Source organism: Chiroxiphia lanceolata, chromosome 6 (assembly GCF_009829145.1).
Source record: "Chiroxiphia lanceolata isolate bChiLan1 chromosome 6, bChiLan1.pri, whole genome shotgun sequence".
Taxonomy (NCBI): domain Eukaryota; kingdom Metazoa; phylum Chordata; class Aves; order Passeriformes; family Pipridae; genus Chiroxiphia; species Chiroxiphia lanceolata.
The window spans coordinates 30321870-31301431 of NC_045642.1; the positions used below are offsets into that span (position 1 = coordinate 30321870).

Below are 979562 nucleotides of genomic sequence, written 5' to 3' on the forward strand. Positions count from 1 at the left end.
TTGCAGAGGTACATGAAGAGAGGCAAAGGAGCTGTACCAAGGATTCAGAAAAAGATGGAGAGTAAGATGTGTTCATGTCCACATGACAGCAGAGCTAGCCCCATAGACTGTCTCCTCTTTCACCAGTGTGTAGATCATACCAGACTTTGCTTGATTTCTTCTTAATCTTTTCTCACCATTTGGTGAAATTCACTACAGAAAAGCAAATTACCAACAGCAGTGGAGAAATAAGTGTGAAACAGGAGAAATCCTCTGCCCCAACACTTGAATTAAGCAGACTGCCTCCTCCTGCCTTTCCAAGCATGCTGCTTCCCCCTTCCACTGCAGCCATTCTTCCTGCATTGCCCCCCCCGCCCCTCTAGCACACCCTATAAGCTGCCATGCAGTAACCATTGCCTCCTCACACCACATTACTCAACTTTCAACTATCCTAATGGAGATCCCCACTGCACAAGCATCTCAGCCTCAGCCAAGCCTCTAACAATTGACAAGTCCCCTCCAGGGTCAGCCCAGCATCTCCTTTTTCTGCTCAGAAAAAAACCAGCTCCCAGACTCTTCAGGTTCTACAAGGACACCATTTTTGAGCATGCTTCCCTTTCCAGAGCAGATACCATCTTCTGAGGAATGACACCTTGCACTTTATTCCCTATGCAGGACATGGGCCAGAGGAATCATATTTTCACAGCATTTACCTGTGAAACTTCAGTTTTGCAAGTGCGGTCTAACATTTGGCATCTGCTAATGAATGCCAGCACCTTGTCCATGCTACAGTACTGGTTCACACCCACCGGACTGGTCCCACCTGCCAGCAACAGCCATCAACCCCTATGCTAAGCAGGTGCAAAGCACTGCCAGGTAATCAAGGGAGCAGTGCAATATGGTCTTGCTGTGTTTCAGAGCTGCAATCACGGCCCAGAGGAATGTGTCAGGAGAGATTTCAGGCTGTGTTGGCACTTAACTTCTGTACATACAGGGTAGGGAGGCACTGTCCACAGCGCAGTTTAGTGGGCAGCTGCCTGCATCCAGCTGACCCTTGTCACTGGAAGCATCTTATGCACAAGCCTTGAAAGCTGACTGTGTACTGGTGGCTGCTCTCTGTCATTGATGAGCTCTTGGAGAGGAGACTTCCAAGCTCTCAGTAGTGCTTTCTCACTCACGCAAGACATACTGCCAAGCCCTCTTTGCTATTCTGCCCCCATCACATCCTGTTATTCCCAGAGCATTGCCAGCAGTTCAGAAAACAGCACCAAGAAATTAAAACCACTGAGTTTACTTGTTCTACCTGGGTAATGTGGTGTGCTGACAACTTACATCAGTGACAGGAACTTTCCTATGAAGAATCACTGTCTTCCTTCTTTAATTCATTACTTATAAGAAAAAAACCCACATAATTTAACCATTTAATTTGAAGACCCCCAAATCCCTCTCAAGGGATGGCCTGTAGGGAATTGCCAGAAACAAGCAGGGTAGGGAAGCTCCGCTCTAGCACACAACAGCAGCAAAGGGCACAGCAAAAGCACTGAGTTACTCACCCTCGGAGCTGGTGGTAGAGCAGCTCACCATGCCCACAGGTATCCAGTTCAGCACAGACAAACCAGATTTGCAAGGATCCATTATTTACATTGCCTGAGCTTTGGGACCTATTTGAACTGAAGAGAGTTAGGGCGTGCTGCTCACGGCACTAGAGCTGACTGACCTGAAGGAGAAAGGACCTTCAGCACAGCTGAAAAGACATGCACTTAGGCAGCACCAGGCTTCCACATGCTTTGGAAGTGTCTACAGCAATGTTTCATCTTCAGGGCCCAAATACCTCACTTGCAGGATGACTAGCTCTCAGGTCCAAGCTATTGGTAACAAAGGTTTCATGTTCTGCAGCCAGAACTTGCAATGATTTAATCTCTGATCATCAAGCTTTGCTCCAGCATTTCATCTTTCTTTTAAAAGACAACACACTTCAAACCTTATGTTCTACAGGGATCTCTGATACTATAAATTGTTCAGGTATAGCTATACTGTAAGCTGCAATGCTGCATTCAGATTTTAGAACCATCCCCATCATAGAAAAGAATACCAGAAACAGTCTGGCATGGAAATGTCTACACCACAGAACCTGCAATGTAGACATACAGTGAATATTAACAGTGATAATACTTCACAGCTGATCTTTGCAAAAGCACCAGCTAACTCAATAAATGCCCTAAGAGAAGTGACCTGAGACACATAATAAACTAATCAAATCGAGATTATACAAAGCCCACAGCATACTTGTTCTTTTCCAGTTCCATGTTAGAGATGTTAAGTCTTACCTTATTTTGTGACAAACTTTGTACAGTGGAATAAGGAACTCAAGTGGCTGATTCTTTAGCACAAGGATAGACTAAGTATTTGGTGAATGATGTCAATACAGAACAGGAGGAGGAATACCACCAGCTGTGTGGAGAAATTTATGCGAGGTTTGAGAACCTTATTTTATTTACAAACACCAAGGCCCTAACCCGCATCCCCTTCAAAGAGAAAAGAAAGAGATCTCCTAAAGCTATGAATATTAGAAAGTGCTCTTGAGAAGCCATTTTTGTGCCTTTGTCTGACAGCTTAGGTAACATCATTTAGGAGATCTGGTGTCTCAAATTGCCCAGATAAAATTGAGCTGATCTTTGTTGCAGGGGAAAAGACAAGTATCATCCAGATTTCTCTTCAGAAAAATGAGGTATGGCTGCTTTATAGTTATGGTGAGACACAGTGCATGTTTTTGCAGTCATCTGACAGAAAATGTAGCTGAGCTTTCAACTGTGTAACATCTGGAGAACACCAAAAGGTTTTTCTTAGCACTACTCTGACCTGAGAAATCAGGTCTGCTATATTTGTGGCCTCCAGGCATGGAAGTGCCATCTGAAACATGAATGTAAGGTCTGTCTAGACTCTGGAAACTGTTTTGAGTAAATTTATCCAGAGTTTAGCTAAGAACATATGAAGAAAATTAGCATCAGAGTTCAGGGATTAGAGCAGGTCATGCTCCAGAGAGAAACCACTGTAGCATGTTACGATGATAAGTTGGGATGAGAAGACTTGCTCAAAGAAAAGCAGCTCTGCTTGCCTGCAGCCAGTCAGCAGTTGAGCTCCTCATTGCATCAAGGGAAGAGCAGCCCCAGTTCAGGAATTTTCCCAGGATTTTTCACAAGAGATCACTCCTCAGGGAGTTCCTTCTGCATGGGTAGAGCAGAGTGCCCAGGAGGTGAGACGTCTTAGGACGTCTGCCACCAAGTGGCTCCTTCTTCCTCCTCTGGCTGATCCCTGGGCTGGACACTCACCCTCCCTGGTGAAGCTCCTGGTCTTTTCCCTAGCAGGGTCAGTGGTCTGCTTCCAGGTTAGGAAGAGGTTGGTAGGAGTGGGGGAAAGCAATTTACCTATTGAAGGGAGAGGACTCACAGCTCATCCCTGATTTCGGTTCAAAAAAATGAGAGAGAAGGGGAAATGTTTGTCTCAATGGGCAGAAAGAGATGAAGTTCTTTCCCCATAATGGAGGAGTGGCCCCTCTGATAGTCTGACCATGACATCTCACCATGCTCTTCATCCAGATCCAAATCGTACCCCTATAAACCTCTGAGACATGTTTACCCATACCATAATGCCAAGATGACAGAGTATGCTATCCTCTACCATGTGCTTGTTGAAAAGAAAAGTGTTAGAAAAGAAAAATGTTACCTGCATTACTCATCTATGTTGGCCAAATTCCTAAACTCCCTGAAATACTCTCCTTGTCTGAGGAAGCTTTCTCATACTGGTCAGAGGGCATGGGTACGTGTGTGGGCTTCTGAAAGTCCATACTGCTGTGCTGCAGGTCATATATCACCCTCTGCATCCTTGGCCTCAGACACCATTGGGAAGCTACAAGGTGTAACAGCTTGCCTTGATCATGCCCTGCCTAGAGCTAGACACTGTTCAAGTAGTCTCCAGCCCTTCACTGCCACAGGCACCACAAAAAGGCCAGTCAGATAAATTTCTCCCCTAGGAGGGGCTTCATCTCTAATTCATCCTGATGCTCAGTCAGAATAGGTACAGATGGTGGATGCAAATTAGTTCTGCATTTGACAGAAGAAAAGTTGTCTAGGGTGTCATATCTGCTGGCCAGGACAGAAATATGTTATGGGCCACACTGTTTCTGGTCAGTGTGCAAACAGTAAGGTGGTGGAGGACAGTGACTTAGGGCCAAATTAAGTCAAATAGCATATGGTTAACTGGAAACCAGGATTTCAGTTCCTTTAAATTGTATAATGAAACATAGTCTTAAGTGTTGTTTAAGGTCACTGTAAATCTTAACATTACTTTCATGGGCATGTTTCTTAAGGAAAATGAGAGCTTATAGAAGAATTCCCAGTAAGCTGTAATTAACAGTTCCCCATTGCACTTGTGCTCTTCAAGTATGAAGAGAAAAACACCTGCTAGAAGGCTAACAGTGGCAAGACAGTATGGAAGAACCAGGAAAATCTTCAGAGATGGTTAGCTGGGATTCAGGACAGCCTCTCTACCCCCTAGGAGACAGTGCCATTAATCCCCTCTAAGCCAGGTAACCCATCTGTTTTGCCACCACAAGACTAGATGCAGCCTTAGTGAGGAGTGGTGTTATGGCAGAATTGGGCAGGAATGATCAACAGCCCAGAACAATACTCTAAGTTCATACACCCATTGTACAATCTTTTAAAAGTGTAGAAACAGAATAAATATTTAAGTAGTCATAATTACTTATTAATACAACTTATTAACTAGGAGATCCATGTATAATCAACTTGATTCATGTTGTGAGCCTTGCTCTCCCTCCTACCACTTTTATCTCCTTTTCTCACCTCAAATCATTTACTTCTCTTCCTTGCTACATCTCTTCTAGGATAAGGATATATTTCCCATCTTCACGGTAAAGCACATAGCACTTTTTATGGTACTCAGAATTAATTAACAATAAAATCTTTTTATTACAATCAGATGACAATTTGCTCTCCTTTACTGGCATCCCATCACAGCATTGACTGTGACCTGAACTGCAATTTAATCCTCATAGAAATTCAAGGCTTTTACAGCTCAATGTAGCTACCAGGTTAGTGCTTGTAACAGTCTTCTTGGCTGCAAAGGAGGAGCAGTTTGAAATGCTCATTTGGTAAAATGATGAAACTCCTGTCTTCCACTACAGAGGAATTCCATGTGAAAACACAACAATCAGGGAAATAACCTGTGAAAAATATCCCACCCAGTTTCTCACACATCCCATAAAAGGGGCTTGCACCCTGCACAGCAGACTGGGTTTGAGTAGAGTGCAATGAAAGATGCTTAACTTTCCTAAAGATCACAGAAACGTATTTTTGAAGCTCTGTTACTGAAAATACCTTGGGCAATTAATGGAAAACTTTGCAAAACATTCCAGCCCTTGCACTAAGCATGAGAAACTCCAGGCTGAAGGGAGGCCAGAAAAAGGAGCGATGGATCAGTCAACTCCAGAGCCATTGCAGTGCTGCTGCAGCAAGCCTGATGCCATAATCTGCCTGCTGGCATCAAGGTCTGTCTCCAAGTGGCAACTGGAGTGTATAAAAAAGCCAGGAAAGGGGTTGGAGTCCAGAGGACATCAGACATCCCTGCCTGTAATGTCAGGAGTACAATCCAGGAACAACAAGATATTAAATATTTATAAGTTTCTAGCATTTCCATCTGTGCTATACTGGAACATCTTTACTCCCAGGGAGGTGGGTGAAGCAGACATCAAGGATGGCAAGAATATTTATTGAGGTGACAGCCCTGGTGGAGCTGCAGCCGGTATAAACTGCTGACCTGCAGCAGGTCAGCAAGCAGCTATGTCAGTCTGGAAGACACCAGGGGCTTCATGGGGCAACGAACAGACAACACCATCCACATGGCACCGATTTTGATTGAAGAATAAGGTACACAATCTGAGCCTGACAGCATTCCTCTCTAAAAAGAGCAATCCCAGTATTGCTAAGCTTCCACAAATATGCCGCTAAATTATTTTGAAGATCTTGCAGAAATGGAGCTGCTGTTCTTTCACGACTTTAGAAAGTCATCCAGCATGGGAACCCTTTGAACTAGGATCATGCAGGTCTGGTCATTTTGGAAAACTTCAGCAGTGACAGCTATGCCTGGGAAGACTTGGAATTTAAATCCCTGCACAGCTCCAGCCCCCAGCCGCTGCCAGTACTGGGACAGGTCAGCAGCTTGTGTGTGATGTACCTACCTCTCCTTGCTCAGCTCTTCTCATTAGTCTTATTGGGGTTTCAGTATTAACATTCAGTGTTTCTCTCCCACACTCAGGTTAATCACTGAGGCAGCATGGGAAGATAAGAAAGTCAGGGTGACCTGTGCCATATTGCGACCCAAAGTTAATGAAGCACTAAAAGTACAATGACAGTCAGGGTGGCGAGAGAAGCACTGGTGGGAGCCAACTCCCTGAAGGCAGCTGGGATCTCAGTGCAGGTACATGTAACCTCCATGGCAGCCGGCCTGACTTTGATGCTGCAACGTGCTGGGAGCAATTGCCTCCAGCTGAAGGTAATGAGCGTTTGAGGGCATTTGCTTTAGGGAACTGAGTTTACATCATCCCTGTTTCATGTCTCCACACTTGCAGACCCTTTCCAGCCCTGACTTCTGTAGCAGGCACATGGGGCTCCCTGGTTTGCAGATCAGGTCCCATGGAATGAAAAGAGATTTGAAGGTACAAACTTGAGGACAGAATTTTTCTCCAAAACCCCCAGTGCTGGTGACAGCTGGCTGACAGCCTCACCATGAAGACACCTGACACCAGAGGCTGTCTATTATAAAACATCCCAAAGGACTGCTAGAAAATGTAGCATTTGGGACATACTAGTAAGAACATAAGTTACGCAGAATTGAGGGAAACCAATGCTTCATTTTGTCCTATTACCCTGTCTCCAGAAGTTGTCTCAAGACATGCTGTTTAGGGAGAACTCATGAACCTGGCCCCTTCCTGCAGTCTGTCCCTTTCATATTCCCCTGGCATACCTGCTCCTCTTTTATGAGATGCCATCCTTATATTCCCTATAGGATCTGTTTATGGCAATAGAGCCTATACATTTACATATTCACCTTCTTAACCTCTTAATAGCATCTGCTTCCACCACCTGTTGTGACAACAATGTCCAACACTTCACTACATGTTGCACAACAACACTTTATCTTTTATATATGCAACACCAATTGCCCCCGGACCCCAAACAGTGGAATTTGGTGCATGGCACTTCTCCATTCACCTAATTCACTGCCTCCATGATTTCTGCCCTCTCGGCTAGCCTTTCCTTCCCCAAATGGAGGAGTCCCAGACTTTTTATCTGTCCTTGAAAGGCAAAGGACTTCATCGTTAGGAATTAATTTTTATAATGCACACTGTATAATATAGAAAGGTAATAAAGATTACATTTGTAATAGTAATAGGGAAAGTGAGATTCATATTCTTTAAATAGTCACATTTTAGGGCAAATATTTTTATCCTCCTCTGCAGATGAATGCTTTGGATATGCTGAACAAAATGACCTCCACCACTTTTGCATATAAGAGGGGATGGGAATTATGAAGTAAAAAATTTCACTATTTAAAAATGACCCCTCATTTTTCCTTGTAATTGTCTCCAGTACCTGAACACATGATTTGGCAATGAAGAGCTGTCACTGTGGAGCACAGCAGTCAGAAAACAGAGTGAGAAGGGGGAGAAACTGCTTAAGCCACTGTAAATGAAAGTGGTACTCTTTCATTTGAACACTTGCATGTCCGCAGAGATGCTCAGCACATCACTGCAGTATTTCCAGATACAGAGATACATCATGACATGCATATGCATGCTTGCACATTTCACACCCTTAGATTAGTTTTAAGTCAACTCAAGTTTACAGCAGACACCACTTTTTCTGGTGCTGGCTGAAGACGAGGAAAATATCTCCCACAGGAGCTAAGAACCACTGCAAGGCTGACCATTTCTGTTTGAAGGTCACAGCAAGATCCAAATATGCCATCTCTAGCAAATACATAACTACTTGCACAAGTAATTCCTCTACAAATGTGTCCACTGCAGCATACTTTTCCCCACAGACAGAGGATGAAAAAGGCTCTGCAACAATTATAATCATATTGCTTAATGGCATACTGAAGAACTTACAAGCTATTTTACTGCAGTAAAATCTATACAGACAAAAATAGCCACATTGATAGGCCCAAGTTTTAAAGCCCCATGTGCAGTATATGCAATCTCAGCCTGCCAACAGTTATGTTACCATACATAAGTGTGATCCTGGTCTTTCCTACTTCATTCCCTGGCTTTTTTTCTGCTCCAAGCAGCTCGCTCAGTTAGGCAGGCTTTATCCCAACTCCAGCACGGAGCAAGTTCAGACCCCACCATCTCAGCACTACAGACACACGCTGGGCTCTCATGTGCTATGTTCCTGCCTCAGCTGGGCGGCAGCAGCCCCTGTACCTGTGTCTCCAGTGATGGGAGGCAGCTCTTCCCTTCCTGACACCCCCAAGGGCAGCTGAGGGCAGCAGACACAGAGGGAAGGAGGCACCAGATTCCCTTTATCATTAGGTGCAGGGAGGAGCTCCATAGGAGGACAGATGTGTCTCATAGGGCCATTTGGCCCCTAACCAGCTCTGAAGGATGAGTTTGCTTTGACATGTTTCCAGCTCTCAGGAACTTCTGCAACCTCCCCATGTACAGAGAAACAAACACTCCACTTCTTCACATCTCCCTCCTCCTACCTTATCCTCCTTAATATTCTTCATAGCTCCTGGATCAAAAGAGCGAGCTAAGAATAAGCCATGTGAGAGTGTAATCAACAGTGAGGGAAGAGATGTGTCTTCTGATTGTTAGCAGAAAACTAGCCCTGTCATTAAATAACACAGTCTGAGGGCCCTCTGTGATGCAAGGAGGTAGGAAATGGAAGGTCTTGACCAGCAAAGCTGAGAATGACAAATGGGAAACACAACGAAAAATATCTATTGGATCTAGAATTAAAGAATTAAAGTCCAGCCTCACAGAGTCTCAGAGGGAGGTGCCACAAGAGACTGCTCACCAGAGGAGTGAGTTTGGGGAAAGCCAGGAATTCCTCAGTCAGGTGTCCCATGCATTGCAAGGAAAATCCAGGAGGCTGTTCCTCTCACAGGCATACTCAGCACTGCCCTGGCTGCTTCAGAACAAGCCTGCTGGAAAGAGGAAAGAGTCCAATTAACAAAGCAAGTGAATATTATTTGTATGGTGAGGAACAAGAGTGAGAACAGAAGGTGGATTTCTCTTACGGCAGACAAAGCAGAACAAAAAGTGCCTTACAAAACCTTGGTGAATATGGGCTCCTATGGGAGAGGAAAAAGGATGACAGAAGAACTGCTACCTGGAGTGCAACTAGCATCCATCTAAATCTGAAGTTGTTTTAAATCATCTGCAACAGAAATTATTTGTGATGGCATCAGACCATCAGGTGATTGTCCATTCATCATGAGCTAGGGCTCACCCAAATTTCCATCACCGGCCACTACAGTATAAATAACAAAATTTGCAATTAATTTTTGGCTCAGTTGCATTTCTTTCACTAATAAAACACTGGAACCAGCAACCTGGCACTGCCTTCCATAGACTGAACTGAGGCAGACTATGCACATTCATCTAGGTGCCCATTTTTTTTGCCCCAGACTGAGCAGAAGTCAATAAATGAGCTGCAGCCAGTGTATCAAGATACAGAAAGGGTTGCAGTTACTTTTAATTTTATGCCTCTGCTGATTTTGTAGTTTCTTGACCTCAGCCCATGTGTAATGCTTTGGATATGGATTTATTGAAGTCAGGATTTCACAGCTTTGAGCATGATTCAGAATACAGTTTATGGATGCCAGAGAAGTCAGAAGTGAAAAATTTGGACAGAGAGACACAGACAGACAGGAAAACACTTTTCTTCTGTCTCTGAAGACTGATCAGCTGTGGCTCTGAAAATCTTGTTCAGAATTTTGGTCTCCTCAAAATGGCCCAATCTCACTCTATTTCTGTTGCTCAAAATCCAACTATTGTGCCACAATCAGGAATAATTTTTTCCAGCCCTATTACACTGTTTCCAGCTGCACTGCACTTGAGATGCAATGCCCTACCACCACCCCACCTGCTGAAGCATGAGCTTACCTAAATCAGAAAGGGCATCAGCAGCCCTTTCTAAGGATTTGAGGTTTTACAAGTGATAAAAATAGACTTCCCCATGGGAGCTGTCTGAAGGAGCAGTGACGCATTTCCTACATTCATTGCGTGAGTTTTGTATCTCCTTGATATGAAATTAACAGGGAACAGGAGCAAAAGGTGAAATTGTGAGGTCTGCAATGACTGAAGTGAGAAGCAGAGGAGCTCCATTCCCCAGTACTGCCTCTTACTCCTTTGCTCCTGAGGCGGGCTGGTCCCTGGTGCTGTGACAACTGTCCACCTCAGTTCAGTGGCACTCCAGTGCCCAGTTCCTCAGCAGGCTCCTTTGTACCAGCTTTCTGGTTGCAGCAGGGGTCCAGGCTGCCAGCAGTGCATAAATGCACCTCGCCTGGAGCTTGAGGTGAGACACAGAGTTAATGACTTCTCTTCTCTTTTGTCAGAAAAATGTAATTTACTCACTACATGTATTCACTGTTAAAAGAGAGAGGAGCTTGTTGATATACAAGTAATACTGCTTTAATACACTGATAGCATTAAATCAGTGCAGCTCACTCAGGATGGACACAGATGCTGGATTTGAGGTGTTAATAGCACCACATTGCCAGGGCAATGAGCTTTAAACATATAACAGGCCTCTGCTCCCCCCTTGACAGCATCAGATCAAATTTCTGTTAGATAAACAAAAAGACCATTCAAAAATCTACCTCTAATCAAAATAATAATTAATGTTATGCAAGCAAGGTCTAAATTTCTGCCTATCATGATGGAGACAAATGCATCCAGAGGGTCCTATTCAGATAGTCTATACTGGCTTAGAAATAGATTGCTTGATGCATCTCAGTGGGCATTAACAGGCACAACTAGTAAGGGCCACTGACATTTAAGTTTTCACTCTTGAAGACATAGCCATGGTGTTCCTCAAGCCTGAACAAGTGATATCTGCTCATCTGTCTCCTTGCCACTGTTGTCCATTTCTGTACCTGGCACATCATCAAGCCACCTTACAAGTGTATTTGCACAGTGCAGCTGTTCATGGGCAGGCAGTTTCAGTAGGGGCAATAAGGACCACAAAAGCAGCTCGAATTCCTTCCTTGTCTCCTCCATGTCAAATCTGCAGAGCACCAAGGCTAGCACACATACATAGAGGGAGTTCCTACTCCTCTGCCACACATTGTAATTGGAAAGTATGGTTATATGTTTCCATAACATCTTTTTATGTCACTATCACCTCGAACCTTTATTGTTAAAACATGCGAAATAGCTTGTTAGCACCAAATCTGCCTGAACACCAGTGCTTCATTTCATACTCTCACTACATTTACCATTACTCTCTGCATCTCCCATCCTTAAAAAAACAAAGCCAGCTAGAGAATAGAGCACGTCAAAGATCACTCTGTGTGACAACTTTGAAGTTCTTCCTTGTAAAATGCACTGTTAACTAAACGACAGTCCCTCCATGCAGGAGCCTTTCTGAAGCAACCTGAAGCAGTATTGTATCAATTGGGGTCTTTTTCCACCCTCTTCAAACCCTAAATGCATTTTGGGAATTTGTGTTTGCAGAAAAACACACAGTCACTTTAGGTGGCATTTTTCAGGCAACTCATTGAGATTCTACTCACTGCCATGTATTTGGAGAGGGGAAGGTGAAATTAAATTCTGCTGACCATACAGCTCGGCTCCAGCAAAGCAGCCACTGCCACATGTCTTGGTGATAGGAGGCTTGCTACAAAAATTCTGCCTAGCTCTCTTTACCACAGGAAATATCAATCAGTTTTCACCCTGAAAACATAAAGTGTGAAAAACAAACTACCTAGGGAGAACCAGACTCTCACTACTGACATCAAGGTCAGAGAAATTGTCTTGAACTAACTAGATTTCAGCTTCAGTCCAGCACAGCAATTCCTAGATCTCCATCCTCAAGGATCATATGGGGTATGTTTTTTGCAGTGTGCCTAACACACAGCACCCCATGACTTTTGGAATTCCCTTCAATTGTGTTTTTCAGGCTTTCCCCTTCATCTTTGTTAAGGATAGAAGTGAGAAAATCATGCTGGTAATAATGGCATGTAATTCCCATCTTGATTCTAGCACAATTTGTTTCTTTGTACAGCAGTTCTGTTGAACTTCTCATGGAAAAAAAAAAAACAAACAAAAACAAAACCCAACAAACTCACAGGGATTTTATAGAAAAATAAGGCTGGTGAGACTCCATTGTCTCCCCTAAGTGAAGTTCTGAGATTGAAAAAAAATGAGCACTTATTTAGCAAGAGAAAGTTTGTTTAGGTCTGGAGGTCTGTTTTTATAATTCTTCTCAAGGGAGTGGGGATTACTGGAAAGCTACTAAGTTGTATTATTAAAAAAAAAAAATCCTCATTTGACTTCTGTGTTGTTTTTTTAAGCATTCAACTGGAAGCACAAAGTGTGGTGCTAACACATAGTGTGAGGAGCAAAGGGGAGGGAACATGTGCCAAGGTCACCTCCTCAGCAGTAGCAATGTCAAGCTTCACAGCAGTGATATAAAACCTCCCTCTGATACAAGATACCACTTACAGCTACTTTTTAAAGAGCTGTAAAAATCCAGAGCAGGCGCACGTTAATTAAAGTAGTTCAGAGAGAAGCTCTGCATGTCTGTCTTGGCAGCAGGTGACTGAGGGCACATAGCACGGAGGGGAGCAGAATGTCCATGGACAGAGTTAGCTAAAATATTTTAGTTTTTACCACCTCCAGGTTTGTCAGTGGGCAGCACAGATGGTTTGCAGCTGGGGAGCCACTCGGTGTGCTTGTAAGAAAGCAATGTGACCTGTGTCATGCAACAATGCATACCCTAAGGAAGCTTTTCTTCATGACTAGCACATCTCCTTCATTAACATTTAAGTCCATAGCCTCCTGTCCTATCTAGACTAGAAAGCAGACCACAAAAATCTCCCTGCTCTTCACCACAATATGTATCTTATTTATCTTCTTGTCTCAGTTCTTTGTTTCCTCTAGACAAACTCAGTTGTTCTGGACTTTGCTCGTAAGCCACATTTCCACACTGATGTCCCCTGCAGAGCACAGGACTCTACTTCCAGAGTGGCAGGTCTTCAGCAAAAGAGATAGTGAGAAGGACAAGGATCCCATTCAGCCTTCCTTCAGCTCCTTTCCCTCCAAGGTTAGGGCGAGGCAGGCCAATAGACAATTGAGGTTATGACCCAAGTGCAAACCTGCTAGCTACAGCAACTTCTCTTCCTTGTCCCCTACTGCAGCCCATCATGAAAAATAAGCTTTTGCTATGAACCCACTTACTAGCTAGAGCTGGCAGCAAAACACATCCAACAGAAGGATGGTGGGTAGCAGGAAGTTTTTCTGTTTTAACTGGTGATTATTCCAATTGAGTGAAATACAGATAACCCACCTTTTTTAGCTCTTAGGTTTATCTACCTGTTAGACAAACCTGCTGCCTTCATTGTCCAAAATTGGCAGGAGGACTTATGTGCTCCAATATTTCACTATACACTGGAAACCTTGAAAGCAGTGGAGCAGAACTGGGGGCATGGAGCTAATGGCGCCAGAGCCCAGCAGCACTAAGAGTCCCAATGCTCATTTGCAAGGCAGAGAAAAAAAACGGTATTTGGGTATTCCTGAGGGTCTAACACTCAGCATGACCTATGGTGCACAGAACATACACTTGAAGGCCATTTTTTCCTCTGTACGCAATCTGTCAAGAGATGGGCAGTCTAATCTGATATTTCCCAGGGCTCTGTAAGGACTTATTAAGTTCCAGTTTTACTGCTTGGACTGACTCTTCTTCTAGTGTGGGGAAAATATCTGTAAAATGGAGCTGGTCTTTAAAACACCAACACAGTGGCTTTGAGGCATGCAGCTGAACAATATCTAGTATTGCTACTCCTATATCACAGGAGAACCAGAGGGGGACAGAAGATAGTGTAATGCTTTTAGAACATATGGAAAACATTATCTGAATAGCAAAAATCTGACATAAATCTATGCACACATACTTATAGCTCAGATTTGAACTCTCCGTAGCCCTTGCTAGACAAGTAGGGATAATGATTCTTTTATTCATAGTGCACTGAAAGAGAGTCCCGCTCATATTTTCACACGCCCCAGCAGTCAGTCTCTCTGCTTTTATTTACGGCTAAAAGTCCTGGACATAGTCATGGCAAAGAGGAAAAAGGAAAAGCAACTGGCAGGTCTCAGCTGATGCAAAGTACTGTCTGACATTTTTCAAAGGACAATCAATTGGAAAGGACTTGCTGCTAATCAATGTGAAACAGATACATGTCAAATTCCCACAGACCATGCTGCAATGTGAAGTAGCTTCTTAGAGCAGCAGGTTTTATGTGAAGGGAGATTGGACAGGCAGTTTTTCTCTTAGGCCTGCATTCCTGACAGCTGCCTAGTACCTTTTTCTCAGACTTGTTACATTCATGTCAAGATATATAAATGCCTTCTCTTTTTTTGCTCCTTAACTACTGCACAATCTTTCAATTTTTTAAGCAAAGAAAGATAGAAACCATATTTTCCATCATCTATAGTGGAAGCTGGAGTTTTTCCCATACAAGGAAATGGCTTCTTGTTATCTGAAGATGACATCTCTATTTTACAGTAAAAGCCTCCATTCTCTTTTTTTTCTGTTATTTTTACTTCCCCCATCTCAAAGCTGAACTTATTGAATAGCTTGCAAAGAAAATAATAAAAGAAAGATGGTTTTGCTCTGTTTCCTGGCGACCAACACCACTGAGACCCCAGGTAGCATTATGCTGGCTAATTCAAGACAGAAACAATCTCCGTTACAGTTAAGTGGCAAGAGAGGATGCAGCACTAACCTTGCACAGAAAATCCTTGCCAGAGCTGCCTGCTCTTCATGGCAGAATTCACAGTGATAGAGGAATCTGAGAAATTACATTCCATGCATGTTTATTTGGCTTTTGGGGGGGATTTCCTCTACTAAGCTTAACCATGTTGGCTCTTGCATTACCCTCTTTATCTGTAAAAGCATTTAACAAAACTCCCTTAATGCAGGTCTAATATAAGAGGACACACTGTGGCTCCTCTAACAACTCCCAGAGAAAGCTGGGTATGTCGTCTTTGCACTTACCTCAAACTGCCTCTGCCCTTCTCCGGAACAATGTACCCCTGAGGGTGGGGAAAAGTCCTTGTACCAATAACATGATACTTGAAGAGAGAGAAAGGACTTTAAAAGTGGCACGTACTCCCCTATATTACCAAGCGAAATGCAGTTTATGTCAGCCTGTGGGAATGAACAAGGTCATATAGGTCTGGGCTGCTTTGGAGGCCTGACAGGAGGAGATCAAGGAGCAGTGATGGGAACTGATTTCCTGGTTCAGACTAGAGGTGCCTCTAAATCAGTACAGAACACTGCAGACTGGCAAGGACTCCTGGTGGCTCCTCATTAGAGACTCCCTCCATACATGCAATAGACCCAGTTCCTCCAAGGCATTTAGGCACAAGGCCAAGGCAATGAGGTACTTCTCAAGGCTAACCGCATTACCTTCACTGAAAAACTCACACCAAAACCATGTTAGAAATAGTGCAGAGTTCAGATATTCCCTAAGGAGCCAGAGCAATAGAAATGCAACAGGAAGAGAGCTTCCTATCCTTGCCATTACTGAATACCAAACAGAGAAAAATGCAAGAAGCCCACAGGGATATGTTGTCTTCAGTCCTGTCAGTCACAAATGTGACAGCTGGGACCTTTAAAGACTGTCAAAGGAGGAAAACCAAGGCACTCCAAATGCCAAGTCTGTCAGCAGCATAATTAACATGTCATATATGATCTCCTCAAAAATGCAGCACCCACTGCATCTCCAACAGACAGGCTATTAAAAATGCTGTTCAGCCGGTAATTCCTGCACCTTGCAATAATGTCTAAGTTACTGAAAAATCAAGAAAAACACAAACTGTAGTGTTTGGGAAGACAGAAATCACTTTGTAGCCCATACGGGAAGGTAAGCTAATCTGCCACAGAGGCTGCTGCTACTCCCACTCCAGAAGACTGCCTCTGGAAACATGTACCCACTAACCAGAAAGAACCATTTTGAGGCAGGTGGCACAAAGCGCCAGGAAAAAGGGAAGATTCCTCTCCCCCATCTCTGGCAGCATATCTTGGACAAACTTACAAGTGTGAAGTGACGAGCAACAGAAAGAAAAATCCCATATTGTGTGAAACCCAGTCCATACAGAGAGGCACTGCAATTCTTTCCCTTCACAGACAAAATGGATGTGCATGGTTAAGTGAAGGAGGGTCCTAGTTAAGGTAAAATACTTGGAGCAACCTAGATGAAAGCTCAGGTTGAGAAAAAACTAGTTGTTTTTTTTTTTAAATGTAGATCTGTAGCCATCATGACTGATCAACATGACCAGGCTGAGGACAGCATCTGAACCCATTATTCAAACATACCTGAGCAAACTTGCTATCACATTGCTTAGAAGTACAGTATTGCTGCTAGCATGGGCTCTTTCACAGCTGATCTCTGACACACAGATCAGGAAAAGCACTGGAAAGGAAAACTCAGAGGGTGAGGTCCAGTGTTACTGTAAGGAATGATGGACTTGTAAGGACTGGGTGAGACACAGTGAAAAAAATAAAAGGCAGGCATGCAAAAAAAGGAAAAAAGAGCTTCAAAAGTGGTAAGTCTGGTAAAACAGTAAATTTTTACAGAATGTAACAATTACCAATGAAGACATACAAAGAAGTTTTATCTATAGACTGATAGAAAATTTAAAATCATAATAATATAAAAAGAATATATTTATGCACAATAAATAGATCATTTCTTCTCCTCTTTGATTGACTTAAAATGATGCAAGTTAAGAGTATCTTACAAATAGCAAAGAATCTTAGTTTATAAAATATTTGTGAAGTAAGTTTTCCTTGCCAGTTCCTATTTCTGAACAAGTGATTTGGAAAGAAACCTCTTCAATGATACCTCTGGGTTCTTAACAATAGAGAACCCATAGTCCAGTTCTTGTCTCAACATTATTTTCTTGTCTCAACAAACAGAAAAGATCCTAACCCTGTGGTCAGCCAATCAGTTCCATTAAACAAACCAGTTTTATCAGCAGTTCCTACATCAGAACAAAGGGAGAAAAAACAAAGCAGAACAAAGATGTGAGATACACCTTATATTCCCAATGACTGAAAAGTAGCTTCTGAGCCATGCAAAGAGCTCTCAACACCCTGATCAGATGGAGACAGGATACAGCACTATCTGAACACATGCTTAAAATGCTTTGGAGAGAAACAGTTATATCCAAGCTGCTGCTGTAGGCAGGAGGTTCTTGCTGAGATTATAATCAGCTGTGTGAATGAGCACAGAGACAAACCACATTTGACTAGATGAGTTTTTGTTAAGACTGCCAGTGATACAGAAAAGAAATAAAATTGCCCTTATAATGAAAATGGTCTCATTTGCAGCTCTCTGATAAGTAGTATTTATCATGAATCTTTGATTCCTCATGCTGCTATTGCAGTTTCTCTGGGATGACATTAATGTACCATTTCTCCAGGCTACTACTTAACTCAACCAGTCTCTGCTACAAACAGGATTTTCACCCCTGGCCTGTGGAATTTCTTGAATTATCTGATAAGGGACAGTTTCAGCCATGATCACAGCAGGTCCAGGATTCTGCCCAAACATTATAATAAAATGTGGGTCAACTGCGCTATACGCAGTAGTGTGAAGTAAGATAAGGGTTTTACTGAAACTTCTTTACAGAGACATATAAAAGTTGATAAGAGCTTCATCATTCAGTAGAAGCACACTCATCTCATGCAATCAAAATCATCAGAAGTGATTTTACAGAAACGAGTATGCATTTTTAAAAAGTTATATTTAACTAAGGTCTAGCACCAGACAAAAAATGAATATTTAAGAAAGTGAGACAGCAGCACATTTTAAAAACCAACAGTAATAATTAGCACACACTAGCTTATATTTTCAAAGCATTTTATAAACACATGTATTAATTAAGCCTCACAACACCCTTGTGAGATAATTATGTACTATTAGTCCCATGTTAGAGGTAGGGAAAGAGAATGGAGCAAGTATGACCTGCTCACCACTATGCATGCCAAATCCAGGTACAGAACACCAGATTTTCCATTTTTTTGCCATATGTGGTCTGCTCTCTTAAAAGATGCTGGTCTTTAATTTAAATTTGTTTCCTCTTATTCCTTTTAAGACACCTGTACTTATTTCAGTCTGATATGAAAAGGTATTCCCCAAGAGCTATTCATAGAATCATAGAATGATTTGGGTTGGAAAGAATCTTAAAGATCATCCAGTTCCAACTCCCCTGCCATGGGCAGGGACACCTTTCACTAGACCAGGTTGCTCAGAGCTCCATCCAATCTGGCCTTGAGCACTTCCAGGGATGGGGCATCCATAGCTTCTCTCTGGGCAACCTGTGCCAGTGCTTCACCACCCTCACAATAATATCTAAGCGTAAACCTACCCTCTTTCAGTTTAAAGCCATTCCTCCCTGTTGTACTACTATCTGCTCTTGTAAAAAGTCCCTCTCCAGCTCTCCTGTAGCCCCTTCTAGGTACTGAAAGGCTGCAATAAGGTCTCTCCAGAGACTTCTCCAGGCTGAACAACTCTCTCAGTCTGTCTTTATAAGATAGACGTTCCAGCCCTCTGATCATCTTTGTAGCCCTTCTCTGGACTCACTCTATTATGTTGGGGGCCCCAGAGCTGGATGCAGTACTCCACATGGGTCTCACAAGAGCAGAATAGAGGGGAGAATCACCTCCCTTGACCTACTGGTCATGCCTCTTTTGATGCAGCCCAGGATGGGGTTGGCTTTCAGGAGAAGTTATCAACACATTCCAGGAACCTCCTGAATTGCTTATGCCCTGCTGTATTGTCCCTCCAATAGATATGGGGATGGTTGATGTCTCCCATGACTACCAAGGCTTGTGAACACAATGCTGCTTTTATCTGTCTATATACAGCTTCATCCACTCAGTCTTCCTGGTTGGGTGATCTGTAGCAGACCTCCACCATAATGTCACCTGTCTCTGCCCTCCCTTAATCCTGATCCATAAACTCTTGGTTGACTCCTCATCCATCCCTAGGCTGAGCTCCATGAACTTCAGCCAGAGCTCCATGCACTCCAGCCAGTCATTGACACAGAAGGTGAGACACCTCCATGCCTGTTCTTCTTAAACAGCCTGTACCCTTCCATTCCAACACTCCAGTCATAGGAGTCATCCCACCCTGTCTCTGTAATGCCAACAAGATCACAGCCCTGCAGGCATGTGCACACTATTCAAGACAGACAAGCAGAATTAGGAAAGAACATTTTTATAAACTGTGTGTTGCTGGAAGTTGTTTAACAAAAGACTTGGCATGGGTGCTTCCATACTGCCAGAGTCAGTGTTACTTCTCATCAGGTACCTGCCACCAGGAAACTTGCTCAGGCCTATCTGCAATGCTGGTACACCTCAGAATCCACAAAAAAGTAAGCTTTCTTTGCCATTTCCAAACAAGAAATCTCTCTCTGGCAGGGGGTCTTCTCTAAGAAGAACTCATATGAGTACAACTGCACTGAAAACAAAGAAAGATTTTTATCAAGAGACTCTACAGGTGAAGTCAAGGGCACAAATTTATGTCAGAAAGTGTGGAAAAGTTCATATATTGTGCTCTGTGTTGAGAGATGGTCTGCAGGCATCAAGTACCCTGGAGGCTTGAGGAAAATAATTCTCCATAGTCACTTTGAGAAGACAAGTTCCCTTAGTATATCACTCTTGCACTGAACTAGTGAGTGACAGACTAGGATTAAAAATTCCAAACCACCTGAAAGTTCGAGTCAATGGATCTAACTGTCAAATTTAACTCTATAAAAATGTCAAATCTGGCAGATATACTGCTACCTGCTTGCAAACCCAGACCCAGGTGTTAGTGAAGGCATAAGGATAAAAACAGTCCTTTCATCTTCAGTTACATATGTTCATTAGACACTATCCGGAGTTCAGGGAGTTAGTTTCACGACAGCTCAATCTGAAGATCCTCCCCATACTTTCGGATCAGCTTCATGTGGTTATGGTCCACTGACCATTGCTCTGGGAGGTGCTTGGGCTGCATACTGTCCAAAAAGTGCTGCCGCCAGCGTCTTTCCAACTGCATAAGGGAGCGCAGGCCTCCTTTAGCAAAACACTGCACCACCTTCAGTCCATGTGGCATGTAGCTCTCATTGCAGATCCTGCCAAGACATAAGCAGAGTTTAGTTTCACACAAGCCCGCTGTCAGACACTAGATCTGTCTCCAGTGAACAGCAAGACACTGAAGATACTTTCAGCTGCAGAGTTTAAATACAGACACATGGTAAGCTAACCAAGAGGGAGAGTTTTAAGCTCTGCTTCAATGCCAGACTGCTTTCCAGAACACAGTTACACTGTGAAGCTGGTTTCTCTGAACTGAGAGTGTTCTTCTTTGACAGCAACACTAAACAAAGCTCTGTAGGTCCATTACATGCTCCTCAGGATACAGACTGCAAATTTCTCAAGGCAAGAACTGTATGACCCTCCAGATCCTGCCACTGAATTCTCTGCCTGGATAGATTCTGAGTTATAACACTGGCATATTACAAATAACAGTGAGCATAAAAAGGAGAAAATACTGATTTCATGCAGATAGAGACTAGATACTCATTAAGAAAAGGTATTTGGGGAGGCTTTGAGAAAGTGAAGGAGAATTCCGATATAATTGTCCTTCAACCTCTCTTCCTGATCTGTCCTTTAAAAGAAGTATAAAGTGTTGGAGGGGAAGATGGAGAGCAAGAACGAAGATTGCTGGAAGAGGAAGGGAAAGAGGGGAAGAAACAAGAGCTGCAGTTCACAGATCACTGCTGGGTTGTGGGGAGAAGTGTGTAAACAAAACCAAAACCAGTAAGAAATGCAATATAAATTACCAAAATCTGACACCTACTGATGGGCTTGTTATACCTGGTTTCCAGACCGGCTGCTTCCTGGAGCACTTCTGGTGTGACTGCCTCTGTGTTAAAGAAGTCCTTGATGCTTTGCAGAAGCTCTGCCCTTCGAGGGTCAGGCAGGCTGTCTGCATTCAGCAGGGCTCGTGCTCCCGAGCGCACTTGCCTGCGCAGAGGGTCCTCCAGCAGACGCACACCTTCCTCAGAGCCAATGGGGGCACCAAACTCCTCAGCCAGCTGCTGCTTGAGATGGTTGTCATAGTAATTGGAAATGGCATGGCAGGATGTGCAGAGTAGGAGCACATCATGGGAGTTGTGGTCCTTCATCTGGATGGGGAAGTGTCTTCGGTATTCGTGAGGAACAACATTCTTCCTAGAGAACACAAAACAGACAGTTCATTACATTTGTCTGGAGCTGCTACTCCTCATTTACTCCTCTTCCTGGCCTAGAGAAGGTTACCTAAAACTTAAAGTCCAGGAAAACAAAAGATTACCAGGATCAGGATCTGTAGTACAGCAAGACATTATTTTTATTCTTTTTATTTGTAGTTGTCTCTACAGCTTTTCTGCATTTCTCTTTTTTCCCCTTCCAAAGATTCATTCCTTTCAATCAAAAAAAAAAGATTCATACTGTAAAAAAAATAAAGTAATGCTCTATGAGAAGTATATTTCTCAACTAACCAGTAGCAGCTGCAAAGACAAAAATCTCGTTCCTTTTGACCTCATGAGCTTCAGGCTCACCTAAACCTTTCAAAAATATAAGGATTAATCAGTAGGACTAGAACAACTATTTTCAGAAGAGGACGCCACCTGAACAGTGTGTGTCAGCACACTGCTGCCCACCTCATTCAAACTGCAGCACACACATGTTCCACGAGAGCTTTGCTCTTCCTAGGATTGATATCACCTTCCCCTCAGAGAAAAGACCGGTCTCTTCACTTTCAAACTTGCCCAGTCACATACAACTACAGAGTATTCAAATAGTGATAGCCCATCCAGGACATGAATAAGCATAATGTTTCAGGCCACTAACCAAGCTATGGATGCCAAACTAGATGCAGACCTCAGTTCTGTTTTAAAAGATGCAGTTTTCCCCTATCCACTAAACAACTCACCGGATATAGGATTCTCGCTTGCCACATACAACACACAGGTTTTCTTTGACTGTCAGATAATAATCAACTTGAGACTCAGGACGTCCTGAAGGCTCAAACCGCAGCTTCACAACAAACGGGTCTGTGCTAACTAGCTCTAAACGGGTAAAGGCAAAGAGAGAATATTCAAAACAAATTTGTATTTGAAAGCTTAAATAACAATGCTACAATGTAAGAGTCATCCTAGCAAATCCCAAACAGTATTTCCAATAAGAGAGGATACAAAACATTCATGCTCCATTATCTAAAAAACAAAGAAGAGAAGAGAGAAGAGAGGAGAGAAGAGAAGCTGTATTTCAAATACCACACGAAAATCTGGTATGCCTACCTCCAATCCCCTTGTCCAGATACCACTGAGCCTTCTTGCGATCACAAGTGCACAGGGGTTGTCCATCTGGTGCATGCAGGAAGCAGTTGTCATACAGTGGAGATTTTCTGTGAAACAAGGACAGCATTATAGCAAGTACAATAGCATGCCAAAAAAACCCAGAGCTCTCTGTAGCCATTGGTGCCACATTCCAATTCACGCAACCTCCTCCAAATCACAGGAGTGCCCCTAAACAGACACTTGAGGCTGCTGAGACTGCACAGGCTGCTGGTAATGGAAGCAGTACATCTAAAACTTACCTAGGATTTACTAACTCTAAGCTATCTTTGCTCTCCTGCTGCCAACAGAATTGTAACTCTGAACCCCAATTTTCAAGAGATGCCATCAATTATGACAGCCTTTAAAAAAAATTAAATTAGAAAACAAAAGAAAATTGAAGTCACAAAGGGTGATGAGCCAAGAGTAAGCTCAAAGAGAGTGTCAACTTTCTAGCGAGGCAGTTTCAAGGACTGGCTGCCTAAGGCTGTATTTAAAACCTTTATCAAGAAAAATTTTCTAAAACAGTGTGAATAGCAATTACTTCACTTACCTAAGAGAAATGATCCAAAAAGTCTCCAAAAGTTGGGGACTCAAACACATGAGTCCATGAGAACAACAAAGCTGAGCTGAGGCCCTCAAAAACAGGCCCCAACCTGTGGCAGGGACAAGAATTTCTGGTGGAGCAGTCTGTGGTGGTTTGCGGCAGTGTGTGGAAGGGCACTGTTTTGGAGAAAGTGTTTCCTTACTCTGCCAATCTCCTTCAAACAAAACTGAAGAGTGGACAGATCGGGCTTAGAGAGGACCTGGTTGGAACTGGCCAGACACGTCACAATACACTGAGGTAAAGTTTCCTTTCTTCTCTCCAGCGAGATTGTACAAGCTGTAGTCAGCAGAGCTCTACCAGCTAAAAGGTTGATTCACAGGCTATATAATCTGACAGAAGGATTTCTTCTGAGATCCACGAGGGAAAAAAACCCCAACAAAACAATGATACAGGAGGTCCCTTCCACTGAGCAGTTCAACAGTTCAACTTAGTCACCATGACAATTTCAGTACATATCAACTTTAAATTAATAAACATTAAAACTAAAAGACTTAAACAGAAAGGAAGAGTGGAAAATTACTTTTGAAACCACATCCAGTGTTACTACAGACCAGAGCCACACTGCTGTAAATTAAATAAAAAACATTGAGTCTACAGATCTCTCAAGAAGTCAAGTGCAGTTAAAACCAAAAAATAAATAAACAAATATGTGGAGATCTCAATTTAACTCGGAAAGCAATTTTGTTTAAATTTTAATCCTCCCATGAGATGCAGTACTCCTGTTTTGCATGACACAGCCTTCCAATAAAAAAATAAAAAAAAAACCTGGAGGGACTTGCTACGTAAAACACAACACTGTTAATGACTGCTAATGAAATCAATATTATTGACTACATTAAGATGTCTCCATTGCCAATCCAATAAACTTAAAAAGGAGAAAACAAATACTAAAATGTCTGGCTTTCTTTCCCAATGATAATTACATACAATTTTAGTTCATATATCCAGTGACAAATTTTATTATATTGTATCCCAACAAAACCAAACATACTAGCTTCCCACATCTTCCACTGCACTGATCTTAAAGAGACTTCTCCAACTAGTTTTGAACTCTCTTTAGCAAAAGGCCATAAGAATTTAGGATCCACTCCCAAAAATCACCTGCAAAGACAGTGATCCTGAATCCAGCAACAGCTGCCTCTGCAAGTCCAAAGTAGTACCATTCCCTCCTCTGTCTCCCAGGCCAACACAGAGGGGCTACCACAGACTGTTCCTTCCTGTGCCCTCTGGCACCTCAGCTTTCATCTCTGCTCAGTACTCTGCCATCTCTGTGGCCATAGGGACATGGGACAGCAAAGAACAAACAGCAGTCCACAAGGCAGATCCTGATAAAAGGACAAGCTCTATGCAGTTGCCACCTTTTCCCCGGAGGAGAAAAGGCACAGCTGTTTAGGCAGCAGAATCATAGAATATGCTGACTTGGAAGGGACCCATCAGGATTGTCGAGTCCAACTCCTGGCCCCGTGCAGGACACCCCAGGAATAACACCTCCTGCTGGGACTCTTCTCTCTGGCTAATGCTTCCACAAGAGAAGGAAGGGTAAAAGTGGAAGACAACACTTTAACTTGCTCATGATTCAAGTAGTAGTACAGATTCAAGTGCTGCCCCACTTCTAATACCTAGAGAGAAATGAGGAACACAGAAACAGGATCTCACTCCCATGACTGTTAGGTCCTGCATGTCCTTTCTAGCTCATATTATCCACTTTGTTTAATGAATAGAGCAGGATGCAACATTCAAAGTTTTCCATCTGCGGTGCAAAGAGTAAAGTGTGCTCATATACTTACCGTGCAGAATATCCCACACCCAGAGGCTTTCGCTTCTGCCTCCGTGGATCTCTCACTTGATGATTGCCAGAGGGCTGGACATTCACCCAAGATTTCCGATTCTTTGTTTTCTGAGGGGAGTGTCCATCTCCACTCTTCTCCTCTCCTGTGCTGCCACTTTTTCTTCCTCTAAATGGGATATCCACCAAGCCCCGGCATTTACCCAACGCTTTTTCCCAAGCAGCGACAGAGTTTTCACCTTCAGATGTAGCAGGGAGGCCAGCAAATCCCAGCAAATGGAGGAACAGAGCCACTGAGACCTGGGCATCCCTAGCAGCATAGAGAATCTGCAGAAAAGCACAGACATCTAGATATGGACAAACAGCAAATACTGCCAAACATTATTAGTCTTCAACACTTGCTACAGTAAAGCAGAAGCTGCATTCATTTCCTTTTGAAGTTTAAAGTTTTGCCAGTTGAGTGGCACTCAACACACCCCACCCCACCCCATCACCCTCATAACATCACCACACCCCACATTTTTAGGGTCAGTCAGACTTGAAGTACTCATGGGTGCCCCCAGGAACTGCAAGGGAGTGAAAAAATTCAGATCAGCCAGGCCCTAAAACACCCTCCTACCCCACCAAGCCCTCCCCCTGGCTACGACTATTCAGTGTGGTTCTTTGTCCTGTCACTCCCTCTACTGGTCACTGATATCTCAGACATCTGCAGCGTGAATAAAGAAACTGGAAAATCAGAGAAACTATAATGCTCTAAAGAAGGTTTCCAGTGTCTGCACTGACTGCTACAGAATGAAGAAAAGAAAGTAATAAAAAGGTGAGGTTTTGGAAACACTTCTTCAAGGGATCTTGCCTTATAGATCTTTCAGGACTAAAGGAAAACAACGGTCAAGTATCCAGGGAGAACAGTAGAAAATGATCTTCAAGGAAAAGAATGGAAATGCAGGTAGAGAGTCTGAAATTAACTTTAGACCACAGTCACACATAAGGTTTTGAGGCAGACCTTGAAGAGGTTCAGATCTCCCTGTGGTAAAGCCTCTTTTTCTACTAAGAAGGTTACTTTTCCTCCCAAAACACCAAGCTGAAGTGGAAGACACACCTGATCTTGTGCCAGTTCTTCTGCCTCCCAGTTGCTGCAACGCACATGAGGAGATTTGTCAAGTGGGCAGTTCAGGACTTTTTCAGCTAAAGACTTAAGGCTAAGGCAGTTGTGAAGTAGATCCTTCCTTCGGTTTAACAAAGAAAGTGAAACAAACATATTAAAAATTGAAGTATACACTCATGTAAATTCAGATGGCCTCATAGACCCTGAACCTGCCAGAGCATAATGCACATGATACATGACTCCCAAACAGCAGAGAGCTTCCTGTCAACTTTAAAGGCCCTCTCCCTCCCCTCTATTAAAATGTCCTTTCTAGATTTAGTAATTATCTTGTGTCTGCAATATGCAAAACAATCAAGGCTGAAGTGTTTCCCTCTGAAATACTCACTTCTGAACTAAAGAGTTCCATCATAAAGTGATGGACCGCCTGCCCTAGGGATTCACGAGGAACCGAAGAGCCAGGAATGACTCAGAGGAATCCTGGCCGCTAGAGACAAGAAGTCCATCCTCAGTGATAAAAAGGCACCATCAGGTCAGCCAACCCATGGCCCAGATCACTAATACCACACCTAGACATCCATATAACTGTACATGAAGAATACAGGCAAGTAAAACATTTTGTTTTAGGAAGAATGAAGGATAAGAAAATGGCATCATAATTGAAACCTTTCCACAGAAGCATTTTTATTAAAAGAGAAAATTAGAACTGGTTTATTTAGTAATTTTTCAAGAAATCTTGAAATTCAGCAGTTCTACTTACACGCTCTGGGCACATGTAGCCCATACTTCTAGGCATTCAAACATCTGCTGACATAGGGATCACTTTCACTGCATTACATCACTGTGCTTGGACTTCTTAAAAGCTGAAGCATGATACTCAGAAAAGTGCATAAGGGTATTGCATGAGAAGACTAACAGATACAATTAGCAAATGAAATCCTCATGAAGATTTCATTTCCATTAAGACCACAGAATAGAAGCGTGACATGTTCTTGGGCTGCAGCTGTCAATGCCCACTCTCTAAAGTCACCCTGAGAACTCCAGACCTACCAGACTGATATCATTCAGCATATGCAAACTACTTTAAAAATATTTCCAACTCAAATGATGCCTCCAACAGAGCTGCCTCTGTCTTCAGGCACTTACCGCTGTCTCATGGCTAAATACCGCAGATCCACACTCCCTTTGACTGGAAGGCCATAATCATGAAGCAGCTTGCAAGCATCTTCCCAGCATCCAACCCCAACTTTCAACACAGTACTATCTGCCATGATGTCCAACAGGGTCTTTGGGAGAGTTTGTCCACTGGCAACAAGCCTGGGCAACCGAACAAGAATGCAGAGGCCACTGGAAGAAGCCATCTGTAGCAGGGATACAGGATTTGCTCTTCCCTCCACAGATACCTGTAATGAAATAAAAAATGAGGAGTCCAGGTTACAGTATTATTAGTAATGCGGGAGCTGGAGCAAATTGCAAAAGAGGCCACTGAAGACAGGAAATACTCATCAGTCAAGTGTTGTTACGTCTCTAAAATTTCACTGCAAATTATGTGATCTGTTTCACAGTATTACTGTAGCAAGCTACTTCTTGCCACACTCCTACAAGAGAATCTTTCCCCTTTTCATCCTTCCCCCTCATAGGTGAGCTGGTGAAAGAAATCAGACACATTTCTTCATCCACATCAGCACAAAGCCACCCACTATATATATATATATATATATATATATATATATATATATATATATATATATATATATATATATATATGTTTATGGCACATTCATTGTTTAACTGTGGCTTATAGTAATGATTGTGGGGTGAATAAATTTCCAGCCAAAACAATGGCAAAGACAGGCTTTATAAATGGCTTAAAGCCTGTTTTGAGAGATCAGACATGCAAATGTACAAGGAAAAGAGGAACTTTACTTTCTGGTTGTCCCGGTGAGTTATCTACATATCAGTATTATCCTTCTTTTTGGATTTATTATACTTAAGATATTGTTTCTTAAAAATGTGGCCGGATTTAAAATAGTGTAAACCCAAGCTACTTCTAGTAAATCACCTTCAAAGAGCTAGTACACAAAACACATAATGCTATATTTAGCCATACAATTATCACTATATTTAGTAAAGTCGATTTACTACAGGAGCTCAGTAAATAGTTAATTAAAAACATAGCATACTTAAAGGTAAGAGCAATCAAAATTAGCAGCTATTTCACTGCTGTCAGGATAGACAATCCCACAGGCAGTTTCAACAGTCCTAGAAGATGCATTTAAACAAAGGAATCACCCCACCGTCACATTTGCAATCTAAAGGAGAGGAGCTTCTTGATCACTCACCCACTCACAATCAATTCCAAGCACAGGCCACTTCTCCAGCTCCTTCTTCAGCAATGGTTCAACACGATTCCATTCCTCCTGCTCTGAAACTATCACTATGTCTGCACCAAGGGTCCTCTCTACCCAGGAAAAGGTGGGAGATCTGAAGAAGGAAAGCACCTCCTTATCCTCTGTCTTAATGAGTTTCTCATCTCCCGACTTTATAGCTGCTTCTTCTTGCTGACTGCTATGGCATGCTTTTCCTTTCCGACGTTGGGTTGCTTTCCACAAAACCAGGCCTCCCACTGCAACACCCAGCAGGGTCGCCAAAGTTATTGTCACTGCTGTTTGCTTGGGCATTTTTTTGATTTCCTTTTCTACCCCTTCACTTCACCCACACAAAACGGCATTGTAGGATTTCATCATGGCCTGCGAAGAAAAATGAGAACTGGAAATTATGGACAACTTAACGAAATATGTTTAGAGATATTAAATACATGCAATGGTATACATAGCAAGGTCCTAGCCACAACTTGTGATCCTGACAGAAGAAGGACCCACTTAGACTGGGGGGTCTGGGGACAGACCACTGCAGTTGTGGATTGAGCAGTAACAGGAGACTGAATGCTGCTGTTGACTACACCACGGAAAACCTTAAAGGGAATGCATTAATTTATACTGGTGGAACTGGATGCTTCCACAAACTCTGATATTCCAAAAATAAACTAGTCATGGTTATTACCAACATCTTTTAGTCCAGTTTGGAACTAGATCAACCTAAACAAGGGCAAGATGGAATTGCTGCAGAATAAGCATGTTGTTTCATGCATTAGTAAGCAATAGGCATTTGTCCATTACATTCACATCCATACTAGGGTCAAATGGCTCTTCAGGCATTGAAAAGCCCTAAAGCAGCAGCATCTATTCATAACACAGCTTTTCCTCTATCATACAAAAGCTTAGTACCCCTTCAGTAAACTGAAATCAATCCTGCCCCAGCATCCCCACCTTCCCAACCCAACGCGTGGTTTCTAAAGGGCTGCCCTAACGCAGTCTCCCACACAAGCAGAAGTTCTGGTGTCGGTGCTGCTACAGCCCTGCAGAACCGCTGTCAGAACCCCGATCACGGGCCGGGCACCTGCCTAAACGCCTGCGAAGTGACAGTAATTCCCTCCCGCCTCTAAACAGAGCGAGAAGGCTGAACACAAGCAGGGCCACGCGCACCTACAGCCCCTCCTGCCTGTGATCCCAGGCAGCCCCTCGTGCGTCCCGCCGGGGCAGGGAAGCCTCGATGAGACAACACGGACCCTGCCCAGCCCGGGGGCAGCGGTGCCAAGGTCGGGGGCCCGAGCCGAACGCTCCTGCGGGCCGGCCCAGGGCTCCAGGGCGAAGGCGCTGCCCGCCTTAGGCTCGCCCGGGGATATCCCGGGAAGAGGCCCGGACGCCGCTCCGGCACGGAGGGAGCAGGCGGGAGGCCGCGGGCGCAGCGGACCGCTACCGGGGCACCTGCGGGCGCGGCCGCCCCCGGGACGCGCGGAGCAGCCTCACCCCCCGCGCCGGGCCCCGCCGCCCGCCCGCGGGCCTCGCTGGGCGCCCACCGACCCGCTCGCTGCCTGCGTCTCGCGGAACGGCTGCGTCCGGCGGCAGGAACCCCCCGCGGGGTAGTTGCCACACGCACCGGGAGGCTTAGAGCGGCGGACGCTTCCTCTGTGCCGGCGGGGCGGGCGCCGCCATGTTGTACGGCAGCTGCTGTTGGGGCGGCTGTGTACCTGGACAGGCGTCAGCGTGCCTTCAGCCGGGGCAGCGAGCACTGGCAAAAATACTGCAAAGCGAGCTCTTTTCGGGAGAGTGAAAAGAGCGGCTTGTTGTCTGAGATTAGGAGGGCTCGAGGAGCGAGCCGCAGAGGGGCAGTGGAAGCCACCCGACCCGGAGGACCGGGGAGCCCCTCGGGCAGGAGGGACCAGAGAGAATGGGAAGAACAAAGGCAGCCAGGAAAATAAATAGGAATGCGTAGCCACCTCGAAGTGGCAAACTGGAAGAAAACAAAGAGGGGGGAAATCGAGCGATAAGTATCAAGAAGTTAACAGAGGAATAATCATGACAATTGTTCCTCCCTTGTGTGTGGAAAAATACCGTTAGAAGCGTGACACTGCAAAACAGGGACAATGAGTATCCAGGCAGCTGCTATGGTCAGGGTTATGATCACCAAGTTTTGAGGCCATCATTGTCAAAAAGCAAACACGTTTCCAGACCAAATTCTGTTGCAAATTAAAGGATTTGAGCACCCAATTTCTTACAATTCCTTTACAATTCCAAATATTTCCCAATTTTTGTGCTGTTAGAATTCCAGCTAGCGGTGTCTGTTTGAAGCAGACACTAAACCCACAAGAAAGATTGCTTTAACAATTTGACAGCATCAAATGTTGCTTTAACTTTGCCACTTAAAATCATCAGGGAAGGAGGATGTCCCTAGCAAAGACTTGGCATTGAGCAGACACATTATCCAAGGAGTGCAACAAAGCAGCTAATGGCTGACATCAGGGAAAATCTCTGTAGAAGCAGTATTTTTTTCGTCTGTAAGTGAATGCTCTATCTTTATTGTCACCCTTCTTATTTCTTAACTGAGGAATGCTGTATGGACCTACTGATAGCACAAAAGGAACACAAATGATTTCCAGAAGAGCCCTTTTCTGAGCAAATAAGGCCCTCCCCTTAATCAGAAAGAAGATGACAAGGCTATTAAAGGTTGAGAAGCTACTGTTCTAAGGACCTGGTCTAAGCCAACATGGTGTGACCGTGTCAGGTCTCACTGGTGGTGGGGTCACACCAGCGAAGTTTGTTTTACATTGACTTGTATCTGTATTTTGAGCGCACAAATGCTTTATACTTCAGAGTTACAGCTTCTGTATAATAAGTGTTTCTGCAAAGCATCTCAATCCTCCTCTACAGTGAAGAGATTTTTATCCATTTTTTAAAATAATCCACTAGGGGTTACAAAGCATTGCAATCTCGCACATCTTGTCACTGGTTCATTCTCCTCAACAGGGAAGGTCTGCATCTGCCTTACAGTCACAACCTGGACACAGCCTCCCCATCCATCCCCTATGCTCCAATGCACCAGACAGCTGACCAGCTGAAATGGAGGTCACCAAGCAGGAGCCAGCACTACTCTGAAGCTCCTCACGCAACTTGTGCTCAGAAGAAAAGTGCATCACATGCATGCTCAGGAGAGAAAACTAGAGGGGTCTGGCTGTAACTGAGTTTCTGTAGTCGGGTGGACATGTTCTGCCTCCTTCTTTCCCTCTCTCTTCCCTTCACACCTCCCACCCTCCAAGGTATAATGCTTTGTTCTATTTGTTCACTGTAGACTAGCATAAACCTGGATGGCCACCTGGAAGGATAGTCCCAGATCTCCTGTTGTACCTGTGATTTGACTGCTTGCTCCCTGCTCCCTTGCTCCAGCACCCACATTTCTGTAATGATGGGTCAGAGAATCCGGAGACTAATCTGGCTGTAAACCAGTTCAAGGGAAAAAGGTAACACCTGGGGACACAACAGACTTGTTTAAGGCCCAGGTGACTTGAAGGAGACCTAAGAAAATGGTTTGTCTGGGCTCCAGGATGCAGGTCCTTCATTGTGGGGCAGGTAAGGCATTGTTAAGAGAACTCTCTCAAAGCTCAAGATGAGCTTAGAATACCAAACAAATCTGCAAAGATTGTTTGTAGCCGGACCCATTTTTAATAAACTGGCATCCACACAAAATTTTGAAATAGGCCAGTTTTTCCTTTTACAAATTTTTTACTTTAGTTTCTAAAGTAATAGAAGTTTAAGTGTACAGTTACAATAGAGAAAAAAAGCAATAAAATACTGCAACATTTATTACATAATAAAATTCTAAAAGAGAAGATGCTAATTTTTCTCCAAGTAACAGGACTGTATCCCTGGTTGCATTTAAAACATTTATTTTTCATGTCATCACTGACATTAGAGAGTCCTGTAAACCATAAGTATCTTTAACAGCTTATCTTGCTACCTACATAGCCATTTATTCAAGTATAAAGATGGAATTAAAAATAAATGAAAGCAACTGATGCATGAGTGTACTCTGGCAAAAAAACAAAAACAAAACAAGTTTCCAATACCTGATGGGGGCATTGCTGAGAGAAGGTAACCAAGTGAGTAAACACCAACTGCTGGCTTAGCCTTATGTATAAGAAATCTGTTACAGCAGGTAACTGGAAGCCTTTACATGGTAAATAGCTAGATTTACTTTTCTGTTTTTGTAGCATAATCTGAGATCTCTGCAGAGGTCTCTGTCAAAGGACTCAATTTTAGCCTGATTTCTTAAGGAAAGAAGGCTTATGCAATTACACTGTCAGTGTTTCTGTCTGTGGGTCCCATTATTTCCCACACTTTCCTTGCCAAGAAAGCATGTTTAAACCATTGCTCAATTCCATCTAAATTTGTACAAAAGTAACTTAAGTGAAATGAAAAGCCAAATCGATGAAACAGGTCCTAATAAAGCTGTCACTGATAAAATGGCAAGCATGTGCAGACACTGCATATACATATGAGAATCCACACAGCAGTGGCACATCAGGACAAGTCCATAGGAAACCAGGCTTCACTTGTTCTGCTGATCACAGAAAAAGAATTATTTTTATAATTATATTAACTCATCCTTTAGGAGGGAGAAGACCAGGGTAAATGACTTAGTGTTCAAAGGAAAATCAATGATTGTGGAATATCAAAGGAAAGAGGCTCCAGTCAAGACTAAATTGCTGGTAGCAGACAATGAGCAGAGAGCTCATTGTCTCCAGTACCTACTGTCCCCCAGTAGCTCATTAATAACACTCTCTTTGGGGCCCCATCCCAAGCTATAAAAGAGAACCGAAGTCGCATTTCAACTCCTTGTGTGATTTATCTTTCTCCTGTCGATGCTAGTAACCCTGTACCTACATGTGCAAACAAGCCATTTTGAGCAAGGTTTGTTTTAAGAGGGTTGATAGTGGGGAGGCAGCAGGATTTCTTCTTTCCTCAAGAAGTCAGAATGAGATCAGTTTCAATCAACTGTGAAGCCACATCCTACAGGTGGAGTTTCACACTGCAACAAGGTGGATAGAAGGTTTAGCTTCTGTTGAAAAGGCAGTTCTGCTTCCCTCTTCTACCTGTTGGCATTCTTCTACAGCCTCACTTCTGCAAACGCTGGTGGCCAGTCTGATTCAAGGAATTAAGCGTGAAAAGCTAGCACAGAAAAAAAATGGAGATTTCTCATGGTTTAACTCCTTGCAGTAACTCACCATACAGCCAGATCTCAGTGAAACTACATCCTAAGCCAAAAGATGAGCCAGTGGTTGCTCACTGCAGGAATCTACCAAAGTTTGCAGGGTTTGCAAAGAATTTGAAAAAAACACTCTCAGAGGTATGTAAGCTCATCCCATGAGGATGAGCTGTATTAGCATCGATCATCATCAATGTATTTCTTCCTTAATTGCCAACTCTTTTCACTATTTATGTAGAAGCTAAGAGGAATTTCACAATTCCATTTCTTGAAGAGCACTTAACTTATCCCAGTGGTTCAGCCCAGAAGGCACATTCAGTCAGCCTCAGTGTTTATGGCTGCTAAGAGTATGATATCCCCCCACTCCCAAAACTCAGCTCTCATCTGGGCACTCCAGACTAGCCTGTGCTGATTTTGGCATTCATTGGGACACTTTCATGAGTCAAATATACATTTGAGAGAACAATCCTTGTTCTTCTTATCTTTCTGGTCCATGAAATTAGTAAGCAAAAGGAAAAAAGCGTAGAAGCCATCACATTTTCACTAGAAGGAATAACACAGGGACAACTATTTTTAAAAAATGATATGGCTAAAATATGATATAGTCTTCTTGGTTTACCCTCCATTTGTTTCTATTTCCCTTAAAAAAAAAAAAAGTATAAATAAATTAATAAAAGCCTTGACTCTGCTCCACTTTCCTAATTGTATGCTCACTCTCTCTGACTCAGTCCACAGACATCCGACTATCAGTGTCAAAACTTCTCAGTTTCCGTTCCAGATTAACCAAAGCCATTCAAAAGCATTCAAAAGTTCAACAGAACTCAAAAAAGTGTATTTAAAGCTCATTCTCTCTAACCTGACACAATCGACCATGCTTCACCTACTTTTCTTTTTACCTATTTAAGCCTTCCAAGTGTTTGACAGCCTCTCAGAGAGCTGTATCCTTGGTCTTCTCCTTTTATGCTCTTGTATTATCTCTGAGTTATCTCATGTGAAATACAAATAAATTAATATTTCTCTGCAGATGATTTGTGGATCTGCTCCTTTCCCCAGAGCTATCTCTCTCTATCCAAGCTCAAATCATACTCTTTTTCTCTCTTCTGTGGATAACTAGCAGGAAGTTAGAGTTTATCAGAGCTAGAACTCTTCCCTGAAAGCCCTCTTATTATCTTCATTGTGTGTATGTGTGGATAGCATTTACCTGCCGCTCAAGCTTGTTTGTCAACTGTCAGGTCTGACTGAAACCTCTTTGTAGATCCTAGCACCCAGGATACATACTTCTATATGGCAGCTCCAAGACAAAGTCCTTTGATCCATCCATGCAGCTCAGAGCCTTGTTTAGTTCTCTTGCTGACATACATAGAGTGCCCTGATATGTCTCCCTACAGCATTAACCACCACAGCTCATAACACAACAGCCATGGACTGCTCTAAATGTCATGATCTGACAATGGAGTAAAGCTGACCGTAGGCCTCCTATTAATAATCAAATATACCACAGACATCAAATGGAAATGACTACTGGAATTTAACTCATTCTGCCAATTCAAATTTGTTCAGAAAAAATGTTGGAGGGATAACTTTGTACCAGCAGATATTAAAGCCAGATCAGTTATTGTCAATCCTTCCAGAGGCAGAACAAAAACTCTGTAGCACGGACAGAAGCTAATGTGAAAGCAATGTGACACCATGTCCATACCTGATCCAGATCAATTTAGTACTGCTGGGAGACTGGACTATGCACAGCCTTGGAATAAGCAAATCTGAAACTGCAACCCAAGATTGTTTAGATAGATCATCTTCATCACTTCCCTATTTGAAGCATTTTCCTAGTTTCCTCTTTGGTATTGCATCAAACAGTATTTACTTACCTTCATTTCCAAGGGCATCTACAACAAGTCTACAACCCTGTTAATTATCTCTCATTTCCTTTCCAGTTGACTTCTCTCCTCTACTGCCTATTTGTTGAAATTCCAAACAACACATTTTTGGGGGGCTTTATTTCATGCTGGTTTTGAGGTATGGAGGAGACTATAATCATCCTGCAGAACTAAGCTGCCCAAGCAGTGTTGTACAAACAGACCCTGACTTCCTTTGCCCATTGAGTCTGTCCAGGCTCAATCCAGTTTAGTCTGTACCATTCCATCTCAGTACAGCACCCCACATGCTAACCTGTCCCACAGAACAGCAATTTGATGAAGTTAGATCTCTTTGAGTAACTACTGTCAGTGTCTTGATTCCATTCCAAGCTGCAGAAGATTCCTATTAAAGTAGACAAAGATGCTTCATTGGTGCTACTTCAGCATGACTCAGGACAACAGTGTATGTGTTCTGGAGAGTAACAGCCCTCTGACATTTTCAAAGGAAGATGTTACCAGTATAGACTATGAAAATTTCCTTAGGTGTTGTATTCAAAATTAATTCAAACAAAGGAATCAGAGAGTGAAAAAAATGCTCACCACTTTGTTTTTTAAACTGATATGGTCATGTGAGAGAATATTTCATTGAGCAGTACAGATTGGCAATCTGCTATTATTTTTCTTTCAAATTCTGACAACATATCTTCTTTCTATCTGTTTACAAATGTGATTAAAAAAACCCCAAACCAAAACCAAACAAAATTCAGTTAGATTTTTCCTAAAAATCCTGGCCCTGAGAGTTTAGGAAATAATTTTATTAATATGTAAGACAATGTAAGTACACAGCTTTCCTAGAGACTGGATCCAGAACGTGGAGAAAAAACAGTGGAGATTTTATTGTGTTATTTCAATACAGGAACCAAAGATATCCAAAGATATTCAACCTGAACAATACTTTAGGAAGGGGGAAAAAATGAACCATGTGTTGGGAATTCAGAAGTGAGCAACAGTTTCTGATATAATTGTAATGGCACAGAATTTCATGGCATGCAGACAGAAGAGCTATAAAAATGATTTTATAGCAGCGCAATTTACCTGTGTCTGAGGCTAAAGTAGTAAACACAAACCATGATGGACAAGGTCTTTACCTCTCTATATTGAGGATTGCTAGACATGATACATAGCAATAGTTGGCCATCAACAACTGTAACTAGAAAAACCCTTTTTTATAGTTCAGATGTAGAAGAGATTGTCCTCTGTTTTCACTTCAATTATGAAACATTGTTAATTATTAATATTAACATTGTTAATGTTAGTAATTACTTACATTCTCTCCCCTCCCCCCACAGTTAGAAGGAAAAGTTTGTTATTTACTTTTGTTATGTTAAAAGTAAGGCCCATGATTCAGATCCATGTAAGAGAGTAGACAGCACTATGGCTTTGGAAACACTGATCTTTGTACTTTTCTTCAAGTGTTTATTTCACCAAACTCTTATATGAAGCTTTCCAAAAGCACTATGTGCCTTTGCTAACCTGTTGTCTATCTCTCCATCAATCTTACCATCCAAGGAGATGAGGCTACCTAAGTAATTAAACTTCTGGACTGATTTGAGCACTGATTCACCAATGGTGATATGGGATGATGGAAGACTTCCTGAGGTGCTGGTTGATGGAGAACTTCTGTCTTTTTTAAGCTGACTTCCAGCCCAAAGTGTTCAGCAGTGTCTGCAAAGCAGGATGTTAAACGCTGCAGAGCTGCTTCTGTGTGGGCGACAAGGGCGGCATCATCAGCATAGAGCAGTTCCCGGACCAGATGGTTTAAGGTCTTGGTGTGGGCCTTCAGTTGCCTTAGGTTGAAAAGGCTTCCATCAGTACGGTATCGAATGTAGATACCATCCTTATACGGATCTGAATCATGGGTCATCTACCGCCACCACCTGCGACTCCTAGAACGCTTCCATCAACGCTGTCTCTGCACAATCCTAAACATCCACTGGTCAGATTATGTGACTAATACATCTGTTCTAGAATAAGCAGCAATCACAAGTATTAAGGCCATGTTGCTGAGAACACAGCTGAGATGGGCAGGGCACATCTCAAGGATGAAAGATCACCGCCTCCCTAAGATCTTGCTTTATGGTGAACTTGCCACCAGCTGCCGCATGAGACGAGCCCTGAAGAGAAGATACAAGGACTCCCTGAAACAACATCTCAGCCTTGGCCATATTGATCAACATAACTGGTCTACTCTGGCCTCCAATCGGGAGGTCTGGAGACACACCATCTATAACGCTGCTGATGCTTTTGAGAAAGCACGCAGGATCACTCTCGAGGAGAAAAGACAAAGCAGAAAGATTCGTGTCTTGCAGAATATACCACCTAAGGAGTCTTTCTGCTGTGCCTTTTGCAGCCGGACGTGCCTGTCTCGTATTGGCCTTTTTAGCCACCAGCGAGCTTGTAACAAAGCCCTCCCCAAATCTTCGTTCGCAAAGCCTAGCCATGATGATGAAAAGTAAGGCTATAGTGTTGCCAAGTAAAAGGCATGGTTTATAGGATTTCATGTTCTTTCTGTAATCTTAACCAGGAAGAAATCCAAAGCACTTAACTGACTTTCTATAATGAAATAATTTTAATTTCTACAGAAAAACTGTCACTGGAACATGGCAGAAGTCTAATAGTACTCAGTAATGTTGCCATATCACAGTTTATGTCAGGAAGGGTTTTTCTGTTTGCTTGTATTAAAGTTTAGAGATTCCTAATTCCCAGCTGGTGCAGTGGCACACAAAGATGGCTGGGACTGTCAAGCTAATTCCTCACCTTCCAAAATCTGTATCTCCCCTAGATACTGGTGCCAGTTCACCCATGCCTCATGCCTATGGGGAAATGCAGACCTGAAAGTTTCAAGCTGCTCACTTTGTGCGCAGAGAGTGTTCAGTCAGACACTGCAAGGTGGGACTGGGAGCTCTGTGCAGCACCTCACGGACATCACTCTTTGAATGACACTCCTGTTGTCTGACATGGCATCAGATATTAAGTGTGAGGTACAGGGTCCTGTGAAAGACAAAAGATATTTTTTTCCCCAGAAACATAAAGGTTGGGATGTTGTTTAACAGCGGACATCAGATCAGTTCCACCTATTTAGCTGGCTGCCTTTTGAGTTTTAGTTGATACTGGAGGGTAAGAGAAAAAAATTCTTCTATATTTCCAACAGTCTTCTGGGACTGCAGGGGAGTCTACTCACTTGGGCTGGGCAACCCTCCTGTTTTCAGTGTTGCTCGGGAAGGAGCAGAAAGCAAGCAGTAAAACCTCTGACAGCCTCATAAAAACTATCATAGAGAAAACAACAACAAAAAAACCCTAAACAAAATGAATCCTAAAGCCGTAATGCTTTGGATTCCCGCAGAAATCATTCAGCATTTACAGAGGACAAGCCTCACTGCAAACCGCGCCCGCACTTGGGGTATTTTCCCCCTCATGTTCCCTCCGGTGCGTTGACCGCAGGAGCCCACGGCGGGCGGGCGGGCCGGAGCTCCGGAGGGCTCCTTTCCCATTCACCGCGATCAGGGACGACGTCCGTTCGCGGGAGCACCTGCCCGCCCGCCGCCACCTCCCTGCCAGCCGCGGGGCCGCAGGCGGCAGCCAGAGCCCCGAGTGAGGGCTGCCGAGTGACGAGTGCGCCCGTTCCCCCGCAGGTCCTCCGAGTGACGAGTGTGCCCATGTCCCCTCAGATCCCCGGAGCGGCGAACGTTAACGTCCCTCCCGCAGGTTCTGGGAGTGGCGAACAAGTCCTTCCCTCCAAAGGTTCCCGGCGAGTGTGCCCGTCTCCCCGCAAGCCCCCGGAGTGGCGACCGTGTCCTACTCTCCGCAGGTCCTCGGAGTGGTGTCCGTGCCCGTCCTCCACAAGCCCCCGGAGTGGCGAACGTTAACGTCCCCGCAGCTCCTCGGGGTGGCGAGTGCGCCCGTCCCGCCGCGCCGCTCCAGGAGCGAGTTAACCGGCGGCGGCGCCACGCTAGAGCCGGGCCGAGAGGCGCGGGCTGCAGCTGAGGATCAGCTGCTGAGGGGAGCGGGGAGGAGCCAGCGGGATCAGGAAGCGGCGGAGTGTCTAACACCTCTCTGCCATGGCTGGCTAAAGAAAAATCATCATAACCATAACAAGGGGGGAAGCGGGGGAGGGGAGGCGGCGGCGGGGGAAGGGGCGGCGGGGGAAGGAGCGGCGGGGAGCGGCGCAGGCGGCAGCATGAGGAGGAGAGGCAGCCGGGGGGGCAGCATGCGGTCGGTGGTGGGGTTCCTGTCCCAGCGGGGCTTGGAGGGGGACCCCCTGCTCACCCAAGACTTCCAGCGAAGACGCCTGCGGGGCTGCAGGAACCTCTACAAGAAGGACCTCCTGGGCCACTTCGGCTGTGTCAATGCCATTGAATTCTCCAACAATGGAGGCCAGTGGCTGGTCTCAGGTAAAGCGAACGCTCCCGTCCCTCGCCCCCTCCCGCCACCCCCTCCCCAGGAAGCATCTTCCTACCCGGCCGCCTCCCCCGCGGCCCAGGGGGAGGGGAGCCGCGGCGTCGCTGCTCAGAGCCGTTTCCCAAATCCACCGGTGCCCGGGAATGATGTTTTCCCAAGTAGGGATCTAAAATGGTTGACAGGTTTTAAATTCTACTATTATCGGGGAGGGGGGAGCCCTGGACAAAGTTTTTACTAGAGTGTTTCCCGGGCGCTGGGGCTGGAAGCTGGGGGTGCCCTTTTATTTGATGGCTCGCTTGTCCTTCCCCATATAAGGGGATTTTCTTATTTTCGGGGGGACGACGACGGAGACGAAACCACCCCGTGGCGCGCATTGTGGGCGCCGGGTGACATTTGTCAGCGCCGTGCCCCGGGCCGGGGGTCAGCGATCGCTGCCGGGGGCGGGCGGCGGCCCCGAGTTTGGCCGGGGGAGCTGCAGTCCGGCTCAGCATCGGGCGGGGAACTGGATCTGTTTAATCGAGAGTCTGGTCACTTTGGGGCCACCCCACCACATCTTTTGGGGGAGGGGAGTCGGGTTTTGTTTTGTTTCTCCTCCCTCCCCTTGCAGGGCGCATTTGGGGAGGGGAAGAATTATATTTGTGGTGATGTTTTTTGACTTCGGGTCCCCCCTGTTGCTTGCCCGGGGCTGAGGGACCCATGGTTGGGAGATGCTGTCAGGAGGGAGGCGAAGGCTTGCCATCAGCTGCGACACCGAGGACGGGGAAAGGCTCTGTACCCTCAGCCAGGGAGGGGCTGCGGGGCTCGCTGGCCGGCCGCCTCCCCCCACACCAGCAGCGCTTGGCGCAGGTGCCTCTTCCTTCTTCCCCGTCTCCGGGCTCGGAGGGGTGGCGGGGGAAGGAGGCAACTTGAGGCCGGGGCCTGGCCGGGCGCTGCAGGCCGCGCTCTCCTTGGGCGGCTCTTAGCGACAGGCCGGGGAATCGCGGGCCGATCCTGCCGGCGGCGCCCCGGGGCTCCGGCGCTGAGGGGCCGCGATGCCCTTCTCCCGCCGAACCCGAGGCCCCTGCGGCCCACTGTGAGGGGGCAGAACCCTTCGGGTGGCGGGGAGAGAGCTGCCGGTCCGGGAGGGACCGCCCGTGCCGCGCCGCCCCGGGCAGGGCCAGGCCGCCCAGTGCGGTGTCCATCGCAGGCCGCGGTCGGGGGGCGTCTTGTCCCGGCGGCCCCTCACCCCCAGGGGGAGCGAGCTGGAAGGAGCGGTCTCCTTTCCCTCTCCCGCCGACTGGGGTTGGGGCTGCCGGCAGCTCCCTCCCCCGGGGCCGGGCAGCAGCGGGAAAGGCCCACTCCCGGTCGTATGGAGTGGCTGCCCTCGGGGAAATCGCAGAGTTCCTTGGCACAAGGCCGTGGCAGCTTTGTTGAGCGTTGGTCTCTCCGCTTGCTGGAGGGTGATGGCCTGGTTACCAGCCACGGGGTGGAGGAGGGGCGAGAGGGCCTCGGCTTTGCCTGGCCACCCTGTAAATAGCGACAGGGGCCACTAAGGAACGTGATGGGGGTATGGCTGAGCGGGCAGCTTACTGCCTTCTTGTGGTGTCTGGGCAGAGGTGGACTGTATCACACAAAGATATCAGTATTAACTGCAGAAATAACACGAGGATTCAATAAAAAGTTATTATGACTGATTACTTTTAAGCAAGGACAGAATAGAAACACTGCATAAACACAGAGTGGTCTGGAATGTGTGTCCATGAAGGGTCTTAGTGTTACTGTCGGGGATTCTTTTTATGCACATGCAACTTATGAGATAGGCATCTATTTATCTTGTGAGTATACATGTGTATACATGCACACGTATGTATGTATATAAATGTGTATTGGAAGGGAATGCTGATTCACCTATTCTAAAGTTCCCATTAGTGCTAGAGTTGGCATGCCGGTTTGCACTGGTCCTTCTTCAGTAGAAAATAGAGCATTGTATTTCTACTTATAAAGTGCTACAGAGAATTCAAGTGTAACTATTGTTTCTTTTTTATTTTCCATAATAAGTGATGGAAACAACATCAGTATTTTCTACTTCAGGTCTTGTCATATCATCAATGCACTTACCTATGTTGACATCCATTCTTTAGGTAGAAGCATAAAAAGTTGAGGACTAGAACGGGCTTTTAAGAATTAGTTTTGACCAAACTGCCTGAGTCAAGGTAGGTGCAGTGAGAGAATGGAGGCAGATTTCCCAGCTATTGGGCATCTAAAGAAGCATACATAAAAGGAAGACTTTCAAACAATGTCCAGATTTCAATTTCCTAACTTCTCATAAAGCTTCAGAGTGTTCAAAGGGGGTAAGCTTTTCCTCCGTATGTAGATAAATGAATAGCAAGCAAGGAGATAAATGGTAGCAAGCAAGTGAAAAAAAAAAAGGCTTAATTTACATGTATTAGCAGTGCACGTATTTGGAGTAGTCAAGAACAGGCTACCTTAAGCATGACCTTGTGTTGATGCCCTGAGAAAATGAAGAACTCTAATTATGGTAACTTCTTAACAAATGTTCATGTTATCTGTGACCATAAGATTTAGAGTGTTTTATGTGCCATAGGAACAGCAAGCAGGTGCTCTGTGCTTCAGTCAAAACCAAGAAATTAAAAGTCAAAAGATGTATGAATAGTCTTAAATTTCACGTCACTATAAGACCAAGCTTCATTAAAATTACACTCAAAAGACTCCTTTTTAAGGTTATACTTGATCTTGAAGCTCTGAGAAATAGCAACAGCAGGAAAAAAGCAATGATGAGCTCAGATGAAAGGTAAAGGAAGGGTATAAGCTGCCTCTACTCTGAAGTTTTGTAGAAGAGTTGCTTTACAAGACTTCCAAATGCAGATAAAGCCTTAGAATAGATGTCATGTGGGTCTCTCTTCCCTCAAAATAGTCAGCTTGCTGAGGTAAGGATGAGATGTTAGATGCTTCCATCTGTGCTTATAGCAGCTAAGAGAGTTAACAGGGATATTGGAATGTGTGAAAAGGGAGAGTGCAGGCAGTCTTTTCAGTTGTTCAGTGTTAAGTAATATCTATATTCTTAATCTAAAGAAGTCTGCTTTGGCTAATTGACTTGTTAACAACTTAGACCTTATTAGAGATGGTTTAAGTGCAACTGGTACAGTGCGTTGGTAGTGGCTATACTGATGCCATTGAAATGCTAGCCTGCATCCAAATTAGTGCTGTTCTCATCACTATTGGCTGGAATGCTTTCCTTAGGTATGTGTCCCACCTTTTTTTTTTTTTTAAATCTATCTCCCAGAAGCAAATCTGTAAGGCTAACGATTACTGTTTCAGTAAACAATTTAAACTGCTTAAACAGAGTTTATGTTACAGTTCCAGATAATTTTCCTGCTAGGATTTTGGAGAGAACTTCAGCGTAGACAAGCCTTGGCAGGCCTTCTGAAAGCATGTTTGAAACTTTTAGGTATCTTCTTCAAATCTTATATTGGAAAGTGCACATTTAATAGTCATTAAATTTGTCCGTAACCATATTTTCAAGTAAAAAAGTTGAGGTCTACAAGTTGAGCTGGGGGCCAGTTTGTAGGCTTTTCCTGTGCCTGTGTGGAACTCAACAGTGTCACTTAATAGAGGGGGAGAAAGAGAGAGAGATTAATAGTTTGGGACATGAGTGCTAGAAGAGACAGACATAAGGACAAGAATTTTAAAAAAATTAAATAAATGGAATGAGGAGGTGGGCACTCAGGAGAAGATGCAGTGTGACAAGTAGGGAAGGCCTATCTGTAGAATGACATGAGAAGAGGAAAGCTTAACATATAAGAAATGTGTAAGTGGGTTGAAATTGGTTAAAACTTGTTGCTGGATAGAGTTGAAAGATTTTATTGGGCAAAATGTGTCTTTGCAATGCTTCATTTACTAGATGGTGTTTTTTTCTTTTAACAGTTTGAGAAACACATGACCGTCCATGCATGGAAATTAAAATCACCATGCAATGGTGTGCATCTGACTTCTTCCCTCACATTTACCAAGCATCTCCTTCTGCAATTTAACTTCTTGAAAATCAACTTTACTTGGTCTGTGTAATAGACTGTCTGTCTCCCATCCTCAGGTTTGGTGGATATGTTTTCCTGTTTGTTTATCTGTCATTTTTCATGCCTGCTATCTCTTACAAACACGAGTATCTTTATCAGAACCTCCCACTTTTTTACCGACTTTAAACTGCACTTTCAAGATAACTTCTGGGAAGTACTGTAATCTGAGGCTTACTTAATCCATGCCAGCATTCCTTTTCTCTTGGCTTTTTTTCCCTCCTACCAGATAATGCAAAAATTAATAACTGTTCTATGATCATAAATTTGTGAGGGTGCAAGAAAGTATTGGAAATTGACCTGTCATTTAGTTGCTGTGTAAATCTGAAGGAGCACGGGCCTAAAAGAGGGGAACAAGGTGACTTTAGCAAAGGTAGTGGAATATTACTTCTGAATAAGGGGATTGTGTATCAAGTATGTTTTAAAGAGGAACACCTTTGATTTTAATCTCATTGTATCCAGCAGAATTCTGCGTAAGGAAGGATCTTACGTCAAGTTACTACATCATGTTTTAATTAATTTCTGAGAAATTATAAAATTTCTCAGGAAAGATATCAGGATAAGGCAGCAATAATTTCAGAGGATAGGAGTTGAATTTCAAGTTAATTAAGATACATTACATGGAAAAAAATATCATGTGTTTTGATAGGGACAAGTGCAAACTACAGCGTGTGAATAAAAATGATTAACTCTACACATACACTATGGCAACTAGGCCATAGTCATAGAGAAGAGGATCCAAATGCAATAGATCACAACATAAATACTGTCAGACATGATAAAGCATGTGAAGTAAACCTGCTTTGTTTGGTGCTGTTGGGGCCTCAAATGGAGTGCTGTGCTCAATTTTGGGCACTGCGTTTTGAGAAAGATGTGCCGAAACTAGAGAAAATTCAGAAGAGGGTATGAAGAATGAAAGACTGAAAGAAAGGGGTCCATTTAGTTTACAGAGAGAACAGCTGAGTAGAGATGCAAGTCCTAAGCTGCATAAAGGTGTTCTTAATTATTCTTACATGAAGTTGTAAACTCTTCTTTGTCTACTGGGAATAGGACAAAGAAGTGGTCCAAAATTATAGGAAGAAAGATTTTAGGATGCTGTTTGATCTTGCACCTGCCGTTCATTCTGTAGTTCATTCACTTATTTCTCCTCTTCGTTGCTTGTAATGTGGCACTTTTATAATTTAAAGTCAGAAATTGGTATGATGGAAGCATCTGATCAGGGGGACGGAATAGGGAGGAAGAGATTTTTTGTCTGTCAGTTGATTTTCTGTCAGGTCAACTTCTTTAATCTACTCATCCCTGCCTGAATCGTCAGTGAATTCAATGAAAGGGAAAATAGCAGGCGCACATGGTAAAGGGGAGTGGGATTATATGTAAGGTCAAAACGCATCCTCAGGCTGGATATTAGGGCAATCTGCCTAATGACAAGGATAATGAGGAACTGAAATAGGCTGCCTAAGGAGGGTATGAAATCTACCTCAGCACTGATTTTTTAAGAGCAAACTAGAGATGTATCTACTGGGAATAATTCTGACAAAGTCTAGCCTTTTGCCTTTGTCCAGGGCCAAATAAGTGATCAACTTGAAATACCATCCAATCCCACTTTCTGTGATTCATACAACCTCTGGAGTAGGTATGAGCAATAAGGCTAATAGTTTTTGTTATGATTTAGAGGTGTTGTCCACTTGCCATGTAGGTTCTTCAGTGACTGGAACTGGTATATGGGAGACAAAGAGGAGCAGTGGTCTTGAGCTTTGTCTGCAATCAGCAAGGTTAATGCTCTTTAAAATTGCATGTTTTAAATCCTGACTGGTATGGTTTTGAAGTGCTTCTGTTAGTACTCAAGAACTCGTGTGTTTCATGAGGTATGCAGACACTGATTGGAATAGATTTACTTTGGTGAGGGTATGTTCTGGCCCCCTTTGAACTATTTTAGGCCCAAAAAGAATAGACTTCTCTTCCTGTCTCTCTTCAGTTTTTAATGTAGAAACAGGTTTGACCCATAATGAACACTGAGGTACTTGACTAATTAAATCTTTTAAATGTGGTTCCTTTCAGAAAAGTAACTGCAGAATGGTGTTGTATAATTCCTAGCTGGGTCACACAAACTTACTTTTCCAATTGTCAGTCATACAGTCCTAAACAGAGTCTGCAAAATAAGATAAGTGAAGCTATTTCCACTTTGTAGTTGTCAGACTTACTGTTTCTGACACCACAGACTGAAAAATTACAAATTCAAGACTTTGCAGGTCTTCAATTTCTAGAAAATCCGCTTGTGGAGCCTTGTTGACTAAGGTATTTTCTTATGAAGCCATAGACTTGGATTTCCCAGATATGTATTAAACCTGTTGCTGTTGGTATATACCCTGTATCATGTTAAGAAGGTGCTCTTCCCATACACACTTATTTCATTATTCCTTTGGGGGAGTATTGTAGAGTTATCACAAGGTTGTTCAGTGGGTCCAGTGGTTTTTGAAAAGTGTTGAGTGACTTCTGCTTCTGTTGTCGTAGAATTGATGTATATGCACAATAAATTCACTGTAAATCGAGAACATTTTAGTTAATCAGCATTTGCTGTTCTGTTGTACAGAATGAATGCTATAGACCTGCTATAGTTTCCTATAATTCTCAGACTTGTAACTTATGTTGCATTATGTGCATGCACTTTGTGTGCAATGAATCATGGTTCCTTTCTACAGAGCATAAAAGCTCTGCATGTTCACATTTTCTTTGCTGTCTCCCTTCATACCTGTCCATACATGTACATCTCCCTCCTTTCTCCCTCTTATTTTAAGAGTCAGGTTTGGGTAGTGAAGATTGCATTTGCTGGTTTACACTTTTCCTGGTTTCAGTCACTTAAACCTTGTCTTTTCTTGGGTATAATTACCTGCGACTTAACACTTCTTATTCTCTTGTATGAGGATGTAGAGACTGTTGAAGTGCCTTTTTGCTGTAAATCCTCTATGGCCCAACACATTGGGTAACTTTTTCTTCCCGTTGGAACTGATCGTAAGTCAGAAGTATTTCTAGAATAGCTGAATTGGAGTTAGAAGGTAAGAGACTTACAACCCAATTAACATTTTAATTTTATTAAACTTTTATGTCTCAGGGAGTATGAGAGGGTGAAACAGGTGTAGATGTCCTCAAAGACAAATATGTGCAAGACAATATGTAGATGGAGAAGGGACAGAATTGCATGAGTGTGGGGAATATTTGAAAGCTCCTAAACTGTGGACTGTGCCACCACAAAGGCAAACATAGTTCTTGGACCACTATAGTGTTGAGTACTCAACAGTGGGACCCTTTGTACCAAAGTCTCATGGAGATCTAGGTAACTGGGAAGAGAGAAACATTTTTATTCAATAGGAAGAGTCCTTTCCAAAATGGAGGCAGAAAAAACAGGCACTAAAGGTATAGGAACTTCCAAAAGAGAAGGTAGTGGCAACTTTTCACACTGTCAAAGACTTTTCTGCACAGGTTACAATTTATCCTTCTCCTTCCATACTGTATGTGTGCTGGAAACCACACTAATGTTTGTTTTCTATGGATATCTTCATTATTTTTCTTGTATCTGGGCAGTGGTTGGTGAAAATGATTATGAGTTTGCTGTTAAAGTGGGACACCTAGCTGGCTGTGCTGTCAGGTAGGAGGATGTGTAAACTTATTGCAGTGGTTTTGCAAAATGGTTTGCTATGGGAACAATTAACAACAATATGTAATGTTTTGCCCTGAAATGTGTTTTACATAAGGCAATAAATAAAGTTTGATAGAAGCAATGTTGGTGTTCACCAGCTTTAAACGTTGCTTAAATTGTTTTCCAGGTAGTGATAACAATAGGATATGGCTTTTGGCAGCTTTGGGAAGTAGCCACTTTTAAGTGTGACAGTTACTTCTTGATTTTAACTTGGCTGATGTGGTCATGTATTTCTGTGTCTCCTTATTACTTATTATGCCTGCAATCACTAGGATGCAAATACAACTGTCTCTCCTATTTCTAGACAGAAAGAAATATAAGCTTCCATTAGTTTAGTTGACCATAAATTACTGTGAGTTTCTGGATCCATCAGATTTGACTCATTCCCAGTAGTTATCAAATGCATCACAAATCTTTTTATCATGTACTCTTGTTTGCTCTGTGAAGTACAAAATCAGGAAGAGGAATACACAATTAATCTCAAGGAGCATAGGTAAGCATAACATGCAGCTGAACTGTCCATCAAAGTATCATAAAATCTGTTAATAGACTCACAGGCTGAGAGACTGTTAACTTATAGGATGTTTGACATAACTCAGTTCCATGGGAAAAATGTTTAATAGCATCATCTGATGTGAAAAATTTAAAGAAATCTCATTATCAATAGTAGTAATTAATTCTGTTTATGCATTTATGTTTTCTGTAAGTAAACAGCAGGCCAATTGATTTTGGTTTCTTTTTGTCTCTATGTCATGCCTTTTTCCCTCTGGATAGCAGCTCAGATGGCTCTGACTTTATGCTTTTGATTGTACAAAGAAGCAGTAAAATGTTTAACTGAAATCAGAATGTTTCCAGTGGCATTTTTGACTTGCGATGACTTTAATTTGTTACTAAAGAGAGATACCAAAAAAATATTTTAAGTCTGACTTAAAGTAGCTTTATTCAGATTTTACAGGCATTCAAAATTGCTGTGGAGAATGCTGTCCAATACAATAGTATCTTGATTTTTTTTTTCCTAATAAATAGTAGTTTAATGCAAATGAAGCACAAACAGTCTAATACTCATTTTATATCTGACTGTTTATCAGACAGAGAAGGAGGCACTTCAGTGTATTTGTGTTTAGAGTTCTGAACTGAGAACTGCATCTAGGCAAGCAATTAGAAGTACATACAGCAAGTTGTAAAGCAAGAGAGAGTTGAACTTCTTTTCTCCAGGTGCTCTTTGTCAGGAGTTCACCTCAGAAATGTCTGTCTTAACCTTTAGAGATCTAGAAGCATGACATGACTGTGCATGCTGAAGACTTCTGAATGCCTCAGTAAAATCTTTTTATGGCCACATGTCAGTCCTGAGCCAACCTATGCTATGAGGGCTTTGGAAAGACTGCTAGAAGAGATGTAGTTGTCACTGTAAGGGGGAAAAAGTTTCTGTTTTATGAATAGCGTAAGCAAGGCTGGCAACAAGGGGTTGGTACAGAAGCATTTTGCCAACATGCATATGTTATCTGGCATGTAATTCATCTATAGCTTGCCACAGAGTTTTATGTAGCAGTACATTTTTGAGTTTCCAGGTTCCTATAGGTTGTCACTCTGTGTTGGCAGAATGGCAGCTGTTTAATTCAACCTTTTCATGCTGATTACTATGTTTTCATTTATTTTAATGGAATACCTGACTGCATGACATCTTAATGTAAATGTGTGTCTATATATCCAGAAAGGTATACATTTTTTATGCTAAACAGGGTTTTAGCAAAGCCTTTTATGAATAGCTGCACAGTTAAATAATGTCATCAGTTTACACATGGCTTAGGCAGTAATGCTCATTTCCTTTCTTTCTTCTAGGAGGAGATGACCGCCGGGTCTTACTTTGGCATATGGAAGAAGCCATCCATTCAAGAGTCAAACCAGTTCAGCTGAAAGGGGAGCATCACTCTAATATCTTCTGCCTAGCTTTCAACAGCGGCAATACAAAAGTGTTCTCTGGAGGTAAGGAAGGAAGAGCACTCTGATTTCACAGGCCTATGTGTTGTGAATGCTTTGCAGTAGAAGCCATGAGTGAGAACCTGCCCCAGGCGATATCTGGAAGGTGGTCTTAATCAGTAACCAAAGTTTCTTTGGAAACAGGGAATTCTTTAATTAGCACAACATTTTCAATTTTGTCATGCTTCTTTTCTCAAACCCTGGTGTTACTGCATTGTTGTCTTGAACTATCATGAGAAACCTGGGTTCAGTTTGCCCCTACTTGTGCTACAGACTGTGGAATGTTGTCTTTGATATTCCCTCTTAGCTGTATTGAGAGCAGACCCTGCATTCCCTCTGGCACTCAAGCCTGATGCTTAAAAATCTTTACTGCTACAATCTGATTTTAATGCACCCTTAGACAGCTTATGTAGGACTATTGCCATCTATTGGTGGATCACTTTTTTTCAGACCCCATTTCAGTCCTCACTAGGTAAGCACCTGCCTTTTAGAACTGTTGGCACATACTGATAGGCCTTGATATTTTTCATCTCTTTTTAATATAAATCTGCTTTTTAACAGAAAGTTTAATTCAGTCTTAAAACTAACATAAGGGAAGTGGACATAAACTTGTTCTGGGTTAATAATCCCTATAATTTGGGTTCATTTCACCGCATGATTTTTAAAGTGTTGAGGTAAGGAGGAAAATTTTAATTGAGAAGAAAAAGACTGTCAATGCAGTCAAGTGTCATTTTCTGCAGTACTTCGTTTCCTCTATCTGACATGGTAACAGAAGGACAAGAATTTGTACAGAATGTCCTTTAACATACAGCTAGACTTTATTTAGGATATTATGAGACTATTTGGTCAAAGCCCTTTGTTACCTTTTTGAACCAAGATTTGTGAACTGTAAATCAAAGCTAGAAATTGAGTCTAAGTGCATGTGAATGATGGAAGCTTCTCGTCCTTCAATGCTGTGTTAAAATTATAACATCCATTAGAAAAAAAGGCATGACAAAGCTTAAGATGGTGTCAAATTTGAAGGATGGAATGATTCAGATACACTTCTCAGGTGGAGTAAACCCCAAAAATGTCAAATGCCTGTCTTCTAATTCTGGGGACTGCTGTTTGTTTTATGAGAAAGACAGCACTCTGTGCTGTCTTCAAATGAACGTGTCTGCATGAAATTTTGGGCAAAAGTCTGTTTTACTTTAGTTTGAACTCATACAAATGGAACCTTACATGAATATTCAAGGAGTGAACTGTGCCAAATCTTGCTGGACCAGCTGGAATGGTATTTTCTCATATCCAGCTCAGCCCTCTGTCCATTGGACCCTGCTGTCAGAGGCTGCTGTTTTCACAGGAAAAGCAAAAGAGTGGCTTAAATATACCTTGCCACTGAAGTTAACACCTGCAGTTAAAGATTTACATCATTAATTATGGTGGTTTTTGCTAAGATGCCAGGTTATATGAGCTGTGACAGCTGATGCACAGACAAACTGGCCATTCTCATCTCTTTTTCCTCCTCCAGTTTACATAAAACCACTGTGCCTCTGCCAGAAATTATTTCCATTGGAGGAGTCAGGAACTCTTTCAGCTGCTCCATCAAGATTCATTGATCTCATCTGCAAGGGCTGTGAGTCTGACTCTTGGATCCCTCATAAAGAGTCATTTTGCTGCATGGCCTAAATGTACCATCTGTTTTATCTCTGTCAGTAAAATGGGGCTAGCTATATTTATTCACTCAGTGATGTTCTGGAAGATTCTTAGAAGGTCTGAAAGAATTGTGGGACTTAAGGTCTACTGGTTATCACATAGATACACAGACACCCACACCTGAATTTGGAGTTGTATTTAAATTATGGAAACTGTAATACTTATAAAACCCCCAGAACTAAGAATTAGAGTATGGAAACTAGCACAAGGCACACAGAACTCAGTTTATTCTGTAAATAAACAACTGCCAACGACTAATGACTTAGAATCTGATGACCTTTCCCTAAAGCAGCTCTTGATAACAGAGGAGAAGGGATTTTCCACTTCACTAGAAATTGGATTGCATCCAAGGAATTTCAGAGTTCTTTCCTTTGAAGGAGCAAGCACCACAAATAGCCATTACAAAAATGGAAGGCAGGAACTGAGTGGACAGTAATGCATGTAATCTCTGGAGAAAAACTGTCTCAAAGTACCAAAGAAGTTCCCATCCCTGAAGAATACTGTTGCCCTTCTCTGTCCACACACACGGAGAGTAGAGCAGCATTTGAAATGAAAGATCCCCTCCTAGTAAACTGCTTGGACCTTTTTTTATTTTGCTCGTAATGTTAGGTATATGAAAAGATGAAATAAACCTACAGGGAACTGAATTTGTTTCCCTAAGGCCTGATGTGACAGATAGCTCTAGCTTTGTTGTGCATTAGGAAAGCTTCACAACTCTATATCACAACTAAAAAGACATACAGAGCATAAAAATATGACTTTGTGGGCTTTCTGGGTTCTTTTCTTCTGAATTAAATGTAAAAGTGTGTGTGTCCTTAAATATTTCTAACGAGGAGGTGCCAAATTTAGGTAAATTAATATTCAGCACAGAGACTAAAGAAAAATATTCTGCTGCTATAGATTGAAAAACGCTGCATGAGCTATTGGAATTACTTTGTGGCTGTGACCTTCTTAGCCTGCACACATGTGGTTAGTTTCCATTGTATTCAGTGGATGTGATAAAAGAAAAATGACATGATTGTGTGGTTACTTGATTTGGTTTTTGTTAATATAGAAGAAATTGCATTGGCTGTCACATTCTCGCCTTCTCGATGGCTGCAAAACCCTGGACGCTGATAGTGTTAGCTGGCAGTATTTGATCTGGGAGCCCAGTGCCTTTCACTTCCATGATCTTTTTATGGAGTATCCTTTGAGTGGGAAGAAAGATGTATTTTCATGAGAGTTAAAAGTGTCCTGCTGCTTCATGGAATATTCTTCTCTTTACTGCAGATGTCCCAAAACTCAAGCTCAAACTGAACAAAGAATGATTGGTTGGTAGCATAGTTAAATAGAATTATCTGTTGAGCAGTAGCAGATGGAACGTATTGGTACATTTGGTCATGACTGGAAATGTGACATGGAGCCTCTCACATAACTGAGCAGAGAGCTAACCACTTGGAAACTGAGTTCGTCTTCTCTCTGCTTCAGTTTTGTTTTTGAAATTGAAAATTTTAAAAGAAAAAAATTTGGTTTGGATTTTTTTTCACTATAATGCTTTTAAACCACTGGAACATGTTGTTAAGTGCTTATATTTCTCTTTTTAGGAAATGATGAGCAAGTTATACTCCATGATGTTGAAAGGTAAATACACAGTTTGTATTTCCACTGCTTTAAGAAGTCGCTTAATGTCAACTCACTGGAGGCACTTTTTGTTTTAATTAATGGTCTAGGATAAGAGCACGGTGTTTTAATCCTGAAACCTGCTTTTTATTTATCTAAATTCATTTCGGGAATGAAGTATTCCTCATAATTCCATTTTTTTCCAGCACTTGGGTTTTGTATCATTTTGACCACGGAGAAGAGAATGATTATTAAATATATATGCTCTCCTGCAAACGTACGTTCTGAGTAGATTTAGGGCCAGATTATTCTGGCACGTATACAAGTGTTGGCACATACAGATGTTTTGTTTTTCAACACACTCACCTGACTTGTATTTAAGATGGCTGGTGCTTGGCCTGCCTAATTAGCTTTAAAACTTTGACTGCAGCTGCCGGATTCTCCACACTAATGTGAAGCAGATTTGTTTCGATGCTTACTTTTTACCAAAATTGCAAACCAGTTGGGAATTAGGCTTTGTTGTGCTACATCAAGATTAGGCTGTTAGTCAAAATATAAATAATACAGTAGTGGTAATGTGTTGGACTGGAATTCTCTAGACATCATATCTTTTGATCTTACTTCATTTGAGGTATAAAAAAACTATAAAATTTTGGTCTGTACTAATAACTTCTAAGCAATGACCATTTAATTAACATGAACTCAAGAAAATCAAGTATAAATTAAAAGCAGGAAGAGATATATATAAGAACAGAGAAATATAAACCCTTACTTTTTTTGAGTTGCTTAAATAACATAATTTGGACATATTTCTTGCTATGTTTGTCCAAAGCCTTTTGCATTGAACTATTCAGTGTACATCTGCCTTCCATCATACCTTGTGTCCGCTTCTTGCATAAGTCTTGTATGGTAGTTGGGCAAAAGTAACTTTTTCCTACTGTTCTGATGCTTTCTCAGGAATATTGTGTTGTTTGGTGTTTGGGGGTTGTTTTTTTTTTGGTTGTAAGGCTTTTGGGAGTGTGTGTTTTGTATGAGTTTTGGTTGGGAGAGGTGTTTGTTTGTTGGGAGATGTTTTTTGTTTGGCATTTTGTTTTTCTTGTTGTTTTAGTTAAATGTGGAAATGTCAAAATTTTAGATGCTGGTGTTTATCACGTTCTGACTTTTTAAGCTTTTACAAGGTCTTTGTCCTTGACACTTCTCTATATAACACATTTTTTCCTGCTCTGTCTTGCTCAGATGTTAGTCTTTCTGATATGTGTGTGGCTTTAATGTGCTTTCGTTATCAGGGGGTTTTTTTAGGTATGCTAAGACCAGTTGTAACACGTACATAATTCTTTCCTCTAAGGTTATTAGTGGGATCTTCTGAAAGAAACCTTAGTGGACTGACACACTAAATTGTGATTGATTTCTATGGAAAGTTACTCTATCTTCTTGAATGATAACACTTGGTCTGTCAACTGTTTTTTCATCATTTTAAATGGCTTTTTCTGTTACTGCTTTTTTTACCTTTTTATTAATGGTCCATGAGACAGAGTTAGTAGGTCTGTCACTAAGAACATCAATTGCCATGTGAGTAAAACACTAATTTTATGTGGATCTCTATGGTGGAGCTTCCATGAGGTATAGGGATAGCATACAAAGTGTATTCCCTAGTGAAATGAAGGGGCTTTTTCAAAGAAATAAAACAATCCCAGAATATTCTGACTCAGTATTTCAGCTTTTGGCCTCTCCATACCACTATTTCCTCCTTTTTAAATGATCTAAAAAGATGGGAAAGGAATGGGGAACGGGCTTTTTTTTTTTTTTATAGCTGTGGAATGGCTGAAAACTAGGTACTTTGGGGGGAATAATTTTGTTCTTTTTTTCTGGTTTTTCTACATGGAAAAATATAGGTCTGGTCTATGCAGAAAACCCAAGAAAACTTACTTAAGAAGCCATCTGGAAAGTTGGTCTTTTGTGAGCTTCAGCTGAACTTCTAGACAATACAGAAGCTTGTATTAAAGAGTGTACTTCTGTCTTGTTTTCCTTTTTACATTAAGTAGTAAAAATTTACTCCACAGATCCCAAGGCTTCTTTCCCTTTCCCATTGCCTCCTCCCAGACTTGATGTAACACAACGAGAGTTCCATAGCATCTTGCAGTTATCTGAAGTTTTTAATGTTTGGGTTTTGGTCTGAGATATTTTTTTTCTCATAGCATGATGTCTTGGTCACTGAACACGGGCATTTTGTTTGGTTTTCACTTGAATTATACACAAGGGTCTTCTTAGGAAGTTGCATAAACTTCATCACTAAGTGTTACTAGGTAGATAAAGCTGTAAAGACTTTGCTTTTTAAAACAATAGCAAAAGAAGGAAGAATGATAATACTGTGTCTCTTTTCCAGCACTGAAACCTTGGATGTGTTTGCCCATGAAGATGCAGTGTACGGCCTTTCAGTAAGCCCAGTAAATGACAACATCTTTGCCAGTTCATCAGATGATGGCCGAGTTCTTATTTGGGACATCCGAGAGTCTTCCCATGGAGGTAAGATCTCTAGAAGGAAAAGATTGTTGATTGAGGAAAAGTTTGTGCAAGGCAGGGAAGAGAAAAAATATGTTTATCAGGGACAGTCGAGACAGTGAGTGTTGGAAAAGGGTGAAAGTGAGGCATAGGTTTTTTGCCCAGTGATAGGCAAGTCTTTTCAGTTCAGTCTTACTGTCTTAAATGACTCCATAAAGTACCAGTACACAGTGCAGGCTAGCATAGAACTTGGTTTGAATAGGTTTTAACTTGAGTAAAGGGGGAGTGGAGGGAATGACAACATCTTTCAAAACTTGCAATCAGTTAGGAATATGGGGTTTGGGGTTTTTTTCCTATAGTCTGGGCTGAAAAGAAATTTTGGATGTTTAGAAAGCTGTCATTTTGATTTGAATAGTTTTCCAAAGCTAATTATATACTTCCCTGTGACCCTGAGACACGTATGGGTAATGTTTTCTGGTTGTATGGAAACTTAGAGCCCTTATGTGATAACAGGGAAATTGAATTATTACTTCAGTCTTTGTTTTCTGAAACAGAACTGAATAATGTTGATTTATATAACAAACCTGCAGCTTCTCAAAACACCATGACCTGTGTTTTTACAGCTGCAGTTTTGAGGTTGAAGAATCTCAGTTTAGAACTATAGTTACATAAATTTGAGAGAAATACCACAGTAATTGAATTTCAGTGTATGAATACTTAAGTAACACTTAAATAAATGAAGCTTCAAGTTTACCTCATCCTCAAGAACACAGAGCAATCTGCAGGAGTACAGAATATGGTTCCCTTCCTTCACAGCTGAAATAAAATTCCATATTTCTTAGTAAGCTGATTAAATGCAATTGCCTCAACTTGTAATTTCTACTGGTCTTACAGGAAAATTGTTTATGGCTGTGAAATCCATGATGTATTTTGTGGCAATTTGTACACATTGTTGGGTCAAAGTTGCTGTTTGACTGAATTATCTCTTTCCACACTTAATGAGTTTGATAGCTTTCCTAGACTGTCCCTTTTTGACTAGGAAATAAAAGTTGAAACAATACATACTTTATACTTTTAGAGACACTAGTATCCTGCAGGATTTATTGAACATGAGTAACCAGAGTTGGGTCTGTCTTGATAAGCCCCACCAGAATACTCATAGAGGACTGCTTATAGATACCCTCCCTACCCCAGGCATATTGCCTTTGTATAAGTATAACTAAAAACTAAATATACTAGCACTGCATTCAGTTTTGTGCAGTTCTCTTGCACAGTTGTATTACCCCTTATCTCTTTTCCCGTGTAGTAATTTTATTAAACATTCTGAAGAAAATGTACACACTCCATATATATATATTGCAGACTTTAATAAAAATATATATATTGTCTCTTCTGTCTTTGATGAACTCATTAATAACACCCCTCTTGCTCATAAGTCCCTTAGCAAAGTGAACTGTGCTATTTAACTTCCCTTTAGCCAGTTTCTTACCCCATGCATCTCCCTTTGCTAATGTCAACTGCCTGTAATTAAACTTGATACTATAACTTATGTGAATTTAGTCATCAATATATATACCACTTTTCCCCTGTATAAAAGGTCAGTTACTCTATCAAAACAAGAGATTAAACTAGTCTGATGTGACTATTTTACTTTTGATAAAGTAAAAAAAAATACAAGTGTCACTTCATTCCTGCTTTTATGTCTTCATAATATCCAAATGATAAGACCAGACACTGAATATGGTTTCCAAATTGAAAATGGTGAAATGTTCCTTTATTGTCTTCTCCTAAACTCTGCACTATAAAGATCTGTTTGTGTTAGGACAACTACCTGTTGCTGACAGTGGATGTCAACGGTCAGGAGGACTGGATGCTTAAATGCATCTGTAGGAAGCTGCTCAGTCTCATAAGCTAATGTCCAATCTAATCAGAATTTCTGAGATTATACGAAATTAAATTTTTCTTTCTTTGTTGTAGTTAAACCTTGTTACTGCTTTTACTGTTGTTAAGACTTTGAAAAAGAAGGCGGCACCCGTGAATATGGTGTGAAGTGTTGGTTATAGTAGTTTGAGGCTTTTTGGAGTTCTGTCTCAGGTTCTCTGAATTTTAAATAACGGGCTTTTGCATGCTTATATAGAAGTTCTGAGTCAGCATTTATATGTGAGCCCTGCCAATGTTTGCTGCAGTATAATGCTTGTCACTGGGTAATCCCCTTGTCTGCATGGGTATTTTCATGAGAATAGGCACTAAACCTGCTAGTGTGAGTACAGTTAGTTACCCTGAGTGGCCAGTGTATTAAAATCTTGCAAATAACCTCCTAGTTTAAAATAGTGCATTAAAAGAGGTTGGAAAAGGAGTTTTGTTCCCTTCTCTTTCTCCCTGTCTTTTTCTGCTAAGTGATTTTTGCAGTAGTTTTTATAAACCCAATTTAATTTTCATTAGAAATGGTGTTGAGCTGCTCTCTTGAGAAACATGTTCATACTCCAGTGTATAAAAGCTACAATTGTGAATGAGCATAAAGAACAATAAAAAAGTAATTCCCCTATTTTTCATTAAAATGACTTAGTGCCTCATTAGTTTAGCTCCTGTAATCTCTCTTTGACAGGCTGAAACTTTTGATATCTTAGAAGAAAACTGTGGTGCCAGGCTCTTTATAATAAAGGTGTGACGGAAAGCACCAGTAATTAGTGACAATAATTTGACTAAAAAAATGTACATAAGTTGAAAGTTTATTTTAAAAAGGGCAACTCCTTTATTTGGCAATCTGATGTTGTTTGTCTCTCCACTCAGTTAACGCAAGCCTTTGCCTCTCACTGGGGGCTGCCATTTTAATAACATAGCCTCTTATGTCCCAGCAGGATTCTGATTTGATGATGCAAAAAAAAAAAAACAAAGTCAGTTTTGGTGTTAAACCTTATTTGGAACTGCCAGCAGACTGATGGCAATTTCTAAAGCCTTGGGGCAGGCTGTCAGAGCAGAAGTTGGCTTCTGTTCTGCTTTTTACCTCTGTCTCCTATGACAATTAATAGCACCATGGAGCTTCAGCTGTTGTTAGAGACCTTTGTTTTCATCACTGTTAAATGAACCCTGAAGAGGAAAGTCCCCTATGAAAAAGCTTGTAATAGAATATGGATGAAATGGCTGCCACAAGAGAATATGAGGAAGAGGAGGATACAGGTAGGGCAAGACAAGTAAATGTTCATTGTGTCTCAGTTGCTTGATAGGCAATTGTTTCATAAGGTATTGGAAATTTGAGAGGATTGTCTGTTTAACCATGTTTTATATGCCATAATGAGTGATATGAGGAAAGAAAACTAAGTACCTTTGGAGGTGCTTGTCGGGCTAAGGGTGCCTGCACGTGGTGGCTCAGATAAGTGTCTCCCAAGCATATGAGCAACACAGGAGTTGCATCAAAGCAAAAAGTGAATGGGAAAGTCTGGCATAATCCCTGGCTCAAAATAGGCATTGATTCTGGCTCCTTAGTTGATTGAAAAAGTGGCAGCATGCCATAAAAGATACACACAGCAGAGAGAATTAGACTGTGTCTAAAGCTGTAAAAGCTAGCAGAAAGATAGAAGGATGACAGAGTCAAGGCTTTTCCCCACTCTTCATGGAGACAGCATTTTGACAGAATGAATAGGGTAGAGTAGCAGGACAAACATAGTCTTGATGAGAGGGAGAGAGTCTGAATGAGCATGTTTTTTACTCTGTATGAATAGTAAGAGCCAACTGTTAACATTTTTTTATGCAAGAGGAACACCCTTCTTGTCTGCTTGTACAGCACTTAGGAGGTGGCAAACCTATTTTCCCCAGGGTTGGCAGCCTGCTTTGAGCTGAGTTCCATAGAAACTTATTTCACTTCTTGTAATATTATTCTCCCATATAATCAATTGCTGCTACATTTCTGGTTTGGGCAGTCATCCATCAGTGTCTGTGGAAGCTTTCAGGCATATATTGCCAGAAATCTTTCAGAAGCTCCCCCCATGCTTACTCCCTATCAGATGACCATTTGGTCGTGAACCTTAAGAAGATTCAAGTATTTGATCTTTGACTAGCTAGTTTTAAACTCTCATAACCTTCCGTAAGCAAAATGATGTCTTGAAATTCAGCATATATCCTTTCCCATATTTAGACAGAGTTAAGATGCACATGGATGGATTTGAAAACTTCAGGTTTTATATTGCTTTGGATGTGTCAGGTTGAGAAATGGTTTGAACACGCCTCCATATCTTCAGATCTTGTTATGCTGTTTCCATATAAGCTACCAAAGTCATTGCGTCAAGCAGTTGTATGCATTGTTTGTTCTTATATCTGAAATTTCAACTTTTTCAACAGAGCCCTTCTGCTTGGCACACTACCCATCAGCCTTTCACAGTGTAATGTTTAATCCAGTAGAACCCAGATTACTGGCTACCGCCAACTCTAAGGAAGGTGTGGGACTCTGGGATATTCGTAAACCTCAGAGGTATGATCTGGCTGTGCTTGTCTTGTGCTATTTCTTTCACTTGAGAGGTGATGGCATGCTACTCTTTTTTTTTTTTTTTCAAATCAGAACATATGATGGTAAGAAAAGATTCAGAACAAAGTTAATAACAATGTTGGTTATTGATTATTTTGCATAATTAACATTCTTCTTCATATATGTGATTTAATTTAATTTAAAATGGGGCTAGATCTTCATGTTAAGGTAAGTGATTTTTTTCAGAGCTACCTGGCCTCACTACTACAGATTAACTTGGATTGTTGTGTCAAGTTCTCATCATTATATTTAGCACTGGCTTGCTAATACTGGAAGAAGCTGCAGTGGGCATTGCCTGGTTTACAGTTTGTTTTTCCTACCCAACTCAGTTTTCAGTGGCTGACTGATTGTGGTCAAGGCAACTTTTTACTCAGTGCTTATGAGTTTTGTATGACTTCCTGAATAATCAGGATAATCAGTTTAGCTGTATAATGTGCTTCCAGATTTGCATAGAATTATAAACAAATGAAGAGAATAAGGTTGCAGCATGAAATGTGATTAAACTGGGTTCTAAAGTGGATGTATGCAATGTCTGATATCAGAGTTTGGAATGTATGAGTATTTAAGCTTCTGTTGAAGTCTTTATCCGTCTTTCAGATTTAAAATTTTCATTTTTTTTTATCATAATAATCTGGGGTGGGTTAACCCTGGCTGGATGCCAGGTTCCCAGCAAGGCTGCTTTACTACCCCGCTCCTCAACTGAACAGTGGAGAGAGAATATAATGAAAGGCTCATGGATCGAGATCAGGACAGGAAAAGATCACTGACCAATTACTGTGATGGGCAACACAGACTTGACTTAGGGAAATTAATTGAATTTTTTACCAATCTAATCAGAAGAGGGTAATGAGAAACAAAAAAAACCCCTCAAAACCACCTTTCCCCCATCCTTCCCTGTTTCCCAAGGCTTAATTTTACTCCTGAATTCTCTACCTCCTACCCCCTCAGAGTCATACTGGTTTTGCAGGATTTTTTGGTTTTCAGCTTCTACCTCATTTCTATGATTAAAGAACTTCCACAAGTTGGTCTCTTTTTCAAAAGGAAGTTGCACCAAAACATTTCTCTTTCCAGACATTTATTCTCAGAGTAGGAATATAAAAGGAATTATGTTGGTAAATCCTATATGAATGCAAAATTTAGATGAAGTCTTTCACTTGGGTAGCAAATTGAAATAGCATCGACCCATGTAGCTGGAAAGGTTATATAAGGCTAACAGGAATAAAGAGTGGAAGTGCCCAGAGAAGGGCAATGAAGCTGGTGAAGGGTCCAGAGCACGAGTCCTGTAAGGAGCAGCTGAGGGAGCTGAGTTCATTTAGCCTGGAGAAAAGGAGCCTCAGGGGAGACCTGGTCCCTCTCTACAACTACCTTAAAGGAGGCTGTAGTGAGGCGGGGGTCGGTCTCTTCTCCCAGGTAAAAAGAGATACAACAAGAGAAAATGGCCTCAAGTTTGTACCAGGGGAGCTTCAGATTGGATATCAGAGAAAATTCTTCACCAAAAGGGCTGTCAAGCATTGGAACAGGCTGCCCAGGAATATCTGTCCCTGTAGATATTAATACATGTGTAGACATGGCACTTAGGGACACGTTTAAGTGGTGGACTTGGCAGTGTTGGGTTAATGTTTGGACTCACTTTTCATAGATGTCTTTTCCAACCTAAGTGATTCTATGATTCTATTCTAAATATCATTAACGATATAAACATTGGCACTGGTATATGCAGGAGCACATAACTTGAGTAAGGAATTCTTCTATTACAAATTCGAACAGCTGCTTTCTAATAGCAGAAATAGTACCTTTCTGTAATATTTAGCTATTCTTACTAAGACACTGATCTCCAGAAGTTTCTCATCATTTATATAAAAGTGTTAATGAGCATTTGCTTGGAGTGTTAGCAGCTCTCAGGTCATGGAAACTCAGACGATCTCCAATCTGGATGCTATCCTGCCTTCTTCCTTGATCTTAACCACAAAGCGAAAGGCTTACTGTGAGCTAGTTGGGGCTACTGTTGTGTGGGACAATAGTCTGTACTCAAATTTAAGGACACACATTTTTAGCTGTATTGTGGCATTGTTCTTTTAAATGCCAAATATACAATAATTACAACAGAATTTAATTGCTTCTTGTCAAGTAAGTAGCACCAGTATAAAAGTCTTAATAGCATTTGACAAATCAGAAGTTTTTTTTTTTTTTAATGATGAAAGAAGAAGAGAAAGGGTTTCTTATGTTTTAATGTGAAGGTTATCTTAAAGGCCTTGAATAAATTAAACTACTGGAAGCTTGTATATTTACATCTGATGGACAGGAGCTACCCTTTTCTGGTCCTAATCTGTTCAAAGTAAACCTGTCCGAATAAAAAGTCTAATGTGGATGTGGCTATAGAGCTGAAATCCTGAGGTGGATAGGTCACACCACTTTCCCCAAAGCAGGAAAATGTGTGTAACACTCTTATTGTACAGCTAGGCACACACCATGTGTACCAGGCAGCTGTTCCCTTAAACACTGAATTTAAAGCTTTTGCACCTACTATATGTGGTACATTGTGTAAAATAGGCACATGCTTCCTGCCTGCAGCCTACCTTCAGAAAAGTGAATAGTGAGAGAAAGGCTGCTCCTCACAGTGTATATGCTGTTGTCTTATATTTAGAGTCTCAGACTTGAGCTGAGCAAGCTGTAACATAAATGAATGCAGGTGATGTCTGCCCTCACCTACCATTTTGCGGTGACAGCCATTAGCTTTCCTCCTTTGCTTGATAGAAATGTGCCCAAAACATGGTGAGCAGGATATGCTTGGCTTATGAAAAGAAAGTGGCCCTAAATTACTCTGCTGCCACTGCATTTTTTTTTTCCCAGGGAACTCTCAGGAAAGAGGACAATTCAGAATAATCCGCGTCCTTCTAGTGGGCTGCCAAAACCAGAGTCACTCATATTTAAAGAAATTAGACTGGATTTTTAGTCTTTTTTAAAGTAACAAAGCATTTGCCAAAACTTCCACTGGTCTCTGTAGATCTAATTTGCTAATTTAGAAATATGGAATTTGTTTTTTAATGTATTTTGAGCCAATTCATTATGTCTTATGAGGAAAAAATTTTATTAATTTGTAGATCAGATAAGCTTCAGCTGTTTTGTCACAATGTGTGGTAGTGGAATTTTGATTAGAGGTTGAGTGGGTAAAAAGAAGGGGAAGAAGTATAGATAATTTTAGGTGTTTGCTGTGGATTGCCAAAGTCTTAATTTCCAGTGGGTTAAGCAGGGCTGCAGCCCTCCTCCAGTACAGGAAATATGGCTCTATGTAGTTAATAATTTGCTGCTAATATAACACTTCATGTAAAACTGATACCCCAACTACGGTCCTGTTCTCTGTCAGTTCTTGAATGGAGACAGAGTTAGACTGATGCAGGCACTCCGTGGTGTGCTTCCTAACTGGAGACTGTTCTGAGGAATCCTGCTGTTGCTCAGCTGCAAAATCCAGCAAATTAAAAGCTTGAAATTCCAAAGACTGACTTTCTGTGGCCAGTAGCACTACTGTAGCTAGCAATACCTTCACATAACATGTATTGCAGCCAACAGCTGCAGATATAGGTGAGGTTTGATAAATCCACAGGATTTCACTCATTTGAAGGGAATCAGGCTCGATGATGAATTTCCAGTTTTAATCAGCAGGGGGTCCTCAGGTGAAGTGAAGTTTTTCTTTGACTCTGTTCAGCTTGATAATGCACTGTCAGAAAAGGGGAGATTTGCTGTTAACCTCTAAACTTGTATGGCAGTCAGTGGAATATGGCTAATTGTGCATTTTTAAACTAATAGCTCTAAATCTTCAAAATATTGAATGGAGTAGTGAAATCCTTGTAGTTTAGAGAATTCAAATATAGATTCCACTGCTTGTCAGAAACAAATGAGCTGCATCTACTTATTTATCCAGAAAATCTGAGGATTTTTACATCAGGGTACTTTGCTCTAAAATATGTGGCTCTTCTCCAATTGGGCTATTGGGAGAATTTGTCTTAGCTTGCTGTTACATGCCTCCAGCCAGGAAAGTTGATTTTACCCACTTCTATAGTCAGGCAACACTAAACACCTCTACAAATTAAAATCGAAATACTTTTAGGGCTAGGAAAAAAGTCCTGATTATGAGCAGATTTTATTCATATGCTGTGGAATTGGTTAACTTTCTAATGGGAAGCTGGGAGTGCTTTATGCTTGGCTGCTACAGTGAAGGAAGTAATTGAAAAGCCAGCATTTCTTGGCATGCCTGGAGAAATTTAGAGACAGTTGCACAACTCTGAATTGTGGAAAGTTTAGCTCACTTCAAATAGTCATAATTTGATTAGTCTTGCTGACTGAGTCAGGATACAGAGTCGGATTCATTTTGCATTTTCTCAGAGTTCATTCACAGCTTGATATCTCTTCTGTCTCAGATTCAGTGCAGCAATTGAGATTCCCTGCTTCTACGCCAGTAACTAATAAGATTTCAATGTGATGGGCTGGCTCCTCAAAAATAGCATATGAAGGGCTATTAATATAGTACTAATATAATTCCAGCATGATTACAAGTTGACTAGTGATTCAGGAAATCTTATATTGCTATTTTTAGAATGTGTGAGTATTTCTAGCCTTTCAGGTGGACGTTAAACTGAAATCATGTGTATTGTTTCATTTTCAAAAACAGCGCATTGAAAAGCCTTAAATATGGGTTTGGATGATGAGGCTGTTGTAAGGCTTTCGTGCCACTAGATGGGGTCTGGAAGCTGTGCCTTTTTTTTAGAAAATCTTTTTTTAAGAAAATCGAAAAAGGCGGGTCTGTGCTTCTTAAATTGTTTACAATAAAATATGTATTGCAAATGTGTATTGTTACAGGATTGCTGGGAGCAGCTCAGCGAGGAGGAGTACAAGCAAATATGTCAAGCAAAGACTATGTAACTTCACTTATTTTTAGGGACTCATGTTCTCCCTTCACCTTTTCCATGGAGCCCCATGCTCATCTTCTTTTTACTGAAATCAGAAGACTGCTTTTTTTCCTCTAAGAAAATATGATAATTATTCCCTTAAAGCTTTCTTTTCCTATGTTCCCCAACTCACAGCAACTAATCTGGAAGTTTTTGAGATCAAAATTATATTGTCTTATATTGTCCTATTAATGACCATCACATATTTTTAAACTGGTCTTCATGTTACAAAAAGACTGTTCACAGAAGTGTGTTCTGCTTGTGATAGGAGTGTTGAGCGTGTACTTTATACACATTGGGATCCATTTGTATGTCCAGTTCAAGGGTTAAAATGCTAAGTCTTGGGTCATAAATACATGTCTTAGGGCATTTTATGTGAGCCTAGGATGGGTTTATCTAAAAACTAGATAGGCCCTCATTCCTGTGTTCATTGCATAGTTCTGTGTTTGACCTGTTTTTTTGAGGCAACTCATCATGTTTAGAAGTTAGAAAACGAAGCTGGAAAGGCTTTGTAGCTTTCTTATGCCTTAGGAAGTTGTACTTGCTTCGAGGAGGGCCCAGTAGATAGCATAAATGATGGAGAAGAGAGAGTGAGGCCTGGAAGGCTGCAAACGGGACCATGAGAAGGAAACAAAACCTTCCTCATTTGAGGAGCAGTGAAGTATTAGATATGTTCAGCTGTTTGTGGCATTCTGTTCATTCTGTTTACTTACTTCAGTTTCTTTTGCTACACTAACCTTCCTCTTTTTTGTCTTATCAACCTGTTCCTTATAAGCTTTTTACAAAATAGAAGTGAAACATAACCAAAGTTGGGGGTGATTTACCTTTCAAGGCTGCATGTTTCATAAGAATAAACTATAAGCACAAAGTATTTCTTCTTGTCATTTGACTTTTTGTGTTCCTGGAGTACAACATAGGGTTCCAGGACCCCAGACTTGTGTTTTGGGATCTGGGAATACATTTGTCCCCCCTAACTCAAGGGGGACTGAATTCAGCTCTGAGGGAGGTAGAAATGCTTACATGCAATAGACCTTTTGAAGATTCTTCTGAAAGTTCAGGAGACTCGTGCTGTCTGCATAGTTACAAGTCAGTTCAAAAAGCCCAATGATGAGTTCAAAAAGTCCTTGACAACCTGGGCACACCTGGTATTCCTTGGTGATTGTAAACCTTATGGCATATTTTAAAAGCTAATTGGACCATACAAATCATAATAAGCTCCAGTTAAAGGAGTGTCAATTTCAATGTTTTCCATCAAGGCTTTACACACAAAACTAAACAGGAGCATTAATTGAGCTTTAATTTCTTTCTTTGTCTTGGCTGAGACAAAGTACTTCTCTGAGTTACTGAGAAGTAACTGCAGTTCAGAGCCTATTTTAGCAAACTTTTTTATCTCACATTAAATGAATATTTGTGTCTCAAAAAACACCAATCAAGAAAGCTTTCTTAGTGGACTTCAACCAACAACAAATTTGCCTCCTGCACTGAGAATTTAGAGGAAGCAAATTCCCAAGTTCTGGATAAGGAATACTCTTCAGATATCAGTGAATCATCTAGTGATTAGCTCATTAAATAGTAAGCAAAATATAGACATGGAAATTTCTTCTCTGTAATAGACTAATTAGATTCAGGGGGATCTCCAGGGAGGACTCTTCTTAGCGTGTTTATAAATGTTGAGGTATGTTAATCTTGCCAGTGTGTGGAGGACTTTGAAGATGTGGGTGCACTGTGCTGCTGGTCTCCAAATGATTGTGTTCTCTAAAGTCTTTGTCTTGAACAGAGCTTTTTCTGCCAAGTGCTAATTACTAGGTTTTCAGCTTAGTCGCTGTGCTGCAAAAAACCACAATCCAACTCTTAAAACTATTTATTGAATGCATAACTTCTCGTCCACATGTATCGGAAATCACGGGTACTCAGTTCTTTTGAAAATCCTGATTGCTTTGACTTGTAGTTTCACTTATTTCATTTCATTCCCTTTCATTAGCCTTTCAAAGACCTAATGAGTATTACTTTTTTCTTTCTGAATCGGTGGTCTCTGGTGGCAAGAGGAAAAACACTGTTGGATATAAAAGTCTTGCAGGTGGTGTATGTCAGATTGACACCCTGATATGTAGTTGGAAAAGCTAGGTTTCAGGTTCCTGAGGCCTTTGCAGTTTTGAAATAGAAGTGGTAGCTGCCAGAAGTCAGGCAATTTAGGAACAGTTCTTTGGAGTTTAGTTAGATGCATGTCAGGTAGACCATCTTTGCAAAAGAGACCCAAGTACTACCTCTGAGTAGAGGCATGGTTTATTTTGTTAGGGTTTTTTTGTTGATGAGTGGATGTGCAAAGAAAAGGGAAGAAAGGGAGGTGATGAGCGTTTGCATCTCTCTCTGTACCACAGGTGATATTTATAACCTGTTGCATAGAGAGGACTTTAGAAAACCTGTGTGGTGATGTGGAAGATATTCTAAGGTCATAAAACTAGCACTGTAACTCAGTCCAAGTCAATAGATTGAGGTCTCCACTCATTGCCAGTTTTAGTTATTAAGGTCATACCTTCAAGGTATTTGATTCTTAAAGATCATACCAGAAGAACAGAGACAGCAGTTATTTTCTGAGAAATGCTCATGCACATGCTGAGTTTTATTCTTTCGAGCTTACCTTTCTGAGCTCACTACACAAAGGAACTGTTGCCTAGTTTTATCTGTGTGTTACCAAGATGTCTGATATGCTGGATGAAATACTGAGCTTCTGGAAAGTGTGAGTGCGGGATCCAGTATTGTTGCTGATCGTGTTGCAGGGGATATTAATTCAGGGGCCAACCACAGAGTTTACTTCTGACAGTGAGTTTCCTGAGGTTCAGTGCTCTTTCCTTAGAAGCTACAACTAGTGGATTGGGAATTTTCTTAATGTAGAATCTGTAGATGTTACATGATGGCTCAGGAGTGGGATGGCAAGAATAGTATGAGGACATCTAAGGTTTTACTTTTACTGTTTTGCGTTTTGACTTTTCATGTAAAGGAAAGAAGCTTGTGATTCTCCTCACTTCCAATGTGAATGCTTTGGGATTCCCAAAGCCCCCAAAGGTGGAAGAGTTCTCTACATCATTGAATTGGCAACTACTTGTTTAAATTATTTCAGTACAGTAGAAGTGTGCTGAATATTTCTGTTTGGAAACCTATGTCAATCCTGTCCTGAGCAGAGCACTGTATTAATGACTGCAGGAAAAATGTGTGTATCTTGGCAACCGCTTTTTTATTGTCAGGCTTATCAGTTCATTTCTTTCCCTTCCCCATTGAACCATTTGTTGTGAATTTTGACTCACTTGATTCTGCTCAAAGTAATCCATTTAGCTAGGTTACAGTATAACAAATTTGAAGTGCTATTTTGGCACTCACCAGTATGGGTCAACCACACTACCTCAAATAGTTCAAATAACTATTTGTGTTCTCACACTGGAAATAGAACTCATCCTACACTTGTACCATTCTCATCTGTTATACTTCTGTGGCTACTGAGGCAGCTCAACCAATTTGTTTCTCAACCTAGAATTTGAAGCTCTCCTAACCAGGTCTAACTTGGCATATTTGCCCCAAATTACACAGAACCTAAACTTAGATACTTTCCCCCCTATTTGTCTTCCGTTATTTCTTAAAAGTTTCTTTTAATGTGATAGAAAGCGAACTGACTGTTGCTTAAATTTGGGGGGATTGAGTTATTCTCTGGGAATCTTCAAAGTGCGTTGACAGAACATTTGAACCGTAATGGCATCTGGGAGAGTGGTTTTTTTGAGATGGCTTTTGGTTTTGATTTTCTTATTGTAACCATAAATAAATCTCCAAACTGTTTGCTGCAGGTTTAGCCAAAATCAATTACTTCTTTAGGGCTAGAAATATCTAAGGTAGTCTCCTGCCTTTCTTTCTGTTTTCTCGCTGAAGATAAACAGAGAGTACTTGCAAATGAGCCTTTCTGACTTTGGCAAAGAGAGATAGTGACAGTCATTAAGTAAGACTTTAGTCATGCCACGACTGCTGCATTGGAGAGGAGAGACACTGCTACCCTGAAAGTGAAAAGGATCTTTCCTTCTTCCCTTCTGGACTTTTTTTGGAGGGAAAAGAGATTTGATCCAATGTAAATACTGCTTTATCATAAGAGAGATAGTTAGGATTATGTATATAATGTATTATAATATTTATTTGTGTGATAATTGTAATATAATTCCCTTCCCCTCATATTGAGTCTTGTGTCTGAAAAACCCCTCTCACACTGGGGTGAGTTGTGGGAGGGGGGCTTGGACTCAGAAATTGGATTTTTGGGGTCTCAAACCACGACAGTGGAGTATATTTAGAAAGATCTTTGGCTTTCCTCTAGCATCCCTGGATCTGTTGATCAGACACACAACCAAATTTGAGAGAAATGAGGTTCAAAATTTAAAATAAAAGAGAATGAGTGTTGTTAGTAGTTCAGCTTTTAATTCTTTATTGTTCTCAGATAGGGCTATGGTAACTCTTTGGTTCAGCTTTCCCTCTTGATTGACTAGTTTTCTCAAAGCCTCATCAGTTAAAATCACACTATCCATTGCTGATAGTTAGCCCTCCATAAGATGCACAGAGATTTTCTGATTTGAATATTAAACTTTTTCACACCTATCAGCATCCCCACATTAGCAATGTTTTTGTTCTGGTCAGGCACTTTAAGCTGGATACTGTCCCTTTGCTCTGTCGGATCCAGCTTGTTCCTAGAAGCAGCAGTGGTATTCAGGTTTAAAATTTTCAACACTGTGTGTAACTTTATGCAGTAAACATGAAGTCAGGAAACCTGGTTTTGTTTCACAGTGCTGGGTAGGTCTGTTGGTTGACCTTTCTTGCCCTGGGTTTTTCCTGTACAGAGAAATGGGAATACTGCCTACTTCAAAAGCCTCATGATGCTTAATCTTTTTGTTAGCTTTGAAATACTTTCACACCCAGGTCTTTCTAAAGCATAAATTTAAAGTGCAAAGTATTGTCCTTCCAATGCAAATTTAAAAAGTATAATCTGTTCTTCAAAAGAAGCTCAGATTTAATGGGGTTTTGTAGCCTGCTTTCTTAAGGAAATAGGTTTGTAATCATCTAAGTCTTGCCATAATGGCCTCTACAGCTCATTTCAATGTGGAGGGAATGAAAAGAGAGGCCTTTTTTTGCTAAAAAAAAAAAAAAAAATCAAAAAAACCATTGGTGACTGAAATCGAGGGGGAGATCCACTTAGTGCATTAACTAGGGAAACATTTGAAATGTTTGTTCAACCCTATTGTAAGACAATGGAATTAGTCTTTGAAACATCAGTCCAAGGGAAATTGTGGTGGAACCAACTTGATACATCCAAAGTTATGTGAGCAGTTGCATTCAGTTAGCTTTACATGGCAATTTACATTCATCTTTTACCTACTAGAGACAAAAGCTTTACTAATTCAAGACTGGACTCTTCTACTGCAGGAGCATTTTGGATCTTGCCACTTTTCCTGTCAAAAGAAAGCAACTTTCATGTTGCTGCTCTTATCTTTAATTTCAGCTTGTGTAGCTTTTAAGAATTAAAAATTCATGTAGCTTCACTAGAGAAAAGAAAGGGAGTAAGTATATATAAATTATTGGATAAGAGAACAAGTCTATGGCTGATGTTTACTCAGCTTTCCTAATGCAAGACAACAATTGCAGCTCATAAATGTGTAGGAAAAAATGCATTGTAGGACTGCAGTATTGACATGTGACTGCTTTTACATAGACAGTAAGGTGTGAAAATGGATTTCACTCTTCAGGAGTAATTGCCAGCTTTTACAATCGGATTATTTTTCTGAGGTTACATTCTCTGATATCCGTGTTCTTTGTGTTATAATGACTTTTGGTGAATGCTTCCTTTTGGGAACAGTTTCTGTTCCTTTATTCGGCCTAAAAGTCATCTTCCCATGCCATGTCTGGCTGTATTTGCATCTTCTCTATCTAGTTATCTGATGGAACCTACTCCTTTGTGTTTTGCTGGATTTAGCTGAGCAGTTTTCTCTGTCACAGTCTGTACTCCATCCTTCAAGGTACTATTTCTGAACAGGCTGAATAATGGACTCTCACCATAGAATTTAGGGATGAGAAAAGGATGGAAATGATCAGATGTTTTAACTGGCTTGCATGTGGCTGTTGGACAGTTGACTTTTAGATTGTATTCTCTACTTTCTTTTTTTGTCTGGCTAAATTTGTTTTTGTTTGTTTTATTTTTTTTTTTCCTGAAAAACTATTTTTGTGCCTACTACATGTCACTTATTATTTACATTACAGTAACACCTAGATGATTCAAGCAGAGAGTGAAAATAGGACACTGACTTGCAGATCTGTAGTGAGGACAAGCCTAGGACAGTGAGAGTGTTTGGGAACAGGTCTGTGATAAGATTAAAACAGGTGCTAGTTTTGGCTAGAGCTAGAGCTGCAGGAGGATGTGAAACATTCAGACAAACAGGGGGTTTTTGTTTGTTCATTTATTTATTGTAGTCATCATTTGCTATTGTTCAATCTCTGTGATGGCAGAAGTAAGCCTTAAATCCTGAAAGGATAAAAGTAATAAAGATGAGAGGGACAGCTTTGTATACTTTACACCTCTGCTCTTGCCATCTTCCTCAAAATACTGAAATTCTTGAATTATTTTCCTGTGTATAAAGGCAGAATAAAGGAAAACATAATGCTTCCTGGAGAACTGCCTAAGATCACTGGTGAAGCTACATTCAGTGATTCAGTTAGGTCATAAGGGCCAAACCATGCAAGCCTTTGCTATTACATGTTCTGACTGCTCTGGGTACATAAATAGTGATGTCCAACATTTTTAAGGCTCCAGTTTCTGAAGACAGTTATCAGATAAGAACCTTACTTATTAAAAAAAATTAAAATATTGCCCTCCTGATTTGGAGGGAAAACTGAAGCTTCTGCTCAGCTTAGAGCTTGCCACACATGAAAGTTTATTAATGATGGGGAGATTCTTTTTTTGTATTAGTTTACATATTCCTGACGCTAACAGTAAACAGCAGAAGGAATGTCCCATTCTTGAACAAGCAGAATCTTCACCTTGAATTCTGTACTTTTCCAGTCTTGGTGGATGCAGTTTATTTTAGTTGCATTTTCCTTTTGAAAGAAAGCAAAGATGTTTAGTTTTGCTAGTAATACACAGCATTTATTTTGATTATTCTTTAATGTCCAAACAAATACCCCTTACTTCCTGTTAAGGATTCTGGGTGATACAGTTCTTGGAAACAGTTCTTGTAAAGGTAGTGAGATAATGAGAAGTAGTGATGACAGAATTTAGAAAAATGAGCTTGTTAGTGAAAAATTATAAAATCTTGAGTATCGCTTGTGTACCTTTTAACCTTAAGACACTGATGGACTTCCTTCAGATTTGGTAACACTTATGAATAGTTATAGAGAAACTCCATACACTTTGACACAATTTATCTGCTTTTCAAATAAACTATCTTGAGATTATTGAGACTCATAATCTACTTTAAAAACGTCAGCATGATTATTGATATTGTGCTTACTTCTCTGTTATTGGTTAATTTGACCCTTTCTAAGTGTTTGCTTCAGACTAAATATGAAGTGTGTGTCTTTTTACACACACAATAACTTTCAAATAAAACCCCTAACTTTTTTGCAATTTTCCAAGCCAAAATTCTGTTTGTCAAGTTTCATTCCAGCTCTTTCTGCACAGTTAAAAGTTCCTCAATTTTGTGGTTACAAAATTGCTGACAAACACAGTTGTATGCAATGGTGTGTATCAGTTATGAGCATTCAGTTCATTTTTTCCTTTTAAGGTCATTCTTTCATTAAGTTAGTTTCACTCACTGCTGTTTATGATACCAACACTTTCTTCCTTATTTCCTTTCTTCCTTTTCCCTCTTAAATGGCATCCATTTCCCAAGGATGGTATCTGTACTGAAGTTCATTGTCAGATTTGTAGTTTATCAGTAGGAACTATTCAATTGTTTTATTTAATCCATCTATTTATTTTATTTCTACCAAGACACTGATCTTCTCTCAGTTTTAATGGGCACTGTCTTCTGCCAAACTCGCTTTTGAATAGCCTGGGTTAAGCTTATGTTCCCGATCAGGCAGTTGACTTTTCAAAAAAAGGATGTAACAGCTTCTTTGTCTGGAAGAGAGGAGAGAGGAAGAGAGACAAATTCTTGTTTCAGGTATAGACATTCCCTGCAAATTCTGAGTGCAGTTAGACTACTTATTCCCTTATCCCACTGGCTGCCAGTAGTAACTGATTTATTTACATTAGTGGTCTACTCTTGGATTGAAAGCCTTCCATTGTTTGACTGAGCTGGTATTTAGTTAACACTTGTGTGCTGCCTGTGTGCAGCATAACCAGCTATGGAAATGACCATATTGCATATAACCGTCCATTGTCTCCCTCCTCGGTCTCACTCCAGCTCCAGCATGTGTGTTTGGATTGTAATGTTCCATCTGTGGACTAAATATTTCTCTTAATCATACAGTATGACTTTTTTAAAAACTCAGATGTGCATGCGTCTCTGTATTGCTTCCAGAGTTGGCAGGCAACATCAGCATTCCATAGCTGTCTGAGTGAGCCAAATTTGGAAGCAGAGTAAATTCGAGTAGTCTGGCTCTGGATTCATAAAGATAATGCCTCTGGCAGAAAGGGCGTCCATCTTGTTCAGAGATGTCCCTTTAGGATTGCCTTCAGATTTCTCACTAGCTGTGAGAAATGGTCTGTGCCTTCAAGAGAAGAGGACTGAGTGTGATGCATCAGTAAACTTTTTAATAACTGCAAGAAGGTGTTGCCTCTGAAATTTCTTTGTTGGAGCATGCAATAAGGGGCAGACAGAAGTGGCAGCTTTAACATGAGCAACATATCCAAACACCTCTACACTGCCCTATTATGTGAAAATATCCAAAAGCATCACTGACTAAAGGTATAGAGCAGCACCACAGGGCAACTGGGTAAAGTGGTAGTAGTCATTTGAGCACTGAACATGCTTAAGCACAGCGCTCCCCTTCCTTTTTCCTCCCCACACATAAAAAAAATAAAATGCAAAAGCTCTGGTTCTGATTAGTTTGAAGATCTCTATGGCTTCTTGATTCAGACCTCCTCCTTAATACTAATAAATGTTAATAGTGGTTTAATATGGTAAAAAATAACTTCTGCCAGCTTCTTTCTTGGATATGGCTCACTGCCCTTTTCGTGCAATTTTGATGGAGATGGAATACTCTAGAAGATGTCTCAGGCAATTAGTATTTTTTCCTAAAGCCAGCATGGTTGTTCTATATTCAACTAAATTTTGTGATGGATGCTACTGAAGTCTTGGGGTTCCTCAGTTCTCAGTACTGAGAGGTTCCTCAGTTCTCAATACTACCACATGCACTGCCTGCAGTAGGAGGCAGAGCAAGAGAGATTTCTCAAATCCTTTATATGTCCTCTATTTGAGAAGTAGGTGCGCAGCTTTTCCACCAAGATGGAACCATGAGCTGCACTCCCTCTGTACACATCCCACCTCATATTCCTGAACATATCTCTCAGATGTTCTGTCCTAGGAGGAGAGAGAGAGCAAATAGTTTTCCTCTGTTTGGATCAGGAAATGGATGTTTGGCAGGGACTGGTTGTCCATTTGTTCATCTCATCTCCACCTGACTACCTGCTGCTTGTTAAAGGAAAACACTGTGCAGTTAATTTAACAAACCCTTTCAGTGCGGCAGAGAGGAAGCAATCAAGACACAGCAGGGTGGGGAAAACAGAAAACCATTGTCTTGTGAATAGTACTGCAGAATACTGCACTTGGAGCTATAGAGTCTGACTTTTGGAGACATGAGAATTGAGGCAAGTGGGGAAAGTCATCAGCATGTCACTCTTACATTGCAAATGTAAGACAAATGACTATTATAGTGTTTCCTTCTGCATCAGCCAAACTAGCCCACTGCCTTTTGTATTAGTGTGGGGTTTGAAGTTTTTGTTTGTTTTTCTTTTTTTGTCTGAGCCAAATGTGCAAGGAACTACAGCAGGAGCAGTATTTCCATTGCATGTGTGGCTCAATCATGTGGAAGAGTAACGGTACGAGGTAGTCAAAGCTATGGATCTTTTGAGGAGCATTAACAGTGCAGCTCCTTAATTCTACACTTTTTGTGTATATGATCATTTTTTCTGAAGTTGTAGTCTCTCTTACTTCCTTTGCTTTCTGAAGTAAAATACTCTTTTAGAGCTTTGTTACGCTAAAGTTACCGCAATACAAGACAGAATTCAACTCCAAGAGATGTTTGCTTTGATAACTTTGACTGCCACAGGAGCTTTGTGAAACATCAGTAAACAGCATGGAAGCTAGTTTAATGTTACACTACTGTTACTATAAAATATAATCTCAAATTATTTCAGGCAGAGCATAATAAGAGTAACTATGGAAACTTTGCCTGAAGACTTGAAAGTATAGGGCATCTAGTAGGCTCACTCATTTGTAGGCAGGAGAGAATTCTGGGGTTATGGTTTGGATTAAGGAGGAAAACTGGTAATGAGTAGAGGAGCTTGGTGCAGCAGGGGCTACACCTTAACATTAGGTCTGAGTGGTGCATGTATGTTATGACCTTCTTACCCATGTTGGAGAACTCACATATTTTTATAGAAAAATTGATTTTTCTCAACCAAGATAATCTGGGGTTATTTCTTCTGCCTGGTTTTTTAGTTGAGGGTTTGGTGGGTTTGGGTTTTTTGGGGTGTTTTAGTTTATTTGTCAGGTTTTTTTAAGGAAGTGGAAACTTCCATAGAAAAAAAAATGACTTACTCAAACATATCAGGAGAGAGGGAGGCAAAACAGTCATGTGTGTTTTGGTTTTCTTGTTTTACTTTGCTTTTTAACATCTAACTGAGTATTTTGAGCTGGATTAATACTTTATTGGTCTTGAAGAACAGAAGCTAGGGCTGATGAGGGCGATCCTACATCCTTGTCTCTAAGGTTACAGTTTCTACTATCACATTATTTCATGTTTCTATTAAAAACCTTTAATGCTATTAAGAGAAGCTCAGCAACTTTACCTGGGAGGAGGAGAACATGAGAGACCAGGACTGTTCATGTTGATACAGGTGTTCAGAAGTTTTGGTGCCCAGCTTGAGGGTCTTACTAGTCAGCTGACTTTGAAAATGTGACTTCTGGTGCCTTTTTGGCACTCTGGATTTGACTGTTCTGTTCATAGACTGCAGGTATGTGAGAGCAGTGTATTTCTAGTGCATTCATTATGTGGAGTCTTCTATTTTGTTTTGGTTTTGTTTAGCTCTGGCTTAGGAACAATGTTTTTTTAACTTTACAGTATCTCATGTAATAAAGCATGTTTCAACCTGCATGGAATGTGGCTTTCCATCAGTGTGGAGTGACTCATTTTTCGTAGTTGTTTGGGCAGAGAGCTGCATCAGAAAGTATTAAGCATTAAAATCTGTGAATAAACTTCCCTCTAGAATTTGCAAATTCTGTGCTGGCATGCTTTTTCTGGTCCAGAAGGCGCATAAAAGTCACAGCTCCCAACAAGATTTGATTGGTATTGCTCAAAACCTATTAACAAAACTTTGAGCTCTGGTACTTCTTAGGGAGGTTTCAGTGATCACTAAACAAAAAGGGACAAAATATCTTCCATCTCTGTCTTCCTTTCTATACACACAATCATTTCAATACAGGGATTGAACGAAGTCTTTGAAAAAAACCAGGAAGTCTGTACAATACAAGCTGCATTTCAGGTATGCTGTGATTATCTTTAGGTTCCTGGGTGGAACAAATTTCAGTTCTGTTACTTTTTAAAGAGAGAGCCTGGAAACCTGTGGCCCTTTGTTTTTGTCTTCTGTATGTCAATAAGAACAGATACAAATACTCCAGCTCTGAATGTATAGCCTTACAGGGGACAAGGAAACTAGCTAATTCAGGCATGTGAGAGTTTTAGGTAACGCTGTCAGCATAACTGTCTTGCCTACTTGGCAGTATTTTTAGATGAAGCCATTTTGAGATTAGCTAAGTGACTTAATTTAGCATTTCTTGCAATAATTCCTTCATAAGATGTCCTTATTTAAGACATCTGGAACTGATTGTAGAGTTCAAACATCCTCACATGCCCTGTAGAGATGTAAATAAAACCAGAAGTGAGATAATGGTCGTACCATCTACAATGAGAGAAAATACCATCTGGTGCCAGAGCAGAGTTAAAAAAAGTTTGGACTGTTTGGATTCAAGCACCAGCTAACAAAGAGGGTTGGGTGCTGGTAGGGTCAGTTTCAAAGGCAGACATCCCAGTACAAGGACAGCCTTTTTAAGGCTAAGTGCTCTGTCAGACTTTGCTCCTATTCAGGAAATGTGTTTGTTATTAACAAAACTACTCATAGTCCTTAATTTTATTGTTCTGAAGACTCTAGAGTCATACATTTTGATAGTTTGTCATTCAAGTTTTGGATTAAGTTTTTTCAGGAATTGATACTTTGAAACAGAAACTAAATAAGATAAGAGTTTACTGGACTTGTGTGTTTGAAATGACTCGGTAAGTTTATAGAAAGTTCTGTCTTTAAGCAGTTCAGTTTATATGCACGGCCCATTTCACTTATTTCATCTGTTTTTTCCCAGTTCACTTCTTCGCTATGGTGGAAACCTCTCCCTTCAGAGTGCCATGAGTGTCCGGTTCAACAGTAATGGGACCCAGCTGCTGGCACTGCGTCGGCGCCTTCCCCCAGTCCTTTACGACATCCACTGCCGGCTGCCTGTCTTCCAGTTTGACAACCAAGGCTACTTCAACTCATGTACTATGAAGAGCTGCTGTTTTGCAGGTGATCGTGATCAGGTAATAAGCAAGTGATGTTGTCCCAAGTCTCCAGAGTTCCCATGAGTATTTGAGAACACCTCTGTAAGGGTGGCTTTTTTCTGATTCATGAGATAAAACAAGAGACAAGACACGTATAGGGTTCTTCAGAACTGTTTTGCCATGTGGGCTGTGAAAGAAGGAAAACAAATAACAAAGTACATAATAAATTTTACCTCTTGTTTGATGTAATCTAATACTTACTTGGAAGATAATATTCAGAAGGAAAATATTTGCAGAGGCTTTTTGGGTTCAATTAATATGATGTTGTCTACTCATCCACATATGATAAGGAAGCATTTACCTTGCATTTCAATATTGCTGCTGAGTGAAGTAGAGGCAATGCCACAGAATGTAAATATTGTGGATTTATAGAGTTATTGATTCTTATTTCAAATTACAGTGTTTCTCTTTTAATACAGTACTACTGGATCAGGTAGGATAGGTCTTCGTAGCTCAGTGTTCTGTAAGTGATGATGGCAGGTGCTTAGGAAGGAATAGTCTGTTGCTTTACTGAAGCAGGACTTTGTCCCTACTACTAATCACAGAGAAATAGGTCACATATAAAGTGGCTAACAGCAATTCATATGATTCTAGAGCCCAATATTTTCTTTGGACAGTTGTATATCTGATAACCACTAACACTGTGTAAGGACAAAAAATGTATTTTCAAGCCATGATAGTATAGAACTATGATCGAACAATTTCTTTGCTGTCATCAGCAAAATTCCCGCAGTCAGAATTTGATCATTAATTCTATTGCTGCTGCTGCAGGAGGCAGAGTTGAGCTTCTTTCAGATTGCAAGTAGGAAATACATTTACATCTCTGAACTTGAGCAATGTTTCTGAGTTTTGCATAGTTTTCGACAGAAGGAGTGTGAAAATGTGATAATGAAACCATCTTTAGAAAAAAATTAATGGTTTACTATAAAGAATGGGAAAACACTTGTATTGTTTAAGAAGGAAACCACTTACAATTTGTGGTTCATTATTCTTCTCCTCTGGAACTCAGTGTAGACCTGTGTACACTCTGATGTATAGTTTAACTTCTCATCTGCTACTGAAGATGCAGATAAAAGCCCTAGTATGTATTACTCTGCTTTATGAGCCATTTTCTTATGGGTGTGGTATTATTTTAACAGGAAGAATATATCTGTTCTGCACCAGGTTGATGCAATACTTCAGGAGCCTGCATTTTTAAAAAACTTGGTATTCTGGTGGCTTGACTGACTTTCTGTTCAGATAAGTAGCAGCACATAATGCTGCTAATGAGTTGGAAATCAGAGCAAAAGACATTTATATTGTCTTATAAAGCTATGTGAAGCTAATAGGGAAGATGAAGTTTAATATGGAATGGTAGAGAGATGTGGAATTTGACATTTAGACACAGGCTCGTCCTCTTCTAAGGAAGGAAAAAAGATAATGAAGTCAGAAAATGCCACACATGCTTCAACTCTATATGTCTAGAACTGTCCAGTAATGTGTCCAGTGACTAAGATTGTCAGCACTACGGATAGTCCTTAAGGACTGCCTTTTACGGAGAACCCAGTTCCAATTCCAGGTGTATCAAGAAAAGAAGATTAGAGTTGGAACTGACTATAAGATAGAGAAAATGAATTAAAAAATTGCAATATTTTTTGAGTTTTGCTCTTCTATACAACTAGTATGCTTTTGCACAATGTATATGAGTCTTCACCCCTGCAAATCAGAATTCATCAAAAGAAGAAATAAATCTGTATCCAATTTAATCTGGTTCTAGTCTGCTCTCTCTTTTGCTATTGATGTCCTATGCCTTAATAAAAAATGTCTTTTATTTGAGATCCATGCAAAGTAAGCTTTGAATAGAATTCCTTGCTTGTATTTCCTTGTGGGATCAAAACTGTGTGGGTGAAGGCTTATTTTAAATGATTAAGGATAAGAAGGTTGTTTTCAAATTGTGAGTGGCACTTGTGGTAGGAAGGCTTCTTCAGCAATTTTTTCACATCGCACCTCTGATGTTCCCTGTCTTCGATTTTTCATCTTTATTAAACTGCTGAGTTAATTTTTTTTTCTCTTTTAAGTTGTCTTAACTAATTAGGTTTTAACCCTTTACACAGAACCTAGTAATTTAAAAATGTGACTCTCCTGTGTTCAAAATTATGTATTCACTGTTATGTGTTGTCTGCACAGGTAGTTCACCTCATAATTTTGCATTTCTATTCTATACTTTATCTCTAATGAGGAAGGGATGTCCTTAACTCAGCAGTGCTTAGAATGCAGTTGCACTGGAAAAAAAAAAACAACTGCTCAGAGGGAGAGGCCTTTCATCCAGTAGAGGCCTTTCATCCAGACCTTTTACTGATACAACTTCCTAACTTTGCAGCAGCACTTACTTCTTTTTCTGGGTTAATGACTTGTATTGACACTCAGAGGGCTCAGAGCATTTGAATGTGATATAAGGAAGGGATCAGATGGTGGGTGAGAGGTGGAGAGATGGCCTTTAAGCTCTGTGAGACTCAATTCCTCATAGAACTACAACCTTTGTTAATATTTCTCTGAAGTTTGTGCATAGAAAATGGTTTACTCAAAGGAAGTTTTCTCATAAATCATGACCATCATGGTTTAAAAACCTATAACTCTTAGTTTTGGGTGAGCCTTTGTAAATAACACCATGTTGCACATGGAGCTGTTGGATTCTAGTATGGCAGAAATGAGCAGATTTTGAACTTCAAGCTCACAACATAAGAGTTCTCTTGGAGATCACCCTTTTATCTTAAGAAATTGAATACTTAGGTTCTCATAATTATCAGATGTGTTACTCTTACTTTGAAAAGGTATGTGTGTTAAATTAATACAATTTCTTTGCATAAATAAAGCAGAGACTACTAGTTGAGGAACAGTTTGATTGTTTTGTCTGTTGATGGCAGTTAGACTCTATACTGATCTTTTCAGTATCATTTTTTTAGTGCTCGCAGATTGTGACAGGTGCTCAACAGAACTTGGATCCAGAACTCCCAACTTGTTACTCTAGAGGGAAGGTGTGCAGTAAGCTGTATACCATCTCCTTTTATTGGAGCATCTCTGATGCAAGTAGATTGAAATCTCTTAGCAAAAAATTGTATACCACTAATGCTTTATGGTCCAAAACGCAGAAAGATTCGCTTGGTAATGCCAATGATCTTCTTGGTTTTTTAAGTTTAGAAGAACGCCTTCTGAAGTGCTTATATGGTTTTGAGGTATTTTGGGACACAAACTGAGTGACAGGGGTCTTAAAGAATGAACAGCTTTGTTTCTTTTTGTGGCCTTGCAAACTATCATTTTCCTCAAAAAGCATTATTGTCCTAGTCCTTGTGAACCTCATTTGAAAATCAATGAACGGTATATATGAGCACTTTTCCTAAGAATACCACAGCCATACTTTTCTTTTTTCTCGCAAAGAGAAACAAAGCCCGTGAGGCACTGTTTAACTGGTGTTTTATTTGCACCCACTTATAACTGCCTTCATTTGCTTCCCTCAAACTCTCTCTTTTGTCTATGTCACTAGTGTAATGACCTCATTCACATGAAACCGATTTTTTTTATTCTTTGAAGGTGAGCTCTGATGGTGGTAGATAAACAGGTTCAAAATTGTATGGCATTTGCATTGTCCAGAAGCTCACTTGAGTCATACAGCTGTGGAAGGGAGGAAGGGTAATGTAGGCTAGATGGATCAAGCATGACTCTCAGCTTCCCACTGTCTTTGTTGGCTGCAGAGATTTGTGTGAGTCTGTAATTTATCCATCCTTCTGGTATGAGCATCCAGGTCCAGAATTTTAAAAGCAGTTTATTTATGCATCTTAGTCCCACTGACTTAAGCCTAATGTGCATGACTTTACCCTAATGTGCACAAGGGTTTGATTAAATACAGATATTAAATATGTGAGAATCTCAAGTCATGCTAAGGTGCTGGGTGAGTTTCTGTTCTTCTTGTCAGCATTAGAATTTGGGAAATGTTGATTAAATGCTAAGGATTTTTAGTTGCTAGACTGGTATAGAAAATATCTTCTTGTATCTGAGGATACAGAAAGTATTGAAGGGCTTCAGGTACCCAAATGCATTTTTAAGTGGAGGAGGCTCAGAGGCCATAGTGATGGGCAGCAGCAAAAACAGGCCCAGAAAAAAACCCACAAAACACAATCACCCTCCAAACTAAAATAGACCAAAAGCTTTTCTTGCTCAAGAATTGTTGCCTGTGTCACAATGATGAATGCTGTCTGTTCATTCCTTTTTTTCCCCGTGTAGATAATATGAGGCTCTATAACACTTGTGGTTGTAAAATCAACTGCCTATTGCCTGCTTTAAAAAAGAGGGGGTGGGGAGAAATAACTTGTACCCTGTGAATCCAACAAAAAGTGGCTTGACTCTGGCATGCCCTCAGACATTACATCACCACTCAGCCTTTTCTGTTGACATTACACTGGTATAGGAGAGTTTCAGGAATGCACTGCTCGTGGTACTGCAAGACTCCTCCAACTCCCTATAAAGTTACAGCCTTCATTATGTTGAAATCTGTGTTCTAAATAGCCCTGGTTAGGGACAAGGCAGTTTTTCACAGGACAGAATTATTACATGAATGTAACTCTTCCAAGAACAAGGTTAGCTGTATAGGTGCCAGTGGTCTTGTATCATGGTATATTGCCTTTGTAAAGAAATAGAACTTTTCAGTTGTACTTTGTGTCATCTAAATTAAAAGTCTTTTATCTTGGGAGGTAGTGCTTATCAATGTCTAGATTTAAGAACTAAAAAGAAGAAAGGGAATTATTCTTTTACAGAATGTATTGTGGGCTTCCTGTGCACAGAAGAGTTCTTAATGAATAGTAGCTTATTACAGTCAGCATTTCTTAAAATATGAAAAGCACTTGGTGTGCAAATATGTTGCTGTGCTTGGATAGAAAGAAAATCAGTGTCTTATTCTGTCTTAAATTTGGTTTCTTCCAAGAATTACTACTGAGATTGTATTTTGCTTTTTGCTTCATCTAAACAGCAGTTTAAATCTCAGCTATATACATAACATTACATACATATACAATGCATACATGAGATTTATTTGGCTGTGAAATTATTTAGTAATTTCTTCCCCATTATTTTTCGTAATTGACATGGGGTAGTCATACTGAAAATGTCTCTCCAGAATCAAGGTCTTGACAGAAGGTGCTATGAATGTTTTTTTAACCCTTATTATTCTGATTGCCTCTTCTCCCATTCCTGGTGCATCCTGCCAGCCCTATTTCCTGTCTCCATTCTCTTCTGCAGCCCTGTAGACCTTGGCAGAGGTTTTTAGACATGTAGACAGTAATGCACAAGTCCAAAAGGACCCATACTGAAGCTAAATTCTGGTGGAATAGAACTCTGATTCAGGAGTCTTTGACTTTTGCAGGCTACGTGTTCCTCCTAGTCACAGGAGATCTGCAGTTTAGTAGCACCTCTTACAAAACTGGGGAGAGGGAGGGAAGGTGAGTGAGCAGGAATACACTGCTAAAAGTGACACACAATGGGTGCTCTTCTTGTTGAGCTGTTAAAATTAGACCTTTAGTAGACACTGAAAAAGCAACTATGAATTCTGGAGGATTTTGACTAATATTTGATTTAATGTATATTTGAAAAAGTAAAGTAGCAGATGTCTGCAGAAGACAGAAGAGAGCAATTGGGGTACATGCAGTTTCAGCCATGTACAGAAGAGTCTCCTTCATATGCCCAGATAAACGGGTTACTCTCTTTGGAATGTAATAGGAATATTTTCCCTGCCATAGGAATCCTCAGTAAGGATTTCTAGGTTGCTTTTTTTCATTAATAAAATTACTGTTATGGCCTTTCTGCATGGCAAAAAGGCAGCTGTAAAAATGTTGATGGATTGTTCCCAATGATGGTTCTGTAATCTTTTAAAACTGCCCCACACAGAGTTGGCTGCTTATAAGAATAGGGATTTAGGGAGTGGGAATACAAATTTTTGGCTTTGAATTTTATGTACTAGAAGCAATTTGTACTTCTCCAGTCTGCTGTGTCACAGCTTTTACAGGCCTGCTTCTTACTGAGGAGCAAAACGTCTGTTGTGAAAAAGCCTTTGGATATACCTGTTTGACTTTCAGACTGAGATAGAAAACTTTTAAGCTCTTTTTTGTGCCAGTTCCAGCCTTCCTGAAAAACCATTTCAAACAGTAGAGGTTGCAAACTGCTGTCCTGGATAGTATGAAAAAAGACATATGTTTTCAAAGCAGATATGTTTCTTAATATCACAATTTTGTGAGCCCTCTTTAAATTTATTAAATATTGAAAAAAAGACATCATTTGCATCCCAGAAGTTATTATAAAGCAGAAGATAAAAGCTTGTGTAGATATCCTTTCTTGTTGGTGAATTATTCTTAACCATGAGTATTCCAAGACACATTTCAAAGAGACCTTTCTCAGTTATTTCTCTTCCTATTTTAGTTTTTTGATTTGAAAGATAGGAATTAGAGGTTAGTAGCCTGAACGGATGACTGCTCTTTACTTTGTCCTCCTAGCCAAACACCCTGGTTAACTGTCTCGGAGAGAAGAACTTCTTAGCTGGTAACAGTGAGAGCTGCTAAAAGGAGAAGAGGCAGCCACTCTGACTGCAGTTGCAGTCAGGGTACAAAGAAGGCAGTATACTATTGAGAGGAGGGGCCCTGTACTTTCCTTGGTCTGTACTCGCACTCATCTGACCCCTATAGAATCTGGCTGAAATACATAGTGAGAATACTATATTGAATGACTCGTGGCAATTTGTATGGGGTTTTACTGTAGCAGCTACTGAATCAGACCCCTGCTCTGTCAGGGACTCCTATGCTGGCACAAGGCTTGTAGGTGGGAACATACCTATGGAGGAGGTCAGCAATGGTCGTTAGAGCAGATTTTCAAGCTATTCTCAGTGAGAACTCTATACTAAAAACGTGAATTGATCAACATAAAGGTACCAGCCTCACAGAAAGATCAGGAATCGCAAAGAGATGGAAATACCTGACTAATTCTTGTTTATTTCTTAATTGTTTAAGAAAAGGAGTGCTTTGTTCTGTGGGAGATTCTGTTTTTTTCTTGAGTTCCTCTGATACTGCCCATCTCAAACAAGCTGTATGGTCTTGCTCTTTTCTTGCTTGTTTGTTTCTTGATGCTTTTTAAAGAGGAAATAGTCTTTTCCTCCTCCACAGTTATGTCCTTACCTTGTTTCCCCTCTGGTTAGCGGGTACTCTAGCAATAGAAAGATGAATTGAAAACAAATCTGTGGGTTTTCTACCTGCAAACTTAACACTAAATTATGATCTAACAGTTAATTTATCAGCCATTTTTTAAAGTGGAAAAAATAGCAAGGGAAGTCTCATTTATAAGGAAGATGCGTAGAGCAGTCTTGGCACCACAAAAGGTCCAGAAGCAGCTATAAAAAAAAATTTGGTTGTGTTTTATCAAGCACTTTTCATGTAAAGTATGTATTGTATAGCAAGACCTGTGTTCATGGTTGTGAGATATATATACATATACAAACACATGTGTATATATGTGTATATATATATATATATATATTAAGGAGACCTTTCTTGATTTTTGTTTTTTTTTATTTACAGCTTGCTTATCCCTCTTGGAATAGTTCCATGAGAAGCAGATTGTTGTGATACGTTGTGAGATTTTGCTGGGTTCAAAGATGAGTTCACATCTGGGTTTCCTGATGTTTAGTTAGTGGAGTGTAACTGTGGTACTGCTTTTTGCTTTTTTCTCAGTGGCTAATCACAGCACGTCTCTCTCCCTTCTATGTGATGGCTGCCCTTTTGCAAAAGAATATTTCTGAACAGTCCATAATTCTGAAATCCTCAGGTCCTCTGTCAAATTTGAAATTGGCCATTAGGCTTAAAAGTTCTTGGAGATGGAGAGTTGCCACAAACAACAAAATATCATAAGCCCTGTTTACTTAGGAAACCTTTCCTCCTTGGAAAAATACACAGTTTTTATATTCTTCATGTAAATTGGTTCCTTCTCCAAAGTGCTGGTTGCTATGAATTTCAGTCTCTTTTGGACAAACAATATTTTTCAGACTTCAGTGGTGCTTCATGTCAAACTGTGGTTTCCTCAATGAGTATCAGTGTATATCCCACCACAGAGGTGATGTGCAAGGCAGCTCATCTCATGTGATCTAGAGGAATTAATACCTGAGCTTAGCAGACTGCCACTAAACCAGATTCTTTATCTGTTGTCATGGGAAAAGAACCAAAAGCTTACACCCCACCTCTGAGTTATATTATGTTACAGGTAATATATGGAGGGCCTGTACATCCTGTCTCTTTAAGGAATGTGCATAGCAGCATAACCGTTTCAAATTTGGATACTTCTGTGCTTCTTCCCCAGCATGTAGCTTTTTACTTGAAGAAGATAAGGGATGGCTCACTAAAAGCCTGAGAAAAAATTTGCCTGTTCTGATCTGTTCTGCCCCACGTTTCATTGGCCCCTCTGAGTAAAGGACAGACATGCTCAAGTGAGTGGGAATTGAGTCTCTTTCAAAGCTGTAAAAAGCAGCATGGGATTTGAGTCTCTCTAACAAGCATTTTACTGTTAGTAACTTGGCAACAACCACTTTTTAAATGGTGATATTTTCTGTGCCATTACCCATGGTCTTGTGCATCCATATGGTGATGGTGCTTTTTAGTTTGTGCATTTAAGACAAAGTCTCCTACATTCTTCTTATTCTCCCCTACATTAGTAGGGCCATTCAAGAGACTTGCTGATACTTTTGGAAAAATGATCCATATCTGTTAGTCCCTTATCTAGGGCCGAAAGCTCGAAATTCTCTCTGATATATGTCGTAAGTAATAGGACATTTTATGGAAGCAGGGAATGTGGATGTTCCAAAGTAAAATAAGGTTTGATTTAGATACAATTTTATTGAAATAATCCATTCAGTAGCTCCTGAGGAAATGTAGCTTATGGGATGTTGAAAGCTTTCAAAATGGCAGTGCTGAGAACAAAAAGGAAATTTTCCAGAGTGGTAGTACTCTGCAAAATGCAATGCTAATGCTACTATTACAAGACTATAGCAGCAGATTAAATCTCCATTTATTTATATCAACTGCTGTAATTTCCTTGGGGAGAGAAAAAATGAGAAGAGTTACAGTGGAATGAGTGGGGAGCGCTAGTCCAATATAATTCTCCCAGATTCCTGATGGTAGTTCATTTTAAGCATTTCATGCGTACTTGAAACTCAGACCTAATTTGTGTTTTCTCCCAGCAGCGGATTCTAACCAGGCCTGAGAGTTTTCTTCCTTCTAAGGCAAACTTCTGAATCAGCAGCTCATAGTCATCTGGAAACCTTTCCTGTCATTGTTACTAACAGCTAGACATAAAAGCTGATTCTGCCCTTCTAAAAAAACTCCAGTATTAACAGCAAGTGTTTTTTCTGTCTAATCTCATGTACATATGAATATTGTAAATGTTGATTTCAAAAGTCCTGGTCAGATACAGCAGCAAAACTGCTGACAATGAAACATGTGGGTTTAATGTTGGTTTTGTCCCCTCCAGACATTTGAGCTCCTCGCACAGTGTCTGGTCTGATTCTTAATTCGACGCTGCAGTGGTTCTTGAGGTTATGTTCTGCTTGGAGTTTGTCTTTGGGAGGGAGGGTGGAAGGAGGAGAGTGCTTGCTGTCTCAGCCATTTAGGTGTATCTGTGAATGCACATGTTTTTGTCTCCCCCTGGCTTGCCTCTGTGATTTAATTATTTGGGCGTTTGTTCTGAAAGTGAGGGAATTGAAGGTACTCTGCTATGACTTATGTTTTCAACATCCCCTCAGGACCAAAAATCATTGTTCACAATTAAGGTGGAGTCTATGCAGTATGACGTTCTTTCATCTATCCCACCCCAACCCTTTCTTTTTCTTTTCTTTCTTTTCCTTCCTTTAAAAATCCTTCCATTCTCTCAGGATTTCAACCTTATTAACTATGGTTTGGTGCACTTCATAGTAATTATTTCTTTTGACTTTTCTAGCACTAGGGACTGGCTTTTTCATTTTCTTAATCCTTATTCTCCAACTTCGAAATAGTGAGGAGAACTATTGGCTTATTGTTATATTAATAATAAATACATCAAAGAAAAATTTTCACAAATGGTCATGTAAATGTCCTAGTAACATCAAGCCAGCTGTACTCTCCAGAGGCCTTATGTTCCCATTGTCTTGTGCAGAGAGTACTAATTGGAATTGAGTTTCTTTTTCAAATGTCATGGAAGAGGCATGTTTTTGAATTTAGCAGCTTGGGTGTCTGCTCTCAAAGCTTCTTGTGGCAAATTGTTCTTGCAGTAGCTGTAGTCATGAGGTTGGTCTTCTGGCAGTCTCTTGGTCTTGGTCCGAAAAGTCGCTTTCTAGTTCTCAGACCCTCATCCCTTGGTCTTACAGAAAAGGACCACCAGAAAAGGAATGCATTTGGGGATTCAGTTCTATATTGTGAGAACAGCAGGAAAACATGTACCCTAGAGGTATCCTAACAGGGAAAGAGAGCAGAAAACAATGCTGGCTGCTACCATGGTGGCAGTGGAATCACAGGGATACAAAATAGTTGAACATTTTGTGGAATATGATCAATTTCTGGTACTTATTGTCAGAGCTAACATCAAAATAAAATTTAAGTATATATAAAAAGTTTGCAACTTGCAGGCCATTGCTTACAACATCAAACTTGTGTAGATTACTTTATCAATTGATGCTTTTCACACAAACTGATTGGTGTCTCAGCGTCAAGATTAAAGCCATAAGTACTTTTCCAGAAGAGCTCAGGTCCCAAGCTGAGCTTGTTCTGGGACTGAATATAATTGCATTGCAGATATTTTATTAATTCCTACTTATTTTTCTCTTAATTCGTTCTGGAATACTTTAGCCAAGTGTGTTTGATTGATGCAAATGTCATTAGGCTTGGAAATGATAATGAAGTGAAGGACTTTGTGGTCCTTTTAAGTAGGTATGAACTATCTCAATTTGAGATAGTTTGATTGAATATCTTTGCCATTGGAGATACTAGAGCCATCTGGACACGATCCTGAGAAATCAGCTCTAGATGGGCCTGCTTGAGCAGGGAGATTGGACTAGATGACCTCCGAAGGTCCTTTCCAGCCTCAGCCATTGTATGATTTTGCGAACTATTTTAGGCATTTTGTAAATTTCTTTCTTTAAATTCCCCCGATTGTGATCACTTTAATTTATGCAAGACTTTGTGCTGAACTGCAGTTTTTGCCTCTGTCTCTGTGGCCTGAGTTTGTGTTCCCATTGGTGTTTTCGTGAAGCTGTGATATCTGATGGAGTGTAAAGGTTTCAGGTAGGCATTTTCCTGTCACTGCCTACTTCTCCCCTCCTCTTTCCTCTCCCCCGTAACCCAAAACCCAACTTCAGTCCACTAAGACAATTATTTCCCTTTTTACTCCAGCAATCTTTGAAAAAAATTAGTCTGAAGAGAGCTCTGGAGATCACCTGACTGCTGGAGAGCGTCTTGAAAGTTAGGTCAGGTTACTCAGGGAATTGTTCAGGTAAATTTTGGATTTGCATGAGTAAAGATTCCACCACCTTCCTAGGGCTAAGTTGCAGTGTTTGTTATACTCCTCCTGAACATGCTGTTCCTTTGTGCTTAGCTGGAATTTCTCTTGCTGTGGCTTGTGACTGTTTCTTCTTGAGTGTCCACTGCATGCCTCTAAGAGGAGGCTGGCTGCTCAATATTCCTTCCAAGAGAAAAATTGTTGAGGTCCACTCTGTCCTTTCCCTCTCTCTTCTTCTGGCTAAAAAAGATCAGTTCCCCTTAGGTTTTCCTTGCAGGTCACATGCCTTCAGCTGCAGCAGCCCTCTTGTCCACTCTGATTTGTTAGTGTCACTCTTGTATTGAGACCCAAGCCAGACACAGTACCTCAGCTGTGGCTTCAAAAGTGCCAGGTGAGGGGAATAATTGCTTGTCTTGACCTCCTGTTTACATTCTTGATAGTGCATCAAATTGCCATTAGTCCAGATCACTGCAAAGGCACTCTAAATTTTGCTATCTTTGAAGCAAGACGGAATATACTGGGATCAGTGGTCTTTGCAGCTAGTATATTCTTGTTCAGTGGCCAGTGATACACCAGATTTCCTACACAAGTGTGTTCCTCTGCAAATAATTTTGGAAGCAGATTTGAAGAAACCTCACAGGCACTCCCTTCCCTGCATGTACATGTGTTTTTTCTGTGTTGTGTGTCTGGTGCAGGATATCTGAAATCTGTCACTTTGGGGCCCTGTTATTGTTGGTTTGTTTGGTTTATGAAGTAAAGTGCTAAATTACTCTCATATTGAGGAGTTGTTTGAACTTGTTTGGTTTGGGGGAGGGGGAAGAAAAGATACCATGGTCATAAATCCAAGATACTGAGCTTTCTAGGTGTTTTAGTTAGAAGTCTCTGTTTTTCATCATATGTCTTTGGCAAACTGGTTGCTGCTTCAACAACACAATTTGGTAATAAATAGTAACAATTGGCAACGTCTCTATATAAATGAGACTTTTTTTTTCCACGTAGCATTTCTTCTCTAACAAAACGTATTAGAGATGTTTTCTGTCTTGTTGTTGGGAGCTTTCCTGTATGAGCCCTAATATGTGGAGTTTTGGCCCAGTGACTCAGGCTGCTGTGGGCTAACATTTATGAGCAGTCAAATGAAAGGGGAAGCACAAATTCCTGGCACCGTCAGGTCAGTTTGGCAAGGTAAACTGCCTAAGTGCTTGAACTTGTAGAAATAACTTTCTGGCTTGGAAAGTATGGATTCATGAGTGATGCTGAACTAGTGTGCACAAGCTTTTAAAGGACCTTTTGTTTGATCAGTGCCTCTTACCTGTCAGCAAATGAGCAGAATTGCATTCATAAGAGCTTACTCACATCCTGCATCCTTAAAAATGAGAGAAAAAAGAATGGTTGGATTATGATAGTAGGAAACCAGAGAAGGGGTTTAGTGGTTGGTTACTGCATTTTTGTGACTGAAAACATCCAAACACTGCACTAATGTAATTAGTATTGCAAACAGAATATGGCAAATTTATAGCCATTTTCTCAGTGTTAGCATATATTTTTTGCTTCTCAGTCCTGTGCTATTCCAGGACTTGTCTTCTCACTTCTTGATGTTAGTTTGCCTGATGATTTTATGTATCCCTGGTGAATGAAAGGCAGAAACCAGTTATATTTTTGCCAAGCAAAACAGAACTTGTTTCATATCAAAGGTTAGAAAAGGGACAAATCTGCTCCATGTCTTTCTTTTTCTCCCTTCCCTCTAACCTAATAACAATAATAAAATGAAAAATCCAGCTTCTTGACTGTATTGATTAAGCAGCAGCCTGAAGTCAGGTGAGAGCTAAAGATTTACACTGTCTGCACCAGTATAACTGGAACTGGAATCTGCTTTAGGTCCTGCCATGTCATCTCATCTCTAATTTGGGAGAAAAATAAACTGTACTCCCTGTCATTTGTTGGAGGGTAAGTATTTGTAGACAAGGCACAGTTTGTGGCCTCTCAGAACTGAGAGGCATAAGCTTTTTACCATGTCAAATGTCATGTCATTCCATTGCATGTTTGTAGTATATTAAGCTACTTAAAATTGCATATTGCCTGAAGTTCTGCACAATAAAAAGATTGCTTATCATTCATGCACTGTTGAAAAGGGCAGCCTTTCATCTCTTCAGAGTAACTATGACCAGGAAAAAAATTAATAGTGTGATAAATGTGAGAGGGGGGTTTAAATCACTTGAGGCTTGCTGACAGTGAATATTTAGCTTTGGTTTTGTTTGGTGTTTAAGATTATCTTCAGTGACTGACTTTTGGTGGTCTGGGTTGATGAGCCAGACACGTTGTGCTTGTGTGTAATGGACATGCTCTCTTCTTAGGTATATGTTTCATGACATTTTCCTTGGTAGTTCAGGAGATGAGAAAAAAGGATTAAATACTTCAACATTAAAAAAAAAGACCAGAGTTGCAGCCTGCAAGATAGTGTGATTTAGACATGCTTGTATTAAAGCCAACCAAAATTCATAGCCTTATTTAGCAAAGCAAACATATACTTTGGGCCGTAGGCCTTAGTGAAGTATGCTTTTAAATTTTGATCCATTTCGCATACAACATTTTTGTGCTGGTACCTCACCGCCATTTAAAGGTAAGTTGATCAGTGATGTGCAAAGAATGATGGAAATTATCCTTTTTTTCTCATTTTTGGTTTGGAGAAACTAGATCAATAGTAGAATAACATAATTCAGGTGATACTTTGTAGTAAGCTGCTTTTATTTTTATTCCTAACAGTACATCCTTTCGGGCTCTGATGACTTCAATTTGTATATGTGGAGGATTCCTCCCGATCCAGAAGCAGGTAAGTTTTGTTGGTTTAGAATTTGTTGGAGGAGTGGGGCAGAGGGGCAGGTGTCTGACAAATACTAATTTGTTTTTTGGAAAAAATTGCTTTTCTCACTCACCCTGTGAATCTAGAGTAATTCTGTGGAAAGCTGGATAAGGGAGAGTTTACAAATGCCTAATCCAGTCTCTGGGTGACAGTGGCCAATGTCATTTGAACGTTTTATCGTAATGATTTTCTGTTTGTTTTCCTTCTCATATGATGATGATTCATTGCATAATGAAGCTTGCAGCATAAAATGTTCACAGGGTTCTCCTTATAGCTCCAGTGCATTGGCCTTCCTTCCCTCTCTTTCCTCTTACACCAAAATCCTCCCAGGATTTCCAATGCAAAGGAGTTACACTTTTTTACTTTCTGAGTGGAGGAGCACTCTCAGCTGTTGGAAATGGTCTCTTTTAACTCACTTCTGACCCGTTCCCATGCTGGGGCAGACATTCTAAGCAAATAGCACTAAGACGGCCCTGTAAGAAATTGCAGGAGAGAGGTGTTGGAGTAAAGAAAAGCAGCAATCTGTGGGGGATGTAACAGTAGCATTGTTGATGCCACAGTGAGTCAATGCTTAATCTGATATGGTCTAGCAGAGTTTGGCAGTATGATACTCTAAACCATACAATACGTCAGCATCTCTCTTCTGTTGAAACAAATCACTGCTCTTTTACAAGGGTGTTAAATCTTAATTGAAAGAGTCAAGACTTTCAAAAATGTACTAGTATTTCTATTTTTAATGGCTCTGGCAGTTTAAACTCTACATTTTAGTGGTATTAAGTACAACTGAGTGCCATCCTGTGATCTCGAGTGCTTTAGTGAGAGACAATTACAAGCTGGATTAGAGGTAAAATGAAAATACTTTGTTTCATTTTCAAGGTTGTTAATCACAGCTGTATAATCCACAGCTGAGAGGATGACTAGCCTCTAAAAGATTTGGTTAATGGCAGAGTTTTGAGGAAAGTACCATTTTAATTTTGGGAGTTTTGTTTATTTAACCAACATTTCATATTGCAGTCCAGAAGTCCTGCTAACTATACCAGTAGCTTGGCCTTCACTGTTTTACTGCTACTTAAGGATTATTGTGTGGACTATAGAACTACATTTTATCCATGTCACTATACTTGTCTGGACTTCTTTTGTAAATTCTGGATTTGAGATTTTGTGTTTATATAGCTGTGATGCTCTTGAAAACTTTTTCCCAGACAGCTGCAAATTACGGACTTTTTATCTGGGACTTTGGCACAGAGTGGTATCTAGTTCTTGTTGCACCTGTACTTAAGCAAAATTATCTATTTCAGAGTTGTTATTAAGGATGCAGCTCTGTGAAAAAGATATATGCTTACAAAAAAAAGGTGCAATTGACAAATAGCTGATACATTTTAATCAAACCAATTTACAATTTAATATGTGATTTACCACAAAACAATGTCATATGTGTTTTGTTCAGCTTTTTTGTTTCTGATTCTTGTAACTTGAGGAAGGGTGTCAGTACATTTGCAACATTTCAGTTACAAAATGAATTACTAAATATCAGTTGCCCTCCATGGTTGCTTAATGGATGAGAAGATCCTGTTGTAGGAGGGTGTATGTCTTAGTGTCTTGTAACTCGAGCAGTTCTGTTTTTGAAACATTTTAGCAAAACTAATGAGCTTTGTTCTGTTAGACCTAAAGATTCCTCTTCCGTGGCAAATAGCTCATTGGCCATCCAAATCACCTGTGATAGGCTTATTGAAGCTATTATTTTCATCATTCAGCTCTTCTTGAAGGGCTGTGCCTGTTTTGAATGTGATGAAATGCACTTTCTTAAATCTCCTCCTGCTGTTTAGAATAATTGTCAGACAGAGATGTCACTGTGCTTCCTTCTTAGATAAAGAGTCTTGCTGTAGGGATATGAAGACTTTGGAAGGCTTTTACTTCAATGGAAAACTCCTTGTTCCTATGTTCTAGCTAAAATAGGAGTGCCTTAGGGTCTGTGACCTGGGAGGGTGGAATGTGGTCTTTCACTTAAAATAGAGTACAGACTAGACAGGGTAATGTAATGTCCTGTACCGTTTGTTGGTATTTTAAACAAAAATATCTATCTGCTTTCTGTCTTCCAGTTGAATTCAGACATTGTGTTGCTATAAATATTTATGATACAACTCTTAAATTGTATCAGTTATTTGTAAATAGTGAGCTTTTCACAAACATTTTATCTTTTTAGAGAGTTGCATCTTTAACAATAACTCTGAAATAAATTATTTTGCTTAAGTACAGGTGCACCAAGTACTAGCTATCTAATGGTTAGCAGCATTAGTGCACAAAAGATGAAGAAAATTGTGAAAGATCACACCAGTCAGACAATTGCAAACACATTTCAAGTTGGAGGAACATGATTACCTGTGTTGGTATTTTGCCAGTAGAATTTGGGCAGGGAGTTCTGTGAAAAAAGATATTTCCTAAATTGCTTAGAAGCTATTCTATTGAGGAGTTTTACTGACTGTCTCTCTCCGTAGTCTTAGATTATTCTAAATAGGGCAGGATTTTCTATGCCAGAAGGTTGGGTGGTTTTTTACCACCTTTTGTGGTTTCTTAAAGGTGGAATAGTTTGCTCATTTTTCCACTTTCTTCTCCATCCAAGTACTATCCATCTTTCCACTGTACTTCAGAAGTAATTGCCAAATGTTTGGTGAATTTTTTAGCCAATTTCATCTTTAAAGTGTACCAGTTTTCTTCAGAGACACCTCCTAGCAAAGTTAATACATTAGTCTGGCAGAAGAAAAGCAGTCCTGAGTTTCCACAGCTTTTACCTGACTCCAAGGCAGGTTGTAGGTGAGAAGAGACATGACCTGCCCAGCAAGCCTGTTAACATATAAGCACTTCAGGCATTATTTAAATGTAACTCCTATAAACAAGGTAAAAAACCCCAGTTAAAAGCAGAACCTGACATGTCTTGTGGGGTAATAGAGGGCTTAGTAGACCAAGTGTTTTGCAAAATGGAGTTTACATTCCTCACTCACTACTCTGAATCATCTCTGCAACTCAGAGCTTGTCTCTTGCTTTTGAAATATTGCTCCAAGATGCTCTGTGAGGGATACAATATTTATTTGTGATTGAGAGACAACTGGGGATCCCTCAGTTTATGTGAGCAGGCTGTCACTAAATCAGAACAGCAGTCTGCATTTCAAAACCTCTTTTTAATTCTGTCCTTGACTGTAACTGCAAGCAAGAAAGGGCCTATCATTGTGGTCTGGTTACTAAACTAATTGCACATATTTTCAGCAGAACTGATGCAATTTTATTTCCTTTTGTTTCCTCCCCCTTGGTCTTTGTAAATGCAGACATTTCTTTAGGCAATAGAATTCAGCAATAGATCTTTTCACAATATTTGAACAGGGTTATCTCATTGGAGACAGCTTGTAGTTTAAGTTCTCAAAGTCCCAGGTGGATAAGTGAAGGCAAATAATGAATAACAAATAATAGAATGTTTCTTAACGTCTTCACTTATTTTTGGGATATTTTATATATGTGCACACATGCATATATGCATACTATGCATGTATGGGTTGGGATGCAGGGAAGCCATCTGACCCAATAGGGAGCATGCTCTACAAGGTTTGTATTTTTTAAAAAATATGATTTTTTTTGAGGTGTGGTCTTGGAATCTAAACTGGTTTATTTTCAGGATGGTATTTTGTCTCTTTTTTCATGTCAGTCAGTTGACCATAGTGTGCTATGGAACAGTTGTTTAATTAACACGGGAAGTAAGTGGTGGGGCACTGTAGTAAAGGTTCTTGTGTTCAGTGAAATTGAAACTGGTTTTCATGTCATGTGGATGTAATAATACCACAGGCCTGTGGAATGTACTGGCTAGATGGCATCTGTCAGAAAACAAGGCAGTGTTGGGTGCTTTGTAGTGCTGTGGACAAGTGGGAGAAGATTCAGCATCTTCGAATGATTCTCTCACCAGCCTTAGCATGCTTAATAATTTAAGAATAGAAAACTGAAGACAACATTGAGCACTGGGAGAGGCTAGAGAAGCTTTAGTCCCTAGCAACTAGCCATCTGATAGTACCAAAGATCCTTCTTCTTCATTGTATTGAACATGTTTGCAGCTACCAATACAAAAGAAATGCAGAGGCAAGCAGTTTTCACACCTCTGTTAAAAAAAACCAAAACCAACCACATAAAAACCAAACCAAAACAAAAAACCCAACCACACAAGAAACAAACAGCTATTGTTTGTATGATAATTTCAATTACTTTATTTCTGTTGTGTTCAGAAAGCATAATTGGCGGGGATAATTTGCATAATTCCAATAACATTGTGAAAACCATTGCGACCTATGCAATTAAGCATACCAAAAAAGCAGTGTCTCTCAGACCAGGAAGGGGAACAGACTGCAAAGGGTATGCCCAAGTTTATTTCTGTAGTAATTTTGTCTTAGTTTTCATATTGTTGTTCAGCTGTACTGGTGATAACAACAGTGGGAGGATTGGTATAGATAAGGTGTAGATAGATATGGCAGGTATTTAGAAGCAACAAAAGAAGGAAGAAAATATACATCCAAAAATAGCCTCTACCATACAGCTTTCTGCATTGTCTTTACATGTTTAAATTACTTTTCTCTTTGGCTTTTGGAACCTCCACAGAGGTACAAGACCACTGTGGGGCTGGTTCTAGGCAAAGGCCAGGCAAAGTTGTTGGTTGTTTAGAAGAGCATGTTGTCTGAGGCAGGTGCTGACGTCAGCCGGTTGCTCCCTGCGCTTTCACTAAAGCTCTGCAAGGCTATGCTGATCCTTTCACCTGGCCTGGGAGGTGAAGAGGATATTCAAAGGTGACAAAAGAAGCAGTTGGAGCTCCAGCTCTAACAATGGACCTGCTTTCTTACAGAAAGTAGTGCTACTAGTGTCTCCTTTTACTATGCTGGGAGGAGAAGGGATCTTGGCCATCCCTTGCTGTTCTCACCCCATATTTAATGTGACCAAAGTCAGTTTTACCTGTGCTGCTGAGAAACTTTCGGTTCCTCTGTCTGCTGCCAGAGCTGGAGTCAGATTCCTGATCCCAGTAGTAGGTATGCTGCAACACCCTTTGCTCTCAGGGCAAAAGTAAGTGCATGTGTTTAAATCCAGCTTCTCTGCAGACAGGTTTCCAAGGAGCAAAGCCATCTGCTGGCATCCATTGTATGAAACAAACACAGGTGGGTGTGTGTGTGTGTGTGACGAGAGAAAGACTTTTAAGGAGTCTAATCATAATCTGCTGCACTGAAGGCAAAGACCCCATATGCTATGCATATTGGCTTGCATTGTGCTGTGCATTTACATTCCAAACTACAGTGTCTCTCTTTGTTAGCACATCGTGACCTCATAGGATTCAAATGCAAAGCAGTGGCCTATGGTCTAAATGTGTCCTGGATTATTACTAATGAAAACTAAATTAATTTTAAATGAGCTACTACTGTAGTGCCAAATACTACAGTGGAATGGTATGCTATGGCATACTGGCAGCAGCTGCAAATATCTGGTTCTTCTCAGGAGTTTTCAGCACTTTGCGTAATTTAACAAGGCTTGTATGAAGTTATGCTTAAGTCTGTGGAACATCTTTCTACCATATATGAACAAACAGTGGAACTTTTTTTTCAATGTCTTAGATAGAAAGGACTTCTTAATGCGGTCAGTTAATTAGTCTGTTACAGAGCCAGTGGATGATAGTTTCTTATCTCAACAAGTTCTCTGGCAATTTGACAGGTTTTTTTAATGTTTGGTACAATGCATCTTCCATTAGTTTAGAGACTGTTCTACATTCTTACAGGGTTTCTGCGTTAGAGCACTTTCCTAAAAATTTATCACTTTCACTTTTTCCTTGTCCTTCAAATAATTCATTCTGGATTTTTCTAAACGCTGCTTCATGCTGTACGATTCGTGTAGTGGAAATCAGAATGATGTTCAAATAACTCTCCTTCATTACAATTTACTTGAGTTATTTAAAATATGTTGGGATGTACCATCCAGCATGTTCACAATATGTCATGTCAATTCATTCACACAAATATTTACAAAACCACATAATTAAGAAGTATATCATTAGCCTAACATTTAAAACACAAAATATTAAAGCAAACAAGAAGTACTCACTTTGGCTACTTAGTAGACATCAACTACTTCAAAGCATTGTATTATTCCTTCCTTCTGTATGTATGATAGGCCTTGTGTTGCCATGGTATTCTTGTCAATCGCGTACGGGAAGTCTGTTTTAAAATATACACTTCAGATTTAGCCTTTTATAAGTTATTTCTTTCTGCTAGTCAGATATCATAATAGGATATTAGTTAAAGGATTTTTTGAGGTTTTTGTATTACTCCTCTTTGGAACACTTATTTGCAGGGTATAGATGAAGAGGGACTTCCTTGACATTTCACTTTGTGTATCAAATAAAAGCAGACCAAAAAACCCATTGACCAGCACAACTAGAACACTAAACCACTCAGGACTGCCATTAAGCATAGCAATTTGGGGTAGTATTGCAAAAACAACCAGTACCTATTCATCCCTTCCATCCAGTAGTTAGAGGTTGTAAAGTTAGAAAGTTTCTAAAATTGGCATAATCGGCCTCTGAAGATTTTAAGGGGTTTTTTATATATATTATAAATAACATATATGTAAACTAATGGCCTCTATATAAACACTGCTTATACTTGTGGTAGCTAGCTAAGAATATAAAAGCTGCCATGCTAAGAGTTGCAGGACCTGTGCATGCCATTAAATTTAAAAGCAAAGAAATAACACCCTCTTCCCCTAAAAAAACCCCAGACCTCAAAAGGAAAATTTGAGTGTTGTTGGGATAGCAGAGGTCAATTCTGCTGAAACAATGCAAATGAAAATACTATTTCAAGTGAAGACAGCGAAGAGAAATAGAATTTATTACATGCAAAAAAGGAAGATAGCCTCAGGAATTTGAACAGTTTCCACTTAATGTACAGATGCACTTTTTTTTTGCCAGCAGACATGAGCAAACTTAACTCACACTGTGAAATGGCTAAAGCTGAACGGCTGCAGCTAAACCTCTGCTGAGAGACCAGGGGGATTCCAGACAAGTCTGGACACAGGCAGATATCTGCCATACATATACTAATGTAATATGATGCCAACTTTGCTGGGCTCCTATAAAATGAAAGAACCGCAGTCAGGATAAGGTTGTGGAAGGCTTTACATTAAGGACTTAGAGATTACATAGGAGTTGGTAGACTAAAATTGCTTACATAGGAATTCGTAGACTAAAATTGCATCAAGCAAGAAGTTGTCCAACAGTGAGGTTCTAGGACAGTCTATTATATTTGACACAAAGATTATCAAAGTATTGGTGGAATCAGTACTTTCTGGTTTAAATTATTAAAACCTCCCATACCACTAGTAAAAGCTGACTGCTAAGATTTGTACTTCTCCTGGGGCAATTTCATGTAATTGGGCAGTTAGTTCTTTTAAGGGGCTTTGTAGGGAATTTCACCTTCATTTTAAGAGGAGTGAGGTATATTCTATTACTATGCTTCCTCTGAATTTACTGTTAGCTGCTTAAAAGGAATTTAGGCAACTTCAATATTAAATTAGAAAGCTTTGCAGTTCCTTCACAGAGTCATAAAATCATAGAATCACAGAATGGTTTGGGTTGGAAGGGACCTTTAAATAACATCTAGTTACAACACCCCTGCCAAAGACAGGGACACCTTCCATGAGAGCAGCTTTCTGAAGGCCTCATCCAACCTGATCTTGAACACAATTTCTCTGAGCAACCTGTTCCAGTGCCTCACCACCCTCATTTAAAAAAAAATACCTTCCTTATATCCAATATAAGCCTACACTCTTTCAGCTTAAAACCGTTGCCCCTTCTCCTTTCACTATAGGCCTTGGTAAAAAAGTCTGTCTTTCTTGAGAAAGTCCCCTTTATTGAAAAACTGCCATGAGTTCTCTTTAGAGCCTTGTTTTCTCCAGGCTGAACAACCCCAACTCTCTCAGCCTTTCTTGTAGGAGAGGTGTTCCTTCTCTCTGATCATTTTTGTTGCTCCGCTCTGGACCCACTTCAACACCTTCACATATTTTCTTGTGCGGGGGTCCCAGAACTGGACACTGTGCTGCAGGTGGGGTCTCACAAGGGCAGAGGAGAATCACATCCCCCAACCTGCTAGTCACACTGCTTTTGATGCAGCCCAGGATACAGTTGGCTTTCTGGGTTTCAGACACTGGCTGAATTTGACTACAGCCTAGGAAGCCTGTGTTCTAGACATGGCATGCTGAACACTTTTCATCCAATTGCTCTTAGTGTATTGATAAACATTCAAGAAGTGTCTTCTGGCATTAAATAACTCTTTTCACTGTTCTGCTAGGAAAATAACCATGGATTAATTCACACTGCTGACAGTACCATGGAAGGCCAATGAATGACTGAGAAATGCAGCCCAAGATACTGGTGCCTTAAATTTGTATTTCATCTCCATTATAATTCTTTCTTTGTCTTTCTAACTTCTGACTCTTTTGTAAGTGACTTGTAGGGCATATTTCTTGTTTTTTACAGAATTCAGGCAATCAGAGTCCATGGATAGTTAACACTTTTTTTAGGCATTACTTTCCAACTTGGAAACGTTTCCTAAGCAAACTATCTCTTCATTCCCAAGGTCTCTTTTCTGGAACATTTGTCACCTAGGTCAAGTTAAATGTTGAGAACTGGTCTTAATGTAACCATCTACTGTGGCTTGACAGATACAATTGGATTGACAACTCTGATCTGGCTGGAAGGAATGCTGTGGGAGTAGGGCAACTTGCCATCAGCCATAAGTATCTAGCAGGATGAGCAGGACGAAAGGACATGAAAAATCTCATAAAGTGGAAAAGAAAATCAAAAGAGCCCAATTTGTCATTTAATAAACTTGCTCTCCACTCTGTTACTTCTCAGTCAGATTTACTTACACTGGTGAAATCTTGCTCCAGTGGCTGAAGGCAGAATGTACCTCTGAACCTTCACAGAAAAAAATGTACCCAAATAGGAGAACTGCTTAAGTTGTAAATGACAAGGTGGTTTTCCTCCGAAGTGGTTGTCGAAGTGTTCCTTCGAAGTGTTTTTATTTCCCATCTTCTGAAAGTTTGGTTTTCTTTCACTGAAGATGTTAATCATAGCATGCTGATGGACACTTGTTTATTCAGATACACAGGTGTACTTTCTAACAAATTGGAATTTTAATTATGTAAATCTATGCATATAAAAAAATTGCTGTGTGACAGTTTTCTGCTTTGGTGTATAGACCTAGCAGGAGTCAATGACCAAGCAAAAAAGTTAATTGCCTTCTGTTTTGAATTTTACCACTAGCACAAAAGCATTCCACTTCGGCTAATTCACTGCCTTGTGACAAAGAATTATATAACCCGCTGTTCAGATGTGTTATTTCAGGTCCCTCCTACCCATCAGACTAGAGTCAACTGTGACAATAATACATTGCTGATTTAAAAAATAAATTTGAAAAATAGTATAACTATTGAAAGTCAACCTCTTTATTTGTCTCTTCTTCAAATTTACAAACTGTGAGTAGTACCATGCCTCTGGCACTACAGTTTCAGTGGTGAGTTCATTATGTATGTTGTTCTCATCCACATAGTTGTCATATTAGGTCAAAAACCTTCATTGTTTGTTTAAATGAATCAAAGTGAGACTCCAAGTCCTAATTTGCAGGAAGGATGCTTTTCAGCCAACTTGTAGCTTTTCATAGGAGCATTGCTCATAAAATTGGAATTCTGCACCCAACACAGGCCTTAAAATATAGAAAAATAAAGCTGAAGCGCATATAATATGACTTTACATGATTATGAATGAAAGTAATATGAAGATTTAATTATTCATGTCTATGTGTGCTTGTTTTCCCCTAGGTGGCATTGGCAGGGTCGTCAATGGTGCTTTTATGGTACTGAAAGGTCATCGGTCAATTGTAAACCAAGTCCGGTTTAATCCTCACACTTACATGATCTGTTCTTCTGGTGTTGAAAAGATTATAAAGGTAAGATTAGTTGTCAAAAAATGTGTTCTTTCAATGTTTCAGGAAGAAATGCTTTGGTTTTTTTCAGTGTCATTCTTTTCCACACCCAACCTGTCTTCTTATCTTATTAATTTGTAAAATGTCTCTTTTGCTGCATAAACCAATGCAAATTTTTAATCGGGCATTTTACCTTTAAACTGTGTTTCAGTTTTAAAGGTTTCAGAGATAGGAGATAGGATCAGAATTTTCTGGCCTTTTATCTTGAGAAAGGAGTTTTTCTCCAGTTTAATTCCATACATACCCAAAGTATCATGAAAACACTCCTTCTTGGGAGAGTCTGATCACAGGCGTAACGTGATCTACAATTTCTGGTACTCTAGTCTAAAATTTTATAAAAATATCTCCAAAGACTAATGTTGAACCTTAGCCTAGCCTGACCCAGTTGAATTTAGCCCAAATAATGCCTCAGGAGCCCTTCTATAATTGTTGTACATATTTGTTCAGTGAATCAGTTCAACATACCTTTTCTGTTCCTCTGCTTCCAGAGGAAGCAAGACTCTTAACACCTTTCACAATATGTCTTTTCTGAATCCTTTACGATGTATAGCATTTTTAGACAGTTTTTACCTTTTTCTGTGGAACTGAAAGTGATAAGAAACTTTGTTAGGTTTTGAAACTTCTTTCCTTAAAGAAAGAAAGTCAGTATTGTGTAAGTAAGGCAGAAATCTTTTTGTTATTTGAAGGTGGGGAGGCAGAGGATTATGCTATACTAATGTGATTTGCATTCTGCTGCCATAGATGTTTTGCTATAATTTAGGTCTATCAACAGGATGAAAGAAGCCATAACCATTTAATTTTGAAGTAGAATAATAAGAACTGCTGCTGCTTCTGTTTGTTGAATAACTTCATAAAAATCTTACCTGCATGTGTCTGTAAATAAGGTTGTTAGCTTATTAGTAAATACTTTAGCCAGTTACAAGTTGACTGAGTGAACTTGTCCTGCAAAGGAATATTTTAGTGATCTGCAACTTACAGAGCAGAACTGGCCCAATATCCTGGGACCATGGCCCAGTGCCCAACTGCATCACTTGCCATTACAGCTAGTATCAACATTTGGGTTCTGACTGTAGTTCAGCTTTCCTTCTCTTCTGTCTTCCACTGGAACTTTGGTTTGCTTTTCTACTTTGTTCTTCATCTGTGTCTCCCTGACAGGTTTGATCACAAATCTATTAAATACAGGCTTTGAACAAAAGTGCATTGAACAGTCTTAGCAGTTCACTGATTTTTCCATTTCCAAGCAGTCAAAGTGCCACTGTTTAACAACAGTTTTGCCAGAGGCATTTTTTTTTGTTTTGGGACCCTGATTCATGCAGCCTGAATTTTCTCTTTTGGATTTTAGATCTGCTGACCCTTCACCCTGTGAATCCTTCCTGCATGAGTGTGCTTAGACTGTTGGATTAGCACTGGTATAAACATCCCCTGTGTTCCTTTTGTGTACTTCTGCTAGGGTTTTGGCAGGGCATTTTTTTGCCTAGTGATTAAAAGGTTAGTTCGATTAAGGCTCCAGTCACAGGTTGTGTAACTCTTTCAAAGCACCTCTGCTTCAATGCTTCCTTAGAAGAGAACGCCTGTTGTGTCGCAGTATGTGCAATGGAACTCGTGTAACTGCTTTGAAGGAACTGAATTCCCCAAACATTGCAAACTAGAAACAAATTAAGGAAAAGGTGTTTAATGTATTAAGTTTATTAGCGAGCCAGAATGTCTTACCTTTTTGTTGTATGTGCTTTTGAATCAGCTTGCAATGTGCCTTGTTTGGGGATCAGGTTGTTCTAATGCTTATCTCTTGTCTGATCTGCATAACTTCAGCCTTTAAAGGTACTGTTTTAGTGAACAGCAGTTTGTGGGTGACCATACAATGGTGATTTCTTCTTTATTCCAGCTACTTCTATAGATAGGCTGAAGACTAGTAACTGCCACGAGCAGAAGGGTAAAACAGGAAAAACATAACCAGCAGTTTTGAGGGGCCATTTACTGCACTGAAAACAGCTGGGAACACAAGTCCTTCACTAGCATGGCTGTCTTTCTTTCCCCCATATAAATGCTTGATGTACTTGCTTAGAGAAGTTGAGATGACAAGAGAAAGAGCCACAAATAAAAATAGTAGTTGGGTTTTTTACGTTTTCTTATTTTGTTCATTTTTGTTTGGGGTTTTTTTTGGTTTGTTTTAATCAGTTTCTTAAGAAGTGTCCTTCTTTTTACTATCCTTTAAGTGTCTTCTAAAATTTCTGGAATTAAATCACAGAAGACAACTTCACTGTGATTGGTTGGTATTCTATTCCCTCAATTATAGAAACTTTGGGATTAATTAAAATGTGTATGCAAGTACTTGTGTGTCTGAACCCTTAATTTTTAGACTAGCTGGCCTAAATTTAGTACTTCAAGAAGGGAGAAACTAATAGCACCAGCATGAAGGCATAATACAGACAAGCCATTCAATAATTCCATATACTTCTGCCAACACACTTGCTATTTTAATGCTGATTGCAAATGAGATAGAAATTCATCTCAGGTCTAGCCCTGTAGAAAAGAGTAGTATTCACAAGAATGGTTTTGACTATTGTGGTTGTGCTTTTTTTGCTTTAGTTTTGTTTTGTTTTGTTTTAAAGCACCCACAAGAATACAATTCAGTAACTCAGTGATTTTTGCTAGGACCAAAAATAAGACTCGACAAGCTCATTAATAAAGAACACTAGAAGCCTTGATCCATATAGTGTGTTCTGGGCATATCAACACAGAGGAATTGCTCATTGCCCTCCATTTCAGAAACTTGAACCTCAGTAAAATTGTATGAAAAAGCACAGCTGTGAACTCAAATTAACATTTGCAGCAAGCATTATCCACGATGGGCAAAAGCAATATAAAATAGAAAAATACCACTTTCCCCTCAATTAATTGTGCAAGACATTGGGATGTGCTGGCAGGAAAACAGATTGAATTGCAGGAGAAATGAATGAGGCATTCGTTCTGATGTATGAGGCTTAGAGGAAGGACACAGAGAATTCTGCAGTTAGAAGACAGTTCCAGGAAAGATAAAATAGATGAAGTGCATAGCAATTTTAAAAAAGAAATTCTGTTTTGTATTGAAGATGTAATACTGTGTAACTGAGCTCAGATGTTGTAGGTCCCATTTGTTTAAAAATCATCAGTATCTCAGAGATAACAAAGTCTATTTGAACATGTTGCTATGGTGACAGATTAATATCATTGTGACTAGCTGCCTCTGCCTAATCAGATAATCTAATATAGCTGGTTTTAATTATTCTGATGCTACAGGCATAACTACTTTTTTGTTTTAAAATTTGGGGGTTTGCCACCATGGAATACAAAAAATTTCAAAGATGCTGTCTGAAGCATCTCTACTGAAGTAGAGAACCAGTTTTGTATTGCCCTTTTCTGTTATTGTTCCTATTTTTATGTCTGTACTCAGGTCATCACTTAATCAGTATTCAGCTCCTTAATCTTCTGACAGAGAAAGAACTTCATGATAGATTGTTGCTTCAGTGGGATGATTTGCCAACTTACTTTCACCAATTTGTTCACATTCTTCCTCAACATGGCTTCAGTCAGAGGATGAGAAAAAGACAAAGGCATTCCATTTACAGTGAAGACCATTTCAGATGCACAAAGAGCACTGGATCAGTTGATGTCAGTTTAAAGACCTCCCAGTTCTGCCAAGGATAGATTCTTAGTTTTTTGGGACTCTGGCAGGCCTTTGCACTCCCTTGTAGCAAAATATCTAAATTGTAGGGATTGTCTCTCCAGAGACAACTAATCCTCCAGACAACTGTCTGTCCAGAGACAAACAGGTATTCTCCTGAACTCTCTTGACTTCTCTTTATTATTTACTCCTTATTTACTCCTTCTCTGTGAACAAATCTAGCTTGGAAGGGAAAAGCCTCACTGTGAAGTCTTTGTAGCTATCTTGTCAGTATTTAACACTGCTCTGTTTTCTCTGATGCATGCAGAGTGAGCAGAAAGATGTGGTGGTGCTAATAAAGATGTAGAATACCTCTGCACACACCTTATGTGCCTTTTTAGATGAACTTCATTACAAAACAGACCTTTCCCAGAGGGACTTCAGAGCAGACTCCCACTCTTCATTTATATTGGTTCATAGAGAATCTAATACACTTGCTTAAAAAAAAAAAAGAGTTTTATAAAACTTAGTGATCAATCTAATGCTGCTATTTTAGGAAGGGGCGTGCCAGCCTGTCTGTCCAAGCACACAGTATGAAGCATTGTCAAGAAGGTATATGCTGTTAAACACAAAAAGATCTGATCTGCTTACTAATATGCTCAGTGGTGGGACAAAGGGGGAAAAGATCCGACAGGTTGTGAGAGAAGGTACTGAACATGTGCTAAATAAATCATCTGGAAGGCAGCAACTCAAGGATAGTCCTTTGAGCAGTAGAGTTCTGTTTTTCTATTCCAAATCTTGGTGTGTCCACAAATCAGCAATCTCTCTCTTGAATCCACTGAGAGAAGGCTCTTTCCTACATTGACTTTAGAAAGTGAAGCCTGGGAAACAGAGGATGAAGAGAGATTCTTTCTGTACTCTTGAGTAGTTAAAAAAAACGGTTAAGTATGGTTTATGGTTTATGGAATTCTGTACATAGTAGACTTAGACTGGGTTTTGTTGTCTTCATCCAGGCCTGATGCTTGTCCCTTGAGCTATGTGTCTCATAAGTGCGGTGCTTAACCAAGCAACAGGAACTGTCTTCATTTGGGTTTCGAATGTCATATTAATGAACGGTACTGGAAGAGAATTTGCTTAAGTATTGCAAATAATAAAAATAGCAATTAAGTACCAATAGCAAATACACCTTGATATTGAGGCATGTTCCTAGGGAACAGACTAATGCAATGTAAAATTCCTTTACCTTTGCTGTGAAACGCAGCTTGATGATTGTCTGCAGAAGAAGTTATATCTGCAGCCCACTTTAGTTTTTGCATAGTATCTCTTTATCTATCTAGCTAGATCATATGTGGAAGCTCTGTTAAACATAAATTACAAAGGATGCAAAGTAAAGGCTTTCAGGTTTGGGAGGATTCCAGAATGAAGTTTACTTGTACATCTTAAATTTGGCTGTGCTGGACAAGTAGTTGCAAGATAACTTATTTCATTTTGCTTCCATTATTAAAGGTGTAAGGTTTTACTGCACACTGTTGAAAATCTCAGTGAATACGTAATTACTTGTGGGCTTTTTTTATACTGCTTGTCGTAGTAGTGTGAGATTATGTTGCATGTGTTAACTAGGCATCTGTAAGATAAGTGCTGATTATCCCATTTAGACATGCAAAACGCTCTTTTTATTAACAGCTTTGTCTACTTGCAACAAAACTTGATTAATTTCTGTTGGGAAAAGAGTTAGATGTTTTTGCCAAAGCTTATCCCAAAAGGCCAACCTGGTACAGACAGCCGGCATAGAATTTTTTTTCTCTGAGCTTGTTGGTATGGTAAAACTAAAACATGACTGAAATCAGATGTTTTATAAGCAGAATATTAGGGCATTTTTGTGACTAAGCTACGTAATGGCTCTGCTTATGGTAAGGCATTGTTCATCCAGTTAACCATTGATCCAGAGTGAAGAGACAGTGGTTGTCCATGGATTGCCATAATCACCTTGCTCCCAAATCTGTGAGTAAAACTGAGAAAGATGAGGAGATCCAACTACTATTTTTGCTGTGGATTACCATTTTCTTAGGGATATTGGTGGATCTTCTTGTGCGCCTTTATTTTTTTCATTCTCCACACCAGGAAAACTGAGAGAAGGCTAGATGGACAGCACAGTCAGGACTGTTGTTATTGGTGAAATCTTTACGCTTCAAAAGTAGCTTTCAGGAAAACTCCTCTTCAGCTCTCCCCATTGAAACTGCTGCTGTGTCTTCAGAGGATGTTGGATGCTTTCTTTTCTTCATAACTGTTCCCTAAAGCTTGATTTTCATCCCCATACATTCAGCTCCTTGCCTGCTGATCAGGTGTGACTGACTATGCAGCTGGATGAAATATTACTCTACACCACACAAGCAACTCTAGTTTCCTGGGAAACTAGTGCCTTCATTAGTGCTAAGATTGTATTGTAGGCAACAAACTATTCTTACTGTTGGTGAATAAGCATGTCCCATTACATAAAAATACAGCCCTGCAATTTGGGAGAAATTATTACACAATGAATTACTGAAATGATGGATAATTTGCAACCTGAGAGCTTTTAGGTTCTGGATAGGTGAAATAAATGCAGGAAAAACACATTTCTAAAGGAGAAGTAAAAATCCCGCATCTCTGCAATACTTGTGAGTATGGGTCTGAGGGGTAAAAATTAGTAAAAACAATCTGCAACTTGCAGTTCTTCTGGATATTTGAGCTACTGTTTCATTTAAAAAGCTTATAATAGTTTATGCATTCAAAGATATATGTTTCATTTTTCATTACAGATCTGGAGTCCCTACAAGCAGCCTGACTGCACAGGGGACCTGGATGGTAGAATTGAGGATGATTCACGTTGCCTCTACACTCATGAAGAGTACATCAGTCTTGTATTGAACAGTGGTAGTGGTTTGTCCCATGATTATGCCAACCAGTCAGTCCAAGAAGACCCACGGATGATGGCCTTCTTTGACTCTCTTGTACGCCGGGAAATCGAGGGCTGGAGTTCTGATTCAGACAGCGACCTCAGTGAGAGCACAATCCTGCAGCTCCATGCAGGAGTAAGTGAACGCTCCGCTTACAGCGAGTCAGAGTCCTCCACCTCTTTGCATCACTCCCCACCACATGTGGCTGAAGAGTCTGATGAAACTGCCTATAACTTAAGGGCCTTAAGATCGACTGCATCCCCCTCAGCCAGAGAAGACGTAGCTTCCCGTCAGCAGAGGCTGTCTGCACTGAGAAAGTATCAGGATAAACGTCTTCTGGCCCTTTCCAATGAGTCTGACTCTGATGATAACACCTGTGAGGCAGAACCAGATACAGACCTTTTCCCACGGCCGCCGTCTCCAAGTCCTGAGAACGAATCCAGCAGTTCGAGCAGCAGCAGCAGTACAGAAGATGAAGAGGAACTGAATGAAAGACGCACATCTATGAGGCAACGCAATGCACTGAGGCGACGCCAGAAGGTGCAAAAGGAGGAAAGGACTAGCACTAACACAGAGAATGTAACCCCCTACATAGGTGAGGACATATATGATTACCCCCAGATCAAAGTAGATGATCTTTCTTCTTCTCCAGCTTCTTCACCAGAAAGGAGTTCGGCCAACAAACAAGTTCTCAAAGAAAGGACGTCTCCTTGTTCAGACAGTGAATCAGTGGAGAGAAAGATTTACAAAGCTTACAAATGGCTTCATTATTCTTACATATCATATTCAGCTAGTAAAGATGGTGAATCCTCCAGAGGAGATGGAGAGAATGATGAAGGGAAACCAGGAACCAGTGGAAGGCACAGTGCATCATGCTCACTAACTAAGGAAGATTCTAGGAACTTAAGTTCAGTAATTCCTCAAGATTCCTCAGCTCTTTCTGCTGAAAGCAGAGAAAATTCGAAAGAATGTGGCGTGATAGAAAATTCTAGTAATGGTCAAGCTCATGAATGTGACAATCAGCGACGGATGGAGAGTCAAGATAACACATCTGAAGACACTAGCAGTGGAGGTACAGAGCATTCTTTTGAGACTAAAAAGCTCAATGGAAAAGCTAACTGCAAAGGGCTAAATAGTTGTACCGAAGAACCTTGCATTCAGACTGCAGGACTTGTGGAACAGAAAAATAGTCAGAACTGTCAACCAGCATCAAGCCATCACTCACTGGTCCCTCCGTTCTCCACTGTCACGATCTGTAGCATGTCAGGTCACTGCTCCAGAAACCAGACTGATGACAGTGAGGAGAGGAGCCTCGACCCCTCCTGTGTTAACTACAATAATGGCCACTTGCATCTTCACCCTTCGTGTTTCAACAACGGACAGAGTTTTGGAGAGCAGGAGACTGTGACGCAAGGATTACAGGTGCACTCAAATGCTGATAATGGCAACCTTGTACAGGTGGGTGTGACCTTGCACAAAGACTGCTGCCTGTCTGAAATGGACTCCAACAGCTACAATGTGAGCACAAGAGAGGATACTGCTGACTTGCATCCTGCAGGCAGTGAGAGCACTCAATCTCTTGGAGGACTGAAAAGACACAGAGTGGAGTTGGAAGACGCAGATTCAGAGAGTTCTTCCTTAGAAAAGAAGTTAAAAACATGATAAAAGCAAATGTCTGTCGTAGTGTGCACTCTCTCAAAAAGAAAAGGAAAATGCAAGTATTAAAGGCACATAGAGCTTGGGTCTGAGACATTGTGTTTGATTCTCCATTCCATTCTTCAAGTGGGTCTGTTTTAGATTGCCAGTGGTTCATGCTGTGTAAAAATCCAACTTGCTCCTTAATGAGACTGAGTCTAGTGTACCATACAAGGTTCTGTTTAAAGTAAATCCTTATTAAGATGGTTGACTGAATTATTCTTGTGTGAACATGTGTCATTTGTTCAGCCAGCCAACCAGGATGACTGCTCTAAGGTTTAATCTAAGGAGGAAGTTTTCCGTATTGACACTTACTACACATGGCAGGCTGAAGAATGGTGGAATTAGATCACACTGGTGGTAGCTTGGGAGTGTGTTTCTTTTTGAGGAAAACAGGGAGGAAGCCTTTCTGGCCCCTTTATTCTGCTTCAGAAACTAAAGAAATGCAACCACTAGGAAGGATATTTTCAGAACTGGCTGGTATCTTTAAAGATGATACTTCATAAAGCACTTGCTTCTGATACAGGTCAGTGACATTATTTTTATGCCAACAGAAAAGCTATAGGAAATGAACCTCTTTCCAAAATAAACTTTAGACTGTTCCCATGGTGACATTCAATTTTGTGGGGTTTTTTAAAGAAAAGAACTGAATAACACAGTGTCATCACTATATTGATATGTGATTGTTTGGCAAGAGACAGGTATTATGCTGTAAGCCTCATTCTAACCAAGGGCTATTAAAAATCAGGCATTGAAACATGTCTTTCTGTGATCTTAACATATAGAAATTTATTATTATTATTATTGTTAAAATAGGGCTCTGAGTGTTGGGATGTATCTTTACTGTGCCCTCCCCTTCCTCTGTGTTCTTACTTTTGAGAAGCAGTAGGCCAAACAGAAAATAGCAGAACTATGGATAACGTAACAGATTCATGTTAACAGCAACACTCAGTAAGGTCCAGTTTTCTTAGCCCAAAACTTAAAACAGGTTGGAACTGGAGATCAGGGTTGGTTTTTCACCACTCTGCTGTTAGTATTTAAAATTGGGTAGATGTGTTCAACAGAGTTGTGCATGTAACAGAGAGCTTCAGAGAACTGGGTCTCCAAGCCTGGCAATCAGAACGTGGGCAAGAGCATAGCTCTGGCTGCCATGAACTGGAGTACTGTTCAGGTGGACAGAGTCCTTTCTTGCCTGGGTGCTGTTTTCAATGGAGTATCTAGTGAGTCATCTCAGTTCTGGCATGTTGGAATTAGTGGAATTGTATTTACTTCCCTAGCAACAGGAGAGGAGAGGAGTCAGTGTGTGAAGGGAAAACAAACCACCTGTAAAGGACGTATGTGCATGTGCTTTGCAGTGCTGACAACAGAAAGAGACGCTTCTTTTAACCCCAGTAATTCTCAAAGTTTTTCAAGCCCAGTACTGAGGAAGAGTTAGTTTATTTTAAGGAATAGGATATTTTTGCCTTCAGTACAACTCTAGCAGTACTCCGCTGTAGAGCACTGGCCTCAGAATAAATATTTCATATGCGCAGCTCCCTGGTGGCTGGGGAAAGTAGGAAGATGCCCAGTTAAAACATGATGACAGTAGAGGAGCACTTCAGAAGGGATGCTGAGAGGGAAAGGTATGGGGAGGGAGAGTGAAGAACATGACCTGAAACATTCTCTTACCACTACTGTGTTCCATAGGCTGTCTGCCCACTCTGGGTCTGCTTTGCCAAGTGAGAACTTGGAATAAGCATATGATGGTGTTTAAGAAGCATGTAAGATGGCTGAAAGGCAAAGGGGTGTTCGCAAATACAAGCAGAAGTGGCAGTAAGAGCAAGCTCTGATACATCGTTACCTTATTTAAAAAATAATTCTGTACTGATTATACTTTACGCCACTGCAATCAAGATCACTATGAGAGTGTTCTCCTTGGTTGTATAAACATCTTATTGTAAATGCTGATTTTTAGCCAAAATCTTGGGGTTGCTGAGTCAAAACTTTTATTTTGTTTTTTAAAAGTTCTTTATATTGGAAAATTTTCTCATCTATCACTTCTGGTGAATGAGCATCTCTACTCTCCTTTGACATTGTCATCACTTTCCAGTGTTTTCTCAAATGTCTTGTGTTTCACTTTCTGTTCTTTGGTTTGTTTTCAGAAGCAGAATAAAAGCTCCCAGATTTGGTGATACAGAATCACAGGATGGTAAGGTTGGAAGAGACCACTGGAGGTCATCTAATCCAACCTCACTGCATGCTCCTGTACAGGCTCTGGACATAAAGAGTTGCTGTGGTTTTCCCAAAGACAGCCTCCCAAGCTGTCTGTATGCTTGTTATTTCTAGTTTCTGTCAAGCAGGAGGGGGAAGGCAGGCTGTGATCTTAACCTTTTGTTCACAAGAAATTTCAGTGCACACAAGAACTGCAGCACCTGAACCAGTGCATTCACCTTCTCACATGAACAAGTGCTATCAGCAGTAGGGGCAGCTCCATTGTCTGATAAAGACCAAAGAAAAGCAAGCAAGCAGCAGCATGTCTCCTGCGGGCAGCCAACAGTGAGAAGAGCTGCTCTGTGCAGGTTCCTTTGCTTTGTTGTTGATTCCATGCGTTCCTCTCTCCCACCTACACTGGGTTGCTCGCTGTGCTGTGTGCGGGCAATTTCCTTAAGAGTGTTGGTGTATTCTTCTGATTGTCACTCCCTGTTTCTAGGAAAAGAGTAAGTTGTTCAGTGGAAAATGTTACAAGTTTATATGAAGAGATTTCACCCTTCCTAATAATCTGCCATTTACTTAGAAACGAAAAGGTTGTGTAAATATTGAACTACCCTGTTAGTCACTATTTACTTACCATGCAGCTTTTTATGGTAGGAAATTTGCTAGGCCGCCTTGTACAGTTCATTTCCAGAAAATCTTAGTGGGAAAGAAAAACCCTCCCAGATCTTTAAAGAAATTCTTGATCTTTAAAGAAATTCTTTCTTGTATTTCTACAGTCTCACAGACTGTATTTGCTTATTTCAGCTTTTTCTGTTTAAAGCCTTAATGTCAAGCCAACCTGTTTGTGAGAGAGTCAAAGCTGACTCTTCCTCTGAAGCAGCAAGCCCAAGGCTTATCTGGGCTGCTTTCAGAGGAGAATATGAGATCTATCAACCAAAGTTTATCTGAGATTTTTCCCGCTCTCAAGTGGTCATCTTATCAAAGCTGGTGAGTCTTCTCCAAGGTGAGTGGCTCAGTGGAGATCACACTAAGCTGTTTAGAAGCAGCTTGCAGACAAAGCATGTCCAGAAAGATACAGCTGCCTTGAGAATGGAAGAGCACAGGTTTTGACCATGGACATATCGGTTGTTTGCAGTATGTTCTGAAATTTAGCCTGTCTCAGTTGGAATAATAATTGGGAAGGATGACTTATTTCTGAACCTTTTCTTCTCCAATCCATTTGCAGTGGATTTTTTCACCCTAAGTTTCATAATAGAATAAGTGATGGAAACTTGGTCCTAATCTCTGTTTATAACCCATGTCACTTGGTAGCTGGAAAATCACTGTTCCTCCAATATTTAAAGAAGATAAATGCAGTTAGGTCCACTTCTGAAATCCTGTACTTTCCTGCATTGTCACATCCTAGTAAACATATCTCTTGCTTACTGTGGCCATCAGAAGTTGATGTGGCCTGATATTACTAAAGTCTTGGGCTGCTTTCATTTGCAGTTAATTTATTGCAGACAAGAACAAGACAGGATTGTTGTTATTACCGCATTGAGTTAAAATGCTTCATGTTAGTGAGCTTTCATCTCCTTTTTACAGACACTACTATTGACAGAGGTGCCCTTTACACCTGATGCTTTCTCTCACTTTCACCCACTCAGATTCTCTGAATGTCTTGGTTAGACCTGGGAAGCTCCGTGCTGTGCTGCAGGGTCGGCAGAGTACCAGAGTAATGCAAATAGCTGCAACAGCTGAATTACTGTGCACATGCATAGAGTTCTTGAGGAATTCTTTAATAAGCTAATTCTAGCGCATACATAATTTATAAAACACATCAGTGAATCCTGCAGCTGTGTTGGGCTCCACTAATTAGCCCAGCTAATGCTATACTGTTATGAACAAGAACTCTGTTTCAGGCATCTGAGAAAATGGCAATTCTTTAGGGGGAAAAAAACCCAAAAAAACCCCCAAAAAACCAAACCAAAACTAGCACCTCACCCAGTGCATACATACAAAAATACCCCACAGTGCTTATGAAGGCTCTAAATTTGCTCAGGTTTACTTCAGTGGTTGTGCGGGTCAAAAGCAGAAAGGTCCCAGATGTGGTGTGTTCTGTGGTCACAGGAAATAAGCAATCTGAATTTGATGTTCGTACTTTGCCTGATTCAAGTCAAGGACTTGAACTTGGGCCTCCTGCTGTTCACTTGAGCATCCTAAGCATCAGCATATTGCATTATTCAGGAGTGGGGTTCATTCTTTTGTCTGAAATGCAAAGGGAATGGAAACAGTTCCACAAATACCTGGAGCAGAGCCTTGAGCCCAGCTCTGTTGGTTTATGGTTTCCTAAGAAAATGCTAGAGGATTCTTTTTCCCATCTCCACCTTGTGTGATCCCTATTCCAGAGAGCAAGAATGAGATGTTGAGCCAGTCTTGTATGCATGCCATTTGTCTTAAATGTAATAGAATGGTCCTTTCCAAATTGGGTAGAGTGGATATGATTTTTATTTATTATTTTCCCGTAGAGACATTATACCTACTTCCTGAGTGAGTGTCCGAGTCAGTGAGCTGTTCATTTTGGGGTATGGCTGGCAGGCTCAGCTCCTCCATCTCATTAATATTTTCCTGTTCAATTCCAGCCTGATGTGTCTGTCAGCAGCTCTGGAGTAGCTGTGCAGGTGTAGGTTGGCATTGTTGCTGCTTCCAGAGCCGATCGGAGTTGTGCCCTTGCTGAAGAGGCCATTTGCACAGTGGCTGTTAAGAAGTATGTGGTGCGAATGAGTAAAAACATTTTGTATGTTCCTATAAATAGGCAGAAAAATGCCTGAATTTGAACTTTTGAAGGGGGACCAGGTCCCTCACAGCCAGACAATGCCTCTGGCTATATGTCTAGCACTTTCATGATCATATGCTATGGGAATTGTTGGTTTCTATGTGTAATATGGTCCTGGGACCACATTACTATGAGCCAGTGGTCTGCAGCGTTTTGCTTCACAAATGATGGCTTCTTATTAGCAGCATTAACAGCTGAAAGCACTAGCTCTTACATACTTACAGGGTTTGCATTTTGGCTGTTTCAAAATGATCAAAAAATATGATATTTGGGAAAAGTCCTGTGTGTCAGTGACCTGCTTCCAGAACAAAGACTAAAATAAAACTTGCTCCGAGGAAAGCCTAATGCATATTTTCAAAGAGCTTTGGCTTTAGCTCAGCATTTAAGGTTAAAATACTCATGAGATACATTTTGACCTCTTTAAAATATGGATGTATGGCAGAAAAGGAAACATCATGAGCTTCAGAACTGAATTCTGTCAGGGAAAGGGAAAGGAGTTGAAATACATTTAAAACAAACAAACACCTCATACACTAAATACCAATTGACTTCTGAATAAAAGTTCATCATGCTTCAAAGTCTGGTTCCTAAAAGCCTCAGCAATATGTTAACAGAATTGACTTATCACACTTGAGCTTGTACAGCTGAAAATTACTGATCTGAAGAAGTGAGAAGCCACAGCCAGGCCTCACATCACTCTTTGAACAGGCTGGCCACAGGTGTGTTACCCAGTTGGGATCACTACTTCCATCTGCAGCCAGTATGGTTGCCAGTAGCAAGGCTGTCCCTGGTTCTGACCAGCTGATTCTGCCTCTTTTTTTCTACAGCTGTCTGTCTGGTTTAGCGTCATATTGCCTCAGACATGCCGAAGAAAGATCTCTAGAGGAAAGCACCTTGGGTTAAGTTCATGTCTGCCTTTGGATCTTGGAGGGAAGTTCTGGGACTATATTTCAGGGTGATCTTTATGCAGCCTATTAAAATGAGGGAAAAAATACATCCTTGCAGAAGAAACAGAGCCTTCTGTGATTTCCCCTTCCCCTTCCTGAGGTTTCTGTGCCTCCTCAAGAAATCGTGTACATTTTCCTTCTCTCTAGGACCTAGAGAGACTTCCATTGTCAGGTAGCTAGAAAGCAAAAATGAAACTTCTTATCTCAGAAAGTCGCATTGCTCGGCTTCAGTGACATTTCCAGTATATTATGGCCAGATCTGGCATTTCCTGGCTTGGAATTATATCCTTGAATACATTTTTTTCCAAAGCATGAGCAAAGTCTGCTTCCCACCTATCTAAGCTTTGGAGGGAGAGAAAGGAAAGATGATCTAGGCTTCAACAATCTTGGAATGAGAGATGTACATGCTTTGAGCTGGTTATAAGCTCTCTATTCCCAAAGTTTGTCTTTCACATATGCTGACTTTGCCCCGCAATGCACTTATGTGCATGCAGGGACGACAACAGCAGTCCTGCATTTCTTTTAATTCAGGGACTGAGAGTGATTCAACATGGCCGATGGGGCAGATCTCCAGACTTTCCATAAAAGAAGCTTTTTTAACTTGTGCATGTTTCTGATGATGTGGAAGATCTATTTTTAATCTGGGAAAGTCTGTAGCAATGTTTTGAATTCCTAAACGGCTGACTGACTGATAATCTATCTGAAGAAAACTAGAAGCAATTTACAGCCTTAGGTGGAGATTTTTATTTACTTACACATACTTCTAAAGTCAGAATTTTACAGTTTGTCACCCAAAGGGCATGAGGGCTATTCACCTTTCATCTCCCCTGTATTTGGCCAGGAAGGGTGAATTTTCTCCTTCCCTTCACTAATGATAGAGACGCAAAAGGTGCAGATCTTTTGTGGCCCATCTTCACAGCAGTTAATGAACATGCTGGGACAGTAGATTGTCTTGCTAGAGACACACAAATTACAGCAGACAGCAGGAGAAATGGCTTGTTAATCATTTTGCTATGCTCTTAAGTTGAAAATCTGCACAAACATTGGAAGGCTTCAGTCTGAGTGACACATCTTGAGGTCTCCTACTGCTGGGCCTGAAATACCTTTGATGTTTCTCCAATTTAATGCTGTAGTCTCCAAAGCCAGTGTTTGTTTCCAGCCCAAGGGCAAGCCTACTTTAGTCTTATTCTTGCCATATGAAAATTACTGCAGACTTAGAGTCAGTGTATTGCTTAGCTGATTACATTTCTGAAGTTTAAACCAAATGAAATAGTCAGCTGATCATACGATGCAGTTATACTGCCTAAAGGGAAGGATTTAATCTGTCTACAGCTGGAGAAGAAAAAAAACCCAAACCAACCTACCAAAAAAAACCCAAACCCCAAAACAGAAAACAAACGAACAAACAAACAAAACACAACCCCCCCCCCCAAAAAAAAAACCAAACCACACAACAAAAAAAGAAAACCACCCCAAAACATTTTAAACTACAAACTCTGAGCAAAAAGGAGACTGATAGTTGCATGAACAGCTGAGAATTGCTACTGCGAAACTGCTGCAGAGGAGAAACCTGTTCTCCAGAACAGAGGAAGCCAGACCTGTGCTGCTGGGCTTCCTATGGGAACCAGTTCAACTTCCAAAGCCGGTGGAAAGCTGATGGGTTTCTCCTGGGTTAGTGTGTTTGTTGACTCACAAGAAAAACCCCAGAAGGACCAGCAGGAGTGTTTGGTGGGAGCCAGGCTTGAAGAGGGGTGCTCTGATCCCTGTCATCAGGGAGGAAGCTCTCAGAATCACAAAATGGTTTGGGTTGGAAGGGACCTTAGAGATCAAGTTCCAACCCCACTCCATAGGCATGGACGCTTTCCTCCAGAACCAGGCTTTTCAAAGCCCCATCCAACCTGGCCTTGAACATTTCCAGGGATGGGGCATCCACAGCTTCTCTGGGCAACCTGTACCAGTGCCTCATCCCCCTTATAGTAAAAAATTTCGTTCTAATATCTAATCTAAACCTACTCTCTTTCAGTTTGAAGCAAATGCCCCTTATGCTATCACTACATGCCTTTGTAGAAAGTCCCTCTCCAGATTTCCTGTAGCCCCTTTTAGATACTGGAAAGCTTCAATAACGTCTCCCCAGGCTGAACAACCCCAGCTCCAAGAGTTTCAGCTTTTCCTCACAGGAGACGTTCTCCATCTCTCTGACTCCAGCAAGTCCACATCATTCCTATGTTGGGGGCCCCAGAGCTGGACAGTGTAATCCAGGTGGGGTTTCACAAGAGCAGCATAGAGGGGGAGAATCACCTCCCTCGACCTCCCGGTAACACTATCTGGTTACTCTTCGACAAAAGCATTGCCTTATGGAGGAGTGATTCACTGGGGAAGAAGGGAAAGGGGGGCCACTAGGACTCCAGTTCTTTCCCTTGCCAATACCACTTGTTATGACACCCTTGCTTTTGATTTCAGGATGTGAAGACCCCATTTCACTGTTGCTGGTAGCAGCGTATAATGGAGCTGCCAGAGTACCTGTGGCTTCGTTCCCTCCAGCCCTGACTTAAAATGGTTTTAGGATGTTCCCTAGAAAGTCCCAATGCCAAACCAAGAGAGCTGGGTACTAGTGGTTTGCAAATGAGATTGCGTTTGGGGACAGTGATAAAATACATGTTTATAATTAGCAAACAGTGAAAAGGGGAAGTTCACTGCAATAAATATGAATTAGAAATGAGGAAACATGGACAAACAATGAGGGAAACAAAGGTCATAAAGGAAAAAAATGGAACACAGGGCAAATAGGAGTGTTCAGTTAAATCCAGATCAGAAGGAACCTGTTGTTTTCCCAGGATGAGCTGAAAGTGCAGCTTACCTGCAGTAGTACAGGGAGGGCAGCAGTGCAGCAGAACCTCAAGGTGTCCTGCCCCCGCTTCAGGAAAGCCAGTGAGAAAAGCTGCAACTCTTGCTGGGTGTCTTCAAACCGCTAGGAGTGGATAATTCACACTCGGAAATTTTCAGCTAACTGCACAGAGAGATCTATGAACTGCTAATATAGTGTGTGGGGGTAGTAATAAGCCTTGATGCTCAGGAAAGCACTGAGGGACTGGGAAGCAGCCATGGAAACAGGATGACCTAATTCCAGTTCCATTGGCTTGCTTTCAGTGCCAACAGAATGGCAGAAGACTTGATATGATATGAGACCTAAAAAAGAAACAAGAAAATATCATCATGGCTAATTAAATAGAGCAAACTGATAGGGAATGGCATAGAAAATGGATTGTGTTGAACTAAGCTTATTTTCAAGCCCAGCTGACAAATGTGGAAGTTGCAATAATGCTTGGGCTACTGTAGAGGTATTTTCAATGTCCAAAGGTCCATGCATTTTCTGTTACACTAGAGCAATACACATTCAGTGCATTCAGCATTAACCAACATTAACCTCAAGCAGCAAATCATTAGAGACACTTCTGGTGGACAGCATGGCCTGGAATGAGTACTGATACATGTATTATCTTTATCAATAGTTGGGCAATACGCACAAGGGTAACTATGTCCTTCACAGCCTTGTAGTACGAGCAGGAAGGGTAGACATTGAGAATGACACAGCTCTGCAGCCTGTTGTGCCAAGAAGCCCACCCAAATCAGACCCTGATAAACCTGGGGCTCTTGTGTATGGGAAGAAAACAGCCAGAAAAGCAGGAATTTGTATGGTTGACGGGTATAAAACAGACAAGTCAATGTTACTTTTTCCTAAAATCTTTTAGGATAATTAAATGAAACCAGACTCCAAGCAGTTCCAACCCTTCATGTGTTTGATTGCCATGCTATTGATCACCTTGTCTTGCGCAGCACAAGTCAAACCTGGGGATTTCTCACAAAGAGAGATGTTTGCTTGCAGCGCTGTGTCTGGGTGGCTGCATGTTGTCGACTGTTCTGCAGGTGTACAACGGAGATGTGAGCAGTCCCTGTAAATCTTGTACTGGACAGCCCCATTTCCTGTTGGAACCTAATGATGCTATGCATAACGCTCTGGAGAGCCCTATGCTCTGCACCTGCCTGATGTACTGGAGAGGCAAGCTGAGAGAGGAACTCCTGGAAAAGCATTTCAAATGTCATTTCAGATGACTAGGCTGCATGTATCCATCAGAAGCTACATTAAGCCCACATATGCCATTCCTAAAGTACTGCAGCTGGCTGGTCCAGTTGCCTGGACCCTGGCAGACAGCAGCAGGAGTATCCCTGGTGCTGAATGATGACCAGAGAAGGAGGTGGGAAATAAGTGCAAATGTGATTGTAACATCATTGCATCCTGTCTCCAAGGGGCCACTTGGGGCAATGTGCTGAGACCACGGCATTTCACAGAATCACAGAATATGAGTTGGAAGGGACCTACAGGGATCATCAAGGCCAACACCTGGCTCTGCACAGGACCATCCTCAAGAGTCACACCATGTGCCTGAGAATATTGTCCAAATGCTTCTTGAACTCTGTCATGCTTCCTTCCCCACTTCCCTAAGGAGCCTGTTCCAGTGCCCAACCACCGTCTGGGTGAAGAACCTTTGTATAATATTGAACCTAAACCTCCCCTGACACAACTTCAGGCCATTCCCTTGGGTCCTGTCACTGGTCACCACAGAGAAGAGAACACTGCCTGCCCCTCCTCTTCTCCTCACAAGGAAGTTGTAACTGCAGTGAGGTCGTCCCTCAGTCTCCTCCAGGCTGAACAGACCAAGTGACCTCAGCCACTCCTCATATGGCTTCCCCTCAAGGCCCTTCACCATCTTTGTTGCCCTCATTTGGACACTCTCTAACAGCTTAATATCTTTCTTATATTGTGGTGCCCAAAACTGCACACAATATTCAAGGTGAGGCTGCCCCAGTGCAGAGCAGAGTGGGACAATCCCCTCCCTCGACTGACTGATGATGCTTTGCCTGATGCCCCCCAGGACAGGGTTGGCCCTCCTGGTTGCCAGGGCACTGCTGACTCATATTCAACTTGCCATTAACCAGGACCCCCAGGTCCCTTTCTGTGGCACTGCTTTCCAGCATCTCATTCCTCAGGCTATACTTCTTGTTAGTCCAATCTTTAACTGATGTTTTCAAGTCTATGAATACAGACAGCTCTCTGGAAAATAATCATGTCATCCATTTCTGTATGGAAACAGAGGGAGGAAGGATGGGATATACAGATATTTTTATTTCAGAGTGTTTTCTGTGTTATACTTCTGTGGTAGCATTCAAACTCTTTGAGAAATAGTAAACTAATTCACTAAACAGTCATGCTCTTGTTCACTAAGTTTGTTATCAGCTCATCTATGAAAAGTAGCAGCTTGAGGATTTTTCTCCAAAAACTTGGATTTTGCCTAAGGTAGTACTTGATTACCTTCAACAAATGGAACTGATTTAAGTTCTCTTCTTATGAGAAGTATGATGGGGGAGCTGATTTATTCAGTCAGAGAATTCATCATAGCATAAACAGAGGAAGAGGCTGAATTAGTGTTAGTGAGAGATCTATGAGTGTTCCTGGACAAATTTTATTACTTTAACTCAAAGAGTCGACTCTGGCGCTTGGCTTTTTTTCCTTTCTCTGTAACACTTTCTGGTGGACTGCTCTGTGATGAATAATACCTTAGTTGTTCTTCTTTTCTTAAATAAATCTAATTATGTTTTTTCCATGCAGGAAATGGAATCAAATTATAGGTATCGCTCATTCATCCTTTTATAACTCATGTAATATTAGCAAGGCAATGTCCTGCTGGTGAAGAAGGCAAATGTGCTTGGCCCTGGGCAGTTGGTAGAGGGTGGAATTATCTGATCAAATTACTCAGCTTCTCAAAGAAATAATTTTTAGATGATTTTGATGATTATCCATTCATTATCTTGTTCTGATCAGGTTGTTCCTAGCCAGGGAAAATCACAGTGGTGGAGGAGCAACGCTGGATGGGGGATATGGATAGTGCTGAGCATGAGGATGCCACCAAGGCAGTGGGCTGGGATAATCCATCAAAATAAGCACTTGGTAATCTCATACGTATCTTGGATTCTTCTATAGGACTTAAAGTATGTCATCACATACATCTTGAATTATATATGAGTAGCTGATTGGATGTAGCATATCTGTGTAACCACAGTGTTATCCACCCGCCTAAGAGCTGTCAGCTCCACCAGATGGGAAACGTCTGCTCCCGCACAGCCCATCTGCAATCTGTGTCTTCGTCCTGTGTCAGAGACCCCAGTTGCTGCAAAACTAGGGTGGCCTCCACCCCAGCAAAGGATCTGGCCCTGCTGTAGAAGGAGGAAAACCTCATGTATGAGCATCCCACAGGGGAGAAAGTGTTTCCGTCCCTCCATCCTGGCCTGGCCAGCCTTCCCCAGTGTTTAGTAACACTCTGGCCCTGAGGGGCAGGCAGCACACCCAGAGCACCAAGGAGCTGCAGCAGGATGGGTCTTGGACTACTGTGGTCACGGGCAGCTGGCAAGGATGGTTTCTGAATCTCCCACTGCGGGGGCCTGCGTGAGGCCTGCTGAGAAGTTGCTGCTTGTGCATTTATACAACTGTGGTAATAGAAGGGAGGAGATGTGTGGACCTCCAGCATGGTAAATCAGTAGCAGGATGGGTGCAACAGCACTGTCCTATGTGCACTGCTGGATGAGCAATGATAGTCCTATCATCCTTGAGCAGTCAGGATCAGGGCCTCCTGCCCCCAACTCCTGTATTGACATTTGGGCAGGTGCTGACCATTTCACCCCAGGCACTTTGCAGCCTGTGTGCCATGGTGCCATCCAACACAGCCAGCAGGGAGGTAGTGGGCTCTATGCTCAGGCTGGAGCACACACAGGCTCTCAGGAAATAAATCATCGCTTGGCAAGGGTTGAGCTTGGTGTCTTTAAAAGTGGGTTTGCGGTGAAGCAAGGCAGGGGTGGCCCTCTTCTCATGGAGATGGACTCTGGACAACAAATGTGGGCACAGTCCAAGCCCCTCTCCTCACCTGTCTGCAGTGGACACAGTCAAAAAATACCAAATAGAGATCTCCTCTACCTTTATTCCTTGTGAATAGCTGCTAGAAAATATGTCAAGTGTAAGTGCAGGGCTGGTGCCCTCAGCCATGCAAACTGACCCAAGCTCTCCACACGTGCTCAGGCAGAACATGTTGCCAGCAGATGGGCTCAGCACCCCCTTCCTGAGAAGGGGGCTCTTCCTTAGTCGTCCCCAGCCTGGGGAACTGACCTAGTCTGACCCCAGTTCTCTGTTTATTTCAAGTTTTATAGCTTTAGAAAAATTCCTGTCTGATGATCTAGATCTACTTACACCCCACTGCTGTGTAGTAACATTCCACCAGTGCTAAGCAATATTTCATTCAGGGACTAAATTTGCTGTCTGAGTTTAGAAGCTCTTCACCATTGTGGGAGCAGATCTCTCAAAATCTCTCTCAAATATTTATCTATTGCATCATGTCCAGAAAATGACAATCTGGACCTTTTTTTTTGGACTTGATAACTGTGAAAATCACTGCCTATTTCTCTGGGCCTCTTCTCCACATTGGACTAAACTCTCTATCCATGTGCCTGGGAGCTCTGGAAAGTCTGGATGATGGTGATGAAGGCAAAGAGTTAAGGCTTTGTGAGGAAGGACAAGAAGGCTAACCAGCTAAAAGTAGTTCTGTAGATTTGCTAAGAAAAGGGAGGTACTGGGGCCCTGGGGCATTCCAGAGACAGCCGCTGTGGTTGTTCCCAACTCCAGCTGGTTATGCAGATACTTTGGTATCTCACCTCAGCCTCTGCTGGACAAATGTCTACACTGCTGGGTTAAGAAAGACCTTGCCTTTAATAGAAGGAGAAAAAATGAAAAGTTTGGGACTGGTAACCTTGGCAAGAAGACTGAACATAACATAGGTCATGGTAGCTTGAGCTTCAGAATTTATGAGAGTCAGGAAACCTCACAAAAGGCCAAGAATGTCTTATGGCAGATGACAGTCTCATATCTGCCTGACTACATGGTTCTCCACTTCCCTCTGAGCTACCTTACTTGGGCTGCTGCCAGACAAGGTAGACCTCAGGCTTCAATCAACACAGCAATTCCCTTGTCCCTTCTGCTAATTTTTTCCCACAAACCTCCTACCTCTCTGGCTTTCAGCCTTGTCAAGGAGAACAGGCTGTAAAGTCTGCAAGGGCAAAGCACCTATTCCCTGGCTGCTGGTCCTCCCCCTCTGCCATCATGGCTCCTCAGTGAGCTGGTATGAATGAAGTCTGAATTTGGGCAGCTTCCTGCATAAAGGGAAAAAATCTTTCTTCACAACTAGCTCTGAAACTTTTGTCAGCAGCAATTTCAAGTTCACCAAGTAACACCAATAAAAAGCCCCACAACTGAACTGTTTCATATGGTCTAGTCAGGGACAAAGCCCCGGGAATTGACCTGCAGCTGGAGGAGGGCATCATCTGCCCCTGTGGAGTCAGTGCGTGGATGCTGCTCCCACAGCCTCCCTGCAGGAAGGCAGGCAGCCACATACCCCTCCTGTGCTGCATGAGCTCTGGCCACAGGTGAGCTGCCAGCTGGTTCCTCAGTCTCTCACAGCTGAAAGGGCATGAGGAAATGACAGAGGGTCTCTGTGACCTGTGCCTGAAAACTTTTTCCCTATCTGACATTGCCTCCTAATAGAATTTGACTGGTCAATACTGGCTAGTGTGCATAGGGTGAGAGCGTTTTAAAATGGGTGTTGAAAACTCTTTTGTGGAGAATTTCCAGCCTGCTTATTGCTCCAGGTGGGAGAAGCCTGGAGGAAAGCCACATGCATGCAAGAGTCTAGACATGTTTGATTTCTTTTTGGAATTAAAGAACAGAAGTCCCATAATATCCTTTTTTTTTAGCATTTGTACAAGTAGCCAATATAAACAATTCTCTCACTGCCCTGAAATTTGGAGTTGCTCACAGGATGAAGCAGTGACCTACTGAACCTTTGGGAAGAGTAATATTAGCCTTCGTCTGGTCTGCTGCCTTCTCGGCTTGGTCTGCAGCCCAGCTGCCCTGAGGACCAGCGCAGGCGCTCTGGTGTGATGTGTCTCCAAGGTGCTTGTGGGGCTGCTGCTCCCATAAAAGGAGAGGAGACACACAGTGCTGAACTCAAGGACCCCCCCCATACTTAAGCACCAAACAAACCAGCTGCTTCTCAGATGCAGCAGGTTTCCCAACTTCACTTCAATCCACCTGGAGGGCTAAGCTACCGAGGACTTATCCTGGGATCTGTGTCTGGCATTAGATCCCATGCATTGAACACCAAGAATATTTTTACCATCACACCTGAGAGCTGTTGCTCAAGATGGGTTTTGAAGTGGTTACAGACATGAGTATATGACAGCAAGCCCAGGCTGACTCGCTGACAGGTGACTACTTAAACTGAGGTGACTTCTGAGGTCTCCAGCACCCTCGCTGCAGACTGGCTTTCATGCACAAGTGATGGAGTTTCTTGTCACAATATGAAACATTAGGATAGGTGTCAAGAAGGCCAGATAATTATTGCACTTGCAATCAAATAAGGATGAGGCTGCTGATTCTTCTCTCACTGGTGGTGGTGCTGCTCCTTTGGGCTTTCCTAAGCCTTCTGGCCACAATAACGTTGTCCGGAGTTGTGCTGCTGTATCTTCTCCAGCTTGTTTTATACAAATGAATTTTTCTTTCCTGGGTTTTATGTGCCTGTAAGTTTGGTTCTACCTGCACACTCATGGCTGGAATTGCATTGAAGAGACACAATAAAGAACAACACAGAGCAGCGGCCTATATATCCTGCTTGGCTTCAAGTGCAGTGGAGTAGACGACAGCTTCCCAGGTTGGACTCCTGAGCATGGAAATAGTTCAAAAAGGGCCAAAATCATACTGAGTGAAAAGATCTACTCAGGAGTCAACCTCCCTGACAACACAAACAGCCAAGAATGGGAGGTTCCCTTTAGTGGTAGGATGAGAGTGGGTAACATAAGAAATTCTTAAATGTGATGAAGGGATTGTTGCCTTTCAGCCAAGCCCTTGTCCTTGCCTTTTAGGACTTCAAGATAAAGAACTGGCATGTGAATCTAATCAGGACTTAGAGAAGCAGCCAGGCTGATAACGTGTTTCAAGGCTTCAAGCCCTCTGGATTCGTTTTGGTTTAATCACTGTGTAGTTAATTTTACTTCCCAAAGCTGTTTTGCAGGCTCTTGTTGCAGGCTTAGTTCTTCTTCACATCCCACCTCAGGCATACATGGCGCTGGTGGGTAGCCTTGCAGAGGTGCTACATCCCACAGGCTTCTAGGCTGGTTTACTCCCTGTGCTCCATGAGCTTGGAAAGGCCACTTGGGGTCCCCTGGCCCAAAGGTGCAACCCCAAAATGAGCAGTTGCTGCAGTTATGGCTGAAAATTCCTTCGGTATCTCTCTCTGCACTTCATTTCCTGCCTTGCTCTGGCAAAGCTCCCCGTTTCCATGGTGATGATTTATTCCTCTAAATAGTTCCCAGTCAAGAACAATATCATGGGTCCTTCTCTGTTGTTGGTTTAAGTAAAAATAACCTACTCTTCTCCTGGCATCAGCCTTGGCTGAAGCAATTGGAATTGGACACCAACCTCCACCTCTCTGATCCACCCATTCTCCCACCCAGAGATGACCCTTCTGCCTCTCTACCATTCAGTGTAACCCTTGAGGACTGTCCTACTGTTCCTGACCTGTCTTACTAGGAACCTCACACAAGTGGAGCTAGAAGGAAAATTCAGAGAGGAGGAAAGGAGAGACCAGCTGAGCTCTTGCAGGACAGCACTGCACTGCCCGACATCTGTCCAGCAGTGGAAGAGAAGCCTGACACCTTCTGCAGCCCTGCTCTTAAGCTTTCCTTGCTATGAACAAGGAGGCTCACGACAAATAGGAAGCCTCGTGAGAACAGCATGGCCTGTGATGAAACGGTCTGTAGTGCTGTAGTGCTTCCTTCATCGTCACAGCCCGGATGTTCAAAAGAGCTGCCAGAGAGGGAGCCTTTCCCCTCCTCCCCAGTCTTTGGCTTCTAAAACAGGTTTGGTTTTTTCCTATGAGTGGAGCAAGGACTTGTAACCTGAAAACTGGAAACAAAAAAGAAAGAAAATTAAAAGGCTAAACTGCATATTTAGTAAATTTTAAGGTGTCCATTTTATTGCATAAAAGTCTGAACAGGCAGCCTGGTCTCCATACAACAGGGGCCATTCAGTGTTTCTTGGGACACTTCGTTCTTTCTTTGCATAAAACAGGAGACAGAGCATCTGGTTTCTCTGCTTCACTTTAAATGCCAATGCACCAGTAGCAGACGTACTCAAGAGCCTGGAGTTCAATCATCAGCAAGGAGAGTGGACTTTGGGGAAGTGAATTCCCATCCATGAAAACAGTTCCTGAATCACTGCAGAAATATTCTAACTTGCTCCATTAACTGCAGCCAGCACTGGCTTATGCTGAGAGAGGGACAAAAATCTGTTCACAAAAAATAGAAGTCTATAACATAACCTTCCAAATGTGTTTTGCTCTGGCACACAAAACAGCATCCTAGGAATGCCAGGTTGCTGGCTAATCCAGAACAGCAGGTACCAGGTAAGTTTCTTTCTGCAATACCCAGGCTGCAAAATCTTTTAAAGCAGTTGCAGCAGCTTTCAAAGAAGCAGTGGAACTCATCCTTATAAGGTGGGAAAGCTTCGTGCTCTGGTGTTATAAGATAGGAATGTGAGCTCAGCAAGGATCGCTTCACATGAGCCCTTTATCTGAGAGATTGTCGATAAAACTCAAGAAGTTCACGTGACATAAGGAGAATTTCTCCCTTATCTAGAGGAAGCCAGAGATTGCAAGTCAGAGGTATAATACACAGGATGAGTTATGAGAAGGAAATGATGTAAAGGAGCCAAGAGTTTGAAAATCTGCCTGCTTGCTTCTGTCCTATTGTGTGCTTTGGAGCCTCTATGCCTCTTAAAATACAGTGGGGGAAGATGCTGTGTTATCAAAGAGTTCATTTGCCTCTTAGCAGACACCCACAAAGTTTGCCTGGAAGATATTTTTCAACAATTTAAACCTTTGTTTTAAAATGGCTTATTTCCTTTACAGGCAAAGAGGAAAACACTACTTCTTGGTATACAATATAGGCATGCCAAGTGTTAAATTCCAGGTATTTCCTCCCCAGTCTTTTCAAAGTCTGGCTAGATACATCTTGCAGAGTTGCAAGAAGCTTGTGTGGTCCTCAGCTTCTCTTGACATGTCACTTTAGACAGTGTCTCTCTGCATGCTCCCTGGTTAACTTTGCCACCAAAACCCTCTTGCTTTCATCCCTCATGTCACTGCTTCTGCATATTTAATATTTAACCTCTTTACAGCCTCTCCTCCACATGAGTCCTTTTAGCTGGTCTCAGCGCTTGGCCAAAATGCTACTTATCCCTCCCAGCACTGTGTGATAGAAAGCCAGACATCACATCGTCCCTTCCCTGGTCCATGGATTCCAGTAAGGCACGGGACTCCTAGCAAAACCAGAGGGCTGTGAGTGAAGGGCGGCATGCTCACCTAGTTCTCAGGAAGTATCCAATGCACTCTGTTTGGCCAGGAATTCTCCAAAGTAAAACCCAGGTACCACAAGAAGAGGTCCCCAGCAGTATTGGAGTTGTGATGCTGTGAGGCTATGCTATGGCATATACTGTTTTTCAGGCATTTTTTTTTTATCATAAGAGCTTGTCCTTCATGAGGAGCTCAGAGCATGTTTATTAAAGAATAGCCCTGAGTTATTTTCATCAAAGACAATATGGGCACTAGAAGTAGCATAATGGGGCTCATTGGGACTTGCTATTTTTCCAGAACAATGGCCATTGTTCTGGTGGAGCTGAGGACAGTTTGGGCTCTTACCAATTGCCATTTTCCTATAAACCAGGGTAAAAAGCAAAACAGAACCTGGCTTTTTAAATGGGCAGAGCTGCAGTGGTTTTTGCATTGCTAGTGTGACTAAAATGTGGTAAAAACACACTCCAGTCTCTCCAGCCAGCAGATAGGATGAAAAAGAGAGTGTTAGTGGAAGCCAGCTTTTTTTGGCCTGAGTAGCCTGAACAAAAATGGCCCTGCTCTGAGTCCGTGGTTAGACCAGCTGTCCTCTCGGGTTCCCTTCAACTTGAATTTGCTGATGGTACTCAAGAATGATAGACTTCTACTGGATTGCAAAAAAATTTGTCCTGAACTTTCACAGGCAGTAAACCAGAATGAGATTCAAGATCCAAATGCCATTTGGAATTATAAGCTCAGGACCTGATGTGGTCTTCTGGTTTTGGTTTTAAACAGAGCGAGGGTATCCCCTGGTATGGAGCTTCACACCAGCCAACCCGCCGGCCTAGCGGTTCAGCCATTGCCTCCCACCTGGCAGTCCATGCATGTGCATGTCCTCCCTGAGGGCAACACCCTACAGTGGTAACTCTTTCCAAGACTCCCTACTGGAGCTGAAAGGAGTGAGAGACGTGTCTGTAGTTGTACATCAAAATGCAAGACCTGAATTTTTCTTCGTGGGACTAAGTCTAGAGTGAATTCTGCTTCTGCTCTGCCAGGGAAGGTGGGAGGCAGATATTGACCCTCTTCCTTCTTCAGAGCATCCATCACGGGCTTATTTGAAAATAGAGATGTACACTGGGACCAGGCTGGTCTGAAGGTCATCTTGTGCCTAATAAAAGTGGACAGTGCTAATGTGAGAGGGTGCCACATGCAGCACAGGGCTGTGCCTAGGGGACACCACAGCCCCTTCTCTGAAACATCCACATCAACAGTGGCCCATGGAGATCTAAGGGTCTCTGGGATGCCTGTGCAGGCAGAGATGGGGGGAAACAGACCTGCTGACAGGAGGGACAAATTTGCTCCAAGGAGATTGGTACTTCTGCTGAACCAGACTGGAGAACAGCAGAAGAAATTTTTCAGCTGTTTACACCCGTCTCTAATTTCTCCCACCGACGCTCTGGCAGAGCTGAAGTCTATTGATGTTTAAGAAGCTTTTGGAGCAGGTTTCTTCTCTCAGGGTGTTTTAGATGTATGCAATATGCTGTGACTATGCTCCCAGAAACCTGTTGGATGGGCTGGATTTCATAAATATGAATGCTAAGTCACAGATAATTGAACAGAGCAGATAAGCAGGTACAAGAGAAAATACTGCTGTAAATCCAAGGTGTGCCTCTTCTATAGTTTTGTTTGTGAATCAGGAAGAAGCCAGCGCTCAGTCCTGTTCAAGGTAGTGCTAGTTCTGCTATTGGGCATACATGATTTGGACTGAGTCTGGACCCTATTTCTCCCTCTTTTTAAAATTGCTCTTGCCAGAATTACCACTGCTGTTGTGTGGAGGTTTGGGGGTTTTTTTCCACTTGTGAAAGTTTTCATTACTTGAGTGCAAAAGCTATGATGCAAATAGGAGTCACTCCCAGAGAGTGCCCAAGGGCTGGGATGCAGCTTCACTGAAATGGGTCATGCTGCAAAATAATAAGGGTTAGGGGCCTCGTTCCAAAACACCTGGCATTGGCGAAGATGTTGTGCCATTGCTGCACTGCAAAAGAAGTGGCAGAGTCACCAGCGTTGGTCATCCCCCAGAAAAATCTGCATGGTTGGGCTAGGACTCGCCTCCCCTCTGTGGTGGTCATACAGGAGGGGTTGGGCTTTCTCTCCCCAGAGCTATTTGAAAGTCTTGGGCAAACAAGGAGACTGGCCTTGGAGAGGAAACTCAGCAATTCAGCTGGCAAATGTTCAGAGACTATAAACTGCAAAAGCATGGAGAAAAAGGGGAACCCTGTGCTCTACACTTTGTTTTTCATGTATAGGGATCTCGGACGCCAGTCACAAAAAGACCAGATGTCTGCAGACAACCCCGTGATATTTACATTTATTTTTAGCTAAAGCAATGTAATTTGTGGCTAATGTGATGGCTTGAGAAAACAGAATCTGAAAAGAGTGAAGTTATTTATGTCTTTCACCAAGACCCACACAGCCTGTTCCAGCAGCTCTACAGCCCCAGCCTAAGCCCCTGGGCAGAGGGGACGTGCAGGGAGATGTCACAATGCTCTGAGATGTGCTCAGCTCTACTATTAGCAGACACTATTTGAATATGTTATAAAGTGGTATTCCAATAACCTTAAGCTTATATATTCTCTTCTTTCCTCTCATTCAAGTCAAGCTATGGTTCTAAACTGAACTCTGCACAAGGGAGACCTGGGTACCTTTCAAAGTCCAAAATCAAGTCTTGCTTGAGTCAAGTGATGAAGTACTTAGATTTATTTTATACAGTGTCAATTGTGTACTTTTTGCATTGTCTGTCATTCAAAGAACGGCAGTTTAGGGATCCAAGAAGATGAAGGGGGATGTTTGGTTATTTTTTTGCCTTGCAGAAAATCATTCTTGAATAAAGAGCCTGGAAATATGATTAATCCCAAAGCTGTATGTTCCAGAAATAATGAGTTATGTGGAATAGAGTCTATGCACAGTTATGATGAAAATTACTTCCCAGTTTTGTCTGCTGAGAATCACAAGACCCCAAAACAAGGTGCTGTCAGGAGAGGACTTAACCAGAACTTCCCAGCAAACCCCCTTAATTAACCAAGTTTGTATTTGTGCAGTGCTAGGGCTGAGTTTGGCACTGCCTTGGCAGAGGTTGGCAAAAATGTAATTTGTTTTAAGTTCCCTTGTATTCTTAGTCAAATATTCACAAATTTTTGATTTCCATTATTCTTCAGTGTACCAGGTACTCAATATACCCGAGGTACACTTAAGTATGGTTGGATCTGAAGGAAACAGGAGGGTTAAAATACATTTAATGAGCTGTAGATCGAGGTCTACCAGCAGAGAACTAGATTTGCTTCTCTGAGAGCAGATTTCTGTATCTGAGATGGCTGTGACCATTAGGACTGTGTGTCAGTATTGTAATGATTTGTAGTATAAAATAACATATTTCACTATATTTCACATGTCAATTCATTTTACACAATTGTCAGCTCTCTTAATTTTTTCACATTTTCCCCTTCAGAAACTACTTACTATTCAAAAAGGAACAAACCACCTTTATAAACAGACAGGTAGACTATGCTGCAAGGGTTTTTCTTTCATGTGGGTATTGCTATAGAGGAAGATTATAATCCAGGGTTCTTGCCTGTGGGGTATCCTGAAAATCATCTAAGTTCATCTATAAAAGTGGAGGATATGGAACAGGACCTCATTAGAAATTGTCAGGATATTTCACAAAATCTCAGTAGCTTGGCATTTCCAATTTCCCTCTGCTAGACTTCAGCGCTGTGAACAGTGTGGCCCAGAGATGCTGGGTGCCAGAAGGGTGTTCAGAAGAACAGGATAGTGCCACAAACTCAACCGCAGAGCTGCTGAGTCTTACAGTAAGACCAGGGCACTTTCTTTTTCTTCACAGGCTTCTATTTTCACCATTACTCTTCAAACTCACAGCTGATGCAGTACCTGAAAGATGATTTTCTTAGCTCAACCGTATGAGAGTGAGTAAAGAGCACCTATGGCCCTTTACCACAACAGTACAAGGAAGTTTTGGAGGCTCATGCTTCATTAGCTCAGTTTCTCCAGCCATAAACATTTGGGTACAACATACATAACCTGCATAATGATTACTGTAAGAGAAAAACCTTTGATGCTTTTTCTGCCCCAGGGTCTGTGCACTGTCATCAACTATGGGAATCTTTCTGCTGGCCCCAACTATAACTAATTTCAAATACTTGCAGCCTTGGAAATCACAGGAATTACTGCAGTAAAAATATTCTGTGAGATGAAGTAAATAAAAAAAAAAAAAAAAAAAAAGTTAGAGATGAAGAGAAAGGGTCCAGCACACTGACCTTCTGGCTTGTTCTCATCATCTCTCTTTTCCCCAGGCGGGGATGTCTCACTTCTTGTCCAATGACTTTGAGGTGGTGGTGCCTTCTTGGGATCAGCTTCTCAGAGCTGTGGGTATAAGCAAGATATACCAGCAAGATATATCACCAAAATGCTAAGATGAAGGAGGGCACCACAGTAACAAGCATCTCGAGTGGAGAAATGACCTTGACTGAGTAGAAAAATGCTGGAGACACAACAGCCACAGGGCCACCTCTGCAAGTGGGACTGGTTCTGTTCTTCCAAATGACAGCTGCCACCTCTCTTTGTGAGATTCATTCCTCTGGAAGATATGAGTGCCACAAAGCAGCACATTGCTGTGGGAAGATGACGCTTCAGCCTTTAGCCCTTACTTTTAGCCTTTCTCTGGCAGTTTTCATGGAAATTGATTCCAATTCCTCTGTAGACTGAAGAAAAGCAAGTGTTTGCCATCCAGTGTGTTTTAAACGAAGGCTTGGACAGATGAGATAGGGCCAGTGATTCAGTGACAGAGGAAGTGTACTAGCCACATGCCAAGGCTGCAACAACCTCTTCCCAAGTGGATCCAAGTGTTGCCATGCAGACTGCCTCCTGGTCAGTTGAAAGTGCGAGTGCTGAAACCCCATCCACTTCTGCCCTCTGAAGAAGATGGGGTAGGGATGTTCGGGGTATTTTTGGCCAGAAATAATGATGGTGAGTTTGCTGTTGGCCTGAACATAGGAGTAAACCACATCTTCCATTGTGTTAACAAGTGGCCCTCCTTTTTAATCAGTGGAAGACTCAGGGGAGTTGTAAGGGCGGCTTTGACTTTCCAGAGAGGAAAGTACCACTGCTTTCTGCCTGTGTCCTGAAGGGCAATATAAAGCACCACGTCTTTATCTACACAGTTATTTAAACAGCGCAGATGTCTGGAGCAGTAAGCCCACCCCCAGACTCCCCATTTGGTGTTTCTTCCTCTTGCCCCCTTTGAATCTAGCCCTTCATTTCTCAACTTCAGCCCTAACAGCCCCCCGCTCTGGCTCGGGAGGGAGAGCTGGGCCTGCAGGAGGGAGCCGGCCTGGGGAGCCCCAGCCACAGGCTGGGACCCCTCAGCCAGTGGGACGGCATCATCCTGCTGCTGCTCAGCCACTGCCATGCTCCATACAAGGCTGGAAGGTTTCCACCTTTCCTGGAGGGGGGCAAGCTGGCCTGCAGGAGACAGCCTTACCATAGATGGCTGTGAAAACTTTCAAGCTCCCAGACAGGCGCCGTGGGGCCAGGCACCAGCCAATCGTGGGGGAATCCTGGGGTAAGGGTGTGGCATGGCCCACCAGGGACACTCGGCTTTTGTCACCACACCAAGCACCAGCCACTGCTGGAGCTGGGGAGAGACAGAATGAGCAATGGGGAGTTCAGTCCACAAGTGCTGTGGTGATCCGGTGTGTGTGCACCACTTATCCAGAGGACCCAGTCAAGACTGCTGGGCTGGACAGCAACTGCACTAAACCCCTGTTTAAAGCTTCAGATGATGTCATGTAAAAGCCTCCAGTTTGATTCCCAGGCACCCCTCACAGGGCCACATCTGCCCTTCCTAGAACAAGAGCATAACTGCAGGGAAGGGGTCTGCTTGATGCCTCCCCTGGAAAAAGAGGAAAAAAAAAAGTCATTCAGGAAAGAAACATGTACCAACCCATAGGGGTTAATTGGTTGGTCCAATAAAAGACATGAGAGACTGGACTTCAGGTTTAATGTGAAGTCTGCTCCACCACTTTATATTATTTATTACTCTTCAGCCAATTCATCTCCCCTATCTGCTATTGAAAAAATAGTTGGGTTTTCTCAGGGGTTAAAAAAAAAAAAAAAGCGGAATATATAAATGGACAGCAGGATGCCTGGGGAAGAGCTCCCAGGAATGGTGGGCAACCTGCTTATGGGACAAACTCTGAAAAGTAAACATGACTTCTGAGCTCTGGCCCTGACTGCTGGGCTACAGCCAGAGAGAGCACAACTGGAACTTGCACACAGTCAGCAGCCCAGCCTGAATGCAGTGCTGCCTGTGCTGCCCTGAGGGCCTACTTCCCTTGGCCTGAAATTGCCACTGTCTACGTTTTTCACATCTCTCTTTATTTGCTGTTTCAAAGCTGATTTTATGATAGGCTTGGAGGGAAGGCATGAGTGGGTAGTCATGGTTCAGAGAGTCAAAGCACTACAGGAGAGCCCAGGGCTTGTGCTGCTGGTTTGGAGCCTCCTCTTAGAGAAAACATTAAAGGAAGCTGGGGAGAGCAGCTTACCTAGTTTTCTTGCTGAGTGGCTGCCCCTGCTGTATGCTGTTGGTGCTGTGCGGTGGCATCTTCCTCGCTTGTCTTACAGCTCTGGATATCTTGCTCCAGAAGTGTCAGCTTCTGCAAAGAAGAGCTCCTGCAAATATAAAGCTGCTGCTTCCTAAAGAAGCAGCTTTCTGATACAGGAGATAACTTTGCACTGTGCAGTTTGATTTCTGGTAGCTGTGCACAGTTGCTCCCACTGTATGGAGAAGAAACAGCAAGGAGAATGAGCTAGTTAGGAGACAAGAATAATGAACACAAGATGATTTTCTGTACAAAGGTATGCATAAGCCATAGCTGCTTTTATGCAGCAGTTTTTACTTGTGGAACACAGAAAATTAACATGCTCTGCAGGGGCAGGCAAGCTGCTGACCACCCAGGTGCTCCCTGCACCCTCCAGAGAAATGGGGTGAAGGGACTTTTTAAGCAAAGCCCACAGCCATATCTCCTTGTACAACAGATAGATTTAGGCTCCAGCAAGTGTACTTTTGGAGGGCAAATTAGTGGAGCAGTGACCATAGGCTCAGAGTGTGTGCTCCACTTCTGAGAAAAGTCTGAATTTGGATCACAGCCTCGCTGACTCAGCAGCATGTTCCCCACTCACTGCTAGACCACTACATGCTGAGAAAAAGCTGACATGCCTGGAAGGCTGTTGGTATGTTTTCCAGCTGTACCAACTACTATTCTGAAGGCAGTGAGGTTTTCCTCCACACCATGCTGTGCTAAGCTGTGCCACCTCTGCTGCTGGTGGAGGCGAGTGGCTTGGCATTGTACACAAGAAACCGAAAACCTCATCTGTTTTTCCCTGATCTCCCAAGACAGCCTTAGCCCTGAGCATGGATTGTGAATATAGTTTGCAGTTTGATGTCACTGTGACCCATCTCACTATTGAAATAAACAATTGATACTAAAAGCATGAGGAGATGGAGAGGCCATGAGAGGTGCATTTAAAAGCCAAAACCAAGAATGAGTGATGCATCTCCTGTGAGCATTTAGAGTATTGATGGTGAGTTTTGCTGGTAATTGCAACACAAAAGAGAACTGCCACTTCCTTCATGAGAGAGCTGCAAGTGGATTTAAAGCAGTTTTTATCCATGTAAGTGTACATAAATGTCTTTTCTCCCACAGCCCCTTTCACCTTAGTCACCTCTCAGCTGAGTCAAGTTCCTGCAAGCAGTCATGCTGCAATGTGCTTTACACATGGGCATCTGATGAGACTGTCTAGGTCAGGTTCCACATCTGATTTTACATTTTTATATCTCTACCGTTGTAAATACTTTTCTTCCATCATTAGTCTCTTTACAAGCATGCCATGTTGTTTCATGGTACTGTCTTACCCTCTGAAGCTGATTGTATTGGAGGGTTATGAAACACAGGGGAGAGAGATCCCCAAAGATGACACAGGATTCATCTTCCAAGCTCAGGGTGGGGTGGATTGTCCTTAAAGTTAAGCCTTTCTTGTAGCTGTCCTACTTGTTTTTTAAAATCTCCAGCTGTGAAGATTCAGCAGTTTGCTTTGGTGGTCTCGTCAAGTGCTTTGCTTTCCTGACCATTAGCAGATTCTGCAGTGGCTATGGCAAATGGTGTACTGTGTTACACTTTGCAGTAAACTTTTACGTATTTGAAGTCTGCTACTGTGTCTCACTTAAAATTTTTCTTTCCTAGACTAAACAAAGCCTGCTTCTTTCAGTCTCCCCCCAAAGGTCAGGTTTTCCAGACCTCTGATTCTTCTTGTTACTTCTCCTTTGGACTCGCTCCAACTGATGCATATCTTTCTTAAACACTGGCACCCAAAGCGTGACACAGCACTCCATCCACGGCCTTACAAATGCTGAGGGGAACAGAAGGTTTGCTTCTCATGTCCTACAAATGACACTGCTTTGTACCTGCACTTCTGGACATGGATTTCCTGGGGGAAGGCCTGAGAAAGCTGCAGCTCTGGCATTAGCATCTGCCTACATAGCACACATGCCTTGCCGTGTCACTGCAGTTGCATAGCATTCCCTGGCTGCTAACAGGACAGTCTGCTCCATATCTGTTGATGTCTGCTCTTCTGCATTTGCTCTGCAGAAATAACTAACATAGCCTCAAATCTCACACTATGGACTGCTCCACCTAAAATTAGACTGCAGTAGATGCCTGGCCTGCTCGTATTGCATTTTGCATTTTATCAGATTTTTACCATCCATCACTCTCCATGGTTTCCCAGGTCTGCATCACTGCACAGAGAAAAAACTGTGAGCAAATGAACTTCATGCATGATCAGGTCTTACACCAGCTCTCTGCAACTTGTCAGGGATGGAGGGGCTGTGTGACCACAGCACAGAGCAATCTGGCAGTGCATTTCTGCAGCAGTATCTTCATATGCTTCTTCATATATCCTGCAGATCTTCCCCCAGGAATGCTTCTCTTGTGCAAAACTGTCTCATGGAGGGACGGATGAAGCCTGGAGTCTGCAGACAGCTACTGACCACTGCAACAGCATGTGAAAGCTTGAGCAAACACTCCCAAAGTGCTTTGCTCTAAACATCCCTGAGCACAGTTGTGGGTTTGGTCAGGCAGGGATGGCTGACACACTATTGCAACAACTGTGACCTACTGCTGCATACCCTAACCATGCTAGCTATAACTGTAAGGGACCCAGCATATCCCAGATCAGTGATGAACAGCATAGCAATGACTATTGCTGCTCTGATCAGTGTTAGACTCATAGATTAGTGGCAGATCCACGTAGGAAGGAAGCCAGTGCAGTGTGCTGTTGCTGAAGTATGCCAAGGAAACCATACTTCTGCCTTGTTCAGAAGAAATTAAATGTTTGTTGTCTCTTTCTCTAGAAAGTGATTCCAAGCCATGGCCAGAAAAAGGTGCTCCTTGAAAACAGCCTGAGGATATACCACTATACAAGTGGTGCACTTGGAGATGGGTGAGGGCTTTATTTCAAGCATTGTCTAGAAAACAGCAGACTTGCAATTATGGAGAACATCAAAGTGAATGGATTTTAAGTGAAGTTTTTAAGCCATGGCTAAATAACGATAGGTCTGAGAGCTCAGGGACTCTCTCATAAAAAAAGATTTTCTGTGAGGGCAAGGGTGGAGCTTGAAGGAGACTAATCCCTGTGCTTGCCTTTCTGCTACCATATTGCAACTGTTCCCTTTCCTGAAAGTCTTAACATTATTTGCCTCCAAAGCTTGTCACACTCCATGGTCAGTTCTCGTGCCTGGGAAGTGAGAGGAGCAACAAATTCTGCCTCTTCCACCTTCAAGCCACGGGCATGTCATCTGGCAAGCTCTGCTTAGTCAGAGACTCAAACCTGAGTCTCTCTTTCCGTGGCACCAGGAATGAGCCATCCTGTATTTCATCTGTGGTCTCCAGAAGTAATTGGGTTCTCCTGCTTTCTTGTTACCTTGGCCCTGTGGAAGGCACAGATTGATTCTGCCTTTCAGAGCTCTGCTCATGCAGGTGGGTAGCTGCTGCAGCAGCTGCTGCACCATGGCTCCCTCTGTGCCTCAGGGCAGCCTCTTCCCCTTCCTCCACCAGTAGGGATGGGACTGAGCATGGTCTGGATCAAGCCTTTGCTCTGCGTGTGAATACACCAGTTGTCAGGAATTTGTGTGCTTATGGTCTCCAATTTGAAGCGTGCTCTCTTCTACACTGTAATCCATTCCCTGTCTCTTGTAGGAACATGGAAAATGCTATTGTGTTTAGCTTCTCTGGTCCTCGAGTCTCCTTATTGTTTGGGCCAAACAGAGGTATTGTACCTGCTCTATGAAATGGAACATCATTTAAAGACTGACACAGAAAACCAAAAGGCCTGTGCAAAAAAGCCCATGAAGACCTGCCCCTCAGTACAGGGCAACTTGCAGGTAAAACATGAAAAAGAGAAGTACTTGCCATGGGTGACTAATGGTCTCTATGCCCATATCACAGAAAAAAGATGGTAACCCCACTGAGGTGGTCATTTCACTGTACAATGTGTTTCATGGCATCTAACATGACTCTGCAGTGCCATTGGATAATTTTACTCCTTAGGTCCCTCTGCAGAACAGCTCAGCAGCAACCCAAGTTGCTTCGCTTGCTTGATGCTCCTGTGCACTGCTGAGCAGCAAACACCTTGCCCTTCAGGGAGCAAAGGGGCCTAGATGAGCAACGTTGGTCAAGTACTCCTTGCACGATGAAAGTAGATACAATAGGTATATGATAACAGGAACATAGGACTGGAGCTGTAATATCTTTTTCTACTGTTGTTCAAGTGACATTGTGAAAGCAAAGGGAGCAATCTAGTGTATGCTCTGCTAGAAAAGTAAAATCATCATTTTCACAAAATTACACACTTCAAACAATATTAGCAAATATGTATGAAGACAGCTCTGTAAGTCACTTTGGCCTGAAAGCTCATGCTCTGAACAAGCATGGCTGAGCCCCAGTCAGTAGAAGGAGGAGATAACATCCTCTTCAAGTACTTGTGGACCACAGTCCAGGGTGAAGGACTGGGGAGTCAATTTTGGAAGTTGAGGTAACAGGGAAGGGAAGCAAAGGGAAAGAGGACTTAGGATAGTAAGGTCACAGTAGAAGAGGAATGCAAATTGGGTAAAGAGGCTCTGAAGGAAAGAAGATGTTTTGTACTTGGGAACATCACATGGGCTGCTTTTTACTGTTCTCCAAGTATGGCATTCCCGCCTTGGTTGTTCCTTTTTTTTTTTGCCTCACTTCCAGCTATCCCTGGATGACCATGGCAATTATTCCATGGCACTTCTTAAAAGCAGAAGTTTTACCTAATTTCTGGGCACAAGCCCCTCCCTCTCTAGTTCCCATGAAGCATGGTATACCCCACTGAGCTCCACCAAATTAATGTCTGCATTTCATAGGGGCTGAGTTCTTACTGGTAATGTGTCCTGGATTTGGGCAAGTAGAAATTATGAAAAAGAATTTAACTTGCTAAATTCTTTACCATAACAGCCCAACACGCAGTTCAAATTTAAGTGCCAAATCCCGGAGCAAAAAAGTTTTTGTGTACCTGCAGAATATAGGGACTGAAACTCAGTCGTGAGACTTCCCAAAACAAAATTCAAGGGCCACTTCAATACAGCCTTGTTCACTGTTGTACAGTGGCTGAGCTCACCTGCCAGGCCTAATTATAGAAGCTTATGGATGTTCTTGGCAAGAAAGAACGTATGTCCCCACAGAAGCTTGCAACCTGTAAAGCACAAAGAGAAGGAGCAGCAAACAGTAACCAGAAATACCCCAGTGCCCTTGGGCTCCTTCCTCTTTTGCTCTGTTTCAGGCTGGAGAAGTAGGCTGTACATCCAACTGTTCCCACGGTGACTCTGTCCCCCGGCCTACAAAAAGCCCACCCTCCCTTCATTGGATCAGAAACACCATATTGGAGACCCACTTGGTCTAGCAGGGTTTGAATAACACCCAAGGAAATCAGCAACGAAAGGAAGGGAAACCAGAGAACTGCTGTGGTTACAGACACCTCTCCCATCAGCAGCACTGGCCTCTGTAGCTCCCCTTGTTGCTGTGCTTCCCTCTCCCATTGCAAGCTCATCTCTTCCCCTTCGTCGTGCCGGTACAATTCTTTGCAAGTGTAAAGGTCAAGTGGATTTGGGAACTATCCCAAGTTTAGAAAGTCTTTTTTTCCCATCCTCACTATTGCTCGTAAGTTCAGAAAGCTCTGGCCAAGAACACTCACTTCCTTTTGTTAAGGAGTTTGTGAAAAGCTGGGATGGGCTTAGGAGTGAAAAATTAAGATATTTCCCAGAAATCCAGGCAAGAATTTTGAGAAGTGAGGATGAGGAAGTTAGAAATACAAATGTCAGGGACAATTAGGAAAGAGGCTCTAATACACTAGAAACGTCACAGTAGTTCTTGATTTTTTAATATTTTATTGCACTGATGGTGTACATTAAATTGTCTAATTCATCCTCTGCCCCATGCAAGAATAAGTACATGAACAGGATATTGGCAACTAAAAACACTTTTCTGTTTATAGTATCACCAGCCCTCATAAGAGAGATCACTGGGTGTATTTTACATAGGTAAGAATAAACAACATTATGACTATGGGGATAGTTGCTTTGTGACTCAACTCCAAGGAACCAAAGAGGCAGCATCCAGAAGATTCAGCCTCACAGGAATGCACTGCATGTCTTAGGGCTTGGATCTCCATGATGTTCAGCATTTCCTGGAAAATGATGAAAATCCCCACTCACTAAATGGCAGCTGACACCTCTCACCACATTTGGGAAGGTCTGAAATGTGGCTTTCAGTAATGGGCTCTTAAAGTATAAGGGTGGGGAAACAGTAGAGTAGGACCCCTTGCCTTAAAATACAAAGCCTAGAACTTTTCTCAAGGAATGTGTTTCCTTCCCTCCTCCTTTTGTTTCCCCAGATCTTACCAATTCCCATATTCTTCCACATTCATCAAGTGGAAAGGGTCTTGATAAATAATAAAAATTAGAAGATGCAAAACTTTTATATATGTTCATTGTCTCTATCATGCGATTAGGCTGTAGCTGTTGATTCACAATTTGTTATTGGGTGTTCACTAAATGGTTGTAAGATATAAAAAGTGGCCCTTTCTCTTCAAACCTTAATGATTTACTTATTTTCCCAATGTAAATTCTTCCACCCTGCTCCTCAAGAAACAGCCATCATCATCTGCACCTCTCTGCAGTGCAGAATGGTGGGGGAAGTTTCTTTTGAATCCATTACCAGCTCTCTAGAGTAACATGACTATTTTGCATTCCCTGGCACTTCATCATGAAGCACATCTAGGAGGATTTCCGAAGTGCCTGGTAGTTCTGGCTTACTCAGCTCTGGCTCCCCTGAGCTGGAATGCCCTCAGTAGCCTGGTTTCCCAAATGGTCTCCAAATGGAGCCATCTTACATTTCTTTTGAAAATCATGAGTATGACTGTATTTACAAATTTAAATAATCTTTCTATCTTGAGTGATGCATCGCAGAGTGAATACAAGTCTCTGAACGGTGCACAGCAATTCTGATAATTATATTTGTGGTTTTGATGTCTGCAAGTGTACATAAGGAGGATCATATGACACATGAAGACAGAGTACCATACAGAGCATCTGTCCATTATAGTCTGCACAGTTATTTATGCCAAGAACTGAACGAATATATCCAATTTCACCTCCAATGTTTCTTGAGAATCAGGAGAAAAATTCCCCTCTTGCAAGTGGAGCTCAGGGCTAAATACTGCTTGATGTGGAGCATTTCTGCTCAGTTCAACCTGATGCTTTTCAGTATCCTTCTCGTCCATTCTCAGTATCCCTCTCTTCCACATTCCAGGGCCCAAACTCTCCGCTTCCTCTGCATGTGGATGAATTGGGACACAAGCTTACTCTGCTCTGGATGGTGTTGTGGAATGGTGTTTCTTTGGGCTTCCTCTCACTTTTGTGAGAGATGTCATTGTGCTTCTCAGTGAGACCAGGGGAAAGTAACAATTCTCCTGTCCTTTTTTCCCCATCTACTTGTTTGCGTCAAGTGTTTGCGTGTCAGTACATCCCTTAAGATGTGTTTCTCTACTAGGGAGCTGTTAGATGAGCCAAGCACACTTCAGTTTAGTGTTTTCCTGTCAAACAGGATATTTGTGGCCAGAAAGCGGCAGGAGTGTCTCAGAGGCCTTGGCGCAGTGCTGGGTGCTCCATGGCTGCACCTGCTGACTCTTGAGTGTGAAGCCTCGGCCGCCAGTGCTGGCAATCCCAACCTTGACAGGAGGTTACCAGTCAGGAACAGGATGAAATGTTCTTTTTTTTTTTTTTTGCATTCTGAGTACAGGCACACCTGTGGGACCCCACAAGGAAGCCACATTTTGAGTGGAGCAGCGGCCTGACTGCAGGGCTGTGACTGAGCACCCTCACTCCGGGGCCGGCAGGATGAGCCTCCAGCCCTGCCACACGAAATTATCCTCGCAGTGACAAGACCTGACACACCTGAAGTTGTGTCGAGGAGGTTTAGCTTGGCTATTACAAAAAGGTTCTTCACCCAGGGGGTGGCTGGGCACTCCCAGGGATGGCAGGCTCCCCAGGGTCACAGCACCAAGGCTGGCAGAGTTCAAGAAGCATTTGAACAATACTCTCAGGCACATGGTGTGACTCCTGGTCCTGGTCCTGTGCAGGGCCAGGAGTTGGACTCGATGATCCTTGTAGGTGCGGCCGGTCCCTTCCAACTCCGCGTGTTCGGTGATACCGTGATTCTCCGTAAAATGCCGCCCGGGCTCGCTCCGCTCAGCCGTACCGCCTGTGAGGGCGCTTCAGTTACAGGCTCCCAGGCTCCCGCGCCCCATCCCACCGCGGGACAAACGCCCCGAAAGAGGCGCTGAGCTTCAGCGCACGGCACCGCACCGCACCGCCCAGGCCCAGCCCAGCGCACCCAACCGCGCCCTCGGCCCCCGCCGCCGAGGCGTCGGCGGGGATGGCGGTAGGGCGGGGCTACCGTAAACCGCCTATCGGACCTCATTGGTACCGTGACAGACATTAGAGATAACCAATAAGAGAGCGCTATCTGTGATGGGTGTGGGCTCGGCCACTCGGACCGCGGCCAATGAGCGGCGCGGAGGCGGGCGGGGGGCGGGGCGGTGTGTCGCGCCCCCGCGGCTCTGCGCGCGGCCGGAGTGGAGAAGTGGGAGCGGGCGCCGCCGCCGCGCGCTCGGGCTGAGCGGCCGCGGGGCCGGGACGGGCACAGCGGGCACAGCCGTGGGACCGGCGGGACGGGACGGGACGGGGCGCGACGGGCAGGGCAGCAGCAGCAGCAGCCGCCGCCGCCGCAGCCATGGATCACTACGACCCGCAGCAGACTAACGACTACATGCAGCCAGAGGAGGACTGGGACCGGGACCTGCTCCTCGACCCAGCCTGGGAGAAGCAGCAGAGGAAGGTGGGCGCACCTCTGTCCTCTCCCCTCGCACGCCCATCCGCCGGGCTGCCGGGACCCGGCCCCGCCGCCCCCTCTGCCGCCGCAGCGGGGCCGGTGCGCGCCCGGCCGGGGGCTGGCGCGGCGCTGCGCGGCGTGGCGGGGCCGCGGGGGCGGGCGGGCGGGCAGGTGATGGCGGAACCAGGAGGGAGGGAGGGATGTGCGGCGGCAGGGCCCCCACAGCAACAGATGTCCGCCCTGTCACCGGCACCTGGCCCGCAGGTGCGGCCGGGCGGAGCGGGCACGCCGGGGGGCGATGGCGGGGCCCCACCACATCCCCCTTGCACGCCCGCCGCCGCCCGCGCCCCGGCCCCGCCGGCCGGCGGCGGGACGGCAATTGGCTTCTGGTTTGAATGGTGTGGTTTAGGGCAGGGCTTGCGCGGAGCTCATGTCCAAAAATGGTAACATTCGGCCCTTTTTTTAAACCGAAAGGGTGGCGGTGGGGAGGGGAGCTCAGGAGGAGCTCCGCTCGCTAGTTATTTTTTTTTTTCCCCTCCTTCTTTAAACCAAAAGCATCCTGTATTAGATCACTCAGGAATCCTAATCCCCGAAACATTTCCGTTTTAGTCACTCCATCAGACAACAATAAAGCAGAATTTGGAACGGCACTCGTGCTGGCATGGCTGGGGCACCGCGGGGTGCAGCAGGCTCCCGCCGAGCTTCCCAGACAGTCACTCGTTCTCTCTTGGCTCTTTTTGGATCGTGCCTTGCGCTTCCCGAGCTGCGAGCAGGCAGGAGAACCCCAAACCTTCCATGCGAGAGGGGACAATATTGCCTTTTATGCATGAATGATATATTAATATATATAGTGTAGCCTGATGTGCAGGGCTTTCTGTGAGGAGCTGGGAACAACTGGGAAGGATAACGCACCAGTGAGAAGGTGCTTATTCCTCTTTAACCCTTTTCCTCCCCCACTCCTCTGCTTCCAGATTATGGGTTTTCAGGTTCTCCTGTTCAGAGCTGTCTGAAATGGTGCCACTTAGAAGTCTTTCCCCTGGAGCCTGATGAGTTAATTGAAGGTGATATCTACAGACCTTCTGTCATTGGTTTCCTCACTCAGGATCTTGAGTGGTGAGAGTAGAGAGCATAAGAAGTAAAGTATACAAACAAGGGCATTTAATGGAGAAAGAGTTGATAGTGTGTGAGCTTATGTTTCAACAAAGGAAAAGCGAGGAATGTAATCTTGATCTGGGGTGTGAGTCCTGGATGGCTTATCGGAAGTTAGAGCTCTACTCCTTTGAGGAGGGAAGTCTCTTCCTTTTCAAAAGATCTGGCTGCGAACTCTGTTTCCAGGCCTACGCCTACGTCTGGCCAATACATCTAGAAACAGCCAGTGGGGCCCAGAGTGAGATGGGCAGCCTTGCTCATGGGCTGTGAAGGGAAATGGTTGTCATGCTGTGGGGTTTTTTTGCCTTTCGTGGTGCAGAGTGAGGTAAAATATTTTCTGTATAGTGGGACACTGATTTGGTTGTCAGAAGCAGGAGTGGAACGTTTGGATTCAAAAGGAGTTTCAAACCCCAGGTTGTGGTACATGTTGTAAATATGCTTTTAATATTACCTCCTTCCAGGAGACTTTAAGTCCTGTTGGTCCTATCACAAGAGGGTGACAGAGAGCTACTCTGTTAACTTGGGTTACTTGTGCAGAGGGGAGAAGCCAAGAGGGATTTTTAAGGAATGAATACATCTGCTTCAGAATAATCAAAGCCAACTTCTTTTGATGGTAGACTGCTACCAGTTGAACTTGATGTGCTGGGAGTCACTCTCCAGCTTGCTCAGTGGGAGGGCTCTATATGGTTAAATGTCAGTTATTGGTGGTGAGTCACTTTATTGTTTCTGTTCCTGCTGATGGACAACTGAAGCTGTTCCCTTCAGCTGTGAGTGCAAGCTCATGGTTTTATGGGGACCCACCCCTCTGGTGTCTGTAGTTAGGAAGGATCAGATCTGGGAGTGATGGCTCTTCCCAGTTGCAGCCCATCAGGTTAATGACCCCCCCAGAGGGATTGATGACTGGACCCCAGCCTGGGCAGGCTGTGCAGATATCAAAGACAGTCTTGATCCTCTCATGGGGGTCTGAATGTGACTAAAAGCCCTGTTGGGGTCTTGGGGCTTGCTTCCTTCAGAGGTATGGAGGTAGCAATATCTACCAAGCATAAGCCTGGGATGTGTGGTGCAGTAAAACTGTCACTCCTTCTTGCCTGTGAAATGAAATCATTGCAGTAGTTAAATATAAATGTTCATTGAAGTACATGTTAGTTAATAGCTTACGGAGATGAACAAGAGAGATTCATACTTCCCAAGTATTTGTGTAGGTTCTCTTCAGGCTCAGTCTTTTCTGGTTGACTCAAGTGTTTTAGGTTTTCCTTCACCTAAGTCTGATTGAAGTACTTACTATTGAATTATTGTCGTATTTATAGCACTGAAGCCAGCCAGTGAGGCAGACTTGAAAGTTTGATGCTCGGGCCCTCTCTGGGAGCAGGGACAGCATGTCTAAAGTGGTGACATGGTCAGTAATGCAGTGAGCAAGTGTCTGTGCAAGAAGTGTCTGTGTCTTGCTGGCTGTTTTCAACCATCCCCTTTGTGTCCTGGCTCAGTAAGGCCCTGTGGGCTGGGTATGGCTGTGCCACAGTGCTATCCTGCCAGGCTTTGTGCTGCTGGGACTATTTGAAACTTGGGAAGCAAGCAGTCTAGAGATGTTGCTCAGAGATGAATTATGTCCAGCGTCCCTTCTCCTGGCTGCACGGGTTCAGCAGAACTCAGGATGGATGTCAGAAGTGGGAGCGTCTACTGATTTTTAGTAACGGCTTCTACAGGAGCATTATAAGGACAAGTTTGCTGAGTTTTCGGGAGCTGGTTTGCAGGTTCCCTCCCTGCACTGAGACAGATATTACAGCCTTTGCTCTTTGGGATGGTGCTTTGAAATAGGTAAATAGGCAAAGGGCAGAGTGAATTTCGGATTTGAAGGGTGAAGCCTGGCCTCTTGAATATGATACAGAGAAGAAATGATGGTCTCACACCTCTTCCTACCTGTCTCTTCCTGGGAAGCTACTGTTTTACGATGTAGGAATGAAATGACAGTTTCTGGGAGGAAAGCAGCTTTCCATATGAAGCCTATTTTTCATGTCTATCAGAAGAGACTTTCTAAGAGGTTTTAAAGAACTTGTCACAGCATTGCTATTCCTAAGTGGCAAAAAATACAATGTGCATTTTCATCTGATATAAGCCTCTGCACAATCTTTTGTGCAGGAGCAGGGAGTCTCTTCTGAGGATTAAAATACTTTCTCCTTTGAACTACATCTCAGTAGTTTGAACTGTTGAACTCATCTCCGTAGTTTCTTTTAATAGCCTTTTGTTTCTTCTGCCTTCTCTCCTGTCTGGAGTCAAGCCTCCAAGTAGCACTAGCCAAGGCATAACAAGATTGGTCCTTCTGTTTCCTAGTGTTACAAAGCAAAACTTGCTGAAAGCCAGTGCAACAGACTCACCTTGCTGTCGAGATAGACAAGCTTGCCATGTAAAAAATACATACATGGGTGTTTAGTGGCCAAGAGATTGTCACTTATGCCCACAAGGACGTTTCTCCCAGTTGATGACAAGTGGCCCGCTGCAGTGTTAATATTTTCCTGACGGGCTGGTTCAGGAGCTGGATTTGGCATGAGGGACTAGGTGAACCACTTGGTGCTCAGCATGCCTGCCTCATCTTCGCAGGTGAAATCAAGAGTAATGGTGAGAAGAGCAACTTCCATCCACTGCCTCCTGAGTGTCCCAGAGAGGTCAGGAATGACACTGGGGTGAAGCTGGTGTTGTTGCGGGGGGGCTGGTAGGGGTCAGCCTTCAGGCCCTCCATGCAACAGACTCTCCCATTGGCCACTCTCATTTCATGAGCTGGTTGCTCAAGGTACACCTCATTCAGGTTTATTTTAAAATCTGACCTGAAGCAACTGTTCCAATTGAAGACCCTGCAGGGAAACTTTAAATGTCAAATTGCTTTTTGACCTGACAGCTGCTGTCTTGACAATATGAGTAGGAAGCAGTGTTCATTTGCAGCATGTAGAAGACAGCCATATGTAACTTAAATGCTGTAGGGAATGATAGTAACGCTTTTCTTTATTTAAAACAAAAATAAAATTGATGGAAATAAATGTCCTTGCCTTTATCCAGTGCTATTCTACCTCATCAGGTTTGACATCTCTGTGGCAATGTGGCAATAAATGATATCTCTGTCTGAGAGAACTGCACTGTTCAGATTTGTGGTGCTGCTGAAACAGTGATAGCACAAACTTTGAGAGCACCTTTTCTGCCCTAAAGAAGTGCTTACTAAGCACAGTGGTTCATGAACTTACAGAAATTCCCTGTTAGAAACTGCAGTCTCCCAGAACCCTTCTCATCACTCTGCATGTAAAGATACAGTAACCTAAAAAGCCATAGGTCTTGTGACCCTACTGTGTCTGTATCCAGCAGGTCTTACTGCTCTTGTTATGATTTTAATTTTGCTGTGCTGTTTGAGATGGAGTTGTTAATGATAGAAAGTATCCGTTAAACAGAGCCCTCATGGAAACACCCCACCTCCAAGCCTGCTGGTAGCGTGCTCAGATCGGGTGGTATGAGTTTGACTGTTATCTCTGAGAAAATGTAAAAGTCATAATCACAGTTTCTTTTTCCCTCCTATTCAGAATGCTGTGTAAGGGGGGAAACTAAGGAGAAAGTAGGCATGGGTTAGAGGAGACCATGTTCTTTGAGGGAGACTCTATAACAAATCCCAAGGATCAACTTGTGAGCATATGATACTCACCAAACTGTATTGAACTTTTCCTTCTAATCCTCTAGGGAAGGGTGAAACACCTCAAAAGCATCCAGCTATCAGCCCAGTGATGTAAAGTGTGTCTGTCTGGGGAATTTCTTGCTGACTGCTTCAGGCAATCAGTTTAAATTCTTGTGCATGTGATTTAGTAATGACATTTTTCCTGTGCATAAGTGCAAAGGCTAGAGAGGATAACATTGTTTTCTGCCTTGACCGCTTGCTGCTTGCAGTACTCATGGCTTAGGGCATCTGTGTGCCACTTTAAGTAGAAGCTGTTTGGAAACCAGTTTTCTTGTCTGTCTGGTGAGAACTTGTCCCCTCAGAAGGAACCAGGTGCTTTATAGTTCAAGTTTAACTGGATGTAACTGAGAATGTGGGCTGGTAAACCTGTTCAGTAGACGTGTTCGTGAACACTAGAGTCACAGTTTTAGAGCCATGTGTGTTACAGTGGTGAACCAGTGAACGATAACTGCTCTTGCCAGCCCTGAGGTCCCAGATGCTCCTGGTGTAGGCACTTTGCTCTTGTGTGCGCTGTTTGAGAGGTGCAGTTCTCATGTGTTTTTAACTGGAGGAGGAGCAGGGTTCAGTTGGCCTCCCCAGCCAGGCTGTGAGTCTGTGTGCTTTTCTGTGCTGCCTCACTGGAATCCACTGAAAACATTGACCTGAAGTTCTTAAGATTGGCACAAGCAGCAGTGACTGAGATGGTGAAAACTTGCATGGCTCTGCTGGGGAAGGACTGAGAATATTTTCCAGCTGCCTGTGGATTATCACTGTTGTGCCTGAGACCTCAGCTGCTCTCTGGGGTGCGCTTACACTAGAAGAGAATGGCTGTGCCTTTCTTACAATGAGGTGTGGAAAGCAGTCACTGTAGAAAAGAGGCTGAAGAACCGTCTAGGGAAATGTTGGGAAGCTGCAAAAATACAACATACAGTGGACTTGTCTCACTTTAATTTGTTCTATCTGCCCCAGGGGCTTGCTGGATGTACTGCTGTGATTTTTTTAGAGATATTTTGTGCAATCTAAGAAATGATGTTTGAGAAGATGGAAGACAGAGTGCAACAGAGTTTACTTTTGTATGAGAATATACAACTGATTTCTCTCCATGTGTGACTATTGGAAACATGATGGTTACCATAAGGAATGTGCTTAGCATGACTTCTACAAATCTTCTGTAGCAACTGTCATCCCCTCACATATGTGAACTGTGCCTAAAGGGGGGGAAAAGACATATAATATGCTTGACAACTGCTAGGGTAGGAAAAACATAACCTCAGCTGGAGAGGCACTTACCTTTTCTTTATAGAGGCGTAAGATTTGCTCTAAGTCTGGGATTTTGGGGCTGAAGCATGTTACCTAGAGCTTGGATCTGTTGGGATGAATTGGTGTAGAGTGGTGAGATGGACTTGTCAGCAGCAGTACTGTCTATCTGGCGCTGGTCATGCCAGAGAAGTCTGTGTTATTGAAGTCTGTAGAGCCACCTACCACTTTATTTTGATCCTGGCATGTGACACTGACATACAGGTTCCCAATAGTCACCCAGATCCCTCAGACAGAACTGGGGTCTTCTTGGGCAAATCATGAAAATGCTTAAGTGAGCAAATCATGAATATGATTAACAAAAAAAAGCTCACTTCCTGTTCCCCTCCTGCCGTTGCCTTCCCTGGTCTTGTTCCCTGCATTCCCTGCTCTTGTGCCCCCTCTGCATGAGAGCAGAACTTGGTCATAGGATGTTTGTGGTGTGGCCTGCTGCCAGTTTTTTACCTCTTGGCTCCCTATTAGGCAGTAAAGCAGAACTGTTTTTTTCCCATGCTGGTTTCCTGTCGTTGTGTCTTTCCCGCTCAGCTGGCAATGAGTGTACCCTATTGGTAAGGGTTGGGTCAGGCCTTTGCAAGCCAGCCCTTGTACCAGTACTGCAGCTTGCTGTCCTCATGCCTTTACCTGCAGTTGTCCTCCTCTTCTTCCAAATCCATGGCTGCTTTGAAGCACTACAACATAAATGAGGCTCTGCAGAGACATTCTCAAACCTCAGTGCTCTGAAACAGCTCCCATTGGCAGGGCTGGCGTATGTGTGCATAAACAGAGAGGATTTTGGTCTCTCATCCAGATGAGTTCTCAATTTGACATTCTATTATGTAGACTGGAAATGTGTTCAACACTGTGGTGTGAGAAATGACAGCAAAATTGGCCTTCCTATTGTATTAGAGCCAAGATGGGAAGTGCTGGCAAGTGAAAAGACCATGTCTTGGCTACACTGGCTACAGTGGACACCAGTGTTGTGTGCTTCCATAGCACCTGTCTGTCACTCAGATTGGAGTGGTTTCAAGTAGGTTTCTGAACACCAGCAATCCAGAGCTAGTGGGCAATCTTACAGAAACACACCAGTGTGCATAGTTGATAGGTAGGTGAGGCTGCAGGGCAGATTTCTTAAGCAGCAGCTTTTTCCACATCCTCTTAAATGGCTTATGTGGTCAATGGGAAGGCAGGGATGACTTGATGGATGAGCTGGTTACTACTTTGGCAGTCTGCTTGACTTTGCAGTGACTGAGCATTACTGCCTGTCCTTCAGGATAGCGCAGGTGGGCTCTGCTCATGTGTCCTGTGCGTGGCCCTCATTTTTCAGAGGACCTTGTGAAATCTTGTGTCTCTGTCACACAACACAGCATGGATGTGCAACTGGTTCACTCTGCTCCTTCCATGAGCACAGTGCTGGGTGGCTGGAGAAGTTTCACACAGAATACTTGTGTTTCCTTTTACAACACTGACGACACCTCCTGTGTCCTACAGAGATACCGAACAAAGGCCAGGTGGCAGTGGAGGAAGGACTTCTGCTTTCCGTGGCCTTTGGATCAGGCAGCCAGGGCACTTGCTACTCCTCACTGCAACATATGATGCTACGCACTCAGACTTCACTGCTGCTGTAAATGGAAGTTACATCTTCACTGCAGGAGCTAGCCCATAAAGGCCTCTGAGAGATGAGAGAGAGTGAGAGAACCATGTATGGTCTCAGCATCCCAGCTGAGTGCTCTTTTCTTCATCATGGAAAGTGATGTGTACATCCTAGAGCCCTGTTTCCTGGCCAGATTCCGTGGCACTACAGCAGCTGAATTTCTCTTGCTATCCAATGTACTTCCTTATCTGTAATCCCCCTCACTTTATTTAAATCTACCCTTCAGTAGATGAAGAGTCAGTTCTGCTACTTAAATGTATTAAACCCAAGAAAGCTCTAAATCTTGACTCCATGGGTGAAAACAAAGCAAGCTAATTTCTTAACTACTAAACAATGTCAAAAAAAAGAGGCTGTTTAAAACTGTTTAGACCACACCTACGCCAGGGTTTATCAAAACGGAAAGCACTTAATTTCCTGAGGAAAACTTTGATTGCTGCCAAAATCAGTTCCTGGTTTTTAAGCATATTTATGCTTCCAGATGAGTTTCCTACATGGCCTCTCTGGTTTGGGAGATGTGGAGGTCTCCCACCAATGGAGTAGGGGAGAGCAGTAGCTCGAGTGCAAGGGTGTGGTGGCAAAAGGAGTGTGGGGGTACATTTGTTCAAGCTTCTGCCGTCCCTCTAGCTCTGCTTGACACCTTTTGACAGTGGCACTTGGAGGCAGCTGCACCGTGCAGAGAAGGCTGGGAGGGAGCAGTGGGGGAGTACATTCACGAACAGGAACCAGTCTGTTTCAGAGTTGCCAACATGTGGAAACTTGCTGTTTCCCAAGGGTTTAGTTGGGCCGTTGGGGAACTCTGGCCAGGGATGAGACTACTTCCAGCTGTGGTGAGCCAAGTCTGAACTCACTCTGGGCAAGATGCCCAGATCCATTGGTTTTCTCCTGGCAGAAATCCTCGCTCTCCAACTGGTGATACCAACCTCAGTTTCTGCCAGTCCTCAGCTGAAGACCTCTGAAGGAAAAGAAAACAAGGAGACCAAGCAGAGCAAGATACTCCTGAGGAGGGGGCAAGGGGAGTCACTGAAGAGCTTGTGCAGGGGACGCCACTAAGGGCTGGCTATTGTGGGTGAGGGCTGGTGAGAGGTGTAGGGACCTACTTTTCCTAGGGCGAGTAGAGAAGTAAAAGTGGGTGGTTGTGGTGCAAGGGTTTGGCTTTCCTTGGTTAGGCAGAGCTACCTGACCTGCAGGGACATGACATATTGCTGGCAGTACCATCAGGGTAGTCATCTGTGAATGAGTATTGTTCCTATCATTGTGGTTTCAACACACTGGGGATTTCTTCTGTGAAGTAGGATATTGCTTTCCTCTTTTGTGGAAGGTGCCCTTTAGGGTGGGGAGACTGTGTATCTGGGAGTCTTGCCTTCCTCAAAGAGGTATGGCCACAAAAAACTTAATCTTCCAGAGTTGGCAGTCCTTCTTGTTGCAGTTTCTGCATCGGGATAGGGCTTTTTGCAGGGATTCATTGATCCAGTTTGATTTTCTGCAGACTGCTCTGTAGTCAGATGCCGTAAAAGAGCAAGGAGATGTGTGTGGCAGGTGTGCAGGGAACCTACCTGCATGTTTCTTGTACAGACTTCTGATCCTCCCAATGCTGGCAACAATTGCTAATGAAAGGAAATTTATGCTCTTTTTGGTGAGTGTTCTTGGCTCTTGATAGTGTGGGTGTTTGCATGAGGCTGTTTGGTTAAAGGTAGCATGTCTCTGCTAAAGAGTTTCTAAAATGCCTGTAGTCACAACTCCTTGCATGCTGAAACAAAGCATCTCAGGCATGATACTATGTCAGTAACAGCATGCACACACCTGCCTGCATCATGTCTTTTCAGTCCAGTCATGGAGAGGTGGTGGAGCTGACAGGACCAGCGTATTAACAGAAGACCTTCTGTTCCTGCAAACACACCTCCTCCAACACTGATAATTTTCATGAGCCAGCATATCATTTAGTGACACATTACACTGCTCCTTGCTGTTGCAGTCTGTTGCAAGTAGTCTGACCCAGCCAGCTACTAAGAGCCTCCTACGGGGTGGACTGCTGAAATCTGTTTCCATCCTAAACTCAAAGGAGTATTTTCCTCCCCCTCCTGTAATGGGTTGTTTCTTTAAAGCTGTTAACTGGCCATAATCCAACCATTACTACTGTAATTAGTGAACTGCTTACAGTAACTAAAGCATTTGAAGCATAATATCCTCTGTTTGCAGAGCTTGGAACAACTTTTACCTGCAGTCCTGTGGGAGGTAATTACTGCCGATGGCCCAGGAGTGGGTGCAGGGGACACAGGGCAAGCCTGGCACAGCTGCCACACTGCCTTTTGTGCCAAGCCCCAGCTGGTGCCCTGTGGCCTTCCCACAGCAGGGAGAAGTCTAGGAGCTCCATAGATGTGAGCCGGTGTGCCTAGCACTTATGGTGGTGATCTATTGTCAAAAAGGAGCCTTCTCTTTGGAAGCTGTAGTAGAAGACCGTGGTTTTGGGTGGATCTTGCAGGGCAGCTGGTGGCAGTGAAGGTGTGATGTAGTAGGACTTCACGTTTGGTTTATACATGGTTAGAAAATCGCTATGTCGCAGCAGGGTTGATGTCTCCTTGCTGTCAGGCTACCCTCTTGTCCTATGGGCAGTGCCTGTTCTCGTCCTCCACCCACCAAATTACTAGCTTCGCAGGCAAAGCCAAGGGACTTTAGCTTCTGGCCCTGCAGATTGATTCTGCAGGACTTGGGATTTCCAAGCAGGCACATCCCTCGCTGCATTCTTCAACCACTTCTCCTTTTGGGAGCAGTGAGGCAGCTTTCCTGAAGGCTTCACCTACTCTCCCCGGTATACCCTGACAAGAGGGCAGTACCAGCATGCTTGTCTCTGTTCTGCTTCCTCATGTTTACCTCCTGAGATGAAGCTTGTTGTAACTTAAGCTCTTCCTTCTTGGGGAGGAGGAGGGGCATGGTGAGGATCAAGTGTGGGCAACTTTTAAAATTGAGAGCCTGCTGGATGAGGAGGAGTGAGGATTGATGAGAACATGCAAATACAGCAAGAAAAGGCCCTGCAGTGGTAAAATACCTATCTGCCCAGCTGCCAGCCATCAGTTGGCAGGCACACTGTACTCAGCAGCTGAGCAGGGTATTTGTTTGCAATATTTGGCCTGTGATGGGGTCAGAAAAATGAAGTCTTTTTGGCCTAAGGAGGAGGTTTTTCAAAAAAACCCAAAGAACAACAACAACAAAAAAACCCCAAAACAAAAAACCACCACTACTAGCACCACTGTCAAACCTACCCACCCAAAACCCACTCCCTATGCAGGGTTTTCATTTTGCTCTTGGGCAATTATTGTGCAGTGTTTCCAGGCTTCATTCCTGTATGGTGCTGGGCAATAGAGGCACTGTGTGCAGCATGGCCCTGGCAGGTGAAATGAACAGAGACACAACTTTTGATGAGAATGAGTTTGTTCAATGTGCTCTGGACTTAGCCTAGGAAGGAAGAGATGTTCTCACCCCTTTGGACCTTATGCATGCTGTCAACCTCTGCCACTGCTGTCTAATATACTTACCTTATTTCCCCAGAAATCTACTGTTGTCCCTGAGCTGTGTGAAAGGTTGAAAATATGCTTGTTGCCATGTCAGTCAGAGTGGTCAGTAAGGTGGGAAGGAAGTCTAGGGTGCCAGTGGCCAGAGATTTATGTGGTGGGCACTGTGATATGCCAAGATCTCTGCCTGCTGGCCTGAGCAGAGTCTACCTGTTGCCTTGCACTCTACCTGCATCTTTCTGCAGTCTCTTGCTGGGCTTCTAGCTTGCAGGATAATTAGAGAAAGGGACCATGTTTCTGCTCCATGTTTGTACACCTCCCTGTGCCACAGAACTCTGACCTGTGAGTGTGGTTCCCAGATGCTGCAGGGCCAAAAACACTGAAAAGATGGTAACCGATTTTAAATATTCCTTTTTTTATTTTATTTTTAAGTGTTTAAGACACTTGTGCCAGTTTCAGCGCATCCTGTTTGTAGTACTTCCATGCAATGCACTTGACTCAAAGAAATGATTTTCAGTTCCATGTTCATTTGGAACGCACTATGCGTTTGACTGGTTGTTGGTTTTAGGTGCTGATGCAGCCACTATCAGTACACCCTGACTGCGTGCTTCTCAATCTCTCTTCAGGACAAAATCTAGTGATGGATCACTTCAAAGTGGTGCTTCTGTATTTCTGTCATCTTTAGCTTCAGATGTCTGCTTTCTCCACATCCTTTCAACTTGCTACAGTAGCAGAGTAGTATTCGGTAGTGTGTTTCTGATGTGGGTGTAACTAGAGAATAAAATCACCACCGTGCTACTTTTGTTAAATTTTGCTTTAGTTTAAAGCATCTTGTAGTACTCCGTGATATCTTTTTCTACCTACATTTCTTTATCCCAAATTCTACCTCCTCCTCTTCTTTGTTTCCTTGTCTCACCTTCCTTAACAGGAGTTGGAGAGGGAAATCTCTGTTCCCATCTTACTCTGCCATTGTATTCAGTGATCTTATGCTTTGGATTGAAGATTGCTGTTCTGCTTAGGTGGGTTGTTGGCTTTCATGATCTGATACATTAACAAAATGATGTGGTGCTGAAAAGACATTCTAAACTTTTTGTTAGTAAGATTTTAATAATTATCTTCATCTCTTTCATGTAGAGACTATTCTGGTGGTGTCATTGTTCTTCAGAGGTTATTTGGAAGTCCCCCACTGGCACTGGGCTCCAGCAAACCTTGCTCTGCTTCTGAGTGGGGCAGCAGCAGGAAGGTTTGAGGTAGTGTTTGTACTAGGTGCAGTCAGGTTTTGGGAATTAAAGGTGTGGATTTGGGGTGCACAGCCCATCCAAAGGAACAGCTCTCTAGGCAAAGAGCAAAGCTCTTCATCAGTGCTGGGGCACCGTACACAGTACACAAGTACACAGTAAGAGATGTCCTTTGGATAAGCATGCCTCTGGGAATGAGCATTGTCCATACTGTAGCGAAGAGCGAGACATCTGCAAAGCTCACTTGGGTTTGTATTCCCCTCTGACCTTCTTGTTTGGTGGATTGGTAAGTCACATTCTCCTATGATTTCTCATGTGAACCCTTAGCACAGTTTTGTAAGGGTGCTAGTTTGTCATGAAGTTGCAGTGCCCAGAAAAACCACCAACTTTCTCATCTTAGCAGAATAGAATAGAAGTATTAGCTAGACATGCCCATTTCTATCAAGCTAACTGGGACTTAATTTACCCACTGTTTCCTGCTTGCTTTGCCTACCTACCTAGTTGATAAAGGGAAGACAGTTGATATAATCTTTTTGGATTTTAGTGAAGCTTTTGGGACTGTCTCTCACAGTACCCTTCTGGATAAAATATCCAGCACACAGCTGGATAAACACATCATGTAGTGGGTGAGCAATTGGCCCATGGGTCGAACCCAGAGGTTAATAGTGAATGGGGTGACATCAGACTGGTGACCTGTCACTAGTGGGGTTCCACAGGGCTCCATCTTAGGGCCTGTGCTCTTCAACATCTTCATAAATTACTTGGATGCAGGACTGGAAGGGATACTAAGGAAGTCTGAAGCTAACACAGGACTGGGAGGAGCTGTTGACTCCCTTGAAGGTGGGGAGGCCCTGCAGAGGGACCTCAACAAATTCGAGGCCTGGGCAAACACCAACCATATGAAGTTCAACAATGAGAAAGTGCTAGATTCTGCACCTTGGATGGGGCAACCCTGGATGTAGATACAGGCTGGGAAATGAGATGCTGGAAAGCAGTGCCACAGAAAGGGACCTGGTGTCCTGGTTAATGGCAAGTTGAATATGAACCAGGAGGGCCAACCATGTCCTGGGAGGCATCAGGCAAAGCATCAACAGCCGGTCGAGGGAGGGGATTGTCCCACTCTGCTCTGCACTGGGGCAGCCTCACCTTGAATATTGTGTGCAGTTTTGGGCACCACAATGTAAGAAAGACATTAAGCTGTTAGAGAGTGTCCAAAGGAGGGCAACAAAGATGGTGAAGGGCCTTGAGGGGAAGCCATGTGAGGAGTGGCTGAGGTCACTTGGTCTGTTCATTCTGGAGAAGAGGAGACGGAAGGGAGACCTCATTGCAGTCTACAACTTCCTTGTGAGGGGAAGAGGAGGGGCAGACACTGATCTCTTCTCTGTGGTGACCAGTGACAGGGTCTGAGGGAATGGCCTGAAGTTGTGTCAGGGGAGGTTTAGGTTGGATATTAGAAAAAGGTTCTTCACCCAGAGGGTGGTTGGGTGGTGGAACAGGTTCCCTAGGGAAGTGATCACAGCACCAAGGCTGACAGAGTTCAAGAAGCATTTGGACAATACTCTCAGGCACATGGTGTGATTCTTGGGGATAGTCCTGTGCAGGGCTAAGGGTTGGACTTGATGATCCTTGTGTGTCCCTTCCAACTCAGCATATTCTGTGATTAGTGGGCAAAATATTTTACATCTGTATATTGGGGATAATGCACTTCAGAGCTTATAATATAGTTTATGTAGTGCTTATCTGCTTTTGGCTTGTCAGCTTTGCTACTTCTGCAGCCTTACAAAATGGATGAATAAATGTGTGGTGTAATTGCTGTCTTTATAGTGTATTCTAGAGAGTTTGCCAGAGGGTGACATAAGGTATATTCAAACTTGAGTCCCTGATGATTCCAAGTACACAAATCTTATGTTTCACACCTAATTTATTTAACTTTTGCATATGCAAGTGCTGAGTGTTCTCTCTTCATCTATTTGCTTGGGATAAGACTCACTCCAGATGCAGTTTCACAGTCTTTAGTCCAGTCTGACTGTGCTTATCTGTCACTTGTTCTCAGCTGGATGCACTCACGATCAGTACCTGCATATGCTGTGGAAAAGTGAGTTTTCAGCCAGGTAAGAGTTGATCCCGCTGAGCCTAAGGTTAAGAGAAGGAGGTGTCAAGGAGGGGAAAGCGAAGGGTAAATGCAGAGTGGGACTGCCCACTTTAATGGCAGCTTGTCAATAAAGTGATCAATGTCAGCCATGAAACCAATCCCTTTGGAGCTGCAGCAAATGTAGACAGGACCTGGCTCCTGGCAGCCAAAGGAGCTTGAGGTCTGTGCTTTGTTCCAGGCTTCTAAATACCTTTTGCTAGGTTGGAAAGCAAAGCAATGCTTTCTCACTTTATTTAAGCCCTGCCCAAATTCCTTGAATTTTTGCAGCTTAGTCCAGGTGATAGTTCTAGTCTGCATGTGAAAAGAAAAAAGTGTCCACAAACTCTCCATGGGTAGGAATGCAGTTTAAAACCACCTCTAGCCATGCAAGATATCTGAGACTGAAGGAAGGGTTTTAGAGTGGGGAATGGAAATCTACCTGACACAAATAAGTCATGTTGAAAGCTGTGAGACTGTGCTTATGGCTTGATAGAATAAGGGAGCTGAAATTAGCAATAACTGCTTGAGAAATAGCTGTTCCTTCCTCCCCTTGCAAGGCACAGCCTCTGCATTGCTCTAACATTTGCTACTTATGGACATGAACTGTGAGCCAGATGAAAGAACTTAATCGGTGTTAAAATTAATTTACCAAAACAATAATAGGGAGAAGAGTTAAACCTAGATCTCTCTCCACAGTGAGGGAGCAGCAAGAGAATGGGAAAGAACTGGAGAGAGTCTAAATAAAAAAAACAATCTTGACTGTTTTTGCTGTGGAAATAAATCCTAGCACATCTGTGTTCTGAACATCACATTGCCTGGGTCCCCAAGCACTGGCCCTGGACTGAGATTTGGCATCTGTCTCATTTTCAAGTCCAATGTAGTCTCCTGCCTTCTGGAAGTGAGTGCTTAATGGCTGGTCAAAGAACTGCTGCACAGCAGCTGCTGAGCTGGGAAAGAAGCTGCTTCTGTTGCCTACGCAGGAATGTTCGCTGCCTCCTCTTAGGCCCTGTAGAGATTGCCAGAGCTCAGTGCAGTTCTCACAAACCCAGAAGCTTTGAGGAAACAAAGCTGCTCAGCAAGTGCAGTCTTTAGCCATCCAAGTTTTCAGACTTTGGGCTTTCAGGCTCAAAACCTAAAGACTTTGCCATGCTGCTTTGCAGAACACCAAACTTCTTCCATGAACAGATACCAGTAGTCTGATACCCATCTTTAAAGAGGGACAAGGCTGCTGTAGGATGTTTTGGGAACAAAGGGTTGTGATGTGGGTTGGCATCTCATTCCTGGGAGCTGGTACTTCCCTTTAGGGATAATGTGATGGGGATTGTTTGCTACTACAGTGAGGGGCTTGTTGCTGCTATAGTGAGCTAAATGGGAATTCCCTGACAGCAGGAAGATGCTCTGCTGTAGTGGCTCCACTGATGGGTACCTGGCTCTTTATTCCCTATCCAATGCATAGTGCTCTGATCTGATCTGTTTTTGCTATCCCGTCACTTTTCATATGGACATCTGTTGTTCTGCTAACTTGCTTCAAATGTAGTTCAAAGTCGGCAGCATGAACATGTCAGGACGCTGTGCTGAGTCTTTGTGGGTAGACTTCAGCCTACAACAGTCCTAAATACAGAGAAACCACACAGAGAGCTGGAGACAGGCTCTAAATTATCAGGGTTGGGTTCTTAAGCATCAGGAAGTCAGGAAAAAAAAGTGCTAGAGTAGCCTGCTAAGCAAATGCAAGAGGCTTAGCTAGCTATTCTGCTAGCTGAGAAGGGTAGAAATAAATTCTAATTCACTTAACAATACTTACCTGTGTGCAGAAATGAGTTGGCTTGTTTATGCCATGGGAGACAGTCTAATGTGGAAACGACTAACTTCCTCTGGCAGTTACTAGTACACTGCGTAGGATGTAGGAGGTAGGGTGTGAAGAGGTCCTGGGCCACTAATAAGTGGCTTGCTAAGTATCAAGTTGAATTTAATGCTGTGAAAACTCAGAAAGTAGAGTTGGATTGCCTTATTTCTGCAGGAAGAAAATGTTTCCCTTACTAGCACAATGCTCTGTGGCCATCTGACTGCATAAGAGGAAGCAAGAGTCTTGCAAAGGTTAGGTCCTACATGCCTTGATAATAGGATATGTGATCCAGTGGAAGGAAAGAGAATCCCATGGGAGAGAGGGCCTGAAATTCATTACTATTATCTGCTAGCCTGCTGGTTCAGGTCACTTTCTTTTTGCAACCTGTGGTGGGTGCTGCTGTAGGGTTGCATGGTCATAATTGCATGACACGTGTGGCAGCAGTTGGAGTGGGAGAACAGTGTGCAATGCTCTGCACTGGATGCTTGTGTGGCAGCCACTGTGTCCCTGGGTGATGGCCAATACCTACTGGGGAGTGTAACAATAGTGTGATTGCTTGCTGAGGAAAGGGTTGGGACAACTGTACCCTTGTTATTGAAGCCCACTCACTGTTTATTCAGCATGTTGGGAGTGGGATTATTTCTTCCTGGCCCACAGGCAAGATCAGCTCGAGCCTCCCACTGCGGGATCTTAATTATCCATACCCTTTTCCCTGTGAGGCTGCATGAAATATTGCCCAGCCATATGCTTGGATCAGGGTGGGGTAAATCACCAAACAGCAGACTTCCAGGGAGCTGACTGTGGTCAAAATTGCATACATCCTTCTGCAACCTTCCATTGTGTGGCTCTTCAGAGGAGACAGCAGCAAGCAGCAAGCTGAGGACAAAAGGCCAGTTGGTTCATGGAGATAGTTTTGCTGTTCCCACTGCAACTTTGTGCTGACGTGCAGCTGCCAGCAGGAAGAGGGTTAAGCCTACGTATCACATGGCATGATTCTGTTTACTACATACTTCTCATAATAGGAGCTGGCATCCAAATCCAGATGATTAGCACTTAACAAGAGACCCTGAAACAAGGTGTTTCGTTTTGGTATTCCTCTGAAGCTATGCAGTCTGCCATCATTTCTCTTGCAGAGATGTGGTTCTCCCTGCAGCCTTCAAAGGGAGCTATGGGGAGAGTAGAAAAATAGTTTTAGGGCAAAGACTGGATTGGACTGAACTGCATTTATCCGTGGTGTAAGCTTGAAGCCAGGGGAGTTTTGCCAGGAATCCACTTATACCTTAACTTGATTTCTACTAAAGGAGGTTTTTGCTTGACCTTCGTCTGAGATTAATGCACCGGCTCGACAGTGACTGGTCAGGGAAATGGGACTGTGTGCCTTGGCTTAAGGGTTTGGATGAGTGTCATTGAGCGATTTGTCCGGTGCTGAATACAAGCAGTGGTGGTGGTGGAGAACTAAGTGTAAAATTTATATTAGTTTTTGAGGTGTGGCTTTGAATAAGAAGGAAGGTGTAATTCTGCAGCACAGTCTATGCTTTATTCTTGCTATCAGCATGGGCATAAGTGTAGCAAACTTCCATGGGGCCCAAGGTGACAGTTCCTCTGTTTCTTTCTCTCTCCCCACAAACTCATTTCTGCCCATGCACATACACAACATGAGACTTTTCCCTTCAGTGTAGTAGCAGCTCATTTGTAAAAACCTGCATTGTCCTCTCTGGAGCTTCAGCATTTGGCAGCAAGCTGCATTGCTGCTGTTTCTGAACACAGATTGCAGAAGTCTGTTTTTCTCAATATTTCCAAAGATCTTTTTCCATCACCCTCTTTCTGTGTTATCTGAAAAGTCACATCTTCATCATCCATGATTAAAGTTTATATGAATTAAACATGGAAGAGGAAGGACAGAGGGTTGTACTTTTTTCTCCCCTCTCTGTGATGAAACCAATGTTAATGGAAAAGAACTTCTCTTGACCATTCTATTTGCTACTGAGGTCTACCTGCTTAGGAAACTCTTGAACTGAAGGGAATTAGGAGAGGTTTTCTGATCTAAGCACAAGCTTGAAATAAACCTGTCCATATATCTGCTAGTAATGTCAGAAGGGCCCTCCTTTTTTTTCTCAACTGCAGCGACTTTTTTTTTTTTTTACACAAAGGAGATGAGCTCCTACCTCCTAGTCTATCGAGTGCTGACTGTGGCTGCTAACCTATGGTACAGTTTTTTAGCCACAACTATTAAAAAGTAGCAGTTTGTGTCTCTCTTGAATTAACTTTTTTGTATTGGTCTTACACTGAACTGCATTATTGTGGGAGAAACAGAAAGCTACTTGAACTTCCAGAAACAGTCCCAAATTCTTCTGATTAGAAGACTCATGGTGGATGTCTTAGTGACAAGATACCTTTTTCCAAAGATATTGACAGACCATGTATGGACATTTCTGGAATAAGGTTTTTAGGTCTTCTGAAACAAGTGACAATAAATGTTCCTTGACTGCTTGTATCAAAGTAATTTGACTTCCAAGTGGTAACTTACACTGCTGTCTGTCATGTGTATGCACCTTACCTGGCTCAGATAATTTTTACTTGAGAAAACAGACAACAAACATCATGGCAATGATGACTTCAGGATTGCACGTGAACTGCCATTATCTATTTCTTGTCAGTGGCTTGTTTGGGTTCGTTTTCATAATGTCATATGATGCATTGTTCTGCTAGTTTTATTATTCCTACTGTATCCATGTGTGCATATATTGCGATAGAAGTTATTGAAGCATTCCCTAGCCAAGGAATAAAATACCTTGAGTGTCATAGATCTTGGGGGGGGGAGAGGGGAGAAGAGTAGGTCAGAAAATGAACCATGCTCAACAGCCATGCATTTTTTACTATGTAACCATTAGTTACATTTTTTACTATGTAACCATAGTCACTTATGTGTCAGTTGTGAGACTAAGATGAACTGCAAATGTTTTGCTTAGCAACTGTTGCAAAGGAAAATTATCAGGCAACAGCAAAATTAGGAATGGAGATTATGGAAGGCACTCTTTGTAGGAGATGAGCTGTACTCTGACGTGTTATCTGTGACTAAGTGATTTGGCATTTTCCTACGCAAACATGTAAGAATATGAGCATTTGCAAATAGGCATCAAAGGAAGTTCAGTCTAATCCCTGAGCTTTGTCGGTGCTCTTGCTGGCTTGGCTTTTTGTGTATAGTTGATGTCTCTAAGCAGGTTACCAACACAAGGCAGCAGGGTCAAAGAGCTTGACATGGTAGTAGCTTCTACCACCAGTGAAGAATTTGAGTGGCCATCCAGCCATGGTAACTGAAGAAAGCTGGTTGGCCGAGTCATTCTCCATCATGAAACTATTCCCTAAAATAAATGATGTTCCTGAGAGGACTGTAACCAATACTGCATTTGAGATTTCCCTCCTGTGGAATTACACCAAGGTTGATGGTGATATAAGCACGAGCATGAATGAGATACTGCTGTGTCCACTCTTAAGTACAGAGCACGACAGGGCAAAATGACGAGTGACCCCATATGCTGTCTGCAGAAGTGCTTGTTCAATAGTATTGGCAGTGGAGCCACCTGAATGGAGGGTGAGTCTACAGCAAAGTAGGCTATAATTTTATCATGTATAGGTATGCACATATTATAGAGAACACTGTGTTTAAAGTCTCCATGAAGGAGGCTGATCCAGCAGTCTTTAGGCATAAAGTCTGAAAAAAGAAATTGGTACTAAGCTAAATGACTGCTTTAAACATTTATGTTGAGCAATGTCTGTGTTGATGTCTCCTGCCCTTGCTGCTGTAATCTTTACAAGAGACTGTCTTAGGAGAGGCATATGAGTAGCACTTGGATATCGAAATACAAATACTATCAGGGTAAGAGCACTTTCATGTTACTTATTCATGGGAGAAATGATTAAAGGCAAAAGAAACCTACCTTTAACTGGCACATCACAGATGTGCCTCAGAGTGCGTGGGAGCCTTTCTACTGGGTTATCTGTGAGAGGGTGCTTGACACTTGTCTTGCAGACTGCTTTTTACTTGATTATTAAATTTATGCAAAAAAAAATAGATTAGAAAATTATGTAAGGAAGAGTCGAAGTACAGCTTAGGAACAGTCTGCCCAGACTGCTTGCCTAGTCTTGACGTGAAGGTTTTGTTTTTCCCAGTATCCCAGTGTTGCAGTGAGGTTTCTGTAGTACTTTCAATGCCTTTACAGGCCAAGGTTCATTTAGAACCAGAGCACAGTCTCCTGAGTACCTGCCCTTTCTTCCTTGCCTATCTCAAATGTATATCGTGTGGGAGGGGGTAATTGCTGTTTTGCTTGGGTGACAACATAGCTCAAGTGGAAATTCTCCAAAATGAGAGCTTCCATGTTTGAACCAGGCCATGCAGGAAACTGTTTTCAGCAAAGTGTTATCTTTTTCTGAAAGTTGCTTCCTACCTGAGACCAGGATATTTCTGCAAGTCCTGTCCCTTCTGGTGGAAGGATGCTGGAGGGGACATCCCTCACTGTGATGGGTCTTGGCAGATCTGGTATGAGCATTGATGCCACTTGCTGTGGCTTGGACTTGCAGTTCTGTCACTCTGTCTTTCTCATATGGGTTTTGTGTCCTTATCAGGAAGGACATCTTGTTGCAAGCAGTAGCTTCCGAATAAAGGTAGAATCCCTGCTACCTCATCCTACCCTCAAGTGACATGTCTTGTGTAAATAATTTGCCTTTCTCTGGGCAAGAGACCTCGTGTTTATCCTTCACATCAGGAGTGGGAGCCTCTCCAAGCTCCTTGCCCTGCTGTACCTGTGGAGTTTAAGTCATGGTAGTCAGGGGTGCATGTTGTTCTGTGCTGTAGCTTTTGTACTTGATCCCTCCTGCATCTCCTTCATCGCCATGCTGATGAGCACAGTGTGAAACAGGCCCTGGGGACCCTCCAAAGCTGCTGGAGGAGGCAGACACTGGAGAAGCCTGTGCTGTCATTAGTGACTCACTATTCCTTGCAATTAAGAAAAAAAAAAACCTGTTTAAAAAAAAGGTGCTACTTGGATGCACCTGTTTTTCCAAAGACTACGCAGCTGGTGGAAAGCAAATGGTGTCTCTCAAGAAGTGAATGGGGCAATGTAAGAAGGCATGCTGCACAGCTCCCAGGCCCTTTGCAATGTGGGTGAGAGGGTCTAAATGAGAGGGTTTAAATTAGATATAAGGAAGAAGTGTTTTACAATTAAGGTGATAAAACACTGGAACAGGTTGCCCAGAGAGGTGGTGATTGGAAACATTCACCTGGAAACATTCAAGATCCGGTTGGATGGGGCCCTGAGCAACCTGATGTAGTTGAGGATGTCCCTTCTCACTGGAGGGAGGGTGGACTAGAAGACCCTTAAAGGTCCCTTCCAACCCAAACTATTCTATCATTCTATGCATCTCAGGAAACAAGGTGTACCTGTGTCCTGAAGAATTTCTAGGTGAAATTAGTGGTTCCAGCTATCCCTGTGCAAGTGTAAAGCAGCGGGCATCCTTGTACTTAGTTCTTCTGGACAAGCCAGACTGTGAATCATTTCCTGTGGTCACGAGCCACATCTGAGAGTTTCAAGAACAACATATGGCAGTTGGGGACCTTGTAACTAAAACAACATACCTTTCACATGAGATCAGAGCTTCCTAGAAAGGAAAAAAATCTGAGGAAGGATATGGATTAGAGATATGATTGCGTGCGTACTCAGTTTAGGCAAATAATGTGTTGTGGTGGTTCACAGTGGTTTTGATAACCTGTTTTATAGGGGGTGCTGAAGCACTGCTTTTTGAAGCATTCTGGTTCTGATATCCACCCAAAATTAGTATCTTTGTAAGACTATTTCAAAACTTGCAGTATACGAGGTAAAAAGTACCCCATCCTTTGAATGGCTTCGCTTATGTGTATGAGAGAAGGGCACCTCCCTATGCTGCTCTCAGAGCTGCTGTTGTCAGGGGTAGTTAATATGCAACCACAATGTCCACAGAAAGTCTAGATTTCCACAATTATTACTGTACCTTGACAATGTCTTTTTCAAGAGTGGCAAGGGAGGGGCAGGAAAGGGGAGATTTCCTTTGTATTGCCTTAAAAGAGCTAAACAAACTAACTGTAAGCCACAGAGTATTGATCTGACCTTCACCTGAGTCCAATTTGATATCTGCTGTATTGGTATGGGAACAATCGCTGCATAATTGTATTCTGCTCTTTCCTACTGAACTGTTAAGTAGAAGTAAATTGAACATCCCAGATGATTTAAGGAGTTTGCTTACAAAAATGTTTTGTTCCTGCTGCCTCGTTGTGCAGGTTCAGGACCTCACTGTGCTCTGCATGCAGGCACAGCATGGAGCAGTGTGCTCTTACTGTGATGTCCATAATTCTTGTTCATCCCATTCTTTCCTCACCTGTACTTGCAGTCTCCTGTCTATGGTACTGCTGTTTGTTAAGCGTATGAGTTGGTGGCTCTTCCCTGTTTTGTCCAACTTTATTTTGAATTAATTTAGGATCTAGTAAGATTTTCCAATACAGCTTAATCCTTGAGGATTTATCATCAGTGAGTTTTGTCATTATGTTACTCAGCTGTCTTTGATTACATCTAGTTCTTCATAGCTAGGCTGTGTAAAACAAAATATGTTTACACCTTACTGATCATCCTCTTTATCACTAGTAATTACATCAGGTGATATTTTTGCTTGTATGAAATGGTGTGTAACTTCCCACTTAGTTGTCTCCGTGATGGAGACTGGCCACTTTCATTTTCCATCTTCTAGCTAGTTTATATTTCAGGAGAGCTATTTGTTTTGGAAAGGTCAATGATTTTATGGTAACGGCAAAGTTGGGGGAAATAAGTCAAAAGCTGGGCAACAAAGACAAAAGGTGCAGACTGTGTGCTCATTTCTAGAGGTGTGGCAGGATGGGAAAAGCCAAATAGGTTCATTCCTTACCTAAACACCAGCACACTGGGGCAGTGTAGGGAGCCAGAACTGGTTAGTACCACTGCTTGTTGAATGGCTTGTTATCAAAGAATAAATAGGTTAATATTTGACTTTGGAGGTGAGGCATTACTTTTCAAGAAGAGGTGAGAGCAATTAGGAATTGAATACAACCGTATGTAGGAAAGTGTGCACTAGCATTATTTTGCATCTTTCAAGAATGGCACGTTGCCTGTATCATTACTATTGATTTGTTTGAGTTGCCAAGGACAGCTGATGTTTAGTGGTGCTTGGAGGCTAAGGCAGCTTCCTGGGGAAAAAAGCCCTACTGATAACCAAAGCAGCTGTGGGCTTTAATAGCCCAGCAAAGGGGAGAGGAGACAGGGACACTCCTTTCAGTGCTGTTTCAACTGGATCCCATTTTAATGGCTAGCCATGATCACTTAAAGCCTTCACTAGGAGGATGGTGTTGACCTAATGCCTGCGAAAGGTTCAGTCAATGTAGCTGTACTCTTGCAGCGGCTTATTTGAGTGTGGTGGTGGTAATGTAGGTAGAGCCTGTTGTCTAGAGGGGCCATACTCTTTGGGTGTTGTCCACTCCTGCCCTTTGCAATGAGACAGTACTTCCTGAAGTAATGGATTTCCATTCCTTTGCCTGGGAGGCAAGGCCTGTGATTGGGTACTCATTTTGGTCACCTGGCATAGAAGGCTAGTGGATTGCTCTTGGCACCACAGTTAAACTAACTTCTTGGTGGGGCTTTCTTTGTGTTGGTCAGCTCTGCTACAATTTTTGAAAGCTAAGTGCAAAACACTTTGTCTAAGTGGGAATTAAGCTCCTATGTTGACTGTACCATGTCTCTCTTCAGAAGATAAAGACCACGAGTAGGACATACCTCAGGGATAGGGAAACCTTTCTAGGGCCATAATTTCACCTGCAAGATTCTCTTTGTTCTCAGCTCTCAGGAGCTGTGAGGGCTCCTGATGTATTAGCTGGAAAGCCAGGTCTCAGCCTTCAAGACTTCAGGAAGAACACATGCTTCTTGGAGTGGTTGCAGTGCATGGAAGGCTCCTGAGTTCTCTGTTAAATTCAAACAAGTGGTACAGAGATGAAGAGCAGCATACAGGCCCTTTAAGAACAAATTGGCAAAAGAAGAGCTCAGTATTTAAAATTAGTGCAGACGAAGAGGGAAAAAATTCCCTATAGCATCTGGTTTATATTACTGCTCTTTGCCTCAGTAGATGGTGTGTTTACAGTGAAGCTCTCTGGTGCATAGCGAGGGGAGTGCTCAAGCTGTTCGTTTCTCAGGAACTCTGAGCTCAGGGTATGCCTTGCATCTATCTCCATGTCCTCCCTTTGGCTGCCTTAACTAATCTCATCTCAGCTGTTGAGCAGAGCGGAGGGATGCCCTGTTGGGCTGAGATGCCTGAGCACAGCGCTCCATCTTCCATGGTTCTCCAACATTGCATACTATTGTGGCTTCTTCCCATTTTGCTCAGCCTAGAAATGGAAGTAAATAGTCCTCCAGTTATGAGTTTATGCAGACATACGACCGGTGACTGTGTACAAAGACTAATTCTGCTGATGCATCTGTGTCCTGGCTGTTTTAATGCATTTAACAGAACCGGTCACTTCTGATCTTTCTAAATGTAAGTTTGAAGCTCAGTGTGGGAGGTGGAAAGAGCAGAAGGATGTCTGGGTTTTAGCTGTGGTAGAATTTCTCTTTTGTGTGTGTGTGTTTTGTTTATTAAAGCATGGTTTGTGGTCTCTGAGCAGTTTCAGCAGAGCCCAGCACAGGAAACCTGAACACAGTAGCAGTAGTGGAGTGAACTGCTCATCAGAAAGTACCACAGCTTTGCACAGGTAGTGCTTTGCATAGGGTTGTGGTAATCCATGCAAATGCTTGCCTCCACAGGTAGCCTGTATCTTCTTAAGGACTGACTGCACTTCTGATCGTGAATGCTGTAAAAGTACAGTCATTGGACTTGGCAATTAGCTCCTACGCTCTGTTTGGAGGACAGGGAGGTTAAAAATTCACCCGATGAACATATCACCTGATAATATATCTTGTATTGCAAATTTCATCATGTTCAAGGATAAAATACAATTTTTTTTAGACCTGAAGCTGTGGAAAAAATAATTCCTTGCCCACAGAGCTAGTGATCATTTCAGCGTTTGCTATTTGAAACTTTTGGAAATAGATGCCATATGCTTCCAGGCAGAAAGAAGAGAATGGAAAATTCTGTATTTATATTCTTGTATAATACAGATTTTTGTTGTGGTCATTCTCTCCAGTTGCTGCTGGACTAAAGGCTGTTGCCACCACTGCCAGACTGAGATTAAAACTTGTAACACAAATTCTTCTCCCAGCTATTTTTGCAACTTCTCCCATCCAAGAAAACACAAAACTAGTCCCTGCCTTCCCTTTTGCCTTGTTCTGTCCCAGAGTCAGAAGCAGTTCTCGTCTTGCAATTTTCATTAACTCTTCTCTTTAAACAGTAGCGAAGGCAAATAATAATTAATCTTTGCCTGACCCCATTCAAATCAGTCACCTCAAGTATTGGTCATCCATGCATCTCCTTACAGATGAATTGAAACTTAAACCTTACCCTTACCTCTCTGCCATCCTCTTTAAACAAACCTCCATCTTTTGAACTGCCATGTTCGTTTTCCAGTGACTGTCCGCCTAGGGACAGCTTGCTAGCACTACGCTCAGGAACTGCATGATTGATAGCAAAACTGGCGGCAATATGTGTGTGCCCTGTTCCTTGATGATGCTTTGGGAAATGCTGGTATGTAGGGGGATGTTCAGCAATTACTGCGAAAGACCAATCCATCTCAAACTGTTAGAAATGTTCTTTGACCAAAAATGCATATACTCTTTATTGTATTATAGTGTGGGGCTTTTTTTGTTGTTTGGGGTTTTTTGATTGTTTTGTTTGTTTGTTTGTGGTTTTGTTTGGTTGGTTTTTTGTTTGTTTTTGGGGTTTGTGTATGTGTGTGTATGTGTGTGTGTGTTTTCCATGAGGGGGGAGGAGGGAGTGATATTGGGGTGATTTCTTGTTTTGATTATGACCCCTCCTCCCCACCCCACAGCCAAAAAACCCAGATCCTGGAAACCACAAAATCCCAACATTTTGGCCAGTTTTCTTTCCCTTCTGCAAAATACATTTGGGTATGCAGCTAAGAATTCATTTGTATATGTGGAGTGGTTTCCAAAGGGAATTTCATCTCCCATGATATATGCCCTGTAAAATACCATCCTATTATTGTGGACAATGCCTTTAAACAAGTTCATGCACAGCAAAAGAAAATGGGAGCTTAAGACATGTGAACTACAGCTCCTGAAACACATCACAACTCCACTGCCAGAGAAAAATCCTACAACTTGTGACAAAGTATTTTTATTATATACACTCTTGCTGTAAACAGACCCTTTTCTGTAGAGCAGGAAAAAGATATCTCAAATTATCAGAGCTATCCTGAAACTTACTCCATGCTTTCCTGAAAGGGTTGCATTTGTACCTATTGATTGGGAGCACTACTTAAAAAGAAAATATCTGGGACTATGTTTAGGATTGAAATGGAGCAACAGAAAGGAAGGGAAAATAGTAACAAATAATATAGAATTGTTTATAAAAATTTAATTTTAACTTTGGTTCTGTTGCGATTTTACTCTTCTTCTGTCTTTGCTCTTTCCCGAGATATTTGCATTAATGCACATCTTGAGACCTTTGTCATAGAAAAAAGAATTGTTCCAATTCTCTTTCTTCCAGTGTAGAACTGGTTTAAAAAAAAAAGCTATCTAGCTCTTTTTATTAAAAATCGCAAAGACACCATAAACTCAGAGGTGCATTCATTTTCCTTGAGGAAAATACATGATTTTTCTTCTTGAATCTCACTTCTGCCCATCTGACAGCTCCTCTTTCACAAGTGAAAACATTGGGGTTTTTTGCTCTCATCCCCTAACTGAGCTTTGGCAACAGTGCTAACATTTTTATACCCAGAATGATGCCTCCTCCAGCCTACTGAAGAATGCATCTTTTATACCAATGGCCTTTCCTATAAATGGAAAGGCTCTGGGTATGTGTGGAGCACAGTGGAAAAAAAAAAACCTGGTGCTGGCACTCACCATCCAGTTTACATCATTTGTCCTCTCTTGTGGTGAACTCTTTGACCTCATCTCCTAGAAATGAGAAAATGCAAGAATTTGAACGTGTCTCTGGCTAGGGTTTAAATCACACTCTGTCCTCAGCCATTGGAGTTGCTGCAAATCCAGCTCCTGCCTTCAGATTATTGATATGCTTTCCTGACAGGCCAGTGTGCCAATTTCCCCAGACAGACACAGTAGTAATTGGTTACATTTGGGCTTATTGTATGTCTTTAGAGGGTGACTGTGGAACAGAGTATGACTTTTAATACAGAACGCAGTCCTGGGCTGATCCCCAGGTCCTCACCAGTCAATGGAGATGTCCATTTGCCCAGGGCATCGATGTTGGAACTTGTGTCCCTTATGTCCCTTTGTGCTCTGACTCTCAGAGAACATAGTTTGAAGCCTCCAGCTCTTTGAGGTGGAAAAGTAGAAACAGCAAACATTTCCTGCTGGGCCAAACTGGCTGATAGCAGTGTTTTCCTCCCTTCTGCAGTGTGTTTCCCGCTATGTTCCCTTAGGTTTTCCTGTCGTCAGGATGGCAAAAATCTCGCTACTAAGTTTAAAAAGAGATCAAATTTTTCTCAGTAGTATCTGGTAAAGTGTTCTGCATGTCTGCTTTTAAATAATGCAGCAGCTCCTTATGGCTCCTTTGGACTTGGTTGGAGTCATCAGACTTTTTCTGTCATTCTGCCACTTTCCCCCACAGCGCAGGGCCTGAACCCAACTCCCTGCAGTCACTGGAAACATTCTCCGTAGTAGCCTTTGCGTTAAGTCCAGAAAATTTGCTGACTGCCTTTCCCAGGCTTTACCTAGGGCAGCTATTCTAACAAGCTCAACACCCTCCCGAAGTATTGCAGATCCCTGGTGCATGTGTCATAAAAGTCTCACTTCCTTTTTTCCTTTTCATAAAAGTTTTGGAAAATTAGACTGTAAACCCATAGCACAACCTTTTAAAATAATAAACAATACTAATAGATATGAGCTTAGAGCTACTATGCTAGTGGGAATTGAAACTGCCTTTGCTAATGGTTCAGGTTGAATAATAGATCAAAGAAAATCCAAACCTGAATGTTTCTCTTTTGCTTGTAGTCCTTGATATCAATCCCACATCTAACTTCTTTTAGATAGTTTTTCTTCCTTTGATATATAAACAGTCTCAAGACAATATAATCAAGGTAAAAATAGATAAAAATACGAGGTTTTGCTCATGATATCAAGTAAATTTTTAAAGGCTACATTCCCCTCAAAGTTAAGTCATATTCTCCTTAGATTCCCAGCCTGGAGTCTTGGTGACTGAGAGCAGGGCAAAGGAGCATGAGTTTGGAACAAAGACAGCAAGCTGAAGGAAGCACAGGAGAGTGCTGTGCTGTCCTCAGCCTGGTGTTATGTTGGTTGAGCTGGCATTGCCTCTCTCTCTCTCCTAATGCAATTGCTACTCTCTTAGGTTTTCTGAAACACTGAACCACAGCAGTCTGGAACAAAGCTCCTGCTGTAGTTATACTCTATCATAATGTTTAATCTTCAACTGCCCTTTTTTGTTACTTTGTTTTAAGATCTCCATCCTGGTCTGAACCCAACATGCTGGGAAGACCTGACCTGAACTCCCCGTCTTTGCACTACTGAGCCTCAGTTCCTATGTTTGCTAGGTGTTAATCTCTACAGGGGGCTGTGCCCTGGACCCCTGTAACAGCCTCTACATTGGATAGCCCTTGCCAAGCTGTGTTTTCCTACCACCACTCTTTCTGGTACCTTAGCTTAGATACTCAGACACCTCTACATTGTTTTTCACTGTGCTATCCAGGTGTACCCACAGACTTGGCACAGATCACTCAAAGCACACCTCAGTACCAGTCAAGGCTATATATGCTGCATGAAAATAGGAGATCCTATCACATGCAGTGCATGTGGTAAGTCTGTGTTAGAAGCTTGCAGTGGCATGCAAATGCCATAAGGCCCATGAAGATGCTCACTAATTTGACCCCTTCTTGGGCTGGGGTGTACACTGAGAAATTGCCTGCTATTCAGTACTGCTGTAGGTAGTTTAAATCCTTTTGTGTCCTAACTCTTAGATGACGTATTCATGGCTCATCAAGGAATATGTCTCAAGATTTCAGAAAAGACCATCTTCATAATCTCACCACCCACAGAAGCACTTTTGCTATCCAGTTGAAATTAAATAACCATGCAATTCAATTTTAAATATGGCTGTCACCTTATAAAATACCTTTTCGCACAACCACAGGACACACAGACGCTGACCGGTATCAATTTGTGTTGTTCCTAGTGGTTTCACGTGCTGGTTATTTTAACTATAAGAGAAAAAACTGTTGAACCTACAACTGTACAAATATATGAGCCCACCTAAGAGTTACAGCCTGGGAGATGAAATGCCTGTGGTCAACTCCCAGGAATTCACTGAGCATCTGATCATTCTGACATGGTTGTCTGTGCGCTGCTGAAGGCCTGCAGGTTCAATGAGACACGTAGTGGACGCACTGGCAAGCTTGTGCCACAGTAAAGGCTTACCTTCCCTTCAGGCACAAGAAGGTGCAGATCTCAACCCTATCCCAATTGTCTGTGCTGGCTTCACAGACATAACAGCTATAAAAAGTGACAACTCCTGCTGCTCTGTGTGACTGAAAGAAGCACATCTACTAGGGATAGATAGAGGAGCAGTTCTACCTTTTCAAAGTCTCTCTGTTGGTCTGTGTTGCAGGGGTGGAGATGGGAGGGAGAAGAGGAGTCAAGGTGGTCCCTGTTCAGTGTTCCCAAGGCTCAGTTCTGTGTTTTGCCTTTTGAAAGACATTTACTGGTCACATGGATTAGCAGTGGGACTTTTTTTGTAGTGCCTTTACATAAATATTCAGTATCTTGCCTTCACCCAGATCAGTTAAATCCTTTAATCCAGTAATAGATGTGACATTCCCTACTCTGACCTGACATTTTATTTATTCCAGAATGGCTGATGAACCTCCCATACAGCTCCCACACAGGCTCTCAATTATCTTATTTCTGAGTAATGGCAACATTCTTTTTTTCTGACCTCCATGAGGCAATCCAATCACACTCACCCAAACAGCTGCAGCAATAATTTGTCATCTATCACTTTTAAACATGCCCTTCAGTTCATGTCACTTCAGTAGCACCCTTTTCTTCACCTTATTAAATATGGGGTACCTGTCTTTGTTTTCAAGTCCCTATGTCACCTCTGCCATTCTTATCTCTCTGCTGTGAGATGTCACCTCACACTTCTATCAACCCCTGATGCCAGCTGTCTGCTCATTGCATTTTCAAACAAATGCTTTCTTGCAATTGTTTGTGCCACCTCTCTCAAATAGGAGTGATCTGCTATAGACAAGCACAGTCCTTTGTTTCCCCTACAGTTAGGTTGCCAGTGCCAAGTGCGTGGACTAAACTAGAGCAAAATGCACCATGGCAGCAAGATGTAGCTATTGAGAACAAGATGATGGCTCCAAACATTGGAGTGTGAGGGAATCGGTCCTGTGGTCTTGCATGGGAGGCTGCAGTTCAGACACATTTACGTAGCTTGTAGGGATTGAGAACTGTTTGTTCCTTTCTTCAGATAGGATCAGTCTTTTTCTGGATCAAACCTCTTTAGTTTACTATGATCTTGATATAGAAGGTAATAAGAAGTAGGTTGTGGGTGTGCTGAGACCACTGCCAGGCATCCTGACTAACACTGCCTCCTTATTTCGAGGTGCACTGTCTCCACCTTCATCAATGGGTCTCATATTGAAAGTGCTTTGGAGCACAGAGCAGCTTTTCACCCTGTGTATGATAGTCCCTACCACAGTAAGATCCCTACCTCTGCTTCTTTGGTAGTACATGTGAATCACAGTCATATTGTCCCAGGAGCTATTTTCTTAATTTTGGAAAATCCCATTTCAAGTGAATGATCTTAACAATTGCAGATCTTGTTCAAAAGGTGAATCCTCTGGAGCTGGGATTGTGTTTCACAGCTGCAAATGAGCATGAGAGCTCTGAATGTTGACAGCACATTGTGTCAGGGACAGTGATGATGGCCGAGGAGACAAATGTATTCATAAGTCTTACTTTTCTTCTGTATGTTTTAGCCAAGAGTTTGTGTTACTGGTGATGAGAGTAAAGCCCAAATACATAGTACATCTATGCCATGTAGCTTTCAGACACTCTATTGGATATAGGTATTCTTCTGATTCCTTGGTCTTTGACAGGGACCTCTCAGGCTTCATGCCAGACACTGCTTTGGGGGCCTTTCTCACTAGAAATGTAGCTGTAGGTTCTTTTATCCAGAACACTTACCATCATACCTTAGAAAATCAGATTATTTCAAGTTTTTTCTATCTTCCAGAGCTGCAGAGTCACTAAAGTTCTGCAGTCTGTAAAGCCCAGCCAGTGTTCTGTGCTAATTTTGCAGCATCCATACAGAGCAGTGGACAAATACATTAAGTTGTTTTGATTATTCAACCTGTTTACTTAGTTCTGCATTTAGAAAGCATGGATAAATGAAGCTGCAACTTCCTCTTCCTCCCATCCCCTTCATCAGCAAAGTAAACAACCAAAGAAGAGCCACGTAGAAAACACCACCTGTGAATCCTCCCAGGAAACTCTGGGTAATCCCAAATGTCTCTCAACCTGCACTGCAGAAGGGCTTTCAGCCAGATCAGCTCCTGCACTGCTGGCTTCGTGGACTTAGTATAAACTGATACCCCCCCCTCCCAGGGCAGAAGCTCGAGACAAATCTTCATCAGAGCAGTTGTGAAGCAATGTGAATCCACTGGAGGGAAGGTCCTTCCCTGACCTGCTTCAAGTTGAAAGACATCTCCTACCCTCGGCCCGTGCTCTCAGAAAAGCCAGAGCTGGCATGGAACTGCATGTCCTGGTTTGTGGTACAGTGCCAGGTGTTTGCTGTCTTCCCCCCAGCCTTTTCCTGGGCTCAGGTGGGTGACACCTCATGATGAAATCAGTACTGGGTCTGGATAAACATTCTGAAAGTGTTTGACTGGATGGTGAGATGTAAAGTGCCAGGCCTGCCATCAGGGACATAAGGCTGCTTGTGAAGGTTCTCCTCCTGGTGTCCTGGCCCAATCCTGTACTGAGCAGTTGGAGTTCAGCCTCCATGAATCAGTCTGGCTTTCATTGGTTTGTTGCCACTCTTCAGTCTATAAATAGTTGCATCCTAGTGCTTGGTAAAGTGATTTCTTCCAGTATAACTTCAAATGCTGTAAAGCAGTTGGGAAACTCAGCATATAAAATGCAGAGACAAGCTCTGTTTAATTTTTCTTATGAGACAGCTTGAAGCAAGTTGACATTTATGAGCTGATTTCATAGGAGAGAGAAGAGCGTAATGAAGAGTCTTGCTAGTCTGAGCTTCATGATAAACTCTAAAAGACCTTACTTCTAGCCAGTTGATATCCTTGTGTATTTTGTTGGGGGGTTTTTGTATGGTTTTTGCATGTCTGAAGGCTTCTTCTAAGTTCCTAGCTATTTGTGCTCCCTGGTAACTCAGGGATAAAGAGAGCTTACACTTTGCTGATCTGAAATGCCAGCCAACTCACTGATTTAATGGTCAGTAGCTTTCAAATGCCAGAAGCAGATTCATCTTGAAATGGTGCAGTTCTGTAGCAGAAATGGAGTTAAAGGTTCCAGAGGCACAAATACATAGAGAAGAACAAATATTTACTCTGTGTTAGACAGGAAGTGTGCTGGATGGAGATTTCTGCCCTCACCACTTAAGCCTGTTGTTAGCTAATAAAAGGGAGTGTTCTGACTCCAAAGCAGTTAATACCTCACCGGTTAAAAACCAACATGGAACATACTCTGGCTTTTTCTTTCTTTGTCCTGTCTTCCGGGATATGAGAATTAAAACCTGTGCAAGACACTGAGAACTGTAGTCCACTGAGCAACAATGAAAACTCCTGCACTGAATTACTTGCGCTTCTTGCAAGTGATGTGCTAATTCATTGCCAGTGTCCAAAAGGATGAACTGACTGTCAAGAGGGTTTATTTTCCCTATGCAGCAATTCTTAGCTACTCTGGACAAGGAGAGGCTTTGGCAGAGAGCTTCACATTGCCAGTGGGATCAATGCCAGCTTCTGGTGTTACACTTAGGGCTGGGACTCTTACTACTGTAGTGTTGTTCTCATCCTGAGCTGGAGAGATGGGTTTTGGGAAGTGGCTAAGAAGTAGTGACTGAGTTCTGTGTTTCCAAGTTGCAGGGACTGTGCCCTGGAGTTGAAAATGCAAGTAAGACTTACAATTTGCCTTTTCACCCTCGGTAATTCCTTATGCAGCCACCAAATGGTTCTTTACGTGGATGCTGGTAATTTATGGTACAACCTCCTGTTTTCAGGGCGTAGCACTTCAGAAGCAGTGTGGGCTATGTTTTGTCTTTCATCTTGGAACTCAGCAGCTGCAATTAAACCAGAACAGGACATTACTGCTGATGCTAGTGGTACTAAATTCCTTTTGTGGAGGTGGAGAAATTGTGCTGCGGGTGTCTGTAATGATTCCTTCTGAATATCCACTTAATTCCTTCAGCCTTTTAAAAGGCAAACTCTATTGGAAAGCAAAGCTCTTCATTGTGAAGCATTCATCTCATTGAGCATCATACATGTAATTCTTTAGAGGTCACCTGCTGATAGTGTAACTCGTCAACACAAACCCATGTCCTGGAGAGTAGGCTTGGAACATAAATACCAAAAGGGTTTATCAAATGCCTTTCTTCTTTTCAAAATTGTATTGTGGCTTCAAATGCAAAGCAACGTTGGAGGTATTTCAGGTTAGAAGACGAAATTGGAGAGTATGGCAAATGGTGACTTTTAATTCAAGATCAAATAAAAGGCACTTTGGGTGGCTCCCTGGACCTGTGATGAGGTGTGTGTAGAGGATCTCCAATACCTGGAGCTCTCCTGCAGGGAGAGGACAGCCATTTGTGAGTATTTTTGGGCATCCTAGCAGACATCCAAGTACACCAAGGACTAATCCAGTAGGTGTAGTATACAGAAGTGAAGGCTATTGTAGGTCTGCACTTCCTCCCTCACCATTGAAAACCACTAATATGTATGTGTATAAAGCTTCTGTCACTTTCAGCATATGGACACCAAAGATATTCAATGGGCCAGTTGTACTTCATGAGGGGCGCTTTCAATGCCCAGTTTTCTTCACTGGGGTTGTTGGTGTGATCTGTCCTGTCCAGACATGTGCCAGGGTGTCAACAGGATCCAGGATTACTTTGTAATTACTCCCCAATTAAATGAGCACCTCCTTGTCAGCTTATATCACAGATTTGGACAGGAAAAGAAGCTGCAACCAAGCCTGTCAATTGAGTCTGTGTTGAGTGTGGGGAGGGTGTTAAGCAGCCACCCACGAGACCCCAGCAGTTCTTCCAAGTGTTTTAAGATGTAAAAGGAGGATTTGGAGAAGAGGGTGCCACAGAAACTGTCAGAGCAGTACCATCAAGAAAGGGAAAAATCACAGCAGAGCCTGGGAGGTAGTGCTGGTAATGAGTTAATGCTGAGTGAAGGGAAACTGAGACAAGATTGTTGAGATTTATTTTTCATGGGCTGCCCAGCTTTTCAGTCCAAACCCTTCCAATTAATAAGCTAATGACGGCCTAGTCTGTCTGTTCAAGGAGCAAGAGAGAGATACTTGTGGTCACTGTGGGTTAGCATACTCCTTAATTGATACAATATATTCAGCTTCCAGACTACCAAGGTGGAAAGGATCCCATTTTAGGGCAGCTGGACTTGCTTTATTAGTAATCGTATTGCTTGAAAAAGCTGTGCAGCAGTTTTCTGGCTGCTCTTAATAAACTATTAGTTATTAAATGATTGCCTCAGTCCTTGTTACAGATAATTTCATTTAAATAAAATTCCTTGCATCGTGGACTCAGCTGTAGAATTTGTTGCAAGAACTAGCCAATCTGTCTCGGCAGTCCTGTACTGAATGTGTGGCATTGTAGTAAGCAGGTGCCATGGAGGGTTTGCTTTCAGGCCAGACAGGGAATGCAGCCCGACTGTGCAGTCTGAAGCCCAGATGCACTGCTCTGTACGTGACTACCAGAAGTGCAGTATTTGCAGCTGGGTAAATTGATTTGGTTTTCCAGCTGTGTATGATGTATTGTTTGAATATCCTGCTTTCTTTTCTGGTGACTGGAAAGGGAATCCTGCTGTCATTTCCCTTACAACACCAGAAGAAAACCTGGGCTAGCACCTATAGCTTTCAGCCTACTCAAGACCTCACTTTGCAGAGCACATGTGTAGACAACATAAAACTGTGCTACTAGGCTGAGATTTGTGTGCTAGCAGGTCCATACCCTTCTTAACAGGAGCCAAACCTTTGTGGACACATCTCAACAGCAGAGCTGTGTTGAAATACTTGATTAAAATTCATCCCCCAGCATAAACACAAGGAAGGAGGGTGCCATGGTGGCTGTGAACACTGCCTCCCTTTGAGCATAGTGGTGGTGGTCCAGAGAGGCACTGCTCCAGTGAATTCTTTCTTTGATTGCTTAAGCCAGACCTTTCTTCTGTCAAAAAGAAGGCAAACAGCACTGCTCTGGCTCAGTTACAGCTCCTCCAGGGCTGTTACACAAATATGGCAGTCTCCTGGCTGTGTCAGAAAGTTTACATTCACCCATGGAAAGCAGGGCTATATGGAAGAGTGATTTAGCAAGGAGAGAAGTAAAGAGCATCTGTAAAGGTCAGATAAAGCTGGAATGTCATTGCTACAACCACAAAGAGATGAAACTGCCCATTTGGGTTTTTTTTAATATCTGTCATTTATATGGTTGTGGTAGCTTTGACATTTACATTGCTGAAATTGCTCAGCAGCTGAAGTGCCTTATGACTGTTTTCTTGCAGCAGAGCTCTCTAGATCTACTCCGAATGGTGTCACGGCACTGCTGCTTTCCAGGCAGAAGCATTCTTTAAACTTTAAAATGTTGACTTACTGTCCCACTTTCCTAGGTTTCAGGAACATTGCCTGAGTCACTTTAGTTCCTGAAAGGTACCCAAATTGGAAAGGACAGCATGGACAGGAAAGGTTATTGGCTTTCAGAAACAAAAGCAAATGTTTGAGAAGTACGAAAGAGTATCAGAGAGTGCATATGTGTATGCACAAGTAATACAGGTAGGTTTGCAGTTGGCAGGACTGAGGGATACCTGGAAGGAGCTGGCTGGAGACGGTATCTCATTAGAGTTTTGGCTGCAGGATCTTTAGCAGTCGCCTGGCTGGTTTTTTTTAACTAACTCATGACTGGGCAAGGGCTAATACAGTGAAGAAGCAAGGACTTTTCATATTGTGTGAGAAAAAGGAAGTGCATTTCTGTTAAAATAGGTATGCAGGTAGGCTTATAAAGGATACCTTAACAGTAAATATGCTGAGGGAGCAGAACAGTTAATCATATTTACTTGCTTTTAGTAACATTTGTTATTCTTTTTATTATCTGACAGGTTATATTGTGGTAGAATATGAAGGTCCTATTGTTCATGCAGCACCCAGCACACAAATAGCAAGAGTTGATCTTGGTGTCAGAGATCTTGCTGATGAAGCTGGGGTGTTTAAAAAAAATATTAAAAAAAAAAAGCAAGCTACAAATCATAGCTAGATGGGAGCAGGGAACATAGAGAGCAATAATGAGAAATGCATCTCCGTGTGCATGCAAACTCACACATGCTCCTTCATCAGGCAGACCTGTGGGGGGGCCTTGGTGGTCTAATGTGTCCAAAAATGAAATTAAGTATATGGAAAAATCCAAGGACCAAGAAACACAGCTCTGTTTGCACCTCTTCTGCAGTTACCATAGAAAATTTATGGTGTGAGGCTTTTGCTGGTATGTTTTTGTGTTATTATTTAACAGTAAGTAGTTTTCCACCTCTGAAATTTCCATAAGCCTCAAGATTAACAGAGTATTTCTTTTCTTGTCTTTGGGGCAGGGAGTTAGAAGTAAGCAGGAGAATAATCTCCAGGATTCTGTGTCTGCAGACAGCAAGGAAGCAGATCTGAGGCTTCAGAGCAGCTTCCCACCTGGCAGTGTATTTCTGCCCTCTGAACTGGGGTGCAACTCACCCCAGCAAATGCAGGTGGGGTGTTGGTTTGTTTTTTTTTCTTGCCTGGCTGATCCCAGGGCTGGACCTGCACCAGAAAGTTGGCTGGCTGCTCTTGACAGGCCTTTCCACTTTTGAAAACTTGTTTGCTGGTGACAGGCAGCACAGCAGGGTTTAACAGCCACCCAAGCCAATTGCCAGCATTATCTGTGACTCAGGGCGTGGAGAGGAGTGGCTGTGCTGTCCAGAAGGTGGATGGGTCGAGTGGGTGGTTTCGGTAGGTTTCCTAGAATAACAAAAAGTATCCTTTGCAGATGCGTGAAGCCAAGGCAGTAAAAATGAGTCTAAACAAGACTACCAGGACTACGAGTCTCAGCGGACAGCAAAATTTTCAGCTCTCCCTTCTCTTGCCCCCCTCTCCACTCTTCTGCTGCATTTCTCTGGGCTTCTCCTATCTCTGTTGAATCTCTTTCCATTTTACTACTTTTAAGTAAGAAGATATTTTACCCCTGTGCAGTATATGCAACAAATGCAACATAAAGCTGTTTTCTGATGATTGTGTTATGATAAGATGTTGCTCTGGGTTGGTCTGTGAAGAATATAGTTTGTGAGTCCCACTGCAGTTATTAAAAGTATTCGTAATCCTACTTTCTTGTAAAATGGCCTAATGCATTCACACCTGGCTGCTGATGGTTGCTGTTTGCATATGCTGTTGTGCTGCTCATGGTATTATGCTTATTGGAGTTCATGTTGAGCCTGAAGGATGCCTTGAAAAAATGTCTGCACATCTGGGAGTTATCTAGTGGGAAGTGTGTGTTCTGTTTATCAACCCTTCATGATCCATGTTCTTGAAAAGCTGAGGTGTTGGTTCTGCCACTCATGGCTAATGGCAATGTTTTGCAGGATTGTTTCACTGCAGCATGTCTAAGGTCATGATGAGGTGGAGATGGCTCCAGTAGAGAACCTGGAGTGCTGGCTCTGTGACTTTGTTTTCCTTCAAGCCCTAGGTGACTTTTACAGCAATAAAAATATTTCACTGATCTAGCTATCCTGCCAGACTTTATAATAATGCAAAATTTAGAAGATTTGCATATAATTTCATCTGTGTTTATTGGAAATGTAGACCTGGTCACCCTCTTCCACTCTCAAACTATGCAGAGGGATGCCTTTGTTGAGCTCTGTTAGGATTATCAGTGATTTAAAGCAGAACTTTCTGGTCTGCTTTGGGCTGATGGAAAACAAAACTAAAATTGTTTCAGAGAAGTCATACAAGAAATAAAAGTGCAGCCTTGTGGCCTGTGAGTTAGATCTCAGGCTTCCTTCTCAAGTCAATACAAGTTTTGTAATGTCACCCAGGACCAGGCACTACCTCTAAGTATCTTGCTTTGTCTGCTTTCCAAATATGAGAAGGAGGTTCATGGGCATCCACAATGTTTCTGATGTAACATGCTCTCATATCTTGATATATGATGATAATGTAGCATTCGAAAGCATGTCTGCTCTCATTTGCCCTTCTGGAGGAGTGAAGGAACCTGGCAGCAAAAGGGAGCCAAATAAGTTAACCTTTCTTCTTATAATACAGTTCAGGCACTAGAAGGAAGAATATAGGACCAAAAGGATGTACTTCAGGATACAGGGCCCTTTTTCAATTAAAATCACTCTTATTTGAAAAAAAAACCAAAAACAAACCTCTTTTATTTTTCAGGGGATTAACAAGAAAAAGCAATAAAAGGTGCTTAATGTCTTACACTTCTTTTTTTCCAGTCTTCCAAATCTGGGAGGAAACCAGGCCATCTTGAAAAAAGAGATCCCAGACTTTCACAATACATGCATCTGTCTAAAGGGCCATTGCCATGAAAGTATTTACAGCTGCACTGTTATCCTGCTCTATCCCAGAGTCCCAGTGGAGAGCAAGGACAGAGCACAGCAGTGGGAAGCTCGACAGCTGTTGAGCAATGCTTTTTACAAGTAAAGATTCTGCCACACTATTTGTAGTCTGGTAAACTCAAATGAAAGCAGGTTAGTAGTGAAAATGCAGCTTTGATACAACTGAGAACAAGCCCTTTGCCATTTGGGGTAATGTTTCTTTTGAAATCCTGTGTGTGGTGTAAGCAGTCGTGAAGTATTTCTAAATTTTTGGCATGCTATTCTTCAGTATGAGTCCTTACTTCTGTGGTTCCCCAGCAGCCTAAGACAGAATGGCTGCTGTGGTCCACTCCACCCTCCTGCTTGGCCCATGTATGCCAAATTTTCTCCTGCAGAGGCTTGTTAGACTGTGCTGAACTGTCTCCATGCACTACTGAGCAGAAGACTAGCCTTAAGAAAGTAAACAGTTCTTTGCTGGGTCAGTGAGTCGAATTGGCTCTCAGATCACATCTGGGAGAGGGAGGGAAGAGTTTTCTTGTAGTATCACTGAGCTTGGTTATTTTTGAGAAACCTCACCCTTCTATTTAAAGAGTGATTGAGGGGTTATCAGGTTGTACAAAGGAAAGGGTTTGCTTGGTGTCCTATTCAAACACTGTGAAATGCATTCGTTAGCACTTGAACAAACTTGTCCTCTTTGAAAGACCTGGTTTCTACCATTTACTCTTGGAACAGTAGTTTTGTGTCAAACAGCTTCTGCGTCTTCAAGTTTGGCTCTATGATTCTCGCCTGTTTAACTCTATGCCACACAGAGGTGTCTGAGGTGTTTTATATTTGCTTCTTGTGTTTTGACCATCAAATGGCAGCACTTTTCTCTTTCAGACCCTTTTACACAGTGCTCTTTTGAGATGATCCCTACTATCCTATCTCTTGGAAGAGGCGGTCTCTCCCCTGTCCCCACATGCCCATTGTTCAGAGCATGGGCTTACAAATTGTAACCACAGAAAATGTGTCATGTCATCTGTTGTGGTGGAATTAATTTCTCTCATATGAGAGGTCCTTTTATCCTGACCACTTGAGGTCAGAAGGTGCTTTCAAAAAAGAGTTTTGTTTAGCCTGAGTACTACTGACTATGTTGTGGTTTGTATCTCAGTTTGTCCCACACTTCAAACTCATTTTTCCAGTGGTGGTGCACAATATCACTAATTACAGAGTGGCTATGATTTTTATTATTGAGATGGCTGCAGTGGTGCATCTGCCAGAGGCTCTCAAATAGTAGGAGTTTGGAGCTGTGCTAGACAGTGGTGTTGCTAAGTGATCGTTACTTATATCCTTTCTAGGACCTGCACTTCTTCTGAAATGAGTGATAATAGCATCATTATTCCGAAAGTATTTACTCCTTCACATGATGGGGGAGGGGGAGAAGGTGGGACAGTCACAGGGAAGGGAAGTCTACTCAGCAGTTAGTGAGTGAGAATGGAGGCAGCAGGACAGACACTACTGGGATGTGGTTTATGTGGCTGAGGAGCTCAACATGTTGTCCCTTATTGTCTGTCTAAGGGTTGCGGTGGTTCTTTTTTTTCTCAAGCACCTGTCTAGAGACAAGAAGATCTGAAATGCTGTTCTCTGTTCTCCTTCATATTATGTTAATATGTGTCATCTAACATCGCTGGAGTCCCTAGCAATCTGAGCATGCTTTAAAATCGGTTTCGAGGTATTCCAAACCAAACAGAAAATGAGAAGCCTCTCCAGAAAATCCGATGTGCTGGAGCTGTAATGTGACAGTCTGACTCAGACTCCCTCTTTTATGGGAACACCCTGAAACTTCTTTGAATATTTTGAGGTGCTATCCCTTGTGGTCCACAAGGACATCATGTGGAAAGGTGATAACCTAACAAGATTTGAACCTTTGTCATTGTACCTAGCAGCACTGCTTTGGTTGTGAACTGTTGTTTTGTTTCTGTGAAGATTACTAACTGCTTTTTTTTTCTTGCTTTCTTTCCTATGTTTTAGACATTTACAGCATGGTGTAATTCTCACCTCCGCAAGGCTGGGACACAGATTGAGAATATAGAGGAAGATTTCAGGGATGGTCTTAAACTCATGTTACTTCTGGAAGTCATTTCAGGTGAGAGAGGTTATGTGTGGTGTTCTCAAGTTCTCAAGCATCTTTGTGCTGAAATCCGTCCTCCTCCTCCTTTCTTGCAGAATACGGACTGCAAGGGCTGTAATGCTGCAGATTTTGCTTCCTGATTTAGAACAAATTTCTCCCTAATGAATATCTGTCTCCAGCAGTGACCATTAATGTACTTTTGAAATGTACTCCAAAGCTCATGGCCTGTGCAGGCTGCCCACTGTGTTCCTGCTTCTGCCGCTCAGCTTTGCCTGTCAGGAATGCACTGCTTCCTGTGAAGGCTCAAGCAATGGCTTTTACTGCTTGGCAGGGCTGATGAAACAGCTCTGGGAAGTGTGGGAATGCTGCACTGGCAAATCATACCAAAGCCACATGGCAGTGGGAGTACGATAGAAGTTATTTGAAGAGAGGAATCAAACCAATAAATCTTTTGTGTTCTTCAGTTTCAGCTGTGACTGAAGTCATTCCATTCTAGTTTTAATCTGAACTCAGTGCTCAAGCCTTCATGGGAAAATAAAATCCCCCCGAAAAGCAAAATCTCAAAAAACTCAGTCTGAAATAAAAGCAGTGGCATGAACAAATTAGGTTGTATTTGTTTTTACTCCAAGTCACAAATGTCCCACTACTAGATAGATATCTCCCAGGGATTGTTTCATATAAGCAGTAATCCCTTTTGATGTGCTGATGAAATAAATACCTTAGTAAAGTGTCATGGGAGGCACTAAGAGAAAGACTGTATGTGTGAAACTGGGTTTGTGTGCTCACAGACTGTCTTTTGGTGGCTTTTGAGCCAGTTACAGCAACCCAGTGACTTGCACTCCTGACGTTGGTGCTTGTTCCAAAATGGCCATGATCGAAGCACTCGGACTGCCTTCCCTCTCTCCCTTCTTTTCTTTCCTTTCCCTTCCTCTTTGCCAGTTTCTGCAAACATGCTATCAGTATACTGTCAGTGTTTTTCAGAATTTATGCATATAGAATGAAACCTCAGGGGTTTTGCCCATGCTTGTGGTTTGGAGGAATCAGAGTTCAAAACACTATCAGAGCTTTGCAGCATGCACATTTTTTCTGCAGTGCCTGTAAGAAATGAGGTAGCAAAGTTGTATTGGTTTATTTTCTGTATTTAGGTACCTTTGCAGAGGCAGGGCTGCAGCCTGGACAGCAGGGCAGATGGGCTTTGATGGCTTACTTTCTAATCACTGGACTGGAAGAAAGGGGAGAGAAGTATGTAGAGGAGAGGGCAGATGAGGCTCAGTGCTAAAGCAGGGGGTCTCCTGTCTCACACTGCTTAATTTCCTTGCATTGTCTCCCACTCTTCCTCTCCTATTGTCCCTTTGGGAGCCCACTGGCAGGGCCTGTCAGATCCGCCTCAGTTTGGGAAGAAGCTAGTGGCTTCCAATTGCACAGGTGGTGTGGGCAGAGCGTGTAGCTATCCCAGTGCAGAGCAGCTCTGTGCCTGCAACTCGCTGCTAGATGAGTGGGCAAATGCACGGAGAGCAGCTGGGGACTGCATCCCACCAGAGACCATGGTCCTTCACACACATAAGACTGAGCATCCTTTCCCTAGAGACAGCAGAAGCTAGAACTAAGTTCTCCTAAGTGGCAAAAGAAGATAAATTTAGCACATTTTTTCCCCATTTCATTTCTGTCATTGGCAGTTCCATTATCAGTTGTGAGCCCCACTGATGATACAGATCATATAGCTACTGGCTGTACTAGCAGCCCTTTTGGTCTGTAGTTGGGGAAGCACCAGCCCATCTGAGGAGCAGCATGTGGGGATCTCCTGATGTTTGGCAAGGGTTCGTCTGTAAGTTCTTGCCATGGTTCCCACTCATCATTGACCAAAAGGGTGAGTCCCTGGAAGACTATTAGCCCTCTAGTTCTGGCTTCTGGCTTGCCTTTCAGCTCTTGGCTCACACCTTCCTCTTCACATATACTGGGGAGCTGCAGAGCTGCTGATGGGAATTTGGCATGGGTAGGGTTACTCTATGAGGCTGATCTCTAACCCAGAGGATGAAGGCCAGAAGAGCTTTCAGCCATGGGAGCACTGGTCCAGGTTGGCTGAGAGCCATGCAGAGCTGAGTGCCTCCTCCACCTGGCTGTATGGATGGGATGTATGGAAGTAAAGTCTGCCCCTGCTGTGGGGTGGTTGCTGCCACCCTGCCATGGTAGGAAGGATGGAGCCTGCATGAGGGAAGCTACTGGAGGCCCTATGGTGGAAGAGGGACTTTGTCACTGGGACTGTGGGAGACCTGTTTCAGGGCAGACATCATGTGTGTCCTTGGGAGCACATTGCTACCAGGCAGCTAGGGCAGGTAAGAAGCAGTTTTCCCATTTGATGCAGTTTCCCAAAGTTGGGAAGCAGTGATGATCTGCAAGAGGAACATGCTTCAGTTTTAGTCAACCTAGTACCTTGTGATGGTGAGCTGTGCTGCTGACAGGTCCTCTTTCAGCTCCACCAGAGCCCCTTGGTTCCCCAATCTCTGTGCACTGGCAGAAGTTCCACAGACAGTCCTGGGACTTCCTCATTGCAGGTCCTCTCCTGCTGGAAGTAACAACTGCAGCCTCCCCTTGAAATTGCCCCAAAAGATACAGTTCTGTTTTTCACCATGTGTTTCCTTCCCTAGAGAAAGCCATTTTGAAAATAATACTACAAGACTGAAAAAGGCTGAACTGACATTTAGTACTTTTAAAATAAAGTTATAAGACTCTTCCCCCCCCTCCCCCAACAGAAGGAGGGACTAATTGATTTTTTTCCTAAATGAACTTGTAGTAAACAACTTCTATGCCAACACATCCTTGCATTGTTTAGCGCTTAAAGTACAGCCTTGGGCTAGTACATGAGAATCAGAGAATGGAAGCAAGTAGACCGTTTTCATTGTCTCAGCTGGGAGAAGTACTGAGAAATAAAGCAATGATGCAAATAGCTGAAAGAAGAACATATTTCTAGCAGGCTTCCTTTTAACAGTCTACATCATTAATAATATATGACATGGAACCAGGTGATGCTTTTTTCTGGAAAACTAAATTTGTAATAAAGTCCAAGTCTGAAGGAAATAGCCACTTGGTTTTGGAACTTAAGAAGTACACAAAAAAAGGATTCTAATCTGAGAAAGGGAGACTGCAATTTTGCAATCACCAGCACTGCTGTCAGGGGGAACAATTCTGCTCTTCCCAGCCTCAGGGAGAGCAGTTCAGCTGCTCTCCTTCTGTATTGGCATTGCACATGCGGCCACAAGGTGAATTGGATCAGCTTGCTGTTCCAGCTGAAACCTAATCGCTTGTCTTTATTTTTGTTTTTGCAAGGCTAGTTTACAGTCACATGAGCTGAAGAAAATGATTATTTTTTAGCTGGCTCAACCCATTTGTTGACGTTTGGTAGCATAAGTCTGCTTAGGTCTATTGTAAAACTAAATGTATAAATGTCATTGTGAAACTGTCACAAAAAATGCTTCAACTGTTCTTTAGAATTACTAGCATTGTCCAAGTGGAAAAATAAAGCAAGGTACCATGATGTGTACTTAAGGTTCCATTGAAGTAAAACAGATTTTTTTTTTTAATCCTAGGATGGAGGTAGTAGCATAAAATACATTTTTTTACTTAAATTGCCAGACACCCATGTTCCATTTTGAAAATTAATCTCTTTTTATCCTTAAGCGTGAGAGCTAATGACACCAACTTGCAGTAACCACTGAAACATTTCTATAGGATTTTAATTTCCAGCATTTTTTTCTTGTAGGGCATGGTTATGGAGATAATATTTTTTCTCTATTTTAGCTTTTCCTCACTCCTGTGTTGGGAAACAAGCCAAGTACTTTTCTTTCTCACACTTAAGCATTGAATAAAGGTTTTGAGTTAGCAGGCATTGGCTTAAATATTCAGTTCAAGATACAGCAGGAGACTTTTGGAACTGAGTAGGTCAGGTGAATAATTACTTGCCTAGACTTGCCTATTTGATCTCTTTTTAATTATAACTTTTTTTTTTCTAAAGTGCAAAACATACTTGTATTTTCTTTAGATCGTTTTTATATTCTGGAGCTTGTGATCTGAAAGTGGACATTCTGTTCATTTTTGGTGTTGTGTGTCACACACAGATGATTCCTGATATCGCATCTAATTATATTTCTAATTGAAGTTCCTTTGAAAAGTCCACCTGTCCATCCAAGCTTTAATTTGCTTTCTCTGAGTGTTGGGTTATTGTTAGTAAAAGTAGACTGTGAGCATAATTACAGGCAGCCTATCAGGAAGGACATGACTGCACTTAATGCAACTCTTTCAAATAAATACAGTCAGGAAAATGCTTTTCCAAGTCTTTCAGCTTTGTTGCAGTCAGGAACTGTTGTTATCCTAAGACTGATTTCTATCAGAGATTAACCTGCTCTTACCTCAGGGGTAGGCTGCTTCCTTCTCTGTGCCTCATTATAAACATTTAAAATGAATGGCTGTGTAGGAGACCTTGTGTACAGTTACAGATACATCAAACTTAATGGAAAGGAGTTGAGATGACAGTCCTGACAGTTATAAAGCCACTTGCCAAAGAATTATTTAATTTCCTGAAAGAGGCAGTTTTGGCCATTCAGTGTCGAGACCAGAGAGGTAGGAGGTCTGTTTCTTGGTTGGGGGTAAGAAAAGGCAAGCTGTAAGATCATTCTCATATTTAACTGTAGGGACTTCCATGGAGAGATTTGCCTTGTAAATTGGATATTGCAAATGCTGGAGGAGACCTCCTCACTTGCCTTTGTCAGGGAGGGAAATTCGTGCTGTTTCCAAGCATCCTCCTCACCTGTGGTTCATGGAGGTTAGTTCTACTGCCTAGCTCAGTGGGGTTTCAGCTGACCTTTTCACTGCTGATACAAACCTGCTCTGAAAAGGGGAGGTTCTGACAGGTTCTCTGTTACTGACTTATATCTGATGCAACAAAAGATACTTTTCTGTCTTTCTGGGGCTGTCCTGGGCTGTGAGTGTGGCTGTCCTGAAAGGATGTTCTCTGCCTGGCTGAGCCATGGGAGCCACCAGCATGGGAAACACTCACCAGGGAAAAAGAGGTTCAGAATTGTTTTGTAACACTTTTTTTTTTCCTCTTTTCTTATTAGGTGAACGTTTAGCTAAGCCTGAAAGAGGCAAAATGCGAGTGCACAAAATATCCAATGTGAACAAGGCCTTGGATTTCATTGCCAGCAAAGGAGTCAAACTAGTATCTATTGGAGCAGAAGGTAAGGAAACCAGCTGGTTTGTCTGGGCCCAAGCTATGCTTAGTCATTGTCTTTCTTATTGGCTGCATGTCATTTCCCTTTGCACCTCCCTAGCCCTACCATGTTCTTGTAGAATAAGCCATCGAGTTAAAAATGGGATATAGTAGACCTTTACTCTGGATTTAAATCCTGCCTTCACACCAGACTGCTAAACCTGATTCCCACTTGGGCTTATGAATCAGGTCCTCCTGCTTTTCTTCTGGTTTTCATGAGTTAAGGAAAACTTTGGGCAGTGGCAGAAACAAAATAATTGAGATATTTTTTTCTCAAATGAATAAAAGTCTCAACTGAAGCATAGCTGAAGGAAAGTATTTAGCTAGTTGCAGAGCTGCCGGGGAAGATCGCCTGTTGCTGTAGGACACTGCATGGGTCAAAGCCAGGTGCAATCCCCAGCACAGGACAAAGACCTCAGAGATTCCAGTTTTCGGGGCTTCCAGTCTTCTTTTCGTGCACCCCAGAAAGCTGGGTGCTTGAGACCTGTGTATTGTTGTGTAGAGATCATTGTGGGCAGCATCAAGGGATGCCCCCAGGAAGAACTTGCGGATCATGCAGAAAGCAGGCAGTTGTGTAGTTTTGTCTTTTTAGCAAAGATGGTGAGTGTTTTGCAGATATGTCACCCAAGACCCAGAAGGGCTTGCAGGTTTTCCTGACATTTGTTTTGCTTTGTTCTGGATCTGTGTGTAAATGCTGCCTATGGACTCTGGTTGTCACTTGCTGTAGAAACACTCTGCTTCTATGGTATTTCTAGGTTTGTATTTACAGTGACCATGGAAAATGAGGGAGGTTTGTTATCTCCACCTTGCAGATGGAAATACATGGTTTCTTTAGGGAAATTCATGACACAACCAGGAAATGAGCCCATGATACTGTTCTGGATGAGCATTCCTCCTTTGGGAGGGTCCTGGAGCTACAGGGCTGAGCCCTGCCTGTTCTCAGCTCATGAGGTCAGTGCAGTCTCAGTGTGCTGTCGCCAATTTTGACCTTTCAGGCATGCTCTTGGGGCATGTCCAAGACATGTACCCCACTCTATGGTTCCCTTGTTCCATGTCAGATCAGGCAGAATACCTCTGCCACTGCAGGGGCTTGTGTTTATCTTACCAAGACCTTTACCTCAACATGCTGCTTTAAATTCATGGAGACTTTGGAATAATTTGGAACTAGCGTCCAGGGACATTGCAGACACCTCTTTACTGTGTTGGGTATAGAAGAGCAAAATATAAGAGGTGAATGGCTGAATGATATTGATATTTTCCATGCAAAACTTTTCTTCAGATTTCTTAGCTTTTCCAATGGTAGCACCTTGAGGCTATTTTTGGCCTTGAGTATTGCTTATGTAGCACAAATACCTATCTAAGGTAATTTTTGCCTTTAAAAAAAGACTGATGTGTCCAGTGTCTGATACAATAGTCCATATCTATGTGGGACCCTTTTCAAGCTAGAAGTTGGACCTGGAGTGAGAGGTCTTCCACCTTTAGACAGCTCCTGTTGTCCTTTGGATCTCAGACAGACATTTGAATCCTTCTGGGAGTCTAAAGCATGTGCAGTGTTTACCTTTCTTTCCTGCTCTCCTGCTCTATTCCCCTTTTTTATTCTCCTGATTCTGCGCTCTCTGGCACTAGTTTCTTTTCCTCTTTTTCCGCTGGATTTTATTTTTGCTCTCTACTCCTTAGTCAGCTGTGACTGTACCCTTAGAGCACCTAGAAATTATTTGCAAGTAAAATGATCTCTGACCAAAGATCACTAGGGCCCAGTTATTCAGTATGGATTCGTAGCAGTTACCCTGTTCAGAAATAGACTCTGAGGTGCCATTTTGAGACAGAAGTATGTTTCATATCAGTCTGAATGGTGATCCTGTCCTCCCCTGCCAAATGTTTCCTGGCTTTCCTTTGTCCTGTTTCCCATGTGGCTACATGGTGAATACACATGGGTTTCTTTATACTACCAAAAGTAGCACGGCACTGAAGTTTAGACTAAGGGTTAACTTTGATTTTTATAGAGAGTGCTTGGGCCTGTGCTGTGATGCCAGCTAAGGACATGTAAGTGTGATCACATCATGGACTCCCCAACCCCGGTGCTTGCCCTGCACACAGACTGAGCCCAGGCCACTCTGGTTGTCAGCAAGAAATATAACCTGGTGCAGGGGCTTCTGCCCAGCCCATCTAGGTCTTTGCTGTACAGTAAATTGCACATCAGCTATAAAAATAGACTTTTACTTTGGACAGCACAGCAGTTAATTCTTTCCGCAGAAGGGATTATAAACCTTCCTGGAGCATAAATCTTAAGGACTTACTTTCAGACTTTAAGAAGACATCATGCAGCAGCAAGCTAGAAGATCAAAACCAGTGAGTCAGTCATAACTCTGCACCAAGAAAATGAGCCGTAGATGCCTCAATCAGGTTGGACTGATCTAGGAAGTTTTCTAGGTGGCTTTTCTCCCAGAGGAGAAAACCACCATCCAGCAGCAGTGTAGTGGTACTGGCTAGGACAGCACACTCCTTACCCTTGGGTGTCTTGCTCCATCTCTGGGTATCTGCTGGGCAGCAAGGTCCTGTGTGAAGGTCCTGTATCTGCAGGCCAGCTGTAGTTCTCTGCACACATTGGCCATCAATGTCCTGGCTTCTATTTATTCATTTATTTATTTTTATTTTATTCTAAACACTGTTAACCAGAGTCCATAGAATCGAAGTAGTTCTAGCATTCAGCAGGTAAGTGTAAATCTGGATCAAGGAAGAGACTAACCTGGTACAGCTTCCAAATGGTTTTCATCTGCTTTGAAATCTCACTGTCATCTGACACCTCAGAAGCCTTCTTTTGATGTGATAGATTCCATTGTAATGTCAAATGATCCTGGGATTTAACAGATTGAATAGGTCAAGTATGTGACCCTAAAACTTGTTTTATTTTTAATCTGTATAGAAAGTTGCTGCTTTCTTAAAAAGATCTGGTTCCCTTCAACATACAGATAACTTTGAATGAACTGATCCCTATTCTCACCTGTGAAAGTGAAAGGAAAAATAAAACTTAGAGATTTCAACATTTGTAGAAGTCCTATCTGAGCAAAACATCTATTGAAGCGCCAGGCAGTGCAAGCAGGCACAGTGGAAAGTGGGGGAAAATAGGGTCCCTCCATGTCAGTGAGTGAAACACAGCATTGTATTTGTCCCTATGTCCTGTCCACTCACAGTTAGGGACTCCAGAGGTACACCCTTAACAACAATGCCAGCTATCTGTCCTAAATCTGACTGGACCATCATTAGCAATTTGCTTTCTGAAGATAGGGTCATGGATACTCGTTAGGATAAACAAAATGCAGAACAGCCTTTATTTACGTCACCGTTGTTGTTCTGTGTCTCCAATTCCCAGATCATAATGCTATCCTGCCAGTTGTTCATACCCTGCAACAACTTCTCTCCATGGGTAACCAGAGGCTGTGCTCTCATGGGCAGCTCAGAAGTAGCTGGGGGGGGATAGCAGTTTCTGTATTGTATTCTGCTTCTAACTACCCAGGCCATGGCAGAAAAGTAATCTTAATAATCTTTGCATTTTTCAAAATGAGTTCGTGCATTTAAAAAAGGTGGTGGCATTTTAAAAGGCACATCTCTATAGCCAGCCAGTCTTCCTTCCTGAGGGCTGGATATTTGTCAGATCCTTAATTGGTTGTCAAACAAGTGGATGAGAGTACTGTAGTTTTTACATACTTAGTTCACGTTATTTGGTACAGTAATGGGAGGTAGGTGGAAGCATATTCACTGACACAAAAAATTTCCTTCCAGTGGACACAGATGCCTCACGAGCTTTAGCCAGCAACTGATCAACTCCCAGGTTGAATGTAAATCACATTAATAACATGTGCTTGCTGCTGCTGTTCAGACAACAGCTGCTAGTGGTGGAGGAAGTACAGACGGTGTTTGCAGAGATCCTGCCTAGGAAGAGCACTTGGAAAGCATAGTCAGGCAGAAGATACTGTCTGATTGCTAGCCTTTTAATATGTGAATTGCTCTCACATTACTGAGCATTCCTTATATCAGCAGGGAACAAACACAGTATCTTTAATTAAACATTACATTGTTCTAGCTTTGTAGTGTTACATTCAACTTTTTAACACTTCCTGTGGAGTTTCTTTTTCTTCATCGCCAGGAAGCAGAAAGCCTCTTGCAAACCTGTTTTGCAACCACGTTTTTCACTTTTGTTTCTTGGCCATATTCCACTATATTAGAAAGAAACTGGCAGCAGCTGAAGAGTGCTGAAGGGATCCTCAAGGAAAAGGAGGTTAGCATTGGGGAATGCAGGGGTGGAAAACCAAGTAAGTGAGGGCCAAAGAGCATAAGGCCTTTCTGATCAGGCTACCTGACTGTAATCAGGTTGCCAGGAGTTTTTTAGCACTAGAAATGAAAAATGCTTGCCTGCTTCCAACAAATAATAGAAATTCTGTCAACTCTATTTAAAAGAGAAAAAAAGAAAAAGACTGGGGATTGTGTGGCTTGTTAAATGTGCATCCTGGGATGATCACTCAGTAATCTCACTGACATCAGTATCTGCTTGGTAGGTGGTGAATTTTCTCTATATCAAGAAAAAGAAAATGATATATAGAGATGAAGCAGTAGAAATACTCTGTATTTCTTCCAGAGCAGCTTTGTTTTGGTTCACTGCTAAGGAATAATCAGATGGGAGCAGGGAGTACATCTTCCTTTTTAAATGAGTAATGTAGTGAAGAGGACTGGGGAAGAAGGGGTGCTTCCACCTTAACTCCACCAACTAATTTTATAAAACTGGAATTTGACAATGTAACCAGAGCAGAGTGCTGAGTTCTTATGCCACATTAGCAACTTAGAGCTATCTGGTTTTATGTAAGTGTCTTGACCTTTATTTCTAATTAAAATCCATGGAACAGTAATATTAATTACCTGTTTCAGCTCACTGATTGATTTATTAGTGTTCATGAAGCGTTTTCAGCATTAAAGTATTGTCATCAGATTTTAATCTAGCCCATTAAAATAGAGAGCTCTATTTAGTTTCAGATCTTAAATATATCCTAGGGGAGTCCTGCCAACTGCTGTGGTTTTTAAAAGCTTTGGGTTTTTTGCTTTTTGAAAATCCCCACAAAGATCTATCACATGAACAAAACAAGCAAGCTGAAAATATAGATGCTTTCTTATATATTTTAGCTGCAGTATCTCAAGTATCTGTAACAATAGTAAGGATTTTCCTTTAAGTTGATTGCAGTGCTTTTTTTGTAGGGGCAAAAAATGCAGGAAGTGCAGAACTGAGTATACTTGCCATCACATGGCATTTTCTTGCATCAGCCTAGCAGACAACCCCCTGACCCTAAAATGCCTGTAAAAAATTAATTTGTGAGAAAACTGTCAACAGGCCAGCGTAGTTTTTTCATGCCAGCAACAGTAACTGTAGTTCTTTTGTACTGCAGTGAAAAGTTGTTGGCTGTTTAATTCTGGGCAAACTGATGCCCCACCAAGGTATGTATGTGTACTCTGAAGTGCAGAAAGGAGCAAACACAGGGGTTTACTGGTGTAAAACAAGGCGGCATGTCTTGTTTTCTATCTTTTACATCTGTAAATCCCTAATGGAGGTTTATGTCAAAGGACAATGGAGCTTATCATTCTAATTTACACTGTAAGTTGTGTGACATGTATCAGTAAGTCACAAGCTTTCAGGAATTTGGACCAGGTGGACATGGTACCTAAAAAGATGTGTTTGGGGTGTGTGCTGCTTGTCTGTTGGTTTTGAATACAATGAGACTCACATTTTGAGGTTTTTTCATAAGAAGAAAATGGGTATTTTTAACAGCTTAAAAGGAAAAATTCAAATATTGTTTCTTTTGTGTCAGGATCCAGACAGGTGGCAGTTGCCTATACTGCAACTTCCTACTTGTCCCAGAACACAATTTGTTGCTGCTGGGCAGCTTTATGGAAGCAGTGGCACAGAGGTGTTTACAGGAGTACAAAAGGTTTCTGACAGCCTTCTCGGGACTTGAATTATTCTACCTTCAAAGAGTGGGTTAATTCTTACCATTTTCTTGCTGAAAATACTCTTAACTTGTCAGTTATTTGAGAAAGGTCCTGCAATGCAGGAACCTGCTAGAGAATGAGTAGGAGGAGGCAGCTCAGCTAGTTTCACTATCCAAGAATGTGAAGGCTGTAAATTCTGCAACGTGTGTATATATATCTCTCTATGAAATTTTTATAGATGCTGAGTATCAGCACTTAAGACCCATCTGCTCACTGTTTGGACTGTTTGGCTCTAGTCTATACATGGTGGAAGCCCCTTTCTGGGCCAGCATTGGCCCAAATGCCTCCCACCAGGACCTTGATCCCCATCCTAAACAGACTCTACCTCACACACGCAAGCAGTCACCTTGTAAAAGCTCCAAGTTTTCGACCCTTGATCATTTCTATTGTGGAGTCCAGTGAGCAATAAATCACAATCTGCTTAACATCATAGTTTGTTATGGTCTGTGCAGACTGGTCAGCAGGAGTCTTTGCTTCCACTTCCAGCAGGATGCATATACTTTGAGAAATGCTCTGTTGTGTCTTTGGCAGTTATAAGACTGAAAGAAGTCCTATACAGGCAGTCTGATGTATTTAGGCTTGTTTGAAATGGCAAATGTTTAGGCTTGCTTGAAATTAAAATATTGATGTTACATGGTTTTCTTAGTGGTATCTTGTTCACAGGACAAAACTAGCTGTCAGAGCTCATCTGCACTGGGAAGTCTTACTGGTTCTTCTGGTATAATTATGCTTGAGCAGTTATATAGGTGACTTGGAGTAGACATAGGAGAGTAAGAGAAGGAAGGCTTTTTTTTTTCCCCTCAGTTTGGCTTCTATGACTTCCAAGGGATTGCAATTAAACCTGAACGAGGTGTTTTTAGGCCCCTGTGGGAAATTACACTGATCTAAATTGGTCCTTATTCCTGATCTTTGGGATCATTTGTGTCTGTTTTATTCTCAGTATTATACTGCAAGAGAACCAGTCTGAGTACTGGGTACTGAGCTGTACCAGCAGAACATCTGGGAAGGCAAGGAAAAACAGTTTTTAGCAGGAATACCAGTTCTCCCATCTGCAAAAAGAAATGCTCCCCAATGCTCCTGTTTTACAAGGATTTGTATTTGCAGCTTGATGTCTTCTATTTCTTCTCTTTCTACCTTTTTTTTCCCATAGAAATTGTGGATGGCAATGTTAAAATGACCCTTGGAATGATCTGGACCATCATCCTTCGTTTTGCCATTCAGGATATCTCAGTTGAAGGTAAATTTTAGTTCTTTCCAGCCAGTGTTCAATAATGAACAACTAAATGGCTTTGCTACTTAAAAGGCCCAAAATGTGCTCTTAAGTGAGTCACTGAAAGATTCTAGGAAGCTACCCTTCCCACGCTGCCTTGTCATCTCAGTGACATTTATGGCCAGGTTCAGGTATACTGAGAAGAGTTTTTCACATCCTTCTCTTATAAGAGATTTCAAGGGTAGCTCAAAAGGATGGCTAAGCCTGAAAACCAACTTTAACGTTGGAATCTGTTGGATTTCTTGCAGGCTGATTCAGGCACTAGCACTGAAAATGGACCTATCTCATACAAGTCCTACAAGACTCTCTGGTCTCAAAAGGCTATCTCCATATTACTGAAACTCATTAAGAAAATAATAGTAACAAAGCTATCCTAGTAGACTCTTCCAAACAAGAAATTTTCTGACAAGTGAAATTTTCTGACAAGTGAAATTGAATAAAGCACAATTCAGTGCAGTCTCTACCAAAGAGAAGTTGATGATTGTTTTCTAGCATATGCTCCAGAGGCTCCTGTTTTCTAAGAAAATGAGTTCATTGCTGTGTTTTCTTTATTTCACCAGAAACATCTGCTAAAGAAGGACTTTTGTTATGGTGTCAGAGGAAGACAGCCCCCTACAAAAATGTAAACATCCAGAACTTCCATATCAGGTGAGTCACAAGCAAGAACTTAGCTTTACAATCTCTATTATTTTCCTATATCTCTCAGTATATTCAACAGTGTTCTTGACAGACCTCCCAAGGCAATGCATATGTGCATTACATAGTAACAGTGTAGTCCAGAGAGATGCCTAGGAAGTTAAAGGCAGAGATTCTAAGAGGATCCAAGTACCTATATCCCGATTCCTCATTCTGGTTACTATTGCTGCTTTCATTAAGTTCTTCAGACCATTGGGTCCTCTGAGAGCAGTGTATGTGCTGTGGGCTAAGTAAGAGAGTGTTTGCACTGTGAAAACTCAAAACACCTTAGGAACCAAGAAAAAAGGACTGCACCCAGAGTTTTTGTAGTATGGGAGAGTTGGGAAGGCGTAAGAGGTTTTCTTGCTCTGGTCTTTAGTATTTCCAAACTGGCAGATGTTCCAGTGAAGATTCTGCATAATAGTGCTTTTCCAGCACATCTTGAAGAGTTGAATATATATGAATCATATAAATGTAAAGCACTTTTAAGAGCTTAACTGCCATCCATGCTAGCCAGTACTGTAGTGGAGATAGCTGTGGACATTTGCCCTTTCCCTAAGGAATGCATTTATTCCTTCTTTAGGGCTTGTGTCTACACCTTTTTTCAACCCTGAGCTCTATACCTGTCCTCCCATGCTCCACAAGATATGCACAGAGATTTCAGCACAGAGAACTGCCAAAAAGGAGGTGGCAATTCAATGGGCAAGTCCTAATCACAGTGGATTTTTGTAGGGACTGAAAGGAATCTTTGTTGTAGTCTCATGCACATACAAGACAATCCCTCCTTCCCAGCACTTACAGAAGCACTGTTAGTTAGAAACTAAACCAGAATTAGTTGTCCCAATGCCTTCCCTCATGCTCATCACTGTGTGTCTCCCTGGCTGAGCAGTGTTCATTGTTCTCTCTTCTGTCTCTCTTGTAGTTGGAAGGATGGCCTTGGTTTTTGTGCTTTAATTCATAGACACCGTCCAGAGCTCATTGACTACGGGAAGCTACGAAAGGTACAACTCAATTTGTTTGTCAGAACAGATGCTTGGCTCCTTGGAAGTAAAGAGGGAGAAGAATTAGCTTGATAAACATAATTGGAGAATTTCAGCACAAGCTGGCAGTTGAAGGACTGGGGGGGGGGAGGAAGGAGGATGAATCAGTACATTCAGGCTTCTTAGTGAAGCATGAACTTAATGAGCTTCCTGCTTGACTTTCCCTGCTTTCAGACTGCCTTGTGTGAGACACACATGCCCCAATCCCAGCTGATGAGCAAAAGCTGGCAAACTCAGTAACACCAAGTGTGAGACTAGTTCTGTGCTAATGTCACAGACTAGTGAATCAAATCAGACTTAAAATTTCTGTGGCCAGTTGGATAGAAACCAGTTACCTGTGTTCAAGTGCAATAGCTCATTGAAGAGTTTGTGTTCCCTCACTGGACACTTATCACATGCTTCCAGCTTAGCACTGAGTCATCTTTAGTAGTAGGCTTCTCCTAGCATGTAGGTACCAGGTGCCAGAAATACATTTGTCACAAAACTCAATTTTACTTTAAAATTGCCCCTGGTAACATGATATCAAGCTGCTCCAAAGTTTGCTTCCAGTGTTTTTTGGAGACAAGATTGTTAAGTGGATGATGAGAATAACCGTTCAGTGGTTTGTGCTTCTAGCAGTGTCTTGACCCAGCAATGCAATGGAAGATCAAACTGGATTCTTATCCTGCAATATGCTGAGATCCAGTTGCACTGTATCTGTGTGCACGTGGAATGAAATGTCACCAAGAGCATAATTCATGTGTCGTTACTGGGTTAACACTAAAAGTTTGTCCATCAGATCTCATGGGCTGGGTGTTATAAATGCGTACGTGTTAGCTAGAGAAATAAACGTAGAAGCCCATCACCAGTAGATCTGGGCTCTTTGATCACTGTGCGAATAGACAAAATGTAAATGACCTAATCAAATTAGCTGCATCCTTGAGGCAATGAATTGTACAATGCCTGATCTGCTTTTCAATAACCTTTTAGATCTTTACTCTCTTGCAGAGTAGTTAATTATATTATCTGATCAGTTTTAGTGTCTGAAGTCAGCATATGGTGAATAAATAGGGGGGTGGGGTGGACTGTACCTGTTTACATAAACAACAGCAATAAAAAAAGGAATTATTAGAGTGACATTTTCAGTGCCCAATATTGGGAAAATAAAGCAGCTAAGCAATGTGTGTCTGACAAGCCCAGCCAGCTAAATGCTACGGTGCTCTCTGTTATCAAAAAAAGCCCTAAGCCAAACCCAAGCGAAAACAGAGTAAAGGAAAGTGAGTTAGTTGGTGTTATTACTTGCAGGTTTTCTAAGGTGAAAGGTAGAGAGATTGTTCTAACCAAATTTAATGTATGTGGGAAGAGATTTCTCCTACTTAGAGTAGGGTTAAAGGAAACCACCATCTTTTGATCTCTGCTTGCTTTTGATCCCATCCTTCATCAGGTTCCCTCTGCCTTCCTGGAGTCTTCTCACTCTTTCTGTATCATTTTTATTGTTGTTCTGCCTCAATTACTCCAAAGGCACGAGATTAAATGTATGTTAGAGAACTCTACAACAGCTGAAATCTTGAGCAAATAGCTGGGAAGAACTTAGCTCAAAGCGTAGCCTTTAGTTCTGGCAATTTGTGTGTGCTGAAGGGAAGTTGCCTTTTTTATGCTAGATCTTTGAAAAGCATTTGTGGAATGTATAAACATGGAAAAGGCTGCTGAGAATCAGCCATTACAGTGGGTGGTAGATTAGAGATCCACCTCAAGTTCTTTTCCAACTCTAGGGAGCAATTATTGGCATCTCAATTGCGCCTTTGGCAATGCTATGTGTGTTTCTGTGTACACACACACACACACAGGTACAAGATAGATGAAATCGGTCCAACCTGCTCACAGTTCTGCATTTTACCTCCTGTCTGGGCAGTGTTCTTTTGCAGTTTTAGTGTTTTCTGCTCTTTCACAGAAGCTGTGTCTATGCTACCAACCCTGTATTGGCAGTGTATGCCTGCAAAAGGTAGCCAATGGAGTAGCTCCATGTCTTCCCAAAATTTAGCCACTTATTCTGTCAGCATTGTTTTGTATTGAGTTTGTTCCTAGCTATTTTTCCTAGTCTAGCTATATTAGCAGAACAAGCACAATTCTTTTCTGCATATGTGCACTGCCTAGGTAAAGTTACTTGTATGGTCCAGGACTCAAAATAAAAGGTGCAAGTCCACCACAGCTTATTTAGTTAGTTTCAATTCAGTGCAGGTCTGTCTGCTGTTGTTCAGCTCATTGTAGATAAGGTCTCAGGATTCAGCTCATGGTTTGCCAAGTGAGGGGTATGCAGAAGATGGGATTTCCCTTCCTCATTTTACCCCTGACTGTAGCTCAACCATGAGCTGTATCTTAGATATTTTATCAAGTATAATGACTGACTGATGGCTCTGACACCTCCTCATATACCACAGTCTGCTTAGAACAGTGTACTGCTGTGTTGTATGCATTTATTACAAATCTTCCTGAAAACATGAGGTTTGGATTTCTTTCCTAGTGTCTTCAAATCTAGCAGATATAGTAAGTGCTTGCTCTCTCTCGATTTTCCTCCCCCTCCATCTCCTTTCCTGATTGCTAGGTAATAGAAGATGTTTTTTATGTCACACTGCAATAATTGCCATAGCAACCTTGTGTGCTGCAAGGATTTGGAAATAACTGGAGGAAGAGTGAAGAGTCCCTGTGTCAGTTAGGGTTGTGGCGAAAAATGAAGACCTGTGATAGTCTTTAGTCAGCAAAAGCAGAGAATGTGCTAGGTTGGCATCTGTTTAGGGCAGGTTTGCTGTCTGCCACCATTGAAACAAAGTAATTCCTCCATGGTAAAACTGCACATTTCCTCGTGGCTAGCCCAGCTGGAGCCTGGCAAGTTACTGTTCCTATTTGTGCTTCTGCCATTGCTATGGTCATGTAAATGAAATGACAACCAAGGCACCTCTGCAGAACCTCATCTGGGTCAGTGCCCTTTTAGGTGGGTGTGTGTTTCAGCTGTGGAAGGAATTAGGGGGCAGGTGACTTGGCCTTTGGGTCCCTAAAGTGTGCCTGCAGCCATGGTGCTGCAGTGCAAGGCTTGGAGCTGCCTGACCGGTCTTTATTGTTTTATCCCTTTTTATCGCTGTCAACTGAAACAGGTGATTTGAAATAAGGATTAGCTGTTGTTCAATGGGAACTGACAGTGGTGGAGTCTGGAGGAATTTCATAGGACTTAAGACCCTGTTGTAGTCTTGGAGAAGCCCTGGGGAAACTGTCACTTGCATGAAAAAGTATCACTTTTGTGATGAGCAGCTCTACTGTCCTTGAGGGGTGAAGCTTTTCCTACAGGGAACAGGGTCTTACTTGGGTTTAGCTCTCTGCTTGTCTCAGAGCTAGTCTTGGACTTAGATAGCTTACTTTAAGTATTGCAATCTTTAGTTTCATTCCCCAAGAGACATTGTGATCACACGTCTTTCTTGCATATGAAGTAGAAATGTGCTGGCTTTATCTAGGTGAGTCTCCACTTTCCCACATGTTAAGACTTCCAGCCCTTCCTTTGGGACTGCCTAAGCCCAGTAAGTTTTCCCATCAGGAAACCTCTCCCAGCTTCCAGCTTAAAATTTCTTTTTAACGTTTGGCAACATTACTCCTAGTGTTGTTACTTGCAAACTGATAGGAAAGCTGTCTGCAGTGAGTTTGCTCCTCCCTTTCCTCCAAGAGAGGCTGACAGATCTCCAGGCATCTCATTCAGATGGGTCTGTGCTAAGGAAGGATTTGTGTTAATACTAAACAGTCTATAAGGATGTTAGCAACCCCATGGTTGTCATGGTCAGCATAGGTTGAAATTTGTTACACAGTGGTGACATTTTGACACACGTAGAAAATGGCACCTGGGCTAGGGGGAAGACTGTCAAGGGAGCTGCCACTTGGTATTTCTGGATGCTCCTGCACTTGAGTGAAAGAAATGCTGTTAATTTTTCTTCCTAAATGGAGGACCTGTCTACACAGAGTGAACAAGCTATGTTATATATCAGCTAGTCTCACCTCCTCAAATAGGGCTTTTGGTTACACTTTGGCTCCACAGCAGGCACAGAAGACAAGCAGGTTGAAGTTGAAATGGTACCAGCCTCTAATTCCATGGCATAGGGTGGTTCCTTGTGGCTGGTGGATAGTAAAAATCCAATGCCTGTACCAGTGCTAAGCTCCAAAGAGGTGGATATAGATATATCTGATGTAGTCATCATTGAAGTGTATTATATAGCAATAAAGTACTGTTTGAGACTGTTACCGTGTGTGATAGCTGCTGGCTTCATCACAGCATGCCTGTGTAACATTTCCTTGCTTAATATTGATTTGTTCCAGTGGACTAAATACAGATCACTGGTCACATCTGTTTTCATGGCCTCTGTGTGTGACTTACTGTTGTAGGTGAAACAATGCTCTCTACTGAAGATATTAACCTGAAGGAATATGATGCTGATATGGAATGCCAGCTTAATAAATGCATTGATTCCTACGAAAATGCTGTAGGAAATTGCTTTTCGGAACAGCTCAGTTTCCTAGCTCATGAAGGCTGTCATCTGAGGACTACATAATGGCCAGTGCCATAAAGGAAGTTTTATACATGCCCATACCCTGTCTGCCCAAGCCTGCCTAGCTTCATCTTTCCTGCTGGGTGGATTCAAAGGAAACTGTCTGTTGATTAGAGTTCAGGCACAGCTTAATCTTCCAAGTCAATGCAATAAGCAAAGGCACATGATCTCAAATAGAAAATAAACAGAACGTGGATGCCACTCTAGAAGAAGGCAAAATAATTATACTTATTATTTCCTAATTTTTTATGTGGTCTCAGTGTAAATGGCACAAATGACAATATGGAGAGTACCACCCCATCTTTCCTCTCTGCCAAAAGACACCAAAAAAGGTGTCTAAACATTAGCAGTTTGCGCACAACTTTTCATCCAGCAGAAGCCACATGTTTCAACAGTAGAAATTGATATTTCAAATGTTATTTGTCACCCATGAAGTGGATTGATCCTTCAAAATAATTCAGGAATATATTAGGAATATATTATTCAGGAATATAGGAACAGGCTTGTATGAGGATCTCATATGGGTTGGCAGGTGTCTTATTGCTGATTATGTTTGAATACTGGAAACAATTTGCAGAGCTCTTTCATTTCCGTGTTTCATGTTCTCTTGTGTTGCTCTTTAAAATCTACTTACCTTTGTGATATTACTCATGATCATAAGTCACATTTAACTGTGTTTAGGATTTGATTACTGTGTATTGATGTCTGTATCTGAAGTGTACCCTGCCATAGTAGAAGGTTTATATAGAGAGGAATAGAAGTGTACTAAGGAAATTACAAGTCCTGTGCAGGAGGAAAAACAATACCCAAGGCAAAATGGGTACTTTTAAATGTATTTATTTTGTAGAGATTTGTTAAAACATTTCTCTTCCTCCCACTCAAGTGGTGTTCAACAAACTGTGTGCTAGCTAAGGACAGAACCCGTTGCAGATGTTGCGTTACTATTTTAGTATTGCTTAGATGTTTTAACAGATATACTACTCTGCAGTTCTTTAAAATGGAAGTTGCAAGCCTAATATAAACATGAGATGTAAATGTGAGATATGGTCTCATCATTTACTGTCAGTATGATGTGAAGCTAATTTTACTTCAAACTATGTTCGAAACAAAATGTATTATTCCTTCTTGTTGTAAGTACATAGACTGTATGTTAATTATCCTGTCATGAATCTCCAGGCTCTGCTTTCAAAAGAAAACTAATTATTTCATCCTGCTACATGAGGCTTCACACATAATTTTGTCTGGACAGCACAGTTACCTCAACCAAACCAAGCATAATAGCTCTTTTTGAGAGAAACACTGTATACCTTCTTATAAGTTGATGCTGATGCTCTGCTTCTGTTTCTTTCCCAGGATGATCCTCTCACTAATCTAAACACAGCTTTTGATGTGGCTGAGAAATATCTGGATATTCCCAAGATGCTGGATGCGGAAGGTAAAGTAGAACCCAATGGCTTTTAACTTGCTTTTCTCAAGAAATTTTCCACTCTTCTAGGTGGACTTCTTTTGTATGAGAATTCAGTAACCTCTGAATGCTCCCTCCATGACCATGTAGTAAATGTGTAGGGAAAAAACTACTATGGAATAGTGAGTCACATGTTCTGCTTCCCTCTTCCTCCTATGCCACTCAGTCTTTCGAGTCTGGCATGGAGATCTGAACATGGGGTTGACGTGCTAGGCAGAGATGAGTAACACCTGGCTATATAGTCTGCTGACTGAAGAATCAGGCCAAATAAGGAGTTAATGTATGGTGTAGGACTGTGTTCTTTTTGCTCCAGATTTTTTTTTCTGGGCTCTTTCTGACATTACTGGTGCTCTTCCTTTTGAGGGCATGATGATATTATTATTATTATTATTATTATTATTATTATTATTATTATTACTATTACTATTACTATTACTATTACTATTATTACTATTATTAAACTGCTTCTTTTTGACTACTCAGAAGTGTTTGGCATGAAAATCCGTCACTGACTAGGTCTGGAGACCAAGGCAGGGTTCCATGTTGTTCAGAGATGCTTTTCCTACGGATTATGACTGCTTCCCTGGGCCACTGGGACAGCAAGGATTACTTTTCATAGCCTTGTCAGGACCAGCTTGGCAGTAGATTTTGAAGATTGTAACTCTGGAGTACAAACAACGGACTGAAATAGTTCACTGGTTGTTGGCTGTTTGCCTAAAGCCGTCTTGGGTTGGACAGGAGAAGCAGTTAAAGGCTTTTGTGAAATAAAGGAGTGAGAGGAGCAAAGAGAAAAGGTGGGAATAACACAGCCAAACCTAGTGAACCTATATTTCAGTAACTAGGATGTTCGTATTTGTAGGTAGTACTTCCCATCCCTAGAGATGAGTCTTGCTTTCCATCAGGCTGAGGTAAAAAAAAAATCATGAGGATTCCAGAGTAGATTCAGATGTTTCCTTGCTATTCTGTAGGAAATAAAGTCACCTCCAAAATAAGTAGATCTCAGCAAAACTAGCAGTGATGAAGAAGGACCCTGACAGGAGCTCTCATTGCTCTTTACTGATCACTCTACTTCCTCATGGAGTCCAGCTAATGTGCATACATCCACACCATTAATTCTGATCTCTGGAGGTGTTGGGTTTCCCCTGAAACTAATGAAAGGACCATTTGAAATTCAAGCTGTCATTGTATTGAAATGGATGTCGGGAGCATGGAAAGGAAGGGAGAAAGGATCTTTCCCAAAGAACAGAACTGCATGGAAGAGTTGCAGTTTAATATGTTTATAAAAATCATGTCAACCTGCAGCCAGTTTGGATTAATTCAATCCACCATTCACAGTAATGTTCTTGGAACAGGGAAGTGCTGTGACACAAGACATGCTGACATACGGCTGCATTAGCCTGGCCAGACTGGAAGAAATTCTATCATAAGGGAGGGGAACCAGAAAGGTGATCCTGGATTCTGGGGAAAGCTGGGAAGCCCTGTGGAGTTGCTATGACAAGCATATACCCCAGCAGGCCTCCTGGACAGTTGTGGTTCTACCTCTCCTTTGATTTCCTCCCATCAGCTGATTATACTCTTAACGTGAGGTTTTTTTTGACAGACATTGTTGGAACTGCCCGTCCTGATGAGAAAGCCATCATGACCTATGTTTCTAGCTTCTACCACGCCTTCTCAGGAGCCCAGAAGGTATCGCAGGATCCCAAGCTCCCTCCACAGAGCACACCTGGTGCCGTTGCTAATGTCCAAACCTTTTTTTCTTTCTCTCTCCTCTCTAGCTACGGGCATCTTTATTATTATGTTCTTGGTAGAGTTGGCTGTTGGTTCAAAGTGGTGCCCCAGATATAATACATGGGGCAGGGGAGCCAGGATTTCCATTGTTCTGTAGTCAGCAGTACTTCCAGTGACACTTAGGTATGCCACACTTTGGCATGCACACAAATTTAAGGCAATGGGGAGCTATGCCTTGTCCATTTGCTTTATGAACCACTGTCCTAGTGGCCAAGAACCTGTAGCTCCTGTTTCTGGTAAAACTGAGCTAGGATGCTTGGTTTCACAAAGGTGGAGACCACCACATAGATGCTTTGCCCAGCAGGAAACTGCAGCCTGCCCCCACGGGAAACAATACAGATACTTATTCACTTTTTTTTTCTTTTCTGAAGATGGAGAAACAGAGCTGACTTAGTGGTTTTATGATGGGTTTAATGAATACCCAAAGCTTTATCTTTTGCCTTACATATGCTGAAGGTTCCCGCACCCTTGCTTCAAGGTCTGAACCTGCTGTTTTCTCAAGTTGTGCCATAAATTCAGTCCCAGTTCACCTGGGGCTGACAAAGCATGTCTAACGAGTACATCCATGGTGATTTTGCAAACAGAGAATTGCTTATCATGATGGAGATGCCTGGGTTTTTTCATTTGTTTTTTTTCCTCTTTTCTCACCCACTGTGTTGGAAATTGGGCAGTTAAGTCCTTGCTGCTTCTGTCTTAGCCCTTTTCCTATTGGTAATGGAATCACTTCAGAAAAACAGTTTGTGGGTGAAACCTTGTACACATCTCTTGCCAAAACCAAGCAACCGCCTGTACTTGAGTGCCTTAGGAACAGGCAGTGCGCGTCAGCAGAGCAGATACTGTGTAGGAAGTGCACTGTGTAGGAAGGCTCTGATCTCCAGCTCCTCGGAATACAGAAGGGCCTTGAGCGTGGGCGTTCAGACCTCCAAACAACCTGTTTGCGTCCTTGGGCCAGACCACAGCTGTGAAGGTGCAGAGCCCAGATCCCCATCTCAGGATCCCCCTGGATTGGGGGGGAAGGAAGGGGTGCCGCTTTGAGCCACAAGCCAACACTGCTAGCCATCTTCTGATCCGAATTCCCAGCTCTCCGCATGGAAATCTGTTTGGCCTGTCCTGCAATGCATGATGGGAAGTTTTCTCCCCCTCTCTCACGCCACCCATGATTGTTTTGTTTTATCCTATGTGCTGCTTCTTACTTTATCCTTTCAACCTCTTTTCCTTCTCTGCACAGATATTATAGGCACGCTAAGGCCGGATGAGAAGGCCATAATGACCTATGTCTCATGTTACTACCACGCCTTCTCAGGGGCACAGAAGGTGAGACTTTACTGCTAACAACCCCTCCCCTCACCCTGCCCTGCCCACTGCTCCTCTCCACTGAGGAATGCGCCAGACCCCCTGTCTGCCCCAGGGCATTTGCAGGGAAGCCCAATGCATCCAGGTATGCACTTGGATGTGCCATCCGTAGTCTTGTTAGAGAAGTGATGTAAATGTCCTTTCAGACAGACTTGAGCTGCTCCTTCCCTCCAGTTTCAAACCCCAGCAGAGGAGAAAGCATTTAGTAAAGCTGACATTGAAAAATGAATGCATGTCTGCTCTGACAGAGGCAGTACCCTTTCAGTAACCAGTGGGCATTGTCTTGGCCAGGCAGTGTGCATCCAAAAGTATCACAATCAAATCCACCCACTCCAGGAAATGACAGCCTATTCTTGGGCTGCCATCCTGCCTTCCACACCCAGCCTCCACTAGGTCTTTTCCTAGGCTGAATCATCTGTGAGCTGGTTATGTAGCGCTTTTGTGCTCCAGCCACAAAGTTCATTTCTACCAGGTCTTGAGCTTTCCCAGACTCACATGCTTTTCCATTCCTTGTTTCTCCCTGGTCATTCTCCTATTTCCCAAACCACTTGTATGTTATATTTCTCTTTCCTCTACCTTGCCCATTTCTATAGCTTCAGGCCTTCCTTCCTTCTTCTGCTTCCTCTTTACTCCAAAGTCTCTTTGCCTGACATCAAGACACTGGGAACCTAATAGTCACAGATCTCCCTCAGGCAAACTTCCTCCAAAATGGCAGTTTTCCTGCAATCCTTTGAATGGGAGAAAAAGGTCCATCCTTTCCTCCCATATCATAGCCTGCCTGGGCTACAGCCTTTCCACAAGATTACTGATAATTTCAGATTATAGGCTTTGGAACAATAAAATCCAAAGCCCAAGACTACATTCTTCATGTTATGAATATAATTAAAATCTCACTGTTTCCCCCAGCCACAACTTCTTTCTCTCATTAGGCCTTTTCTATTTGAGACACAGTCCTTGTGTAGCCCAGCTTGAGGGCTAACCTGATTCCTAGAAGATTCTATCTCTTTTGTACCAAGCAGTGCTGATGGTCCCAATGTTGCTGCAGATACCATGGTGGTGCTGGCTTTCAGAAGGCAAATGCAGGTAGTAGGTTCCAAGGAGCAGCTCTTTAGTTCAAGCTTTTTGTTCTCTGCCCAGTTTCATATAAACTACATGATGCTGTCTTGCTTCCAAGGAACTGGTAATATGACCCAGTGCAGTGCAGTAGACTTGCCTGTTTGGCATAATTTGTGTAGTCATGACTTTTCTGCTAGGATACTGCTTTGTGATCCTGTGGTTTTTTGTTCAAAACATTTAAGACCAGTCTGCAAGCTCCAGCCAGCTGATACCTGCCCAGGAAGACTGTAGTCTCAGAACTCATGCCAGCCTGATGATGAGACCTGCTATTTGCTAGGTGCCCCTGAGGGACAGCTCCATGCTGTCTGCTTAACCTGAGGAACTCCAGATTGAGGAAACAGCAAACCACAATATGAGGAGGGTTGTAGCCTGCTGCAGGACCAGCTGTGCCCCTCACCAATCCCTTCCTCTTCTCTCTGAACCTGTTCCATGATTTGGAAACCTGTTCAGCAGCAATTTCATCAGCAATTTAGGTGAATGCTAGGTCTTCTGGGATAACTGAAAACAACCCCTTACTTGCCTCAGGACCTGAACCAGGTAGCTGGGGCAAGAACTAGAGATGAAGCTTCTTAGTTATTGAAGTTTCAATCCCATGTAGTCAAACTGCTTACAGGGAAGATTTAATAATTTATTAATTTTTTAGCAGTCCTGATGGGCCAGCAACTCAACTGTCCTGTGGCAGGAGGGGCACAGCTCCTTTTTGGAGCTACCCTAGGTGTACATTAGCCAGCTGATAAGTGACGGAAATTCAAACCCCCAGGCAAATGCAAAGTGATTACTGAGTACAAGCCCCAGCCCAGATATTACTGTTGCTGCCCTCATGCACAATTAGGTGACTTACTGTGATATCACTCCATTTATCATCCAGATTTTTCATTACTGTCACCAGTCCTGAAGGGGAAGTCCCATGAACCGCTTTCTGCTTCTTTCACTCTCTTATACTGAGCCTTTGAAGGTACAGGGTCCTCAGCCTGACGTGTGTGTAGATGGCTGCTTTTTCTCTGTGCCATTTTTTTATATATATATATTTGTAGGTATACTTGCTTTGGTTGGTTTGCTTGTTTTCTAACCGCTTCTGATTTTCATACTAAATGCATGCAACTACTGTTTGGCTTAATATTTTGTAAACTTGATTTCTGGGGTGAAAATTTCTAACTAATGTTTTACCATTTTATTAAGAGATTGTGTTTGGTGTACAGTATTCTGGAGTGGTCCTCTGAGACCAGAAGACAGCAGCAGGCAAGCATCTTCCCCTGAGGCCAGAGGATAGCGACAGGCAGGCATCCCTACATAGTGCACTGTGGGAATGTCTTCCTTTATGATCCGCTTCAGCAGAAAGATTTGGATCCATGAACTAGAGAGATGGCAAACTCCACTCTTATCCTAAGCAGTTCAAGTTATGGTTGAGAAGTACAGAAAAGACAAAAGTCAGATATATTACTGCTATTTTGGCTATTCAGTTTTCCATTTTGATTCCATCAGACAGCACATGCATATGCACAGCAGAGTGGTTTCAAGCAGAACGTCCTGGACTTGCCCTCCCCAAAGTCATTGAGTGCAAGTAGTATAATGTATCACCACAATGCTGCATTGAAGCTGATGAACTCACACAGGTTCTCTGAGAATACAGGTATGCAGCTTCCGGACCCCAGGATGCTGCATCTTCTCAGTGCTCCTTCCATCCTTGTGAACATCCTGTCTTTTTTTGGAGCCAGCATGAGCATCCTAAATGCAGTTGCCTTTAGCAGTGCGGGGAAACCAAAAATGGCTTTTTCAGCTCCACTAATGAAGCTGTAGGGGGAGCTGCCTTGGCCTCATGTAAACATCTTGTTGTGTCACTCTTCTTTTACCTAAAAGTGTTTTACTTCAGTTTTGAGGTTGTCATCACCACAGATTAGCTCATTAGCAGCAGTGTGGGGTGTATTGGAGAAGGTTACCTGAAAGCACTGGAATTCTTTTGTCCTACCTTGCTCAAAACAAGTCAGTGTATTGTGTTGCTTGTGACATTAACGGTGATAGTGGCCACAGAGCCTTTCCTGTGGCTGTAGCAACAGCACACTATTGCATAGAGCAGTAATAAGAGTAGGCAAGAATCATAGGGAGGCAAGTACTGGTAGGGGAGAGAAAGCCCCTACATTTCTGTTATTAGGATAATACAAATAATGTCATAACTGCTGACATTCTTAGGGTCTTTGTGTTTGGACAGTTGTTCAACACACATATATAGACACACATATTTAAACTTGGGCAGCTGGAGAAAATCTGTCGTCAGATACATGTAAATATGCCTCAGCAAAAAGGGTCCTGCCTGCACAGCTGGCTGCTGCTGCAGGGAGCCCATGGGGTGTAAAAACAAGAAAGCTAAGAGTTTGCAGTGAACACCTCTCCTGGAGTGATTGAGATAAATATTTTGTACTCCCAGTTCCCTGCAGCCACCAGGCATATCATGGTAGGGCTCTGGCAGTGTCTTTTTGACATACTGTTTGTTCCCATGTCTATAGTTTTCTCTGGATATCAAAAGCACTCCATCAGAGTACAAACTTTAGTAAAAACAGATCAAAGTACAAGCTTTCTTAAATGTAACCATTGTTTGCACTTTTTGCAATTTTTTTTTTAAGTGAAATTGCTCTTTTTCCTGTACAGGTCTCTCTGATGTGTTTTAAATTAGTTAATATCTGTGTATCTCTTAGCTGGTCCACTTTAGTGAAGGGGCATATGACTGATACTTTTACATCTTCTTACAAATTAATAAGATTGCCATGTCCCCTAGGACCTTAGCAATCCATATATCACTGTACAGCCTATGGTTTTATTGCTATTCTTGCTGCTCCACATCAGCTGCAAAAATTAGAGGATTTTTCTCAAACGTCCTTGGAGATTGAATAAACAGATAATAAAAGGTCTTTTAAAAATAGAAAGAGGTTGAAATTTAGCAGCTCTAAGCTCAGCAAAACTTCTTTGGCGTCAGTCCCAAATGTAGTTTTAAGGCAGGACACAGTGTTCACAACTGGTCTGCTGGCATGTACATACTGGTACATGCTGGCATGTACCCTCTCCTCCTTATTTCTATTTAGCCTCTGTAAGGAGGACTGCTCCATAGGAGTCCTGTAGGTGCCTCTAGCACCTTTCCCAGGCACCAGGGCAACAGCTGTACTGTGGTAAAAGGGTGCTGAGCAATCTCCTGACACCCATCACAGGGGCACGTCCTCCGAGGCTTTGTGGCGTGGCACACACCATGATAACGATAAAGGGAGCTGATAACCACAGGTACAGGCTGTGCAAGGATCAGCCTGCTTGTATGCTCCCCATACCGAACACATGCATGGCACTCCAGGGCAGACCGACTGCTTCTGAGTTCATAGCTGGGATTTTTCTGATCCTTACTTTCCAAATTAATGGTTTAATGTGTTCATATCCCTCAAGAGAATAAAGTTTTGGTCTCAAGGGAAAGAAAGAAAAAAAAAAAAAAAAACAAACCCAAACCTAAATAGGAACAATAGGCTCTTTTTTTGGTGAGACTTGTTTTGGAACAGTAAGCAGAAAGATTACCCAGGAAGGGGGGAAAAAAAATCCTCTTCTCAGCTGGATCATGAGACCTTGACTACATGGTAGGTATCATGTGGCAAGATGCTGGAGGAGGTGGCCCTGTAATGAGTGCCAGAAATACAGGGAAAGCTGGAAGACAGCTCTGTTGGGCAGAATTTAAGGTTAAGAGCAGTATCTACCATTTTATCTTCCAAACAAAATAACAAATTTCCAGAAGTCCAGTCTACAGATAATTCTGTTTAGGTAGATCTTTCCTGGGATAAACATATGGAGACTGTCTCATCAGCTTGACAGCACTCAGTCACTGCAACCAAGTTGCAGCTTGGAATGCTGGTATGAAGAGTGGAGGTGTTGACAGAAACCCCCTGTCTTTGTGGAGAGGCAGCCAGGGGCCCTCTGGTAGAAAGCAAACAACAGGGCCTTCTTGTAGGAGCAGCTTCAGAAAAGGCATAGAAATGTTTTGTTATCCCACAACGTATAGGGTGGAATCAGTAGAGCTGAGAATCTCTAAAGGAATGTATTCACCTGAGAAGGGAAAAATAAATCGTTATAGAAGGTCAGATGGAAAACAAAGAAGTCAGGACAGACAGGTTACTAGAGACAAGGGTAGGAGACTTTACCTGCAGGTACGTAGCAGAAAACTAAGCTGTAAGTTTTGGTTTGTGCTTTTTTTCACAGTTTTCCCTTCTTCTGTTTTTCTTGTCTTTGTCAGGCGGAGACAGCAGCAAATCGTATCTGCAAGGTGCTGGCAGTCAACCAAGAAAATGAACAGCTCATGGAAGACTATGAAAAACTGGCCAGTGATGTAGGTGTTGGTTTCTAGTGGTGGTATGCAGAAAGAAATTGCATTTAATGCTGATAACTAATCTTGGAGAATGCTATTGGCCCATTGCTAGTTTCCCTGGAAAATTATTTTTTGCCCTTCCTACTTGAGAATAATTAAAGATTAAACTTACCTTAAAGGCAAGAGCAATTTACTTTAAAACAGAAAGCTTCCATAGAGCACCTTTGAATTTCTCGGTTTATTAGAAGCAGACACAGAAATGCTAAAATTGAAGGAAAAATCAAGCTGATTTAACTTTCATTCCTCAGGACTGTACAACTTCATTACATGTTTCATACAACTTGTATGCTGATATAGTGTAGAAGTCAGGAATTGGATCAGAGAGAATGGAAGTTAGAGATAACTGGGGAAAGAAATATGCATTTGTTGATAATTGGAAAGAATCTGTGTCAGATACAACCTGGAGGCTGCTTTGGTTAACTGAGAAGGCTGACAGACTGACAGCAGTGAAACTACAGGGAAGACCAAATGTAGACTGGAGTATGTTTGTGGTAGATAAGTAGGGAGGGGAGGAAGGATGACAGAAGGGCAAACATAGCCCATAAGCCTGGTTTCAGCCTCATTTGAAAAGCATAGGGTACTGCTCCACTCACACTACAGACCACCCATTGCATTAGCATTTTGCCAGCTCCCCAGATAGGTTCACTGAGGAGATCTGTTCAAACAGCATCACTGACTTTGAGGAAGCTAGAGTGTGAAAAGTGTAACCAAAGGCAAAAACTTGATTTCTTCTGTCAGATCCTTCTGGAGATAATATGACTTACTATCTTTTAGTTATGCAACAGTCCAGCAAAACTCTGAGGCTTTAGCATAATCTGAGGACATAGTTTTGGTCCTGGTTGTGCAAAAGCTGTGCCTTAAGCATGTTGTATTGGCACTGCTGCAACAAGTGGTACTACTTAGTGTGGAAGGGAATGTGCTGCTCATTAAAGAAAATGTACTTCCAAAAAAGCTGGCAGACTTTTCTTTACAAGCCCTGCTAGTGGCAGAATCTTTCCAACAGCGAACATAAAAGTAAATGGTCTCTAATGAAATCAGAGCAACATCTGCAGTTTTAACACAATTTTCAGTTCAAGACTTCTCGTCATTTCTCTTTCCAGCTGCTGGAGTGGATTCGTCGCACCATCCCCTGGTTGGAGAACCGGGCCCCAGAGAACACCATGCAAGCCATGCAGCAGAAACTGGAGGACTTCAGGGACTACCGCCGCCTGCACAAGCCCCCCAAGGTCCAAGAGAAGTGCCAACTTGAGATCAATTTCAACACCTTGCAGACCAAGCTGCGGCTCAGCAACAGGCCAGCCTTCATGCCTTCAGAAGGGAAAATGGTCTCGGTGAGTGGGGGGAAATGCTTGTATGTACCCCAACCATGCCTAAAAAATGAGACTCCCTTTCAGCCTGTGGATGAACAGAGCATGCCCACCTTTGGAGTGAGCTACTCTGTGGGAGGAACCCTACAAAATATGAGGCCATGATAAGAGATGATCAAGTGGTCTTTGCTTCCCTGTGTCTAAATCAGACTCTGAGGCTTTTCACAAGTTGCATGTCTTTATCAGATGTCTGGGTGCTTCTCATTCTTTCTGATTCAGAAATGTTTGGATTTTATTAAAAGTTTCACGTAGGGAAGCATTTAGAGAGGCATTTTTCTGCTGACAATTATATCTTGACACTTTTAGTCCCACTTATCTTAAGTCTGGCACTTGGTCTCCCTGATCAGTCTGCAGAACACTGTGAGATGAAAAGCCCACATTCACTCCCTCCAATCAATTGGAACCATATAGCTCACTGAAACTAATGCTGGTGAACCTCTTCCTTCCAGCTTCTAACTTGCCTTTTCTTCTCATGCTTCTGTCTCTAGGATATAAACAATGCCTGGGGTGGCCTAGAACAGGCTGAGAAGGGCTATGAGGAGTGGTTATTGAATGAGATACGGAGGCTAGAGAGGCTGGATCACCTGGCAGAGAAGTTCCGGCAGAAGGCATCCATTCATGAGTCCTGGACAGATGGTAATGCCAAACTGCACACTTCCTACTACCTGACACAGTGCTGTCAGTTATGTAGGGAGGAAGAGGTGGATTGTGCATGGGTCTTTCCATGAGAGTTTCCTCTCAAGAAGGCTAGATATATTTCTTATTTTATTAGAAAATAGCGTATGAAAACCAGCTTGATCTCTCTTCTGCATCATACAGTCAACATGGGCATTCTCTAGCGGTGGCAAAGTGAAAACTTTGGATAGAAGAGAGCACCTACAGGGCCGAGGCAGAGTTACTGTAAATGCTACAGTTGGCGTTTACAGGACCAGCATACCCCAGTTTGCACATGCTGAGACAAGTCCAGTGTAAACTGTGACAGTGCTGGCTTGAGCTACTCAGTGTGCTTCTCAGCACTGTGTTTCTCTGTTTTAAATGGCAAACTCACACCCCTTGGTTTGAAAGTGAGGATTGTGCTTCTCTAGGCCAACAGGCATGGAGACAAGCCTCGGGCAGGGTGGCTGTAGTGGGCTAGATGCCTTTTTGAGGGTCCCCAAGGCTGCCTGGGTGGCAGGGAGCAGGCTTTGGGGATTTTGGTCCTGTCCTTCATTCTTCTGTCCTTTGGCTCCCTCCCCAGGTAAGGAAGCAATGCTGCAGCAGAAGGATTATGAAACTGCAACCCTCTCGGAGATAAAGGCCCTGCTGAAGAAACACGAGGCATTTGAGAGTGACCTGGCTGCTCACCAGGACCGCGTGGAACAGATTGCTGCAATCGCACAAGAGCTGAAGTACGGCAACCCAGCGCATGTCTGTCCTTGGGGCCAGGGAGGCTTAATGAGCCTTGCCCTCTGCCCTCTGGAGAGCTATAAATCCATCCCCATGCAAAAATGCTGGGAATTTCCTCTGTTTCTAAACAGTATCTAGGATACTGCTCTCCAGTATCCGAACACACCAGAAAAGCAGGCCAGAAAACGGATGAGTTGTGGGTGCTGTTGAGGAGGTGGCAGAATTATATTCCCAAGCCAAAATTCCATCCTCTACCAGCTCATTATGCTGCTGTGAACCCTTTCCTAAAGAGTCTGACCTGCTACTGGCACCTGCTAGGTTTCAGAGTTGTAACACTGTCATACTCTTCCAGGAGCAGAAATAAAGAGGAGAGGATAGCAGGTTCTCAGTTTGCTCTCTTTAAATACAAAAATCCTCCTTATTCTAGCAGAAAAAAACCTACTTGAGCCCATCGTGGCCTCACCCTTTGCCCCAGGAGTACTGCACTGTGTGCACTTTGTTCAGCACTTGCTCCAGCACTTGCTCACAACAGCTCAGCTCTCTCTCTGCTTCCCTCCAGCTTGGAAACCTTCACTTCCACTTCTTTTCCTGGAGTAATACAGCTCACCAGGAGAAATGGGGGCTTATTAGTGTAGGAGTCTAATTGCTAGAGGTAGCAGGCAGGTAAAAACCTAGTCTCTGCAGCACCGAGAGGTTCTGAAATCCTGCATTTTTCTTGGCAAAAAACAGTCTGAACAACTTGGTTTTGACTCTTGTTTCCTGTTTTAACAAGATTTATATATCACACTGGTCTATCTAAAGTTAGTGTCTGGGCTGAGATCAGTACTCTTGGGCTGAAGAGCTGTTTTTCTCTAAAAATTTCGGGTTACTGGATCAAGACCATATTTTCCTTTAACAACACATATTTACACAATGCTCCCTTGTCCACTGGAGGATTGACCTTGGAACAGGAGGAGGGTTCAAGGCAATCCTCCGTGTCAGTAAGATTAAAACTGAGGCTGGCTAGTCAGCAAGCATTACCTGACCTGTCACTTCCAAAGGACATGCTGCATGTTAGCCAAAGCAGCTGCAGTTCTAAGAGCAACAGGGAAGACTGAGGCCTAAGCTGTGAGAGAGGTTACGAGGTACTTCTTCTGAAGTGCGAGAACAGCAGGGTCTGCCATTCTTGCAAAAGGCGTCTTCCATTTCAGCAAAGAGGCCATGCCCTGAAAAACCATGGCAAAGCTCTTTTCTTCCCCAGAGATACACTGCCAGATTGATGCAGTGAGTCTGGAGGAAGCCACTGCAGCTACAGTACCAGGCATGTTTGGGGTCATGGCATGTTCCCCTCCCCAGCAGTAGTGGTCTAGCATGGGTGTGTTACAAGTCAGACTTTCAGAACGAGTTCTTTCATATGCAATGCTGCTCTGCAGCAAAGTAGATCAAGCAACTGATCTGGATTAAAAACCTAGCAAAGAAGTTATTTTTAGCCCAAATCAGTTTCCTGACTAGTTTACTGGAGGACTCCACTAACAGTGGTGCCCACACACCTCAGGAGGGCAATACAATGGCGTGAAGAAACAAGGTTGGGGGAGGCAAGAGCATAACTTGTATTACTGCTTAGAAAAATGCTCATCAGATGGCCCAGGATCACTCAGTATCCCTTTTTCTTTCAAGGCTGACACTTCCCAGCTCCCTCTGCCTGCAGATTTCTCCCTCTTTGACCATGTGCAAGACCACATGCTTCAGCTTGCCCCTGTACTCTCCTTTCCCCAACCATGCTTTTACCAGCCTGTCTTCGATGAGTGCCAGCCTATAGATATGTCAGTAAAGCAATCCCTGTCAAGCAAATAGGAGAGACCTACACTTTTATTCTGAGATTGTCCTAAATAAATTTATTGGATTGTGTAATTAATAATTCCTTGCCACCTGTGCTATGCAAATCTTATAGCTATCTTAGAAGTTTCTTAGCATTCCTAATAAAATATTTGCTTTCCATTCTTACGTACAAGATGCAGGTGGTTAGCCTGTGTAATGTTCTTAAACAGAATGCAGGAGCAGATTGCTCTGCTCATAATCTGCTTATTCCCCATTAGAGCAAAAGTCTGTACTCCCTTCCCCCAGTGACAGGTTATTCCCATCAAGTAGCCAGCCTCAGTATTTGTTGAGGCCTTGGGGATCCTGTTCTGTGCTGTTTGATGTACTATAACATACAGTGTCTCCAAAACTAAATACTGATATCTTCACTTTATTTGCAGAGACCATGAGCATTTTGTTTGAATCTGTCCTCAAGACTGATCAAGATTTTTAATGGGTTTCTCATATTTCTCCACAAGGTCTTTATTTGACTTCTTGTCATTTTTTCCCCCCACCTGTTATAGTGAGCTGGACTATTATGACTCTCCCAGTGTCAATGCCAGGTGCCAGAAGATCTGTGATCAGTGGGATAATCTGGGTGCCCTAACCCAGAAACGTAGAGAAGCCTTGGAGGTGAGACATATTACAAGTTGGACCTTCAGGACTGTGTTGATAGGTCATTTGTGGGAAGCAAGCTGCTGTGGGTACAAGTAATTTCAGCTCATTTGTGAACTCCTAGAACATCCTGGACTGTAAACAAGGGCTGCATTTCAGTATATTTAGGCTGTTTTTCTTCCAGCCCAATTATGGTGCCATTTGTTTGCTCAGGCTATTGATTTATTTCTACTTTTTTGGAGTGTTTTGTCATCTCACTCTGTTTGAAAAGACTGCCTTTGTTTTGTTTTATTTCAAAGAATCTTAGATTTATTTTATTTCTCTCAGAGGAAAAAAATCTATCCTGTGTGTAATCTCTAATAGCAGAGAGATTTTTACAGTAGTGCTATCCTGGGAACACCAAAAGGTCTGAAAAGAAGGAGCAGCTCAGACAACTCGTATATCTATGTGATTATTCTTCTCTAGCCTCTTTCCTGATTTTTTTTTTCTTTTTTTTTCTTTTTTTTTTTTTTTTTTGGTGCATGCCCAGAGGACAGAGAAGTTACTGGAAACAATTGACCAGTTGTACCTGGAATATGCCAAACGAGCTGCCCCTTTCAATAACTGGATGGAAGGGGCCATGGAGGACCTGCAGGACACATTCATTGTTCACACCATTGAGGAGATCCAGGTACAGAGCAGTCATTTGCATCAGGCTGGGATAGAGAGAAGTTGGGGGTCTCCTGGATTCAGAGTGGTGATGAATTTGTAGTTGATGCTTTGGCGCTTCTGCTCTATTGAGATAGCCTTACCCAGAGAAACAAAAATGAGTATGTTTTTCTTTGATTTTCTCCAAAAACCTGGACACCACCCTAGCTGGACACAACAAACTGAAAGTAGCTTTTTCAGTGTAATTCCAGAGGCATATTAATGGAAGCCTGAAAATAGAGAGAATCTTTTCAGGTCTTGTGGAATTTTTCTTAACCCACATGAGCAAAACTTAGTGCTACTTTTAGGGTCTGCAGGTCAGTTCTCCCATGTAATGTCATGTCCGGGTCATTTGGTCCTACATGATAGGATGTGCCACGAATACAGTTGTTGTGCTGCCAGCTGGTTTTCGGTACTGAGCACAAGAAAAATCAGAATTGACCACTTTGGTCCTGAATTACCATTTGAAATGTAAGTTGTCTTGCTTCCTGTAAGACAACAAAGACAGTATCTTAGTTTTTCCCCTTCTGAAAGGGTGTTAGGAAAGCAACTTGAGCTATCTACCAGTAATTTTCAAACCTCAGAGAGCAGGAATTACTCTTTCCTGGATTGCAGTGGGGACTTCTATTTCTCCTGCTTGATGGCCTCATGAAAAGAATCCAAGTCAGCTCTTTGCCAGAATGGCTGACAGCAGTGTGGCCATCAGTGAGACAGCAAATGGGAGACCAACAGGGAATACCATGCAGCCAGGGGGCAGAGGAGTGGTGACATAGTGACTGAGCAGCTAGTTGTTTCTTCCATCCTTTTCTCCTGAACAAGGGTTCATTAAGTCTTTCATAACGCAGAACAAACCTAAACAGCATTTAAACACTTCTGTCATCTCTTTGTGACTATTTGCAATATCTTTCCCAGCCCCCTACGCTTGTATTACATCTCCATAGCCCGTGCAGCAGCTGCAAAGTAATGAGTCACCAAGTAAGGAAGGAATTTTACAAAAAGTAGTTGCACTGTGTGTGTTGTGAGAGAGAGTGGTTAATCATGTGGTTTACTTTCATTCCCTCTTCTATCCACACTGTTCCCTCAGTTATCCCTGCACACACCTGTTTCCCATATATTTTGCTGCCTCTTTCCCTGCATTTGCTTCCCTAGACTTGATCTTCTAGGTTGCTAGGATGAAGGCCTGTAGAAGCAGTGGAAGATGAGCCAGGACCAACTGGCTTGTCAACTGTCCACAAACTATCAGCAAGCACGCCCAAACCATCGGTCCTTGGAGCACAGCCCAGGCACCACAGCAAGATGGAGAGCAGAAAGGCCCTGCTGCGTTCAGGGAGAAGGAGCTGTTTTCCAACAGCAGGAGTATATGTTGCCTGTGCGAGTTTGCTGTTGGCTGGAAGACCTTCACCTGGTTCTGACTCTGTTCAAACTGAGTCTGACTCCTTCTACTCATCTGGAGTTAACTTGGATGTAGAATAAGTACATATTTAGTGGGAGAAGAAAAACATGGCGCATTTAAACTATTGAGACACGACTGTTTTATAGCAATGGTAGTAGTCAGATCTTCTTCCCAAGAGAGCTGATGGGCAGTTACTGAGCAGTGTTGGAAAAATAGTTCCCTCTAACTTATGAGACAGAATTATTCCACAATTTTTTGGTATGTGATCTCGGTCACTGGTCATTGTGGGACAGAAACAGAGGGAAAACAAGTCTTCATATCATTTTACTGCTTAAAACAGCTCATTTAGTGATGCTGAGAGAACCTGAAAAGTGTGTTAGACTGCTTTGTATCCTGGGACTATGTAAGCTTTTGAAATCACTTCTGCAGGCATCCATTTGCTGAAGAGGTTATTCCGTAAGTAATGCTCTTACCCTCCTTTTGCTGCTGCCTTCCTTCTGCAGGGCTTGACCACAGCTCATGAGCAGTTCAAAGCCACGTTGCCAGATGCTGACAAGGAGCGACAGGCCATTCTGGGAATCCACAATGAAGTCTCAAAGATTGTCCAGACATACCATGTCAACATGGCAGGAACGAATCCTTACACTACGATCACCCCGCATGAGATCAATGGCAAATGGGAACATGTGAGTTCTTTCCAACCTTGCAAGTTAACGAGGGAGAATGTCACTGCTCAACCACTGGGGCCCCAGGAACTGGATTATTTACTGTGCAGTTACCCCCTCATGCTTACTGCTGAGTTTAGTGGAATTTTGTCATTTGTTTTTGGCTCAATTGCCATGTGCTTGGAAAATGGAAGAGATCTTTGATACAAATGCCTGAGGTGTTTCAACCCCTTTTACATGCTATTTTTAGATGAAAAATGCTAAATTTCAAAGCTTTGAGGTTTTCAGTCTTCAGTTGACCTGCAAGTATGTATAATAGCATCCTTTGTCACCATTCAACTTCTCAGATGTTTTATCTCCACAGCCAAGTAGCCTTTCTTTGCTGTAATCTTAAAAGAGTAGCTACTGTCTATAGTAGTTGTGGTGATGATTCTTACTACAAAACAAAATCGCCAAAGTGAGATCCTGCAACTCAGTTAACATGAGCCGCCAAAAACACAACTACTGAATGGAAGCCTCTTCTCATCTTCCATGTCTGGAGATGAGTTTGCAGTGTGCATCTTACAGCAGATAGCATTCACATTCCACGCCCACCGTGACTTAAGTGTGACTTTTCAGTGCAAACACCTACTCCTCCCTCCCGTGCAGCAACCTCTACATTTACTGTACACATGCCTTTATGTGTCTAAACTGCACACTTTGTTATGCTTTGCTGTAGGTGCGGCAGTTGGTTCCCAGAAGGGATCAAGCCCTGATGGAAGAACATGCTCGCCAGCAGCAAAATGAACGACTTCGTAAACAGTTTGGTGCACAGGCCAATGTCATTGGACCCTGGATCCAGACCAAGATGGAGGTAGTGCTTTGCAAATTTTGAAACACTGTTTTCCTTTGTGATCTTCACTGATATTCTTATCCTTGATCTTTCTTGACCACTGTCACAGCCATTGTTTCTTCCAAGTTGCAGTAAGAGAAACATTATAGAAAATACAAAGAATCCCAAGATTGATATCGATTACTGAAGGGCTTGTACTTTTCTCCCTGTAACTCTTTAGTACCAGACAAAAAGCATGACTTAAGATGGGGAACACTGGTGTTTTAAAATATCTTCAGAAGAGACATTTTTAAGGGAGGTCTCTTTTTAGGTAAGATTTGAGTTGAAGTAAATGAAGTTGATGAAATGCAAGAATATGAACCTATTACTGGTGGCAGAAGCTGGAAAGAAGAGAGCGATTACAGAAATATGTCTGTATGAAGGGACTAAGTTAGTGGCGGACAGTACACCAGAAAAAGATCTGGCTTGGTACATTACGAGCTTATGGACTGCAGTTTCCTTTTCTTATGTATCCTTGTGTTAGACACATCTTATGTGATTCACCTCTCTTGGAAAATGTTCAGGGCTCTGCTAAATTTTCTGCTGACGCTGTCTCAGTTTATGTGAAGTAACTGCTCCATGAGATTATTTTTTTTGAATCATCATTCTGTGTGAGAGTGAAATCGCTGCAATAAATGTCAAGCATGTTGAGGCTTGTCCTTTCAGTGGAGTCTTAACTCCTTTGACTTTGCTAATGCAGGAGATTGGCCGCATTTCAATAGAGATGCACGGGACCCTGGAGGACCAGCTCAACCACTTGCGGCAGTACGAGAAAAGCATTGTGAATTACAAACCAAAGATTGACCAGTTGGAAGGAGACCACCAGCTGATCCAGGAAGCACTTATCTTTGACAACAAGCACACCAACTACACCATGGAGGTAAATGTTTTGGCAGCAGATTAGACACCCTCATCTGCTGTGGCCAGGTAGTGTCAGCAACATCTAGCTCAGGCAAAGTGTTGTGGTTCTTAGGAAAATGGAGAGCTTGACAATGTGGCCAAGCATGCAACAACATGTCACTGAATTTCATTTTTGCCTTGCTGTACTTCATGCCAATCCATTCCAATGCGCTTCCAAATATAGACAACAGAAACAATCTGAATGAGATCAACAGTATTGCTTGAAAAATTGTCAGGTCTCATTTCTCCTGTCACCCTATTGTGGCAGCCTATTAGCTGGGATTAGAAAGGAAAGTGCTGATGATTTTGAGCTGCCACAGCCTGGCAGAAGAAAAAAGTCCAGCAGAAGTTTTTTTAAATCTGAGACTGGATTTCTGTTGACAACATGAGGTTTCTTGGGAGCAATCTGAGTTCGACATGAGTCCAGCAGAACACAGACAGCCTTTGGAACTTGTCTTTTGGTTTCTGACCATCTCCATTAAGCAACAGGAGAGGCAGTACAGCACCAGCATCTTCCAAGCACTGTGTTTTATTTATTTTCTCGGTAAGGAGGGTTTTTTGCTTAACTAAGTCCTAGAAGCATTGAATTTGCTTCTGATTTGTGTTAAAGGCCCCCAATATGTTGGGAGCCTTTCTGACCAGGCAAAGGAACTTTGCAATAGGACCAAGTCTTTCTTAAGATCAGGAATTGGCCTCCTCAGTATTTTTTTTAGGTCAGAATTCAGATTTTAAATATCTGGCTGGCTCACACTACAGATGAGAAGGAAGCTTTTGTGAGAAAATGGACTTCTGCCTTGGACACCAGAGTCATTTAGTTTGCAATAAGTAGCACATTTGATCCACTGGCCTCAGAGGCTGAAGAGCAACTTCTTAATTTTAAAATTGTCCTGCCCTCTTTTTCCAGCATATCCGAGTGGGCTGGGAACAGTTACTAACAACAATTGCTAGAACTATCAACGAAGTGGAAAACCAGATTCTGACCCGTGATGCCAAAGGAATCAGCCAGGAACAGATGAATGAGTTCCGGGCTTCTTTCAACCATTTTGACAGGGTAAGTCAGTGCTGACTGCAGCTTGGTAAGCTACAAGCTTTCATGTAGACTGCACAGTGCAATAAAAACAAGCAGTCACCGTGACAAAATAAGATCAGTAGAAGATATTTTATTCTTAAAAATGCTGTCAAGCAGTCATTTCTTTGAAGACTGCCAAGTGATCATTAGTCTGGGAGAAGTATGTCTTCACAGGAAACTGCTAAGTTTCCTGGTAAAGCTAAAATATGGAAAGGTTTGAAGGGTTTTTTAGGTAATTAGACTTTTACCCCATCTTCTCCAGAGAGCAGATTATTATCTTGATTTATAAAGTTCTTTGGACCATCTGTTCTCCACTCTGATATGCCATCTCTGGTATATCTGGTATATGATCTCTGGTGTATCTGAGGGCAGCCTGCTCTCAGAGATTGGCAACACTTTCAAATTGCTTAACACTGGCTATTTCAGCCCCTCTCTAGCTATCTAAGAAAAATAAACCATGGCTTCTTTTCTTAGAAGAGGGACCCATAAAATTCTATAGAGATTTTAATTTTGACCTTCATATCATTTGCCCCTTCCTTCACAACAGTCTGAAGGTGCAGAACATGAGTTTCCCACCTTCAACTCTCTATTTGATTTGGACATTGACTTTAAAAGCTGAAACTTCTGAGGAAAGTCACTTAAAATTGTCCCCACCATCCTGTCTGTAGCTTCCTTGATCTGGCGAGAGATGGTGGCAGCACACAGGGACTCTTTAGTACTTGGAGGCTGTCCTGAGCTAAAATGCTGCAGGGGGGATGGCGATTCTTAGTTCCTGTGGTAGCTTGTGTGTTGTTTGATTGGTATATCCAAACACTGGGGGAGCGGGCATGAGCAAAAGGAAGAGCAGCTGCCAAGCCATGTCGTGCTGTGCTGTACATCCGTGCTGTTTGCAGAGCTGAGCACTTGAAATAGCTTTGCCAGTCAAAGCTCCACCTCATGTGCAGGTCTCATAAATACAGTCATAATGCTGCTCCCCTGAGCTTCAGCTGTTTTTCTTTGTCTATTCCTGGGGTGCCCTGACAGCTAAGCTTCCTTGGGTGTGTTGCCAAACATACCTGCCCTCACCTACTCCTTTAGTGGAACTTCTGACTGTAAGATTAAGGCAATGCTTCCCACTGCCTCTGCCTGCTTACCTGCACTCCGGGTTACTAGTGAAACACAGGGCTTTTGACACTGGATAACAAGCAGTGATGCAAGTGATTCACGTGGGAGATTGATATCTTGAGGCTTCTGAGCATCAACTGTTTTTGTCATTTAAATGCTCTCAAGATGGGATGAGCTCTCTGAGAAGGAACTGTTCCAAGAGCATTTTTAGCACATCCTGAAATGTCATTGTGATATCTAATGTTGTGCACTTTTATTTTTCTTCCCTGTCTTTCTATCTGCATGTCATTCTTCCTCTCCCTCTCTCCTCACCCACTGCATGGTGCACCTATTTGTTGTCCTTTCACCTCCCTTTGAACTTCTCTGTGTCTCCCTTCCTTCTGCCCCACACCATCACCCCACTGGCACTGCATGTCCTGCTGCCTGGCACACCGCATAACCAGGACCACTCCGGCACACTTGGCCCTGAGGAATTCAAAGCCTGTCTCATCAGCTTGGGTTACGATATTGGAAACGATGCACAGGTACTGAATGCTAGTGGTGAACACAGACAGATATTAAACTGTGAAAAAATAACAGTTTTTTCCTTTCTTTTCTTGTTTGTCTTAATCCGTCGTTATTCTTGTGTTGGACTATATATACATCACTTTTCTATACTGCTTCCTCTCTAAATGTACTTTGATACCTATTCCTTTTTAATTCCCTAATTTTTTGTCTTGGGAGAATTCCTTTTATGTCCTCAAACCGTTCAATTTACTTCTTTGTCACTTAAAACTTCTCTCGTCCATCTCTCAATCTGTCTTCCGTGATATCTTAATTCCTTTTCTTCATCATCAATATGTTTCTTGTGTGTAAACAATTCCATGTCCAAACCTACCTTTGCTTCTTCATGGTTTCACAAACTACCTTTCCTCTGTTGTCTTTCATTGTCCTGTAAATCCTTTCTTCCATCTTCTCCCTGCTGAATCTCATTCTTTGTAATGTCTCCTATGGGTTCACTTCTTCCTGGACTGGTCTCCCCTTTCTCTCTTGGCTTTTTCCATCTTTGTATCATTCCCTGTAGAAGAAGACTGGTATGATGGATTGTGAAGATTTCCGAGCCTGCCTTATCTCCATGGGTTACAATATGGTAATGTAGAGCCCTCTGTCACTCCTATTCAAAGTGATTCTTTTAGGCACCTTCAAAAATAAAGGGACAATGTGTAATGAATCAAGGTAAATATAGCCTTATTTTCCAATATTATCACCAATGGATGTTAAAACTAATCTTAGTTGTACATGTAAAATTCTTGTCTCACAGTGGTAGCTAAAGGTAAAAAAAATGGAAATTATTGTCTAATTCCTGTGTGGTTCAAATAACAATTGTATTTATCAAACTGTGTAGCTATCAGCGGAAGAAACAATAAACTTCTTCATATTGGTACCTGCACTCTGCACAGCACACACAACCTCCCCCAGCCTTGAGTGTCAGTTGAACTTATCGTGAAGTGTATACAAGACCTCATTTCTGAATACACTCAAAACACTGCTCCTCTCATTCCTACCATTTGTTCAAGTTTCAGTCATTCCCCCCATGACTTTTTTCCTCACCAGAGTACCTGAATATTCAGAGAAGTAACATGTGGCACCTTGACAGGTATGACAACTAATAGAAAGAGCTTCACCAAAAGGCAGAAGAGTGCAAACATATTCAGCTGCACTCTCAGTGTCTTTGCTCCTGATGTCAGGCAAAGCTGTGTTTAATCATCTTACTCGTCAGCCCAGGATAAATACAGACTCTTCAGTGTAGCATGCCAAGACATGGTAACATTTGATTAGGTGCCTTAATTACTCTTGAAGGTATACTGTTCTAGATGTGTTAGGAGAGCCTGTTCCCAGGAGAAGACTGCTCTGCTCTCCACTCCTTCTCTGGGGAGTCCCAGGGATGAGAATAGATGATCTTGGTTTATATGCAAAAAGGAATGCAAAAACCTGCACTACAAGGTTTTGGCTTCTGTAGCAAAATTTTGCTGAAGGATCTTCCCTGTAAAAACTACTTCCCTGGGCTACTCCAGATATGCAAGTCCTTCTTTCCAAAGCTGCCTAGTAAATATGAGTAAGATAACAATGAAATATCCCAGAGACATTTCTCTAGTGGTTTCTGTTTTGTCAGCTGAAGAAAACTGTAAAAGTTCTCTTTAAGTAAATGAAAGTAAAAGGATTTGAGGAGTGTAGATCTTCAAATACTGCTACAGACATCTAGCACAACATGTATAGAGACTTCCTCTGAAGTCTGTATGATATTGTTCCATGATAGGAGCGTTGTCCTAGAGCTAGATAGAGCAGGATGTTATCCTAGGGCACAGTTGACAATATTTTATTCCAAAGGACGAATGAGTGGGAAGCATTTGTACGCAACAGCAAGCTAAAAAAGAACATCCTGGTTACAAAAAAAAGCAAAGGTGGTTTCTATTTGGCTTTGTTTTTCTAGCTGTGAGATGGGCTGCTGAACAGTTTCTCCTCACTTTCATAGCACTGCTGCCCAAATGTCCAGGCTTACATAACTCTTGTTCCCCAGGGAGAGGCAGAGTTTGCCCGCATCATGAGCATTGTCGACCCTAACCGTTTGGGTGTAGTGACGTTCCAGGCCTTCATCGACTTCATGTCCCGGGAAACAGCAGATACTGATACTGCTGACCAAGTTATGGCTTCCTTCAAGATCCTGGCTGGAGATAAGGTCAGACTCCACACCTTCATTTCCTGCATCTGCATGGCTCCTGCTTTCCTTTTTCTCTCTTGTCTCTGAGAGAAAGTGTTGAGGGAAGCACTCTCCAGTGTGGACGGTATTTTCACAGGAACATTCTGTAGTGCTGGAGGAGTGCAAGGTTAAAGCGTGGGTTAATGAGCAGCCTGCCAAGGCACTCAAAAGTCCTGTTCAGCTCTCAGTCAGAAGTTTGCTGCCCACTCTTGCTTTAAAATTTTAATTAAGAGCTTGGTCGCGATTTGTTATTTTAAAATGAATAAGTTCAACAGACGGTTCTTGATTAGTCTTGAGAACTATTAATTACTGACAGCTGTAAACTTGAGATGACCTTTCTCAGATATACATGTGTCACTATCAGTTGTTATACAACCAACAGATTTTCATTGAGGATATGCTGTATTTGCAAGAGGAGCATCTTTTAATCACAGAAATTGGTCGAAAGTAGGAAAACTCAGGGGATGATACAAAAAGTAATAATTTTCTGAATTTACATCATCAGTGGAAGCAGCTGATAAAAGAATATGTAATCTTATTTTTCTTACATGCCCACTAATCTTTTATGTAACTGAACAAATAACATGTACATGTAATATTAACATATTTCTATATTTGCTAATTATTTATCTCACATGAAAAGTTGGATACCACTTTTCAGATTATAATGAGTTGCCCTTAAATCCAGTACTGGTTTCTATGTTTCACTAAGAATCTTTTTGTAATCATGATGTAGAAACCCCTGATACCAGTCCTTTAGACATCTACCTGGCTGAAGCCAGTTCTATTGTCTTTTGAGGCCTGAAAATTCCGTGTTATTCAGATAAACTAATCACTGAGGTACTTTGGGATGCAGTATTACTTATTAACTCATTTATTCTGTACAGTACGTTAACTATACTTGTCAGTGTTTAATATGCTCTGGTGACTATAACATGAATCAGTATTTCATTATGAAGAAAAATACCTTTTACCCAGTCATTAAACTGAAAAGCAGGGGGAAAAAATAATAAGAAGTCACAGGAGGGAGAAGGATGGTGTGAAACCTGAACTATTGTTCAGACAGACTGAAAATGCCCATGAGTCAGTTAGCTAAAGACAACATATTGATTAGCAAACAAGCAACTACTCTTGCCCACTGCATAGAGAGAAGCCAAGCTAGCTAGCTCAGTGCAGTGAGTCTCCAGAAGTCCAGTGTCCATAAGTTTTGCTTGCTTATTAAAAATGTCTGCAGTGAAAGGCGAGGATTGTTGCTGGAACTGTGGAAGCAATACAAAGTGTTTGCTTGTCTGCTGCCTGCATTGGTGCCACCAGCAAGAGCTAGAGGGGATGGCCCCTTCCCTTGTTCTGAAGAGAGGGAATGGCAACTCCCAAGCAGCATAAGCAGTTGTTACCTCCTGCTGGTGAGGGATAGCATCCAAATTATATTACTGCTGCCTCACATTTGCTTTCAGCAGGACCTCCTCTGTCAACAGGAAGGCACAGTCTTAAACTAATAAGTTACCTTACTTACCTCCAGGTGTTTTCTTTATGTGCGCTAGCATCTCTCTGCAAAACCAAGTTTTCTCTCTACTGTAAAAACCTCCTCCTTGTCCATATGGTAGGGAGCGAGTGCATGTCCTTCCAAGGTGTAAGCGCAGAGAGCTCCCTGTGTGGGTATATGTCCCCAGCGTAGTTGTTGGGGTCCTGTCCCTGAGTGTTGTCTGCTGCCCTGGTGGGAGAGGGAGTGGTTGTCCCTCTGAGGAAAGTCAGTTTTCTGAAAGTAGTGATTGCCTTATTATTTGTCCTCATTGCAGAACTACATCACTGTGGATGAATTACGGCGGGAACTGCCTCCTGATCAAGCTGAATATTGCATTGCTAGAATGGCACCCTACAATGGCCGTGATGCTGTACCCGGTGCCCTGGACTACATGTCCTTCTCCACAGCGCTCTATGGCGAAAGTGACCTTTAACTTTTTTTCTCTCCCACCACACGCTCCCTCCCCTCTCCCCCGTCCAACATACCCTACTTTCTCTTTGCAAAGCAACTTCTGCTCTGCTCTTTTTTGTGTTACCCTCTTTTGCTTCAGATAATCGATCACATTTTTAAGTAGGGGGGGAGGACATTGACATGGCATCACCTACCTTGCCCTTGAAATAACAGTTTACAAAATTATTTTGTGCAAAAAAGTTACGTTTTAAAAAGAACAGACATATTTTATTATAGAAAAGGTATTTTTCTCCACCAGATTGAAGCTTAAAAAGAAAATGTTAAAATATTGCACCAAATATTTTTTGTTGTGACATAGAAAGTCAAGCACAATGTTACATTCCATCCTTTCCAAAATGAACCAAACTATGACAAAACTCCACCTGTTCTGTTAACTATTACATTTGCGTATGTCTCTCTTATCACATTTATCTTGGGAGGGGGGAAGGCACACAAGTGCATGTATTTGCTGGTTCACTCATTTCATGAAGATATTTTATGATAAACTTTTGAAATTGCTGTGTTTTCTAGGGAAAAAATAATGTACACAGCTCATTTTTTCATATTTAATTAAAAAATACAATACGCCTCCTATGTTATCAGTGCACAACTTTTTTTGTTCCTGAGCGTTGTCTGGTTTCAGAACATGAAGCTTGAGAGTTGATAACTTTGATATTGCTTGTCACAAACCATATTAAAAAATTCTTGTGATAACAACTTTAGACTTTATTCATTTGTATAGTAAAATTGTTTACCCTATTTAGTTTAAAACAACATGATGAAGAGAATCCAAAATTAATGTTTTTAACTGAAATTACAGTACTTTTAAAGGTATACTTCCCTGCCCCATAATCTTTTCATTTTTGCTGAGTGATGTTGGAATTTTCACAGCTTTATGACCACTTTAAATCCCTGATACACCCATATCTCTATGAACAGTATTCTTGTTATTCCTTAAAAACCAGGACAGAATTAGTTACTAGATCTGTACAAACAACCACCGTGTCTTGAACCTTCTATGAAAAATTAATCCACTGTTCCATGCTCAGCACTGAATATCTCGCTGGTTTTGATACCACATCTTTTGACATCATAAATTCCTCTAGAGATCATCCTTCTGTTGGATATAGAAAAGAAACCAGCCTTAGGAACAACTCCTTTGGGACCTGTAGTGAGTCATGTGCCTGAAAATCAGCAAAGGAAGCAGCTAATCCTTCCAGCCATCTCATATTACAGGTGCATTTCCTACCCTCCCACAGCTTTTTTAGGAAACCCAGGGTCAGGAGCAAAAACTACATTACTGCTTCATGATGTGTTTCAATTAAGTGTTTTATAGGTGTAACTAGCTAAGTCCTGAGGAAGGCATTGTACATGGTGGGTTGGGGTTCAGCACAGCTTTGTGGTTAATTCCTGACCTTCAGGAGGACACAGTAAAAATCACATCAACGTGTTGTGATGTATCCCAACCTGACAGTATCTGCCTATTGTATTTGGGAGAGGGGATGCTAATATCTGCTACCACACTACTTACAGGAGACAGCAAGATCTGTGTTCTCCTGTAGGCTGGATAACAAGTTTACAGGAAGCATGGTAATAAATGCCATTTAGCTTCATATATAGATAAGGCCAGACTGCACTCACCACGGTTTGTCTTCAAAGGTTTAACAAGAGACAGTTCATGTAACTTACCTATAATTGTGTTGTTAATGAGGGCTGGAGTTGAGCTGAAGCTGAATTTTCTTTGTATGAAACCATGATACTGACAAGTCTGGAGGGGTTGATATGAGTTGTCAGTAATGTAGGACTTGCAGCCACATCAGTATTTAATCCACTCTAGACTCATTTTTAGCTATATCACTGCCATGTTGCTACAAATTAGACTGTCCTCTTCAAAGATATGGGATGTTTGGGAATGGGATTCCATTGCCATGTGTTAATGTACACAGCGTAGGTTATCTCTTTGAAAGCTAAAACAGCAGAGAGGAAGACTACAGGCCTGAGCAGATAATCTATATTGAAGTTTGCTCAGAATATCCATTGCCATTGCTTTGATAAACCTCTTTCCTCTTCCACAGTAGCTGTCTTGTCCTTGGTTTGTGGCATCTGTAAAAGGACATTTGCACTGCCAAAAAAATTGAGGATCTCTGTGTTGTACCCACTTCCAGAAGACTCAATGATACATATTTTTCATACTTTTTTTTAATTTACTTAAATGATAAAACTGAGGGGGCGAGGGGGAAGGAGTAGAATATCTGTTGGGATGTTAAATGACCACTGTCTGGAGAAAAGATCCATGTAATTTTGAAAAAGGGCTGCAAAAAGCATAGCCGTGCTGTGGGCCATCACCTCAGGGTGAAGCTACCACTCTGAGAATGGAGACAAATTATTTTGAATGATCCTGGTGACCACTCTGCAAGTCCATACTTGGAGATTCCAGATGTCTTTATAAAAAGAGCATTGACAGCATTGCACTGTATGACCCAGTTTCACACAAAACCCCAGATGGGTGTAAGTATTCCTAGTTTTATGAGACAGAAAGAAGGTGGCTCATCACTGCTCACACCACAGATTGGTGGCAGTGTACTGTGAGGGTTCCAGCCTTGCTAATGTCTCTCCGTTGACATGCCAGCACTGCATCCTTTGGTAAAGTTGAGATGTCAACAGCATCAGAAAGGCCTTGACTGTGCTTCTGAGTAGTTGAATAGAGTTAAAAATATTGACAACAGGTGTGCCTAAAATATATTAGTATTTCTTCTCAGGTGGCACGGCCTCTGACAAATTGGCTGGAGTTTACATGACCTGGTCTTTCTCTCTTGGCTGTAGATAAAGCCTCCCCATTCCCATCCCACACAAGGAGGAATGCTAGGATGCTGCAAGATGTTCACCTTCCTCATGTGCAACACAATATTTATCTTGCAACCATGTGGCCTAACAGTCTCTGGCAGTTAAGATGCTGAAATTTGAAAACAGCTTTTGGTATTAGGCTCATGGTTTTGCAGCTTAACATGCCATTCCTTAGCCAAGTCCTGACATTAGCCTTGATGAAATTAATCTCTGGAAGCAGCTGTTTGCAGCTCAGTGACTGTCCCTTCCTCTGCCAAGAACAGAAGCAGCAGACAATCCACCTTAATCTCACACCTTCCAATAACGGGTAAACCATTATTGTCAATCTGCCATACTCTCTACTTTGAGGCATGGAAATTGAAATAATGCTTTTGCAAGAAATTAACCAAGAAATGCCTTTCATGACCATTGATATCTTTGGCTGCTGAGATCTCAGTACCTGCCTCAGCCTGACTTTTTGACAGTACAGGGGCAAAAACTCTTCAGTGCTCAAAAAACGTGGGTCTGTCTTGCCTGCCAGAATGTCAACCCCATTTCCAAAAACCTCTCATACCTATCTTGTGACTCTGTGTGTGTTCAGTGCTGCCAGCATCTGGTTCGAAGCAGAGTGGAGGAGCAGAGCTAGGAGTCTCAGAAGACAATGAAAGGAAACTAGTGTGCAACCTTTAATGAACTTGGTTTCAAAGAAGTACTCATATATCCATGGAAATTCCATCCAGATGAATCAGACTTACTGTTCTTATCAGGGAAAAAATGGAGAGGGCAAGGAATAAAGAGTGGGTGAGTGTTTGTAATGGCTGTGAAAAGGGACAGCTCAAACTAAATGACTTGTTAAAAAACCAGAAAGCAGGTACAATTTTCATACCATAACAAGAAGATTATTTGTACAACATTACTTGCACTACAGATGCTGGGGTAGGACAGACTAGCCAAGTACGAAGAAATTTTAATCATGTTGAATTGATTAAACTGTTGAGGTGACTCCGGCTACTGAAAGGGTTGCTACTGTGTAAACCCTTAAAATCCATTGCATTATCTCTAAGCTACTGGGAAAGTCTTAGCATAATAAACATAGATTAGCAAAGGCTAGGACATGTCCTGATGCAAACAGGTAATCAGAACATTCCCCTTCAGGCACTGAGAAAATGTGCTCAGTGCTGCAGTCAGTAGCATAGTCAGTCATTGTGATGAATAAAGTTGGATGATTGCACCTTTTATAGGGAAGGATGTTCTCTAAGGCTATTTCAAGTAGATTTAAATCTCAGTAATTTAAACCCACTGGAAATGCAAGGAGAAAAATAATCTTTTCTATATTCTGAGGACTCGGAGCCATTATAGACTACATCTCACCAATAAGATACTGAAATGGATTCCTCCCATGTCTTTGAACACCATACAAGAGTCAGGAAATAATTTCTCAGTTTTGTTCTCTGCTTTGATTTCTGGGACATACATGCAAGAAAATATGTTGGCAGAAACTGCACTACCTCCCCTATCTGTCTTATCTCTTCTCAGCAAGTCTGTTTGCACCTTATTGCTTTTAGTCAGCAATTCACATCCTGGTGACCTAGCAAGCATTCGAGCAAAATCCTGAGGAACTCTAGCTATTGTCATACCTCAGTGACCCTGATCCTGATACTGTCTGGAAAAGCATGATCTCTCACTACTGCTTTGGGAAACATCTAGTGCTATTCCCACTGTGCAAATAAAGAAGGCACATGGGGGAAAAGGGCTAGCTGTCACTAGAAGGTAGAAATGCAAAGCCTGTATTTACAATTGCAATCCAACCATTCTCTGTTCAGCTGCTGCCCCAGTCTGGAGGTATTGCTCACTAGGCTTTTCCCTGTTGCACCTAAGCCTTCTCTGTACACCTATGTTTCTGCTTTGGGGCAGGCTGGAGCGGGCCATTGAAACTGCTGGACACCTGGTCCCCTGTAACAGTTCCCTTTAGGGCCCGAGCACTCCTCTTGCAAATACCCCACATCACAATATCCTGGGGGCCACAAATCTCACCCTGAGTACAAAGACCAGTACAAACCCGCAAGACTGGTGGATTCCTTTGCAAAGTCTCAAGGTGGGTTTGCCACCCATTTGCTCCATAAAAGGCTAATTGCCTAAAATATCTTCACATGAGGAGAGGAACACAGGTTCAATGCTTCATCCCTACTTCCCAGCCCTACACCCTAACCAGGAGAAAACCTAATAGGCTGGGCCAGGGAGCATCTCCTCAACCTCACTCTATCTCTCTCTCTGAAATAAATAAGCACTCAAGCAATAGGAAAGAAAGCACGAATCCATATCCTCATGGTTTAAGCATTCAGTTTGCAGAAAGAATGCTGCTTCTCTGTCCCTGACAGAGGTATTTTTTAGGTATTTCCTATTAAGCAGTCAAAGGATAAAGACCCTTAGGGTGGGAAACAAGCCCTAGGATGCCTTTCCCAGCACCCCAACCACTAGGTCTCTCCTTACACTTGCTCTCCCTCAGTTTTCCGCTCAATAATGGCAAAATTTGAATGAGAGGAGCCTCCCTCCTCTACCACCACAGGATCACACTGTGGTTAGGACACTCTGGCAGGTGGGAGCCTGAATCTTTAATCTGAGGGAGACAGAAAACCCAAGCTTCCAGAGTAATGGGTATTTTAAACAATAGGCCATTTTACAAAATGTAGCTGTTGGTCTGAACATGTCTTTTGGCAGCCAAAGAAAAGAACAAGTCCTAGTTAGTCCTTGCTAGAAACAGATGTTGGCACTCTGAGACAAGATCGTGCTCTGGTTCCCAAGTGGAACAAGGCTCTGGTTTCCTAGCTGCAGAGAGGTGCATCTGTACTGAGCAGGGGCAGGATGTTTAGACCTACACATCTCCCCAGTGCTTCCTAGCAGCTTCTCATTCATTCAGTAGCATGCAGGCATTTTTGGTCCCCAGATGTCCTGTACAAGATAGCTCTAGGTCTTGAATGGATTCTGGACAGCTGGCACCTCTTAGGTGCTTCAGGGTTATTGTCTCCAGGCAGGAATGACTTACCTGTGGTCCTTAGGAAGGTTCACAGTGGAGCAATGAACTGGGCTCAGCTCTGTCACATTCCAGTCTAAGTGCTGCAGTCATCCTACAACTATTTAAAACCTTTTCCCAGACCATTGATCTAGTTCTTTAATTGCTGTTGTGGCTTTTTGTATGACCCTGTGGCTTTCATTGTACAGATTTGCCTAAAACCAAGGACTACTTTAAACTGCAGAGTTAAGAAAGCATTTTATACCTTCTTTATTATTAAGCACATTCAAACATCACCACCATCACTTTAATGAAGAATTTTTCTCCTGCTACTTCTTATTTGAGTAGGACATAGTACTTAATCTGTGGTACTGAGCCACAGCATCCTGCTTTCTTTTACAGAGAAAATAAAATGTCTTCTTCAGGGAAGTGAGAAAGCAGTTCATTTATCCCAGCAATAAACAGATTGTGGTTTTTAAGTATCCTGACTCCAGTTAAGTATTTGTTTACATTTGTAGGTGTGTAGTCAGGACACTAGTAGCTCCCAGTGGGCTTTCAGATGTGCTTCTGAGAGACCAATCTCTTTGTGCAACCAAAATAATGAGGGAACTAAAACACAGCTTTATTACTAAAGTAATAAAGCTTGTGTGTGATAGCTTCCAGAAACACTACCCATACACTAGAGGCAATGCTACAGATTCTCCTAATGATATATTTCATGCCTTTTACCACCCATGCAGAGTGTCCACAACCAAGAAAGGGAAAGCAGGACTCCAGCCCAGCTCAGGCACTGCTGGAACAGCTGGAGCTGCGTTCCAGACGCACAGCTGCATTCTTTCCCACTAACACGACCCCAGAGGCTGCAGAGATGCAGGATAAAACCGAAAAAGCTTTAATTGGGCTTCTAGTATGACATCTTTATTATTGCCAGTAACTCCAATCCTTATTACTCCCATACCATTCCAAGACTGCCACCTAAGGAACTTTTTTCTGCTTCTGAGCTTCATAATTCAGCAGTTCAAGCACACAGGCACACAGAGACTCTTCTGCTGCTCCTGTAATAAGTCCAGCTCTGCCACCTACATAGAATTTGCACAGAAAGTCACAGTGTTGCCATTTTGAGTGTCCAGGACAGTCTTATCAAATAAAGAAGTAAAACAGCCTTACAACTGAACATTGTATTCAAAGTTCTAAGACATACTCGCACCAGCTACAGCCACCCACATTTTCTTTTTTAATCACAGTTAGCTGTGTTCAGTTGTCACATTCCTCCATTTTCTTACTAAATAATAGTTCACATCAGCTGCTTTGTGATAAAAGTCAACAGCATCCTGGGCTGCATTAGTCAGAGCACTGCTGGAGGGTCAAGGCAATTGATCTTGCCCCTCTATGCAGCACTGGTGAGGCCATACCTGGAGTGTTGTGCCCACAAAAGAGACATGGACTTGGTGAAGCAAGTCCAACACAGGGCCACAAAGATGACTGTGGGACTGCAGCATCTCTAATTTACGGAAAGGCTAAGAGACCTGGGATTGTTCAGCCTGGAGAAGGCTGAATGTGTATCAATACCTAATGGGAGGGAATGAAGAAGAGGGAGCCACACCCTTCTCACTAGCATCCACTATTAATTGAAACCCATGACATTTTATCTGAACACAAGAAAACACTTTTTTTTACTCTAAGGGTAGTCAAACACTGGATCAGGTTGTCCAGAGAGGTTGCGGAGCCTCCATCTGGGGAGATATTAAAAAGTTGAATGGACAAGGTCCTGGCAAGCTTGGGGGATTGGACCAGATGATCTCAAGGGGTCACTTCCAACCTAAAAGATTCTGTTTATTACATGGATGTTGAATGGATAGGTTATCTCCATCCTGAAGAATAATTAGAGGGCAGTAAATTTCAACGATGCCTAAATTTAACATACAATATCATAAATGTAACTAAGATATTTACTCCAAGTTAAAGCAGGAAATACAGACATGATGCTGTCAGACAGTGGGGGAAAATGGGCAAACCAAACTGTCATTATATTTTAAAGTACTTGGACAGTGAAGACTTAATAAGCTATGCTACACTGAAGAAACAGGTCACAATTTTTATCTTGATCATCATACTGTAAAATGTCATTAATGACACTGTAAGAATTCCACGAAGTGAGTACATCTGATACTGATAAACCAGGAAAGTAGTGTGCTGTTTATGCATGGAAAAACTGCTTCTGCCCTCCAGTCCTGGATCTTCACTAGCCACTTTTCCCCACCCAGGGTTTCCCCTTGGGGTCAGTGACATTATAGCAGTATTGTGGTTTTATACTAAACAGTGCAATTCTGTGTGCTGAAGAGGAGAAGAAGGTGGTAGTAAGGGGCTGGCCACAACAACCTTTTATTGGCAGAACTGAGTGGCTAAGTGTAACATTTCAGATGAGTTCTTTGGACGTGTGACTTTGCTCCCCCACTTATTAAGCAGAAGTGACACCCAACTTTTTTTGCCGTGTCTCAGTCAAAAGTCAGAGGCGGTTCAGCACCAACAGCTTGCCCAGAGCCGCTGTGGGTGCCCCGTGCTTGGAAATGCTCAGGGCCAGGTTGGGTGAGGCTCCGAGCAGCCTGGTTGATGAGAGGCGTCCGTGTCCAGGGCCTGGCGCTAGAGCGAGATGACCTCCGGGGTCCCTCCCAACGGCCCCTCCGCGCCTACACCTCCCGTGGTGCCGCGCGGCGCGGCGCGGGCGGGGCGGGTGAGCGCAGGCGCAGTGGCGTGGCGGCGGTCGGAGCAGCCGGCAGCCATTGTCGCCGCGGCCGCACCGAGGCTCCGCACGGCCCGCAGGACTCGCCGCTCCGTGACGGTGTGTGGCGGCCCCTCCTTTGCTCGGGGGAGGCCAGGGCGGGCGCGGGGAGCCACCGGGGGGGGTTCTGGCGGCCGGGCCCCGCGGTGGGGTGGGGACGGGCCGAGGTGGGGGAGCCGCGGGCGGAGGCCGCGCTGGCGCCGCGCGGCGCCGCAGGCCCGGGCGCTCGGTGGAGCCGCGGCCGGGCAGGCCCCGCGCTCCATCGCTGCCCCGCGGCGGGGAAGGCTGATCCCGGCGGGGTGGCCGGGAGCCGGCGGTGTTTGGAGGCGAGCACAAAGCTTCGAAGAGCCGGAGGGGCCGGCGGCTCTGCGTGGGCCGGCGCCGCGGTGGCGGCGGGCCTGTGCACAGGGCCCTCCTGCCTTGGGTAGGCGGCGGGCCTGGCGCAGCCCCGGCCCATCTCGGCCGCTCGAAAGGAGGGAGGAGCAGATGGCCGGTTGCTGCGGGGCCGTGCTTCTCGACGGCTTTTCCTTATTTTGTGAGACGCCTGCGAGCGAACTCGGCGGGATTGCGGTAGGAACAACGTGTGAAGCTCCGCGCCTTGCAAGTGTCAATACAGATCTCGCACCCACTGTAGTCTCTGATGGTTGAGTAAATAACGCGCAGGCGAGTTGTTCTCTCCTCTTTCGCCTGTCTGTGACAGTTTCAGTGGTGGTCAGTTCCACCTACCCGCCCCGTATTCATTTCCTTCTGCGATTAGTCTCCCCACCTTGTTTTCCTACAGCTAAAAATACTGAACAGCAGCTACGCAGTCGTTTTAATCTTTCAAATCTGTGTTGCTCCCCAAATGAGCGCTATTGCCAGAGTGGCTATTCTTGCCGTGTTTTAAAGCACACAGTTACGTAAGGCTGTCTTTTCTCTGCAAGGGCTTGCCTTTTCCTTAATACCCGCTGCTGGCCTTCCCAGTGTTTGCGTGGTAAGGGTGCACCAGGGAAACCGGGGTACTCCACACTTCGCGAGGGAGGTGAACCAGCCCACTGAACTGAATTTCTGTGTGGGCATTAAAATGCACGTGCGAGCACAAAGGAGAGGATGGCTACAAAGGGCAGCGTTGTGGAGGAAGCACAAAACTTTCCACATGAAAGGGATTAAATAAATAGCCATCACCTCAGGTCGTGATTCGGGGATGTCTGAGGTGAGTCTGAGTGCTGTCACAGTTCAACCCCTCGCCCCATAAAAAGCCCAGTACCCAGTTTTCCAAAATTTTGGCACTTCTCAGATGGCACAGCGAATCTGAGTAAAGAAACTAATCGAAAGAGACCTAATAGGTGTTCGTTAAATTACGCTAATTCAAAATACTGTATCCAAATTGACTGGAATTATTTTCACAGCTAACATGATATGTTGTCTGTTTACTCTGCCTGCTTTACAGCCCAGTATTGTAAGGCAAAGTCACATTGTATTTTCATTCCATACGGCTTGGATTATTTGCTTATTGCATGACAGCAAGCTCACTGAGTGAGCCAAATAATATTTTCCAGTTACAAGAACTTAAAAAATTTCTAAATCGCATAAACTGAAAAAGTGACACCTCAGGGTAAACAATGGAGTTTCCATAAAGTGTCTCAAATTATGTATCCTAGATCAGTAGATAGTTTTGAAAATACGAATATCCAAAAAAGCGATTTTTTAAAATTTTTGCTATTGTTGAAATCTCATAATGAAAAAATGTTTTTTCAGAACCTGGCAGACTGTTAAAATAAGGTATTTATGGTTACTGGAAATGGAAACAATTTGATGATGACCGTTTATCTCTTTTATGCTAATACAGCTTTCATTGCAGCAGTTCTTCCAGGCGAAAGCAAAATTTTTATGTTTATATTTCAATGTTTAGGATAACAGTTTTGTTCTTTTTTTTTTTTCAACTACTGCTAGCCCAGTAATTTAATCTTTGAGGTTATAGATTAGGGTTTTCTTTCATGCTTTGTGATACAAAAATCTTACTAGTCTGACAGCAAACAAAAATGTTATTTCAGGTATAAGAAGTCGTTAAGTTACATGCTTAAAAAGGAGAAAATGGGGAATTCTGTGGGTTCTAGCAGAAGTCAGCAAGACAGGATTTTTTCACTTCTCTTACTATAGAGAATTGGGTTCTTAACATATACCTGGAGGACAGTAAAATCAAATCCTATTAAACCAAGATGTCTGAGATGTAAAAGTGATCTTAATGACCCTTTTTTAAATTTGTTAATCTGATAAACAGTGCTGTTTTCTTTCTTAGCATCAACTTTAAGATGAGTGGCTGCCGTGTCTTTGTTGGCCACTTGAGCTCACGTGCTCGTGAACGGGATGTGGAGAAATTCTTCAAAGGATATGGTCGCATACGAGAAATCCATCTAAAAAATGGATTTGGATTTGTGGTGAGTAATAACCTTGTTTTCCTTTCTATTGCTTGTAGGTACGAACCTTGCTAGGCTGATGTCAAGGAAGGGAAGATGATTAAAAGAATAATAGTTGCAATGGGAAATGGAAAATATTAATATACATTTCAGACCGCTTTTCAGAATTTGGGATTACAGTCCAAGTTTTGCTCAAAGTCTTGGTAATATTCTAGCTGCATTAAATACATTGTTTCATCAAAGGCTTTCATGGATTTAAAATTTATCTCTCATTTCTGAAGACTGTATAAATATCCTGTTATGGCAGTGCAAAATTTTACAGAGTCCTCATCTGGAGAAAAGTTTATACAGAACCACTTATGTTCCTCTCTCACTCCTTATAAGCTGTCTTATAACAAGTCTGCTTGCTCGTATCATTAAATCACGGCCTGACATAAAACCAGAGTGATTGGCTAAGACAACAGGTATAACAGGTGCTTGCTGGTGGACTCAAGCAGCACAGCTTTTGATTCTTGTAGCTGAAGTTAGTCACATTCACCATCAATACATGTTAACAGGGCCTATGTGTCTGTCACACTGTTGAATGAAATAGATGGTTCATTGGATTTCAGTTTCCTGGCACTGCTTTCTAGAGCTCTATGCTCCTAAACTGTTGTCCAAATTTTGCGGTTCTACAGGTTCCCAAATTGACTCAGGATCAGCCCATCTCTTAAATATTACCTCCTGAGAACTGAGAATTAGCTGTTCTGCAGCACTGAGTTCAAACTGGAAAGGGTGATACTGCCCTCACACTGGCAGGTTTACATGCCATTCTTTCTGCCAAGATCAGCCCCTTGAATGAAGTTACAGGAAAAGAAAAAAAAAACAGGCTTTGCCTACTTTAGCTCTGTATGAGTATTGTTCCTTAGTGCCTACACATGCTGGTTCCTGGTTGCCCTGCAGTATGAGCTACTTCTTGTTGACTGCCAGTAGGTAAATATTTGTCTCTTAAAAGTGTGGAGGTAAATGGCTGATCTAGACGTGAGCCTGGGTTTATTTAGAGTGCTTTTTCCAATTGCCGCTATTTCTCAATCCCCTTTCCCTGAGTGTTGCTCTTCTCTTCTTGGGCAGGGCTGTTGACTCATTCAGGAACAACTTCTGTTCAACTCCTGTAAGCGAGTCAGTCAGTCCTCCCTCCTCTCTTCTCTGGTTCCCAGGCAGAACCATTTTCCTTTCAAAGCTCACTAATAAGATTGAATAATTGTCTCATAAATTTATCTAAAAATTTTAATTGTTCTCAGGATAAAATTTTTTTTCCTTACAACTGAACAAACCTTTTCCCCCCCTCCCCATACCAGTCATCCTATCACTCTGCACCCACATGAGGAAATCATTTCTGTTGTCAATGTAACTGTGTTTTAGGTTTTGGAAGATTCTGACTGGATCTCCTTGGAGCTGCCCTTTCTTCAGGCTGAACAAACACAGCTCTCTCAACCTTTTTTTGTTCTCCAACCTTCTGATCAGTGTTGGTGGCCCTCTGCTAGCCTCATTCCAATTTTTCAATGTCTTTCATGAGCTGGAGGGACCAAAACTGGACACAGTGTTCCAGGTGTGGCCTAACAAATGCCAAGTAGGGTGGGATAACTGGATCCCGTGGTCTGCTGCTTGTGCTCCTACTTATGCAGCCCAGGATGAGGTTTGCTTTCATTGTAGCAAGGCCACACTGCTGACTCATGCTTAGCTGACTCTCCACAAGGATTTCCATGTCCTTTTCGGCAGAGCTACACTCCAGTCACTCAACCCCCAGCCTGTTCTGCTCTTAGGACTATTTTAACTCAGGTGCAACACTTCATGTTTATATTTTGTTAAAACTTGTGATTCTTGTTTGCCTTACCTTTCAGCCTGTCAAGGTCTTTCTGTGGGATGGTTTTTCCTTCTGGTATATCTGTTTCTCCTCTCGCTTTGGTGTCAGGCACAAAATTGGTGAGGGTGCACTTGATCCTGTCATCCGTCTAATTTATAAACACAATGAAGGCATCATTTGTGGCACTTCCCTTGCCATGTTTTTGCCTGTTCATCTTTGGGTTTGGTTATTTAAGATCTGTATTTATAGAGCCACTCACAAAACCAAGTGAACATTGTTGTAGTGTTAAAAGCATGTTTCATTGTGCTTGATTGAAATCATTGCTTGATCTGTGAAACTTATTATATCTACTTAAATTTTGTAGATTTCAGGGTGTAATGTTTTTAAACTTCAGCTCATAAAACTAGGTAGACTTGAAGACATTCAGTTTGTTAGAAACTAGCTGAAATAATGAGAGTTGTAGGTGCTGACTATTGATACTCTTAAATGCTAGGCCTAAATTTTCTCAAGATAATCTTTGCAGCATCATGCGAAGATGTGTGATGTTTCACTTGGTAGTGAAACAGATTTGAGTGCAGAATGGGGAAGATTGATTAAGCCAGTATTGCTTCTGAAAAGCAGTTTACGGTTATGCAAACACTTTCTTGAGAAACTTCTGCTCTGTTGTTCGTTGCTCACAAGCTGCAGTTCCACTATTTTTAATCTCCGTCTACACTTGCTTCAAGCAGTCCCTACCCAGCTGCTTGTTCTCTCTGCTTTATTTCTTTCCTTTGTCCCCTTGCCTCACATGGCGTTCCTGCAGTTGTACAACCACATAATGAACCTACCTGGGGAACTGATCTGTTTGAAAAACAACACTGTCTTTTTCACCCCACCTCCTGCACAAAGTGTGCTATTTTTCATCTGGGTAGGTTTCTTGACCTAGTTTCCTGCAGAACTGTACAAATAGCTTTGGCAAGAACCAGTGGGCTGGATAGTGGGCAGAGGCTACTCAGGCTGACTAAAGCAGCATTTCTGCCAAAAGCGAAGTGAGAGGTTCCGTTGGAACACTATATGGAATTATGCATGTTATAGCTAATCTGGACCTGCAGGTGGCCAGTGCTGAAGACGGGCTTATGTTACATACTCTTCTTACAAGGGCACCTTTTTGCCCAGCTAGTGAGCTGAATTCACTCAAAAAAAAATTAGAAGGGCTTTTTTTCTGGTTTACTCTTTCTTTGCCAGTTCAGTAAGAACTGAATTAGCCCCAGAACTCTTAAGAGGATTTTGGGAGTGCACAAATCTCCTGCTTTTGTTTGCAGTTGATCAGCTCATGTTATTATGTAGGATTTCCCTGTATATAGGGCTGTGTTTTAAACTGTATGCCTTGAAATAATTCTCTCCCCAAAAGTATTTTAGATACATCTGTAGTAAACCAGGTCATTTAATTAATTTATTTTATAGAGGTCCTGCAAATAGTTATACTGAAACAACTGAGGGAGGCAAAAGGAGTTTGTGGGGTGGAAGGAGAAGAAAGGGTTGTGAATAGGAACACCTTTGCTTTTCAGTCACAAATGTACTATGAATTCACTTTCTTGTTCAAAGTTCTGGGTGATACTTGCTGCAGAAATCTAAAATTTATAAAGAACACATACTTACTAGTATTTGCATATAATGTGAGGGAAAAGATTTTTTTATTCCTATTTTCTTTCTAGGAATTCGAAGACCACAGGGATGCTGATGATGCAATTTATGAACTAAATGGTAAAGAGTTGTGTGATGAAAGGTAAGAGTGATATCATAACTTCCCTTAAGAACAGAAAAAGTGCTTTGCATCCAAATGCAGTGTATTATCTTGTGCTCTGATGCCCATTTCTTTTGGCTCTGTGGTGGAATACTTTAAAGACATTCATGGTTATTCAGGCTATAGTCTTCTGTAAGACAGAGGTTAGTTTGGGACTGGAGGAGGAGTGGTTTGGAGCAGGGCTGACTGTTTTCTCTCCTTGCACTTAGTTCTCTTTGAAAGCTAACTCAGGGTCTTGTTATTAGAAGAAATATTAGTAAGAGGGAATTAAACTTATTTGTTATTTATCTGTCTGTTGACCAGAAAATAAGGTGATAAACCTGTCATCATTTGGAGCGTTGCCCTTCAGTTTGCAGCAATGGGGACTATGGTCATTGTATGTTACTGTAATTTTTATTATGAGTGTGGAAGCTGGATTTTAGGTCATTAGGTTTTTGTTACTTATTTTGGTACTCTTTTGTCTCTGTGGTTATTCTTGGGCTCTGGTTAAGCAAATTCAGGTGTATCAGTCTAAATTACAGACCTGTGACAATTTTCATGAAAAGTCTGAGGGATATGAATGAGAAAAGAGAAACCCACTGGTCTGGCTCGTTAAGAAATGCCAGTGATTGTGTTATAAATCATTCTTTGCAAGGGCAAGATAATTCCTGTTTGTGCACGTGTGCTTCCAATTGTGAAAGATTTTTAAGTCAGTGTCAAATACTTGAAGTTTGTTGGTTTATTTTTTCATGTGCTATTTCATTTTGTTCCTGTCATAAGGGTCACAATTGAGCATGCTCGAGCCCGAAGAGGAAGGGGGAGATTCTCACAACGGTTCAGTTACTATCAGTCTCAGAGTGGATCTAGGTAGGTAGTCTGGACTTTTTTTCCTCCCAACAGAGTAACTGAAGAACTGGAGTGAAAAATTGTTTTCTTCTTGTGATTCAGGGATCCAACACTGCTCTTGTATAGCTTCACGAATACGTTCTCAAACTGTGTAGGTCCATTACTATTATTTGCCTTCTCTGTCTGAGGAGAGTGTGGGTTTTAAAGCTGTTTACCTGTCTCGCAGAGGTTCACAAACGTATTATGAAATGCTCCTTTGCCATATTGTAGGCACTACGTTGGTCTTGCTTCCTCCCATCACATAAATTATGTGAAGGAGTATTGCTGCAGTTGTAATGGCTGTTTTTAACACTAAGAAAAATGCCAGACTTAGCATCTTGAAGCTTTTGTCATCAAACTGAGCTTACATGCTAAGTAGAATTATTGTAGAGCAACAGTTCAAGGTACTTACTGTCTAACCAAGCTTTCACATTTCCAGTTGTATGGTTATCAAAATGCTTAGGTCAGCACAGGCTAGAAAAGCAGCAGTGCTAGGGCACAAGACACTAATACGTGCAGAAGTGTTTAGGCACCAATTGACTAAGTTTGCTGACCAAGCAGGTGCCTTACTAAAGGAGAATCTCTGTCCAGGGATGGAGTCTGAAAAACAGGACATAGCTCTTCTCTAGAATACCTCTAGTGGACACGCAGTATTTGTGGAGTCGTTCATTTTCAATTATTTGAGCCAGTGGTGAACCTTACACCAACTTGCAGTGAAAGTTCTGCAGATTTGAATATATTCCACCACACAACTAGTCATTACATCTTTGTACTTTGTATCTCCCTGTGTGAAGTAAAAACGTATGGAAAAGTTTGCTCTGTAGAAACATTTATAGCTGTGGCCTATGCAGAATAGAGATTGAAAGAAAGACAAAGAGAAAATGGATAGAAACCTTTGTTTCAAAGTCAGAATTGCTGCCAGTGTCTAGAACATCTGATTTGCATATGAAAGTATGCTAATTAGATCGTTTTTTCTTAGTGGCAGTAACCTTGATGCGGTATAATTGGTCTGAGGTCCAGGCTAAAAGTGGACTTGTAAAGTAAGAAGGTTGTGGGCATCTGATGCTATAGTCATGTTCATGATGTCAGACTGCCAGTGCCAGACAGGAAGAGACTGTGGTTTGCTATAATGGAAAAATGAGACAGCCTGCCAGTTTTGTGACTCTGGGACCTCTGTTTAAATACCTGGAAGATACGGATGTTCTGAAAAAAATTGGGACACTTTGAATTATGCACTGAAATGAAATTGCCTGTGCTTCAGTGTACAAACCAATATGCACAATTTAGGGTTGTGTTTCTGTAGGAGGAGAAGATGAGAATAATTCTCTCTAAGGTCAGTGCTCTTGATTCTTGAATCTTTTTTCTAGTAAAACAAAGTAGAGTCATTGTTAGAATCCTGCATTACTTACCAAAAGACTGGCATACCTTTTTCCGTAATTCTCAAATCTCTTTCTATTCAGAATGACTAGGATTGGGAGCAGAAAAGACTTGCAAGGGTATTCTTTTCAGATTTACATTCTTTCCAGATGTTTTACTGTCCTGTATGAATATTTTCAAGCCACATTTTCATTTTTGAGAGGGTCTTTAATTTTTTGTTAAATTGAAAACATCAGCTTTCATTCAGGAACTGTAAACTACCATAATTATTTCAGGGCAACCAGTTCATTAGCTCTCATTTTACTGAAATAGGAATATTTCTATCAAAAAAACCCCTAATATAGATCATGGTGGTATTTAAAAATATTAACAAGTTATCTGGAATTTAGAAACATGAACTAAAATGCCTTTGAATTGTGCCTTCTGGCTCCCTGACCTGAAGCAGAATGGAACAACATAAAAAAAGATAGAAAAAAAGATTGTCTTTTCCATAAGTATAAGCCAAGCAGGTCAAATACCAAAATTGAACTAAATCTCTTTACATTATTTTCATTCTACCAGACATTTATTTTGGTATATCTAGAAAAAAAATGGCAACTATATTGACTGCCTTGGTAAAAAGTTCATCAAAATTCTTTTTAATCCCCGTGTAGCAGCTTGCTTCTAGTAGGGGAGACTTAAATATGTTCTTGACTGGGGAGAAGTCTGCAGTCCAGCAACCAGGAAATTACTTCAATCTTACAGTAAACTGTAGAAAATGTCAGATTTCTTAAGTTCAAAATTCCTCACACTGGAGAATTTTTTTCTTTTTTTTTTCCTTTGAATTCTTCAGCCGATATGGACCTCCTGTTCGTACTGAACACAGGATCATTGTTGAAAACCTTTCCTCCCGTATCAGCTGGCAGGTGAGTTAGCATCTTCTATTTTTTTTAACACCTTATTTTACTACCCTATATGTAGACTACTTTCAGCCTAATTTCTTAATAAAGCCATCATAAATATTTAATGTGAACAAAAAACTTCAGTGATTGCTAAAAATTAGCATTCCAACACTTGAAGAAGTCTTTTGTTTCATAGCTGTGCAAATAGCTCTATAACTAGATTTTGTAGTTGGGAAATGATTCTCCCTTACTTGTGTTTACCAACTAATAAAACTTTTGAAGACTCTAGATTGTTTCTAAAATACTGAAGCATAACATTCATTCAAATGTCATATCATCCTTTTGTATTGTTACACCTGGAAGGGCATGCCTTTGTTTTGAGTGAAACTTAAGGTCATTTCATATGTTTTGCAAAAGACTTTTGTGAGGTGATGCATGATTGAGAAGTCTGGTAATACATTGTTATAATGGAGGGAATTTTAAGATAGCTACTGTATCAAGTATGCTTACTGTAGATATTTTTTTAAAAAAACCCCAGACTTTCGGTACTTGTCATGTGAAGATTTCTTACCACCTTTCATTTTGGTTTTTTTTCAACCTTTGCTAATGTTTTGCTAATATCTAGCTGGCTTTTAACAGACTAGCCCCATAATCAATTCCTTTAGTTGTGTTCTGCATAGTATACAGTCTATAGAAAGTTCACTTTTTAAGGGCGTACCAACAGATGCTATTTATGAAAGGTGAGTGAATAGTGGAGTCTTGCTCATTAAGCTTTATTCATTAACCTATATTCAAAGAATATAAAGAGACTTTAACTAATGTACTGAAAGATGCAGTAGATGATGTTGAATGTTCAAAGCCTCAGTCTTGAAGCTACTTCCCCGCGAGGAGGCTGCTCAGCTTGCCTGGAGCTCTGCTGATCTGTTTCATAAGAGTTTGGGTGCAGTCCATGCAGATAACCAGTTGAACTAATTTTGTTTATCTTCTGCATCACAGGTTCAAAGGGTTCATAATTGTACAGTTGTGTTAATTCTTGAATAGCTAAAAAAAAAAACTGAGTTGATGTGATGAACAAGTGGATTTAATCTAAATATCTTCTGGGTATGCTACGCGGTTACATTTATGAAGAGATTGTCACTTGGAAACGACAGTAGGGACCAGAGAAGTAAGCTATAGTGGAGTGTCAAGGAGAATAAATCGTGAATAAAGTTGAAAAAAAAATTAGCATTTCTTTAAGTTTCTTTTACGTGTGAATATTTATAATGGCTTTATGTGTACTTACATTTTAATCTGAAGCCTATCCAATTCAGATTTCATACTGGTGAATCTTAAGTATTCTAATTAAATGTTTTAATGACTTAAATGTATGATAAGTTAGCATAAGAAACTTGACTTCTTGATACTTGCCTAAATAGACATCGTTTGAAGCTAACAACCACATGTAAGCTGCATTTAGTTTTGAAGCTGTACTACTTTGATACTGACTATAGTGTTTTAACTTCGAACTGTGCTACTTACACAACAGATTAAAATAGCTAATGCATTAACAGTAGTGGCATTATTCTTCCCTTCTAATCCTTGAGCTGCTAGGAAGCACAGTTGGTATAGAACCTTGCTTTAAAACTTATGCACCTAATTTCATCTTTGGTGTGTCCAGATCCCCATGCTTTGAGAACATCTGTCTCCTTTAGAAGTTATTATGTTGGGATATTAAAAAAAAAAACAACAAAACCAAAAAAACAAACAACCAAGCCACAAAATTGGTAATAGATAATCTCATCTCTAAGTAGTAGACAAACTGTTAGAATTCTCCTACTTTAATGAATGTATTTTTCTGCATGTTCAGAGCTTTCCAACCACCCTCATTAGTTCTTCAGTATCTGTGAATTTTCAGACAGTTGAGAAAAGTAGGTCTGTGTTACATCAATATGTATTTTTTAATAGGTGTTTGTTCTATTTATGGTTGTCCTACACTTTATATTTTTTTGCTGTGAAGGACAACAGAGTTTTCTTGTGCTGTTTGAAGTGAATCAGAACAGTAAACTTAGGATAAAATTTGGTTGTTCCACTGGTTAAGTAAAACTAGGTAACTTCAAAACAATCAATAACAGAATGTCGAGCTTTTATAACACATGCACACTTACCCTGTTTTGAGCAATAATGCCAGCATCTTAATCACGTTGTCATTGCTATTACAAAAGATACTTCATGTTGATGATTCTTAGGATTCAGCATATAGTGCGGCAAGACTGGCAGCCTCAATTTTAAAGCCTAAAGTTATTGAATTAGGAAATAATTATGTAGATTAACAGTTTAAATTTCATTTTGACTTACCAGTCCTGGTCTGGTTAAACTCTCATTGACTTGAACAGAACCAAAATCTCTAAACTGAGGTAAACATACGGACGTTGGAAGTATTGTTTTTAATGGTGCTATAGGGCCTATTTTCCATTGCTATTTCTTTGTGTTAAGTAAGACCTGTGAAACAAGAAAAATTACTACTTTGCATATGCCAGTTTTTAACAAAACTATTGAATTTTAATTAAAATACTAGATAAAATTAAGCTTTCTCATATTCTGTGGCAAATGTTCTAAAGTTTTTCTTGGCTTTTTGTTTTGTAGTCTTTTCTTCCTTAAGCATATTTCTAACCAAGTGCATTTTGAACCTCTTCTAACAACCTTGATTTGGTTAACCTTCATTTTTCTTGTGTGGAGGAAAAAGAACCAAAGATTTGGGGGTTTTCTAGTGGCTGAAATTCTAGGGTTTGGCCTGTTCTGAATTTTCCTTTTGGTTCCTATGACACTCCTGTTTTTTGGCGATCTAGATCTTGGTTTGCCTGGGTTTGATCTCGATTGGCTAGCACAGATCATCCTCGGGTTCTTTAGCCACTTCTGGAGACTGGAGACTATGTCCAGTGCTTTCAGGGCCTCTGGTACCTCCGTGAAGCATATTGCTATGAGCCATCACTCTGCCTTTCTCATGTAAGAGAGTTCCTCTTGGCCAGCTAGGTATTGGACAAGCAACTCTTTGCTTAAGGTACCTTCTTATATCACCTGCCACTTGTGGCGTTTTGCGGTAAGTAGTCTGGGATTATAAAATACCAGATACTGTTTGGTAAAAGTGCTGCCTTAACTTATACAGATGTTTAGCTTTTTTGTGACCTTTTGCATTATTTGTTTGTGCTTTATCTATTGCTAAGCAAGTAATTTTACTGTTTCTGCGTGTTTCGCCTCTGTTAAGTTTAATACGAGGATTCTATTGACGTGACGCTGTAGTGTGACAGATATTCTAGTGAAACTTAAGAAAAAACATTCCCTTTGGAAAATTTTTGATCATATAGTAATTACACGGTTTTGCTTTTAATTTTACTGGGAAGTTGGGGGAGGTGAGCATATAGGATGAATTTGTCTACATATATTGGATTGTCATTTAACTGGGGTGTTAGTTATGAAAATCTGCATTTATACTATGGTGCTTCTCATCTCTTATTGTTCTGATTTCAGTGCACATGTTGGTATTTAAAGTATTGCACTGTGTTTTCATAACACCTGTTTTTGGGATGCAGGATTATCTTAAAAGCAGTGTTTTATTCACTGTAGTTGTAAAATGAGGGCTGTTTTCTAAATGCAGCTATTATTACAGTTTCAAAAACTTTTTTAAAATTATATGTATATTTTTATACATATAAATTGAAAAGCATTAAGCAGTTTTAGCAGAGAAAGCTTTAGGGGAGTATTACTGGTAGCTGACTCATTTGTGTCATGTTTAAGACTAAAATGTTAACTTTTGCTGCAGGACTTGAAAGATGTTATGAGAAAGGCAGGGGAGGTCACCTATGTGGATGCTCACAGAAACAACAGGAATGAAGGGTAAGTTCACTTTGTGTCTAAATCTGTATAACCGAAACTGTTAAGGGCACAATTATTCTTGTGATATAAAAGAAATGAAATATAAATCTATGTTGTGGCTTAGATGCTGAAATTTGTCCAGTTAAAAAAAACAAAACAACACAAAAAACAATCAGTCAGAAAGTAGGAGTTCAGTACTGAACTCAAGTCTCCATACTCTACCACGAAAACAATGTGTGAAAGCAGAAAGGAAAGGGAGAATACTTTTCAACAGTTAAATTAAGCTGTCTTTAACTTACTTTTATATAATCACTTATGAGTTGACTCCTGAGGCTAAAATACCTCCTGTCTGTGGCTGGTTTGCACTGCTTCAACAGTCAAAGTCATGAGAAATGAACATAACCACCCTCCACAGAGAATACCTACTTACCTGCTCTCCATTCCTGATTCTGCAGACTGCAAAAGTACAAACTGAATTTTTTGTATTCACTGTTAAAAATTCTTAAATAGGGCAGGAGAATCTGCAAGTTTATTTTGTTTCTTGGACAGCTTTGGAATGCAGTTTAGTGGAGGACTGAAAGATACTTCCTCAGCTGGTGCAGGTTTGTGTAGCTTCTTGCATTGTCTCTCATTGCAGATGAGAGTTCTGGTAATGTTAAAAGTATAGATGTGAAAGGTATAGGTGGCTAGTACTGTTAGTGTAATATTTTCCTGTTAACCAAGTTAAAAATTCGTTTTCAGAAGATAAAACATCAAGCCATGAATCAACAGATTGAAAAAGGGCCAGACGTGTTATCCTTTTTCGGTTTCTCTGAAACTTTTTTTTTCACGATGCTAAACAGGGTTGTGGAGTTTGCATCTTACAGTGACATGAAGAGTGCACTGGAAAAATTGGATGGCACTGAGCTGAATGGACGCAGAATTAAACTGACTGAAGACCACAGAAGGCATAGGTATGTCACTTGACATGATAAAATTCTGCTGAGGGCAGGGATTTGGGTAGTATTGATGCCAAAGTTTTATTATCTAATTTTTTGTCCCCAAGCTAAATATCACTGCACAGAACCACTTTCTAGCAATGTAAACAGATTAAGATAAGAAGTAACTTGCTGAAACAAGGTAAATAGAACACTTTTGGATGAGAGTAAGATTTTTTTGTAAGACAAAATGTGATATTATAATGAAAGAACTTTTAAAAAGCTATACATTTTGGTATTAAAAACCTTTAATTTAATGGAAAGTTGTTTCACAGTCCTGTGAAATGTTGATAAATAGTTCTTAAGGCCATCTTTTTTGTGACAATAAAAGAAAAACAATTAGCTTGTTTGCATTATTCCTAAAGCACTTCTGCCACTTAGTCATTAAAAAAACATGTTGGCTGAGCTTTTTAATTGTCTTTCTTAAAAATAAATCCATTTCTTTCCATGAAAAAAGGGATGCATTACTAATTAAGGTGTTAAACTTTTAGGCATTAAAGTGTGTTGGTGTTCCACACCTTTAGAGACTTTTTTAGCATCTAGAAAGAAACTTACTAATTTTCATGAGCATTTCTAGAGAGAATAAATACCACAGGTATGAAGTTTCATTTCTGTGTTTTTCTTGATAAATGCCTAAAAATTGGTTTGTCTCCTTCTGGCAGGAGCTGGGGGGAGGCATCTTTTATTCGGCAGTTCATATTTTGCCAAACCAGAAGAGAATGTCAAGGCCAGCAGTTCCGGATAGTCTTGACCTAAGATACTGTCATGATGGAACATAACAGAAATCTAGCAGCACTCAGCAATAACTAAATGCTGTGAATAGTGCATTCAGATGTTCAGATTGATGTGCCGTGCACACCAAGTAGTTGAGAATTTTAATTGATTACTTTAAATTTAGTAGGAGTTGAGACTACAGCTTTTAATTGTGTTTCTCTAGAAGCAGATCTCGATCAAGGAGTTACTCAAGATCTCGCAGCAGGTCCAGGTCTACAGGATCTTCCAGATCAGACAGCCGGTCCAGGTCCAGGTCAAGATCAAGGTCCAGGTCCAGGTCTCGCTCTCGATCCCGATCTCGCTCTCGATCCCGGTCTCGTTCTCGCAGCCGTACTCCTAAAAAGAGTTACTCCCACAAAAGCCACCGCTCCAGCTTGATAGCTTCTTCCCCATCTCCCTCTTCTTCTAAAAGAAAATCTCGTTCTAGGTCGAGCTCTGCTCATAGCCGTAGTTAACCTGCTCTAAGAGATGTATTAAAGCATTTAATTTGATTCAAGTTTCTCGAAGACTTGAGACAAATTATATATGAGAACTGGGAGGGGAAGAGTTAACATGATGAAAGGGTGACCTCCTCTTACATTGCCAAAGTGCCTGTCATCAAATAGGCCATCTCTGTGAGGAGGGGCTGGCTGTCAGCTTTCTTCTTTCAGTGAAGTCTGGAGTGGGAAGTCTTTTTTATTTTTTTCCCTGCTATTAGTAAACATTTCTATCATAGATATATTATGTACACATAATGCTGAGGTAATGGGATGAGACAATACGCTGCTTTCTCCCTATCTTGCCCCCACTTTCCCCTCCACCTCCAAGGCCTTTGACTTCCAAAATACTATGTTAGCTTTTGTCCTTGGTATTAAGTCCGAGAACAGGAAGTATAGATTTTAATCCTTTAAGGTTCTGTGGCTACTTTTCTGTGCGAGAATGAATGGACCAGATGAAATTAGTTTAGAGTTCCCTTTTTTCCCTGTTGCTTGGCTTAACAGGCTGTTTTAAGTTCCAGCTTTACATGACCTTGACAATATGCTTAATTTGCAACAGACTTTCAGGAATACACATTGTTTAGTTGAATATTGCTCATTTGGATAGTGAATCAATACAATGTTAAGCAGTAATGAAAGCTGGAATTTTCTGTTAAAATGAAACATACCATCCAAATGTCAGGATTATTGAGAATCCATTATAATAATTTTACAGTCATTCACTAGTATGTGGTATTGTATGTATAGGCCTTATTTGACAGGTGATTCCATAAAACTGCACAGAAATGTCAATATGCATGTCCATGTTTTTGATGTTTATAAGAGTGACATAGCTTTCATACCCAGAAGTGTGATACTGAATAACATGTGTATGACTAGCAATAGTCTTGATGGAAAGGAAGGTTATTTTAGTAATGAGAGCAGCAAAAAATATCCCAGGAAAAGTGTAGTCAAATCTCCTGAATGCACAGTTGTTTTGATTAATAGAAATTTCCACTGCAAATACTGTTCGTTCTTAAAATTTGGAATTAGGTACTTTTTTTTAACTTCTGTATCGTTAAAGAAGGGAAACGTTTTTGGAAAAAATATGTAAATTAATCCCAAAGTCTTACATGTGTTTAAATGTACCATTCCTAATAAAATCAAACCTTTTTCTGGCTTAATTTGCAGTTTCGTTTAATAGTGTTTGTTGTTTACTTCATAAAATCTTTCTAACATGATCACAGAGAAATTTATTTGAAGGTATACCTGTATGGAAGCAAGCAAAATGTAAACTAGAAACAAGTTATGACATGTAAGTAAGGAGATCTGACTAACAGGACAGGATAGGATTTTACTGTCATGGCCAGCAGTGGCTGTTTGAATGGATGGCAGAATATTCTTTCCTTGCCAGACAGGTTTGTGTGATACCTTCTGGTCCACCCGTTCAGCAGAGGAATCAACAACCAAGTGGTTGTAAGTGTTGGAATCTTTCTGTAGGTGAACTCATTTGGTAAACTTTTGAAATGCTGTGCTAGAGATTCTTATTATAAATATGCACACAACTTCTGTGCATATAAGGCTTCAAGGTTGATACCCTTTATAGAGCCAAGTTACTGGTGACCCTGCCCATAGGAGGAGCGTTGGAACCAGATGACCTTTAAGGTCCCTTCCAACCCAAACCATTCTGTGATTCTCTGCATGTTTGGCATGATGTGATTTGAATATTCTTGCAGAACAGTTTAGAAGGAACACTAGACAGAAATCACTTTGCAGTGGAATCTTACTAGATATGACTGTTGGGAAAGCTGGAGTATGCTCATCTGTGTTAAATGTCAGTGTTGGTTTTGGTAATTTTGTTAGGCTACCAAAAGGATTCCCCAAAATGTCCACTGCCTTACCTAGTACCTTTGAGATTGGCAAGTCCAACATCAGAGACCTTCAGTGCTTCTGAGCGCAGCATGCTTACCTCGCATATTGTTAAAATGTAGAGCGAATGTAGATCTTCTTTATTAATTCTTTCTTGTACAACATTATTTCCCTTCCATAAGTTTCCATTGATTCAGTCAGCAGTGGCAACAGTAAGATGAATATAGACCTAAGAACCAGCCTCCCCTTCTCTCCCCTAACACCTTGAGGTTATAAGCAAGTTTAGCATCATCATCATGACTGCAACCATAAATACACACAGCTTATTTTTGAACCTAAGGTCCAGTCTGCCCATAGATTTGTGTTGCTATTAATAATGGTTAGAAGTGGATTTTTTAAACTATATGACTGAACTGATAGTGGTTTAGTGCAGGAACACCTATGACAGTATTTATTTTCTGTGCTGGCACAGTAGTGATTTAAACATCTTTGCCAGCACAGCAGCATCTAAGTTAACTGTAGTACTGGTTTCTAAATGTAGCAACAGGTAACTAAGGGCTGCAGATTGTAGGGTGGTGTTACCAAAGCAATGTGACACAGTGGAAACTGACCTCACTAATTTTTTTTTATGTTTTTTAAGGTGGCAAGCAGTGGCTCTTTGTTCCCCTAAGATACATAAAGGTGTTTAGGTGAGGAAAAGGCAAGTTTTTGAAATACTAAGAATATTAGAGGTTAACTTTGCAGCTTTCTCAATATTTATTTGAAGGGCAAGGATAGGACTCTTCAGCTAAAACCAGTTTTCTTAAAGGAAAGGTTGAGTCCCTGGTTACTCGACTCTTAGTTGTTCCTTTTGGTGTATTAATTTTGGTGCCTGGAGAAATAACGGATTTTGAAGCCCCAATTTTTATTTATTGTGTATGTGACTTCCATGAATTTTTCTGTATCAAAAAAAGCCTAAGTCCTTAAAAAAATATACATAGGGGAGAAGGCGGACCAGTGGTCTGATGTCACGCACTCCCCCTTTCCTGCTGTGTCACCACCAGACTTGTTTTTTCTTAAAAAGGACAAGCTATGAATAGCAAATGGGATTTTTTTTTCTTTTAGGAAAAAAAAATAACAAAAACACAACTCAAACCTCAAGACTCATATCGGGAAGTCTTTACAATTTTGCGCAGATTTCAGAGCAGCGCAGCCCTGTTTGGCACATGGTAGAGTTGGAAATGAAAACTACATTTTGCGTTGGGGAGTAAAGTTTCAACCTTATCTGACATGTAAAATGAGCTACAACTGTGTACACTTAATTAATTGCTTTAATGAAGGGTAATTCATGGTACCACTCTAAGCTGGTCATGTCTCACCTCAGCCTGGGCCAAACCCAATCTGGAATTTGTGGTTTTGGGGCATATGGGTTAGTGCAGAGGGGTTAAAATTAAAAGGACAGTTCAGCAACCTGAATAAAATACTTATTTGGTGGTCTGCAAGCTAAGAATACAGTCTTGAAAGGAAAGAAGAGGGACTGGGATGGATAGAAACCATGAAGGGAAAAAACAGGGAGTTTTGAGTTTTGGCAGGTGGCAGTCTCAGTGTCAAGATGAGACCACAGACAGGAATACAACCTTCATACTCATCAACAGTTCAAATTTAGAGGTTTCCTCCAGCACATGACCCTGAGATAAATTGAGGGACGTAAGTGCTTGTTGGTTTTTCTTAAAAATATTCGATGTTCTGCTGAAGAGCAAAAAGGTCTAAAGAAAACTGAAGTTGTTCCTGTGAGAAGATGGTACCTATAAGTCAAGTAGACAACTTGATTAGTAGACACAGACTTGCTTGGTAGAATTTTGGGAACACAATGTAGTATGAAACTTGTCTGGAATGTTGTCCTGGTTTCACCCCTGCTGGCAAATAAAGCACCACACAGCCGGTCACTCACTGCCCCCCACAGTGGGACGGGGGGAGAATCAGAAGAGTAAAAGTGTCAAAACTCGTGGGTTGAGATAAAGACAGTTTAATGGGATAGAAATGGAAGAAAATAATTATAATAATGATGAAAGAATAGGAATACAAAACCACGATGCACAATGCAGTTGCTCACCACCCACTAACCAATGGCCTGGTCAGTTCCCAAGCGCCAGCCCCTGGTCACTTTCCCAACAGTTTATATACTACAGGATATCCCTTTGGTCAGTTGGGGTCAGCTGTCCTGGTTGTGTCCCCTCCCAGTTTCCCATACCCCCCTAGCCTCCTTGCTGGTGCAGTATGAGAAGCCTAAAAGTCCTTGATAAATACTACTTTGCAATATCTGAAAACATCAGTGAGTTATCAATATTATTCTCATCCTAAATCCAAACCACAGCACTATACCACTTACTAGGAAGAAAATTCTTCTAGCTGAAACCAGAACAACTATTAGTGTATTTCTGAGAACCTAATTATTTTAAAAACAGAACATTTTTAAACTACAACGGAACAAATTATTTACCTGTATCAGGTGCCTTACTTCCAACTTCACAGAGCACAGAAATGGAAGTTCCACTTTAAGATAACTGTAAATAGGCTTCTTTACTGTATTAAAGTCATATCTTTTCTATCAGTGTGTTCCAACATCTTATGATTTCCATGAGAAAGGTGGGAACCATCCCTTCCAACTGGAGAAAACTACTGCTCCCAGCCCTGCAAAACTAAAAGGAACAGAGCTCTGAAGTTGTGATGCATCTGCAAGTAAATCTGTCATTACTCCCCCCCTTATTCTGCTAACCAGATCCTTGAAAGCACAAATTTCTCCTCCACAAATGGAGGCAACATAAGACAATACAAATGATACATTTATACTAGATTGAAAGGTTCCTTGTGAATGCAACCAGGCCATAGGGTTGAGATCATTTAGCAGCTTGCTGCTGGGAAGACAAGCTACTATCCCTGTGTCTCCCCCTTTTCTTATGCCAGCTCTGATGTTCCTCTGATACTCCAGAAGCCAATTCAGTGACATCACAAAAAGTAGGTCCTTTTGGGTTTCCTGCAGTGCTGCTTTTTCCAGCACTTTCTGGGAGGGAGGAAGTGAAATGTTACCTGGATTGTAATTCTCCTGTGATCCTTCTGTTTGCCTCCCTCACAAACACAAGTATCCTATTTTTCCTAACTTTATCCTGCCACATGTACTCCAAGTAGTCAGTTTTCAAGCAGAACCCCATCACTCTCCTCCTGTCCAGCATTTCTTGAGCTTCTCTTACCAGAGGACATTTTCCTCCCAGGGGAAGCCTTATGTTACAGCATGCAGCACAGGGCACAGCTGGAAGTCGAGCACTGCAATTAGCTTCTTTTCGGTAACTGGCTGCATCACACCCCAAAAACAAGAGTGTATTTTCTGTGATGTCTATGGCACTTCTTTATTATTAATTGCGTTTTTGTCAGTTTAACACAGGGCTCTTCATCCAAGGATATCCCAGTAGTTTGTGAGGATACACTTTATTGTACTTGGCTACATCACATCTCTGCTTCACTGATGAGAAAAGGAAAGCGAGTGGTGGGGGTGCTCACCTGTGGCTGCAAAACAAGGAAGTGAGGAGGAGAAGGAATATGCCTGCCGGGAAGGCCAGGATTCCTCAGGGAACAGGTTTGGCTCTGGCTCGTGCCATCCAGTGGCTTGTCCTTATGCCTCTGCTCCTGGAACCATGAAACAGGGTAAGAAGGGTTTGGTTCCGCTCAGGGCATAAAAAGTTTCCCTTTCAATAACGAGATGAAGTAGCAGCTTTCGAGTAGGAAGAAGTGCCCCAGGATCTGCATCTGTAGCACTCTGCTCCTGCTCTAACAGAGAGCCGAAGACGATGAGTGCCAAGGGCAGAATTTCTCCGCTCTGTCAGCTCCTCCTGCTGCACCCTGATCTTAGAGCTGAGTCCGTACAGCTTGTAAGTGGCGTTAGTCTTCTTACAAGGGTTTTGGAAGCATGTAATTTGCTCTCTATTTTCTTCATTCTCACTCCATAGCCGTTGTTTGCTGGCAGACTAAATGCTCTGTGCATACAGTACCTGAGGGCATGTTTCCCATTTTACCAGCTCTGCGACTAGTTCCCCCTTCACCCCCTCTCTTTGCAAACCTGCAGAAGAGTCGTTAACCTTTCACCCCGAGGTGATTTACCGGGACAATAACGACGATTAGCCAACAGTTATACCTGGCAGAGAGCTATGGCAGAGTGCTCCATGCATGCCAGCTTAAAGGAGGGGATGTAGCAGAAACCCAAGTGAGCTAATCAGGCCTTAAGTTAGAGTCAGCACCAAGAGGAAAACGCAAGGGTTAATAGGCTGGGGACCTGGGTTAGAAACAAGGCCAAACTATATACTGTAGTGAAATACTAGCTAATGGCAACTCTGTATGTCTGGGTAGTCTCAAGAATTTGAAAAGACATTCACTACTATTGATTTGCTGGGCCGAGGACCACGAGGGAGTGATGAAGGAGCAAAGAATGTATGGCAAAACCTGTTTTTCAAGATTTTCAAGGGCTTACAATAAGACAGAGTTTCACTGGTAATGAATGACACTTTTGTGTTGTGTGATGGCTTTTCCCTGTAACCAGGGATGAATGTGGTCTTTCCCTGTTCTTTCCTTTTCCACTCTAGAAATCCCTTGGGCATTTAGCAGTGGCAGACTGAACTGGAAATATCCAGATCAATATGCTTAGAGCAGATGTTTTGGTTCAGACCAAGAATTTCTCTGTATGTGTGTATGTAGGTGTGATGCATTACTGGAGACCCTGAGATCTGGTTCAGCAGGATCCTACATGCTGGATTTGTTTTACCCAACGGCCTGGTGTCCTAAGGCAATTGATTTCTCCTTGACTACCAGAGGCCCATGGATAATACTTTGTGGTTCATAGAGGTAAGGTGCTGTACAACACTGTCTTAAAGGAAGTGAGCACCCACTGGTATAGCTGAAGTTAATAAAAAGTCTGAAAAGACTCCCACTGTAGACCTTCAAAACAGAGGTACCCTAAACTGTTGTTAAAATTTGGGCCAGATTTTAGTTGGGGGCAGGGTGGCAGTAACACTGGTACTGCAATGACAGGAAGCAGATGCAAGGAAAAGGTAAACAGGGAAAAAAAGAAACTGGATGAAATCTTTGCTTTTCCCATCTATGGCTAAAAGAATTATTCCTTAAACTCAGTGAATAGGACTGTGGATCTAGGCCCCACTTACTTGGTGTTTGGGATATTCCAAGTGCCTCAGGCTACCAGGAGTCCAGGCCAGCAGCATTCCAGCTACCAGACAGAGCTCTCTCTCCAAAACAGACAGTGATAAGGTCATGGCCTCTCTAGACAGCCTAGTCCTTTCATGCCTCTGACCAAAGCTGGAATTTACCAGAGCTGGAGATCTGGTAAACACCTCATCTAGTTCTTCAATCTGAAGTGTTGGTATTGGTTGCACTTGGCTTTGTTCCTTCTATGTCTTTTTTCCAGTAAAGATTCAGATCACACTGGCTATTTAACAAAAAGTACAAGCAAGTAGCTGTGCTGTTTCTTACACATGGTCATTGCCATGCTCTCTGCATCACTGCCAGTTCCTGTGAATGCCTAACTGAAAAGTGGCATGCTCAAAAATACAAGTTTTCCTACATGTTTAAAAAGTTTTCTTGTTCTTTTCCTTCAAAAAAAGCCTGTTTCTAGCACTGTGCAAGAACCACTGCTGATCATGTAGACTGGTTTTCCAGGTTTGCCCAAAATGCTTGCTGCAAGCTTTCTGCCCACACCTGCCCTCCATTTGTTTGTTTTCTTTATCTTTCCCCAGTTCTGGCACATGGATGGTCTCAAATCCACATCTGCTCATTGTACACACTCTCTTGAATTTTTTTTAGTCCAGTAGCTTGTATCTCTTATCCATGAGCACTAGTTATTGTACTATGCTGTATTTCCCAGAGAGAATGGATCATAGTATATTTTGAGACCCCAAATCTCTCTGCAAACAACTCACAACCTGTGAGTGAATTTACTTAACTTTGCTAAGGCCTCACAAACCTTGGAATTTGTGTTGGGCACTTTCCTACCCTCCTACTGCCTGTGCTACCCGAACAGTAGTGACAGCTGTATGTGCAGAAGGAGTGCGGTGACAGTGGGTTATGCTCGTGCTTATGGTGAAGTTGTGGTGTGACGTAGCAGCCAGTGCTGCCTTGGACTGGGGTCTAGAGTTGCTCATGCGCCTTCTCACCGCCACAGTGGGGTTTAGTAGCAGCGGGGTTTGTGCGATGCATCAGCGGTGGGAGCTCAGGGCAACGGGGCTGTCGTGTGATCCCAGGGGGGAGTTTCATCACACATTATGAGACACATCATGTGAAGCAAAGGAGGCCGAGCAGCCCCGTCCCGCCCGCGGTTGGCTGTCCCCCGCCAGATGGTGCTGTGGCACCGCCTCAAGGAAACAGTTTTTCTAGAAGAAACTCGCACAATCATCTTAAAATCGCGTTGGTGACCCCAGCCGTTGCCTTTGTGGAAACCCGCCCCCAGACACACACACCCACCACCCACCCACACAAAGAACCCGTAACAACATCGTTGACTTGAGCATTGGAAACTTTGTCCCTCCCCCTCCCCTCCCCCCATGTGGTTTTCAGCACATTCACTTGCCAGCAGAGCAGAAAGAAAAGGGGGGGGGGCTCAAAAATCAACCGAGGTGAGCCTTGTGCAGCTCTCTCGAAGGACCTGCTGGAAGCCCATGTCTGTGTGTACAGATAATCTGGGTCCCATCCCTCTGACTTCCTGGCACTGCCTCGAGCCCTTTGTCATGAGGGCCACCCTGAGGATTGACCTGAAAGGCTGCAGACCTGTTTCTCAAGCCCAGCTGTGGCACTGGAGTAGCTCTCCAGAGCCCCGCAACAGCTTCTGAGAGACACAGTGTCACAGCCTCACTAAACTGCCCACCTTTGTGACCTCTGGCAGGGCAAGGGTGGGAGATGCAGAGGTTGAATTAAGCTCCAGGTATTAAACTGCAATAGTAAAAACCCCAAACCAACCACCCAGGAAACCTACACAGGCTAATCTTGAGAGGAGTGGTTAAAAAGCCTTAGAAGTAGCGAGAGCTTACAAATGCTTTTCTCCTGCACTAGACTGAGAAACAAAACTGTCTGCTGAGGAACCAGCCACTCCCACCCCCGTTCTCCTCTTCCCCCCACACACGTGTACCCACAGGAGCTGCCCAGAACTGGGGCTACACCCTTCTGCCATGGCCCTGTGTCTAGACAGCATCAGGTATATATTGAATGTTGCCAGTTCTCCAAAGGAATCTGGTAACAAAGAGGCTCCAAGGAATAACTTTTGGCTTGGTCTGGAGAAAATTTCTTGTTATCTAGGTGTGACTTCTGAGAGGAATGCTTTTCTGCTATGTTTTACCACCCAGTGCCCCGAAGCAGCCTATAACAGGGCTATTACTCCTGGAGGCTGTCCTGTGGGCTGGCTGGGGGCTCTCTCCCTGGGTGTGCCTTTCCCTGGTCCACTCCAGAGACCTCTGGCCTTTACCAAGCCAAGTCCTCAAGGCAGCCTCTCCACATGCCAATCCTCTGCCAATGTCAGGGCTCCACAGAGGCTCCCCTAAGATAGCATCTGCCACCCCTGGAGAAGGCCAGGTCATCTTCATCATAGGTCTTTTTACAGCAAGGGGACTCAGCTGGCTTTCTTGGTTCACCCCTGCTACCTGGAAATAGAATCAGAGTCTGCGAAGTGTGAAGTTTCAAGAACCAATTCCTCTGCTTGAGAGCTTGAGGCCAGAACAGCCAGACTCCAAACTCGTGGAAGAGAAAACCAGCTTGCAGACTGTCTGGACCCCTGCGTCTCCAGCATGGCAACAAAGTGGTTACCTGCTTAATTATCTCATGGTTCAGAGAAGGAGGCAAAGCCCTGGTCTTGGATTTTCCTGATCCCACTTTTCTCCCCAGAAGTCCAGTGTGTGCTGTCTTGCCCTTTCTGGTACCTGCTGGACTGAAAAGCAGGGAAGACAGAAATGGTAATGAGCTTCCAATTGGCCCAAATCACCACGAGCTTTACTTCCCCAGGATTTGGAAAACCTTGGGCAAACAGTAGTTTTCAACAGTCTCCATTTCATCTGGGTTAACAGACTTTGTTGCTTCCTCCTCAGCTTAACACTCACTGATGGCCATCCACTCTGGGCTCTATTTTCAGGAACAGCACTCTTGCTCTTCCTACAGTGCATTGCCAATGCACCTCCAGCTTCCATGTGTCATTGTCCAACATGCACACAATATCACTGGCTGGCTAACAGCCACCTCTCAGGCTCCAGGGGCAAGGGCGTCTGAGCCTCAGACCACTCAGAAGAGTTCCCATTCACATCCTCTCCTCTCTATCCTGTGTTCACTTGTTTTCCTTTTTACTCCAAGAAGCAGCTTCAGGTCATTTTCAGCTCTGAGTTCTCCAAGAATAAGTACCACAATCAAAAGACAGTATTGGGAATGTTATTCCAGGGTATTCAAACAAACACTTTTCACCATTTCATTTACTGAGAAAACACTCCACTGTGGAAAGCTTTCCTGGTCTTCAGTATCTCTGGGACTTTTAGTGTCCTTTTAGGATGAGACCGTCACTGGGGACTTGCCCCACTTCTCCTTTGCAACTGAGGTAGATGTAAAGAGGGCAGGGGAAGTGTTCCCTTACAGCAGGGTGGGAGGGAGCAGCCTGCACTTCAAAGCTCCTGAGGCTGTCTGCGTGCAGGAAGGGCTGCTCGGGTGACGCTGGGGCGTGAGGCAAGCCTGCCACAAGGAAACAGCGAGGCCGATGGGATGTGAAAGCTACGACTGTGTCAAAGGGAGAACGGAAATGTTGTAGGGGCAGACCTATTTTTAGCCACCTCTTGCAGAACTTTGCTAGAGCTTGCTGGAGTCAGTGGCTACTTCCCCTTTCCTTGATGTAAGCAGTGCTAGTGAGGTTCAGGTCTGTTTTTATTTAACCATTCACATAACAGTATTGACTGAAAGGTCCCTCCAGCCCCTTGGACTCTAAAACACCCATGGTCAGAGAGTCATAGATAAGGAGAAGAGAAAGCATCTGACACTTCCTTGTCTCCATTTCAGGACTGTGAGAGGTGGAAACCGATGCTGAGGCTTGGGATTGTGACTCTTAGTCACATCAGTGGGGGATTTTGCAATGTGGTGGGTGCAGGGAGCAGGGCAGGCAGCGTGCAAGGAAAATTAAAGGGCTTTGCAAGGGCCTTTTGTTGGGGTTCTCCAGCTGCAAGGCCAGGGTATCATTGCCATCCAACCCTCACCTTCCCGCTGCACTTCAACCTGTTCAGGTGCTCAAGGTGTGTGGGAGGTGGCAGGGTTTAACACACTTCAAATTACCATAGGTCATTGTGGAGAGCAGTAGGCTGCCAAGAGTGTCCTCTGCCTGGTTCCTTTTAACATTTGTCTGTACTAAATGACTCCTACGCCTGCTGTAGGGAAATGCTCAGGGGAGAGGCCATTCCTAAGCCAGATGAGAGAGAAGATGAGAAGCAGCCATGTGAAAGAAGTGACAGCTGTGATGTGACTTTTCTATACAGGCTGTAACCACCAAGACAAGTTACAGACTGGCTCCAGTTGCCCGGAGTTTGGATTAGTTTGACTTGCAATATTCAGTTCAGGAACAGATTGAGAAGGACAGGATCCAGGCCTAGGTACCCAGAGCTTACTGCTTGTCTCAGCAGACCTGCTCCCCCCACCTTGTTGTCAGAGAGGAATGAGATTTCTGTAGAGATGGGAGAAAAGCACATTCTGAGCCAAAATAGATACAGGTTTGGAGCATTTCCAGAGCAAATTCTCTCAAAGCCTGGCAGTAGTGAGGAGTAGCAATGGGACAAGCAGAAAATCATGCTTACTCTGAGGCTATAGAGCTTGATGTGCCTAAGGGGAAACAAACCCTGTCCCATACTTGAGACTCTCTGCTATAACTCTTTCAATACCACACATTTAACACTACTGCCAGAAACTTAGAGCTCTTCAGGGCCCCTCAAGTATTTCTGCAAGACTCTGCTTTGTATCTCGTTTCATAATGCCCTTCATCCCTGTGGTAGATGCATCCATTATCTATATAGACCATTTTAAGATGGATGGATTAAGGCACGATATACAATTCTTGAACGAGAGATGTGGATGGAGAAGTGCTTTGTACTATAGCGGTTTCATTTAGAAATCAGAAATCCTTTCTAATTAGTTAGTGAGAGGAGCAGTGCCATTGCTGTTCAAGGGAATGTGCTGTTCAAGGTCACTCTGGCCTCTAGATGGCAGCCCTATTGCTCACACCCCAACATGCTGAGACAGACAGAAACACCTTCCTTTCAAAAATGGGACATAAAGACAGACCTCACACTGAGTACTTCCGACCTAAACCTACAGGCAGTCAAGACTGTGTTGCAAACAAACTAGATTTTTTTTCTCTCTTCTTGTTCATAATGAAGGCTATGAATTTGCCCACCTCTGGATGCCACACTTGCCTGCAATGGACCAGGAATTGTTAACCTGGGAATTGACCCTGACATTTCTGAAGTTGCATGAAAATCAAAGCAGAGTGACAGCAGCTCCATTAGGCCTCATGCTTGCACACGCTTGGTTTGTGCTTTGCCTGATGCACTGGCAGCTCTCCTGTGGGGAGAGCCAGTGTCTCCTCAGTATACTGTACTTGACCTTTGGGGATATAGGGCTGTGAGCCTAATAAGAACCTAAACCCCACTTTACCAAAGCTATCTGTACAATAAATTGCTTTATTGTTTCAATGAAAAACTACAGTCAAGCATTTAATGGCTCCCAGCCACAGCCACTCTATGTGATTCCCCTTCCATTTTAAGGTTTGACTGTTTCTTTTCTTTTTTAAGCATGGGGCCAAAAGGAAGAGTTAATGTCACTAATGTTGACAGATCTATCTTCATGCTCTATTTTAGATGAGATAAAACAAGCCTTTTTAAGGAGAAGGGTCATAAATGTTTCCTTATTGGAGGTGTTGGCAGTGGGAATCATGTGAATCTGTCAAAGCTGGGTATTAGCAGACAGTGTTAATAAACTGTCTTTCTAATTGACTTAAAAGTTACTTAGTTAGCTTACTTGGAAATACCCCATTTTTATATTTCCTGAGAATCCATAATCATCACTTCTTGCATCCTCTCAACACCCTGAGAGCTAAGTGCTGTAGTCTAAGAGGGGATTGAGACTGTCAACCAGACTTGAAAGGTGTTCAGTATCTAGAGATGGGTATACGTGCCCAACTTGCATTGAAATCAAAATGCAGCAGAAGCAATGCATTTTGAAATTCAATCAGACACTCTGACAGCATCTTTAAGTGCCTTGATACGTGCAACACTCCTCCTCAGACAATTTATGGGAAGTGTGTGGCAAAACCTTGCGTGAACAAAGTGAGCAAACAAGGCAGATGACACCCAGAGGGTACATAAATGTGACATTTTTTAATTGACAGTTTTGGAAAGTGATAATAAGATAGGAAGAATGTCCTCTTGGTGTGTAATTCTGTTGAACCGGTGCCTGTTATGAGTGACAAACCTGGAAGTGGAGCAGGGCTCAGGCAGTTGTTCTCCACAACCAACAAAGCTGGGGACTCAGAAATGCACTTCTCATGTTACAGGCAGTTCTCAGATCACAGGCTTGTCAGAGGTGGGATATACTCTTCCCAACGCCAGGAAGAAGCAGAAAGGAGAATATATATATAAGAAAAAGAGGAAACAACTTTTAAGATAGTTTTTCATTTGGTTGTTGGGGGTTTCTTCTGCTTTAATAAAGCAGAAGAAAACTTGCAAGAATCCTACTACTCCTTGTGGAAATCCCTTTAGTGAATACTGGATCAGGTCCAAGAAAAGCAGGTTATTAACGTCTATTCATCCATAACTGTTCCCTTCTGCATGCGATTTTGTTAGATCTTGCCAGTAGATTTAATGTGAACCTCATCAGCAGTGGACCTGGATAAGACACTGGGATCATCTGCCTCTTAACTCTGAGCCAGTCTTTCCAGAACAGTGGTGTTAAAGGAGGATGCCTTGACTATATGGCAGGTAGACATAATCTTGACCAGAGCATCCCAGCAGGATCTCTTATGGTAAGACCCAGCTGAGAGGTGTGTGACTTCTCTCTGTTTTGCACTGAACTGCTCTGCCAGGTCGGTGATTTTAGCACACCACAACCAGAACAGCTCAATAAAATGGCTTCTGTGTGAACAGCTCAATAAAAATATCTGTTTGGTCGTGGTCAAAAAAAATGCAAACTAAAATCCCTTTGGAATAGGCAGAAAATGGACCAGGAAATGGCCTTGTATAGCCAGGACCAGAATAAGGCCAGGCACCTGGAAACAATCTCTCCCCCCATCTGGGAGACTGGAGATGAGAGGAAAAAGGCTGCAGTCCTGGCTCTGCCAAAGACCGAGTGCTCTTTTAATGTGCCATTGCAACAAAAGAGGTCAATGAGAAAACGCGGCTCTTGTTTCAGTGCCTAGGGACAGGGGAATGCTTTTGGGGAGTCTTGCACTTGCATCACCCTAATTTTGTGCTGTCCTCAGTAAACTTGTTGGACTTTGCAGAGCCAAGAGGTTTGAGCCAGGAGTACTTGTGCTGCCACTAAGGACATAACTTCTACATGGATCAGGCTCTTCTCTACTATTTGGAGAGCAAGTCTGTATATGGAAGAGGTGGTGTGAACATTCAGTGACTTTGGGCTTGAAACTAAGACTGAACCCTGAGTTACCCATATAAATATCTATCAGCACTTGGGAATTCACATTGAAGGTTATACCTAAAATATGTCAACCCATATTAAAAGGCTGGAAATATACTTTGTGATAATTTGATAGCCTTCCTTTCTTTCCCTGTCCTACCTCTCTATTCTACAACTTTGACTGGGATATCATAGAGCATATGGGTTCAACCTAGACTGAATACGCTTTTGGGGATGTGGTTTTGGGTCTTAAGCCACAGGGTGGCTATGACTTCTCCTGGTGAGGTGGAACTAGCCCTCACACATCCCACCAGCTGTCTGTCCTCCTGCGACATTGCTGTACAGGGTGAAGAATGGGAGCGTGTCATGTGTGCACAAGGCAAGGAAGCTCGTGGTGTACCCCCAAAAAGGGAACAGGAGCAGCACCCTCCACCCTCTTGGGCTATAAACAAAACCACTTCTCAGGTCCCAGGAAGCTGAAAGCTGCTCCAGATCCACCCTTATGTGAGAAGAAAACACACCCAATGGTTCTGCCTACAGGTTCCTCGCCGCAGCCTGAGCCAGCCCACCATGATGATGTGTGGCCCTTGAGTGGTGTGACACTGTGCCCCCTGGGAGCAGGGCTGTCCAGGCTGGTGCTGGAGTAGGCTTCTTCAGCTTCTGTTTCTGCTGAGTGCTGCCCCTATGTAACAGCCTCCAGACATCTGGAAATTCAGTATGGCCCTGTACCTTCCACGACAAAGATTTTGTTAAACAGTTTTATATTTCTAAATGGTACACAGCTCTGTTGCAAGCTCCGCAGTACCTGCCTCAAGCAGCTCATCTGAGCTGTTCTTCCCATGCTAATCTCTGTGATCTGTGGCATGTATACAGCACTGATGAGAACAGGACCTCCCCTTTGCTGCACCATATTTGCCAGAACAGGCATAACTCAAGATAACTGGATTTGAAACAATCAGAGCAGGAAGCAGCAATAACTGGCCTGGAGGGAAGGCAGGGAGTTACCCATAGACAATTTTTTAGGGGGGTGCCCAATTTGTGGTATCTGAGCTCTTTCCACACTCCTTTAGCCTCACTTACAAAGGCAGGATGTAAAGCTTGCAAGATCATCCCTCATCTCCCTGGCTTGAGTGCTTGAGTTTAGATCTGTACTCTCTTCTTTTTAGCTGTAGAGTTTTGCATGTGGTGATGTGTCTGCATGACAAAGACCTCCAGAGCTGCATCTGGTTCAGACACTGTGTTGTTGCTGAGGATGGACCAGGCGATGGATATTCATATTATTTTTTTTCTGGAGTACATGGACCTGAAGGCTGGTGCTGGTGCAGCTGATGTTTCCCATGGCTTATACCCCACAGTCTGTACAGGCAGCTCTCCCAGTCAGGACCTACATATCATGAGGGTCAGGGCAGGCCAAGGCAGGCCTGCAAGCGCCTTTGCTGATGAGCTGACAGCTTAGTCACCAGGGCTCTCCACAGAACCCTGTAAACACCACCCACATTCTCTGCATGAGTCTTTGCCATCAAGTTCCACCAGAGCCCCGTCCTCCTGCTCCCCATGCCAAGGGTCACGAGCTGGGACCAGCAGCCAGGTGCCAAATGCAGGCAGTAGCTCAGTGCAGCCGGTCTGCTAGAGGTCGTCACACGCCTCCTTAAGCAAACAGGGATCCACGCCAGTTGATAAATCATTTACGAGAAGTCAGAAGCAAAGAACTAGATTAACCAGGTCACTGGGTGTCCTGGGGGAATGACGTGTCAGTGGAGCTGAAACAGCAGATCCCACAGTTGCAATCTGTTGCCTTCTTCTGTCCTGACAGCAATTCATGGAAATCCCTGGAACTAGACACCAGAGATGGAAAAACCCATTAGCTCATCCCAGTCAGCTCACTAGTTAAAGCAGTCACTCCCATTGTACATTTTCTGGCAAAGTTAAAAATGTCTCTAGAGGGGATTTCCACCAGGTTTCTTCTCAAGAGGAAACTATTCCACCTATCAGGAAGGCTGCCCTGTGGTGGTATTTTTGGTTCTGGAGTTAATTCTGGTTTATAAAAAGAATTCTGCTGCAGGCACTGGGGCTGTAATGCTTTTCTGCCTGAACAGACACATGCCACATGGGGCACGTCTCCCAGTGGAAACTCCATCGGTACCCATGTGTTTACACACAGCCACCGAGGTATGCTCATGTGTGTGTACATACACCCATGTCCTTCTCTCTTCTTCCCAAGGGGGGAGTGACCTTGTGCCTTCATCACAACCAGTGTGTTGTAGTGTGATATCACACCTAGCTCACACTTGTGTAACTCCACTGACATCAAGGTACAGCATGTTGCTCTCGGGAGGGAAGACACACATGAAAGACATGAGGCAATAGCTGATGGTGGTGTCCTAGCACCCACTTCTCCTTGTAAGCAGAGAGAAGTCACTTCTCCTCAGCTGTGTCAGGAGAGGAACAGCCCCTCCCCCACTGCTGGGGGCTCTGAGGCTCGGCACATTAAGGGTTGAAAGCACTCAGAGCCCACATGAATACTAGAGATGGTGCAATGGTTGCTAAGGTTGTCAGCAGAGGCCATAGAGATTTTGGCAGCTAAGCTTTTCAGCACCTGGGAAGCACTGTGGGACAGTGGGGAAATAAATTAGCTGTGTGACGGCATTTAAAACCTTATCATTAGTTTCAGAGCTAATTCTGCATTTAGATGAATGGGTGTAGCTCACATTGCTGAACTGGAACCTGCAAGAGATAGTGAGGATTGCTCGCTGTTCCCATTTAGAAAATTTTTGTCCAGCAAAACTGTAACTTGCAGTCTTGGTGGCTTAGGTCTGGGAGCCCCTGCTGTGGCTGGGGTAGGCACAGCAGCAATGCCAGCAGCAAACAAGCCCAGTGCTGCCCGGGGCTCTGCTTGCTTACTTGTGCCACGGGGTGTTGGCTGCATGCCACTTAGGAGAAGGCGGCGAGGTACTGCCTGGGTGTTTGCGCTGAATTTGTGACTCCTCAACTAGGCATTTTATTTGTCTCTCACAGCTGGCACAGCTGCCTTCCCTGCTGGGGACTCCTGAAATCTAGGCACTGTGTTTTTCAGTGTTCTAAGGGCTGGACTTTCCTCTCCCAGCCAGCGGTGCTGAGGCTGCCCTCCTGAGCATCCTGTGCACTCAGTGTTACTGCAGGACAACTGACGTGCTGACCGTACCTAGTTTTAGCCTTGGCTTTTTTCTCTCTAGGGTTCTTCCTTTGTTCTGTTTAGCATGGAACATACCGAAGCGTGAACAAGGGCTATAAAAGAATTACATGAACTGTGGAAAAGGATCTAACCAAGGAGGCACAGGTCAAACTCTGGGTCTTGACCGGGTTCCTGCAGTTGCTGTGAGGTACTAGCCAGCTGACCTACTGAGCCCTTTGCCCCTTGCACTGTGGAAGGATAAGAGCAGGTAGAGCCCAGTAATATTTTAACTAAGAGATTAACTCTCTGCCAGTTCAACAACAGTGGGTCTTCTGTTTCTGTGGACAAAGGTGCTGACTTGAGGCTCCTCTACATGCCCGCCTATGCTCTCCTGCCACTGGTCAGAGCACTGGCTGCCCTGATTTCAGAGGAAAACTCACATTTAACCCTCAGTCAGGAAAAGAAGGAAACCTCAACTTCAGAGCCAACAGCCCAGAAGGGTGTTGTCCTGACTCTCTACAACCCATGTCTCTGGCACAGTCCGGGTGGCACTTAGTTCCTAAAGGAGGGTCAGAGGAAGAAGAACAATCCATCTTCCTTCTAGATGCTCAAAATTCACCCATTTCTCTACAACTGTAAAGTCCCAATGCACCCCAAAACCACACACCATGGTAGGAAGAGATTTAGGGAGGCCTCTGAACAATCCTGGTATTCAAACGCATTCCCTTCCCACTCCCAAGTACTTTTGAGACCCTTAATTTCTCACACCTTGAAATTAGTGGGCATTTTGGCATTGCTCTCAACAGATCCAGTACCAGACCCTGTGAGGCAGGTCCAAAGCCCACAGAAATCAAGATGGATCTTTCTGCAAACTTTGTCGTGGCAATGGAAACAAATTTTGCATGTGGCAAAAAGAAATACTAGACTCATTGGAACGGCCTGTTACAAAGATTATATTCCAAAGATGAAAATATGATGTGTTTTATTTAAAAATGAAAGTTAAGGTTCGTGCAGGGAAAGCTGACCTCCCCTTCCGTAGTGTGACGCTGGGTGCAGCAGCATCCTGCAGGGTCTGAGCCCCAGTCAGCCAAATGAGCCGGTCTCAGAAAGCGGAACTGACTAATCTGAGTCGTCTGGGATGAGCTAGGCATGAGTGAGATCATTCCCCATGTAAACAGTGTGAAAAGTAAATGAAGACGATAAGGAGCGGGGTTTTTTATTGTTGTTGTTTTTCTTGATTCTGTGTGGGAGTGAATAACAACATAAGTGAGGATTTTAAATAGCAAAGCAGAAGCAAACAATGGCAACATGTGGCCCTGGATGTTCAGTCGTGATGTGGCACTGAAGGTTCTGTTCTGGGGTTTTTTGTGTGCTTGTACAGAACCACATTTAGAAGGCTTAGTTTCCCGTAAGTGCTCAGCACTTAAAAACAACCAGCCCCACTGGAGAACTGAGACCATGATCTTTAACTTCTGACCATGTGCTTTTAGAGCCATTTCCACTTGAGAGGCAACCATTTTCCTTCCACCTCCTCACAGAACCATCTTTCCTACCTCAGACATTTTCCCCAGGACTGTATAGGGCAGAAATTAACCCAAACCCCAACAGTGAAGGTGGGGAGATCCTGCCCAGCATGTAGATTGTTTGCAGATCCTTGCAGTATGGTGGAATGAACCAACACCCTGGTAACAGTGTGTGTGTGTGATGTGGTTGAGGAGTACATGGTCACTGATTTTCAACTGCCTACCTCTGTTCTGTGCATGGCCTTGCGTTAGTTTCAGGCATAATAACATCATGATATCATAATGATATATTGTGCTCTGATGACACTATCACATGGAGTAAGCCACAGCAATCTGATCTCATTCTGCAAACGTGGAGATGAGTGTTACTGCTTCACAGGACAAGTGGGTGGCAGGTAGATGGAGCTGGCACTACCTATATTGTCAGCCCTGGGTGGGAACGTGACCTGCTGGGTTAAATTAGGTGGCTGGGAGCTTAACACCTCAGCTCTAAATCAGCCTCAGTGGTTGCGGGTGAGTCACCAAACCTATGTGCCTTCACTTCTTCCATCTGTGAAATTGTGACAATAATACTTCCTCACCTGATGGGGGAGGGAAGGGAGCGTGTGTACAAGAATGAATAAATGTTTACAAAGCACCTTGTGAGCAGTGTACAAGCTCTGGCTGTGCTGAGGAGGAACCCGTGTTGTTTCCTTTGCTTCGAGTTGCACCATACTGTGAGCACATTGTGAGGTGTAAACACTCCCCTCGCAGTCAACAGTTTCAAATGAGAGCAAATTAGATAATTTCTCAGGAGAGAAACAGAGTGAAGACTTCATGTGTTACCAGCAATTTCAATAAATTCCATTCAAGAAAAAGCAAAGTAACTTTTAAAAGGAAAATAATGAAGTAGAAAAACAAATGAGCTGTGACAGGTATTTTTTTTTTAATGGTACCATGATCTTAGATTTCACTTCCCAAATAGTAAACAGAACAGAGAAGTGAATCCCCTAGAAATAAAAGTGAAGTTAATAACGGGATGCCTTTAGCTCTTACCACATCCTGTATATGCTGATCGCTCTATTTGTAGCTGGCAGGAGCCCTTCTAGACTTTTCTTTACCATGTTAATGCTTTGCTGAGTCAAACCATGTTGTAGAAACAGTTGGGAAAAAGCCTTCCTGCATCTCCCCTCTGGCACTGCAGTGCCCTGAGCGCTGTCCTGCACTGGTGCTCGCCTTCCTTCCCACGCACCCCGGTGCCTGTGCCCACATTGCTGCTCTTCTGCCCTCCCACTGGTACAGACCCACACTCCCCACGGCTGGCAAAAACCACTCAGTGAGCACTTGCAGTGAATGAGCACTCACACAGCCCTACCCACCCTTTTTCTTCTGCAGTTTCAGGTGCTCACATGCAGATGCATGACGGCCACTCAGTAACTTGTTCATATGTTCACTAGCACTTATTCTCATGCATGTACACAAGTCCTTAACCCAGCACAAACACACACACATGCAAATACGCACACTTTTCTTAGTCTAGTACATGCACTCTCATCAGTGCATACATACACCGAAACACTTATTTTTTACTTTTTCTGATACTACAGAGAGCATCTGCAGAGGCATCTGCAGAGGGATCTGGACAGGCTGGATTGATAGGCCAAGGCCAGTGGTATGAGGTTCAATAAGCTGAAGTGCTGGGTCCTGCACTTTAGTCAAATAACCCCATGCAGCACTACAGGCTTGGGAAAGAGTGGCTTTAAAGCTGCCCAGCAGAAAAGAATGTGGGGGTGCTGATCAACAGTGGCTGAACATGACCCAGCACTGTGCTCAGGTGGCCAAGAAGGCCAGTGACATTCTGGCCTGTATCAGCAATTGTGTGGCCAGCCAGACCAGGGCAGTGATTGTTCCCCTGTACTCGGCACTGGAGAGGCTGCACTTTGAGTACTGTGTCCAGTTCTGGGCCCCTCACTGCAAAAAAGGCGTTGAGGTGATGGAGCAGATCCATGGAAGGGCAACAGAGCTGGTGAAGGGTCTAGAGAGTAAGTCAGATGAGGAGTGGCTGAGGAAGCTGGCAGTGTTTAGCCTGGAGAAAAGGAAGTTCAGGAGAGACATTACTTCTCTCTACAACTACCTGAAAGGAGGTTGTAGCAAGGTGGGGGTCAGCCACTTCTCCCAGACAACTAGTGACAGGAGGAGAGGAAACGGCCTCAAGCTCAAGGGGAGTTTCAGGCTGAACATCAGGAAGAATTTCTTCACTGAAAGGGTTGTAAAGCATTGGAACAGGCTGCCCAGGGAGGTGCTGCAGTCAGCATCCCTGGAAGCATTCAATAAATGACTGGATCTGGCACTTAATGCTGTGATTTAGTTGACATGGTGGTGTTTGCTCAAAGGTCAGACTCAATAATCTTAATGATTCTGTGATTCTGTGAAAAGTATGCACTTCACAAATGCAAGCTTGTCATAACAGTAAACAGCTCATCTAGGAGGCAGATCTACCCCCCTCTATAGCATTGTCATTACAACAGCCCTTCTTCCTGGGATGAGTTTCATGGCTAAGGGTTCAACTGCTTCAGGAAATATGGTGTAGACTGGCATATTAATTCACCAGCACAGATATTTTTGTTGGCCTGATTTAGGCTGGACACTTATCTTTTGGTGCATTACTGGATTTTGCTGCTGCTGGTGGTTTTCATTCTGCTTATACTGTTGGAGGTGACCATAGGACCCTCCCTTCATCAGCAGACTTGCTCTTTTGAACAGTTTCACTAAAAAAGCCTCTTCCATCCACCACCCCACACCTGCTCCTCAATGGATCTTCAGCATTTCAGTGACACTTAGAAATTCTGGTTTGCATTTTGAAACAGCCCCACTTGCAACAGACACTGTCATATCCACTACAGCTTGAATCTGTAGGGGTTTTATCCATCAATGATATTAGAGGTAATAGACTGGTCATCCTTGAGCCGTGCATCTTGAATGCACCTGAACTTCGGAGGAGCTGCACAAGTCTACCCAGCATCCTGGCATTGTACTGGTGGGTCAATCAACTGCAAACTTCAGTAAAAATTAGTGGGCATGATTTCCCAGCTGGATATACATAAACTGAAAGGCTGTGAACTTCGGAGTCAGAAGACTTTTTAAAAATTATTTTAATATATCTAACAATGCTTACTCTGTAGGCCTGGAGATAGCAATTGTCCATTCAAAGATAAACTAAGCAGCACAAGTTGTGCATGTGCTGTTATTGCAGCAAAGCCTCAGCTAGGACACTTGATGGAGAAATTTATTTCCAGGTAACTTCAGTTATCTCTGCTGGGCTGGCAAGGGAGAATGGCAGACACGGAGACACCAGTTACTGCAGAATTACATGCGTGGGTACTTGTCCACTAAGAAGTGCCTATACCATTGGCTGAACTCTCATTTCACACAGGACATCAAGCAACCACTGACGGGGAAGAGTTCCTGTTGCTAGGAGTTACTGCTGGACCTATTATCCAGTTGGACCGGCCACATGCAGGAGACCTGAAAAAGAAAATTTGATCTGTTTTTCTCCTTGACCACTTGAAGGTGGTCCCAAACTTCTGATTAAGCTCTAGTTACTTGCCAAATAACACCTCCCTTGCAGAACTGTGGGCTGGAATACCTGCATTTTCCAAGTGGCACTAGAGGGCCCACGTCCTCACATTTCCAGGAGAGCTAATCCCAGATGTTTGAGAATCAGGTTCCAAAATAATGTCAGTCACCTAAAGAACATAATATAAAAAAATAAAATAAAACCAATAATGTTGAATTCTGTATGTTTGCTTTTGACTCTAGTCTTTGACTCACACTCCAGAGTTTTCATGTTTTTCTCTGCACTAGGTAGCAGCAACAGAATGCTTTTCTTAACTGAAACATTAGATTCTCTTACAACCACATGATGTATGGAGCAGAGTTTTATAGAACAAAAAGAGCAGTAAAGTAGAAGTAGCCTTCCTCTTCCTCCCCAGTAGCCCGCAATCGATGTCTATGTGTCTGCAAGACCTTTTATCTCCTTACAGAAAGCAAATGATTTCTAAGGAGGAAGCATCCTGCTATTGATTCCCAAGGCTGCCTGGGTTTGGCAACATTGAGGTAACTGTGCTGTGGAACAGGGCATCATGTCATCCCATCAGCACTCACTACCTGTACTATACAGCAGCTCAGACACCAGCCCCATTGTGTCTGCTCTTGTGAGGAGCATGATTAGCTCTTCTTTGATGACAGTAAGTCCAGGCTTTGCTTTTGTTTCTCAGCCAAAACCCTACCTTTCCATGAACCCAGGCTCCCAGCACAGCACTGGCGGCTGGGAGCACCCAGAAATACTGATTGAAATAGTGACAGGCATCATTCAGCAAACGATTTCCCCTCCCTGGTCATCCACAGAGCATGTGGCAAAGCTCCCACCTTTCTGGGGCAGTCACCTGTATATGCATTGCACTTCTCCCTTTCTAGTTTCTCCACAAAGGTTTGTGTATGCAGGAAAAATTGGAAACTCAGAAGGCATCTGTCCCCTCCTACCCTGGCTGCCTTCCCGCACAGAGAAGATAGATGCCTTTGCTTTATGTCACCTCTCAGCCTCTGGTCCCCAAACTCCAGCCTCAGAATCAGTGTGGTTCTTTACTGACTTCATAAAAATAAACAAAGGCCTGATAGCATTTAGGTCTACTAGTAAATTATTTACACACACAACCTCCTTCTGTTTCTTATTGCACGGGTCTTGGTGTCACCACCCTGCAAGGGACCATGTTTGTCCCTGGAATGCGGTCCCCACTCCATGACAGCCAGACACTGATGTAAGCAGGCTATCAGTGTACAGGCTGTGCTTCGCCAGCTGCTGCCCAGGGCTGGACATTGCCCACAAGGCAGTTGAATCCAGCCTCTGCAAAAGTGGGTGTCAGCAAACCCAGCCTGAACGAGTACACTGCTATGGGTGGTTTGGCACGCAGAGGCGACTGAGTTCAGGCCAGGTATGAGCTTGTCAGTAGATCTCACCCAGCAGGGAACAGTACTGAGAGGCAGCCCAGTGGCAAAGCAGTAACTTCCCCTGCAACTATTTTTAAAAGCACCTTTACATCTTTTTTTTCAACTTGCAAAGTACAAATAAACTGAAAGCATCAGCCAGTTGTTACTTAAGGGAACTATTGTTTTGTAGACCTCTGCAACCCTAGTGCAAATGAAATATTATACTCCTCAACCTCCCTTCTTGGAAAAAGTCCCCCATTCAGCTCTGCCTTTGATCCTGTTTCTATTCTTCTATGATGCCTTTAGCAGACTTTTGTTCTTGACTCAGTATGGTCCATCTTACAGTGTTTCTTTAGGTCCTGCTTCACAGTGGGCAAACGGACATGGACTGCGATGTGTGTCCAGGTTATACGATGACATGTTTTTCATGCTGACCCCCAGAGCAGGTCTTTTACATGCAATGCTTGAACAGTCCTTGCCCGTGTCCACTGCTGACCCCCACAAGCCAACTTCTAATTCAGAGCAAGAGGCTTGCCCAATTTCTTCCAAAACAGCTTGCTTTGGCATCTGTGTATGCTGAACTTTCTCTGTCATGGTGGTTTGGCTTCCAAGTTTAGTTAGAATCTTCTGGAGTCCCTTCCAGTCCTGCCAAGTCTTGGTTGCAATTATAATACATGGTTCTCTGTTGGCAGCAAATGCTGTTGCCTTGTTATCCCTCTTCCCCTTTTACTGATTTTTGGAATGGTATTCAGAGGGCCGCTTTCATCTCTGACAGGCATGGTCCCACCACCCCCTCAAACCCCTGTAAGCTTTTCTTCCCTGTTTGGAACACTGGCCTTTTACTTTTAATGGATTTTTCCTCCTGCCTATTAGCTCTGACTCAATATTCAATCCATAACAGGACTTTTCATCCCATGGCTGCCAAGTTTGTTTCATTCTTGGAAAGGCCATTATCATCATCATCATGGCTAGGCTTCGCGAATGAAGATTAAGGAAGGCTCTATCCACATTTATCAAAAAACCTTTTGAAAGCATGTGGTCCTACTTGTTCCTGATGAACTTCTTCAGGACTCACAGAAGTCAACTGACTAGTGGGTCTAGTGCCCTACCAGTGTTCCCTCCACTGGGTGCTGGTCCACCAATGCAACTGGCATGGTCCCTATTTTTCTGGAAGCCTCATGCTATGCCCTGTCTTGCCTTTTTTTAAAAGGCAGCTGCTCCCTGGGGCACAGCAGGAAGAAGGACACTGGGGTTCTGCCCTTCTTACTGTGGGGAGCAGCAGCAGGGCTGGTCATGAACATGACACATGCTGACTCCAAGACTGTGTCACAATGCCTTGTGTTTTCTTGGATAAACCCTTGAGTCCAGGCACCACGCAGAGCAATGCCCTGTCACTGGTCCCAGCAGCTGGGTGTTAGGATGCTACTCTGGGCACCATCATCCATCCCTGTGTGCTGTACAGGGTCCATACAGAGCAGAAGCCAGCAGGAAACACCTTGGACTGGTGCAAGGCTGCCCAGGTCTTCCTGGGGAAAGCAGAGTGCTGCAGCCAAAATACCAGTTCACCATGCCCCAGGGAATGCCATGTGGCAAAGCCATCCAAAAGCCTCCAGAGCAGCATCCCTGATCATCCCTCACCATCAGCTGAGCCTGGCCCTTCTCCTTTGATGATGAGTGCTGGTAGCACCCCCTCATCACGCAGCATGACCCAACCACTGCCCAACCCCACAGACATCTTCCCAGGATGAGGACAACCCAGTTTAACTCTCCTGTGGCCAAATGTGCCACTTAAACTAGGGTGTTCTCATCCAGGGAGCTGGTGGGCACCGCCAGGTCATCCTGTCCTTTGTCTTTTGCTGCTTTCCCCTGAAATAACAGTGAAATAATGCGTCTCAAGAGACACATCCAGAAGTCAGCCATATACCAGGAGGTTCAGAAGTGGAGGGGCTGTGGTGAGCCCAGGATCAAGGGGTGGGTGCAATTGCCTGAGATAAGTGCCATGTCCAGCACATTTGGATCTGGGTCTCAGTCTAGCAGTAGTTTAGTTTCCCAATTTACCTGTGAAGAGCTTCAAAGGGCACTGAAAGAGTCTGCAAAGGCCAGCAGGAGCATGAGCAACTGCTGAAGCCTGCAGGGAGGATCCCAGGCTGCCAGGGCAGGCAGCAATGGGAATTTTATCGCTGATTCCCCCAGGAGCAGAGTTAGGCGATCACACAAAGCTTTCCCAATAAAAGTTCAAATGTATGAATTTACCGTATCTAACGCCTCCCTGAAATCCAAACAGACTCGATTACATTCTCTTTCTGTAATGAATCAGTAATTATATTGAAGAACACTATTATTTGTTTGGCATGACCTATATAAACCCAACTTGAGGAGTGCATAGTTGGTGTGGTGCCAGTGCTCTGTGCCCTGCGTATTATTGCCTTATAAACACAACCATTGTTTGAATTTCAGATCAAAACAAACCGAGCCATGTCGCTTGTCAGTTATTAGATATCTTTTTTCCAAATGCTCACCCAGGCCGTATTACAATAACAATAATTATTATTACATACTTCCTTATTATATGTTTATGCCGAGGTAGCACATTTGCCTTTTTCCCACACATTAGTTGCTTCTCCTGACTCTTATGATTCACTCCTGCCTATTTCCCAATGTCCATGAGCTCTTTCTGCATTCCTGGCTGCATTTTGTCAAGACCTACAGATTAGCACAGCGACTCATGGTGCTATATTGCACCAGTCTGCAAAGGGTTGCAACCAGCACAGGGGTTTCACTCTTCAAGGGAATATGCAAACAAAAGAAAGACATGGACCCTGCCCCTAGGTGCTTTATAAATATTTAACTTGGTCTGATAATGTGATTAAAGACTGATAATATGATTTGGACAGACTAAAACCCAGCCCTGCTTGGGCAGGGCTGGAAATGGATCCTCTGTGGGACACAAGGGGGGAAGGGGGCAAGCTAGAGCATAATGATGATTCTTTCAACAGACACGGCCGCAGCTGGGAGTAGGACTCACCTTACCCAACTTGGGACATCCAAAATGTACTTGTCAAGTCCTCAACATGTTGCCGACCTGCCTTTACAGTCACGGAAGAGAAGCAGTGCTTGGCTGTCGGGTGAGTCAGCCCTTCTCAAGATAAACTTCAAGATATGTGAGATGAATCATACACTAGAGGTGCCTATTTGTCTCCATTGACTATTCAGGAAGCCTGTCCAACTAATTAGGTTTAGATACCTAGGTTTTAGGCACCTAAAATCAGATGAGAGGAATCCCATCCTCACAGACGTTCTTCATTACTGGCTTGACAAAGGAGGCAGTAGGAGAGACTCCCTGGAAATTTCCTACCGGATTTGGACCTAACCAAACTCCTCCATCCTCTGTGCATGGGAATCTGCAAAGCCTCACCTCCATGTTCTCCCCACGGAGCTTCTGCAGGCATGGGGTGCTCCAACCGTGTGCAGCTGGCAGAGATGAAAGCATGTTCCCTGCTGAGGACTGAATGAGGCAATGGTCTTGTGGGAAAAGATAAAATAGTGGAGCTGAAGACTGTACTATAATGTATTCAGAGCAGGCAGGAGGAACATAAAAAAAGAAAAGGAGATGACCTTGACTGCCTGGTGCTAAAGATGTGTTTTGATGGAACAGGATAGGTGGGAAAGCAAGCTGCCTCCCTAATGCAAATATCTCATGGAGCTGTAAGATGTGTGGAGTGCAACCCATGTGTTTGGAAACAAGGTTATGACGAGTTCCACCATGAAGGGCCAAAATGGTATTTTTCAGAGAGTTACAACTAAGACTGTTGGAGGTTAAGCAGCCACCAGCACTGCAAGCAGCACCTTCTGACACCAGCACTTCATGTCAGATAAATGTCATGACCCGAGAGGATCCTAAGTAGTTTAAGACTTCCTCATTTAAAAAACAAACAAACAAACAAATGGTGAAAGCACTTAGTCCTAGCACATTTTTTTGATGAAAAAATCATGGAAACATTCCACTGGTTGATGTCTGCTGAATAAATCAGCAGCCAGGGCTGCTCTGGTTGGAAATAGGCAGAGGCCAACAGAAATCACTGTGCTGCATTATTGCCCTGCTGTGCATGGGCTTGGGACTGTGGAAGCAGGATTTGAAAAAATTGTGGAATTTGTCCTGGTTTCTGAGACCTGTACTTTCCATGTCCCTGATCATTTGTTACATGCATAACTACCCTGTTGATACACGGGCAATAGCTGTTTTGATGTGCAGCAGGTGTCACTTGCTCCTTTTTTTCTGGAAACTGCCAACAGCTTCTTTAAAGCTTCTGGCACTTCCCTTAACCTGAACAACAATTTATTTAGGTGAGAGATATTTGATTTTTCTCTGCTGCGGCAAACGTGCAGATTAGGCCAGGTTAAGGGCACCTATTTGAAGATATGCCCTTGCTGTACACCATAATCAGCTCCTGAGGTTGGGCCCACCAGGGATGCTGGGGACCCCAGGACCCCTACGTGCTCAGCTGAGACTTGGAGAAAAAGGGGGTGCTGGCACCAGGCTGTGCAGGTTGTCCCATTTGTGTGGACTCTCTGCAGGGAGGGGGATGGGGTGCTGCTTTGGGGACCTGCAGTGGGATAGCACACCACTTTCCACAACAGCTGCTTCACGGATCTGCTCCACCAGTGATGAGAAACACATCTTGCTCCATACCTCATCTTGCTGTAGCTGGCTGGGCACTTTCTCAGCTCCCATTACCACACTGGCAGGATTGAAAATCCCTTCTCTAGCTTCATGCAGTTGCAGCATGTTCAGGGAGGAGATCAGAAGAGACTCGCTTCTTGCCCTAGAGGGTTTATAACTTCTCTGAGAACAGGTAAACCTCTAAGAAGAGAGAGGTTTCTCTGCAGGAGGTGGTAGGTAGGTGCCAGCAGCAAATGGGCAGCAGGGAGATCTGCAGCACTGCGTGAGGGGTGTGCTGGGCTTTGCAGCCCTGTGCCCTGTGTCTAGACAGGGTGTGCAGACCACGGGCAGGGTGGTGGGTGTCCTGCCGGGGAGCTGGGGTACAGTAACAGCCCCACACCCAGGCCAGGGTCAGAGGGGCAGATGTTCCTCTTCAGCCACCTTTGCTTTCCACTACCATGCAGCAGCCAGTCCTGGTGATGTTCTTTTCCTCCAGCCCCTCAAATCTACTGGCACAGTGGTTTGTGCCTCAGTCCTGCTCCCGCCCCTCACACAGGCTGCATGTGTTTGGGTGCAGCTGGACAGATTCCAGGATGTGGCTGGGCCAGTCTCCTGAGCAATCATGACGAACAGCTAAAGACTAGCATGGACTTGCTGTCCTGCTATGTGGAAATATATTAATTGCATTAGTATTTCCACTGGAAATTATAACTTAGATCCATTAACTTCAGCCAATTTCCTTGCCCTGGGTCTGCTAAAAGGACACCTCTGCTTTTTCCACTGTAGTGTCTTGTCAGTGCCACCAGTGCTAAATTTGTGGCAGGCTAGTCACATCCATGTGACATTTTCAGAAGAGGTCCCAGATTACCTCCACCTCCTGTCTCCACTTCCCCTCACTTCCCCCAGAGGTAGCCCAGCATCTGAGCTACTGAGAAACAGAAACCCATCTTTATGAAAATCCAAATCAGATCCCAAACCCCATTATTAATTAGTAAAGATGTCTTGTAATTTAGATCACCTTAGATGGTCTTTAGGTCATTCACAGGTGTAAAGTCAAGAGGATTAAGGGCATATAATATTTGTCTGGCAGCATTGCTACCAATTCCAGCAAAAATAATGGAGCTGAATTCTTGGGTTTCCTGCTACCACAAAGTACACACATGCACACACTCTCTATTTTACGAATGTTTACATACCCAAGCTGCCAGGAATCTCATGCCCGTTGCTTCCCACCAACTTAACACACTTTCCTGTATCTCTGTGAATTTGTTTTCTCACCGAGCAGCTGGTAATATCCCTTTCGCTTGGGAACAGGCAGAGTCTGGGCTTCCTCGGGTGCCAGAAAAGCCTGGCAGAGGGCGCACCTACAAGCTGTGGTTTCCATCCCAAGCCGTTTACACCTCCCAGTGGCTACCCAGAGATGTTCGTTCCATGGAAGAAATGTAAAGCCAAAATAAAAGGAAGTATTAAAAAGTTACAGGCCATGCTGACATCCGCCTACTCCTCCTGTAAGGCCGCAGCGTCTGAGGTGGTGCCTGGAACAGAGGAAACATCTACACCGCTTGCGAAGACCAGCAGAAACGCACTTCTACACCTCCACCTCCAGGGGCACAGCCAACAAAAATAGCATCGGACACAAAAGATATGAATAGAATAGTGACTGCAGAAAGCCTCGACTCATTTTACACCCTCAGCAAAATTAAAAGCAGGAGGTTTGTCCTTGCTCTGTCCTCAGCCTCTGTACACCACAGCACCAAAACAAAAAGGACATGTCTATTTACCTGAAGATTCCCATGTGAGCAAGGGAGTGAAATGCCCAGATCATGTGAAACTCACAGGGGAAAAACCTTGCTCATGACGAAAGCACTTCCTTTCCTACCTTGAAACTTTGGGAACTAAGTGGTAGGAGGGGGAACAAACCAAACCACCCCACCCCCGCCTTGTTTTCAACAATTCAGACTTTTTGTACTCATGTTCTTGCTCCGTAACTCTGACGCAAGCAGACCTGCAGACTTTCTACTGCCAAACAGCTCCAGATGAAATGCAGGTGCCTTAAGATAGCAACCTTCTTCTGTTGCTATGGGAGCTGTACCATCATCAAATATATTTGTGACAAAGCTGGCACTTGGATTCAGGTTATACTTGATGCTCAAAGTAACCTCTTAATACCCTGATGGGGAGCGAAACTGGGCAAACAGTGCAGCCACCCCACAAGACTGTTCTCCAGCCTTTAGCAGGAGCCAGCATGTGAAACAGTGCCCAGCGGCTCAAGGACAAGACAGTGCTGATTTGTACTTCCCAGTGCTTTTCTCCTGGCTGTCCCAAACCATCTGACATTGCACAGCTAATCCCAAATTTGTGAGGCACACGCACGTCCAAGCCCATTAGGGTTAGACAGAGTATAAAGCTGAAAAGTAGACCCTAACTATGTAAAAATAATCAAACTGGATCAGATCAAAGGTCTGTTGTGGTTTTCCTCCAAGAGCAGCCAATGCTAGTGGGGGAAAACAGGGGAATGAGAGAGTGATACTTCTGCTGTGCATTGTCCAGCAACATGTTGCAGAGGTTTCCCTTTGCCTTTAGTAAACCTCCGGGGACTTTTCCTCCATAAATTTGTCAAATTGCTTTTTTGACCCAGTTTATACTTTTGACCTCCACAGCATCATGTGCCAACGAGCCCAAAGTTTTATACACACACGCGACTGGAAAAACTAATCCTTTAAAACTCCTGCCTTATCATCTCATTCACTGCCCCCTATTTCTTCCCCATTTTCTAGCTACTCTGGCCTATTTCAGCTCTCATTCAGGAAAGTGGTTCTTAATTCCACTGTTAAATGTGTATACAGGTCTGATGCAGAATCTTATCCCTCTGTATGTATTTTGAGACAAGTTTAGCATCTGTTTGCATTGGAACCAGGGAAGGTGAACACTCCAGAAGCTGCTCCGGTGCTGAGGACAAGTTTGGGAATGGCTTGGGAGGTCCTGGACATTTATTCCCACTTCCCATGCCCAGCTATAGTATCCCAACTGGAATGTGCTGGGCCCGGACAGATTGACCCACATGAGAAGGCTAGTGAGCATGGCATTGCAGTCATTCACTTTTTCAGTAATCTTCTTTAATAATTGACTTTCATTTATTCATTTATCTATCTTAATTCATTTGCATTTATCAAAAGTTCTGGCACGGCTCTGGCGGGTGGTGCAAGGCTCTGATTTTTTCATTCCTCTGCTTGGTGTGAATTCATGCCCACACAAATTCCCACTCTGGCCCGGAGGGCTCTGACTTTCAGCCACGAGGTGGGGTGAGCAGCTAAATTTCTCAACGAGCATGTGCGCAGGCAATGCAAGGCAGACCACCATGGAGTCAGGGTTTGCCAAGCTAAATCACTGGAAAAAAATTCCTTCTCAGCTTCAGCTTTTGCTGCTTGATCCGTGGAAATGTGCAACCTTAAACCCCAAGTTTCCAAAACAAATGCATACGGTGCAAGCGAATAACACAAAAGCAGCAGGGGTGGACAGCTGTGCTGGTAGAGGAGCTGCCAGCCCTGGGCTCTTGGTTCTCTTGCACTGAGTTCAGCCTTGCACCCCGGTGGGCCGACAGGGAGGAACCACGCAAAAAACAGGCTGGGAGCGACTCGGTAGTGAAATAGTTATCTCGGCTGGCTTTCTCGGTAACTCTTGGAAAGTCCCCGAAATGACGTTTCTAACCTAACAATTAAAATGGGTTTAATTATAGAGAAGCTCAGAGCCCTGGGAACAAGCACCATCTACAGAACGAGTAAACAACTGCAGAAAATAATAGGCTGTTCACTCCCCTACTCCTCACTTCTGGCCAAGGCAAGGGGAAAAAAAGAAACTATAAAGAGAAGGAAATTCGAGGAACCCGATTGCTCTCCCTAAGTAAATAATAATAATAATAGAAATCTGGAATAGCCTGAGCCTGTGGGGGTTTCAGTTGGTTATTTTGGCTGTTCTTGAAGACCAAAGGAGGGGAAAAAGATCAGCTGCCAGTGCAAAGTCCAGATCCCGCGACTCCAAAGCAAACAGAGGAGGAAGTGGATCATTCGTTTGAAGTTTTCAGTGCAATGGCTGCTCGGGTCAGTGCTCTGCAGCCGAACTCAGGGGTTTCTGTTCTCTCAGCCAAGCCGAATCGCAGGGCTGGAGGAAGAGCCTGCAGCGCCAGGCTGGGCCCCCCTCTCCCGCCCGCCCGGGGCAGAGGGCCCAGATGCCATTGCTCGGCCTTAGGGGAAACACCCACTGAAGTTATAGTTGGGAAGAGCGTCGCCTCAGCTGGGACTAAAGGGGATAAACGGGCAGAGACTGGGAGCTGAGGCACTCTGGTACTGATAAGCCTTGAGCAGTTCAGTTCATTTTTATTTTTACACAAACTGCCACCATCTTCCCCCTCCCTCCCCTCGTATCGAGATCAGAATGAATCATTGAATCATACTTTGTCTACTAAAACCTGGAACAGATTACTTGCTTAGAGCCTTTCTTTTCTTTTTCAGTTTTACAATGTTGAGTTCTGGGGACTGGAAGAGGACTCTTTGGGGAGAAAAGGCAAGATTTATCAAACGCCCTATTAAAGGGCGTATTTTCACAATTTAAATTAATGTGGATGTAAGCTATTTCCCCTTGTAGAACTTGCCAGGTTTCATTAAAAACTGGAAAAAAGGAGTAAGGCTATGGGGGGCGGGGAGCGGGGGCGGTCAACACAAAGCCCGGCAGCGCGCACAAACTCCGGGCAAGCGGCCGCACCGAACACAGATCCGAACAGTTTAAATCCAAGCGGACAGAACCCCATTGGATTTTCGCGGGAAAAAACGTCCGGCGAGCGCGGAGCCGCCGAAGCGGGGCTCGGCCCGGCCGTTGGGCGCGGACGGGACAGGACGGGACGGGACGGGACGGGACGGGACGGAACAGCCGCGCGCGCTACCCCCACCGCGCGGAGGGCGGAAGGGAGCGCGCCCACCCCGAGCCGCGCCCCGCGCTACACACGCGCGCGCACGCGGATACGCACGCGCACAACGTGGAGACGCGCGGACGGGGGCGCGCGCAAATACGCGCGCACACTCGCGGTCACCGCACAGGCACGCGGACGCGCGCGCGCACAGGCGCGCGGAGTCAGTCGGTGCGGCCACACAACCGCCCCCTCCGGAGCAGCGCGGGGCGGGGCGCGGCCCGGCCGGCACAGCCACCCCCCCGCAGCCGCTTTGCGTTCTTCGCCCCCCCGTCCCTCCTCCCTCCTTCCTCCCGAAAGTTTTTCTGGGCCTGCCCGCCCGGGTGATTCAGTCGCGGTGTCAATCACCCTGTCCTCCTCCACCTCCTCCCCTTCCTCCCACTGCCGGCTCCTCCTCCTGGGGTAAGTCCGAAACTTTATAAGTTGAGCCTTTCTCGACCCGCTGGAAGCGAGGAGCGAGCGCGGCGGCTGGGTGGGCTGGTGGCGGCATCAGTAGCGGCGGGGGGAGGCTGCGAGCCGGGGCGCTGGAGGCTGTGCCTTACCTACGCCGTGACTCCTCTTGTCCGAGTGCCGCTGCCCCACTCGCTTCCCCCCTCGCTTGCCGAAGATGTCCACAGCCCTGGTGTCGCCCACCATCTTCGACTTGAGCGAAGTTTTATGCAAGGTAAGGGGGCCGGTGGGGGCTGCGCCACCAACTCCGGTACTATCCAGCTTCTTTGGGGTTCGTGTTGTTTTGGTTTTTTTCCCCCCCGTTTTCTGGTCGTGAGCAAGTTCGGCGCTGGGACCGGAGGGCGCAGGGCGGGGACCGAGCACGGGCATCGGGGCGCGGGGGTTTCCCGCCCATGCTTCCCGCCTCTGCCGCTCCGGAATGGGGAAACCGCCCCGCACTCCTGGCAGGCTCGGCCGCGGCGCCGAGCGGGGGGGCCGTATCCTTCCCGTGCCCCTGGGGCCGCCGCGCTTCAACACGCCCGGGCGCGGCGGGCGGCGGCGCTGCCGCGGGGCCGGGCGGGTTCCGTCCCCGCGGGGTTCTGCCGCTCCTCGCGGGGCCGCGCGGGGCACGGGGCGGCGGGGGCTGGGCGGGAGCGGTTGGGCGGGCGCCGCGCCGCGCGCTGCCCTTCCCTTCCCGCGCGCCGCCGTCCCCGGGGGCGCTCCCAGGAAAGCGCTCCAGCCGCGCGGCGTCTTCGGGCGCTGTCAGCGGCTCCCCCCCCCCCCCCCCGCGCCTGGCGCTCCACTCGCTCCGTGACCGCGCTGCGCCAGGGACGGGGAGGGGCGGCCCGGGGCCCTCGGGTGGAGCGGCGAAGGGGGCTGCAGCAGATGTGGCGGAGGGAGGGAGGGAGCGGGGGAGCCGTCAGGGCAGGGCGTCCGCCGCTCCCACGTCCGCGGCAGTGGGAGGCGGTGAGGTGCCGTGCCACGCTCCCAGGGCTGCATGGGGACGCCGAAGAAAGTGGTGGCAGTGGCAGTGACCGGCCCTTCCTTTCTCCCCGTAGAGCAACAAGATGTTGAATTACAGCCCCTCGGGTGTCAGCGGGTGCCTGCTGGACAGGAAGGCGGTGGGCACCCCAGCAGGCGGCGGTTTCTCTAGGAGGCACTCTGTCACTCTGCCCAACTCCAAGTTTCATCAGAACCAGCTCCTCAGCAGCCTGAAAGGGGAGCCGGCTCCCATGCTGAGTCCCCGGGAAAGCCGCTTCCGGGACCGCTCCTTCTCCGAGGGCGGCGAGCGCCTGCTGCAGCAGAAGCAGCCCGGGGGACAGGTCAACTCCAGCCGCTACAAGACGGAGCTGTGCCGCCCCTTTGAGGAGAACGGTGCCTGCAAGTACGGCGACAAGTGCCAGTTCGCCCACGGCATCCACGAGCTGCGTAGCCTCACCCGCCACCCCAAGTACAAGACCGAGCTCTGCCGCACTTTCCACACCATCGGCTTCTGCCCCTATGGTCCGCGCTGCCACTTCATCCACAACGCGGAGGAGCGCCGCGCTGTGGCGGGGAGCCGGGAGCCCGCCGTCGCCGACAGACCCCGCCTGCAGCACAGCTTCAGCTTTGCCGGCTTCCCCAGCACTGCTGCCAGCGGGCTGCTGGACAGCCCCACTTCCATCACCCCGCCGCCCATGTTGAGCGCCGACGACCTGCTGGGCTCCCCCACCTTGCCTGACTGCGCCAGCAACCCCTTCACCTTCTCCAGCCAGGAGCTGGTCAGTCTTTTCGCCCCCAGCATGGGGGTGCAGGTGCCCGGCGGGAGCCCCCCCCCCACCTTCTTGTTCAGGCCCATGTCCGAGTCCCCCAACATGTTTGACTCGCCACCCAGTCCTCAGGACTCCCTCTCTGACCAGGAGGGCTATCTGAGCAGCTCCAGCAGCAGCCACAGCGGCTCAGATTCCCCTATCCTGGACACCTCAAGACGTCTTCCCATCTTCAGCAGACTCTCCATCTCCGACGACTAATCTGGGGTTTCCTCTTGCCCCTCCCCACATCTATTACGATGTTAAGCTGAACTCCCCCCACCCTCTCCCAAGTAGTCTGAGCTGGATGTTAACATGTCCACCTGCCTGCCATATACCCACTGGCTTAAACCTTAAGTGCCAAAATACGATGAAAAGCAATAACGTTTACAAAGTTAGTGCCTTTTAACACTTTCACTGTGACTGTATTACCTCTCCAGCTGCAGAGGGCACCAGCAGCTCTGTGCACTTCCAGATGTGCAGGAAATGTCCGAATTCAGCTCCCTCCACTGGCCATGTACTGCATCACCCTCTCCTAGTCCCATCCTGACTGGCCAGTTTCTGCTAGACTGCAGGCATGTGGGCAAGCGTTAACATCCAGTCCTTTTTCTCCTCTCCCCTTAAAGACTAAATCTTGCCTGGATCTGCTCAGGTCTGCGGGAAGAAAAGCTGAGAACGGACAAAGATTGTAACATGAGTGGGACTTCGACTGTGAGGAAGAAAACAAAACACACGCAAAAAAAGAGAGAAAGTTAAAAAAAAAAAGATGGACTATGAGAGACTTGATTTTGGTGCTAAAACTTCCCCATGTATACATGTGACATCTTAAAACAAATAAAGGAAGAGAGGGGGTGGGGCCAACAGAAGTCATTCCACACACACACAAGTTCGTGTAAACAAAGTTCCAGTAGACATAGCTTTAATGGTTTTGCTCTAGAGTACTTTAGATCTATCTTAGAGCACTCACGCCAAGCTTTTTATTATTTTTTCTGGGTTTTTAATTTTGTATAACTTTTCAGAAATTGGAGAGCAAATTTTGCTTGTCACTGCACAACAATATAAAAAGCTTATTTAACTTATCAAAACGTATTTATTGCCGAAACCTATGCTTTTTAATTTTGTTCATATTTATCGGGATGATGAATCCATAGAATATATTCTTTTATGTTTAAATTATGATCTTCCATATTAATCTTAAGATTGTGAAGTGTCTTTTTTTCCTTTTTTTCCCCACAGTTTAATATATTATACTACAATGACATTTTTTTGTAACTTTACACTTTTTTGGTTATTTTATTTTAAAAAATGAAAAATTAATTTAAAAAAATGCAAAAACTGTGTTTGGATTATTTATTTTAGAATTCCCTCTCCCTTTTTTTGTGTTGGACTGCAAATGGAGTTAATGTGCTTCTTTGCCTTTTCTCTTCTCCTCCTCTTCCCCTCTCCCAGGTCTTGCCTGGGCTTTAGAATGTACATACCTGAGCTCTGTTGCGAGAAGCATGGAAGGAAGACCTTTTTCTTCCTTTTGTTGTAAAGATTCTTCAAGGAGAAAAGCCTTGGGCTCAAAGTGCCTATCTGAAGACATTCCAAATACAGTTTGTCTTTGCATTTCTGTATTCCAAGTTTGGAATTTTCCTTACCAAGGTGAATGGGACTGGCACAAAGAGAATAATGAATGTAACTTTTTTTTTCCCCGTTACTGTTTGCTACGTTGCTTTTTCTTCCTCTTTGTGTGAGTTTATTTAAAAGAAAATCTCTTTTGTAATGACTGTTTGCAGTTTAAATCAATAAACCCCAAGTTTTTTCAAGAAACTGACAGTGGAGCTGGTTTTACTTGCAAAAATTGAGGGACTGGTTTTAGACAACCCCACAGATGCAGATGCTTCCCTTCTCTTGACCCTTGAGGTGCCCACTCTGTGCTCAGGCATCCCTCCATCATTCCTCACTGATTCAGTGGAACAGCCCTGCAAGTGCACGGGTGCGCAGATCAATAGCAGCAAATATCTGATGTGACCTGCCCTGGTGGCCTCTAACCTTCTCTGTCTCTTACGGAGCGCTCCTCCTATCTTGTGTTGCTCGGTCTGTTCCCGCGAAGTTCTTTCTGATCAGTGTGGCTTAAACGTTGGTTTGGCTTTTGTTCCTTGTGTGTTTTGTGTTCCTGCACAGCTCCCTCCCTGTCAAGGAGAGCTTATGTGTGTTATGAGTGAGGCTAAAGTGGTATGTTGAAGTGTTAGCCCAAGTATCAGTTCTGATTTGTTAGTGGTACTGGTCTGCTTGTACAGCAGGGCTATTTGGTGTTTCACGTGGGAGAGGAACGTGAGCCCCCAGCAAAGTCTCATTGTATGCACACATTACACTGCTATCGCATTTAAGCCTTTGTACATCTTGAAGCATCAGCAATCCCAGAAACTTCCAAAGCCATTGGTTTTGCTTCGGAACACTTCCTTGCCAGCACTGCACATAGTCTTGTCTTGTGTTATTATCTTTGAGCTTTTCTATCGAGCAAGCTTTTGCTTCCAAATCAGGACTGGAATATTGCTGCCAAACCACTGATTCTTCAACTGTCTTAACATGCCTCAGTGTTCAGGAGAGATTCCCTAATTCATGTTGGAAAAGTTCCTGCCAAACAAAAGCTGTAGGATACCTCAAGGCTTACACCAGTGCACCTTCTCAGCTGTTGGCTTTGTGCAACACACTTCTGTGGTCTAGCAATAAAGGTGAGCTGGGTGGAGGAAAGATGGATGAAGACGAGCGTGGCTGGTAGAAGCTGCTTCCCTTGAACACTGCAAAAGCTGTATGGTGAGTTTGCTGGTAGATACTGATGGTAAGTAGCATGTGGTGTGGTCTGCGTGCTGATCCCTGAGACAAGAGCCTTGGGCGCAGCTCTGTGGCCGACTGAGCAGTACTGTTGACCGCAGCCTTGCTCCTGGGCATAAAGGCAAAGAGCCCCATGTGAGGGATGGGCTTCCGCCTGCCCGTTGCAGCAGGCACCCAAGTGTGCTTTCTTCCCTGCTGCTGGAAGCCAAGCTGTCAGTCTTTGAAAAGTGAGATGTACCTGATCTGGAGAGGATTCCAAGCCTATTGCAGCGCATGCACGTGAAGCTTGAAACTGCTTGCTTCCACTCTGGACTTTCTGTGCAGCTCTTCAAACAAATAGCCTTTGCCCAGTTAATAATTGATGAAATAGCTGTATCAGTTGCACAGTGCTATCGGTATGACAAACAACTGGGAAGCTGTGCTAAAAGTAGGTCTTTGCTCATGGTACTTGAGTACTTCCCTTGTCCTTCTAGTGCACTGGTTCTGGGAAGCCAGCACCATTTTTCTTCTGTGAGTTTATTAATGATACATGCTCTCTCATTCTTGTTTTTTGAAACTAACCTTGAGCTAGGTCATGCAAGGGATAGAGAAGAGCAGAACAGAATTAAAGAGCCTCCAGCAATGCAGGGGTTTGCCTGATCTGATACCATTAGCATTTATTGCAGCTAGGGTATATGGCAGCAGCTACTCTGGAGAGACTTCTCCTTCTTTCTTGCTTTTATGGATGAGCTGTCCGTACTGTCATCATAGAATAAGAAACTGTGTCCCCTAGAATTTCACCATGGTTGGTAATAGCCTAGCCAAGGCTCAGAAAGGTATAAATAGTTTTTCCTGTCATGACAGTTTTGAGACACACATTCCTCTGACTCAGGGCTCCTCCGTGCTCTGGCTTACTGATTTAGTGCACTGGACTCTGAGTGGCCTGGTGCAATTGCTCCTGGCATACTCGGTGTGGCAGGGCAGAGAGAAGCACCCAAAAGAGCAAGATACCTGTCATCCCACATAAGGTGCCATGGCAAAGTGTACCTCAGTGCGCTTTACAGGTTGCACTTACAGTTCTTACTGGGGGGGCAGGAGGACACCTGTGGTGGCTCTTGCTGCTCTTCACGTACATTTTGTCGTAGTCATGTGTGCTTGCCATGGGCTCCTTCTAAAAGGAGACTTGGCCCATGCCTCTGGCTGCAGGCATTCGTTGTTTTTTGGCTTTGAGGTCGGGTGAGTCTAGTGCTATCCACCTTCAACATGTCTTGAAAATCAGAGCCAGTGTGTATGGCTGTCTGTGCCAGTTGCCTCTTGGTACTGAATAATGTGATGAGTTTGATCTGCAGAGCTCCAGGTGGCTCAGATTCCATCCTGCTAGCTGCCTCCCTCCTTCCTAATTCCTACAACAGTTGTATGTGTCCTAGTGACACTCCTTTGCAATGAGTTAGCTGTGGCTTTTGTACCAAAACACTTTCAGTTCTGCAATCAGAGGCTGTAGAAGCAGAGGCTGTCTCATTCCCCAAGCTTCTCTGTAGGTAAGGGATGAAAAGTCAAATAGGGTTTCTTTGTTGTTGCTGATGGTTTTGTTTTTAAAGGCAGTTGGGAACTTAACTGTCTAGTTTTGCTAACCTTTGTTTAGTATCACTTGTACATAGATATGGTGTGCCAGAGTGCAAGTAACAACAACAAAAAAAAGCATTTAAAAAGAGCCCTGAAATGCTCAAAGTTCCTGGTCCTCACCGAGTTTGTCTCATCAGCATAGTCATTAAATTGGGAGGCAGAAGGGGAAAGAAATTGAAGAAAGATGCCTGGAGGACTGTTACAAGCTAGCACAAATTTTCATTCTGTATGGTTCCTATGCAGTGAGGGCAATGGTCTGTGAACAGGACTTTGAGCTGCTGGTGCAAATCACATAAGGAAGAACGGGCTTTGCCATACCTTGCACAGCAGAGGGGAGGTGGCAGAGAGGCAGGAAATGATGGGGTCACCATTAGAGACTGGCAGCAAGGGAAGAGCTATAGATCAAGTCCACAAAGCCTGCGGATAGCACAGGTGAGAAAGAAGCCATGCTGTCTTGAGTCCAAAGACTAATGTTGTTCAAGTGCATAAAGGCTAATGAACTGAGTCTCTCCAGTGGGGCTCAGGGACATCAAATTGAGGGGAAGGTCTGGATAATGCAGCCTGCTGGATACTATCTGATTACTATGCCCAAGGATATGCATGACTCTTCAGATGCACTAATACATGCAAAAACCACAGCATGCCCTTTACACTTGCTAATTGCTGCAATTTGTGTGGTCTGTGTTGGGGAAAGCTAGCATGTGCTTGAGTCTGGAGAAAGAGGCTTTGGGAGAAGGTGCTGTGGTCAGTGTGTGAACAAAGAGGCTTCTGGCTCCAGTGCTGGAGGTGTTGCGGGGGCTGGAGGCTGAAGACATGTCCAGGGGTGACACTGGCACAAAAGCACAGCCCCAGTACCTGCCTGGGAGGGAGAGAAGGGCTTGTGTTTCAGGGAGGCTCCTTATGCCCTGCATTACAACAGGCAGGCATCAAGATGTGGGGTCTTGTACCCCACAGTGGGGCTGGTGAGACAGTTCTCCTGCTGGGAGGTGGTGTGCTGAGTGACCAGATGCTTTGGTGACAGGCAAAATTGTGGTGGGTGAAGTGAAAATAGACAAAAAAATTAAGAGTGAAGAATGGTGCCTTCCTTACCTGGGCCCCAGGTAAGAGGGGTCAGGAGGAGCCTGTATCAGAAGCAGTTCCAGGTGTGTGAACCAGCCATAAACAGGAAGAAAGCAGCAAAAATTGTTAGGAAGGAGTTCAGCTGGAAGGAAGGGGTGATATTAGTCGTATAGGGTCTCTTGGGCTGGGAACACCAGAACAGATGGTGAGACTGGCTCAGTGGGGACGGTTCAAGCATCTGCTGGGAACTTGTGGAACAGTCCTTGCCCTCAAGGCTGAGCTCAGTCCAAAATGTTAGAAGATGATTCTGCCTGGTGATGTAAAATGTCCTTTGTTTGGAGACTCCTTGGCCCCTTGAGCAAAGCCTACTCCTCACAAAGCCAATGCTTATTCCCTAGAATACTTTCAGCGAAAAAAAGAAATAGTTCCTCTAAGACACCCTAAACCAATACCTGCTGTGACTAAGCCCTGTGGGCAGCTCCGCAGATGATTTATATCCTCCTCCTCCAAACTGAAGGGGTTAGAGTGGAAACAGACGCTGCGTTAAACATAGCCGAGGGCAGCGAGCAAGACAACTCTGCAATGAGATGGGGAGGAAGCAGGGCTGCGGGGCGGCTGCTGCCAGGCGTGACGCCGGTTCGGGTTTCCTCGTAGGCAGAACAGAGCTCCTTTTGGCTAGTGCCGCTTTATGGGCTCGCCTGGGTTTATTATACTGCAAATATTTTGAATTCCGCATCTTAATTTCCAGAGAGGCTTTGTTTCACTTTTGCTGCTTTTTCCTCCCCGGTTTTGATTTTTTTTCTTTTTTTAATTACCACTGCCTTAACCTCTTTTTTTTGACTGGCTTTTGGTCAAAGCTACCGTTTTCTGAACAAACAGAGGACTGGAGTTCTCCCTGCCTGGGCTCCAGCTGCAAATTAATCTCTTTTCATAGTTTCATTTTATGTCCACCCACTATCCCCACCACATTAACTTAGTCAACACATGGAAGTGAAATTTTTCCATGCAGGATCCTGCGGGTTGTAAGGCTGTTGTGGAGCACGTGACTGCCAGCTCCAGAGTTTTCTTCCACCTCTGGGTGGAAGGAAGTTTTCTCATCCCCCACATATGTGAGCAGTTGTTGGTGGGATGTGAAAATTTTTAACAACTGGTCGGTGGAAACATTTCAGAGTTCAGCATTCTCTGTGTATTTAAAGTCCCACCACACCAGCTGGGTGGAGGCAAGACCGTAGGTACGATATGTTTGCCGTACCTCTGGTACTACCGGACCACTGCTCGGCAAATGAGCCAGCCGGGTGTTTTTCAGTGGAGTCCTGCTGTCTCTGGGCGTTTATCTCCCTCCCAGAGAGGACAGAAAGTGCAATTAATGATGATGCTGACAAATGGAGTCTGCTTAGATGTATTTTGTATTTCTACATGATGCCTTTTGCACATGGGCCTGGGAGAACTTTACAGCTATTTTGGGCACTTGGCAGATATAACCGTACCTATTCCACAGGTTTTAAAACCCTGTTAGATATACAACTGCCAGGTGAAGAGGACTGTCTGGCAGTGGCACAGTATCAGAGAAAGAGCTGCAAAAATAATTCAGGACTCCTGATATTTTTTCTCCTGTCTTAGTCTCCAGGCAACAGCAAATATTTCTCCTGATTACTCTGGATGAGCAGATGCCAACGTTGATTCACAGGAAAAGGATGTAGCCACGCAAGCCATAGAAATGTTGCTTGGGATGATAGCCACAGCCCCTAAGGAGACATTAAGCAATACGGAACACATGCCAATGAAGCTCTTGAAGCTCTCGCTGTGTTTGCTATAAAGAGATTCTTGAGCACTCTTAGGTGGGAGCTTTTGTTATTTACCCTAATTATGCTACATGGAGAGAATATACTGTGTTTCACAGCTCTGGAGATGCTGGTAGGGCTTTTGGGCACTAGGAAAGTCCTGGTTTACTAAGAAGTTACAGTCACAAGATATGAGGAAACGTTTTGTTCCAGGCCCACAGCAGAGTGTAAAAGGTACACTTCTGCTTGGAAAAAGGATGGTGCTGAAAATGTGCAAAGAGGGTCCCTGTTTATTTTCTCTCAAACTCAGGTCTTCTGTGCTGTGTTTACAAATAACACTATTTTCCCCATTATTACACTTTAAAATTTATCATGAGATAAAAAAGCCAAGAACAAACCAAATTCACCCCCTTTTGAGGGTGCCCACCCAAAATAGCTAGGGAAGCTGCAGAAAATAATTTTCCTCTTAAGTCAGGTAATGTGGGCTTTGGATTCATAGGCTGAATCTGCTGACCAAGGTATTTTTCTTCTTCCAGCATTTCTCTGAGCAAAAAAACACTTTCAGTGTGGATGAAAACAGAACTGGAGATTTTTTCAAACCATTTAATAGTTTGTTTCAAAAGCAAACAGTTTGGAGGAACTTGAGGGCAGCAGCTGTGAGAGTCCAGTGGTCCTGTGATGGAGGCTGGAAACAGGCAGTCCATAGGGTTATCACTGTATTATCCAGGTTGGCAGGGACATCTAGTGAGTCACTCAGACCTTCTCTTTTAACTGTGACAGGACCAATCTCATTATCCTCAAACCACTTCTCAGGCACAGAGAGTTGTCTAGTGATAACCTTGAATGTCTCCAGCACTGAGGTGTCCACAGCATTCCCTGGTCAGGCAGTTTCAATGCTCAGAAAATTTTAACCTCTCTATATACCGAACCTGAATGTCTCCTGCAGAGGTGTGTGGCTACTAATTTTGTGTCCCATACCTTTGGTTAATGAGACTGGAGCCAAACTTCCAGGTGAAGTCCCTGCAAAATGGCACATGTGGTTTCACCTTTCAGCTTTCCTGCCAGCTAATCTCTTCCCCAGCCTGTTCTCAGACAATATGATTTTCCAGACCTTTCCATGCTTCTCTTCCCATGCCAGCTAAGAAAACAGCATGTCCTAAACCTACCCTGGACTTTCATTTTCAGCCTGGTTCTGCACTTAGTGGTGCTGTCCTGCCTTTGGTTCTTGAGAACCAAAGTAAATTTAACCTTCATGGCCTAATCTGGGATGAGATCAAGAGAGAAGCACTATGTCGAATTATATTGGTTCTGCTAGAAATACAATGAGAATCAGCCTCTTCTTGTTTATCCCAAATGGTCATCTTCCTTTTCTATCAGCAGCTGGCTTGCCTGGTTTCCTAGTGTTGGTCAGTATAGGAAAGCACAGCAAGCCTGTCACCATGTGCTGCTTCACCATTCTGAATAACTCTGTCAAGTTATTTAAATCAACTAAATCATCCAGCATCCCTCACCAGTGGCCACCACATCATCAGCATTTTAGAATCAAGTTCTGCCCTGGAAAGGAGGCCCCTTGACAAAGCAGTGATGATCCTCACTCAGGGATGTCAAATTACCTCTGGGTGTACTGCAAGTAAAATATTGTCCCATAACATCTGTCTCATCTGGAAGCTGAAAGGCAGGATGGGTGATTTTAGGAATTGGTCTCGACCTGTGTTAGGATTTCAGCAACAAGAATCTGGTTTCCAGTTGTAGTAAGGAAAGAGGATAGATTAGATGCCTAGTGTATCTACAGGGAAAAAATGCAATAAAATCTTATTTTAGTTGCTAGTATAGAAACTATGGATCTAAATACCCTTAAGGATAGATGAGCTGGACAACCAGCAAAATCAGGTAGACACTGTTCCAGCAATGTTACCAGCACTTTATTTCTGTCAGGGAGTTTAGGTAGTGATATGGGCTCTTTCTTCATTAAAAACTGGTGGACAGTGGGGTCCAAGATGATAATTTGTACAATTAGGATTTAAAAAGAATACATTATTCCCCCTTTTCTAGTACATAGAGATTAACTGTGAAAAGGCTAGAGCTAGCAGAAGTGTGGATTACTTCAACTTTTGCACATCTATTCTATGTGCTGCCACTGGTAGGACTAGGGCTGCCATAACTCTTTCTCACAGGTGGCAATGAGGGGTGATCAGGGATCCAGCCTGTTCCTCTGCTCCATCTAAGTAAAATACAAAAAGTGGACAAGAAACATGAATACTAAAAAAGTAAAATCCAGTCCAGCTCCAGGTAAAGGTAGTGTACCAACTCCTTTTCAGTGGTGTCTGACACATGGAACTAGTCCTTGAACTGCTATCAGTCTATGGTCTGCTAGTAAAACAAATCATAATGTTCAATATGAAGTAAGCCAGGAAGAGAGGAAGAAACCACAATTCAAGATCAAGCATCTGAGCAGTATGGAAACAAATGCTGTTGGGAGCTGGAGCCTCCAAATCCAGCCAAGGACCCCTAACTCACAGCTTGTGCTAGATTTGAGGTGCTTTCTAAATGCACTGGGCAATGAGGAACTGTGAAAAAAAGCTGCTCCAGAAACTGACTGTACCTTATCCAGCTCTTAACAGCTGTTCTGTGTCCTGCTTTACTTGCTTTGTAAATGGTTAAATAAAAATTAAAAAAAAAAAAAGGAGAGTGAAAAAAGAGAGAGTGAAATTGAGATCAGGAAAAGAAAGAAAGAAACAAACATGTTTTTGGTGGAGGAGCTGGGTTCTGCACCCTAGCACTGTTTCTACTTTCAGATTGTCAGCAATCTGATTGTCAGTGTGCTGAGCAGAGGACACTGTGGTGGAAATACCTATGAAGCAGTGAGAGCCTTATCAAGGTACTGTACCAGGAAATACACTGTTTTCTTTCCTCTTCATGCACGATACTGTGATTGAACCAAACAGCATGTCTCATCATAACATGTGCCTTATCAACCTCACTATCTGATGACAACAGCAGCCCTCAGGAGACCAGAGTGACATCATCCAAAACCTCAGTAGTTCAGAGCAAAGACTGAAGTATGTAGCTAGGCTACAAGCTGTGCTTGACTCCGTTCATCTGTTTGTACTGAACTTGCAGGCACTTTGCTAGAGGAAAAGGCATATAAAAATCAAATCCAAACAACGTTTCAGAATGTTTCTGACAGGCATCCATGCTATTTAGAAAAAGGATGCAGCAAGCAAAGGAGGTTTTTGTCCTCAGCAAGTCCAAGAAGTCTGCTCCACAGCTTTCTGTAGCTTTGTGAGAGTGGAAAGAAAAGGCCAAATCAACACAATGTCACTGCCTGGAGGAGAGAAACAGTGCCACTGATGATTTGGTACTGAGTCCCCCTCTCAGCTGACCCCAGATAATTGTCATGGGGAGCTGTGAGGTTTGGGTTCATCCCATATCAGAAACAGAGGCCCACTATTTATCCACCTGGAGCTCTCAGTCTCCAGATCCTAAGCTTCAAGATGACTGGTTCATACTCACATTGTGTGTCTCCTTGTTTGGTTACTGCTGGATCACCGAGGCAAAGAATGCCGACCCTGGCCTCCTGGCCTCCTTTCTCTAATTTAAGATGAGGGGAATTTCTGCAGTGACAAAAATAAGAAACGGAAATAGAGAAAGGTTTTCTTGTGTAATATTCACCAGACTTCTCTGGTTTTAATTTGTTCTCCCTGTCCTGGGTTCTTCAAAACACCTTCTCTCATTTACGTCAGCATAGATTTACCATGCCCCACTTACTTCAGATCTGGACAGCACCATGGAAAAAGATTTCCAGCCTTTTGGAGCTGCTTCCTTATGCCTTGGACAAAAGTAGATCATATGGGGCCATATTCATTCGAGAACTGACTTTGTATTTGTACAGTATCTAGAACAAGTGAGCCTACTCCTGCTTGAAATTCACTGTACTACAAAATTGATCTCAAAAAACCCTGCTTTTAGTGTTTGGTTTTTGGTTAGTTTGTTTTTAATTGCAATGCAAACTTTCAGAGGGAATATAGCCGGATTTAAATGCTGAATGCATGCATAGCAATCAAAGTAGGGCCATCCAGCACATGGATGCTAAGTGTCCATTTACAGCCCCCATTCAGGCAGCAGACACCCCCCCGGGCCATGCATGGCATGGTGGGCCGTACTACCTGCTGTGACACCGGGTGGGGGAGGTCCCAGACTTCCACACTCCCCACTGGGTGCTGGGGCATTTTGAGATGTCTGCATCTGTTGCATGGATTTGGGGAGCTGTTTTGCAGAAGAGGCCTTGTCTTCCAGGACGGTAATTGTATCCTCACCCGGACTCGCTGCTCTCATAAACTGCTAGTTTCTTACCCTCCCATCACAGCTGCCTACCTCCAGCAGCGATGGGCACGGTATGACTAACCAGTCAGGTTATGAGTGTGAGCTCTTTCAGCAACGTATAAAGCATTGAAAACTGCCAAAAAAACCCAAAAATAAAGGGTTGGTTTTTTTTTTACTGTGTCAGTGAAGGCTTGGCTTAAGGGACAGGCTGGAAAGAGGTCTGATGGAAATAAGACTTGCCCACCCTTTAGGATAGAGCATTAGATAAATCCAGCTGTGTTGTGTAACTGTTGGAAGCCTTCCAGAACAAGTGTAGGAAACTTATAATGGTTTTTGAGACATATTTTTTTGTCTAATTTGTTAAACATATGTGAGAAATAAAGAATCGGTTTTATTACAAGCAAATATAAGGCGTATTTTGGAGTTGTAAGACACCGGATTCAGCCTGGAACCGGTGTCAGGGAAACATGCAGACGGGAATAAGGAACTGTAAAATGAATATTGGTAAAGAAACCCCTTATGCCACATGGCTGATCCTGAGAGACGCCATACTACTGGACACTCCACCTCCTAACACGACACAGCCAATCAAGGAGAGGGAAACGCCTCTTCTATGATGTAAACAGGGTTGAACCTTAAGAATGTTTAAAAAGTGGGACTTTTGAATTGGAAGGTGTGTTCCTGGGAATCCAGTATGCCTAGGACACCCAACACGTGTTGTAATTTTTCCTTTTCGTTTTATTCCTTTTGTTTTGCAAGCTTTTGCCGTTTTTCTAAATTTAATAAAATGGGATTTTTCTCACACATATTTCTTTGTCTTTATGAACTTTAAGGAGCCTTGAGAACGCAATGTGCCAGAGGAGGAAGGCCTACAGAAAGACTTGATAAGAAGATGGAATAATTTTAAAATATCTTCTCCTGCAATACTCTCTAAAATATTCCTACTCTGAAGCACACTTTTTTTTTTCTGCCTGATATACATTCCTGACATGCATCTGGCCCTGATATATTATTCAATTAATGCTTTGGTTGATTTACTCTCATCATTGCTAAAAATACTGTAAAGAAATAACTTTTAAACAAATGACACTGTGGAAGGTTGTTGATATAGGAGTTTGGTAAGAAATACAGGTGTTTTTCAGGTTTGGAGACAATTTCTTGTCCTGCTTTCTTGAAGAAGAAGCACCTTTGAATGGCTCTTGTGAAATATGCTGATGGTCTGAGCATTCACATCACCAGCTCCCTATGACAATTATCACTGATTGACCACTTGCTGGCTATCTCCGCAGCAGCCCAGGAATGGATGAGTCATGGAAACAGAGTTTTCCTTCACCCTGGCTGCCTCCCAGGCCATTCGAAGGAGCTGCATTGACAACAGAGGAGGAAAGTCAGTGCTGATTTTTTTTATGCTGTGAATCATTGATCAAACAAAGCACTTCTGCGTCCACAGACTTGATATCAAGGCAACGTTTTTGATGAGTGTTACCTGAATAATTTTGTGCTAAGAAAACAATCTCAAGTAGCACTGGGCCCATTATTTTGTGCAGATAATTGATTCTGTGCTATTTCAAGCTAGAAAAACATGTATCATGTTTGCAAGTAGCTTTATCAGAAGATGCTGAAAACCATTGCCATGCTTAGGTGCAGCAGCATTTAAATACTGGTTTTCATTTTCGAATGATTTTTCAAAATAGAGTTTGGTTGGATTGTAATAATTTCTAAATGACAATAAGAGAAAGAAATTAACAGATTAAGCCCTGTGTGCTCCCCTGAATAGAGAAATACAGAATTACTATTTTGGAGGGGGTGGGGGGAAGGAGGAGGGTTCCATTTGATGAGGAAACTCAGTTTTTTTAATTTGAGATCTGCCTGCAGTATTAATCAATATTCACACACCTCTGCTACTGCAGGTCAGATATAAGTACCAATGAACCCATAGAGAGAGGTATTCAGAATTTCCCTTGAGGTATTCTCAAGTGAAAAAAAAAACTAAAAAGTTTAAAGGAATGCTGAGAGAAAGAAATATAAAGCCTTTCTGAATGCGAGGCCTTTGCCTTGAAAGGAGCCTTTAGGGTTTTTTCAGCCCTGCACACAGGAGACAGTACACACTGCTGTAGTGGAGCCATCCTAAGGCAGGACCAGTGACTGTGTGGGATCTGCTCAGGTGGGTGGGTCCTGCCAGCACCTCCCTCCCTCCTTCCCTCACTCTGTCCTTTCCTGCCCATGCCATTCATACACACCATGAGTAACCTGTCCTCCCCTCCAAGGTCCTCATCAGGATGTTTTCTGCAAAATTTCCATGTCACAAAGAGTTGCAATGGGTGGATGTGGCTCCAATGATTGCATGCAATGCTTCAGTGCTGGAGTTTGTCCTGGCTTCTGTGCTATGTCAGGATCCAGTGGTGCTGGGATCCAAATTTACCACTGAGGTGCTGGCTATGACTCAGAACCAGCTGGAGGTTTTCAACTCACATGCCTGTGATGTGAGGTTGCATTGATGCACTTAGATTAAACAACAGCGCACAGAAATGAGAGCTGTAATAGGAATTGTACCTTGTGTCTGGCATCAAAGCCATAACCAGAGCTAACTGGGAGCCCTCAGCGCAGACACCTCCCCTTCATCACACCCGCTTTTAAAATGGCAGAGTGGGAGTGTCATGACCCCAGTTTTTTCTTGAGGGAAATGCATCCTGACACACAGGAGATCTGCTGTGGCTGGTTGTGTCTGTCAGGAGCACTGCTCCCTGTGCCAATGCCAGGTGGGGCCTAGTAGCAGGGTGTGGGATGCCTGCTGGCAGCAGCACATCCCTTCCACAGGCTACTCTCTCGTCATCCTCCCCTTGATGCCAGCCAGGATGTCAGGAATGGGCCGTCCTGCGTGTTTGTAACCACAGTGCCTCTCACCGCTTGTTGTGATTCTGTGCTGCAGAAGAGGCTGCAGCTGCTGGGGCAGGGAAGTAAGTGTTGCCACACCGTTGGGGACACCCTGTCTTTTGTCAGGGTGAGTAGTCTGTGCTGCCTCAGCAGTTATGAATGCTCTGCCTTGCTTTTCCATTTCAAAACAATGATATTTAGGAAGAAAATGGAACTTCGTCCTCGGACATAGACAAGGATGTACTGGATTAGATGAACAGGCCATCTAATCTGTGAATCCTCATCCACCAGTGGCCAAGCCTGGGTGCTTCTCTAGAACACCTTAAGCCTCCTTGGAGCTGTGCAACGTTACCCCATGGAGAGTGCTGGGAAAACAGTGATTTAACCTGGAGCAGTGCAAGGAAAAGCAATGCAGAAGTGAATGACACACTGAGAAGCTTTCTGGTGGAAACGGTCGTGTCATGCCACAGTTTTGCAATGCTGCCCTTTGATGGGGCATTATCCACATTTCACAGTCTGGCAGAGCAAGACTGCTGCACTGGTCCTTCCTGAGGTCTCTCAGAGATAGCAGCCACTGCAGAAGCACAGTGCATTTGTACAAGGGACAAATTCTCCTTGGAAGTATACGATGGCATGGCCCTCCAGGACATAGTGCTATGGCTCACTGGTTTCTAGGTGCAGTTTTGGGTGTTGGTTGCTTCACATAAAAAATTGAATGGCCCACAACTGGCTTTAATGAGCATTTGACTCTCCCTCTCTCTCACAGCAACTGGCAGCAGGAGTGTCTGTGCTGGAGCACCCTTGCTGGAAAAGAAAATGTCTCTGCAGGGGCACTGGGACATGCTGGGATGTGAGAAACCCCTACCAGGACTGGTCTGAATTTGCTAGTTTTCCAGTGCTACTCCTAATGCCAAATTTTGAAGACACTCAATTTTTGTGGGGGAAAGGAGTCTGTTCCCCAGGATGAGGAAAACACTGAATGGGTTTGATTGGGTTTGTAATTCCCCGTGTAAACTGAGCTTACAGATAAACTTTAGAAAGTGAGGGAAGTGAGGGAAGTTCTACAAGTGCTAAAAAAAACATTTTAGTGCAAAAGGGTACTCAAGTTCAAATTGGACCAAATTCTCATTTTGTTCTAGGAATCATTGAAATTAAGGAATTAAAAAACCCAACAAAATAAAAAACCCTGCAACAGTATTTTACAAAATCCCAGAAGTAACAGAAAATAGCTGGTAAGATGTTATGAAAAAAGCTCAGTCTTATTTTCAGATAACTAGATAAGATCTGAACACAGCCATTAACTTGTGGGTAGATCTGTAACCTTCTGGTAACAGTAACCGCATTAACTGCACTTAGAGTAACTGCAGAGCCCCAGATCAGAGCTGATGTACCACTTACACCCTATCTATACTTTATTTCAAGTGATACTTGGCTAGGGGTTTGGCCTTGGCAGCTCCACAGCAGAGGCTCAAATCTGCTTGGGTGCACCGCTTTGCATTTAACAGTTTGGAAGGCACTGAAACTGATTACAGCTGTCTGGCCTGCATGTGTGTGAACTGCATTTTTGGTGAGAGCACACGTCTTGTTAAGATAGCCTAAACTGAAAACCTATGGGGAAAATGAACTTGAGAGGGTTCCTGGTAGTGTTTCTGTTGCAACTTGGCTGTTTGAATCACCAGCTTGTGATGCTTAATGTAAACAAATTGCAAAATGAAATGTCCTTGAAGTGTCCTTGATTTAAGGATTGAGTTGGATACTTAAGATACGAAGAAATGCCCAAGAGCCTCAGATGTTGCTCTGGTTTTCAGAAGTAGCAGGGTCATGCCTGCTTGTCATAGACTGACTGAGGTAACCAGCACAAAATAAGATCAAGCCTCTGCTGTTGGCGTGGGTGGCCTATGTGGAGCACGTGGCACCTGCCATGACCACGTGGCTGCACAGCCCTCATCCAGACCCACAGCACCTCCTACAATGCAGATCTTTGCTCGCTGTCTCCACACCAGAAGAGATCTCCTTCACAGTGCCCTCCTTTGCTTGCAGCTGGGACCCCAAAGAAGCAGTGCTGGTGGTGAGAATCAAACCAGACCTCCCTGTTCCCTGGATGTTCCTGTCCTACCTCACGCTCCTTCAGAAACTGTTAATCATCCTGAACTACTTACTGGTTTTATGATCTTATACAGGGCTTGAACTCAGCTTTCTAGAGGCGAAAGCACAATGTCTTACTGTAACTCATTTTGCCAGCCAATTCTATCCTGAACCTAACAATATTTTAATCTCAAAATCCAACCTCAAAACCCACAGCATTTTCAGTTACTGTATTTCATCACCACACAGCTGAAAACAACTCTTTTTTTTTATAACCACTCTTGTTTTTCTAAAGTGAATCACAAACCATGGAACTTAACAGACGGAAAAGACACAAATACTCTTTCACTATCCTGGTGTTTATAAGGAATAATGTAATTAGAGTAAAAAAGCATTCCTCTACAGTTACACAGGTACAGAGTTATAAGAGTCAGCTTCCCCATTGCTAAACCAGATAGTCCATCTTAAACAAACCAGAAAGCATTGTTGCCTGCAAAATATCGGTGGCGGTGCCTATCAGTCAGTCCTTTTTTTTAATTAGCCCAAGGAAACCCTTACCTTTTCCCCAGAAGACAATTTGACACTCTCATAGATTTTACCATTATACCTTATGTCCTGGTAAGTGGTCTGCTACTCACTTTATACTGCCATTCTTGGCTGTGCCTCCTTGAATCACACCAAGGAATAATTAACCTTAAGATAACACTGGTTGCCAATGGGTTGTCAGTCACCAGAAAGATGTTAACTACCAGAGTGGTCAGTGCAGCACCCATGAATAGTGTTCAGCCCCTCCAGGGAAGTCTGGTCTGTTTTAGTCACTCCAGATAATGAGAAAACTGGGAAATCTGAATTTAAACTCCTATAGGAAGGCTACTGGATAGCCAACAGAGAAAGCCTAATCTTCAGGCTGTCACTCCCAAGCAATAGCCACCTTTCTTCCCATGGTGTTTACACCTGGGATATTCAATGGGTATTTCACAACCTGCCAAGTTGTTTACAGTTCCCAGCCTCTGCTGACAGATGTGCTGGGATAATGGATCCAGGTATGTGTTAGGTACTTGTGCTGTTGAAGGGGCTGGAAGGAAACCCTCAGGTCTGGGGGCCTGGTCTCATTGACACCAAAAGAAATCTAAATGACTCCAGATTTAAAAACATTTATCCATCAGCAGAAGTCTGGCCCTCAAGACCAACTGATGCTTAGGTAGAACATGAGCATAAATGCTGATGTGTCAGAACTGTATAAAAATTTGGTTAGAGAAGGGTTGGAAAAAATTCCAGGTGATGAGCGGTGTCCAGGGTGAGGCCAATACAGGTTGATCCTTGCATTAGGCATTGCCTAGGGCTGGTATCAGCCTGGGGCTACTGTGGTGAGGTCAACCCAGAGCTTTCTCTCAGCCCCACTTTGGGGGTCTCTCAAGGGCGGGACAGATTCAACACAGGGCAAGTGTTGCAATCAAGCTCTCAGTGAGAGCTGATTACCCTCAGTCATGTCTGGAAGGGAGGGAGGGACTCACTTTGTGTCTTGATCAACGTCATGCATCTTTCTATATGGGGGTTTGCAAAACTGGAGTTCATAAGCCTCCCTCAGCCCCTTCCCTGAAAGCTACACCCACATTTTTCTCATGGATGACTCATTGTTAAAACAAACTGTTTCTTCAGCTAGAGTTTTTCTATGCTATGCATTAGAAACAGCTGAACATCTGCCTTGACATCAGGCTTCTCGGATGACATGAGAACGTGCCTGAGTATGCTGGTGTACATGAACTTGCACACATGTGTGCATATGCTTTGTATATTCTTAATCTGAGTTTCTCTTTTGCCCTTTCCACTCCTTTTCCTTTCAGTTTCTATGTTGTGTTTGTTTGTTTTTTACTTTATGCCTCTCCCCTTCTGTTCTATGTGTGCCAAACATAGAGTTACAAACACTTGCATTCTTTATTCAAAACAACGGTGTTAAGAGTAATATAAAATGACCTCATCCATTCCTTCATGGATAAACAGAAAAAGATTATGGAGTTCTTTAATATGATACAAGAAAAGAGAGTTAAAACAGATCAGTTTAAATTAAACAAAGGAAAACATTAGATGAAATAACAGGAAAAGCATCCTCAGTCTGTCAGATTGAGGAGTAATTTGTTTCTCAAGGGTAGTGGCTGAACTGGACAGGTTGCACATGATTTTTTTAGGAGCGATAATGCTTCTTTGTCCCCCAGAGCAGAGCGAGGTGTGTCTTCATCACTTTGATGCGCAACTCTGAAATCAGCAGCATGGGAAACCATGGAGGCAGAGATGTCAGAAATAGTAAGAGGTTTCCTAAGGTGATAAAAAGGCCACCGGTGTGGTTGTTGTGAAGGAAAATTCCAATGACTGCATGCAATATTTGGAAGAAACAAATAAGAGCTGAGGTTAAGATGCATTCACATGTGAAGGTTGCTTGCCTTTAGGTTATCTCCTGCTGGAGGATCCTCTTTACATGTGAGGCATTCGGCCCCTTTTCAAAAATTACACTTTGGACTTAAAATGAAGGATGCAGAAGTGAAAAAAATGCACATATTTAGGCACATGTCCTGCAAGGAAATCCAGAGAGGTTGGGGAAGTGGTAAAGGTAAGGAGATCTGCTTTGGGAAACTAATCCACAGCTCAGAAGCCATTTAGCCTGAAGGAGCATGGGCACCAGCCTTGCACCGTGATGCTGAGGTAGTGCACATATTCATTCAACCCCTACTTCTGCTGTCCCATGGCAGCTTGGGGGCTGCTGGCTGTACTGTGGAGGCACAGCTCAGTGGGGATAGGGAAGGGAGTACCTACCACCACATCCCAGCCCTGACTGTCCAGCTGCCGCTGCCCTGCTCTCATGTATGTACTAGGGTGGGGAAACAGATTTAATGAGCTGGCTGTGGGCTGTGCAGGGTAGGAGCAGTCCTTCCTCGCCTCCTGATCAGCTACGAGCAACCGCTGAAGGCAATTAACAATTCAACAGGCTGAACAGGTAGGGCGAGCATGGTGGCAGAGCAAGTTCCCCTCACACTCCACTACCCACAGCACCCAGGCTGAAGTCTCAACTTGAATCAAAGTGTGTTAGGTGTGGTATATGAATTATGCTTGAAAAGTTTAATGAATTCAAGGGTACAGCCTCAACTAGCAGCTAACAGCAATGAATGAGCCTTGGGGCAAGCCAAGCCAGCTTCCACTCAAGCCGATAAAGGTATGATCTTTTGGCTTCAGTGGGAACAGGATGAGATCCTCCATGGCCAGCCAAGGAGAGATTAGTCTAATGATGTAATGGTGCTTTTAACTGCCTGCTCAGCCTTAATTCTGCTCTTACATTGGGAGCATGTATCATAGCACAGCCTGTAATTATGTGATAACATACTCCTTGCTCTGTAAGACACCCACCCTATTTGAGGCACAGGACGAGAGGTAAAGGCAGAAAGATTCTCTCCAGCCCCCATGATATTGTCCCACATCTCAGAGCACTGCTCTGCAACAGGCTTCCTGCGGGGTCTTGGGCAAGAAAGGATTGTAATGTGCACATGGCAGGGACTGAGTTATGGTTTCACCTGCAACGTAAGCCTGGCTTTTTCTTAATATAGGAACTTGGGTTTGCATTCTTATTGAGCTCTGAGCATAACTTAATGCAACAGCTAGTCAACAGCAATGGTTTAAACTCCCTATACAGCCTATCCAGAGCCTCTCTGCAGGAGGTTTGAACATCCCTTGCCTGCCAAGGCACGGAGGCACACCTATCTTTTGGCAGCAGTAGACCACATTGCTGTCGGCAGCAGTACCAGTTAAAACCAAAGGTTTTATCTCCCTGATCTGACACCACAAGCTCACTCTGCTTCTGGCCATCTTTCCAATCTCACCTTCTGCTTCATTTAACATGTTCCAGATGCTCTGCTGGCCTGGCTTCCAGCATTACCATAACTGATAGCTGAAAAGCTGGCTGAAGATTCCCACTGACAAATGGGAAGAAATGGATTGAATGGAGGAAGAGTATAGAAGGAAATTCTGAAGCAGTGAAAAATAGGACAGGAACAGAGTAAGCTTAGAAGGAAAAGGACACGTGTGATTTGGTAATGTCAAGAAGAACAAGGAGAGCTGCAAGGAAGTAAAGGAACTGCAAAGGATCTAGAGGGTCAGAAGGAAAGAACTTCCAGAGCAGAAAGAAAGGTTAGGGCATGAGAATAATCAAGCAGGAAAAACAGATGAAAGAAAACAAAACAGAGAAAACAAAGAAAATAGGTCAACTGGGAGGCAAAACCAGGAAAGACCATACAGCACACTACTAACAAGCAAGGCTGTGGATGAGTTCCTCTAACCCTGTTTCAGCTCTGGAGCCCAGAGGCTCACCCTTGCAGGGGCCTTGGCATTGTCCTGTGGAGGTCGACCGAGAAGTGACAAGCTGTGATGGCCGGATGGTTCTACAGACAAGCCACCGTCCCTGCTCCTGGTGGGGCTCCCTGGCCTTTCTGGCACCCCCATCTCACCCCAGCAGCCCTTAATCCAGTGCACTTTCACTGGTGTTTGTGTCACTTAGGTACATCAGTCATTGCAACTCAGTCACTTGTTGACTGGGATCTCTCCATAGGAGAGGCTGTAAACACACATGCTGAGGGGCAGCATTCCGGCTGGGTGCTGAGACCCCCTGAAAGACAAATACTTTGAGGTATAAAATGAACAAATGTAGCAAAAACACCTGCAAGGGTGTCTGGGCAACAAGATATGTCACAAGAGCATCTTCCTCCAAGTTTTATCTAATGTTGGAATGGAGTAATCCCACTGACGTCACTGGGCTAACGTTGGTGTAGAACTGGTGTGTGTGGCTGGTGAAATAGGTCAGAGGTGCAGCTGCTGACTTCACTGATAAAGAGGAACTTTTGCAGCTATTTCCTCCCATGAGCGCTTCAGAGCTCACCAGCTTGCAGAGGTTGAGCTGCACTCTTCTCTAGGCTTGGGGCCGGGGGCTGGCCCAGTTTCCTCTAGCACCCCTTTCCATCCAGGCAAGAAGTTTCCACAGGTCTTTGACAGAAAAATGCCAGTTTTATTGACGTTTCACATTTCTATGGGTAAAAGCAAGATGAAGAACTATGTTCCTGCTGTTGTAAGGCCTGCATCAAAATTTTTTAGTTTATTGAAGGGAATAAAGCAACTGAGGACTTGGTGTGGTAATAGTTCTGACCACTGATCAGCTGCTTGATTTCACACCCTATTTTTTGTACTGAAGTGCAAGAGATTATTATTATTCTAATCTCATGTGGGTACTTGACTATACAAAAGCTTTCCATCAGAGATGTGAAATGAAGTGTTGTCCTTGGAGCCATGTTAATGCCCAAAGCTGGGCCTGCTCTGTCACTACACAGAGGGTAATTCTGCACAGTCATTGCATTGCTGCTTTCCAGCGTGTTGCTTTGAATTTCTGGGGTCATGCAAGCTGCTAATAAACAATGCATGTCATTCCTACAGATGGATCCTTTTCCTTCACACAGCAATGTGTGTGCAATCCACCCACCACTCATCACACCTAATCCTTTCTTGGAAGCAAATGTTGAAAGTGCAAAACACCCCCTCCCACAAACAATGAAATAAGGAAGAAAAGTGACACCCAAGGTGGAGCCCCGTGTCCCCCATGTGAGGAACCAGGCAGCGGACTTCCAGCATCCCAGGTGATGTAATGCTAGTTTAAGAGCCATACACACCTCTGTGTGCTTGTGAACAGAGCAGGCTGAGGCAAGTAGCTGCACAGAGAGCTCTGGAAGCCGCTAGCAAGAAATGCAGTTTGGTGTGTGTGTGTGTGCCCCTTTGATGCTGGGAAGGAATCCTCTGCTTTCTTTACTGCACTGCATTTTGCCTGTGGGCTATGTGGAAATACAAGAAGGTGGAAGCAAGAAGCAACTTGTTCTGTCGGGGAGGAAAAGCAGTCTGTAGCTATTTACACTGCACAATACAGCTTTTAAATGAGGTGGTCTGAGTGCCTGCAATGGTTAAACCCAAAATTCTTTTCACAGGACTGTTCATTGCCCTGGTGTGCTGCCTGCTAGCAGTTGGTTTTTGTTCCCCTCTGTTGCAGCTGGTTGATATGAGGTGATCTGGATTTGGTGATTCTTGTCTGAAATCCCACTGTGGTTTTTCTCAGTCTTGCAAGGCACTGTGTTTTGCTCCAGCAGTCTCTCCAAGGCATGACGAGGGAAACTGTTTCCTGTTTGTGTGTCTGTGATGGATGTAGCAGCCACTTTTACTACACGTGAGACATCGGGGTTTTTTGTTCCTTCTTTCTTCAACACTTTCTGGGTAATGTTTTCCACATTTGGTCTCAACCCACAGTCCTTTTCTCAGAAAACTTAACAGAATCACCCCAGCTATATTTCCATGGGTGGGTGGATGTGTTTATACACACATATGTGTTAAAAATATCCTGCTTAATTCAGGTACTATTAGAATATTCCATTACCTTGTATTAATCTAGTTGAGTCAAAAAGCAGTTTAAGCAGTTTAAAACCAATGTAAACTACCTCTGTGTATGCTATCTGGAAAGAGTTTACCACCTTAACCCAGCTCGGGTTGGCAGGTCCTGGTGGTCTGATGGGAACCAACCTAGAGTTCGCTCAAGAGAGACATGATTAGAGGGGCTGCTGTTCCAGCCTGGTCCCCCCTGGGCTCTCTGGGCTGGGCTGCCCCTCCAGCTGCAGGGCTGCTGCTGCCTGCAAGTGGAGCAGATGCCGGCCTGCAATGCCCAGACCCGAAACAGAGAGGACATTGACTATCGATTACTGCTCCTGCAGACAAATTTACATATAAAAGCCGAACGTGAGAGATAACTAACAGATAAGCCTGCCCATTCTCCAGGTGCTGGAAAACCTGACTGCCTTCTTTATACAAATACAGGTTTAAGTACTATTCGCCTCAGGGTGTAGACGAGTTTATCTTGGTTGGGAATCCAAGGAAATGACTTTTAACCCCTAGCATTGTAATAGGTTGCCCAATGCATCTATATAAACACGATGCACATTTATAGTGTAATGATCCCTAGGGTTCATTAAATACCATAACAAGGATTTTCGGAAGGTAGCCTGAGAGCCTGTTCCTCAAAGCTATATTATTAAGAAAGGCCAAACTGTTACAACAAGATGTTTTAAAGTTGGTTGTCTTTTTTTTTTTTTTTTTTTTTTTAACTAGACTTGAATTATTTAGCATGTTCTCTAAGGGATTATTGTTTCATGTCCCTTTTCAGCACTTGAGATCTGAAGAGTCCCTGAAATAGTCTCTGCAGGCAGTATCCAGTTAACCCTTCTGTGTTACCATTGAGGACCTTCAGCTCTGCAGCATTCCTCCCTTCCCAGGCACCAGAATGTTGCAGGCAGTAGTGGATTTCAAGAACAGGTCTGAGCTGAAAAATGATTCTATACAAATACATATGGCAAAGTCCTGCAAAATTCAAAAAGATGAAATCAACAGCAGGCTACACAAATTTAATTAAAGTCCATAGAGATTAACTCTGGAAAGCAGCACACCTGAATAAAAAGAATTACAAGTTTTGTGAAGCTACAAAATGCCATATATGACTTACAGTGTGTTAGCAAAGTTAAAGTTGACCAGTATACAGTAAAAAAAATAAATCATTTCTAGTGCTCAAGAAAGAAAAGGTTCTGCAGTTCATTACATAGCTTGTCTGTGTTGGTGCTGCAGGGCTAGAAGAAATAAAAAGAAATAAAATGTAATAAAATCTGACTTTGTCTCTTATACCAGCAGATCCAAAGCCAAAAATGCAAAGGCACAGTTCTGTTTTGTAAGATTGTACCATTTTTGCACAGCCTTTTCTCAGAGAAAATAACACATTCAAAGTGAGCCACAGAACTTTTACTGAAAAGTTCCCTTTTCAGTATATTTGGGGAGACTCCTGTATTGCTAACAGCAGAAGTGGGAAAAAGCTGACTAATCATCTAACCCTTCCCCAGGCCACAAACATGCTATACCCAGTGTTGTGTCTCCTGGTGTGCAACAAAGGATGTGGTGTGTCCCAGGGGAGTGGTGGGGATCATGAACCCATCTGCCCACCCTGTCCTCCCACAAGTCATCAGCTGCCATGGCCACGCTGCCTGTTTCAGGCGCTGTGTCCCGGCAGGGGAAAACTGTGTGGGTGCCTCCAGCCCCATAGGGCTTGGCAGGCATAGGTGTGGGACAGGGATCTTGAATGGTGGACTGATGTTTCTTGTCTTTGACTGGGCAATAGAGCTCCTGGGCTCCAGATTCACCTCACCTGGGGAGGTTTTGCTGGCTTCTGGGGAGGTACTCTCTGCAGGAGGGCTTACAGGATTTGCTGAGCAAAATGGGAAACAGACTGATGCTGGAGGCTGACTCAGCAGTCCTCATGGCCAGGCTTCCCCTTTTCCGCCTGCCTGGTAGGGGTGGGGTGCACAAGCGAGGCCCCATCCCAGCGGCCCTACTGGAGAACACGCAAAGAGATGCCTCTTCAGTTTGAAGAAAACACCAATCTACAAGGATTTTTAAAAACTTACCCAGTTTGGCTAAGCCTTCTTGGATTAGCAAAATGAGCTGGAGAATTACCAGAAGTTGCTGCCCGTCATCATATCTGGTGCTTCCTGATGGGGTCAGGAACTCCAGCCACCCTGCCCTGCTCACAGGAATTTCAGCAGTTTCACTTCCACACCGAGCAAAACGCCTGTAAGCAGCAACAAAATTAACGGTTTAAAAAGAGAAAAAAAAAAGGATTAAAAAAGCCCACATAAATATTTCATAATTCGGAAGATATTTATCAGCAGAGGCTATAGCTGACAGAAAATGGACAGGCTCTGAGGAGGACTTGATGTGAGAGGAACCTGTAGCTTGACGTTCCTGGGCATGGTTGTTAAAGGTGGAGTCCAGGAGGATGCCAAGGTTTGAAGGGGAAAGGAGGACTGCTCATGTTTCATTACAAACCCCTGGAGGGTCCAGCCTCTCTCTCTGTGTGGGAGCCCTGGCTCTGTGGCAGATTTGGGACCTGTTTGACCTCCCTTGCTGAGCCACCCTTTGATCTCTCACAGCCCTGCCCTGTGCTCTCCTGAGGGTCACAGCTTTGAGCCTGCTGCTGCCACCTTCCCACAAGCCCCATCGTGCCTGGGGACAGCAGTGTAGCACACTGACTGGTGCCTGAGGAGTGTAGCCTGGGGCACGCACATCCCATGCATGACCTGCCCCTCAGGAGTGACCAGCATCTGATACACGGTTCCCAGCCATGTAAGCAAGCTGGACATGAGGCAGGGGCATCCATGGTTTGTCTTTGGTCTCACCAGTGTATTTCTGCATCAGGCTTGACTGCTGTCAGCTTTTTCCCATCCATACAAACCCTGTACATATAGAAAGTCTTATTAAGAAAGGATTGGTCTGAATGTTGACACATGTTTTGGGGGAGGAGAAGCTGAACTCCTTCATCCACCTCTAGTGCCTCCTTTGCCCCAAAGAAAAGGCCGTTCTCATTCACTTCTTTCACTGCAGTTAATTAGTAAGTCCCAGCCAGCCTGTCCTCTGGAGCTGGTAGTTCCTTTAATCTCTCTGTTGCTAGGGTATGCTGACATGCTCTGCTGGTACCAGTTCCAGCGTGATGCGGGGGATTGTGGAAAGAAAGGGGAAAGGGCTGATCAAACAGAGTCAGATTTAAGAAAAAAAAAAGTAAAAGAAAAGAAAAAAAAAAAGAAGCTCTTTTTGATGAGGCTGAGAAGTTTACAATGAGGGAAAGCACACGGTGAATGATAAGGCCTGGAGGAGCTCATTAAATTGAGGCAAGTTGAGCAGACTTATCTTATTTCACTTCCTTTCTCCTGCCACCCCCCACCCCCGTGATGGAGAACTCTTTTATTGAAGTGGGGGAGGGCGGGATCATTTCCTTGAAAAGTGTTTGATAGACATAAATGTATACTTGTTTTCCTAGGAGTTTTTGTAAATCAACCCTTTAAACATCTGTAAAGCAAGCTGGAGCCTCAGCAAAGGGTGTTGCTTGAGAGAAGTGCAGGCTGCAGGTGAAAGAAGTCTCACAGCCCATTACCCTTTCCTCCTCTTGGCTCATCCAGCCTCCTGAGAAATAGCAAGACAGAAGTTAAATAGGACACATGGACCTCAGAGATGACATATGAATGCAAATGTGAAATGTTTGCCTTGGAAACGGTTTTGCTTCAATCTTTACAAAATGGATCTGCATCAGACTTTACAAAACCACAGTAAGCATGTGATTTGAAAAGATCCATGTATTGAAACAAAGTGCTGCCTAGCTAAATCTCACACAGTTGTTTTCTCGGGATCTCTGGCATGTGCCTTTCCTCTGACCGTGGCCAGTGCTTGCTGCCTCAGTGGCAGCACCACAGCATGTCTCAGTGAGCACAGATATCTTGAAGAGCTAGAGAATGCAAGAGGCTGCAGGCTGATAGGGAAGCTTTGTAGAAGGTCTGTGCTCAGCAGAAGAAACCAGGGTAGGGTTTAACCCCTTGCTGGAAACATGAACGGTGGCAGAATGCAGTAATGGACACTGCAGTGTTTCCTTTAATCTGAAAATTAGCCAGATTGCTTATCAGAGCTCTATTTTGAGAGCCCGCATAAACAATGGATCACAAAACAGAAATGGGCACCCGCCCCATGCAGCCTCTTACTCATATTGTCAGGAGATGAGCACTCACTTTCTTGCAGGTACAGAAAGGGGTGGTGTGACTGCAGCCCTGCTGGCCAGCACAGCTCTGGGCACTGTAATGGGGGCAGCAGTGGCAAATGGCATGTTTCCTCTGCAAAACTCCACCAGCCCTAGCATAAATTTTTCACAGGTTCTTGATGGTTTCGCTTGATCCTTTCCTCCATGGACCCTAAAGGAGGCTGATTTTTTGAAAAGCTACCTCATAGTCCTTTTTATAAAGCAATCCATTATTGCAAATAATATGTTAGCCTCCCTTGCCTGGAGGTCCTTCTCCCTACTTTAATACTTCCCTCTGGCCAAGAATTCCCCTCTTGCTGTGCAGGTTAGGGACGTGGACTACTCACTTGTACTGCAAAGGATAAAGTTAGCTATTCCAAAGATAAGAGCAGCCTTTAAATGTGCAAATATGTTTTTATTAATCTCTCCTCCTACTTCGAGTAGTTTCCCCTCCCCTCCAGCTATAGGAGCACACAGGGATCCTTGCTGCATAGAGTGATGGATTTTACATATGGCAGCTCAGCCTTAGTACAGCTTTACTGGTTTAATCCTTTCAGGTATCAGCCCATCCTCGTGTAGGCTGTTGTAAGACAATATTTTTTTTTGCTAAAGGATTCCCTCTAAAGAGGGATCATGTATTTGGCATCTAGCACATCTCCCACTCTCATTTCTCTGTCCTCTGGTCTTTATATCACAAATTTTGTCAGCAGGACTGTAGCCGAAGATATGATGAGACATGGTGGAGTAGGATGGCATGGTTGTCCCCTACTTTGCCTGGCTGACCCATGCTAGCAAATAGGCTGGTTTTGCTAATATAATCTGAATCAGTAAATGCATTCCTCACATAAACATAGGTTTAGCTAATGGGACGTACTGGTAGGGAGAAACTTTTTAGGGACCTTCCATTAACCTTGATGTGATATATTCATGTGTGTGTGTGGGCACACAAATGGTAGCATGCTGCTCCTTCAGTTACCACATTCATCTCCACTGATTTGGGGTCTCATGCAGAGCAAGAACATGCAAGTTCAGTGGGGCTTTGTTTGCTCAATGTGATAAGGATTTGTAAAATAAAGATGCAGAGAGAGGCAATTATAGTCTTCTTGCAGTCTCATCCATTACTCTACAGCACTATCTGGTTTAATGTCACCTGATACTCATTTTGCACCTGATGTTAACAGTGGTAATGCGCAGGACAGTGGAAAACTTGTCTGTTGTTTGTGGGATTTAATGCCCCTGTACCTATCTTTGACAGCTTGACAACACATCTCTTTCCCTTCTTTCCAAACATAATGTTTTTTGCCTTGTTTCTTGATGAGTAGTCTCAAACAATTCCTTATAAAAACTGGAACTGTCACTGTCACAGTCTTGCTTTTTAGATGTGATACATTATGTGCTGCTCTGTATCACTGTCTTTACATATGAGTCACACATAGTTTATGCATATTGAAGAAGACAAGTCAAAACAAGACCCAGTGGATGAAAGCACAACAAATTCAGATCAGAAGGCACATTAAGAGTGGCTGAACAGGGGGATACTGTGCTAATGGTGCGATTTGCCCAGGCTGAGGAGAGGTAATTTTTCTATCATGGAAAATTGTTATGCTAAGGATGGATAAGAACTCTGTTAGAAGAGGGCAACACAGCCATTATGGTTTGCTACTTCCATTGTTAACCTCTAACAAACCACAAATATTTTGTAAGTTGCCATATACTGCAGTTTATCAGCAGGGTATTCTGTTACTTGATTTATGATCTAGGTCACTGCTTTGGTTTAACAGCAGATAGTAGTAGTGAACATGTCCTGGAGTAGGGTCTAGGAGGTGCCTGGGGTCTGAGACATAACTAAAACTCGTGAGAGGCTGCCTTCTTCTCTCTGACAACTGGCTGACACTGCAAAATGCACAGGAACCCTGAAAACAAAAGCAGCAGAATGGGAAGGAAGGCGACTCACAGCCAGGCACAGGGCCAGCTTTCTCTGCTTTTTCCTCTGGGTCTCCACTTCTGGAAGTCCCTGTTTGCACAGCCTTACTATCAACTCGTTTTAGCTGTTCATTTTTGGTGAATCATAACCAAAGGGAACCAAAGCACTTTCTGAAATTTGCTTCCTCTTGGGCAACAGAGAGACTGGCTGAACTCCTTCCCCTTTCGGCTGTTTATGCTGCTCTTTTGAAAGAGCACCGTTAAAGCAGTGCAACTGCTGTATTTACAGTGTTGTGGTACAGCTTCAGCTTCCTCAAGCAGTGAGCTTTTGAGCATCTTTATTGGTGAAAAGAATATGTGGAAAAGTAAGTTAGAGTTTCTGGGCAGGTGTGATTTAAGTGTGATTACATTACTAGTGAATTCTAAGTTTTTCATACATATCAAAATAAAAACATGTTCCCCACTTCAACAGCCTAGTCTGCTATGCCTTCAAGCTTGGCAGGTCAGGTGAGGGACATTAGTAAAAAAAGAACACAAATGAGAAAAGATGATTTTCTAATGACCAGCTGAGATGAACCTGAAGAATACTTCTGTCTGTAAACATTTCCAGCACTTGGGACTATGTAAAGTTCAGATCTGGGTTAAAAAATTTTGTTATTTACACCCATCACTTATGGTAAGGATGGGAGGTTAAACAAAAACTGACCAGCAGAGACTGAGTGTTCCCAGGTAAAGCCAAACAGTTGGTAAGAGATGGAAACAAAGATCAGGCTTCTGGTCTTTCTTAGACCAAGAAAAACAGTAGTGATTCCATGAAAGCCACTTGCTCAGTAACTAAAGGCAGTAATTTTGGACCTTGTGCAAGTAATAAGTTTTAGTCATGTAAAAAGCATCTTGGAGAAAACAGCAAAAGCATCAGCTATCCAAAAACCAGAGAGTTTACAGGAGGTCTAACAGCAGATCCACCTGGAGAAATCATCAGCTCTTCTTTGATCTCAGCCTCAGGGAAATGAGCACGTAGAAGCTGGGCTAGATATATTACAACAAAATCACAAAGGTCAAGCAGCAAAATGGGAGCCAATGAGCAAGAGACTTTAAAATGACAAGTAGTTTTTCCATCACTAATGTAGCAGCAAGAGGAAGATGTAGGCAACTGAAAACGTACTACCCAGTGGGGAAGAAAGGTTCCAGACCATTCATGGCTAGAGTCCCAGTCATACCTTTTTTGCATTTGTTATCACTTCAGACAAATATTACAATCAATGTCAATGACACAGGAGGGTGAGATCACAAAACTAGAACAAAGACTAGATCAGAAGATCCTTCAGATAGTGCTGAAGTCAATTGGGTCAGATGAATTTCATCCTTGGGTAGTTGCTACAGCCAGTTATTTAACTGCAAAAGCTCTAGGTGTAACCTTGCCCAGCTCCTGGGATATTATGGAGCCCAGAGATCATACTTGGAAGCCTGGAAAAGTGCAGACGTAGTTCCGGTCTTTAAAAGGCAAAAAAGGAGGAGTCAGGGATTACAGATTGTTCAGTTTAACTTCAATTCCCGGAAAAATACTGGAACAAACAATCAAACTTTGGTAAGCACCTAAAACAAAACAAAGAGATGAATAATGGCCAGCATGGATTTGTCAAAAACAAATTGTATACAATGGGTCAAATTTCCTTTCATGACAGAATAAAAAAACCCAGTTGATAAGGGAGAAGCAATAGTATTCCTATGTTTTGATAGTGGTGAGGCTTTCATCACAGAGTAACATGATACTCCAAAGCAAATTAATTAAGGGAACCTGTGGTAGATGGAGCTTGTCTGGGATGATGGGATGCTGATTGGAAAGCTGCACAAAGAGATTAGTTATTAGTTATATTTTAAAAATGGAAAGATGGATCAAAGAAGAGTTGCTTAGGAGTCTCTACCGAGTTAGTCTGATTTAAGGGGATTATGAGCAGTTTGGACAATGGAACAGAGAATATTACATTCTTGGCTAGCACAGATCTGGAAAGGTACTTTGGGTAATCTGAAATATAAAGCTACAATTAAAAAGTATTTAGACAAATGGCCTTAAAAACAGGAATAATTTCAGTAATGACAGTTCTCAGTTTCTATACATGGACATCACCAGGAATAATTAATTCTATTTATATAGGGTACTGAATTTTTGTACAAGTAGCAACTCTGCATAAAAAGATCTGAGAGATGTTCCAGGTCACAGTCCAAATATGAGTTAATTACTAATGCAAAAAGGACAAATGTTTTACTAGAATGTAGTCCATAAATAATTATTCTGCTCATTTTTTTGTGAGGCTGCAGTTGGAGTGTGATGTCCAGCTGTTGGTGCCATCCTCAAGACAAGGTCCAGAGAACAACTGGGGGATAACCAGAAGTTTTGAAAAACAAAGCTAGGAGGGAAGAAAGAACAAACTTCTTTAAGTTTAGAGAAGACTGGGGGAAGATAGGTTTACCACTGTCAAGTATTTGAAAGGTGGCTGGGAAGAAAAGTGGAGTAAATTGTTCTCGATATAGATGATGGATAGGACAAGTAATGAGCTTAAACTACAGAAAAGGAGACTAAGGCTGGATGTTAGAAGGCAGCAAGCAGTAAGGATAATTACACAGAGAAGTATCTGAGGAGGGTGTGGAATGGCCATCCGGCTTTTAGGAAGAGGTTAGACAACCATTTGCCAAGTGTGACATAAGTATAATGATTCTGCCTTGGGACATGAGTCTGGACTAAGTTACCTGCTGAGATTCCTCCCAGCCATATAAATCTCTGATTCTTTCCTGGCTGCTGAAGGAAGGAAGGCTGATGTTGTGGAGCACTGTGACTGCTCCACATTTGTAGTGTGCAATGCTCTTGTTGGTGAGTGAGAGCCAAGAGCAGTCCCGCAGGAGCTGTGTGCACTACTTTCTGATTCCAAGGAAAAAGGCTACAGTGAGAGGTGAAGTCACTAAAGACTCAGATGTCCTTGGGCTGTGAGAATATAGTCCTGCATGTTTTATCTCGCATTTATCTGCATGTCTCTGGTCCTTACATGGTGATGGTATGTGACACTAACCTTGATTGATCACTATAAAACAGTTTGTTAAGCTGAAAGTCTGTCACTCCGACTATTCCTAGGATTGCATGCCAATCGCAGCCTCCTGTATAGCCAAGCAGAGCTGGCTGTCCTGCTCCATATAATTCAAGACTGCTTGTTTCCATTTTGGTGGGAACCAGAGGCCAGTTCAGCCTGCAGCCCTGGCACCAGTGACACAGGCTGGCACTAGTAGCCCTAAATCTGCCACACTGTCAGATGCTGGGGAACAGAAATGTGAGAAATTGTTTTTTATCTGGAGTCCCTGCAGGCCATTAGGGACACAGCTTGCTAAAGATTATTTTATGCAAGCACTTAACAGAAGTTTGTGTTTCTCTAGGAATTCAATGGAAGGTAAGTGGAAAAGTGTACAAGCAGGAAGCACAGAACTATTCTTTTTTTTTTTTTTTTGTTTCCAAAGACAGCTTTTACAAATGTTAGTATATAAACAGAAAAAAAAGAATGCCTATTTTAAAGAGGTGTCTAACCCAAAGTCCCTTGAAAAAAATAGTAGAAAGCAAACATGGAAGTTCTTCAACTCTGTGTCATCATTTACAGGAGGTTTCCAATTGTGAAATCTCTCAGAGATGTGGGGCAGATGTTATGGTGAGGAAAATAAAACAAAAACAGATATTCGGATGGGAAATGCAGAGAAGATGAAAGGACACCGTGTCGTAATCCTTAGGGGAAATCTCTATACGGCTTTCTAAAATACTGTGCTGGTGAGCAATTAGGAACCCAGATGAGCTATATAAACAGAGCCACTAGAGGTCTGTAACTGTTCCCATGCGGTTTCCACAGAGACCGTCAGCCTCAAGAGCAGCTTTGGGGAGGGGACTACTTCTGCCCACCATATTCTAAATGATCCCTTTAATATTATGTCCAGAGCTATTTGTGTAAGAAATGCACAAAAATGGAGGTTTTCCAGTACTCATTCCTGTTCCTATGGCAGTACATCAAAGGCAATAATAATACAGATTTAATTAATTCAGGAGAAGGAATTCCCACTTGCAGTGGTCTTATCCCTGCAGTGGAGGGAATTTGTCAATCGTAAGGGCAAAGGTGCTAAAACTGGCATGGATTTGTGAGTTGGGGGATTTTTTGTTGGGTTTTTGTTTGGTTTTTTGTTTGGTTGGGGTATTTTGTTGTTTGTTTTGTTTTGTTTTTCCTCACTAAGGCATTCAGGAGGGGAATAAAAAAATAAATGCCACCTGAGCCTCAGAAAAAGTAGGGCTTCTTATATAATCAGCAATTTATAACTGTGTGTGAACCATCCAGCTGCAGGAAACCTGGACAACACTAGGCCTATAGTCTTGTCAAAAGAAACGTCTCTGAGGGAATCATATTTCCCCATCCAGGTCAAGTTCGGAGATCATCCCTATCAGCCTTACTCTGAGTGCCCATCCTCATATCAAAGATTAGCAGCATCCTCAAAGGAGGCAAAACCTGCAAAAGTTGGGGAGGACCTCATCTCCACCTGCAACCATCCAACTTTGTGTAAATCACAGGAGCAGAGGGGATGAAATAATTGGCAAGAACCAAGAATTACTGACTCAGACACCAAGGAGTGCAGATAAAAATCCTTGCACAGACCTAACATCACAAAAATTAAGAAAGGCATTTTTGGGAGAGAGAGCAAGGAGCAGGCCACCAAGGTACTTGGGTTTTCTAGAATGCCTTTAAGAGGAGAAGGAAAGAAGAGAGAGGAAGTTTGTTGGTTTTACTTGAGCTAGAAATTGCCATGATATTAACCTGATGCAAATCTACAATGGGAGATCTTAAGGAGGTCAGCTGAGAATGGAAAAGCAGAAAGAATGACTACTTTCCCATCAAAAATATATTGTCTGAGTGGGAATAGTATAGGAGAAAAGACCACACAGGAAGGAAAATATTAAAGAATTCTGCTGATGTAAAATGAATTAATTTCTTCAAATAACGTCTTTAAAAAGACATTTTTTCTCAAACCAATGTTCTAAAATAATGTTTAACTTATACCTGAGACAAAGCTCCCATTGCCTTCCCCTTAAACAATTGCAGAATATCAAAGGCAAAGTCAATATAAGAATCTGTTATCCTTTTACTCTGTATGCCCTCAGTTTCCTTTCCATCTGCAGCTTACCTAACCTGGCATAAGTTTCTTTCTCAACATGGGGGAAGGGACCCACATGATCCTTTGTGTGATTTCTGCAAGAGTGCTCCCAACAGATAGCACCAAGACAGCACCAGAGCTCTGCTGAGGAAAACCTGTAGCTAGTATGTAGTTTGGTGGAAGGTGCCAAATACTTTGAGGGTAGAATCTGCCTACCTAAAATTGCAACAAGGACATTTTTGTCTTGAGCAAAATGGTGATATAAGGCTCATATAAGGGCAAGATGGTGATTGGTCTACCACTCTGTGAAACAGGTATTAATTAGAAAAATCAGATAAATAAGGACTCACTTAGATCCAATGCCCTGGTGTGCTACAGGCATATTTGTAGAAGTCCACTGCACAAAATGATTTAGAAATTGTTTCCAACCTGCAGCCTGTCTCATCTTTGAACTACAGCTTATACCATCCCAGTGGCACAAAACTTTAAGGCTCTGACATACAAGAAAGGATCTTTACAGTGCAACATCTTTCAGCCAATCTTGTGGCTTTTAGCTGGAATCATGCATACGATTCCCAGCACCACATGTGGTAAACCTTACCTACACAAAGACTTCTGTGTGTCCATTCATTCAGACACACCACCTGTGCCCACACTGGGGCTCACACCAACCCATGTGCATGTGTGTGTGGTTTCTCTTCATATATGTTTTCACGGAAAGAGTAAGGTGAGGAAGAATTGGCCTTTTCATTTCTAGGAAGGCCCTGAACAATCATGTTGTATATGGATCTGGAAAAGGAGGTACTGTCATTTGGAGGAGAATTTAGGTGCTCTGAAGAGAATGACCTCTTCATGCTGGCATAATTTAATTTATCTATTTACTGGATATTGTCCCATTAAACCATTTGCAGCATGGCCAAGGGCAGGCTATATAAGGCCTAATTGTAGTCCCTCATGAAACTTCATAGAAAATTCATTGACACTTTTCAACTTATTTTTTTTGAGGTTTAGCACATATCATAGGTCCTTTCATTTCCTTGGGAGTTATGTTTTTTATGGTCTTTTGCAGAGTTCAGTCCCTTTAGTAAGACATTACAGGAGCTTTCTCATAACCTACCGGGTTAAACCCGAGAAGTGGTCAGTCTGGTCTTCCCTAAAGCACTCCCTTGGGCTGCAGGGGTTGACAGAAGACATGTCAGAGGCCCAGGTCATACTAGTCATTGGGTCATACCAGTCAGTGGGTCACAGTGAGCCAGTGTGCATGAAAGAACAGCACAAAAGCTGCAATCAGTTAGGATCTGTACGCTGTAACAAAGGGAAATGGGGCAAGTCTCAGCCTCAAGACATTTCCAGAAGGAGGTGAGGTGATGCCTGCTGATGACATTGCTTTTGATATAAGAGATCTTAACATTAGTTATTTAAAAAGCATTATTTTTTATATTTTATAACCAGCAGGTTCTTTTGGCACAGAGGCCCCTTATCACAGTTCAGACATTATTGCAGTTTGCCACTACAGTTCTAGGGAGAGTCCTTGGGCTATTTGCTTCATAGCTGGAGTTTGGAGCCACAATATTTACTGTAACCTGAGCTTTAAAGGTTTTGCATGTTATTAAGAAAGCAAGCTACAGCCTGCCCTCTTCCTCCGCCCTTTCTTCAGGGTGGCTATAGTACTGAAAATGTGCACACTGCCTTTTATCTGGCTTCACAAAAACATATCTACAATAGTGTAATTTTTATGGTAGTAACACGTGAAAAGAATGTGTGAAGCCTATGAAAGTATGCAAAGACTCATGCTAGTTCTGTGTTTAATGACAGTGAGATATGAGGCTGCCACACCACACTGAAGCTGCAAAGTTCTGGCTTTCTGAGCCAGCCTTTAAGAAGGCTGAAGAGTGTTTGCATCCTGTGTGCCATTTGTCTTGTCAGGAATGTGCTAAAAACAAATCTCTGTATACTAGTAGTGATGTCTGGAGTAGGCCCAGTCCCCACGTGAATGCACTCTGCTTTTTGTGGTCCCTGATAATACGGAACTGTCTGTTATGGATGACTTGGATTTTAATCAGGGACATCCCTGGGAAATGCAAGCTGATACCTGCACTGTGAACTTCCATATGTTAAAATATCTCAAATTGTTTTGATTTACCTTAGATTTGAATTTTCTGGGGAGGAAAAGTATAAACAGTCCTTATATAATTTTATATTTAATGCATAAGTGCAGTGTTCCAGTAAGTATTTTTCCCTGTAAGATACAGATTGACTCTCAGGTAGATCTTCAATTTAGAATGTCTTTTCTTGGAATCAGTGTTTTATCTCTACCCTTGCCATCCTGCTTTGCAATCCCAGAAAATGAAGACTGGTACATTCCTGAATGCTACTCTAAAATAATCATCCAGCAACAGTCAACTTCTACCTCAAATGCATTAATGAACCCCTTTAAACCACCAGTGCTTATGAGAACAACATTCAGCCATGTGTCCATGCTTCAGAACTGGGTTGCTTGTGAAGCAGGCAAGTTTCCAAAGCTGGGATAGCATTCCTGTTACCACTTTCCCATGCCAGCTGTCTCAAGGAGCTGTTACAAGAGACGGTAATTAGGTGCTCGAGAACTATGTTTGATCCCTCCTTCCCCTTGCCATGCTCCAGCCATTCCTCCCAGTGAGGAAAATGCTAGTAGAGTATTAGGTCATCTCGGTGCTTCTGTATGTAGACTCCTGTTTTCTTGACCAATTCTCCCGTAGCTTGCTCTGCTGATTCCCAAGTCCCGGTGCACTGGGGTTATGGCTAAATATACAAAATAAAGGCAGAGAAATGAGTGGCTACATCACAAAAGCATATGACTGGACATTTTGTTTCACAAGGCTGATGAGACAATCTGAATCATACTGTTCCTCCCACACAGAAATCCCCTTCCACTATAGTTATGCCGCGCATATCTAATAGCTTAGTAATAGGTATAAAGCAACTTCTCTGCAAAGCTGGGGAAAACCATATATCCCAAGTGGCCAAATGCCACCCTCTTCAGCTTTGGTCTAATACTGACATCTCGGATATTGACACTGTGATAATCATTACGAGAAGTGCCAGTGGAAAATGATTGGATGCAAAAAGTGCAGTTAGACAGCCAAGAATAACTGCAATGTCCTCTTAATATTTTGATTACTCCACATGCTTTCACATGAACCTTGCTGGGAGTGGCAGCAGCATAACAAAAGCAGAAGAGTTGGTGGGATTATTCAAAACTCCCTGCTGCTCCTTACAGGCTTGTTTAATCAGAGGGACTGGAGATGGAACCATCCATCTCCACTGTGGCTCATGCCTGACATTCACAGCTATCTTCACAGATGAGTGAAGTCTTTCTGAAGCTGCCCAGGCACTGGGAAGGCTCAGAGTCCTCATGCCCCTGCAGTGGGTTTAAGGCATGCAAAACAACCACCATTTTGTTTACCACCTAACGGAGGCTTTCTGGAGTCCACGTGCCATCGGTCACATGTGAAACCCAGGCATGGGTCATCACTTCAGGCAAATGCCTGGAAGGGAGAAGGGCAGAGGGAGCTGAGGAGAAAGTGGTATCTGATGGGTAGGTGGCCAGGAGCTGCCAACCACTTTATCCATGACTTGTATGCATGTGTTACAGTACACAGCAGAGTTTTCAGGTGCTGATCAGCAGTGTAATAAAGATAAAGAAGGAAATTTTGGCAGCATATGGGAGAGATTCAGGCTGCAAGGAGGTGGAAAGGAGGAAGATCTTTTGCGCGCAAACTATTACAATGGGAAACTGCCACCCTTTTTCTTGGGTGTCTGGGAATACAGGGGCTGTGAGTCCTGTAGTTCAAGTTTACGAGTTTCAATCACTGAATTCAATGCATTTTCACACAAGTCTAGCCCAGCAACTTCCAGGATGCTTTAACTGGGCCCAAAGCACTCCTGCAGAACAGGAGTATTTCCAACAGCTCCTTGAAGGCAGGTAAAGAAGTGAGGTTGGTGTGGCTATAACCTAAGGTACTGAACATACTGGGGCTTCACGGGGACTGGTGGGAAAGGTGGTTGGTGGAGACACTGGACACATTTGTCCAGACTCTACAAATTTGCTTTCCCTTGCCCCTGGCACTGGCTCCGTCCTGCCATTGCCATCCTGGCCCACTCTCCCTGAACCGCAGGCCTTGTTGCCAGCCCATCCCCATCCTGCCCTGAGAGCACCTGTCTGGCACCCACCTCCTCAGTGTCCACCACTCCCAGCAGCAGCCCCAGCCAGCTGCATCATTTGTTTTGGAGGCCTGCACTAATTCCCTCCTCCCTCATGCCCCTCCATTTACAGAATCACAGCCACTTCCAGCTTATGATAGCGAGTGGCCGCCAGGTGACCCTGGCTTGGTGTAAATATTTTGCTTTTGCTGGAAGGAAATGTGACATACATTCGGGGTAGAAGCTATCCAGAGGCTGCAGCCTTGGGAGCCAAACTGCTGGGAAGTCCCTGCCACAGCGGTCTCAAGGTACCAGCACTGTCAAACATGTAAGACAGAAGGATCATGCACCGGCAAGGGGTCGAAGAGATTTGCTTCTTAGTGACAGAACAAGTGCAATTGAGGGTGAGCGTGGCGTGCCCCATGTGCAACCCAGCAGCGAGGAGTGAGGGTGCCCATTCCACCCAGGCACGGCAGAGCAAGGCACAGCATGGCTCACCTGCCCTGGCACACCTCCCCATGGGCGACTGAGCTCTAGCATAAAAGAAGGTCATGGTGGAGAGATTTGAGCACAGGTGCTTTCCAAACACCCATATGAGTTCAGAGCAAAGACACCACCAGAAAAATCACTACATGATTATTTTTATTTCTTAAACTGGCCTGTACTCTTTGCAAGGCAAAGCCCATTAGCAGGAGACTGGGACCAGCCGCCTTACCTATGGCTGCTTACACAGCCACATAGTTTAAGGCCTGGATGGGTTTTGAAAGCTGCCTCCAGCTGAGGGGTTTTTTTGCTGTTGGTGATACTTGTTAACTTGACTCAGTCTGCCTGGCTGTAGCCATGTTTAAAAAGGAATAGTAATATGGAGCTTAAAGGCATACTGTACCAAATAGCTAGTGTCACATTTTACATCTGATAAATATTAATTAGTGGTATTTCAAAGTACAAAAGATGTTGGGCTCTCATGTGTTGGCTGGAGAGAAATAGATCTCCCAGTTTTAACCATAATCTTGCTGAATTATGCATTTTATTTGGCATGGCTGGTTACTCTGGAGTGGTGTCTGCTCATTTGGCATCCCTTGCTGGCATACCAAGGTGCCAACTTCCCGCAGGACAGCCCAGCAGCCTACCCAGGGAATCAAAGAGCCAGATCATCCAGAATGGGCAAGTTGCACCAAGTCAAAGGTTTGTTTTTTTGATAAGTATCCAGAAATTAAGGCTCTCACTTGCTGAGGTTTTAGGCCATGCCTAGGCCCCATCCTGATCAACTGCTGTGAGCTTAATTATCAGCCTTTGTTTCTCCAGACAGTCAAATTTGTTACAGAGAAAATGCATGTGTGCTGGATTCACTTGTGAAAGGCTTGACAGTAGATAATTTAAAATCAAATTACAGACTGCCATTAAACCAAAAGCAGAAAGTTCCCTTTCTTTCCCTTTTCACAGGACAGTGCTTCTCATACACTAAAATAAAAGCTGAAAACAACTGCACAGTAATGCTCAGCCAGTCCACAAAACCGTAGGCAGGCACATTGACTTTTTAGGAAGATCCCCAGTGAATGTTAAACAAACCCTGCCATTCCTAGCGCTACTGCCTGAAATCAGCGCTTCACTCCCCGCTACGTGCAGAGACATTTAAACAGCTCTTGCAGCAAACGCTGACATCATCATACTGAATCCTGCCTGAGAGACCTCAGAAATGAGTCACAGAGAGGGGAATTAACCTCTCCTTAGAGCTGTCAGTGGATTAGCCAAGAAGCAGTGGAGAAGGAAGGAAATCAAATAAAAATTTGCAGAATTGGAAATTTTCACTGGGTAATTTCATAATTAGAAATGCACACATACACACACATATACATACATATACGCATATACCTACATATACATACCTGCAGACCCTCTACAGCCAAAGAAAGCAACAGTAAGCTGTTGCAACTGAAGCATGTGCCACAATCCTAAGCAGGACGTTCTGTTCATAGTAGAACATAATGTAGCTCATAGAAGCTCAAGGATGAAGCAATAAAAGTTGTGTACTAGCCAGTTCAAGGTTACACAAAAACATTAAGCTCCCTCTTGTTTAGAAGACATTGAAATGTGATACATGAACTCAAAAGAAGTAATGTCGTTAAATTTTGAAAAGAATAACTGTTTTATTCTGTAGGGGTCTATGGGATGCTCCACTCTGAGGAAAACAAAGGACCTCCATTTTCTTGACCGGAAGGAGGGATTAATTTTAGATGGAAGCAGTATACATGTGATTTTCCTCATGTGGTAAATTAACTGTAGGCTAGCAGGCCTATGGGCTACTCACCATTTCTATTTGATATTCAGAGTTGTGCTGTGGGAAGTCATGGAGGGCCCACACCTTAGCATGGTGGCATCTTATATGTCTATATTCTGACTTATAACTGAAAGTCATGGCAAAGCTCTTGCCTCAGGACACAAGTTGATGTCCTGTCTCCTTGAAATTGCCACCAGCAGTAGGTTGGCCACTGCCAGTGCCCTGCAAGGCACTTCCATGCTTGTCTAAACCACCTCACATAGGAGAGTTATGGAGAGAGATTTTTGACTGCCACAGCCTTCAGGTATGCTGTGTTATGTAGCACCTGTACTACGAGCTCCTGCTTCTCCCTAGAGCAGCCAGAAGGAAGGAGTCCTGGCATCACAGGGCTGAGAGACAGTCCGTTCCAGGCCAGCAAGGTGCCGATCCATGAACTCACTTGCCACTATGGATATGAAATGATGGGAAAAGGCAAAGAAGCTCACAGCCATTACAGACAGGTAATTCCCTGCCCAGACAACGACAGACCTGTCTCCCATCAGACTCTGTTTAACAACAGATTAACCAAATTGTTTTGAGCTTTTCTTGTGCTGAAAGGATGTTACCCAAAGCAGCTGAAAGGACAGCCCACATATCCAATACTAGCAGCTCTTTTTGATCTGCTTTTCCTTTGACATTGCTGGGGTACCCTCCCACCATCACCCTGCAATGTAAATTCACTTTTTAATGCAGTTGGCTTGGATTCGGGAGGAAGGTAAAGTGCCAATCACCTAAAAGGACAGTCAGAAGAGTTGCCACCTAAAAGACCAGCTGGCAATGAAGCGATTAAACCTGACAAAAAAGGAGTTGAGAGTAGTTGTATTATTTTGGGGTGGTGGGGTTGCAGGAAGAGGTGGTGTTGGTATAAACAAAGAGCTCTGGACTCAGTAAAAACAGCTAATTCAGCCAAGCACCAAAACTGGTGCCAGTTCTAGATAAACTTTGGTCCTCCTCTTGCAGTTTTTATCCAGACTTGTCCCAGACAGCACCAGGAACTGCCGATGGGTGCATCTCATCAATAAAAACAGACTAGAAGAGACTTGTGATATGTTTCCTATGTGGTTGCCTCAAACAAGGATGTATCTCACACCTGGAGTCCAACTTAGCTGAGCCAGTTCCAAAAGTTGGCTTGGTATCTACACTCCTAAATAGGAGCTGGGGAAGCCATCAGCCTGAGCAGCAGGAGGAAACTTACTCTTCATTCAGAAGTGTTTGGTTTTGGCTTTGAAAATTATAGATACGGGTGGGGGCAGGGGGGTGGCATCCTGTGAGTTGCAGTTCTGGCTGCAGCTTTCAGTGGTCACAGTTATCTCTATATAAATACCTGTGATGAAGGACCTGGTTAATTTTCTGAGCACAAATCTCTCCCATACTGAGATGTGTACTTCAAGAAGAGGAGAAACAGATACATGTGGCATGTGTTTTTGAGCTAGAAAACATGAAAAGCTATGCACAACAAGGAAGTACAGCACAATTGCTGAGAGGTAGCTGGGAGGGCTCTTTCCTTTCAATCTGTCTATCAAGAGAAAAGATGCTTGAAGACTGCACCCATCCTGAAAACATAATTTTCTCTTGCAGAGTAATAAGCAAATAGGTTTTAGCCTGTTGCCTGCAGGGAAATGGTTTTGTAATGGAAGGAGCACTCTGATTGAAATCAACAAACAGGAGAATGGCTGTGTTTGTTTTTCCATGTACTGGAGGTGAAGGTGCAACCACGCTGGGATTTCTTTCACATCCTCTCCACTTGACAGAGGGCGGGGGACAGGCACAGACACATGCAGAGCTGCACATCTATGTGGAGGGAGCATGTAACTGTAATAACAAAAGCTTTGGACTCTGCCTTCTTCGCCCCCCCCCCCCCCCCCAGTATGTGCCATGCCCTTCCTGTAAGTGGAGTGGGAGATGTGGGGCTCCTGGCATGCCTGATGCTCTCCCTCAGGCTGTACTTGCTTGAATGTTTTAAGCCAGCATTTGCCACCAACATGGGAGCTGCCTTGGTGTCTCACTGCCTCTGGCTACTTGCTTCTATTCCCCAACTCTTGTGCAATCACACCGAAGTGGACTGGTGAGTGCAGCTGGACCACAATCAACCAAACTAATCTACCAGAAGCAGTGATGCTGGTGGAAGTATCACGTTTAAATGCATACATCTACTCATAGAAATGCACTTTACCACAGCTAATTTCACAAGGGGCAGGTATTTTTGCTTATTGATTGTGAATCCAGAACCACCAGTATAGTTCTGTCCATGCTACATATGTTTTGTTGGTATGTCTGAAGGATGTGTGCCCAGCACAGGCACAGACTCAGCATTAATTTGGAAAAAGAAAGTTATCTAGCCAGATAGAGGCATTTTTCCCTCCCTTCAGCTGCATTCCAAAGATAGACAATTATTTGGAGGTATCTTGTGTGTTTAGTCAGTGCACAGGAGCATTTGCAAATGCAAAGGCAGCAGTGAATATATGCTTTAATCCTGTCTTATACAGAGCATTCCCCTTATTCATATATTCCTAGCATTTAAACCATTATCTCAAAGGCAGGCCTACAGCTGGAATGAATACTTTAAGATAACTAGCCCTCTCCATGTCTTGGCCACCAGATGCCCAGATGGACTTATGTTTTTAATGTATATTTCCTGTTGGCCCTCTTTGCTTCTAGCAGATAGAGAGCGAGGTATTTCTCTGTGTGTTCTTGTATGTGCTAGGACAGGTACTCTTGTGCCTATACAAGTAGTTGTAAGCAGATGCAGATATAGATATGCCCATACAGACCCACATTACTAGTCACGTTTACATCTGTCTATATACATGCCTATCCTGCCATGCAATCAACATATACACAGGTTTGCTGCAACAAGCCAGTTGTTTTATTTGTCTCCTGAATTGCCAAATGCTGCAAGCTGCAGGCTAGCTATTGTGGACCCTGATTCCCAGGTTTCTTCTGCAGTTGGCGAGTAAGCAGCACTGCAAGTTTCCTAACAACTGGGATGAAGTTTTGTGTAAATCACCTTCTAGGCGTTAGACTTTTCCCAGCAAAAGAGGGGGGCGGGTGTTTGGAGGAGGGAGAGTTGCTCTCTTTGATGTGGGGATTAGTTCACATGTCAGCACTACCCCCCTTTTTTTAATATGCTGTGATTTATAGAAAGGCAGCTATGAGAGATAGCCAAGGGGACACCCACGTGGGACTTACTGACAGACACCACCTCCCAGAAAATATCTACAACTAAAGCAGCTGGCATCAACAGAAAGACTCCAATTGCAAAAAAATGAAAGCATCGTAAAAAAGCCCTGTTTTGCCTAACAAATGCTTTTAAAAAATTAGGATATGCTTTAATGCTTATTAAGCAGAAACTGGTTTCCCCAGCAGCAGAGGGGTAGTTTTACTGCACATCCATAATAAAGAAATTATCAACACTTTTTCCTTTAAAAAACCCCACATTTGTTTTGTATTTTCCCCTTAGAGCACACATCACTAGTGAGAACGAGTGTGGCTCCAAAAATGATTATGCTCACTTGAAATATATTTAGCAATGGGACTGCTCCAGTCAAAGTTTCCACATTCTCCTGCATGAATATTTTATCAGTGCTTTAGAAAAACTTCACGTTTTGGTTGAAAGTTACGTGGTTGTTCTGCAATGCAATCTTATGTGTATTAGTGTTGAAGGAAAGTTTCCTGATGCTTTTCATGGGAACTGGATAAGACTCTGACTTATTAGGCTAGAAGTCATATTCAGAGTAGCTTTGCTTTACCATATCTGAATTATTTAAGCTTACTGCTTTGTGGAGTGGATGGATGAGCGGCTGGCAAAGGAGACAGTGATAGATACAGTAAGAAAGATTTAACTAGTTTTATAGTCCATATTAGTATTTTTTCAATTTTTTGTCTGTTTTGGACTTTTTCTAGTATTTTTATTTTTCCAGTTATCTTTTAATGAAACTTTCAGACAGTCTAGTAAAGCAAACCTTTTTTTTTTTTTTTAATTAAAACCCAAAGTTTAATTTCCAGACAGATCAGCTCTTTGAGCTGATTCTTTGTCTGGTTACTCTTGTGTTGAAGGCAGTGGGGGCCACAAGGCTGTGGCAGTCCAGACTTCAGATTGAGTTGCTATAAAACTACCCCAAATAAGCAGTTTTATCATGCTGTTATCACAGAGGTAACATGGGGCCTTTCTCAGGTATTTCTTTTAACTCCTCTCCCATCCACATACCTGAAGTCTGCATTCACCTTTGATGCTGCTTTACTGTGGTCCTTCTAGCATGTCAGAGGCATCTCAGTGACTGCCTGGGCACCTTACCTTGAGGGACAGACAAAAGCCAAACCACTTCTCTGCTGCTATGTTTCCAATGGTCTCCCGTGATTCCCCTCACTATTCTTTTAAGCATAAAGAAGTTATTGTGTCATCCCCCAGCAACCCATAAATGCCACTGACAACCAAAGCGTGACACACGATGGGACGTGCCCCACAAGTAGGCTTTGTACCTAGGGTGGTGCAGTAAAGTGGCCATGTTCAAGTGTGGCCTCACAGTGTGACTTCTCCCACCCCACCCGGGGCTGCTCCATGTGCTCTGACCCAAATGCTAATCAAACTACTTAAACCCACAGTAAAAGCACAGACAAAAGGTCTTCTGGCATCTCCACAAGCCAAGTGGTGCCCTGGCCCAGGACTCCTCCGAAGGTGTGTTGTGGCAGCACTCTAGCACAAATTGGCCAGGCTCTGCAGAGCATGGCAGAGAGGCATAAAGGTTTGCCTCTCAGGTGCCTGTGTATGCACTGCCTTGGCTTGCTGCTGCTCTTTTGTGCCACTGTAAAGTGACTGCAAATACAACACTTCTCAGAAACATGCACAGAGTAACGTATTATATGCACATGCACCCTCTCCCTCAAAACAGGTAACAGTATAGTAACTCAGAGGGATGCTCCCTTTCAACCCAGACTGATGCAGGGTTGGGGACGGTATGTGGAGAGAGACGGGTGACTTGGTGGACCAGAAATGATAACCCTTTCCACAGCCTGGGAAACACATCACATGTGTTTCTGGCAAAGAAGAGTATTTAAGAGACACAGCACATGCTGCACTACTTATTCTTCTTCACAGATGGCTCACTGGGGCCAAAAATCAAAACCATTTCCTACTTATTTGTTCAGATTGTCAAAATATTTGACAGAATGAATGTCAAGCAGTATATTGAAGACAATACTTTATAGAAAGAAAGACAATTTGGAGATCAATTTGCACCCCCATTTCACTGCACTTTCCAAAAATGGAAAATCCTCCTTGCTGGTCTCCTGGCTGTCATGTGGCAGGGTGGGCAATGCCAGCTGATCACACGCACAGACATCACCGTCTTGTATTTTTTTCTACACACATATTACCATTTGGGTGCTCAGGTCTGTCTCCATTCTCAATGGTAGCTTGAATCTCTCCTGAAGGTTTAAATAAGTTTTTCCTTTAAGTAAACAGAGAGCACTGGCTGATTAAACCCCAGTATTTATGCATCTATTTTGCTAATGCTTTTCAGTGAGAAAAGTAACTCCTATATTATGCTCTCATCTGGGAGAAACAGTATTTCTCAACTCCTGTTTGTATTGAGTTGGGAATATACAATTTAAGCAAAGCTTGTTAAATGACATATATACTAAAGAGTTAGACAAGTAATTTTTCAGTAGTTACATTTGAGTAACTGTGAGATTAGAACTCAGATTTTATGATTTTGGCAGCTTACAGTTAAGAATTAAAGAATGTAACATAATGTAAAGCAATAATCAAACAGCCAGTTAGTCAAGCAGAACAGGCTTACACTTTTGCATGCATGAGAAAAGCAGAGAATTTGAAAAATATGTTGATTTGGGGGGTTTTTTGTTTGTTTTTGAAAGTTATGTTGGTAATGACGGAGCTTAAGTCAGACCAATATAAATAGACAGCAACTTTGCCATGGTCTTTTCACTTAAAGCCATAAAAATGTAAGTATAGGTTGGAGTTCATAACCAGTTGGACCCCTCACCTCTCAAAAAAAAAACAAAACCCCAAACCCAAGACTGAAACCAAACACTCAGTTTGATTATCCAGCTGTTTGGCTCAAAGGTGCAATTGGCTCGTCTTTCTGTGGGCTGTATGAAACCCAGATGAAATGAACACTGAACTCTGACCGCCAGACACAATTCCCATGCTTCCCAAAGCTGAGCTGCAAGTTATGAATCATATACCATCATGTGTGAAATCCTATGTGAAAACATCAGGTGGAGAACAAGAACTCTTTCTGCAGGAGATACCTGCATTCCCTCACATAACAGTGATAGCAAGGAAACAACTGTAACTGCTGATATATCAGAAACAGCCCTTGAATATTTCTGGTTTTCATCTACATTTAATAAAAGATCACTTCCATTTGAGATTCTCCAAAAGCATGTTTTTTCTCTGATGTCTCACAGGTAGGAGGGATGCAAAAGAAAACATGTCATCCCTTTCATAGTTTGTGTGATGTAGTAAATACCTGCACTGTCATCTAGAATTTGGTAATGGAAGGCTTTAGGGAAAGGACTGTATTTTCTTTTTGACTTCCTAGTAATAGACATATTGTCAATATTCAGTGAAGGTTAAAATTATACTGTACCATAGCTGTGTATCCTGTATATGGGCTTTGGGAAGTGATTTCCATACCCTGATGAAGCAATTCACCGTTAGTATGGAAGCTGGGCTAGAGAAAGCGAGGCAACCGCAATATGCCTTTGGTTGGAAAGTTCTTTTTTTGCTTCAGGTCTAAATGGCAGCCTTGTCAGACATAAACCTGGCTCCACTGCTTTTATTTACAGCTTAGGAGGGAGCTCAAAGACTCTGGAAATACTGCAGCTAAATAGTCACCTTCTTAGCACCCTGCCCGGTGCAAAGCTTCCCTGGCACCTGATTAGGAAAACACTGCAGGGGATTCACAGGAACAGGGGCTGGGGTCAGGAGAAAGAGTTAAACCTTTGCATGTAACTTTTCATGTGACCAGGCTTGCAGTCCAGTGACTATGGGCTCCATTGGCTGGCAGTGGCTTGTGGAGTCCTGGGAATTATTATATGGGATTGGGAGAGAATGCCAGCAATGCACAGAAGGCTCAAGGGGGAGGATGAAAGGCAAATGCCACTCAATGAATGAATTCAGAAATATGCATGCAACTTCTGAATGACTTCTTTCCCTTCGCTGAACCTGCACACCAGTTTCTACAGCCACCAGTGAAAGTGTCATGATACTGTCCCATGGCCTGAGAAGGTCCATGCCAACCTTCTCGGCTCTGCCAACCCACCTGCTGCTCCAAAGCACCTGCTGCCACATGGACAAAGATCCTTGTCAAGACATCAGGGAGCCTCCTAAATGCAGCCGCCTTCAACAGGAAAGCGGGGTGCAGCTCTTCTGAATGCGGCAGCTCCCACTGGTGGTGGCAATGCTGTGTGGCCGTGGCACAAGCCACAGTCAAGTGCAAGGGGGAAAAATTCAGGATTGCTGCTTCAGCAATCTGAACCAAGCAGTGCCAGAACAACCTGTCGGCTAGGGGCAGAGCTCAGGTGGTTCCACATCTATTGTAACCACGGTGGTTTGGGACTCACCTGTCCCATGGCTGGCCTCCCCAGGTGGCTGCAGTTCAGATGGGGTGTGCAGGCATGGGCTTCAAAAGTGCACTTAGGAAGTGTGAGTTGCTGCCTCCCCACGATGTGTAATCTTGGAAAGATGGGAGCAGGGCCATCTAGAAACGGTGACCCTGCAGCTCTTCGCTTGGCAGGGTAGAACCATCTTTTATTATCCTTTGGGGCTATGGCTGCAAACAAAAAATGCTTTCATTTCAGTTTGGCGGCGGCTCCAGTTGTGTGTGTTCTGGCTGCTTCCTTAATTACAGTGGCTGTTGACAACTTCTGATAGAGACCCTCTCTTTGAACAGTCCCCCAACTCCCCCACTTTTTTTGCAGTCTGAACACATAATAAACTGGGACAACATTCTGTAAAATAAGCTCACTGTAATGCAGTGATTCCCATGCCACAGTTATGCTGTGTTCCTCTCTTCTGTCCTCTCAATTTGTGCTGCCGCTGTTTATTTCCTCTTTCTGGCTATAAGACATTTTATTTATTAGTGCTGGATTTCCTGTTGCCTGCAGCTGCCCATACTTTACTCTCCCTAGCTCACTTTGTCATCGGAGTAAGTTTTGCTCTCATCAAGTTTGGCTGGTGATTGTATTAAGCAACACTTGACAAAGAGGGGGACTTGCACATCACCCTGGGCATACAAAAAAACCCCTAAATAAACCAAAATCTGCTACAGGGACCCCTCAGAGGCATAGGAGGGGTCCCTTTTTCATGACTTACTGATGCAGAGATTATACTTTTTTGGATGGCAGGAACACTTCTTGTTTTGCTTGCGTGCACTGCATCACATGGAGGAAGTCAGCTCTTTGACTGTAAATAATCTGCAGGTCTGACTGATGAGGGGCTAGAGATTTGCAATTATTTCTATTTCAGAGTATGGGCCACATCATGGTAGAAACATTGTGTAGATTTTGCACACTTGAGGTTCATGAATGACTTTCCCGACCTTTTGTGGACATGCAACATCCTCGTAGTAAACACAAAGATTGCTTATACAGAAAGTGAGATCATGAAGGGGAAAAAAATGTTTTGCTGCCTTGAACGTGATTTCCCTGCTGGAAGGAAGGAGGCAGCACAAGCTCTTAACGTTCTATCACCAGCAAGGCCAGTTGGAAAAGCTCACTCATCTGCTCTGGGGGGAAGTGCTTCATCTAAATTCTCTGTTGTCCAGTTGCTATCTGGTACTATTTCAAATGGCAGAGAATAAGGTTGAAGCAGCATGTAATGCTGCTCTTATTAATATTCTCTCTTTTGTGTTTTTTGTGTGAGGGACTGCCCTCATTTTATCATCTTCTCCTTCTGTTTGGTAGGGATTTGGAGCCTGAAAACTGAGTAATTAGAGTTAGGGGTGAAGTAAAACCCAAGGCATGGAGGCAGCTGAGGTGTGTTTTACAGCGATGCAGCCATAGTCCTGTCAGGATGTGATCTTTTCAGCTTCTGTTCACAGTGGGCAGTTGCTGGCTGAGAAGCGCTGCAGGTGCAGCACCATTTAGACACTTCTTCCTTTGTGTCAGATGTTCAAGAGCTGCCCAGAGACATTAAATAGGGAACTGTCTTCTGACATCTTCCAGGTAAAATGGAAATGGGAGATCCTGAGCATTTGAATTATGAAAGATCCCACTGTGTTACCTGCAAGCCAGTGTTTTAACCCCAGTGTCCTGGCCAAATTCCAGCTCTGCTAATTACATCCTGCCTATGTGAAAATTCCCCTGCATTTGTACACTGCTTTCTTCCTCGCTTGTTTTCAGCAGCTGTGTGGAGTTGCCAGGTGCGGCGAACTGCTTGCCATGTTCCACCTCAGGCCTGGCTCCCTTTCAGCAAGGAATGAAATGAGCACTGTGCACAGCATTTGCAGTCAGTCCAGATCCTCTGCAGGGATGGGTGTTACAGAAGCAGCATACCTAAGGACTGGTTCTGGGGCCTCACCACAGAAGGTAATAGTGTGAAGAGGCCAAAGGCTTTAGTGCTGAGGTAAACCATAGGGTCACAGGAGAGACAAGAGGAGGCTGCTGCACTGTATCTGATTTTTCTCCCAGCTTCTCTCACCTACAAGGGCTGGAATAACTGGTACACACTGATCTGGTTTTGGGGGCTGACTGACTTCAGGTTTGTTTGCTCAGTGGGAGAAGCTTTCAGTTCTGCTTATACTGGTCACCATCAATATATATCCAGTTTTTGCATGTCTGGCTATTGATCAGTGTGGACAAAGGAAGCTAGGGAAAAGAAATAATTCAAAAACTTTGAATTTATAGATTTGTTTCCTTCTCTTCCACTTCATGACTCATATGCACATTGGTTTTGGCTCAGTCCTGTTGGGAACAGCTTTCTTCAACCGACCATTAATCCCCCCAGTGAAAACCTCTCATACCACTGGAGAGGAACTGGCTGATGGATTATCCCTCTTTTCTGAAGAAGTGAAAGAGATGGCTGCAGCAGTAGTTACAGGGTTCTGATAATAACAAGCAGTAAGAAATGCAGGTCACACGCAGAAGGATAATGAAATTACATATATTCAATACAGGAGTGACTTATTGGCTCATCTGTCCAATTTTCTTGTCAGTCAAGTTCTCTCTTTGATAATGGCATTTTTACCATAGACCTGCCTGAATATTATATGGAAGCACGTAAAAAAATGTTTGAGGATGCTCCTGACAGAACACCAACTTCACTGGCAGCAGTGGAGGAGAGCATGCCCAAGGCAGACAGAGCAGTGACTTGATTGTTTTTCCCTCACCTCACATCCCTCTCTGATTTTTCAACATTTTAATTCCATGGCACAGCAGTTGTGAGCAATCTCTCTGTTTCAAGGGGGGAAAACAAAGGTTGTCTCAAGGTGTGATGCCAGCATGTTTTCACCATATCCCAGAAGGGGAAGTACAGCAAGCCTGGAAAAGGGAGGGAATGTGTGTTTTCTGCGGTATAAGCTAGAAAGCTGGGACTCAAAGACCCAAGTCCTCTTACCACGCTGCCCATGTGACTTCAGCAAGGCACAACTATTTTAGTCTCATTAGCCCTGTCTTTAAACTGTACTTGCTTCACAGGGATGAGAAGGGGATTAAACTTTAATTCACTAATGTTTGTAAAACATTTTAGAAATTGGATGGAAATTTCCCAGGTAGTGCAGAGAGCATTATCTCCCTCTCCAACTGCCAATGGTTCAGCAACATAAGAGAAATGAGTGAAAACAGTGCTTGCATTTTGGTGTTTATAACAATGAAACCCACCAGCTTTCCCCCTCTAACTTTTAATGTGGTTTTTTTTTTTTTTTTTTAAATAGGGAGAGTCAGCAGTGAGAAATTTCAGTCTAAACAGTGCAGTTACTCCCTGGAGACTTTAATGCATCTCAGTGGAATTTTCCCTGCTTTCAGTCTTTTGTGCTTCCAAAAGGTCCTGGAACCAGGCATGTGACTGTAAGAGCAAAAACACTTCTCTGTCTGAGTGTTCTACCAAATATTTACAAGATACCCAGATAAAATGGCTACAAGCAAGTTCAGCAGGGTTCGAGTGGCCAGTAGTGCAACACCCTCAGGAAAATCTAAATCTTAGTTAAAATAAAATTAAAATTACATGTTACAAAGGTTTCTTCAAAACCCAAAACTGGTAACACTGAAGCTGGAAAATTGCTCTTCCCCGAGGTGAAATGTATTAGCTTTTAAAAGTAGCTTATTGAAATGGAGTAGCTTCCTTGTTGTGATGGAAACTTCCTTGTTAAAGGAGAGCCCAAAGCTGCATGAGCAGGTGTGTAAGTAGATAGCTGCAGATATGCTGTCTCCATGCCATCCTGCTTGGTGGCTGGGGGTGATGCAACATCAGCTTCCATGTCTCTTGCAGTGCCACAGTAAGGCTGTGCAGTACTTTTTAACAGGGGCCATGTGCTCCCCAGGAACTCTCTCATCACCCAAAGACTGCTGAGCAAACAGCAAAAGCCTGTAAGGTAAGGAAGTAGTTCTGTGGTTTGCAGGCATGTTGTGCCAGAGAGCATGGTGTTGAGTGGGTATATCACATTCCCTATCATGTACCAGCCTCTGGGAAAGTTGAACGGTCCAATGGACTGTTGGAAACCACATTGAAAGCAATGAGACCTTCAAACATTGGGATTTAGGAAAAGCCACCTGGTTAGTTAACACCTGAGGCTCTACCAATGGTTAGTAAACACCTGAGGCTCTACCAACTGAACTGGCTCTGCCCAGTCAGAACCTCTATGTATCATAAAAGGGGATAAAGTCCCTGTGATGCATATGAGAAATGTGTTAGATTAGACAGCTGAGATTAGTCCTGCCTCAAGCAAAGACAAACCATTCTGTGGGATTGTTTTTGCTCAAGGACCTGGGTGCACTTGGTGGGTGATGCAGAGGAACAGAGAAACATGATGCGTATCTCAAGGGGATTTGATTTTTGGGTGAGAACAGTCTAATGTTTAATTGCATAAGTAATATTGGTTGCTGAATGACATTGCTACTGTATGTCATAACTACCACCGACAGTGAGGATGGACTGCTTCAAATACATCAGTCATGAGCTCCTGGTGCACCAACAGCACACCAGTTTTCCTGACCTGGAACACATCTAGGATGGATAGAACTCACAGTCATGGACTAAGTGAACTCAACAGACATCCTGGCAGGGGGGATGGCTATTAACTATTGAAATAATCCATGCAACTGTACACAAGCACAGGTATTATTTCATTCTGTACACGTTACTCTGCTTTTCAAGCAGTTGCTCAGGGAGGCTTTCCCTGTGACAGCAGAGGACAGAACCAACCTCTCGGGCCAATGGCGCTTGTGCATTGGCAGTTGGCACTAACTGAACCCATGGCTTTTCCTTAGGCTTGAGAGCTGGGAACAGCCTGATCCTGATCACAGTACAGCCAGTGATGCCTTCAATGGCCTTGAGCAACTCATACTTTCTCTAAGTCTGTAAAGTGAGTAAATAGTTCTGTGGTTTGCAGTCATGGAGTGAATACTTTAAAAGTGCTTTGAAGACAGAGGAAGGTAAGCAGCTGTAATACACAGTGATCTTCCTACCATTCAGATTGCTACCTGTTCTCCTTCCATTCTGAACTGTCAGAGCCCAGCTATTAGCAACTCTTTCATCATCTCAGGTGATTTTCAAGTGAGTTACAGGAATAAGTGCTCTCTGTGCTACCGTTTCTTAATCACACCAATGAGGGGGTTTATCATTCTCTTAAAGAAAAGAAATGTACATTTCACTATCTTATGAGCTGTGGACACTCATGTGCTTAACTACTGGTTTCTCCAAATTGACGAGGTGAATTAGGAAGGGACGCGTGGTCTATCCTTCTTCAGTAGCATGTGTGTTGTTCAGAGGCTTTTATTATTAAGTCACTTAAATCAACTTGAACAAAATACAGGTTTTTCATAAGTTCAGAGTAAAGTGCGGCCCCATACATACAAAGAACAGTATTTGGTTTTAAAGTTAGTCTTCAAAGAGATAAAAGAAGAAGAATGCTTCAACAGATTTTTGAAAAACAATGTCGTCATTTATTCTTTTCTTTGGGGAGTTTCCATTGGTCTTTCTATAGATTGGATGTATTGCTTGAAGTCTCTCCAGTAGTGCTAGGTAAAGTAGCACTAAGTAAAGTATCTTTCAAGGCAGTGTTCCTCACTCGTATGGGCTGCAGGGCAGGATTGGTTCCTTCCCAAATTAAATTTGTTTGATCCTTTCTGTCTGAAACACACAATAAAGACAGACACCTCAACCCCAATATTTACAGTTCAAATACATTTTCTAGAGTTAAACAGTGCACAGCTTATACCAATATATTTTACAAGTAATAGCAAATTTCTTTGGATTCAGAGGAAATATTATGGCTCCACTCCTTATGCTTTATTAATAACTAGGCTGAAAGCAAAGCCTGCTTCCTAACCAGTATGAGCTGCTCCTCTTCTAATCTTAGTCCCATGTCCATGTCAGGCTGAGTGCTTTGGGATGAAGCTCTATATGTGAATACAAGATATTATTATATTACTGTGATTAGACACTATATGTAATAAATGGACTGTTGTTTGTGAGAGGAAATAATAAAAAACCAAAGTGAAAGCCTTCCTGATCCACCTGCAAGTTGATGAAAGGAACACAAACTGAAGGAACACACACAGTTATCAGGAGCAAAATATCCAAGCTACTAATCATCAGTCAGATCACGTCATGTCCTCATGTTTGCTGCTATTAACTGCATTGCGAGGCATCCCAGGCCTATTCAAATATGTACTTATTTTTCAGTCTCTACAGATGACCCAGTGAGACAAGCTCCATTGTAGCACACAGACCCCTCAGGTACCTGAGGGGTTCTCTGCAGAACAGCCAGTTCATACCTGGCTGATTCCTATTGTTCTGTAACAAAGCTTTGAAGAAAGTCAATAAAGCTGAAAGAAGGAGAGTGAAAAGCAGGGTATTTCATGGCAACAGGCCATGATGTTATTAATATTAACAGAGGTGATACTGTAAAAGAAACACAAGGTTTACTACATAAGTTGTCAAAGGAAGATGTGTCTCAGTCCTCCTCTGCTCACTTGCTTGTTTCTGTTAAACCATGATGTTTAAAAAAATCACAGGAATTCTGGAAGTCTGTTTAACACCACTGCTTTTTGAACAGAATCACCCAGGAATTCCTGGCCAAATGAGTCTCAGATTTTGTAAAGCAGCTGACCATAGTTTTCAACTACAAGAGTACTATAGCTTTTTTCTGGTTTACAGTGAGGTCCATTTTCCACCAAACAGGGTTTATATAGGAAGTTTAGTTGCACTTTTAGTGGAAGTATGATACTAGTACCCACCCATTCTCACAAATTAAAAAGCATAACATAGGTTGGTGGTTTTTTTCTGTACTGTTTTTCTAGAATAACTACTAGTCACTAACAGGTATTGAACAGTTCCCATTGATTTTGTGTGGAATAGCATTACCCAGTTGTATCCTCATGTGAAGTTGGTTGATGCTATATAAAACCGCTTAGATTTCTATACAAGCTGTGATTCAATCTTTTTGTCTTCTCTGACTGATTCAACTGGTGGAACTGGCCTCAGGGATTACAGATGAACACATGTAACCCCTTCAAGGGGCTAGAAGCCATTGCAAAGTTATTTGTACTGTATGTATGCAAATCAGCTTTAGTTCCAGGTAGTCTGGGAGAAGTTTGAGGGGGATTTCCCTGCTTTATGTAATCTACTGTTACTTCTTAGCTTCCTCTATTCACATGGCCAGGAGACATAAGCTTGACACTGCTGGTAATTTCTCAAACTCAATTTGAAAGCAAAGACAATGTACTTAGTGACCTAAAAGCAGTTCTGTAGCTTTTGGTAAATCCTCAGATGCTGGTTGGATGATGCCTGGAATGAAGGAGGCTTGAAAAAGCAGTAGGGGAATAACTCAGAGGGTAAGGACTTCTTCACTTCTGGCATACTTTGCGAATGGTCGGAAGCCAAGAAGATCTGTGTGCTATCCCCTCAGATATAACTCTGGCCTACCCACAGCACTAATTTCTCATTTCTCAATCCATACAGAGTGCTACACCTTGCATGTGATGGGCACTATCAGTTTAGTCTCTGATCAATGTAAGGCAGTTACAAGTCCCCTACAGACCAGACTGTGAGCACACAGATGTGGCTGCCTTCACCTTTCCACGTGGAGGTGAGGAACAACACTTGTCTTACCATGTGCTTAAGCATATCCTGTCCCACTAAAGATAGTCACTGAAATGACAGGCTGGACAGGCAGGTAGGAGAAACACCCTGTCTGCTAGAAACTCAAGGAGAGCTCTGTGCTGCTAAGGCAGACTGCTTCTGATATCCAGGTAAGCCTGCTCAGGGCTCAGCTCCCTACCCAGTATATCGTGCTGTACACATTCTGGTGTTATTATTCCAAATTGGAAGATTTATAATTCAGCAACTACCCAGATTCTGAGAAACGCGCTTACCAAAACCCACAGCTAAGGGAAATACAACATGTGAAGTAAGCATGGTGGCATTGAGAAGGAAGGAAATCTCCCTGCAGTACACTGATAAAGTGTGCTTGATATATACTGTGTTCAAGCTGGACAATCTGCAACTTGGAAAACACAGGCTAGCTGAAGGAAATTCAGCTTGGAGGCCCTAGGGACTGAATCAGTCTGTTAAAATGCTTTGTTGGTTTTATTTATCACTACTTAATTAGGATGCTTGACCAACACACTGGAAAGATAGCAGCTGTTAAATATTCAACAAGCTGACCTTTCAGTTACAATATTACAATTCTGAATAAAGTTCATGGAAAATTTGTCCTTCCTAGGTACTCCAACAAAGCCAAAGGGAATGAGACTGGGCCAAAAAAAAAAAAAAAAAAAAAGAGTAGAAAAAAAGTAGGGCAGTACTGTGGAGACCTGCTTAAAAATCCAAGTCTTGCCATAGACTCATTGAATGATCTTGGGCAAGTTGTTTCCTGCCCTGTGCTTCAATTTTTCCCATCTGTAAAAAGAGTACAACAATGCTGACCTTCCTTGTAAATCGTTGAGATGAATAGCTAGAAAAGCAGTAATACATTATTAATTACTTATAATTATTTCTGAGGAAGAAAAAGCAAAGAGAAGAAGCCATCAATCTTTCAGGGTTTTCTTGATCCTCATAAAAAATTAAAAAAAGCATGACATTACGCGAATTTCACACAACAGAAACTTTTGATAACTTTTGATAAGTCACCTTTAAAAAGAAATAGTGAGTATACAATTAAAAGAAAGTTTTAAGTGAGCAGACACTCAGGAAAATGCTCCAGATGGTAAAATGAGTTAGGCTGCAGAGCAGGCTCCCACAGGAAGCCGTGAAACCCCCATTGTTTGAGACATTTGAAACTGAGTTCTTCAAAGTGCTGGTATATATAATACAAGGAGTCATTCTGCACTGCCTCAAAGTATAGCAGCACTGGGATGGCCTGAGAGAACTTCACTTACCATTTCTCCAATTTTAAGAGGATTCTTGATGCTTTGACTATGGAGAGCTGTAGACTCTCTTTTTATCAATATAATACCTGAGGAACATCTGCCAGGGAGTAGCTACACTGTTTTTGCAGGAGATGGATTCACCAATCCTTAACAGATCTTTCACATTCGTACTTCTAATGTCTGAACTTTATATGTCCAACAGGGGAAAAAAAGCCCCCCATTCTCTGAGAATTACAGTGTGCATCCTACTATTTATTTCCTGTATTACAATCTAAAGAGAAACTGGGTGGCTAGATTTTTACGAGCAGTGGTTTGCAGAAGAAATGCCATGATTTTAATGGGAACCAAATGAGCAATCATTACGTAAACAGCATTATGAGACACAGAACTGATGCTGAAATGGTAAATGCTTGGGTCAAACTTCTCAAAATGGGAACTGGCAGTGGCATGCTGGAACACTGGGGTTTCTTCACACTCAAGATATTACTGCAAACATTTCCCACTGCTGCTAATGCTGGTTCAGCTCCTCTGCAGGTAGCTGTGGAGGGTGTCTGACTGCTTCTGCTGTTACTAGCTTAAAATCGTATTACCTTCTCTGAAACTCAAATTCAGAACTTTGGGCCAGTTTTATTGCTAGAACTTGGTTAACTGGTTGGAGCAGGTAGAGCAAGAAAACTTTTTGAAAGAAGCTAGAATTAGAGTTTTAAAACCTTCATTTCTTCTTGGTTTCATACCTGCTAGTATACAAAAGTATGACGTTAATTGATTCAGTTGGTATATGAGCACTAGTGATCCTCTCTTACTCTATTCACTTGGGCAGGACAGCCATGGAGTGCTCCTGATCCCCTCTCAGCCCCTTGGGCAGGAGTGCTGTGCCTGGAGCAGCAGGGCTGTGCACCCCAGCCCGCTTTGCCTGCTGCCTCTGCAGAGGAGGGTTGGCATTGCCTGCATGCTGCCCTGTTCCTGGCCAGAGATGCAGCAATTTCCTCAGGAATGAATCATGGACAAAAAACCAAACAACAGCTATTTAAGAAGTTTTCTTCTCCCCCTGCACTGTCCTGACCAGTATCATATTCCTGACAGTTTATTCCTCAAGAATTTAGTCATCTAAGGTTTCAGTGACTCATGTGATGAACCTTCCACCCATTTCCTGGAAAGTGTCTTGCAAGGTCCTCTACACCTCTTGTCATTTTCCTTGAGGGTCTCGGTTCTCACTACATTTTTCATACAGTTCAGCTTTCCTTCATTTTTGGGGTGGAGGGGGGAGGCAAAAATACCTTGAGTGGACCTAAATTTGCAGTGTAACCAGAAAGCAGAGTGGTGAAAAACATTCGGAAAACAAAGACAGGCACTGAACCAGAGAATCTTTTTTTGGAAGTAGTTGCCTCTTAGGCTGAAATCTGGTTAGAAGAAAAGGAGCTGCTCTATAAAGTGCTGTGTGGTCCAATACAGTCATGAATTTACCAGGGCTGTACCCTGTAAAATGAAAATGAGAAAGATTTGAGGGCTCTCTCAGATCATTGCCTGGGTAGGTGTGACTCACCCTGGGCAAATGCCACTGATGACAAGTACCCTGACAAAAAATATTGAATGAATTGGGCTGGATGGGAACCAAAGTAATCATTTTACATACTTGCACCAATCTGAAAGACACTTCTGTGTAGAAAACAACTGCTTCCTTTTCCTGATGAAAGTTCAAAAGCTGCTCATAGACAGCTTGAAGGATACTTCAGCAAGCTCTGATCCCAGTGGAGTTGTGCTATGCTGACAGCAGACAGCTGCCCGGACATCAGTGATGCCCAGACCATACCTCCTACCCCATACAGAAGTGCTACCTGTGCATGTTTATGTTACAGTTAAAACGGGAAGTGTGGGTTTAGTGTTTTTGTTAAAATATTCAGAAACATCTGAGAGTGTGAGCCCATCAACCTCATTACCAAAGGGTGAAACAGCTCAGCAGCAGTGCCAGTGCGTGCTTACAGACCTACCCCTTCCACGCCTAAGTCAGCAGAGTAAGCAACCTGATGTACACTAACATGAGTAGAGATAGTTAAGGAATTTGCAGATCTGTGTGCTGAAAGGACCAGTACGTCCAGCGTTCTTATAGGATTATTTCAGTGCTCAGTTATACCAGTGTAAATGGTATGTATACTAGTGTGTGCATACACACACACACACACACACGTCAATATATATATGCTGACTTGCATCAGAAGCCTGTTCCCTTTAAAGGGATATAGTGTCAGACCAGAGTTGGCCCGACATTCTTCTTATTAAACAAAAATAAACTCCTACAAGCCCTGATTCCAACAGAAATGTTTCCATGATTTATTTTAAGAAGGGAACATTCCCCTGCAGTGTTCACCACAACCCAAACATTGCAGCACTGTGCAAGAGCATGAGAATCGGAGAGGACACTTAAGAATCTATTTTCACTGCTCCAGAAGAGAAATAAAAACAGAAAAAGCAGTGACAAATAAATTTTATTTTAGTGGCAGCTGTAGTGTTATCTATAGGATGGCTAAGGAGAGCAGACTTGAAGTATGCAGGCTTTTCCAGTGATTCCTACAGGACATGTGACTAAGTGTGTGATGGGGACTTGTGGGAGCCATCTACACTGTAAGGAAGAGATTTATTTTCCTTTGGTTGATCCTTCCTGCTCCTCACACTTTGCCTTTCACATCTGAGAATCTGAACAGCAGACTAGAAGAAATTGCCTCACTGTTTTCAAAGCTAGGAAATAATTTGAAGCTTGGGCAAGCTATCCAGAGAACAAATTCTTCATTTGTGGAAGAGCTCTTAGATGCTTGAAAGTAATGAGAAGAATACTTCCTCTAAATATCTGGAGCCCTCTGTTCTACAGAAAGGGGCCCCAGCCCTCAGTGCTACTGCTTGTTTCTTTGCTCAAATTTGCAAAAAGCAGCAAGCATTAGAACTAAAAAAGGGTATATGTTGAGGAAGCACATAGTTTCCTGACACAACTATTGACTGCATTCACACACACATGCATGCAGACATGTGCACACAGCACACAGCTCCTTAGTCTGAAAGGTCTGTGTACTGAGAAGAGAGAAAAAAAGTGAGTGAAGCTTGCCCAAAAGGGACTATAAATATTGATCTTATGACAGATTAGTGACTTCACCAGAAAGTTTTTGGAAGCCATAAACAGGAAATGGTTAAGTAAAAGCAGGTGGAGCATGCTGATTGCAGGAAAAATGCAGGAAATTGCTGAGCGTCTGAATGGATGCAAAAAAAATGCTCTTCTGCACAGGCCTTCGCAGTCACTGTACACCTACTCTGCTTTCTCCTGGTCCTCCCTCACTATCCTTATCTCCCCAAGCTGCAAAGTCTCAAAGTCTGCAAACACCTTTTGCTTGAGTAATCTGCTCTCCTTGAATTTTGGAACCAGTTCAGGAGAGTTGGGAGGTTCTGCTTGGAAGGCGAAAGACAAGAGGGGACTCACCTACTTTGACAAAGGTGAGTCAGAAGCACCCAGCAGTACCCCCTGCCTGTCAGGGGCTTCAGGTCTGAGGAGCCAGAACAGCATCTTGGCTACTACCACAAATGTTGGGTTCCCAAATGTATTTAGCATAATAGTTAATCAGAGGAACATTACTCCTATTGCCCCTTCTATTCAAGGGGACTCCCAAAGCGCTAAGCTGCAGAGATCATTCTCCATCTCTACTGAAACACAGTCCCTTCTGGGACAGAGTACTGCAGCTGTTTAATAGCTCACAGCAACATCACACAAGCAGATGGAAAAGAAAGTGGAATGTGCAAGAGGCATTCTTTCCACTTTCCTTCTAACTCTTCCTTTCTCTCCTCTTTGTCCACAGCAATTTATGCCAATTCTAGACAACTCCAGATGTGTGTCTTTCCCACCAGTATCTGCAGAGACTTGGCTCTGGAGACAGAATTATGCTTGCCAACAGGCAGTGTCCCTGTGCCTTCAGACCTAAGGGTCGAGTTCCTGCTGCCACACTTTCATCCCTGGCTCTGCTGTCAGATGTGCTGCGGGATGGAGGGCAGACGTGCTGGTAAGGAACAATTCTGCTTTCTTCTGGACGAGTATGGTGTTGATATAAAATTATTTAGCATAGACAAGACACTCTTGCCTTCAAAGTATACTAAACAGTCACATTAATGATCCGAGGAAAGTTAAGAAAGAAGTATGTAGACTAGTTCAATAATTTTGACTTTGTCTACATTTTAAGTATTGGATGGTAAAGCTATATTGGCAAACTCTGCTCTTAGATTTTAATTCTAGGAGAGGAGGAGAAATATCTATTTCTTATATTCTGAGCAAAGAAAACACTAATGGCAAACTGGCTTCTATGTAGTTACAACTGCAAAAACAAAAAGTTTTTTCTGGCAGAGAAATCTTGCAAAGAAATCCTGATCTTTTCTGACGTTGTTATTTTGGCCAAACTTACCAGGTGCTATTGCAAGTTCAAACTTATGCTGCCTTTTCTATATCTTTTAAAACAGAGAGTTACTATATACAACCTAACATTTTTGAAGTTCAAATTCCTAAATCCTAGTCTAGACAGAGCCTTTGGGAGGAAGGTTCAAATTCACCATGAGCAGTCTCTAATACCCCACACTTCTGCCCAGGCCATACCTTCCTGGGAATGTCCTGAGAACAGCTGTGATCAGTGTCTGGCACTCTGTACTGCCACTCCCATGGAAGGAGAGAGGGGACACTGCCAGGGAAAGGTTGATGTGACACCTTCTGCAAGCACCACCACACTCCTCTAAGATGCCATGGGGCATAAGTGCACAGAGAGGATGTGTGCTATCAGCTTCAGATGAATGACAGGACACCTTCAGAGAGCTAAACCTTGGCATTGACCTTTGGTAAAAACCAGTCTGTGATTCATACTGTGATTCATACATCTAAGAAACTGAGAGAAAATAATTGGAATGAGCTGAACAAAAATAAACAGGTGTCTCCTTCCTGCTCCTTTCACAGTTTCTGCTTCCCTGCACTCTCACCCACATTTTTTTTTTCTCTTAAGTTGTTGAGAAAAACAGCAGGAATGAGGTTCCTGGTATAATTACAGTTTGCTGACAAAATAGCAGCCTACAGCAGTGATTCTTTTACTGCTAGAGACAGATGTTGCTGAGGTCTAATCACAGTCTTCCCACTAACCAGGCCCTGAGTCTAATCTGTCATCAGCTGAGAGGCTGCTGGCTCCCGCAGTGCCTGTGAACCAAAGCTGCTCTGTTTGTTCCTCTCCCCTCGTCCTGAGCCAGGCAGTGCCAGAAGGAGGGTATGTTTCCATTCACTCCTTGCCCTTGATACTAAAGTGATACTACAACTTCAATGTGCTGCTTATCTCTCCTCCATGCCTAGTATCAGGGCCTTTCAAAGCCTTGCTGGAAAGCACTCAAGTGGTTGTTTTCAACTTGCAATGCATAGTGACTGCAGTTCAAAAATAAATTTAAGCTAAGTTGAAGGAGAGTCTTAATGAGAACAGCCTGTAGCTAATTCCTCCTTCCAAAATGTATGGTATTTTCTGCTTATTAAGAGAACAAGGCTGCACTCAGTGATGGATCGTATAACCTCCATATGTTAATAACAACAAAACCCAAAAGCTGATGAGCACAGAATTAGGAGGAAGAGAGAATAGCAGAACTGGGTATACTGAAAAAAGTCAGGAGAGAGAATACATGTGGGAGGAGACTGAACAAATCTCTCCTATGTGTTACACAGAGATGCCACTGCCATCAAATGTTTTGTATCTGACATTCAAAGTGCATCGGGCCACATCTTTGAACTTCTCTGTGTTAGTGAAAGAATCTTGAAAAACAACAGACGTCACCAGCTCAGAAGTGCCCCTGTCAGACAAAAGTCACCATGGTACTGGATTAACATCTTTAAATTGGATTCTGGTCGTGGAGGGAAACTGGCTGAAGAAGTCTATTTCAAAGGCATATTACTGCAGCATGAGTGAACCAGTGAGAATTAGGAAAGTTCTTAAGCTGGCACCCACCTCACAGTTCTGTACAGTTAACAACTGCCCTGAAGTAGCAGGGAAGATGCTAGGTTGGGGAGGTGTAGACTAAACATCTGTGTTTTGCATACATAGCTCTTAAGCAAGGCATAAAGGAACAGAGTAGGTCATAATTTCTGGTCAGAAGCAAGGGTGTACTAAACAAGCTGACTTTCTGTAGCAGCCTGTGACCAACTCAATTTCTTCTTCAGCTTTTTCTGAATCTGCATACGGTAGCTGGGCACAGATCTCTCCAGTAAAGGTGTGCAGGGCAGCATCTCAGCCACTGATAGACTGAGGGAAACAGAATGCATAGCGCAATGCATCAGAAAAGAGGGAAGGAGTGACTAACACAGGAAGAAAAACAAAGCAAAGATGAACACAGAGCATAAGAGAAGCAGCAGACTGTTGGCTGTAAATCAGTTTTCTTACACTCAGAAGGGTGGGCATTATGGTCAGAGAAGCCGTACTTGACAGTAATGGAAGTCCAAGGAAGTTTGATTAAGATTAAATGGCAGTCACAGGCCAACACAGAAAAGAGGCTCTAAGGTTAAAATAAAGACAGGAAGTGACTAAGTAGGTCAGAAGCTGTGGGTAATGAGCTGCATAGATTAAGTGGGACTTGGAGCAACTGAGGTAGCTCTGCTAATGACAAGTGATAACACTTACAATGTCACCAAGTTTAACAAATCTGACTCTGAAACCACCTTCAAGGCCTAGACAGCAAATCAGAGATTGCTGAGTCCTAATAGTATCTACATCAGAGTAGATCCTGTATGTGTTTTAAAAAGAGATCAGTTTTACAGTCACTTTTTGACCTTGCCAAGCTTCCTGTAAATAGTGTGCTGTTTTGTCTGAACAGGATTTCTTCTTAAGGAGCTGGGAAAAATGAACCGACTAATAGAAATGGTGAGACTGAGAAGGGCTACTGCAGGTTGAAAAGACAGATGCAATGGAGAAACTCCTTTCCACTCCTCAATTCAATGTCTTTGATTCGCCAAATTTGTTCACATCCAGGACAGCCGGAAGAAAACAGTCACCTTGTATTTTTGTACCTGATGAGAAAACCCCAGATTGTATGTGTGCACTGGGACAGTTCAATGTCTGTCTATTCCAACTTCAAAGAGGCTTTCAATGCTCTTTGAGATGCAGGGTGTGAGGAAGGGTGAGAACTGCTAAAGCTAGCCACATTCTCATTAAATCTTTGCCCTCTCGGAGCAAGCATGCAAGTGGAGAGAATAGATGATATGCATGAGCAACTGAGCATCTGTGATCTCATGACCTTTGACTGTTGTATTATGGGAAATGTATTCTTTGGTTGCTATGCTTTTCTAATTCATTTGTATTTTCCTTCAGTGACTCCCTTGTATTTTCTCTGGCGCTCCTGTGTAACGGCTTCAAGGAACTACAGATATCTCCAAGTTAAGCATGCATACAATAGCTTTAATTAAATGTTTGTGAGTATCCCACAGTAAAGCAAGGGAAAGCAAACAGTTTTGTACTCACTTGTACCTACCCCTTCTGAGCCCTGGCTTGGGTGGAGGCGTCTGCACCATTGCCCTTTAAGTCTATTTCTAAGCCTTGAAATGAAGGCAATCAGGTTCTGCTGCTCTGCATGTAAACGCTTCAGGAATTTCACTCCCATTAAAAAGCTACAGATCACCTGTGAAAGGTACAATGCTAAAACCTTTTAGATTAGGCTAGAAGAAATAAAAAATAAATTAGGGGAGACGTTTCTTTACTCCACTTACAAAACTGGAGAATGAGGCTAAAAATATCCTTAAACATTTCTTAAAATACACTAAAATGCTATAGGGAAGAGTAGCATGAAGGTAAAGGCTTTGGTCTTCAATATTCTCAAATCAATCTTTTTTATTCTCTGTGCCATTGACAGAGTCTCAGTCTTGGTGCCACCCTCCACGATAAATTAGATGATGATGATGATGATGATGATGATGATGATGATGATGATGATGATGATTATTATTATTATTATTATTATTATTATTATTTTAGATGGGGATCTTGCTTCTTTTCCAAGTAGTTAACTACATTTTTTATGTATAGAAGAAAGCTGCAAAGAAATTTGTTTTCATTTTGGGCATTTAAAATAAATATACATGAGGAAAATGAAATTCGGAAGGGGAACTTTCATCATGCAAAGATGAAGGAATAAGAAACAGGATGCAAAGGTTATTTGTCAGTTCTTTGAGTCAAATACAAGACAATTTTACAGCATGTAAATTAGTGAGTCTGTTTAGAGGAAGAATCTTTCTTTCTCTTGATATGGAAGAGTCAGCAGTATCTGCAAGGATAACCAAGAGGCCTAACACTAGTGATTACTGCTAATGCTTGTACTAGTATAAAGTACTTCTCTTAAGTTTTTCAATGACTGACATCACTATTATTTCAGAGTTGATATAAACTAATTTTAAAACACTCTGACCTAGCTGTACATATTTTATTGCAAATCTGTCCATTACTTCTCAGTGGTTCCCAGAGACAACATACATCAGAAAATACAATTTTAAGACTAGAAAGAAAAAATAAAGGCCAGTTTGACGAATAATAAAGAACCCATGCTTCTAACACTGACCGTGGCTATTCCCCACCTGAGACCAGAGGCATTGCCAGTTTTTGCAGTGCTGGATTCGGGTGGAGGCTGCGCAGAGCAGGGGCTGGCCTAGATTTGCTGGAGCTTGAGCAGCAGTGACTTTTTACAAGGGAACAGAAAGCATGGGTTGTTTCCCTCACATAGCAAGGCACAAACAACAATAGGGTTATCTGAGAAGATTGAGAACTGCTGACATTAGAAACATGAACTGGCAACTGCAAAGAAGAGTAGGAGTGGGATGAAAAGCAGTCCTACAAAGTAAAGGAGGAAAGGAGGCCAGGGAGGATCTAAAATTGGGAGCAGCTAACAAATGCTGATAGAGACGTCTTTCCTCAAGGGCCTGATCCTGAGCACATTCAGGCCAACTTAAAGATTTCTACACAGATTTTCGAGATACTCTTAGTGAAGATTTCTGCTTTTTGACCCTCTCTTGAGATATAGTCTGCAATTCCACTGCATCTTCAGGAAACGCTTCTGAAAAATACACTTAGTTTTGATGATGGCTGAGAGTAAAGAACGTTTATTCTGAGGGTTGTGTGAAGAAGGATTTACATTTCACCCTCCTTCATCTCTGCGATGTCTGTCTGATTGCCTGTATTCCAGCCCATCAGTTCAGACAGCCCAGTGACTGTAGCAAGGACGTAGAACAATGGCGCAGAGAGGGCACACAGCCTGGCCTTTTTTGGGTTTCTGCTCTGATAATGGTGGGTTTTGATTTTTGTTGTTTCATTTTCTAAATTATTTACTCAAGCTACCCTGAGCGCTCTGCTCCATATAAAATGAGAGCTGGCAAGTACTGAGATTCATAAGTTCCACAGCTCCGTCAGCTTAATTTTTATTCATTGCCTTAGACTTTTCTGTTTGTCATTTACATTTTTTGCTTCGTACTGTTTATATCTCACCTGTCAGTCTTCTAAATGAAATGACTGGCAGAATGACTGTCTTCACTGTTGCTTCTCTGTCTCCTACTATATTGCAGTTGTGAAACTCTTGCACTAAAACCCAAATTACTCTTGTTTTCCATCCCATCAAGTACTCCATGGACTATTTATGTCCTTCTCCTCTAGTAGTGACAGTTGATTTACATCACCAAGACTAAGGCTAGGAAAATGGATGCCTGACTTTCTCCCAGGGCTGAGATTTTATGTAGAGTAATTAGTTAACTATTTTCACCATACTTCCCAAAAATACCCAGCCCATCTCCACGACACTAATTAAGGCCCATAGGGATGCAGTAATCTTAGGCCTTGGGCAACCATAAGTACATTTAGTCTTCTCTGGTTCTTCATGTTGCATTTCCTTTTAGTAAGTCATAACTATGTTTATTCTCCAACTACATAAGGAACTTGAAGTTAAAGGTCAAAGTTCAGTGCAATCCACGTACTCTGTGACCTAAACAGTGCAATTTACTGACAAATGCTCCCCCAAATTTTCTGCTTTCTTGAGATAAGGAGAGGGAATTGAAAGAGAAGAAAACAGTGATTAGTGATTTCTTTACAACTTCTTTTTATTAGCTTGTTCTAAACCAGTTTGGTCCCCCTCCCTCCCCCACCTATCCCTGACATAAAAGCAAGTGCAGATGTAGCAGACCTTTCTGTATGCTGTGAATGCAGTGCCTGTCACCCTGTTGAGACCCCAAACAGACCTGGAAGCAAGAAGACAGGTTGAAAAATGAGTATAAATACTCTGCACGGAGCTGGTAAGACAGCAAAGTCACAATGGTGCAAAGGTAAATGTCAAAAGTTAATCCCGGGTGTAATACCTCAGAGGCCAGATGCATGTTGGGAGAGGTGTTGTTCAGCTAATATTTATGTTTTGTTTTCCCTAGCCTTAGCCAGTGACTGTTGCATTCTCTATAGAAGCCTTGCATGGCCTGTTGTTGCCTTTCCAAGTTTCTTATTCAATAGCACATTTTTTTTTCTTATTTTTAAATGCTTGCTGGAGTCTTAAGACATTTTTAACTTAACAATAAAACACCTGCATTTTATTAAGACTTGAGACTCAAGTTCCTCCTCCCTCAATTTTACTGAAGTGTTGCCATTACTTGGGTTAACTCTTTCATAGTCAGTTTTGCTGAGAGTGAAGTTACACATCTGCTACATATAACCCATTTCCACAGTCCTACACTGTATTTGGAGGAAAGGAAAACCAGCTCTGAGACAGACCCAGAGAACTCCATCCAGTGCTGACTGGCAAGGGGTGCAGAACCCCTAAGCAACAGCTGCAGAGGCTACACCCTGCCTAGCACAACAGCCCTGCAGTAACGTCTGCTGGCAATATATAACTTAAAACTGAAATGTCCTTACCAGCCACTTCTGTTTCAAGAGTGAAGTCTTTGAGTTGTACCACAGAAACTCCATTAAACTAAATAGAAAAATGTATTATTTTCCCTGTTCCTTTCCTTTTCTCATTTAATTGTCTTAAATGAGAAGCAGAACAGCATTGTACAGTGATTTTTATGCCTGGATGTCCAAGTATGTTATTATCCCTATATTAAATTAGAAAAATGGCAGCATGTGAAGTAATTGCCCAGATTCATGCAGCAGTTTAGTAGGAGGGCTGATAAATTCAGTTGTCAATGTACTAAGCAACTGCCTTATTACCCAATTAATTTAACTTTTTGATAAACAATTATCTGCCAAGTCCACTTCACACACATCACAGAAGTACTGCACTGTGAAGAGCAACAACTGCTAGCCATTTTACCAAGTATGATCACTGAAGACAGGAGAGAGAAACTTAATGCAACCAGACAGGGACTGAGGATCTGTACACCATCAGTTCTGATTCCATCTCTGTTGCTATCTATGTGTTTATGGGCACGTAAATTTAGTTTTTTATGACTCAGCTTCCTATCTATGCAAGAGAGAGAGTAATTCTTCACAGCCAGCAAGTGAATCAAGAGGTCATAGACTCCTGAGGTTATTCTGAGTTATTCATCTTAGGATTTTAGTGACATACTTATACAGGAATAATTGTCCTAATATGCATCAGACCTGCATGAAGATAACAGGTACAACAGAGGTTCAGAGGTTTGAGGATACTCAAATACCATGGCTACAGAGCCATACGAATTCCTAGGATAACCAGGTAGGTAGATAATTAGAAAAATATTAGTTGGTGCCCAGTATATATTACCAGTATAATTCATTCAATAGGTGGTTATTATTTATTATACAGTCTGATGCATTAGAAGCTGGTGTGATTTATACTAATACATCCCTACAACACTAGTATAGGAAATACTATCAAATATGGTGGCACTCATAAAAGGAAATGTACAAAGTTTACGCTACTCTTGCAAACAAATAATTTCCATTCATTCATACATACCAGTATATGATTTCAAATCTGTACAGGTATCAATAATCATTGGAAATGGCCTTTATCTTGTGGCAGAGATAGTTTTAGGGACATAAAAAACTATTGTTATTGCATAGAATGTGAAATGATGCGGGGATCCAGTAGACTGGCACATGTAGCAGTGAAAGTCATATTGTGTGAGAGTAGCAGACAGCCCCTATGACCTAGTGCTAGTTCTGACCACAAACCAGGGAGTATACTCTTGTGTGCCCATTGAGGAGCACAGCTTGCCTCGCCTGCCATTTGGAAAGATAAAGGCTGAATATCATTTATAAAGGTAATCTAGAGCAGATTTTTTACATTTGAGTCAAGACTCAGAAGATTCTTACTTTTCCATTCAGTGTAAATATGCATAAACAATCATTCTGAATTGCTTTTAAAAGTATATGTACACAGTCTTTCAAAGTCTCTCTTAAAATAAATTGGTGTAAATCTCACATTTGTTTGAGTTTACACCCTTTAACTAGCATTAGGAAGCTATGATTTATATTGCTGTGTAGATCACATCTGCTCATAAATCGTGGTTTGAAAACATTGCACATCTGTGGTATGAAATGTGTGCAAATTAGAGAATTATATGACATTACCAGTTACTTACATGCAAATGTAAGCACTGTATGCTTCATTTTCTGTGTAGTATCTGAAGTCATGTTATTATGTAGCATAAACTACAATCATCTACTGTCTGCTTAGACAGCAATCCAAACAGATATTTGTAACCCCTTTGCAATCATTTTCACACAGCCATATACTCAGGTACCCCAGTCAGGAATGTAAGTTACAAACTGTTATGTGCCTTGAAGCATGCTTATGGCCCTTCTTTATAGGTGGCCTGGTCACCATACTCATTACTTTTGAGTAAATAAAAGGCAGAGTTTCATATTTTGGAGTTGTGCTTGTTGATAAAAGAGGTATTTTCTTTGCAGCAATCTGGGAAAGCAGAGGTTTTCAGCTTTACTTTTGTCATGTATCTGTGGCTTCTTTTTGAAGTTAGTACCAGATTGACCAGAGCCAGCACCTTATAATCCAGGATCTAGAAGCAGGCAGGGGGAGCTGATATAGTCAATCTCTTTCAACATTATGAAGGGGGTTGTCCCCTATTACAGGTTTGCTGTATTTTTCTTCCTCTGAGTGTCTCAAAAGAAAGTATCAGCGAGATTTTCTTCCTTCTATTTCATACACTTCTTCATATTTTCATGTCTTTTTACATAAGTTCTTTTAAAATCTAGTAATAGGAATGTTCTGCTTAAATTTTATTTCTTTTTAGTCTTGACTGTATTTTCCTTTAGAAAACTACTTCTAAAAAACTTTCATCAGAAGACCCAACATTACTTATAAGCACCATTAATGAAGCCTGACAAAACAATTGTGCAGAAGCTATTATCATCTTTACTTTTCATAATAAATTACAGATAAATGAATACATGACTCATCAAAGTTGTACAATAAATTAATGATAGCAGCTGAAAATGTAGCCTAGGAACTTTGACACCCACACTACTGATGAAATTATATGCCCTGAAAATACCAGGACTGTCTCAGATCCACTATACCCTACCAACATTCCTTCCATATGAATGAAGTGTTTTTAGGCTATGAAAATTAAAGAAAAGGAAAAAGAATGTAAATCAGTGTCTGACTGTACATTGTTTTCCCCTTCAAAGCTAAAAGACTTTTTCTTTTTCTTGTCTTAATTTTTTCTTACAGTAGATATTGGCAGACTAAAAGTTGAAATAAAATAGGAAAAAATAACAAGCATATTTTGAGTGATTACTCAGCTGGGGTCCTTTGTGACAGGAAATGCAGCTGTGTGACTAATGGGCCTGACTTTCTCTTGGCTTCCTTCCCCCTTCAAAGATCTTGTTTATTGCCCCAGCCAAATTTTTTTTTTTTTTTAAATTGCTAGAAGCTAGAATTTTCCAGGAAAAAAGAAAAAATCTTTGCAAGAGGCAAAGGCAGTAAATCTTACAAAGATCAAGGGCTGCAGTGCTCTCCCCCATCTACTCCTCTTAGCCTTCCAGGCTCTTGAGTCACGTCATATCTTCCCCCCTCTCTGCTACGAACATGTGTCTAGCAGATCTTTCTTCTTTGGTGAGGGGAGGGAGTATGAGAATCACATTTACAGCATTTAACCCTGGAATTCATAAAGGAAGCTCTAATTCCATTAAGGAAACCAGGGGTCTCCTAAGCCTTTGGCATTTTGTCTTTTTTTTATTATTTTTCCTCGAGCTCTCTCTGTTTAACAGCAGTTGTGTGCCCATACTCCATAATGACATGGCTGTTAAGTGTGAGCTATTGAGATTTGACACCGTATAGTCCCATTAGTAAGGGGCCATGGAGTTTTAAATTTGTTTGCATTTGGCCTGGTTTGTAAGTCTGCTTTGTTGAGCTTCCCAGGTAACAGCAGATAGGCTAGGACCTGAACCTCCCCTGAACTGGAAGGGAAGAGGAACTGTGCATCCAAGCTTCTTAGCAGGCCCTTAACCCTGTATTTCAGTGCAAAGAAACCCTGAGTTTCCTCTCAGTAATGGACAATGCTGGGCATATGGTTGGATAGAGTCTCGATGCAAGCAGGGTCCTGTCATCCTTTGGAGATGCATACCCTGAAGGACAGCGGTCCTGAGCCCTGTGGAGGGACACACTGGGCTAAGGGAGGTGTCTGAGCTGTGAAGTGCTCTCATAGTTTTGATAAAGAAAACATGACATTTACTGGCCTGAGGGTGGGCACCGGCGCAGGAGCCTGTGTGCTGCAAGCAGCAGTGCCAGCACCAGCTGTGCCACAAAGGAAACAGGTGAAACTTTGGACTAGTAGTGGTGGGTTTATTTCTGCAAGGAGGTTGAAACTCAGACAGACAGGTACAAAATAGCCTCAAAAAACATGATGTATGAGAAGTGGGAGCCATTCTTCAGCCTTCTCTAAGGCCCTTCTCTTTGGAAAGCTGGGGTATCAAGTAATTGAAAAAGAGTTTGAGGGCTGCTCTGCAATCTACAACACTGGCATGGTTTCCTGTGCCCTTTAACAGAGACTAAAAAAGGAAGTGAGCATATTCATTACTATAAACTGCACAGAGGAACCATCAGAATGGGTATGCTAAAAAAAGAGATTAAACCTTTGCTTATGAACAGACCTAAAAGAATTGAATACATGTGTAGAGAGGGATCATTTTCCACTACCTACATGAGGAAAAATCTCTGGGGAAGTGGCTGATGCCAAATATTTTCTTACGCTTCATGTGTCAAGGGTCTGGCAGAATCCCTTAAAAAACAAAGCACACATTTTGTGCAAACTGAGAATCACAGTTCTGGTGATTTGGATTGCTTCACCAAACTTGAGACATTTCTCCAAAAATACTGCAGATGTTTGATGATGCACCAAGTTTTCAGCATTTACATAGATCAGCAGAAAGAAATAACAGAAATAACAGAATAACACATTCAGATCTGTCCTGAAAAGAAACTGAGCTGGGTTAGATAGAAAAAAATGTTAATTTCTCAAAACAGCTCTAAAATCCTGGACAAGCTATACAATAAAGTTAGAGAGGAGCTAGGCTGGGTGCAGAAGTGGTGATCACAAGGATTCATTGGAATAGGAGCTGTGTGTGTAACCTGGCTGCACAACCTGAGAACATGAGGGCACTGCTGTAACAAGACTGGCAGTAGGCTTTGACTACAAAATTTAACAATTCCAGAGACTGAAGGATAAAGGGGATGCAGCCCCGAGGTATATTAAAACTACATGAAACAGAGCTGTCTCCAGAAGGGAACTAGCGTAACCCTCTTGCAGCTACATGGTCAAAACTGGAGATCAGTAATCTCTGTGTAATGAATGCTAAGAAAAGCTGAGTGTCCATACATTTGGATAGAGAGGAAGGATTTGGCACTTGTCCATGAATGTAAAAAGTTTCCTGTCCTTTTTTTTTTAATGAGAAGACTGTTTTAGAAAACTGATCAGAACCCACTTACTGTGATTGCCAAAATGGCCTCATGAATATAGGATTTATTTTTTTCAGTTATAAATTGATGATTTGCAGATTGGGAGGGAATTGGCAGGTTCAAACTTAATCCCTAGAGCATTTGATGAAAAACCAATGATGCAAAGTCCAGAGCTAGACTTTGTATGTGATGATTTCCTTAAAAATTTTTGCTTGCGATGGGAATAAAACCCTGTTGGAAGTATATGTGTCTGTCACTGAGAATATTCTCAGCTTTGTTGCTGACTTCAGGTGAAGTATGACTAATGCATCCTGGCTAGGAAAAATTATATAAACTCTCCTGATTCCCATTTGTACTTCCCTGAGGTAATCTTACTATAAGATAGTACAACTAAACAGAGGAAAATAAGATTTAGCTCTACCAATCTAGTTCCATTATTCCTAATCAATGAGTTGATAGGAAGTAGTGCCAAAATAAATTGGTTACTAATCAGAAAAAGTGTGGCATTAGGTTGTGATCTAGTTTAGGTCTGTTATATCCAGGTATCAACATGGAACACATGAAGTCAGTCAATCACTGACATTTTGCTTAACAAAAAACCCAAAAAACAAAAACCCAAAAAACAAAAACAAAAACCCAAACGATTTTCATTCTTGCAGTCTTTCAATTCCCTAACATCTTCAAGGGTGTTAGCGGAATCATGGGGGTTTTAAAGACGAGTAAAGAAACAGTCAAGGCACAAAAAACTTAGAACAGCATAATCAGCTTCCCTGACAACTGTAGCTGTGATGTTCCAGTTCCAGAGATGTAAGCAACACTGCCCAGTCCTCAGGATCCACTGAGCACAGTTTATGTGATGCTGGTTGTAACTATTTGCAACTGCATATCAACACAACTTGTCTGAATTTTATCCTGGCAAACTGTGACTTTAGGACCTCTGGCATTAATAACTGCCCTTTCCAATCTGAGAATCCGATTGAGGTGATACAAAGTTCTTATTTTATTATGAACAGCTGGATGAAACCAGATGCATAATAAAACAAATCCTCCACAGCCAGCCTGGATGCACTGGATGCACAATGAAGACAACTGCATTTGAGCCATGGGGAAGTAATCAATTTATAAACAAACTTCTCCTGCACTTTGAGATGAAAACACTACAGAATCAGTTTCATTCACTCTACTTAAGCAATAAACTCTTATTTCATATTATTGTTTTTGGTTTTGCTATGCCAATCACACTGCAATTCCAAATGTCTTCACTCTATGCTGCAACAGCAGTCTGACATGTTCGAAAAGCCAGCAAAGTAAAATACTTGTGATGGAAATTGTTCCCGTGTGTGCAACCAGCTCGTGCTCAGATACTGTTCATGTTCTATTTCTCTCTGTCCAGTTAACAACTGGAATTAACATGGTTTTGAATTTTGAGTGTACTTTACCCACTAGTAGCATGTCCTAGGCACTGTGTTCTGTTGCATGATGGTCATCTTGCATTCAGGCTCCTGGCTATCTTCATCTTCTACTCTGATGGTCTCCTGACTCTTGAATATCCCACCTCATAAGCAGAAACAACCAACCTATATATAAACAGTTTCAAATTCTGGGACAATTTGGAGATCTTCTCTCCCCTTTTGTTGAATCCTGCAAAAAGGACTAAAAGCAGTGTGTTACTTAGGAGATCAAAAGCATTGGACTGTCTTTGGCCTGGGCAGTATTACTGAAACTAGATGTCAGATGAGGTCTAAATTAGGCATCTGCTGACTGCACAATGTAGCTGCACCCAAAATGTAATGCTACTGTTGTTACAGGTGAGCTGCATGGCCTCTCGTGCCTTTGTTTCTTCACCTGTAACGTGCAGACAGAAGCACTCAGCCACTGAACAAGGCGTATAGCGAGTTCACTGGCATTTCTGAAGACTCTGGAGATTCTTGGATAAACAGTGCACCATGAACAGAAATTAGTTGATATTGTATCTTTCTCTTCTTGTGATGCCCCTCTGCTGTTGGTATTGTGCTCTCACTTTCCTGAGTTAAGCTTGCTTGGGGTATTTTATTTCATTTGGGCTTAAAATCTGTTTCCTTCCTCAGAGAGGATGCCGGCATACACCTTTAAGCACAGCAAATCTCACATGTTCAGAAACTTCACTGTCAAGGCCCCTGCTAACTGCTTCCACCTGACATTTCTCATCTTTTTTAATATACTCAACCAAGGATGGTGAGAGCAATTTAATACATGTATGTTTTGCACACCCGGCAACCCCGTGCATTTTGAAGGCCAGACAGAGCATTCTCTGCCACAGCAAATGGTTTTCTGTAAATGAGAAGCTTTGGTTTATAGAAAAGACCTGCAACTATATGGCCATGTGATTGCAGATTTGCAAGAAAAAGTAGAACTCTGAGCTCTTGATAGTGAGGTATAGTCCTGTGCCAAGATACACGTTTCTGTTTCAGGAACTCAGCTCTATATCTACGTGCCTTCAAGAGGCCTTGTGTGTACAACATCATCTTTGTCTTCCTATCTGTAAAACTGAGATTACAAAACTCTCCTATAATAGAGGGGTTTAGAAATGTCCACTTCTAGAAGTTTTAACAAATGTTAAATATTGGTTGTTTTGATCTTGTTCCATTACAAAGAAGCCCTGCAATTCTTCCATCCTCTGCTTTTAAAAAGATCCTCTTCTCTTGCAGTTTTTATATTATTTAATTGAATTGTACAGAGTAGTTTCATGAGCTAACCTCCCTTATGTAACTGACTTTTGCAGTTACAGAGTGGAGGAAGATGAGCATTTAGACAGTAAGTAATAATTTTGTGAGTAAAAGTGAGGGAAATGCTGATAAAAGCATTTCCATAAATAACTCTTTCCCCTCTGTGTTCTTGGAACAGCGCTGTCTGTGATAGCTCCTCTTTCACAGTGTGTCTAGGACAGAACAACTCACAATCAAAAAGTATCAGCAGGGCTGAAAAGTACACCCACACAAGTGGCAGGTCCTCAAGCACAGTAGCTCTGTAGCTCCTGAATTTCCCACTTTGAAGCAATGATTCAACTTGGTGATGGAATTGGGAATGGATTAGGAGAAGAAATAATATCCACATCAATAGCAGCAGGTAATGCTAATGATGACATTAATGAGCATTTGTATTAAGGTGGAATGTTTCAGGTTTGGTCGGTGGTTTTCTTTAAGGATCTCTCTGCTAGAGCACAGGGCAGAGGACTTGAGGCTGAAGGATTCCTTGAGGAGCAGGGACTGACAATGAGGGCAATGTACATTGGACAGTGCTCTGTGTCCAGGAGCTGTGGACAGCTGCGGAGCCCCACTGGCTGCTGTAGCAAGGACTGGGTTCTGCAATTGGCTTGGAGGCATGGGCTTGTCACGCCAGCTCTGTCCTTCATCTCTCTCCTTGAAAGCCACTCTGGGCCCATGCATTACAGCTACTCAGAGAGGCAGTGGTTCACTTCAACATACATGCTCACACATAGCTAATGGAACTGGAATTATTGCAGCGGTTTGGAAAAGAAGAAAAATATATAATGCCAGGCTGGATAAAACATTAAGACACTGTCGGCTTGATGTGGGCAGAGCTCCTGCCAGATGAAGCATTTGCACCTGGAAATCCATGAGGCAGAAGACTGGTGCTGGAGCATTTGTGTTGCCATCAGCAGGGCAGCAGCTCACTCACACATACTCAGACTCCCAGGAGGCCAGGGCTCAGGGCTCCCTGAGGAGGTCAGTCTTTTATATAGTAAAGCAAACAGTTTAGCTAATCAAGTATTTTTTTTTTCTTTTTCTGAGGCTCTTGGCATCCAGCCCTGTTACTTGCAATCTTTAATTTGTACTGTGACTTCCTTTTCCCTGCCGCCTTCTCACTCAGTCCAATTTTCCCACACATTTATTTCCTAGCTCTGCCTCTGCATAGGTCTTCATTTTGTCCACACCCAAATGTATCTCAATCCTACACAAAGCTGATGGTACCTTACCATTTATTCCTGTAAATGACTGTCATCATTGAGCCTGAAAAGTTTATAAAAATTCATGAGCCTGAAAAGTTTATAAAAAAAAGTCTTTTTTTGTGTTGTTACTTACAGAGTAACTATTCATATGCATTTACAGAAATGGATTGTGGATCAATTTAGACCTTCTTTTTGGTTATACTGCTGCCTCAGTCTCAAAATTTACACACACTACTCACAGTTTGGCCATGAAAAAGCCTCTTATCATACAGCTTCCTATAAGGGAGCAGATTCTGATGAAACAAAGTCATATTTTGGTAGATTCTCCCTCCCACTTCCATGATGCTAAGAAAACAATGGAAAGGATAAAGGCATTTTTTCTGTTTAGCACAGCAACACTGTCCATAACACTTTGTATCATTTGTGCAGAGAAATTGATGAAGGCACCATGCAAACAAACACCTCAACTAAAACCATAGCAAAATCCCAGTAAAAATATATAGCTATCTAGTTTTTACTTGTCGACTTGGCAGAAGCTGGCTTGCTCAACAGCTGATAAGAGATGTAGGAACCTGAATGAGAACTGGGCCACCTGATCACTAGGTTCTGCCTCATGAATTCACCTTTAAACGGTCTCTTCTGAAAAGCTGCACAGAACCCAAAGTGTTCCTTCAGTCTGCACACCCTCTAGGAGCTGCAAAACAACACCACGCTGTAACAAATACACAGCCTTCACCGTACATGTAGATCCACTTGATCTCTTATCATATCTCCTCCTTCCCTGTGGTCATTTCCAAACCCATTTTGACAGAACTCCTGGGCCTCTGAATGGAGCTCAAGTTGGCAGGAGAGTACTTTTCAAGTCACAATGCAAGCTGTGAACAGCTAACAAAGCCTGACACACATTCCCCATATTTTCACTTTAACTGTTCCTCATAGCCACTCACATGCAGGCCAGAAGGGTTTTAATGAATTGCAGTAAGGAAGGGGCTAAAAGCACTGTGAGACACTGAGCTTGCGGGCAGTGGATGCGCTGTGTGCCCGTCTTCTGCAAGGCAGCAGATCACAGCCCAGGATCAGCAGAGAGGACACAACAGGCTGTTACTCACTGGCAGCCCTTGCAAAGAAGTCCCTTCAGTTGAACAAAGCCACACATTAGGATGCAGATCCTGCCAAGATGTGCGCTGCACACTCTGTGTGAGGCAGCCAGTCCAATACTCATTAATTTCAGAATCCACTACTGAAGAAAACACAGCTCTTTATAAGGTGGGACATGTTTTAAAAGAACAGTTGGTACAGATTCAACTTGTACAAAGCTGCATAGCTTCATTAAATACCAGGGGGTGTTGCTGATTTATACCAGCTGAGAAGTTGGCCACTACTCTTTGGAGCCACCAACTCTCCAATTGCCAGTCAAAATGCTGGGAAATACAAGAAGAAATGAAAAATGGAGCACATTTATGTGAAAAAGCTTCGATGCAAAACAAATGTCTGCTCAGTGCACAAAAGCTGAAATAATACAGTTGTTATTGGAACTGTGCTGCAATAAAACATGCTGGATGAGTCAACCAGCAGTGTATCTAATCTCCACTGGCTGCCTTTCCGGTCCCCAAGCTCCCCATCTATTTTTATCTCTTCTTTTTTCAAGATGATTTTTGGTTTACAAGCAATAAATCTACAGCTCTTGGGACCCCTGTGTGCGCTCTTGTCGGCAGGTCACTCAGCATTTTGGATTTTACCTAGACAGTTTCAGCCATAAGACCACAGAACATGGAGGCTAGGATTCAGATTCATGAGACACTCTGGCCCAGAGAGCACAGCAGAGACATGGGGCATCACAAAGTTTTCTGCACTGAAGGAAGTAGGCACCACACAGGACTATCTGAGAAGCTTTAGGATGGGCTTGCTTCCAGACTTTAAAGAACACACAGATTTGGGCAGTGTTTTATCCAAGCTCCACAATGCACTGTAGGGCACATACAGATACACATGTGATGTGCTCAATGGTCACGCAATTGCTAGGGGAAGAGCTAGCATTAAAATGGCACCGGCAGTCAGAGTTTGCTGCTGTGCCTACACAAAAAAAAAGTTGTTCCCTTTTTTCCATGGATGGAGAAATTTTTAGTGAAGCTATTTGCACCTTAGAACCTTATACACTACCTATTACAGAATGTAATATTTGGAAGCTGAGAAAAAGACAACCCTGATTTCAGAACCACTGGGCAGGTGATGGGAACTGTGTTCATGAAGCGAGACTTTACTGTTGTTTGTTGGCTGGGTGTGGTAGCCCTTTCTTGAGAAAAGTGTGGGTGAAATTTGGAATCACAATACTCCTGCTTTATTTTTCTCTGGTAACCAAATTATGGTCCTAGAAATGGAGCCACTATTTTTCTAATTTTTCTCTGTTCTCTTTAATGGTTTCATTATGAAGACATACAACTAGTCACCTTGAGCTCATACGTGCTGGGAAACATCTGTTAATTGAATATTAGGACAGTCAGAGTGTTATAATGAATAGAAACTACTGGGATATGTTGCTAGCCTAAAGCCTTCCCTTTCATTCCAAGAGTACGTGCTTCAGGCAGCAAGGGAGAAGAGAATATGAATTTAATTTCAGACATTCACTTTTTAGGTGCCCCTGAGGGACGTACCCATTTCCTATATAAGGTTTGGTCTGTTTGCAATTAAACTCTCTTCTTTGCATATTTCCTGATAGATTAAAAATAGCAAAACCAGCTTATTCTTGGACTTCTGGAGAAAAACAAAGCCATTGCTTGCAGGGGTTTTAAAACACTGATCAGACCCATAGATCTTGAAGGCAGAATTTGTCCATGAATTTTTTTATTCTGGATAAACAAGTATTTCCAAAGATAAAAGGTAAGAGCACATTTCTAGAACTGGAGACCTTTTAATGCAACTTAACTTTTGCAACCTTCATTTTTAAACAAAACTAAATGTTGATAAAAAGTTGAGTAATATTTATACAGAAAGCTCAAGACCAGTTCAAACCTCTCCCACCATTCTCACAACCAATGGATCAATTTCCAGAGCTGAGAGGATTGCTCAGCTCCAATTACAGTTTTCCTCTTCTTCTTTTTCTGTTGGGATTAACATCATCAATCCATTTAATCCAAAATGTAAAGCTGTTTTTTGTGATGCAGTCATCCATTCTCAAGGACCTTTACAGAAACAACTCATTTATAACACTGCCTAAATTGCTATCAGATGGGATTGATTCCCATACATCCCTAACAGCCTGAAGTTGGACATCAGATAGTGATCTGCAACTGATAATTTCTTCCCTGCTGTTTAGGTCTCTCATTTGCAGAAATAACCTGGAAGAGGGGGCATTTTCCAAAGAAGTGCCTGACTACCATGTTGTGAATTTTAGTCTCTTGACACTGTTTTTGCTGTTTTCATTTATCTTTTGCAGACTGCTTAGAAGTCAGTGGACTGACTGATGGATCCATGGAGAATTGGAATAAAATCACTGATACAGTAGTTTTAGTGTTAATTATTCACACACTTGTGTGCTGACAGCAGAACTAGGATCCAACCAAATACAACAAAAATTATTTGTTAGATTTCCTAAAGTTCAGAAAACTCTTAGGACTACATTCAACTCAACAAATAACTCCCACTGGCTTCCTAGGAATTATGTTAATTTCTTCTGGATTTTAATTTTACTAGTAGACTGGATTAAAGAGTCAGATCAGCAATGAACTCTTAATGTTGAAAATTCAATCATGGCATACATGCTCCTCATAAGTATAATCTCTAATTTTGGTCGTGTTTGAGATTCCTTATCCAAAAATCAAATAATCTGATTACTTCCTTACAACCAAATCTTCATCCACTTTTAGTGCTTCTTACTTTGAGAACAGACAAGGATGAAAACCAGTGAGAAAGGCTGTGATTCCACAACAGTATAATCTGACCTAAACTGTGGCTGCATCAGCTCTGCCTCCTATACCCCCTGACCATAGTCCTCCATCTCCTTTCTTGTACCTGCACTGATGCTCATCCAGCCTTGCAATAATTATTCGAGGGGATAGTCAAAACTTGGGTTTTTTGTACTGTTAACTTTCATACAGTTTAGCTCCCTGATCTGTGGTATTCCAGGGCTAGATACAAAACATTGTTTTTGTTGAGGAAACACTGGAGCATAGCTAGGCAATAGCAGCTCTGATCTAGGTTAGTTGGAACGGATGCAGAACTGTACTCTATCTACTTTGTGGGCAATGTTTGTTAAAAACATATGAGGATGACTTACAAAAAGCTGTTTGCAGCTTCTGTTCCTTAAAGATTCAACTTCCAAAGCAGAACTTCCAAACAGTAGGCAGTACAAGTAATTGTGCAATTCATGGGGTACTTTTAGAGCATCAGGTAAAGGGCTGCCTGAGGAAAGATTTGACAGTCTGGCAGGGTAAATAGTATGGAAATTCTGGCAAATATTTAGGACTAGGCACCAACAGATTCAGGAGAGTATGTAGATCAGGTACCACCTCGAGAGAACACAAGGACTGGGGGAACAAGTATACTGCACCCGGTTACATGATTAGCAAAGTTGAGAACTCCAGACTGTAAGAGGAAGACTACCTAAATCTGAGACGAACTGGTGGAATTACATTATGGATGCCGGTAGAGAGAAGCATAGTAACAAGTCCTATTGTTCTAGCTACATAGGCACTATTCCTGAGGACATAATAAAGGCTCTGCTGTGTGACAAGAGTCATAAACAGACCATACAAAATGCTACAGACTTTTGTAAAAGCAGGACAAAATGTGTTAAGGTTTTCTTTTTAAATATTCTTTGAAATGAAAGTGCTCTTGATCCACTTTGGTTCTCAGCAATGTTAAGAACATGGAGATCTTTCTGGTACTATGGCCTATAAATAGTCAACTCTCTGAGCTCCTACATGTGCTCCTGCACATTTCCAGGACATTTCTTGAAAAAAAATTCCCAAACAACAGAATAACCTCCCGTCCACCAAGCAAGATTTCACAACAATTACAGTACCAGGCACAGAGAACTCTGATTGCCTGGCCCACAGCCACACCGCGGGCGGCAAACTTTCTCGCTCTCACAAACTAATTAGGTTCAGGTCAGGTATGTGACTGAGAAAACTGCAGGGAGAGCGGAGGGTGAAGCAGGAAGTGATTTTGATGATTCAACCAGGGATCATCTTGAAAACATTTTTGAAGTTGTTTCTTCAGAAGTTCTGGACATGAAAGGAAAGTGATTTTATTTCTAAGAGTACAGAAAAGGAAAACTTTCTGATAAAAAAATTAAAGCGAGGACTCTTAGTTTAGTAAATAAAGAAGCAATTGATTCATTCATCAAAAAATTTCACTGCAACAGTTTATACTGTCTAACAGTGGAGTGGGACAAGTGACAAGAAGGCAAAACCACTTTCAGTTGCTATTATCATCTCTCAAGATAATCTTTCTTTCTAGTAAGAAACTAGAGCTGCAAGGGATATAATTTCGAAATTCCAGCAAAGCTTCCTGCACACATAAAGACAGCACAGGAGTGACTTCCATGTCTGCACATGCAATCAGAGGAATGAAAAAGACTCACTGCTTGTTTTTGTATTAGATAATGCAAAGCTTTAGTAGTAGACACACTCTAGGGCTATGCTGTGCTGCTTTGTGCCATTCTGTACTGTGAGGAGTGGCTGAAGCTTAACACCTTCCTCTCAAAGCCATAAAATTCCAAACTAAGGTGCCACAAGCAATATGAGTTCTGTTCCATTCCAACACTGCATCTGGTTCCTCAGAAAGTCTGCTGGCAAGTTAAAGTAGTGCAATGCCAAAGTACTCTCATATTCTCCATTTCTTAACATCTTCAAATCCCACTTTGTGGGAATTCCCTAGGTCAAGTATAAGGCATTATGCTTAAGGTAGAATGACCAGAGAAGAGCCTGTGGTCAGTGTTACGCAGGTCATCCTTGGTTCTGTACTGGGTCTTTTGAATAATGCGACTCTACCATCAGCAGACTCAAAAAATGTCCAAGTGAACAACCTACTATATGGATACTGTTCATCAGCTTTCAGGTCCAGTTTTTAGTTGCCTGTGCCACAGCTCTGTTTGCTATGTGACACATTGCTGTAATAACTGGTGAAAGCAATAACAGAAGCAACATGGCAGAGTTGCGCTGGCGGAAGATGGATATGAACTTTATAGGATCAGCTATGTCTCATTCCACTTCTGGGTCTTTCAGATATGTCAATATAAGCATGGAGGATCTCCTATTGTGTTTGCACTGAACATTAGAAAAAAACTTTTCACTGAATGAGAAGTACAGTACTGGAACGAATTACTCAGAGAGGCTGTGCAATCTCCATCCTTGCATGTTTTTTTTCATTACTTGGCTAGACAAAGTCACAGCTGACTTGTTAAGTGCTGGCAACAATTCTGCTTTGAGTAGGATATTGGCCTGGAGACTTTCAGAGGTCCCTCCTTAACTAACATTTCTGTGATGCTATATGTCTCTTGGATCCCAGAGTTGAGCTGACAAACCATGTTTTGGAAGGACTTTGTAGGGTGAGAGGCCATGGCTGGTAACATCTACCAAGCTGGAAATGGTTGGAATGGTTTATTTGGAGCAAACTAAGCGTCTGAGTGGAGGCCTCCCAACACCTACATGTAGTCTCCTTTTGAACAGAGACTGAAGGCAGAGATGTGGTGAAATACTGCTAATGAGGTGGCAGTACTTGTGGAATAGTGATGCTGCTCAATTCCCTTATGCAACCAAGGCTTCAGCAAAGAAAAGGTGTTAGCCTCCTGCAGGGCTCTTGTGACACCCTTTTGTAGCAGTGGTGAGAGCAATTGTGCTAGTGTGTGTTACCAGCATGCTGAGGCATTGCTCAAAGAGGGTAGGCTTATGGCTGTTATAGGCTGGCATATACCTTAACTTTTCGTTTCCTGCTTCAAAGACAATTATATTTAGCTGCTTCCCACATTAAAGAGACCAGAAGAGACTGCACTCTTCCACTACACAGAGAAGCAGATCCCAAACTGGACTGGCTGCAGGAACATGCTGGAGTCATGCAAAAGGTGATAATTCAGTTGGGACAGTTCTGTGCAAGCTGACGGACATAGCAGAAATATGTACAGAACAGACAAAATTCTTTCCACAAAAACACTGTTTGCACAGTTCTGCCACACTTCATTCATTCATAGCTCTTGCTGGTTTGTTCTTGGCCTACATTTCTCCCCCACAGGTCAGAGCCAGCTCACATACTGCTGCAATATCCACATCTCTGCCAGTCCTTTAATCTCTCTCATAACCCCAGTACATTCCCTGTTTTCAGCACAGAGATGTCTAGCAGAAATGACAGAATCTGAGAAGTGCGTGTACTAGTCGGACATAGGCAGAGCCAGAATACGCACCCCAGGTAAGAACTTCTCCATTAGCAAATGCAAGTTGAGATGTGAACATGTCTCTGAATGAATTATGTTTTCTAAAAACTACCAGGAGTACAACTCAACTCACAGTGAACAAATGGAGCTTGATCTAACAACCACAGGATATCATCTGGTGCTACCAATATGCCATAGAAAATCTTTTCCTTGAAAAAAGCCCTAACCACAGTGCACGTCAGTGTGACATGTACTGATGTGGACTTCCAAATGACTATAAATAATGTTTCAGAGATTGTTTTCTCTTGTATATTAGCTTGAACAAATATTGAGCAGCTGAGAATGCTTTGGTAAGAGTCTGAATCTTGAGACCTTACACAGGCACAGAAAAATATTTAAAGAATGAGATAATTTTGAAAAATGCTGTGATGTTTCTAACATGGGCTGTTTCTCAGGAACTTTTTGCTGACACGACCCTAATAGCAGGACTACCAATGCTTTGTGGGACCTCCACGAAGCATGAACCAACTCCATCACCCTCTAAGCTGGCAAGGATGTTTGAGAGTATTTAGGGCAGTAGATCTTGTGTTCTGCTATACACTGTTGTTATATTTATCTCCAACACGTTTGATAGTCACAAATATATTAATCTCAGTTTTCTCCACAGAGAAGCCTAAATATATTTAGGAGCCCTAAACAATGAGACTATGATGGCAGTTAAATCGTAACTACACAGAACAGCAGGATGCATGCTCAAGAGAATTCTTCATGTCAACCCAGTAGAGAGTAAAAGTTCTCACACACTACAAATACAAATAAAGATCTTTATCTACTTCCTAATAATTACATAGGGATAAACTCTGTCCACTCTTGCATATATATGTGTAAGAAACCTTCTCTCCACAGCTCCTATGCAAGAGACTAGCTTCAACTAGTTTTATGTGTTCCTGTTCTGCTTCCTCCAAAATTGTCCACTCTATATTAATGCCTGCCTGCCAAATCACATTAATTCCATAGTTGTATCCCTGTCATAAGCCATTAGTTCCACAGTCTTGCTACACATAATACATACATTCCATATTCTTTTCCTTAATATGCAAATCTTTCCAGCCATGGGCTCCTTTGTTTCGGTGCCTCTCTACCCACCAGAATATGCAGGAGGGCTCACAAACTGATCCTCTGGGATATACTCAAACACAACCAATATGTTCTTTGTGAGTTGTATGGAGAGATTTTGATGTTCCCTCCCAAGCCTTCAATTGCTTAAGTATTAGCCAGATTCCTGACACCTCTCATCTGCACCAGGTGGTTTACACAGGTCATTATGAATTTCCTTTCAAGGTTCCTAAAGAAGAACTGATTTTGTTTATAGTAAAAAACTTTTCCAATGGCCCAGAGCAGTATTATGAGCAAAAGACAAGCTTAGGTGAACAGCCACATCACTGCCACTATCTCCTGCTGTCAGAATCTCACTAGGACCTTACGGGACTCATGGCTATGCATTGCATTCAATCAGTTAGAAATACTTGTGTTAGGAAGAGCATCTCCTCCTTTTCATATAAGTTGTCAGTCCTAATGGTTCCTGCCTCTATCTCCTTCAAATCCTTTCCTTTCAAAATCTGCAGCTGGAATCTACTACACAGTCACCTGAACATTTTAGTAGTTCAAAAATATAGCAGAATAGACAAAGTGGTATTGTGACCCAACAAAATTCAGGATCCTTCACTTGCAAATTCTTTTACCTGATGACATTGTGGTACTCAAGATCTATAACCTGTTGAATTGACACAACTGTAGTCAATAGACACTTGGAGCCGGCAAAGCCCATGATAAAACTCTGAAGTTCTGGACAGTACTAACAATACAACTTTAGCCCTAGAGTGTGAAGCCAGATCTTCCCATTTGTATGGCATAATGTCCAGCACAATTCTTCCTACAATTCCTCCTATTCTCCCAACTGCAGTGGCTGGCACCATCTGTCTCTGAGCAGGGAGAGGGCTGAAGAACAGCTGAGAACTTGGTCTTACCAGCCAGATTTATCACCATTTTTAATTTGCACACATGCTACGGTGACGTGTACATTACATATGCTTAGATGCATGGCTGAATGCTCACGTTAAATCAAGCTGTGAATGGTTTTACAGCTGGCTCTGCTCCTTGAGCAGTGGGAGCAGTTCTTGTGCTTTTCTGAAAGGCAAACTACAGCCAAGTGGCCAGAGCTGTTATTCTCCAGCCTGATCTCTCCCGTCCCAACTACCGTGACTCCCTCACGCCCCGACATTCTTTGCTGTGTTGTTTATGCTGTAGAAAACATCTGTGAGGGTATATGGCCAAGGTGAAATTTCTGGCAAACAGCTCTTTTTCATAGCTCAGCTTAAAGGGAAAATATGAAGACTGCCCCTCCTTCTCAGAGAAGAGGAAGGGTGGAGTTGAGAAATGAGATCTGACTGCAGCCAGGCCAAATAGCAGACTGGCTATCCCACTAGCCCCTTTAAAGGAAATGGGAATTGTTTTTTTTCAGTAGAATGAACCACACTGCAGAAGAGGAAAGGTTTAACTGAAAGAAACTGGATCAATTTTTAGAGGAACCATTTAGATAATCATATCAGGAAAATCTTTAAGATGTTGGGATGTGTTAGGCTGGGCATAATATTTCAAGAGAATGCACAAATCATGCTGCAGAGATCATTTAAAACCAGGGTGACATAACAATAAAAATCTGAGAACATCCCTACATTACTAGGAGCTTAATTACTAGGGGCTTAATTACACTGTAGGTCTTTTCCAGTGTTTAACATCTATGACTCCTTATGGAATTGGGTCTTGTAAGGGAGGGAGACAAAAGTTGGCTTATTACCTTTGTTGATGAACAGATAAACTTTACTCAAACATTGAAGTACTTACATGCCTACAAAGTATAGACTGTAGGTAGAGAACTGCAGATTTCCCTAACAAGATGTAGTTTGTTACTGACATTCTGCAGTGGAACAGTGGAGCAGAGATGTCAGCACATGCCCTTTTGCCTTTCTCAGGTTGGCTCTCGAAGATAGGGAAGGAGAGATGAAAATTCCTGCTGGGAAGTGAAGGACTTGGAGGATTACAAGGAGATTACAGATTTGCTGTAAGGACCTGTAAACAGGCAGGCACCACTTCATTCCTCCCTGAATTGCAGCTACTCCTAGGTGAAACAGCAAAACTGTTTACAAAACATAGGGAAGCTTAGGATAGGAGGTGAGGAATCAGGTGTTATTGTTTAACAGGAAATTGGAAGAAAAAAGTCAGGAATCACTCAGAAGCACTGTGCTGCAATTATAAATGAAAAGGTCTGCCTAGAACTGAAGTCCAGCTCTGTCCCCAGTCACACTCAGGCCATTCCACTCTCTAGCCATGAAGTCAGTCCCTGCTCACATACAAGGAAGTTCAGCTACTGCCAGACACATCCCACTGGTATGTAGCAGCTACACAACCTCCAGGATAGAGACACACAAAGCTATCTTAGAGCTCTGAACAGAAAGATGACACAGGCTGAGTACTAGGGATCCATCTATGATGTGTCATAAGCAGTTGCCCAGCTGAGCAGTGAGAGAGGGCACTGCTGGTGGGGGCATGCAGCCATGCAAGCAACCACTGCCTCTTCCACCCTCCTTTCCCTCTGTCTGCCCTTCACCCAGATGTAGTTGGGCTCCAAATTAATTTTACAACCTGGAATGCTGTTAACACAATCAAATTATGAAAGAAAAACTCATCTTGAGGGAAGGTAAAAACAAGCTCCCTTCTCTGTCTCACAGCTGTCCCCTCCTCCTCACCATGTGTTCCCGAAACCTGGGGCTGTTCCAAGCACTAAATGCACTGGAAAGCATATCCTTGGGCCAGCTGTGATCTGATCATGGCACATTGGCTGCGGGTAAATCAGAAACCAACCGATAGGCCCAGGAACAATGTGGCCCCTTGTTAGGCTCCGAGAACAGCTATTGTCTTCAGCCTCCCCCACCCCTTCCCCAGCCAGCCTTCAGCAGAGCAGGATGCCGGGACAGCTTCTGTAACATGTCCTGCATGATCCTTTCCCACCAACCCTGTATTGAACTACAGCTATTTTCTGTTTTGAATGACATGTTCCTTGTGTTGTGAGAGACTCTGGGTGGGGGCTGTTCCAGCCTCTTTGGAAGTGGATGCACAGCTAGTCACGGGCTGATACCAATATTTATGTGCAAGCTGCTGTGGTGCAGTTGTGGAAGCAGCACCTGGGACCACAGTTCCCCTGGAATCCTAGGGCTGGAAACCTCTGGGGAAGCTGCTTCTCATCAGCCCTACAGAGCATGCAGTGCATTGCACAGATCCCACAAACCGGATTTTATCTGGCCTCACAACTTTGCCGATGTTTTGTAGGCTTTGTAAGTTTATGACATTAAGTAAGCATTATGGAAATTAAGCAATGGCACAGAGCCAGAGTCCTCTGTTTTTCCCAGCCCATTTCACTGCTAGCAAGGCTGTTGCAACTCTCAGGAGTAGATGCTACAGGAAGGGGGTCAGTGGTGGGACAAGGCAATATTATGAGGGGAATGTCTGGAATTAGAAGAAGTCATAGCCAACATGGATTTGAGGCAGTTTACAAAAGACTGCAGAGAAATTTAATCCTGGTGTATTACCAGGTCTTGAAACTAATAGTTCTTTGCATTTGTATCAAAGTAGCATGCCAAAGCACCAATCAGGACTGCCCACTGTGTTTGGCAGAACAGGGGCAAATATGCTCTTCCAATCAATTCCTACTGCATTTTGATTAGACACAACAATTTCCTTGCTTCCTGCCCTAAACAGTTGCCATGTTGTACCACAGCTGCATTTCAATAGTGGATAAAGGTTCCAAATACATTGGTTCTAGTAAATTTCAGTGTAAATACGGATCTTAAATTAGGATTCTTCCAATTAAAAAAATATTGCACTGGTGCACAGCACTACTAATTGCTGATAAATGAAAACTACAGATTTGTTCTGTACCTTTTCCTAATCCAAACTGCTTTATAAGCTAGGAACACTACATACTCTATATAGGAACTACTTGATCATTATCAGAACAGTCGCTTGCCTGATGGGCAGCTCTTATGAGGGTACCAGCACCAGATCACAAAAGAAATAGAGCAGAAAGTTAATTTTCCTGAAAATTAGCATTGCTTTGGATAGCTGTAGTAAGTTTCTAATCACATCCAAACTGATTCTGCAGCTGTGGCTCAAATGTGTTTATACTTTTCCACTCTACTGACTTTTGCTGTGGAACTCAGACATTTTGAGCTGAAACATCCTTGAAGCTGGCCCTGATATTCCAGTGTACTGCAGTTGCACCAGAAGTAAAATTTGCCTGGCTAGATCCAATCTAAATAATTAAAATGCACAGTCAGATGTTTGCAGAGATTAAGTCTTTTATGAAATACATAAGTCAGCAAGAATCATATATCGGGCCATCACAGCAATGAATGTAGGGTGCAGCAATTGAGCATAAAGCCAACAAAAATTTAACATTAGTAAGTTTTACTAAACCTTAATCACTATTCTACAAAGAGAACTATCAGGATTTTCTTGATATGTTGAAGTCAATAAATTTGCTTTGAATAGCTGTGTGTGTGACAGAGAGAGAATTAGGCTGGAATGCTATAAGGATGGCAGCCAAGCTCTCAGCATCTGGAAAGCAGAAAACAGAACTATATTTAGTGCACAATGACTTGCAATAATTTGCAGGGGGAGGGGCATAGAGGAACAAAAGACAGCAAGAAAAAAGAACAAAATTTAAGTTGGAAGTGTTAGGCAATTAAATGAATTATAAAGAAAATAAAAAAAAAAACAACACAACAAGGCCGGGAGAAGGATAAATGAAACCCTGGGGAATATGTTATTATAAGAGCTTCTACAAGCAGAAATGCTGTAGGGAGTTAGCAGACATATTTATAAACACGTTACAGATAATGCATACTTCAGTATAAATACCACCTCTAAGAATTTCTGGCACAGAACAGTTAGGGCATTGACCTCTGCTGTACATTCATTTCCTTTACGTGGCTGAAATGCCTAAATATGTTCCTCAGTTGGGCATGGGAAACTTTTTCCATATGGTAACAGCATCTGCAAGGGTACTCCATAACAGTGCTCAGTTATGAACGTGTTATGAACCCTTTGCAAAGCATGTTTAGGTTACTGAGTGTTCTCCTACACCTACTTGTAAACAGAACAAGCACCAAGTAAAAGGCTACCTTTCATAGCTGTGGTACATTCAAAATGAACATGGTGTAACACTTTCTAAGTTCCTTACTGCCGTTATAAAAACAAGGTGCTGAACAATCAAGTTCCCCTTCCATCACTTACACAGTTTTTGTTCTGTCCTTCATTTGATTTAAACATTCCATCAGCTCTTCAGTGTCACTCTTGTTACCTGGCAGTTTCTCAGACCTGAGAGTCCAGGATCTCTGAGCCTTTATCTTCAGCACTTTAAGGGACATCTCAAATAACAAAAGTAACCTATTAAAACTGAGGCACAGATCTCAGGCACACCAATGCTGGTTAAAGGATAACTAAGATGAAAGTAAACAGTATTACTGACAAAACAGTAAAAAGATTATTATATACATAAATGTCAAATTATTTTCTGGTGTTCAAATTAATCTGGCTTTCAGCTTCTAGGCAGTAGTGTGCTGCCAAGAGATGATGGGTGGCATCCAAGAGATACCAAAAGTGAGAAGAAAAAGTTACCTCTGCACAGGCACCAATTCCCTAACCTTAGTGAAAGACAGCAGAGATCTGGGGCCTGTGAGCTGGGAGGAGAAGCTGAGTTCTGCCTGCAGTTGCCAGACAAAGAGCAGATTATTGTCTTCAAAACACACATCAGAGCAGCAGCCATTTTGAGAAGAAGCACGGAGTCCTTCTGTGATTTGGCTGCTTTAGCCATCAGTCTGTACTTTGCTTGTACTTAGAAATAACAGCCCCTCCCCCCCGCCCCCCAAAAAAAGACTTCTTTCTGAAATAGGCAGTTTGGGAGAAAGACAAAAGCCAGCAGCCACTTTCCATCTGGCTTCAAGATCAGCTAACATTTTTAGGGACCCATACAGCCTCTTACTTCAAGTTGGGACTCTCTAAATTCACGCTCTCATGTGCCTCATGTACAGGTACAGGCTGCCTTTGAGATGCACTCCTTTTGGCTCTCTACATATTAGACAGCTGTACTGCTTTTATGTCCTACAGTGCTGTCCCTAAGGAGAGGGAGAAATCTTGTTCCTTATAGTTTCTAGACCAGACTCTGCTAATTAACATACCAGCATTTGTGATATAAGTGCCTATGAACTGGGCCTAGACCAAACCTACCCATAGAAGCTGCAGGGCTGTGACTGAGGTACCTATTCTGCAGTGTCTCACATGCTCTTCACCAGTGATATGACAAACACACATAATTTAAAACAATGAACACTTTTTCAATGCAGTACAAGGAGTGACAGTGCATTGTATCACTTTTTAGAGCCATACCTATCCAGCAACAGAGAGGATGGGGAGTAGGTATCTTTGCTACCTCAGAGCAGAATGGAAACAGGACAACATACATGATTCACAGAACAAGGAGACAAGGATGCCAAATAAAAGGAGGTAGAGACTGAGGTAACAGCTACGCAATGTAACAAACAACAGAAACTGTAGCAATGCCTATGATACAGTCTGCAAGGGCAATGTTAGAAAGAGTAATATAAATCATTGTATCCATCCTTCAGTTGTTCTAAGGATTGGGGAAATAAGGACACAACTGGCAAATGCAGAGACTGGAGCATAGCTCTGCAATGCGATCTGACTTGTCCCACTAGGTGAGATTACAGTGCCTAAAACAAAAGACAAGAAGATGCTACTGCTCTTATTAGAGTTGGCATGGAGCTTTCTCTTCCTCACACTCGCCTCAAGCAGAGCAGTCACACATGTCCTGTTTTTAAGAAAAAGGTATGTTTGAGGTATTATAAATGAAAGCTATTAAAGAAAACTGCTGTTATAACTGAGTAGATTTTGATACATGTTTTACATTCTTTGAGGTATGAGGTCTCATTAGAATTTGCTGTCTGCAAACACCCCGCTGAAGTCAGCAGAAGAAGAGGATTTACAGTAATCACTACAGCACTGGGCAGTGAGCTAAGCTCGTTCCTGAGTAGTTTCCTAAGAGATGTTAACAGCCTCAGCTGGGTGCTCTTTGTAGTTCTGGCAGAGGTCAGCTCTGTCTCTAAGCACAGATCTGAAAAGTAGGTCTAGTCTAAACAATTCTCTGTACTGTTCCAGAAGCAATTAAAGGCACTTTTCTTTGTATATTTCCCACAGGTGTGAGCAGACACTTCCCACAGACAGTATGCACAGTAAAAGCTCCAAAAGCAGAGGAGCTTTCCTCTTTGCAGAGGAAAAGGCAAAACCCCTGTAGCTTTGGGCATGTGAGACTGAACTGGACAAAGCAGGATCAGCTTATCCAAGGTACTGTCTAGAACCTGTCCTTGGAGAACAACAGTGGTAAAACAATTCCAGCTCAGCTCTCCCAACTCCATCAGGCTCTTTATTAGCAAGGTTAATACCAACAGATCAGATATTCACTTTCTGGTTTGGTATAATTTAGGTAGGAATGAAAAAATAATGTGCTCCATCAACATGTCACCTTAATTCACAAGAGATACTAGCATGCGTGAAGCTAAAAACATCACTCATCCATGAGCTGTATAAAACCAGAATGATGTGAAAAGGCTGGAAAGAAGTGAGCACAAAGTGAACCCTCACACATTTTAAAATTAATATCTTTGGTAAAGAGCATTTGGCTGTTTCCTTGTTCGTGATTCTCCAAAAATGGAATAATAAATACAGATACTTATAAGTATTCCTATAATATAATTGCTATACCTAAAAACTCCCTCTGGTTTTGCTAAAAACCAAGACGAGCATTCCTGGGAATTCAACACATACTCCATGAATCTCCAATGTATTAGCACTAGCATGTTATTAATTTTTCAAAACAGAAATCTGCCTGTATAACTAGCACTCCTGATAGAGGGTATGAAACATGAGTAGCTTATGGACTCGAGATTTTTCAAATTTATTATTTTACATTCTTTTTTTTTTAAATCAAAAGCCACACATTCATGCATGGTACCCCTTTTCAGCCTTGGTGTAGCACAACTCCCTACACAGCTGTGGCATGAACTGAATTAAGGAAACAAACGGATTCAGGGATAGTTTGGTTAGACAAAAACCATCTAAAACCCTAATGTTCCCAGATGTGGCTCACCTCATGATCCCACAGAGGTATGATCACAGCTTACACAGCAACAAGCACAGGGAGAAGAGTAGGTAGGACAGCAATAACAGTAACAGCAACAGCAAAGCATGATGAAAATGTATTCTGAAATCTCGGCCTTAGTCTGTGGCTACAAACTTATCCCCGGTTTTATTAATATGGTACCTTCTAACTGCAAAATATTCCCTGAAACAAACTCCCAGAGCATCTATTTATAGTATTGACAGTGACCAGCAGAAAGCAGGCCTGGAGGGCCCTTACATAGCTGACACTTTCTGCACTCTGGGAAGCACACTTGCTCTTGTTAGGGGATGCCAATCGCATGTGCTGGCACTAGATGTGATTTTGCAGCAGCCTTGCAGATTTCTGGTTTCTAAGTAGTGCCAAACACTCCTTGTCCCAGTCTGCCCTTGAACAGAAAACTTTTTCACCAATGGCTCATCTCCACCCACTGTTAATTTTCACCAGCAGCAGACAGATTTTCCTAATATGCAGAAGGTGCATATGCATTAAAAAAGGACAGTATTTTTAATCCTTGCAGAGATAACATGGTTTTTACTGTTCTGTGTCTCCACTGGTCACTACCAGCCCCAAAGAGTACTACTTCATGGTGGGGAAGATCACAACTAGCAGCAGAAAAGAGAAACATGTTCACACATGTTGTACCAAGCAGTTTGCATGAATCGCTCCACCTTCTCGGTAAATTCTCAAACAAAAATCTATCACAGTGGTTTTGCATAGGAAGAAGCAAGACACAACTAGGGGCTGGCACTTGGTGAGGCTGCAGAGGAGCCTCCCACTGCAGGTTATATTCAGGAAGCTCAAGATACCAATCTAGAATGCTTCTAAAAAACAAACCAAACATTTTTTACTCTGTGTCCCCTATGTAAACACTAGATAACCACCATTTCCATCATCAGGAAAGTGATTTTACCATTTACCATTAGATTACCTTTATGGGAAACTGAGTGTACACATTTGACTCTTTGCAAACAATCTGCTCTGGGCAGTCTGGAACCTGGAAAAAAGGTGTCATGCTGAGTGCTATAAAAGGAATTTTTGGCATGTGAATTCAGACAGTATTCAGAGTCTATAAAACAATCCATGCTACAGCCCGAATGTCTCTCAGTGGATTATACCAGTGAAGAAAGGGGTCCCAGGACTTCTATGATAGCATAATGTCAGCTTCTGGATCTATGTGAGTCTGGCATGAGTTCTTTGATAACAGAAATTATTTAAATGCTTTTAATACAGTAAAAATTGCTTCTCCACTCTCTCTGACAGAGGGTTGGAGGAGAAGTTAGGGTACAAGAAAAGAAGCTATTTGCAGATATTTGCCCCTGAGGTGCTAAGATATCATTCATAACAGGACTACCCCAAAATATTAATCCAGCAGAAGAGAAAGTACACATGGTTTTATTTCATATTGTTTTCTTATACACATCTACAAGGGAGGCAGCTGGCAGCTGGCTGTTCTCATCAATGAAACCCTAAGCAGGAGGAATTCTCTACTGGTTAGCTGACCATCCTAAGGCTATTTTATACTTTCACATGGCTTAACAGACCAGAGAATCAGAATTGTTGAGGTTTATTCAGTTAACAAATACTAAGTATATTGGTTTCATTAACAGTATCCTTTTGAAGCTGTGAAGTGTCATTTATGTACTTATGTATTGATTTCTGTGCAGGATCCCAGCTGAAATAAAAGTCATGAAGGATCACGTGAGCCTTCAGCTGCTATCATAAAATCATTACAGAACACTGTATAATTAAGCCGTATTTACAGTTGCATTTTAAAACACATCCTGGTCTCACCTCTCTTCACTGAATTTGAGATGATCTGGCAGCACTGTGTGGGATTACACACTGAAATTAGATAAATGTGTGTAGGCCAGGCTGGAGGTGCTTTGGTTGTGAGATTCAGGACTAAATGCACAGGCAGGAGCTACACCTTTGTTGTGAAATGGCAGGAACAGAGCTGTGAGGAGGAAGTTTGCAGAGTACCTGGGAATGTTGCTGCTGCCTGGAGCTGGCATTCCCACTCTTCCACTTTCCTGCCCACCTGGCATGTCTAAATATCTTCAGGAAAACAAGAAACAAAACAATAGGTGACTGTAGTGTGAAAAATAAAAGCCTAGATTCCCTTTTGGAACCTGACTGCTGCTCTAAAACTGCCCCAGCTCTGCTTTCATGATCTGGGATGCAGCGCAACTGCTCCAGTGAATTAATACCTTGTGTTCACTCCAGGGCTGTGTACAGCACCCTTTTATAGACTGTATTGTAAGACTGGAGTAGATTTCTGGGTCTAAAGGTCAGTACTACCTCTCTACTCCAGAAAGATACATTCTCTAGGATGCTATTCCAGCAACAGCAAAAAAAAACACAACAAAAACCCCCAAAACAAACAAACAAACAAGTTGAAAACAATACTGCATTTGGGATGCACTGAGTTGCCAGTAGTATAGTGCTTTGATGCTATCAGGAACAGGTAGAGCAGACCTTAGAAATATTAACTGACAGATCCTGAGGGATCTCTGGTATAGTAAAAAGTTTTCTAAAAGATATAATAAACTGCGTGACTGCACAATTTGACTCAGAGGTAAGGGTCATATTAGTCCCAGCTGAAACTCCATGGATTTCAGGCAGCTCCCTAAAATGAATGTGTCCCTAAACATGAGTTCCTCTTTCAATACCAGGAAGACTGGAGTGGATACTAAGGAAGTTTGCAGGTGACACAAAACTGGGAGGAGCTGCTGACTCCCTCAAAGGCAGGGAGGCCCTGCAGAGAGACCTCAACAAATTAGAGAACTGGGCAATCACCAACCATATGAAGTTCAATGACGGAAAGTGCCGGATTCTGCACCTGGGATGGGGCAATGTACAGACTGGGGAATGTGATGCTGGAGAGCAGTACCATAGAAAGGACCTGGGGGTCCTGGTCAATGGCAAGTTGAACATGAGTCAGCAGAGCCCTGGCAGCCAGGAGGGCCAACCCTGTCCTGGGGGGCATCAGGCAAAGCATCACCAGCCGGTAGAGAGAAGGGATTGTCCCGCTCTGCTCTGCACTGGGGCAGCCTCACCTTGAATATTGTGTGCAGTTTTGGGCACCACAGTATAAGAAAGATATTAAGCTCTTAGAGAGTGTCCAAACGAGGGCAACAAAGATGGTGAAGGGCCTTGAGGGGAAGCCATATGAGGAGTGGCTGAGGTCACTTGGTTTGTTCAGCATGGAGAAGAGGAGACTGAGGAGAGACCTCATTGCCGTCTATAACTTCCTCATGAGGAAGAGGAGGGGCAGACACTGATCTCTTCTCTGTGATGACCAGTGATAGAACCAGAGGGAATGGCCTGAAGTTGTGTCAGGGGAGGGTTAGGTTGGATATTAGAAAGAGGTTCTTCACCCAGAGGGTGGTTGGGCACTGGAACAGGCTCCCCAGGGAAGTGGTCACAGCACCAAGGCTGACAGAGTTCAAAAAGCATTTGGATAATGCTCTCAGGCACATGGTGTGACTCTTGGGGATGGTCCTGTGCAGAGCCAGAAGCTGGACTCGATGATCCTTGTGGGTCCCTTCCAACTCGGCATATTCTGTGATATGTCCAAATCATTCCAAGCTAATATTGGACTTCACTTACTGTGTGTTTTGATTTTTTGGGGAGATGAAAAAAGATACCATGCCACCATCTTAACTATTTCTTTTTTGTAACTGCAGTCAGTTCTTTAAATGCTGGTGTGCTGTCCTTTTGCCAATGACAACAGCACAGAATTTCCTTTCCTCTTCTTGTTTCCAGTGAAAGAAGACCAAATCACAAGCCAGGCCTTCTCTAGACTGTGTCTCAGAGATTATCAGCCAACTGAAAAGGCATGCCCTTCCCTTTGTGGCAGTGCAGTCTGTGTTTGTGTGGTTTCTACTCATCTTGGTTTTGGAATAGAAGAGTGAAATCACTCCAGTACTCTTCACAGGTTCAAATCCATTTAAAAATAGGAACAAAAGGTAAAAGAAAATATGTACTCCTTGCTGATTTATCTATGAATACTGGAGAGCAGTTGTATCACTAATGTTTTGGAGAAGGATCAGAGACTTTTGTAGCCAAACAGCACCATCCAACATATGGCAGTAGATGAAGGCTGCCTTTTGCCTCTCAAATTCATTCTGAATCCTTCTAAATCATCCCTGCCAACACAATATAATCCTTGAGGATCATTAACATTCATCAGAAGAGTAAATTCTCACTTATGTAATAGGTTAGGTTGCAGCACACAGCAAATATAGAAAGCTGGGGGAAGTCACCTGCAGAGTCTGTTCCTTGACCTTCAGCTCTGCTGCTCCTACAGATGAATGATGTTTGAGTCAGCACTACATTAGCAGTACATACACAGACTATGTCTCAGGAACAAAACATTAGCTTTTGTGAAAAAGATCAGCCTTATAATTTCATTTGTCATGTGATGCTTCCTTATAATTTTGACCAAAGGAAATTAATTCCTGTTTAAAATAAGAAAAATTTGAATGCATTCCCCAACTCACTCTCTTTGTAAAAATGTGTATCTCAGAGAGCAAAATGTAAACAGAGATTGTTGCTGGAAGTGTTATTCTGTAAGAGTCCCTCAAAAAACTAAAAACACATAAAAATATTCTATTAATGACCTGAGGTCCCCTCAGCAGAGTCTGGAGCACACTGTAACTCACATGTCACTAGTAAAACTCTATTTCTTCTGCTTGCAGTAGGTATTTCAGCTAAATATAAATGGAATAAAAGTAAAACTTCCATTTAAATTTCTCCCGGATTTCCCAAGTAAAAATAGATGGGACTTCCAAGGAAACACATACTTACGGACTTACCCATAAGCACGAACAGATACGGGGATTTATATGTTCTTTGAAGACAAGTAAAAAGGAAGAAGCAGATGAAGAATTTCTAGTCTAAATCAGGTCAAATGTTTGCATGCTACAGAAGGAAAAAGTATGCTATTGATCCCAGTATAGTAGCTTTCCTCACATCCTTCAAGGCTTATCTGCTCAGTGTGTCAGGCACTCCTATTATCCTGGGAGATACAGTGGCTGTCTTACCAAAAAAGTGGAGAAAGACTACTTGAAATCTTTTTCTTCCTCAGTGCAGTATATTCATACTCTCAAAGAAAATAAATCTTCACACAGCACATCTCCCCACATATTAGCAAGCATGTATTTTACACTGGAAAGAAGGGAAGGATCCTTCCACTTTAAATAGCCCAGTGAAATTTTTCTTCTGCAGAGCTGGGGCTCTTTGTTGGGATTACACTGAGGTGCTCTTCTATTACATGTGCATATTAGGAATTTTTAATTTTTCTGCTCTTCTTCTGATCAGCAGAAGAATTCTTCAAATTCTATCAGTTTATAAAAGATCTGTTCTCAGTATTTGGAGAAAAGACAAGAGAGAGCCTGGCTGTGCTGACACTATCCAATGACTGACTTATATGGGAACCCATGGGTCTGAAGGATTGGGCCCAAATATTCAGCAGCGCAGAGGAAAGCCCAAGATGTTAGGTGCCAGAAAGTTTGGAAGGCGAGATATGTAGTTACTAGAGCATCTGCAACTGTGACAGGTAAAGTCTGAAAGCAAATAGGGAGATTCTGGTTCGGAAGGAAGCAGATGACACATGATCAGTGTAGTACTGGACAGATACAGCTGGATTTCATCAAGATTGCATCTTTCTCTGAACGGCAACAAGAAGCTGTTTCCAGACACAACCAAATCACAGAGGGAAGCAAAACCCACATGACATTTAACCTGCCTGAAAGTAAGTGGGACCTGCACCCTTGCTGTGGGAGCACACAGGCCTCAGTAGGAGTAAAAAGAGAACTTCTGCATGTAGTGATAACCCCTTGCTCAGCTCAAATCACCCTGAGTCAAGAGTCTCTCTTGACCTTCCTGGTTGCTCTAGCTCTGCATTCATTGCTGAATTCCCTACTCTTGAGTTAAGGCCCAAAACTATTTTGGGAGTGAGCAAATCTACTTAATCTCTCCCAAATGTTCCATCTCAAAGTAATGGCATAATACCTGGCTCATTCTTTCAGCTCCACCAAACAATAACTGCCAGGAAAACAACTTACTTCAGTCATTCCTAACAAAATGCAGTTAGTTCTTTAAAACATAGTCTTCTTTTTACTTAGTCTAACTGCTCCTTTTTTGGTGCAGATATTTGTAGGTTCCCTTGGTTAATGCCAGCTGCATTCTTCCCCCAAAGAGGAACTTGCTTCTTAGGAGAAATAAATAATTTTGGATTTGGAGCATTTTAGAACTGGAGCATTTCCTAAGTCCTTCCACTTTTGACTTTACCTTTTTTTCCTGACAGTCTGCATGAAAGGATACAGGCACCACCTGCAGAGCAAGGTACTGGACTTACCTTTGTCTCTCAAAACTCTGACCTTCCGTAAATCTCTTCCAGTGAGTATTAAAATTGGAAAAGTAAGATAACTACATCTCTGTGCTAAAATGGTCAAAGTTGTCATATAAGTACACCTATAACGGACTTAAAAACCAAACAACACAAAATGACAGATGTGCTAGAGCACTACTATGAAAACAGCTAGGTGAGTACTAGGTACATGCAAGGGCTTTGAAGCAGGAGGCTGAGAGGAAGCAGTTAAAGACATGTAGAGATGGGGAAAGAGGGAGGAAAAGGTTTGGAAAACCCTGAAAAACAAAATATAGTACCCAAAGGAGAAGATTTCTATAGTGTCAACCCCTTTTGGAACTTTTGCGTATTCATGTTTGGTAAATGGACCAAGAACCACGGGATGGCTACATACTGCTCAAGGACTATCTCTGCAAGGTGACAGCAAAGAGGCCAGGCCAAGGAAAGGAAGCAGGAATCTCTTGGAAATATCATAAAAGGCTAACTGATTCCTCTTCAGGAAAATACTAGTTATTAAACTCATTTCCACAAAACTCTTGTGAGAAGGTTAAAAATGCCCCATGGTATTTTCTTCCTGTTCTTTAAAAGGAACATAGTTTCATAGCCCCTGCTACAGTCTTAAGAAATGAGACACTCACTGCCTGGTCACTCTCTGCCTAATGGAACAGGGTCTTGTTTATGAACTTTCCTGGGACATTGTATGTGATAGGAGGTAGTATGCAACATGAGAGCCAACAGTTTAATGAATAAGGCTGGATCGTACAATATGTGGATTCAATTTCTGACTTCTATATACACTGGTACAGACTTCTATATACCACTAAGAGAGTCTCTTCAACTCTTTCATTGTATTCTTTCTGAGTAAGATGACAATAACACCCCCTCACCACGTACTAATACTTTATCATAGAGAAATTAGTTCCTATTTGTACTCAGTCCTGTATTAGAGAAACGAACATGGCAAAAACAGGAGTGTCTGCACTTGCACAGCCTAAGCAGACATTGCAAGTCTCCTGAAGGATTCTGATATGCAATTCATTATACTATTATATAATTGCTTTAGTGGCAAATACAGCCTTGCAAGCCTTCTGCAGTGCTGTAAACTTTGCTTTCAATGATTTTAGTTTTCATGGATTTTAAATGATTAAACAAAGGTTTTACAATATACCTTCAAGTGGCCCTTAATAGACAGGTTTTACTTTAGAAAGGGTTTCTGAGTCTACAATGAAATATTTGCATGTGAAATAAAGAAATCTGAATTAAAATAGGTTTGTTTATTTTAGAAGGCACTATAGCCACCCACTGCACAGCTGAATTTCCAGAACACCAGTACTGGATGCCAAGGAGCTTCAGGAAGGGAAACAAGAAACAGAATGGGAAACTGAGTAGCTTAGCTTCTTCTTACATTAGCTGCCAAAAGTGGGCAGCACCACTTAAATGATATTGTATAAAATCTCCTCTTAACTCAAAAAGCTTACTGTTTGTTTCCTACCCCAGTGTCTGTGCACAGAAATCCCAAAGCATTGCAGGCAACAACACTAACTCTATGTTAATCCAGAAAAACAGAAGTATTCTTCATGAAAAGAATTAGTAGGTTTAGGACCAAGAAGAAGATGCATATTTTTATTGTACATCTTCATGTACTCAAGCAACACTTTTTTCCCAGAATGAAAAAGCATCTCTTGAACAGAATGTATCAGTTAAGACAATACCACAGAAACTACCTTTCCTACTTTATACAGAAAGCTAGGACACCACCGTACTAACTAAAATATTGGTAAAAGTCTTATGAAAAAGCATCCTTAAAAAGCATGAGGATTTGAGACCCTGGCTTAACATCTCATCTGATGTCAGAGGCTGAGCTGTATGCTGCTGTGTTAATATCCTTCCAGGGAAGTACTTTAATTCCAAATCAAGAAGGAACATCACCATCTCATGAGTCATCAGCACCACTTCCTGCCTTTCTGTGTGCATGTTCATAGGAAATCTTTCATCTAATTTTTTTCAAAGCCCAATACCACTTGGCTAGCAAGCTCAGGCAAGATCCAGCCAACAACAGTATAGGTACAACAAGTTTCAACAAAAATATTTGTTACAAGAACACTCTTTGATTCATTTGCTCTTCCTTGGCTGAACTTCAGCTACACCCATCCTGATGCACACTTGCGGAGTGCTGTTGCCATGTCAGGATCCAAGCTCAATTTCTGCATACTCAAGTGATTTCTTCTGGCTTTGAACACTATCCAGGTGGCTGCACAAGGGGCTATGGGAATTACAGGGAGATGGCAGAGTTGGTGAGAGGACTTGCCTGAGAAGCAAAGAAAGGGAAGATACCCACATTCTACCAGGCCGTCCCCATCCAATCTGCCCACAATATGCCGTTGTAAAGAGTTTGCAATGAGGCTGGGGATTTGGCACTAACATGGTGTGGAATAGTCATCAGATATTTAAAACAGAGCTGAGTACAAAGAAGGGCTTTGTAGTGCAAGGCAGCACTGAAAACCCTGAACCTCTGCCAGCCAGCTTGCATAGAGTGTTTGCTAATGTACATAGTGGAGTGCATTCCTCTCATTTGATTACATGACAGTTTTATACACCAGGTATATGCAGAGGGTTTTTCTTAACCCTTTAAGTCCTCCCTCATTTATAAGTCCTGAAGAGACTCACAGTCATTTCACTTCTGCTGTCTTGTACATACATGCAACTTCAGTCATGAAAGGCTGAGCATGTGCTGTGGGCAACTAGTTGTTGATGTATAAGTACACTTATTTATGTTGTGATGAATAGCAAAAGTAATTAAGCATGAAAGAATTAGAAAAATAATCCTTTTCTTACTCATGCTACAGTTTTCTGCATCTCCCTTGATTTAAGCAGTGAGTATAAAGAGGATTGTTTAAAGGACCACTACCATTGCCTCTCCATATTGCAAATGGAGGATGCAGAGACTGCTATTACAGCTCCCACTTGTTAGACCAGGGAAAAGAGAGCCAGGAACCCCTGGCTTGGCTAATGCCACATTCTACCATATACTGTATTACATAGTGTCTACTGTAAAATGAGGATAATTGTATGTGCTCTTCTTGGTGAAGTTCTTCTTTCTATGGCTACAATGTGTTGCCTGTAACCAGGCAATGCTCTATGCATTCAGGCAAAAGAACCTCTCGTTTGTAGGATGTGAGGCATACAGATCGAGTACAGGACCAAGGGTTAAATTGCAGGGTTTGAATGCTTTAGTGCCAAGGGATTGGTAAGGGCAAAGTATTCTTACTTTCCTGTTATGCCAATGCACAAAGCAAATTTCTTAGCCATAATTATAGTAATACACAATTACATTTTCAGAAGATCGGCTGTGGTGTCTTTCGTAAAGTCTAAGCTGTAGAGCTATTAAGTTGTAAAGTTAGAAGATTAACTTCTGTTAATTAAGTTAAAAGAAAAAGAGAGACACTAAAAGAGATGTTTGTGGTTAAACTCTTCTGCGCCCATATTGCTGCCTGTATTTTTAATGTTGGTAGCTCACAGACCAACATCTAATTAAGCCCACATTTAACCAGGAATTATTTTCCTGCTTAGCCACCCAGGGAAATAACCAAGACATGAAAGCTAAAGCATCTTGACCAATATTTGGATTGTAGCATTATAATTCATGAGATTTGTACTCCCATACTCCAAGTACATAACAAAGCAGAGTTTGCCTTGTAGGTAGAGAGGAAGTGTTTGGGGCTGGTGTCTGGAATCAGATAGACAAAGAGAAAGGAAGGTAAAAGAAGGTGAAGGTTACTGAAATGGTGGAAAAGCGAACACAATAGCAAATAAGGCTGGTGCAAGACAAGCGAGAAGTAGGCCAGAATAAAGGCAAAGTAAGCCACTGACCTAAGCCTCCATAAGTTATTCAGAGATTCTTACCATAGTAAGAGTGATTTCAAAATAGGTCCCAGAACAGATGGGTGTAAAAGACTTAGGAGAACAGCGATGGGAGTACTCCATTTTGCACATAGGAGCAGGCAGACTCTTCCTGGAATATTTGTATGTTCTTGAATTTGTAAAGAAGGAGAAACATTTCCCAAACCAGAAATTGCTTATGATTAGATACCATAAACACACAGACAGAGGAAAGAAGTGGCAGATACCCTGTTTCCAAACTAATAGTATTTTCACTAAAGAATGACAGAAAACTGCCATATTGGCAGAACTAACTTACAAAAGAAAAGCACTTTTTGAAGTTTCCACTTAAACACTGATAGACTTTTAAAACTATTATTAGCTATGGGAACTTTCTTTGGACAACAGAAGAAAATGTTACATTTCTAAGGGTATAAGGGAACTGGAAACATTGTAGAGGTTCTTACGGGAAAGTCAGATGTTTCATAAAGCCTACTGCACGTGATACATTCAGACAAGTATCTGTATCCTGTTTCTGAAACTGTGTCTTAATTACTTTTTCCTACTGTTAGTTTGGAAATAATATGACACTTCTGAAAGAGAAATATTTTCTATTATGGAAATTTATTTTGTACTATGAGGAAAGGGTCAGGAAGTACTCAGATAATAGCATTTCTCAGCAGTTTTTAGGTGTAATGATCAAAAATGCTGCTGTGTCAGTTTAACACTTCGCTGCATATGAATGTAAAAGACCAAGACTCATCTCATGTTCCTTCTTCTCCCAAAGGGTCATGATACACTGACACACTTCTGCAACCACAGAGGCCCACATGGCTCAGTTATCTTTCCCATACCATAAGACATGTATAAATGGGTGAGAAACAGTACCCTTGGATGTCAGGAGAGCATTTATGACACCTAATTACATACTGCCTTCACTTTACAAACAGATAACACTGTGTCCCAGCCATCTGAGGTTCTCAGCTCAAATAAAAGCCAAAGAAAAACCATGCTGCTTAGTCAACCACAGAAAAACAGGTGATGCTGGCAGAAGTGGTGAAATTTTAGCCATGTTAGCAATTATCAAGCTGTGTCAAAAGAACAGACTGCTGTCACAGTGGCAGAGAACATTAAGGTCTGCATGCCTTCCTGATGCAGGAAATGCAAACAACTGTGACAGCCAAAAAAAGCTGATCTACATTGTGACTTTTAAGGAACATGGTCCAATTCTAATGTTCAAGGCCATGGACACCTAACTGTACAACTCTGAGGACTGGGATCATGGTGTGATGTGCAGCTTTATGCCCTCAAGCTTTATTTCAGTAAGCACTGCATTTGGGGTGATTTGAAGAATTCTGAGTTCACTTGCTATGTAGCATCTTGCTTACTTAATAAGCCACCTCCCCCAGCACAAGTGACCATACAGATTACCTGCTCAGTTTAAGGCCTTCAGATCTTTTCAGGGAGATAAATATAAGAAATTTGATATATGAAAGGGATGAATCTTCAGAATTCTGAGGAAAAGGGCTAACAGTGGTCATAAATTTCAGTGTCTTCAGGAAACTCCTTTTCAATCCTGTACAGTGCTTTTTAAACAACAATTAAAGTGGAAAACATGGAGCTGTACCCACTCTTATCTCAAAAGAGAAAGCACAAATTTGAATGAAAAATCAAGCTGATTATTAAACAGTGTGCTTTACGTTTAGGCCAGAAAGAAAGAGATAACAGAGAAAAATGACCTTTGTTTAACATAGTGTTACTTTATCAAGTTCACAGAGTATTAATAAGGGAATATAATGATTTCTCAAGCATATTCTACAAGCAAATATTAAAACTCCACACCCATCCTGAGAATGGCTGCAACTAACATATAGAGCAGCCTTCTTCTAACATCATACATGGCTTACACAACACCGAATCCTGATTGTGCATCAATGAAGCCATGAATGCACAGCTCTGGGAATGGTATTGATTAAGTTCTACACGGGACTCACTAGAGGGAACACGTAACACTGTGGCTTTTTGAGTTCTACCAAATAATGGAAATGGCATTTTTTCCCCCCTTGTAGTGGAGTAATGGAACAGTAGATAAACTGTGCAAAACCACACCTAAATATTTAGAACCCACAAGAAAAAAGTCCTTTGAACAAATCAAGCTATTCCACTTACAGGCTGGGAAGGAAAAGAGAGACGGAGGTTTGTCATTGTTATTCCTGTTTGTAAATGCATTCAGGATGCTCAGATACTATGCTGATAGGGGCTACATAAGCACCAAAAGAAAGAAGGGTAGGACTTTTTTCCATGAAGCTCTTGTATCTTAGGAGTGGTGATCCGGGCTTCAGCCTTTAGCAGCATCTTTTTCAATGAAAACATCTGGAAATGTCTCAAAACGATTTCAAAAATCAATGGAAATACTGCAATATAAAACTTGGCCTTCGGGCCATCTGGAGATATGATGGGTATTTGGAATTCCCAAGGATTTCCTCCAAAATGACTATGTTCACTATCTGCTCCTTGCCCACCATCACATAGTTAATATTTTTCATTTAAAGAATGTGCAAAGAAGTTTCTCTGATATTAAAGTATAAAATACAGGCTGACAAGCAAAAGTACTTAGAAGTTTTGAAATATGTTTGAATTCACTAAATAATTTAGTTATTTAATATTCTGTACCTCACATTTCCCACCTTTAAAAGATTTTCTTGTTAAACGACATTTACTTATCTAGAAGGATTACTAAGAGCTTAATTAATATTTTTAAAATATTTAAAGAAGTCTAAAGAAAACCGAAAACCATGTGATTTGACACACAAAATAAAAGGGGAAATGAGAAACATATAGCGAAGGAATTGAAGGTTATCTCTACATAACAGGACAGAGACTGGCAACATAGTACATACACAGATCCTGGATCCTCAAACTTCTATTCTTCATTCTGCTTTTAAGTAAAACCCCATAGATGAAGTGCACCTATAGTAAGAATGAGCACTTTAGTTTCCCTGTTAATTTCATATTGATCAAACCAATTCTGTAGGAAATTTAGTGTCCTCCTCCTAAGAAGAAAGAAAACCTGCTTCTCACAGTTCTCAGGAGTTAAAGCAAAAATCCAAATCATAAAGAAAAAAAAAAGGAAAAGAAAAACCCCTGAGAAAGAAGCAAAGATAAATCAACTCAGACATAAATGAAGACAAATCTTCTCAGTTCAGAGACTGGGAGGACTGGATAGAGTATCTTCATGCCTCAGTGACAAGTCTGTTAACCAGTGAACATATACTTGGGGTTGCAGCTGAAAAATCATAAAATTTTTCCTAAATATTAATTCATTTACATTTCACAGTCCACCAATAATATTTAACCAGTACATTCTCCAGAACAACCAACTGTTGCTGACTACCTCCAGTCACAGCTCACTGCAAATGCCTCAGTGGTGAGGCAAGACACCTTGAATTGAAGTCTTTATCTGTTTTGGATCCAACCTACTGTCTAGAACACATGTCAAATTTCTACAAGAGATGAGGAACAAAAAATTGAAAAAACAATAAGCACATTCTAAAGGTACTTGCTGCTGCAATTGAAAGCAGCTTTACTCAGAAATGAAATCTGAGACAGTTCCACCACTTTGCATTTCAGTATCTTTCACTGCAAGGTCTTTTTTACTCATTTAGCTAACTGAGCTTTTAAACAACATTTGGAATTGTATCACTGATCCTGTTTCATGCCGAGATATGTTCAGACAGAATGTACAGCAAGTTAGCTATTTTTTTGAGGTTTATACAAAACACCACAGAGTAATGCTGGGGTGAGGATTCAGGAGCCCTGCCTCCCACCCTGGCACCACTGTGTACACCACTAGCCAGCCACCATTCAGGGCTCCGGTGCTAGCTTAACTTGTCTGGCTCAGTAATAATGAAAGGAAGAAAGGATTTTTCACTAGGAATTTGGAGTATTTTCTCATTATAACCAACCAGTATGATCAGAAAAAAGAGCCCTGATGCAATCCGTGGGCCTAGTTCTCACTCCCCTGCTGGCAGGGCCTGAAAAGACTGCTGGGGCCACAAGCCCCACTCCTCAAGAGGGGAGGGAGAGTGTGCAAAACCAGATCCTGTCCATCAGGTCTTGTATCCTGCCTTCAGCACTGCTCAGAACTTCACGGTTCAAGGAAAAGCAAACAAACAAACAAAAAATCCCCCCTGCTTCCCCCTTCCAGCACCCGTGGCCTGTGGTGCAGTAACCAAGGAAGCAGCTTGTCCCATTACTGGCAGCCAGCCTTTCAAGCAGATGAAGATTGGGTCACGATAAACTCCAGCAAAAATCCCACCTCCAATATTGTTCTTCAGACCAAAACTAGAAAATAGGGCAGAATGGGCAGGAATTGGTATCTTAAGGGCCCTCTTGGCTGGAAACAAGGGCAGCTGAGAGCGTGATGTGGGGGGAAGATAGCAGCCTAGGGGAAGTCAGCACACAGAGGGATAACGTGTTTTTCCAATGGCGCTTCAGCAGTGTGCCCAGGGTATGGATTACTGCCCACCACAAAAGCAAGTCATCGAAGGGGGTTTTTTTCTTCTTTCCTCTCATAGTTACCCTTGACACTACAGCAGCAGCTGAAGGGCCTTCTCGAGAAGGCACAGCAGGAATAATCCCACAAGGTCAGGCGGCAAGGCCAGAGGCTGGAGGGCAAGGAAGGTCAGCACTAGGCAGGCACAACATGGAGCTGCCAAAGCAGGCAGAAGGTCTGTTTCTGGGTCCTCCAAGCTCTGCTGCCAGAAACTTAAGATGCACTTTGGGAGACCCAGGGACGAGCCTCATGGTAACCAGCAGTAACAGACAGCTGACGGCAGCATCTGTCCTGGGAACCGGAGCAGGAGCAGGGGGAGGAGAGGGCTCCGCACTTTGTCCCCGCTGACGTGACTGTGTTGTTCTGCTTGCAACAGTGCAGCCTCAATGCGCTTGTGGTTCCTTGTGCATTGAGAATCTGTGCCCAGATAGAGAGGGGAGGTGCCAGCTGAGGCAGCGCAAGGGAAGTGAGAATGCTGTCAAGGTTTCGCTTGCTGCAATGCACGTGTGCACTTTTTCCAATATAGATGAAAGAAACAATGCAAAGCCACAACACAAGGTTGCACCAGGCCATTGGAAGTCCTGAACTGTGTGTTCCGTTCTGCCATGGACTTACTTGGCTTAATTTCTCTTTCACACACAGTCACAAGTCAGAGTAGATCTCCCGCTGTTGATGGAGTCACACCCCTGTACAACAGTCGCAACAGGTGACCAGACCTGCTGTGTGACTCTGCGTCTTGAGTCTTACCTACTACTGTCCCTGTAATAGGGATAAAGGCCACCATGCATGTCAACTCAGGCTGAAGGGGCACTTCGGGCACTCCTTCAGGTTTGTTGTGACCCTGAGAAGGTGCTGGGGGGGGCAGAGTGGTTTGTACCACCCCATACACAAACCAAGGCCTCAGACAGGAATCACCTACATATTCCTTTCAACTCTAGTCTGATGTGTGGTATTTTCTCCTCTCTGCCATTGGATTTTATCTTCCCTTTTCACTTAAACACAAATAACTGGAATTGAATTTTCCTGCCTGTGATTACATAAGGTTGCTATGGATAAGCACTTAGCAGGTTCATTCTCCCTCTCCTCTGCCACCTATTCCTTCCATCAGGTTCTTTGTTTGGCCTTGTCATCACCTTGACATTACAGTCCGCTTTCCAGAATACGTGAAACTTTGGTCACAGTGACACTCGAGGTCTTCCTAACAGCTCCTACACAAGCTCATCATTGCTAGTAACAGAGCGGAGGCAGTGAAGGCAGGAAGCATTTTAGCTGAGAGCCATGTTTGATCTGCCCAGTAGGAGAGGCCAGGCAGACAATAACACAGGCTTCTTGTACCAGATCATGCCAACAGTCTGTTTCCTGCAAAAGTCAACTCATTCAGAACAAAACAAAAAATGTTAGCATACGTAGATAGTTGTAAAGCAGAGTAGACAGAAATATTCCTTTCTTTCCTTCCCTTACAGAGAAGCCAAAGATACACTGTTACATTAAGATTTTTTCTGCTATGAATTTGAGCCTCCTTTTTTTCCCCATCTGATTTCATTTATCTCACCATGGTTTCTGGCTAGTAGTAGAAGCAAGAATTTAATTTCAGTATGATATCTGGATCTGGAACAAAACTTTCTTAGAACACAGGAATGTTTGATTTTGTGTGTGTTTTGATTTAACCCATTATTTTGCTGCATGAATCAAATTAGAAATCTGAATACATGTCTGACAGTCCCAAAACTTAGAGTTCTGAATCCATTGCTTCATCTTTAGCAGAAAGAGAAACAGAAACCAAATAAAAGTAAGGAAAAGGGAATAAAAATTAAATTTACAAAACAATTTTCCGAGAGCAACTGCTAAATTTCACAAGAATGTGCTACCTGCAGTTTTGGAATATCACCTTTCAACTTAAGATATTACAGATCCTGGTTATAAGAGTGCTAATTTCCAGGATGCAAAGCTGGGACACAAGAACTTCATTCCCAATACTGCCAAGCACACTGGGATTTTTCCTTATCATTTTTATCATCCAAAGAGAGAGAAATTCTCCTTTTTCCTGAAATTAAGTCTTTGCCTCTTATAAGGAAGCCCAAAGAAGCAAGTTGGCTGCCCAGAACTCAGAGGCTGCACAAATTGAAAGAGGAAAACATGAAGCACTACCTTTTCCTTGGAATGGGCACAGGTACGGCTTATTTTGGGCACAGGTGACTTAGGATTTGAAGATCATTGCTGGCATGCATTTCCATTGCCATGCTTTTTAATTGCTTCTCTGCATGATGGATGAGGTTTTTTGTTGAAATGAGGTCACTGTGTTTTACCCTTTCCTCACATGCTGGGACTGTTTGCTGTGTTGAAAAATATATTCACATCCTCTGAGCTGCGTCCTTGCACCATAAAGCAAAGCCGACTTCGGCTTCCTCCACTTGGCAATAGTAAAAGCCGGGAGCATTTGGGTGTAGGCCGCAATGGTGCACAGACTGCCCTCCACTGTGCAGGCACCTTTCCCAGGCCACAGGGGACACTGGGAAACTTTGGCCTTGAAGGTATAGGGTAATGATGTGCCTCACCAGGACCCACCTCTTACACAGCCATCCCACACTGGAGGGTAAGAGGGATCCTGAGCTCACCTCTCTTGTGCAATTTCAGGGAGAGGCAAGGGCTCTGGACCTCTGCCTCTTGGCAGTACCACAAGATAAACCTGCCACCTTTGTAATTTCTATCATTCCATTCACCCTCCATGGAGTAGCTCTGGATGTGTGCTCTAAGCCGTACTTCTCGACCTCCTCTTTCTTTTCAGTTCTCCTCATCCTCTGCACAAATAACTCCACTCTTTCAACAGCAGTCCAAGTAAAACTAAGAATTTCAAGAGAGGGAGGACACTGCTGATATGTACCCAGCCCAAAATATATCTGCCAAACTCTAGAGCCCTGAGCCAGCTGGAATGGGCAGGGTGGAAAGGGAAAGAGTCCTATGCCAATGCACTGCTCAAATTTGACTCAAGAGAAAAAATCCTTTAATGTGACAACACAACAGGGCACCACTTCCCATTTCCACACAACCAAAGTCTCTGGACAGCTTTGATCAGCTGTAATGTGTAACGTTCAGTGTATGGTGGCTTCAGTCACTCAGCCTCCCAAGTCAGCCCTGGAAGAAAAGAAAAAAACAGATACATGCATTTGCTCCTTCCCCTAATCTGAACTTGACAGCCATTTATGGCCTCCCCCAAAGACGGGCTGATCTCTTGTCCCTGACCTTTGCTGTAAACTCCAGCATTGTCATTATCTCCATTAGAGCCTCCTGAGTCTGCTCTATTGCCCTCTGAGCCTGGCACTGGCTAAGGACACACCAAACAGCACTAAGTAAGGGGCTCTGTTTACATGGCAGAGACCCAACAACTCATCAAGCCCCTTAAAAGCCACGAGAAGACATTTGAAGAAAGCAGGACTGCTGCAGTACCAACATTGTTTGTTCTGACCACTAACCTCTCTGGCTCCACAATAGCAACATGGTGAAGACATTTGATAAAAAAGTGGAACTTCAATAAAATAACTCCTGTGCTTGCCAAACACTAATCTCAGTCCCTTCGGAAGGCTCTCCCTAGAGTTCATGGTCATACCCTGACATGTAGGGTGTTCCACAGCTGGGCGCTCTCTGTGCCTTGTCCCTTGTGCTCTCCAGTCCCTCGCTTTTTGGGAATTAGAGCCTGGAGAGGTCAGAAGCTCCAATCACATCAAATGAAGCTGTGGCAGACAGCCCTAAATTATTAATGTCTTTAAATACTAAGTGCACTCGGGAACCAATTCAGCCTCCAGCACACAGGCTGTGTATCAACACAGTCCCAGAGGAGTCACAAAAAAAAAGCTCACTAAGGACTGTGAAGCAGCAGTTCTGTTTGCACTGACATATTTGTCTCTCCCATGGACAGAAGATACACACAGTCATGAATCACTGTTTTGTAAGCATGTCCACTCTTCGCTTGATGTTTCAGCCACTCCTTGTCCCTGAGAGACACAGCAGTCCTAACTAAAAGCTCCAATTTATTAACGTTTAAGAAGACAGTCTTGCAACCTGTGAGAAGACTATGAGATAACCTTTCAGTTATATGGCAAGAGAATCATACCTCCACATCTAAAATTTTGCTTTAGTAAGGACTCTGATTCTGTCACTGGAAAGACTTGCAATTCATTAACATAGCTCTGCTATGCACAGTTTGATATTTATCTTTAATCACATCCCTTTAAAACTAACCTTACTGACAGCTTACTTCTGTAAGCTTCCATTTTTTTATTGATTTAGTTTCATCCCCCTATGACTGCAGTGGCTTCTGCCTCTGGCTCCTCTGGCTACAGACCACTGCCACAACGGGCCTGCAGATAATAACTCTGACTCAGATGTGTTTATTAACAGTTTGCTGTTTTCATGTAGCTTTAATTTTGTACCAAGAGGAACTGATGCTGGTTTTTGCTCCTGTTTCAACATCTAGCAGATGCATGAAATTCCACATATTGTAGGCAACGGGAAGAAAGCTCTAACTTCAGCTGTTTAGGATGTACATGCACAAACAACACAATCAAAGTACATGCTTCTCCTGTTTACCTCCTCCACACGTTAGTTTTTCTGCTCGCTTTCTCTACTCTTCTGGGAACGTATCTCTTTCATTTCTGCTCATCTCTCTCCCACACCCATAGGCATGCACTGATTTGTTATTGCTAAGTCACTTGCGATTACAGGTCTGGATAGTTAGTTTATTGCAGGGTTGTCCTTGGCTTGATAGGCTGCTTGCTGTTTTGTTACTACAGTGCTAAAGCCTCATTCCTCCAGTTTGCTCTCTTTCACACACACAGCACACCCCCCCCCCCCAAAATATTAATTTTGAAATGGCAAACACAAAAATTGACTTGGCGTTTGCAAACAATTCAAAAGGGAATGTGGGAAAAGGGGGTTACAGGTCCTCTAAATGCAGCCTCCTTTGCCCTGCCTAACTTGTCTGCATGTTTGCCATTTTTTCTGTGGTACTGGCATATAAAGCTTCAAGTGCCACAAAAGGTGCATGCCCATTTACTTTGCTTGGCTGCAGAAACTCAGGCACTGCATAATCATCTGCAAAGCTGTTAGCTGGAGCTAGGGAAAACTAATGGTCCTTTTTGGCTATACAGACTTTGACAATAGCTGTTACAAGTTAGATTTGGCTCTCAGCAATACGCAACAAACACGAAGAACTGAAAACCTCTAAAAATTATTACTGATGTATTTACACTTATCAAATATAATAGCAAATCCCTCCCCTGAAATGTGTTTCAGGCCTCTTTCAAAAAAGGGGAATTTCAAAGGCAAACCTACACCTACCCTCACAGCAGACAGAATTTCCGTTCTGTTTCGAAAAGTCCTGTGTATACCCCTACTGCATTCCTGTTCTTCCCCCTCCCACCAAAAAAAAATAAGGCAAACTTCTGGGCATAGCTTAAAAGCCACAGAACTTCCTCCATGTGTGTATTCTCCAGCTCCACTGCAGATATTTGGAGTTACATAAAACTGGGCAGTTAGTGCTTCTGGCAGCTGAAAAATTACAAAGTTCAGGGACTGAGGAGGGCGTAGGCCAAGCTGAAGTTTTCCAGAGAGCAATACCAGATGGTGTGGAGGAAAAAAAGCTTCTCTTTCGGCTCAGGAAGGTGAAGTTAGAAGCTCTGAACCTTAAAAAAATTTCAGGGAATATTCTCCATTCCCTGTTCTCTGTGAACATTGGTATTGGCAGTGCTGGTTATCAAGCATGACTTGGACCTTAAAAAGCAATGAATGTGCCTTTTTGTATGTTGCAATGCAAGGCCTTTACATTGACACGGCAGAGACTGACTGCTGCAGTTAACCCCTGTTAGCCAGAGCGGTGCGAGCCTTCTCCCTTATGAACCAGCAGCATGTTTCCATTTCCATTTGGACAGCTGACGCATAAGGATGAGATCAAAGTGCATCATAAACTGCAAACTACCAAACATGCTCCAAGTCAGCACAGATACAGTAGAATATGGTTTTGTGTTAGAACATCTGTTTACTGGGATGATGCTAAATTTAACTGTTAAATTTAAATTATGTCTGAAAACAGCCAACTCCAAAGATTTGGACTTAAAACTATGCAGGTAGGAAGAGTCATCCTTCTTATCTACTCTGAGTGCTAAATAGTGTGTGTGTTAGCATGTGTTGTAAGATGCTGGAATTCTTCAGTGTCAGTAGTCCCAACTGTGTTTTAAAACATCCTGCCTAGTCAGACTTAATTTTCTACCTCTGGACAAGGTTTGAAAACATGCTTTAAACTGTGACAAGCTGTGATCACACTAAGGGCAAAAGCCTTTAACCATGTGTTCATTAACAAAGACTGCTATATTGTGTCCAGTCTTACAGCATACACTGCAAGAAAGACATTTGTAAGCTGAAGTGAAGTCCAGTAGAGTGACCCTAAAATGGTTAGGGGCTGGCATATAAGAGAGGCTGTGAGAGCTCAAATTCTTCAGCCTAGGGAAGGCTAAGGCAGGAGACTTCATATAAGAAAAAAGAAATTTTTTATTTTAATGGAAATGCTGATAAAGAATCCAAATTTAGATGCTTTTCAGAAGATAATTTGTCTACTAAGATCTACAACTACTTACTTCACACGAGTGAAACCCAGTAATTTGATTTTTGATTCTTTTAACTATTTGATATGGAAACCAGCCCAAGTGGCCTAGGGAGGAGACACCATATATGACACGTTACCAAATACTACAAGCAACGGATTCATATTGTATTAAGGATGGAAATTTGTTTTAAAGACAGAATTTTCTGCACAGCATCATCAGTTTTCAGCGAAATAGGCATGGCAAGGTCAACTCTGTTTACCTATTTACTATGAATACAACAGACGAACTTCTCTAACTCAGCATGGAATCAGTCAGCTAACTAAATAAAGTAACTACTTATGTGCAGTGCGGTCTTGGTCAAGTCACTCAAAAGCTTACCACTTAAGATTATGGTTCTGCAGCAGTCTAAATTAAACTAACAGTTGGGTTATGTGGTCCAGCTCTGGCTATGTGTTCCCATTCCTCCCTTACACCCAACACATTGCTCATTACACTATTCACCAAGCTGTTTCCTGATCTAGGTCAACATAAAGATCACCTAACAAAAATTAACACAGTCTTTTGTACAAACTAGGATCACAATAATAGCTAAAGCTATAGGTAAGAAATGACATTTAACTTCAATTTCCCTTTTAATTTTAGACAACTGCAATTTTCCTCAGATTTGGGAGCTGCAGAGATTGGGAAGTTTTGGAAAATTTGATAAAATGCTCATTCTTATATCCAACATAAAATTTCAACATGCTTTCTGTGTTATTGTCACTTCACGTTTCTTAGGAAAAAGTTAAAGTGAAAATTAATGAAATTCAGTGAATGTCTGCTGGAAAATGTTTTCTTTATAACGAAAACATAGGCATGCCATGACAATACTTAGAATGGAAGGCAGAAAGCATTTCAGATAGTTTTTATATCTTAAATTTGTTACTTAGATGTCATTAGGCTACTTTAAAAAAAAAAAAAAGAAAGACCAGACATACCAAATGAAAATTAGGAAAAAGCCCTTTTTTTTCCCCGTTGTAGTACAGCTTGTAGGATCCAGGGTTCTGACCCTGTTAAGACCCTCAGTCTGGCAAGCAACTATTGCAAGCCACAGCTGCATCAAAGCTCTCTCCCTCTGTGTTGGAGCCCCCTTGCAGACTACAGTGATCTGCACAAGACAATTTTTTCCCTCTCTGTCTGGGATCTGGCAATGACCCCCTGCAACTTAACTGCTCTCCTCACCAGCCTTTTCTCCAGGCTATGTGTTGACCTGGCAAATGCTTCTAGCTGCAAGGAGATGAAAAGAAGGTAAGGAAAAAATGGGGGGAAAAAAACCCCATCCCTGCAGATGAAAGTCTGAGGCAGTGTTTTCCTTTCCAAAGTGCTGCTACATTCCCATAAGCTTGTGGTTTCCTGCGTTCTGTTAGAGGCCTTTTTTTCTTTTTTCTTTTTATAAATCCTTCTGGTGATATCTGAAGAGGGAAAATATCCAGCACTAACAGGAGGCCTTTTGTTCTATTCGTTTCTAAGTGGACTTTAACCCAGTTACTACAGAGTGAGTCACTGTAGAAACAAATAAAATAAAAGCTCTCTGTTTTGTCCCTCTGGACAGGTCAGGGACATGTGAAGTTCTATTCTCCCTCATCTGTTTTTTTGAAAGCAGTACTAGATCTGGCATTGCACTGCAATAATAATGAACATAGTTTATGGCTGTTCTTTTTTATATGTCCTGGCAACCCCTACAGAGCTGATATTCCAATAGAGCCAGCATTTCAGTAACAAAATAAATGCACAGGGGCTTATCTTTGGGTAATGAGATGAAATTAAACCACCAAAAGGCTGGCTACCAGGGCCCAGTAAGATGTAAGTGTAAAACATATAGGTGAATACCTGAGTTATTTTGGTCCCTTGTCAGATCTCAAATATTTTGGTGACTCACAGTAAATAACTGCTTGCCACTGAATATGACTTTAAGATTCTCTTAGTATCAGGCTGAATTTTAGGCTGAATCTGATGGTTGAATTTTGGTCATTTGTTGCAGTTCTGATTGTTATGACAAGTTATACCCTGTTACCATACATCAATTTTAGGATAAATCATTATATATTTAGATCCCAACCACCTAAATTAAAACACCTAAGAGAAAAGGAAAAAAAAAAAGGCATCCTATGCATAGGCCTGTGATTCCCTGGGTTTACTGATCTCTGGAGGCTCTGGAAAGTCTGTGCACAAGATTGCTCCTCCTCTTTCTCCCCTTCTCGCATAAGCCTGCTTTCACTGAAAATCTTTTTAACTCTTTAGCGTCCCCTTACTACTGAGCTCTGAGCACTGCCAAAACAGGTGCCTGTTGTGGCTGGCAAGTGCAGAAGCTGGCTATACACTTGCTTTTGCCCCTCTTTTGTTCCCTCCCCTACAGCTGCTTACTCAGTTGCTTATTTAAAGCCATTGTGCTGTTTTCCAACAGCCTTCTTTTTGGTCCAGGGTACTCCAGTTTGTTTGTAAAGTGGGGAAGTTTAATTCTGGGAACAAGATAGTAGGAGGAAGAAGTAGTAGTAGGAAGTACTTAGTACTCGTAGAAACACATTTCTCAGCAGGGGAATGGGCCTTCGTGTAAAGCTAGGACAGTGACAAACAGCAACACTTAGGAGAGAGGATTTTGTACAAGAATATGACCATGCAGTGCTGCACAGAGAACTAAACACAGGTAAAGCCAAGACTGTTCTGGGCAACGGGTGTGAGTCAGCAAGAGTTTCACATGTGGCTAGTATTGTGCTGGGCATGGGAGGACAGAAAGCACAGAGGAAGAGGACTATACTGATGCCAGAATCGGTGTGTAGAGTCAGGACTGAGCTCAGCACCATGCCAGGCTTCCTGCTGCTCCCCTTTCTCTCTTCTATTTCCCAGCAAAATTGTCATCCTACAGCCACAGCACTCTGGGACTGTATGCCTGGCACAAGTGGCAAATGTTCCCACACCTGCTGAGAGCTGTGTGGAAACACTGTCCTAGCTGCTGAGGTTTGCTGGAGAAGTATTTTGATCATGCCTCCTTCTCCTGGTTCCATTTCTTGTGTGTCTTAATGTTCCTCAACTCTGAAACAGTCCAGAAACAGTTGGTCAGCCCCTTATGCTGTGCCAGAACAGAGCTTCTTTTAGCCTTTTACTCTTAGTAAAAAAGTAAAATGCACGTCAAATGAAAAGTGAATATGAACTGTTAGGCTATTGATTTCTTAACACACCATATACTGTCTGCAGGAACCTATCAGTCTACACAAGCTGCAGCAGTTCAGCAAAGGCTCTGCGATCTTGGTGCTACCCAGCATCATTATTCTTACCTAACTTATCCTTTGATTTATTTTGCAACAGGCATAAGAGACCAAAATATGGTCCAGGTTTAACATAATTTCAGAGCATAGGTGTCTGCATTACTCTTTCCTTGTTATAATAGCAGCAAGGGAAACACAGACAGATTCTTCCCTTACCTTGTTCCTTGCTACTACAATATCAGGGTTTCACTGGGATGGTCCTCACACCACTTGTGCCAAGAGAAAAAATGCAAAAGAAATTCTATCCCAACTAGAGACCTGGAGGGGTTTCAGAGCCTGTCAAGGGCAAGTAAAGCAGCAAATCATTCTGAAGTTCAGATGGCAGATTCTTTGGAACAGTTTCCAAGCAAATTTATGTTCATTTCTTGGCTGAACACAACTTGAAAAAGAAATTAGAATGGTGAACATGGGGAGAAATTTGCGATCAGCAGAAGTAAAACATCTGTTTTATCGGAGACAATTGAACTCCACATGTTGTCAAAATCACATAATTCTAGAAGTGCCAACCTCTTTGTGGGTTGCTCTGAGAAAGGTCACGTCACTGAACTCTTGGTGACTGAATGGCTTTTGTACTGGAAAATCCACTGCCAGATGTGCAGTGTATGCTGGAGCTTGATGCAATTTGCTTTGCTATCTCAGTCAGAGGGAAAAAAGAGATCACAAGGAGACACCCTACTTTAGGAGAGTAAGCTGGTATCATAGATCCTGCACAAGTTGTGCTTGTTCTCATTTCTACTGAAACATGTTGAACATGTTCACTGCTACAGAATGTTTCCTCAAGTTGTCAGTGAGATAATCAAATACCTTTACCTCAGCCTGATTGGTTTACAGGAATGGCACTCATCAATATAAGTACAGGTTACAAATCAGACTCAACGCTGAAACAGTCTTTATGTTCCTCTGGAGGACATCATGCTACTGAGATAAGCACTAACCTAAGTTCTTGCTAGAGCATTCCATGTATAGTGTAGGCAGAAGGAAAATATTTGAATCTCCTTTCAGTACAGAGTTCTTTCCCAGTTCTGAGCACTAACAACTGGGCTCCTTAGATGTACTATCAATTCTTTTGCCTCTTAACCATCGAGTCTCTGACACCAATAAAATTATGACCACCAATTGTAGAAGCACTGTAATGCTCACATCACGTGTCATCTGTTTCCCTTCTCTGTTTCATACATAGAGGCTGTAGGCTGTGTTTGTGCATGTGACAGAGGGAGGAGAAATAAATGACACATGATTCAAGGGTTACAGCAAGACTATGTGCATTTGCTTCGGGACACAACAGCATGGCATAAATGAGTGCAGTGTGTTTGTATGACATGGAGGCACATGACTATGCACACCACTGGGCAGCTCTGTAAAGAGGTCAGTGGAACTGATTTTCTTTTGTAAAAGCTGTTCTCCCTGCCAGAATTTTCCTTTTCTGTCACAACTCTTGCTTTGCAACATAAGAAGATTCTCAGTGAAATCTGTTTTCTTGACACTGCAGATACTAGGAAAGCTTAAGAATTTTCTGTGTATCATCTTATGCAGAGTTAAAATGTGCAGCAATGACATGCAGTACATTATATAAAAACTTGATTAGAAAATGGGTTTAAGCAATAGAATATAACTCGTACCCATCTGTCATTCAAGAAGGGATGCACAAAAGACCCTGTCACTTAATTCAGTAGGGTGATCAGTGGGTCTGCCTGGGAATGTACTTATTTACAAAAGGGCACATTATGGCTTTAGAGCTTGTTGGAGTGAAGCAGGCTTAAATGTGAGTGTACATATGAACCATTCTATTTTATAACTTGTAAGTTGCTCTTTCCGAGGTACTCCACCCTCCAGTGACCTTTTGCTCAGAAATTAACCTAATCCACACACTAACTGAGCTTCCCTCCTTCCTCACTATCACCAAAAGCTTTCTGCATATTTGCATTGAGCGCAAAACTTCAGTTACTCATCTATTTTTATAACTCCTGAAGTCAGTTTATGATGAGTTTTACCAGTTGCTTACAGCAGGTTGCATTGCTTACATTTAGTAGGTAGTATGGTCAGGTATGAGTTCTAAAAAGATTTTGCATCAACAAACAAATAATAAAAAAGTGCAGAAAGCAATTTGAGCAGAGGACTTAATTTCTGCTAAGACCTTTGACAGTAGATTCATTGGCTTCCAGCTGATGAGACAGACTTTCAGCTCCTTGCTGGCTTTATTCTCACATGATCTGAAGGCATTTGGATAGTGCATTTTAAACCAATTGGTTGTTTTCTCAGAGTCTACATAGAGGTCGGGGAGAAAGGGGAATATCTTTCTTGCTAATGTTAGCCAGACAATGGCAGCTTAACTGTAAAGCCCCCTAAAAGAGAATAAGCCTATTGTGTTCCCAGTGTGTTTCCCACATTTCAAAGGCCACTAAGTAGCACCAGCATCTTTGCCTCTGGGTTACTGAGAAGACAGACTCTTATGCTTATTAAATGATGGCTTTCCCTAATGATTTGAAACAAAAAAGGCACACACATACAAAACCAGAGATGGGCACATTTAAGGCTTCTCCTGCCACAAGGTCAAACACATGAAAAGACACAAAAAAAAGTTTGGCCCCAAGATACCAGAGTAGACCCACTTCCCCATCTCTCCCACACTGGCCCTTACTCTATTTTCTGCTGCAAGAGCCCCCCGTTCCTGCACAATTAAGCTCAGCACCAATGGCAATTCTGCTGCCGCTCCTTCCACTTGGCTTCACTGCTGAGAAAGGAGTTTGTTCAGCGGGGAGGTGGGCACTGCTGCCTGAATAGTCTCTGAAGCATTCATTATCTCCCACCTAATTACATGGCCAGCATAGTGGTGGTGTTGTGGGAACATTGCATCACATTAATCAGCAAGGGGATGTGCCAAGATGAAAGGGTCCCCTTGTGTCTGCTCTTGGCTGTGGAAAATGGGCAGGAGGGTGGGGGAAGGAGCGGGGTATTTATCAAGTGGCAAGTAGGGAAGGCACAGCGGGTGCACCCCAGCTTGGCCTGGCCAAGTCACCATCTTCCCAGGTCATGTTTTTGCAGAAAATACACTTTCTGTGCTCGTGCATGGTGATGGATCAATAGCTTTGGAGGCTGAAATCCTTCACCACAGCACAGGTATGAGTAAGAGCTGTAAGGCGACACACCGCTCAGCTGCTCCTGGAGGGAGTGGGAGCTGATCCTCCATAGCCTGTCCTGCTCTCAGCCTGCTATGATCAGAAATAAGACCACCAGTTTGTACAGACTCAGATTTAGCTGCAACCTGGCCACAAAGCTTCACAGAAAGTCACTCTCCCCTGAAACACCCTCCACTCATGCTCTCCTCCTAGAGTCAGATGTTAAATAGTAGTTGTGACGGGCCTCCTGCATCAAAGTCAAGCTAATACACAAAAGCAAAAGTTTCATTTCCCAAAGCCTGCTGGTGAGAACACCAGTTCACCCACACAGTATAATTTTTAAATGGACTCTTGAAATCTGAGAAGCGATCTCATTTCCTCCTATCTTTGTCCCACTTGCAGGACATTTGAAAGGCTTTGTAAGGCTTTGCATAGATGCTCCTCTGTGTGTTTGGGCTGGGGGGAGGGTTGAGGCATCCACACTGTAGTTGTTTGGCACTCTGCAAAATACTGGGTCAGACTGGAATATAAAATGACTGTCTTTGGCCGAGCTGCTTACTGCTGTGAGATGCAAAGCAGCCCTCTAGAGAGAATACAGAAAAGTAACAGAAAAATGAAGACATTACAAATGCAGTTCTTTGCATTGGTTAGCCTCTTCCATTCAATTTTGATTCAGTCAGTTTACATCAGGTCTCTTTAAAATCCTCCAAGGACAAGCAGCAGCTCATGCTCAACTCTCTTCCCATTTGGCTTCCTGCAGGCCTTCTGTCCCTCACAGCTTTTCTGCACTTGAACTGTGCTGCAGGTGGAATTCAATTGCTTGAAATGGAAGTGTCTTGCATCCAAACCCCGTTGTTTTTGCAATGCATCTGGCTTATTAATGCAGGCTATTAAAGCCACTTTGGAAGCCAATTTACTGAGATGCAGATAAGTTTATCTGCCGCAAACTAGGTGTGAATGCCAGTTATTCCTGCAGTGACTGTTGCCAAGTCCTCCCACTGGTATCCCATGCTGGTTTGGGACAATTGGGGCAGCCTGCTTATCTGTGTGCCACCTGTTGTGTTGGAGTCACCCTGACCCAGTGCCACCTTTCTATTCAAATACTGTTGCCAAGTCAGGTGGTGCTCTTTGGGTTTCAGAACACAGGGAGCATCGCTTATGCGATGCTGGACGGTCCTATACTAACAGGCTTGACTTCATTGCCCTCTGGTGAGAGGAGTATATACAACAGGGCCTATCAATTTTTTTTTTTTTTTGAGGGAGACCAAATGGGACCTGCCGAGGTTACAAGCAGCAATCAGACTGAGGAAGGGAAAACTTCCAGTTGACCTTGTTGCATATAACATAAACTGAGTGTATGAAGAAGGAGAGAACATTTAATATAGCTCAGCTCCAGATATCATCTCTCCATCTTGGGCTTTTAATGGCTAGTGTTGCTCTGGTTTGTTTACCTCTGCTTCTTGATCTTTGGGCACAAGAAAAAAAGAATGGTGACTCTGATACAGAGCATGTTTAAATCCAGCATAAGGACTGCATGGCCAAGCAGCTCTCTTAGTCCCACTGTCACAACCCCTGTTTCATTTCCACTCTTGTTCCAGTGCTAGAGATCCACACTAGAAAAGAGCATCTCAGCTTAGCTTCCATATTTACCAGGTTTTAACAGAATTCTTCCTCTGCCACTTGGGCACAACATCCTTTAAACAAATTAACTTAGAGAGTTGTATATGCACTTTCTAGCTCCTCTCCTCTGCTATGTCTTTGGCTGACAAATCTACCTTGAAGACAGGACCCTTGGTACTTTATTAACCTTTCCCTCAAGTCACCAGGACAGTGGTGCTCTAGCCATCTCCTTCCCAACAGAGATCCAGAACTTTCACAAGATTAAGAGCATTTTTCCAGGGCCATACTCACTAAAGACTGATAAAACCCATGGGACTGGAATCCCAACCCCAAGACAAAGCACAGTTTTACTCCTAGTAGTATTAAGGTTACTATTTGAACAAGAACTAGCTGTCTTTTTCATCTCACCTTTGCCTGACAAAAGTGAGATACTAAACTTCAATCACTGCAATGTATGCTGTGCTAAAGCCAGCAGGTTTGCCTCCTGCTTACACTAGCACCTGACCACAGGCATGAACACTGCAGTTGTTTTTGGAAAGTGGCTTTTGACTTGTGTTTTACCACCGCTGCTAGTTACTCCAGGACTTGAGCTTTGTTTTGGCCTATGAGTCAGGGCACTGGGAAGACCAAATGCAGATGTGGCAAATGAAGAGCTCTAGAAGAAGCCTAGGGTAAAAGTCAGTCTGGTTTCAATCTCCTCCACTTTCATATGCCCCTCTCACTGCCACATTTATGGTGGCTTACGTGGGACACTCCTGCAGCAACTTCTGTGTAGTAAGAACTGTGCAAATCACAGCATTTCTTCTTTGGGAATGTAACTTTGAAACAACTTTTTTTTCCTAGAGACAGCAGAAAGGTGATGGTACAAAACAACTACAGAAATTTCATTGCTTCTGAAGAGCAAACATTCCCCCTTCCAGAAGAGGGAAGGAGAATGGGGCAAGTGACTGCTCCACACAAAGTTCTCCAGCCCTGAAATGAAGTATCTTCAAAGGTCTGTGTGCCACTAAGGCACATCTGCAAAGCCCACGACAAATCCCAACACAGTTAAGTTCTGTTTCACAGTTTCAGCTACACTCTTCATGTGACAGCTTTCTTCACAATCCCATAGTATCTCTTTCTCACCTGGAATCATCATCTCTGTTTTTTCTTTCTCCGTGTTTTGGCCTCTGGTTTCCAATGGACTGTTAACCAAGAACCTCTTTTCTCCCTTGTATCTATGTTTCTGTCAATGCTGCTTTACATATTCTACTACAAAAAATAAAATCAAACTTCAGCTGCATGAAAAAAGGATTCAAACTATTTGACAGTAACTGCAGCATTCATACCTATCTCTCACGGGTGCCAAAGGTGACTGGAATTTTAGTAATTGAATAGATAGATAAGATATGGGAGGTTATTTGATTTAGTATTTGGCTGTACCATGTTCCTAAAACACTGTGCAGCTAAAAAATGCTAAAGGTCACATGATGTGTTTCTTTAGGTAAACGAAACAACTTTTTCTAAAGTGATATGCTCATTCCAGGTGCTATTATCATATTTTTAAGACTTTGCTGCAAGTTCTCGTTTAAAGGAAGGTCTTACCCAACAGCTCTGAGGTGATTTTAAGCAATTTCCCTCCCTTCACATGCCTACACTAACGCCAACAGGGCTTACAAGGAAATCCCAACAGGCAGACTGTTATTCAGTCCGTTTCTGCATTTCTAAGGCTCATCGACCTTTCTTTTGTCAGATAAAAGCTTCCCATCTCTTTAAGCCCTTCATTCTTGCAATAGTCCCACAGAAAAGTTGACATCCTTTGCAAGGATAGTGAAAAGCAGCTTGTCCGCCCTTCCCAATAGGCCAGGCTGGAGTTGTTTTAGCCTGTTTAAATCTCTCCCCTATTTATATGCTAATGTTCTGGTATCAGCAGAAAGTATAAACAGTGTTGTTTACAGCTCCCTATAGTCTGTGAGCATCAAGCTGCCAGGAGAATACTGCAAAGAGATGTATTTATTGACAATAAAAATGGCCACTTCTAAGACTATGAGAAACAAAACTGAACTGTAAAAATGCAGTGTCAGCCAACAATATAACCATACAAAACAGGACTGGCAAAAAGCCATTAGCCAGGGGGTCACTCATGGGCTCTGGAGAGCTACGAGATTTCATACTTAACACCGAGAGATCTGGGGAGACCTTCAGCACAGAGACCTCTGAGAAAAGAGAGTATCAAGTTCCTTGGCAAGGCAGCTTACATGCTCCATTTGCCATTATTGCAGATTTTTGTTAGTGGATAATGGCTCATAGCTTGGCTCATAGCTCTCCTGGATCCTGAAGTGAATTAAACTCTCCTAAGGAAAACAGCATGGTCTAAAGGAGCAAGCACAGGATTCTTGTGTTCAGATCTTGTCTCTCCACTTTGTGGTGACTCTATCAGAAGAGCACTACGTCTTAAAAATAACAGTAACAGCAAAACCAGGCAGCAGTGAGGATGTACATCAAAGATGTTTGCGCAATGTCAAGCTCTCTGAACGTTAGGGCACAGACCTTGTCTCTTCTTTACATTAGTGAACAAAATGTTGACAATTGCAATGGCATTCCTTGTTCAAAACCAGGGAAATACCTGCTCACATCAGCAATGCATTATCTTCTAGTAAATACATACTTAAGAACCTTAAAAAAATTCCTCATTTTCCATAATGCCTCCTGTGTGCAATTTGCACACAAATGCAATTACTGACAAAAGATGCTGCACTGGTTGACTTCATAATCCTTATAGTATTGCTTTCTACTGAAAGATGCAAAAAGATGGGGGCCATTAAACTTTAACTCACATTCTCCTACTGTATATATGTTTCAGTTCTCACCAGGTGAGACTCAGCTCTCTACTTCCAGAAGGGAAAATGCAGGAGACTTCAGTGGGGGCTGTTGTGAGTCCATGCCACCCAGGCCAGCTGAGCTGCACCCAGTGCCTGCACTGACAATACTGCACTCTGCTCTCTTCAGAGCTGGGCTCCAGTGGCCAGATGACCAGTCCAGCCTGTCCCAGTGATCCAAAGTCACATCACACCCACCAGTACCACTGCCTCTCTTGCTGGGCAGTCTCTGACAAGGTACCAAGAAAGGACTGAGTCTTTTTTCTTGCCCTCACAGTCCTGCAAAAGCAGTGCAGAGGCACCTGGGGAGGACAACATATACTTGCTTGGCTGTTACTAGAGAAGTATACATACACAGTAAATAAAAGGAAGTCACCTACTCAGCAACTTTTTATCAGCAGCACTGAATTGATGAAAGAGTAAAACGCTAAGAGGACCACTTGCAATGACATTGTGCCTTGTCAGAGCAGCACAGTCACAGAAAGAGTGTGAAGTGGTGAACAACAGGAGTATTATATTGGCAAAGATGTGCTTTTCTTCCAGTGGGAATTCAGTTGCTAAGTGCATCAAGAGGATTTACAGCAACCCTTTGCTGTAATAACTAAACATAGGCTTGCATGAAAATCCTACATTTGGCTGTGGCATGCTGGCTAAACTACTCTGTCTCCTTCTAGTAGTGTGTTCCCAAAGAAGGAAACAGCTTATTTCTGCTACTATATTACATCTGAAATCAAGTAGGAGTCTGGTGGTGCCATGCCAAATTTTCCAATGCAGAAAGTTTTTCTGTCTCCCAAGTTAAAGTAATCTGCATGTGGTCTTGCACATATTATTTACATCATCTTTTTAAGAAATTTAATCTAGCCAGTTTTGAGCTTTTAAGTTTTGCTGTATAACGTAAAAGGGTTAAGTCTATGCAGACTGCATCAGGTGCTCCTCATGTATTACACCGCACATTTTGCAGGATTACAAGTGCTTATCAGCAGTGCAAATAAACCAGCCCAGTGCTTTTATTCTACTCAAAACTGTATGAAATGTGTTCATTTCTAATAACTGACAGCTAAACCACTAAGCCAGGTGGGGATGATGCTTGTTGGAGCCGTTTTGAGCTTCAGTAGAAGTTTCTAAATCTCCTTCCATTACTTGTTATTAATTACCATTCTCTAAGCACTAGCAGTAAGAGACAAATACATACATAGCAAGGCAGCTCCATAGCAAGGGGTTAACTTTTAAGCAAAAGGCATATCAATTAAAACCACAGTATGAACAGTGAGAGAGATCTTGAATCTGAAGCCAGGAATTAAGATTCTTGTATTTATATTTTTGGCATCTGTATCTGAAAAAAGACAGAGGCCTATAAGTGTTTCTAAGGGTAGGTGGGTGTTTTGGTCAAGGAGAAAGCTGACACATCTAAAACTAGGTAAAGAGAGAACTGCAGATGTACTTCTTTGAGATACATCTACAGAAATAATAATAAAGAAAAGGCTAGAATGTAGTCTTACATAATTCATTGCTGCTGGGACACGGGCCGGGAGGGAAGAATGGAAAAAACAGTCCATAAAGATGCCAATAGTTTCTAAGCAGAAACATCTGCTGAGGTCTTAAAAACGGTCAGGCCTGCAGCAAGCTCAGCAACAGGAAAGCCTGCAGTTGATCACTCCTACCCTCATCAGCCCCATGAGCTCCTACCCCTGAGACTGGATTGGAGCTTGGAAGATAGCTGACACTATGAATCAAACACAGCTCCTTTCTTAAAGGGGAAAAGGGGAGGAAGAGAGAATCAGGATGGGTGCCTGGGGAAGGCAAATGATTATTTGGAATGGAGGTATTCAGGAAGAGTTACGAAAGAGTAAGGGAACATGCCAAGGGAGACGCAGTGGCTTATCCATGCTGTCCCATTGGGGGCCCATACGCTGAATTTCCATTGCTCTGTCCAGTCTAATTTTAAATGTCTCAAGCAAAAGGCCTTGCTCCCCTTGGGAGGCTATTGCAAAATCTCACAAATCATCTTTGCCTTTTACATGACTGCCTCTTCCTTTGTGATAGTTCATTTTATTTTGCTTTCTCTTGATATTCAACAGTGCCCCTAGACATATCAGTTCCAAACAGCAATTTCTTCTTCCTGAAAGCATTTGTTCCTCTCTGCTGTCTTCTCTCAAGAAAGGAGTTATCTTAAATATCTGTGGAGACTACATTTTGTTCATCTCTGCATTTTCCAGCAGGAAGGGAACACGGATCTGCTGGATCTTAGAAGGATCAATGACTGGGGGGCCTCAGCTGCTATATTACAGGAGAAGTATACACTGGCAAAAGTTCTTATAAATCATGGTTTGAAGCCTTCTCTTCCCCATCTCCAATCATTTCAGATGCCAATTTTGACTAATTGCTCGTGTTAAAACTTCTTAAAGTACGTGAAGCTTTATCCACCGAGAAGGCCAAACTTCAATCAAAGGCAATAAAAATTTTAACTACTAGTCCTTGGGTGGAGATTCCATTTTTGCTGAAAATCCAAAACTCCAGCAGCCTGCCACATCCACGGGAGTGGGTAGTAACCTAGCAGTGAATTTCTGAGTTTGCAAAGGATTCTATTTTAAAGTTAGTGGTGACTGAAATACCAGGAGACCTGTACTTTATTTCTCAAAAAAGGTTAATATTTGAGTGCTTGGGACTTCAAAGGTATTTATGCTGCACTTTTGAAAAATCTAAGCAAAATCCTTTCATCCCCTCAAACTAATCACTAACATTTTCCTAGCAATAGTTGTTCTACATAAAGTTAAACTGAAGGATCAACATATGGCTTACATTGGAACTCTTGCTGTGAAATTACCCATGCAATCCACAACCAGCACCTCATAACAATAACAGAAGCGAACAGAGTAGTGGTTAGTGTTCAGATATTCGAAAACAAACTCTGCAGTTCTCAGTATTCATCAGTTTTCAGATTTTGACCTGCTCTAGACCTGTACTCCAAAATGGCACAGTGCAATTTGCTTCCCAATTCTCAGCACTGAATATCAAAAAGCTTGCTGCTTGATGGGATCTCTTCCAGCCTGCCTCACTCCCTGCTCTTCTTCCCCACATTTTGCTATTTTCATTAGATTACTAGCTTCAAACAAGCAACTGTGGCGCTACCTGAAGCTCTAAGGATCCATTTATCAGGCTTTGTAAGATACTCTCCAACTTCACTACTTGCTTTCTGGCTACGCCTATAAACATTGTATCAGGGAAGGACTTCCTGACAATGAACTTGTTCATGTTCCTACTTGTGAAGTCAGTTGGATAGCTTAGTGTTGATGGTGGGACGAATAACATTACTAGAAGTAGTGGTATTAGACAGCTTTTCATGTCACGCAGCTCAAAATGGCTGACCAAAAGGCTTTATCAGTAGCTTGGTTTTCCTTTCAGGTGCAGAGCAAAGTGTTCACACTGCATGTGAGGCACTGGATGACTTCAAAGACTGAGAAACACAAAAAGGCTTAGAAACCTTCCCGCATCCCGCTATTCCTCCTGCAGATTTCTAACCAGTCTCAACCAGCTGCCTACATCCAATCTGGGCTCATGAAGTCCCAATTCCCTGCAGGTCCTCTGGCAGCACACAAGAAGGGAATGGTCTCCAACAATGCAGGAGTAAAGGGAACTTTTAACTCAATGTTAAGCCTCTTAAAAATGAGCTGAGGTTCCTCTGAGATTTTATTAAATCTGCCAGCCTGTGAAATACTGCCCATTGGATCAAAGACACAATGCACCCTTTCTTAGCTTGTGTTGAGCTCTTCATGGAACTCCAAAGGGCACTAGCGCTGTAATGTCTCGTTAGGTCAGTCATTAAATACAAGGAACTGAAAAATTCACCAGAGACCGAAAGTCAGGATGGGATTCTGCCATCCCTTCAGGAGCACAACGTCTGACCCTTTTAATTCATCTTCACTCCCTTCTACCCCAGAACACTGAGAACCACTCACTGTTGCTGATGCACAAAACCCTGCCACGACAACTACTAAAAAGGGCAGCTCCATGCTGGCATTGATCCTGCCTTCATCTCACTGCGTTCTTTGTCTAAGAGAACAGAGGCAGGATTAGAAGGGGGTTTAGTGTGCAACCAGGCAGTAAGATTAATAACTGCTCTTAGCTTCATTCATGATCAATTGACTGTGTGTGAAACTGCAGAGGACCTTCTCCAAACTATCAGTAGAGACAGCAATGGCAGTCATGGAACCAGAAATCCAAAGCAAATTTCAGTTACACAGCACTTTTTTAGGGAAAATGTAAATGTTTTGCTATCTCTTGATCAGCAAATACTCCTCTGCTTGCATTGATTGGCTAGTACTTACCCTCAAATTTGTTATGCACCCTTTCTTATCCCCTAGGAAGTCCACTGACTCCAGTGGGCAAACAGGCAAGTATTATATGAAGGAAAATTTGCTATCAGGAATGCTTTCAGCTACACACTTGAAATGTGTCAGCTACTCTTTAAACAAATAAAACACCTTGAAGACTACAGGATAACATGTTTCACCAGATTTATCCCAATTTGATCTCCCAAAAGTAAATGCAGATAAATTACACAGTCTGGTTCTTTTTACTTGGAGGGGCTAGCACTTTCTTTCTGAATTCTTGCACATGTGAATTCAAGATATAGCATGTACAGTGGTCAGAGGTGACCATCAAATGAGTTCTCTACTGACCAGCCTGTTGGTAGGACCTCACTGGTCAGAATTCAGCAGTTGCTAGTATAAAAGTGGAAAATGCATTCATGTGAATGCTAACTGGCTGTGTTTTACATTCATTAACTAATTCTGTTGTCATCACAGAACAAAGTATTTTTGTAGCACTTTGATTGGCTACTAGCTAAGACATGCAGTATAAGGAATGACCCCAGTGGGCATATGGCTTTGGAACACCACTCTGGTGGGAGCAAAGCCATGTAGGAAAGGTGCATGCTGGGTTTTGATTTCAGAGTATACAACATCAGATAATGTTTCTTTCCAGAGATGCCCCTATTTTCCATTTGTACATAACTTTTTATTCTAGAAAATATCAAAGTATTGGCTGTTCAAACTGGCAGTGATGAAACTGGCCCTGTGATGATGAGTAGAGGGATCAGGAGCACAGGAAGTGATTTCCTTAATTCTTCTGGTAACAAGGAATAATATTGATAGGAATAGACAGATCCATCAGGTCAATGAGTGGCCTCAAGGTTGGTGTGATTGGAAAAATTTGGGTTTTTTTGACCATAGGATGATCTACTCAACACCTAGTCTACTGATACCTGATGGGATGCACCTATCAGATGGAAAAGAGTTCTAGCACAGGAACTAGTGGGGCTCATTGACAGAGCTTTAAACTGGCTTGGAAGAGGGAAGGGGACAAAACAAGGCTCGCCAGTGATGAGCGATGGGATGGAGAGCCAAAACTTGAGAAAAAAAGCACTCATGGGATCCCTCAATCTTCCTCAGGAGGAAGAACCTGAAATGTTTCTATACTAATGCACAAAGCATGAGGAACAAACAAGAGCAGCTCGAAGGTTTGGCCTAGTCCCAGAGACCATCACTGGCATAAGTGAAACTTGGCGGGATGATACCTGCGACTGGAGTGCCCCATTGGATGGTTACAGGTTCTTCAGGAGAGACGGACAGGCAGAAGAGGTGGAGGGGTGGCACTGTATGTTATAGAAGGGTTAGAATGTATGGTGATCACAGTTGGCAATGGCACAGTTGAGAGCCTCTGGGTAAGAATCAAGGGGCAAATAAATGATGTGGATGTCACTGTGGGAGTCTGCTATAGACCGCCCAACCAGGACGATGACATCAATGAATTCTTTTTGAGGAACTAAGGAACACTCCCATGTCAAGTGCCTTTGTCCTTATGGGGGACTTCAACTTGCCAGAAATTACCTTGGAGCATCACACAGCTGGTACAACCCAGGCTGGAAGATTCCTAAAATACCTGGATCACAACTTTATGGAACAGGTCCTAAGGGACTCAACTCAGAAAAATGCCCTCCTTGATCTGCTGCTTGTCAACAGAGTGGATCTCGTGAGCAAAGTGGACATTGGTGGCCGTCTTGGCCACAGTGACCACGGCGTGATTGAGTTTAAAATCTCTGTTGACAGGAGGAAAAGTGCCAGCAAATCCTCAACTCTGGTCATGAGGAGAGCAGACTTCAGGCTGCTCAGGGAATTACCCCTGGAAAATGTTTTTGCAGATGCTGGGGTCCATCAGTGCTGGTCACTTTTCGAACATCACCTCCTAAGTGCACAGGAGTAGGCAGTTCCCAAATGTTGGAGGCAGAAGGCCAGCTTGGCCAAGCAGGGATCTTCTCTTGGAAATAAGGTAAAAAAAAGGAAGGTGTATGCCCAGTGGAAGCAAGGTCAAGTGACATGGGAAGAATACAAATATGCTGCTTGCTGCTGTAGGGAGAAAAATTGTGTGGCCAAAGCTCAGCTGGAGTTGAAGCCAGCCAGAAATGTGGAAGACAATAAAAAAGAGTTTCTTCAAATATATTAGTGGCAATAGGCAGCATAGAAATATCATTAGCCCATTACAGGGTGAGGATGGTCACCTCACAAACAGGGACAGAGACGAGGCAGAGGTGTTTAATGCTTTCTTTGCCTCTGTCTTCAACATGGATGATGGACAAAGGGGGTCTCAGTCCCCCGAACTGGAGGACTATGACTGCGAGAATGATCAACTCCCAGTCGATCTTGAAATTGTGCAGGATCTGCTGTTCAAGCTGAATCCTTATAGATCTATGGGGCCTGATAGGATTCAACCCAGAATCCTCAAAGAGCTGCTGATGTCATCACAAAACCTCTCTCAATGATTTTTGAGTGGTCTAGGGAATCCCGAGAGGTCCCAGCTGACTGGAAGCTGGTGAATAGTGTTTCGATTTTAAAGAAGCACAAGAAGGAAGATCCTGGAAACTGCAGGTCTGTCAGCCTCACTTCAGTGCCCGGTAAAGTCATTTACTTTACAGGAGAGTATTCTGGGAGGTATTGAAAAACAATGCAGTCACTGCTCACAGCCAGGATGGCTTCAAGAGAGGACAGTCCCATTTATCCAACGTGATTTCCTTTTATGACAAGGTATCCCACCCAGTTGATCAAGGGAAGTCAGTTAATGTAATCTTTTTGGATTTCAGTAAAGTTTTTGATACAGTCTTTCACAGGATCCTTCTGGACAAACAGTCTAGCCCATGGCTGGATAAACACATCATGAGCTGGGTGAGCAATTGGCTCATGGGTCAATCACAGAGGGTAATAGGGAATGGGGTGACATCAGACTGGTGACCTGTCACTAGTGGGGTTCCACAGGGCTCCATCTTAGGCCCTGTGCTCTTCAACATCTTCATAAATGACTTGGACACAGAACTGGAAGGGATACTAAGCAAGTTTGCAGATGACACAAAATTGGGAGGAGCTGCTGACTCCCTCAACCTGCAGAGAGACCTCAACAAATTAGAGAACTGGGCAATCACCAACCACATGAAATTTAACAAAGACAAGTGATGGATTCTGCACCTGAGATGGGGCAACCCCAGATGTTCGTACAAACTGGGGAATGAGATGCTGGAAAGCAGTGCCATGGAAAGGGACCTGGGGGCTCTGGTCGTTGGCAAGTTGAACATAAGTCAGCAGTGCCCTGGCAGCCAGGAGAGCCAACCGTCTCCTGAGGGAATCAGGCAAAGCATCACCAGCCGGTGGAAGGAAGGGGATTGTCCTGCTCTGCTCTGCACTGGGGCGGCCTCACCTTGAATACTGTGTGCAGTTTTGGGCACCACAATACAAGAAAGATATTAAGCTCTTAGAGAGTGTCCAAACGAGGGCAACAAAGATGGTGAAGGGCCTTGAGGGGAAGCCGCATGAGGAGTGGTTGAGGTCACTTGGTCTGTTCAGCATGGAGAAGAGGAGACTGAGGGAAGACCTCATTGCAGTCTACAACTTCCTTATGAGGGGAAGAGGAGGGGCAGGCAGGGATCTCTTCTCTGTGGTGACCAGTGATAGAACCAGAGGGAATGGCCTGAAGTTGTGTCAGGGGAGGGTTAGGTTGGATATTAGAAAGAGGTTCTTCACCCAGAGGGTGGCTGGGTGGTAGAACAGGTTCCCTAGGGAAGTGGTCACAGCACCAAGGCTGACAGAGTTCAAGAAGCATTTGGACAATGCTCTCAGGCACATGGTGTGACTTTTAGGTATGGCTCGAGCCAGGAGTTGGACTCGATGATCCTTGTGGGTCCCTCCCAACTTGGCATATTCTGTGATTCTGTGAAGAAGACCAAGCTACACAAAGGAATGCCTATATCCATGATTGAAATGGAGCTAGGGGCAGCAGTTAGCCATGCCAGACAGCACTACACAAGAGCTTAGGAAAAACATGAAAAACAATTTTCCATTTCTAATGGTCAACAACACCTTGCAGGTGAGTCCACGCAGACTTGGAACGTCTGGACCCAGGTTTCAAAACTGTGGAACAATTCAGGCATTTTGCTTGGCCTGACAAAGGAGAGGAAGGAGGGTATGTGGTTGCCTTGCCCTTACCACACTCCTTAACATGTCCTGTAATGTGTCCCGCACGAACAAAATTCTTACTTCAAATAACAGAGCATTACCTGAATAGTCATCCCTCAGTCTGCACACAGCAGCTGGCTGTATTCTCAAGCATTTAGAAATTTGCCATCCCTATTTAATTGAAACAGCAGGAGAATTTATGGAAGCAAAACTAAATTCCCATAACTGATAACTGAGAGATTAACTCCTGGAAGGAATGCCTTGAGATCACATATGATCAGGACCGTGGTTTAATATCTTCTCTATCCATGTAGTACTGACTAAAACAGTGCTGAAGATAGAAAAAAGAAGAAAAGGAAATAAAAAGAACATACTGGCCTCTGCCATCTGAAATATGATCTAAAGAGGTCACTGCAGCAGCCCCACAAAATCCAGCTGCCCAAGGAATTTCTTACTGATTAACAATTCCTACTGGCATCAGAGAGAAAGAGTCCAGGAAAAACAAAGCTGCTCCATCATGTTTTAAAACAAAACAAAACAAAACAAAAAAAAAATCCCACAAAACTCCCACAGGCTCTTGTTTTCATTAAGCCAAGTGCCACTGACTTCTGCAGACCTCAACCAAGATCATTAATGGTTGAACTTGGACTACCTTTATGAGACCACCATACGAGACTCATATCCACTCTTCACGGTAATTTTAAATTCTGTTTTCAATTCACACTAACCTCTTACCTCCCCAGAAGCATTTGTGAAACACTGGCATTAAACTGAGACTATAGCCCTTCACATTCAATGTGATATGTCAGGGGATAGGTGAAACCTCAAAGGGGGCAGTGCAGTGAGGTGCTGCTTCTGCAGGTTCCACTAGAGCCCCAAGGTAGCTCAGTAACTTTGAAGAGTTGCTTTTTCATGACAGGGCTATGTTACTCCATTGCATTATTTAGAATTAGACCTTGTTAAATGCCGCTTCTTTGGCAGTTTTGGCTTAGAACTAACCATGGAAATATCCTTTTTTGCTCATATGAAAAGGACTTTGCTTTAGGAATGAGGCACACTAGCCACAGCAATAAGGAGAGTGTGGAGCAAACAGTAAACACTGGTCTTCAATGCTGTCATATTAACACTAAATTCACTTTAAAAAAAACAAATGAGAGAGACATATGGTAAGATAGCCAAGAATGTTGACACTTCTGAGGAGGGGAGCAAGACACGGGTCATTTGTAAAAATGGCAGAAACGCTGTCTGTAACTTCAGCAACGTTCAATTTCTGTATTTAAAAGAGTCCTCTGAGGCTGCAGCTTTCACGCACATACCCTAGCCTTCACAGGGAGCATGGGAAAATAAACTCATTGTGTCAGAAGGCCTTGAAAGGGAAAGAAGGCTTGAAGCAGGATGGGAGGAGGGGAAGAGCTAGAGCCCAGCTTGAAAACGCATGGAGAGAAATCAAAAACAAAGATGTACCTACCCCCCAACATGCACACACACACACAGAGGCAGGCCCTAAACTCTGACTGAACTCTGAAATCGGAGACCAAGTTGCTTCGGGAGCCACTGCTAACTTTTCTTCTTCTCTCCCCTTTTTTTTTTTTTTTGTTTTGTTTTGTTTTTTGGGTTTTTTTGTTTTGTTTTCAATTACCTTTCTAAGAAGGAAAAGAAAATCAGTAAAGTTGTGTGCATGTGTGTGTGCCTATGTGTCTCCTGGGCAGCTTAGGAAGAGCGAGTTGTCAAAAGCCTAGCCCAGGATCTGTCTTTCTTGTTCCTGGTGAGGATTTTATAAATATTTTGGAGGTTGCATGGGGTTGAAGGCGGGGTGGGAGGGATGGGGGGGGGGCTGCAGGAGGGAGGCTAGATAACTTTTGGGCCCACACAGCACAGAAGTTTTGAAAGCCTGCTTTTGATTAGCATTGCCTAGCAACCAACTCATCTGCTGCAAATCTCATCACGCCCCTGCAAAGCATCCACGGCATGCTAATCTTTTCATTTGATAGAAAAGCTGCTGTAATCTTTCTTCCTTTTCCTTTCTAAAAAAGCAGACAATAATAATAATGATGATAAAAAAAGATTTCATCCCTCCTCCTCCCCCTGCCCTGCACCCCCCCAGTGCTCTTGTTGATCCAACACTTAGCCGAGTTCCCATGGCTGACCTACATGTGTGTGTTCTGGCAGACAAGTCCCAGCTGCAAAGGCATGTTTGGGTTGGTTTTTGCTTTCTGTGTTGTGTGTGCTGGAAAGGGAGGGTGGCAAGGGGGAGGATTTTTCTGGCTGGGAGCTGAGAAAGGAAGGAGGCAGGCAAGGCTACAGCACTCAGAGTCCGAATGGCTTAAATGAAATGTCTGGCTTCAGATACTGTAACTGAAGCCTCCCCAGCAGACAGAGAAGAACTGGTTTGTTCTGGTGTGTGCACATGCATGCTTGTGCATGCTTCTGTGTGCGTGCACAAGTCCAAGTTCTCACTATATCCGCAGGAGAAGAGCGAGTCTTGCTTTGTTGCTGATGAATTCTGTGTCCAGCCAGCTGCAAACAAGCCATGTTCTGGAATCTCCTTGGGCTTTGCCTGTCCTTTCACTCTGAAAATATCATGCCTAAGGGTAGGGGAAGTGGTTTGGACAAAATAAGACTTGACCTGAGCATCTGCCCAGAACTGAAACCAAACGTTTGTCTCCCTGAATTTTTGGCTTTTGATAAAGCTCTGATAATTTTTCTTGCCACCTGGCCATCTCCAAGCATGTCTGCGCTTTACGGTTCCACACAGATGCACTAATCTATCATGAAACAGGCCATGCATGCAGCTTCTAAGCTGGTGGGAAGCAGGAACATTAAAACATACAGAAAAGTACATTTTCAAATATCCAGCCGCATTTTTACAGGCACACATCCCAATAAGCAAGGTTTGTGATACCCTGCCCTTTGTCCTTTCCTCAGTCTCCTTCCCCTCTTTCTAGTCTCCATATTTTTTTTTTCCTTTTTAATACTTTTAAGTACTCCTAAGGATGTCTTGTCCTCCCCACTCAAAAAGAAGTCAACTCCTCCAAAGTGCAACCCTGGGGCCATTTCACATTCTACTTAACAACCTATCCTCTTTCCTGCTCCTTGAACCTGTGAACTTTGAACAAAATACACCTCACTCCTACCCACACGTGATGATTGAGAGCAGACTCCTTTACAAAGATGTTTCCTTTTCTCCTCTACAACATAATGCTGGAAGCATTCCCACTTGTGAGGTGCTATAAAGATGACTGCACTATCACAAGGCCCCAAAGCAAAGATTAAGTCCCTCTGGTCAATAATCTTATACCTAAGGAAATGACAATGCAGCCATTGTGTAATAGATCAGGCAGAGATACTAAGAATTTCCTAAGAAATCCAGGCTAAAACAGGAGCAATATGAGGCCTGAGAAGCAGTAAATGTTATGTAAAGTTGAAAAGGACACTAAGTTTGTGGAAGGTGTTTCAGTGTCACACTGCTTTGCATTCTTAAGCAATACACAGTGAACGATCAATTTTCAGGCCTACTCCTACAAAGTCCTAAAGGATAGCTAGGCCCAGTAACAAAACTTATGACAGCGTAGCTGAAAATGGCTGTAAGGCCACAGTAAAGGACAGTGAGGAAATTCAACCAACCTCATCTTGAACCTCTTGCAACCACTTCAAAAGGTTTCATGGAGCAGAGTGCCCAGAAGCCAACAAAATGAGACCCTTCATGTGCCATTTACGGCACTTCACAGAGAAGAATTGCCAGGTTTTGAAAAGCACATCCACCCACTCTCTCTTATCTTCTAAACAACTCCAGTCCTACCAGCTTCAGCACTCTGTGCTGCAAACGCTTTTAGAGTCATCAATCAGGTGAAAACCCTTTCCTCTATGCACACAGTGGGCTCAAAACCATTATGGGTTGGCTCTGCTCCCACAGCCAGCTGGAGACAGAGGTGCTTTAAATGCATTCAACGGGAAATGAAATAAAAACCCCACCTTAGTTGATTTTTAATTAAAAAAAATCTCAAGCCTCATTGGTTCTCAGGAAAACATAGAGTTGGCTCATGTTTAAAGTGATACTATGAAATAAAATTAGTATTTTAACAAATTCCTTTCTCTATGTTAGTAAGAGCTTTAACAAAACGGCTGGTCACCCTAAAAATAAGATTTTTGATCAGTGGAAGGCAGGTATTTTGGACTCAAAAGAAGACTGAATTTGGCTACTAATTGCCTTCTCTTGCTAGGAATTTGCACCTATCTTTTCACAGACCCGAATTTCTTTGAAATCAACTCTAGACCATTCCAGGGACAGTCAGCTCTGTTAGGCTGGATAAAAAGTAACAGACAGCAAAGCAGTTTCACCAGATGGCAGAGAGCAGCAAGTGAGGAACTGAGTGCCACTTATCCACATGGCAGATAATTTGCTATGAACTGCCATCACTGTAGAGATAGAAGAAGATAGATTGTTGTGAGTGGAAAATGAACTGGAATGGAGACAAGATTCCTCAGTTCAGATGAAACAGTGATTAACATAATTTTTCTGTAGAGTCCCAGAGAGTAGAAATTAAATATGTGACAAGTGTCAGGCCTCTGTTGTCCTTGATGAACTTACAAGCAGGTTTCAAATATCCTAGCCTAAGCATCATTCTCATTACCAAAATGAGCTGAGAAGCCAAAAACTGAATGAACATCCCTCAGATTCCCAGATGATGAGTGAGGATTTAAAGGTTGTAACATATAGTAGTTTGTTTTTTTTTTTAATTTTTGTCAACTTAAAGGTAAGGAAACATAATTGCAAGCTCCTCTTGTTAACGCTGAATTCAGGTTCATGGATATATGTTCCTCACAGCCTTCACTGGAGAAAAAATTCTTTATCAAAGAACAGTAGCAACTTATCTGTAATGATCCATTCTTGGGAAAGACTCAGGGCTAACCAAACAATAGATTGTTATATGTATCAACCTTTTTTTTTTTTTTTTTTAATTCTAGCAAGTTGCAACAGCTTCTCTCTAAGATTTATTCCTGTCTTATAGCAGTCATGTTCTTACAGTATTAATAAAATGACAGCTCCCAATGAACAGCGCATAGAAGGCTTACAGTATTGGACATGGTTGAGAAATGTCAGCTTTCATGATGTTCTGCAGTTCAAAAGTGAAGAAAGTTTGTCACTTTGGCAGAATAGTAGCTGAGGGAAAGAAAAATGTGTGAAGGCAGTTAAATAAGGTTACACAGGTGCTGCTGCTTCAGACTGTGGAAAAAAATAAATTAAAATACATGTGAAAGAAAATAATCTCTCTAATGTTTGAGTCTACTTACTGCAGGGATAAAACCACGAGTCTGCTTTAGGAGTGCTGCCCTTCTTTAACTAGCCAAACATCACACCGACATTCTTTGGTGACTTGTGGTTTGGAGAGATGGCCATATGTAAAGCTGAGGTCTATGCACTTCTTAGAACCAGAAACTATTTGCGTACGTTTGGGTAAACTCTGAGATGCAATCAAGCCAAAGACAATTCTAAATACTAATAGAATTTAATTTCATGACAAATTTTATAGTCTCCTAAGACAATTTTATCATTTCAGGCTACTCTTTACCACTCACAAATCAAGAGATAGTTTCCAGTTTTAGGGGGAAAATGAGAAGGGTTTAAATGCTGCCAGTATCAAAACACAGCATTTCAGAATAGCCAGAGATTGAAGCAAGTTCTGTGATTGCTAGAAATACGTCAAACTCAAATCATACTCACAGGCACTCCAAAAGTTTAAAGAAATTGAGGGAAAGAAACAAATGTGGTTATTACCAAAGTAAAAAGATGACCTTACCATGAACTTGTTTGTACTGAAGAAGTAGATATAATTTTACCAAAGAGTTCTTTAAAATTTAAATTGTTATTTACATAGAATTCTTGCCTTGTAGTTCACCCAAAGTCCCCTGGTTCTAGACAGAACGACTCAACTGCTTTCTTTAGACAATTCACAAATGAGATGCCTTTAATGTTTTTACAGAATAGACATCAGGGTTTAGACTTGCTGCCATACATCGCATTTCCCCCCAGATTTACTGAGATTCAGTTATACTAGACATCAAATCCTAGAATCAGAATAACAGGTTTTGCATTAGCATTGTCAAACACCTATTAATTTAAAATGTCAAATTGCATTCCATCAAAGAAAAGTACTGGTATTTTTAGGGTTTGGATAGTTTTGGATCTAAGGTAAAATACTTTTAATTCCTTGCACAAATAGGAAGCACAGTGTTCTTTCTAAAGATAAGAGGGAAATGAAGCAAATATCTTGTCAACCAATTGCTATGCAGCAGTGAAATAGCGAGATTCAAAAACCTCAGCATACATTTAAGGTCTGGAAATGAGTCCTTTTAAGCTCTATCCTCCTACATGGATCTCCTCTTAAGCCACACCAATTTTAAACCTCATTGTGGCTGTCACTTCTACAGTCTTCTGCTTCAACAGTTTCCCACTTCATCATTGTCCTGATTTTACTGCTTGCTGCTTTCCATTCCAGTTCCTTCAAGATGCCCAGAGGGGTACTGTGAAATGGGAGACACAGCTTAATTTCCCATGTCCTAATACTACCTTCCAGTGACCCAACAGTTCTTAAAGGTTAGAAAAAGGTTAGAAAAAGTTAGAAAATGGACTCAAGCTTGTGCTAGAACATGCTTAGAATATGACTATCTGTGCAAATTTTCATGTGAAAATAAAACTTCTTTCCTTATTTTCTCCTAACATCCCACTTACCCATACATAATGTGCAATCTGTACTCAAAAATGGAGGCCACAGAGCTTCTTAGAAAAGAAGAATTGCTTTCAACACTTGTAAGACAATTACTTTCTTCCTAAACTCAATACAAACTTTTTGAAGAAACTTTCCATCAAAACCATCCAGAAACAAGTCCCTTATATAAGCATTTTTGGCTCAAATGCTATGGTAAATTATAATTAGATGAAAACAGTATTTTATGATGGAAGATATAAGACAACTGCAACAATCATTGTGTGACTATCTCTGCATGCTCATCAATGATAAGGTGACAGCAATTCCAAATGTCCAAATGATCAAATACATTGAAAACAACCTTAAACTCCTTAACAGATCACTTAGGATACACTGATATACCCAGATGCTTCCTGCTTCCTGGATAACAGGGGCAATTCCATGCTTATATTTGCACTGGTCTTAACCCATGGACTTCCCTTGGAGGTCACTACCTGGGCTTTGTGTCTGCAATGCCTTGGTTGTAAATGCTTTCTGGTATTGCTTTCTGGTGTAACTGTGCATGCTTGTGTGCTTACAAACACAGCCATCCATTAACTCCTTACCACCCTCTTTTGCCAGGGATTACTCAACAGATAGAGAAAACACAGCAAAAACAAACCAGGATTACCTGATTGAAGTTTTTCATTCTGTTCTGCCTGCAAATTAGTGTTGCTAAAAAATAGAAAGTCCTAAGAATGTTGGGATCAGGAGCTCTCTAACATCCATGTGATGGATGAACAGCAGCACAAGCTTCCCCACTGTCTGCCAGTTCGTAGTCAGTGAATCAAGTAGAGGAAGCCTAAGGACAGGAATGAGGTATGGGCTCTGACCATTCACTCTGGGACTTCTCTGCTGACATCAACAACAAAGGTTCCAGGTGGTTTTCCCTAGCTGACCTCAAGATGGACCACTGACTCTTACCAGGAAGACTAAAGATGAGAAAAGGAGTAAAGTACTAGGTCCCATCCTAGATGTGTATGCTGCTCCAAAGTTTTGTATGTCAACACAGAGTGAGGATCCCTTATGTAGGGAATCAAGGTGATCAACTGCTCTCTGCTGCGAGGGAAACGAAACAGGCTACAGCAAAGGGAACTCTAACCCCTGTTCTTGCTAGACTTCTGAAAAGCAGATGCCTTCAAACTGTCAGTGACTATTAGAGACAAAGTAGATCCAATCTTTGGATTATTAGACATTAGAATATTAGACATTATCCAAATGTCTAATATTGTAGGTCTGCAGACTTACACTACTCTACTGAAATCAAACTCTTCATGATGTTAAATTGCCTATAAGGCAATTAGACACTCTTTTCAGTGGTTTTAAGAATATATATTGCTTCATCTTTACAGAAGGTCCTGGCTGCATGGGGAATTGCATTTGTAAGTCAGCTATGAAACACAGGCCACCAAACTGTCCTGGAAACAGCAGCAGCCAGCAGACTCTTATGTAACTGGAAAGCTTAGAGGAACTGATGTACGATTATCTAAAGATGCAGTTCCATGGCACCTTCAACCAGTCTCAGCTGAGTGGCCTAAAAAAATCCCCCAGGATTGTTTTTCAGCCAGTTTAAGCCAGTTCATGCAACTATTCAGGTCAGAAAAGTGCCAATACCAGAGCAACAGAAGAAGAGGGGAACACACAGCTGGGGGCTGAGGGAGTAGGAGTATAGCAGACTGAGCAGTTTAAACTGCTATGGAGCTGAACCTTGGGTTCAGCTATTTGATCCACTTTTCAGTCACTACTGAATGTAGCATATGAGCTCCTACATGTTCCTTCTTAATGTTAAAGTGCTTTTTCAGATATTTATAAAAGATCTTTCCTGATTATCATAGAGGTAACTGGGCCCCGCCCCACTTCCACTGAAGGTAGTGGAAAGAAAACAGGCTGCTTTTGGTCAACAATGGGAAACCAAGCAAAGAGTGAAACCGAAAAGTAGCAGTGGAAAAACATTCTAGATTCAGAATTACGGACAGTAAAGAAATCATGAAGAGAAATGGCAAGTGGAGTACCTTTGGATTTTGAACTGAAACCTGCTCTCTTGAATATTCTGCACTAACTGGGAAATGGAAACAATTTACAGTAGACAAATCCCATGACAGTCTGACAACTGTAGTTGGCACAGTAGTGAATAGAAGTTGATGCTCATTGACTCATAAATCAAATCAACTTTGAAGTCCTTAGTAAGGGGTAAAGTGTAAATAAGCCACTGGAAGAGAATCTAGCTTGTGTGCAAGTTAGCCGATGGGCAGATGCTCACTCTGCAAACAGCTGCCCTAGTCTGAGAGACTGCTGCCCTCCAGCTGCCTCTATCTGCCACCCTGCTCAGAGCTGCTGTCTCCCCAGCAGCTGGCAGAGCCGCTGCTGTGAGCACTTCCAGGTAGGATTTGTCACATCAGTTTAAGCAAGTGGTTCGAGCTAATACGCCTTTACACTACACCCCAAAATGCACTGGGGAGTACGTACACAACCCCCTCCATGGCCGAGCAGTGGAAGGTGGCCAACAGAGGACTCTGGTAACTGGGCTCAGCAATACCTTCCAGCTGCGTCCAGAGGAAGAGGGCTGTCTGTAGGTTTTGACTTTGCTCTTGTTTACACAGGGAAATTACACTGCCTCAAGTAAATGCACAGTTTATATCCAATTTACTTAAACTATTGCAAGCCCTTATGTAAGCACTTAGCGGACAGCAGCTTAAACAGAGAATGAACATGGGTGTGGCACAAGTTCCAGTAAACCTGTTAAACTTACTTAAATTAAACCAGTAGGATTTCTAGCTGTTAACAAATTCTTTGCAACTCCATAAGGGCAAATTCTTCCATTATGTCCATACCCACGCAGGAGTAAACATATATGCAGTAGGACCAAATCAGTTCAGAATTTGGCTCTGCACTAAGCACAAACCAAGTTTTAAATTGTAACCAATCCTAAGCACCAAATCACAGCAAACTTCGTATTCCTTTACTGTTATTCCCAGGGTAACACACTACCTGAAATGTGGAGAATATGAAGCTCTCCATCCTCATGATCACTGTACCTATTCTCCTCAGGCTCAGGCTTTGTAAAAAAATTAGAAAGTACCATGGTCTCCCAGTACTTGAAAGAGTAGAGGCCTTGTAAATCTCAACATCCTGCCCGCCCCAAAGAATGGAGCAGAGCTGGCTTTGAGTATGGGGGAGGAGAAAGGAAGTGTTCATAAGCCTGAATGCAATCAGTGCATACAGTAGGTCTAATTCTTGTCCTATCAGCCTTGACGCAATGTGTCCTTTTCCTTCAGCTACTTTAGATAAACAGGAAAAGAAAAGAAAAAAAACAGTGCTGGAAAAAATACAAGTAAGTTCATAAAGAAAATGTTATTGTCAAATGTTCTAATAGCGATTTCAAACAATAGTGAGTACAGTATGTCATATGAAAAACAGTGATACTGGTATGACAGTCAATCATACCAAAATCAGAAAGAAAATAGAGACTTTTTTTAAAAATGATGCTGCAATAAGAATAGCTAGTGATTTGGAGCATTAAGCATTACAGCTTACGAGTAACAACACCTGAAAAGTGGAAACCAGCCCAAGTGGTAATATTCTTACATCCATTTTTCTGACAGGGAAGTTTCTTTACTGATAGTTAAAGTGGTTTGCCCTGCTTTGCAAATAATCGTAGAGTGTACCTATGCTACCGCCTAGCAAAGCCATAAACAGCACTACCTTCCTATAGCCATTAAATTATTCCAAGAAGTATTCTTTTATTAATGCTTCATACAAAAAAAACCCACAAAACAGGTGAAGACTAGTTACACAGCAGGAATAATCTGGTTTGGCACTCCATACTACTTCTAGAAGCCAAGTCAACTTTCTGGTGTGAATGTGGGAGCGTTAACACCACTGAAAGGGCTCATTCTACAACTGAAGACTATAAAATATAATCTTCCACAATGATCTTTGTGCAGAAATCTATGAAAAAAGACACAGATTATGACAGCAGACCCTCTCAATTAACAGTGTTGTACTTACAAATTTTGTTTATAAAGACATTGGACCCAGTAAGCCAAATCATTAGTGATGGGCATAGCTTCAAAGAAATCAGTGCAACTCAGCGACGTGATGAGAAAATTTGACTCAGTTTAATTTCTTATTGGTGGGCTTTTATCATTTGTAGCATGGACATGAGGGATATGAAGGGACACATTCATCTGTTTAATTAATTTAACAGATCTCTTTTAAACCACACAGTATGATGCATTGTCACAATCAATTACCAGAAATATGGAAATTGATATCTTCAAAACATTCATAACTAATTATCCCACACATTTTCACAAAGTAGTTCAATGTTACTAACTACTCTGTGAAAATGTTCACCAATGTTATCCATTGTCATTCAACAAATCCAGAGCTGAGCAAACATTAAAAAGGAGCTCTTCCTTTTCATAAACACCTTCTACCCATTAGACTGTGCTGCTTATTCACACTCTTAAGGAGTTAGCTGTGAGTAAGAATTGATGACTATTTTTATCTCTGTTACCCATCAAAAATCCCTTTATTCAGTGAATGGACTGTATGTAATGGGCTTCCATTCTTAGAGCATGTCTGTTCACAATACAAAAAACACCCTTATTAAAATTGCTCTTAAATGAGTCTCTAGAAGTGTTATGGATGGACTGGAGAACACTGACAATACTCTCCTTTGATCCCATTCTAGTTCTTCTGTAGAACAGACTGTAACACACTATTAAATTTAAGAGAAGAAAGATGCTCCGAAAGACATCCTGGAGGATGCAGAGTTGCTGATGCAGAGTATGCCCTGGTCAGGTGACATGGTTCCAGTTCTCTACTCATTCAGTCCCTCCACTCCCTGTGATGCTGTAAATGTCTCAGTTGTGCTCTATAACTGCCTGGGGTTGTTTGTTCGTCCATCTGTTCAAAAGTCAAGAGTCAATCAACACTTTCATCTTCCTCATGCTCTACTATAGCAGGACTTTTTTCTTCACTCTCCCCCTATAGCAGGGCATGATAGTTGACTTTCTCTATTTGCTGCCTCCTGCTGACATTTTTCTCTCGTACCTTTCGCTCTGCTTCTGCTTTCTTTCTTTTCTTTCCTTAAACCTAGTTGACAGGCTTACCTTTCTGGGTTGTGCCCTTTGTCTGCAGAGGTAGCGAACCCTGATCCCTAGAGGAAGCCTTGAGCCCTAAAATTCAGGTCAAATAAGTTACCAGTTCTGTGAACTCAGTATTCTCTTTTTAAAATATTTTAAAAGGAGAACTTGTTCGCAAAAGAACAAAAGACCAGAAAGGTTTATAACTCCTAACAGAAGCCATCTGCTTGAATGTAAAGCTAGGAATGTATTGGTATTTTCAGTTCAGGCCAGGACAGCTGGGATCAAGAATACCAGCCTGCAGGCTGTTGCTCAGACTTATCTTTCTGTTAATGAAACAGTTTTTGCAAGAGAAGTGTTATCATCTCCTTAAAAACAAAAAAAACCAAAAAAATACTTTCAGAAACCCCCAGCATACCCTTTCATGAAGCTGAACATTTTCCTCTCACACTCCAGAGAAAAAGGGCAGACTACTCCACATGAAATACTGCTTGCCATTATAAATCAAACAGAAGAAAGAGAAATGAAGAGCTGATTCTGTAGTTGTTTTCTATTAATAACTTTTAACTAAAGTTATATATTAAAATATCCAACAATGATTTTCTACAAAAAAAAAAAAACCCAAACAAACAACCTACCAAAACTCAAACCTGTGAATTTCAACCATTATGGGATTTTTTTGTTTCTCCTCTCTCAAAAATAACATGACCATGGCCCATTTTTCAAGCCAGATTTCAATCCTCTCCAGCCAGCTGTCAGGAAACCACAGAAGGTGCTTGAAAGAGAACAAGAAATGACTGGTTCTAATCTGAAGGGAAAAAAAAGCTGGGGAACAAGGCAGCTACTTGTGGCAGAATGTTATTTTTTCTTCAGTCTCTGCCTGCATATTTTCACAACATGTGTGCTCTGTTACCCCATCACTTCCCTCTTTTCCTTTGGTAAATATCTCCGCTTTGGAATAAAAGAAGGCCCAGGGGTGCTACTTGTAAGGACTGCACTTGCCTTGATATGTTTTTTTTGAACTGAACACATACAATGGACACATTTCAAACTTGGACCTTTGCCATCATACATGTTGCTTTTAGTCTAACTTTCTCAGATAGTGGGGGAGGCTGGAAGTAAGGAAGAGCTGGGAGTGGGGTCATACACTCTATCCTTTACCAGATGTAGGATCTCATGGGAGCCAAGTGTGATAGCCCACACAAACCCCTCTAAGCACACAGCATAATGGAGAGAGAGAGTGGAATGCAAACTGACCCTCTCCAAGCACTGATTGTTTGCAAAATCAAATACGAACCTCACGGAGAAATGGATGACTAGGTCATACCTTTGTCATGCAGCTGCTTAGATTAAAAAAAAGGTAGCATGATTAATAATTTATTTTTAAAAAGAAACAAATCTGTTTACAAGTTCTTTTTGAGGAAGAGAATCAATGAGAGGGAGATTTCTCCCCACTTTCACCCTGTACACTGCATGCCCAGTTAAATGACTGTGTTTCATATATTTGATTTAACCTGCTATTTGCAATCCAACACATGCACTGAACTAGATTAGACATTTGTTCTAGAGAAGAATTAGAACAGAATTGGGACCTAGGAAACTGGATTAACGCGGCTCAAAGACTAACCCACACCCAAATACTAACCCAGTTAAGAACACTGGGTAAGACACACTTTTCAACGTCGTGCTCATGCATCAAATGGCAATGCAGCAACAGCTAGGGGAAGGACAAGAGTTGGCAATGGGCTCACCCTGTGAACTTACATACCAGGGTACTTCCAAGTGGCATATGAATGAAGCCTGAACCCCTGAAAGCTGCCATGTGTACTAAGCAACTTGGAGATGGGAAGAGCTGCCAGTGGGGCTGAGGTAGTGCTTGAGCAAAGTTAATTTGGGAACAAAACAAAGTATTGAGAGGTTCCTGAAAGGTCTAGGCAGGTCTGAAAGATTTGAGAATTCTCTGCATTACATAGTGTTGAGTCCAGCTCTGCAAAGTATTTTTGAACTTGTATTTTACATACATGGGACTGTATTTTCCAGAAGTTGTGGATTTCTTTATATACACAGACCTACCTGCGAAAACTGCAAGAGAGGTTAGGAATGCAATAAACTTCAGTTTTCTGCAGCTCCTTTACTAACCAACTGAACTAGCTGCACCATTTAAGTTTGGTTGTCAGGTTTTTGTCTGCTACTAAGACACAAACAGCTTTGGAGTAAAACACAGCAGTACTTTGTAGGAGCCAAGCAGTGTCACGCAGCAGCAAAAGCCATATAAAGAAATCTAATAACATTATAGGAGGAGAATTAAGGTCCCATGTAAGAAAAATGAACATCAGATACTCTTTGGCATGGAAGGGCTAGCAGAGTTTTCTCCTACAGTATATGTGCTATCCTGTCAGTGATAAAGGATCCAGCTCTGTGCTGGGACAAATGGCTTCTTTTCTTGGCCTAGTGCAGCAGAAGTCTTCTGTCCCGCTGTTTTCTCTTGGGAAAAGAAAAGAGTTACAACAAAAAGGTGCAGAAAGCTGCCTAGAGCATGGGGAATTCAATCAATATCCCTGGCACAGCTGGTATCCTCTGGCACACACTGGGCAGCTTATCAGGCAAAATGACAGCAGGTCCAAAGCTCCATTTCAGATGCTGCTGCCGCTCAGCCCAGAAGTTGGGTAGCAGTCCTCACCACGCTAACTCTGCAGCAGAATACTTAATCTAAGAGGATATGTAAGAAAGGAAAAGGTGTAAGACCTGCCAAATGACAAAACCTTGTAACATGATACTAGCAATGGAATGTGTGCAAGAAAATAGAGCAATACCACAGACAGCTTAAGAAAGGTGTTGCCATGACCTGGTAACTTCAGATAAAATGATATGGGCCCTGCTGCTGCATGTCCCATAAAGAAAGAGGGGGCTCACATATACAACTCTTCACTAGCTCCTTTCTCTCTTTTACAGTTTCAACTCAAGTAATGTCACCTTGTGAAGAGGCAGAACTCCAGAGTCATCTAATGAAGCTCTGAAACCCACTGCTGCCTACCGGGGGACCAAGATTTCAAGACATTAAAGTTAAAATAATTCCCAGTAGGTCTCCTACTAACATCTTAATGTGTCTGTACCGAGTGGTATTTTCACAACATTCCCTTCCTTTCTCCTTTGACTGGATAAAGAGCTAGGAGGAAAAAAAAAAGTACCTATGAATACTGATGTGCAGGGAACCCTCATAAATTCGCTTCCTGTCAGTTCAACAAATGAGGTCCCCCTGGGAAGCTGTGAGAGAGAGCCTTCTCACAACAGCCTGATTATCAAAAGTTTCTTCTGTCTTGAAATACTCTAACCTCACAGGGACAAGCATCATAATATTACGAAAGTATCATAATAGCTTGAGCATTTTAAATTACTTTTGTAACTTGGGATGCGTGAGGCACATTTCCAGCAGGTTTGTTCCCAGTGATACTGTTTGCCTCTCTGTATCACTTGAGAATTACCCCAAGCCTGAAAGATTCATGTGCTGTACAAATTCAATTTCAGAATAGAAATGTGATTCTCCATATATTGGATTTCAGTAGTCACTGCATCCATCATAAGCTTAGCAAGCTAGCCTTATCACTGCCTTCTTCTCTTCAGAAATATAATACATGTTACCTGTTACAGTCCTACCCAGTATTTAAAAAATTTTCTAGAAATAAGCTGTTCTTCAAGGATTGCCATAAGTCTACAGTACGTCAGTATTGATGGCATTTCTGTCAACTTACAGATCTGCCCTTCACAGTTTTCTGTCCTGGATCTTTTCCATTTTTGCAGTTTACAGATCCATCCATGTTTTGCAGCTATCTGTGTGTGAAGGCATTCTACATAATAATCTGAGAAGCTATCTCCTGCTTTCTTTCCAATCTCCCTAGAGTTTCTGGGGCAGCACTTTTGTATGTTGGTACACAAAGCTAAACTCACATGTATCCTTCTCCTAGTGCTAAAAAAGAAACTGCCTTTACAACCATGTTTCAGTTTGTTTGTATCGTTAAAACTCCAAACTCTAAGAAACCAGAATGAACTAGTGTAAATCAAACAGTGCTCTTACCACTTAGACCCGCCCTGCAACCCTTTGCAATCAGGGAATCTAAAATTACCATATTTACAGCATCTGCAGCAGAGCCAAGTACAAAACAAGATGAATAGCTGTGACGCACAAGGCAGAGTGCAGAAGTATGCAGCTGGGCCTGCAAACAATATAGGCACTCGGCACTGAAGTCCATCTAATACTTTTCACAGATCAGAGTGACTAAAAGGGGAAGGAGGGGGAGGGAGGAGAAGAGAAATTCCAGGAAGATGAGTGAAAACACAGCAGAAATCCCAGGCTGCTTCACTAATGGGTAATTGAAATGACTCACAAAAGGTCTAATAGGGAATTCAATTAATTAGGGACATGACTGGGCAAGGAGGAGGAGGGAAAGAAAAGAGTGCCGGTGATACGAGAAAATCACTCCTTTCCATTTACTTAAAAAAGGGTCTGGAAGAAAACCTGAAGGTAAAAAAAAGCCAAGTTTTTCAAGGCAGGGCCTCTACCCCTTCTTATGCGTAGAAAAAGCCCACAGTTGAACCACCTTGGCTTCATGGGATGAGAAAAGGACAAATAAGCAGATTCCTATTGCCTGTCTTCCTTTCCCTAGATTTCTAAAGAAAAGGAACAAAAAAATAAAATTTTATATATTTAGTACATCACCAGTAGGGCAACTAGTAAGAAGAAACTATGAGGACAAGACAGAGGAATGATGCAGAATAGATTAATACGATGCTGCTAATAGCATCCCCATCTTCATAACACCACTACTTATTCCATGTGACAATGAGGGGAGGGTGATAGGAAGCTGTAGGAAGATGAAAAAATGAAAAATACATGGGGACATATGAAGGAAAAAATGTAATGCAAGAAAGGGAGAGCAGCAGGAACGGGGAGATGAAGGAATGGAAGCAACATGAGGAGGGAGAGGAAAAAATGGAAAAGGAGTGGATGGAGGGAAGGAGAGGGGAAATGGGGAAGGTCATGGATGAGAGGAGCAGGAGGGGGAAAACCTGAAAAGGAGGAGAAGAGCAGATGCGGGAGTGGTCAGGGAAAGAATGAGACGTTTCACAATCAGTCAGCAGTTAGAACTTGCTGTGATGGGTAATTGGGAACAGCAGTGTTGATTCAGCGACCATCTATTGACAAATACTGCTTCTGATTAAGCCTCAGAGACTAAATTTACACTAGTGCTAGTTTAGAAGTCTCCACGAATATGTGACCCAAACTTGCAGGCCCACAACTGGTCATTCCTGGTAATGGAACAGCAGGGGAGATACAATGACTGGGGGCTGGAAAGATCCCACCTTCCTGAGGTGGAAAGTGGGATCTGCAGCCTTTCAGAATAAAGTTACCATAGCTTGAAACGTAGCTCTTGTTAATTCTGACTTGGAGCTGTTATTGCCAGGCTGGCTGTTCAATAGCTTTACAAAAGAAACTCACAGTCATTGTTTACCTTCGTGAATCATGAAGAGAGCTAACAAAAAGTACTTCTTGGGCCTATTGGGTTCAGCACTGAATACCCTCAGAAGGCTTAGATATGCTCTCATGCTCAAGGATCAAGATACTATCACTGTGAAAGGTTGGTAAAGTTTGCAATATACTCCATGTTTGGGCAATTAGTTGAGTATTTCTGTTCCCAGGGCTGTCAATCTAACATCTTAGCATGAAAACATATAAATCAAACTATATACCTCTCCCAGTGAACAGACCATTAATGTCAGCTCGACTATCAAATGACTTCCAGAAAAGCAAAAGATTTTTTATAAGCTTTATATTTACTGTAATAGAGTAAAGAAGATACAACACTGCCCAAGAAAACAATTTTCAGGCAGTCGAGACATACTGGACCAGAAGGAAAAATATACTGTTTCAGTAACAAGAACCAGTATGATACAAATATCTTTATACTACTGTAAATACACTTGTGTCTAGATACATAATTGCACTACCGTAACTAAATCCTGGCTTTCACATTGTTTTAAGGTAGATTCATGCAAAAATGAGTATGCAGAAATCCCCAGCTGATTCAGAATTGACCTTCCAACATGACACCAAGGACTATTATGCTGCTGCAGGAATCATCTTTCAGAAGTATAAAGCGGAAATTCAAATTCCTTTGGGCTGGTTTAAAAAAATAGCCCCTAGAAATTTTGTGAAGACATTATTGTTGGTGCTCCAAACAAATGTAAACATATTCTAGTTTCAACCAACTAGGCTGGTATTTTCTAAGGAAAGGACTACAAACTGTGGACGTTCAGTGCCTAGGTGCCTATGCAACAGTGCTATTGTCATACAAGAATTACAATACAGCTATAAAATGTCAGTTAAGTCAGGCAGCCTCAAAAACAAATTCAAGCTGGGTAGCCAAAGCACTTGACACAATACTTTTTTGGCTTCAAAGCTCCATTCTTTTCAAATTCTCTAACATGTCGGATGAAACAGACAGTGCAATGTGCTCTGAAGGTCATCAGTTTCTAGCCAAAGCGCCTCCAAAATTTAGAAGGGCCTTGATTTCATTGCCAATATAATTTTGTCCTTTTACTGAGCCTTCATCAAGTTAGACTCAAGAGAACTACAGGCTAGGTCAACATGTATCTTGAGGCTATCTGGGTTCTGTTAAGCCAGGCTGATGCATTTTGTCCAGACCCTCCTCTCCTTCTCTTAAAAACACTCATCAGAAAATTAAAAAAATTCCCTCTCTTCTACAGAATTTAAATAATTAGAACAAATTCTTTTTATCTCTCTAATTAAGTACCATCCTGTATTTAGTCAGTTGACAGCACCAAAGAATGATTTTTCTGTATTCCACAATGTCATCCCTCCTCCCTGGATCTATTCAAAGCCTCTTGTACATATTTAATCACTCCTAGCTAGGCCTGGCTAATGAAATGCAGGGCCTTGCCCTGACCTGACCTTGCTATTTCTATTTTGGCTCAGCACATCCTCTGCTAGTTGGGTTAAAAAAAAAAAAAAAAGTTCTTTCTTTCTCTTGGACTTAAAGGTCCTGTTACTGGCAGGGGGTATGGTCAAGGACACTGCTGAAAACAGAACAAATGACTCTGAACACTGCTTTGCAAAACTACTGCAACCCCAAAAAGGACCATAGCAACTTAAGTGCAAAGTTTTTTCCCCTTTTTCCTTTGCTTGGCAAAGACTGGTGGGCACTGTTCATCTACCGGGAATGGCTTATGGCTACATAATTCTGTAAGAAAAATGGACTGCTCAAATTGTTTCCAGCACTCATAAAGCACTGGTATTTGTTTTGGGCACTTACTGCAACTAAATATGTTTTTCTTGGTTTTCCCTATCTACCCTTCCTATTTGCCAATATGACAATTAAAAAATATATTTTCCCTTTCCGAGAGCTTGTGAAGAAGTGTGATCCCATTTATGAGCACTTAGGAATGCTGGATGTTGGGTTAGCCCTTTTGTCACACGATGTTGGTTGCAGGAATTTATCAACATGCCAATCAAAAGTCAGAAATGTTTCTAGTATAGGAAAGGACAACATTTACATGGTGATCGTGTGGTCTTTTTAAGCTAAGTTTGTTTTCAAGTGGTTTGTGATTTTGTTGACCATTAGTTTTGGTGCTCAGTTTTACGTACTGAGTTGCTGGATGAACCATAAACCATATTTGAAGTCAGCAAGGGCAAGGGCCATCTTTTTATTCTTTGTGTGCACACACTGCCTTGCATTGTGGAGCTCTGGATACTGAATAGGGGTCACAGATGCTATCACAAAACAACCAGTAACAGTACAAGGATCTTTAGGTACTCAGATTGTCAGAAAAATAAGGCTGAGTGGCTCAATTCACCACTGTTCCTTGATTATCTCTCAATGGAGGCACGTCAGAGAAATATGGCTGAATACAACAAGGATGCCTTTAGCTAGCTGCCCAAAACTAATGCCTTACATCCCATGGAGCACTGTGAGTCCTAAGGACCACGGATATAGACCATATTTCTAATGGCCAGAATCCACGTAACACATCCCTTATTAGTTCTTCTGTACACGCTGGAACTTACATAAGAAGAGTTAGACTCGTGCTTACAAGCCCAGTTTTTTCTCAGCTCAGCTAAAACAAACAGGTTCAAGTTGCAACATTCAGACAAATTGAAGTAGTAGGAGATTAGACATTGAAGAAATAATAAAATCATGTTCATAATCACTGGAATGGTGTGCTGTGTAGAATAAGCACACTCACACTGACTGTCAGTGTCTTTGGTTTTCTTGTGTTATATTCTGCTGCAGGCATTTTTGTTGTGATTTTACACGACAGACATCAAGAACATTGAGTGCTGAATCTCCCTGCTTATGCTGTTCCTGATGTTTGGCAGAGCTGGAGAGTGCTACCTTGGGGTCCTTCTTCCCTCAGAGATCTCACGGGATGTTGCAGTTACGCCACATCCCCACAGCTAAAACCACAGAATGTAAAAACAGCTGTGAAATCCAACTGTCTGATCTGCCTCGGTGTTTAGCTGGCCTCTGTGGGGCCAAATTTTTTTGACTCAGAGTAAAAATATGATTTAGCACAATTCATGAGACTAGGCAAAAGCATTTTTGGAAGGTTTTTTCCAACCTACTTGTAACAAACAAATTTGGGCCATCACCTATATATGCCAGAAAAAATGTTTATTTAGCTTAGCCAAAATTGAGCAAAATAGATTTGTTGGCAGCATGGACAAAGCTTTATGCTTTATTTTTTTGAGGTCCCTTCCTAATTCCAGTTTTCCATTCCCCACTCTTTAATTTTTTTTCCCTTATGGTTCTTTTCTTTCCTTTAGTCTTCTTCTGCATTTGTTTTCTTTCTGTCCTGCCTCATGGGAGTATATTAAAAGACTTCCTATCTCTACCAGTCCTACCTTTTTTTTGCTAAATTATTTTCCCCTGGCCAAAGGTATATCCTTTGATACCCCTTGATTAAATTTCCAACATATTAAACGATTGGGAAACGCGAATCTTAACAGTAGGCTAAGACCATTAATCCAAAAAACATAAGGATATTTTTTAATCTACATTTGTCTTACTAATGTAGATATTTATATATAGATACATATATTTTAATATCTCACCACTTACTCAACAACTAGCATAGAAAAGATACACGTAAGACAACTTCAGAAGAGAAAAACAGACAAATTTAATAGCTTAACAAGGAAAATTTGAATCTATCATTTCCAGGCACACTTCCTTCTGCTGTTACAGACTTCATATGTTTCCCATGAGGTGAACCTCAAAATTCCTATTTCTTTAGCATTAACTGCATGAACCATTATAAGATGGCTCATGCTCCCAAAAATCAACATAGAAATTTTTAGCACTCCAGTTAGAACTTTCTGAAATTTCATTTGAATTTTTTAAATACAAAGTCAGACTGAGTCTCACAGTAAGTGCCACATAGTTTTGCATGCATTCTTGAGGCTACTCAGACTGACCCATGTAAAGACCTGAGTACTATCTAATTTCTGCTGAATATGTTTCCTAAAAATAGTTTCACTGTCTCCAGAGACTTTAAATCATAGTGGTAACCAGTTGTCTTGGGGATGACAAAGAAGCAACTCTTCATAGGCAGTTGTTCAAGAGAGCCTTCCCAATTGATTCTTCTAGGGGTTCATATCTTCATGCTTTATTAAGAGCCTCTAATTGTTGCCTCAGACTCACTTTTTGGAATATATGAGCACTTGAAATTAGTTCATGATAAACTTGTCGAGGGCTGATTTTATCACTTTTTAATTGAAAGCAGGTCACTAAAAAAAAATCGCCCATGTTGAGAATCCAAAAGATTTAGGAGGGGTAGGACAAGTCATTCAAGCGACACTGAGTGTTCAGATGATGCTTAAATGCTCAATACACAATACCACCCATAAGAAGAAAAACTGCCTAGGCAGTGTCTATGCATACTTCACAGTCACATCAGGATTGGCTCCCAAACACAAAATACATGCATACATCATGCTAGTAACTGGTCAATGGCTATCACTACTCATCAAAGGCTTGGAAAATACAATGAAAACCTAAATGACAACTAAAACCTTTTAATTCTCACTATCAATTCCTCAAGCCAAGAAAGAAGTCCTGTCAAGCAAGTCACACCATTAGCTTGTTTCTGGAATCTGACAAAAAATGACAATATTAGGTATTTTATGCTAGAGGACAGTCTTTGCAGGGGGCTGTGTAACTCCATTCATGGTGACAATTTCTGTGTTAAAAGGCCAGGAATAATCTGCTCCATAAAAGAATGGAATAAAATCCACTCTCTTCAGGTTGGTTAGCAGTCCCTTTTTCTTCTTTTAGATGTAGCCCAGATCTTACTGTAAACTGACTATTAGGTAAGAACTCTGGTGTCTATTACCAATACCTGAAAACTTCAACATGTTTTCATCTCTTTATAGCCAATACCAACATTTTTTTTATCACTGGGAGAAAAAAGTAATAAATACAAAGTAATGTCCAAACCAGTTCCCAGCTTTCAGAAGACTGTACAACGCACAGATGGCATCCTATACTCAGGTAATATATTTCACTGGATGATAGATGAAGAGAGATTTCATATGGCATGTAGGGATGCAATTTAAACATCAAATACATTCCAACTCCCTTATCTAATCTAATGAGCCATTTAACAGTTTATCTATCAGATCAAGTCTTTGAATCAGTTTTGTGCCATGGGAGTAAAACATGCTAATATTTAAATAATCATCTTTTTGACAAAGCTGAATTTGATCAGTAATAAAGATTGTTTCCAATCAATGACCTTCAAAAGATTTCTTCCGTTTCTTTCCAGAGGACTACACAAAACATCACAGTCCATAAAATACCTTGATCAAATCCACGGCCACTAATTTTCCTCTTTGTCACTATTTCTTAAACTTTATAAAGTACTTTCATAAATGTTTTGGGTCTAAAGAAGGCACGCTCTTACTTTCATATGGAAACTGTAAGCACTTTCATCCCTCCACTGCCAGAACACACACACACACAGCTGCCACATTCTTCTAATCACAAAAGTAAAAAAAAGAAAAAAAAATCACAGCTGCAATATTAATAGCAAATATATTCTGGTTCATGTCCAGTTACACTCAGGTGAATGCTGATAAGTCATGTGTGAGGTTCTCATACATAGCTCTGCCACTGCAACACCAATCCTGTAATGCCTCAGCCTCTTTTTAACATTGTCATACAGCTTGTTCCTGAATGGCATCTTGCTGATCCACTCCTGTCCAGTAGAGATTTCTTATAGTCGGCCACAGTTGGGTTGTTGCTTTTTACAGTATAATAAATATATGGGCCTCTGTCTCCTCTCAGAATTTGAGACTTCAGATAGGCAGGTTGGCCAAATTCTGCAGCAACGTTTCCTCCAAATGACAACCTTCCTCCAAATGACAATGTTTGCAAAACACATGATTAAAAATTTTGTCCTAGTTAAGCTGGTTTGTGTGGTCTTCTAAATGCCATACAAGTGTTTCAACAATAAATATATAGAAATCAAATTAAAGTACTATGTTAAATGAAACAAAATGTCTATATTGTGCAAATGTGTCCTAGATTAAAGTAGTGAGCTCTATAAGCACCATCTTGGTCATCTTAGGACGCACATACCCTGCCTGATTTTCAGCTGATCTGTATAGCATTTACAGCATGGGGAAATTTCTGTGGAAGGAACTCTATCACCATTTATCAAGAGCAGACTAAGGTTTGCCTTTAAAGCAATAATGCTGAGGTAAATTCCAGTATGTTCCCTCCCAGCAGTCTTGGTACAGCAATTTTTCACTACTTGCTACATTAGGCAGTGTTTATGGAAAGTCACTGAATACCTTGAAGAAGCAGGTGTCTGACCTACTCATAGCACTCGCCTCCAAGTGCGTAGTATTCCTAGCACAAAATTAAACACTGGGGACTAGCATGCCATGGCATTCATAGCAGGGCTTTTACAGCACGCTCAGTTACAGTATGCTCAGCAAACATACCGAGAATAAAACAGTTTAGCATGAAACACTGAAGAACAGTGAGCAAATGGCACGGTATCTATGGACTGTCACCAAGGCACGAGGCCTTCATAATGCAAAGTAATATGCAAAAATAGAGCTTAATGTAAACAGTAGAAATGGGAAAGCATTGCCAGACATTAATGAAATGCTAACTTTCCTAGCTTGGGAAAATTCATTCATCACTACAAAGCCATTGCTTGGTAGCTTGATGCAACAGCAGAGAAAGATGCCTAAAGAATTCCTTGTAGGCAGTAAGAATTTTAGAGCTTCTTCATGTATAAAAAAGTATTTTTTTAAACCTATGAGGTTCAAGTCAAATGGGCAATCCTATGAATCTCTAATCAGTTTTACTTTCTTTCTCTTCTCACTTTCAAATTCTGGTCTCCTGGACCACAGCTGCAGAAGAAACTTCCAGTAGTTCAGGACATCTTCACAATTACTTAAGCTGGCTTAAATGGCCTATGGTAAGAGGCATTATCATGTGTAATAATCGGCTACAGGGAAAAAGCTTTGGCCCAAATGATCGATATTCTTTCAAAAAGAATGATGAAGATTGCTGCCTCTAAATGTAATCACTGTACAGATTTGTTTTAACTTCTACCTCCTTGGCCTTAAAGTGACCACATGAGATAAAGGGACACAGGCACAGCAAAGCTGTACTATGAGATCTCATTCTTCCTTTGGTGTAATTTGGCAGCATCACGGTCCGTAACTCGGTTTCTCAAAGCTTACAAAGGAAATGCTCAAAAGTAAGAAACAGACAGCAGCGGGAACGTTTTGCTACGCAACTCCTGATGTGTAAGTCAAATTGAATTATACAGAGAGAATTGCAAACACTCAAGGGCCCCCCCAACCTAGGGCTCACTCTTCTTGCAGTACACATTAATGGCTCTATAGAAAGCAACTGCCTTTCCACATTCCACCGTGGGCCAAAATAAGCTGCCCATCCCAACCTGAGCAACCAAACTCAAGAACTTTCCAGGCCCCTGTAACATGAGTAACCTATGAGGGGATGGGGCACTGTGCTGGATGATGCACTCAAAATGCCTGTCCTCTCCTTCTGGCACAGAGAGCACCACTGTTCCTTTTTAAAAATTCCCTGCTCTTAGCAAGGTTTGTTTTTCTAACTGGTTCCCAGAAACCTCTTGGGAGTTCCAAGCCCAGAAAAGTAATTACTGCATTACTTTGGCCACAGACACAATATCAACCTTGTTAGACTTGGCCTGTTGAGAGAGCCAAACACCTGCTGCTGCAACATTTATTTGATAAGCTTCATGGTTCGCTAACATAAACCTGATCCTGCTGACCTGCAGGAGGATGAAAAGGAGTTGGGGGAAAAGGGTGGAACAGGTAGGCAATCTCACAGCCCTCTGGCCCAGCAGCTTACAGCCCTCTCTCCCAGCAAGCTCTCATTTCTCTTTGCTTTCTTGTTCCCTGGTGAGAGCTTCAGAGAATTGGTTTTCCCCCTGCAGTTATGCAGGCAGATGTGGAAGGGGCTAGGATTCCCATGCCTTATGACGGATTAACTGACAAGTGCGGGATCAATACGGGAATTGTTCTAGCTCTGGCTGCATCTGTAGGCTTCCAAAGCAGACAGAATAGCTGCACACATTCTCGTTGGCATGGTGGTGTGTGCACTGAAAGGCTGGCTTAATGCCAAAGTCTATTAGTTAACAGCAAGGAGGGAAGGGAAGAAGGGCTGCAAATCAGTCAAATTAACAGATAAATGTTGCGGAGAAACACAGATGTAGAAATAGAAACCTGATTCTTATTCTTCAAATGACATAGTTTTCTTGTCTAGTAAAGAAAAAAAAATGGGGATGGGGGAAATAAATAAGGTTTTTTCTCAAATAGGACCATTTCTTCCAGCTGATACTGCTAATATCTGAGGAAAACAACACAAATGCCAAGGGAGTTAGCAGGAAGAAGAAAATAACCTTCCCAACTATGGTGCTCCGTATGAGGAAAGAAACTTATTCTTATGACTGGTAAGCTTGTCTCTCTGCCTCACCTTTTTCCAGGCAGAGGAAGTAAAAAATGGACAATCTAGAAAACCAAGAAAGGACATTTCAATGTATCTGCTAGTTTTCACACGGAAAGGGTTTGATCTCAGAACAGTATGTTTTCTAGTGTAGCTCTGTCTGTATGTGTTGACAGTGTATCTTGGAGATATATAGTGTTATTCACCCTCTTGGGAGACAGTGAGAAGCAGATGAATCACTGTAGATTACATCAGAGCCAGACCAACCTTTTATACAAAACTTGGCAAAAATCTGAAGACTGACCCTCTGAACGTGTTGTGAAATTGTCTACATGAGTATCTTCTATCTTATTTCACCTTTTTCCACTCAGAACTTCAGGAAATTTATTTCTGGATGGATAAAAACCCCTGCAAAGTTCAAATAATACAGCACAAGGCATTTTCTGCATAGATCCAACCCAAATCAAATACCTCAAAAGAAAACTTCTCTTGTGGAATCTCAAGCACAGTTCTGCAGGTATGTGAAATTCAGGTAACAAATGATAAATATATCAAGTTTTGGACTAGCACCAACATTCTATTTTTGTATTCACCCTTCACAGGGTGAAGGTACAGGACTCACAGCATCAAAGCGAAATGCTAACTACACTCAGAAAACCAGCATGATTGGATTCTCAGAGCTCTACTAACACAGCCAACTGTTTTTCAATTTCTGCTTTTATTGACTAGATTGTTTCTCTACAAAGAGTACAAGACAGATTTTTTAGAACTAGTAATTAAGGAAAGCAAAAAATAATGTGATGCTATTAGAAGACTCTTGTGGAAAGTGCTGTAAGCAAGAAGACAGAAAGTGTAAGGGAATTTGACCTACACTGGGAAGCCTACATTGCTTGGAAGCCTGTGAGCACAAAACATCCACAAAGTAAGTGCTGCCCAGCAGGAAAATCTTGAAAGCGACATACAATACAACCAACTCCTGGAAAATCCACCAGACTGAGCCATCAGCTTTGTTGAAAATTGCTGATGACCAAAGCAAATACCTTCATTCTTCCTCCACCATTTTGCTTCAGGCTCTACGTCAATGATCCCCAACAGAATAAAAGCAAAACCAAGGAACTCCAAACACATTGTTCACCCAGCAGGCAATGGTGATAAGAAAGAAATCATGGCTTGTTCCTCAACAGCTGATAGAGAAACCAGCAGCAAAAGTCTCACGTTAAGAGCAATTTTATTATTTGGAGCTCTTAGAACAATTAAAGCCATCTTATTTCTGAAAGTATTATGAAGCATTACAGGTAAAGTATTGGAATTACTATAAAGATCCTCCTAATGGTATTTCTACAAAATCCCTATCATATTACAGGATGCTTATCTATATTATTCTGCCTTTTATTCTTGTTTCAGACTGTGAGCAAATGTACACCTTGTACAGCAGTTTCTGCCTGTAGTTTCCCCAGAGCATCACACATGCAGAAGCTCCCTGAAGGATATATGTTTCATGGTAAAATACTGGGAGACTGTTACACTAGCAGGAATAGTTTTAAAGAAAGTTGAACAGGTCTGACAGCAGACAGGGTGAACTACTGCTGGTTATCTGAGCTTCACCTGACAAATCAGCAGAGCACTGTGAAACTACACTGAGTTTGGAGCACAGGAGGGCAAATGAGAAACAATGACAGTCACACAGCTCACTCAGAGCATCCCCAAGAGAGCAGCCATATGCTGACAACGAACACTGCAGCCAAAAGGAACCAAAATCACATAACAGCTTCTTAAAATAAATCCTCCCAACAGGCCCTGCTTCCTGTTCTGTAACAGCCACCAGACGACAGGAGTGAAACTTATCTCTGAGTCACGTAAGTGCACGTGTGCTTGTGTGTTCAAGAGCACCAAGCTCTGATGCCTAGGCACGTGTGGCTGCCCGTGCTTTTGCGCAGCCAGCTACAGGACTATGAGAAGAACATGAAAGCAGGATGCCTCTCTCTCTCTCCATATTCTTCCTCTATGCAACGAACTTTATGGAGCTGAAAACTGAAAAATTTTGAGCCTTTTCCTCGCTACAGGTAAAATGTGAGCAAGTGTCGGAGGCCCTTAACAGTGCATGAGTAACTAGAGCTCAGTCTGGTAACATATCACTTGTGCTGTGTCACATCCCTGGGAACCTCCAGGATCAAGACCTTACCACCATTTTGTATGATAAAAAAAAGATCAAATTGGCCAGAGTCAGAGTAGAATATCAAGATAAAACTTTTTAAAATGGTAACTGAATATTGTGCTCTCAAATCTTCTACTTTTCAAAAGAGCATTTCTAGCTCTAATATTGTGAAGACAACTTTTATGGTGGGAACCAAGAGTAAGCAATATAAGTTGCCCAAGTTTGCCAACACACTAAAACAGGTTTCTCAAAAATAGGTCATAGCTTGATGCCTTGAAATGATTGAACCGCATCCTTCTCCTGAGTTTTTTGTTTGAGCATATCTGGTTTCTTCAGGTTGGAATCAATGGAAGAAAAAGACTGTGTTTTTTTGTTATGTCTTGGGTTAAAACCTATTGAAACTGGTCAGTCTAGCACTACATTTCCTTTCAAGCTAAATAAGGCTAAATACCTCTTTGTTTAGTAATTGTTAAAAACAAAAGACTACAAAAATTGTGCAGGGTCTGGACCTCACAAGACAAAGGGAGTCATGGGAACAGAACAGATGCCACAAATGTGGAGATTAGGCCAGTGAGTAGTGCAGCTCTGCTTCTAAAAGTGTTGGGGATGAATATGGCATCTTTGTCAACATATGAAGTATATCCTACCATGTGAGGCTTACTGTAAGTCAATGTTACTGATATAATTTTTACTACATCAAAGTATAGTACCTATTTCTTTGGTAATTTGCTAGCTGTCACTCAAAGCATGTGGAATAGTAAAAGGATAAAACTGTTTATTTTATTTTTTGTTTTTGTTAGGGGAGGGGTGTGTGTGTGTGTAAAGAATACTAAGAACAGGTTTCTTCTTAAAGAAAGTCATCCAAAGACATCCAAAATTAGGTTTACTCTCAGAATATTCTTATGCTACCTTGAGCCTTAAAATAAATCTCCAGCCAAGTCCTAGGTGGCTAATTACCTCCAGTTATTTCTGAATAAAGTTTTAACCACTTTTCTGGGAGTCATCAGTATCTAACAGGTTAGGGTGAGGGGAGGAAGTGACCTGTCTGAACATTAGACAAATAACAGACTTACTGACAGAATAAAAGCAAAAGAACAAAACAAAATAACTGGAAAGGATAGCAGACTAATTTGCTTACAGCAGCATTTGAGGAAGGGCTAAGAAAACAGTGAAACACCTTACAGTATCCAAAAGCCTTCAGGCCACTTTAGTTCAGCTGTATCATGCCCTAGGTTTTGGCAAGAAGAAATATGGGCAGGACACGCGAATAAGATTTCCAGTCCTTCACCTTGATATTCAAATAGTTTTCCACAGCACCAGTACATCAACTTAAACTTGATTTATCCTTAAAAAACCTAGCGTAATTCCTAAAAGCTCTGTAGCAGCTCTGGCCTGTTTTCAGAGCACTCTGGCACACAGGAGGTGAACTGGGTGCTGATGGGGGAGGTACAGCATGTGCTTAGGAGAAAGCCTACAAGAGAATACCATGGAAAAACCATCTCATGCTCAACCTAGTCTCCAGATGACCTTTTATAAATGTGAGAAATTATTTGACAGGCAAAGTATAGGGATTATGTGTGTATTTAAACCTTTGCTTGAATTGACTCATAAAGCAAGAAAGCCATGAACATGCAAAATTCACTTTGGAAAAAATGCCCAGATAAGTAAATATAAGGTTTTACAGATAACTATGCAATAACTGGACTATATGTATACATACTATATGTATACATATACTATATGTATTTAACACTATAGAAATGAAGCATCCTTCATATAATGCTGAACATTTCAGCATCTCTGTAAATTAGAAAAGAAAACTGAAAATAGGACATGGTGAAATTCTTCTGTCCATTATTGCAAAAAACTGGCAAGAATTAGCAGCTGAAGCCAGATATCCTCGAGCCTCAATCTTAAAACCGTATTTTTTTTGATGTTACTCATTCCTAGGGCACATTTAAAAGAGCAGTGAACAACTGGTGCTGATTCTTGTGGCTTATTAGCTGCCGATAGATACGTGCCGTGCATATACTTATTTACCATAACAAATATTTGCACATGGGTTTCAAACATGGGAGGCCATACACGCACAGCTACTCTCTTAAATCAACCCTTCCTTTCAAGGTCCAGTTCCACTCCCTTCTCCATCTTAGTCCTTCCATTAATCTCCCCATCTGCCTTCTAGTTTTGCTTAGATTACAAATTATCGTTACTAAGTACAAGAACACTGTAATCAAAGACTGTCTGTGCCTAACATAATCATGCAAATAATTTCCTGTTTCCTTCACTTTTCCACCCACTGTCTGGTTTTTTTAGGGCAAAGACATAACTTTTTGCATGTTGCTAGAGGACTACACACACTAGTGGGGCTAAGAATGCAATAAAAATTAATTTAATGGCAAAGAGGATGAATAGAATCAATGAGTATTTTCCCTTCAGCAGAAAACAGTATGTTGCTACTTCGGTGGCAAAGGCTCCTATGCCCAGAAGAAGCTAGAGAACTGCCTTCTGTAAGTGCAAATACAGTGGAAGTACTTTTGGCTCAACATACCCATATGTCTGCTGATCTGATTCTTCAATGAAACAATTCACTGTCTGTTTCTGGGGACATAACGAATGGAGGAGTTAGATCAATTATCCAAGAGTCTTCAAGATACACTCTGACAGATGATGAAAGGACTCTAATATGTAATTGAAATACCCTCTACCAAAATACTTACATTAAATGTTGGCTGATTACACACAGGTCTGAGTTGTTTTTCAGTGAAAGCCAAACTTCTAAAAAGCTGGCTTCCCACTACAGAGCCTTTGTGTTGGGTAAATTAGCTTCAGGAAGAGAATAAAAATGAATTAAAACCATATGGAGATACTCTCCCTTTCCCCCCCTTTCCCCTTTCCTTTCGCTATATGAATCCCTTCTGACTGACAGAGGCCAGTTTAGTATAATTTAGTCCAGTGTTTTTGTTTCCTAAAGTCTCAGTCTTGGGCTGAGTCCATTAATAGGCTGCAGCTGATTTTAATCTAGATGAACTCAAGATTTCTCTCTTCTTTGGTTTTAAAAAGATTACAAATTGTGTGTTATATAAATAGAGGGAAAAGAAGAACCAGAATGAGTAAAAAATCTGCTCTCCATTAGCTGACCTGCTGAATAAGATTATGATCCAAATAAAGATGAGAAATGAGAGATGTGGGGAGAAAAATACACAACTAAAAGCTCTAGCGATACTGCATCCAGACACACTGGTAAAAGGAGATGCAGTAATGTCTGATAGTGGCCATTACTATCCTAACAACATAGAAGAGGTATTAATGGGACTCCAAAAATGATAAACCAGATGCCTCAAGGACTGTTCTGATGGTCTGCAGCACCCCTTCCCAGTTAAACTTAAAATCACTTTGATAGTGACTATGACCTCTTTGTATCTCGGGTCTGTAGCTAAGGTGGAATAAATTGGTCTTAGACTAGCTCCTTGTAGATATTCTTGAGTGTGAAAGAATGCCATGATACTCACGTGGACTGATTCAAGTGGGACTTGTAAGGAGAGGTGCTGAACCTAGAGAGAGTTGCCTCAGATTGGTGCTGAGGTAATTTTGGGTGGGAAGGGGCTGGTTTAGTTTTTTGATTTAATGCCAACCTGAATTCCATGTCTGCTTTATGCCACCTGGAACTCCAGACACAATCACAGGACTGGGGATGGCTCAAGACTGCATGAATGCATGATTTTAAAAATACTTGCTATAGGCTGCAAATGTGACACTCATTTTTATTGACGCTCAACCTCAGTGCTGATGCATTAAAAGTTTCCATTAAGAGGAATCTCATGAACAGCTCATACACACCTGCTCCATTTAAAAATGGCCATTTAAAAATTTAAAAGTGGCTGAGCAGCAAAGCCAAACATGAAGCACAGGAGTAGAGTGTAACTACTCACAGCACAGCAACAGGATGGTTGCCATTTGGAAGAACAAGAGTTATAGAATTGTCTGTAACAGACTTTTGATATTTAACTCCAGCTGAAAAATATAGATAAAAACCTGCTTCCAATCCACAAGAAAAACAAAATGTTTTTCATAACCTATAAGCAAAATTTTAAGTGAGCTGTACTCACAAATAAAAGGTCCCAAGAAGCTGGAGTCTCAATGTCACTATGATAACTTAAAAATTTCAAAATAGCATTTTATTCCCCAGAGAATCCATTTCAGAAGTCCAGAAATGTTTTTCTCTACTTGCTAACGCTCTCATTCTGGGAATCACACACATCTGTTTTACACAAACAAAGATAGTATATACCTGTATAAAGTAAAAATCACAGCTTTGCCCTAAGAAGGGCAACAGATACAGTAAAAGTACCAGTAATTAATAATAAACAGTAAATATGCAGAGAAACAGACGGACAGACAACACGAGTAAGTGGAATTACATGGTTCTATCAGCTTTACCTGAATACAACCCTTCATAATAAGTTTCAATTGCAATGATAAACGTGACTGGATTAAACTCAGTAAATTTTTCATTCCTTGCTAATGGGGCAAATGTAACTTGGAAGGAGTCTGTATGCAATCACTGGAGGTTTTATTTGTATAACTTTTCTGGAGTTTGACTATATTTGACTGCATGTGGGTGGCTGTGGGACGGGTGGACAGCTGGGTGAAAAACTATGACAAAAGGAATCTTGTCCCATTTCCTGCCTATGCTTCATTCACTAATGAGCACTGCTCTGGGTCATTCTCAAGATTTCTTCATCTGTTGTTGTCTTGTCTGCAAAAGGGGCACCCCAGCAGTGGAGCTGTTGTCAGCTTGTCTTGAGAGTTTATTCTGCTGCCTCTCACCCTTGCAGCTGTGTGGGATTTTAAGTGCCTGGCTGTAAACAACTCCATACTTTGTGTTTCTTTTTGGATGACTTGAAGGCCAGTCTGAGGCCAGATGTGTTTGCTGGTATAATCTGTTTCTCATTTCTTCTAATAAATGCATATCTCAACAACTACTAATAAAGTGAAATCAGGATTTATCTGTTGTCTTCTTCAGTGTGATTTGTGTTGGAAAGAGAATATTAATAAAACATAGTTAAGACCTCAGTCTCTCCTTTCTTCCTGGAGTGCTTGAAACATTCACTGAACATAGCCCTACAAATAAACAACCAGGCTGGTGAATTAGACTGATGCCATTAGACTCCTGCTGTAGCAACCAATACCCATCTTGCTAACTTGTGGAAACAAAGCCATTTTGCTTCTTTAAGAAACTCTGTTTTTCAGTAACGTTGCCTCATTTATTCTTGTTTCTTTTGTCAGATCAGTCCACTTGAAAAAGTTTCTTCCTGATAACAGGTTTAGTCGTTTTAGCAAGATTCTTTTATAAAAGGCTTCTATCTGTGCGCGGAAAGGTTTCAGCTTTCTCCCACTGTAAACTGTTCTGTTATCAAGACTAGTCCATTAATAAGAAACTCCATTAAAGGAGCCATATGAGGACTGCACCTCCCTTCCTGTGTCCAGGGTAGCTCCTGTTTTACATACTCTGCAAGTTGAAATTATGATAATAGATAGACAGACAGACAGATGTATATAGATGGTAATAAAAACAGTTTCTATAAAGACAGTCATAGGGTTTCCTTTACTCAAGAAGCCTTTCAGAGAAATGTTCTAGTTTCATCCCAAAGGAGTTTTTGCCAAGCCCTCTAGCCCTGGGAAGGAAAGGAAACCCTTTCCACAGTGCTAGGCAGTTCTAATTACAGATGCATCAAACCAGCACCTACTTTTATTGAAGATAATTGTTCTCTGACAGTACTCAGAAGCTCATCTATTGTCTTCAACTGCACTAATGAATGTTAATTACTCAGTCAGCCTCACTAGCTCTGTTCAGCAAATGAGCCACCAAAACCCTAAGTAAATGCTATTTCTTCTGTGCCTCTTCAGTTTTATTTTAACACCCAAGTACAAGAACTGTAAGTGCATACGTAAGCCACTGTGACTGGCATAACTGAAGACAACTGTTTTTACTGGCAAGGAAGACACAATTTATTCTATTAAAACCACTCATGATGATATGTGAGAAGGAAAGACGCTCTTTTAGCTTTTAAAAAACAAATAATTTCTAGGGTTAGTAATTAGGAAAACAAAACAAACACAAAACATTTGTATTTTTAAACTGAGTATACTTGTTGTGGCTTGACTAAAACGTGCAAATGTAATCTTGGAACTTTTTTCTTCAAAGAACCACCGCACTTCAAGATGCTAGGAACATAAAAAAAACCCCACAAGTATGGGCAGAGTTATTCTGCTACTGGCCCATCTGGGTTTTCAGCATTTTACTGAGCTTTCACATCTACTATGTGAACTAAAGATCAATCTGTTTTCAGAAGGCTACTTTGGTGGGTGGTCTGAGTTAATTTTATTTCTTAATTTAATTTTCCAGAACATTCAGAGTTTTCTTTCCATTTTCTGTGTTGAACTTAGTGGTTCTATAGCACCACAATACCAACAAGGTAATATGGAGTACATGCTCTATTTCTTCCTGTATCCAGCATGGTTTTACACACAAACTGATCATACACAAAACCACAAGAAGCATATCTAATTTGAGCTTGGCCCTAACTCTCCTGCCTTCAACAGTTTTGTATATAGTTGACATACTATGACCCTTTAAAGAATATTTCTTTCACTTGACCCTCTCAATAATTTCATGGGATTCTCCCCATTCTCTTTGCATTCTTATCAAATGCTTTCACTCTGACAAATCAAAATGCCCTCAGATAATTTGCATTAAACAAAACAAGGCTATTTTATCTAATAAAGTTCTTGCTTTGTCTACAGTAATGCTCATAGAGCCTTCACAAAACATATTGTTGTGAGCACAATCAGATTCTGGGATTATGGAAATAGACTCTAAACATAAATGTGTGAAAGTGTCATTTTGCACATCATGCACCATGGTAACCTGTGAATTAACAGGAAATCAATGCAGGGTGCACCCTGAATTGGAAGACAAAGCTGATAAGAATTTGTGGGCTGCTTTTATTTTCTTTCCAGAAATTTTAAAGCATCGTATATGAGAAACGAATTCTGTCTATCAGAATAAAAATATGCATCCACATTTCTCAAACATCCTAACACCAGAGCATTGCCTTCATTGGGATGTAAATCTGTTTCTCCAGTGTCTCTGGATATGCTGAGTTGGTACATGGAATAGACAAAGCCAGAGTAAGACTAACGCACAGGCAGGCTAAGGAAACTTTCATGATGGCAAGGGGTATCTTTAAATCATAACCTGAATTTAGGTGATGACACAATCATTGCCTGAGTCATCTGAAAATCTGAAACAATGGCTCTGAGCATGGTAAACTTAGTCATTAATCTGACAGTGTGTCAGCCTCATGACCTAAAGGATGAGGAGAGGGATGGCAGGGATTCTGCCACTTCAGCAGGCAGCACTCCATGGGTGGAGCAAGAGCAGAAAAGTACAGTAAGCCTGACTCAGTCTCTAGCAGATATATTCCTGATGTTTCAGCAACATGACTGAACGTCACACTCAGGACACCCAAAGCCTGTCACATTCAATAAGGAAATGGCATCTCTTACTGCTTCTAACGGTGAGCAACAATGCAGAGGAGGACTCAAATGGCAGAGAAGCAGAAAAGCAGAGGAACCAGGGTTTAAAAACAGGGTTTTAAAACCTCATATGACCTAAATAAATACTAGCACTGATATACCTGATTTGGGGCTGTCATGCAAGGGAAGTCTAGTCTTTAGATAAACAGTGTCCACCCCTAACCTCCTGAACTATCAATTTTCCTCGTTTAATACTGCAGAAAGGTTATATTGCAGTGCCCTGTGCTTCCTCACATTTAAAGTCAGGGTAGCCAAGGGCAACAAAGACTCCTTCCTCTCCAGCCTGATAGCAGAGCTCTTCCTTCCTTTTGTTCACATGAAGAACAAACACTGAGTTGAACAATAACAGTGGATGCTTCATTATGATGCTCTCCTGGGCACCCAGCCTTGGTTAGCATTATCTTACCACTTGGTTTTGTTTTGAAGGAAACCCTGAATGGACCTTTGAATAGCTGGTGTTTCAAGATCAACATTACCTCTACTTCCTCTGTTTTCAAGTTTCCTTATTTTACCAACAATATGTGGCACTATGAAAAAAAAAAAAGACACCCCAATGAACTGAGACTTGCCAGTCTGAGGCAAGCAGTAACAGAAGACCAATTAAAACTAGCTTTCTCTGAACCAGTTAAGCTACTGATTCTGAGCACTATGAAAAAAAAACAACCACCAAACCAAGAACAAAGAAACCCAAAACAACTTAATCCTTGGCAACTATTAAAGGAAGTGCACATGAGGAACACAGTTTAGGCCTGGAATATACTTTATTTGAAAACATCCAGGCATCTGTTCACACTTCCTGAAACCAACGTCAGCAGCAGACCACACTCTGTCACATCTCCTACTTTATGGTCAAAAAGGCCTTTAGTAATTTGACAAAATCCATACCCTCTGATCTGGTACAGAGAGGTGATGAACCCAGCTTACCACAGTTATCACTTGTGCATTCCTGCAGACTTTTACTCTTCTTGGATAAGTAATTATTTTGGACAAGTTTACTACATTATCGCTCACTTTTCACACTTTGCTCACACAGGTGGACAAATTCAATGTCAGGCTGACAAGCCTGTAGCTCCCCAGATTCTCCTTCTGGCTATTCTTATATATGGGTGTCACATTTACTAATTCCCAATCACCTTTGACCTCCCCTGTTGACCAGGACTGTTGGTAAATGATTGAAAGTGTCTCTCTTGGCACTTGAGTGCTGGTAAATGATTGAAAGTGTCTCTCTTGGCACTTGAATCCCATCAGGCACCATGGACTTGTGCAGGTCTAAGTTGGATAGCAGTTTGCTGACCATCTCCTTCTGGAGTATCGAGGTAAAAGTTGTTTCAGTCATGAGTGGGAAGAGGAGCAATTTGGGGCAGATAGCTTCATTCTCAGTCAAGGTTCTTTTTCCACCTTGAGTTTGCAGATTCAGTTTATGTGCTAAAGTTTCCTGTGCCTTTGAGTGATACGGCAGAAAGTGGTGTCGTTCCCCAGACAGCAGGGACCAGCTTGAGGGACACTCTTCTCTCAGTGCATTCAGATGTGACAGTGGAATGTAGTTCATCCTACACTGGAGAAAACTGGACTTGCTCTGATTTCTGTCCATCACTTAGGAACCTTTCCTAGGGCACAAGTCCTTCTAATGAAAATCAAACAGTGCCTTGGATGTCTGCCTGTCCTTGCTACTGCTACTGTAGGTTGGAGACTATGGGTCAATTGTGTGACCACTCATTCCCCAGTTCAGCCTAACACACATTTGAGAGAAGAAAGGGGAGAAAATGTGGTTTTCAAGGAAAATAAAGTATTCTGGATGAATAAAAGTTACCTCTGTTAAACTCCAGTAAAGTCCTAATGAGTATTACTCAGCTGGAAGGACTGAAGTGACGAAGCAAGGCAATGAAGTTCTGGGGAAGGAGGGCTGAAAGGCAAAGAAGAAACAACATACCTTTGAACTCTGCTGTGTGCACCATGAGGCCCTGCCTCTGTATCAAATATGAAGGTGGCTAGGATCATATTACAGGACTATCAAAGCTATGCTTTAACCATCCCGATTTAGCGGTTTTGGCTTTTGCTACCACATTAGAATACATTGGCTTGATTTTCAAAGGTAACAAGCACCTACATCTCCCACTGCCTTTGGTGACAGCTGCAGCTCTAAAAATCAGTTTAAGATAGTTTGCATATTCAGAAGAAATGAAGGAAAATAAAAGTCTATTGTGTGGAATAGAGGAGTTTAAACACTGTTGATTGGTTATATATGAGTCCCATTCCTTTTCAAATGAATTTCACTTCATGTTTTGTTTGGTTTTCCTGTTGATGCATCCTGCACCCTCCAGTGCTAAGCTGGTGGGATCCCACATACTTTTCCTGGCATGTGGTGTTTAAAATAAGAGACCTCAGCAATCGGATATCCTCAGCATTTCCAGCTATTGAACACAATCATGAGTGTTGTGATCCAATTTCAGAGCAGAAGAGGAAAGATATACAGTAATATTCTCCCTGTGCTGGTATGGGGCAGACAAAAGAAAACTAGGCAAACAGGATGTTCTGCTCCTCTGTGAACTTCAGCAAATGCCATGGCAGATAGGATATGGTCTTACAGACTCACAGCTGCAATGTAGGTGACTGGCTGCCCAATACCTTGCTTTAGGTAATTCACTCACAGCACAATAGGGCACGAAGTAAAAGATGTAGCGTGCAGTTCCCACCTGACATGCCTCAAGCTGAAGTCCTTCATCAAGCATATGCAGCCTGAAGGAGGAATGGGATGTTTTCTATATGCTACTAAGCAAGAATCTCCTTCCTAAATTCACTTAGAAATCTTTACGAGTGCAATACTTGGTGTTCACAACTTTGGATATCAGTCTACTTATTCTAAGTCTATTCACTGAGTAGTAAGACATATCTGAGCCAAGGTCTTCACAACAGCATACAGCACTCTATTTAGCCTACTTGATAGCACTCCAATATTCCCCAACATTTTCTAGAAACATCACTCCTCACATCTCTGCTGTTGCTTCTGGAAAATGCACCTTCACAGGGCATTTGACTGTATGGGAGGTGGTTTCTGTAATGGAAAAACTAGGAAGTTTAAATGAAAATGAGATTCAGTGCACAATAAAGCAAAATCTTTTCAACAACAACATCTCTCGTTGAACTGTTAATTCATAATTAATATCATTTGCCTTTGCTTCCTCTGCACCCCTGCAGTTATACGTGTGCTGCCTTGCCTCCGCTGAAGCCTAAGGCAGACCCTCTAGGGTTATTCAGGTGGCAAATCAAGGAACAGCCAGGTTCCAGCAAACTGCTGACTGAAGTTGTGGCCTCTTTCATCTCTATAATCCCTGTTTTAACTCAATCTGGCCCTGAAATTTAATCTCACAAATTTTTCAGGGGTCTTCACAGAACTGAATGGCAAAGGACGAGATTCTGGTTTAATTACAATGTAAGCATTGAGGAGCAGTGCTAAAGTTTAAAGGAACATTGCAGAAAATACTTCACAGCAACAGCCCAATATTATTAATTTTAGGGAATGAGTGTAAAGAAAAAAAGCTTTTGAAGTAAACTGTTTGCTGAGAGAGTTTATCACATCTGTTTCTATTAAAGTGCTATATATTCCTATTCCATGTTATCAAGACAGACTTAAAGTCATATGAGAAGATCATTTAAATCTGTGATTATTCCAGTTTCAAAGACAGGGCAAGTCAACATGTCAGATACAGAGATACCTGACGTTGTTCTGCATATGTTAATTCTGGAAACAGAGAAAGTTTCAAAGAAAACAGTACTGGGGCCAGAGCAATGGAAGCCCTATTTGTAAAGCATTATCCCTGTGCTAGTACATTCCCCCTCAGGCAAAGTTTTCTAGTTTAGATGAGGTGTTATTCAAATGTGCTTGTCTACAAAGAATTGCACTCCAGAGACTTCCTGGTTTAAACTGTAGGCAACTGTAGGATCTCCACAGCACGCTCCCCTCCCCAGCATATGGAACAATTAAAAGTCCAGCATTTCTCTTTGGCGAACAGGCTGTACAGTCAGAGATTTTATAAGATTTTAACATGGAGAATAGATGAATTCGTACAGCTAAAGAAAAGTTGCATGTATTACCAAGGTTAAGTCATTTGGGTCATAGTCCTCTATTGCTAATTATCATTTCACAAGATCAAATGACAGTAGTGATGGCTTCACCAAACATGTTAGTGGTGAAGCCAGAACAGACATAACTTTTGAGGATAACAAAAGAAATCCAGTCGTGCCTATGTGAGAAAGGAATAAATCACAGTGAGACCTAATTGCCTTTTACTTTCATAAGCTGCACACAAAAGCACGAGACTTTACTCTGGCTGAAAAACATGTTTTTGAACAGATTTTTTTTGGCTTCCTACTCATGACTGTGTTCACTTAAGAACATTAAGTCCATTTTAGGTACATTTGACCTTATTCTACAAATCTGTAGCTTGAAAAATGTAACAGCTACATTAAATCCAGGCAATTACTAGTAGAGACTTGGTATTTTATTACAATGTTCAGTTCCCAGAACAATATATTGCCACAAATCACAGATACTACCTCTAATCAACAGACAATTTCAGTCCTTATGTTAAAAGCCTTTTAGAAAAAAGGCCATTTGCTTTAGCACTATGCTGAAAACCCAGGGGAGCAGCCCACTTTGATCAGGAATTCATTAGAGAGCCTGGTAAGGAGATTTCTCTGAAGTGAGATCATTTTGTCCCAGAAAGCCTATGCCAGCCTTGAAAAGAGGGGAACAGATTTACACTCTTCAGCTCGTTGTTTTAACAACACTGGATTAAAAGAAATTAGTTTTGTTTCACATTTGTGTAAATGAGAACAGATTTGACCCACTGCCTGCACTAAGGTTTTTTGCATATTACATTTAGTAGAACTTTAGACAAATGAAATGCTGGCACTTCAGTTGCACTCTAGCAAAGCATTTAGGGACATGTTTGGCTTTCAGTGCAAGGCAGCAGTACTGCGTCTTCAGTATCTCTACAAGCAGCTTCAAAAATAAGCAGGTAATTCAAGACATTGTGCTAAACTGGATTTATCCAGCATAATACCCTGTCACAAGTTAAGCTCACAGCAAAAAGTGTGGCCAGAAACTTTACTAATCTGCTATCTACTAGGCTACTATATGAAAATTCATGTTTGCAGACAGAAGCATTTAATTTTATTGAAATGGTAGTTTATTTTGTTTCTACTGGATCTAAACCCAAGATGCCTCTAGTTCTCCTTCACCAGTAAAATATTTTCCTTCCCCCTCTCTTCATTAACATTTTTAATTGGTTTTGCATCTGTGCTTTGTTTCTCTGACCTCCTTCATTTGATAGCCATGGAGTTTGGCTACTCCAGCATGGCTTTGCCAATGCAGTTCCCACACAGCCATCTAGTGAGGACACCCTCACCCAAGCAAACACCATTCCAAGGTCAGGCTTAGTAATCCATTCCTCAAAATGCCATGAATTGCCCAAACAAAAGGATGTTTTCATTGATGTCAGCTACATCTGTACAGGAGATGTTGCTGGCATTGGAATGATAGGAGTTTTATATTTTTCACATGCCTTACTGCCTGGATAGACCTAACCTGACTGATAGTGCTTTTCTGCTCTCATTATTACTAACCTGTTAGAAATAGCATGAGACTTTCAGTGTCCTGTGGGGAATACAGCAAAAAAGGTTTCACCCTACAGAGATCCTAACAATGATCAGTTCATCTTTATGCCTCCAATAGAGCTGGAAATCACCAGTGGCACTGCAAATCTGTTACCATCTCAATAGCAATGCACAACTCTATTCCCATTAATCTGTCTTCCACCCATTCACACATCAAGTACAACCCTGTTTCATTTTACAGATTATATCCATGTTGCTTCAGACAAAGGTCACTTTATAGTTACAGTCTTCAACTGAATAAAAGCTTTTGATGCAGTAAATAATTGTCTTTTACTGTTCAAACCCACACAATACAATACAAATAATGCTGCCCTTTCTTTCAGAATTCCCTTTCTACCTCACTACTCGATTCTTTACAAAATAAAATGAGGCACTTTTCACTTGCTTCAGTCACATAAATTAGTTATAGCACTTTGGAGACAGTTTGCCATGCTGCACTACGAATCCAGACCCTATGCTATTTTGAGATCGAAATGAGCCTCTTTCATTACTTTAGGGACAAATGAAACTAATGTACCAAGGTTTCCCTAGATTTAGCTGCTACTACAACTTTTCCCTTAGTACTCTGAAACCTAGGACACTCTCTGCCAAGTGCCACATTCTTTTGTTTCTACTTATCAGAAGTTACCTGTCTCAATAAGACATTACATGCAAGTGAGCACATTTGCGTTAAGACAGATTGTGTGCAGTGGAAAAGAGGGCAGGAGAAAGGGTGGAATAATCAACTAACTAATCATCCCATCTTGTGGCACAAAACCCAAACTCTTCCCTTTAGCAATACAAAGTATTCTGTCCTTTCTTTGAGTAGTGAGGAGAGCCAGTCAGCATGACACACAAAAGTTTTGAGGTTATATTTACAGAGTCATAACTTTCTTTCAAAAGGAAGAGTAAAATATAGCATAGCATAGAGAAATCACAATGCCAAGTACACTCATGAAAAATAGCAACCATTTGATAGCAACAGAGCTTTATTTAGCATTGAAGGTCATGAGAAGAACTGAGGCTAAAAGCTGAAGGCAGACAAATTCTAATCTGAAATACAGAACAAGTGTTTAGCAGCAAGGTAGCTAAAACTTGAAAACACTATCAAGGCAAACCAGGTACTCGCATGTCTTCAAACAAAAGCGAATACCTTTCTAAAAGACACAATTCAGTGTAATCTAAGTTACCAGGTACCTGAAAGAAACATGTATGATATACGGGAGGTCAGTTTGGATGAATTGCTAATTCTACCTATCTTTAAACCCTATGAAAACAAATCATTACTCAAAAGCAAGTCCTAGCTCACTAATAAAATTTGCCTTACGTTTTCAGTGCTTCTGAGTTTTTTCAGTGAAGAGCAATGTTAATCACTTAGTTAAAGCATTCAGTTAAAAGTCCCACTAGAGTCTGAAGTTGGCAAGCAGCCACCGTGTTCCCTGTCTTCTTTCACAACACCATCCTCTTGGTAACAGAAGGCATTTACTTAAATAAGATGGAATGAGACTTCCACAAACAGCAGAGTTATCAGTTGCTAATAGCTAGGCTTGTTGCTTGCTTGTATTTATACTCCAGAACACTGCTGCTTCAAAAGCTAGACTCAGAAAATCACCTACAGAATACAGATTAAAACTGACATCAGTTTATTCAGCCTATGTTTTTTGCATATGTGTGTGCAAGGCTAAGTGGCATCTTCTAGTTCAGCTGACCTAACCCTGCATGTGCTACATACAGGTGTTGCTGACACCAACTTCAAGAAAACTACAACCAGGCAAGAACAGCTCGGAATCTCTTCTGACTGTTACACTAGGAACAGAACTACCAGCTAATAATTTCCAATCAAATCAGAAATTATATCACTGCCAATGAGAAAAATCGTTTTATGACTTGCACTCTAAAGCAATCTGTAGCTTTTTTATTGTTATTTTTCTTTTTAACAATATAACTGCACTCACTTTAACTGTGAAATATTGAAATAGGGAAGCAACAGCAAGTCCTTAAACAGTATACACAAGCTGACAGCTAAACTTCCAATATTTTGCAGTGCTTAGATCCAGGCTTCTGCCTCTTTGTCTAAGATCTCTGTAAAACAGAGATCTGTAAAACAGAGATCTGTAAAACAGAGATCTGTAAAACAGAGATCTGCTGGCAGACTGGATTCTGCACTCACAATTAGGTTCATTACAGAGTGTCACTGTACAGCATGGCAGTACATGACATGACATTGTATTGTAAAGGCAATTGAGAGATATTTTTGGGTTTGCAGTCCACTCCCTCCACAGTACAGAGCATACTGAAGCAACTAAAGGAGGAAACTCCAGAGTTTCCTTGATAAATCTCTGACTGTCCAATCTTGCTTTTGAATCATCAAATTTAATTTCTTTAGTCTGAACATGGAATTAAAGAGTGAGTGAGTAAATGGATTCTCTTCATCCCTGAACACTTAAAAGTTTATAAAAGCAAAGAATTTTTCTCCAAGGCACCCTTGGGCAGCCTGGAGATCTCCTCTGACAATAAAAGAGAAGCAGTTCTGCCTTCACTAGGGTCTCCTCCAAAAACTTCTGTGCTTGCAGAGGCCATTAGATGCAAAGATACCAGGGAAACAGAACAGCGATTTACATTGACAAAGAGGATTTTGATACACTCCTCCAAATGGGGCAGCATTACCATCTTAATAGCCTTTTGCTCTCAGCCCTCTTCCTGAGGACGCTGGAGATTTTTGCGAATGGAGAACAGTTCCGCTTCTCATTTTAACTGCAACAATAGCAGAAGGGCTCCTTAAACTGCATCAAATAGCAGTCGGCAAATCCCTAACTAGCCACACTGCCTCTCCTGCCGTTTTATTATCCTCCAGTCCACAGAACAAAGAGGGAGGGAGCTACTCCTCTTTTTTTTTTTTTTTTTTTTAGCCTATTCCACACATCCTAATCCCTCAGAGGTGGCAATGGAAATTGCCTGTGGAACTGTTAAATCACACTTTCACTTTGTCTTTCATTCCCCATTCACCCTCGCTAATCAAGGAGCTTCCAGTCACATTTTCCGATATCAATTTGTTTATGGCCTATTGGTTAATGGTCCTGGGATGGGACCCCCTGAGTAAAAAGAAAGAATCCTGGGCACTTCAGCCAGCTGCTGCTTCTCACCAGTTCCCACACCCATCCACTTGTTCTCATCAGCCACACTGAATGTGCTCACCTCCTGACACCAACTGAATTAAACAACAAAGCCTGAAGGGGAGAGTTGCATTTGCAGTCAGGCTGCAGGACAGATTCCACTTGTTAGTGCTACATGATGTCTCTTAAGCAACAACACAGAGATACTTCATCACCAGCTGATCCATGTTCAGTTACCTTGCTCTCATCTTACCTTGTATCCAGCTTCCCTTTGGAAAGATGCACCAACTACAACTCCCAGGAAAACTCTAGCTTCTCTTGCACAAGGCAGCCTGGTGCCACTTTCTGCATCTAATCCAAACCAGCCATTTCCTGGTGATTTGCTCACTTCCTCTTTCCACAGAAATAATGATCACTGAAATGTGGGATGAGAACATGCAATATTTACTTTGCACAGGTCAGGGAGATGGCTCACATGTAAGCGCTTACAAGTGTCTTGTAAAACACTTGAGGCACATTATCAGGGGAATCATGCCCTTCCTTGCTACCTGTGTGGGAGAAAAATATCTGAAGTAGAAACATAATGGTGTAGTCAACGTAATGGCTCGAGCCCGGCCCCGGGTCCGGAAAGGAGTGAGAGAGTGGGAGCTTCGCCTGTGCGGACAGTGCCATCGTGGGAGATGAGAGGGGGAGCCCCGGAACACACAGAAGAGAAGGACAACTCCAAACCTGGGCAGATGGAGCTCGTTCAGCCCTGTAAGGCCATCCATCTAAGAGAAGGTCACTCTAAACAAACCTACATCCTGAGGACCTCGATGCCACCGTCCAAGCTTGCTCGGCCCTGGCAGATGAACCTTAGGATTAAAGGGTGGGCTCAGTTCAGTGCACACTGTGTCTCACCTAAAAAATCCACTGCACAGGCTCGAAGGCCTTTCCCACATTTGCAAAGCCCTGTATCACCAACGCGCTTGTAGCAAACGTGGGTAGAGACCTTTCCCAAATCTTCGTTCGCGAAGACTGGCCATGATGATGATATGAGTCAACGTAATAAACGGCTCACACAAAGACAAGCTTCTAGCTGCCTTCCAAAATGCACAAAGAATGCCTGATATTGAGATATCATTTATTTAAAGAAATCCAAACTGGTATCTCACCTGTTTTTAGAAAAATGGCAAATGATGTTTTAAATTTACACCCCAGAAACATACAGATATAGGGAAATCAGCAATTGCCACACTCCTAATACAGTGATACCCTTCTATCAGAAAGTGCTGTTCCATCATCATTAAGTGTAAACAGGCCCATTTGTTCATTAAAGGTAGGGTTCAGTCCTGGGAAAGCTATATTCATGGCCCACAGAAAAGAACTGAAAAAATAAACATCCTCTCTGAACAAATGCTCTCTGTTTCTGAAATGGGAAAACTTTCTTTCCCAAAGTTTCACTACATTCGTGTCTGAGGACAGAGCAGGAAACTGATTTTTTTTATAATGACCAGAAACATCTATGTAACCCAGAAGACACCCAAGATAGAAAAGTAGCTTATCTTCAGCCCTACATTGAAACAAAACATGTCAAGACCAACTCTTGCAAGTAACCTCAGTTTAAACTAATAAAATTTTTTTCTAGTTCCTATAGACTTTTACAATTACTGGTACCAAATAAGGCAGATCAAATGCCCAAAATGCTATCTAAGGATACACTGAGTATAGTATCTAAAGGCTTAGAAACACTGGATGGACCCCTGTCCCCATTATCATTATGTAGATGTATCAAATGGAAGCAAAAACACACCACAAAACATTTTTATTTCTTTTGTTTTCTGACATTTTGCATCACCTGAGATGTAAGCACATTGAGTCATTAGGAAATATAAATGTCATTGGTATGGTACGGCCTGTTTGAAGGTGAAAAACACGCAGTCAGAAAGAACTGTTCACATTCCTTAAAATGTCCATAGTCACTCATGGGATCAGTGATACCCAATCACTGGAACCCGAGAAACAGCTATACTCACTCTTCTTACCACCATGGCTGCATATCACACTGTCTCTTCTGAGCAAAAGCTGACAGGCACTGACTAGTTTTATTTAGTCTGTTAAACTGATGCAGCAACAAGGAGCCAGGCTGCGTATCAACAGACAGCAACTCAACAAAATTGGTCTATGAATGTCTGTCAAAAAGTAAGGATATTTATTGGGATAAATGGGGAAAAGAAGGGAAGAACTAAACTTTTTTCTTTGCTATGGTCTGAAAGTACATGATTTAGGACATGGCCACAAGGAATCCTAGTTCCCTGCCATCATGGTGGTAATATCCAGCTTTTCAGTATACTACTTCATATCCCAGAGAATCTGAGGATTATTTAAGACCATGGGGCATTAGCGTTAAAATGATCACAAATATAGAAAACAGATATTAATTTCCTGTATTTTGACTGATGTCAAGCCACTTGCTAAAGAAGAGACATTTATTAGAGCAGGTTATTAATGATAGATGGGTATTTTTTTCCTGAAGAAATCTATCCCATAGGACCAATGTTACCAGAACCATTTCACTTTACCTTGAAGGAAAACAGGGAGCCTTGATTAATAATTTCAGGGCCCATTCCTAGATCCATGGCAATATAGAAAAACTAATTTAGTGTAATCCAAGACAAATCAGTAAATGCAGCACAAGGTTGCCCTCGTCAACCAGGCTGTTTAAATGTGTGGGGCTTTAATTAGTCATAAATAGCACCATTTTCAACAATAGTTGCTGTTATCTACATTCAGTCTGCTTCAAATACTAATTGAAAAGGCAAAACAACCAATGCTCTCGTCTTACCCTGAAGAACCAAGCCTGATTTCTCAATGGTGTAGAAAAAAGCGGAGAATGGAGAAACAGGCGATTTAGCAACCAGGAGCTGCAAAGCAAACATAACATATAAGCACACATATTTATAACACACTGATCAAAGCTGAAATCTGTAAAACAATCTCACCAAATTTCACTTCCAGAAGTAGTAAAGCATACTTCAGAAATAACATGGTAGTTATTGATCTAGCCCTGTCACTTCTAAGTAATTGAAGTCTTCTCATACACATATATAGACCATACTACAATTTTAAAAGGATCCACAGGTCTTAAAAAACCACTGCTGTGAAAGCAGTAAGTTTTGCTTGTCTTACTGACATCCTGTTAAGCTTAATCATTCCTGCTGGTTCAGGCTGTTGCACTCAGAGACAATTTTGAGCAAAACTGCTACTGCCACTGTGTATGGCAATTTTTAATTGCCATTAGCCATTCTACAGATATGCTCCCTTGGCTTCCCAAAGAACTCCACCCATTAACTTCCTCCAGACCGTGGAAGCAACATGTCCACCCATGGGTCACCACACCAGCGATGGTAATATGACATTGCAAGTATCTGGATGTCCTCTTTTGCAAAAGGGGTATTGACCAAGCAAAGCTTTATCCAAGGATCGTGTCTTTGGACTAGCAAAATAGGAGCTGGAATTCCCTCGCAGTGTATAACACAACTGAATTTAGCTTGGCATTAGGGTGTGATGGCCCTTCACCGTCAGGTCAGAAATACCCCAAGCTCCCTGGCTCCACTACAGAAGAACCGTCCTCTGTGGAAGATGAACTGCAGCAGAGCTCTGGAGACAAAGAAATGGGCTTGTTGGCAGGGTAGGGAATGTGGGACCTGCAGGTGGCAAACAAACAAATGTGCCGGGCTTTATTGCTTGGCTGTTTGATTTTTGCTCATTGCCAAGGACTGCTCTCTCACAGGTTGCCTCAAAATAATCCCCATTCTGTTACATGAACCTACATGAAAGTGACATTTTAATGATAGATTTAATACATTCTGCCCAGAGCGTGATCAGCACAAACACTGATCTGCTGGTGCCTGTGTGGCCCTGCAAAAGCTGCTGGCAGCAGCGGCTGAAGCACAGAATGTGCTGTTGCTTTGCCTCTGGTGCAGAGCTGCTGAACAAACCTGAAACATGGTTCTTGCTCATCTCTTCAACAGCTAGAAAAGAACAGTGCCTGGAAACCAGCCCTCCCAGCAGTGGCCACGTACTCTGGGAGATCCTTCCTGCCTTCCTGGCCTGAGGACACGTTTGGGTAGACAGTTTCCCTTCAGCTCATGCCGACCTTCAGCAGGGATCCAAAGAGATCCTCTCAGTAAAGCCTCTGCTGAGGACACAGAGCTGACCCGTTGGCTTTCTTTCAGTGCACTGATTTCATCTACCCCATCTGGGAGGCTTGTTGAGCAGCATGCTGCGGAACCATCAAACACCTACGTCCCTAAATTTCCAAAGCCCCATCAGATACTGCACTCTCACAGTCCACAATAGGCAGCCCTCTGTCAGATACATTCAAGTACAGATTTCTTAGAACTACAGACAGTAACAATCTCATTTTTAGAGGTCCTAGCAGATCCTGCTGATTTCAAATGAAGTAAAAAAAACCCCCATTATTTCCAAAGGTCATGCCCTAATTCTGCCAAACATTCAAGCACTCATAAGGGTCACTGCATATGAATTTTGCTTGGTGGTGCCTAACAATCAATGGGGAAACACTGAGCAGGTTTTACAAAACCCAAGAGAGACTACAGGAAAGCAACAATTTCGTGCTCACCCAGGCTGCTTACATTTCCCTGCAAAGTCAGACAGTATTGAATCACTTCACAGACATACACGACTGGGACATTTATTCCTAAGAATAAGAACAACAATATCAAGCACCAGAAGTTTGAGCTCTGCAGTGTCCTTAAGTATCCAGAGAATTAGGCAGCAAATGCTGCTGCAGTATCACAGCTCATGTGACTTTCCTGTAGCACTTGAAATGCTAAGGGTGTCTGCAGAGTAGGTAGGTTTCATTTGTATTTGTATGTAATCTGCAGACAGGACCATGCTTAGATGTTTAGTCTTGTAACTCTTTCTCATCTGATTCTGATACAGGTTGAAGAAACAAAATCCTCATATCTGGTTCTTCAAATGTAACCATTATTATCCACAGCTAGCTAACAGTTTTATGGTTTTCAGCATTTAAACCAAACATAATCTCCCTTCTTCTTTGAATATGAAAAATAAAGGCAGGTATGTGAAGACCACAAATACAGCCAGAAAACATCAGACCAGTCCAAATGTCAGTGTTTTCCTTTCAGCCATATGAAGGTGGTAAAATCACCTCAGGATGCGATACTAACTTTGTGAATACCCCAAGTAGGAAAACTCCTGTGGTTGCATTTTCCCCTCTTCCATGTTAATTACCATTCTCTCTGGGATGATCTTCTGGAGAAAAGGGCACATCATATCCCACATCCCTGATGCACCCTGACAAAACCCAAATTCTCTTGCTTGTCATTATCCCCAGAGCCAGCACTTCCCAACAGCACAGCAGGAGGGGGACTCTGCCAGGAGGAAAGAAGAGTGAAGTTGAGTGCCTCCAGGGGCTTTGCACACTCCCTCACCTCTGAGAACACGAGGGGGAGGATGGGTGGAAAAACTGTGCAAACACTCAGGTAGAACCTCCCACAACAGCTGGATGTTTAATTGGAAATATGCGAAGCGAAACAGTTACAAATCTTTTGTCTAAGGTCAAATTTTTGGCATTCCATGCACTTCTATGCACATAAATACTACACGTGCACACGGACAGACATTCAAATAACCATATGTATATTCTGTTGCTGCATTTTTATGCAGTTAAAATATGTGCATAACTAAGTATAGCAATGAAAAAATATAATAAATCACATTATTTCAGTAGCACATCATAGGGTTCCTCTCAAAGGCTGCTGCCTTTCACAGATGCACAGCTACATCTGAGGCTCTGAATTAGTTTCCTTCTTAGTGAAACAGGAACAGCTCAGAATATTCAAAGGTATTGCTTTATTTTGAATGTTTGCTTACTGAGAAAAAGAATCTTGAAAGTACGACTGGGTACTTGAATCTTGAAAGTACGACCACATAAAGCACATAGAATTCTTTTTTATAACACCAAACTCTACACTATCACAACATTTTTTAAAAAGAAGTAAATATGTATTTACATTTGTTTTTCAACCAAAGAGAAAAAAACTGTAAAAGATCATTGCAAACCATCCTCTCGTTGGAATAGACAACACCAAGTAGGTTCTTACATATAGACAAGGAACTCATAAAGCATAGAAGGAAATATATATCAAAAAAAGAAAATTATGTTTTGGAAGCCAGGAAGTGAAGGTATAAAGGAAGAATTACCAAAAATCAAGGTAATGTTGACCCTGGAAAGATCAACAATTTTAATATAAACAATATTAAAAAGGAAACAAAAGTTGAAGTTATCATGAAATGACATTGGATAGTGATTAAATGGATTCTAGATATAATTGAAGAAATAATCAGTTTTCTACAAGTAGGACAATATTGAAAAAGAAGAACAGGCACATAACGGGAATTATCTATATCACAAAGATACAAAAATAGCAAATGAATGGAAAGAAAAACTCCAGGAGCTTAGCACATTCAGCAGAAAGTAGATAATCTCTATAGGAAAAACACTGCAAGAATCGGCATATGAATCTAGGTTTGATAGCTAGTTTTGTCATGTATCTATGAATTTGAAGAAGATAACATAACTGAGAAGCAGCAAACATAGTCCTCAAAGGGAAGGGAAAAAAAATGTAAACTAGTGAGTTGAGCCCTGCAACCTGATTTGAGTACCATGCAGGGCTTTAGAAGAAATTTTGAAGAGAAGAATAACATCACTTGGATGCAGGACTCAAAGCCATGAGTTTGCTGATGATACCAAATTGTCAGAAGCTGTTGACTCCATCGAAGGCAGAGAAGCCCTGAAGAGAGACCTTGAAAAATTGGAGAGATGGGCAATCACCAACCACATGAAGTTCAACAAATGAAAGTCCCGGATTCCACACCTGAGATGGGGCAGCTCTGGATGTTTGTACAGACTGGGCAATGAGATGCTGGAAAGCTGTGCCAGGGAAAGGGACCTGGGGGTCCTGGTCGATGGCAAGCTGAATATGAGTCAGTAGTGACCTGGCAGCCAGGAGGGCCAACCCTGTCTTGAGGGGCATCAGGCAAAGCATCGCCAGCCAGTTGAGGGCAGGGATTGTCCCGCTCTGCTCTGCACTGGGGCGGCCTCACCTTGAATATTGTGTGCAGTTTTGGGTGCCACAATATAAAAAAGACATAAAGCTATTACAGAGTGTCCAAAGGACGGCCATGAGGATGGTGGAGGCAAGCTGGATGAGGAGTGGCTGAGATCAGACACTTGGCTTGTTCAGCCTGGAAGAGACTTCATTGCAGTCTACAACTTCTTGTAGGGGAAGTGGAAGGGAGGGTATTGATCTCTTCTCTCTGGTGATCTGTGACAGGACCCAAGGGAAAGGCCTGAAGTTGTGTCAGGAAAGGTTTAAGTTGGATATTAGAAAAAGGTTCTTCACCCAGAGGGTGGTTGGGCACTGCAACAGGCTCCCCAGGGAAGTGGTCACAGCACCAAGCCTGACAGAGTTCAAGAAACATTTGGACAATACTTCAGGCCAGGAGTTGGACTTGACGATCCCTGTGAGTCCCTTCCAATGCAGGATATTCTATTATTCTATGAACTAAAGACTTGCAAAATGGGGTAAAACAAAACATGGATGTCATGTCAGACATACCTGACGTCCTCCTTTGATTTTTTTTTAGCAGTCTCATACAAATTTGAACTCATCTCTTTGGATGTTAAAAGCTTTTAACACTGCTAAATGGGAACTGATAATGAAGAAAACAAGCATAGGCATAGAAGCTGTAGGATAAAAAGGGAAACAGTCAGTTATTGAAAAGAAGACACTTCCTGGGTATATTAGTACCTCATCAGATTATTGATCCATAAGGTGATGTTGCCAAGACAACGGTGGATACAGTTGTACAGTGCACCACCACATACACCTGGTAAAACCAGGGATATGTGGGTGTTTCTGTACAAGCCACCAGCAAGTTTTTATCTGGAAGACCATGTACTGTACAGGTCACTCATGAACTCAAACTGCAAGAGATGTGCTGTATGCTTGTGAGAAGAATGGAGTGTTCATCTGAGATGCCACTAGAAAAAGTTAGCTCAGGGAATCTAGCAAAAATGGAGGTTGACTGTATCTATGTGTGTAAATGAATGGGGAGAGGGGAAATGAGAGAATGGGGCAGGAAGAAAGAAAAATGCTTCTCACACTGACAACACTGGCAGAAGAACAAGCATGCAGCCATAAAGACATTTTGGCTGGAAATTTTAAAGAACCAGTAAAGTGAGATTCTGGTAGAGTATTCAGCTCAAAGAGGCAAAGCTAAAAAAGTTAATCTTTGTCTTTAGGATTCAGATTAAAATATTTATGAAAGGGATATCAAGCAGTGCCTAAGGTGCACTCCACGACCTATTAAGTCTCTCAAGTCCTATATCTTTTATGCTAATAGAACTGACAGAGTTGGAACAAACAAATGTCCTTTGATGGTTCACATGCAAGTAAGGATCTTTGTGGTGAATAAATCAAGAAGTTGCTGGTTTTTAAATACAGAATTTGTAATTTAAAATCTTCTCATCTGCTCCTCTCCTTAAGATTCCAAGCAGCCACCTGAGGATATGGAGAACAGGACGGGTCTTCCACGATAACCCTGAAGCAGACAGCACAGCCAGAATAGGCCTTTCTAAAACTCACATATATTTAACTATATGTCTTGATTCAATTAACTCCTGGCCAAAACCTGGAGAGAGTACAGAAAGGTATATTATCTGGACACGGATTTGAATCAGAAGTCTTTAAGAACAAGCTGAAACACAAACATCTTTCCGCAATCTTACTTTTCAAAACTTAAGAACCTAAATTTTCAGTCCAACATAAAAGATTTCCTCAATTCCTTTTTTGCTTCAGGAAAAGAAAGGAGAATAGAAGTCCACTAATGTTCTTGATGCATGTAAAGGAATTTACTGCTGTTTCCTAGCCAGATAAGCAAAAGACACATCTTTAGTGCTAAGCGCTATTTAATCACAGAATCAAAGATGAAATACAGACCTCACCAGAAATTTTTTCCTATTAACACTTCAGTGCAGTCAAAATTTGCACCAAAAGTAGTACATATTTTGAGATGAGTAAACAGTAATGGTAAATAACAATCTAAAGAAATTAACAGGCATTTTGGTTACAACAATTATTTTTTAAATAGTGAAATTAACAGAAAATAGACATAGAAAATTAATGAAACAGTACTGAGTCTTTTTAATTCATCCTATCTATGATACTTTTGGAATGCTATCCGTGATCTAGCCATGAACTTCTGGAACGGAATGTAAAATCCAGATGCAGTTATTCTTATGCTGCTGTCCCTACAAAATGCGAATGATAGAGATGGATGAGAGAAGTAAAAATCAAGGCAATTTCGAGTTTTGCCAAGTCCTACCTCTACAAAATGTTGAAATCTTAGTTTCCTTTCTAGCATCACATTTCCCCGTCAAGGGGTTTGCAATAATTATCTATTATTTGACAACAATGGAGAATAAACATTAAAAACTGAAAAATTATTTCTGCCATGAGGCACATTAAGAATACAAAGGTCCTATGAAAGAGGAAATATATCACCTTGACGAAAAGTGAATAGAAACTGGGTAGATGCCATTAGATTAGATAAAGAAAGATGAATGAGACACAGGCAGAACAGTTGAGAAACAAAAGGCTTGGAGAGAATTGATGATGACAGCAGAAAAATTGTACATTAAAGTTTGCTTTTTAATTAGGGAAAGCATTTTTATTAACAATTTATTGTTTATAGGCTTTATGGAAGAGATGAATCACAGAAATTGATTGCAGAAGCCCAGCAGAAAATACTAATTATTGGGACAACATCCCCTGTCAATAGCAAGGAAAGTGATGTATTGGAAAATGTATTGGATGAACTTTCAGAAATAGTCTGATCCCAGAAATCAAGCCAATGTCCTACCAAAAAAAAAAAAAGGAAGATGAAGTAGTCTTGTATCAAATTAATTATGAAAATGCCATGATGATAAACTACCAAACAGGGAAATAATAAGATGATTTTGACTGAGCTATGAGCTTTCACAGGATAAAAAAAATATATATTTTATAATTATATTTTATAATGGAAAACTAATTATTTCAACAAAACTAATGAACTAAGATATTTCAATGAAATACTTGGGAAAATCAGCTGTATTACCTTTTAATACATCATTTCCATTTAGACTGGAATGACAACCAGTGTCATTCCCATTTTTTTGCAGAGACTATCATATGAAATCGGTTCTTAGCAATGACTGAGGAACATGAATAAAGCTATTTGAAGACTCTTTTAAAGTATGTTAGCTTCTTATCAGTGAATGGATTCTTCTTTTTATTTTGTTCTGTGTGAAGTCTTTTCTTACCTTTCCTTTTCTCCTAGACTTACGTTATTCTCATCTGTTGTACTGATGTGCACTAAGGACAGAATGAAAAACAAACCCACATTTACAGTCAATACATATTTTGTAATTCAGATCTACAGAGTGAATGCAAGAGACCTGTGAAGGGAGTCTGGCTCTCATTACGCTCATGGGCCTTACTGAAACAACAGTGGCTTGCTGGGATATTTCGCTAATTCATATTGTTTATGCAATAGGAAAACAAGTATTGCTAACAGTTGGTGCATTTCAGGAGAACTCTTCAGTTACACCACATTCACTCAGAAGAGTATAGCTGAGAATTGAGAAGGCAGCCTACACCATCGGCAGCGTCACTCAACAGGGAAAAGGCTATCTCTCAAGGTTTGATTAGACTCATGTACTAATAAAATCAGTGCTAAGCTAAACAAAGCTTTCCCATAGTTGTGCCAAATTGACTGGGTGGACAATCTTCATGCCAGAATTTCCCTTCTTATTGTAGATTAGAAGTATTGTTTTTTCAGCTGCAACAGAACCCAGGAAAAATCCAGTAAGGAAAACATCAAAGTTGATTTTGCATCAGATATCCCAGCAGACTTCATAATTGTTTTTTCTGCCCTCCCTTCTGCTTCTTCTTGGGCCCAGTGTACAGGAATTTGATATATTCTAGAAATTAAAGCAGCAGTCCTTATTATGCAGATCATTCACTTTTGAGCAGGAGCTGTAACCTAGTTCCCAGGGCCAGCTCTCTTTCTCAATCCCAGAGCTCATGCTGCTTCCAGCCCACTGGAAAGGTACCCAAGGAGAGGACAAAGAGTTCCCTAATGGGCACTAATGCTGCAGTGGCATCAAGGCTTCTCAAAGCACTATACCAGTGGTTCCCTGCTCCCTCTTCACGTTGAAGCATCCTTCAGGGCAATGGGATGGGTTTTTACAAGGTAGGAGAAAAATGGTTGTGTTTTCTGCCAAGTCTTACCAAACACTAGTGCCTGTTAGACCTTGGAGCTCTCTGAGGCTTCAGTCTCACAACAGGTTCTGCTTTGACTTGGGAGATAAATGCCCCTTGTTACAGAAACAAAAAGTGACCCTATTACCTTTCCATCGTTTTGTTGAAAAAAAAAGTAGTTTCAGTCTCCTGCAATTATTTACTAAGCTCACAAGATATACGTATAAACAATTTACTGATCACTGACTGCAAATGATTCTTGGGATAACAACATTTTGCTTATACGTGGTACTTAATCTATAGATTTTAAAAAGGCTTTACTAGAGTGGAGAAAAAAATAACCCCATTATGCATTTGCATAAATTGAAGCTGAGACATTAAATACAGTCCTAAAGATTTTACAGCTGCTATCAGTACTAAAATCCAAATAATATGCTATCAAATCACATTAAAGCAAATCCCTGCAGAGCTTGTTTGACTTTATCAGCGCCTTGTGTTTTCCTATGAAAACAATTATCCCCTGCTTTGTATCTTTGTCCAAATCTGGTTGCAAGGAAAAGCTTTTTATGAAGAAATTTTCCCCTTTTAAGCAGAAGAAAGGTCAGCCACTCGAGCAGTACTGTCTGCACCTGTATGCTTGTCAGTAAGAAAGGCTACAGGCTGGGCAGGCTATGCAATTATTGGGAATAAAGAGGTAAAACAGACAAGTTAAGGGACAAAAAGATATACGCAATCATTCTTCAGCCTTCCTAAACATCTAGACCCCACACATGTATTCTTCCTGTTAAAAAAAGAAAAAATCAGTGGATTGAAACAGGGGATGCTTAAGGTGTCTTGAGCACTAGAGAGTAAACTATGAGAAGCTACAGACATTCCCCAGTACTGGTAGCAGATGTGGAGTTCCTACCGCTTTCGTACATTTAAAAAAAAAATAAATTAAAACTCAGTCACCATTTGGATTAAAATGATTTCTTAGGAAACTATAATTTAATTTGTGCCATGCACAGCACTTGAGAGATGTGGTTCTCTAAGTCCAGCTGCTTGAAAGACTTTCATCAAGGCCAGGTTAATGGGCCACAACTCAATAAAACTCTTTATAGAGCAGTTTAAATGGGTTGTATCTCCCCTTTCCCCACAGGAAAATTCCACCCAAAGGAAACTGTTTAGGAATGAGTTTCCTTTCTACTAATTTAATGAAAAGCAACAATGGCAGCTAGAGACACTTTATGAGAGACATTCCATAAATTCAAACCAATTAGTGCAGAAAAGTAGGCAAGTAGAGTTTATGTGTACATCCTAGAAATGCCCATTAGCCCACATCTGGAAACAACAGCAAAATGAACAGACTCACCAGAACAGGCAACTGACCATCCTGCTGTTGTTTCAATCCCTCAAAATGTAGCAGCACATCTGTTTGTTTGGTTTTTTTTAGTGCAATGCATACAGATTTCATATATTAAAAAACATTGCTAAGACTGCAAAGCCAAGCCCTATTTCTCATCTTAAGTGAGGGAGGGAGAAATGCAGATGCGTTTAAGACATTTTTGCAGGGGAAACAGCAACCATAGGCACTGACTTGAGTAAGAAAATTAATGAAATGAAAGTTGTCAAAAGCCTGAGGGAAAACATGAGATGGATTCAGTATGGGATAAAGAATTGAAAGAAATATCTATGCTGAAATATCAGCATGACACTTACATTAACAAATTTAAATTAATATCAAAGATATCGAGCCTTCTCAGCCAAATTCTGTCAGACTACCTTTGATTATAAGAGTCAGTACTAGTGGGAAGCAAAGATTCTGAAATATTTAGAACAAATCTTTAGAAATCATGAACCTATGTGATAATAGAAAATTTCAGATAAATCACTTACTGACTTTTTGTTTCATCCTAGCAATAACTTTTAAGGTAAGATCCTATATTCTTTTGGGTAAGCCTAGGCAGATCACTCACCTTTCCTCCTCTGTGCTCCACTCTCAGAAGTGGTTAATCAGCAAAAATTAACTCTATGCCTCTGTATTTTTTATGTGAAATTATTCAGGCTGCTTACATCTCTATCCTACATTCATGTTAAGCATATGTTCCTAATTCAACTACCAGTAGTTTTATTATTTATCCTACAGATTGATCTTAAAGAAGTACTAGGAATTCCTTACATGGCCTTAAAGATGGGGTACACAGTAGTCTTGCCTACAGTGACACAGAATTGTGTGATAACTTGAAAACAAAAGTGAGGATTATTTATCCAGTGTCAAGGCTACAAGTGCAAGTGAGGTAGAAGCATTTCATAATACTTTTTACTTGCATTTTCTGAATCAGCCACTTCATCACAGGCAGACCTGGTCAGGTGATGTTTACTTTCCTAAGAGTAGCCAGTGACTGTGCTTGCACTTTGTGCAACCACAAATTCTTCTCCAATAAGAGATCAACTGAGCTGCTGAGGTAGCAAAGACATGGACAGATGGTTGAAAAGCTGACCTAAAGAGACATCATACAAGGAAGCTGAGAGGTGCTAAGATTCTGCTTTTTGACCCCAGACACAACAGGACATTCAGGAGGCAGTACTAGTGTCTGAGCTCCAAACTCTCAATATCTTAAGGATATCAGTGGATACTCTCAATGGCTACAGACAAAACAAGACTTTTTACAACAGAAAAAAAAAATAGAGTAGTTTGTTAGTGCAGTTCTTCCTATAGTAATGAATAACAGTCACAGGCAATGATTCCAATAAAAATAAACTATCATTGCATGCACATGTGGCTGGGCTTACTCCCACAGGAGACATTCGATACTTGCAAAGGAAAGAAATGGAAGGAAAACAAACAAAAGAAGGAGATAGAAATGAAAACCAAGAATCTTTTAAGAATAGAAGAGAAACAGGGGAGTGGGCAAGTCCAGGGAAGAGGACACTGCAAATCTCAGGCCTGCTATACCTGGCTGGCTTCAGGTCTTTCTTATAAAATCAATATATATATATAAAGGACTTTTTCACAGTGCACAATGCCAGGAACTGGGAGCCAGGATTCATGAGTTTTCTTCCTAACTTTGCCACTATTTTATTAAGCAACTATGAAAGTCATATATGGAAATAAGACACCTGTAGCAACTTCACTGTATTAATTTTCTGCCAGGTAGGTACAGCTCCAGAGGTACCTACTTTACCCTATCCAGAGGGTTCAGCAGAAGGATCAATAAGAAACATCTCTGCTATCTGTTTTCTCAAATATCCAGTGGGGTCAATTCCTCCTCCTCTCATAAAACCAGAAAAAAGGCATGTGTTTTGGCTGTGCCTATCCAGGCAGTTGCTAGCAACAGATGACCGGTCTGCAAATTGTTTCAGTCTTTGTGGTGTGCCAAACATTGGATTTAAAGTGAGAGAGGTCAGCACGTAATATGTAGTGCCATTCAGACATGGTTTTAGCTGCAGGCACTATAATGAGAAGTTCTGAATATCCTTGGACTGAATAAACACAACTTGAGTGGAAGGAAACCATCAAAACCTCAAATGAGTGTCAAAGACAATCACAGACAACAAAACCAAAACTTTACAAGGTGAACTGCCCTGATGTGCTCCAGAGCAACAACTGTCCTGAATGCAAGAGTGCAAATCTAACAAAACGCTGCTTTTCCTTAGCTCTCCTCTCCCAGACTGTGAGCAGACTCCTGAACCTACAAACCCAGAGAGCCTTTTCCGGACTGATGTACAATAACTTCAGTGGAAGGGAACTGCGCTGCCCAGGCAACCACTGGGTGCCTTCAAATTTTAATTGGAAAAGAAAATGCACTGCCAATGTGTATCCAAATTGTGTCTAAACTGCAGCAACATGGCCAGAGAACCACACAAAACTAGGCTGCCTCCAGTATACTTTGCTGAAGTCAGACTTTTGGTCAAAGTTCCCCAATGTGAAATACATGGCATGTAGGGCCAATCAGCTCCTTTCAGTTCATGTAACAACAAATCCTATGAAATTCCTCTTCCAGAAGCTTTTTATGTCTTCTTGCCATTTGCCTTATTCCCTAGTTTGTAAAATTAAATTTGTCATCTTTTCTGTTTCCGAGTATCTCCTAATTTTCCCAGCGGAGAGTCTTTCATAGGCCAGGAAACTTCACAAGAACTTTGCCATGAAAATTTCCTATGCTATAACAGTTTTGAGACCCAAAGCCCTGATAATTGTCCAACACGAAGGGTAATGCTGGAGAAAATGCTTGTAGCTTTTACTAAGCAGGAAAGCAGCCGGTCAGCCAGAGCATCCTGGTTACCACAATGAAACAGTGCTGGGGAAAGGGATCTGAGGATGGTGCTGTGGCTGGATAAAGTAGTTGAGTAGCATAAACACAGGCTCCCATGGGAATTCTCTTATGTGGCAGCTTATGGTCACTTATGAAATTTATAGTACACCAGTAGTAAGAAGAACAGAAAATAAAATTTATGTAGCTTTTCAGAGCCTTCCATACTGCTCCATTTCACTTGGGTTCTGGAAATAAGAAAAAGGCTGAAGGATACAATATTTATTCATGACACATACTGGAACACTGCTTTATCCTCGAGATCATGAGTCCCAAATCATGAAGCCCTCCTAAGGGAGTACCAGCACAATAGCACCAGAGCAGTTCTCAGAATACACAGCTGCTTCCATCCAGACTGCCAGACCTGACTGGAAGAGATGGGACCAGTGGGGAGCACAGCTCGGAAGCCCAGCATATGCACACTTTCTCCTCCACGGAGCCACACGCTCAGAGATGAGCCGCTGGCTCCTCTGCCTATGTCACTGCACGGAGTAAATCAGCTTGGTGTAATACAGCAGCACAATATAAGGAATATACATTCTTAAGGATGTAATTAGCATGTGCATTGCTATCATGATTCATTACTTTTATTATTCTTCAGGTATCTATAATAATTTTAGCCACATATTTATCTTCTACAGATAAAAAAGTATCATCCTCTGTAAATTCAACCCTGATGCCTGTTTCTAATCTGTCTCAAATCTTTATCTAGACAATACTCATTTCTTCTTTTACTTTCTTTTGGCTGTCTAAATGATGAAAAAGACCAACATTATTGTTTATAAATTGAAATAAAATTAATCCATTGTAAAATAGCATCACAAGTGTGCTCTTCCCAGTCTGCATTCATTGTTTTTGAACTTCAGTAAAAACAAGTGTCCTTCATACTTCCTTGATATAAAGGCATAATCCTAAAATACTAGACTTGGGCCAGAAAGATTGGGATTCAACCAAGTTGAACTCCTGAACCACAGCATAAATATTTTTTACCCACACTAGTGGCTGCAAAACGCCTTTGACACTAAACTCTTTCCAACCATTTTTGTGTGTTCACTTTGTTCTGTTCATAAAAGTCAAGTCCCTGGAGACAAGCTAACACAACACTGCTAAGTTCTCATGTCAGAGACAGCAATATTATCTTACATAAAGCCTCAGCAGAGTGTATTTTAGAGTCCACTGGGCATCACACAACAAGGACAAGAAAAAGATCATGCTAAAGATCTGTGAGCTTATATGTACAGATGCAATAAGTGTGCTTTTGGAGTACTGTCACGCACTACCAGTGTTAAGAAAAAGGTGATAAATTTAAAGTTTAATTATAATCTTTCTTCCAGAGTCAGATCTTCTCTAGCAAGAACATTATTGGAGAGATTTTACCAAGGAATTGGAAAACAATGTGCTCATAGAAAGATTGATGGCCTTATAAACATCATCTGTATTGCTGAATGTACAACTGCTGAATAAGAGTCCTCAAAAAACTTTTCCCTAACAAACATTAACAGTTTTAGGAGGCTTCATTTACATTTCTACAGGGTAGAAGATGCCCAACAAGCACCACCAGGTGAAGCCAAACATTCCTGTTCCAGTGCATGGCACAGATGCACAGATGCACTGGTCAGCCCTTTAAAACCTGCAACATCGCTTTATAACCCATCAGGTCTGAAATTTTGATGACAACATGCCCCAAACAACAACCAGTATGTTAATAAACCTTTTTATGTCAGAGAAGAAACAGAAGCAAAGATCAGATGTAATAGTCAGTCTTTTCACAGAATTACTGGGAGCAGCATTTACAGCTCTTATATATTCTCTTGCATGGGAATTATGCTTAAGAAATTCAGACTTTAGGGATCCTAACTACATATGAACTTCACAAAAGTTAATTAGTTACATTCAAAGGACAAAAAGGTAGACATTACAAAGAAACTGCACAACTGCAGGGAAAAAAAATTCTCTCAAACTCTTCTTTCCTGCAATGGCACCCAAATGCCAACCTTTACCACATGTCTTCCAGTAAGTTGTTAGTCTTTTTTTTAAATATATTTAATATCAATGAAATATAGTTGGTATTAGATTAGTAAGAAACTCTTTGATTTTTTCTGCTTATTTACACTTCTGTGTTCTCCTTCCAGCTTGCTCAGTTATTTCAAATGAAGACTGAGGTAGCCATTATAAAATCACAAGTGAGAAGTAAGACAAAATGTATGAAAAATGGAGAAAAGTAGTTTTCTCTTGTTTTTGATATATGTGCCACATCCAGCTGGAAATATTAACAAAACATAAAAGAGTATTAGGTGATTTTCTATCTGTAGCTTGAAATGACTGTGGATACAGAGTTTCATATTATTATTAGATAGATAAATAGTGATGTTGAAAGAAATAAGTTCAGTGACATGCAGTGAAGAACAAACATACAACTTGGATCAGAACCATCAATTTGCTAAAAAAAATGACAGTGCTGGCTCAGACACGATAAGGTTTCTTTGGTTCAGACTCCAAACTAAGCCTTTCAGACCACTGTTAGCTCTGTACAAGACCAACTCAGGTGTCTCTGTGACCTGAAGTCCATAAATTCCAGTTAAATACTGTGCAGTATGTAAACACCCTGAACTGCACAAGATATCTGCAGAGTCAAATTAAATCAAATGGCAGAAAAAAATAAGATTGATTGTTCACTCAGGACTAGTGCAAGAACTTCTGCCAGAGATTCCGGGTTGACTTGTAGGAAATGACTGATAAGAGAGACCATGAACCATCCCTGTGACGCAAATGTAAAAGGGCCTTGCAAACCCAAGATAAATCAAATGAGCTCTTTCCAGTGGAGAACTTCAGTAGTGACTCACGCTATACTGCAACCTAGATTTGTCACTTTTTTTGATGAGACAAGGGAATTTATTGACAAGTGATCTTGTTTGTTTTTTCCAATTCAGTGTTGCTCCAATATGAATACTCAAGGAAGAAGTAATTCATTAACTGGTTGTACTTTACAATACTTCTTACCAGTATCTGAAAAGCTGAAGTTACCCATCAATCACAAGTCTGTCAGAAATACTGAACTTCAACATGGATTGAGCAATTTACAAATCTCTCCCTAATGAAAGTACAGCATAAGTACTACCTGTGAGAGCTGGAAGTAGGATGGTTCAGGTAACTATTTATAATGTCTTTTAACTTTTAGTCTCAAGTATCTTCCAATGTTTCCACCATGTGGTTATAATACACTACCACCTCCTGGACACATCCTTTCCATTCCCATTAGAGTGGATGACCTAAAATCCCACTGTATTTTTCCAACAGTTACAACAATCAGTCCAAGGGAAGGTAATATTGTGAAAATTATATATTTTATTATTTGATGCAATATGATGGGTAGACGTGATAAAGTTGGCCAGGTAGCTCCCATTACGTCTGCAACATTGGAGATAAAAACCCCTCTGTTTCAAGGTGCAGTCTATCTCAGGCAGTGGTATGTCAAAATGGGGTTTATCCATTAAAGTGAGTCAGAAGTCTGTATTCAGTTTCTAAGCAGTTAAGAGAGTTTCTTCTTTTTCAGCCTGTTTTTACAGCACAGTTAAAAGCACAGGAATTAGAGAGATCAAAGATTAAAAAGTCTATGTAGAGCAAACCCCTCTAGATGAACTGATCCTGCCCAGGGTAGATATACTGATAAGGCTGAACCGAAAAAAACTACACTGTTTTCTGTACAGTAGATTTTCAAAATCACTCACTGGTTGTCATTTTTCTATGCTGTCAATCTAGAACAGTTCAATGATTTAAGATTCATAAAACAAGCAAAAATTCAAGTTCAGAGTATAATATCCTAGATATCCAAACTTCCGAGATGATTCTCCCTTAATATGTTTGGAGCATCATAGAAGTTGTAATGCCTGAACACGAGAATCATGTCTGATCCCTACCTTTTCACACAAGATGTCATGCATTTTGCCCACCAAAGTCAATATGTCAAAGCTTGTCTGGTTTTAAAACTTTATGTGAGGTTTACATTTTTTACCAGAGACAGCTCAAACTTGTTGCTATGTCGATACACATATTCTATCTAGCACAGACTTTAGCTAGGAAGAAAGTAGATAGAGAAGTAAGCAGAAAGTAGCTTGAACAAAAATTTCCAGTATTGCAGAGATGTGCCCAGCGCCTTTCCACAATGATACAAACACTTTTCATTTGAAAACACCTTGCCTGATCTATTCTAGGGTAGCCTAGACCCTTTTCACAATTACATTACTGTTAAATTAGTTTTTCTGTAATAAACTAAACCACCCTAGTATTAGCATCTCTTTGAGCTTGTATGCTCCTTAGGTAAAACAGAAACTCCTTTGTAATGCCCAATATTATTTTACAGATTATTTCTACTAGCAACTTTATATCCTAATATATTTTCATTACTTAATGTTGTCCAGTTCATTCCTAATGATATTCTGATATTTTTCACTATTAAGAATGTCTTAAAGCTTTAGGTATACTATATTCCAAGACAGACTTAGCAGAACTTTTCTGAACAATAAACACTTAAATTTGATCAGGCATTTTAGTTTGCTTTTCTCTGTTTTCAAATTAAAAAAAAAAAAAAGAAAAAAAACAACTATGTGGTAGAAGATAGGAGGCAGGGGGATTTGCCAAGTCATTCCAAGGATAAACAACTTTCGCCTTTGCCACTCTGATGTTGGGAGTGATGGCACTTCAGACATTGATGAGAGAATCTGCCCTAGGTTAATTCCACTCTGTTTTGAGGGGAAAACTCACACTGAAGTCAATTCAAAACCAGAAAAGCGATTGCGTATAAACAGGAAGGAAGTTTGTGTTCATTCCCTCTGTGCAAAGGGACTTAAGCTTACAAACAGAGCATTCTTCAGACAATTCAGATCAGAACCTGAAAGTTATATCTAGTTATTTCTCGCTCCCATTTTTATGCTGTTTTACTTAACTGAAAATACAGTGTTTGTAAAGGGTGTTGGATTAATAGTACCACAGATTGAAGTTCTGTTTATATTCAGAACAGATTTTGTTATACTAATCTTACCCCTCCCATCCTGACCATTAAGTGATTCTCAGTAAAGAGAATTGCCATCTGATTAACATGAAGGTGCACAATTATCAATTAGACCATGGCAAAAGACCATTTTCTCAGTTACAGAACTGAGAAAACACATAAAAATTAAAACAATAACATCACTGGGACTAAGTAGGTTTCATCAAGGTAACAATTCTATTTTCTGTGGTGCGTTTGCAAGAGGGGAAAAAAAGGTGTTGATAATATTAGAAATGTTGCATTAACCAATATTGGAGATAAGAGGCTAGACAAGCATTTTAATAATCTAAAAGTTTAAGTGCTAGCTATTGTCTTTCTTGGGTACTTGCAATTTGGAACAGTTTTGATGTCTGCAAAGAGGAGAGACAGGAATTTAAGGTGACTTCTAGAGTTGAGGCTTAGAAAAATCACCTATAGTATCAACAGAAACCGGAAACAAGGAAGCAGTGAGAAAGTTCTGCCATAAACCTTCAGCCTCAGTCTCACTAACCTTTTATCAATGGTGAACACTGACGAGAAAAAGTTTATTGCATGCTAAGGAGAGAGATTCAAGACAAAAGTCAGTGACCACAGTGAAAACCAGTTCAGGAGGTGAGTTAATCTACAGAGAAAACTGGAGAGGGAAGCAGGAGTACTTTCACAGCTGAGGAACTGCATCCTACAATGAGATACAAAGATTTGTAAGAGCCTAAAACAAAGGCAGTAGAGGTTGAGCAAGATCAAGCTTATTGGCACTTAATGGCAGTGAAGAGATTACAGCTCTGCTTCCAGCTGCAAAGGATTTACTCTGGCCAGACACTTACTTATGATTCTGTTTCCTCAGTTATGAGGACCTGGCAAGGGCATTGCAGAGATCAGTCTGTAAATGCTCTTGCATAGTAATTTGAAAATATAACATAATATGAGATGGTTAACTTGTAACTGGTGTAAGTTAGCAGCAACCAAAGAGGAGTCTCTTCTGAGAGCTGACTGATCTGTCAGTCAAAGATACCAGAAAGTACCCACCTCTGCCACCAGCCTCAGTAGGAAGGCTCAGTATAACTTAATGACTGAGTTTGCCTCTGCCTCGGAGATGTTCCTGCTTCTCTGTTTAGGACGCTTTGAACTACAGCTGAAGGAGTTTGAAGTTTGTACAGCTGTTGCTACTGCTGTCCATCCGACATTAGAATAGTCCTCATGAAAAAAACTTGCAAAGCTTAATTAAAAAATGACAGAGAAAAAGGTTTTCTTCTTCAACTCTTTTCTGTTTGACCTAAGGTCTTCATTTCTACTTAGATCCCTAGATAACAAATTACTGTTTTATAAGACATGAGTAAATGAATTCTTGCTCAAGAATGATGGAAACATTTCTCTCTAAAAAGTGTCCTGTTAAGAGGAGAGGGCCATAAAACCAGATCCATTTAAAGCAGACAGGGCTATGGTGATGGTTATATTGTACGACCATCCTTCACAAGACCATTAAGAAGGAAGCTTTCTGCAAACAGAGACATGAACAAACACTCAAGTCAGGAAAGTAAGTCACCTAGTGATGTTTGAGTTCCAGACACTCGTTAATGAACTGGCTCTATTTTTATGGCATCCTTTCATTTGGCACTTTGCTGGATTAAGTCAGTATCATACTATGTTAACAACCATCTGTTTATGCTACAGTTATGCCTTGTGTCCAGTTTCATACTGTTCTCATGCAACTCAAGATCATATTGCTGCTTATGGTTGTATACGATCTATGGATAAGCAAAAGATTTCTGTCATAAGGGTTATCAGTATAGAGCCTTTTTAATCAGAAAAAGCACATAAGCTTGTTTATGTATTTTAAAGGATGTGGTTTGTATAGATGTATGGAAATTTGAGGCCATAACAACCTTTCATTGTGTCTTGATTCAAAATATTCAAACGATAGAAGAGGTGAGGCAAAAGTCTCTGAAGTAAACTCTGCATCTTAGGAAAAAAACAACATTTCTCTTTAAGTGGAAGGGTTTGCAGATACATGCAATGTATCAAATACATGCTTTCCACAGCTGATTTTTCAAAAGAAGCATACTCTGTAATGGAGAACCATAAAAAAATAATCTTACCTGAAAATAATCTACTTTTCTGTAAAATTTTCCATTATTTTTCTCCTTGCATGACTCCATACTATCACTCTTATCTTCAAAAAAAATTATAAAAATATCTCTTTGTGTGTTCACAGAGCTGATTTTCCATATGATAAGCGTACTATATAAGAAGATTGCTCAGAACAGATACACACAACACTTCCAATAGCCATATCCCTTTTCTATCACTGCTTACTGGATCTCATTGTCCACTGCCATCTGCAGATCTACTCATGTCTGAACACTTGAAAAAACAAGTTTTCCACTATGTACATAATTACTGTACAATGTACATTATTCATGTAGCATATAGAGATGAGTTTTCCCAACACATATCACAGCTGCTGAATGGCACTTCATTTGTCTTAATACTTCTGCTAAAAATGCACACACAAAGTTTTCTTCTGGATTTGTTTAGGGTTCTTGGACTTCTGAGTCTCCCCAAATTCCAGCTCTCAGAAGACAACACAAAAAGCAATACTTCTTGCCTCACCCATAACGACGGGCAACCTACACACATCCTCGGTGACCTCCTTTAGCCAAACACTGATTTCACTGCCCAGTTTTCTAGGGCTCTTTCTTGCCTCTGTGTCAAAAACTGAACTAGCTTCTCCTCTGCTCCCTCTGAAGCAGGTGAAAAGCTTTCTGTTCACATTTCTCAACAATAGTGGCCACCTCTGTCCTATTCCTCTGTCTCCAAAACTATGTTTAAGACTATTAAAAATATTTTTTCCACTGCATTTTCTTCTTCTTCTGTATTTGCTTGAGTAGGTAGCTGTAACTGCTACAAAGTTAATAGAAGAAAACACACCCATGTTGTATTTTATTTGTATTAGACCTTACTCTTTCCATCTCAGAGTGATTTTAGTACATGCTCTGTCTGACTACATTTCATTGCCTTTTCTTTTTCACCATCTCACCAAAGTGAAAAGAATCCTTTATGGTATGAGGCTATAATCTTCCACTATATTTCAACACATAAAAGTTGTATGCCATTTTCAAACTGCATGACTGCATTTGCTACCTTGCAGATAATTAAGGCAAAATTTAAAAAGTGTTAACTCCAGACAGTAGTACTTGGTGTATGCTTGCTCTCCACAGCCTACTTCATTTGTTTAAAATTGTTTTATTTTTTTGGCGTTTATTTGCTTCCCTTTTTTATAGACGAAAACCTCACCTGCTCTTATCTTTAAAACGGGATGGCTATCCAACATCTACAGAATCCACGTAACAACCACGTTCAGTGTTTTAAAGGGAGAGATAAATATCATCTCACTTTTGCTCTTAAACCATCACGACTGCAGCAAGTTACATTATTTCTATTTTTAATATATTTTCTCAATGACTAGTAAAGTTACAGCCAAACATCTGTGTACATTTTGAAAGAACTGCTTTACTAAAATGATAAAAAAATATAAGGTAAAGAATCATGACAATTTGCCTTAGCAAATCACACAAATGTAAAACATGATCCCCACTCCCCTTGGCTCTCTTCCAGCCCTTCCGCAGTCCAGGGAGTACCATGGTTACTTCACTGTTATAATTCTGGAATGCTTATTCAGGGCTTATTCATAGGATAGTAAGCAGAGCAAGACAAAACAGCTGGTCTGTAACCAAGGCCACAACAAAAGTTATGTCTGGCATCAGTCTGATTGAGATAAGGGGATTTTGTTTTGTTTTTTTTTTAAGAATGAGTCACCATATACTTATGCATTTGAAACGCTTTACCTGAACACTTTACCACTTCACCCAACAGCTCACTTAGCACATCTTGAAAGCTTCAGCCCATATCTGTCCTAAAAACAGTTGTTCTCCAGGTATTCAGACCCCTGATCTGGAAGACAGGGACAGGTAGCAGAATGAAGCCCTCCTAATCCAAGGACAAGCGCTCAGTGACCTGCTAACACCACTTAAAAACACACAAGTCTATGGGGCCAGGTGGGATCCACAGGAGGGTGCTGAGGGAGCTGGCTGAAGAGGTCACTGAGCCACTGTCCATCATTTAACAGCAGTCCTGGTCAACTAGAGAGGTCAAAGGTGACTGGAAGTTGGCAAATGTGACACCCATCTATAAGAAGGGCCAGAAGAGGATCTGGGGAGCTACAGGCCTGTCAGTCTGACCTCAGTGCCAGAGAAGGTCACGAAGCAGATCATCTTGAGTGCCATCATGCAACACGTACAGGACTACCAGGGGATCAGGCCCAGACAGCATGGTTTATGAAAGGCAGGTCCTGCTTGACCAACCTTATCTCCTCCTATGACAAAGTGATCCACTTAGTGGATGAAAGAAATGCTGCAGATGTTGTCTACCTAGACTTTAGTAAAGTTTTTGACACTGTTTCCCACAGCATTCTTGTGGAGAAACTGGCTTCCCATGGTGTGGACGGATGTACTCGTTGCTAGGTAAAAAACTGTCTGGATGGCTGGGCCTGGAGACTGGTGGGGAATGGTGCTACCTCCAGTTGGTGACTGGTCATCAGTGGTGTTCCCCAGGGCTCAGTATTGGGGTCAGACCTATTTCATCAATGGTCTGGACAAGAGGATCAAGTACAGTATCAGTCAGTTTGCAGCTGATAGCAAGTTGGGCAGGAGTGTTGATCTACTGGAGGGTAGGAAAGGTCTACAGAGAAACCTGGACAGGCCAATTGGGTTGTGCACTTCCATCGCAACAACTCCATGCAATCCCACAGGCTGGGGGATGAGTGACTAGATGTGGGGGTGTTGATCCATAGCTAGCTAAACATGATGCAGCAGTGTACCCAGGTGTCCAAGAAGGCCAATGGCATCCTAGCCTGTATCAGAAACAGTGCAGCCAGCAGAACCAGGGCAGTGATCATCCCCCATACTTGGCACTTCTGAGGTCACACCTTGAATCCTGTGTCCAGTTCTGAGTCCCTCACTACAAGAAACACATTGAAGTGCTGGAACATGTCCAGAGAAGGGCAATGAAGCTGGTGAAGGCTCTAGAGCACAAGTTGTATGAGTAGTGGCTGATAGAGCTGGAGTCGTTTAGCCTGGAGAAAAGGAGGCTCGGGGGGACCTCATTGCTCTCTACAACTACTTGAAAGGAAGTTGTAGCAAAGTAGGGCTCAGTATCTTCTCCCAAGTAACAAGTGATAGGACAAGAGGAAGTGGCTTCAAATTGTGCCAAGGGAGGTTTAGACTGGATATTAGGAAAATGTCTTCACAGAAAGGGCTGTCAAGCACTGGAACAGGCTGCCCAGGGAAATGGTGGAGTCACCATCCCTGGACGTATTTAAAAGACGTGTAGATGTGGCACCTGGGAGACAGCTTAGTGGTGGACTTGGCAATGCTGGGTTAATGGCTGGACTCGATGGAGTTGAATTTTAGAACACTTAAGGTCTGTTCCAACCTAAATGACTCTGTGATTCAAAATGCTCTCTGCTGAAAATACCACAGGAAAACACTGATTCATTATAAAATAGCACTTCTATGTGCACTTTCCATCTAAGAATTTCAAAGCACATTACAGACATTAACACAATATTATGAGTGTCACAAATGCCTTGAAAACTATAAAATAAACCAGGCCCATAGAAGTTGCCATGCCAGATCTGGCCAGTATCTCACTTAATCCAGCACCTTGCCTCCAATGGACAAGAACAAAATGTTAAATATAGCATGCCAATGTATTAAACCCTACCATGTTGACCCCTAAAGACAGCTGAGCACATACGAAAACCGTAACCTTGGAGCCTGCTGACTACAGTTCAGGAAAGAAGGACAATTATACACATCGGGGTAACTGAGGAGTCTGATAGTTTCTAATGCAGCCCCATTGGTTTTAGCCCAAACTTGAAGGGTTTGCATGTTTACATACACATTTCAGGAAAATAAATGTTGTGTACTTATAAGAGTGATTAGGGAGAACCAAGTATCAGTATCCATAGAAATAATTCCCTTCATGATGGCATTTGTGTGAAACAATTAACTTTTCCCACATTCTCCCAAGTTCTTATACCACTGTGCTGCTGTGGAAATTGTGCAGCTCAGTTCCACCTCAGTGGCTAAAAGACCTCTACTGTTGTCCATGCTTGTGAGTTTTGGTGGTATTATGATTTTAAATGCAGACTGTAAACCTCTTTCTGCCCCCCTCAGTGGTGTTGCTTCTGTCTTGGAGGAAACAAAAACCAGAACACTGGCTTCTAGAAGGAGGCAGAAGAGCAAAGTTCATCTGTTTATTCAGAAACCTGTTCCTATCCAAGCAATAAAGCAAACCCAAATGATTTTAAGGCAGGCAGGATGTCCCAGAAATTTCATTACTTTGCTGAATTGGCTGCTGTCTTATTAATGTTCACCAGACATAGGAAGGGTGGGGTGGAAAAAGGGATAGTTGGCTGGAAAATGTCTACTGGACAAACAAAATAAAGGCACTTTTTACTTAATATTTGAAATAAATCCCAACTGTACAGGAGTTCTACGCTTAATTTTCCTAGTTTGTTGCATACTTGTTCTGCCACCTGCTGCCCTGGCATTCCTCAAAGTTTTAGGAACAGGGACTATGTCCCTGAACTTTCTCAGAAACAAATACTGAATGACTAAAAACAAGCACCTAGCAGCCCAGTAGGCTGTCCTGTCCAGGAAATACTATGGTTCTGGAAAACCACTTGCTTGAATCCTCCTTAACAATTACATTATCGGGTCACGTTTTGAAGAATACCAACATTGGCCAAGTGCTTCTCAAGAGGTGCTCTCTCTCTTGATGGGTGGGATTTTGCATCGAGGATTAGTGCACTGACTCTACTACCATGGAAGTCAGATGTAATGAGAGAAAATCCCTCAGACTGTCACCACTGTGCCACCTCCTCCAGGGAAAGAAAGAGGGAAAGCTGAGCCAGGAAGAGCATCTTTGGGAGGTCAAGTGAATAAAGAATGAATTCTAGTATTTAAAAGAAAAAATTGTGTCCACTGTGCAAGGAAAAGGAAGGTGTATGCCCAGTGGAAGCAAGACCAAGTGATACGGGAAGAATACAAATATGCTGCTTGCTGCTGTAGGGAGAAAATTCATGTGGCCAAAGCTCAGCTGGAGTTGGAGCCGGCCAGAAATGTGAGTGATAATAAAAAGAGTTTTTTCAAACATATTAATGGCAATAGACAGTATAAAAATATCATCAGCCCATTACAGGGTGAGGATGGTCACCTCACAAACAGGGACAGAGACGAGGCAGAGGTGTTTAATGCTTTCTTTGCCTCTGTCTTCAACATGGATGATGGACCAAGGGGGTCTCAGTCCCCTGAACTGGAGGACCATGACTGCGAGAATGATCAGCTCCCAGTCGATCTTGAAATTGTGCAGGATCTGCTGCTCAAGCTGAATCCTTATAGATCTACGGGGCCTGGTAGGATTCAATCCAGAATCCTCAAAGAGCTGCTGATGTCACCACAAAACCTCTCTCAATGATTTTTGAGTGGTCTTGGGAAACCGGAGAGGTCCCAGCTGACAGGAAGCTGGTGAATGTTGTCCCAATTTTAAAGAAGGGCAAGAAGGAGGACCCCAGAAATGACAGGTCTGTCAGTCTCACTTCAGTGCCCAGTAAAATTACAGAAAAGTATTGAGAAACACCTGGAGGACAATGCAGTCATTGGTCACAGCCAGCACAGCTACATGAGGGGGAAGTTGTGGTTCTCGAATCTGATTTCCTTCTACGACAGGCTAACTCACCTAGTTGATCTAGGAAAGTCAGTAGATGTAATCCTTTTGGACTTCAGCAAGTCTTTTGATACAGTCTCTCACAGCACCCTTCTGGACAAAATGTCCAGCATACAGCTGAATAACCGTGTTACATGATGGATGAGCAACTGGCTCACAGGTAGGGCACAAAGAGTTATTGTGAAAGGTGTAACACCAGGCTGGTGTCCAGTCACTAGTGGGGTTTTGCAGGGCTCCATCCTCAGCCTAATGCTCTTCAACATTTTCATTAACAATCTGGACGCAGGACTCAAAAGCATATTAAGTTTGCTAACAACACTAAAATGGGAGGAGCTGTCAACTCCCTCAAGGGCAGAGAGACCCTGAAGAAAGACCTTGAAAAATCAGAGAGATGGGCAATGACCAACTGTATGAAGTTTAAGGCGGCCAAGTGACAGATTCTGCACCTGGGATGGGGCAACCCGGGATGTTCGTACAGACTGGGGAATGAGATTCTAGGAAGTAGTGCCACAGAAAGGGACCTAGGGGCCCTGGTCCACAGTGAGTTGAATTTGAGTCAGCAGTGCCCTGGCAGCCAGGAAGGACAACTGTGTCCTGGGGGGCATCAGCAAAGCATCACCAGCCCATCGAGGGAGGGGATTGTCCTGCTCTGCTCTGCACTGGGGTGGCCTCACCTTGAATATTGTGTGCAGTTCTGGGCACCACAATATAAGAAAGACATTAAGCTCTTAGAGAGCGTCCAAAGGAGGGTAATGAGGATGGTGAAGGGCCTTGAGGAGAAGCTGTATGAGGTCACTTGGTCTGTTCAGTGTGGAGAAGAGGAGACTGAGGGGAGACCTCATTGCAATCTTCACCATACTCATGAGAGGACATGAAGGGGCAAGTACTGATCTCTTCACTCTTGTGACCAATGATAGGACTCAAAGCAACAGCATGAAGCTGAGGCAGTGGAGGTTTAAGTTGTATATTAGGAAAAGGTATTTTACCCAGGGAGTGGTTGGGCACTGGAACAGGCTCCCCAGGGAAGTGGTCACAGCACCAAGCCTGACAGAGTCCAAGGAGCATTTGGACAATGGTCTCAGGCACATGGTTGTTCAGTGCAGGGCCAGGAGCTGAACTTGATGATCCTGATGGGTCCCTTTCAATTCAGCATATTCAATAATTCTATGAAAACACAGGGTATTTCTTGTATAGTATTGATTCTCTAAGGTTACAAATTTTGAAAAGCAGGAAAAACTTGGTTTTGCACTACTTTTCACTCAAATCTCTGGAACAACTGTGTGCTTTCAGTAATTTTTCAGGGCAAAATTTCACTTCAAAACCATGACTACATATAATCATGGGCTTCTGTGTTGGTTTTTTGTTTGTTTGTTTGTTGGCTTGTTTTAATACAGTAATATGAGAATTTTTAAATGTGATTACTGACTTAAGAATTGTTAGATTTTCATGTTAAGCTTCCTTAAAAAACGCTGATTTTCAAAGCACTCCTGGCAGAACCACCTTATGATGACTGAAATGGCATCTTAAGAACTGAGGCACCTTTATCCACAGTTCAGTTCTGAAAGTGGGTATAAAACAATTATAAAGGACCATACACACATACAATTCTAGTAATTTGATCAATACAGTGCTGCTACAGGTAGGGTGACTCCTGATGCCTTCCTGGAAACTGCATGTCTACCTGAAAGATTTTTGTGAGTTTAAGAAAAGAGAATTTATCTGAAAAAAAGACACAGATACCAGCAAGAGGAAAATACTTACAGGATATTGTGGATATATCCCATTTCATTCATGGACTTCACAGACCTATCACACTTCTACTTCAAATTACTTTGCTTTTAATAACATATGCTAACACTTACTTTAAGGTTGCTTTTCTTCACTGTAGCTTTAGTTTCTCTGCCTAATTAAAAAAGAGTGAGCCCATGGCTTCACACTTAAGCAAGGTGCTGCACCTGATAAATCCAGTCAGGAAGAGAGGAAAACTCTGCTAAGCAAGTTATAATTTTAAAAACTTGAACACAACTTTTCATACCCTTGTGATCTATTACTTCTCAAACAAAATCAGGAAAAACTACATGTAATATCCGAATGTTCTTTAGGAAAACTGCTCTCTTTTTCCCCCACCAGAGGAATGTTCTTAATCCTTTTTAGCTGACTTTGTGCATCACGAAGTAGCACAGAGCCCAGTTCCTGCCCTTTACTCTCGGCCAGCTCCACCTCTCATGTAACTCCAAAGTGATCCAGGAAATTTGCGAACAGCTTTGTATTTTGCACAACCTAGTATTTTTGTAGAAAAGGAGAACTCATTACAGACCAGAATAAGAAGCAGAACAGAAAAGAACTTCTAAGAGCAGCAGCAGTAAGTACATTTCTATGCATGGTTTTTAGAAGTGAGTCCAGAAGATGCCTTTTCTACCTTCCTTTGACACACTTAACCTCCTCCCTCAGAGTCCAGAGGACTACCACTGTGCCCACTACTCATAGGAACAGGAGTGTTATCATTATAATTTTACCTCTAATAAATAAATTTCTAACAAAACAGGATGGCTTCCTCTTCTCTGGCTCTAAAGATGGGAACCAAAAAGTGAGAAACCTTGTGCTGTGGCAGTAAAGCCAGGAGGACCAATTTGAATGCACATGGGTAGTAACGTTACAGAAGTAAGATGGTACAAATATCACATAGCAATTTTTCTGACAGCTCTCTAACTGGCAGAAAATCAATAACATTAAGACTGAGGGTCACAGCCTTTGGAAAGAGTTACATCAACGCAAAAACCGAACAGACAAAGCCAAAATAGATTATAATCACAGATATCCCAAAGGACAGATGAAATCAGGGGTTATGGTCTTTTTAAAACACAAAAAAACCCTTATTCCCTCAATCATTCCCCAAATGTCTTGTCTCCTAGTTTTTCACAGTTTTCTAAATTAAGAGGTGAAGATTGCAGTCAGAATGCTACTATATTTCACTCAAAAGCATAAAGTTTCTTAGTGAAAAGGGTTCAACATTCTCCTATTTGCAGGCATACTTCTGGAAAATTGGTGCCATACTTACTGCTCAAAGCTAAGCTTGCTGGTGCAAGTAGCAAGCTTTTACTCACAAAGAGCAATCAGAGAAGATAGAGTGCTCCCTGTCCTAACAGTCACAGCTGAAACTGGGCACAAAGAGCAGCCAGCATGACAGCAAAAGAATCATGGCAGTAAAAGGTTTCTACTCCTGCCCCAAAATCCCTGTGCAGGTAAGCTCTTTAAGGATTACCTTTCATTTCCACAATGCACTAGTGGAATGCACTAAAAGCTCAAGGAACTTGTATGCCTGTGCCAACTGTGACTCAGATAAGCCCATCCTAACACAGGAGACACTGGTCATCCCTTAAAAGCAATAGACACTGACTGCCCCCCACCCCAAATAAGCAATTGGCTCTAGAGTACCAACTTCTCCAAGCACCTAGAATAACCACAGAGGCTGAAGGACACAGCCCATCTGACCGAGCACTGCTGGTGTGGCTTTATTTAAATTCTATTCATTGTTTCTCACCTGTCTTTTTGGTAAGTCATGATATTGTAGTATGAGCCTGGTGTTGACGCTGTGACTCCACGTGTTGCCAAGGGCTGCTGTCACACAACCAGAATCCCTCTTCCCACTTACAGAAGCCCCTGAAGACACAAATGAAAGAAACTGCATCAGGACTGTGCCACAAAGAAGAGTTCAGCATGGAAACTCTAATCAGTCATCTCAGATCATTCCCTAAGCTAGGTAATCACAAATGGTACTTAACAGATCGCACTCCTGCACTGATTTCCTACCTTTCTTGTTTATTTATAACACCACAGTGCGAGTTCTCCATCTCACTCTTTGATACCTAGACAAAGTGCCAAGAATTAAAGAGCTGTTGCAAAGTAGTACCTACCTTCTTGGAGAGACCAGTACATTTTCTAAATATCTGGAGGTGCACCATACATGGGGGACACTTGTCTTTTCCTCTTTAGATATTCTATCCCCAAGCAAACCAGCTTTCTATGAGCACAGAGGAGAGGGAAGCAGGCTAGCAGAGTTACAGGGTATGCTGACATAACAAAAAGGGAAGCTAAAGGAGCAGAATGTGCTGCCACAACACCCTGACATAAAAATCAGAATATTGATTCATGCCATCAGGCATCCTACACATTTTCTAAGATTTACAAAGAAGGGAGCCCCAAATGCACTTTGCTGCAATCAGCACTGACAACATAAAGAAGCATTTCCAATAATGCCACATGATGCAGCTTGCTGAAATGCCATTGCACCTGAGCTTTCTCATACCACAACCAGAGATCCATACATACACACATACACATATGCAGGCAGGTAGGATGCCTAAGACCTTCATCTTTACTTATCACAAGTTCTGTGTAAGATGAACAGATAGATGGGTGACTTGTTTGTACTTCAAATGATACTTCAAGAATAGTGCAAGTCAGGCAAACCCAAGAAATTCAGAAACAAAACCCTAGTTATGTGGGTATAAATGATCATGTGCAAGTTGAAAATTGAACTGTTTGAGGCAGACAGTCCATATGGCTAAAAAGCCAAGAGTGAGTAAGAGACAGTTAGATTTAAAGTCAGGTAACTTCCTGTCATCTATCGGGCAACAAACAAAATTGCTTTCCCAGGACAGTAGTGAAATCCTTGTCAACTAAACCAATGACAGTTAGACCAGATACTTTCTCTGCAATAAAGCAGCCTTATATTTCTGTCAAAATTATCAGCAATGCAACAGTTAATGTAGAAATCTAAATTATAAGTATTAGGTTTTGGAAGCAAAACTTACTGAGATGACAAAGTCATCTTGCAGCTTCTGGAAAACTGAGGTTTAAAACTCTTCATTACTTTTACATTTGCAAGGTTGTGGGGTTTGTTACTCACTCCCCACCTCTCCCCCAGCTGTTCAGACCAGAATCATAATTTCTTCATCCACTAAAGCTTTTATTTTGGAAAAACATCCAGTAAAGAATAAGACCAAAAGTGTTGACATGCAGTAATAATAATTATTTATATCACTGCTGGTAGCTTGCAAGCAATGAGAAGGACACTTTATTAGACTGCATTAGGCAGAGGAGAGCAGCAGGCTGGAGAGAGGGGCCTGGAATGATTGCAGTGCACTACAGGATTTAGCTGAAGACCTCAAACCTTCCCCCCTGCACCAAGTAATAAAAGGTTCAATTAATATTAACTGGATTTGGATTAGGTCTTTAAATTAAAGGTCTACAAAAGAAATGAGTGAAGCACCTGGTTCAAGACAATAGTTTGAAAAGAGACTGGACTCTGTACTTGCCTGAATTACTTCCCACATCACGGGAGCTCACTCCGATGTGCACAATACTTGCATCTCCAGAACATCTGTTCTAGTCTGAAAATAGGCTACAGTTGTGCCATCCAACAAGGATGGCTGCTTCTCTTTACTTAAAACAAATATCTTGATAAGCAGCAAACTTCCACCTGAATAACTCATCAGAGGAGCACCTAACTGGAAGTTTCAGTATTAAGGAATGCTATTCTGTTAATTAGTGTAACCCATCTTTACTGGGAAGGTGGATGTGCTAACAAGAATAATTACTCATCATCTACGTTTTGTATTTAATTTGCCAGCTGGAGGAGGAAACACAAGTGTTAAAGCAAGGGACTAGAAGGTCTGTATTTCATTCCCTTAAAATGACTCAAAGTGATTTACTTAATTAAGTTCATTAAGTTCTACAAATTTTTGGGTTTGTGCTAACACCACTCAAGTGAAATACTATTACTGCACAAACAGGATAATGGAGAATATAAGACCGTGGAGTAGCTTTAAAGTCTTGCAATCCTCTCGTGGAATAAGCTGCAGTCAACAAAGTACTTCTTTCCCACCTGTTAGAAATGGGTAGGAATTACTAAATTCAAGTGAGAGAACTAAGTGTGAGTTCTGGTGGGTGTGGAGGTGTTTTCCTCACAGCTGATGTAACTGCACCCCTGTAAGCCACCACTCCACACTATCAAGAAGCAATTCACCCACCCGTGCTTGCAGGCTCCTGACTACAAAGAGCCCAGACATTCCAGAAGTAGCTGGTGTTGGCATAAAACAGCCACAAAATTCATACCCAAACTTTCCTCAAATCACGTATCTCTGTTATTAGGTAACAGAAGGAGTAACATCTTGCTGTCGCAACCCTGAGCCAGGCATTTAAGCAGTTAAATGTCTGGAACCTGCTGCTATTACACTGTGGAGACATTACTCCATAGCGATTCCTAATTCCGCATTCCTTCCAGGCCTAAAGCCTGTCCCAAAATGAACAGATATGCTATATGTATAAGGCTTGTGGCAGACCAAGCTAATTGCTGTAATTTATTTTATTATATGGAAGAAAGTGTGCTGTACCATACTGTGTCAGCCCCTATCTAAAGAGGGTAAATCCTCTTCTGTGAAGTTATTAAAATTTATGACTTTGGTGCAAAGTAGTTAATAAACCCGGAGCAAATTTACAGCAGAGACTTTTTACAGGATGGAAAGAAATGCCTCGCTGGAGGTTTCCATTTTATAAGGGATCCTCCTGCGAACTGATGCATTAGGTGGATAGAGAGGCAAAACAAGAAGTGAAGTAAACCAAGGAGGAAGCAGTGCCAGCTTTGCTAAGAAGTTCAAGGGCAGTGACAACACATGCTGCATTCCTTCTTCTTGCTCTAAACACAAAAAGATAGTAAATGTCTCAGAGGAAGGAAAGAGGATATGTTAAGAAAACAGATTTATGTTGAAACATGGCCTTAAAAAAAACCTTGGACTTATCATTTCTGTTATTTCAACCACTACTTAGTCATTAATGAAGTGGACAAAGGAAGTAGATAAATAACACTGTTCAGAGAAAGTGATATTTTTCATCACACACTGCCTTGTGCTTCCAAACCATGATATTTTCGTATTTAGAAATGGGAGTATCGGACCAACATTGGCCCAAGCAGAAAACAGGCTCATAAGGCTTTGATCTCTGCTCAGAGGTCCCCAAACTCTCTAACCTGAAACACTTCACAGTGGCACGGAGCAACAGCTCTGAGCTGTGACACGAAGGCACTTATCCATGTTGTGGGGTGGATGCTTCCACAGAGCCTGCAATGTGCCAAGTGCAATCAGCTGACAGGCAGTAGTTACAGACTCTACAGTCTGCTTAAAGCATGGTTCTTACTCCAGTCACTGCTGGCATGATGGTTTCTGTTCAGGTCAGAGATGATACAGGGAGTACAGGGACCAGGGAGAGGAAGAAAAAAGGTCTGACATGCAGATGAGGGAAAGCTGGTAGATCTCAGCTTATGGATGCAGTATGTGGGAAAAGGGAGTAGGTGTCCAGAAGCACAGAGATGGGATCCTAGCACGGGGAGGTGAAGGTACGTGCTAGAAGGCTGTCAGAGGACCTCTGAACAACTCCCTGTTTTATGTATTCCAGTTCACCTCAAGGAAAATGGATGATTGCAATTCCTGTAAACACCCCCTTCTTCCTCACACAAAAAGAACTAGCATTAAATTGATCTTCAAAGGGCACATCAGCAGATAGGCCAAGGATTGCACGAGGTGTCTGTTCTACTGTCTCCTGGGATATTGAACTCTTTAGGGCACCAGCAGAGACCGTATCTGTTCTGGACTGCAAGCAGAGAGGAGGAACTGGCTGCTTCACTCTCACTGAACAGCTGTCACAAGTGAAAATAACGCTGCTTGTGGTCTGAATCAGATGCAAAGTAACTGCCTCTCCAGGGGAAAAGCAAAGAAGAAAGGGTGACTCTTCAATTGAGGCCTGCAGTGCTGCTTCCAAGCAGAAGAGGCTTGCACTGGCCTCCAGTGCCCAGAAAAGAGCTATCAGATAAACTGGGCAACATTTGGGTCTACTTATATACAAAGACTAGATTAATTTTGTTTGTTTCTCCCCATCAGTGCAATCAAAACAAACTTCCTTTAAGTAACTTCCTTGTCACTGAGATGAATGCCACATACAGCCATTTAAAAATCTTTTCTCATCAAATGCTAAAAATGGATCGATGCACTAAATGACAGAGAAATAACGAAATGGAGAAGCAACCAGTCCCCATATCTTTCAAATCTTAACATCAAACCACCTTGATAAAAGCCTGATCTATCAAAAAGAAGGAAAAACTCTCTGAAAGTACAAAGAAAATATTTATAAAGAATTCAGCTACTGAGCTCAACAAAAACAGCACACCATGCAATAAGAATGAAAGTACTTTCCCTCTTGCTCAGGGTGTGCAGCTTTCTGGTTGACTGGCCGAGCTCAAAGATCACTGCTTTTCACCTGCATTGCATTTAGTCTGTATTTTTGGTGCAGATCTCTAACAATAAGACCAGAAGAAAAAAAAGAAAAAAAAACCTTCAACCCCTAATGTATTTTTCCATCCTCACCTACTCAGAAAGTACAAGTACAAAAATATGCAATGGTGGAAAAACCCATCATACAGTAAAAAAACAACCCACAGAACAAACTCATCTGTGAAGTAACTAACCATAGCGCTCTTCAAACTCCCACGTGCTGGCTTCTGCCATTTTCAGCCCTTCTCCACAGCTTTTTTTCAGTCAAAAAGTGACTGATTCTCTTACCCTACAGTGGTGACCGTCTCACTCTCTGCAGTGGTCAACCAAGATAGATCCTAAAGCACAGCATTGACTTCATACATACTTATTAGGACATATGGCAGGAAAAACACTTGCTGCTGTAAGAAATCAAGCTTGGCCACAAAATGAGATGTGAAAATTCTAATTTTTAAAATGCTTATTCTCTTTCTTTTATTAAGAGAGGGCAATCTGGCAATTTTACTCCCAAAAACCTCCCAGTTCTAAATCTGTACAAACTACACACACACACACATACATACACACCCCACCCCAGATTATTCCATTTTACTTCAAATTTTAATTAAAATTAAGTAGAAATATTTTAGCTGGAAGTTGGAATCAATGTTTAGTAATCAATGATGTATATTTTTTTTAATAGCATAGTCATCAAAATATACTTAGCAAACAAAGCAGTGAAGTGTATACCCCCGCTAATCCCCAGTTAAAAAAGAAATCTGTTTCAATGGAAACTTTTTTGACCACCCCTAGTTTGTAGTTATGCTACTACCATGCCACTGAAATGCCTACTCGAGATTACACTAAACAGACTGTTCCGATTCAGTCGTCATCATCAAGAGACCAAAAATTACCGGTTGCAGACTCTAGCTGCAAAGTTCTGATGGACACAGCAGTGAATGTGACAGAAAGGGAACAAGCTCACTTCTCATTTTCGACAACATGGTTTATTTATCTCATATGCCTCAAATAGGTGAGTTTTCACACTGTTTTGTTTATCATTATTTTTATGTATATGTGTACACATTCTGGGTGATTTTTACAGGGTTAATCTGATTTAGATCAAGACTAAAGTCTTTTCCAGTTTTTCATTATTTTCACATTATTATGTCTTTTTTCCAGTCATTCATTATTTCTATTGTGACAACTCCTAGAGCTCTCATCTGCAATATGCAAACCACTAAACAAACAGAGAACAAAAAGACAGTTCCTGACTTACAGACCTTCTTTTCACGAGAACTGCAGATTACAAGTCTCTTAGCTGCTGATGATTATTCCCCACTTACAAGGAATCTTCTCTAAGGGATGAGAGAAAATACGCCAAAATATGTGACATGCCAGAAAAACTGTGTATAAATAAGGACTATCAGTATTCTCCATGAAACATCAGAAGCTTTTTCAAATAAGTAATATTAACCATTATTCTACCCCCAAAAAATCAGCTGGGACCTCTATCCAGCTCAAGATATAGGAAGGGTCCACCAGAGAACTGGATAGACACTGGTTTGCTTTTAATCCCACACCGGCATGCCTACTGTTACCGGTGTGTTTTGCACCAGAGGATCTCATTCCCTCATTGAACTCATTGGTGAGTTCATGTCAATTCTCTTCTGAGTTGAGAAAGAGAGCAACAGACAGAAAGAGAAACACACATATGCTAGTACTGAGACTCCTGTCTGCTCACCTAAAAAAGGAATTGGCATTAAGAAATGAAAAAATCCAGCTGGTCTGATTTCTTGCCAGAAAAGCTACCAGCCATGACCAAAATGATCAGGTCTCAGGAGATCTGTGGAGGTGGGAATACAGCTGGGTTTATAGAACCTGAAACAGGGCCCAAATCAGAGAACTGTGGAGTTGAGATCCTTGGGAACAGATACTTCCTTTTTACTGGTGAAAATCTTCTGCCTCTGTAGCCTGACACCACACCACACCACAAAGTGATGAGTTTCCAGCCCTCTATCATTGCTGCAGTGCTGTGCAAATGACCCAATATGTAGTGCTTTGGTGGAAGGGATGGTGAAGATCAAGTAGAAGACATCGGTTAAGTCAATTACTTTCTGTAACCAACGATAAATTCTTTACCCCTCAGCTCAACCTCCTTGCCTTTCTAATGGTGCTCTTTCAGAAATTCCCTCTTTTTCTAAAATCTAGATTTATACTAATTTACACAACTCTCTTTGTACCCAGAGTTCTCCTCCCACACCGCTCACCACTAAAACGTAAAGCAGCTTCTTCCTTCAAAATCTTCTATACAGTCACTTCTTCCTGTCTCTCCAAGACTAGAAAATAAAATCCCAAACCATTCAGGTAAGGGAAAAAAAAAAGTCCCAAACAACCCATGTATGGAATTCTGCCTGCATGCACATATAAAGGATGCATAGGTTGAAAAACAAAGTTTGCCCAATCATGGCATCTGGCAATGCTAGGGCCCTGTGATCCAGAAAATGCTTTTAATTATCACCTCACCAATCATGCTGCAAGCTATTGCTGTATCTTTTTAGGTTAAGTTCCCTCTGGGAATAAACAGATTGTGATATTTATCAGAAAGTATGTAGGAGGGATGGGGCAGAATGCTAGAATTACACGTGTGTAGGACCCTTAATGCTTGAATAAAGAAATAAGATTTAGAATTGCACTGTCAGAGCAACTGAAGCCTTGTATTCTGCAAGCCTTGGCCCTCTGATCTACGTAGCCATGGCATTATCATATCCGATTTTCCCAGGATGGTTAATCTCAGTTGCTAAACTTCATCAGTCTTTGCTAGCGTTTACCCACCATCTGGAATTGCCACTTCCGAAGTTTCCAGACTAGAACTGAATAAGCCAGCTGCCACACTCACCCCTTCTATACGACAGCCTAAAGCCTAGAAGCCTAAATGGCTGAATCCCAGAAAGGCAGAACAAAAGCTAATACAAGTTGGGGGGAGGAGAGGGAGATGCAGCTCTGAAACTGCAGTGATTTTCAGAGTGCAGTTCACAGCAACATGGTCATGTTAGGATGCTGTGGTCTGAGATGCAGACTGTATTCCCACAGTTTACATTTTTTTCCCATAAAATATGTTCTGGTAAAGAAACAGTGTCATGGTAACTTAGCTCTCATACCCGGAAAACTGATACAATGCAGACAAAAGCAGTGGTACTACAGGCAAGGTAGGAGTCAGTCTGCAAATGAACCTTAGAGTAAATCTTAGAGTCAGGGTGAGGAAGGATGATGGGGGTAGGAGGGAGAGAGGCCAGTTTCTGTTGCACAGTGAGTTCTCCATCAAAGCGACCAATAAAAGCACTGACTAGTACTAACTTACCCAGGGTGTTTCTGACATGGCTGCCCATCTCCCAAGGAGTAGGCTGATGATATGCCTACGTGGCAGATGGAAAAGGACAGTAGGTGTATGCAAGCCAGTTTTAAACAAGCACTAGTCTTCCTTGGTAAATATATTCTGTTAGGAAGACACAGAGAACATCGTACTACTACAGCTGGATCACTGCCAGCACCTGAGTTTGCTCAATTAACACTAGCACTGACATTCTGTGGTGGATTTTCTTAATATATTCAACATAAAATGCCTTAGAGAGTAACAATTTCTGATCACAGCCTAGTTATATGGATTTGAATTAATGAATTAAGTTACATGCCCTTTTCACTCCTGAGCACAGGAGTATTTCAATAGTGGTCCTCCTTCAGAATAATTTTCAAATTCAGTGACTTCTTGATACAGAGGGTGGAAACATGCAATAATTAAGACTCCAGGGTGGGGCTGTCAACCATAAGGACTGTGTTTAAAAATCAGTGTTAAATAGTACTTCAAGTTGAGATTGTTATTCAAACCAAGCAAACTGCTTTACTTTGCATGATAAACATCGTAATTTCTTTGAAAATTTAGCTTTCAGTGTTCTTAACACTGGTACCATAGATTACAGTTGCAACAATTCCCTCTAGGTACAAATAAAAACAACAATTTTAGAGCTATAAAGCTTGGATCATGAGCCAGTTATCAAAACTGAAATTCCAGAAGGAAACAATCCTCTTTCAGCCTGCAACATGGAAACAGAGTTCAGCCAAACATTTGAGGGCCAGAGATGATTGTTTGCAAATTACAGCTGTTCACATCTGGAGTTCAGATTTGGCCAAATTGTTAATACTATCCATCACAAAAGCTGAAATGGAAAAATGTTGTGGTTGTATGACTACGAACATAAAAGTTAGGAAATACTAAACGTAAAAAATGCTGTGTACAATTTCAACTCTGCCTATCAAACACAGAACTATGGACTCAATTATTTCTCATAATGAATCTCATCAGGGTTGACTGTGGCATTTCCAAACTGGTATTTAACCACAAGTCTGTATTTGCCAAAATAGGTCTCACTGGGTGTATCTAGGTCTCAGCTTAGAGAAGTCCGTGACACAAGCTGAAGGATGCAACCTCTTCTCTAACAAAGTGTCTTTTGGACTGGCTTAGCAAACCCTACACACAGACCTAGCAGATGCATCTGAGTACTCAGAGTACCTTCACAATCACAACTTGGAGTAGCTTCCGAACATACATTAATTGGACATGTTCATATTTTTTCTACACCCATGTATAGAAAATGTGTTCCCTCTCACTTATGATGTATGACAAAACATTTTAGTACATGCAGACACCACAGGGCTCACTGTTCAGAACTGACTCATTACAAAGCTGAAAATGCACATATATTTATGTAATTAGGCACATACACACAGAGGCAGTATATAATATAGAGGATATTAAAATGACTGAGGATTACTGGGGTCTGGCTTCACTCCATGACTGACAGAGACTTTCCAGGAGGTTCTCAGCAAATCAGTCCCCCATTTCATGATACAGTCACCCATCCTGGCGTGGAGAAGGTATACGTTTTTTTCGTCATCTCATTCTCAAAAAGGAATGATTCACTTTATCTGAACTAAGCAAATAAATTCAATTTTGGAAAACAACCAAGACTGGAAAACTTTATCCTGATAAGCTTTTCTGACTGAAGACAGAGGGTTAGAAGGGAAACAGTTATACAGTCTTAACTATAGGAGGTTCCTTCCGTTCCTGTTATAATGCAAAATATTCCAAGATGTGCCAAGTTTTCACTGTAGTCTGCATCAGGCAGTGACAGGACATCGAAGTGCTCTGTGGAGAGTAATGCATAAATCTAAAATGATCTTTTGACTGCAGGGACTATATTTTTTAAAGTCAGTGAAAAATAAAAAAATTGCAAAATACCACTTTTAGTCCTTGGACTAAAAAATGGTTGAATGCTGTAGAAGCCAGTGAGGGCCAGAAACTTTTTTTCCCTTTTTCCCAGATCTGGGGGGGCAGGGGGAGGGTAAGGGGAAAGGGAGAGAGCAAAGAGTGGTTGGTTTCAAATAGCAACATTGTCCAAAAGGGTGAAAGGGAACAGATGGCCATGGAGAATGAAGCCTCAAAGCCCTAAAGAAAAGGGCTACTTTGACAGATCTTGCTGTTTCCTATTCAAGCATGCACACACTGGCATGGAGAGTTAAGATGATACAAGGAACAACCTCTGTTCCCAGCAACTGACTATGGGCAACTGGCCTCTGAAGCTCTCTGAGAAAAACAACATGAGACAGACAGACAAACAGATATGGCAGCAAGCCCAGATCTCAGCCACCAGGAAAGGGGAAAAAAAACCCCAAAAACAAAAACAAAAAAAACCCCCAAATCCCAAACATCAGAAAGGCTAGAAACAGCTGCCTTTTCCTGGCTCCAGTGCAGAGCATTAGAGCCTGTCCAGCCTTTCTCATCTTCCTTTTCAGTGAAACCTCTTGAAGGGGTCACCCTCAAGCTGTTGGTCTTTGCCCTCCGGGGAGGTGAAAAAGAGGACAGATCAGAGCTTGTCTGGCTCAATGAAAACTGCTTCCTTTAATCACAAAGATCTCCCTCCAGCAAAAGAAGAACTTTAAATGTAAAAATGCATAATTAATGCTCGATTTTTGCATGCAAAAAGGTTGAGAAATTTAAAGTTGTGGCTCCCACAGTACATGTAATTTGTTTGCATAGTATACAGTAGTGAGCCATTATATCCAAGGGCAGGGAGAATTGTACTCCTTGCTGTGGGAAACACTGCTAATGTGTGTCCTGACTTTTTCTGTCATTGTTACCAAGAAAGTGCATCAAGAGCTGTTTCATTCACCAACTGTGGATATGTGCTATCAGGTAGAGATGTTGGTTTTGACGGACAGCTTCACATTCATACTCAAAATTTAGAGAGAGACCTGAGCCATTAAGCATAACCAGACTTCACTCTTTCCAAAGTCCATAGAATGAGGGATGAATCTCAGTTTTTGAATTTCTTTCTGATTTACGTATCACTTTCATGTTTAAGGCAGAGCCTGATGTACTGACTGTTTCCCAGCTGAAGCTTGCCTATGGGCAGAAGCACTGAGCAATACCTTCCCTTTGCACTGTAGGCTGAACCAGAGTAATGGTAGTTTCATGCAACAGTTGCAGTGAGGAAAAGAGGGGACAAATGGTATAAACATTAACTATCTTCACAATTGTTCCCTGAGGTGGGGAACAATTATTGAGTTATCATCTCAATTTTAATACCCTCCTTTTAAAAAATCATTGAAGGAAAAAAGATAATAAGGAACAGTGGGTGCTCACATGCCAGAACTCCAAATGAAGAAATGCAAATGCTTCATACTGATCCTATCTGCGCCTTTGTTCCCTCATCTGTGAAATAGCATTTGCTAACTTGAGTCAATAAGTAGTAAAAATGGAGAAAAATAGACACCAGGAACAAACGACCTTAGCCTCTAAAGCAATCCAAAATTATCAAAACCATAGTTTTCTACAATATGTAAATAGTTTGTGGTTTTTTGTTGTTTTCAAAAAGAATAGCCATTGTAGTAATTACTAGTTGTAATTGTTAATTAATAACTAAATAGACAGGCTCTGACTAGTAGAAGTAGTCAAACAATAAATAGAATACCTTATTTTAGGCTAAATCAGATAAATTCTGCTTCTTTGCTTCTTAACCATGAGCTTCCTGAGGCTGAGTAACTGCTTCAGGCTATACTTATTAAGGGAATCTCAAATGTGGATTATTCGCTAAGTATTAATAAGCACTGGACTTGTGGATTCAACTTCCTTCCTGATGTTTCCTTGAGTAAAGTCAGCTTAGTACCCCATAATTTTCATTCTGTTTTACTTTTAGCATACAAGTCCTTCTGTTCACTGCAAGTGTAACAAACAGTGCTCACAAACCGATTCTGTCTTTCACATTGCAGGACAGGTGGTCCCTCAGCATATTCCCACACATTCCAAATATTTTAAGTGTTCCACATCTGTTGTCTAAAACATTTTTAGTTCCCTGCAAGAACAGTAGGAGATGAAAACAAGAAGTTATATATAACATAGCAACTGACCTTTTATGCCACACGAGCTCTCTGTCATTTCAACAAGATTATAAATTTCAAAAGAGAGCCAATCTTAATTCGTTATACTATACCACTATCAAAAATTCTTGCCGAGAAAACAACTTGAGAATTAACTTATGACAGCTGTAATAGCCAAGAGAACAAAACTGAGTCTAGATGCAGCTTTTTTTTTTTCCCCAAGTACCTGTTGATCTACAGGAAATTTTTAAAAATTAAAGAATTAAGGTGATTTACACATTTTCTGACCCTTCAAACCTCTTCTATCTGCTTTGAAAAAAATCAGCACATATCCCATATGTGTATAAGCAGTCTTGGTGGGATTTTTATAAGTGCTTTGTGTTGGCCTACAGCAGGTATGGAAACACGACACACTTTTATTTCCCCTCCCCCTGTAAGAATAAACCTAATCAATGTACTTTAAAAACATATGACTCCAAGTAATTTTTCTTACTGATGAAACAGAGCCACTGGTCAAGATTTGAGGCCAGGAAATTACAAGCACTAATCGCATCTCAACTACTAAGCTGCCTCTTAGGAGGCAGGAAATAACTGCCTGGGCTGTAATTGAGAGAAGTGGTGAGGGTTAGCATTTCTACTGTCACTCGAAGTGTTGCAAGATGGCAGCAGCTACCAGCAGTTGGGAATCTGGTTTGTGTCGCAGCACAGAAGCTGGCACATCTCACTTTACCAGCACTGCAGCTCCACCGGGCATTGGCTTGTTACGGACTGTAACAGGAGACTGTCCCCCTGCTGCATGACCAATGTCATTTCCAACAACATAAGGGCATTCCTTCAAGTACTTTGTCAGCAGGACAATACACTTCAGCTAGGAAAGCTGATGCCTCATCATATGAGATACTAGCAGTACAAACACGATCTCCAAAGCTATGCGATATAAACAAATATACAGTCTTTTTTTGTTCTGCTTATTTTTTAAATTAAAAAGAAACCTAGTCTGAGCTTCAACGAAGTGTTATAGGGGATCCCTGTGTGACAGACCATGGAAAAGGATGCCACTCTGTGACCATGTTCCAATAAAGTATGACTAGAACATGCAGCAAATGTCTTAATATTTCCCATGGAGCCAAGACCGAAATGTAAGCATTTAAGCAAACTTGCCCAAATTAATTTTGGAAGACAGGCTGCCTTTGACCAGCCTTAAACCAAAGCTGCCTGCAGGGCACAGTATCTCAACTGTATAATGGCAACATGATGCTGCATATGAATGAGGATGCAGACACCTTCACTGAAAACACAACTGCATATACAGTAAGTGGAACAGATCCATGAAGAAGAAGATTTTATGGGGTTTTTAACAGCACAAAACTCAGATCCACTCATCATAAACTCCAGGAGGCCTTTGACATCCTGGTACCACAGTGAGAAGTGGAAAGACGAGAGAGAGGAAAGATGGACAACCACACTGAGGTGCATCACTGGGTACCACAGCTGAAGATGGAGAGATGAGAACTGTGGAAGTTCTACTTAACTTTTAAATCCTACTTTTCAAGAAACAATTCTGAAGCAGAGATGTTAGCAAGCTTAACTCTGCAAAACAAGAAGCTGCCGAAGGTTGAGAGATAACCAAGTTAAAGATTACTTTCAATTACATACAAAGATTTATTTTTCATTTTTGTGGAAAGAAATTCACTAGCCAAGAGGATTTCAGAAGTAAATTCAGCATGTCCAAAGGAACTAATTCAGTGGATTTCAGTGAAAAGCGTGATAACAAGGTCTTGTACTTGTCAATACACTTTCTAAACTTTTAAACTCTACTGAATTCTTCTAAAGGAAAAACAAAAAAAGGTAAAGGTTAATATATTTTTACTAGCATTATAGAAGAGAAAATATCCTTCTTTGGTGATCCCTTTAGACTGTGCTTCAGACAGTCTAATGAATAGTTGGGCAGAAAGCACTTGTATGCAATTACATAATTACTGTAAACACAGGATATTCTCTCATGAACAGTGTGGTGCTTCACAGGTAAGCTTGAGCTGACTTCAGAGCAAGTGGAATTCACCTAGCACCAATAAATCATTGATACCCGAGAGATCAGCTGGCTTCCCTCACAAAGATTTGGATGGTACTTTCTCATTCAATGAGTTGCATCTTCACTTCCATGGCAAACTCTGCTGAAAGGCCCAGTGGTGCAGAGAGCAGCAGTGGTTATTCAGCAAAGGACAGTTTTTCCTCAGAAAACTACATTTCATCCTGTTTCTTTGCACAATGCTGCCACGCTGTTGTTATTTTGTAAGAGACAAAAGAAAATACTTCAAAGTCACTGAAGTCACTGATCCCATAGTAACACCAAGAGTATTAAACTGGAATCTGGACAGTGAGGGGAGATGGAGCAGGAACAGGGTAGGGTTTGTCTCTCAGATTTGCTCTGCAGACCTGACAATCTTCAGAACTTGCCATAGAGATTGTATGAGAAAATATTCAAACTGTACAAATACAGTTCAAAGAGTCATACACTGTCATTACTCAACCACACCTTTTCTAAAACTTCAATTTCTGGAATCAAGTGCTCCAATAGAATTGAATCCTGGAGTTGAAATGCCACTTCCACAAACATAATGCTTTACTTGTCCAATTCTTTGCAGACTGAGAAGGACTTTGCTAGATTAATTCCACAACACAAGCTCAGATGTTCACACAATTCTGAAGTGGAGGCACTGACCACATGTTTATCTACAGCATTTCTGTCTTAACTTTACCAAGCAGTATTTCTGCTTTCCTTTGTGCCTTCCAAAGGTTAGGAATGCATTTAGATTTCACTGCTGCTTGGCCTCCAAGAGCAGGCTCCACATATATTACTTTCACCATGTCTACTGAGTTCAGTGCCACAAGATATTGCAATACTTGTCTTGGCCACTTTCTGCCCAGCCAGCAGCAACTCAGTGCAGCTGGGTGTCAGGTCACTGGATGCACACAGTCCTGCAGTACTCCTACCCAGCAGCTGAGCCTACTGACAGCTTCCTCACGCGGTGCACTGGCTTTTCAGGGAACACTGAAGTTCATTGACCTCATTTTCAAGCACGCCTAAATCCATAACCCAGCGTGTTTAAAACAGCTTCTGAGGTCCAGAATGCAGACACTGGTCAACAGCCCCTCTCCAGAAGTAAACTATATAATTATACACTAAAGTTCATCTCTGCAAATTTATCCTTCTTGACTTTGTGTCTGTAGAATTAAGTCCTGGGCTTTAGATTTTCAACACCTAGGCCAAGAACATTGTTTTGGACAGAAGTACTTTTTAACGTAGATAGTGTGTTTACTTGACCATAAGTAGACTCCACATTGTACAGTTGGTTTTTGGGGAGGTGTTTTGGTGTGAGTTTTTTTTTGTAGGAAAAGGAAAAAAAAGAGTGAGTTGCAAAAAACAAACAATACTCAACACACAACTGGATGTTGGTCTAGTCACACAAAATCTTGAAAAACTACAACTTGCATTGAAAAGCAGCTGTGTTCACATAAAGGAAAGATGGTAAAAATGATTTGCAGCAAGTGCTATGTCACATCATGCTAACCTAGGAATAAATAGTACTATTTGATATATGAAAATAGCACCATACGCTTCATGAGAAAAATAATACACTGGTTTACTTTCACCAAGGCAATGGCTACTTGGCTGATGACTATGCCAGTAGCACCCTGCAAGGACTGTTCCATAAGTTGTGACACATCTCTATCCTTTCTATACTACTGTTGCATTGAACTTCTGAAGATTCAACAATAGAACTTGGGGGGTGACTTGCTAAGCTGCCCATCCAGTGATCTGAAGCACATGGCTGTTTTTCAGCATAACCTAATTGCCAGAAAGTAAAGCAAGTTTAGTCATTGACCAATGATGTCATTACAGGCATTTCTATTTCATATATACCTTTAACCCACCCACTCCAAAAAACAGCACTGTGACTTTGCTGTCTTGGAATCAGTGAAGTCAACTGACTTATGCTTGTGTAACGCAACACCATGGGCAAGTTCATTCTGTGTGATGTGCCAAAAGAGAAATATAATGGGAATACCATCTATCCCACAAAGCAAAAACAAGTAACTGCTGCTTTTCCATCTCTTCTGGAGCTGCCTATCCTACATGAGGCATAAACTTTAGGATTTGATTATGTTACACTTTGAAACAATTCAAATTTCTCCACACTTGGGCTAGGAGTTTGTAAAACAAATAACATGAGTGCTGTGATGGAGTACAGTCTCTGGGGAATCCCACACATGTTTCTCAAGCAGAACTTGTGCTATGGTTTTGAGCCCCTGACTTTGAAAAGCAAATGAACAAGAACAGTAATTACAGTTCACCCTTTTATGAAGAGTTATGGAAAACTGCAGCCTTCTGCAAGTGAACTATCACTAGGTTTTCTTTTCCTTCCAGATTTGTTTTCTTGCTGCTTTCTATTTTATAGATGCTGGATGAATACTGGTTAGTGACAGCTTAGGTAGCGTGGTTTGGTACCATTCAGATATGAAATGAACATGCTCTACATTTATCAACTACATTACATATTCTATAATTCTAAACTGAACAAGATTCTTCATTTAATTATCATGCTATAATCGAGATAAAAAAATGTTTAAGAAGTAGGATACTGTTGATCATTACAACATTCTATAACCTTCATTACTGTCAATGGGGTACACATGATGTGAGGCATCTACTGGCAAAGCTTTCACCCACAAACAAAGAATGTCTAGATATTTGCTACCTACTGGAGGCCAACTATTCTTGAAAGTCTTTTATGTTGATTCTAAGAAATGTGCCTCAGTTCTCCCAGCAAAGTAATTACTGGAAGAGATTTATGATTGCTCAAACTAGATAACCAGAATGAACTGTTCTTTTCCTAATTTCTAATATATTTTTTTTTCAGTAAGGAAGACTAATCCTCAAAACAATTTGTAAAAAATACTGAATTAAAATGAATCATATGAAATTACTCGTTCTGTAAACAAGTAATAGGGTTTCCATAATTTATTTTGTAACAATATGCAGGTTAAAATTTTGACCTTGTTAGTACCATCAACCTAGGTAAAATAAAGCTCATAATATGAGGTCCACTCAAAAATGAGGCCATATAACTATATTCACCATGTATTTCTGAAGTCAGCCAACAATATCAAGCTACTATGGAAATAAAGCAGAATTTGATAAGAGGTCAAGAAATTCACCTTTCCCATTCAGTGATACATGACTTGTTATTAAAACAACAGTTCATGCACCAAAAGGCAGAATATGGAAGCACTCTCTTATGTGCTCACTTTACAAAAGTGGGGTACTTGGATTCAAAGCTTTGCTACTAACTGCAGACTTGTATTACAGCTTTCTAATTACCATCTGTGGATAGGTATGTGCACTCATCCATTCCAGCAGGCAGTAAGATCTGTAGGAACATCTTTGGGGGCAAATTTGGGCCTAGTTGCTGAAACAGTTTTACATCTGTAGTTTCCAGCTATTTCTGGTGAACAGAAGTGTATCAACAGCTTGCAGCCATGGCTAACCCACTGAATCAATTCATGCCCACTGAATCAAATGGAGAACTTGTATATTCTACACTCCAACACTGACTACACTGGCAATATTTCCTAACCAGAGCCAGTCAAAAAAAACCAAAACAAAACCACACCTGATTTTTAAAATCAGTCAATCTGCTAAAGATGAAATGCTTTGTGAAAACCTGTACATGCCAGTAAATCTTCTGACAGACACAGGCCATGCTGAATCTTGCTGTTTTCCAGCTCACCCTCTGGCAACCTGCCCAGAGGATGGCTTTGGACTGAGGACCTAGGACCCCCAAGAAATCAGCTTAGAAGGTGTAAGAATGGAGGAGGGCATCTACATTCTCAATTTTTTTCAAAAAATATGTAGCAACTCTGAGTAGACACTTAAATTTTTGGTTTTTTTCATTCCAATTAGAAGTACTTTCTGAAAACTCAGAAATTAGTGCACAACAAGAAATATAATTTACCAGCCACTCCTACTACAAAGAAACACAGTCTTAATCCTTTACTGGAAAGCAGATCAATTGCCTTTCAAGTGCCCTTCCCTTTTCCCTCCCTTCACCCCAGTATGAAATTTTCATCCTTACCTGGAGTCATACTTTTAGTTTCGGAAACTTTCACATAACTGCCTTCCAGGTCATCTGACCAGTCTCCTACTCCAACATCATTGTTGGCTGGGAAAATGCACAAAGACCTCTCATACTATAACCAAATGACTTGCAAGAAGGAAGAGGCAATTTGCAAGAGCAGTTTACATTATCAAAGGCCTGATGAAAATTGGGAAACAGGGGTATTTCATCTCTGATAAATTATCAACCCTTACCTTTGCTTATGTACAGACATAACGTACCCCTAGAGTACCTTAGAAAGAACTGGTACTTACTAACAATGAACTAGCACTTACTTTCATGGTATTTGACCCTAAACGTGGATATGCTATGTACATGCAATATGGAGACAGCTATGGTTCAAACACATTTGTTGCCATTCAAAGGTTACAGGGCAAAACCAACATAATGCATCGGAAGAGCTGCACAAATTCTGTAGGGATACTAACAAACTTTACCACTTTTCCTGGTATGTCTCTAGGCAAGATAAATATAAACCTACTTTTAAAGGCAAGTACTGCAAAAAAGCCCCCAGATTACTTGGCTGGGCTTGTATGATCAGGTTTTTGAATTTAGCCAAGGCATGTTAGAGCCTATCTCTTGCAAGAAGTGCTACAAGAATTTCAATGTGTTCAAATGGCGAAGATAACAGACTTCATGTGAAAGACAGCGTTTCAGCAAAAAGAGTGCCTCTTTATGCCACTCCCAGTGACTGTCTTGGAGCTAACCTAGTAGAAAATAAGATGCTTACTGAACAACAAAAGTTTATCATGATGGTTTCAGTCCAATCCTACTATACTTACAAGACATGGTAAGATAAGAGCCAGTTAGCACTCACCGCTGACTACAGCAAGAACACTCATGAAAAACTGAACTTAGTCATTCTCCATTGGCTTCTCTAGATCTTCTCTTCAGATGTAGTGACTTATTTAAGCAGTAACCATTGCAACTGATGAAATTACAAAAGGTACAGAAACAGTTTTCAAACACCAGTAATACACTTAATTGTACTAGCATGCTCTCCAAAGGCATTACTGTGGGGTTAAACCTACAACGAAACAATGTATTTTGCTTTGTACTTTATAAATGTACAGTCTCTGTTAGACTCTTGTTCACAGAATGGAGACTGGTATTGAAAGCTGTGGCCAGAGGCAGGATGCTGCCATTAGTGCAAATTAGTGCAAAATATACCAGCTTTAGTCTTCCCCTTGACAACATACAGCAATGGTGCTGAGTTTGGTTAACATAGCTGTAGGGTATCTTCTCAGCTCAAACACAAACGGAAGAGTAAATAAGGCATTGTAAAGGAATTTGTCAGATCACAAGTGTGTTGTCACATCCAAAGCAGAACACATGTAGGGTATGAATCAACTGGGAATATAATGTTAAGGACTAAGGTATGTAGTGGCTACAATAGGATTTTCTTGTTCCTCAGAGAAAAAAATCTATGGAAAAAAGAAAGGAAACAAGGAGACAAAGTCTTGCTAACAAAACCTAGTCTCTCAAGCTGTTGTTTTATTGTCTACAAGTGCAAGCTCACCACCTTCAGGAACTGGCAAGGAGAAGTAAGAGTTCATTTACTGCACAGAATTCTGCAGTAAGATATACATAGAAACTGACTCATTCTCTTGTAAAATTGCATGCATTCTGGGCCAAATACAGCAACGTATCAAACTCAAAACACATCAAACAGTCCTAATATTTATATCAGTGTTGATAGTGACTTCAGAATGGAAGAATCCAGTTCCTTTCCATCCTAAATTTGGTGTTAGCTTTGAAACCATATACATAAATGAGATACATCAATGGAAAATATCAAAGCTTGTTTGCTCTCACAACATAGCTCTGGTATTTCCATCAGTGTTCTTGAATCTTAGTAAATATATTCTAAAAACAACTGGCTAATAACTATGTTTCTCTGTAACTGTGTTAATGTTTTACTGCTTTAAATGTTATGATTTTTTTTCAAATCAATGTCTTTCACAGCTCCATCTTTAATCTCATCTGTAAGCAGATAAATAAATATTTTAGATTTTATGTACTCTGACTCAAACTTTATTTGAGAAAAAGAATGATGAACATAAAGCAAAACTGACCATAAATGCTGGAACAGTCCCTGCATAAAGTTCCTTTACACATTCTCGGTAGTACACAATTCACTTCTTTTGATTGCTGTACTTGAGGCCGTAACACAATACATGCTTAGCAGCTCTACAGCTGTACTGTTTAGCAGCTTGGGGTAAGAAGTGAATCAAACTGTATTTAACAACTCATATCTACCAGGCAGAAAAAACACAGAATATAAATATATGCAGAACAATGCAGCGAATTCTGTCCCAAGGGTGACTTATTACATTGAGTACCTATCCTAAAAATCAGCAAAAACTTTGTTATAGCAAGACATTTTCAACAATATAGAGTGATTATTAGATATCTGTTACAACAGCCAAACGCTTGGTTTGGAGCTTCTGGGGGGTTAGAGGTTTTTTTCTTTTTTTTTATGAAGTGTGTAACTACAAGGCACTTGCACTACATTGCTGCTGTTTCTGGATTTATCTTTTAAAGTTACAGATTCAAAAATATCCTGGAAAACCTAAACTGAAGTTCTTTTGAAAAATACAGTTTCATCCAAATAGAATCACTGCTAAATAAAGCCATAAAATCAGAGGCTGCTCTAAGTACACTCTAATGAGCCCTCAGATTAACCGAGTTTGCAATGAATTCTAACACACACATAAATTTTGTGTACCTTTTGGGTTTTCTGACAATCACATTGCACAGTCTTGGTTATTACTCATATGGGAATTTTGCCACATTAATGGAATTAACATGCTACTTTTCTTTTGCTAGCATGAGTTCTTAAATGATTTTAAAGGTTTTTGTATCTCAGTTCTGCTTTCCATGTTAAAGCTGGCGTATCTAGCAGCAGTGGCTCACTGTGAAGGACACGCACCATTTCAGCATTGGCTCAGAAGAATGCGTTGCTCAGGATACACGTGTTCGCCATTTGAGCAAACTTCTGAAGTAAGTATCACTAAAATAAATATTTATCAACTCAGCTATAACTATTTCCCTTTCATACTGGACAGCGCTGGACAACAGACAAGAATGTTAATGACTTGACTACTCATTCTTTTTATATGCCTCATTTAATTGATTAAAATCACATCAAACATACATGTGTGGGACTTGTAAATCCCACCTGCTCCAGGATGGTAGAGAAATCTGTTGCATGGATTTATTTTCCTAGCAGAACATTACATCCTACTCTCTCTACAAAGTAAAGAGCTATGTTTCTTTCCAAAATGACAATTTAGATTCTTCTTATGTAGCTGATTCCCACAGGTAAAGAAACTGCAGTCTCAAGGGATCTTTGAATTTTCAGGCATTTGTAGTAGTACCTTTTTTTTTTTTCTCCTCTTTTACATCTCTCCCACTCCCACCCAGGACAGGACTACTTTTTATTAGCTTCAGTGAGGTTCCACACCAAAGTAACACTTTGGTTCAATCTAACTGCTTTGTTCAATCTAACTTCTAATAGATTGATTTCACCATTACCCAATAGCACAAGTTCTCTATGGCATGGAAAGTAATAATGTGGTGGATGTTTCCCTTAAAAGATTTTATCAGTGATGAAATTTCCTAGTACAAAGTTGCTTCACACCACCCGTTGCGGGGGGGGGGGGAGGGGGATGAGGGGGCAGGGAGCAAGGGGAGATAAATTGTCTGAGATCAGCACCAAACCTCATCTCCCAAGGGTGATGAATCATGCACCCTGCTCAGAATAAACATATCCTCATCAAAGGGGACTGCTGGATGGATTAAATGGAAAACACACTAACTGGAGGATTTTTTTTGTCTGTAGATGCCACTCCGACGCATAAAGAGAAAAAAGAAATTAAGTTGCTGTTTTGTGATTAAGTTGCTCTCCCAAGCATATCTCAAGCCCTCTCACTAAAAGTAAGTTCATTTTTTCCCCTTTGTAATTCAGTTTTTAAAGTATTCAGATTACCATTTACTTTGCACTCTGAACATCTCATTGCTCTCTGTGGTATAGCTAACAGCCAGTTGCTACCTAGGAATGTGCATTTTGCACAATCATCCACTATATTTTTGGATGGCTTAAGGAAGAAGATATGCCAGTAAAAAGGGAAGGGAGAAGAGAAAAAAGAAATTAGAGAGAGGAGCCAAGATTGAAATGGGACAGTGGCAGGAAATGGAGTGGGGTGGATAGCTGAGCTCTGTGACAGCACGGAATGGTAAACTAGCTGGAGCTGGAGCATCATGAGAAGAAGACAGGACAGCAAAAAGTAATGAGCATACTGCACTTCAGGTCAGGTGAGGAAGCCACAGAACAGACTTTACAGAGCCATTAAAACAATGTATTTTAAATATTTGAAAATTGGGCTCAGAGAGAATAACAATATTGCAAAAATTAATTGAGTACTGATTCACAGGGCATCACATCTCTTATGTCTCATATACCTGAAGGTCTCTCAGGTAAGACTGCATAGTTTATAGACAGCTCTAAGCAGCTCTAGTGGTTTCCTTCTGCGAGCATGCCAACTGAAAAGTACAATGGGTAAAGACTCCACAAGACTCTCAAGACTCCTTGAAACTCCAGAGAGCAAAGGACAGTAACGTGCTTATGTACTGCACCAGTACTCCATGAACTATACTAGTTTTTAAAAAACTTTTAATAGTTTTTTATTACACTGTGTTGATCATTCTCTGTAAAATCCACTGTAGAGGTTTTCGTAGTCCTTCTTTGTCATCTCTGAATCATTTAGAAGGATATTTTTATGCTTTAACAGGGCTGTGGAGACTAACTGGAAACTCTAGCACATCATCACTAAATACCTCTTCATATTTTCAGGAATACCTCTTCATACTCCCAGGAGATTCTCAAGTTTCAAGGCTTTTCTCCACTTCACCTTAAAATCAAACAATAGCCTGTCTTCTCAGATAGAGTGCACAAGATTGCTGGGTCTTTACACTGAAAGAAAGATAGTATAGCCATAGCAATTTGAAATCCCTATTAGCTGAGCTCTGCAACACCAGCTGTCAATGGATTTAGAAAAATTGGGATTTAATGTCCTTTTTCTCCACTTCTCTTTACTTCTCTTAGAGAGGTATGTGCTTCATGTTCATAAGCAGCTTAATTAATTCACAGTTCAATTAATTTCACAATCAGTGAAATAACTAGATACACTTCATGCCAGCATCACTTAATGAAGCCACCATACTTCCATCATCTCAAAAAAAGGGCACTTGGTGTTCTGCTGCTCAAGCAAATAAAACAGTCAAGTAATATATTCCATAAGACAATACTTGCTGCAAGAAGTTATGCAACAGCATTTGAGTAGAAAAAGAGTGACACATTTATAGGTATCAGAGTGAAATCAGACAAGTTACAATTCCATTACTGTGGCATCTTACTTGACAAGTCCAAGGAAGCTGAAAGTATGTATAAATGTTTGAAAAACTCTGAAAAATGTTATTTTTCTTGGAGATATCACCATTCCTCCACATTCAGATGTTGCACATCACCTCTCATCTCACATCTACCAAAACTGAAGACATACAAACATATTTATGCCTAATGCTGCATGCTACCTTCATTTATTTATCACTGTTCCATACCTGTCTGAAAGTATCTAATGATGGACACTCATTTTTATGAGACAGCAGGAAGACACCCTTTCTCCAAAGACTGTCCATTTCTTCATTTTCAATGAAGTTTAACCTGTATTTTTCCCTAAAATTCCCAGTCTCTCACAGACCAAATCACTGGAGCTCTGTGGAATGTCTGCTAGTTGCCACTAAAATCAACTAAACATTGTTCTGAAGGCAATTTAACATTTGTTCTATCTCATGGATTTGAAAATCTCAGAAGAGTTTTCATCTGCATAGTGCAGGAAAATGGGTTTGTGTACTGACTTCTCAGCTGACCAGTTCCTAAAAGGCAAGAAGTCTCTAGATGTCCAGTTGCATTGCCTGGAATCATCTGATTGACCACTCAGTTTCTTCGTCTCAAGTTTTTCAGAAATTGGTCTTGACCTTTGCTCAGAATTGCTCAGTCAGAGTCAGTGAAATGTCTGTTGCAATATAACACTTCCAACAGGTAGAAGAATACTTGTTCTGTGGAGAAAAAATGCAGCACAGTATAGCTGAAATCTGAGTCTATTTTGCATAACCGCTTCCTACTGTACTTTAATGTCTTTTCCAGGCTGTGGTATGTTAAACAGATAACCTGTGTAAAATCAGGAAAGTGAGGCCAGCTCTCAAGGTTAAGCAGAAGTTCATTCTAGGAGCATTACAACCAGGCATGCTAGGGCCAAACATGAGGCTGCACTATGTTAAGTAGCAAAGTATAGCAACAGTCATGCAGACAGGTGAAAAAGGACTTTTTTTCCCTGTGGCTGAAGTAATACTGTACACTAAGACATAAAGTCTTAGAAGCCTCGGACTACCAAAGCCATTTCCTAAGATAAGCCCGCACTGAATTAGAATGGGACCTCACAATGAGGCCTTTGAATCAACTGTAGAAAGAGGTAGTCTAGGCTAAGCACAGGCTGTGAAAGGGGGCAGAGGGTAGGAAAAATTTATGACCAGCATGAATCTACTTTCCTACTCTGAGAATACAGGCTCAGACAAGGGAGAATCAGTTTCCTGCCTTGGAGCACAAACTCTGCTGCACAGAAGGCAGGTAAAAATTTCCTATTTCATGTAGGCAAGAAAGTTCTCCAGACTCAGTGTGGCTCAAAGAGTGGAATTTCAAAGGATCAGGCAGAAGACACAAGAAAAATGGTATCTCAGACTAGAAGGACCACTGCTCCAAACTCCTGCTCCTTAAAATTTCATTATACTGTTTATTCCCTTTTCTTTTCTACTCATTAGAGCAAGATAATGGAGAAGAAAATGTTTTCCAACTGCACCTCTGCTTGCAAATTCTGTGACGGGACAGTCTGTTGTATTGACAGGGTGGCTGTTCTCACAGGGCTCTCCTGATATGCTCAGTCAGTATCCATGCTCAAGTACACCAACAGAAAGAGCCTGTGTTCAGCAGAGGGGAGCTACAGACAGTTGCCCCCCTCCTCTCATTGCTTTCTGAGTTCAGCCCTTCTGACAACTGATGTTGACCAGATGGGCCCTAGATTTTAATAGCTGTGTGAAAAGAAGAAGGGATGTCTCCTGATGTGCTTGTGCTGAACAGAAAATCCACCTCAGGCTGTAACATGCCAAGAGTTGCCCATTTGAAAAACAAAACAAAAAACCTGGATGCTTTATATTAGTGGAAGCTGCAGAGTGGTTCACACTGGAACTGTGCATGCACACAAACACACAACAGGCCTCACAGTGCAAATGAAGGGGCTTATTAGAGATGAAAGAAGGCCTCACATCACCCCTTGTAAGGGACCATTGTCTCCCTTTCTGCTACAGTGGTCTGTGAAGCTGTGGGAAACAAATGACCTCCGAGCCACAGCGCTGTGTGCAATTGCAAAAGAAAAGGAAGGGGGAGAGGGAGGGGGTTCTGTGGGAGGGCCAGCATCCTCACTCTCCAGTCTTCCAACATCCCCACCATGCCATCCCTGTGCACAGCACAGAGGTGTTTTGCGTGCCTCCAGCTCCTGCTGCAGCCCAGTCAGCAACAAAACTGGAACCTCAGCTGAGACAGCAAGACACCCTTCCCCACCAGCACAAGGAATTTTCCTACCTGGCTGCCCAGCTGGTTACTCAAGCTTAATGGCTGAAGGTATGCTCCAGACCTTCTGCTTTTCATTTGTATTTTTTCATACCATTAATAAGGAACAAAAAATCCTGCTTCACTTGGAAGAAGGGTAGACAGGAACAAACAAAAGAGAAACCAACGATAAGTAAAGGAAGCACTGAGGAAAAGGGACAGAAAGGATAGGTGTACCACACAAAGCAATAGGTATCTATAGCTAATGCTTATCCCATGTCAATTACTGAGTTTTATCCCATGTCAATTACTGAGTTTCTGATTATGAGAGATACTGGGAGATGCAAAGGTGAATTAAACAGTAGGCAAAGCACATGCACTCCCCGTACTACTTTGAATACAAAACACCCTCATTTACCCTTTCTGGTCTTCTCTTTTTTTTTTTGCTTGCTCCTCATAACCTTTCTTCCAGTCATTTGATCAATCTTTAGTCCTCTATTATATTCAACTCTGCTCTGGAGAACGAGACTAGTATTTTTGATCAGACTAAAATCTACCAAGACTTGAAGTCCAGCATCTTTGGGAAATCCATTGGTTCAGGAATCTAAATTTCTCTTAACTCATCAACACAAAAACTGTGTTTTCTACTCAGCACCTGATTCAAGATTTCTGCCTTGATATTTCGATATCACTATGGGAATAATCATCTCTCTGCAGTGCTTACAGTCAGACCAGGCTGCCAGAGCTAAAGAGGATGCTCCTGGCTACACCAGGGAGAGAACTATCTCTTGGACCAAGAGAAAATAGCAGAGATATAACTATGTTCAGAACTACAGACAACATTCAACTTAGCTTTCACTGAATTTTTTCAAAACCACTAACCATAACACTAGAAAGTTCATGCAGTAAACCACCTTTGAAATTACCATCTTCTTTACATGGTGAAGAAGAAGAGAATATTATCACTATCATGATTTCTGTATTTGAAGATTTAGGAGATGCTCACACACTTGGGTAGCGCATGGAGATAACTGAATTTGCAAGTTGGGGTTTTTTCTTAGACAACTCTAAAATATATGATATTTCTAATTAAAATGCATATAGCTGCATTACGAATAGCAACATTAATTGTAACACAATTTTTTTAAAAACACTAATATACTTTTCCATGATAAATTCTCTTTGGCTATTTTGTTTAATACAGCTCAGGCTGAAACCAGGCTCTTAAGCCCAGCACTACACTGTCTGACTTGCAAAGGCATTCAGGAAATACCCAGGGCTAAACAAAACTGGTCTTAATTATTTTAAGTTCATAAAACCAGCTCTGTATAAGGTTCTGAATCCCTTTTTAGTTAATAGAAATACCCCTGCAGCTGGAACCCAGACTACAGCTCTAGCCACCTCTCTTTCCAATGTCAACAAAATTTTCCGCTTCTGTCACAAGGTTTTGACAGTTCTTACAACATCAATGAATCAAGTGTTGTGGTCTCTCTAGAAAGGCTGCATTATCCCCAGTGCACATAAAAGGGAAATCAGCAGAATGACAGCTTTGGGGTTGTTATAACCCACAGGTTACACTGCAAAGTGAAAAATGGAGACGGGGAGAGAAGCACTGCCCTTATAGCTGTCAGGGGCTAAACACATTCAAGTCAACCAAACTTGGATTAAAAGTAGTAAAACACATCCAGGACATAGAGTCAAGTAGCAAGGAAAGTAAAAAGCTGGAAGAGCTCTCAACAGCCTAACTCTCACAATCCATCAGGAGACAGCAGAATCCACAATGCAGCACAGATTTGCACTGGCATTTGTTATTTCCCAGAACAGGATTATGTACTGTTCAATGTAATTGTGTTAAAAAAAAAAAACAAACCAATTTCAAACTTTGCCTAAGTCCTTCAGGAAGTTGATGGTAAAGCCATGTACAGAAGCCAGGTCTCCAGATGCCTAGTCCTGTAACTTCAGAATACTTCTGAAAATACTTGTATGCATATGTAAACAATGTCCATATATAAAATACATGGACTGTATTTGACAGCTTGGGAACCCAACCACGGTACAGAGGTCTGAGCCAGCATCTGAGAAATAGGAAGTTAAACCTCTATAATAAAATTTGGCTTCATATACAGCTTTCCATGTTCCCTGTTCTTGGCAAACAATAATTACACAAGTGGTTTTCACTGTCCATTCAGAGCGAAATGAAAAACAAATCACATGAAGAAAAAGTAGTGAACTAGTAAACAGGGCTGTTCACAACCTTTTGGTTTTAGTAGTCTCAGGTAAGAATTGTGTAATTTTCTATTTATCTTGCTGATGGTCATTTCAATAAGCACCTACACATAACAAAGTTAATTAAAAGGATTGCACAACCTATGAAACAATATTTGCTAAACACAATAGCTACACAGTGACATGCGAAAGGCAGTCCATAACCTTCAGATTAACTAATTCCAAAGAAGAATAAACTAGATTAAATATAAACATTGAAACTCAGGAGACCCCATCCCTGAGCACAGTTACACACTGTTTATGTACTCTGCAGGTAGAAAAGCATGATCATAAAAATCAACAAAACAGGCCTAAGGAGAATTTAAGAACTCAATTCAGTGAGGCCAGCATAGGGTCCCCAATACCATCTCTTCCTCTTTCCCCAGACCAATGCAAACAAAGTCACTACAAAATGGAAAATAAGCAGTGTTGACTCATTCTGTACAGTTCTTCTTTTTACTTGTAAAAAGTAAAAAGTACTTTTTAAAGTCTCCTGAAACAAGCTAAGTTGCTTTAGTTCAGCTCTAAGACTGGTGGATCAGCTTGCATCAAAAATAATCAGGGTAGAGTGAAGGCAAGCTAAATACACACACATTTTATTCAGCATTTATTAACATCACCCCAATTATTTTCCCATAGAAAATATTCCCAAATAGCTAGTGAGTTGTTTAAAACTCTGTCCTGCAGCAGAAGCACCAATCTGGCTCTCATTTTCATGTGGCTTCAGAAAGCAGCTGTTTGTGTTTACAGTCACCAGCAAACCATCCAGTTTTTTAATCAAACAAGAGATGCATGGGTACCTTTGCCCATGGCTGTGGGAATCAAACCACTCTGGAGAACAGACCTTTCACAATAATACTAAGAGTGGATGCAGCTGACTAGAGAGGTATGCTTTTTGAGAAACGTAAGTTTACAGTTTGCAGCATTCTTCATCCTGGGTCAATATACTGGGCTCAGTAGCAAACTTCAAACTCTCAAAAGGGCCCGGGAGTCAGTCTTCTTTCTTCTTTCTTCTCTCTCCAAATCATGTTCTTTCTGTCTCATGTGCCTATGTCCTTTCTTTTTTTCTCACTGCATACTCAGAAACACAATAAAATAGTAATTCAGATCTCCTATAGAATAAGTTGGGCAATCCAGAGAGGATGATGATATTTTTTCTAGCAATAGACTACATTCTTCCAGTATGAACAACCATGTGATAGCACTTGCTTAGAGGTCAATCAGAACATGTGAGCTCCTCTCCATATTTGACTTTAGACCTTTCCCTACTGCTGGCCTGCTAGGAGCTGCTGCTAACAACTACAAGGCATGCAACTGTTAGTTTGTCTCAAGACAAGACTAGTTTCTCAGAAGTGACTTAAAGACTGATACATCAATGGTGTGCCTCATAAGAATTCAGACTGAAACTTATACTGGCCAAGATTTCTGTTTCTTGCACTGGTATGTACATCAGCTATCAAGGGAGAAGCAAGTGAGTTTAAATGCTGCAGCTCTAGACTTGGAAAGGTAAAAAAGTGTATCTCAGTGAGAAGCAACTGCTTAGATGTTCCTCCTCCTGATCACTGCCTAACAACAGCATACTCACCAGTTGTATTTTGAAACACAGACCTCTCAGCCACTCACTGACTTCTTTCCTTTGTGGAAAGAAAAACTTAGGATACACTGCAATCTTTGCCATTCCTGTCCACAAAGCTTCCATAAGAAATGGCTATGTGATCTCTGAAAATATGATTCTACCAGGATGTTTTTTCTCTTCCAGGAAAGAAATACAGAGTTTAAAACAGCTAAGACACTAGAAAAGCCCACTAGAAGTGACACCGTAACAGGTAACTTGACTTGAAAGGACCACAGCCTCTTCTCTTTAAGCCAGGTAACATGAGCCAGTTTAGTTAATGAAGTCTTCCTCATTCCATCAGGAATTTCAGGGCAAATTTGAAGACTTATGTCTTCAGAAAAATTTTAGATGGTCTCACAGGTGCTTCACTGAACAAAAATCTGGTGAAGGCCACAAAAGGAATGTAAACACACTTGAACTGGTCTACAGACTGATGGAGGACATCAATCCAACAAATGAAAAAAAAGGTATCACATGAGCAGCTGGGTGCCAGACTCACTGTGATTGTCCAACTAACAGGAACAGGGATTCTCCATGTTCTGTCATTGCAAGTGGTGCTGCAGATATTAAGAACCACTAAAAACTTGTTTTCCCACAAGGTTACTTCAAGTAGATCACTGCTAAAACACTCAGCAAGTGGCAAACTGGAGACACTGTGTTTTCATTTTATATGGTATCTGCTTCCTCTGGGATTCCCTAGCCAAGGGAGTGCATAATCCTTTTCAATAAAGCATCACTGTTCAGGCAATTCCCAAGACAGCAGCTAAAGGAAAAAATAATAATCCTTAGCAAAAAAATATACAAACAACAATTTACAATATAAAAGAAAATCCATTTAGATACAAACTAAACAGGAAACTGAAGTGTCCTGAGTTAAAATGAGGGGAAGCTGCAAATGAGTTCTGGGTCTCTAGAGAATAAAATAATTTAAGCCTTATGGCCACTGTCAGGAAAGATCTTTTTTATTCTATCGCCTCAAAACCTGAAGTCTGTGATCTCTATCAAGTGAGCATGAGGGAAGATTAATTCCCTCTTCATTAACTTTTGCCTTGGACACAAGTTCAAAATTGCACACAGCACCCTTATACAAAAAGCAGTCCCTGGGTTTCATAATCCAGGTTATCCTTCCCAGGCAAGCGCAGTTTATTACATGGAGGAATGCCAGAAATTAAGTGTGTAAGTTTATACAGTTATAACAGCAAATGAAAACAATAACTCTAAAGAAAAGAATGTAGGAACAGAGCATTCTTTATATATTTGTAATTTTGTTTTCTAAAAAGACACTTTCAAGGAGTTGAATATGTAATTATTTTCAAAACTTATAAATGAGCACTAATGAGTAAGGCAATTGGCCGAATCATTCCTTTCCAGCTGAACTTCATGTGCAACTTAATATTTAACTTTAAATATCTGCTTACGCTGAGTTTTTCAATTCTTTACAGGAAAACATAGCAGTTGACACTGATTTCTATATTTTGTGTAATCCAACTCATAAAGGCTCAATATATACCTTAGAAAATTAAAATAACTCCACTTCTGTTGAAGTGAATGTTGCAACTCTTATTGATGTAGTATGAGGAATGCGTGATAACTCCTCCTGACCAGGCCCATTATTCAACACTGAAATTTACTGTCAAAATTGCTTTTACCCTCAAAAAAGGAAGAAATTCAAAACAATATGAGGTAAATTTAATCATTCTGTAATTATAAAAGTAAAAGAAGTTAACCAAAAGAAAATTGCTTAATAAAACAACACAGAAACAAATATCTTCCTGCTTGAATGCTAAGTTATGCTTTCAAAATTACTAAGATGTAAATTCAAGAATTATAAAGTTAGCCCTCCTCTGAATGCTATTGAAAGGATATACTCAAAATCAGAAGGATTAAAGCACAGATTGCATATGAAGTACAGGTCTTAGGAGAATTTACAGATATTTTAATGAAAAGTTTCTGCCTCATGACATAAAGGGCTAGATAAATACCTTCACAGCGCAAGTGTTTTTTCCCATTGAGCAGCTGAGGAAACAGGCTCATGATCACAGTTCCCAACCAGTACTCTCCTTCTTCTGATACGTGAGACATATGTGACATCATACACTTCTTTACCTCATCAAATGCTTGTGGTTGACAGCTAGAGAAGTACCTGAACTTATGCTTCCTAGTCCTCTTTATACACTTGTTCACTGTGAAACCCTGCAGCTGCCCCACTGGAGCCACACTGACTTTGTGAGCAGCTCCCTGTTTCTCCTATGGACCTTAAGGTGAAGTCTGTGACAGAGCGCTCCAAGGTGAAAAGGCACCCCACAGCAAACAACATAACCAATGTGTACTAAAAATCAGCATTTACTGAAGAATCAACGGCCATATCTGGCAGACAAAAAACAGTTCCCCATTTTCAGTGGTAATCACTGACGGAGCTGTGATTGGAAATCAGTAGGTTTCTTTTTCCTCCTCACTCTGACAAAAAAAACCTTGTCAGGTACACAAAACCTTTCATGTGCATAATCCTCTCCTTCTTCCTCCCTATTGTATTTCCCATACAGGATACAGGACCAGATTTTACATGCTCAACTCCAAGGTCATCTCTGTGAATGAGGCAAGCAACTTCTGACCTCTGGATAAGTTAGAACTGGAGCATCTTAAAAACAGTGCAAGCTCATAAAATGTCAATAATTATTAACCACTGTGAAGAATAGTTCATTTCTTCTAGTCCTGATTATTCATAATAAATGAAAACTGTTGGTCAGAGAGTGAGTGAGGAGCAGGTAAAGATGAATGGGTTGATTCTTGGCTCCCAGACATACCATTCATTAAGCTATTATCTGAAGCAATGAAGAAATGGTAATTCATAGCTAAAATAAGCCAAGGTTACACTGGTACGTAGAATCATAAAATCAGCCGGGTTGGAAAGGACCTCTGAGATCATCAAGTCCAACCTTGATCCACTACCGCTGTGGTTACTAGACCATGGCACTAAGTGCAACATCCAGTCTCACCTTAAAAACCTCCAGGGACAGAGAATGCACCAACTCCCTGGGCAGCCCATTCCAATGCCTGATTACCCTCTCTGTAAAGAATTTCTTCCTAATATCCAACCTAAACCTCTCCTGGTACAGCTTAAGACCGTGCCCTCCTGCCTCACTGATAGTTGCCTGGGAGAAGAGACCTGGCTACAACCTCCTTTCAGGTAGTTGTAGAGAGTGATGAGGTCTCCCCTGAGCCTCCTCCAGACTAAACAACTCCAGCTTTCTCAGCATCTCCTCATAGGACTTGTATTCAAGTTCCTTCACCAGCCTTGTTGCTCTTCTCTGGACCTGCTCCAGCACCTCAATGTCTTTCCTGAATTGAGGGGCCCAGAACTTGACACAGTCTCAAGGTGTGGCCTCACCAGTGCTGAGCACAGGCCTCACCAGTGCTGAGTACACCGTTCCTGATCCAGGCCAGGATGCCACTGGCTTTCTTGGCCACCTGGGCACACTGCTGGCTCATGTTCAGCTTCCTGTCAATCCAAACTCCCAGGTCCCTTTCTGCCTGGCTGCTCTCCAGGCACTCTGCGCCCAGCCTGTAGCTCTGCATGGGGTTGTTGTGACCAAAGTGCAGGACCTGGCACTTGGCCTTGTTGAACTTCATCCCATTGGAATCAGCCCAACTCTCCAGTCTGTCCAGGTCCCTTTGCTGAGCCCTCCTGCCTTCCAGCTGATTGACACTCCCCCCCATCTTAGTGTCATCTGCAAATTTGCTGATGGTGGACTCAATCCCCTCATCTAAATCATTGATAAAGATATTAAACAGGACTGGGCCCAACACTGATCCTTGGGGGACACCACTGGTGACCGACCGCCAACTGGATGCAGCCCCGTTCACCAGCACTCTCTGGGCCCGGCCCTCCAGCCAGTTCAGAGTGCCCCTGTCCAAGCCATGGGCTGTCAGCTTTTTCAGGAGAATGCTCTGGGAGACGGTGTCAAAGGCTTTGCTGAAGTCCAGGTAGACACATCCACAGCCTCCCCCTCATCCACCAAGCACGTCACCTGATCATAAAAGGAGATCAGGTTGGTCAGACAGGACCTGCCCTTCCTAAACCCATGCTGGCTGGGTCTGATCCCTTGTTGATCCTGTAGATGCTGTGTGATTGCACCTAGGATGATCTGCTCCATAACCGATCATTCTCCTGACAAAGCATAGAAAGCAAGAAAAATTCAGCTTAGTGACATACCTCCAACATTCAGTGCTAGCTGTGGCTACTCCTCAAGCATAGTGTACAACTTGTCCCCTGCTTAGGGCTATAATTATGCAAAATAAATTGAGGCTATGTCTAGAATTACAAAACCCAAACCCCATGTTTTCTTGCTCTGTCCAGCAAGAGCTCCTAACCTAGAAACTTAAAATTACGTTGGCTATCATCTTAAACTTCAAGACTTAAACTTCAAGAACTCAGCCTTCCTAAAGTGAAGTCAGATGTACATCAGTGATCATTAGCACAACACTGATGTTCACTACATTATAAAATGATGCCAGTGCTGGCTACTATATGAAACTGCCCATAGTTCCTTATTCTGTTAGTATCAGCATGCAATTTGTTGGACAGATTCTGTAATCCACAGATGAAGGCAGTTGTAGGGTTTGATTTTATCCAGCATTAACAGCTCCTAATAGCCTAGTTCAGCATAGACATAACAAATGGAAATGACTTTAAATTATCCTTCCCCTGAGATGTAATTTCATAAGAGAACAAACTCTATATGCACAAAAAGAGATTTTCAATGTAAACACGTGGTGGAAGCTAAAAACTACAGATTTAGGGCAAAGCAAGGGATTAAATTTCAAAGACACCCATTTCTTTCCAGTTCACAATATATATATGTTCTTTTCTGCTGACATTTCTGCCCTTTGTGCTCAGAAGATCATGTCTGTTAAAAAAGTCACTTTTTAACTTTTTGAGACCTTAATGGGCTTTGTCTCATTTTTCCCCTTGCACAACTCTGGCTGGGATTCAGAATCTACAATTTGTTATGATGGGTAAATCGTAAATAGGACCAGAGTCATTACCAGCATGTGACTGTGAGCATTTTAAATTATCCTTTACATTTTCAGAAGATGGACTCTAGAATTTTGACCAATTTATTAGCTAATTTGAAATTCTTAAACTGTGAGAAAAAAAAGGAAGAGATAATGTGTAATTACTCCAGTATGGAAGATTCTTTGTTTTTTTTCTTTCTCAGGATTAATGTAATATCAGCCCTGATTTTGCATCTGATGACAAGCAGAGTCAGAAAGAAAAGTGCTTTACTGAGAGAAATGCAATGCTACCGCTAGAAAAACCTGTATTTTAGAATGCAATATTTTTACCCTCTTACTTATTAGTCCTCCGACAAAAATACTTACGGAGACATTATATTGCAACCATTATTATTTGAAGGTCTGACCTCATCACCTTTCATAAAAACACAATACCAGATCTACATTCAACAGAAAACTTCCAGTCATTTTGCACAACACGGTACTGACTTACTTCAAAACTGAAGTTTAGATCCCTAAAGATTAGTTGCTTTTGTGGGTTTGTCTTTTCTGCAAAGACAGTGTTTTTAAACATTGCTAACATTCAGTGCTGAATCAGCACCCTAAAATCATAGATTAATTATCTATTTGAAGATGATATGGTATTTTTTGTGATTGGACACACGGAATCTGTTACACTAGTAGAGAACAAAAATGCTGTTCATCAGATGAGGTCTACTGTTTCAGACTATTGTGTTTAAATAGAAAAAAAATCCATATTTAAATACTCTCTGTAGTAAACACATTTAAGGATACAAAATTAAACAAAAAGCAGGGAGAAAAAAAAGATGAAAATGGCAAATCTGGGAAGAAGAGAGGGGTGCTTATACAAGTTAACATTTGTATGCAAGAGTTATGCACTGTAAGGTGGCAGCAGTGCTATCATTAGCAACATTTACAATCCAACAGAGCAAAAGAGTAGCCTGCATGTACAAAGGATTAATTCTGTTACAGTGATAAAGGTTTGGATGGCATGCAGCTTTATATGTCTTACTCAAACAGTTGTGTGCTTATGTAATAGTAGCTTTGTCATTAGTTCTGATACTACACAGGCTAGTAAAAACAGACTTAATCATATTAGAGTGTTCCTTTAAAAGGTTTATTGGATTCATCTATCCTCTAGTATTATTTCTCTTTTAAAAGTTCCTCCTCATACAATAAAGTAAATGATACACTGCCCTCATATCCTTCAGAATATGCATAACAACTCTGAAGAAAAACATAAAAGGAATGATCATTCACCCAAGTTGCCGCAAGAGCCCCAAGAGATCAATTGCAAAAGACTTCTGAGTGGTTATCAATTAATCTATCTACATGCATACACATATGCACAGGCACATACATATCTATCTCTTCTATTATATACTAAAACAGCTTTGTGTTTATTTAGGAGAGGTTAATGGAATGTGAAAGTCACAGCTGGTTCAGACACCCATCTGCTGAAGAACATGTATTCTGAAAGATAAGTGCACAATTAGAATTTGATACTCCTGTCTTTTGAAGAAGCCTAGCTTGAGCAAGTATGGAAATGCGATTTAAAATGTTTTTAGACCAGCCAAAGCAGCTAAGTAAAAGGCTTTACAAATGTAAGCTGAGAGTTACCTTTAACTTAACTTTACTAAGTAACTTCCTTTTTCCTTTTTTCTAATTCTTCAATGGTCCAGAACAAAAAAAAAAAAAATTGCATTTGGACAAACTATATTAAGCATGTTCTCTGAAACTATATTAATATAGCATTCTGTGGTGCATGGCTTTGTCCTCTACAACTTCACCTCCTTGACTTCCTTAAAAGATTCCTCAGGACAAGGATGATGGTGTATTTCTATATGGAATTGTTTATACATGATCAGGTATGACCAATGGTGAAATAATAATAGCACTTGCAATGAACTGTAACACAGTCAGGCTAGTAACTGAACATTTTAAACTATCTTTACAGACATTGAGGAGACTATTGCATGCACTGGAAAAGAAATTCACTTTCTGCAATTTCAGTAATAATTATGAAGATGAGCACAGAGTGCAGCAACCAAAGAGAACAGAAAGATCCATTATCCTTCAAGTTGGAACTCAGTCAAAAGGAAGTTGAAACCACCACTTCACCATGAGATACTCAGGAGAGACAGTTATTTCTGGAGGAACTGAAGTTGCACAAGAGAGTTCTGACAGATAACAGGAAACCAATTGAAAAATGAGATGTTAATTCACAGTAAGACACAAGTGACAGCCTCTGTTTGCTGGCTCTCCTGCCTTCTTGCCAGATGTAGCAAGAACATGTCATTTGCAGGACAGATAACTTCTTTCTGAATGCACAAAAATCACAAAGGAAGGCCACTTTTAATCTGAATTCAATTTCCAAAGATCGCAGGGCTTGGAGATGTCGGAAAAGAAGTGTTGAGAAAGAAGTACCCGGTTCCTCTTGAGTGGACAGAGAATTCCTTCATCTCTTCTCATTTGCGATCCTTCAGTTCCTCTTACTGTGTAGGCCTGATCTGGCTTTTATTATGAGGTACTTACTGGGAAAAAAGAAACAACCCAAAATAACATAAGGCTTGATGAATAAGAAACATGCCTCTTCAAAGGAGACATCTTCATTCACAGAACATTTTAAAGGTTACAGCATTGTAGCTGGTACTTAATTTTGATTCAGAAATTAAAAAAATACTCAAGCGGAAGTTCTTACACAAGTCAGAATGTATAAACACTTGTGCAGAGACATAAGCTGTGCTTTCTCAGGGTGAACTGGATGAAGCAGTTTCAAAAATTTCCTCTCCGTTTTAGTAGCTTCCTTTATGCTCATCTCATTACTCCAAAACACATCAAATTTGGTCACCCAAAGGAAAGACAAATCCAGAGGGTCTCTGCTGTGGTTTATGCTTGCCATCTTTTGATTTAGTACTTCATTTGAAAAAACTTCAGTTCTGTAAACAGTCTTAGCAAAAGTTTTTATATGAGTCATGGATTGCCAAGTGAGATCCTGAGTACTTCTTCAGCTGGCAAGGCAGGACCCAAGGCTCATTCCTGTTGCTTTAAATGGTTCCATGGTAAAAACATTCCTTGTCCTAACATGACATAATATGGAGAACACACGTATTTCTACTAGACTACTCCAAATTCTATCAAATGTCTTGATCCAGAAACCAACTTCATGTTTTACTTTCAAATAACCAGAGCCAACTCCTAAATGGGGACTTCAAGGAATATGCCAATTTGTGAAATGTATCACAACACGTTCATCTGTAGGTGTAAAACAGAGTTTACCTGTTCTCAAAGAGGTTTCTGCATTTGGGCTATGTTCTTTGACTAGAAGGGCTTCCTCTAGTCCTAAAGCTCTTAATCTTAATAAGTTGGGAACCCACTTTCTTTTGAGTACATACTGCCTCAGTTGCTGCCACCTCTTTACCAGTTTATGGTGTAGTTACTCTGCAGCCCACTAAGAGAGCTTGGCCTAATAGGCATTTCCACAGACCACCATTCCTGTCATCAACATGTCTTCATCTAATCCATGTCCATTAGAAGCTGGATGTTACTTTACTGTGTTAAAGACTAATTCCTTTTTTTTCCCTCTGAGGATCACCTTCCAGGCTGCCAGCCCAGTCCTGATGGTTCTAGGCTGCAAGTTGACAATTTTAGGGCACTGAGGACTCATTGGCAAATACTTCAAGAGCCATGGCTACAGCAGCTATTTTCAAAATCACTATTCTTATTGTCAAGCTATTTACAGTGACCACCATTTCTGCTAAGGAGAAAAATCTGATAGGGAAACCCAGACCATGCATTCTTTGTCCTCCTCCTCCTGTAACTGATCAGGCTCTTGAGACTGATAGGAGATGTTGGGACACGCTCATTATTCACAAAATGTTTACTGACGTATTTTAACATGGTTCTGTGATATGTAACGTGATGCTGACAGATTCGTTCTGCTAGATCTCTTCAGTCAGTCAGTCAGTAGTACAGACCTTCTGGTTTCACTTCTCTACAGGACTAGTTTCCCCTGATCACTGAACATGCTGTTCTGTTGTTTGGAACACCACCTCTGTGTGCCAGAGTCCTCCACACAGTTACATTGTCAAACTCCCAAGTTTGAAAATAAATGCATAAATTTATGAGGCTTAAGATGCTTTGCTCACATATCTGAGCACTTCCCGAGGATCAAGTAACTTAAATATTATAGTTTCTTCTCTTCTCAGCTTTTCCTCTTCACTAGGATTTAGCAAAGCAGTTACATGTAGTCAATTTATAGTGTCAGCAATTAAAGATTTTTGGACATTATCACTGTTTCAAAGGTTTATTTTATTTGAACTATGCCTCTGCTTAAAAGATAACTGAACTCAGTCCTCAAAAAAGGTGACTTTTTATAACCCATTGATAGTCACATAACCAGAAAAGAATAAAATCCCACTTTACCTAAGTGGCTAATCAGGAGCTCGTTCTGTACTGGATCAGTGCTTTTCAGACCAATAATCTAAGTCTGCCAAACTATACAGAACCAGAGAGCAAAGACAAACACATTTACTTATTGCTGCGGAAGTCACTGATGGCCGCAGTACAATTCAGAAATCCCACTCAGAGGCAGGTATTATTTTGAACATATTTTTTATGTCTATAGATCACAAGTGAAAAACTTTTATGATGACACTGACAGCAATCAATTCAAATTGCTAAGAACAGTGCAGCAGTCGCACCTTACCCCACATCTTCCAAATCTGACCTGTAGTTTCCATCTGAACCCTCTGCATCCAGCACACTGGCAAACACACAGGGGTTCCTGAGCCATCCAGTGTCTCAGTGAATGAGGTTTTTTTGTAAATATTACTGGCCACAGCTCAAAGGAGCTTTCTATGCTTTTGATCTCCACTACAAACGCAAAGAACTGAGCAGCATGTGGCCAGGAAAAGCTGTCTCCAGTGAGAGGCTATGAAAACTTCTGCCTGTAGAGTCAGTAAAAAAGAAAGGTAAGCTCTTCCACAAGAACTATGTGTACAAGAATTCTGCTTTATATATTCGGAAACTGTAATTTGCACCCATTCATCCATTCTCAAAACCCACAAGTTCTGTGAGGGCATGTTTCAGAAGAAAGCACAGAAAAACAAGGCTGTTTTGTGCACCTCACCAAGCTTACATGTTACTGCATGCAGAAACTAACGTGCTATGAGTGAATAGGAATAAGTTATTCCTTAGGCATAATGCCTAAAAAAAGGAAAGAGTTCTCCATGAAAACTTACAGAAAAACTCATATAAGTATTGTTAGTGAAGCACAGAGTTGTAAGTATGCGCTTTTTTTCATGCCTTAGGACGACTTCAGATCTTAATTTCTTCCACAGGTTCTTTGCCAGGTTCTGACAAGGCTGTTTAGAAACCCAACGATTACACTGCAAAAAAAGTTTTATGCCTTCATCTATAAAACATACCGAATGGACTGCATTTAGCTGGCCTTTCATTTTCCAGTCTCATTTTCCATTACAGTAAAATCCCAGCAGCACACACAGCCAGCAGACTTTTCTTCTAGCATCTACTGTAGTCTACACCCCAAGAAGCTGGGTTAAAGAGTGTTTCTATACAGATGGTCCATGTGGTCTTAAATATATCAATAACTACCTTATCAGCTTCACAGGTGAGCTGCTCCAAAGTTGTCACCCATACTGTTAGGAAGCTATATCTTTCTAAGGCTGAAGTTTACCACTTCTTCCAGTCACTGCACACTCTTACACATTTGCCCACACAACTGAGAAGACTGAACTGCCAAATAGCAATTCCAAGCATAAATACCTCTGTAATCTCACATTGTCATCAGACTCCTAAAGGCTTATATGGAAAAGACTTTCTACAACACAGACTGCTTTTTGTGGTCTCCCCTCATATCTTTATATCCTCCTTAGACTCCGAGAATCAGAACTGAATACAAATTCCAGAAGAAGCTTACCAGTCCTGGGTACAGTAATAAACAGAATTCCTCCTTTCTACTTGGCAATCCTGATAAAGCATATCAGGATCCCACTGAGAGGCTCTTTGCCAGAGCTGATTAGAAAGACAGCTTCTGTTGAGAAAGTTTCAACTACTTTTCAACCCCAGGATAATCTCTTTATCATGGTTTTTAAGGCTGTTGCTTATGCTGTATGCGCAAACTTCCATTCTTTCCTCTGATTTACATTGCCTTTATTTGGCTATGGTAGAACTACACAGAATGTTGGCTAATCTTTAAAAAGGAGCTAAAAACCAGACCAGAAGAGAACTCGAATAACCCATTAAGCCATGAACATGTCCCATAAAAGTTGCATGAAAGTACGCTGTAAGTCAAAAGGGGGAAAGCCTTCAGTCCTGCTGTCCATCTTGGAAATTGATGGGAAACCATCAATCACATTGATAGAATGGATCTGGCACCATTCCACAGAATTAAATTCACAAATGAAAATTAGTCTTCAAAAAAGTTACTAGTAGCTGCTGGTATTTAGAAGGAAAGTGCCCCTTCATTCTAGCATCCCAGCATTCTTGTATGCACTAATATTTCAAATAATTTGGACATCTGGGGTAATATGGACACCCACTTTATTAACTGTTTTTAGTCACAAGCATTTATAGTTGTCTTCAGTATATATTAGAAACTGCATTTTAGGGCAACAGATTGTATCTTGAAAACGAAAACACAGTCAAGAGGCACATAACAAATGGACTTACCCGGTCCACCGATGGTCCATCAGATATTTATCTGTAAAGCCCAAAGGCCAAAGGTAAAACTTTAAAAACTATGTTACATTATCTTTTATTTGTTACCTTTTGCAATGTTGGTTGCACAAGCATGTGAGTGTAAACAGCATACTTTCTTATCAGTGACCCATCTCCTCCAAGACTTATTCTGAGGCCAGAAGCAGGTTCCCCAGAATTGTCACTGACTAACTTCACGGATACTGGATTATCCTATCAGTAAGCCTGCTGGGAGAACAGTCTGGACAGAGAGCAAAAGCCTTCATTTACATATACATTCATTCTTCACTAACAAGGAAATAAACTAATATAAGTATCAAAATAGCTTGGTATAAACACACCTATGCACATAAATATATATAGGTATCATACACAGGCCCTTAAGTCTAGAACCACAGGGAACCTGCTGGTGGAGACTCTTAGTAAGAGATGGCCAGAAAATCAGGTCTGTCTGCCAGGTTATTGTTGCAATTTCTCCAAGTACTTTCTGCCCAAGTGCATTAAAGCTCAAAAAAACTGTGGTCTATCGACTGTGGTTGCTCTGAGTTTCTAACTCAGTCTTTGGCCATGGAGTGAAATACAGTTTTCACTGCTGGGTCATTAGTCTGGACTAAGTCAAGAAACCAACTAATTCTAGGAGAAATGTTTCACCTTTAGGTCACTGGTTTACATCCAGTACAGATCAGTAGTAGTTGAATGTTATAACCATCAGACAGTTGTTTACAGTCTGATGCAAAATTAATTTGCCAACTTACCAGTTTCACTACATACTGCAGGAGCTACATCACCAATGACCTTCACAACAACTTTAGAAATTCAGCAAAAGACTAAACGGGAGTCTGAGCTTCCATGCTGATTGACTGGATGTGGAGTCTCCAGATGAAAGCTGAAATATAATGATAAACCAGTAGAACAGCTTGTGTCAACCACTGCTTGTGTCTGACAGTGTTAAGGACAAGAGGAAGGATACTATGGTTTGCAGAGAGCTTAGCTTAGTGCCTTACAGTAACACTAAAATCTATTAAAAAGTACAGTCCTAACTACAGTCCTAACTACAGATGCAAGTAGAAGGCACAATTGTTTGTGTCAATACTCTGAAAGGACCAGAATTCTTTTTATCTTGCTTATATTAGGTGCTAGGAAAATGTCCATGAGGTGGGATTTAAAACACTCTCTTTAAACACACCTTGGTTACATCTGGTTAGTTACGGTAAGTTCATCACTGATGTTACACCCAGTTATTTTTTCAAGGAATGTCAACATTTGAAGGCTATAACTTACTGGCAGTTTAATGTTATCCTGGGATTAATATGAGAGGAGAGAAGTGGGCTGTGAATTACAAGGGGATGTGTACTGCAAAAGATTTGGCAGGCCAGGTCTCTCATTAGGCCAAAGTTTGGGATGTCCTAGGTCTATATGTATGCTATTAATCACTAGCTGGGGCTTACCAACGTTAAGCAGTCTTTCCATTAAAAAATTCATTGCTCATTTCAAGAGGAACAGAATTACCCTATCTGCAGAATTCAGATTTTGGGGAAAAAAACCAGTTTCTTCAAGATCTGTTCAAAACATTCTGAAATCAGACAGAGGGCTCCAGAAGAGAAAGTATTTTTCTATTCCCGCCATCAAGCAGCACTATTCCATTTCAGAATTTATTAAGTATTTACTAACCTGAGTTGGCAGAAAAGATAATCTTCAAACCATCAGCACATTTAACAGCAACAAAGTACGCAGATTTATAATTAGGGACTTAGCTATTAGGAGAATAAGATCCCTGTCTTCTGAAAGAGTCACCAGTTAATAGATCAAGTATATATTAGAGATTCATCAAAATGTGTAACCCTGTGTATAAATTAATAAAGAGGTATAACAAATGTAGCATAACAGAGTATATATAGAAAATGACAGTAATAAAGAAAAGTACGGAACAGACAAAAATGTAGCATCATAGGCTCCTAGAACATTTCCAGCTGGAAGGGACCTTAGGAGGTTTCTTGTCCTACCTCCTGCCCAAAGATGGACATTCAGATTTTGAAAACTGTTCATGATATAGACAGGACAACTGCTTTGGGCAACCTGTAGTGTTCAGACTGTAGATGGAAAGAAAGAAAGAAAGAGGCAGTCAGAAAAATGCAGAAGAAAACATAGAAGTACCTCAAAATGTCACTAAGGACTATTATAGAAAGAAAATGGGAAGATAAGGGAAGAAAGTACAGTTCTTTTAAAAGTAAAAAAAAAATGTACAGGAAAACATTTTTTCATACTTCAATTTATCCAGAAGCCTAAAGTGAAGGGTCTGATTCTTTAAGTCTTGATTTATAACATAAAACAACAACCCAAAATCGAAACAAATCAGAAAACCTTTATGCCCTTCGAGCCATTTTAACATATACTCCAGAACCTGAGTACCCCAAATCACCAGCTGCTTTCAAACAGGTAGGCTACAGCGATCCTGCTGAGCACTGTTTAACATATTTCTGCTGACATTCTGAGGACAAACAACGAATGACACTATTTTGTATGTTGAACTTTGTAGTTCCATCAGATAACAAGCTGACCGTGAGCCCTCCAACTGAACACATCTACCATATGTCTGTTTTAATATTTCCCTTTGCAAGGAATTGGGAAATGGCAGGAAAGCATGGCAGGGCCATTTTTAGGGGCTGGTGAATTAAGAGATTTGGAAAAATATCTAAAGTTTTGTTTCCTGGTCTATTTGTTTTGACAATTTTGATTGCAGAACCTGTAAGCACAAGACATGTCTAATGTCATTGGAAACAGGGAAGAGGAAGGATACTCTATTAATATCAACTCTGTTGCTACTACATGGTCAAGTGAGACAAAGATAAAAATGGACAAAAGAAATTATCACCATTTGGTTTTTTAGGTAATAGAAACAGGATGCTCAGACACTGGAGGCACAAGTCTCTGCTCTGAAAAGTTTATACTGACCACCACCAGTCAGGGCATCACATGATTCCACAAGTCTCCTTTTTACTGACATGGATTGGTATCACTAGGTCTTTAATCTTTGAAAGATCTGTGTGTCAATAAGAGTATGATTGCCTTGCTAATTGAATCAATATGGAATCATGTCCCTAGAGATGGAGAGAAGACTGGAAAGGCAGAAGAAGCAGCCCATGAGACAAACAAGAGGCTTTCTTCTGAGGTTTACCATGAGGGTATGCCGTGTAATGTTTTGATCATCACTGTGCTCACTGCACAACAGGCAGTACACAGGAGTAACATCAAAACCTATGCCTGTTCTCTTCTTAAGACAATAATACCAAAGGTAACAAGATCATTTTAGCATTCAAAGTAATCAGGTGATGACAGGAAGCCACATCTGAGCATCTCAACTAAGAAAACCCCACGGAGCTTCAAGTGCCCATGACGCAGTCTTTTCCAATTGAGTGTAAAATAGGACATGTCACCTCACCCAACACCCTGGACCACAATGTTTTGAAGGTAGGAAAGGAGGAAACCACACTGCAAGGAGGAAGTGACAAATGAAGTTTTAAAAAGTTTGCAGGTTTAAACCAACTTCATCATAACCAGAAACAGCTATTAAATTCTGAAGCAATAACACATCATTAGCAATTAAACTACTGAAACTGGGCAGCAATCTCAAACTTTTTCAATGGCATCATTGAGTGTAGGAATTGCTGACCACTGTATGCAAGGCAACCACTAGCAAGGAATTGTTAATCAGAGTGATAAGAATACGGCATGCCAATACCACAGCTACCTATTCAAAATGCGAGACAAGCACTACACATCATTTCATATGGAACACAGAAGCAGGGTCAACTGGTAAACAGTTTTATTTCTGTTTTATTCTTCACTGGTTTAGCAAAGGTAAAACCTTGCGAAACAACATTTTTTGGTTGGGAGGGTGCAAGAATTATGAGAGAGAGGAAAAAAAACATCCAAACAATAACCCAGATGTCATTTTGCGTAGCATGTCTCTAGTTCTGATCAAAAACCTCTGCCTTGTCTCCTTTATTGTTTTCAAGATTTTTATTTTACCAGCAAAAACATATCCCCACAGAACATGTTACTTCTGATAAAACACTTTTTTGTTTTCATGGAAGCCATAGTTGTCACAAAAATTTTCAGCACAATCAAAATAAGTACTTTAAAATGTTGAAGTCTGCTGAAAAACTAGTGTTTTACAGACACAGCAAGGTTTAATCTTTTATTTATTTTTTAAAATGCATTTGATTAAAAACTGCACTACATCAAAGTATAGGTGACTTTCTACCATCTTAGAAGAAACAATCACCAAATCCTGGGCTGAAGCTATAATAAACTCAAAATTGATCTATATTGCATGGGTAGAGCTACCCTACCCCATTCCATGTGACTTCAACTTGCTCAAAATTACTATTCAGACTGTTGCAGTCAAATATCTTCTTAAAACAAGTGAGGAAAACAAGGTATCTCTACTTAAGGGAAATCCACAGCTCACTAAAATAAGTTTTCGAAGTCCTTTACTCTGTTAGAATGGCATTAAGGTGACAGAGGCTCTTCTCACACATAGGATCTTCTCATGTAGACAAAAGATGTTTCATTTTAACAGAAGGCAGGTTCATCTCAGGATATATTTACACTGTGCATGGTAAATACTAGAAAGATGAGCCTGCACTGACCTCTCTGCCTCTGTGACTCATCTGCTGCTGGAACCCTCTGGATCTCAACAGCTCATTTCATGCTAGCTCACATGATCATCACAGTGGTGACTAAGAAGCAGATGCACCCTCAGGAAAAGAAGAACTGGGCAGGTTTTGACCATAAGCCATGACAATAAACTCTAGGGCCATTAAGGACTTGACAGGTTGATCCCATGCTGTTTGGAGTTACCTCATACTAACCTGGAGGAAAATAATGTGACCAGTCTTTGCTAGTTTGCAGGATTCTGGTGAACAGTCAACAGAACAAACTAAAGGCTCCAAGGAACATGAGGTTTTTGGCATTTAACCTGAACCACCGTGAACTCTTCCCCTTGAGATTCAGATTTGGTCACTGACAAGGCACTATATTAGCTTGAAAGCACTAAAGTTGATCCTAAACTTCATTCCTACCGAACATTAACAAGAAAAGATTTACAGACTTCTAAAGCTTAAAAGGCCCATCTTCTTAGTCACTTGTCCTTCAGTGGGTACCAGTTTTCAGTGGGGTAACATAACTCTCAAACATAACAGCCATCCTTTCAAGTCTTAAAATGGAACATCAACATCATCAGTTTGAAGTTAAAACAGAGGAAATAGCGAGGAAAAAGGGAGGTGGGTGAGACTTATGAAAGATCATTCATCAGCAGATGCTGAGGATGACCAGATCCAGGAACTTGGTATTGGGGCATATGCTTATTGCAGCTGAGATGTGACTACAGGCCAAGGGCAGGCAAAATGTTGTATTTCATATAAAAGACACGGCAGCTCAGGCTTCAGCACAGACGAGCTTGTCAAATCCTACCAGCAAGGATTTGAGCTGTCACCCTGCTGAAACGCATACTCTTGTTTCTTGTAATCAAGCATTATCTGAGCTCAGTAACCAGAGGTCAGGCAATAGGCATTACAGCTTATTAGTAACCCCTCCTACTGATCTTTGGAAGTGGTCTGTATTGCCTGACTTACATAAAACACACAAGAGAAAACATTCTATATTTTTATTTAAGAAGTAAGTCCCCAGTAGTGAATAATTTGGCACAACAGTGTCAGACAGCCGAAAGAGTTGGTGTTGATCCCCCTACAGTTACCCTGTAAGTGCATCATTGTTCTGTTCCAAACTCCCTTGCTCTGGTGAGAACATCCCTGCTCTGACTGTGGCTTGATGACCACCCGTTAGCTTAGATTCTTCTGCCTTCATGGTGGCTTTGAGCACTACTGGATCTTGTTTAATTTCCTATAAAAGTTCTCTAGTTGGTTGCACATCAAAACTATCCCACAAAATGAACAAACATGCAACAAGCAAAGATCACTGAGGACTTGCTTCAAAAATCTCAATGGAAACACCACTGCAGATGCAGGCTAGAAGATATATGAGGCACAGAATGAATCTTACTGGAGCGATCTGGTAGAACATGGCAATTTATGTACCTCTACTTTCAGTGTACTTGAAAAAATATAGGAACTCCTATACAGTATACATTCCCAGAATGTCCTACAGCCAAAAGCCTCAATGACTTAAAACAGAATCCTGTATTCAGATTGGTTATCATTAATTTTAATTAAGAACCATCCTTCATCACTTACAGTTCTTCCTTAGACCCAGATAACAAAATCCAGCCTTCTGTTTCACTAAGCAAAAATAACAAAAAATGAAATTTGACAAGTTGAAAATCTACCATTTAAAAAATGGAATGAAAATTAAAAGATAAGCAAGGGAAGCAAAAATCTGGATGAAATCAGGTATTTAAGAACTCAAGAATTTATTTATTTATTTTGTGTGTAAGACATCAAGATTTTTTCCCCAGTCCTTCAAAGCTACAGGAACATAGATGTTGAAGTCTGAAATTGTAGTTCCATACACTTTTGCTTTTAAATTAAACAAATTATCTCAGTTTTTGGAGCACTTTTTGACCCCAGGGAAACTATGCCATTAAGAGAGTGCCAGAAACATATTTAATTGATGCATGTCCCAAGAACAGCTCAAAAGAGGGCAGACATACCACATATAGATTTCAAGGAAATTACTGAAAAGCTGCAGAGCTTCAACAGAACGTGATATGTGAAACATGGCATATGAAAGACTCAGTATCAAAAGGGTAAATTCAGTTCAGGAGATATTAATCTGATTACCTAAGAGGTACTATGAATTGGATATGCTTCTTTGTGCACCAAATCCAACCTGGACAGACGAAGGAGACTCCATTTTCTGACATGTAACTAGTGCTTAAGGGACAATCAAGTTACAGACGCTGTTTCAAACAATTTTTTCATTTGGGAGTGGCATGCGCAGTAACCAGCCTGTAACAATAAGATTTTCTGACTATTTTCTTGAGTGGCTTACACACTCCACAACTTGACTTTGCTGTTCTCATATTTAGTGTAATGCTTTCTATGCACCTGCCTAACAGAAAACCAGTCCAGCAACATCCTTAAACAAAGCACTCCACACAGACCTCTGACACAAGACTTACGCTGACTGAATTCTGGGCTAATTTTATGCAATGCAGGTTTTTATCTAAATGATAAGATATTTTTCTGCACCATATCGTCCTCTTTCCTTCCTGTCATCATTGGCAATTTCCAGGATCTATTGACAAAAATGTACCTCAAATAAATTATCTGTTGCAGGCTCCTCCCCTTGTTGGATTTACGCAACGGTGCCACTGTCAAATATCCATGACTGTAAACTATGAAGTCAATGGCCTTGAATTATCAGTTAGCTATTTAAATGTTATTACTTTAAATTATGGTAACAAATGCTTTCAAAAAAGCAAATTTGAAATCTATTTTCATTTTTGTCCACAAAATCCATTTAAAATTGAAGAAGAACAAAGCTTAAGAATCAGATCTCTATTAGGACATCTGTAACTTAGCATTTTATGTTAAGGAGACTGTTTGCATGGCTTATCAAAGCCCCTAGTCTTGCAGACTACACCAGTAATCACACATGGCCACCTTCTGTTTATTTCTCCATCAGCATCCCACATCTGTATGACTATGCTCATATGTACATGTATATGAATAACAGGATTAGTTTTACAAAACACAGAGGAAGGCTTAGCCCACCTCCACTAGCTATAGCTGTATAGTTCCCTATACAGCTTTTAATTATTTCAGCAGAGAGAGATAGACATCAATCCCTTCATTAAGGCAAGGAGTATTCAGGGAGAACCATTTTGAAAAGGCTGGCTTGGGGCAGAAGTTGCAGCTGGTACACATCCAGCAGTTGTGGCCGAATCAGCCACGCCATGAAGGCGCCGGGGCTCGCTGCCAGCCAGCTGACGGAGAAGCAAGACGAAGAGGCACGTCCATGAAGAAAGACTGCGGCAGCGTGGGAGGACTATGACCTTTTGATCTCCAAGATGTTCCTGATGTACCAAAGTGACATGTCAGCTCTAATAAGCTGCAGTCTCGAACTAGTGGCAGGGACCTACAAATTACTGTGAGATCTGAAGGCATTTGTTGTGATGATCCTGGCCTGGATGGGGCATATCAGTGCTCCCCCAGTAGGACTATTTGACAGTCTATCCCAACAATTCCCAAACCAGGGGTTGTAACCTCCAGCAGGGTCACAGCCACACAGAGTGGGGTCACAAGACTGACAGAGATGTGATTGTTTATGTTAGTATTTGGGGTCGCAGGCTTGGCTGGGGTGAGTTCACCACCAGAAACAGGGGCACAAACACAAACCATTTGGGAACAGCTGGTCTAACAGATTTCACGCTCAGAAACAACTTCCGGATATTCAGCTAAAACATGCCCAAATTACTGCCTTACATATCCATGTGCCAGCCTGAAACAACAACTCCCCTGCCAGGTATCAGACTGGCTCAAATTACTCCCAGAGAATCATGGCAGTTTACCCAGCAGTAGCATCTGTTTTGCCTTTTCCTGACAAATTTTCCATTGTTAATAGTGCAGCTATTCATACTTGAGCCATTGTCTTTTTTACCCTTTCTGGCAGTAGTTAAGCACCAGCTCATGCAGGAATCTTCTGTAGACTGTGGCTTGCCTCAGAGACTGGAGCAACAGCAGGACATTTTAGGAGAGCAGAAATTAATGTAAACATAGCCTTCCTTTAGTTAAGCTCCAGGCATTTCCTCTTTCTACCACTTCTTCACCCATCTTTCTGTACTGCACTGTGACCACTTTGGTTGCTTTTCTCCAAATATTTCTTAATTTTATTTTTTAGTATAACTGATATTATGAGAAGACTAGCAGAATACAGATTAGATTAATTTTGTCTCTGTGAAGCATGCAAAATCTGCTCATACTCAAGGCTCCCTATTTTAATTAAATTAAGAGGTAATGCACCAACTATATACTGTCTTTTATTATCATGTTATGTTTGGGTTTGAATGTAACATTTTAGGAGTAGACTGTCACTGGGAAGAAGTTCATTCACATGCCAGAGCGCCCAGCTTCAACCTCCAAAAAAGGCTAAGAGGTTATAAAACTTCCATAATTTAAGACAATAAATCATTATTACAATAATAAAGCAGGAAATAGACACAAATTAAGCAGAAACACCCATGTGCTCTTTTTACGATTAAGGGGAATCATCAATCACAGAAGCTGCCTGAGATTAACAAGGAGCCAGTTTTTCAAACATCCTGCAGTAAACCCAGAGGAAATCCAGCTGGAACTGCAACTCGAACACAGGCAACTGACTCTAAAAGTATCCTCTGTCCCTTCACCCTCACCTTCCCTTTTGGCATAAGACCTGCACCTAGGGTCACTTCTAATTGGTTCAAGTTCTGCAGGTGAACCATATGCTTCATGTAATGCCCCAAGACAAATATGATTCCCATAGTTATGTTTTCCCATAAATCAAAATCCTTCTGATCGCTTCCCAGTTCTATGAGAAGAAAGATCCATTGCTGGTACTATAAAACTCCAGAAGAAATGGGACTAAATGCTACTCAATGATAAATATTAATTTAATATTTTTTCCTCAACCTCTGTACAGATTTAAGGATAATCCACAATGAGTTAAGACAGAATTTAATTGGTCATTGTGCACAGGGACAAGTGCTGTTTAGCTCTTTCCTACCCTTGAATTCATTTTTTACAATGTAATTTGAAAGATAAATTAGTTTAGAGCAGTTCCACCAACACTGGGGTGCAATGTAGGACTGCAGAAGGAATTTAGAGCCAAACCATGTCTCATTTTAGTGAATGGAACCACTGATTTGCAGGACCACAGAAAAAGTTCATTATTCACCCACACTGTAGAATGAGTTAATCTTATTTCTAAATATTTTTAGGGCATAAAGAAATGACCAACTGCAATCTTGCCACAATGCTTTACAGCTATATGCCATCCACTGAAACTCACTGACTGACACATATATGCTCTCAAGCTTACTGCAGTTACAGGAACACAGGAATAAACTGGTGTGTGCAGCAGGATTCATGCAAACCCATTCTACTTTGCATTGGAAGGTGTAACACGTACTCGGCGCACTTCTTTTCAGCCGAGGTAAGTTACTTAGCAGCTGAGAGGTGGTAACTCCTAACCACTCAACTATGACTGTAATCACTTCTGTTATCGTGCTTCTAATTACATAGATGAGTGATTCCCAGCAAATGTACCTGAAGGCTTTCTGGATTACAAATTGTTGATTAATGATTATAAGTCATATCACGTCTTCAGAAAGAAACCACAACAAAGCAGTAAAACTTTGTATTCTCTCATCATAGCAATTAGGAAATGATGAATGGAGATTCTCTTAAACTGATATATAGAGGTCTTTGAGTGTTCCTGCTGACAGTTTTCAACCTTTCCATAGTCTATATCAAGGGATTATGCATGTCATTCAGCTTGACATTTCCAGACACACAGTCTCTGTAACAATGTTTTACTGAGAGACTTATCTTTTGATTAAAAAGCCGTTAAAATTTGGCTAGATGTTATTATGTCGTTACTTCCCACTTAGTGAAATATAGCATCAAAATTAGTACAGGCTAACATGACCACTGTTATTGTGAAATCTAACTGCTCCATATACCACCGCAACCCTGCCTCGTGCAGAAACAATCACAGTATCATTTCCCCTAATGGTTAATATCATTTGTTCCAGGCCCTGTAACGATGGTGCACTTCCTTGTGGCATTCTCAACAACCAGAAAGGCTTTTTTCTTTCCACTGAAGCAGTGGGGGGCAGACCCTACTACTGTGTTACAAGAAACACAAACACAGTGGAAGCAGAAGAATCAAATTGTATTTTGAGGAGGCGCATTTTTCCCTCTCACATGTATTAATGAGTTTTATCAAGGTCACCCCTTTTTTTCAGTGCCCACTGTTTACCTGTCCTGAAGTAGATGGACTGTGCTGACTTCTAGCAGGTGAAGGAAGATAAGCTCCTTTCTCACCTTCGAGAGTATGTGGGGCTAATAATCTTTTTCATGAAAGGTCTGAAGCTGGAGAAGTAACTCAAAGACAGAACAGACTGAAGGAATAAAAGGCTTCCCACAGCACTGTTGGCTGGTGAAGTGGGTTACAGGGTCTACGCTGGAACAATTTCTTAAAAGACAGCTGAGACATGAAGTCCAGCACCAAAATAAAGGATTAGAAAGAAACAATTCCAGCCGTTCCATTACTGAGCTCACACGAACGAGAACCAGTGAGTTAAATAATTCTATCAACTCTGACACTAAAGTCACAACGCCCAAGGCTCAGACTTGGAGGCAGAATCCTGTGGCTCATGGAGCTGTTCTGTCCCATCACAGGAGGGTAGCTGGCCTTGTGCCTAAGTGGCAACCAAACCATCAGGTGAGAAGTAGTAATTAATATCAAAGCAAACACAGAGGCAAATCCCACTACACTTCCGTGTATCATTATAACTGTAGAAGGCAAATGCTATATTGTAGCCCTTCTTGTAGCCCTTCCCTACCTTCATAAGTCATAAACCAAGAAGAGAACTCCATTAGAGAATCACTGAACAGGCAACGCTGGAAGGAACTACAATGGGTCATCTGGTCCAACCTCACTGCTCGAGCAGGGTCATCCTAGAGCACATGGCACAGGATTGCATCCAGACAGTTCTTGAATATCTCCTGTGAGAGAGACTCCACAATCTCTATGGGCAATCTGTTCCAATGCACAGTCACCTGCACAGTAAAGAAGTTCTTCTGCATATTCAGATGGAACTTCCTGTGCATCAGTTTCTGCCTGTTGCCTCTTGTCCTATTGCTTGGCACCACAAAGAAGAGCCTGGCTCTATCCTCTTGACACCCTCCCTTCAGATACTTAAACATATTGATAAGGTCCCCTCTTTACCTTTTCAGGCATGTGCTTTAGTCTTTAGGATTCACACCTGCACACTAGTCTCAGTTGGGAAATTTACTCTTTAGTATGCACAGACATGGTGTAATTGTTGGAATTCATCTTCCAAATAATCTGGCAATACCATTAGTGTTATTTGTACTCATTGCCTTTTGCATATTTAAAATTCATTAAGCTTCACAGGATCCACATGAGGGGTCACAGTCAAAAGACTTTTCATATACCATGCCACATGGTTCTTGGGTTTCTACATACCCAGTAACCTCGATAGAGATTATATAATGGTAACAAAATTAAAGGGTTTTAGTAGATATTTCCAAATACTTGGGTCTCAGAAAGTCAGAGTGGATTCATATTAAAATGATAGGATATTAATTTATGAATTGTCCTATTCAAAAATGTATTATAATTAACTAACAATACTGCTTCAATGATCCAAGACAAACTATTTTCTCTTTCAAGCAAAATTGTGTAAACCAGGCTGCAATCAGTTTACAGAGCATTCAGCTAAAACACTAAAGCCCTAAAACATGCCAAAGTGTTATGATACTTTCCACAGCATTTAAATTCATATCATGCTGGAGCACTTCACTACGACATGCATTATTCTGCATTAGCTTTAAAACTACAAGGAGGAAGTGTTTTAGAAACTTTTTTAACAGCTGCTTGATCTGTAAGCTCACAGTTCCTGCAAAACAGGTAAGTTTATGTTCTCACAGGATATTCTTTTTTATTTTAATTAAGTCACCTGCAGATCCAACCCTAAGCATTAAGTGCACACATAAATCAATAAATAAACAAACCAAAACCAACCAACAGCCTCTGATCTCTGGGGGCTCCTCAGTTCACTTGATAATTCCTTCAGTGTTTTCACTCCATTTGGCACCAGGACTGAAAGAAGAGGATTTGAAGAGAGAGAAGTAATAAACTACAGAACTGATCTTACTCTGAGGTGAAGAGGTCAACTCATTATTTTCCCCCTAGGAATATCCTGAAATATTAAGAAAGCAAAAAAAAGTTGAAGAATAAAAGCATAACCCCAAATTTTAAAAAATGGTAAACTGAGGCTTGAAGAATAAAACAATTTAATCCCAATATGACTAGAAATCAAGGGCAAAGCAAGGAAGAGAAGCCAAAGATTCCAGCTTCAGATCTTCTGCTCCTAAGCTAAAGTAGGAAAATCCTGTGGGTGGGAGATATTATGGCAGCTTAGTTTTCTCCAGTCTCCACAACACGAAAGCCTACTTCTGCTCAACAGCTTAAAAGAATTCAAGATCAGAGAAACAAAGTTGAAAAGGTCAGACTAAACTCATTGCTCACACTGTGCACTAAAAATATACAACGCTATGACAAACTGCTTGATGAGCACAAATGGCAGAAGACTGAACACTGGCTTCCCCAGAGCTAGCACAAGTTTACAGACAATTTTAAACACAAAATAATTCTGACTTTTTCAAACAAATATCTGAAAGTACTAGCTGAGACTGAAGAAGCCCAAGACAGCATTCTTTTTTTTGCTTTACACTTTGTGCATGCCGTGAGGGGGATACTGTTCTTGTTCATACCAACACACTCCTGAGCTTTTTCCAAGAAAGACTGAGTTTGGCTTTTATGTCTGTGAGAGGAAGTTAGAGCTTGCAGCTGGCAGATATATTAATAAGACAGGCACTGGTGGACTAGAAGGGACCTCAAGTAGGTCATACTGTCTTATCTCTTTGCAGCACACAAATGAAACACACAAATTTCCCTGTCCAGCTAGCACTCTAACACACAGGCTTAGAATTAATTTCTAAAGACTTTTTACGTTAGGTAAAATTTATTCATGTGAAAATAACAAAAATAGTACAGTCACAGACACAGATAATTTGTTTTAAAAACATCCATTAACAGTCATGCAAAATAATTTGCTGTGTACATTTACATTCCCTTTCTAGTGTTCACTTAGCCTAATGCAGCTTAAATCTATTTTTTTTAATTATTAAAAAAAATATTTTAATAGGGTAAGAGCTACTTTTTATGTCTAAGTAATAAAGCATTATTAGTTCTTGTGATAGTCCTGGGCTTGTCTGACCACCCCTGCAATCTAAAACAAGTTTAAGGCTTCTCAAACTGGAAATTGTCTCTGACCGGAGGAGCTAAACAGAGACTATTTTATAAAGTAAGAGTGAAAGTGAAAGAGCAGTGTTCACAATCATCCTCCAGTCTATCTGGAGCTGGACTATTAGTCTTAACTCCTTCAGATGATAATCTGGCAAGTATGTAAAGGCCAAATGAATGCAAGAGCTCAGACCATGGGTAGAGAAACTTTTGTGTTTTATTCATCACTTTAATTTGTAACAAACTAAGCATTTTTTTATCTGTCTTGAAGCAGAAGGATGCACAGATCTGGGAATTTAGCTGGACATAACCATTTCCTACAAAAATTACCAACAAACAGTTCATGAATTCTTACACTGGTACATAAGTGGTGGGATTTTACAGCCAGCACTGCTTTTACAAAACCATTAATGTTCTCATAAAAACCTAACATATTTTTAGGACATAAGTTCTCATGCACTAGATTACAATCCTACAGAAGACAACCCTTGAGCCTGAAACAGCTTGACAATGTCCTTTCAGTTTGTTCATCAGATTAACTTTCTGTCACACATCAGATGAACAGCTTCCTTGGTTTCTTGACTGATCTAACACATAACCCAAGCAATTCCCTTCTCAAGCACAATCAGAAGCAAAACCAAAAGACACTGTAACATTCCACTTCATTCTAATAGCACATTCAGTTTGAAATTTTCATTTCTGCCTCTCCCTAAGAAAGATTACCCTTTTAGCAAACCATTTACAGTGACTGGACTCTGATTTCAGATAGGATTAAAACAACATATCAGACATACACAAACCAAGTAGTCTGAGTTGCTTACAGGACTAATAATGTGTTATGGGTCCTTTCACATCTAGGTCACTGGTTCAAATTCAGCTTTAGTTGGTGATGAGTGACAAGGAACAATGGGGTAAGAACTCAGGCACAAATATGGCCTCTTATCCCTGACCCTGCAACATATCCTCTTTGTGCACTTTGGCTACTCACCTAACTACTCTTTCCTGCAAATTCTACAGTTGTAAAAGAGTAGTAAGTATTATGAATATCATACTAACCCTAGAAGACTAATTAATTTAGGATTCTGAAAGTATAAAAAAAATTATCAGAAGATTAAAGTATTGCTACTTTCAGGCTGTTCAATAGCTAACAAGAAACACATTAAAAGGGGGAACTTTCTCAGGACAGGTCAACACCTCAATGTTAAAAAATCCACTAAAACACACTGTCCACACTTGTAGCTTTTGATACCAAGATAAACACAGAAATCAAGTGCTGAATGGGCTTGAAATTCCACATTTTCTCACAGGTAGACAGCATGTGTTAAAAGTGATGAAAAACGGAAATCCCGAAGCAGCCATTTTATGAATAAGAAAGACACAGGGAGAACACTATGTAGTGTGAAGATGCACTGTGTTCTTCCACTACACAACACAGCATGTAAATGCCATGTTAATGTTAGTCAATAGAAGAAGGAAGGGAGAGAAGGAAAGAAGTTTATCAGTCCTTTATCCCTTGATAAAACTTGAATTACTGAAGGAGCCTGCACTGCTGCTGACTGTACTGTTCTTGTCCTGTGGCAAAACAAACATTTCCATTTTCAGCAACTGTGATGCTGGCTCATTTTACCACTTCAGATCCTTAATTAAAAAAAAAGGAATGAGAGCAACAAAAGAATACAACACACACACAGCACCAACACATTTTAACTCATTCTTGGGTTAAAAGGTGAAAAATAATGGTGGTAGTTTAGGCAAAACATGATAGCTTCATTAATAACCTGTAACTGCTACAAAAATCTTTATACCATCTCTTGCATAGTCCTGATTTCAGGACTAAGAATCTTTCATATTTGCTGGGAAATTCAGAAAGACTGCAACTTGTCCATGTTTTTTTCCAAAGTATCTTCAAATATTTTAACCACGGGACGAAAATATGTTTTATTGAGAACATATTTTGTTATTACTTCAACTTCAGAGTCAGCTATGCCTTTCTTTTCAGAGAAAGTTCATACATAGCAATTCTAAAAGACAAGGAAAACCACAAGTACTGTGATCAAGAGCATTTAATGAGATGATGCACAATTTCATGCCAAGAAATCACAAAGGTGAAAAATTATGCCTTCCTCTTCCAAATCTAGTTACCAAATTTCAACTCTTTCTGACAGAGGTAAGGAGCAGTATCCAAGCAATGAACTCCAGAGATACTTTGGCAAGGGACAGAGCCAACCACAGCTACAAGCGCAATTTCAAAATGATTTAATGAGCCGTGCTTTACCAAGCTCCTATTGACAAAATTATGAAGTAAACCCATCAATCAATGTTAAGGCATTGCACTGAAGTTACTTGCTACTCTTTGACACTCTGTTTAACCTATCCTCAACCTCTTTTTCTTGTCCACTGAAATGAGTTGCAGAAGTAATGTCAGTTTTAACCACTTTTTTTGGTTGTTGTTGTTGTTTTTGCCACCGGGCTGTACTTGTGTTAAGTCAGAGAAGCTTAAGAGGGCTTGTGATCAACTAGAACACAGATAAGCTGATCAGAACCATCAGAAAGTGCAGCAAGGAGAGAAAGAGTAGAAATATGTATGTTACACAAAGTGGAAAGTCCACATGCAATTATCTCATCTTTGCAGGAAAGAGAAACATTGCTTTACATCATACATTTGGGTCTATGCATGAACTGAACTCTAAATAACAAACTTTTTGCATCTGTCCCTGACTGAGGGTACTCTGACTATTCTTCGCAAGTGGGGAAAGCTGAATTTATTAGATTACTTTGCAAATCTTGATTTAAAATTAACTTTTCTTCCTAGCACACTGAATCCTCACTAGTACCCAAAAAGAGCATGACTCTCTCTAATTCTGCGCAGAAAAAACAAACTTGAAGATGTAAAACAATATATGGCATCACAAAACCCCTCCTATTACATTCACACAACATAAAGATGCAGTCTGAGGCACTGTACTTGAAAACCAGACAACATAATTCAAGAGACAGGACTGAGTATTTGCTTTCCCTCTTTTGTGACCAGTTCGTTCTCTTTGGAAACACTGATAATCATTAGAGAAGGTGAAATTTGCAGCCTAGCCTGTGTATCTACTCTTGCAGCAGGTTCAGAAGACTGAGAAAATAATACTCTAAATGCATGTGCAAGACAGTACAACACTGAGGAACTGACATGGCTCAAAAACTCATTCTTAGTCTCTAGAAAGTGTCAGATCCTTCTAGTTAGTCCACATACTTGCTCTTTACTTATAAATGGATTTTCAGAGAAACTGAAAAATAATTTTGTTTCCAGACTCTTTTAGGTGAGACTTGCTAACTCGACTCTCTCAGACCCCTGTATATCAACAGAAGACTGCAAATTACAGTGTGGATTTGTGTCAGTGTAAAGTTTCAGTTCTGACAGAGGGATCCCTTACCTTCAGACAGGGACAAATCATCAGCTGGAGACACCAGGTCTGCCTGGATCGCAGGGCCATTGCTCAGCGATGTGGTAATCTGATTCGTCAAGATAACCTGCAAAGAGAGAAGGAAAGGGTGAAGGGAAAGGAATTTTTATAGCTACTGGAAGGAAGAGAAAAGCCCAGGACTAGAATCCTCCAGGCATAGCATCCAGGCAATTTCAACACTCAGAACATTTTGAACTATCTGCAGAAACTGAAAGAGATATTTGCAAGAAGTGGAGGAAAAGGGATATTGTTAAAAAGATGAAATACTAAACAACAGGATGTTGATAAATATAGTCAGCTAAAATGAAACTACTGTTCTGAAGAGCTTCATTCATCGTTTGTTCATCTTCCATGAACAATTTGATGTTCCTTACAAAAAACCACCATTTTCTTCATAGGCAAACAGGAATTCTATTTCCCTAGCAATTTCCAGACAACTTACAGATTTCCTTCCTTTGGCTAAAACAAAATGCCATGGAGAGAGGTGCTGTAGGGATCCACCCCCATTGCTCTGAAGTGCAAAACTACTAAATGTCACAGGGCTATCTCTACACAAGAGGATTTTTGAGTGTTTTTCAGGATCACAAGATTCTGATAAACAACAGACTGTAGTACCTACACAGTGCTCTCCTCTGACAGCATGAGCAATCATAGAATCATAGAATCAGCCAGGTTGGAAGGGACCTCCGAGATCATCAAGTCCACTACCACTGCAATTACTAGACCATGGCACTAAGTGCCACATCCAGTCTCATCTTAAAAACCTCCAGGGATGGAGAATCCACCACTTCCCTGGGCAGCCCATTCCAATGCCTGGTTACTCTCTTTGTAAAGAATTTCTTCCTAATATCCAACCTAAGCCTCCCCTGGCACAGCTTAAGACCGAGCCCTCCTGTTTTACTGATAGCTGCCTGGGAGAAGCGACCAATCCCCACCTGGGGTGTGTACAAAGGGCAGGGACTTAATCAACCTGAGCTTATGACCTGCACTTACTGGGAATTCCTCGTTCATGGGGAAGAATTGCAATCCCCGATTCCCATCGCGAACGGGGTTCAACAGGTTACCCGTGCCTGCCGGTGGAGGGTAGGCACAAGCTGAGCCACTCAGTGTAGCACGCGTGCAACTGACGTGCTTGCAAGGGATAAACAGTTTCTTGTGCCCTTAAACATGTACTGTTTTCTGGTAACAGAAAGCATTAAGGCAAACACTGCAAACACCACAGAGGGAAGAGCATAGGAAACCACAATTATCTCATAATGCTTTGGATCTTTAAGTAGCTGCGTTATCTACAACAACAGTAAATTACTTTTTCTTTTTTTTTAAGAAAAATGATCCTTCTACTTGCACTGAGAACAGATCCCGCTCCAAGCAAACTCTCTTTGAAATTAATGGCCCATCTTCAGCTATATTTGACACAGGAATATGGGAGAAAGGAATCCTACATGCTACTCTGTGGATGCTACTGGAATAAATATCTTACCATTGCTAAACGGAAGAGGAATTTCTCTGCTCTTCCCTCCACTGCTCCTCCCTCCCTCTGATCATGGCTTCCTCTTGCTTTCTAACACTTTCAGCATTATGATACAACACACTCCTCATTTTCTTTTTCTACCTCAAGATCCCACATAAGCTGTGTGAGATCAGAGAGTTCTAATTGGAGTGGTGGTGCTGCGGGATATTGTGTCCTCTTCAGGCAGCATGACACGAGCTGCCAGCAACATGATGGAGTGTGAGACCTTTACCAAGACTACAACTCCACCTCCCTGCTCGCATCAGCCCACCCATATCTGTGCTTGCAAACAGCATGATGGTGCCTCAGAGCTTTATGCACTGTATCAAGAGGACTAAACTGAAAAGTGGGTAAGTCAAATCTTCATCTACTCAACAGGAGTTTAAGACCTTTAGAACTCCATAGTGATGCTCCTCATGCTCTTCCACTATTGACTACAAGCTGTGGACAAACTTCAGCTGGCCATGATCACCCTGCCCGGCTTAATCCCAGGGTGCACCTTTTGGGACTGGGCATTTATGACGACTGCAGTGAACACAAACATGGTAAGTAACAGGCTTGTTTGGTCATACACCTCAGCTAAGGTTCTTAAGGTACACTTTGCAATACTGCCAACAGCAAACACACAAGAAACACATTACATCCTCCTGCTGTTTCCCCCCTGAGCTGCTGCATGCACCTGTAAGCACCCAAAAGCAGACAGCAAAGGGCCTGGTCCACACAACTCCTTGCAGCCACTGATGGCTGTCCTGTTCATAAGGTTCCAAGGTAAGATGATTCAATTTAATAACAAAGAAGAAAAAAGTCATGTTTTCCTTTATTCTTGCCACGGTACTTATCTTTCATTTTATTGAGCTAGTTCATCCTTGTGATAAGTTGAGCACCAAAACTGGTTCAAGGCAAAGGAAAGGAGTAGGCGTCCAAGAGTCAGTAGGGATAAGGAACAGGATGTGAGACCCTTCCTTCTTGAAACTATTCTCACTTTGTATTCACCATGTCAAAAAAGCCACAGCCTCAGTTATCCATGGTATCCACTACTAGAAAATGTGCTGAAACAGAATGCACTAACAAACTTGTACACACGTACTGGTGAGGTATGAAGCTTTCATTGGCACACTTTTGCAATGATCACATTATTCACAAGTGTCAAGCTCTGTAAGCGATTCAGTCACGCCAGGCTTTGCCAAGATAATCTCTGTACTGTGTCATCATGTATTTTATTATTTATGCACCACATTTTAAAGAAACATTACGAAGCTTAACGAACATTTTTAATAGAAAAAAATACCTAAGCATACCATATTTCATATTGCTTTCTTTCAAAGGAAACTAAAGGCTTAAAAAAAAAATCAAAAGAAAAATGAACAACAAAAATATTTCAACTGCTTTTTTTCTAAATCTTTCAGATTTTTGCCCTCTTCTTTAACTGGGAACTCCACAGCATTGTTAGTTGTAGGACTGAAAATCTTCTTCCCCTTTATGTTTAACTCAAGCTATGCCTCTGAACTTAGATCTCAATTTTTGATGTATCCTTCAATAACTATTCAGTACTAATATCCTAGATGCCTTGCTGTGCTGTTTAAAAATCAGTTTAAAAATGCAGAGTCCTACCCAAGTAAATGTTCCACTCTGACCTGCTTTAAGGATGGGAATTAAGCATATTCTTAGCTCCATAACTTCACTGATAGTTAAACCTTTGCTTAAATACATGTTTAAACACTATCTTGAATAAGCACACTTCCTCTGAGACGAAGCCACATGCATGCACAGAATGCTTCTTTTGGAATTAACTGCAAATTATTCTTCATTACTTCAAGCCTGCAGAACCAACATAGAGATTCAGTTCTCCCATAAGTACAAGACAAGAGGCTGTTAGCTAAGCACTAAATTTGGTATCAAATTCCCTGTCACACTTCTGCAGCCTCACTTACTGCAAAATTCTTCTATCAGGTATAGTTACACCTATTATCAGATAGATAGATAGACAGATAGATAGACAGACAGACAGAGAGACATCCCTATATCTTTGTGTACCTACCATAAAACAGTTTGAACCTCACTCTAAGAGTATCCAGATTACTCTAAACTCTCATTAGATCAAACAAGCCACGGGTCAGTAACAAAAGAAAACATGCTGGTCCTTTGCTCCAGTCAGATTTAGCAAACTCCTCTGAATATGTACATACATCGTCAAAATTTCAACCACATGCCCTTACTGGAAAGTGCCATTTTTATTTTTCCACGAGTAAAACTTTGGTCACAAACACTTTGGCAGTGAAAAGTGCCATTTAAACAAGACCCTACATTTTCAGCAGTCCCCAGTCCTACAGGCATTCAAACTGAAGTCCTGAATGTTGGTATCACGTGATTCCAGTGACACATCTAAAGCAAATAATAATTTTTCCCCCAAAGTCTCCTTCACTAACCTGAAAGATATGCTTACACTCTGTTCTGTTATCCTTTGAAATGGTTTGATGCGTTCAGAGAGTTGCAAATAAGTGTCTGAGGGAATGGTTAAACTTGTGTGTGATTTGGAGAGAAAACACAGGCAGACAAAGGAGATCTGGTGTGAAACAGCTGTGTGACTTTCTGATGAGTAATCACATCTGTGCATGGACAGCATTTGCTGAGTCTCACACATTGCTTCATACATGCGTGCACAAACTACAATGCTAGTTTTGATGTTAATGACGCCGTACCTTAAAAAACACCAAAAAGAAGGCTAGAGTATCCCCCTTTGGTCTGATAGATGCCACACTTGAAAGAAACCACCTCTCACTGCTAAACAGCAGTTGGAAACATGCTGGAGCTGCAACTCCAGGCAGACTTACTAGAGACTGCCTTGCACTGAACTAGCAACTTCCTCAACTTTTCATCGTAGATCTGTCAGATACAGATCAGATTTAACCTGTTTAGTACAAGAGACCTGCCAAGTCCTCAGGCTAAGTAGGTGAGGAAAAGTTGCCTCTGTTGTGGTTCCTTTTGACAGATACTGGACATCATTACCAGCCAAGAACAGCTTCCTCTTAAGAGATTCAAAGCCAGTCACGTGTTTATTATCTTCCAGCAGAACGCTCAACAGTGAGAATATTGCTACATGGTATTTTGATGTTATAATATTGAAATACATAATATTTTAAAATGCATTGTATTTTAAAAATACATACTATTTTAAGAGGAGTTCCTATTTCCATCGTGAACTAATGGAACAAAATGTTTTCATTACCACTAAGAGTCATAAAAAACAGCACATCTCTCCACACATACAACTGTGTCCTGACATGTGCAACAGGTAAGGAAGTTGTGCTATTGCTTTCCGTTTCTACTTTGTGATGAATGAAGTGTGTAGGGCCTCTCTAGTCAATGACTGTGCATGAATGCAAAACACTCTCCCCTGCTAAAAGAGGGAAAAAAAGACAAAAACGTCAGCTAAACAGCTCAGTAACACTGGAAACATGCCTCATGCAGTCTGCTATGGAGTTCAGTGAACCATTGCCTTTAACCTTTGAGCCTATTCATTTGCCATTGGTCAAGCTAGCGATTTAACAAGTGAAAATTTACAGTCCTCAGCCTTCCAATTCTGACAGAATTACAAACACTTTATAAATTCACTCAGATTCAGATTTCAAAACCCTTTCTGAGAAAAAGTCTACTACTTAAAATACTACACAAATGATGGACCACACAGTTTCCCAATCTTTTCAAATCTTTACTTCAGCATAGCAAACTTGGATTGTAAAATAACCCTGTCTAACCATTAGAAATGTTATGAGAAAAAGAAGAATCCTTCTTAGTTAGAAAACTTGGAGATAAACACAAAGAGACAGTGGGAACACATTTTCAAGTTCCTAATTTTAGATATGTTATAAAACCCCACAACCTACTCTTCTGATCACTTTGCCACTTTTTATAGGTACTGATACTTGGAAAAAGATGAAAAAAAGAAGTTCTCAAGGAAAACAGCATTCATGTTTTAGACAGGTCATTGCTTCTTCTGTGATTAATTCAGAAGTCAACAACGCTGTTAATATAGTTGGAAGGGACCCACAAGGATCATCAAGTCCAACCCTTAGCCCTGCACAGGACCATCCCCAAGAGTCACACCATGTGCCTGAGAGCATTATCCAAACGCTTCTTGCATTTTGTCAGTCTTGGTGCTGTGACCACTTCCTTGGGGAGCCTGTTCCAGTGCCCAACCACCCTCTGCATGAAGAACCTCATTCTAATATCCAACCTAAATCTCCCCTGACACAACTTCAGGCCATTCCCTCTGGTTCTATCACTGGTCACCACAGAGAAGAGATCAGTACCTGCAGTGAGGTCTCCCCTCAGTCTCCTCTTCTCCAGGCTGAACAGACCAAGTGACCTCAGCCACTCCTCATATGGCTTCCCCTCAAGGCTCTTCACTATCTTTGTTGCCCTCGTTTGGACACTCTCTAACAGCTTAATATCTTATATTGTGGTGCCCAAAACTAAACACAATATTCAAGGTGAGGCCACCCCAGTGCAGAGCAGAGCAGGACAATCCCCTCCCTCAACCGGCTGGTGATGCTTTGCCTGATGCCCCCCAGGACAGGGTTGGCCCTCCTGGCTGCCAGGGCACTGCTGACTCATATTCAACTTGCCATCGACCAGGACCCCCAGGTCCCTTTCCATGGCACTGCTCTCCAGCATCTCATTTCCCAGTTTGTACGTACATCCAGAGTTGACCCATCCCAAGCGCACAATCCGGCACCTTCCCTTGTTGAACTTCATATGGTTGATGTCTGCCCAGTCCTTTAATCTGTTGAGGTCTCTACAGGGCCTCCCTGCCTTTGAGGAAGTCAGCAGCTCCTCCCAGTTTTGTGTCATCTGCAAACTTGCTTAGTATCCACTCCAGTTCTGTGTCATTTATGAAGATGTTGAAGAGCACAGGACCTAAGATCCTGTGGAACCCCACTAGTGACAGGTCACCAGTCTGATGTCACCCCATTCACTGTTACCCTCTGTGCTTGACCATGAGCCAATTGCTCGCCCAGCTCATGATGTGTTTATCCAGCTGTGGGCTGGACACTTTGTCCAGAAGGATCCTGTGAGAGACTGTATTGAGAACTTTACTGAAATTCAAAAGGATTACATCAGCTGGCTTCCCTTAGTCAACTAGGTGGGTTACCCTGTCATACAAGGAAATTAGGTTTGATAAGCAAGATTACTCCCTCATGAAGCCATGCTGGCTGTGACCAATCACTGTGTTGTCTTTCAGGTGTTTTTCAATACCTCCCAGAATAATCTTCCCCATAACTTTACCAGACACTGAAGTGAGATTGACAGGCCTGTAGTTTCCAGGATCCTCCTTCTTGCCGTTCTTAAAAACTGGGACAACATTCACCAGCTTCCAGTCAGCTGGGACCTCTCGGGATTCCCAAGACCACTCAAAAATCATCAAGAGAGGTTTTGAGATGACATCAGCAGCTCTTTGAGGATTCCAGGATGAATCCCATCAGGCCCCATAGATTAGCAGGGATCCAGCTTGAACAGCAGATCCTGCACAATTTCAAGATCAACTGAGAGTTGATCATTCTCAGAGTCATGGTCCTCCAGTTCAGGGGACTGAGACCCCCTTGGTCCATCATCCATGTTGAAGACAGAGGCAAAGAAAGTGTTAAACATCTCTGCCTTGTCTCTGTCCCTGTTTCTGAGGTGACCATCCTCACGCTGTAATGGGATGATGATATTTTTATACTGCCTATTGCCACTAATATATTTGAAGAAACTCTTTTTATTGTCCCCCATATTTCTGGCCGGCTTCAACTCCAGCTAAGCTTTGGCCACATGAATTTTCTCCCTACAGCAGCAAGTAGAATCTCTGTATTCTTCCCATATCACTTGACCTTGCTTCCACTGGGCATACACTTTCCTTTTTTGCCTTATTTCTAAGAGAAGATCCCTGCTTAGCCAAGCTGGCCTTCTGCCTCACCTGCTTTACTTCCATTTGGGAACTGCCTGCTCCTGTGCACTTAGGAGGTGATGTTTGAAAAGTGACCAGCACTGATGAACCCCAGAATCTGCAAAAATATTTTCCCAGGGGATCTTACTTACTAATTCCCTGAGTAGCCTGAAGTCTGCTCTTCTCATGACCAGAGTTGAGTATTTGCTGGCACTTTTCCTCCTGCCAACAGAAATTTTAAACTCAATCCCTCCATGGTCACTGTGGCCAAGACGGCCACCAATGTCCACTTTGCTCACGAGATCCACTCTGTTGACAAGCAGCAGATCAAGGAGGGCATCCTTCCGAGTTGGTTCCCTTAACACCTGTTCCATAAAGCTGTCATCCAGGTTTTTTAGGAACCTTCTGGACCAGGTTGTACCAGCTGTGTGATGCTCCAAGGTAATTTCTGGCAAGCTGAAGTGCCCCATAAGGACAAGGGCACTTGACTTGGGAGTGTTCCTTAGTTCCTCAAAGAATAATTTGTTGGAGCCACCCCTCTACCTCTTCTTTGTATGTTGTTGTAAAAAGAGAGTCACCTTCCACTGATGTGATTTCAGCGGATGCCAGTTTTCTGGAAGCACATTAGAAAAGTAAAAATACTAATTTAATGTGCCTAAACTTCTAACACTCCTATTTATTGGGAATAGCCAAGGTTCTTCATATGGAGAAAGTTCCTGCAGGTCCTGGGAGATTGTTGGCCTAAGAACTTTACACAGAAGAATAAGCAAACTATTTTTTGTTTGGTTATTTATACAGTACAATTTTTCAAGTACTCCTCCTGCCCTTCCTAGACCACACTGAAGCTACTAAATCTGACTTTGTCATCCTTGTAAATCCAGTTGAGTAAATAAGCCATTTTTTGTAAACTTGTGGTCTTAGTTTCCTTGTTAGTTTATTGCAAAATTAAAGGGAGCTCAGCACAGAACTATCAATCAGTAACCAGCAAAGGTAAAAAGTCTTCTGGAACTTACCAAGAGGCAAAAAACCACACTCTTTCATGAAATGGCTCTTTGTTAAAAGAATGGAGCAGAATTCCCCATTTCGCATGCAGCACTCTTTAGGAAAATTCTTATTAAAGGCTTCCTGTTGAGCTCGGAGAGCAAGCACAAGGACACTTGCAATAATCCCAAATTACTCCACCCTTATCGGTCCATGTATTTTGTGGTTTTCACTGTACTCAAGCAACGTCACTAGAGAGCACCAAGTAAAAGTGACAGTGTGGCTGGGATGCTGACTCTACACGCTGAGAAGGAAAGCAAGTTTTATTGATCCCTAGACAATCTTAGTTCTGATTCTTGAGAAGGCATCTCTTCCTTTCCCTGAAGCACAGAGCTTTTAATGAGACATTCAAGTAGGGTTGAAACAATAGTGACTACTGTGGAGGCATTAGCTAAAGGATAGTATACCAAGAAGTACCACAAAGACAGATGGGTTGTTTCCAGCAATTCTGGAAACAGAAAAAGGGAACAGTGAGAAAACTGGGGTAAAACAGCATACTTCAAACAGATGAGAGAACCACAGCCTCTCCTTGAAAACCTGTTACAGTTCCTTGAGACTGGCAACAGTCTGCTCAAGGAAGAACAGTAAACTACCACCATCTGTTATAGTAATAGGGTATTTGTGATCTTCATCTAAGCTACCCACTGAATTGGCTTTTTCTTCAACTTCTGTTTCTTCAGGGAGATTTTCTTCAGCATCAGTAGCCACAAAAGCTGTCAAAAGTTTTCCAAGACCTCAGCAGAACTTGTACCTAATATGTACAAGAAAACTTGCTTAAAACTGAGCATTTTTGGTGAAATCAGGGAGTTAGAAACAGAAAAAGGAAAATTCTGAATGCAATAGCAAGGGCTCCTAAACAAAATGAGAGTTTTAAAGAGAGAATTTCAAAGCGCCCACAGCTACTGCAGTGCTTGAAGACAGCTACTACAGCACTGTGAGGGGCTCACCTTGCAGGAGAGCAGCTTTTACTGTGAAAACCCTCTGCACAATTGAGACAACTCTGTTTGGGCTCCAGGACCAAATCAAACAATTTATATAACAACTGTTATAACGATAGGAGATTAAATATATACACATATCTTCATTCTTAGAAAATGTGAACTATTTTGGTTGTAGCTAACGAAGAAAGTATGAAGTGTCTTCACTGCAGGCATAAGAAATAGGCAAGTGCCCACATTTAACAACTGTTGCTAATCTAAATCAATTGAAAGACAAAGTACCCATTACAGCTGTCTTGCTTATAATATGACAGAGACATAGGTTGGTAATGTTGATACACAGGTTAGAGGGAAGTAGATGGCTATTTTCAGATACAACATAGCAGCTAGCCTGATTGAGAGCTGTTACAATTCACACTTCAACCCCTGTTACCAGAATTTGGCACAATTTCCTAAATAAAGATATATACACATAAGCCACTGGAAATCTATTGAGAAACACTTCCTAATCCTACATGCAATGTAGCAACAAGTGCTGGCCTTGCCTCAGAGGAATTTCAGCTGCATCTATTTTCAGCTGTACTTATTTTCATCACATCCAGGAAACAAACGGCAATAAACAGTCTAATAGCACAGAAATAAGAAAGCACAATTCTCTGGAAGGCTCACAAGCACCTTTTAAAAGATTAGGGATCTGTTGTTCAGCACACATTGCTGGCTAGTTGCAACCTTATTAGAGCTCCTGTTTTGCCATGATATCTCTACGCAAGCTTCTCCTCTTTCCTCCATCAGTGAAGCAATTCATAGCAGCACTATAAAATGAGCTCATTTTATAGTTATCAGATTTCGTGGAGTATAAATAAGATTCGGAAGAAATTAAGGTATCTTTCAGAGACTATCAACTGTATTTATACTGAATTTATTCTGCTTTGCACAGGAAAAGTACAAAGTTATGCAATTCTATTCCATAAGCCTTCTGGAGAAGTGTCTATTCACATCCCTGCCAACTGCTTAAAAAGCATCACAATGAATTAAAACTTCCACCAGAAGAAAAAAAGAAACAAAGCAAAACAAAAGCATGCTGTTTTCAGGCAGCTACATGTCTTCAAGTTGAAATAGCTACCACCGCGTGACAGCCTGAGGTCTTCAGCCCTTATTACTCTCTGAACAGGGAATGCAGCCAACACAAATGTAACCTTCAAAATCCACACCGCTGAGCACCCTTGTGCTGTGCTGCTCGGTGTGAAAGCTTTGTGTGCCTGGAAGGCCTTCACATCCAGCAGCCTGTACAGACCTGTTTACACAGACATGTGTAAGGCACCCCCCACACAGAGGGGTTGCTGCCCGCCTTCATATCCTGCCAGTCGCCCAAAGCTCCATGTTACTTTCCAGTAGAACCTTCCCTCTCCTCCACCCTCCCCTCCAGCCTCTGCTTAATGATGGCTTTCTGAAATGAGCTTACTCCTGTGCATAGCTAGCAATGTACCACAGGAGACTGGTCTGATATTGGCTGAGGTAACACAAAGTACCTGACAGGAAATCATTGTAATTCACAGGCAACTTTTACAGCCAAAACCTGCTGCACCCTCAAAGCAGCAAACATTACCACTTAAAAGGGAGTTTTCTGATGAATGTCAAATTGTCTTGTAATAGAATAAATAAAATAAAATTGTTAATTCACAGTTCACTCTTGGATTGCATGCTGTTCTCTGCAACAGGGTTTTGGTTGGCTTAATTTGTTTGGGTTTGAAGAAACTAGGTTGGCTGGAACATCAGCAAAGTAGTACACGACTTCAGTTCTGCTCTGGCATGCTCCAGGCTGAGAGGAGAGAGGAGTATGTCTCCTACCGTTCCATAAGACTTCAAGGAAGTCAGAATTTATGCTAACTTTTTTCTCAATTAAAAACCTAGTTCAATTTATTGGCACTAGTTAGCTTTCATTAGATCAGAAAACAGAATGAAGGCTCTTTCACTCACTGGGTTCAGACCTTCTGCCATGCATCTACCCTGTTTCATCCAGCACTTCAAATTTACCTAGACCTACACAAATTCTGTGGCATTAAATCTCACTGCCTTCTGAGGGAATAAATGTATTGTTACCCCTATTGTAGAGACAGATGCTCAGACACTAAGCAAATTGACTAATGGTACCACAAACCTTTACTACCATTCCTAAATCCTGATTGCAAGAACAGAGTTGGAAGGGCTCATACTCACCTAACCACTCTAGGATACCTCAGGACCATCTAATATCTATCCAGCAAATTATATATTCATAATTCTTTATATATTTTGGGTTTATTATATTGTAGTTTTTCTACACTTGTCTATATTTAGTTTTTTCCTAACAAGTGTGAGATCCTGGATCCAAATCTCACTGAATTATTGATATGGGTTGGAACCAACTCACTGTGAATGTGTGTGTGCATGTGGGGAAGGGCTGGGCCTAGACCTGCAGGTCCATGGTAAAGCCTGCACATCAGGCTTGTGCTGAGGGCTCATGACAGAGCCAGAAGGCAAGGCCTGGAGCCCACACAGAGCACACCACACCCCTGGAGCCTGTGACTGCTACAGCACAACTCACTCTGGCCTGGAAGGCACTGACTGGATATCCTGCCTGGGAGGGAAAACTGAACTCTATAAATACACGAGACTCCATGTGTTCTCTCTCCTCTCTCTACTCCCCCTCCAACCAGCACCATGTGAATCATCAAATCTTGTTGGTAATTATTCTCCTCTCCTTTCTCTCTCTCTTCTCTCTTTCGTTATCCCTTTTAATCTGTTTTCTTCTTTTACTCTTTTCCTTCTCTTGTGGGTAACTTAAAACCAATGAACTGTGTTTTACTAAAGCTGGTATATGGATTGCTTTAGTGGGTGTTTCCTATGGAATGGGTCTTTGTGCTGAATGTTTTAGTGAAATGCTTTTTCTTGGTTGTATTTTACTCCTGTAAAAATCTTTTGCCAAAATATCTTATTTTTTTCACTAAATTAAAAAGCATTTCTCTTAGAGAAGAGTGTGTGACTCTTTCTCCAGACTCTAATTAGAGGTTATAACAAACCAAAAGGCTTTTAAAAAGTCTTAAATAAAAATGTAACCGCTCTGGGCAGTTTATAGCTTAATCCAGAGCACAACAAGTCAATAGGAACAACTCAACATGAATATAAAGTAATTGGAGAAGTATCTATTATTCACTACTAAACTAATGAAATACTCCTAACGAAGGCCTAGGTCTCACGGCCCATTTCAAGTTGATAGTAAGTGTACCAGCATTTTTATTTGATTTTGATGTTCTGACAAGCCCATCAGAAAGACCATTTATAGTAATATACACATGCAGGTCTAGAGAAATATGGTATATAAGGCACAACTTTATGTCATTAATTCCACTAATTCCTCAGATTCCTTCCAATTAATTCCTTCAAGCCTTCAAACCAGTGGGTCACAGGAGACTCTCTGAGTCTCGGATACAAACTGAAACAGCTCAGTGTGCTACTGTAATCTACAGCTTTGCTCAACAGTTTTTAAAACACTTTCCCTAGCTCTACCTTATCCCACATCATGACCCTATGCCAACATTTTTAGAGTGAGGACACTGTTAGTTTAGACTGCTCATTGGTGCCTTGTGGAAGCAGAAGACAGTAGTTTTAGGATATGCTAGAATATTTGTTCCTTTTGTCTATTCATTTAATCTTTACAAGGAGGTAACTGCTAACGCCATCGCATGGCTTATGTTGTTTTATACACAATTACTTTATCAGCACTACAGAAGTGGAACAAATCTCTTATAGCCTATGGTTATGTTAGGGAACATAGAATGCTTTACACCATGCCTGTTAAAGAATTTTCTTGATGTGTTATGGTAGCTCAGACACAGATGGGATTTTTAGACTTACCTATAATGGCTATGCTTAGATAATCATGTAGCTTTATTTCAGTGTCTGCAACAGTCAGCAGGTCCTACCTACAAGGTAACAGGGAATTTGGATATATAACTCTATCCCCCTATTTGCCCAAACCTATTTGACAGGTCTGTGGAGTATTAGGGTAATAACTGATACTGCACAGAAGCCTGACAACCCATATACCAATAATTTTTACAAAATAAACTCGGCACTGACAGCATTATCTAGTGCGGTTATGGCTGATTTAGTGAATGCTGTACTGGTGATTTCAAAGTATTCTTATTAACAAAATTCAGTTATGATCCTCTATAGCTGCTGTGGCTGTAAAAAAGGAGAAGTCATCCAGAAAACAAAACACCCAGATGCTGAAACAAACAGCCTCTCAAGTTGCCATCAGTTTCCCTTCCTTGTGACCCAGGGCTCAGAAAGGTATGAAAGAACAATGAGATTGAACAGCTGTGAATTATACGTATGACAAGCTGCAGATATATACTAACATTTCATTCTAGACATTTTCATACACTGAATTGCATTTGCAACTTTTTAGCATAACCTGCAATTTAGCCAGTAATCTTTCTCTACCAGAAATATTTATAATATTTCATAACCATTGATAGCTTCAGCTTTCCTTAAAATGCAACAAACAGACAAAATAAACCAGATACAGTTGAGTAATCCAGTCTGAACGCTGGGTAGTGGTTTTTTGCTGTACTGTTTGTTTGACTGCTTTCACAGTCAACATCTTTTAGTCTGATTGGACCAAAAGTTGACATTTTACCACTTAACCTTTGAGCTCTGTAATATATCAACATACCTCTAATGCAGTGCAATATTTTTATGCAAAGGAAGATTGCTTGGGTATATTTTGTCAGTCTCCTAAACCTGCAAAGTCAGCTGATTAAGAGCTTCAACCTTTAACATTCTTCCACTTATAATTTTCAATACATTTTTCTAAACTAAGTTATTCTCAAGCAAATTTTCCTAATAAATAAATAAATAAATAAATGCAACCTATACAAAAGGCACAATGGTGGACTGTGTTACAAAATTTTATTAGCACTCTTTGAAGACTGCTATAGCATTTTAGGAAGCCTTGTTACACAGTAGTAAGATTATCTTAAGTGCTTCTTCCTCAAAAGCAGATTAAAATAAAAAGTCTGTGACTCACAGATAAATAGTCCATGAGACAGAAAAAAACCATGCCCAAACGTGTGTGTATGACTGCTGCCAAACATATCAGATCTGTTATCACCCAGAGGAGAGGGGGAAAAAAATCATCCAAGTTTCTTCTATTCAATATTTGGGGGAGAAAAAAAATAAATTGTGGCTTAAGACGTTCTGGAATTTCAGTGGCATTGTCTCAGCCTCCATATCCTATTTTTTTTCTAAATCCTTTCACTAGGAAATATAGTTAGTCTGTATTTCCCCAATAAAATTGACATTTATGTCACATTTTAAAATGACAAATTTCTATTTACCAACCCAACTTGCTTAAATTGGAGTGTATTTTCCTTGGAAGTATGAATCATTAGAAACCTCTTTGAAATTTAGGACTCAGGATGGAAAATGAGCTCAGAAAAATGCAAGGAATCATTTTTGTGCTGAGACCACAGCATGATGCCTCCTCCTCCTTTGGCTTTGCCAAAGAAAAATAATATTTGAGATTGTCCAAACAAAATCATGGGCCCATGAAACTATACTCAAGTTAATTTCTCATCTCTTGGGATAAAATCCTGTCCTCGATATCACTGCTTAAATGTGTGCATAAGGCGGCACTGTAGAAATATGTTCTCTCATCTCTGTGTCAAGTAGGATCAATCCCGCAAAGTTGTTTTGGCAAACCTTTTCCCAATACTAACTGGGATACACAAATCAAACTATGAGACTGTTAACAGTGAAATTTTGTCAAAAGCAAACAAATTCAAACAGAAAGGTGTTCCTCTTATTTTTAAAATTTTATTATCAATTTGTTTGGGAAGTTGGTGATCACTGAGAATAGCTCCACTGGTTTCACTAGAAATGACACTGGGTCTACCAGCATCATTGTTCTTGATTGTTGGTACCTCTGTTTGTATGTAAATATTTGTAAATGTTTAACAAAACAAAACATAATATATTTATTCTGCTATTTGGGTACACTGTTTATGTTTACAGCTGTTATGAGGACTACAGAAATTTTGAGACTTGATGTCAGGTGAATAAAAACAGGCTGTGGCACCTTCAGTGATCTTAAACTCTAGGAAAACCTTGGGAATGGTACAGGATTTCAGATATTTCACAAGAAATATTAGAAAGCATCTGCTCTTTAGGAATTAAACTTAACTAAACAATTTTTACACCTCATTCAAATTAGCAAAGTTGGGTCAGATCTGAAATTTGCTGTGCATCCTACAAATGATACAGGCGGTAGCAAAAAACAGCTAGTGTCTTCTGGACAACCAACTGAAACTTTGCAGCAGCTCTAGATTAATTTTTCACTACAGCTAGCAATTTTCAAATATAATTTCCTAGACTTGCTACTAAAATTGATAGGATCATGCATTTTCCTTAGACCCCATTGTAACTGCTTCATTCAAAGTCTTTCTCAAGAAACCACACCAGTCGCCATTGTGGAGTTCAGCAAAAAATTGCAAAGATAGTAATGTTACAAAATGAATTTCATTAATTTAATTTAGAGAAAAATTTAAGAGGAGCAAATTATGTTTTAGTCAACAGAAGAGATATCTGTTGTGTCAGTAGGTGTTCTGCAGCCGCATGACTGGAATAGCTTCTTCCAGTGAGGAGTGAGATACTTGGGCAAACAGATGGGAAACCTGGCCTAGATTAGAAATGAATTTCTGGATAGGACTGAAGTGTATAAGCAAACATTGTGTGAAATCAGGAGCAAAAAAACCAGTAAGCTGTTTCAGGTCAGGCTGGAAGTGCATCTTCAGATGCACTAGGTGTGGGGCACAAGGGTAGGAGCTATTGGATGCTACGTGCCGGGATCGCCATGCTGAAGGTGGAACAGTGACCCAGTAGACTTTCTCAGGGAAGGATAGGATGTATTTCTGGAGTTCCTAAAAAAAGGTATAAATAATTCAAGATCCCTAGACTTCAAAGCAAGGTGCAATAGCAGAGCAGAGTGTGTGGCAGATTAAAGATAAATGCTCAATTATATCTCGATCTCAGTGAAAATTCTTCCATATTTAGGTGGATGCTAATTTGAAAAATACCTTGTATAGTGTGGAGATGTACAGCTTCTAAAGGCAGAAGGGCAGTTACAGCATATACCCTTTTAGTTACGCTGTCTGCTTCATGCAATCATCAAAACATGTATCAACTAGAAAAGCATTTTCAGTAGTAAAGCTATCAATTCAATAAAATTATTTTGCCATTGGCTACTCCTTGGGTCTAATTAGGATAACTGACTATGGCTTGTTTTACAATACATTGCTCCTCAGAAATGTTACTTTTCTTTTTCTTTTTAAAATAACCCCTATCTGCTGTTACCAAGCTTTAAAATTCCATGCGTGCAAGGGACATCACGTAATGGATGGATTATACTCCAGCTGCCTCTTAGACTTATCTTGTCCTCCAGAACATTAGATAACAACGTTAGTGTAGAAACTAGCCTGACAAGGTTTGTTCTTATTTTAAATTTTATTAATATTACTCAGTTTTTATTTTAGACTGCATAAGATTTAATGCAAGTCTGGTTTTATTGACTCTAAAGGAGTTACATCAAACTAAAACATGATAATGGACTTATCTCTTTCCACCTTCATCCTTTTGTCCATAAATACCTTTCCAGAGAAATAACCAGTTCAGACTTTTTTTTTTCTTATTAAATCTTCACCTAAATTAATTCTCAAGAGAGAACAGGAGGGAGCAGAAGTCCAGTCGCATGTTTTCTAATCCTGGTTCTGAGGCTAAGTAGCTACAACTTCTTACTGATATAATAAACTCTTTGTGCCCTGTTTTCAAAGCAGGCATAATGCCTACCTCACAAGAGTATTATGGCATTTGGTATTTTGCTTTCCTAATGCTTTGAAATCATCGCGTGAAGTGTTATTAAAACCATCCTGTGTTCTTAGAGTCTTCCAGTGGTATAGCTGGGCAATGTCTAGATACAATCTGGCAGTAGTAATTGACCGCTGTACATTCAATGTATGGGCTTGCATGTCTTGCAACAAAACTCCTAAAACTTCCCTCCAGGAAACCCATGGGCCTTTTTCTTTTGTTTTGGCTTTTTTGGGGGGAGGTGTCAGTGTGTTTTTTTAAATCTTCCCCCTTTGCTTGAGTTGGGACTGAAAGCATCACTGGGTTGCACTGTAAGTTTGGGAGTGGTAAATCTGAAAAAACTACTTGTAGTTCAACTGTTGGTATATTGTACAACATTCTGTAAAGTATTAATTAGCACTGTATTCAAAATAGACAGAAAATAGCAAATACATGCCAACTTATTATTTAAATGTTAGCTGGGAACTCTGTTCTTGGAAACAACTTTTGGTCTCTCTTGAGCTTACTGGGGGTGTTTTAAAGAGCTATTTCATAGAGAAGGAAGTCCTGAATAGTTCCAGAGGACCAAAGACACAAAATAACAGCAATGCAGCATAGCTTCAAATTAGGCCTGTACTAAGTTATTTTCTGAACTGGATAACTCAGATAATTCCTGTGTGAGTAAAAGGCAAATAACAGCTATTCTTAAGGGTGCAAATAGATCAACAAGTGCAGACTTTGCACTACTTGTAAAATACAAGGCTTAATAAGGAGCTGGATATATTGGTATAAGCAGCATGAAAAAATATTCTGTTTCTCTCTGCAAAAGCACAGGGTAAGACACACACACAAAAAGAGCAGGTCAGTGCTGAAATAACAAACTCCATCTCAGATGTAAAAGCTGACCTTTTTAACAGGCTGAAGAAAATATCAGTGATTGCCTATATTTGAGTCCGAATTCCATCACAACAGCCAAGAAAGAATTGTTGCTGAGGAAACCGCAGCCTGCAACAGCTTCACCCAGAGCTGAGTCTACACTGGAGTTTCAGAGAGAAAGGAGAAAAGGCACAAATAATTACAGAGAAGGCATGATTTACGGAAAATGAATACAACACTTCCTGCAGGAATGCACACTGCCTGGAATACTGACAACAAATATAAATGGGAGGAACAGAACTGGCACATGTAGAACATGGCAGGGCAGAGAGCCCTGGAAACTGCTGCTTTGGAGGCAAAGTGCGTGCTTCAAGTTTCACTACACTTCAAGGAATGAGGCTGTAAACAGAAGAGCCATTTTCACTGAGCAAGAAGCCATCCATGCCTCTTGGCACTACAGACTGAGAGCTGCATCTGCAAAGACCGTCAACAGAAGGACTTACCTTCATTCTGTCATAGTTTCTACCCTGATTACAAACACCAAGGGCCATCCTCAAGAACAAATGCAGACCCACTTCAACCCAACACATCTAAATGCCTCTCAATTTCAGAAAAGGCTGGATATGACCTTTATGTTTCAGTCCTGTCTACTCAGCAATGCCTAAATCACAGAATCACAGAATATACCGAGTTGGAAGGGACCGGCAAGGATCATTGAATGCAGCTCCTGGCCCTGGGTCACAGTAGCCCAAGGTCCACAGATAGTACTAAACTACCAGCTTTTGTGAGATATATTTCTGAAGTTCTGTGGGGATAGCATTGGATATAGGTGATAAAAAGATAATCTAGACACAGATAATTGCCAACTCCACCTTGCCAGTGTACAGCATTATTTTTTGGGCCCCACAAAACTAGAAAGATGTTTTAGGCAAATAAGCAAGGTCATTTTCCCTTGAAAAATCCTTATTTTTCCTTATAACTTGTAGCACTTTGAGGACATAAAGGATTAAAAATGCATTATACAAGACTATATTCTTATTTGCATTCTGCTTTGTGTCATAAGCAGATTCTCTCCAATCTTGGAGATTAAAGCTTTTTCTTAAACTACCATAACATTGAAATAACTACAATAATAAGAGTGCATGAAACACCTCAGATTACCACTACTGTGAGATGCAAAGGGAAATCTTGAGAACTTGTAATGCAAAGTAGGAAAAAGTTAACTAATGATGATGTTTGCACTACAAATCCAGTTTACCAAAAAGTTTGGCCATGACACAGTTTAATTTTTAAAGCCTATGACCATACTTTTATGACATACACATGTACAAGCATGTACAGGCTCAGTACTCTTTGGCCCAGATCTCATCACGTCAGAAGGCTTGTCTGGGCATGATCACTCCACTCCCTTCCCAACTCCTCTGCCCCAGGTCAAGCCAGAACTCAGAAACCCCTGCCCTGCAGTGCGACAGCGTAGGCTGGAGAAGGGCAATGCCTCTCAGCTCCATGCTAGTATAACTATTCCTTCCATCTTCCCCCTCAAACCAGGGACACAGCATTCAAACATGGGCAGAAGAACACAGCAGACTTATGTCTGTCCACTATTGGAAGTGTTTTGCTAAACCTGCCACGTTGCCTTCCTGGACAGCTGTTTTCTTTGCCTGCATCTAAAACTGGTTGTGCAAAAAAATGGAGAAAATATGAATTGAGATAAAAACTACCTTCAGACTAAATAAGTACTCAACACTATTAAACCGTAAAATGCTTGAGTAATGCAGGATGGTAATAATTAAATGTAATATATATATTCATACAAGCAGTTACTCAGATCATATACATATGAGGCACACAACAACCAAACATATATATGACAGTACTTCTCAAAACAAACAAAAAAACAAACACAATGAAAAAGTGCCCTTGAATGACATTTTTCAAAAGAGGCTCTCAAGCATTACAGTCAGATCCTGAATCTCCAAAAACATAAGACAGGAATTATTCCATGCGTTCCGCAAACCAGAAAATTAAGAGAAGAGTCTGGGAGACTTTGCCAGCATTAAAGGGCATTAATATCTAACAGGTCTTTATAAATAGCAATAAAAAGGCAGCAAATCTGAAGAACTGAAGAATGGTTACAGGGAACAATAACTGTGGGTTTTTATAAATGCTCACTGATCTATCATACCTGAATTTTATAAAGCACAAAGCCCAGGTTTGCCATTACCTTTTCTTTTCTAGAAAGAAAACAGGAAACTACACAACAGTCTGTTAGAATGTGAAAAGTATGCTTAAGGAAGGCATTTTAGCTGATGGCTTTAAAATTCAAAGAAAGAGAATTTTCAGAGCAAAGAGTTCAGAGCCAGACTGGCCTAAATTGTTCAGACTGTTGTTTAATAGCATCATATTTGGACTATGTGGCTGTGCAAGAAAGAAAGTACTTCTGGAGAAGAACACATTCATTTACCAAAAAGACCAGGCAGAACACAGTATATTCTTATTTAAATCTTCAAAATGAACTCTTCTAGTAGTTTTCACATGACAGAAAGAATTATGGATCTGACTAAAAAATTACTTCTACACTTTTTTGATTTGGTTTCTCCACCGTTCAAAGATAATGATAGCTGATATGCAATTTTTGTAGCTGAGTAACCTCTGAAATAATTCTCTATTAGAGGCCATGTGACAATTCTCAGTGTCAGACAGCTTTTAAATAGCTGCAGACTGGCAAGAAAACAAGTAGGGTTAGCCTGACAGAGTTCAAGAAGCGTTTGACTTGGGTACATGGTGTGACTCTTGAGGATGGTCCTGTGCAGGGCTAAGGGTTGGACTCGATGATGCTTGTGGGTCTCTTCCAACTCAGCATATTCTATGATTCTATGATATATACAGTTACAGTTTACATCAGCGTTTCACAAAGACAGACCAGATTCTGCTTCACCTTTTTTTTTTTTCATTATTATTGCAACTGAAGGAACATTGAGAGACAATTCATATAACCCAAATGGGTAACAAAACGAGTATTAATACTATGGAAGTACCTTACAGACACCTTGAAATTATGGTAGCACAGGTCTATCTTAACACTTTCAGCTCCACTGAGCTGAACAGAGAGTGGAGCTGAACAGAGAGTAAGCAATACTACCAGAGGCCTGGATCTACAAATCATCTTTAATAGGTAAAAAGTATGAATATATGCTATATAGTATATAAAAGCAAATCTGACATGTCTAGGACATAAGGCATGCACTACAAAGTCTGGCATACACAGTGTCTATTTGGAAGTTAGGCAGCTAAGACATAATGCATGTCCCAACTTGTCTCTTTTCCTTGGAGTTAAGAGGTTTCTAGTCAGAAAAAGAGGACATATTGGAGAAAAGCCAGATAAATCACAACCCCGCAGAAATTTTGCGCATCTCCACTCCCAGCAGCATTTCACTTGCCTCAGGCTGGTCACTGGAGATACTGGAACAAGCTGATATGCAAAACTAGAAAGTTATTCTAATTTTCACAAAAATTTCTGTAGTTTTGGATCAAACCAACTTTAAGTTAAACACAGCCAGGAAAATCATTGATCAGGAATTAGTCATAAATGCTCCGAGAGCTATATCCCAAAAGGGATGTTTTTGTCTTCCTCTCCTTCTCCTTCTCCCAGCCGAACATCACCATTTTGCACGCGTACCTGCTGCCACTGTCATTTTGGCCCTTATCAACTTTGTTTCCCATCAATCATTCTTCTGACTGCATCTACTTTCAGAAACATTATTGAAACAAAGACAAAACACTTTAGAACACACAACCAGGACCAGGAGTATTCTTTTAACATAGGTTTGATCAAAACCGGTAAGTCGGTAAAACATTTGCACTTCACTGTAAACCAGAAAAAGGCTATCTCCCTTCAGAACCATCAAGACAATCTTCCGTTCTGAAAGACGATGTTCACTGAAAGCAGCAGAAGGCAGTAAGGAAAGTGTCTAACAAACTTCTCTAAAATTTCTTCTCAGTTCATTGGAGATGGTATAAAATGTCAGGCCCAGAAACAGTTAATAGTAGAGCGTTCACAAATTTGTAGAAAACAAAACATCAGGAGGAGGAGAGACAAAACCAAAGAACAATCTGAACAAGTATTCCTACTCAGGCAGCACTTAAGCATGTACTCAATTTTAAGTATATACTTAAAACACTAATTAAAATATGTTTAAGTGCTTTCCTGATTCTTTGATACCAAAGAATTCAATCAGAGGTTAATGGAAAAAAATTTGGCAGTATTCATAGCATTCTATTTAATACTGGAATGCAGTAGAGTTATTCAAAGACAAAATGCAGTCTGAGGCAGAGGCTGCATGTTCTTGCAAGTGTAAGTTACAACTAGCCTGGCTACTGCACTATGGAATTGCACACAGTCATAAAAATTAGTATTTCAAGGGAAAAATAGCATAATAATAGAACTGGAAGATGGACAGAGATCACAGAAACAAAGTGCTTTCAAGTAAGTTTCAAGCAAGGAAATATTTTAAATATGCACGTTTAAAAAATAAACATAGATTCACCAGACTAATATTAAGAGCTTAAAGGAAATGGTGTTAAACTGGAGGATGCAGCAACAGAACAGGATTTAGGTAAACTATGTATGCGAAAAAAAAGTTATGGAACAAAAATCAGTATCTGGCCACAGAGATGGAACTATGTTTCAAGTAGATCACAGTAATATTATGATGAAAGAATAGCAGTGAACGTACCTTATTGTTGAGTCCTCATGAATACAAACCCAAGCCATGAGGATATAATGAGGTTATATGTAGAGCTGTATTTCTTCTCCATACATAGGAGAAAGACAATGAGCATAAAAGTTGAGACTAATGACACCAACACTACTACCAAAAATAAAGGTAATTATGTCTATTAAGATTATTGCTTTTAATTGCTTCATTTACAAACTGTAATCAATGGTCAGCATTGAGCATTTTAGAGATATTTGGCATTACCAGGAAACATCACAAGCGTGTAGCAATCTGACACTAGTGACCCCAGATTGAAAAATTCAAAAGCTAGCCTAGCGATGTTATATTCAGAAATGAGAGATGAGGTTAAAAGCACTTCAGCTCAAAAGTAATTTTAAAAACCTGCAGTTTTTACAGGACTACATCTCAGAAAACACAGACAGCCCTAATAATGAGTAGAGTGAAAGATGTAAACATTATTTTTTATACACAAGTAGACTTCAGAAAATGAACATTCAGAATAATATAGCTGATTGAGAGGAAAATAAACTATAGCAGTTGATATGTAAGAATGAAACATAGGGAGCTATGCAGAATTGAAAAAGCAAATAAATGAAGACATAAACCAAAACAAATTCCTGAAGCACATCTAAAGCAAGTAAACAAAGAATCTGCTGGCAAGAAAAAAGAGAAAGGGGATAAGGATCACTTACAGAAGGAATATGATTCTGTTAAATAAGTTCTCAGTGAAGAATCTTACACAAATACTTATCATGATCTCACAGCTATTTTCAAGTAACAGAGTGAGGGCATCAAAAAAGACACTAAAGTGGCAAGTTATAGAGAAATGCATCAACAGGGTTGTCTGAAACACACCTAAGATTTGTGTCGAAACTCACATTCAAGTGGATGAACTCCTTAAAATTCCGCTGTAAAACGGCTGCATCACAACTCACACAAATATGCCCAAGTTCCATACAGGCACTATATTTTTGCCCATCTGTATGCTTATGCTCTGTCCCGTTACTTTTTTCACAACAAAAAATAAAATTCCCTCATATGTGTAGGCATAAAACACCCATCTGCAACTCCCTTCTTCTCAGGCCTTGCTAGAACTCCACAAACTCACCAAATGTGCAATATGATGTCATTTGGGCCAAGATATCAGACCTCAGGTATCTGGGATTTAACTGTTTTCCTTCTCCTTCAGAATGTCAATTTGTAGAGTGTATTATTACATGTGAACATCTTACATTTAAATACTTGCACTAGAAAATAAAGATCATTTATGTAAGTTTGAGATATCTGTATTAACCTTTGAGTTTTGCCATTTTTGTGTGTGGGCCATTTTCAGCGACTGCAGATAATATCAAGTGGCATCTGAATTAATTTTCAATAAAACAATATTAGACACGTTTCAAAAATATAGAAACACACTATTGGCACAACTACTGCTCCTGTGTTGCCTTGGGGACATCTTTATAGGTATCCATTATGGGAAACGAACCCACAACTCTAATCTTTATGACTTCTACTATTTTTTCTACACAGAACAATCACTATATGAGACTGTAGTTTTACATATGTTCACATATGTTTTAAATGGTGCAAGATGAGACTGAAATGAGAAGAAATGATCCTGCCCTCTCCTGTATCTCATTTCCATCCCTGAACTGCTGCCCGTTCTGTGCAGGAAAATGTTTCTGTGGTCATAAGTTGAACAGGACCAAAAGAACTGAAGCAGTTCCCCTGTCTGGATGGAGAGAGACTGGGATGGCTCCTTTCAGCAGCCAGTTACTGTGCACATAGAATATTTGCAGAATTACAGGATAAAAGGGTCTGCCCTAAAATAGAGGTTATGCCAGGACCAAAACTAAGAGAATAATATCCCACCACTGCTATGATTTCAGACCTTCAAAGGAGAACAAAAATCATAATTGCCCTTATGTTAGGCTCTTTTCCATTGCTACAACGTGGGAAAATATCATTTCATTACACCCTTATTTCTGGTCCTGGTAGTTCTCAACATTTTAGATCAGCCAGCCATGACTGAAAAACTGGCTATAACCCAATGTGTATCTCAAACCATCATATTATTTGCGAGAAGTGAAGGAAGCTGTTACCTAACAGGCTGTCTATTTATCCTATTTATTTTGAACGGTATTGTCTGGAGGTGTTCATAATTTTGAACGCTATAACTTTTTTCCAGGGAGATGCAGATGAGAAAGCCAAGGAGCTGCTAAACAGACCATGAGACATTAAGTGCAATTCACAGCTGCACCCTCCCCATTCTCCAATCCACGAGATACATCTTTCACACAGTCCTTAGGCTTTGATTGTTGAAGAACGTTAATCAAGATTTACTAGTGATTTCCCAGGGAGCTTATTTCTTCAAAGATGACAGCAAAACTGCTCATCAGAACAATACACTTCATGGCAATATGTTTACATAAATGCTTTTCTCTAAAAGGAAAGGATTATGTGTATGCAATATTTACATAGATACACTTCCTCTGAAAATAGCATTTGCTACACTTCAGCTGGTGACTAACATGCAGCCTGTTCCGCCACAGCAAGGCACCACTTACAATCTCTTCAGAAACCTTCTTAATAAGCATTTAACTATTCTACAGAAATAGAAGGCAAACAATCAGATTAAAAACTGCAGAAAACCTCGTAGCATATGTCTGGGAATTGCCTGTTACATTCTCTGTTAAGACAACTATCTAGAATACCAATTGGTCACATCTCACATAGAGGCATCTGTTTTTCTCTCTAAGTTCATCGAAAAAAAGTCAAGCATGCCAAGAAACCAACTTCTAGTGAAGTTATTCTGCCACCTGCTGTTGCATTTATGGATGTACTAGATATTTTCATAGAATCATAGAATCAACCAGGTTGGAAAAGACCTCCAAGATCATTAAGTCCAGCCCTTGATCCAACACCGCCGTGGTTACCAGACCATGGCACTAAGTGCCACATCCACTCTCATCTTAAAAACCTCCAGGAGGGTGAATCCACCACCTCCCTGGGTAGCCCATTCCAATGCCTGGTTACTCCCTCTGTAAAAAATTTTTTCCTAATATTCAACCTAAACCTTCCCTGGCACAGTTTAAGACCATGCCCTCTTGTCCTGCTGCTGGTTGCCCGGGAGAAGAGACCAAGACCCACCTGGCTACAACCTCCTTTCAGGTAGTTGTAGAGAGTGATGAGGTCTCCCCTGAGTCTCCTCTGCTCCAGGCTAAATGCATCTTTTCAATAAACAAACAAAACTAATAAAAGAGAGGGATACTTCCTTTTTGAAAAAACCTGATTCTTAATTATGAACTATTAATATATTACAATGTATTTCTCTTGTTGACTTCTCGAGTTTGTGACCCAAAAGATGCTTATCACCGAGACAGAGGGGGACAGGAGTGAGAAGGAAAGCCTGGTACACAGGAAAAGCCTAACAGCCTTCTAGTCTGAAAACTGTGATCCCAAACACTGCTGGATTACAATATCAAAACAAAGAACAGGATAAAAGAAATACTGAAATTCACCAGTCCACATTCATTGTCTAAGTGGGAGAGAAACTATAACAAATGGTATTGAAAAGGTAACTCCTCTTACACCTTCAGTTCTATTAGTAGTACAGCTGAGGATTTAGCAAACTTGAAAAAGTCCTTTTCCAATAAGCCAGTGACAAGAAGGTCACCATCCCAGCCTTGCCGCTGCAGTTCATGCCAGTTTATTTTCAGGACAGCAACTACACCACCCTCCCCATGTTAGGCCACACAAAACACCTTCTCACAGAACCAGCGTGGCTACATCCTACGGTGTTCTTATGTTGCCCATCACTTTGCACACACTTAAATTTTTGTCTCCACAGTAGGCAGATAGCAGTAGTATAGGAAGAGTTTAGGGAAAGGACTGGAAAACAATGGAACATCCAAAAAGCCAGCAGAGGAAAGTCAGGGGCAGCAGAGTGACTTGCTGAAAGATGATCCACTCACTTGAAAAATGCCTTTGGATTTTTAATTATTGTAATTCGTGAAAAATACAACTCTAAATGTTACCCAAACTGCAAGACAAAAATAATCTCTCTTTGAAGAAGGAAACCCTGACTCAACAAAACAAGCATCCATGAACACATCCCCTACCCTACAAAGATTTTCTCATATTAACAGGACAAGAGAGCCATGAGTTGCCTCTCATCCAAACAGCACTGGACTAAAATTGCTTAGCTCATGAGACTGGAGGGGGATCACAGGACAGCATGGTTAACCACTTTTTGTATTAAACATATCTACTCGGTCTACTCTTCCTTTAGAGCACTACTAAAAGCTTGTTCTACCTTGCAAAGTTTGGCAGCTGCCCACTGCCATTTACTATGAATATTCAGCTGTTCCTTCAGGCTCTTCATCCCTTTGATATCCTATTGCCTGTTACACATTAGACAGGCGTACAACCCTTTTTTTGCAAGTGGTACCTGCATGGCAGCTTCACACTCTGAAGCCTCCTAGCAATTTTTGTTTTCCCCCTTGGTTAAGTACAGGGATTAGTTCTCCAGACAACGGCTCTGCATTCCACCACTGGTCCTTCTCAGGGCAGTGCTCCAGCAGTCCCTGAATGAAGGAGCATCTCACCTGCTGCAGGAAACTCCACACAGTTGCACTCTCTGAAAGGGAGGAAGGACCTGTTGGTGGAGTTAGATGAGCTCAGAAGTGGTTCTGTCCCTTGCTTCCTTGATTTCTAGTAGATTTGTCTCATTGGTGAGCCCAGTGAGCAAAGTCTCAACATTAATTACTGCTTTTCATTTCCAAATGAAATTCTATTTATAATTTGCATATCATGGGAAGGAAACTTTAACCAGATCTTAAGGTATTTATATAGACCCATCAACTTTCACCTCCCTATATGCTAAATATTATTAGCCCTGTTTTTTGAAGCAGAATAACAGAAGTGATTAAGAGATAGGCAAAGAAAATCTGTAGCAGAGCTAGATCCTAATACAGATCTTGGCCTCTCTTTCCTTTGTACTGAATACTAAATAAACCTGCAAAATAGCACATGCATGTTTAAATATAATTCTATTTTAGAAAGGTGTTTTTACTAGGTCTGGTTTCAGACTTCTGTTTTCTGTACTAAAAGAGAAGGTCATCTTGTAAAAACTCAATATTTTTTTTCTGCTCCTGAATGTTTTTATCCTTTGCTGCATGTGTATATGCAGTTGTTACATTAAGAATTTATGCAGATGTTTTAGTTTTTATAGTAAGCTAATTTCCTTGCTGTGCCATAGATGGAAGCCAACTAGCATTTTTTCCAGCCTGTCTTTTTGCATTCTAACATGATGAACTTGGTTTTTTTCCCCCATAAGGTATTTTCCCATAGGAATTCCCATAAGGAATGTTATTCCTTGCAGTGCTCTGTTCATATAATTCTTGTCCCTTTCAACAAGGCAGATAATTAGACACTTTTCCCCTGAAGCCAGATCATCTATTGATAAAACAAGATGTACTACCAAGGCCACACCCTATGATGTGATTAATTTGTTCTCTGACCTCTTTTTAATCACATTTGGGACTTCAGTTTTGGAAGAAAACACACCTGGACAGAGCACAAAAAGATGACATCTCAGAGCTCTATCATGGCTGGACTGCACGTCCCAGTCCTCCAGTGATTTAAAATGCTAATTCTCTTGCATTTGATAGTGCAGAAGTTACACATGACAGACTCTTATAAGAGCAAAGGCATTTTTGACACAGTCCTCATTCAACTGAGTGTTAAATGCCATCCAACTGTCCATTTCTGAGTCCAATAAAATAATCCATAAAACGGCCACATTGGGAAGATAATCATAATTCCCCCACCTCCCCTTTGCTTTGACCATGCTGAAACCAAGTCCATAAGAAATGCTTCTCTTAAGATCTCTTACCCATTAGTTTATTTATTCTATTACATATATACACTAAGAGATGTGTATATGCTGATGAAGTAGAATGAAGATGGAGTAACAGAAGTTCGGTTGCCCAGTGCATTGAAAAGTATCCAAAGGCCACACAGAATTTATGGCCTATGTATAATTTCTCATACACTGAAAAATTTCATTATGCTGCATCAACTACCATACACTGTCAAGAAATTATACTGCTGCTAAACCCCATGCATCGCTGTGACCAAGAATGAGTTGTTAAACTACAATACAGTGTAATATATATGAAGGGGAAAGCAAAAATCCTTCTGCCAAGTCAAATCTGAAGACTATTTTAGGGAAGAAAACAGGGATGCTCTTTCGGGATTTAACTGGAACACCTAGATCTCCATGCAAAAAATGTTGGGTGTTTTGGTAAGCACAAGATGTAAAAATCATGGGTTTGCAGCTCATCCATCAAATACCCTGTCCAGCAGTAATCTTTTACTCCAGAACATGGGCTCAGACCTGACTCAGAGGGAAGAACACCTCTAACCAAACTGCCAGCAATGGCTCCTGAGCACAGGTTTGTTGCCCACACACCCACCCTTCATGGGGGAGCAGTCACCCACCCCTTTACTGTCCAGAATCAACCTTACTTGAGAATTCTGACAAAATGTACATTATGTAACTTTCATTAAAGAAAGTGTAAATGCAGTAGCCTATTAATAAATACATCTTCCATAATAGTTATGAAAAGGCTTTTCAATTAATGTCCTGTTTTGAATACATGGCTGATTCACAGCAGCCCCTGGAAACAGTCTGCCAACACTGAGATGCCCAGCTTGCTTAGACATTTCTGGCAGTGCTTCCATTCCTTTACACATCAACAACAAGCCAATTTATTATCTAGCTTGCCTGATCTATAGTGCAATGCAGCCAGGACCTGAAGCTATTTCCTTAAAATCAAATGAGTCAGGACATGAAAATGATTAACCAAAATAAAGAGATTTAAAAGCTGCAAGAAAACTGCTCTAAGTCTCTGTAAAGCAAATATTGCAGCATTTGGAAAGCCAGGGCTTTCCACAGACTGATAAGACTGGGATGCTTTGTTATTTCTTTCTCAATATTGTGATAGGAGCAGTAGACAGATAGACAATGGCTATTTATCTCTGATGCTACATTTATGCTCTGATGTTCAGCCCAAGAGATCTACAGGGTACAGCTATATGACCTTTTGCAGGCAAACACAATCTTATTGTGCCTGTGGTCTAAGAATGGAAAACATGTTAGTGCAATGCCAAGACCAAGCTAACACACAGTGCATCTTGTCAGGCTTCAAAGAAAACCCACATCGACCTGCAACCTTAGATACTGACATGGCATGGAGAAAAACAGCAGTTCAATGCACAGATTTACTTTTGCTGCAATAAACAGTTACCTTGCACCAGACTCCATTGTCAAGCTGAGAAAAAATGCAAGCAGCTAGGGAAGGTGCTGGTACCCGACTTCTGTGCCTTCTAGAACCTCAAAGTAATTAAAGCACAGACTTAGCCAATATCAGAGGAAAAAAATAAAAGGATGCTAATTGTCATTCTAGTGCTCATCCATGCAAATCACGTGGCAGTATTATAAATATGTATCCTCTAAGACAGACACGGCACTCAAATGATCGTAGATTTTACACTTAGTTTCCATGTCTTAAACTGCAAAGGTTCTATGGAGCACTGCATTACTTAAAGGGAAGAGAAAGAAGCAAAGTCAATAGCTTTGAGGGCTGGCACTCAGCAACTCTTCTGTGAAAACATGGATGAAACAAAGGAACACCCTTAGGCCCAAGTAAATACAACTCAAAAGAATTTCCTGCCCCTCAAAATATCATTCCCTTTGCTACAATAATATGCTTGCAGTGCTGAGAACTCTTACTTAAAAATCCCCTCACTTTATCTGTTGCATATTTATCTATTTTTAAATATACATATTAATGTTAAACCCCATTTTTATATGTATAGACCCATATAGACTTTATATATGGAATTTCTTTCACTTTTTAAGGAAATGTATTGTTTCCAAATGCTGCCACTGTTATAGTCTTAGAAAACAAGAGTTTCAGTACAGAGATTAATTACGGCAGGGGCAGGGCAAAATAATCTTTTTCCATGCTACCTTATCACAGAGCTGCTGTGAACTATCTCTGGCTAAGTTCCTTCTCATAAACATTAAATCTTCAAGTGCTGAATAAATGATGGCATTTGTAACCTTTGCCAAAGATCTGCAACAAATTTCACACACACATGAAAGAACAACCAGATGACTGTAATTTTTGTGCACCTATATCACCCGGCAATAACCAGTGATCCAGAGGAATATAGCTTACTGTGTTTCGATTGAGTGGAGTGAACAGTCACTGATAAAATTAGACTTTGGATTTAAACTTAGGAAAATGAAGTGTTTTGCCTACTCTTTGTTTCTTCATTACATCCTTCAAATTAACTAATTTGACTTACAGTAGTCCTGTTTATTGAGCAAATCTCTTTACAATTACATTTGAAAAGGCCAGGGATCATCATCCTAAAGAGATTCAAAATAGTACTTCCTCCAGACTTCGCAGATTCACCCTTTACAGCTCACAGTATCAATATATGTTTTGAAGTATGGAACCTACCATCCATAACACTGGACAATGTGGTCACTCCTAAAGAAAGGGATACTTAGTATTCACTACTTTATTGTGTCATCTACCAATGGGAAAAAAAATGAGTAAAAAACCAGTGGCAATGATTTTACTTAAACTGGGCCTTATATTTTTCTTTTTTACAGCTGACCTTGATAAGTCTTCATAAGAGACTTTAAGAAAGGCTGAATTTATCATGTAAGAGCTCCTGACAGTTTTCATCACCTCAAATTACAAAGTAATTTTGATCAGTGCAGAGGACTAGAAGGATGAATTCTGTACTGCTTTCTTGGTTCCTGATTCCCTTGCAAGCTGCTCACACAGAATCACAGTGAGGAATTCCTCTTTTTCCAATATGACCTTAAATTCAGCAAACAATCCCATCTCCTCTTCCCATTAGTGCTTGGATACGAGTACACATATACATGACTTATATCCTCTGTTTGGGAGAGCAGAGTGATATGACTCCCTATGGTCCCTTCCAAACTTTTCTCTACGAACACACACAAGACTCACAGAAGTTGCAAGGTGTCCTGTGTGCCTTGCAACTTTTGTCTAGCATTCTGCAATCCTCCCAGACACAAATGAAAGCCAGCTTTAGATCAGGACAGATGAGCTTAGGAAAGGCAACACTTACAAGCAAGAGCAGCTAGCCAAAAGGCTGATTTCAGCTTTTACCAGGGGTTTCTTTCCTCAAAGCAAAGTAGAGGACTGCTTCCAAACTTGGCTGGATTCAACACCAATTTCAGGTTTATCAACGGCAACAGTACTCTCAGCTAATAAAGGCAACTTTTACTGTAACTATTCCTATCCAGCAAAGATGTTTCAATTTTTATCTCCATTTTAAACAGCTCCAGGGGACATCACTCAAGTTTCTTCTATTTAGAAGTGATGATGAGTCTAGCACAGAAACTGTAATTATCAAATGGCTATTTGTAAGGTAAGGGAGACTAGCAAAAACTCACCACGTGAACATGCCACACACTCCACTTCCTCCTCTGTGGAGCATTTCAGAGCTTTGCTTTTAAGTTCATGCTACTCTACATGATCACTGGGACACAGATATCCCCATAGTGTTAGCAACTGTGAAGCTGCCATGCAGGTCAGGAAAAAGGACATGCTATTTTTTAGAGGGCCTCCAGGCACAAATCTCAGGTCAGTGTGAGCTTATCACATGCACTGCTCTCTTCTTCTATTCTTCCAACAAATTAAAATCCTTCATTCACAACAGTTAAGACAATAATAATAGTAGACAAAATTATTTTTTTGAATAATTTTAAAATTTCCCTTTTTTTCAACTATTTTTGGCAAGCATAAGGAGATTTGAAAAACATACTCAACTCTTCCCTAAGAAATGTGAACTGCAAAAATTAGGGTGACTGAAATGTGTACAGTTTTAAAGCATGAGGTTTGCGTTAACTGTTTCTCTACGTTTTCTAGACATGAAGCAAAAATACCAAAGTCTTGCCAGAGAGTATGATTTAAAAACACCTAAAGCATAGACTTTGACCATAAGTTAAGACTGACTGAATTCAAAGTGTGAGTCTTCCTGGATCAGCATTGTGGTCTACTGAAAATATCTTATCCAGCAAGATTTCAGCCTTACTTTAGGCATTCCATTCAGCTTGGACAGAAGCAGAGTGGACAGCTGTACTTTGATGAACTAGTATGTATTTTTCGTTAATTTGCCTTCATATATTATCACTAATAAACTGACATATGTGTGGCAAACTGTCAAAATGCATTACTAAAAACCACCTTTTTCAATAGAGTTTTTACACAGCAACAGAAATACTTCTTTTCACTCGAGGCCTGCAGAGGTTTTTCAGGGGAGGGGAGGTTGGGAAATTTTATTTGCTAGAAGTCAGCCTGAGACAACATTACAATGAAGTGTTCCTTTAGGAATAGAGTTGATTAACCAAAACCAATACCATATTTACACAAACTCCAATAAGGACAATGAAATCTCATACCTCAGAATATGAACAGTTACCACAGCCATCATGGAAGTATTTCTCTGCTCACTACTCCACCGCAAGGACAGGGTGAGTAACGCAGGAGAGGAAATGGTGCCTTATTTTGAGCTAAACAGAAAGCATAAGACAGACAGATCTGCTGTATTAAATCCTATGTTCCTTAGTCTTTGCCATCTGTCAAGTGATCCGTGGCTCATGTGAAATGAGTGGGTGGTCATGGTCCAGTTTGTACTAGACATTTCTCAGGATGACAGAAAAACAAAACCAAACACTGCAATTGGCACCAACCGCTGCCCTTGTTACCAGATTTCAACAGGCAAAGGACCAAACAAAACTGAAGACTAAACCTCTCCCTCCTACAGAACTAGTCACAATTTCAGAAAGAGAAAAAAGCAAGTTTGTATAACAGAGAGGGAAAGTTTGCAATGTCTCTGGCTCTGTCCTTCAGTTTTGGGTAAAGAAAGTAGAGATTTCAGCCCTTGGGACAAACAGTGACTTTACCTTCCCTGTTCTGACAATTCACCCTTGTGTGAGTACCAGCTTTGGAGTCGGGAATTTACAGTACTGATCTCTTTCTCTGGGTGGACCTGATCCTAAAATAACCTGACATTATACAAAGTTATTATCTAAAAAAAATTAAATAAATTTCATCTTAGCACTAAATGCTCAACAGAGAAATGAGTGACCATGCAGGGCCCAACCTGGGACACTGCTGCCAGCCTTAAATTAGTTTTAATAACAGTTGTGAAAAGTGAAAGCTTTTTTATAAACCTTTATTAATAAATGAACAACAATGTTTAACAGGTTTTCTGCATTGAGGAATTATATTTCAAAGGTTATCCTGCTGAAAAAGAGCCAAACACCACAGCATTTATGATGTTTTGCATTTAATACAATGCAGACTTTTCAAGCGCAAATACCTTTAATGGAAACCATATGGTAAAGGCAGACTTGCTTTTCCTTAACTTGGAATGCTTTCATTCTGAACTTCAAGTTAAAAAGGGGTTCAGGACGGGATATCAGAATCACAGAATACTCTGAGTTTAGAAGGAACCCACAAGGATCATCAAAGTCCAACTGCTGGCCCTACGCAGGACAGCCCCAAGAGTCATACCACGTGTCTGCGAGCATTGTCTACACATTTTTTGAACTCTGTCGGTCTCAGTGCTGTGACCACCTCCCTGGGGAGCCTGTTCCAGTGCCCAACCACCCTCTGGGTGAAGAACCTACACCTAACCTCCCCTGACATAGCTTCATGCCACTCCCTCGGGTCCTGTCACTGGGTCACGAGAGAAGAGATCAGTGTCTGCGCCTCTGCTTTCCCTCATGAGGAAGCTCTAGACCACAATGAGGTCTCCCCTCAGTCTCACTCTGAATGAACAAGTCAAGTGACCTCAGCCACTCCTCATGTGGCTTCCCCTCAAGGCCCTTCACCATCTTCGTTGCCCTCCTTTGGACACTCTAACAGCTCAGTGTCTTTCTTATATTGTGGCACCCAAAACTGCACACAACATTCAAGGTGAGGCTGCTCCAGTGCAGAGCAGAGTGGGACAATCCCCACCCTCAACTGGCTGGTGATGCTTTGCCTGATGCCCCCCAGGACAGGGTTGGCCCTCCTGGCTGCCAGGGCACTGCTGACTCATATTCAACTTCCCATCAACCAGGACTCTGAGGTCCCTTTCCATGGCACCACCATAAATTCCTTTTATTTCAAAGAAAAACACTCATTTAGCACACAGTCATAGTGTGAAATGCCACTATTAGATATTTTTAATTCAATATACCAACTCACCGAGCAATTTTAAATCATACTTCAGCCCCAGTTGAAGAGCAAAAGCAAATCCTAACTCCTGTTTGCTCAAAACGCATCAAAGCAACTACACAAAGGCAAGTTGGATTGTACTCTGTTTCCAGCATCAGGGAATGAATACTGAAATAACATTAATATTGAAATAACATTTACGTTATTTACTTTTAAGATTTTGCTTAGTAGCTTATAATTTTGAAATAAAGAATTTAGACAAATAATCTTGTGAGTTCTCAACAGCTTTCCTTTCACAAACCAAAACTTACATGGGAACACTCAGTATCCAGACAAAAATACTGATATGACTAAATCCATAGGATTAATAAAAGAAAGAAAACCAGGGTTCTTTTACAAATCTCTAATATTTTAATCTTAAATATTATTTGCAATGACTGTGGAATAAACAGTCCCAGATCAAAGTTACAATTTTTTGCATTGTTCCCTTCCACTTCCCCAATTTTCAAGGATATACCTGACTTCTCAAGAGGGAGTATGTCATACCAGCAAAAAAAAAAAGGCATTTTCAGACTTGCTGAACACACATGTTTGACACAGAAGGTCAGGTGTCTGGGAGATCATGTTTTTTTTGTGATTGCTTTTCAGTATTCAGTAATACAGTCATTACAGTAAATGTGAAGAATTCTAGATGTCATAAGAAAGAAAAGTTACTACTAGACAGAAATGTAACATAAAAATACACACTTCACTTCCTTTAATGAAAAATCAGCAAAGGCAAGGATGCACTAAGGTAAAATTACTGTGGTTTGCTTAGCTATACTTTCTTTTGTTTTGGCATAGCAGTATACAGCCTTGAATCAACAGGAAACTTCTTTCATCTGTCTGATGATGCATATCAATGATGAACCCTTTTAGAGGGCAGACCATATTTCTAGGTGCTTAAATATGTTGACATTTTAACAACACATATTCTTAACCTATATTAGTCTAGCAATAGCAGGCTCCCAGCAGCCCTGGCAAAGCTGGTCAAAATGTATCTAGGCCTGACCAGCTGCAAGAAGACCCTGACTTACATTTTCCTTCGAGTCCTTTTTAGAAACAAATTTCCCAAACAAAACCAAGGTATAACAAACACAAGAGGCAACCAACATTAAACAAATTCTCAAGCTGTATCTTCACTGCAATCAGCACAAGCAGGCACGCTGGTGCTAGCTTTACTCCAACAACAGCAGGGGAGAGCAGAGCAGCAGAGGCTGGAGGGCACGTGGCTCAGGCTTGCTGGAAACAGTGGGTGCTTGGGCAGGTTGCTGGTTCGGATATGCCCACACACGCTGCAACTGTGTCTGCAGCAGTTCTGTAGACACACTGTAAATGCACTGATCAGGAAATCAATCTGTTAGGGTCACATATGTGAAAGGCAAAACTGCTGATTTTGAAGCTGTTAATGCTAAAGCAGAGGAGAAAAATAAATTGCTAATGTCCTGAGAGGTAATATATTTGTCTGAATTCAATAAAGAAAAAAACAGCATTCACATTTGCACAATGTTTTTTTCCTGCTTGCAAAAACAGTTTCTCCAAATCTCTCTGGGCAAGATTAGAAGATTTTAAGACTGATGAGTCAACCATGAGCCTAAATACTTAAAAAAATAATTTATAATGGAATACTACAGAACTCAGTTTGTTATGACACATACTGTTTTTCTGAAGTCATCAGACTTAGCTGCTATACAATTTTTAACCAGTGGACAAAGCAGTGCAAATATAAAATTTGATAAGGTTCTGAAGAAAAGGAAAATAACCCCACCAACACAATCCGATTAAAAAAACCCTAAAAACAAAACCCCAGCAAGACCAAGCCATTTAATCATTTGCCAATACACACATCCAGCTCTGTGAAAGAAGGGTAGAGGAAGGTCACTGAACTGTTCTCTTCTGCCAATCTTGTTCTGTGGGGCTTGTATATCCCTTAAAGTATATGTGCAGAAATTAAGGATGGGTATTTCTTGATTTTAACAGACCGCACATATTATCTGTGGTTGTTACAAACAGGGTAAGTCCAGGGTAATCATTGTCACCAGCTGGAGAGAGAGCACTTTCAAAAACTTTTAGAATCTGAAATTGCTCATGTACTAGTTAAAGAAACTGCTTTGAATTAAAACACACAGCATGCCAAGAGCTGTTATACTGATAGCTTAATTTCTACAGGTCTTTCATCCCAAAATAGGAATCTATACAGGCCTAGTTCCATAGGCTTCCTGTAGGCTGGGTTTCTGCTAACATTTTACATGAGTGTAATGTCAAATAGAAGATCAACAGCACTATTCTCTTGAAGGCAGAGAGAATATGAGCAGCTTGTGAAGAGAGAGGATGGCACTAATTTTTTCAATAAAGCTGTTCAATGGAAGACATTATAGAATTAGAACCTAAAAGAAGCATGTAAGGTAAATAGGCATTTTTATTTTTTAACACCTGGAGATTATAAGATGACTGCTGTGCATAAACGTTAAGTTCTGTAATGTCACTGAAGTACAGCCACCCCTGAAGTCAGAAAAAAGTTGCTTTTCAAGCACATACATGTTATCCAACTGCTTATCACAAAAGCTTACAAGAACTCCCTGAAACAACATCTCAGCCTTGGTCACATTGATCAACATAACTGGTCTACTCTGGCCTTCAATCGAGATGTCTGGAGACACACCATCTTTAATGCTGCTGTTTCCTTTGAGAAAGCATGCAGGATCACTCTTGAGGAGAAAAGACAACACAGAAAGAATCGTATCTTGCAGAATTTACCACCTAAGGAGTCTTTCTGCTGTGCCTTTTGCAACCGGACGTGCCTGTCTCATATTGGCCTTTTTAGCCACCAACGTGCTTGTAACAAACATGGGTAGAGCCCTCCTCAAATCTTCGTTCGTGAAGCCCAGCCATGATATCACAAGCCATACTTTTTATAGCAAGGACAATATAAGTAAAGAAAATTCAGCAACTTAAATATAACATCAACTTAATGCGTAACAGTTTGTGTAAAAATTGACTAAAATAAATAACAACTAGTCTGGGCCTTGGCTTCATACTTCATCATAAAAGCTGACTTCAGACCATGCAGGATTCTCTAAAACTATATCCCAAGATCTATTGTCCCACCATAATGGGAATGTCCTATATACAAAGTGTTTCTGTGGAGACTGCTCTTCCAAACACTATCCCAGCCCCAATCCCTCTCTCCTGGATTATTTGGCAAACTCATAAACTGATACCTGGCAATGCCAGCACTTCAGATTGACTGTAGCACTAAGAAAGCTGCTTTAGAACAGACAATGCATCCAGGCCCAGTTGGGTCTGAAAAGGATAGTGACAACTTCTTAGGAAAATGTTCTAAAAGAAAGACAAAAGTCAGTGTTAATGACTGAAGAGATTGATTAAAGATTTAAAGAAGTAACTGCAGATCTTCTTTAAATAACAAAGCACAGGAGGAGGGATAATAGACAGTAAGAGCGTAAAAAACCACCAAGATTATCAGCAGAGAAATTATTTATTCTTCTACAATGAACTGTACTTTGGAGATTGACTTCATCATTTATATTTACCTCAGAGAAAACTGCCCAACAGCAATTGAGTAGAGTTTACCATATGGTTTTTTTAAAAAAAAGAAACCCACAACAAATGCCTCATAGTAACAGAGTATCAAGGTGAATAAAAGCACTGACAAAAAATAAACGGTGGAGAGAGATCAGCAGATATTTAGGGCACTGGACAACTTATATCTACTACAGAAGGGCAGAGGATTTAGTTAACCCTGCCAGGACTTGAGTCTGTGATTCAAGAGAAACAGGATTTAAAATGTAATGCATAGACCACATAAGCATTCTCTCTCTACACTTCTAACCTGGACATGTTGACATACCCTTCTCAACAGCTAAATCATATAACATTATATAAATGCTTGATTGGAATTTTGGAAGCCAATAGGGAGAAGAAAATATTTAGTACCAGTTGAAATGTTTTCCCTGTCACTTTTTAATCACATTTTCCGTGAGGGCACTAAAGAAAAAGAATGAAGGTTGCTCCTAGATCTTAGAGCTTTCCATTTTGAAAAGCTAAACTTTCTTAGGATCCAGCTCATGTATATTATAACACCCTTTATACTTAAGATATTTCTGTAGTTCAACACCAACCATAAGGCAGGCCTATCTGATTGCTAGGAGGTATCAAATTACTGGTATCAAATATATCAAACATTTTTCTGGTACAGCTACAGAAACTGTTAAAACCAACCGGTATCAGAACTGCCAAATCTACAGAATCACTGAAGCACTCAGGAAAAATTTGGAAAAGATCACCTGTTTGGTTCATATCCATAGCTGTCTTGTAACACAATATTTTATTTCATTCTATTTTTTAATAACTGCTTGAATAATACACAAATGTTGCAACAACACTGTACTAAATCAAACACCGTGCTCAAGGCTAACACAAAAATAGTATCCAGAATGAGACAATGTGGTTTGTAGATTAACATTCAGGCTGCTGCTAAACCCCTGCGATCTTAGTCAAGTAATCCCAATCCAGCAGCAAGTACTGATCCCTGTGCACGGCCCAGAAGGCCGACTTCTGTCCCAGAAGCCGATTATAAGCATCTGCCTATATTAGGTGGATTCAAACTTACGGCTCTCACTTCAAAAATAAAATGTTCTCCTAGTCAAACTATGACATAAATTGTAATCCAGACTCTCTGTGCCCTTCCGTTCATCTTTGGCCTCTGAAGAGTGAAAAAATAAACAGGGAAAACTCCTACTGCTTAAGATCATGCAAAAATGAATCCTGTCTCTGTAATACAGTCAGGATGGTACTCCTCTTGACCATGCACAAGCTTATATATAGATGCTAATTACAAAAATCTCCATTTGCACACAATACCACTCTGAGCAAGAGGTAGGAATGTTATTTCAAAACAGTGCTCTAATGGATTACAATCAGACTCTTCACTGTTCTCTCTCAGGTCCACTTACAGCTGCAATAGATCTTGCTTCTGCCACACTGGCCCATACGGCAGTCCAGTATCTAGATCCGCACGCCACCAATAACATTTGCATTATGTTAGCACCCATAAACTCTATTCACAGATCAGGACTGTGCTCTACATCCTGCACTGTACAACCCCAGATGAACAGACCGACACCACACTCAACCTGCCTATCCTGCTCCAAAAGACCTTTAGTGAACAACTATGCAGATAGCTCCAATGCAATTCTGTCTACTGCATCCAGTGCATAAGGAAGTAGTTTCACTTGTATCAGACCAATGGTTTACTATCCAGCACCCTGACCCTGAAAGTGGCAACAGGAGAGCACATTGTACTTGAGAAACTGGCTGAGCTATTTCTCTTGAACTTCCTTACCAACTACATTCATTAAGGTAGGTATGTTAGATTCCTTTAGAATCTGTTTATGGCATGTGATCCTGAATTTGCCTTATCTCATTTGCACCACCTAATTTCTGGATGGGATTTTCTTTGGCTTTTTTCATTTTCAATAATGGAAAGAAAAATTTGATTTTAAAGTTCTTCTAACAGCTGCTTCTGGAGTTAGCAGAAAAATGCTCTTCAGTCATCAGTAACACAACTCCTCTACTTGCTGACTCCTCTATTTGCAGATTTCTAAGCTATTCTTGGGTAAGACATCATTTCACAGAATCCCAGTGAGTTGATCCCTGAGTTGAAAGGGACCCACAAGGATCATTGAGTCCAACTCTTAGCCCTGCACAGAACCATCCCCAAGAGTCATACCATGTGCCTGAGAGTATCATCCAAATGCTTCTTCAACTCTGTCGGGCTTGGTGCTGTGGCTACTTCCCTGGGGAGCCTGTTCCAGGGCTCCCATTGTATAGTTTAACAGATAATTGCATGTAGAAACTTCACCTGTAACAAGGTCAAGGAGCTACTGAACATCAGACTTAAGGTATTAAGTTCTTAGAGATGGATGCCAGAAAAGCTGATAGCCCTAAGGCTCAGCTGCTACATTTCAGTGTACTGTGGTTTTGGTATTTACTTAATTCAGTAAAATCAGAATTGGACCTACTTAATAAAAGGTCATTATTTCCAAAGGAGAAACAAAACTCCAAAACACTGTGTAGACACAGACTTTAACACATATTTCACTGTTCCTACATCAGTGACACAGACTTTGGATACCACACTCTGCAACAGTAATAATGCATTTGTAGTCCCATCAGCCATCCTGGTAAAGCCATGTCTCAAATGTATGTTTGATATGCCCAATTAATACACGTTCACATATTTGCATATTCGCTTTTTCAAGCCAGGCCCATTATTCATCAGCCTTAGATACACATGTTATCTTAAAGAAGAACTACATAAATGCTATCCAGCTTAAAGAATCAGTCATCCATTCCTATATAGTCATAAAACATTACCACCTCCTTGTAGTTAAGGACCAAAATATGGGGAGGGTGAAGCTCAGATTCATCTCACCTAAGTGGTTCAGTAAACAGCATAGGCTTGGTATCCTTCCCTTCCCAGGATTCCCTTAGAGTTACAGGGGAAGAGACGCAAGGGAGCATTATTTATTGGAGGAAACAGAGATATCAGAGGCTTCTGTGTAGTCATGTGAAGTTTGACATAAAAAAAGATGTGCCACATAGAGCTCAACCTGGCAGGTAAATCAGCCACAGATGAGACAGTTTGTGATACCGTGGTCTGTAGACACAGATTCAGCATCCTTCTCTAACTTTTATTCAGATAAAAGAAAGCTTAATTTTGCTCTAAGACTCAAGGAGTCTTAAAAGCCTTACACAAAGTCAAACATTCACTCATTTATATCACAACAGAAAACTGCCATCATTTGGTAAAGTATTTCAGTTGCTAGCAAGCTGCATCGTACTTGAAATGGCAAACTACAGGTGAAGACCACACAGACCCAACTTAAAATCCTGCTTCATTCACTCTCTCCCCCTTGGTCTTACCAAATACATCAGAGACTACAACAGAAAGGTACTTGTTAATGCTTACACTGCTCAAAGCCTGAATCACATTGCCCATTTTCTCAGGCTAACCCACAGTATGCACTTCACGGTCAAGTAAAGTGCCACAAAATAAATAATTAAAAACAACTAGAAGATGATTACTGCTTTGTGACTCCAACCCAGAAGCTTGAAACTTGAGTATAATTAAATTTTCTCGCTTCAGTGAATTCCTTCTGCCATCCAGCTAATCTGACACATTTCCTCCTGCTCTGATTATTAAAAAGGAAAAGCAGGTAGAATAAACATCAAAGAGCAGCATTACTGCCTTCTGTGACACCACGGTGTTTCCCAAAGCTGTAGTTAAAAAACGACCAGTGAACTTCATGATCCCTTGGCAGGATGAGCACACAAAACAACGTAAGGCACTCACTACCCAAGAGGCATTATTTACATGCAGTGAGGTTTGGAAAGCTGGGACTCAGTGAGACAGCACTACAACAATGGTAGAAGTACCACAAAACCAGATCACCCTTCTTCATGGGGGCACAGCTCTGGTCCTGTCTCTACTGAAAACATCAGCTCATAATACTTTTCCTTTATCTTTTAGCCCTTTATATTCTAGCATCATACCTACACAGGCACATGTATCATAAATTCACTCAATTCAATCTTAATTCATGCTACTTCTAATAATAATGAAGATGTTCAATCAGCTTCACCTTTATTTTTGGGATAGCATACACTGCCATTTGGCTTGTAGTCTCCCAATAACTCCAAATACCACCAAGTTATGCCACAAAAATAGTTGAACTATTCTACTATTCTTTTTACCTGTGCACTTCCTCCCAGGTCAGAACTGGTAATATGTAGTAATCAGTATTATGAACTGGTCCTGGATTACATGGGATTGACAAAATAAGAAACACCTTTTTGAACATTTATACTTACATAAACTCCTCAAAAATACAAAAGTAGACTGAGACTTAAAACATAAGCTATTGTCTTGGAAATGTTTTCCTAGGCTGGCACCACAGAAAACTGCAGTGGCCAACAGGTCAAACCTTAAAAATTCCTTTCCTTCCAAAGCACTTAATTCAATGTTATCAAGCAAAAAAAAAGTTGCTTTAACCACAGGACAAACTTTCTAGAAGACTCCAATTGGATTAAATAAATTTCTACGTTGAAGTTTCAACACTTGTAATTGCCTTTTCTAAGGCTGAGGGGCTGCAAATGAATTAAAAAACCCTCCAGCTCCAGATTCAAACAAAACCACAGAATTCTAAGTCCTCACTGAAAACAACACATGCATACACAGACCCCTGGAGCAGGCCCCTCAGCAAGCTCTCAGACTGAGGGTCTTAAAGCACAAACATCCACATATTTCAGGTATCAGCCTGAATCAAGCACAATTGTGTCCATCTGCATCCATATGCCTGATTGTTTTCATGCACCTGACCCAAGTCCACTAAAACACTTTCTGCAAACTAGATCAGGTTCCCAGTTCCTCTAGCTCCTAGATGCCCTCTCAGCCACACCTGATGCAGGAAGATGTCCCAGAAACTCAAGTTGGAGAGAGGAGGGTTATGAATCTGCAGCTAAAATAAAGTAACAGCTATAACCCCAAGGTGTAGTATTTCAAAATGATTGTGTTGTACAGGGCTCACTTGTGTGGACAGACACTGCTGACTCGGGCAGTGCAGCTTTGCCCACTGATCACCGACCTCAGCACAGGGCATTCTAGTTGCAATTTAACTTCTGTTCACCAGACATGTCATATGGCTGGAAAACAAGTGATGTTGCAAGTGTGGGAAAGCCCCACACCATTGGTCTGCGTGAAAGTCGGTCTACAGTCCACAGGGTAGAACAACAACATTATCTAGTCAAAAGCACCGGGCATTCATCGACTGCTCAAGTGTTCTCAGGGTCACACAGCCAAAGACTGGACTTACACAATCAGGATAACTTTTCTATTCCGCCCTACTGTCAAATGCTTGCAAATTTTCTTTGGGGGGCGGGGGGGTGGAGGTGGGGAAACCAATATTTTTTTAGCTATGCTCTTAAGTTTCACTCTGCACTTAACAAAGGAAACTAAACAAGGAGATGTGGATCGCCATTTTCACTAGCATGAAACTGAGGGCTTCAGTCATGAACAAAATCAGGGAAATGAAGGTAAATTAAAATAACTATAATTTACAACTTCATCAGTTGTACACAGAGAGGCCTACAGGAATAATCAGCCTATTTTTCTACCAATAAAGCACCGCCTTCTCTGCAGTATATTTTACAGTATACCAACCTAGTTGTTTTTAAAACTTCCAAATACAGTAACTTTTGCCAGCTCCAAGAAAAATTTACCACATCCTTTCGCTAGTACTTGGATCTTCAGCCCATTACAGTCACACATACTGAACTGAGCCAATAAGCCTTATGCTACATATGCTTTATCCAATACAAATGACTTCTAGATGTAATGCCATAGGTCCACTCTAAAAAGTCTAAGTTAGAAGAAAAATTCAAAGCAAATTATTTCCAAGTACAAACATCTTTTTAATGATCTCAAAGACAGACTTTATTGACTTCAAATAGAAATGGAAATCACTGGTATTAAGGTCATCATATGTATTGTTTCAGAAATTAGCAAACCTGCTGATAGACTGACCACTGCTATCACTTAAGACTATACAGAAAACACAGAGCAAAGCCAGGAACAGGGCCAAGCCTACACAGTATGCTAATCTACCAATTACTCTGTAGATTTTCAGACTCATAGGTGACAAAGTTTCAAGGGGTCATGACCATTACTTCTTTATGCTATATGGAGAGGGGAGGGAACACCATATGGAAAAATCTGAGAGAACCATTCAATTAAGCCCTATTAGAGGAAGTAGTAAATAGCATGAAGACATTTCTAATGAAGATCAAGTGAACTATTGAAAATTTAAGCAAAAATTGTTCTATAAAAGCATTACATTGGTACTGTTTTTATGCTTGGAAATGCTTCCCAGAACAAAGAGATTTTGTCATTGGTCTTTTTTCCTTCCCCCCTCCCCCCCCTTCTTAGTGGAAGCTTCTTGCAGAGGAAAAGAGAAAGAAGACATGAAAGTACACAGAGAAGTGAAACATCTGCCCTTCTCTTTGTTGTCACCAGTTTAGAAAAATATAAGAAGAAAAACGCAGCTTTTTCTTTCATAAGTCCCATTTGTGAAAGACTTTTGAGTCAACACAACTGTACAGCTGTGCAGAATGAACTGGATTTTAAGGACTCTACCAATAAAATAATTGTGAATCACTTTTGAAGTCTCAGTTGAGACAATATTCTGCTTTTTGTTCACACTTAAATAGTATTATGCTTTCCAAAAAAATGTAGTTTTAATTATTTTTTTAAAGGTTTGCTGACTTTGCCCCTCTGTGAAAGAGCTTATGTGTAACTAGGATGATCCCCCTTCCCACTCAAGGATGCAGTGGCAGTCAGAACATCTCTTCAAGCACAACACTTGATTTCTAAGTTCTCAGACTTTACCACAAGTCTTTTAGTTGCAGTAAAGCCACAAGTGTTTTACCAGATCTAGCTACAGTGAAAACAACTCAAGGAATATAAATATCATCACACATTTGCAGACACTGGGCAGAATCCACAAATCTTTCTTTCTGGACAGCAGCCAGTGGGAGTTTCAGAGCCTGTAAGGATTTGCAAAAGGAAACAATTCAGCCTCCTATAACAAATGTGCTGTCCCCAAAGAATAGTGTCATGGAAAGCAGAGCACATAGGAACAGGGTTTTAAAAAATAACACGCTGCAATACTAACCAGCTTTCCAAACAATCCCTTAAAAGTAATTTTATACTGGGAAGTTACATTAAATGTAGAGAATTATGCCTTTCTTTCTCATCGTTAAGTAGATGTGCTTCTCAGAATCTAAAAGCTACTTCTTAGGAAAGATGGTTTATTCTTCCCCTCTTGAACCTAGCTGTATCTTAGAACTAATGTTTCTATCAGAAAACCAAATGGATAAGTGACATGAGGAGGCTCCATCACTTTTTCCCTTCATGATTCCTGTGTAACATATTCAATTTACAAATCCATGTGGTCAGATGGCCTGTCAAAATACCATCAGGCTGTAAATTCTACATGGAGTCACATCTGACATCACACCAGTAATGAAAGAATTTTTCACCTGAAAATTAAATATTAATTCATGAAAGAAGAACAGTCTGAATTTATTGCTTTCTTAAAGTTGTGCATGTCCTCCTGATCCAATCTACACAAAAACTTATCTCTGTAAGTCAAACAAACATATATGATTTCCAACATGATATATGAGTTAATATAAGTTCTAGTCAATTTTCTGACCAAACCAATCACCCTCTTCTAGGAAAAAAAAAAAAGAAAAGGAAGAAAAAAGGAATTGATGCTGTTAGTTAAATGGTTCTAACAAAGTTCTTATCCATGTTGTACTCATAGGTATCAGTTAAAATTTTACTCATCTGTTTCCCACATTTTCGTTGGCTGAAGAGGTTCACTCTGGCACATACATTCACTGAACAAGCTAAAGGAGACAGAAAGGAGACAACAAAGAACAAACCAAAGTATCACCCACCCCATGTATTTTCAGACATGACAGTACAGGACAAGCAAAGACATCAAATCTATTTACTGGCTGGCCGTGCTTATCCAGTGCTAATGTTCACAGGCAGAAGCCTGTGAGCTGTGTAATTCCTCGTCTATAGCACCAAAGGACCCAATTCCACAATCCTGAGGAGTATTTTGCATGCCAAATAATTCCATTACACACAAGCTTATGGAGAATATCCACGGTTAACTTTAACGCTTGAATAAGGCACTACAAAAGGGACAGAACCAGACCCTAAGTAAGCCAAAAATTAATAAAAGAAACAATTCATCTCCTGTGAACATCTGTTTAATTGTGCAGGTTTGCAGCAGGGCTGAGACCAGTCCTCTAGATAAAGCTAGACTTCACTGTTTTCTACTTAAATTTCTATCTTATGAAACAATTTCAAATAACTTAAATGAATAGCCTATAAATAGTGTTGTAACTTTCCCCTCTGTAACACAAACACCTGCTTTCGGTCCTGTTCACACTTCCATTCATGCCTGAACTGCATTTACAAAGAGGGTGATTGTATCACTGAGTAAATGAGAGCACTGAAATCAAATCAAAACTAGTAACCCCCAATATTACAGCTTTCTGTTCCCAGTGTAAAGGCAAGGAGTCCTTTTTAGCTAACTCTACACATACCTCTTAGTACTGAATTGCAAAATAATAAGTTATTTGCAAATGATTACTTCCCCCTGTATGAAAATTCTACCACCTAGAGGCAAGCAAGACTGAACACATGGACTATATTAAAGAGACCTGCTATTTGAGAAGCAAAACAGACAGAATTTCACTAGTCAACTGCTCCACCCCTCTGCTCCCAGTGATCTCTTATTTAACAGACTAAATGTACAGGACAATGTTCTTAAATGCTAATGACAATGAATACCTTCCAAAAAGCACAAGATAAACCCAGATCTTTTATTTATACACATAAAGCTTTTATCTTTACTATCTCTGACACTGAAAGCTGCTTTTTATTTGGTTATGGGAGACCCAATGAAAACTTCTTATAATCCACATTACTGCACTTCAATGCCAACTCCCTTCCCAGAAATACCCCCACCTCCACACTGCAAACTGGACTGTCTCAGAGATCATTGGACACTTCTGCATCAGTACTGTACTACAGCCTTTTGGTTGGCCAGCACTGGGGTCTCTCAGACCCTGCTGGGCAAAAAAGTATGCTTATAAAGAGATACTTTCGATCCTGAGGTATTTCCACTTGTCTCTATTGTTCCTTACTGTCCATTTTACTGCAAAAGTGCCAGGGACATGAGAATCACAGTCTGGTTACAGCTCTTGCAGAGATTTCTTCTACAATTTCAGGCTTAGGAATGTCTTATACTTGAATGTGTATAAAGAGTATCTGCTAGAGAGCACTAATACAAACAGTTATTAGATTACTCCCAAATAGATGATGTCTAAAAAAAACCCTCCAACAACAAATAAACGAAAAAAAAACCAGCCCACCAAAAACTGGAAAATATATTTTTGTGCCCGACATATGGAACAGAATAAGTCACGTGAAACAGGTGTCAGTAACAGCATTTAATAGCTTACTGGCATTAACATCATTTAGTGCTCAGATATCACAAGAATAAAAAAAAGTATAAAGCAGAAGAGTATAATAAGGTAGCTGTTTCACATGACAGAAGCAACACTACAGCAGCTCCAATGGCAACTGCTACTGTATTTGATCTCTGTTATTTTCTAAATTGAAGGCTTTATGTTTACTCTTCTAAACTACAAGCATGATAAAACTATAGTTTTATTGCCTTACTTCACACAGTACAGAGCTATTCAGTTAATATATTCATGTTACATTACAACAGACTCCTTCACTAGACTTTGGCACTGCTAGTTAGACTGTATCTTAGAGCTCCTGGATATGTTTTGGATTTAGGTCACGAAGTGAGGACATAAGTGGGGAAGAATAGAGCACAGCCTCATTACAAGAAATCATAAGCTCGGGAAAGCTAGTTAAAGAAAACGAAGCTGTTCAAGTAACTTTTATTACCTTTCACAGATAATGAAACTTAGGCGAGAGTATCATAAACCTGTAGAAGAAAACAAAAAGCTGGAAGCTACTAAGGAGGTACTAATGAATTTCTTAAACTCTACTGGCAAAACAGAAAGCAAAACTAATAAGCCCAAAATATACACTCTTTGCTAAGTTGAAACACCCTAACTAGGATTACTATAACTCACAAGTACCAGAAGAAACCAGCTCTCCTTTCTGCTTCTCATTCATACTCTAATGGTTAACAGTAAGGGAAGGCATTATTAGCTTTTTCACCACTAAGTTTTGTGATTGTGCAACTTACGGTTTTGGTTATAAATGCAAGAATACAACAGTCAGGAAAATTTCTTTGTTTTCAGAATCTCTTCTCCCTCTGAAGTATTACTGCCAGAAACTCTGTGCTAGTTTTGTCAGACAGACTACATCATGCCTTACATTAAGTTGAGCAAGTATGAAAAGCACTGCTCTCAGACATTTCTTGAAGCATCACTTTAATAACTTCCTTTAATTCAAACATATTGTTTGTGGGTTTTCCTATAAATGCAGCCTAACCTTCTCCACATTGCACACAATACTTTAACTCCTTGAAACTTTTTTTTGTCTGCACCTACCACCATAAAAACAGCCTCAGGATTAAAAAAGCAGTCAAGCTCTGCCTACGTGCCCCAGGAGAAAAGGAACGTGGCCACCTGATCAAGATTAGAAAGATTGCACACATGAAAGTAGTTAGAGTGGTTAATCTGCTACTACACCTACAGTACCTGGGTGGAGCTGTGCCCTTTCTAACAATGTCAAGGTTGTACTCATTTAGCCAGGACGCATGAAAAGACAAACAGTTTCTGGGACTGAAACGTAACTCAGTCTATTTAGACCGTGTGGGTTCTCAACAATGATTCAGAGCAGAAGACTAAGGTCACTCCTCGGCCAGACGTGATGACTTAAGACAAAAATATTTTAACTCCCTGTGAGGTGGGTTGCTTTTGTTTTGAAGTAGTTCCTCTGGCAAGCAGAAAGCAGCAATTCATTTGATATAATAGAGAAGAATTTGATTTCTAACCTTAACAGACTTCTCTCTACAAGAGACAGGTACTCAGAACAAATGCACATCACAGCTGATTCAGCTGGACCTGGAACAGTAAAAAAGGCAATCCTCTCAAAAAAAGCTCAGCTTCTGGAGGCTTAAGGTATTTTTACTTACTATTTCAATTAAAGGACATCATTTGCCATTTACTTATTCGCAGATGTCTCTAAAAATTAATCTGCATAAAAGCAATTTTGATTTCTATATTTGCTCACAAAGAGGCATGCAAGACACCATGTGAAGGAGAAGCACCTTGACCATCCCCACCATGTGCTTATCTAACCTAGATGCAGAAAAAGCTGATGTGGGAGTGGAAAACAATGGACAAGGCAACACAATTTGCAATTAATGTTAAAACAACATTTCCATTTTATATATCCTATGAATATCAACTGGGCACTGCACATTTAGATATATAAATGAAGTATTAAGCATAGGCATTCAGGGACATACACTGACTCGAGAAGTAGATACACACAAAATATTAATAATTAATACATTGAAAATACTAGAAAACAGCAATACTGAGAGGTTATGAGCAGTTCACAAAATTCTGATGCTCAGCTTTATCTCATTTTAACACTAATACTTTTTATTATGAGCTGTATGCAAAGATACAAAAAGCTTTTTCTATTAAAAAGAAAGTTGAGGCTCTTCTCATTATTGCATTTCTCCTGTATTGTTTGTTTTTATCTGGTACTGCCAGCAAATACTATGTGCACTGCTGAACAGCTGTGTTTTGTATTTCAGCAATGCTGAGAGAAAAAAGTAAATGCTCTCAAAGTGCGCTTTGGTTTCTTCATAATGTAATGGCCTACAGACTGTTAATAATTTTCAGAGTAATATGTCGAGTCAATCTTTACTGTTTTAAACAAACACAAATCCATAGAAACGGTCATGAAACAAAGCTGAAGCCAATGCACTGCATACTTACAATCATAAACATCACAGCACAGTTTAAGGCAGAAATTAAGAATGTTACAAACACATGAAATCCTGAGAAAATTCAGCAGGCAATGTTACCAAGACATGGATAGAAGACAATTAACACCCATGCTCATGGGAAATGTTACTTTTCTTGAGTGCAGAATTTGGACACAGAGTAATTACAGCACTTACAGAAACATGTCTTTTTATTAAAAGAGCAATTTAAAATAATTACTGTTTAGATGTGAGAGAAGAGTTTTTAGTGAAAGTCTGGTTTTCCACTCTAACAATTGAAATACTGCACTTAATTGTCTCTTTAATTTCTGATCTGACCTGCTGGAGCGAGTCCAGAGCAGGGCCATGAAGATGATGGGAGGGCTGGAGCAGCTGTCTTGGGAAGACAGGCTGAGAGCTGGGTTTGCTCAGCCTGGAGAAGAAAAGGCTCCAGGGAGACTTTATAGCACCTTCCAGTACCTAAAGGGTACTACAAAAGAGCTGGAGAGGGACTTTTTATAAGGAATTGTAGTGACAGGACAAGGGACAATGGCTTTAAACTGAAAGAAAGTAGGTTTAGATTACATATAAGGAAGAAATTTTTTCCTGTGAAGGTGGTGAGACACTGGAACAGGTTGTCCAAAGAAGCTGTGGATGCCCCACTCCTGGAAGTGTTCAGATAACTTAGGCTAGACTTAAGTAAAACTGAGTGCACAGCATTTTGGCTGCCAGAAGATCTTTTACAGGTAGTAAATGGCAAAAATACAGTCAAGTATACCACTTTTACTTGTGTGCTTTTAATACTTTTAAGTTTTAACATACGATTCCATCAATTTAGGAGCTCCTCATTTATCAAACACCCTCACAGGCTCAGGCAGTGCTTCCACAGATGTTTCCCTGTGCAGCACTGACAACCTGAGCAGCTCACATCAGTACTATTTCTGCAATACCACGTGCCAAGCTGGGAAACTGGTCAAAATTTAAACTAACCCCATCTCTTTTCATTTCTATACAGGCTTTTAAAATTCATTTATGTTTCTTTTCCCAGTTCACAGGTAGCCTTCAAAAGAGTTGTACCAACTAAACTGAACACAAAAGGGGAGAAGTGTATCACAGAAGGGACCTTTTGGAGGACACCAGTAAGCACTAGGTGAAGACACCACAAAGACTGCCACAGCCATTTCAGCACTGCTTATGGATGGGAATGACCAGCTGTGGAGGCAGTTACATGCTGCTTCTTTTTCAGCAGCAAAGCAGGCTTGAAAAATTGCCAGCTTTACTTACCTTCAGCTACTCATTATTGTCTCATGCCACATTTTTGCAGAAGGTTATTTTTAGCCTGGATTATTTCAGTAAACTATTTTGGGCTGGCATTGGGCTGACATGGAAGGGGCTGAGAAGCACAGCACAGGGAAGGGAGCTAATATCCACCTTTGTAATTAGCTCCACAACCAATACCAGAACTACCTGTAGTTATTGATCTTGAAGGTTACTGCTACAAGTCATCCAAATTCTCTGACAGTGTCTAAAAAATACCAGCCATAATGAAATTAAAATAGTATTATTCAGGACACCAAAAAGATACCATCTAGAGCAATATGCATTTCAAAACAGTACAGGACTGTCTGATTGCAGTTTCAGTAAATCCACTAGGTTCACACAGGAAAATGAAATCTCAAAATAGCATCTTTGATAGCAGCATCAACAGGCACATCAGGAATCAATTTCAACTTTCAGGGCTCTCTAAATGCTGGACATCTTCCTCCCATGATTCCTATTTAAGTGTTTCCACTTGCTTATGTTAAGTTCTCTGCTCACTGAACCCTGCACTGAGCCATTCCAGCATGCTAACCCTACAGAAAATTAACCACTTGTTTTATTGCATGCACTGTCTTCTGCATTCATGCATACAATGGCTCAGCAGAAGACTAGAAAAGCACTGAAGCCAATGCAAAGGGGAGAAGATGAGAAAACTATCCAGGGACTTTTTTCCCCCCGGATAAAGGGAACACAGAAACTACAGAAAGGTATGTCACAAGAGGAAAGCACCGGGTTAAAAGATTAGTACATCATCTTACTTTGCTCCTTGGAACTTCGGCCTAAGTACATTTGAGCTCTCTTAAAATGTTTTCATGGGAAATTTTAGAGAAGCAATTCACTGCTGCAGAAGATAAGGAGAACTTGATTGTAAAGTCAAGTCAATTTGGAGTGCTTCAACACAGACCCAAATCTGGCTTCTGATATAGCCCCTAAGGCAAAATAGGCAAGAAAAGTATTCTTGTGTACACAAAGGAACCAGATACGTGACATTCCACTTTTTTTTTTTCTTTGAAATCACGTAGATCAAGCCTCACTCCAACATGATTAAGTAACACTCAATAGCTGTGAATTGCTTCTTTTTATTAGCTGGCAAGCAATGCTTTGCTAAGCAGGCACCAATGTTTTGCAAAGCACTATGTGTACACAGAAAAGACATACAAAGCAAGGGGCCGTAGTTAAGTCACCCTGGAAAAGACACGCTTTTTAATAAGGATTAAAATAATCAAGAGAATTCGTGCATTCAAGATGATGGTTTTCACCATTTTCTGTCAAGGAGCACAACAGTTAAATAGCCAGGTTTGTTCTTGGGGTTATTTGCCCTGACATGTATTGGCATGGGGAGATACCAGTTACTTTTTTGCAGGGCTCAGCACTCATTACACAAAGAGCAAAGCAATTCACCCAGTTCTCCTTGCTCTGCTGAGGACAAGAAGGTTATCAGTCTGGAAGACAGGATTAGGGGATTTTCAAGCAGTCTCTTAGCAAGAAACACTACACAAAACCTGTTTATTATGTTTCTAAGACGCTATCATTACCACTGAGCTCCACCCATCCCCAATACATGTTTGTACAGGTGAACTGCCAAGGAAAGAAAGCAACTAATCCCTCCTCTGCATCTGAGCCTCACGATTTAATTCAGCAGTTGCTCAGATTCATGAAAACCTGATAAAATGCCAAAAAGAATTTCCTTAGAAGTGAGCAAACAAGGGACAATAAATGCATGACAAAGAGGTACAAACAAGCTATGGGAGTTGATTATTGCCAAGGTTAAGTGTCTAATTTCTCTTTCACAATACTAGTCTGGCTACCTGTGAACACACCCAGGTGAGTTTGAACACACTGCTGAAAGGAAATGACACCATAGGAAAAGAATGCAGGAGGCACCCAGGAGGTCTCAAACCTCCCAAGCCCTTCATCTTAGCCTGAGACCAGCTCTACAAAAGGGTAGGTATATGTGTAAATTTGCTCACTCTCTCCTCATCCACCATTTTGAGATCATGTAGCTTCAAATAGGAAGGTTGATGTGCAAAGCCAAACGAACTTGCCAAGTGCCAGGCATTTCTTAGAAGAGGCTGACAGAGAAGCAGGAGAGGCAGGAGGAAAGAAATAGTTTCTTGCATCTGATTCTGAAATAATGACCTGCAGGAAAAAAGCCCCTAGCAGCATTCACTGATGGCAGTGCAGGAAGTGACCATCTTTGACACTTCCACTGGGTCTCTGCCAAAGGATTCACCTTCATTCCAAAACAGAACAAATACAGTGGGTGTTTCAGAGCCCTCATTGGGCCTAGAAACACAGATCAGGTCACTTGCATATAGGGAAGTTGCTAATTATACATCATAGTCTTACAGCTGTCAACTTTGTAAGACAGGGGCAGCATCCAGTTCAACAGAGCAGCTAGGGGCTGATGCATCTGGCCATCTAGTAACACCTATGATCCTTGATGACAGAGAATCCTTCTCTAGGCCAAACGTCCTCAGGTCTGGATTTGTTTTCTTATTTCCATATTACAGACTCAGGCTCACTATCTTCCTAACATTTTTTCAGTGACTCTCTGTAGCGCTGATTCCCAAACCACAGTCTGGAACTGGGCAGCATTTGGCAACCAGTGTCAGGAACCACCATTAAGAGAAAATACTAAATTTGTTTCTTTTGGATGGCCTGTAAGAAAGTCTGAGAGTTCACAGTGTTCTTGTGGTGGAAACCGCTGCTTTTGGTATTGTTTAATACATATTAAAACATAAACTATCACAGGAAGTGATCAACTTACAGCACACAAGGTCTGTGGTTAACCTTTGAACATTAGCTGTAATGCTATCTTAAAAGCTGCCTGATTACAAAGCAGACTTCTTTTCTTCACATGCTTTATTGCATTTATATTGCCTATACTGACTACTAACAACATTGCAGCTGGAGTCGCCAGTCCAGCTGGTGAACGATCACTCCTCAAATGTAAACCAAATATTCTTTAACTTATTCTTTCCCAATTGATAGGAACCATGTCTGCAATCTTAGGTACTGTCTGCAATAATGTGGCAAATCTCCAGCAGATCCTTCCAGGTAGCCTAAATTCAAGGGTACTGCACATTGTATAAACTAGTGTCTACCCACTAAAAGGTATTGGAGAAAGAAGTCTATAGCTCAAACCAAAAGCCTGTACCCTTCACTAGTGACAATTATCTAGTCAGGGTGTGGGAGAGAGAGACTCTAGTCCTTAAGTGACATCAGTAAAGTGCCTTTATTTCCATAGAAGTAGCTTTTTTTTTTGACTGCAAGTGTTTTTGTTCAGCTCTAGTTTGTAAGTTGGCTTCAACTGACTAGGCCACACCACGGCCACAATAAGCAGCCCCTTACTACCCCTGCCACTTGCATCACCGTGTCCTCCTCTGTGTCAGTAGCTCACCAGTCATGGGGATGACAACACCCCATGTGTGTTTGCAGCAAATGGCAGACTGAAAAATCCTCTCTAGTAGGAGACATCAATCCAAATACCTGTGAGAGCTCCACTTAACCTGATGACCAAAGACTGTACCTAAGACTGCACACGAGCCAAAAGTGTTGCCTCTAATCCATCATCGCACTGCAGAAAAAGCATTCATGATGCATATACTCAACTGGGCAGACTGGATTATCCCAAGACCACTACTGAGAATTTCAAATCCACAAGCAAGGAGTCAGTAAGAATAAAATGGGTGCCGGAAACTTCAATATTAACATCCAACTTATATCCAAGTTACTACATTGATCTCCTGAAGCATGTTTTGAACTAGTATTGCAAGAGGAAGATATTTAACAAAGTAGAAATAGACCGAGGCTCACCGGCAGAGCAAAGAACCCAGCACTGAAACAGCAGAAGGTTTTGCACATGTAAACTCTGATATGCTGTCAAAATTCAGCAGGAAAAACTGGCCTTGTGAACATCAAATTCACTGTACAAAATGCTTTGTACTAGCCACTTGTCACTGACACACTGCCTATCTTGTTTTTGTTAAATCAATCTAAGTAAACTTGAGAAAGTACATCAAATAAAAGACTGCTCAGGAGGGTGTGACACCTCAAAAATAATTTCTAAAACTTTCCTGCAATTATTACAATTACAGCTTCTTTTACTGTGTGCCTCTTTAAAAGCCCGGTGTAAAGACTGATAAAGAAAAAGCATACAGTACTGGCTGATAATAAATTTGGCCCACATCGGTCTATTTATAGCTTAATTTTGCATGACGCAGGAAGTTTGGCATAGGACTAGATGATCTCAAGCAGTCCTTTACAGCCTAAATAATTCTGTGTAAAGAGCTTGAAAATGAATGTTTAATGTGAAGTCCTCTGCTGGTATGTAGGAACATTCCATCCAGTGCCCAGCAAACAATCTAGGAAAGGGACACAAAACCTGAAATATGTTTGTTCTGGGTTTTAAAAAGGAGCCAAACCCTTGAGAAATTAAATCTTGCTGCTTTGCATCATCCAAATTCCAGATTTCAAACGGCATACAGAAGGCAGAACTGATGCTCAGGAAGTCAAACGAATACAGAAGCATACCAAAATCCGACCTGTAAAGCAGTGACAGCTCTTGGCTTTACTGACTGATGTTTCTTCATGACCCTCAGAACCACAAAGACAGGATAACCCAGGGCACTGACCACCTAATCAGAGATCTTGCTTCCAGCAATGACCAATACCTGAACCTTCACAGGTAGGACAGAAAGTTCACAGTAACCTCTTACACAGCGTTGTATGCACAGACATTGAGTTTGGCACTCTAATGCTCAGTACTTTGCAACCTGTTGGGTGATGAGAGTTGTCACACAGTTACCTTCACTCCTGTTTTAGGACCCATAGTGAAATGAAGAATTAGGTCATCTGCTCCCATTTCCTCTCTTCCCCAACTAGCATGACGCAATATCCTCATTTAAACCAGTTTGCTACAGGTAGCCAGTGTAAACCAGAGCACTTGCCTCTATTAATTCCTTATTTAAAAGATCTTACACAGTTTTGGTAAAAACCTTTCAGAAGATACTGGTACACGTCTTAGGCACTGTCCTCTCTGCTTGATATTTGAGGTACAATTCCCTTCTACCACCAATATTTCTATCTCTGTTCCCAGAACTACCCAATATTCTTCAGATAAAATCTCACTAGATATTTAAGCCAGATAAAAGAACACTAGTTCGTGCATTCTAAATTCAGAAAACATTATTTGGAAAACTTATGGTGTTGGTAGTCCAAAGCAATCTCCTATCAGTTACTCAGTTTTATGAGGCACTGAAGCAGTGCTTCTGCCTGTAGTCACGTTCACAATTGACATTAATAATATGCTGACTGCTAGTAAGCAAAACACAAATAGCCCTTGGAATGGGGAAAAATGACACATCTACTCAGAGCTATTGTGCTCAGTAGTTAATTCACGTGACAAAACAAGTATGCATTTCAGTCTTGCTTAGCCTGTCACAAGTTTGCAAGAGTAAACCTACATATGACAAAAGATGAGAGTCTTTTATTAAAACTGCCAGTGGTGTGCAAATCCAGGCTTCAGACAGGGCACACTGACCTCTGTCTGACTTAACATAAATTACAGAGAAACATTCTAGTGATAAACATCACAGACTTTACAGGAGTATGTGGATGGTAGCTGCATGAGTCAGAAAATCTCATATAGAACAGGGTGGGGTATTCTCTTTATTTGCAGTGTGTTTTACTGCAGACCCCTAACACTACATGTGTGTGCACACACACACGCTCAGTGATGCTGGGGCAAAACACAGGCAGCACTGCCAGCAAGACTGTCGCCTTCCTTCGTGCCTTGGATTATGGATCTGCTTGATAGCTGTTGACTTCTCTTTAGCAGTGTATACTGTGTTGTTAGAAGAGGACATAGAGTGCCCGATCTGAAGACCAAGTGAGATGATTTGGATATTATTTTCTGGGAAGCAGTAGAAACATTCTATTATGTCATGCTTTTAGCATATACATTGAATGATTTGGACAGCTACTGAAGCTATAGTTTCTTTGAGATTTTTATTTTTATTTTAGAATTACATATGGAATCTTGTGAGCTGAAATATCCCCAAAATCCTTAGTTAAAAATAACATTCAGAGCTGTACTTAAAACACTGATGTATACAAGAGAACTTGTTTAACTTTAAATCTAAATCCTTTTGATACAAAGACAGTTTTCTATATATACATTCATATTTTGTATTTCATATGAAGTTCTTCCACAACTAGCTGGAGACTGAGTAAGAACATTAACAGGGTGACATGCAAATTCTCACTTCAGTTACAGATGCTAACTTTGATGCTTCACTACCTAGAAGATACAGTAATAACAACCATTTTAGCAAAAGTTGCCAACTGTTCAGGAATTTGGAACTATCATCAGTGGAAATGAAACACGGTACCATTTCTCTTTTGTACATATCATTGCACTGTCATGCCCATCTTTACAAAACCAGCTTTGGTTTTTGACCCATGTCAGATTGAAAGTACCTTTTAGTTCCAACCCAGCCTGAAAACCACTGCTTGCTCTTACTTATGGTGCTGACATGCCAAAGTAGATATTTCTGTTGCAAGATATGATTTATCTCTACAAAATGCACTGTAGAATTTTTGTGACTAGAAATAATTTCAGTTGACCAGTCTTTTGCCGAAGTTACTACAGGTTATATATGTGATGTACAAAGGCTATTTCCTACAAAGTAAGAGGAAGTCTTGGCAAAAGCTGAAGACTGCAATAGTAGCCTCACAACTTTTTCACCCAGAGGCAGTCCCTAGAGCAGTGACAGGGGTAGAAATGCCAAAGAGCAAGATGAAAATTTTCACCAACATTTAAAATCTGTAGCTCACATGCACACACACTCTCCCTAAATGCTCGTGGTACTTTTCAAATAATCATTTTTCTCCTAAAATTCACTAGAAATGAAGCTGCTACCCAAACTGCTGGACAAACTTAAGAAGCATCCTAAACCAACAAATAAACAGTTTACCTTTCAGAAACTGCTTAACATGATATGTAACTCATTCAGTTTTTGCAGTATTAGTCGAACACTTAACTATGGTGTTTATGAAATTGATCTGCCAGCTTTGTTCATGTCATCTGATTTACACAAGATAAATACATTAGGTGTCCGAAATATTGTATCTGACCCTGGGCAACGAAATCTAAAGGAGTATTTTATTTTATTTATTAGTAACGTAGGAACAGCTGTAATTTTGATAAATATGGGACCTTTGGTCAGTGTTTACCAGGTAACAAAATTACACTGGCTGCAAGCTACTTAACAGATCTGCAAAAAATTTAACTACCATTCTTAAAAATACTACTGCAAATCTGTCTCCAGCAACTACTGTCACCTCCAGGTTGTCCTCGGGATACAATACAAAAAAAGCAGCAAAGACAAGGTCAAAACACAGCCTGTCTACAGTCAGTACTATGCAATTAACAGGTATCATGACAAAGGAGCTCTTCAGGCATGAGCTTTTTTTCTTGGCAGTGTTTATGATTAATTGTGCAGAATAAAAGAACTGTGAGATTCAGGTGTGTCCAAGATAATGAGGATTTGTGTAAAAGTCTCTAACAAAGGTGCAGCTAGGGCCCAAACAAGAACAAAGATTTTGTCCATAGCAGCTAAAGATGGATGGATGACTGAGATGGAGAAGATAGGGAGTCTTCTGAACTTTTTAACCCAGAGATTAGCCTACAAAATATCACCAAGAAAGGGTCAGACTTTATTTTGGACAACGAGGATAGTCTTAGGAAAAGTGGAAGATCTTGCCATGGTCTGTATAGAAATGGAAATTGAAGAAAGATTATCCAGAAAAGGCAATGGAATCAAGGATCAAGCTATCAAGATTTCTCACAAAATGCTAGAGAGAGTAAAAAGAAAAATACTCCAAGTGATATGATAAAAGAAAAAGAATAAAGAGGTAAAAAATATCTACAAGAGGATAGAAATACAAAAGCCCTAAAAGGAAAATATTTCAAAAGGTACTCAGTTATTTCATTTGAAAGCAACTAACATTCCAGGAAATGAAGTACGGAGATTTTGACAACTACACTTACAGGTAAGAATAGGGCAGACAGAAAGGACCTACACCAGAATCAGAAAAGAAACACTGGAATACGAAAAAAATGTTTCAGGCAGTACTAGGAAAACTGTATGTCCACTGCCAGAAATCTAAGCTCAAATTCTGCAGAAGTGTTCATTTTATCATAGGTATACGTCAGCCAAAAGAGACCAGGAGACCAGAAAAGACTGAACACATTTCCCTCTCATTCAGACATGTCAAGCCACCTTGAACTCTAAACTCCTTATCTCTGGAATCTAACTTAATTAAGAGTCATTAGCTAAGACAAACCTGAAAAACAGTAGCAAACATGCAATAATTTGCTCATTTTTTAATACATTTTTTGAAATGAAAATTTTAGTAGAACATGTAAGTTTATTTTCATTACTTTCAACAGATGGTTTTGCCTCATCTTCACTTGGATACAAATACATCAACCAAACAGTATTTGCTTATTTCTGTTTCTTGATGTAGTCTCCCATAGTCTTAGATCTTGTGCTGATTACAATTCAATGCCATAATTTCATTGGAAGCTCCCATTAGATTAAGATAATCCATACAATTTTTTCCTGAGTACAGATAACATGAACACGAGAGATAGAGTAGAGCAGAGCTTGTCTGCCTTGGGTTATCAGCAAACAAATTAATGATGCTGTTGTTCTGAACAGCATCAAACAAACCAAAAGAAATCCAGGAAAATAACACTCTTTCTTGAGATACAGCTCAAGTACAAAATATTTACAGAGAGTAAACTGACATTTATTCTTTTTACATTTTACTTGCATTTAGCAAATAGTGTAAAAGAAAACTGCACAGCACGTAACTATATTGTATATACAGTTAGACACTAAAAAAGGACAGTGAGAACAGCACCTTCTTCATTTAGTCACGTTCCATGATATGTTCATAATCAGAATTGTTAAAATACTTCGACTAAAGAATGAACACACAATCACGAGAGAACAAACTGACTTCTACTTCCCAATTCTCTCTAAGACCTCTTAGCTGAACTCCAACTTGAAGAACTGTTCTGTTTTCCAAAGATATGTGAGGCTATCACTTTCTTAGTGAGGTTTGGGAATTTTTTATTTTTTTGCATTGAGTGTTAATAAAGAAATATTTTAACTACTAATTACCTACATTTCATTTAAATCCACCATTAAAAGATGCACATGACCTTATTTTCTGTATTCTTTGGCCTTACCATTTTATAAAACAACATTCATTTTAGATAATATTCATTTTTCTGCACAAGGAGAATTGGAAGAAAAATTCAGGACAATTAATGTCAGTCCTAGTTCCAAACACATTGGCTTGCTGGGAAGTAACTGAAAACATCAAAATGTTTTAGTCACTGTTCTCCCACGATTTACAGAATCTATTAATTCCTTTTTTAAAAGTGTGACTGGAGAAGATAAGGTCAGTACAACTTGCTAGTATCCAGGGAGTAAGACCACAGAACAAAAGGCAACAACCGTCAGAATTAAAACAGAAATTTTTTGTTTAATTAGTGTGTCAAACACTGAGTCAGGGGAAAAAAACTGAAGTATTTCTGAAAGGAATGATGAAAGATTTTGCTGGAACTTGAGAGAATAGAAATGCTAAACAGTTCTTAGAAAATATTAACAAAGTATGGTCATATATAAACACCTGTAAGAAACTAGAACATGGTGTTATTAAAAAAAGAAATCATTTAGGTTATAAACCATCCTGCCAGGATGAGTTCTTTTCATTTAATGCTGAATATTTGATTTTTGGCACTTTTCTTGATATGTGAATCCTGTTTGAATCATAACATTAATAATACAGTGTTTAACCTAAAATGCACAAGAAAAATGTGGAAAATATGAATATCTAAAAACCTACAAAAAGGTGGCAATGTAAAAAAACCTGAGAATAACTACTATTTTTAAGGTTTCTCCCTCACCTTCTAAATGCTTAAGGCTTGCAATCTTTTACTACTTAGAAGTATAGCAAAGATCTGAGATGATTTAAAGGCAATGTAAATGTGCTGCCAAGAAAAATCCCACAACCATTAAGTTCATTATTTGGCTTCTTTAACACTGAAGAAAGCAACTGCCTGTCACAGATAGTGCTGTACCATCTGTACCATACTTCCAAGGACCAACTTTGTAGAGCTGGAAGCCTGAGTGGAAATCAAGAGACTAACAAAGAACCACCAAAGAATGCCCTCTGCTCTCCTAATATTGCCTAATATTCCACAGACATGTTCAAGCCCTGTGTACAACAGCTGTATATTTTCCAAATGTTTCAGCAATTTTTTTTTTTTTGGTAGCCTACTGTTCCTATTTCTACAGTCCAACTCACAGTTATCTTAGGGAACATCGAGTTTACGGCAAAGTTTTTCAAGTATGCAGCAAGAAAGCTTGTCCTATACCACTGTTACTACACAGGTCCTTATCTAAGTCCAAGGAAAGTATGGCTTAAGGAGAGGCCAGCAAAACAGCATTAGTTCTATCCTGCCAAAAGTATCTTTAAGTGACAACTATGATTTATACACAGGCAACTCCCCCTTAGAAGAAAGAAACCGACAACCGCCTCAATGCTTAAGCCGAAGAATCCCAAACGTATGCAATGTCTAATCACAAAAAGTGTAGCAGGAGTTAGACTGGGACTGCTGCATGTTAGGCTGTTCAGCCTTCTCCCCATGTTACTGTCTGCTTACGAAGGAAAGTGAAGCTTTATATTGCAAAGGTGGCAAAAATGGGGCTTTCACAGGTGTGGTATTGGTATTTCTATCAACAGAAGAATAAAAAAGAAAACACACAAATCATGTAAAGGAGTGAATGGCCCTCAGATGACAAACATCTGAATTATCTTGGAAGTCATCAGCAATCCTATGAAAGCAAAGCAAAATGTACAACTTGAAGCTGAGGAGGGACTTTCAGAAAATAAACAAAATATTAAAAATATTTCACCAGTTCTATATTTCTGCAAAACTCTAAAAGAAAAAAAATGAGTTCACTCATTTAATTAGATGGAAAATATACCTTGGAAAAAACCTAGGTTTTGCAAATAATGAAAATTACAGTGCTATTTCCCCTGTAACTAATATGCCAACACTGATTTCTGATGTGAAAGATGAAAAAACTGTTAGGTGGTGGAAAGAACAGTAAATGCTGGGTATTTTAAGATTTAAACAGAATTATTTCTGGTTTTATTAGGCCTATCAAAATCATAGCTAAACCTCAGCAGTAGGTTGGTGCTTTTAGGAAAAACATCATTAAATCAGTAAAAGTTTATATTTTTTGGCACATAGGCACCATCCTAACAAGTCTCTTTAAAAGGAAGTATCTCAGTGGAGGTAATACTTACTGTTTACTATACTTCTGGTTGTCAGGGGTTACCAAAAAGGTCTCATTTTTCCATGACATCAGCTGCATTCCAACAGAAATGTGTGCCCAGGAGTTTTAGTAATGACTGTAGTCTCCAATGACTGAAACCTTGGCCAAAATCCTCTACACCTGCAGATCAGCTGAGTAAAATAAAAAAAAACCACACCAAACCCAAGAAGAATTTAACTGGAATTTCTGACTTAGCTCCTAGTAAAGAGAAATTATTATTTTTGTTCCTCAAATCTGTTGTTGAAAGTTGTTTGGACCAAATTTTGAATATCTGCTAATTGTTGCTGCTCATTGCTTGACTCCCAGACCTCAATTCAATTTGTCAAAAGTGTAACACGCTCCACACACCAGTTCAAATCTAAGAAGTCAAAAGGATTTCAAAATAGGATGCTCAAATTTTCCAAAATTAGTATTTCTTACCTGCCTTACATATCTCTCATCTGTTTCTTATTCTGAAATGCTGATGAAAATATTCCATTGCCATTGAGATACCATGAAAAGCCAACTGTTTGTGAAACATATGGATTCTATAGTCTTGAGTAAAATCCCATGAAGATACGAAAATCTTAAGAGCAGGCATCACAGTGTTTGTAGGAAATCAAGTACAAAGCTACACTCTGAACACTGAGGGAAAACCAGAACACTATAGCAGTGGCAGATATCATCCTCTATGCGGACAGCATTGAACTGTGTAAATAACAACCATGGAACCATTTAGCAAAGTGTATCTACCAACAGCAAAGTAGTTTTGGACTCTCAGGTTCTGTGTATGCTACAGATTTGAACAATTAGCTGTCTGACAAGTGGGCAGCCCCTGGTTTCTCAAGAGAGCCGAACTCTGCAGCCCACCCCAGCTACCAAAACCTTACCATGTAAATCCAATACAACCAGCCAACTCTGTCATAAAACCAGCAGCATCCAAGTGGGTTTATTTGAACTTGAGGCCCAAAAAAAAAAATCATAATGATACAAGACTGAAGACTACAAAATAGAAAAGAGGGTTCAGATTCACATTTTTATGAATACCATGTTATCACACTACTAAGGCAGGCAATTCCTAACTCCAAGAAAAGAGCCAGTATTAGAATAAAAGGTGGGAGAGTGCTTGCATTATAACAAGCCTCAGTTGCTAATACTACTTCACACATGGCTAGTTCTTATTAAGCACCACCACAAAGGAGAAAACTGTCTTACAAGATAACTTAGGAGATCACTATTTAGTCATCAATGGGGAAAGAATTTGAAATTAATCAGTTCAGCTCTGTTCAAAATTTATACCAGTTTCCTTTGATGAATTCTTTTCTTTGCTGGTAGAAGCCTATTACAACTAGTAAGATGTAAAGCACTGCAAAAAAAATCTCAAAGGTTTATACTTTATTCTCTATAGAGAAGAATATTACTTTGGGGGCAGAATCCTTATTGACAAAACAATTTATAACAGACACTTAGGTTAAAGAATTGTGCCAACATTTGCTATGTACTTATTAATGTAAACCACTGTTCCTTGGTCAGAAGCAATCTCTCACTGACAACACATTCACCAGTCATGTTTCTCTGATTTTAGTTTTCAGAGAGCATATGCTTTAAACAAAGATTGTTCTCTCCATCTTTGTTTCCTTAACTGTTAAAAAGGGGGAAGGACAGAGTAAGCAGTTTTTTGTAATCAAAACAGTTGCGTTTATGCAATCTCTACCTGTGTGACCAGGACATCGTAGTTCTGCAAAATTACACTTCCTGAAGGCTAGCAAAAAGAGGAGTACTTGGTTCTCAGTACTGTTATGGACACAAGGTCTGAGAGCTATTGCATGGAAAACTAGCAAATGTTTGTGTACAAATCTCTAGATTCCTCACTACTCCCAAAAGTTCATTTGGCCTTTGTCAATGTCCTCCAATTTGCAGGGGTTTGGAAAGTCATCAGTTTCCTTTTTGATCTGATTCCCTGTTTGCTTTGGACTGTCTTCTTTTCAATGCCGGGCATCTTCACCTTAATAATGGTATGGTCCCTAACTCTTAGGTAATTTAACTCTGCATTAGTTTCACCCAACTCAGTCAAAACAGCAGTTAAGCCACAGGTCCTGCATGTGTATTACGGATTCTTGAAGCATTTTGCTGAAAGGACAATATAATGACCACATCTAAGACACAGCAGTTGATACTACTACAGCCTACTTGTAAACAAGAGTTCAAACTGTGCTGTAACTGCATCTCTCAGAAGTTTAAATGAATGTAGTAAGTATGGGATAAATCCTGACTCACAGACGTGAACTTGCAAATATCTCCAGCAGAACTCAAAAGGACAGAGCAGTTGTGCAGAGGAAGGAAGTAGGACACCAAGACAGCCCACAATCCAGCTTGTGCTACAGAATAGCCAGAAACTTTCTGACAAATCACAGTCTCTGTTTCCAATCCAGGGGCCTTGCTGCATGATACGGACTGCTACAAAGATAGAGGAACAATATATGCATCCATCAGTCCATCTTTTACATAATTATTATAGCAGAAGTGTGAGAACTACCAAATGAATGTCTTCAGAGCAGGCTTGACAAGCTCCTCTCTCTCGATAAGGTATTTAACAAGAATTGCATAGTCCAAATACCTGGGGGAACATCTTAATCATTAAATATTGAGGTACCTATGTTGAAATACGTATCTTCTAAGAACTACCATCATTACTCTTACAATTTTCATGCACTTATTACATGATTGAGACTTAAATGTTTTGGGAGCTTTTTATACTTCCTTTATATTAAAAAAAAAAAGCTTTTAAAGTCGACAAAGAGTGAAATACACTGAAGAGCACTGTTATAGCTGCATGTCATAAGTTCTTAATAGAACTTACCTTATGAAATCAAGCAGAATTTTTTTGAAAAGTCCAGTCTTTACTATTGAAAATCGCTGTCATCTTAATTTTATATTGTTGCATACAGTTATGTCTGCAGAACCTTAGGTGGAGTTGCACTTACTTCCTAAAGGAAGTATGCTCACTCCAACCAAAATACTACGAATGTGGAAACTGTAAATGGTTCCAATTTTGCCAGTTAGCACATCAGAAAAAAGAACAATTACACTTTAGTGATATCATTTTGCCTTACATACTTAAGGTCTGCCAGGACTTGTGTTAATAGAAAGCAAGTTGTACTCTAGTAGTTTAGAAAGGCATTTATTATAAATCATAGGGAGTCAGACTTTTTTTGTCTTCACCTTAATTATTTTAACTACTAAAGGTAAGAGCTGCTTTACTTACATAAGCAGGGCACTTAGAGGTGTCAGCAATCCATTACCTTTTGGCCAGTTCTACCCTTGCACTCCTTTGTACTCGTCAAACTAATTTCACTGATCTCTGCAGGGCAGGTGCCTCTGAGTGAACTAAAGATGGCAAACCAGCCTGCACAAAGGTGTGCTCCAGGTTCCCAGACCACCACACACAGAGCTTTGTGCTGTAGCCATCGTGGCTGATGAAAGCTGTTTGTGGCCATGAATTGACAGTAAATTTAGGTTTGTAATGATAAAGGAAATAATAGCGATGATTAAACATACAATGTGGAAGAGAGAAATGAAAAAACGGTATCACTGTGCACAAAGACTGCCTTGAACATCTGTCAGGAACAAAAGTTTGTTTGTGTTAACAAATAAAAGTTTGTTAACACAAACAACACTGTTTGTGTTAAATACCAGGGACATTTAACCTCGGCTTATCTCAAAGTCTTGTGAAGCTTTAACTGTACAGTGGATATTTGATGTTAGACACCCCACAGGCTTATGCAATGCCACTCTGGTTGCTCAAATGGCAGCTTTAGTGCCCCCAGCAACCAGCTGCACAGCAGCAGTAAGCAAAACTGACTTGTTGCTACATTTGCTGTGATAAGAAGGTCCCAGTCCTTTACACCATAACACGCATTTCTAACTATAAACATGAGTAATATTAATAAAGTTTAGAACATCTGTATAATCTTTATAGAATACAAGCCTAATAAGACATTTACAAAGCTTAAGCACTAGCAATTTGAAATTACTCATGTCACACTTCAGATTCAAGGTCAATATTAAATTCTATATCTTTAATGTTTTTTTAATGTTGTTTTGTTGCATTTAATGGCACTTCAATAACAAAAAAATGTAAATCCATTTAAAATCGTGTTGTGTAAATAGCATTTTTTCCACATATTATATTCAATTCAATTTTCACAACCATCCAATCTCTTCATAAATAAGTTTACTAGAACATTGAAGAATATTTAATACTGAAAAGCAGTGGGAAATTGAACTAGTCTTGTGACTATGCCTCACTTATCCAGAATAATGTTCGGCTGTACAGCATGTAACTAGAGTGAGGGAAAAAAAACATACTTGTAAGTAAGTTTTTATTTATTTATATCTGTAAAACAGATCATCCCAAGGCATTGTTTAATTGTTTTAAAACACAATCACCATCACTGTGGAAAAGTGATCCATCACATGTGGAAAAGGCAGTATTTTTCACACTATATACCCTAGCATATGCACTACTGTTGAATATATTAGTACTGGCACTTTACCACATTCACTGGAATATCCTCCCCTCCAGATCACACTGGTATTGCTCCTTGACACATTTTAAAAAAAAAGACACACAAAGCCTTTGCCACAAATCTGCAGGCCAATCTGCACCTAAAAATCCTGAAAGACCAAGGCAGCTAGCTCCCAGGCTGGCCTCTTTCTGCACTCGCAGGGCTCAGGCTTGATGCATAGGAAATGGCAGAGAAGAATCAGTTTACATATACACAAAGCAGGGGTGCAGAATAACACATCAATCACAAGATGAGGCTGATATGGACTACTGAGAGAGAAACTAACATCTGAGGCTTTTCAAACAAGTCATTCTACACTGTGGAAAGGATGCAATTTATCAAAACTGGGAGGAACTCCAAAGCATTGATGGATGATATCCCACATTCAATCATACATTTAGAAAGTATTCTCATACAGTGAATTGAGATGTTAACTCAGTCACTACTTTATATGTCACAAAACTTTTCTGGTAGAAAAATGACAGATAACCATGATGATGTTTGTATATTTATTACAAAGTTTAAAGAAGCCAAGTTGAGTTTTCACAGACAGCATTGTCATGACTTTTTTAATTAAACAGAGAAAAATTCTGGGGTGTGATAACCTACCAATATTCAGATCTTAGTGCTTAGGACTCTTAGACCCTACCACAGTACTCAAAAAAACTACTGTATGAGCCACAAAATGTAATTACTCGCTTCCTTATGTTTTTTCACACCTCAATAAGTAAGCTACATCAACTCTGCTTCACCTCTGAAATGCAACCCTACTCAAGAAAGTCATCCTTTATGGAATCTAATGTATACATTATAAAACGAAGGAATTCTTCTGTTGTTTCTAATTTAGTATTACTACTTTATGTAGTTGGTTAAATATTTGCTGGAAGCACAAATCTTTAGGTCTGGAAAACAAACATGACCATGATCATCTCCTGAGAGCCTAGCAGCAATGAGATTCTCATTCATTATCTCCTTCAGATAATATCCACAACAGTACCCAAGACCATATGATAATGAGACATTTATGTTGTAATATTTCTTTAATAAGAATCTTGATTAGGTTGCCATCTTCTCTGCTGTATGTTCAGAAACCAACACTTCAGATTGTATCTACTTTGCTTTGTTTACAGAGGGTATTTAGAGAGTTACAAAATTGTTTTAAACTGGAACTAGAACTAGTTTGCATGTACTTCAGACCTTCCACCAGATGATTTATTCACCATATACAGTCACTAAGGAGTCCTATCCTTTGTCTGAAACAGAGGAGAGGGACAGGAAGCTAAAACAAAAAATACTGTCTGAATACCTAAATCCCTACTTATTGCATTATTCATTATTGGGTTTGGTGTCTCAGCTACCAGAATGTTCAAACCAAAAATACTTAATCTAAAAAAAAAAATTAACTACTGCAGTACCTTTTAAACATTATTGTATGCACCCAGACAGAGCTCTATTGTGGTGTCTACATAATGTCTAAGCTTCAACAAGGACAGAGCAGAATGAATTGATGACATCGTATAAGTGATAAGATCTGTCACCTAATCAAAGATTTCCACAAATGTTGTCCATTCCATTACAAACAATGATAAATAACCAGTCAAGAAAACAAAGAAAATAATCTTGGGTTGACAGAGACCACTTCAATTAGACAACTGACAGCAGTTTACTTGTCACTATGGATAGCAATTTTTCCTCCACAGAGCATGCGCAAAAGCTGGATACTTCATGCGCGGTTCTTTGACAAAATTACCTGTATTCACAGCCCACCTCAGCACAGATCAAACAATCTGGATTAGAGTGGATGTTAGGATTGGTTATTACTGTCTTGTTGCACTAATTGATAATGAAATAAAAGGCACACATGAACCACAATGTAGAAGGTAGTGAACCAGTATTTCAGGAGTATTACAGACTTGACCCTTACAACTCTCCTTCGAATGTCCAAGCCTGTTCACTTAAAAGGGAATCTTAGATCACCATGTCCCCCACAGTTTGAGAAAACTCAGATTTTGATCAGAATCCAGATCCAATTTGGGCAATTTCGACCTTGTAGATGAACTAACACTCAAGAACTGACTTCACCTTTTTCATCCTCTCCTCTCCGACCCTCTCCTCCTTTCCCTTCCCTTCCCCTCCCCTCCTCTCCCCTCCCTCCCCAGGTTACACACTAGTTAGCTCCAAGCCAGAAACTTTTTTGAGGATTGGGTTAAGTATTCAGAAATTCAGAAGGACTTCCCAGGTCACAATAAATCTGTGCATTATTTCTTTTGCAGCCATACAGAATAAATGTCAATTCATTTTATACTTAAATTCAGTATTTATAGACATCCTTCATTGTACATACATTACTGTTCTCAAGATCAGAAATAAAATACACACACTAATGTGAGAAGGAAAAGCGGAGGGGAACTTAAGCCAAACTAAAGCTGAGCTAGTGCCTCTCTGCACAGTTAAGACAGAAGCTGTCAAGCCCAGCTGAACAAACAACTAACGGACAGAAATTCTGAATAGCAGCAGCTTATTTTAAAATGTAACACATTCATTTTGATCCCCGTGGAGAAGGTAATCACCAATTGGCTTGAAACAGCACCGGGACTAGTTCAGCAAAGTCATTTCCTTCAATAAACACATGGCTTGCTCTTAAGCACAGGAGGACAGAATGGCACACAGTTCACTTGCTATTGCTCTGCTTCCTCCACCTTCAACTATTTTTGTTTGGGGTAATGCTGACCAGTGTTCCTGTGCCTCAGTTCTGTTGAGTTACATTCTTATCTTGCTATACTTCCCTAAAGAGAAATTAATTATACAGAGGGGAAAAGTAAAAATAGCAACTTTTGTTTCTGCTATGCCTTTCATGTCCAGTGATCTGAAAACACACACTTAAGTACCTCTGGAGTTGAACAGAGCAGCTCTTCTGCCGCTCACAGTAACAGCATACAACAGCCTGGGTAAAAAGTGAAACGAATACAGCTGTATGCAACAACTTCTTACTCCATCCTATAGTTACAATTCAAGGTTCAGCCTCTGGCTGGTTTTGTCCATATATTGCTGCACTCCTGACTTACTTCTGATCTGAAGCTTAGGAAAATCCCATTCTTAAATCCTGCCAGAAGTCATAAATCTCAGGGTTAGAGCAATACAAACTTTGCAGTGGTTTAAAACAATACCAAACAAATAAGAAATGGGCCACAAGAATAAATAAAAAAAAGTAGAATTAGGCAAAATAAAGCAAGAAAAAAGTGCATTCAAATGGTGCTAGCAAAACATGAGTAACTGATGTATGCACATAAAATGCCTATTGAAAGTATAACTTTTAAAGTGAACATGCATGGAAGTAGGAGAGGAATGTACAAAATAGTAACTGAATTCCAGATAAAAAATTACTGAGAGCTAAGATCACACACTCAACTACAATAAGGGCCTAAAAATTTCACCAAAACCTCTCATGTACATGTATTCCATAGCATAAACAACCATATCCGTCGACAAGGAAAAACTGTTACAACGTTCTGCTATTAAAAGCCAAAACTATAATACTCCCAAGGGCAAACTTCTGGAAAAGAGTACATGAAGCCTAGATATGGCCAGCAGATAATAATTACTTATTATGTCAGTTTTTCCCCAACTCTTGAAAGGAAAGACACAAACAAAACACTTTCTGAAGGTTCCTTGACAGACAAAATGCTTGCAAATCACTTTCTGAAACACACATCATTGCACTGTTGCAGTCAAACTGGACGACAATATGGATCTTTTTGGGAGTTACACACAACTGTAAGTATGGGTCTGAACTATATTTTATTGTAGCACATCTTCCACAAAAGTATACTTCAACATTTCATCATGGCTGGGCTTCACAAACGAAGATTTGAGGAGGGCTCTACTCACGTTTGTTACAAGCTCGCTGGTGGCTAAAAAGGTCAATACGAGACAGGCACGTCCGGCTGCAAAAGGCACAGCAGAAAGACTCCTTAGGTGGTATATTCTGCAAGGCACAAATCTTTCTGCTTTGTCTTTTCTCCTCGAGAGTGATCCTACGTGCTTTCTCAAAAGCATCAGCAGCGTTATAGATGGTGTGTCTCCAGATCTCCCAATTGGAGGCCAGAGTAGACCAATTATGTTGATCAATATGGCCAAGGCTGAGATGTTGTTTCAGGGAGTCCTTTTATCTTCTCTAGAAGCTAGAACCAAACACCCCAAGAAAACAGCAAGGGAAAAAAGGAAAACAAACAAATAAACAACCCAAACCCCAAACAAACAAACCAAACCAACAACAACAACAACAAACCAGAATGAGAACCTTTCAAGCCCATTGGTACAAAATATAGTAATCACAGTGTGAAAGAACATTTTATACAAGTTCTAAAGAGGGAGGATCAAGAGTTGTTCTTGGAATAGCTCTGCAGTAGATCTCATGCAGATGGTACATAACAATAAAATTTAATCTAAGTGTCTTTTCAATATATTGAAGGAAGTACATTTATCAGGTAACAAAAAGACTGAGTGCTCAAAATTTCTCAAATTATAATTTCCTCATATCATAAGCTCTAAAAGAATTTCTTTTTACCAGCTAAGAAATGACCACCGTGCTTTCCATTGCATCCTTCCTTCCAAGTGAAACAACTTCTGCAAGCTAATATCACAGTTGGCTATCCTTTCAGCATGAGAAAGGATAGGTGGCAAGTAGGGGAAATTAAAAAAAAAAAATTAAAAGAGGGAAATCAGTAACAGGCTGTTATTATTGCCAAGCCAGTGCTAGGCAGAGAACTGTGGAAAATAATTTGAATTCTTTAAATGCAATTTTATTTTAATTTTACACTTCAGAACAAACAGTCAAACAAAATAAGCTTGCTACCAAATTGTACAGTAACATACTGTCATCATTAATTTGAGAAAACAAACTGCACCATCAAAGAACAAAGCAAATGCAAATAAAAAAAAAATCCTTATATTTCCTTACAGGCTGTTAAATCTATCTGTTAAATGGGATGGAATACATTCTGTGAATACTCCAAACAAACAGAGCAGTGGCTCTGTGAGCAACAATCACAAACATTACCTGGCACAGTAACATTTGTCCTGAGAAGCAGGCTGAGGTCATTCCTGTCTCTTTTACAAAATCCCATGAAACCTTTGGTTTGTACCCAAATTCTCCCCAGGGCAGATCATAGTTTAACTTCAGCTGCATAAACAATAATATTTCTTGCAGATACCTAAAAACAAATAAGCTGTGCCTTTTAAATATTAGTGATCCATAAAAATACTGTCTGTAATTAAAAATATAACATGGTTTTCAATACTCAGGCTAAGCTCCTATCTGGGAATTATTTCTACGCTATTTTATTATAAAATGAGTTGTCCACAATTGAGAAAAGATCTTCTTCTTTTTAGGATGGGTTCCAACAGGGACAGAGCAATGAATGAGAGCAGAATTAGTTTTCACTGTGCTGCTCTACACCCTGTTCTAGATATAGCTGAGGAATAGGTCAATGTTAGATTAGGACAAAGACAAATCCTGTCTTTCAGAAACAGGAAAGCAGTTTAACCTCTGTCACTAGTTGTTACATCTCTACAGCTGATTTAACAGATCAAGTGATGTAACTGCTCTGCATCTGCTTCAGTGCAAACTCTCATTTAAGTCAATCCAGATGACTTTCTGATGAATGGCCTGAAGGTATTTATGCAATCTGTTTGCCAACTTGTTGATAACAACAAGCAACACCAGGGTTAATTTCTTGTACTGTTATAGCTAAACATGCAGCAACAGTCTGCCCATGGCATCAAGACCTCAGAGAAACAAATGGAAGATAAAGGAAACAGTGACGGAGGAAAGATACAATGCTTCACAGGATGAGGCGTAGGTAACAGCAGCTCACACTCAAACATTTGCAGTAATACTTCCAAAAAGCATAAAAACAGGAGGCCTAGAGTCCCTTCCAATTCAGCAGGCAAATGGAGAGCTATTCATGGACTGCGTAAAGGAGCAGCAGCCGGGGGGAATCTGCTGCTCTGAATCAAATCTGCTCAAAAATTTTGCTGGACAACTGCCCCAGTGGTGCAGAAATCCAATCTGCTTCTATAAAGTATTTTTCGTATTCAGTTCATCAAACTATAGTATCTATTCTCATACAGTGTTCTGAGAGCTTTAAAGTAAAAAGATGACCAAAGATCTCTAATGAAACCACTCCAGTTTCCCTCCTCAGCAATTATCAGTAGCTCAGAAATTTGTGTTGATACTGTGCAGTCTTTGCAACCTGAACAAACCCAAATGCTACATGATAAAACCACCTTTTTCCCCACCTGGGATGTGCTGGTGTATATCTCCCACAACTGCAGTATCATTGCAGATTAAGCTAAACTACATGCACAGAGAGATTAAAGCTGTTCTTCCTTAGCTCTATGTCCACTGCTCTCATGATTTTTCATGATTTAATAAAGCTTTATAACAAATTTTAAAAGCAACTCATTTTATCTCATCTACTACTCAACATGTTCACAAATCTAGGGGCTTCTTTGAGGTTTTTAAACAGCAGTGCAGGAATGAAATACATAAAGTATGAAAAAGACTACAGTAGACAGAGAAGTATCTGTATCTATTTCTCTCTTCTGAACCTTTTTTCTACCTAGTTCTGTCAAATTGGACACAAGAAGCCCTTTTCCTAAATTCATGGCCGGAAAAAATACTCCAGTGCTTATCTGCATCCTAGCTTGCTTTTTTGTTTTCTGGCTGTAGAAGTTTGTTAAGCCCATCTGTCCTTTTAAACCAAGTCATGGATCATCTCATGCTATTAAGGCCTATGCTCAGATACATATTTTCTACAGAACAGTACAGCATGCCAGTTCTGCACAGAAGGCTGAAATAAATTCCTTAACTCTAGTCTCAGTCTCACAGCACTGTGTTGAAATCACTCCAGCCCACCATCAATCTCTTTGACAACTTTGGAATTTAAGCTGTATCAACTTTAGAAATTACTTAACACTACCAACACCAAATAATCTCCATTAGTGATCAATGGGTGAGTACCTATACATAAATATTTTAATTATTTTTAAATAATAATTTATTTAACATGAATTGGCACTGAAGTGAAGAATTAATCTATGCAAACAGACAGCTGAGACATCATCTTAACTCTCCAACAACAGCAGCAATATCAGCTATATCCTGATAAAAACTCCAATGTGACAAGGCCTTTATGAGCAAAAGCAGCTGCTTTAGTTATATTAAGCGGTTACACACGACAAGCGGCTTTGCCATTTTTCCACTTTGCCTATCTTGACTGCTTAAACTGTATTTTCTTTTGAGGTGAGTGCTCTTTCATTCCAAATGTAAAACTATCCCAATCTTCAGGCTTCTATGCTCTTTAATGGAACAAATAGCAGCAGCATCTTGTCATGTGATAAGAAGAAACAATCTTTTTAAGAACTGGCTTCCTGGCTAATCTGTTGACTGTTGGAAGGTAGAATCTTACACTCCATCTGTTACACATGCTGATACCAAAGAATAGTTTTGGAGGCCTTGGTCTATGTTCAGATAAAATTGAAAACTCTCTTGGAACTTAGGTGATTTGAAAAGCAGAATGCAGTATCTACACTGCAAATGAGTAAAACTACTTGACAAGGAACAAGACTGCTTTAAGCTGTTATATAAAAATCTGTATGAACAAGGAGTCATCCACAATGAGTTTACAGTCTAATCAGAAGTGAAACATAATAAGTGAACATAACACATGCACCAAGACAAAAATGTTGGATGAAGTATGTTGACAAGATTGCATGCATATTTCCTTAGATTGTGCAAAGATTTTACTCGCAGAAGTGCTGCAGTACCCAATAAGGAGACAAAAATACAGTCAACATTTGCATTGACTGACTTGATCATCACCCACTTTTCCCAAGCTGCAATAAATCACAATGAAGTGCAAGAAAGTTGCAAGAAACTATATTCTTCTACTCCACAGAAGCTATCCTGTCACATCAGATCTAAACAAATTTAAGGAATTTTCCACCTTTGTGTATCAGAATTGTTTCTATTAAGCTTCACAGATAAATTTACCTGTTTGGCATCAGAGCACATAGTTTGGTGGTTTAAAAAATAATTCTGCCTTCTCAATAGACCCTGATAATTTTCCTCTTGAGGGCAACAGCTGGAGAATGTTCTGCAACATATTCATTAAAGTCCCAACACAACAAGATCTGTTCTTTCAGGTGAGATAGGTTGCTCCCGCTTTTCAGCTAACCTACCATGAAATATGCATAAGCCTTCAAAAGGAGAAACCGTCGTAGATGAGGAAATGTTCAAAGAAACATCCACTGACTATAAATTTCAGTCTGAAATTTGAGGGCTATATGAGAACTCCAGTATTAGTCTGTCACTAATCAGACTGAATTCTGTATTTGAAAGACTTAGCCCAAGTTGCCAGGTTTTTACAGTACAGACTTCCTTGAGGTTACAGACTGACATTGCTCTACTCAGTAATACAAGGCCATAAATGGCTGAAGAATTCAACTCTCTTAAAAAGTGGCCAAGGTATTTAATTTGCAACATCTCACTGACTGCAGCATGGTGGGAGTTGTCTTGGTCTGACTGGGATTGGAAAGGAAAAATGTAGAACATAGTGAAGTCTCATAGACTTTTTCCATCACTAAAGTCTACGTTTTCACGTTTTTATGGAAGCAAAAACTTTATCATGTTGATATACGTACATTCAGCACAGAAAGCCATGCGCATGCTCTTTAGTTCCTCAGTTTGATGGGCATAATCCCCTCTGTCAAGTTTCTAATCATTAACTCTCCATCCCCTGTATGGTGTTCCAAAGACAGTTTAAAAAGAAGAACAGGCATGGCATTGGTCTTAGATATAAACCAATGCTATTCTCTTGCAGCAAAACAGCTGTTACTAAAATATATAGATAAATAAATAAATAAATACCCAAATGAAATATTTGTCAACACAGACTTAACCTGTTTTTATTGAAATAAACAAACTAGGATTCATCATGAGGATGTCTACAATAGATAATTAGTCTTTTAGGCAGGAAAAAATGAGCAGGAGAAAGACAAATAGGTCAATCAGAAATCTAACTCAGAAGATGGGATCACTTCCCTTGCTTGAGACTACAGATGTTGATCAGAGAAATATAGCTACAACTTATTAAATGTGAAACACGTTACAGAAGAACCCTTAGGATTTACATGGAGAAAAGCCAATTGTGAATCCCATAAGATTAGTTGCAACAATTCCAGCTACAAATTATGAAAAAAAAAAGCAACAATTCTCAAAAAAGGGAGCTTCATGTACTGTGGAACCAGTCAGTTCAAATTCTGTGAGAAGTGTCTTTGATTTAATAAGTTATTTTGTTATTAAACCGTTCAAGCTTCAAATGTGCCAAATTTTTCTCTGTTAACACGCATGAGTTAGGAGTGCTTAACAAGGAAATGAAAGAGCTAACTTAAGCTATACCTTTTTTTTCCCCTTCATTAGCATCACTGCAGATGCATCTTGCAACCTCCAGCAAAGAAAGACACAGAGGCAGTCATTCAGGTGCCAAGAGCCCCAGCCATGTTAATGTACATACTACTTGTGGACGTTATTCATCAGCCTCACTCAAAGTTGCTCAACTGTCAGCTATATACTTCCTATCAAAGTGCTCCACGTGTTCCCTAACCAGAAAGCACTTCCTCGTGCCATTGCTGCTGGATTTCTTTTAAAGTCCTGCCCTCACATAATGCAGCAGTGCAGCAGTTAAAGATGGCACTACAAGATGACTAGGAGACTTATTATATCTTTAATTGATTCAATATTCTGCAGTTTCGAAGATAAATTACAGGATACCAAGAAGAAAAATGAGAGGCACAATCATTCAGCAGCCATTTTTCCAAAGCTGAGCCACTGCAATTTTTTTTCTTCTGCTGCTGTTAGACTGCTCGCTGTCATGTAAGAGCAGCCCAAAGGAATGGCATCTTCATTTTCTCTAGAAAACAGATTCTTCTGCACTGGAGAGGCTGGAGAGAAAATTGAGGATCAGCAATTCTGTAGCATCACCTCCCAAGTACTTCCAGTCATAACTTTGAAAACAAACATCTGATACTTTCCTCTCAAATACCCAAATCACAAATTTTTCATCCAGTTATCAAAGAAACAGACATTTCGACTGTACCACGTGCATGAATTCAGACTGGAGTGGTGGATTAGGAGGACACAACCACTGGTTTGGTTTGGGGGGTTTTTTTCAGTTAAAACACAGATATATGCTCAGAGATCTTTAAGCAATCTAAATAAAAATTCAGCATATATTAGAAAACTCTGCATCAAAATAATTACATACTACAGGATATTGCCATAACATCAGTAGCTCCTAAATCAGTTGGCAACTTTTGAAAAATATTATCGCTATGATGATCAAATACTTCTAAATTTTAGCATGGAAGTCCAGATTGTCAGTGTATCTGCAGAGCTTGAACATTTTGCATTTCCACAGAGCAATCAGTTAGAGCTCCAACTTTCAGCTTTGCCCCAATTTTTTTTTTTTTTTTTTTTTTTTTTTTTGTGTCTCAAACATAAAAAAACTTCATTCTTGCCTAAGGAATAGGGTTTCTGGCTTTAGTAATTATTGACCAAACTTATGCTGTCCTTTTAGAAAATTCACAGCCTATTTTTAAACTGTTTTCTATATATCAGATATATGATAGTTTTTATTAAGACATGACAGGAAAGTTACCGAATGTATCTTGAACTTGGTTTATTAAGGGAACCATCCTCTCTAGTAACCTCTGATCCACCCTACATTAAAGTAGCAATTAATAGCTGATCTCTTACATATTCAGCAGAGCCAAATGCACATACATATGTTTGTGTGTTCAGTCTACTACTTTCAATCTTTCCATCTATTTACTGAAACTTCTTTTCCTGCTTTATTTATTTGGGCTCCAGAGACACATGATAAATATTTCACAGGCAACCAGATAAGGCAAGTTCACCGAGCTCAGCAATGATGGAAAAAACTGCAAAGCTGCTGCTGCTGCTTCTCTGGTCTATTTTATTTTTAATGGAGTGCATCTGAAATGCAGCTGGAAAACAGCTGTCAGCTTTAATTTCCCAAATCTGCACTAAAATAACAACTACAGCTTGATCATATGATAATTATCTCTGAATTAGAGCCCTGGGTTTGAGACATTACACAAACTAGAAATTAGCCAAGAGCCTGAGGATGACAATAAACACAAGGCTGGAAAGCCTGGGGTTTTGGACATATTCCTCTTCAATATTTGTGTAGTTCAGTGCATTCTTCCGTGAGGTAAACATCTGAGGAACAACATTATTGCTTTGCTCTTCCTCAGTGCTTTTGAAATACTGTCCTCAAAAAAAACCCTCTACAAATACCAGAACATTTCAATGTGAACTAGGTATGTACATGAAAAGTGATAATCTGAAGCTACAGGGAGCCTTAGGCTTCATTTTGAAAGGCAGTAAAATTCAGTTTCTAGTGGCTCGTTGTTTTACCTTTAGAAACTACAGCTTTTTCAAGTAGCTGCTTTCTGTTCATAAGATCCCCTCCTTTTCCTACCTAGTAAACTACCTTGATACAAAACATAATAAATATGTTTGACACTGAGAAATATAAAGGTTTACTTTAAAATGCTTTTTAAAATAAAGGGGTTTATTAATTTTATGTAATCTTTCTGCTCAGAGACATGCATTTATCGACCAGACTGAGGAGATCAAAAGAAGCTTCATATAACCCCGATTTATTCTAGTGAACTGTTTCAGAAGAGATTCATTTGGTCAATACAAGCTGACTATTGCAAAAGTGTATCTGCATCTCACTCAAAATTAAGAGAGATCTGTAACTTACTCTGCGACTTGAACATTTCTTCACACTCTTTGTAACCATTTTGTGTAACTATGTTATCTAGAATTACTTGCTACAACTTTACAACATATAAACACAACTCTAACTCCAGAAATTAGGAGAAAAAAAATACACCACAGAACTTCCACTCTTTGCTGACCCACTCTGACCATGAAATCCATTAAGCATCCCCAGCAAGCAATTTCTAAATACTTTATCAGAGCAGAAATGAGGTGACAATGACAAATTCTACACATTAATATAAATCACCATTTCATAGAAGAAAATGATTTAGAAAAAATATTTGGAGATAAAACACATTTTTGGCAGATTTAGGATCTCAATAGAATGAATTCCACATTGATATGCAAAGAAGCAACAAAAGTTTAATGACTTCATAGCAAATGCACAATTGCATTTAGCTATTTATATAATAGTTCTTTAATAGCATATTTTTTTTAAAAGGACACCAATGTCTCATTTTACCTGAGACAAACACAAATCTCAAAGAAAGCATTTTGTTCACGGTCCCTTAGCCTGTAAATAAAAATTCTGAGGGAGAGTTTAAGTTCAAGGACATGAGCTACTACAATTGTCATGTGGCAGTCAGCCCTGATTCAAGAAAGCAACACACTGATGAGATATCTTTTTTAAACATCAGAATACTTGAAAGAACACTAATCCTGTATATTTATCCTTTTAAAACAGAGTTTTAAATTTAAGAGTTTGGGGGAAGAAAGGAGTTGTTTACAAAAATGTTTCTTTTTAATATAAGAAACTCAAATATATTTAGATTCTGTTAGTTTCAATTACACTGGCATTAATTTTCAACTTAATTACTTGCCATTGTAAAAACATATTATTTCAAATACCTACACTTAATTTCAACAGTTTCTCTTTAACAGTCATATCCTCTGATGTTACTTCACAGTGTCAAAACAGACTTCTTGATTAAGCATCACACTCGTTCCCACCCGGCATAATATCCGAATTATTAATGCCAGCCTCCAGCCAGCTCTTCTCCAACAGCTGTGCTGCACTTCATTGTTACGCAACTCTGAAAATAATTTCAACTTGTCCCTGCGAGAATGACTGTGAATAACTAATTTTCTCTGGCTTCAGAGTCAAAATTTAATGCAGGCATGTCAAGCTATAGTCTGAAACCAGTCACCTTTCCCACAGCAATCTCCCAAGTGAAAATTAAAAAAGCAAAATGCAAGTTTAAGAAAGAGAGGTAATTTACACCAGCAGTTTGAACTGACAGTGAAGAACAAAGGCCAGAGAAGAAACGTAAAAATACATGGCAAGAGGAATTCTTCTCCAGAATACAAAAAGTGGCTAGAAGCAATCAGTACATAAAAAGAAAATTATTACCCTAACCCCTTTTGTACATTTTCCAAGAAATACAAAAGCAAAGCCTATTCATAAACATGCACCTGGACTGCAAGACTCTGACAGAAGAAAAACAGGATTCTGTGTGGGGTTTCCCAATACGGACATGGGATGAAGTTCTTCAATCACTTCATTTATGACTTGGAAATCTCGTGAACAAATAACTACAGGAAAACTCTGAAATCCACCACAAAATCAGTGTAAGCAAGAGTAAACTGAAAAATGAGATGAGTCACTGAATTTGTTTCCTATGCTTGGACAAAAAACCCCAAAACCCAAGCTGCAAAACCACACCCTACTAAAAGGAGTTTGAAACAGGGTAAGAGGAATTTTAATGTCTGCCTGAGTTGATGAAGAACACAGCAACTCAGATGACCAAACAAATTGAAAGTGTCTGCTAAGCAGAATAATTAAAACCCCATACTTTTATACAAATTTTTAATGGCTTAAAAGGCTGGAAAATGTCAGAAACTAAGATTATTGACCTGAAGTTCTCCAAGGTATATGCTTTTATGCTCATGGGATTCAGCATCTTAGACTGCAACAGCTGAGGTCTGCTGAAACATGTCTCCCATCACTCCCCAATTCTGAACACAGGGCAGTAAGGGAGCTGGAAAGGATGGTCCAAGTACACCAAACCAGCTGCATTCCCTTCAACACCACAGATCCGCCACTAAAATTAGCACTCAGAAGAGGAAATGCAGATCTAATCATAAATGTGACCTTTACTTTGCTCTGAGAGGTCCATTCTTTTAGATCCCAGTAAACATTATTGTTCCCTGAGGATTACAAGACAAAGGTAGTGAGCAGTTATAACACATTTTGCATAAAGCAACAACTCTTATACTTAAAGAACACATTTTTGTGTAAGAGATGAACTGTCACTGATGGCTGCACAGGCTGACTGACAGGAGTGTTAGGCCAGCAGAGCAGCCAAAACTCCCCATGAGGGATGTACATGTTTTAAGAACACTGCAGAGTCCACAGATGACTTTTCTTCACATCAGGACAGGTATCTTTGAAAAACGGGAAGTCAGGAGTTGCCACCTTTGATCTGCCCAGGCTCAGCACTGAGACAAATTTATTCTGGCCGAGTTTAGAATCAAGTGTAGGAAAAGTTAAGCTCTATTCCTTTTCCATGCATGAACTCTAAGTTTTGATCAAAATGTGGCAATTGTTTCTTCCTTGTAGGAAAACATAAGTGAAGTATATATGTAATGCTTTAATAATTCAGTACAAAACAAAATGCAGTCCAAGATATGGTCCTACAAAGTTCCTTTCACGTGAGTAATCTCAAACTAGTTACACAAGACGAGATTAGTGGGCCTTAACTCATTTATTTGTTTTCATGTTCTCTCTCTCATTTTGCATGTATAAATATAAAAACCAGCAATATTTATTAAGCAGGAAGTTTAAAAGCAAACAGTGTAACCATCACCAAAGACAGTAAAACAACGCTGCGGGGAGAGCCTTACCTTACTCTTTCTAAAGGCACAGCTCGTACTTTTTTATCTGGGTCTTTTGACATATTGTCATGATACATATATTTTGTGTAAAAGCAAGACTCAAAAATGTGGACCAAATCTAAACTTCACATCTCTGGAGGGTCTTGATACCTTTGGTGGCAGCTCTTCCATGCCTGATGAACATCATGGGACTCTGCTTCATATGATCATAAAAATGGCACTTGCCAACATTTACACAGCTGTTTAATTCATGGAACAGATCTTGAAATGTTTTGAACACTATTCTGCAGTTTCCTTGACTTCTGTGTTCTAATTAAATATGTTTTTCTGCAGGCATCCAAAAACATGGTTAAAAGTCACAGCAATTTTCTTAACCACCATGCTCAAGAGCTATTGCTTCCCACTGCACAAGGCCGAGGGCCAGACATGTAGTTCCTTTACAGGTACCCTACAGAAACATATAAAAACACTCATAAAAATGCATTGTTTATGTGGCAAAGAGATATGAATGAATTAATACTCTACACAGAAACTACCACAATATTATTAAAGTTTATTCAGCCTGCAAGAATTTTATCAAATCTTAAATCATGTTCGCTTCCTTCTTTCCTTCCCACATGCATCAATGGACTCTTGTGTTTTGGTTTGCAAATATTTAAAGTGGTGTGTCAAGTCCTGCTGCAGAAGCCTGATGGTCATGCCATGCTATGAATAACAGACTGAAAGCAGAGAAAACAGTTCCTAAATCAAATTACAACTCTTGGGAATAAACACATTTCCAAATGATGTAATTATAACAATATGTCACACTCTGCTGAAGACCTCATATAACATTAAAATAAAGAATGAGTGGGTAGGAAACATAAGCAAAGGATGACATAATATTGTTCCATGCCAGTTTCTGCCTGTTTTCAATCAGGCCAGATGACAGAAAGTGACTTGGGAGGGGGAAAAAAAAAAATCTCACTACCAATCAAGGGAATTTCTGTTTAAGTCAGAGGCCTGTGCACCAAGATCACATTTGACCTTGTAATATAAATAAAGTAACCCTAATGAAGTGTGCACAGACCTTGGGAAAGACAAGCCCCCCTGCCTACCCTCTCATACCAAGTCCCAAATAAACACACCAATATGACTTAAGACATGGTTGCAGAAAAGTTTATTATTTTATTTTCACTCCTGTATATATCCCATGCCAGTAAAAACTGCTGCATCACAAGCTCTTAATTATGACCCTTTTAGAAACAACAGGATCTTGGATGTTGATCCTAAACATGCCTGCACTAAATAACTCATAAATGAGCTGACAGAAAACACATATCTCAAACTCAGTTAAATGCTCTGTATGCGCAAGTGAAACGAGTTGTATCTGGTTCAGACCTGAATCTTTGGTATGGTAGTAAATCACATTATCAGCCTATAAAGTGAAGACACCTGATTCTATGAAAACTGAATAAACTCCATTGTGGCTTTACTATAATTCCCTTATGAGAACTGTGTGCATCATTATTTACCCAACTGTTACGTGGGTGGAAACAGGAGACACTCACCTCTGGCAAATATGTGTTCAAACTGCTCTCGAGTCAATATAGTTGGACCTCCTTATACCAGCACTGAAGCTTGTCTCTGATGTCAACAGTGATATTACCGAGAGGTAAAGCAGTTCCTGTTTTGTCTAAAAAATTAAATACTTCAAAACACATCAAGTCACTTGCAAATCCTACCCATAAAGGAAAGAGGAAAAATTTTGGAAGTACTACTTCCATAAAACAAGTAACTTCTGGAGCCAGAAATCCTGAAGAGATTCACACCCTCCCCTGCACTCCCCTCCTGCTAGGAGTCTTTCATGACAGCTCTGGAGCCTGTGAAGCCATGGTTCTTGCTTGGAGAACAGTATCCTTATTGGGAGCCCAGAAAAGCTCAGTGCTAAAGACAACTGCCAGGAAAAAAGTAGGCAGCTCTCTGCCTATTTACCAGCATCTTTCCAGGTGCTGAGAGGGATCAGCAAAAGTGAAAAAATGACTGCTGACTAGAAAAGGAAGAGGAAAAGGTAGGGAAAGTGATGACAAACCAACAAAGCACATTTCCTCTGCCAGACCTCCTTACACAAACAGCTATTCACACAGACCTCTTCCCTCAAACTCCCTCATCTCTATCACTCTTAGCCTCATTTAAAAATCCTTTTTCTTTAACACACCTGAAGTTTCTCCCAAATCTGGCCATTCTCATACACAAAAAAAAAAAAAAAAATCAAAAACTCAAGCCTAAGAAAACCATAAAAGTCATTCCACCGCATGCCATTAACTACTGACCTACTACAATCATACTCACTACATATTTCCTCTACCTTTCACATATCTGAGTTATTTTTCATAGTAAGGACTTCAAAACACCTAGTACACTTGGAAACACAAAGATATAATTATCTGTTTTAAAGATGACTATAGTTAGGATTACAAAGACAACATAAAACCAAGTTTCCCTTGAGTGAAATTCCTTCCTTCCAACCAGTTTATCAAAGGAACACAGTTGGTTCAAAGCTCCCACTGTCTACTAATTGAGACTGCTGATCTACCAAAACTTCCATTCATACAGAAATAGAAGTTGCCCTTTAAATGGGACCTGGTAAGAAATACTGGAACTTCTACACTTCTTGATCTTAAAAATTCCAACTAAAAATTGAATTAACTCATTCAGCTGATGTCACTGGCTTGTTTCTCGGACTTGTCTCAATTTTAGTGGAACACATGACCCCATTTTAATGAACTGGTTGTCCAGTGAACACGTGATGGACCAGACAGTCCTAAACCTTTGCCCAGCTCATTCTATTTGAGACAGGTTGGATAAGGAATCTGTTCTGTAGTGACAGCAGCATGAAAGGGCACACGGTGAAATCTGCATGCAACATTTGCAGAAATACATTATAAGTTTTTACTATTATTTTATATGATAAATTATGGTAGTCACAAGCACGTGAGTTTTGAGCATGCAACATTCCATATTTGAGACACACTGCATCTGCAGAGAAATACAGTCACACAACTACATGTAATTCCTGACTACCAAGGTAGTATGTTTAATTAGTTGCTGATATTGAAGCACAGATATTTGGAGATAACCACCCACTGAAACTTTGCCAAGATTGTGTTCATCCTCCTCCCTCTACATAATATATAAATACAATATAGCCAATAAAGATGATATCTACAATAAATACAGTGAATAAAATTCACTGAATCTTATGAAATTAGGTATAAGGACTGAAACCAACTTCTGAAGATTAGTGACTGACTGTGAGGAGTCAGTTAACTCCATCTGGTCCTTAATCCTCAGGAAATTTGCAACAGTCAAGTGAGTGCTGCTACAAAATTAACAATCAATTTAGATTATAAAATTCATATGTGTTTTGTTGCACTTCCTACACTATATCTAGTTAGCATACATCAAAAGTAGTGAAATTTACTTTTAGCTGTATTCAACATCAACTACATACTTGTTTCTTAGCACTCTAAAACAAACAGTGCTATTGTTAATTCCATAATATTTTTCATGCCAACGCATCACAAAGCTCTTTGTTTACAAGAAGGTCTACCCTATACTTTAGGGTACAAAGTTTCATATTAGGCTAAAAAGAGAATGTGAAAAGCTAAACCCCATTTTAAAGGTTTTAAACACTGCTGATTTTACATAAACATTCCCAGGTTCTTTATTTCCTCTTAAATGGTCAATATCTCACACTTGCGAGAAAAGTAAACAGAAACATGTCTAAAACTTGTGCTTGTATGACCTAGAGAAGAGTAATTAATGTTACCCAACTGCAGTGAGTCTTCAAAATCTACAAGCTGGTCTCTCTATGTGAATTTCTACAACCTAAATTTAAAGTAGTGATCCTCTCCCTCTAAGTTTTCATTAAAACAGTTTCCTTTTTTTGTTTTGCTTCAAGTCTTGGGCCCAAAAATTAATTTAATTTAAAGTAACTGAATGACACAAGTCAAGCTAACAGTTCTAAGAAATCCAAACTCTGAAAATCAGCCCAATGTCAAGGTAGTTTGTTACCCAAGTCAACTGAAGTCGCCAATTCCTCTGATTTTGTGAGTGAATTATGCCATAAGTATCTATCCAGCATATACACAAGTAAAAGATTTCGTAAAAGGAACATGAAGAAGTTTATGAAACAGAAGGAAATTTCTTTTGAATTTCATGAAATGCAGTTGATCCAAACTAACTGCTCTTACTCTCACTTAAATACTCGAAGTGAAATGTTGTAGTGCCTCACTCTACATTCATTTAATCATCTTTAGAAAGAAACAGGTTTTGTCTACATACATAAACTCTACCAGCTCAAAAACTATGTTTCTCACTTTTACATTCCAGATTGATTTACATTCCAGAAATCTCCCCTGCAAAGGACAATTCATTTATATTTCACTCCTTCAGCTGCTTGTTAAGTAAGCTATCATACTTGGATTAAATGAGTTCTTCTCATTTGTTTGGCAGCTAGTAACGCAAGAAACCAAAAACTCTTCCAGTTCCTTGAGTTTCCTCAATAAGAGAGCTGGCATTTCCTCGCAGAACTCCATTTAAGTGGAACAATAACAGTATCAGGTTCCCTTCTAACAACAGATGCAGTGTTATTTGGCATTGCTGTCAAACGTCTCAAGATGAAGAAAAACTTGCAAATTCACGGAGATCTCCCAAGAATGTTTTCCCATTCAGAAAAAAAATTCCAAGAATAATAACAACAGTGTTGGGGATTTCTTTAATTACTGGTATTCTTAGGAAATAAAGAATTCTTACAAACGCTTCTTCTTTTAGTATTACTATCTTTCTACTACCACATATTTAAGAATTGAGTGTTATCAACAATATCATTTCATAGTTGAGGATACTGAAACTACAAGGATAAAAACTTCACTCAAGTTTGAATAATGACTAAACTACAAGGAAAACACTGAACTTGAGAATCTTAGTTTTCAGATCCTTGCAACTGCATAGACTACTCTAGAAGCTAATCCCATCTTAAACCAAGAATCTGGTCTAGTTTCAACTACTGTATTAAATACACTACAATGCTGAGCAATGCTTGAACCTTTATTGGCCAGCAATATGTACTCATTCACCTGTCTCTCAGGAAATTCCGAAATAAAGAAGCCTCAAGGTCAGTAACAGTACACACCGGGTCTGGCCAGGATGGAGTTAGTTTTCTTCAAAGTGCACATGGTGCTGTGCTTCAGACTGGTGAACAAAACACTGTTGCTGCCACAAAGGTGTTTTTAGCACTGCTGAACACTACTCACACAGCAGCAAGGCCTTCTTTCTCTGTCTTGCTCTGTCACCTTTGTTATGTTGTGAGGGGACAGAGCTAGGGCAGCTAACTTGGGTCAATCAAAGAGTTATTCCACATCACCTAACATCATGCTCAGCCATAAAATGGGGTGGGAGTCTGGTGTCGAGGGCAGGGGGGTGAGTTTTCCCAAAGCAGCCATTGTCCACTGGTGGTGACTATCCTTGCATCACTTGCTGGGGGGGATGGCATGGGGAGGTGTTTGGTGTGGTGTCCCCTCACCCCCTTCACTTAAACTGTCTCTGTCTTGATGCACATTTTTTCCTTGCTTTTACTCCCAACTCCCTCCACCCTCTACTCTCTCCCCCACCTTTCTGCGGAGGCAGCAAGCTGCCAGCTGTAGTCCATCCATGACAGCAGTGGAGGATGCATACAATTAGCCTTCAGAGGTATGATTTCTTCTGAAAAGGGTATACAAAGGCTACTACTGATATCATAGATGTCCTGGTGGACTGGTACTTTTAAAATTAATGAAGCAGAACTGTAGTTCTAGAAGTCCTACCTGCAACCAGGACAGCACTGGGTCTATACACTAGCTTTGCAAGAAGCTTCAATCCCAATTTTTTCCCAGTCCTCCACTGGAAAGACTGACCACCAGGTACTTCTCTAGGCTTGTCAGTAAGTAATAGTCTCAGTAACAAGGGAACAACCTTACTGGGAGGGAAAATGAGAATACTTAGCACAGAGATTGACAGATGACATAAAGCACTGCTAGCACAGGTTACAGCTTGGCAGCTTTATACTGCTCACAAAACAGCTGAAGGAAATAGTGCTGCCTAAACTGATTTTGTAAATGGCATTAACGTCTACATGACCTATCTTAGAAGAAAAACTTCAGCTCTTAAATCTGCACATAATGCTGGGGAGCACAGAAGAGTCCTCACATAGCAAAATTAATTAGCTGTCTTTCAGTCACCAAAATACTCTTCTGTCACTGAACATGTTCTAACACACAGCAAGTACAAATTAAATTATCTCAAAAACAGACACTTCTGGCTACGCACAGGATTATGCTGTCAATACACATTCAAACCACCAAAGGAGTACAATCTAAAAGCAATGCTGTTATAGAGATGACCACTATATAGCTACTGCTAACAACATGATAAAGCCTAGCTTTATGGAGCTGCAGTGGACTGAGCACTTCTCTTTGTTCAACTCCCCCTGGTTAGCCCAATACATTTCAATTTCTGGTAGAGGGAGAACTGCTACAAACCAGAGCCTCTTAACAACAAGGGAGGAGGATTCTCACGGCTCTATGGGAAAAACTTAGGGAAAGAAGGCCATGTCTACAACCCCTGTCAGCTTCATGAATTTAGTTCTCGGTGTAAACCAAAGTATTTCTCCAAAGACAGTTGACAGCAAGCATTGCCACTAGCCTCTCCCCATAACAAAGTCTGCCCCCCTTTGGCTGAAGAGCTCACTGGTCAACTGGGAGGCAAATATTCCAACTGCTGAAGTAATCACTGTATGTTGTGGACAAAAGGGAAAGGTGACACTCCATGAAAATGAACCCACATTAAGAATCCTGTAGATTATTGATTTATCTATAAGAGTTCAGCATCATTACAATTAACAAGTTAATGAGTCATGCCAATGCCTCCAGAAACATTAGGACAAGGGCTGAATGTACATAAATAGTGAGAGCCAGCATTAATTTCAGCTCCTCGCTCTTCCTTCTCAGTCACAGAAATAGAAGACAAGAAACAGAAGGCACAGGCTTCAGAGGGAAGGGTGAATTATAACTGGCAAGTTCACCAAAGCAGCAATCACCTGGAAAGATTCTGCTGTATAGAATAGTGGCAATCTGGCTGTGAGACACTTCACCATCAGGGTGTTCTTGCCTTCTGATGCTCAAGAGGAAGCTGAAGGGAGATGAACCATACTGATAGTAAAATGGAAAGGTGATCTCTGAGCATTACAACCACCTTTTGGCTACAAGCCTAAGATAGCTGTAGCATCACACACAGGAAACAAACAAAAAAAATCCCCAAAACAGTCCTTGGTGACATAAAGACAGCTGAAAACCATCCTCCCTACAAATCCCTTTCCTCCTCTGAATTCAATGCATTCTGACTGTAGGACCTGGAGTTAGATGGAAAACTGAGATATTGCCTTTTGATAAATTATGATGAATTCTTCAAAACCATTGAAAGAGGCAAACAAAAGACTGCATTATTCCATTTTACCTCACTGATGCATACAAAGTTCCTCACAGCTGCCAGTATTTTTATTTGTCTCTTCACAACTAAAAGCTTTGTGAAAATCTATTAGATTTTTCACTTCTTGGCAGTTGTTACTCAACATTGCTCCATTTCCTTCAAGCAAGTTATAGTGATTTATACTAATACATCAACAGAGGAAGTAGGAAACAAGTAAGCATAAACAATGCTGTTAGAAGTCCAATCAAAATCTGTGTTTATCTTGTACCAGCCCCCATTTCTACAGGCAGACATAGACAAGATCTGGGAGCACTTTGTAAGATCAGCAGCAATAAGCTTAGCTCAAAAATGAATGAATAATATGACAGGCTGCTTACAGCACAGTTTGTTAATCTTCATATACCTATATGCTTCACAAATGTTAAACAATATAGTATCTCCTTTAGCCAAATGACATCAGGCAAAAGCCTAGTTTATGAGCAAATATTAGCAGCATGGCTTGTTTAAAAAAAAATTAAAACACACTGGCTCAGATACAAGTCTCCACATGTGTGACTTCTAATAAAGTATGTTATCCATGCTCCACTAGACAGCAGATGTTTCAAACAGTTGTCACTTGAACTAGGAAAACAACACTGATGGATGTTTGTTATTTTAAACTCCTACCAGGCACCCCAAGCCACAAAAAAGGAGCAACTGTTATTTTTGATATTTATGTAATTTGCTAATCTGTTACTCCAGAAACAGGTAACTTATCAAGATAGTCCAAAGAAAGTAGAAAAAATAAAGCATAAGGAGCAAACTTCCAGCAATTTACTAACACTGTAGAAAGGTGCCCAAACATATTTGTTCTATCAAGAGGTTGTTTGAAGCCTTGTTAATTCCTTTATCTGTTAATCTCAAAGTATGACGTTTTAAGTCTTCAATGCAAGGAAGGAGGTCTGGTAAAAATAGGTAGCAGCACCCACAGGAAGGTGCCGGCCTTCAAGCCAGGCCATTATAAACACAGAAGGCTTAAACAAAACATATGAAAAAGCTGAAGAGGGATCCCCCTCCTCCCTTGCCCTTCCCCTAACCTAGCAGAAGTAACATTTTCCAAAAGGTGCTAATGAGTCATAAAAGATGAGCTGTGACATGTTTCAATAGGCATCAAAAGTACAACCAATACTTCTGTATTTTGAACACTTGAGGACTTGTTTTCCTCACTTCTGACCAATACAAAGAGCAGAGTAAAGCAGCACTGAAGCACTGAATAAAACAGAGGTTGGGTGGGAAAGTTTGTAAAAGCTAAACCAAGGAATATTTCAATAAAAAGGAAAAAAATATACCTGCGGGCTTCAAAATCTCTATGCCAACAGCAAAAATGGTATAAAACATTTCAATCTGTAGAGTTCAAAGGTCACCACTGAGCAGAAATACAAAGACAAAAGTGATACTAACATCAATCTCTCCCATTTTCATATTTTAATATGGAACAACAAAAAGTCAGATACATTAGTAAAATGATTTTAGTTGCCCTCATGTCTTCTGCTGCTGTACTTGCAGAGTAGCCAAGGCTCAGCTCTGAAGAAATTAAATCACATCAAACGCAGAAAAAAAATTATATTAGACAAAAATTCAAAAGTACCAGCAAGAAAACACTTTATTTACGTAACTGAGGCAGATACAGCAACATCAGAATGCTCTCAAAATATATGAGAAAGAAGAAAAAAATTTGGGAGCTTTAGGTGTGGAAAAAAAGTCTTCTTCCAGATGGAAAAAGATTATGGTGGATCCAAAGCGGTCTGAGACAATAAAACAGATACTCATGTTCCTTCACTCAAAAATCCAGAGTTCAAATGAAATGCAAATAGAGTTGAAATGGCACTTTGCACTTCTTTTACAACCCTCTTTCTTTAGGGAGGGTAGCAAACTTCCAGTGTTGTTAGTAGGCAGGTATGATCCCTGTTTCACAGCAGTGACATGCTGTAACTTGTCTATATTAAGAACTAAGTCTAGGACAAAGGCAGGAATAAATTTCAGACTTTGTGACTCCTACTCACAGATTGTCACCACAAAACTAGCTCTACTTATTGTCAATACAGCTATTACCTGTGAAATCCCTCCAAAATTGATGTTCTGAGATAATACCTGAGTTTGCCTCTAATCAAAAATTCAAGAAACTGAGACTTCACAGGGTGTTGGTTTGTAGGACACATGTAGTCAGGAAACACAGTCACAGAGAAAAGCTTTAGCAAACTGCAATCCCCACTTTCTCAAATAAAAAGCAAGGAAGAATCATTCCTAAATGAGTATCAACAGGATAGCCACTGCAGGAAGAGGTAAGACTGCACTGCTGATATGCACAACACTACTGTGTTCCTCATTCCCGGTCCTGCTCTGTGGCACTTGAACAAACCTATTACTCATGTGGGCTCTTTGAAAGAAACTTTTGCTAGAAGTTAGACACAAAGGTTAATTTCATATGCTTATGTTATTAATCACATAAACGAACCTGTTAAGTTTAAATACTCACCCCAAAAGATTATTTACCATGCCTTGTCATTTGTGTAAATGCTTACTGAGAATAACATAACTGATGTACAAAGACCTCTATACTTGGACAGACGAGAAAACCAGTAATGTGATAATGAAAAGACAGGGTCATAGCAGCAAGGCTACAATCCAGTATAATGCAGGCATAGTGCTTTAACTCTAAAGGCAGAATATGTTAAAATCCTATTTAAGACAGTCAACAAAGGTATTTTTGCAACCTTAAAAGGGAAATATGCAACTTCTTGTCTATCCACAGACAATTAGAAGGTCAATAAAAGGCAGACTCCCTTGATACTTTTGTATCTGGCCTTAGAATAAAAAGAAAAAACTAAGCCTGTCAGCATGAGCTCCAGTACTCTTCTGGCACACTGCAATCAATGGCACTGAGAACACCTGTTACTCAGATGCTCTAAGGAACAGAAAGCCTCTGACTCTTTCTGCACTTTTTACTTCCCACTCAAGAGCTTCAGGATAAACACAGTGTACCCAACAGTATATCTTATACGAGCCTAAACATACGTAATTTTTCAGACGACATAAAAAGTCTGTGACTGCAGATGATAAAAGAATTCTGAATCGCCTAAGGAGACAGACATCACATACTTCTTTGGTACAGTAACAGCACATGTAGCAGAACTCTGCTATTGATGCCAGTCCAGGAAGAACTGGGGCAAGAATGACTCTGCAAAGACCAGCAACCCATACATTATGTTTGTGCTGCAACATGACATCAACAATATCACTGACTGAAACAACTGAATTAATTATTAAGTAATTATTAAATAACTGAATTGGTTTCATAGAATGAAATACTAGCAAATGAGAAATATAAGCTTTGAAAGTAAAACGTTTCTCCTGTTTACCGTCAAGACTTTCAAAAAGTCAAAGTCATTCAGCACACCAGTAGAAAGCCCATTATTCCAAGTTGACAGAGTAATTAATTGTTGGTAGGACTGAAAAATTTTCTAGTCGTTACTCTTCTCAGGTGGATCCACCTCTCTGAATACACCAATTATTTTACAGACTGGTATTTTGAAAGCTAGACCAATTCAAAGCAGTCAGATGCTAAGGTCCAGTAAGAGGAACTCAGCTGAGTTGATGTAACAGATCAACTGCTGCAGAGAACAGGTCCCATACTCTGTCCTTGGTAGCATTCCCTTCCACACATTCCTGATGCTTCCTTGTATCTGATTCGTGTGACCCTTCAGTAAGTCAATTCACTGGCAGAACCATCCAGAACTAGCCTTCTGCCAGCTGGTAACCTCAATCAACTTACCAAGGGATCAGATGAACATCAGAACAAGAAAGGGAGGAAAAAGATGGAGGACTACTGCCAGCAGCAACAAAATGCTAATTTTGCTTGGCTGTGCTCAAATTTGATCTTTATTATCTCATGAATATCAGAGAGCAGAATTGAACTTTCATCATGAGTTATTAATGTATTTTGTTATCCAAAAGGATCCCATCCTGTATCAAAACTCAACTAGAGATTCTTGCAACTGCACTGGTTCTGTCAGTGTAAGAAGAATGCCACATATTTGCAATCCTTATTTGTGCTAAGCCGTAATTTTTTTTTCTGCAAGTAGCACCAGTGAAGATGATAGAACATGGTATCATTTTATGGAAAGGTTTTAGAATCTCCTGTCACTATAAAATGGGGATTCAACAATGACCTCTCTCTAATACAAGTGCTATTTAATCTTTTCAACATAAATAATGAAATTGTAGAATCACAGTGTCCCCATATAGAGAACGCACAAGAGCAGCTTGGTAACCTATTGGCAAAAATCTAGCTTTTGAGTGCCATTTTTCTTGAAGTGTCTGTATTGATCATAAAGAATTTGTCTTCAAGATAAACTAATTTATCATTGCTCATCATGGTTCACGTTGCCTCACCACTCAGTTTGGTTAACAACACATTATTTAAATTCATACCCTCATTTGCTGCATACTTTCATAATGTTACTTTTCCCATGAGAAATTGATTTGCCTTTCTACATCCACCTTAAGAACAATGTGGTAAGAAGTAATTCTTGCCAAGTAACATTTATGTTTATGTATGCAAACACACAATTCCTATTAATTAAAAAAATTATCAATGCTGAAATAAGATTTGAAAGAGTCTTTTGCATGCTATTATCTAATATCAGGTAATACTAAAACTTAAAGGTAATACTAAGAAAGTGTATTTTTAAGAGAATACAGAATTTGTATCATTACTCCTACCATAATGAGATTAGCCTATGCCAAAATATTATCCTCACAAATATCAACATTTTGTTCTTAGTCTTGCTATATGAAAAATGCCATCTTTATTTTTTGTGTGATCCCTGTAACATAAAAACATGAATTCTCCGCTTCCATAAGGCAGATCTCTGAACAGAAGTATACTGAATTTCCTAAATGTTTTCCCCAAAACTTCAAAGAAACTGGATAAAATTTCACCAGTTGGGAGTCTCTTTCTGAACTCCAAACACCTCCAGTTTCCAGCCCTGCTCACTGTATAAAGGTGCCACCAGAGGGTCTCGCGAGTACATGCATCAAAGCAAATTACTAAGCAGTTGGGAAAAAAACCTTTTGCTTTAAGCCTTTAAAAGGTTCATTTCAAACATAAATGAAAATATCCAAAGTAAAACCTACTGCTTGCTTTTGAGTGTCACTACACACTCCAGTGCACCAGTGAGTTTTCTGTGGTCAGCAGCCTGCTTTTCACACTGGAAGTTCAGAGGCAAGAGCTACAGGCACCCTAATTCATTACACACGAAGCACTTGTGCTCTCCCTAGGTCACAAATTCCATGCATATCGTTCCAAAGGAGTACACTATTCTTCAGTATAGTCAGCATAAACAGGTTATGACTATCATCAATACTCCAAGAACAATAGTTTAGACTTGAGTTCATAAGAGGACATTCAAAAGGGACAGTCAAAAGGGGAGTAATCTGACAAAACACCAGTACATTCTTTCCCTGAGATTAAGAAATTATCAGGAAGAACAAATACTAAAATTTCAGGATCACTGTGATCTTCAGTTATATTAAAAAAAAAAGAAAACAAAACACCACCAACAAACAAACAAAAAAAAACAACCAACAAAAATATTCAAGCACACACAGTGCCTCAAATAATGCAACCTGTTGTGTTAGGGTAACATCAAACTACTGTTTATTTAACATAGAGACTGTTCCCAAAGCAGGACTCCATTCAACAAAGTCAAAACTTCCACCTAGTTACAGGAACATATAGCCATTCTCCACACTTTTGCCATAGCCTGCCTTCTTAAGTAACCATTACTTCATTCAGCAAAGAAAAAGCTCTACTCTTCTTCTGCAACAACCCTGAAATAACTGTACAATGAAGCTGGAAGAGAAGTCCGAAAATTCAAGCCCTCAACTTTCCATGGTCTTATGCAAATGCATCTTACTTAGATGCAATGTCAGGACCTAGAGACTGACTGCATGCTGATGGCAGGAAATATGGAGCCAGGTCTCAGATTTCATTTTAGGCAGCTTTTGATTTGCTATGTGATACTAGGCAAGTCATTTCCCATTAGTTATTTGTAAGTTATATCTAATTATCTAGAAAGCCTAATTAGCGCATCTGGAAAGGGATTTGAAATGCACAGATAAAAGATAGTGTGGATTTCTCAACTCTTGTCATCTGTGCCAATAGAATACTTATTTCACAATTAGCTCTAACTGTATTTTTGATAGCTGCCACCTCATCCCTAGAAATTCCAGTTCTGGAAGTCACAAATAGAAAGACTCCTTGGGATTCAATGCTAATGAAGTGGTATGTGAAACATCTATAGATAAAGTTAATATTCTAAAGGCGTTTTTTGCAATCACTCAGCACGTAGTGAAACTTTTTCCCAGTTGAGTTTCCATTCAAATGAAAACCAAGAGATTTATTTTTAAACTCTCGTCTGTATCACAGTAAGCACTTCCAGCACAATTTTAGGTCTGAAAAAAAAACTGGCCCAAGAAACTAAATTCAATCTTAAGACTGATTGAAATGTTCTAGAAAGCTTTAGTAAATGTCTTACTGCTTCACATATAAGCCCTTACATTAATTTTTTGAATACCTGTGAAACATTAATAGGACCCTCAGAACAGACAGAAACCTTAACCTTAGGATAGAGATTGGGTGAGATGGACTGAAATAAAACGGAGTCAGAGACTAGGGAGTCTATGAGGCACTGTGGGGGTTACACCTCCCATCCTCCAGTCATGTGCCAGCCCCAAGGAGGGATTCCAATAGACCACAAACAGGAGAAGAAAGGCTCACTAAACCCAACTACTCTTTCCAACTGAGTCTAGTATCCTATCTCTGCAATAACTGGTATGAGATGTTTCAGCCAAAAACATAAGAAACTACATGGGAAACAGTTATGGAGTAATCAATTCAGCATGTGAATCTCTTGTTAAAGAAATAAAAGAGCATACATCCTGAAACACATATACCCATCTCTTAAGGTTTTCTAAATTCTAATCCTGATTATTTTTAAACAAGTATTTTTTCCTTCTCTGTATGAACTGGGATTTCAAAAGAAGCCCAAATTTCAATATTCATTTTGACTGCAAGCATTCTATGGAACAAAGCACCTCATCTTGTGCATGTGTACACACACTAGCCTAAGGAGTTCCCAGCTTTAGTCATATTCTACCATTCTATATACTCCTGTAGAAAAGAAACTTAAATTTAAAACTAGGTAGAGTCAGTCTACTTGGCATGACTTATTTTTTAAAGCCAAATTATTTTCAAACACATACATCATTTTAAACAACAGAAAATACACTATTTTAAGTAAGAAAACAGTGCAGGTTTTAATACATCATAACCAAGACAAAATCATGTGATTTATAATTTCCTCTGAATGACGTCCCACCTCAACACTTCATTCACTCATTCAGGCAGAAGAAAAACAGAAATCTTGCTTCAATTTACTCTAGTCCCCAGTTCCTGCTGGTAAACATATCCACTGTCAGCTTCCTGGAAGATGATCTCCCAAAGAATCAGGGAGGTGGCTGCTGCAGCTGCTAACAGGACTCAAAAGTAGCACAGTAGTCTGGGTCCACCAGCACGTGAAAGGGGTGAGGCAGGGGAACCTTTGACTGACTTGACTGCACAAGTGACTACAGACACTGTCAAACCAGCTCACCATCTTTGTACCTTTGTTCTCTATACTTCTCCATACTTCTGTTACTTATGATTCCTGTTATGTTACCCAAAGAAGCAAAAGAAAATTAGGTTTTTGTTGTTGTTGCTGGATACAACCCAAGTGGAAAATACATAATTTTTTCCCTTCCCTGTTAGATGCCATGTTCCTCATTCCCTCATTTCAGCTACATTCCTGTTTTCTCACCAAGTCACATGGTAGGGAGAATGCTGCTGCTATTCAAATTGCTGGGCCTCTTATAATCTAATAATGTCAATTTTGGCTCAGAACACAGGTTTGGCAAGATGATAATTGCCCTCACTGTTGTTCCTTTTCAACAAAACAAAAAACTCCCTAAGAACAGCCTTTTTAAAAAACACTGCGCACACACCTGGCCACTAGAGCGTAACTCTACATGCTGTATTTCTCACAGGTGATGGGTGATCAGTATTTCTTTGAAACACAAGTATTAGGTATTATTTTATTCTCAGTTTCTTATAAGATGTGGTAGGAACCAATTACAAAGAAAATTAAAATTAAATGCGGCAATCTGCATAAAATTCTGTCTTTAGAAGGGACACAGAGTGGGGACAAGGGTGTCAAAGCGAACTTGAAAAGTTTGGTGCACTTCTAGGACCCTACTTGGCATGTCTGCACACTGCTCCATCAGCTGCATTCTCTTTCTGTCCTGTCATACCACAAGATTCAGCTTCTGTCCCCAACTCATCACAGCCTCGAAATATCAGCAGCATACCCCCCAAATTTAGTGAAGTGATACAAATTCAGTATACTCTCACTTTTAAACTGACAATAAATCAGAGGAATAAGGAGTTGAAAATGTATCTGACATTCAATAGCGACTATATCTGAATCTTTAAATTATGTGCATGAATAAATGGTGTGTAACTTCTTGGGCAGAGGAGACAAAACGACACTCGGTGCCTCTTAACTGCAGGACTCAGGAACAGAGTATGTAACACACAGTATATATCTCATTCTTGCATCTCACTAGCAATTAGGTACTACCAGCACTACTGTTGCACTAACAAAATGCTCAGCTACCCAAGTAGCCACAGAAATAACAAGGCCATCAGACCATTCCATGTTCCTTACCGCCACACAATCCTACTAGGAGTAGGTGCACCTTTTATTTCTTCTTCCTCTTTCGTACTGTAGAGTACGCCTGAAGGTTACGAACTAATAGAGACATACAGAAATATCTGGATGCTTTTACATCTGCTACCTTAACAATATCTACCATCAGAAAAGAGCATTTTCATGGGAAAACTTCTGCCTTTGCCATGGCCCAGAGACTAGCTCAGTTGGTTAAAAAAAAACCAAACTTGGTGCTAATAACACCAAGGCCACAGGTTCAATCCCCTGTATGGGCCATTCACTTAAGAGCTGGACTCGATGATTGTTGTGGGTCCCTTCCAATTCAGAATGTTGTCTGATTCTGTAAATTTTATCAGGCACTTGAGATCCTAGCCAAAAGGCAAAAGTAGAATATGGTGCTTCTGTGTGATGTGCACGATGTATGAGTAAAGGTTATCCCTGCAGTATATGAGCAATAATGAAATGGGTTGCCAATGATTCTGAATTATTTCCTCCATGACTCTACCACCCTTTTGTCTGGGTCAAATACAATGGTGTGTGTCATTCTTCACTGCTGCAGTATCAAACAAAAATATTCTTCTTTCCTGTATTTTTGGTCACCAGCTCAACTGGGAATAAACTAGTTATATAACGATCACCAAAGAGACAATAGTTAAATAATTACACAATATAATTTCTTCTTTCTTGTAAACTTAACAATACTTTTCAAAAACATTTTTCTTCCTTTTCTCATACCACAATGTAACTATTTCTTAAAAGTATACTTATCTGCAACAGAAAAATAAAAGAGATCATTGTGTCTGATTTCACATTAATATTCAGACATTTAAAAGGTGCATCCCTTGCAAAGCACTTCTCTGACATATAAACTATATTTTAGTTACTATTCCACTAATTTAACATCAGCTGCAGTTAAAATACAAACAACGTTAAAAACAGCTGGCACTGTTGTGACAAGTGGACTGGAAGATGACCAATCACTTTTTCTCTTCTTTTTAAATGATTCTTCAACAGCTTCAAAGCTCTGCCATGATGACAAACTGCCCTGTGTGTGAGTACTACTGCCACAGTAATACCAGGGGGATCTTCTATGACAGAGGCCTCTTGCAATCACATTTCCACACTGCAACACAGAATGGCAAAGCCAGCTGCTGAAACAAACCCACAGAGCAAATGGAAGTTTGTTTCAGCAGGCCTCCTATGGCTCTCAGACACACCAGGTAGCAGCTCAGCAATGACCCAGGAAGCATAGGAAGGGCTGAAAGACACTTATGCACAGTCCCGGCAAATCACACTGCTAGTGCTTCTCAGCTGTCTGAAAACAAATGTTAAGGCAACTGGGACAAGATGAACACATGTCAGAAATTAAGTATTAAAAAAGCAGCAATGCTGTTTTAGAAATTAGCCCCATGGTACTACATAGTTCCCAAATATTCTTCAGTATTTATGGAACGTTTATATTATATTTATAAAATTAATGCACAAGGATGCCTATTGAGCTATTAAGTACAGTCTCCTACTATCAGAGCTGCAACAAAATACAGTACTTTCCTCAAGCTGACCAAAGGACATTTAAAAGTCACTATTCTGGTCAGATTTACAGCTCCACTGCTAACCGATGGCATAACCAATTCTAATTTCCACAATAAGCATAATTTAATTAGCTTAGTAGTGTTTTGTACCGTCAGAGGAATCCAGCTTATACTTTACCTCTCCTGCACAGGGAAAATCCAAATGTTCATGTCTTGTCATATCTTTAACTTCGTGCAGTAAACAAGCAAATGGATTTCACTCTCCTCTCAAGGGAGACTCCTGACAATAATTGCAACTTGTGTTTAAACTAATTTCTTCTTGGTCTTTTAAACGCTGTTGATTTCTCAACAAATTCTACACAAAGTCTCAAGAGTGCCTTATGAGATGGCATGTAGACTTCCCTTTATCTGTAGGATGTACCTCTTCTAAAAATCACATTTTCATTTTACCCATGAATGTTTCAGTCCAATAGACAACACAATACTACTTTCCCTGTTTCCAAATGATGACCTACAACTACCTTCACAAAATAAACTTTTGTTATTAGGGAGTAAGTGCATGACTATTTGTGATGCTGTTAATGACATTTTCTAGTAAGCCAATCTTCAAGGGCATTCAACTCCTTTGGCACAATTAACTCTTCTGTATGGATGTCTGACAATATAAAAGAGGAACTTACACACTATTCGATCCTTAAGCCACTCCAAGCCCAACTTGTATAAAACTGCATTTTATTATACATTTCAAATTTCTGCATTTTGATCTGTAGGAAGTAAGAAGATTATTATTGTTTAAAAAGAAAACAATCACTTATCTAGCATAATTTCCCACAGAATTATTTATTAATATAAATTTTAGAACGCAAAGCCCCAGACCAGCCTCAAATATCTTCGGCATTTTACATTTCTCAGATTGAAAAATGCAAGACTCCAAATTGTTATGCCCCCATTCCTACCAGTATTCATTTAGGTATTTAGTGTTAAGCATGCAAGCAGTGTAGAAATTAAAACACCTGCAGAAGTGTTTGCTGGATCTAAGCTTAAAGGAGAAAACTGGGATTTAAGATTGCTGGAGTTTTATTACTGGCTCTTCTTAAGAGCTCACTTTGAAACATTTAATACTGGACTGAGTTATACTTTTCCCATCTGTAAACAAGGGAATACAATCAATTCATAACAGAGGGACATTTTAAAGCTTAATTAAATTGTATTAAAGTGCTTTGAATTCCTCAGATGAAACAGGCTAGATAAGAGAAAAAATAGCATTATTGCTACTCTCATTTCTCTAGCAGACTTTGATAGCAAATATTTCTTCCATCCTCATGCACGGTGTATACTAGAGATCCATTTCAGCAAGAACCATATATACCTACAGGTTGCACTCAGGAGATGCTAAAATACCTGGTATAGACAGATTTCACTGTATATGAACTGTTATTTTTCTTTAAATCAATCCTATCAACAGATGTGCTAACCTAGAGCAATCTATAGCATGCTTAAATTCTCTTTCCTACCTTAATCTGGAAAGTTACATTAGTATCTTCTAGGCATTAATAAATATTAAATTATATTTGATGATTTCATTAATAGTTTGAATTCTGATTAACATTGGCCAAATTTATTCTCTTTCAAAACTGCTACAGGAAAAAGCCCTGGTCTTTACCAAGCATCCAAACAGTATTTTAACACTCAGTGTTCACAAATGTTATTATTCAGCTTTCTAGACAAAGACTTAAGCACAAAATAATTCTTTCTCTAGTTAAGCTTGCCCAACCTTGCAGCAAAAGCAAGCAGATAAAAGAGCAAAGCCAAATGCACAAACAGAAGGTCCAGCTCCACCTTATTCTACTATACTGACATTCAGGTGACTCAGGCTGCAACTGCTGCCCACATGTAGGAATCAGCATGGGTTGCAAGTACAACCTTCATATGCGGCCCTTTCTCCCTCAGAGAAAAGACAGCAGGATACAAAGTGTCTCGTGGATTTAGCATATGAACTACCAGCTGGAACACATAAATGCATAAATGTGTTTGAAGAAAAAAACTCCAACCCTCAAAATGCCAAAATAACAAGAAAAAGATGTTATGAAAAAAAAAAAGTTAAATATTTCATCACAATAAGCCTATGGTTAAAAACATGACTGATTTTTTAACCACTGCGAATGAAAACAAGATGCGACCATTTTCTATACTTGCTGACATCAACAGGACATCAATATTCCTACATTAATTGCAAAGACTACAGTCATTCCACAGGTTTTTTTCCTGAAGCATGAAATCAGCTCTTCAAACAGAATGCATAACTGTTTTTCCAGAAGTTGTAAAGCCAGAACACACTATACTATACTCAGGATATTTTGCTCATTTGTTTGCAATAGGTTAAGAGCTTTGATGACCTGTTGAATCTTCTCTCATGGTTAGGGGCATATACAGTTTTTCCTCACCTTCTTAAGTGGGTCATTTCCTTTCACCATATTTATAAGAACTTTTTTTTTGAATCTTCTATCAAATCTGGCAGAAACTGGCCAGAAATTCAAAAGTAATTTTGCAGGTATATTTATGAGCACACACACACATACGTGATTCTGTGTCTTTGACTACAGGAATATGAGTTCAAACTATGAAGTTTAGGGAATGTAACTCTTGGAAATCAAAAAAGTATCAAAAATCACGAAAACTCTTCCAGCTATTACAATGCTTATATATTTTTTCACCTTTAGATAGCTGAGATACAATTTTCAATTCATTTACCATCATCCTGTTTATAAGTTTCATACCAAAAAAGGTACACAGTACCACTAAGGGGGATAGATCAGTCTGCTCAATAATCCCAAGTCAGCTTTGAGTAAACTAGCTATGCCATCAAATCCATTTTGCAGCAGACCTCTATGTACAGGTGTCTCTCTCATATGTTTGAGTTCCCTCATGCCTTGTCTCCTTTTCTGGTTAGCTCAATATTGGTAGGAAGAGAACTTGTCCACTCTAATTTTCAAAATCTTGTGGTCTTGTGCTAAGCCAGTGTATTCAAAATGCTTTGATAGCACTTGCAAGCTTAAAGGGATTGAAGTCACTGCTCAGATCACATGCATGTTTCAGAGTATTAATGATGAGTTGATCTACAGAAGAATATTTAGAGACTCTACAGAAAATTAATTCCAGACTTTTGGTCAGGGGAAATGTGCCAAAATACTATATATCTCTGAAAGCCTAAGTCCCCATCAGCTGTAGGGTGTGATTACACATTGAGAGAACTCTGCTTGCCATTCAGAACATATCTCCAAGCTCAGCTGGGCATTCTTAACATTCATAAATACAAAAACATTGATGCACATTGTGAACTTGGCTTTTGTCACAGTTTTTTAAAAAAACCTCAAACCACAAAAATAAAAACAAATCAAAAAACGAGAGCAGTTAATCCCTGGAAGGCCTTGTGATCACATTCCTTGACATGTTTGATAAACATGAAAATAGTGAAAACGTTCTGACTTGTTAAACTTGCAGTCTCTTTAATGCACTTCTCGGTCCTAACATGCACAGATTGCTGACTTGGCACATCCAAAGACCTTTGCTCACCTTTCTCAATAGACCCATGACAATAAGTCTGAGTTCCCCCAAGAGCAGAACAAAGTCATGCTTATTAAAATGTTTACTGAATTCATAAAAGGAGAGCAGTGTTCTCATGAAAACAAAGAGCAAGAGGAAAATTGCACATGTATGCAATTGTAGATGATAAAAGAAGTTAAAGTGGGATTTGAATGACTCTCATTCTTTAAAAACAGACTAGTCTGAAATGTCTTTAGGCTTTATAGAACACTGACCTCTAAAGAATATCACCTGCTTATGCACACCTTTGAAAAAGATAGTGTAACAAAGCAGGTCAACTGTATAAAATTTAACTTACTGTTACCATGTTTACCCTACTGTACAATTCATTAGCCATGGGTTCAAACAACAACGAAGAGCATGAGTCCAGGCAACTTAGAACACTACATATCACTTATTTTGCATTATATATTAATATATATAATATATACATTAATATACTTATCGGATTTAAGAATATTACCATATGCATGAGTTCTACAGTATCTTTTATCTTGCCACACCAATTTATGCTTTTACGCTCAGTACAGTAGATTGTTTCAGCCATAGGAATAAAAGATAGTAATATAAAAGGTGTAGGGGAGAAGACTCCAATGCCTACATACTACTGACTATTAATTATTTTGAAAAAAGAAAGAACTAACCATGGATTACTGCAAGTTCTGCAAACTAAGCTGTTTTCCAAGGGAGGTGTCAAGATGGTTGATTGTGTCAGCCTGGGTATCAGCTGTTCTATTTGAAAACTAAAACATATTTTTGACACTTATAAATTAGGTGCCTTGGAAAGGTATATGACACATTCACAAGCACTTCAAAATGGAAAATTGTTTCCAGGAGACAAGGTAACATAAAAGGATTATGTACAATCAAGTCACTTTTCCAATAAATGTCTGAAAGAACGTTTTAAAAAACTGAATTTGCACAGCTGCGTGTGTTGTCTCGTTTACAAAATGAGACAAAACATTCTGCACATCATCCTGGAATCGAGATATCTGTCAATCATTATAGCTGAGATTGCAAGAATTAAAAATTATTATAAGTTATATTAAAATATAACTTCTATTTACAGTCCAAATTATATCCCTAGACAAGTGGCAGTGGGGTATAAAACCAGTCAAACTCTACTTTAGTCATCTTCTCAGAATACCCCAAATTTACACTAACATCCAGCCTTGCTTCCTAAGAATACAAATTTTCTTTTTATTCAGGATATTTAGATCAGATTTTTTAAAAATTACTTAAGTACAAAAAAACCCTTTTAAGTATTAATGCAGGTAAGCCAATTATTAACTAATGATGTTGGCACAAAATTTTGAATTATAATTTATAGCAGAAAATATTCCCAACAGAAATTAAATATGATAAACTTTTACAAAGGCTCCATGGTATCTTTGGAAATTATTTGTTTGTAATTACAACTTTTTCAGAGATTACCAAATTACAAAACAACAAACAAGCAAGGCAAAACATTACCTAGAGGATTACTTAAATTGATGGGGTCTTTTACATATAAAACCAGTAATAAATGAGACTGAATAACACACTATAGTTTGATATTAAATTCACGCAAAAGCATTGAAAATACATCTGCAATAGGAGCAAGATGGAAGGACTTCAAATTTCAAGTTTATTCTAGTTTATAGAGTGCAAGATAGCCACAATCTCTCCTGTGAAAATTAGGAATAGAAGGGTGATATTTTTAATTTTCTGGCATTGTAGACAAAAACACAGAGAGGTATAAAAAGCAAAGTTAAAGGAATTTGACCACAGAGAAAACTGAAACAGATCAGTTCATTTTCATTACTCAAACCAAATTAAAAGCAAGATGAAACAAAGGTAGGCGCACAGATGCCCATATTCTTAAAAACACATGTTTTACCTCACTGAAACACAAATTTCTTAGCCACACTAGACAGACCATCCCTACTGTGCAAAAATTCTACTGTTTAAATGTAAAAGCAGTAAAGATGGAAGAGAAGAAAAAACAGAAAAATAGGGACAAGATGAGGCAGTAATACAATCATGGAGGCAACCTGAAGGGTAAAAGCCTTTGAAGATACTCAATATAATCTATTCTTCTTTGCTTAAGTGTTACAGAAGCAGCAACTCAAAATTGAAGCACCAAAAATCAGAGGCAATTCTTCGTATTTAAAATACAGAATGTTCTTCGAAAAAGACATAACAAATATACTTCAGAAACACAGTCTATAGTTATATTTCTATGATAACCAGTTTTATAAAACTGCATCATCCAAACAGGCTAGGGTTTTCAGGAAAAAGATGAGGTCTGCTGTAAGCATTTTCATGATGTTTTCATGAAAATATTGAAACAAATTAACAAAACTATCTACCTGTAGATATCTTAAGGTCTTCCTTTCCATATGAAAATGTACAGAAAAAAGGTAAAACATGTTCATATGTTCAACCATGAATATCCCCACACCAATTCTATGTCAGGGTGATAGTGACCAAGTGGGTAAGTAGGAGCATGTAGTGTGTTTCTGTGGCTGGGTTTTGGTAGCGGAGGGGGGCTACAGGGGTGGCTTCTTTTAGAAGCTGCCAGAATCTTCCCCTGTCCGGGGGAGCCAATGCCAGCCAGCTCCAGGATGGGCTTCCTGCCACTGGCCAAGGGTGAGCCAAGTAGGAGTAATAGTAATGCCTCTGTGATAACATATTTAAAAACAGAACATTATTGCGCAGAAAAAATTCCAGTCAGGGAAGAGCGGAGTGAGAACATGGGAATAACAATGCAGACACCAAGGTCAGTGCAGGAGGGGGAGCAGGTGCTCCAGGTACCAGAGCTGAGGTTCCCCTGCAGCCCGTGGTGCAGACCATGGTGGAGCAGCTGTGCCCCTGCTGCCCATGGAGGACCATCAGGGTGCAGAGATCCACCTGCAGCCCATGGAGGAGACCCGTGCTGGAGCAGGTGGATGCATGAAGGAGGCTGTGACCCCGTGGGAGGCCCAAGATGGAGCAGGGTCCTGCTGGGGACCTGCAGCCCATGGAGAGGGAAGCCCACGCTGGAGTAGGTTTATTCCGGGTAGGACTTGTGGCCCCTGTGGGGGACCCACGTCGGTACAGCTCATTCATGAAGGACTGCACCCCATGGAGGAGTGACCCACAAGACAGCAGTTTGGGAAGAACTGCTGCTGAGGGATGGACTCACGCTGGAGAGGTCCATCAAGGACTGCCTCCCGTGGGAGGGATTCCATGGAAGCAGGGGAAGGACGACTCTCCCTGAGCAGCAGCAAAAACAACAACTGACTGCAACCCCCATTCCCATCCCCTTGCACCGCTGGGGGGGGGGAGGAGGGAAAACATGGAAGGAAGGAGGGGGGGGGAAGGTGGTTTTAAGATTGTTTTATTTCTCACTCTTTGGCTCTTATTCTGTTAGTAATAAATATAAGTACCATCCCCACTTTGAGTCTTGTTTTGCCTGTGAAGGTAATCAGTCACTGATCTCTCCCAGCTCTTAACTCTACTCATGAATTCTTAGCTGGTTTTTTTCCTCTCTCCTCTGTCCAGTTGCAGAGGGAGAGTGAGAGAGCAGCTTTAGTGGGTACCAAGTATCTGGCCAGGGTCAACCCACTACAGAGCATAAGACAAATAACTTCTGATTTCAGCCTACAGCTCACTCCTGTTTGCTTTCTGCAGTTCTGAGCACCAGCAGCACACAGCACACTTCAAGCTCTCGCCCATTCCACTGTTCTATTGCAGTAACACAATTTTGCACTGTTATGGACACAATCTCTGATGGTGACTGACTGTGCCAGCAATGTTACAAGGAGTCAGAACTTCTAAAACTTATTTTTTAATCTGTCAAGAATGATTGCCTATTTCAAAAGACAGAAATGAGATCTGCCCTCCTTTTTATTTTTTCCTTTTTTTTACAGCTGTAGTTTGCATTATTTATATTAAAAAAACACTAAATTAAAGTAAAACTTGAAAAATGTGACCCAAGGAAGACCTGAGTTACATTACTCCCATGACTTCCTTAAGTATTTTTGTGCTTGTTTACACTAGACTTTTATCACCATTATATGTCAGATCCAGAGCTAGAATTACATAGAAAACATCATACAAGGTTTTCAATTGAACACTTTGTTTAGTAAAAGACAATCCAGTTGCCTGATGTTCCAGGAAATCGATTTTGTACATACAAAGGATCTGATACAACGGAGGCAATTTTAATTAAAGCTACTGAATCTAACTGTTCCTGCCTCCACATTGCCCAAAAGAACCATCTTAACAGAGTAAAAGAAACCAAAGTGTTCGGATTATAAAGTGAAATATATTTTTACTTATTTTCTTATCTCCAGAAACTATCGGTGAAGGTGCCTATTGCTGACTGTAATGGGCTTTTTTTGACAGAACTGTGAGGTATAAACACGAGAGACCCAAACGCTATGAAGCAGCTTGTAACATTAAGAGATCCAACTTTAATGGCGGATTTACACTCTCTTTCACTTAGAGAGGCAAGAACCTGATGAAGAGAACAAAAAGCAAGACCACAGCCTGGTCTGGTTTCCAGATTATAGAGTCTGCATTGTATTTCCATAATTTTGCATGATTAGTGACACTAATTTTAGTATAGCTAAAGTAATCACTGAAACATAGAGAATTTAAACTTTAAGTAGGTTGCACAGAGACAAGTAAAACCAGGGTAAACAGAAAATGTGCCCTGCAGTTGTAGCTGGGTGATGCATAAGTCCAATGCAATGTGTATTTCATGTTACTGGGGTAAAAGAGAAGGAGAACTTTGAATTAACGAAGAAAAAACTGGTTATTATTACATTTCTAGAAGTACATTCTAGTTACAAATCAGGGGCCAGTGAATCTGATTATACTACTAACTTGAATACTAAGAAAAAGCTATGTGAACAAATATTCAGTAATGCACCAGTAGGGCAGTGGTAAATGCAAATACAAAAGCCTCAGAGATGACAGCAAACACTGAAAACCACCACAGTTAAGCAAAATAAACACGGAGAGGATAAAAAGAGGGAATAAAGCGGTAAAGTTTAAAAAACAGAGACAAAACCCCCACCAAGACCCATACCCAATATAAATATTGAAAACATCCAACACTCGAGCAAAGATATAAGGCACCATAAAAGAACCAAGTATTTCACATGTATATCATAAAAAGCAGAAAAATACATTATGAATGTATATATATCTATTGCATTTACAAATGAAAATGGAGAAACCCTTTTCATGCATGCACCAAAAGATGCTACCCTCAAGCCATTAAATCACAGACTAGTAATTATTTATGATGGTCTGTGTGCAAATAAAAAGAAGCATGTATCTAAGTGAAGTAGAGAACCAAAAGAAAATGAAGTTGAAGGAAAATACAAAGCATGGAAGGAAAAGGATGAGACTAAAAACCACCAGATAATGGATTTTGAAACTAAGCTATACAGATCTCCAAAGAAAACTTTTGCTATAAGAAAAACAAAAAGTGTAGCCTTCAATTTACACATACTAGAACCCTTATCACAAGCCAGGAGACCTAAGTGCGTACCGACTGATTCATTGGGGTTTTTTTTCCAGATATAATTATGAAATAGTTGTTTCTTGAGGACAGAGACGAGGTGACTGCAACAGCTCATGCTCCCTACCAAAATTAGGCTAGACCGTTTGTAAGAACTGAGCAAATCCAAACACACATGGAGGCTCTGAAGCAGTATAAAATCTCTGCTTTACCTTCTCTCAGAAGTCTTTCTACAACTTGAAAGCCAATTCTGCAAGTGAGACAGCCCAACACAGAGTAAATGTCTGAAGAATGAAGAAGAGTACGGAGAAAAAAAGTTGAAAGATTTGAAGTTTTTACTGACATGAAAAGTATTAACATTCACCCAGAGAAGGGGACTGTGTTTTCTCACCAGGCTTCAAATGAAGAACTGAAAGCTGTTCAGACATGAAGTTATGAGACTGAGTTGCAATTTGAAACGTTTCCTAGAAAAGCAATTAGACTGGCTGGAAAAAGCACACATAAGTAAAAAACACAATGGTGTAAATTAGGCTCTAAATACACCAGTATTTTTTTCTTAATTTTCTCTATGAGTGTAACTTCAAAGCACAAACAGATCATAAACAGCCCTGAACACTGTCACCAAGAAAATAAGGTAGCTCTATCAAGAAGTACACCCAATGAATTGAAAACCCTACAGTTTGGTGGATGACACAGAGTACAACTGTATGATTCACAACCCTAACAATGAGATTGGTTGGCTGGAAAAAGCACAGTTTAGAAGAAATAAAATTATGTTATCTATTCCAAGTTACTCCATGAGCACAAGCAGGATTAAGAGCAAGAAGAAAAGTAATAGTGAAAAGAACTCATGGATGGTATTTGAAAAGATTAACCAGTATTAATACCATAGTTTAGTTTAAAACAGAAAGAACTAAAAAACTGACACCTTTGGTAAAGACTCCACTGCAGAGTAAACGTACATGATTAAAAGAAACATCACCTCATTCGTATTGCAGATTATAGAATGGAGATGTTAAGGAATAGACACAGTTTAGCAATTAGCTGTAATATCTTGAGAAAGTATCTGAGAAAATGCCTAAGAACAGGAAGAGGCAGTTAGGAAAAAAAAAACCTAACAAAGAAACAAAAACAAAACAACACCATCCCCCCCCAAGTACTAAAAACCCAAACCCAACCTTAAGTAGTGTCATCAAGTTAATGTTTTCCTAGCTAGCAGAATTCCAAAACTTAATTTTGTTAACAAGTCAGTCACAAGTAAAGAAGTCTTCTGTCAGAGGACTAACACAAGTTTCAACTTCTTCCAGTTAGGAGCATTAGGCAAATTAAAATCTTTCAATGCCCTGACTGCCTAAAACAAGATGATCACCAAAACAAAAGAACCACAGATCTTGTCCTACCTAAACCTATTACCCTGACGATCTAAAGATGTAGTAAACACAGTAATTAGAATGCAATAACCAAAGTAATTGGAACTCCCTTTTGTGGCCTGTTAATTCAAGAATCAGTTAAGACAGACAACATAAAAGCAGAGGAAAAATATGCAAATTTTCCCTCTGCTGTAATATACAACATTAAATTTTTCTTCCTTTAGAGCAAAACATGATCCTCCATTGCTTGACATTTCTTCCCTGGAACAAGACAGGTAGGGGCCAAGGAGTGCAACATGTTAGAGGGCAACAAAAAGACTGCATAGAAGTGACCTTCTGATGCATTAAAGGAGACTGCAAGAGAGAAAAAGAGGAGACTAATTGCTGAGTGTTTTGCAAAAACAGACTGTTAGATCAACAGGATCAAAATTAACTGCTCCAGCAAGTACTTAAGACCAGTGGACAGAAGGCAGCACATCCCAGCACCTGCAACCTCCAGCGGACTTCCCTCCACGTAGCTCACACTTCTGTGGTGCAAAGATGATCAAACAGATTTAACGGTGTAGAGCTACACTACTCTATGCACTCAGAGGGAAAGAAGAATACAGATGGTACACGATTCCACTTCCTGTGACACTACACTGATTGGTTTTATTGTGAAGTCTATTTATACAGCTGATTATAAATTCCTAGTGTGCTTTGATTAATGCAATAGCAGCTGGACTACTTCCTTTCTCTTTGCACTTAACTGCATTCTTGATTAGCAAGTGGTATATGAAAGCTTGTGAAATAAGTACAGGAAGATCAAACAATAGTAATGATTTCCTCTTAGACCACTACATTACACTAAACCTGCCAACACTAGACCAGTTAGTCTCTGACCTGCAGCAGCTGGGAGTAGCCAGATTCCAGATGGCTCTAGAAAGCTGGTTTTGTATGGTCCTTGTCTTATTCATACCAACCTAACATGGAAAGAAAGAATCAGAGCAGCTGTTTGGGCAACTGTGATAGATGACATCTCTAAACAGAGCAAATTTCCAGTCATCCAGTATGTGTATGATGTGGTCCCATCACTCAGTGTACAAGATCTATCAGATCTACCCCTACAGGACTACTGTCACTATTGAAACTTGAATCACTTCCACTACAGTAAAACATATACACACAGTCTGCATGCCACTGGCATCTCGAGGTAACAAACCACTACAAAATACTCTACCATATCTCCTATCCTGGATCTTCAACTTTTCAAAGCATTATTTCAGAAAGAGAGGATTCAAGTCATTGTTCTGACTTGTACTATGTGTGCACACTACAGTACGTAAGATTTGCAGTGCTAACCAAAAGAGCGAGCGCAGACAGAAGTGAGCACACACCTCACTCAAAATATTTTTATTTACAAATTTGGCAGATTGGTGAAGTTCTACATAAGGCTCAGAATGGTATGAAATGTGTGTGTATGTCTCCTTTTATACTGCAAAATAATTCAGACCTAAAAACTTGAGTTCTTCTCCCCAAAAGCAAGCACAAGCATTAAGTTGCCACTACATTTTGCCTTGGCTAATGCAGGTATGTGCAGTGAAGGATACATCTGGATGAGTTCAGGATAAATCATAACATGTAGACAAATTCAGTAATGAATTTGACAGCAGCATAATTTATAAGCTTTTCATGTTTTCATTTCAAAGAAGGGCCTACATTATTTTAATATCACTATCATCCAGAGGAAAAAAAAGAAGTCATTTATAAAAGCGTTCAATAAATCAACTTGTATTGTAAAAAATATTTTCTTAGAAGACATGCACTTCAATTCTCATATATAAGGAAGCAAAATTCTTGCTTTAAGTACACTGCAAGTCTCAGCTTTAAGTTGCTTTATACGACTGGTGAGATGTTCTCAAAATGGATATTTCTTTCATATTGTACAATTATTAGCAAAATTAAAAGCTTCCCAAACCCACAACTGAGGGTTAACAGTGGATAATTAAAGATAAAGCTATTGTGGAGTGGTTTTATTTTTTTAATCTGCAATCTGAGGTAATTAATAACCTGTAACCTAACCTGCAAAAGGAAAAATTCTTGCCTAGTAACACACAAAGTTTCAAGTCATTATTTCAAGAGGCAAGAACAACTCTTTTCCATCTCTCTCTTGTTCCCAATTTCCGTTCACCTTATGACATCTCCTCCTACCTACTAAATAGAAGAGAATCGGAAGCTCTGGACCATGAGCACTTTTTAAACCTTTTAACGATTCAAGCACAAGAGAATCAAAATGGTGTCTTGACACCAGGCTTCACAAGCACCACAGCACAGAACTGAAAAAATATAAGACTAATCAGAAGAGATACTAAATATCATATTAATTTCTTCTGCAGTCCTAAATACAGTTTATCCTCTGTGCTGCGGAATGCAGAGACATAGCTATTCAAGTTGTATTTTACTAGCATTTAAATCTAAATCAAGTTCTCCTGCCCTTAACATGACAGTCATTTGTCCATCTTAGATGGTTTAAGATGACAACTTTACCTACAATACTCGTCCTAACAATAACTAGATACAATGGAAGGCTGCTAAAGAAAGAGTTCTAACCACCATCTGTCACAAAGTTCGTAATACACATAAAATTTTAAGAAAGCGGAAAGCCTACTTTCCTTTTTTTTGACACTCAAGCAATATGCCAGAATTACGAGACTGCTTTGTACCACAAGGTTTTTGCTTAGGAAAATTCCATCTCAGTGACAATATAACAATATTACAGATGAGGGCGTCAGCCCCCTTTGCTATCTAGCCTTTCCCATTATAATTTATTTTTAGTCTCATGAAACTTTATTGAACTTGACCTATTTTGTTTTAACTTTCCAGGATGACATCTAAAATAAGGTTATAAAAAGACAACTAACAAGTGTGAAGGATGGCTGTTAACAAAATATTATTCATTTTGTTTTCTCTTCATTCTGAAGTTTGCCACCCAAGCCCTCACTGCACACTGATAAAGTTCTGTTCTGAACACCAAATTACTCTTTTCTTTAGTGACTGGAACCTGCATTGAATGCTTCCCAGCTGCTTTGCCTTCACAATACCCCTGTCCCAAGAAACTGATTAATCCATTTATAGATAGGGAATGGAGCCACAGACCGATTAATGTGAAGAACTTTGGGTGCCTGCTTTGAGGCCCTCAGGACTTGATTGTTCGGTTTAATATGGCACACTATAACATTTAATTTATTAAAAGAATAGTCTCTGCTGAACGGAGTTGAAAAGTGAGCACTTCACTTTTAATCTCACAAGCCAAGCACACATAAACTGAGATATACTATTAATGTTCAGCTGTGAAAGCTCTCCTTATAATGGTTTAGTAATCCTTAAGTATACTTTTATAACCAAAGGCATATCTGATTCTCGAAGGAAGAATTCAGCTGTCTTGATCAGGTCTTACTCACTTCAGAAAAACCAACTTTTGCAACCAATGAGGTAACTATCTTGAAAACAGTGTCTTTCACTGCAAGCAGGCCTACTCCCTGAACAGACTGTAAAATACACAATAGTAAGACTAGATTATCTCATAATGCCAAAAGGGAAAAATTAAGGTTGCATAAAAAATTTGATCTCCAATTCTCTAATTCTTGACTTTCAGTATACTACCCTCAATAGTGCCTTGATATTTTTAAACAGTTTTATATTTGTTTTCACATGGGCTTTACTAAGACAACTAATATTTATCCATTGTTTTGATTCATTTGAGCTCAGCCTAGATAGGAATAGCTGACTTTTCAGGTCAAAAACTCGCTACTTCTTAACTAGTGACCAGAATACTGCTTTAGTTCTGGGAGCCCTTTTCATAGTTTATCCACAGTGCTCTCTAATATTTAAATTTTCTCCTTTAAAAATCTGTTATTCAATAAATATGATTTGCATCAATTAGATTATTTTCCATTTAAAAACATACAGACAAAAAACCAACCAACAAAAAAAAAAAAGAAAAATATGTATATATACATATGTCTCTCTACTTGAAAGACATTAGACAAAAACACAAGCAGAAAAGGAAATAATGTGTTCCTCATGAAGCACACTTGTTTATTCTGTAATACACGCTGAATAATAAAAATTCCAACTATAATTCAAAATAAAGAATATTAATGTAAGAATAAAATGTAAGAATTACATTTGTTTGACATTTAACTCTAACTTTTATTACTTTGGCTCCAGTATAGCCCTGTTCTTTTTATGTATGGACATAGTTACTTAATTAGTACCAAATACTTCAGTAGATTCTTAAGAGTATTTTTTTAAGCTTCTATGTATACAACCCCACCCTGAGAATTAGAAACTTCCAATCTATAAGAATTTTTATTTCCATTTGTACCACTGCACTTCAACAGAAATTTTTCCTGCAGGCTGATTTATGAGTTCAGAGCAGCAATTACAGCAGTTGAATTTACTCACTTACGAGCATTGCAAACACACTTCAGGACATTAAAGCAGGTTATTAAGCTCCTAGCAGCAATTCAAGAGTTTCTGTGTCTGTGTTTTAACCAAAACTCAAATAATGACAGATGAGCACAGACATTTATACACAAATGAAAAAGTTGGTCTCGTTTTAAACACTGTAGATTTGACACTATCACTTCATATTGTATTTGTTCTCCCTGCTAACCTGAGATTCAAATCTTCTGACATTCACAACTATGTCATCAGTGCTGTGTCTGCCACTGACTCTGTAGTCTTTGAAGTAGTAATTTATGCTCTCCATGCTTTACTTACCTATCCTTAGATTAATTTCTTTTATATAAAACAGATTTTTAGAGGAACATTTATTTGCAATTTGTTTTGAAACTGTAAGATAAAAAAATATCTTAAACTTTCAAAATATTTAAAGTCTTGCTTGACAAGGTCAGGACTCATATGGTCTTCTTGTCAAAACGAGTTGCAAGTATAACCCCTAAATCTCACTACAGCCTGTAAGGAACAAAAATTAGGCAACTATGTCCTGTAACTTTCATTATCTTGTGGTGCATGTGTTGGTGCATATATCTCAGCATATGTTGCAAACGAACTTTGCTGTGGCCACACAAGGATCTCTGAAAGCTTGCTTGAAAGAATGTGATGTGAAATGGCTAAGAGTATCTCCAGGTGTCTGCACAGGCAGACATGTTTGTTTACAGAGAATCAAGACAACTCAAAATGATTGATAAAACATTTCACTTTTAGAACCTTCAGTGTCAACACTTTGCAAGAAACTTCGTATTATTCTTGGCAAGAAACTGTGGAAACTGGTAAGAAAATAGCCAGGATACCTTTCTATGTCAGTGAACTGGAATTTTTCATTGAACAGTTTCTCTTGTAAATTTGTCTGCACCTAGTTTAATCAACAAAATTTGCAGCTGTTAACAGGTTGTGCTTCCATATGCTACCCCATATAAATACATTTCTTAATCAAGACAGAAGCCTGTTCAGAGTCTGATTGTTTTAATTGGACTTGGTACAAAAAAAGCATAAATAATGAAGTTAACCATCAAAAGAAGTACAATCAAGTATACGTTACAGGAAAACTGCTTTCCTTTGACTTAAGACTGCGTAAACACAAGGGCAAAGGAGGTTATTCAGTTTTGTTCACACACACAGCATAGACAACAGCTGCAGTTTAGGCTTCCTGATCTCAGGAGAAATATACTTCCCCTCATTTAGTGCCAACTAATTGGGCTTATGGTGGGTTGAGCACACAAGATACTTTCAGCAAAACTTGAAGTAGTTACTGTAATCTTACTGGAATACACTACATAGCCATAGTACACAAAACATCTTCACAAAGGCTGTTATTTCACTAAATTGCTTCTGATTATTTCAGAGGCTAAACTTTTTTATTTGCGTTTCTCATTGCCTGCAATCTCTACACCATCTTTCAAAACCAGAAGGGAAAAAAGCTTGCCTCTAAGAATTTGTCAACTTTTTAGGAAGGTGCATTTGCTTGAGGCCAGAATCATTTGTACAGTTAGTTCCATTTGGTCATTTCAAACTAATTAGATATAAGGTGGGTGCATGGGAATGTACTTTGGGTTATTGCTTGCTTTCTACACTGCATTCATTATTAAATTTACTGTCTACTGTGTTTATTTTAAAGTAAAAGTAAATTGTTCATCACACATATTCAGATTTCAAGTGTCCTACTACTGACGATTTTGCACATCAGCCATATTGTTCCTTGGCTGTGCTTTATCTTACTCAAGCTTACTGATAATTCCCTAACTTTTTGTTTCTCTGAGGACACACTGTTTCCTTAGAGCTAAGTCCAAACCTGCAGTCAAAGCTTGGCTGTTATCATCAGAATTGTAGCAAATATTCCCTAGTTCTGCTTCTTAGGATAAAAGAAAAAGTGAAAAGCAGTATAGAGATGGTTTCATTTCCACAATTAGCAAGTAGCCTTTCCTCCTCAGGAACTCAGCAACTTACAAACACAACATACCCCAGCAACGTAAGATCCCCTGGAGTGGTAGCTTCATATGTTTTGCCCATGGTTGACTGGCATAGCTCATAACAGGATGGACAAATCTTGATATTAAGTGCCACAGGCCCAACCAAAGTGCAGTGTAAATGAAGCTTCAGTTGGCTTTGAAGAGTCAAATCAAAAGTCTTCCTCTGAAACCTAATCCTCAAGAAGATAAGGACATTTGAATAAGAAACAACTGGAGAGTTTAAAAATGAATGGGAGAAGGAGAACAACAAGTTCTAGATTGTTAGCAATTGTTAACCAAACAAGTTAAAGCAGAGTGCTGAAAGTCTTGAATTAAAATTTCATTTTTAACTAAGGAAGTTAAGATTAGCTGGGGAGTGTGAAGAATTGGCTGCCCTTAGGTCACCCATGCAAATCAAAGAAAATAAGGACCACAAACACTGTCTAGGTGAGAAAAGTTTCCATCCTTAACTTGTTGATGGGCAGGTTTACTCAGAGCTAGACAATCCATACACACAACCAGCTATCTGATTTCTAATTTACAAAAGAGCCTCAATGCTGTTATTACCACACTGCATTATCAATGTGCCAGGAAAGGAAGTACTAGTTACAAAGCCCACTTAAAATGCATAAGGTCTTCCTTTAAATACAGCCAATGTTTTTAGAGTATTTTTGTCACCAAGTCACTCTGACAAATGTTTTTTCAGAAAAAAATCAAAAGGATTGTTTATGCAACATTGGTAACCTAGCTTATCTTTCAATATGTTAAAGAAACTGTTAGGAAGCTTCAGACAGAACGATCTATCAACTGAACTTATGCAGATAAAGTTAAAACAGTTTACATCAGAAAACTACCAATTTCTCTGATATACCGCTCCGTTTCTCTTCTTCCAACTCTTCTCAAGAAATAAAATGTAGAGGCTTTTCTGCTAGAAACTAAAAGTTACTAGTCAAATGCCCACTCGCTCTCTCTTATTTCAAAATTATCCTGTTATACTGGCACACATACAGCAATGTTCAATAGCAGTCATATCAATATCACCATGAAAATGTGAAGCTTGTCATTTTGATGTGAGCATTCAGGTAAGCATCCCAATCTCTAGGGCTTCTACTCAGACCAATGAGACTTGGGGGTGCGCAAAGACTCCCGGTAACACATTAATTTTAGTACCATGGAGCTGCTGTTCTAGGAGCAACTAAGCTTGAAAACTTTGAAGATAATATTGGCTTATAGAGAGACAGTTGTTCAAAGCTGTTATTCGACTGGTTTCTAGAACAAATTCACAAGTAAATGCCTTCTCTCTTCTCAAGTCTTGTCCTTACAGAACACTTTCGCTTGTCACCTCCTCCCTTACCTTTTGGCTCCTCCTCTCATCCTTTCTTAATAAAAATTCACTGACCAGCACTTGCAGTCATTCAGTTAAATAAAGATTAAAGAGAGGGAATTAAAAAAAAAAATTAAAAAAGGCATGTGTTTTCATCATTCTACCTAACTTTGTATTCTCAATAAAGTATAGTTGCCTCACAGTGATGGGGAAGAGTAGTAGTAGTAGTTATAGTAGTAATATATTTAACAAATGCTTTGCAGAAGTAATTCTTTACTCTAGGCTTGCATATGCTTATCTACCAAAAAGATTGATTTTAAAATCCATTCCTTGGAAGAAGAAACAAGTCCAAGTATCTGAGAAAAAAAGCTCTTAGTTTCCCCCTTTGGTGTCAGTTTAAGTTAGTTGAGGTATCTTGATAGTACACCAGCAGGATGTAATGAGATTTGTGTTTGATGACGCACATAGAATTTCTTCCAATACCCCAGTCCTAAGGGCTTCTAAGCTACTACTTTAAAATCTTGCAAATAGTATATATATCCAACATCTGTTTTTTCTGCAGATTAAGGATGAATCTCCAAAAACATCTACACCTCTCTGAACTTAAGATAAGCAGGCACTGAGCAGTGTCACCAGTAAAAGACCTTTCCACAACAACATCTGATAGAGTACAGAAGTTACCTTAATCTCTGATGCATATTTTTGTAAATGTTTTTAGCATACAATAAGAACAACTGCAGAAAGAGATATTTGTCTTCTACTACAGTTTTAAAGGACATCACGTATGTGTTGAGCTTATTCAAACCTATGGAGTCAGCAGTTCTGAAACAATGTTACAAATGCTACAAAACAATGCTAGTGGACACAAAATGGCCACACCACTAGGCATTGACACTGAAAAAAGAGATATTAAACAAAACCAAAAAGGACGGGTCTTCATGTTAGTTGCAAGTTCAACAATGATGCAGTACAGTTGTGGTTTGGTTGGTTGGTTGTTTTTTTTTAAAGTGAGCAACCACAAAATTGTCAATACAAAGATGTTAACAGTTGAGTTGGTGACAGCTTAACAGTAAAACCCAGGCCCGTCTGACACCATTCACTTAATTATTTTCTTTATTGTAAATCTTTAGACTTTAAAACAGCTTGAACTTGGGGGACCTCCTGTTTTCTGTCATTTGGCAACTCATAACCTGCAGGGCTGTTTCATTTAGAATAAAATGTTAGAAAAGTGATCAACAGTAAACCATTGCACTGTGCACTTAAAAGTCTCATAAAGTGAAGAGTTGGAAAGCAGAGACGATTCGCATAAAAACAGAGGAGAGGAGATGATTTGCTGCTTATGGCACAGGACTGTAAGTTAATACATCTGGGTCCCATTCCATACATTAAATGTGAATACTACCATGTGCTTCACAGAAGTGAAAGGAGGTTTTATTCGTTAGAATTTGTACAGCATGTTGAGATCCCAAGATAAAATATTTTAGCAAAACAGAAATTATCGTGTGTTATTTTACTTTGCAAAATATCTTACAGAGCAAAACAACAATTTAATAAAAATACAGTACCCTACTCCCTCAAGGTCTCTGTGACAACTGGCTAGTATTTTCCATGTTAAAATTCAGGTTACAAAAAAAAACCAAACAAAACAGGAGTAGATACATAAATGTCAACATCTTGATTTTTAAGTCGAGATCACACATCTTCAAGTCATGCACTCAGTCTCTTAATTCAATAACTGACTTCAAATATTTAAAGTTGAAAATGTCGGTGCTTACAATTTCAACAATGACACTCCCAAATTATGTTTTGCAAAAGCAAAATAGGTGTCCCACTAACACAACTCAAATGCCCAAGGGAAGTCAACTTTGCTTCAGCTCATCAACAAGTTTTCCTTTTCATGAATGCTGAAAATATTCTGGGATGTGAATGCCAATCACAAAGAAACTAGTCTGAAACTTACCCAAAATATTGTAATAACCTCTTGCAGGCAGGTGACAAGGTTGTACCCTTAACAGAGGCTTTTTCTATCCACACCCAAAGCTGATCACATGGCATCAAGTCCAAGCTAAGAAGTGTTCTTAAGTTACTTAAAAAATAAATGCATCATAAATATTTCCTAGTTGCCTGAAAATCCAAAGTAAAACTAGAAGTAAAAAAATGTTACTTTCTTACAGCTCTATCACGCTGCATGTTTGCCAAATAATCAAATAATTTTTTTCCCCACAGAAGTCCAACAAATCTATTCAAATATATTTTATGTATTTAACTTTTTATTTAAGTTTAAATAAATGAAAACAATAGAGTGTTTAACTTTGGACTAAGATGAAAATAATCATATCTTGTTTGATACAGTGGTTGGGTAAAGGAATATCTACGAAAAGAAGTTTTTATTAATCTGTTTGTTGAAGTTAATAATTATTTTCCCCTCATTAGACCCTCACCGATCTCTACAAGTGAAATTCTTTCAGAGTTGCTACTATCTCCTCTAAACAGTATCGACAGATGTCTTTTCTTTTCAGTAACTTCTAGAACTGAGATCTTCTATCTCAAGTCCACATTGTAGATGCCAAGCATTTTTCTGGAACTGTAGGCAGATGTCAAGTTCTACATTTTTTTTGCAACTTTTCCGATTTATATTTAAATTAACATAGCAGTCAAGATCAAACTAATTCTTGAAAACAATCTCTCATTTCTGAGATACCTGGTATTAAAAGAAGATATGACAACCAAGGCTATCCCAGCTCCAAAACCCAACAGATTTATGAACCATTTATACCAACCAGGAACACTGAAAAGTTTGGATGCTTTTTGAGAAAAAGACTGTGTTTTATTACTTATTTGGCAATCCACTTAAATTAGTGCATCCTCTGGCAGAACATGACCAGACTTTTCAAACAAACATAAATATCCAGTAAATTGTCAGCACACTTAAGCATAACAAATAACACCATATCATCAAAACATGATCAGGTGATGCTGACCTGGTCTGACAAAGGTGTACGGGTCATTTAAATCATCAGTAAGAATCTAACATGCTTATTTTTAGACATATATGGAAATACAGAGTACTAAGGTGGTTAGTTGTCAAAGTATTAACAGCAAATTCCAAACCTTATCTTGATCATGTTTATTCAAATCACGCTTTTATTTATATATCCTTTATTTAGCCAGAAAAGCAATGTAACTAATGCTGAACAGCAATATAACTAGTGCCAGTTTCCAATGGCACAGCATTCATCTGCATTAGGTTTTCTGAAATAGGAAAGACAATCTGTTGGTTTAAATGGGCCACAGTTAGTTTAATCCAGAAACTAAAAGAACATAGAACATAGGTATAGGACGGTTTGGAAGGGACTTGAAAGATCATCTAGTTCAGACTCCCCTGCCATGGACAGGAATACCTTCCACTAGACCAGGTTACTCAGAATCCCATCCAAACCAGCCTTGAACACGTCCAAGGATGGGGTATCCACCACTTCTCTGGGCAACCTGTTCCAGTGCCCCAACACCCTCACAGTAAAAAATTTCTGCCTATTACATAATCAGAAAATGTACCTCTTTCAGTTTAAAGCCATTACCCCTTGACCTATCACACGTAGTAGAGCAGTAAAGTAATAGTTCTTGGGTGGGGTAGAAACCACAGTAAATGCTACAACAGAATGGTGGGGGGTGTGGTGGAACACTGTGAGAGGAGGAAAAAAATAACACTAAAAAATATGACAGTAAAGGGTGAAAGAAAAGTTTCTCAAGTTCCAAGTCATTTTTTTCCTAAACTTTAATTTTCTTTCTATGAAAACAAATCCAAGAAAAGAAAAGCTAGATGCAAATGAATGGTACTGAAGGTCTCAAAACAAAAGGGAAAAGGTTTTGCATAAGAATAGGACTTGAAAAAAAACAAAATTTAACAATTGTGAGTAAAAGCAAGCCATTTAGAGTGAAATTGTACTTGAAGAAAACAAATATAGATCTTTTAGGAGCTCCTAACTTCATAATACCGAATAATAAATTTCAGAGACATAATAGTTAAGTAAAATCAAAGAAGAAATTTGGAACAACAAAAGTAACTCTTCAAAATTTCCATGGAAAGATACTGACTTCATATAAGATACTGACTTAGAAACTTCTTTAACATTGCTAAATTGAAGAAGTCAGATTTTGCCCTATATATCTTTCAGCAGACATGTATTTTGCTCCATTATTCTACTTCCTTATACATTTATCTGTTTATACAAAAGTACAGGTAAGTTGGTGAGTTGCTATTAACATTTGAAAATTAAGTACTTTGCCAAATTATATTAGTTTCCAACTATGTTAATGACAGTATTCTGAGAAATAAAACTACTGTTATCTTATGTACAATTTCAGACTCTTTTATAGGAATACATATTTTCAATGTATGAGAGAATAATCAAGTAATGACTTAGATGACTTTAGTGCATAATAAAGAAAAACACAGAAACCACGTATCAGAGGTAGAAAAGATTTTTCTCAGTTGATGGGAATTTAGAGGACAGGATACTGGTAAGAAATAGAAGTCAGTCTTTCACTGTCAGATGGGCCTGATGCTACCTGTTTATGTTTCTCTAGCACTACTTGAAATAACTTTCTACTTCTGTTTATTCCTCTACAGGCTGCAAACTGACTACAAACTGAAGAACTGTTGATACGCAGCTTCTTAATTCTAACTGGAACCCCTGCTGCTAGCCTCATCTACCCAAATATATTTATGGATGCATTTACTGGGAAACATTCATTTTCATTCTGCGAATTTAATCCAAGGCATTTGCCAATTTATTTTAGTCTGCTTGTCTATACATATTGAGCACAGATAAATCAAAATTAGAGGGAGTTCCTGGTCAACCAACTCAGTACAAATCCCCTGAAATATATTTAACATTGTATGCAGTTTTCATCTGTATGAAATGGGATGATAGGTCTGAGGTGGGAACTAGAAACCAAATTCATAGTTTGTAAAGTTCGTTCGTAAAAATGAAAATTGCAGTAACTGGTTTAGGTATCTACAATATTTTGTATGGAAGAGTTATGAGTAAAACCTCAGCACCATAGTAAGGCAGTGTGTTGTATAGATCTGTTTATCCCCAGCTAGAGAAGTCTAAATTACAGTTCTTATTAACATCAGTATACCTCTTTCACTAACACATGGCACATCCAGCCAATGGTATCTCCAAATAAAAATCAGACAGACTTCAGAATCAAGGACACTCCCTTCCTTCAATATAGGTACACACAACTACTGTTACATATTGCATATTACATTCTACACAGGACAGTGTACACACAATAAATGTCCCAAGGGCTAACAGTGCTGCAAAGCATCACAAATCATTTTGTTGCTTCAAGTCCTAAACAAGCCCAGCAGGTTCTGTGCAGCTAGTTAAGTTCTCCATTGTAGCAGAAGTGTATGTGTGTGCATAAGGACATGCAAAGTTTGCTTTAAGAGCCAATCATTAAGAGTAAATTCTAGCAAACCAAGCATGTGGTAAATTACTGACATCATCCTTTTGGTCCTCCCATCCTACTTCTTCAATTACCTGGTCAGCTTTAACAATTCCACATAAGAAAACCTAAAAGAAATTCACATTTCTAATTCTCCACCAGGTACCTTATTCTAGTTTGAAATTACAGTAGTTCCACTTCGGCCCTGACAGGAAAGCGCTATCCCAATCTCTTTTATAAAATATATGCAGTACATATAGAAGGATGAAAGGAAACAGCCACTAATCACAACCAATGGAGTTTAAAACAAGTAAAGGTATCCAAACCGGTAAAACTCAGCCCAACCTAGGTCAACCACAGCCCTAGCATAACAGAAGGGTTCTCTATGATACTTTTGTTCTAGCTGACAGACTTCTGATTTTTTACAGGTAAGATAAACACTCTGAAAAACAGCCATAATTACTTTATAATAAACACTTTCACAGATGGATAAGAAGTAACATTTGCAGCTTACTCACTATACTACCAGGACTTGGATCTAAGGCACTGAGGGGGACAACAAGACATTTGTTATCTATATAACCTCAAGACTGATATGTACCTTGGAACCAGACAACCCACAACAGAATTTAGAGTTTAAAAATGGCCTTCCTTTATCTGAGCACCTATAAAATATACTAATGGTGTTGAATACTGCTTGTTGCAATAAATAAAAGCCACAAACAGATTATGATTAAGCAAGTATTTCAATGTAAAGCCTGATGACTACAAACTGTGGTTTAGGGTTGAGTTACCAGGTTTTAGCAAAGGAACATAAATTATTTTCAAGAGTCAAATGATGAGTTAAAGGATCTGGTACAATCTACAGCAAAACCTTAATATTCTCGCTCTTTTGCTTTGTTGCTAAAAGGTGAAAATTGCACTCAAAAGTTGAAGAGAAATTACATTGCCCTGTAACTTCAGGGCAGGTCACAATACTTAGGCAACAGTACAACAGTAATTTTATTTCTGAATATCCTACCTCTAGATAAATGAACAGCTACACATTTGTCTTGTATGTACTTTTTTTCCCCCGATTCCTACAATCTTCAAATTATTTTGTATTTAAAAAAGAAACAACAATCATCTAGTGGGCTATCTCTCAATCACAACAATATTTTTAAGAGATTAAACACTGATGTTAAGCATCTAAACACATTTTAAAGAGACTTGGGTTTCTTGAAAAATAAGCACTTGCAACCTTGCAACTTACACAGTCAAAAAAGCTACATTAAAAGAAACCTTGTTGGACAGACCACTGTTTCACTCAGTATTATTCTCTATGAAATCCATCTTGCTACTTGAAATTCCCAAACTCACAACACCCATTAGTCAAACATAGCAAAGTACCACTTAAACATTCAGGAATCCAGTGATGTTTACTTTGAGGTTCACCTTCAAATGAATAAAGAATCCATATACCATTTATTCTGGTTATCTTTGTTATGAAACATTTTCAGGTTTAGCCCACTGGGCATGTTGAAATGATAAATCATCTTCAACTATACAAAAACAACCAGATTCAAATGCCCACAGGAAAAACAGCATCGAACTAAAGCAGCACAACTTTTTCTACATTCCTTTAGGTTTTAATCCTTGGCCAATTCTGCTTTAATATCTGTAAATTCCACATCTTTAACAAGTAAATACACACATCCTCTTTGTTTCCCACCCCTTTATTTACTCTTCTCAACTTTCCACTCAGCCAGTCTGGCTTGAATATGAAAGGCTCGGGGCACCTGATGAAATATTAAAAGATCTGTTTTGTATTGAAAAAAGTGTCTGGGGCGGGGCAGGGGGTATATATAATGCCATTTTGTTATTGTTCTTAAATCCCCCTTTGCTATTTGCATTTCAAAACAAGAAGAGTATATGATACTTCGAAATGAAAACAGCATTTCCATTGTCTTTCATTCCTTCTCCATTTACCAGCTGATATCTAACTAGATTTACAAGCAAAATGTTGTCATTCCATTAAATGCTACAGAGCATGCTACCGACATCTCCCTGCCTCAAGTTTCAAATACTGAGACTGTGTGGAACCACAGTTTCAATCTGCAACAGGGTGCAGATGAAACCAAGTAGAGTTTACCACTTGAACATCTTTCAGACGTGACTTTGAAAACTCAAGTTTCCTGTACTGACTAGAGAACAATATCATGGCATTTCTAATGAAATCAACAGAAGTGACCAAATCATTGGTCATATTTTTGTGCACACTACTTGACTGCCTGTCTCATCTTAGATTGCATGTCACTATGTGTATAAGCTGGCTCATATATTTACATCTAAGATCAAACGGGTGGAGAAAAACCACCTATTTTTACCAATTTGCTTCAACAAGTGTGAAGACAAGCACCTATTCAACAGCATCTTTCCTTAGTGGAAAAGTTGCTCTTTTAATGACACCGAAGTACCCAAGCCCTAATAAAGCCAGCAAGATAGAAGTAAGCACAAGCTATTTGACACAGCCAGTATTTCTACTGCGTAGTTCTACTGTTGTAACACAGTGCAAATGCATTCAAGGACATTGAACTTCTCACAGGGAAAAAACAGGACTCCTTTTCCATAAATAAAAACTCACACAGACAATTAGCTCCCCACCAAAACAAGGTGATACATATCACCTTACAAAGTGGAAGTGTGCTGCAGAACCCAAGCTAATACATTTTGTTGAATGGTGCAGCATTCATTCCACAGTGGCCAGACCAAGCAAAAGCAAAGGATCGGAAGGCATGCTATAGCAATGGCTATCCCAGGGCTGGGAAAGAGCACAAGGGGAAGGGGGAAAAAGAAAAAAAAAAAAGGGGAGGGCAAAAAAAATCCCTCCAAAAAACCACATTGAAACCCACAACACACCATGGCTTTTGTGCCATGAAAAGGGAAATACCAAGTAATTCCTGCCTCCTTATATCAACTCTCACAAAATTTCTAGAAAAAGAGACTCTCTTTTCCATCCCCTAAATCTTAAAATTATACCTCTTATATGGGTTTAAAGCTGTTTAAGTTTTTTGCTCATCTTAATTCTTAATTACATCCTCTCCTAACCCACCAAATCCACTGCTGTGTCCCACAATAATTAAACAAGCTTTGCACTTAATTTGTATGGTGCTAAGAAAAGCTATGAAAGTTAAATTAAATTAGGCATTAGTTCCAAAGCAGAATACTCTAAAAGCTATTGATCTCAGATGAAAAGTAATACATGGATATTGTTCTTACCTAGCCAAAAAAGGGAGGCTCTCTGTCTCAAAATTATTAAAAAAGCATGTTCTGCTAATACAATCTTCAAAATCCACATCATGTTATTAAAAAACTCCCATGTCTTTTTCTTTAAGGTGTTCTTGCCCATGGAATTCTATACTGCAGCATATTCATGAAACAAGCCAATAGCTTTCCAAGATTAGACAAAAAAAGACAAATTACTGGGGAAACAGCACATTCCTTAAATTAGCTTACATTTTCTTTTTTCTTTCTAATTTATTCCACAACAGATCAAACAGAGAGAACAGAAATTTACATATGCCATACATCAGAGAGATCAATCCCTTCATCCAAACAATCTGAAATTTCCCTGTATTTTGGAAAATCCTCTATGTTTTGTATTTTTGGTGAATCTCCATAATCTCTCAATTTATTTCATGTTGCATCATATAATATTTCATATTGCATTAAAGTGATTTCTCATCAAGGCAGAAAAAAATAACAACATAACCATTTCTCATTCTTGCTTTTTCAAGACCTGGAATGAAACCCACTCACTCAATGTGGCAATACTGTGAACTTTTATTTAAAGATTATTATTAGAAAAATACTGTCCTGCATGTCTGTAAAAACAGCAACAACAAAAAAATCAAGATAATGATATGTAATTCATAATGCAGTACTTCCTCAGCCTCCTCAGGTCTAAAACAGGAGCAATTTTTTCTTGCTTTCCCTTTTTTCCAATGTGCTGACAGAATTAATTTTATTTACAGGATTGTGGGCTTTCTTTGTTTTGCTTTTAATGCTTAGGATATGCAACTGTGAATGTATAAAGAGCTTACAAAAGCCAAGTAGTCAAAATGAATTTTGTATTTTTATCTTTGTAGGACAATTAATTGTTTAACCATTCTTATTTTTCCCAGAAATGAAAGCCTTTGGTGAAGCTTCTTTTTCAGTCCCCACATTCTGCTTGCAAGTCTCTTATCTCAGTGCTTCTTCAAGAAAGCTTGTAAGACAGTCAAAACTATACCCAAAGAAACTATAAGTCCTTCAAGGACTTCAGGTCTAACATATGGCAGACTGCAAGATCAAAAGAGAAACTGCGAAAAGAATTCTTACAGACTACAAAGTTTTGTGGTAAGATGCCTAACAAACATTATTCCAGCTACCCACCCCTGTAGTTATCAAGAGCAGAATCAATAGACTGGTGAGCATCTGGAACAACCTTCTGGATGCAGGCCTTTATTTTTAGGTTCCTACTGTGATGGAATGGACAGTGGTATAAAATATTTATTCCTTTATCAGGGCTGAACCTGCTCATCTGACTCTATTATCTTTAGTTCTTGATTTTCAGTTACAATAGAATCAATATAATCTAGGCATACTTTAGCCTCTTCTTCAGTGCTCTGTTCAAAGATCTCTGGTCTAAGGGGATGCATTTACACGCAGTTTTCTGAGAAAGGCTGTCACACTTATAACCAGCTTTTATTCAAAAGGTAAGATATAAAGCAAGGCATAGTAGAAACTTCTCCCACTCTTTATCCTGTCTCAAGCCTTACCCCACTCAATTCTCCAACACTTATATATGATCAGCTACTCAATACTCACATTATCATCTGTATTTCAAATTACAAGAGAGAATGGGAAAGCCTCAGCCCAATAAGATCAGTTACTGCCCTCCAAGCCATGCTACAACCTGGACTGAAATTCTTTAAAAGTGGCAGTAAAGCATCACTTGCATTACTAGGTATGGATTATGAGAGTCTTTAGCAAGCAAACAGTCTGCAATATTCTATGATAAACAAGAGTCATTTCCATGTGCAAGATATGTAAAGATGCAATTTTACATTTACCTTGGAGTTTTTCAAATATGATTTTATGTAATTTGGAACCACATTCAAAAATTTCACCTCAGTGTCACCTGTTGGGAGCCACTATCGTAAGAACAGCTTCAGTGTGAATGACAAATCCCAGCTTAAGCAATTAAGAGTAATCAGAACTGTTGAAATAAAGGCATATGTTGCATCAAAAGCAACAGTTTAATGGAATACCCAGTGTGACCCAGAATTTGCAAAAAATACAATAGGGTATGAAATCCAAAAAAGCCAAGCCAGTAGTTTTGGTAATTATTACCCATTTCATTGCTGCTCTTCAAAATCTCAAGAAAGATCAGTTCTACTGGAAACTGTCCTAACTATGACAAGAAAAAAATATCTCTAGCTAGATTACACTACATTTGAGGAGAATTCCTATACAACCCCTATCTATTTTGTTAATTCAAAATGCAATGGATGCAACTAAATAAGCAAACTAAAGAAATCGACAAAATGTATTTTTTGTACTGCTGCTATTAAAATAAATAGTAACTACGTAAAATTCACAAATAAGGTAAAGCACTAGATGAGGTGCTACTGCTAAGCAATTCCACTGGCCACAGGACAGTTGCATTGTTGATTTTCAAGGGCTGAAACAAAACAGGAAACACTAAGGAGGGAAAATTTAAAAGCTAGTAGGAATATATACATTGCAATAGGAACAAAAAAAATAGGTAGTTGTATCATTGATCAGGCAAATTATCAGGGGAAAAAAAAAATCAGCAACAGTCTCCTTCTCTTGAAGAAAAAAAAATAAAAAAGGACTGACTGGTTGCCAAATAGAGATCATGAGTACAGCATGTATCCATTAGCATTTTTTTTTGCCCCGAACTGTATCAGATGCTCCAAACATTCTCTGCTTATTTATAAAATATAAAAGGGCACATGTTCACTCAGAGACAATGAAAGTTTAATAGTAACATAGGTTAGATGAATTCTAAAATATCCAATTCCTAGAAGCAAAGTTCAAATCTTGGTAATGTCAATATGAAGTTTTATTTTTCCAAAGCAGATAGACCAGGTTCCTATACCATTCACCATATTTGCCCAGCAGCTTTTTGGCAGGAAAACTTTTTTGGATAAGACTTCAAAAACAAAAGTCATATTTGTTTTATGTTGATTTAATGTTTTCATTTCTTTTCTTCAAGAAACTATAGTTGGTCTGATGCCTCTGACTTAAACTGCCATTCTCTTTCTAAAGCTGGCAGTTTCTTTCCATGAAATAGGTCCTGCACAACAACCACAGACTACACTAACCAAACCTGTTAGAAAAACAAAGAATATTCATCAGTAATACAATCACAGTAGACTTTTAGCATGCTTTAACATCCAAGTTGCAGATACAATGTGAAAAATGAATGTGAAAATTCTCTTGTGCTGTATCACAAAAGCAACATGATGATAAACTGAGACATAGAATATATTAACATAGGAAAGGGCACTTGAGATGCCAAGGCAGAAGTAAAAAAAAAAAAAAACCACACTGAGAACTAAAAGTAGCTGATTCATCCAGCAAGGCAGAGAAGTGCAGAAGCAACTGGCAACAGCAACAAAGACAGCTCTTCCAAAAGAGTCACATGGAAGGGGCGGGACTGATTCATAGCGAAGGAGAATCTATGAAGATGCCTGAAGCAGATTTCTAAAAGTCACAATTCTCAACTACATCCTAAAATGAATGTGAAGTTGAAGATGTTTGAGGACAAAGAAAGTAGAGGGAGAGAGGAGAGGGGAGAATGGAGGAAAAGAGAACATGGGAGAGATGGAAACAGTCCCAGTAGAAAGCAGGAAGTAGGAGTGACAGCCAAAACTTTTCCCAACAAAATAAAAAACAGAAAGCATAAAGAATATTCTGTATCTGTCTACAGCCTGAGAAGGAGACGAATTAAGCAATATATTGTGGCAGGTTGTTGATTCAAATCTTAAAATTTAAATGGAGGGAACAGATCAAAGGAAGACTAATTAAAACAAAAATCAAATATGGGGTGTGCAATTCCTCTCCTTAATTACTCCAACTGTAAACCCCAGGGCTTCACTAAGTACTTCACATTAGCTCACTTCTTCCACAGCTGAGCTGTTCCAAAGGCAGCAGCAAAGGGATGGTTGCCTGGAATTAAAATGAAATGCCTGCGAGTTCCAGTATGGTCTTTGTAAGTGGATGTGGGCTTTCTCCAACTGGCAAAGCAAAAAGGCACCTCCTGCTGGGGAGACTCAATCAAAGAGGAAGAAGCTGGCTTCTTGGAAGGAAAAAAATATGACTAGCTGCTAAAAGGATTTAATTACTCTCTAACCTGAATAGAGCATCCTGAATTAAGGACAGATGCAGCTAGAACATAGAGGACTTGTCCTAATCATGAGATGAAGAGACCATGCTAGCAAGCAGCTATAATCAAATAAGGTTCCCTACACTTTTCTATTTCAGTCCAGTACACATCCATACAATCAGTCAGAAAGAGCAGTACTGAGAGATGAAACTCACTGGCAAATACTCAAAGCAAAACAAACCAAGAGGTAAGCTCCCTGCAAGCCACTTTGTTCAAACTCCATGCCAAGTAACACCCACCTAACACGCAGTATTTTTTTCAAAGTATAGTGACAATCACATAAACATTAGTAAAGCATACATAAATGTCTCTATCTACTTGACAAACATGGTTCAAACAAAATGAAAGATAAAGTTAGAACTCTGTGCTCTAGTAAAGAAATATCCTTTTTTGGCATTCAAACAGTTTTATGAATCCTAAAACCTGGAACAGGCAGAGTGATTAAACAACACAGGAAGACAACATAAATGAAGTTCATTTCTAGGTTCAAGTCCAACACCATCCTTGTTAAACTGAATATTATAAGAGCATCAGAAGAAAGAATGAACCGTGAACTATCATTCTGACAGGATATTATTGGAGAAGTCTGTATTGCTGCTCCAGTTCTGAGGACTGTCAGTCCATTACCTAATGCTAGTATTGAAAATGTTGAGAATAAACAAATGACTAAACAGTACTGTCTAAGGGTACAGCATCGAACACAGCATAAGGCAATTGCTTTGGAATACCCTAAATCAAATGTTCAAATTTTGATTAGCAAAACTACCAACCTTGGTTATCAAACTTCGCTACAGTAAAGAATGTGGTATTCAAATTGTTCTGATAATAAGATGATATTGTTAGACATCCACTTTGTTGGCAGATTTTTATCTTTCACCTGCTATCAGAGGTCGCATCACAAATGTTCTGATGGAGTAAGCAAGACTAGAAGAAAATAAATAAAGAACTTCTATTAGAGAATATGCTGTAGACAACAGATTACAAAACCAAACATCGGCAACACGTTTGAAGGGAATCTGGCACTATATATTTATGATTTAGACTGATTGTGTCCTGCCCAGCTGTCTTTACAAAACTTCAACAAACTCAAAGACTTGGAGATGGCCTGCTTGTACTGAAAAAGAATTTGTGCATGTTTTCCTTTCTTTTTCTCGGAGTATTTAACTGAAAGCAAATCTCTGAGGCTGCTCTTTCAATAAAATGTGCCTATTGCTACAGGCAGCTAACTCTATAACTGAGTTTGGCTTTCTTTCTTACATCATAAAATTAATGACTCAAGTGTCATCTACTGCGTCTGCACTCAAGTGGAATGGAAGACAGTGCCAAAAACATCATACAGAAATAACTCATCAATTTTATGCCAAATTTGATATCATATGTTGAAGTACTGTCCTCCATGCAGATTAACAAACACGCTATGCTCAGAAGTCTAGACAATCACCTTTAATGTATGGAATTCAAGTTAATATAATGATCTAAAGCAGATCTTCATATTTTCAATTAAATTAAAAACAAAACTAACAAACAAAACCCACAAATAATTAGCCTGGTTTTCCTCTCATCTTGATTATGCTCTTAAAACTTTCTGTTTTATTTCACAAGATCAAGGTAATCAGTATGGGGGGAAAAAAAACTTACTGCAAACACCAGAGAACAGCATTTGCCAAGAGTCTCCAGATAACTGTCATGAAAATAATACTGCATTTTGCTACACAGGGGCTTGGAACAGAAGACACATGATATTTCAAAAATCCCTGGATTATCAATCTTTTAAGTGTACTGTTTTATTAGGGGAGAATTCCAACATTTCCCTTGAAGGAAAGCTTCTTAAAGAAGAAAAACACAAGGAGAATATTACAGGAAAAAATACAGCTTGGAGTTATTCACACAACACACAGCTTTAACTATCTCATACAATATCTGCTTTTTCATGACCTACAGAACTTTGCATCAGAATTACTGCTTCAGCAGTCAAAATACTCAAGACAGGTGTCCTTGCAATGCTGCAATAAAGTCTGCTGGTGGATTCCTTTCAGCTTTCTGTTACATCCTTTTCCATCACATTCTATTAAAAGATGGCTCATGGAAACTCATGCTCTCTTTCTCCCCAGGCCCCTCAGCATTCAGAGGAAGATAAGATTTGGGGCTAGAATTACCACCACATGCACTGTTAACTGCAGACCATGGGAGTAGTTTCACTGGGATGTTAGGGGTAGATGGTAGGACGTGAGGAGTAGCAAACCCCCTTCTTACACTTGCTTACTCTGCTGTAAATGCAGACATGTGGGAAGCAAACAAAATAAGGCCAGGGCTACAGAGCTGTAACCTCCCTCTGCAAACACAGCTCCCTTCATTTGTAGCAGATGGAAGAAACAAATATAAAAAGACTTTCCTCTAATGTGGATGTTGCTCTTTCCAGAAGAGCTCCCTCTCCAGCTTCACAGGAACATAAAGAGGAATGATACACAATCCTTTAAAAACAAAATAGCCACTCTATCACTATCACCACAGTGAACCATAAATACCCAAAGAGTTTAGGTGTCCAACAGAATCCAAACCCAGAGTGAATGAGAGGCTGCATTCAAGTGCCATATGTGTTTCAGCATTCCACTGAATATGAACTTTTTTTTAGTTCAAACTTATACATGGTTATCAAGTAACAGGGAGAATTCATCCAAACTAATAAAATATAAAAGGTTGCCTCCTACTTATTGGTTCCAAAATAAACACCACAATCAGTATGTGTGATTAAACTTTGCTTCCAAACTAAACACTGTGTCATGCACACAATTCAGGGTTTAAAATACCACAAATATTCTGAAGGGGTCACAAGGTACATAAAGACAAACATAAGACGAATTTACAGCAGGAAATTTGGCAGAGAGGTATAAGGGAGATGGAGGGGTGAAGGCTCATTATTCTGGAGGAAAACTGGTACAATCTGGTGCACACCTGGTTCTCCTTCAGCACTGATTACCACTGTAACTGAAAGCGCGCACAGCTAGGAGGAGGACCCTGCACAGATCTCAAAACCAAATTATTCTGAGGTACTCCAATGTCTGCTAAAGCACCATGCTATGAATACTCAAGTGTTCAGTCTGAGCTGACAACAGCTATCAGCTGTGTTTTGGATTTCATGCTCATTGCCAGAGGGTTCACAGCTGGGAATTACATATAGGTCATGTGAAAAACTCTATAATACTTCTGTTCTCAGGTCTTATTCTGCAAAAGAGAACAATATTTCAGAACACTTTCCAGCTGCTCCATCTTCAACTGAATTCACCTTACAAAGATAATCTATGATGTAACTACAAGAGAATTGCCAATGCTATGCCAGGTCCCCTTCACCCACCCCCCACAGCACTTGCCTAAACTATCACACATGCTTCCATTTTCAAGCTCCTGCATAATTACAACAGACCTGAGCCTGACAGAAAAATTGTTGTCATTAAAGGCATGATTTCACCAGATTCTCTGGCAGCATACATCCTCCCTGACCTGTACAACTTCGGTATTTCAGGGCAAACCTTTTCATGATTCAGCCAACATGGCTCAATTTTGACTTCTAAGCCACTGCCTTTCTTTTCTAGTTCTCAACCTCTGAGCATCACAGTCAGCTTGCAACCACAAAGGCTGGAAAAAAACCAGAGAATCACAGCGTTCACTTTATATTCAGGGAGAAAAGGATACACTCACCTCAGTATCCGAATTTCCCATTTCTGCCAAGCAACAGGCAGAAAGCCAACACAACTTTGTAAAGAGAAGTTCCTCTCCCTTTTGGTGATGAAAAGGCACCACCTTGTGGATGCTGCTCTGTAAGAAAGGCTTCACCAACAGGGAGAAAAAAATTCCAGTAGAGCCAATATTGTCAGTGGGAGCATCAAAGGTTTGCATAATGAAAAAAATCACCACTGAATAACAAATATCAGCACATATTTCAGCCAAGAAAGCACTCTGTCTAACCCAAGTGTGCAATTAAGGCTTCTTTGTATTTGATCTCAAAGGCAATACTGAAGTTCTTGAGCCAAACCAACTATGTAAAATCTTAAAAAGGGAAAGAATTTAACTTACAACATACAAAAGTAAGCTTCCTCACTATTCTACCTATATTTATTATTTCTCCAGCAACCACTGATTAGACACTTACTGTAAGAATCTAAATTAACATAACTGATTTGCTTGTAAAAATACCATTTTTCCATAAGCAATAGCCAAACAGCAATCACAGTCAAAAGCAAATTTAATCAGGCACTATACAAAATACAAAGTTGCTACCTTTGTCTCTGAAATAAAATACCCAAAGCCACTACAGGGCAGTGTGCTGTACATTAGAACAGGAATATTGTACTTACTTTAGTCATTGAGCAAACAGTATTTGCCACAGAGAGAATTCTTCATCCACAGGCCTTTTCATTAAAGCTTCTTTTTTCTTTGCATGTCAAACTTGGACCAGGGGACATAGCAGACAACACAGCTAAGAACATAATCCAAACAACTTCTAGTTCAATGTCTAGCTACTAGAACTTATGTTTTCCTATCAAAAGGCCATAAACATCTTCTGAAAAGCAATTGATGGAACACAAAATTAATGACAATGGGCTGATGCAATACAAAATAAATAACAGAATACAATTCAGAATATCAATATATTTGGTATTCAGAAATACGTAAAACAGCAAATGCCCGTGATTGCTCTTTTAAAAGGTAGTCAGCTCCTTTTTATATCATCTCCATATTCTACCAACATTGCCAGAGCATTTATGCAATTTACACAGAGTGAGGAATCAAAAAACCCATAAGAATATAAAATCTGCTTCCAGTTCTTGAAAGTATTTCTATGGTTAATATTTAAACGTAAATGCTAATATTTCAATGTCTAAAAATATGAAGAAAAAATGGATTGCAATGACTTCTAGCACAGGGATTTAATTCTATCTTTTAAGTTCCGGAGTCAGTACCTATAGTTTCAGTATAATTAGCAACCCTTGATAAAATTATTTCTTGCAAATCACCTGCCATCCCTATATTATATTATCTTAGTAGAGGAAACCCACCTGAGAGGAATTAGTACATTTAAGTCTCAACCCATACAGCTGAAAAACACATCTGTTGTCTAATTAATGCTCTAATTGAAGTGAGAGGAACAAATAAACCACAGCAAAACATTCAGCAGCAGCACTAAAAGTCCCCTGCACTTCCTGCTAAATGCTTGTGCATGAGGACCATAAATGAAAGGAACTGACTACAATGGGACAGCATTAGCCTTCAAGAAGGTCTCAAAAGACTGGAGAAATACTTGCAAAAATAAAAAAGTGGCAGGGAAGAGATGAATTCAAGAAAGCACAAGCTGCTACAAGTTTAACTAAGTTTAAAGATCAGCTAGCAAAATGGCTGTTCTTTACAAAAGGGTGTAGAACTACAGCAGAATACAAGTGAACAAGTCAAAATACAAATATCCTTGCATCCAAGTGAAAAAGTTTTTCAGCAAAAAACCTGAAAGATCACTTTTCAGCTGGATCAGTTCCCCACTCCAATTCACTATACAGCTGCACAAATGCTTCTGTAGGAACAAAAAAGGTAACATAAGGTGCGTATTTGTGTATGACTACATATATATATGCATATACGAAAGTCCACAGCATTGTCAAAAAAACTATGAGTTACGTTTTGCCTTCAGACTCACTAATATTTTATATGTTGGTTAAGTCTGTTGAGTACAGCCTGAATTTTTCAGCCACACGTATTTTCATCCTAACTGGCCAGGACAACATGGTTGTGCTTATTTCAGAAAACAAAAAAATCCAAGAAATTCAACCATGACTAAATAGGCACTGTAAATCAATGGCTGATGTAAAAGCATGTGGCTAACAGCTCTTCAGCCTTGAACAGATAAAATAAAGAATGTACAAAAGGGGAGTAGAAAAAAGAAGACTAACAAGAAAATCACACAAAGGGGTGTAACTTTAATTTATGCTGCCACTTTCCTCACCATTTCCAAGAAAAACTTGCTCTTGATATTGAAATTAGATTTAATATTGTGACTGGTGTAACAAGATGGTAGATTTCAAGGTGTCTTTAAACTGGAATTTAGAAGGGATAAGAGAAAGGAACAAACCAAGAAAAGAAACAAACCAATAAAAGACATTTATCTGCAAAACAGGACTCTATTTGAAGATATCTCTCTGAGGTACATACTGAAGCAAAGGAAAAAGAAAACCTTTAGGAGTAAGACAGATGTTCTCACTGGTACACACAATAGATGAAGCACCAAGAATACACACGAACCATGGTAATGACAGCAAAAACCCAGAAAGGTCTCAGTGTCAGTTTTCAACCCCAATTGCTTTAAAATTTGGTGCAGGGAAGGGGAGAAGTGTCAGCTTTCTGCTTCCATTTCAGTGCCATCAAAACAAACGATGAACTGCTGTTCTACAAAATTACTTACATGTATTTCTATTTAAGAAAAAAAATTCCTTTATCTTTATTCTTCTGCTAGAACTTCCACATGCCTACACTAGGAGAATGGATACCAAAGGAAATTCATTCATGCCAAATGATTAAGCATATCAGTACTGTGTACTTTACTAGATCACTCACTTAAATTTTCAGATTATATGACACAGCAAAACTAGGAAAGCTTAATGTCACTGCTCATCAGTAACTCCACAGTCTAAACTAGATGAAGGAATATTTACTGGCAGAAATATTCTCCTTTATTAGACCAACTGACAAGTAGGTTTTCCAAAGCCCCTCTTCAGATTTCTAGTGAAAAGCTCTCCCTTTTCCTGAATGCATCAATTGAGCTAATAGAAAAAACTTTCACATCACTTCCTATCAATCTTTCTTCACTTTACCCTTACCTCATCAGTTACAACTCTGAATTAGGAAACAGATTTACTGAAGCTGAGAAAAAAGATGAAGCAATAGAAATACTCTGAGGTCACAGACTGTGACAGTACATAAATTCTTGAAAAAATTTTCCCATTGATAAAAAAAATCCTTAACACTGTAATTTCATCTATAGTTTCTGACAGAAGCACATGACAATTTCAGTTTGTGTATTTTTTAGACCTCAGGAATACAACCTATATGACTTTTATCACTGATACCACAGTAACATGAGCCAGGCATCTTTGCCTGGTACCACAGAAATTTTATTTTCCTTGAGTTTTTCTCTTCACATTTAGCAAAGTTTATGGACCAAATCTAAATTATATTTTACCTAAAAAATGTTGTCAATCTTTCAGCTGAACTGGGGTAAAGTGACTGATCACTGTTCATTACACAGCATTTCTTCGGACACTCTCAGTACCTGAGAAAATCACAGTTACAAAAACCCAAAACTTACATAAATAATAAAGCTAGATTTAATGGAATAAATTTCAGAGTCTGCATGACATGCATAGGCTTCGGGCATGGCTACAAATTCTTATGTTTTCTGCTCCAAACTCCAGAAGGCTCTACAAGTGTACTAGGGCCAGGTTCAGATTTTTAAGCAGCATCTACCATTCATGCGGCATCACTGATCCCAAATAAATTGGTGAAGTTTACAGAGTTCCAGTAGTTTACTGTACTCTGTTAACAGCAAATTAAGTTGTGTAATTGGTATTGCTGTACAAGCTCTCAGTTCCTTGCTCTTCACAGATCCCCTCTGTTTAGTATCTCCTTATATTTGGAGAGCTCTATGAAAAAAAGCAGCAGCTAAGTCATTGTACCCACAATTCATATTCACCAGTACACAAATCTTACCTCTATCATCCAAAGACTCAATGGCAGGGACCAAGAAGAAACAGAAGAGCCTTCTGCACAGATTGTTCTTCTTTAGGAGGAGAAACGCATAACTATTATTCCTGAACAATTATTCCTTCAGAAGGAATAATTGCAAAGCCAACTGCAAAACAGCAGCATTTAAAGGCAAATAGAGCACTCAAAGTAAAAATGAGCATTAAAATAATCAAAAAGACATTCTTTCAAACTCCAAACCCCATGGAGGAACACTCTGACAACAGAAAAAACGAGCAAACAAGACATGAAAGCCACTGAAATACAAGCTTAGTAACAGACCAGTTTACTACTACTTAACGTCTGGTAATAGTTGTCTCTTAGCATGAAAACAAGTTTGAGGCTTTGGAAATTAATGGAACAACACAACTTGTTGGGTTGTGTTTCAAAAGCCACCACATTAGACTGGTGAGAGGTCTGACATATTAATGATCCAGTCAGACGTGAATGACCAGACCAAATGCAGTTAGGACAGTCGGGAATGCACAGTGCAATTTACTCCCTATCACTGGGTTTTAAAATAATTCAAGTATTTCATTATATCCTATCAGCAAAAATTACGTTATTCTAGGAGACAAAAAAAACTCATAGATATACACAAATACTGCTTTATAATATAAAAATTTCATATTTATGCTAATAGATTTTGCCTGGCACCAAAAATGAGAAAATCAGGTATCTATTGTGATTTACAAATTGTGGTCTTTGGAATTTGACAGCACTGGAATTTTTAAAAAGCATGCAGACACACACAGAGAGGTCCTGAACCACACAAATACTTCCAGAAACTTTGTCTCTCCAAGTAACTAGTATGAAAATATTTTGTTTTAGCAATAATCTGAACTGTTATTCTCCAGTAACTGGTCAGTATCACACACAAAGTACTTTGGTAGTCTACATATATTCTACTTTCTACATCAATAGCTACTTTTGCTGCAAACAATACGCATCTTCATCCACATTTTAATAGAGTGTCTCAAAAAAACCCACATATACTACCCATAGACCCATTCTTTTCAAATCAGACCTCTCTAGGGGCTCTGCCTTCAGATCAAATCAGCAACTGTAATTTGCAGAAAATGTTCTTAAAAATAGAACGACAAAATACAGGACTACGACAGCTACACACAAAACTTCTAATGAGATTAAACAAACCACTATTACTCAAAATAACTGCTACAAACAATGTAGTTCAAACAAAAGAAAGAGCAGGAAAGTATCGTACGCCAAGTAAGTCAAATCAAGATCACAGACTTTCACCTAGACTTGAACTTACAGTCTTGGGACAACTGAGTAAGTTCTCTGTAAAATTTCCTCTCCCTAGTAGACAAAAACCAGGAACTGTAGATAACTACATTATACAGACTTCTAAAGCAGCAGCTGCAAAAACTTTGGTAATAGTTTAACCATAGCATGCTGACAGATGGATATGAAACTATTAATAATGAAAGGAACACAAAGCAGGTTATGAACTGTACAAGCTTTTATGGGTTGTTATATATTTCATTCTGAATTTTAGCACAGGAAGAAATACTGTGGTTTGAAAATCTACTATTCAGCATGATTTCTGATCTCAGCTATAATTCATTATGGGTGGATAACTCAAAATACAGCATATTATGATGCATTTTAAAACCAGAACGTGCAGATTAAAAGCAGGACACTGACCTAATGATACACTAGAGCCCTAAGCAATGTAAGGATAGGCTGTATGCAACCAGGCATTTGCTCACCTTTAGTCAAATTACAAAGCATCATAATACTGCTGTGTAAAACAGTCCTTCCTAGTTTAAAAAACGTTCCAAGCACCTAACATACTTTTTCTCTGCTCATTCAGAGTAGTAACCTGGCCATCATTTTTACTCGTACTACCCTTTTTACTGAATATGTAGTTTTACATCCAAAATCTTTGCTGCTGCCAGAAACCACATATTCCTACCCCTTCTTTCTGCCTACCTTAGTGCCTGTTCAGCTGCACAATTGACCAGTATATTTTTTAATTCTGGCTTGGCTTTCTTTAACTGGTTTACATCCTTGTTCAGGCTCATCAGCAAGCATAAACCAGTAGCAAACTTGATAGTGAAATCAAGTAAGAGGCAGGTAGAAAAGAAAAAAACATGCATTATTCCCTTTTTGCTGTTTCATCTCTGCCATTGGTTGACCACCTCTTGATTTTGGACTACTCACAATTTCTGCAAGCAGGTTCAATTAACCTACTACCCACATGCCACTTGTGATTTCAAGCGATAATTTATTTTGCTTGCAGCTTGTATCTGGTGGCCTTTCTTTCCTAGGGACAACTTCAGAATGATAATTGAAGTTCAGTGGATTTCCAGGCAGCAGCTTCATCACTTGGCTAGTGGTAGCCCTACTGTGACTCCCTTAAGTCATCTGGAAAAAGAGACATGGCAGTAAGCATTGCTGCCAACCCCAAACAATATCTCCAGCCAGTAACTATCTCCTTTACTATTGTCAATCTGCTCTTCCAAAATATGACAAGCAGGAACAGGCTTCACAAAATGTTGCAGCAGCCTCTTTTTGCTTCTAGCAGCTCCATTCAGCTTCCATCACAAAAGCTAAAAAATAGAGCATACCTGCTCCAATACACAGTATACTAGTCCTGTGCATATGTTCTGTACCTCCTCAAAAACTTTGTACTCATTGCCCAAGTATGACTGTTTTCATTACAATGCCAGGAGGAGCTGTGACATGGAGCTCTTCCATGCAACCAGAGAAAGTTAGACAAGCCCAACACATGCCAGCTTCAGGAGATGCAAAAATTTAAGACTGATAGAGAAAAACACATCACCTTATATAGGTTCAAATTATCCAGTTGTACCTTGCTAGTATTGTTTATAAGCTTTACAGGCAAATAACTTCAGTTTTCTATTTTGAAGACTGCCAACATCTGAAGCCAGTTTCCTTAAACTAGTGTTCTTGAGAAGTACCCAGACCACCAGCACGTGTCTGCACCCTTAAAAAAGTCTCCCTTTTCCCTTTATGAAGTTACAAAAAGCATCTAAGCAGTAATCAATTCTAATTCTCTCAAGAACTAAGGGGTTTTGCAAGAAAAAACAGTGTTTAGTTCATCTATTTAAACTGGTCTTGCTAACCAGCACATCATGAAAAACATAATACCACAGACTGCCAGGAATCCAGTCAACCTCAGATATCGCTGAAAAGTACTCTCTGCCCAGGTCAGAAGTACAAGATATAATAAATACAAAAGTAAAGTATTGAAAATACTGGAATCTGAAGACAAATAAAGTGATTTTTATGCTGAAGTGGGCAATGCAGCTCATCCAAATTAGATTATTCAAATATTGAGGGGGAAGGAGATACCATCTTACTAAAATTCAGATGTAGTCTCACTAACAAAACCAGCATCTCATTCATTCCTGTCTAATTAAAACTTTGCAGATGACTGCTCAGTCATATTCAATAAAAACCTCTAAATCTAATTTTGTTTACCTAGTATATTACAACAGAAATACTATATTCTCAAATGTGAGATAGCTATGCATTTTAGCAAGAGGAAACATGACAGTTTTGATGAGATTACTGAAATCATGTAGACTCTCACTGAAATCCATATTTGGAATGGATCTCCCTCAGTTTGATTATCCCAAACTTCTGCCAAATGAATAAAAATGCTTGGTGTTAAAATGGTGGATTTTCTTCTTTAAAGAGAAAATTAGGGTGAATAAATCAACACATAGTCGAAACGTCAAAGAAAAATTACATAAAATATACTTGTTCTCAATAGAGAAGATGGAGTCTTCTTGTAGAAAAATCAGAAGGAAGTTGTTCAGGGTACCATATGTTATAGCTCAGATTTCAATTCCAAACAAAACCGAGTAGCGAAACCAGAGGAAAACATATAACTCTTCTAATGCACAAGAGCCTCAAAAGTAGAAGAAAAAGTGCAGTGAAAAGCTTGTTCTGTAAACCTAGATACTCCTGTTTTCAAGGCAGCACAGGATCATCAACCATCTAGCTGCAACTGGTTTTAGTCTGTCTGTTATTACCATCCAACTACAAGTGGAAAGAGAGGAAATTCTGCAGACTGTAAAAGGCAGGTTCTGTAGTTAACAGCAGCAAGCAGATTGCTTCCAGATCACATTGCATCAAAAAGCAGCCCCAACAGTGTACCTGGTTCCACACAACTGCAATATTCTCACAAAGCAGTCCTGTAAACAACACAAAGAGGGAATTGGTACTATCATCTCTACCACCAGTTTCCAAGAAAGTAAGATTTTACTTTTGGTCTCTGGGCACATTTATATTGTAAGAGACATGCATTGCTCAATCTTAATTTTGTTTTATCCCCATTCCTTTATGTCTCAGGGGGACTGGTACAATATTATTTAGGAGTAACAACTGCAGAGCAGGTCCTCATTATTCCCAGAAACCTTGGGGCTGAGTAACCAGAAAGCAAACAAACCCTAGGGAATCTGGAAATCAAATCACTTAGCTCATACAGGTAAGATTTTTCTAACAACTTGTAATCTGGTCAACTATTCCTTGCACTGCTATCCTGTCTAAAACCTAGAATCACTTTCAGCTACACATTACACAAATGCAGAAATATTCCTAAAGAACCTACAGTTCAAATAAAATCAAAGGACAGTGAGGTAGCACATGAAAAAATACAGAAGAATTGAATACTCAAAATACAACTAATTTTCTGCAGAGTCACAAATAAATTACTGGCCTAAAGGTCCAGGCAGTTTTTCATACAGTCAAAACAGTACATCTTGTCAAACCCTAAACTCCCAATACAAGGCACAAAAGGACATCAGACACAAGAAACTGTTTATTTATTTTGGAAGAAGTCTTTCAGAAATTCAAGTCAAGGCAGATATTAGGAAAAGTGTCTGCTCTCCTTTATAGCAAGTATTGTGCATAATCATATAACAGATCAAAAACAAATCTGGTAATAAAATCTCACTCCTCTCAAGTCCCTCTCCTATGTTAATCCTGGTCCATTCCTTCTACATAATTTCATATGTGCAATTGTGCAGAATGATAGCTTTTGGCAAAGTCACTTGCACTGTAAAATGGAAAAAGTGGAATACTTTAAAAGAAAAATCAAACTGAATTCAAGTATCATATAACTTAAAACTACCTCCTTTTCTATACTTTGTCACCACATGAAAACAGGAAACATTGCTCTACCATTTCTCACTCCTTTTCCTCAGCAGTATTATACATTTTATGAGCACAGATGGTCCAAAAGGAACACTGTGTTGGGCCATAAACTGCAGCAACATATATTCTCCACACATACATAAAATAGAACACAAATGGCAGCAGTACTGAAGACAGTTAAAATTATGTTTTAAAGTCATTTTGAACTAAAACAAAGTTGTGCCTTCTGAAGATAATTTTTAACAAACATATAAAAAGACAAAACCATCTAACTTTGCCACTCTAATAGCACTTAACAGTTGAATTAACTCCCTTTTATCCAAAGTATTTTTTGCTCAGTACTGTGGAGTGGAAGGATAATTGAAACATAAACAATCTGCCAAGAGAAACTGGGTTTATGAAGTTTTAACAAGGGCAAAGAAAGAATGCTACTCTGTAAGTCCCCTTTAGCCATTTTGGTTTCCCAAGTAAACAACAACAAAAATTTGAATTCATTCCAAATCACACTTTACAAACAGCAGTGCTCAAATGTATGTGAAATTCTGACACTTATTTTTTAAGCCAGCATTTGTAAGAAAACAAAGGGTAACACCATAATATTTAATTAAAAACCCCAAAGCTATAGACTCAGTTCTGGGCATGAAAGTACTGCTAAGTATAACATGGCAGGAAATCTTAACATCATAGAATGGTTTGGGTTGGAATGGACCTTAAAAATCACCTAGTTCCAGCTCGCCTGCCAGGGGCAGGGACACCTTCCATTAGCCCAGCTTGCTCATGCAACCTGACCTTGAACACTCACAGAGAGAGGGCATCGCAACTACTCTGGGTACCTGCTCCAGTGCCTCACCACAAGCATTTCAGAGACTATTTGTTATTTAAACTGATGAAGCACACTGAACAAGGCTAGGTTTTATACCGAAATACTGTGTGTTTGAAAGCAAAAATTCTGATACAGCTAGCACAAACAATTTTCTAATGTTGTTAAGTTCACCACTTAACGAGGACATGAACACCAAGATGAATTTTGGTGCAGGGGAAGTGAAACATCTTCAAGAGAACAAGCATTGTCTTTTATAGAAGAAAGTTAGTTTTGGAAGTAATCTCCCTGACTTAGGAAACAAATTAACTGCTGTTTTCCATGGCTTAAAACAAAGTTAGGGCTACTCAAAGATTCTTTGTTTCATACAGAGAATAAAGTCAGCAAATTCTGCAATATCTGCCTTATTCTAAATATTTATGCTTCTGTGGATAATGTTCACAGTATGATTAGCATAAGACACTTGTATCTTTTCATCCTATTGAGTTGATCAGAGATAACTCAGTTTCTCCAAGAAGCTAGTGAATTATCTTAATAAAATTCTGTAGGCTCTGTGTATTCTAATCAGTCACATACTGTTTTAACTTTCATGCTGCTCCCTAGAGAAATATAAAAACTTCGTGGAAAAAAAAGCATAAAAGTTACTCATATGGAAGAGAGAAGCAAAGGAACAAAGCAAGTAGCAGTCCCAGTCTGAAAGGAGAATTATATTATTACATAAACCTCAAACTTTCACAGCAAGCAGATGGCCAGGAGTTCAGTGTGATTATGTAGAAACAAAAAGATGCTTCTATTAGCAGTTGGGGAGAGTATTCAAGTTCACACACATACAAACACAAGATACACTTCAAACTTGAGTGACAAGACACCATACATAAACATTAGCAGCTTAACAGAAAAGGATCCCGACTTTCCACTGAATTCTTACCACTAGAAATGGTTTGAACCACATCCAGCCTAAGTACGTCTAGTAAAATTCCGGTAACTCAGTTCCAAAATGTTTTCTTCTGTTAAGGTTAGCTTCTCATTAAAGAAACACATGTTTCAATGTGGCATAATATAGAAGAGATTTCTCTTTTTAGAAAACTTCAAAATGGAGCACTTTGTTTGTGCTAAGTTCTCTAAGCTTTGCAAATAAGTTTTTCTTATTCTAGATTTAAAAAACTTGCAAAGATAATTCAATTACTGTTTCTCTAACACTCATATTAAACATACCTTTTAATAGCAAAGTATAGAAATGAATTTTGCATTTCAGCAGCTTACAGTCCAGACAAATTCATCTGAAAGTCGAATGTATCCCCACAGTTTTGGAAAAGTAGGCATACAGTGTTGTTACATATGTAAAAAATCAACCATCCACTTTTTCAAACTACCTACATATTTATTACCAATCAATAGGGAACTGGTATCTAAACAACTTTTCTTCAGAAATCTTTCATTTTGGAATACACTTAGCTCTCCATAAACTAATATTTTCAAATATCAGAACAGCAATAGCAAAGGTGCAAAGAAACCATCTCTGTGGAAACAGAATAAAACAAAAACAAGAATGAGGCCATATGGGAGAAAATAACAATTTGAATATTCCCCCTGTGCCAAAAGCAGCACTTCAATCAAGGGACACTTTACTGCAGGAAGCTGAGACAATGCAATTAAATACACTTAACCAAAGACAGCAGAAAAGGCACTGCAGAAGTCAAGTAATTTGTGCATATAAACAGATTTTGAGAAGAGAAGAACTTACTCAACGTAACCCCAAATACACATTTAGCTAAACATCTGGCTTTCTAAAGTAAATGGAAACATTGGGGATAAAGTTTACAGAGCACAATGTGTAAGTGATTGTGAAGCACTGAAACTAAAAAAAATATGAGATGCAAGTATGAAAAGAAAATTGACTGTGATAGATTTAATTGCTGTCATATTAAAAATATCAAGTAAATTTTTAGTTTTTAAATGGAGCATGTGGTATCTAAAGGGGGAAAAATATTATCTGTGGAACTTGTAGGCTTCTTGACTTTTTTAGCATAGAAAATAAAAGCACTGGAGAGTAAAAGAAAGTTAATTTTGATTAACAATCAAGCTGTCCTTCTCAATTTCTAGCACTTGCTTTTGATCTGACTGGCTAGTTCCAACCAAACCTGGCAGAAAAAAAAGTATGTTTTGGTCACAGCTCTGTGCAGGAAAAGGGAAAACGGGACATTCCTACCTAATGCCCCATGGAGGCAGAAGCTTCAGTGACTGTTCAGTCATCAGTATGGCTGCCTGGTCACCTGTCAATAGACCATAAGTGATCCAAACCCTGTGCTGCCTCTTGCTCTGGCATCATTTATAATGCCTTGGATGAAAGCAGGCTTACCGCTAAGTTACATGGGGGGAAAAAAAAAAAAAAAAATCAAAAAAGGAGACCAGGTATTATACTTCACTTTTTGAGAAACAGCTTATGGTTTACTAATATGTATACACAACAACAACAACAACAAAAGCTTTGTTTTTCTTTGTACTTTACAAACAAAACAAAACAAAAAAAAAAACCAAAAACATTAAGTCAAGCAAAAAATGAAAATCACACACCACTTTCACTGGCTTCATTCACTGGCTAAGATGGTACCATTCAATTAATATGTTTAGTATTTTTTTTCATCTCAAAAGATGGATTAAGGTTTAATTTACTACAACTTATTTAAATTTTACACTGAGGATGGCGATTGCTACTTTCCAATGAGCATCTGTATCTTGTTCCTGGATTCAGTACAAGTGCTTTCTCACTAGTAATGACTCTGTCCTCACAGTATCCTCTCAATAAACAGCTCTGTTATTCCATTTTACAAACTGAAAATAGAGGTGCAGAGAGATTATTGAACAATGACCATCAGTTTTGATGCAATTAAGGTCAACTTTTTTCCAAATATTGCAGACCAGACAGAGCTACTTGGGTTTGAAACAGCTCCCCTTGAGTTGGTAAAAACTATGAGTGCTAGTCACTTTTGCAGGTCAAATTCTATAACCTCACATCATAAAATATGATATCTGTATGACGTGAAACATACATAATCATAAATAGATTTTATAACACCAACAGAAAGAACAGCACTGAAATCCTTTGAACTCCAGCACAGTAGAGTAGCACAGGGTTTCCCCAAATTTAACTCTACTTGAACCCACTTTCTTTTTAAGAAATGCAGGAGGGGAAATGCTCACAAAAAAAATACTCGGTGATAAGCAGCTATTTATGTGTAGTAATGCATTCCAATGATTAATTAGTCCAGTAAGAACACACCCATTATTTGAAGTCTGAACTTCCTTAATTCACCTTCCAACCACAGAACTGTGGTACACCTGTGCCAGCTGAAGAGAAGCTTTTATCAAATACCTCTTTGCCAAGTAGGTGCACATTGACAAATGAAGAAGCCCTTAACATTCCTTAGCTAAGCTAAACAAAGTAAGCACCTTATGTCTTCATTACTAAGACTGCTCTCCCCCAGCCATTTTCAAGACTGTTTTCTGGAAGCTGATTTTTCACCATCCTTCCTGGACTGTCAGCACCAGATGTACTGCTCCAGTGACAGTTATAGCTGATACCTCCTAACTGTCAATTCCCTTGCTCAACTACTCAAAATTTGTTACCAGAACTTTAGCTACAGCCAAAAGGATTGACTTCAAGTTCAAATCCAAATCCTATTATTTATCAACTCCAAACTTGTTGCCCAACTTAGTATTTAGTTGCACTGATTCTGCTATGAAGTTATGTGTCCCATTTATTAATTATCTAAATCACTTTGCGACCTTACTAATGTTCTTAGTCCCAAATTTATGATTTTCTAGGTAGGTAAAAACATCTGAAATAATTCCAACACAGTTTTTTACAATGAGAACCTCTGAGACTCTGTTGCAATGTATGCAACAGCAGACTGATTTGTAGCATGAGCCAACATCTGCAGATGCATAACACTGACACTGGATTTTGCATGTTAGTCATACACAGCCTCGCTTAGGGATCCACATTTGCAAGAGAGCAAATCTCTAGCCAAGGCCCTCCTAGAATTCTCAACTAATAGGACTTAGATTTTATTTTGTAACATGAAATTTAGCAAATCTTTAAAATACTCCAGAACCAACCAACAAGCAATGTTTATTAAAGATGATAAATGAAAATAGAGTTGGGTTTTCATTGAATAAATTGATAAATCTAATCAACAGGTGCTTTAAAAACATACAAGCTTTCCATCTGTGTATTTACATGTCATTATAAAGCTCTATAAAGATTTTATTTAAAAGGCAAGACCTTTCAGGGACCAGTTCAAAAAGATGAAGGCTGTGACCACAGCACAAGTTCTCGCCCAAAATTCCAGAACTCCTTACCAAAGTGTTCACAGTCAAAAATAGTAACAGACCAGCACATCAGGTACTGCAGACGCCTTAAAGCAAACATATCAGCTCTAACATAATGGAAGCCTTTAGATGTTCAAGGTTTATTTTCTTCTTACATAGGGAAAATTAGCATCACAGTCTTAGGCTACTCCATACTGTCCAGTTTTAAGACTTTTGTGCATATCAACACCGTCACTCTGACTAAGCAGGACAGCAGCCTGAACTGTCAGACATTCAAAGCCAGCTCAGCTTCACCATTTCAGTGAAGGTGGAGGGAGGGGCAGGGGCTGTCTAAAGGAGAAGAAAATACAGAAACAGAGAAAAAATAGTATCTTCTCATAAAATTTCTCCCCTTTTTCAAAGTGCTGCTTAATATTTTCTCAAAACATCAGAGGGCACATACTTACACACAACTTCTTCCTGGCTTTTTAAAGCACTGACTAGGAAGCTATCTTTTGTTCCTGAACCTTAAAGACACTTACATAGGGTTTAATCTTCTCCATAAAAAGTCTTTAAAAATCACATGGCAGAAGGAAATCTATTCCTCTTAAATTACATCAGCCAGTTCCACACCTCCTATTACTGGTGTCATAGTTTCTGTGACCTCAGGAGTGTCAGAGGGAAAAGGCCCTACCAGTCTTACTCACGTTCTTACCTCAGTTTCTGTCTTACACTTGAGTGATGAGTAGGTTACCCATACCAGGAAATACTTTCAAGAGTTGAGTTTCAATTGCATCCTTTGATATGACCCTTCATGCGTGAACACACACACAAGAACATTTATACCGTCTAAAGCACTTTTCAATCAGTTCTACCCAGTCCCTGCCCCCTGAGTGTCCATGTCTTCCTTTTTATTTTATGGGCAAATCCACAAACAAGGATTTCCTGAGCTGTTATCCTCCTTTCTGCATAAATTAACACACATTATCAGCCACAAAAGGAATTTAAGGTGTTCCAGAGTATTAGGCCTTTTGAGATTCTATTAACTTGAGTAAAGGGGACAGACACAAAAAAAGATCTTCAACTAGCCAGGGTATGGACTACTTAGAGTGACTCTGCAATAGAAGGGAACCATCAGGGTTAAACAATATTTAATGGCAACAAAATAAAATATAATATTCAAGAAAAACAAACAAACAAAAACCAAAGCACTGAAACAGATGGAGAATCTTGTCCCTTATTTGAAGTCCTAAATGTAAAAAAACAAACAACAAAACCCCACACACAAAAAAACCAAGAAGCAAAACAGTTACTGTTCTTCCATTTCCCAACTATTTTTCAACTGGTACCTGTCAGAGACTGAAACAGTTAATGATTTATGCATTCTAGGATTGCCAGGAGACTTTTGCAGGCTTTGGAAGGACTTTTGCATTATAACTATGATGGGCAGCTGGGTGCATCTCCCCCTCCAGTGCTGCTGAAGGTGTCAAGCCCTGAAAAGGCGAGAAGAGCCGTGTTTACCGTGCCCTCCACATGAACTCTGTGCTGGGCTGTCCGAGATACTGCAGGTTCATGGCATGACCCATCAAAGCCCATCCTCCCTCTCTGCCAATCTTGAAAGGCGGGAAAAACCCTTTTACCAGGCCCCACACAGGCCCAGGACACACTGGAGGCTCATGGCATGGCCCGGGACACTACCCATGGATGCAATAACTCATAACTTCTTTGAGTGTGGGGGCTTCCCTCCTTCACCCCCAATGGATTAAGGCCACCACTTCAACTAACAGACATGGAAGCTGCAACTACCAAGTTTCATTGCTGGACCCCGTGGGCGGTGACTATATACATCTTTCCACTCTCATCTTTTCTTTCCCTCACTCTCCCTTACCCTTATCCTGTTTTTCCTTTCTCTCCCTTATGTATTTTCCCTTAAGGTTATCTTTATGCCATATTGCTATAAAGGATAGGTATAGATGATTACACTCAAAATGCTAACATACCTGTTTACCTTTGAAACAAAATTGTTCTGAAATAAACCCAACATATATATGTCTTCAAGCATTGATTATTCAGTGTCGTTTCACTCTAATCCACCCCAAGGGATTTATTAATAAGAACCTGGGTAACCTCCCCACTTTTCTGGGGCAGGTTGTAACAGTACCTGCTTCAAGATTTCTGCTAGAATAATTTTCTGGTTTTCATCTTCCTGTCATTTTCATTCTTTTCCAATTTTATGACTTCATAGTCTAAGGTAAAAACTTAAACAAAGAGGAAGAACTTACTGGTATTGAGAACTCCTCTGCCAAATACTTCAACACTGATGCTCCTCTAGTCAAAAAGTTACTTCTCTCTGCCAGATTGCCTTGAAGTTTTGTGTCAAACTCCTTTCTGACAACTGAAGCAACAGAGTCAATTATTATGAGTTTAACTTTCTTTGAAATAATTTCTTCTTCCAAAGACATAATCCTAAAAAAAGAAAAAAAAGAAAGTCACTGAGAAAAAAGAAAGTTACTTACACAATAGAACCATTTTATAACTCTGAAATTGTTTAAATAAAAGGATTCCTCTAATAAGCTGAAAGTCAGCCCTTCTTTTTCCCTCCTCACACACCACCTGCATTAACACCTACATGTACTGAAGAGATTTGGAAAGGAATCTGAGGCTCACTGGTCCACATAACTAAAGGCAGAATCTCTCCAAAAGAGAAGATTTGGAAGAATCTCTAGTTAGCAAGACTATGCCCTACCACCCCTGAATGGCAGATGGCAAGTAAAGTGGACATGGAAACTGTGCTTTTTAGCTCACAGTACATGCATCCCATGGTCCACTCCAGATTCCTTGGTGTCTATGTATGCAGAAGGTCAAATACATTTTCACATACCTCCAAACCTAATTTGTTAATAAGGATGGATGCCATCCAGAGGGACCTGGACAAACTTGAGAAGTGGGCCTGTGAGAACCTAACGAAGTTAAACAAGTCCAAGTGCAAGGAGCTGCACCTGCATCAGGGTGGTCCCAGAGACAAGTACAGACTGGAAGAAAGTGTAATTGAGAGCAGCTCTGCAGAGGACTTGGAGGTCTGCAGACAAAAAGCTGGGCATGAGCCAGCAGTGTGCACTTGCAGCACAGAAAGCCTTGGGTTGTAGTGAGAGGTGTGGCCAGCAGGTCAAGGAAGGTGATTCTCCCCCTCTAATCTGCTCTCATGAGACCCCACCTAGAGTACTGCATTCAGTTCTGGGGTCCTCACAAGAAAGACATGGACCAGAGGAAGTCCTCAGGAGAAGGGCTACAGTGATGAGCACATCTCCTACGAAGACATCCTGAGAGAGTTGGGGCTTCTTCAGCCTGGAGAGAAAGCGACTCCAAGGAGACCTCATTGCAGCCTTCCAGTACTTTAAGGGAGCTTATTTATAAGAGGCAGAGCAACTTTTTACATGAGCAGGTAGTGATAGGACAAGGGGAAATGATTTTAAGCTAAAAGAAGAGAGATTTAGATTAGTTATTAGGAAGAAATTCTTTACTCAGAGGGTAGTGAGGCACTGGCACAGGTTGCCCAGAAAAGTTGTGGATGGCCCATGCCTGGAAGTGTTCAAGGCCAGGCTGGACAGGACCCTGAGCAACCTGATCTAGTGGGTGGTGTTCCTCACCATTGTAGGGGGTTGGAAATAGATGACCTTTAAGGTACTTTTCAACCCAAGACATTCCATGTTTCTACAATATGCTACTAGCTGTTCTCTGATAAAGCTGCATTAGAAGATAAAAGTATCCTTAGAATAATTCTCTCACTAACATAAAACACACAGTATGATGATAAAATATAACTTCATTAATTTTCATTGCAAAATATGTTCACAAATTAACATAAGGTAACAGCATGACAATACAACACTGCCAACAACAAGATTCATGCTGATGACTCTTAAACAATTCCTTCCTCCCACTGCTGGAAGGGTTCCTGTCTTCCTGGAAGGAAACTGTGCTTTGGAGGAACAAGATCCTCTTCAATGGACAATACAACTCTTATACTATGGTCCCTCCACAATCCAAGAGACGACCTGTCTCATGAACATCTCCTTTAAAGTCTTATGGGGATCAGATGAGATAGAAATTGTCTATCAGAAATTTAAAAACATCAACCAGATTAGTCACATGCTATGAAATGAAAAGAGCAATGTCAATCTTTCTGCAGTGCTACTTTGCTGGAGACCATGCTGTTATCCACATGCAAAGGTCTGAAATAAATTAATTACTCTTCATAAAACTTTGATATAAAACAAATATTATTATAGACAATCAAGTCAAAGTGGTGTTGCATTTCTATTTTAAACTCTGGAAAAGAATACCTCTGCAGTACACTGCAACAGGTCAGTTCTCGATAGAGGTGAATGCTACGGGTCATGCAGAACACCTTTTCATCCGAGTCAAAATAAGTAGGGAATCTGTTTCCTGCTATCTCAATCAACCTATTAAAAAAAAAGAAAAAAAAAGCAAAACCAGAATGTATATCACAGCAAAAAGAATAATGTAGGATAATAAGTCATGAAATATTCATGAAGCAAACACAGCAAACCACTGAGCCATAAGAAGATACCAAGTAATACTGGAAAGCTTTTAAAAAGGAAAAGCATACTTTATCAGTCAGACTGAAATACTGGAAGTCAGAACAGTTAGGTTCACTTCTCAGTGATGCTCAGTCAGTGGTACACAAGGGAAAGACATAATGTGTCTGTAAACAAAGAAAGATAATATCTCCTCTAGAAGGAAACTGCAAAGTTTTTACTCAATGCAAAGTTCTTCAAATTTTATACAAGAGGTTCCACTCAATGATCAAACATTCTCCTATTCTAATTATTGTATCTAAATACTATTTTCATTTAAACAATACTAGTCTCCAACTCAAACCATCTTCCCTTTCACCTCTATCTTGCGGGGAAAACAAAGTGTCACCACAGAAATTTAACAAGCTGATAAGAAACAGAAGATCCAGCCAACATGGAAGCAGGACTGCAAAGAACAGAGCCCAGTCCGACTTCAAGTACTTATGCAAGCAGTACATATATGGAAAGTTTATCTGACAAAGTGAAAATCTTTTCACAGATAATCTCTCCTTAAAAACACAAATAAGGTCATTTGGATGGGTGATTGTTTCTGTTTTACCAGTTACACAAAATCATTGAGGAAACTAAATGGTATGCATTTTAGAAATGCTGACTGCCTACAAACCCTACAAAGCCATGGGAAAGAAGTTCCACTCCTCTGAACACAAAGCAATTTTATCTAGGTCCTTAAAGAGATGATCCAAGAATTTAACTTTGAAAATCATAGTTATAATCTGCACAATGAAATTTTTTTCCATAATGAAAGTTTTATTTTTTAATAACAGAAAATGCTTAATTGTTTGTATTTTAAGCAGACATATCCCACTACCTATAGCTTGAGTGGCTTCTAGTGGATTATATTTGTGGGCACAACTTACTGTTATTATCTCAACGCTTTTGATTTAGACCCCTTTCATTAAAATATGTAATGTTAAAGCTATTTTAAGAAAAAAAATTTGAAATCCATTTTATTTGGTTTAAAAATAGAAGCACTAAGCTTGAGTGTTAAGATACTTACCCTGAGCAAACAATTTCATTTTAATAGCTTGATTCTCATTCATTAAATACATTACTTATTACACATAAACTTGTCCTGCAGAACTTCCAGAGACAGAATTTTGTCTGCCCACCTGCACAATTAATCATGCAGATCATTTGGGCAACAGTGAGCCGCCATTCAACAGCCTGCAGGAAGTGAGATTTCACTGTGCTTTCTAAAGAGCATGTACATCACAAAGAACATCGTTATACTGAACAACATAAAGTGATACACGAAAATCTTGCCAAGATTGCAGCACTACTCTTAAGAGTTCCACGTGGGTTCAAAGTTCCTTAATATCTAAATCCTGTTTGTCATGATGAGACCAAAATCTTCACAGAACATGTTTTCTGCAATCAGGGTAGATCCATTATGTATCCATATAATCTGTTCTCAGCTTTGGTTCACAGAAATTTGTACCTAGTGTTTTTCACAAGCAATAAGTATGACTAGCAAAAAAAGCCAACCTAACAAATTCTTTTCAGACTTTCTGAGTACATCTGGTATGTTTTCAGTTAATAGCTGGCTACTACAAAACTGATGACAACAATTTTGATTTCCAGACTTACTACAGCCCTTTCGTCTACCTGTCCTACTGTCCACATTCTGACAAAGAGGAATGACAGACACCATCTGCACTGTTACAGCTGTCTCTTATAAAAATAGTGCCAGCTAAATGTCTCCATCTGGCCCTTTAAATTAAGATGCTATTAATATTCTATGATTTGCCTTCTTATCTGAGGTGTTTAGAACAACAATAAAACCAAAATATCTTTTATTTACCATCTACTAATAATACAGGGTTACAGAATCTTAAGAAAATTCAAGTTAGGAAGAGAACGCATGAGACTTCTAGGCCAAAAAATTGTTCAATATAGAGCCAGCTATTAAGTTAGAACAAGTTACTTGAGTCTTTACCTATTTTGGAAGCCTCCAAAGATGGAGGCAGCACCACCTCTCTGGACAACCTTTATTTTACCACAAAGACAGTCAGGAATTAGAAAGCTTCTCCATATACCAGCACAGAAATGGATTTCAATCTATGCCTGCTGGCCCCCTGCCACACATCACTGTGCCATCTTCTCCACAGCCTCCTTATTGGCAAGAGAAGGCTTCTGTGAGATCTCCCAAAGCCTTCTCTTCTCTAGACCGAGTAAGTCCTCAGTCTCTCCACAAACAGCAAGTGTTCCCGCTCCCAACCATCTTGGTAGTCCTTTGCTGAACTTCCTGCAGTTTGTCCCGTATTCCTTATACTGAGACTCCAAAACTGGACCCAGAATCTAGGTGCAGTCTAACATATACAAACTAAAAGGGGATATGCACCTCCCTCACTCTGCTGGTTCAGCTCCTTAGAGACTGCAACACAGAAAGTATAAGAAATTGTCAGTCTGCTGAAATTGTGTTTATCATTTCCAATTGAGTAATACTATATATGATTTAATACATAAATATACTCATCCTTAGTAATAATGTTATTTTCATCACATTTCCATTCTATGAAATATTGTATTTTCAGCAGTTTCATTTTCATGTTCACCTGATTTCCTTTTCTTTAGCATTCACTTCTAAACAACAAGTCTTAACTCACTCGTTGGGTCCTACTTTTTTTTCCTATTTACATTTCAGGGATCTGAAATGAAACCTAAGTGCTATGTAAGGGGGGAAGCACCATATTTTGCAGAGCCATCGCTTGAAGCTTTTTTTCTTTGACATATTACACTTCAAACTTTTGTGAAATTAACTTGATAAAAAACAGGGTTTGAAACCCAACTTTCTCGTCCATAACTTCAAATGAATAAACAATGCAAACAGGTTTGCATCTGATACTCCAGATTCGGGCCATGGCTATAATTACAAAATCACCCAAAATATCTAAATTCTTTCAAAGAATATTTTTCTGCCCATTTTTCTACACAAACAAGCATGTGACTACTGTACTTCTTGTCCTCTCTCGGACCCTTATGAACTTTTGAACTTGCTCATTCCAAACAACAGGGGAAAAGGAATAGAAATTTAAAAAATGTGAAATCCTCATTGTTTAGGAAAGTTGGTAGCTAAGTACAGTAAATTAGAGCTACCTTTAATGAAACACTGCAGGATTATTTCAACAGTTAATCACTCAGTCAACATGGGGAAGAGTGGCAACCAATACATGCATACGTCTGTTCTCTCAATACAGCACATAGTGTCTCCTGCACATTCAGAACACTGTAAGTACACAGCTGAGCAGTTTCGGTCCGATGGGCCAAGCAGGAGACATTAGAAAAATCAGAGATGTTATAGAGGTAAGGTAGTATAGTAATGTACGGCTGCTAAGGGTATAGGAAAAATGCGAGCTCACTCAGAAGGAAACCAGAAGTGCAGAAGGACACAGGGTCCCACTCAGAAGTAGGAAAGAAATCTGAAGGAAAAGTAGCTACGTCAGTCCTACTGTTCACCAAAAAATCTCCGTTTCCTTTGTAGTCAAAATGAGGGGCCTTTACATCCTCAAAACCTTCCCCTTAACTCCACAAACTAAATTGCAAAGAAAGATTTCAGGTACAAGACTGATAATAACATCTATAAATTGAAGAGCATGCCATCCACTTTGCCATACCAGAAACTGTAATCTGCAACATCATTCAAATTAGGAAGGTGAGCAAACCATTCTATTAAATTAATTTCAACACCTATGGAATAACTGCATATACCAGAGGAATAGTTAATAACTACCACAGGTATCTAAAAATGCATCATTATTGCTCAGAAAATAATTGAAGGCTCCAAGATAAAAGGTCCTAAGAAGTGTATACTTTAGATTTTTGCATCTTACCTTTCAGCACTGAATGCAGACTCTGTGTCAATGTATATAACTGCCCCATCAAGTCCTCCCATGCTTAGAGGCAGTGTAGCCAGAACACTCAGCATAATACAAAATTGAGTTTTGCCACAACCTGGTGGGCTAGTTATCTGGAAGAAAAAAGATTAGTAACATAACATTCATTTTACATAACTGTACTTTTATCTTCAACCCATCAGACCGTACTCAAATTTTGCTCCTTCAGCTACCACAGGAGGAGACAGACATGAAAAGACAGAATGCAGCCCACAAAGAGCAACTTTGAGTTACTGCTTTGCAGTCAGACTCATCCACTGAAGAATAAACAGCTTTACAGACCCAGCATTATGCTTGCACTTTATTTTTTTTGACATCATTATTACTTTTCAAATTTGCAGTCCTCTACTCTCTCCCTCACTCACAAGATCCTCCCTAGAGACACCTAGTTCTCTTCCATCCCTGTGCTACCTTCTAAAATAGAGAATAATTAGGCGATTCACAGTTGACATTCACGTGTCACCAATGGCCTTTAGAGCTGAAAACAAAGTCCAGAGCTAACCAGCTCACAGATGTAAATGACTGCTTAGGAATCATCATTACTTTGGTTAAACCAGGTCTCCCTTGGAAATCACAAGGATAATTGCTTATATCCTTTAAAGACTGAATGTTCAGTGTGAGCCATATATATACATAAAACAGATTTTATCTGCCCCAGAGACTACACTCTGCTCTGTAGTATGTATTCTTTCATTGGTGTTAACTCCCTATTACCATATTTCAACACCAACACCATTCAATGATCCAGACCAGCTTGCCAATTCTAAGCTTTCACCTGTGCTCACTAAAAGCCCCCTGTGGTTAAGGTTCCAGTACAATTTTGATTGAAGAAAAAAACCACAGGGATCCAAAGAATACATTGTTTGATGAGATCACCAGTTTCTGAGAACAATATTTTTCTACTAGAGATGGCAGTCTGCTGTTCTTTATCCACTGTAGATTTTGCAGAGATTGTAAATGAATGCTGGGCTCTGTGTTCAGATAATTGTAAGTTCATTACTACTATGGCGAGTCTTTAAATACAATCCCACATTGTAACTGCTTCTGAGAAGGGAGATGATGAAATCTTAAATACTTAAGAGGGCTGAAAAACAGCTGAGTGACTTTAGGCGCTAGAAACAGAGTGATGGATTCATTCTGATGCTAGCAGGTAAAAGCAAGCCTCTCCAGGGAAATTAAACTCCAAAATGAAGCATACCTCCTCAAAACACCTAGTATTGCCAAAAAGAAACCTTAAAACAGAGAGACACTCAAAATCAAACTGATTTTTGAGACTACACACACCAGAGTTTGGTTTTAAGCACAGACACCCTTTAACCACTAGGTATTACAATATTGCTATGGTTTTAAGTAGCAGCAGCATGAGTTGAAGCACAGAAAATTTACAGGGAAGGACCTCATTAGCTACAGTTAACAGTTGGTTAAAATCCCTTTAATCATCTTTGTCTTTAAACAAGGCCTGAAAGCCAAGCCATATCAGTCAATCTACTTGAAGCTTTGATGCAACAGAAGCTTTAGATGATTTTTGTTTAGAAGCACACATTGCATTTAGAGAATTAGAGATCACGAATCAGTCGTATTTATGCAATTATCTGTCCTTCAGCCAGTGCACTTAAATTACAGAATATCATATCAACAATGGCTGCTACATTTTAATCTAAACCCAAAGCATATATAAAAAACACAGAGGCAATACACATTCCTTAGACTGTGATAGCCAAGGAACCTCACCAGCTGTTTCTGGTTAAAAAGAAGACTTGAAATGAATGAGGGGAGGGCATCAATCCAATTGTTAAAATAAAATGTTTAGATAACTGTGAGGACATCCTGTAAAAATGCCTGTAATTTCAGCCTTGCCTGAGAGGTGCACTGGAATCAACGTTTCAGTGGCTGATGCAGGAACTAATTTAGCAGAGTTGCTATAAAAATGTCTGAGGATATGAGCATCGTATCAGAGAAAGAGAAGGAGCTTTGCAGGACAAGCTAGTATAAGGAAGCAAGCCAATTGAGCAGGAGAGCATTTCTATTCCCAAAAACAATACTTCATCTTTCATCAGTATTCCTTTAAAGGGCATTAAAACAGACTTTTAAATAATCCACAGTAAACAGTTTTAAACTACATTTTATTGTATTTACTACAGGTTCAGTGTAGCCAGAATACTCAGCAAGTGTTTCTGAACACTACCATCCTAGTTAAAATTCCTCTAATATAATTTAAATTGAATGTCAGCAAAAAGTTTGCTTGGTTTGTTTTACTCTGAATTTGCTCAGAAAAAAATCACCCAAATAGAAATGTGAAGACTACAACAGTTTTTAATTTACCTCTGCCTAAAAAAAATATACTTTTATTTTTCAATAAGCTATATATTATTTTCTCTGGCACACCTGGAGGGTTTGGATGAAGTCACAAGGAGCTAATTCTTCTTCAGCTACCAGGAGATTAAATTCTTCAATATTCACAAAGTAATTAATTTAATTTTTCCTCATACGAGTTGGCCTAAAGCTCTGACATTTGACCACAGAATTTCAGCTATGATTTAATTTCCTACTTAAAATCTCACAGTGGTTTGGAGAAAAAAATGGTCTGAGACAGTGTAACACAAATCAAATCCCTCTGGTACTCAAAACGCAAGCAGCTTTGGCTGTAGAAGACAACCACCACAAGTCTTAATCTTGTGGCTCATGCACTCAAATTCCAAGTTTCCAGCCACCATTACTGCTGGGTAAACCAACAGGAAGACAATGATTTAGCCACACCAGTCAGGAAGTAAATGCTGTACCAGCATACTTTTGAACAGAACTTTCTATATTTAATACCTGAAAAGTAAATAAAAAGCAATACATATTTATTTTTTTTTAGACACCTCTAATCTCTTGAGTTATTAATTTAATTCCTGGAGTCTACCTAGTTCTCCATAGGATATTCCTGACTAAAGAGTTATTATGTATCAGTATTGTCAACCAAGCCCAAGGTACAGGTGAAAGAACGCAGTGTTGGCAGTTCTTGTACAGACATCTACATCATTGTCTGTCAGTGAGATCCCCCACTGAAGAGAACTGCACCAGGCAGGTCTTCTCACTCTTAACCAAAATATGTTAGAATACAAAAAACATTCAAAAGCTTTTTTTCAGGAGAAAACTTAAAGTGAAACACCTTTCCTGGTGCAGTGCTTTTCATTTACAATTAGATAAAAGTTCAGCCTATCTTTGAATATATTAATTCCCCCCAACTAATTTTAAATATGATGATACATAGAGAGTATGACCATTGTTAAAATAGAGATTTGCAAGTTTCCCAGATTTCCTCATATCTAAAGAGATAAGTATTTTAAGGAAACACTGAGGTGAAAATATTAAAATTGGGTATTGTGAAAATCGACCAGGCTACAAAGTAGTACAAAATAAACAGCACTGCAAAATTAAGCATTCGCATTAACTTCCTGTAGAGCATTATTTTATACCCTCTCAGGAAAATTATATTTGACATCCACAGTTTAAGATCAACTGCTTGGTTAGCTTACTTCAAAATAAAATTAACAAAAAGAAAAAAAGAAAAAAACACCAACACAAAACCTAGAAGTCAAAGGTTAGCTAAGCTCCTCTAAAACTCCTAGCATGTCAACCACTGCTTTTCCCAGATCTCCCTCTGAAGCAATGCCAAGAACGTGGCAATCAGCAAGCCTGAATTCTATTACGCTCCAGAGCCATTCTACCTGGTCTTCATGCAAGAATATGTCAGATACACCACGCTGATTGCTGAATGATAGCTCCAATTTAGGATTAAAAACAAAGACAAATATTCATCGCAGCAGCCTCGTAAAATAACTGTGTGGCTCTGTGGACCCAAAATCACATCAACTTGGTTTTTAAGCAGAAAAAAATATTCCATATTCAGTACTCCAAATATTTGGGCACCACTCATGAGCCAGTCAGTCCTATCACAGAAAAGACATCTCTATTCTACTTTTTTCTCCCACTTGCACAGCAGTGGCCCTGCATTTCAACTAAACCACAATGTATAAGCATTCATTAAGCAACATAAGATGGGAACAGCCATTCTCTGCCTTCAGGAAAAAAAAGGTTAGTAGACCACACGGAAATCCTGGAAATCCACATCCTAGCTGAAAGCAAGCATCATTTCATTTCAGACATGGACTATGCTATTTCATCAGTTCACTGGATGAACAATAAGAGATAAGAAAAGACATCAAAGTACACCTAGTGTAGTCACTGCTTTGCTGATAAAAATATTTTCAGCAACTAAAAACTCATCTCCTGTGAAGGCACTATCCTCAACAGCAGTATAGTTACAATGTCAGGACCATGCATACCACGCTACTACATACAGTAACAGCTCTTTCTTCTTCAATTAAACCGAATTTAGCAAGCTATTTCTCCCAGAATTTAAAGACTCCCAGTGTTGATCTTAAGTTCTTCTGATCCAAATTTCTTATAGTAAATTGACAACAAAGTTAGGCCTAGATATGAGAGATCAATATAAGTTCTTAATCAATATCTGTTCTTAAACATTTTTATGACCTGAGTGGTGTATATTCCTGTACATCATAAAAAAAAAGAAAGACTCAGAATCTTTAAAAACTAATATCCCCTCATTACATAAGAGTTTACTAGAGTAGAAACTGTTTAGTCTAAACTCAGTGTTGCTTAAACACTAGTATGTTTTAAGTCACTATCTGTTTTCATGAGTCATTTCTATCTGAGATCAAAATCAATCTAGCTTGATTATAAGGTGTGGAAAAAATTTATTTTCTTCACAGTATGATTTTCATAACTTCTCACTTTTAGTCCTCTACAAAGAAAAGCACTTGTTAAGGACTGTTAAGGCGTTCAAGGGAAAAAATTGTTTCAACCTGTCTATATTCAGAGCATGACTCACACAATATATAGGTCTTCTACAGGGCACAGATGACTTCAGAACTTTAAGACAGCAAGTACGGCCACACTGCATAAAAGCATCCATCTAGCTATGGATTTGTCGCTAACAAGAATCTAAACCAGATAGCTTGGGGAATAACCCAGGAGCAGGGCACACATATAATGATACTCTCTCCAATATATAAGTTCCTCCAACTCCATTTGCAGGTCAGCAAATTCCTAGTGCAATCAGAGATTGCATCTTTGTATTTTTATAATACTCTGTGACTCCTATGAGCATCTACTCAAATCCCACCTTTCCGGATTACAGAAACTATGCATGTTATCACTTTCCATGAGGCCATAGAGAAATCCAGATACTAGACCAATTTAATTGTAAATAAAATTCAAAGAAAAAAAGACAGCATTATCCAAAGTCTAGAGAGTGACAGTTAAATAGATAGAGAGATATGTAATCTGTAGTTCTGCAACCTTCCCGCTGCAAAATCCAGCCAACAATTCTCACGAATTTCCTGTGAAAATTTTCACTTTTTTTAAAGGAAGTGAAGGAGTGATTTTTGACTTCTAGGTGTAATGCTCAACTGAAGTAACATATATTAAACAAGTTACCTCTGTGAGGGACCCACAAGGTACTCCACCATGCAAGACTCTATCCAAACTATGCAGCGTGGTGGATAAAAAAGCTGAAGAGGGACTGACAGACTTCCTTAGTTTCATTTCATAAGCCTGCAGGAGGAGGGAGGAAAAAAACAAAAGACAACAAACAAATCAGAAAATGTCTTTTTTAAATGGAAATAGGAGACTTGTACTTGCTTTCATCAACCTGGTATGACAACAGTTGCCAATGAGCAGAGTACTCCTATCTTCAACTTTAGTCTGCTTAGTTCATCACACTTACATCCCATTTATATCTCACAGAGTAAATTTTAAAGTCTTTTTTATTTCCCTCACCACAATATTAAATAATAAGCCTTTAATAACGAAATGACAGAAGTTTTCTCCATTCCTATTCAAAAAGGTTTGCTTTTAACCCATAAAAATCCAAGTTCTAAATAAGTAAACAGTATATGTATGGTTAGTGACCATCACAAAACCCTCACATGAAATCTAAAACCAAAAACTCCCTCATCGACGTTCATTACCAATCTGAAACTAAGCGGGTTGAAGGAAAGTTTTGCTAAACAGTCCCAAGTCTTTGAATAAGCCTCTGTAGGTACTCTAACCATTCATCATTTTCCACTTTGCCAAAAGAGAATCCAGCCACTGCCTTGCAGCTAATGTGTTTCCTTCTTGCACTCCCCTCAGTAGAGTGTCTTACCTGTAGAGTAAGGCACACTACAGCTCATTAGAAAAAATCCTCAAGAAATTATTTTCAGGATCACTTCACTTCTCAGCACCACTTTTATATCTAAAATTTTCATACTGAAATTCTTAGTCTTTTTCTGTATTAAACAACTCGTTTGTTTTTTTAGTTGCAGGATCCAGACTAGAAGCAATTTTTACATGCTGGATTGCAAGAGAGGATAACCTATTTCCCTACTGCACTCAGAACAGATGCTGCAAGCCTGAACAATCTCTTGAGGCTACAGCACCTAATAAATGTAACTGCATCAAACTAAAGTGTGTCAGAGATCTAAATTTAAAACCAAAAATATTACTTAATTGTGCAATAAAACCAAGACGCTCCATGCCTCCTGGCTAAAAAGATGAGTGACAATGTTCAGGTTTTTCCCTCATATTTTATCAAGAACAGTATCAACACAAGTATACTTACTGTCTGCATTTTGGGAGCACAAGCTCGGCTGACTTTACAAAGAAGCTTCTGCACCTCATAGTAGCTCTGTCCCGTCACTTTCATTAGCTCCAAGAGGGAAAGACATAAAAAGTCCTGAAAGATAATAAAGCAGTTCAGGGAGCTCAACCTAGGAATCCAGGCTGGGGACTAAACTGATGCAAACTATATACAACTGGTACCCATTCCACAGGTGTACCAACTCTGCCACGTTATACACTATTATGCTGTATCTCTCCTACCTTTTCCTCATACAGTATACTAAAAGAAATTGTATTCATATTTTAAAAGACATGGACTAAGAGGACCAACCATTTAAGATCTGTGTGATGGAACTGCAACAAGATAACACCATTTTGCCCACCTGAAACACATTAAAAACACATTTAAGTCTTCCAAATTGCAGTGCTAGGCAGAGATTCTCTATATATGATGCATATTGCTGAAATACATAGGGCCTCTTGGCTCATGGACAGCTTCTTGTCCACCAGGGCCCCCTCTCTGCCCTGGTGAGGGGCAGAGCTGTTGTTCTCTGCAGAGCTGTTTCCACAACTTCTCTACCTCCACAGGGGTAGTAAGTCCATAAAAGTTTAAATGTTTTAGTTAGGCATCTATCATTTTAAAGCTCTATTTTTACAAAGCAGCAGGCCAGATGGTGTCTGAAATGCCCTCTACTTCACAGAAAGTAAAGCTTCCTGTTTAATTACAAAAAAGCGAACACCACGTGCATTAAAGCAACACAAACACACACAAAAAAACCACCTCTAAAATAAAAACCAACCACAAAAAAAACATACCCCGTAAACAAAATAACATTTTCACCTGACAGGTAGTGATCTGACAGCGACTCAGCCTCTCACACAGCTCCTGAGACAACTGTGCTCTTCTTAATTTCTTAGCAGCCATGCTCCTCAACCTGCACAGCAAACAAAAAAAAAAATTTTTGAAAGATGATTTGAATATTACTGTGCAATTTCACTCACTCTTTGCTAAAGAACAGGAAAGTGTGCACACATGTGCATATATATACCTATATATAAATGATACAATGTGATACAGATTTCCCCCGTAAGTCTGCATCACATTAAGTTATATTACCACTCTGAAAGCACTTTTGTTAAATTACATCTCCTCATATTTGACCATGTATGAGATCATGCCAAACAGAATGGAAGAGTCAGCAATGTTTATAAGACAGGTGTTTCTGGGATGTAAGAAAGCTGGAAATTACTCAGTCATGAGCTGAATAAGAACTCCTCATGCTATACTGCACTGGAAAGAAATAAGTTATCTTTGGATGCCTGAACATGAATTGTAGAGCAACCATAGTAAGCATTCAGCCCTAGAACATAAACTGTTAGAACACACACTCGGTTCTGGTGACCCAGGATTCATGACAGGTGTTAAAAGAACAAAAAGCCTGAAGGGTTGGAAAGATACTTTAGCATGCAAGAGTCAAGATGATCAGTCAAACCCATCTCGTAATGTTCTATGTACAGTTTACAAACCAAACACACTCAATAAAGAATTCTTTAATTTAGCCAACAATGTAAAAGAAACCACAGACCGAAGCTGAGTATATGAAGAAGATAACATTATTTATTCAAAAAATGAACAAAAATACCAGATAAACCTTAAGACCATTTTATGTAGCAGGTAAGACTATTCTGCAGCTATGGATCCTTTTCCCCCTCAGTTATGTACATTTGTCCTCTTTTTTTTTTGTCATTCCACTCTACTGAACAAAACCCCATGGGATGGTGTTTGGCTCAGTACAACCCAAACCACACATATACGTGTTTTTGAGCACATCGCTGTTTCACACAGACTCTTTAGGCAACATTCATAGTATTAACACAATTAATACAGACAGGTAAGACGAAAGGTTTCATAATGCAGTAAGTGCAAAAATCGTAAATATTTGCCATGATGCAAAACTATTACAGCTTCGCAGACGCACAGGCCTCCACATCTTCACAAGAAGGAAACTTCATTGCCCCGTCTACAGAAAACGCTCCTTACACAGGAGGAAACCCAACCGTCTGACGCACCCCGGCCGCCCAGCCCAGCGGGCTCCGGCGCCCGCCCGCCCCATCGGCCGGGATCCCGGGATGCGCCTGCAGCCGGAGACCCAGCCCAACCCTCTCTCGCCCCGGGAAGCACCGCGAGCACCAGAAAACCCGCTCCCGCCGCAAACCAGCCTCACCCCCGTGACTCGGGGGCGTCCCGCCGGGCCCCGCCAAGCCGTAAAAAACCCACCCGCCCGCCCTCCCGGGGCGCAGCGCGGTCCCCGCGCACCTGAGAACTTTTTCAAAGCTTCCCCGCGGCGGGCGAGAGGAGGCGGGACCGCCGGGCCAGACCCATGCTCTCAATTGGCTGAGCTCCCGCCAATCCCCGCGCAGCGCTGGCGGCAGGCGGCGCGCGGGGCATGCCGGAAGCGGTAGTTTCGGGGGAGGGAGGGAAGCCGGGAGTCTGGTCCTGTGATGGCGGCGGCTCTGGCCGGGCATCGCCCTACTGCACCCGCTCCTCTGGGGGGAAGGAGAGGCGCAAAGGGTGTTCACTGTTCATTCCGCGCGTGAAACTGAGCGCCTCCCCCGAGGCAGGAGCCTTGCACGGCGCTTCCGTACTGTACCCTAGATATTCCTGCCGTCCTCTGCACAGAAAACGTCAATAAACCCCAAAAGTCTCCAGCATGGAGAATGCCATCCATGCGTTCAGTTGCTAGTAAAGAATATTGGATTGGTGGTTCTCGTCTTCAAACTGAGGACTTACATACACCTGATGAGCTACCCGCTGTGGGAGAAATGCCTTTGGTGCTGAGGAAACTATTGCCCTGTAGTGTGAATCAGAATCGATTAGGTAGGAAAAGGCCTCTTGAGATCATCGAGTGCAACCCGTGACTGAATACCACCATGTCAACTGGACCATGGCACTAAGTGCCACGTCGAGTCTTTCCTTAAACACCTCTAGGGATGGTGACTCCACCACCTCCCTGGACAGCCCATTCCAATGTCTAATCACCCTTTCAGTGAAGAAATTATTCCTCATGTCCAGCCTAAACCTCCCCTGGCACAGCTTGAGGCTGTCCTCCCCTATCACTAGTTGCCTGGGAGAAGAGACCAGCCCCCATCTAGCTACAACCTGCTTTCAGGTATTTGTAGAGATCAGTAAGGTCTCCCCTGACTCTCCTTTTTTCCAGGGTGAACAACCTCAGGTCCCTCAACCGCTCCTCATATAATTGACTCTCTAGACCCTTTACCAGCTTTGTTACCCTTTTCTGGACTTGCTCCAGCACCTCAATGTCCTTCCTGAATTGAGGGGCCCAGAACTGGACACAGTACTCAAGGTGTGGCATTGTCAGTGCCAAGTAGAAGGAAAGAATCATTTCCCTAGTCCTGCTGGCCCTACTATTTCTGATACAGGGAATGTCTGAGTGTAACAGGTAGAAGCAGTCATAAAACATGACTGACATGAATGGCTATGGGGTGAGTCCAATTCGATACTAGAAAGTACTGAAGTTAGTACTGTGTGCATGTTATCTGCATAATCTTTACAGTTCTACAAATTAAACTTACTGAAGAAAAAAAATAGACCAATGTTATCTTGGACATGTACTGAGAAACTGGGCATTGGGAACTGCATAGCCCAGGTTTTGTCTATTCTGAAAAAGAAATGCCACAGCAAAGCTGCAAAATACAGAACATTTCAGCCACTTCTCTAAACAAGTGATAAGGAGAAACAGGAAGAAGCTATCATGAAATGCGCAAAAACTGTAGTGTCAAAAAGAGTCAGCAGAATCAGTGTTTCTTTCATACCCTGAAGGGGGCTTACATATCCAAAAGAATTCCAGAGGATATAAGAAGCTAGACAGATATAAGAAGCAGCCCATACAAAAGCAACTCAGAGCTTTAGTGAATAGGTAGCTGAACAGGGAGAGATGGCATAGAGGAAGAGCTCCTCCTAGTGTAGTTGACCTTTAAAAGTTGACTTGAAAAATATAAGTCACAACTGAGAAAAGCTGTCTAAGGAAAGAGAAAGGATGTCTGTTGCTGCAGTTGTTTCCATGTAAACAGGAGTACATGACCATGGTATAACTCGTCATGGACTACTCATGGACTATTTCCTCCTCAATAAAGGAGTAGCAGGAGCCTGACCTTCTCACTTGAGGTGCAAGAAAAAGGAGGATTGCCTTGATGACTTTTTTTCCTCCCACAAATGCCTTGGGGCTTGCCATTCAGCTCCAGGTCAACAGGCTTCCTTTCCACTTTCTACAAAAACAGAATACCTGTATTAAACCAGAGAACTGTTCTGGGATGTTGAGCAAGGGAAGCAAATCTTAGCAGCCAAGTAGTTAAAAAAAATTTGTAAGCAAAATCAATATACCCTGGTAGCTCTCCTACAAGTGCTTTGAATCTCATTTCTCGCTAGTGTCATGACTGTTCAACTCTCTGCTTCTCAGATCTGCAGATACACTTTTAAACCTACTGGCAAATAATTGTGCACCGTCTTCTCTGTAAATTGAGAGAAATAATATTCAGAGGATAATCAGAGACGTGTTCACATACACAGCAACACAGCAGGCAGCTCCACAGCTTCCATATATTTGACTAGGATAGTAGTTGCTAGGGAGTCAGGGCCCTCTGCAAACAGCTCTGCTGTGTGACCTTGGTCAAGCCCCTTCACGATAGGGTATCTGTTTTCCTTCTCAGTTTTGCTTTTACCTATTTAGTCTGCAAACAGAGTAAGTAATGCCAACCCAATAGACTTAAGTGTCAGGCATGATACAGCAGAGAACTGCTCTAGTCTAAGCCTTTTGTTGCTTCTGGAACTTATAATAAGAAGGGATTAAAAAGCTAAGATATAATTACTTTATAAGAACTAAGCTTCACCACACTAATTTAAGAAGGTCATTTAAACTGGCAACACTGGAGAAAGACACAGAAAGGCGAAGCATAACAGCATCAGCAAGCTAAGTCTCACAGAAACAGAGTGATCTAATATCAAGCACACCAATTAAAATAAAAAAGGGAATGGTGATTAGCTTTCTAAGGGGCAAGCAAAAAGAGACAGAGTCTGATCTGAAGGGCTCATGATGAAATACTTATCAGTTCTTACCCAAATAAATACTCAGCAGTTAGGAATTCTGTAAGTCTGGAATTGAAAAGATAATGGCAAGATTTTTGCTTTCTGGAACAGAATCCATGGAAAAGTTTCTTCCTCAAACCCAAGACAGCCTTTTGTGGCCATTTTCAGATAATAGTTTGCATTCTGGAACATTTCAGGTGATTCATATAATTACTAACACAGTATCAGCTCACTGATACTGACTACAATCCTCAGGTTTATTACTATTTTCCAGCAATCAATTCTTGCCTTAAAATTAGCAATGTTCCCATACCCCTGTGAAAGTGTCGTCCCAAAAGAGTTTACTTTAAGAGAATATAGCTGAGAATATAACAATTCTGACTCACAAGGGTAATCCAGATATTCAGAGCAATTCCCCACCTTATGCTTGCTGACTAGTGTCTAATTAGTCTAATATATTCTTTTTCCTTGGGGTTATCTCCTTGATGCCTACTACATTCTTTAATAGAAAAAAAAATTACTCATGAGCTCCTGAGATTGGAAAACAGTTATAGATCAGTCCCTGCTTTCCTGGGATTAAGGTCCCAAGAGGTTGCTCAATAACAATACACAAAGGAACCTCCAATGAAGTATACTTTCCATTGCTGTCTCCCCAGAGGAGTTGCAGATTTACTTCCAATCCTTTGAGGTTCCCCCATCTCAAAAAAAGAAATTCAAAGGATATCATAAGGAGGCCTGCACCCTGGTTAAAAATGGTTTATATTCCATGCCATCCATACGAGCACAGCTTTAGCAAAGCTCCTTCAACTTGCAATTTTGCCAGCCACATCTGTTCCAGGGGTGGGATGGAGGGAAAGGAAACCATCTTTCTGTTGTTTCTACAAGCTGTTCAGCAGAACCTTGCTGTCATCATCAGCTATAATAAACAAATCAAGAACAACAGACCTGTGAAAAAGTAGACCATCTTTTTATTCTGTCTTATTCTCCCCTTCCCCCAGTCCTCTGAACAGTCAATGGACCAGATAAATGTTTGTCCTCAGAAAATTAACCTTTTTCCTCCTGCTCAGGAGGAAAACCCAATTATAATGAATCCACTCAGGTATTAGTGAAGACCTGTCTCACCACACACCTTTACACCCAGAAAAAAGAATATTTTTTTTCTCAGGACAGGCAGAAGACATTTCTCTGTTTTCTGCCTCTTCACGCATCCTCCTCTGAATCCAGAATTATTCATCACCCCCAAAACTATTTCAGAAATATTCAGCAGCAATGTAGGTTTTTTTTTTTTGAAAGGGAGCATCTGTACCTCCTACCCTTTTTACAGAAAAGCAGACTAGCCACATTCACCGCTATTGCAGGCAGAAGGGCAGACCCACCTGCGCACTATAGCTTTGAAAAATTCAGCTGCATTTGCTTTCAGCCCAAACTACTACAAATGAAATGAGAGACTTCAGGGATTATTCCACTTTTAGCCTGTACTCATCTAAGAAGATTACCTTCCAAGATCAGCTTCCTACTTCATTTAGCTTTTTCTTGTTAGAGCAACAGCAGGAGTCATTCAAGTCTTTGGGCTTTTTATATTTCTCATTAAGTTTCTGTTAGATGAGAAGCCCATGAACTGGTACAGCAGCAACCTAATAATCTATGTGGAGTTGTTTTTACCACTGTTTCAACGGTGCCTTACCCTTTTTTGCTGCCTTGTCTTGAGTTTCCATTTACTGAGGTTTCTGCAGTTGTCCCAGTAGTGCTCTCTGCAATCACCAGGCCCTGCCACTCTTGGCACAGAATTTCCTGCAGCTTTCCCTGTGATGCTAAGATAGACCAAAAAGCGACAAATATCACAGCAGCAGGCCTTTAGGAGCATTGCACAAAGCAGGTAATATCTGACTGAGGTAATCCTTAGGTTCCCCACTGCAGCTTTTTGTTTCTGAAGCATGGAAAAACTGCAATACACCCTATTACTCAGAAACTGGAGCTATGTTTAGACTTTTGTCCTGTGAAGCAGATCTGTTTCACTGTGACCAGTTATGGAAGCAAACAGTAGCTCAGTGATTCCCCTTTGATCAGATAGTTCTGTGGGAACATGCACATCCAGTATGTCACCCTGTGATCCTTTACAGCAGCCAGCCTCTACTGAGAAGCTGCAACTAGACTAGAAAAATCCAGTGACCAGTAGTGAAAGTCCACTGTGTACCCCTTGTCATCACACTCTGAGTCAAACACCATGAAACTAGCACTGACAGTGGCTGGTTTTAGCAGTTAGGGTAGGACATCTGCTGCTTTCAGGTACAGCCCTCGCTCCATATGCAGAATTCTTCAGTGGAGAAAAGAGACAATGCAAGCCAGTGGACTTTCACAGAATCACAGAATATGACAAGTTGGAAGGGACCCACAAGGATCATTGAGTCTAACCCTTAGCCCTGCACAGGACCATCCCCAAGAGTCACACCACATGCCCAAGAGTGTTGTCCAAACACTTCCTGAACTCTGTCAGCCTTGGTGCTGAGACCACTTCCCTGAGGAGCCTGTTTCAGTGCCCAACCACCCTCTGCATGAAGAACCTCTTTCTAATATCCAACCTAAACCTCCCCTGACACAACTTTGGGCCATTCCCTCAGGTCCTGTCACTGGTCACCACAGAGATCAGTGTCTGCCCCTCTTCTTCCCTTCATGAGGAAATTGTAGACTGCAATGAGGTCTCCCCTCAGTCTTTTCTTCTCCACGCTGAACAGACCAAGTGACCTCAGACACTCCTCACATGGCTTCCCCTCAAGGCCCTTCAGCATCTTCGTTGCCCTCCTTTGGAGGGCTCTCTAAGAGCTTAATGTCTTTCTTACATTGTGGTGCCCAAACCTGCACACAATATTCAAGGTGAGGCCACCCCAGTGCAGAGCAGAGCAGGACAATCCCCTCCATCGACCGGCTGGTGATGCTTTGCCTGATGCCCCCCAGGACAGGGTTGGCCCTCCTGGCTGCCAGGGCACTGCTGACTCATATTCAACTTGCCAACGACCAGGACCCCAGGTCCCTTTCCATGGCACTGCTTTCCAGCATCTCATTGCCCAGTCTGTCCATACATCCAGGGTTGCCACATCCCAGGTGCAGAATCTGGCACTTCCTGTTGTTGAACATGATATGGTTGGTGTTTGCCCAGTCCTCTAATTTGTTGAGGTCTCTCTGCAGGGCCTCCCTGCCTTCGAGGGAGTCAACAGCTCCTCCCAGTTTTGTGTTGTCTGCAAACTTGCTTAGTATCCCTTCCAGTTCTGTGTCCAAGTCATTTATGAAGATGTTGAAGAGCACATGGCCTAAGATGGAGCCCTGTGGAACCCCACTAGTGACAGGTCACCAGTCTGATGTCACCCCATTCCCTATTACCCTCTGTGATTGACCCATGAGCCAATTGCTCACTCACCACATGATGTGTTTATCCAGCCGTGGGCTGGACACTTTGTCCAGAAAGATTCTCTGAGAGACATATTGGAAGCCTTACTGAAGTCCAAAAAGATTGCATCAACTGGCTTCCCTTGATCAGCTAGATGTTACCTTGTCATAAAACTTTACTGAGTTGAGCTTTTTTTGCCTGGACAACACCAGCAGAGAAGGGTAGATCCCAGACGCTCATCCCTGTGCAGTTGCCAGAAATGTGGGAAAAGGAGTCTTCATTTCGTGATGTTACAGATTAATCGCCCTGATAACCCAGCAGCTGAACTGAGCCCAATAGCTCTTATTTCAAACAACACACAAACCAGCAAACAAACAAAGCCTGGAACATTTCATTCCTTTAATTGTTTCAGTCTAGGGCCTTTGGCTGTTGCATGCTTTTCATTCTACTAATTTTTAAAGCAATGAATGAGATCCCTATGGCTGGGACTGCAAAAGAGACTGCTCCAGACACCCTCACCATCCTCCCCAGAAGATGTTGCTAAACTGTTTCCAGAGGTGGCTGAGTGGCCTGGAAGACAGAAGACACCACCAAACATGGGCAGAGAAAGCAGGGAAAGGTCTCCAGTCCAACAGTGTTTATGCCTTAGAGTTTTCTGCTTGCCCCCAAAAGAATGGGACATCTTCATGCCCTGCAATTGAATGTTACTTGGTCTTACACACCACCTATAAGGAACTCAGATCAAACCACAGACCCAATGTCCTGTGTCTTAGCAGTGTTGGTGAACAGATGGAAGAGATCTCTTAGTGGATAATTATAGAAGAATTTAACCCCAGAGGAAAGAAAAGATCAAGTTAATTCTGTGGTGATTATTTTTTACCTTGAAGCATGGTGCTTCTTATCTACACAGCAATAATATATTCGAATATCACCCTAAGACTGCACTACTACAAACTCAGTTACTAGAGAGAGTATTAAGGCAAGCGTGTTTGTTATTCACTGTTTGGGCATGATGCCATAGCTATGACCACATTATCCTTACCCTTAGTTGATTACCCGTGACAAATTGATTTTACAAAGCCATATCTATTTTTTAAATAAATCACTACAGCAAATTATATTAAATTAACTATGCAGGAAATTAATCCTATACTTAATTGAAGTAAAATAGGACATTTGTACAGCAAGAAGCTGAATGCATGATTAGCTCTTCTGCTGAACCAGTGTCCTGTTAATTGTCTGACAACCAAACTTTTGTTTCAGTGGTCTTTAGGATATAGGCTTATAAATCTACATGAAGCATCAGAGTCCAATCCAATTCAGTCATTGCAGGAATATTTTCCCAAACCTCAGGAGTTTTCACACCCAAGAGGGAAAGAACATGAAATGAGAACACTCCCAACCTTGCAAAATAAAATGCACCATAAGTAAAGGTGCCACTGAGATTGACAGAAGATAGAGCCATCCTGCACTCATCACTGACTTTTATCATAGGTGTGCTGTCATGGCATCAGGAGGGACAGCTGCATCCTGGGCTGTGTGACTCAGTAGCTGTAGGGTACCAAAGGTTTGATTCAACTGGCTTTCATTTGGCTTCTACTGGGAACTGCATGTTTCCATGACCTCAAAGCAGGGACTCACCAACTCATATACAAAGTCCAAATGATTTTTAAAAGCCTCTGATATGAGCTGGCTTGATTTTAGGCCTTCCAGCCTGAAATACTTTCAGCCCAGGGGTTGCACAGCTGACATATTTCTAACTGGAATCATCTGAAGAAAATCAGGATAGAGATGTCCCAGCCTGGTAGAACTTGAGTCACTCTAATCTCTGGTCACTTGTCAAATATCTGGGCTTGAATGATAAGATCAGGAATGCAGACAAGTCATCAGGGCTGGGAAATGGGCAGATGAACATGAGACCTGTTTGTCTTAACACTCAATGTCATGTTTAAAACAAATACTCTTTCAATATATCAGTTGAGTTCCTTGTTACATTGGTGAGGATCCACCATAAGGTCAGTGAAATTAATAAAGCTTCACAAAGCAAGAATAAGAACAGAGGTTTGGGTATTAAAAATACAGACCATAAACACATAGTTTTGGTTGTTTCTTTCTCTCTGCCTTTAATCTGACAGGGGAAAAAGAAGCTGGGAGTACGAATGAATGTCAAATGTGAAGAAAATCTTTAGGCTTTCAATTTTCTATTATAAACTAGGATTGGAATAGTAAAAAGCAGGAGAGGTCAGAAATGAGTCAAAAAAGCAGTATACACACTCTTATTCCTGGGATAATGGTTTCAATCTGCTGTATATGAAAAAAGACTCTGGGAGAGAAAAGCCAGAAATAGCAGAAGGTCAAGATTTGTACTAGATCTACGTATGGTTCACTCTGAGGTTTTGTAGCTCAAATTCTGAGAGCCTGGCATCTGCAACTCCACACCACAGTCTCTTACCTAAACCACAGAGCAAGTGCACATGCTCTGCTTTGTCTTCTGGGAAAAGTTAGAAGACGAAGAACAGTTCTGGAGCCACCCATAAACCAAGACTTCTGTCTCCATCCCAGAGTACCCAAGATGGGCAGATGTTTCATTTCTGTTGGATTAAGCTTTTGGCTGGAGATTAAGCTTTGTTGTGGGTTAGCTGCTCATCTTAACTGGATAGATTGTCTTCCTATCTGCCAAACATGCCTAGAGTAACACATCAGCTCTTTTCATGCAGACTGTCAACAATTGAATTCAACACATAACTTCAAAACTACATATTTTAAAAGAAACGGAAAAAAGTAATTTGGGACGGGCATGAATTCTCTTAGTCTCTCCTCTTCACTGCTAACGTCCCCTACTTACAAGTGCCTCTTCTTCCTTCTACCTATTTAAAAAATGGAGCAAAAAGGAAATTGCTGCCACCGCTTCAGCCACAAAAGTGTGGAGGAAATCCAAGAGGAGCAAGACTTTGTTCATGTACACCAAGACAGGAGGACTGATGACTTGGTAAAATGAAATTTATTATTACATTGCTTGTCAATAACAGTGCTCCAGGCATACCCCTCAGAAACTCATTTACTCCTGAGCCTGAAAAAGATTAAGTCTAGATCAGATGTCATGGCCAAATGTGGCTTTTCTATCTGGTTTGCTGACAGCGGGAGCTCAGAGAATTAGCACAGACTTCCTGTTCCTCTAGATGTCACAGGGATGTCCTGACCCCTCTGTCTGCTGAGGCTGACTACTGCACTGCTGCTGATCCCTAGCAAAGGGGTGGTCTAGGTGCCAGGAAAACACATTCTGACAGGCATCCTGAACCATCCTTTTTCATTCCTAGATTTATTCCCCTATAGGGGACTATAGCACATGGCAGCTGTATGCAGGGTAAAGAGAAAAATCAGGGATAGTTGTGACATTTATTTAAGGGCTCTTTTATATATATGCAGCCTCTCTTGTGATCACTTCTTTATCTAACCATAGTTTCTACGTTCCGCAGCAGAAACACCTCCTGACATTTATCGTTTCTGGCACCATTAAACTCTGTGCATGAGGGTTGGGGGAACATAGTGGGGCAATTCCTGTTTGTAGGCCAGCAGCACTACAAAGCCATACCGATGCCCCATATGGCTCTGTGGGCTCTAGAGGGCACCTGTTAAAACCAGTTCCTTGTGCAGGTTTCAGCACTTGAGGTAAATCCTGGTGTCCTTGGTTAACATTTTTTCCTTAGGAAAACACTCATGGAAATTTGAGGCAGCTTTGTCTTAGGCAGGATTTAGTAATGAGGTCTATGTTCCCTTTGGTTCTCATCCAGTGCTGTTACTGATTTCACCATTCAGTGAGCACAAAACATTCCATTTGTGATTTAGTAGCATTTTACACTGAGCCTGCAAGCTATGAGTGACTGCATGAGACACAGAACAATGGAGAAATTAGTCCAGACTGAGGACACTATCTTTTCCTTTTTTTCAGAAACCAGTTGTGGGAAGGCCCATGTCTGTGCTGGTGTATGCTTTTGTCTTGCAGACAGCTGGGTGGCACAAGCACTCCCTGTTGGGATAGTCCACCTTCAGCATTTGCTGGAACCTGGGTGAGTACCCCTGCATGTGCAGGGCCAGTCTGGTGCCAGAGGCTCCTGAGCACTTTGGCTGTGAGCTGGCACCCTGGAGTGCCTGTATCTGCACTTGAGTTGTACTGATAGTTACAGATATTCTCAGGACTGGATTTTAGAGGGGTTGGTGTCAAGGTTTGGATTGCTAAATCCTGTGGAAATTCCTATTTTAGCAGGGCTTGCTCAGACTTAATCCTTCAATATACAAAGCAGATAAATTAATGGTCACACGAGATTGGGAGTAGGAAGAGGCAGGTTCTTTGTAAAGCCTCGTTAAAATATCTCTGTCTTGTCAGTGTGTACAGTGAGAACCCCATGGAGGCTTTTGTTGCATCTTTGGACATAATTGTCTCCCTTGCATGGTCTTCTGAGCTGGCCAGCTCATGATTTCCTTGGCCAAGATATCTGCATTTCAAAAACACCATACTGTGACAAAGGGTCCATTTCTGCCTGTCTTTACAGAGGCAGACAGTTTTTCCACACACAGGAAACCTTTTAACAGTTTAATGAGTGACTGCTGCTCCTCTGTTTAGGCTTAGCCTCGATACTCGGCCTGCAAGGTGTTGTGGCAATGGGGATATTTGATCAACTGCTATTATTATAATAAAAGCTATCCCTGACATAGCTGTAGGTAAAGTCTCTCTTGGGAGCAGCATTTCCTGCTGACTCCATATAGAAGGCTTGGCAGAATGCCCTGTGCTTTACAGATAGTTTTTGCTGGTAACAGAAAAATCCTCCTGCAGGGCTGTAGAGTCAGCCCCCTAAAGCCCTTGACCCTGAATGTGTAATCTCCCTGGAGACCCAATGCACATGAAGAAATATAATCTTCTTGGAGCATCTGCTGTCTGTGTTGTGTTAAAATACAACAGGGATGCAACTGCCAAATCTCCAGCTCACTCATTGCAGAATCCTTTACAGGACAATAAAATACCCCAGCCTAATCTGAAAGAAGCTCTTGCGAACAAAAGGATCTCTCTCTATTGCTTTAAGGAGGGATATTTTATCACAGCTGCAGCCTGAGAGGTTTCTTTGGTATCTGACAGACATTTCACATGCTTTTGTGTCATGGGAAGGTAATAGCACACAACAGATGGGAAATGGAGCCATTTCAGGAGGTCACTGTAATGGCATCACGTGCGAATCCTTTGCCCACTGGGACCCGTATGGCACATGAGCTGTGCTGGGGAAGCCAGAAAGAGCTTTCCTGCTCACATGGTGGCATTCGGCGAGGAGGCCTGGGAGGGCTGCCTTGGCAAATGGATCAGTCTGACAGATCAGCTTTCCCACTGGGAGTGAAAGGGGAGGCGTCTCTTTTCACAGAAGACAGAGAAAAGGGTGTCTCCTGTTTTTTCTTTATACATTTTTCTGAGCCAGTTGGAGGACTTGGTCTCTGCTCTGAAGACACAGGTGCAGGGAGCAGGAAAAAGTGAGTGCTTAAATACAGAACTAGCAAGGAAATAACATCAGTGTGGCTTGCCAATGATACTCTGATCTGCTCTTGTTTCAGTTTTCTGTATTTTTTTCAACACTGTAAACTCATCTCCTTGAAATCTGTCCTGACCTTGCTCTCAGTCTTGGTCTTCCCTTCCCCCACTTCTCCCTTTACTGCTGGTGTCCTCATTTCCCCTTTTGTACATATGACCCTTTCACTATGCAGGGATTAGTATCTTGCTCATAAATATGTGAAACAGATACGCAGATGATTTAATTTGCTGGGTTTTGTAGGGCTGGCAAGACAGACTAGCATGGGAAAAGGGCACATTCTAGCAGGTCAGCTGCAGAAAACATCTTGTGTACAGGAGGAGTAAGGTGAAATAGGTATACGGAACACCAGCACCAGTCCAGCAGGGAGACCTCAAGGGGACAGGGACAGGGACAAGGTGGTAAGACATAAAGGCCAGGCAAATATGGAAGAGCAGAAGACAAGGTCAAAGATGTCTCTGCCTCTCCCACTTGTTACATGTCTGCCAGGGAGAAAAGACAAAAGCAGGAAACATGAGAAGCCATATAGGACTGCGGCTATGGGCAGTTTGAGTTGTTGGTAACTCATTCAGGAAGAGATGCCAGAGGAACTGAGAAAAATGCTGGTCCAGTAAGCTAGGAGGGAGGCAGAGGTCTGAGACATGGAGAGGAGATGGCAGTAAAAGCTGTGTAACTCGATGTGTGTGCCCAGATGGGGGACACAGCTGAGCTGAACAGGGATTCCCAAGGAGGAGGAGAGACAACAGAGTGGCTGTGAGAAAGTGACAATAAAGAGCTGGAGATAACTGTGCTGTGAAGCCCTAGTCAAGAAAAAAGTATCAAGTGGCAAAGATTAAGTCACCGGATCTAAACCAGGAAATTGAGATGAACACCAAGGCCCTAACAGGCAATAAGGCCTTGCCAGAAGGCAGCTGCTGAGGCAGAGAGGAAGGACAGGAAGGGCAATGGAAGTTAAAGCAGAGAAATAGGGTTTAATAAACCATACATGACAGCAGCCAAGGCCAGGCTTACTGCTGGCTTTGCCAGCAGCTGTAAGGTCACAGGCAGCCTTGCTGGGACAGTGTAGTGGCAACACCACTTTCACCACAAGTTTCATGTTGCGTGCATGCCTCACTCTTGCCCAGAGATCAGTGGCCAGGACAACTGCAGCCTATGCTGGCGTTTGGAGGTGTTTGTGCTACTTTCAGCAGTCATGCTGCACAAAGCCCCACGATAAGCACACTGTGGAGCACCGAGCTACATTTACTGCGAGATCAAAGGGCGGCTGTGCTTCGTCATCACACTTGTGAACCAAAATATCATTACCATTACCAGGCTAACTCCAATCAGCCTCTGCTGAAGAGCCAGCTGATCATCCAATAACATTAAAAATCTTTTTTGCTAGAGCATGCCAGCATCTGGCTAGTGTGGACACCTGTGTGTCATCTGAAGAGGAGTCTCAGGGAGGAGACTCCTCGTGTGCCGCTACGCTCCACTCCACTGGTGTTCCTGGCATGCTCAAGTCATTGGCAGCAATTTGCCTTTCTGCATGATGCTGGCAGACAAGGTTGGATGGAAATGGACAACAGAGGTGCCTCTCGGACATTTTGGCCAAGCTGTTTTATTAGTGGAACAGAGCTGGGATGTTTACTCTTATCTTTGAAAATTTCAAGAAACTTTTTTTAATGCTTACTATGATATCATAGCAATTACAGATCCTGTTGGGGGCATGCTCGCATCAATGTGACAACCAAAAAGCAAGGCCTGGCCTGGAGAATTTGCAACATGGCTAAAATTAGAGACAGCAGATAGGTATCAGTGGCCAACAGATGGAGCAGCAGAAGAACAGGACGTCTAGGATCAGCATTGTAGCCTGGGTGGGAGAGAGTACTTTCAGTCGGTACTTTAGCTGAGGAAGAGGAGTGGATGGGGTGGCTTTGACAGGCTGCTCTCATTAGCAATAATGGAGTGCATAAAGAGTGGAAGCCAAACCCTAGCAAAGACACCAGAAGGTCCCCAGGTGGTAACTCCCTTTCTTTTAAAGATGAAGCAGGATAGTATGACATGTTTGCCTTAGACATGGTCTGGAAGGTACAGCAAATGCACTGAACAGTAATGGCAAACTTGCTGCTATACTTGTGCCTGGAGGCGAGTGTGTAAAATGTTTTCTGCCTTCCAAAGCACTGACAACTGCAGCTGTTGTGGGCTTCAATGGAAGATACAGCTCATCAGCAATCATTTAAAACAGCATTTGTGTTAGAATTGCCCAAGATGGGGTTCAGATAGGAGGCTTAGGATACCTGTCATTGCAGCATGAGTTTCTAGTGGAGGTAAAGCATGGAGAAGGACAGAATACCCCAAGGGAGATGATAGAGAAAGAGCAGCAATAGGAAGGGCTGCAGTATCAGATGAGAGGTCTGACAGCAGAAAGAGCATAATAGGTAAGCTCTGCAGTAACTGCAACAACACAAGCTGGTTGAGCAGATGGTCACCTCAGTTTAGCCTTTAACATAGCTTGTTGTCCCTAGCAATATTTACCCAAAAGTACTCTACTGATGGAGATGGGATTATGTAACAGATAGAGGGAAATCAGTCCTATTTTATACAAGGCTGCCTATCGGCTCTGACAGTCCCTTCATGTACTGGCTTTAACTTGGGCAGAAAGAACAATGTGATCATTTCTGGGACTGCTTTAGATGGTGGAAACCAGGTAGCACTTTCCCAGTTTCCCAACTTTCTTGGAACTTTATTAACTCACTCCTCAAATCTGGAAACTTGGTTAACAGGTAAAGTGTTAAACTCCCTATCCCAGGACTGAAATGACCATCTGGGAACTGTCAGGACATTTTCATCAGCTCCATCAGTGCTGTGTCAGAATATTTTCATCAGCTCCTGGTCACTGCTGTTTGGGGTTAATTCTGACCTACTTCACTAATTCTTCAGAAGTAAGAATTATTTCACTAGTTTGTGAAAAGCACTTAAAAGATCCTTCAGTGAAAAGTGAAAAATAGAGGCAAATACTGTTATTCTCATTCCCAAAATACCAGATACAGAACCACACTGAAACAGCAATATAGATGTTGCAAAGGGGATTAACCACAATGGAAAGTGAAATTCTGCACTGAAAAGTGTCCCATATTTGAAAGGCCAGAGATTACAAGCATATGCATATCTCAGCTCAGATATTTAACAAATATTGTCTCAACTGCATGTTTACGTATTTTTATTAAAGAGCAAATTGCTTGTATTTCCTCCTCTTTCTTCTACACTATAGCATTAAAGCAGGACAGCATGCCACACAACAGTATAAACAAACAGCATCACCAGATACTTAAGGGTCTTTAGCTCATGAATTGACTAAAGCATAAATACAAACTGACGTCAAGCATTTGGGATTATCATTTAAAAACTGGTATTTTCTGAGACACTAATGAAGGACATTCATATCAGAAAATCCAGTGGCTACAAAAGGAGGAGTGAGCCACCCAGACTCCAGAGTAAGGAGTCAAGGAAATAGTCTGCATCTCTTAAAATAAAAAACATGCCAGTTTGCTTTAGACCTGTGAGAAGTGCCAAATAGAATAGGGAAGAGCTTCTTCCAACCTGTCCAGCTCTTGAAGATTTGGGAATGGAGACATCACCACGAGTCCTTGCTCTGCCACCATTATCAGCAGCATTTTTATCACCCCCTCTACTCATCACAGTCCTTGTATGGTGGAAGTCCATCCTGGCTGTGCACTGGAGCTGCACAGCACACCCCGTGCAATGCAGTGTGCAGCTGTGTGATGCCAGTGACATGCTCCAGAGCTCTAACAATTCACTTTCCACAGCTGGTCTCCAGGGTCTCAATTAAGTAGCTGAAACTTTAAACAAGTAAGATCACAAGCAGTGATGAAACTTATATAGGATCTCAGTCTTTCTCCCTCTTGAACATGGAATTAAGAGTACATTCTATAAGGCAAAATGCATTCCTGAGTAGGCGTTTGTACTAATTCAGGTGCTGAAGTGGTATAGGCAAATGGCAGCACACCCTGAGGACCAAGGTATTCTGCTTTTCAGCATGATTAACTTAGCAGGATGGAGCACAACGCTGTATGGCTTTTAGTACCTATACTGGCTTAATGAGCATTACCTTACATATCCCTACATGATGTATTTTGCCACAAAATTGTAAGTTGGGAAGTGCTCAAAGAGAAAGAGGACTAGAGATTTAAAACATTCTTTCTACTTCAGACTAAGTTCAAGCAATCATACACTTTGGGGCAAGCAGACAACACTTGAGTTGCTGCAGGTAGTGAAGATCTCAGTGGGAAAGCACAACTGTGTATTTGAAGAAGTGGTGCCCTTGGACACAAAATAACCAGTGCATCCCCAGCCCCTCCCTAGGACTTCTATCAAAACAGCACTTTTTCCTTTGGCATCTGTGCTAGCTGCCCAGGGCCAAAAGCAGAGCAGGTACTGGGGGCACCCTCTGCTTCTGTGACTTCACTTTTGTTCACAAAGCAGCGAACTAAGTAGCCAAACCCTTGATGGAGCAAATCTTTACCATCCTAGAAGTAAGCCATTCCACATGGTACAGATTCACTGTCAGACCTGTGGGAGACTTGCTAGTGATGAGCCAGAAGACCAGCGCCTTGCAGCTCTTAAAATCAATGTTCCCCTGCCCAAGTGGAAACAGACCTGTGTTAGCTTAAAACCTTGAGTGGTGCCAAGGCCCCCCAGTAGCAGCAGAGCTTGCTCTGTTCCCTAGGGCAGAAGGTGAAAGGAAGAGAAAGTCCCTTCCCCAGTGGCTGGCTCAGGACACTGCAAGGGGCATAAGGGAAGACAGATTCGAGTGAAGGCCATTTGCCAAAGGACAACACTCATCCATTCTCACCTGCTGTGTGATCTGACCTGGTCATTAGGTGCCAAAGCAGCTGGGTGAGGTGATGCATATTACTAAGAGCTTCTGTTTTAGCAAGGAGCTGGACCAGAAGATAAATTTCCTTCTACAACAGGGGATGGACCACAGAGGGATTTGGTATCTGCTGATGTGCTGGAAGGAAGGGGAAGAGAGTAGTGCCCCCTTCAGGTGGTTCAGCTGCAGTCTGCAGGCAGAAGGACTGGAGGAAAAGAACTCAGGTCTGCAAGCCTCCCCCTTGAATACAGGGCATATTGCATGTATTCAGGGCCTAGGATAAACTAAAATAGAAAAACATTTGGTTTCAGTTCACATCTTAGTGGTGGCTCATGTTTTATTTACAGAAAGGGCAGAAGTTTCTGTAAGCAAAGAAATCCCCTTTCTTTCTGTGCAGGTTTTAGAAAACCAGTCAGCAGCAGAGCAATGCTACTGAACACAAGACTTCAGTCACCTGCCTCCTAATTTTCAAAACAGCTAAAGCCCTGCAGTCTTTTTTACCTTTTATAGTCACAGGACTAGTCAAGCAAACCTTTGATTGGATTATTCTGCTTTAATTACAAAATGCACTCAGACCAAAGGCGCAATAGTACCTGGTACATATGTACACATTTCTCCCAATTATAACACCAAAGACCAAAATGCCATCTGGTCCTGCTGTAAATCAAACATTTCCCTCTGGCAAGATATTTGGAGTTAGAATAGACATCACAGTAATGCTTGAACTGCCTCTTCTGTGCAGGACACCAGACTGTATTTATTTATCATGTACTTTGAGATCCTTTAGGGTGGACCATACAAGAGATAAGCAAGAGAACAGATGTGAAACTGGAACCCTGGGGTAATTGGAGTCCATATCCCACCACCCCCTGGAAAAGAAAGGCAGAGATGGGTCACTCTCTCCTTGCTGCAGTTAGGACAAGGTAGATAAATCACAAGGTTTTTTTATTGCTGGTGAACTCAAAACAGGCAACTTTAATCTACTGAGGAAGATACACATACAACAAATGTTAGGCCTTGTGCGTTTTTTTTCTTCTTAATGTAAATGTCTCTTCAACTTTAGTCCAGCTCTGAAGCTCTCACTGAGCTGCCGCCAAAATCCTGGTAATGTGCTCTGGGCACTTCTGCAAGATGTTGTAAGAAGCATCACATGTATTAAAAAGGGAGATTTTGCAGAAAAGACGAAGCTCTGACTGCAGCCACATTGCTCAGAACGGAGAAGTCTGGCTAATCCTGCTGCATTAGGTATGTGGTGTTATACATAATTAATTGATTTAAGAATTTGACGGGTCCTTTTCTGTTTCTGGTGTGCAAGCTGCAAGTAAAGTGCACTTCTGGGTATAAATTACTACTCTATAAAGATGCAATAGCTGGGTGGTACACGTCAGACATCCGTGGAAAGCAGACAAAACAGTTGTTACAATGACACAGGCAATAAGGATAATGCTCTAGATACTAGATGCTGCTGGGAAACCCCTCCATATTTTGAGCATCTAAATATTACCCCACTGAGCAAAACCAGTGGCATTTAGTTGGGACCTTCTAAAGTACAGACAATAACAGACACAGAGCTGTTATTGTGTACCAGGTTAGCTCTGTGGACAGCCGCTCCTCCAAACCACACTGCTAACTCCTTTTAACCTTTCTAAAGTTTTCTAACAGCTAAGGAGAAAGTAGGGATCCTAAGGATGTTTCTATGAGGCTGAGGGTTTTACATGACGTGGAGGTGATGTAGGAGGCAGCACACCACCACACTTAAGCTATGCTATGAGAGGACAACCCAGCTTTAGACACTGTGTTTGATAACCTTGACAGAACCAGGGCCAAAATGGTGAGATCCCACTCTCATCTGCACCTTGCAATTCTTGTTCTGCTCCAGTACAGCTCATCTACATTATCCCATGCACAAATCTCTTTTTTTAACTCCATGTACAGTGTCAGGTGACTATTTTGCCTGGGTCTATATGCCTGAGACCAACAAGGCTGACAAACTACATACTATTCTTCTTATTTCATAATACTGGCATCACAGCATCAGAAGAACTATCTGTTCAGTGTTTGTTCTCTTTTAATTTAATGAACTATAAAAAGGAGACTCTAAATACCCACCTAAGTATTCTCAGTGCTTCAGGAGACATTGCATACTCAGGGCAGATTTGATTAACTCCTTGCACCACTGCTTTCCTGTGTCCATTGCCAGCAATGGATGCCACATGAGAAAGGGGAGGGGAGGAAAAAAATAATTCTCTCTGTGTGATACAAAAAAGGATTAACACTGCCTTCATAAGAGCAGAACCAAGAAACAATTCAACTCACAGGGCCAACAGTGCTTTTCCTCTCAGGAATGGCTGCCGCAGGGCTGAGCACTCCCTACCAGAGACAAGGGACCTACACAGAAATAGCCCAACTACTTCCAAAACAAGAGTGGAATCCCACAACACATTTGCATTTCAAGCCAAATTGGTCCCTGGTACAGCTCTGCTGACTATGGTGGAAGAACACAAAAAATTAATCTGGCCCTACAGAGCAACTACAGAAACCTTCCCCATAACCCAGCTCAAGAGTGAGACATCTGACAGCTGGAAGCTCTGTGTTTGTTGCCAACTTCAAAAGCCAAGACTTGCCTGAGTGAACTGTGAACTTTTGGCTGCCACTACCAAAAACCTTCCCTGTACCACAATTGTCCTTGTACTCCATAGGTGTTCCCAATAGATTAAATTTCAAACTGACCACAGTGCAGGTAGTTCCACAGTGAAGCCACAGCACTCCCTTCTGCTCCACCTCTCTACTGCTGCTCTTGTACCCTAACTCAAAGTCTCATTCAGGCAGACCATGAAGAATTAAGTGCTCTTCAGAGAAGGGTTTTTTGCTTTCTTTTTTTTTTTAATAAATGTATCAGGCAGCATGGTATATCTCTTGCTGCCTCCAATTATTGTCATGACAATATGGTTGTGGTTATTTAAAGCAGAATTTGGGAAGAAAAAGCAAATCCACTTAATACACTGAGGAGAAAACTGGGCAGAACTGAGCCAAGGCCTGCCAGTGCTGAAGGGACATGAGAGTCAGTGCCAGAGGACCAAATCCCAGATACATTAGCCACACGAAGGTGGCTAATACAATAGGCTGCAGCCAGAATAAGTCACCAACATTACCAGAAACAGAGAAATCCCTGGAAAGGAAGGCAGAAAACTCTTGTGGCCTGTATAGTCTCTACAAGGTTTGCATGGATGAGGTGGGAGCTGGAATCTGAAGCAGACTGTTAGGCAAGGTCTGCTTTGGGAGTACAGAGGAGATGGGAAGACTTGCACTATTTCTTGCGCCTTTTGCCAAGATTCAGATTGCACAGATTATGGTAAAATTCACTTGCCAAAAAAGACCTTCATTAAAAAAAAAGAAAAAAAGAAAAAAAGAAAAAATTTCTAGTAAGTATCAGGACTGAGATTTCAAAAAGTACAAGATCTGTATAAATTCAGCAAGATGTCCAGCACCAGATTATTTCATGGTGCAAAAAAGAACCTGGAGAGAGGCCAATGGGACCTGGCGAGGGTAACACCATCTACCTCCCCAGCAGACTGCCAGTCTTAGGTTCTTCACAACAGCAGATGGATTTTCCTTGTTCCTGCAGCATCTCAGGTCCCACAGGAGGTATTGGTTGCAAGCAAGCACCTGAATATTGCCTAATGGAGTAAGCCAATCACTAACTCAGCTGGCATGTCCATGACCATCAAATAATTAGGTGTTTTTCTTTTTGGATGCATTTCCACCGTAGCATCTCTTTTTCTTCTTTCTCCACGTTAAAGTGTAAGCAAAAGGACTGCTTTCATCTGTAATAAGTTAAAATCAGAAATGACCTAACTAACAGGTAACTGATATTGGTCCTTGGAGCCCAAAGAGTAAAATCCATAGAAAATCTACTGGTTCCATTTTTTCTGGTATATCCCATGCACACCCCCATTAGAAAAATGGGGTTTATGAATCTTATCATACAGCAAGGAGCAGTACCTCGGAGCCAGAGCTGACAGTCCGTGCTAGCGGTCTGGGCTCTCCCAGACTGCTAAGTGTGATTCTAAGTCACTGTTCAATCTGTCTTCACGTGGCCATTGGCCAAGGCAACGGGGACGGTGGGAGCCCCCGGCTCAGCAGTCTCATCAAATCGTAAGCGCAGGGTGTTTCTGATCACCAGCTGTTCCATGATGAAAGAAGCACAAAACCATGGGATGGCATATTCCAGAGTGATCAGGCCCATGAAGTCAAAATCAAACTGGGAATAGTCCCATGGGCAGGCATTGAACTGGCGTAGGATGAGGCCAGTGGTGAACTCCCAGAGGTATGTCCAAAGTGTGTAAATGAAGCAGCGCACTAAAATGTTACACTTGTCTTTGAGATATAGATACATCTTCTCCACAATAAGGATGGAGGTGCCATAGATGAATAGTGCCCACACACTGGTAACGCCCGGGAACTTCCAGTTGAAGTTGACCACAAACTCCCAGGCAGCTGTGAACATCACCTCACAGAAATAGCCATGGATGGCATAGAGGTACCATCGGGAGAAAGCGGTCAGAGGTTCTGCCGCAGCCATTCTTCTGCACTCACCCCAGCAGCACTCTGAAATGAAGAGGGAGAGAGAGAGAGAGAGGAGTCAACAAGGGTGTCACAAGTCCTTATCCCCAGATGGCAACACAGAAACTCGTAACACCCACAAAGGATAAATATGAGAAATAAGTGAATTTTAAATTGTCTCATTTTTACCACAGCACATTTTAAGTCCTGGGGAGAAGTGGCACTTTAAAAGACTCCATGACTTAGAATGGGCCTGAACAACGTAAACTGCTGTGCCTGAGAAACAGGATGCCACTGGTATTGCATTGGTGATAAGGACAGAGTTGACAGGTACAGGGTCTTTGTCAGGAGTGAGGCTGCCAAAGAATTTACTGGTTGCAAGTCAGTAGAAAAACACAGTCATCTCACAAGGAACACCTGTTTGCTCTTTTCAAGAAACAGCACTGTCCCTTACTTTTCTGATTCTAATATGGAATAGATTAGATGAACACAAGATTGAAAACCTGGGCCTTTCCAGCTGTCACCTACAGTCTCTATACCCAAAATGTTTGCTGTAGTGAAAAACAGAGCTTTGATGGGAGCTACAGCAAGAGAACTGGAGGGGCAAATTTCAGAGATTTTACACCTTCAGACACCACATCTTGCACTCGTTATTCAGCTGAACTTTTATTTTGTCTGTTGAAGAACTCATGCACTATATGGCTAGCATTTGGATAATAATTTTCTTATGGTGTCAGACTGCCTGATACCAAGTCAAAAAGCACAGGACAGCCATTGAAATCCATTCAGATTTGGCTTCAGGACAGCAAAACATAAAGGAGGAGAAAAAAAAAAAAGAACAGCTGAGCCTAGATAGAGGTAGTCATGATAAACAGGAAATGAGAACAAACTTTAATTGTGTATACAGGAAGAAATTTGGTGAAGAGGTTTTGAAAAGGCACAGTTTGCTTATGACTGAACTGTTTCAGCACAATTAGTTTTACTTTTTGTAGAGATTTACAAGTCTGCCATGGTACAGTCACTGACACAAGGTGATTATAAGCATTATTTTACTGAAGCCTTACAGATTTACATTACAGGGTGAATTTGCCCTCTTTCATTCTTAGAAACTTATGCTTTCAAGTTGAGTTTCTCTTGACTCTTTATCAGGCACTACTTAACTTGGTTCTGCACTTGTCAGTTCTGTGGCACAATGTGCTAGGAAAGGACCACATTAACTTTATGTGCAGTCATTCCATGCCATCCGGAAAGAGACTGTTCCCACCCTGCCCTGTAAACACAGTGCCCCTCTGAACAACGTATTAACATGCAGTATGATTGGAATTCTAATAGGAGATGAAATAAGAGAAACTTCTATAAGGGAAAAAGGAACTATAATAACGAACATAAAGAAGACATGCACAGGGGAATACTGAAAATGGACAGAGCTGTATCCACGACCTGTTCACTCCTCTCTTAAATGGACACACAGCCAACATGGCAGTTCATGTGATGTGGGTGCTTGAACAAAGACCTATTTTCTAATGGCACAATGCATTTTACACAGGACACTGAGCCATCATCAGATGCTACAGATATAGGTCAACAGCACAGTGTCAGTTTGGAGGTGAAAGACTAAAGAATCGCTGAGGATTCCCTCATGTCTCCTAACAGTTCAGTTCCAAGAGACCCTGCAAGACAGCAGAGGAGGTAGCACATGAGAAATATACAGGAGGTGTATCTCCACATAGTCCACAAGAAGCTGATGCGTAAGGACACTGCCAGCTGAGGAGAATGAGTTGTCAGTGTAATGTTAGTTGGTTCGTTTTGCCAGCACAGTTGTTAAGCTTAGGAGTTTGAATCCTCATATTCTTCCTCCATTCTCACATAATTTCAAGAACAAATCAAAAGTGAGAGGTACAGAATGAAAGGAAAGCAGTAAGAAGGCGCCGTGGTTTAACACCAGCCAGCAACTAAGTGCTACACAACCACTCACTCGCTGCTCTTCAGTGAGATGGGGAAGAGAATCAGGGGAAAAAAGCAGTGAAACTCATGTGTTGAGATAAGAACAGTTTAATAATTCAAACAAAGTAAAATGTAATAATAATGTAATACATAATGTCATTCTCCACAGAAGAAAATTATTGTAAAGATTTCACCAAGCTGCCAAGGGATTGTATAGTTTTTCTCTCTTTTCTATAAGGCTTTCTAACTTCTCCGCTTGTGGTCCTTAGTCCTTGTACTTCCCTCTACAGCCTTACATGAAATGTATTTGAACTGTTAGCTGGGAGCATTCACAGCATGCAGTGCTATCTCTATAGGATTTTCCTTGTAATTTTGAAAATCTCTTCACAAAGTTGAATCAGATATGCAGAAGGTCCTTCCATCTCAGTCCTTCCCTTCCTATTCCAAGGATCACCTCAGCAATTATTTCCATTGCCTTACACCTCCCTACAAAAGCCAAAGACTCACAGAAACATAGTCAACAATCCACATCTGGTTCTACCCTACATTATTTCCTTTGTTCAAAGAAGATTTCTCTCTCCTAGTTCTATACCATATACTTAATAAAAATCTATTTATTCTCTGTTTCTTTTTTACTGTTTGGAAAATATCTAGTCATTACACTAGAAGTCTAGTAACTGAGTCTACATCAGGTCTGGGACATGTACAGTAAAAATTAACCAATCACAAAGACCACTGCTGAATTCTTTTGAATTCCATGGCTTTCACCACAGCTGCAAAGAGGCAAACATAAATGCACTGGCACTGTCTCAATATTTGCCTTCTGTCATGTGCCCAGTTGGCCCAATTCCGATGGTAATTACTTCTTACAATATGCTTGAAAGAGTCCTCACAGGCATCCTGGTGATTAAAAGCATCCCAAGAAAGGGCAGATGCCAAACTGTGGCAGTCCAAACATAAAATGGTTCCACTGTGCTAGGCACTAAGCAAATCCACAAATCACAGTTCCTCTGTAAAATATTTCATCTAAAATAAAACAAAAAGTACATAGTTAGACATAGAAGGGAATGGAGGATACACTTAGGAGGGCTACCACAAGCCACAGCACATCACTGCATAAGCTGGGGACTATACAATTTAATGGTTACAAGTCACTTGAGTATTTACAAAACAATTAAAACTGCAGCTTTTCCAAAGTATCTTATTTCCCAGCCACACCAAACTGTCTGGTGTCTGGGTAGGCAATACTGCATTAGAAGGTCTCATGAGGAATGTAAAGGAGAAAAGTGTAGTTTATTGGGCAGCAATTCATGATAAAAGGATCAAGCTGAAAAGCAGTTGCATGACATTTACTGGGAGAAGCATCCAAACAGAAGGCCAAGACTGGATTCAGTAAGAAATGCAGATTTGTGAAAAGCCTCAAGTAGATAATTGAACTTGGTGACGCAAGACTTTTAATGCAGTGACAGTAATACGGACCCAAAGGCCCTGAATGTATGATCGTTATTCAGTCTCCTGAGGAAAACAGATGACATTTATCACTGAGGTACTTAGAGTGGGATGGGCAACGGCTTCCTGAAAACCAGAAACACAGCTGCCACCTACGCAATTGTCTCAGCAGAGAGCAAACAAGTCATGAAGACTGCACGTGGATGGCTGTGCTTGCACTGAGGCTTCTCGCACTGCTGCTTTGGGGAAAACAGGGAGATTCTAAATTCAAAATTTTGAAAATGCTTTCCATCATGAGCAAATTATATTTTAAATAACTAAAATAGAAATAGATCCTCTAATCTGATGTTATCAGGAAGCCTGAGCTAGGCCAGCACAAAATTTTCCCCTCTTTCTCTAGGAGGACCTTCTTTTCTAGCTTGCTCAGAGAAGAAAAAGGCAACTCTATGGAAACCACACACGGGCCATCTCTGAGGAACATGCAGTCCTTCCCCCAGTTGCCCTGTCTGTGTGGATAGCTCTGCTGGCAACGAAGGGGCCAAGAGTCCCCTCCACCTACAGAAAACAAGCACAGGCCTAACAGGGGGAAGTATATGAAGGACTGAGTTTATCTGAGAAATCTGGTTCAGAGGATGAAGTCGCAGAGTGCCTCCTCCGCAGTTCACTGATGACAAAAAGCTGGTAAGAGTGGGTGATCCCCCAGAGTACTGTGCAGCCCTTCAAAAGGACCTTGACAGGTTCAAGAGATGGGCAGAGAACTGTCTGAAATTCAACAAAGGCAAATGCAGGGTCCTGCACCTGAAGAAGAATAACCCCATGCAAGGACAAGAAGCAACAAACAGAAACTGATGCACAGGAAGTTCCACCTGAACATGAAGAAGAATGTTACTGTTTGAGTGACTGTGCACAGGAAGAGATTGCCCAGAGAAGTTGTGGAGTCTTCCTCACTGGAGATACTCAACATGTCTGGACACCATCCTGTGCAATGTGCTCTAGGATGACCCTGCTTGAGCAGCAAAGTTGGACCAGATGACCCACTGTGGTCCCTTCCAACCTTACCCACTCTGTGATTCTGTGATCAGGGCAGGAGTTTGACTTACGGAGGTAAGAAAATGATACTGTAACAGTATCAAGATTACATTTTATATTTTAGAATTTCAACTCTGAAGTAGATATTAATAATCCCCTAGGCTGAGGTAAGATACAGACAAGCCTGATGCACCAGACCAAGCAAGGAGAAAGGACTAACATCCCAGACTGCCCCACTTCACATGTTAGACCCTTCTGTGCGAGGGGAAGCACCTCCATACTCACATTTGGTTTTGCAGGTGATGCAGCCCAGGCAGGCAAGAGGGAAGTGATTCAAAAATGGGCTGATGGTAGACCAAGAAATAATGGCAGATTTGTCTCACACAAGCACTGCAGGGGAGACATCAGTGGATGTTGTATTCATGCCTGATTAAATTCTTGAGCGCTGCCTGGCTCATTTTTTTTCCAAGCTCTCCTTTGCAGCGGCTTTCTGCACATTTCCCTGTTACCAAGCCAAACTGCTTAAAAAAGTCTCTCACAGATTGTCTTTATTTCCTCTAATCCAGCAGAATTATTTAGACTCACAGCCTCTGGATGGGTGTAATGAGACTCATCAAGAAACTCTGAATTAACTCTGAAGTGCCAATAAAAGAAAAACACAAACAAAAAACCTCCATGAGGCAATTCCCCTTCTTAGTGATGTCCTGAGGCTATAAGTTCTGTCAGCTACTTGATCCACCACAGGTGAACTGGAACTACTGCTGCAAGTTCCTTACTTGTAGTGCGTAGTTATTTCTGGAAGTTAAAAAATTAGGGCACAGTATTATTTTACAAATTCATATTTGAAGTATTTAGTTCCATAACATGCATGTTCATATTTCTAAGAAATGCCTTACATACATCTATAACCCTATTTACATATCATAATTACTTTGAAATTTGAAAGAGTAACTGCAAAGGAGGCACATATGTAGTAGGATACTTTCCAAATGACAGGACTGCAAGCAGCAGACAGTGCTGAAGTAAAGGGCACCTGCCACTCCCTGCCCATAAGCTTTACTTGTATTCTCCGGCCTCAGACCCTTATTACCCGAACAGTACTTATGTAAAACTAACCGTTCTTCATGACTTTTAATTACTTTCATTGGCATATCATTGTAGCTACTGTGTTCTTCCTTAAGACTGGGAGAATCAGACGCATATCTGCTTTTATGCTTTAGCAAAGATTACAGTAGATACAAGGATGTTTTGGTGCAAATTGACATGCATGTTTGGGCAATAAGTTTTTAAATTTAATTCTTCTTATTTTGCCTTTTCCCTGTGTGTAAACACCAAACAAGCATGCCTTTGCAACCATGGGCAACATTCAATGAATATGCTGCAAACCTGGCTTAAACATTTTCATAGAAAACCTCACTCAAGCCCCTAGAAGTGAAGATTTACAGAACGCTAAATGTGTACAGAACACTAAGTGCTAGATTTGGCCACAAGACATTAGTTCATCAGTGTTTAAAGATTTATACAGTAAAGTCTTAGTGGCACTTATGTGCTGAAGTCATAACTCTGAGGAGATATTCATCCTTCAGATAACTGAAAGCCTCAATTAACTGTGGCTCAGAAAACAGAATTTCAACTGTACTGAAGTGTGGAATAGTTCCAGCTGATCGATTAATCAAGCCCTGCAATGAAGATAAAAGCATTCCACAGACATCTCCAAATACAGACTCTCAGTGCTTTCAGGATTTGAGCCCTGGGATTTTGGTCAGTTCTGAATGTACTAGTCATCTGGTTTTGCTGCTTCTCTGTCTGGACTCTACCTCCATCAGGATGCATATTGTTTTCCTTCCAGGTACTGTGGGTAAGAAAGCACGGTCTATTTCTTATCTGCATTTTCCCCTCATTTTGTCTCTTTCCCATAGAAGGCACATCATTTCCCTGCCACTCCTTGTTTCCTTGTTCCCTTGCCCAGTTCACTCCGTACCTGCAGGCAGCCTCTGATCGCCATCTATCTTTCAAATCTGTTCCAAAGAGAATTGGAATACAGTAAAAAAGAATGACGACAAAAGGAGATTAAATTAATCCAATTACCAGACTAAGCCAAAGGGATGGGGAAGCGTAGTTCTTACCGGTAATGCCTGTGTGTGGGCTGCCCAGAAGCACCATTTCACAACGGGAAGGAGAAAGGTAGGGTTTTCTTGGGAGGGAGTTTGGGGGGGGGGGCTTTTCAGAGAACAATGAGAAAAGATGAAGGCATTGTTTGTTTAAAGAACAGTTTTCCAACTAATGTGATCTCATGAATGGCAGCTGAAGTGCAGAAGGAGGAGACTTCCCATGGCCTGCCTCACATAAAGCATCATGTTACCCAAACACACTTACCCACAGTGACCACTCCAACCTGAGAACAAATTAAGACAGCACCTCTTTACTTACAGTGACCAAGAGGGATGTTTCCTTTGATCCTGATGAAAGTTAAGACTCCCAAGAGTCACGCAAGTAGCAGACTTGAAAGAGAAATCTATGAAAAATGACTGAGTTCAAACTTTACATTAGAAGTATTAACCCCAAATCACCCCAGCATCTCTTTCAAGTAAGGTCATGTCCTTCTCCAAGCCTGTCACTGTAAGGCCGTTGTACCTTACCTGCTGCCCTTCCCTATTTGGAAAAGCTGCCCTGAGTTCCCAGCATTTGCTGATACTACAGTTCTCAAACAAGCAAGTGTCCAGCAAGGGCCCAAGTGCCAGTGAAGTGGCTCCAGTACAAAGCAGAGACTTTGAAGCCAGGACCCTGCTGCAGGAGCAGGCAGAGCTCTCCATTACCACTGTAGAGGAGGGAGCCAGCATTACAGAAGTTTCTCCCACTAGTGCCCATCAATTAGCATAGCATGGGTATTAATCATGCTATCACTGGCTTGCACAGTATGTCATCAGCAGTGGAAATATATTGTATGTGCAAATAAATTAGCGCTGAGTTTTGTACTCTATTGTTCAGATTTATTTCAATTCAGAAAAAACAAGCAGCAGCCTGTAAGCACATCAGTTGGGTAAATCTGTCTTTGTAGACTAGTCAAGTTTCTCTGGCCTGAATAACAAGTCAACAAAAACTTGGGTTTTCAGGCCTAGGTCCTACACAGCAAACATACCGCCTCCACTGTGTTGGGTACTTCCATTGTTATTTACATCTTTGCAAAAGAAGGCTTACATTTTTAGCACTGTTATTTCCTCAAGGTATCAGAAAGCTTAGCATTCAGGTTACAAACACAAAGATAACATGTTTTATGCACACCTGTCGTTTTTCTCTTTTGTAAATCTGAAGCATCAGATCGGCCATAAACCCCTAATGTTCAGCTGCTTATGAGTCCCCTTTGAGTCAGATTCATTAATCTGATTATGTGCTGTGTGTTCCAAGAAGGAAGCACAAGAGCTTTCCCACAGGGGAATGTGACTGAAACTCAGTCTTCTGAAAGGTGGCAAGTTGAACACTCACAAGCTTTTTTTAAAAAAAGCAATAACTCAACATTTGTGCCCCACACAGAACTGGTACTTGCTAGGATATCTCTCCCTGCCATTCAAGGAAGCTTCTTATCTCTTCAGACATTGATTTCTTAACTCAGCATTGGTCCATAAGCTTTTACTGCTGCATCCTACAGCTTCCTCCTTTTCTAATCAGTCAGCTTATGAAGGTAACGTTCCAGGAGTGTTTCCCAGTGCTGTTCTTCCAGCTGTAACACGTGCTCCTGGCTGCAGCTTTGTTCACTTCAGCTCATGAGCCAGGCAGCTGGGTCGTAAGGATGCCCCATATCTCCTCTGAGCTGATGTCACCTTGGTTCTTTTCCAACTCTTTCTGAGCTTCTTACTACCTCTCTCCTAAATCACAGAACTGGACTGTTCTCTGATGCTCTGGTTTGCACTGCACCATGGATAACTGCTTTAATGAGGGCAAATCAAACTGCTACATCCACATAATTTTAATTCTATCCACAGATGTACAGATGTATAAAGATATAGAGACAACTCTATACATTGTCTTTATTGATTGGCTGATTTGCCAATTTGCCCTCTCTTCCCCTCTATTTGAAGGATATAGATTTTTTTTCCCTATAATTGCTTCTTCTGACTTTTTTCATTTTTGTGCTGAGGTAACATTTTACAAACACTACAACCACTACTATTGGATTTAGACTCCTACCTTCAGCCTGCCAATTATGTATCACAACTTTACAGAGTATGCTCACTTCCAGCCTTTACAGAGCCCCTCTGAAAGTGGATCCATTTAATATTATGTTTATAACCTTCTTTCACATTTCCTTTTGTGACTGCAGTGTGTCCAAATGACCATGCCCTACCAGTCTCCACAATAAAACCAACAGATTCATTGCTCCAATACAGGAAAGCATTTTCAAATTTCAATTTTCAAAGCATTACAAACTTGTCTGTATTTATTAGTCTACATAAGTGTAAGACTTTGGGTTCCTTAAGACAGAAAAGTCAATATGTATGTGCAGAGTTGCTTCAGATTATTCTAAATGCCTGAAGTCCAGGAATTTACCTGTTATAGTACAGTGAGCCCAGATCATGAAATAACACAATACCACAGCTTTGGACTGCTTTATAGATCTATCACTTTATGGCTGAGACCCCACTCCTATTCAACCCTTTTCTCAGATCCTACGTATTCAGCCTTCTAAAAAATTCTAAATCTAAACCATCTCTTGTGAGTAACAGCTAACATGCATCTGCTTCAGGACTCATGGAATTTAACTGCATCATGTTAATACCACTTACTTGCTAAACACCTGAAAAGGAATTAAGCTTCCACCTTAGAAAAGAAAATCCTTAAGAACTGCTAACTCTAATCCTAAACTCAGCAAGGAGGTAAAAATACCACTCACCTCTTCACTTCATTGTCAATCTGCACAGAAGACATTTACCACACACAGAGCTACTGCAGTAGAAGGCAGAGCAATTTTCTTGCTTGGGTCTTAAAATTACTACCATGTTTGTGGGGCTTCTATAGGACCCAGTGAGCCAAAGTACAGAAAGAGAGAAAAAGCTGACAAGAATTTATTTGGGAAAAGCTTTGCAAGAACTTTGCCTTGAGAACAGAATATGGAATTAAAAGAAGTAGGATACAAAGACCCTGGAGTATTTGTAGAATAGAGGGAAACACAGAAGAACGGACAAGTAAAATTTTAAGTGTATTAGTAGCAGAAGACTAGTAGGGGCTAGATATCAGGGAAGTAAACTCATCACTGTTTCCTAATCATTAACATCACCTAAGCAGATAATAATGAAGATCCATGGATTTACACAGCTACTACAATGACAAGATAAAATCTGGATACATCATTCCATATTTCTTCTGGTGACAAACCCCAGTTTAACAGACTCCTTCAAACCAGCCTGGCTGGGAACCTTAACAGGGCTAGAAAATGGCCTGGAAAAGGGAGGTTATTTTCCTCTCATTTTTAAGCTGCTGAGCAATCGCTGAGAAGAGGCAACATTCAGGTATGGGCAAGACATCTGAAGTCAAGAGATTGGGAAGGCACCTAAAAACTCTCTCTGTGGCCAAATATGGCAACAGACTTAGGAAAGTTACATTGGAGCAGATGAACCACATCATCTTCCTGCACCAGTGCTTGTAGAATCAGTGCAGCTGGAAAAAACAATCAGTTTTGCTCAGTGACCAGGTTAACTTGGCAGTATAGATCCACACTTGGCTAAGGAGAGATGCTCTGAGAGACTAGCTTGGAAGCTGAAGCTGCTGCAATATAGAATAATGGCAAGAGGAAGATGAGGGGATATGGACCAAAAAGCTACTCTGGGATGAAAAACAACCTTGAGAGCACTGGGAGAAAAGTTAAGGTTATGACTCATGACTGCATATGCTGAGACCACTGACAATAACAGATGCAAAGGTAAACCAAGACTGTTTCTCTGCAGATGACTGCTTAGAGGGCTATATTAGTAATAGCTTCTCTTGATATAAGACACAATTTTAGTTTTACTAAAGTAAATTTACTCTGCTTTGCAGTCAGGAGCTCCCTGTGCTTGTTTACTTCAGCATTCTCTTCTGTCTGAAGCCAAGCAGCTGCTGCATGCAGAAGGAAAATGACAGCATATAGCCAGACTATCTGCACTGACCTATGGCCCAGTGTCTCCATCCAGCTGGGATTGTGATGTGCACAATCTTTCCCCACTGCTGGGATCCACAAAAACTGCTTATGCCAGGAATAATTAGGATTGCAGATCCAGACTATGTTTTCAGTAACTTTGATCTTACTGCTTTGGTCAGATCAGAGACAGAAGCATGATACTCAACTTCAAACAGTTTCAAGCCCAAGATGGCCTGAGTATCTGTAACTTATTGCCTCCCTTCTACCTCCCTTGCAATATCAGTTGATTCAGCAAAACAGATTACATCTCCTTAGAAAACCATATTGCATTTATTCTTTGCAGAGAAGGGAATACGGAGCTAAACAGACTTCACCTGGTTCCCAGAAGAGGCTTTTTGAGGTCTCGTGGCAGCCTAGCAGCTGAATGCTATGAAACACAGGACACTCTCAGCTGAAACACTGGGGCCTAGCAAGCACAACCAGAAAGGAAAACAACCAGGGCTGTGCCATACTCTGCAGCATGGAGGCAAACCTGCCATCCTGGAGTCTCATCCAAAGGCAGTAGAGGACTTTTAATGGATGGTCAATTCAACTGGCTTCCTTTCATTGAACTGTAACCTAAGGCTTTACCCAGCTACCATATAATTGTCCTTTCGTATTTAGACAGCGGGGACAAAAATCACAGAATCTCAGAATGGTTTGGGTTGGAAGGGACCCCAAAGATCATCCAGTTCCAACCCACCCACCTCTTTAGGTGCTGGAAGGTGCTGTAAGGTTACCTTCTCAGAACCTTCTCTTCTCCAGGCAGAGAGGTGGTCCTGCCCTTGGATCATCTTCGTGGCCTTCCTCTGGACTCGTTCCAACAGGTTCCTGTCCTTCTTGTGCTGAGGACCCCAGAGCTGGATGCAGTACTCCAGCTGGGGTCTCACAAGGGCAGAGTATAGCACTGGTCCCAATATGGACTCCTGAGGGACACCACCTGTTCCTTGAAGTCCATAGGGACTCTGAGCCATTGACCACTACCCTCTGGATGTGACCATCCAACCAATTTCTTAACCACCAAACAGTCTACCCATCAAATTCATGTCACTCCAATTTAGGGAGAAGGATGTTGTGGGGGACCATGTCAAAGGCTTTCCAGAAGTCCAGATAAATGACGTCTGCAGCCCTTCCCTTGTCCACTGATGGACTCACTCCATGATAGAGGGCCCCCAGGTTGGTCAGGCAGGACTTGTCCCTGGTCAAGCTGTGCTGGCTGTCCTGAATCACACAAGAGTGTCCTGCCCTTTTAATGATTTGCCACAGAGCTTCCAAACAGGCAAGACCTTCCCAGGGTCACATTATTTATTGGCAGGGACTTTCTGCCCAGATCTTCATTTGTGATGCCTTTAATTCCCAACTTATGTTTTCAGCTTTCATTCTGCCATCTCATGAAAAGTTTAAAGATATACTCTAAACAACTGGTTGTTATTTTAGGAGGCACAGTTGTTAGTAAAGCAGTGAGGAGCTGATCCCCCCTTTGAGCGGACACTGAGCTCTCACTGACTGAAATGCAACTTGGACAGTGACTTGTTTGCTGAGATTCAGCTTCCAGTGATCTGCCTTACACTATTGCTGGAATATGATACCATTCTAACAAATTAATTATTTGCATGGCACAGTTTTACTAGCTTTTGAATTTCATATAAACATACTATGCACACACACCACACACACACACACACACACACACACACACACACACACACACACACACACACACACACACGCAGAGGCCCAAATTAATTTCAGGCACTTAACAAAGGTAACTTCATTACAAGCTTTGTCTCCTTAGAGGCTCCCATTTGTAGTTACTAGATCCTGTGAAGATAGCTAGAGATGGGCACATCCTGAAGACAAAAGTGGAGTTTGAGCATTTCCTGCATCTTTCCAGTAACTACTTAGAGGTGCTTAAAGCACTCTACACTACAACAGTAATTTATTCACCTGGGTGAAATATTTGAGGTTACATAGGGTAATTTCAGGTCTTATCAAACAAGATTTTTTTCTTTATCTTGCTTTCCTTCAGGGCAACAATAAGCACCTCATGCCTCTGGGCAAAATGCCAGTTGACAGAGATGCCAGTTCTCATCTGTGTGTTGGGAACTGTCTTGTGATAAGACTAGAAAAGAAGTCCTCCGTTTTAAGTAAAATGGTTTGATACTGCTCACACTGGCCACCAAAAAATAACCCTCTTCAAAAACCCCAAACCCTAAATTCTTTTTCAACTATCTTTAAAATCTGCTCAACAAACAGAGCATCAGGTGACCCATAGCAAATGGATCCAGAGAGGCACCATATGTTATCTTGTCCCTGTTTATGTAAGATGCTTAAGAGCTGTCATTTCATGCCTGAATTGTGCATCTACTATTGGTAGTCCTGGAGCTACACATTCTGGTCAGCTTGTCCATTCCTTTTTAGAGGTACACAAACCTGCAGCATGCAAGGACTTCTATGACAATCACAAGGTATTAAGCTGTTGGCAGGATGAGTAAGAATTTACATTTTTATCTCCTGCCATGCGTAAAGCAATCTAAATATCCTTCCATAATAACTAGTCATGACACATGCAACAACAAACCCATCACATTACACATAAGCTTCTCTTTGCACAACAGTTCATTGCAATGCCGAGGTGTTCAAAGTGTTAACATTTTAAGCATGCTCATTGTGCATAGGCTTGTACTAACTTAGAACCTACTGCAGCTAACCAATTTGCTTTGTTGTACCTTCACTGTCTCTCAGAGTTCCCAAAGCTGTAAAGACATGCAAAGTTAACTTAAATGCTACATATGCAAAGTGAACTTTTAAATGAACATGCCTCAGCCAAGACAGTGCTGCATATGTGGAACACAGATACAAGTTCTAGCAGTCCACATCTGTTCCTGAAGAGTAATGGAGGGTGACTTTGCCATCCCATGTTGATAATAGTTTTCTTGGTATTTCTTATGTCTAAGTCACTTTTCAGAGTCACCTACACTAATGACACTTAAACAGCACAGTACAACATATGAAGTTTTGCACTGCATCCACAACACTGATCTTCCTTCCTTCTCCTACTATAGACCTACTGGTCTACAATGATCAGTATATAAAAGCATAAGGAGCATTTTCTTATGGAAGCGGCCCCCATTCAGCAGGCTTCCCCCACCATCTTCCCTGGTAGAGCCACCGTGTGTAAAGAATTCCAAGAGTCTGGCTAAGAGCAGATTCAGGAATTGGACTGGACATCAGGGGATGCTACAAAAAAGCAAAGCTCTTCTGCAGAGCTTCATGAAGGCTTAGCACTCAAAAAGCAGGGAAAGTCAGAGATCCACCCCAACTCTCATCTGGGAGTATTAAAACATCATCCAGAATATAGTAGCTCTCCCAGGGCAATTCTAAAAGGCACTGAGATTTCTACAACAAAGGGTGAAAAAAAGGATTGAAGCAACTAGAAGCCAGGACTCAGATGCAGAAGCAAAAGGACCTTCCTAAGTCAGTGCCAAGGTAGATACATGGATGGGGTTGTTGAGCAGCTGTGCTGCCTCATGAAGCCGTATCCAAACTGATGCAAGTCTTGTGAGCTTTGCTGGCTCTAAGAGAGACACAAGGGGCCAAACAGTGCAGTGCACTAACACAGGACTGACAAAACCTCTGCTTTATTTCTAGGTTTGTCATGATCTGCAACATGACCTTGGACAAGTCACTGCACCACTACGTGCTTCTGGCTACCATCTGGATAATTAGACTAAACTATTTGGTGTGAGGGCTGCAACTAATTATAGATTGGTTTGGCAAGCAGCACAATTGGTTACCAATACTGACAAAAGTCATCAAGCAAAACTGGAATACAAAGAGCAACTGCAGCCAGTCACTTACAGAAGCACAAAATTGACACTGAGTCAAGAGGCTGCATGACTAGGCAGCTCTCAGCACCAGTCTCATTTGCTCAGTCATCTGCGTCACACGGATTCCCAAGTTGACCAAAGTATTTCTTTCTGGGAGCCTGAAGGAGCATCTCTAAGCCAGATACAAGAATTTGTACTTAACAGCATATTCAATAAGCTTCTCTGTACAGCACTTAAGAATGAGTAATTAAAGGTAATATTTCTGCAGTAGAACTTCTCATTAGCAACCTAATTAGCCTTCTGAAAATAATTAACGTTCCTTTCTATAAAGGGAACAGATGACCCATTACATCCATTAGACAAGCAAAACAAATGCTGAAGGTAAGGGAGATTTGTTTAGGGAGACAGCAAGAGAAGCATCCAGCAGCACTACAGTAAAATGGAAGAAGACAAAGCACAAATGCCCGTGAACCACGAAGACTAAACTATGTGAGTGGGTACGCAGGACTAGCATGCACCTAACTGTCTGATGTATGCATCCAGCATTCACATTGAGCATTTTCATTCCTCTACCTCTAAGATTACCACTGGTAATCTCATCACTAAGAAACTGAAAAATTCTACCTCCAGCTTGTTTTGAAAGCCAGAATAAAAGGCTCTTAAATTCAACCACTCACAGTCACAAACAGCTGTCTCCATATGCAAATATTCTCCAAGGGTCATGTATTTTGACTATTAAAACACACTCAAAGTGGCCATTAAAATAAAGAATGATTTAATGTCAGATGACAGGAATAAGCAAGTTGATGGCTAAGAACAGCAGGAAATACACTTCTGCAAGTTTCACAAGGCAGTACTCTGATCGGTTAGCATGCCCTGAAAGAGTTAGGTGTACATTTCCTGATCAGTGCTTGTGTGAAATCAGTGTAGGTGCAGAGTCACAGGCATCAGTGTTCTGAGATGTGTGTGAAAGTACGGGAGAGAAAGCAAAGGACAAAGGTCAATGTATCACTGCCTGGTGCAGCAAGAACTGTGGTATCAACAGAGTTTGATGCATTGTTTCAGATAAAGAAGAAATAAGCTGAGCTTCTGAACATGCACATATTCAGATAACACAGCAAACATAACAAATCATGAAGATGCAGTTCCATTTTCAGCCACTGCCGTGTTTGATGTATATTTACATTTCCCTGAACACTCATAGCCTTCAAGTGTGACTGCAGTGAGGGCAAAGCTCAGCCATACAAAAGCTTCCACAGCTACATCACTATGGAAACCACAAATCCATTGCCTGCTCTGTCTGTCTACTTCTTTCACTGATTAAAAACAAAATAAAAATGTATGCTTCCAGTTTATCACCTTCTTACTTTGATCAAGACCACAGGACGACAAACACGTTTTACCTGCTTCAGAGGCAAGCCTTTCGTCCTTGACAGCCCTCTTTGTGAAACCTACGCAACTCGAAACCCAGCTCGGCAGTCTTCCCCCTGGATGCTTTCACCACTTCTTTCAGTGAGGCTCTTCAAATGCAGTCTGGGATTTTATCTTAGCCTCCACACCTTCCCTCAGCTTCTGGACTACTCCAAAGGTGACTCACTCTAGGGCAAATCCATCTAGCTGACATAATGAGAAGCTGAAAACTGTTCTGAACACAAGTTACAGTGTCTTATTTTGACTAGCTACATTTCCTTCCTTTCCACAAAGTTCTTTAAGAACATTTGAAGTGCTCTCAAAATGGAGTAGGGCACATTACAAGACAGCTGTAAATGCAAGGGTTACATTTTTCCTTTAAGAAGCCCATCATTTCTATAGCTGTTGCTAGTTACAAGTAGCTTTTCCTGCACTAAAAATCTGAACACCTCTCAGCAAAAGCCTAATAGCCAAGAACAACTCTAAAAGCTGTAGAAGGAAAATAGGGAAAAATGCTCAAAAATCTGCAGTATGGCATGCATGGTACAGCTTGGGTATGTGAAGTGGCTGAAGGAATCTTCATACCAATCACTAGGAAGGAAAAAGCAAAAAATACTTAAAACTCCTCTGCATCTAAGAATGCGCATTTTATGCTGAAGAACAGCCTCTGAACAAACCATCAGCAACACCTTCTCTCACACTGGGCACCTCTTACCTGAGCTCAGAGCAGTTCATGGAAGAGTTGGAGGAGAATTTACTCCCTGCAGCTTCATAAGTCCTCAGTGCCTCTCACATTCAGCTGCCAATTGACAACCATTACACAGAAAAATGCCCACTAGTCAATGAGCTGAGAAAAACTAAGTGTTTCACACGTTCACAAACAGACATAAAAATACACTCCTCTCCACTAAAGCACTCTGTATGGACAGAAAAATCCTGCCTGTGCTCAGGGAACTTTTAGCAGAGGGACACTTTGGCTTCTCAGCAAGACAGAGCTAGGAACAAAGTGACATAGTATAAGTTCACTTAGAAAACCCAAAGCAATACTACACAAAAGATGCAGCCCTCCTACCTCCCTTTTGCATCATGGGCCAGAGCAGGTAGGGCTTTCATCTTGGTCCTAATTCATTGCCCTCACCTCACAGACAATTCCAGGCTGGCATTACCAGATGCATCCCAGATTCACTGGTGTTACAAGAATTCCTACCAACAGCCCATGGGATGCTCAAAGGTTACTTCTATGTTCTTAACACGTCACAATGCCCAAGCCAGTTTCATCAAGCACAAGCTGAACAGAGTGGTGATCACAGTCTGCAGGGTCATGCCCCCATGACTTTGGCAGCAGATCTGTCTGCAACTCCAGCAGACAGCATCCTGAACAGCCTGAGTAGATGGAACATACAGGAGGCATTGGAGGAATGAATAATTCATAGTCTTGTTCTGCTGCCAATGGATCTGTGTTTTCTATGTGCCCATATGGCACTCCGTTTTTTGTTATAACAGTAATAGGAGACTTCTGCACTTTCTTTGATGGTTCCTGAGGGCAGGCAAGAAGCAGCATTTGCTCTACTCACAGCATTAGTACCATACAGGAGAGCGCTTGCCAGACACAGCTTTCTTCAGAAATACTCATGACTGCATCACTGACAAAACTGCTGGACTCATACAAGGCTCAGTTCATCACCAGCAGCCTTCTCGGGAAGCTGCTGACACTTGCTTTGTCATAACTTTGCAGCACTGGTCTGGACTTTACTGCTCAACAGATGACACTTGATGAACAACTGAAGCCCTGTATTCAGCTGCACAATGGGCAGCAAAATCACAGCTGGAGCTCGAGGCAGCAGCTGACCCTGCTTATCCACACTGTTAGCACTGCCACAATTAAGTCTGCTGTTTTCCTTCAGCAGCTGACTGGTTCTCCTTCCCAGTCTCAGACAGGGACAGGGGTCTATCAGCAAGAATACCCACAACAGTGGAACAACAGAATACCCCAATGCAGCATCTCTTGGACACTACCACAAGACAGGGTAATGAGACACCTCAGACAGGACAGGCTGAGGGAGGAAGTTGCTACATGTATCTGAATTTTATACATGTAGCACCTATATATTCAAAGTGAGTTCCCAGTTAAAGTACTGTGCACAACCTATCCATGAAATCTTATCTACAATAGGGAAAACAATACTGTAGCCTGAACCCTTGCATGCTGTATCAGAGCATGATTAAGATCCTGCGAGGGCACCACACCACATACTGCAGACACACGGAGCGTGCAAAAAAATGCTGCAGGGTCTGGAGATTGTTGTTCTGGTCCCACAATGTCCAGCTCATCTACCAGAATCAGTATCAAGTTTTCTCATCCTTTCAGTTTGATAGCATTTTACATGCAGTCTGTGCAAATGTAACAGACTGCCACAGCACTCAAGAGACTGGCAAGATGAGGCTAAAAAGATTAGTAGAGTAACACACTGGTGAATCAGGTGCAGAGACTGCACTGCTTGTTAGGGCCAGGAATAGATTCCTCATCATCCGACTCACACCTGTGCTTTTACAGGAGAGAACAACCCTCGGTTCTTTACCTACTGCTCTGATTTAGCTCAGAGATACTGTTCCACTGTCCTGATTGTTTTAACTGCCTAAGGCTAACAGAGTGTGAGGTTTTAAAGAGACAATAACACTGAAAAGTTTGGCAGTATAAACTACAAGCAATCAGAATGATGTGATTCAAAGTAAACAGAAAACAAGGGTGATGTATGCAAATGGAGATTTTACACCTCCAGAAAACAACCTGTAGTCCAAACCAAAGGAAATAACTTCACAGTCTACATACTTAAATTTCAAAGTCTCATCTACAATGCAGTCAGCTCTGTACTCAGGGAACTGCTCTGTTCTTCTGGTCTACAAGTGCAGTCCAACCAGTTTTACCCTCCAGACCTTACCTTTTCCAGGGACGGATCCTGGAGCTCTCCCACTTTTTCGTCAGCTCCTAGTTCACAGCATCCACAGGTAGACTAGGTTGCCTTCGGCAAGTCCAAGGTGTTTCAGACGCCAGTCGCTTTCAGACCAGGTGTATGTGACCAACAGCTAATACACCAACCAGACAGCCTTCCTAAACCAAAGAAGTACAGTTTAATCTTAACATAGCACAATGCAAGAGAGGCTTTAAACGCTGAAAGAGCTATGGGTGCGAATAGCTTAGCTCCAGTACACTGGGCCCTGGAAGACCTGACTTCTTCAGAGCCTGCAGACAAGCACCTGTACCAGGCCCTTGCCCAGGGCAGCTCCCTGACAGCTGCCTCTCCTCTGGTGAGGCTGAGCCTTTCTACTCTTCACTTCAGCCACAGCAAACACATGGAGCAACTTCACTGGAGCCAGTGACCGAAGTTTCACTGCTACCCCATGTCAGCCAGGGTCTCAGTTAACCCTTGAAGGATCTGTCAGAAATTACTTTATCTCTATTTTCCTAGCCAATCCCTCAATTTTTTAAGTAAGCTTCACTGTTTACTCCTTTTCACCCCCATCCTCTCTCTCCTAACTTCACCTCCCTAAAATCCAAGTACTTGTCTATACCTAGCATTTTTCTGGATTAATTGCATATGAAGAAGTTAAATCAAGGACACTCGGGTCAGACTGTGTAACAAATGAGCTCTTCACACTATCTTACTGAATCTCAGAGGTTTTGAGCACTAAAGTCCAAGAGGAATTCAAGAGAAATGTTTTCTTAAAAAAAAAACAAACAACAAAACAAAAACCACACCTACACTGTTTTTACTTACGTGACACTGTACTACAAAAACACTCCAATTAAAAATGCAGATTAAATAACTAATCCTCCCAAAAAAACCTTCCCACCAAGATTAACAGAGCAATGAATAGCATAAAACCACTAATTAAATCAATGTAACATGGGTATTACAGAGACACATTTAGCACCTTCTGTCTATCCACCAAGGCTTGCATCTACTTTGGAGTCTCTCTTATCATGAGAATTAGTTTCTACTTCAACAGCTAGGTATTTGTATATCAGACTGGGAAAGAACTTGTTTGTTATCTAGCTTTGGTATAAATTACTGTAATTTTGATGTTCCTAAAAATTATTTGCACGTTATCTATTTTCATTATACACATTTTGTCACCATCGGATATAGGTTTCTACTGAACTCTTTATCAGACACATGCAAACAAAATTTTTAAAAGCATTTGCCTAGAATCACAAGAACACTGAGAATGTTTTTTACATAGCCAGATACACGTGTATATAATTTGATATGTAAAAGACTGAAGAACAAACTCATACAAAATAACCAATTGCAACACACTCTCAACTCCTTCAACAAGAAATGTGAACATTACAGAAGGTTTCAGGCCAATCTAACATTAGGACAATGCAGTTCCACTCAATTCACCCCTTGCCCTGGCATGGGCACTCAGCCCATTCATGGGGCTTCACCTGGAACCAGATCAAAGAACTCATCAGCCATCTGAATGCTACACCCATGCTACCCTAATGCCTGTTAGTTCTCAGCTGTATCACCTCCCAGATCTGGTTCACAGCACACCACTTAGCAGCAAGAAGTTCCTCTTTCACAAAATACTTCATTTCTATGAACTCCAAGTATTGATAAACTACACTTTTAGCCACACATGTATCTGCACTTGAAAGAAAATACTCATTGAAGAAAATCTCCATTAGCAAAGACTATGTCATAATACACATGAGCAGAGCAGTAGAGCTGAAGAGAAAGGTTCAACCTTAAAGCTCACATGATTAATGCAAAGCTTAAGGTGTTCAGAAAAGGGGATTTGTTTTTCCTTTTGTATATAAATGAACTTTCTGTGTAAAAATACTAATGATTAAAAATGTGTAATGTTTATCGTAGAGGGAAAAAACAAACAAACTCCCAACAATGGCAGTGTGACCATTCAATTACCTATATAAAAATAGTTAAAACCTAAAACCTCAGGCTTCCCAAAACTTGCCCATGTTCTGACTGTTCCTCTGACATAGACACCAACATTCCTCGTGTCAGCAGGCTGGGGACTGCACATGAGCATAATTTAGCAGTAGTGCTCATCAAATGAGAATACAAAGAACAAACAAACAAAAAGGAAAGCAAATTCCTGACTGGAAATTGGTTAGTAGTGCATCCCTTCAACTGTCTATTTTAGTATTTATACTTCTTCATTGTTTCCACAGGGCTCTAAAAAGAAAGCTCGGATCCATGCACCTATCCAGCGATAAACTGTCCAACAAAGAAACAAAGTCACAACATTGCTCCATGACTTATCTGGGATTCTTTGGGGGAAAAAGTGCCAAATTTGGAAATAGAAAGTGAGCATGTGTCTTCTAAGAAACTCACCCTGCTCTGGCAGGACTTGCACAGAGGGTGATGCAGATTTCCCTTTCAAATGAAGTCCCACCATGTCTTTTGGTGAGGCCTTTTGAACCTGTTCCTACACTGGATTGAACTACCTCAGAGGGACACCTGGGGCATGCACTGCTACACAGTCCCCCACCTCTTGAAATGAAAATGTCTTTTGTTCCTTCTGGAACAACAACAACAAAATAATTGAAAAACCAACTCTGGAAAGCAAAAACTTGCAGTTACTCAAGGAAAACAAGTGATTTCCAAGGTTATGTGCATCCTTTCCCAGATACGTCCAGGTGGGTCCCCTGTCTCTACTCCAAACTTCTGTCAAAGCCCTGAGAAGCACATTAGACCTCCAGAGGTTCAGATTTCTTTTAAAAGCCATGCCACCACCCAGTAGTTGAAGAGGCTTAGGCAGATGCATGGCATCCCCATACAACTACAGTATCTGCAAATGCTTCTGTGGCTATTTACTGCCAAAAGCAAAAATACATTTAAAATAACTGTGAAGAGTCTTTATTTTTTGTTGCTATCTTGCAACCTGTTTAAAAAAAAATTAAACTCAGGTTTCAAACAAACACACAATCCAATTCCCTCATGCTGCTAGATCTGTCTGACATTATTAGTCTCACTTTTTTTTTTTCCTCTGTGTACACTCATCCCTGCTTATGTTTCTTTCATTCTGCTCCTGCTAAGGCAATCAAAATGAACCAGCTGGGTTTACATTCATGTTTTCATGCATTACCATGGCTCTCAACATTTTTGGGCCAATGGGCCACTCTGAACATTTTAAGACTTCTCACAGCTTGCCATGTATTCCTGCCATCTACCTTTTAACATAAATCTCTTGTGCATTTTCTTATTTCTCATGGTCCCAAGAATGAGCTATGGGACGGGATGGTAATTTACTCATATTTATTCACGTACCTTTCATTATCTTTAAGAGCTCATCTAACTTGTTGTTGTTGATTTCAGGTTCTGTGAATACCTTTCTATAAAACTGGTGTCAAATCTGACCTTGCAATATGGCAGGTTAAGCAGATGATGTGTTAAAAAGGAGCAACTCTTACAAAACTCCACCTACACTTTCTTTATGAAGAAGTAGAGAGCACATGTTACATCATGAAAGCACACTCATTGGCTTTTTGGTAATTGAAGGCAGGGTACTGTTGCCTGGCAACTTATCTGATTACCATTTTTTCAAGTATCACATGCACACTTAGATATGTTGCATAATAATGTCTCACTTTTATGCAGCCTAACCCAATGGGAAAAAAAAAAGGGGAGAAAAAAGCTACCAAAATTAATTCCTTGAGTCTATTTTCTGGGAAAAAAAAAAAAAAGAAAGTACAAGATTGTACCTCAAAAACAAGTTGAAACATTAGTATTCCTGATTTTTATTCCTGCCTTTTTCTGGCTTGCTGAATGTGCTTATACAAGCATTTTATATCTACTTGTCTTCAAAATGACACTAATAATACCAGCCTCACAGAGCCAGTGAAAATTTATTAAGAATGGACAGATTCTCAAATGAAAGATGCAGTGGAAGTGCTGGTGTTAGCACTTACAGCTTTTTAAATACCCCAAATGTTGCTAAGCCCTGGTCCAAAGCATAGCAAATTTTCATCATTGTCATGACATTGTCCAGTCCTTGTTTCTCAAACAAGGATCTCAAACCAAGAAAACTACATTTTTCGCATCAGAATGGGACAATTTCCCACCTTCTGTGTCTGATATATAGCTGGGAAAAGAAAAAAAGAAAACAAAAACCTACTCCCACCACCCCACACACAAGGCAGCATATCCCAACTTGAAGTTGGAGTACTAAGCATTATCACAGCTCTTGGAGTTTGTACCATAAAAATCAGAGGGAAATCAGAAAATGTGCATGCATGACCTTTTTAGAAATCAACATGCTCTAGTTATTGATCTGATCTTTGAAAACTAATTACACTCTAGCTAATCTATGGAAAAGTAAGCGTCTACTAATTGCCCTTCTGGTAAGCAGTAATGCTTTATAATAAAAACACTAAAGTGAGGCATTGTTTCCAAAAGGCTCTCATTATATAACAGGAGGACTTAGATTCTAGAAGTAAACCTTTTGTAAATCCACAGGTTATATGGCATATAATATAACATAATGAACTGCCTTCTTTATATATGCACCTAAGCGTTCCATTGCATAGAATGGAAAGTGCTTAGCTGCTCAGGGTGCTCTTAAATACCATGCTAACCTCTGTCAGCTCAAGTGGCTGAGGCTGATGTTTTGGAAACTCAATATCTCATCTCCATGGTAAAGTATTAAGAGGCAAAGGAAAACCAAAAGCAACAATAGCCAAGCTCAACATTGCTGAAGAATCATTACATTACCTTCACAGCAGCTCCTGTCTTCATAGTAGACATTCGGGCATTTTTATAAACTGTGCCCTACATCCTGCAGCTCTCGTGCAAGTCCACTTCCAATTAAAAGATTAATTGTGAGATCTGCCTTGGAAAGAACTGCTGGATCAAAATAAACCAAATCACATGGTATGTATCATGCCACTAGGGGAAACTGTACACATCTTGAAAACACTAGAAATGACAAAAAGAAATAACTCTTTCTCTAGAACTTACTGGAAAGCATCCTTACCATAAACCTCTGCTGATAAAAAATACAAAGAAAATACGTGGGTCAAAGTGTCCTGTGTGTTAAGCAAGTGTCCCGGCTTTCCTATGTTGGTTAGCAGGAGAGGAAACAGCCAAATATACCATTATCATCAGGCACACTCTGCCATAAGCAGAGACAAACAGTTTCACCGAGAGCTCTGAATAGGCACAGCCACAGCCAAGACTTAGCCCAGACTAGGCTACTGGAGCCAAATGAGTTTGGCTCCACCAGCATATGCATGTATTCACAATGAAAAAAATCAAAACAGACTGCCCATCCCCAGAAGGCACTTGGCAGTACACACAGCACTATGCCACAGCTACCCATACTACAGAGAGAGCTTCCCCCTTCAGAAGTACTTCATCATCCTCATGCTCCCAGCAGAATCAGAGAAAACAGGACAAAAAGGTACTCCAGAGAAATTTTTCATACAGGCTACCTTCAGTATATGGCACACCTGAGAGCAAAGATCCAGCAAGGAAGGAGTCAAACAGCAGCTTCACCAGGCTATGATATAAACACTTACCTAGTGACTACTAATGCTTGGATCTTATGCAATGAAAGCAAGACAGCAGCATTTGTGGTAGGGAAGATTCCCTCAGTCATTTAATCCAGCTTTGACAGAAGCATGTGAGGGCGGGGGAGTTTTGAAATAAGGTTGGGGTGAACTCTTGTGCACTGACACCAATAAAAATCCAGAGCAAAAGAAAGGGTAACATAAAACACTTCCCTCTTTTATGCAATCATTAGACACTTCTGACATAGTAACTGATAGGTACGCTCATTCAGATATGCCTACAAACCAACCTCTAAAGCAGTCTAGCTGCCTCCAAGGATGTGTTAAAGAGCAGCATGTACCTGCAAAGTCTTACACTCATTTTAGCTGGACTGTGAGGTGCATAGACTCTGGCTCACACTAGACATTATTGGGTGTATCATTTACAACCAGGAATGTAGGGCTCTGACTAACCAGAAAGAGAGCATTGTTCCAAATTGGCACAGATGTTGGTAATCTGTTCCTGCAGAGCCAAAGCCTTTGCCCAGTCTGGCTTGCTTTCAAGACTTCTTGTTGTCGCCTGCACAACCGCCCTACCTAGGAGCTCAGGAACCACCTGCATACTCCTGCCTCACGTATCATCACAGAAATGTGAGAAGCAGACCAGTTTATTTCTGACGTACAAGGCTAACCAGCCCTCTGCTCCCCCACCCAGTCTATACCAGAGCCTGTAGGGCTAAGGGCAAGCAATGCAGTCAGGTGATAAAGTCATCAGAGAACACTAAAACACATACAGGAAGCAGATCTGGGAAGCAAAAAGGGATCATTTACAAACCTGTACCGAGCAAGCCACAAGCAGGTAATACCTTCTGTGCTGGAAAACATTAGCTAACTAGATGATCAAACTTCTTTCAAAAGAAGCAAGGAAATACACCATTCTTCACCTTTCACCTTAAGCAAATTTTGTTTTGAATCAGAACTCCCACTTGTATTGTTCAACTTCACCTCTTTCACCCCAGGAGCAACCCAGGAACACTGTTGGACACTGCTTCATTTGCAGCTATACAGGCACACACAGAACAGAAGGGACCACATGCAAGTTTGCTCAGGTGCCATTTCCCCATCTGCAGGACGTGGCTCTGACATCTGAAAGCTTAGTAAGGTACTGCAACTGCTATGGAAGTAGGCAGTGCTTCTCACAAAAGGAAGGTGAGAAGTGGGAATAAAGGCTTTTCCTGCCTCCTGTTGGCAAACAATTTCTCTAAGTAATTGACCCATTTTCTACAGAATAAAAAACTCTAAGGAATGAAGCACTGCTGCCCTTTAATTAGCCACATCATTACCTCTCTTCTTACCATGTAATAGCAGGCTGCTTGAGACTGAAAAAAGAAACAAAACAAAACAACAAAACTTAATTCTGTTTTCTTAAACGTGGCATTTGTTGAAGACAAAGGTACAATTTGCAACAATAACATCTCCCATTATTTATATGATTTCATCATCAGAACAAAAAGGTCTCCTCTATGCCACCACTCTTTAAGCCTCCCCAATATATTAAGCTTCTCCTTTTTAGAAGCTTTTTCAGGATGCTTTCCAATCATCTTCCATGAAGAAAAACTTCTATTCACTGTCAGTTTAAGAACAGAAAGGACTCCTTTGCCTAAAACCTAGTCAAACCTCCTGCATATCATTTTATTAAAATTTCATGCACTTTCTTGCAACACAGCTCAGCAACTTGGATAAGGACAGAAGTCCTTTAGTCTAAGGAGATTAGATGTGCATACCACGAACAAAGAGCACAAAAAACCACATCACAGCTATGGTGGCAAGTCTAAAACTGGCAAAGGACTGTTCAAATGAGTGTCACATAGATGACGTTTAGTGACTGATCCCATGCTGCAAAGAGAAAACCTACAAAGCCTGGCCCCAGACTCTGCAATAGCTACAGTTCTGAGGATACAAACAAAACGTGAAGATAGCAAAAAGTTGGGGGTCTTCCCCCGACTCGGGAAGAGTGCACAGTCTCCTCTCCCTCTCCCCCACTTTCGCCCCAGACGTCCTTCTTCCTGGTATGCTTAGTCCCCGGTTTCAGTTAATTTCTAATGCTTTGGAAGAAGGCAAAAATTAAATTAATCTGGCTAATTACACCATGAGAAGAAACACCCTTCCTGGACACAATGCAGTGCCTGCCAGCAGCCCTGAAACACCTAATCTCCTGAGGACAGTCATTGTCTTAACCAAGTGGTCAGGCATTAGAAGCACATTTATGACGCTGGAAAACAACTCCTCTCCCCAGCTCTTGATGTGTGGGAATAAACGTATTTACGAATTACAAGCCCAAAGGGATCCCTACATCTTCACTCCTTAGGACTTCTCCAAGATGCTGAATTAAAGCATAGATTGTAAAAAGATATCTTAATTTAAAGGCTCCACTGCTATTGAGTTCATCACCTTACCCAAAAACCTCTGCCTGTCACACTCAAAGTCAGAAGCCTGCATCTCCCTTCAAGGTTAAATTTGCCTTTCACTGTTTGGCATCACATCTCATTATGACATTGTCAGTGAAACTGCAGAGTCCCCACTACCAAGTATTACTTCCATATGGATGCAGAGATCTAGGTTACCCTCAACCCACATGTCTATGCTATCCATACTCTTGTTTTAGACCCCCTTGACCATTTCGTAAACTGCCACAGGATCTTGCCACAAGAATGCCAAGGCTTGAACTCTTCAAGGAAGCAGCTTGTTTTCTTCCTGCACCATCAGCCTGCAGCAGAGTGGGAACAGCAATACCGACCAAGTCTATGGATGTGTTGCCAGAACCTCAGCAAGAAGTTATTCAGTCACAAGCAGCAGTACCTCAATATCTGCTTGTCCCTCCATTTCCTTTCCACTAGACTATGCTACCCCCCCTTTTCAATACGCCTATGATCAGAGGATCTCAGGATGTTTCAAAGACATTGAATAAGCTGCTTATAACAGTTCAGCTGATCTTTGTTTAGGAAGCTGCTATAGCTACTAGTTAAACCAAATTATTTGAAGTTAACTCTTGTCTTTCAATTTGACATCTACCTGTGAAATGCCTGTACCTCAGTGTCCCCTTCTACAAACTGGGAAACACCCATGTTCTTCAGTGGGGCCTCAACACAGAACTAAAAAATTTTCAGATATATGCACAAAAAGCATTTATTTCTCAGGGAGAAAATACCTACTTTCATATTAAGTGAACAATCTTAATTATCCACAGTAGCAAGCTGCTGTCACCTAACACAGAAAAACCAACATTCCTGCATAGAAGAGGTCATACCTTCTCACAGGGCCTAGGCACTGGGATTCAGGAAGAACCTTCAGGACTTGTCACAGGCATCAGAGTACCTTACAGACTTTCTACAGTTTTCCTCAGTGTTGGCTGGAAGTGGCTACAGGCATTAAGGATTCCATGTCAGTAAGTCTTCCTTTTCTCTTTCCTAATACTTTATGGTAGTTTTTGTTTCCATGACTTCCTATTTACCACCAAACGACAGCTAGCCCCATCTCTAACTGATGCTGTACATATATTATTATTGCATTTGTGTTCCTGGAAACCCCAGAACGGAGCTCTTTGGGCAATCTATTCTTGCAAATCCCCAATGCACACAGCTCTGTCAGTCACGGAGCTGTTACCACCTTGCCTGCAAAAAAAATCAGCTCCTGCAGGGACTGCTTTTTTTGCAGAATTAAGAGGGAAACAGGACAAACCTGTCAAACAAACAATGCCAGAGAACAATATGAAGTACTTCACATAACAGAGATTTACTGCGTCTGCTGTGTAATTAGGAGGCTTAACAAGTTTGTACATCTCCAGTAGTTTTGGACCAGCAATACAAAACGCTCTCTAGGAAGTCTCAGTGTAATGCTCCAGCTCAAGAGGAGTGAGACAGAGCAGTCTCCCAGGATCCCTGCTCCTAAGCATCCTAGAGACAATTTTCAAAACCCCAGCGTAAATGGCGGACAGGAGAAATCAAATTTCCCATTTTGCCAAAATTCAGCTATTCTGAATATTTTTCCATACCAAAAACTGAATAACAGCGAACATCCTGAGATTAAATTTTAAAAAAAGGAAAAACTCTCATTTTTTAGCTGATTGTATTATCTGTATCCCTGATCTCTGGGCTTTACACACAAGAGTCATTCACAAGGTTGCTGGTAAGTCACTGAACGGGCCAGAGCCAGCCCCCACCTCCCAGTTTTACTCTGCAAATGCTGGGCTGCCTCAGAACTACTTCCCCTTTCCTGGAATAAAGTTTTGCTGCAATCAATACAAAAAGATGTTTCAAGACATTCCTTTTGTCAAAAAAGGCACTTTCCAGTGAAAAGCACCTTCGATTTCAACAACCCTTCCACCTTGCTCCCCCAGAGCCCCGAGAACTTCGCAGCCGGGGCCGGGGGCTCCCAAGCAAAACCCCCGCGACACGCACCGCGCCCCCGCCCCGAGGGGCTGCGCGGGCGGCAGGGCCCGGCCCGCGGGAGCGGTGCCGCTCCCCGAGAGGGGGCGACACCGCGATGCCCGGTGGCCCCGCGGGGCCCGCCGGCGGTGGGGAGGCCGGTGCTTCTCCGCCCGCCTTTGTCTCGCTCCGGCCGGCGCCTGCCCGGCGGGGGCGGCACGGCCCTGCCGCCGCCAGAAACCGAAACCAACGGCGCCGAGCGCCATCCCCGCCCTCCGCCCCGGGCAGCGCATCCCCCGCGCCGCTCGGATTGCGGGGAGGCCGCCGCGGGCCCCGCGCAACCACCGGCGGGGCGGCCGTGAGGTCAGCGGCGACCGCGGGCAGCTGCCGGTGCCGCCGCTCGGCCCCCCCGCCCGGCCGGCCGCGCCGCGGCTCGTGGCCTCACCGGTGTCCATGGGTGCCCCGCGGCCGGCGGGAGGTGAAGTGTAGCAGTGACACTCGCCCGTAGTATGGATGCGGTTTCAATCTGCACATGCTCGCTCCCGACAGCCAGCCTGCCCCGCCACCTTCCCTTAACTCTTTCCGCACTGCCTCGCACTGCCTACCCCGCGCCGCCGCGCTGGCCCCGCGCCCGCCAGCCGGGGTGCAGCTGGTCCTCTCGGTCCGCAGGCCCGGGGCCCCTCCTGAGGCCAGTGGAGGGAGAGAGCCCGAACACGGCAGGGACCCACGGGAGGGACCCGTCCCCCCGAGAGAACCGGACCCTGTCGGTGTGTGCTCAGGTGTGCGTCGGGAACACCCTGCCCAAAAAGCTCTCCAAACGCATGAAGTGTTTGCTGTGGCTGGGGACACGATGTGGCACAGCGCTCCTTGACTGGTGAGCCTGCGGTACCGGTTCTTCATACGTACTCCTCTAAAGAAATCCGGAACAAAAAAGCAAATAACCGCCGCACTCCACCCCCACCCCTTTTAGATGAGGGATGTAACCCCCACGCGCCTGTTGTTAGATCTGGACGCCGACAGGACATCCCTGCAGTGAAGGAAATCAAATACAGGCATCAAAGGAAGTATTTGTCTGCAGCTTCACTATTAAAATAGTGAAACATAATCTCAGCAAAATGTGTTTTTCCACCCAGAAGGACCTCTTCAGATTCAGAAAATTGCCCGAGGAAGAGGATTGAGAAAATAAAGCATAAGCAGTAAAAATAAACTAAAATCCCTTCTCTGGCTACATTAACTCTTAGGCAGCACAAGAACACAAGAAAAAAATGGCTTTCTTTGGCATTAGTAATCAGGAGATTGCAGTCCTGAACCACGGTTTGCAAGCAAACCAATGACTCCTCTGTACCTCTGGCTTCCCTCTGAAAAAATGGAAGTAACAGCAGCTCTCTGCAGTGAGGACTAGCTGGCTAGTGCCTCTGAAGTGCCCTAGTCTTCAGACAGAAGTGAGAGAGGTTTTTATTTCTGTCCCTTTACAGAGAGAGAAATTAACATATCCTGGGTTAAAATGGTAACCTGAAGTGACACCAACTCAGAAATGGCAATTGATCCTGAGCCCAGAGACCCATCTTTAACCAGCATCCTGCTTTTTCTAAGGAGCTACTGACTTTGGGCTCTTCTCTGTCTTCCCAGGCCCCTGATGCAGTCCACATTTTCTTTCTCGCAGGCACAAGGATTCCTGGTTCTCTCTTGCTTTCTGTAGTACCAGAAATGATGAGCTAATGTTTTTAGCAGAATAAGGATGTTTTTATGACCTCTGTTTAATGACTCAGCATTTGTGGTATCAATAATAAATGGTCCAAATGATGAGGCAACATCGGATCTGTACAGGCTCCAAGGCAATTAAAATGAAGGATTCTCAAGATGTCTGGCCGCAGTGACTCTCTCAAAGGCAGGTATTCTCTTGAGAGGCTGCTCCTTCAGCCCCAGAACGGCAGGGCCAGGAGACGCTGCACACTCAAAGCCTGCCGCTGCTGTGCGTAGCTCTGCATAACCCGGGAGTGCCCGGGCTGCTGTCTGGCGTTCCCTCCGCACTTGCCCGGGGAGCTCTGGGTACAAACCTCTGTAGCTGCTCCGAGGATGCCACAGTGCAGCAAACCAGCCTGTCACCAAGTCACCTGATTGCACAATCTCACTGTGACAGCTGGAGATTCAAAAAGATGGAGCATTTTAAAGGGGAAATGGAGAATAATACACAGCTAGCCCTACCTCAGCAACCGAGCTGTGCAAGCTAGGGCAGCACTGCATGTGCTGGTGACCTCAAGCTGGATGAAAAAAAAAAAAAACACAATTACGTTATATAAATTTCAACAGAGCTGAGAAGGAAAATGTTAAGATAGCTAAGGCATCTTTGATGTTCTAAGAAGCACCTTTAAAATACCGTATCAGTATAGGCAGTTAGAGAAGAGAGCAGCCTGATGCAGTGCTTATGTATTTATTGTGAAATAGCATCCATTACAATGCACTGAGGACTGTGCTAGAGGTATAGTCAAGGGAGAGTATGAGAGAGATCATTTCACAGTATGAGACAGCATCAACGTTTCACAGCATGAGAAGAGAGAATGCTTTACAAGGAGCAGAGAAAAGGTCAGAGAGGAAGAAGAGAGCTAAGAGATACTCACCTATGAGAAGAAGAAATCAACAACCAAAGATGGACTAGAAAAAATGAGAACCTCATCTAGGGAATACACAAATCTGTATTCTCCTGTCTAGTCACAGCATGCAGAGAGAGGAAGGAGGAGGTAAGGAGAAAGGAGAGGGCTCCCAGAATGAGAAGGGAGGAAGGACGAGGCAGCGAGGCAGGGTGAGGGGAATGAAGACAAACACTGTAGTGTGCTGAGGGGACAGACAGGAGGGAGAAATGCCAGAGCGAGCACCTGGTAGTGGTGTTGTACATCTGAGAGCTTGTTCAGCTCTCCCCAGCTGCAGTAGCTGCTCCAGCCTTGTTTCTTTCAGCCTGAGTTAGTAATGGGAGAGGAAAAAAATGAAGTTGAGATTGTAATACAGTGAAAATGGGAGTAGGATGATACCTGGGGACAAAGGAGAGACAATTTCTAGAAGTGCCCTTTTGTCAGGCATTCAGCAGGAGGCTTGAGCTCTCCAAGGCCTGGTGCTGGGAGAGAGCACCATGCTCTGCAGAGTATCCAGGCTCGTGCACAGAAAACTGGCTCCAAGATGAAAAGAGTTTGTGGTGACTTAAGTATGCTCTAGCCTCTCTGCAGCCACTTTTGAACAGGTACAGGAGATGCAGCTGATCTTATCAATGGTCTCATAATTCCTTCATGTGTGTGTTACCTTTTTCTGAAATAACAGAGATCATATGTAACACCTGATCTAGGTCCTCTATATGTGTGCCCCAAACCAGCTCAGATGTCTCTGCACCAGCCTGGCTGGTTCTGGAAGGATTTCTCCATTTGGGTCCAGCATAACACCTGACTGTATAGAAACATCTTGGAAAGTAGCATAATCGTATATTTTTTTTCTGCTTTACTCTTGTATCTGGGCACACTAAGGAGTTCAGTGTAGCAGTACCCAAGCTAGTTCCTCACTTATCCATTTTTATGTTTTATTTGTGGCATATTCTTAAACTGAAAATAAAGTTACTTAGATCTTCAGAAATGCTTTAATGTGGTCATTACACTGGTATCTGAGTGCAACACAAGTATCGCTGCCACTGTAGTCATTCCCAGTGAAGTAAGATCTCACTCTGCAGACTGGGCTTTGAAGTTCAGGCATGTTTCAGTTAAAAGGAATCCTAAATTTTAGATTCATAGCATCTCTCTTTCCCCAGAGAATTTAGTTTTATATGGCTCCTTATATTTAAATTCCAGTTGTGGATGCTCATCCCTTCTGTAAATTCAGTCCCTGTCTAGAAAAAGGAGCACCTGGAAATTAATCTTACCAATTTATTTCAAGTGGCTTGTCTGACACTGCTTAGGAACTAATAAGGAATTGGATTCATCTTTCCAGAGCAGGGTTTAACTATCTGGCTTATTAAGTCATCCTTTGCCTAATTTCATGACTCACTTTCTACATGCTAACAGGTTCTGTAGCAAATGAAATGGGAATCTCACCCTATAGCACTCCTCGCTCTCTACCCAGGCCTGATTCAGTATGACTTAGGCCAGCCAGTGCACTGAAGGAAACACTTTCATGAAAAACTTCATCACAATTGTTTAAAACCTCTCAAGCTGGAGTCAGGATTTTTCCCTCCTTGGGGAAGTTTGGCTCTTTCTTTCCTCTTTGCCTGAGGAGGCCTCTCCTTGGGCATATAGAATAGAGAGGAGATGCTGTGTGTTTATTTAATAGCCCCACACCCACACAGATGTACAACCAAAACATGGGCTTCTCTGACAGGAAACTGAGGAACAAAGAGCAATCTTGAGGCTTGCAAGGAAATCAAAGAAGGAACTAATTTATTTTTTTTTTCTGAGGTGACCCCAGTCACTGTGGAGACAAATGTTAGTCAAATCCACAGAGTAGGAAGTGGATTTTGAAGAACACCAAAAATCACGTGCCGTCTCAGATCAGCTTGCATAGGTCTTCATGCAATAGCATGGAAATTGCTTCCTTTGTCTCTTTTTGCTTTTGGTGCTGGTAGAAAAAAATACAAGCCATGGATTTTCACTGCCTTCACTCGTCTGGTGAGTTTATTGGAGAAAACATGAAGGAAATTTTCAAACATGATTCTTTCAAGCTGGAGTAGGTTCCCTAGTCTGATGGTTCCTCTCCTCCTCTTTCTTTTGCATGTATCAGGCACTTGGGTTCTTTCTGTGGCTTCAGACACTAGTGCCATATTCATCACTCCTGAAAAAGCACAACAAGAGGCAAGAGTTAAGTCCACAAAGGTTCTTGACTTATCTCTGCCCAAAATTGAAGATGTTTAAACATTTGTTAAACATGTGTGTGCCAGTCTCTGCCAGTAAGGTGCTGTTCTTGGGATCAACCTCAAGATATTAAAGCAATCCACAAGGAACCCAGAGCTATTTTTGAAAACTCTGGCCTTTCTCTCTAGGATTGCTGAAATCATTGCCTTACTCAGAACATTTTCTTTCCTCTAGATATAGATTATAATAGTAAAGTTTGCTTGAGTATTTAGTTCTGCTTTCCTTCAAGGCATTTTTCTGTAATGGATACCTGCCATACCTTATGGGTTGGTGAGAGCCTGGCTCCGAAATAAAACACTGCAGATAGGAAACTTTTACTCCTAACAGATATGACTGAAGTGCCATGCAGCAAAGCATGGCAGCATCTTTTACTGTCACAGTACCCTGTTTAGGAAAGCCCTCTCCAGGGCTGCTCTCTTCAAGGTATCAATGGGAAAGAATATTAGTAAGACATTATTTTATAGACACTGTCAAAGCTGTTGTTCAGGGATCATCTCTTTGGACTGATGGAAAAATTGCCCAGCAGAGTTTTAGTGTCCTCCGCTGCCTTCTGCCATCTTTACCTCCATGTGGATTAGGTTCCAGAAAGGTCCTTCAGAACAGAGCAGCCTAAAACTTCTAGAACAAGCAGCAGGCAAGATTTACCTGAGATGTGACTGATGTCTGGCTAAGTAAGCCTGTGTTTGCTTGAATTTTTAATGAAAATAAATAGAAGAATCCCTCATGGTTTCTATTCTGGATTCAGGGGCAGAAGAAAAGCAAACACTATATATGTAGAAATTACAAATCCCAAAGCGTTTGGAGGTAACTCTGTTTCTGTTATTTTGCCACGTTTAGCAAAATGCAAACATAGTTTTGGGGAGAGACGAGCCACTTTACAAACCTGCACATGTGCGGTCCAACTTGATCCAATAATCTGTTTTGGGGAGATGTGTTTCCCATTAAAAATGCCAGGAGATGGGAGGTTTGGGTTTGGGTTGTGTTCACAGACATGCTTCAGGCCTTCTCAATGTCCTCAAGTTCACCTCTCTATTTTCCTGTTTGCCCAGCTGTGAAAGAGGAAAGACATTTCCTTTGCTAGAAGGCTTTGAGACAAGCCAATAGAAAACAGGATAAACAAAGAGGTGTTACATTTGAAGAGTTTCTAGAATGTCAAACAACCCGATGCTAGCACTTCACTGACACATCTTGTAACTCTGAGCCAGCCAAGAAACTGAGACAGAGAATAGAGAAGGCACATGATTTACCTAAAGTGCTTTTGAATGTCATTGCCAGAGATGGGATAATTATAATAAATAATTTTATTTCATACAATATCTCTGTTACATATTATACTGCAAAATATAACTGAGAGACTAAATATTTCTAAACTTGTTTTTTTATTTACACAACACGACGTGCAAAGTGATCTGATCAACAGTAAACTGACAAGTGTCTGCTCCCAGTCACAATACAGTTCTCAAACATCAGTCAAGTAGTGATAATAAATCAGAGAGAGGAGGGGAATGGGTAAGAGGAAGTGATGGAAAAGACAAGGTTACAATATAAAAAAGACGATAAATGAAGAAGGTTGAGAGAAATTACATAATATGAAGGAAATTGAAAAAGTGTTCCTCTGAGATTTGAAATTACTGGAGAGTGGATGTGTCAAAGGAATTCATAAAAGTGATTCAGAGCTAAAAATCATGGTTCAACTCTCTACTTTCATTTTTCAAATATCCACAGTGAGCTGCTCAAGAACATTCCACAGGCCAGGAGCTTTTTGAATAACAAAAACATCTGAGATTAACAAAAAACATTCACAAACAGTGCTGAAGCAGCAAGAGTGGTGGCTGAATCTGTCAGATAGGCCGTCTACTGTAAATGCAAGTTATCTACCCTGCTTTCTCCATTCACTAAATTTTCCTATCTCATTAGTGATGACATTCTTCAGTTCCCTTCTTTAACTGCTGTTCTGAAATGCTGCACCCTGTGAGTATCACCCATGCTTTGCACTAGAGCCATGGAGGCCTCTAAAGTGCTTTGGGGTTATATAGAATGGAAGTTCCCATAGGCTTGCTTCTTAAAAGCATTTAGACACCCAAATATAGAGGTTGCTGCTAGAGGGTTTACCAAGATAAATTAGCAACAATTCATGCCTCTTTGTTTTGGTGATCCAAACATCGAATGTCACTTTGGCAATGGAGGTTCCAATATTCAAACTTTGAAATAATGTCAAAAACATTGTCTTCTCTGGCAATCTTTCTGGGTTATGTTTTTCACTTTTTTGAGTAAGCACTTAGTTTTAGCATGCCTACTTTCATTCATGTCTTCAAAAAATACTTTGGCTATTTTTGTTAATACAATGTGTGCATGAGGCCAGGTTACTTACTTATTATAGGTGCATGTCACAGCCAAAGAGAGAAGTTTCTAGACAAAGGAACAAAGAAGGGGAAAGGAAGTCACCCGGTAACTTATATTTCCAGTGTATTATGCCAATTTCCAATTGGTAAAGTGACCACATGCTGGCATGTCTAAAGAGAGAGAAAATCAATCATGGACTTTTACAGTCCTCCAGTTTCCTTTATTAGTTATCTTGGCAACCTTAATTCATTTTGTTATCATTAAATGGTAGTACTTAAAGGGCAGAACAGAGAGAAAGTTGCATGTTTAGCTTATTGATATAATCATGATAATTTATAAATATATATCTCTCCTACAGCATAATGGAATCTCAGATATTACTATCACCTAGAATGACCTCTTAGATATCATAAACCATTAATTTTCATGGACATATTCCAGTATCAAAAGCTACAACTCATGCTTGACAATTTGCAGTTGGCTGTAGGACAATAAAAAATGTCTTCGTTTCGGTGAAGACATAAGTAGACAAAGAATTCCCCACATTAGCCTGCTCTAGTAGTTAATAATTTTCTGTGTCTCATTCTTCACTTGAATTTGTCTGGCTTAATAATTCCTCCACTCAGTCCTCAGTATGACTTAGTCTGCTCAGAGCCCTTTCCTGCTAGTATTTTATGCCTCCAACAGTACCAATTCATTAATCAAGCTATAAATCAAGTCATCTCCTTTTCAGTAAGTCAGACAGGTTGAGGACTGTAAGGTTTCTAAAATAGGGCACTTTCTTTAGATCTTGAATAATTACCAAGCTTCTTTTGCACCTTCCCCAGCTTTTCAACAATCTTTGAAAATAAATATCCTGCATATGATTAGTCTCATGAGTACCACAAAGGGAAGAAAAGCAACTTGGTACTTCTACCCACAGTTCCCATGTTTATGTATTCAAGGATGGATTTCACCCTTTTTACCACAGTATCTCATTGGAGTGAAACTGCTCCATACTCTGATGACCCTGATCCTTTTCAGAGCGCTGTTTTCCAAGGTAGAGTTTCTGATTACACATCTGCTAATCTCCTATCTGGTTCCCACATGCATTCCCACATGCATAACTTTGCATTTGGCTGGAGTAAAAGGCTTTGTGCTTGAACATGTCTGATCTGCTAGGTGATACAGCCTGCCCTATATAAATGCTCATCATTGCCATTCCACCAAGCTTTCTAATACCTGCATATTTTATCAGCAGTGAGTTTCTATTTACTTCTAGGGCAATGATGGAAATGCTGGATAGTACTGAACCTAATACATGGCTTTTGCAAAGCACAGGTGACATGGCTTTATTCTGTTCCATGTCCAGCAGACAAACTTGCCTGGGCTGTTTTCCCTGTGCTTCAACCCTCCTGTGTCCTCTGTTTTTCTCTGAGAATGGGAGCCACTCAGATACAAATGTGCAGTGTTGCTCCTGATCCTGATTCAGTGACAAAACATTTTAAGAAATAAAATCAAGCAGAATTCACAACCCGTACATGTATTCAGTCCTGTCCAGTGAGGACTCTCTGTTGGTTACCATGTTATTTATTTATGGAACTGCATAAGGTAGGGCTAGAAAGACCTTTGAAAGCAACTCTAATCATCTTCCTGCTCGTGGCAGGATGCTTAAATTATTCTTTTGGTTGGTTGGTTGGTTGGTTTGTTGGTTGTTTTTTTTGGTTTTTCAAGATTATTGTGAGGCTGGGAAGTACATATCTGCATTTTCTTATTCTTCGTCAAAGAATTCTCTTTCAGTTGATTTTTTTTTTCCATGAACTGCCGTTAGCCTTGCTGGTGCACATCTATTGTGATTGTTGACTTTGCTGGTTTTTTAATATTGCCATAGGACAGACACTGCTTTAGTATTCTGCTATTTTCTTGCTATTAGAGGATTTATGAAATATCAATATCAACAGGCTAGAGAATCAGTTAAATAAGCTCTATTAGTGTTCCCATGTAAGCCATCCAGACCTGCTGATTTTAAAATATTTACCCCCAGTAACTTTACATTCCCCCTGGTCACTAATAGAGTGGAAAATTTTTCATCAGCCTATGTGATATAAATTCATCATCTTTCTTCTTTTCAAATGTACAATAGAAATATGTCTGGAATATTTGCCTTTTCTGCAACATTATAATTTCATCATCTGCATCAAGTAGCAGCATGTACCCTTGTTAAGACTTCTGTTATTCTTAATATACTTTTAACTGATTTTAGTGCCTTAAGGCCTGCCAGCTGATGATTTTCCTCTGCTGTAGTTTTTGTCTATTTTTATATTATATAACTTCTAATTTATATTGATTGCTAAATATTTCCCATTTAACCATTTGCTATGTAGGCTTTTTATTTTCTAACCATGCCTTCACTTCATACATTGATCCATGATGGCATTTTAAACAATATTGTTCTCTATTATGCTTACGAAATTGGGACCTTTTTAAAATCCAGTGACTCTTAAACAGCTTTTGGTTATCTGCCATATTTTTCAACCTGAGTTTCTATTCCTCAGCTTTGATGTGTTTTGTCCTGTTCTCTAATCTGATTCAGTGGTCTCTGAGAGACTTTTCTCCCACAATAGTATCTTTTGTTTTGTTATTATTTAGTGCGTTAAGCCATTATGCACATCAAAGCACCTGTGGGTCTGAGTTACTAATAATTCCAAAATATTCAAAGGTTGTACTTAAGAGAGAGCATATCCTCTTTATGCTCTCTCCTTCTTGTACTCCTCTTTTACTTACTTCTTCAGTGTAGATAAACTAAACCAAGAAATTTTACTGTATAAATTATTACAGCAGTTTTCAGAATGCTGGTTCAATTAATTTTCTTCTTAACAATGAATATATGAATGTCTTTCTTCTTAAGAATTAACATCAATTAATATTCTTCTTAACAATGAATATATGAGTTATACAACAGTTTCACTACAAGCAGAGTCCTTTTGCAGCGTTCATTGAATATATTAGCTGATATTTCACTGTTATCTTATTTTTATGTCACTTTCTGAATGCATTACTTAGGAATATTTTTCCCATTCAACCAGATAGTCTCAGGCCCAGAGAAGTATGAAGTTCATCGCACAGGACTGAAGATAATATCCAGAAACCTGGACAAGCAGCCACCTAATCTCCTCATCTATTTCAGCTGCCATATGCATGCATATGATGAGGAATACACAAAAGTGATACGCAGGGAGTTTACTGCACTATTTTAAAAAGTGGCTTTTTCCTTTCATTCCTTTGCGTTCAGATCTTGTCACTGTGCTGGTAGCAGTCCCACAATAAGCACATGATCCTAACAAATGTCAACATGTCAGGTGGGGTAGGAGTCAAATGGTCCCAAATCTCTTTGATTACTAAGAAAAGTCACATGATAAAGACCATCTCTCTCCACAGATATGCTAAATAAATAATTACTTCATCAAATATTTATCTATATCTTATACAGCAAAGCTCCCCATTGATAGCATAAACTGCATAGGGAAGGCCATGATATTGTCTAAAAAGTAAATTTTCATTTTGGAAAGTTATTAAGGAGACTTTTTGTGTAAAATTTAATGAGATTAAGTAAATACATAGTCCTTTAGAATATTTGGTTCATAATATGTCCAAAAGAAATGAGACTTTCTGTCATATTGTAATCTGCAATTATCAGACATGACACTGGCTATGAATGCTACCTTAACAATATTCAGTCCAGTGATCTTTAAAACCATAATTTATAGGACTTTCTGTACTAGAAGAGACCAGAAATGATGCTCCAGATACCAAATAATCCTAGTCATCCTGCAAAACTTCCAGTTACAACTAGTATAACTGATGTTGATAATGAGAAATCAACCTCAGAAATATAAGCACAGAACCAGATCAAGTGAGCTGAACATGAGCAAAGGTCCTGATGCACCTTTGAGGTCCCCAGCTGTGAAAATCATCTGCACAATTAATTGTGACTCTTCATCTATGGACTGATCCAGTTGTTAACAGTACTGCTGTAATTCCCTATTTACTCAGTCGTGAGAACTGGACACTTCTGGATGATGATGCGTTCCATCCTAAAGAGAGTAAACAAGTTCCTCTATCCCCACTGTTGATAGATGGAGCCAGATGTGTAGTTCAGGCCCATTTCTTGGCTCCTGGGTAGCTGATGTCAGTCAAAATAATCCCAAACTGACAGTCAAACTAGGTACATTCTGTTTCATAACATCTTGATTGACCACATGGGACAGGTCCTAAACTGGTCAAATGAGAGTCAGAAAGAAGCCCAAATTAGGCTCTGATGCATAAGTAAATCTCACTCTCATCATTTGACCTCTGTCACACCTAGGCCATTAAATGCTTTCAGAAGTTTGTCTCATAGTTGTCTTTGCAAATGGGAACTAAATGTCCTCTTTTACATCCTTCCAAAGGAAAAATACAAGCTAAGAGAGGAGTAATTTGAGAGTAGAAGTGTCAGGACTGAATTTTGCTTTTTCAGAAAAAAAATCCATAGTTGCTTTTTGGTTCAAAGCCATTTTAAATTTTGTTGTAACATTGGGCATGCTATTAGGCAGAAATATTCTATCATACTTTAACACAGCCAAAGATGATATCAGCTTATAAAATCCATTTGGAGTCAGCTACATTATTAGTAAGCTTTTTTCTTAAGGGATATCTATCCTAATACGAGCAATTAAGGATTCTTTATTAGCCAGTCTCAGAGGTACAGACTTCACCATCAATTGATGTTCTTCTCAACCCCCTGATAAGACCAAAGGACAAAGAAATAGTACATCTTCCCCAAATAAGCTGTTTCTCTAGCATAATTCGAGACGTGAGCCAGCACTACTAACTGTATCGCATTGCCTATAAAACATTTATGTGCTCATAATTCTGTGAACATTTAGCTGTTACTTGCAAACCTCACTGCACCACAAATAAAACTTAGATAAACTAGGAAATCACAGGCCCCGCTTCTTTTTCCTCACGCTAAAACAGGTCTATTACCTTTCTGCCAATTTTTACATTTCCTATATTCTCACTGCCCTTGCCTTATGATCAGGATAGGGAAAAATGACCGAAGCTCATTACCAGGTGAGCATCTCAGCAGTCAAGACCTTCTGGCAAAGCAACTTCACTAGACTTGTGCTAATTACCTTTTTTTAGGGCATTTTTGGCACGTCTGTACAATGCCTTCTGGATGTCCCGAGAAGGTATGTTTACAGAATTAAACTTAAAAATGTCTAAAACTGATGTGCACACAATCAGTGAAAAGATGCAGCCAGATGAGTCATTGTCCAAGCTGCCCCATCCTGCTGACAGCAGTCCTGTAACCCCAGCTGGCAACTCCAAGGTGCAGCAGGCATTGATGGGCTTCCTGTGTCCCTTTGAATATTGACACTCTGACATCCAACTCCTTTTTTTCCGAGAGAGTAAAAAGATGGCTCTGTCATGTTCCCTGAGGCCGGCAGATAGCTGTATAAAAATTAGAGCAACTGGATATGCCCTGAGTTGTGCACAAGCAAACCAGACATCCTCAGGGAACAATACACCCAGTAACCCTATATTTCACTGTTTGTGTTGGTCTTCTCCCACCTGCTGGATGACAGAGGGAAAAAAATTATCTGCAGAAAGTTCTTACAGTGTCAGAGCAGCAATCTGTGGCTTTTGTCCATGCTGATATCTGGGTATCCAAAGGTAATAATTAAAAAAAAAGTACATGTTACCAGGCTGAGTAACAAATACAAACTATCACTGGCAGAAGCTAATAAAGATTTCTGCATGACATTGAATAATTTCCAAAAATCTTATCTGGAAGCAACTCCATTGGCTAGCCCTTAGTCAGACTCCAGAGCTGCCTAAGTACATGGTCTTTTAGCTCTATCATCTGAGGAAAACAACAGTTCTGCAGAGCTGTCTGCGTCCCCATGGAGCAGGAGGTCAATGCACTGATATGTGCTTCATGTGTGCACTCAGTGAGTTTAAAAGACCAAAACGTGTTGGAATTATCTCAACAAATTTCAGCCTCTGACTCCAGGGCTTTATGGGCACTGGGATCTGAAAAAGGAAGCTTTGCTGAATGTTGTATTACAGGACCAAGATCAATCCAATTTACAGTGACTAAAACCTGCAGCCTTAGGTTTATCTCTGCAAAGCTTTTTGAGGAAAATTTTTTTCCATGTTGTTTTATACTTACCTACAGTGGTTGGAATGCGTCATATAACAGTGGAGTTTTTCCTTTTAAGATAGGCACCAAACCCATTTCAAGGAGTGTTTCTTTTGTTCACTTTAAAAGATATGAAGACTTCTTTCAAAGAATGTGAACACATTGGTTGCAAGACTTCACAATGTACAGAAAATTATGGAATTCTATATAATGATAAAATAATAGAACTCAAAGCAAATAGATCTATTTGGGGTCATCATACAGTCTTCATTATTGTGAATAACAATGTTATGCAGAGTAAATTTGTGAGATGGAAAAGAGGTCAAAGTTTCAAGGATAGTAAGTGAAACAGATTGTAACAAGCTTTCTTGAAAGGATGAAAAGAAAAATAGCTTGGCCTTGTCATTCTGTGTATCATCAGATGGCACCAGGAAAGAAACTTGAATCCAGGGACTATCCTGTGAGGAAAATATTTATAATAGCATAAAAAAGGACCCTATGCAAAACCACGTTTGAATGATCATCATTAGCCATTGGCATTTATGGTGGGCAGAGCTGCATGTGTCATCCTGTACATTTTTCATTCTAGGGAGATACATAGGTCTTGATGCTTTCTGCAAGTGATTCTCCAGGCCTGCAATTAAATAAATAAATAAATAAATAAATAAATAAATAAATAAATAAATAAATGCCAGCCCTATATGTTCAGATGGTCAGTTATTTCAATATTTGTAAGGTTTCAGTGTGAAGTCTGTTATTGTTTTCTCTTTGACATTCATTTGCCTGTCCATATATTCATGAACAGTTCCTAACAATGGATCCATTAAACAGTCACATGGGGAAGTTTTGTCATCAGAAAATACACTGATATTGCAGTGAGACATGAAAGGGCAGCTGTTTGAGGTATAGGGTCAGGTATGGCAAAACCTTGCTTCTTTTCAAAGAGTTGTCTAGTTTTAAACAGAGCTACTTTTGGTACTAAAAGTCTTGGGAAGTTTTGGAAATGTTGATGCAAATGGAGAAGATGGCTTATTTGTATGTGTGAGTTGCTCTATTTCATATATGCTCACTGACTCCCCAGTGAGTAAATGATACACATTTTTCTCTCCAGCTGAGTGTCAAATTGAAAGGAATTATACCACCTGACCACTTATGCTCAAGTTTCATGTCTAGCACGCACCATTTATGTTGAATTTATGGCACTGCTGAATTTTTCAGAACTTCTTACAGCAGTTTTGTGTGCTTACACTGGGCTATCTTTGGTTAATAGTTTTTAATTTCTTGAGTGTCACTTCTACTTATACGGAGTTGCTCAGGTTTAACACACAGGACTACTTTCAACTTGAAAAAAATCAAATTTCACAGAAAGAAGCTTGAATTGCATTGAGCTTGATACGAAATGCTCCCCCTCCTCTGTAGTCCCAGAATAGAAGGAGCTTAGCATTCTGAGAGTGGTACAAAGTGGTATTGTTTAACAGTAGCTAATTAGGATTGGATTTCATGTTGCTAAGAGCTAAGTCTTTGGTATGCAAGACAGCCAAACAGCAAGGGCAAAGTGTAACTATTTAAGGGTGAAGTTTGCTATTTAAAGGAAAATGTTCATCCTTGCCCTACGGTTAGTTGCAATCAGGAAAACGTTTCTGTTCCAATGACAAGATGATGGGCTGTCACGATTCCACCCAGTCAGTCCAGATCAAATGTGCTCAGGATATAAGCCAAGAGATTATTTTTTCCAACCTACCAGCATCAAAAGCACCATCTGTGATTGATTTTGTGATAATGGTGTAAGCAGCTACTGGAAATTCAGGGCAGTTCCCAGAGATTTTGGTCTCTGGGAGGAACGAATATGAACTTTCAGGAGCAGCATAGCTGGTGCTATCCAAAACATGCTGTCTCTTCTGCAGAGGTTGTAGGACGTGACCCTGCAGAGGTTGTAAGACGTGACTCAGTCACAAATCCATGTGAACATAACCTCTTGCAAGCGGGTGGATGTTGCTTGAACCTGTGCAAGCAAAGTGATGGAAGATGTCCTGAATCCTCTCTCCTTTTATGCCTACATGGCTACAATTCACACAGTACTTTTTACGGCAGCAGGCTTACCTTAAACATAAATCTAATCAATCTAAGCCCAGATAGAAAACTGTGGGCACTGATTTCAGACAAGATTATAGAAATCTGGAGTCAGTATTCTGCATTTCTGTAAGGCTGCAGAGTGCTTTGCAGAGGGAATATAAAGTTAGCAGTACAGGCTCAAAAGTTCTCCTAGATTTAAAAGCAAAAGCAACCCTTCCTTGTGGTAATGGTGGCATTATTTTGCTTATTAGAAGAATGACATTATAATTTTGATCCAGCACAAAAATATTTTGTTAAAGTTCTTAACTTATAAAAGGTTTAATATAAGGCTTTTTATTTCTGTGATGTCTTCTGAGAAGCTAAATAATCTTTGGGCAAATATAAATGGTAATGGCTCATGTCAATTTGCCCTTATGAGAAAAAAATCAAGGCTGAGAGGAGACAAGTGGCTTGTACAGAAACATCAGGCTTGAATTTTGACCTGTTGTAAGAGTGGAAGTGGGTCCAACTGTAATGAAAATCAGGGAAAAAAAGAGTCTTAAGGTGCTTTGTGTATTTGTATCAAAGAGAAAAAGGTTCCTTGAACTAATGCCTGAACTGAATATAGCTAGTGCATGCAATCATTGACTTAGGAACACCTTTTCAATTCCTCTACAAAGTCCCATATGTTTATCTGGTAAAACAATCCCACGGTTATCTGCTTTTTAGGAATAATTACCCAGGTGCCTGCTAAATCAAGATTATGTGTTAGCATGTGCATCCAATGTATCAGAGACATGGTTTGGGCTAAGTCTGAGCACCCCTCCAACACAGAGCCCATAACATAACAAATTACGGCCCTTTCTCCTCAGGGCTCTGTCCCCATGATGCTCCCTAGGAACGGCCTGGGTGTTTGTCTGATCCAAGGTTTCTACTTATTCCAGATGAAGAAAGATCTCTATTAGATATAATTAAAAGAGCTTGCGTTTATGTCTGTCAGAGGGCAATGCCTTACTTTCCCACTGGGAAGTTTGTTTCCCCGGTAAGGCAGAAACCAGCCAGAGGCATTGCCCACTCTCAGGACCCTCGTTTTTGGGGAATCCCCTGGGTAGACTAAAACTAAAGACGCCGGAGACCCGCCCGCCGTGCTGCCTCCCGCCCCCAGGTGGCGCCGGAGCACAGCGCCCGGCCCCTCGGCAGCGGGCGGTGCCGGAGCGGGGTCCTGCCGCCCCTCGGTGTTGCGGGCTCACATCGGACTATTGCTGATTTTAAAGAGAAGTCACTGCTCCAAAAATGGTCTCTTCCAGGGCTTAATTTGATGATATTCCATAGCTTTTTTTTCCTACAAGGTTTTCTTTGCAAGATACATAGCTGGTTTCTTAAAACCGCCCTGCCTTCACTGACCTGTTAATTTGCTATATCAGTCCCCATTACTCATGATTTATGTAATAGCTGATATTATGATGATATAATTGGAATAGCCCAATAGGAATTCCATGCTGCCATGAGTACACTTAGTGCTGTAACATATGAGCCGCTTTGCAGTTATACAGATAATGTGTGATATGTATGCAGCGGAAGTACATTATTATACATAAATGCAAACACAGATACATAAAATTATCAGTATATTTTATAATAGCTGCAAATGTTAAAGACACTTCTGACAAAAAGAAAACCCCAAAAGGGAAAGGTTGAATTGAACACCCCCAATTTAGATACCTAGAGCAAGTCCTTGCCTGTGGGACTGTGGTGCCCATGCCTTGGGCAGCCAGGAAGGTGTGGCTGAGATCTCTCCAGTGCAGAGGGGGCCCAAGGTGCCCACTAACCCCCTCGGTGGCTCCTCAGATGAGCTTCTTTTACTTGTTCTCCTGCTCTTTCTGGTCCAGAAAAAAATCCCTGAAGTTTCACTCACCTGCTGTGAATGAAACTGCCATCATGACAGCCAAGTGCAAATCCCCCTCCTTCTCCTGCTCCTCAACTGGTGTTTCCAGAATGGCTGGGGAACTCACATTTCATAGCCAACTGAGCATTTGCAGGCTGAGTTCTGACCTCCTACTGTGTGCAATTAACATTAATTAAACAAATAATTAAAAATTACCCATGGCATTCTCTGCAGAAGGTCCTAACTCAGTTTTGTGTTGGAGCTGCTCGAGCTGTTTTAATTAGCTGTCTGTCTAGAGCTGCATCCTGGCATGGGCTTCTGAGGGCGCAAGGAGACACAGTACTCATTTACACCAGGATTGACATTACAGGACTGCCCTAGAGCAGGGGAGGCAATCACGGACAGAGGGAGAGGCCAGGCAATGACCTCAACTTCAGAGGCTCCTTTGCAGGCTCACAGGATTCTGGGCAAGGGAGCACAGCACGAGGAAATCAGTGGGAGTCTCTTACATCTCTTACATGCAGTCAGTGCAATGAAATCCAAGCACCGCTGAAATCTACAGTTAAGGTGCCATTTCTCTTACAAGGATTTCTGCCTCAGACAGCATATAAAGACAAGTACTAGATCAATCCCTGAGCATCCCAAGGAGTGTTCACTGATAGGAAATTACAAAATTTAAAAAAATAAAATTAAGATAATATTTTCAAAAACAGCACCTTTTCCAGATCACCCTGTTGCAGGCATCCTGAAATGGGTTTTCAGAGATACCCAACCCTTGAATTTCCCAGCACCTTTGAAACCAAGCCAAGAACATTTTGCCCAGAGGCAGAGGCACACAAAATTAGGTTTCCTTTTTAAGATGCATGTTCACTGTATTTGAAAGCCATATTATCCTTTATAACTTTTACCCCTCCCCTTCTCCAGAATTTTCTGGAAACCATAAACTGCATCACAAAAGTGATGCAGATCGGAAAAGCTACCCATCCACCCATTCACTCCATGTCCTTTCATCCAGGCAGCTGTGCTGTTTGGCAGTTGTTTCTGCGTGCAAGGAGGTGGGTGGGGGTATCAGACAGGCAGGCACCTCCAAACTGCATGGGGAAGAGTGTGCTCGCTAACACTTACTGCTTCTGTAATGAAGCCGAGGGCAGGGTGAGACCTTGAGGGCAGTGGCTGAAGTCTTGGTGGCATGATACTGTGGTGGTAAGACTATGAATTTGTTCTTGCATTTGGACAGTTTCTCTCTATGACCAAGAAGAAAGGTTTGAGATTTTGTCCATGTGCTTTCAGACCTGACAGGAGACAGGGCAGAGTGCAGGTTTTCTCTTTAGGTTGACAGGTATGTCATAGAATCATAGAATTAGCCGGGTTGGAAAGGACCTCTGAGATCATACCTGTGTATGTGCTTGCATGCTGGGCCCTGTTGTGGTACATCTTGGGCTCCTCATCAGCACTTCCTGCTAACCCCATCCAATCCAAATACTATCAGAGACTGCTCGTTTGGGTTGCCTGCTGACACCATTTGCCAGTGCTGTCCATTAAAATCAATCTGAAATACCATTTGAACCTGCCTATGGCAGCTTGTGACACCTGCAAGTGGGAGCTACTGCTTTGAGCTCTTTGGGAAGGGTACAGAAATGCTTTCTTTGACAACTCGGGGAGGTAGGGAGGCAAGTCCCAGAACTGATCCCAGAACTCAGTTGACAGTATGAAAGTGGGGTTGTTTCCCCTCCCCAGGCATATGAACTATCACATTGTGTTATTTGTCTTCCAAAAGAGATCTGTACTTTTCTGCTGGTTTGTTGGATCACCATGGAAACTGCCAGGAACAGAGTCATGCCAGGGAAGCTCAGCAACTGTTGCTGAGAGTGCGTTGTCCGGGGGTCTCATCTGTACAGAGAGAGAGAACCCTCTCCAAGGCTTCTTCCCTGAAGTGACCCATCCTGGGAGAAGCAGGTAGAGGGATCTCTGTGGGGCTCTTGACATTTCCACTCTCCATGTGGAAGTGAAACAATTCCTTCCTTTATGCAATGCCTTGACAAACCTGAAAGATCCCAGAGCAGAGATCACAAACATCTGGAAGCTGTGTGCCTGGCTCTGGTGTGAGACCAGGAACAGAGCCAAAACCCTCTCCAGCTAATGCAGCCTCCCTCCTGCTCTCCATGGAGGACAGCCTGCTCGCTGGTTTCAGCAACACAGGCTCTGCAAGTAGGAGTCCTGGGGCAGGGAACTGTGTTCCTCTCCACACCCCATCCTGACATCAGGCATAACTTCAGTGCAAGACGTGGAATGCAGCCAAAACCCTTCCCACATACTAGCGCCATCTTTTACTAGTATCTTCTGTCCCCCACTCCCAGCCAGTAGAGGCCACCCTACTGGTCGTGGAGATGCAGGGATCCTCCATCAGAGGCTGTCTTTTGCAGCCTCTCCTGCTCTGACCACAGAGCTGCCCCAGGTGCCCAACAAAGTTCTTGGATCAGCACCCAAACAGAGGGCAAGCGGGACCTGCTTTCCTCTTTATTGAGAGTATTGATTTAACAATTTTTGAAATGGTATTTCCCCTAGCTCTGCCGTGGACAAGGACAACCCCTTCTCCTGGCCTACCCAAGTCTCTTCCATCCAGCAACTCTTTTCACAGCTCTAGTGAGGATCAGACACACAAGTTCACTCCCCATGATCTCTTCTTGTCTAAGTTTTTGTGCTGAGAAGCTATTTGCAGTGATGGGTCAATGCAGAACTGTAATGAACAACAGCAGTAATACAGGTCTATGCTATACCATGGAGCTCCTCTGGTGACCTGCAGCACCCACTATTGCCTCCTCAGCACTCACTCCTTATAAACATGTGCCTCAGACAGGTGATGTTTAAGAACTGGGCTGAGATGACCAGTCTGTCCATACAGCGGTCACTGCTGCTGCATGTCAGAGGGTAGCTGACCAGAGGATATTTCTTTTACTTGGCTTGAATTCAAACCAGTAATCTATAATCAGTTCCTTGCTCCCCCATGTTGTTTGGGTCTCTTTCTCTGGTGCAGCTTTTTGCACTGTGCTTCCAGAGACAACTCTGTAGATAGGTATTTGCCTATTTACATTTCACAGGATACCTGGGGAAGCAAAATTACCATAGGCTGCTGCCTACTTTGCCTGAGCTTCCCTCCCTCTGGAAAGGGAAAGACCTGATGCTGCCTCTCAAGGAAGGGCTGAGGGATATGGACTCTCTCTCTTGCAGCAGAACTGTGGCCGTCCCTCACATCACCGGGGCTGCCAGAGCCACAGGTGCAACGCTCCAGGGCTCTTCACGATTCCTTCCAGCACCTTATCACAGTTCCACCACCCTCTTTCAATGCCTCCTTTACCTCAGCATGAGCAGCCAGGCCCCTCAACCTTAGGGCAGCAACATTCAGTTTTGTGAGTGTTGTTGAGCCATCTCTGTCTGCATAGTTGCAGCATCTGGACGTGACACAGTTTACCTGTGACATACATCATGTACAGCACCAGTTGCACAGCAGTTACTGCTGTAGGCTGTAGACTCAGAAACAGATTCAAAGAGTGCTGTGGTATGTGGGAACCTTTTGGGCTGCATACCAGCCAATGCCAGGCACAAAAAGACCAAACAAAACAAATATACTTGCAAGGACTGTTTTCCTTCTCCTCAGCTTGAAGACTCCCACATGCCATCCTTCTTTCTTCCCCACTCTGAAACAGGAGTTGAACAGGTACACACCAACATGCTGATAACAATTCCAAACTGACTTTTTAAGCACCAGTTGTCTAATCTATGTTCTAGATAAACCAATGAGAATACAAGCATTAGAAAACATTAATTATTGTGAGAGATGTTATATCTCTATATTTTTATAAAAGAGAAAGTTAAGTTTTTTATCACAGGCTGCTTTAGTGATAGTTGATGGCTTCTTATTCTATCAGGAAAAGACATAATGAAATCTGGTATGTGGAAGCCGAAACTGGAGAAATCCAGAGATGAAACAAGGAGAGAGCTATTAATACTGAGAATAACACTGAAGTTGCCCCTGGGATGACTCCCTAAGGAAAATGGGAATTTTCCATTGTTTTGCTCTGTGCCAGTCAAAACTGTATATATAAAACATATGCTCTTGCTCAAATTCTGGCTTGAATAGTAGACATAAGTGTCTTTGTGTGTGAAGTGTGACAAGATGACCATAATGCAATCAAAACCAGCTGACAAAGTACCTGAGGGCAATGGTTTCCTGGCCCTCCCACTGGGTCCTCCCACGAGCAACTAGTTTGCAGTGAGGTGATCCACAGCTGCCAGTCTCTTATTTTTCTGCTGCATGAGCTTGTCATTGCTGATTAGAAGGGAAGCAAGGTAGGGGGTTGCAAGTCTGTGTTCTGTCTGTCAGCACACTGCAAGCCCAGGAGAAAGAGAGTAAAGGAATTAGGCACAAAGGCTATTTTCAACATCTTTAAGCCTGTAACATCGGTGGAATTCAGAGAACTAGTATGAAGCCTAAGTTGCCTGTGGAGAGAGACAAGTACCTCAAACACATGTTTCAAGGTCCTGTCTTGTTTTTGTGCAAGTTTTTTCCCACGTAGGATTGAGCCTTCTGTGGAGCTCTGACGCATGGACTTTTGGTCTGGCTGGTGTCCTTGCCCCTTTGGTAAGTTTTCAGCAGTGCTATGTCTGGAACGCAGTGCCCTCTCCCACCTGCAGAACTATGACAGTTTTGCTTATTAAGAGAAAGAGTTTCTTCTGCTCTCATCTTCTGACATCTCGTTCTCATTTATCTCTTTGTCCTTCTATTTAGTTATCTTGGATATGGTCCTCTTAACAAAGCAGCCTGTGCTTGAGTTGTGATAATGATAGTCTAACAGTACTAGTTCTCTTGGATCTGCCAGTGAATTTGTTTTGTTAGTAAGATATTTGCTGTTTATAGTAAATTTTATTTTTTGCTGAATGATTTGTCTGCAAATTGGAAAGACCTGATATACAGTGCTTGAGCAGCCATATTAAAGATAACTGCCAAGGGAAATCACTTGGGAACGATGAGATACTACTTGCTCTTCTTACAACCTTCTCCATCTGAACTCCAAACTACTTTTCTATTTGCATTGTTTAATGGAAGCCACAATTTTATTTTTTTAATAACAATGTTTTAAAATACTTTAACAGAAGCAACAGAAGACATAAGGAGGCATAGCTTTGAAGAATAATTGCATTAAATAACGGCAGCAGGTTGTGTGAGTGCTGATGTGGTTCTGGGCCTCCAGGGGTTAAAGCAAGGTGTGTGCAGGCAATTCTTGGGGAGGTACTTTGTATAAAGTTCAGTGGCTGAGGAATGTCCTGGCAGTCAAGCTTCATTGCCTGGGAAAAACACAAGGCCAGATTGACATTTCAGTAAGTGATACGACCTGGTTGGCTTTGCTGGTGCAAATGAGAGAACCTGACCAGTGCCTTTAAAGGAAGAATAAAAATACCTCATAAAATTCAGATTAAGAAGTACTGTGTTTGCATGCTGTGGCTGAAAGGACCAGGAATAGGATGGGGAACTTGAAGGGAATAGCTGCTTTTCCCACTTTGTCTTTGGTCAGCCTCAGTTCAGGAGGGGATTCTGTAAAGGGTGAAGTTAGCTTTTGCCCTCTGAAATACCTAAAGGGAGATACAATTTGTGCTGCTTCTGGTTATTTATTACAATTCTTTGATAACTGGGAATAATGATTAATACAGGCTCACACTCAACATACAGATTGTAGGCAACTGGAGTCCCTTACACTGGGAATTGGCAGAGAAATCTCTTTGGGTGATACTGTCCCAACAGCCAGCTCCATCTCTGGCTGTATTCCTGCCTATCCTTGCTCAACTGGCCAAATGAGAGAGCTCCTCACCAGATGCCTATTTCTTTTCAGTTCTTTGCCTGTCTCCATTTGACTCTCCAGCCACCTCTTTGTAGTGCTATCCTGCTCTATGCCTGAACCAGCTCCATAATGTATGCTTTGTCTTTTAGCTAGAAAGGAACAGGCAACTTCATTCAACCAAATTCCCATGAAACTGGAAATCGATGACAAATCTAAACCAAAACCATCTTTAGGAAACTGCAGCATCCTCAGAGTCTTTGGAAATCTGACTATTTATTTGGATAATGAAGTGTAGATTTCAGAGTCTGCCTTTATTCACTCCAGTGTCCAAATCTTGACCTTATGTTTTTAGTTATATTTTTATATTTTAACCATTTATTCACATCAGTCTTTTCATTTGTGCACACAGTAAGTGATTTGATACCCACTGTTTCTCTGCGGTGACATCAGTGAAAGCACACTATCAACACGAGGAAAGAATTTACAATGCAAGTTTAATAAGCAGAACAATTAAGATCTTGTTTAACCAGGACTAGTGAATAGTGTTGCTTACTGTACTAGGAGATACTTTTGTTCAGTTCTCCTGCCTCTTCCTCCACAGATTGTTGAAGCCTGTTTATTTCAGCCTGCCTTGTTTTGCAAGAGCTGATTTGCGTGAGGTCTCAACAGGAACCGAGGTACAGTTTCAGAGCATTCGTGGCTCTCTCATAATCACTCAGGACATCATCATTCTGGTGCAGCCCTTCCCCAACAGGCAGCGAGATTACCAGGTCTTTGTATAACACACGTAATATAAATTCCGGTAAGTCACTATATATTCACGTAAGGGATTGCTGCATGTGAAGTAGCTCTATAAGTGGTGGCCTGATGACTGAATAAAATATTCTGTGTGCTGGCAGCTATCATTAGAAATGCTTGAGGCCCTGGACCTGTTTGTTTGAGCCATTTCATCTGGGAGATGGCACAAGTACGTGGGGCAGGATGGTGTCCTCTGGTCAGGAGAGGTGTCATTACACTACTTAGATTTTAATCTCTATCCCGGCACCAACCTCATGCCCTGGGACTGCCTACAAGAAGTGAAGGGTGCTTCAGCCGGAGCCTGGAACGAGCCAGCAGCCCCTCACGGCTGCAGTGGACGGTGAGGGCAGCGTGCTGGTGTGGATGCCAGCTGCCTGCCCGGCTGCTCCACGAAAAAACATCGCAACTCTGGCGGTCTGTTTGGGAACATCGGCTCCGAGGGCTGGAAGGTAACTGCAAGGAGGATCTCAGGAGACTCGGTGGCAGCCCCTGAGGGTGCAGGGTGGGCGGAGAGGGGGATGCCTCCGCCCGCGGCAGAGCGTGGCTGCCGCTCTTCTCCTCTGGGCCGGGCCGCCCCGGCACCCGGCGCCACCCGCCCCACCTGCCTCGCCGCCGAGCCCGAGAAGGGGTTAAAAGCCCGGGGCGGGTGATGTCAGTTCCTGCGCTCCTCGGGAGGGCCGGCTCTGATATTTGAGCCGGGCTCTCCCGTTCGAGGGAAACCGAGGAGGGAATGACAAAGTGCTGAATGGGACAGGAGTCGTGCCGGGCACCTGCCTGCCGCGCAGCCGCCGCGCCCAGGGCCAGCCCCGCCGCCCCGCGGGCCGGGAGCCCCGGGAGGCCGCCGGCTGCGCCCGCCAGCGCCCTGCCCCGCCCGCACGGACACCGCGCCGGCCAAGGTGAGTGCGGGCGGGGGGCACCCCGGGCGGGGAGAGGGCGGCCGAGTGCTCTGGAGAGCCGGTCTGTGCGGGGCTGGCTGTCACAGCCTTTCTTCCCCTTCTTGTCTTTCTTCGAAGGTGATGGTAAGGGGACTGGCGGGAGCGTTCTGGAGGTGATGTTGTGTCATCTCTGTTAACCGAGGTTTGCCTTCGGGTCTGGGACTTTGGCCCTGAAGAGGTGTGGAAGAGATGGGGGGAGGAATGGCCACACGAGGGGGAAAACGCAGCCCAAGTGTAAATGTGTCTAAGTCCTGCGGTTTCTTCTGCCTTTCCGGTAAGCCTCGGTGTACAGGGCAAGACCTCCGCAGGTAAAATGGCACAACCTGGAGCCCCTGTTCCTGCCTCCTGGCACTCTTAGTAGCCAAGCCACCTGCACTGATGTAGAGGGGAAATTATTCCCCGCTCTCCACCCCCCGGCTCGCGACAAGCCTTGCCCTTCTCACGGCTTTTTGTGTTTGGGGTTTTTTTTTCCCCTCCATGCTCTGCACATCCCAGGCCGCACTCCTGAACGGGAAATGACTGTGTGGCTCAACAATTCCAATGGCCTCAGGGCTAAAAAGCTGGGGGGTGAAACTGGTTATGAAGTGGAAAATGAGATGGCTGCGGACAGGGAGTTGATTAATAGTACGGGATTTCTCCACTGAGTTTTGCCCGTACTGCTGACCCCTTTGGTGTTGATGCAGTGACATGGGAGGAAACCTCTCTCCCTTCATGTGTTACATTTATCACATTTCTACTGATTCTTTTATAGTAAGATGGTAGCTAAAAGTTAGACCAGTATTCACGTCTGGTGTTCAGGCAGGGTCTGGTGCATATTACTGGCAGGTGCTCAGAACTGCAGTCCTCCTGTGCTGACTGAATCCCCTATGACAGCCTGGATAAACTGATTGCTGAGCTGAGGAGACATTTGTATTTGAAATATGGAAATAGTGTTTCACTTGTCTTCTTTGTTTGCACTGAATGAACAAAGTGCAAACACTTTACTTGCAGTTATATCTGCAACTGAAAGCCTTCATGTTGATTAATTGTTTTTATTCTTAAAGGGCATTTTAGATGGAAATATACAAAGTATCTGAAGTGTTGTGAATTCTAGTCTGGATCCACCTACATCTGGGAAATCACTTGATCCTGGTCTAAAAACAAACAAACAAAAAACCCCAAAGCTCAGAAAAACCTCAAAAACCCAAAAAAACAACCATATGACATCTTGGTATAAATTTTGGCTTCATCAGAATTACAACTGGATATGGGCACTCCAAGTAAATATTTATTTTGTATATTACATTTAGTGTCAGAACTGTCTCTGATGTTGGTCGAAACAGACAGATATATGCATGAGATTTATAGTTTTGACTGCATTTAGCAGTTGGCTCAGTCATTTTCCCCCCACTGAGTTCTAAGGACTTCGTAGCTCCCATTATCTTCACTGACAGTTTAATATGTTTGATGCTTAGAACTGAAAATCAAGTTGCTCTTTAAGAAGCAGCTGTATGCATTTAAGAATTAAGTTTTGAAAATCTCAGCTTGTTTGAACAAAGTGACTGCTTCCTATTTTCCAAATTCCTAAAGTAAGAGTACTGCATCTGAAAATATCTGACTCCCAACTTATTCATATGCCTAAGGGAAAAAAGAACCAGTTTTATATAAATGTATAACCATAAATATATAAATATGGTTTAGATAACCATATAAATTCTTTATCTGATATGAAAAGGACCAATATTTGGGAGAGGCAGGGGAATCAAAGAATGTAGTGAATAAAGACTGTTAAGAATTATGAAAAAAGGCACGTGAAATGGCAGATCCAATAGAAAGAATTTAAAGTCAGTCTATCAAAATAAAGTTGATACTGTAATTCAGAGAGTGAGACAAACTGCTTACCTTGAGGAGAATGGGGGAGAAAGAGCAATATATTTTAACAGTAAAAGAAATTTCAGAATAAATTTTGTAAATAAAGTTATAATTTAGGGGTAAGTATCAGACATTGTGATACAAAATCTTTCTCTGAAAAAGCATAAGGTTTTTGCTAGAGGGGAAAAGCTGTAATTCTAGTCTCTAGCCTTCAGAAATAATTTGGTATGATGACACATGGGGAAGTTATTAGCTTAAGTGGAGGAGATGGGGATTAATAGAAGAATGGTAAGATAGACAAATGACAAAAGAGAATGTGACAACACAGGGGTGAAGAAGGGTCTATTAGATGGTAGGTATTTTACTAGAAGAGTTGACTGACAGAGGGGATTAATCTAATGACTCAAAGTAAAATTGTGTGTTAGAAGTAGTAATAAAGTGGGCATAAAACCTGGAAGAGCACTCTTTAAAATCAGCAGAGGAGGAAAAGATATGGTTATACTAATCAATCACAGGGTAACCACGGGCCTGTTGAATTTTGCAATCAGAGTTGATAAGGTTGGAAGGGACCACAGTGGGTCATCTGGTCTGATCTCCCTGCTCAAACAAGGTGATTCTATAGCACGTAACACAGGATTGCATCCAGATGGTTCTTCAATATCTCCAGTGGGGGAGACTCCACACAATTCCATCCTCATGTCTAGATGGAACTTCCTGTGCATCAGTTTCTGCCCATTGTCTCTTGTCCTGTTGTGTGATACCACAATGGCCAGTAGTACAGAGAATATTGATCTTTTGGAGATCTGACTCAAACGTGAGCTTTATTAATCTGTTCTAGTGCCATTGTAATTACCCTCCTGCACTCTGAAGTCTGGCATTTGCAAAGGAAAAGCCAGCTGAGATTCTTCTGCTCCAGTTGTGTCAATTTGTCTGTGAATGTCGACCACCAGTATAATATGGTGGAAAGTGCTAAATGCCTTTACACAAGGCTTTGGTATGGGTGCATGCTGCCTTTCAGATGCAGTTGTGGTCACCCATGACTGTGAAGGGGAGGGAGAAAGATAAAACCTGACCCTTTTATATGATGTGGTCTGAAGCTGGAACAGGTGCAGAGCAAGAGTGATGACCTTTTCTTAGGAGACTAGAGGAGCCCCTTATCTCTAGCCTTGCAAAATCAGGTCTCTGAGGGGGAGCTTTTGATATCTACAAACACATCAAGAGGTAAATATGAGGAAGGGGAAAAAAACTAACTAAGCTGAAGGGCACTAATCTACAAGAATGAACAGATACAGGCTGATTATGATTCTATTTATGCTGGTAACTGGAAGGCAGCTCGTTAGATGGGTGAGGTTCTAGAACAACAGGAACAGTGGGAGCAAAACTGCATGCACAGTTCTAGGGAAGAGAGTGTTCATTTATGAAAGGGATTATATGATGCAGTTGTCCATAGTGAAAAGGAACAAGGTGTAATGATTCAGGATATCTATCCCAGTCTTGGACTTCCTATTCAGAATAGGGTATTTTAGTTCAATCAAAAGTTATGGACTGTATGGGAAAATTACTTTTGCTCTGGCATAAGCTGTGTGGTACATCAGTTTCATTTTGCTTTGTGCCATTAGAGTTCATCCCATTCATTTGTATGTCCTTTTTGAACTTAAGCTTTATGAGTAAAGACTAAAATCTCTTTATACTTGTATGAAAGAGAACAAAATTTCATTTGAGAGCTGAATTATTATGTACAAAACAGAGTTAGCTGTAAACAAACTTATGGTGGTGTAGCATCCTTTTATGACTTAGTGCCCTCTTTTGGCTTGGGAAAGACTGATAGCAGTACCTTAGAGGGAAACCATGCAATGCTGTGATGTGTACCAAGGGTAACCTGGTTAAATGCATGGCAAGGAGCTAGGGCTAGAGATTAGATCAATGTGCTGGATGGGCTGTGGAAAAGGATGGCCTTTGTTTCTGTGAAACTGTAGGTGTGCTGCTTGTAGAATAGTGGTTTTCTTTCCTATTGCAGAATGTTTTCAGTGATGCAGTGCTGGACACATGAGCGTGCCTTTGCCTTGTTTTACTTAAACCTGCCTTCTGACCTGGAATAATGTTCCATAATTCATTGGAAAGGTAGGCAACTTGCTGTCTGGGAGACTTTGTATTACTGAACAAAGCAGCCTGTCCATAACATAACTTGCAGGTAGTGTTTGTAGCTAAAGGGTATAAAATGTGTCTTCCTTAACTCGGAACATCAGAGATTTAGCTGAATAGAGTGGCTTGCTGTGTTATGTATACTCACACTATTATATTCTCAGGGTAACTTGAATCTCAAGTCTTAGGAGTAAATGACAAGTGGGTACAACTAGAGGGACATCTTAAACTTTTCCACTCTGCAAAGGCAGATGTAAAGGCAATGAGGCTGAGTGACTTCATTGCTCTCTCTCAAGTCTTGGTCTGTTCTTTGGTCTGTCGCAGCCTGGGACTTGTGAGTTTGTCTATGAGCAGGTGAGAAGCTCCTTTAACAAGTAAGGATTTAATTGTTTTGATGAAGTTGAGCTAATAGCTGTTCTGGCTATGTAAACATTCATTATTGTAGAATAATACAGCTGACTGCTGGACTACACACACTGAGTTGATCTTAAAAACCTTTTTGTTCACAAATGCCTTATTATTCCACCTGAAGTCTGGAAACATGGGGGGCCTTGCACTCCATGCCAAATTTCACAAGTTTGTGGTACGCTGTTGGTAACTAGGTGAACTACCATCAGACCTTCATGATGCAGTCATCATCACTTTGTATAAGAAGAAAGGCACTCAATCAGATTGCTCAAATTACCGTGGTATTACTCTGCTCTCCATTGCTGGCAAAATCCTGGCAAGAATACTCTTGAACAGACTAATACCCGCTGTAGCAGAGGGAATTCTACCTGAAAGTCAGTGTGGTTTCAGAGCCAACAGGAGTACCACAGACATGGTATTTGTCCTCAGACAACTGCAAGAGAAGTGTAGGGAACAGAACAAAGGTCTCTATGTAACCTTTGTTGACCTCACCAAGGCTTTCGATACTGTGAGCAGAAAAGGTCTATGGCAGATTTTGGAATGTTTAGGTTGTCCCCCCAAGTTCCTTAAAATGATCATCTCATTCCATGAGGATCAGCACAGCCAAGTCAGATATGGCAATGCACTTTCTGAGCCCTTTCTAATAACTAATGGTGTGAAACAAGGCTGCGTACTCGCACCAACCCTATTCACAGTCTTTTTCAGCATGATGCTCCAAAGGGCCACAGCAGACCGTGATGATCAGGACGGTATCTACATTTGATACCGTATTGATGGAAGCCTTTTCAGCCTAAGGCAACTGAAGGCCCACACCAAGACCTTAAACCATCTTGTCCATGAGCTGCTTTATGCTGATGACGCCGCCCTTGTCGCCCACACAGAAGCAGCTCTGCAGCGTTTAACATCCTGCTTTGCAGATGCTGCTGAGCTCTTTGGGCTGGAAGTCAGCTTAAAGAAGACAGAAGTTCTCCATCAACCTGCACTTCAGGAAGTCTTCCATCATCCCCATATCACCACTGGCCAATCAGAGCTCAAATCAGTGCAGCAGTTTAATTACCTAGGTAGCCTCATCTCCTTGGATGGTAAGATTGACGGGGAGATAGACAACAGGTTAGCAAAGGCATATAGTGCTTTTGGAAAACTCCATAAAAGAGTATGGCATAATAAACACTTGAAGAAAAGTACCAAGAGCAGTGTTTACAGAGCCATTGTACTGTCTACTCTCTTATATGGTTCCGAATCATGGGTCATCTACCACCACCACCTGTGTCTCCTAGAACGCTTACATCAACGCTGCCTCTGCACAATCCTAAACATCCACTGGTCAGATTATGTGACCAATACATCTGTTCTAGAACAAGCAGCAATCACAAGTATTGAGGCCATGTTACTGAGAACACAGCTGCGATGGGCAGGGCACGTCTCAAGGATGAAGGACCACCACCTCCCTAAGATCCTGCTTTATGGTGAACTTGCCACCGGCTGCCGCAAGAGAGGAGATACAAAGAGAAGATACAAGGACTCCCTGAAACAACATCTCAGCCTTGGCCATATTGATCAACATAACTGGTCTACTCTGGTCTCAAATCGGGAGATCTGGAGACACACCATCTATAACGCTGCTGTTTCCTTTGAGAAAGCACGCAGGATCACCCTTGAGGAGAAAAGACAACGCAGAAAGAATTGTGTCCTGCAGAATATACCACCTAAGGAGTCTTTCTGCTGTGCCTTTTGTAATCGGATATGTCTATCTTGTATTGACCTCATCAGCCACCAGCGTGCTTGTAACAAATGTGGATAGAGCCTTCCTAAATCTTTGTTCGCGAAGCCTAGTCATGACTGACTATGCATCTTTTACAATGAGCACAAAGTATCTGAGATGTCTAAATAGTTATTGAGTAGGAAAATAAAACAACTTCACAAACTACAGCTTTCTCCACTTTCTGGATTTGTATGTATCTCTTGATGTCTGCAAGGACTTCAGTAGAGCAGCATGTTTTGTCTTAAGCTTTAACTTATTCCTGGATGAGTTCTCTTTATGTTTTAACAGAGCAATTGTATAGATACTGGGGCACTTCCACTCTTACTATGGGCTGACTGTATCAAGTAGTTAGGGATTGGGAACAGTGTTGCATAATACATCACATCATCTTAACACAGTCTGCATGAGATAAGGCACTGGTGCCCCTAATTGAAAATATGTGTGTTGTGTGTGTGATACGTGAGTTATATTTAGGAAGTTTTAATGACTATGAGAGTACCATACTGGTACAAAGAAGCCAGAACTAAAGCTACTAATCTCTGGGTAGAAGCTGAGCAGGACTGTAAGGGTAGTGGTAAGGCTGTTTCTGGAATATACAGTACGATGCATTAGTAAATTATTTACTCACTCTACAGGTAAAAGTTTATCCATTAAGAGTAACCTCTGGCAGAGGGCAATATCAATAACTCGGGATAGTACCACTTCATCTTCTGCTTGGGGAAGAAATTGCCTGTTACCAGTTCTGTAAGATGGACCTAGGAAGACTAGACACAGGGGGTGATAAGTTTGTCCTTCTAAAATACATTTTTTTTTTTTTTTTCCTTTCTATATTGTAGGGTTTTTGGAGCACCTCAGATGACATCCTAAATGGATGATTAACTTCACAATGGCAGAACTCACACTGGAAAATGGCAACTGTATGGACTGGCAAAAGCGATGCCTTGCGTTGGAGTCCCAGCTCTTCAAATTCCGCTTGCAGGCAAGCAAGATCCGAGAACTGTTAGCTGAGAAGGTGAGGCAGTGATGATGACTTCTACTTTGCAATAAGTTATGACATGAAAGCAAAAAGTCTGTAAGTGCTGAGCTATCCAACAGAACTGTTACTTGCAGTAACGATTTCTTTCTTGATTACAGTATGTTTTTGCACTCTGCTTATTTTACTCAAGATGCAGAGATGTGCCTGTCTGAGTGGTGAAGGTGGCATTAGTGAAAATAAGAATTTGGCCTTGTTTACTGCAAAATCACCAAGTATTTGGACTCTGGTGGAAAACAGTATGTCAGCAAGATTCTGGATATCTAAAGTGACTGAGGCAGCTGCAGAACAAAGATGGGTGCTGTGGGTTAGAACATCAGTATTGGGACTTGGCTGACAACAGAAAAGCTTATAGGAGTGCAAATTATGCTATAATGTTAAAAAACTAGACAAGGGTACATGTATTACCATACTGTTAGAATAACATTTTATATCCAGTCAAAACATTCTGGGGATGCTGAGGAGCAGGGCCAGATATTTTGAGATCTGAATGTTAGAAACTTGCACAGCATCTGTGATTTTAGAGGCATCTCCTACTAATCTCTTTCAAGTGTACTCAGTGAATTTGTTTACATCCTAGGGGAGAGGACTGGCAAGATTTGAGGGTTTTGTTGGAGTTTTCTCTTTTGTTTTCATCATGGTGTGAATTTTTTGTGTTTTTTCTTTACCTTAGATTGAGTTGTTTTTCAATTCGAATTAAAGCTTTTTCACTAAATTGTATAAAATCCAAGTTTGTAGGTTGCTGTGGGGTTCCTTCTTTTTTTTCCAAATGTGGCTTACATTATCACAGTCCAGTCCAAGATTGCTCAGATATTGCTCAAATATTTACTGTTGGAAAGTGAGAACAGATTCTTTCAGTCACAGTTTACTAATGATATTAAAATCTGTACAACTAGCTGCAGTTTACTGTACCTGATGACATACGTTCTAAACTCACTTTTGCCCTATTTTGTATTATGTAACTTCTGTGTGTATATTCTTGTTTGTTGATTTTGGATGTAAAAACATCAAAATGTCGGCTACTTCAGAGTGGAGTAATTTTCATCCTTGCTTTCACTGTAATTACATTTTTAGTAATGCCATATAGTGCATGAGACATTCATTCTACCCATCATATTTTAATAAATTATACAATTTTATTCACCCTTTTCATCTCTTCAGGGTAGCTTCTGAGGTGGACCTTGGTAATTACTTACCTTGAAAAACATTGAAAGTAGTTGTAAAGTCCATTTAGATAAAGGCACATGAAAAAAATAATTTATAGATGTGGCCCAGGTCTGGTAAAGAGAATCAGTATTCATTTGCTGTGTTATGGAATCTGTGTCCTTGTGCTTTCTTAATATCTGTTTTGAGAAACTTTCTGACTACCCCCACACAAAACAAACCTACGTAGAAGACTTTCTTTCTGGAGAACAGACTTGCTAGGTATCTTTTGACTATTTCTTTAGGGAGGGGCTCCATGGTAGGGAATGAAATTTTCATCTTCTTCAGGGGGCTCCTCAAGGGAGGGACCTGACTGCCATTAATCCAGCCTCTCAGTCAAAGCGATGTTAAAATTAAGGAGTAGCTTGGTTCAGTGATCAGGTTATTCTATAACTACCTGTACAGAACTGTTGTAGGCTTACTTGAAGGTTCAAAGAGCTAGCAGGCTTGCAATTCTCTGAATGTCATGTGGGAAGGGGAGAGCCTCGGGGACTGTGGGGCAGCTCCAGCAGGCCCTCCTGCTGCAGGTGGACTCAAGGCACCAGAGCAGTTGCTCCACACACAGTGCTCATGCTGAACACTGTTGTTGGGAAGTGTCCTCTGCCTCAGGTTCCCAAGTGGTCTGTAACAACTTGCTCAGAGATCCTCCTTCCCTTCTCAGTCACCACAGGGCTCTCCAGCAACAGGGGCTTGTATCTGTGCTGCATCCTTGTCCCACTCAGGTGGCCAGTGATGCAAAACTGAAGGAGATAAATGGTTTATGATAGTGATGCCAGCTTCAGGGATTTTTATCATAGATTTTTATAGCAACTGTGATTTTTAATCTTTTTTTTCTCACTGTTCTATCTGAGAGAATCAAGAGATTCAGACTTATTTGAGAGTACTGCGTTTCAAAAAAGGTTTTTTGAGGTAGTGTGGGGGGTTGATTTTGGAAAAATGTGTAGTGGGCACAGTTTGAATCTGTGTTGCCAACCTGTGGTGAACATTGTCCTGAGATTCTCCCAATATGGTTTGTAGCAACAGGGAAATTATTTTTTAAAAAAGTGATTTAGATGGTGAAAGTGAAGAACAATGTTAACAGTGGTGTGATACTTGCTCACCAGCCAGGTTGTCTCAAGGGTTTTGAAGTGACTGATTGAAAGGCTTGGAAACCTGATCCCCCACATTTTAAATTATTCTTTATAACTAATTTTATTACTTAAAGACAAGTTTTACTATTTTAACTCACAAAAAACCCCAACCACTCATGCCTGGCATTGGTAGTACAATGTGCTCCAACAGTTTAAGTACTTGAGATTTTTAAAATCCGCTTAGATTGAATAATCTAGATCACAGTTCAGAACATGAGGAATTTAAAACCCAGTGGTTTAACTGCCAGTGCCCTAGTTCACATGGTGTGAACTTCCACGTTGACAGCCTGGTCTCAGCTATTGAACAGAGCTGCCCAAGCTGGGCAGAGCCTGGCTGTTGGTCAGTACGGCAGAAAGACTCTAGCCCCTGGTCCCCCAGACAGAGCCCTGCCATCCTGCTGGACCCCCATAGGGCACAAGGCCCCTGGGTCCTACCTTGTTGTGGACATGAGTGGGGATCTATTCTCTTTGGAAACTGGCAGTTGTTTTCACTCTGTCTTGTACACACACACTGAAAAGGGATACTCCTCTGTTGGTGAGCGGCATAGTAGATCGTTGCCTTGGCAGCAAGTTGGCCTGGTTAGGAGTGAGCACTGGAACAGAACAACAGGAGGAAAAGGAAGCTGAGACATGCAGGAATTTTTTTTCACTCAATTTTATGTAGCCTCTTCTGAGCCATCAGGAGAGGGAAAGCCTCCGTGAATGGTTGATTGGAGGATCTTTTGCAGCTTTTAGAAGGGCCATCTGGGTAACATTTAACCTGCTTCTATCTTGCTTCAATAAGCAATGAACATTTGGAAAAAGGCTCTTTTGTGTCATGCAAGCATGGCTATTCAACTAGTCCTGTTTCTCCCATACAAACTGTCTGGGCTGATGTTTGGGAGAAGAGTTTGATGAGTTGGGCTTGGTCACTAAGTTCTTTATATGACCTGAGTCACGTTGCTTAGTAGCATTTGTCAAATTATAAAGCATTTTGAATGAAAGGACCCATGTAAGTACCAAGCATTATTATTAATTCATTGAGGGATTTGAAAGAGCCTTACAAGCATAGGTGTATTAAATCTGAATGTGCTCCACTGAGACCGCTGACACTGGGGATGAGCAAAATAATAATTTTGTGTACATGAGAAACACAGTTCATAGTAGTAGGATGACCCAACAATGTAGTACAGGAAGTTAAGAAAAGTACAAGTTCATTTAAGGCTACAGAGGGAATTAGGGTGACAAAAGTAATTGATTTTGACTGGAACGTAGCCAACTCATCCTGGTTGCAAAAGAACTTTTTAGTGATCAGGGATGGTCCCAGCATATATTCTCTGTCCTGATCAGGATCTAGAACTGCTAGCAATGCAAAGCAAACTGTCATGAGGCTGGGACAACAATGAGTTTTTCAGTCAGAACAGGGTTGTCTTAAAATAACCTGAGTCTTTCATGGAGATTGCCCACCTTTGGAAAAAGGCTCAGAGTTCCGTCTGTGCTGTGAATGTAGACCCTGTCAATTAATCAGAAAACTAATGGAGATCATTGATTCTGAAGCTACTGTCTTAAACAGCCTTTGTTTCACAAAGTGTATTATGTCTCCATAATAGTTATGTTGGCATCTGTCTTTTGCCAATATATTTTGCTGCTACCTATCTGTGGTGATGACTACCCAGAGACTAACAGATAAATGCATGGGTACATCACTGTTCCTAAGGGACACATACTTGTGTTGTAGCACAGACCACTGCTCTCAGTGTTAGATTGCCTTGAGCTCAGTCTCCTCCAAGACTCTAATAGTCTTTGGTTAGAGTGACATTGTCTGTGCCTTGTTCTGTGGCATCTCTCTGATCCTCTGCCAAGCAAGCATCCTTAATTTGGATATTAAGCTACATAGACTGTGATATCCTTAATTGCTCAACAGAAAAAGTAAACCTGAGAGGTATCGTGCTAAATGTGTCACTTTCTGATCTTCATGGTTTGAATTTGTCATTGCTTTTTTAGTTACATGACTACTGAGATGTTTGCATATATGTACCTTTCTGGTATGTTTGTTGATAGGTGTCAGTCTGCTCTTATGATCAATGGGTGCAAATGGAAAGAAGAATTGTCTTGTTGTTGTCTGAAAAAGGGAAATGGAAAGGCAGGAATGCTGCCACATCCATTCTGGGTGATCAACCCGAGAGGAACAAGTCTCATTTTCAGAAGTACTGGTTTGGTCCTTTTAGTGACCAACCTGAATACTTGACTCCAGTGCATTATCAAGAACCGTAAAACATTGGAGAGAAAAAGAGCTCAGTTCCCTTTATAGTTAGTTTTCTTCTTGAAGCTTGATTCTTTTAATCTTCTGAAGGTGCTTCTGTGTCATTCTTTCTGTAGTAAAACACAAGTAGGTGCTGGAAACTCCATGAAGCATTCTTCAAATTTTGCAGCTTAGTGGATGGTATTTAGTGTCACTGATTTCATAATACTGGGTTTAAATCTGAGACCCATCAAAGCAGGGCAGATCGTGAAAGATGACCTTGAAAGCACCGAATTAGATAGTAGGTTGCTTCAAAAAAAAAAAAAAAGAACACCTCAAAAAATGGGCTCTAGTGGTAAATTATTAGAGGAACCCCAGGTATGGGGGGTATCTACATTTCATGAGAGTGAAGTGGTTTATGTACATTTAGGATGAAATTCTATTCAGTGTCTTTTGACTTCAATAGCACCAATGCTCAGATGTCAAATCACCGAATTGTCAGTTTGCAAAGCTGTTTAAAGTGCAAAGAAGCATACGAAAGTTAAGATCATTGTTAATCTTATGAGTTATGAGCCTATGATGCTTTTGAAGGCAATACAAAATATTCATATGTCATAATGTGGCGTCATAGAGAACCTGCCGTGAGCTTTACAAGATGTATTAATTTTTATTTACCATTGTGAATGAATCCTAGCTAAAATAAAATTAGGGAATAATGGTGCACTGTAGACAGGCTTCTTGCAGGGACAGCCCATGGTGTGTAAATTCTAGAGATGAGGTCAAGACTTTGGGACTATTCCTTTGACCCATGTAATGAATGATGAAGTTCACTAATGAGACAACAGTTCCGGTAAATTCAAAGTAGGGTAGAAGACTGGGAAAGATCAAAGGCTTTTTTTTTTTTTCCCCCTGGTCAGAGCTGTCCAGTTAACTCAAAAGATGCCAAAGAAAATCTGTAGACTTGCACAAGAAATGGGAGATTCCTGAGTAAAACAGGTGAATTTTCAGGTGATGTTAATTTTTTTTTTTTTCTTCTCCTCTTCCATCTTCTTTTCTGGCTCTGAAGATGCAGGAATTGGAGCAGAGAGTGATAGAAGCAGAGCAAAGAGCTGAAGAGGCAGAGAAACAGGTAAGAGATTTTTTTTTTTATGGTTGCTTTGGTACAAATCCACCAGTAACTTCCTCTAAGTTCCTTCCGGCCTGGCATAGAGACAGCACTCTGCCGTGCTGTGCCCTGCTAGGGAAACACTGATTTACAGTAGTGAATTGATTTTCTGGTCTACTTGCCAGTCTTTGAGCCTTAGCTGTGACCAGGTGCCTGAATATGTTGAACCCTAAGTGAAAAGTAGCACCTTAGATCTACCTCTCAGCATCACAGCCTTTACCCCGTAGTCTGTGATAGGCATGCTTGGTTATGGAAAAGGAAGGGGATGTTGTATCTCAGGATTAAAGCACAAAGATAGAGCTACCTGGCAGGTCCTCAGAAAACAAGTACTTAACAGTACTGGTAAGGACTTGTCTACAAGTAGAGAAGGTTCTATGAAAGAAGTAGGTTTTGCAGACACACCCTTATCACTTGTTTTGGACATTCTGTATAGTTAATTACTGCTCTGGCTTACGAGCCCATGGAGAAAAACGGTGAGTTGGATTCATTGCCTGTTACTGGAACCATCTACAAAATTAGCCATATTGTCTAAGCTAGTCCTTCTGTGCTTCTTGAATAGTGGAGAAGGGGAGAGACAGCGAGACTTCATCTTGTGAACAGGCTATAAAGAACAAAGGACCTTTGGGAAGCAGACTGCTGTACTGTAAGGAGTATTATAGAAACAAAAGAGCCAAGAAGGGCTAAGTGGTCTGGGCTCTTGCATCACTGCAGAATGCTGCTGAAGGGAAGGTTTGAAGTGAAGCAGCTCCCTCCAGCTGGACAAGGCTGCAGGGCTGAGCATTGAGTCAGAGATTAAAGCACAGAACTAAAAGCTGCAGAGGATGGTCGAGAATGGCTGTCAAAGATGACTTCAGTAGTGAAGGACTGAATAGGCAGTGTTATAAGCACTGCGAAACATATTGCCTAGGAATCAAGAACTTGAAGTACTGGGAAAGGCATTCTGTCTGCAGAACATACTTTTTCATGCCAGTTTGATATTGACATCAAGATTTTTTTACTGACCATTTTAATTATAGGAAAGATGCTATGTCTAGACACCACACTGTTGGCTTCTATGCTAGATCAGCAACTGCCAACCAAGAACAAGAATTATTCTTGAGAGTGGTATCAGTAAGTTCACACCCAACCAAGATAGGCAAAGGTAACATAATACAGGCAAAAATGACAGCTGTGACAGCACTAGCAGGAAATACAATTATTACTACAGGCCAGTGAAGAAGGTTTCGTACTAGCAGACACCTCAATGATAGGAGTACAGTGTCCATGATATGGTAAGATGCAATGACAGCAAGGGAGAAGATGGAGAGCAAGTCAAATCCAGGTCCAAGAATGGGCAAGAAAGGGAGAACTTGTCTGGGAAGGTGTAGCAGAAATGAGGGTTGCCTTCACTCACCTGCCACCTGCAGAAATGAGGGTTGCCTTCACTCACCTGCCACCAGCAGTTCTGTAGCCGTATGTTGGCAGGTCCTAAAGACTAGCAACCCTCAATGTTTGCCTTTACAGCAGCCTTATCCACATCCAGAGATAAGTGTTCCTAGAGAAATACTTCATTGCTGCCTGACAGCCTGAAGAAGTGACAACATAAGAGCAGGACCATTCCCTTTCATTAATGAGTACATTCACCATGAATGAGAAGCAGCTGACAAATGAGAGAGCTCCACATCAAGTGCAAAATCCCTTGTTATCTTTCTCTCCAGGAGTCTGGGGGGTTGGATTTATTAATTCAATGGACTCCCTGTAGCTGCCAACCTCAATTAAGGAAATCACATGTTTGCAGTCCCCTTGCTGAGCCTCTAGTACGGAGTCAGCATTTGGGCATCAGACAGAAAGGAGGGGCCATTTCTTTTTACTGTAATCACCCTAAACTCTAATGAAAACACATCCGACTCAGCAGGCTTAGTTTTCTGGCTCAGATGTTGGGCGCCTACCTTTCTGATTCAATATGAGGAAGAGGCAGTAGGTTTCTCTGCCTAATACAGGCAGACAGGAGGACAAAACACAGCTTCTGCAAGTATGAAGTGTAGACTGCTCAGCAGAGCATGAGTAATTCTCTTGCAGAGACTCTGTGAAGTGCTCAGATTGCTGCCTGCGTTTTGTCTTTCTAGTTCTAAATTCATGCTAAATTAATGGTATCTGGAGTTGGTTTCTTTACAGATTTAGCTTCTTTGGGAAGAAGCTAGTGTTGGAACCAGATATTTTCCCATCATCAAATTCTGCAATTAGCACATTTGAGTTAAGTTAAGGGGATTCAATTCATCTTTAGAAATGAAGTCTTTTAATCATTTGCAATAGAATGAAGTAACAGTAAAATGAAGTGACATTACTGAGAGACATAGGTTTTGAAGAAAGCAAAGAGATTTTAAAAATTCTCTGAAAACCTGAAATGCTTCAACAGCAGCTAGATTTTAGTGCATTGAAACTTTGTAGTGAAGGAGCATAACAATGGTGTTTCTCTTGCTGAGATGAAAAAGTGTTGACACTGACAGGAGCTCAAAGATAGGCAAATCTTCTGAAATATCTAACATGGTAACTCCTTGGTAGGTCTGGCGAAAACACTTGTCAGAAAGATGGGAGTTGCTGAAACACTTTTGGTTTGTTGAAACACATTGGTTTGGTTTTTGTTGTTTTGTTTGGTTTTTTTAATCTCCTTCTGATTATTATTATAGGTCAGAGTTATGGAAGAGAAGATAAAACTAACCAATGTGAAGATTTGTGAATCAGACAGCACCCTGTACAGGAAATACCAAGACCTGATGGGCACGGTGCAAGGAAAAGAGGATCTGATCAGCAGATTGGAGACACAGCTAGCAAAACAGGTAGGGGTATTTTCCACAGGGAGACCTGCAGCTTTCATGAGTTGGAGAGATTCTGTAATGTGTGGTTCAAAGGTATGGATTATATCTTTTTGCATGTTAGCCTCTCAGTTGCATTCAGATCAGCTCTAAAATGATGCCTGCTGAGTACAAGATCCTCTCTTCCTTTTCACACAGAACATCCCCTCTGCTTCAGTAGTCCACGTCTCTTCATTATAGGAGATCGGTCAATGTGTTTAAAGGGCTTCCTTATGTTAGTGTTGAGACCCTAAACTGTAATGCTACCGTCTGGTCACAGTGTTTTTCTGGCTTCCTAACATATAGATTGCATTACAAAATCATTATGTAGCCCATCTCTGACTCTGTTTATGCTGCTTCTTGAGAAGGGTCTTTTCCCAGTCTTCAGCAATCCTTTAACGTAGTTCATCTTGGAAGAAGTTCTTTAGAGAGAGTGATTGGGCATTGGAATGGGCTGCCCAGGGAGGTCATGGAGTCACTGTCCCTGGAGGCATTTAAGAAGAGACTGGATGTGGCACTTTTTGTCATGGTCTAGTAGACAAGGTGGTGTTGGGTCAAAGGTTGGACTTGATGGTCTCAGAGGTCTTTTCCAATCTAGTTGATTCTGTGATCTCTCGTCAGATGTCTTCATTGTAAGAGAGCAACTGTTTCCCAATATGGATACTTCTTAGTCTCTTCCATTTTCAGTTGGTCAAAGGAAGGAGCTAGTTCTACAGCAGGGCTTCTCTTTTGGCTCTGGTAAAGGCTTTCCCCTGTGGTTTTTATAACATGAGGAATGAGGTATTCCTATGTGTTGCTAAGTAAATTACTTTTAAATAGAAATAGCTCAGTAGAATTTTAAACCAAACAAAAAACAGCCATTTGAGTTACATTTAACTAATTGACACCTATTTCAAGGACTGGTAGTAGAAATCTTCCTGTCCTAGCAACAAGAGGCAAAATGAGATTCTAGAAATGAGAGCCAAAGCTTGACAATTCCAGAGAAGAAACACTCTTTGTCAGAGTCACTGGTTTATTTTCAGAATGGGATGAGATGGTGGCAATGCTAGAAGGTCACTGAGGATCCCTGTAAGGCATCCTGTTTGTTTTCACTGGGATGGGAAAAGCTGTGGAGTTCAGAGTGTTATTAAGAGAACACTGAGGTCATGTCTGGACCACACAATAGTGTGGGACACAAAGAATCTCTAATTGCTTTTGGATCTTAAAGCACAATAACTGCTATGTGCCTAAGTGAATTGGTTCTGCTTAGAAGTGGGGCTTACTAAGCTTGGTGACAATGATGGTGTCATACTGCTATTCTGCTTTAGGATCCTAAATAAAATCTTGGCATTGCACTTTGCCATGTAGCATAGTAATATTCTGAATCTTTTACCTCTTAGACCCTGATTTGAAACTAGTCCAGGTCATTAGGAATTCAAAGCCATTTCGCATATGACGGATATTCAGAGATGATAGGTCTACTATATGTGCCAGATCATTTCAGACCTGTAGGCACATCTAGTATTCTGACTCCAGCAGAGGTTGAGACCCAATGATTAGGAACACACACAGTCATATAAAAAGGAAAAAAGCTAAATAAATCCTCTTCTTAAAGCATGTTATTTGATTGCTTTTATTTCATTATGCTCAACTACAAATGTTACTGCTACCTATAATGTTGCTAAGGCCTGTTTTAAAGTCAGCAAACATACTTGAATAGGAACATTTAAATGTGCAGTTGTGGTGATAAACAGCATGTAGTGATTAAAAGTGATGTGAAGATGTGGGGAATTTTGCACAGTCTACTATGTGTTTATATGGTATTCATCAGTTTGAAAAACTTAAAGTGGGGGGACGCAATGACATTTTTATTATCATAGTTACCAGTATTTTTTCACATCAGAAAAAGACAATCTAGCAGGGAAACCACTAAGCGCTACCAAAAGTCTTTGCCCATTAATTGGAGAAACCAGAGCTGAATGTGCCATATAATGTAGCATATATTCCTCCTCCCTTGCTCCTGGAACTGATTTCTTCTTGCAGATGTTTAAATCATTATGTAGATAGGAGAGCTTTCAGTGATGTTGCTTCTGATGGAGCTACACAGGAGATAAACAGAAGGCTTCAGATGTTCATGGTATTAATCCGGCATCTTTCAAAGGAAATTTCCAGAAAAGTTAAAAACATGGCTAAGAAAAGACAGCTGCGAAAATGATGTAGCAATATTGCACAAGCAGATATTTGGGGGGGAAATGTTCATTGTGCAAACAAACAGTATTGCCATAACACCTCTGTGTGGACTAGAACCTGTTTTAATGGGTATGTAAAGGTACAATCACTTACACCATCTGAAAACCTCCTAGTAGGTCTTAGTGTTTCAAGGTCAAGTTTTGGAGCTGGGTTTTTGGTTTTGTTGGGTTTTTTTCCCTTAGTTTACTTTCTCAATGAAAATACTGTGTGTGTGTGTGTGTGTGTGTGTGTGTGTTAAATACATTGTTGGTATTAGTTTCCATCTTGTGTATCTTGAAAGTCTGTGCCCTACACCTGTGCTTACAGCAGTTGAATCCCTTTTGCTTGGAATGATCAGATTTTATAAAACACTTATAAGCATTGCTTAATTCTTATTAACTGTGGGCAATAATGTGTGTGTAGGTTGGGGTAACACTACAGATGTCAATAGCAAACAGCAACATTGCAAAACCATCTGACACAGAAAAAGTTGCAGATTGTACTCAAACTCTGGTAGGTGAACAATCATTACCTGAGCTGGATTTTGCTAGTCCAGAAAAAACTCTTGAAACAGCTCTCTGAATTTAACTCTAGAGACCATGTAAGACAACTTAGAGCTTGATTTTTTTCAAAGACCAGCTAAATAATAATATCCAATTAACAGTCTTAAATCTTATATCTGGAATGGGAGCATCAGTGTTTCAGTCGCTCCCGGTGTAGTAACTTACTGAGAACAGTTGTATTCTCCTAATGTGTGTAATGCTGGGTTTGGTTTTTTGGCACAGAAACAGTTGAGGACTGAAGAAGCCAAAATTGTTCAAGAGAAAGCTGCCAAGATCAAAGAATGGGTAACATTTAAGCTCAGGGAGGTAAGTCTCTAGCTTGCTGCCAAGTTTCAAGGCTTGTGAGTAGTAGGTACAGTGGCTGCACTGCCAGTGGGCTTCTGTGTAGGACAGTACTTTGAGGACAGTCAATCTGCCACAGAGGCTCTCTGCTTGCTTGGCCCTACGCATACTCTGTTGTAGAGCTAGGGTCATCACTCTTGGGTGAGGGCTACTGACTTTATTGGGCAAACTATAAATGACCATGAAGTCACCAGTGCCCAAAAGCAGTCTCTGAAGAAGATTTAGTAGTCACAAGTGGCTTTCACTTACCTTCGCTTTCCTCTGCCTCTCCCTTTTTTCTCTGGGTGCAGTTTCTGTCTTTCTGACAAACCAGCTGTAACACAAACATGTCCTTTGCTCTGCCTTAATTTACCATCTCTGACTAATGGTGTTTTCCTACTGCCCAGTATTTTCTCATCTCTAACCTTTCTGTCCTATCCATCCTATGGACTTGTGCCTCTATCTGGGCCTACCTTCTAGAAAAACAAAGACAGTGGGTCAGCATGCAGTTTTGAAGATGCAGTAATAGTTTACAACTGGGAGTGGGGCTATCTGGTCTTTTATTCCAAGTTAAAGACATGTATTTCCCAGTTTATGCCAGAAAGGGAATTTCTTGAAGTTGGAAGAAGCAGTCTTTGTGGGCACTAATTATGTTATGATGGGACTTTGTAATATCATTGAATTGCCTAGATATTTCACCAAGCTGCTGGGCTGCTTCTCTTTCATTTTCCTGTATGAGATAACTTAAGGTGCATTTACATTACTGACTGGTGCAGCGCAAAGAAGGAAGCACAGGGGTTAATTTGGTGTGGTCTGCTGTGAATCCTGGGCCATACGTTCCCATTATGTCTTTACTGCCAATGAAGTTTGTGCCAGATGCTGATTCTAGGTGCGTACCATGCAAAAGTGGAGCACTGCCAATTGGAGAACTTAGAGTCTGTGTTGCAAATGGGTTACTCTAGACAGCACCACTGGTGTGGTTTCAATTTTGCCATCAAGAAGGAAGCCTGTCTGGGTGCACCACTGCTGTGTTTAAGAATGGATGCTGAGACAAAGTAAAGGCATAAGGCAAATTTGCAAAGAATCTCTCATACCATAGCTGGAAATGTAAATGCACCCTTAACGTTTGTTGGCTTTTTTCTTTGGTCCCCTTCTTTTACTATATACAGGGTGAGGTGGAAAAATGCTCCTTCAGGGTAATGCTTTTTTTGATTCTCTCTTTTGTGACAGTTATTTCTGCAACAGGAGTAAATGATAAACAATATCATGGAAATAAATTAGAAGACCTATTTGAGAAGTGCAATGGTAATGCAGAGGCTGTTTGAGAAAGCACAGCAAAATGTTTAAGTGGGTTGTCCAGTGCAGCTGCTGAGTAAAAGGATTTCAAGGTGACTGGTAGACTCACGCATCATTTTTTTCCTTGTTAAGACACTTGAATGTGGTAAAGATGAAGACATATTCTGTATAGTGGATCACTTGCACACACAGTTTTGCATTATGTTTCAGTTTTTATTATTGTTTTTTCATAGCTTGAGCTAGAGAATTACCACCTGAAAACTTGTAATCAGAGGCTGATGGAGCAAATTGAAGCCCTTCAGGATACATTGCAAGGTAAATGTGTTCACCTAGTAACCACCACAAGAGTGGAAGTTAGCATTCCCAGGTTGTATTCTTAATTTTGTCAGAAAGTAACACTTGTAACAGCAAGCAGTGGAATCTCTCTGTTCCTCAGTGGATCTGTTTTTAAGATGGGAATACCATGCTTACCTGCCTTAAACTCTTAATTGTTTTCCCACTAATGATTGAACACAGAACCCTTTTTTAAAAATCTGCTTTTGCCATTAAAATAAGCCACTGAGCTCCTGAATTAGAAGCATTCATTGAAGTACGTAGTAAAGTACGTTCACTTCAGTGCTGGAGGGGAGAAGTCCCTGAGGTATTTCACTTTACTTCCACATGTGAGTCATTCTCATCCCCACAGAACCTCTGCTATCATGTGAGCTGAGTAATTGAATAATCCAAGGCAGCAGATGCCTGGTCTGCCTTTAGGAATCTGGGATCCTCTGTGCTATCAGGTTGGATTGGAGAAAGCTGCTTATGGTGTTTGGGCTTTTGCAGTTCTTCTCTGGTGGACAGATAGAAAAATAGTCTCCAGGGCTTGTATTCAACACCTTTCATTGCAACACACTTTGCAGAGGAAATTCTCTCTTAACAATTTTCTTCCTTTTAGTTTTTCATGACCTTGGTTTGATCACAGTAAGATAGCTAGTTTCCAGAACTTCACTGGGCATGCGGGCAGGGGGCATTTCTTTCCTGCAGAAGTCTTCCTGGCATTCCTATCACTCCACAGCAAGGGAATAGGGCAAAATTCCTTCTAAATCCTGCCACATTTCTAGCAAAATGCTTTATGACTGAGTTTTTCTCATCCCCTCTGGCTCTGACTGTTCACAAAAGGAGAATGCCTGGTAAGCTGCGTTAATAATCTGGTATTAAGTGTTCCCTGGATCCCAACTCTCCGGGCAATAAACAGCACTGCCCTCTCCTCTTATGCCTCACTAGTCTCACTATGCCAGGCTGAAGTCAGAGGCCTCTGCAGAGAGACAAATCTCTTCTTGCTTGCTATGCTAATAGTAACAGCTTCCTCTTCTTAATCTCCTGTCACATCTAGGAGGCTGCAAAAATACCAGCAATATTTAAAATGAATGGCCTCTTTTCAGTCTACACTAATGATTTACCTCAGGGTCAGGGGAAATGTGTGCCAAGATTTTTGTGTGCCAGTGGTATGTGTTAGCTTTGTTAACATTCAGTTCCTTGTGACTCAAGCACCAAGTCTCACGGTTGTCTTTTTCTCAGCAGGTTTCATCCTCTCCACTGTCAACAGTAATGTATTCTACTGTTTGCTCTTTCCTCTGTAATTTTGTGTCTTCAGTTTGTTCCTACTTCCTAATTCCTTAACCGTTGCTGGTTAAGCAACACCCACAGAGTTTGATGTTAAGGCAGCATTTTCAGCGATACCTATGCAGAGTCACACTCACCCATATTTCGCAATTTCTAAAGCATCTAATGATTTGGTGCTTTTTCAGTCAGGCAGTGTATAAGTGCCAACATCAATCAAACATCCTCTGCCACTCCAAGTTTTATCCACACTTTCTCATACCCTAAAGCTGCTATTCAGAAGAAATTGTAGAACTGAGATAGTCTTTAAATCTGGTGATTATAGAAAGGAAAAAAGTACAAGAATTATAAAGTGTGGGTACTAAATAGAAAAAGGACAATGGAAGCCATCTATGATCTATTTTTTTATGTCATCTTCTAATATAGCAACTGAAGGGACAGAGAAAGAACTAAGAAAAAAAAAGATTTTACAGCAAAATCATGTAAGAAACTATTATAAAACTTTGTGACAAAAAGCACTGTGTGGGTCATATAGCACAAAAGGATAGCAAAAAACTCTAGGGAAATTCTTGAAAAGAGAGTAACCTCACTGATTGGTGTGATGCTTAAGAAGATCTCCATACCTTTCCTGGAAGTCTCATGTAGCCCTTGGGAAGGGTGGAATCATAGCATCTTATTTGATGACTTAAATCGCTGTAGGTCCACTAAAACCAAAAGCAATGCTAAGCAGTGTTCTGGCCACTTGGATGTTTTTTGACAGTATTGTGTGGTAAGTGCACTTCCTTCTCATGGCTGTTTTAAGAAAACAGACGTAGTTGTATATAGGTAAGAGTAAAAACTGTTATATTGCATTAGACTGAAAGCTTGCCTAGGCCTGTATCCCATCTCCTGGCTGACTGTGGATGTTTCAGGACAGAGCGTAGGAAATACTGCAAATAAACCTGTCCTCCTCTCCATTTACCCTTCCAGCTTCTGCTGTCAGCAGTTTAGGAAATTTCTAGGCCAGAGCTTCCATACTACTGATACATTAGTTTTTCTGGCATATCTGCAGCATTGTATTTCCTTTTTTGTCTGCAAAAAAACCCTTCCTTCTGTAAATTTCAAATGCGCTGCTTGATAATTTCATTAGGCACCCCTTAATTCTACTTTTGTAAGAAACAGTGATTAATCATTTCCTGCTCATCTCTTCTGTGCTATTCCCAGTTATAAATGTATAGCACTTTTGTTATAACTGTGCCCAGCAATCTCTTTCCTGTTCTGTATAGTCCTAACCAGGCCAGGGTGTTATTGAAATACAACTGGCATGAACATACACTAGGAAGCAACAATTAAGACATTAAAGCATTTGAATGCCCTAACCGTATGTTCTCCTCCCTTGTAGATATGACCAGCATTCCTCCCTTTGAATCTCTTTGGAGCTGTAGTTCCCTGAAGCCTAGAGCATCACAGGCCTCTTTTGCTGAGAAGATAGACCAGGAATCTGTGCTCCTTGCACCTGGTTTCAGAGAGATGTGTCAGACAGGACCTACCAAGCATGTCCTTTCTTCAGCAAATACAGTTCTTGCCAATGACACCTTTGCTGAGAATGGTGAGGATAAATCTCTGCTTTCCCAGAATAAGCTGAAGCTTGTGTCTGACCCATCAAGCTGGAATCTCTCTGCAGAGAAGGATGTATTCCCAGCCGTAAGTTCTGAACACGGTTTAGGGTGCTCTGATCCTGTATCAGTGGACCCTCCAGCTGAGACTACAAGAATTCTTGAGGCTTTGACCTTCCAGTCATCTTTGAAAGAAAACTGCAGTGCTGTGAGCACCTTGAAACAAGTGGGTTTTGATGGCACCCACTTCTCTGATGATCTGAGTGCCAGATTCCACTCCCACCGGCTGGAGTCCTCTTCCTCAGGAGAAATAATGAGCATGCTTGAGGGCCGTCTCCAAACTGCTGAACCACCCCTGATTGTGTCAACATCAACTGTTACAGCACATTCCTCCTGTGCAGGGAGGGAATGCAGCCTTGGGACTAGTATGACCTTTCCAAAAATACGAACACCCAATACACCAAGAGACAGTATTCAACTGGCCAAGAGACATCACAGCCAACCACATCCAGGGGCTAATTCTTTCCATCGTGTAATGCACTTAGAGACTAGCACTTTCCAGCCCATAACAGACCCTCCAGTCTGCCATGGGCTCGTGGAGGAGACAGATATTGATGATGATGGAGTATTGGAGAAGATGGATACAGAATGTGGACTGCTGAGGGAAGAAGCTGAAGCATGTGAGGAAATGTACCACTTACCTGCAGGGCAGAGAGAAGCTGTGAGTTCTGAGGCTGGCATACTTGACCCAGGAGGTAAACCTCCAACACCACCGCTGCACAGATTCCCATCATGGGTAAGAAATGCAAGGACAACAGGCTGAGAAGTGCTGCTTGTCTTTGAGTAGTGCCCAGTAGTTAGGCTACAACAGCTCAACCTGTGGACATCACAGGTTACGTTCTTGAAGCACCAAGTCTGACAGTTCCAGCGTGACAGGGGCATGCTGGTTCCACTGACAATTTTTTTTTCTTCTTTTGTCTTTATAAGGGGAAAAAAATTCATGGAAAAAACCAGTGCTCAAGAAACACAGGAATGTAAAGGAAAGTCAAGAGGTGCTGCATTGTGGTTTATCATTATGGGTCATCAAAAGTTAGTCCTTAGTTCTGTTGTCACATGTGTAAGATAGAAAAATTACTCATAAATGCAGTGGACCAGACAAGATAGCTCCAGAGTGAGAAAAATCTGTGAATACTAGAATAAATACATGGATTAGATATCAGCTTTCCTATCTCATGGTATGTTTCTGGTATTAGGAAAATTTTATGAAAACCTTTGGTAAAGTGGTATACATGTCCTGTTGCTTACAGTATGTGAGAAAGGGGTTTGTTGTTCTTGCTTTCAGTTACTTGTTAACTGGATTGTTTGCTAGTCATAGAATTGTTTAGGTTGGAAAAAAGAAAAAGCCTTCCCCTCAACCACTGACCAGGTTACCTTGTCACAGAAGGAGATCAGGTTGGTCATGCAGGACTTGTCTTTCATAAACCCATGCCAGCTGGGCCTGATCAATTGGTTGTCCTGTACATGCTGTGTGATGGCACTCAAGATGATCTGCTCTATGACCTTCTCTACCACTGAGGTCAGGCTGACAGGTCTGTAGTTCCTCAGATGGTCCTCTGGCCCTTCTTATAGATGGATGTCACATTTGCCAACTTCCAGTCACCTTTGACCTCTCTAGTTGACCAGGACTGCTGGTAAATGATGGACAGTGGCTCAGTGACCTCTTCAGCCAGCTCCCTCAGCACCCTCCTGTGGATCCCACCTGGCCCCATAGACTTGTGCGTGTTTAAGTGGTGTTAGCAGGTGGGTGAGCATTTTTCCTGGGATTGTGGGGGCTTCATTCTGCTCCCTGTCCATATCTTCCAGCTCGGAGGGCTGGGTACCTGGAAAACAACTGGCTTTACTATGAAAGACTGAAGCAAAGAAGGCATTAAGTACCTCTGTTGTTTCCTTATCCTTTGTCACTATGTTTCCTACCATATCCAATAAAGGATTGTTATTCTCCTTTTGTTTCTCATGTATTTATAGAAATCTTTTAGTGTCTTCTACTGCAGTAGCCAAGTGAAATTCCAGTTGGACTTTGGCCCTTCTAATTTTCTCCCTGTATAACCTGCCTGTAGTCCTTTTAAGTTGCCTGCCCCTTCTTCTAGAAGTCATAAACTTTCCTTTTTTTACTGAATTAAGCTAGAGCTTTCTATTCAGCCAGGCCAGTCTTCCTCACTGTCTCATCTTTCAGCACCTGGGGATGGCCTGCTCCTGCAATCCTTTAAGATTTCCTTCTTGAAGAATGTTCAGTTTTGCTGGACCCCTTTGCCCTTCAGGACTGACTCCCAAGGGACTCTGTCAACTTTGGCTCCTAAAGAGGCCAAAGTCTGCATTAGTCTAACCTGGTGGAAATCAATGTAGTATCAAAAGAGATGATTTTGTTGTTTTTATTTGCTTTTTTAAAAAGCATGGGCAAACAAGTGATTTATTGAAGGTGCAAAGTCAAGCACTCATTGTTAATTCTTATGTTTTATAAATTTATTTTTAAGGAAAACTAAATGTTAATTGTGGTCTTTGGCTGTATCCTTTATGATACCAATTTAAACCCCAGTATGATCACATCCGCTTTTCCGAAGGAATTTCTTTTCTTTCAGTCCATAATATGGAACTGTGCTGGGAGTGAAGGTGGATAGTGTGGTAAAAGAAACTGCAGTTTTTCAAGATGTCTGTTTCATTTGCTGCAGAAGTCAGAAAGGTGTCAATGAGCAGGGTACTCACTTGGAAGAAGGGAAATATGACTCAGAGATTGGTTACTATTCCTGTCTCTGATCTAGAGTTCCCATATAAAGTTCTTCTAGTCTCTTAAGTTTGATTTTTCATAGGTGATTATCAGCTCCACACACATCCTTCTGAATGTCTAACTTGAATTTGGCAACTAAATTTGATTACAGAAGTGCTGATCACTTCTGTGCTGCAACTGTATTAATTTGTTTTCATTACAATGTTATATGATGCTAAATTCTCAAAAAGTCACATCTTGGACATCTTGAAATGGGTACTCCAAAGTTATTGAATACTTCAAAGAACTTATGTCTGAGTTCTTCTGAAAAACTTATGTCTGAGTTCTTCTGATAGTGCCCATCACTGTCCCTCCCTGGGTTAATGTAAATTTTTTTATTAATTTTTGTGAAGCATTGCATTATTATTGTCAGTAACACATGAAAAATCCAGTATTTTTTCTTCAGACTAGAGTCAAGTAAATGTATCCAAGTAGGGCAAATTTAAGTATAGTAATTTAAGTAACAGTAAGTCATGAATAGAATAATAAATAGTAGCATAATCAGTAAGAAATATCCATTTCATTCCCTGAGTAGGAGTTGTCTGGGGAAAAAGATTCACATAGTATTTCATTAGAAACTAAATTTCAATGCAAATACATACAGAAAATACTTATTCTGTAATTTTTTTTTTGTGTGTGTGTACTTGACTTTGCAGTCTTAGGTACTTTCATGTGTATGTATTGTGTGCTATTTCATAGTGATTAGTTGTATGCTTTTAAGAGCAGCAAGAGGTTTCCTAGCTTTGGATTTTATCCATTTCAGAATGGTTAATGTCTTAGTCACAATACTGCATTTAGACACAGATTTGGGTTTTCCTGCTGGAATTGTTACCAATTCATGAAGCACTTGGAGAGCCTTTGAATTGAAAGCTCCGTATGTTGTTATAACTGAGGCACAGGCTTATTGAGATCATTCCAGCCATTTCTTTCATTCCCTTATGAGAATGGGCATCCCTGCAGGTGGTGACTCAATAAATTGTCCTGGTTTGTGGCAGTTCTTTATTCATTTTAATACATTGTTTATAAAGTGGAAACCTCCCATCTTTTTCCAAGGTGTGATATAGTAATTTATTGATAATTGCGTGTAGGTGTTCCAGTCTGTGATACCATCTCTGTAGCTGGGGATTCACACAGAGTAACACGCTTCCACTAATGGTCATTCACACAACATAGGGTGGAATACAGCAATCTCAGAGAGCCCCTCCTTCCTGCCCAAAAGTGTGACTGTGGTGTGATTCTGTGACATGAGCATTTCTTTCTACAAGAATCACATTTTTGTCTGATCACTGTTGTTCGTGGTATTATTGTTTCAGGAGAGCCGAATCTATGCTGTGGCCAAGTCTGGCATGAGGTTGTCTGAAGTGACCATGGTGAATGATACTTCCAGATGCTGTAAGTTCTAGACAAGATCCATCCTTAGAGGGGGTTTATGGTGCCAGTGTGGTACCTGGGCTTCTGGCTGTTCACGTCTTCATTTCCTTCCCTGTTTTCAAAGTAAATTTGATCTCATAGATAGCCATGATAAAGAAAGGACTGGAGGAGCACACATCTGATCTCAGGAATGGTTTGTGCTGGGCTTTTTGTACTTCTACGTTCCGTGACATGTTCAGGGATTCCATTATCTCCTTCATCACTTTTGTAGCCACTCCTCTGCCTCTGCATGTCTGTGGCCTGCTTTTAGTCTTATTCACCAGCACTGTCCCCTGTTAGGGCTTTTATCTGTTTGGACATGGGGCACCAGATTGCCATTGTACCATGGAGTGGGTAAGGCGTCTTACAGGCTAAATGAAGAGAACTTTGCAGCTCTCTGTGGGAGTTGTATGTTAATAACACATTCCTTGGCCTTTTTGAGGCCAGATTGTCCAGGATGGCAATCCTTGATATGCTTCTCCATTAAAACCTTCACTTTTTCACCAGTTTGTATTATTTGCTCTCTTACTTTCTCTCTGAATTTTTCCAGTTTCCAATTTCTCGTGTTCAACTTCTGGGCCATTTACCTGTCTCATCTACAGAAACGTCACTGTGCCAGTCTACACTACACTGAAGGGGGTAAGGAATTACCTCACTTTTCCTGTTATGAAAAGCATGGTCCAGGCCTGCTAGTAATTTTAGAGAAAACAGGATGAAGCTGTGCAGCGAAGGAACAAAAATTAGAGAATCTTGGGAAGCACTGGACACCAAAAGAATGCTGAAGGAGTAGCAAATGATAAATGTGTTTAGGAATACAGAACACTGCAGCAGTTTTGGTCCAGGAAGCTGCAGTGTGCACTATGAGGCTGTAGAAACCTAGAGGTGATGGTGGGTGCAGCCTAAAGAATGAAATGGAGCACAGGGCTTGTGGAACAGTATGAGGGCGTAACCAGAGGAGACCCAAACAGATGGGACTAGACAGTCCAGCATGGAAGTTCTCAGACCAGAAGGGGAGGAAATGAAGAACCCCACGGCAGAAGTGGGCAAGGTGGTGTGAAAATGAAGGGCATTGTTTGCTCTGCCTCCTTATTGAGTAGGGATTGTCCTGAAGAAACTCTTCTCTCCCACGCTAACCAATACACGTCTGTTTTCCAGAAAGCCACACAGATCAGCAACGTGCCTTTCTTAGACGAATCTTCAGGATCTGATGATGACTGTGGCTCCCATGCCAGCTTAAGGACTTCTACTGCTGGATCCGAGAACAGGAAAGCTAGCATGCCAGGCAGCCCTCGTGCAGTGAAAAGAGGTAAAGTGGGAGTATTGCTACTGAGCAGGATGAACTCTTGTCATGACAGGAGAGGCAAGATGCCCCGAACAGCATCATCAGTGACAGGCAAATGCTCAGCCATAGTGATGCTACTAAGGAGTTCTCCCAGAATGTGTGCAGACATCAAGAGCTACTCGGTAGAAATCTGTTCTCTTAGGTGGTTTTTACTGCTGATAGATTTCCATTCAGGCAATTGCTAAACTTAGATTGTGGGAAGGATTATCTCCCAAATTCATCACATATCCAGTTGTCTGTACCTTTTCTGTGACTTTTCCTTGAAAGCAAGCTAGTACTGGCATAGTAAAGAAAATGCTTTTTGTGTCTTGGTCACTGGCTGGTAATTGCTTGACCAGTAAGGAAATCTTTCCTATCTTTGAGAGGCATCAGGTACTTTGCGTACTGATTAGGACATTTTTTCTTACCTGCTGGGAAGGCTAAACTGGATCTTTGAATGGAATTTTCATTATAATTGGTAGTCAGTAAAATAGAATCATATTTCATGTAGTCTTAACTTGCATGCATTGGCTGATGTGTCTCTGCATTGCCATGGACCACTGGTGGAAGATTCACAGAAAGTAAAGCCCCTTTTCCTTAGTTGGAATCTGAGGGGCTTTAGACTTTATAATGGATGTTTAGAGCTGCAAACAATCTGTCTGTCCTTTAGATAACAGGTCTGTTTATTTTTTAAAAAATATTTTTTATTCTGTCTTTATTCAACAATAAATTTATTTCACTGTCAGTATCCAAAACTCACTTTCACTACTTGTGTTCCTAGGGAAAAGAGTTCTCAGAAGTCTGGTTAGTGGGGTTTAGGTTTCCAAAGTCTGATCTGATTTCTTCTTCTTGAACAAAAAAAACCTTAGTGGTTGTGGCAGTTTGAGCCACATTAGAAATCTAAAATCCAATTTTCCAGGCTTCCCCCACCCCTTTCCAAAATTTATCCCATCACCCAAGAGAAACTTTCAGGCCGGAGGCTTCTATAGGGGAAGGGGGAAGTATATACATTTATTTACACAAATAAATATACTGTACAAACTAAAAGCAACTATATATATATTATTACATTTCTGTCAGTCCTTTTAGCCCCTCCCTTCAACTTTAGTCCAGGAAAGAGCCTTTCAAGGCTGGGAAGTAACCAGTCTCTTGTGGGAGTGTTCTGGGCCTGAATGCTCCTCCCTCACCAAGCTCCAGGTGTTTGTTGCAATCTCTCCTCCTCATGAAGTCCAAGAAGATAGCTTTAAGTCTTTTCTCTTCTGCTGCTGTGTGATCTCTCTCTCTCATACCTCGGTTCGTAGGCTGCTCCAGTGTAGCTTATCAACGTACGCGTCCTGGAATCTTCATTCCTCCAAGTTAGTTTTCGGCTGCCCCCGGTCAGCTTCTGCAGGGCAACTCCTGAGCTCTTGGCTCGTCTCCAATTTCGCCTGGGATTCTTCTCCCGAGCGCCGAGCCTCCTCTTCTGGCCTGTCTCTTGGCTCAGCTTCAATGCTGAGCCTCTCCTCCACTTACAGTGGAGGGAAAGAAAAAAGCCCCCCTCTACAGCTTCACTGCAGAAAAGGAGGGGGGAGAGGGCTTGGCTGCAAAGCCTGCAGCCTCTCCTCTTACCTCGGGTGCTGTGAAATCTCTTCTTTCACAGCACACACTCCAAATACTGCCTCCAACTCCGGCCCAGGCAGAGTTGGTGGGGCCGCAGGGCTCCCCTCTCTCCTCCCCTGGGGGAAAGAAGGAGCCCAGCCACCCCCTGGCCTTCTCCACCCACACGCAGCAGACACCAACAGCAGAACTTGCCAACAGCTTCCAGTGCTGTGTATATATGATTTAGAGCAGAAGCGAACAACATGGACAGTGATTGGCTCTCCAGGGAACACTGCCCTGGCACTCAGTCACCTCTGAGCCCCCCAGCCTCTCGGGGGGGGCCAATTTCAAACCATGACAGTGGTGAACTCAGAAACTTTTTCAGAGTGGGAAAAAGTTCAGTGCATGCTTCTGTCTAGCCATGATTCTCATTCCTTCCTTTATTTTAAACAGGTGTATCTATGTCCTCACTGAGCTCTGAGAGTGACTATGCCATCCCTCCTGATGCCTATTCCTTGGATGATGACTATTCAGAGCCAGAACATAAGCTACAGCGAACATCTTCCTATTCCACTGATGGTGGAATCTGCACTGTAAGTCTTATTACATTACAGTTGTAAAGGAATGCAAACAGAGCCTTGGCCTTGAAAAAGCATAACTACAATATATTGAGTTATCCCCTGCAAAGTGATGCTCTGACAGACTGGGCTGTTGGTCCAGCTGATAGGTATCAAAAGACACTATCTGATATTTCAGAAGAAGGTGCAATTTCTCTTATGTGGTTAGATTAAAGTATGTGCCTCAAGGGCTGTATTCTTTTCTGATGGCCTGTATTGATTTCCTGTAGTCATATTCTACTTTAATGATGGCCTTACACTTTTGGGACAAAACAAGTTTGGAAATTCAGAGGAAGGAATGAGACAGGATATAATATCTTGGCCTAGAAAAAAAACCTCAAACACGGGTAGCATTAAATTCTGTACTCTTGAATGTGAGAGATCAAGCAGACAAGGAACAGGAGTCTAATCATGGCATAGATACAGCCTTCACTTTTATTTGGAAAATCAGTGCTTTGGTAGGAAGACAAGTAAGTTTACAATGCATCAAACAACCAGTGAAATCATCTTCAGATACCTTCTTTACTAAAGCAACACAAAGTGGTATTTGCAGCTACACAGATAGTTTAGGACTCTCTCCAAGCTGAGCAGAGAGCACTGACCTTTGATGGCTGCTACTAAACAAAGCAGAAAATGATGGAGATGCAGAAAACGTCTGGACTTTTCAGCATACTTTCATTTGTATTTTGAGAGGTACAGGATAATCTCCTCTCCGCTTTGTTTTTTGCCCTCCAGGAACCCATGGAGAAATCAGGTTACTTGCTCAAAATGGGCAGCCAGGTAAAGATGTGGAAGAGACGATGGTTTGTTCTTAGAAACAGACAAATCATGTACTACAAGTCTCCGGTAAGTCACTGGGATACATTTACTATTCTCTGGAGGCACAGAGAAATACTCATCAGTCAGTACATGGGGTTCTGAGGAAAACTACAGCTTCCATGGGGAAGAAGGCTAGATTCTTTCATTTTTCACCCTGCTGCATGGACATGAAAACTAGAAAACTAGGGTAAAATTGAAAATAAGCCTTCATGCAGACAAAATTTGTATGTACGATAAAATACTGCTATTGTTTGCCTTCATTATTCTGCTGTATTTAGCCACATTACAGAGAATTATACTTAGGGATGTTCACCTTCCACAATCTTTTCTTCTGGACAGTAATTTCCTCCATACCTGCATAATTACACAGTATTTCTGTGTTTATACACATCTTTGCTTACAAGTTAAGAATATTGAGAAGATTGATTTTCAACTTTTTCATTTTCTCAGTTGTCATATTCTAACAAGAAAAAATACATCCTAGGGCACAGGGCGTCTTTATTTCTGACACTGGGTTTATCCATCAGAATGCACAAGCAGATTATACATATATATTATATTCATATATATATATACCATATATATATATATAAAAAAATAATTTCATAAATACTTAGAATTTAAACTGTTGTTGGAAGTGATTTCTGGAAGACCCTAGTCCAACTAACACATTGAAGAAGGACTGTCATCAGCTGTAGATGGTTTTGTCCCAAACCAATGGTTTTGTCTAGCCCAATCTTGAAAACTTCTAAAGGTGGAAATTCAGCCACCATCTTGGTACATGTTTGGTACTGTATTGCCTTCCCAGTGAGAAAGGCTTTAGTCTGTTGATGGTTTGGATTTTTTCCCTAATGTTCAAATGGAACTTCATAAGACAGTATTTGTCACCATTACCCTTGTTATATTGTTTGCCACTACTGAGGAGACTTGCTTCATCGTTCCAGTGGGATCATGCTGTCTCATAGTCAACCTGGCAGGCTTCAGCTGTCCTTTCCATCTCATGAATGCAAACTCTGACCTGCACATGCACATCTGAGGTTTCCTGCTGAAAAAACTGCTTTGCTCTTTCCTCAGAGCGATGTTATCCGCAAACCACAAGGGCAGATGGAGCTGAATTCCTCATGCCAAATTGTCAGAGGTGAAGGGTCCCAAACATTCCAGGTAGGCATTTCTTTTTATCCTGCAGATAACCATACACTCAGTGGTTGTGTGAGTGAGATAGTACCTAGGATCTCCTCTTTTTGAAAAACTCTTACAAGATCTCTAGCGTGATTTTACATGCCTGGAGGATCTGAAGAAACATCTGAAGTGTTGGATTCCTACTTTTGAAGTACTAGAAGTTAGCCCATCAGTGGATTCAGTTTTACATCATTGTGTTAGGGGACTTTATAATAAAGGCAGCACTGAAGTTTCTCTCATAGTCTGAAAGGCACATGGCCTGACCTGTGAGCTACTTTCTGCTCTTATGGAATTGAAGTTGCTAAGACTTAATGCTATTAAATTCATTGCATCTTTCCTTTCAGAGTCACAAGGTAGTGAATGCAGAATGCAATACAAAGTGAAGGCAGCAAAAACCCCACATTTATGTAGACACCTTTAAAGTGAAAAATTAGCAGCAGCACTGAGAAACAAGAAAATATGAGAGAGGACATAAAGCCTCCATATCCAAGAGAAACAGCAAGAGAGTTCATGAGAATTTGATTGATTTGAGTTTCATTTCTTTCACTTGGGCTTTGAGAATGAGCACCTTTTTTCTTACCCTCAAAAAATCCCTCCTGAATGACCAAAAAAAAAAAATCTGTATGGGATAAAGAAACTCAGCAGCTGAAGAAAAGATTTATAGGTGTGCAGATTTATATTTTCTCACTCCTTTTCCTTCCAGCTTGTGACAGAAAAGAGGACCTACTTCCTGACAGCAGACTCACCCAACATCCTAGAGGAATGGATTCATGTCCTACAGAGTATCCTGAGAGTGCAAGTGACCAGTCCTGTTGGTGTTCCTCATAGTGATGATAAACCTACTGTGAAAGGTTGGCTAACCAAGGTAAAATAATATTTCGTACTTTATTCAGTTTAGATCGACATTGACAGTGTACCAGCTTCTTGGTTTGTACAGTAAATGTGAGCAAGAAATTAGTATTTCAATACTCCCTATAAGAGTAGGGGAAGAAAGAAAAGTGTCAGTAGATTTCTGCATTTCAAAGCAAAACATCTGTATAAATGATAAGGAATGGGACAAACAAGGCTACTGAAAGATACCAACTTTGTCAAATAGTAAATAATAACAAATATCTAGCTTATGTATGCTTTTCTTCAACAGAATTCACAGCATATCACAGCAAAAAAATCAGGAAACTGTTAAATATCACATTTAGTTGGTCTGTAACTTAGAGAGTTCCAAGGAAATGGCTTGTATAGTTCTAGGTTAGCATTTATTCCAGTCATAACAGACTGCATGTACATTAGTGCAAAGTACAAAGGCTGAGAATTCTTATGCTTTATACCATTTCCATAGATTAGTTTTGCATTGCAAGTTACTATGAATATTTTAATATATTTCTGATCAGCTTCTAAGATGGCTAAAGACAACCTGCATCTGAAGGTTGTTTGTCTGCAACACAGGTTGCTCCCCACACTACAGGTTGACTGGTCTTTTCCTGGTGAGATGAACTGATTTGGTTTTATAATTTTAAATAGGTGATTCTTCATATTGTATCTCAGAATACAGAAATTCTTCATATTGTATTCCAGAAATTATAAATTATGAATGAGTAAAATACTTCACAAAATCTTAGACCCATTTCCATAAGCACCTATGTCCCATCTACTTAGATGTACTTTCCTGCTTTTGGAAGTGGTGCCCTGTTATGTTTTGAGAGAAGCTTTATATTAGCATAAGACAAATAACATATGCAAGGTTTTAAGGGAGAGTTGAATTGGAAGTTGAAATTCTAGAAAATTGTTCCAGCAACACTGCTGAAGTTAAAAGCGTGTATTTCTTTGTCCTCCTTACAGGTCAAGCATGGTCACTCTAAGCTGGTCTGGTGTGCACTGATTGGAAAAACTTTCTACTACTATCGAAATCATGAAGATAAAGTAATTCCTTTTTCCCTTTTTATTTCTGAACTCTCTTTCCCCATTTCTCATGAATCGTTCTTTCCTTTTACTGCTTCTGTGTCTCATGCTTCAAGCTCTTCCTTGGTTGTACTTTTCCTCTTCTAACAGCATCTCTTCCACAAAGAGAATCAATATTTTCTCTGATTTTATTTTTTTTAAACAAGAATGACAGCAGACTTAAAAGGCAAGTGATTGAACTTTCTCATATCACTGTATATCTTGTTTCTCAGTTTCTCCATTTGGTCTTGTCAAGCCTTTAGAGCAGACTTTAATACAGCAGCTGATATATCTGCATACTGTCATGAAAATTAATAGCAACAATATGGGAAAAGGGGGGTAATTTAGTTAGTAGAATGTCCTTCTATTTCTGGAAGCTTGGGCCAATAGTACATTGCTTTGTCCTGGTGATCTCAAAACCCAAGTTTTAGAATATCAAGAAATACTGTTCATATTTGGGATTGACCTCCAGAGTTAGCACAGCAGATATCTTCTCTTTATCTGAATCTACTTACTTATGTAATTTTAGAAGTACTAATTTTCCATTAGCAAGCAGAAAGTCTGACCAGGATCAGAAAACAGTGGCTCAAGATACTGAGTAACTGACATCAAGTGTAATGGGAAGAAAACAGTACCTTATGGGAAAAGCCATCTTTTTATTTGGATATTCTCATTCTGACCTGTAGATGCTCTCCCAAGAAAAATAATAAAAGTAGTGGCATACTTTCTAAGTGTCACACTTTATGAAAGAGAAGAGATTCTATAGAAATGCAAGATTACATTAGCTAAACACTGAATTTATTATTTATTCCTTACATTTTACAGAGCTGCCAACATTTTGATCTGGCTTTTCTTTCCCAGTATTCCCTGCCTATACTGGAAGATTAGCTACCCTTATCTAACTCACTTCTGCTCTAGCTACGCTTACCTAACTCGCTTCTGCTCCTTATAGTGTCCCCTAGGGCACCTGCCTATGCGTGAGTCCAAAGTGGAAGAAGTAGACCGTTCCTGTGACTCTGATGAGGATTATGAAGCCACTGGTGGAGGATTTCTGTCATCCCACTGTACACTGGTGATTCACCCACAGGACCAGAGTCCCACATACTTACTCATCCGCACCAAACAGGAGAAGGTATAAAAGACAGTCTTTTTTTTGGAGAGAAGAGTCTGTTTGGTAATAGTGAACAAAGGGGTCATACAGGCTGAAACTGTTTGTAGAAAAGAGGTCTGAATTGACCCACACTGTGCTCATCTTTATGCCTAGAATACCTGGCTGTACCATCTGACCGTTGCAGCTGGTAGCAGAAATGCCACAGTGGGCACATCATACGAGCAACTCATTGGAAAACTACTGGATGCAGAGGGAGACCCTAGTAAGTAGAAACCACAAACTCTTCCATGGTAGCAAAATATTAAGAAGACTAATTTCAACTTTCAGTTTTAATCCAGCCAGAGGTGAGGGAAGGGGATTTCAGTAGTACATCATATTATATAATGTCCTTCTCCCCTAGTTCCCAGACAAGTCCATCTCATTGTCACATCATTTATCAAAGCCTCTGAAATGTGTGTAATGTTAATTCAAATGAACATAAAGAACTGGAGGGGGTTTTTTTCCTGGTTTTGTTGGTCTTGATTTTCCTTTCCAGGGAATCTTGACCATACAAACACATGCTCCTTCCTCTAAATACACTCACATACAATTACCTTCACATCTGTTTGTCTGCATGTATAAACCCTTACACATACATCCATGTTTGTCTGTTCCTCCTCATACATGCATGTATGTTTATACACCATGTTCTCAAATATGTATTAACCTATGCATTCATACTTAATTCTCTTTTCCTGCACACTCACATATTCCTGGACCTACATGTGAACCTTGCTTACTGTTGAACAGTGACTTGCACTAAAAAAGAACAATACCAGCAGGCAGCTGCCCTGGCAGGGTTTGTGTCTCTGGTTTGAATACACAGCTGAACAGAAGAGCCGATGAGAAGCTCTGACATAGCACAGTTGAGGATGGCAATACTTTCTGCTGATGGCTAATGCTGCCAGTGACTCCTTATCTATGGCAGGCTTTGCTGAAAGCAGTGAAGTGTCACCAGATAACATGGCCTAGTGCAGTGCTGCTTCCTTGGGTGCTCTGCCGTTTCAGCAAGGTTCCTCGTCAACATCAGCACTGTTGTCTTTCTTCTGTTTCTGACATTGCTTGGTTTTGCCCATCTCCTACCTCAGATTCTCCTCTGTGGAAACATCCTATGTTGTGCTACAGTAAGGACGGGTTGCACACATCCCTCACCACTCTGCCATCGGAGGCTCTGCAGACTGAAGCACTGAAACTTTTTAAGGTATTGAAAGGGAGGTTGCATGATTTTCAGTTATTTTGCTCTGTTGTTGGGGCAACAACAGTATTTCGTCATGTTTTCACATTTACTGTCGCTATTGGTTGTTTTAGACAAGCCTGCTGGGTTATTTAATTACAACAGGATAGTTGAATATTAGGTGTCATTCATTCTTTGGAGGTTTAATTTTTTTTGTGCGTAATCTGGGTTTAGGAGTACTGTCCCCCACAAACTTTATCCTTCAAAGTTAGCTTTATCTTCCTCTTTCCTCTCCAATAGTCGGATTGAAGGAAATAGAAACAGTTTACTGGCAAACTCAGTAAGACCAGTGGTGAAGCCACTGGAGATTGCATTTTTGCACTCTACAAGTGTAAGATCAGCAGTAAGACTGGACAGTGTGAGCAAGGTAAAGCACAGGCATGGAAGGCAGAAAGCACATTTTCCCCTTGATTCTCTTGCTGACTTGTAAGTTCTTCAGACTGGGGGAGGTTGAGTGAATTTTCTAGTTGCCATAATTGAAGAGGTAGGAATAGGAATTAAGTATTGATTCTCCTTCCTCTTCTCAAGGTTATTTATTAATTGTCTGTAATGCATCTGAAGAACCTGGCCTGGAAAGTACCAGAGAAGAGTTGCTGCAATCATGGCATTGACTAACTTCCATTCTTTTACAGTCCTGTCAGCTGTTCATCAACGTTCCCGTGGAGGCATCCTCTATTGATTACCACGTGTCGCTTGCCCAGACGGCACTGCAGGTCTGCTTGACCCATACTGAGCTGCAGAATGAAATTTATTGTCAGCTTGTTAAACAGACCAGCTGCCGACAACCCCAGAACCACTCAGTCATTCAGGTCAGCTCCTCTTCTGTTACTTCCACTCTGCAAATACTTACTATTTAATTCCTTGTTTTTAATAATTAGCAATGGGACTGGTTCTCACAAAATTGTGCTAGCGCTAAAGGTGTGCTAGAGGAAGGAGAATCTCAGCACTGGTGTGCACAGAAAAACACTAAGAATGTAACCATGTGAAAAATAAGTTTTAGTTTAAATGTAACCATTTACCAGTTGCAAATGGTCTGTTCAGACCATATTCAGAATCAAAATTCATAGCTTGTGTCGGCTTGCTATAACTGTCACATGGTATTAATTTTGTCTTCCATTTTAGATAATCAACAGCACACAAATCATGAATATTACTATTGAGCATGAAATCTGGATTTTGCACTATAGTTATTGGATAAATTAAATAAATAAGTTATGAATGGTATGAATGGGCATGCTCATTTATAATATTCCCAGCTCAAATGAGAAATTAAAATCAGGTTAAATAATAATGGGTCTAATTTGAAGCAAAATACAAAACAAGGATGATATCCAGTTTTATGTTCACAGTGCTGGCAACTCCTTGCTTTATGTGCTCCTCTATTCCTGCCTCAACATCACTTCCTCTGGTACATCAAACAGCACTTGCAGCGACATGCAGACCCCAGGTAAGGACTGCAACAGCATTTTCTTCTGCTAAGCCAACTGCCTTTTGCATCTACAACAAATAAAGAGGGAAGCATTTGTAACACACACCTGCAAAAACATGTTGAGAGAGAGGAAAGGTTTCCAATGGTATAAAGCTGTACCCCTTAAGTCATTCACATTAATTTGTCCCTTAGACTAAGCTAGTTCACAAAACAGTGACCTATATTAGCAAAAGAACTTTTTGCAGATATAACTAGAGCTACATAGGGAGATGTTTTCCTAATGCAGCAACTTTCTTTTATTGATAAAAGACAGATCAAAGTAATTATTTAGAATGAATTATTCAAATTTTAGGTGATAACATTCTGCTGTCAGGTTAGCAGGCAAAGTGACAGAACAAAAGTGAGGCAGAAGACATCTCAGGAAACTGTAAAAAGTTAGGAAAAACTAACAAAACTGAAATAAATGTTTTCTGTTGCCATTTTCCCTTGAAAGAAAACAGTACTAGATCTACAGTAAGGGCAGTAACTTTTTCTCCATTGTTCATGCTGTGCTCTTAGTTTGTTTCCATGCTGATCTCATCTTCAACATATCTCACTGTGTCCTTAGGGGGAAGGTCACAGCTAGACATGTCTAGTTGCCTGTTGCAACAATATACTCTTGTTAAGCCATAGGTAAAAGAGTTGTTTCCTTTCAAACAAATATTCATATTCTAATAATAATTCTAAGTCTGCCTTGGAATTCAAGCCACAAGTTTCCTGGCACTGCAGAGAAATCTGTGTCTTCCTATCAAGTCTTTTTCACTTTCTTATATGCTGCCTCACATTTGCAATTTCTTCTCAGAAGTGAAAATATGGATATCAGGCACTCCTCAATGTTCAGGTTCTCTCTCTGTTTGCTAAGACAACATGTTAGGGATCTTTTATGTAGGATTAGAAACCATCTCTTCAAACCTGTGTCCATTACCAGCTTCCAAACTGGCCCATTCAATCCAGTAGTGAAGCTGCTGTGGGGGACTACTGAATTTCATAAGGATGTGCTGGGCTCTGTGAAACTGATCTATTTAATTAGTTTCAAACATTACTATGCTGATGGTCTACTAGGTTCTTAGCTCAAAAGTACCTTTATCAACAAATATCCTCTAAGCAGAAGCAAAGAGGAAATTTATTTACACAATCCAGCTATGAAACAATTATTAGGGCTAGAAAAAAAACCCAGAAATTATGTGAAAATGTGTCTATATTCATCTGTAGTTTACATTAGATTTAGAGCAGTTGCTAAGTATGACTCAGCTTGGTTCCTTCTGCCTAGCTCTAGGAATACATATGTCTCTTTGGCTGTTTCTTGACTAGTTAAATAGATATACTTTCCCTGTTTCACACAGCAAAGCAAGATACTCGAGTGTTTACACTGCATAATGTCTATGGTCTAGATTTATACTAGATCTTAATTCTAGGTATTGTTTTTCATGAAAGGTGACCTTAGAGTATATCCAGTCTCTTAAAGAGGAAGCAAAGTGGGGCAGAGTTCTAGGTGAGAAGACAACAGGGCTCAGGAGCATTTGGAAGCCAGACACAACAGGTTCTTGTTGAAGCAAGATTCTCTATTTGAAAATTGTCCAAACGTATTACTGGGGAGGTAAGCAATATATTGCTACAGTGAAAAGCCAGAACTCCTGACTTCCATGTTGCTTTCAGGGATTTAACCAGAGGTTTAATCATGTACTGAGCTGCTAAGGGCATCTTGAATGGGATTAGTTTTCCCTGCAAAGTGACAGCACGATTATAAATCTATATAAGTCCTTCCATTTCAAAACTTATTCAGTATATACATTCTTAACATTTTTTAAAAGGTATAATTGATCATTCCTGCTTGGCTTTAGAGACACATTTTTTTGGTGCTGTTCAATGGAGCACTCTCTTTAGTAGGCACTAAACTATACCTATCCTTTATTGAACTATCAACAAATCTAAGCTTGCTTTGAATCTCTGTCAAATCTCTTGACTGCAGATAGGGTTAATACATGGAAATTATAATTTGTATAACCATGTAAATTGATAAATACAACTTGTGTAATCCTGTGAGACTAATGCATTACAATCTATTATTAATATTTACCAGGACTTGATATGATAGTAACTAAATTCCACTGGCATGACAGCGAGTTTGAGGGTGAACAAGTCTTGGCTTAACGGATACTATGGTGCCAATAGGGTACAGAAGAGAATATTCCTATACTATGTCCAGTCCACCTAGAAGTAGGGAATGCTCTTGTGCTTCCTGGAGAGTCCGTTGTCTACCTTAATTTTACAGGTCCATGGAGCTCAGGTTTGTGTTGTAGCTTTTCACTTGAGCTGTTAGTCATTTTGAGATGAACAGTACACCTGCACAGAGATATATCTTTGCTTGAGAAAAAGCCTGAGGGAGGAATACTTTGTTATGACATGGGAAATTGAAGAGAACATGGCACTTAGAGCATGTTCATGTTTTTCTCCACCTCTTCACCTAGGAGTGAAATAGGCAAGTATGCCATCTACTGCCAGAGATCAGTAGACCGCACGGTGCAGGCTGGAGAGCGGGAAGCCAAGCCCTCCCGGATGGAGATTGTGTCCATCCTGCTAAGAAATCCCTACCACCACTCACTCCCCTTCAGCATCCCAGTGCACTTCATGAATGGAACCTACCAGGTGAGCCACCACAGCTGCCCTTCTTCTGGGCACTAGAGGACTGCACCATAACCTGACTCCTTCATATGGGTGGAACCATGGTAATTACACATATCAGATATTGGGAGATAGACACTACTTCTCCTCCTTGTCATTTTAGCTGTTTTCCCTGAGAAAATGAAAGGAATCCAGCCCCAGCTCTACAGGTCTTAGGAAGAAAAGACAGCTCGGGGAAATGGACAGATGTCAAAAGTGTCTCAATATGGGAAAGAATGCAGTGTGAAGGGAGACAATAGTGCTGTCACTGGAGCTGGCAGTTAATCCTGAGACATTAATCTGTAGAAAACCAGCCTTCGTTAGTTGTGATACCCATCAGTGTCATGTTTCTTGAATTTTTCTTGTATCCTCAGTTAATTCCTCTTTCATTGCAGGTTATAGGTTTTGATGGTTCTTCAACAGTTGATGAATTCATCCAGCGACTCAACCAGGAGACAGGAATGAGGAAGCCATCCCACACGGGATTTTCTCTCTTCACAGATGATCCTTCTGGCAGGAATCTGGAACATTGTTTGCAGGGCAACATGAAGGTATTTATTTTTCCCCTCCGCTACCTTCGGTATACATCTTTGAAGAATTGCTGAATGGTTAATAAACTGCTAAATAGCTAATAATTTTTTCTTAATGAATCAAGATCAAATAAAGTTGGATATCATCTATCTAGATTAATATTCACAGATGAGATACTAATTCCTGCACTTGGGTCACAACAACCCCATGCAACCCTACAGGAAGAGTGGCTTGGAAAGCTGCCCAGAGGAAAAGGGTCTGGGGGTCTTGGTCAATGACCAGCTGAACATGATCCAGCAGTGTGCCCAGGTGGCCAAGAAGGCCAATGGCATCCTGGCCTGTATCATAAATAGTGTGGCCAGCAGGACCAGGGAAGAGATTATTCCTGTATACTTGGCACTGGTGAGGCTGCACCTCAAGTACTCTGCTCAGTTTTGGGCCCCTCATTACAAGAAAGACACTGCTGGACTGTGTCCAGAGAAGGGCAATGGAGCTGGTGAAGGGTCTGGAGGGTAAGTCATATGATAAGTGGCTGAGGGAACTGTGGTCATTTAGCCTGGAGAAAAGAAGGTTTAAGGGGGGACCTTATTGCTCTCTATAACTACCTCAAAGGAGACTGTAGGGAGGCGGGGGATGGTCTTTTCTCCCAAGTAACAAGTGACAGGATGAGGAAATGGCCTCAAGTTGCTCCAGGGGAGGTTTAGATTGGCTATTAGGCAAAACTTCTCCGTGAAAGAGTTGTCAAGCATTGGAACAGGCTGCCCAGGCAAGTGGTGGTATTTGGAGGAATTTGAAAGACATGTAGGTGTGGCACTTGGGGACATCGTTAAGTGATGGACTTGGCAGTGCTGGATTAATGGTTGGACTTGCAGATCGTAAAGGTCTTTTCCAATCTAAATGATCCAGTGATCCTATAATTAACTCAGTCTAATCTGATATACTTCTTAATACAAAGCAAGTTCTAATTTTAGTAGATGATAAATTGGTCAATTTTAAAAAAGTCTTTAACTCAGATTTTAGCACATATTAAAGTTTAATTTGTCTTGATGACAAAATTGAAATATGACTGAACTAGTCAGCATGAGCATGATATCACAACCGACATCAAATGTGACACTCTTAATTGAGACAAATTTATGTTAGGCTGTGAGTCTTTTGGCATGTCTACATAAATTCCATCTATTGGATTATGAAGTATCTCCTTGCTGTCTCCAGATAACTCAGGCTTTCACTGTTGATGAGTGTACTTAGCACAGAAAGCTCTACTGAGTATGGCTTAACAGTAGAGTGCCTCCGATCAAGGAAGAAGCAAAGCAGATAAAGTATTAACATCTGTGTCTTTCATATGGAGGTTTTTACCCATGCTGCAGCTGAATGACTGCATTAATTGAGCAGGCTAGCCACCATGAATGAGACACATCAGATTTTGGTACAAATCTGGGAGAATAATTTATCATACAGAATTGATGGAAGAATAGTTGTAGTGGCAATTTTGAATAGACTCTGATACCTCTATGGAACTTACACAATCAGTGTTACACAGTGTAAAATCTCACATTAGGCAACAGAGGGAGAAGATACCAATAACTTTGAATTAGATTATTTGAAAAGGAAACTGCCATAGACAGTGCCAAATTATATAGTTTGCTTTCGTGGCCTGATATAGATCGGATAATCTGGAGCTTTGCTTGTAATTGGACCACCATCTAGAGAGATGAGGTATCAGAGTAAACAAAGGAGCTTGAGACAATCAAAGGCATTACTTTTACTAGTTATTATTTACTTGCCAAGGCAATCTCAGTAGCTTCTTAAGAGAGTTTTAGAGATCTGATTATGTATTTCATGTGAATTCTTATGTTCACATTCCTTTTATTGAGATGCCATCAAAAGAGAAGTAGGCGTCTTCATTAAACCACTTAGAAAAGGACTGGAATAACCAATAGAGCTGAATGGAACTAAACAAATTAACCATGTTATTACTAAAAATATGTCTGAGTTACAAAGTTGGAATCCAGGACCAAAGTTTGGACATTTGTATCCAAGGGTTTGGTTTAGCCATGCGTGTAGACAGCTACTGTTCAGAGGATACATTAGTGCTTTAGTCTGGCTTGGGAGGGCACTTCTGAAGCAAACCTACCAATCATTCCTATTAACCATGCTTTGACTCACATTAAGGAGTAACCTGAGAGCATGAAATTGATTCCTTTTATGTGAAATATGAACTGGAAGGTGTGACTCAAAATAGTAGTGAGCTTTCAGGTCACTTAATCAGACTAAAGCTAATCCAGCGGAAAATCCTTTAAAAGTCATATAGTGTGGGCATAGAGATTTAGGAATGGGTGTTTCTCTGTGCATATCTGCTCCTCCTGAGCTTTGCTATTTGCTAATGTAGACATAACCACAAGAGTTACTACCAGACCAGAATTCATTTAAACATGCCCCCCTGCACATTAGAGCTGGAGTTTTCAGTTGGAATGCTTTAATTTTTACATATTGTGTAACAGAAAAAAGTGTTTTGTCACTTTTGGCTGTGTTTATGCTGATCCAGTCTGTTTCTTTAATCTTCTGTGTTCCACAACACTTCATTCATTTACTTTCCCCTCAGGCCTTGGCTATACATCTCATCTCAGTTTGTGTCTCCTCTCTCCTTCATATTTTTTAAAGATCTGTGATGTCATTTCTAAATGGGAACAAGCCTTAAAAGAATTGCACCCTGGGAAATACGAAGGTGGCACAAGAATTGTGAAGTTGACCTATAAGAACAGGTACTGTTGTTTGTTAGGTGGCCTCACTACTGCTGTTAATAAAATATTCTAGACTGCATATATCTCTGTAGATGACCAGTAAACTTACAGTATCGTTAGTGCCAAAACTATTTTAGCTAAGATTCATTTAAAACCTACATGAGATGTGATGACTTTTGTGTGTTACATATACAAAAGCTTGTGGCCTAGAGGTAAAACCCAAAACACTTTGCAATAGCAGAATAGACTTAAAAAGAGTTAAGAACTGGCTCTAGTGCAATAAGACATACTTGGACAATTTCATTTGCCTAGATCCTAAAACATAATTAAATAATGTGAGAGACCTAGAGGAAAAATCACTAGTGAAAACAAATATGCTGAAACTTGCAATTAAGTGAACAATCACAAAGATGAAAAAGATACAAGAACAATGTTCTAAATCACATGAGTTGTAGAAGAGATGTAGTAGCAGTGCCCAAACTTTATGAAGAAAGAAATGTTAAAAGTTAGATGATGAAAGACGGTAGAGAAGTGAAGTACAAGATAAAGATCTAAATAAAAAACTGGAACAAGTTCATCACTTCTAATACAGACAAGAATTCTGAATTACACTGAATCAAGAGCTGTACGAGAACAAGGAATGGCGTTCTGCATTTGAATTCTCTGTGCAGGCAAAACAAAGGCTACTCCAAAACTGAAAAGAGACAAAGTTCTGTATTGAACATATGAAGATTTTGTTGACTGTAATAGTGGAAACAAATTTCTGTCAACTTTGTTAGTTGGCATAATAGAGGTGGAAGCAGAAATTACTGCTTTTGACCTTGAAGGCAGTATTTGTTTCAGGCGTGAAACAAATATTATTTTGTTGGACTGGAATGTGCCCAGACTGGACGGCAAGGATGTTTTGATAAGGTATTTCCAAGGTTATGCTGTTCTAACACCAAAGACTCTGATAAGAAATGTGTCAGGTCAATATGGTCCTAACAGTGTTGTTAATCTCAAAGTGACATAAAAATAAACAAACTGATCCACTGGAATTAATATCTCATGCAGTATTGTGGAATAGATAGCTATAGATGCAGCTTTACATTAATATTTGAATTAGGTGGTATGCACTGTAAGTTGACATGCATAAGGAATGGTTCTGGGAAGCATTCTCCAAACTGGTGTCTTAACCCCCATTAGTAATCTTGCTATACCACATCAAAAAAATTGCAAGTGTGGATGGAATAAAAAATAGTAGGAAACTTTGATGTACAAGCATGTTTCTTTAAGTTTTGAAATAAAGCCTGCTGAGTCTCTTATTTCCTGCTGAAGCAAACTGAAGACTTTTTTAATAAGTCTTCAGTGTAAGTGGTCAAATCCAAGGTGGCAAGTCTACAAGGCTGTCTTGTAGAAACTTATACATGTAGAGCAGAGGTAGTTCTCTTTTCTGTGATAAGCACAGAAGGCCATAACTTAAAGACTACCTGTCTGTGCTTGATGGGGACCAATGGACACTGGTTTAGCTGTGTTTAATAAGGGTTCACTGTCTAGAAGTGGTTGGCTTACAGAATTCAAAGAGCTTCCAAAGCTAGAAAGGCTGTTTCAAGCCTCCTTGCCCAAATTTTGCTCATAATGTAAGCATCTCAGCTTCCAAATCTGTCCAGTACCCCCTCAATAAAAAAAAGAATAACCCACTTTTATTTTACCTCACCTTGCTTAAAGTTCCCAGCTGTACTTTCAGTTCACTATGTCTTTTTACCTTTACAATCATCTCTACTTTTTAGACTATATTTTCGGAGCCAGGCCAAAGGTGAGACAGACCGTGAGCGGTTGCTACTGGCCTTCCAAGTCAGCAATGAAATAGCCAATGGAAGGTTTCCTGTTAATAAGGAATTAGCCCTGGAAATGGTGGCTTTGATGGCTCAGGTGAGTATGGCTGTGGGCAGAAATCCTCTCTTTTGTCTTCCTTCAGCTGTACACTGAGTGTCTTTGACTAAGCAGCTACCTTTTACATCAAAAGTGCTTCTTACCACACATACAGAGATGCACCATGCCAAATACATTATACCAGTATACATATGTTAGAACACCTTTTGCTGTAGGGAAATTTGCTCTAGGAGTGCCTGTCCTTTACTTCTCAAGAAAAATATTGGAAAAAACAGCGAGGCTGGAATATCACCTAAACTGCTCCAATTAGTACCTTAGCAGAGATCTGGAAATAGTACCACTACTAGAATACCACTGCTAGAATTCCATTAAGAGTAAAAACTTTCCCTGTTGCACTGCCAGTACCCTCTTACTCAGGATGAGCATGTTGTAGGATCCTCCATTAGACCTCCAGGTTTGCATTTAGCATTTTACCACATAAAACACACAATGTGGGTTGTGGCCATGATAAGCAGGATAATAATTTCTTACTGAGCTGAAACTGATTGTTGTATTTGTTGAAGCAGTGTAAACTGAGATGAATAACCTGGGCATGTGGTCCAAATATGCTGTTGTTTTAATTGGCCAGTTGAAATTAACCCCCAAAGCCTGGCAGTTATACAGATGTGTCTCCTTACAACTATCTGGCTGAGATCTTGTTTCACTTTCTTAGATCAGTAAATAATTCCTTGGGCAGTCATGTTCTCAGTAGTTCTCTTTTGTATATATTTACTATGGTAAATCTGTAAACAAAATTCCCCAGCCTAACTATGTCTTTTTGCATGACTAATAAACACAGTAGTTATTGGTATGGGAATTCATGGAATGTTCTAGTGCATTAAAAACACCATAGTTCTGTTGCACTATAAATAATAATGTTGTTTTAGGTGGAATATGGGGATTTGGATCGATCAGGATCTTCAAGTCCTGGGGGAACATCACAATTAAAAATGCAGCATCTTCTCCATCAGGTCTTAGATAAATTCTACCCCAAACACTACAAGCAAAACATTACTCCTGAACGACTCAGGTAAATTGTTGGTTCTTCAAAACTTTGCACTGAAAACAGCTTTTTCTTGCAAAATTCTGTCTTATATTTAAGTAGTTTCAAGGAGCCCTGTCAAGATTATTTGACATAGAAACTTAAACAAAACACAAGTGTCAGGAAAAGGTTCCCTTAAAAGAAAAACTAATATAAAAATAGCCAAATCACCAACTAATTTTCCCCTAGACAAGAAGTTTAGGTCTTTCACTTCCAAATTAGGGATCTCAGTTCCAACAAATTAACCTAAGCCTAGGATGAATTCTCTCCCTGAGTTTTTGTTTTACCCTTTCCCCAAGTGTCAGTTGAACCCAGATGCCTAACATTTGCAATGAGTCATAGTGCCAGCACATATGAGTTGCTTCAGGCCATGCAGTAATTCTGGTAGGACATATTTTGGTAGGGCTTTTTGATGTTCTGACTTGGAAATTCTCACACACAATGCAGAGAGCTCAAGTACAGAATTCAGATGCTACCACGGATCTCGGATTTTTCTGTTTTAAAGTGAGAGAATGGTTTTATTCCAGAACCTAAGCTACTTAGGAATGCAGTGGTGTAGCTAACACAGTTACCTCCTTTTGGGAGCAAATTCCATCTGCATGTAGTGAGGTAGCTGCCAAACCACCCTAGTGAGCCAAATCAAGAGTGAGTTAATATATACTGCCATTCCATATAGAGCATACTACAGCAAGGTATGAGGAAGGCAAGAGTGTAACTGGATGACAAGCTCTGCGGGGTTTTACTATAACACCTGACCCAGTGTTTGTAGTTACAGTTGTTTAATATAAACATCAGTGAGCAACCCATATGTGAGTAGGATTCCTGGGCATTACAGTATAACTAGTAATAAAATAATTATGGAAGTAGAGAAAATGCTAAAATAAACTCATGTTGTACAATCCTTTTAACTGATAGTGCCAACAGCCTTGTCTGTAAGAGCTGTGTAGAACAGCCCTTTTGGAGTAAAGAGGTACATCTATTAACTGTTATAATTTTACGCACTTTTCCTTGGAAAACATTAGTAAATAATACTGTCTTGTATTTTGGATTCTGAAAGGCAACTGACAGACAGGCTGGCAATGAAGTGGATGGTGCTGCAGGGATGCTCTCCACCAGAATGCATTCGAATTTATTTGACGGTGGCCCGGAAGTGGCCTCTCTTTGGAACCAAAATATTTGCTGCTAAGGTAATTGGACCACACCTTTTTCTGTTGCCAAGAATGAACTACCTGAGCAGAAATATACCTACAATCTCTGGTTACATGGGTTGAAAATGCTGCTACATCAGGAAGGGAAAAAACTGAACAATACTCTGTTCTGAAGAAACAGCTCTGGTACCACATAGGTTGAAAAAGAAGGCAGGCAAGTATGTTCTAAACACTAGGGGTTGCTAGTGTTCAGTAAATAAATACTGAAGGTTCCGTGGCTGTGTCAGTTGATCGTGATACAGAGTACTACCTGTCCTTACAAACCTTGCCAAAGCTTGCTTAGGCAGGAATTTCCCTGGTCAGCACAGCTGCAGTGATAGTTTAAAAAGTACTATTTACATACCACCATGGGGGTGGAAGGGAAGAGTCCCCCATAAGTCACACCTGGCAGCTGATGCTAGCTATAAGGACAATAGGTATTTCAGTCCTGTTCTCTGCTTGACACAGAGCTGGATGCTTTCCTTGCCACATGAGAGAGGCAAACACTGCTAGTGTCCTGCTGCAGAAACAAAAGCTGAAGCATGTATTGGGAAAGCTGCCAGCCCACAGGCATCAGTAGGAGAGCAAAGAATATCTGGAGAGAATACTTCTCCCAGGAGCTTGTACCATCCCTCAGTCAGTCTCAGGCTGGAGCTCTGTATCTATCACCTTTGCCTGAACTGATGTCTTAGCACATGATGGCTGTTTGAGAAATCTTATTTTGGCATTAACTATCTTCCCCATCCCAGCAGAAACTTCCCCTATTGAAAGCTTGAGCTAGGTCTTCTTCATGGTTACATATCTCTTGCTTTGAAGTCAAAGCTGCTGTAGTTATGGAATAAAGTCTAAGGATGAAATGGACCTCTTGAGTAAACATATAAAAAGTTTTTGAAAAGATAATTATTTCCACTGTCAGGAGTAAAAGCAGAAGTAGTTACTAGTATTTGAAGTTATGGACGCTGAAGAATCAGAATATAGAACAGTTCCACCCACAGTTTAAATAATGTTGGTATTTCTGACGATCAGCATATTTTATAACTTTTCAACAGTTAAGCAGCAAAGCCTATGGCAATAGCCATGTAATTGCTGATTCCTAGGAAAGATTTATGTCATTAGCCATCACAACTCATCTTTAACAGATAATTGATGCACATTTGTCTGTAAGACTCTGTAAGAAATGAAATTGCATTGATGTGATGGTACTGGGTGCACTGGTGTTACAGAAACCAACAGGCTTCACTGCCTGCCTGACCGACAGGAGCAGTATAAAAACATGTGCAGAGCAGAGCTGCATTTTATTGCTCTGTCCTAGCATTTCCTTCCATTTTAACTACACCAATGGAATCTAATTAATCTCAAAGCCTTTGTTATCCTTGTATCTCTTGTGCTACTACTCTGAAAATTGTATGTAAATCTGAAAATATTATTTCAAATTTTGAGAAAAGCCCTCTTAAAAATCAAACCAGGTCACACCAGTAAGCCTATAGGATTCTTTCTCATAATCACTTTATCCTTAGAATCCAACATTTATGTCAGAAAGTTCATTTTGTGGTCATCAAGAAATACCTGAATTAATAATTTTCTTTCTGTCTAGCCTATTTTGCCTTCCTCATTGGAAGACTGTCCAGTCTGGATAGCTGTGAATGAAGATGGTATCAGCATACTGGATTATAACACAATGGTATGTTGAGAAAAATACCTTACCCTGCCCCAGAAAGACATTCCCAAGTCCACTGAAAGTCACTAAAAGTCTGTCTTTAACTTCAAATGGATCCAGAAGTTAATTTGTAAAAGTCAGATGATGGAAGTCAGTGCTATGTCTGAACACTGCATAGACAAAGGAAAATTACAGCTGCAGTGTAAGGTAGGCTAGCAAACATGCTCATACATCTTTGCAAAATCTCAGTAATGTGTGTTTTACTACCACCATCTGGGATATAACAAAATTTGGACTGTGAAGCAGTGAGGTATTGAGCAAGCCAGGAGGAAACCAGAAATGCAATTGTTACTTGAGCTTTTTCTGTCAGCTGTTACCTATAGAGCCTGTAGTGCCTGTTACTGCTGGAGATCTGGTGTTCTTGCAGGAAGCAGCAATATAAATTAATATATTATTAATAAGATGGGCATTTTGGTCTTTTTACAGAACTATGACTTTTTCAAATTCTCTATCTGCAGCATTTGAAGGTCTCTTATTCATACTCCTCTGTGCTGACCTTTGGAGGCTGTCGAGATGACTTCATGATTGTAGTCAGTCAGATGAAAGAAAACAGTTCTGGAAAAAACAGCACTGAAAAACTCCTCTTCACAATGGCAGTTCCTAAGGTAATTACAAAATGAAAAGCGAGATTCTTTCCAGCTGGCAGCATCAGAGCTGGGTGTTTTGTATAAGCCCTGGGGACTGGTACTTGTGGGTGCTGCACTAGCTACACACATTCAACAAATCCCTTGTAAGATGGAACCTTTGACCACGAGACTTATTTTACCTAACTTTTACAGACAGATTTTCACTTCAAAACTGAACAATTCCATGTGAGAAAGCCATTTATAAAAGTTAGGCAGTCAAATAGGTTCTAAAAATCAAAGGGCACTTTTACCTCTAGTTGACTTACAGTTAATCATTTTCTTTTTTCCCCAGATTGTTGAAGCAACACTTCTTATTGCCAGCTACATTAACTACCGCTCATCACCTTCACTCCTGTCTTCTACACAGCCCTCCCAAAGCAAAACACCTGCTAAGAAGCTCTGGGAGACTGAAAATCGGTGCTTTTTTCCTTCCGTGCCCCGAAGCACTAAGGGGCCCACCCTGCTCTGAGGGCTCATTCCAAATGAGCTATGATTCTTCTGGTTACACACCACTACTTTAATGTGGACTCTGATTCTTTTTCCATAATAATAGACAAAGTTCCTTAGAGGTAGAGGCAGTGTCCTTTCTCTTTGGGGGGGGAAGTTATTTTGGGGGGCTGTGCAGGAGTTTCTTTTCCATGACACACTCCATCCAAAATACCATGCCTCAGGTCGTTTACCTGCACAGTGCTCCAGTCACATTACATCTGCTCTCTTTCCTTACACTGATTATTCCATCTTGTACCTTTCTGCTTTGCTTTAGAAACACATACATTTTTTTTGATCCCTCACATTTGCAGCTTGCAGAAGACAGAAACTTTCCAAGACATGAAAAAAGACATTATTGAGAAAGAAGAGGAACTAAACTGACAAGAATAATTCCAATGCAAGTCAAGGGTGATTTTAGACCTGAAATAGGGGGTATAGAATTAGAGTTCAGTGGTACTTAAGAATGTTTTCAACTTTAAATGAAAGTGGAATCCTAGTGTCTTTAGATGTTGAGGACTCAGAACAACTGAGACTAGAACAGCGTCAGAGCATGTCAGCTCCTACAGGACTGATGCATTTCAGAAGCTGACACTGTTCTACGCAATAGATGAACATTAAATTGATGCTGCAGGGCTGAATGTGTCCCATGCTCCGCTGTCAGACAAGCACTTTCGAAGACTTTCTGCTAATCACTGTTGTAGATGTGTTTGAAACTGCACATTAACTCAGACAAGGGAAGACAAGACAAGCAAATTTTGTACTTTTTCTGTCTTTCAGCAACTAGAACAGATCTTGTTCCCAAATAAGGTCTGCCATTGCCATTCTGACTTGACAGAAGCTGCTCCTTTCAGACTCCTGCTTCCTTCATGCTACTATAAGCAAGGAGGAGGTAGTCAGCAAATGTGTACTCAAGTACTGTTCTTCTGACTTTCCTAAAGAATTGTGGTAGATTTAATTTTTTTATCTGTTTCAAAGGGACTTTGTTTTGAGAAGGTTATTGAAGTTTAAACAAGTAAAAGAAAAATAGCAATTCTTCATGAAAAATCTAAATCTACATAGCTTGAGTTCAGCTCTTTTGATAAGCATTCTAAAAAAGCTAAGGAAAAATAACTGTACTTTCAAAAGTACCATGTGCAACTTCATAATAATTATGCATTCCTGGGCAACTTTCCCAACCACTAGAATGAATTCAGTAATAGCAAACCAAAGCTATGAACAAAGCAAATGAACAAACCAACCATACCAGTGTTTTTAGTACCTGCCACCAACCTTGAAACATCCAACTAATGCACACAAGGGAGCTGATACATCAAGCTGATACATTTTTGTTTCATGCTTAGGTGGAGGCAAAGCCACAAATTAGGAGTATGGGACAGACAAAAATTGCTCTTTGTAATACAAACCAAAAAAAATAAATAAAAATCCCCAAACAAACAAAAACCCAACCGCAAACCACCCCATGGTGGGTTATGGAAACACAATGGCAGACATAAGACAGGAAAAGATTGTATGAACAGTGACCTGATTTGCACATACTGTAATGTAGCCACTTGTTATGAATTTAAAGACCATCCCTTGAAGGTACAGAAGAGGGTAGCTTTCTGAGCCAAAAATAATTTTAAGAAGGTATTTAGTCTTTTTTGTTTTCCCTTCGATACTTTTAAGCGACTATATATCCTGATAGTAGTTTGTATTTCCCCTCTCTCTCACACACACACACAGAGTGATCTCAGTACAGTTATGTCAGTTTGAATACATGAAGTATTACTCTTCCTCACTCAATCACCTGTGCCTAACAGGTTCTCCTGTATCTGAAGGTCTGTTTGGCAGCCTGCTTCTGGAATCCCACCAGTGACAAAGCTGCTTTAGAATAGGCTGAAGCCATGGGATGTCCCAGCTGTCATCATCCCAGCTGGAGATGCTCAAGGCATAGAGTTCACAGTTCAGAGGCTGTATTTCCTTATAGTGTTAACACTCGTGTCCTCAGAGACTTGTACCAGGGTAAACAGGAAGCAGAGATGTTAAATAAACAGGAGCTGTCCTGAAGCTCATTATTTTCTGCCATAACTGCACTTTAAACTGAGAAGCATGACATACAGAACTTCTTTTCCTTCCTTATTTCTTAAAAATATTCACGAATACTTGAGTATTTCAGGGACCACCCCACTCTGATGGATGCACACACTCCTCCTATTTATAGCTTACCTGTCTTCAAACAAACAACCCACCCTGTGGAGATATCTGTTTTGTATGATTCTTTGGTAGAGAAAACAGTTTTTTATTTTAATCAATGCTTTTGACTATTGATGCAGCATAGAATGAGACGACAAAAGCCTTTGTTTTCCTAACTGCTGTGTGTATATAGAAGGCTGCCTGGAATATACTGTGAGATTTCTGTTTGTTCTTAATAAAATGCAGCTATCATGAATTAAACTGTATTATTCTCAGAATGAAAGAAACTATTTTAAAAGCCAAAATATTCTCAATGTAAACAAAAATGAACAAAGATTGTGTTTGGTATCCAGGCACATACCTAGTGCAGACCTGCCCTGGTCTGATTCTTGTTTCTCTCTGCTGCTTTCTCAGCTTCAGTGGATGACTAAACTATGGGCACAGGATGTTCACTCCTTCAAAAGATTGCTAAAGCAATCTTTCAGACTTCCTCCTGTGACACAGCTTCTTGGTAATTTCTTCAGTGCACATTCTGAGGACTTAATGGGATTTTTATAGCATAGTCAGCATTCACTGCACGCTCTTAAGCCTAAGACTCTGTTCATTCTGTTGAGACATCATTTATTTTCTGACACAAAAGCCAGTGGCACATCCCCAACCTGCTGCCTTTCACTTGGACAACCAGAATACTTCCTGTGACATGAGCTAACCTGTGTCTTTCAAACTTCATGGCACCACGAAAAAAAACCAAATCACCTTATCTCTACTCTATTGCATGATGGTATGTTGACACATGCTTTTATTTACAGATAATGCAGACAAGCACAATACAGCATTGTATGCAAATGAAGCATGACCTCAGGCTCCTGCCAACTTGTGGGTTTAGATCAGTTATATTTCTAAGGAGTCATGGAAAAAAAAAAAAAGAGAGAAAAATACCAGTTAAGGGTTACAGTGACTTTTAGCTTATCAACAAAGAAGAATTTCCCAACTTTAAGTTACTCCCAAGAGCACAGATCAATAAAGCTTTATTCACATTGTCATTACCATGATTTTCAACTACACATCTGCCTCCAAGCTGCCTCATATTCTTGGAGTAATTGATGTGGCCCTTTCAATGCCACATCTTTTCCATGTTCTGTGTCACCGGGTCCCTGCCCCATTCAGCAATGGGTTCACATTTTCCCTGTAGTCCTTTTGATACTTAAGTACTTACTGAAGCCATCCTTGTTGCTTTTGACATCCCTCAACAGATTCATCCCCAGACAGTCTTTAACTGTCCTAACCACATCTTGAACAGTGTTGCTGTATTCCTCCTAAGTTACCTGTCCCTAATTCCACATTCTGTATACTTCCTTTTTGTGTTCAAGTTTTGCCAGGAGCAACTTGCTCATCCATGCAGGCTTCCTGGCATTTCTGCTCGACTTCCTGCTCATTGGGATGGATTGTTCTTGAGCTTAGAAGAAATGATCCTTAATTATCAGTCAGCTTTCTTGGACCCCTCTTGCCTCTAGGGCCCCATCCCAGGGGACTCTTTCAAGCAGATCCCTGAAGAGGTAAGTCTGCTCTTTTATGTTTATTTCATTAAATGTAACTGAATGCAACAGTATGTTTTCATTTTCTGTAATTGTCCTTATGAAATTCTCCTGTGATCAGGAATTTGCCATCTCAGCCTACACAACAGCTTTGGTATTTAGAGTGGTTTTTTCAAACAAAGGGTTAAATAGGAACCAAAGAATGCATATTTTTGGCAGTCCAGCCAAAGTTACATTATGATTTTAGCATAATTTTCAGACGTACAAAAAAGTAAACAATCAATGCATTTTTTTTGTCTCCCTCTGCCCTATTTCTCTGTAATTCTTTTCTGTCTAAGCCTAAAAAGTTCTGCTCACCTGTCTTCATAGCAGAGGATTTCAAGGTTCACTTCTGTGCTTGAGCTGACATTTTCTCTAACAATTCTATGAAGCTGTGCAGGCCTTTAGCCCTAACATCACCACACCACTTTCTACTCATCTAATAAATGAAAGCCATGGGGTGGTTTTGCTTGCTTTTCCATGGGTCCCTCTGAGTTCTGCTGGAAGTCTGCTGCCTTGTTTGGGTTTTTTTTCAGCTATTTTATTCCACTTGACTGTGGAGCTGTCTTCCTCTGCTCCAGGATTTCTTGACAACTTTTATACACTTCTATCAAGCAGTCCAGACGCGGCTTGGAGCTCTAGAAGTCAAACAACAGAGAATCAGGTTCTAGACTGGCTGTAAAAGAACAGGAAAGCTTGTAACTTCCCACTAGTGAGACAGGCAGAGGTAGGAATGTGGAGACAGCCGACAAAGCTAGCAGAAGTGTGTGTGTAAGGAGTGCAACAGTAAGACACCTGTAGCTCGTGAGCTTTCTCACATCGAGTCAATGGAGACTGGTACATGTTCATTAAGAAATAATCCAGACTCCAGGAGGTGTCTGATGTAAGCTGGTGATATAGGAACGCAAAGTCATTCCATAAGCCATCCCTGCTCTGTGATGACAAACACCAGTCCCTAAAGTTGTCAGGTCAAGACATGCAGCACCCTTCTGCAGTTAGCCTGAATCTCTCACCAAATCTGAAAGCCACTCCTTTCTCAGCTCACAGTTCACAGTGACAGCATGGAAGAACATCCACACTTTCCCACCCATGACCCTATCTGTTAGGACATACTCCCTCTAGAGACTAATGAACAGCAGATTTCCATACACTGGATCTACCATCCTAGAAGACCTCCACCCTGAAAAATCCACCTTCAGGACAGGAAGTTTAGACATCTGACCCTTGGCCTCTGCTAGTACTGTCAACATAAGGACAATGGAAGGTTAACTGAAAACATCAATTAATTTTACACAAACAGCAAGTGGTGGTCAAAGGATAATAATTTTTCATCAATTCTAAACTGCACTAGATTAAAACCAGCAAGGAGGTGAAAGTGTCACAGTTCCACAGTCCCTATGATCCCATGACTTCAGAGCTCCCTAAACAGCATTACTGTGTAAAGTCCATCAAATGCCTCCTTGCAAGTGTTTCTTAAGAGAACAAAAGGTCAATTCAGTGCAGAAGGGCCCTGGGCTCAGTGACACGGGAAACTGTATTTTTGAAGGCTGACATAACTTACATGAACCTAATGAAGGTGACACAATAGAGCCAAATAATCATTGCTTCTTCAAAACTAACTAACATACTAACTTGCACGTTAAAGTAAGAATTACAGACAGGTACTGACTCGCAAACTACCACAGTTCTGTACCTCCTTTGCTGGTGGAGTCAACTCTAGCAGTACTAAGATGTTTCCATGAAAATAAAACTGTTCAGAGTTGAGATAAAAAAAAAGAAACTATACAGATGCCAGGTAGCCTCTTTGAAGCTGGAAATGAGCATATCTAAAACCAGGTTCCTGAATGCAGCTCTCTGGAATTTATTTGTTCTTGATTTCCAGCAAATCCCTTCTTTCCCTTGTTTATGTGTGAAATATTTAATTTATATTACTCTTAGTAATATAGTCTTTACAATTGTGGGACTGAGTTAGCTGTAAGAATCAATGGAATAGCCTATTTATACCTGTAAGTTTTTAGAAGAAGACTAACTGTATCCAATCATAAACTGTATGTAGATTACAAAATGATAGTCACTAACAGCAGATGAATTAAGGACAGAGAGGGCTATACAGCTCAGTGGTCTAAAAAGTGATGTACCTCTGTACTGCTTACCACCACTCACGGTTCAGGGCATTCTTGTGTTAGGCATGAACACACACAGAGAAATTCCATCCCAAAAATGGGATTATGAACAGTCAGAATAAGTTAGCAAGAGAAGAGAAAGGGGAAACGGGGTAATGGTAACACAAACAAGTTATTATACATTAAGCAAATTGGTCACAGCTTGTCCTGTGATCTTTGTCAATGTATAAGAGAGGGGAAGTCATTCCAATGCCAAGGAGGCTTTATGAACACTTTTGGCACACCGAGCTGAGAGAAAAATCAACTGCAGCTCAGTGCCATAGGCCAATCGGTGGGATGAAGATCGTAGCAAAAAGCACCATACTATTCTGTAACACAAGCCAAACAAAGGCAGACCTCTGGTCTTGCAATTATATGAACACAGCTTTAGAGAAAGTAAAATTAAAATTGCACAGTAAATTATAAAAGAATAAAGGATGGTAACACTGAGCACAAGACGACACAGAAAGCTGTACGAGTCCTCAGTACCCTACATGAGCCAAAGACTTTTAGTTCATGCAAACTCCTGGTTGGGTTCAGATTGACACAACTCCCTGTTATTCGAATGGAGAGCAAATGAAAAAAACATCCCCAGTACACAGTTCCATGAGGCTTCTAATACCACCCATCCTGACAGCCCAGCCAGGGAAAGGCAACTGTAATCAGCTATCTGTAGTGGAATAAAGATATGCTTGGACAATTGGTGTGCACACACAGACCACAGATCTGGATTTTCCCACCAGTCAGCCAAACTCACCTGAAAGAGTGGCACGACCTCAGATACTCCCTGAGGATCTTTAGGGTCCTGGAGGAGGATACACAGGTAGTAGATAACTTTTTGCTACAAGACAAACAGACACAATCATTGGAGTTTGAAAAAGCTATCAAACTGCCTGGAGTTAGCACAGAAAGAGGAACTGTTTCAACTCACTGGACCGAAAGCCAACCATCCCAGGCCATAGTCAAGTCTACCAATTTACATCTATAGCTTTCACACAATAAACAAATAACTTTACCTGTGGTTTTTTTTCTATTAAATTTTTAACCTGAAAAGAACACGCATATGCTGGAAGGGTAAGGTCTGCTCTTCTACAGGAGCTTTGCAGAAAACTCCAGCAATGGGAAAAATCATCATTTGTATCTTCTACCTCCTCATCTCTGTCTTGACTACATACAGAGTTGGCCATCAGGATTTGTGAGAACAGCATAACGTAAAGAACTAAAATCATTAGCTCAATGTCAGTGGCATTGTCTAAGGGATGGATTTGGCTTTTTGAGGTTTTTCCTTTGGTTTGAGTTCTCCTTTAAAAGTGAGAGAACAGATCAGAAAATAAAGAGGGAAATCTGAAACAAAGCTCCTGATGTCAGTAAAGCGATGGATGGTGCTGTGTTTAATTGCTCTGGTAAACCATGCTCATGAAAATACAATGGATGTGAGTGTGCCTACAGAGACAAGAAGAAAGGCTGTGTATCATTACCATATGGATGGCTTCGTTGATAACCACATCCTTCACCTGACCCATCTCAATGAAGGTTGTGCTCTCTTTTCCTGAAGCGTAGGACGAAGTCACCTGAATGCCGAGTGAGCCAATGACCAACAGGGATTCCTGGTCAATTTTGATGAAGTGCAGGTATATGATCAGGCCAATCAGTGAGATGAAGATTGCGGCAGAAAGCACCACGCTATTCTGTAACACAAGCCAAGCAAAGGCAGAGCTCTAGTCTTACAATTAATTGAACATAGCTTTAGAAAAAGTAGAATTGCATAGTAAATTAAAACATTAAAGCTACAGTTACAAAGCAATTTTAAATGGAGTCAGCCCTTTTATTCACGGGGCTGGCTGACACATGTAATGAGATTTAAATCAGTCTTCACAGTATGGACTGAAAGAATTGGGAATTGAAACTGAAAACTGCAAGAAAATTCTATTCTCTCGTAAATTTAGTGCAGAAATCTCAACCAACACAAGCTAGTTATATCAATGACTGTGTATAATACCAGTGTCTATAGGGATGATGTCATTGACAAAGAAGTGTTGTGAAAGAACCGAAGGTGGATTCTCAAAGGGGAAGAACCTTCCTCCAGGAAAAACCACTGGCCTGGTGGTTTTCTTCTTATGAACTGCAAGTCTAAACTTGTTCAAACCTCACTCTCTTCCTGCCTTAAACACCAATCTAAAGAACGTTTGCACTCCCCTGTTCTTTGTCTCAGGGCAAATGTCTTTTGCATGCTCCAATCTCGGGATTGCTGTTACATTTTGATATATAACTGATGAAACTATAGTCACCAGTAAGTCATCTGAAGACTTTGTAATAAATTCTCAAGGTCTGCAACCTACAATCTATTTCTGGGACATGTTTTAGAGAGCTCCAGGCCACATATATATGAATCGAAGTTCTAACTGACACTTTCTGAAGGATCAGAACTGCACAGCCCTACCACTCAAGCTGGGCCTGGGCCACTGTGTGAGCTAAGGAAGCCATGGCTTTGGAAAACATACAGGACTCCAAAAGTTTGTTATCATGGAAAAAAACCCCATCATGAACTACAGACACCGAAATCCACACAAAGAGAGAGACACCTTCAGACTTTCTGATCTGGTTCCTAATGAAAGGAAGAATTGCAGTCACTTGCATATAGGCTGCCTGAGCATGTCTTCAGTCAAGCAGGAGGAGACTGGGTGGTAATCACTGGCTGAGGTGTATGCTTTTGTAAAATATGAAACTGGAACAGAGATTCTCTTCCAGGAAGAGGAACACAAACCATCTTTTCATATCTGATGCCTGCTGACTCACATTGCAATCTCTGTCTTCATTGCTTGGGAAAGATTACTGAAAAAATGTGCAACAGTCGAAGCACAGGTCAAAGTGACCAACTTCTCTGGTCAAGCTACTGACTTCAGTCTGGAGATAACTGGTCTGGGTCCAGTTTTTGATAAATCCAAAGGTATTAGCTCAGATATCAGCAGCTTTTGAAATCTGTACTGCCAACATCTTTCCCTCAGCTGTGAAATGTGATGACATTCACGGTGCAGTGCTCTCTGAGTCACTCTGGAAAATTCCTTTTGAGAATTAACAATCACCTTCTTCAGTACATCCTTTATTCCAGATTCCCACAACTTGTTTGTTCAAATAGCCATTACTTGTTACGTGGACTCACACGCGTGCGCCAGGCATCACTCAGCACCCATTCGGACATGTACCCTATCTATCAAGAGGCTACAAACCAAGAGAGGCACTCGAGAAGCCCCTAGAGGCTGGCGAGGCAGCCCGCGGCCCTCAGGCTGGCAACACCTCTCTCTTTTTCATCACGCAGCCCTCACGCCAGGCGTTCCCGGGGCGCGGGGGAATGCCCAGGAAACGCGATGACCGCGTTCCCACCTCTCTGGCCGCCCTCCATCTTCCGGGCGCCGATCGGCGAAGGCTGCGCGGCTCCCCCAGCCCGGCGGGATCTGGGGACACGCGCGGCCGCCGAGGCCCCCGGGTGCCCCTGACCGCCCCGGGGTGCCAGCGGGACTGCGGCTCCGGGGTGCAGCCGGGTCACCGCTCGGTGCCTGATCCGCGGAGGGGTCCGAGGGCGGCGAGCAGGGGTCGGTACCTCGCTTAGCGCGAAGAGTCCGTAGGCCGCCAGCCAGACGGCGGAGGTGGCGGCGCTGAGCGAGCGGAGCTGCAGGCGGGGCCCGCGCACGGCCAGCTCCCGGCAGGACGCGCTGTGCTGGCGGCGCCGCAGTGCGATGGGCGCCCCACAGGCCGAGCGGAACCGCCGCTCCTCCGCCATGGCGGGAAGGCGGAGCCGCCGCCGTGGCCCCAGAGCGGCGGGCGGGGCCGATCCCGCCGGGCCTGGCCCCGCGGAGTTACCGCGGCCGTGCGGGAGGAGCCTGAGCCGAGGGAAGCCCTGCAGGCCCGGCGCTCTCTCCCCGGCCGCCTCCCGAGCAGCGCCCGCCCCGCCGCGCCCGGCCCCCCTCTGCCTCCAGGGTGGTGGAGGGTTTGTCTCGCTTGGTTGAGCCTCGCTAGGCGTCTTTCCTTAATCCCGATGACATCAGAAGTTTCCGCGCTTTGCACATGTTGATAATTCACTGCCCGCTTCCCTCTGTTTTTTGAATATCGGTTTTAAAGGACGCAGGTTTTAGTGGTGCTGTGTGTGTCTCTTGCCGCGATGAAGAGACGGAGGCTTTCATAGAATCGTAGAATGTTAAGGGGTTGGAATGGACCTTAAAAATCATGGAGTTCCAATCCTCCTGCCATGAGCAGGGACACCTTTCACTAGACCAGGTTGCTCAGGGTCTTATCCACTCTGGCCTTGGAACACTGCCAGGGATGGGGCATCCACAACCTCCCCAGGCAACCTGTTCCAGTGTCTCACCACCCCCACAGTAAAAAATTTCTTCCTAATATCTAACCTAAATTTCCCCTTTTGAGATTTGTACCCATTACTCCTTGTCCCATCACTACAGTTCCTGACAGAGTCCCTCTCCAGCTTCCCTATAGGCCTGCTTCAGATACCGGAAAGTTGCTACGAGGTTTCCTCGCAACCTTCTCCAGAAGATTCTCTCCCCCATTCATTTTTACCATTTGTGACTACATAAATGTATTTTCTTGTCTGTACCATGCTTAGCTACAAGCTCTTTTGAGTGGTTTTTTTCAGTAATTTTTTTTCAAAGTTTAAAGCAGTGTTTTCTGGTTCCTTGCCAAGTACATAATGAATTGGAGACTTGGCTGAGACTAAATGAGTCTTTGTATTGTGTTCTCTATAATGCATTTCAGTTATTACTTCATGTGACTTACCTGGCAGTGATATAAAGCTACACCTATGTAACTTCCAAACTACCATCCTGACTCCCTTGGTCTTTTTATTATTTCCCTTCTCTCACGGTTTTGGAGTGAGTCTTAGCTTTAATTGCAGGTGCCATCTTTCTGTGAGCAATTTTCTTCATTCACAGTATCTTCAGAGATCTTGGGTAGATACTATATATATAAACCTATTAACTTTGTTCTTGTAGGGGCAGCAAAGGAGTCTTTAACAGACATGAGAAACCAAGGGGCATTGAAGAATTACTACCAAGATCTTTCTTTGGTCTGGAGGAGTGGGTGATGGTTGGCATTAGTGGGGCACTCATGCCGTATATCCAGGATCTCACTGTGACACAAGAGACCAGGTGGAAGGATGGGCTGGAACTCTGAAGAGGAAAGGTGAGCTGACCTGGAGGGGGAAGAAATAACAGCAGGCAATGAACTGCAGAAATGAAGGAGAAAATGTTGAAGTTCAAAAGAGGGTGAAAGAAGTTGATGGATGGAGTGAAAGGGGAAAAAAGTAATAAATTGAAAACAGTGTTACAAGTTTTTAGAAGAGGGAAGAAAGATGAGAAAGACTGAAATAAATAAGCTCTGGTATGACAGCCTCAGAGATGGGGACAGGGAGAAGGGGAAAGAGAAATCAGAGTACAGGGTAGAAGAGTTAAAAGCAGTGTGAAGAGCAAGGTCATTGATAGAAGGGAAAAGAAACATGAGCTCCTGGAGGAGTTGTAATGCTAATTCACAATAGCGACAACACATGGGGAATTACTGAGATGCAGAGGCAGGGAGAGGACTTGGAAATCTTAAGAGGAAAAAGCAAAAGTTTGCTTGGATTTTTTTTGTATCAGTGGCAAGTCCCAGTTTAACCACGTTTGTGCCCTGTCATCTCATGAACACTGTCAGCTTTTCTTTCAAGCGTGTACATAAGACTGCTCATTTGTCAGTGGGAGGCCTGTTGCCTTGTCACAAAAGGGAAAAACAAGGGCCTTTACTCGTTTTGAAATAATTTGTTAACCATCCTTCAAATATGCCGTGAATAGGAACAGCTGGAGCTTTCAGACTTGAGAATCGTCTCAGTACTCGAGGCAGGTGCTGGAGAGGTGGCTCTTCACTGTGTTACCAAGGTCATCAGATGAGGAGCGTCACCCCGGTTTTCCTTCAGTAAAGCCAGGGAGCAGCGTTCCCGCACGAAAGCTCTCGGGAGTTCTGCGTGGCCGAGATCCCGCTTATCCTCCGAGCCCTCGCGGCGGGTGCCCCCTGCCCCGCTCCCTGCCTGTCCCCCCGGCAGCGCGAGGGGCGCCGCTATCGCACCTGCCCCACCGACGGGGCTGCGGGGGGAGCCAAAGGCACCGCCGCCCCGCGGGGGCCTGGCAGCCCTGCCCGCACCGGCAGCGGGATGAGGCGGTGGGGAGTGGAAAAACCCCGGGAGCAGCAGGAGGAGCAGCAGGAGGAGCAGGACGAGCCGCGTGCGCCGCGGAGGGGGGCGGGACACACCTCCGGGCGCGCGCGCTGCCGTTGGCCGGGCGGCGCGGGGGTGTGGGGGGCGGGGCCGCGGCGCGCGCGGAGCGGGGGGGGCTCGGTGAAAGGAGCGGCGCGCGAGCGGCGCGCGGCAGCATCGCCCGGCACCGGTGGGCAGCGCGCGCCATGTCCCTACGCGGCGGCCTCGCGCGGCTCCTGCGCACGCGGGCGGACGCGGCGTCGCAGCCGCCCCGGCGCGCGCGCTCCGTGGCGCTGGTGGGAGCGCCGCTGTCCCGGGGGCAGGTGGGCATCGCGGGGCATCGCGGGGCATCGAGGGGCATCGCGGGGCATCGCGGGGCATCGAGGGGCACCGCGGGGCATCGCGGGGCGGGGGGCGCGGGGCGCCTGGCTGCGGGCAGCGCTGTCTGACGCGTTCCCCTTCTCTTTGTCTCGCAGAAGCGGCGGGGAGTGGACCACGGCCCCGCGACCCTCCGCGCCGCGGGGCTGGTGGAGCGGCTGGCCGGGCTCGGTGAGGCACCGCGCGGCGCGGCGGGGCGGGGGTGGCGGCGGGGACTGCGGGGATGCCCGCATCGCCCCCCTTCCCTTTCGGGAAAGCGTGACTCACCCGCATCGCTGCGGGGTGCGGGGAGACGGGTCCCGCTTCCAGTCCCTCCCGGAACCCGCCGTGCCCTGGGGCCGGCGATACCCGCAGCCTGGCCGCGGTGCCGGGAGGGAGAGGCTTTGTCGCATTCCGCACCCGGCGGAGTCGCGCCGGGGCCTCGCGGGGTCCCCTAGAACAAAGAGAGGCCGATGCTCCGGCTCCCCGAGCGATGCGCTCCGGCTGCTCGGGAGCAGCGGGGAGCCGGGAGCGGCTGTGCCGCACAACGAGCGCTGCACCGGCACATGGGGCGTGTGCTGTTCCCGTGGTGACTCCCGGAAAGCTGGAGAAGCCAGAGGCCGTTCGAAACGCTGTGTGCGCTCTGTGCATCCAGCAAAGGAACCCCTGACGAGATCCTCTGTTTCTCACACTGTATAGGTGGGGGGGTTTGGATTTTCTTTCGTTGTTTTTTTTTTTTTTCTCTCCCATGTACATTACCAGCTACGTAGCTTGTTCCTAAAATGCTTGTATGCTTTTAGGTGATGAAATTCAGAGCTTTCTGGAGAAATTTGCAGTTTTGTGTATGAGGTCTTGCCTGCAGCTTTACTTTGAAAACTTGCAAATACCACTTTGTGAATTGAGAGTTTCTGGTCTTTTTGTGCAAGGAAACCCATGCACTTATTTGTGATTCAGCTTCTCCATCTAATCCTTCTACAAGCTGAGACCTGCAGAAAACTGTATCACAGTTTATTAGAAACAGGACATGAGGGATAGAAACTTGTAAAGCCGAACTCTCTCTTGGAGAATCTTTAACCTAAGAAGTGTTAACTGAAAACTGTATGATGGGGATGGATTGCAGGGCTGGACCACAGAAAGAACTGTTATCTGCTCTCTGTGTGGTTAGTCAGTGGAGTTAAGATGCATACAGAGATAATAATCCTAATAATCCTCTAGCGATTTTATTCTGAATTTTAAAATCTCTTCAAAACAAAAGCAGTTATTATGTGTAGTCCTTATTCTGGTAAATCCTGTAGGCTTATCCTGCATATCTTGTGATTCACAAGTTGAAAAGTCCCAATTTGCAATGAGATGAGTAGGCATTCCCTTCCTGTCTTGTTTTGTGCAAAGTAGAGACACATGCTGTCCTTGGCAATATTTGAATTCTACTGAGCATGATGTGTAAGCTCAGAAAATGTTGAAGAGGGCATCTAAAAGAGGTTTTATATACTGGAATAGTTACTGAGCTTAGAGTTTATTTAAAACTAGCAAGTTACCAGATTTGAAAGGAGGATGTTACTCAAAATAAGACTGTAGGCAACAGTTTATTTCATATTAATAACAGACTTTTATAATGGAAGGCTTGGAGTTCTCTTTCAAGTGGTTCAGAGCTAATATTTCCATTTTGTAAGAATTCTTTAGCAGACAAAAAAACGAAAAAACCACAAAACCCGACAAATTTAAAAACTAGGAGAAAAAGCCCTCTCATTTGCATGACATAAGCTCACTTCAAAGGAACTTGTAGAAGATAGAAAGAAAAGAGAATTCAAGTTTTTTCTGGATTCCAGTGACAAAATGTTGTGGGGATAGAAATGAAGCAAGCTAAACTAAAAAAAAAAAAAAAGTGGAAGGTGAAAAATACTTTGACTGTTTGGTTGCTTATAGACTGTTTGCTCATCAGTCAGTAATGCACATGGAGATATTTTGTTGCTGTTCCCTTACAATTTCTTCCTTCTGCAACTGCAGTTTCCTATTGCTGGTATGTTCTTCCACTGGGGTAGGGTTGGTCTGTTTTTGTCAGCTGGAGTTGGTCTACTGCTGCTTAAATCTCTGCAGCTCTTTAAAGAACAGGTTCTACTGTGAGGACCCATCCTGAAACAGTGGCAGTCACCAGCATGCACAGAGGAATGGTTTACAGAACAAAGACAATTTGCTTGAGGATAGGGTGGTGGATAGAGGAGGACATGTAGCCTTTTCTATTGTACACATATGTTGTTCATGGAAACTTACTTAACAAATGCTTGGTTTTGTGTGGGGGCTGTTTATTTTTCTTTCTTGAGTTGGCAGCATAGCTTTGGCTGTCGTACTGTGATGATAGTGCCATTACTTGGAGTCCTGTGGTATGCTGAAGTGGCAGTAAAACTTTAGCTGCTTTGTCTTTCTAACACTATAATTTTCTTCTCATACTCTGAAGAAGGCAATGGAGCCACAGTATTATTCTCATTATTAACTTGGATGTTCTATTTATCTGTTTTGTTACAAGAGTTAATAATTTTCATGAGATTTTGATTGTTTCCCAGGAACAGGCAACTTATACTGCAGCAGACCACGTTTCTCCACTAAAAAGAAATAACATTTATCTAAGATAGAGGTCTTTGTCAAATTGGCTGATTTTGAAGCATTTGTGACCATAGGGTCTATGGTGTGTGTGTGTGCATATGGAAAGTGTTGTTGCATGCCCTCATTCCCTCCTCAGATTTGAGAGAATGCTATAACTTTGATTTTCCTTGTCATTTCAAGTTTGGAACCAGGCGTGAGGTCAGATGTGGAATGATGCTTCCCAGTAGAAGAGCGAGGGTGGATTCTGGGCAGTCTAAAGAAGTATAGAGGGAGGAAACAGGCAGTGTTCCTGTAATGAAAACTCTGTATTAACAGTAACTGTCAACATTTCTCTTGCTTTGTTTCAAGTGGAAGAGATTTCTGGTGATCAGACTCTTCTGTTTGCCTGGAATTTTAAAGTTTGATTTATTAATTTTCCATTCGTAATTCAAGTTCAATTCGACCTGTATAAAATGAATGGGCTCTGGAGTGTCCTCTAACAGGTAGCATGAGATGCATGTACTGTGTTTGTTACTTTTAATATGGAGCAGCTACATGGCTTTTCATATGCATGTGTGCCTGATTCAGTGACTTCAGTTTATAGTGCTAAAGCCACATCTGAGAGAGTGAGATATTTCTGTTTCCTCTTTTTACATTGTTTTGCACTTTGATTTCACTTGCTGATGTATTTGGGAAGTGATTTTGTTGTTCCTTTCACCCTATCCTAATTTCTGTTCTTTCATAGTCTTATTGCAGTGTTCTGAGCTACTATTCTGTTTTCTGTTTTTGGGGGGCGGGGGGATCCCTCCCTTGAAAGATTGTGTGACTATACCTACATGGTATGGTAACTTCTTCACCGCCTCAAGTAGTGACTGCCTATGAATGGCTTGTTTATGCTTAGGCTGAAATACGAGGAGGGAGCTCTGAGGCAGATGTTATCATTAGTCTGCACCAGACTGTCAGAGATGAATCTGAGCCACCAACTTGACTTTTATCCCCTTGTTAGAAGCAGAGAGAACACTGTTACGTGTTGGTAGTAGCTGGAGGTGTACTCGGGAAGAGAGTTACTGTAGCAGAGTCCAGCTCCCAAGCCAAAAACAGTGGGTGTGCAAGTCTAGCAGGGATAATTTAAGATATAACTGACTATGCCTGTGGGAATTTTTATTCACCTTGGCGATGTTTGTCTGTTGGCTTTGTTCTTCTCCTAAGGGAAACTAAAATATTATCACCTTAAAGGACCCTTCCATCTTGCCAAAGAAGTAAAAGTGCTACGTGGAAATAGAGACCCATAACTCCTTGGCATGGGGGAGAAAAGCATGTAGGGCTGTTTGCTCTGACAGTAAACAGAAATAGGTGCAGTATGTGAAGTCTCTTGGACTTTTGGTGGGAAGGAGTGGGGAAGATAAGTGACAGATGGACTTGACCTAAGCTATAGAAGGTGCTAAGTATGAAGTTTTTTAAAGTAAGAATTTCTTGGACCTCTCCTGTTTGCTGCAGATTAGGCAGAGTATCTAACCAAACTTTAATCCAGAGTGTTGCCTAGTCCTCTTACTTGAAGGAAAGAAGGATCTTTCTCAAATTTTTTTACATAATGGATAGCTGCTGTGTCTTCTGTAGCACCTGATGTGACTTAGAGCACCTCTGCTCTTGCTAACATGGGAACAGCTTTAGTATGATTTCTTCCCAAGTATTCATTCTTGTATGTTGGCTATTGCTGATTGTTGGATTAAATTTTTTTTTCTTTATTTAGAGCTGGATACAGCTGGGTTGCTGAGTTTAGTCAGGCTTGGATTACTATAGAATCGATTAACAAAGTTTGGATTTGAGTTGCTGGCTTGACAAGTTGGTGGACTGCAGAGACATGTGGCTTACACACAGAGTAGAACTAGATTTGTCACAGAGAATGACCGTCATCTCACTATTCTTTTGTTTGGCCAGAAAAAGTTCTTCTCTGGGAGCAATAGGTTTCATGAGGTCAGTATATTGACTCAGAAAGGAGTAACCTCCTCTAAAAGAGGAGTGGGGCTGCTAATTCCCATGTCACTGGAGTTATGCTCCTGCTTTGCCCAAAACCATTGGACTCCTGTTGACATCTGATGCCAAAAACAGAATTCAACTTTGTTGTCTCACCAACATAGCCCATATGGTTAGTTTCAGTCTTAACAGTAAATCATGAAGCAGCTTATTCTATATATATTTCCTCTTTTTCCACCTAAATCTTCTTGGGTGAAGAGTTTAGGAGGAAGATAAGCAGTTTTTTGATTATGTACCAATTATGCATACAGGTGGTGGGGTTCAGCACATGTACAGTGCCAAGAGTTACAGCTGCATTGTTGGGAAAATAATTTTCATCAGTCCATCCAGTAAATATGTGTTTAAAGAGCTGCCTGTATCCCTGAAGAATTTGATAATTGTATTATTCTGCTTGCGTATATTTAAGATTGCATTTACAGTCTGTAGTTTGACAAAGACCCATTTATGTTAGAAACAAGATTTGTCAGGAATGCAGTGTTCTTGGATTAGATTCTAGTTTAGCACTAGCTCTTACCTCAGCTGTTTCTCTTAAAAACTCAGTATTTTAGGCTTGTAAAGACATTAGTCAGATATCTCTAATCTGTAGAATTCCAATAAAGTCTAAATTCATTGTGTAGATAGCATCACAATCTGGCTCTTTTAGACTGTCCTCACATTTTCTGCTGTTGATGAAGTTGAAATGGGAGACAGACAAAATTTTAAACAAGTGCTGGCACTTAAGCAACATGTTGTTTAGTTAGATCTCTGCATTGCTGAGATAAGAAATGCTACTGCTTGTATTTTTTTTTCCTGATTGCATCTGTTGTCAGTACTATCAAAGCTAAGTATTCATTTGCTAGGGACATTCTCAGGGAAAAAATTATTTTGGATATAGCATGAAGAGGTTAGACTAACAGCTAAGTCTTCTGCCCTACAAAGCAGAAATAGGAATAAACTTTTTTTACCCATGCATGCTCTCTCCCTCCCCACTTTTTTCCCCTGAAACAGAAAGGGTAAATGGCAGTCCTCTTCTCTTTCCTTTCTTTCCCTTAGACACAAGCATGCCTAAACACTTCTGTTTAATAATAGCAGTAAAACATGCTTATGTAGTACCGTAGCTTATTTTTGGAACTAGAATAAATTACATCTTTTTTTTTTTTCATATACAGGGATAGATAAAGATCCAAGACACTCTCATTCTTGTTTACTTCTCAAATGTGGATTAGCCATGATTGGTTAGCTTCAAAGACCAGTGGTTTGTCAAAAATCAAAGCACAGCCAAATGGGCTGGTTCATTTGCAATGAATCTTTGAAATTATGCCAGTTGTCAGAATGCATCAGGGCAGGTGCTGCTCCACTCCATGAGGGAAGGCAGCCAGGAACCAGCTCTGATGACCAGGCAGGCAGAAGGAGCCCTGCTGGAGTTTTGGAGGAGAGCTGTTTTGGGAAGGCCTCTACTGAGGCTGTTTTTAGGTTACTGCTTCCCCACAGACCTCATCTGCTAGCTTGCCTTGAGCATGAGAAGCTAAGCTTCTAGAGCTGGAGAAGTGTGCTCTGATAGCAGTTATGGTTTACCCTTTTGAATGCTGTACCCCTTGATATTTGCATGATAACAACTAGCCTTGAAGTTACAAGAAAAATGCCAACAGTGAAAATGTAAAGAGTCAGCAGTCCTTGCAGTAGGTTGATTCTGATTATCTTCCCTTCCCCACACTGATGGAGTGTAAATCTGCTTGGTTTTGCTTTGGAACAAAAAGCTTTGTGTCAGTCATTGATTGGCTGATGCACAGTCGAGGTTATGAATTATCTATGAAGTTGGCTTTAAAAGAAACTTTGTTAATTTGGGGTAAATGTCACTTGGTGCTTTAAATGTAATTGTTCCGTGTATCAGTTTAGTTTAAATACATCTAAAAAATTAAGCTATGCTGATGAAGATCAGGAAACCTGAACTGATTATTTCTTTCTAATCTTTCAATAAAGGGAGACTAGATTCAAGGACCAATGAACAGAGCTCTTGGGGGTTTTGTATTTCTTTGGGTTTATGGTGATGCCCTTCATCCTTGATACTTTTATATTATAAAATTAGTTTTAATACATGACAGCTGAATTTCTGCACATACATAATTCTCTCTGGATTGGAGTAAATTCAGATCCCATGCTGTTTTATTTTTACTACTATGAATGGTATTGAAGGAGTGGAGTTATTGGGGAGGGGCACAAAGAGAGATGACAGAGGGAAAACTTAGGTAATGAGTTAAGTTTCATTTGAATAGGAAGAAGTGAAGTGATTAGATTAGTGGTTAGTTTCTTGCAGCTGTTAAGAGGGAGGAAGACAACTTCAGTAACCTCTGATATATTCTGCTCTCCCTTCCTCTCAAGTGTTACCTGTCTGGGTTAACTAATATAATAACTACTTACTTCTGTAGCAACCTATAGCTTTTTGCTGAGGAAAGTTGTTTGGGCATTATGATTCCCTGTGGCTATAAGTGCCCCACTGTGCTCTAGTTATCAGGAACTGCTTCTGGGTTAAGCTTATTTGAAGGGAATTAGAACTTGTTAGTTAGAACAGGGAATTAGAACAGGGTTTGGTCATGTGGCAGACGCAATAGCTACACCCTTCTCTCTGATGCAAGCCACAGTGCAAACGTTTCCCAACAGCTGATACTGACGTTTTTGAAGACCTCTTCAGGTCAAATGCACTGGATTTCATAAGAGATTAAAGTTACAAGCAGTTTTCAAAGGGAAATGAGGTGGCTGCTTGATTTGGGGTTGGCAAAATACTTTTTTTCCTCATTTCATACAAGGGACAACCTGAGACTAGAGACTTATGGTAGCAGTTGGAATTGGGTTTGCTAGTTACTGTTGTATGAGCTGAAGCCTTTTAAATCATACACTACAGAAACTTTGTCTTAAACCAGACCTTTCAAAATTCCAAATGGGTGGGAATTGCTCAAACAAGAACTTGCCTTTTAGGAAGTGAAATTTTAGAGATGACAGAAACTTATTTAACCAATGTCTGTATCCAGTAGGAGATTTCTTCCAGCAGATACATATTCAGTTTAAAGAAAATTAGACGCTGTGTAATGAACTTCCAAGCAAGAAGGCTGTGATTAAACTACGCTGCTGAACTCTGAGTCTCTTGTAATAAGAACCTTGCTAACCTAGTTGCTAGCCTAACTTTGCACTTTGTATAGTTTTAACGCACACACGCCCTGGATAATGCTGGATGGTTAAACTGTCTTTAAAAAAAACCCTTCAGAATGCACTGCTCATAATGAATTGAGCCATTTGTTTGCTGTTGTGTAACATTTTGACAGTGTTTCTGAGAAAGGATTATAAAGTCTGCACCATAAGCCAATAGACTTACACTGAAAAGGATGTTAACTTTGTTTTGTTCACAGGAAGTAAAATGTTAAGTTTGTCTATAAACATTGTTCATAATAGTCATTGCTTCTGAAAAAGCCTTTCTGTGTCTGGTGATTTGATAAATTGGTCTATAATCTGAGAAAACAGTTTGCAGGAGTGATGCTTTCATGTAAACAGCTTTATATAACACATAGTATGAAGTAAGGTCTATTACCTGAGATTTCCAGATTCTTTTGAAGTAGTTCACCCTGAAGAGGAAAGATTTACTTTTCCCATTAATTTAGGACTTTTTAAAATGTCCAGCTCACAAAGATCCAGTGCAAACTGGCAGTGTCGGGAGACCATTTCTATATCATGTTCCATGTAGTTTTGTTCCAGTTCCCATTTGCTGCCTTGTAGAGCTGTTATATTTGTTACAGGAGGGTGCCATGGGACAATGTCAGCAGACAGCCTGGATTTGGAAAGCTGAATCTTCTACTGTCAGTTTGCTGCATCTGTCACTGGTGCAGTTTCCTAGTAGAAGAGGACTAGAGGGGAGGCTTTCCCTGCTGCTGCCCAGATGTTTTCCAGTTAAATGCCACCTGTTTTTACAGAAGAAAGTTGTCTCTAAATCTGTGCAAGGAAATTACTGTAGTAACTGCTGCCTACTGTGTGTATTTTGCTTAAGATGATAGGAAGTGATCTTTAGCCTTGCCTTTTAGCAAAGCTGTATGACATCTTATGCCCGTTATAAGCATCGAGTTGAGCCTCAGTACTACATCACTAACTTATTTGAAAAGGCAAGCAGGGAGCTTTATTTTCTTAAGTATGTTCTTAATTAGTATTTCTACCTTTTTTTTTTTTTTTCTTTAAGTCTGAGTAAGGCTTCTAAGTAGGAAAAATGTGGATTTCTTTTACCTAATACAGGTAAGGTTCTGGTTCTGGCTGTGCATGCCAGATAAATGACTGCTGTCCATCCCCTGGTCTGCTGGTTGAATGCCTGTGTGACCTTTCCCTAACCTGTGCTGGTCAAAAGAAGTTAACCTAGGAATGATCTACTGTACAAACTATTTCAATCTAATTTATTAATTTTTGGCTGAAATATGCCACCAGGCAGCGCTGTTGATGAAACTCAGTCAGAGGGGGGATTGCACTCCTAAGCCATAGAAGAGAGGGTGCTGGTCATTCATACTGACAGGACTGTTGTGTATATGTGCATCTTAGTTATGAAACTATACTGTGTGTTCATACTCAGATTGCACCTTTATCTCCCTGATATCTTTCACGCTCCTGTAATAGAAATAGACTATTCAGGCCTGCTTTTTTGTTTCTCTCACTTCAAAAAGGGAAAGGGATCTCCTCTTAAGCTAGAGTGCTGATGGAGCTGACTTGTATGGATTTGGTTGTTATAAATTGTCTGTGTTATAAATTATGTGCTGTTGATAATTGACTAATGGATCAAACAGAATATATTTTTCATTTGAGTGTAATTTCTGTTACAGCTTGAAAGTGTGAACAAAAGACTTGATCACATTTGATTTCATATTATTTAGTTACTAGCAAAATGTCTGTGGTGTTTACTCTGTAAGTACTGTATGGTACAGTTTCATTTTAAAAGAACTTCAGTTCTTGCTAGACCTAATCTAACAAATGGTGTGGATGCTGTGCTTTCTAATGAATGTAAGGAAGCTGGCTTTTCTATCTGCCCACAGCTTTCTCTAGCTTTCAGGACTTACATCTACTGTCTTTTAAAAGGCCCCATATATTCTTCATCTTAACTTTCTGTGCGGATTTAGAAAGCTGTTCATTTATAAGTGTTAGTATCTTATTGCCCCAACTACAAAGAAAGTAAGAGGATATTGCTTGGTCAGGTACATCATAAAATCTTTCACTGATTGCCAAATAACAGCAAGATCCACAACATTGCAGTGCACTACAGCACATCTGTTCATTGAGCAATTTCTGTGTTGTGCAAAATAATGTAGTTGAAAAAGTTTAAGTTTTTTATTTCTTAAATCAAAACTACATGCAAGCAGGCAGATGAAATGGAAAACAATTCAGATCTTTAAGTTTTGGACTAATATCTGAGAGTGTAAATAGAAGCTAAGAGAATACGTCAATAATTAATAATTTGACATGAACTATTTTTCTTTGGTAAGCATTAAGACAAAAGTGCATGCTGATTTCATCTCTCTAATATCTGATCAAACAAAAAAAATGTGCACACATGCATACACACTTCTAATCAGTTTGGGATACATGGTTTAACCACGTACTATGAATTTTTTTTGTCTGTATACTATCTATTCACTAAGCTTTCCCTTTGCCCTAAGGTCATTTAATCTTAGTTTTCAAAACACTAGGCACAATTAAAACAAATAGTAGGAAGAGAAGATATTAATGTTTGAGTTGGATTAGCGTGTACTTCTGAAATTAACTGTATCTTAATCAGATAGCCTTTGGATAGTTGACTGAAAACATTCCTTATCACCCTGGGAAATTTGAGCTGTCCTCTGCAAGCACATAAAAACAGTGGGCCTAAAGAGGAGCGATGCACAAAGCTGAGAAAAGAAATTGCTACAAGGTTTATGAACCCTAAGATAGTAACAAAATAGTAGATAGCAGTAAAGAAGATAGTAACAAAACCTGAAGGCATCTAATGTCTTTAACAGAGATTAGGCTTTTCTATAAAAATAATGAGAGGAAGTTATGAAAGTACCATGTGTACAAAAAGTGGACAAGATCGCAGACTTTTGGACCCCAAAATTCTGTCCATCTATCTCTACCATAGCCACATGTTAAGGTATATGAACCTGATGTGATCCTAGGAAACTAATGGCTTTTTTTATTCAGAAGCTGAACCAAGTCTTTTTGCCGTACAATGGGAACAGGGAGGATGGCAGGGTAAAGTAGAAAGAAATTCTTGAACACTTGATACTTCTCTAAACACACCTGCATAGAATCTGCTATGTGTGGTCTGCCTTGAAAGTTTTAACCAATTCTTTAAAGTGCAATGAAAGATGGCATGGTTGGGTCTTTGTTTTACACTGATCTGAAGATGGAGCTTCGTGATACAATTGCCTGAATTTTTTTTGGGCCTTGAAAATGGAAAATAACTGTTAGGACTTGGATGTAGTTAGTGAAACGTGTAGTCCTAAGCATCTTTGAGCAGCTGAGCTCATTTAAGGCTGTTTACTACCTAAATGGGAAGGAAGATGGCAATACAAACTTTAATTTTTCATGTTAAAAATGGCCAAGAAATAATTTAAAAAAAACCCAAACCGTTTTTCTAAGTGACTTTCTATGACTGGCATAGGTTAACTTATCACTAAAGTGATAATGTTGTCTTAAGCTTTCTAATCTAGAAAGCTGTGCCAGTTTGCAAGGGCATGCAAAGAGTCAAATGGATCCATTCCCTTCCCGTTCTTCCTTTCATACTTTCCCAATCAATTTTCTCATTTTGAAAATTTTGAACATTTTTCTGGGAATTTACCTAAGTAACTCACTTTCTCCTTTTGCTGCTGTGTTCCCAGGATGCCAAGTGCATGACTTTGGAGATTTGGATTTCACTCAAGTTCCCAACGATGAACTGTACAACAACCTGGTTTTGTATCCCCGGTCGGTGGGTTTGGCCAGCCAGGTACTGGCTGATGCTGTCAGCAGAGCAGTAGCTGCTGGACACAGATGTGTGACTCTAGGAGGTGATCACAGGTGAGCTGAACTAAAAGCAAGTAGTGGTTCATGCTGCAGGTTGACATTTGAAGTGTAAGAATTTAATTAAAAATGAAGGGGACTTACAATTTGGGGTCATTTCCTTCCAATACCATAGGGTATGGGCTTTTAGGGTGGAACATAGAAGACAGTTACAAAAACCTGACCATCTAAGACAGTTCTGCTTAGTTCTAGACTGGTCAGTGATCTGCAGACATACAAATGAGATTTTCCTGTTTGGGAAAGTTTGTGTCATCAGGTTTCTTTAGAGCAACTGCTTTAGTTTCTTGACTGTTGAATGTTTTGTGACATATCTCTTTTGCCTATCAGCTCTTAGGATAGGTTTGTAATGCCTGCATACAGACAATTTTGTTATAGATCTTATAACATGTGAATCTTTTTCCTCTTTTTCACTAACCTTTGGCCTGAGAATTGGTTGAAGAAGGTAGGGCATGAAAGAATGAATTGTGGGTGGAGGTGTCATGACTAGAATGAAAAATGGGTGAATAGCAGACTAGATTTTCTAGATCATTTGGATCTAGAGCAGGTGAAAATTAAGAGTGTGGGAAGGCTGACAGCAGAGAGAGCTAAGAGCTCTCTCTTAGCAGAGAGAACTAAGAGTATAGTCCTGTAGAGTTACTTGGGAGTCTCCTGGAATCATGATAGTGGCATGCCATGCAGTTTGTATGGGATGCACCCTTAATTGTCACACCTGTCTGATGTATGGAAACATGACAATATGGCTGACTGAAGTTGCAGAGACTTCCCATTGTCCTTGCAGTTGTTCTGAAGGAGAAATGGTGACTAAAGACTTTGCTACTGTACTTCCAGCTTGGCACTTGGTTCCGTCAGTGGCCATGCACAGCAGTGCCCACACCTTGGAGTGATCTGGGTGGATGCACATGCTGATATCAACACGCCCCTCACAACTCAGTCTGGAAGCCTCCATGGACAACCTCTCTCATTTCTCTTGAGAGAGCTTCAAGATAAAGTAAGTATCCTGGTTGTACAGTTAGCCTGTATGGCATCCTCATAACATTTTACCATTTCTGGTGTGAGGTACTTTCTTACCTGTTGCAAATGCAGACCTTTTCTATCTGAGCACAACAAAAACCATGTATTTTGTGTGTGTACATGTGCACACGCATGCACACGTACACACAAGTGCCACACGCACGTGTAAATATAGATACACACACTTAAAAACAAGAATGAGAAAAAGCTTTCCTGTATGTTGGCCCCCTTGTGGGCTGTACAGTGAGCCAGAGTTCACACCAGCTGTATGCAGCAGCTGACTGTGGTGTTGCTTCTACAGAATGAGTGGGGTTGTCACCCAGGCTGGGCAATGGCAGCACTGCTACCAAATGAGCAGGAGCCTCCCCCCAGGCCAGCCTGTGAGAGCTGTGCTGAGCTCACCTCCAGTGACAGCTGGTTCCTGTATACCTGGCACGCTGCTTTTGCTTAGTTTGGCTCCTCCATGTTTTGACAACCTTGGGGCCTGACAAGGCGGCTCCTGCACAATCTAGTCCCTGGTGTTGTCTCCACTGGCAAATATTACAAATCAGAACAGCTGTACCTGCTTTCAGTGTGCTTTTAAAGAGATAGTCTTGGAAAGGGGTCAAATTTATCAAAAAGAGCTGTTGACTGGGACACATGGAATGTGCATGGCCTGTTTTTGCTGCTGTCAAGATGCTTAACAGTAGGTTGACCTGTGGCCTGTGAACCCTTTCTGGCTTGGCTGTATTGCCCTGTTCAGGAACCTACAGCATCTGCTGAAGACGTGGCAGTGGCAGCCAAGGCCTTTCCAGTAGGGACTTAAATACAACAATCTGCTTCTGCTGAAGCTTAGGCTGGAGAGTGGGAGCAGGATCAGCAACTGCATGTTGAGAATGGATGCTGGAGCTGCAGAAAACCTGGCCACTTTATTCTGGCATTCTGCATTGCTAGTTATTACTGTTAGATTTCTCTTTTCTCTCTGATAAATTTTGGGGGTGCTGTGTTGCTGAAAGTATGCCTCTTCCAAACAAGATCAAGCATGTTTAAAATCTTTATGGCTACTAAAGACACTGCTGTGTGAGTACCCGTTCAGCATGGCAATACTGCAGTTGTATGGTAAAGCTCTTCTCCTGCAAATTCTTTTGAATGATTTCCATCCACAGGTCACTTGGTGTTTTTACATACTTTCTTCTTTCTAGTAATTCTTGTGTGGTCTATACAATTTGGAATTCCCAAAGTAATGCAAAATTAATGGGGCTTTTTGGAATACTCCCAGAACATAAGGTTAATATAAAAGATTACTGTATTTCTAGTTTCTTGCCCATAAGTTTAAAGGGGGTGATTTTTTTTCTTTTTGGCAACTATACCCACTTTTGCAGGAGACAAAGGAAGAGCAAGAGAAATTTTTGTGAATTTTAGAGCTCACCTAAGGTGAACAGTTTGGTGAGAACAGAACAAAACTGTTCTATGATAGCTGAAGAAGGAGAAATTGGCTTCCTCTGTATCCATTACTGATCTCTGGTGTGCTGAGCTCCAGTTCTTGAGCAACACAGAAAAGCAGTAATTTTTTTTTATATTTCCCCTTGACCCTTAACATGCTAAAAGATTACTATGAGCTTTCTGGGGTCAGTGGGGGAGCAGGACTCTTGCCAGTGGCAGCAGTAAACAAAGAGTAAGATTGGGCTATGCTTAGAGACAAGCTATTCAAGCATGGTGCTGGTTCTGTGTCACAAGTCCACCTAAATTCTAGCAGTCACGATGCTGTGCAGAAGCATCTGACACAAGCCCCTTGACCTGGGTGTGCAGCTACACAAACGTGTGTGCACTCAGGGGGTTTTCTTACCCTCTTTAGAGGAAGGAAACCCAACATATATCCTGCTGGTACACAAAGCTTCCACAACAATATAGATTTTTAAACAACTGTTTAGCGGTAGCAGAATGTGCCTCAGCTTGTCTGGTCAATCATTTGCCAATAGTCTGCCCAATAGTTTGTCTGGCTAATACTTGCCTTGACTTTCTGGAGCAAACCATGATATGTGTGCACAAGTGCATGTGGCTCACTCTCTCACTCTCATGTAGTAGAGCAGCTAAGTCGATAACGGGACAAAAAAATTGACTGTCCTCCTTTCCTGACTGCTTCAGGGCTCCTGGAACCATTCAAACTCACAAACTGCTATTAATACCTTACCGTGAAAATGCCTGCACCTTTGGTTTTACTACCAGCAACTCCTTTTCTACTTCAACAAAGCAAAAACACAGCCTGCCAAAGGCAGTTAAGGCAGTTTTATTTATGTACAGTCAAAGAGGTGTACTTAAAATTGGCATTATTAAATCTGCTGAATCATTGATACTAGAGAGTATCTGACAATATTATCAATACTATGCTCAGTTTATGGTGTGGTGACGGGTTTTGCGGTTGTTCATTTTGGAAACCTGAACTATTTTTCATAGCGGTCTCCATTTATCCTTCTTCTGAATTCATTGCCCCAGAGTAACAAATACTTTCATAATCTGTGCCAGTTTAATCCCAATGTAACTAAATATAGCTATGTGTGGGTTAGCCTTCAAAAACAAATCCAATATTGTAACTAGAATAAAATTAGTAATTGAGAAGTATAAGAGGGAAACAAAACTGCCTTGCTGTGTGACAGCTGTGTTGGCTGTAGCCATTTTCAGAGCTGAGAGAAGAGAAACATGAGTTAATTTAAAGCGCTCCTAAACTTAGTAGATATTACTAACTGAATGATTTCTATATTGCATAACATGACTACTTAATTACCAAAGCTGAAAAATTGTGATCTTGTAATCTTACAGTTGCTGTCCTAGATCTGCTCTCTTCAGTTCTGTATTAAAACCAGTATGATGTAGCCCACTGTGGAGGCCCAACATCTTGTCCTGCTCTTTTTTTAAATCTTTTTTGTTTTTAACTTCCTACTTTGAATTTGTCCATTCTTAATACTGGTTTTGGAACAAAGTTTCCATGACTTTGGTGGTTCTCCTAAAAACATACAGGTGCCTTGGTTTTCATTTTTCCATTTAAGCCTGATATACTGGGTAAGTTACATATCGCTGCCATTAAATGCACTGGGTAAGTGATCTGCATCTGGGTATCTAGTTTCTTATCATTCCCCCTTACACTCACTGATGATAATTACTTACTGCTTGTGGATTTGGGCTTTTTATTCCTCCTCCTCTTCAAACTGGAGAATGTAGAAGAGTTAAAAACTTCATCCATTAACATTCAACTCAGGTAAAGTTGTACTACTTTACCTGAGTTGAAAGTAAGGACTGATTACATCAGGATGCCACTCTCAAGTTTCTCTGTTTAGACAGAGAAAGGATGTTATAAATAAATACCAAGTTCTGAGGGAAGCATTAAGTACAGTTTTGTTGTATATGTCATTAAACTAACGTAATACCAAACCATTGCTTTCAGGTACCACAACTTCCTGGCTTTTCCTGGGTAAAGCCCTGTCTTTCAGCATCTGATATTGTGTACATTGGTTTGAGGGATGTGGATCCTGCTGAATAGTAAGTTGGTTTAGATTAAAGGGTTTTTTGTAAAGGCTGAAATCATGAGCTTGAAGTCATGTTCGCAAGCATTGCTAGATTTAAGCTTAGACTGATAACAATTGTTTTTAAAAAATTATTTTAACAGCTATATTTTGAAGAAGTATGACATCCAGTATTTTTCCATGAGGGATATTGATCACCTTGGAATTCGGAAAGTTATGGAAAGAACATTTGAACAACTGATGGGCAGGTAACAAACTATTATCTGATTTAAACTACTCTTGTTAAATATCTACTTTCCTGAAAGTTATTTAAGTGAAGGTCACTTGCTGTCAGGCAGCTTTACAGAACTGTGACAATGTCCAGTAAATTGCAAAGTCTTTAGTCCTCGACTTCCACATCTTGAACTGCAACCATTTTGCAGTGTTTGACAAAAAGCTATGACACAGGTTACATTAGTGAGTACAGTTGGGGCTCTGTTTTATACATTTTGGTTCTGTTTTTTAAGGAATTCTGCATTTTTCTGCAGTTTGATGTTTGAATCAACTCAGAGTCCAGGATACCCATTACACTTTAAAAAATAATATAGCAACTTGACAGTAAATCGAATTCAGCTGTTAGCTGTGAGGTGGAAGCATTTAAAGGTGTCCTCCTTAGACTGTGCTCACCCATGCTGTCCTGGTAGTGGCTGCTACTTTCAGTGCAGCTGGTAAAGTTCACTGTAACCACTCCCTTACTGCAGTTCACTACTGCTGTCTTTGCTAACCTTGTTCAAGTTTGGGGAACCCAGTCAGGGAGCGTATCATGATAGTCTAGGAACAGGGAGAGGGTCAGAGTTAGGGTAACCTCTCACCACAGGTTAGGACCTGTGCTGCATGCTGTTGTTTTCTAAAGGTGTGCTCACCCTTCCTAGCTGTAGCTGTGCCAAGTAAAAAAGATGCTAATCCAGATGCTTCTCCCTACTGAGCATCTGCAGTAAGTTGGAAGTACACACTTACATAACTCGTGACAAGCAGTGTCCAATTTATTAAGCTGTCATCAGTTGGCAGACTTGATATAGTAAGTAACTAACATTTTAGGTTAGAAATTATCCTTTATTTCTTCATCAGCTAGGCTACATGGTATGGTTTGGAGGCAGTCTTCAACTATGGACCTGAAAAATGCTCATCTTGCTGAGCTGTTAGTGAAATCCTCAAGCTTGGTGCTTCCTCCATCCTAGATGCCATGCACATCAGTGGTTCAGCCTTTCACCCTGGCTTTCTGTACAAAAGGAGAAAAGGCTGGATTGTATCATACATTTCTCTACATTTTTCCAACTAAGGAGACAAATATCAGATACAGTGGTTAGAACTAAAGTACTTATCTTCAACCAAATCACACCTGAGCAGATGCTCAGTCAAACTAGAAAGAGGAATTTCTGTTTTCCCCATGTGTACTGAGCTAAGAGATGTTTCAGAGTCCAAAGATATTTAAAAAAAAGAATCCTTCTAAATGTCTGAGACATGGTATAGGGCATAGGGGAAGCCTTTAGCATCACTGAGCTCAATGCTACTTTGCTGATCAGCCTGGACTGTAGGAAATGCATGCAGAAGAAGTTAAGGTTCTGAGATTGCTTTTCTTGTTTTATTTTGTCTCAGGAGACAGAGACCAATTCACCTGAGTTTTGACATTGATGCTTTCGATCCCTCACTGGCTCCAGCAACGGGGACTCCTGTTCTAGGTGGATTAACTTACAGAGAAGGCATGTACATCACAGAGGAAATACACAACACAGGTAGGAGCTGACCAGCAGTATGGGGCTAAGCAAGGACAGGACAAGATACATAGAGCTCATAGTGGTTGTTTTTCCTGCATAACTCCATAAGATAAATGTAGTCAAAGCCAAGGTGCCTGTAAAGTCAATTCAGCCTTTAGCAAGGGTAAAAGTAGTCCTATGGTTGGGCAATACCCTTGTTGTTGGAAGCAGCTTAACCATCAACAACTTCAACTTACAAAAAGGAAATAAAATACACAATATATTAACAACTAATGTCAGAAATGTGTAATACTGTCCCCTAATCCTAAAGACATGAGGTAAGATGTAAAAATGGGGATCTAGAATAAAAAAATGGGTGCAAACAACTTTAAACAGTCTGAAGTCCCATTCTAAGATTCAAGGCTAACAAATCAAGCTTTCACAAAATATACTGCAGTTGACTCGATATATGAGGACTTTTCATCTTATGCCATGGTGATTTTATTTAATGTGTTTAAACAATGTTATTTGTAGTAAAAGAAGGAAATAAAAATCACAACCAGACACTAGAGTCAATAGAATCATGAATAGGATGGCAGGTGAGATCTTTTTTTATATCCCCTCATTTTTGGACTGGGAGAAAACAAAATTAAAAAACATTCCTCTCATGAATGTGTATGGAAAATCAAACTTAGTTTTTCTGAATGCTAAAAGCATGAATGGATGAGGTAGTGGTGAAGTTAAAAACACAAACTGGCATCTGAGAACAATAACCTCATCCTTCACTTGAGAGCCAATCTTACTTGTCCAAGGGGTAGAGTAGGTCACAAGCCCAAATACCAGATTTGCTGCAATGAATAAAAGGCTACTAAGGAGACCTTGCAGGATATTGTACCCTTTGTCAGAGTAACAAAGCTGTGAATCATTTTCACAGGAATGCTTTCAGCTGTAGACATGGTTGAAGTCAATCCATTGCTTGGAGCTTCTCAAGAAGCAGTGAATGCAACTGCTAGTCTTGCAGTTGATGTGATAGCATCGTGCTTTGGGCAGACAAGAGAAGGAGCACACACCGCTTTTGATGGACTCCCAACACCCAGTTCTCCAGATGAATCTGACAGTGAAGAGCAAGTGAGGATTTAAGAACCCAAAGCAGTGGGTATATTGGACATTGCAGAGCTCGGCTGAGGCACTTCAGTGGATAGATTGTCAACACTTGGCAAATACTGTTAACTTCTCAATTTTTAAATAAACTAGCTTTTCCATTGATTGGTGGCTACTTTATTACATACCAAAATTTATTCATTTAGTTAAGTATATACAAAATGAGACAATAAAATATTTATTACCTTCTTATTAATCTTACTGGTAGTTCAAGTCTGTCTCTGCATTTTCCTTTTACTCCCATTCTCTGTCTTTTTAGTGTCATTACAGTTTCAGGTGAATGTGCTGTCTCACCACTCAGTTCAATCCTCAGACAATCAAAGGGAACAGACAGCCCATCCTGTTCCTCAACAGTGGAAAAGTTCATCTCCATCATGAAGATTCATCTGTTGCGGAAGAATCTGTAGTAGACCACACCTCCTAGGATGGCCAGTTCCAGGATGATGATAATTGACAGCAACAACTTATTAGTGGTTACTCTAGAATTAAAAAATAATAATAATAAAAAAAATCAATAAAAATCCAAGATAGCTTCCCCCCCTTGTTTATGAAAGTACATTCTAGATCTAGATCACCATCTTACCTTCTGTAAGTACACTCCCTGTTTCAGCTAGACCCCACAGTGCTTTTCAAATAGCTCTTAACAAGCAGAAGGGGACAAAGAGCAATTTACTACTCATGTTTTCCTGGAAATTGTTTAAATCTTCTATTTCAACAGTAGCAGTTCTGTCCCTCTTCCCCTGCCCCAAAAAAGATAGATAACTGCTCTATCTGTGCCTACTCATTCAGTTAAGCAAAGAGGAAAACAATAATTGAAGTCTTTAATGTCACTTAAATGCTAAGTCCTTTAATGTCACATAAAGTCACGTAAATGCTAAAACTCTCATTGTGGTGCTTTTCCCTGGAACTATGTGGTTGAAATAAAACTGATCAATAATTTTGAATATTTTTGAAATAATTTTGAAATCAAAATAATAATGTACTTTTACTATTGAAAATGATTCAGTTATTGTAACTTCCTTCAGCAATGGCTGTAAAGGAAAGCTTGTTAGGGGATAAGTACCTTCTGGAAATACAATCCATGAACTGGTTTGTAAGGCCAACTAAACAATATAGTTAAGAAACTGCAAATCCACTTAAGCATCCAAGGCTTTAGTCATCAAAATAGTATATGATGAGACTCAGAGTGTCTCATAGGATAGCCTAGCTACTGTAGGGCAGTGCTGTGGCCTAAACAGATTTGTCTGTGCCATCAGACATCTAACTCGCTTAATGCTGCAGTGATTTATGGCACGATTTTTCCAACCTGAATAAGGAGGAGTTGCACCTAAAGTCACCATTAGCAATTCACTGTAACTTGCTTGTGTCCTCACCACAGTTTGGATGGTTAAAGATTTCACATTATCCTGACTGAGCAGCATAATTCAGTAGTGTTCAAGTGCCTGTAAGTAACTACCAGGGAGGAAAACACACAAATTAGCATCTGCATGTGGGCACACATATTTACACATTCCCTAAAACCTCCCTGTGGTTCCAGCTGACACTGACACTTACACTTTTTTCCCTCTAAAACCAGCAGGCAATAATGTTCCGTGCAGCTGTCAGCCACGCTACTCACCTCCGGGACATCGAACGTAGAATCTTGCGACTCTTGCTCAAGTTCTCGCTTGTATTCACCAACTAAGAAGAGACAGAAGTTACTTGAACAGGACAGAAATCAGCTGAACAAACATACACCAGCTCTGTAAAAATGCACCTGAAAGGAGCTGGTGTTGAAATGTTGCAATTAATAATGGGACCAAGGATAACCATATACTCTCAAAATTCCGAGACAACATTGCTTTCTACGCACAATACCATCTGGAATCATTGCCTCTTTTCTAAGGAGGAAGTAAGACTTCTGTGTATACTTTTTGTGATATGCATACAAAGATATGCAACTTAGAACCTCTTTCTGCCCTTTTAGTTAATCTAGAAATATCAGAAATTAGCTCCTTTCATTAAATTTCATTTTGTTATTCTAGTTGAAATATAAGAAAATTATACTGACATGTTCCCTCCCAGCGCATATCAAACTGCTTTGAAATGCCTTTCAATTTCTAGCAAAGAAAGAACTGTGTTGCATTGATAGGTCTAAGTGACCCAGTGGGTAGCAGCTCTAGCTGTTAAAAGACGATCCATTTCAACTTTGTAATGCTCTGAAATTAACTGTCTAGTATATCCAGTCAGCTATTAAGAAGCATGTAATTAAGTGAGGTTATAGCCAACTAAAAAAGGTGTTGCCTCACAGACAGAGGCAGGATCCATGCTGTGTGGTCTCCAGGTAAGATTTCACTATTCCACTTCCAAACTTAGGGAAGTGAAGGGTAAGCTAGGTCTTACATCACAGACACCTGCCCTGCACAATTCCTCTGTGGTTTAAACTATTGCCCTCAACTGGAAAACTGGCCCTGCACGTATGTTACTTTGCACTGAGACAGACTGGATGAAGCTGGGAAGAAAGCTACCAAGTCCATTCAGAGCTTAGTAGATTTCAAGTCTTCACTATGAAAGAACAAACAAGAAGAAAGTCTGCTTCCACTGAAACGTGTGGTTCACACAATTTAGCAACACGTTGCCTAAAAGGGTCACAATACAAGTCACAGACAGTTTAGTGATGAACACGGGAGTGCTGGGTTAATGGCTGGACTTGATCTTTTCCAACCTAAACAATCCCATGCTTCTATGAGCAATCTGTTGATAGACTGAGACACCTGAAGGACAGTAATATTTTTTATTAGAAAATGGACAAAAACTATACCTACAAATCTTAGGATAAATTTCCTTTCCTGCTCTCCAACCCAAATTTGGGAACAGGACAAATCAAATTCTGACTGAAATGACAGATGAAAAAGCTACAGGCTTTGTTGAAATGAGTAGAGAGAACTTCTAAGAAAAGGGGTATGCTTTTTGTTTTGGCTGAGTGTGCTTACTTGCCAAACTCAGCCATTCCCCCTACAAGTCACTCACCTAAAAGCTTTACACTCAGGATCCCTTGTACACACAGAAATACCCATCAGCTTGTTACTTCAAAAATCAAATTTTCAGTTTTGCATATATGTGTAAACAAAACAAGTGAACTAGTTTTTGAAGCTTTCATAGTAGAAGCAGAGTCTTGAACCAAGGACGAGAACAGGCATCTTTGTCTGACACCACTTTCTCCCTCCCTACAAATATTGGAAGGATAGTAATTAAGTAATTATACTTCTACCAAATTTAATTTAATTACAAAAACTTGCTAAATTTGCTTCCTAGATCTAAACTTTCACTAATAATCTAGTGGTGAGCAACTCCTCAGCAATTTTTTAATCTGTAATATTTTCAGTAATGCTATTTTTTTAAGCAGGTTTATAGGTCTGATATCTAATCTTGTACAGGCACAGCAGCAGACATTTGACCACCACGCTTTGGGCCTTTCTACAGTAATTAATTTCCTTTTAATGAGGACAGCACAGAAATGTGGCAGTCTGGATTTGGTCTGTAGAAACATCCCATTGGATTACTATATCTAGGGGAGTGTCTCAGAGTAATTATTGGCATACAGTTCCCCCCAAACTACCATCAGGTTGTTTCAAAGCAATGCCAACAGTTTCCCTGCTTACTCTGCTCTTGGTGCGTTCCAGCTGCTCCCGCTGCTCCCCAAGTTCTTCGATTATATCGGTGCCAATCTGATCTGTTTCAGCAGCAATTCGGTGCGAGCGCTCAATGCTCTGACTGGCTCGGTTCAGACTGTCTGTTCCCTGGAGAAGCAGCACCCTCTGTGACTGCAGATTAGTCTGAAAAATAATGTAAGATTAACTATTAAGCACAAAGACAGAAGTATTAGGCTTCTGACATATTAAAAAGTTAGGATGTGACTCCATAGGCCATTCATTTGTATTAGCTGTACATGCTTCTCATGTTAAATGATGTGACCCAGTTCATTTTGACACAGCCTTGTCTACATGGTAAGATTATGGCCAAATCTGGTTAAATCTCAAAAAAGGATATGCTTCTAAAGAGTTAAAACAGTTACAAAAAACTGCCTTTGCAACAATTTACTTTTCCAGCAAAGAACATTTACATGAAAATAGTATCTTTCTTTCCAGATGCTACCTTGTCCTTCCATTCATATCTTAAAGTCAGGCTTCTTTGTGAATTCACAGTTGGTTGCCAGGGAGATCAGTAAGAGTTTACAGTCAAAAGGATTAGAAACAAACAGCACTAACAGATGGACTGCTAAGTAACAAAGATCTTTTCGTGCCAGTAACCTGGGCTAGAGGATAAGGAATATTTGCTGACCTTGGGATCAAAGGGTAACTCAAAATAAAGTACTTTCTTAAGCTTCAGAAAGCTACCACCCTGCTCTCAAGTTTTAGAGGATTCAGTCAAGAGGAATCAAATGCAAAAATTTACCAAGCTACCACAGAAGGAAATACTAAGGAAAAAGCCTCCCTCAAACCTTCCTTATCTAGGGCAGACAAACAAAAAGCCCACCTCCGTGAACTTCCTGTACAGATCACAGCACTTTGAAAATAATGAGGAGATTCAGTCTCACTAGCTCAGATATCTCTACGCATATCTGGTAAACAAAGAAATTGGTATATTTCTTGCACTGTAGCAGCAAAACCACAGTGAAAAAAGCGCTAAGAGGATCAAGAGTTCTTATATTTTCTTAAAATTACTTACATTGAGATTGCTTAAAAGAGAATTTTACCAAAGAACCTATACAATGCATGATTCACACTTTGATAGTTTTGGAGACTAAAACTAGGTAAGTTAACCTTTTTTTTTCAGTCAGAAGCATCACTTTTATGTTTTCACTTCTGTAGGGGATGATTAAATGAAGCATTTCAGTACAGAATGTTGTGCAAGTTACTAACTGCATGGCTTTCAGGGAGTTCCATTTTGATTATACTATCTTTGTTTTAGAACAGCAAAACTCTCCTCTGAGTTCCAGGTGTTCTTTCTTCTGCCTGAGATATTCATGTTACATGCAGAGAGATATACAGGGAGTTATAAAAGCACAGAAGTGGTTTAAAGTAGAAAAACTGTAAACAATATATCTGCAATATTGTTTTTAAACACAAATCACAGCAAAGTTAAATAAAATTTATATCTAATCCTCACACTTTGTTCATTTTCTGTGGAGAAGATTCCATATTTTATATCGCCTTGGCTTCCATGGCCCAGTCCCAAATCTGTGCTTCTCATCTCTCTCTGGAACATGGACAGGTCTCTTCTGTACGCTCGGATTTTGCTCATCATTTGGTTGCGGAAAGGCAGGGGAGCATACTTCAGTTCTTCCTCCATTTCACGCAGCTTTAACAAAAGAAAGTATGCTTATTTTTTAAAGCACCAAATCTATTCTCAGCAGCAGCTATACTCAAAACTCACCATCAGATGAAGGGATTCATATCTTTTTATTGGACTGGGTGAGGGGGATTAACCTGAAACCCTATACCTCTATCTAGTAACAAGGACAACAACGCTGTTCAGCCCACATGGATTTTCAGACATGCAACACTTCAAGAAAAAAAAAGTTGCCAAGCTTAAGTGCTTGAATTTTTTTCCCCCTGAAACATCACTCTAAACTTCAAAATTTGCAGTTCTCACTTTCTTATAGTTTAAGCATTTATACAATGTGGGATCAAGCTCAGCCAGATGCACCTGGATTCAGTTGATTAGAACCGAAAGGGACTATTTTGGCTTTGGAGCTGAGAAGTGTGTGAATCAAAACACTGAGTTTGCAAAAAGTCCTGGGAATTCTAGTTAACTGAATGGCAACACCAGGTGCTGTTTACCCGAAGAGGTTAATAAAGGGGGAATGCAGAGAGGGCTCTGCAGAGAATCCCAAAAACCAAATAATGGTGTGCGCAGCCTCATTTCTTCAGTGCCCATAATACGATGGGTATCAGCTTTGTATCATATCTGTGCAACACAGATAGAATCACAGAATGGTTTTCATTGGAAGGGACCTTAAAGATCATTTAGTTCCAAACCCTACGCCCTGGGCAGGGACACCTTCCACTAGACCAGGTTGCTCAGAGCCCCATCCAAAGTGGCCTTGAACACTTCCAGGGATGGGGCATCCACCACTTCTCTGGGCAACCTGTTCCAGTGCCTCATTACCCTTCAAGTAAAAAATTTCTTCCTTATATCCAATCTAAACCTACTCTCTGTCAGTTTAAAGTCACTACCCCTTGTCCTACCACTACATGCTCTTGTAAAAAGTCCCTTTCCAGCTCTCTTGTAGCCCCCTTTAGGTACTGAAAGGCTGCAATAAGGCCATCCCAGAGCCTCCTCTTCTCCAGGTTGAACAATCCCAATTCTCTCAGTCCTTTCTCATAGCAGAGATGCTCCATCCCTCTAATCACCTTCATGGCCCTCCTCTGGACTTATTCCAACGGGTCGATGTCCTTCCTGTGCTGGGGACCCCATATCTGGATGCAGAACTCCAAGTGGGGTCTCACAAGGGTAGAGTGGAGGGGGAGAATCCCCTCCCTCACCCTGCTGGCCACGCTGCTTTTGATGCAGCCCAGGATACAACTCACTTTCTGGGCTGCAAGTGCACATTGTCAGCTCATGTCCAGCCTCTCATCCACCAGCACTCCCAAGTCCTTCTCGACAGGGCTGCTCTCCATCTGTTCATCTCCCAGCCTGTACTGATACCAGGAGTTGCTCCGACCCAGGCGCAGCACCTTCCATGTGGTCTTATGAGATTCCTCATGAGATTCCCACAGGCCCACTTCTCAAGTTTGTCCAGGTCCCTCTGGATGGCATCCTGTCCTTCAAGGGTGTCAAGTGCACCACTCATCTTGGTGTTTGCAAATCTGCTGAGGGTGCACTTGATCCCACCGTCTATGTCTTTAATGAAGACTGGTCCCAATATGGACCCCTGAGGGACACTGGGCCGTTGACCACTACCCTCTGAATATGACCATCCAACCAATTCCTTATCCACCTATAGTCTACCCATCAAATCCATTTTTCTCCAATTTAGAGAGAAGGATGTTGTGGGGGACCATGTCAAAGGCTTTACAAAAGTCCAGACAAATGACATCTGTAGCCCTTCCCTTGTCCACTGAGGGAATCACTGCTCATAAGAAGACCAGTAGGTTGGTCAGGCAGGACTTACCCTTGGTGAAGCTGTACTGGCTGTTTCAAATCATCTCCCTGTCCTCCATGTGCTTTAGCATAACTTCTAGGAAGATCTGTTCCATGACCTTCCCAGACACAGAGGTGAGGATGACAGGTCAGCAGTTCCCTCCTTTCTACTTTTTAAAGATGGGTGCAATGTTTCCCCTTTTCCAGTCACCTGGCACTTCCCCTGACTGCCATGATTTTTCCAAATGCATGGAGAGTGGTTTAGCACATCAGCCAATTCCCTCAGGAGTCTAGGATGCATCTCATCAGGTCCCATAGACTCAGGTTTCTTAGGTGGTCATGAACCTGGTCATGCCCTAAAGGAAGGACTTTGCTCCCCCAATCCTCATCTTGCAGTCCACTCACTCGAGAGGTGTGGGAAGATGAGGCTGCCATTGAAGACTGGGGTAAACAAGCTGTTGAGTACCTCAGCCTTCTCCTCATCTGGATCCATTGCACAGGTAGCCATGCCACTGAATTCACACTCGGAACATCCAAGCTTGGCAACTGGAGCTAGGATTTCCAAGCCCTGAGATTTTGGATGCATGAATTTTCACATCAACTTCTAGTGACAGCTATAACAAATTCCCAGTGCTTAAAGCTGTATGCCAACATGAGCTCTCTCATAGTATGAGCTCCACGACTCATACATCACCTACACAGATACCTGTCAATAAACCCCAGAAGTCAGGGGAATAAAGCATCACGTTCAGTTGTGACTCAAAAACAACCTAACAAATAGTACCTGAATATGAAAAGAAAGCTTAATCCATAATGTCTGGCTTAAAAAGACAAGTCACATGGCTGCTTTGGTGCTGTTCCACATCACCTGCTGTCCAGCAAGCATATACAATAGAGGTTTCAAATATTCAAGGTCCCTGATACTTAACTATCAGACTAGTTTAGAAAGAACAGATGGGCTAAAACCAACATTAGGGGGAAAAAAAACCCCAAGCAGCAGATTCTCTATATGCTTGCCCTACAATCTCCAGCAACTTTAACTGCACCTCCATCATTCTCCTTTGTTCAACAAAGCAAAGGTGCTATCAAAACCAAGCACTCAAAAACCCCTCAAAATGCACATAAGAATATCTGTCATATTTATGTATCTATATAGTTACATACAACAGTCTTGATGAACACAGACACACCTATCAGAGCAACTAATCAAACATTAAAAAAATAAAACATCTGCCTGCCAGAATAGAACCCCAAAAAATTAACACTTGGATGTACTGTCCTTTTAAGGTCACAGTATTTCCACTGTCAGGAAGGCGGGAAGCCCACCCTTACACTTACTGTCTCATTGGCTTCACGCTGTTTATCGTCAAATTCTCGAACCAGTTTTTTCTTCTCCTCTGTGAAAGAAAAAGCAGTATATCAGATAAACTACACAGAAATGACAAAAGAACTCCAACTCAATACATTAAAAACAAGGAAGCTGCTACAGGTGGCTGATTACAGAGACACCAAGTCAAAATTTAACTCAAACAGGAACAGCCTATTCTTATGACAACTTTTCAAAAGGGAGTGGGGCAAGAGAGCAGAAACCACTCTTCCAAATGCTGGCCACTACCTCTGGTAGACAAAAGAAGTAATTTTCCAAACTTGAAATATTTTTCTGACCTACTGCCCCAATGTCCACTGACAGAATTGCGTGTTGAAAAACAGTGTGGAAGAATAGCAACCAGGACACATTGGTGAACAGCTCATAAATATTTATTATTTTTTGCAAGTATTTGGCAAGATTACTGAAGGCTGAAACTATAATTTGAACAGAACATCAAGTCAATCTACATTTCCAAGTGAGCCCTGAAGTTCCTGGCAGACCCAGTGCTCTGCGTTCTCATGGTCATAAGGTACCTAAGTACATGTGGTAAGCATTCTAGAGTTCTCTGAGATAAAAGATGCCATCAAGATATCACCTCAGGTTCATGGATTAAAGGCTAAAGGCCTCCCTCTTCTGGAATGACATTAGTTGTTTCGATCAGCCAACAAAACTATACATTTTAGTTGTTTGAGACAGTCATTTACTAAGATCCATGTGCCTAGGGCTTTGGAGACCAAAGAATGGGTTTCACTGCTGTTACTCTATTTTTAAACAAAACGTTAAGATCTGTATTTTTCATGTGTTAAAAATCTACTGTATCTCTCTAGCATCCATGATCAATGAAAGTATAAATCTGAAAATTCCCCTATCTCAATGGAGACAAAACAAGTTATGTAAGCTTTTTTGCAAAAAAATTGAAGACGAGCACCAGAGCGCTCTTGTAGAGTACTGCAAATGAAACCAAATTTTATCAGGAGTCTGACAATATCCACCTAGCTTAATTCATCTTTCTCAGAAGAGTATAATAAAGTCTTAAGTAAAATTTTGGGTAGTAAAACATGTAGACTGTAATCTTGGTAAAACTCCTGCAATTTGATTAAAGACAAAATTAAATACAACATTAAAAAAAACTTCATTGTGGTAAAAAAACTTATCTGATAATACCTTTTGGTAAACACAGTCCTCTGCAACAGAAGGAGTTTTTAAACCACTGAGCTCTCAACAGAAAATAGGAAAAAATTTGAAGTGATCAGAACATGGTTATATAGCTCCTCTCACATACACAACATGCCTCAGCTGTAGGCTTTCCTTCTCAGTTCAAATTCATACTAAACCCCAGAATTTGAACTGTAGAGAACTTAAGACAAAATTAAAAAACATCATCTAAGCAGAAGTTATGCTCTCACCACAAGCAATTATTATAGACTAAGCTACATCAGGACATCAACTGGTATCGGGAAATACAGTTTCACATCCCAGTTTATTCAGGAGGAAATGCTGACTTATAAGTTTCCTAAATACACTCTCCTCAACTTCTTCCATATGCAATTGTGCTGATGCCCTTGTTTGTGTAGCTGGGTTGCAAGCGAAATCATGAAGTGCAGACAAACAGCCTTCAAAAGTCAGTAATTTGTTTCATATAGGTCATTTCACTAATCCAATTTAAGCAGTGCCCTCTTAAACCCACTGCTGCCTCAAACTCGTGGAAACCCGGCGCAGAACAGGAAAAGCGGCACTTCCTTGCTTCGCGTCCCCCGCGCGGACCAAGAAGATGCTGCACTTATAAACACACAGCCAAAGAAATGCCAGCTTCCAAACGGGATAGCATCACCGAGTGGTTTAGGTAAGCCAAGCAGCAACAGCTCGAAACTTTTTTGTTTATAAACCAACAAGAAATCTGGCAATGTAGCTCGAAAGCATTCTGCTGGATCTGTCCAGTGCACAGAAATGCTGGAACACACTGAACGGTTCAGTTCCCATCCCTCTGGATCGAACTGTGACTCAAAGTGCACAGACAGATGCAGCAGAAGTACCCACTCCACAGCAGTGCTACCCACGTGCTCATCAGCACTCACCTGATTTATTTCCAATCAGTTAGAAACAGATTCAGTTGTAAAGTAGAGTGAACCAAAATAATTCAGAGGAAAATATCTGTATTTGAAATTATTCAGGCTGTTCAAAACGCTTCTTACAAATTTAGAAAAAAACCAAAATATTTCTAGAGTTAGGAATTTGTCATCTTGTTTATATAGAGCGAAACAGCATTTCCAAACCTGTGGTCCTCAAAGACATCCCAAGGACTACAGATTCTGTCTTCCTTCAAGTTTTGGACTGTGCCAATCATCTTAAAAGAGTATTCCAAGCTACCTTTTATCATCTCCTGAATATTTCAGGATCAGATAACTCAAAAAATAAAGATATACTTCCCTTCCCATAAGTAAAAGAAGCAAACTAAACACATTAGGAGAGTGGAATGTCTACACCAGACAGACAAATTCCTGATTTATCTTAAACTCTCCTAGAAACACTTTCAAAAAATATTATCAGGATTTTTGCAGGAACAAATTTAAAGAGCAGAACAGTGATAGTAAAATTCCTCAGCATGTCTAAAAGTTCTGTTGGGGAAAAAAAAATTACAAAAAAAGCATTACAAAATCTGTTGCCTGCAAATACTGCACTTAAGCCAATGGCTCAGAATTCATTGCTTAAGACTACCCCAGTTCCAAGGAGACAAAGTTTTATTTCACCAAGAAACTGACCATTCCCTGTTCTACAGGGAAATACAGATTTCTACCAGAAAGGGTATTTCTTCTCTTATGCTTTTTATCCTGGTGAAATTAAGTCAGTTTTGAAATTATTTGCAGGTTTGAACACCTTTCTTGCACCAAACTTTCTGGAAATGCTGATGACAAGGACTGTGACCCTGAATTTAACTCATTACATAGGAAGCCAGGTAAGAAACAGGATATTAAGCTTTAAATAGCCTGTGTTATCTAGCACAGCCTGGTATATTCCGGATAATCATTTTTATGATTTTACACAAAATTCATCAATTGTGGGAGAATGAGATGAGAGAGCAGAGCATGGATGACAGTCCCTACCCACTGCTGGGGTACAAAACCCGAGCTGAGCTACAGCAGCTCATGACAGCCATGTATCATGTTTCTCATAAGAAGAGTTTAACCAGAGGCATTCAGTCACATTGGTAACATTCCCCTTGTCAGATCACTTCCCTTTTTGGTTCTCAGAACACTGCAAATATCAAGAACTGAATCAGAAGCACAAAGCCTTACAGAGAAGTATTCTGCCACTGGTGTGATATAAAGAGTACCCATAAAATCAGGTTGTGCTTCCAATACCACTTTGAGTGGCTAGATACATAGGTTTTTTTCTATTTTGTGGATAGGAAGTGCACAAACCAGACTTTTAAAAGAGTAATTTAAAACGTAAACCTTCCTCAGTAAAGAAATCCTCTACAGATGCTTGTGGGCACTTGTAATAGTAAAAACTAATTTTAATTCTGTCAATGAGCTTTTAAACAGGAGCCCAACATACACACACACACAAAAGAAAAAACTCCAAAACCAAAACCCTAAGGGCACTGCAGTTGTTTCAGAACCAATTAGGTTGGAAAAGACCTCTGAGACCATTGAGTCCAACCTATGAGTGAACACCATCATGGCAACTAAATCCAGTGCCACATCCAGTCTTTCCTTAAACACCTCCAAGAACAGTGACTCCACCACCTCCCTGGGCAGTCCATTCCAATATCTAATCGCCCTTTCTGTGAAGAAAGTATTCCTGATGTCCAACCTGAACCTCTCCTGGCACAGCTTGAGGCCAGGTCCTCTTGTCCTGCCGCTTGTTACCTGGTGGAAGAGACCAACCCCCACCTGGCCACAGCCTCCTTTCAGATAGTTGTAGAGAGTGAGAAGGTTATGCCTGAGCCTCCTCTTCTCCAGGTTAAACAACTCCAGTTCAACTAGAAACAGCACAAAACAACATCCAAATAACACCGCCTCCTCAGAGGTGATGCTTTGAGCCCAGCACGGCTGCGCTCGGCTCTGGGGTTGAAATTTGCCAGCCCAGAGGAGCTGCTCCAGGGCAGTAAAGCCACACACCTGCAAAGCCGTCAGGACACGGCAGCAGCTGAAAATAACACACGGCGAGGCCAGATCTGGCACGGCCACCCGCCCCCTCCAAGCAAGTGCTACCCAAAGCGAAGTCCCGAATCCCTGCAATTGCAAATCTCCCCGCACACAGGGTGTCTCGCAGGGACTTTGCCCCCCCGGCTACACAGACATGTCTGTCTGACGAGCAGCACCCGAATGACCCCGACACGGCCCCGCAGCCGGCGAGGCCGCCCCGGTCAGAGGGACGGCGGCCCCGGTGACAGGGACCGGGGCGGCCGTGTCAAGGGAGCGGCCGAGCCCCGCTCCCGGGGCAGCCCCGCCCGTGCCCTCGCCCCGGCCCCGTGGGACGGCCGGCCCCCCCTCCCCGCCTCACCGGCCGCGCTGCCCCGCAGCCGCTCGGGGACGCCCCTCAGGTCTCCGTGCAGCCCGCGGAAGATCTCATGAAGCCGCTCCAGGTGCTCCGAGGAGCCCGCCCCGCCGCCCGCCATAGCCCCGCTGCCCCGGACAGTCCCACGCCCCGCCCCGCCCGGCGCTTCCGGCGCCGGGGGCGCCCCGCGCTGCCTGCCGGGAGCTGCAGTCCCGGGGGGAGTGCCCGCCCCGCGCGGGGGCGCTCCTGCGCCGCCAACACCGCACCGGGAGCCGGCACCACCCTGCTGCTCCCGGGCCTCGGCCCTGCCCGCGTGGGCATCACTGCTTGCTCTGCGAGGGGGAATAGCAGAAACCTGGGCGGGGGGTGTGAAAAAGGGGTTCCGAGCGCCGCTGCCGACAGCCGCCGCTGCGCTGCCTCTGCAGACACTTCGCGGCTTAGTAATTGCGGAGTGCGAGTATGACTGCGGCTTCAGGATGAACACAGGGACGCGGGTCGGAGCCGTGCTCTGCCCGGGGTAAAGCACAGCGAGCTGCTGCTGTGAAGCCGGCCATCCTCCCGCTGCGCGCGGGTGCTCCCGGCGGGGGCACTCCTGCGGCGGGGAACATCTGGCGCGGCCGGCTTTTTCAGGAGCGCTCCGCGTGCCGCGAAGGGCGTGTCCCGAGGTGTCGTGGGCGTGTCCCGGGCGGGGGGTGCCGGGCGGGGCGGGGCAGGGCGGTGGTGTGGTCTCGGAGTGCCGGTCGCCGGCAGAGCGCGGGTAGCGGCGGTAGCAATGCTCAACTGCTGGGGAGCTGCGCTGGGCGTCGCCGTCTCCGTCCTTCTTTTCGTGGCAGCGCCCTACATCAGGTGCGTCTTACCGAGCGCGGCCTCGACTCTTCGCGCGCGCTCGGCCCCGCGGAGCGGCGGCTGGTGCTGAGGGGCGCGGAGGCGGCGCGCGTCGCGTCTGAGGGCGACCGGGTGTGCCCGCCCGTGTGAGTCTGTGTGCGTGCGTGTGCGTGTGGTGGGAGTGCGAACAGCGGGAATCCCGTTCTCCAGCCCGCGCTGCGCTCAGAAATCATTCAGGCTTCCCCAGCTTCAGTGCTCCGGTGCCACTGACGCGCTCACGGCAGGAGCTGGAATGCTCCGGGGACGGGGCTCAGCTCTGGCAGCCAACCCTCCTCCCCTCCTCGCCCGGCGCTCCCCTGGGTCCGTCCCGGCCCCGCACCGGCGGCGCTCGTGAAAGGGGGGCGGGGCCCGCGTTCTCCTTACGGCGCGGCGGCGCAGCCCATTGGACAAAAGGCCCGGAGCGCGCGGCCGCAGCCAATGGGAGCCGTGGCCCCACTTGACGCACGGTTGGGACCGGGGGGCGGGGCCTGGCTCTTCAAAGCGGGACCTCGGGGCGCGCTCCCGATGCCCCGGTCGCGACACGGCCGTGACCGACCTCCCCGGGTGACGACGCCCATGAACCCCCGGGGCCCTGAGCGCAGCGGTGAGCCCCAGTGTTGGGGCGAACGCCGCGGTTCTGGGCGCTTAGCCCCGGCCCTAGCCCCCTAAGGAGACTGAGGTGACAGGTGCCGTCCCCTCTTGCAGGAGGTATGTCGCTGGACGACGGTTTAAGTCGACAGCAAAGATGGAGGGGAAGGTGGTGATAATCACAGGAGCCAACACAGGCATCGGGAAGGAGACTGCCAGAGACCTCGCACGGAGAGGCAAGTCACAGTTCATCAGCAGGCATCCCTGTGCAGCTGGGGTGGCCGTGCCTGTGTGTCAGTAGTCCCTTTTCTGGACCTAAGAGAGGAGTGCTTCATGCTTACATTGAAGTCAATTTGATTCCAGAGTTATTGGGGATGAGCCCAAGTGTTGGTCTTCCAGAGGCTGTAACTGCTGAGGTGCAAGTCCCCAGTTCCTCAACTGGTTTCATTGCTTGAACTCCAAAAATGTGCCTTGGGTACATGGAAATGTTCTGCACTGCAACTGGTTTGACAGGACTGGGGAAGTTCCTAGTTATCACTGGGTTCTGCTTGTATGAAGCTGGGAAATGCTATAGGTCCGCTGCTGTATGCTTTACTTATTCATCTTTCAAGCTAATTTGTTTTTTTGGGTAACTGGTAAGAAGATTAAACTACCTGTGCACAATCCATTTAGAAATTACGCTGGTATCGAAGTACCTCTATGTGCCCCTGATTTGACATTCTCATTATAGGGACAGATTAACCCTCTCATACCAGTCTTGTGGTACATACTCCTGACCTGGAAGAACCTGGACAGAGGCACTTCAGATGTTTCTTCTTGGCCTGAAAGCATCCTTTGGTTGAATTGTAGCTTACAATATAGTAGGAAAGGCTTTGTCCCTGCCAACTGCTCCCCTGACTGATGCCAGTTCCCTAAAGAAAAAATATATTGTTCGTAATGCTGTGCATAGTCAGCCTGCTTGTTGTAGCCTTGATCATCCAGTGTGCTCCAGTGATCTGTTTCTGTTCTTGTTGTTCTCCCCTCCCCTCCTTGCAGGTGCAAGGGTGATCCTTGCTTGCAGAGACATTGCAAAGGCAGAAGCTGCAGCCAGTGAAATCCGAGCTGAGACAGGGAACCAGCAAGTCATTGTGAAAAAGCTGGACTTGGCTGATACGAAGTCCATCCGGGAGTTTGCTGAGAAATTTCTAGCAGGTACAGTCTCTAGATCATTCTTTTCAGTGAAAGTATTTTACCAAGGACTGCCATCTGCTCTTCTAGCCAATGCTGAATCCCTGCCCTGTGTATCTCTGTATCATGCTGGGTACTGTGGTTCACAGCAGGGGCAGGTCAGAGGCCATGAGCTAGTTTGTGGTAGGAGACTTATGTGATTTTTTTTTTTTTTTTTTTTATGGCGATGTGGCTGCAACTCAGACAGCAAGACATGTTTTGGCTGACTTGTGCTGTCTGTCTTCATTCTCTGTTTCTCTGATTAAGGACGTCTGTTGTTTCTTGCAGAGGAGAAGGAACTCCATATTCTCATTAATAATGCTGGGGTAATGTTATGCCCTTATTCCAAGACTGCTGATGGCTTTGAGATGCATATGGGAGTCAATCATCTTGGTAAGGGCAGTGGAATCATGTTTGTACTCAGTATCGAATCACAGAATAGTTTGGGTTGGAAAGGACCTAAAAGATTGTCACCTTTCAACACCAATATCTGTGGCGAAATTCCAAAGGAAAATCCTGCTTTCAGATTTTCTCATCCTTCCTTTTTGGGGAAGGATGGAAGGCCAGAGTTAGAGTTCTGGAGATGCAATGTGGTGTATTTGCTTATCATGGATCCAGTTTAAGTATCTGTACATGTCACTTGAGACATTTTGAAATGTATGACAGCTCCAACTTTTTGAAGATGAGGAGCAGAACTTGAAGGCCCCAAAAAAGTTTAGCTGTTGATTCCAGGGGGTTTTGTTTTTCCTGGTCTTGAAGTGAGGGCAGCAGTAAGATACAACACATAAGCAAGCAGGGGGACCCTTCAGAGGATGACCCTTCATCTCACCCTTAGGTCATTTCTCTTGACTTTCCTCTGCTGGAGCGTCTGAAGCAGTGTGCCCCAGCCCGCATAGTGAACGTGTCCTCGCTGGCTCATCACGGAGGCCGAATCCGCTTCCATGATCTCCATGGTGAGAAGAGCTACAACCGTGGCCTCGCCTACTGTCACAGCAAATTGGCTAACGTGCTCTTCACCCGGGAGCTGGCGAGGCGGCTGCAAGGCAAGTTCCAGAGCCAAGCGGAGTGTTTTTCTGCTTGGGTTTTTGTGCACTGTGGATGGGGAGAGTGGATTGAAGAGAGGTCTGGAAATCAACTATGCAGAAATTGAATGGTTTGAGGCAGGTGTCACTGAGAGCTTTTTGCAGGAAGAAGGTATCTCCTGTCTGTGGAACCAGGAGACTTAGAACACTAATAGTCTTTACAACAACAGGACAGAAGAGTTTAGTAGCTTGGCACAGTTGAATGTATCTCCTTTTCTTTGGTGCTTGTCAAAAACTAGCTGCATCCACGCAGACAGCTGTGGTATGTGAGTGGAAGCTGAAAACAGAACTACAACTGCAGTCTCCAAATAGAAAAGCTAATGCACACTCAGTTGCCTTAAATGTTGGTGGGTGGTAGAACAAGCATAAGACTAGACCGTACCTCTTAAGTCACAGCATCTGTCACAGTCATGTCATTCACTCATCAACTCAACTAGTATTTATTTACTAAAACAGAAGCAGTGTCTTCCCTAGGAAATTACTATTAGAGTAAATCAAAAGAAACGGCTGTTCTCAAAAGCCTGATGGAAACTGCTGCTGTTTAAGCACTTGGGCCCCCTAGCACTTTGTTTTGCAGAAGGCATGTTGTGACTGCAGTGTTTGGAAGGGAACAAGGGGATGCTCCAGTGTCACAGATGAGTGATTTAGAACGCTTAAAGAATCACCATCAAAGGTATTAGCAAAAGTGGTTTTAACATGATGTCATAAAAGTATGACTTAACAGAGTTCGATGGCAAGGTTCACTCTATTACTCACTGCGTGGAAGGAATTTATTAAGAAAAGTTGAGTTAGAATGATTCACACAGGTCTAGAAACACAAAGGGTAAGGAAGACCCTCCTGTTGAGTCATGAAGTTCAGGTTGGACCCCCTGGCTTTCTAAACTCCTTAGGGAGCCTAGATGCGGCTAGGTCCAGTCTTAGTCTCAGACTTGGACAATGATTTATGTCTAATAGAATTATTTATACAAAGTTTATAGTAATTATTACTGAGTAGCTATATGGATTAGTAATGTTTCCTCAGTATTAATTCAGCATGCCATCAGTCACTTACTGAGGATCTGTTGCAAGCAAGGATCTCTCTGCCTGGGTAAGGAAGGCTTTCTTAGTCTCAGGTAAGGAATCTCTAAACCTTGAGAGGCATCCACGCTCAAGGGGAGACTCACCTGGTGTGCAGTCCAGTTGCAATTTGGGCTCAGCTCCAGATGGGCTCATCCAAAGGTATGCTGTTGTGAAAAGGTCTCTGCCTTGAGGAGCAACCTTGAGAAGTGACTCAACTCAAGGGGAGATTGTTACCATGCAGTCACACTGCCTGGTAGGGAGAGCTCAGAGAAGGCTCACTTTGGCTGTCATATTCATGGAATAAAGTGGTTGGCTTGTAGTCAAACTGTGGGAAAGGTACACGAGACTCATTGTATCCACAACTCTCTTTGTTCCTTGATAATCAGTCTTGGAAAAGCACATGCTACTTGTGTTAACTACATGATGCTCTTCCAAATTCCTGTGCACTGATGCTCACTGTCCTCTTTGTGGGTTTCCTAGAGGAGTTCTTGGCCCAGATAGGGCTCAGGCCTTTACCAAACTACTGCTGGTTTGGTTAAAAGGTCAAGTGTATCCGTGACATTCAGCAAGCAGTAACTACAGAGGACTTCACTTAGCTCTCTCTGTATCCAAGTCTAGACTCCTTCTTTAAGTTACAGAATATCTGCAGGTAGAATTGAGGAGTATATATATATATATCTATCTTTTTAAAGACACTTTGATGCATATAGATTTGTCCTGAACTACTTTATTTTGCCATAGGCACTAAAGTCACAGCAAATGCTCTCCATCCTGGTTCTGTCCGTTCTGAGTTGGTCCGGCATTCATTTGTAATGACTTGGCTGTGGAAGGTATTCTCCTTCTTCTTGAAGACACCTTGGGAAGGAGCTCAGACCACTCTCTACTGTGCAGTAGCTGAGGAACTAGACTCTGTGACAGGACAGTATTTCAGGTGGGTGCAAGCTGAAGAGGTGATACACTGTGGAAAGCTACCTTGTTGGCTGGGCAATATGAGAGTTACTCTCATTCTTCATTAAAAAGGGACTGGATATGAGGCCGTCTGATAAGACTGAGGGTGACAGATGCTAGAACATTACCCCTGCCAGCTCTGTTGCAATTGTGTTAGAAAAAAATCCCTGACCTGTGTAACACTTTACGCAATAGCAGGTCCTTTAGTGCCAGGAATATCAATGTACTCCAAGTACAGGAACGGCTGTCACATGCTCAGAGCTTTAATCTGATGTGAGACTTGGGAAAAATCACTTTTCTGTAGAACTGTTTATTTAATGAGGTCACTTGAGTCAATTCTGGAAAAGACCACTTCGGTTCTCTTTGTAGTTTCACCCCACTGGAGCAGAAGGGGCCTGTGCTCCCAGGTAGCTGTGAGGGCTGATGGAGCTGTAGAGCAGGGGGTGAGATTTTCAGGTCTGGCATGTGACAAAATAACTTGATTCTCCAGCGTGACAGACCCACTAGCTGCAGGGACTCCTGCTGGGATGCTTGTCACTCTATCCTGCAAACGGTCTTGTGTAGCTCCCACTACAAAACCTGTTATTTCTTGGCTACTTTGACTTACTCCAGGACCCTGCACAGTCATGGCTTTTCCCATCGCCAAAGCTAGAGCCTGGAGCAGTTCCAAATCATCATCATCCTAGATTTGAAGACTGCCATTTGAACAGATTCATGCAGATATGTCCTGTCAGCTTCCCACTGCGTGTAGAGCACTGTAACAATCTCATTTTTTGGAAATGAATGTGAAAACTTTTCTGTCTTCCCCTCACCCCCCTCCCATGGATGCCTTTGGAGCCTTTGTGTCTTTGCAGAGCTTTCCTCTTGTGATTCGTGACCAGATTAGTCTCTGTAATGACTTTGCCTGATCTTTATTTGGGAGTTTGTAGTATCTTAATCAGACTTGAACATATAAATAGAGGTCTTAATCTTCCCTGAATGACCGTCCATCCCAGGATAAAAACGTAGGATTTATGTGCTGGAGTACAGAAAACTGATGGATTTTAAACTCAGGAAAAAAGGGAGTTTTGGACTTGGTGGGAAATGAGTAGCTTCAACAGTAATTCACAATTAACATTGGACTAGCCTAAAATCATTTTCACTTTCCGGGCAATAGAGTAAAAAGCACAAGTAGAGACATTAGGAAGGGAATTTGCATGCTACAAGAAGACAGGTAGAGTACACCAGAGTCATTTCAGGAACATCAAAGCCTGTGCACTTGTTCTATAACACTGGGTGAATGGAAACCTTACAAGATCCATTTCCTCTGTGCTCTGAAACTCTCACTTATTGCACAATCTAGCATTACAGATGAGAACACAGGATCTCTATTCCAGACAGAGTGCTGAGAAGAAAGGAGCCACAGTTCAGAGGATAATGGAAAAGGGGATAACCATGCATGGTTATTACTCTGTGATTATTCTTGGGCATATCATGGGATGAATAGGATGGGATAAATAGTTTAGAATGAAGGGCTGTTTGAATGGCTTTTTTGTAGTGTTTGCTAGAAAAGGTGCCCTGAAGAAGCTTGGTTAGCCTTAATAGCCCATTTTAGTGGTATTAATGAGAATGTAAACTAAAGAGATTTCTTTAAGAGTTAAAACAACAGATAAATTAGACTTGTTCATCAGTTCTTGGTGCTGTTGGGAGAGATTCTTCCTTAAAAGCTTTCTCATGGTGCCTTAGCACCAACCCTTGCTCATTTGCTGTGTAGCTTCCCCCTGTTCTTCAACTGGTCTTGAATTAAACTGATAGAAAACAACTCCCTTATCTTAACACAGACATTTCAGTGTGCTAATACAGATGGAGATCTTTGACTTAACAAATTAAAAGAATGTTCCTCTTACAGTGATTGCCAGCCAGCATACGTATCTCCACGTGGCCGGGATGACGAGACAGCAAGGAAGCTCTGGAATGTGAGCTGTGAGCTCCTTGGCATCCAGTGGGAGTGAGCAGTGCAGACCTCTTGTGTACCTGGCTGAATCCAGTGAAGCTTCTCTGGGGAAGAGCACTGCTGAGAGACCTCAGGAGTAGAATGCTGTACTTCAGCTGTCCCAATGATGGCTCTATGGGCACAACCTACTTTGAATTTCTGGAATACTACACTTAAGAATTGAGATTTCTAAGCAATCACTCCCTCTTCCTAGCTGGAGAATTAAAGCACTGATACAGGGAGCAACCTTTGCTTGGTATCTCACACAGCAGCCCAAGGCTCTTGTCCTCTGGCTTTAGAATAGAAAGGGAGGTTGGAGTCTTAGGTTTAGATTGTGAAGAAAAAAAAATTACCTTAAATAAAGTTTGGTTGTGGGTTTTTTCCTAACAGCAGTAGTAAAAAGGTAGGACTCTAAACTTATGATCTAAGGTTATGTTCAGTTCCTACAGTTTGACCTGGCAGAGTGAAAGTACTCTAGGATATTAGATTTTCTGGCAAGTAAATGCAACACAGATGCTCTCAAGCACACAGAAACAGGTGTGGGCCTTTCTGTGCCAAGCAATAGGTAAAGTTTCTAAGAGGAATAATTTTTCTCTCTAAGTAGCTGGACCCTAGCCACTGAGGTATCTTGGCCCTAAGTGCCCACTAATTGCAGTAAGTTCACTGGGGGCTGGGCATATCTTCCGAGAACTCAGGTCTCAATGCAGGTGACTGGGAGGTTAAAAGTTGCAGGAGTGCCAGAATTGTGCATGGCCAAATTATGTTATTAAAGAAATCAACATCTCTCCTGTGAAACACTGAGCAAAAGGTGGTGTAAAAATTGTCACAGTAAACCCCCAGCTGTACTTCAAAGGACTATAGAACCTACAAAAGAGAGCAAGTGAGTAAAAAACATCTGAACTATGTTAAAAAATATTAAACAACTTCAGCTGAGACTTGAGCTTTAAATGACACCAAACTGCTGAGCTAAATAGCTGAAGCAGGAGTTGGGACTATCTTGGTATTATGTTTGAGCCAGCTACAGCACAGGAAAGTAAGACAAATCCTGCCGTTTGTCTGCCCAGCAGTTACTGGCCTTGGCTGGCAGTCTGCCTGAGCAGGACCACACAGCTTGCACTTCCACAGGGCAGCTGGGTCAGTCCACATAGCAATGGGATTGCTCCCTTGGAACTCTAGTGCTACTTTCGTGCAAATTGCTAGAGTCTGATCCATAATTAGAGATTATTTCTGAAAGAGTTAAGCAGTCAGAAACCAAGTGCCACATCTCACTGGATTATCTTCTGCTTCTGAAAAAAAGTCTGGAAATTTTTGGACTTGCATATGAGCCTGCGACTCTAATCAACTGCCAGTTTTGGGAAACAAATGCTAATTTTTTCTGTCTGGATGTTATCTATGCAGATAGTCCTGTGCTACCTCCGAGCAATACTAAATAAAGCTATTTTCCTTTTACAACAGGAGACCGTGTCTTCTTTCAGAAATGTTGAATCAGTTTATTTGGTGTTGCTATTATCTACACCTGCCTTATAATGTAGACAACTCAGTTCAGGTAACATTTCAGAGTCCATTTGTGTTTCTCCCTGTCACTCTACTTTTTTCCCCTCCCTCTTTCCACTTCACCCTGATTAGGAAGCTAAATCCACAACTACAATGTAGCACTAGAATGCTACCTAGCATTGGAGACTAGGCTTGCTTCCTCTGTGTGATTCTCTGATCTTGAAAGTAGTTTTCAGGAGCAAGAGAAACCATTTTTTAAAAAGCAGAAAGTGTCTCTAGCGTGAAATATTTTTGCCCTTGCAGGCCAATGCTCTTTGCAAAGAAGTCTGACTGTAGATTTAACTTAAGACATATTAAATTACACATTTTCATAGAGAGACACCCACTCATTTTGACCTTGAGCAAGTCACTTATACTTCTCAGCTGACCTGTAAAAAAATGAGGGAACTAAAGCTCATTTACTGTGGTCAAAGGAAGCTTGTAAGGAAGAGTTAGATTAACTAGCAAAGCTCTCTGAAGAGGATTACTGAGTACACGTATGAGGCTGAATTAGCTACCTAGCTACTGGGAGGACTTCTAAAGATGTGACGTTCCAACTGATCTAAATGTTGCAGAAAAATTATCCCCCTTCTAATTACTTTGCTAAGCCTAGCCAAAAGCAAAATGCAGATCTAGAAAGAGACCCCCAGCTATGCTGAGATAAAAATTAAACAGGAGATACATTAACAGTCACAATACTTTATTCTCTTTTATCATTGTAAACAAACCTTAATCATTAACAGAGAAGTTCTTTTTAACTGGCAGTAGTCAATCCCTTTTTGCTGACAAAAATTCAACCCCCCTTGATAATTGCACTACTCGTGACACAAGGCAGTTAGTCAGGATCAAAATTCCAGGTTCTGCTGGTATGAGAAAGATCCCTATGATTCTGGGTTAAGAACAACAAATTACAGCAAACACTATATAAAGTGCATCAGGTACAGTGCAAAGAGGTCAGGAAGAAAGGCAGGTACGGAACTGACAGGTCTGCACAGCAAACTCCACTCTCTGTGCTCTGTATAGCTGAAGGAACTCGAGCAGAAAAGGTGTTACAGAAATGCAGATCTGGATACCCACAAGCAGTAAAACCTCCTCCCCATAATTAGAGATTTAAAAATGATTGAAGACAGAGGTAGTGGCACGTTTTAGGATTAGCCTAATGGCTGTAAGCTGATGGAAATAGCTGTAAGCTACGTCAGTCTGGCCAAGGAAACAAAAGCTTTCATTAGTACTGCTCACTAATGAGATAATGTAAATCTGTGGTCAAGGGATTCTGAAAGCTCCATGTGGTCATTTCTGACTGCTTTACTCAGACATTTCTAGCTCTGCTCTAGTGAGCAGAGTGCCTCCAAAGAGAGGTGTTTGTGTCAGTGGGGCACTGCTCTTGAAACCCTGAAGATGGACCGAATCCTTTCCAACACCATGGAAGTCTGTTCTTTCATTACAGTGAGTTTGGGGTTAGTGCAAAACTCTTACTTGACAGTCTCAATTATTTTATGTAATAAAACTATTTACAATTCAGTTACACTTCAGAAAACCTGTCATTTCTTTTGAAGTAAACAACTTTTTAACAAAAAAGTGAATTAGTTTTCCTACTTCTGCTGAAATACATGTAAACAGTAAACACAAACTGTCGTGGAACGCCACATTTTGTTCTGGTTTTCTTTTTTTTGAAGGTCATACTACTGTCTACCCCACTTCTGCCAATTTTTTACGTCCCAATCACAGTTGCAAGGAAGCAGCTGCTTTTTTCAGCATCCCTCATTACACAGCCACTACACGAAGACTGCTGCTTTTTTCATAAAACTGATTAACCTAACACTTCCAGAGCAAAGCCTGTCTATACAGTAGGTCCAGTTTGGTGTTCTATCGTACTTAACGGGGACAGATGATCCTGGTAATAAATAAATCCCTGTGTGACAGGGATAGAAGATCACCTGTTGAATTTTGCCACAGCTTGCTTTATCAAATATTCTCTGCTATACCTGATGAAAAACTGTGGAAGTTTACTGTCAACTACTCAGTCATAAAGCTGCATGACAACAATTTTTTGGGTTTTGCCATAGCAAAGAAAGAGGTACGTGATTTTTCAGATATTTTAAAGGCTTATTTTCCCTTTGTACTCCCCTTACAGCATATGCCCTTTATAGCTTCATTCATCTAGTGAGGGCTGAAGTGCCATATATATGGCAAACATCACACAGTGTGACTGGTAAGTACAAAACCTGCTATAAAGAATCAGTTCCTACCTTTTCAAACAAACTAGAAACTGGGTACATTGTACTAGTGGAGGGAATAAAAAAAAAAAAGTAGCAATGGTTTATATAGAGGCTTAAAAAAAAATCTCTGAATTTTAGTCTTTGTAACCGAAGATCTCTCCAATCTTGAAAAATTTTACAGGAAACCCATAATCAGAAAGTTTATCCTCTAGGCTACACTGAGTTGATAAAATTTTTCTGTCCTCTCTACATGTTTTCTGGATTAAAAATAAAGCCCATATTATTAAATTCAGTGCTTTTCAAAAAATATCAAACCCCCCAAAAATTAAAAACTAACAAAAAACAAAAGCCAAAATCAGAAACAGAAAGAGAAGTGCTCTCTCCATACACCTAAATCCTTGCTTGTTCAGTTTGCAACTGCCTCCCCCACCTCTGTCAGAAAAAGAGCCAAAAACACCCTGAGGTAGTGACTGTGTCAAAATACAGGACTGGCACTTGTAATTTAGTTCCCTCCCCACCAAAGGCACATTAGCAGCATCCATTTCCCACCAACATGAGTCAAGAGACTTCCATTTTACCAAGAAGTACTGAACCAGACACCTCTGAGCTGTCTTGAAGCCTTCTCCTCCTGTATGATGGTGAATGTCAATTACTTATTACTTCCTGGTGCCCTGGGCAAGCCGATTTTTCACCTTGGGCTGGTGCACGGAGAGCCACTGGGCACAGATGGCCTTCACAACGTCGTCGCCGCTGCTCTCGGCCAGCTGCCGCACGTGCTGCACCAGCTGCACCGCTCTGGCCTTCTCCTGCCTCACCGAGACCAGATAGGCAGAGCGCAGCTTGTTACACATCACGTAGGCCTGGATCTGAAGCAGAAGAGGCAATCAGACCTTGGTTAGAAATCTGTAGTAAAGTAACTGGACAAGCCTAAGCGAGGGATTCATGGGAAATACCCAGTTCAGAAGTCTGTATTACAAGGTGGTGGTAGTACCATATTACCGAACAGAGCATGGCATGAAGCAAATCCCAATGAAAAAGGCAGACAGACAGCTGTATGTTATTACGTTTGTGTCTTGTAGAAATTCCTGTATTGTAAGACCTTGAAAATAGCATCACAAATCCCATGTTGTGCATTAATTTACCATATCCTCATAGCAAGGAGTCTAAACCTGTCATTTTCTTCCATTGCTGTTTCTAGAACAGCTCCCATCTTCCAGTGATAGATCTTACAGAAAGGCACAATTAAAAGCCCATTTGTAGCAGGACAGAGGACAGTCACAAATCTTAAGATTTCATTCCCAGCTATGCCACTCAGGATCTACAAGAATCCACAAACGCTGAGCCACAGCCACTTCTATAAACATGTATCTATAGTTCACATATTTATGTGTGACTTCAGTGGCTTGGCTGGCAGCTATGAAAGCTAGCAAAGAAACAAAGTAGTTCAGGCCTCACTTCCTCTAAGAGAAAAATAAAAATCAGAATTGGAGAAGTTTTACCATCTAACTCTTGATCACCATAAAACAGTATAATCCTGAAACAGTAACCTGAAATGGTCATCATTAGCTGTCTGCCGTTACTAGAAACTTGCATACACCTATGTGAAAAGTTGAGTAACAAAACCAAAAAACCCACCAATGTGCCCCCCTGAAATACTTTTCCTCTCACTACAGCAAATGCCTAGCTCTCACTCTGAGTCACAAACACCAGGGCCTTCAGGAATTCACTATGATCTCTACAATCTAGGAAGTAGCCTTCAAAAATGTGGCTTTCATGAAGATGAGAAAGAAGATCATGAAAGAGAACCCACAGGCTGCAGATCAAGACTTGGCTGTTCAGCTCTTGCTAAAAGAGTTCCTCTACTGTACTTTTACTTACCTTGTTTTCATCACTGTCCATATCCTGAATCAGATTATCGAGATCCTGTATCCAAAGAAGGGAAAAGGTGTTCACATTTAAAGTGACAATAGTCTGCAAATCTCTACCCCATCAGAGATCAAATCCCTGTGAACAGAAAGGGCTGCTGAGATCACAGCAGGTGGTTACACTGTCCCAACTGCAAAGGCTGCAGATGTAGAAAATACAAAAAAATAAAAATTCCAATTCTTCCCTCTACCACAGCTTCTCCTGCCTTCCATGTCTATGGGGTATCTCTAGAGAATGCTGAGCCTAGGAGTCCCCCAGGGACATGGCTCATGTTACATGAAATGAATTTGTAGGTTCTCTGCACCCCAGCAGGAGTTGGGCCCCATGGCCCACCCTGATCCAAAGCGTGGATTGTGTCCCCTAACCTGATTAATAGAACAGCAGAGTGCAGCACTTTCCTTCACTGTGATGGGAAAAAAAACTGTGGTAGGCAAAGGGAATCATAAAATTGTCTCCTATGGAGGCAGAAGGTTTCTGCCTCAACACATTCTCTGTGTTAGCCAGGGAAGCTTCATTGAAGGGGACACCTCCCACTCCAAACAGCAGCATTTGGCAGGATGTTGTGAAGCAAAGGTTTTCTCCCTACCATGGGTATTCACTTGGGAAGTGCAGGGTAGGAGCACGATACAGCTACTTCTTGTTTCCTCTCGGAGTACCTTGTATAAGGCAAACCACGCACTCCCATCTTTAAGCTATGCACAAAGTACGGAGCCAGAAGATCTGAAAAACTCACTAGAAGAGCAGCACAGGCACCAGATTTCCCTGAAGGCAGTATTGTATATACCCATTTTACTTCAAAAGGGACACAATCCAGAATGGAATTACCTCAGCGGGAATGTTCTTGAACTCATTTAGACAGTTCAGGATAATGTTATCCCCATCATTTTTTGCTGCCACTCCAGACTCATTGACACACTTCAGGAGCTGCCGGATCTCACTGTACTTCTGCTGCTTCACCAGCTGCTTGGCCACTTTGCTGTACACTTCTGTAGCCTCCAGCTGGAAGTCCTAGAGGTAGTTGGAATATTGGAGCAACATGTTTAATGTTTCATGTTCTCAGCAGGTTTTCTCACAGAGAGTCTATACAACTGAGACAATCTCTCCTAAAGACAAAATAGCACACCATGCTCCAAAAAGTCAAAGCTGTTTTGGGAGCCTCTGGTCTTCCAGTCACTAACGCTCAGGGTTGGCTGAAAGGTTTTCTATAACCAGGCTGGTAAAAATCAATTTTGCTTAAGAACAAGAGCACTGTTAACACTTCCTTTTCAGGGTGGAAAAAAATCAGTTTTATTTCTTCTGGCAAAAGATCTTTCCTAGGTCCCTACCCACCTCTCCCTCATTTAGTATGCTCCCACTACATTTCTCCAGCCACTGACCAGCAGTCACCCTTTGTGTACTCCAAGAAACAGGAGGCAACTGACCATTGTACATATGAACTGACCAGCTCCCATATGAAGGAAGAGATGATAAAAATTGCAGACAGGTCCTGCCATGATTAAGGCAAGAAAAAAAGGATGGAAACAGAAGCTATGCCGGGCAGCTAGATTTGCCGCTCCGTTTTTACTGGGGAGTAGTGACTGCTGCTGCTAAGAAGTGCTATTTTTCTAAGGCTCTTCATCTCGCTACAAACAGGTGTTCTGCCTTGTACATTGTGACCTGAAAGAAGGAGTAGGGCCTGCCACATCCATAAATACTCTTTCCGTGTGCCACCTCTGTCCAAAAGTGGCCCTCCTCTACCATCTTACCATATGGATAAAAACACTCTGAAGACTTAGGAGGCTCATGAGCTATGCTGACTGATAAGTACCTCAACTTCTACCCAGACATGAGGAAAGAGAGGTCCCCAGAGAGTTTCCAGTTAATCTGCTTTGCTGTCTCAAATCAGGACAATAGTACAGGGATAGCCCTGGCCTTATGTACTCATTGTGTCTTTGCATGGCTCTCATGAACTGCAGAGAGCTACTATGTCAGAGCTCCCCACACACATCTATGACTGTGGTTTGCCAGCGTTAAGGCACTGAACAAGGTGCACAGCAAAGGAAAAGCTGTACTTAATTCCTTTGTAGGACCCAATTAGTTTGGACACATCTTACTGAAGCAGCATCTTAATCTCCTTACCAAGTTTCCTCCAAATACATGGACATATAAAACTTGGACTTGTGACTTTTCTTCACAAGAAGTTTTTCATGTTGGGGTTTAAAATACATTTTGGGAAAAAAAAAAAAAGGGCTTTTGTTTAAACAATTGCTACTTGCAGGAGTTACTTTGTAATAAAAGCTTGTTATATCAAGCTTTTCCATACCTGGAGAACTCTAAATGCAATCCCAAACCCCTCCTCAATGTTTTTGCCTTCCAATATGACCTGCAAAGAGAGCACAGACAAGTCTGGGGATGCACATGCCTTTTCCATTACATACAGTTAAATAATATAATGCAAATTCAGATTTTGCCCAGAGGTCAAAAGACATGCATTACTTCAACGGAAACAGCACCATCCCAACAAGTACAGCAAATATAGGGTCTATTGTCACACACACTGATTGATGATTCCCTGTGGGGATATTAGGCACTTAGAGATGGAGATGAGCTGAAGTTAAGAATGGTTAGAATAGCAGCGTATTTGCCTTGCTTCAGAACACAATAGGATGCATAGTCAAAAGGCATATTACTAGTTGTATTTGGGATCCTCGCCTCTGAAAACTGGAATTTTGAGGAGGGATGCAGCCAAGTTCTCATGTTCTCTGCTACTTTGAGGAAAATCATGAACTTTTCATAAATGATGGGTTGCATGCATGCATAAGTAACCTGCCCATGAAAACACAACTGGCTGCCCCAGCCATCAAATGCTTCAACCCTCATATCAAGTTAGTATTGTTGATGGAAAATAGAGCTGTCTTTAAAATAGCAGTAAGTACCTTGCAAGCAACATCCATTTCATGTATTGTTTCCAAAGAGTGTGGGCAAGGAGGAACCTGTCATTTGAGATGTTCTGAGCTCTCACACTGATGCAGGAATTTTGTTACTTCCATCTGCAGATCAACTGTATTGATGTCCTAGAGAGTGAGAAAATTCTGACTTATTTGCAATAGAGAAAGCGTCAACTATTATTTATGTGAACTCACTATTTTTCAAGAAATTTCAAAAGAAGATACAAAGAATTATTTTAGTTATTTTTGACTTTGTCTTTTGTGCAGCCAAGTCTGCAGCAATGAGATTGCCTTTCAGATCTGGTGTCTTAACACGCATGACAAGCTGAGTTAAGCAATTGTTCACATTATTTCAAAGAAGTGAGCCAGAGAACTGGATTCCAAATAATATCCACACCCCTTTTTCATTTCACACTTCCCCACAAGTTTGTGTTTAGCCTAAAAAAGAAAGAAAAAAGCCCTAAGGAAACCAAGATATAAAACCCAAGTACATGAGAGATTTGGCTAAATTTACACTTTGATTTTTGAATACAGGATTCTATTATCTCTAGCACCTATAACTTCTGCATAGTTGAATGTTGTGAGTTAACTCCAGTAGACACCGAAGCCCATAAGCTGCTTGCTTTTTGGAGAGGAAAGGAAGAGAAAAAGAAAAAAACTTGTAGATTAATGTATAATTGTCTATGCACTGTAGGGTTTTGGTTTTTTAATTAAAGGAAGATAATCTGATACACAAACATATTTTTAGTAGAAACAATCAACAACCTCCTGGGTTGGGTTGTTGGGGAAAAAGTGATGGGAATCCTATACTTATAACTACAAAAAGTCAGATTTGGGGCAGGCACAACCAGCACACGTTAGCTAAAGCCAACTTAAATGCAACCAATAAAAAAAAAGAGTCTAAACCTGAATTTCCCCTCTCCTACAACTCAACTTTTTGCTTATAGATACCTCGACACAATCTGTAGCAGACATTTTCTTCCGAAAAGTGAATGCCATTTTTTTCCTTCCTGAACTCTTGAGACCTCCTGCAGGTAGACTTGAGGTGGTCCTTGATCTTTAGAAGCCACGTCTGTTTCCCCCAGTTCAGTGTAAGACTTTGCTCAGAGTGAAAAATCTAATGCAGGTCATGGCAGCACGGACATGATCCTAGAAGAAATGTACTGCAGATCAGATGGACCAAAGTAATCATTGTCTGTACTAAAGCGCTCACACAAAGCAGGTAATGCTCTGTTTCTTTAAGCACAGTTAAGTTACTGCAATGTGTCAGATCTATGACACAAAAGCAGGTCAGCTTCAGTGAGGCTCAGCCTTCTATCTGTTTTTTTAGGACTCTAAAGTACCAAAATATACTTGTCCAACACAGAGATTACACCAAAGTAATGGCCCAAAGTCTGACAGCATTCAATTTCACTGAAAAAGATGGCACTGTCCCTCACTTACCTTCATGAACTGTTGCAGCTCATACAGGATATGGTAATAGTTCTTCTTTGCAAGTGTTTGCAGGCTGCAATCAAGTAAACCCCCAGCTCTCAATCCTGGATCAATGGTTTCCAGCAGTTCTCAGCATATGCAGTTTTCCACTTTCATAACTTGGAATGAATCCCTTCAATAAACACTTCTGATGGGATTCCTACACAAACAAAGGCTAGCTTGAAGTGTAGCCCTGTAGCTTATTTCCCTATGTAACATAAAGGAGTATTAATGACAGAGATCATAAAATTAATAACTAATTATATTGAAAGGAGTCTCTCAAGGTCATTTTGTTCAAAACACCACTCAAAGAATGACTTCCAAGTTAGGTCAATGTTCTTGGACCCGTCCAGTAAGTTCGAGTATGACAAAGTAGGGTGATTCAACAGCCTTTGCATCCCAGTTCCCATGCCTAAATACACGCACCGAAAAAAACCTCAAAACTTTCTTTAATCCAGTTGGAACTTCCTTGCTTCAGACGTGTCCACTGTCTCTTACCCTTTTACTGGACGCGTGTGAATAAGCATGGCTCTATTTTCCCTCTAATCACCCACTTGGTAGCGAAAACAGCACACAGATCTCCTCTTGCCTCCTCTTCTTCCCCACGGAGAACCTGGCTCTATCACTCTCTTACATCATGTGCTTCAGGCCCCCAGCCTTGGTGGCCTTCCACTGGACTTGCTCCACGTTGACAGTGTCTGTTTTGTACTTCAGAACCCACGACTGGCACAGTAGTCCAAGATGAAACCCCACAAGTAGTGACTGAGGGGGTATTTAGTTCCTTGTTCTTGACTTTGGTCTCGCAAATGCAGCCTCACATGCGCTTCTTTCCATAGTAACATTAATATGTGTCAACATGGCCTGTATATATGTTTTAAAGACTTGATATGAAATTTTTTTGATTTTTTTGTTTTAAATCTCAGAATAAGATACCGTATACAATAAAATGTTTCCAACCAATGCAAAATGTTTCATCAGAAGCTCAGTACCTTACAGCTTCAGGGTAACAAACTCTGCTCTCTAGTTTGCATGTCACTACCAGTTTCCTTGCCCAAAACTTACCCATCAAATTGTATGTCTACAGAATTTTCTAAGTTTACTACTTAACCAGTGAAATTATGTCACCCATTGCAAAATAGGCAATTTTTTTAAAAACAAGTTCAAACTGGACTTATTAAAGGACATATTTAAAAGGTGAATTTTCCATGTTCTCTGAACTACATGACAACAGCCCCATGTTTTCAGCTTTTTAGAAAAAAAAAAGACAAGTGCTGTTGATGCAGAATCTATGAAAAAAAAAAGAAGCAGAGTTTTCTCAAAAGTCCCGACAAAAAACCAAAAAAAAAAAAAAAAATCTCCCTCTAGAACTCCTGTTTCAACACAATGTGGAAAGAGATTAAACACAAGATATAAAGTTGTTTTTTCATGTGACTGAACTGTCAGTCACCGATAGTTTGTATAACAACATTCAGGACCTCAGAAAACTCCTGTACAGAAAACTACCCAGAACACTACATGATGCTCATTACCATTCTTCAATTTTCAGTTTCAGTGATGGTAAATTAAATTACTCACCTTATTTAACAAATGAAGCAGTGCTTCTCTCATACAGTCATGCCTCATATAAAAGCTTATTATCGCCAGATTAGTGCCATAACTATGTAAATAGAACAAGCACTCCTGATAGTAGCTGTTGTGTTGAATCTTCCCTCACACATCATCTCCAGAGACAGACTTCTTGTTCTCAGTGTTGCTTCAAGTTCCCTCAATGTGGCAAAGTAATCATCATCCTGCCATTAACACAGAGAATCAATGACAAGTGGTAAGAGGAAAATTTTCTTCTCAGTTAGGTCTTGTTACTCAGCCCTAAAGCATTTCTGTTATTGTTGTTTTTAAAATATGTATCATTTTAGAGCGATGAGAATCCAGTAATGCTTTTCATAAACACTACATTGGAACCCTGCTATCAACAGAGGTGCTGAATGTTGCTGTAGCCAGCATGGCTGTTTCCAAGGACAAGCAGAAGGCTTATTTAAACACAATTCCACTGCCTACAGCTACTTAATAGCCTAGTTCAAACTGGCTTTTTCATTCTCCTAAAATATGTACTACTAAGTGGTCTTTAATCATTATGATTCTGCAGTTATTTAGACCCTAAAAGTAATTTTTTGGTCCCTAATCCGGACTTCCAGAGCTAATTCCAAACCATGTAATTGTGTTTTTTCGTGAAAAAAGAAGAGTGGACAGCACTTGAAATTCTCCTTTGGATTCCTGCAAAGTTATCAGAGTTTCAGTAGAAAAACTGCATCATTGTAGAATCACAATATGTTGCAGAGATTGAGTGCAGCTTCCTCAAACTGTAGTAATAACATGTTAAGCAGTACAGCTTCTTTCCCCTCCACAAAGTATGCCCCAAATTACTATCAAATCCTGTGATGAAACACCTAACAAATTTTTCAAAAATATTCAGTTTGCAATATGCAATCATGACAAAGAAGGAAAAAAAAAACCTTAACACCTGACATTGCAACATGCATTGCTATAAGCTGTGTATTAAAACATCATTACTTGGCTTTGCTATAGCCCTTCAGAGCAGACAGGAGATTCTTACTGCAATGAGTATCGGCTTCACTGTGGCCTCCAGGTACTGTATCACATCCTGGACAAGCCTTGAACCATAGTTCAGCTGGTTTAGGTCCATAGGTGGCTTTAAACATCGGTTAAACTTCTCTCTTGCTGAACTTAAATTTCCAGCTTTAAGGCAAGCCATGCCCCAGGCATGCCATGCTCCACCTGGATCCAATCCAGATTTTGTAGAAACCTAAAATCAAAATAATTTGTTATTGCAAGTGATGTAAAAATGTAATGCAACACAGTCCCAGCACAGAAAATAGGAAAACTGGCTTATCATACAGTCTGTGATTGCGACCTTTCACTTCTTAGAGTGCATTTCCCATTAAAAACAAACAACAACTAAAAAAACACATGAAAAACTCATGCTGATTATTACCATATTACTGACACAAAAGGCCAACTACCAAAACACCCATGATCTCCAAATGTGGAAGTATTTTTTATCGCACAAGTTTAAACTACTGTTTATCTGGGAATTTCAGTTTGTCAGTTAAAACATGACATTTTCACATGTGCTTTTCTAAAGCAGATGATTTTTACAGAGCAGAATTCATCAGGTTTGTGGTTTTAAAAAAAGCAACAGAAGATGCTTCACGAACCACCAGGATATTTTTTATTTCATACAACTTTGCTGATAAAATTTATTCCTGATTTTCTTCAGTAGACCAGCTGCTTTTAAACATGAGCAATTTTTATTCATATAGGTCATCTATTTATTAATATTTTTTATTCATATAGGTCATCTGTTTATTACCCCTTAAAAAATCATAATCCTGTTTGTAGTATCGTAATACTGTACTTAACAAATCGCAGTGCCATCATACAGGATTGTAAAATCCTGGAAGCAGGAGGAAGATAGAATATGATAACCTACACCAGATGAGCTCCGATGCACTGATTTGTCAACATTGCTGATTTCCAAGTAAACACTCAGGAAAGGTGCCTTACTTTTGTCTGATGTGGGATTACAAATCAAATCAAACATACAAGCTTCAGATAAAGTCCTGCCACAAAGGATGTCTCATCCCTTCTACTGGATGCAAAATTCCTCCATTTAATGACTTTCTTGCAGTTAGTCCATTCCAACCTTAACTGTACCAGGAAGCAAGGTACTGCAGCCTGTTCCACAGCAGGATTTTTCCTTCTCAGAAATTTTTTCTCATGTCCAGATAATTATTTCTTCCTTGTCTACAAACTTAATCTCAGTTTGTAACTGTTTAAATATTGTCCATTCACACACCACATCCATCTGAATTCAGGAGGTTGAAAAACAGAAGCCAGTACAGAGGCATTAACACTGACATCCCTCCATTGGCATTACCTCTACAGCTAGTTGATAGTACTCTGCTTCCAGAAGCTGATTTCTTAATCTTGTTACTGCTGCTGGGAGAAGAATCTGATCCAAAGACGGTATAGGACGGTAGGCAGCAGCAACCAAAATATTCAACACATCCACTTTGCTGATGTAGCTAGAGGTTAAACAAATACATACACTTTCACTATTATCATACAGTAAAGAACTTTATGTCAATGACATCTCTTAGAACAGTGGTTCCTAATCACCAGTGTATCAGGTTTCTCTATCCATCATACTATGCCATTCGAACCACTTGGTATTGTTTGGGGTTTTTTTGCCATGTTCAGTGTAACATGCTAATTGCAGACACCATCTCTATCTTGCCAAATCAAAACAGTACATGTGAAATTTATATATTACACCTGCCACCTCAAGTTCTGTAGGACAAAACTTGAAGAAGTGTAAAATATTCATTCATAGGAAGCACAGGTTTAAAATCCTGTATTAAAATATAGATTGAAAGCAGATACACAATATCAGAAGTGAAATATTTACCTTAGCCTCTGTGAATCATTTCTTCCTAGTCAGAGAATTTCCTCAGTAATTAATAAGTGGTCATATTACTTGAACTTCTACTATTTGAACTCTTATATTATTATTACATTATGAACTTCCTGTTTAAAATGTCCACAGTACAAACACAAAACAACCCTCCCACCCTCCACTCCCAGTGAAAAAGGATAACGCTCTCAACAGTATCTCAATGTATCCTAGTGAACACCTGATTAAGTCACCTGTCACAGAGAGCTAGATCCTGGCTCCTTCCAGCTTTTACAAACATCATTTTGGCACTGAAGAGCAATTGTTTCATGACGTCCATAAGGAGACCAGCATCCACCTCAGGATTAGTGAGCCCCTGGGACAACTTGCAGCAGTGTTCTATCAGTTGGTGGCCACACACTATGCTGTCACTGTGCAGGCTAAGGATGGCAATGCACAAGGAAGAGCTGGGAGCCTGACAATTTGAGGAAAGACAGACAAATATAGGTATCGAGGTAGTTCTCCAGGGAACTGCTTATACTGCATTCTCTTTCTCACCTGTTCATAATAAAATTCACTGCGTACAATTTCATTCTCCTCTTCATTCAGGGAAAAAATCCATTCAAGCTCAGTTGCCTTGGGTGTTCGCACCACTGTGGAATATTCATTATTAGAAGTTTCTGCAGCAAAAAAGAAAACACCAGGTAAAATCCTTGTACAAGAAGCAAGAAACCTGGCTAAGGACACATAACACAGAGTATTCCTACACCGTCCTGCAACTGCTGTCTATAATCCTCTCATTGTGTCACTTCCTACCAGCATCATATGTCCAGCACACAGATTACAGAAATATTTCCATTCCTCAGCAGGCTGTCAAATTGTACCTAAACTTATTGTAACCGTTACCAAAACCTGGTTCCAGTAACACATCTTCAAATGATTATCCAACTCTTATCCTACTGGGCATCAAGCACAGGAAACTCCACTCTTTAGCCTTCCCTCAGACAACTCATTAAATATTTCTGAGGAGGCAAGTGGAAATATGAGAGCTGTGGCTTTTGGCTCAAAAGGGAAACAGAAAAACAGGCTAAATTGACTTAAAACTGCTTCTATCTTCTATAATTCAGGTTATTTGAACATACAGTCCAGGAGCTTTAAGCCAAAAGATTGTGAGAAGATGATCTAACTTCTAATGTTAGATTTTCATATAAAACAGTACTGCAGAAAATTGGAGTTTTGACCAAATGATTCAAGACATTTAATTTCTGTGAAAAGTCATTTTCTTTCCTGCAGATTAAGGAAATATCTGTTTTGAAATTCATAACCCAGAATAGCTTCAAATCAAATACTGTCAGTCATCTGAATGTAGGTGAGAATGCACAAGCCCTCTGATGCTTAAGTTTATGACCATGGTTCCAAAAAAACAATGGCCAATCACACAATGCCAAGAAATGGTGAATAACGCCAACTTGCCCTGATCAACTTCCTCTGGGGGAAAAAGAAAAGGAAAAAAAAAGGAAGTCTCAAAATTTACTGACCTAGATTTCACATAACTTTTTAGAGTGTTGAGTAACTCTAAAACTGTAGGGTGAATAAAAATAAACAAACAAGCCCCAAACCAAAAGCCAGCATCCCCCCCACCCATTTTTAAACTGAACAGGAAACTGGATTAACAAAAATAAACCAGGCTTGAAAACATTTGATAAGCCTTCTTCACAATGGCATCAGATAAGTCAGAAAGGCAAAATAAAACTTTCCCTCTTAAATCTGAGGATTTCCACATTGTTCTTATTCACTCTTATTGAACGGATCATATAGGTCCAGTAACGTGTAGAAATGCTGCAAGCTAAAAGAAAGATCTAACCAGAAGCAACAGTTCAAAACCTGCATTTTAGCTGTTTCAGTCTTGAAACAAAGGTAGCAGTAACGCAAACTTCCATTAACAGCAGGGGAAAAAAATGCTCAAATAGCCCATCATACTTAAAAAAGGAACAAGTGAGGAAAAATATTCTCATTTGCTTTGTAGCACACACATGAGTGCAGATTTTGCATCATGTTTCATGTCATTGTTATAACTTCAAATAACTATATCTTGTTCTGACAGAATTTCACATCAGTGTAGGAAAATTTTGCAGAATGACCTCAAACACTAGAACAAGGAAAAAATACAGTAAATACCTTCTGGTATGGCAGAGAAAAAGTCAATTAAATGTTGTTATTATTCCTGACACTTTATCATATTAGATGTGGAAACAGACATTAAAGAAAAATTACTATATTCACACAACCAGCACAAGACATGGAACTCAGGACACAACCAGACCCATGAAAGGGGCCTCATTCTGTGCTATGTCCAGCCAGCATGGGGTACAGCACACTGAGTAGTATTCAGAATTGTACTGTCATGGTTTGTAAAAAGAGAATCACTCAGCACAGCTCTGTAGTGAAATATTAATTCCTACTATCCACAGCCTCTGACTGTTTCTAGAATGCAAAGTGCATACTCCAATTGCTGTTTTTCAGTTCCTTTCTTTTACACCCATCTAACACATTCAATATTGGCTCAGACATCTCCACTAAACCTCAATTTACAGAAGTTTGGAATGTTCCTTTCAGCCTGTACATGCAAAAATCATCAGTGATATTATGTAACTGAAGTTTTGATCACCCTTCAGCTGCAACTAGATATTTCTAGGTGTATCAGCTTCCAGTTTCTAACTGCTAATGAGGAGCTTTAAAAAACAGAGGTTTAACATTACTCCATTCCTTACCTTCCACTTGGTACTGATCTTCTTTTCTGCAATAAAATGACAGAAAGAACCATCATGCCTACTTCAGCACACTGGGGGAAACACAGTTTTAAAAGACATTACTGTGGCTAGCCTTTTCAGAACACTGTTGTGTAAAAATCTAACATCTATTCCTCCCTGTCCTATCCAACCCACTGCCCTGCCACTACCCCTTCTGTCTGGAAATCTAAGATCCCACCTCTGCAACTGCACTAAGTAAATGGTTCTCATGACCTTCTGTAGGAATAGTACTATAGCTGCACACATCATAACAAAGCAGACACTGAGAATGAGAACTGCACAGTATCAGGATACATCAGAGCTAAAATGAAGCCTTTGTCATCTGTGTCTCTGTCTTTAAGATGCAGCTGGTTTTTCAAACACAAATATGGTGATATTAAAAACCCCAGGCATTAATGAATTAAAACATGACAGGTGGTATTCAAGCTCACAGTTAGGCTCTGCTGACCTAATATGGCAGCATAGGCAACTGTTCTGATGCAAATTGGTTCAACTAGAAGTGACTCCTTGTTTTTTCACAGGTTCCTCTTCAGATCTGCACAGTATTGCTCTTTTCCTAGGAAGCTGGCCGATACTGCCATAGTGGTTTCTGCTATCTGCAGGCTTGCTAGGAAAAGAGGAAATGCACCTGAAAGCGTGGCTGGAAAGAGCAAATCTTACTCTGTGACCTTGTCAAGCCTGCTCAAGGTCACAGAGAGTAAAACTCTTTTCAGTTGCACTTCTCAGCAGCTGACCTACATACAACGAATTTCAGTCCAATTCTCAGCTTAAAGCAACCACATCATGAAAATATGTCATCACAGCTGTCCATTTTAATAAAGGCAGTTTCAAAGCCTATCTAATCACGAACTTGCTTTTTAATCACCAAGGGTTCAAGGAGTCAAAATCAAGGGATTAAGGAATAACATTAAAACACTGATATGTTCAGTAGAGTTTGTCAACATGCAGTGTTAATCCAGGAATGGAGTATATCACAAGAACCTTTGTCACGCTGTAGCAGTATGCGCTATGTTTTGCATCAAAGCATTCAATTCTTAAGTTAATAATTAATTGATGCTTAAAGAATTCAAGACTATCTTGCTCTCCAGTGTCCTTTCTAATGTGAAAAGTAAACTGAGGTGCAAGGAACATTCCCACACCTATTAAACCTGGAAATCCCAAAAGCTGGAGGCCAAAAAACTGATGTTATTATATTATCCAGATAAACCAAATGCTTATGCCTCTCTCATTCCACTCACGTACTCTGCTGTGTACATGTAACTGAGGAGAACTAGAGCAGAAAGACTCACCGGCTTGTGTCTTGCACCGAGCCACGCAGACCTTCTCTGTTGTAGTAGCCATAGCACTGATCACACACACGAGACAGATTTTCTCTGCAAGCTTCTACTGCCATTTTCTTGGTGGAGCAAGAGCTGCACACCAGCCTCCCACAGCGCCTGCAGTGATGGCGCCTGTTAAACTAAGCAAAAGAGGTTATGGATGAGCCACAAAAAATTTACTGAAGTCTCCTCCTGTATCTATCTCCACTCATGAGTAAACTTACTCCATTTGAAGAGAGGAAACACCATGCAGGATAAGGCTTTTCAGAACTACAGAGTGATTGATTCTCCCTGTTACAATTCCTTCTGAAGAGGGCATGGCAAAGAAAAAAAACTAAAACCCAAAGGCCAGTATTTAAAATACATTTGCTGCAGTCTTGGGCTTTCCATTATTTAAATTGTCCAATTTTTATCACAATCAGATCATCTCTTGGAAAAGTTAGAAAGCTGTAGACTGTTTTTCTGACACCATCTTAGTAGTTTCAAAATTCAGAAGCAACAGCTACTTTGAGAAAACGTACTGTTTCTAAGCGTAGAAGATAACAGACTGCCTACAAGATTAAAAATTAATCTTCTCCCTTAGAGTACCAATGCAGTTGACTAAATACTCTGAAAGAGTACATTTTAGAAAAGTGCAACCAACAGCAATATTTAATTTTCTATATTGGTAACCTGAATTATATGATGATCACAGTATTTCTTACCAACCAGCACAGTCAACTAGACAGCCTTTGAAATATTAATACTGCTGTTGTTACACATTTTGAGATGTCACAGTTGTCTTCTCTCTGATGACCAGATCCTCTTTAGGCTCTGTCATTTCACAGAACTCTAAAAGGACCTAACTGTTGTCAGTCTCCTCAGCTACACTAAATTGAAACTAAAGGTTAAATATCAAAGGACTGGTAATCTTATCAGGCCTATGGTGATGCAGATAACCTTACTTAAACTAGCCAGTGTCTCTTAAGAGAGATTATGAGGAAGTGTTCATATTAAGGTCACAGTTCTAGGATTGTCTGTATTTTATTTTTGCACCTTACCATAGTAAAGCGTTCAGTTTTGCAAACCATACATATCGTTTCAGTGTCATCAGGTATCCATTGCTGCTTTGGTGGTGGCTTCTCAGGAGGCACAAATTCTTGAGGAAACAAATTCTGCTGCAGACTCCTGTCTCTGGGACTTGCAGATATGGTTACACCTGAAAATGAGCCAGGCCATGAAAAGCATGGAATGGGATTTAAGCTGTGTGACGGGGTCTTGAGTACCAGAAAACACTACAGACTTACTGAGGCTATAAGATCTTTCTGGTTCACAAGATGACTACCATTATCTTTCAGCTAGGGATGGCAGAGGAACATTGTGTAAGCAACACATACGCTTTAATCTAAGACTGTAAATTTACAGTGCTGCAATACTGGTAAGCAAGAGTATAAACTTATTAAGAGACCTTTACCACAACAATTAGAAAAGACAACTTATCAACATCTGTTCTTGTATCACAAGCAGGGACTTAGAGGGGGAAGAAAAAAACACCATAGTCATTTAATACCTAAAAACAATATAGCATAAAATAGAATCTGAAGTTGACATTCCTGAAGACTGAGAGTTTCCTTTGTAATCTCAGGAGAGATGTGGTACGGCTAGCAACAGCACATCCCTCCCTATTCTGGTCTTTTCAATCTACTGTGAAGAAATCAGTTCAGACAGGCAAGAGTTTAAGCCTTTGGCATCTTTGACCCTGACAATTAAATACTCACTGAATCAAGTTTAGAAGCTTTTAGTTTATACGATATGAGTCAGTTACATGAGAGGCTAATTAAAAAGCGCAACATGTCATTGCAGCCCTACAAGCTACCTTCTGTGTACATGAATACTAAACCAAAAGAGAACAAAAATGTCCATTCCACAAAAGCTAATGCATGCTCCTCCAAGTAGATACCACATTGCAAATAAACATTTAAGGACAACAATGCATTCAAGTTTTGTAACAGCACACAGATATTAAGCTGACCACTACAAAAAAAATGAAGAGGTACACAGCCCAATCCAAGACACTGCTGTCACTTAATGTAGGCAAGAAGAGTCTTCAGTTCAGGATACAGATCAGGAAATAGTTCAGACACCCTCAACTGTAGATCAGGATATCACAGTGCAGTTCTAATTCAGGCCCATCACTTGCTGAGAATGATCAGCCCTGGAGGTCTGAGGACATTCTCTGCTAGCCTTTCTCCAGGAGCACACACTTTGCACCTCTTACAAAGAGAGCACCTCTTGCATTAGATGCTGAACAAAACCCATAGAAGAATTTGTGGTTGCTTCCTAGCTACAAATATTCTTCAGTCGTTTTGGCTTAAATTGCTTAAGTTTCTACTTATTTGTGTATAAGAACTGTGAGTGGAGCCTCTCAGAAAAAACAAGGTGTGCTATTTTCCTCAGGTCACAGAAAAAAACTAAATTTAAGGACCATAAAACAACATCCCCAGTATATGAACTAGGGAAAATTTGCTGGGAGGGGCTGATCGCTACTGGGGAATGGGCTGGGCACTGGTCAGCGGGTGGTGGGCAACTGTATTTTGCAGCACCTGTTTTTCTTGGGTTTTATTCCTCACTTTCATATATCCCTTTTCATCATCAGTATCTTCATCATTATTGTTATTGTATTTAACTTGATTTCAGTTATTAAATTGTCCTTATCTCAACCCACAGGTTTTACTCTTTTCCAATTTTCCTTCACATCCCACTTGTGAAGGGGCTGGTGGGGGGAGTGAGTGAGCAGCTGTGTGATACTTAGGTGCTGCTGAGGTTAAACCATGACGGGCACCAAGGTCTTTATCTTACCAGTAAAGCTGCCAGGAGATAGTTCCGATGATCCCGACTTAGATGATGCTTCACACTCCAATACCTGATTGAGACTTTCTTGGATACGTACCAGAGAATCTAGGTCAAAGGGAAGAAAGGAAAAAAAAATTAGGACAATACTGGCCAATACATCTACCTACTTTTAAGATTAGAGGAATCCATTTACAGGAGTACATAAGAATGTCAGCACAAAACAAGACTATTCATGTAATTAAAAATTACTGTTTTCATGAAAATGAGTCCACAGCAATTAATGCAAAACTATATAAATTTCAATTACCTAAAAAACAAAGAAAGGGATCTTTATCAAAGCAATGATTACTGATAGGTACGGGAATAATGCAGCAGAGAATAAATCTCAGATGTAAAAACAACTGGTTGACACAAGACCCTCATGGCAAAAAATGCTTCACATTGCAGTGGAAGGAACGTACATACTTTCAAATATATGGGTCGTTTGGCAGGAAGAGATAGATAAGTCTGATGCTTTTACATTAGAAAGAGCTCCATCTTTAAATCACAAAATGAAGTCAACATTCGGAAATTGGTATAATGCAAGTTGGTACCATATCTGTAGGTGTAAATAGATATAGATAGGTACACACATCATTTTTAATACAGTGACATTTAAAGCACTGGACTGGATCTGCAGCACCCTCTGCTGTTCCAACCCTAAAACCTTAATAGGAGCCAAATGCAGGAGAACCAAAGACAACCCGGATGAAAAGGGATTGGCAAAACAGAAGGAAGAACCATATTGAGAATGTTAAACAGAATTACAAGTTTAAAAGTCTTCTATATGAGAAAAAAGAATAGGACTGTGGTAGGAGAAAATACTACAGAAGATTCAATCCCCATTCTATTTGAGGGAAGATGCAGTTGGCTGCAGGTTTTAGAACTGCTTAAGTCATCAGTGACTTCACTTTAAACAGGAATAAAATAAAATTGATCAGTATTATGCAATAAAAGAAAACCCCAAGAAGGAGCAATAGAGGAAAAGTCCAAGAAATTTTTGAAGCTGATGGTCCTTGAAAATATCTGTTTACAAGAAAGGCAAAGACTTGAAGAACATGATCTGAGATAGAGGGAGACTGGAGGCACACATCTAAAAATGTTGTGGCATGACTGCTGAAATGATTCTTGGGGGATATTGGCCCTTCTTTCCAAAATGAAAAACAGCATTCTGATAGGCAGTCACCTGATCTCTTTTCTTTTAAGGTGAAAGGGAAGTTGAGAGCTTTTTCTGCATACTTGGAAAGCAAATTGTTAATGTCTTCTACAGTAAAACCAATTTCCTGCCCAGCCAAGAGCTGATGCAGTGTCTGCACAGCGACAGCTACCCAGTCCACCTTCATATTCATGAGGAGCTGTTCCAGCATGAGCAGTGGCCTTGAAGAGAGGTGGAAGTAGTTAACACGGGAGAGCTCAGGTAGAGTCAGCAGCACCTGAGACACAAGAAAAAAGTGTATGACAAAATTATACACTTTCAAATCTGTGTTGACAAGAAACTAGCACAGTAGCTTATGCAGAGAATGGAATGACAGCTGGAGGCCAAAAAAAAAGGAGGTGGGACTTCTCAGACCCATTCCTACTTCTGTTATAAATTACTGAGTGGATTTGCAGAAATTACTTAGTTTCCACTTTCTATTCTTTAAAACACTGCCTCATTTCAGAGGATATTGAAGAGTAGAAACCCTTTTGTGACCCTGTGACAAGTATGTTGTAGCAGAGTAGAGCACATTTTCTTACTAAAATAAGCTTATAAAAAGCATATTAGCCCAATCCTTATCCTTCCATCATTTGAAGAAGTGTTAAGAGGAGAAAATAAGAGCAATTCTCCTCTTGATAGACAGTTAATATGAACACTTTTCAAATTAAATAATGTCTTCAAAAGGAACAAGTAAGGACACAGGAAGCCCAGCAGAATACTGTTGTGGCACACACTGGAGAGAGTTGCTATTTGTAGTCCCTACACCAAAACGGACATTACACTATATTTTGTTTACATGTAAAGCATTCAACTAAGGTAATGTACTGATTAATGCATCTATTCCCAGGCTGAGCACAGAACCTGCAAGGACAATGGCCATCCAGAAAAAGGAGTGATACTGTCTGCCTCTGGAAGGCACTTAGGAGAAACATGAAGTGTCAAAGACACCATACAGGTGGCATATGTAGGACACTTGGTGTTACTGACACAGAAAGTAAGCTGAGGATACTTTTTTCTTCACTTGGGACAAAGATAGCAACTGTTCTGATAAACACCACAATTTTATTTTATTCCACCCTACCCTCTTTTAGTCTGTGTGTTCCTCTACTCCCTACAACTCAAACACAAGACTGCTCTGTTCGTACTGGGAGTTAGAACCACCTCATAATATAGAACTGCAAAGATGGAGAAGGGGAAGAAAAGTTTTAAGGCATCTCTAACTTTCCTTTGGATCCTGAGACTCAGGACCTTAGACCTGATATGGTGAGAATGCTCTGGTAATACCTACAGACTTTTTATATTATGACAATATTATGCATTATAAAATTACTTATACAATTCTATACTGGCATTAATCCCACAGTGCAAGAGTGTTACTCACCTTGGATCCTATGTAGAGTGCCTGGATTTCATTGCGGCGTGCTGTTGTCAAACTCGCGTAGAAGTGAGCTGTGAGGTAATCAGCCAAGAAGTGAGAGGCTGCCAAGTTTGGATGCTGGTCAAGGGACTGTTCACTGATGGCAAGGCAAATACCAGGGTCTTCAATTCTTTGTAAAAGCTACAAAAGCAAACAAAATACATTGAAACTCTATAACATTCCTGGAAGGCAGCCTTATAAAGGCAGTCCATGACACATTGTTATCCTACAATGTTCCAGCAAGCAAATTAATTGGTACAAGTGTCTTATATACATAAGGATGACTTAAAAAATCCATTTATAGACTACTCACTGCCTATTTTCTCCATTTATTAATCAAAATACTTTTAAAATTAAAGGAATAAAAAAATTACACAAGGAATAGGACAGAAGGAGCAGTGATGAGAAGTCTTCACTTTGCTTCGAGAGTATTTTCAAAGCTATGTAGGCTGAGAGAGCATTCACTTTATTTTACACACTCTGTTATAAGTGACAGCTTCATGATTACTAAAACCAAAAGAATTCACATTTCACTAATTTGGGCACTGAAGCACAACTGAGAAATTCATGTTATTAGTTTCACTCCTGGTTCTTCTACTTAAGCAGCACAGACACATTTCATTATTATTTTTCAAACAGAAGAAGCCTTGTATTTCCACTTACATCCATTGTAAGTGACACTAAGCTATAAAGTTCAAGAATTAGATTGCCGAGCTCAATTTTCACTTAAGCAGAACAGGGGAAAGCCAGGATCCTGAAAGCATATCTAAGCAAATAGCACTCTTAAGGGTGGAACCAAAAAGACCATGAAAACACACACAAAGAAGGCAGGGAAAACAGTTGTCAACTTATCTGACCTGTGGATATAAGGCTGAGAGAGTCTTACTATTACCTGCAATGCTTTTTCCATGTCTCCCATCTCCAGTAAGTGGAGAAGGTGCTCATGGTGCAGGCTGATCAAGTCTTCTCTTGGGACAGGATACAAGTGTCCCCACTCCTCACACAACTCATAATCCTAAAGAATTAAGGAAAAAAAAAAAAAGTAAAAAATAAAAATAAAAGGACAAACGCTGCCCTTCCTGATACAGCTGTTTCTCGCAGAGTTCTGATCAACTCCAAGAAATTCTGTAGCTTAGACTCCTCTACCATATGCAGAAAGTAAATAATTACATTGACAAGGGGGAGAAGATGATAGCCAATTTTGTCAGCCACAGCCTGCATTGAAAATACCTTCTCATCTCATGGTAAGCAAGTTGGTTTTTTAGAGAGACACTTTTAAAGCCAGCCAGATTTGCAGTGTTAGCATTTACCTAATAATCAAGGCTGTATTATGCCCATAGTAACACTATTTTAAAATCTGCAAATTGTAAAAGAAAGAACAGGTTTTATCTCAGAGTAAGAGTTATAACTTAAGAATTATTAGGTACATGTAAATCTTGACATTAAACACAGATCTGCATTTGTTTCTGCAGCACAGAACTGAGTAAAGAAATCCTTCCTCCCAAGGTAATCTCCACTGATCCATTTTTTAAGATGCTATTTCAATTAATTCATCTACTCAAAGTTTAATGTATTCTAATCCAAAAAAATTCACTTAATGATGCCTAACCTTTGCTTTCAGAATGATATTCATGACAGTCTGGGGGTCATCACTGCAGGCTTTTTTCAGATCCTGCCAATCACTCCACAGTGGTTCATTTTGCACATTCAAAATCTGAAAAATTAATATTAGAGTAGCACAAATTTTAAAAGCTTAATCTACAGCAATCAATAGTCTATGAAAACAGCTGAGCTGATCACTTCAAGAGCTGCTTCACAGAAAGAAAAAGTCAAAAAGGAGACCCACAATGATCTTAAGCCTTTTCAGGGATAATGAAATGCCCTTGCACTCCAAAAAAACTATGCATTTGTCTCGGAGGCATGAGTCTACAAAGCACATTTATAAGCAAAGTTTTTTCAAAGATTATATGGCAATAAATATGGATGTAAAAGTACACATACACTGCAGACATTGCTGGTACTAACAGAGAGACAATTGAGCTGTCAGCAGAACCCCCACTAGACAGAGCTCAGCAAGGATGATTCCTCTTTTTGCTCTGTTTGGCTTCTCAGTCCATGCTGAACTCCAGGTCAGCCTGTCTGACTCAACTTGGGTATCTGCACTATCCTGCAGTGAGAAGAACTGACTGCAGTAAAACTCATTGGTTGGACCACTAGTCTTGTACACTATCTGCATGTCTCTTATAAAATTATGAATTGCCATGGAAAGCTTATAGAGGCTGTAGCATTTGTATAGAATGAAAAAACAAATGCTTTGCAAAACAAGCAGACTCACATAAATGTTTATATCTAATCACATTTGCAGACCTGAATGCTAATGGGAGAGTGGGACAGTTACAAAGGAAAAAGCTGAGTGTTAATTGGATACTTCATTACTTAACATGAACTGTTTTGGATGAAAGACTTGAAAAGCTATCATGATCTAAAACAAAGGAAGGGCTAAAACTTTTCAGAGGGCAAGCATATTAGCTTCCTGCTGCCTATTTCATCTCTCTGGTTACTTGAACAACGACTTTGTACCTTTTGATAAACCTGAAGTTCTTTCTTCCTGCTCTGCAGACTGGCTTTCAGTTCATTGGTTACATCCTGGTCAGAGATGCAATAAGCTAGGATTTCCAAACAGGCATCAAGGGGCCATTTGTCCAGACAGCGCAGGGCCAGCCTACTTCTCAACACGGCATTTTTTACTGGGAACAAGTATTGCCAACCATCCTTATCTGTGGAGGAAACAAAACACCAGTTTGAAATTCAGTTTCTATAATTTGGAAAATAAAAATAAATCCCTAGCCTTGCTGGATCACACCACCAAAACAGTACAGGGTTGAAAAATTTACGTTAAGAGTCATCCCAAGCATCAGATTCGTGGGAAGTAACCAAAGTTAGCATCGGATACTTACTATTCAGATTCCAAAAGGCACCTCCTTTCACAGGACACAACATCCATGCATGACAATGATACTACTGTAAGAGATGTTCCATTAACAGTACAATGATCACTGTCTCCTGATGTATTCAGCTCTTCACATAAAAATAACACCACAGATGCACTGCAGTTCTCTTGTACTAAATTGGTCAGGATTTGCACATTTGCAAAACAGAAAGTATGCCATCAGAGAAAGAAAATTCAGAACGAAAGAAGAGGATCTATTTCCATCTCTGGATTTGCCCAAGGACCACTACTTTAGTTTCTACCTCCTGATCCAGGCTGCATTCTTCGTTAAAAAGAAAAAAGATGAAGGTAAAAAAAGTCTGACTTAATCCTTCTTACCTTCAGCAGTTGCACAGCTCAGCACAGCATCCTTCACATTGACCACTTCCTCCACATCCTGACTATACAGATCCAAGACCTTCAGAGCCCTGTCCCAATCCTTTGCAGCGAGAGCTTGTTCAAAGACTTCTGCTAATACTTTAACAGCTGTAGTGGAATGTAATCCTAGGAGAACCAGAGATATGTATATCTTGCCAGAGAATACAGTAGCCAAACTGTTACCTTCCTCTTGATTCTGAAGGGGCTCAATCATAGCAAAAAAAAATCGTTCCAATATTGGGAACTTCTTCAACAGTGCCTCACACTCCTTGGAAATTTGTTCCAAACCTAAGGGCACCTCCCGTTTGCCCCGAAACTCCATCCAAGACAAACTTGATTTGTGAATTTTCTGTATATTAGATGCACTTAGACATGCCACTGTGGCCATTAGCTTCGACTGAGACTTTAAAAAGTCCAGTGAAGAGGCAGTCAGTGTGTGCTGGCTCAAGTCATTCAGAGAGGACGGGGCCTGAGTGGAGATATCCTCAGAGGTCACTGCAGAATTGTGAATAGGTATTTCAACATCTGGCAGGCACTGGTAGGCACAATGGTGTGCCAAGTTGCTGAGGTTCATCAGAAGAGACTTTGCCTGGCTGTTTTGCCTTGCACTGCACAAGGACAGATGTTCACAGCAACAGTTAACAATAACCTGCTGCACATTCAAGTTCAACTCTTCTTTAGCCAGGAGAGAAGAAAGTCTGTAGGATTGAAAACAGAACCGGCTTACCCAGCACAATTTACACTTATATATTTTCATAAATATTTTAAATGCTTTGAGAAACAAGCCCCCTAATATTCTTCCCAGGTACATACAGGGAAAGATTACATATCCCATTTTTACTCAGTATGAAAAAAGTGCATAGAGCACAGCATAACTCAGGGCTTATGCTGACATTCCTTTACAGAAAAGGAACTTACTCCTCAAACATTGACTTTTACCAATGCAAACCAGGGCAAGAGTCGTGCCTGGTATTCTTAATAAGCCCTACTGGTCTATTTTATTTTATTACATTGCTAAGCTGCAAGGGCACTCCTCTGAATTGTCACACATTCGGTTAAAAAAAAATTCACATAAATGCATCCTCACTTCACAACAGACAGTAATTGTTAAAAATATGGAGCCACTGTTTTCCCTGTCAAAAAATCTTCAGGTTGGTGGAGAAGCCAGTGACTAAGCCCCTCCCTACACACTAATCCCTGCAGCATCAAGTGATGAGGTGGCGGGACACAGCAGGCTGTACCTGTACTACCTGTGATAAGTAGCCAGAGAAGAATTTAATCATGTCTGAGGTACAAAGTCAAGAACACCAAAATAATCTACAGAAGTATATTATCTGAAAAGCACCAACCTGTCAGGATGAACTTGCCTCTCAAAAACAAGATGGGAAAGTAGCTGAGATGGACTCTGCTGCAACAGTATGAAAGGGTTCCCCACTTTAACTTCTGAAGATATATCTTAAAAAAAATCAGAATATTTATTATAATACAAATACATTCGCTTAATACACTAACCAACTCTTACTTTAGAAACACAAATTTTAAGAGCCTGAGTCTGAAATCACTTTGAATAAATTCACAGAGGTCTAAATTCATATTAGAGTGGTAAAATCCAGAGTAAATTGCAAGGCACTTGTGATTACGATATGCCTCTCAAATGTGGCACCACTGGTTCACATTTTACTGGACCTATTACCAAAACAGGCAGAGTGAAGATTCTTTGGAGGGCCTTTAAGCAAGACCTAGATTCAAAGAGTTTAGCAACTCTACTTCAAACTTGCACAAAAATGTACTTCTGGTGAGAGGTAGAAAATGTGCAGAATTAGTTTCTGAAGAGTCTCTGGATATAGATTAGTTAGACCATGCTCTATTCAAGTCAGTTAGCAAAGGCAGAGGGAACTCACACGTGTACAGCTACTTTTACAAAAGGAGTGAAACCCTGGCCACAACTGCTAAAAAGCATTTGTATCCTCTATCAAGTTATGTCAAGTAACTCTGAACATAATCTTATAAGTTACCTTTTATCTTCCAGTACAATAAAATTTCCCCAAAACTCACCCAGCCCTTAAATATTGTGCAGTTTTTGGCTTTGGCAATTAGTCGATGAGGACTGAATCATGCCCAGGCAGAAGTTACAGTTGGCACGGCAGTGGTCTGAACTAAACCAGCATGTCTGTAAATGGATCTTCACCCTTTCTCCTTATTCTCTTGGGAAGGTATTCTCTGAAATCAGTACTGTGGTATTTTACAGTAGTGCAGCTCAATTACTGTCAATTTTAAAAAACAGACAAGCATTTTTTCTCCTAGCACAGTGAGTTGTTCTGCTCTTCTGACAGCTTTAAGTGCTAATGGTGCATTCCTTTTCATGGACAACCATCATCTGCTGATTCTATGAAAAAATTCTGCCTAGTTACCTCTCCATGGCCTTCTACACATTCTTTGCTTATCCCTGTGGAGCAGAAGGGCACTTGCTGCCTCTAAGGGAGCTGTAAAGTGTACAGTATGCTGATCCACTGCACGTGAAAATCAATCTCGCTTTACAGGGCAGTGTTAAGAATTTTTGGAGGTCAGGGGTTGTTTGTTTTGTCTAAATGGAGTGAAGAATCTGTTCTCATTTTCCTGCTGCCATCGGCTATTTTTATCTGAGCTGTGGGTGTCCTAGATGTTAAGAAACAAACTTGAAAAAATGTAATAATCAGTGGAAATCAAAAGATCTGACTATGCACAGGTAGTAGGCACATTTGGCAAGGAACAGTTTTTGCACAATTACTTTCCAGAATCAGGCCAGTCTAGGTACCCGCACCTCAGCTCAGATTTTTCTGTAGAAACCTCTTACCTAGCTCTGCATTCAGGCTTCGTAGCACAACAGCAGCCAGTGTAGTGATGTAGTCAAGGAAGGCCTTCACAAAATTTGTCTGTGTGTTGCTCTCTGGCACGGTTTGGGCATGTTGGTCAAGAGTTCTCAGCAGAAGCTGTGTTTGATTCCAAACAAGGTGCTTTTCCAGCTCTGCAGGTTTGAGAGAGCCCTGCTCCATCAAGGTGCCAAGAAGACTCCCTTTAGAGTCTAGTTAAAGAGAACAGATGTACATCCAAGATTTAAGGATTAAATGTCAAGAAGGGGGGGTGGGAGGTTAGGGAGAAAGAGAGAGAAATGCTTTAGGCTAATTTTCTCTCCACAGTTATAGATCTCAGTACAGGCATTATAATTTAATTGAAAGCAAGAGAAGTTTTCACAGCAGAACAAATCTTTAGTTGATCTAAATTGGTAACCATGACCCAAAATATATCTAGTTCTGTGTTGTTAACACTTATTTTAAAATATAAGCGTTGACCAGTCCTTGTGCTCCACAACATTTAGCTCTTAGAGCTCACTTAAATTTTTGCTCTTTAAATATTTTTAAAATACCAAAAAGCCATTTAGAAATTTGGTGAATGGGAGAAAAACAATGGAAAAAAACCACCAGCATTATATAGTGAAGAGAGGTGTGAGAAAAAGCAACTGTGGAAGACTTCTTCAGAAAAGTTCTATGAAAGCTCTATGAAAATTAGAGGTATTATGATATTACAAAGGTTTTATAAGTTTATCTCCATTTTCTTATTAAAAAAACCAACCAAACAAAGAACAGTAAGGGTATACCTATTTATCTATAAGTTGCTGTATTAAAATACACTTAAAGAATTCCTTGCTAGGACTGAAGAGAAATAGGACAAATAATAACTTCTCTGACAAGTTCAGAACTTTAGCTTTGAAAACTAATGCCCAGAATATAAGAATTACAGATAAATTTTACACTTTGCATTTATGATTTTTAAAATATATATTCATGCATATGTCAAAGAGCATTACTACTAGATTTATTGTTGTCTGGAAAGGTCAAAGCAAAAATTTAGAGCCATATATCAGTCTTCGTGATCACAAAAATAACTCACCCACAGAACATTCAACACGTGTCAGTGCTTTTAGGATTTGATCCAGATTTTGTGATAAAACAATTTCATTAGTAATACTTTCTTCAGTCAAGGTAGGGTAGCAAGCTTGCAGAAGGTCTACAATACTGCATCGAAAATGACTCCCTATTTTCTCATCTGAGAACTCTACAAAGAGGGAGAAAGAAACGGCAACTGTAACAAAGAAAGAAGTATGTTTTGCATAGAAAAAGGCCCACAGAACCAAAACTGTATTATGATACAACAAATTCAAAGCATTTCAAAGTTTATTCAGAACTGAGCTTGGGTCATCTCCCCCCTCTGTTTTTTATTTTAAATGTTAAGCTAAAAAGTGGAAAGTTCGAATTTCCATTGCAACAGAAGGCAAAAATTTGATTTAAGCACATTTCAGCAGAAAGCCTTATCAGTAAAGTATACTACCTGGCTTGGATTGACCTTGTGATGTGCAGGAATAGTTGAGAATTTTACTTATTTGCTGGAGAACTGCTGGGAAACCTTTTACACCTTCAGAGTGCAGTAAGACAAAGTCAGGTCGGTGGCCTGGAACAGTCATTGTGCAAAAGTAGACAAAGTTAAAGTTAGGAGTGGGAAAAGGAGAAGCTAACATGAAAGTACAAAATGAGATTTCATTAAAACTCGTGTTAGCACAAGCGACGCAGCAGAGAGAGAAACTTTCTGTTCCCAGGCCCATATTGATAAATACAAAAATCAAAAGCCCACCCCGAGTTTCCAGGCTGTGGTACAGTCTTCTTTCTGCCGTCTCCAAAAGTTGTTTGCACGTCTTCCAAAGATGGCACTGAGTACAAGCTAGGTCAAACGCTGCCATTGCTGAAGGACTGAGGTCCTCAAGGGCTTCCCGCAGAGGATCAGTATGCTCCAGCTGGATGTTCCTGATCCAGAAGTTTTCTTGGAGAGTAGGGGCAAGACTTCCAGAAGTTGCAAGCAATTTATCAGTAACATCCGAGATGGAATAAAATACCATACCTACATGTGTCATCAAAATACACAATCACTAATTAAACAGCACAATTATATCAGATCCTCTCATGGGTAACTATTTTTTAATGCTTATAGAAAATAATTCCATAGGTGGTCTGCTTCATGGACCAAACACCATAGAATGGATACAGTTAATTTGGAATCAACAGCGAGTTTCAGCATCCTTAGTCTCCTTTTGACTCAAAGAACCAGCACATGGTCTTCTGAACAAACACTACTTATTTTGGAAGTATTTACATTGCTTTCTCCTGTTTTCCACTTCTCCTTCACCTTTTATGAGAACAACTCACAAAGCCCTGTCCTTACCAGCTGCTGCTGCATTCCCAATAGCTTGCAGAGTTGAACGGCCACTGCCAGATTTCCTGATGCCTCCAGTGCCATCTGATACTTGGTTCTCAATATTGTGCTCCACTCTTGCCATTTCTCGTACCGCCTCTTGGTAGCGCTCCATGAAAACTAATTCACCATAGCAAGGGGAAGTATCCAGATTAAACATCAAAGCCACCTTACAAAAATAACAATAGATATAATTACGGAGCATGTCAAGAGAAGTTTTCAAAGGTCAGAAAACTTCGGTGGGTTTTAGAGATGAAGGAATAAAATAAAACAGGTACTTTAATTGAAAAATATCCCCACAGACACAACAAGCTGAAATGGTGGGGGTTTTTTCTAGAGAGTTTTAAGTACCTGAAAAAAAAGGACCTTAGAGACATTTTTCAATTATTTTTATAAAGCTCAGCTATTATTTGCTGCAGGGCTAGTGTTGAATTAATTTCCATAAACCACAGCTTTCAAAATGACTCTTCACAATTTCAATACACTATGTAACAAGAGAAATCTATTAAGTTTGCCCTCCAAAGTAAACTATTTTAAACAAATTCTTATTCAGCAAGGAATACCTTCTAGAAACTTAAACACAGAGTAGCTAGGCAGAGCTCTGCAAGTTCCTGTTATCAAAACAAGAGAACACAAACCAAGCTTAAATTCTTTATCATCAGCGATACTGAAAATCAAGGCAACAAAGCAAAATAAAATGCTTCTTTGGCCCTGCAAGTAGGGAAAAGATGAAGCGGTAGGCTTGGCATCAAACAGAACTAATGGGTTGAGCACTAAGCTGATGTTAATGCAATGCTTAAATGATTTTAACTGCTCTGATATGGCTATCTGAAACTTAGCCATGCCACTGCTTTTTGCAGAAGATCCAATCATTTATGCACATCAAGATGTTTTTTCAGAGCATCAACCCAAAAGCCACACAGACAAAGGTATGTTGTCAAGGAACAAAGAACTACAAATGTGCAGAATGTCAATTTCAAGTCTTTCTGTCCGTTTTCAATACCATGAATTTAGCCTCAAAACATACCTCTGTCAAATAAATGTAATCACCACTTTGGCTCTGCTTCGGGTGAGGAATACCTTTGCATGTTTCTGCCAAGCTTACAAGTGGCAGAATGTTGTGGTTTTGAATCACTGACTAACAAAAGCAGTTCAGATGCTGCTTCCTCATGAGGCTTCACATGAGCTCTTTGTGTTCTTCATTCAGCTGAAACACTGTGCTTGGCTAGCTCTCATCAAACATCTGCATGCTTTGAGAACCCAGGTTTAGAGAAAAGTATTTTTATATAACAAGGCAAAAGACCACCTGAATCCTTGGGATGTTGGTTTGCAATATCTTTGTTCCTTTTACTTGCTTCTACTTCTGAAGTCATTCTTTCACTTGGAATGCAGATGCTTCAGCCCTATGCTTGCTAAATGCAGAAGAAGCAGGAACTTCATTCAAAAATCAAAACGTACATGCAACTCATTTACCTGATGGGCTTCTAAGAAGTTTCCTCTCAAAACACAAGAAACTAACAGTGATTCTGGAGGGGAAAGCATCATAGGAATGAGGGGGTTCTGCTGATGTGGTCTAGCTCTGCTTTCCAAATCACTTGAGCCAGACACACTACTGGTACTTCCCTCTGCAAGAGAGAATTAATCAGTACATATCAAGGAAAACACATTTCACTGGATAACAGCAAACTATCAGATAACAGCATTTCATATATTTAACACAAAAATATAGGAGCAGAGTTACAAGCAAGTTTTAGGGTAAAGAGATCAACATCTTGTTAAACACTCTTACAATATTTCACTATTTGGTCACAACTTCCATTTTGGATCCCAGCCCAATGTAACATTGTTCAGCAGTTACATAACATGCATGCAGTGCTAGGGCACTGATTCAGTCTGGATAAAGGGAGAAGTCTAAAGTATTGGACCTATTAAATCAATCCAGCATGCCTAAGCATGTTTTAGGTTACATGGCTACCAGTCCACTAACTTTTTTGATGCACATCACTACATTGCATACTGTTTCCTGCAAGCCAAAGATTGCAAGAAAAATCCAATTTTCTTATTCCAGAAGAAGACATATATATTATTCTAACTAGAAAAAGTCAGCCAAAAATGGGAGCTCTGAGAAGTGAAAAGTTATAATTCTGTCCTGCATAGAGCAGTAATTCACATTAACTAATCAAGCAAATACTTCATCATGCACATTGACAAGACAAAGAAATACTACTTTTGTGGGTTAATACCTGAGGTACTGGTGCTTAGCTCACTACTTGTACCTTCTAATGATGGACTGGAGATTCCCTCTTTCCCATCTAAAATGCAAACAAATCAAAACCAGCATATTAAATGCACTTTTTCCAGAAAAGGTAATTAAAACTTACTGCAAATAACAGATCGGGCAACCTCAAGAGATATTCAAGAGTATCTCACAAATCAGCCACCACTGATGTCTACGGTAAATGCAAAAACTGCTGATTTGAAGAAAATGCTGGGCAAGAGACTATGTTGAGGTGGCCCATCTGACTCACATCAGGTACTTTAAAGCTTCTTATTTTGGAACATGCCACTCCAAAACCAGACATGCCTTTTAAAGGCTAAATAGAGAAATGGTGAGGAACACAACTTTCTCCTAAGGCTGTCAATTTACACCGCAAACTCCTGCAAATTCACATCCTAGATAATACTGCGATAGGAAAGAAAATATACCAAACAGTCATTGGACACAGTGGAGAAAGAGAAAAATTGGTACTGTAGTTGAGTCCTCCCCTGCCCCAAATCAGACTATGTATGGAAGAAATTATTTAAACAGGTGAGCTTTAGGAAAACAATCTCAATCCAAGTGGGACTGAACTAAGATACTTCAAACCAGTCAGAAAAACAACAGAAATAAATCTAGTTCTCTGCTCCTCGGCCATTAAATCTAATTGCATTCAGCTGTGAGCTCAGCAAAATTATGTGCATTTCAGAGATGTCTTCTCCAAGTCACTTTTTCAACCTACCTGTCTTGTACCTTCGAGATCTACTCCGTTTCTTAAGGCTGGAGCGCCTGATTAAAGAGCAGTATCTCCTGGAGGCTGCGAGCTGATGTTCTGTGAAAGATTTAAGCGAAAACATTACCAAACGGCCATCAACTCTTATTTGTCTGTCTTAAAGAATCTAGCAGCACATCTACATAGGTAGAACTCTGATGGCAAATCTCCAAAGGAAACACAGTTATCTCAGCTAAGAGCTCTTCTGCAGTAAAGTTTAAACCAGCACCTTGATGTAATTTTGATGCAATTCAACCAAGTGTATTTTTCACATTCACATCCAAAGTTGCTTGGAACATACTCTACCTTCCACACATCCTTCATGAGTACTAACGGGTTTTTCCAACATAAATGATTCCAACTATACAGAAAAATATCTATAGTCTAAGTATATAAGGAGCTAGAAACAAACCAGAAATGATAAGAATTATAATAGTAAAAGAAAGAGTTTGACTTGTTTTGCTGAAACAACTGGGTTCTTCAGTAATGCAGGGTAGTATGAACCCTGACCCAGTCAACAACTCTGCTACATGTTCCTAACATTTCCAGACTAGGCTAAATCAACACTGTCCAGAAATGAGCTGAGACTATTTGGCTTGCACTAGATCTAACACCACCATGTGTCTTCACATCACTGCACTGTGACTTATGACAAAGAAGTGGGAGAAAGACAAGCAAACAGAAGCAGTGTGTCCACAAAGGGGAGGGAAAACAGAAAACCCAAACTTCTGACTGGTATAGAGATTGCTCCTGTTGGAGAATGGTACAAGAACCCAGTGATCTTTAACTAGGTCACTCTCCCAGTATCTGCCAGAATGTGCTCCCTCAGTAAGATGCTCAGGGAATTTAGTCTCTGAATGAGATCACTGCCTGGACAGCTGTAAAAGAACAGTGTTGATATATCAGAAAGTGCAAAATAGAAAGCCTACCTGCATTTCTGTTACTCATCACCACCTTGAATCGCCAGTGAGCTTCAGAAAGGTATTTGGAAAACTGTAACATGCGATTTCCAAAGGCATCTCTGCTTGCAGAAAGGTTCAAGCACTCAATAAGCTCCAGCTCTTCATGAAGCACATTACTGGAGTCCCATGAGAGAGAACTCTGAATTTCTTCCAGATGGTTGAGAAGCAATGTGAGGAAGGCATCCATGGCCACATCATCCACTAAAAATCCAGTAACATCATTGGTGAAATGTTTCAGATCCAGGTAGTTCAGCTTAGAGGTTTCACAGCTTTTGCCATCTAACATCGAGTCACAAAGATCTCGGGTATCTGTGTGAACTGTCTGTGCAGCCAGCAGGTGCCCCTCTAATTTCTTTTCAGCCTCTGTTAGGTGCTGTGGACTTTCTGAGGTGGAAGACCAACAACTAGCATTGCCTTCTACAGTCCTAGTAGTACTCTTTTTGTCAAGGTCTTCATCCTCTGCATAGTCCTCAGGTAGAAGAGTCTCAGTATGGAGATCACTGTAGGAAACAAAAAGTAAGGAGAAAATATTCTCCAAAACCTCCAGGCGCAGAGGAGCAGGAACGCTCCTTAAGAACTGCTGGCACTTCAAAATGTACTGAGGAAATACTGAAGACCAATCTGTATAATTAAAAAAAAAAGAAAAGAACATTTACTACATTTTTTAGGGGTTCCTTTTAAGAAAATCCTAGCAGAGGAAAGTGTCCCGGTGACTCAGACCAAATCACTCCTCCACAAATCAAGTAAACATATGTCCAATATTTTACATTTAAAAAGGCAGTGTGCCTCCTCCCTCTGAGTAATGCCAATTACCACTTTGTTCAATGATGTGCAAATTCAGATTACACCCATTTTAGTCATTGAATCAGTTTCAGCTCTGGGAAATCAAAAGTTCTTGCAAAAGCATCCCTGCCACTACCATCCTATATCACTTTCTTTTTGCACTGTAGTTTTTGGACAATTACCTTAAATGTTTTAAAACAAGGCAGGTAGCTTATTTATATCTGTTATTACTAAAGATAACAACGCCTCAAAGAAATGCCACTATGCTTGTTTGCAAAGCATCCATAGCCCACTGAATAAAAACACCATATGTACACAGGGTGCAACATTATTCCAATTCAGAGCCCAGCAATTGGAGAAGTACAAGCTACTGAACCTGAGAAAGGAGGTCAATCACCTGCTGGTTCCCCAGAAGTTGCATCCTCAGGGATATGACCAAAAAGGCTGCGTATGCAATCCTTGCACTTGGAATGCTTATGTGAATTCACGCAGAGAGCATAGATAGCATACTTCATGGCACAAAACGCTCGGAAGAGCGCCAGATTGCGCTGCTGACTCAGGGTGTTAGCGACTGTTGCTGCTGTGGAGGGAAATTAGAGCAGTGAGGGGGTGGGATGTAGATAAGAAAAGTTAATTTTCTCCTGCAGTTCCTGCACAGCAATATTTATCCAGTCTTTCTTCCTCAGTGTCACCTCCACCTCATCTCTGATCCATCTCACTGTTAATTTTGGAAAAAAGACCAAACAACCCAACCCACAACAGATGGGCACAGAAAAGTCAGGTCTGGATCCCTTTCTAAAAAGAAAATTTTCTCTGAATTTGTGTAACACGGCCTGGCTACAGCACAGAATGACCAAAATCTGCTCATAATGAGTCTCATTAGAAGTATGTGGTTAAGCTATACCGCTTCCTTTACAACAGAGGGACAAACCCTCTGTCACTTCAGCATCTTAGAATTCTGTGTTCTAGTACACAGTAGATAAGTAGGGAGACAGTGTAGACTGGCTATGATCATCGTGAGAATAGAGTACCACCACTGCTACAGATTTGTGCTAATGAACAGGTATCGCAGTTGATTCTACCCACAATGGCTGGCCATAGAGATCGAATACAACCTGCAATCGATTCAAGAAAAAGTACAGTCCCACAAGTCTCCTTCACACATTTATGCTAAAGGTCACTTAGAGAAGTACTGCACTTCTCCCTTTTTTTGAGGAAAGGTATCACATGCCAGAGACATGATCCCTTAGTACAACAGAACAGCAGAACTGCAAATTATGTAAAAGTCACATCATCATCCCCTTCACCCAGTCACACAATGTAGTGTCATATGTTCTGTTATGAATTATCCAACTGCTGTACAAAGGTTAAAAAAGACAAAAAGCCCACAACAGCCAAACAAAAAAAAGGCGTAGACTGTCCCTCTGCCTACTGTCATACAGGAAAAGCATTAGCCAAGTTTTTTTAAATGAAGCACGGGTACGAAGCACAATGTACTGATAATGTCTGCATTCAAACCCCGGGACTGAACAGCATTACTTAACCCAGAAAGTACTTCAGCACTGTCCTCCACAAGGTTTGAGTATGACTGCAAAAAAAAAGCACCAGTCTGAACACTTCTGAAAACTACAGAGCAGCCAAGACAAAATGACTGAGACCACAGTTGGAAACCATTATTCCCTATCACTGTCATTCTAAACAGCGACAACAGTGGAAAGTATAGACAGAACTGAGGAAACATCCAAGTATGAATCCTTTGCAGAACCCACACAGCCATGGAAATCCTACAGTTCACCAGCAGCTTGACATTGATATGTAGACACCCAAAAAGCTCTCAATACCAATGTCTTAAGAGGACTTCAGGCAGGTAAAGCCTGATATTTGCCAATCCTCTAAAATAGAGAAATAGCTAGCTGGAGATACTACAAGATACACACTGGTAATAAAAAATAAGTTTAATACACTTTTGCTTTGCATGTGGAAAGACTTGGATGCAGTGAGTCTCTTCAGTATTTCCATCTAAATGATCCTTTTCATTGTACCAATACTGAAGAACTATTCTTTAACGATAAGCACTTTTCTTCCTATGCCAGAAATTCTAACACCTTATTCTTGAATACTGTAACTCATGAGGAAATTCCTGTCCACCATTTCCTTTGTTAGTGTGACTGATCAAAGCCAGTGGCCTGAACACAAGTGTCTACCAATACCACTACTTTGGTTACAGTAATGCAGCTGACAGATGTCTATGAGAAAGAAGGGGAAGATGAGGAAGTATGTGGGGTGAGGGGAGGAGACCTGTTAACATTACCATATTAGATGAATCAAAACTTTATGACTCCTCTCTTCCTTTTAAGTTTCAAAATAGATTATTTTAAAGGAGATTCTAATAGACTGTGTTTATAGAATTATCTGAATTTTGCAATAATCACTGAGTCGAAAAGAGAAGGAAGACTTATCTTCCATTAATTAGTTCCATAAATTACTGTGATACAAAAAAAAGAAGAGAAACCACAGCCAGAGTTATTTTGCTACAGTCATGCAGCTCCCAGAAGATATGATGGGACTGCCTCTTCCTGTTTTTGAAGTTTTGACAGAATTTAAGCAGAAGAGAAATAAAATGTAAGAACTGTTAAAAAAACCCAAAACCAACACCAGCAGCAACAAAATAATTTCAAAAAGCAGGACGCTGAAAACTAAGATCTATATAGAGTCTCAATCATTACATCTTTTGAGACTATTCAAGACAACTGTCATGATAATTTTAACACCAAAACCTGTAAAAGTAGAACTGGGAACCAACATCACAACAATATGATACTGGAAAGAGACAAAACTGCTTCCCACTAGGCAACCTGGAAAAATCTGTGCAAAATCCATCACTGAGAGCTCTCCACAGAACTTGGGTTGAAATTACACATGTACAAATCCCAAACCATAGAAGGAATAAGGCACAAAAAATTGCAGCTTCTTAGGTTCTAGTACACACAGGAAGACTGAGTTTCTACATCATTATTCAGAGGCCCTAAGAGAAAACAGCCTTAAAATAGCAGCAGCTGAACATGGATACAGGCTGCAATCAAGAGTGTCCAGGGAGAGTCACTTCTAAGTGAACTAATGTGTTTAGTAATCCCAGGTATTTCAGGCACCCAAGTAGAACACGGGAAGGTGAGAGAAGTGAGGCAGGAGTTATGTAAACACAGCCTGTAGGTAAGCCTTACTGATTTAAATATTGAAGTTGGTAGCACTTATTATTAGAAGAAAGAAGAAACTTTTTTGTATCTTTCAAAAATGAAGATGTTGTAGTATGAGATATGGTCTATTTCATCTGGTTTTGCCCTTTGATTTTAAATTTAAGTGCAGAGGTGACTGAAATCCAAATCATACATATACACTTCAAACTAAGGGTATTACACAGTATAGAAGTTACAATGAGCAGCACATTTTAGGAACATGTGCAAAGTCTTGTTACCATTTTGAAGCACTTTCAGAGATCTATGAGATCTCACAACTCCTTCTTGGGAGACAACTTACCCCCTAAAAGAATTCTAAAATAATTTCCACATACTCTCTAGATTTCTTCTCCAAAACAGCTGACAAGCAGTATCTTACACAGTCACAGAAGCAGGTCAAAAGAACAGATTCTTCCTGGCAGAAATACTGAGCATACACACTCGATGGATCGGGAGTTTTCTGTGTTCTCATGACCCTACACATTTACCCTGCACATTTACCCTGGTCTCTAGCAGGAACCTTTTGAAGAAGCTCAATAACATCGTCTTCATTCAGTGCCAGAAGATTAGTGAGATGATGCAGAGAGTACACTGCAGTGTGGCAATCCAGACTGTGCAAGTGTTGCAAAAGAACCTTCCTTGGGACAGTAATACTAGAAGAGAGAACAAAGAGGTGGCACAGATTTAGATCTCAGTCAAGTTTAAAGACGTAACTACCACTCTAATTCTGACTGAACCAAACTACTGCAGTTAAAAAGAAAAACAAAGAGCATAACTGCAGCCCATGAAGCAATTTTGAGCCTTTGTGATATACAGTCACTGTCAGATGATTAGCCAAGAAAATAACACCTTTTCTATTTGCATACATAAACTAATAGGTAGATTTGGCAAGACAGTTTGGAAAAAGTCTTTCTGATCACTTTACCTGTTTTGCTGCATGCACCATTCAAGAACTTCCACATGAGCCCACAGCCCATCACAAAAATCTTTCAATACTGAATCATTGCACAGATCCTAAATGGAAAGACAAATAAAAGAACCTCTTTACAACAAGTCCCTCAATCAGACAGCAGAACCAAGCCTGTGTCACATATGGTATGTTCCTAAGACTTCTTTACCCAGATAATAACTTTCAAATACAGAAAATTGCCAGTTTTATTACAAAGTCAGCAAAGAAGGGCTATTCCGATGGAACACAGAGGTCAGTCAGCCTCCCCTTGACACATCTACAGACCATGGAAAGGTGGTTACATCTGTTTTCAAGATTAGCTTTTAAAATGCAAATTAATGCTTCTTAGTAACAATCACGTACTAGAATCATGTACTAGAACATGATTGATGTACAGATGACATACTGGGTAGCAGACAGTTATTCTCCTTTTCCATGTGCTTTTCTATTAAAGATGACTGCCTGCTAAAATCAGATCTCAAAGTTTCACTTTGCAATATCAGCCTCAATCTACACTATGATCCAGCAGTACAAGGCTCATCATCTCCACACTTCTGCCATCTAAGCCACTTGCCAGCCAGAAGACATCATCTGAAGTGCAACTACACCCTCAGAGCTGGAACCCTCTCTTCTGCACAGACGAAGGCTGCCCACAAACAAGGTGGATTTTCCACTCACAACTCTTGTAATTTATCATTTCATTGTGAGAATAAGTATGGGGAATTTCCAAGGTACTCTGTTGCTGAACTCAGGCTAGCTGTGACCAGAGTTAGCCACTATCCAAGGATGACTCACTGGAGTAAATTACACAAAACAAAGACCTCCAGGTCTTTTCAAAACATCAACAACCATTGCTGTTTTTCTTTCTTTGTTGACAGCAAAAGCTGTAGAGTTTATGCATGAGAAACTTTCAGAGTCTCCTGTGCAATCACACTCCCTTCACAGCTGACCAAAAAGAAGGAAGGAAAGTGTCCAATTATGTTACCTACACATAACTGTAGCATCTTAGCTTTCTAAAATCCCATTTTGAGAAAGACCAACATTCTCACTGAAGATGTGGTTTTACTTATTTTTGCAAACAAATTGCATTATCTGGACTCAGACTGGGATACTGTCACTTTCTTTCACCTGAGTTTTGTGTAGAGTCCATAGCAACGCTTTTGCTGATTCCAAGCTTTGACAATGAGTCCATCCTAGCAACACCAAGAGACGGCTAAGGGGGTTGAATTCTCTCCTCAACAAACTGTTCAGGCTTGAGTAGTCTTCCCTTTTCAGTAAAGTTAATGCAGTCACCTAGAAAACAAAAGGAATAAGTATTTATTTTTCCAGAATGTAAAGACCCATAGTATTGGCAGACTATGTAAGCAAGTAGCCATTTCAATATTAGCTTCAAAAATAGTGAAGTTCTGCATCTGGAACTTCCCTGAACTTACATCTTCCAAACCATCAGATTACTCATCAGTAAAGTTGTCCTAAGGAAAAAAAACATCACTTCAAATGCTTACTAAAGAGCCAACTCACACTCACTCTACATTATCTTTACATTCCTCCTAGTGATTATGTCTCTGTCAAGGATACTATGTAGGAGACTTCTATGAGCATATTACTTCGAAATGGAAATATGTTCAACCTTCAAAACTCTCATTTTAATAGTGACCACCTCTCTGCATTTTACTTTTTCTATCTGTGTAAATACATTCAAATCAATAATTTCAAACACTATTTTTCATCAGGTCTTCAAGCTCTTTAAAACATAAATTTTTAAACATAACTCATTAACATAAATTAAAACATAATCTACCATGCAAACTAATCTCACAGCCCCAAGTCTACCAGCATCAGAAAAGCAAAGCAACAAGTTCAAGGTAATGAGGTAAATTGAGTATCCAACAAAATTACAAGCAGAACATGGGACTTCTTAAATCCTGAAGACTTAATCCTCAGCCTGCATGAAGATGAGCTTTTCCCAAAATCTCACTAGCTGTTTTATGTTCATCACACAGCTGCAAGTCGGGGAGTTATCACCAGTTACCCCCTTGTTCCAATTAGTCATAACCCCTGGTAAACACTGTATGAATACAGAATGCTTCTGTGCACCACCAAGATACGATCAATACAGGGACTGACTTTAGCCTCCATTGGGTTTCCCTGTTAATGATTTTATGGTTGTACCAGAATCTGTTCCAGAAAGTGCTTGCTGCTGCTCAAGCAGTAGAAATAGGCTGTCTTCCAAGAAGAAGCTTCTATGGGATCTGAGAACAAACTCATCACAGTTCGCTCTGTATCCAGCTGCTCAGATGAACCTAAAAAACATCACAACATGTTTCCCGTAGAGAGTGGTACCTTTAACAGAGGCATAATTGCTACTGATTTAAACTGAGAAACACTCAACATTTTCTCAAACACTAACCAGCTGTTACATGTTAACAGCTAAGATTCTCAAGTATTGTTACTGGAAAATAAGAAGGCCAAGCAGAAAACTTTGATAAAAAGGTCAGACTGGAAACCAGGAAACTGTCTGGACAGTCATTAACATAGCAAGACGCTGCTGAGCACACAGATTGTTTGCATCAGCTCAGATCACCCTGCCTGACTTTGTTTAGCCATACACATATTCTCTGTATGTTTCATGGGCCTTAGCAAGGACTTGTCCAGCACAGGAACTTCTCAGATCTGTGCAAAGTGAGACTGAAAGCATGTGGATCTCCCTTTCTCTTCCCCCACGAGGAAGCATGAACTGTAGTGATTATCAGAAATGCTAGAGTTGGCCGCACTAGCCTGAACTTCCCTTCAGGAATCGCTATGAGTGAAGGGAGAAGAGAGGATACAAACCCCACTGACTTACACCTCTGTGTACAGAAGTGAGCAAAAGAGGGTAGGCATTCTAGTTCTTCCTCCTTGCACACTCACCTGCCACTTTACTGTCACGATCATGGGTATCACTTGCCATTCAGTTTCAACTGAGATCCTCATAGAATATGCTGAGTTGGAAGGGACCCATCAGGGCCATCGAGTTACAACTAAATGTACCAGTCATAGGGGGCTAGACAGAGGCTGTGAAGTTATGGCTGGTACAAAACCAACAGCTGGGCTCTGGCAAGTGAGCAGGTAATCAAACTGCATCTTCTTTCCAGATGGGATATCAGCCCAGTCCACATCTCCTTCCACTTTCAGAAGTTTACTTTTCCAGTATTAAGGGGTTTGAACATTTTGGGATTAATGAGGTAACTGAACTGTTACTGGCCAGAAACAGAACATCCTTCAACACGGATGACCCTGAGCTGGAGTCATACTTTACATACCTAAGGACTGTCAATCTTTTTACAAGCAAGGTCTTCATCAAGAGAAATGCTGAGCAGATTGAAATAGAGGGGTGGTAAAGGAAGTGATCAGAAAAGAAGATAGCATAGACTGCAGAAATGTAGAGAGAGAACTGGTGTTCCTATGCCAATTCCTTGCTTTAAGGATCATTTTAGCATCAACTTTCACAAGACTCTGCAGTTTATTAAGGCTCCTTAGCAAGAACACTGTCTGACTTCTTGACAACTTGCCTGTTTAATGCCTTAATGGTTTTGTTAAACAGGAAATTAAAACAAAGCAAAAAGTGAAACAAACCTTTTTGTATAGATTTTGACAACAAAAACTTTTCTTTTGTTCTTTCTGTGAGAACACTGCTATAAAGGCTTAAAAGGCCATGGCTCTGTTTCCTCAGCATACAGCTTAGTAGCTTCTCCTCCCTCAGTGGGCTTCCCTCAGCCCAGCACACATCCAAGAGCTCCCTGAATAGGTGCCTTACTTCATCTGCTTGATGCTCCACATCAAAAGTCACTATACTGAGAGCAGCATAAATTGTATCTACTAGTTCTCTTTGATCTAGTTTGCCTGAAAACTCAGAACTGCCCTGGAGCCTCTGCAGAGATTTCAAGGAGTCACAAAGAAATTCAACGAAGATGTTCTGTAGAGCGCGATACTGCTGGAGTGAAGAGCTGTGTGTGCCTTGCTCCTCCTGGAAGAACTCCAGCAGGGCTTTTGCCCTCTGGGGAGCCCGCAGCAAAAGCTTTCGGAGAGCTGAAACAACATCCAAACTGAATTTGTGAGAGCAGTCATCTCTTCTTTTGCTGTCTGTGATGTGCTCGTTCTGGGTGCACTCAAAGGCTTCAAACAGTTCCTGGTAGGGAAATAATAAAAGAGTAAGCCTTTTAGACTCCATTAATATATGAAATGAATTATTTAAAAAAATAGAAGAAACTTGAAAGCAAACAGATAAATCAATTTGGAAACATTGTACTACCTAGGAAATCCATTACTTATGGTCCACCTTATCCAATGTCCTTCCTAGAAGAGTGGATATGTCTGAATATGTAACAAAATATAAAGAATCTTATAACACACAAGTATACTATAAGTCACAGGCAATCCCTATGGGGTGGCTGAGGCACCTCTTAGCAATATACTGATGTAACTTCATAAGCCATTAAGAGCATAATGATTAGTGGGGTTTTTTTTTAATCCTACTTTTCCAGATTCATACTATTTATCTACCAACCACATCATCCTCATCAATTTTCCAAACTTGTTTAAAACTGACCAACAAATTCAGAAGCCACTTCTTTCTTAAGCAACAAGAACTTTTCTTCCTAACAGAAGCATACCTACAATTGAGAACAAGGAATGGGAAAACAAAAAAAATCCAGTTAGCTCTCCCAATAACAGGTGGGAAGGCGAGAGACAAGCCAGTTGAATATCACTTAAGCAGCACTTGTGACACTACTCAGGAGAGGTGGTTGGTGTGCAGAAAAAAATGAGAAGTCCACAACACCCATTTTTTTTCATTTGCTGGATCAAAACATAGCTCTATCTACCAACATGCCTCTGACAGTAACTGCAACAAAGAGGTTGCTGAATCTCATGTTTCTGTGCAACACTGGTGGACAGTGTGGACAATGGTGGAATCATTCATGACCTTGGAGGTTAGATGGCAACATGCACAGACTTCACTACTCATTAACAGACTTCCAGGAGATTTACTTTAATCAACATTCAAGTTTATCTTGATTGTTTTTGTCCTGTAATTGCTAGTTCTGTATCTTCAGGAAAGTATTGAATATCTTTTCCTTATTCATATTTAAAAGTTGCCAAGAGCTTCTGAATATAATAACTTTCCATTTTCCTCTTAAAAATGGCAAAAAAAAAAATCTTTAAAGAGTTAGAATCTATAGAACTAGAAGCAACATCTTATGACATTTAACACACCATGTCAGGTCTAAATCTGTTGTAACTAACACCAAATTAGGACAGTTCTATAATTAGTAACTTTCCTGATTTTCTGCTCTATACTTGCTTTTGATATTAATCCATCTTTGCATATTTCCATGCATTTCTCAAATAAATCAGTCCGCATGTATAAATTAGTTATGCAAAAATGGGTCCTGGACCTCAGAGCACACATCATACCAATTACCAAACAACACCAGTGATAACAGTAGAGCATTCAAAAACTTCCAGGAACAGGGCAAAGGGGTGTGCAGGAGATGAAAATTAAGATCTCAGGAGAAAAAAAAAAAGAAAATAGACATAATTTAAAAATGTGCTTGTTGACTATAGTTTATTTTAGCTCACAGTGGGTTTTAGGTTTATGATTATTACAGGTGTCTAAATATAAAACTGTGGCACGTAGTTGCAGTCAGGACTGACGTGTGTTAGAAATACTATGTAGAAAAACCTGTGCTGCCTGCCTGCAGCCTCCGCTCTGACCAGAGAAATCACTTGCAGGCACATTGGATTAACTTCAGAAAGGGATCTGAATTACAGTCTCTTTCAACTGCCTGGAAGATTATTAACACATTAACCTCTCAGGCAGTCAAGTTAGCAAGAAGTATTAACTTCGATCCCACATTCTGCATAACTGGACATTCTGCATAACTAACAAGAAGAAATAGGGTACAGAAGTAGCTCACCTTTAGGACTTCCTCAGAAATATCCTTCTGTAGTTCTTCCAAGAACACTAAAAATTCAGTTTCTCTCTGAAGAACAACTGGAACAGTTTTCTGAAACCATATATGAGTACGGGAAATATGTTAGTCAATAAAGCTTTTATTTATCTACATTACCATATAAAACTATCTTAGCTATTTCATTAACATTGTGAGGCAGACTGAAATATTGCTCTGAAGATACCTTATTCTCAGTTAAAGGCTATTCCACAATTAGGTTCTGCTTTCACACCAGCTGATTTTATTCATCCATACGTTTGGAAACAGAGATAAGCGTCACTTTGTCAAGAATTACAAACCCATCAATTCCTCAGAACGTAAAGAAAAAATGCAAGCCTAAGTAGTGACACGGACAAATTAATTTAAAAAAAAGTACACACATCCCTCACCATCTAAAACTTATAAAGAATTGTCTGATGCCTGAGCTATTTCATTGTTAATGTAAGAAGGGTGCTACACAAATGTAGAAGTTGATACACTCATGCTTTTCATTTTTGTATGAATGCTCAAAGCTAAAACGCCAAGTTCTGATATCTTGAAAAAGAAACCAAAACAATTTTTCTCTCCAGTGTGAAGATTAACAGTTGTTTCTTGACAAATTTGTTAAACGTAAAAGCAATGCATGTCTCCAGATACCTTGAGAACTTAGTTCCATTATAAGCAACTGGGCAGACATTTTGCACTTGGAAGTCAGCTAGAAGTCAGAGCTATAAACTGCATTTGCAAGTCAGCTAGATGTTTGTGTACCTGATTCCTGGTAAGCCATTTTTCCAGCACAAGAAGCCAAAGCCATGCTGTTCTCCATGGGCTAGAATTCTGTCCCCATCTACAAAAGCAAGAAGCACATACACTGGATTATACAAGGTCCAAGATCCAGGAAAACACTGTCAGAGATCATTTTGATTTTTGTATTTCTTTGTGCAAAATAAAACCAAAGATGACTAAAAAGCTGAAAACAAATCAGACAGAAAAGAATGAAGAGGAACCACAATATTGGTGCTGCTTGCACATTAACTCAGTGATTTCTGCTGTGCAAATAACTGCTTTTAGATTGGTCAAATACCACAGGCCTAGTTCTTCAAAACAATTAAATTTGTTTCTGGTCTAAAGTTCAGTCTGTATGCTCCTCTTGGAGCACTTCAGCAGATTTCTCTGAAATGTGACCACTTGCCAAGCACTGCTATTTCCTGTTCTGTCTATTTCTACCCGAAAAACTGAAACTAAGTTTTAGGTCACAGCAGCCCAAGTGCAGCTCTATGCCCAAACTAAAAGCGAAGCAATGTACCAATTAAACAAAGAATCCCTCTAATGTTCTTCAGCTTTTCAAGTGCTCCAGTACTTATATACACATCACAAAGTCTATACAGTTAGGAAACATATTCAGTACTGTCAAAGGGACTAGGAAAAAGAAAAAGCACAATATATTTTACTGTCCTTTAAAAATCTCAGCACTACTAACTACAACCTTTAGATGTGATAGCCTATCTATCAAAGATAAAAAGATTGAAAATGCTTATGGCTGACACGGCTATTAGCAATATTCATCTAACCATGTGCACACCTTCCTCCAGACTCTTTAACTGCTGTTAACGTAAATTGTTTCTTGGAACCTTTACCAAAATGTTCCACAAACTTAAATGTGAAGAAGTATAATCATCTGATTATACAGGGGGAAAACCAATGTTCTCTGAAGTGCCAGAAAGTCACCCTTCATATGCATCTACTTGAAAAGCAATGATAAAACGTATCTAGGATTGAGTAAAACAAATGGCATTTCAAATTCTGGTGTGAGAAAAATAAGAAATCGACAGCATAATTTGAGTTTTTTAGAGTTTACATTTTTAGAAACTGTGAGGTTTTTCAAGAGCTGGAAACAAGAGAACATTTTAAATAACTATAGGGCTCATCTTGGTGGTTCCATTTCTAAATTAACGAAAGCTCAGCGTCAAAGGAACGTAATTTCAAGAGCTGTTCTTTCTCCTTCAATAAAATCTAACAAAATCAGTTCTGAAATGCTTACAAGTAGTTTTAAGCTTGTCTCAATCACCATGTCAGCCACATAAATGAACACAGCTCGTTATCCCAGTGGGCTGGGAAGCCTGCTAAGTTCTTGGTCAGTGACAGTGTGTCAACGTTCACATAACAGCACCACTAGACACACCGAAGGCACCTCAGCAGTGAAACAGGTGCTGCTTCCCAGATCCTACCTGGCTCCCCACAGACAACACTAAGCTAACTGCTCCTCCTCCCTTCACACTCAATTCTGCTGAGCCAGAGCAGTACCTTACTTACCTCACCCCCACGGGGCAAGCTACCAGAGCCTGAAGAATTGCCTCCACCTTCCCAGGGCCATCGCCGTGCCCCTGGCTCAGCTGGGGCACACAGGCCTGCGCCAGCTCCCAGTGCCCATGCCGCACGCACTCGCAGAAGAACCCAAAGAGACGCTCCAGCGAGACCGCTTCTTCGCTCCCAAAAGAATGCATCTTCCCAGGACGAGGGGTAGGGATGACACAGGCGCAGGCGATGCCGCGTTCCCTGTAGGGGCAGGGCGCGGCCGCCCCGGCGGCGCTGGGTTCTACTGTACGGCCCCGGCACCTCCGCCCCACAGCCCCACCATCTTGGCCGCCGCCATCTTGGCCGCCGCTTCAGCTGACCGCGCCGCCGGGCGGGCACGCGGGCAAGGCGCCTGTCCATTGGCCGCGCCGCGGAGGGATGTAAATAAACCGCCATCTTTCTTTGGGGCGCCTGACGCCGCCGTAGGAGCCCGGGCAGCGCCAGCCCCGCCCTTCCCCGCTAACCGCGCCCCTCCCCGCCCACCGTCACATGCGCCAGCTCCGCCCCGGGCTCGGCCCTCACCTGACTCTGATTGGCTCCCCCCCGAAGCTCCGCCCCGTGGTTGGGACGCGGGGATCCGTGAGTGACAGGGGGTTGTCGGGTCTTTTCTGCGTCCTCCGTCGTGGGGAGATGCGTGTGGGGATGTACAGCTCTGTGTACGTGTGTACAACTGTACACACCGACACAGAGAGAGAGGTGCGCATACAGGGGTATATACACGTCTGGGCGCGTACATTTATCCCTTGTATAGCTGTATAACCGTGTAGGTATACTGTATGTATACTTCACTCTGGTACATATATATACATGTATATATATATATACACACACGCATATCTATACCCACATATATACACCTATACATATATATACCTATACACATATATGGGTTTATACACCTACAGCGTATACACCCATATATAGGTGTTTATATACGATGTACCCACCTAGACCTGTATAGATGTATACATCTATATATAGGTGTATATATAGCTCTGCAAGTTCTGTATATATTTTTTTTGTTATTATTTTTAGCTCATTTGAGAGAAGACAGAACTGGTATCAATAAATAAATGGCTTGGGGGTTATATGTATTACATATACAAATACAGTATGTTATGCACACACACACACAGAATTTTAAATAGGTGTGTAAAAACGTGTAGGTACAGGTGCAGACACAGCTCCAGCCATGGCTGGCCAGGCGCTCCTGTGCGGGGCGGCCGGGCCCCCCTGTCCTCTCATCCCGTTATTTGTGAGCTCCCCCATCGAGATGAGGTGCAGAAGGCCATGACTCAGCTGCTGGGCTGGGTGGTGTCCAGCTGGTGTTTGGCAGAGATAAGACCGACCCCCCCCCAGCATCCTCCCTTTATTCCGGCTTTTTGTTTGCTTTTGTCCTGACGCACAAACCAAAAACTCCTCCGTGGAGTGCTGCGGCAAGGCAAGTGTAAGAGGCAGAGCGGTCATGACAGAGGAGAGGTGTGCCAAAGTAAGTGACCGAGCGAGTCCCCAGGGCTCCTGAATGGAAAATATGGGAAGGGAGCTATGTCCATGTGCATATGCTGGGACCCACCAATAAACCGCCTAAGATGCTGCAGGAGTTCGTACCATTACCTCCTATGGTTCCTGAGTATTTTTCACCTGTACTGTCAACTCCACATCAGCAGATAAATGGTGTGTGGGCAGTCATGCCTCTGAACTTTCTCTGGCCATGCCAGACGAGCTGTAACTTATGAGTCCACGTCGCTGTCGTTCAATCTATTGAGTTCTGATACCCTGTGCCTTTAATGATGGTGTTTGCTATGGGACAGCTCTGCATAAGCAATTTCTCAACCTATCCTTTCAGTCTGAGGTATTATTTTGATCTTGTCTCTTCTCTAGGCAAGGAAGGGACTTTAGTGGGACATGGAAACTGTATGAGGATGGACTTCATTTATCCTGGGATCTTTTATGCTTATTACCCACTCTAATTGATTTATCCAGTTTGAAGTATCTCCCTACAGGCAGACTCCTTCCTTGACAAGCTGCTTCCTTGTCTTAGACATGTTAGGTGCTTGATGCTTTTCTTTTTTTTACAAAGTTCAAAACATACCTGCAGGAGTCACCTGCCCACTTCTGCAAGGGTAAATGTACATTATTAACAATCAGCAGTACTACTGTCATTTTTAAAGGTACTTTTTAATTAATTTCTTCCAATATTGTTCTTGTTAGGAATTAGAGGTTTATTAATGTATCTGTGAAGCTGTAAAAGTAGCTGGATGTAAATATCAAAGGGGGAAAATAAATTTCATAAGGTCATCTTAGCAGAAGATACAACTAGTATATTGAAATTAGGAAATGAGGTATAGGCAAGGCTTTTTTTGTCTTGAATTTATGTGTGCATGTTGTGCAGGTCTTCTAGCAAAACTGTCTGAATTTTTACCTTAGAACACTGGAACGATAAAGTTCTTTTTATCTAAAACAGGGTCTGTTGTGCATTGCCTTGGAATATTATCAATGTTACACAAGTTGCTAATAACGTTTAGTGGTTTTTAGCAGCTTCTGTCTAAGTGAATCTGCATAAGGAGTGATTACATGCTGCACTGTGGTATTCTGACATTTACACTTTAAAGCCATTTCTGAAACTGAAGTCTCAAAACTTCCCTATCACTTGTTTCCAAGCTCTCTCTTTAATATTTCCATGTCAGCTATGGCCTGTATTATTTCCTCCACTGACCATCCAAGCTGTTAGAGAATTACTTGAAAAAAGTGAATGTAGCTCAGATCTTTGGTGGAGTTTGCAGCTACGGGTCTCTGTGAAAAGGACAAAAGTACATCCACCAAGAAGCCTTTGAAAGAGTGTGATTTTCAGTCACCTGTGAGGGTGTGGTGAACATGCAGCAGCAGGGCAGCATCTCTGTTGGATTTGCACTTTTATGGTGGAGCACAGAGGCTGCCTGGCCCAGTGTAAAGCCTGCTGGTGCCAAGTTAGCCCACCGAAATCTGGTAACGAATTCGAGCTGACACACTAAGTTCATGCAGTCTGTGCTCTGCATCATGCTGCCACAATGCTTTTAATCTGCTGCATGGAGCACTGCAACGAGTTTTATTGTGTCATCAGACCATAGCAGCCATTGCCATCTCATCCCAGGTGTACCAGCCATCTGGGTCCCGTCCCTCGTGAGGCACGTGGGCCACCGCGGTTCCTGCAGTACCTGCTCTGGTCTTGGGGAGTGGCATCAGTCACCTGAAGGCAGTGCTGGCTGTTTCCAGAGCTGTGCCTCCAGGAGCCTCTGTCACACAGGTCACTCAGGTAGAGCAAGGACAGCAGACACTCCCCTTGCTGACAGCAGTTTTGGTCGGACACTGCCCAGGGGAGCCGGCAGTCCTGTCAGGCAGCCAGTGCCTCGTCACCAGGCACTCAGTTATGGCAGCCCTCTTGCTTCCCTCAGATACCAGAACACAGAATTTATACTGAGAGTGCAAGAAGTACTTCAGGCCAGAAATATTTTTGAGTTCTTTTGTACGTGTAAAAAGAAAACCAATCTATATCAGGTGACCAAAGCAGCCGTTAAAACTTCTTTACCTGCATCACCCGCTGCAGCCATTTTTTTTCACTGTTCCCTGCAGGTGGAGCAGTATGTTGGTGAAATTAAAGGTGGCCTGAGACCAGCCATGAAACTCACAGTCATCGGGATGGTACACTCCAACCCAAAGAGGTAGGTGAAGGTACCAGTGGGGGCTTCACCATGTCATACACGCTCCTACCTATTTTCTAAATTCAGAAGCTTTCTTGGAGGTCTGTGCTCTTTGGAGGAAGAAAATGAAACAGGTTAATAATTTATGGCTTTACTTAGTTTTCCTGCACTTAGATTAAAGGTGAAGGAGGAGTTTACTCTTTGACCTTTCTGGCTGCCCTGACAGGATTTTCTACTCCTTGCCCTTATCTATTGTGAACTGGAAGGGAGCACACAAGTGACATTTCTCCTCCAGGAAGAGGTGCAATTCTCAACCTGCATCTTGGTTGTCTGCTGGGGGTTGGAATCAACATAATTTAAAAACCAGTCTGACATGAAATCAGCCGCTGTCTGTAGTCTTTAAAAGCATCTGTCATGTTCACCATGTCCTTTAACATTTCTGAAAGTTCCAGTCATTTAACTGGTTTTTTTTCAGTTTTTCGGTGACTCTGCTCTGTGATCCAGTGGATGCAAACAAAGATGTTGGGCTGTTATTTACAGTTAACTTCAGTGAGAAATCCATCACCCGAAATGCACGAATTGGTGGGAAATGGGGAAAAGAAGAGAAGACTATTCCCTACTTTCCATTTACAGCAGGTGATACGTTCAAGGTAATTTTTTGGTACTATGAATAGAGTAGAGAAAAGGAGGGGAGAAAGGCTGAAGGCTATGTGACCAAAAACAGCTAACTACTGACATTGCCAGGTTAACTAGTCTAGTATGGCACAGACAGCAACAGTTCAAGCCCTGATGGGAGAGATGCATTTCTTTCTCTAATCTTAGTGAGAGTACTCCCTGCAAGGAGCTTTGCAGTATCATCTCAGCAGAGGGTAAGTTATTTATTAGGGTATTTCAGAAGAAATAGTAGACTCTGTGCTTCACTCTCCCCATAACAATCGGATCTAAGTCCATGCTGGTGAAATCAACCCTGCTGCTGACCTCTAACACCCTCCCCTGTCATTTTCCATTGCAGATGGAGCTCTTATGTGAACACCAGCAAATACGAGTCCTGCTTGATGGACGGCAGCTCTGTGACTTCACTCACCGCATTCAGCCTCTGAACTTGGTTAAAGTTTTGCAGATCTCAGGGGACATCAAGCTTACCAAAGTGGCTTGAAAAGAGGAGACCTCAATATCACCAGGGAACAGAGGAAAATGTACTTTTTCTTGTCTGAGAAACGTTTTAACTCTTTCCTCTGGATGATTCTGGAGAGTGGGAACTATATTTTTTTAATTTGCTGATGTGTTTGAGATATAACCTTTTTTTTCTCATACAAAGTCAGCAATTGCAGAGCTATGGCTGATCTGGGTAAATCTTAGACTTGTTGCTGAGATACACTTTTGGGCTCCCAAACTGCAAAATTTGTGATGCTGTGCAGTATCTCACATCCTTATGATTCCATGCATGCCAGGTGACAGAGCTCAGTCCTCTGCAGTGGGGTGGCTGTTAGCCTTGTGACTAGAACTGGGCATTATGCAGGTAATGGGACTGAGAAAAGAGAAGCAGGAAATTTTCTTGTAAGTCAATAAGGGAATCTGATGGGCCCCAGCAAGGCTCACATTGTCAGGAGGGAATTGCTTTTTCTGGAAGCTCTGCTCAATCAACACAAAGCCATTTGGGCTTCTGAGTACAGAGCAATAAATTCCTTATCAACATCCCTGTCTCTTCCAGGTAGCTTTTCCTGAGTTGAAGGGTTTCAACAGCTGTGGATTTCACAGTCTTCTCTGGACCAGGCCTAGGAAATGTATCTGTATCTGAAACTGCATTGCTCACTTTTGTATCTAATTAAAACTGCATCTTTGCTGGAAAACTTCTTTAAATAAACTCTGTTAAATATTTGAACACATTTAAGCATTGTGCTGTTATTTCATTGCTGTAGCTTTTGAAGAAAGTCCTACATACGTGGCTATTCTAATAAATATATAAGCATATATCATATGCTGCCTTTGGTGATGAGACTTTTTTTTAGTACACAACTTGGAGAACATAAAATCTGCAAAGAGATGGAACTCTGGACAGAGAGCTATCAAATTCCTCTGTGACTTCAGGGAAGATATAGCATGTTGCCTTCAGAGGGTTTTTGAAGACTCTGAAGAGTTTGGCTGTCAGATACAGGTACTAAGATAAAACTAGGAATTTTATGAAAATAGTATATCAGGTGTTTTAATAATTTCCTACATTCAATTTTACCCTCTGGTGTCTCAGTTTATGTATAAATCTAAAATTACAGTGAATGAAACCATTATTTTTCATATACTCAAACTGCCCTCTGAGAAAAATCATATCTCTAAAGAGCACAGGATATTCAAATGCACTGGTTTTGGGGTTTGGGGTTTTTTTAATATTTAATGATATCAAAGACAAGTTTAGTAGAAAATAACGGAAGAACTAATGACCTAAGATAGAAAAAGTAATAGCCATATCTGCTACTGTAATTCTCAGTCCAAATGGTTCTCCAACATAAATGAACTTATGATGATAATCGAAGGAAAAGTCTCGCTTTTATAGCTGAGTGATTTCTTCCAATATATTCAGCACCAGCAATTGTCTGGAACTGCCACTGGTCTGATTTGATACTCAGGATCTTGTACCAGCACAAGAGCAATCTATATAGTGGAGAGGAAGATGCTTTGCGTTTTTTCAAGTCTAACAGAGAGCCAAACAGTAAAGCAGATGGATGGACAGACAGATCCCTTGTTTGTTTTGCAGCACTGATTATCCTGGCAGCTGGATTGTGGCTTAGCACAAGATTCGTGTGGTATACCAAGAAAGGCAGCCTCAGACATCAGCACCTTTCATGACTTTGATGTTTCAGTCTTAACTAATTAATTTATGAGCCCCTTTATAAAGGGGAAATGAGCAAGATATTTCTGCTTTAAGATAAAGCACAATGTGGATCTGTCAGGTATAAACTGAATACTTGTACAAGAGATTCTTTTCTTCTGTCTTGGAATATTGTATCTCATCATTTCATTGTAAAGCCCCGTTTGTCTGTATCCACCTATTGTCTTTTGTCTCTTTGTTAGATGGTAAATTCTTGGTGGAGAATTATTCTGGATCTATATGACTTTAAGACACCTAGGATGCTGGTCTACCAGGAATTGCTAAGTGTTATGGTAATTCAAATAACAGAAATAGACTATCAAGGGGATAACAATACTCCCAGAAAATGAGAGAAGAAAACTTGTTCACAAATGTGACTTGTCATTTGGCATGGAGTCCACGTTACTCATGTCAGTGGTTTGATTGCCTCAATCCACTGCACTCGCTCAGCCTTGGAGCTGGCCTGGATATAATAATGAATGTCATTTTTGGTGATGATTTTGAAGAGATTGCCTTGCACATTGCCCTTCACTCCTGCAGAGAAAAAAAAAAATCAGGACAGTGCGCAGAGAAAGGTTTTCTGGCAAATATGAAGTTTCATAGGGAAGAATTTAAATTTAGGTACACAATCAAATCTTTCCTTTTTGTTATGGATAAGACCTTTAAAGCTCTTGCATCTTTGATTTTCTTTCTGCAAAATCCCTGGAAGTGTTCAAGGCCAGGTTGAATAGGGCTTTAAGCAACCTACTCTAGAGGAAGGTGACCTTGTCTGTGGCAGGGGAGTTGGAACAAGATGATTGCTAGGGTCCTTCCAACTCCAACCATTTGATGATTCTGTGATTCTATGAAAATAAAGATATAGTACAGACATTCCTGCCATAGATTGTATGAACTACTGTGCACTAGGCAACATATGTATAGTAGTCTCTCTTTAGATGGAGACTATTACTCGAGTTATACACTGGAGGGATGAACTCCCTACCAGTTTATACAGTAGATAGATTTGCTCCTGCCTATATTTGGGTTCCTCCTAGCAGGGAAATCTATTGTCTATCATGTCCCCCTGCTCCAGACCAAAGCTTTTTTAGACCTTCTCTTTAAAAGATGTTCAGTATTTGAGATCCGCATATTGTTCTTGCTCTCATAAAATAAATTGCTTTCACAGCAGAAACACTCATCTGCGAGGCCAAGGTTTTAGACAACTACCTAACCTAAGCATATGCTCTTGCAGAACTGTTTTTCGTATTGCTGTGTTATGTCTCCCTACATTTGGATTCTAGCAGATCAAAAAGGAAGAGGTAATAGCATAAGCAGAGAGGACATGCAGAGAAGCGATGGCTTCAGAGGATGCCTCAAAACTTTGAGTTAAACAACATCCAAAATGAAGGTGTTTCCTCTTTGTTTGTTAACTCTGAAATATTAATCAGTGTCTTAGGACTGCCTCAGAGGTCATATAACTAAGAAAAGCTCATAAAAAGCCCATAAAACCTTGGAAACGTCCAAGGTATGTGGAAATAATGCTAAAAAAAGTTGCCTTTGGTGTGGACAACCCAGCAGCACAGGGATTTGTGACATGCCTCTTCTCCTGCTTGTGAAGGGAAATGAAGGGCCAGCACACTTGCCATACACACAAACCCATACCTAAAGACTGTATTGCTGTATCACAAATATGTATGTACAAAAGTTCAGGGGCTTGTGCTTACCTGCTGGGACTCCGTTGTCCTCTAGAGCTGAGACAAGACAGCCTCGGAGGGAGAATCCACCAACTGGCTTGTTTTCTTCCTGCAAAGAAAAGGGAAACAAGACTTAGCTAGAAAATATCATTAGAATAACTTCCCAGAGCACATACATTATTTTTAGGAAGTTGGGGATGTAATGCCAGTCCTTCCATGTATGACACATCCATGTCACAAAAGAAGTCAATTAGAACATATAATTAAATACATTACTATATTGTTTGAATCGTAGATGTTTATCTGATGTAGCTGGGCATGGGAGAGATCAGTTAAAAGCACAAGGGTAGGCAATCACGTTTCAAATTTATGTATAGTTTTATCAACACACATTGAATATTATATATATATATTTCTGCAAGTTTTTAGCTTGCTGCTTTTTGCTGAGACTGTATGGGAAAAATCTGACTGTTTTCGCTAGTTGGCTGGTGCTCTTGTTTCTTGCCTTCAGGTTCTATAGTTTGAGTTTATAGTATGATAAGGATGAGTTCCAGTGGAAAAAAAAACCCACAAAGGAACAGGCAGTGTAGTACCCTGTGCATCTGGGTTGCTCATATTGATTTTTATATCCATGAAAATAAATTCTACTATTCCATGAGCAAGTTTAAAACTGAGTAGTAGAAATTCCTATAAATACTTTGTCATCAAGGAGATCCTATTCAATGTTAGAATAAGAATGTAAAAAATCCCGGTACAAGTATGACCCTCAAGTGGTGGGATATTAGCCCAGAAAGATCACATCCCAGGAAGAATCCCTGCAGGACCATGGTCCCAGACTGTGTGGGTGCAGCAAAAGACCAATTACAAGAAGACTTCTGTCTCTTGGCTAAAGAAAAGGAATCTCACTGTGAAAAAGACAGGATGGAAGATGCAAGATACAAAATCCTACAAGGTCAGCCTCCTAGGGTAAGGCCAGAGAGGTCTAATTCTCCAGGAAATGGACAGAGGAACCCAGAAAGAGATCTGTGTGAGAGAAATATTTACAGCATAACTGTATTTTCATTATAATATTTAGGTCTTCAAGAGGATTTCTAGGGGTAGTAACTTCCCACTCACATACCTTAGTGGGGTCATAGTAGTGCAAAAAAGCAGGATCAGCTCTCAAAACAAATCTCCTCACCTTCCAGTTTTTCCTCTTGTGCCCCTGAAAAATGGTAGAATTAAAGTTACCACCTCTTGAAATGGCCATTTTCCTGCAGGCTGTAGGGGAGACATAAATATGTACCAAAAAAAGAGCTTTCGGAGCCAACAGAGAAAAATCTTTCCTGACATCTTGGTAGTTCCCAGAATTTTCTGCTTATTTTCCTTCTTCACACATTGATAATTCCTTCCTCTCTTCCTTCCCTGTGCTGAGAACTAAGAAAGCAAAGTGACAGGACCAAATGAATATATCCCTGATTCCCGCTTTTAATATTAAATATGGGTCTCAGATTAAAAACTCATGCCGTATTTGCTCTGAAGGGATTATGTCAGATCCTTTTGCAGCTCTGGTTTTGAGGTTCCAGGGGCTGCCCCTTGCTGCTGCTGACCATGGGAAGAAGCTCCTGGACAGCTCTCATGCCCTGTGGTGATGGAGGGGCTGCCCTGCCAACCCTTGTGGGGATCCCCCAGTGCCCCACCAACCCTTGTGGCACCCTGGCAGCTGGAGAACGGAGGGTTGGGAAGCATCTGGTGATCCAGTTTGCACAACACCAAAGTCAGAGCTCTGGGTACAAAGCTTCAGAGTAGGAATGTGGCCATACAGTGCAGGTAGGGTTCTATTTGCAGGTGTCTGTGTCATGCTTTGAAGCAGCATGATTGCCCCTCATCTTGTTCACAGCAAGGGTCAGAAATTAAATCTTGCAGACCGATCTTTTAAACAATTATTGCCAACAGATTTCACCGCCACCAGAGCACCCACATGTACATGAGTGACTGCCCACAGGTAAATGTCCACATCATAGAAAAGTCAAACTACTCAGCTTTGAAATTTGTCTGCAGCCAGCAAAGAACTGTCACTGCTCACACTACCCAGATGGGTTATGTTAAACCAGAGGAACAGCGGCTCTGCTTCAAAGTGAATGTAAAACCCTGGTAGGATTTGGAGTTTATGTGGGACTTTTGCTTCTGATACTGTTTTATACCTTTCAGTATACATTCAATACATACAGAATATCCAATTAATCTTGCCTGAGCAGCAAGTTCCATAGCTCACTTGTTTAAAACTAGATCCTCTTCACTGTATGATCTCTACTAGTAGTTCTGACAGGCAAGCTAGTTCTACTGGCCACCACTCTTCAGCTTGGCTTGTGTAAATCACATTTATTCTCTAAGAAACCCTACTAGCTGTCATTTTTTCTGTTTCCCAGTGCAGGTTCAAAGACTGTGCTTACCTGTTTCACTAAGAATCCTTGCTTCACAATTGTGCCACTTAATTCAGAGATGTTAAATTGTACCTCTTCCTTGGAACTGGTATTTTTCTTACTGTTCTCAGCCTGCAGATAGGGTAAAGACGGTTTCATTTTTTATTTAATCTAAACACACTTTTAAGTACAAAATTCTGCATTTTATTTTCCTTGAGCTGTTTTTAGCCCATATTTCCTGAGCTAATTCTACTCCATAGCTCTGCTGCTAAGCCTTGTAGTCCCAAGATTAACAAGCACGTGTACATGTATTGTGACCCTGAGTTGAAGCAGAACTGCAGCATGGCCTCCGATACATGCAGACACAGCACTGCACTCCAGGGACACACCCCTTTTAATGCCCAATTATATAATTTGTAGATCCTTCCATAACCATGTAGCTACTTGCCTCCAGCAAATGTGCCAGTGTTAGTACTACTAACAGCCTAGAGATGATCCTTCTGCATATTTACTTTCTCAGCCTGCATATTTTGCCTTTGATTGCAAGCTCTATGTGTCCTCTTCACCACTGTCCCAAATCAAGCATGTGACAGGGGGCAGAGGATGTGCTTCTGTTGGCAGCTGCATGACTTACAAACATGTACAGTGCGGTGGAGTCATCAAGGAATTTCTCGGAGGGGTCGCTGAAGCGCGTGGCCTCAGTGCTGCGGGTTCCCACAGGCCTGATGAAGTTCTCATCCATCAGCATGGATGCCAAGGTGACAGCCTCGAATCGTGACACAGCAAAGCTATTGGAAATGAGCCAGTCCACCAGGGCAGAACCTGCAGAAAGAAAGGCAGCTTTCATACCAACACAGTGTGCTCTTCTGAGGCAAGGCAGATGGTCTCCTGCCACGTTTTCACTTGCTGAAACATTTTGACACCATCACAAAGGCTGTCAATGAAGTGCGAGGTTGACCTTGTGTGGGGTCCTATGAGTGCTTCCATATATCCAAGAGCCAGAGAGAAAGATGTTGGAGAGCTTGGCTGCACCACCGGGCCACAACCGATCCCACTATGAAAGGCAGGATAGTAGCTCCCTTGCCTCTACAGTGTGGCATGTCAGATGTGAGGTGGCTCTTTGCCTGCAGTAGGTGTACCTGTGAAGGTCTCTTTATATCTGTTGCCTTGATCCAAGTTGCGGGTCAGTTTAATTCCAGTATTGCTGTCATACATTCTCTCCACTATGTCACTGTAAGTGAGAGTACAGCACATCAGTAGATGAGAAAGACAGGCAGAAATTGCCATGTACTTCTGTCAGCTCCTGGCGTGTCCTCATAATTACCCATATAAAGATGAGAAGCATTCTAAGTACTCCCCCAGAATATTTGTCCTAAATAACTTCTAGGAAAACTTCATTCTCCCAACAGCAGCACTAAACAAGATGCCTCACAAAGTATTTTACAATTTAAAGTACTTCAAACTGATCTATAGTCAGCCTTGATTTACCTGCTCAAGACAAATAAAATTAATGAAATTTTTCTATTTCCTAATCAGTTCTCTATTTCCTCTTGTTTAACATGAAATCTTACTCTGGATTCCAGCTACCAGCTTTGAAAGCTCACCAACATGGCATGAACAATGTCACTACCCAGTCTTTCCCTGATAATTCATCTTCTGAGGTAATACATCTCCCCAGTGAGAACATTTGCAGTTGACTAGGAAGGTCTCCAAGCCAGCAGTGAGGTGTTGGTGCAAATCCACATACTCCCAAAAGATGATGGTCAGGAAAATGTGCATTCTCTGGCAAAAGTATGTGCAAACCTAGGACAGGGCAGCCAGTTTAGAGCATCCTGGCCACATGGGAGTGGATCAGTGCACAGTGGAGCTTCCCTTGACCCTCCCCATCCATCAGCTCAGGTGCTTTGTGAACTAGAGCAATAGAAGGAGAAATGGCATACACTTACTGGAGGCTGATATTATCTAGCAGTTTGAAAGAGTTCTTCATTCTGTGAAGTTCTTGTACCTGTACTGGGTGACCAGCATGAATAGCTCCAGTGATGTCCAAAGCCCAGGAGTCACGCTCCTCCCTGGAGCAACATTCAAGGAAATAGTCTGTATTGGTTTTTGTCTTTAGTTTGATTAGTAGCTGTGGAGAAAGAAGTGCAAAGCAATAACATTGCTTTAGCTATTTCCCTCCTCTTGCATTTTACATCTTTTAGCACTGGCCAAAGAGACACAAAGAAGTCTGATCCCAGCTGAGCAGTTCAGGGTAATTCTTGTTCAGAAGGATTGTGGGCACAACTCTGCGTTTGGGGTTTTTTGTGGGGTTTTGCTATCATCCCCCTCAAATCCCTGGATTTTCAATTCCAAGCATGGTTCACATCCATGGAGGTCGCAGTACTTAAGAGAGCAGACCACGGAATGGATTACTGGAGTGTGCTGCTGACTGTGGAGCTTTTCACATCCAGGTCTCAACAACTACAAACCATCACTAGGCTCTTTCTGCCATGAGAAGTCCTGACATAATCAGCAACTTCCAGCCATTTCCGTTCTGGCCCCATGCAGAGGAAGTCTGTATTGCTGCTACCCACGGGTGAGCAGAGAAGCTCCATTCCAGAGCCCTCTTGCTGTAAAATTTCTACAGCAGCAATGTGCCATTGATGAAGGAAAAGGGAGTCTGATCTGCCTGCCTGGGGGCACCCCATGGATACAGCCATGTTTTAAGGCAACTACCATAGATAATGTTTCCCCTTTTTCCCATCCTCAGCTTTTATTGAACTGTTCATATCCTCTCTCTGCACACTGTTGGGCTGATGCATTTGCATTTTTTCAGTGAACTGTGTGCACAGGAATAGTGATTTTTTTTTTTTTTTTTTTTTTTTTTTTTTGGTTAATGACTGTGACTCACATTTGGGCACAGGAAAGAGCAAAGACATAAAGAGGGGGTTCATTGCCTGTCTGGGTTACATTGCTGATGGTAGCTTGCTTTTAGCTGGGCCAAATTCTGAAAGCACCCCAGTGGTATGGTTGCAGTAATCAAAGAAGTCAGGAGGAGAGGAAAAGACTAGAGAGAAGTTAGAAAGAGAGTGACATCGAGAAGAGATACATATTTTCAGTCATACCGGTCTGTTCTCATATTCCAGGCATGGACAGGTAATAGTGCAGCCATCCAAAAGGATCCTGCCCTTTGGAGAAGGCTCCTTCTTGCCTCCTTCAATTTTGTAATACAGCAGCTTATCCTGAAGCAGAACAAACCATCTCACTTTCCAGTTACGAACAACATGCCCCTAGAAAGGAAGAAATGCACATAGCAAACTTTAACACAAGCATAGAGAAATTACCATATTTTCTTTTTTTCCCCTTCTTTTTGTTTTGTTATTAAAATACCATGAACTAATAGTAAACTGTATGAAAAGAAACACAGAAAGTCACCATAAGTCCTGTTCTCCCTGAAATACATGTTTTTAGTAACAAAATAGAACAGCTCCATCACTATAAAATCACAGAGCAATAGAAAAGTGCTTTGCTCTTTTTTCAACAAGGAAAATTTCTTTTATGGCAAGAATTGTTTCTTGCAAAACTCACATAAATTATAAAGAGCTGTCATTTAGGTACACACCTGTCTGCTAACAGTACAGGTAGGAACAGGGTTAAATACAAAATGTGTGAGGGCTCTTGAAAACCAATTCCTCTTTTACAGTGATCGTGGGGGAAGTCTTTTTTTTCTTCATTTTGTTGTGACTCTAGATGCCAAGTGGTTTTGCAAATGCTTTGCTTGATGAATTAGCTTTTCCTTACCTCCCCTCTTACTACTAATAAGTAGTTAATTTCTATCCTACCTGCCTCCAATCTTCTGGGCTAAAACATTCCCTGTGCTACTGTTTCCTGCAAAAGAAATATGTTTTTTACCGACAAAAGACTGAATAAAGGCTGCTGTTGAGTGACTCCTGAGTTATATCAAAATACAGACAAAACCTCCTATTTCCTCTCTGTAAACAGCCCCCAGCTCTCTTTAGTCTGGCTAAAGGATGAGCAAAACCAGCGGGGGCTGGCACTGGCAGGCTCAGTCTTGTCAGATGGTGTCAAGTCCAGCTTTGCCGTGTGAGGACCTGACTTGTGTTTCTACAGGCAGTGGAATATTACCGTCAGCAGGCAAAGCATGGGGTAGAGGAATCTCTGACACCTGGGAGAGGGTGGGCATGGATAGAAGAAAGGAAAATGTAAGGTCCAGTTGTGGCAGGAGTCAAAGCTCATTAATTATCTGTGAATGAAGGGGAAACTCAGCAATTTCCAAGTAAAGGTGGGGTAATGAGTCTCTAAAATCCAGGGCATTTTAGATCCAATGTCTTCTAGTCTATACTAAATACAATTTGTCTAATTTGGGTTTTTTCTCCTTCCCTTTGCATCCTGTGTTGTAAAGTCCCTTGGACTTTTTTCCTGTATGTTCTTTGCTATGGCTCCTTTTTTTCCTTCTTGGAGATGCTCTCTGTTTCAAGAGGCTGCCTTACGTTTTTTGCTTTTTCTGACTTCCACACATTGATTTTGTATTTATAATGCATTACGATACATAATTCAGTAATTTATAATCCATTTAGATCATCTCCTGGCTTCTGCTCTCTTCTTAGAAAGCTCTGTTTTCTTTACCTGATCCTACCCCTTCCTCCTTTTTTCTCTCTGGAGACCTTCTCCCTCAGTTCCCTTAGTTGCTTTCTTTGTGGTGTCTGTCCTATCAAACTGTGTGTCTCAGTGATGTTGTACAGACTGCTGGTAGTCACAGTTTAGTGTGCGGTGATAACCTATTCCTCTCATGCACTTGGTGCCTTGGCTTCCCATCTTGAATTCAGTAGCCACTTAAGAGCCAAAAAACACAACTATAGCTCAGAAAAGAGATCAAGAGCTAGGACTGCTCTGCCCTTTCTGCAGAAGGGAGGAAGGGGAATAGCCCCTTCTCCACACAGAGCATGGCTTCATGTGGCCAGTGACTGGCTGCCTGACTGGCTGGGAGCCCTGCCAGGAGAGCTCCTGACCAGGATTACCTTCGTGTTAGCACCAGAAACACTGCCACGTACTATAGAAAAGCATTTCCCAAGGCGTGGCAAAGCTTTGAACAAACCTCTGAATCACATTTTTGTATGAAATCAAGGACCACAGTAATCATTGAGACAGGGTCATGGTACTAAGAGCAGTTTGTGTCACTTCCTAAATTGCCTTCTTGTGTCCCAGCTGTGACTGATTGATCTTACGGGGAGAAACATTGGAAGGCTGAAATTTGTGACACCATCTTTCAGCTCTTTTCACCACGTTTTGGCTTGAGGTTGTGGAGGAAAGAAGTTATTTCAAGTGCATTTTTATGTTTGCATTGCTCTGAGCCCCTTCAAAAAGGATAATCTATTCTCCATTCTCTCATATGAAATGGGAAACCTTGCTCAGCTGGATCACTAAAGAGGGCACGAGCTATCTTAAGAGACTGTCAAAACATCTCCCCTCTCTCAGTCCTCCCATGGTCGCTCCCACTGCTGCCGCGTATGTGCTCTTTGCAGAGGTGTGGGCGAGGTGCAGACATGTTGGCTTTCTAACACCTGAGCAATCCTGATAGCTAGTTCACTTTCCTCTGGGTAAATGCCAACACAGGGAAACTTGAGGGTAGGTAGTGAACACCTGCAGTTCATGCAGCTCCCCTAGCAGGCATCTGCACAAATCTGAAGGAGCTCCTTTCCCAGGAGAAGGCAGGAGACCCTCAAACCCAGCACCCAACAGGTTGCCTTGCCATGAGTCCTGGCTCGATCCAGTCCCTGCTCAGGGGTTGCTTCTGCATTTGAATAGAACCACACGAACGGGAACCGGAGCACTTACCCGTTTGACAAGGAAGCCCTCCTTCAGGACTCCAGCTTCTTCCTGCATCATGGCCAGCAGGGAAGAGAGCAGAGCCACCGCTGAGGATTGCCTGAGCACTGGCAGCCTGTCCCTCTGCACATGATTTGTTTAAGAAAGCTCATTTTTCTTTGCTCCCCTCCTCCTTCAATGTGACGTACTCTCCCTACCCTGCTTTTTCCCTCCCTCCCTATCTGTGAGACATTAGGTAAGCAGTGAGCTGGCTTATACATTACCTGCCCCCTGGGAAGTAAAACAAAGGGATGTCTAAAAAAAACCTTGAAAGAATTTCACAGAATTTAGTAGAGAAAAACCTACACAGAATGCACTGGCCAATATAAGTAGCTACATGATGACAAATCAGGTATTGCATGGGAGGGAGAAGGAGAATTATAAAATAGCATCCCTCAAAACTTCAGACTAATCAACTTGCTTAAAATTTCTCATCTAAAAAACACGTCTCAGAGGAGTTCTGCAGATCAGCATGCTGTATAACATATGGAATATTAGATTACAAGGAGACTTTTACAAACCTTACAGTAACTTCTTCTACTAGAAATTTATTTTACCGAAGAAGGACCAGAGCACCTAAAAGCCTGCTCTACTTTCAGTGACCTCTGGGCATATAAACCAAGACTCTCAACCTAATATCCTAAATCCGTACATAACTGGGCTTTCCGTAAGGCAATCTAACTCATGAGCACTGTGCAGTGACCTCTTGTACCTCCTGAGCACCTCTGAAACAGAGTGCCTTTGTGTGTCTGAATACAAGCTTAGATGTTTACTGCATTTTTGAAGACTTTGTCTTTTGTCCTGATGAAATAAACCAGTATTAGTATTTCAGACAGCACTGCTGTTCAGAAATAATTTGCTGTACTGTTAGAATTCCCTGACTTGTACTAAAATTAAGGTGATATATGTGGGCAGAGCTATGGCTGTGATAAGAAGTACAAGGTAGAATATAACAAATAAACAAAAGCACTTGTTGCTATGTAAAGAGTCCAAAGGTCAGTAAGACAAATGACTCAAATATTACGGGGCACATTTTCATGCACCAAGGAAAAGGAACAAACAAATAATTTCTTTATCTCTATGCTATTTTTATAATTTTTAGCAAGGAATAGCAGGACATGGAAGAATTGAAACTGACATCATACAGGAAACAACCCAGAGAACAGTCTTGCAGAGATCATGAGAATACGAGTGACTGAACACTACCTGAAGTTAGAAAAATCGATTGTGTATAAAGAAAAAACATGCTGGCTGAGATTTCAAAAGCAGGGTGACCCATATGGAAGTTACCTACATAGCTCCTACTGTACACCCTTTGCCTCTGGGGAAAAAAGCAGTCAGCCACGACAAAACTGGCTGCATAAGTAATGGCCCAGTATGTTTGTTCTTCAGTCCACCTAAAGTAAGTACAGTAAGTTTAATAGAACACTTAGAAGAGTATTTTTTGCTGCTGGTATGTAGTATTTTAAAAGTTACCAATGGAAATTTTTGTAATTAAAAAAAATATTATTTTGCCTTAAAATAAAGCAGAAAATAACTGAATGTATTTATTTTAATTGAAAAAAATAATCTCTATCTGTGTATATATATATGTGTGTATGCAAAAAGTTGTATTCAGAAGCAGAATCTTGGAAAAAAACCCTGATGCAGTAAGCAGAGAACATAAAGAAGATTATTTTCAGCTCACAATGTTCTGTACATCAGAATTAAACTGGAGAAAAAAGAAGAAAACTTGAGTCTAGGTATTAGGTATCAAGACATTACTGCTGCATGCATTTCCTGGACATGCACTTCAGCTCCAGGAATACTGTGTTCCACAGTTTGGTATTTGAGGTTTGAATTACATTGTTCAACTTGTTACTGCAGGCGATTTATTTCATACTAGAGAGGGCAGGTAGGAGCTTGCAGGGGGCTCTCACTCAGACAGTGATCTCAGAATTGCTCCATAACCAGTCGTTGCTGAGGATTTGACAAGCTCTTTTTCTCCAGCATGCAGACCACCCACAGCCCTGCAGACGAATCTTGGCAAAACTAAAATTAGCAACAAAGAATTCTATTGTCAAACTGGTGGTGAATGGTGAAGCAAATATTGCCTTAGCTGGTCATTAAACAATAGGTTTTGTGTCAACTACCTTTTATTATCTAGAGCCTTCACTTCCTTCAATAACTCAAAGTATTTCTTCAACACTTTGCATATTTATCATACACACACCCTCCTTCCCCCTTCTCATTCTGTACTTAATCAAGGCTGAAAAACTGCCCTTATATTGCTCCCTGAGGCTGAATAAACACAGATCTTGCAAGGTCATACAGTGTAAAATGAGTCAGTAGATCTGGACTGCCATATTGGCACATGGGCTGGGGAGGCAAGTTCTGGCATTGAACTCCTCTGGTGGAAAAGGACATGACTCATTCCATCTGTATAAACCTAGGGAGCTCGATATCAAGTCTTCCGTGGGACTTAGTCATTGAAAGAGGAGTACCCATGTCCTCAGATCCATTTTATAGTGTTTTCCACATGTCTATTTACTATTATAACAAGAACAGTTGAGTGCTTGACATTTTCTTCCATTCAAAGTGACCCCAAAATACTTCGTATACTATAAAATATGCATCAGAATGGCCAGGAAGAGCCAGCCAACTTCAAGACCACAGGAAGCTAGTCAGGGCTCCAGAGGAGGGCAGGAGCAGCCAGCTCTGAGTGCAGACTATGCTATTTCTACTGACTGACCTGGCAGACGTTGCTGGTACCTCCCAGTGGGTCCTTCAAGAAGCCACAAACAGCTCACTAAGAGAACCTGACCAAAGGAAATCTCCATCGCATGCTCTGCAATGCCCTGTGTCCAGCATTGTGTCACATGGGACATTGCATATACCAGCTTTTTCAAACCAGCTTCTTAAGGTGCCAGGACTTTGCCCTCCAGTGTAAACTCCATTAAATATTCCTTAGTGGATTAGGAGTGAAAGATGATGAAAACAAACCACATCAAAACAAAGAATGATGAAACATTTCTAGATAAAAGTGAAAGAAAACAAGCATTCAAAAGAATTCTGATATAACAGCACTTCCAAAATCAACTGTAGAAAGGTGGAGTGTTTGGAAACAGTGGTTTAATTGTTAAAACTCTGGAACAAACAAACAAACAAAACCTATCAGAAATTAAACCCCAAAGTTCAGATTCTGCTATCAAGAAAACATGCCAGCTCCACTGCACCTAAAGAAAAAAACCCAAGGGCCAGAATCAGAGAGAAAAAAGTAAGGCATTGTCACTGTATTAAAAAACAGACAAACCACAACAGCCACAAGCAAGCAGGGCACCCCTTCTTCAGCCACTATTTCCCCTCACCAGAAACAGGATACTGGGCTGTGTGTTACTGGACTGTGAGCTGGTAACCCTGTTTAGGTTTTTTTTTTAATTAATGAGTCCTTATTAGATGCTGTAAGTAAAACTCTTCCCAAGCTGTCAATCTAACAAAATTAATTTGGGGTATGAAAGTCAAGCTGAGATCCTTACAATTAACACATCAAGCCAAACCCTGTCCACAGGTATACCTGTACTTTTCCATTGACTAGTCCATTGACTACAAGTGGAGATGCTGGAATTGTGATTACAACTGAGTCAACAGCACAGCAGCTAATTAGCAGCAGGAATGTGCTGCCCAGCTTTAGCAACTCAACAAAGGCATTCACACAAAACCCAGGCCCTTATTTTAAGCACTTGGCAAGCAAAGGCAGTTCCACAAATAGAAAAGAGACAGGTTGAGATAGAAGGTATCATCTCAGCAACTCTAATGTCCTTAAGTGATGGAGCACAGCCGACCTCCAGCACTCCTTTGCTGAAAGGCCTCCAGAACACCCACCTTACACCTCCTCCTTCAAGCTTCTGCAACGCAAGAGGAGGATTCACCAGGTTGTCTTTTGTATTATTTAAGCTTCTTGGCTAAAATCTGCTCAGGAGAGCAAATCAGGAGAGCCTGGTTTTATGTCAGGATAGTGAGTGATTGAAATGCATTCAGTTGAACCTGCTTTGTTATTGCCCTCACCATCTTGGTCATTTTTTTCAGGCACTGAAACCTGACACAGAATTGTGTTCACCAGAGCGCTCCAGCTCTAATTAGAAAGGCTCTGGTGGCCACTGAAAAAAATTTAGCAAACTTCTGCCTAAGTTACTGACAGAAACAATGTTCACCTATTGACACACTGAAACAGCTCTTAGAAATTGTAACAACTGTAATCCCTTGACAGCACTCCTTTCCTCCTTGGAGCACATGTGGCTGGTTTTTCAGTGCTTTTCTTTACAGCATTATTTTGCCATGCAGATCACATGGTGACAAAGTTTTAAAATACTTTGCTATTTAGTCTGAATACCCACCTATTGTGTTTAATGGAAGTCAAATCACTATTTTAGTGAATGGGCACAGTTTGCAAGAGCTGTTCAAACAGGAAACTTACATTAACACAAGGTTGTCATACACAGCAGCTGAAAAGACTATTTGAGAAAATAACCATTAAAAAAATATTTGTTACTTCATTCTGTGATGGCACATTCAAGTATTTTCCCACTTACTGCAAAGACTGAAAGTTATTTGACCTTCTTGGCTTTGCATTACTGTTAAGAGTTGGGTACACGTGAACTTCCCTGATACCCCAGCATGGACTGCAATATATATGCCCTTTGGGAATGCCTTTTGTTACCAACACCACAGAGCAATTATATTGTTTGTACTGTGGCAGTATTAAAAATTACTATTTAAGGCTCAGAGCCTAATTTTTCATGCATTTTCCTCTAGCAGCACAAAATATTAAGAAAAAAAAGGAGATGGGTAATATGCAACATGACAATAAAAAAAAAATATACGAACATGTTTAAAAATTTAGCAATTTGGAAAGGTTACTTAAACAAGCCCAACACTTCCACCTCAATTACCACTGACAAGGAAAACAGGATTTAA

The 979562-nt window shown here is 41.2% G+C and overlaps 15 protein-coding genes and 4 long non-coding RNA genes across 68 annotated transcripts; 11 read left to right on the forward strand and 8 right to left on the reverse strand.

Moving 5' to 3' along the window:
- Positions 1-19496: 19496 nt before the first annotated feature.
- EXD2 (exonuclease 3'-5' domain containing 2) lies at positions 19497-40413 on the reverse strand. 7 transcript variants are annotated; one of them, XM_032690331.1, is made up of 9 exons: positions 39937-40413; positions 28492-28899; positions 27296-27552; positions 26147-26273; positions 25049-25374; positions 22619-22725; positions 22252-22387; positions 21153-21509; positions 19497-20410 (listed from the first exon to the last, which is right to left on the reverse strand). In XM_032690331.1, the coding sequence occupies exons 2-9, from the start codon at positions 28828-28830 to the stop codon at positions 20194-20196; spliced, it is 1866 nt and encodes a 621-aa protein (XP_032546222.1). In that variant the 5' UTR covers positions 28831-28899; positions 39937-40413; the 3' UTR covers positions 19497-20193. The 7 variants fall into 7 exon arrangements, with proteins under 7 accessions (XP_032546222.1, XP_032546219.1, XP_032546223.1 ...); XM_032690328.1 differs by lacking the exon at positions 39937-40413 and adding an exon at positions 30240-30467; XM_032690332.1 differs by lacking the exon at positions 39937-40413 and adding an exon at positions 30149-30242 and having other exon boundaries at positions 21303-21509.
- DCAF5 (DDB1 and CUL4 associated factor 5) lies at positions 39807-110820 on the forward strand. 6 transcript variants are annotated; one of them, XM_032690318.1, is made up of 9 exons: positions 39807-40061; positions 49672-49815; positions 53088-53124; positions 55487-55626; positions 59938-60067; positions 77661-77874; positions 92185-92251; positions 102170-102297; positions 108772-110820. In XM_032690318.1, the coding sequence occupies exons 1-9, from the start codon at positions 39848-39850 to the stop codon at positions 110569-110571; spliced, it is 2874 nt and encodes a 957-aa protein (XP_032546209.1). In that variant the 5' UTR covers positions 39807-39847; the 3' UTR covers positions 110572-110820. The 6 variants fall into 6 exon arrangements, with proteins under 6 accessions (XP_032546209.1, XP_032546215.1, XP_032546210.1 ...); XM_032690324.1 differs by lacking the exon at positions 39807-40061 and adding an exon at positions 40173-40242; XM_032690319.1 differs by lacking the exon at positions 39807-40061 and adding an exon at positions 40696-40914.
- A 33576-nt stretch (positions 110821-144396) lies between these two features.
- ACTN1 (actinin alpha 1) lies at positions 144397-232465 on the forward strand. Of its 5 annotated transcripts, XM_032690803.1 has the most exons (22): positions 144397-144583; positions 186092-186206; positions 191303-191422; positions 198638-198724; positions 199318-199405; positions 200355-200433; positions 206388-206469; positions 208100-208185; positions 215015-215107; positions 216247-216477; positions 217002-217149; positions 217751-217901; positions 220260-220368; positions 220880-221020; positions 222934-223116; positions 223814-223948; positions 224667-224846; positions 225771-225917; positions 227483-227563; positions 228103-228168; positions 229597-229755; positions 231573-232465. In XM_032690803.1, exons 1-22 carry the CDS (start codon positions 144479-144481, stop codon positions 231729-231731), a joined length of 2745 nt encoding a protein of 914 aa, XP_032546694.1. In that variant the 5' UTR covers positions 144397-144478; the 3' UTR covers positions 231732-232465. The 5 variants fall into 5 exon arrangements, with proteins under 5 accessions (XP_032546694.1, XP_032546691.1, XP_032546693.1 ...); XM_032690800.1 differs by lacking the exons at positions 208100-208185; positions 228103-228168 and adding an exon at positions 209516-209601; XM_032690802.1 differs by lacking the exons at positions 208100-208185; positions 227483-227563 and adding an exon at positions 209516-209601 and having other exon boundaries at positions 231573-232463.
- A 7841-nt stretch (positions 232466-240306) lies between these two features.
- On the forward strand, positions 240307-256743 carry LOC116788086 (serine/arginine-rich splicing factor 5-like). The gene is made up of 8 exons (XM_032690434.1): positions 240307-240420; positions 242639-242777; positions 246294-246364; positions 247142-247228; positions 249456-249528; positions 253301-253374; positions 254196-254306; positions 255268-256743. The coding sequence occupies exons 2-8, from the start codon at positions 242652-242654 to the stop codon at positions 255557-255559; spliced, it is 834 nt and encodes a 277-aa protein (XP_032546325.1). The 5' UTR covers positions 240307-240420; positions 242639-242651; the 3' UTR covers positions 255560-256743.
- A 20917-nt stretch (positions 256744-277660) lies between these two features.
- Positions 277661-286156, reverse strand: LOC116788922. Its single transcript, XR_004357804.1, has 3 exons — positions 285599-286156; positions 278360-278502; positions 277661-278281 (listed from the first exon to the last, which is right to left on the reverse strand). It is a non-coding gene; the product is annotated as an uncharacterized LOC116788922 (long non-coding RNA).
- Positions 286157-289588: 3432 nt separating this feature from the next.
- On the forward strand, positions 289589-293390 carry ZFP36L1 (ZFP36 ring finger protein like 1). The gene is made up of 2 exons (XM_032691574.1): positions 289589-290026; positions 290850-293390. The coding sequence occupies exons 1-2, from the start codon at positions 289970-289972 to the stop codon at positions 291798-291800; spliced, it is 1008 nt and encodes a 335-aa protein (XP_032547465.1). The 5' UTR covers positions 289589-289969; the 3' UTR covers positions 291801-293390.
- An 8869-nt stretch (positions 293391-302259) lies between these two features.
- On the reverse strand, positions 302260-729239 carry RAD51B (RAD51 paralog B). 12 transcript variants are annotated; one of them, XR_004357586.1, is made up of 13 exons: positions 728830-728942; positions 727708-727801; positions 726868-726981; positions 725703-725819; positions 720135-720271; positions 716029-716148; positions 713968-714151; positions 561785-561881; positions 557079-557156; positions 502633-502751; positions 473477-473555; positions 410332-410451; positions 345595-345694 (listed from the first exon to the last, which is right to left on the reverse strand). XR_004357586.1 is itself a non-coding variant. In XM_032691028.1 (12 exons), the coding sequence occupies exons 1-12, from the start codon at positions 728877-728879 to the stop codon at positions 302429-302431; spliced, it is 1212 nt and encodes a 403-aa protein (XP_032546919.1). In that variant the 5' UTR covers positions 728880-728942; the 3' UTR covers positions 302260-302428. The 12 variants fall into 12 exon arrangements, 11 of the variants coding, with proteins under 11 accessions (XP_032546919.1, XP_032546917.1, XP_032546915.1 ...); XM_032691028.1 differs by lacking the exons at positions 345595-345694; positions 410332-410451 and adding an exon at positions 302260-302451; XM_032691026.1 differs by lacking the exons at positions 345595-345694; positions 410332-410451 and adding an exon at positions 322922-323122.
- Positions 352776-356822, forward strand: LOC116788301. Its single transcript, XR_004357590.1, has 3 exons — positions 352776-352973; positions 354092-354209; positions 355795-356822. It is a non-coding gene; the product is annotated as an uncharacterized LOC116788301 (long non-coding RNA).
- Positions 549050-555301, forward strand: LOC116788302. Its single transcript, XR_004357591.1, has 4 exons — positions 549050-549091; positions 553532-553740; positions 554291-554459; positions 555061-555301. It is a non-coding gene; the product is annotated as an uncharacterized LOC116788302 (long non-coding RNA).
- On the forward strand, positions 611483-617995 carry LOC116788300. Of its 3 annotated transcripts, none has more exons than XR_004357588.1 (4): positions 611483-611597; positions 611714-611817; positions 613684-614662; positions 615755-617995. It is a non-coding gene; the product is annotated as an uncharacterized LOC116788300 (long non-coding RNA). The 3 variants fall into 3 exon arrangements; XR_004357589.1 differs by having other exon boundaries at positions 611517-611817; positions 615755-615899; positions 617354-617995; XR_004357587.1 differs by having other exon boundaries at positions 611517-611817.
- Positions 729240-746726: 17487 nt separating the features above from the next.
- Positions 746727-781031, reverse strand: TMEM229B (transmembrane protein 229B). Of its 8 annotated transcripts, none has more exons than XM_032691050.1 (3): positions 780718-781031; positions 769114-769283; positions 746727-750406 (listed from the first exon to the last, which is right to left on the reverse strand). In XM_032691050.1, exon 3 carries the CDS (start codon positions 750378-750380, stop codon positions 749877-749879), a length of 504 nt encoding a protein of 167 aa, XP_032546941.1. In that variant the 5' UTR covers positions 750381-750406; positions 769114-769283; positions 780718-781031; the 3' UTR covers positions 746727-749876. The 8 variants fall into 8 exon arrangements, with proteins under 8 accessions (XP_032546941.1, XP_032546936.1, XP_032546940.1 ...); XM_032691045.1 differs by lacking the exon at positions 780718-781031 and adding an exon at positions 779559-779991; XM_032691049.1 differs by lacking the exon at positions 780718-781031 and adding an exon at positions 779459-779512.
- A 19727-nt stretch (positions 781032-800758) lies between these two features.
- Positions 800759-858202, forward strand: PLEKHH1 (pleckstrin homology, MyTH4 and FERM domain containing H1). Of its 12 annotated transcripts, none has more exons than XM_032690305.1 (31): positions 800759-801078; positions 801591-803075; positions 807875-807978; positions 811006-811181; positions 816823-816885; positions 819588-819737; positions 822746-822829; positions 824374-824455; positions 827121-828130; positions 831469-831547; positions 832116-832204; positions 832721-832871; positions 834918-835057; positions 835817-835927; positions 836975-837061; positions 837783-837944; positions 838916-838996; positions 839967-840146; positions 840279-840387; positions 841253-841365; positions 842031-842207; positions 842748-842845; positions 845335-845512; positions 845923-846078; positions 848723-848823; positions 850572-850713; positions 851601-851743; positions 852813-852942; positions 854537-854623; positions 855118-855264; positions 855578-858202. In XM_032690305.1, the coding sequence occupies exons 4-31, from the start codon at positions 811041-811043 to the stop codon at positions 855752-855754; spliced, it is 4368 nt and encodes a 1455-aa protein (XP_032546196.1). In that variant the 5' UTR covers positions 800759-801078; positions 801591-803075; positions 807875-807978; positions 811006-811040; the 3' UTR covers positions 855755-858202. The 12 variants fall into 12 exon arrangements, 11 of the variants coding, with proteins under 11 accessions (XP_032546196.1, XP_032546197.1, XP_032546194.1 ...); XM_032690306.1 differs by having other exon boundaries at positions 802875-803075; XM_032690301.1 differs by lacking the exons at positions 800759-801078; positions 801591-803075 and adding exons at positions 803945-803967; positions 804149-804280.
- A 584-nt stretch (positions 858203-858786) lies between these two features.
- Positions 858787-865476, reverse strand: PIGH (phosphatidylinositol glycan anchor biosynthesis class H). Its single transcript, XM_032690317.1, has 4 exons — positions 865281-865476; positions 863161-863370; positions 862440-862523; positions 858787-860158 (listed from the first exon to the last, which is right to left on the reverse strand). The coding sequence occupies exons 1-4, from the start codon at positions 865458-865460 to the stop codon at positions 860057-860059; spliced, it is 576 nt and encodes a 191-aa protein (XP_032546208.1). The 5' UTR covers positions 865461-865476; the 3' UTR covers positions 858787-860056.
- Positions 865477-868115: 2639 nt separating this feature from the next.
- On the forward strand, positions 868116-887518 carry ARG2 (arginase 2). Its single transcript, XM_032690313.1, has 8 exons — positions 868116-868237; positions 868391-868463; positions 879740-879917; positions 880749-880908; positions 884350-884444; positions 884572-884676; positions 886064-886200; positions 887096-887518. The coding sequence occupies exons 1-8, from the start codon at positions 868121-868123 to the stop codon at positions 887299-887301; spliced, it is 1071 nt and encodes a 356-aa protein (XP_032546204.1). The 5' UTR covers positions 868116-868120; the 3' UTR covers positions 887302-887518.
- On the reverse strand, positions 885500-900484 carry VTI1B (vesicle transport through interaction with t-SNAREs 1B). 4 transcript variants are annotated; one of them, XR_004357527.1, is made up of 7 exons: positions 900323-900447; positions 895786-895844; positions 892471-892662; positions 890964-891137; positions 888941-889002; positions 887525-887801; positions 885500-885686 (listed from the first exon to the last, which is right to left on the reverse strand). XR_004357527.1 is itself a non-coding variant. In XM_032690315.1 (6 exons), exons 1-6 carry the CDS (start codon positions 900435-900437, stop codon positions 887705-887707), a joined length of 699 nt encoding a protein of 232 aa, XP_032546206.1. In that variant the 5' UTR covers positions 900438-900480; the 3' UTR covers positions 887417-887704. The 4 variants fall into 4 exon arrangements, 2 of the variants coding, with proteins under 2 accessions (XP_032546206.1, XP_032546207.1); XR_004357528.1 differs by lacking the exon at positions 885500-885686 and adding an exon at positions 888696-888774 and having other exon boundaries at positions 887714-887801; positions 900323-900481; XM_032690315.1 differs by lacking the exon at positions 885500-885686 and having other exon boundaries at positions 887417-887801; positions 900323-900480.
- Positions 900485-900603: 119 nt separating this feature from the next.
- On the forward strand, positions 900604-909487 carry LOC116788035 (retinol dehydrogenase 12-like). Its single transcript, XM_032690314.1, is given in 8 exon segments — positions 900604-901162; positions 901886-902004; positions 902804-902959; positions 903263-903367; positions 903810-903816; positions 903818-904017; positions 905857-906046; positions 907952-909487. Coding segments are annotated over 8 exon segments (954 nt in total). The 5' UTR covers positions 900604-901088; the 3' UTR covers positions 908055-909487.
- A 763-nt stretch (positions 909488-910250) lies between these two features.
- Positions 910251-958431, reverse strand: ZFYVE26 (zinc finger FYVE-type containing 26). Its single transcript, XM_032690299.1, is given in 48 exon segments — positions 910251-912653; positions 913666-913710; positions 914539-914721; positions 916016-916075; positions 916629-916653; positions 916655-916703; positions 916706-916766; positions 917592-917661; positions 917663-917713; positions 917715-917744; positions 917746-917789; positions 918084-918204; positions 918206-918273; positions 919689-919825; positions 919828-919903; positions 920725-920934; positions 922069-922216; positions 922839-923059; positions 923143-923264; positions 925356-925381; positions 926684-926853; positions 927754-927911; positions 929552-929650; positions 930771-931017; positions 932164-932340; positions 933092-933214; positions 933809-933913; positions 934780-934976; positions 935528-936264; positions 936916-937021; positions 938400-938627; positions 939494-939658; positions 939932-940051; positions 940232-940495; positions 940817-941015; positions 942320-942471; positions 943090-943158; positions 943846-943935; positions 944805-945458; positions 946018-946200; positions 949355-949506; positions 949779-949867; positions 950931-951095; positions 951975-952105; positions 953418-953970; positions 955760-955849; positions 956543-956621; positions 958088-958431. Coding segments are annotated over 48 exon segments (7650 nt in total). The 5' UTR covers positions 958279-958431; the 3' UTR covers positions 910251-912443.
- A 1055-nt stretch (positions 958432-959486) lies between these two features.
- LOC116788894 (galectin-related protein A-like) lies at positions 959487-963693 on the forward strand. Its single transcript, XM_032692118.1, has 4 exons — positions 959487-959618; positions 961739-961827; positions 962282-962456; positions 962819-963693. The coding sequence occupies exons 1-4, from the start codon at positions 959595-959597 to the stop codon at positions 962960-962962; spliced, it is 432 nt and encodes a 143-aa protein (XP_032548009.1). The 5' UTR covers positions 959487-959594; the 3' UTR covers positions 962963-963693.
- Positions 960252-974738, reverse strand: PLEK2 (pleckstrin 2). Its single transcript, XM_032692114.1, has 9 exons — positions 974580-974738; positions 971849-972013; positions 970691-970872; positions 969884-969975; positions 969379-969566; positions 968775-968876; positions 967463-967546; positions 966373-966451; positions 960252-965203 (listed from the first exon to the last, which is right to left on the reverse strand). Exons 1-9 carry the CDS (start codon positions 974628-974630, stop codon positions 965076-965078), a joined length of 1071 nt encoding a protein of 356 aa, XP_032548005.1. The 5' UTR covers positions 974631-974738; the 3' UTR covers positions 960252-965075.
- Positions 974739-979562: the final 4824 nt, after the last annotated feature.

Coding starts and splice junctions, on each gene's coding strand:
- EXD2 (XM_032690331.1), bottom strand. CDS start 28,830: ATGCCCAAGCAAACAGCAGTGACAATAACTTTGGCGACCCTGCTGGGT. Junction 27,553..28,491: donor TTGGAATTGATTGTGAGTGG/GTGAGTGATCAA, acceptor ATTTCATTACAG/GTATCTGTGGAGGGAAGAGC. Junction 22,726..25,048: donor GGTGTGGGATATTCTGCACG/GTAAGTATATGA, acceptor CTTGTTTCACAG/AAAATCTCCACTGTATGACA.
- DCAF5 (XM_032690318.1), top strand. CDS start 39,848: ATGAGGAGGAGAGGCAGCCGGGGGGGCAGCATGCGGTCGGTGGTGGGG. Junction 55,627..59,937: donor CCGAGAGTCTTCCCATGGAG/GTAAGATCTCTA, acceptor CTTTTTCAACAG/AGCCCTTCTGCTTGGCACAC. Junction 92,252..102,169: donor TCCTCCCGATCCAGAAGCAG/GTAAGTTTTGTT, acceptor GTTTTCCCCTAG/GTGGCATTGGCAGGGTCGTC.
- ACTN1 (XM_032690803.1), top strand. CDS start 144,479: ATGGATCACTACGACCCGCAGCAGACTAACGACTACATGCAGCCAGAG. Junction 217,902..220,259: donor GCAATCGCACAAGAGCTGAA/GTACGGCAACCC, acceptor CACCTGTTATAG/TGAGCTGGACTATTATGACT. Junction 225,918..227,482: donor CTTTCAACCATTTTGACAGG/GTAAGTCAGTGC, acceptor CCGCATAACCAG/GACCACTCCGGCACACTTGG.
- LOC116788086 (XM_032690434.1), top strand. CDS start 242,652: ATGAGTGGCTGCCGTGTCTTTGTTGGCCACTTGAGCTCACGTGCTCGT. Junction 242,778..246,293: donor AAAATGGATTTGGATTTGTG/GTGAGTAATAAC, acceptor TTTTCTTTCTAG/GAATTCGAAGACCACAGGGA. Junction 246,365..247,141: donor AAAGAGTTGTGTGATGAAAG/GTAAGAGTGATA, acceptor TCCTGTCATAAG/GGTCACAATTGAGCATGCTC.
- ZFP36L1 (XM_032691574.1), top strand. CDS start 289,970: ATGTCCACAGCCCTGGTGTCGCCCACCATCTTCGACTTGAGCGAAGTT. Junction 290,027..290,849: donor TGAGCGAAGTTTTATGCAAG/GTAAGGGGGCCG, acceptor TTCTCCCCGTAG/AGCAACAAGATGTTGAATTA.
- RAD51B (XM_032691021.1), bottom strand. CDS start 728,879: ATGAAGTTTCCTTCTTGTGAAGATGTGGAGGCCTGTGCGTCTGCGAAG. Junction 714,152..716,028: donor TGTTGCAGTGTACTGCAGAG/GTATTCTTTTCC, acceptor TTCTTTTTTTAG/GATTATGTCTTTGGAAGAAG. Junction 345,695..473,476: donor ATCAGGCTTGGTTCTTCAGG/GTAAGACGAGAG, acceptor TGTGTGTTTCAG/ACAGAAAGGATCAAACAAAT.
- PLEKHH1 (XM_032690305.1), top strand. CDS start 811,041: ATGATTAACTTCACAATGGCAGAACTCACACTGGAAAATGGCAACTGT. Junction 819,738..822,745: donor AGACACAGCTAGCAAAACAG/GTAGGGGTATTT, acceptor TTTTTGGCACAG/AAACAGTTGAGGACTGAAGA. Junction 855,265..855,577: donor TCACAATGGCAGTTCCTAAG/GTAATTACAAAA, acceptor TTTTTTCCCCAG/ATTGTTGAAGCAACACTTCT.
- PIGH (XM_032690317.1), bottom strand. CDS start 865,460: ATGGCGGAGGAGCGGCGGTTCCGCTCGGCCTGTGGGGCGCCCATCGCA. Junction 862,524..863,160: donor TCAACGAAGCCATCCATATG/GTAATGATACAC, acceptor TTTGTCTTGTAG/CAAAAAGTTATCTACTACCT. Junction 860,159..862,439: donor AGGTCGTGCCACTCTTTCAG/GTGAGTTTGGCT, acceptor TTTGACTTCTAG/AGCTCCAAGCCGCGTCTGGA.
- ARG2 (XM_032690313.1), top strand. CDS start 868,121: ATGTCCCTACGCGGCGGCCTCGCGCGGCTCCTGCGCACGCGGGCGGAC. Junction 879,918..880,748: donor ACTCTAGGAGGTGATCACAG/GTGAGCTGAACT, acceptor CTGTACTTCCAG/CTTGGCACTTGGTTCCGTCA. Junction 880,909..884,349: donor TGAGAGAGCTTCAAGATAAA/GTAAGTATCCTG, acceptor CATTGCTTTCAG/GTACCACAACTTCCTGGCTT.
- VTI1B (XM_032690315.1), bottom strand. CDS start 900,437: ATGGCGGGCGGCGGGGCGGGCTCCTCGGAGCACCTGGAGCGGCTTCAT. Junction 891,138..892,470: donor CCACAGAAAATGAACAAAGT/GTGAGGATTAGA, acceptor ATTATTTTTCAG/ACTAATCTGCAGTCACAGAG. Junction 889,003..890,963: donor TGGAACGCACCAAGAGCAGA/GTAAGCAGGGAA, acceptor GTCTCTTCTTAG/TTGGTGAATACAAGCGAGAA.
- LOC116788894 (XM_032692118.1), top strand. CDS start 959,595: ATGACAGAGGAGAGGTGTGCCAAA. Junction 961,828..962,281: donor GTACACTCCAACCCAAAGAG/GTAGGTGAAGGT, acceptor GTTTTTTTTCAG/TTTTTCGGTGACTCTGCTCT. Junction 962,457..962,818: donor CAGCAGGTGATACGTTCAAG/GTAATTTTTTGG, acceptor TTTCCATTGCAG/ATGGAGCTCTTATGTGAACA.
- PLEK2 (XM_032692114.1), bottom strand. CDS start 974,630: ATGATGCAGGAAGAAGCTGGAGTCCTGAAGGAGGGCTTCCTTGTCAAA. Junction 970,873..971,848: donor TGGAATATGAGAACAGACCG/GTATGACTGAAA, acceptor CTTTCTCCACAG/CTACTAATCAAACTAAAGAC. Junction 968,877..969,378: donor CCACCGCACTGTACATGTTT/GTAAGTCATGCA, acceptor CCCTATCTGCAG/GCTGAGAACAGTAAGAAAAA.